Raw genomic sequence first — 1,153,433 nt, forward strand, 5'->3', positions numbered from 1 at the left:
TGACTTTTAGTGCATATAAATTATATGTCAATTAAAAAATACTGACAAAAATACCAATTAAAATTGGAACCCTCCTTTCTTGATGAGAAGTCTAGCAAGAAAGCAAACTTTCTGTAGCTGTAAACTGTGAGGAAATAAGATAATTTGTAAGCAGAATATCAGGAGGAATTAGTTTAGGGACTAGGCACAGCTGGTGAGCTTTGGCTTTATGTACTTACTAGCCAGGAATTCTCAAAGTGCAAGCCTCAGAGCATCAGCCTCACCTGGGAACTTGTTAGAACTGTAATTCTCCAGCTGCACCAGGACCTACTGACTCAGCAACTCTGGAGCTGGGGCCCAGGCAGTCTGTGTTTTAACAAGCCTCCCAGGCGATTCTGATGCTCATAAAGTACCATCAGCAACTAAGGTGCATAAAGCCAGTAGCGTGTGTGCACACGCATGTTACCTCAAACAGTGAAGACAGTAGCGAGCACTTTTGTTGTCTTTGCTCTGAATTGCTATCCCATCAATCATAGCAATCTTTCTCCTTCTGCTTCATCCACAGAGACTTAAGAAGACCAAATTAACTTCCTTTTCAAGAGCCCTAAATGAGCCTTGTTCTGGTTTGCTAATGCTTCCATTATGCAAAATATCAGAAATGGATTGGCTTTTATAAAGGGGATTTATTAAGTTATAAATTTACAGTTCTAAGGCCATAAAAGTGTCCAAACTAAGGCACCAGCAAGAGGGTGCCTTCACAGGAGGAAGGCTGATGGCATCCTGAAAACGTCGGTTAGCTGGGACGTGTATGGCATCTGTTGATCCCAGGTTGTGTTCCAGTTCCTCTTTTAGTTCCTGTGCGTTCTTGGCTCTTTCTCCCACGATGTTTCTCTCTAAGTGCCTGGGGGTCCTGTCTTAGCATATCCCAGGGTGAACTCTGGGCTTCATCTCTTAGCTAATGTCCTTCTGTCTGCATCTCCAAGTGTCTCCAAGTGTTAGCATCAGTGTCAGCTCTTAGCTTCTCTCCAAAATGTCCTTCTCAGCTGCTCTCAGCTCCTTCTGTTTGTGAGCTCTTTTGTAGGGCTCCAGTGATTAAATTAAGACCCACTCTGAATGGGTGGCATCCATATCTCCATGGAAATAATTTAATCAACTATTTCACCCACAGTTGATTGAATCAAATCTCCATGGAGACACTCAATTAAAAGATTCCACCCTATTCAACAGTAATACATCTGCCCCCACAAGATTGCATTAAAGAATATGGCTTTTGGGGGGACATAATTATATCCAAACTGGCACAAGCCTCAAGGCAGCCTGGGAAGTGTGGTGTTGTTATAACCTGGAAGGCTGAATTACCTTTTAGCTGAGAAACTAAACCCAGTAGAATCTAGTTTGAGTATGTTTCTTAAAGAAGACAGGAATAAATAGGCCTAGATTTCAAAGAATAAATAACAAAGAAGGTTTTGAATTTCTGGGCCCTTGGGAAGGCCAGGTCTGATCAGTTAAATGTTAACCAAATTAAGGCAAAGAGTTTTGAAGTTAAGAGGAGGTCGGTTTAAAATTACATGGTCACTAAAGAAATTTAACTTTGTTAGGCAAACTTAAGACAGATTTTTATACTGGACAAGTAATTAATGCTAGCATTTTAACTGTTTCTGTAATTACTAAAATAATTCTGAATATGTTCTTGTAAAACTAATTCAAAGATACAGTCATGGTCTTCCTTGGCCTTACCAGCTAACTCGTTCCCTTCTGCAGATGTTACCACTGCAATCCAGTTCCTGTGCATCATTCTAGAAACCTTCCTATGCATTTACAAATGTGTGCGTGTGTGTACATTTTATCTATATCATACATATGCAGTTTTGTTTTTATTTCTTTTACATAAACACACATAGAAGTTTGTTTTATTGATTTCTATTATCAATGGCATTAAAATGGATACATTGGTGCCCAACATGTTTTGTAAAATCTTATTTATTCATTTTTTTATTAGAGAAGCAGTAAGTTTACAGAAAAAAGCATGCAGAAAATACAAAGATCCCATATATCTCCCTGCCTCCCCCAGACAGTTTCCCTATTAATAACACTGAATTAGTGTGGTATCTTTGTTACAATTGATGAAAAAATATTCTTATAATTATAATATTAACTATATTCCATTTTACATGTCCTTTGTTTTTAAAAAATGTCTAATCTAGTAGCATATATATAACCTAAAATTTCCCCTTATAACCACATTCGCATATAAAATTTGGTGTGTTAATTACATTTACAATGTTGTGCTACCATCACCACCATCCATTACAAAAGTTTCGCATCACCCCAAACAGAAACTCTATACCAATTATGTATAACTCCCCATCCCAATCCCCACACCAGTGCCTGGTAATCTGTATTCTAGTTTATAACTCTGAATTCACTAATTATTTCATATCAGTGAGATCATATGTATTTTGTCCTTTTCTGTCCGAATTCTTTCACTCAACCTGATCTCTTCAAGTTTCATCCTTGTTTTCACATGTTTCAGAACTTCATTCCTTTTTACAGCTGAGTAATACTCCATTGCATGTATATACCACTTTGTTTATCCATTCTTTAGTTGATGGACACTTGGGTTGCTTCTATCTTTTGGCAATTTGAATAATGCCACTATGAACATTGGTATGAAAGTATCTGTTCAAGTCTCTGCTTTCAATTCTTTTGGTTATAAACCTAGAAGTGGGATTGCTGTGATGCATGGTAATTCTAAACTTTACTTTCTGAGGAACTAACAACATGTTTTCCACAGCGGCTGCACCATTACCCATTCCTATGAACAATGAACAAGTGTTTCTCTTTCTCCACATCCTCTTCAACACCTGTTATTTTCTGTTTGTTTTTTTTTTAATGGTAGCCACTCTGGTGAGTGTGAAATGGTATTTCATTGTGAATTTTATTTGCATTTCCCTAATGGTTAATGATGATTACTTTCATGATGGAGTATTTTGATGCACAAAAGTTTTAAATTTTGATAAAACCCCATTCATCTATTTTTCTTTTTTGTTGCTTATGCTTTGGGTGTAAACTCTTAGAAACCATTGCCTAACAGAAGGCTCTGAAGTTGCTTCCCTGTGTTTTTTTCTAGGAGTTTTATAATTTTGGTTCTTTTATACAAGTTGTTGATCCATTTTGAATTAATGTTTATGTATCAGGTGAGGTAGGAATCCAGCCTCATTCTTTTTCATATGGATTTCCAGTTTTTCCAGCACCATTTGTTGAAGAGACTATTATTTTCCCATTAAGTGTACTTGGCCTCCTTATAAAAAAATCAATTCACCACAGATGTGAGGGTTTATTTCTGAGCTCTCAATTCAGTTTCTTCAGTCAGTATGTCTGTCCAGGAGCCAGTACCAGGCTGTTTTGATTACTATAGATTTGTAAAAAGTTTTACAACCAGAAAGTGTGAGTCCTCCAACTTTGCTTTTCTTTTTCAAGATGGTTTTGGCAATTCGGAGCCCCTTATCCTTCCATATAATTTTTTTTTTAGTAACTACCTGCCCGTAACTAGCTACTATGACCTACTGTCTTCCCTGGGAGGAAATGCCAAGTCCAGGCCCTTTGCCCACTACCCCGGTGTCAAAGTGATGTGCCTGATGTGTCTGGGGTAGCAGACCCTCCTGGAGACAGACCACCTCGGGAGAGATGTACGGGACTGTGTCATGTTGGATACCCAAGCTTAGTACCCAAGCTTCTTCATCTCTCAGGAATGACTTCTGCTTCATTAGAGCTGCTTTACATATTAATTTGATGATTGGCTTTCCCATTTCTGCAAAGAATTTTGATTTGGATAGCACTGAATGTGTAAATCATGTTGGGTAGAAGTGACATCTTAATACAATTTAGTCTTCTAATCCATAAACACAAAATTTCCTTCCATTTATTTAAGCCTTCTTTAATTTATTTTAACAACGTATTATAGTTTTCTATGTACAAGTCTTTTATGTCCTTGGTTAAATTTAATCCTGATGTTCTATTCTTTTAGTTACTATTGTAAATGGATTTTTTCCTTAATTTCCTCTTCAGATTGTTCATCACTCAGAATAGTAACACTACTGATTTGGGCATGTTGTTCTTGTACCCTGCAACTTTGCTGAATCCATTTATTAGCTAAAGTAGCTTTCTTGTGGATTTTTCAAGATTTTCTGTAAATGGGATCATATCATCTATAAATAGGGGAAGTTTTACTTCTTCTTTTCCAATTTTGATGCCTTTTTTTTTCCTTTTTCTTGTCTAATTGTTCTACCATTTATAATAAATGTCCATACATGAATGAATCAGTTTCTGGATTCTCTATGTTATTTTAGTGATCACTTATTCCTGAACCAATACCATGATATTTTAATTACTAAGGCTTTTAAAAAATATTCTGAGATCTGGTAGGACAAACCATTCATTCTAGTCCTAAAGCTTTCCACTTTAGAAAATATTCATGGTTTTTATTTTGCTTTTTTTTTCCTTTCAGATGAATCATTGAATTAACTTATCAAACATCATTTTACAAGCTCTATTGATTTATTGATTGGCATTGCCTTGAATTTATAGAATAATTTGAGGAGTACTGTTCATATTTAAACAACAAATTATTATATGCAATCATAACTTTTAAGCATATGGGTAAAGAATTAGCATACCAGTTGAGGAAAATGTATGATCTGGCTTATATTTGGATTCTTCCATTTTGTACCCCCTCTTTCTATAAACTTTTCAACACAGTTCTACATGCTTCTCTCATAATTTGAATGAATTTTTTGTTTTCTGTTAGAAATGGGTCTGGGAAAACAAGCATTTTTACCTAAGAGAGGGCCAAATCAGCCTCAAAACTGATATTTTTCTTTTTGCTCACATGCTTAACAAAGTATCTGTGTTATCAATTTACAGGGAGTTAAACTTATAGACTTAGCACCTTTGAATGGAAAAACATTAATCTAAACTTCAGTTATTTAAGGATTTTGTGATAACCCAACTTCAGCTGAACTGACAATTCACTTTTGCCCTACTTAAAAAGAAGGGTTTACTTAGCAAATTAATAGTATAAATAGGCAGTGAGCATGTTTAAGCCACTTTGAACACTATTTTTAAGGGCTTTAGCAAATTAATTTTATGCAAATCGTGTTGCTAATGCTAGTGCCGCTAATCTGTTCATTAAAGCCAGAGGGAGAAAACTTTATTTTTGCAATTAGTTGAAGTTACTATATTATTAAAAAGTATTAAAACTGCATTTCTTTTAAAGTGTACTATAAATTTAGTCTTTTCACTAATTCGAACATTTTCCCATTATAAAGTATGAAATAATGAGCTTACATGTTTGCCTTGTGTATGCATGTGTCTGGGACAGGGGTGCTGCATTTCTGGGAAACTACAAACATAATGCATTACAGGTACTTTGACTTCACACCTGAATTGAAATATAAAAGAGTCTTGCCTGACTCAGAGGAGCAGTGCTGCCCCTCTGACTGAGGAAGCAGGGAGACTGCACTTGTCTGTCTTTCAAAGGCAGAGAAGAATTGCCATTACTTACTTAATAGGACAATGATGTGTCCCAATCTATTATTAAATGTCAGGCTGCTGTTGCATTCAACTTCTCTCCCTGCTCCAGAAACGCCATGTTGTCTGATGGTGTTTGGAACGAGAGACATAGCAGGTGGCAACTATCGATGTGACCTTTCAGGTTATCTACAGGACACTGAGTGCATTTAAAGGGATAAAGTTGACATTTGTGGTTATGATCATTCATATTCTCGTCATCTGTCCATTGATCTAAGACACTGGTCACATCAATGTCTAGACACCCGGTGACAATGTGACATCTGATTGATAGGCAAGAGCTCAAGTGAATTTTGCCATTTATTATTATAATTATTGTTGAGTCAATTTTCCTTTCCCCAATTATGGGGGCACAGGGTGGTGAGCTGTCAAAAGGAAAACTATGGCTGCCTACTGTCAGGGCAAGCTTTTGGAAATATTTTGATGTAGACACAGGTTGTCTTCCAGCACTAATATCTTCTTCCTTCTCCACCATTTCTCCGATAATATAACATGAAAATGATAAACTCTATCAGATTTTGGGGGATCTACTTTGTGCTAGATGCTTTATATACCTTATTTCTTTTTATTTCCAGGTATATGCATTATCTATTTCTGTGTAACAAATTACTCCAAAAGTTTACTTACTAAATACTAAAACAGTAAACATTTACTATCAACCAGTTTCTATGGGTCAGGAAACCCCGTGAAGCTTAGCTGGGTACCTTTAGGTCAGGATCTCTCACAAGGTTGCACTCAAGATCAGGCGAGGGTCTCACAAAACTGTAATTGAGGTAGCAGCCAGGGTTGCAGTCATCTCAAGGCTAACTTGGGGAGCATCTGTTCCAAGCTCACTCATGTAGCTGTTGTCAGACCTTTTCTGGCTGTTGGCTTGTGACATTAGCTCCTTGCCATGTGAGTCTCTCCACAGAACAGCTCACGTTATGACAGCTGGCTTCCCTCAGGGTGAGGAGCTAGCAAGAGAATGGGAGATAATGCTTGAGATGGAAGCCACAGTCTTCGTACTCTATTCTCTGGAGTGATACCCCATCACTTTTGTTAGAAATTAATCAGTAGGTCCAGACCATTCAAGAAGGGGGGTTGCCCAAGAATGTGAAAACCAGGAGAAGGGATCGACCATCTTAGAGGCTGCCCACCACACTTGGACATGCATATGAGGTAGGGATTAGATTTTCTTGGGTGTTTCAGAGACAAGGTAACTAAGATTTGTAGAGTGATTTGTGTAAGAACACACAGCTAATATTGTAGAAGAGATATTTGAATCAGATCATTCTGACTCTGTTCTCCATGCCTTCAGTCGTTGTATAAAACTGCCTCACCAGATCATACGTGCATTACCGGCCCTCAGATATGCCAGAAACAAGCTCTCATTCTGGCAGATACGACTTACTTCCAGGACCAACGCACTAAAATTTTTTTGACAAAAGCTTCAGGATCAGACATAGCTAGGTTTGTTCAACTATTGGCTACATCACAAACCAACTCTGTGATTTTATTCAGGTTTCTTAACCTCTACGATCTTCATTTTTCTTATTTATAAAACTGGTATAAAATCACCGTTACAGAACTATTTTAAGATCAAAATAAATAATATGTGTAAGGTACCTAAAGTATATAATTGGTGCTCAGTTAGTTTCCTCTGTCTCCCTACGTCATGCAATTGTGAAAATTCAGCAGACAGGAATGTTTGTGTTTTCTTTAAGTGATTGAACGCTTCTTCAGTTACAGAAAATTGCTTAAATGACTCACTGCCTATGCTTATGGTCAAATTTTGAAGATCTTCCGTTTCTCATTGCTGAGAATTTTCAGTTTCTTTATCCAAAACAACTCAATCAGGAACCTGTGCTTTAGCATCAGACAAGGAGAGAACTGGAGATTCTATGCCAAGAAGCGCTGAGTCTTATATAAGGGGTTGTTACCTGTGGAGGACAAAGGTGCTTTGGATGGGAAGTAAATCCTCACTTTAGTTATGTTTTTGTCTCTCCTTGCCCCATTTATATCTCTAAATTGAATACCATTAAATGAATACTACTGCAATTGAGACAGAAACATGTGTCCTACCCAACAGTACACTCTACCCCATGTCTACCCTCAGATGACTATTATCCAGGACTTAATTCTTCTGATCCCTATGGAACCCTAAAATCCTGTTCTCCTTGATACAATTTTTCTATCCCCAACATCATAAACTATCCCAAAGGCTACACTCAAAAAAGACACCAAAAAGGGAGGAAGTGAATGGACATTATTGAACAGATTCTTTCTTCCATACATACCATTTGTAAAACACAGACACTTCTTGGAGATATTTTGTTACAGAAAAATCTGAACCAAACTTTTGATAAAATGTATTTCATTCTGCAGCTTATCTAAAAGTGAGAATGTTGTTAGTGTTGGATGATCTCATTGATTTTTGCTTAAGCTGGTTTCTCAAGAATGATGGTTGTCCCCATTGTCCCCACAGACTTATGGACAAATCACTCTGTACATTATGGGTGGTGAGTTCTAATCATGTCTTCTCCAAGCTGTCATGAAATGCAATATTAATTAAATTAGATTAACTGATATTTTATGGTGCAACTATGGGAAAATCATTGAGCTAAATATTTTTATCTCTGTTATTTAATACTCATATAAACCCTCTGAATTATTATTACTATTGTTGCCATTTTTAAAATTGAGAGGATAAGTCTAAGGAAATTAAATGATTTTCTCCAGGTTATATAGAGAGTAATTCACAGAATGAAGGTTAGAATTTATGCCTTCTGATGCAAAGTCAAAATCTCTTTTTATTCTATGTCAACCATGGAAGGGAAATAGAGGCCACATTTTAAAATGTTTGCCATTAATTGAATAGGATAAATATATTTCCGATGATGTTGATTTTTCATTCATTTTCCAAGAAAGTACTTTCAAGGATCTTACAGTTTTGCAGAAAAGCAGTAGGAACTTCTACTTTAAATTTCAAATACTCTGCCAATTTCCTTTCCCAAATTACTTACCATTAGAACCACAAGATTAGCATTCAAGGATGAGGTGTTCTGTAGGATTGAAGCCAGTCATGGCTGGGAAAAAGAAAACATAGCCAACTCTTGACTAACTAAGAACATACAGTACAGGAATTGTATGCATAATCTGAGATCTGTAGTGAATCCTAATTTTAAAATTTAACTGGTAGTTTTGAGTTTTTCCTCAAATCAATCTAATTGTTTCTGTGTTCCAATAAACATAAACAAAATTAAATATTGTATCAGCTGGAAGCAGATACAGCTGTGAGTAAATGACACTTCCGATATAGTGAATTAAACAGTTAATTTCTCCATCATATAAGATGATATCTGGAGATGGGCAGCCCTGAGATGGGATGGCAGCTCCAAGTTATCAGGGCCCAGCCTTCTTCTGGAAGTTCCATACCAGCATCCCCAGAGTCTGGCCTTTTTGTTTATGTCTAAGAGGGTTGTAGGCATCAACCATCACAGATACATTTCAGGCAGAAGGATAGAAGAAAAGAGAAATGGGACTTAAACCTTCCTTTTAAGAGACTTCCAAATGATGAGCAGAATTATTCCCATGGGAAGCTGGGAAATGGAGTTTGAAATCAAGGTACCAATATGCTTGACTAAAAATAAAGGTGCTGTTAATTTGGACAGGGAATGTAGGAATGGATGGTTGATGGCAGTGAAAAGTATCTAGTACAGACAGTCAGCTCCTTTTAATTTTTAGAGGTACACAAAAATAATAATAGTATCTGATGGAGTGGTCAAAAGGTGGAGTTCAAAAGGAGGGATTTTAAAGACAATGTATATATCTGTTCCTGGGTAACCAAAAGTAGAACATAATTCTCTGTGTTTAATAACTTCAACTATTGGAAAGTATGGAATTAAAATTTTTCACAAAATAAGAACAGGAGAGTAAAGCCATATCCATGATCAAGTAGACTTTGGCTGTAGCAAAAAGGGATGTTTGTAAAACAGAGGGAACATCTTGCTGGTGACAACTGAAAAAGTCTGAACCCCCAACCTATATGGCCCTACCACACATTAATTTATTGAAGCTAAGTTTTAACCTGTTCAATCTTCAATTTATCTCCCACTGTAATGAAACATTTATTACCTACTACGTAAATTAGTACCTGCTTTAGTTATCCAAAATTTATCTCTGTCAAGCTTCAAAGGTTTCTCCTTTGATCTACCTTGTGTTCTAGACTATGGTAAGGTTTGCCTTGTTCTATTTAATTTGTGAGGAAAAAGAAATATAGTTTTTCTGCCCCACCCTGCTATTCTACCTAATCTAGGCATTCCCTTACCAAAAAGAAAATAGTATAAATCTTTATCTTAAAAAATGTCTTTCAAACCACCCACATCAATCTCTGTTGGCTTTTTCAGCAGTGTTTCTTTCCTGCCTGACCACATTTTTTCCTCACTGATAATGCCATGACTACCACAGAAGCTAGTAGTAATAGCACAACCAGTTGAACATAAACATTGAAGACTTACAACTTACCGATTTTTCTTGTCTTGTCTCAGCAGTGAAATGTGACTTTTTATTTCCCTGGGCTTCAGTTAACTCAATTGTAAAATGAATGAACTTGGGCTAGACCATTTCTGAGATCCCTTCAGCTCTGGAGAAGCCAATGATCCCATGACTAAACTGGCATATGATCTGATAAAAATGTTTTGGGAAATCCCATTCTTCTAACCACACAGTAGTGAATAGATGTGCCTCTTCATTAAAAATGGCACAAGGCACCATATACCCTCTGCTTACTGTCTATGGCAACCCAATTGTCCAATCACTTTGTTGTCCTAAAGATGTTTCATTCTCTAAACTACTCTAAAGTGTAAAAAAAAATTGCTTCATGATTTGACTTAAATATACTTCTCAATTAACTAAGGCAGAGAGATAAAGTGCCATGGATAAAAAAATTACAACTAATTAAAAATCACTCATTTTGGTTTTGGCTCTGTAGCACATTTTTGTGCACTGATTTCTGCCTAATTATGTATTCTTCTTTACGAAAAATTATGAGTCTGTATTTTGTGATGATTCGCATTGTATCCAGGAGAGAGCTAAAGCTGGAGGAAACCAGCCAAGATTAGTGGTAGGTAATCCATATACAAATAGTTGAGAATGTAATCTTTTATCAAAAAGAACTTTCGAAGCAGTTTACAGAACTATATACAATACAATGTAATTGAAAATGTATCATATTCTGTTAGATCAAATCGTCATGCCAGTGCAACTTCAATACTCAGGAGCATTTGCCTTTGGAAAGTTTGCAACTACTCAAGATAGATAGACTCTTAGTATGTGTAAAACTTTTATAAATAAGAATAGTAACAGTTCCTCTGCTGTATCAATAAATCACTACAGTTCTTATGTGAGAGACAGCAGCTGTCAGAACACAGTTTCTTTGAGATGCTTTATAAATACCATGTAAAGAGCCAGATTGTTCTTTAACAGCCTTGTTATCCTAATGAAATCACTCTGCTTCCTAATCTTTGCTCCAGACACCACCAAGGTTGGGCAAAGGAAGCCCCATCTCCCCAAATGACTCTAAACACCAAGTTTGGATGACAGATTAATGATTGGATCTGCCTCCCCATTAGTTTATTTGCAGGAGACACCTGTGCCAATAACCTTGTTAGGGTTTGGAGCTTGTCCCTAGAAAGGCATGCCTTCCCTTTCACTGAATCCGCTTCCCATAATTCTTAATTACTTTCTGTTGCCTAGTGGGGAAAAGGCACATGACATGGAAAATTTTATAGGATCTAATCATTAACCAACTCTGTTCTTGAGTGGAGTTTGAGTATCAGAGAAAACGGTCTGTCTCAAACCCCCTAGCTATTTTCAAAATCGTCAGCCAAAGTAATTTTCCATGTGCATTTTCTGCTTGAGAGCCATTACCCCAAAGATAACAAAAAACACGTTCAGAGAACTTACTTTTGTGCCAAGTACTTCATACAGCCCTTTACAAAGAATTCACTTAATCTCCCCAGCAACTCCAGGAGGGAAGTTATGGTTACTCTCATTTCACAGAAAAAGTAACTGAGGCACAAAGATGGCATTTGCTTAGGTGGTAGATCCAGGTTCAAAACTAGCCTATCTGGCTGGAGAGTTCTTACCCCTTACAACCACGTTTTTTATCTTGTAGAAAAGAGATGTTATGCGAGAGAAAAATTCCTTTTGAACTTAGATTACTTTGTGTACCAGTTTGTATATATTATGTCCCCCAGAAAAAGCCATGTTCTTTGATGAAATCTTGTGGGGCAGACTTATTAGTGGGGATTAAGTTGGAACGTTTGGATTAGGTTGTTTCCATGGAAATGTGTCCCACCCAACTGTGGGTGATGACTGATTGGATAATTGCCGTGGAGGTGTGGCCCCGCCCATTCAGCATGGGCCTTGATTAGTTTACTGGAGCACTATATAAGCTCAGACAGAAGGAGTGAGCTTGCTATAGCCAAGAGGGACACTTTGAAGAAAGCACAGGAGCTGAGAGAGTTGCTGCAGCTTACAGAGACAGTTTGAAGATGGCCTTTGAAAGCAGACTCTTGCTCTGGAGAAGCTAAGAGAGAACAAACACTCCAAGAGCAACTAAGAGTGACATTTTTGAGGAATTGCAGCATAGAGAGGAACATCCTCGGAGAAAGCCATTTTGAAACCAGAACTTTCGAGCAGACGCCAGCCATGTGTCTTTCCAGCTAACAGAGGTTTTCTGGACACTACTGGCCATTCTCCACTGAAAGTATGCAATTGTTGATGCATTACCTTGGACGCTTTATGGTCTTAAGACTGTAACTGTGTAAACAAATAAACCCCCTTTTATAAAAGCCAATCCATTTCTGGTGTTTTGCATTCTGGCAGCATTAGCAAGCTAGAACAGATTTTGGTACTGAGAGTGGGGTGCTGCTGCGTTTTCAAATACCAAACATGTTGGAGCGGCTTTTTAAATGGATAAGGGGAAAATTCTGGAAGAACTGTGAGGAGCTTTATAGAAAAGGCCCAAACTGCTTTGAAGAGACTGTTTGTGGAAATATGGACTCTAAAGATTCTTCTGATGAGGCCGTTAGCAGAAATGATGAATGTGTCATTGTAAACTGGAAGGAAGGTGATCCTTGTTTTAAAGTGGCAGAGAATTTGGCAAAATTGAGTCCTGGTGTTGGACAGAAGGCAGAATTTGAAAGCGATGACCTGGAATATTTAGCTGATGAGATCTCCAAGCAAAATGTAGAAGAAGTAGCCTGGCTTTTACTTGCAGCTTATAATAAAATGCAAGTGGAGAGAGATAAACTCAGAACTGAGCTCTTGGGTTCAAAGAAACCAGAAGCTGATGGCTTGGAAAATTCCAGTCTTCCAGGGTGTGGAATTCCAGAAGCTACAGCCCAACGTGAGGATTTAACCAAACATGGAACCTGACCACCATTTTTTTTTTTTTTTTTTATCTATCTTTATTTTTTTATTTTTTATGTTTCTTTTGGACCAGATCTTAAAAGCACTTGGGTTGGAGGAGACTTTTGAAAATACACAGTACATGGATTATAAAGTCTGTTAGCAGGAATGCTTTCCTTGATTGAGTTTTGTTTTTTGTTTTTTGTTTTTTTATTTTATTTTATTTTTTGGGGGGGAACAGTTTACAAGTTTATTATATATTTTAGCTATATCTGTTGTTCAACTCAAAGAACCACTGTAAGGAAAGAGTAAGTTTTAAAACCATCTTGGTAAGCTCGAGTGCTATTCTAAATCAAGAAAGAAAAATAATGAACCTCGGGGCTTCCACAGGTATATTTCACTTTGACCACCATTTTAGTACAAGCCAAGATTGGAGATGGAGTTATCCAGAAAGGATTTGTGGAAAATCCTATTGTCTGAAGGCTTTGACCCCTGTGTGCTTCATGCAAAGCCAACAGAATTTTTGTGAGATCTTTATAGATGGAGCCATTGCCAGGCTGGACTGGAAGAGAAAGACAAGGAACAAATTGAAGGAAAAATTTCTTCAAAGACAGAGCCATGGAGGTTGAGGTCTGAAGTCAAGTGGTCTTGGGATGGGAGAGTGGAGTGGCCCACACACATGGAAAGGGTGAATTTGCCCCAGAGGTTGAAGTTGGGCCTTCTGATGCAATGCTCAGGAAAAGTTCTGCCACCCCAAACACCAAAGAGAGTGGAGCACATTCCCAGGAAATTAGGGAGAGCCTGGTTGCCACCCCACTGTTTTGAAGGGGTTGAGTGTGTGCCCCGGAGGTGGAAGGGAATCTGGGTGCTGCTCCAATGTTTGAGGAGGGTGGGGCCAAGAAGATGGTCTCCCCAATGTGTGGATATGGTGGAGCACTCACCCCAGCGTTTGGAGAGAAAAGGGTGCCGCAAAGGCCCTTAGGAAGGGTTAGACTCCCGCTCTCTCAAGCCCCAAGGATGCAATGCTGTTCTGTAAATGACTCTCAGACTTTGAAATCTAACAGAGTTTGTCCTGCGGGTTTTAGGAACTGTTTTGGCCCTGTTAACCCTGTTTTCCTTTCGGTTTCTCCTTATGGCAATGGGAATGTTTATCCTATGACTGTCCCTCTTTTGTATATTGGAAGCAGATGACTTGTTCTAAGTTTCATAGGTACAGAGCCAGAGGGGAATTATGCCTTCGGACCAACCATGCCTATAATTGATTTTGATGGGATCTTGTACTTAACATTGTTACTGAAATGATTTAAGTTTCTGTGATATTGTGATGGAATGAATGTATTTTGTATATGGAAAGATCATGTTTTTCTGGGGTCCAGGGGGTGGAATGTACCAGTTTTTATATATTATGTCCCCCAGAAACATCCATGTTCTTTGATGCAATCCTGTGGGGGCAGACATATTAGTGGGGATTAAGTTGGAATGTTTGGATTAGGTTGTTTCCATAGAAATGCACCCCACCCAACTGTGGGTGGTGACTCTGATTAGATAGTTTCCATGGAGGTGTGGCTCTTCAGCATGGGCCTTGATGAGTTTACTGGAGCACTATATAAGCTCAGACAGTAGGAGTGAACTTGCTACAGCCAAGAGGGACACTTCAAAGGAAGCACAGGAGCTGAGAGAGGAGCTGCAGCTTACAGAGACAGTTTAAACACGGCCGTTGAAAGCAGACTCTTGCTTCAGAGAAGCTAAGAGAGAACAAACACCCCAAGAGCAACTAAGAGTGACATTTTTGAGGAACTGCAGCCTAGAGAGGAACATTCTAGGAGAAAGCCATTTTGAAACCAGAACTTTGGAGCAAATGCCAGCCACACGCCTTCCCAGCTAACAGAGGTTTTCCAGATGCCATTGGCCATCCTCCAGTGAAGGTACCCAATTGCTGATGCATTACAGCCTTAAGACTGTAACTGCTGTAACTAAATAAACCCCCTTTTATAAAAGCCAATCCATTTCAGGTGTTTTGCATTCTGGCAGCATTAGCAAACTAGAACACTTTGTTTTTAAACATTTATCAAAACCATTGTGGAAATGAAGAGAGTTCAGAGATATGCCTGAAGCATCACAAAACCAGAATAGTCAACAGTAGAGAAATATCTCAATTCCATTTTAGCAGCAGAAAGTCCGCTTTGGGAATTTAGCTCTTGCCATCTAGTTCTGTATTTCTCAATGTTGGCTGCACACTAGAATCTCCTGTGGAGCTTTCAAGATTCCTGAAGCCCAGGCAGTACTGTATGTATGTGTATATAATAATATAATGTCAGACAGTGATAATGCTATGAAGAAAACTGCAAGAATAGGGGGTTTTGGAGAGGGGGTTAAATAAGGTATCATCTCTTTGGAGGTGATGTTTAGGAAGAAACCCGATTGAAGTGAGGGAGCAAACTTTGCTGGTATCTGGGTGAAGTTATCAGGCTGAAGGAATAGCAATTCAAAGGCCTTGAGATGGGATCATCCTTGGTTAATCTGAAGAACAGCAAGGAGCCCAGGGAGGCTGGAGTGCAATTGAGTGAGGTGGAGACTGGTAAGGGATAAAAATGAAGGGAGAAACCAGATGGTGTGAGGTCTTGCAGATCATGGGGAGGAGCCTCAATTTCATTCTGAGTATACAAAGAAGTTCTTAAAGGTATTGAGCAGGAGAATGGCATGATCTCACTTATATTTTGAAAGGATTTCTGGCCACATGTGGCAAAAGAACTGGAAGAAGCAAATATAGAAGACAAGGACTAGCTAGGAGGTTTGTACAATTGTCCTGGAGGAAGAGAGATGTTGATTTAGGCTGTGGAGTGAACAGTGAAGGGATGAAAGGAAAGATGACATTTGTTGACAGATTGGACTTGAGGTAAGAAAAAATGTGGGGTCAAGGATGACATCTAGGTTTTATTCCTTAAAAACCCAGTATTGCTATTTGCTGAGATGAGAAAGACTGGGGAGTAGGTGGGTTGTGTGGTGGGAGAAGGAATCAAGAGTTCAGTTTTAGACATACTCAGTTTGAGTTGTCTTTTGGACAGCCAAGTCAGACTGTCAAGTGGAGAGTTTAATAATCAAGCCTAGAGCTCATGGAAGAGGTCAAGCCTGGAGATAAAAATCTGGAATTCATTAGTGTATAAAAGGTGATTTATGAAGGTTTTATAAACTTCCTAAATTATGTTTTAAAAAATATTGACTGCTTAACTGTTTTGCTAATGTATATTTATAGGTGCCTTAATCAAACTTCAATGTGACCAAAAACATGATAAATTATTTGTAGGCACCTAGATTCTCTCTGTCTTGTCCCAGTTTTCAAGTAAATATATTTATTTCCCCCTTAACATCCAACTCATTTTTTTCCATTTCAACTTCAAATTCCTTTCCTTGTCTCCTCTTACGTTTATGAGACTGTTCCCACTCCTGACAAGCCAAATAATTTCAGAAGGGGATTATCTTTTACAAAGACACTAAAATCCTTCAGTGTGAGTTGAGTGATGAATGCCTAGGGATCGGGGTGGTTCAGTGAACTAATAACTGCCTTCTCACCTCTGGGATCCACGTTCCAAGATAGCTTTTGATTAAAGTGTCTCTAAATCTTCTTGATCATCATTACCCTTATTATAAAGTGTGTACCACTCTAATTTGTGTTGAAATACTTTTAGAAGTTTTTTTATCATTTATGTAACTGCTTTCCATGAAACTCCCATTAGATTTGTTCTCTTACATCTACATCTGAGTGCCTATGTGTGGGTGGCCTGATGAGAAACAGAGATTTGTTTGCTATAAGGCCTGCAGTGGAAACTTACCTACTTCCCAAAATGTTCAGGGTCCTTCTCTGCTTCACCTGTTGTTTTTGTTGTTGTTGTTGTTGTTGTTTGCGTTAGATATTTTAAGCCACTTTATGTTTTATTGCTAAAAAGGGAGCTCAACAGAAACTGACATCTATCCAAAATTCACATCCATTTTTAGACTATTTTTTAAGTAATTGATGAAGAATTGGTCTAAAGCAAATATGTTGTTGATGGATGTAAGGTTCAAGATATATTAACTGAAATTAAAATTTATAGATAGAAAGGCAAAGTTTTGTACTGAGATTCAAAAATTAATGACATGAAGGTGAACTCACTGCCCTCCCCACTATGTGGGATCTGACTCCTAGGGGTGTGACTCTCCCTGGCAACGCAGGATATGACTCTGGGGGATGCATCTGGACCTGACATCGTGGGATCGAGAACATCTTCTTGACCAAAAGGGGGATGCAAAATGAAACAAAATAAATCTTCAGTGGCTGAGATTCCAAATGGAATCTAGAGGTCACTCTGGTGAGCATTCTTATGCACCATATAGATAACCCTTTTTTAGGTTTAATGCATTGGAATAGCTAGAAGTAAATACATGAAACTATCAAACTGCAACTCAGTAGCCTTGACTCTTGAAGATGATTATATAACCATGTAGCTTACAAGGGGTAACAGTGTGATTGTGAAAGCCTTGTGGATTGCACTCCCTTTATCCAGTGTATGGATGGATGAGTAGAAAAATGGGGACAAAAAACTAAATGAACACTAGGGTGGGAGGGATGATTTGGGTGTTCTTTTTTACTTTTATTTTTTATTCTAATTTTTACTTTTTCTGGTACAAGGAAAATGTTCAAAAAGTAGATTGGGGTGATGAAAGCATAATTATATGATGGTACTGTGAACAACTGATTGTACACTTTGGATGACTGTATGGTAAGTGAATATTTCTCAATAAAATTGAATTTTAAAAAAATCAATAGCATGAGTACAATGAAGTGTGGGGTCTTTGGCTTAATACCTGTTCATGTGGAAAATTCTTGAAGGTGGTTGGAGATTTAATTGACCCAGACTCTAAATAACTAATAGAATTATAAAGCACAGAGCTCCAAGAAACAAGCTTCCTTAATGGAAGCACAGTATCTAGATCATAGAAAGTGAGTGTCCCTTTAGGCCAAACACCATCTGGATTTTACATACATGTAGGCCACAAAATAGACATGGATATTCACAAATAGAAACCATTTACTGAAAGATGATGATGGTAGTAAAGAGTGCAGAAAACAGTATTTTATAAGGAATTAATGAAGCAAGTGGAAAATCTCAGTCTGTAGAAGAGGTAACAATAGGAGTTGGGGAGGTTAGGGAATTAGCACATGAGACTTGTCTTTAAATAGCTGAAGAACATATTGATTAAAAGAGAGATTAGCTCTATTTAATATAATTTTGCAGGAAAGAACTAGAAACAATGAAAAGAAGATATATGACAGATATGACAGTAGTTCTTAACCCTGGCTCCCCCTCAGAATCATCTGTCGAATTCTTAAGATTAAGATTCTTGGCCTCATCCCTAGTGATTCTGATTTGGTGGGCCTTCGGTGGGGCCTGCTAATCTGTAGATTTGAAAATGTTTTATGGAGACCAGTGTTCAGCTTGGTTTGAGAACAACTATAAGGAGGCCAATTTCACTTTAATATTAAGAATTAATTTTCTAACAGTTACAACTATTCAAAAACAAAAACTGAAATTGGTTTGCCCTGTGGGAGGAAGCAAGCATCTTATTCCTGGAACAATCGAAGCAGTAGCTAACTATTGAATTCAGGATTTCTTCTTTAAAAGCAAATTGTCCCCCTACTTGGGGCATGACTCCCAGGGGTGTGAATCTCCTTGGCAAGTGGGACATGACTCCCAGGAATGAGCCTGGTCCTGGCATCACGGGATTGAGAAAGCCTTCCTGACCAAAATGGGGAAAAGAAACAAAATAGTTTCTGTGGCTAAGAGATTCCAATATAGAGTTGAGAGGTCATCCTGGAGGTTATTCTTATGCATTATATAGATAATCCTTTTTAGTTTCTAGTGTGTTAGAATAGCTAGAAGGAAGTACCTGAATTTGTTGAACTGTAATCCATTCTTAATGATGATTGTATAACTATAAAACTTCTATCATGTGACCATGTGATCATAAAAATCATGTGACTGATACTCCCTTTATCCAGTGTATGGGCAGAATAGTAATAAAATAAATAAAAAGATATATATAAATAATGGGGGGGTAAGGGGTATGGGATGTTTTGGGTGTTCTTTTTTATTTTTATTTTTTTCTTTATTTTGGAGTAATTAAAATGTTCTAAAATTGATTGTGGCGATGAATGCACAAGTATGTGATGAGACTGTGAGCCGTTGATTGTATACTTTAGATGGATTCTATGGTATGTGAATATATCTCAGTAAAATTGCATCAAAAAAATTGTATTAGATGGTACCAGAGGCCGACTGACACTTTAAGGACCTGTAAACTCTGTGAGGGTGGGGAGGGTATCTGGTCACATTTCTATCCCTAGTCTGGGCACTGTAGGTGAACAGATGTTTCCTGACTATTGAATGAATAAATAACCTGCTCTTCACAGCAAGCACTCTTCAGTTAGCAGGTAACAGGGACAGTGGCTGGAATCTGATTTCTATGACTCATTTCTAAACCCATGCTATTTCACACTACAACGTCACTCTCTCTCTGCAGCATGCTGCATTTTTCTCTACATTGGTACAGCAGAAAGTTCCAACATTCAGAGCCAATGTCACAGAATGTCAAAATCATCTAAAACATAACGTAAATACTTTATATAATATAAAAATGAAAGTAGCTTTAAGATATAAAACACAAAGAAATACAATTAGTGCCATTTTGTGGTAATACCAACTACAATCATAGACCTGCACCCCAGGCCTACAACTGTCCTCACCATCTGCCTCCAAGCATCTGTTCTAAGCCAATCTCTAGCTTTAGTTTCCATATTTGCCTGTTCTTTTGATCCAGTAGCATTTCCAGGATATATCCCCTTCAGAAATGACCATGAAGGGATTTTTAAAATTTTTAACGTCATGATTCTTTATCTCTAACAGGGAAAAATCACACTTTTTACTGCAACTTTCCATCATCTCAGAAATCAGAAAGATTTTCTCACTATCCACTATATCAACCATATTCATTTCCACTTCTGTGATTTGAAAATGTTTCTTCTCCTTTCTGCAAATCCAAATCCCAGTCATCTTTTTAGATTCAACTGCAAGATTCAAGCTTCACTTTCTTCATGGATTTTTTTCCTGGATTAATCCAGAATATACCAATCCCTCCTGTTTCTGAACAACTATAACATTTATATCCTTAGCCTACTATTTGTAGCTTAAACAACTCCTCTCTTAAAATGTTATTTAGCTCTGAGAAAATACCAAGAAGTGTATGTCTCCTAGAGTTTGCACAGCATATTTCCTCAGAAAATACATGCTTGTTGATTTCATTAAAAAATATATTGATCTAGTTAAGTTGAAAAGTCATCTGACCTCAGAATTTCTTTGATACTATCTTCATGAAGAGATTCAAAATCTGGCTCTCTGAATTATATAGTCTTTTAGAAGCAGTGTGTGTTTGTGTATGTGTGCATGTGTGTGTTTTACATATATGCTTTGGTTACTCCCAGATTCTCTGCCCTCCAGAAAGTTCCATTTCCAATTCTGACCCATCCCTATTCTCACCACAGGCTTTACTCTAACCCAAGGCTGCAGAGAATGATGAAGTCCAACTTGTCAGGATTTGTTACTTGATAGTAAAATGTTCACACTTTTGACATAGCTATCAGATTTTTGTCCCCAAACCAAATGAACACAGAAACCAAATTTTCCTCCTCCCAGGTTGGAGGGCAGAACTTGAAATTAACTTTCAGAAAAAGCTCAAGTTAGTCAATCTCTACCAGCAGAACTTCAAGTGAAGGTAACTATTCATCCATAGTTCATCAGATTCCTAACCAAGGTGTCTTTACATTTTAAAAATAATTAAATGCCCTTATCTAGAGGGGAAAATGAAGAGGCACGTAAGGAGGTTGGAGGTCAGACCATGTGAATGTTTACTGCCTTCATAAATGAGATGAAATCACCCAAATTTTCACAATGAATGAAGAAGCTAGATTAGTAAATATTCTACAGAAGTGTCCTCAGAGTCTTAAGGAGACCAGCCCTGTGAAGCAACAAGTAAGACAATATTAATACAACCTTGTGAAAGAAAGAACAAAAAATAAAATAATAAAGTTAATATATATTCTAAAAAAACAGTATAAGTTGTAATGATACCCCAGTGCAAGAGCCTTGGGAATAAGAATTATTAAGAGAAGACAAAGGGAAATAATAACTCATTTAAGGGAGGTCAGTAGCCAGAGTAAGGAAAAACAAGCAGCACACCCAGAACATAAAATAGAACTTTTGGGGAGAGAGATGGCAACTTGAATGGCCACAAAAAATAATAAAAACACAAAAAAAGTCTTAATTACAGCATAAAAAATTCCTCCTGAAGAAAATTCTTAACAAAATTTTTAAAATTTAGCAGTTCTAAGAGCCCTAAGATACAAATTACCAGAGTTCCAGAAGGAGTATAGCATAATGAAAAATTTGGCTGGTGTTTGTCCCCAATTCCTAGAGAGGTAACTTGTGAATCTTTTGAATTTTGTTTTACATGGAGGGCCCAGGACCACACCTGTTAGTTACAAGGTGGGGCCAGCCCCAAATGCAGTCTTAGAATGGAGGCTGACCACATCAGAAAGACCAGCCATGTGATTAGGGGGTTGGGCTTTGAGCCCATATTATCCATGTTTGCCCACCTCTCCCAGAAGGGAGGGGGCTGCAGATTGAGTTCAAACACATGAGCACTGATTCTATCAGTCAAGCTTATGTAATGAGACCTCATATAAATTCAGGACACTCCAAGTCCGGAAGAGCATCCATAGATTGAGGAGAGTCAAAAATTAAACACACAATAAATGGAAAAAAGACTTCAATCTGGATTTTGAAAGCATTCATGAAGTTCTATGAAGGCTTGATGATAAGGCATATTTCTAGTGTGTGATAAAATTTCTGAACTGCATGAGAAACTTCTAAATATTCTAGACTGAATAAAATAAATTACTTTAAAAAGGTTAAGAATAAGACAATCAACAAATTTCTCAGCTGCAACACTGAAAACCAGAATTTGAAAAAACAGTCACAGACTACTCAATACATTTATTCCCAACTGAGATATTATTCACCTGCCAAAATAAAAGAAAGAAATTTGTAGATGTGCAAGGGCTCAGACAATTTTTCCTCAGTGTGTTCTGTCTGAAAGATACTCAAGAAAAGGCTCTAGAAAAGGCTCTCATGAAATAGCAAATGAATAGGAACAGGGAATTTAAGATAGGAGAAGATGAAGAAAAGAGAATACTAATGATGAATAACACTGCAGTATATTCAGTTAAATCTAAATCTAAAGGAATAACAATAGAGTAACTAGTAATGTGTGATACAAATGCTAAACAAGGATTCTTAAATTGGGAGGTACACTTCATAAGAGAAAACCCAGTACGATTCTAAAACAAAAATAAACTATCTAAGCAGAACTTAGGAGTTGGTGGGTGTCTTAGTTTTCCAGGGCTGCTGTAACAACACACCACAGAACTTGTTGGTTTAAACAACAGGAATTTATTATCTCACATTTTTGGAGGTTAGAAGTTCAAAATCAGCACATCAGAGGTTGTACTTTCTCCAAAGTCTGTAGGGTTCTAGTGGTGGCTTCCTAGTAATCAATCTTTGCTTCCATCACATGGTGAACTCCTTCACTTTTCTCCCAAGGCTTTTACTATTAGTGTCCAATTTCCTCTGCTTATAAGGTCTCTAGCCATATCTGACTAAGTCCCAACTTGATTCAGTTTAGCCTTAATATCTTCAAACATGCTATTTACAAACTAGCTCATACCCACAGAACCAGGAGTTAGGATGTGAACATCTTTTTGTTGGAGACATGATTCAGTCTACCACAGTAAGAGTAAGAGGAGTAGGAAATGAAAGCATTTCAAATATTGTATTCATTGGGAAGAGGGATCTTCTCCAGATAAGGAAATTAAAATCTTCTTTGAAAGTCTCTTCTTAGTGGGATGAGGTGAGAACACTGGGAGAAATGATAGAGGGAAGAAATAATTGATATTTTGTTTTCATAACATAGTACAGAAATATGTGTTTGATTATGACTGTTAGAAATAAAAAGGTAAACACTAAATCATTTATTTAAAAAAATAGAACTTCCAAGTTAAAAATGGTGCAGAGGAAATAACAGTGATTGGATCAAATTAGAAAATACAGGCAAAAAAAAAAAAAAACACAAAATAAATAAATACCAAAATATCAACGAGAAATATCATAGAAATGAGAAAATTGAATGCATCATTTGTTGCACTAAAAATGAAAGGGCTGAGTTCTTTTAATGAACAACAATGTCATATTGGGCTATAAAATAAAACTGAGTCATGTCATTTACAAGAAAAACACTTGTAAAAAATGATTTTTTAAAAAAGGTGATAATACTGGGAAATAATGTGATAGGCAGTAAGACACCAGGCATATGTGAAAGGAAGGAAGGAAAGAAGGAAAGAGTGATACTAATATCAGATAAAGAGCAAAATAAGATTAAAAGAAATAAGCAGGATAAAGAGGGATATTATATAATAAAGATCAGTTTGAAAGGAAGATTTTATTACTATTATATTGTATTATATTTATTACTATTATAATAAACCTATCTGTCAAACAATAGAGCATCTATATATATAAAGCCGACTGTGAAAAGAAATGCAAGGAACACTGGCTAAAAGTATAATTATTGTGGGTTATTTAAATATATGTCTTTTAGAAATGGACAGCTCTATTAGACAAAAACAGTAAGAACAACTATAACTTGTTTACGTATTTCCATGAAATATTTACAAAAGTTGGTTATGTGTTTGAGCTTAAAGAAAATCTTAAGAGGGGTGACTTTATAGAACACATCTAATTATAAATCAATACAATGAGAAATGTTTAATAATAATATCACCAAAAATTCTTCCTAAACTACTTGAAAATTATGAAATACTCTCTTGACTCAAGGAGGAAAACTAGAATGAAATAAAAAAAAAATTTAGCAGTGAAAAGGTGTATTTCAAAAAACACAACTGTATATCTAAGAAAGTTTATAACTTCCATGACACTCATTAAAATCCAAAGACTAGAAAGAGAGGAAAGATGGTGGCATAGAGTGGAATTTAGTGAGTCCCCTGAAACAACTAATAAACAACAAGGAACAACTAGTAAATAATTTGGAATAACTAATGGGGGACACCCATGACTGTCCACACATCATACACCTACCTGGATTGGGAGGAATGCCTGAGATTGCAGCATAGAATCTGTGAATAAAAGATGCAGAAATGCGCCGAGAGCCCCTTCCCCCATGGCAGCCTGAACTGCAAACCCTCGCTGTAGTAGAAACTAGCAGCACTCCCCAAGCAAGTGAATATAGCTCAGCTGAGCTCCAACTGTGGTTTTAATTAACAAATGTGCACTGCTGAATACAAGCTACAAACCCCCAACAAATGGACAGAGGCTTTTAGTGATGACTAACCTTAAAGAACCAGAAGACTCATCTATCCCAGGAGGGTGAGTCCAGAAGACCAGGTGTTACCTCTGGCTAAAGAGTGACACTGAAGAGCTGTAGACTGACTCCAAAAGGGGGCTTTCTGTCTCTTTTTATCTCTCTAAACATGAGGGGCTCAGAAGAGAGAGCTGCAGCCATTTTCAGTTTGCAGTGCTCTGACCCAGACAGGGGTGGAGATAACAGAGTCAGAGAGACTATTCAAATGCAGATGATAACTCCCTAGGGGTGTTTCTTCCCTAAGAGTAAGGAGGTGGGGCCCAGCTTTCCCTTCAGCACCAGACCCAACAGAGTCTGGGGGAAAACAGCCAAAACAGAAGCAAAGGAGGCCACATCTCCTTACACCAGTTGGAGCGACTCGCTGACAGGCACCACTTGCTGGGCAGCTTAGGAAAAGCACAGTGACTAGAAAAGTCACAGGAAAGTCTGTCATTCCTCTAAGAGACATCTTGAATATAACCCCATTCTGAGACCTGAACCTGTTCTGATCTGGGAAAATTTGACTGGGGTAACCAAGGAAACAAGATACCTAGACAACAGAAAACTACAATCTATACTAGGAAAAATGAAGATATGGCCCAGTCAAAGGAACAAACTTACACCTCAATCAAGATACAGTTGAGATATTGTTTCACTTTAATGAAACAATCTATTAAAGATTTTCAAAGAAATATGCTAAATCAAATAAAAAACCAAATCAACGCATTCAGGGAGGATATAACAAAAGAAATGAAGGCTATAAAGAAAACACTGGATGAACATAAGGTAGAAATTGAAAATTTGAAGAAACAATTGGAAGAATCTACGGAAATGAAAGGCACAACACAAGAAATGAAAAACACAATGGAGACATACAACATCAGATCTCAAGAGGCAGAAGAAAACATTCATAAATTGGAGAACAAGACACCTGAAATCCTACACACAAAGGAACAGATAGGGAATTTAATGGAAAAATATGAGCAACGTCTCAGGGAATTAAATGACAACACAAAACACACGAATGTACGTGTCATGGATGCCCCAGAAGTTGAAAAGAAGGGAAAAGGGGCAAAAGCAATAATAGAGGAAATAATTAATGAAAATTTCCCATCTCGTATGAAAGACATAAAGTTGCAGATCCAAGAAGCACAGTGTACCCCAAACAGAATAGATCTGAATAGACCTATGCTAAGAAGTTTAATAATCAGATTATCAAATGTCAAAGACAAAGAGAGAATCCTGAAAGCAGCAAGAGAAAAGCAATCCGTCACATACAAAGGAAGCTTGATAAGACTATGTGCGGATTTCTCAGTAGAAACCATGGAGGCAAGAAGGAAGTGGGGTGATATATTTAAGACACTGATAGAGAAAATCCACTAACCAAGAATCCTATATCCAGCAAATATGAGGGAGAGTTTAAAATATTCTCTGACAGACAATGATAGTTTGTGAATAAGATACCTGCTCTACAGGAAATACTAAAGGGAGCACTACAGACAGATAGGAAAAGACAGGAGTGAGAGGTTTGGAACACAACTTTGGGTGATGGTAGCACAGAAATGTAAGTTCACTGAACAAAAATGACTGTGAGCATGGTTGAAAAAGGAAGGTTAGGAGCATATGGGACACCAAAAGGAAAGAGGAAAGATAGAGACTGGAACTGTATAACTCAGTGAAAGCTAGAGTGTTCAACAATTGTGATAAAATGTACAAATACATTTTTACATGAGGGAGAACAAATGAATGTTAACTTTGCAGTGTGTTGAAGATGGGTGGTATGGGGGGAAAAACACAGTCAATGCACACTGGCTTTGTATTATGCTTCCTCTAATGTAACAAAGGCAGTATACCAAAGCTTTATATTATGTTAACAGAATTTTGTATTATGCTTCCTCTAATGTAACAAAGGCAGTATACCAAAGCTAAATGCCTATAAGAGGGGGACATAAGGGAAGGATATGGGACTCTTGGCATTGGTGATATTGTTTGATTCTTTTATTCTACTTTAATTTAATTCTATCTTTCCTTTCATTGCTTTTTAGCTGTCATTTTTTTTATTCTTTCCTTTTTCTTTTGTCTCTCTAACTTCTTTGACTCTTCCTTCTTCTTTGTGGAAGAAATGGAGATGTCCTTATATAGATGGTGGTGATGGTGGTGAATACATAAATATGTAACTATACAGGGACCCACCAATTGTTTACTTAGGATGGAAAGTATGGTGGGTGAACAAAACCATTTTTTAAAAAATGGGTTGGTGAAGAAACCTTGAGGACACTACATTGAATGAAATAATTCAGACACATAAGGACAAATATTGCATGGTCTCACTGATATGAACTAAATTAAATATGTAAACATATAGACATGAAATACAAGTTAACAGGATATAGAATGAGGATAAAGAATTGGGAGCAATAGCTTATTATGAGCAGAATGTTCAACTAGGTTAAACCTAAGTGTTTGAAAGTGGACAGAGGTGATGTTAGCACATTATTTTGAGAATAACTAACAGTGCTGAATGGTGTGTGAATGTGGTGGAAAGGGGAAGCTTAGAGTCACATATGTCACCAGAAGGAAAGTTGGAGGTTAAAAGATGGGAATGTATAAAACAATGAATCTTGTGGTGGACAATGTCTGTTATTAACTGTACAAATATTAGAAACCTCTTCATGACCTAGAACAAATGTATGACACTATAACTAGAAGCTGATAATAGAGGGGTATATTGGGAAAAAAGATATACCTATTGCAAACTATGTACTGCAGTTAACAGTATTTTAACATTCTTTCATCAACATTAAAAAATGTATTAAACCAATATTATGAGTCAATAATAGAGGGGGTGGTTAGGGGTAAGGGACGAATAGAGTTTTCTTTTTTGTCTTTATTTCTTTTCTGAAGTAATAAAAATGTTCTAAAAATTGCAAAAAAAATTAATTGTGGTGATATTTGCACAGCTGTATTATGGTACCATGGGCAATTGATTGTGTACTTTGGATCTTTGGATAATTGTACAGTATGTGAACAATCTCAATAAAATAAAATTTAAAAAAAAATCCAAAGATTAGAAATGATTTCACTCAATAGTCATTTTAAGAGTTTAACAGGGGAAAAAACTCAAAACAACAGCAGTAACGACAACAAAAACAAACAGAAAGAGGGAAATAATAAAGATAAAGGCTAAAATAAAGTAGAAAATAAGTAGAAATAGTTTAAAAATTAGAAACTCTGCTTCTTTGGGAAAATAGAAAGAAAACTGAAAAGATAGATAAATCCCTTGGAGTCTAATTAAGAAAAAAGAAGAAGAGCAATAATGAATAAAATTAGAATGAAAAAGTCATAATCACAGAAAGAGAAGCAATTGTAAGTAAAAAACAAGACTAGGTGCAAATTTATGGGGAAAAAAAAACAGAAAAAAAAAAAACCTGAAAAATAAATTTATATATTGATATCCTTTGTGAATACAGATGCAAAAATCCTCAACAAAATACTAGGATATTGCACATCAAAAATATTATACCCCACAATCAAATGGGATTTATTCCAGGAATGCAAGACTGGTTCAACATAAGAAAATGAATTTATATAATACACCACATTAATAAAATGTTGAAAACTCCACATGATTATCTCAACTGAAACAGAAAAAGCATTTGGACTTCTTGATAAAAACACTCAGAAAACTAGAAATAGAAGGAAACTTCCTTAATATGATAAAGGGCATACATGAAAAACTCACAGCTAACATCAGCCTCAGTGGTGAAAAAAGGAAATCTTTTCCTCTGAGATCACAAACAAGACAAGGATTTCCACTATCAGCATTGCTATTCAATATTGAACTGTGTTAGCCAGAGCAATTAAGCAAGAAAAATAAATAAAATTTATCCAAGTTGGAAAGGAAGAAGTAAAACAATCCTTATGCACAGATGACATGATCCTAAATAAAGACATTCCTAAAGAATCTACAAGAAAGCTACTAGAGCTAATAAATGAATTAAGCAAAGCGGTGGGGCACAAGAGCAATACACAAAACAGTGGTGTTTCCATGAAACAATCTAAAAAGGAAGCCAAGAAAACAATTCTTTTTACATAACAACTAAAAGAATAAACTATCTAGGAAAAAAATTAACCAAGGATGTAGAGGACTTGTATACAGAAAACTACAAATCATTGCTGAAAGAAATTAAAGATCAAAGTAAATGGGAACATATTCCATGCTCATCACCTGGAAGACTTAATATCATTAAGATATCAATACTACCCAAAGCAATTTACAGATTAAATTCATTCCCAATCAAAATTCCAATGGTTTTATTTTCAGAAATTCATATAAAAGGGGAAGGGACACCAAATAGCTAAAACTGTCTTGAAAAAGAATAACAATGTTGGAGGACTGACACTGTCAAGTTTCAAAACTTATTACAAAGCTACAGTAATCAAAGCACTGTGGTAATGGCACAATGAAAGACATACAGATCACTGCATAGAATTGGGAATGCAGCAATAAACCCACACATCTGTTTGATTTTTGAGAAGGGTGCTATTCTGGTTTGCTAATGCTGTCATCATGAAAAATACCAGAAATGGATTGGCTTTTATAAAGAGGGTTTATTTAGTTACAAAGTTACAGTCTTAATGCCGTAAAGTGTCCAAGGTAAGGCATCAACAACAGGGTTCCTTCACTGAAGGATGGCTGATAGTATCTGGAAAACCTCTGTTAACTGGGAAGGCATGTGGCTAGCATCTTCTTCTTTTGCTCCCAGGTTGTGTTTCAAAAGGGCATTATCCAAAATTTCTCTTTTAGCTGCAGCTCCTCTCCAAAATGTCACACTCAGATGTTACTTACAGCTGCTCTGAGTTCCTTCTGTTTGTCAGCTCTTTTATATGGCTCCAGTGATTTAACTCAGACCCACCAAGAATTGGTGGGGTAACACCTCCATGGAAATTATCCAATCAAAAGTCTCACCCATGGTTGATTGAGTCACATCTCCATGGAAACACTCAATCAAAGGAGTCCAACCTAATCAACACTAATACGTCTGTCCCCACAGAATTGCATCGAAGAACATGGCATTTTGGGGTTCATAATACATCCAAATTGGCGCAGGTGCTAAGTCTGCTCAATTGGGACAGAATAATCTCTTCAAAAAATGGTGCTGAGAAAACTGGATACCTACATGTAAAAGAATGAAAGAGGACTCCTAGGTCAAATTAACTCAAAATGAATCAACAACCTAAATATAAGTGTCAAAACTATAAAACTCTTGGAAGAAAACATATCTTCAGGACCTTGTGTTAGGCAATGTTTTCTTAGACATTATATCAAAAGCATGAGCAACAAAAGGGCAAAATAAGTGGGACTTCATCAAAATAAAAAACTTTTGTGCACCAAAAGACATTGTCAAGAAGTGAAAAGACAACCAACAGAATGAGGGAAATATTTGGAAAAAATATATCTGATAAGGGTTTAATATCCAGAATATATAAAGAGCCCTACAACTCAACAAAAAAGACAAATAACTCAATTTAAAAATAGGCAAAGGACTTTTATAGACATTTCACCAAAGAATATATACAAAAGGCCAATAAGCACATGAAAAGATGCTCATTAGCCTTTAGGGAAATGTAAATTAAACCCACAATGAGTACCACTTCACACCCACTAGAATGACTATTATTAAAAAAAAAAAAAAGAAAAGAAAAGAATAAGGACTGATACAGAAAATAATAAGGAATGCAGAAAAATGGGAACCTTAGTATGTTGGTGGTAAGGATGTAAAATTGTGCAGCCACTATGGAAAACAATCTGGGGGTTCCTCAAAAAGTTAAATATAGAATTATCATATGAACCCACAACTTCACTTCTGGGTGTATACCAAAAAGACTTGAAAGCAGTGGCTCAAACAAATTGTAGACAAATGATCATAGCAGCATTATTCACAATAGCCAAAAAGGTGGAAGCAACCTAAAAGTACTTCAGCATGTGAATGGAAAAATAAAATGTGGCATAGACATACAATGGAATGTTAGCCTTCAAAAGGAATGAGGTTGGGATACATGCTACTGCACTGATAAACCTTGAAGACATCAAGTTGAGTAAAATAAGTTAGACAAAAAGGGACATTTATTAAATGAATCCACTTTTGTGAAATAACTAGAATATGCAAATCCATAGAGACAGAAGGTAGAATACAGTTTGCCAGGGTCTGGAGGGAGGGGGAATGGGTGTTGGGTTCTTGTTTAGGGTGGTAGAAAATTCTGGTAATGGATGGTGGTGAGAGTAGCACAACAATGTTCACTCACTCAGTGGCTCCACTCACTCAGTGGCTCCATTCCTCCAAAAAACAAAAAGAGGAAGTAAAGGGACAATGACAATTAAATGCAGTATATGATCCTGGACTGGATCTATTAATGGAAAAGAAAATGCTCAAAAGGACATTGTGGCAACATATGAAAGAATGGGAATATAGACTGTAAGCTTTATATTGATATTATATTGTATTAATATTAAATTTCTTTAATAACTATACATATAGTGGTTACATAAGTGAATATCCCTGTTCTGAGAAAATGATTAAGGAGTATGATGTATAGAACCTACTTTCAATTTTTAGAAAATCAGATAGCTTAGATATATAGATAGATAGATAGATAGATAGATAGGGACAGATGAATGACGGATGGATGGATAGGTAGAATGATATGGCAAATGTGGCAAAATGTTAAAAGTTAATAAATCTAGATATCTGGTTCTGGGGTATGTCAGAGTTCTCTAATGGCATATATATATATATATACATATATATATATATATATATATATATATATTTGCTACCATCCTGTAAGATTGAAATTATTTCAAAATTTAAAAAAAAAATTAAAAAGGTGGCCTGGACAAAAATATCATTTATAATATAATTATAATATAAGCTCATTTCATATATATATGCATATGCATAATCATTTGCATTAAAGGATGGTTCCTAAATATTAATGATGGTTATCACAGGATGGTAGGAGTTCAAGTGATTATTACCTTCTTCTCTTTACCTTTGTTGATTGTTTGGCTTCTTATTTTTTATTTTCACAATGAGCAGATGTTGTTTATATAATCAGAAAACATTGAAACTAGTTTTAGTGTGGGGTAAAAAAGTCTTTACGATAATGAAATGAAATTTACTTGCTCCCATTCTTTGGTTTTGGTTCTTGCTGTGAAAATAATAAGATACTGACAACACAGTTTATGTCAAATTGCCTATCAATAGCAACCATATTCCTGCCATGGATGACTTAATTTTCAATATCATAAACCTATTTCTAAATCTGTATTCTGCATATGCAAGCATATATATGTTAGGATCTGGGAGCTAGGAGCAACCTACCACTTATTGAGCACTTATTGTGTGTCACGTCTTTAAAATACATCATCTCAACCTTTTCTCAAATGACCCCTTTGGGTAAGAATAATTACCTTCATGTTTAAGATGAGGAAATGACCACAAGATTAAACAGCTAGTTAGTAACAGAATCAGTATTCAGATCCAGGTCTGACTAATTTCAGAGCCTGTACCCTTAACCATTATGCTCTATCAGTAAGTTTAAGAAAATAGATAGACCACATACCCTTGTCTTTATGTGCCTGCAGTTTGTCTATTTATCTGCAGAGGAAGCATATAAGTAGACATCAGTTCATTTAATCCTCACAGCATCCCTACGAGGTAGAAATGTCTATTTTTAGAGATGAAGCAATTAAAGCTCGGAGAAGTTAAACTCCTCCCAGCACTTCACAGGGTGTAGGCAAGTGACAGACTTTCTGCAGAGAGTTGTTCCTAAGCTCAACTGCACCATTTTGTTCTGCCTGAAACTTTTGTGCTTCGAGATTTCTCACCAACTGGGGTCTTGAAGCAGCTGATCTGGGAATCTGAAACTCCAGAGAACTTCTAGACTCAACACACACTAAAAGTGAATAATTAGCCTGTAAGAGGATTGATGATTTCTCCCAGTTATCAACACCATGCTAGACTTGATAAAGCATCTTTTCCCCCAAGAGTGAAGAGGAGTTTTTCTTGTCATTGGAATCAGTAGAAATATGACCTTGTTTTTTGTACAGACAAAAAGAAGAGGTTTAAAAGCATCAAGTCACCAAAAATGATAATGCCTTTTGGTATTCAATCGTAATTCAATGTTCTCTATCCAGCCTCAAACATGTGCTCAAATATAAGCAACCAAACAAGAGACTTGTATGCTTCCAACTGAAATACCTCAGGTTACAGATGCCCTACTCATTTGCATGGTGTGTCCTAGTTTTTTTTTCCTCTCAAGGAACATAAATATGCTGCATACTAGGGGAAAGGAAGTGAGGGATTAAAGCCGGCTATAGCATTTCTTTCTAAAGAGCTGTGTCTACACTATGGTTATTTGAGTACAAGCTGCTTTGTGTCCATGATGGGTTTCTCCAGCCCTCCCTTCTCCCCCCTCTCTGGTCCAGACCCCCCTCACATGGTCGGGGGACCATGTTCATCACCTGGAGTGAAAGCTGACAGGAATGAGCACAGGCAGGGGGCAGCGAGACACGCACGCATTGTCATGCATGACTGGCCAGCAGCCATCAACGGCAATTAAACATGGAGAGCTCGGGATCTTTTTGGACAGGTTCAAGTTCCCTGGCACTGCTGTGATTAGATGTTTTGCACTGTTTCCCTGTAGTAAGGATGTGACATATTCCCATTTTCTTGCTCTTTTCTCATCTCTTTTCTACTGTCCTGGTGCTGCCTGATTGCCCAGCACAGACATTTAGATGACTTCATTTCTACAAGAGTTTGGTCCAAGCAGATACAAGAGGAACCAACTTAGAAATGGTCCTAATTCCAGGGGAATTAGTTTTTTAAAAATGCTATGTTCTTATCCAGATGCATAAATTTTAGCTTGTAGGTGTAACCTTCTAAGGGAGAATTCCTGTCACTATATCCTTTTCTTTGTAGTAATTTACATCCTGAATTGGATTCTACTATTTAGCTTCTTTAGATCTTGGCTGTTTCCAAGGGACCTAAAAGAAGGTGAGCTGTGTTTAAGATTGTTCCTGTTGCTGTGATTCTTAATATGGTTGATATGCAAGTTGGCAGAAGTTGGCCTGCAGGGAAAGAAACTGGTTCACTAACAGGCTTTGAAACCTAATTTGGGGTATGGGGTCAAAAGAATTGATGAAGGAAAATAATCTTTGTTTCTCTACAATAAATGAAAATTGAGGGAGGAAATTATCATTGATCTCCTGCCTTTAAATTCTGCCTGCAATCATGATTAGCTCTCTTTAGTCTGATCATTACCACTCATTCCTCCATTAATTAAGCAATTCACAAATATTTAGAAAATTTCTTCTATGTGCAAAGTAGGGTAATGGGTAGAGTGGAGATACAAAAAGGTATAATTCAATGCGACAAACTCTCCCCTAAGAGTCAGGGACTGTTCTAGGCATTGGGATACAAGGAAGGTTAAGGTCAGGAGCCAGCTGTCAAGGAGGGGCACAAACATGCCTAAATATCAATGCAGTCTGAGTACCCAGGAAGCAGGTCCAGGAAGTGAGACTCGGAAGGCACAAAATTATAACAGCATCTGGATGTGGAGCAGACAGAAAACAAATACCCATGAAATGATTTCATAAGCCTGTAACCTCAGGGGAAGGGAGATACTCAAACATTACTAGCAGGTAAAAGATGGCCAATTAAAGGAAAAAGATGGTGCCCATTTTTACTAATTTAAGACATGCAAAATATCATTAATGGAGATGAGCATGCTATTTAATGTTTTATTATTGATGAGATAAAGTTATTTATAAAGACATTTCATTGCTTCTCTTAAGTTTTTAATTACTGAGCTCTCCTTTTAGAGGTTTTTAGTAACTTAATTCAGAGGTTTGGGAAGGTACCCTTGCACTCTATTTGGCACTGAGTTAGGAAACAATCCCCTCATTCATAAGTTAAAGTATTCCCTTTTGCCTTTTAAAAACTTGGGTTGAAAAGTAAATGCTGTGGAAGAAAAGGAGGCATTTCTAGGAGTATACCCAGGGTGTTCTAGTTTGCTAATGCTGCAGAATGAAAAACACCAGAGATGGACTGGCTTTTATAAAAAGGGGGTTTATTTGGCTATACAATTACAGTCTTAAGGCCATAAAGTGTCCAAGGTAACACATCAGTAATCAGGTACCTTCACTGGAGGATGGCAAATGGCGTCCGGAAAACCTCTGTTAGCTGGGAAGGCACGTGGCTGGCGTCTGCTCCAAAGTTCTGGTTTCAAAAATGGCTTCTCCCAGGACATTCCTCTCTAGCAAGCTTGCTCCTCTTCAAATAACATCACCCACAGCTGCACTCTGTTCAGTCTCTTTGAGTCAGCACATTTATATGGCTCCACTGATCAAAGCCCACCCTGAATGGGTGGGGTCATACCTCCATGGGAGTATCCCACCAAAGTCACCACCCACAGCTGGGTGGGGCACATTCCAAGCAAATCTAACCAGCACCAAAACGTCTGTCCCACAAGACCACAAAGATAATGGCATTTGGGGGACACAATACATTCAAACTGGCACACAGGGTAACAGATTTAAGCTGTTTGAAAGTGAAATCACTTATATTTTGATGCATGACAGACTCTGGCATGACAGACTCTGCTTTCTTGCTGGGGAGCAGTCCCTGCAGGTATTTTTTGGACGTGAAGCTCATAACCTGCATCCTTAATATGTGAAAGAAAACTGAGAAACCGTATTGCAATTGATCCAAAAGAGGTAAGTGGTAGAGGAGAGTGTGCATAAACTTGCCCTAGTTTGGATTTCAGTTCTCTGGGGCTTTACTAGCTTAGAGGGTTTGGGGCTAGTTTCTTAACTTCTCCAGGCCTTAGTTTCCTCTTCTGTAAAATGGAAATTATACTTACTCATGGGGTTATTGTGGGATTAGTGCAATAGATGTCAAAGTGCCAGGCACAGTACTAAACACATAGAAGATGACCAATAAATAGTATCAATAATGATTATTATGGAGGTTCTAGTGACTGCAGCCATGGAAAAGCCTAGATGTTTTTGTGCATAGTTGATAACCGCTGGTTAGAAAACAAGAAGTAAATGAACAAAATTGGATTCTGGCTTTATTAATATTATAAACCCTGCTAAAGTTCAGATTTATGGTTTTGAAGTCCAGCTTTTAGAACTTGTCTGCATGTCCTTAATTTCCCAATTCTTTTCTAAATATTTTTAGTAGCTGCTCCCTAAGAAAGTGTCTAAGGAGGATTTACACCTAATTTTCAGGATCTGAAGAACTGAGAATATCAGGAAGTACTGGAAAGCCTCTCGATATTGATTTTTCCTCTCTGTGAAATGGGCATAAATGGGTCATCCACTAGGGAAATGCACCTGAGAAGCTGCAAATGGCAATAACTGGAAAGCAACATAGGAAGCATAGTGAGTGTATCAGTTAGCCTTGCCCTGTAACAAACCGTCAGAACTTAGTAACTTAAAATGACAATCATTTGTTAGCTTACTATTTTGTCAGTTGGAAATTTAGACTGGATTCATTTGGGCATTTATTTTGCTGCTATCTCCTGGTCTCATTCATACATCTGTCACCAGCTAGCAGATTGGCTGGGGGCTAATGGTCTAGGATGGCCTCACATATATCTAGTAGTTGGCAGACAGTCTGCCAAGGCCCCTTGATTTTCCTTTATGAGGCCTCTCCTGTAGGCGAGCTGTGCTTTTTCATACGGTGGTCTCAGGATTCCAGTTGCTGGAAAAGAGGGCACTTTTTGAGCCTCTATTCACATTATGATTGGTAATGTTCAATTGGCCAATGCAAGTCACATTCAAGGGATGGAACCCAGATTCAATGGATGGAAAATTAGACTCCACCTCTTTAAGAGAGGGGATGCAAAATATTGTTGGCCTTTTTTTTCAATCTTGCACAGTGAGGAAATATAAAAGATACCATGGACTATAATTAAAAATAAAACTATATTAAAATTCTCTCATCAATGGTAAGAAAGTTACCACACTAATGCAAAATGTTAATAATAGGAGCAGGTATATGGGAACTCTGAATTTTTTACATGATTGTTTTTGGTAAATCTGTTTTAAAAAAACTACTTCTCTTTTAAAAAAAGATACAGGAGTTTCTGACTTACCATTTAGGCAGAAAGGTAAGGAAACAGGCAGCTAAACAATTTACAGAGCTCCTGATAAGACTGGAGTTGATTAGGATTATTCAAGAAAAACTTCAAAAAGGTAAGATCTTTTGAGTATGACTTAGAATAGGGGTGCATGTGGGGAGAGTGAACTCAGGGAGATTGCTTAGTGCAGTGGAGATAAGAGGGGTTTGCTGTTGCTGTTCTTAGGGTATAAGCTATGTGATGGAGATCCTTGTGCAGATGAAGCAAGCCCAGGAAAAGAGTAAGCTGAAGTGTATGAACGTGCCTGTGAAGACTGGACATTGCAGTGGATGGATATTTGTTGATGATAAAGCCTCATTATCCAGCTTGGTTTGCTGGAGTGGAGAGTTCAAGTTGGGCAATAATGGGGAAGGTGGACAATCAAGTTGATCAGTCCCAGTGGAAAGAGAATCTTTAATATGACTCTGGATGTCAAAAGACATCAATTCTACTCCTGGCTTGGTCACTACTTAAAAAATAAAACCTTGTAAAAATTTTTTCACTTCTTTGAATACTTATTTATAAAATGAGAAGTCTGGGATAATCCCTAAATTCTATTTGAGCTCAAAAAAATGATCTTACTTTTAATACATTTTCACTCAGATTTTAATGTATATAGACCTTCCTCTTTAGAACTTACAGAATAATGTGGAAACACACCATTCATTCCTCCCACACTTATTTATTGGGTGACAGATACTGTTCCAGGAACTGGGAAACATCCGTGAACAAGATGGACAAGGTCCAAGTGGTAGTTGGTGGGTTGGTGAGTGGGGACAGATAACACACAGAGAAGCAAATAAATCAGCATGATAGTTACAAATCATGTCAAATGTCATGAAAGCAATAAGTAGGGTGAATGAGATAGAGTGAGTGTGTATGTGTGTGTGTGTGTGTGTGTGTGTGTGTGTGTGTTGAGGGATACTTTAATTATTGTAATCATGGAGAGCCTCTCTGAAGAGATGGCATTTAAACTGAGAACAAAAAAATAAGAGACAGCCATGTAAAGAACATGGCGGAATGTTCCAGGCAGAGGGACAGAAAGTTTAAAAAGCCCAAGGTATCAACAGATAACAGAATCAGGGTATTATGATGGGGGAAGTACATGGTGCTGCTATGAAATTTTGTAATATCAAAGAAGAGAGGCTCAAGCCTAGATAGGAATTCTCCATAAGCCAAGTTCTTAAGTACTAAGTAATCCTATAAACAAAAGATCTTAAAAGATGCTCAAAGCAGTTGGGAGACATTAAGAAACTTCTAGTTTAACAATGATAAGCAATGCAATGATAAAGAAATAAATAGTGCTGGGAGGTTAAGTCTAAAGAAATCAATGTAACTGACTACAAAGCAAAACAAACGAAACAAAAAAACCTGTCTGATAAACTGAAATAGAAAACTTCAAAAGGAAAGTGCTAGGAAGACTGACGCCAAGAATGAGGCAAAACTCATGAACCTGGAAAGCATATTAAAAGCAAATTATAGGAGGTGGGGCAAGATGGCAGACTGGTGAGCTGTATGTTGTAGTTACTCCTTCAGTAAAGTAGGTAGAAAGCCAGGAACTGCGTGGACTGGACACCACAGAGCAATCTGACTTTGGCCATACTTCATACAACACTCATGAAAATGTGGAACTGCTGAGATCAGCGAAATCTGTAAGTTTTTGTGGCCTGGGGACCCGCACCCCTCCCTGCCAGGCTCAGTCCCGTGGGAGGAGGGGCTGTCAGCTCCAGGAAGGAGAAGGGAGAACTGCAGTGGCAGCCCTTATCGGAAACTCATTCTACTGATCCAAACTGCAACCATAGACAGACTGAGACCAGATACCAGAGAATCTGAGAACAGCCAGCCCAGCAGAGAGGAGACAGGTGTAGAAAAAAAAAACAGCACGAAAAACTCCAAAATAAAAGCGGAGGATTTTTGGAGTTCTGGTGAACATAGAAAGGGGAAGGGCAGAGCTCAGGCCCTGAGGCTCATACGCAAATCGCAAAGAAAAGCTGATCTCTCTGCCCTGTGGACCTTTCCTTAATGGCCCTAATTGCTTTGTCTCTTACCATTTCAATAACCCATTAGATCTGTGAGGAGGGCCCTTTTTGTTTTTTTTAATCCTTTTTTCTTTTTCTAAAACAATTACTCTAAGAAGCCCAATACAGAAAGCTGCAAAGACTTGCAATTTGGGCAGGTCAAGACAAGAGCAGAACTAAGAGAGCTCTGAGACAAAAGGCAATAATCCAGTGGCTGAGAAAATTCACTAAACACCACAACTTCCCAAGAAAAGGGGGGTGTCCGCTGACAGCCATCATCTTGGTGGACAGGAAACACTCCTGCCCATCGCCAGCCCCATAGCCCAGAGCTGCCCCAGACAACCCAGTGTGATGGAAGTGCTTCAAATAACAGGCACACACCACAAAACTGGGTGTGGACATTAGCCTTCCCAGCAACCTCAGCTGATTGTCCCAGAGTGGGGAAGGTGGAGCAGTGTGAATTAACAAAGCCCCATTCAGCCATCATTGCAGCAGACTGGGAGCCTCCCTACACAGCCCAGCAGCCCAGAACCGCCCTGGGGGACGGCACTCACCTGTGACATAGCACAGTCATCCCTCAACAGAGGACCAGGGGGTGCACGGCCTGGAAGAGGGACCCACTTGCAAGACTCAGGAGCCATACTCCAATACCAAGGACTTGTGGGTCAGTGGCAGAGACAAACTGTGGCAGGACTGAACTGAAGGATCAGACTATTGCAGCAGCTTTAAAACTCCAGAGAGATTTGATTATTAGAGCCACCCCCCTCACTGACTGCCCAGAAACACGCCCCATATACAGGATGGGCAACACCAACTACACACGCAAGCTTGGTACACCAATTGGACCCCACAAGACTCACTCCCCCACTCACCACAAAGGCAAAGCAGGGGAGAAATGGCTTGTGGAGAACAGGTGGCTCGTGGACGCCACCTGCTGGTTAGTTAGAGAAAGTGTACTCCACGAAGCTGTAGATCTGATAAATTAGAGATAAGGACTTCAATAGGTCTACAAACCCTAAAAGAACCCTATCAAGTTCAGCAAATGCCACGAGGCCAAAAACAACACAAAATTATAAAGCATATGAAAAAACCAGACGATATGGATAACCCAAGCCCAAACACCCATATCAAAAGATCAGAAGAGACACAGCACCTAGAGCAGCTACTCAAAGAACTAAAGATGAACAATGAGACCATAGTACGGGATACAAAGGATATCAAAAAGACCCTAGAAGAGCATAAAGAAGACATTGCAAGACTAAATAAAAAAATGGATGATCTTATGGAAATTAAAGAAACTGTTGACCAAATTAAAAAGATTCTGGACACTCATAGTACAAGACTAGAGGAAGTCAAACAATGAATCAGTGACCAGGAAGATGACAGAATGGAAAATGAAAGCATAAAAGAAAGAATGGGGAAAAAAATTGAAAAAATCGAAACGGACCTCAGGGATATGATAGATAATATAAAACATGCGAATATAAGACTCATTGGTGTTCCAGAAGGGGAAGAAAAGGGTAAAGGTCTAGGAAGAGTATTCAAAGAAATTGTTGGGGAAAACTTCCCAAATCTTCTAAACAACATAAATACACAAATCATAAATGCTCAGTGAACTCCAAATAGAATAAATCCAAATAAACCCACCCCGAGACATATTCTGATCACACTGTCAAACACGGAAAAGAAGGAGCAAGTTCTGAAAGCAGCAAGAGAAAAGCAATACACCACATACAAAGGAAACAGCATAAGACTAAGTAGTGACTACTCTTCAGCCACCATGGAGGCGAGAAGGCAGTGGCACGATATATTTAAAATTCTGAGTGAGAAAAATTTCCAACCACGAATACTTTATCCAGCAAAGCTCTCCTTCAAATTTGAGGGAGAGCTTAAATTTTTCACAGACAAACAAATGCTGAGAGAATATGCTAACAAGAGACCTGCCCTACTGGAGACACTAAAGGGAGCCCTACAGACAGAGAAACAAAGAAAGGACAGAGAGACTTGGAGAAAGGTTCAGTACTAAAGAGATTCGGTATGGGTACAATAAAGGATATTAATAGAGAGAGGGGAAAAATATATATGACAAACATAAACCAAAGGATAAGATGGCTGATTCAAAAAATGCCTTCACGGTTATAATGTTGAATGTAAATGGATTAAACTCCCCAATTAAAAGATATAGATTCGCAGAATGGATCAAAAAAAATGAACCATTAATATGTTGCATACAATAGACTCATCTTAGACATAGGGACACAAAGAAACTGAAAGTGAAAGGATAGAAAAAAATATTTCATGCAAGCTACAGCCAAAAGAAAGCAGGTGTAGCAATACTAATCTCAGATAAAATAGACTTTAAGTGCAGGGATGTTTTGAGAGACAAAGAAGTCCACTACATACTAATAAAAGGGGCAATTCAACAAGAAGAAATAACAATCATAAATGTCTATGCACCCAAGCAAGGTGCCACAAAATACATGAGAGAAATACTGGCAAAACTAAAGGAAGCAATTGATGTTTCCACAATAATTGTGGGAGACTTCAACACATCACTCTCTCCTATAGATAGATCAACCAGACAGAAGACCAATAAGGAAATTGAAAACCTAAACAATCTGATAAATGAATTAGATTTAACAGACATATACATAACATTACATCCCAAATCACCAGGATACACATACTTTTCTAGTGCTCGTGGAACTTTCTCCAGAATAGATCACATGCTGGGACATAAAACAAGCCTCAATAAATTTAAAAAGATTGAAATTATTCAAAGCACATTCTCTGACCACAATGGAATACAATTAGAAGTCAATAACCATCAGAGACTTAGAAAATTCACAAATACCTGGAGGTTAAACAACACACTCCTAAACAATCAGTGGGTTAAAGAAGAAATAGCAAGAGAAATTGCTAAATATATAGAGACGAATGAAAATGAGAACACAACATACCAAAACCCATGGGATGCAGCAAAAGCAGTGCTGAGGGGGAAATTTATAGCACTAAACGCATATATTAAACAGGAGGAAAGAGCCTAAATCAAAGAACTAATGGATCAACTGCAGAAGATAGAAAATGAACAGCAAACCAATCCTAAACCAAGCAGAAGGAAAGAAATAACAAGGATTAAAGCAGAAATAATGACATAGAGAACAAAAAAACAATAGAGAGGATAAATATCATCAAAAGTTGGTTCTTTGAGAAGATCAACAAGATTGACAAGCCCCTAGCTAGACTGACAAAATCAAAAAGAGAGAAGACCCATATAAACAAAATAATGAATGAAAAAGGTGACATAACTGCAGATCCTGAAGAAATTAAAAAAATTATAAGAGGATACTATGAACAACTGTACGGCAACAAACTGGATAATGTAGAGGAAATGGACAATTTCCCGGAAACATATGGACAACCTAGACTGACCAGAGAAGAAATAGAAGACCTCAATCAACCCATCACAAGCAAAGAGATCCAATCAGTCATCAAAAATCTTCCCACAAATAAATGCCCAGGGCCAGATGGCTTCACAGGGGAATTCTACCAAACTTTCCAGAAAGAACTGACACCAATCTTACTCAAAGTCTTTCTAAACATTGAAGAAAATGGAACACTACCTAACTCATTTTATGAAGCTAACATCAATCTAATACCAAAACCAGGCAAAGATGCTACAAACAAGGAAAACTACCGGCCAATCTCCCTAATGAATATAGATGCAAAAATCCTCAACAAAATACTTGCAAATCGAATCCAAAGATACATTAAAAAAATCATACACCATGACCAAGTGGGGTTCATTCCAGGCATGCAAGGATGGTTCAACAGAAGAAAATCAATCAATGTATTACAACACATTAAAAACTCAAAAGGAAAAAATCAAATGATCATCTCAATAGATGCTGAAAAAGCATTTGACAAAATCCAACATCCGTTTTTGATAAAAACACTTCAAAAGGTAGGAATTGAAGGAAACTTCCTCAATATGATAAAGAGCATATATGAAAAACCCACAGCCAGCATAGTACTCAATGGTGAGAGACTGAAAGCCTTCCCTCTAAGATCAGGAACAAGACAAGGATGCCCGCTGTCACCACTGTTATTCAACATTGTGCTGGAAGTGCTAGCCAGGGCAATCCGGCAAGACACAGAAATAAAAGGCATCCAAATTGGAAAAGAAGAAGTCAAACTGTCATTGTTTGCAGATGATATGATCTTATATCTGGAAAACCCCGAGAAATCGACGATACAGCTACTAGAGCTAATAAACAAATTTAGCAAAGTAGCGGAATACAAGATTAATGCACATAAGTCAGTAATGTTTCTATATGCTAGAAATGAACAAACTGAAGAGACACTCAAGAAAAAGATACCATTTTCAATAGCAACTAAAAAAATCAAGTACCTAGGAATAAACTTAACCAAAGATGTAAAAGACCTATACAAAGAAAACTACATAACTCTACTAAAAGAAACAGAAGGGGACCTTAAAAGATGGAAAAATATTCCATGTTCACGGATAGGAAGGCTAAATGTCATTAAGATGTCAATTCTACCCAAACTCATCTACAGATTCAATGCAATCCCAATCAAAATTCCAACAACCTACTTTGCAGACTTGGAAAAGCTAGTTATCAAATTTATTTGGAAAGGGAAGATGCCTCGAATTGCTAAAGACACTCTAAAAAAGAAAAACGAAGTGGGAGGACTTACACTCCCTCACTTTGAAGCTTATTATAAAGCCACAGTTGTCAAAACAGCATGGTACTGGCACAAAGATAGACATATAGATCAATGGAATTGAATTGAGAATTCAGAGATAGACCCTCAGATCTATGGCCGACTGATCTTTGATAAGGCCCCCAAAGTCACTGATCTGGGTCATAATGGTCTTTTCAACAAATGGGGCTGGGAGAGTTGGATATCCATATCCAAAAGAATGAAAGAGGACCCCTACCTCACACCCTACACAAAAATTAACTCAAAATGGACGAAAGATCTCAATATAAAAGAAAGTACCATAAAACTCCTAGAAGATAATGTAGGAAAACATCTTCAAGACCTTGTATTAGGCGGCCACTTCCTAGACTTTACACCCAAAGCACAAGCAACAAAAGAAAAATTAGATAAATGGGAACTCCTCAAGCTTAGAAGTTTCTGCACCTCAAAGGAATTTCTCAAAAAGGTAAAGAGGCAGCCAACTCAATGGGAAAAAATTTTTGGAAACCATGTATCTGACAAAAGACTGATATCTTGCATATATAAAGAAATCCTACAACTCAATGACAGTAGTACAGACAGCCCAATTATAAAGTGGGCAAAAGATATGAAAAGACAGTTCTCTGAAGAGGAAATACAAATGGCCAAGAAACACATGAAAAAATGTTCAGCTTCACTAGCTATTAGAGAGATGCAAATTAAGACCACAATGAGATACCATCTAACACCGATTAGAGTGGCTGCCATTAAACAAACAGGAAACTACAAATGCTGGAGAGGATGTGGAGAAATTGGAACTCTTATTCATTGTTGGTGGGACTGTATAATGGTTCAGCCACTCTGGAAGTCAGTCTGGCAGTTCCTTGGAAAACTAGATATAGAGTTACCATTCAATCCAGCGATTGCACTTCTCGGTATATACCCGGAAGATCGGAAAGCAGTGACACGAACAGATATCTACACGCCAATGTTCATAGCAGCATTATTCACAATTGCCAAGAGATGGAAACAACCCAAATGTCTTTCAACAGATGAGTGGACAAATAAAATGTGGTATACACACATGATGGAATACTACACGGCAATAAGAAGGAATGATCTCGTGAAACATATGACAACATGGATGAACCTTGAAGACATAATGCTGAGCGAAATAAGCCAGGCACTAAAAGAGAAATATTATATGCTACCACTAATGTGAACTTTGAAAAATGTAAAAGAAATGGTTTATAATGTAGAATGTAGGGGAACTAGCGATAGAGAGCAATTAAGGAAGGGGGAACAATAATCCAAGAAGAACAGATAAGCTATTTAATGTTCTGGGGATGCCCAGGAATGACTATGGTCTGTTAATTTCTGATGGATATAGTAGGAACAAGTTCACAGAAATGTTGTTATATTAGGTAACTTTCTTGGGGTAAAGTAGGAACAGGTTGGAAGTAAAGCAGTTATCTTAGGTTAGTTGTCTTTTTCTTACTCCCTTGTTATGATCTCTTTGAAATGTTCTTTTATTGTATTTTTTTTTCATACAGTTGATTTAAAAAAGAAAAAAAAGTTAAAAAAAAAAAAAAGGGGGGGTGGGAAATATGTAGTGCCTCCTTGAGGAGCCTGTGGAGAATGCAGGGGTATCGGCCTACCGCACCTCGATGGTTGCTAACATGACCACAGACATAGGGAACTGGTGGTTTGATGGGTTGAGCCCTCTACCATAGGTTTTACCCTTGGGAAGACAGTTGCTGTAAAGGAGAGGCTAGCCCTCCCTATATTTGTGCCTAAGAGCCTCCTCCCGAATGCCTCTTTGTTGCTCAGATGTGGCCCTCTCTCTCTAGCTAAACCAACTTGAAAGGTGAAATCACTGCCCTCCCCCCTACGTGGGATCAGACACCCAGAGGAGTGAATCTCACTGGCAACGTGGAATACGACTCCCGGGGAGGAATGTAGACCTGGCATCATGGGACGGAGAACATCTTCTTGACCAAAAGGGGGATGTGAAAGGAAATGAAATAAGCTTGAGTAGCAGAGAGATTCCAAAAGGAGCCGAGAGGTCACTCTGGTGGGCACTCTTACACACACTTTAGACAACCCTTTTTAGGTTCTAAAGAATTGGGGTAGCTGGTGGTGGATACCTGAAACTATCAAACTACAACCCAGAACCCATGAATCTCGAAGACAATTGTATAAAAATGGAGCTTTGAGGGGTGACAGTGGGATTGGGAGAGCCATAAGGACCACACTCCACTTTGTCTAGTTTATGGATGGATGAGTGGAAAAATAGGGGAAGGAAACAAACAAACAGACAAAGGTACCCAGTGTTCTTTTTTACTTTAATTGCTCTTTTTCACTTTAATTATTATTCTTGCTATTTTTGTGTGTGTGCTAATGAAGGTGTCAGGGATTGATTTAGGTGATGAATGTACAGCTATGTAATGGTACTGTGAACAATCGAATGTACGATTTGTTTTGTATGACTGCGTGGTATGTGAATATATCTCAATAAAATGAAGATTTAAAAAAAAAAAGCAAATTATAGACAGCAAGACAAAAGTGAAAGAGATGTATCTTGGGATATTTGGTGTAATATTTTGCAAGTAGGTTACAGAAAGAAAGCCAAGTTACTCAATCCCCATTTAGCGGCTATCCTTTTCATCAAGTAGAATGGTACTCAAAAATCAAGCATGTAGAACAAGAATATTGGAAAAGACATTGAACTCCAGGACAGTGAGGGAGATCCTTGTGCAGATGAAGCAATCCTAGAAAAGGAATAAACTGCAGGGTAGGGATGTGTCTCTGAAGACTGGACTTTGCAGTGGATGGTTATTTGTTGGTAATAAAACCTTATTTGTGTTATGAGCCTGTAGTATTGTGGTTTGCCTTTTGCTTTAAACACAAAAGCACATAAAAAACATATTCTGTGTAACTGTTTAACAGCACTATTGAATCATATCTATTAGAATAATTGTTTGCATTCTTGTGGAACTTGCTTCTCAAAGAACTGTCTTTTCATTTTGACTATCATTTATTGCAAAGCTTAGTCATTTTCTTGTAGGGCAGACTAAGGTAATTGCCTTGAGCTAGTAATTCTTCACCATAATATCATCATGTTCAACAACACCTTTACAGTGTGTATGGTGCTCTGGCAACCTTCTCTTATATGATCTTTATATCTATTCTGTGAGGTTTTGGCTAGGTTAGATTTGAACTCCAAAGTAAACAGACTATTGTCCCTGATTTTTCTCATTTCCCTGCTCTTAAGATATATGCTGTTCCTCTGATGAAGATATTTCCCAAGTCTGGTTTCTGCTAACAATGAAAGGCCCAGTAAGGCCCAACACGCTGAGCTGGTAAGAGTCCTGTGACGGTGAGCTTTGTGATATTGTATGGTTGGGTAGATTGCTTCCGCTGGCCCTTGTGGGTGCTTGCTCTCAGGATTGGAGCTATCAAGTCCTTCCAAAGATAAACACTTTAATAGAACATGCATGTAAGAGCTCCATCATCACCCCCCAGGAAACATTTCCTGGGTGTGCTGGTTTGTATGTATTGTGTCCCCCAGAAAAAGCTATGTTCTTTGATGCAGTCTTGTGGGGACAGACATATTAGTGGAGATTAAGTTGGAATGTTTGGATTAGGTTGTTTCCATGGAGATGTGCCCCACCCAACTGTGGGTGATAACTCTGATTGGATAATTTCCATGGAGGTATGGCCCCACCCATTCAGCATGGACCTTGATTAGTTTACGAGGGCACTATATAAGCTCAGACAGAAGGAGCGAGTTTGCTACAGCCAAGAGGGACACTTTGAAGAATGCACAGAGCTGAGAGAGTTGCTGCAGATGAAAGACAGTTTAAAGACGGCCATTGAAAACAGACTTTTGCTCCAGAGAAGCTAACAGAGGACAAACGCCCCCAGAGCAACTGTGAGTGATATTTTAGAGAGAAGCTGAAGCCTAGAGAGGAACATCCTGGGAGAAAGCCATTTTGAAACCAGAACTCCAGAGCAGATGCCAGTCATGTGCCTTCCCAGCTAACAGAGGTTTTCTGGATGCCAATGGCTTTCTCCAGTGAAGGTACCCTTTGTTGATGGATACTTTATGGCCTTAAGACTGTAACTGCTGTAACCAGTCTTAAGGCCTTAAACCCCTTTTATAAAAGCCAGTCCATTTCTGGTGTTTTGCATTCTGGCAGTATTAGCAAACTAGAACACTGGGTAAGCCTCACTCTGGCTCATCTTACTAAATCCCTCTCTAAAACTCAATATTGCTCTAATATGATGAGATAATCTGTGGAGGGAAAACTTACAATTTAAGAAGGAAAACGGAGGGAGAGTCTGGCATTTCTTCTTAATTTGATAGCTATTTCTTAAACAAACAACTCACAGGCATTGGAAATGAGTTATTTATTTTTCCTCTCATGCCTCAGTCTCAGAACAAAAGCAAATGTACTATTAATTCTCATTTGCAACACTAGTTTGATTTCGATTTCATCTCAATTTACTTATATGCTTTGTGGTGGTGTGGATATGTGCTTGTATGGGTCCTAGAGATTTCACAATAGAAAGATTGGATTGTGTTAAGATAAACGCATGTGGTGTTTTGTTTTGTTTTGTTTTTAGATTTTACCTGCCTTTTGATAAATTTCCCCCTAGTATTCAATATCACTAATTTGATGATACCTATTGTTTTGAAAAGTGACCCACTCTTTTTTTTTTTTTTTTTAATAAAGAACCTCTGAGTATTCCATTAACTGCTAGATTGGTTCCACAATGTCTTTGTAATGACTTTTTGTGTCCTGGGAGATTTCTCTCTATCTTATATCCTTAATTAATAAGTTCTTTACCAATTGCCACACAATAATAGAGTATTCTTCTAAGCTTAGCAAATGTATTAGTGTTTATTAACTCATGCTAGGTCACTATCCTAGAAAATCTGTGCTGATACTGCGGATGGAATATCTGTGCACATAACTGTAGGTGTTCTACTCCCATCAGAAATGGATGGCACTATTGATTCCTCAGCTTTTAGATGATCTTAGGCAGGTAAACCCTTGTGCATAGGGAAGGCTAAGAAGCAAATAACTGCAATAGCTATAGGAGAACAAAGGTTAAAAAAATAATTTAGATTCTTGAGAGTTTTTGAAGAAAAATAAAAATAAAAGAGGATGTTTCCAGTCTCCTGTCAAAATGCTTTTGATTATAATTTCCCGGTGGCCAGTAAGATGTAATTCGAGGGATGGCTCCACATCACCAGCTCATTTATTCATTCATTCATTCATCCCTCCTTTTATCCCCAGCAGTTATTATGTGCCAAGCTTGGATTGACAAAAGAGAATAAGACAAAATTCCTACACATAAGAAACCAGTCTATGTCAAAAATCTCCCCAGAGGACCAAATATTCCAGATGAATATTCCTCAGATGTAGTAGGACAAGATTACTCCACCCTGAGCCCTAAGGACTTATAAACTTTATTTTAATGAAATGTTAATGTGGAATTCTTCAAGGGATGAAGGGAGTCCAAAGTAAGAAGCTGAAATGTCACCACTGCCTGAAGTGGAGAAGGACTGGGGGTAAGGAAGAGAAACCTTGCGAATTCATTAGAATTTAATAAATTTTAGAGAATTCTAGAATCTTAGAAATTAATGGGACTGAAGGAATAGTACAGATCTCTCATTCTGTAGATGAGGAAACAAGCAGAGAGAGGTTAAGCACTCTTTCTAAGGTGATGTAGCCAGTTAGTGGTTGCCTTGCCTTTTTCCTGTATCTCGTCACACTGCCATTGAATCCAGAGATGTCCTGTTGAATATTGCTGAACTCAAGTGTAAAATTCATCTTCTTCCTTTGCATTCCCTCCTCCATACTTTAATCTCACATTGTCTCCCACTCACACAACTGAAATAGCCACCTTAACTTTCTTCTCCGTGTTTTCTCACTCCATCCTTGACACAGTCCCAAAGTCGTCTTCCTTATAAAGAGCTTCCTATTCCAAAATCTTTGATGGATCTCATGCCCTACTGAACAAAGACAAATCAGACACAGCATTCAAAAGCCTCCTGGATCTACCTCCAATCTGCCCTCCTAGAGTCTATCTGCAATTTCTCATGAATCCTGATCTCCAATGGCCCCAATCACACCCTTTACAGCTCAACACTGAGTATTTATTTGCTTATGCTTTCTCCTCTGTTCTCATCCAATAAATATGTACCACGTACTATCCTAGGTGTCAACAAAAATCGACAAGTTCCCTGTTCTCTTGAAGATTATATTCAATTACCTTTGGTCCATGTCCTGTACAAATATTATCATTTTATTTATGTGCTGTGATCTGAAAAAGATTCAGAAACACTAATCCAGTAAATGACTTGAATGCCTTTCCCTTCCTTTACTGGATGTCAAAATCATAACCATTCTTCAAGAACCAGATCAAATGCAATTTTTTTCATGAAGCTCCAATTCTGTTTGTTCATAATTTCCTTTCTGGGTGTTCATGTTGAAGTCCTTTACACATTGATCCAATCAACAAATATTTATTGGCTGTCCACCATATATGCCAGGAATGGATCTAGATGTTATGACTACAGCAGTGAAGAAGAATATATGATTCCTGCATTAGACCATAAGCATATTGACTTGAGTCATTTTATTGACTTGCATATCCTTATCTTATTCAAAAGATTTTCTGTATATTTTACTATCTTCTAGATTAATTCCATAATATATTTGCTTACCATAATATATTTAATAATGATGATTATGTTGATGACAATGGCTTTCCATTCTTTCTGTCATTTAATCATCACAACAAACTTATGAAATAGTTACTCTTAATCTCAATGAACAGATGAGAAAACTGAAGCACAAAAATATTGGCTAATTTCACCAAGGTTACATACATGGAAGGTGGCAGAGCCACTACTTTAATATACATCTGTTTTTATACCATCCTCCCACCAGGTGTTCAATAAATGCTTCATGAATTGAGATGAGTGCTTTTACGTAATTGACCACATCTTGAGGGTCAGGTGAGACTTAAAATATAATTACTGGGAAATTGTTGATATATTTCAGTGATTTTTTGCATCTGAATAGCACAAAAAAGTCTATAATGCCACTATCTCAAAGTAAAATCTAGATCATAACCCCAGGGAATGGACAACAAACCATTTGCCAATCAAACACCAGAAACCTAGGGTGGAGCAGCAACACCCAAGCAGTAAAGGTTTCATTTGACAATAAATTAAAATCACTTGCCAGAGGAGTGATAAAACTGACTGCGTAATTCTGGAGCCTCTATATCAAGAAGAAAATAATAACATCAGTATTTTAACTGTGCATGTACCTGAGGGCAAGGGGCTGGATCAGGGACTTCATGAGGTCTTTCATTCTCTAGGGGTCTGCTCTGGTCAACATTGCCCCATCACCTGTATCCTCATCCTACATTTATTCTCAGAATAATACACAATGCCAGTGGGTCCACCCATCTCTGTCCTCTCACTGAAAGACAAAATCCCTCCAGAAAAATGTTAAGAGCAAAACGCCACAAAAATCAAAGATTGCAAGAGGACACATAAAAGGACTGAGCCTGCCAGTGGGATTGGGGTGAGGGAGAATGTAATTACCTGCTTTGGAACTTGGCCAGCAAACAAAGATTAATGCCAGAAACAGGAAGGCCTCCATCCTGTGAGAAGTGCCAAGCAATCTTTTGGGACCAGAAGTGGTCAGGGCCTGGGTTTTGTGTTTCACTTGATTTCTGCAATCCCTGGGACCACAGTGGCCCCTTGCTGAAGCATTAGTTCCAAACCAACTTGAAGAATAGCACTGCTTACTAAAGCATCAGCATTATCAATTACTCTGGACAGTCTAGGAAGCAAAAGGGATTTAAGTGTTGGCAGGATTATGAAATGCAGTCCAGTGTGTGTGTGAGAGAGAGGACGGGAGGCAGTGCTGTTTCAAAGATATGGACAGACTGTACTCAGTAACTCTCTGGTGGCTTTCTAACTGTGTCCTTCCCTTCCCTTCCTACTTCCCTCACAGTTCAAGCTTTTTACCCTCTTATTTATTTTTGCTTGGTTTCTTGCAAAGGGGACACTCCAGATTTAGGGGGGAGTTCATGCCTCCCCTGCAGGTTCTATGCTCCAGGTTGGAAGAAGAAACTTTAATATGGCTCCAAAACATACAGTGGTGTGACAAAAGCCGCTGACAACTGTCCCTCTGTCTGGAGAACCCCTTTTAGATTTTTCTGATCTTTCGGATAGATCCACCCCTCTTGACAGGTAAAGAACATAATGATGAAAAACAAAGGACCTTGGAGGCATATAGGCCTGGGTGAGCCTCTCAAACCACCGTCCAAATTCACCCTCTCCAAGGGAAATGTGCTCAGAGAAAGCAAAGATTAGAACTCACCCTCTCGTATTGCAAAAGAGAAAACTGGGCCATTGTGACCTGTCTAAACCTTGGTGCACTGTTTCCTTAGTCCTGAAATCTTTGCACCCATCATGCCATTATTCGTTTCCATACCTTTGTTCACGTTGTTACCCAGGCCCTCATCACCTAATGCTTTGTATGGTTGGTTTGTCCCCTCAAGATTCAAGCCAGGTGTCACCCTCTCATGGTGTATTCACCTCTGTATTCACCTGTGTTTGTTGTCTTTATCACTCAATTAGACAGTTAACAGCCAGAATGCAAAGATTGTCTTTAAATGCATATGCCAATACCTAGCCCATAGTAGGTGCTCAACAAATATTTGTTGAACTCAACTTTCCATAATATGTATTCCCTAAACCCACTTCCCCTTCCCCAGACCCCATGAGACATCAGAATGTCTAATTTTAGAAAATAACCCACTCGGGCAAGGAGAACAAAATCCATATGCAAGGATAGCCCTATATAAATACAGAAAGAACAAGGGTATGGAGCAGAATCAAACATCCAAACCCTAAATATAACGCTGAACCAGAGCATGTTTCACAGAATAGTAATCCTCCATACTGAAAGGGCCCAGAGCACTGAGTAAAGTTGGATGTTTAATTCACTCCAATGTCCACTTGATGTCCCTATCACTGCCCAATAGAGCGCTGTGTCAAAGCCCTTTGGTCAAAGAGCTTTTTACATTAATAGCTTTTGGAAAAGTACAGCTAAACCAGGATTGGGTGGGGTTGGGGGGTTCTCTGAACATAGAGGACCCCCTGCAGTGCTTCACCTTCCTGGTCTCCCTCCTCCTTACCCCAAGAACAACATACTCTATCCCAGGTTCATTTCCAAGTTCTTTTGTCCTGAAGACAACCCAGAGATCTGGTAGTTATGGTGCTTGGCACTGAGTCAGGCCTGGAAGGGAGAATGTCGCTGGTCGACTGAGACAAGAATGTGGGGTGGGGAATAACTGCAGAAGTTTTTATTCCTATTCTCATCTCTAGGGGCATTTTTGCTGCTGTGAAATGTCCACTTTATGACTTGAACAATAACATTTTTCCCCAAGATAAAAGTTAGCTCTAGGCTAATTTCTAGTTCCTGAACACACAAAAAATAAAATAATAAACTTAGACTGGTCCATTAGAGATGCTAAAAGAGTTTTTTTATTCCTGGCTCCCATTACTTACTTTCTAGGTGGATCTTGAATGGGCCATTTAAGCAGACTGTGTCTTTTTCTGTTTTTTTTTTTTCCCCATAAGATAACTTATGTGGATAGTTTTAGGGTCACGATGAGAAAAACGTGGCAATCTTTCAGGAGTACTTTTGAGAAAAATGCACAATATAAACCCTGCCTGGTATTATTCTCTCTTCTGAACTCAAATCAGTAATTTTTAACTTTGGGAATTCTCGACCTTAAACACATGGGAGCTGAACTCTCAAATGTACTTTCCCCTCTCCTCTCTTTTACCCTGTAGCTGCAGTTCTATCAAAGTGCCAAAGGACTGAGAACGATGCACTTAACTTCTTCAAACCTGGATTTAAACACTTGCTCACAGTGAAACCCAGCTCTCTCTGATGAACCATTCATTGCCGGAGCCCACTGGCCAGGATTAAAGTCCTTTAGGGACAGCCGGCTGCTGCTCTGAGAAGCCTTGATCCTTTCCCTGTTGTCTGCTTGCAGCCTGGGTAGTAAACACTGCATGTCTGTTCACAGTTATCTCCTGGTGTCACAGTCCAGATCAGATCTGACACTGCCCCGGAAGGTGTGATTCTCCTTTGCCTGCCTGTGCCTGAGCGTTTTATTTTTCTTTGCTGCTCCCTCCTAATCAGCCACTCGAGCTCCTGAAGATTCTGAACGGGCCCCAGGTGCGGTCTGATCAACAGTGCTGGATGACGCAGCAACGCCTCTGTTCTTTGGGTGTCTGTGCTTGTGCATGGCCCTTGGTGAGTACACTCCCCAGGACTCACACAAATGTCATCCAGAATTTGCTCAATCTAAAAGACACAGTTTTGTTAACCAACTACGTAAGTGATCAAGAAAGCTACGGAAAAGTTCAAGCTACCTTAAGAAAATCACTTGTTTTCAAAAACTTCCCTTTCAAAGCACTTACCATTGGTACTACATAGTTACGCATTTTGTTTGCTTGTTTAAAATAGTTTTCCACATAGCTGTGAATTCCACAAGAGCAGGGACCATGCATATTTTGTCCTCCACTGAACTCCAGAGCCAAGGATGGTGTGCAGCTCATGTTTGTGCTTAACATTTGTTGAAAAAAATGAAACTCTTCAGAAATCTTTATTTTGCAGACTCTCCAGGAATAGAGCTGTCAAAAGAACTTTAGTGATTATCTCCTTCAACCTCTCTCTTTTACTGATTAGGAAAATGAGTCTGAAAACTTACCTAGGGTCACATGGCATATTAGCAGCATAGGGGCAGGGCCCTGGCAGGTCATTCATATGGATTGTGTTGTTCACTTCTGTGTCCCCAGGGCAAAAATAGTTCCTGGTGCATGGTTCCTGTCAAGATAGAGTTCTAGGGACTACACTTTGAGAACCACTGTTCCAGTAATACCAAACTTCTTGTACTTAACTGAGACATCATGTACTTAACCAAAACAATATTTGGTTTTTGCTCTGTCTTTACCCCTCCCTGCCTTTCCCACGGCCTGTCCTTGGTTTTCTCATAGTACCTGGTACATATATCTATTACAGTATTTACGAGATTAGAGTGAAACTCTTGATCTGACTGCCCACCTCCCCCATATGGCCGAAAGCTCCTCGAGGAAAGGCTTTCCATGCCCCCTAATATCACCATCAGCCTAGCACAGGGCCTGGCATGTAATAGGAGCTCCATAGAGGTTTATTGGTGGGAGAAGAACTGAAGGCAATTATGAATATTCACTTTCAAACGTGTTACAAAGATACATATTTTTTCACATCCTGGTCTTCCAAACTCAGCAGACACCAGAGAATAGTTAAGGATAATTAAGAACATGGGGAATGTTTGCAAGAGCACTTGCTCCCTTATACCCTAACCACACATCATGTGTGTTCAATGAGGGAAAGACAGAGCATGAAAGTGCCGAAGGAAAAACGAGATGTGCATACAGAGAAGTAGGGAAATTAAGATAAATGAGGCTATTTCCTGGCATGGAGTGTCTATTCTCAAAATGTTGCTGTTTATTGTGAATGTTGGATGCATCAAGTGCATTATCCAACTTTCAAAATGAATAATTTACAGTGGTATTTCCGCACAGGGTTAAAATGTGGCAGTGGAATCCTGTAGAACAAATTGCAGAGTGGCGCTGTGGCTGCTGAAATGGAGCTGGTGAGTGCAGACCGGGAGGGCTCCTGGGAAACCTCTGGGCAAGTCACCTGGTAACAGGTCCTGACTGTGGATACTGTAGTTGCTGGGAGCCCTGGGAAGGGCTCGGGTTTTGAGATTGGGGCTCAGTTAAAGCCATGGCTCTGCTACTTTCTGACTGTGTGACTGGTGCCCGTTCTTTAACTTATTTGAACTTAAGCTCCTTCTGTGAAATGAAGCTGAAATCCTGGCTGTTGGGAGGACTCAATGAGGTGTTGTTTATAAAATTCCCAGCACAGGGCAAGGCACATGGTAGACCGTCAAAATCACTAAATGATAGCTATTATTATTCCACAAGCAACTCCATAACACTCTGGATATCTTAAATAGCTTAACTTTATATATTTTTAATTTAAAAATTTGGAAGGACCTTGATCAAAGCACAGTTTCACCTTAAGATGGCAGAAACAATGATACCAGTGTTCAAGGAAGACTCTGGTGCACTCAGTGGGATTTTGTCATTATTTCGTCAGTACGCCAGTAAAATTGCCACTCAAAAGCTCAAAATAAATCCAAAGTCTAAGGAGGAATTGAAAATGATAAGGTTATTATTATTATTAAAAGCTCTCATTTAATGAGATACAAAGAGCTGTATAATCATGATTCCCATTTAATTCCCCCAAGGATTATGAGGGACTTACTCTTATTAAGGGGTAGGTTTCTGGAATAGATACTGCTATTATTCTGTGTGGTAGGTTCTATTACAGTCCCCACCATACAGATGAGGAAGCTGAGGCTCAGGGATGCACCTAAAGGTGAATACACGTGGCTAAAGCAACTCGCCCGAGGTCATGTGGCCAAGAGTGAGTGGGCCAGGACTTAGACCCAGGTCAACCTGACTCAAAAGGTGACACCCTTCCCCACCTCCCCATGTGGCTTTCCATGTATATTTATAGTACAAAATAATTCTATCATACCTAAACTCACACAGTCCTGGTTTCTGAAATCCCTAAACATTGCTGATTTTACTGACAATTTAAGAAGCATTTAATGGGAAGGGCACTTTGTATAAAGCCCTGTGCTAGCCATGGTGGGGAATTTAATAATGGTCAAGCCTTGAATTTGTCTTCAAAGCAATTTACAAATAATGAAAGATATAAAAAGAAATCAAAGCAGCATGCAAAATTAGGGGTGGGCAGTGGCAGAATCCAGGCAACTGCTAGCTTCCAAATTGGGACGTTTTTGTAGCATGAGCCTCTTTTAACTCCCATCTGAGTGGTGAAAAGGTGGACTGGTCTGGGCAGACAGGCTGGATGGACTACTTTTAAATCCAGGAGCTCCCCCATGTCTAGCCCATCAATCCAGGATGTTGTTTCTTCCCAAGATATCTCAGACACAGCTGGCTGTCTTGGCAACTAAGTTGCATATCTAAGTTGAAATCATAGGTTCAACTCTGCTGATATCTTCCTATTAGACTGACTTCTCACCTTTTCCCCTCTCTGTCTTTTAAAAATGTCAATCTCTTATCTTAGCTGTTGACAGAATATTTTACAAAGTTCTTTTCTCCCACTTCCTCCCTCGCTTCCTTAGGGTTTGCTCATTTCACTGACTCTTGGAGTAAGACTGGCTGGTTAGACATGATGGTGGACCAGACTAATTTGTAAATTTGGATTAATTGGTGGCAGTTATGCCTTACAATGAATTCTTAATATTCCTGCTGTGTTTGTGCAGAGTGCTCTCACTAATTTTATGTTATACTCATTGTTTTCAGAACTTAATATATGTTTTTGTTTGTTTTACTTGGTTTTTACTCAAACTTTGTTTTCAATTAGAAAGGATGACAAAACTACTATCACTGAAATGGTGAAGGTCACATATCCATAAAGCCTCTGTATGAATACATATAGATTACAGCAGCACTTCTTTAGCACAGTAGCTCTGGACTGTGAGAATGGAAAAGCAAATGTATAGAGTGAGAAATATACAAAGTAGGCTGCACTGTTCTTGGGGGGACCAGGACAGGATGGCGATCAGTAGTTCTGGGACTACATGAGGTGCTAGTGAAAAAAGATGGAAGCAAGGGAGTGAAAGAGAAACGGACTCATATTGACTTAAGGAGAAGGAAATAGTGCATGGGAGGAAGAGAGAGCTGGAGACAAATTCCTGTTTCACCTTGCAGAAACTGAGGCTCAGAGAGGTTAAGTAACTTGTTGAAGATCAGCCTAGTAAATGGCAGAACCAAACTTCCAACCCAAATCTCTCAGACCTTAATGTGCTCAAAAATTCATCTTCTCTATGCCTTATACAATACCTTCCAAGGTGGTGAGACACCTGTGTGTTGGAAGGCGACACCCAGCAGCACCTATTTTGCCACTGGTAATGAGAACAGGAATCATGACCCTTTCATGCCCTAGTCATGACGCATCACACAGAGCCCAGGATGAAAGCTGGTGGGGCTGTAGGGGATTTGAGAGCCTTCTAGTCATCTAGTTTCATTGTCTCTGAGATCCAGAGAGATGAAGGGCTAGGGTCTCTAGACTGTTGGTCACAAGCTTTGTCCACCTCTCTAGAATTAATTCTATTAAAAATAGCTACTGTTCATTGAGCATCTGTTAATCCCCCAGGCATTGCACTAAGTATGCTACACACTTTATCTCATTTAATCCTCACAGCATTGTTATTATTATCTTTATTTTATAGACTAGGAAACTGAGGCTTTGGGGATACCCCTTCCTTGACTGAAGGCCACAGAAATTTCCATCAATTAAAAATAACATTAAATAAAAATCTTAATATCTTCAGAATCCTCTTCCTCCTCCTCCTATGTCTACTCCTCCTTGGCACTCAGGCCTCCACTGTATTATGCCCGTAATTCTGGTCTACTGCATTCTGGTCCTTTTGTCCTTTGTGAATTTAACACTTGTTTTGTTTAATTTTATGTAAACACAAGCCCTAACTCCCCATTTGATTATATACTCCTTTAGGCTATCCCACATCATTCCTTGCATAAGGTTATGTATGTAATAGGTGTTTAATAAGTTTTTAAGGTCAACATTTATTTATGTACCTACTTGTGCTAGGTACAATGCTTGGCATCTTATGTGTGTTGTGTCATTGGATTTTCATACTAATATTATTAGATAGGTATTGCATTCCCAATTTTATAGATGAGGAAACCAAGGTTCAGGATGATTAAGGAGCAAGTCAAAGCTTGTTTGATGACAATTAAATCTCAAAAAAGAGAGGACTCATAAATGAGAACCTTAGTAAAAGTTGAAGTGTCAAAAAGGAAACCTGCTTCACTCAAGGTAGACAAGGACCTTTGGTCATTTTAGTGTCCACTTTAAGTCCATCAGAAATTTTCATTTGCTAAGAAAATATACACTCTTCTTTAGTGTAAGACACCAGCCAAAATACAGTAAAATAGTGCTCAAAATTCAGATCATATCTACCAAAGATATTCTAATATATGCTTAAATAAGTTTTGAGGTCAGGTTGTTATATCTAGGTCTACACAATGAAATATTAAGGCTATGCCACTCTCAATTGCATGGTCACTGGTCCTTTTGCACTGGTCAGCCAAAATAAAATAAAAATTTTATTTATTGTATCTAAAATGATATTAGTGGATATGTCATGCATATTTAAGGAAAAAGCTTAGATAAGAGACTATGGACCTTAGAGTGACAAAGAACCAAGGTTATAGATCAACCCCGATACTGGAATACTGATTTTCAGAGAAGAAAAAGCCCCTGTTTGTGCCTTTACTGAGCACATCTAATTTTAAGCAATCTACTTGGGTGTGCTGAGTGTTTGTCTTGAGGATCTGACTAACTTGGGGCAGCCCAACACCACTAATGAGAAAAGTTATTCCCAATAATTCATCAGTCAGCACTGTTGCCCTTGCAACTGAAGGCTAGATCACATGCAAAAGGAGTTTTCATGCAGCCAAGCCTCATTCATTTGTAATTCAGCTGAGCATCAAACATTACTGAGAGCCCACTATGTGCTGGAGAATGGGCCAAGCTTTAAGTAGACAAGGATGAATAAGACAAGGACCTAGACTTCAAGCAGCTCATGCTCTATAGAGAGAAGAATGAATTATAGATCAGTTTTAAAGTTATGATTTTTTTTTTAAATAAAAAGTAAGCCAATTTGAGTGAATAATTAGAAATGCATATTCTTGGGTTCCACCTACTGAATCAGAAACTCTGTAGTCAGGGTCCAGAAATCTGTGTTTTAACAAAGTTTCTGGGTGATTCTGGTACATGCTCAAGTTTGAGAATTGCTGTATTAGAGCAGGTGACAGGAGTTGCAGATGATGAGCAGGTGTAGGCAGGTGGCAAATCATGGAGACATTTACATGCCATGTAAAGGAGATCAGGAAAAGGGGTGCCACTGAAAAGTCCTTAAGCAAGGGAATGGAATGGTCACCTTTTCATTTTAGAAAAAGCACTGAAATTGTCATACTTTAATAATAGCCAACATATGGATATTCTCTATATGGTCAGCCCTACAGAAGCTCAGAAGAGACCCAAGCAAAGCATAAAGGCAATATTTGAGACTTCATTTGCCAGAGGATAATTCCCTAAGAGTGATGTAGAAATTCAACCTGTTATTTCACTAATGCAATATATTTTTTAGAGTGAATTTAAATCAAGCTATAACCTAACCATTTCTAATTTGTCTGCAAGATATTCCTTGGCAAATATTACTCCTGTAAGCATTTTATATATATTGACTTATTTATTTCTCACACCTACCTAATGAAATGCTATTATTATTGTCATTTAAATATGGGGAAACTGAGGCACTGAGTTCGTAAGTAGCTTACTCACAGTCACACAGTTGCTAAGTAGTATAGCCAGGGTTTGAACCCAGACCAGAGCCTAACATTGTCCCCATCATACTGTGTTGGTCTCCAGAGCCATGGATGTGAAAACCATTATGCCTAATTGTGTTGCATGGGAGGACTCCAGGAGGTATGTAGGCATTTCCAGATGCTGAGTATCATTTATTTGCACTGTGCTAATAGTCATTTTCCTGAGGACCATGGGGAGCAGGTGCGGTAAACACCTCAAAGAAACTCTTACTAGTGATGCATCACTCCAGCCTGTCTATAGATGCAGATTGCCACAGGTGCTTGGCTGAAGATCCCACTAATTGGAAACTGAACTCTTTATTCTTTGAGTAATTTCTAATGTTTCCCAGGGAAGAGCCAAAGACACCCCCTCCCCCACCCCAATTCAGAAAACTCCTCTGCATAAATAGACCATGGGTAGGAATTGTAAGGAAACTAAGATCTTTGAGGACCTTTATAGACATCATCTCATGTAAAAATCACAATGATTACAGAGATAAAATACGATTATCTCTATTTTAACTGAGAACCTGAGGTTAACTGACTTGCCCAAGATAATGAATATTAGAGCTGGAACTTGGAATTCAGTCATGTCTAAAATAAAACCCTTGCTCTTTCCCAGTTATTGCATTTGATAGCTCTTTTTATTTGCCTACTTTTAACACTTTTTCCTTCATCCTTGCTAACAGAATCTAGTTTTTTTTTTTCAGGGGAGCAAAGCAGGGTTGCCAATCCCAGGTGATGGGTCATGATTAGCAAATCATGACAAATCTGATCCTGGATTTCCCAGCCCCCCTTGCAGCTAGAGGTAGCCATGTGATGCAGGCAGTAGGAAACCTGCTAGGGAAGATTTCTGGGAAAGCTTTTGCTTCTGCTACAATAGGAGACAGAGGTTGCTGGCATGGATCCCTTCCCCTGTTTTCCTTTATCCTGTCTTGGCTATTGACATATGGCTGGGTCTGAAGAAGCCACCTTGGAACAATGAAGGTAAAGCCAAGGAAATTGAGAGATATGAGCTCCAAAATGGTGGAGGTGGTGAACCAACACCAGAAACCACCTACTTCTTATTTACGTTGTAAAAATATACTACTTTTAAGTCAGGGTATTTTTTACTTGCAGCCAAACACATTCTCACACATTAAGCTCTATTCTGTCACTAAGATCTCTCCTCCTGGTTCCCAAATATATGTCCTGTGAACTGTGATCAGATATTATCCTCTGTTAACTGCACCACAACCACCACCACCATACAGGAGAATTCTTGGTACTGGACAGAGAATTAGGAGGTTAAGATCATGTTAATTTGTCCCAAAATTTAGTTTCATAAAGAAAGCATGGTTTATCCAAAGGAATCTCAGGTTCCCTTCTGTGAAACAAAAGAAACACTGTGCATCCACATTGCCATTACAGTCTCTGTTTTCTCTAATTGCAGATGAAGTGCGTTTCAGTGCAACCAAATCAAATTGAAGTTTCTGGAGGCAGAAGAAATTGCATGACATTCATAGCCATTTAACCCTTCTTTCAGGTGCAGCTGTCTGCTTCTGTTTTTGTGTGTGAGGAGCAGCAGGGACTTCCATTCTGCTCTCACTTGATCTGGGCTCTGCATTCCCAACTCTATGATGGCTAGGGAGTCCAACTTTCCCCTCAATCCTCAGTGCTTTCACAAAAGAAAACTCCCTTTTCAATCCCCAGGATTCTTGGAAAGGATATTTTATTTCTTAAAACTATTAAATGTGGATTTGGGAGAACAGCTTAAGAGTCATTTGGTTCCATTTCTGACTTTAAATAAATCAAAATCAAAATCAAAATCATTCCAGACAAATGGCTAACTACCTATTTAAAAAATTTTCCTCAGTGAGAGATAGTCTTTTTTTGCAAAATTTTATCAAACTTTTGTTGATAATTTCTTCCTTTCGCCCAATTGAATTTCCTTTCCTCAATTAGAAATGTGAATTTAAAAACTGATAAAAGTAAACAGAATACTATGTATTCCCTAAACAGTAACATTTTTTGGATTTGTAAATAATTGCCAAGTCCTCTAACAATCCCTTCCCTAGATGGAATAAGTCCAAATAAGACTCTTATTTAAGTCTTTCCAGATAATATCTATTTTCTATCTTTCAGAGGTAGGACCTGGTAATTTTATGAAATCAGGATGTGTAGGCCACACTTTAGTCACATTCTGCCTACACATCAGCTCTTTTTCCAATATCTTTCTCTTCTGTTCTGTAGCTCTATTCTCCTCCCAAACCTAGGCAAACATCTTCAGTGGTCTTTGGCCTCCTCCAGCTTCCCCTGCTTCTGGATGTAGAGAAAATATGCTTCACTGAAACTCTCAAAATATTATTCCCCACAGGCTGTCAAGTCCTCTACTTAGCCATCAAGCGTGTTCTGCTCTTTTCCTTTAATCCTTTCTTTTGCTCTTCTGCTTATTGTCTCCAGTATATCCAGTTATTGTTTTTGTTTTTTAATGCAATAACCCAAACCAGATGTTGCATTAAACCCTCAAAAGGATCTAGGTGTAGTGATTTCTTGCCTTTTCCTGTTTTGCTTTTGCTATTCTCCGCCCCTTTTTTTCTGTGTGAGAAAATGCATTTTTTTCCTCAGTCAGAGACCACCAGCCCAAGTATCCCCATCATCAGGCTCAGTGGAGTCAGGTGTAAAAGAGTCTAAAAGTAGGGCTCATTTCAGAATTAAGTGCAGGGAGAACCAGTTTTAGTGACAGAACCTCTCTCCCTTATAATTGACCTGCAGAGAGACTCAGAGATGTGGACAGGCTCAGGATTTGAAGAGGAGCCACGAGATCAAGTTGTGTTTTGGCCCAGCCAGCCATTGCTCTCTGAGCAATGGGTTGACACCAATATCCTCTGTCGGCACTATTGTTCCTGAGATCCCTGGAGACCAGAGCAAGTGCAAGTGCTAAGAAAACCATGTACAAGTTGTACCTTGGTACTCAACTGCTTTGAAACTTCTTGATTTTGGTACTCGACGGATTTTGATGCAAAAATTTTGTCCCAATACTCGTTTGTTTGGAACTTGGTGCACAAGCATCGGTTGCCTCGTGACTTGCTACCCTTTCCAACTGAAACAAAGGGTCTGGTGTTAGGCACGTGGTAGTGCTTGCCCTGTCCACACCCCCTTGCAGTCTTAGCTTAGCTTCTGTGGTCATTTTGTGTATTTTTGTGCTTTTTTCCTCATCATGGGTCCTAAGAAAATGAGCAGTGATAGTGCTGAGTAGAAAAGAAAATTACTTCACACCATGGAGCAAAAAAAGAAATAATAGGCAAATAGGAGAGCATATTTTCATTACTGATCTTGCTAGGGAATATGGTATGCTTAGAACAACGGTCTCCACCATCATTAAGAATAGAGAAGCCGCGCTGCCTTTGAGCCCCCTTCGCGCCTGCGGGTGGCGCCGGGGGTTAAGCTGCGGGCGCCAGAGCACGAGCTTGCGCACAACTGGGGCCGCGGGTGCTACACGGGCAGCGCCTTTAACCGGAGCGACAGGGCCCGGGCTGAGGGAGGTTGAAACTGCACACAGGGCTTGGGACCCAGGCCTCAGCCTTTAGACCTAAGGCTGGAAAGCTGACAGGGGTAGTGTAGGTTCTGCCATTTAGGGCATGTTACCCTCCTCTGCGGGCGCGCTGTGCCGCCACCGTGGGTCAAGCTATGGTTCTCTTTTGGAAGACGACTAAGACATGCAGGTTCAGACCTTGTCCGCAGGGAAGGTGGAGGAAACTCCGGCTTTGGCCTGGAGCAATTTAAGGGTCATGTTCTACTTGACACACTGGCTTCGGTGTTGAGCTGTGATGCACCTAACTCACCCCACGGTGCTGCTGCGATCTATTTAGGAAAAGTTACCACGTGGCGCAGGCCTTACTTGGTATTGTCGGGCGTGTGACTAAAGCTTTGTGAGTCGAAAAGGCGCACAGTAACAAGATGTTTGTAAAGATGAGTTAGACTACGTGGCTGGGCACAAAGGAGGCTGGAGCATGTTGAAGGGTAAGGAGGAACAGGTGAAGCATTTAATAACTGAAGAGGCCTCAAATTAACAGTATTTAAAAATTATTAAAGGTATGAGCTCATGCCTTGAGCAGGACTGGTCCCTCAGTTTTCAACTCTTGACACTGTTCTTTGAATTTAGACTGAGAATACCGGCACCTACCTCAAAGGGGTGATGATGAGGACTACCTAACTTCAGGGCTGCTCCAGAGTCCACTAAGTGAGCTATTCGCAGATGAGGGCACCTCACTGTTTATTCCGTCCCTGTTATCTGAACAGTTCTCTTGTAGAAATAAATTAGCTGCTTACCTAGTTTAAAAAAAAAAAAAAAAAGGAATAAAGAAGTGATAAAAGTCTGATGTTGCAAAGGGAGTTAAAGCAGCGTTCCCAAACATTTGAGGAAGTTGAAAAGCTGTTATTTGGGTAAACAAGAAGCAGTTAGTGGGCAACAGTGTATCGGAAGCCATGATACGTGAAAAAGTGGAAGTCTTGCTTGCAGATCTTCTGAAAAACAAACCGGGACTGAGTGATGAGAGCATTGAAGTTTTTAAGGCCAGCCACAGCTGGTTTGTTAATTTAAATAGAGTAACAGCATCCATAGTGCCGTGAGGCTTGTCGTGAAGCATGGTGAGGCAGCGAATGCTAATAAAAAGCCTGCAGGTACAGAGGGTATAGTTGTGCAGGATATTGTATCTTTGGGCCAATCCGTGGGTCCGGAGGCTGATGCTGCTGAAGTTGAAGAGTTAGTGGCGGAACATCATGAAGAGCTCAGCCCTGAGGAGCTGCAGGAACTACAGAAGGAGCAGCAACAAAAGGTGGCTGAAGAGTTTCTTCAGTTAAGGAGGAGGTAAGGGAATATGTCCCCAGTTCCTTGATAAAAGAAATGTGTGCAAAATCCAAACAATTTCACATTTTCGAGGAATTCTGAAAAGAAGACAGAAGCAGTCCTCATTGGATAAGTTTTTGGTGAAGGTGACAAAGAGTGTGTCAGAGCCTGTGGTGCACGTTGAGAAAAAGCAGAAAAGACAAAGAACACCTGAAGTGCAAGTGCCCGATGTTCTATTGGAGGGGGACTCTCCTTCCAAACATCCCTCCATGTAACCTCTCCTCCTCACCGCTCTCCTCCCACCTTCTCCGTACAGGTAAAGTGAAATTTTTTATTTTATTTAATCTAAGTATTTATTATTTTTAGGTTCATTTCTCATGTAAAGTAATGATATATAACCATATATCTGTTTCTGTATTGCCTTAAAAATGTATGTTATCTTTAGTTTGGGAATGCATTAAATTTATTTATGTTACTCCTTATGGGAAAAATTTGGTACTTGTCGTTTTTGGTACTCATCACCCCTCCCAGAACCAATTAATGATGAGTACCTGGGTACCACTGTACTTGAAAGCAAATAGATTCACTCTCACGCTTCCATGAGGGGAAGCATGATCTTATTTTCCTTTGTGTCTCATAGAACAAGAAGGTCCACTGTCTATTTGTCCCTGAAGAATATTATCTATTTCTTAAATTTATGCATCCCCAAACCTGTCTTTTCCCTATGGGCTCCAATATTGTTTCTCTTTATTTACTTTTTGTTAAAATGTAGAATTTTTGCGCTGCCGTGAAGACCACTACACTGATCCCTGCTTTTCATTTTGTCTCAGTACTTTCCCCTTTGCTTGTGTTATTTTATGATGGTGACCATGAGAACTTCCACAATCTTATTAATATTTAACATTAATGTTAGTCTTGTGAGCCACTACAGAGACATATATAATCTCTTTACAAGATTTAGTGTCACCCTTAGTGATTCATATTCTGAATGGTATGTTTTCTACTCAGGAGGGAAAAAAAAACAAACTTCATCCCCAAATTAAAGCATTCTGTGGCCAGCTGAGGTTGCAATGCTTGGGCAGAAGGATTGGGTACTGGCTGATGAAGTTATTTATACTTTGTTGACCATGGAGCAGAAGTTTTTCACAAAAACCTTTGGAATTGTTCAACTCATGTCCTATATTTACATTTATTTGGAAGCATCTTAAAATACAGACTTAAATTTAAAATGTAGTGATACCAGACATTTTACTTTGCACTATTTCATATCTCATAAACAAGGCTTGTTCATCAAATAAATATTACAAACTTAATAGCATGGAATTGATTTATCTATCAAAGGGAATAAAGATTCTTGAATATTTTAGCAGCGCTTATCCTCATACCAACAATGAATGTGCTTACTGAAAATGATTCTTATCTATTCAAAAATGTAATTGGCAGATCTCTTTTGGAAATATTGTATTGGCTTACCTTAAGTAACGTGAACTCCAAAGACATAAGCCTGATTTATTTTTTTTAAATATTCTCCAGTGCTGAGTCTATAATATTTTAAATTAGTCATTCATCCAACTGGTACTTTTTGGTTCAAACTCCACAATAAGAATTAGAATTTGCTGCAAAATAGATAATCCAATTTTTCTAACAGTTCAAAACACGTAGGTTTGGATGGCAGACAGTTCTCATTCTAATATTGGATCTGTCACTTTGCTGTGTGACAAATGTTATATTGAACAAGCATTTAACCACCTTAAAATGCTAATTAGAATAGTATCAAGAGTAACAACTGTACTTATTGAACTATAACTATGTCTGAGTTACTTTGAGTGGGGTGTCTGCCAGTTATTTCTGATGGATGGGAAAGTTCACATGTAAAATGAATTCAGGTGAGCCTGGAAACCCACCTCCTTTAGCTCTGTACAAACAACATTATGTCACAGCAAAGTTTTGGCAGCAGTTTTTCTCTCCCACCTCAAGGAGATCAGATGCAAAGCTTGGTGAGCTTAATTTAAGAAAAATCATTGTGTCCCTGGTGGTCGAAAGTGAGTGTTTTGTTGCTCTTCACAGGGATGTCATTATCACTTCCTTTCAAGAAGCATCTGATCTTTCTGTAATTTATTCTAAACCGTGAGGGTATTTCACCTCCCAAAGCTCAGACTCTGATTCAGGAGTATCTCTGTAATGTCTTCCTTTGCATTTACTTATTACTGTGCTTTAATCTGGTTGAATTCATTGCTACATTTGCTCCTTCCTTTATGAAGACCTTAAAATAAACTGCCCTAAACCCAAGAATGAGTCAGACTGATCTAGTCTTGAGCTGAAACAGTCACTATGGAACATAAGAGAAGGATCTACTTTCCAGTATATTCTCTTTGTTTTAATAATGAACACCTGTTAATTGCTTACTAATATTATTATTCCCATTTTACAGATGAAGAAACTGGGCCTCCCAGAGGTTGAATGATTTGTCTAAGCTCACACAGTTTTTCTAAGGGACTGTCTTAGTTTTTTAGGGCAGCCATAAAAAAGAACCACAAATGAGGTGACTTAAAAAAGAAACAGAAATTTATTGTCTCAATTTTGGGGAGGCCAGAAGTCTGAAATCACGCTGTCAGTAGTGTCATGTTCCCTCTGATATCTGTGCAGATGAATCCTTGCTTGCCTCTTCCAGCCTCTGGTGTTTGCCAGCCATCCTTTGTGCCCTTGGCCTGGAGCTGTGGCACATCAGTCTCTGCCTCTCTCTTCTCCTCTTATTATAAAGACCAGTCATATTGGATTAGGAGCTCACTCTGCCTCACTGAGGCATCACCTCATTTTAATTTAATTCCTCTGCAGTGGCCCCGTTTCCAAATAAGGTCACCAATTTGGAAGTACTGAGGTTAAAACTACAGCACGTCTGTTTTGGAGGCACAGTTCCACTCATAACAGACGGAGCCAGGGGTCACTCAGGGCACGTGGCCTCTTAAGCTTCAGGTTATAATAGTTTGCCCACTCTGCCTCCTTCTCCAATCAAACAAACCTACTCCAGCCCCTTTTGTTTTATTTCCTCCCTTGTGATTCCCTGTTTCCTCAATGAACCCATAGGAGTAGTTTGGCACCCTTCTTGCCAATCTGTATCACTTTTCTCCAATAAGCTTCTCAGTCAGGTTCAATGCACTATAGATGACTCATGAATTCCCTTAGAACTCTACCTTCTCCATTCATCTCCTTAGTAATGTTACTCCACTGGGGTTATCTTTTGGGGAGTGGGAGTGGGGTTGCTTAACTAACACATCTTTCTTACTCTTCCAAATTAAGAATCAAGTAACTGTATAGACATAGGAGGCACACAGACATAGATTCCAAAAATCAGATTTATTACTAGATTTGAGGATATGAATAGAATTGTGGCTTTCTAATGTGCAGTAGATTAGACCGTCTTGCCCACCAACTTTTAGAAGTAGATGAACTACCACAGACATCAACCAGACAGCTCCAGAGAGAGCACCACGAACAGGAGCTGAGAATGTGTCCTAAGGACAGACACACCATAAAGAGAGAGAGAGAGAAGCCCAGGAGGGGCAGAGCCAGTTTTCCTGTTGCTCCTTCTCCCACAGGCAAGAGCCAGGCCAAGGCTGAGAGAGGCCAGGAAGACAACTCAATCAGGGGCTGCCAGTCAGGGAAATATGAGGCTGAGGGCATGGCAATTCCCTCTAAAATTCCACACCAGTCACTCCAATTCAAAAAGACTAAAAAATAAAGACAGAAAGCAAAAGCTAAATGTAGTCTCAAAAAGTAATTTGCTGTGTGTGTGCATATGTGTGCATGCATTCCTTTTATCATCAAACCTCCATGAAAATCAGCTCCAGTTAAAATCCTGTTGCCTGGAGTCTGGGCTTCTTATATACATGGTACCTCTCCGGGAATTCTTTTTTAAAAAGTAATGTATCATTTAGTAATAAATTATTAATCATAAAATGTAGGAGATACAAAAAAGCACAAAGAAGAGTATAAAAGTCTGTTGTTATGTCACTACTCAGAGTTAAGTATTTTCCTCTTTGCATACATATATATACATACACATATATAGTTAAAACAAGATTGTAATCCACATGTATTTTTATAATGTGCTTTTCGTTTCATTTATCTTGAAAACATTCTGCATTATTAAATAGTCTTCTACAAAATGACTTTTTTTTACAAAATTTATTTTATGGCCTATATAGTATTTTATCATGTGTATAGGTGCATGTGCCATAATTTATTAAATCAACCCCTATCGCTGACTTATGAGGTTGTTTATAGGTTTTTCATAAACAGTCCTGTAATGAACATCTAGGTTCATAAATCTTTGCCCACTTGTCTAATTATTTCTTAAATTCATAATCGCAAAAATAAACTTCCTGTGTTGCTAGGTATGGTCACTTTTTTAGCCTTTGGAAGCATATTGTCAGACTAAGCTCTCACAGGCACTCTTAATAAAGTGATACTTCCAGTTTCTCAGTTACTTACTGGTGGTAAATTTGTCATCTTGGAAGCTTTTCACAGCAAGTTTGGTCATATTTAGCCCATAAATACAGGGACTTATTGAAATAATTCTGGAAGAGTAATAGAATTAGTGTAGGTTCCAAATTTAGGAAGTAGCTGAGATACAGAACAAACCTACAGAATTTCATGGTTCTTTTCTTCAACTTTTTAAACTTCAGAGGAATTGAGGCTGTTCCTTTGGGTAAAATACTTGTATGGAAAGAAAGTCCTTAAACTCTGATATACCTTTTTATTTAGATCCTGATGGCCAGCAAAATCTGTGGTGTGACAAATGGCGTCTGACATCCAGGAAGGAACATAACCAGAAAAATAAATCCGTATCTCACATCCGTCTCTAATTTCAGGGGACAGGCTCTTGTGCCAGATCCATATCTGCTGCTGCCTTCCACAAACACCAGCTTGGCTGAAACACAGCCACAACCCAATTTGAGTTAAACTTTGTCCCCATAATGAACCCTGACATACCACTTGTCTAAAATTGATTTCTAAGGAAAAAAATATATAATTAAGTACACTTTCATTAATAAACAGATATTTTGCTGGTTTTAAAGCAGGTTTAAAGAGTATATATTTTTCATATTCGTACATATCCATCGATGAATCTAAGCTATTTGAGAATATTTAATAGCCATTAAGTACTTATGACCTCTCTTATTAGGAGTTGAAAGCACTGTACCATTAAAAATTAAATATACATTCATCCCTTTTATGAACATTATTGAGTTCCTACTATGTATAACATTATATTTGGCACTAGAGAGGGTAAAATAAATATTTGGGCCCCACACTTAAGAAACTCCCAACAAACATGAAAAAATGCTCAGCAACATTAGTCATTAAGGAAATGCAAGTCAAAAGCACAGAGATATCACTTTACATTGACTAGGATGGCCATAATAAAAAAGAAAGACAATAGCAAGTGTTCACAAGGATGGGGAGAAATTAGAGCCCTCATACACTGCTGGTGGAAATATGAAATGGTGCAACCACTTCAGAAAATAGTTTGGTAGTTCCTGAAAAAGTTAATCAGAGTTACCATTTGATCCAGCAAATCCAATTCTAAATAGAACCCTAAGAGAATTGAAAACATACATCCATGCCAAAACTTGTGTATGAATGTTAATAGCAGCATTATTCATAATAACCCAAAGTAGGAAAAAAACAAATGACCGTCACAGATGCATGGATAAACAAAATGTGGTATAGCCATTCAATGGAATATTATTTGGCTATAAAAAGTAATGAGGTACTGATACATGCTTCAACAAGGATGAACTTTGAAAAAATTATGCTAAATGGGAGTAGTCAGTTACAAAAGCCCACATATTATATGATTCTCTCTCTATCAAATGTCCGGAATAGGCAAATTTATGGAGATAGAAAGTCATTTAGATTGCCTAGGGCTGAGAGGGAGGAGAGAATGAAATGTGAATGATAATAATATGGGGTTTCTTTGGGGGGGCAATAAAAATATTCTAGAATTAGATAGTGGTAATCAATGCACAGCTTTGTGAATACACTAAAAACCACTGAATAGTACACTTTAAAAGGGTGAACTTTATGGCATGTGAATTATATCTCAATAAATATATTATTTTTTAAAGAAATTCCCTATGTAATGCGATTCATTGCTCCAGTCAGTAGATTAAAAAAGGTATGGGTAAATCTCCACAAAGACCCTAACATCTGCCCTAAATAGTCAAGGATGAGTAGGTGTGAAGTTGAGGGAGAGAAAGGACATCTAGCTAAATTGAATGGCACAGGCACCTTAGAAGAATTGAATAAACATTTTTAATGAATTACTGTTTGGAGGATTACTTGATTTGACCATGTCATAACAGCTCCAACCCCAAGTGCTAAGATAATTGAATTGGGAGGTGCCAAAACAATATGTCCCACATGGGTTGGGAATCACTGTTCTTTAGTCAATTGCACAATCACAAAGTTACGATCTTAATTAGTTTCCTCTAATATAAAACACCTCTCTCCATATCTTTGACTGCATTGATTTCTGATGAGTTCTGAGAAGAAAGAATTGCTGTTCCTTTTATCCTAGATTGTGTCTTCAAGATACAGACTTAAAGTTTGGTGAAGTATTAAGCAGTATCTAATTATTTCTCATAAAGAGAGAAATATTAAGTTGAACATACATACATATCTTTTTTTCTTTTTTACTTTTCAACCAATTTCTTTGGAATAGAGTAGTGTAGACTCAAGCCTATAAATTCTATTCAATTGCTAAGTTAAATATGTGTAATGTTTATGGAACCCATAATTAAACTTTTTCTATTCCTAGATTTTAAGACTAAACGAACTTTAATATATATCAACATTAAATAAAAAAATACAATTTGAATTACAGTAAGTTTTCAGCTATAGAAAAATTTAGTTAAACCAGTGCAGATAGAGATGGTAATTTAACAGTGTTAGGTGGTAATAATTTAACGTTAAGAAAAACATAATTAACTTGCATATCATTAGATACAATTGATTATTTTTTAAGAAGTAGGCTTGAGAATGGGATTGGAATGATAACAAGAACCAACCTGAGTAAAAATCATTTTGCCAAGGAGAAACTGTCAGTGGTTTGCAAACCTGAAGAGAATAAAATAGATGTCTGAAAGGTAGGATAAAAGGTAATAGAATTTTGTCCTACTATGAAAACTTAAGCCACAGATAGGAAAACTTTTATGTGATACCACCTTTTGAGTGACAACTGTCAATAGGGGTTGAACGCTGGTGAAGTCAGTATGGATTTTTTTCTAGGTCTCTGTGTTGCCATTGCCTGTCATGAGAATTGTCATTTTTTAAATCACTCACATATATTCAGCTACTTTACTGTATTAGTATGCAACAAAAATATTATGGTATAATAATTATTTGTTTTAAATTCTTTTCATCCCAATGCATATCAGATTGGGAAATTCTCTGAACACTGTTTTACTGTTAAGCTTCTTGCTTTAAAAATAGGTTAAAAGCCTGCAAGTAAGATTTGGATAATTCAACCCTATAATATATTTTGTGTTTCCTTTAATGAACAGAAAATTACTTTTGTTTAGAAGACTTTCATTTACTCTCTTGCACATGTTTTATCTGATGTAGAGAAAAATCAATTATTTTAAGAGTTAAGTTCTTTCTGGCAGTTCATATAAGTAAATCCTACTAAGTTAAATGCCCATCAGTACTTTTTTCTTGTTTATCAACTCCAAGAAAACTGATATAATGTACGGAAGTAGTAAATAATTTGCTGTTGAGGAAATGGCATTGATTTTCTTGTCTGTTGAAGACTCCTAGTTGGAATGCAAGAATAACATGTTAACTACTACTTGACAAAATTTAATTGATAAGAATTATTCTAGAATCAGAAAAGTAGATAGCTACTATTCCTATGTCCTATATAACCAGTTTATGCCTGATATAATAAATGGTCAGATGTGAATAGAGAGAGGATATTAGATTTGGAATAATTATAACAAAAATAATAGCTTACAATTTCTATTTGCATAGTTTCACAATATATGAAACTCATTTACATACATGTATAACTTAATTACTGATACATAATTTTATGTGGTCAGACATTTGGGTGGCCATGAGAAAAGACTGCCCTCAAACAGTTAATTAAATGATATAATACATTTTAGGGTTTGTCTGCATTTGATCAAAACACAAAATGTATGTATATATCTGTTTAATTTCATGAGGTACTAACATTGGTTTAGGCATCCACAAAATCCTCAAAATATATAAACTATCAAAAATATAAAAGCTATTCTTAAAGTTAAAGAGTGCATTGCTTTTATTTGTTGATTTTCTGTGCAGGTCCAGATACTGAAGTGACACCATCAGTAAGCTATCTTGTGTGATATTTCCCTCCCAAAGGCATTAAATAATGTGAACGTATTTGTTGGAAATTTAGGGTTCTCCCAAATAGCACCCCTCATCTCTAGCCAAATTCAGAACCAATTGAGAATATATAAGGAATGAGACGGATGTGACATTGCTCTGGGAGAATTTGCAGCAACAATGGGCTTTCTAACACTGAACCCCATGACCAACCTCGCCCTTCTTCTGGGAAACTGAAGGAAGGCAAGTTTCCTCACAGGAGCAGAGCCTGCTGGTAAAAGCAATGGCAGGGAGATGCAGAGCTGAAAGAGAAAGGAGACTTCTGGAAGGAGTTAGGCCATCACACTCAGTTTCTCCTTCGAAAGTCACCAGTCTGATAATTTGGACCTGTGAGCAGCCAGAGGGTTCAAATGGATGTCCTACCACATTACAGTCCCTCCTCTTGGAAACATGTGGCAGGGAGATAGGGAGTCAGACCTAACTGCTATTGATAAACACAATGAATACAAACATAACTATAACATTTCTTTAATTTATAATATTGCATTCTGTGTTGTGTCATCAAAATAATTATTAGTGTCAATTTGGTAAACCCTTGAAAATGTTGGATTAAACATACCTGCATAAAGAAATGAGATTTAGATTTCATCTTAAATGCCAAAATATTTAAGGAAACTCCTTCCTGGTTATTTCTTTTAAAAAAAGTTTTTTGGTTTTTTCTTTAAATTAGAGAAGTTGAAGGTTTACAGAAAAATCATATAAAAATACAGCATTCCCATATACCCTCCATCCATTATTAACAATTTGCATTAGTGTGGTATATTTGTTACAACTGATGAAAGAATATTATAATTGTAGTATTACCTATAGTCCTTCATTTACATTAGGGAGTATTTTTCCTCATTTTTTCACCCTATTATTAAAACCTTACATTAGTGTGGTACATTTGTTATAATTAATGAAAGAACACTTTTGTAATTGTATTATTAACTATAGTCCATCATGTACAATAAGGTCAGTGGTTATATAGTCCTATGTTTTATCTTTTAATTTTTATTCAAGTAACATATATACGACCTAAAATTTCCCCTTTTGATCATATTCACATATATAATTCAGGGCTGTTAATCACAATGTTGTGCTACCGTCACCACCATCCATTTCCAAAACTTTACAGTCGACCCAAATAGAAATTCTGTACAAATTAAGGGATAACTCCCCATTCCCTCCCCCCAGTCCAGTCCCTGGTAACCTATATTCTGGATTCTTAACTCTGTAAATTTGCTTATTCTAAATTATTTCGTATCAGTGAGGTCATAGATATTTGTCCTTTTGTATCTGGCTTATTTCACTCAAAATAATATCTTCAAGGTTATCCATGTTTTTTGCATGAACCAGAACTTCATTCCTTTTAATGCTGACTAATGTCCCATTGTCTGTATATACCACATTTTGTTTATCCATTCATCAGTTGTTGGACACCAGGGTTGCTTCTGTCTTTTGGCAACTGTGAATAATGCCACTATGAACAACAGTGTGAAAATATCTGTTTAGGTCCTGCTTTCAAATCTTTTGAGTATATACCTAATAGGGGGATTCCAGGTCATATGGTAATCCTATATTTAGCTTTCTGAGGATCCATTAAATTGTCTTCCACAGACAGGGGCTGCACCATGTTACATTTCCACCAGCAATGAATGAGTATTCCTATTTCTCCATGTCCTCTCCAGCACTGGTAATTTTCTGTTTTTTTGTTTGTTTGTTTGTTTGTTTGTTTTTAATAGTAGCCATTCCAGTGGATGTGACATGATATCTCATTGTGGTTTTGACTCGCATTTCCCTAATAGCTAATGACGTTGCGCATCTTTTCATGTGCTTCTTAGCCATATGTATATCCTCTTTGGAGAAATGTCGATTGAAGTTCTTTTGCCCATTTTTTAATTGGGTTGTCTTTTTATTGCTGAGTTGTAGGATTTATTTCTCTATTGTGGATATTAAACCCTTATTGGATATGTGGCCTCCAAATGTTTTCTCCCATGGAGTAGGTTGCCTTTTCACTTTCTTGACAAAGTCCTTTGATGCACAAAGTCCTTTTTAATTTTGATAAGGTCTTATTCATGGTTATTTCTTGTACTGTAAATTACCTTAAGTCAAGGTTTAAAATAGTTTGTATTCAAATATTCATAGGAGAGCTTAGATCTACAATACTGCCAATATATTTATAATTAAATTATTACCTTTAAAATATATAAAATATTGCAGATAATTATACATATGCGTGGTCTCATTAAACCTTCACAACTGACCTATGATGTAAGTACTATTATTTTCATTTAAGGAATGGGTACTTCACTTGAGAATTCCATATAGCAACATTTGAATTGGACTCTATACTAACTGTGTTTTCCTTTTTAGTAAATGAGAGAGACAAACATAGGCCTTGTCCTCTATACTGGTAAATAAAACTAATACCAGTTTTCTATAGATCATCTTAAAAATGGGAATAATAAATACTAGCTACTTCACAGGGTTGTTTTGAAAATCAAAGAAGATATTAAATGAAATAAGTAGTCTAAAATAAGTTGCATAAGCAGATGTAGCCTTTCCCTATTCTATATTTTTCTGGGTGTCCCTTCTTTCTCCAGCTTACAGCCCTGTGCTTTCTTGCACACTCCTTGATGAAGCTTGCTCCTTCCTTGTTAAGGATGCTGGGCTTAGCCTTCACCCACCAGTGACAGTGTTGGCTGTCTCTGTTGCCATAGCCCCCCAACTTTTGTGGTCATGTCATGTCTCTCATGGTTTCTGCCTGCAGCTTGACTGTTAAGCACATACTTTGTCATAATAAACACACACACAAAGAAGATGAAAAATCACTACTCAATTTTGGGATCAAATTCAGAGAAAATGCTCTTTTTTCTTTCAGTCATCAAAGGCCTTGGAAAGGACGTCTTTTACCAAAATGAAACAAGCTCCCTTAGCAAGCACAAATATTTTAAACTGAAATGCACATATTAAGCAAAGGTCAAGACACTGAGATCCTTAGTTAAGGAAACAAGGCTTTGGATTTTGTTGCTTAAATGCCTTCCAAAGATAAACCTTTGATCAAGCTTTCTTGGATCCAGTTCCTATCCATTTAGACAGACTCTGAATTTTATTTGGAAATGAAGCCAGAAATCCCTACTAATAATTGGAGACTGCACTCTGAAGACCAGACATAAACTGAAATTAGCTTTATCAAGCCACCAAGGCAGGTTTTGCCATTGCATCTATCCTCTATCCTCTTTGAGCATAAAATGCTAGGGTTGAAGGAACATTAGAGGTTATATAGCTCAGAGGTTCCCCGTCCACCATTTGAATATCAGAACCTTCTGAGATTCTAAAAAAAAAAAAAAATAAAGATAATTTCAACCTAGAAAAGATGAACTAGTGAAGAAGCACTTACTTATTTCTAGATCTGAAGGTCTGGAAGAAATCTGGAGAGCCAACTATGTTGCAAAAAATACAAATCCTGTGCAAAGATTTTTGGCCTGTATATACCTGCTGGGGTGACTTGAAAAAATATTTTCCCCAGGTTGAATCTGCTGGTACTCTCTCTTTTTTTTAGATGATCCATCTCCTTCTCTTCTACTGCTCAGCTTCCCAAACTTGTTACAAGACCAATCTCAGTGTCCAAATGCAAGTGTGAAAAACATGTGAATTTCTTTCTCTACAACTGAACTTAATCTGTTTCAAGCTTCCATCGTAAAAGGGCATTGAAACCAAATTTCAGGGAATCTGGACATTTCTGGGGCCTTTTGTAACACAGTACGTCAGGGTGGGGATAAACATTAAGTCCTTATAGGACATCATCTATCCTGATGCTCGTCATTCTTGTGGTCTCCAGGCACCCCCCACCTCCAGCCACTATGGTTTCACATCAGCAGTTTTTGCTAAGGTCACCAATGCTATCTATATTGCTAGATTCAAGAGACATTTTTCACTCTCATCTTACTAAAATCCATCAGCTTCTGATCTAGTAGACCATTTTCTCCCTATGCAACTTCTTTCCCTTGATTTCCATACACAACACTCACTTGTTTTTTCTCTCCTCTCCTGACAGTTTTTGGGTTTTGTTTTTTTGTTTTGTTTTGTTTTGTTTTTTTGTTTGTTATTTTTTTAAACCTATCCCTATCTGTTTCAGGGGCACCTCTGTTTCTCAGGCCCTCTCTTCTCTCTTTCCAATCTCCCCTTAGGTGATGTGTTTCATTCCCTTGGCTTCAGATACAGTCTGAGACTTATATACCTTTATTTTCAATGACAAACAGTGCATCTCTGCTTAGTATCTCAAGGACACTTCCAACAGTAAACACAAAAGTCAATTCAAGGGCAGTGCCTTCCCAAAACATGTTCCTCTTCTAAAGTTTTTCAACATGGCACATTATATATGCTAATGCCAGAAATTTAAATAATCCTTGGCACCTTTCCATTTCAATCCCTTCCCTATATATCAAGTCCTATGACATCTTTCCCTAGAATAGGTCTTAAATCTGTCCACATCTCTCAACCTCTACCATGACTGAATCCAGGCCATCATTGTTTCTTGCCTGGGCACTGCAGTGGGTTCCTCCCTGGTGACTCTCCATCCACTCCTCCTCCCTCCATTTCTTTCTCTACAGAGTAATCAGAGCCATCTCTTACAAATGTGACTGTAATCACATTACACCCATTCAGAAATCCTTTGGAAGACTTGTAGCTGCCTTTAGTTTCAAATATTTAATATAACCTACAAGGACCTGTGTGAAATACTCCCTGGCTGTGTCTTCTTATCATCATCTTGTGTGACTGACCTCCCCGATCATTATGATCCATTCACACTTTTTCAATTGGTCTGTGGTCCTTCATTTCTCAGAGATTTTGTGCTTTCCTCAGAATTCTTTCATCTAATGTTATGGTCTCCACCATGCTCTCTGTTCACCTGGACAGTCCTACACATAATTTGCCTTATTTAATATATCTTTTCAAGGAAGATGTGATGGTTGGGTTCATGTGTCAACTTGGCCAGGTGATGGTGTCCAGGTGTCTGGTAGAGCAAGCACTGGCCTAAACATTACTGCAAGGACATTTGTGGCTGGTTAATAAACCAGGCTGGCTTATTAAATCATCAGCAATTGATTGTATCTGTGGCTGATTATATCTTCTGTCAACAAAGGGAGTGTCTTCCGCAATGAGAGAATACAGTCAGTTGGATTTAATCCAATTAATTGAACACTTTTAAGGGAGAAGAGAGAATTTGCCCTTCTTTAGTCAGCCAGCCTCTCCTGGGGAGTTCATCGAAGACCTTCATTTGGAGTTGCCGGCTCATGGCCTGCCCTGCAGAATTTGGACTCATGCATCTCCATAGATGCATGAGACACTTTTCTAAATCTCATATTTACAGATATCTCCTGTTGGCTCTGTTTCCCTAGAGAACCCTAACTAATACAGAAGTCTTTCCCAGCCCTTCAAACTACACCCTCTTCCTCTCCATTCTCACAGAAGTATAAATACCGTGTTTGTTTAATATCTGTCTTGTTAATTTCTGAATACCAAGCACAGTACCTGGAAAATAGTAGGTGCTCATTAAACAATTGTTGGATAAACAAATATACTGTCCCTGATATCTCTTGCTGTTCCTCTTTCCTTACTCCTGCCCCCTCATCAGCTGGAGTTCATGAGAAAAGCTGGCTCCAGCATTAACATTTATAGCAGGAACTTTCTTAGCTGCTCAATTAGAGCTTAATTCCCAAAATCAAAGTAACAGGGGAGAAAAGTCCCCTGTGATTACTCTTATTGGTGAAGCAAGGAATCTCTTTAGAAAATAGATATACTATGTAGAAGGAAGAGAATTATTTAGCTCTTTAAGAGGGTGAGCATAAAGATGATACACAATACCATTATTTTATATACCTTGCTTCCAAACAAGAAGTGAACTTAAAGATGGTATTAACCTCAATGATATGTGTGAATGTGAAAAGAGAGGGAGTGTACAATTTTTGAAATCCACAATCATATAATCAGCTGTGAATAATGAAGGGGAGAAAACCTTTACTTGGTCCAAAACAAGAATTAGCACAGGTAACTGTTCACTTTGCAAATGTATCTTGGAAAGAACACTCCATGACGTGGGTCTTCCCATTCATAAAGAGACTCAGTTAGAAGCGCCCAGGGCACCAAATCCATTAAGTAACCCCAGCTCTCTGCCCCCACCCACTACTTAAAAAGTATAAGACAATGATATTTCTAGTGTTTGGTCATGTTTTGCAGCACATTCCAGACCCCTGTGTTCCCCTTCCCTGCCATGGCTACACCATGAATTAACCACAAGAAGAAGCTCATGCCCAATATGGCAAGCTGATGGTGAAACACTCTCACTTTTCTGTTCTGCTGGAAATATAAATATATCACTCATAAAGTGATTTCAGGATGTATTTTGCAAAATTTAAAATTAATTGTCAATGCCTTCCAATTTTAAGAGATTTACAAACATTTACTGAGCAAGTGCCAGGCCTGGTGCCAGACCAGATATAGACAGAGGTTAATAAGGAGTGGTTCCTGACATCAAGGAGCTCCAGTTTCACAGGGGAGACACACATATAAATAAATAATTATAAAACAGAGGGAAATGATGGGTAAATAATAAATAAATAAGTAAATAAATAAATAATAGAAGTCTGCTCTTGGTTCAGAAATAGTAGTCTCTCCTTCCTCCACTCCCCTCCCAGAAATAGAATGTGTTTAATTCTATTTGTGTGCAAGACAGAGAAAGCTGCCTTGGGGAGGTATCTGCACAGGGTTTTAAGGGATGAAGGGGATTTTCTAGACAGGCAGTCTTAGGGACTGGAAGGAGGGAAAAACAGTAGTGCTTCCAAAGGGAATTAGATGTGCAGAAGTAGGAAACAAGAAACAACAGGGACCATTCTGGGAATTATGAATAATTGGATAATGCTGGGACTTAACCTGAATTTGGTGACTAGGGAATTGTCTCTAAAGGTAGAAGGGGGCTAGATAAGAAGGTCTTGTGCCTCATGCTAAGGACTTTGCACTCAGAGCAACAAGGGTTTATTGAAGAGCTTTAAGCTGGGTGTTTGTGTGGGCTCAGAGGTGGAGTTTGCTATGGTCATATTTAACCCATTAATCTCATTCCTGAACTATTGAAATAAACAGCCCTAAAAAGGTAAAAACACCATAATAAAAAATGTTAGACCAACAATTAAAAAATGTTTTAGTATATTATGACGTATCTAATTAAGGAGATATGTCATATTTAAAACACAATAAAAGACTTTGTAGCCACATAACAAAAGTATATATTCTTAAACATGCCTTAACATAGATAAAATGAGAGGCAATACACATAAACTGTAAAATTATTCTTTTATTCATTCTTTGATTTTCTATTGAATCTCTGATGACCTATAAATAAATGTCACAGCAAACATAAAATGTTTAAAAATTATAATATTTTATGTTTATGAATGTTGTGTATTACTAGGCTTTTATAAAAGGAAACAAAACCACTTTTTTAGAAAATTCTAAATTGCTGTCACATTCTCACCTAGCAAAATAGATTCAAACTTTGTCTCTTGGTATTGGTTCCAAAAAGTGACCACTGAGCTCTAAGTAACAACCAGGAGAAAAAAAGTGAGTATACATCACAAAGTTCAATTCCTTTCATTTGTATACTGCTTTGAAATTTATAAAGGATTTTAACCATCCATTATTAAAGCATGTGTCTGACACACAAGTATTACCACGAGTTAACTGCTTATTAAGCAAGTTTAGTTTTTGCCTCAGAAGTTAAGAATATTTGATTATTCAGGAACAGCATTGAGTTAGTCTGGATTCAATCTTCAAACCAGCTTCCAGTGCTGAAGCTGCTGACTCTCCAGCTCTTCTCACGATGTATAAGTCAGAATTCTCTGTACAAGAATAACACACTCAACCCTTTTCTGTGGGCTAAGACACTAACACTCAGGCCACCAGCTATGACAGATTTGGTTTTTGAAGAACAGTTCAAGTGAATCAACTATAGTAAAAGTCTAGTCAGGTACTTAAATATCTACAGTTAGTTTATTCCTTCTTTTAATATGGGATAAGGTTTATTGGCTGCCTATCATTCCCAGCACTGTGTGAGGAACTAGAAGGAAATCTAAATAGATGTACGAAACTGTCTATATTTATTTAAAATTATTGAATTTTATGGCTTGCAAAATATAACTCAATACACTGTTAAAGAAGAAGGAGGAGGAAGAAGAGGGGAACAAGAAGGAGGAGAAGAAGGATAAGGAGAGGAAAGGAGAGGAGGAGAGAGAAAGATGAATCAGATTACCAAACTGTTGGAGCATGAATTCCAAAAGGAAAAGGGCAGGATGGAATAGAGTCACTTTTCCCAAATTTTAATCATTCATTGGTAACTCCAATATTGCCCTATCATGTAATGTCCATGTTTTTATTCATTTAATAGTTCTTTTTGGGGGGCTATGATTATTATTTTTTTGGTTGAGAGGCTTTATTTAAAACTTATTGCAGTAATCAATATGCAATGCAAAATATCCTATTTCAGCCACTTTCAAGTGAGATTATTCAGTGAGATTAATTACATTCACAATATTATTCTACCATCACCAGCATCCATTATGCAAATTTTTGATCACTTCAAACAGAAACTCTGTACTCATTAGGAAATAACTCCTCATTCCCCTCACAACCAACCCCTGGTACAATTAATCTAATACTTGTCTCTATGACTTTCTTTTTTGTTTCTTTTTAATTCAGTTTTATTGAGATATATTCACATACCGTACAATCATCCATGATGTGCAATCAACTGTCCACAGTACCAACACATAGTTGTACATTCATCACCCAATCTATTTTTGAACATTTTCCTTATACCAGAAAGGATCAGAATAAGAATAAAAAGTAAAAATAGAAAAGAATACCCAAATCATCTCCCCCATCCCACCCTATTTTTCATTTAGTTTTTGTCACCATTTATCTACTCATCCATCCATATACTGGATAAAGGGAGTATGATCCACAGGGTTTTCACAACACATTCTCACCCCTTATAATCTACATTGTTATACAATTGTCTTTAAGAGTGTAGGCTACTAGGTTGGAGTTTGATAGTTTCAGATATTTACTTCTAGGTATTCCACTACATTAAAACCTAAAAAGTGTAATCATTGGAGTTTGATAGTTTGAGATATTTACTTCTAGGTATTCCACTACATTAAAACCTAAAAAGTGTAATCTATATAATGCGTAAGAATGTCCACCAGGGTGACCTCTCAACTCCATTTGAAATCTCTCAGCCGCTGAAGCTTTATTTTGTTTCATTTCACATTTTCCTTTTGGTCAAGAAGATGTTCTTAGTCCCATGATGCCAGGTCCTGATTCATCCCTGGGAGTCATATCCTGCTTTGCCAGGGAGATTTAATCCCTAGAAGTCAGGTCCCATGTAGGGGGGAGGGCAGTGAGATCACCTGCCAAGGTGGCTTAGTTATATAGAGAGGGCCACATCTGAGCAACAAAGAGCCACTCAGGAAAAGACTCTTAGGCACAATTATAAGCTGTTTTAGCCTTTCCTTTGCAGTAACAAGCTTCATAGGGGCAAGCCCCAAGACAGAGGGCTCAGCATTTCAAGCCGTCAGTCCTCAGTGTTTGTGAGAACATCAGCAACAATCCAGGTGAGAAAGTCCAACAACTCCGCATCCTCCACCAGCTCCTCAGGGGGGCCTCAAATATATATTTTTATTCTCTGACAAAATTACTTTGGGATGTGTTGCTATTTCACTCTAACCTGTACAGACCTATCATATCTCACTTCCTATTCAAAGTTCCATGTAATTGTGGTGTTTGAACAAACTGACTGTAGAAGTTACATTGTTTAGAAAATATAGATCCTATACCAAATAAACATTTCTTCCCTTGGTCTCATATGGAAGTTGAAGTTTGAACACAGTCAATTTCAACCTTTACCCTTTGGCCTGATTTGCCCTAGTCTTAACCAGATCTGCTTTATTCATATTTCTAATTGAAGTCTGGGCTCTTTTTCATTTTTTTTTTTTTTTAACAGTTGCTGTATGTGTTAATAGTGACATTCATATCTACAGCGCTCTAGCTCTGAGTTTCAGGGGAATGACTTTCTTTTTTACAGGCATTTCATATAAATGAGACTATATAATATTTGTCTTTTTGTCTCTGGCTTATTTCACTTATCATGACGTTTTAAACATCCATTCATGTTGTAGTATGTATCAGAACTTCAGTCCTTTTTATGACTGAATAATATTACATTATGTGTATACACCACATTTCATTTATTCATTCATCTGTTGATGGACACTGGGGTCACTTCACCTTCTGACAATTGTGAATAATGCTTCAACGAACATTAGTGTACAAATATTTGTTCAAGTACCTACTTTCAATTCTTTGTGGTATATCCCAAGAAGTGGGATTGCCAGGTAGTATGTTAATTCTGTGTTCCACTTTCTGAGGAAGAAATAAACTGATTTCCATAGTGACTGCACCATTTCACAATCCCACCAAAATTGTGTAAGGGTTCCTATTTCTCCTTATCCCCACCAACACTTCTTATTTGCTGTTTTTAAAATAATAGCCATTCTAGTTGATACGAAGTGGTATCTAATTGTGATTTTGATTTGCATTTCCCTGATGACCAATGATGCTGAACTTCTCATATGCTTGTTGGAGAAATATCTTTGGAGAAATATCTATTTAAGTCCTTTGTCTCTTTTTAAATTGGGGTATTATTATCATTTTTAGTATAATAGCTTTATTGTTAATAGTTCCCTTTAAACCAGCTCATCTTTTTTTTTAACCTAAATAAATAATTTTAAGCAGGAAAAAGAAAAAGAATTGTAAGAGAGGACAATGTAGTTAGAGGAGATAATACATGTAAATATACATCCAGGTAAAGCAGTTACATAAAAATCACATTTTATATGAATAAGTGCCATAGTCAATGAGCAAAGAACAAGCACTATAGAATTTGAAATAACAGTGAGATCAATGTTGGCTAAGTTTCTTAGGAGAGTAAGTCAGCAAGAAACTGGGACATGAGCTAGACATTACCCATGCAGAATTAATAAGATTTGGGAAGTGGAAGGAACTAATTTTATCTGATATCTATCATTTATTGTGCCTCTAATTATGTTAGGCACATTATGGGCAATTCACATACAAGTAGCTTATATTATCTTACTGAAATGTTACAGCAACCACATAAGTTGCAACCATATAAATGAAGTAGTATTATCCACAGTTTACATATGAGGAAGTTAGGGCTTAGAGGAGTTACTGGATTTGCCCAAGAACACACAACTATTGAGAGGTATAGCCAAGATGTCACATACATGCCTGTTTGACGAAAAGGCAATGTTTCTTCTGGTGGGAGGAACATTCTAAGGAGGAAACACTGAGTGTGAGCCTGTGTGTGGCAAGTGAGGAGCCCGTCCAGCTGGGATGGATGGTTCTTGAAAAATAACTCATCTTCTGTCTCCACAGGATCATGAGCTACAATGATAGTATGTCTTTCTGAGAAAGAAATGGGATGTGTGCTATAAGAGAGAAAGGACACCTGGATCTCAGGGATTTCCATTCCCAGTCAATATGATGTTTTAAAAGTGTGTTTTTCTTTAGCATCACTGTTTTCTTTAATCTGATTGCATTTTCTTTCTCCCTTCAATGGAGCTCTTCCTCAGAATAATGACTGTACTAATCTACTACAATTATTTTATTGTCTCTGATACTTCATTGTGACTCAACTGGCAGAGGTAGCTAGAGAAGAGAACAAACAAAATAAGAGCAGAGCATCTTCTTTTCTCTTTGTAATGAAAATTTCCCATTAGTTATGCAGCATGAGCAAACAGAATTCGATTTCATTTTAAGGGTCAACAATAATGTTGTGAGCCTAGTTCTTATTGTCCAGTCTCAGAGGTAACAGAAATAAACAGAAATATCTGAGTTTAAGTTTTATATCTACAGGATTTTTAAATAATACTTTGAGCTTACCTTTGAGTTTTGAAATAATACATGCTTTATTATTAAATTTGGAAAATATAAACAGACATGAAGAAAAAAGTGAAATTTACCCAAATTCTATATCTTACAGATAAACTATTAACTTTCGGTTAATACATCAATTTGTCAAAGACTAGGGGTTGGCAAATTATATTCCATGGGCCAAGCCCTCAGTGGCCTGTTTATCTGTGGCCCTTGAGATGAGAATGTGGTTTTTTATTTTTTAATTTTTAAAGGGATATCTTCCATTTTGTCCAAGTACTTAACTAATTGTCCCAGCACCATTTAAAGAATGATCCATGTATTTTTCCCATTGATTTGAAAAATCACCAATTCTTGAGTAATGTATCTGGAATCTCTCTTCTGTGTCATTTCTGTTTGTCCTTATGCCAACTGTATCTCTGCCTATGTTAATTAATTAGCATTGCATTGCATTTTTACTGTCTTTAAATTTCTTCCAACTGGAAGCCTTTCCTAATATTGCCCCAACTAGTGAGTTAGATGCACCTTCCCCATCCCAGTGTGTTCCCATGGCAACTAGTGGCTAGCCACCTCTTCTCTATTCTTCCTTGTGCCTTATGGTAACAGTTGGAGAATATATCTCATTATCAGACTAGGAACTCCTCCAAATTGGGAATTAGGTCCTGTTAATTTCATATACACTGGGCTAAGCATAGTAGCTACCTACCTCCTAACTTATGCTTAGGGAATATTAGTTGAATGAATAAATGTCCTCATCATGGAAAGGATGTCTTCTGGCAGGAAGACAAAGGAAGTTCATGAAAATGTACCCCCCACTCTACTCCACCTGAGCCACATGCCCATTCTACTACACCCGTTCTGCCTAACTTCTTGTTCATCATTCAAAGGTTGTCAACTTTCCTGGTGGTTCTCTTCATTTTATTCTGCAAAATCAACCTTTGTTGAGCTTTTCATTAGCAGTTGGCAATGAGTATTTTTGGTTTCTACTGGGATTGCAAACCTCAGTCTCCTTTCTGGAGTGTCACACAGATTTTTTTCTGAGGGAGACCACTAGAAAGGGCAGTGCATCCTTACACATGGCACCAGGGAAAACTGTTAGAAGACACTGTTGTCAAAAGATTGGAAAAGTTGAGAATGTGCAGGCAACCAATGGTCAAAATGCCAGGAGGGGCATCCAGAGCCCATAACATAAGAGGCCCCAAGTGAGGGCCAAAGAGAAAACAGAGACCTTGAGAATGCCCAGGAAGCAAGCATAGGTTAGGACTACATATTAGTTAGAGCTTTTGGTCTTAGGTGACTCATCAGAGCTCGGTGAAGCAAAACTCCATCAGGACTTCTCTCCATCTCTTATCTCTTCTTCTTTCTGCATGTCTCTGTCTCTCTCTCAGCTTTCCCTGCTTCTCTGGCCCTATTGGCAGAAAATACCCTTAGTGACAGCTCCCTAATCTACGTAATATAGATCCAACCACAAGGAGAGCAACCAAATCACTTCTTCCCAATTCCAAAGTCCCAAAGAAGTGAATGAGTGGCCCAGCTTGGGTCAACTGCTGGTCCAAACAAAGGAACAGCAGCACATTGTACATTTCACCTCCATAAGCATGCAATCTGGGGAAAGTGTGCAGAAGGACTGTCCCTAAAAAGAAGGAGTTAATTGAGACAACTTCTTAAGTGTTCAGTACTGGGAGCCAAGAGTTGGCCCAACCAGGGCTGGATCTTGGATGACCACTCAGATCAGGATGTTCCAAGTGCAGTCATTCCAAAGACCCCATCTCAAGAGGTAGTCTGGGGAAAAAAAAAAAAAAAACAGTTTCTGTGCTTAAATGCTTTTTGGAGACACTGTACACCACATGCCTCTTTTCAGGATTCATACATGTAGTAGTATACTGAAGAGTGTGAGAAGTCTTGTGGAAAAGAGATCTGTAACAGAAATTTCTTCCCTATTACCATTTGAAAATTTATTCTTTCAGATGAGCTTTAAGGTCATTATATATTTCTTCTTTTATTCATTTTAATTTAACTTCGCAACACTGTCTATATTTTCCTTTCACTCTTTAAGCATATATAGAACAATTTCTTAAAAATTCTTAGGTGTGTATTTGTAATGATATTCAGAATGATGACTTTTTCTTTTGTTTTTAACTTTATAATGTATTTATACTTATTTTGCTAGTGGTCATGTTACTAAATTTACCAAAACTTAGTTTTAATTGTCTGTAGTTGGAGTCTCTGAATTTTCTAATCACTGTATTGTCTACAAATAATGTTTTTTTTTTTTTTTTTCAGTATTTTAGCATCTTTTTTCTTATTCCTGCTTCATCCTCTGTTGGCTAGAACTTCTAGAACAATGTCAAATAATAATAATCACAGTTTGCATTCTTGTCTTTATTCTTTCATAGAAACATCTCCAATAATAATAGCTACCATTTCTTGAGCACTTGTATTTTGTATGGCATAGATTATCTAATGTAATCATAAAAACAACCTGTTGAGGTTCAGTTAAATTACTTTCCCACTTTCTAGGTGAACAAACAGGGTTTATAAGTTTAAGCAATGAGTAAATTATAGAACTATTATTAAAGCTAAGAGTGACTATAGAGCAGAGAATTTTAAACATTTTAGTATCTCTTTATGAAATATTAGAATGACAGTTTGAAATAGCCCAATTTAAAGAAATATTTTTATATTTTATAAATCATAAATTTATATAGAATTTTGTTAAATTTCTTTTCACTATTTATTGGTCATCTTTTTTTTTTTTTTTTAATCCAGTGAGCCATTCCTATAATCTTGGAATAAACGAATTTGACCATGATGTATTATTCTTTTAATATACTGTGATATGATTTCCCTGAATGATATTCCAAATAGTCTATCTTTACTATTTTTTTCTGCTTGTCCTATCAAAAATTGAGGGAGAGATGGTGAAGTCTTTCACTGAGATCGGAGATTTTAAATATTTCTCCCTCAATTCTATCAACTTTTGCTTTATATATTTTGAGGTTATTTTAATAGTTATATGTTTGTTTAAAACTCTTATGTCTCCCAGGTGTACTAACCTTTTATAATTAAGTAGTGACTTCTCTATCCTTAACACTGGTTTTTGTCTCAAAGTTTATGTGTGACATTGATATAATAATCACACCAGCTTCTTTATGGTTTTAACTGAAAAATTTTTCCTTCTTTTCTTTTTACTTTTATTCTTTTTGTGTTGTTCTATTTTTGGTTTGCTGTTGTAGATAGCACATATAAGGAATTTTTTTTTGTTTACTCTGACAATATGTCTTAATTAATGAGTATACTCTCTTTAGCCTTATTAAGATTATCTGTCCTCCAGTTCTTTATATCTTTCCTACACGAGTATTTATTATTCTGTTTATGTTGAGTCAAATATATGAAGTCCATGAAGGTCTAAATCTGTTGTTTAGTGTGTTTTTCCTTTTTCTTTTTGTTGTTGCTTACTTTCTTCAGTGTAAGCTTGTTCACTTTGTGCTTGGTGATCATTTGAACTCCAAATTACACAATCTATCTGTGAAGAGTCTTCAGTACTAAATTGGAGATGCTTTCCTCCAGATAAAATTTCTGTTTGCCTCTGCTAGAAGCCAAGGTGCCATCAGTGTAAGATCATTTTGGCTTCCTTCCAGGGTTCTGCTTTCATGAGGAAGTGTCTAGTTCAGCACCAACACCTCACCACTGGCCCAAAGCTTAGCATCTTACTTGTAGGCTCTAGTGCTGCCATTCGCATTGCTTTCAGTACACCTCTGTTCCTGGTCCTCTAGCCTGCTCGTGTCCTGCTGGTAGCAGAAATGAGTCTCCAGGATTTGTCTCCATGGTTTGTTTCTCCTCTTTAGCAGTTGATAGGGAGAACCTGGACATTTTCAACAAGTATGTTTTGCATTGGAAGTTTCCCTAGACTATCTGTATGACAAACTTTTGAAAGTGGAAAACCTCTGTTTGATTTTTAGCAGAGAAATTGTATTCATTGGATATAAAAATAAGAATAAAAATTCCAGCTGTCTAAGACAATGAAAGGTGAAGCCACAGACTGACAGAAAATATTTTCAAAACACATAATTTACAAAGGACTTTTATCCCAAATATACAAAGGAATATTAGAACTTAACAATAAGACAATGAACAACTACATTTAAAAAATGGGGAAAACATCTGAACAGACATCTCACTAAAGAAGAGATACGGATGACAAATAAGTGTATGAAAAGATGCTCAATATCACCTGTCATTAGGGAAATGCAAATTAAAACAATGGGATTCTGATATACACCTATTAGAAAGGCTAAAATCCCAAACACTGACAATACCAAATGCTGGTGAGGATGTGGAGCAATAGGAACCCAAAGGCATTGTTGGTGGAATGTAAACTAGTAGGGTCACTTTGGAAGAGAGTCTCGCAGTTCCATACAAAGCTAAACCCAGGCTTCTCATATGATCCAGCAATTGCACTCCTAAACATTTATCCATATGAGTTGAAAACTTATGTCCACACAAAAACCTGCACATAAGTGTTGGTAGTGGCTTTATTCATAATTGCCAAAATTGGAAGCAACAAAGATGTCCTTCAGTAGGTGAATGAATAAACAATCTGTGGTACATCCTTACAATTGAATACTATTCAATTGTAAAAAGAAATAGGAAGGTGATGCCACCAAGATGGTGAAGTAAGATGCTCCAGGTTTCTGTCTCACTTCAGAAACTTTAAACAACAAACAAAGACCTCCAGAACCATCATCCTCAGAGTTCCAAAAGAAAAAAAGTTAAAGCATTATAGTAACAGGTTGAGCACTGAATCAAGCAAAAGGCAACATAAAAATGGTAGGAAAACCCCATAGCACACTTGCTGGCCCTTCTCCCACTCTCTCTGTGGCTTGGTATGTAGCTGGCCCACACTCCCAGTGCTAATCCTTGATCCTAGTTCTGGAAGGAGCAAAGTAGCCCTTATACACATGCTAGAATGCAGGGATATCTGTAACAATTATGTCTGGTGGCAGCCTGAAGGACTGAACCAGGATGCTCATCACAGGCTTCCTGTCCCAGAACTTGTCCAGAATGTATAGGTGACTCACAGTGCAGTTAATACGTTGTAAGAAAGCAATAAAATTGCAGCTGCATGGGGAAAAGATTACTGGCTTTAAAACATACAATATAGCACCTTTTCTTCATTCTTGTATCTTAAGAGAAGAAGAAACATTCTGATACGTGTAAAAGGGAGAATTCCTAAGGTCATCCACATACCCAGGACAAGAAACATACACAGAAAGGATCAGAAGGATCCTGTGTTTTTACTTTGGGTTATTCTTTAGACCCATTGTTATGATGGCTAAGCTCTGAAGGAGAGCCTACTTGCACAGGCCAATCTACAAAGATTGAAAGATGTGTTGTTTAAATTTGTTTTTGTTTTTTATTAGCTCCTGGCTTGCAAGGAAATCTCTGTTGTAACACTAGCTGGATACAAGCTTAAGGAACAGGTGGCTCAGAGATTGAATTCTAGAGATAACATTAAAATAGCAAATGTCCATTGAACAACAAAAGATTACAAGACATACAAAGAACCAGGAAATGATAACCCATGGAAAGGAGCAAGATAATGCACTAGAAACCATCAATGATGAGGACCAGGGACCTTGGACATACCAAACAAAGACTTTTTAAGAAATTATTCTAAATATGCTCAAAGAACTAAAGGAAAATATAGACAAAGAACTAAAGAATATCAGGAAAATGATAGATGGACACAAAGGGAACATCGCTAGAAAGATGGAAATTATGAAAAGGAACAAAACAGAGCTGAAGACCATAGTAACAGAAATTTAAATTTTTCTAGATGGGTTCAACAGCTGATTGGAGCTGACAGAAGAAAAACCCGTGAACTTAAAGATAAGACATTATTTAATCTGAGGAGCAGAAAGAAAAAAAAATGAAGAAAATTGATAAGAGCCTGAGGTATCAATGGAACACCATCAAGTGCAACAATACATCCATTATGGAAGTCCCAGAAGGGTCATAAAGAATATTTGAGGAAATAATGACAGAAAACTTCAAAAATTTAATGAAAGATATGAATAAAAATGTCCAAGAGAGCTCAACTCCAACAAGATAAACCCAAATAGACCCAGTCTAAGATAAATTATAATCAAACTATTAAGCACAAAAGACAGAGACTCCTGAAAACCATGGAGAGAAGCAACTGCATCATGTAAAAGAGAGCCTCAATAAGACTAAATTCCAATTTCTCATAAGAAACCAGGGAGGCAAGAAGACAGTGGGATCACATTAAATTTAAAGTGCTTAAAGGAAAAAATTGCCAACCAAGAAATCTATATCCAGCAGAACTGTCTTCCAAAAACTAGGGAGAAATTAAAACATTCCCAGACAAAAAAAAAAAAAAAAAAAAAAAAAATGGAGTTTGTCAACACTAAACTGGCCCTACAAGAAATGCCTACAGGAGTTTTGGGGTTGAAAAGAAATGACAGTAGATAATAGATTGAAGTCATATGAAGAAATAAAGAACTCCAGTAAAGGCAATGATGTTGGTAAATATAAGTGCAAGTACTATTGTATTTTTGGCTTGTAACTCCACATTCTACTTCTTACAGGTTCTAAAATGCAAATGCATCACAAATAATGATAAATCTATGGTTTTTGACTCATAATCTATAAATATGTAATTTTTTATAAGAACAACATAAAGTCAGGGGAAGGGAGTGGAGGGGTACAGGAACATAGTTTGTGTATGCTGTTGAAGTTAAGTTGGTGTCAAACCAAATGAGATTGTTCTAGATTTAGGTTCATAGCCCCATGATAACCACAAAGAAAATATCAGAAAAATTAGTAGAGAAGAAAATAAGAGGAGATTCTAAAGAGTTCACCACAAAAGATCAACTAAATGCAAAAAAAGGCAGCAATATTAGTATTGTGGGACAAAATAGGTATAAGACATACAAAAACCAAGGTGCAAAATGGCAGATATAAGCCCTATATTATCAATAGTTACTTTAAATGGATTAAGTTCTCCCGTCAAAGGCAGAGATTGGCAGAATTAATAAAAATGCATCATCCAACTATATCCTCTTTACAAGAGACTTGCCTTAAATGAAAAGACACAAATAGGTTGAAAGTGAAAGTATGGAAAGTAGTCCATGCAAATAGCAAGCAAAAGGGTGGTTACATTAATGTCAGTCAAAATAGACCTATCAAAAACTGTTGAAAGGAACAAAGAAGGACACCACAATTGAGAAAAGAGTCAATTCTTCAAGATGATATAACAATTATAAACATATATGCAACTAAGAACAAAGTGGTGAAATATTAAACAAACATTGGCAGATTTGAAGGGAGAAATAGATGATTCTATGTTAATAATAGAAGACTTCAATACACCACTTCCAATAATGGATAGAACATCTATACAGGATATCAGTAAGGAATCAGAATACTTGAACACTGCTATAAACCAACTAGACCTTGCAGATATACAGAACATTTCATACAACTACAGTAGAGTACACATTTTTTTCAATTGCACATGGATCATTCTCTGGTATATACCATATGTTATGTCACAAAGCAAATCTCAATAAATTTTAGCAGATTGAAATCATGCAAAGAATCCTTTCCAACCACAATGGTATGAAGCCAGAAATCAGTGACAGGGAAAACTGGAAAACTCACCACTATGTGGAAATTAAACAATATACTATTAAACAAGCTATGGGTCAAAGAAAAAAATCAGAGAAATTAGGAATATCTTGAGAGAAATGAAAATGAAAACAAAACATATCAGAACTTTGAGATACAGTGAAGTTAATGTTCAAAGGGAAATACATAGTTCTGAATGCTTCTATTAAAGAAGAAAGATCTCTAAGCAGTAACCTAATCTCACCTCTGGAGGAACCAGAAAATGAAGAGCAAACTAAACCAAAAGTGAGCAGAATGAAGAAAATAACAGAGATCAGAATGCAGATAATTAAATAGAGAATAGAAAAGTAATAAAGAGACTCAATAAAGCCAAAATTGTGTCTTTGACAAGATTAATACAACTGGCAAATCTTTAGTTAAATTGAATAAGAATGAAAGAGAAAGGACACAAAAAAACTGAAATCAGAAATGAAAGATGAGACAGTAGTACCAGCCATAAATGAATTCAAAGTATTATAATAGGATACTATGAACAATTACATATCAACAAATTAGATAACCTAGATGAAATAGACAATTTTCTTAGGGAGATGCAAAGTACCTAAACTGACTCAAGAAGAAATAAAATATCTCTATAGACCAATAACAAGTAAAAAGACTGAATCAGTAATCAAAAACCTCCCAATAAAGTCCAGGGCCAGGTAGTTTCACCAGTGATTTTTAACACATGTATAGCCCCCCTTGGCTTCAATGAAGTAAATGGTTACTTTTACATCAGTTTGATTTATTGGTGGCATTTATTTAGCTGCTTAAACTTTATTTTCTATCCCATACAACCTACAGCTGATTTTCACATTACTTATCATTTATTTGAAGAATTTGTTATTATGCACTGGGTAGAGATCAGTTCCTGAGGCTGCCAAGAGTGCTGAAAACAAGGAGCATCCATGGTTGAGCAATTTTGGGATTAAAAGTCTTGGAAAGTGGCAGAAAATCTATTTTAATTCATATTTTCCTTATTTCAAACAGAAACTCACCCAACTTAGGATGTAGTTTCTCTGAATTGTTTTATTTCCCATTGGTTTCCAATCTGTGAAGTGGAGCTGCATTTAGGGCTCAGTTAAAGACCCTAATGCAGCTGCACAGTAGCATCAAGAGATCAGAGGAGGTAAATGCAAATACTTATGTTAGACACACATCACACACACAAAAACAGACACACACACATACTATAGAAGAAATAAGAAAATAAATCATAGTAAAAGTAAAGAATTATCAATGCAAGGAAAAAAGTCAATAGATATTGCTTTTGAAACAGACTCTATGATGCTAAATACTACATAAACTTCTCAAATGTCTGTGTTCATACACAGTGTAATTATATAGTAAGAAATTCAAACCATATTACCCATCATCTGACAAGAGATATCACCTTTAAATTTTTTTCTAAAGATGGGGAAATGATATATCCATTCACTCATTTTTTCAACATTTATTTAATATCAACTGTGTGCTGGACTCCACTAAAAGTGCCAGGAATACAGAGTCAAATCAGGTTTCTGCCTATGGGGTTAGCAATATTTTTGGAAAGACAGACATCTAAATCTACCAAAAAAAACATATTTTATGTAATGTGTGCTGTAACTATGGCTACCAGTGGCAATTTAAACTCAATACTTTCTATGCTCTGCCTTAAAATCAATAAAAATGTTGTATCAGAAAAAAAAATCAAGAAAAAGTAATCAATAAGAACTTTCTTAATTCAATGGTACCCAAGGAAACTTCTCAATGGGCAGAGTGCTTTCTCTTTAGTTTGGTGTCCCTCAGAAACCCTAAATTGGTTGAAGTTGTATAAGTATATTATTTAGACTTCCATATAGGAGATCTTTGGGATCTCTGGATTTCTAGAAAAAAATCCAGGTTTGTCTTGCACTACCTTCTTTTTTAATTTTATTGAGATTGTTCACATTCTGTACAATTATCCAAAGATCCAAAATGCATAATCAATTCCCCACAGTACCATCATATATCTGTGTATCCATCACCACAATTAGTTTTTTTTTTCCAATTTTTAGAACATTTTCATTACTCCAGAAAAGAAATAAAGAAAAAAAAAAGAAAGCTCAGTTCCTCCCCTACCCCTAACCACCCCCCTCCATTATTGACTCATAGTATAGGTATAGTACGTTTGTTACTGTTGATGAAAGAATGTTAAAACACTGTTAACTGTAGTACATGGTTTGCAATAGGTATATTTTCCCCTATATACCCGTCTATTATCAGCTTCTAGTTATTCTAGTTCATGAAAGAGATTTCTAATATTTGTACAGTTAATCACGGACATTGTCCACCACAAGATTCACCGTTTTTTACGTTCCCAACTTGTCACCTCCAACTTTCCTTCTGATGACATACATGACTCTAAGCTTCCCCTTTCCACCACAGACACACACCATTCAGCACTTAGTTATTCTCACAATAACATGCTACTGTCACCTCTGTCCACTTCCAAACACTTAGGTTCAACCTAGTTGAACATTCTGCTCATAATAAGCAGTTGCTCCCCATTCTTTAGCCTCATTCTATATCCTGCTTATATTTCATGTCTATGTGTTAATGTATTATAATTAGTTCATATCAGTGAGACCATGCAATATTTTTCCTTATGTGTCTGACTCATTTCACTTAATATAGTGCCCTCAAGGTTTCTTCACCAACCCGTTTTTTTTTAAGATGGTTTTGTTCACCCACCATACTTTCCATCCTAAGTAAACAATTGATGGTTCCCTGTTTAGTTACATATTTATGTATTCACCACCATCACCACTGTCTATATAAGGACATCTCCATTTCTTCCACAAAGAAGGAGAAAGAGTCAAAGAAGGTAGAGAAACAAAAAGAAAAATAAAGAAAAAAAACATGACAGCTAAAAAGCAAAAAAAGAAAAGATAGAATTAAACTAAAGAAGAATAAAAGAGTCAGACAACATCACCAATGCCAAGAGTCCCATACCCCTCCCTTATGTCCCCCTCTTATAGGCATTTAGCTTTTGTATCTTGCCTTTGTTACATTAAAGGAAGCATAACACAAAGTTTCTGTTAACTGTAGTCTCTAGTTTGCATTGATTGTATTGTTTTCCCCAATACCACCCTATTTTTAATACCTTGCAAGGTTGACATTCATTTGTTCTCCCTCATGTAAAAACATATTTGTACATTTTATCACAATTTTTGAGCACTCTAGCTTTCACTGACTTACACACCTCCTTATTCTTAGGGAAGATACACCCCCTAGGGAGTTGTCATCTGCATTTGAATTGTCTCTCTGTTTCTGTTATCTCCACCCTTGTCTGGGTCAGGGAGCTGTGAACTGAAAATGGCTGTGGCTCTCTCTTCTTTATCTTTCCTCTTTCTGGTGTCCCACATGCTCCTAACCTTCCTCTTTCAACCATACTCACAGTCTTCTTTATTCAGTGTACTTACATTGCTGTGCTACCGTCACCCAAAATTTTGTTCCAAACCTCTCACTCCTGTCTTTTCCTATCTGTCTATAGTGCTACCTTTAGTATTTCCTGTAGCACAGGGATCTTGTTCACAAATTCTCTCACTGTCTGTCAGAGAATATTTTAAACTCTCCCTTATACTTGAAGGACTGTTTTGCCAGATATAGGATTCTTGGTGGTTTTTCTCTTTCAGTATCTTAAATATATCTCACCACTTCCTTCTTGCCTCCATGGTTTCTACTAAGAAATCCACATATAGTCTTATCAAGCTTCCTTTGTATGTGATGGATTGCTTTTCTCTTGCTGCTTTCAGGATCCTGTCTGTCTTTGATGTTTGGTAATCTGGTTATTAAGTGTCTTGGCATAGGTCTGTTCAGATTATTCTGTTTGGGGTATACTGTGCTTCTTGGAACTGTAATTATATGTCTTTCATAAGAAATGGGAAATTTTCATTGATTATTTCCTCTATTATTGCTTCTTCCCCTTTTCCCTTCTCTTCTCCTTCTGGGACACCCATGACACATATATTTGTGCATTTCATGTTGTCCTTCAATTACCTGAGATGTTGCTCATATCTTATCATTATTTTTCCTATCTGTTCCTTTGTGTGTAGGATTTCAGGTGTCTTGTTCTCCAGTTCCTGAGTGTTTTCTTCTGCCTCTTGAGATCTGATGTTGTATGTCTCCATTGTGTTTTTCATTTCTTGTTCTGTGCCTTTCATTTCCATAGATTCTGCCAGTTGTTTTTTCAAACTTTCAACTTCTACCTTATGTTCACCCAGTGTTTTCTTTATAGCCTTTGTCTCTTTTGTTATATCTTCCCTGAACTCATTGATCTGGTTTTTGATTTGATTCAGCATATATCTTTGAAATTCTTTAATAGATTGTTTCATTAAAGTGAAACAAACAAAAAAAGTGAAACAATATTGCAACTGTATCTTGATTGATGTGTAAGTTTGTTCCTTTGGGCCATATCTTCATTTTTCCTAGTGTAGATTGTAGTTTTCTGTTGTCTAGGCATCTGGTTTCCTTGGTTACCCCAGTCAGATTTTCCCAGACCAGAACTGTTTCAAGTCTCCAAATGGGGTTATATTCAGGGTGTATCTCAGAGGAATGACAGACTTTTCTGTGAAGTTTCCAGTCTTTATGCTTTTCCTAACCTGCCCAGCAGGTGGCACTGTCAGTCTGTCACTCCCAACTGGTGTAAGGAGGTGTGGCCTCCTTAGTTTCTGTTTTGGCTGTTTCCCACAGGCTTTTAGGTCTGGTTCCGAAGGGAAAGCTGGGCCCCACCTCCTTATTCTTAGGGAAGATACACCCCCTAGGGAGTAGTCATCTGCATTTGAATTGTCTCTCTGTCTCTGTTATCTCCACCCTTGTCTGGCTCAGGGAGCTGTGAACTGAAAATGGCTGTGGCTCTCTCTTCTGAGCCCCTGAGGTTGAGAGAGAGAAAAAGGAACAGAAAGCCCCCTTTCTGAGTCAGTACACAGCCCCCAAGTTTTACTCATTGGCCAGAGGTAACACCTGGTCTGGGCTCCCTCTCCCAGTACAGAGGAGTCTTCTGGTTCTTTAAGATTAGTCATCACTAAAAGCCTCTGTCTGCTTGTTGGGGGTTTGTAGCTTGTATTTAGCAATCTATATTTGTTAATTAAGACCGAAGTTGGAGCTCAGCTGAGCTATATTCACTCACTCTGCTCACTCAGAGAGTGCTGCTAGTTTCTAGCACAGCAAGGCTTTGCAGCAAAGCCTGCCATGGGGGGAAGGGCTCTCAGCATGGTTCTGCAGCTTTTACTTAGAGATTTTATGCTGAGATCTCTGGCATTCCTCCTAATCCAGGTTGGTTTATGATGTGTGGACAGTCATGGTTGTCCCCCAGCAGTTATTCCAGATTATTTACTAGTTGTTCCTTGTTGTTTATTAGTTGTTCCAGGGGACTGACTAAATTCCACTCCTCTCTATGCTGCCATCTTGCCCCTCCTCTCTGCACTACTATTTTAACTACAAGAAATGGCTTATATTTATTGAACAATTATTACGTGCAAGTCTCCATACATGCAAAATCTTATTCAATCCCCTTGACAATCCTAAAAAATAAGATTTTATAACTGAGATGCCTGAGACTGGGCAAGATGTAGTAACTTTTTCAGAATCCCACAACTAGTAAATACTGGAGTGAGTACGTGAATCAGGATGTTTTATTAAAGGCATTGTTCCTAGCCACTAGGTTTTACTGCCTTCCATTGTGCATAGAAATTTCTATCTGCTCTTCTGTGTTTCTGAGAATGAGAGGAAAAGCCAAATAAAAGGAAGGAAGTACATGGGTTATGCTGCTAATTTAGTAAGTTGGAAGCCATTTAAATTTTAGGAAGCTGTAAAAAAATAATTCAAGTAAGGGGTCTACGTTAACATGCTTCATGTGGCCACCAATTGTTATTTTATTGAGATATATATTAATCTCAATAAATTTCCCAATAAAGAAAGAAGTTAGAACAGCAGTTCCTCCCCACTTTTTAGCAATCTGTCTCCACCCTTGATCTGAGGAGTGCAATGAGGGAGAAGACTTTAAAAATGCTGGTTCAGGGTGAGAAGACTGATGGGACACTTCAGTTCTCTGAAACAGATTGTTTCTTATAATTCCCCAGACAGGATATAAAATGCACTCAAAGTTCCACTTTAAGACCTGAAAATGAGTCTGGCTGATGGGCCTATTTATAAAGTAAAGCTTTCGATAAAAATGTATCTTGCAGCACATCTGGTTTGATTTAGGAAAGTCCACAGAAACAGTGTGTTTGCCTTAGAAGCCTCATCTCTAGGGGGTTGGAGATTCTGAATTATCCATGAATATTATCTAGACATGAATAATACAATATTCTTGCCCTTATTAGCTACCTAAATCACTAGTCATGAGCATTTATTTTTGATGTGTCATGTTACTTTTCTGATGAGTCATATCACATTAGTTCCTTTTGGCAGGGAAAAGGCATGTCATTTTGCTGAAATGAGTTACAGCCGGACACTGAGACATTCATAAAATAAAGCCCCTAGACAAAAAAATCACCTGATCAATAGGCTTAAAATATCAAACCACAACAATGAAAAGTAAAGAATGTTCACACTGTAAGTGAGCAAGCAACTGTCACTCAGTATACTTTTCACTCTGCAGTCTCTCCAAGGAGATGAAAAAGAGTGCCAAGCTTCAGTTTCTAACACTCTGTTCTAACATATCACTCTATTTTAGAAAAGTAAATCACCTCCTTTTCCCCAAATGTCAAACAGCATGGTATACTGAAAAGAACCTGGCTGGGAGTCAAAAAAGCTTGGGTTCAAAATCCACACGTGCCATTTACTAGTTCTGTGATTTCAGACAAGTTAGCTAAATTCTCCTAGCTTCTGTATTTGCAAAACTCTGTGGAGTTACTGTGTGCTTTAAAATAGATAACAGATGTGAGATGCCTAGTACAATATCTGTGGAGTCATTGAATAATTGGGAGCTACTTATATCCTGATTTTCTTGTTACCCTACCTTTCATACATATAATTGGATACCTCTCTCCATGTGTTGTGTTTATTCAATTCAATCAACATTTTATTTCTTTTTTTAGAGTATTAATCATGAAATTGTGTGGAAAAGTAAAATAAGCAGTAAACTACGAGTCAGAGCTACTAATTAGTTGTATGTCCATGAATGAGTCATTTTACCTCTCTGGAATTGTTTTTCTACAAGATATAGGGATTGGAGATCATCCTTAAGTTTTCTTCTAGCTCTGACTTGCTATAATTTTAGCAATGTGAACTTTCAAGAGTGGTAAAATAAGACAATGGAAACTTCATGTCCCTGGTTACTCTTTTAAATACTAATATGAACAGAATAATTTCCAATTTGGGAAGCAGATCTGCTTGATGAACAATTCCCATAGCCAGAAGACTAAACAGATAACATGTAGGACAGACCCATAGTAAGGGTATAAATGAGTGGTCAAAAACAGGAAATTGTTCCAGATCTGATTGTGACTTCTTGTCAGCACAAGACTCTCATGGGGGATGTGGACAAGAAAGTCTAGTGCCTTTGTAGAGAAAGTGACATTTTCTATAGTGATGGCTAATTGATATTTGTGACAAAAATTCTATATAAATGACATGAGATGCTAAAAATTAAGTCTAAAAAAGTCTAATTTTTATCTAATATTTTGCTCTAATATTCTAATACTCTAATATTTTATTATTATAATCATGAGCATAGACATTTGAAAAGCATTAACAATTTTCAATAAAAACATATTCTGTGAACGGCATATACAGAAAACACAGTGTTCATTCTTTAAGGTAAAGCATTTCACACAGAAAGTGGAGATCAATTTCAAGAAGGATCACATTTTCTGAAACGTTAGATCCTCATAGGATTGGGAACCATGAGGGAAAATGTTACACTATTTAAAAGTGGCATGGGTGGCAGAACTCAGCCATGTGTGAAACTCTGGAGGACCTATTTCAGTTTCAACATTGTAGAGACATGATGACTTACTAATGGGTACTTAGCTAGAGTCTTGGTAAAAATGTGCTTAGCAGCACACTGGAAGCCTATTTTATCTGTAAAATAAGGAACAGTAAGAGTGTCTGCTTTATAGGATTGCTTTAAGGGCTAAATAAGATACAGTTTTGCACATAATAAATACTCAACAAATGTAAGTTATTAGTAGTAGTAATGATAATATGCTACAAATGATTACTCAGAAATGTTTAGAAATCATAGTTCACTAAAGATCTTGTGTCCAGGAGTCTAAATAAGATATTGGCAAATCTTCAACCATATTGGGTTGTGCTGGTTGTTGTTGTTGTTCTGAGATACTAAACTAGGGATATAGAACAATCTGCCCCTTGAGAAGATGCTGTGTGTACTCTGGAATTAAAAAAAAAAGAATGGAATGGAATGTAAGTTCTGGCAATTCTTCTTTGAGAACTCATAGATTGGAAAGGGGTGGAGTGAGGGAAGATTGTGATACTGGACTTTTGGATGAATGAATAACATATGCAAATCTTTTAGGATCCACTGTGTGAATTGTCACACAGGAGAGAGCAATACTGGCTCCTGATTAGCTTTCTTGAGTTTAGGTCAAGGAGCTGAGTAAGCCAAGACAAAGGAATTGTCTAAAGAAGGAGAGAGAATCTTTGCCTATATCTGTGATCCAATCAAGGAACCAGCCCTAGTAAAAGAATGGTTATCCCTTCCTGTTAAAGAAACATCACTGATTATGGCAGATAACAACCAAATAGACACACTTTTCTTTTTTTACATCAGCATTTTGGATGGTTAGTCCCATTTTTGTTTTTTATTTGTTTGTTTATTATTCTTTTGGTTAGTACCATTTTGATTCCACTCATAGAATTTGCTTCCAGAAATTCAGGTAAAATTAATAATCCATTAGGAAATTTTTAAGCTATAGAATAAAACAGAATTATTGAGAATCAGAGAAATCTCTTTGTAGGATATTTGCTTCTTACACAACTACTTAAGAAAATTCATATCTATTCAGTAATAATAGAGAAAAAAACATTGTTCACAGTTGGAATCAGGGATCAAACAGTAGACAAGCATTAACAATATCTCAGTTGAGAATACATATAATATAATGATTGAAGAAATAACTGAATTTGAATAAACTCAAACTAAATTTGAAGATAAAGGAGATCCGTTTCTTAAAGTGATTTTTTTAAAACATAAATCACATGATTCTCTTAGGTGCTAATTTTACTTAAACTCCATTTTTTATCACTTTTCTTTAGGATTGAATTAGGTGTATACAGTATGCCAGTTTGGATGTATTATGTCCCCCCAAATGCCATGTTCTTTGATGCACTCTTGTGGGGGCAGACATATTAGTGTTGATTAGATTGGAATCCATTGATTGAGTGTTTTCATGGAGATGTGATTCAATCAATTGTGGGTGACAACTTTGGTTGGATAATTTCCATGGAGGTGTTACCCCACCCATTCAGGGTGGGTCTTAATCAAATCACTGAAATCCTATAAGTGTTCACAGACAGAAGGAGGTGCTGCAGCCAAGAGGGGCATTTTGAAGAATGCACAGGAGCTGAGAGTGGAGCTGGAACACAACCTGGGATCAGCAGATGCCAGCCACATGCCTCCCCAGCTAACAGAGGTTTTCTGATGCCATTGGCCTTCCTTCAGTGAAGATATACTTGTGTTGATGCCTTCATTTGGACATTTTCATGGCCTTCAGACTGTAGCTTTGTAACCAAATAACCTCCTTTTATAAAAGCCAATCCTGCTAAGATGGCAGCTAGGAGAGACAGGGCAAAAAAACACCTCCATGAAAAATACTAGATAAAAGCCAGAAAGTGACCCAGAACACCAGTTCCAGCAATGCACCAGCTGGACAAGGTCTGCTAAATCCACAGGGACCATGAACTTGGTGAAACTGGTAGTCTGCTTTCTGAAACAAGTGAGTAAGCTGCTGAATATCTGGCAGCCATGCTGCAGTATGGGGAAACTGTGGGTTGGTGTTTGGAGGTGGACTAGTTCTTTTTTAAAAAAACCTGAAAGCGGCTTCAGATAAGGCAGCGAGAACCTCACAGTGAAGTGCAGCCGGAATAGGCTGTGCAAATGCCTCAATATCTGGCATGGAAGATAGCCTTTCGTGCACCCGCTGCTAATTGTCTCACAGTGGGGAAGGCAGAGGTTAGCAAAAAGGGGATAAAAACCATGTCCCTTTCAGCCATCTTCCTGGCAGGCTGGGAATGCTCCTTCCCGGTGCCGGAGCCACAGCCCAGAGCTCCACCAAGAAACCCAGTGTGACAGTAAGTGTTTCTAGCAACACACGTACATGCCACAATATCAGGCATGGACAATAGCCTTTCATGCACCCACAGCTAATTGTCCCAGAGCTGGGAAGGCAGAGTTGTGTGAAAAGGGGAAAATAAACATGCCCCATTCACCCACCCTTTTCAGCAGGCTGGGAACACACCTACATGGCCCGGTGGCCCAGAACTTCCCTTGAGGGATGGCATGCACTTGTGACATAGCACACCCTTCCCTCAGCAGAGGCCCTAGAAGGGCACAGCTTGGGAGAGGGACCCACTTGGAAATCCCAGGGACCATACGCCAATACCAAGGACTTGTGGGTCAGTGGCAGAGACAATCTGTGGTGAGACTGAAATGAAGGTTTAGACTCTTGCAACAGCCTTAAATCTCCAGGAACACCTGGGAGGTTTGATTTTTAAAGCTGCCCTCCCTCCCTAACCACTCAGACACATGCCCCACATTCAGGGTGGACAGCACCAACAACACACCCAAACTTGGTGCACCAATTGGACCCCACAAGAATAAGACACCCACACACCACAAAGACAAAGCTGGGGAGAGCTAACTTGAGGGGAATAGGTAACTCATGGTCACCATCTGCTGGTTAGTTAGAGAAAGTGTATGCCACCAAGCTGTAGATCTGATGAATTAGAGATTCATCTTTGAATAATCCTACATATCCTAAAAGAACCCTATCAAGTACAGCAAATGCCAAGAGGCCAAAAACAACAGAAAATTTTAAAGCATATGATAAAACCAGATGATATGGATAACCCAAACCCAAACACCCAAATCAAAAGATCGAGGAGACACAGTACATGGAGCAATTAATCAAAGAACTAAAGGCAAACAATGAGAGCATGGCACAGGATATAAAGGACATGAAGAAGATCCTAGAAAAGCATAAAGAAGAAATTGCAAGAGTAAGTAAAAAAATAGATGATCTTATGGAAATAAAAGAAACTGTTGACCAAAATAAAAAGATTCTGGATACTCATAGTACAAGACTAGTGGAAGCTGAACAATGAATCAGTGACCTTGAGGACCACAGAATGGAAAATGAAAGAACAAAAGAAAGAATGGGAAAAAATCCAAAAAATTGAAATGGACCTCAGGGATATGATAGATGAAATAAAATGTCCAAATGTAAGACTCATTGATGTCCCAGAAGGGGAAGAGAAGGGAAAAGGTCTAGAAAGTGTATTCAAAGAAATTGTTGGGGAAAACTTCCCAAACCTTCCACACAATATAAATACAGAAAGCATAAATGTCCAGCTAACTCCAAATAGAATAAATCCAAATAAACCCACTCCAAGACATATTCTGATCAGACTGTCAAATACTGAGGAGAAGGAGCAAGTTCTGAAAGCAGCAAGAGAAAAGCAATTCACCACATCCTAAGGAAACAACATAAGACTAAGTAGTAACTACTCAGCGGCCACCATGGAGGTGAGAAGGCAGTGGCATGACATATTTAAAATTCTGAGAGACAAAAGTTTCCAACCAAGAATACTTTATCCAGCAAAGGTCTCCTTCAAATTTGAGGGAGAGCTTAAATTTTTCACAGACAAACAAATGCTGAGAGATTTTGCTAATAAAAGACCTGCCCTACTTCAGATACTAAAGGGATTCCTACTGACAGAGAAACAAAAAAAGGAGAGAGAGAGATGGAGAAAGGTTCAGTACTAAAGAGATTAAATATTGGTTCATTAAAGGACATTAAGATAGAGAAGGAAAAAATATATCTGACAAGCATAAGCCAAAGGATAGGATGGCTCATTCAAGAAATGCCTTCACAGTAATAACATTGAATGTGAATGGATTAAACTCACCAATTAAAAGATATAGATTCACAGAATGGATCAAAAAATATGAACCATCAATATGTTGCATGCAAGAGACTCATCTTAGACACAGGGACACAAAGAAATTGAAAGTAAAAGGATGGAAAAAATATTTCATGCAAGCTACAGCCAAAAGAAAGCAGGAGTAGCAATATTAATCTCAGATAAAATAGACTTTACATGCAAGGATGTTATGAGAGACAAAGAAGGCCACTGCATACTAATAAAAGGGGCAATTCAACAAGAAGAAATAACAATCATAAATGTTTATGCACCCAATCATGGTGCCACAAAATACATGAGACAAACACTGGCAAAACTAAAGGAAGCAATGGATGTTTACACAATAATTGTGGGAGACTTCAACACATCACTCTCTCCTATAGATAGATCAACCAGACAGAAGACCAATAAGGAAATTGAAAACCTAAACAATCTGATAAATGAATTGGATTTAACAGACATATATAGAACATCACATCCCATATCACCAGGATACACATTCTTCTCTAGTGATCATGGAACTTTCTCCAGAATAGACCATATGCTGGGACATAAAACAAGCCTCAATAAATTAAAAAAAAAGAAGTTGAAGTTATTCAAAACACATTCTCTGACCACAATGGAATACAATTAGAAGTCAGTAACCATCAGAGACTTAGAAAATCACAAACATCTGGAGGGTGAACAACATACTCCTAAAATTAATTGTTTATAATGTAGAATGTAGGGGAACTAGTGATAGAGAGCAATTAATGAAGGGGGAAAGATAACCCAATAAGAACAGATAAGCTATCGTGGGTAAATTTAATGTTCTGGGTGGAATATGACTCCTGGGGAGGAATGTAGACCCGGCATCATGGGATGGAGAACATCTTCTTGACCAAAAGGGGGAAATGAAAGGGAATGAAATAAACTTCAGTGGCAGAGAGATTCCAAAAGGAGCCAAGAGGTCACTCTGGTGGGCACTCTTACACACAATATAGACAAACCTTTTTAGGTTCTAATGAATTGGGGTAGCTGGCAGTAGGTACCTGAAACTATCAAACTGCAACCCAGAACCCATGAATCTTGAAGACGATTGTATAAAAATGTAGCTTATGAGGGGTGACAATGGGATTGGGAAAGCCATAGGACCGCACTCCCCTTTGTCTATTTTATGGATGGATGAGTAGAAAAATGGGGGAAGGAAACAAACAAACAGACAAAGACACCCAGTGTTCGTTTTTACTTTAATTGCTCTTTTTCACTTTAATTAGTATTCTTGTTATTTTTGTGTGTGTGGTAATGAAGGTGTCAGGGATTGATTTTGGTGATGAATGTACAACTACATAATGGTACTGTGAACAACTGAATGTATGATTTGTTTTGTATGACTGCATGGTATGTGAATCTATCTCAATAAAATGAATATAAAAAAAAAATTTAACGTTCTGGGAATGCCCAAGAATGACTATGGTTTGTTAATTTCTGATGGGTATGGTAGGAACAAGTTCACAGAAATGTTGCTTTATTAGGTTATTTTCTTGGGGTAGAGAAGGAACATGTTGGAATTAAAGTAGTTATTTTAGGTTAGTTGTTTTTTTCTTACTCCCTTGTTACTGTTTGTTTGAAATTTTTTTTATTGTATATCTTTAAAAAATTTTTTTTAGTATAGTTAATTAAAAAAGAGTTAATTAAAAGTTAATGACAATCAATGCAGTATATGATACTGGAGTGGATCTAAGAATGGAGGAGAAAAGCTCAAAGGAAGCATAAGGAAAAATGGGAATATAGAATTTAAGCTTTATATCCATATTAATTTTCTTGAATTAACTGCTGTTAAGTTAATGACATAAGTGAATATCCTTGTTCGTAGAAATGTACATGGAAGTGTTATGAGTTCAAGGAGTATGATATGTGCAACCTGCTCTCAAATGTTCAGAAGATGATAAATGGGTAGATAGATAACTGATAGAAAGATAATAGCTATAGTTGAAAGAAAGAGAGAGGGGGAGGGAGGGAGAGTGGAAGGAAGGAAGGAATGAAGGAAGAAAGGAAAGAGAAAGAAAGGTACTACAAAGGTAGCAAAATGTAAAATTGGTAGGTACGGTTATCTGGGGGTGGGGGGGTGTTAGAGTTCTCTGTATGGGGTTTGTATTGTATTTGCAACTGTCCTATATGTTTGAAATTATTTCAAAATAAAAATTAAAAAAAAACAAAACAAAACGTGAGGCAACTGGAGATAAATTCAATTGAGGAAGAATATTACTGCTCAGAAATGGAAAAGAAACTTTTTGAAGTATATAGAAATATGAACTTCTCGTAACAGAAGTGCAACCTCTTTAGGAAGATGGCTTAAGATGCGAACAAAGAATTGGAAAGAACCACTACCTCCTATTACAATCAAAATAAATACTGTGAGAAGAAATGTCAAGAAAGGATGTTCAAAACACTTGTCACTGAGAGAAAGCTCAGTGAGCTAAGAAAGAAAAATGATTACAACAAGATAATTTTGGCAAAGGTAGAGTTGAAGCTCCATTTATTCTCAGGTGGCCCTTTGGCTTCTGATGTTCCAACTGCATCCTTCAGGGACCTAAATGTTTAATATCTTTCATAGCCATTGGCAGCTGCCCATCCAAAACTACAGCAAGACTTCAGCCTGGATTTTCATTCTTTAAAAGTAATTTTGATTGTTTTCATTTCAGTTTAATTGCTGTCATTTAATTGATGCTACAATTGATGTTCTGATCTTACTATAATTTAAAGGATAGTATTTTACAAATATATTTTGAGTATAGTCATTCTGAACAATTACATTTCATTTGATTCACTGGAATTAGATACTGTCTCACTATTTCAAGTTTAAGTTTAAAAAAGCTCTGGCAGTTGTTTTGTTTATGGAAGTCCTAGTCTCATAATTGTTTTTATGGAAAAAAATAAAAAACAAAAACAAACAAACAAAAAAGCTAGTCCATGGCTGGTATTTTGCATAATGGCAGTATTAGCAAACCAGAACAAGAGATTAGTTTCAAGGCATCCACAGACACTATTGCTTTGCTTTGGCTTTGTTTCAAGAGCATCATCCTAATTCTCCCCTTCTGTCTCCTCTGGGCATAATAAAGCTTCCTCTGGAGTCATAGAAGCAGAAATATCCTCACCACAACCATTGCAGAATGAAGTAAAATTCTTCTCTCCTTTCTATACTCAAGGGTGCTTCCCTTCAGGGATCACGCAACCTCTAATTGCCACCAAGTGCCACATGGAGAGATATGCTCTTTTGGTCCTTTAAGTGCCAACAGACAAAGGATGTTTACTATTGAATTCTATGTTAGGCTGTACATTATCTTTTATAAATTCTAATCCCACATAAACATTGTATCTTTGTGGAGTGCAAGTTAGCCTACATCTGAAAATTCTATGTTTCAACTGGGATTTACTAGAAGTCCTTCTTCACAATAACTCAGTCACCTGATTTTTGGGGGGATTGATTTTCATTTTTTAAAAATGATTTAATGGTTTCCTAGGAGTCAGATACCCTAGACCAGAGTCTAAGTTGTTTTCCTGATGAGATCTTGTGGTATGGTAGAAAAAAATTTTTTTAACTACCTGATGCCTTTTTTAATTTCCCACAGCTTCTAGAGTTTCCTAGTTGACCCATATATAGATTTCTACCCATAAAATTATATCATTCATTGCTGCAAAGAAAGGGCAGCTCCAAGCTTTCACAAAGAAATTCAGCTCTGAGTTTTAAAATGAGTTTTTCAGAATCCTATAGCAGAGATAATAATGTGAAAATTCAAAGGGCTTTTGACTCATAAGAGTCAAGCTTATGAGAGAGACACATTGTGGGGAATATAAAAACATGGTTTGCCTTGGTTCATCTTAAAACCAAGGCAAGGGATCTTTGGACTATGGGTTTTACATATTTTTCTGCACTTGCTGTTGAAAGCTCAGTTCAGCGAATGAGCTGAGCAAAGCAAGTGGAATGAGGCAGAGGAAGGGTTTGTAGTTTCCTGTAGCTGGAAGCAGTGGACCATGAAAATGGTTGAAGGTAGGACTTTAGAAGATGTGGCTAAATAGGGAAGTAGAAGTCAGATGATGACACGTCCTTCATGTCATCCTAAGGAATTTTGATTTGATTCCAAAGGGCAAGAAGAAATCATTGAAAGATTTGGTGCTGGAGAGTAATATCAGCAGGTTTTCCTTTAGCAGGCATTCTCTGGCAACAGTGTAGAGAATTTATCAAGGAGGAAGTGGGTGCCATTGGAGTTAGGGCATTAGGAAGTTAGTGTAATAATCCAGAGAAGGAATAAAGATGACCCAAATCAAAGCAATGGCACTGGAGGAGAAAGATGAAAGGACAGACTATTCCAGCATAAAATATGTGGAATTCTGTGACCATGGAATATGGGGGAAAGAAGAAAAATGAGGTTCATGTAATGACTCCAGTGTTTCCAGCTCAAGAACTGCTTTAACCATTCATGAAACTCTAGAACTGAGGGCAGAAAAGAAATTGGCAGGGTGGGGTGGGTTTGAAGATGGCAGTTAGGAGGAGATGAAGATTTAGATTTAGGAGTCTAAATTGAGTGGTAGATGATGTTAAACACCTGGGTGGGATTTTGCCAGTGTGCTCTCTCCCATTCTGCATCAACATTATTTCTATCACTTTGTCTAGATAAGAAGTTACCTTAATGTTTTCATCCAGTATAGAACGGCATACAGTTGGTAAATTGCTTAGAATTTCTTCAGTCCATAGGAACCAGGGAGAACTTGCCCATTATTTTCCGAAACAATTTCATACGAACTATCTTTGCATGCCCAGCCTCAATTTGCTTGACTGAGTTTCTAGGGCCAGAAATAGTTCCAATCAAAATCTAGTCAAATTTACCTTACTAGTAAGGAAATTGGAACGTAAGTTCAGTGCCCCTCCAGAAGCTTATTCTGGAGCTAGGGTTCCGTATTTTCCTCCTCAACTCATCTACAGCTTAGTTCTTCCCATCTCTAGTGATCTCTTTCTTAAAAATTATTCATCTTCTTTATTCTTTTTTTTCCCCCTCCTTTGATATTTCTTCAAGCATTCTATAAAACAAGCTCTCAACCAATAAAAAATTAGGTGGATGGAAATATAAGTTAATAATATTTGCCATCTTTATATTGAAAAGAGGTGTTCCTCATAGGGACATAATCTAAGTTAATACCTTATGTGATATCCTTTAAAAATTACTAAAGTTTCACTTTTTAACCTTTTATTTGTTATGGGATAGCTACATAAATGTATCCCTTGCACACTGAAAGAGTCTGATGGATGCTTTTTTATCTACAAGATGGTGTTGAAGTTGGGCCTAGATGATATATAGTGGTACTGATATATTTTTATGCTTCATGTACTAAATTTTTAAAAAGTTATACCTGCAGATTTTTATCTGTGTTCCATCAGCATAAACGCTCCAGTATCAGCACTTTTCAGTTCTCCCATGAAAAGTGATGAGGTCTTGCAAGGGCTGAGGTCATATGATCTGTCTCAGTGCTATCTTAAACGGTTGCCAGAAGCTAGGACATAAACTGAGTGCTATTTTGGCCGCACTTTATTGAATTCCCTCTCCAGATGCTCTACATATTTCACAGCAGAATTAGCAACAGCAATCACCGTGGAAGATCATAAATGGCCAACTCCTCTCTCAGTCCCCAAGCCAGCTCACAGATACTACTAGCTGAAGATGATGACAAACTTATTCCATCCACCTGACACTGCAAAAAGTCCATGTTCTGGAGGGCTGCCGGGTTCCCAGGTGGGTAAGAGGGAGGTTGTGGGGAGCATCATGGGAATGAGAAATTTTGGCTTTGAATTCTGAGATTTTCCCTGCTCAACATTCTGTGTGTTTTATAGGGCCTAAGAGGGCAGCCAATAACCCTCTATTATGCTTCATACTCTGAGCCCCAAGCTGGATTTGTCATTCTCATTCCAAATTCACATAATCCTCCTGCAACCTTTGCATCCCAATCCATTTTAGCAAGTAATCTATAGCCAAACATTTCTTGAAAACTCCCTCTGGAGTGAGCTTACCTGGGAATCTCTATGGTGTCATCTGAAATAAAGTGACCAGGATTTTAGTTTTCATTTAAAACTGCAATCTAGCTCAGCAGTTCTGTCAAGCTGATGTTGATACACAATAACATTTATAAGAGCCCATGCTTTGTGGGGAGGTATATTTAGAAGTTTTTCTTTCTGTGCAGCTATTTAAGGCGTGTGGACCAGTACCCTTAGCATGGCAATCCCTCTAATATAGTAAACAATTGTTAGCATAGAAGTGCTAAAGGCAAACAAAATCTTCATTTTTATGCTACAAGATGGCAATGAAGCACACACCTACACAGTAATTCTTCTAAGTAGAGTCCACTAACTTCCCCCAGTTTTTCAGGCTATTGCTGTGGTGACCATCAAATCGTAGACTATAACCCTGAGGAAAAATGTCACATGGAAAAGAGTTTTGATGAATTTAAACTACAAATTCAGCCCACTGCATGGTTAATCCAGTTCATTAAGCCATATTTAAGGTGTTGATAGAAATGAATTGATGGAGTAACAGCCAATTTACTGCCTTGAAGTTGACTTGAGTTGTATTGCTTTCCATCTTATTTTAGTTGATTTGTTTAAAAGTTCAAACCATAGGCTTTGTTTAATTACAGAGGAAACGTTATTCTACCCTTTGGTCTCTAAAAAAAATCATAGATTCTTTTGTCTGGAAGTTATTTTAAGAAACTGCCCCGACCATAAACTGCCTTCAGGCAGAAACACACCTAGATCATTCCATAGGCTTCTGTTTCAAGCCTCAACAAAGGACAAGTTCCCAATTACACCTAATGCTCATTCCATGTTTCCTTTTCTACATCCAGAATGGCTTGTCTTCCTACTTTAAGGCCTCTGCTTCCCCTCCACTACTTGCAAATGTACACACATGCATACACATGCACATACTTATAGCCCATGCTCCATAGTTTTATCCTTGATAGAAATCTTTGAAGCCAAAACTGACTTACAGCAGTTGAAAATACATCCCAGGTTTCTTATCCAGCTTTCTCCTTTGGCTCTGGTTGTGACCATGTTAATGGTGAATAGTGGGGGTGGAGTGAGGCCCCTGTTATAATGCAAGCAATTGCTAACTGTGGACCTCTGACTTTGTAATTTGTTCTTTATGGACTCGCCTGCAGCCAATAAGCAAAATCAATAGTCTTTGCTGAAAAGTAAGCAAGTGCCAGTGTGTTATGTGACAGGTGAAGATACATGTGCTTACTGGGGGTCAGGGGGCCACATCAAATTTCTCTCTGACTTCTTTTCAAAAAGCTAAATCCATTTAGGGAGAATTCGTCATTGGAAAATGTTGCAGTGGGGAATATGAAAGGCTGCTTTCTTCTTTTCTCATTTAACAATGTTTGTTTTCAACAGCCTGTTCAATAATGTCACTGGAAAGAAATTATGTGAGAAGAATAAAGTGCTTAGAGTCTGTTTATTTATTCATTCATTCATTTCTGTAGAATAACACTAGCTGTTGCTTTCTCATGTATATTAATACAGTGTGGTTGTCCAAACATTTGTTTGTTCTATTCCTTTTCAAGAAATAGGTAAGTCTATTTCTATTGCCATGGAATTGATTACCTGTAGTTTAAGTCAGAGAGACAGTTATTTGAGCTTGATGGGAGACAAACATACCTCTAAGCCAACATTATGGTAGGATGTAAATCTACTCAATAATTTGGCCTCTGATAAGACGCCAAGAACCTTTTCTGTTTTCTCCTCAGAACCATCAGACATCAGGCAATTTTGGAGAAGGATATACAATAAAAAACTAATGAGCCAAAGTGGATTCAAAGGAGCTAGAATAAAATGAGCTTTTAATCTTTGATATTTTATCACTGCATTTCTCCATTTGGCTTCTCATATTCCAATTTGTTTCAGTGTTCAGCTCAGAAAACAAGGTTTCAGTCGTAAGCGGAATTTCTTAACCTGGTACAAAATTGAAACAAGTAAGTTGAACAGGGGATTTCCTTTTCCTTTTCGTAGTCTGAAAGACCATGAACCTTGCAAATCTATAGTAATCAAGTTTGGTTTGTCAAATAAAGAAAGAGCTAAGCAATAGTTAAATTGGCAATGCCTGAGAACATAGTATCATGATGCATGGAGGCTGCTACTTTCACTCAAAAGTCTTCTGAAGAAAAAACTAAATTTAGGGTATGCTTATGCAAAAGTAGCTTTATTTCAATAGTCTGTTTAGTTCACTGTAGTCAAATAAATTTTGTTTTTTCTTTTACAATCATAATAAATCTGTATTTTTGTAGTTATGTCATTCTTAATGCAAACATATATGCTTTGTTAAGAACCGATTTAGAAATTAAGATGATAGCCAGCAAGGGCTATTGTAGTGGTGCCCATGAGTTGCTTTGAAATCCTTTGAGGATTCAAAATTCCATGGCATCAGACTTGATGCTCAATAAGATTATAGGTCATTTCATTACATAAACTCATTACAGTGAAAATCCCTGCCTGCCAAAAGAATATTTAAGAACAAGCCAGTATACCACTCATTCCCTATTATATTTAATTTCACAGAATTCCAATGCACAAAAGTAATTTGGGCACTATTTTAAAAAGTATGCATTTCTCCTTAACAAGAGTGCAAATTTCTTGAGAGTGAGGAGATGCTATATAATATCCTCTGTATTTCAGCTACCAATTCAGTCTTATGGAAGTAAATTTTGAATCTGAATTTAGGACTGATTTATATAGACACAAGTGTATCTGCTGTGTCTATATATAAAATATTTATGTTAGATTCATAAAGATATACATGTCAAAGTCACATAATTTGTGAATTAGATAAGGCTATAGATACAAGCTTCCTTTTCATTAGCATACTATCATGTTTATTTTATATTTATATGTTCAAAATAACTATGATAATAGAAAATAGGACAGAAGTTCTTTTTCTAAGAGAATTCAACATCCATTCCAGTGTTTCCCTAAATAAACTGCCATGAGTAATTACAGAGGGACAGGCAATCTTCTAATTTACAAATGCATAAACTACTGGAGAGAATATAGAGCTGTGTTCTCCATTATGATAGCCACTAGCCACATTTGGCTATTGAGCACTGTGCCAGTTCGAATATTTTGTGTCCCCCAAACACCATTATCTTTGATGTAAACTTGTGTGGGCAGACATATCAGTGTTGATTAGATTGTAATTCTTTGAGTGTTTCTGTGGAGATGTGCCCCACCCAACTGTGGGTGATGACTCTAATTGGATAATTTCCATGGAGTGTTGGCCCACTCACTGGGTGGGCCTTGATCAGTGGAGCCATATAAATGAGCCGACAGGCAGAGGGAACTCAGTGCAGCTGTGAGTGACATTTTGAAGAGGAGCTACAGCCAAGAGGGACACTTTGAAGAAAGCACAGGAGCTGCAGATGAGAGACAGTTTGAAGACGGCCATTGAAAACAGACTCTTGATCCAGAGAAGCTGAGAGAGGACAAATACCCCAAGTGCAACTAAGACTGACATTTTTGAGGAACTGCAGCCTAGAGAGGAATGTCCTGGGAGAAAGCCATTTTGAAACCAGAACATTGGAGCAGACACCAGCCTCATGCCTTCCCAGCTAACAAAGCTTTTCTGGACACCATTGGCCATCTTCCAGTGAAGGTAACCAATTACTGATGTGTTACCTTGGACACTTTATGGCCTTAAGACTGTAACTGTGTAACCAAATAAACCCCCTTCTATAATAGCCAGTCCATCTCTGGTGTTTTGCATTCTGGCAGCATTAGCAAATTAAAACAAGCACTTGAAATGTGGCTAGTCAAACTTAATACATGATTTAAGTATAAAATATGCACCAGAATTTGAGGACTCAGTATGAATAAAATGTGAAATGCTCATCATTTTTTATTGATTAGATGTAGAAATGATATTTTGTATACATTGCATTAAATAAAAGATTATTAAAATATATTTTGCCTATTTTACTTTTTAAAAATGTAGCTACTAGATAATTTAAAGTTACATATGTGACTTACATTATATTTCTGTTGGACAGTGCTGACAAAGAATGACTTATCCAAGTTAACACTTGGATAAGTTGTCAGAACCAAATTATTACATCACTACTTTGTCAGAACCAAATCACTACATCAGATTCACTTGACAATTCCACTTGCACATTCATAAAAATATGATTTGCTGTTCTTATTAGCTATAATTATTATAATGCCATTTTTAACATTTTTCCTTTTAAAAAAGACATCTAAATGAATAACTACATTAATTAAACATTTCATCTTCATTATAATTCTTACAAAAATGAATATATGAACCCAAACCAAAAACTTTGTTTGATCTGGCATTCTGATTTTTGGAAACTGTCTGTGAGATTTTTTCAAATCAATGGTATTCCTTTACTCCTTTGCCATCTTCCTCCTCCTCCTCCTTTGTCCTTCGTGTATTTCCTTCATCAACCCCAACATCCCTACACCCTGAGGTTTATTCCAGAAGCTCTAAATCAGGGTTTCCTGACCATGCCTTTTATCTATTGTATGTAATCAATTCTAAGATGCACATATTTTCACATTTTAACTTCTCTAAAGTTGGGATATAACTTACATCAATGTCATCTTTAACACTGTTTCGTTGGCAGCATTTTTAAGATTTCCTTTAGATAGGTAAAATAATGCCCCAACTTGTAATTGATGGTATTTTTGATCAGATGAAATAGAGTAAATCATGTGAAGAAGCTTTCTAAAAACAGCTCTAGAGCCTTACCCCAGACACAATGTGACATGCCATTGGGGTGGCTTGTCTTATGTATCTGCTCGGGTTAAACTCTTCCCAGGTGATTCTGGTGAAGTCCTATGACCAGAATTTCAAGAAACCACAGATCTCAAGGGTTGTTTAGGACAGCATGGGCTTCCTGCACAGTGGTGCTAGTACCAACCATCCCCTAAATGAACAGTTTTCACTTGGTACCAACAATTTCTAAGCACTGAATGAGCCATAAAAAATGGACTCCTTTCCCTCCTTTCAAGGAATTTATAACTTGCCTTTCATAGTACTTCAGGATATTTTAAGGTCCAGCATTTTCCAGGAGATCAAATGTTGCATCCCTTCTGTCACTCTGGACAATCAGAAGGGAAATATCATTCAGTGAGGAATTGACTGCTTTTTGGGGAAGAGACAAGGTTATTACATCCTACCCCTCTGCAGGGCAAAGTGCCTTTTGGATAGAAGCAGAGACTGTGGGTCAAAGCCTGTGGCAGTGATATAATTTGAAAGCTAGATCACAAGCTGCACAGGAGGTAATGAGTTCCCACTTTTGACTTAATTGAGACTTTAATGGTTTTAAGGACCAGAGTCTCTCCTTAATTCCATACCAACTGAGGGCAGCAATTTCAATCACTTTTATAATGTTGACCCAAAAGTACAAAAAAAAGGGTGGGGGGGGTGGATAAAAGCCTGACAGCACTGAGGATCCTGTGCTAACCAGGTCGCTTTAAGCCCTAGGCCAGGAGAACATTGCTATCCTATTTCTTAAGTTATCTCCTAACTCCAAACTAGCTGCTTGATGTAGACCTATCAACCTGCTGAGGTCCCTGAGAGGCCATTTGTAGAAAGAGCTCCACATTCACAGAAATGGAGCTGGAATTTGAAGCACTCTGGGAAAGCAAGCAGCTATCCTAGATATCCAATTGAGAAACTAGAGGGCCCTTATGTGGTACCCATGGAAGAGGGTTAGGAAAGAGCCTTGTGCCCCTCCAGGAGGAGTTTTCCCTTTGGCCTGTTACAGATGGTTGACATTTTCCGTTGGAGATTCCTTTAGGTTATAGCATTTTCTCCTCTAGTCTTTAAATACACTTAGTAGATATGATGTATTAAACTATCACTAGTCATCCATACCTTGAAGTTAAGACCTAAGAATTCATTCAACAATTATTTATTGAGCAACAAGTATCAGCCACACACTGTGCTAGGCATTGGGCATATAATGTGGAGCAAAAGCAGATACAGCTCCTAATCTCATGGAATTTACAGTGTAGCAGTATAAACAGATATTAATAGAAGAAAATTACAAGTGCATGATCAAAAACTAAGGTAAATGAAAGAGAATAGCACCAGTGTAACAAAGGGACTTGAACTACAATAGGAGGTCAAGGAAAAGAAACTTTTTTGAGTAAGTAACCCGTGAACTGTATCTGAAGTAAGAATAAAGACGAGTAGGAGTTGACTATGTAAAGAATAGATTTCAGCCCTCTTAAAGATGGGTTTTGTTTGATAGGATTTATTATATACAAATCAATGACTATGGTACATCTGCTGATCCTTGGAAATATCTGATAGAATATTTATTTCTGGTGTATTTGTGATAATAACATTTATTTATAAAATTTATTTATTTAATTATAGGTAATGAGTAGAATTATTTGAAGGGCAAAGAATTGATAAAGCTCAGACAATTGAAATCTACAGATATTACATATTTTTATTTTAGGAAACATTCTGCTTTCTCCTCTGAGTGAGATTTTTTCTGGAGCACATAAAACGTGTGTGTGTGTGTGTGTGTGTGTGTGTGTGTGTGTGTGTGTGTTACATTTCTAGGAGAGAAACTGTTAAAATAAGAACTGACCGGGCATCAGCAAGAAGGAAAAAGAGAGGATAAAAGAACAGAAGAGAAAGGATGTCAGGGTTGTTCTGATAATTCACTCTCCAAATTCTCCCTGCTGGTAGGAAAAGCCAAAGTGGAGCGGGATAGGGAGGATAAATAGGAGATTGTAAGTGCTAATTGTTGGAAAGTAAGCACTTTCCAATTTGTGGAAATTGAGACTATCAAGTCACTGGTGCTGTTATTCTTCTGAAAGGGGGATCATGCAAAGACGTTTTTCCTGAATAAATTGAATCGGTCTGAATTATGCATGGCCAATATGTTTGATACATACTTAAGAGTGTTCGGTTTAAGGATACTGAAGCCACATCTGGGCTTAGCAGGAAAGAGCATCTTAACTGGCTAGCAAAGACCATCACAAACAAGACAATAGGCGCGGGGTAGCTTACCTAACATGCTTTTACATGCCTACTCTAAATTGTCTCCAGTCCACCTGAGTATCACTTGTCTTCCTCTCTCATTCAGCCACCTAGAGCTATCCCAAGAGACAAGGAAAAGGAAACCATGTTTTAGACCTTTAAAAATTGTCAGTTTTACTCAAGAAACAAGCTCATCAGGATTTTTTTTCTTTTACTGATTTTAGAGAAGAATAAAACCAGCAAACAACAAAGGCAATTTTCCTTAAAATGAAGTTGAAAGTTCTAAAGAAATTTGCATTTCCATTCTGGGAAGTGCCAGTTTTTTTTTTTTTTTAATACTCAAATCTCCTTATGTCACACCAGGGCAAGAAGGGTAATGTTTATAACATCTGAATCTCTGAACCAGAGAATAAAAGATATCAGTGTTACATAGCTCAGACGTGAATAAATATTCATAACAATGGCACATGCATAGCTAATTGAATGACTTTTGTTAATATTAAACTAGATATTCATGGACATGTGCCTTTTTCTATAATGAAAATACTGCCTTAGGCTAGTTTTGTTTTCCTTGTCTAGAACAATTTATGTGCATTCACTGAAATGAATATAAACTCCTATTCTCGTGACAAAAGAATTCACCATTAATTTGAGTAAAGAATTTCTTTATTCCCTTTGTGATATGCTTTATTGGAAAAGCAAACCCTAAGCATATCTTAAAATTTTTGTTCATGCATTATGTTTAATTTCAAGAACACATTAGATGTCTGTAGATAGCAATCCCTAGGATTATTAAAACAAGATATATGTTATCAAGTCTATGAGAGATTTTCTTTTGATTAATTTTTAAAAGTTATACAAAGTGAAACAACAAAATTCCTATGGTGATGTTTATGTGATGTTTGAACCTAATATCTTTCTCATTTCCTCAATCTGGTGTCTTTTTCTTCCACCTCTTCACTTCTCCTATGTGCACTGCTATAGACACTTGTTTCTTTTTGACTGCTTAGCATTTATTCTTTCTCTTAATAGCACCTGACTGCCTGTTGGGAAATGAGCTCTTCCTTAGTGTGGCTAGTCCTGCCTCCTGCTAAGAAACCTGGGGTGCTGTATCCACCCTAGTACAGTGCTGGCCCTAGTACAGTCAGGGGAACTGGCATTGACCTAAGCTTGGCCAATTAGATGTTCGGTCCAAAGACTTTGAAAGTTAAACAATGTAGGCAAGGCCACAAGGAGTCTTGAAGATCTGCTATCCAGTATTTCTGGTGGCAGTGCCCTAACCAGTCTATTCCTGGAAAGAGATGATTTTTCTGTTTTGTGTTTCCTAGATCTTTAAGCCACCTTGATTTCTGCTCATTGCACAGCCTTTTCTTCTACCACTTGGTGAGGCAGCCAACTTGGTGAGCCCCTAATATTCTTCCAATTCCCTTTAGCATGAGTTAGCCGGAATCTAAGAAACATTGACACATATGAATATATATTTCCTTCCCTGCCCTCTTTCTTTTAAGAGGTGACATTCAGAACTCAGTAATTAGGGTTATATGATAGCCCCCATTAGAACCCAGTCTGCCAATACATTGATTCATCCCCTAAAATTTGCCTGATATGACCTTATGAAAGACTACTGTGAACTGACTAATCCATTGAATACAGGGGTATATAAAATTCACAGTGTGACCCAGGAATGTCTAGAATTCACAGTCACTCTGTAGTGATGGTAATTGAATTGAACTTGAAGCTATTGATGTAGCTAGATTTATCATGTCAGAACCTCAGTGTCACTCATTTGCTGTTTTCAGGCTTAGGAAAACCAAGAGGTGATCTATGAAGACCTAAGAAAATACACCAGGATTGGCTGCTATACTATCCACTATTTGGGGCTTGCTCACAAAACTTACTCTGGGGCAGTGATTTCCAAACATGGTTGGGAATCAAAATTATCTAGGATCTTCTGCATGAACTTAGATTACTTATCTTGACCCTATCGAGGAAGTTCTGAGTCACTAGATCTGGGGTGGTGTCAGTATTAGCAAATTTGTGCTTTCTAAAGGAGGAGGAGTCAAGTCAGGAGACCCAAAAATAAAGAGATTCAAGTAATATAGAGGAGAAATTTCAAAGTCCTAAATTAAGGCAATAATAATAAAAAATGATAGGAAGGAATGGACTTGAAATATATTAAGGAGGTAAAACAGACTAGTCAAACTTATGATTGACTTACTGGAGTTGAAATAAATAGGGTCAAGCATGAATTCTAAGGGTTTTTTTTTTTGCTTGTATAACAGAGTAGAGAGTGGTGCTCTTGGTAAGGCAGGAACAACTGGAGGAAAAGCAAATTTGGAAAGAAAAAGGTAAGTTTGGGCTTATTGAGTTATAGGTTTTTGGCTGATGTCCAGGGAAAAATGTTCATCCTGGAACTCATCTGAAGTGTTCATCTGAAGCTCAAGTAAAAGATAATGTCTAGAACCTGAAACTCAGAGCTAGAGCTTGGCAGATATGAATGTCAGTATTAGTGCATACAGCAATGGTTAAAAAAAAGCTGGAAAAGAGTCCAGACTTCAACTTGAGGTATGAATGGAGCAGATCTGGTTAGAACTGGGGCAAATTGGGACAAAGGGAATAAGATGATACTGACTGTGTTTTAAAACTTCAACTTCCATGTGAGACCAAGGGGAGAGATGTTTATTTGGTGCAAGATCTATATTTCCTAAACAATTTAACTCATACAGTTTGTTCAAATACCATAATTACACGGAACTTTGAATAGGAAGTGATACCTGGTAGGTTTGTATAGGTTAGTGCGAAATAGTGACACATCCCAAAGTAATTTGGGCAGAGAATAAAATATATATACAGGGCCCCCCTGAGTAGCTGGGGGAAAATGTGGAAGTGTTATATTTCCCCAAATAGGTTGTTGCTGTTGTTCTCACAAACATTGAGGACTGGCAGTTTAGTATGCCGAGCTCTCTATCTTGGGACTTGCCCTTAAGAAGCTTGTTACTGCAAAGGAGAGGCTAAACCTGCTTAAAATTGTGCCTAAAAGTCTCCCCCTGAGTACCTCTTTGTTGCTCAGATGTGGCCCTTTCTCTCTAGGTAAGCCAACTCGGCAGGTGAACTCACTGCCCTCCCTACTACCTGAGACCTGACTCCCAGGGGTGTAAATCTCCCTGGCAACACAGGATATGACTCCCGGGGATGAATCTGGACCCAACATCATGGGATTGAGAACATCTTCTTGACCAAAAGAGGGATGCAAAAGAAACAAAATAAAGTTTCAGTGGCTGAGAGATTTCAAATGGAGCTTAGGGGTCACTCTGGTGGACATTCTTACGCACTATATAGAAAACCCTTTTTACATTTTAATGTATTGGAATAGCTAAAGTAAATACTTGAAACTTATCAAACTGCAACCCAGTAGCCTTGACTCTTGAAGGCAGTTGTATAACAATGTAGCTTACAAGGGATGACAGTGTGATTGTGAAAGCCTTGTGGATCACACTCCCTTTATCCAGTGTATGGATGAGTGAGTAGAAAAATGGGGACAAAAACTAAATGAAAACTAGGGTGGGAGGGGGGTATGATTTGGGTGTTCTTTTTTATTTTTAATTTTTATTCTTATTTTTACTTTTTCTGGCATAAGGAAAATTTTCAAAAAATAGATTGGGGTGATGAATGCACAACTATATGATGGTACCGTGAACAATTGATTGTACCACAGATGATTGTGTGATATGTGAATATATCTCAATAAAACTGAATTTATTAAAAAAAAAGATAATGTCTAGAGACACAAATTTAAACCACATACAGGTGCTGGTTCTAATCATAAGAAGAATAAGATCATCTGAGAGTGCATGTATTCTTAAGACGAGTATTAAGTCAGGACATGTGCTGGTTTGAATGTATTATGTCCCCCAAAATGCCATTATCTTTGATGTAATCTTATGTGGGCGGACATATCAGTATTGATTAGATTGTAATTCTTTGAGTGTTTCCTTGGTGATGTGCCCCACCCAACTGTGGGTGATGACTCTGATTGGATAATTTCCATGGAGGTGTTACCCCACCCATTCAGGGTGGGTCTAAATTAAATCACTGGAGCCATATAAATGAGCTGACCAACAGAAGGAACTCAGTGCAGCTGTGAGTGACATTTTGAAGAGCAACTGAGGGTGACATTTTGAAGAAGAGCTAAAGCCAAGAGGGACACTTTGAAGAATGCACAGAAGCTGAAAGAGAAGCTGCAGATGAGAGACAGTTTGAAGATGGTTGTTGAAAGCAGACTCTTACTCTGGAGAAGATAAGAGAGGACAAAACACCCGAAAAGCAACCAAGAGTGACATTTTTGAGGAACTGCAGGCTAGAGAGGAACGTCCTGGGAGAATGCCATTTTGAAACCAGAACTTTGGAGCAGACGCCAGCCAGGTGCCTTCCCGGCTAACAGAGATTTTCCGGACACCATTGGCCATCGTCCAGTGAATGTACCCGATTGCTGATGTGTTGCCTTGGACGCTTTATGGCCTTAAGACTGTAACTGTGTAACCAAATAAACCCCTTTTATGAAAGCCAGTCCATCTCTGGTGTTTTGCATTCTGGCAGCATTAGCAAGCTAGAACAGGACAGAACCTTCAGGAACACTAACATTGAAGGAGCAATAGGGGAAGGAACCTGTAAAGAAGTCTGAGATGAAATACCCAGAAGCGGTGGGAGAAGAAGACAAAGGAGGAAAGAGTGTCATGAAAGATGAAGCAGTCACCATCATTAGCTACAGAAATGACCCATGAATAAAGACTGAAAAGTGATTGCTGAGTTTGGAGAAGAGCTCAGTATATTCTATACCAAGATTGCCATGTGAAATTTTAAGAACAGACTTCAGGTTGAAGTGAGTTGAAGAATCAATGAGAAGTATACTACACATGTAGGCAATTATTTCAAGAATCATCAGGTCTTCTACTTGATTCAGATCATCCATCCCACGTAGGCCAAGAAATCATGCTCCCCCTTCCAGGGTGTGGAATTGTTTCTGGTTGACAGCTGTGTGGCCACAGAATTTCCAGAAGCCTTTGTATTTCAGTGTGGCCATGTGACTCCTTTGCCCAATGGAATGACAAAAGTGGTATTTGTCACCTCTTGTCTTAGATTTCTAAGAAGCAGGCTTCTCTACCCTTTCCTTTTCTGTCAGCTTTATGCTCAAGGTCATGGCAGAGCACAAGATGGAAGGAGTCTGTGCAGCCAGATCATTGCAAGAGGAAAGACACTAGCCAACCAGAAATCTGTATTAGACCATTATGTGGTATGCAACTGAAATTTTGGAATGTATTTGTTTCAACAGCTCTGCTAAAACCATCTCTGAGTATTTAGATAATTGACCTTTTTTGTATAGAGATGTGTTGGCATTCATAGAAATGAAGGGGTTGTAACATTTTTAATACAAGTCTGACACAATGTGAGCCATCTCCCAATTCATAGTTCACAAACATTACTAATTTAAAGTTTAGTGATGTTATTCAAAGGTAACAAGTGGTGTTAAACAGTAAATTAACTAATCAATTAATTCAATCCAGAAAGCAAATTAAGATAGTTTGGTAAATAGTATACAACTCTCTGCACTAGAAGATTAAATCTTAATGATCCACCAATTATTATTTTCCTTGTGGGTTACAATCCATTATTTTCACTCAGAGACAGATAATTGATAGGATGCCTGTGTACCAAAAGAATGGAAATAAGTGTGCAATGTTTTTCTTTCTTCAGTGGCCATCTCAAAAAGCAATGCAGCAGATGTTTGCTGTAGAGCCAGGGAGCTACATATGGCTCTGCCCTGCAAAAGGGTGCTGGGTTGAGGGGCTGAGTAGGGCCAAAATCCTTTCCTGCTCTACTCAAAAACCCTGGGCTCAGGAAAAGTCCTGTCCATACTGACTTTGATACAGAGGAAGGGAGCATAATTTTCTAATTTTTACAAAGGCACCATATGGGCTAGTAGTGGCCCTTATTCGTGATACTTTTTATTTCCAATCAATGTGCTTCATTATTTAATTGATTAATTAAGTACATAGGTGATTTTGAATGATAGAAAATTCCAAAGATACAGAGTATGCAATGAAAAGCAAGTATGTTTTATTTCCTTGTCCCCCTGCTACAGGAAACTTTCCTGGAGGCAACACTGGCACCATTTTCTTAGATGTCCTTACAAAATGTACTATATGCATATATATTTTTAATCCAAATTTAACATACTAAACATAACGCTCGACATCATGCTTTTCTCTTAATTGTGTAGCTCATTTCATACTTACAGAGAGCTGCTTTTTTATTTTTAATGGCTTCATAAGTTGGTTGATGGACATGTTGAATTACTTTCAAATATTTGCTCTTACAAACAACTCTGCGATGATTATCCTTGTAAATATGTGTGTGAGTATAGCTGTAGGAAAACTTCCTCAAACTGGGATTGCCGCATCATAGAGCATATGTATTTGTAATTTTGATAGGATATTATCAAGTTTCACTACATAATGTTGAATTAATTTATAGCACCACCAGCAATAAATTTATATATATATATATTTTTTTTCAAGTACAAGAAATTTAATGTTGCTATAAAGCTTATATTCTATATTCCAGTTTTTTCTTATGTTCCAATGTTCTGGTTTGCTAAAGCTACTGTTATGGAAAATACCAGAAATGGATGGGCTTTTATAAAGGTGATTTATTTGGCTACAAATTTTACAGTTCTAAGGCCATAAAAGTGTCCAAACTAAGGCATCAACAAGAAGATACCATCACTGAAGAATGGCCATTGGCATCCGGAAAACCTCTGTCAGCTGGGAAGGCACGTGTCTGACATCTGCTGTTCCTTTGCTCCTGGGTTGCATTTTAAAATGGTGTTCTCCAAGCATCTCTAAGTGTTAGCATTAGCAAGCATCTGGGTCTGTGTTGGGTCTTTTTAAAGGACTCCAGAAAACTAATCAAGACCCACCCTGAATGGATGGGCCACACCTTCATGGAAATAATCTAATCAAAAATATCACCTACAGATGGGTGAGTCACATCTCTATGGAAACAACTTAATCCAAATATCCCACAAGATTGGATTAAAAGATGGCTTTTGGGGGGACATAATATATCCAAACTGGCATACCCAATAATGTCCTTTTTCAGCCTAACAAAACAAACAATGTTTTATCAGAGTTTTTGAACCTTGCTCATTGCTACTTGGTAGGTAAATGTCACCTCTATGGTAGTTTTATTTTTAATTATTCTAATTACAAGTAAGGTCAGGATCATTTCTCGCATTTGAAAACCAAGTATATGTCTTTGTCAGTGAACTGTCTTTTTATTTGGATGGGAGACCTGTGAACATAATTTTCATTTTCAACCTTTCTTTGTTAATGTTTTAAGTATTTATTTTGTATATCACATAGTTGGTTTTAATTTTTGATCCAATTTGAGAGTCTTCATTTTTTAACAGGAAAGAGTATCCCATTTATATTTATTGATAGGAAATATACCCTTCGGTTATAGTACTGTAATTGTTTTGTGTTACATGTCTTGTTTTTATGCATTCAATCTTTCATTCTATGATTCATGTTCTTTGTTTTTTTTAATACAAGTGTTCCTTCTGAAAATTTTATTCAGTTTTTAATCTTCTGGTGATATAATTTGAAATTACAGTTTATAGGATATAATAAATCCCCTGTTTCTTAAGGCAGTATCTCCTGTTTCCCTACTTAAAGCAATGGCAAAATTAGTATACTTGTATTTCCTCCTACCTTCCTTCCTCGCCTCCCTCACAACTTGATTTTATCTAATCATATTATTTGTATTAGTTTTCCTAAAGATTTTCCTTTGTTTCTTTAAATATGTTTAAATATGTATTATTTAATTCTCCAGATATATATCTTTTGACTCCCTGATTTCCTGCCTCCCCACTGTAAGAGGTGAGGAAATCAGGCTGTATACACTGCCTTCCTCCTCATCATCCCTTTCCCACCTCTCTATTATTTATTGTATTATATGTTTCTATTGGGGTGATTTTAGATGAGAGAATAAGGAAAAGATACCTTTCATCTGCTGTCTTAAAATTGGAAGACTCAATTCCTTATGTCTACTCCATACTACCAGGGACATTATTTTGCATGCAGTAGTTACTCAATATATCTATAATACTGAGCTTGACATGTACATGGTTGAACTGGCCTGGAAGAGTGACCTAATCCATTGGAGCATGTGCACTTAGTTATAGGTGGCACTGTACAATTGCAGACCTTCCCCTACAGAGACACAGCAGTTACCTCTGAGTTTATCATATGGCTCAAAGCAGACGACTGCTCGTGCTCCCTACTGGCAGTCAGATCCAAATACCATCCAGCAGGGGCTGATCCTTGCAGTCCCGGGTCCTCTTCCCAAACTCTCCAGTCATGTAAGAATTGGGAAGGATAAGGAGGAGTATAAGAGAGGCCAGAAGAGAATCTCTCTCCCTGTGGAAGGAAATATTAGAAAAGAGAATAAGTGCCCCCTGCCTATCCCAGTACTTCACCTGTTTCATGTAGCTCCTATAATACTTCCTAGTAAACCAGGCATTATTCTAAATAACTATTCTAAATAATCCTAGCAGGAATATAATTATATGAGGACACATTCTCCCATAATTTACCCTTTTTTTTTTTTTGCATTTAGTATTGTGGCAAGGCAGAATAATGGTCTCCAAATATTTTCATACCTTAATCCCCAGAATCTGTGAATATGATATGTTACATGGCAAAAGAGTCTTTGTAGATGTTGATTAAGGTTATGGATCTTAATACAGGGAGATTATTCTAGGCTATCAGGGTAGAATTAATCTAATCACTTGAGCCCTTCAAAGTAGGAGAGGAAGGGAACAGTCGGTCAGGGAGATGCAGCAGAAGAGGAGGCAGAAGAGATGCAGCAGTGTGAGAAGGATCCAATGTGCTGTGCTGGCCCTGAGATGTAAGGAGCTACATACAGGGACTGGAGAGGGGCCTCTAGGAGATAAGAGTGTCCCCCATGGACAAGATTCCCCAGCAAGGAAATGGCCCTCAGTCCTACAACCACATGGAATTGAATTCTGCCAACAACCTAAATAAAACTGGAAGTGGATTCTCCTCCAGAGCCTACAAAAAGGAATGCAGCCCTCCTGACACCTTTAATTCTTGTGATTTTCTCAACAGAGGAACCTGTCTAGCAATGCTGTACCTGAACCTGTGAACCCACTTAACTGAGGGATGGTAAATTTGGGTTGCTTTAAGCCACTTAAGTTTGTGGCAATTTGTTATAGCAGCAATAGAAAATAATACAGTGATTATTATCAGGCAAAAACAAAATCCACTTTGGAACCTGGTGGTCTATGATCGTTGTCCTCAAGAATTGAATGAACACCAAAGGTGCGCATAGCCCAGCCTGTGAGATGCAGATACTTGATGTACAGGTAATTAAAGGAAACATCACATCTATGAACAACTTTGAAGATGGGAAACTCTAAGTGTTTCTGTGCTACTAGAGCACCAAATAAGGGGAAAAAAATGATAAGTTCCTCCATTCACTTGATAAATTCAAAATCAGTTATAGGCTTGGTTTCCCTAGTTTGCATGTGTGCAAGACAGAAATTTCCAATATAACTTTCAACATGCCTCCCTTCCCTATTTACAACTATGCCAAACCAAGTCATAAAGGTAAGAGCTCTGTTAGTGCTTGAAAGAAAGTAAGGAGTAGGAACTGACTGCATCTTTAGTCTTCACTTGAAACCCTGGGCCAGAATATAGGTTTTCTTATTCCTACCCACTGTTCTCTTTGCTTTAACCCTTTGTTTTTTGTAAATATGTAAAATCCTTATTGTCCTTTAGAGGTCCAGCCAGATGGATGGCTCTAAAACCCATCCTTCATCTTTCATTTTAATTCAGGGTTTTACCAGCCTGCCAAATAATGGTTTCTCTTTTATTTACATACTCCTATTTTAAGAGACAAACATCATTGTTAATTAAAGAGATTTTTTCCCTAAACTTATAAACTTCACTATTGCCTCCTAGAGTATTAATGACTGGCCAATAAGTTTATGGGGAATTAGGACTCATTGTTATTCCTCTTCTTCTGTATATTATGTAGCATCCACTCAATAACATTTAGTTTGTTTCTCTTTTGCTTATAGGATGCCATCCTTGTTCTAAGCAGAAAGAAACTGATCCCTTTAAATGAGAGGATAGAATTATGAAGAGGAATTACATTTACACAAAGCAAAGAAATTTAGTCATCTTTATACTATGCAAAATCTGCTCTCACAGTGTATTTCTGAAAGGATATAAAGGGAGGAGATTTTTCACTGTGTATTTTTTTGAAATTTTGAATTGAGTAGTATAGCAAAAATTACCCATACCAAAAGTAAATTAAACTTGAATCTTAAAAAGAACAAAATAATTTAAAAATAAAACTAGAATTTATAACCACCTCCTCCCTCCAAAAAGCAAGCAAATAAACAAAAAGAAAACAACAACTGTAGCAGACAATGTTGGGGGTCTACCCAGATCCCTAGGATCCCTTTTCTGTGCACCCCACCACCACCACACCCCCTTCAATGTACTCACCTTCTGTTGACCAACAGCTGTAGTTCTTCTCTAGAGGGCTGCCTTTGGGCTGCGGGAGCCATTTTCCCCACACTGTATAGAAAGCTGGAAGAATCAGAGAGCTTCTCCTCCAAGGGTTGGCCCTTGCCCCAAGACTGACAGATGTAGAGGCATGAGATTCCAGATCTCTTGCTTCAGGTCAGGACAACACTGAGATGTAACTGACACTCCAGGGTTCCCCTCAGAGATCAAGCTGAAGTCTACCTTCTGTGGGATTTTGCCTGAGATCATACACATGCTTGGCCTTCCCCCTTTCCTTACCTTGCTTTCCCCGTTCCTTTACCAATCTCTCTGCAAGCATTTTATGAATACATTATTACACTTGAATCCTCTCTCAGGAACTGCTTCCACAGAGCTCACCTAAGAGAGTTGGTGCCAAAAGGGGTCCTAGGAAGCAGACTCTGAGGACCTGATTCTGGAATTAGATACTCTCTGGCCACCCCCTTACTGTGTTAAGCTGAGTAGTAAATACCCCTGTTATTAGCATATAGTTACTTAGACTCACGTTGTTAAATTTGGTTAGGACACAGATGGGAATATGGCTTTTACAACACTTCTTGCATGGACATATGAGAAAAAATAGTAATTAAAAGAAGTATAAAATTGGTTGTGGCAGGGCTGTTGATGCAGCAAAGAAGAAAAAGACAGGTTTAGGTCTGTCAGTTACCAACTTAAAGACACAGAATGAGCACCAGAAGAACTATAAGAAATGTTTAAAGAGACCCTCATATCCTTCAACCAGAGGGAAGATTATGCTGAAGATCACGCATAGGGCTTGTTTGTATGAGTAACAACTTCAGAGAAGACTGAACTCACAATCATACCAATTGCCTTCCACCAAATCAGGGACCTCATAAGGAAGGAGGGGAACCTGAGACTCCACTAGGCACACCTGAGTGGATGTGCTATGAAACAGTGAATCCCTGATTGCACTGAATCACCTGGGCTTCCAGAATTGCCAAGCTCTCCTTTTCTAAAGGATAGCAACCCCTTCAGGCTTGGAGACTATTCAGAGTTCTCAACTAAAACCAGTGCATCAAAAGGCAATGCTCACCCCCCTCATGATCACCCCCATCTTTCTTCCTAACCATTAGACCGGTAAGTGGGTCAGACCTATTATGGCTTATGAGGAAAGTCTGTCCTGGATACTCAGTAATGTACTCCCAGCAACTAGAAAGCATGACTGGGAGTAGACATTGAAGATGCCTCACCAAGATGGCAATAAGGAAAATTTTATTGATAGAAGAGAACTCTCCTGTGACTCTGTATTTAACATTCTGGCGAGGACATCTGGAACTGGTCCTAAAATGTTGCTGAAGTAACTCCTGGAAGCTTTAAACAAATAATGGCCCATATTAAAAGAGGTAGAGATAGCAGAGTGTTGAGAAAGAGGTGAAAAGCTTTAGAGGTGGACTCATGACTGCCCATTCGTTCCCTAGGGTAATGAAGAATGTGCTTGTGAGTAGGTCATAGCATGATTGAGGAATTCAGCAGTGGTTAAAGAGAATAGAGAATGAGTTGTAGAACAGGGAGATGATGAACCTCAGGACCAATTGCAGCAGTAGAGACTGTAGCTTGCTCCACTAACCCTCCACTTATATTGTTTCCCCAGAAACTGTGACCAACCACCCCACTGAAGAATTTTTAATAGAATGGGATGAACTTAATATGAAATGTAAATGAATCTGAGCAGGGCCAAGGGGTGGAAAGTAGCAGAAAATGTTGATGCTCTGCCCAGATTGTCTCATATCCTTTGTTGTATTTTCTGTGCACAAACTCCACTGCTGGATTGTGTATGTTTTCATTTTTAATGTCTGGAACTTGAGGTTCTTCTTTGGAGGACTGTTCCCAGACTACTGGGGTTGCTTTGCCTGTAGTCCAGAGAGCTAGACACACATACTCGGGGTTTGCTTCTCACCCAGGGTGGCCCTTGACAAACAAGTGCCAGAGGCAAGCATATGAGAGTACAGCTCCCTTACCTCCAACTGGGACAACTCTTGGGTGTAATTTATATCCCCGAGTTTCTCTGAGAGACAAGGCTGAAGCCTAAACTCTGTGGCACTTGGTCTGAGAGCACAGCTTTGCTTGGCTCCCTTCCTTTCCTTATCCTGTTTCCCTTACTTCCCTACTGGTCTCCCCTGGGAGCAGTTCCTGAATAAATCCCATGCATAAGAATCTTCACATCAGGGTTTGCTTCTGGAAAACCCAATCTAGGACCTCAACCTTTAGTCTCAAAATCTCTTATCTTGTTGATGGAAGTAAATATTTTATTTTTTTGACAGCAGTTCAGTAATATTGCTAATAATCAACAGACTTTAAAATGTGTATAACTTTTGAACTATCCATCCCATACAAATATTTATGCACAATTAAGTTTAATGCAGTGTGGTTTATAACACAGTGAAATAGTATGAAAAGAATCTAAATGTATAGAAATAGGAGATTTAGTAAGCCATGATACATTCACATCATGGAATATTAGCCCGTGATTTAAATTCAGATTATTTTGAATGAAATTATTTCAGGATATTTGTTTTTCCCATTGCTTTCTTTTATTTTGTTTGGAAATGTTTTTTTATTTGATAAATACAGTAATTTTTAAAATACAAAAAAAATTTTTTAGTTCAGATTATTTTAAAAATAAGAAATAGCCCAAACACAAAATTTCTTCCCATTTGTTCAGGCTAGTCTTCACTATCCCACTAACCTCCCTAATGTCTTCTATTATGTGGAAATTAGTCCATTCTTAAATCTTATAGCAATTCAGAGGGTGCTTCTAAATCATCTGGTAGCTAAGTGGGGATAAAACTGCACTTGGAATGCCAAAGTCTTGAATCCTATCCCAGTTATTCTATTTATTATCTATGAAGACTTTGAAAATCCCTTTACTTCCGTGGCAATGAGAAAAATGTGTGTTCTCACCATTATGAGGGCATCAACAAAGACTATCTTCAATAAAATGGGTTAAGCAACAAAAGATGATCTGGCTTCATCACAGGAGGACTTAGTAACCAAACAACTAAATCCAAAATGTCATAAAAAAATATTAGCCCCAACAAGGCTGGTAACATTATCCAGTGGTTCAATCAGAGGATCTAGGATGAAGAATAGCAGCAGGGTTGTAAACATGAAATACTTGATTCAGAAGTCCAAAGTCCATTTGAGGTTATGGGCATGGAAGAGACTGACTGTTGTACCTCAAAATGCATTCTTCCTTTCTTTAATAATAATAGAACCTCTGATTTGTCAACAAAAATAAAGATTTATTTCTCAGTTTCCCTTGCAGTTAATGGTAGTCATACAATAAGTTCTTCACAATAGGATGTAAGAAAATATGATGTGCAATTTCTGGCTAGTGAGAAGAAGGGATGTCCTCTCTCCTCAACTTCTTGTAGCGGAAATGTAGACATAGCAGTAAGCTATCTGGCACAGTGCAAAGGAAGGTAATGCCCTAGTAACATTTTTATTTGTAAGTGTTCAATAAATATTGGCTGCTGTTACAATCCACAGAGTCTGGAAAATAGCAGCTACTCAATAAATGTTAGTTTGGTTTTTTTTTTCCTCATTCATTTTTGAGTATCTAGGTAAATAGCCATTGTAAAAAAAAAAAAAATACATACTTTTAAATAGGGAGGTCCCTGGTAATAGAGACCCTGAATTTCCAAAACAATGGCATATACTTGTTGAGTCATTTGTATTTCATGTTCTGAAAATCATATCCTAGTCATAAAACTATGTCTAAATGCTCAGCAACAGAACATTGTGAAGGGATTGGTTTTAAATAGATTAAATTGGTAGTTTGTTCACATAGTGGCAATGTTAGAGGACATTTTTTTTTTTCCTCTGCTAATAGTGTTCAAGTTGGCTGAAAGTTATGGTTGAAAGTTTTTGGTGTATTTTTTTTCTGAGTGTGTCGATTTAGCTAAACTCTAAGGTCTGCAAATGCAGGGATAATATTTTTATAGTTCATCATTGGCACATAATATGGCTCAGAAATATTGATGAATTGATGAGTTTTTATTTTTCTTCCTTACTTAGACTTTAAGCTCTTAGATGGGTAAAGTTCTGTATTATGTTTCTTTGCTACTTAACCTCTTTACCCCCACTCAATGTCTAGCATGTTGATATTCTTTCTTTTAATATGGCATTAAACTACTTAATAGAAAAGTTTTTAGGAGATCAACTGGTAAGACTCTTTGCCTTCAATTTAAGGAGTCTTGACTTTTGTCTAGTATTTATATTTTACAGAATTAGTTTATTTTCACCAGAAGAGTACTGAGCCATGGCTCTTTCTGGACTGTTTCTCAAAAAGCAAATATGTATATTATTGAGGTTATTTGCAAGAAGTTCATTTTCTAAGGAGATGGCTTGTCTTCTAATGAAACACTTGTTCAATTTTTAATATGACTATGAATGTTAAAGATTCTTTTCAAAATTTGGAGAAGTCCTGAAATATCATCTATAGTTAGATGATAAGGATGTAGAAATAAAGGCACTATCACAGGCTCCACCACATGAATGAGAAGTCAGTTTTGGGGGCTCTGTGCACCAAGCAAAATAGAAAGGGGGAATGCAAAAAGGGGTGGGAAAGAGGAGTGTGATGACAGGGCACAGAGGTAGGAAAAGGCCTGGGTATATAATACATGAAGATAGTAACAAGACTGGTCTCACTAAAAAAGAAAAAAAATATTTCCATAATTTCCTAAACAAATGAGGAAGAAACTTTTCAACATAACGTGAAGAATTAGAAAGCCCTTGATGGCTATACTTACCATGTGACTATATAAAGTCCAAAACCATCATTCTGTTGGATTTTGACCCTATGGCTGGTGCCACAAGGTAGTACCTATGGGTTCTTCAATCTCCAGCTCACTTGTCTTCATCTTACAGGGAAATCTGCCTCCTACTATCAAATCTCCCTATAGTGTGTTATCACAGATTCATGTGCCTTTTCTTTTTAAAACTTAGCCCAGTTGTAATTTAACATGTCTGTGTATGACAATTTGATTAATATCTATAACCCCCATTAGACTATAAGCTTCATCAGGGGAAAAATAGTATCTGGCTTCTGCTTATTATTATTATTATTATTATTATTATTTCTATTTCTCAGCCTCTAGCCCTTAGTGAAAGAAAAAAAGTCCTTGAAGATAAGGAACTATGAAATTTTATTCAGTCCCTTAACAATTCCTGTGTGCCACAAGAAGACTATTATTCCAAATAATTAGGCCTTTCAGTGGTCTGACATTCTTTGGTACATTTTGAAGTTGGCATCCAGTATGACCATGGTTTCATCTTACGATACACATACCAGCCCTTTGATATGCCGTGTGCCTGAGCTGCATTGAGTACTTCTCTCCATGCTGAGGTTTGCCTGAGACAGGTAATGGACTTGAGACTTACTGGCTTTCTTCCTTTCAAGCTGTTTCTAGGTAAAACTGCTCCTTCTGTTTCCAGATGAAAAATCACTGTCAATTTACTTAGGGTTGAATCTGGGCATTATTTCCACTGTGATTTTCTTTTCTGGAGCTTGCTTAGCTGAACTGATTATGTGTTTCTCTTATGGGTCTCTTCTGAGAAAGCTGCCAACCAGGCCAAACTGTCTGCTGGGGAATACGAGTAAAGGTTGATTGGGGCTGTGTATGAGCTTGCCAAATTCACAGCTAACCATGACATTTAGTGGAGACATTTTGTGAACTTAGCACAGTGTCCCAGTTCTCCCCTGCTTTGGTTAGTGTGATTAATTCCTTCCTTGCAGGGTGGAGTTTACTGAACCAAAGTGCATGCTACATCTGGCCAGAGGACAGATTTCCCCTTGAAACATTAATGGAGCGCAGGCAGTTGCTCTCACGGGACCCGAGGCCTTCTTGGCATGCAGATGCTTAAATTGACTATTGGCCACAACGTCTCTGGATGTTTCAATCCTCCCTTGGGAAAAATACTGTAGGATTTTGGAGTTGGCCAGTAGGTCCCAGGCAGCTCTGGCCTCCACTCTCCACTGTGGCTCAGTGCATGTATAACCTCTGGTGAGAGCAATTTAAATGCACCATTAATCCCTTGTTGGTCACGAGTAGTTGTGCCCTCTGGGGTTCAGTGGCAGTGCAACAGGCATCCACTTTCTCGTGATTTAACAATGAAGCCAACAATATTTGGCTCTGTACCTGGCTCTTTCTCCACAGTTATATACATTTTTTTCATTTTATTAATCTTTTTCTCATGAGAACTTTCTTCACCTTCACTTTTGTGAGAGCCAATGCTTCGCACCCTTTAGAATAGGTAAGTGTATAAAAAAGAAAGGGCTGGATCTTATATACATCTACATTCCTAACACCTAGTACAGCACCTGGAAAATTGTGGGTGCTCAATGAATATGTAGTATTGAACTGATTTTTTTTTTTTTTTTTTGCCTTCTTGAAGTAAAGTTCTGTATTTCCCTACTGTGTCATTTCCTTTCCTTTAATAGAAAATTGGATACTAATTATCATCATTATCATGATACAGTTTTCTTGTATATTGGGCTGGTCATTATAGAAAGAAAATTTTGTAAATGTAGTTTCCCTGCTGTAGAAATATAGTTCAAGACTAGTAGCATTGCCCTGAGTCTTGTTACCAGCAGCACAAGAGAATAAAAGTATTAAATCAAAATATGAATGGTCAGTCACATTTAGGCCAGTAGTGGGGACTGTTTGAAGTGGGGTCTCAGATCTCATGTACAGACAGGTGGGGCTAGGGGAAAGGAGCAACTATGGGAGTTTCTCGTCCACACACAACACAGAGCATCTCCAAGAGGCACCAATAACATTGTGAACTATTGAAGAGCTACCCCTGCACTACTGTTCAGGGCTGCCCTCTGCCTAGAATCACTGAAAGTTAAAGCCTGCAAAAAAAAACATTAGAAATAACAATCCTATCCCTTCCTTTTACTAATGAGGACACTGACAACCAGAGAGATGAAATGACTTACCCAAGGGAACACAGTTAGTGGCACAACTATACCTAGAGCACAGAATTCTGAAATTAAAATTAAGATAATAGATGTAAAGTATCTAGAAGAGAACATAGGTATGGTGGGTTGAATGGTGGCTCCCAAAAAGGTACGTTGTCATCCAAATCCCTGGAAGCTGTGGACGTATCCTTATTTGGAAAGAGTTCACAGATGTCATCAAGTTAAAGATCTTGAGAAGAGATCATCCTGGATTGCCCAGATGGCCCTGAATCCAATGGCACATGTCCTTACAAGAGATGAAGAGGAGGCGACATGGACAGAAGGGGACAGGGCAATGTGACCGCGGAGTCAGAGATTGGAGACATGCAGCCATGAGGAATGCTTCCATCGGAAGCTGGAAAAGGCAAAGAACAGATTCTCCCCTAGAGCCTCCAGAGGCAGTTCAGCCCTGTCACCCTTTGCTTTTGGACTTTTGGCTTCCAGAACCATGAGAGAATAAATTCTGCTGTTTTAGGTCACCAAGTTTGTGGTAATTTGTATGGCAGCCATAAGAAACAAATACATAGGTATGAAAGAAGTAAATCCTTCTTCCATCTGTATCAGAGTATCCCCAGATGACTTGTTATTTTATGTAAATGACAGTTAGAGCTACCAGGAACCCTGCCCAGCACCACAGCCTCACTGGGGTCCAAAATAATGTAGTGAAGACAGAGACCAGTTTGGCTCATTGAATCTTAGGAAAGTTTATTGATCTCACAATGCCTACTTGGGAGCAGGCAATAAAATGGCTCAAGTCCAGTTTCCAGGAAGAAATTTTCAGAAAGATTTATATAGTTTTTGTCTCTGTTCATGCTATATAATTTTTTCAGAGTTCATCTCACCCACCCCCAATCACCCTAACAACCCACATCTCAAAATATGAGATAGATGATTTATCAGAAGATAAAGAAAAACTAAACCTACAACTGTGATCTTAGCTTCCAATTCAGAGAAAATTATGATTTGAAATCCCATCCAGTAACTTCGGCTGCTGCTTATGAGCACTTGGCATCATGTGAAGTCCCCCACTAGATCGAGGCACTCACCCTCAAAATCTCAGCATATCCATGCACGCATGTCCTCCCCAGTCCCAGCAGCAACAAATAAGACGAATATATAAATGCAGAAATCATATATACCAAATAATGGAAGATGATATGGAAATACTCCCATTATAAAAGTTCAAAGACAAAAGGGATTTCAAGCTGTCCCCAGATAGCCTAATAGAGCATGGGATGTCAAATCTCAGAGAATAGTAAAAGTATTGTCCAGGGAGACCCAGTGTGCAGAACAGTCCAAGGCAGGTGACTGGAAAACTTGTCTCCTCCAGGTGGACAGGTACAGTTTAATGTAATTTTGAGAGAATGTATTCCCTCCCTTGTTAAGACCAATGATTTAGTGAAAGGACTTCAGAAGATGCGGTTTGGTAAGGCTGCTATGACAAATACCACACAATGGATTGGCTTAAACAACATGAATTTATTATTTCATGGTTTCAGAGGCTTGAAGTCCAACATCAAGGTATTGGCAGGACTTACTTCCTCCTCAAAGTTGGTAGCGTGCAGGTGATGGCAGTTCTCCATCACACGGTCTTCTGTTTTTCTCCAACTCTGGCTTTTTAATTCAGTAATAAGGATTAAAGCCCAACCTGATTCAGTTTGGCCATACCTAAATAGGATCTTAGAGGACCATATGCACAAATGAGTCCATACCTTAACTGATAATACATCTTCAAAACAGATAAGTTTAAGAACATGTCTTTGGAGGGGGCACATACTTCAACCTACCATAGAAGAAGAAAACATGGAAGCTGGTATCTGAGTTGTTAGGGAGACCTCTGAGAATACTGACATCACCTTGACTCAGACACCTGACTAGGGCCTGCTCAGTGAGCCCCATGGCTGCCATTACCACAAAAACAAAAATATTCCAGAAACTATTGGCTGTTTTAAAGTTTCTGGGTTTTGCCTGGTGAAATGGAATCCACTTCAAGAGACCCTAAGGAAAAGGCCACTTGTCAAGTGTTTCCCACACCTCAGGAAGATTTAAGGACCTTCTCTATGCTACCATAGTACTGTTCATTCCATTAATATAACCCTATCTCACTGAACAAGTTGCATATGCACTGGTCCCTAGTGCATCCAGATGGCATGATAGATAATAATGATGAATGGATGAATGCATGAATCTAATATTGCCTCTCTTTTGATTGTACAAGAAGTCTCGTTCTTTAAAGCAAGTAGATCTTGAGATGATCTCAAGGTGTGAGGAGGTTGGTAGCTTATCTGTGAGCAGGGCAAGTATCCCAAATATATAGATGACTGTTTCCTCCTCTCATAACATCTAAGGTATAATCTTGGATAACAGATTAAATTTTGAGGGAACTCTTGAATCTTTCATTTAAGTATTTCTGATATTTCAATTTTATCCTAACTAAACAGCCTCCTAATAAATTGGCATGGTTCATTTTCAACCTTTCCCAAAAGACTCTTTCATTCCTTGATGGGCTCTGCAAACTGGGGATGTTCACTAAATTAGGATTATTATTTTGACCTGACAGACAAATATGTTTCCTAGAGTAATGTTACTTGTACATTTAGGATGTTGTTTTAATTTGTTGTATAAGGCATCAGAATGCTTCTTGGTGTGTTACAAAGAAAGTGACGTTAATTCTTCCTCTGGTCCCAAAGAGGAATATTTATTTAGTGAATATAGCAGTGGAATTAATTCATTCAAGGATATACATCTGCAAATCTTTCTGCTATAAATCTAGATTTTTACAAACTCTTAAACTTTAACCAATGCTTAACAGAATTTTCTAAGACTTGCTGATTTATTCATTCAGATATTTAATCATTCAACACTCAACACATATGTACTGAGTGTCTATTTATTCTTCTTCCTTTAGTGCTGAGTACAAGTTCTTTGAAATGTTTAATACTACTAATCCGACTGGCTTCTCTTCCATGAGTAACCTCAGTTTACCGTGATTTGCCAGCTTGTTCCTACTTGGTTCCTTTTTTCTCTTGGAACTATTCTTCTCATCATCAAACTTCTAGAAATGGCTTGTTGAATACCTTGGTATATATTCCTAAACCAAAAAAAGAAATTTGCATTTTCCTCTCAGAATGCCTCACCTCTGAATAATTTCCAGAGGGGCCTTGGTAAATATTAGAAGGAACTAAATTTCTCTTCCTTTTATATAAGAGGGGAAAAATCACAAAAATTTCTTAATATCTGGGTCAATATTGCTCTAATGTCCTGTGGAGAGTTACTAATTTGTCAGATGTTTGTGATCTAAGAAAAAATAGTTTTAGAAATAAAGGACCTTCTTAACTTCTGTTCTAATGTCACTGAGAACAACAACATTCTTTCAGGAACTTCTGCTAAAGACATGATCCCACCACTAACACTGCAAGGAGGAGAAAAGCTCCTGGCCTTACAGAAATCAATGAAACAGCTCAAAAGGAAAAATAAGTATCTCATGGGTGAAGCCATCTATGAACTGATTCCTGCTTAAATCCTCAGGAGCTGGTAGCCAAAGATTTTGGGGATTTGGTTTCTCTTTGACTTACTCATTTTAAAAACCAAGACAGACAATTCATTTTTAAAACCAAGTGTGATGGTTTGAAGATGAATGTGTCCCCAGGAAAGATCATGGTCCTTTAATCCATTCCTGTGGGTGTGGACCTATTGTAGGTGGGACCTTTTCATTAGGTTATTTCATTTGATATGTGACCCACCTTATTCAAGGTGGGTCTTAATCCTCTTATTGAAGTCCTTTATAAGAGGATAAAAGACAGAAAAAAGCCCCAGAGAAGTTTAGAGAAAAGCCCCATAGAAGCTAAGAGAGACAGAAGTTAAAAGAGAGAAACATGTGGAAGCTGAGAGAGAAAGCCACTGAAGCCAGAAGCTGAATTGCGGAAACCAGGGAGAGAAGGACCAGCTGACAGCAGCCATGTACATTGCCGTGTGACTGAAGAGTCCAGATATCACCTGATGATGCCTTGATTGAACATTTTTCATGGCCTAAGAACAGTAAGGTTGTAAGCTAATAAACTCCCATTGTAAAAGCCAACCCATTTCTGGTATATTGCATTTCGTCAGCTTCAGCAAATCAAAACACCAAGAGTATATGGATATCTCGAATTCAAAAAATACAAAATCAAAGCAAGGAAAATTTAAACCAGCAGTGAGAAGATACGACAGCACAAATAAGAGCTGTAACTAGGATAAAAGAGTACAATTGATGAAGGCAATTTTATTGGGGTTTTGTCAAATACAGTGAAAAAATACTTGAGTCAATCAACAGGCTTCATTTTTATCAGAGGCTGACACCAAATAAGGATATTGCACTGGACAGCAGTCAGTCTCTGACAAACAGATCCTCCTTTTTTTCTCTTCCTAAAGTGGTATACTGATACAGTCCAGCACTTGAATTGAGTGTTCTTTATTTCACTTAAACCAGTCAATATTTAGTCATCTCATAAAAAGAATTTGTGATAAAATATAGAGTATGTGTTACAGACAAAGTAATTGGACAAATGAATATTTTGGAGGTTCAATCGGTCATGCAAGAGATCCCAAAACAACATTCCTTTCCATCTTTTATCTCATATACTAAACCAGTAGTCTTAGTTGCAAATAAACCTTACTCTTCCAAAATCTCTCTGGCTGCTCCAATGCACAGTGTCCTCTCTCTTCTAAACTCTTACACACTTGTCAAATGTAATATTCATAATTTATTCAACATATATCACAGACTTAACAGCAGCATGTTTGTTTACATGTGGTATGTGTTTATGCCTTATCTCCTTAATGAAATGGAAAGCTGCTTTCAGGTTGGAATTGAGTCTTAAGTCTCATGGGCTCCCTACCTGGCAGAGAGCTCGATACACACAGGGCCTTTAATTAATTAATTTGTTCACTTTAATTACGAATATTTTTAAAGGATCTCCTATGTGTTAGGCACTGTTATAAGTGCTAGGGATTCAAAATTCATAATATCTGTGCATTCTAGTCAAGGGGATAGGCAATTAAAAAATAAAGAAGTAAATTAATTAGATTGTGATTTTTTTCTTTCTATCAAGAAAAATAAATCTTGGTAAGGGTATTCTATTGAGAGGATTGGGATATTTGAGATAAGGAAATCAGAAATGGCCTGTCTTAGGAGGTGAGATTTGAGATGTGACTTGATATAATTGAGGAAAAAATCCAAATGAATATCTGAGTATAGAGTCTTCCAGGCACATGAAGCAGAATGAAGTTGGCTTATTTAAGGAACAGCAAGAAGTTCCCAAGTGACTACAGCACATTAATTAAGGAAGAAAATGGTAGTTTTCAAATGTATGGCATTAAATATTTGTTTTTATGTGTGTTGGGGAAGAATTCTGAAGGCTTTACTTTCTAAGAAGTTTTATTAAATATGCTTTTTGTCCTCACCTCTGATATGTGTGGATTCTGATCTCCCACTCCTTTTAGGTACTCTTAAATCCAGGCCATCTCATCTAGAGTAATATCAGGAGCTTAGAATCCCTTTCTTACTGAACTGTCGTTCACTCCTCCAAACCTAAGGTCCACATAGTGACTGGATGGTTTCTATGAGTGTATACATGGGTAACACAACATCCTGTGTTCTCTAGTTTCAACAAAGATTTCAAATCATTTTATTCAACCCCATTTAACTCCTGTCTCAGTATGAGTTTCCTTGAAAACAGAGCCTAAGGCAGATATTAAGTGCTGATGATTTGGGAAGTGATATACCATGTCAGTAAGAGTCAAGAAAAAGGGATATGAGGCAGAGAATTGGCACCAATACTAGGTGATACATTACAGTTATGGCCTCTGCTTGATGATGAGCTAAGAAGACACGCAGCCAGTCATGCTGCATGTGTGTCCACTAGGCTCAGTGATGTGCAGAGTAAATGTTGGACAGCTGGCTATCCAGGAAGACAAAGCACTGATTCATGGTGTGTGCCAATTTCTGTGGTGTAAATACTCCTACCATGACTGATTTCAAGCTACCAATGAGACACCACAGAATGTGGTGTTGGGAAGGATGCAGACAATTGTCTCTTGCAAAATGGTAGGAGTTATCTCCATTATAGCACTGATTAGGCTGCATAAGGACATATTCCCTATGAAAAAATAACATATCTAAAAGAAGTTTCTCAGAGAGAGAAGGAACTTATCTGCTTGGATCCCTCTCATTTCTGTTATTTTCTGTCTCTCATTGGTCAAATTCTACCCTATAAGGACTTAATTACTGTTCTAGTTTGCTAATGCTGCAGAATGCAAAACACCAGAGATGGATAGGCTTTTATAAAATGAGGGTTTATTTCACTACACAGTTACAATCTTAAGGCCACAAAACGTCCAAGGTAACACATCAGTAATCGGGTACCTTCACTGGAGATGGCCAATGGCGTCCGGAAAACCTCTGTTAGCTGGGAAGGCACATGGCTGGCGTCTGCTCCAAAGTTCTGGTTTCAAAATGGCTTCTCCCAGGACATTCCTCTCTATCAAGCTTGCTCCTCTTCAAATAACATCACTCACAGCTGCACTCCATTCAGTCTCTTTGAGTCAGCACATTTATATGGCTCCACTGATCAAGGCCCACCCCGAATGGGCGGGGCCACACCTCCATGGAAATATCCCATCAGTTATCATCTACAGTTGGGTGGGGCGTATCTCTGAATCCAAACATTCCAACTTAATCCCCACTATTATATCTGCCCCACAAGATTGCATCAAAGAATATGGCTTTTTCTGGGGGACATAATACATTCAAACCGGCACAATTACCTTGTGTTTCTGACATATCATAGAGCCCTTTGACAGCTATTAAGAAACCAGATTACTCACTCTATGGTGTGATAGTTCATCCAATCGGGAAGAAGAAGAAGAAATCAGAGACTCTAAATGTGTGACTGATGGGTCTCAGGTAATAGAACCACAGATTTAGGTCAAAGCAGTGGCCCAGGCAGAGGAAGTAGCTGAGGTCCTAGGAGGCAGGTGAAGTTGTGAGAATCTGAGAAAGATATGCTCAATACAGTTTACCCTTTGTGCCAGTCACACCCACTCCCACCCTCCTAGTTTCTGAGTCTCCTTTGAAGCAATAGTCCATCTCAAATTCTTGAAAGACCTAAGACCTCGTGGGGTAACCTGGACTTTCATCCCCAAGGAGCCTGAGCCCTTAGCTGCCCTCCTTTATGTGGTTCCAATTGCTATAATTGTCTATTAGCAACATTACTGGACCTGGAAATATAAAAAATGATTCCCCTGGGATCCAGGCATATTCCTCCATGCCTAATTGTATAATAGCAAGCCTAACTTCTCATGGCAATCAGGGTCAATTGCTCTTCATGATAATCAGCTACAATTATCCCAGCAACTACAGTAATTCCTGCTGATGGGCTGGCAGAGACACCCAAAGTGGCCAAGTATTAGTCAAAGCTTCCAGTTCAGAGCAATTCTTACTTTTTCCTCTGGATAAAGTGTTCTGCCTCTGAGAACCAGCACCTCTCTGCTGGTAAAACATTAGGCTGCAGGTGTGTGAAGTGCAAATTCTACAAGTGAATCTCTGAGTGTGACAGTGACAGAGACCATTCCAAATTTCTCTTTTTCATTACCAAACACGTCAATTCTAATTATTAGAAGTACATTCCAGATATCACCCTTTGTTTTAATGAATTTACTACACCCTGGAAGATCCATAAGATGTCCCCCATGCACACCTTAGCCAAGCCTTCAATAGCTGGCCGCTTTTAGGCAAAGGGACACATGGTAAGACCCTTGGTCATGAGCCCACTGTCACATCTTCTTTGTAATAAAATTGGTCTTTAAGTTTAAGACTATATTGTATGGGCTATCATTGATGGCCAAAGCATTCTATAAGCCCTCAGGTGCTATAGGTGCCTGGCTGGCAGAGGCACTAATGACAGGGAAGGCAAACTCATATCTAGATTTTATATTGATTTGATTAATGATGAACTGCTATCTTTCCAAGGTTAAGGAAGACTTCTGGAGCTGACCTATTACCACACAGTTGGCTAGTGAAATGGTGCCCTGTCAGGGGCTCGGCATGTTTCTTTGCTGCCAGCAGGTTAGGCACTTAGCAGTTTTAGGAATTAGATCAGTCTTGGTTAAAAGGAACCCATGCTGAGCCCAGAAGAGTCTCCATTCTTGCCTGCATAAGGATTGCACAAGCACCGAGGTGAGCATGAAGAAAGCCTGGGAAAGGTCAGCCTGTCCACTTGGCAAGTTGAGACATATCCACTGTAGTGAAGGTTCATGTGGGTATTACCCTGAGACATAAATATCTTCACATTTTGGACCCAGCCCCATAGGTCCAATCACATACTTCTTCCCTAAACCTCCTTCTCACTGATTTTCTAGTGTGATTCTTTCCAACTAATTGACCAACCAGGTAAACCATTTCCCTGCCTGGGAATCAAAGTACATCTGTACTTCAGACCATCTCCCTCCAACACAAAGTGTATGACCATGTGAACTTCTCAAAGCTCTGCCTCTGGGAAATTTTCCTTTCTCTGCTGTCCTTCAGGGTTGCCTTAGGTGGGGCCATAATGCAGCAGCAGTCCATTTCTAGTTACAGTCAACACTGCCAATCCATCTGTAGACTATACCTATGTACTTTTCTACTAGTTGGTCATAAGAAAATCCTCCTCTGCCCCACCACACTCACACAAACCTCCAATGAGGCCTGTGCCATTTTGGATATATTATGTCCCCCAGAAAAGCCATATTCTTTAATGCAATCTTGTGGGGGCTGACTAACTAGTCTGTTGATTAGGGTGGAAAGTCTGACTGAATTATTTCCATGGAGATGTGGACACTGCCCATTAAGGGTGGGTCTTAATTAGATCACTGGAGTCCTTTAAAGGGAGCTCACACAGAGAGCAGATAGGGCAAAATGTCCCAAGAGAAGCTGAGAGAGACATTTTGGAGACAGTCTTTGAAAGCTGATACATGGAGATGCTTGGAGATGCTAGCCCAGAGTTTGCCACAGAGAAGCTAAGAGAGGATAACCAGACACTTAAGGAGAAATGTCCTGAGAGAAAGAAGCAAGGAGACAGAGAGGCTGAGTGAGAGGCACTAAGACAGACACCCAGAGACATTTTTGAGAAAGCCATTTGGAAACATAACCCAGGAGCAAAGGATTAGCAGACACCAGCTACATGCCTTCCCAGCCAACAGAGGTGTTCCAGACACCATTAGCTGTTCTTCAGTGAAGGTATCTTATTGTTGATGCCTTAGTTCGGACACTTTTATGGCCTATGACTATAAATTTGTGTCCAAATAAACCCCCTTTATAAAAGCCAATCTATTTTTGGTATTTTGCATAATGACAGCATTAGCAAACCGGAACAAGGCACATGGTGTAGATTGAGGGAAGTCCCACTGTGGTACAGAGGAAGGCAATGTGGGAGTCTGACACATTTCATATAATTTACTTGTGCTTTCTGGATCTTCTTGCTTTTGGTCTGGAATGCATCACTTCCATTCTATATTGAATAGCTGTTGTGTCCACCCAAATATAACTAGGTGAATCCAGTAAGAGTTCATAATGGGTAGCTCAGGTTGAAGAGTCATTTGGAGCCCTGTGGTCATATGCTCAGTCTCTCCTAGGGCCTAGTAGTAAATCAAGAGCTGTTTTTTAAACTTAGAGAGCTACTCTGCCACACACAGCACAGTCCTGTCCTAGCATCCTGAGAACTTTGTCTCTTGAATAGGGGCTAGCCAGAGATGCCATACAACAATCTTATCTAACACCAAAGGACAAGTTAATTTGACCCAAAGATCACAGAAGCTCACCCCAGACCCTGGACCCACCACAGAGGTCTCTCCTGCTCTGAGGACTACTCAAAACTGAAAAATTTCTGGATTGTATCATAAATGAGCCATAGCAGTATTATCAAATACAGTGTAATACTGCTTCAGAATCCAAAGGAACCTGACAGATATTGAGCTTCTTTTATAAAAGTAGAAGGACCAAGGCACAGTAATTTATTATTTATGTCAGAAGGGATATTCCAGCATGTCCAAGACCACTGAACTCCTAAAAACTTCATCAATGTGAAAGGTCTATGAATTGTGATGAGGTTTTTCTCCCAATATCTGGTATGTAGGTGTCTTACAAGGCCCATGGCTTACTTGCTGTTTCCTGCTCTCCAAGGCCAGTTAGCATATTATCAGTAGAGGATACCAGCATGATATTTTGTGCAATATCAAGATGATTGCGGTCCTTCTTTTGAATTATGTTATCTCAAAACACAGAAGAGTTAACATAGCACAGGAGCAAAATAATGAAGGTTTATTCCTGTCCTTGCCATGTAAATGCAAATTTCTTTTGATCTTCTTTATTAATGAGTTCAGAGAAGAAAGGAATTGTTCAATCAGTGGCTGCATACCAAGTGTCATAGGCTGTGTTCAACTTCAGTGAAGATATTGTAGCCAGCACAGTAGCTGCAATTGAGTCTATCCAGTAGCTAAGTGAACCAAGCTAACTGAACTAAGCAGGTGAACTAACTATATCACTATGATCTGTTAGGATCCACCAGGCATTTGCAGAGAAAAAACAAGTGAATTAAATGGATAAATGAGAGACCATCGCCCCTGTATCCTTCAGGTTTTTTAATGATGTTATCAATCTCTATCATTGTTTCAGAGATGTGGTTTTGATTCTACTATACTATCCTGACTTGGGTAGAGAGTTGGGAGGGGCAGTTTTAGGGACTTCTGCTTGGTCATTCCTACAATAATCACCCTTATTTCTGGGTCAGGAAACAAATGTGAGAGTTCTGATATCTACTAAGTATAACTAACCCAATTATACATTTGGAAATCACAAAATGGGAATGAGAACTCATTGGTACACTGTGGAACAGGACCATATCTCCATTTATCTTCACGAATCTCCAGTCTAAACAGCCACACTGGCACTTCAGTTATTCTGGATCAAGGACAGCTTTGTTCCCTTTCCAGTAGTCCTCAAAATGTCTGTGTATGTTTCCACTGGCCCTGAATACAGTACCTAGTAAATGACTTCAGATCCCATTGGGGAAAATGATTGAAAGAATATTTAATGCATATACTTGGAATGGCATCTAAAAGGTCCTCCCTTAAAGGGATCTGCCCCCTCTTCTATCAATGGGCTCATCAATAAACTGACAGATTTGTAAACAGTGAGAAATCATGATTTTCCTTTGTGGTGACTGGCATTGGCCTTCTGCTTAGCTCTCAATCTTTTTGTGTTATGCAAACTGAGCAACACCCTTGTGCACTGCCCGCCTATCTTCTCCTAGGACTACCATAATCCCTAAAGATCAGGCAGGCTGATTGTCACTCTGGCTTCACTACCCTTATGGCGATTACATCTACCTTGTCTCTGATGATTAATAGCTGCCGCTTGTTCTCTGACATTCTAGGATCTCATTCCACCCATTGATATTAGTGGACTCAGCTTTATGGTAGCACCCTTTGCTGTCAAACTTGGCCTACAGAGGAGAGTCACTACCAGGCTTTTCAAAGATGCAGCTGCCCTCCACCCACAACTGGTGCATTTCTTGTTACCTCCCAAAGAACATAGGTGTTGCATTCTTGGGCCACACATAATTAATCTATTCCAACCTTTCCACTTCCCTGATATTCCTGCCTCTTTCTTCCATATTAAGCAAAGGAAATACTAATATCTCCACTTCATTTAATATAGGCCATCTTTGAGTTAAGGCTCTAAGGAGCAATCCTGGTAACCCTTTAGGAGCAGTGACAGGTGTCCTTTTCAAGATACTGGATGCTGAGTCAACTTTGAATGCTCCAATATCAATGAATCTTATTTGGTCTTGCACTCTCCCCTCCACTCTCAGGTCTGACACCCTCAAGATAAGTTCCTCTAGTTGCCACATGTGTTCCGCCCCTCTATAATTCTTTTGGCATGTAGGCTATTTCTTCCCAGAGGCGGGTTGACAAATCCTTTCTTGTGGCATGATGAGACCTTACTCTGGGTACCACCTAGAGGAAATAAGAGGTGGGGTGGTTGTTCTTAAGGATAATAGACATCATCTCGCAAGGCAACTACTATAAGTGAGGTCACTGAATGGTCTCCAGAAAAGAGGAATCCTTTTTCTTCTAGCAATAAGGAAGAGACTGCTTCTGCTGGTCAATTGGAACTCAGGGGAATTTGGGGATTCCAGATTCTTAGATTGTTCCAAAAGTTATCATACTAAGTCTCAGATTCCCATTGTCTCCAATCAGAGCCAAGACTTTTTCAAGGATACCTTTCAAGACTGTTTGCATTTAGTCTTCTGCAATCCTGCCAACCTTACAATTTAGATCATGGATCTGAATTTCATCAGTCTGCTCTATAATTCTAAGAGATAAGATTCTCTTTCAAATTTTCCATAGAGAGCCTATGGCTTTCAGAGTGTGCCTAATGATAGCAGCTAACTACCCTGATCCAGTTATTTTAATTTTTTGCAAGTTTTCAACTCCACCAAAATGTTACCCTCCCCAATCTTTATACTTATAATTGCATCCATAATTACATTTCTCAGCCACTCACTTTCTTATCCAATGCCTTTTCTTCCACTTGTGCCTCACCTCATATAGCCAGTTTTAGTAATTGTGATGCTGCTGTATGCCAGGGGTTATTACACTTCCACTCAACACCAGCTCTGGGGTCCTGTGGCTTTCAGATGAATTGGGAACCCAACTTCAAATCCCATCCTGTGGGTATGCTTTTCAAAACCTAGTACCAATTGTCTTTGGCTTGGATTTTTAGAAAACAGATGCCGAGGCAGCAATGAAGTTTTGATGCTTTAATTTGGAGGTAAAATTCCAGGGAATCAAGAGTGAGGGAAAGATGAATTGTGACAGGGAAGGAAGTGAAGCCAACAAGAGTGATGGATTACTGCACACCAGGCCTTCACAAGAAGCTATAAAGCAACAAAACCAATCAAAGGAAAATAGAAAAATATTCACACTAAATGGGATCAAGGAAGACTATAAATAGCTTCAGGTCAAGTCTTGCCATCAAATGAGTTCAGTTTTGGTCAGGTTTTGCTACCAAAAAAGTTGTAAAAAAACTTTAGTTTTAGGCTTTGATATTGCAGATAAAGGTTATGGACCTGTACTTCTCTAATGGCACTTAGCTCATGTTGTATTTTAAATTTGTTCTTTTGTCATCTAAATTGGTTTGTCTGATCTCCTCTACCATAGTGCAAGTACTGTTTGATATACTTTTATATCCCCAGCATATAGCAAAAAATCTGAAACAGAGTAGGCACTCAGTAAATGTTTTTGGAGTTTATCTGAAAATAATATTAACAAAGCAATAATAGTAACACCAATAACTATTACTATTTATTGTGATCCTCTTTCATGACCCAAACTATGCAAGGTGATGTAGCATGTATTCTAAATCTCATAATCATGAAATAATTAATTTGAAATTCAATTTAAGAGAAAATCTCAAGCCAGTTTATTTATTTGGGGGTTTATGTGTCTTCTGTTTTGTTCAAAATAAGTCCATTCACAGGTAACCTAAATATAAGTTCTTAATTGATTTATGATATATATATTTTTAAATGTCAGATAGTACATGCTGTCCAGTTCTTGTTCATGCTTTCAGGCACTCTGGGTGCAGACTTGTGAATGCAGTGAGCCTGGGTCAGTATGGGCAAACATCTGGGTATTAGATCATTTCTGAGGGATCCCACAAATGAGGGTCCAAAGTGTTCCTGGAAAACTGATTCCTCATACAGCTTTCCTGTGAGAACTAAGTATTAATGTTGGTGTTCACACAAGCAAAGTAAATAGGAGAACGGAGTCAATTATCTGAATAATTAAAGTCTGAATGAACCCTTCTTTTGCTTCCCTATTTCAAGAAAATATTTGAGGGAAGGGGTTTAATGTAAGATGGCTGGAAATCCCTATCCTCCACTTTTGCTTAAGCTACATTGACACTGTCTATATCAGTGGATCTCAATCAGGGGGTTACTTTGTCCCCAGGGGACATTTGGCAGTGTTTGAGACATTCTTGATTGTCCCAGCTGCAGTGGTGGTGCTATTGGCATCTCATAGCAGCCAGGAACGCTGCTGAACACCCTCCAACACACAGGAGCCCCCACAGCAAGGAACTTTATGCCCAAAATATCAAAAAGGAAATGGTAAGTTTGATTCTTTTCTCCAGGTTTTCCAATAAGCATTGTCAGAGGTGCTTATTTAAAAGGCAGAGTCTTGTTCACACGTGTGATTATTTGCTTCAACCAGGCTCTCCAAGTGATTCTAATGATCTGGCAAGTCTGAGAAACACTACCTGAGGGCACTGGTTTGCAAACAACAGCCCAAAGGTCATAGCTTGTCTTCTACCTGTTTTTGTAAATAAAGTTTTATTGGAAAACAGCCATGCCCATTCATTTACATATTGTCCACCACTGCTTTCATGCTGTAACAGCGAAGTTCGGTAGTTGCGTATGGACCCCAAAGCCAAAAAGTTTTACTCTCTTGCTATTTACAGGAAAAAAATTGTCAAGCCCTGCTCTAAGCTGCAGTAAAGTGGGGAATAGTAGATATGGGCAAAACAAACTGCTCTCCACTTGGTTCTCCACAGACTTCCCATTTGTCTAGAATTCCAACATAACATTTGCTCCAAAACAAACAGAGCGATTTACTTAATTACCTTGGGATTCAAGCAATTTCAAGAAATTATTTTGTTCCTTCTATTAAAGCAAGACTAATTGAGACCAGAAATACATTTAGAAATATTTTAAAACTTGAAGACCCCTTCAGTTGGGGAAAGACAGCAAAATATAACATATATAAGCCAATTAAAGAAAAATTGTGCATAAACTATGTGTTACTGACTAGAAAAGCACCAGAAGTTTAAAGAAGGGAGAGAGAAGTTCAGACCGAGTTAGTCTGAGTATAATAAAGTAAAGAAGGTACTTAGGTTAAATTTGAAATAGGCCATGCATGGAAAGAGTGAGTATTTAATACATACTCAATTGGTTGACTGATTGGTTGACTGATCTGTTGGTTGTTACATATCATGAGGTTGCATCTCAATGAGCAATGGAAATAAGGTTGGATACTGAACTAGTTATCAATTATGACATAACAAATTATCCCCAAACTTAGTGGCTTAGAACAACAAACATTTGTTGTCTCTCAGTTTCTGAAGTTCAGGAATTTGGGAACAGCTTAGCTGGGTGATTCTAGACCAGGGTTTCTCACAAGATTGACGTCAAGATGTAGACTAGGGCTGCAGTCAAATCAAAGCTTGACTGAGGCAGGAGCAGCCAGTTCTAAGATGGCTCTCTCACACAGTGGTAGGTAGGCTGGAAGCCTCAGTCTCTTGCTGGCTATTGGCAAGAGGCTTTAGTTTCTCAACACACAGACCTCTTCATAGGGCTGCTGAAGTGTCCTCACAACCTGGCAGCTGACTTCTCACAGAGTAGATGATCCAAAGGAGAGAGCAATGAGGGAAGCCACGGTGCCTTTTATGACCTAATCACATACCATTGCTTCTGCCATATTCTGTTTGTAAAAAGCGAGTTACTGAAAGAGGCGGCGCAAGATGGCAGACTGGTGAGCTGTATGATTTAGTTACTCCTCCAGGAAAGTAGGTAGAAAGCCAGGAACTGCGTGGACTGGACACCACAGAGCAATCTGACTTTGGGCATACTTCATACAACACTCATGAAAACGTGGAACTGCTGAGATCACCGAAATCTGTAAGTTTTTGCGGCCAGGGGACCCGCACCCCTCCCTGCCAAGCTCAGTCCCGTGGGAGGAGGGGCTGCCAGCTCCGGGAAGGAGAAGGGAGAACTGCAGTGGCAGCCCTTATTGGAAACTCATTCTACTGATCCAAACTCCAACCATAGATAGACGGAGACCAGACACCAGAGAATCTGAGAGCAGCCAGCCCAGCAGAGAGGAGACAGGCATAGAAAAAAAAAAAAACAACACGAAAAACTCCAAAATAAAAGTGGAGGATTTTTGGAGTTCTGGTGAACATAGAAAGGGGAAGGGCCCTGAGGCGCATATGCAAATCCCGAAGAAAAGCTGATCTCTCTGCCCTGTGGACCTTTCCTTAATGGCCCTGGTTGCTTTGTCTCTTAGCATTTCAATAACCCATTAGATCTCTGAGGAGGGCCCGTTTTTTTTTTGTTTGTTTGTTTTTTGTTTTTTGTTTTTTTAATCCTTTTTTCTTTTTCTAAAACAATTACTCTAAGAAGCCCAAAACAGAAAGCTTCAAATACTTGCTATTTGGGCAGGTCAAGTCAAGAGCAGAACTAGGAGAGCTCTGAGACAAAACGCAATAATCCAGTGGCTGAGAAAATTCACTTAACACCACAACTTCCCAAGAAAACGGGGGTGCCCGCTCACAGCCATCATCCTGGTGGACAGGAAACACTCCTGCCCATCGCCAGCCCCATAGCCCAGAACTGCCCCAGACAACCCAGTGTGACGGAAGTGCTTCAAATAACAGGCACACACCACAAAACTGGGCGTGGACATTAGCCTTCCCTGCAACCTCAGCTGATTGTCCCAGAGTTGGGAAGGTAGAGCAGTGTGAATTAACAAAGCCCCATTCAGCCATTATTTCAGCAGACTGGGAGCCTCCCTACACAGCCCAGCAGCCCAGAACTGCGCGGGGGGGATGGCACTCACCTGTGACATAGCACAGTCATCCCTCAACAGAGGACCCGGGGTGCACGGCCTGGAAGAGGGGCCCACTTGCAAGTCTCAGGAGCCATACGCCAATACCAAGGACTTGTGGGTCAGTGGCAGAGACAAACTGTGGCAGGACTGAACTGAAGGATTAGACTATTGCAGCAGCTTTAAACTCTAGGATCACCAGGGAGATTTGATTGTTAGAGCCACCCCCCCCTCCCTGACTGCCCAGAAACACGCCCCATATACAGGGCAGGCAACACCAACTACACACGCAAGCTAGGTACACCAATTGTACCCCACAAGACTCACTCCCACACTCACCAAAAAGGCTAAGCAGGGGAGAACTGGCTTGTGGAGAACAGGTGGCTCGTGGACGCCACCTGCTGGTTAGTTAGAGAAAGTGTACTCCATGAAGCTGTAGATCTGATAAATTAGAGATAAGGACTTCAAATGTCTACAAATCCTAAAAGAACCCTATCAAGTTCAGCAAATGCCACGAGGCCAAAAACAACAGAAAATTATAAAGCATATGAGAAAACCAGACGATATGGATAACCTAAGCCCAAGCACCCAAATCAAAAGACCAGAAGAGACACAGCACCTAGAGCAGCTACTCAAAGAACTAAAGATGAACAATGAGACCATAGTACGGGAGATAAAGGAAATCAAGAAGACCCTAGAAGAGCATAAAGAAGACATTGCAAGACTAAATAAAAAAAATGGATGATCTTATGGAAATTAAAGAAACTGTTGACCAAATTAAAAAGATTCTGGACACTCATAGTACAAGACTAGAGGAAGTTGAACAACGAATCAGTGACCTGGAAGATGACAGAATGGAAAATGAAAGCATAAAAGAAAGAATGGGGAAAAAAATTGAAAAAATCGAAATGGACCTCAGGGATATGATAGATAATATGAAACGTCCAAATATAAGACTCATTGGTGTCCCAGAAGGGGAAGAAAAGGGTAAAGGTCTAGGAAGAGTATTCAAAGAAATTGTTGGGGAAAACTTCCCAAATCTTCTAAACAACATAAATACAGAAATCATAAATGCTCAGCAAACTCCAAATAGAATAAATCCAAATAAACCCACTCCGAGACATATACTGATCACACTGTCAAACATAGAAGAGAAGGAGCAAGTTCTGAAAGCAGCAAGAGAAAAGCAATTCACCACATACAAAGGAAACAGCATAAGACTAAGTAGTGACTACTCAGCAGCCACCATGGAGGCAAGAAGGCAGTGGCACGATATATTTAAAATTCTGAGTGAGAAAAATTTCCAACCAAGAATACTTTATCCAGCAAAGCTCTCCTTCAAATTTGAGTGAGAGCTTAAATTTTTCACAGACAAACAAATGCTGAGAGAATTTGCTAACAAGAGACCTGCCCTACTGGAGATACTCAAGGGAGCCCTACAGACAGAGAAACAAAGAAAGGACAGAGAGACTTGGAGAAAGGTTCAGTACTAAAGAGATTCGGTATGGGTACAATAAAGGATATTAATAGACAGTGGGGAAAAATATGACAAACATAAACCAAAGGATAACATGGCTGATTCAAGAAATGCCTTCACGGTTATAACGTTGAATGTAAATGGATTAAACTCCCCAATGAAAAGATATAGATTCGCAGAATGGATCAAAAAAAATGAACCATCAATATGTTGCATACAAGAGACTCATCTTAGACACAGGGACACAAAGAAACTGAAAGTGAAAGGATGGAAAAAAATATTTCATGCAAGCTACAGCCAAAAGAAAGCAGGTGTAGCAATATTAATCTCAGATAAAATAGACTTCAAATGCAGGGATGTTTTGAGAGACAAAGAAGGCCACTACGTACTAATAAAAGGGGCAATTCAGCAAGAAGAAATAATAATCGTAAATGTCTATGCACCCAACGAAGGTGCCACAAAATACATGAGAGAAACACTGGCAAAACTATAGGAAGCAATTGATGTTTCCACAATAATTGTGGGAGACTTCAACACATCACTCTCTCCTATAGATAGAGCAACCAGACAGAAGACCAATAAGGAAATTGAAAACCTAAACAATCTGATAAATGAATTAGATTTAACAGACATGTACAGGACATTACATCCCAAATCACCAGGATACACATACTTTTCTAGTGCTCACGGAACTTTCTCCAGAATAGATCATATGCTGGGACATAAAACAAGCCTCAATAAATTTAAAAAGATTGAAATTATTCAAAGCACATTCTCTGACCACAATGGAATACAATTAGAAGTCAATAACCATCAGAGACTTAGAAAATTCACAAATACCTGGAGGTTAAACAACACACTCCTAAACAATCAGTGGGTTAAAGAAGAAATAGCAAGAGAAATTGCTAAATATATAGAGACGAATGAAAATGAGAACACAACATACCAAAACCTATGGGATGCAGCAAAAGCAGTGCTAAGGGGGAAATTTATAGCACTAAACGCATATATTAAAAAGGAAGAAAGAGCCAAAATCAAAGAACTAATGGATCAACTGAAGAAGCTAGAAAATGAACAGCAAACCAATCCTAAACCAAGTAGAAGAAAAGAAATAACAAGGATTAAAGCAGAAATAAATGACATAGAGAACAAAAAAACAATAGAGAGGATAAATATCACCAAAAGTTGGTTCTTTGAGAAGATCAACAAGATTGACAAGCCCCTAGCTAGACTGACAAAATCAAAAGAGAGAAGACCCATATAAACAAAATAATGAATGAAAAAGGTGACATAACTGCAGATCCTGAAGAAATTAAAAAAATTATAAGAGGATACTATGAACAACTGTATGGCAACAAACTGGATAATGTAGAGGAAATGGACAATTTCCTGGAAACATATGAACAACCTAGACTGACCAGAGAAGAAATAGAAGACCTCAACCAACCCATCACAAGCAAAGAGATCCAATCAGTCATCAAAAATCTTCCCACAAATAAATGCCCAGGGCCAGATGGCTTCACAGGGGAATTCTACCAAACTTTCCAGAAAGAACTGACACCAATCTTACTCAAACTCTTTCAAAACATTGAAGAAAATGGAACACTACCTAACTCATTTTATGAAGCTAACATCAATGTAATACCAAAACCAGGCAAAGATGCTCCAAAAAACGAAAACTACCGGCCAATCTCCCTAATGAATATAGATGCAAAAATCCTCAACAAAATACTTGCAAATCGAATCCAAAGACACATTAAAAAAATCATACACCATGACCAAGTGGGGTTCATTCCAGGCATGCAAGGATGGTTCAACATAAGAAAATCAATCAATGTATTACAACACATTAACAAGTCAAAAGGGAAAAATCAATTGATCATCTCAATAGATGCTGAAAAAGCATTTGACAAAATCCAACATCCCTTTTTGATAAAAACACTTCAAAAGGTAGGAATTGAAGGAAGCTTCCTCAACATGATAAAGAGCATATATGAAAAACCCACAGCCAGCATAGTACTCAATGGTGAAAGACTGAAAGCCTTCCCTCTAAGATCAGGAACAAGACAAGGATGCCCGCTGTCACCACTGTTATTCAACATTGTGCTGGAAGTACTAGCCAGGGCAATCCAGCAAGACAAAGAAATAAAAGGCATCCAAATTGGAAAAGAAGAAGTAAAACTGTCATTGTTTGCAGATGATATGATCTTATATCTAGAAAACCCTGAGAAATCGACGATACAGCTACTAGAGCTAATAAACAAATTTAGCAAAGCAGCGGGATACAAGGTTAATGCACATAAGTCAGTAATGTTTCTATATGCTAGAAATGAACAAACTGAAGAGACACTCAAGAAAAAGATACCATTTTCAATAGCAACTAAAAAAATCAAGTACCTAGGAATCAACTTAACCAAAGATGTAAAAGACCTATACAAAGAAAACTACATAACTCTACTAAAAGAAATAGAAGGGGACCTTAAAAGATGGAAAAATATTCCATGTTCATGGATAGGAAGAGTAAATGTCATTAAGATGTCAATTCTACCCAAACTCATCTACAGATTCAATGCAATCCCAATCAAAATTCCAACAACCTACTTTGCAGACTTGGAAAAGCTAGTTATCAAATTTATTTGGAAAGGGAAGATGCCTTGAATTGCTAAAGACACTCTAAAAAAGAAAAACGAAGTGGGAGGACTTACACTCCCTGACTTTGAAGCTTATTATAAAGCCACAGTTGCCAAAACAGCATGGTACTGGCACAAAGATAGACATGCAGATCAATGGAATCGAATTGAGAATTCGGAGATAGACCCTCAGATCTATGGCCGACTGATCTTTGATAAGGCCCCCAAAGTCACTGAACTGAGTCATAATGGTCTTTTCAACAAATGGGGCTGGGAGAGTTGGATATCCATATCCAAAAGAATGAAAGAGGACCCCTACCTCACCCCCTACACAAAAATTAACTCAAAATGGACCAAAGATCTCAATATAAAAGAAAGTACCATAAAACTCCTAGAAGATAATGTAGGAAAACATCTTCAAGACCTTGTATTAGGCGGCCACTTCCTAGACTTTACACCCAAAGCACAAGCAACAAAAGAGAAAATAGATAAATGGGAACTCCTCAAGCTTAGAAGTTTCTGCACCTCAAAGGAATTTCTCAAAAAGGTAAAGAGGCAGCCAACTCAATGGGAAAAAATTTTTGGAAACCATGTATCTGACAAAAGACTGATATCTTGCATATATAAAGAAATCCTACAACTCAATGACAGTAGTACAGACAGCCCAATTATAAAGTGGGCAAAAGATATGAAAAGACAGTTCTCTGAAGAGGAAATACAAATGGCCAAGAAACACATGAAAAAATGTTCAGCTTCACTAGCTATTAGAGAGATGCAAATTAAGACCACAATGAGATACCATCTAACACCGGTTAGAATGGCTGCCATTAAACAAATAGGAAACAACAAATGCTGGAGGGGATGTGGAGAAATTGGAACTCTTATTCACTGTTGATGGGACTGTATAATGGTTCAGCCACTCTGGAAGTCAGTCTGGCAGTTCCTTAGAAAACTAGATATAGAGTTACCATTCGATCCAGCAATTGCACTTCTCGGTATATACCCGGAAGATCGGAAAGCAGTGACACGAACAGATATCTGCACGCCAATGTTCACAGCAGCATTATTCACAATTGCCAAAAAATGGAAACAACCGAAATGTCCTTCAACAGATGAGTGGATAAATAAAATGTGGTATATACACACGATGGAATACTACGCGGCAGTAAGAAGGAACGATCTCGTGAAACATATGACAACATGGATGAACCTTGAAGACATAATGCTGAGCGAAATAAGCCAGGCACAAAAAGAGAAATATTATATGCTACCACTAATGTGAACTTTGAAAAATGTAAAACAAATGGCTTATAATGTAGAATGTAGGGGAACTAGCAATAGAGAGCAATTAAGGAAGGGGGAACAATAATCCAAGAAGAACAGATAAGCTATTTAACGTTCTGGGGATGCCCAGGAATGACTATGGTCTGTTAATTTCTGATGGATATAGTAGGAGCAAGTTCACAGAAATGTTGCTATATTAGGTAACTTTCTTGGGGTAAAGTAGGAACATGTTGGAAGTTAAGCAGTTATCTTAGGTTAGTTGTCTTTTTCTTACTCCCTTGTTATGGTCTCTTTGAAATGTTCTTTTATTGTATGTTTGTTTTCTTTTTAACTTTTTTTTCATACAGTTGATTTAAAAAAGAAGGGAAAGTTAAAAAAAAAATAAAAAACAAGGAAAAAAAAAAGATGCAGTGCCCCCTTGAGGAGCCTGTGGAGAATGCAGGGGTATTCGCCTACCCCACCTCCATGGTTGCTAACATGACCACAGACATAGGGGACTGGTGGTTTGATGGGTTGAGCCCTCTACCACAGGTTTTACCCTTGGGAAGACGGTTGCTGCAAAGGAGAGGCTAGGCCTCCCTATGGTTGTGCCTAAGAGCCTCCTCCCGAATGCCTCTTTGTTGCTCAGATGTGGCCCTGTCTCTCTAGCTACGCCAACTTGAAAGGTGAAATCACTGCCCTCCCCCCTACGTGGGATCAGACACCCAGGGGAGTGAATCTCCCTGGCAACATGGAATATGACTCCCGGGGAGGAATGTAGACCTGGCATCGTGGGACGGAGAACATCTTCTTGACCAAAAGGGGGATGTGAAAGGAAATGAAATAAGCTTCAGTGGCAGAGAAAATCCAAAAGGAGCCGAGAGGTCACTCTGGTGGGCACTCTTACGCACACTTTAGACAACCCTTTTTAGGTTCTAAAGAATTGGGGTAGCTGGTGGTGGATACCTGAAACTACCAAACTACAACCCAGAACCCATGAATCTCGAAGACAGTTGTATAAAAATGTAGCTTATGAGGGGTGACAAGGGGATTGGGAAAGCCATAAGGACCACACTCCACTTTGTCTAGTTTATGGATGGATGAGTAGAAAAATAGGGGAAGGAAACAAACAGACAAAGGTACCCAGTGTTCTTTTTTACTTCAATTGCTCTTTTTCACTCTAATTATTATTCTTGTTATTCTTGTGTGTGTGCTAATGAAGGTGTCAGGGATTGATTTGGGTGATGAATGTACAACTATGTAATGGTACTGTGAACAATCGAAAGTACGATTTGTTTTGTATGACTGCGTGGTATATGAATATATCTCAATAAAATGAAGATTAAAAAAAAAAAAAAAAAAAAAGCGAGTTACTACATCCGGGAGAGGGAATTGGCTTTCAACTTTTGGAAGGAGTGTTGACCACTCTGTAGACATATTTTTAAACCACCACAGATACTAAGGGTAAGTGGGAGTCAAAACAAGAATCTGGGACTAGAGTAGAGAATTCATCTTCTCTCCAGGCTCAGGAAGACATGCTGTTCACTTCTACCTATAAACCCCCAAACCATCATCCATCATTAATCAACTGTATATTTCACTTTTGGATATTAAACTGGCCTTCTCATAAACCACAGAAGGACATTTTCTCTTGATTTATGTAGGACAAAGAAAGGCCAATCCAACAGGTTCCTCTCTCTTCAAATCCCTTCACTTCTACCAGAGAAAAATATGAGGAGGGGTGGGTGAGTAGAAAATGTTGCATTTTTTTCCCTTTCATGGCCCCTGCTCAACCATGCAGAAAAATCAGAAGCTTAATAATAAAATGCTTTAAAGAAAAGAAAACTAAGGCTCTGGAGTCATTTATAGTAAGAGTGAAATGCTATTTTTTCACAGGTATTTATTAATAGACCTAATTTGCAAGTAATTACTTTAGGTTCGTTTATGATATTGACTTCATATTATAAGCTTATAATATGCTTAAGCTTATATGCTTATATTATGTGCTCAGTATTATAAGTTTCTAGTGATGAATCATGGGCACAGCCCAACTTACTACCACACTTTTAAAAATGATTCTACTCCATGGAAATGTGGGACATGATTCCTGGGGATGAGCCTGGACCCAGCATCATGGGGTTGAGAAAACTGCTTGACCAAAGGGGGAAGAGAAATGAAACAAAATAAAGTTTCAGTGGTTGAGAGATTTCAAATGGAGTCAAGAGGTCATTCTGGAGGTAATTCTTATGTGTTATATAGATATCCCTTTGTAGTTTTTAATGTATTGGAATAGCAAGAAGGAAATACCTGAAACTGTTGAACTGCAACCCAGTAGCTGTGATTCTTGAAGACAATTTTATAACTATATAGCTTACATGGTGTGACCATGTGATTGTGAGAACCTTCTGACTCACACTCCCTTTATCCAGCGTGTGGACAGAGGAGTAGAAAAATGGGGACAAAAATTAAATTAATAATGGGTGGGGTAATGGGGGTATGGGATGTTTTGGGTGTTCTTTTCACTTTAATTTTTATTCTTATTTTAATTTTTTTGGAGTAATGAAATGTTGAAGTAATGAAAATGTTCAAACATTGATTGTGGTGGTGAATGCACAACTATATGATGGTACTGTGAACAACTGATTGTATACCTGGATGATTGTATGTTATGTGAATATATCTCAATAAGAAAATGGAAGAAAAAAATGATTCTAACAGTACCTCTAATTTATTCAACCATCCCACACACCTGTTTTACATACTGGCATCTGCAGTTTTGGTCATACAGTAACTTTTCACCACTCTTTTGGTAAAATATTACCTCAAATTTCTCCCAAAACCACCCCTAGCACATATTTGAAGACTTGCCTAGGGTTCATACCCTCCTTAACTTCAGGGATGATCCTTCTGTCAACCTTAAGTCAAGCAGTCTATCCTATCTTTCTGGCCACAGAGCTAGGAATGAACGTGTGACCCTGTTCAAGCCAGTGAGAGCCAGGACCTAGACTTTCTTTCAGCTATTGTGTGAAAGAAGCTGAATGCCTTTCCTTGAAAGCCATTTTGCTGCCATGTTGGAGTCCGTTACCTCTGGGTGGAGCACAAGGATGAAGTTGACACCACAGAAAGAGCAGAGAGAAGTAAAGGAGTGGGGCCTTAGCAACATCACTTGACCCTTTGGATCAAGACTTCACCAAAGCCAGAGTCGAGTTTTCTGTCACTGGAACTAAAGAATCCTAACTGATAAAATATTCACTTGCTTGATTTAATTGAGCTCTATTTTTTTGTTTATATTTTTTATATTTTTGTGCATTTGCTGTCAAAACTGTGTATAGACTACAAATTGTATCACTGGGTACTCATGGGCCATTTCTCAAGACTCTGATTTAAGTAAATATTACAGTTGAGTTTTCTCATTTTTATGTTGGCTTGTGATGAGAGAGTATTTTTTTTTTTTTAATATTAAGTCTACCTGTGGGGCATGTCATTTGAAGCTTGTGTTTGTCATGCTTATAGTGCAGGCAAAAACACTTACTAAATTCAATCTTGGAATTAAGCTGTAACCAAGCTTGTATATTCATTAGAGGAGAAAAATTCTCCTCGAAGTAGTTCAAATTGTTTATTGATTTTCATTTCTGCGTTCAAAGGAAGCCTGAGTAAGTCTGTCTCAGTGCAATCCCCATGGGGCTGAACAGCCAACAAGTGCATCACATTTAAACCCAACTGAGCAGCTACCAATAAAAATGTGAGTGTTCATTTAAAACTACATTAATAAATAGTAAGAGGGTGAGATTTCCAGTTCAATAAAGTTGATTCTTAATGAGGAATAATAAATTTGCCATGCTTGGAAATAAATGACAATTTAGGGGAAAGCTTGAAAAAAGTGAAAACAAAATAAGAGAGGTAGAAGGTACATTTGGGTAGTTTCCTTTTGCATGTAGCTAGATGGAGAGAGAGAGAGAGAGATTTTTAAAAAGTCACTTCCTTAGATTTGATAATTTAACTGCATGTGTGGTAACATCATTACACAGTCATTGGAGAGTGTATGAAGTGGTTCATAAGACAAGAATGTAGGTATTCCATTTGTTAATGTCACATAGAACTACACAAGGCCCTCTCAGACATTTCTGAGAGAGATAGCAGGTAATAAAAAAAAGTATAAATATGAATACTTTATGTGTCTTGAAGCAAAATCTAAAAATTAGCTTTTGAAAAATGGATGTGAGGATTGACTTTTCATGGCCCTTTGTTAGATGTTCACTACATATAAATAAAAAGTCACCACACCCTAATACATGGAAGCCATAAAGTCTTTCTTCATTGCGTTCATTTCCTTTTAGAAATAAAATTAGACATGCTTCATTTTACTAAGTACAAAGATAGGGTTAGGAAGATATTTCTTCTGTCCCAGATGCAAAGTTGTAGCTAAAGATTTTTTGAAAAACATCCACATTTTAAGTTTTGTTGGTCTAGAAATTCTCAGCAAGAGAGGTGGCCAAAATCAGTTTTAAAATCAAATTTTGTATTAAAAATTATATGAACTAAATCTTACTTTTGTAGTATAAAATCAGAGACAAAGTTTATTGTCTGTTCGACACCTTCAAGACTCAGGTTTTGGCCTTAGTTATGCCGATGTTACCTGTAGACGTGGGGAAAATTATTTCCTCTCCATGTATAACAGTTTCCACATCTGTAAACTGGAGGTAAAAGCATTTGTTCTGTCTTAAAGTGATGTTCTAAGGATGAAATATGATGACGTTGGCAATTATATTTTACAAAAATGTAAAAAAAACTATAAAAGCATGTAAAACTGTAAAGATTAGTGGTAGAAGTGATGCTGATGTTATATGGAGGCCATTTATGACAAGGTCACATTGTTAGAAGAGCAACTCTTCAGAGCTGACAGAAACAGTGTCTAACCTAGATGGTGTTGATGTAAAAACCAATCAGTGCCTTCCATCAAAACAATAGTATAACAGGGAAAACCTGTAAGTCAATAATGGAATCCTTTCCAATCATACCAACAAGTAGAGGAATTCTGGGAAAGTTATCTGTGAGATCTAAGTTCAGGTGCTCTCAGAAACTTTCTACACTGTGGGAATATATCTAATTTGGGAATGTTGAGAAAAAAATTAATATATAATTCAGGCAGTTAGATAGAGGAGGGAGGGGGGAGTGACCCTAAGACCCATAACATGAGTTCCTTTTGGTGCGCACACACCTAACCCTCACTCAGGTTGGCTCCTGAAAAGAACCAATGAAAAGTACAGTTTATCAATCCCTTATTATCATAATCAGAGGGGGAAGGGCCCCTCCAAGTCCTTATAAGGCAGGAATCCCAACCTCAGAGAGCTTCTCCTGCTTTGGAGAACATATGCACTCACCCACTTTGAGTGTGTACTTTCTCTATGCATTAAACTTTTTGGTTGTACCCACTGACTAGTCCTTGTTTGGCTGTACACACTGACTAGTCCTTTAATTCTTTCTTGCAGCTGAGTCAAGAATCTTCACGGCATTAGCCCCTGGCTGAGGTCTCGACTTCTCTGAGAACTTCTGGGCACTCTCTAGCATCAAACTTAGAACTCCCAGGGCTCTCCAGCATTGAGCTTATTAAACTTTTTGGCTGCACATACTGACCAATCCTTAAATTGTTTCCTGCAACTGGGTCAAGAACCCTCACGGCTCAAGACCCTGGTTGAGGTCTTGACCTCTCTGAGAACTCCAGGGGCTTCTCCAGCATCATAATTACAGGATATAAAAATATGCAAATTAAATAAAAAAAATCATAAACCAGATGCTTTATCCATACAGTCAATAATTACAAAGTTCAAGCAGATTGAATGTTTTGATAACTTTTAATTCAGATGTTTAGCTCTGAAGAATTTGTCCTGGACATGGAGATCAGACCTACACTGACCAAAATTTCCACTTCTATCTGTGTATTAAAATAATCTCTATCAAAGTTAAGTTCTAAAAGAAATCAGGCTGCATCCAAAAAATAATTTTAGGAAAAACTGATTCCCAGGATCAGTACTAATGTTCAGTACCACAACTATCTCACACTATGAAGTTAATGTGAGAACCCTGGGGAAAACGTACAGACCCCGTATGGGGTGCCAGGACCCAGGCCCCCTCCGCTCCGCAGTGATTTCACGTAGCCGCCTACTTGACCAGGACAGAGGTTAAAAGTCATCAGACCTACCCAGGGAAGGAAAAATGTATTGTCAGTGAAGCATTGAAACTCCTATTAAACTCATGTGTAACTCCATGCCTGGCGTGTTCTTTGGTCTGCGGCCCAAGCTGGGTTGTAACACCCGGAGAGTACTTCCATTTATCAGCAAAAACCATTTTTATCATCAGTACTTTTGTATTAAAAGGAATAATTTGTTATTGAAAAACATTTTCTGAAAAAAAATCTAATTTTTAAAAATGCAGTGATGTCTGGTATAAAAATATGCAGGCAAAGTCTTTTCATTCTTGTCCTAGATCAAATGCTGGTTTACTTGGGGTTCTTTGGGGCCTTGTGGCCTCTGCAGAAATCCTCCTGGAAAGAGCCCTTTGCTTTTAAAGACCATGGTGTCTAGGTAAGTCAAGTCTCCTTCCCTCAAATAATTATAATCTATCAGTTTCTAGGTTATTCTGTCATAATTATTGACTAGTTTGGAATCCAGCTAATAATTGTCTTCTTTATTCCACAGTCTGACATCATTCTTAGAAATTATGATGTGCATGTGAATGAGCCAGCTGGTACAGAGGCTCTTAGACTTCTTCAGCTTCAGTGATCCTCACCTCCACTCCGTTCAAACCCCTTGTACCCAGAGACCTTCTCCTCACCTCAACTCTATCTCAGATTTCTTAAATTCAAATATCCCACTCAGACTATTATGTAGACTCCTTGCAACTCTCTCTCTCACTGACTCTACTCTTCTATCCCATAAAGAGTATCAGACCTTTGACCCCTAATTGTCTTGCAGTCTATCAAGGTCCTGATGGCTTCACTGCCTTCTCTACCCAGCTAGGAACCCATAATTGGTCATCTGGCCTATTTCCTTATGTATGCCCATCATCAAGGCTCTCTGATTTCTTTGCTACACCTCCAGACCAGGCACTACCTGCCTTACCCTCTACACAGTAAGAATATCAAATCACCTATAGTTCTCTTTGGCCATTGCCATGTTTTCTGAAGATTTAGCTCAGGCATCCTCTTACCTAGGATTCAAACCTCGACTCTCTGCCCCAGGCCTTTCACACTGAGGTAAGGGCCTCTGACCCTGCACACTCTGCCCACGTGGCCATCACAGTACTCTCCAGATTCTAGTGACAAGATCTGCCAACATCCCAGTCTTTCCCAGTGTAACAGCCGCTTTTAAATATAATCTTAAACTGTAAGCAAGCTGGAAGCTGTAAAGTTGCCTTAAAATGTAACCTTTAAAACAGCTTTTAAATGTAACCTTAAAGCTGAAAGCAGGCTGTGAATGTGAGCTCTTACTCTCACAAAGGAGCAATATGTAAATGTAAAGTCTGCACCCGTATTTCAGTAAGCCTCCATTTATTGCCCCCGACCTCCCAGATATGAATAAAGCTTTTCATCTATCTCCCTAGACTTTCCCATGTGTCACAGAGGATATAAATCCTGAAGGAAATAGGAAATAACTGAGATAAACCACTGAAGTTTTCCAGACTTCTGTTACCTGTGAACTAAGATAATTATCTCTCTTTGTCTCTGACCTGTATAAAAGCCAATTGAAAAATCACTTCAAAGAGACAAATTTGGGAGAATTCCCCTCTTCTATCACTGGCATAAATAAACCCTTTTTACCTCCTCAGACCTGTTCATTGTGACTTTTATTGGTCACCCGAGCAACGAACCCAGATTTGGGAGTGCCCTTCTACACCAGTAAACTGCAAACTGTGTTTCTTTAATCCTTGAATCCTTGACATCTGTCAGAGTAGCCAGAGTATTGTAGGTGCTCAATAAATATTTGATGAACTGAAATGAACTAAGCCCTTGCCCTTCTTCCACATTTGCTCCTTAAATTCCCCAATGTATAACAGTTAAACAAAAAGCCTTCTTTCTTGCTATACCTCCAAAAATCACATGATAAAATTGTATAGAGAAAGTTCTGGGTTCCCCTCAGAGCCAAAAAAAACCCATGCCCTCTTGAGTTTCTTCTTTATCTTTTGACTTTTGAAATCCCCACCAAGGCAGCTGACTCAGATAGCCAATTGAACCCCTAGGCTCATTACCTTTGACCCAATACAAAATAAAGCCCACCTGCCCTAAACCCACTCCTAAAAGATGGACAACCCTTTGTCCAATCAATAAAAGTCAAGCTAACTTCCTTTTTACGTCTATAAGAATCATTTGCCATCCCAGGAACCCTAAAGCCACTTCCGTTCTGGTGTCCTTTGTTGCAGCAAAACTGGTGTCCCAAATAAAATGCTGTAGTCTGCAAACTTGACTCTGATTTGTCTTTCACAAACTTAACCATTACCCTGCCCCCCTCCAGAATGCAAACTATATGACGTCTTGGCTGTATCCCCAGTGCCTAGAACAACCAAGCGTATATTAGGTGCTTAAATATTTCTAGAATTTCAGTATTCCATATAAATTTGTGGTTTTCTAAAATTAGATGGGCTTAAAACATATCAATGTCTTTCTTACACTTGAGGCTTTTCTCTTAGTTTCATTAGAAATTACACCAAAACACTCTGTCTCCTCAAACTTTCTAATATGGTTCTGGTTAATGACCTTGTTTTCCACTTCCTTTGGATAAATTGAGTCTAACAAGTGTGAACCTCTCCAACCCTACCCCTCACCATTGTATGCTAGTGTCTCCTCTCACTGAGATAAAATTCAGTTCACTGTGATAGATACCAGAATGAATTGACCTGATTACTGTCTAATACTAGTCTTGTAACTCTGTACCTTCAATCATAGATAATAGAATTATGTCTATTGAAAAAATTATTTAGTATTATTACTAATAATTATTTGAAATCATCTTGTAATAACCAACAAGCTATATTTCACCATTAACAATAAACAATTCATAGAGCCTGCACACATCGATAGCTGATCATGTAAACCACTATAGAAAGTTTTGGGTGATCCTAAGGTGCAGAGATTAATATTTACTATCAGGTGAGTCACTCATCTGTAACAGAAGAGGCAAAGAGATTTTTAATCATCAACACTCTCTCACTAAAGATAGGAAGCAATTTCCAATAGGATTGGGATTCTAAATACTAGGTGATAGATCAAGCCAATTATAGATCTTACAAAATAGTAATCTCATCTAAATATTCTTGGCATGCCTATTTATTCAAAAAACAAACATAAAAAGATTAAATGCATATTTGATCTTTTATCCATACTTAATCTATCTAAATCATAACTATATTAAAGTTTGCAGGTATTTGGTTTTAATCCTTTCCTTTTCATATATGCACTATGTCTTTAGCTTAAAAACCATTCTCATCGTAGCTTTCAAAAAAACTAATCAGTTCTGTAAACAAATACAAGTAAGGCTCTTTTACAAAACTAACCAAGAAATCAGTCAAACTTTCCTTGTATTGGGATATTTGTTGCATCAAATATTATTTGAAATAAAGGAAATAAGGGTTAAAAATCTCTGGTTCAAAATGGACATTTTCAGTGCAGTACAATTTTTTTTGCAATGTAATTTAACCTACAATCAAAAGGCAGAAAATGGCTCATTTGCAAATTAAGATGTATGATCTATCGAAGTACAGAAACTTGATTTACTGCTTTAAAAATAAAAATTTAGATGTTATTATTAAGCTACTTTTTAAAAAGTATTGAGTTAAGAAACAATGGGTTTAGAACCAATGGAGTTAATATCATCGATATGAAACTGAATAAAAGCTGTTTTTATGATTGTCATTATTTTTGAATCCACTGTATCTACTCAATAAGTGTTTCCTAATTCAGTTAGTTGTTTTGACTGAAGAGAAATAGACTTTTACATAAATGTCCTCATTTATGTCAAACCTGGAACAGATTCTTCTCCATACTTGGAAAGTTTTCTGCTGGTTTTCAAGCTATTAGTCCAATTTTTAAACAAACTGATTTAGACACAAACCATTATATATACTCAAGGTCTAGAAGACTGTCAGGATGGATGGAAAGATTGTTCATGTTGTAAACCAACAAATATGCACTTTCTAGACTAGACTATCCTTATCACTAGAAATGAAATATTGAGTAGAATTTTTAAGGGAGAAAAGAATATGAACTGGCAATGTTTTCCAGAAGGAAGAAAAAGGAGCTTAAAAAAATGTCAGCAGAAACAAGAAAGAGAGAAAGGACTGGAAAAGATGTTTGCTTGGATGTAACACACCTTACTATGCTCTTTCATAAGAGAAAAGCAAATTTTTACTCATAAAATCCCATTGTTAAAATCCACATATTTTACATGGTATCATTTCCTATCAGGAAAATCAATTCCTGAAATCCTGGTGATTGAGAACGTGTATTTCAACATTTATTCACATAAAGCTGCTGGATAAAAACACTTTTGAATATACTCAAAAATTGATTGTGGCTAGCCTGGTTTTATGGTATTATTGATACCAAATTGATAATTATTGATCCAAGTAATTGAAAATTTGACAGATTTCATCTGTCACTTGTTTATACTACAGTGGATAAGACTTGGTTTTTCTATCTTGATTCCAAAGCAATAAGTAAGGCATATTTGTGAATAACATAGAATACTGTCAAGTTACACGAGATAACTGAAGTCTAGCTATGTGGCCAAAGAAAGTGAAAGGAGAATTTGGAGGAAAACTATTGGTCTCTACTACACTAACTAAGCTTAGGACTCCATGTCATGATCTGAAAATACAAAGTTAGTTCCTCAAGGAACTCACAGTCTATTGGGATGAAAGACACCTAATCAGGTGTTAAAACTGAGATTAGCCCCAAGATCGAAGAACACACCTGGCTTGGAGTTACCCATGAGTTTAATTAGGGACTTAGAAAACAGGAGACAAACTTTTCCCAATGACAGCAGGTCAGGAGGGTGAAGTCAGTGTTCCATCATTCCACAGAGAGAGGAGTGCCAAGGCAGGGAGGCTTATAAAGGTTTGTGACAATGGAGTTTCTCCCAAGATTCAGTTACTAACAGTGATTAGGGGAGGGAAGTTTTGATGCTTTCCCCCCTGGCAGGTAGGTGCCTGTTGCCTGGTCATGTAGACAGCTGTGTATATCTCATAAAGGAGGAGGGGGTGGGGTCCCAGGCCCTGGGTCCTCATAATCTACCCCCACTGGCAGACTACATTAACCATAGGACAGATATTGCAGGATAAGAGACAACAGAACGCTAGCACCCCACCCCCACCCCAAACTGTACAGAGATGCTACTGACAATTGATAAAGTCTGTGCTTATTTTCTGATGTGTTGAAGGTCCCCAGGTCTGCAGGGTGTTCCACACAGTCCAATTTTTAGGGGTTACAATCCAAGAAAGGCCAGTAGCATCTAAAGATGACAAGTCGTACAAACCCAACATTGGGTTCAACTGTGGGCACGAGTTACTGCTGAGGCCCCTAGGGTGCTATGGGCAAAAAGACAGATGTTTATGGAGAACAATAATTCCTGCTGATATACAAGCTAAGTTTTCGTTAGTGGACAGAAGAGTTCCTGGAGAAGCATTTCAGATATTTTTTCACCTGCAATTACAAGGAGTCTTCTTGAGTTAAATCTATGATTAGCTTAGGCATTATAAGTGTCCACAAAGTCATACATACATACAGTACCTTGAGGTATGGGGCTCCTGGGTTGGTTATCTTAAATCTCAATAACCTATGGGCTCAGAATTCCCATCCAGCATGGCTGCATCAGCCAGGACCATGGCCATTCTACCTTATTTTCCCCAATTTCTAATGCTTATGGCTCAGGCAAGAGCAAATTATTTTCATTACCTCATTGTGGTTGTAACGTTGCTGGTTCTTTTGCCTAAATTTGCAGTGCTTGCGTGGATGCTGCAGTTACCAACTGAACAGGAATGGGAGTGGCTGTCCAGGTCATGAATTGAGGCTGGAGAGGGCTGGATATAACCGATGGGTCTACTGCTGCAGAGATTGTTTGTCATCTTTTAGCTGCTCTCTTAAAAGCCCGTTCATTCTTTCAATCAACCTTGCTGCTGTGGGGTTGTATGGCAAATGAAATGTCGATAAGATGTAATGTTCAGTAGCCTAGGCTTGGGTTAATTATATGGTAAAGGGGGTCCCTCTATCACTGTCCACATGTGTGGGGACCCCAAAGAAAGCACTTAATTTCTCTAGGCAATGCATTGCTGTCTTCTGGTTGGCTTTTTCTACTGGGAAGGGCAGTAACAGTCCAGTAGCTGTGTCTATGGCTGAAAAGGCATGTTTGCATCCTTAGATAAGGGAAGGGGCCCAATGTAGTCTACTTGCCATCTGGTGACTGGGATCTGCTTGCAGCCAATGTGACCAAGTTGGTGAGGAAGCATTCTTGGTCATCACAGAGAGCAGGAGGGGAAGGGATCCACAATGTCTTTCAGCTGTTGTCTCAAGATGGGCCACTAGAATTGCTGTGCCAGCCTCCACAGAGCTGGTTTCCTTGGTGTCCTGTTTTCCCATGTAGCCATTCAGCAGTCTCGTGCAATGTTGGCTCTAGGCTACAAAGTTTTGCTAAAACATCTGCTTCAATATAGCCAGGAAAAGAGTCAATAAAAATAGTTTATCACCTCATTTGTGTACAATAACCATCCATACAACCCTTAATTCAGCCCATTGGCTGCTTTGCATAGTCTCAGTTTCCCACCATATAGTGTCTATCACAGCTACTGCCACCCAGGTGATGGGCTGCCCATATGCTGATCCATCAGCATACCAGGCAGACTCTGGTATACTGCCACATCTGTCCATGGTGGAGACAAAAAAACAGCCACTCAGGAGGATCAGCAGGGAGGGGCAAGCATTGTTCTTCCATGTAGGATACTTGTCCTAGAATATCATGCATTTCTGCACTTAAGGGGCTGTTTTTAAAGACACTGCCTTGCAGCAGATACACTTTCCATTTTATCAGAGTGCTCAGCTGAGCACTCCCTAAGTGCAGTTCATTTGCTGTGTTTTTTTATACACCCCTGTATGGGGATGGCAGTGTGCAATGACACAGGGCATTTTGGGGTTAGTCCTTCATCTTGCAGCAGTGCATTATAGGCAGCACACAGTTTTTTTTCTAAGGGACTGTACCACCGTTAGACTCCTTTCCAGAGCTGAGACCAAAAGCCAATGGGAATTCACTTTGCCTGTTGCCATTTCCACAAGACCCACCCAAAACCAATATTGGTACTGACCACATCTAATTCACAAGACATATCTGGGTCCACACAACTCCCCCCACCTCCTGTAAAGCCTAAGCCTGTGCAATAGTCTGTTTGTCTTTTTCAAAAGCAGTCTGCTGAGGAACATCCCATTCCCATGTTTTTCCTTTCCTAACTAGGACATAGAAATGTTTTAGAATATGCACTAAGTGGGGTATAAACAGTCTCCAATTACCCAACAAACCAAGGAAAGCCATATTTAGGAATATGTGGAGAGGCAATTTTGCACTTTATCAACAACAGCAGAGGGAATAGTCTTAGCGATGGTTTTCAATTCTGCAAGACAGTTACCTGTCAACATAATATCATCAATATAATGAAAGAGAGTGGCCTCTGCTAGAGGTGTCCACATTTTAAAATCTTGAGCTAACAAACCATGGCAAATAGTGGGACCATGAAGATATCCTTGTGGTAGTATAGCAAATGTCCATTGTTGCCTTTCCCATATGAGGGCGAATGCAGGCTGGCTGGAGGGGTTTAAGGAGATACTAAAAAAAAAGCATTAACAAGATCTAACACAGAATGAAACTGGCCTAATTGCATACTTATGGCCCCTAACAAAGTAGTTGTATTTGGTACAGCTACAAACAAAGGAAGAGTTACTTTGTTAAGCTCTCTATAATCAATAGTCATTTGCCAGGTTCCATAAGTTTTTCTTCCTGGCCAGGCTGGACTATTAAATGGGCTGTGAGTGGGGATTATAATGTCTACTCTCTCTAATTCCTTGATGGTAGCAGTAATTTCTTGATGTTCCCCTTGCATCTTATATACTGATACACTGCTACTGTGCATATGGGGAGGGTACCTTTACCGGTGACCACTTAGCTTGTCCTCTTTGGGTGGTTTTGACCACTTGGCACTAGAGACAGAGTTCACCTACTGTAGTCTGCTCAGTGATATCCTGCAAAATATCAATTCCTAATATATATTCTGGAATAGGAGATATGTACACTGTACTTATGAGGTGGTAGCTGGCCAATCTGCATTAGTAATTGTTATTGTGTTGCTTCAATACTTTGACCTCTATATCTGGTGATTGCTCATGTAGTCCCTCTGGGCCATGGCTCTTTTCCATATACTGGAGTGCATTTTGCTCCAGGATTCACTAGTGCTGAAACTTTATGTTCATTAATGGGGGGGGGGGGGGGGGGGAGGCGCAGAAAACAGTTAACTCAGTATGTGGTCTTCAATACCCAGTGTCCCCATATATAACTTTTATTTGGGGACCTTGACCCATCCCCTGTGTGAGGGGGAAAGGGGCTTGCCATGCATCCTTGGCAAGGGGAGCAGGGGGCTCTTTACACTGTAAGGGCTGAATTTTTTGGCCAGAGATTGTTTCTGTCTCCAGTGATTTGGTTCTAAATTTGGTGTGTCTCTGCCCTTTTGGTAACTTACTCCATAACCTGACTAGCACAGGGCTTGGCTGTCTATCAATATCTTCAGTTTTAGAGCTGGTGGCTATTAGATCAGCACTCATCTGTCTGCATGAAACATGGTTTGACTGCCATGTCTTTTTGAGGCATGGTTTGTAGCCCTGAAACCAGTCCCTTTTTGTCTCAGGCATTCAGATTCTTCTATATCAGCTTCTACTTGGGCAGCCCTGGAGATGGGTTGTCCCACCAGTGTGCTAAGAATGGGCATCAGTGTCCCATTCCATTGATTCAGGGCACTTTGTAAGATTGTGTTTTTTATGCCCCTGGTCAAAGTTTCATTATCTGTTCCCATAAAGTTAGCAGCATAAACTGCATGTTTCATTCCTCACCCCCTTAGCATATCTTGTAATTAATTCATCAAGCATGCTCCAATGGGGGGGTGGCCTGGGGCATGTCCCTCACATTGGGTCAAGTTTCATTACACTGAATCACTAACAAATTTAATAGTGAGCTGGACTCAGTTTGGGTGGCTAAGGAATATGTACATTGGTGGAGGGAAGGATGAATGGTATCAGAGGCCAATTTGCTTATTTCATGCCCTGAAAGCAGTATTCCCTCTGCGCCAGTGTCCCCCAGGCGCAGCAGCCAATTTGGTAAAATTTCTTTAGGTTTTTGTCTGTATTGATTCCCAGTTTCCCATAACTCAGTAACAGTATAATCTCACATTGTAACCAGCACCTTTTGATCAGCACTTTCTGATCAGCTGCAGCGTCATCTCCCCCTGCCCTGTCTGGGGATCAGGGTGTTGTATTTGCTCTGTTTTGATCTTTTCTTGGACCAGAGGGTGAACATGCTTACTTTCCTCAATTTCAGGTTCCCAGTAAGATAGGGGCTCATCTTTATCTGAAGAAAAATCAGTGGGGTCCCACACTTTGGGATCCCAAACATGAGAAGTCATGATACATCTGACCTGCCCTTTGAGCAACTTGTGTCCTCTCACTGTAGCATACTGGCATGCTAATGTCCCTAAACCTTTATCTACACAGCACAGCTTCTCATGTAATGCATCCTTTGAATCTGCTTTGGCTATCTACATACCTCTTTCTGACTTAAATTCCCTTTCTAGGCAGTGAACCTCAGCTTTGACTGCCAGAGCCTCTTCCATGGCCAAGCACACAGCTCCTAATAGAAGCCATGCAACAGCTGGGGTGGCCTGACAGCTCTCCCTTTTCTTATGAAATCCTAACCATCCTGTGGCCTGTTGCAGGAGAGCCAGTAATCCAGCTGGGGAGTTCTGGGTGTCACCATACTCCCTCAGCATCTCCCACCCATCCAGGAGGGCTGCCACCCCTCTCCACATGGATGTTTCAGGCCATCCTGGGATTCTCCCTGCTCTGTGTCCTTTCCTAGTACTCACCAGGCCCATTATAGCTGGTGGTTCCTTGGTTTCCTGGCTAGCTCCTCAGATGTTCCAACCGAGATTAGCCCCAAGACCAAAGAAAATGCCTGGCATGGAGTTACCCATGAGTTTAATTAGGGACTTACAAAACAGGAGACAATTTTTTCCAGATGGTGGCAGGTTGGGAGAATGAAGTCAGGATTCTGCCTTTCCACAGAGAGAGAGAGAGAAGTGCCAGGGACGGGGGTGGGGGGTGGGGTGGGTGCTTATAAAGGTTTGTGACAACAGAGTTTCTCACAAGATTTGGTTACAACAAGGTCTCCCAATATTTGGTTACTAATAGCGATTAGGCGAGGGAAATTTTAATACTGCCCCTCCTGTGGGGGAGATGCCTGTTGCCTGCTCATGTAGGTGGCCATGTGTATCTCAGTAATGGAGGAGGGGGTGGGACCCAGGCCCTAGTTCCTCACAATAGGTAATTATAAAACAATATATTGACCACATCTCTATCACCACAGGAGAGGTTTGCTTTGATAATTCATATTGCACTGGACCTTACATTGCAGTTGTCAGTGTAAAATGCATTTGTCTTTTGTCATTTGTGATTTTTAAAAGTGGTCTGAAAGCAAACAGTTTCAAAAATTTTATGAACTTGGCCCAATTGTCTTAGTCAAGATTTTAATGGCAATTTCAGCTATAGTTTTATATCTAAGGATAATGTTGATTCATGGGCTGATGGTAGAAAACCAAAGAGCAGATGGTTTAAAAACAGCCTGATTTTCAGGTGGCTAAGAAAATGACTTCACTCCAACTCACTGTCCTGTACTGTTCAGAAATTGTTGCCCACCTTCCTCAGTATGCAGGCTGGTAGCAGACCACTTGCTGCAAAATAATTTGAATTAGAATTCCATTTGGGTACAATCTTCGAGATTAGGAGGAAAATGCTTTTGCCAAAGCCCTAATTGTTCTTACAAGATGAGCTCCTGTTTATCCTAACTTAGCTGAACCCATGGAGATTAGTATTTGCCTGCTATCTTTTGAATGGTGCCTGATTTGCCTGGGGTGAGTCTCTGGGTATCCACATGACAGCCAAGCTTCAGCTTCCATCCCTAGCTCTCACCCTTGGGCCAAGGCTGCTGGATGGAGTTTCTACATCAGTCTTTTGAGTTGTGTTCCAGTGTCTTAATACAGCCTTAGCACATTTGTCTGGAAAACTGGTCCTCTGCCCAGATCTTGCTTCATTCTTCCCTCTCAGAAAGTAGATATTACTACTTCCTTGAGACCAACTCCAATCTAATAAAACTCCCTGGAACCATGTCTTGTGAAGTTACATTTTTCAGAGACTCCTGAGGTGAATTCTTCCAGTAGATTGGACCCTTTGGATTGTGAACCTGTGATGGACATGTGTTTGCTTGCCTCCTTCAGATGTGACAACAGGGAAACTAGCTACTTCCTCATGATAGAGTCCCTAGCCCCAAGTCCACTATCCCCATAAGAATGTACTTTCTGTTGAGTTGCTTTAGGTGCCTAGATACGCTTGAAACTAAGGCCCTGAAAATTATGACAAGTATTTACACTGAAATTGGAGCAACATTTTATAAATACTGCTCCTTTGCTTCTAAGAATGACAGAAAAAAAAAATGGTAGGAAAGAGATTTGATTATTCATGTCTGACATGATAAGAGTGATTCAACTATTTCTTGAGCCCCTACTATGTTTTAAGCATGGTGCTAGGCAGAAGGAATCTTATGGTAAACCAGACACAGATACACAAAAATTGTTTATAGTCTCATAGGAGAGTTGACAAATTAAAAGGTAGTAATATTACAGGGTGTACATGCCACCTTAGGTGCAAGAACAGAGTGTTATAGAAACATATGAGCTATTCCTAATCTCATTTTAGGAATTCAAGAAACACTCTTCATTGGAAGTAATAACTATAGTCTGTTATTAGGTATTAAGGTGATTGCTGAGTAAGGTAGGAAGAACTAGGGAGAAGCTAAAAGACTGGTGGAAAGATAGAGAAAACACATGAAAAAAAGAGATGAAAGAGAATATGAAGGATTTGGAGATGCAAAACTAGTTCATTTTTATAGAGTTATAATGCTTAGAAATACATCATTATGTAAAATAATCTAGGCATAGGCTGTAAAATCAATTTAAAATACCCATGAAACAAAAGTCTTCCCAAATTTCTACATGTAAGTCTGTTCACAATATTTTAACTTATCTAGCAAATGTACCCAAACTCTTTGACATCCACTATTATAAATTGTCCTGGTTTCCAGTCTACCACCTTAAAACCCGTTCTTAGTCTCTTTGCTTTCTAGGTCTTCAAGGGCTGTGATGACAAGCCCTGGTCCAGGAAAACATCTAAGCCAGATGTATCACACAGATAAAAGAAGACAATGAGAAAATCAAGATTAGCAGGCCTAAGGAAGGTAGAAAGGCAGATAATACCAGGGAAGTATCTAATAGCAAGTTCCTGGGTACCAAATTGAAACCGAAGGGCAGGAATGAAGTTAAGAAGAAGGAACATGCCCGATTATTTGACTAGGAGGTTCAGAGATCAGAGCCAGTCTTGGCATAAAGATCAATGATGGTGACTCCCAGACACTGCCTGTCTTAAACTGGACCCATCTACCATGTACCCATAAAAGTTATGAGGCAATAGTCCAAGACCCCCTCAATTCTTCTTCACATTTGGGACCCCAAATGCCTATCTCTTGTATCTGTACCTTATTTATGATCTTGCTATGCCCCTTCTTAATTTCAGTCCCATCCAAGCCCATGGTTTGTGTTCCACCACTGGCTCCTTACTTCTTGACCACCTTGAATATTCTTCTCATGGCCAGCATGTCAGGAGTCAACCCCCCCGCTCAAGCCCAAGATCTGGAATCTTATCTGATCTATCCCCCATCACAATAGGACATTGAGACCTTAGGATTGTCCTAATGCAAGAGCCTGAAACAAGACTAAACTTCCAGTGAAGAAATCAAATAATCCATGCTTCAGGAAAAAGATAGCAATAGCCTGGCAGATCCTAGACAGTCATTTAAATACAACCAGCTTCTCAGAGAATAAGCAGTATCTTTAACAATAAAAATATAACATTTTGAACAGATGTCCCAACATGGATTTATTCTGTTTTTATCACATCATAAAAATTTATAATCTCAATATTAGCTTGCTCATGACTGTGATCTCTCTCTTCAGCCCTGTGAGGATATTTTCCTCTCTGTGGACTAACATTGAACTTCTCATATTTATGGCTTCTGAGCTCTCAGTTCACTCATGCTATACCTGCCCATGATAATGTGATTGACTTGGATTTTTAAAAAAACATTTTAGATCTTTTCCATACTGCAATCTAATTCAGACATTAAAAGAGTAGAAACCCCTGATCTTTAAACTGTTATTTTTAAGTCTGTATTAAGAGCTTTTGTAGGGGAGGCAGGGCAAGATGGTGACATAGGGAGGTGTGGAATTCAATTAGTCCCCTAGAGCAACTAGTAAATAGCCAAGAACAACCAGTAAATAGTCTCAAACAACTGTTGGGGGACATATGTGACTGGACATACATTGTACACTAGTCTGGAACAACTGAGATTGCAGCATAGAACTGTAGGTAAAGCTCCCCAAACTGAAAAGCTGGCATCCCTCCCCAACTGGCATGGCAGGCTGAGTTGGAGCACTTCCCTGTGGGAGAAAGAAATGATCTCTGCTGGGAGCAAGAGAAGGTAGCTCAATCAAGCTTCAATTGTGGTTTTAATTAATGAATTTGGACTACTGAATACAAGCTACAAGCACAGATAAACCTGGAGCAAGCAAGAAAGGAACCCTGAGGTCTCTCCCAGCAGAGAAGAGGTGGAGCTGATGGAAACAAAACAAAACAAAACAAAAAACAGAGGCTTTTGGAGTTGGCTGAGCTCAGAATACTGGAAAAGGGATGTGTCCTAAGAAAGGGACACATAGAACCAGGTACCAACTCCAGTTGACCAGCGAAACTGGGGGGCTGGGGACTGACTCTGAAAAGGGGATTTCTTAGTTTTTTATTTTTTTTCCCATCTAAGAAGCTCGTTAGAGAAAGCCTCTGGCATTTTCAATTGTCAGCGTTGACCCAGGCAAGGGTGGAGTTAATAAAATCAGAGAGACAAAAGAAGTCAGGTGTAGGAGATAATCCCCTAAAGGGCATATCTTCCTTAAGGAAAGGTGGGGGGGGGCAGATTTGATAGAGAGAGCTGTACCTAATCCCTGTTGGTGGGGAAGTAGAATGGTTCAGCCCATCTGGAAAGCAGTATGATGGTTCCACAGAAAGCTAAGAATGTGGTTGTGATATGGTCCTGCAACCCTGTTACTGGGTATATACTTGGAAGAACTGAGAGCAGGGATACAAATGGACATTTGCACACTGGTGTTTATGGTGTCAGTATTCATGATTTTCAGTGGGTGGATGTGGCCTAAGGGTATATTGACTAATAAATGGAATGGTGAACTGTGGTGGATACATACAATGGAATATTGAGCAGCTGCAAGAAAGAATGAAGTTGTGAGGTGTGCAACTAGGTGAATGGAACTTGAGGACAGTATGTTGAGTGAAATAAGTCAGAATCAAAGATACAAACATAATGCCTCACTAATATGTACTAACTATAATGTGCAAACTCTGAGAATTGAATCTGAGAGCACAGGTTATCAGAGGAAGGCTTATTGTAAAGGTCCCTAGATTGTCAGCTCTTACAGCAGTCACTCCATTCAACTTGTAATGGTTATTTCTAAATACTGAGATGCTGAGCTATTTGTGTATAATTGGTTCAGTCCCTGGAACTTCAGGTATCTGTGGACACCTGAGACTCAGAGGCAGAGTTGAAAAAGAGATCAGACTTTAATTAGAGCTATGAACAAAATGGACTTGGTTAGGACTAAGATAAATCAGACTAAAGGGTAAAGGATGATATTGACTGTGCTTTAAAACTTCAACTTCTTTATGAAACCAAAGGAAGAGATATTCATTTGGTGCAAAATCTATATTTTCTGTAGCACACTACATAATTTAACTTGTATGGTCAATTTATTCAAACAACATAACTACATAGAATCTAGAATAAGGGGGTGAGATCTGGTTGGTTTGTACAGGTTAGCATGAAGCCCCAATATATCCCAGAATAATGCAAGCAGAGAATACATAGTATTTGAAAGGCCACCTTGAGGGACTGGGGAAAAATGTACCAATATTAAACTTCCCCACCTGGGGAATTCCTGACATTCTTGCAACGACTGGGGACTACCAGGTTAGTAGACTGAGCCCTTGATCTTGGGGTTTACCTTTATGAAGCTTGTTACTGCAAAGGAGACACTGAGCCTACTTATAATTGAGCCTAAAAGTCACCCCCAGAGAACCTCTTTCATTGTTCAGATGTGACCTCTCTCTCTAAACCAACCCTGCAGGTAAACTCACTGCCCTTCTCCCTACATGGAACATGACTCCCAGGGGTGTAAATCTCTCTGGGAATGTGGGACATGACTCCTGGGGATGAGCCCAGACCCGGCATCATAGGATTAAGAAAGCCTTCTGGACCAAAAGGGAGAAAAGAAATGAAACAAATTAAGTATCAGCATCTGAGAGATTTCAAATGGAGTCAAGAAGTCCTTCTGGAGGTTATCCTTATACATTATATAGATAATCCTATTTAATTTTTAGTGTATTAGAATAGCTAGAAGGAAATAACTGAAACTTTTGAACTGCAACCCAGTATCCTTGATTCTTGGAGATGATCATATGACTTTATAGCTTACACAGTGTGAACATGTGATTGTGAGAACCTTGTGGTTTACACTCCCTTTATCCAGTGTATTGACAGATGAGCAGAAAAATGGGGACAAAAGTAAATTAATAATAGGGGGTAAGAAGAGGTATGAGATTTTTTGAGTGTTCTTTTTTACTTTTATTTTAATTTTCATTCTTATTTTTATTTTTTGGAGTAATGAAAATGTTCCAAAATTGATTGTGGTGATGAATGCACAACTATCAACTATATGATGATACTGTGAACAACTGATTGTACACTTCGGATGATTGCATGAAATGTGATAATTGCATTAAAAAAACACAATATCAAATCCAAAAAAGAACCTGTGTAATTTTGAATTTCAGTTGTTTTTTCTGTAGCATCCAGGAACATGCTCTATTCTATAAGTTAATAATGAAAACTTTAACAATGAAATGTACTCCTGAAGGAGACTTCTTGTCCCTCACTCAAGGAGTCAGTTCACAATTGTATATTTCCATTACTAGGAAATACTTCTATTGCCATGAAGATTCTAATCTGAAAGCCTGTATTTATAGTACTGTCACTGGCAAGTCAACTTGCCAAAGAGCATTCTAATCAGTAATGTTGAAAGCCTTCCGTATATGAGATCACTGTCTCACCAATGTTCTTTTTTTTCCTGTCCTGGATAGCAATAAAAAAGAACAAATAAAGAGAGAAAACTATAATTGATCTGGTAATTGAGCTGTGAAAATGTACTATAAAGAATGGAAATTGAAAGGAAAGCCACATAAATGGTGGCATTCCAAATAATTCAACCAGTATTCCAAATAAGTCACCAGTTTGTCTGGTAAAACAGCATTTTTAAAAAACTTTTTAACATTAAAGGGATGTCGGCTATAATTTGAAAAGCAAAAGGATTCACTTCAGGATTTCTTCACTTCGCTAGTAGAATGTGAAGACATATCTGAAAAGGCTGTCATTTTATTCAGAGCTTCATTAATTTCACCCTTTGCTCTCATATCAGGAGAATAAGGGAAAAGTTTTTCCTTGTAGCGGGCTGAAATATGATAAACTGATATTCTTCTTGCCTTCTCTGTCCCCAATTCTTTGTTGTTGTTTTACCTAATTCTTAATGAAAGGAAACTTATCAACAATTTGTGTTGTGGTATCATCCTGCAATGATGACACATCCGTATATAAAGATAACATTTCTCTGCCATATACTGCAAAAAATCACCTTGCTAGACCATTGATACAGTGTTATTGAGACCACTGAGTAGAAAAGAGAACTAAATTATCTCTAAAAAGAAACAAAGTAGTTTAATGGCAAGACATATAGTGTCTTAGGGAAGGGCAACCTCTGGGCACAAAATGTCACATTGGCTAGTGAAGTTTCTTGATCCAGCAGCCCTAGCACTATGGCTATGTTTTCAAATTAATAGAAGTCTAAGTATAAAATAAAGAGCTGCAATATTGGGAGCTCTAGGACACGGGTGGGTAGGGATGATAATAGTTGAAGGTAACATAGCAGTGAAAAACCTACTCTTGCTCTATTCGTCCCTCACTATCACATGCCCAGATGCACACACACGTGGAGTTGTTAGTGGTAGACAGCTAAGGTGTTGTAGCACCAGTGCATGGGGATGGCACAGTACAGTGTGAAATTTCCTGTTTTCAATGGTCATACCTTGTGCTGTGACTGCAGAGTCTCCACATCTCTCCATATTCCATCAAGCATTTGTAAGTCAGAACTGATCTTTGGGTGAAGTTTTAGTTGCAATACGGTCAGCAATGGTAATGATCCTTATTCTTGACAAATCAGTCCACAAAGTCAGTTAAAATATTTATTGGATACTACTAGGTTCCCAGCACTTGTATCTAGGGATATGGCATTAAACAAGATGGAGAATCTGCCTCATGAAGCTTATATTCTCGGAGGGAAGTGATACACTCCTTCTCCCCAAAATATGTGTAAACAACTATAAAAATAATTTTATGTGTTCACATATATTATGAAGAAGATAAAATAGGATAACATAAAAAGAATTATGTGGAGCAGAGAAGGTTGCTTTATCTAAGGTTGTTGGAGCAGTCCTCTCTGAGGAAGTGAGAGTCAATGTTTGAGTTGAGATGATGTTGAGAATAAAGCAGTCATGATGGAATCCAGGGAAAGAATATTCTAATAAAGAAATCAATTGAAGTGCAAAGTCCCTCAGACCAGAAGAAAATTGAAATGTTTAAGGTGCAGAAAGGAGGGCCATGTGGTTGGACCAGGCTGACCAAGTGGAACAGTGGCCGGTGGCAAGAGATGAAGTCAGAGAGGAAGGATGGGATCAGGCCTTACAAAATTTGATACTTATGACTGGGAGATTAGATTTCATTCTAACCATGGTGAGAAATCTTATTAAAAGGAATTTTAGCAAGAGTTGTAGTGAGTAAGAAGTCTCTCTGGGTTTCTCTTTTGTAGTTTGAAGTCTCTGGGTCTCTGGCTTTGCTGCAACCCAACATCTAACAGTGGGGGTGGCTCTCCTCCAGGATTAAAGTGCTTGTGGAAGTCTTACTCTAAGGGTGAGTTAATTGGAGTTGAATTACATGAAACCCTGGAGGATGAGATTATCCCAGGCTAACTGACCAAGGAGAAAGATAAGACATTCTTGTGGTGGTAAAATTGTTTGTCATACCAATTTTTGAGCATTTTATTGGTAAAATTTAAGAACAGTAAAATGAGTAAAGTACACTAATCTTAAGTATACAGCTCAATGAATTTATACTAATGTTTATACAGTGTAATTACCATTCAAATTAAGATACAGAACATTTCCATCATCCCAGAATATTACCTCATGTCCCTTCCAGATCAATTGACTACTTCCCATTGTAACAGTCATTTAACCATTTAATTTAACTTAAATTTAACTATTAAAAGAATATGACCTTATTATGACCACTAGATTTGGGTCAAGAGTACACACATTCTTTTTCCTATAAAAATGACCTCAAAATTTTTCACATACTATATCACAAACATTTTCCATGTTGACAGGTGTATTTTACAGTTAATGGTTGTATAATATAATATTCCACTAAATGGCTATCCTATCTTTAACTCTCAGAGGAAAAGCATTAAGTTTATATTCAGTTTTTAAGCTACTTTTAGGCAAAATAGCCATGAAAATTCTTGCATTAAGCTTATAAACCCATATTTTAAAGTCGGGAAATGGTCTTGATTTGTCTGATTAAACACATACTTTCACTTTCTTTTGGGTACAGTCATACACAGAATCTAGTACTGTCCACTTTGTCTACTGTTCTTTAACAAGAAGATTAAAAGTCTGTGGAGTGCTGGGTACTATAAAAAAGAGGTGTTTTTCTATACATGTATATGTTTAGGTCTTGCATAATACCCAGAGGAACCAGCTTATGACATTACACTTATTTAAAGTCTAGAAGCTGGGTTTCTGCCTGTAGCCATAACAGGGTAACTAGTACCATACTTGCCCTCCTGCTGAAAAACAACTATAAAACCTTAATATATGAAGCGAGTCTTTATAGGCATTGACCAACAAGTAGTACAGGACTCTGATTCTTGAGAGAACAAACTACTCAAGGTAAGTCCTATGATGGTCCTGACTTTCTGCCTGCATCACTTTTCTGCCATGGTGATGAGAGCTCAGTCACCCCATGGGACTATGTCAATTATGCTAATATTCAGGTAATTTGAGTCACAATGAAAGAATAGAAGGAGAATGTGCCAGGAAAAAATTTGAAGAAAAAATGGCTGAAATTTTCTCAAATTTGATAAAAACATCAACTGACATATCCAAGAAGCTTAGCAAACGCCAAACAAAAGAAGAACCACACTGATGTGTACATCACAATCAAAGTGCTAGTAGCCAAATATAAAGAAAAAGTCTTAAAAGAGGCCAGAGAATAACAGACAGTTTGCATGGGGTGGGTGGGGGGGCACGATTCCTGAAGGCTGACTTTTCATCAGAAACAAATGAGTGACATTTTTACAGTGCTTAAGGAAAAACCTCTCAAACAGAATTCTGTATCCAGTGAAAATATGCCTCTGAAAAATGAACATGTTTTCAATTAAATAAAATTTGAAGAAGTTCACTTCTGTGATGGCTAAGTTCATGTGTCCAGTTGTTTGGTCAAGCAAGCACTGGCCTGATTCTTACTTTGAGAGTATTTCATGTATTTAAATCATTAGTCAGTTGACTACATCTATGGCTGATTACACCTACAGTCAACAAAGGAGAGTGCCTTCAGCAATGAGAAAAGTCTCATTCAAGTAGATGAAGGCCTTAAAGAGAGAACTGATGATTTCAGCAGGTGGAAAGAATTTCTATCTGTATTTCAGCCAGCCAGCTTCTCCTAGGGAACTCATCAAAACCTTCATTGGAATTCCCAACTTATGGCCTGCCCTATGGAATTTGCACTTGCCTGTCCTCATGGTCATGTGAACCAATTCCTATAATAAACCTCATAATATATATATATCCTGTCTGTTCTGTTTCCCTGGAGAACCCTGATTAATGTAGTCTTCAACAGACTTGTACTAAGAGAAATACACAGGGGAAATTATTTAGATGAAGGGAAATGGCACTAGATTGAAATTCTGATCTACCAAAAGGAATGAAGGGCACTACAAATGGTAAATATGTGGGTAAATACAAAAGATTATATGTTTTTACCTTCTCTTAACTTCCTTAAAGACAGTTGACAGTTTCAAGCAAAAAATAATAACATTGTTTTGTAGGGTTATGAAAACAATACAATGAATTTTATATAATCATTATGTATGTGAGTATATTACACATTGTATATTACACAATAAATATATGAAAACTATGTTACAAAAAATGATAATGAATTTTACTGTTGTGCACTTCTTACATTTTATATGAAATGTTACAATAACTCTAAATAGACTGTGAGAAATTAGGAATGCATATTGTAATCTCTAAAGCAATTACTAAAATGTAATACAATGGAGAATAGAAAAGAAATCAATAGAAGAATTAAAATGGAAAACTGAAAAATGATTCAATTAACCCAAAGGAAGACAGGAAAAGAGGAACAGAAGTTCAAAAACAGATAATAAAATTTTAAAAAATTAACAAGATAATAATCTTAAGTTTTATCAATTATTATATTAAATTTAAATAGACTATGTACTTCACTAAAAAGGCAGAGTTTGTAAAACTGGGTTAAACAATCCAGCAGTCTGGACTCCTGAAGACAATTATATAATAATGTAGATTACAAGGGGTGACAGTGTGATTATGAAGACCTTGTGGATCACACCCCCTTTATCTAGTGTATGGATGACTGGAGGAATGGGGATAAAAACTAAAGGACAAATGGGGTGGGATGGGGGATGATTTGGGTGTTCTTTTTTCACTTTTATTTTTTATTCTTGTTCTGGTTCTTTCTGATGTAAGGAAAATGTTCAGAGATAGATTGTGGTGATGAATGCATAACTATGTTATCATACTGTGGACAGTGGATTGTATATCACGGATGATTGTATGGTGTGTGAATGTATTTCAATAAAACTGAATTTAATTAAAAAAAAAAAAAAAACTGAGTTAAACAAGAGCCAACCCTAAGCTATCCACATGAGGCACACTTTACGTACAAAGACACAAGCAGGTTGAAAACGAAAGGCTAGAAAAGGTCATACCATACAAATATATTAATATCAAAAAAGTAGACATTAAAACAAAGAGTAATAAATGAAATAAAGGAGGATATTTCAAAATGGTAAAGGAAAATATAGCAATCCTATATACGTAGTCACCTAATGACAAGGTTTCTAAGAACATTAAACACACACATGCACATACATACAAAACTGACAGAACTAAAGGGAGAGAAATAGACAAATTTGCAATGAAAGATGAAGATTTTAATACTCCTTTCTTGGTAATTCAAAGAAAAGCAGGAAAAGAATCTGTAAGGATATAGAAAATTTAAACAATCGTATCAAACTAGCCTGACCTAACTGGCATATTTGAATACTGCACTCAACAGCTGCAGGATATACGTTTTTATCAAGAGCACAAGGACGGTTCACCAAGATAGATTATACACTGGACCACTATATAAGTCTCAATAAGTTCAAGAGATTTAAATCTTACAGAGTGTGTTTCCTGACACAGCAAAATTAAATTAGAAGTCAGTAATAATAAAATATCTAAAAAGTCTCTAAATATTTAGATACTAATCAATGAGCTTCTCAATAGTAAATGTGTCAAAGATTAGATCACAAGAGAAATTATGAAATATTTAGAACTAAATAATAATAAAAATATGACATTAAAACACAGGGAATACATCTAAAAGACAGAGTAGAAGAAAATTTATGGTTTTAAGCACTTCTAATAGAAAAAGAAGAAAAGTCTATTTAAGCATCCACATTAAGAAAAGAGAAAAAGATCAAATTAAACCAAAGGGAGTAAATAAGAAACATAAGAGTAGAATGAGAAAAATATAGAGAAAATAAACAAAAATGTTTCATTAAAAAGATAATTAAATTGATATAACCCTAGCAAAACTGAACAAGAAAAATAGAGAGAAAACACAAATTCCAATATCAGAAACAAAAGATATTATATATCTATTGGTCCTACAGATATTACTATGATAATAAGGCAATATTATTAAAAATTTTAATGCCAATAAATTAGACAACTTAGAGGAAATGGGCAAATTCCTTGAAAAAACACAACTTAACCAAAACCTGAACAGACCTAAAACTAACAAAGACATTGAATATATAATTTAAAACATTTTCACAAAGAAAACTCCAGGCTCAGATGGTTTCTTTCAAACATTAAGAAAGAAATAATATTATGCTATATAAATGCTTTGAGAAAATAGAGGAGAGATAAGTATAACCAGGATACAAGAACTTGGCAGACTTCACAAGAAAGGAAAATATCCATAATGAACTTAGACATAAAAATCCTTAACAAATTATTAGTAAATTGAATCTAGAATTACATCAAAATATTGTACATCAAAACCAACTGGGATTTATACCAGAAATGCAAAGCTAGTTTAACATTTGAAAATCAACCAATGTAATTTAACACAATATCAGAAAAAAGGGGAAAATATATGACCATTTCAAAAGTGCAGAGAAAAGCATTTGACAAAATTCAACACTTTTCATGATAAAAACTCTCAGGAACCCAGGAATAGAAGGAAATGTTTTCAGTCTGACAAAGAGCATCTATGAAGTACCTAACAACATATAATGGTGAAATATTAAACACTTTCCTCCTAAGAAGAAAATCGAAAAGGATGTCCATTCTCACCATTGTTTTGGAGGTTCTAGCCCATGCAACAAAGCACAAAAAAGGCGGGGGGTGGGGGGAGGGGAGGTATACAGACTAAAAAGGAGGAAGTAAAAGTCTTTATTCTCAGCTACATAATCATTTATGTAAAAAATCCTAAGACTCAACCAAAAATAAAAACAAAACCCTATTAAACTAATAACTAACAAACGAATTCTTCAAGTTTGTAGCATACATGGTCAATATACAAAAATCAATTATTTTTCTACATAATAGCAGCAAACAATTGAAAGTGAAAATTTTAACATTTCCACTTGCAATAACATCAGAAAACATGAAGTATTAAGAAATATATTTTTAAAAAGGTGACTAGAACCTCTCCAGTTAAAGCTGAGAGAAATTAACAAAGCCCTTAACAAATGGAGAGATGTACCAACTCCATAGCTTAAACGACTTAATACTGTTGAGCTATCGGTTCTCCCCAAACTGATCCATGGATCACAAAATCAAACCAATCTAATTTCCAACAGGCTTTTTTTGGGTAGAAATTGACTAGTTGATTCTAAAAGTTATATGGAAATGCAAAAGACTTGGAATGACCAAAGGATCTTGAAAATGAACAAATATTGATTGTTCACTCAACCTGATTTCAAAACTTACTAAAACAGTAATCAGTAATAGCACGGCACTTACATAAAGAAAGATGAATAGATCATTAAAACAGAAGAGAGTCCAGAAATATGCCCACATATTTTTCAACTGAATTTCAACAAATGCATTAAGGTTTTTAAATGTGGAAAGGACATTTTTGTCAACACATGGTGCTGAAACAATTGGAAAATGGTAAAGAAAAAAATAAACTGATTCTTCACTTACACTGTACACACATTAATTTGAGATGGGTTGTGCCCCTAAAGTTAAAAAGCTAAAAGTATAAGTTTCTAGAAGTAAACCAATTAAGGTTGTGAACTTGGGATAGTGAAATATTTCTTAGAACACAAAAAATACTAACTACAAAATTCATCATATTGGATTTCATCAGAATTAAAATCTCTCTTCATCGAAAGACATGATAGGAAAATGAGAAGGCAAGCCACAGAGTGGAGGAAATAATTTCTATATACCCATCTGACAAAAAAACATTGAGAAGATAGAAATTCTATAAATTAATCACTCAAAAACAAGTCTCTGATGAAAAGATATGTCAAAATCTCGAACAGACATTTTACAAAAAAGATTATATGAATGACCAATAAACACATGAAAAGTTGATCAGCATCATAAGCCATTAGAGAAATTCAAAACAAAACCACAAAGGAGCCGAGAGGTCACTCTGGTGGGCACTCTTACGCACAATTTAGACAACCCTTTTTAGGTTCTAAAGAATTGGGGTAGCTGGTGGTGGATACCTGAAACTATCAAACTACAACCCAGAACCCATGAATCTCAAAGACAGTTGTATAAAAATGTAGCTTATGAGGGGTGACAATGGGATTGGGAAAGCCATAAGGACCACAGTCCACTTTGTCTAGTTTATGGATGGATGAGTAGAAAAATAGGGGAAGGAAACAAACAAACAAACAGACAAAGGTACCCAGTGTTCTTTTTTACTTCAATTGCTCTTTTTCACTTTAATTATTATTCTTGTTATTTTTGGGTGTGTGCTAATGAAGGTGTCAGGGACTGATTTAGGTGATGAATGTACAACTATGTAATGGTACTGTGAACAATGGAATGTACGATTTGTTTTGTATGACTGCATGGTATGTGAATATATCTCAATAAAATGAAGATAAAAAAAAACAAAACCACAATAAAACCATAAAACTTCATACCCACAAGAAAAGACTGACAATACCAAATGCTGGCAAGGATGTGAACAACAAGAACCAATGGTATAGCTACTTCATAAAACTGATAATTTCTTAAAAACTTTAAGGTTAATCTACTCCAGGACCCAGAAATTCCACTCCTAGATACATAACAAAGATAAATGAAAACATATGTCCACAAAGACTTGTACAAGAATATATTTAGTAGCTTTATTCATAGTAAACACTGTAAACAAGTCAAATGTCCATCAATAGGAGAATGGATAAATGTATTATATGTATGTAATAGAATACTACTTAGTTATAAAAAAGTACAAACTACTGATACACTCTACTATGGATGAATTTCCAAAACTTTATGTTAACCAAAAAAAGTCAGACACAAGAATATATTGTATGATTGCATTTATATGAAATTCAGGAACAGCCAAAACTAATCTATGGGGATAGGAATCAGAAGAGTGATTACTGGTAGTGGTGAAGAATTGGAAGGGAGTACAAAGAGACTTACAGTTGATGGAAAAGTTCTATATCTTGATTAGGCTGTTGGCTATACAAGTGCATATATTTGTACACTTTTAAGATGCATTTCACACATACAATTTTCACCTTAATTACAAAATAGTTAAAGTTTTAAAAGATAAATCAAATACATTCATAGAGAAAACTTGTACCCAAATAATTCTTGCAGTGACAGCTAGTCCTAGAAAGTAGATTGCTCGCTAGGGTATACGCCCAGGTTCAAGATGTTTTAAAATATATTATAACTTGCATGTAATTGTGCCTAAGAGTCTCCCCCTGAGTACCTCTTTGTTGCTCAGATGTGGCCCTCTCTCTCTAACTGAGCCATCTCAACAGGTGAACTCGCTGCCCTCCCCCCATGTGGGACCCGACTCCCAGGGGTGTAAATCTCCCTGGCAATGCAGAATGTGACTCCCGGGGATGAATATGGACCCGGCATCGTGGGACTGAGAGTATCTTCTTGACCAAAAGGGGGATGCAAAATGAGACGAAATAGTTTCAGTGGCTGAGAGATTTCAAATGGAGTCGAGAGGTCACTCTGGTGGACATTCTTATGCACTATGTAGATAACACCTCTTAGGTTTTAATGTATTGGAATAGCTAGAAGTAAATTCCTGAAACCACCAAACTCCAACCCAGCAGTCTGGACTCCTGAAGACAATTATATAATAATGTAGATTACAAGGGGTGACAGTGTGATTGTGAAGACCTTGTGGATCACACCCCCTTTATCTAGTGTATGGATAAGTAGAAAAATGGGGATAAAAACTAAAGGACAAATGGGGTGGGATGGGGGGATGATTTGGGTGTTCTTTTTTCACTTTTATTTTTTATTCTTGTTCTGGCTCTTTCTGATGTAAGGAAAATGTTCAGAGATAGATTGTGGTGATGAATGCATAACTATGTTATCATACTGTGGACAGTGGATTGTATACCATGGATGATTGTATGGTGTGTGAATGTATTTCAATAAAACTGAATTTAATAAAAATATATATATATATATATATATATTATAGTGGAAGGGCTCTCTTTAGGGCTCAGAATTTGATCTCATGGTTTCAAATGCAACAGTACAGTTGGATATTAAAGGTAAGAGAGTTAAAAATAAAGCCTCTTTAATTTCTGTAAAAATAGATCTGCCCCTGAAGCAGCAGCAGCAGCTAGAGCCCGGGATTGATCTCTGTTCCGGTCTTCCTAAGCCTTGCTTTGAAGACGTAAGTGGGTCACTTGGTCTCCATGGCTTTCACAGAAGCTGCCAATGGGAGGGTTAGTCAGGTCACTGGCTTTCTGATTCAAAAGACATCTCTCAAGAAGCACACATGGATTGTCTGCTCCTTAAATGAACCTGATGTAATGTGATTGTAAACATGAGTATTTTAGGGGGAAATGTGACCCAAATTCACCTAGTTAATCATAACAATAATGATGTATTTTTGTTCTATGACCCTAGTTGTCCAGCTTCCCAACAGACTAATTGGGAAATGTATCCAATCTTAATACAGAGCCTTATATAGGAATGATTAATCCTTGGCTCCTTCCTCTGACTACTCGTAAGTAGAAGAGATGTTGTCTAGGAGAGGAATGAATTCTAGGCCTGACGAGACAGGAGCAGGGACAGGTGGAATGGTTGTAAGCTACAGCTTTCTCCATTGCCTCTCTAGGGGCACAGTTGAAAACACATCCTCTATTGTCCAGCTGTCACCCTAGATTACACCAAACCTTAAATGATAGACATTTACACAAACAGGATACCAATGAACCCTGCATTTTATGTTAATTATGAACCAGGAAGCTGTGACAATAGATGTACTGGGCTTTTGAGCAATATTGTACTATACCACAGAGATAACTGCTCTTGATGATTGTTAGAAAATTTGATTCTTTTCTATGGCTGTGTCTACATTCATAAACATTTTGAAAAATAACATTTTAGCATTCATTTATCTGAATTCTGCAATTTCAACTATTCATAGCTATCTGGCCAGAGGGTGATCAGTTAAAACACCAGACCTAGGTTCATTTTAGTGGTACCAATCAGTGTGGTAAATAGAGAAATCATTTGCAGATGCTGGTACAGAGAATACTACTTTTTTCATTTCCCTTTTAAGCACTGCTTATCACATGTTTTATCATTTAACCCATTTCTCACTCCAAAACGAAGTACCAAAACACAGTGTTTGGCTTTTTAAAGAAGAATCTATTGTGGTAGTGCAGTGAAAGGGAGTTCCCCTGAAAAAAGCACACACACACACACACATATACACAACCACCCAACAAGCCCCTCCATCATTTCTTCATGATCCTATAAAAGGGACAAAGGGGAAGACAAACATTTATGGAGAGGGAGATTTTTCTCATAATGGCCCCAATAAATATGTTTGTTCTAGAGAAATAAATGTGAAGGAAGACATGCAAGCTTGATGTTGAAGAAAGGCTTGTTCATGCTTAATACATTGGAGAAATTTTCAAGAGCTGTTCATCCATGTTAAAAAATATTACCCCTGTTATGCTGCCAAGGACAGGGAGACCTGTGGTGGCCAGCTGAATAAGTGCTGGCCATTCAAGTTAAAGTGCCTGGGGCAGAAATAATTTACGTACCCAATTTTTCCAGCATGTCAACAACTGAAATTTCAAGGAGGAATACATGTATCATGGGTATATGGGCTACTTGTTTATACACACTCGTGCACACACACATATACGCCTACACCAGACAGCCCACGAAATTTTCTTTTTTCAGAAAGAAAAAATATATATCATGACGAAAATATGCTGTCCACTTCCACTGACGTGATCTCCCACCTCTCCCATATCCCAGGATCCTCTGTGGGCTGTGGAAAAAATCTGGAAAACATCCTAAAGATACAGGATAATTCCAGAATAGGGGATTAAAGATAGTGGCATGCTTCGGGGATGGAAAAAAAAAAAAATCCACCTATCTGTAAGCTACATCAGACCTTATCCCCAAAGCAAATTACACAATTACAGTTGTTTCTTTCAAAGGAAAGAACCAGTAACAATACAGTTAAAATATTCAGATTCCACAATGGAATCGGGGTGGTAAAAAACCCCTCTCTGCCTATGGCAAAATTTATTGCAACTCTGAAAGCTCTCTGCCAATCACAATTATAATCACGAAACTGAACTAGTATTGCAGGTCATATAACCAAGTCTTCAAGGAGAGGATGACAAGATGGATAGGAATTTAATGGATTTATGGTATTAGACAATGAAGAAAAATACCTGTCTGGACTAATCATAAACTTTTCTTTAGCTGCAATTAACCTCATGTTGAAATATATATGGAGGCTATGTAACTGACAGAACTTAAGGAAAGCAATGAATGTGTAATTGTCTAGAGCTTTTTGGAAAAAAGGGCCCTTGAAAATGATCATTTTTGCTAAATAAAATAGCATTGTGCTTATATTTAGAATGTGCTTAAAATAACATTTTAGGACTGTGGCTTCCTTACAAAGAGAGTTACTGATACATTGGCCCAGCTCTGAGGACAGTGACCAAAACAGTATTTGTTGCCCAAAATACATTCACCAAATAATTAAATGTGACTATTCAATCAACATAGCAACATTTGAAATATAAATATAGCAACAGAATAAAACCTAAAATTAAAAGACTAGGCTATAAGCTCCTTAAGAGCAGTGATCTTATCTTTGTTGTTATTGTGGTAATTTCTTTTTACTCCTCATTTTACTTTCAACATCTAACACAATGCATGCAACACAGTAAGCATTCAAATATTCATTAAAAGTATATTCAATAAATAAAATTACACACAGACACCATCTTCGGTAAAAACAGTGTGGGGTCCCTGACCCTACTCTTCAAACCATGTCATCTGTCTTCTGTTACCTTCCCTGGTAAGTATTTAATCCTATCACAATCAGGAAGTTTCTTCTACAGGGTGGGAAGGGAAATAGCCAGTTAAACTTGGGCAATATAATGTTTCAGTGCTTAGGTTTTACTTTATTTTACTTGACTTCCATGATATTTCTACGTTGTCAGTCCCTTGTTCTTTACCTGATTTTTTACTTCAATTGCTTGAGTGAATTTTCCATGCAGAGGCTTTAAGGGTATCACCTCTTACTTGTCTATCAGCCTTGGAACCACTGTTTACTTTGACTTTGATGCTAACACTTCCTCTACTTGGCCTTACCTCTTCAGAGTTACCTCTTTCTCTCAGAACCTTGTTTTGATTCCGATTTATCTTTAGAATTCCAGACCATACTACAGCATTTCTGGTCTTGGACAAAACAACAGAATTGGAGCATGTGGATGTATAAATATATATTATAACTGATGCAGTCTCCAATTTAGAAATTTGTTACTTGATGTTCTTAATTTGGATAAGCAAAAATTCTTAAAGGTAGTCTGGTAATTTTTTAATTAAAAAAAAAAAGTTTATTGTGAACTATGGGAATAAACACCACACAATGTATAATAGAAGGTAGCAAGTGTGGAGTGATTGATCCTTGTCAAATAATTTGAATTTTTCACAGAAGTGTGTCTAAGTACTGCTTTCATTTGAAAAGTATTCTGTAGGACACCATAGATAGAGTGACCATATGATTTATAGTCCAAACTGGGACACTTTTTAAAGTCAAAGAGAGCATGATGAATAATTATACTGAGACAAGCATAAACTGAGTCTCTTCTGAGAAAACTGGGCTGTGTGGTCACCCCAAAGAAGTAACTGGGACTAATTTTACCGGAACTGAAAGACACCTAAAGGTAACCTGCACATGAACCTGCACCTAAGAAACTCTGATCAGCAGGTACCCAACCTTCAGCCAGATTGTGAGTTGTTATTCTGGGGGGGCGGGGGTGGGAGGACTTTTAGTTTGGACTTTAACAATGTTTTGTAATCTATTTCCTAGAAGTCTGTCAAGCTCTGGGTTGAACACAGGGACTCTCAGAAATTATCCACCTTGGGTTGTTTGGGACAAAAATAGATTTTAGAAGTTCCCGGGCAAATGTTATAAGATCTTTCTGCAACAGAAGTGAAGACTAGAAGTCTACACATACAGGAAGAGTGAGGAGAAGGGGAAAATGGACATTAGAAATATTGGCAAAGAGGACAGAAATTTGCACAAGGAGGTAACGGCTATCTGTATGTAAATATGATATATTGATTAAATTGGAAAAGTAAGCATTAAAGAAGTTTTTTTACACTGTTTTGATACATAAATTTTGGTTATTTCCAAAATTGATAGTTGAAGTGGAGTCTATGTTACCTTGAGATTCTTAATAGTGTTCCCCATCTGTACTTTTTGTCTCTTGTGCTAAGAGGAACAGATCCTATACCTCTACCTTCCTGTCCTGAGTACAGCTAGTCCCATACCCTTTGTGATGTGTTACTAGGGTAGGCAGAATTCTAAAATGGCCTGCAAGCCTCCTACCCCCTGGAGTACATGCTCTCTGTACTCCTCTTGCTTTGAGTATGGTTGGGAGGCTGTAAATACGATAGGATAGTCACTCTCTCAACTGGGTAACATATGCCAAGGGTGATGCAGTGGTCACTCCCATGTTTACTTTACTGGAAAAGCTGATCTGGGGGGAACATAGCTTAATGCAAGGGCCAAATTGGTTTGCTAGAACTAAGCCACAAATCTTAGAAAACCAAGGACTTAACTTTCTAAAACTTTAGTTAGGGAACAGTATCCACAAAAATTCAGAAGCCTCAACATGGCTTTACCACCTTTAATAGCATGGATACTGGATAGACACGAGTACACAGCACATGTAAACAGAGTGCACATAGTCTTGCTTATGCGCTTAGGACCCTTTTACATGGGCACCGTGCCTCCCCCATGCTATAATTACTCAACTGACTCAGTGTGAATTATGAAGTGGGCTCATAACTCAGAGCACTTCAGCCCCGCAGCTACAGTATTTGGCTCCTGGAAGGGTATGTGACCCAAACAGGACATCAGGAGATACTTTCCTAAGGATCGTGAGGTAAAAAAGAGTGTGTAAAACTAAAGCTCTTGGTAGCTTTCTTTCTGCCCTGTAGAAGGGTCTGCCTGGGAATGGAGCCAACAGCTAAATACAAAACTGAGAGATGGAAACAAACAGAACCTTGAAACACTATGAGTATTTGAATCTTACAACACCCATGGACTTTTCAGTTACTAGAAGCAATAAATTTCTCTTATTTTTACATCAGTTTGAGTTGAGTTTCTATTGCCTCCAACCACAAGAGTGCCAGCTAATAAACCAAAACCCAGGCTCACCTTCACCTCCTTCTATCAGAACTCACCCCACTTGACTGAAACACATGATGGAAGTGATAAGTACAGCTGAAACAGTGTTGAGAAGTAGGATGTAGTAATAATTAACACAAAGGACCATTAGAGGAAATAACTAAATAAAAACAAATAACACCATTACTTCCACAACCAAGTTATTGGTAATTTCCTAAAAATATGCTGTAAAATTTTTTATATACAGAAGTGTATGTAATTAAAATCAATGAAACATGGGCTCATTAGCTTCCTCCACTATTCTTGACAAAAAATTTTTAAAGCCCATTTTCCAATAAAAATGAGATTGATAATGTGCTACATGTATATATTCATATGGAATCCTTCATGATTTGAAATGGGTGTGAAAAAATATAACTTATTCTATATTTACATGAGCAATAGAGTGAAGATATCCATTTTCTCATTAATTCTTTCCAAGACAGGTCTTGAACCTTCTATGTAGAATATACAGAACTTGCAGAGTCTGGTAGAAGAGACTGACCTTCAAACAATTAGAGTAAGCATCTGGGAATATTGCTGATAGACTACTCATCTGGGTTTGGGAAGGCATGGAAGGGGGATTAAAAATTATTACTAATAATATTATATCATCTAACAATTTGAGTCCTTACTAAGGTCCAGATACTGTACTATGAGCTTTACATACTTTTACTTCTTTAACTCTTCCAGCATCACTATGATGTAGACATTATTATCTTCATTTTCTGGTGAGGCTTCTGATGGTTAGAGACCTAAGAAAATCCTTCAAGGTCATACAGCCAGTCAGTATTGGAGCCTGGATTTCAGCCCTGGTCTGTTTGATACTCATGTCTGTACTTTATTCAGGAGACCATCCAACACCACTGGTCTCAGAGGGTGAGCCTTGAGCTGATCCTTGATAGACGGGCGGGCTGGCACCATGCAGATTGGGAGATGTGTAAGAGAAGGTAGTATTTCTGAAGACCTACAGATGGTTTAACTTGATTAGAACTCATGAATTGTGAGGGAAAGCAGCAGGAGGTGAGGCTAGATACCAGGCACAGGCTGAGCCTTAAATGGGTTATATGCCTGTAAAGGAATTCGGATTTTATCATATGAGCTATAGAGAGGTGTTGAAATGTGAGGACAGTCAAGAAAAATAATTCTGGCATGAGAGTGGAAGGTAGTCTAAAGATATTCTGGAAGCAGAGATATCAGTAAGATGTTTAAAGAGACTAATCAAGACATAAAGAAGCTTGAACCAGAAGAATGGAGAGACAATGTGAAAACTGTTTAGCCTCTGGAATTCATTTGTTACCATTTGTTGTAATTGGACTGAATAAAACTTAAATATCAAGTCACCAAATATACTGTTTTATTAATGTTCACACTCCAACCCTGAGGCCACAGTCATGGGTTACTTTTTCCTACCTGATTTTAATTCTACAGCCATTGAGCTCAGTTCACAAGCAGTTCCTTTATTGGAATAAGCCTGAGAAAATGTTGATTTCATTTGCTAGAATCTCATAGATAAGATGAAGATTGAAAGTGCAGTTAACAGATTTGTAAGCAACTTCCTAAATGCAATGTATGGTCTTTGTTAAATATCACTTTCTTTGCAAAAATATGCAAGGTCTTTGTATTTCATATTTCCAAGTGTCCTAGGGTGAAATTCTCAACAGGTCTTGAAACAGGGGTAAAAAAGATGAAGCTCTTTTTTAATTTTTACAAAAGGTTAATTTTGCTGCTTGAATGCCATGCTGGTAAAAGGGTTGGTATATGAGGAATTTGATATATTGGTTAAAATGAGACTTGGGATTGTTAGTTTTTTTCAATTACCCATGCTTACCCTATACCCAATGACCACAGAAAGTCATGAGTCAGTCAAACTTTCAAGATCCTTCTATGAATGGATCATATCTAATATAAATGAGCACTATTGTGGATTATTTGGGCTATATTTTGAAATTGAAGGATGTTGATATTTTAAATGTGTCAACTTTTAAATAGTAACTATAAGTACTATCAGGCACTATACAGGCAAATATTTGGAAACAAATTTTAAATATTAAGGACAATTTTTTTTCACTAAGGAAAACAATTTATTATAAATCTTTAAATTATAAAAGAAGACAAATTTGAGTATATATGTTTCCTGAATAACAATACCAATCAATCCTAATTGACAAGATTGCTTTAAGTCCCTCTGTCACAGAGGCGACACGCTGTGCAAGCGGTAAACATTTGGCTGGGGAGCAGGGAGAGCTGGTTTTCTCCTCTGTACCTGCCATCATGGTGGCCTATCCCCCAATGACCCAGGACTTCATTTTCTCCAGCCATAAAGTAGAGGTAAAATGACTTTACTCCTCACTGGCTTCTGGGAAAAATAAATGATAGTTAGAGCTATGCCAACATAAATTTAGTGAAAGATGAAGATTTCAGTTAATCAAACTTTTTTTTTTTTTTGAGACCACAGTAACAGAGAAAGGGTTAAATTGATTTTTTCCCCCACTAAATTAGCTGACTTTTTAGTTTCACTGAATTGATGGAGTTGACTGGGTGCTTTGGCCTAGACTGTCCCCTCTTCCTAGACTGATGCCGTATCTGATCAAGCCCAATCCTTGCTGATTTTCCTATCTAAACTTTTCCCAAATCTGCCTACTCCTATCAACAACCATATCGGTTCCCTGATTCACAGGCTCATCATCTTTCAACAAATGCTGCAGTAGCTTCTTAATTGATCTCCCTGCCTCCATTTTAATCTTATTTAAATCTCTTTCCCTCTCACTGTAGCTAAGGTCATTTTTCTATAACGCAACCTAAACTCTCTGTGGCTTCCTATTTCTTGTGGGATAAAATCCATGCTCCTTAACCCAACTTCCAACAATTTTCATGAATTGGCTCCCTTTTACTGCTTCAGCTTTTGGTCCTCCTACTACCCATCTTCTATTTCGTGTGCCAGTAATGGCAAACCACTTGCATTTCCTTGGATATACCAGTCTGTTTCACCAAAGTTTCCCTCTGCCTGGGACATGATTCCCACCTTTCTTCTCCCAGCTCACATTCCTCATTAATTAAGGCTTATCTAGTCATCCTCTCCCCCTGGAAGCCTTCCCTTAACTTTCCATTTGAACTGAGCATCCTCCTCTGTTGCCATAGCCCTCTGTGTTTGCCTCTGACATTGCACTTGTCACTTATATTGAGACAGTATTTCTCCGCAAAGCTGGAAGTTCTTTAATGGCATAATCGGCCATGTTACAATCATCTGGGCCATCAAAACCCAAGACAGTGGATGGCTCATGGTAATCTTCAATAATAATGTCTCTTGCTCTGATTCTCCTTTGCTTTTCTATCCTCATTCTTTTACTTCTCCTATAGAAATGTAAAGCCAGAATTTGAGACCATCTGGTCCAATTTTTTTTCTCTCCTGCCCAGTTCACAGAAGAAAAACTGAGGTCAGAGTTCTGTGCCCAAGATTATGCAACCAAATAGTGGCAGAATCAGAGATAGAACACAGTTCTCTGGAGAACAAGCATTAAACTAAATGAAATAAAAGTTAGGTTAAAGTTCTTGGCAGAATGCCTGGCACATAGTAGGCACTTAGTAAAGGATAGGCTATTTCTCTTCTTAACCCAGTTGTCTTTCCACTATACTCAACCTCCTTTCTGTGGCAGAACTTTTCCAGTTGCTTTCTTTTTGTTCTCCAGTTCTTGGGGTAAACACAGCTACACAGATCACAGCTTTGAAAGTATTCAAGAGGAATGATATTTTATAAATCCAACATTGCTGACGACTGAAGGTATGCCATTAAAAATGTTAACTCACCAAGACCAGAAACACCCCAATGAGGGTGCAGTTTTCCTGTTATATTTAATTAAAAGATCATTTTTTATGACAATATCATATTAGGGGTGATAAAAGGATCGTAAATTGCTTCATGAGGTCACCAAGAAAGTTTCAATGCCCCATTAGTTTTCATTGTCCAGTCCCTAGATATCAACACTCAATTTTATCACAAAGTACGTAAAACATACTGACCTTTCTGGTCGCAGTACACAAATGTTCCCCCAAATCATATTGAGCTTGTTTCACATCTTAAACTTATTGCTGCCAAGGGCAGATGTAAAATGTGACTAATATTTTACATGCTATAAAATAATAAAGTTCTGGAAAATTTCAGGTGTAAGTGCTTCGATCTCTGAATCTTAACATGTCATTCTGTAAATATCACAACTCTGACCTTCTGTTTTTGATTATACAATTACAACTTAAAACATACAGTGGGAAACTGTATATAAACAAGAATACTGGTGAACCTGGATAATTGTTTAACTGAAGCACATGAGTTTGTTTTTTAGAATGGAAAAAAAATTATTCCAATTTTGTTACTTATGGAAATACATATGTTATTCTGTGAAGATACATTTTATCGTAGTCATTAAGAAGTGATTTTACTCAGTGTCAAAAAAGGCTAGCTTATTATCCATGATTTTTTGAAGAACCCATCAGTTCCCACAGAAGTGGAATCTTTATTACTTTGGTTTGGATATGACTGCTTAGTATTTGGAAAATCATAGTGCAAAGGAATTTCCAGAAGTCAGATCCCATGAAGGCTCTCCAAAGTGGCTTTTCAAAGCCCTAATTTCTAAAGCCATAATGGAGTGATTTTATTAAGACCTTCACTGAAAACCTTGGTTTTTTTATCATCTGATTTGCTTCCCAATGCAAAGGAAGTGTCCAGCCAAAACTGTCTGTATGCAACAAAAAGATAAAAATTTCAATTAGGCTCAGTGCTGTCAGAAGCAGACCACATGAGAAAGCTTGAGATAATCCACATTACATATTGATGTCTATCAGCACCAAGACCACAGCCGTGTTTTATTCTAAGCCCCTTTTGTAGATTTGGCAGCCACTGTACCCAATAAAGGCCTAATCATATTAATTTATGCCCCTATCAATTATACATTCAGATTCCCCAGATAGCTTGTCAGTTTTTATTCACTATTTTCCAAAAAATATGCCTAATACAGTTACCTTGCAAATAGTAGGACTGTCGGAAATGGAGATTTGAAGAGTATTACTTAAAAGAGGTGGGCTTCCTTAATTTATAAATGTTGTATTATATTTCACACATTTGCTATTTTAAAATCAAGGGCAATGTGGAGATGGAAGTCACAATAAGGACTTTCAGGAAGGAAAGGGGGGAAACCTTCTCAATTCCTTTTTCATGTTTTAATCATTCTTTAAACCAAACGATCTTTACTGTAAAATATCCACCTCTGTAAAATATCTCCAATTTTTTTATTTGAAGCAATCCTTTTTTTTTTGTCCCTCAAGCAAGAAGCATCAATTAAATAATACTTTGAAGGCACTATCCTCGTGCTCTCTTTCACTGTGTTGTGGAAGGTCCTGTGAAGGTGGTTCCTGGAGTCTCTGGGTCCTGTCTTTGGAGATGATATCTAAAACCTCTTGTTAGGCAGGTAGAGGGTGCCTTGGCAGGGTGAGAGAAGCTCTTTCCAGAGGTAAGGGATAAGGGAGTATCAGGACCCTAGGAACTGGGAACACAGTGGGCAATTCTGAATTAAAGAGAATTGAGATCATAAGGTATTGAGAGTCTGGCAGTGAATTAACTGAATCAGAGGGCCAAAGCAAATCAGGTCTAGTGCTGTGGTCTTCTGCTTCTCCTTATGTCTCCGCTCCCCTAATCAGCAATCTATGCATGTCCCATGCTTACAGGACTTTTCTGTCCTGTAGCTGACAACTGGTTCTTGATGACAATATTCTAAATTGGCTCAAAGGGTGAGCCTTAATAAGAAGTACAGAAAAAAATTGAGTGTGAGGCCTGTGTTTTTGTTTTGTTTTGTTTAGGAAGTATGTGGGAGTGGAGCTGGAAAGTTTTAGCCTGTGTGTCAGGCTGGACTGCAGGATTTACTCTGTGGGTTTATAGTTCGCAAACCTGAGTCAGAATCAACTGGCAGAATTAAGCGGCTAGGAAGGTGTGGGGGGTGAGATACTGCTCCAGAACCTGAGGGGGTAGGGGTAGGGAACCCAATCTTTTTCCCTTGGCAAACCTAGAAAGACTTTGGTGGTTGGCTGGGAACTTCTGCAAGAACAAGTGAAGCATTTTAAAGTTTCAAAGACACCAAAAAGGGAGGGAGCTGCTGGGCAAAGGATCCTGAGGCTCTGAGTGCTTCCCTGGGCCCCAAGGACCCCCTAACCACTATAGGGAGGTCATAGGGAGGTTAGAAATGTTTAGAATATTTTGGACAGGGGAACAACTTTTGTTCATTGAACAAAAACATACAGAAGTCTATAGAGGATATGTGGAAACTGATTCATGGAGTTGAGATTCTAATGGTCAAATGGACAGATTTTGGTAAGTGTTATGAAGACTGATTATATAGGATGTATGAGAAAGCTAAACAGGAGACGTCATTTTGATGGGAAGGTCCTGGAAGTCTTCTCTGAGAAAGTGACATTGAAGTGGGGGCTGAGGAGGAGTCACTCGGGGAAGAATAACCATTTGAAAACACGTGTTATTTCCACTTCCTTCCTGACACTCCAGAAATGGCAATGTGGAATTTAAAAGACATAATCCCACAAAGACACAAAGGAAAGAAGAAACCACAAAATATTGGGAGCTGGAAAGTCTAGGCTTACTCTGGGTTCCTGTGAATGCAGTGGATGAGACAAGGTTTTAAATGGAGATTGATCCCGAAAAGCAGAAATGAGAAGGTAAGGGAATGTGAAATAGGTAAGGGGAGACTCATGAGCTGACTACTGCTGTGGACTATTGGGTCTCTAGTCTCTTAAGAACTTTCTGAGGAACCGAATAGAACCTGCTCAGAGTAGACTGGAGCATTTATCCCTGACTCCCATCCCCCAGCCATGAAGGGTTGCCTCCAGAATGTTAAAACTTCTGTCCTTCCAGGTTGCTGAAGACAGTGACTTCAGACAAAGCCCTGGAACAACAAAATAGAGAGTCTGTGGGCCAAGCTTGATCTGGTATGCAGACAATGTGCATGGAATTGTCCACTGCTGCAGTGAGATCAGCTGGACTGAGGGTTTGTGGCATGCAGTACCCCACAAGTGCTTGCTACATGCAGGAAGCAAACAGAGGAAGCAGAAATCCAACTGCCTGCAGGGGGAATGCCAAGAAGAATGAAGCTGGCTCCTGTCATAAATGCCCCCTTTACCTGTGAAGTTAGGGATGAAAGGCCAGAGAGATAACAAGAACTATCTGTGAGTCTCCTTTACTAACCTGGATGCCCCTCCCCCAGCCAGTGCAACCAAACAGGTTCTCATTCTCATGGCAGGAAAACCGAGACTTTCTTTTCTAGAGAGCCCAATGGGGACCAGTGTTGAGAAACAACTGTTAGTGACAGAAATTACTTCAGCTCCCTGGCTATCGTCATGTTTCTCTTTTCTTTTGCAGATCCCTGAATAGCTGTAGTCTTTTTCTCTTTTTATTTTCCATTCCTTATTTTGTTTATGTGGTTCTGTTGGTCTTTAATAAGGATCTTCCTCTACATATTGTGAATCCCAGATGAATTTGAGTGTGGCTGTCAACAGGAACTACGGTGCACTACGTTTCCTAAACTCAACTCTTACCCCATGGGAAGGCAAGTCTGCTCAGATGCTCATAAACCAGTCACCTATTCACGTAGCCTTAATCTTGATGGACAATTCTCAGAGAATCCCTTTCCTCAATTGTGTCAAGGTCCTCCACAACCCTATTCCCCCGACTCATTGCCAGGCCTGAAGGTGAAGTAAATCACTTCCACTAACATTTAATTGGCCAGAACTTGTCATATGGGCCCATTAAGATGCAAAGGAGTCTGGGAAATGTGGGCTTCCTGAGCCTAGAAGGAGAAAGAAAATAACAAACATGTAACATTGTCTTAGTGACCCTGGCCAATGGTCAATTTTGGTATTCTAGAATCCCAAGAATATTATTCTCCTGCCATCTTACCATACCCCGTTAAATTTTCTCTGATCTCTATATACACAATGACTTTCAGGGGCTAAATTTACAATATCTAGTGCAGTGCCTGAGAAGTTCTCTGCCTATTACCAAGAGAATAGAATTTCCCTGGGGTTTGTGAGAGGAAGTTGACAAATGCTGGACTAGAATAAAGGAGACAAGAATTGTTTAATTTAAGAAAAATGAATGGTGCAGGAGCAAACAAATGAATCCGAAGCAAAGACTAATCAGAAAGTACAAATGCAAGCCATAAATTTCCCCCTTGAAAGTAGAACCACTAAAACTGGTTGATTCAGAAAAGATGACTCAATGAAAAGGAGAAATAAAATGGGGAAAGAGAGGGAGATGTGGTCAATTTAGAAATAATATTTATCAATGTGTGGCTTTTTGGCAAAAGCAACAGGAAGGACAAGAAGCAAACATTAAGGACTTTCCCATTTGTTATAAGATATTGATTACTTGTTATTAATCAGAACAGAGAAGTTTGAATGAGCAGTTGGCAGGATTCTAAACTAACCCTGAGATCTGGGCATCATGTGTCACATCTGACACATCACTGAGAAGGAAGTTCTTTAAAAAGAAAACTGACATTGTAAATTCCTTTAAAACACAATAAATTTTGCCTGAATGTTTAAAAGACAAATTTGTCTCCTATTTTCAAAAAATTGTTTCCTACTCTTTTATCAAATTTTGTTATATAGATTTCATATTGTCACTCTTTAGCTAAACTAAGAGTCATCATATGGTAGACAGCTATCAATTTTCCATGACAGAAAAACATTTTCACTTGATATTTGAGGAGTGTATTTAACAATCATTGTTTAAAAATCCACTAAGTGCAAGCACTGTTCTTGAAATGAACAAAATAAAGTCCCTGTTCTCACAGAGTTGACATACTTTTGAGAGGAGACATGTACATGAACAAGGAAACAAACTAGAGAAAGATTAGATGGTAATAAGTGATATGAAGAGAATTCAAATAGTAAGTAAGATAGAGAGTGATCAGGGTGAGAAGTCCTCTCTCGGAAGAACATACTCTGAGGTTTCAGTAAAAAGAAGGAGGCAGTCATGGCAAAACCAGAGGGAGAAAATGTCCCAGGCAGAGGGGATGGCAGGGACTCGGAAGCAAGAAAAGCTTGTTAAATTAAATTACAGAAATAGGTGCATTTTGGCTCAAGAGTCAGGATATAAAACAAAAGAAAGAGATGATGTTGAAGAGGTAGACAGGGATCAGATCATGCAGAACTTTGAAGACAAGAGTAAGGATTCAGATTTGTCCTCTAGGCATTACTGTAGATAGTAAAAATGGCCACAATTCTTGCCATCCCCTCTTTGTATACCATCTTAATAATATGCCCTTGCAGTGGGTCTTCTTAAGAGGGGGAGGCTATTTCTCTGCCTCTAGCATTTGGAAAGGTTCTGTGACTTGCTTTTGCCCATGGGATATGACACAAACAAATGTGTAACAAAGAAAAGTGTTTGTGTATTGTGACTTTCTCTCTCTCCCTGCTCTTTGGAACTTTAAGCCAACCATGTGAACAAGCCTCTGGGCTAGACTTCTGGGGGATGAAAGACATGGGGAGAACAGAGGAAACATCTCAGCTAAGCCTACTTCCCCCTGACCAATTAGCTTGCCAACCACAAAACACATGAGTGAGGCCATCCTAGACTGTCCAGCCCCAGCTGAACTGCCTTGGAGCAGAATAACCGTCCAGAGACCCAAAGATTTAACACTAACAATAAATGTTTGTTGCATTAGGCCACAAAATGTTGGGGGTTAGCAACATTAGCTAGCAAAAGCTAACTAACACAGTGTGATAGGAATCCTCTGGAAGGTCTCAAAAAGAGAAGTGACTTGATATGATTTTTCTTTGGAAGCAGGGAGATCAGTTAGGAAGTTAATGAAGTAGTTCAGATGAGAAATGAAGGGGGCTTGGACAAGTCAGGAAGTATTAGTCATAATAACTGCTGTGATCTCATCCAGTCTCATGGTTTTAAATATCATGTATTTGCTGAAGACTTCCAAATTTAATTGTCCAGCCTGGAACTGATTCCTGAGTCATATATCCAATTGAGGCTGGACATCTCTGCTTTGATGTCTAACTGGCATTTCCAATTTAACAGAATCCATGATTCCTACTGAGCCCACCTGCCAAAAAAGCAAAAAACAAAAAACTTTAATCTTCCCATTCTCAGTAACTGACCTTCCCAAACTTCCAGTTGCTCAGGCCAAAGACCTTATAGCCATCCTTGACACTCTCTCTCATTCTCCATCCAACCCATCAGCAAATCCTGTTGACTTCCCCATTATAATATACACCAGCAACTCCCTGATCCAAGCTGCCATCTGCTTCTCCTGTCTGGATTATTGTAATTGTCTCCTAACAGGTCTCTCTGCTTCCAGCCCTGCAAACTCTATTAGATTTTTATTCCTGCAAAACAGGTTACTACAAATTTGGTGGCTTAAAACAACAGAAATTTATTATTTATTTTGTTTGTCTATTTATTATTTTTTATTGAAACAACAAATTATTATCTCACTGTTTCTGTGGGTCAGGAATTCGAGTACAGGATGCTGGGTCTTCTCTCCAGGCTCTTCAGGCTGAAACAAAGGTGTTGGCCAAGGCTTCCATCTCATTCCATAACATGGGGATCAAAATTAAGCTCCATAAGTACAGGACAGAAGTCTGAGTAGAGAGGGCTTGAAAGAAACTATGAGGTGAGGAAGTAGAAATGATAACTGCAGAAGAAATTTTACTGTGAAGAGGAGCAGAGTAATGGGGAAGTAGCTAGAGAGGAGATAGAGAGAGGGGAGGTAGATTTGGGATTTTTTTTCAGTTAGAAATATTAGGTTATTTTTATATCAAACATGTCCATTTCCATTTAGGAAATGATCCAGCAAAGAGAGAACAAGTTTAACAATGCTGGAGGAAGAGGGTGTAATTGCAAACATGAAGCCTTCTTGCCCTAACGGAAACTCGCTGTCCCCTGATACTGCTACTTGCTTTAGGATGGATTGGTTTCTCGTCTCATATTCTTGGAAACAGAATAAGTGTCTTCTTTACACCCCATTGCCATTTCCAAATCATTTCTCCAGCTCCTTGGACATTCATGCCACCAGGCTTTCCCTTCTTTCTCCCTGACCTCTCTCTCTTGCTTTCATCTATTAACCCCATGATCTCTACCCCTCATTTATTGAAGATTTTAACCTATAGCTTACTGTCTTCCATTCCACCATTACTGGTCTCACTATTTCTGGCAATTTCTACAATTTTTTGGGTGATTCATCCAATACTCTGGTCTCCTCTCCTGGGCCCAGAGTCCAAGGTCCGCCACTACAATCATTTCCTTGAAAATAGTCTTAACCCCTTACCTCCTCCTTCCTTCTCTCTGTTGTACTTACAAGGCAAACCCACAAGCTTATTTAAATGTAGCTATTAGTCTGTTCCAAACCTGTAACAGGGAACTGTTTGTTACTGGAGGAAAAATGATGCAACTATGCTGACCGTCTCACATCAAATTGTCAACTGACTTGCACATTATTTATTCAGCACTTATTTAGAGCACTTAGTATGGATCAGGCATTATCCTGAAGGCTTTACAAATATTTAGTCTAAACATAACCAACCTCATGAGAGGTACTATTACAACCTTTACTTTTGACACTGAAGAAACTGAGTTGAAGCCACTTGCCCATGGTCACACAGCCAATAAGTGGCAGAGCTGAGAATGAACTTAGGAATCTGGTTTCAGAAGACAAATTCCCTGAAACTATACCCTATAGTCTTCCTTATCCTTTGTATATTCATTTTTTTCCACCCTTCAAAAGAAACTTAGGGGTGACAGTGTGATTGTGAAAGCCTTGTGAATCTCACTCCCTTTATCCAGTGTATGGATGGATGAGTAGAAAAATGGGGACAAAAACCAAATGAAAAATAGGATGGGATGGGGGGGATGATTTGGGTGTTCTTTTTTACTTTAATTAATTTTTTATTCTTATTCTGATTCTTTCTGGAAAATGTTCAAAAATAGATTGGGGTGATAAATGCACAACTATATGATGGTACTGTGAACAGTTGATTGTACAACATAGATGATTGTGTGGTCTATGAATATATCTCAATAAAACAGAATTAAAAAAAAAAAAAGAATGAGGCACAGGTACAGGGTTTTCTTTTAGGATCATAAAAATGTTTTGGAACTTGATAGCAGTGGTGGCTGCAGTGTTGTGAATGCACTAAATGCCACTGAATTATACACTTTAAAATGGTTAATTTTATGCTATGAGAATTTCACTTCAATAAAAAAATTTAAGATGCAAAAAATATATATATATTTAATACTTTCTCTTTCCTTTTCAAGCCTCCTAACCCCATCTTCTCTGTGTCTCTGCCCTATTACTTCACCACCATCATATTTTCAGTTGATGACATTCCTCGTGATTCACTGAGAAAACAGAAGCGATTGGACAGAATCTTCCTCATACTCCTACTTTGCAAACTATCATCCAATCAATCTATGCCCACAGATTCTGCCTTCCTTCTTGCTACTCTCAAAAGTTGCCAGTCCTCCACATGCGAACACCACACACACACACACACACACACACACACACACAACCCATACATTTAATTACTGATTATTTGAACATTTATTTTATATCCTCTCTCAGCCCTCTGGAACCCCACATCCCCACATTACACTGCAGGTTCCTTAGAGACAGGGTTTAAGGTTTATTCATCTTCCTTTCTCTAGCAACAAGCATGGTACCTATCCTCTGGTAGTCATGCAGAAAAAATCTATTGATCTAATTTAATAAAAATACAGAAAAATGAAATGTACAAATCTTAAAAGTTCCAAGCTCACCCTTACTGAATATTTCAACAGAGACATCACCAAATGGACTGATTTGAATTCTGCCTTTTTTACCTTTAGGGGTGACCAGCTCATCTCAGTTTTCCCAGACCTTTCTCAGTTTGTTAGGGGACTTTCCTGGTTTTACCACTGAAAGCGCCACATCCTGGGAAACCCCTCAGGCCCAGGCGAACTGGGATGGCACATCATCCTCTACTACCTGGGGTTTTAGTTTGTTAAAGCTGATAAAATGTAATGTATCAGAAATGGGTTGACTTTAACAATGGGGTTTATTAACTTACAAGCTTACAGTTCTTAGGCCATGAAAATATCCAACTCAGAGCATCAATAGGATGATGCCTTCCTTCTGAAGACAGTTACCAGTGATCTGGGACTCTTCTGTCACATGGCAAGGCACATGGCCGGTGTCTGCTGGTCCTTCTCTCCTGGGTTTTGTTGCTTTCAGCTTTTTGCTTCCATGTCTCCCTGTTTTCTGTGTGCCCTCTCTCAGCTTCACTGGCTTTTTTTCTCTGGGGCTTTTTTTCTGTGCCTTCTCTCTGTCTTTTATCCTCTTATAAAGGACTCCAGTCAGAGGATTAAGACCCACTTTGAATGAGGTGGGTCACATCTCAACTGAAATAACCTAATCAAAGGGTCCCACTTACAATAGGTCGACACCCACAGGAATGAATTAACTTAAGAACATACTTTTCTGGAGCCTACAAAGCCTCCGAACCATCACACCCGGCACTCCTTGACCTCTGATATTAGTGCTGAGATAAAGCAAAATTGTCAAAGAACAGCAGCAATAAAAAGGAGGAAGATTCTAGTGTGTGGATCACTCTCAAGTTAGATTATCAACTCTAAAATATTAAGAGTTAAGTTGTATCTGTAGTGCCGCTCATTCCTATCCCTGTCTTATTAAATAGGAATCCTTTTTTTCAAAAATAGCCACTACCAAACTCTTACTCTCTGATAAATAAATTGGTAGGCTCAACAATTTCACAAGTGAAAATGATAATATAAATTGTTTCAAAGTTTCTGAAATCATAGTATGTTTCTTGAAAGTATATGCAGTATAGTTTACAGATGCCATAAATATGCTTTACACTTCACTGATTTAGAATAATTAAAAGGACACTTGAATAGGTGAAAAGTTTGAATAATAAAATATTTTTAAGTTCTTAAAAATATCATTTTGAACATAGATTAAATCATGAATTGATAAGTATAAATGAAACAAGTCAAACTATGCATTAAGTTACCTTAAAATCTGATCTTTGCTTAATGAAAAAGTATTGTAGCATAAAATAGTTGAGTTTTTATTGCTTAATTTAAGCATCTGTTTTTAATGTAATTTTATTGAGATATATTCACATGCCATACAATCCATCCAAAGTATATGTGATAGTTAGTTTCATGTGTCAACTTGGCCAGGTGATGGTACCCAGCTGTCTGGTCAAGCAAGCACTGGCCTAAACGTTGCTTTGAGGACATTTGTGGCTGGTTAATAAACCAACAGACTGGTTTATTAAATCATCAGTCAATTGGCTGCATCTGTGACTGATGACGTCAATGAAGGGTGTGTCTTCCACAATGAGAGAATGCAGTTAGCTGGATTTAATCCAATCAGTTGAAGACTTTTACACAAGGCAGATAGAGGACCTTCACTTCTTCCGCTGGCCAGCAAAGCATTTCCTGAGGAGTCCTTCGAAGTGGCCAGTTCGTTTCCTGAAGAGTTAATCAAACATCTTCATTGAAGTTGCCAGTTTGCTGCCTGCCATACAGAATTTGGACTCACTCACAGTTGTGTGAGACATTTTTATAAATCTTATATTTATAGATATCTCTTGTTGATTCTGTTTCCCTAGAGAACCCTAACTAATGCAGTGTACAATCAATAGTTCACAGTATCATCACATAGCTGTGCACTCATCATCATGATCAATTTAGAACATTTGCATTACTCAAAAAAAAAGAAAATGAAAAGAAAAAAGAAGACCCCAAACATCCCATACCCCTTACTGACCACTAGTATTGCACTCCACCAAATTTTAAGACTTACAATAGAGGTAGGTTACCTAAGACAGTGTAGTATTGAGATAGATATATAGGTCAGTGGAACAGAATAAAACATCCAGAAGCAGATCCATACAAACTAAGGCAACCAACTTTTTTTTTTTTTTTTTTTTTGCTATATAGTTTTACAGTCATTATCAAAGATCAGGGCTACTGCATTATGGCTCAATAATTTCCGGTATTTCCCTTTAGCTATTCTAATATCCCAGGAACTAAAAAGAAATATCTATATAATGAGTCAGTAGTCATAATCATTTGTTAAATCCTAATTTCTCAGTTACTCCTCCTCCCCTTCATTTAATCATTTTCTCAATCTTCAGGGATATCTGGGCAATGACCTTTCTAACTTCTTCATGCTGGAAAGGAGTGTTGACTAAATGCAGTAAAGGAATGAAATTGCATGATGTTCTTGGAGAGACTGGCATTTCTGGGTTTCAGGTAAGCATCTATTTTTAAAAAGGATTATGATAGTACCAAGTGCTGACAAAGATGCAGAGCAACTAGATCTCTCATATATTTCTGGTGGGAATGCAAAATGATACATCCACTCCAGAAAACATTTTGGCAGTTTTTGATGAAATTGAACAAACTCATTATAAGATCTAGTAATCGTACTCCTGGGGCATTTATCCCAGAGAAATGAAAACTTATGCTCAAAAAACCTGTACAAGAATACTCACAGCAGTTGCGTTTGTCATAGCCAGTAACTGAAAACACCCAAATGCCCTTCAGTGGATAAATGGATAAACAAACTGTGTTACATCCATACCATGGCATACTTCTCAACAATAAAAATGAATGGGATATTGATATATGCAACAACTTGGATGAATTTGAAAGGGAATTATGCTGAGTGAGAAAACAATCTCAAAATGTTATGTATTGTACAATTCCATTTATGTAATAGTCTCAAGGTGACGAAAGTATAGAGAATGGATCAATAGTTGCCAGGGATAGGCTTGGGGGAAAGATATGAACTGTAAAGTGATAACATGAGGGAGTTTCTCTGTGATGATGGAACAGTCTATATTCTTATTGTAGTGATGGTTATACAAAATTGTATACATGGGATAAAATTTCTTATAATTATAAGCCCAAAAAAGTGCTTGTAAAAACTGGTAACTCCCGTATAAGATCTGGATTGAATTACTAGTAGCATATCAAAGTCAATTTCCAGGTTTTGACAAGGTACTGAATTGTGTAAGATGTTTCAGTGTGGCGAGCCAGGTGAAGGGTATACAGAAACTCTCTGTATTAGTCTGACAACTTTTTATGAGTTTAAACTATTTCAAAATAAAGAGTAGTTTTAAAATATAAAGGCATTCTTTATGTAAAGGTGATATCTATACATTTATTTAGATTTCCTTCACTGTTTTTCAATGAGATTTCATAATTTTCTAAAGAAAAAAAAAGAAAGAAAGAAAAGAAAGATTCTAACTAAATTCCTTTTGCTCCTATATTGAAAAATTTCTGTAGAAGAAACACCCTGGAGGGAAGAATTATTTATAATACTGGTGCCATTTAATTCATTAATTTATTCAATTAAAAGTAAGCACCCACTATGTGCTGGGCAATATGCTCTATGAAAGGAGATGCACATGTAAGTGGGGCACAGTCCTGGCCTTGGGGACATCCCATGCTACTGGGAGGCAAGCAATTAAACTAACAGGTACAATGCAATATTTTATAGGTGATTTCTTGAAGTTCTTATCTTGATGATCTAATTATGGGAGATGTGGAAAGGAAAGCAAGCACCAGTTTAAAACCCTATACATACTTATATTTTTAAAAGACAGAGACATTAACCTTGTATTAGTCTTCAAGGGCTGAAGAGAAGATTATTTTGGTTTCTAATTTTACCTGACTTTGGCTCCTAATACTATTAAATTGTTTCCTAAGCAAGAAAAATGACTTGAGTCAATAATAATTAGGCTATCCTTCTACTGCTCAAACCTTAGAAGTAAATAAGCCAGTAGAAAGCAGCTCCAGTTTTGATGTACACTTAGTGGATTTGAATAGGCAGGAAGTGATCCCTGTTTCTGATGATAGGAGGAGAGGGGAGAATTATAAAATGACTGAGCCCTGATCCAAAGAAGGTGCAGTTGGGGTTGGTATGTTCTTATTACAACTCCTTCAGTTTTCTCCATTAGAAGCCTTAGCAGGGACCCAGCAGAGACAAGTCATGCAAAAGGGAGAGCCCTGGACAGTGGGAATGTCCTGCCAGTGGCAGGAGTAAGGAGTGACAGGAGTTTGGTGTCACTTCCTTTTTTGTCCACTATACCCAATGACTTGTCATCTTTTCCATTTTAAAAAGTGCTTGGAGATTGATGAGGAGCAGGATTTGTACATAGTCTCCAAGTACCTGCCACAAGTTATGCATGAATTAAGAACAGGAACTTTGTAAGAAACCTGGCAGTCACCACCTTACCCAATGATCCCAGTTACCATTGCCAATATCAGGAAAGAGTGACATCCGTGACTACTGATGTGAGTCCTTTGTGAAGAATAAAGCATAACTTCTGTGGTACTCCTAACCAAAACGAAGAGGTTAAATCTAATCACGTGGAAACACCATAATGCAGGACATTCTACAAAATCAGTGTCCTGTGTTCCTCAAAAAATGTCAAGATCAAGACACAGAAAGGCTGAGGAACAGTTCCAGAGTAAAGGAGACTAAAGATACATGACAACTAATTGCAAGGCATGATCTGGAGGAAATAACTACTAATGACTTTATTGGAACAATTGGCAAAATTTGAAAGTGGCTTGTGGAGTCGATAACAGTGTTGTATCAATGTTAAATTTCCTGAATTTGATTATTGCATTCTAAATACATAAAAAGATATCCTTGTTCTTAGGAAATACACACTGAAGTATTCAAAGGTGAAAGGATACTGTGGTTCCAACTTTCAAATAATAAAGAGAAAATTTTACATATATGGAAAGAGAATAATAATACAAATGGGGCAAAAAAGTTAATTGGTGAATCTGGGGGAAAGGGAACATTGGAGTTCTTTGTACTATTTTTGCTCTAAGTTTAAAATGAAATCAAAATTAAAATTTTAAAGCATCTATGTTTGGAGTTTAGTGCTCAATTTAATCAGTTCCCTTCTGTGCATTAGGTTGAATTAGAGTGGTGGTTCACCTCAGCCCCCAGCAACACCGCTGGCTCACTTGGGCCCAACCAGCAACACAATAGATGTGATAATAAAGGTTTGCACCAAGACTATGAAAGCACAGAGGAGAGGCTCCCAATTCAGGCTGTGAGTAATAGATGGCTCCCCAAAATTGGTAACCCTTGAGCTGAGTCTTAAAGGATGAGGAGGAATTAGCCAGGGGATGGAGGGCCGTCTGGGGACAGCAGTGTTTGAATTTCTTTTTGCCCCTCAGATCTATTCACTGCCCTGCCATGCCCTGCTCTGTGTCCATAAGGCTGACCCCTGTGGGCCACATCACTCAGCTTCCTTTCCCCTCTGTCTTCCAGATGTTTGACCATTGGAAGACAGCAGCAGGAGATACAAGGGCAGGCAGAGAGAAAGTTGAAGTATTTATTCTCACTGTGTTTTTGAGAGTGCCCATGTAAAGCCGTGGCTCCTGCTGCTTGACTCCCTTCCTAGACCCAGCATTCCCTAGGCTTCAGTTGCCTCCTCTTGCCTGTCAGGCTGGGGTAGTAATGGCTGCCTGCTGTTGTTAGTCCCTGGGTGACTCACCAGCCTTTGTTAGTTCCTGTCACTTTGCCTACTTTTCAGAAAATAGTCCCTTCATTAAATTATTTTCAGTTAAACCCTTTTATGTGTGCATGTGTTTCCTACTAGGACCCTTGTTAAAATACAAGGTGTGGCTGAAGCAGAGGACATATGGAGAAATGTGGGACCTTTCTGCTGGGACAGGGGCAGGGAACAGACTAGAAAAGGTCAACTTTGGCTTTTTATCCTATTTTTGCAACAATCAAGACATTATAAGAAAAACGGTGTTGTAGAAGGGGAGCCCTTTATAGTTAAGTAGACCTAAATTGTATGAGCTATAAGTAAGTCACTTAATCTGCCTGAGCTATTTCCTCATTTATGAAAAGAGATTAACCTCCCAGGGTTAATGTGAAGAATAGATTGGGCTATAGCAAGTCCATCTCCTTTTGTAACTGTATCCAATCCCAGCACCACCTCTTTCATAAGGCTTCTCTGACTCTATCAATCCCTAGTGAGCTCTCCCTTCTCTGAATGTCTGTTGAGCATAAAGTAATAACCCAGAGTTTATATTTTATCCTTTCTAGTTGTTTCATGCATGTACATATATATTTGTTTGCTGTGATTCTCCAACTAGGATTTTAAACTGTTTCAAATAAGGTACCACATTTTATACTCCTTTGAAACTCTCAATGCTGGGCACTTGTGGGAGCTTAATAGAACGTTTTGGTTGATAAAAGGGATGGAATGATTTTGAGTGCCATAGCATTTAAGGGCACATTTCTAATCTCTTTCACTGTTTCTGACCTCTGACCCTACTATAATATTAATCTAAAATTTAAATGAATGACATTTTTTTCTCCCCCTCTCCCTGCTTTCTCTCCATTCCTTCTTCCTCCCTCCCTCCTCCCTCCCTTCTTTCCCTCCTTCCTTCCAATATATCTTTTATATATACCTACTATATATAAATATTCAAAGGCATTTTAGATGTTTCATTAACTAGAATAATTTAGGAGAGGAGAATTTGGAATGGATATCAAGTTCCAAAATTAAGCTGTGTTGATACTCCAATGAAAGTAATGGGTGAAATGGTGAAGTGGAGTTTGGAACTTCAGACTGGGGCAGAATCACAAACCTGTGCTGTGTAAATTTGCTATTTCCTTTGCTAAAGTTGTTTCAATTGCTTTTTTTTTTTTCTTCTCCATCCTTTGTGGTACTAGGCCTTTTCATTTAACAAATTATTCCTTAAAGAGAAATGAGAAGCTTAAAATAAGTAGAACTAGGACTGATATTACCATAGCACTTGATAATTTTCTCACATTGTCTCATTAAGGCTCAGGGAACCTGGGAGGTCACTAAAGATGATGATTATCACTTTCCGCCAAATTAAAATACCAAGGAACAGAGAGGTTAACTGAGTTCCCCAATTCCTGCATGCGAAGTTATTGTTGAAGCTTGTGAATGGAACTCGTTCTAAGATTTAGCCTGATGTTCATGGTTTCTTACTTCCCAGTAAATGCTTTGTACAGTAAAGAAAAAGAAGGGGGAGGGGAGGAGGATACCCTAAACTAGAGAAAACTAGGGTTGGTTTTTCTAGGTCTGGGGATGTCTACCCTGTTCTCAGGCTCAGGAAGCAACCCAGCAGAGCCGCAGCATGGGCATGGTCAGAAGTGGAACTGGGTTCATAACATGGGCCTGGTACCAGGCTAGTGTGGCTCCTGCAGACCTTCATTTTCACGTGCTCTTTCTCAGGCACCCTCAGAAACTGGTATTTCCAACTAGTCCTGGAACCCCAGCCCCAGTGTTGAGGTGGGAAAGAAGCCTTGGGCTTTCCTCACCTCTGTGCTGAGAATGGGACAGCTGTCCACAGTCAACATCAAGGAAGGTACGACTCCAACCTGCCTCCATGCATTTCCTCCCTGTATCTATCAGTGACAAACCCCAGGCAGGGATTATTGACCCAATGCCTGCAGGGCCTGGCAGCTCACATACAGGAGGAAAGGAAGCAGGCTGGAACTACGTCAAATACAATCCTGGAGTGAATGGTCAGGCCGGAGGCCAGCTGCAGAGTGCAGGGTGTGTCTCAAGGGAGCTGTCTCCCTCATCACCAGCAGGCCATGGTTGGCAGGGGGTGGTTTAGGCCCAGTGGGACTAAATAGGCTACCATTTTAAAAGAAGCAAGAAATCTGGATATCTGTGGGAGTATGATTTTTTTTTTAATTCAATTTTATTGCGATATATTCACATACCATACAATCATCCACAATGTATAATCACTTGTTCACAGTACCATTATACAGTTGTGCATTCATTACCACAATCAATTTTTGAACATTTTCATTACCACAAAAAAAGAATAAGAATAATAATTAAAGTAAAGAATAACACCCCAAACATCCCATACCCCCCAACCCTTCCTATTATTTATTTACTTTATTTTTTTTTTCATTTTTATTGAGATTGTTCAGATACCATACCATTATCCAAAGATCCAAAGTGTATAATCACTTTCCCCTGGGTCCCCTCATACAGCTGTGCATCCATCACACTTAATTTTTGTTCAATTTTTAGAAACTTTTCATTACTCCAGACAACAAATAAAGTGAAAGATGAAAAAAGAAAAAAAGAAAAGGAAACTCTAATACTCCACTATCCCCCTAACCAACCCCCCTCAATTGTTGACTCGTAGTATTGATATAGTACGTTTGTTACTGTTTATGAAAAAATGTTGAAATACTACTAACTGTAGTATATAGTTTGTAATAGGTATATAGTTCTTCCCTATATGCCCCTCTATTATTAACTTCTAATTGTATTGTCATACATTTGTTCTGGTTCATGGAAGCGATTTCTAGTATTTGTACAGTTGATCATGGACATTGCCCACCAAAGGATTCAGTTTTATACATTCCCATCTTTTGACCTCCAACTTTCCTTCTGGTGACATACATGACTCTGAGCTTCCCCTTTCCACCTCATTCACACACCATTTGGCACTGTTAGTTATTCTCACATCTTGCTACCAACACCCCTGTTCATTTCCAAACATTTGAGTTCATCCTAATTCAACATTCTCCACATATTAAGCAACCACTCCCCATTCTTAAGCCTTGTCCTTTATCTTGGTACCTTATATTTCATGTCTATGAGTTTACATATTATAATTAGTTCCTGTCAGTGAGACCCTGTAATAATTGTCCTAATGTGTCTGGCTTATTTCACTCAGTATATTGCCCTCGAGGTTTTGTCATCAACCCATTTTTTTTTTAATATGGTTTTGTTCACTCACCATACATTCCATCCCAAGTAAATAATCGATGGTTTTCTGCATGGTCATACATTTATGTGTTCACCACCTTCACCACTATCTATATAAGAGCATCTGCATTTCTTCCACAAGGCAGGAGGGAGAGCCAAAGAAGGTAGAGAGGCAAAAGAAAGAGGAAAAAAAAAATGACAGCTAGGAAGCAGCGAAAGGAAAAATAACCTTAAATCAAAGTAGAATAAAGAATCAGACAATACCACCAATGTCAAGTGTCTAACATGGCTCCCCTATCCCCCCCTCTTATCTGTATTCACCTTGGTATATCACCTTTGTTACATTAAAGGAAGCATAATACAATGATTCTATTAGTTACAGTCTCTAGTTTATACTGATTGCATCTCTCCCCCAATGCCTCCCCATTTTTAACACCTTGCAAGGTTGACATTTGCTTGTTCTCCCTCGTAAAAGAACATATTTGTACATTTTATCACAATTGTTGAATACTCTAGATTTCACCAAGTTACACAGTCCCAGTCTTTATCTTTCCTCCTTTCTTGTGGTGTCTCACATGCTCCCCACCTTCCTCTCTCAACCGTATTCATAGTTACCTCTGTTCAGTGTACTTACATTGTTGTGCTACCATCTCCCAAAATTGTGTTCCAAACCACACACTCTTGTCTTCTATCACCCTGTAGTGCTCCCTTTAGTATTTCCTGTAGGGCAGGTGTCTTGTTCACAAAGTCTCTCATTGTCTGTTTGTCAGAAAATATTTTGAGATCTCCCTCATATTTGAAGGACAGCTTTGCTGGATACAGGATTCTTGGTTGGCGTTTTTTCTCTTTCAGTATCTTAAACGTATCATACCACTTCCTTCTTGCCTCCATAGTTTCTGCTGAGAGATCCGCACATAGTCTTATGAAGCTTCCTTTGTATGTAATGGATCGCTTTTCTCTTGCTGCTTTCAGGATTCTCTCTTTGCCTTTGACATTTGATAATCTGATTATTAAGTGTCTTGGCGTAGGCCTATTCAGATCTCTTCTGTTTGGAGTATGCTGCGCTTCTTGGATCTGTAATTTTATGTCTTTCCTAAGAGATGGGAAATTTTCATTAATTATTTCCTCTATTATTGCTTCTGCCCCCTTTCCCTTCTTTTCTCCTTCTGGGACACCAATGATACGTACATTATTGTACTTTGTTTTATCCTTGAGTTCCCGGAGACGTTGCTCATATTTTTTCATTCTTTTCTCCATCTGCTCCTTTGCGTATAGGCTTTCAGGTGTTTTGTTCTCCAGTTCCTGGGTGTTTTCTTCTGCCTCTTGAGATCTGCTGTTGTATGTTTCCATTGTGTCTTTCATCTCTTGTGTTGTGCCTTTCATTTCCATAGATTCTTCTAGTTGTTTTTTTGAACTTTTGATTTCTGCCATATACATGTCCAGTTCTTCCTTTACAGCCTCTATCTCTTTTGCAATATCTTCTCTAAACTTTTTGAATTGATTTAGCATTAGTTGTTTAAATTCCTGTATCTCAGTTGAAGTGTACGTTTGTTCCTTTGACTGGGCCATAACTTTGTTTTTCTTAGTGTAGGTTGTAATTTTCTGTTGTCTAGGCATGGTTCCCTTGGTTATCCAAATCAGGTTTTCCCAGACCAGAACAGGCTCAGGTCCCAGAGGGAAGAAATGTTCAGTATCTGGTTTCCCTGCGGGTGTGTCTTAGAAAATTACTCCACCCTTTGATGCCTCAGGTCACTGTGCTTTTCTGCCCAGCAGGTGATACCTGTTAGCCTATAATCCTTGACTGGTGTGAGGAGGTATGGCCGTGTTCCCCCAGGCTCTGGGGTCTGGTTCTGAATGGAAAGGGCCCCACCCCTTTCCTCCTAGAGAAGACAGACCCGTCAGGTGGAGGTCATTAGCATTTCAATGGTCTTGCTCTCTGCTTGTGCTGTCTCCACCCTTCCTGGAGTCACAGCCCTGGAAACTGAAAATGACTGGGGCTTTCTCCACTGAGCCAAAAAAGAAACAGATAGTCCCCTTCAGACCCAGTCCAAGGCAACCCTCCGGCTCTCCCAGGTCAGTCGTCACCCAAAGCCTCTGTCTGTTTTTGGGGCTGTGTACCTGTAGTGAGCAGTTCACACTCACTACTTAAAACCCCAGTTGGAGCTCAGCTGAGCTATATTCGCTTGCTGGGAGAGAGCTTCTCTCTGGCACCACGAGGCTTTGCAGCTCGGGCTATGGGGAGGGGGTCTCACGACTTGGTTCCGCAGGTTTTACTTACAGATTTTATGCTGTGTTCTCGGGCATTCCTCCCAATTCAGGTTGGTATATGATGAGTGGATGGTCTCATTTGTCCCCCCGCAGTTATTCTGGATTATTTACTAGTTGTTTCTGGTTTTTTGCAGTTGTTCCAGGGGGACTACTTAGCTTCCACTCCTCTCTATGCCGCCATCTTGCCCCTGTCAGTATGATTTTTAAAATCACTTAAATTTTGTTGAAACACTGTGCAAAGCAAACATTCCATGAGTACCAGTTTATGGTCCCTTTGATGAGCAGAGATGCTGTTTGATTAATGAGCAGCGGCACACACACACACATTGCCCTTCTGAGGGAGAGGAAAAGTCTCCTGTCTTAGTTTGGGGCCCCCAAAGCAGACACTGAGGTAAGGACTTGGGTGCAGATAGTTTGTTTGTTAGGGGATCCTATGAAACACATATGAACTGGAGAAGGGAGAAATACCCATAAAGGATACATGAAAGAGCAATTTACCTCTGTAGACAACTGGGCTCGATCCTACTGAGATCCCCTGTGAAACCATGAAGAATGCACTTCAGAACAAGGAGGACTGGGAGGGTTAAGTCATTTGTCCATGGACTCCCCTCTCTCATTGGTTGAGAGTTGCCCCCAGGAGTGTTAATCCTATGTGCAAACTTCAGATTGTTCCTGCTTACTGGGTTGCAAGCTCCACAGAGGCAGAGAAAGCCCTTAGGTAGAGAACGGAGATGTGGGTTAGGTGGGGAGATGACTGTGTGCTGGGAACTGTCTTCTGCAGCTTCACATGAACGCAGGTGGGCTAAGGGCATATGGGGCAAGGCTCCAGCAGCATGTGCTGCAACTAACTCCCAGAGAGGTACCTTCCTTTCTCACTCACAATTGCATGGGATTTACTGGCAGGCTTGAAGTGTAAATGACACAGGTGGACAGAAAATAGAAGCTCAGGATAACATGAAGCTATTAGAACTATTACTTTCCTATGAGTGGGTAGAGCTAAGAGAAGGGACAAGGCCTGAATATTCTGTTGTAGGTTAGAACTGAAAAGAAGGAGCCAGGAGGAGAAAATGAGGGTTCTAACCAAGCAGTCTTTTTTTCTTATGCTTTTAAGACTAGTAATTCCTCCAATAGTGAGAGGGTTAAACTTGTATGTTGCCCAGCCGAGCCAGGAGAATCTTGAAGCAGTGTTTGGATGTGGGGGTGTTATTTTGTAGAGCGAGGGAAAAGGTGACTTACTCCACAAAGATGAAACAGACAGACATAGATGACAAAGGGACCCTGAGAGGTCATCAGTTCAGTTGAGCAAATATGTATCAAGCACCAACATTAACCCATTCCTCTTCCTGAATCTGTATTTTAACAAGAAGTCCACTGTAGTAGAGGACAGTCCTAGTATCCCTGCTGTCTTTCCCTGGGACACAATAATACACCCTATGCTAAAGACCAGGTATGTCAGTCTGGTGAGATGAAACACAATCACCTAGTAGGTAAGGGGACTGGCCAGTGTATACCTTCCTCGCTTGTCCTCAGCAATGTAAATATTCACTGACTCTGGTGGGCATGTTTTATGACATCCAGCTCATACCCGGTTGATGTATCTGTCCCTAGTATGGAAGGAATGGGGTCACTGCATGGCAGCACACAAATACGAGAGAGGGGTGCTGCACTTAGAATATCTCCCTGCATCAGCCTCAGACCAAGACCCACTGGCTATGGGGAACTGGTGCCCGCCTGTGAAGCTGACCTTGCTCTCTCTCTCTATGTGTGAGTAAATGTCTTCCCCTCAGAACCTGTGTGACTTCGGCTTTTCCTGGAGACGCTCAGCCTGTATTGGAGTGGGTTCACATCTATTTAGGTGTTCTCTCCGTATGCTCAATATCCACAATATCCTAGTATGAGTGGTTTAGATGGCACTTTGAGAATCTCTGCCCTACAGCCTCCTACCACATTCCCTTCTAGTCCTCAGTGATGGGATGCATTTGATGTCTTACATCATTTTGTTGTCACTGAAGCCTGATTTCCTCTAGAATTGGAAAATATATATAAATGAATATTGCTTACAGTTGTGGAGGAATTTGTACATTTTTACTATAAAGTTTTCAAAATAAGGATAGCTGTTTAAACATCCTGAGTTTTGTGAGGCAATCTCTGTAGGTGTGTGTGTGTGTGTGTGTGTGTGTGTGTGTGTTGCATGTATGTGATGGTGGTAGGATAAGTGAAAATTCAGTGATACTAGAAACAATTTTTATAGAAAGCCAGCATCAAACAAAATCAAGCATTTACTCTTTGTAAACACTGGCATACTGGTGTCTTGGATTTTTTTATTTTTAAGAGGAGGGTTGTCATTAGTGTAAGGTCTAGTTTTGTTGAACTTTCCATAGGGAAATTAATCTTTGTCTTTGTCCAGTAGCTTATACTCAATGCTTACACTCAATGTTTGCAGCTACTAGTAGCTTGAAGTCAATGTTTTTTCCCCAAACTTACCTACACTCTGGAAACTCTGCCCAGTGAATTCAAGGCTATTTTCTGTCTCAGTTTTGTGGCAATTCCATTCCACCTAGGGGGTGCTACATTTATTCTTCCCCGTGGATTTCCTTCAGGACATAGCTTTTGAGACTATTGAAGGGTGAGCAAACAATAGTCAATGCCAAAGAGGGTAGGTCACATTTAATAATGTGGTATCTGGGTAGTTTCACTTTACATGATAGGCATGTGGGTGATGTGTGGCAGAGGCTGCTCTGTCCTTAGCAGTCAGACAAGCCTCTGTCCACAGAGAGAAGAAACAGTGTTCAGTGTCCGTCATCTGCTAGAAAAGGGAATAGGCCTGCTGGTCTTTTGCTTCTACCTTGCATTTCAGGAGTAAACATATATGGGGTCTGTCTGCAGAATATCTCAAAAGGTGTTGTATTTCCCTAAAAGAAACTTGCCTGAAGAATATTGAGAGATTATATATGTATCTTAAGAAATTCCCATCTAGCCTGCAGTGTTTCAGCTGAGTGCCCCTGTTGAATAACTTTCTCTAGCAGAAGAACTATTTCAAATGCCACAAAAGATATTTTCCCTGGGGCATCTTAAGATCTTAAATGTTTTCATTGTTCAAATGTCACTCAGCTCTTACAGTGGCACCACTAAGGCCAAATATGAAGTCTCCTTAAATGAGAAGAGCTAATGAAACTCTACTATTCTTTAGTGAAGACTTCAATTATTATCCTTCCTCTTCTGTGTTAAAGATTTGCATGAGATGGGTCAGGTAAAATAAGGAATGATACAGAAAGGGAAAGGAAAAGTGTAATAACAAAATATAACAATGACTACTACTAGAAGTTTAATTTAAAATGTTAATCATAAAAGAATTTATCTAACAAAAATCATCTTCCTTAAATATAATTTGTTCTTACTATTCCCTTATATGGCAAGCCAGCTGTGCTGGTTTGAATCTGTTATATACCCCATAGAAATCTATGTTCTTTTAATCCACTCTTGTGGAGGCAGATGTATTGTGGGTGGGATCTTTTGATTAGGTTGTTTCCATAGAGATGTGACCCACCCAATTGTGGGTGGGACCTTTTGATTATATTATTTCCATGCCCATTCAAAGCGGGTCTTAGTTAGTTTACTGGAGTCCTTAAGAGAGACAGAAACACCCTGGGAGAAATAAGCAGATAGCTGACACAGACCCAGATGCTTGGAGATGCAGACAGAAAGATGTTTGGAGATCTAAGCTAAGAGATGAAGCCCAGAGTTTGCCCCAGAGAAACTAAGTGAGAACCCACAGATGCTTAAAGAGAAAGCCACTGGAATCATAAGCTGAAAGCAATGCAGCCCAGGAGCAAAGGACCAGCAGGCACCAGCCACGTGCTTTGCCAGCTGACAGAGGTGTTCCAGCCGCCATTGGTCTTTCTTCAGTGAAGGTATCCTCTTGTTCATGTCTTAATTTTGACACTTTTATGGCCTTAGAACTGGAAATTTGTAACTTAATAAATCCCCTTTATAAAAGCCAATCCATTTCTGATATATTGCATTTCAGCAGCTTTAGCAAACTAGAACACCAGCCAATTCCCTATAATCTTTTTGTTAGTAGGTTTTATAGGGAGAGATACATATATATATAATTTCTATATCTATCTATCTAGTTTATACCTATATACAATGCAACTATATATAATATATAGATATATAGATACATACAGATATACAGATAGAGATATAATGTTTATATCCAATTAAACATATCTACCCATATATATCTACAATACATGTCTATATAATATATATACACATATATGAAATGTATCTCTAAATATCTATACACAGTGTGTATACCTATAAATAGATAAAGATAGCTATATAGTATGCAATTACATACTGAAATTCCAAGTTACTTCTCCCAACATCCATCAAATGAAATATAAAACTGTCAATACATGCTTTACAGCTTCCCACCCTCAAACTATCAAACTACTCTTCTTTTCTGGGACTTAATCTATGCCCTAGACAAACTAACTTGCTTTTCATTTGCATTCGTTAGTTTTTCACTTGGCAGGCTTTCCTCACACAGACACACACACCCAGCGTAAAACCTCTTATATGAATCCAGTGATAATAAGCAAATTAAAAAAGATAATAGCACAGTAAAAATTTGCAGGACTTTCCCATGCTAAAATTTTATATTAGGACCACTTATCTGTTACTTCCTTTTTACAATCAACCAAGGAATGGCTTACTACCTATTTTGAATTCCCAAAATCGTGTCCCCTGATGAGTGTGTAGGTTTGGTCAGAGTGACTGTATCACCCTCTATAAAACCAAACCCCACAGAGCAACTAGCATACCAGGTCTTTTCATTGTGTAGACAACAAAAGGAACAAAGTTACATTCCGTGTGATCCCTGCCATCAATCACCTAGGGCCAGCTAGAGGGAAGAAGCAGCAGGATTTCCTGGCTCTAGTGATGATGCTGTTGAAATACCTACTTGAAACAGTATATTCTCAAGTGTGTGCTGCAAAACTCTGGTCCCATAAGATGCTCCACAGGAAAAAAATTCTGTGGTCAAGCAAGTTTGGGAAACTATATCTCCCTCTGGAAGAATCTTAATATGCTAGCCTATTAAAGGCACTGCAAAATCCCAAAGTAAAGTGACCTAGTTAACTTCATTTAAAACAATGTTTCCTAAACATGTAGGTATCGAAAAGTTTTCTCATAATATTCCTTTGGGAAATGTTGCAAAGAATTTTAGCTTGGTCTTGGATTAGGCAAAGTCATCTAACTTTTCAGTGATAGGAAATATCCAGCTCACTTGCTTTCTCACAGAGAATTAATATAAAAGAAACCACAAAGGTCTTCAAAAACTCCAAGGGAAAGCAATTATGACACAGAGCGCATATTATCCCTCCAAAAGAAGAAATGTAATAAATGGCAAAATACCAAATATCTGTTCTGCTTATTTTTCCCCTGTCATCAATCTGGTTTTTCAGCCAGTTCAATCCTTGTGCTACATCTGCTAATCGGATCACCTCAGGCTATTGCCCATGAGTTTACTATGATAAAGTACTGGAAAGGCTACACTGTATACATTTAGACATCAAGATTCTGCACTAAGGAGAAATGCATGCTGTACTATATCTACATAATTACCCTTTCGATGCTTCCTTTGAGTGTCTTTTGGGATTGTCTACCTCCAATGGACATTTTGCTGTGGAAATGGTGTGTGTGTGTGCATGGTGTGTGTGTGGAAATCTCTTTATTGTAACACTATCTGAGAAATACAAGAAAAACTACTGCGTCAGACCAATTGTTCTTCCAATCCATACTCTATCTTATGCTTTGTTGCACCAGGAAATGGTGGGACAAGTAATTGCTTGTCCTGTCCTTTGCTTTCTTCTAGGAAGTATGTTTTCTTGGCTTTACTGTCATCTTGAGCCTTATTTTGGAGGGCAGAAGAATGCTTAGGTCATGTTTAGTTTTTATAGCCTCATTTGGTGGAAATGGATCCTTTGGGCCTAGTTTATGCCCATTGCCTAAATTTAAAGTTCTTTTTCTTGCAGGTGGCTTAATTTATATGTGTTGATGGCACAATGAATGCAAATAACCACACAGGTGACCTTTAGGGTTTTGTAGGAGGCTGTAAGAACCAAAACAGTTGTACGAGTGACTTGAATTCAGAAAGGGCTTTTGATATATTTTTAGCATTTCTAAAAATACCTATTTCCTGAGGAAGGAAAAGTTTAATCACCCGCTAGGTATTTTGCAAATATATAAAGAGATTGCTGTAAATGGCCAGGCATTTCGGTACCATACCATTAGACTAGAGATGGTAAAAGCCTGGACAGAATTACAGAAGCATTATATTGGGTCAGACTTTGTAGGGATTATCTGTTCAGCCCATTTTATCACAGTCCTTACTATTCTAGTAGGTCTACACCTATACGTCAAATGAAAACATAATTGAGACTGAATCATGACCTAATATGAAGTGATATATGACAGAAATAAATTAAATGTCTTTTCATGATGTGAGAGTTCTTGTTAGGGAGAGTCTGTACAAGAATTTGTCCAAAATGATGCTATTCTATAGCTAATAATGAAAGAGACCCCTCATCCAGATGCAAGAAAGTAGAAGGTACTCTTTCCTCAAATCTTTACTCAATTTGATCAATTAAGCTAATGCCAAAAATCAACATATTTGAAACTTAATTTAACTCATTTAAAATAATAACATCTTTAATTTAAAAATCAATTTTGAAAATAAGAAGGAAAAGACTTCTCTGCATTATCAAGGGAAAAAGGAAAAAGCGAAGATAAATGCAAACTTTTGCTCATGTTTTGTGTTCAATAGCTATGTAATTCCTTCCTTTTTTTGCAATGGAGGTGACCCTCCAACCTACCACTGAGCCCTACTTTACCTTTTAAGGTCAGTCTTGAATGTAGACAAGAGCTTCAGTCCAACATCTTAGAACCCAGCATTGTCACTAGAGTCATTCAGATCCCTAGCATTCCAGTACTGAAAACTGACCTTCCAACTTATTCTACTGTCCCAGTACCCTGTCTTTGTAATCTACCTATACCCCAGTCTCATGTACTGCGTGCTGTGGGCTTTTGCCAGGTTGGAAGCTAGAATCTGATCTCAAAATTCTATCCTAGCAACATATTAGACTGGTACATAGACTTTCTCTGTGCTTCCTGGCATCTTCCAGCTTGGGACTCTGATCATCTCCTGATCATGGTTTTCCCCCGTTACTCTATTTTTCTTACAAGGAGTTTCAACCAATTTAACCATGGCAATCTGTATTCTGTGATACAGCAGGTTCATCATCAGCACCCAAATGACAAAAAATCATTAATATTCTAATTTGCTTAGAAGGTAAAGTAACTTCTTCATTAGAAATTTGCCAAACTAATAGGAATTTTAGAATATTTTGTCATTTGTTAGGATTGCTGGTGTTTATTGAAAGGATTTTAGCATGGCTTCAATATTTATTAGTAGGGGTTTTAAAATTGTTTAAAGTTAATACAGAATGAAGAGTTCTATCTGGTGTCCCCTGGTGCCTCACTGTTGAAAGCCACAAAGAAAATAACTGCATAAGGGGCAAAAATAAAATTTCATATCATAAAAACTTTAAGAAACATCTTTGAAACATATGAGAGCAGAAAGTGTACCAAAAAATGAACATTAAAATTTGGTTGAGGCTACTGCAAGTCCCAACCAATGCAATAAAGCAAGAAAAAAGAAATAAAAGGCATTCAGATTGAAAAGGATGAAACAAAATTATTTGCAGACAACATGATTATCTATATAGAACACTCCTCCCCCCCAAAAAAAAACTCCTAGAACTAATAAGTGAGTCTAGTAAAGTTGCAGGGTATAAAGTTAATACAAAAAATCAATTACATGTCTATGTAACAACTGCAAACTGAAGTTTAAAACAACAACAACATTTATAAGAGCCCAAAAGAAGGAAATACTTAGATATAAACTGAACAAAACATGTACAGGATCACTACACTGAAAACCACAAAAAGCTGATGAAAGAAATCAAAGAAGACATCAATAGAGAGATATTGTTTTCATAGATTAGAAGACTCAACATAGTAAAAATGCTAATTCCTCCAAATTGCTCTATAGGTTTAAAATGATTCCTACTAAAATCTCAGCAGGATTCTTCTTAGATATAGACAAGCTGGTGCCTAAAATTACATGGAAAGGAAAGAAAGTGGAAAAGCCAAAGCAATATTGAAAAAGAAGGAAAAAGATCAAAGAAAAACTTCATTCAATTTTTTAAAAAAATGTTACGTAGCTACAGCAATGAAAAGAATATAGTATTGGCTAATGGATAGACACATAGATCAATGAAAGAGAATAGAGAATCCAGAAAGATACTCATATAAATAGGACCAATTGATTTTTTTAACTCATTTTTATTGAGATACATTCACATACCATGCAGTCATACAAAACAAAGTGTACATTCAATTGTTTCTATATAGTTGTGCATTCATTACCAAAATTAATTTTTGACATTTTCACTACCACACACACAAAAATAATAAGAATAAAAATTAAAGTGAAAAAGAACAATTAAAGTAAAAAAGAACACTGGGTGTGCCTTTTTTTCCCCCATTTTTCTGCTCATCCATCCATAAACTAGACAAAGGGGTGTGTGGTCCATATGGCTTTCCCAATCACATTGCCACCCCTCATAAGCTACATTTTTATACAATCATCTTCAAGATTCATGGGCTCTGGGTTGTAGTTTGATAGTTTCAGGTATTTACTGCTAGCTATTCCAATTCATTAGAACCTAAAAAGGGTTTGTCTATATTTTGCGTAAGAGTGACCACCAGAGTGATCTCTCGGCTCCTTTTGGAATCTCTCTGCCACTGAAGCTTATTTCGTTTCCTTTCACATCCCTCTTTCGGTCAAGAAGATGTTCTACATACCACGATGCCAGGCCTAGATTCCTCCTTGGGAGTCATATTCCACATTGCCAGGGAGACTCGCTCCCCTGAGTGTCAGATCCCACGTAGGGGGGAAGGCAGTGATTTCACCTGCCAAGTTGGCCTAGCTAGAGAGAGAGGGCCACATCTGAGCAACAAAGAGGTATTCGGGAGGAGGCTCTTAGGCACAATTATAGAGAGGCCTAGCCTCTCCTTTTCACAATTGATTTTTTTAAACATAAGTTTATTGAGATATATTCAAACACCATACAGTCCATTCAAAGCATACAATCAGTGGTTCACAGAATCATCACATAGTTGTGTATTCATCACCATGATCATTTTTAGAACATTTTCATTACTCCAGAAAAAGAAATAAAAAGAAAAAAGAAGACCCCAAACATCCCATACCCCTTACCCCTCCCTCTTGTTGAGCACTAGTATTGCACTCTACCCAATCTTATGACTTACAGTAGAGGTAGATTAACTGAGGCAATGTAGTATTGAGATAGATACATAGATCAGTGGAACAGAACAAAACATCCAGAAATAGATCCATACAAACATGGGCAACTGAATTTTTTTTTCTATATAGTTATACAATTATTATCAAAGATCAAAGATACTAGGTTACAGTTCAACAACTTCAGGTATTTCCTTCTGTCTCTCCTAAAACACTAGAGACTAAAAAGAAATATCTATATAATGAGTCAGTATTTTCTCGGTTACACCTCCTCCCTCTCATTTGATCTTTCTCTAAATCTTCCAGGATATCTGGGCAGTGACCATTTTAACTTCTTCGTGCTGGGAAGGGGTGTTGCCTTATGGTGCAGAGGCATTGTGCCAGTTTGGATGTATTATGGCTCCCAGAAATGCCATTATCTTTGATGCACTCTTGTGGAGGCAGATGTCTTAGATTGGAATCCTTTGATGGAGTGTTTCCATGGAGATGTGACTCAATTAATATGTGAGACCTTTCACTGGATTATTTCCATGGAGGTGTTGCCCCACCCATTCAGGGTGGGTCTTTATTGGAACTGGAGTACTTTAAAAAGAGTCACACAGGCCCAGATGCAGAGCAGCTGTGAGTGATGTTTTGGAGAGCAACTGAGAGTGACATTTTGAAGAGTTGCTGCAGCCTAGAGAGGAACGTCCTGGGAGGAAACCATTTTGAAACCAGAACTCCAGAGAAGATGCCAACCACATGCCTTCCCAGCTAAAAGAGGTTTTCCAGACACCACTGGCCATCCTTCAGTGAATGTACCCGATTGTTGATGCTTTGCCTTGGATACTTTATGGCCTTAAGACTGTAACTGTGTAACCAAAAAAATCCCCTTTATAAAAGCCCATCCATTTCTGGTGTTTTGCTTAATAACAGCATTAGCAAACCGTAACAGGCATGAAACTGGTTGCTGTTCTTGAGGAGACTGCTACCTCTGGGTTTCAGGGCTTATCTGGCATAGGATCAATCTGGAGGACTTAAATTTCTGAAAAAATAAAGTTACTAAGAAAAACTTTTATAGAGACTTAGACGGAGCCCAGTACTCTCCCTAGGGTTTTCAGGAATACTAGTGGTTGGGGCTTGGCCTACCCTAGTAGTTTGCAATATCTGGCTAAAGCTTGTATAAGAGTAACCTCCAGAATGACCTCTTGACTCTATCTGAAATCTCTTAACCGCTGAAACTTTATTTTGCTCCATTTCTTTCCCCCTTTTTGGTACAGAAGGCATGTTAATTCAGTAAAAATATATAAAAAAAAATACGTAGCAGTGAAATTTCATATTAAAAGAAGGATATACATATTTGATATTTAGTTATTTATTGATACATAATAGTAGTGGGGCAGCCTCCTAATTCTTATTGAAAATGCGATATTTAGTAAATGATTTAGACTTGGGAATACAAGGTGATAGAGTACTGAGATTATGTATGATTTTGGAGCATTTAAGAAAATGTTAGATTCACCATAAATATGCATTATGTTTAATCTCAGATGTATAGATGTTATTAATTCCTCAAGAAAGTTTTTGTTTGTTAATTGAGAAAAAAATAAATGGCTTATTTAAAAATAAAATTAGAATGAGTAATAACAGATTTATAAATCTGTTCAAATGTGTGCTGGTTTGAAGCTGTTATCCACCCTAGAGAAGGCAATGTTCTTTTAATCCTTTCCTATGGGTACAGACCTATTGTGTGTGGGACCTTTTGGTTAAGTTATTTCAATTGAGAAGTGACCCACCCCATTCAAGAGGTTGTTAATCCTTTCACTGGAGTCCTCTATGAAGAAATAAAGAACAGAAAAAAGCCAAGAAAGCTGAGAAAAATACCCAGAGAGCTTAGAGAGAAAAGCCCTGGAGGAGATAAGAAAAAGCCACCAAGCCAGGAACTGAAAGCAATGAAACCTGGGATAGAAGGATCAGCAGATGCCTGCCGTGTGCCTTCCCATATGAAAGAAGTGTCCCAGATGTCAGTGGCCTTTCTTCAGATAACGTATTGTCCTGTAGATGCTTTAATTGGGACATTTTCATGGCCTTACAACTAAATTTGTAAACTAATCAATCCTCATTGTAAAAGCCAACCCATTTCTAGTATATAGCATTTCAGCAGCTTTAGCAAACTGGAACAAAATGTTTGAAGGTATTCAATTAAGTCTGTAAAAGCTCCTTACATTTTTGAAAAGCTCCTTAAAAGTGACTGATAAGTAGGATTATGGGAAGATGGCAGAGTAGGGAGTGCCAGGATTTAGTCCTTTCAAAAGAACAACTATTAAACAGGAAAGAACTGTCTAAAACAACTATTTTGAAACTCTGGAGGTCAGGAGAACATTGTACGGCATCCAAGATAGAACGGGAAGAAGAGGGCTGACAAATTATGGTAAAGAACAGTAAATTGCTCTCTCTGTGTGCCCAACTACCAGCACCCATCCCCCACTCTCGTGGCAGGCCACTGTGGGGTCCAGCTCCTAGCAAGCTTGCTAGTGACAGAAAGGGACACAAAAATCCTCTTCCCCAAGACCACAGGTGGGCAGGGCCAATTGCTGATCATGGTTTTTGATCAATAACTTCAGATCATTGGGAACCTGGCTCTGAGGGTAGCCATTGTTCCAACCCACCCCAGACAAAGGGTGGTGGCAGAGAAGATTTAAAGACACCATGCACCCTCAGGGTTGTGCGGGACAGTTAGTTGAAAGGCTGCATTTGCTGGGCAGGTCAAGAAAACTCAGCTTTGAGGAGCCATGGAAGACACTCTTGGTGCCCATCCCGCTCCCCTCCTCAGGGCACTTTGGAGCTGGTCTTCACCCCCTTTACAGATACCTGGCCATCTTTTGGCTGGGAAAGACTTCCCTGGGAAACTTCTCTCCAGCACACCTCCTATTTCCCTCCTTTCTCCCCAAGAATTTTCCCTCCAAGAGAAAGCAGCTTGAGACAATGAAAGGAGTCTAAGAAAACTATAGCAGCAGACAGTCTGGGGCTTTAAACACCCAGAAGTGGGAGGTCTGTCTTCTGGGAAATAGAGAGGGCATTCCAACTCCTATAAACAGAGGAACTCCAAAACAATCAACCAACACAAGCCAAAGACAAGACACAGGTCCAGAAAGCAGGGAAAACCCTGATGCTGCATTTGCCTTGAGAAGACCTTCTTGATAGGAGGGCTGAAGCTACAGAAAATCTCTGTATTATCACCAGCTGGTTACAAAATCAAAAAATAGACATCTCAGGAAATAAATCCCAGAGTTAACATTTTAAAATATTAAATTGTACAGGGAACAACAAAAACAAAGAAACAGGAAATGATGGCCCATCTAAAAGATGACAAAAATCCAGAAACAACATATTCTGAAATATACCAGAATGTGGACATATCAAACAAAGACCTTTAAAAAATATTATCTTAAAACTGCTCAAGCAGAAAAAAGGAAAATACAGAGAAACAACTAAAGGATATCAGGAAAATAGTAATATGAGAATCTCAGTAAATAGATAGAAAGTTTTGAAAGAAACAAAGCAGAACTACTGGAATTGAATACCACAATAACTGAAGTGAAAAATTCCCAGGAGGGTTTCAACAGCAGATTGGAGCTGGGCAAAGAAACAATCAGTGAACTCAAAGACAAGACAACTGAAATGAGTCAGGCTGAGGAGCCAAAAGAAAAAAGAATTATAAAAAGTGAAAATAATCTAAGGACCTCTGGGACACCATCAAGTGTACCAGTTTGCATTATGGGAGTCCCAGAAGGAGAAGAAAGAGAGAAGGGGGCAGAAAGAATAGTCAAATAATTAATATAACCAAGAACTTCCCAAGCTTAACAAAAGACTTGAATATATACATTCAAGAAGCCTAGAAAACACCGAAAAGAATAAACCTGATGAAAAATACACCTTGTAACATATTGATCACACCATTGAACAAAGGACAAGGGGAGATTTCTGAAAGCTGCAAGAGAAAAGCGAAGTGTTATATACAAGGGAGTTCCAGTTAGCTTGAGTGCTGATTTCTCATCAGAAACCATGGAGGAAAAAAGGCAGTGGGTTGAAATACTTAAAGCGCTCAAAGAAAAAAAAAAAAAACTGGCAACCAAGAATTTTATAACTGGTGAGACTTTCTTTCAAAAATAAGGAAGAGATTAAGACATTCCTAGATAAACAAAAGCTGAGGGAGTTCATCAGTTCACCACTACTGGACCTGCCCTACAAACAATGCTAAAGGGAACTCTTCAGACTGAAAGTAAAGGACATTAGTCAGTGGTTCAAAGTGACATAAATCAATAAAGACTTCTGGTAAAGTTAAGTATTTGGGCAATTATAAATGCCAGTATTATTGTATTTTATCATTTGGTATGTAAATCCACTTCTTACTATCAAGTACTAAAATCAAATGTATAAAAATTATTGCTATATCTATAGTTTTTGACATACAATGTACAAAGATATAAGTGGTAACAAGTACATAAAAGGTGGGGGGATGGAAGGTATAGGAAGGTATATGTATATGCTATTGAAGTCAAGTTGTTATCAAACCAAATATGATTGTTATACATTTAAGATGTTAAATTTTAACCCCATGGTAACCATAAGGAAAACAGATGAAAAATAAATCCAGATAGAAAAGAGAAGACACTGAATATGGTACAATACAAAAAAAATCAAATAAATATAAAAGTAGGCATTAATGGAAGAATTGAGGGGCAAAAAAGGAATAAGACATACAAAGGCAAAATGGCAAAGAAAGTCCTGCATTATCAGTAGTGACTTTAAATGTAAATGGATTAAACTCTCCAGTCAAAAGGCAGAGTTTGGTGGAGATGGAGAGAAAAGCATGACCCAACTAATGTGGTCTACAAGAGACTCACCTTAAATCCAAAGATACACATAGGTTGAAAGTGAAAGGATGGAAAAAAATATACCATGCAAGTAGGAACCCAAAGACAACTGGAAGAACTATACTAATACAGATAAAATAGACTTTAAGTCAAAAACAGTTACAAGGGACTAAGACGGTCATTATATACTGATAATAGGTCACTTCAACAAGAAGACATAACAGTTATAAATATATATGAATCTAACAGCAGATCCCCAAAATATATGAAGTAAACAGTGACAGAATTGAAGGGGGAAATTTATGGTTCTATATTAATAGTAGGAGTCTTTAATATACCACTTTCAATAATGGATACAACATCTAGTGAGAAGATCAATAAGGAAATACAAGACTTGTACAATACTCTAAACCAACTAGACCTAACAGATGTATATAGAACACTTCTCACAACAACAGAATTCACATTTTTCTTGAGTGTACATGGATCATTCTCCAGGATAAACCATACGTTAAGACACAAAACAAGACTCAATAAATTCAAAAATTTTGAAATCATACAATATATCTTCTCTGATGATAACATAATGAAGCTGGAAATCAATAACAGAAGGAGAAATGGAAAATTCACAAATAAGTAGAAATTAAACAACATATGCTTAAATAATCAATGGATTAAAGAGAAAATCACAAGGGAAATTAGGATATATCTTCAGGCAAATGAAAATGAAAATACAGCATACCAAAACTTATGGAATGCAGCAAAGGCAGTGCTGAGAGGCAAATTTTTAGCTCTAAATGCTTACATTAAAAAAGAAGAGACTTCAGATCAGAGACCTAATCTCAAAACTGGAAGAACTAGGAAAAAAGTGCAATCTAAAACAAAGCAAGCAGAAGGAGCAAACCAAAAGCTGATTCATTGAAAAGATCAATAAAATTGACAAACCTTTAGATAAACTGACAAAGAAAAACAAGAGGGGAGTTACAAATAACAAAAATCAGAAATGAAAAGGGAGACATTACTACCAACCTTGCTGAAATAAAAAGGACTTTAAGAGAATACTGTGAACAACTGCATGCCAATAAATTAGATCACCCAGATTAAATGAATAAATTCTTAGAAACATGTACACTACCTACACAGACTCAAGAAGAAATAGAATATTTCAACAAACCAATTGGTAGAAAAGAGATTGAATAGGTAATCAAATACTTCCCAACAAAGAAAATCCCAGGACCAGATAGCTTCACAGGGGAATTTTACCAAACATTCCAAGAAGACATAACTGCAATTCTGCTCAAACATGTCCCCAAAAAAATGAAGAGGAAGGAACATTCCCTCATTAAAATTCTATGAGGCCAACATCACCCTCATACCAAAGCCAGGTAAAGACACTACAAGAAAACAATGTTACAAACCAATATCACTTATGAATATAGATGCACAAATCCTCAACAAAATACCAGCAAAATGAATCCAACAGCATATTAAAAGAAATTATACACCATGATCAAATGGGATTTATCCCTGCTATGCAGTGGTGGTACAACACAAGAAAATCAATTAATGCAATACATCACATTAACTGAATGAAGGAAAACACCCACATGATCATCTCAGTTGACAAAAATGCTTAGAACACTAGGAATAGAAGGAAACTTCCTCAGCATGGTAAAGGGCATATATGAAAAACCCACAGCTAACCGCCTATCTAATGGTGACAGAATGAAAGCTTTCCCTCGAATATCAGGAACGAGACAAGGATGCCGATTGTCACCACTTGTCTTAGTTTCCTAGGCTGCTCAAAGCAAATACCATGAAATGGGTGGGGTTAACAATAGGAATTTTTTTTTCATGGTTTGAGGCTGTGGAAGACAGTTTGGTAAACAAAAATAAAATTTCTTGGGAAAAAAACTTGCTTGATTAGGGAAGTTGAATGGTCATAGTATCTGAGGTGGTTTGAAGCTATATGTACCCCAGACAGATGTTCTTAAACTTAATCCATTCCTGTGGGAATGGACTCATTGTAACTAGTATCTTTTGATGAGGCTACTTCAGGTAAGGCATGACTCACCTCCTTCAGGATGCTACTGGAGTCGTTTATGAACAGAATGATACACAGAGAGAGAGACCAAGCCACAGAAGCAAGAAGCTGAAATCAACAAAACCTGGAAGAGAAGGGAGAGACCAGCAGATGCTGCCATGTGCCTTGCAGTGTGTCAGGGCAGCCAAGGATCACCAGCAGCTGGTCTTTGGGAATAAATCATCAGCTTGATGATGCCTTGATCTGGACATTCTCACAGCCTCAAACTGTAAACAAATAAATTCCCATTGTTTAAAGCCAACTCATTTCATGGTATCTGCTTTGAGAACCCTAGGAAACTAAAACAGCATCCCAGGCCAAAAAACAAGCAAAACTCTTTTTAATAAAGAGAAATTTAAAAATATACTCTATGTTTTCTTTCTAAATTAAGTAGTATGACCATATCTCTGGAACATTGGGTATCTGTGTGACACCTGAAACTCAGAGCTAGGGCTCGGCAGATATGAATGTCAGTATTAACGCATACAGCAACTGTTAAAAAAAAAAAAAAAAAAAGGCTGAGAAGAAGCCCAGACGTCAATTAGAGGTATGAATGAAGTAGATCTGGTTAAGACTACGGCAAATGAAGCCAAAGGGTAAAGGCTGAAACTGACCATGTGTTAAAACTTCAATTTCCATGTGAGGCCAAGGGAAGAAATGTTTATTCGGTATAGGATCTATATTTTCTAAACAATATAACTTCTACAGTCAGTTTGTTCAAACACCACAATTACATGAAACTTTGAATAGGAAGTGAGATATGGTAGGTCTGTATAGGTTAGAGTGAAATAGCAAACATCCCAAAGTAATTTGGGCAGAGAATAAAAATATATATACAGACCCCCCTGAGGAGCTGGGGGAAAATGCAGAGGTGTTGGACTTCTTCACCTGGATTGTTGCTGCTGTTCTCATAAACATTGAGGACTGGCGGTTTGGTATACTGAGCCCTCTATCTTGGGACTTGCCCTTATGAAGCGCTTTACTGCAAAGGAGAAGATAAACCTGCTCATAATTGTGCCGAAGAGCCTCCCCCTGAGTACCTCTTTGTTGCTCAGATGTGGCCCTCTCTCTCCAGCTAAGCCACCTTGGCAGATGAACTCACTGCCCTCCCCGCTACGTGGGACCTGACTCCCAGGAGTTTAAATCTCCCTGGCAATGCAGGATTTGACTCCTGGGGATGAATCTGGACCTGGCATCTTGGGATTGAGAACATCTTCTTGACCGAAAGGGGGATGGAAAATGAAACAAAATAAAACTTCAGTGGCTGAGAGATTTCAAATGAAGTCAAGAGGTCACTCTGGTGGAAATTCTTACACACCATATAGATAACACTTTTTAGGTTTTAATGTATTGGAATAGCTAGAAGTAAATACCTGAAACTATCAAACTCCAACCCAGTAGCCTTGACTCTTGAAGACGAATGTATAACAATGTAGCTTACAAGGGGTGACAGTGTGATTGTGAAACCTTGTGGATCACACTCCCTTTACCCAGGGTATAGATGAAAGAGTAGAAAAACAGGGACAAAAACTAAATGAAAAATATGGTGGGATGGGGGGGGGTGATTGGGTGTTCTTTTTTATTTTTATTTTTTATTCTGATTCTGATTCTTTCAGAAAATGTTCAAAAATAGATTGGGGGAACCTAAGATGGCAGCTAGGTGAGACAGGGCAAAAAAACACCTCCATGAAAAATACTAGATAAAAGCCAGAAAGTGACTGAGAACACCAGTTCCAGCGATGCACCAGCTGGACAAGTTCTGCTAAATCCACAGGGACCGTGCATTTGGTGAAACCAGGGGTCTGCATTCTGAAATGAGTGAATGAGCCAGCTGAAAGTCTGGCAGCCACACTGCGGTGTGGGGAAACCATGGGTTGGCATTTGGAGATGGACTAGTTCTTTTAAAAAAAAAAAACCCGGGAGCAGCTGTGGATACAGCGGTGAGAACTGCTCAGTGAAGCACGGCAGGAACAGGCTGTGCCAACACCTCAGTGTCTGGCATGGAGGATAGCCCTTCCCACACCCACTGCTGATTATCTCGGGGCCAGGGGGGCAGAGGGGAGCCAAAAGGAGAAAGAAACCACGCCCCTTGTAGCCATCTTCCCAGCGGGCTGGAGACACTCCTGTCCAGGGATGGAGCCATAGCCCAGAGCCACACCAAGAAACCCAGTATGACAGGGAGTGTTTCCTGCAGCACAATGCACATGCCACAATATCGGCCATGGACAGTGGCCTTTAGTGCACCCACAGCTAATTGTCCCAGAGCTGGGAAGGCGGAGCTGTGCGAAAAGGGGGAAATTAACACTCCCCATTCAACCATCTTTACATTAGGCTGGGAATGCCCCTGCATGGCCCGGTGCCCCAGGGCTTCCCTGGAGGGCCGGCACACACTTGTGACATGGCACAGCCTTCCTTCAGCAGAGGTCCTGGAAGAGCACGGCTGAGAAGGGGGACCCGCTCAGAAATCCCAGGGACCCTATGCCAATACCAAGGACTTGTGGGTCAGCAGAAGAGACAATCTATGGCAAGACTGAAATGAAGGCTTAGATTCTTGCAACAGCCTTAAATCTCTGGGAACATCTGGGAGGTGTGATTATTAAAGCTGCCCTGCCTCCCTAACCACTCAGACACATGCCCCACATTCAGGGCAGACAGTACCAACAACACACCCAAACTTAGTGCACCAGTTGAACCCCACAAGAATCAGATCTCCACACACCACAAAGACAAAGTTGGGGAGAACTGACTTGAGGGGAATAGGTGACTCGTGGATGCCATCTGCTGGTTAGTTAGAGAAAGTGTATGCCACCACTCTGTAGATCTGACAAATTAGAGATTGGTATTTTTTATATCCTGAAAGAACCCTATCAAGTAAAACAAATGCCAAGAGGCCAAAAACAACAGAAAATTTTAAAGCATATGATAAAACCAGATGATATGGAGAACCCAAACCCGAACAGCCAAACCAAAAGATCAGAAAAGACACGGTACTTGGCGCAATTAATCAAAGACCTAAAGACAAACAATGATAGCATGGTACAGGATATAAAGGACATGAAGAAGAGCATGGCACAGGATATAAAGGACATAAAGAAGACCCTAGAAGAGCATAAAGAAGAAATTGCAAGAGTTAATAAAAAATAGAAGATTTTATGGAAATAAAAGAAACTGTTGACCAAAATAAAAAGATTCTGGATACTCAGAGGACAAGACTAGTGGAAGCTGAACAACAAATCAGTGACCTCGAGAACCACAGAACGGAAAATAAAAGAATAAAAGAAAGAATGGGGAAAAAAATTGAAAAAATCGAAATGGACCTCAGGGATATGACAGATAAAATAAAACGTTCAAATTTAAGACTCATTGGTGTCCCAGAAAGGGATGAGAAGGGTAAAGGTCTAGAAAGAGTATTCAAAGAAATTGTTGGGAAAAACTTCCCAAACCTTCTACACAATATAAATACACAAAGCATAAATGCTCAGTGAACTCCAAATAGAATAAATCCAAGTAAACCCACTCCAAGACATATTCTGATCAGACTGTCAAATACTGAAGAGAAGGAGCAAGTTCTGAAAGCAGCAAGAGAAAAGCAATTCACCACATACAAAGGAAACAAATAAGACTAAGTAGTGACTACTCAGCAGCCACCATGGAGGCGATAAGGCAGTGGCATGACATGTTTAAAATTCTGAGACAGAAATATTTCCGACCAAGAATACTTTATCCAGCAGGACACTTGCCTTCAGATTTGAGGGAGAGCTTAAATTTTTCACAGACAAACAAATGCTGAGAGATTTGGCTAATAAAAGACCTGCCCTACTTCAGATACTAAAGGGAGCCCTACTGACAGAGAAACAAAGAAAGGAGAGAGAGATAGAGAGAAATTTAACAGACATATATGGAACATTACATCCCATATCACCAGGACACACATTCTTCTCTAGTGATCATGGACCTTTCTCCAGAATAGACCATATGCTGGGATATAAAATAAGCCTCAATAAATTAAAAAAAAAAATTGAATTTATTCAAAGCACATTCTCTGGCCACAATGGAATATAAATAGAAGTCAATAACCATCAGAGACTTAGAAAATTCACAAACAACTGGAGGGTAAAAATGAGGGGGAGATGAAAACATCCCCAGATAATCGAAAGCTGAGGGACTTCATCACCAATATTTCAGTCCTATAAGAAATGCTAAAGGGAGTTGAGCAGGCTGAAAGGAAGGGACACTAAACAATTGACTGAAACTACATGAAGAAATAAAGATTTCCAGTAAAGATCACATGGTAAATATACATACCAATACTACTGTATTTTTGATTTGTAACTCCACTATTTACCTCCTATAGGATCTAAAATACATAAAGCGTAATGATAAATCAGTGGTTTTGGACTCAATGTAAAATATGTAATTTTTGACAAGAACTACATAAAGGTGGGGGAATGGAGGAGTATAGAAACATAGTTTATGTGTCCTATTGAAGTTAAGTTGGTATCAAAGAAAAACAAGATTGTTATAGATTTAAGAGTTTAAATTTAAGCCCCACGGTAAATACAAAGAAAGTATCAGAGAATATGACCATAGAGATGAAAAGTAGAGTATGGGTTACAAGAAGTGGGGGAAGGGACAATGGGGAGTTAATAAGAGTGTAGGGTTTCTGTTTGGGGTGAAGGGAAATTTCTAGTAATGGATGGTGGGAAGGTGATGGTATTGCAACATTCTAAATGTGATTAATCCCACTAATGGAATGCTAGGGAGGGGTTGGAATGGGAAGATTTAGGCTGTATATATGTTTCCACAATTTAAAAAGAAAAAAAAAAGTCGAAATAGATAATGACAATTAAATGCCAAGGATGATCCTGGATGGGATCTGAGGATGGAGGAGAGGAGGCTTAAAGGGGCACAGTTGGGACATAAGAAAAAAAAAGGAAATATAGAATGTAAGCTTTGCATCAATGTTGAATTTCTTGAACTTCTTAGCTGCGCTTAATGGGATTGCGTCAAAGAATGTTCTTGTTCATGGGAAATGAATATGTGAATTATATTGTTTGTTCAAGGATGTGTGCAGCTTGCTCTCATAAGTTCAGAAGACAGAGCAATAGATGATGGGTGATAGGGAGGGAGGGAGGGAAAGAAAGAAATGGTGGTGTGACAGATTTTAAGTTGGTGGATTGGGGTATTGGGGGAGGGGAGTCAGAGTATGCTGGAGTTCTGTGTATGGGGTTTGTATTGTTTTTGCAACTGTTCCTGTAAGTTTCAATTTATTTCAAAATAAAATTAAAAAAAATAGATTGGGGTGATGTATGCACAACTATATGATGGTACTCTGAACACCTGACTGCACACCATGGATGACTGTACGGTATGTGAATATATCTCAATGAAACTGAATTTAAAAAAATAAAGAAAAATAAAGAAGTGTGTCCATAAAATTCTATTGAATAAGTAAAATAAAATACAAAGATTTTCTACATTTCTACTTTAAACCAAGTTAAGGGGGAAGAAGCAAGGTGGAGGAGTAAAGAGTCAAAAGTATTACTAGAAAGCTAGAGAGCAGGTGTGCCATGGATGGACAGCCCCAGAGTCTTACACACAGAGAGAAAGTCATAGAGTGATACATGAATAAAAAAAAAAGAGGATCATTTAAAGCTTGTGATTTTTAGAATACTGTTACTAAATATATTTAAAGTAATCCTGTTTTCCCAAGTAAGTATGGTTAAATAACTTTCATGGTTCTTGCTCCATAAGCCAGATAAAAATACATTCCAAGCTGGATATTCTACTATTACATGGTGAATTAGGAAGAGCACCTGGCTAGTAATTGGAAAATATGGGTTTGAGTTTTAGCTTCTCCTGAGAAAGTACACTCTTATTCTCTGACCCACAATTTCCTCATATTTAAATGGGAATAATCATCATTGCTTTGCCAGTGCCACAGAATTTTTATGAAGATAAGAGATAATAAATGTGAATGTTGAAAATTGTAAATCACTATATGCATAAGGTATTATTATATTTAACTGATGCAAAAAAAGAGATCCAAAGGAATATTAATTCTATTCGAATATGTTTCACTGTGAGAAATGTAGAAGTTTATTTTAATTGAGCATTCCAGCTGTTTGTGCTTTTGATAACCTCCTTCAGAGCTGTTTTCCTTTGCTAAAGCTGACGAAATGCAATATACCAGAAAAGGACTGGCTTTTAACAATGGGGATTTATTATCTTACAAATTTACAACTTTAAGGCCATGAAAATGTCCCAGTTAAGGCAACAACAAGACTATACCTTCTCTGAAAACCAGTTACTGGAGAGCTTGGGCTCCTGTCAGACAGCAAGGCACATGGTGACGTCTGCTGGTCCTCTCCCAGGTTTCGTTGCTTCAGCTTCTGGCTACTCCATCTGTGGCTTTTTCTCTAAACTTTTCCAGAGCTTTTTCTGTGAGCATCTCTTAATTTCATCTCTTCACTTCTGTATATGTTTTATCCTCTTATAAATGATTCCAGGAAGTGGATTAAGAACCACCTTGAATGAGGTGGATCATATCTCAATCAAAATAACCTAATTAAAAGGTCCCACCCACAATAGGTGTGCACCCAGAGGACTGGATTAAAAGAATATGTCTTTTTCTGGGGTACATACACCTTCAAACTACCACACTAGCCAAAAAGCAATTTTTTCCCTTGTTTTATTGCTTATAGTCTTTTTCTCCTCCTGTCTCCTCTTGCTCTACCACTTTGCCCCCAGAAGTATCTCTCCAAAATAGGAGATAACTCCTGTAATAAGAAAGATAGTTTCTCTGCCCCACCATCCCAAAAAAGTGATTGTAACTTATAGAATTTTATCTTAAAAATGCATACATATTTGTATTAATGCAAATATGATGCATATATATTTGTATTAATGTAAATATCTCTAGAAGAGATGTGTTTTTTAGCATGAGTGGGTCTGATTTATAGAAAACTTTTTCTTTTGATATAATTATAGACTTATTAGAAATTTTGCAAACAGTCCAGAGGGTTTTCATGTACCTATCACCCAGCTTCTTCCTAATGGCAACATCTTATAATCTTATATAACCATAGTACATTAACAAAATCAGGAAATTGACATTGGCATAGTCAGCCAGACTACTGTAGGAAAGTTGTAGACACAAGTATGAGGACCGGCAAGGTATAGCCACACAGAAAATTAAAGGGAACTTTTAGAAAAAGAAAGACATACAAAATCAAGGAGTCTGTTGTTTCCAGAGTGCCTTGATCACATGGAAGGAGTGGGAATATGCCTATTGGAAAAAAGAAGACAGAATTCACAGGCCAAATGTATAAAGAAGGTAGATGAGGTATAGTCCATATAAACATTTTTCCTTTAGTTTCCCTATGACTAACAATGACATAAGAACTATCTTTAGGTTTACACTGGAGGCTTTAATAGACAGTGAGACAGGAAGAATGGTTAAAATTTATGCAGTTTCTCAAATTGAACTGAATCATATTGAGATGTTCTACCTGTAACGTATTTAATTTTCATAGGGCTTGTACTCCCAGTGGTGTAAATGTCTGTGGAATGCTGGACAACCTGCACCAGGACCGGATACCAGGGAGGAACTGCAGAACAGGCAGGGCACGGGGTGGAGGGAAGGTCATAGTCCCAAGAGCCCAGCCCTGGAAGGAAAAGATCCTAATCCTTTTGGCAGGTGGTGGAGTAAATCTGTGTTTTCCAAACAGAACATCTCTTTGTCACCAGCTAGGGAACTGTCTCAGTTTGTCAGAGCTACTGTGATAAATACTGTACAATGGGTTGGCTTAAAAAATGGGAATGTATTGGCTCATGGTTTTGAGCCGAAATTTTTTGCCAAAATCAAGGCATCAGCAAGGCAATACTTTCTCCCCCAAATCTGAAACCTTCTGGTGATGGCTGCTGGATATCCCTGAGGTTCCTTGGCTTTTATCTCTGCCCTGAGTAACATGGTGATATCTTTCCTTCCTCTTCCAGTTCTGCTGGCTTCTGGCTTCTGGCTCTCACCTGTGGCTTTCTCTTTCTTTCTGACTTCTGGTTTCTTTCTTCTTATAAAGCCTCTAGTAATTTGGATTAAGACCCAACCTCATTCAGTTGGGCCACACCACAGGAATATGGATTAACATTAAAAACATGTCTAAATTGGGGTACATAATCCAATCTACCACAAACCTCAGTAAAAATTCTCAAATCAATTTTTATTGCAACTAATCAGTCAAAATCAAAGTGAATGAAAATTGAAAATACTTTCAGTATGATAAAATAATTTGAGTTTAATTTTTATTTACATTATTCTTTTTAGTCTAGAAATCACAAAACTGATTACTCAGTGGATAACATTTCAAAATTCTGTCTGCTTTCCTTAGAATCATTCTCCAAATAGAATTGTAGAGACAACTGGAGAAAAGCTTAATTTATGTCTTTGCTGTAATTTACATGATCTTTACATTTTGACCTTGTTTATATTTTCAGAAGCCATGTGTGGAATTGTGGAGTTGGTCAATAATATAATCCAATCATCAATAGAATACAAACTTCTTATTTATTAATATGTGATTAAAAATGTATATGATAAAAAGATATCGACTGTAGCAAAGTGTGGATGACAAGAACAATTATGGTGCAGGCTCCTAGTCACTGTGTGAGCTATGTACCCCAGGGAAAGTCAATAGTCTGTTTAGAAATCACAACACATTCTTTTCTCTTCTTTTTTTTTTTTTTAATTTACAGTCCAGTGATGGGAATTTTTTAGCTTTTATTTTATATCTGGTTTTAATCTTGTAACTTTAATTCACTGAAAAAACAAGCAGTAAACAGCCCCATGCTAGGCTCTGAGGAGATAATTAAATGCCTGCTCATAAGAAGCCACTCTAAGTGGACGCTATCTAAATCTTCAAACTGAAAGAAAGCATATGAGGTATATTAATGGTGTGCCCTCCTTGTTTTGAAGATTGGTCAACAGTAAGGATAGCCTTTGAGTTGTTTTACCAATGGTGATAATAGCTTGTGGTCTCCTGCTTTCTCCTCTGATAAACATCCTTGCTGTGACAGGGACAAGAGTGAGGACTGACCATCCAACTGAGCCACCCAGACAACTAAAGTTTCGTAAGGAATATGATTATGCTCTTAAAAATACAGACATGTATGTGCATGTATTGTAACTTACATTCCATCGAGTTGAAATGGCTATGTGAAGAGCTTCCAAGTGGCTGCAGTCAAAAAGGGTGGTTACCGTTTATATCAGCTGTTAAGAGGAATCTGTGTTTCTGCAAGATAAAAGAGAGAGAGATAGTTCGTTGCTGTTGTTGTTGTTTTAAATTTCAATCTGGAAATCATTCTTCCCAGATTACAAACTGCCTTCCCAATGTCCAGCCTCTGCCCTCACAAAACATGGAACACAGGTAGGAGAGGAAGAGATAGACAGGCAGACTGTCATATTTCACAAGCCAAGACCATTTCCCAGGAATAAATATCTGGTGGCAGTCACTTTGCAGAGCCCATTTGAAGGAAAGCTGTCCTCTTAAATGCTGGCTTTGAACAGATCTGGAAAGTAGCTATAGCTTAGCAATATGTTTGATATAGACTATGCATGAAGCATGAACTTTGGAGAACTGACACTAAGATATGAGAGACTAGGTATTCTTTATGATTATTATTAAAAGCTCTTATGCAAGGAAACAATTTCAAACCATCTTGACATGACAATTGAACACAAAGAAAAAAGGATAAAGGAAGAAGAGTGCAAAGGCTTTCCTAAAGTCAATCATGGATAAGAGTTTCAAAGTTCATCTTAATTTTTTAAAAATTCTTGGAGGTTAATATGCCCACTTTATGCCACTTTCAGTTGCTTATATTATATTTTTATTAATAGGAAATACATCCCCATTCATAGTATAAATTCAGCCATTCGTAAATAATCCTTTTGTAGCCATTTTGAAGTCTCTGCTTTAGTTTGAATAAAAGCATATAGGAAGACAGAGGGAGCACTAGAGAAGATCAACTAAGCATGGTCTGTTGAGAGACATCCCAAGGCAGTGTTTATAGCCCAGGGAGAACTCACTAGGTTCCAAACATGGTCCTTAGTTTTGCAGATTCAAAAACTTAATTTTGACACTATGTCAAGACTGTGTCCACTTTTGAGGATAAGAAGTATTACCACTTCACAAAAGATCGACATATAAAAACAGGATAGTACTTAAGACAGTGGGTTTGGGGTGAAACAGACTAGTGTTTGAATCCTGGCTCTGCTATATGACCTCGGCAAGCATATTTTCAGACAACTTCTTGGTAGAAACCCTCAGTGCTTAATCACATTGTTATGTAGTTTTCTCAGCAGACAAACCTATTTATTTCCAAAATTTTAGGAGAGTCACTCCTACTCCCAAGCCCTGCCAGTGGTTCCTTGTTAGAGACTCTTTCTAGCTATGCTTACAGATACATAACTGGCCTAGATAGACCCACCTGATAGTGATGTTCATTTTTTGTGGTGAATAGAGTAAATGTGTCAAGTGACTGAGATAACTATAGCCACTATTTCCTGTGCACACACAAAATAAATCTGTTCAAAAACTAAATGGTACCCATACTGGATTCCTTTATCAGACTGAAAGTTATCCAGGAGTAAAGCAGAATGTTGAAGACATAGGTCAAGATGTGTGATCTTGGGCAGATTATTTCATCTAAGTCTTGTTATCCTTTTACTATCCTTGCTAGTAAAATAGGGCTAGCAGAGCCAGCCTAATAGGGCTGTGTGAGAATTAACTGAGATTGTACAAGACAAGCATGTAGTACAGTGTCTAGCACAGAGTGAATATTCGGTAAATGACAGGGAGGTTGGCATTGTTGGAGACCTGGATGATGGAGACAATCCTAGAATATTGTCTCTCCTCTCAATTAAGGCAGTATTATAATATATTGTTTCTCTACTTAATATAATATGAAAATCCACCAAAATATGTTTAATGTCTCTCTTGAAAATATGTCTTGGAGTTGATTTTCTTGTACTAATTCATGTTATTTGCCAGGTCATTTCACATTTAGTGTTGTTAATTGATAGAAATAAAAATATTTATGGAAATATTTTGCAATGCTGCAAGACCTACAGCCTAAGAGCTAGAATATACCATTAATGACTCATTAAAATCATTACAAATCACTGGCTTTTGAATAGACATTTCCTAGCTTATGGTTCTTTGAAATGAATATGAATAAATGGCCATTGGAATAAGTACTGACACAACAAAGCTTCCATCTGCTCTCTGGTTTGGATCTGCTGGAGCAAGAGTGGCCCATTTTAATGATCTATGTTTTATCTTTGTTACCATCATATTTCAAAGAGCTGATGATATTGTGACCTGTACCAAAGAAAGACTTTGAGAGAGAAATAGAATTATTCTATAAACAGAGTTGATAGATGAATTGATAAGCAAGTAAGTAATTTCCTCAGATCCTTCAAATCCTGAAGTCCAATGACACCATTCATGCATCCAGAAATGTTTACTATTGAAATCAAATCTCAAAGCAAGCAAGCAAACAAACAAACGAACAAATCTACCCTTTATCTTAAAGATACAAAGGATCTGGGGAATTAGGGAGATAGCTGAGACTGACCCCAGGACCGGGCAGGATCTCACCTTGGTGGTGCAGACACTCCTGCAACAGATGCAAGATAAATTTCAGACTCTGTCTGAATAGGTCTTTGGAAGAATTGATGATATGTGTAGTTGCATTGACGATCTGGAGAAAAACACTGCAGCCCTCATGACACAGGCTGGGGGGAAGAACTGGAAGGTGAACGCAAGATACCTGCCACAAAAAAGACTTGAAGGTTGCTAATTTACGTTAAAATCTGGAAGAGCATTTTACAAGCCAAGAGAAGACTCAATGGCTCTTTGCAACTACTATGAGTACACAGGTTTTATATCATAAAGTGTGTATTTTTATACTATATTGCTAGTTTTCAGAGTAATTTTCCCCCATTTTCTTGAACATGGTGACTTCACATCTTGGACCTTGGTCAACTGAACTATTAAATATTAAACACTAAAACTCTGGCAAGTTCTGCATAAAATTGTTAAGTATTTTAGTGTATTTTTATGAAGTCACTTTTTTCTGTCATTCCTTTTGTAGTATTGTCATTTAATAAAAACTGCTGTGTAATTTAGACAAATAGCAAATCCTTCAATTCTAATGAGATTTTGTGAAGTAAGACATTTGTAGAGTTTAGGGTTCTTAATTCTCAGCACAAAGAGACTATTGAACTAACACCAAACAGTATGTTGGCAGTAGTTTCCCAATGGCCAAAAAGGTTGAAAAATTGTTTATTCAGAAATATTTTGTTGCTACCTTGTTACCAAAACCCAGAATTGAACCACAGATCTATTACTGTTATAAGTGCCTGAGATCAGATGCTAAAGTTGATGAAAAGTAACTGCTGCCACTTTAGTGTGTTAAAATTATTAAAAATGGAAAATAAGAGACTAGCCCAAGGGAAGAGAATGTTAGAGTTTTGCATGAGATTCTAATTCAGTGGAGGCCTACAATGTTCATCTGCACTGGTTACCATAAAAAATGTGGCAGGATGCTAAAACTCAATTCCTCCATCTTTTCTTTGAGCTACTGTTTGAAAAAGAAACAGAAAAGGAAGAGAGACCACATTAAGTTTGTGCCAGCTGCTTGGGTAAAAAATGATGCTTGACTTTGTTGTAGTAGGATAAGTTCTTAAGAATTACTGCTTTATTTCAACAATTTCTTACCTAAATTCTTACAGAGTAACAACTTTATTATTGACCATAAAAGCCTAGGGTGAAAAATTCTTACCACTAAAAAATGTGGTGTTGGATGAGCTAAGCCTAGAGGCAAGTATTGATGACCTCAGAGGAGACTCATGATTGTCATGGCAGAGTGACTAACAAAAATTTGAAAAATTTCAAAAGTTGAGGAATAGTAAAGTACTTGATAGAGGAAAATCTTTAATGAACAAAGTGTGATTATTTTATCATTTCCTATATCACCAGTCGTGATTGTTTGTATTACAAGTATATAATAGTATTAAGAAATAATGTGTCCCATTTATAAGTTACATGGGAACAAAGGAGTAAAATCCTTCAGTAATAAAATAGATTAATGGCTATTATTCCCCAGTTGCAGAAATGACTTTGAGCAGGCCAGTTGGTAGTGATGTGATGTTGTCATCATTCATACTGGATGAGGCCAGATGAAACCTGGGTGCAGGATGTTTTTAAGTCCTAGTAAATGGCAAATGGAAATAATATCACCTATTGCTGTTATAAGGATAGTCTGGATTTAGTTAGGAGTTGGCTTCTATAAGAAATTGGGAAGAAAGATTTCCAAGGCAGTCTCCTCTCACCAAAAATGTCTACATGAATAAAAGTGCCTCAAATCCTGCTTTAAAAAAAAGGAAATGCATTGAAGCAGTAGCATCTTATCTGTAAAAGTTTTAAGTGATATATCAATACCAAGTAGGTACAGTAGTTTTGTTCATCATTCCTAAGTTCTCCTTGATACCTCAATTAATGTGTTCTTTGCTCCATGCCCCTGCTTTCTGATATATTGTGCTATAAAGATTTCAGTTGCATTTCAGACAGAATCACCTTCTTTTTTGTATTCAATGCTACAAGTAGGATATACACTTTTAAAAATAAACTTTATCTTTGGTGTTTGCCAATTCATCCACATTCTCATTTGGCCCTCCTATCAGCCTCGGGCACACAACTGCCCACAGCTGGTCAGGACTGAGGAATGTAATATGTGGCTCTGAGTTTGGACACAATCAACCACAGTGTCAAGTCTGGGCCATGTTCTAGTCAAACAACTGAGTTAACCAGTCCTAACATTTGGCTGTTCTAATTATCACTGGAATAATTCACTGAGTAAAATAACTTGGTTACTTTTTCCATTATATTTCAATCAACTGTTTTTACTTTTATCCCATTATATTGAATTACTGCTTTACAGCTGAAAAGTTTAAAAAAAAGAACAAAACTTTTATGCAGTAGAAGACAGTAAAAAATTGTTCCATGTATTACCTGAAACATCCAGGAGTCAATCGAATGGCAGATAGCTACTTTTGGATATGTCAAATCAATGCACTGGTGGTAGATGCAAACATCTGGAAATAAAGCATAAAAATGGATTATTTAGACACATTCACATTTGTGTCATTATATGTACACATTCAGAGAATAGTGCATACTCATTCCAAGTATTTTAGGGAAAAAATGGATGGCATCATTTTACCAAGTTTTCTCATTTCATTTTTTTTCTCTAAATACCTTCTTTAGTGACCAAAATAAGCCACAACAAGGAAAGGGAAAACAATATCCCTAATAGGACCTCTTCATTAGTCATCAAAATTCCAGAGAAGTATTGTTATCTTTTTGTTTGCTTAATTTAACATGTGTGGAAGATATTTGTTTCATCTTATACACTAGTACTTTGAAATTTGGCTTGGTTAAAAAAGTCTAAATATGACTCAAATTATTCTCAAATAATTCCACAAAACATTGACTTTGACCCAAAATGAGAGGTGATTTTTAAAAAATTTATTCATTTTAATGTCTTGGTTTGGGGTACACATGTTTTCTAGTCTCCCCAACTTGATGACCACAATTAAAAATTAGCTTTATGTTTTAAAAAATAGACTGAGTGAACAGAATCAGACCAAATAAGAACCTGAAGTTCTAGTTTTCTTCTGATTTCAGTTTGCCTCTATGGTTCCCGCTGTTTATAGACAACTGAAAATCAGGATGAAAATCAGACACATGAAGTTCATTTTAGGTAGGATTAGATGCAGACAATCACTGTGGATGTTGGCCTATGGCTCTTGCCCAGATGATAAAATGTCTGGAAAAACAAACATCTTCCAGAACTGCTATTACCATCCCTGACACCATCACCACGCACCATGTAGCAAGATCTTAACTATTTTGATCCTAAAATATTACCCCTATGCATCAAGAAGAGAAGACCGATGCCATAAAGAATTTATCTAATGAAAAGTTTATCTGGAAAGTGATTATGCAAATCAGCAGAAGGACATTGATGACAATGCTTTTTTTTTTTCTCCTGAAAGGAGAGTTGAATCAACTAGGGCCCTTTCTCTGGATGAGTTTCTTCTATTATATTTTAGACACTGGTAGTTCATTATTATAATTAATAACATAACCAGAAAGGCTAGCTATTTCACATCCTTCAAAATCCTCAGAAGAAATAGATTGCTATAGGCCAATGGGATGCTAAGGACCTGAAGGACATAGGAAGATTCATGCAACTTTCCAGTCTATATAATTCTCCTTATAAGCCACTTACCTACTTCCTTTGAAGAAGACAGAAGGGGGGAAAAAGACAAATGCTCACAGGAACTGATGATATAACACCGTGCAGCTGCTAATGCATATGGATGTGTCATGCAAATGTCCCTAGCAGAAACACATTCTTTAGTTTAAACCTGCAACCATATTCAGCAATAAAAGAGTTTCCAAATCAAACTGCTGACTCTTATTTTTTTCCTTATCAAAACACTCTAGCATACATCTTGCCAGGCAGCGTAAATCAAAAGAACCAGCTGGAGTTACCAACTCTTGTCTTTCCCTAGATATCAGGTGTGAGCTACAATTTTGCAGATCAATTTATGAGCTGAAAAAAGTAGACTGGTCCACTAAAACTCAAAATAAAGCTCTTTGTGCAATGCCTGTGCTAACTTTCCAAAGGCCTTATCTTTGCAAAGGGACATTATAATTTACAATTGATTGGTTTTTCCCTGTCTAAAGATGTGTGTTGATTACACCTTTATCTGAATATAAAAAGATCTAGAAGAACTCAGAGGAATACTAAGTACTAAAACTTTGGTCTCTTGTCTTCATCCTTTCCATTCTTTTCATCTTAAATTTTGCAGATTCTCTAAGTTGATAGGAAAAGTAGATTCAATGAAGGACAAAAAGAAAGAAGAAAATAGGTGGAAGGAATTTGGGGACCAATCTTGTCACATTAAATTTTCCAAAGCATCGACATAGTTAGAGCATACAGCTGTAAATTTATTGCGACATCTACTTACCGTCAGGCTAGGACTGCATATTTATTGAAAAGTTCTGTATTGGGGAATGAAAAATGTCAAACAAGAAACTTCAACTGTTACCTGGAGGGAAAGTGAAACGGTAACTTGGGAATGATTCACTCCAACTTCTTTATGGCTGGGAGAAGGAATACCACTTTGACATTTTTTATATAGGGATGTACACTGAAGCTAAGCACTCACAGAGTGAGGCAGTTGCGATTAGTTGAGGAAAGAGAAAATGAGTATGTATCTGGGGATTAACCCGCATTTGTGCTCCACAGGGAAGCAGGCTAGGCACTCACTTTGAAGGCGCCACTCCAGTGAAACGCCATCAATTCTGAATGAAATTACTTAGGGTGATATTGCATATCTGTAGGTGGCATCGTCTATGCTGCGCTCCGGGTATCTCTTCCCTCCAGCCGGGGTTTGACTCTGGCCTGTCTGGAAGACCGTCCTCGACTCCTTATATTAAAGGGCCTAGCGTCCTACAAGCAGCCACTAGTACCCCGTACTCAAGACTATCAGCGCGCTTCACGCAGAGGTGCGCGTGGGAGAACCTATTCCTCTTTCGCGGACGCGGGGCCCTGGAGATTGTGGCCTCGCTCGAAGAGTCAGGGGCGAAGACCCGGAGACTGAGAAGAAGGCGGCCAGCAGTACGAAAGTCAACCGCTGCCTCCTCTCTTTCCACCCAGGATTCTTGGGCACCGGCTATATTCATTAACAGAGAACTCGGTCCACTCAAAGAGTTCAGTCTCGAGACCTCGGCTAAGGCACAAGTCACGTTGGGTTTGAAAATGGCTTTGGCAAGGTTCCCCCTTCCATCCTCCCAACTCTCTTGCCCAGGGTCAAGCCAAGTTAAGGGATGTAAGAAGTCTGCTCCTGGAGCCGGTCATTTCTTCTTTTTCTTTGTTGTTTTCTTAGAGGTGAGGCGAGAAAAACGTTCACGGAAAGAGAGCGAACGGATGCAATTTGCACTCCCCTCCCGCCCCTCGACGCAGGCAATTCCTCACGCATCTGGCGGCGCCCGCCGAGCAGCTTCCAGCACTGCTAATATACATATTTCGAGGGGGAGGCTGGGCGACTGCTTCTTTGCCGGGTCAATGTGTTAATTAAAAGTTGGTCCGAGTTGGTCAGCACGCAGTCCCAGATGTGCTTAACAGCATGCAATTAACACATAAGGCAAATCTTTTTGAAGATACCAGAAATGAAACCCCACAAAGAAACTCCACCCACCTCCGCCTTTAACGGGATATAGCGATGGCAAATAAGGGAAAAGTCATTAAAAGACGTAATAAAACGTTGGGCCGCTGTTCCTGAAGGGGGTCGGGCTGGAAAAAAATTCTCTACGTCTATATGTTTCAAAAATAAATAGCGAGTTGATTTTTTTTTTCCTGCAAGATGGGCAGGCACCGGATCCGTTTCCCTGCGTTCCCACTCTATGTATATTAAACAGCGTGCGGGCTGCGGCAGCGCGACGCAGTGACCTAGTCTGCACCGGGAGTCCAGGCCCCCGCGCGAGTCCGCGCCCCGCCGCCGGCGCCGGCGATTGCAGAGTGGCCTCTTCAAGACAGATTGGTTTCTACATCTAGGGATAATTACCGCGTTCACTTGCCTTGAGTCCTTTATATTTTCAAAAAGTGCAGAAGTGTGTGTGTGTGTGTGTGCGCGCGCGCGCGCGAGAGAGAGAGAGAGAGAGAGAGAGAGAGAGAGAGAGAGTCATTCTGGATAATATATATTTATGCCTACACTAAAAGTATTTGTGGAGACACTTAATATTATCATCGCCCCCAGCGGAGAAGCCGTTCTAGCTTCCACTCGCCCGACGCTGCATCTGCCAGCTTGCGCCGGCCCGCAGTTTTCTATCTTATTTAGCCCCTTGCACTAGGCTTTTACGAGTCACTTTGCTTCTATTTTCATTCAAATTGACTCATTTAAAGTTTATTTTGCCTCCTGTGAGAATCAAACAAAGAACCCGAGTAAGGATCGTTCACTTTACCTTCTCTCTGTCTCTCTGGAATGTTAGCCCGGGTTCTCCTCCACACACACACTCAAGCGGGAGCGCGCTCGCGAAAGCGCACACACACCACTCTTGGCAACCACCCGACTCCCCGGGACCGACCAGAGCCAGGCGAGGACTTGGTGTCCAGTGGGGCAGCTTAATGCCACACCAAACCTCTAGTAAACTTCTTGGTTCTCATTCTAGACTTCTGTCTTAAACTGGTTTGGTTTCAAGGTTGATATGTGACTCCATAACCGCCATCACCCAAAAGGGGACCTGGGGTAGCAATTCTAACCGATTAATTATACGTGTCGTATATAAAGGGCGTGCCTTATTGACGACACTTAATGAAGCAAATAATGGATTTGGAGTATCTTGGCTATTCATCTGGTCCTTCTGGAGTCCTGGGTATTAGTAGAGATGGATAGTGATGGATGGAGGGAGAAAGCGAGAGAGGGAGGGTGGGAGAGAGAAAGCGTGAAAGAGGGAGAGGGGGGAAGGAGTTGACTAGAGATCCTTGGAAACGGACCAGATTTGTTGAGTGTCAGCTTGAAGAAGGCAGTCTGAGCCATGATTTAACCACGCGCGGCATCACTGTTAACTAGTGTCCGACGACTGTCCCTCCCAACCCCCTCTGCCTTCCTGCTGCTCCCTTCTTTTCTCCCTTTTGTAGGATACAGAAGGTGAATAATGAAACCATTTTGCTAATAGTTTATGAGCCATGAGATTGGAAATGTATATGGATAGACCAGAGCACCAGACTAAAATCATTTGCAAGAAGCGTAAGGCTTTGCAGAGAAAGAAACCCACCGTGTCCTCTCTCCCCAGCCCAGAGCGGAAAGGGACGGATGAGGTGGTCTAGTGCCTCTCCCCCTCCGCTTCATTCGAGGACAACGGCTTGGCCCCCGTCTTCCCGCCAGGCCCCCACTCTCCCTGAGGGACTGGAGCGAGAGGGAGATGGATTGGGACGATAGAGAGATAGGGAGAGCGGGAGATAATCGTTATCACCAGGATTTTTCTTCCAATGATGGGATCTAAAAAGATCTATCACGCTGGGTAGCTTTCCCCGAGGCAGAAAACAATAGACGTGAACTTAGCGCTAAAGACAGCCACGGAGACGCTGCCTGTGCTTCTGTCATTTGTCCCCACAGGCCTGTTCCCATAGTACGAACACCCAGAACCTTCATGAAACGCCGCCAGTTCCCACCTGACCTCCACACTCGGCCCACAAGGAGGTCTTCCAACCCGCTTTATTTTGCGGAGTTACTACTGTGTCAAAGCCTGGGTCCTGGGGGCGGGACGTGGGGGAAACAGAGGACGGTTGTGGCTGGGGGGCGGATATAAGGTGAAACGCTGGCCTGGACCCTCTCTCCTCTGCCCACAAAGGGGCCGCAAAGCCTGGGAGAAATCCTAGAAGCCGGTCCCGAACAGCGGCCCAAGCCAATGGCCCGCGAGAGACCTCCCCACATCAGGCCGGGCTGCCCCAAGAGCTAGAACGCGCGGGGAAGGCCCCGGGAGGGCTCCGCCAGAGGCGCGGGGCTCCGAGCTGGGCTCCCCAGCCGGGTAAGCAATTGGAGCAGGAAGGCCGGGACAGGTATGTATTCACTGGGCGCGCAAGCCAGACAGGTGTGTTCTGGGACGCCCAGGCTCTGTCCAACCAGCACTTTTAAACTTGCTTCAAGCCAGGGCCGCCGGATTGCACCCTCCGCTCGGAGGCCCTTGGGAAAGCAGGGAAAGTGCCGCCATCAGCCAGAGCCAAGAGCGCGGGCTTCGCGGGCGCTGGAAATGACGCGCGCACACCAGCTTGCGCCTAGCCTGGGGCGGTGGGCACATCCGGCAGGAGAACGGTCTTTTGTAACTCCTTTAGCACACCTGACTTTTCCGCCCCTTCCAAACCCAGCTGGATTCTGAGGAAAACAAAATAACTTTTGCATTTTCAAGGAGGAAACTAGCGGAGAGCAGTGTTAGGAGAAGCGCGAATGGGGCAGCAACGCCCTTAAACAACTGCGTTTGGGATTCTCTTTGGCCAAAGAGAGTAGGGTAAGGGTTAGGCATTTGACATTTCCGTATACAGGGAACCGGCTGATAATGTTGGGCGGTGATTTGACAACATAAAGGAAAAGCACCACCGTCGTCTTTCCCACTCTCCACCTCCCCCCCAGCCCCCTCCCCAAGTAGAGGCCGTCTTTAGGCCTATTTGGAGGGCTTGGAACCACCTCTAGGGCACTGTGTGAAAAATTGAGCCTCCAAAGGGGAGCAGTGCAACGTCCTCTCACCAGCGGACCCTCCTCACCGGTACTTCTTGGCTTCAGCTGCGTCCTCAATTTCTCCAACCTTCTTCCCATTCCTACTGACCATTCTATTGACCTTAGTTTGTGTGAGAAAAAATGATAAATGACGAAGCAACGCTCTGAACTGGGGAGTTTTGGGGTTGGAAGGGAGTGTCTACTGTCCTAAGGTTTTATTTTTGAGGAAGCACCTAGAATGAAGATAAAAACCCGAACTAACCCAATCACCATCCACAACCATCCACAATCCGACCCCTGATCAAAGGAAAGCGGGAGGGTGGACGATGAGTTACATTCAGAACTCGCAGTCAAGTAGATGTCTTTCGGTGGGCAGGTGTGAGTGGGCAAGGGGGCGTCCGGCCCTGGGGGCTGGCGAGGAGGATCTCGAAGCTACTTCCCGGGAGACGTACCTCTCCGAGAGCTTGTACCCCCACTCAAAAGAGGACAAAATCCCAGTATGCGCAGTTGCTCTGCTGATCCCAGCCAGGGCTGAAGGATTCTAGCAAAGTTGCCGAGAGAGGGATTTGTTAGCACATGAGGGTTATTGGAGCCTCTGGGAAAGAAAATCTGCACTCTAGGAACCCTTTCATGTCATCTGTATTTACCCTGTATTGGCACTTTTCCTCCCAAACTAGAGATTACCTAAATTCTCTTGCAGGTATCTTCCTCACCGCCTCCACCCCCCATCTCCAAGCCCTTAATGCCCAACCCTGGCTCTATTTCCCGCGTCTCTCCCAACTCTCTGGGGAAACCTGGTTCGGGACTCTCCTCCTGCTCCTCCCTGGTTCTACAAGCAACCCCCAGGAGCGTGGCTTTCCCGTGCCGTTGCCTGCTTCCGCCAGTGCCTGTAGCTGCGGGTTAGGAGGTAACAAAGACTGGTGCGTTAAGTAGGATCGGAGAGAGGGACGCAGTGGCTTTTTCCCTCAATGCCCCCACCCCTAGCAAAAATACTCCAACTACTGTAAATTATAATAAAATGTTAAGAATTATTAAAATAATATTCCGCCCCCTTCTCCAAATCTGTGCGCTCCCAACTTCTGCTTGGAAAGTCGCGATGTGGTAGGAGTGGGGGGTCGGGTCTTCCGGGAAAAAGGGGGAATACTGCGCAAATTTACGCCCGCTACTCTCATTTGTTAGTTGATTCAGTCTAAAAGTTCGCTATTTATAGGCTATAAACAGCAGCCCAAGTCACCGCGCCTGCTTTCCTGTGAAAAGTGAGAGCTGTCCCTACGGCGCTGAGCGGCAGGTCTGGGTTGAATCCCGTGATTTGTTTTGTTTTGTTCTTGCACTTATGCCGTAGGCAACCGGGAGAGACTGCGGGAAGCCCCCGAAATAACCCACTCGTAGTATTTGAGAGAGCGACTCTGCAGTCATGTAAGTCTCTGCCCGACCCCGCTTGGCACACGCGGGCGGAAGAGCGGGCGGGCGCTGGGGAGTCGCAGTAGCTCCACGGCGGTTGCGCCTGCTCCCCGCGCGCAATCTTCAACCTACCGTCCCGTTGACCTCTAATTCTTCAATTTCTTTCTTTATCCCCCTCGCTTTTGATCTCCCTCCTCATCCTCTATTTCCGCGCATCTCTTATCCTTCTCGCACCTCTTTGACCCTGCTCTCAACTTCCAGCTGAGTTTGCATCTGGGCACAAAAAAGAGGAAGACTTTACGTGGGAGGCGGGGTGGATGTGGGTGTGTGTGTTTCATAAAGTAGAAAACTACGCGGGCCGCAGTGAGGGTGGGGGACGTGACCCAGCCTGTCCGGAGCGCGGACCTGCACGCTGGAGGTGGGGAAGAGGCGCGCCCAGATCTATACCTCTCCATCAGCCGTGGCTCCCACCGCGGGATGGGACCGCAGTGTACGTGAAGCCTAGCCATTTGCAACCATCCCTCTCGATGCGGGTACAAATCTGTATTTAATCAAAATCCCCGAACCGTCTAAAGCCGAAATGAGAGAAAGATGTGGGCTGGGGCTAGGGCTGGCCGGAAAAGGGGTCAGTGACTCAGTCCCTCAATTCGAGGTAAATCTGGGCGCTGCGACGTCGCTCTCCTGTTCCCGCCCCCCGCGGCTGCGTACTGGACCCCTTTGCGCCCAGGGCAAAGAAGCAAGCGGATCGCTGCAGTCCACGGACCTTGACCTTGTGCTCTTTTTCTGAATGCCAGAGCCACAGACGACATTTCTGTGTTTTAGATATCAAACGTCAAGGGGGGGAGGGGAGCAGAGCAGGATGGAGACAATCTCCTAACACCCGGCTAGAGGAGCGCTGCGGCGCGCGTTAATGGCGCGGGGGAAGGGCTGCGCGCCGAGAAGCGGCCAGGCCGTCATTCTAGTGGGCGCTGGCGGCGGGCTCGAGAACTGAGCACGAAGGGTCAACTTGCTCTTTCCCGCCTTAGCCGTGACCTGACTTTTTGGGGTGGGGTGAGGAGAAGGTTGTTATTGAAAATAACCTAGAGCTCGAATCCGTCTAGCTGAAGATAGGAGTCCCAGCGTGAGGCGGAGATGTTGGCAGCCAGTGGGGGGAGAACTCCGACCTCGCCCTGTGCGGTCGCCGCGCGCGTAATGATTAGCTTCTTACCCGCCACCCATTTCTCCTCCCACAGTGGATGTCACAGTGAGAATTCCCACTTTGGCCGCATCTCCAAAGCACCAAGGCGGCCAATGCGTATAGACTAGTGGGGAGCGAAGACCTCGCCCGTCTGGGTTAGTGCCACAGCGACGGGATCTACTCCCAAGGTGTGTGCACCCAGAGACCCCGGTCACAGAAACGGGGGGAGGGGTACGGTCTGTTTGCAGCTTGCGTCCCCGCTTCCCTCCAGAGCTCACACTACCGGGACTGTCTGGTTCGGACAGGAACCCGACCGCCCAAACCTGGCCCTGCGCTGCTCGGGTTCTCACCCCGGCAGGTCCAAAACAGCTTTCAAAAATGTAACTGTCAAGTTAAAAGTCAAGCAAGTTTCTGCCGCTTTCCCAGGGCCGAATGCGAAACAATAGGTGGATTTCAAACCTAGTAAAACTTTGTAGCCGGAAACCTGTGGTATTGGCTCTTAAACGTCGGGTTCGGGGCTTCGCGGTGTGTCTTAGCATCTTTCCCTTCATCCCATTTCCAGACAATTAATGCCTTTCACCTCCCCAGTCGAAGGTTTATCTGAACTGTTCGTCTACTTTTTAAGTCCTAAGGTTAAAATCGACAGGAAGAAAGGAAAAAAGGGATCAAAGTTAGAAAGACCGAAGTAGAGAGAAAGAAAAGATGCGATAAGAGAAAGGCACGGTCGAAAAGAATGACAGCTTGCTAGCTGTTTTTCTTCCTTGTTCTCATTGCAAAGAACATGATCTCTCTCTCTCTTTTTAAGATTTAAATTTGTTTTTATTAGAGAAGTTGTAGATTTACGGAAAAAATATGCAATAAACAGAGTTCCCATATACTCTCCCATTCAAACGCCCCCCCCCCCAAGGAACATGATCTTTTCACCGTAGAGGAGTTAGTCCAAGAATATCCCCTACCCCCACTCCCTCACACCGCAAGCCAGAGCTTTCAGCCTCCGCAGCCGCCGACCCTAACCAACTCCAAATACCACGTCCCCAATGTTTCTACGACATGCATTGCTCAGGTGCTGTTCAAAAATCCGAGAGAGCCGAATGCTCCCTCAGCAACCTCGAGGATTTTACTTTGGCATAAAATCTGGAGCCTGGGGGTGTGCCCGGTGCTCCAGGCTCCAGGATTTTGGTGCAAAGAGTGCTAGTCTAAATCATTCTGCTGTTAGGAGTCTTGGTAACCAGGAAGGCTTTTCCCCGCCTCCGACGGGATGACAGAACTCGGGAGGTTCCTCTGCTCACTGAGTTAAAATTTAATTGCTGGGGCCCTGAGCTGTGTCTCAGCCCTCCATGCGGATCTGCCGCTCTGATCTTTCTTTATCTCCTCCTATTGCAGACTATTACTTGAACCTGTCCTTCGCTCGGCCTCTATTGCGTGGCCTCCCTACCCTCGAGGCTTCGCCCGCTAGGCAGGGTTCTAGGTCCGAAAAAAACCCTAGGTTCTCATCCTCAGCGCGAACAAAGGTGACATTTCCACAATTAAGACTAAACTAGAGAACAAATTCTGTGGGGGAGATGGGTATGGAGGTGGGAGTGGGAGGCAGGGAACCGAGAGGCCTATTTGTTTTCAGATCAATTTAAGGGAGGGAGAAATTCGACTCTCTCCAAGTAGCTCAAGTTTTCAGGAAACTCTTAAATATTGGCAAGAAAAGGGATTGTTCTCTACCAAAATTTCAGGTCTGTGCCCTGTAAGCTCCGAGAGGAGGCGATGAGAGGGGTTTGATGCAGGCCTTGCCCTTCTTAGATTGTGGTTATAAATGGTGGTCACCATTTTAGCAACAATTAGAACACAAATCCTTAACAGGCAGTCCCTGGATCATGCTTTTCTTGGTGCCCTGAGCAGCGAAATCCCATGCCAGGGCTGAAATGATTAGCTTGAAACCGTCCCAGACTGGGAGAGTTTCATGAACCCAGAACTTCACAATGGAGTATACCAGCTCCTGCCTTGTCAGCCACTGCTTCCCATACCTCTGCTGCCATCCTGCTTTCTCTATCCGGACTAGAAAGGCCTTAAAGCCAACCCTGGCCTCCTCTACCACTGTCACCAGGTTTGGCAGGAATAAAGAAATACTGTGCTGCATGTGTGAAAGTGTGTCTCCAAAGTACACAGGCAAGAGAAAGGATGAAGGCAGTGGCCAAACTTTTCGTAAAAACTGGAGGAAGTCCTTTCACTCTCTGCTTTGCCACTCTGCCCCTATGCTTGTGTCAGTATCCCCAGGGGTCCAGCAATGAAGTTCTCTTAACCTGTATTTTCTCCTGTATAAAGGCTTCTCTTACTGAGAGGTGAAAGATTACAGGAGTTGAATACTGTCTCCTTCCAAGATTTCATTTGGTCATTAAGTTTACCCATCTGGGCAAAAAGCTGAGGCCTGAAACCTGAATGGCAGGAAGGAGAGGAGTAGGGAGATCCCACAGAAGAACTGAGTGTTATTCAAGGGATTGTCTTAACTTGATGCTTTCCACTTGTGTCTCACCAGTTTAAACTTCATTCCCCACCACCATTAAGTGGATAGAGGTTTCAGCTTATGTAACTATTTTAGGTCTATATTCCGGTGGAGCATTGTTAGAATTTGACCATTGAATACATATGCTACCTGCAAAGTCTACTGTGCCCTCCCTATCTCACTTAATTTTGACAAAATAAAAGCAGTTATTTTCATCAAGTTCTTGTTCACCTTCAACGGGTTGGTTTTGGTTTCTATATTTCTCAAATTTCCTTATAATAACAGCACATGAACCAGATATGTTTAACTTCTGTGGGACAGGATTACTCCTACCACAATTCTCCAAGTAGTTCTGGCTAAAACTGCATTTGCTTTCACCTGAATTAGCCATATACTTGAGAGGAAAGGGAGGTGTTGCTTTTTTTTTTTTTTTCTTAGCCTGAATTATTCAAATATTAGCTCATTTTTCCCCCTGCCTGTTTGAATAAACATTTCGATAGACATGTTATAAAAGACAAAAAACATTTTAAGTAGAAAATTTCTTTGGGATTTTAAAAATCATAGCTCTTATATGCAACATAATTTCAGGAAATTGTGTCTTTGGAATTCATTGGCAACTGGATTTAGTCTCAGATTTTTCTATGTAACTCTGTTATGCTCTTTACATTCTCTGATCTAACTGAATGTGCCGTCAACTGCTTAGCAAGTATGCATCTAAATGAAATTTTTTCTCAACCTTTTAAAAAGTTTCCAACTTTCACCCCCTGCACAACCCAGTTGACCGGAAAGTTTAATTAGTCTGGGGCACATAGTATATTCTACTGACTCATTTTTATAAGCTGTATTTACTGTCACCAAAAACATTTTAATACTAGAAAAGACATTTCTTTTTGGAAGAAACTATATGTCTTCTTCTTTAGGAGAAGCTAATTAATTTTTTTTTCAGTGTTCTTTATTTGTGCTATCAGATGCGTCATTGTTTCTGATTCATTTATCTCCTGTAAATTAGAGATTCAAATACTGATTTATGATGAATGATATACCTCATCTTACCTATCATTATTATTCTATTATTTTTAATTAAACATATTAATATAATATATAAAGGGAAAGGTTTCCGCACATGTTCCTTAATCAGTGATGGCCAAATTGGCTAAGTTGTTGACAGGGAACATTTGGAAACGGAGCTGTAACATCAGAAAAGTTGAATTTTCTACTGGCAAACTGAAAAACCAAAAATGCCATTTAAGAGCAAAGAGTTAATAATAAATGGCACAATGAAATAAAGAAAAAAGGGCAACTTATTGGCCCCTGATCTTATAGATGTAGCATTTCCCTCCCTAAAACCATTTTAGTGATATATTATGTGAAATGATTTTGTATGTGAAGATCCTTTGTTTTGATTTTGATTTTGATTTTGATTTTGTGTGTGAAAGTTCTTTTCTCCTATTGGAGATTTCAGCCCTTAATTGGCAATAATTTCTTTTTTTTCCTACTGTGGTTAAACTTACTTAGCATAAAATTCACCATTCTAAGCATATTAAAGTGCATAGGTCAGTGGCTTTTACTACATTCACATGTGCAACCACTACCACTATTTAATTCCAGTACATGTTCATCACCTTAAAAGGAAATCCTGTACCCATTAAGCAGTCAGTCGCGATTTCCTCTTCCCCCAACTCCTGGCAACATCTGCTTTCTGTCTCATCGATTTACCTATTCTGAACATTTCACGTAACTGGGGTCATTTAGCATGTGGCTTTTGTGTCTGACTTCTTTTACTTAATGTAATATTTTCAAGGTCAGTCCATTTTGTATGTAGCATTTGTCAGTACTGAATCCTCTTTCTAACCGAATAATACTCCAATGTATGTATATATCATATTGTGTTTATCCATTCATCAGTTGATGGATATTTGGGTTTTTACACTTTTTGGTCATTATGAAATATGTTCCTTTGAACATTTGTGTACAAGTTTTTTTTTTAACATATATTTTCAATATTTTGGGTGTATACTTAGGAATAGAATTACTGGATCTTATCATAATTCTATGATTAACTTTTTGAGGAACTGCCAAATTGCTTTCCACAGGGTCTACACCATTTTATATTCCCACTAGCTATGTATGAGGGTTCTGATTCCTTCATATCCTTGCCAATTCTTGTTATTTTTGGTTTTTGATGCTAGCCTTCTTAGGGGCTCTGAAATGTTATCTCATTGTGCTTTTGATTTGCTTTTCCCTGATGACTAAAGATGTCGAGCATTTTTTCTGTGCTTATGGCCTTTTATATAACTTCTTTGGAGAAATTTCTATTCATATACGTTGCTCATTTTTAAATTGGGTTGTTTGCCTTTTTGTTGTTGAATTGTGGGAATTCTTTATATATTCTGGCTACTAGACCCTTATCAGATATATAATTTGAAAATATTTCCCCTCATTCTGTGAATTGTCTTTTTACTTTCTTTATAGTGTCCTGTGATAGACAAAGTTTTAAATTTTGATGGAATGTAATTTAGCAGTAATTCTTTTTTAACAATAGGTGCATTTCTCATTCGTGAGAAGACACAGGTTAAATACCAAATGAAACAAAAATTTAAAACTCTGAAAAAAGAGAATACTTTTTTCTATAATGCCCAAATATCAACTTTATCATCACAGATTATCAGGGAATAACTAAAGTTACTGCTGTTGTTCAAGAAAAGGAATCAGCTAGTGCTACATTGACCTTTTTCTTCCAAGAAGTCCTGAGCTATCCAGATAAGATGTCTACCCTAATGAATGAGATCTTTTATCTCAAGATGACAGTTTTTTTTTTCTTTTAAATTATTATTATCAAATTCATCTACCAAGAAATTCTAAATAGTCTCCTGTGTTTAAATAACATTAAGAATCTGCCTTAAACCAACAACAACCCGGAAAATAAAAGAAAAGGTTAATACGGTGTTCCTGACATAGCCGTTTCTGACACACAGCCACGAACAAGCCTGTGGAGTCAGGTGATATGCTTGTAGAGTTCCTTGGAGAAAGTGCTTGGATTCTGAAAGAAAAGAAATTAAATTATTACAGAACATTTTTAAAACAAAAATTAATAAAAGGATATAAATGGAAATTGTTTAATATAAAGGCTTTCCTCATTATCTCAAATTGGTTGCTTTAGGGACAATTAATTTATTGTTAAAAAATAACCCAGAGGGGTTTGAATAAAATCTTTATTTGATTATTTATTGAACAAGAAGGCCTATGGTGAAATGCATACTGATGTAGAGACCTCTGATTCTGTCCATTCTGGTTCCTGGATCTGCCATTTATGTTGTCTGCTAGTGGTCAAACCGTTGAAGACATCCTGAGTGTCCATGTCTGGTGTTTCTACATGACCAGTGAGTGACCTGCACGGTCGTCATCCTCAACAAGCTCTGTAGGATCTGGAGGAAAATCAGTTTCCTCGTCTGTAGAATAACATCGTCATCACATGGTTATGGTGGATGTTGGAAACCATACATGTGAAAATGTTATCTAAATATGGGCTATATTTATAAGGCATTTTGAAGTTTTAGAGTGCAATTTCTTGAGCAAATATAGGTTAGTTATAAAAATGAAGACAGACTAATGTTAGCAGAGCAGTTTGCAGTCAGGTTTTCTTTGGTCTGCAAAGTTTTCCTTTACCATGTTTTTTGTTTGTTTGTTTGTTTGTTTTTTTGTATTTATGTATTACAATGGAGAAGGTATTGTCCTAAGATTTTTAAAAATGTCTAAAAAATTATGCTCAAACAAGCCTATGAGTTAGGTATTACTATTTCCCCTCAATTTACAGTTGATAAAACTGAGTCATGGAGTTGTTATATAACTTGCCCAAGCTCACAAAGCTGGTAAGAGGTAGAGCTGGATTTTGAACCCGGGCAGTCTGGTTCCAGGGTTCAAGTTCTTACCTGCTACATTATGCTATTTACATTTAAAAATCTAGATATTTCATCTGAAAATCTGAATATCTATTAATTCATTCACCAGTTATTTATTGAGTGCAGATTATGTGCCAGACTACTCCTGACACACTGGATTCCATTCTGCCATCAGTCAGTTGGAGCTGAGAAATCACTGCCATTTTTTTTTAATTTAATTTTTATTGTGGTAACATATATACACTATAAAATTTCCCATTTTAAACCAATTTCAAGTATGCAATTCAGTGGTATTAATTACATTCACAGTGCTCTCCTACCTTCATTACCAAACTTTACCAAAACTTCCATTACCACCATCCATTACCAAAACTTTTCCATCACCCAACCAGCAAACAGAAACTCTTCCCATTGTTAACTTTTAACCTGTAATCTACTTTTTGCGTCTGTGAATTTGTATATTGTAGTTATATTTGTCACTTTCATTTTTTGATTGAGTCACCAAACTTGGCTTGATTCATTCATTGGTTTACCTCTATGGGACCTGTAAGCAATCATGCTTGTGACTACTAATATAGAACACAGGCAAGGAAACTAGATCACAGCCAAAATACTCAGCAGTAAGGCAAATAACAAACATAGAAAATGAACATGGGGACATGTATTTAGTTCTTCAAAGTTCTTTTGCTGCTGTCATTAATCTCAGATCTATGAGCCAACGGGATTTGTTGAATACCCACCCAATGAGTGCTTGAGCCGTGGAGCAAGCACTGATAGTTGAAGAATTTGCAATCAGAAGGGTGAGAAAAACTAACCCCCCAAAACAAGTCTATATAAGTTAATATATAGGAAATATAGTAGAATTCCATTAATTGGAAATCTAATCATTAGTGTTTTAGGCAGAGTCTTAAAGTCATTGAGTTTATTTTCTTATTTTATGCACAAAAGGTAAATAACACTGTAGCAATAGCAAATAGATCAGGTAATAACAAATATCAGATCTATTCCAAGAGGTAAGCTTCAGAATATGCCACAAAGTTGGAATATTCAACACAATCCCTAATGTTTTGGAAGTATTCATACAGTGCAAATGGGCGGTATTCATAGCTACCCTGAGAACTTCAGGCTCCAGAAGAATCTTCTGAATTGAACATGCCATGTACCATACTATCATTATGTATATTCCAATGTGTTCTAATTTTTGGACAATAGTTACTTATTATTAATGAGTATACTTAATTAACAAGAACCTTCCTTTTGTAAATATCCACATAGAGCTAAAAAATGTAACTATTTTCCTACTTAAGAGTTTAAGGTCTGCTTTATGAAGGTTTGATACTAAGCAGAGAAAATATTTTGACATTCTATGGTGGCCATTGACATAGAGCTTGGCCCTCCCTGTGATTTGGTCAATCCATGTCTATCAGCATGTGCCAAATGCACTATTGAACAGTTTGCCAGGCTAATGGACATGGATATGGACAGCACAATTGGCCCAGCCTGGTTTTATCAGTCTTTAAATAACTAACAGAAAGCCTTTCTGTGCTGAAAACTTGCTGTGATAGAGTTTGTTTAATACTATAGGTTGTTGAAATAACTGAATTTGTGATTTCATTATACAAATGTGTGTTGAGTACCTGCTGGTTCTCAGGGTGGAGTTTCCTAAATGCTTTCTCCTTATAACAATGATGAGGTGGGTGCGTAGGTAGCTAGGTAGGTAGGTCATAGACATATTATGAATCCTGCAGAGAGGAAGTGAGACTTAGAGATTACCACTCATGGCCACACAACTGATCAGGGTGCAGATATGGAACCCAAACTCGGGTCTCTGATGCCAAGTTTGGGGCTTCTCTACCACAGTGTCTCTCAATCAGCATTTCTTAGAGTGTGTTTTGCCTGAACGCCTAAATCAGAATGACCAGGCTTATTTGTGTAAAATGTTGAGACTAGCATTTTTAATAATCTCTTCAGGAGATTGTTATGCACAGTAAATTTTGAGCGCCATTGTTCTAGTTACTCAATTACTAGACGTCTTTGAAATCTTTTGTTAGGATAATTTGACACTAAGAAAAGATAGTCAAGAGGAAGATTTTTGGACCACAAATAATACATGCCAGTACACTTTTAATAATTAACTCACAAATTGGGATTTAAATAAGAAATTCAAACTGTTGTCCTCTTCTGAAGTATTCCATAGAGGTACAATGTTTTCGTCATGTAGTTTTGCAACGCATGTTCTGTGGGAACCTCCTTTCAGGAGATAGTCACTAATTCATCAAGTTTTTTAAAACTGTTAAGTACTCTGCTAAGCAATTAAAGAATAGCAGTGAGCAAAACAGCATGATCCCTGACCGCGTGGAACATAGTCTACTGAGGAAAGATGTTAATGGGTATTATTCCTCCAAATCTTCCTTTTGACAAATTTGTGAAATAGTAGTTTCAACAGGTTTCTTCACTGCAGGACTTTTCAGAACCTGTATGTACTAATAAGTGCTGTGAATATCCGAGAGAGTGTTATGGTATGTGATGTTTTCCAGACTTATCATAGCACCATGAGTATAAAGAACACCTGCTGGGTTTGGTGCTTTACAAAACTCCTTTTGGGTCACACTCTTCCTATGCAATGAAATGCTGTAATCCCTGGAAGACCCAATACCCTTGGTACTGGTGTAGATAAGGAGTATGTTATAAATATGGAAACCTGCTGCACTTCTAGCCCCCAGCGTCTTAGTTTCCCTTCTGCTAATACAAATACCATACAGAGGGTTGGCTTAAGCAATGGGAATTCATTGACTCATGGTTTTGAGGCTAGGAGAAATCCAAAACTGAGGTGTAAGCAAGACTATGCTTCCTCCATGAAGACTGGCATTCTAGGGCTGGCTGCTGGCGATCCTTGGGGATTCTTGGCTTTCTCTCACATGACAAAATCTTCTCCCTTCTCTTCAGGGTTCCATTTACTTCCAGCTTCTGGTTGCTCTCTGTGGCTTCTCTTTCCATGTCCACTTTCCTTTGCTTATAAGAACTTCAGCCACATTGGATTAAGGCTCACCCTCATTTACTATGGGCACACCTTAGCTAATACCATCTTCAAAGACCCTATTTACAAATGGGTTCACACCCACAGGACCAGGGAGTGGGACCTGAACATACCTTTTGTGGAGGACATGATTTAATCCCTAACACCTAGGGGAGGACTGCTCTCGTTTCCTAGTGAATGCTGGGATAAGTAATGGGCAGGCTTTGGTTGAAGCCTGGATTTGGGCTGTCCTCAGAGGTCTTGGATTGGGTGTGAATTTGATTTGGACACAGTGCATCCCTGGATGTGTCTCTGGTCATCTTTCTTTCCCCTTATGGGGAATACTTAAGGCAGAAGTGCTGTTTCAGGATCCTGCAGGGATTCTGAGGGCATCTTGGAGCATTTGGTGTGGGAAGAGCAGTGCTAGTGGGGTTCACATGCCTGTTTCTTTACAGAGGAGGGTGCATATTATTTGAGGGACACACAGCCTTTGACTGGATACATATAATCAGATTGCTTGCTAAAAAATACCTCTGTCTATGCATTGCCTACTTCTATCAGGATAGTTTTTTGAAAAGGAAAATATAGCCATTGTCAGTGGGCTACCTAAGCCCAATTACCCCCAGTTTTTAATTTTTACTTCTTCTTCTCAGGAAGTGGCTCTATCTAAACAGAACAAAGTGGCTTGGCAGATAATTTGAAATGGTATATTCACCTGATGGATGGGTTTAAATAGCTTGGTTGTTGACATTTATCACATTACTCAGAGGACTGCCACATCACCACCTCAATTCAAGCATGTGGAAAGTTCTTAAAGAAGCCTCTTCAAAATTGTTTATTTTTCTTAGGTATCATAATATTTAAAGACATGTCACTTTATTGTTCATTAAGTACATGCTTTATTCACACGCAGGTCTTGTAACACATGCTTCCTCATGTTTCATACAGAGTGAAATAAAGAAATGTAGTGGTATTCCAATAATTCAGGTAGTCATCATTGGAATATGTACGTACTTGAGATGAATTTGTTTTTTTTTGTTTTGTTTTTTTTTTTTTGCCTTTTCCAAAGTTGTTTGGATAAATATTCACCTTTTCATTCCTTGTGAGGAGATCTCAGATCTCTATGTGTTGTCTCTTAAGCTCAAGGTCTAAACTCCAGTTTGCTGTTTTAATTGCTGTGAACAAAAGGGAGCTAAGCAGTTTCTGCCTTCAGGGAGCTTTCCTTACATCTTAGGCTAGGAGATGGTCAGGAAAGGTAACCAGTATACACAGTGTTGTAATGCAAAAAAAAAAAAAAAAAAAAAAAATCTGATAAGGGTTAAATGAAAAGGTTATAAGCACTGTGATGTTGGTTCAAAGGAATTAAATCTGGCCATGAAGAATTAGAAAAAGCTTATCCAGGAGATAGCTTTGAGATGGATCTTTAAAGATTGGTAGAGTTGGAATTGGTGGAGTGAAAAAGAGAAGATATGTGCTTAGAGTTTTGCATATAAAGGCAAGAGTGTAGATAAGGACATAGAAATGGGAAAATATAAGGCTTATTTGGGACACAATAAAAGTCCTTGTAGGGTGGAGAAAGACTGGGAACTAACAGGGAAGCAGGTGGGAACTAACGTTATTGAGAGTCCTTTATGCATGTTATACTGGTAGGTATGCTATCCAGTATAACTTTTCATCCTTGCAACAAGCAGGGGAAATTATTATTGAGGCAGATGTTCACCAAGATTTGTGCAGCAACCATTTGCATTGTATAGCATTTCTGCTGGGAAGCGACTGCCAAGAAGGTGTAGTTCCCTTTCCCCTTTGTTTTTAATTGAGGCCAAGTGATAGTTCTCAACAATGAAATTTACATATCTCCTCCCAGCTCAAGTGGTTAAGAAGCATGTGCTCTCTTTCCACAATGAAATAAGGAATGGAAATGGCTGTAAATGAAGGAATTCAATATCCTAGGGGATGGAGAATCCTCAGGATGAAGGAACCTGGGTCCTGATGGTTATGTAATTGGACTTTGCATGGATTCGGAATAAACTTTTATTGTGTTAAGATACTGAGATTCAGAGATTTATCTCCCACAGCAATGTTACTATTACAGTTATTAATTGTTACAGGGTTACATAATACAGGCTATAGACATTAACATACTCAAAATCACATAACTAAATAGGAGGTAGAGCCAGGATGCAAATGCAGGTCTGTCTTCACAGTGTTTCTATTTTAATTCTGTTCCCATGGTTTAGTTAATTACCTATATGCAAATAGATATCAATTCTCCATTGTTAGTCCAGATCTCTTTTTGGAGATTCAGATCAATGCATACAGTTGCCTACTGGATATCTCTTCTGGAAAGCTTATCTTATTTAGGCAATAAGCTAAGCTCCTTGAAAAATGAGACTTCAAAATACAATGGATAAAGTAAGTAAAGTTTATTTCTTTTTCACAGAATAGGTGGTCTAATGAGTGGAATGATTGATTGGTCTGGCTTGTCTACTTCATTGAACATTTGGAGTCCCAGGATTTTTTTCCATATTATGTTCCTACCATCTAAGGTGTTCTCTCATTTACATCAGAAAGGCCAACCCAGATCCTTGTTATCTGAGAAGAAATTCAAGACAAACAATTTCCTTTTAAGCGTACGACACATAGATTGCACACTTCTGCTCACGTTCAATTGTCAAGAACTTGGTCTTATGACCATATTTAGCTGCAAGGGAGCATAGACAATAGGGACTATAGTAAGTGGTTATATACTCAGCTGAAACTATTATATAAAGAGGAGGAGAAAGGATTTGGAAAATAACCAAATTCGGCACAGTCTTTTAGACATTAAATCTCAGTGGGTTTACACTCACCCTCAGCCTGTCACCAGTTGACTCCTCATCTTGCACTCCACAACTTGGTTAAAAGCCATGCTTCCCTCTTAGATACCCATGTAGGTGACCAGAGTGGTCTACTTTGATTTTTGCTTTTACCTTATCCTCTGCTGCCAATCATTTTCATCTCTTAAGTAGCTTTTGCAACTGCCCAGTCCATTTAATCCTTTACTATTACCTTGGTTCATGCCTTCATCATCTTTCACACAGACTTTTGGGATAGCCTTCTAACTGGTCACCCTGTTTCCAATATTAACCTGTTTCTAGTATTAACCTATCAAGGACATCCTTCACACTACCATGAGAGTGATTTTTCTAAAATGCAAATCTGATGATCATTTTACTCCCTTTTTATAGCCCTTCAGTGATTTCCCATGGCAAAAGTCCAAATTGCTTTGTAGAGCACAAAAGGCCCTCTGTGGTTTAGTCCCTGAATCTCTCCAGCCTCATTTCTGACACTTTACTATTCCCACCTCCCTCTCCCCACCCCAAGCAGATCGTACCCACAGATTCAGTTATACTGAGCTATGTCAGACTGTTTCATTTCTTTGTGACTCTGCTCACGTTTTCCTCCTGCCTGATAAATGATATATATCTCTTCAAGACCCAATGCAACTGTCTCCTCTTCTGTGACATTATCCCAACCCTCCTCCAGGCAAGAGTTCATCACTCTTTCCTTATTACATTTCATTTATTCCACAAATTCTATTGAATACCTGTCTTTTTAGTCACTGCTAAGCATTAGCTAAATGATGTGCAGAAATCAAAATAGTCCCTGCCCCTGTGGAGCTTATAGTCTAATGGCAGAGTCAGACATTAATCAAATATTCCCACAATCAAATATAGAATTGTAGCTGGGCAAATGCTATGAAGAGAAAAAGACATGAGGAATCTACCCTGTAATAGGAGAATTTGACCTAGTAAGAAAGTGTGTGTGGGGGTAGGCGAGGGAGGCTTTCACTGAGGAAGCGGTGCTCAAATTGAAATGTGAAAGATGAATTAACCAGATGAGAAAAGTGGATTATAGCCAGAGGGAACAGAATGTACAGAAACCTTGTTAGGAGGGAATTTGGGATATATGAAAAGATTGACTAAAGACCAGGATCAGTGGAGACTTGGGTGGGAGAATGAGGTAGAGATGAGGCAGAAGAAAACTGTGCATAGACTCTGCAGAACCTCATAAGCCATACGAAGGAGGTCTTTTTATCGTAAGAGGAATGGAAAGCCATTAAAATGAGATAGAGAAGGCAACATTAGATTTTTTTAAAAGAATTCATTCTGTATGTGAATAAAGAATTTGAGGGTTTGAGGGTTAGCTGAGTGGATGATTCTAGACTTGTTGGTCCAGTCAAGAGATGCTGATATTTTAAACAAGGGTTGTGCCAGTGGAGATGAAGTAAACATATTTAGGATTACGTATGGCATATGAGGGAGAGGAACGTGTTCAGGACGTTACCTGTATTTCTGGATGGATGGTGAGACTAGTTATGGAGACAGGAACCACTGGAAGAAAACTGGTTTAGAGACAATCTTAATATGAGGTTCTTGGATAAATCCAGGAGTCATCGTCTCACTGTGTATTCAGCACAGTTTATTACTTTACATATATGTATTATAATTACTTTTGTGTGTTTTTCTCTTTATCAGACTGTGAGCTCTTCAAAGGAATGGGGTGACATTTACTTATTATTATTGTTAATCTTGTTCATTTTTGTATCCCTTTTACCAATTACTGTATCTTACACATAAAATTTTCCCACTGAGTGTTTGTGAGTAAATGATCTAACTGACTGCACTGCTCATACAATTTCTACCACAACAGTAACAGTGAAAGACAGAAACTAGAAAGACAAGTTGGGGCTCAATTGTAGAGTGTTTTAAATCCCTGGCTGGGAAGTTACGTTATGACACAAAATGTAATTAAACCTTAAGTTTACATTTACTTTCCAATCCAACCTTTGTTTCAAATAATGCCTCTGTTATTTTAAAAATCACATAATGTTTACTCATGACACATTCTCTCCTAAGTAAATTGAAGCCAGCCAAGCTACAAGAAAAATACAGAGCCCACACTCTAAAAAACTAGCTATGCCTTTTTGCTGTAGGGCCAAATGCAAAAATAAAATTAGAATGAATCCACGGGAAAAGGGTTGGCAGATACAAAAGAAATATAACCAGACCTGTTAATGTTTTAGCTCTCTTTCTTTTCATTTTATATTGGAGGTTAGGATTCACTCAGAGCAGATCTAGAGAGGGTTTCAGACATTTACATGGTCCACTTCTGGGTTATTTTCAGAGCATACACCTGGAGGAATTTATGGTTAAGAGCTACCACTGTTTCTTGGAGTCAGAGTGATAGAACAATATTTTGAATGTGTGGAATTTAGTTCTAACCACACACACAGCCTCTATCTACGGTGAAATAGCAGCTAAGTCTATAAATGCCTTGTATGTTTGGGATATGAGCCCTTTTACACTGGCTTGTGCGAGAGCTTGTTTGAACTCAGTTTGTGCACAATAATGAATAATGCTATTTTAGTTTTATTAACCCAGCATGGGATGAGAATTTCTTCTACTCTAATCCTGAAATTGAAAAAAATCATTCCTTATTGTTTTATTAGAAATCTATAAATGAAATATGCTGATAATTGAGGCCAAGGTGTTTATTGTTTCCCCTTTGTATAGTTTTTGTGTGTGTGTGCTTCATTCTTTTCCTTTGGAGAATTGGAAGTGAGCAGAGGGGACAGTTGTTAACTTGAATAAACCAAGAGTTTGCTCTCTTAGATCTTAATGATGAGAATAAGAATTGAGCATCATGTGACTGATGACCCAGTCATATTGATTTTAATGACTGGCACTGGCAATCGTGACTAGATACAGCTACAGACACTGTATATTCTGAGGCCAGGCTTACTTTGTGCAAAGTATAGACCGGCCATTTATCCAGTAATGTACAGCCACAAAGACAGCCAATCTGAATGCAGGTGTTAGACTGTCAGTGTTTGTATTAAGTTTAGTGTAGTGGTTAAGAGCCCAGACTCCAGAGTCAGGCCGTCTGAATTCCTTGGTTCCCTCTGCCACTTACTAGCAATGCAACCTTGGGCTGGTCACTTAAACTCTTTTTTTCTGTTTCTTTACAACTAAGATGGATTTAGTAATATACTTACTGAACAGGGTTGTTGGGAGAATTAAAAGTGCCAATATTGGTAAAATGCATAGAACAACAGCTGGCACATGAGCAAGCACTAAATAATTTCTGCCTATTATTATTATATTAGGAATATGCTTAAGATGTAGATTTCATAGAGACAAAGAGATTTGTGAAACAGGGTCAGTGCAACTCTTGATGAAACGTAAAGAATTTTGACTTTTTGGTGAAGAATTAAATACACATCATATACTTGACCTTTTAAACTGAATCATTTTAGAGAATGCTTTCTATAAATACTCTCCAAAAATGTTGAGAGAATAGGTGTCCATTTAGTGAAGGTTAAAGGCCTCAATACCATTTAGTTCAGTAAAGAGAAAGCAAAAGTAAATTCACCTTGCTGGACTTGGAAATAGGTTTATTAATCATCATAATATTGGCTACTATTTATTGATTGCTTAATATGTCACAGGAACTTTACCTATTTTATTTCATTTAATCCTCACAAAATTCCATGAAGTATTGTTATCTCTATCTTACACTTAGCTTAATTGAGGCACAGAAGGGGAGTTGTGGCTTTTTGAGGTTCCAATGCTATTTAGAACCAGAATCAGGGTTTGAACCCAGTTAGGACTTACTTCAAAGCCAGTGTTTTAAAACTCTAGTTATATTCCCCTTTATATGCTGTTATTTATATTAATAATTACCACAAATATGGTATTTTTGGTTTTAGAAAGCACTTAAAAGCCCTTAAGCAATTCTTTAAGTCCCAATTTTACAGATAAGAAAATTGAGGCTTAATGAGGTTAACCAATTTGCCCAGGATTATTTAGTTAATACATGTCCAATTCTTAAGATTCCAAATTTTATAACTTGTCTCCAACCCCATGGTACTAGAGATTCTTGCCAACTTCATACCTACTGGGATAAGGTAGGGAGAGAGAGAATCAGCAGAGACACCAGTGGTGAAGACAGTGAAAGAGGTGAGCAGGTAGCAAGGAAGTGGGGGAGGAAAGCCGAGCCGTAACCATAGCCACACTGTCTCTGCATAGCAGAAAGCATTTGGGCTGCCACGTTCTCAGTAGCATGATGACTGACTTGGTATTTTCGCTCTTTTGCTAATGATGTCTGAATTGTAACAGAAAATGTCTAAGTTAGAATTAAGTAAGGATATTTGGACAATATAGATTTTTAAATACTGATGCATTATGGGGAATTACTTTCCCCATAAGTTTGTAAAGTATGAGATGCATTCTGCTATTAGCATGTGATATTCAAGTAAGTATCATTTGAGTCAAAACATTTCACTTTTGGTAATATATTTTCAATAAGCCAAATAGATGCTACAGGAGCTCACTTCTTTAGACACATCAGAAAATCAGAGGTTATTAGTTTGGTTGAATTAGTGGCTAATCATCATGTTGCTACTCTATTTGGGAATTTGCCCATAAGGTGACAACCAGAGTTATGACCTGCCAGAAATCACTGTTACCCATGGTGATGGCTTTATGTGTTCCTCTCAAGATAATTAAGATATTTATACCCATAAAATGGAAAGGTACCTATTGTAATCTATTTTATCTATAATGCCTACATAGAATCCAGACAGTTTAACAAGCTATGTATGAGATCAGGATCCTGGAAAAAACACACCTCAGTAAATCTTTCTTTTATTTGGTCTTTTTTTTCCCCTTTCCATCTAAGTATAACAAAAATTACTGATGAGAAAAATCCTCAAAACTACTCCAGTCCATGGATTGGAATTCAGCCTATCAATGTATTCATTCATTCCTTTATTCATTTATTCAATAAATTTATGTTGAGCAGCTATCAAGTGTCAGACACTGTTCTCCATGCTGGGGACTCAGTAGTGAACAAAACATACAAGAGTCTCTGGGTTCATGGAGCTTATATTCCAGTGGAGAGACACTTAATGAACAATGTGGATAGGTAAAGATAGAGAATATGAGATAATGATTAGTGATATGGAGGAAAGCAAAAGGAAAGGGAGGGGATATGAAATGTTTTGGAGGGTGAAATTTAAGTAAGTTGATAGGGACGGCTTCCCTGGGAAGGTGACTTTTGAGTGCAGACCTGAAGGAAGTGAAGGGGCCAACCTTATGGAAGTCTGGGGGAAGAGCTTTCCAGCCTCAGGAAACAGCAAGTGCAGAGGTGCCAAGGAGGGCACATGCCTGGAATGCTCAGCAAGGAGGACACCGGTGGAGTACGGGGCCAAGGGGACGTGTGTGTCGCAGATGCCACAGAGGGGAAGTGGGGGTGAGGCAGGGGCGGTTACAGATCACGTAAGGCCCCGTAGGCCAAAGTTTGCAGAATTTGACTTTCTATTCTGCTAAAACTCGGTGGATGGGGGTAGATAGGGAGAGGGTGTTCCAGAACTTTCACCAATGGGTTTCTTTTCATTTCAACTGACATTTATTTAGCATCAACCTTGTGGCATTCACTGTGTTATGCTCTGAAGATCCAAAGTGAAAAGATAAATACATTTCCCTCAAGTTATTCAGTCTGGTAGGGGAGACATAAAACCAAGTACTTAGAAGGTAGCACCCTAAACCTCTTCCCCCAAGAGTGGAGAATTTTACACAGGAATGAATAAATGCCCAGTCATATTTTTCCTAAAAGCTGAGGAAAGGCTCACAATGACACACAGAGAGACCCCTTGGCAGCAGAGAGTGGCTGTCCACTTCCCCACATGCATCACATCACTCGCAGAAAGAAGACACTGTAACTAAAAACCCTTTTAGATCTGCAAGTGACGTGTGTACCCATTTATGGAATAACAATGTTCCTGAAAAGGTACAGATAAATTGAATTTGGGTCCAGTGAATTATACTCATAATGAAATCTGAGATATTAGTGATGCAAATAAATTTGTGATTTATCACCTTGTGAAATGAAAAAACACCTCTTATTTGTTCAGAAAGTCTCAAGTTTCCCATCCTGTTTTTGCTTAAACTAAGAGTATGCCAGTAATTAGACACCTTGATCTGAGAGGATTAATGCTTTTCAGCTTTGGCCAAATTCCTGTGCATCAGCAGGTGGTCAGGGTTGTGAGGGACAGCACGCAGCAGAGAGTACGAGGGGCCTCTGACTCCTTTGAGGCCTGGTACAGGGTAACTTTTTACTCCCTAGAGGTTTTTTTAGACTTTATTTTCTTCTATGTAGTTTTCATGTGCACTTTCATATATCAAACTAATAAGAAATTTCAAAAATGTTACAGTTTTACTTTTTGTGGTACAGTCATCTCTGTACAGTGTTGGAGTCCCACTCCTTCCCAGTCCATATTCTAAAGGGAGGAGTACCAAGAATTCACAGTCATCTCTAATTAACCACAAATTGGCCTCTGGTCACAAAATATTTATATTCTTCCCACCTGACAAGTGCTGTCATACCCTTCCCACCAAAGCCCCCAAACTCACTTCCCTTTGTGGTGTTGGTTTGAAATTCAGGAATTTGTTATCTATATTAGGTCCAGGTGTGAATGGGGCTCATTGGGGAGCAGTTCCTTGAAAATGGTTTCTCTTGATCTGGAGACTTAGAAATAAAAAAGACAAGTTATCTACCCTCCCCCTGCCCCTGACACACACACACACACACACACACACACACACACACACACACACACACACACAACACATGGTGTATAGTGGCAATACAGGGATAAGATAACTACAATAAACACTCCCATTCAAAAATGGAGGAGGTGGGATGGGAGGCACAGAGCAGCTACTGATCCATAGGAATTTTGAAATCGACTTGGCCATGTTACCAGTTCCTTTCTTAGTGCTCAGTCTTGCCACCTGGGAATGATTATCTGTGGCTCTTATTTCTGCCCTCTGAGATCTTGGTTCCACCTTTGAATCAGACTTCTTTAAAAAAAAAGTGACCTATTTTGCAATGGAGTAGCTTTCTCAGCCTGCTTCCTGCTCTTGGGGAGATACAGGTAATGTGTGCTGACAGCAGCAGCTGCAAACTTTGAAGGTGCTTCAGGGTAATCTGTGGTCCCAGGTGAGGGGTATAAGGAATTCCAATCCAGGTAAGTCTTCTCGCTAGAAACTTTTTGCTATGAAAATTTTCTGCTCTTTATGAGATCTTCTAAACCTTTAGTTGAAACTTTTTTTCTTGGGCTCATTGATACTGTTCCTATAATTTTGAATGTATAGATGAGTCTGTGTATACATTTTGAAATTGTGTGGATCCTTGTCAGAATTTGTAAACATCAACTAGGTAGTACAATCTATTTCATAGTCTCCAGCAATACTCAGTGACCTTTTAACAGTGATATAACAAAATTCTGACCTTTTGTTTTGGTGAGCTGGGTGGTGAGAGGGGTGGGGTGGTGAACAGTGAGGTGTGAGGAGGTGTGACAGTCTCCTGAGTTTAAGCCACACTCAGAGACTTGTTTTCAAGGTCTGTGTGTGGTAGGTAGAGTCCCAGGGCAATTTCAGTTAGGCCCTGCAATCAGTCTTTATTTCATGTTGAGCCCTGGTCCCCAGTGATTGACTTCTATCCTACTTCTTAAATGAGGACCTAGCTCTAGGACACTTGCTTGCATGGCTGCACATTTGGAGAAAACGATAAAAAATCAGACTCTCCTGGACCGATTTGTACACCCATTCTCTAACCCTGAGTGCCATTCATGAAAAGATGGGTGGAAGTGGGTTCATCCTAACAGATAGGAAACTAAAGCCAGGAATCACCTGGGTAAATTTAAGATCAGATCATGCAATGAATTGGAAACTGAGAAATCACAGTGAAAATCAAAACTCAGTGATTCACTGTGGTCAATCATCGACTGGGTTTAGGAGGATGAGAGTAAGAAAGGAGACAAACAGGCAATGGTTTGCTATGGTTATCAGCAAGCTGAAGTCCTAGGATGCAGGAGGACAAAGTGATGAGAAGTAATCACATTTTGGAAGTCAAACAGACAGGTTAAAATGTTTTGAAGGGATTGCCCTAGCATAAGGGTGACAGTGGTTCTAACTCCCTCTGATGAACTGGCAGTTGCTTTTCAGAGTGCTGTGTTAAGATAAATTCTGACGCTATGTTTCTTGTGTGCATGAAAGGCTGCCACGATTGATTAGCATTGCCTGCCATAGACGCTGAGGGTGGGTGTGTGCCATGGGTTTGTCGTAGGGGCCCCAGCTGATGAAGGGGCGCACTCCTGGACTCCAGGATAGGGTCTTGAGAGGCTCTCTGGAGAACAGCAGAGTAGGCTAGATGATGTGGCTTAACATTAGAAACAAATTGAACAGGGATGGTTTACCCCTTACAAAGGTCAGATCTCACCTACCCTCAACTTAGAGACCCTTTCAGGATAAGATCCAGAAATTAAAACTCAGACTTCACGAACACCAGAGCTATTCATCAACTCTGACTGTTTTGCCACTGGCTTCTTTGGCTTACCTATAGCCTTTTTCCTCTCATAATGTTGACTTTTCCAATTCACTTGTCTTACTCCCAAAGCTTTGTCTTGAATGTTGGATGACCTTAGACTTCCTTTTATCTAGAGTCCTTGGCTCCCTTGGCGATGAGGGGGTAGGGGAGTTAGAAGAGGCAACCTCCCGCCAGCCCCCGGACAGGGGAGTGTTTGGCGATGTGGGGAGTCCTTCAGTTTTTTTCTGGTATGGCACCTAGGGAAAGTATCCCCCTGCAACCCCATTAAAAACTGAGAATGTTGCTATTTCCGAGGCTCCTCTGATGATACGTGAAGAATTACTGGATATTCCACCTGGTCCAGTCCAGTCCAGAAAATAAGCGAGCCAACACATTGGAATGAATTTGATTGTAAGGGAAAGGAAATTTGTCCTTATACGTCCTGCCTGGGTTTAAGGCAATCCGGGCCTGTAAGAGTGGTAACTGTGGCTGCAGCTGTGAAAAAGTATACAACGCAGAGTGTAGTTTGTAGGCATTTCCTTTGTGTTTTTGCTCGAGGCCTCTGTAAAGCAGCCTTGCATAGCATCTAAGTGAAGGGAAACCAATTCTCATCCTATGTCATGAAGTCTTCCTGGAATTTTCTCTTAACAGATTTATGCAGATTCATTCTTGATTATCTTGGTGGGAAAATCTAGCTGCTTCTTTGCTCTTGTACATTTGATGTTGTCCAAAATTTGACAGATTTTGCATAAAGCACTTGTCTTTCAGGCTATCCGTTTGCATTTTCACATACAGGCTATCAGATTATCACCACTTTAACATATGTGCCCTGTGACCTGTTGTAAATATGTTTTTGTAATATAAAAGACCCATTTTTAAAAGATCCTTTTTACTTAATTCAACAGTCCTTGTTTTATTCCTCCCAATATCCTATCTCCCAGCAACTATTTCTTGTGAGGTTGGATTAGAAGCTGCAGTGCTTCAGAGGTGGGCAGGCCAGTCCCTACCCTCAGGGATTCTATGAACCAATGAGGGCAAGGAGAGTATAAGAAGAGGGTGCCCATATGTACACAGCAAAGTAGAGTTATGGCAAATACCACTAGAGAGCTGTAATGAGATATAGAAATCCAAGTAGTGGAGAAATGATATTTGTAAGAGGACATGGGGAATGGCTGCAAAGCGGTAGCATTTGGGAAGAGAGTTAAAGGATGATTGGGGATTTGACAAATGGAAATAGTGGTGGAGTTTGAAAGAGAATCCAAGGTTAGGATGCAGTGACAAATATATCTGGTCTTGTTTAGGTTAAGGATTTGTGTGGTAAAGAGGAGATAAGGCAGGAAAGATTTAAAAAAAAAAACAAAAACAAAAACATGGAGAGGCTTGAATGCCAATTTGGGATATTTGTTTTTAATTTGGTAAGTTATGGGGAGAAGGTACTGAATTTTTTTAAGCATAGCAGTAATGTTATGAGAATCAGGAATGACATTCTTTAAATAGAGTTCACCTCAAATGGACCACTTTGTTTATGAAGATTTTTATCTGTATCTGTACATAAATATGTACATATAAATTTCCACAGCCAAAGGAAAAGGTTGTATTTTATGACATAAAATTATATTTTTTGGCTCTGACTCAGCTGTCATAAAATCTAACTATTCCAAGCATAAGAAAGATGGAAGAAACTCTTTATAACATCTTAAATAATTGTATGGAGGCCGATCAGATGGCCCTTGTGCATAAGTAACTCACACTGAATTTTGGGAGAGTTTTTTATACATTTCAGCATTAGATTTGGGCATAGAAACAGACCATATATCTAATAGGTAACTTCCCTGTGAACTTTCAGTCTCACTATCTGCAAAGAAATGCTCATATATGCATTTAAATGCAACTATTAAAAAAACTTGAACCTTTTCCTATGTCTGTTGCCTAATAAAACAAACTTTCCAAACTAACCCCAAGGACAAAAAAGTGCTATATATGTATAAGTTTCAGGTTATACAGACATATACACATATAATATATGGGATATGGACTAGATAGGATTAGAAATTGCATAGTTTCTCAATCAAGGAACCACTGACATTTCATTCATTCATGAATATGTTATGGTTGTAATTTGAATACTGGGTTCTGTCACTAATAAAAATTATCTGTCAATCCAAGGCGGAAATACTGATGTCATGCAGCATCTGGTGAATATTAGAAAGGGGTTTCTTATCAGGTGTCTGTTAATTGCTTATCTTGAATTTTTATGATGAAACTACAACAGAGTGGCAAATTTTACTTATTTTTTTTTCCTTCTGAGTTTTAAGATTAAGCCAGACTATTAACATCAGCCAGAAAATACTGAGATAAGTCAAAGTTTGAGTTCTGTTAAAATATCACTGCCTGGCTTGCAAAACCAATTAATATATGGAAAATGATTGGTATAATCAATACATCCAGGTCTATTAAAACTGTCTTAATTGTTCCAGTTTTGAAAATTTCCCTCTTCTGGGAAGGTGGTAAGCTGGAGGTAAGGGGTGAAGATTGACCTTTAAGTCCTAATAAGGGTATAGAGCATGGTAAAATTATAAAATTAAGCAAAATCTATTGTTTGCCTGGAGGGATTTTACAGTGCTTTCCACTTCACAGTGATAGGAGTGAGTTTGGCACAATTCAAAGTCAGGCAGAGGAGGTTGTCAAGGTTACAGGCAGTAAGGTTGGAGTCAGGGTTATGGTCACAGGGGGAGGGAGGCAAGATTCAAAGCCAAGTATCCCCATGTCAGCAAAACTTAAGGCTGGTCAAGCTGCTTGTTAACAGGATAGTTCATATTACCAAGAAGACTGCTAAGGGAATTTTTGTTGCAAAAAATCCCTCCTAATAGGTGCGGCTCTTTATCATAGACAATTCAGAGCTTTTCTTCTTCCTTTATATGCCATACCTAAAGTACAACCATCAATGTCTTTGGCAACTCTCTCATCTCAGTTCATGCTTAACTAAATACTCTCAGGAATTAGTCATAAAATCACTTAAAAAAGGAGACTGAGACCAGGGTGTGTGTGTGTGTGTGTCTGTGTGTGTCTGTGTGTGTCTGTGTGTCTGTGTGTGTAAGCCGAGGGGCTTCCTGAGCTGTGTGAAGAGAAGAAGGTCAATGGAGAGGTGGTTCTGGCTTTCATACTCTCATTCAGTAGAGAAGCTCCCACTTGATTTCTGTTACATGTTGAGATGATTATATTTGAAAAAAACAATGGTTCCCTTGCATGAAAAATGTTGAAATCTATTTCTCAGAGTCTATTGCATTTACAATTGTCTTATAACCAATCTCGGATTTTATTTATTTGTTTATTTTTGCTTTTGGAAGAAAGGACATTTTTTAGTCATGGCAATTAAGTCTACCATTTTGGTTGCCAATTGGGGGATGCTGCATTAAAGTCTAATTTCTACACAGACAATTTAATTCACCGCATTCTGATTCAGTCTTTAGTTCTTAAAATGATAATTATATAGTTTCAAAATGTATTTTATTAATCTAGAAAGTGAAATAGGGTGAAAGTGAATATGTTTTATTGGTTTCTGCTCCATGGTCACCAGCCTTTTTCCCTAGGAGACTCCAAGGCCACGTAGCTAACAATGCTTAGACATCATGGGGCACAAAAAACCAAGACTCAAGATGGGCAGTGGCACCTAGGATGGGGGAGGTGCTAGGGTGATTGTCCACATGCAGGTTGGAGGAGGAAGGCCAAGCAGGAGAATAATGTGCAGAATCTATTACCATGGAGACAGGTGGGTGCGCCAGCAGATGTCAGCATCAGGGAAGCCCAGCGAGTGGTAGGTCATGGTTTTTGCAGCCTGCCAGGGAGTCCAGGGGAGACCAATCAATAGTAATCCATAAATATAGACTCCAGTCTTGAGAGGACCCATCCACAGGACCAGCATTCAGGACCCCAGTTCAAGTCCAGAGTCCATTGTGATTGAGGCTCTAGAGATGAGCAGGTGAATTCAGATCCTGGCCCCACCACTTGCTAACTGCATGGACTTGGGATAGTTATTTAATCTCTTTAAACTTCAACTGCTAAATCATGCCAACCTCATAGGATTACTGTGATGCTAAATGTAATAAAGCATTTAGCACATGCCTGAACCTCACTAAGAGATAAATATATGATAGCAGTTTTTTCTTACTAGGTATAGAAGTTATGCCGAGAGCAAAGTGGGGACTTACTTATAGGAATAAGGAGTTCAGTTACTGGAGTTAGCATATGTGGTCATCACAAGACCAGAAGAATAATGATGATGACATATTTATCCTTCTTGGATTACTTCTGAGTAGGAGGGATATTGAGACCTGGAATGGAGCTGAATTTGCATGTGGATCTGATGATCTCCTCTTTGGGAATGGGGATTACAGGAGGAAGAAACTAAACAGGATATTTAATTTACCTTATTTATCCAACTTTTCATGCTTAATCCATGATCATCCAAAGTTCTTTCCTAGAGAATAACCCATCCTGTAAACTTCCCCGAGTATTTGTTTCTCATCACAGAAGACTCATCCCTAAAGAAGTGTTTTATGATAAATCTTAAATCTCAAGTCATAGAGTTTACAAGAGTTTTATGATGAATCTCAAGTCATGGAATTTACAGTATTATTTTTCATTGTAAAATTCAAAGCATCAGATATGAAGAATGGGGAAACTACTGTTTTTCATCACATGATGGCATCACTATTTTGTTCCAATTCTCCTTGCCCTGAAGCCAGAGCCCTGTGCCATGCCAACACTTCCTGCTCCTGACCCTTTCCTACTTCTGTCTCCACTACACTGTAGTTCTGTGGCTTGTTTGGTGACTAGTTAGCTGATAAAATAAAGAGATCTCACTCTCATATACCCCATTATAATTTATGAGGTGCTTTCATCCATTTGATCTCATTTATATCTCCCTATAAAACACTGTGTTGCAGGAATCATCTTCACTGAGCAGATGAAGAAGTGAGACTCAGGTAGCTGAATTGCCCAAGGCTGGTCTTAGTTTGCCAGGGCTACTATAACGAATACCATGTGCTGACTGGCTTAAACAGTAACTTATTGTCTCACAGTTTTGGAGGCTTGAAGTCCAAAATCAACGTATTGGCAGGTCGTGCTTTCTCCAAAGTCTGCAGTGTGCTGGTGGCGGCTTGCTGGCAATCCTGTGTCACATGGCATCTATCTTCTGTCTCCTCCTCGCTCATCTGTCCAAATTTCCTCTGCTTTATAAGGACTCTGGTCATTGGATTAAGGCCCACCCTGATTCAATTTGGCCTCATCTTAACAAGATCTTTGAAGATCCTGTTTACAAAGTTGTTCACATTGACAAGGCTGGGAGTTAGGAATTGAACATGTGTTTGTGGGGACCTTACTCTAGGAACAATTGTAGCAAATTATTATGTGATAGCATCCAGGACCAAAGCATCTGTGTGATTCTTTTAAAATAAGTCAGGTGAATTCTACCAATCATTCTAAGAAGAATTAATACCAATCCTACTCAAGCTCTTACAAAAAACTGAAGAGGAGGGAACACTACCTAACTCATTCTATGAAGCCAATATCACTCTAATATCAAAACCAGATAAATGTACTACTAGAAAGGAAAATTACAGACCAATCTCTCTAATGAATATAGATGCAAAAATCCTCGACAAAATACTTGCAAATAGAATCCAACTGCATGTTAAAATTATACGCCATGAACAAGTGGGTTTTATCCCAAGTTTGCAAAAGTCGCTCAACACAAGAAAATCAATTAATGAAATACACAACATTAGCAAATAGCAGGAGAAAAACCACATGATCATATTGAATAATGTAGAAAAGGTGTTTGACAAAAACTAGCGTCCCTTATTGATAAAAATACTTCAAAAGATAGGAATAGATGGAAACTGTCTCAACATGATAAAGGACATATATGAAAAACCCACAGCTAACATTGCATTCAACAGTAAAAGACTGAATGTTTGCTTGTTGAGATCAGGAACAAGATAGGGGTGCCCACTGTCACCACTGTATTCAATATTGTGCTAGAAGTTCTAGCTAGAGCAATTAGGTAAGAAAAAGCAATAAAAAGGATACAAATCAGAAAGTAAGAAGTAAAACTTCTTATACATAGAAAGTATACTATACATAGAAAGTCCCAAAAAATCTACAACAAAGCTTCTAGACCTAATAAAAGAGTTCAGCAAAGTGGTAGGATACAGATTAACATGCAGAAATCAGTAGTGTTTCTATATACTAGTAATGAGCAATCTGAGAGGAAATCAAGAAAAGAATCCCATTTACAATACCATCTAAAAGAATCAAATATCTAGGAGTAAAATTAACCAAGGATGTACAGGACCTGTATTCAGAAAACTACAAAGCATGGCTACAAGAAATCAAAGAAAACCTAAATAAATGGAAGGACATTCCATGTTCATGGATTGGAATATTGTTAAGATGTCAATTTTACCCAAATTGATTTACAGACTCAATGCATTCCCAATCAAAATTCCAATACTCTACTTTGCAGAATTGGAAAAGCCAATTAGCAAATTTGTTTGGAATGGTAAGGAGCCCTGAAGAGCCAAAAACATCTTGAAAATGAAAAATGAAATTGGAGGACTCTCACTTCTTGCTTTTTAAAGCATATTACAAAACTACAGTGGTAAAAACAGCATGGTATTGGCATAAAGATAGACACGCTGACCAATAGAATTGAATCAAGAGTTCAGAAATAGACCCTCACATCTATGGGCAATTAATTTTTGACAAGGCTGCCACATCCACCCAACTGGGACAGAGCAGTCTGTTCAACAAATGGTGCTGGAAGAACTGGATATCCATATCCAAAAGAAAGACAGAGGACTCCTACCTCAGTTCTTATACAAAAATTAATGCAAAATCTATCAAAGACCTAAATGTAAAATCCAGAACCATAAAACTCCTAGAAGAAAGCATAGGTAAGCATCTTCAAGAACTTGTGGTAGGAAATGATGTCTTAGACCTTGTGCCCAAAGCACGAGCAACAAAAGAAAAAACAGATAAATCAGACTTCCTCAAAACTGAATACTTTTGTTCCTCAAAGGACATTTTCCAAAAGTGGGTGAAAAGGCAGCCTACTCAGTGGGAGAAAATATTTGGAAACCACGTATCCAATAAAGAGTTAATATCCAGGATATATAAAGAGATCCTACAACTCAATGATGAAAAAACAATCACCCCAATTTAAAAATGGGCAAAAGACTTGAATAGACATTTTTCTAAAGAGGATATACATATGGCTAAAAAGCACATGAAAATTTTTCAACATCACTAGCTGTTGGGGAAATGTAAATCAAAACTATAATAAGATATCATTTCACACCTACTAGAATGGCCACACACACACCAGAAAACTGCAAGTGTTGGACAGGATGTGGAGAAATAGGGACACTTATTCACTGTTGGTGGGAATGTAGAATGGTGCAGCTGCCATGGAAGACAGTTTGGTGGTTCCTCAGGAAGCTAAGTATCAAATACCATATGATCCAGCAATCCTGCTACTAGGCACATACTCAGAAGAACTGAAAGCAGGGACACAAACAGACACTTGCACACTATGTTCATAGTGACATTATTCACAATTGCCAAAAGATGGAACAACCCAGGTATCCATCAACCGATGAATGGATAAACAAAATTTGGTACATACATATGTTGGAATATTACGCAGCTGTAAGAAGAAATGAAGTCGTGAAGCCTGTGACTACATGAATGAAGCTTGAGGACATAATGTTGAGTGAAATAAGTCAGACACAAAAGGACAAATTTGGATGATCTCACTGACATGAGCTAAATATAACTAACAAAGTCATGGTGTTAATATCTAGAACATAGGTCTCCAGAAGATAGAATGAGGATGAGGACAGAGAATGGGGAACTGATGCTTAATTTGTGAGGAATATGTAATAAAGTTGATTGTAAATATTTGGTAATGGATTGAGTGAGGGTAGCATATTATAGGGAGTATAATTAGCAGCAATGATATGTGGGTGCAATTGTGGTTGAAAAGGAAAGTTTAGGGTCATGTATGTCACTAGAAGGAAATCCAGAGGATGAAACATGAGTCTGAATAACATAGTGAACCCTCTCAAGGGTGAAAATGTTCTAGAATTGATTGTGGTGATGAATGCACAGCTATGTGAATTTACTAGAAGACATTGGTTGTGCACTTTAGATGGATGTCTGGTATGTGAATTTATTTCAACAAAACTACTTAAAAAACAAAAGTCAGGTCTAGTGGCTCCCCTTCTCAGGACCCTCCAAATGCTTTCCATCCCATTAAGAGTACATTTCAGGGCTTTACCTGGGCCCACTTAGGACATGTAGAACAAATATCCTTGTACTTCTGGGCCTTTATACTTGGTCTCTCTTTGTGGAATGGTGAGGAAGTTAAACTTTCTTCTTTGGGTATGATGAAGGCATGTGAGGATTGAGGCAGGGAGTGGCGTTAGTCACTTGAGTAGTCTATTCTTTGACCCAAATGCAATCATATCATTCTTTTTAAAGAATCTTTTAATTGCTGCCCATTGCAGCAAGAAGTCTGGACTCCTTAAGCTGGCTGAGAAGCCCTTCATTACCCAACTCCCTGCTTCACACTTCATGGTCTAGCAATACTGGTGGTTGGATCAAGGTTGAGAGCTGGAGGATGCTTTAGCCTTAATCTCAGTAAGCTTCCCACTTCCTCCAAGAAATCCCAAATAAACATATAAAATCTGTGTCCTTTTGTGTAAACCAACCTTTAAGACAAATCCCAGCCCATCCTTGAAGACTGAGTCTCTAAGCCTCTTTGACGTAGAATGGCAGAAGCCACACAGAGCAGATGTAATCTGTCTCTCTTTCATCTTTCTTCTTCTTTTATCTCCCCTATCATCTCCCTGGGTGACTCTATAAATTCTCTAAGCTTGGTTTTGGCTTCCCCAGGAAGCCTTCTTTGACCTGTTCTTCCCTATTGCACCCTGTGCTGTGTTGGGGGTTCTTTTCTGTGCACCCTTCTATAGGACACACATTACACTTTATATTGATGAGCCTACCTCCCCAGAGACTAAATGCTTCTTGCAAGGCCGTGGCCATGTCAGGTTTACCTTTGGAGGTGGGAATGATGGATTAGAAAAATATTGCTTAGAATACACTTGGTTTTATTTATTAACCAAAGAATAAATGACATATAAGAACTGAGGTTAAGGGAACTTTATATTGAAAAATGGGTGTGACGTGATTGGAAAAATTTTGACTAGGAGGTGCAGAGAATAAGTTGGGAGTGTATTTCATCTGCACAGGTTAATGAAGACCTGAACTGGAGAAGTGGCAACACATATTCTGTGGATCCCAATTGCATCATCTGTAAAAAAGGAGTTTTAATAGCATCTACTTCATAGAATTTTACTCCAGGCAGTTTTATTCTGGAACCTACACTCTTTATTCTCTTTTGGCTTGCCTTCAAGGAAAAGGTTGGAGCCATGAGGTTGGCCCAGAGAGTGAGCTGAAAAATAGGATGTGTCCAATCAGAATGTTTTTTTGAACTAACCATTCACACTCTTTCACCAGTTCATTACCAACCCTTTCCTCTTTGTAAAACAAAATAGAAAGGGCTCAATAGATGGTGGTTGAGTGAGTGAGTGATTGGATGCTAGAGATTTGGGCTTTCTAGACATAGAATAGATGAAGGTTAACTGACTCAGAAGAAGGTTTGGTCCTGAAACCCTGTCCTAACAGCAGGGTATGATGACCTGCAGTTCACAAAGAAAGCTGAATGCATCAGAATCACCTGAGGTGATCATTCAAATGCAGACTCCCAGTTTGCAGCCCTGACCTACTACATAGCATGTCTGGGGCAGCCTGGAATGCTGAGTCTTCAATAAGTACCTGGGGGATTCTGATGAGCAGCTGGTTTGTGACCCACTCCACTGACCAACCAAGTTTGCCAGCCACAGACTGAATTGTATACTATTACAATCAACAGGCCAGGGACTGAAATGTGGTATATTTTGTCATATAAAGCACAACCATAAAGTAATGATTTTGGTATTCTTGTGTGAGCCCTAAACCCGTTATGAAGGTGATTTTAAAAGAGGAATTCCCAAAATGTTTTGAGCAATCTCAGATCACTGAAGCAATTGCATAGCTTTCTCAAATGACTGTTTTGAAGGGAAATACTTATTTGGATTTGTAGTTTCTGGTGAGTTTAATAAATACTACTGTTTTACTAAAAGAGCCCCACATCATAACATGTTTTTTCAGGATTAAAAGGAAAACAGAAGAGCAGAGAATTCATCCAGCATTATTTCTGTGCATTCTGTGTTTCATTTTTACTCTCTGGTTTTGGAGAGGAATTGGTCAATTGGGTGATTTTCTGAGCTCAATGGACCATTGTCCTCCCTGCTTATATTTGAATTGTTCACAGCACTTTGACCGTTACAGAGAAAATCTCTACACTGATGCAAAGTATTGTTATCATATATGTAGTGAAGCCCTTGTAAAATGGGGGAGGACCCAACTAACATCCTGTTATAGGCTGATTTCCATTAGAATTCCCTTGAACATGTCACAGAATCTGATTTGCTCTACAGAGAATCTGAATCCAGGCATGATTTTCATTGCTTTATCAGGGATCTGCTGAATTTTTATATCTCAGATTGGTTTGGTTTGGATGAATGGAAAATAGTTCCCTGGTCTGGTAGATTAGGCCTCAGTACATTTCATGGCTGTCTACATTTATATTGGGTTTCACAGATACTGCTGGAAACATCCATCCATCATATACGTTTTGTCCCAAAGAAATTACACAGAAATTCAAAAAAAAATCAATTCCAGTTTAACAAGCTTACCAATTCTTTGTTTACAGGTATAATTGTGTTAATTCTCACTTTATTTTCTATACGGTAGGGGTGATATTTACTTCATTAGATCGTTTTGAGGGATGACTAATATTAGAAAGACTTCACAATATTCTTAAAGGGAACATAATTGTGGAAACGATACCTTTATATTTCTTCCCTGGCACTCTTCTCTATGGCCAATCACTCATTTCTTTAACATATATTTATTGAGCTCTTACTCTGTGTGAGGTGTCCTTCCAGGTGCTGGAGATATTGCTGTTGGGATGAGGGTGGGGAGATAGCCGCCATGAAGTTTACAGACATAGAAGCGGGAGGCAAACAGTAAGCAAAATAAGTAAGCAAATTGTGAAGCATATTAGAAGTGCTGTATAAAGTGCTATGGGGGAAAATAAAGCAGGGAAGTGGGTAGGGAGGACTGAGGTGGGGGACAAGGTGGTATTTCAGTTTTGAATAAGGTGGTCCAGGGAGACCTCACTGAGAGGACTGGAAAAAGTCTTGATCGAGGTAAGGGAAAGTCACGGCAGCATTTAGCAAAGGGCATTCCATGGAACATTAGTTCTGAGAAATGCTGAGTTATAAAGGGTTTTGGTACTCAATCAGTTTGGAAGTTATAAGTTTTAGAAGTTTACAATGCTTAATAGAATATTAAATAATTTGAAAAAGTCTGCTGGAAAAGTCTTAACTCAAACATATTTGGCAAAATTTTGCTCCCTCCCTTCCTTTCTCCCTTAACATGCCAGAGTACCTAGACCGTGGCGGAACCACAGCTCTGAACGGACATTCAAATGTGGACACGATCCTTCCGATGAATAATCAGTAAGGCTTCTGAGGCAGAATGGTATAGGGGAAAAAGCAGCAATTCTGGGATCCTGGGCTTAAGTGTGAGCCCTGATTCTGCTACTTGATCCCTGAGCAAGTTGAACTTCCCTTATTTTTAGTTTTATCATCTATAAATTGAGCATAATATTAATACTAGCTACTCAGGGTTGTTTTAAAGATTAAATAAAATAAGGTGTTAAAGCTTGTAGTAAATTGTAAAGTACTATATGTACAAGTGTTTTATGTACTTTCTAATTTGTTTTTCTTTTTGTTTTTGTTTGGTACTTGTGATAAGTTAATCCACTATTACTACCCTGCCTAGGGTTCATTTATAAAGATCTTGCCAAAGGAGGGTTGAAGGGCAAGGAATAAGAATTCTGGGTCTGTGAAAGGGTAAAGAATTGTCCTGATCTGAACTAGAATCCATAACTTGATCCTTATTAGCATCAGGCTCCCAGCAGTTAACTGGTCACATTAACCGGTAGTTCTATACATTAACCAGTAGTTCCCAAACTTTGCTGCACACTGGAATCTCGTGGGGGATCTTTAACCTTGCTCCAAATCTCAGATATTCTGATTTAATTGCTATGGGATATGACTTGAGCATTAGGATTTTAAAAAGCTCTCCAAGTGATTTCAGCATGCAGTGAAGTCTGGGAAACACGGACATAAGCTATTCCCGGTGATCCTCTTTTTTAGCAGCCTGGCCAAGAGAAAAACTTGCAAGTTGATCATGGTTACAAATTGATGAACTTGACTCTCATTTTTTTTCTGGAAAGGTAAACAGGCAAGAAGGAAGAATGGGAGGGAGAAGGAAGAATTTGCTGTTATCAGCTGTCCATTTTGAGTAAGGCATTATGTCTTCATATGCATCATTTCATTTAATCCTCTCAGAAACCTTGATACTTAAATATTATAACTTCCATTTTAAAGATGAGATAACTGATCACAGAGAGCTTAAGATAATTCCTCAGGAATCTGAAAACAGAACATTTGGTTCTGCTTTCTGGGTCCTTTCCAACCACACTGTGACAGTCATTCAACCCTCCTTTAGGGTCACAGTGCCCTCTCCCACCTTCTTCATTTTCTTCTCCTTTGCTTCCTGGCAAAACCTGGTATTGATCATTTATAAATCAGGGTCCACTGAAGTCAGGAATAGCTTTTTTTTTTTTTTTTTTTTTGAAGGAGGGGCAGTTTTTGAATTTTAAGCTGAAATCTGATTGGGAAATAACAGACTTTATTCCCTTATTCTACACATAAGGTAGCATAGTAAGCAGTAAATGTAGAAGTTTTATGGGAGAGAGGTGCCTTCTGAGCAAAGCAACTGCATCATGTAGCCCTATCAGTAAGGCTGGCTCTGCTTTTTCCATTTCCCAGCTTAAGCTAAAAACTTATGTGGGTTAGTTGCTGATGTAGGCAAATGCTATCCGCTGATAATCTCTTATTCATTTGGCATTTATGGAGCACCTACTGTGTGCCAGGCATTAGGCATTAAAAGGCAATTAAAACATCTGCTACTCTAAAAGCATTTACCACAGAGCAGCAGAGACAGACATTTCGACAATAATCAAAGTGCGAAATACAGTCCCAGAAGTGTGATGGTGGAAGTAGAGAGAGAGGGGAGTTGAGGCACCACACTGAGCTGTCAGGAGAAGGAGAGCAGGCAGCTTCATCCTGGGAGTTCATCTGGGAGGTGCCTTTTGAAGCTTGTGATTGAGTTCAGCCACGCCACTCCTTTGGTGATAACCTAGATACTAATGCTCCAAGGATCATTACCTGAGGAAGGTAGGAAATGGTAGGGCAGTTTTTAAAGAGAAAATTCAGGTTCTGAGAAGTTGAATGACTTGCCCGCGGTCGCAAAAACAGTAAAAGGCAGAAATGAGCTCATGCTCCAGTGTTGGGACTCCAAGTTCTTTCCATTACACTGAGTTTCCTCTGCTAGTTCAGCAACTGGCAGGTTCACATAGCTGAGGACATAGTTGGGAACTGGTGGCATCAGGTGACATCTTGATTATTTTTTCCAGTTGAACCTGGTTGCCAAGAAAAACTCTTTCTCCTCTCTGAACCTAGGCATTAAACGCACTATCTTCAATGGAAAATAGTCTTCAAATGAAAGAACTCCGAAAATATCAGGAGTAAAATAAAATTCTGAGATTTATAGTTATATTCATAAACGTATGGTACAAATACAGGTAACTCTAAATATGTAAAATCACCAACACTATTTTGCCTTAGGTGTTACATCATTTCATATTTTTAGAATTATGTTTTATTCAAATAAACGCAATTTTCTTTCAACCTCCCCTAAATCATTTGCATTTATACCCCCCCTTTATTATCAGCTTAAACCATCACCAATCCACTGATGATTCCCAAATAAATGTTGCTTATAAATCTTTCCAAAGGCCAGTGGAATCTGGCTGTTTCACAGGCCTTTAAATTCAACATATCCCAAACTAAATTCATTACTTTTTTTTTAACAGAACCTTTATTTGTATATCGTAAGCATCTTACCGTTTATTCAGTTGCCTAAGTCAAATACCCTTAGTCTGTTGATTCCTGTTCCCTGCCAACTAACCTCCAAATTCTCCTCCCTTTCTGACTACTACAGACCTGCTTTGGAGCACTCATTCTTTGCCACAGCTACAGTGGACTCCTAAGTGGCCTCCTTAAACCAAGGAGGATTTTCTGGACACAGAAAATTGTCCAGATAGCTTAAAAACAGAAACCTCTTCTTATTTTAATTCAATGTGTAAGTATTACTAACAGTTTGGTACATATTCCTGTGTCAATAAAGTAAAATACTTTGAAAATAAATTTCTTTGATGATTGAGGCTTCTATCATGCCTCAAGGCCATCATTCTTAATACTGGTGATAATTATACACTATATATATCATAGCCAGCATGACGCTTGGCTTAAATGAATGTGTTGGTCTCTTTAAATTCAGTTTTAAAAGAAACGATTCTTTCATCAGTGGTCCTTAACCTTGCTGGAGTCGTGAACCCTGAGAGTAATTTTGATGAAAGTTATAAGTCTTCTCTTGAGAACAATGCACATACACACATACACATGTGCACACAGGCACAAGTTTTGCCTACAATTTCAATTTTCAATTTCTTAACCAATCCATGGGTCCCTAGAGCTATTGTGAACTTTAGGTTAAGGAACCCTGCTTTATCTGAAATTGTTTTTGTTCTTGCATGCCAGAGGCATGGTGTACATTTCTATTTTAAATAATGTTCTAATGAATTCGGTCCCAGTTGAGATGTGACTGGCTATACGCTTTCTCATGGTTTGTACTATGTCTTTTGCACACAAAAGCAATTAATTTGCTCTACACTCTTGATCCTGTTCTTAACTACCTATATGACTCTGTGAAATCCTATAACTAGCAAGGTGTAGTAAAATCAACTTGGATTCTCAGCCAAGGGGCCTGAATTCTTGTTTCTGTATGTTCTACAAATTATGTCAAGTTTTTCAGAAACACAATTCTGGTGTAAAATGAGATATATCTGTCATGATAATATTATGTTGCATTGGTGAAGTGTTTTCACTTCTGCTATTTCATTTATCCTCACAAAAACCTTGTGAAAAGATAGAGCAGTTACAGTTATTCAATATATTAATAAACAAGGAAAAGACCACAGAGAGAGGTTTGCTCAATGTCTGTCAAAATCAGGAAATATGCGAAAGGTCCTCAAGTCTCTTCATCTATAGACCTATGCTCTTCCACTAGCTTTATAATTTAATTCAAACCACACCTGAGTTCAAGTCATCCATGCAAAATGGTTTGTATCTATTCATATCAAATGCAATCTGAACAACTGTACTCGTTTTAGAAAGAAAGTAGGTTGTAGCCAAGCATGAATGATGACTAATATTTTAGTTGATACGGTGGGCTACTGGCCACTAGGTTATAAGTTAATGATCATTTTATCTCACATAAAAGGGACAATCTTGGAAAATATAAGTTTGAACATATTTTGGTGTATGGAGTTTTTCTGAGCTATGCTGATCTATACTCAGGAATTAGAAATCTGAACTTTCTTAATTTTACCTGAGCTCTCTAGCATCTTTCTAGTATTAAAAAAAAAAAAAAAAAAGTATCCTTACAGGCTGAGAGCTTTCTTTCTGTCATCCTATTTCAGATTTGTAGAAGCTTAGAACTTGTGGGACCTTTGAGACTGGTTCAATCTCTCCTTGAGCAAGTAGGAAAGTTAAGGCCCAGAATGGATAACTAATTTGCCAGAGGTCACACAGCTGACTAGTAGCAGATCTAAAATGAGATCACAGGTCTCCTGACTATTGCTCCCCAAGTATTTTCCTATCTTTTTAAAAAGAAGACTTAATTTCTTGATACTGAGAAAATTCAAAATGTAGCAGGGAAAGGCTCATACCAGCTAAAAAATCAAAATGTTTAATTTTACAATTATATATGTGCCTCTTGACACACACATTCTACTTCATTTTAATATGCTTCTCCAATTAAATAATTTCACCTCCAGTCTTACTTGGTTGTTGTCTAGGGACTGTCTGAAATATGGAGAAACATGCTTTCTATTTCTTCAGTTAAAAGGATAAAACTTTTCCTACATAAAACTTCTAATCTCTGTCAAATTGAAAAGTGGCATTATAGCTCTCCAAAGGTCAATTTTGTGTCAATTAATGCATCAGCAGCTACTTAATGAGAGCCAGTCTTGTACTTGGCACTGTTAGGCAAACTGGAAGAGACAGAAAAATGAGGCATAATCTTGTCAGAAAGGAATTGGGAGTTGAAGAAGGAATTAAAAAAATAAATCCCAGAACAATTAAAGAACCGTGATGTCCTATGTCATAATGTACATCATGGAATAGAGATAGAGAAAATGACCAATACAGCCAAGAATAGTAAAGAATGGCTTTGTGGGTAAAGCAGGATTTGAACTTGGCCTTGACCAATGGGGAGAATTTGGATAGTGAAGAGGCAGAAAGAGGGATTGGAAGATGCTGTTAGAATGAACACTTGGGCAATGGCATTGGATTAGGAATTAACCAAGTGTATTTAATGGGTGACCAGCCTGACTGAACCATGGGTACATGTTGAGAGTAGCTGGAAATAAGGTTGAACAGATGGGTGGTTAAGCTGATAGCCTGACAGTAAGAGAAACTTGAATTTGAATCCCAGCTGTGTAACTTTGGGAACATTACTTTTCTCTGTGCCTCAGCTTCTTTGGGTAAAATGGGGATGATAATAGTCCCTCTCTCATATTGTCGAGATTTAAGAAGAATTACATGTTTTAAGTACAAGTAAAATGTTTAGCACCTTCTATGCTTTCAAAAGTCCACCTGAGTCCACAGTTTTATGCCCTTTGGTTTGGTTGGGAAGTTAAACTGAACATGCTTCAATAATGTTAATTATTATTACTTAGGGTGAAGCCAGAAAATGAAGACTTGAAAGTAATCTGAGAAATCTGAGCTTGAATAAACAACAGAGAGCTGTTCTTTGGCAAAGGAGTTGGTTTTAGAGACTCTGGGCTTACAAAGAAAGGATCAATTCATACCTCTGGAGAACTTGAATATTCTGCTTCTACCCTTTGCTAGTTACTCAAACATCTTGCCTCTGGGTAAGAAAACCATTTGGCTGCTTGCACTGGCATGTGTTTTGATGACAAACAGCATGGAAGGCATTTGTCTGAGAAGAAAATAATAAAATTGGATTTCAAGGGATTAAAGTTAGGTCAAATTTTTATGGTTCTTTCCCTTTGCGGTGGGTCTTTAAGAGTCCAGTTCTGAGGTTAATAAGTAAAAAACCTGGAATACCACATTTGTAGATTGAAAATTAATGAGTACCTCTTGGATAGTCACTGAAAAGTTACCAGTAACATCCATGGATAATCCCTACTCCGGTTTTGTATAGGCCCTTGCCCTCTTTAGAAACATCTTTGACTCTGATAACCTCTAAGCACCCTATAATAAGCTACACCAATTAATCCTCCTGGGCATTCCAAGGAGACTGATAAACAGAGCCAGAGGAGATTTGTCCAACTGTCATGGATAGAGTCACAGTTTTGAGATCTGGCCACTAGTCAATAGACCTCAGACCCTTCTTAGGTCAACTTTAGCAAGGCTCTTCAGTTCTGATTGTCTAGTCTTTGTATAATTACCTTGTATTCCCTATGGGATTTGTTGGTGATTCTTAGACTGTGACTCTAAAGGGGAAGACCTAAAAAGTTACTTGGTATTTTCATTAAAACTTAGTCAACCTCTCAAATACGTATACTATTTTTAAATCTATAGCAGCTGCAGATTATCTTGGATGAGTTCGAAAGTTTTTCTCCCAATCAGCTTTGCTTTCCAGATTCCACACTCTTTTCCAGGCTTTATTTTTTGCAATTTGGCTTCTGCTGTCATCTTTTAGGAATTGGGTATCAGTAGGAACATTGACTACCAATACATGATAGTGACAAAGTTCAAAAACAGGCTTGGGAGAAAAAATTCTAAACCCATTCTGCTTTTCCAAATGGGCAATTAGTGATAAAGAAGGGCAAACTATTTGCCAAACCTGGCACGAAACATACATTTATCAGTAATATAGACATGATGAGTAGTATGTACAATATTATGATTAATAGAAGCTACATAAAACATCCCAATGTAAAAATAATACAGACTAAATATTATAAAAAGAAGTGATGTGTTTACCTGTCATGTGTCCACACTATCTAAAATACATTCTCTCATGTTTGCAGAAATAAGTATTAAGTGTTATTCTTGAGGCCTTTACTATTACCTGTCATGTGTCCACACTATCTAAAATACATTCTCTCATGTTTGCAGAAATAAGTATTAAGTATTATTCTTGAGGCCTTTACTACTGATTATAGAGAACAAGATTTTAAAAATGCAAAGAGACAATGAATAGCCAACTTTGTAGTAAAGAAAAAATTCCTGCTCTTACAGAATATCCAAATGAAAGCTAGTTATCTTTCCTGCCCCTCCAAACTTCCCTGGTGGGTCAGATGCCACGAATCCCCTCAAATTTTGTGACGTACCCATGCAGTCCTTCAAATAGGGCCTTGGGCTTTGATTTCTTCCTGCCTTTCTTTTTTTACCTTCCCTGCCCCCTCTCCATTTAAAAAAGGCTTTAAAGAACGTCTCTTGAAGACAAAAATAGCTCCAGTTGTGAGCGGCCTACACACTGGGAATGCTACTGAGAGATGCAAGTCAGCAAGTGCGAGCCGCGAACATGAGTGTCTCGCTCTGGGTGGATGCTGCGCGCTGTCGTGGTGTCGCTTCTCTGCCGGGGCCCGGTGGGTAGAAGGGGAAACAGATTTTCCAGGTTGGGAGGTGGGTCGGGAAGGTTTGGAGTGCGTTAGCCTAGGGAATCGAAGTCCCAGCATTCGGACTGAAGGGTCTCTTTCTTCCCCACCCCCTACGTTTTAAAAATGCATTTTGCCCAGGCGGGGATTGGCGACGGTGAAAAGGGAGCAGTTGGCACTGAATGTCACCCTGAAGGTAAAATGAAAGACAAAAGATGAACGCATGCTTGCTTTCCGTTTGCAGCGGCTGCGGCGGCGGCAGTAGCAGCAGGATTTAAAGGGGAAAAAAATCACACGCATATACACACATATATACACACCCAGAGGCGTCAATTATGCAAACGCAATAATGCAATCAAATGACAGTGCTGGGAATTTTTTTAAAAAAACATATATATTTATTTTTAAAAAGAGAGAGAATCGCATGCGAACAGAAACGTGCACATACCACATAACCACCCGAGGAGAACCTGGCAGCCTCTCTCTTCTTCTGCCAAGTTATCATTGAGAAAACAGACAGGCATCATGACGTCCTGGGTCACAGGGAGTGCGGACCGACGCTACCAAGAGAAAAGGGAGGCGCCTCTGCGCTCCGGCTAGCCGCGGGCGCCCCTCTGCCCCTCTGCCCCTCACAGCCCGGCTCGGTGAGTGCACAGCCTCTCCGGACGCGGACCCCGAATGCCAGGCCGGCCCCGCGCCCGCGGGGGCAGAGCGGGTGGCCCTGCTCTTGCCACCGGCGGGCCGGCCAGCACCCCCTCGCCTGCTGAGGTCGCGGGAGCCCAGTTAAAGGAGGCGTGTGTAAGATGTGCAATGTTCCTGCATGGGGGTTTTGTAGACTTTCATAGCCAAAGAAACCGGCTTGGGCTTCTTTAAAATCCCCGACGACTCACCTGATTAACCTGCTGCAGTTCTGACCCTGCCAAGGTAACTGGTCCAAATCCTTATCATCAACATCTGGAGACAGACATTTGCATCTGGGGCATTCTTTATTTGCAGTCCTGCTCGAAATCGCTAATGCTACCCCCCTTCCCCCCTCACTTGCTTGGAGTCTCTTGGAAAAAAAAGAAAAAAAAAAAAAGCAACCCCTCCCTCAATAACACAACCATAAGTATTGCCCACCTCTTGTAGACTTGCCTTACCATGACTGCAAAACTGCAGTGTGTGAGCTGGAGACACAGATGAATTCTAATTTCAATTAGATATGTTCTTTAAACACCCCTCCCATCCCCCTTCCTGGATAGAGACTTCAGTGCTTGGTAAAGTGGCAAAGAGTGAGGGCAGAGTTAGAGCACTGGGACTGGGAGGGGTTAGCGGTGAGTCCTCTGGTCTTTTGGGGAGAAGGGATATGGGGAAGGGGTCGTTGGGGAGAGGGCGGTGCCAGGAGTTGAGGGCTGCTGTCATGGGCTGGTAAATCCTTCTGGTGATTGCTCCTGTTGTAGTCCTAAGGTGACTTCCTCCCGTCCTCTACGCCTCTTTTCCTCCCCTCTCCTCAACCCTTTCACCTTCCCTGAGTCCCTGAAGTTGCACCGAGGTCACCCAACCGTCATTTAAGTATTTCAAACTACCTACCCTCCTTACTCCTCAAGTCTGTAGGAAGCTTCTGCACAATAGACTCCCTACTCCCACCCCTTACCCCCACCCCCCACCCCACAGCCCACACCCTCTACCCCATGTTTGGTGAGAAGAGATTCTCAGAAAGACACTGAGGACAAAGCTCCCCTCCTCCCCCTTCTCTTCCCTCCGGGCAACCTTTTCTTAGCTGCACCTCCTCCCCCTTTCAGAATCTTAATGAGCAATTCTGGAAGAGTCCGGAAGGGCCCGGAGAAACCCCCGCATGCCTCAGGGCTGTGGAATGATTATGTATGTGTTTATTTGTTGTGCTTGCTTCGGTTGTGTTGCGAATTGCCACATGGATCTGCTTAAGCTAAGGAAGCACGTTTGCTGTGTTTGTGTTGTAGTACCAGAACCAGTGGCCGTGCAATAAGACACAGACACACAGATAGCAAATGTTTTTGCTGACATAAACCAGAGGACAACGTGGAAAATAGCACCCTCTCTCAGAAAGAGAGAGAGAGAGAGAGAGAAAGAGAGAGAGAGAGAGAGAGAAAGATTGAAATTCTCAGCCTGTGGGTTAAGACAAGCTGTTGGTTCCACATACGACCGCCTACTACTTTAAAAACACTCCCGCTTAATACTTAAGTCAAGTTCAAGAGACCTGCGGATATTTTGAAGTGTTATAGTGCAACCGAATGACTTGGTCTAGTTTTGAATAGAAACTCTGGTTTGTTTCTCACGCTGCTAAAAGCCCAAATAGGGGAGTGTATTTGGAAAATGCCCAAATTCAGAAGCAGCAGGGAAGAAAAAGAGGAAGAAATGTCCTAGCGAGGAAGGCAGGAGAATAGAACTGGGGAGTGGTGTCAGGGTATTTTTGTTTTTCCCTGTCCAGTGGATTTGATGTTATCAAAATGAGTTAACCAACCTGAGAAAGAGTACTATCATTGTGGAAAGAAGAGGGAAATTTGAACAGTTCTCAAATCCGAGCTGAGGAATGGCTGGCATAAAGAAAAATACCCCCAAAATGCAGATGACAGTGATGAAATGATGCTGCTAGGTTCTTTTTTCCCTTCGAATCAAGTACATAATGAAACAGGCCTAGTCAGTCTTTTAAACATTTGTCTGTTTTGCATGGCTTTGTTATTTTTGCTAAAACAATTTTCGAAACTCTTTAAGCACGTTACATAGAATTAAAGTATGTGTATTGAGAATGTTATCATATAACACATAATGAAATTCTCCATTGACTGAGGTGATGATTGTAGAGAAAAGATAGTATCTTTCATAAATCAAAATAACATTTAAGTCCTTGTGCATGGTATAGATTTATATACCTGCAAGTGCTCTTTCATGGAAATTGCAAGGTGGGGGCATAGGGAGTTTCTGATGGGTGGTGCTTTAACGAAATAGAACAGATCAATCATTAGGTTTCCATGTGTGTGCTGCTCAATTTATTCTGTCCTGTTTTTCCAGAAATTAAACGGTTACCAAGAGAGAACTATGTCCCTATTTCTAGCTGAGCAACACTTATTACTGCAACAGTATTTCAATATTAAGAGATCTTCAGGATATTTCACCTTTCATTTTGAGTTCTGAATTTGAATCGGCATGAGAATGGTAGTGCAGTAAGATGAGGTATAACTAGCTATGCAGACAGCTGAAGGGCTCCTGGGAAAAGTGTTGCTGAGAATGTCTAGGGAGGTTCTCAGTAACCTTGTTTACAGGGACATTTCAGTTGCACCTAGAATTTTAGCATGAGCCTGCCAGAGGTAATGGGCTTATGTTTGAAATTGATCCTAAGTGTCTCCTTTTTTCTCCTTCATAGACATGCTATGAACCTTAACTGAACACTCAGGACAAAACTTTCCTTGTGCCCCATGACATTTTCTAATACAAACAAATCGTTGGATTAGTGTGTCACAGGAAAGGGGTTATTTATACGGTTCTCCTTTTGTTTATAGATGTGTCAATACAAGTAGCTCTTATTTTTAATGTCTTCTGTACTTGACTCTATTAAATGTAAAACCAATCATATCTGAGCAGGTTAAACTATGTCTTACAGATTGACCTATGAAATTGGTTTTAATTAGACACTGAAAATCTCATTATCCTTGTGAGGGGAATTTATGTTATAACAGAAATTTTTTATTAGCTTTAAATTTTTTGGAAAACTGAGGGAGCAGAAAGATTTTGAGGGAAATGCCAAAAGTCATATTAATGAAGAAAAACACTGTTGAGATACTTTTGAATAATAGATAGGATATGTAATGGTCAACCACAAGATAGAATTTTTACACAGTATTTTTATGGCTTTAAATTGGCTGCATTGTAAACTAAGCTTACTACTCTATTAAGTCATTATACTTTTCAATTATTTAACATTTCTGGCCGGGATATCTTCTATGGTCTTTTTCTGTACACATCAGAAATTATATGTACAGTAGTAATTGCTTGTTGTTAGTGAGGATTTTGCTATGGAGCAAAGTTTAATTTTAGCATCTCAGGACAAATATTGCAAAGAATACGCAGAGGGAAAAAATGTTATGGAAATAGCACGAGACCTATGAAATGGGGATAGCTACAGCATTGAAATGTAGCTAGTACAATTTGAGGTATTCTCACTAAGATACCTTGGCAGTATCTGCCTTCTAGGTACTGTGCAGTTGGAGATACTTTATCTCCATTTAAATGCAGATCTCCTGTTTTCTCCGGGGAGCAGTTGGTGAATCTTTCTATTGAACCATTGGTATGAGAATACCAACTGAAAATTTCTCTGTGAACAATAGAGTCTTTTGTTTTGAAGTAATGATTACCAAGTTTTGGAATATTGTGATTTTCATTTATTCACTTAAAAATGTGTTTTTAAAGTGAAAATAATGTACGGAGGCCTCTTGCACTAACAAAAGAAATTTTGTCTTGTCACTTTGTTGTCAGATTTCCAAAGCAGTGAAATGATATGCCTTTGCAATTCAGTTCTGAGGTTATCCTTGCTATCCCAGCAGAGTAAGTAAGCCTTAGGAATTCAGTGCAAGGAATTTTGAGTACGTTCTCCTACATTCTCTCACCCTCTCATGCTAGGAGATAGGGGTGGGGCTGTGAGAGAGTTTAAGGATCTTTCTCCGGAACAATCATAGATTATTTTCAACCTAGTTAGTTTATAATAGTACTTTGTATTGGAATCAATGGTGGTGATGGTGGCCAAAAGTAATATAGTTTTTAAAAATATAAGGTCCATACAATCTGTGGTTTGGGAGTCTCAGATTCAGGTAACTAGAAAAATCCTTCTCTGAAGGAAAAATTACTGAAGTGCACATAGTGATAATGTTATATGTGTCTTTATAACATAGTTAGGGCCGTTTTCTTTTTTCTTGGTAATTACCATTCCTCTGTTATATTATTTCCAACTGTGAAAGGCCACTGCCTCCTTAGCTTACTTCCTCCATTGTATTGGGTATAAATCCTGCCTTCCCTTCTCTCTCACACATATATAGTGTATATAGATATTTAATAGGATATTTACAACATTATGCTGGATTTTTTTTTTCTTCTTACTGCATACCTGTAGTAGCAAAGAAGAATCACTTGTAGTTTTAAATCACACTGCTATTTATACTTCCATTATGAAGGAAATCATCATAGTTATCTCAAAAGAGGGCTGAATGTGTCTGGAATCCTGTGGTGAAATGCTAGACATTGGAGATGCAAGGAAATTTTATTTATCTATGGACTCTTATGGCTGTTCTCGGATGGTACATCTGTTGAACAGTCTGAATAGGACTCCTAAAAGATGTTAATTAATGAATTTGCTTATTTTACTTGCCCTATACAAATGACTTATTTTTATTCTAACTTGGAAAATATGCATATCTGACATAGTACTTTTTTTTTAAGATTCAAATTCAGGACTCCAACTTCATATGAATCATAACAAAACTTTTATTCCTATTGATGATAGACACTTATGTGGTAGGATAAACAACGTTTTCAGATATTTATGTTGCCAGAGTGGCACATTTAAATTCGGGCTCACTCTGAGATATATTAGATTAATAAGGCTGATTTTATGACCAATATAATTTATATTCACAAATACCTATTTTTATTAGCACAATTATAGATTTTGAAGCAAATTTCCATATATGTTAAATACTAGCAACAAGAATAACTGGTCTTTATATAGTGTATTAGTGTTTATAACCATACATTATCCATAAGCTGTTCTTTGGAATAATATTTATCACACTTTCTTACTTAAGAAAACAATCACTTTTTACAAAGTCAATATTATATGAAAATAGGTTCTTTTGTCCATTTCCTCCCTTCCTCCCTCCCTCTTCCCCTCTTTCTCTTCCTCCTTCTCTTCCTTTCTTTTGTCTTCTTTCCTCCATTGATGGGGAAAAATCTAATGGCATTTTTTTGTTATTGGAGCATGTATTATTACTTATCCCACATTTCTATTAAAAAAGAGATGTAACAAGCAATCTGATGTGAGTTTTGGAATAATATTTTCTGCCCACCACTGCTCTTGAGGAAAATGTAAGGTTACAGACATCATTTCATGCCCTGTATGTTTTCAAACATAAATCAGAGAAATTGGTAGCAAGTTACAGTTCTCCTTAGAGAATACGGTGTATAGTAAACACAGACTATATATTTTTTCCAAGTTATTATATATGAAGAGAAATTCAAAGTTGCCTATTTAGATGAACAGTTCAATTCAGTTATTAGAATTTAGTTTTCTATTTCGCATGAACATTTGGTTTCCTAAGGTTGCAGAACTGAGACATAATGCCTGATGATCTTTTGGGCCAATCACCTCTTTAGAGCTTATGTGGGTCCTCAGCCAAGGATCAATGAAGATGATGTGCTAAGCAAAGTTTACAGTACGATCTAGTTACCTGCTTCATCAGAGAAACACTGTGTACCTTTGTTCCCTCATTTTTAAAATGAAGGTGTTTGATTAGATGGTGTCCATCTAGTCCCTGTAATTCTAAATTAAGTGATTAATAATGAATCAATCAATAATTATATGCCCATTTATTTCTCTTCTATGAACTAATTATTTGCTTAAGTATAGCCTTATGCCGTGGCTAGAAATATCAATATGTAGAAGTAGTAAGTGAACTTAGGTTCAGTAGTTTGGAATGCAAGCCTTATGAAATTTAGAAAGTCAAGTCTGCATTAAAAAATTTTCATTTGTAGGTAAATTGTCAGATATTCAAAACACACTTTTTCACAGAAAGCAATCTTAAATTCAGATTACTTTCCTAGAGTAGACCATAAAAGTCAATTGTTACTTGTTGGAGTGAAATATTGTATTTAGGCGATGGAAAAAAATGTAAAAAACCCAGTTCTATTATGATACGAGTGATAAACATAATATAAAGGCCATAAAACTGAATGATAGATTATCATTTATCTGGAGTCTGGAGAATTGGTGTTTAAGAGAATGCACAAATATCTAGAAGTTAAAGAGGTAGATGGAAGCTATTGCATAATTTCTGAAAGGAAATTTTAAAGACTTTCAAGATTTTTAGTGGCTAGTTGCAATAACTGTTATATCTAAGTTTGGTTCAAATTGTATGTTTTTTCTCTTGAAATAGTGTAACAGTAGCACTACTTTTAAGTTTATCACCTGTGATTAGATTTGTTTTTTGTTTTTTGTTTTGACACACAAATTCATTGAAACATAGGAAAGTGAGGGAAAATTGAGAGAGAAAAAATTATTCTCTAAGGTAATTGGCCAAGATGTGAGAAAAGATGGAAGGCAGTTGAAGGTGTGTGTGTGTGTGTGTGTGTGTGTGTGTGCGTGTATGTAAAAGGTAGTGTCTGCTCTGCATTTAGCTGAGCTGTGGGGTTAGAAACCAGAAAGAAATGAGGAAAAACATGGCTTGCACAGTACACTTGCAGGGAAAGTACAATATGTTATTTGCAAAATCTTTGCAATTAGAGTTAGAGCACCCAGTTTGAAATTTCTGCTGGGCCACTGTTGCCTGTATACTCTTGAGAAATTATTTCTCAGAACTTTTCTCATCTAATAAAATCATCTAGTTCTCAAGATGGTTGTGAGAATTGAGGGAGACTCTTGGGTATAAAATGCTCGTAAACTATCAAGTTACTTAGTTTTAGGTGGTGACGAAGAGTCATTGGGTTAGTTTTCGGTGCTGACCATCAGGTCTGGTCACCTCCTAGGAGAATTTCTTAAGCTCCAGAGTCTCCTTGGGTTGGCCCATGTCTTGTCCACTGTGGACCGAGCACTGTGGTGGGTACTTTACATATTACTCTATTTAAGGAGGAAGGGGGAAATAGTAGCAGCTGTTAGCTGAACGTGTAAGATGTTAGCAAACCTGATAATTCTAACCTATGCAATGCCAGCACTTGAAGAGCATATTTACTTTGCCTTACAGGTGGCCTCAATTTGTCTGAGTAAACCATTGGATAACTTTGGAAACAAAAACAATGTATTCAGTAATTGTTTTCTTTGTCCCAAACATTGCCTGTCATTTGCACTTCTGCCATGAAGTTAATATTACTCTAAATTTCTTGGATTTTTGTTAAGGCTGAAGAAATCATTGTTTGGAAGTAAATACTTACAAATAATGATATAAACGCCATTTTAAAAGAACGTTTTCAGGGTATTACATTAGAACTAATTAATGTAATACATCAATTGAACTTCAAGTTCTATTTTTATGTATGATTCATTGATAAATGTCTAACCAATTCTTCCATCAGAAGTGGACTGCATTTCAAATAATAAAATGAAGCAGTAGATCAACAATTACAGCCAATATTTAAAAAAACACACACACACCAGATCAAAAGTCTGCTTAGATCCTTCGCAAGACTGGCTGTGTGTTTTGCTCTTACTCATAAGATAATGATCAACAGTACTCTACACTTTGTGAGCTGTTAAATCTAGAAACTGGAGGGAACCCAGAAATCGAGAAATGTCTTAGGATCAAGATTGAATTTAAAAATAAGTAAGTATTTGCTTTTGCAAAAATTCACCAAGACCTCAACATACAGAATATATGCTAAACAAATGAAGAAAACATTCTTCATGTGATTTAATTTTGAGTCATTACAATTTTTGACATGTATAATATCTTTTGGAAGTAATTGAGAACAGAGATAGCACAAACTGGAAGGCCATAGATAACCTCCAACATTTGCTGAAGCTTTCTAGTTTCCTTTGGGGTTGACTAACTTGAATATCTTTAAAATATTTAAACATGTAGTATCTTTAGCACCATGTTAGATGTGTCAGAGAATGTAAATTAATTTTAAGATGTAGTCCTTCCCATTAAGGAAAAATTATACTACCTTTAAGGAGTACAAAATATACACCTGAAACTGTTAAGATAAGAGTACAATAAAAATTTATGCAAAAAAATGCATGTTCCATGGCCATTCATAGTTTAGTACTATTTGGAGTACTAGACAGAATCAGAAAGCTTGGCCTGAAATTCAGGCTGCTATTTATTAGCAATGTGACCCTCACTTCTTTAAACTTTAGTTTCTTCTTTCGTAAATTGGGCTTAGTTTCTTCTCTTGCATAGGATTGGCACAAAGATTAAATGAGACAAAGAATATGAAAGTGTTTTTATACTTGATGATAGGGACTAACATTTATGGGACTGCACTTTTGAGGGTAGGGACATGTCTTAATTGACTTTGTACCCCTAGTGCGTGGCACTACCTGGCTCTGAGAGGAGTCCCAGTAAATGTTTGTAAAAGCACGCATGCCAGGCACGGTGTTAAGGACTTGACATGGGTTTTAAATCTTCACTGTGATCTTCTATGTTCAATATACTGTCTCCATTTCACAGATGAGGAAAAGTTGTGAGATTTTAAGCAACTCTCCATCTCCTGCAGGAGAAAGTGGTAGAGTCAGGATAGGAAGCTAAATCTAACTGGCACCAGAGCCCAGGCGTTCTTCATTACTTCATGTTGGCTCTCAAATATAAGGGAATTATCATTATTCCTGAATGATATTGTGGCCAAAATGAAAAGCAAAGGCCTTGGATAATTCACCAGTTGCCCAGGCAGCTCCTGGGCTGGCTTTCAGATAAGTAGGAGAACACTTCCCTGTGCTGCCTGGCACATTTAACATGGCCTTTTGTTAAACTGTCAGTTCTGATTTCTGCCCTTTGAAGTAAAAGGCACAATAGTGAGAAAATGCCATATAATATACCATAACCTAGACTTGTCATAGGTACAGAAGGGAAATGAAGGTCAGTGAGGAACTCACAGAAAATGAAGTGGTTAACCAATGACTTGGATTAAGTTTGTTGCAGCTACCAGTGGCCTCTCTCTGTCTGCCTCACTCTCCAACGTTCACTCCTAGATTTGGCAAGGTCTAGAATTTCCGTTCTCTTCCATGTTATGGGTGGCAATAAAATAATGCCACTATAGAACAGCATATTCCACGATCTTCATTGCTTGCTTAGCCTCCTAATATCTCCATAGCTTCACTACAATAGCAGGTTTTACTGGAGTGAAATTTTGTAGTTGCACCGAATTTTTATCGAACAATAATAAAGTGACCCCCCGCGAAAAAAAAAAAACAGAAATTTTATTTAAAACTCTAGCCTCTGACTTGGGAGGCAGAATATAGAATTAGTTACCACATTACTTAATCCTATATTGTCTTTTTCTCAGTTTATTGCCAAGGACTATCAGAGGATTCTGAATACTCAACACAGGATCAGAAAAGACTGTGAACTTGAAGGTTTATTTCATAAACATGTGGAAATACATTTTAAAAATTAGGATTCACTTTAAAAATTCTGTTAAAATATAGTATACGGTAGGTCAGTACAGCAGAGATATAGAATAAATTTAAGATAAGTCCAGGGAATACCTTCCACTGTTGTCAAAGTCCAGGCAGTAAAAGTATTTGGTTTCTCAGGTACTGAGCTAACATACCGGAGGTGAAACCCTGTGGGGAGACACTTTTCAAACTCCTCCTTGACCTGTGGTAAGTCTGCTGGTTTGAATTGTGTGAAGTTGTCAAAGGTTGCTTTGCTCTCCAGCGCTTGGCACCAGCACCGCTGAAATGTGATGCCATTGGTTTTCAGTGAAGGTTCCTTTCTGCAGGGCTGCAAACACAGATCAGCTGCTACTCTGTATACACTACCAGGGAGCAAATCAACCAGCACATTTAAAGCAGCTTTTTTAACCCTGAGACTTTCCAAGATCTCCTCTTCACGCAGGAAGTTTCCTTCTCTGTTGTCAGATTTAGCACTGTGCTCTTGTCATCAGATCCGAGCTAGGCTCCCTGCTGCACAGTAGAGAGGCTTCCTTAAGACATTTGTCCTTGAAACTGCACCAAACTCTTGGAAGAACCCAGAACGTGTAAGTATGTATGATTTAGGCAGCAATGGAACAGGGCAAAGCTGCAATCAACCATTATACAATATCCGATTAGCAGTGCAGGAGGGATTTTTCCGACGTTATGTTACATTCATTTTCAATTCGTTCTGAGGAAACAAATCAATTCTAGCTTCTGATACAGTGACTTTGCAGTAGATGGGGTTGTAATATGTTAGCTTTAACTATTTGCTGTTCTCATTTAGCATTTAGATGTGACTTGTGGGACAATTATCGTGGGCATTAAACTATAAAACTTTTACATTTTTATTAGGAATGGTGATTGTTGGTCATGTACATCCTGAGAAACAAGTTAGTTTGGGGGGAATGTTTTTAAAGAATTAACATAAATTCATAGACAATAGAATGAATTTGTATCATTCTTTCAACAGAACATATCAGTTTGCAGTTTTAATTTACTTGTAAAGAGCATTACACTGAGATTTTGTCTTAATTGAATCCTACCCAGTGCTGTCTGTCTGGTGTTTTACTGTCTTGTATGTATCTGTTTAAGTTAGTTTGTTGAGATTGCAGTCTGGTTAAACCTATATTCAGACATTATTTATATTCTAAGAACATTCAAGTAAAATACATGCTCACAAAAATATTTTTGGGCGATGGCTTTGTAGTAAAGGGTGGTCTTTTTACCCTTGAAAGCTTTTTAGGTGCACAACATGAATGGCTGTCAGATGTAGACCAGATGTAGATTGACTGAACACCCTGAGCCTCCAAGTCGAATCTCAGCCTGTCCACTTTTGTAACTCCAACCAATAAAAGCCAGAGCCCCCTTTCTATCAATTTTTAATATGCAACAATATTTATGTTTATAAGATTAATTTCTCTCAGATTAGTCTGATTGATAGCTGGATTGTGGTTTCTTAAGAGCCTGCTCCCTGAAACCCACAGCAGAGCTGCATTCCATTTAACTAGTGAATGTAAAAACGGGTAACCATGGATTCAGCCACCACTAACTGCCAGTGCAGTGACTTGTTGTAAACAATACAAATGAGCCAGGGGAGCAGAGGCAACCAGACATGAAATGATTTTAATAGAAATTACGGTAAAAGGTCATGTGATATGGTAACAGCTTCTGTTCAGTTTTAAAGGGCAAGTCTCTTTTCTTTTTTTTCCTTCCTCACCAATTTTGAACCCAAGTAGATATCTCCACAAACTTGGCATATCCCACTCTGTGCTTCCATGGAGAAGGGTGGCCAAGGTAATTCTGGCTAAAGTGTGGTGACTTGTGGGTTTTTACTGGTAAGTACCTTTGTTTTAGAAACAAAAAGAAAATCTGTGTATTTCAGGGCTTTCTTCACGGAAGGTCATGCTAATTGCTTACTAGAAGTTCACAAGCTTTGACATAAGAAGGAATAGTTCATTTTGTTTCTTAGGTTTTAGATGATACCATTGTCTTTTCTCTCTCTTCCTAAGTCTCTGTATTAATTCATAACCTCAACCTTGCTAAAAACTGTTATTCGCTTGAGAAGCAACTTCTGCAGTATGGTAATACGCACATGCAGATGCTGTGAGGAGTTCTGTACCAAACCTCAGGGATTTTATCCTCTCAGATCTTTGCTGAGTTCTATAAAGACTGAGTTTTACAACATTTGTGTTTCTCTAGTCGAAATGATTTTTGCATGTGAAAATATACAAAATAATCATACATTTGCCTTCAACCAACAAGAAATTATTAATTGTACTTGCATTTAAAGTTAAGTACTCACCTTATGGATTGTTTACTCTGCTTATCCAAAGGAAATGAAAGAAGAAATCAATGTTGAGGAACAAAGGGGCAATTAGAAGCACAGCCACCCCCTCATCCAGATTTGGGAGGGGTGTGCTGGTTGGTACACAGTAGGCAGGAAGGAAGAGGCTCACACACTCTTCAAGCAAAGGACTGTTCCTGGACATGTTGTGTCTCAAGGTGAAACAGACCTGAATGGTCTCTTGAGCTACATCTCCTTCCACACACAGATGTTAGTATAAGTAACCATATAATATTGGAACAAAAGATAATATATTTATATTTTACCTCTTTTTATCATATGGATACTTCTGAATTGATGCAAAATTATGCATGTATAGATGTCATACTGGTTAGTAGAATAACAAGTGTTAATTTTTATATTAATACCTCTGCTATGATAGAACCTATCAGCACAAGAAAAAGCATGGGAGTTAAAATTTGAAGCTCAGGAAACCAAACCACCAGCCCCCTCCATTCACATTCAAGATTTTTGTCTAGCAACTCTTTGTTTAGACATATAAGTGCCAAGTTTTAACATAACACTTATATTTATGCTTCATTTTAAAAATTAAGTTTTTTAAGATGTAGGAGCTCCCCCTCATTGCATCATTGCATGCTTTAGACTGAGAAATTCTTCAGAATGTTATGGTTAAGTCTGAGACCTCATGGGTTGTTTGCTGTTCTATTACCAGCTACGCTGAGCAGAAAGAAACAAAAGAAGAAACTTTAGTAATTGATGTTGGGGTAAAAGAGAGTAATTAGAACACCAAATCCAAGTGAGATTTTGGATAAATTATGGTAAAAATGCATTGTTTTTACTATTTCTTGCCTCAGTTCTCCAAGCTAAAGGATAGGACTAAAAGCGTCAGCTCCAGGTTGATGAAGAGCATAATCCTTGGAGTCAGACATGGGTTGGAGTCTTTGCTTGCTTCCTTTCTTCCTTCTGTCTTTCCTCTTTCTTTCTTTCCTTTCTTCCATTCTCCTTCCTTCCTTCCTTTTTTAAAAACTCCTATGTATTCTCTCAGCTATGTAGCATTTTCTTTTTCTTTGTGAACCAGAAGGGCTCAGGGAAGGGAAAAAAGAGGGGCATAGTCATTTGATGCCGGTCCAGGTTTTATAAATGGAAACTGTAAGTGGGGTCAGAAAAATCTGTTTTTCTTTCTCCTTCTATTGAACTGACGAGTCACATCTGAAGTCACCTGGAGAACCCTGGAAGCTTTGCTCAGTAACTATTTGTTGATTTATTGATTAAACAGCTTGGAGAGAAGGGGCATCAAGCAAGGAGATTCCTTTAGTTGTGAAAGCTTTGAAACCCCAAACCGCAATGTGCCGAAGGATGGCTTCTTGGTGGCCTTCCAACAACTAATCTCCTCTCAGAACTGAATCAAGGCAGTTAAGAAGTTTTGTCAGACAGATTTTGCCTACAGTTGGGTTTTTGGCAGTTGCATGTAGAAAACAATACATTCTTCACAAATGGTATTAAATTTTTTTCAGAAAGGAATGAAGACAAGGGGCCAGCAGAGATCTCTAGAGAGGGCCTTTGTTTATCCATGGTACTGTTCAGGCAGGGACAGCTGCAAGGATGACTTTCTCATACTTCCAGCCAACCTTCTCCTCCTCCATGCCTGTCTGATGGTGCAATCAACACGCGCACCAGTGCGGTGGGCCTCAGTGCATAATTTTCTCTTCCAAGAGCAGAGAAAAAGCCAGTGATTAGAACTGATATCATGTGAGTGACAATGGGTATATGCTATCTAATTTCAAGGAGATCATAGAATATAGAAGCTGGAAACTCTTCATTTGAATAAATAGACCAAAAAAATGTTGGAGTTTAAATGACTTGTCCAAAGTCACATAGCTTGTGAGTTGTGAAACTAGGGCTAGAACTTGGGATATCTGATTCCCAAGTTAACACCCTTTTGCTAGTTCCTGCCTTCTAGTGAATAAATTACAAAAGGGAGAGCTTATAGCATAGTAGGAAAAAATGCAGGTTAGAGATGCTAAGTATATCCTAAGGAGATTGCTCAAAGGAATTGTATGGATTTTGTTCAACAAGTAAGGCCATAATTTATAAATCCTGTGGTCCTTGGGAAAGATTACCATTCTGAGTTGTGGTTTCCTTCACCGTAAAAATAGGATTAAATAATTATAATGCCTGTATTTAAGTTTGTTGTGTGTATTAAATAAGGTTACATATGTAAAGTACTGATCCCAGTGTTTGACACAAGATGAATGTTATTTCCATTCTTCCCTTATTACTATGATCGATAGTGGAGTCATGTATAGTAGAATTTTGAGGAAAGGCTTGTAAAGAAACATCTGGGATGGTGCAGCTCGATGGTTTTCAACTTTTTCTTCCACGTCAACACATATTATAGAATATTTATGTGAAGAATTAGCACACTGTCTGGCATAGAGTAGTCAATAAATAGTAGTATGATGATGCTGATAATGGTGGTGGTGGTTGATGACAATATAGACATATATGATGCACAACCACAGATGAGCCCAGGGCTATAGACAGTTTACAAAGGTTTAGCTTGGATTGCACTGCTTTTTTTTTTCCCTACACTAAAAATAAATAAATAAATAAATAAATAAATAAATAAATAAATAAATAAATACAATTAGAATGTTAGTGATCAAAAGCAATATCATTACACATGCAACTGCACTCATTTAAATTAAAAAGAAAATAACCAGCAGACTTCAGTACTTTATTACTGGTAACAAATTAGTGGCATCATACCTGTTGGCCAGTAAGGTTTCATCTTTACTCAAGGAACATGATTTTGGAAAAGCCTTTCCATTAGTTCTGGAACTAGACTCCATGGGTTCAACCCAAATCAGTCTCAATCACTCACCAGCAGTGATGACTTTGAAGTAACTGATTCTCACTGTCTTTATTCCTCATCTTTAATTTGAATAATGTATCCATTTCATAGGATTGTTATGAGGATTTAATTAGTTCATGCATGTACAGAACTAAGGAAAATGCTTGGCAAAGAATAAGTGCTCAGTGTTAGCAATTCTTAGAGGTTTTTGTCTCTGAGCTATTTGATGGACAGAGTCCTGTCTTGAGATTCTCCCCCCAAAATTGCCATTATCAACATTAGCCATGGTTTCATTAATATATAAAACTGATATTTAATGTGACTATAATAATAGATACTCTTTACTGTGCTCTTGCCTTTTAAGCAGGTGTTACGCCATGTGCTTTATATGTTATCTTAATTGATTTAATTATCTGGTTATGTGATAGATACTGTTACCCCGTCTTATAAATGAGAAAACTGAGCCTCCAAGAAGTGATGGAACTTTCCCAAGTTCACACAGCTAGTGAGAGACAGAGCCAAGCCTCAAATTTTTAATCTTCCCTACATCTCTGCACTTTGCCTCATTTAAGTGGGAGACAGTTGGCAGGGTTGGTAGGGAAAGTTATTTCCTTGAATGAAAAAGAGACCCAGGGATCATGAAATGGATCTATCCCGGGAATTCAAAAGACTCAAACCAGAAATGGGGAAGTTTTTCTGTCCTTTTTGGTATGGTTTTCCTGTGAAGATCACAGCAAAAAGCAACTGGATATGGTTAGTAACCAAAGAAAAATCATGGAAATATGATTTAATTCTCTTTTATAGACAAGTAAAGATAAAATACAGAGATGGAAAAGTATAATGGATAATGAGAAGGAGGTGGAGGAGACAGAGAGAAAGGCATAAAAAATGTGAGAGAGGCACCATAGGTATCTCTCATTTAATACTCAAGCAGCCCTGGAGGTAGTTGGTATGAGGATCATCGCCCCCATTATATAGACTTGTACAACATGTACAAGGAAACACAATCAGAAATAATGGATTTGTGTTTTACCTTTAAATCCAGTACACTCTTCTACCACATCATGCTATCTTTTGAGACCTCGAGATATAGACACAGCAAATGAGTAATGGAGAGAAATACAAGTATATTGATATGAATACAAATAACATTAGAACCATCTTTTCACTTTTTTAGATATTAACACAGGAAATTTTCTAAAGACCTGCTGTAACTTTTGCTACTATGGGCATAAATTAGGGTTAATCTATATGCTTTGCCTTATTACATGTAGGAGACTAGGAATTTAATGACATTAATGCTTTTTATTTAAAAATCACTTTTACTTCTCTTATTTTCACTCACACACACACAAAAAATCCTGTGTACTAAATAACTCGTGGTTTCTTCCCAGTTTTACAACTGAAAAAACTAAATTATGGACAGACTAAATTATTTCCCTAAGATAACAGTGATTCTTAGCAGATATGAAAGCCATTCTCTGGATTTTGACACCCTGAGATTTTTCTCTTTGCTGTGATGGTATCTTCTAATCAGTGTGATTATCACCTAATCAATTTCTAAGAACCCGGAGACACTATTTATAGGAGGGTCATACCTGTGTAAACAATGAAGGCCTTTTTGGGAGATGGAAACCTTTATACAGTTTTGCTTTTGCCTTCAAGTCTGGAATGACATCATCTGGTCTTTTTAAGGAAAGGTGTAAGGGTTATTGGTTCACAACGTTATCTCCTCCTAGATTAAGGCTGGGTCCTGGAGAGAATCCTGTGCCTTCTTGTACTTGAGCCTCCTGGGGTCCACTGGACACTGTGGTGTCTCCCCATCTGCCTGTGCTCCAGTAATGTGTGTGCCTGGCACACTGTAGAACAGATGGAACTCCCTTCTGAGAGGTACTTTCCTGCTCTGCACATTTGTTTTGAGGATGTGGGTTTTGCTAAAGGACAAGGGACCAGGAAAAGAGGGGGGTACCAAACTATTGTGTGAGAAATGAGATTTAGTCCAAGACAGGAGAGGAAAGAGGGAAGTGGGAAGTCCTCATAACTTCCAAGGTTAATGCCAAGGTCAAACGACCTTCTTAAATCTGTTCAAGTACAATCCTTGAAGTTAGGCCACTAAGCAAAGGACCCAGTGTCCTTCTGGAAAAAAATTGGTAGCTGCCCAGTTGCCCTTTTTCAGTGCATAAACACTGGAGATGGAGAAGAGGGATTACAAAGAGAAAAAAAAAGTGATGGCTTTTCACCTTTTCTTCAGAAGGTCATGGAACCATATACCAGCTTTCAGCAAAGCTGCCCGAGAAAAACTGCACTTGTTGATAAATAATTGTTTTCTTACTTCCTCCTCTGAAATGACATGCAGAATGTCTCCCTTCCATTGTTAATCTAAATGTAAGTATTTCTTCTAATAATACATGATATTTATGTAGTGAAAGTTTATGAAGTCACATGTTATCTCCCTTTTACAGCTGAGTTAACTTCGATTAAGTGGCTTGCTCAATAACACAGCTTATTAAAAAAAGAGTAGAAGACTAGAAATTGGGTCTTTTGACATCTAGATCCTGACTGATGCCACCTCTTAGACATTCCAGCTTTGGAAGAGGGTTGCTGCAGGTTAGGATTAGAGACAAAGTGTGAGGAGAGTGAGGAGGGGAAGAAACAGCCCTGGGAATATTGGAAGAAATTACTTTTAATGCCATTTTGAGTTCTGAACGTGGTCTGCGTGGTTAGAAGATAGTGCAAAGATTCTGACTCCGTACTTGTAAGAAAGGAATAAGTTTAGTTTTCATGTAGAGACAGCATGGAATAAGGGAAATGGAGGCAAAACCAGTTTAAACAAGCCCCAGACAAAGAGAAGAGAGAATCTGCCTGCTCCTTATATGGAAAAGTAACCATAGTTACTGGAATGTAAAGAGACATGAGGTAAAATCAGAGGCGGGAACTCACAGCAAAAAAAAAAAAAAAAAAAAAATTGGGGGGGGATAGGCTGATCAGTTCAAAATCTCAATAATGAGCTAGTTGGCTCTCTGGGATTGGCTAATCAGTTCAGAATCTCAATAATGAGCTAGTTGGCTCTCTGGGATTGGCTGTACAAATTAAAAACTCAAAAGATGAATTAGTTAGTGTTCTCGGATAGGCTGTAACCTCTATAGTACCCAGTCAATGGGGAAACGGGAGGGACTTGCGAATTAGGAGTAGGAGATTTAAAGATCGCCATTCTCTTCCTCTGGCGCGCCAGCCTTCCACGTGTTTGGCTGGACGCCCTATCTTGCAAGATCGTAAATAAATTCTTTTCTCCTCCAGAACCGGGTAAGCATTTATTCCCTTACAAGTACTGCTTTATTTCCGACAGTACTCAACATACAAATGAAGGAAAAGGGGCAGGGAGAGAGGGAGTACCTCACTTGAGGCTCACACAGGATGCAGATTTCCTCACCCCGCTGAGTCCCCAGGCTTTCCTCTCTTTCTAAGATCACTTGGAAATAGTCGCAGCTCCTCAGAAGATGTGGTTGAGGCAGCTGTGAGCAAAAGAGAAATACCCCTGTACTTGGAAGCTGAGGTCCCATGTTTGTTGTTCCAACCACTTCACCATGTAAAAGGAGAATAATCCCTGTCTGTAACAAAATCTTGGAAAACGAAGCACAATTAAAGGAGAACCAGTGTGGTTAGATGGTACAACATTTCTTCATCAAAGCGACTTAGGAAAAATCACACTGCCCTGACACTTAGCTGAAAAGTGGGAATTGGTGTTTCTACTTTGGAATGAAACTTTATAAATCATGTGGACATTAGAAATGAATATATGTTCTCTCTCGTTTGAACTGTATTTTATTAACATCATGTGAATAAGATCCTAATACAGTCTTTTGTATTAGGGTAGATTCTTGGCCTGATTTAATTCTAAGACTATGAAAAGAAGTCAGAAATTATGCCTTTTGATAATGATGCTGAAATCTTCAAGTTTATCTGATATTAGTCAGAATTTGACTATCGTTTGTACAGTAGAAAGTCCATTCAAGCTGTCTCTATTGCCCCAGTAGTAGCTATGTGACTGGCAGAGTGAACAACTGGTACCATATAGATGCTAGCTCTTTGCCCTCAAAGCATCATTAACCAGTAGCAGCTACCAGCTAATATTTCAATGTTACTTTTAGAGTATCAAACTAATAGTTATCATATGTACAACAAATATGTTCCGTTAAAGGATGCATGCTTATAGGCAAAATGGATCTTTGGTTGTCTACCTCAATGTTATTTGTATGCTAGAGGTTTACTCTGTATTTGTCTCTACTGGATTATTTAATAAACAATTTAATTTTGGTGAAGTTTCACTTTAATACTCCTAGAAATTAGAGAAAAAATATTGCCTACATTCATTTGCTGTGTTACACGGACACAGTACACAGCAAAGGTAAAAGATAAAAGATCAATTCTTATGGATCTCATAGTTCCAAGCTTTTAAGGCTGTATTATAGAAACTTTGTAATTATTGTGGGTAATCTTGCAGAAAATTAAATGTTGAGTTTGCATATGTGGAGAAGTTTGGACTATTTTGCTCACCATAGCTTGTTAGTGCTGAGCATCTCACTGTCCCCATCAGGCTTTGCGTTTCACTTTACTGCTAGTAAAATGCTGTTTGTGGCATAAGTGAAATCTTCAGTGGGGGCACACCATCTTATGTTTGGAACATATTTTAGAAAACTTACATCTGTAGTTTACCTGTCTGTTTTCAAAGTGACTCTAGATCAGTAATTCTCAGCCAGGGGCAATTTTGTCCTCCATGGGACATTTGGCAACGTCTGGAGACATTTTTTATTGTAACTATTGCCAGGTGCCTGTGTGTGTGTGTTTGTGTGGCTTTATGTGTGTACAGAGGGTGCTACTGGCATCTAGTGCATGAAGCCTGGGATGCTGCTAAATATCCTACAATTCACAGGAAGGCCCTCTACAACAAGGAATTATGTAGCCCCAAATGTCAATAGTGCTGAGATTCCTTAGAATCTCAGAGAATCTAGAGTCCTGCTCTAGAGTCTTTTAAAGTTTAAAAGATAAGAAAGTAGGTAGTTTATGTATTTTCAGATTAAAAAAAAAAAATGGCTGATTTCACGATTAGGGTTTTCCCTGTGGGATGTAGAATGAAGTTGAAAAATACAAACAAGCCACATATTTGCTTTAAAAAATGTTTAGAATGTAACATGTGTGTTGTAACTAATTGAGCCACATGTAACGACCACTATCACAACAACGTCAATAGCTAAGACTTACATTTACTATGTACCAGACATGGTCCAAAGTGTCTGTCCATATATTAATTCAGTTAATCCTTAAAGCACAATGACATTGCCCTTCGGTACTCTAGTCTGTGGGAAAATGGTGAGCTTCTGGTTGGAAAATAAGGAAGGAACAGGGCAATGGCAGCAATGACAACAAGCTATTCAGAAGGAATGAGGCTTTATTTTTCTAAATGTCCCTGGTTGCTCTATGAGGCTATTATTACAAAAGTGCTTGTCTGGTAAATCAGGATTGGTTGCTTTTAGAGGGGGGGAAAGTAAAAGGATTTGGAACTCTCTGCTTGCCAGTTATCCTCCAGGCCCCCTGTCTATCTTTCTTTTCCTCTCCAATAGCCATTCTTGACTGAACTACTCTTCAGATTGTGTGTAAATGGCAGACCAAGCATTCATTGCAACTCAGTCCTGTAAATGTGAAGTGGTCACTCATAGGTGTGGCCATCACCTTCGAGTTGGCTGTTCCTTGAGTCTCATTCCCAGAGCTTGCAGAGGATAGATGTGGTTTTCCCTTTAAATTCATCATAGGGATGGGTTTGACCCACTAAAACCTTATGTTTGAAAGAAAAATAGGTGAAATTTCTCCAGGTAAGCCTCAAGGGAGATCCTTCAAGAACACATTTTAAAAATGGAATTTCCCCTGGAAATGCTACATCGAAAATCATATTCCCAGTTGGGATTTCTGCTGGAATTGGAAAGTTAGTTAGATTTGCTACTTTCACACGTACTGAGAGTTTTGAGTCCAGGGAATTAAGTTTGTCATAGCTAGACATTTTACCTTTGCCAAAGCAGTCTTTTGTATTAAACCTAGGTTGCCATCAAAAACCAGAAAGGAAAACATCACAAATCACTGGAAATATATCAGCATTCTGAGCAGCAGAATTTATGGGGCACTAATGGATATCCCAGGCTATTTATCTTTCTTGTAGCTGTAGAAACACTTCTGCTTATTTCTTGATGTAAAAGACCTTCCCATCAAGGAGCTATAGAGTCCCCAAGTCTGGTTATTTGAGTTGGGGTAAAGTGGCATGGTAGTTCTGGTTTTCATCAGTGAAAGGGGGCTTTAATTTCTTGCTCTCTTCTACTATTTGCCTTTTTCTTTTTCCATTGAACACCCAAAATAGAGCACAGGAAGGATATATTCAGGTGTGGGGAGTCTACACACATTCTGACATAATTGGAGTAGAGAGTGGGATAGAAAGAAACCAAATTCACATGTTCTTTTTCCCCATCTGTTTTAAAGGATAGTCATTATTCATTTATTCAGAGCAGGCTTCTCTGTGCCTAAAGTCTGATTCCCACATACAATTTAAATAGTGTATTTTCTTCATCAAGTTCCAATCAAACTTATAATGCCTGTGCTTGGGAAAAATTCTCATATTTTGCACAGATTAGCTTCAGCCTTTTCTCAAGCTCCTGGCCTCAGACTCCTGTCTTCTCCAGGGGAAAGGCCTGAAATGTAGGAGACCCTATGTGGCTGCCCTGAGATTTCTCTCCATAGTGGCCTGGAGTTCCATTTGACAGGGGCAGATCTGGGTTCTGCTTCTGGCTTTGCTGCTCATTAGCTTGTGACCTCGGAACAAATTATTTAACATCTCTCAGCCACAGTGTCCACGGCTGTAAAATGAGTCAAATGATATTTGTAACACGGGCATGTGGTGAAGATTAAATGCTGTAAAATATACAAAGCACAGAATGTAATGAGTGTGTAAAGGGTTTGGTGGTGCCTGGGGTAATAAGTACTTTTGTACTTCTCTATAGAAGACCAGCTGAAGGGCCAAGAAACTTAACTCAGGGCCTGCCATTTTAAAAAATACAGTTTGCCAAAGGAATTGAAAACAGGGATTCAAACAGATACTAGTACACCAATGTTCATAGCAGCATTATTCACAATAGCCAAAAGGTAGAAACAACCCAAGTTTCCATCAGCAGATGAGTGAATAAACAAAATATAGTGTATATGTATATAATGGAATATTATTCAGCTGTATAAAGGAATGATGTTCTGGGTACATGCTACAACATGAATAAACCTTGAAATTATCACATTCAGTGAAATAAGCCAGACACAAAATAACAAATGTCAAACAATTTCAGTTATATGAAATACCTTGAATAAGCAAATTCATTGAGGCAGAAAGTGGATTAGAGGTTACCAGAGGTTAAGGGAATGGGAGAATGGCAAATGATTGCTTAATTGGTATAGAGTTTCTGTTTGGAGTGATGAAAAAGTTTTGTTAATGGATGGTGGGGACGGTAGCACATTGTGCATATAATTAATACCAATGACTTGTATACTTAAAAATGGATAAAATGGGGAATTTTGTGTTATATATATATTAACCCAATAAATTTTTAAAAAACGTAATCTGAGGACAACAAACTTAGAATCGCCTCTATACTCATTAAAGTGCAGGTTCCATTCCTCCACCCCCATACTTTGAATGAGAATCCCTAGAGGTAGGACTTTCTTCTAACTTGTATTTTTAAAAATACCTAATGTGACTCTGATGTACTCTAGAGTTTGAAAATCACTGGGTTAGCTGATATCCTTCTGCATTCTTGCAGCAGTAGAGCTAAATCTAGAGAATTTTAGCTCCTCTAGTTGAAGGTTTTCTCCCTGGCAGGAGTCTGACTTGGAGCCTATTAACTCGCTGTCCCAGTTTATAAGCAGTCCTTTTTAGGGTGGGCCCCCATGGTTGGGCAACCTAAATGATGTGATAATGAGGATGGACTAAAGGTCACAAGATTGTTAACATGTGTGAGGAGATTGTAGGCTTAGCCTGTCAGGTGGGGGGAGAAGGTTAGCACACCAAGTGTATCCACACTTCAAAGCATGTAGCTAGTTTGCTGCACTAACTTAATTATCTGTGCTATTGATATCTTTGATGAACATATCTATACCCTGGATACAGTTACTTCACAGTAGGAGATAGCAGGAGGTGGCTTGTTCAGTTGCCAACTTCCTAAAATGCTTTTTAGAGTCAGCTGGGTTGCTCAGTCCTCTCTTGTCTCTGGATTAAATATAAAAATAACTATGTAAAGCATATCAACCCTCTTTTGCCTGTCTGCCGAAACTGCAATCTCCTGTGCTTTTTCTAGAACCCATTAAAAAGGGAGGAGGAGAGGAAGGGTAACAATATCTAAAACCTCATAGCCTCAGATCATATATTCTCCCAGAATGGATTCTGCTGCTAGAACTCAACCGAGGAAGAAAATAGCTGGTCTCATACTAGAGTTCCTTTTTGATTATTTAGGGGTTGATTAAGTAGCATGGACCTTATCCTGGCACATTGTTCTTCCTTCTGTCTGTAGCCATATGAGTTTTATTGACATCCCCGCAGAACCCTAGAAGGGAAAGAAATCTAAACCCCAAACCAGGTGATGTTTTCCTTTCTAAGCTATAAAAAATGTTTGATGTTAAGAGACATTTGAAACTACAGATCCAGGTGAGGTGTTTGTCTCTACCCAGTTTTCACCGATCCAAACCAGCCTTTCTCCCTGTTGTCAAAAAAGCACTGGTTGAAAGCACTTTCCGAAGAGAGGGACTTGATTCTCTGACACTTCCCTATTGTTTTAGCTCTTGAGAACAGATTTTCTCTGCCAGGTGTGGTTTTAATTTTTTCCGTCTTCACCAAGAGCATTTTTATGTTCGTTTACCTGAGTGGTGGGCATTATTTTGGAGCAGCTAATTCTGTTGACTTTTTTCTGCAAATGGTGTGATCTGAAATGTAAAGAGATGGGATTACCCAAACCCCTTCACTGCACTGAAATAGAATACGGGGCCCTGTTCTTTGACACCAAAATGTGGCTTGCTGCTGAAAAGCTAGGGTGTTTAATAGGCACAGAGCAGGGGAGAGATGTTCAGCTTTTCATCCTTTTCACTCTTGTAAGGTCTCTCACATAGTACACCCCAGCTTTCTAAACACGGCCTTTCTACTGATAATGCTATGGAGAGTGTGCCGGAGCATCATGCAAAACCAGCTGTGGCATCCTGCATAGCATTCCAAATATTAATACAAATAGAATTAATTCACACACCAGGGGTGCCTCGGGAATCCATTTTAAGTTGGCACTTAACTTGGGCTTGAAGTTTCCCTGTGACTGCCCATGTTGAAAAATGTTTGCTGAACAAGCCAGTGCTGGGCCGCCCTCAATCTAGAAATTCACTCAAACTAATTCATTAACTCTCACTTGATTTTAACTAGAAGCAAACAAAGGTTAAAAAGTAGTTGGCTGTTTCATGTCCTTGGTTAGCAGTGAGGTTGTTACAAATGACAAATGTTAGGCCTGGTAGATTGCTCTTATTTTATTTTATTTTATTTTACTTTATTTGTGGTGAAAAGCAAAGATGATATATTTATCATTAGTGGATTATTTAATGTCGTAATTTCTTAGTTTGTTAGAGATACAGTCCAGGAGTTAAAAAAAATACCTATTTTGCAGACATAGTGAAGACCATGCTGATTCCTTGTATCTTGCACTGCATTTATTTTGTGGCAGTGCATCAGCTAGACTAAAGTAAGACTTGCTCCATCTTTCTGGTTCTCACCCGGCCTTGTCTTTCTATTTCTGCACAGTGAATTTAATAAAGAAACTATCTTGGAGTAATAATATCTACAAGCTCTGGACATTCCTTTGGGGGAAAAGGACTCACCTTTTCCTGTTTTTAATAAAACCTCTCTGAATTTGGGCTTGCCTCTTCTGCGGTCCAGTGCAACTGTCTTTTTATTCCATATTTAAGGGTGAGTGAGCCCATTTATTTTTTCTGAATTGGAAGCATGAAAGCAGTCTTGGGAAAGATGGCTCCTGTGAGGTTTGTATTACTCAGGTCTTTTAAATTTAGTACTTATTTACATACCTTTAGCTACTTTAATTTAAATGATCTCTTTTTTCATTAGGCTTTGTTATTTATTTCTGATTTAGTATCTCACCTATTCCTAAAACAACTTGGAAGTAGTGCTTTTGTAATATGGGGTTGAATTATGATCTGGTGATTGGTAGGCCATTTTATTCTAACTGTGACACTGGCAATTTTAAAAACTTCATTTTTTTTCTTTGTCTTGAACAAGGAGCTTTTCACACACATTATTAACTCCCAAAAATCCCACTGGATGGATAATTTGGAATAGAAGAACTTAAGACCTTTTTGGGGGAAAAAAAAGCAAATCTACAAAATCTCTTACGATTATTCTTTGTGTTCACAAAAAATATTTAGTATACCAAATTAAAAATACTGTCCTTGAAAGTTTGATAAATTTTTGAAATAGTAGTAATAGGTAGTCACCTGTTTAGGTAAGAAGTTACTGTAAATTTGTTTTGATTGTTTAGACATCAAACAGTCAGAGAGGTGTCTGTCTGTCTATCTAGTGTTCAATGCCATTTTGATTTTATAAATCAAAGTTAACTCTTTTCTTCCAAGTCTTAGCATAATACCTGAGAAATGGAATGTTTAATACTTGAAAAGGCAAAAACTCTGTATAAACTTAATTCAATACCCATGGTATAGGTGAGTGGGTTTATATTAAACCCCAGTAAACAGGGTTAGGTGGCTCTATCCATGAAAACGTCATGAATCCATCCGTCTTCACCCATGTAAGTTTGCAGTTTTATGGTCAGGGTTTGCATCATCTTCCTTTAGCTTTCTCAGCTTTATTATACAAATATGAGACTCAAGTAAATGGTGGAGACATTAAGCAGCTCATAGGACAGAGGGAATCACTGGACTCATAAAAATCTTTTAGTGGATTTATATTATCTTCCAAATTAAATATAACGCAGCAAAGACTTCTGTTGACCTTCACAATATGACCTCAATCATCATTTTCTAGTATTCTTTTCCACTTCAACTTTATGCTTTGCATTTCCTTTTCGGTAGAAAAATGGATGGCAGTGAGAAACTCATAGTCTTTATTTAAAAGTATTTTTATTGTAAATTAAAACACAAATTGATAAAAACCACATGTATCAAATAAGGCTTAAGACAAATACCAGCCAGTTCAGGAAATACAATTTTGCCACTCCAAAAGGCTCTACATGTGCTCTACCCAATCGCAACTCCTCCTACCTCCCATAAGTAAACATTATCCTATTACAGTAACCACTTCCTTGTATTTTAATATATATATTTATCACCCAGTATGCATGGACAAGTAGTCTTGCCCATTTAAAAGATGTATCTATTTGTCTTTTAAGTCTCCTTTACTCTGTAAGTTCCTCCTTAATCCCTTCCATTTCTTTATAATTTATCTGTTGTGGAATCTGGAACATTTAACCAATGTTTCTCTAAATCAGAGTTTTACTGACTACACACTTACAGTGCAATTCAGCATCCTCCTCTGCCCTCTGCATTTCCTGCAGATTGGCAGCTGGCTCTAGAGTTTGGATCAGACTCAAGTTTGGTCCCTTTGGCAAGACTGTGGTGTTTTTTGGCAAGGTTGTGATCATTATTAAAGCTCAAATTGTCCAACTTGAGCTAGTAGAGACCTCTTCAAGTTGGTTCTTGAGTACTTTTGTCATCACCTTAAAGCCCTTTGGTTGCTTCCCTGCTATTTAGGTAATACAAGATGTTTCAGGCTTGTCTTGAACGTTTCCTGCCCTGGATCTGGAATCAGTCATTTCTCTAAGAAAGTCCTGGTTTCTTTAGGTTAGAAATGTTAATTGAAGACCACAATCTGGGTACTAGGGGTGCTCCTTGTTGTGTTGGTCATTGTTTTCTAGCCCTTTGCAGAGGACAGATACAGAGAGAAAGAGAGGGAGAGGGAGATAGAGAGACAGAACTTTATTTTCCTTTCTCTGCATTATATTTATATATCCTTTCTTCCCCCCAAATCTTGATTCTGAAGGACATAGCTTGGAATAGAGTTAGAATATCCCAAAATCACTCATTTGTTTTTATCCCATATTACATGCACGATAGTCTTGGGATAACAGTACGAATGCTTCTTTTTTTATATGGTGCCCCCATCCTTCCTCCATTAAAAAAAAATAAGTGTATCTTATCTACATTTTCAGAGTATGTAACCATTATATACTCTGCTCTTTCTTTCTTAGCACCCTTTTGGCCTTAATTCCACAGGTTACTATTTTTCATTCACCAACAGTCCTTATGTCATTGGTCTTTCTAATCATTTTATTTGCCTGAAGTTCATTCTCTAGTCTAGTTCTTAAAAGGGGCCAATGGGAACAATATTTCCTAAGTTCTTGCCTATATTGATAAATGCTTTATACTTCAAAGTCTGCTTTGCTGGATATAAAATCATTTTATTTCTTCTAGTATCTTAAATATGTTCCTCTATTTTCTTCTGACCTAAAGCATTGTTTTAAGTAAGAGTTGATAATCTAATTTTCTTTACATTATGAATGAACTAGAGCTCAAAGCCTTTACTAGAGTTTTTCTTGATATTGTTCTTTCTAGAGTAATATTCTCAGATACCCAGTGCATTTATCAATATATTCTTTCCATTTAAAAAAAAAAACATATTTCAGGAAAGTTTTTTGCTTTTTTATATTTCAGGAAAGCTTTCAGGATAGTGTTTTATTAATTGATCTGCCTATTTTGAAACCACTCTTTATTGAGTGGATAAACCCACTTGATCATGGTGGATAATTCTTTTAATATGCTGTTGCATTCGATCCTGGACTTTTCCTTTGGGAGGGTTTTGATTACTGATTCAATCTTTACTTGTTATTGGTCTGTTGAGATCTGCTCGTTTTTCTTGAGGCAGTGTAGGTGGTTTGTATGTTTCTTGGAATTTGTCCATTTCATTGAGGTTTTCTAATTTGGTGGTGTACAGTTGTTAATTATATCCTCTTATTTCTGTGGGATCAGTAGTAATGTTTCCCCTTTCATTTCTGAATTTAATTTTTTTGTGGCCTCTCATCTTTGTCAGTCTAACCAAAGCTTTGTCAATTTTATTGATGTTTTCAAGAACCAACTTTTGATTTTGTTGATTCTCTCTATTTCATTTATCTCTGCCCTATCTTTTTTGTTTCCTTCCTTCTGCTCAGTTTGGATTTAGTTTGCTCTTGGTTTTCTATATCTTCCAGTTGTGAGGTTAGATCACTGATTTGAGATCTTTTTTTTCTTAATGTAAAAATTTAGAGCAATACATTTTCCTCTCAGCACAGCCTTTGCTGCAATCCATAAACTTGGTATTTGTGTTTTCCTTTTCAATTGCTTCATGATATTTTTAAATTTCCCTTGTGATTTCTTCTTTGACCCATTGGTTGTTTAAAGAGTGCATTGTATAGTATCCACATATTTCTGACTTTTCCAGTTCTCCCTCTGTTATTGATTTCTAACTTTATTCCCTTGTGGTCAGAGAAGAGTCATTGTATGATTTCAATATTTTTGAATTTATTGAGACTCTTTTTGTGATGCAACATATGGTCTATCCTGGAGAATCATTCCTATACACTAGAAAAGAATGCATATTCTGCTGCTCATGGGTGAAATGTTCTATGTATCTGTTAGGTCTATTTGGTTTATAGTATTATTCAAGTCTTCTATTTCTTTATTTGTCTTTTGTCTATATGTTCTATCTAGTATTGAAAGTGGTACAGTAAAGTCTCCTAATATTAATGTAGAACCATCTATTTCTCCTTCCAAATTTGACAATATTTGTTTCATATATTTTGGGGCTCTGCCATCAGGTACATATATATATTGTAATTGTTATGTTTTCTTGTTGAATTGATCCCTTTATCAGTATTCAATTACCTTCTTTCCCCTATAACAGTTTTTGATTTAAAGTGTAGCTACCCACAGTGTGGTGGTTCCACAAAAAGTTAAGTATGTGGGGACTATAAAGTCCTGCAACCTCGTTATGGGGTATGTCATTGGAAGATCTGAGAGCAGAGACATGAATGGACATTTGCAAACTGGTGTTCATGGAGGCAGCAATCATGATTTGCAATGGGTGTAAGTGACCTAAGGGTACATAGACTGAGGAACAGAATGATGAACTGTGTCATATGCATACAATGGAATATTGAGCAACTACGAGAAGGAGTGAAGCTGTGAGACACACAATGAGGTGAATGGACCCTGTACACGGTATTTGAGTGAAGTATGCCAGAAATAAAGGCAGGCACTATAACTCCTTGCCAATATGGACATAGCCTAGTGTGGACTTGATTATTGTAATGGTCCCTAGATTGTAAGCTCTTACAGCAGTCAACTCTATTCCTGAACTGTAATGCCTATCTCTAAACTTTGAGATGCTTAAAAAAAAAAAAAAAAAAAAAAAAAAAGTGTAGCTACCCAGTTCTCTTTGGGTTACTGTTTGTGTGATATATATCCATTCTGTCAGTCTCTGCCATTTTACTGAAGAGGTCAATCCATTTATACTTAAAGTAACTATTGATAATAAAGGAATTTCTTCTGTCATCCTGCTATTTGGTCTTTGAAAATCTTTATATTTTTTGCCCCTCAATTCTTTCATATTCATTTGGTGTTTTTTTTGTTTGTTTGTTTTGTTTTGTTTTGTATTGCACCTGTTTAAGTTCCTTTTTATTTCTTTCTGTATATATTTTTCATATACTTTCTTTATGCTTACCATGAGGCTTAAATTTAACATCCCAAATCTATAACAATCATGTTTGATTAGACACCAACTTAATTTCAATAGCATATGCATTCACTATTCCTATACCCCCATCCCTGCACCTTTTTGTTGTACTTTTTACAAATTATATCTTTGTACATTGTGTTTCCAAAACCATAGATTTATCATTCTCTTCTATACACTTACATTTTAGAACCTGTAAGAAAGAAAAAAATGAAGTTATATACCAAAAAATACAATACAGTAGTACTGTCAACCATAATTACCCATATGGTTACCCTTATCAGAGACCTATCTTTATTTCTTTATGGTGCTTTGATATGCTCTCTAGTGTCCTTTCCTTTCTATCTGAAGAATTCCTTTTAACATTGCTTTTCAGGAAGGCTAGTGGTGATGAACTTCCTCAGCTTTTGTTTTTATCAGAATGTCTTAATCTCTCCTTTATTTTTGAACAACAGTCTCACAGGACATGTGGTTCTCTTCAAATTTATCCTGTATGGGGTGTGTTGGGCTTTTTGAATATGCATATTCATGTTTTTCATTAAATTTGGGAAGTATTCTACTCTTATTTCTTTGAATACTCCTTCTGCCATTTTCTTTCTTCTTCTCTGGGATTTCCACAATGTTCATATTAGTACACTTGATCGTGTCCCACAGGCCTCTTAGGCTCAATTTGTTTTCTACTTCTTCTTCTTCTCCTCCTCCTCAGACTGAATCATTTCAATTGTATTGTTTTGGGGATCACTGCTTCTTTTTTCTGCCACCTCCAATTTGCTATTGAAACCCTCTAGGGAATTTTTCATTTCAGTTATTGTGGTCTTCAACACCAGTATTTCTGGTGCTTCCTTTTTTTTTTTTAAATTAATTTTATTGCGATATATTCACATACCATGCAGTCATACAAAACAAAGCGTACATTCAGTTGTTCATAGTACCAACACATAGTTGTGCATTCATCACCAAAATCAATCCCTGATACCTTCATTACCACACATACAAAAATAATAAGAATAAAAATTAAAGTGAAAAAGAGCAATTAAAGTAAAAAAGAACACTAGAAGCCTTTTTTTTGTTGTTGCTGTTTGTTTTTTTCCTTCCCCCATTTTCCTACTCATCCGTCCATAAACTAGACAAAGGGAAGTGTGGTCCATATGGCTTTCCCAATCACATTGTCACCCCTCATAAGCTACATTTTTATACAATCATCTTCAAGATTCATGGGTTCTGGGTTGTAGTTTGATAGTTTCAGGTATTTACTGCTAGCTACTCTAATTCACTAGAACCTAAAAAGGGTTGTCTAAAGTGTGCGTAAGAGTGCCCACCAGAGTGACCTCTAGGCTCCTTTTGGAATCTCTCTGCCACTGAAGCTTATTTCATTTCCTTTCACATCCCCCTTTTGGTCAAGAAGATGTTCTCCGTCCCACGATGCCGGGTCTACATTCCTCCCCGGGAGTCATATTCCACGTTGCCAGGGAGATTCACTCCCCTGGGTGTCTGATCCCACGTAGAGGGGAGGGCAGTGATTTCACCTTTCAAGTTGGCTTAGCCAGAGAGAGAGGGCCACATCTGAGCAACAAAGAGGCATTTGGGAGGAGGCTCTTAGTCAAAATTATAGGAAGGCCTAGACTCTCCTTTGCGTGTTTGCTTCCTTTTTAAAATTTCTCTCTTTATTGGAATTCTCATATTATTCTTTCATTGTTTTCCTGGTATCTTTCATTTCTTTCTCTGTGTTTTCCTTTAACTCCTTGAGTGTATCAAGGATGTGTTTTTTTGTTGTTGTTTGTTATTGTTGTTTTTAACATTTTTGTCTGGTATGTCCAAAGTTGTTCTTTTTTAGTTGATGGTTTCTGGATTTTTAACTTGTTCCTTTGTAAGGGCCATCATTTATATTTATTTGTTTGTCTTGTAATCTTAGGTTGTACACTTCACATTTTAATATTTTAAAATGTTAACACTGGGATTTAGTCCCTGAGCTCTTCTCTAAGTTTGTACCCAGCTAGTGGTATGACAGAGATTTCCTTGTATGCCAGGTGCTAACAAAAACAAAGGCAAAAGACACCTTTCAGTCTGCAAATTGGCTCTTCATTGGCTGGTGCTCTCCTGCAGAGTTTAGTCCTCCTATCAAGAACACCAGGGGAAGGTGAATGTGAAGTGCAGGGTCCTTTCCATCTTTTCTAAGCCTGAATCTTGGCTGGGGTTTGTGCCTGTTTGTGGCTTAGGGTTTTCTGCATTTACAGGAATTTGAATGCCCCAGTCTACTGCCTAGGAAATAGACTTTCCCCCTCTCTCAGGAGCTCTATTGTATTACTTAAAGCAGGTAACCCTTTGCCCCAGGTCACTTTGAGCTAATTGTTTTTCACTCAGCTTTAGCTGTCTGCAAGCTACTTCTGGCTGCAGGGCAAGTTCTGGGGGTGGGGGGCGGTGAGTCCCATGTAAGTTTCTTGGTTCAGTCTTTCAGTCTACCAGCTGAAAGACTGGCACAGACATACATACAGGCACTCAAGGGTACCATGAGCTTCTATTACCTTTTCTAAAAATGTGTTTTCTTGATTCATCACTTGCACATTACTGTAACCCTTTAACTGTTTCCTGGTGTTTTGAGGAAGATGGGTCTGCCAGGTTTTGCTAGTTGTTTAAAGATTCTGTGGGAAAACCACACCCTGGAGGATATTTTGCCATCATCTTGGTTGCTAGACTAGCTTTCATTTCTTTTTTATTTTAGAATTTTCCTCTTTTTACCTTTTCTATATTAATGGATTAACCATTGTTTTTATTTGTTTCTAGTGTAGTTGAAATTTTTGAAATGATTTTTTTTCTTTTATTTAAAATTCTTTCTGGCATTGTTGCCATATTTATGAGTTTTTCTGATTCTGATTCTGGTATTCTTTTATATTTTGTATAATTTTCTTAATGCTTTTTGCTTCTTTTGAAATAATATGTTTTGATCTGTTTTGTGAGACTGTTTTTCTGGTGTGCCTTCTTTTGTCTCTACAGATATTATTCTGTTGCTTATTCTTTTTTGTAATTATGACAACTTTGAGATTTGATCTTGGATTTTTTTCTGTTGTTCATTTTTATGTGAAATTAATTTTCCTCACCTTTTAGAATGAGGTGAAGTTTAGGAAATTTACTAACTTTACAGGGTCCTGTTTTCTGTTTGATTGCATATGTGTATAAGTGTAGTGTTAAAAAATGCAGTAGATTGCTTTCTGGGGTTCCCTGACTCTGTTTCCCTCCCCCACTTTGGTCTAGACCTCCTCAGTCCTTCAACTCTCTTGTTCCCATCCTGCTCTGTTTTGATGCCACTGTTAGGAATTTTGCATCAGTGGGGCCTTAGGCTGGAAGGAAGTCTTGCTGGCTTGAGAGTTCATGGGCCCCTTCCACTTAGCCGCTGAAAGGAGCTTTGCTCCTTTTAAGTTATAGCTATTCTTCCAAATCAGCCCACTGAACTTTCCAATGAGTACTGTTGACTGTTTTAGTGTTCTTCTTTTCTCATTCCCGTTAGATGCCACTCCCATTTTTTCCTCCTTCTTCCTCCCACCTGGATACTGATTCAATGCAGGATTTGTGATTGTTGGAGGTTTGTGCCATTGACTTGTATTTTGGGGGTTGTGAGGAAACATTTTTACATAGTTTTGTTGTAAATGTTGTCCGTGGGTTTTGTGTTTTGTAATCTAGTTGTTCTGTCTGTTTATAAATGAGGGTTTGAAAGATTGAAAAATGATGCTGTGACTGCTGCCACCGTCTTTCCTGAATTCTCACCCAGTGCCCTTTATGATTAGTGGTATCTGAAAAACAGCAGCCCAGGGAAATGCAGCCTGTGTCTCCAGAAAGGCTTTTTTCTGTAGAAGCTAACTAATCCAGTAAGGGTAGAACCCATTAATTAAATCTCAGTGTAAATGTGTGATAGCCAACTTAGCTGATCAGCCCAGAGAGGAAGAAATCTTGCGAAGTTTTTTTTTTTTTTTTGGTATTGATTCAGCTTTTGTCTTTCAGTAAACACAATGAGTGCCTATTTGTACCCAGCCTTCTTCCAAAAAATATGTATACGGTAATTTATAAAAATAACCAGAATAACAAAAGATAAAATATAGTGAATAATATCTGGTTGAGTGTATTTGTCAAGGTAGACTAACTGCTGAAACAAATACCCCCCAAATCTCTGTGTCTTAAAGTATTTCTCACTTACACCACAGTTTAACCAGTTTGACTTGGATTGGCAGGGTGTGTGGGGAGTCGGGTGCTCTGCTCCACCGAATTATTCAGAGACCCAGGACCATCCTCAAGGGCTTCAGAGCCTGAAGCTCTAGAAGAGAGAGAATATGGAGAATCACAAAGGAGGGTTTTAGGGACCAATCATGTCATACATCATTTGCACCCACGTTCCCCTGGCCAGAGTTCAGTCATGTAAAGTCATCTAACTGCAAGGGAAGCGGAGAAACATAGTGTAACCATGTGCCCAGGAAGAAATGGAAATGGGGTCTGGTAAGCACAGAATCTTCATGGAGAAGAAATGAGAAAAATGAAGAATAAGAAATGATTTTTCAGGGAAAATAGGGCATTTCAGCCAGAAAATGATTACTTAAAGAACGTGAATGTGGGAAAGAGTATGAAGTGTTTGGGAAAGTGAAAGAATTTTGTGTTGTTGAAGCATCAGATGAGGTTGGAAAAGAGGGTTGTGGTAGCTGCATTAAGAAGGGCCTTGCCTATTGCATAAAGATTCTGAATCTTATTCTACATGATGCTATTGTGGGTTTGTAAGCAAAGGAGTTACATAATCAAATTTGTGTTTTTGGAGGATAATTTAGACCCCCAACTGTTATCAGCAATGTCTCTGAAATTGAAGAAACCTATTTTAAATCTTTCTTGATCATACACCTAGTTACTTCCAGGAAAACCTGAAACCACCTATGCTTATGATCATCTAAATCATGCTTACTTGGTCGTCTCCCATTAATGTGCTACAATCACAACCAGAGTCTGCAGTGAGTTCTATAAATTCAGACTGGAAATGTAATTTCAGATCTCACAGGGCCTGTGTTGTTTCAGTGATATTATAATCAATGACTGTAGCTCCCTTTGAAGCTCATAAAGTGACCTCTTTTGACATTGATTTCTCATCTGTTTTTTTTCTCTGACCTTTCTTCACCTCCTATGTCTCTTTATTTACTAAGGCATGGTATTTTATTGCCAGGCACCCTTATAATATCCACAGTAGCCATACATTTAGCTTTGTCCAGGTCATTACTACCTAAATAGACACTGTTGTGGCAAGATCTAGTCCTAGAAACCAGTGTTGCAACTCTGTCAAAGGGCCACTGTTTTTCTTCAATTAGAAGTTACCAAAATATGCTGTCAAGAAGTCTTCTTTGCTTAGGCTAGAGTCTAGGAAGATTGTCACACATATCTTGTCCTTTCTTTTGAGTAGAGCCCCAAATTGAGACAATCTCAGAAAATGATCACAAGTACCATACCAAAACTTGCCTGTATTTCCAAGGCATTTCTGTTGCTTGGTAAAAGACCACATGAGGTTAAAAGGGAAGGTAAATGAAATAAGCATCTTCCTTAGAGAAGTGTGTGATTTGTCTGACATTTATGTACCCTCAGTATAACCTTTATAGAGACTGTCATCTATCGCCTGTTGGATTGTCTCTAGTCTGTCTGTCAAGGTCCTGTAGGGGGAAGTTGATGGAGTTTGATAAAAAGCTCCTCAAATGGCTAAGTACAAATTTAGTAGAAAAATACTCATGTTTTTTCAGTAGTTTCCAGAAGATTCCTAAGCACCTTATATATGATGGGTTTCTTCATTTTGGGCCTCTGCTGTCTTTGCATAGCCCAACATTCCAATGAGATTTTTTCTTCCAGACCTCAAAACTGAACATGTCAGCACTGACTAGCCACCAAACTTTGTAAAGAATGCCACGGCTGACAACTTCACAGCTGCTGAGGAATCAGCTGAGCCTTTCTTGTAAAGCAGTACTGTACACAAGAGCCTTTGTGTCACTGAGACCCACCATGGAGTTTCCAAATGCCCTTACTCCTGGAAAAATGTGCCAGCTCTTCTCTACCATGTAGCCTCAATGTCTGATGATAACCATGACTATAGCCAACCCTTTTTTAGCTCTTGAAAGAGCACAAAGGGACTCTTCTTCTGCATTATCAAAGTAAAAAGAAAAAAATATTTTAGGAGCAAGATGACTAATTTATTTGTCGTGATACTCAAACTGTTTAGAACAAAAAGAAATAATTTGAGGAGCACATATAAAACCTTTTGTTGTACTACTTATTCTTGAATGAATTGGTAGATATCTAACGACCGGTACAAGAATCACATGATTTTTCTACAACATTTTGAGTTTTCTTGCAACCGCATTAAGATATGTAATTTTTGGTATGATTAAGGAAGAATAAATCAAGAAAGGTACCTCTCAAGGTCTATTATATTCCTTTCCTGGTAGCCTATTTTTTTTGTTTTTCATTGGAACTCCCATGATATTGCAAGAGCTCCCTTAGTGATTAAGTGTGATTAGTTCCATGGACTCTGGCTGGAAAACACAAGATTTCTTAACCAACTGCCCCAGATTGCCTCTGGGAAACCATTTAAGGAATGCCCTGCTGTTATTAATTATCACCACCAACCAGATTGCAATCCTTATTATGCCCTCTCCCAATACGCACTTAGAAACCATCCTCTTCCAAAAGTGTTATTTGGTTATCAACTTGCAGTTGTCCTTTACTAAGTCTAGAAATGTGCAGTCAAGGGGAGCTTACGGTTTGTTTGAAAGATTCTTTAATATTTTCTTAGATATGTGATTAAATACCTGGTCCTGAATACGTAAGGTTCTGTCTAAGATCATTTTAGAAGGATGGGAAATGCGACATTTTATGAATGTAATGTAATATGTGGCTATTACTAAGTTGTAACCAAAAATTCATTTGGGGACCCACCTTTATCTAGATGGCTGAGTAAGATACTTCAGGGCTCTCCCCCTACAGAAGCTTTGAATAACAACCAGCAAGAACTGGCAGAAACGTCTTTCTCAGAGCTCCAGAGAACAATAAAAGAGTGAGCTCTGAATCAAGGAAAAGACTACTAAAACACAGTAGGATCTCATGGTGCCCTTTCTGGCCCCTCTCCCCCACCTCTCCCATCAGCCCATACTCCCGGTGTGGATACCTAGTCCCTGTTCAAGAGGGAACAGAGTAGTCCTGTGCACATGCTGGGAGCATGCATATCTGGCCCTATTTGTGTGGTGGTAGCCTAGGTGACACACCATCCCAGAACTTGCCCTGTGTTTGGAAGGCAGCTCAGTGAGCTCTTGTAAAGAATGCTGTGGGAGAGCAGTGAAGTCGTGCCACCTGGGGCAGGAATTGGTGGCTGAAGGCATACAGTGTAGTGCCTGGGACGGGGAGGAAACTGTTTCCTAAGGAAGAGGGAACTTTCAGAATCGGGAAAAGATGCCTGCCCAGAAAGGATCAGGGATACTACTATGCCTTGGCCTGGAGCTATTCTCATGCATTCATTGTATGGAGAAGCCCCAAAGGACAGCACCGGCATAGGCCAATCTGCAAGGGCTGGGGAAGGTGCTTTCTGTTTTTCCTTCACTTTTTTTGTTAGCTTCTGGCATTCAAGGAAAACTCAGTCATAGTACTAACTGAATACATGCTTAAGGAACAGCCACCTCAGTGTCAAATTCCAGTGATAACACATTAAAACATCAAAATATCCAGGTTTCACAAAAGGTTACAAAATAAATGAAGAAATAGGAAGCAGAGCCTCAGGCAAAGGAGAAGATTAAAGACTTAGAAACCATCAATGAGGAGGACCAAAGATCTGGGACATTCCAGAAAGAGACTTTTAAAAAAAATGTTTCTAAATATGCTCAGAGAGCTAAAGAAAAACATGGATAAAGAACACAAAAAGAATATCAGTAGGTAAATGGGAATTATGAAAAGGCATCAAATGGAGCTGAAGATCATAGTAACAAAAATTAAAAATTCCCTAGAGGGGTTCAACAGCAGATTGGAGATGGCAGAAAAAAGAATCCGTGGACTTGAAGATAAGACAAATGAAATCATCCAGTCTGACAAGCAGAAAGGAGATAGAATGAAGGAAAGTAAACAGAGCCTGAGGACTCTGTGGGACACCATCAAGCATTACGGCATATATGTTTGGTAGTCCCAGAAGGAGAAGAAGGAGAAAAAGGGACAGAGAGAATATTCAAGGAAATAATGGCTGAACACTTCACAAATTTAATGAATGGCATGACTATGCAAATCCAAGACCTTCAACAAACTCCAAACAGGATAAACCCAAATGGACCCATGCTGTGGCATATTATAATCATACTCTTGAATGCCAGGGATAAACAAGGATTCTGAAAACCGCAGGAGAGAAGCAACATATCATGTACAAGGAAGCCTTGATAAGATTAAGTGCTGAATTATCATCAGAAACCATGGAGGCAAGAAGTTGGTGGGATGACATTTAAAGTGATGAAAGCAAGCAATTGTCAACCAAGACTTCTATACCTGGCAAAACTACCTTTCAAAAACAAGGGAGAGATTAAGAAATTCCCAGATCAGCAAAAGCTGAGGGACTTTGTCACCATTAGATCATCCCTACAAGAGTTGCTAAAGAGAATTCTGCAGGTTGAAAGGAAAGGGCAATAGACAATAGATTGAGGCCACATGAAGATATAAAGATCTCCAGTAAGGGTAACAACATGGATAAATAGAACTGCCATTACTATTGTATTTTTGGCTTGTGACTCTGTTTTTTACTTCCTACAGGATCTAAAGGATGCATAAAATGTATAATGATAAAATCAGTGGTTTTGAACTCACAATGTAGAAATATGTAATTTATAAAAAGAGCTACATAAAGGTGGGGGGATGGAGGAGTCTAGGAACATGGTTTGTGTATAGTATTGAAGTTAAGTTGTTTTCAAAGCAAACAAGATTGTTACATATTTAGGATATTAAGTTTAAGCCCTATTGGTAGCTATAAAGAAAATATGAAGAATATGTAAACTCATAGAGATAGAAATTAGAGTACAGGTTGCCAGGGATGAGGCACAAGAGGAATGGGGAGTTAATGTATCATGGATGTAGGGTTTCTATTTGTGGAGATGGGAAAATTTCATAATGGAAATTTGTAAGGGTGCCTCAGTATTGTGAATGTGATTAATCCTATTAAATGGTGTGCTTGGAAGTGATTGAGATGGGGAAATTTATAATGTATATATGTTCCTATAATCAAAAAAGAAAGAAAGAGCAACTAAAGAAATAATGACAATTAAATGCAGTACATGATCCTGCAAGGGATCTAGGAAAGGAGGAGAAAATGTTCAAAGGTACATTATTGAGACATATGGAAAATATTGGAATATAGACTAGAAGCTTTATATCAATATTAAATTGCTTGAACTTGACTAACTGCACTTAAGATTATGTAAGTGAATATCCTTTTTCTTAGGAAATGTATGTGGCAGTAACAAGTGTTCAAGGAGAATGATGCACACAGCTTACACCCAAGTTTCATAGTGACTGAACACACTCAAGGGTTCAGAAAATGGGTTGATATATAGACTGATAGATAGATGAATGGATGGATGGATGGATAGAATGATATGGCAAATGTGGTAAAAAGTTAAAATTTCAGGTCTGGGTATCTGGCCGGGTAGTGGTATATTGGAGTTATCTGTATAAGGTCTGTAGTATTTTTATAACTGTCCTGTAAGTTTGAATGTATTTCAAACATTTGGAATGATTTACAGATGGAGATGCCTTTGATGTTGATGTGTTCAGTCACTATGAAACTTGCCTGAGCATCTGCTTGAAGGTTACCTAACATGCCTTTGGATCCACAAAGATCATTTGCTGTATCAGATCTTAAAGTTGGGTCTTCTTTGAATCATCCCAATTCATTCTATGGCACTTCAAAAATTATGCAAACACTTTCTTGATAGTTTTAAAGTTCAGTATCAAAATGCAAGGTATATTTCCATTTTTTTGTTTTTTTTTAAACTCAGTTTTATTGAGATATATTCACATACCATACAAGCATCCATGGTGTACAATCAACTGTTCACAGTACCATCATATAATTGTGCATTCATCACCCTAATCTATTTCCATTTTCTATTTTAACTGACTTCCTCAACACCCTGAAATGATTCTAATTTGATGCTTTATTCAAAGTCCTTTCCCTGCTCTTGCTTTATGTTCACAGAACCTCTGTGAAGTACGGAGGGACTCAATTATTATTATGTGTTTTATAGGTGGGAAATGGGACTCCTGTTGGGCTAAGTTGTTTTGCGTAAGGCCTGAAACTCAGCTATTTTAAAAGCATAGTCAGGACATAACCCAGGTATCCTGTCTCCCAGGCCACCTCTATTCCATATGGCTCTTCTCTCTTTCTCCTCTTAATACAGAAAACAGAAACATGACTATTTAAGAAACATAAGTAAAGTAAATGATGACCCATACCAGTGGTCATGTGTTGACTCATAATCATTGCCCTTTTAATTTGAGGCTCTAGCAGATGGAAAATTATTTGGATGTTGCAGTAATAGCAAAAATAATATTGGCTTCCTTTCAGCTTTTGCTTGAAGAAGCCCAAGCCTGTATCTTATAATTAGAAGGTGGGTGTGAACCTGAACAGTAGCAGAGAGTCAGCCATTGTAAGCCTTAACCGATTCACCTTTTAGAAGTGACAAGTGAAGAATTAGCCTGAGGTTGCCTGGAGTTTCTTCAGGAAATACCTGAAGGGAAACCCTCAAAGGCTCAAGCCAAGAATTATCAAATGACCCCGTCAAATCCCCCTGCCTGGCTCCCCCATTATCTACTTCTTTTCTCTCTAGTCCTAGAACCACCTGAGGACATGTAACTGCTGACTTCAGCTTCCCAGCCACACATAGGTCTCAGATCCTGAAAGTAAAATAGAGAGGAAAAGAGTCTTTCACAAAACCTTTCTTCCATGATTTCATTTTTCCCCTTTGTCAGCTTATATGCACACCTTAAAAAATTCCTCTTTCCATCTCAGAGTCTGTTCTGTTCACAGCTTTTTACCCACACCTAATTTTAAGCTGAAAGGCCAAAACAGTGGTCCTTGACTGGAGCAGTCATCTTAAATTGCACTATTTTTATCTTTGGAGGCTGGAAGGGTCTTGTAACAGCAGATGCAGAAACTCCAGTCAAGGGACACATTGACTTAGGCCATGACTATACCCCGACTTTCTGATTGTTAGTTCAGTCAGTGGTTCATTTTGGGGGGAGTCTTATCAGCTGTGACCATTTATACACAAGCAAGTTGAGGGAATGGCAGTAACTAGCGGGACAGAGGAGGAGGTGGGAGGAACCTGTCCACATCTAGGTTTGGGCAATGGGTGGCCTGGATCTTCTTCTGCCCTGAAAATTCTGATCTTCCAACCATAAGGTCATTCCCTGACAGTATGGATTCATGCATCTTTCCAAGGTGACCAGACATCCTTTTTGAAGGTTAGCATTTCCTCAGATGATCCACTGTCACCTGCCTCTCTGTGGAACTTCTTTGGAACAGAAAGAGATGCTGGGCTTCCCTGTGAGCAGGTGGGTGAGCATTCACTTCCTGTGTGTCTGGCCCCTCTGCTATTAAAACATGTGTTGTCCCTAAAAGATCAAAGGTCTCAGATGATGAACCAGCATAGGTCATGTAGACTATCTTATCTAACGGGAAATAATATTTTTTTCCCTGGGAAAGGGCTGTATTTTATCAAGATTGTTTTCTCGTCTAACCTAGTTTTTGTTGGATTGCATCTAATTTTATTACTTCAGCAACTTCCTGGGCCAAAGAATCCATTTATTAAGCTGTGTTGCCAGAAGTTCTTTTTCACCCCCTGGCTCAAATTTCTTGGCATATCAATGTGGACAATCCTCGGGGTCCAGGTCAGAGGATCACATAGGTAAGATTGCCTTCTAATAAGGTTCTTTGACATCTCAGTTATTAAATTCTGTTGAATGGGGTTCAAACACATCTGACTTACAGTGAAGTTCACTCCCCATGTGAACAGTGCCATAAATCCTCTGCTGTTCTGTGGAGATTTACTTCCTTTCCTTACCCAGCATGATGCCAACTCTACCTCACAGTCAAGCCCTTTCCATATAGTCTTCCCAAATGGGGGCAGAGAAGACCAGTTTTCACTTACTTTCTTCGTCATTCTGGCTCACTTTCTTTTCTCATGGTGTCTGACTTCTGGCACCAGAATAGCTTCTGTTGACTTCTTGTGAGTGGCACTGGCTAACCTCCCAGGATTGGAACCAACTCTAGAGCAGCTTGTGGCATGAGAGATGGCGCTTGGAGCTCAGGCTGCAGCATGGGCTTAGGAACTGGGTGGAGGGCACTGGGCCACGAGGAGATCATGAGTGTCCAACATGAGACAAACTCCTTAATTCACTAGATCTTCTTGACAGAACTGATAGGCGCATCAGTTATTCTTCCCTTTCCTCTCCTCTGCTGTATTACCACCTTATCACCTTCTCAGAAGAAATTTGACCGTTTCTTCTCACCATAGGAATAGCATTTCTGCTATTTCTCAAGAAGACTTACTGACTTTGGTTATTCTGGCAACTTCAAAGAAACCTGATTCTTGGTTCTGTGAATCTCTTAAGTCAGCATTTACCAAACTATTTCTTGCAGATGATAGTTCTAAGAAATTGGAAAAAAGTATTCCCCAGGCAATTAAGTTTAGGAAACTGCATACGCCATCTTACTTCCTGAAGATTCAGAATAACATAGTAAAGGCTCTGAGAATTTCTGCAGTAAGGGAATTTTTTTTGTCTTTAAAAATTTTAAAACTGTCCCATTCAGGTAACTGGCAATCAGAGTTATCCACCTTGTCCCCTTCTCTCCAACATGGCATCAGGTGAATGGGGGAGCTTCCTGTGCCTGAGGCATGGTAGAAGGGGGCCTGGTACCAGCATATAGGTCTTTGGATGACTCTTTGGGTCCCCACTGCCCTCTGCATGAGTAGGATTCTTGTGTTTTTCCTGGTCACTGTGGCACTGCCCCATTTGCTGCTGAATTCTGTGACTGATGAAGTCATTGTTCTATTTCAGCATGGTTAGGGGCTAGGGATCCTATTTGCTGCCTCACATATACCTGAGTTCTCTCTGGCATTATTGTATTATGACTGTCTGAAGTTTGACTCGTGTTCCATCTGGATTCTGATATGCGATCCCACCCCCCACCCCCAGGCCCCTAGTAGTCTCCTCAGTTAGCACCATCAGTGACTGTCCATGTCGCTCCACAGAACACATGGCACCTTCTGTGCCCTTCTGCACTACACTGGAGCCTAGGAAACAGCTGAGCTTTGTCTCTGCTTATCCATGTTTCCCCCAACCTTTTCTCTACGGAGCTGCTCCATGTTGGGAAATGGGGAGCACCAGGCAAGATGGTCTCCTCCAAGAGTCCCAAATAGAAAGTGGAACAAAAACTCTCATATGCATAACTGCTCCAGCACTTCAAGCCAGAGAAGAGAGTCAAGACACATATCTCATGGTCAGCTACTGCTCTCTCTCCTTACCTCTTTCCTCTCCTGATATCCTGAGCTGGAAATGTGGACTAGTTCTTTTCTTTAGTCACATCTTGTATTCTCTCACTTGGCTTATAGTCAAACACTATAATCTAGTATAAAAGGCAAAGCCTTTAATATGGAATTTAGAGTTCCCTTTTTGTTCTCTCTATACATCTTGGCTTTTGAGGCTTCTTCTCAAAGCTGAACAATCGCCTCTTTCTTCTTGGTCATGCCCATCTACTCCCCTCACAGGGCCGATGATCCTCATGGTTCAGCTGTGGAAATCATTAGGTGCAAGGGAATATGAATTAATACATCAATCTAATATTTCCAAAATACATTCTCTGTTAAAAGTAGGAAAAGGTCAGCTGAGAGAAATATTGGTAGCTTATACTTGGGTGATGACAATATGGATAAGGAGAAATTAATGGATTAGAGGACTATTTAGAAGGTAGGACTGACCATACTTAGTGATTATTTAAATTAAAGGAATTGATTGAATATGAGAATCCTGGATTTCTGGTTTCTATGAATGGGTGGGGGTGCCATTTACTAAGATAGGGAAACTGAGAAAAGAATTGGTGGGAGGATTTTGTACATGCTGAATTTGAAGTTCCTGTGAGACATCCAAATAATCAGTAGGATATACAGATGTATATCTCAAAATGGATATTTCTGTAGGAGATCACATCATAATCATAAGGTTGGTTGGTAGGCATGAAATTAGAAGAATGGTAACTAGACTAATTGAATGTTAGATAACGTGATTCAACCACTTCACTGTAGGCATGGGCTTACCGTTGGAACTAGAGGTCATGTCTATTGGTAATGTCCCTCTCCTATGGCATAGCCCATGGCTGACCACTCTGTCTCCCATTCTGATGGACACATCCGCTAGAAATGTAGGTGGGAGCTAAATAACTAGAAGGTGTTTAGACTTTATACTAAAGTAGGTAATGAACAGTCACTGTGGGATTTTAAGCCAAGGAGTGAGCAACCTAATTTGGATGTGCTTGACTAGCACCACTTCCTTGATCTAATCCTGGCAGGGTAATTCATTCATTCAATTCAACACTCATTTATTGATCATCTCTTTTGTATAAGATTCTGTGGTGGATGCTATGGACATATAAAATTAAAAATTAAACAAAGTCTCCTGTTATTATGCTAGTATCCTTTTGGAATATAAGTACATAAAGTTAGCATTATTTCTACGTTTGATTTGTAAAGGAATGTACAGCAAAAGATCTCAGTGGTTCTTGTTGTTCCTTTTATTGGAGAAATGCCTTAACCCTTTCATCTCATGACAAGCTCCATAAACATTATCTTTTTTCAGCTCTAGAAATGCCAACCTGCTTGCTCTTATTGTGTTCATCTTGTCATGTAGCAGAATTATTTTATTTTTCTTCAGATCCCTAATGGAAAGGGAGCTCAATATATACTAACTATGTTTTGATTTTAATTTTTAAAATAAAAAAAATAATAACGAAGCAAGCAGGTCAACAACTTTTGTGTGAAAATTACATATTTCAGAAGAAACATAGCAGCGTAGGGCAGTGTACCTCATAGGGAAAGTGGCAAAGGGATTCTTTCAGGGTTGGATTTTAATGTCTCTCTCCAGTTGGGTGAAAATTGTTTTGAAGATGTATTACATTCCCTGATCAAATGGAAAGTATGACACCTGCCATCGTTTCTAGGAAACACCCGGCTAACATGGCCAAGAGCCACACTCTCCCACGTGGCCTTCCTGTGAAAGCCTTCCAATAGCCCACCCTTGGCAACTGGGGCGACCTTGTGCCTCCTCACGGATACCAGCCGTTTCAGAAGATTAGGGAAAGCTCTAGACTTGTCATTATTTTCCTTTGGAAATTGCCAAGTGCAGTTAATGAATGATTTTTTTTTCTTTCTAATATTTAACCTAGCAGGCTCACCTTCTCTGCCACTTTCAATACCTGAGTCAACTTAGTAGATATTTCCACTTTATATGTGTGAATTGGAGTATTTTCTTGAAACAGTACTATGTTAGAAATTTCTATAGGATGCATTTCAGTGTTGTGACAATATTTCCCTGGGTTTTGAACTTCCTGTGATCCAGTATTATAGTTTTTTGTTTTTCCAACCATGCAAGGGTTAATTCTCTTTGCTGCTTTTAGTGCTTGATGTGAATCCTCCTTTATTAATGTGGCTTTTGAAATGAAAAATCCCTACATGCACAAAGAGTGCCTTGGATAGTTTTGCATTTGCAAATAAAGCCCTAACAAATGCTCATTTAAAAAAATATATTTTCCCAGCTGAGCACATTAAGGCTATATGCTGCATCTTTGTATTCACCTCAATAAACCAGGTGTGCTTCTGGAGATTAGCTATTTTTTATAAAGAATGATTTTGAAATAAATGACAATGGGCTCATTTCTCTTTATGCTGAGGATAACATTAAAGGAAAACTGCCATGATTAGTTTTAATATCTCAGATAGCTTAATGAGTACTTACTAAAAATGTGAGTGTGTGTGAGAGCGCACAAGCACAGAAGGTAGATATATGTGTACACATGTGCCTGAATAATTTTCTAACATCTTAAGTAATACCTGTCAAGGATTTTAATAAGGCAGTGCCAGTGAATTATTCTGGAGGCTGTTTTTGCTGAGGCTTTCGGCAGGAAGTCCATTTTCCCATGGAGCTGTTTTTTGAAAAATGCCAGTCAGAAAATATGAAAATGGACTGGGGATTTTATGTGTCATTTATAGTCAATGATTGTGTGCCCCTTTAGAAGTTATCTGTAGCTCTCTTGCACCTTATTTCTCATCTGTCACAACAGTTGGAGGTCAGCATAGGAGTTAAAACTTGAGTATGGATTTGGTTTGGAATAGTTAGTATGTGGAGTATGTTAAGGAACCAATGAGAGATAAATGAAAGATTTCCAGGAAGGAGTCGCATTAAGTTACATAGAGTGAACTTGGAGTGGGCTGAAGTTGTGTCATTCCATGCTTCTTTCCGGTACAGTCCTGGGGTTAACGAATAGAGAAAGTGCCTACAGATGCGGGGAGGGCCCCCGTGGTTAAGAAGGTAAAATAGACAAGAGGCTAATGTTGAAGTGGCTGCTCATGTGGGCCAATCTGGATAGGGATTTCCAAGTAGCCGAAAGGGAGAGTGGCCAATGGATAGAATGATTTTGGAAGGAATCACTGTACATCCTGTTAAGAGGTAACAACTCCCTTGGTTTTCTGTATTTCAAGGTCTGCTATCTAGCTCAGTAAACTTGAGAAGTAATTATGGAAAACTGACCGAGTCTTGGTTATTTAAAGTCAGATTCTCCAGGGTATACAGTCTAAGGATCCATAGTTTGTTTTGTCTCTTTTTTCTTACCTTTGGCTATTTTACAGCTATTGGTATCTTTTCTAGAAGTTGGAGAGAGAAAGGCAAAATAAAAATCTGTCAGACTTTTTTTTTTCTTTTGCTCAGAGCTTTGGGTAATGGTATAGACAAAGAAATGAGAGTGAAGCTGTTGCTATTAGGTACTAGGTGAATATCCATGACAGATAGTTATCCCGTATTTTCCATAATCCCAGATAATTGATATTTAGCTCTCCATTTTAAGTTCTTAGATTTTGTTTTGTTTCTGTATGGGCACAATTTATATAAGGAATACTAGCACTTTGTCTTTGGAAATATGACTTAAATTGCTGTCTATATGTGTTTTTAAGAGCCAGAGTGTAGGTACAAAAAAACCATTATTCTTTTGCCTCTTGTCCTGAGAAGCAGGCCCAATGTGAGAGCAATGAAAATAAGAACAAATATAGCTAAATTTAAAACTCTGAGTTAATATAATGACTCTTTAACAAAAGTACTGAGAATTGCTATTGTCACAAAGTCTTTTGTTTTTTGGCTGTTGTAAGATCAAGAAGGGCCAACAATGATGTATTTCATTTTAGGAAGTATGACTGGAAATTTTGGTTAACTAAAGATAAGTGTGCAATATTCATTTATTATTGATAGGTTTTGAAAATGACAAAAACTTTTCACATTGAGTCTGGCCCTTTTATGTTGTTTGTATAAATGGAAGAAAGTGACTTCCTCTCTGTAACTGAACCCAGCTTCCTTCTTTCCATTTATGGAAAGCGTCTTTGAGGACCGATTTAGCTGCAATCAGTGAGGGCAGCTCTCTTTGCAGTGTCTAGCATTGGAATGTGGTGTGATAGCTCAATATATGAATAAAGCTTGTCTTCTTTGCTGAGATTCCTAATGCATGCTGGAGCTTAAGCTTCCATATGTAGGTTATTATAGAGTTTTTTTTTCCTTCTTTTTTTTGTGAATGCCAAGAAATGCTTAATGTTTGGCCATTAAATTTGAACTGGAGCTGGGTGCAAAAGGAGAAATAGAAATTTATGAGAATGTATTTTAACATGTTTTTGAAGATGCAGTGGGAGATATCAGGGCCTTGAATTATGGGAGTGTCATTAATATCCCGTTCCAGAAATGACGGTATCATACCATAACAATGGATGAAAACTGTGGCTTTCTTCACGGGAAACTAGGAAGCATAACTCATGGTACAGTGGAAAAGCTGACAAACAGCAGTTCTTTGGCTGTGTCACCAGAGTTCATCACTCGCTGCCAAATCGGAGCCACTGACTGCTTTCATTTAAATAAAACCTTTCAGAGAGCTTTTTTTAAAAAAGTGAACAGATCAGGTTTCTAATTTTAGCTGTGACAGTTTATAATTAGAAATATCTCCAAATTTACTTGTTTGCAAACACCTGTACCAATACTATATGTTTGCAGTTTTGTGACCAGGAAAATGGAGAAGGGGGAGGTAGCAGAGTCCATCTGTTTGTGTATTCCCACACTCTTGCTGCTGGACACCAGAGTACACGCAGTGTTCATTCATGTGTGCATGCGTGCTTGTGCGCATATGTGTGTGTGCATGTGTGTGCGTGTGCATTTTTCTGCTTTACTTCCCTGCTGGGTGAGTGCCTCAAGCCCATACAGCAAATGCCCTGTGCCTGCGTCACACTGTAGAGCTCTCCTTTCTTGGGAGTCAAAGAAATTGGTGGTCAGTTGTTATTTGGGACAAGGTTAGATTTTAAAGGACACCCTAGGGAGAGATTTTAGCAACTAATTTTAGCAGCTCAGGATGTACATTAGATAAAACGGTTCCTCTATTTCCATAATTTCTATATTTATATGTCATTCAGCATACTGTTTAGCTGAGTGATTCAAGGAAAACAAATATAGAGAGCTATTCACAATATAAATAATTCTACATTTTATCAAAGCAGAAATACAAGTCTCTTGTTAGAGTGAGCCCACCTTTTAGAATGATGGGGTCTTTCAAACTGAAATAGAGTACTGTGTCAGGGAGCATCAGAAGATAATAGTGGCCCAGACAATTGGCAGGGCTTTAACCTGGTGCTTGATTTCAGATCATAAAATGTCAGTTGAGAACCTACTGAGTGCATTTGCTTTGAATATAACCTTAAAATTTTTTAGGACAAACATAGTTATACCTTTCGAGGAATCTAAAAAAGATTGCATACCAAAGCAGGATTTAAAATAAAAAGTAAAATTAGAACATTTACTCACAGACCAATATCTAATTGTAATTAAAGAGGGGATTTTGGAGGAAACTAAGCAGGTGTGGGCTTTAGCTGTGACACTTAAATCTGCCAGCTGGTAGAGTGACAGTCAGATGCCTTGTTCACTCTCCAATATTCAAGACCACTTAATGTTCCAGGGAGGAGCAGAGTGGAAACAGTAAACAAAAACTATATATACAGTACTTGTTGTGGAGACTGACTTTTCCAGAGAAGCAAGAGATGGAAAATATATTTCTCAAATCTAATCTGTACATAGCTGGCTTCTTTACCATCCATACCAAGGTACAATTAGATTAAGTGACTATTATAAGTCTCTACTGATCCATTCCTTTTAAAACTATGTGTTATATTCTATATGGAAGACATGTGCATATGTGTGTGAGTGTGTACATAGACATACTTTCAACTTTTAAAATGCACTACCTTTACACCAACTTGCAATGAATGTTTAAAGGATTTAATGCATTTGCTGTCTTGTATGAGAAGAATGATGGGGGGATTAGATGAGGAAAAAGGGCTTTTGGCACAGCTTGCAGACAGTTATTTTCACCAACTGTGGTGTCAGCTATGATCTTTTTACAGTGTTTCTGAGTATGGGGGCCTCATAGCTAGAGATCCCTGGACCTCAGTGAATTCATATCCTTATGAAGGAGAGAAAAAAAAAATATGAGAATTTTTTCAGGCTTTTACTGAGCTCCCATTCTGTACAGAGCTTTAAACTAAGGTGGGGAGGAGAGGATGAACTAAATGTAAGAGACTATCCTAGATGTTGAAGGTGCCCAGTGTAGACAAGAGTAACTGGATATACTGTATGACAATGGGATGGGCTGCCAGAAGCTGCAGATAAAACGTAGCATGCTATATGCGGAAGTAATTGATCTAGTATGTATTACCTTTAAGCCCAGGAAATTTCTGAGCCTCCATGTTCTAGTTTGCTAATACTGCCAGAATGCAAAACACCTGAGATGGATCGGCTTTTATAAAGGGGGTTTATTGGTTACACAGTTATAGTCTTAAGGCCAGAAAGTGTCCAAGGTAACACATCAGCAATCAGGTACCTTCATTGGAGGATGGCCAATGATGTCCAGAAAACCTGTGTTAGCTGGGAAGGCACGTGGTTGGTGTCTGCTCCAAAGTTCTGGGTTCGAAATGGCTTTTTTCCCAGCATGTTCCTCTTTAGGTTGCAGTTCCTCAAAAATGTCACTCTCATTTGCTCTTGGGGTGTTTGTCCTTTCTTAGCTTCTCCGGAGCCAAAGTCTGCTTTCAACGGCCGTCTTCAAACTGTCTCTCATCTGCAGCTACTCTCTCAGCTTTTGTGCGTTCTTCAAAGTGTCCCTCTTGGCTGTAGCAAACTTGCTCCTTCTGTCTGAGCTCATATAGTGCTCCAGTAATTTAATTCAGACCCACCCTGAATGGGCAGGGCAACATCTCCATGGAAATTATCCAACCAAAGTCATCACCCACAGTTGGTTGGGTGCATCTGCATGGAAACACTCAAAGAATTACAATCTAATCAACAGTGATACATCTGCCCACACAAGATTACATCAAAGATAATGGCATTTTGGGGGACATAATACATTCAAACCAGTACACTCCATTTGGGCTGACTGGAGTAGAACAACAACACTTATTGGGTACCACTATGTGCCTAAGACAGGTACAGGGAGAAGGGTTTGGAGTCATATAGGATTGGTTTGAAAATTAACCCAAATACTTGCTGAGGTGTGTTATCTTAGGTAAATTTCTTAAACTCTCTGATCCACAGTTTTCTCATTATCAAAACAAACCATCTCAAAGTAATTTCATGAAGGTTAAAGGCATACTAGCATGGTGAAGATATTTCACAAGGAAGGGAAAATTTTAGTTGTTGACAGAAAAATCCTGAAACGTTCCAAAAATGAAACTCTCAACAGAAAAAAAAAAAAAAAGAACTGTTTGATTACTAACTTGCTGCCACAAAATTTTAACTAAAGCAACAGCTTTACTTATTAAATTCCAAAGTAACAAGATGAATAATGTGAAGAGTATAAAATTCCAGTCCAAGGGCTAGTGAATGTGGAAAGGAAGAGAAAGGGGTGTTTCCTTCTCTTAGGGCAAGTGGGGATCAAAATGCCATGGGTGTTCTCTCAGTTTCCTTCTCCCTTGGACAGTAGGCAGGCAGACATGGCGGAGGCAGGCCAAGCTCAGAAAAGACAGAATTTCAACTCGCCAAACCTAGTGACTTTTTGTTGGTTTTTTTTTTTTGTGTGTGTGTGAACAGTCAAAAAATCCATTCTCTTGCCACTTATATAACCCATTCTGAAGCAAGTAGCCTGAAATTTAAAAAGAATGTAGTGCCACAGTTCTTATGCAACAGAAAGCAAGAATATAAGGGCAATTACGTACACTGCAAGAGATATCACTACTTTCAAATCAAGCTAGTATTCCTTGCCACCCCTCACTTGTCTTTCTTTTTCTCTCTCCTCATTTGTGTGTGTGTTTATGTGTGGGGGTGGGTGTGTGTTTATCTTTATTTCCTCATGTTCCCATGGAGCTCAGCCTACAAAGCTTAAGTCAGACTTGATTGGGTCCTATTGCTCACTGAGGGATTGAATGCAGAATACTACTATTCAAGAGGCTTTGGGACAGGGTTAAAAAGAAGACAGAGTCCGCAAATTGTAGGTGTGTACATTACAGTGGAGGAAGAGAGCATATCAAGGTACAAAAGTTTGAAAACATATCAAATGCTTTGTGAAAACAAGCACTGATTGATAGGCTAAAGCCCGAGTATTTAAAAGGGAATTCATAATGAATTTAGTTAAATAATGAAAAACATAAAACGTTTGGAGTTATGAAAACAAGTCTTCTTAAAATATAGCAAATAAATTACTTTATCTGAGAATTAGAAAGGAGTTCAAGGGACCAGAGGCGAAGGGGAAAGCACATATTTGTCTTTAGAGGAAAGGGCAGGCTCCTTGCAAGATCTGTCAACAGTTCTTGTAGATGAAGCTCATTTTCAAGGCCCAGAGACAAGCGTCTTGGAAGTGATTTCTTGGGCATTGAGGAGAGAGTTTCTCTGGTGATCTGCATTTTCCAGCTGGGATTCAAAGAAAGAATGCTGCTTAGCTCTTGTGGGATAACACAGGTGCCCACAACTCTGGCGTAACTGAAGAGAAACGAAAAGGAGCAAGGTAGGTACCATTTTGGGAATAAAAGCATCTTGGTATTGACTGATTGACTGGTTTCCCATCATTTGTGATGTTCTTATTAACTGTTCTGGATATTGAACCAGAGGCACAATTGTACTTCGGACTAATATGAGAGTCAAAGCTCTTCTTTAAAATCTGAGTTTAGAGTTCCTTTGGAATAGCTTTTCTTCTGCCCTTGATTTTATCAGAGAATCACTGGAGCTTTTACTTCATGCAAGTTTTTTTTTTTTTTTTTGTAATAAACCTAAACATCCTGTTAAATATTTCAGAGCCTGGTGATCTTGTTGTTTTGGTTTTAAATTTATCCTACTTCTGTGGCCAGAGATATTTGGAAGAGACTTGCCTTGTGGAGAAAACTGCCTGTAATTTATTAAGAATGAAGGCCTGCTTGTAGATTGGCAGAACTGAGTAACGTGGGCCTCATTCCTCAACTTCGGTTTAATATGCCAACTAGGACTAGTAGTAACAACAATAGCTATTCTTTATTGAGACTTTGCTAGCACTTTTTATACATTATCCATTTAATTCTCACAGCAGTCCCAATGCAGTAGGCAAAGGTCAGACAGTGAATCCACTGAGATTTGAACTCAGGACCAGCCTAACCTATCCTGTCCTCCATCAACAAGGAGGTGTTGGCATTTGATTAGAAGACCTTTTAAATGCTTTGCATGTGTGTTAGAAAATAAAGCAATAAATAGATAAATGGATATTATTTTTATGTTCCTCTTTTCCATTTCTTCCATACAACACAGGCAATCCTTGTTCTTGACTCTATGATGTAAAGCTCCATTATGGATTGCTTGCCTGTAATGCTTCCCTGTTCATTTACTTGGTGTCATACAATCCATACTGCAGCCCAACTCCTACCCTGTCTCCATAGCACACCTAAACCTGGCACCGGAGCAGGAGGAGAGTGGGATTGAGGCTGCTTTACCTTGCTTCCATGTCTTTGGCTTGCTCCCATCTCTGTTTATCTGTATTGAAAAGGTTTTGTGGAAGAAAGTTGGCTTTCATCTCAGAGGAAGCGTGATTGTCTCAGTGGTTCAGATGTCAGTACCCTGGAGGACAGAACAATGTGTTTAATTGTTCTGTGGCCAACATGACTTCTTACAGAGTGCCAGGTCCCCCAGTGGTTGTAAGGACAAAGCTGAACTGGGGAGAAAAGTCTGTCCAAGCCCATCTGAATGTCAGAATCAGAAGTGGCAGAGTTTTGAGATAGACCAAGGGCAAAAAAGAACTTTTAAAAGACACGTCTCAAAACATTAATGGTACTAATCATAACAATAATAATAAAATCTAAAGTCTGACTAACATAAAGAGATTTCAGAAGGTAAGAGGGAGAATTTTAGTAATGTGGGAGAAGCAGAAATGTCAATATTCAGAGCTCACTGGGGTGGAGAGGATGCTGTGGTAGTAAAGATTGGAAACGGCATCTGAAACTCATGGGTTTGGAGTGGGTGATATATGGAGGCAAGGGTGTTGTGGAGCTGTGGCTCAGCAGAGAAGAGGGCAGGTACTTCTGTGGGAGAAGAAAGGCTAGGACACACAGCAGGATTTTATTTTATTTTCACAGTCCTCCCTTTGTCCCGGGCATGGACCACTTCACCTGCCTTAGCAGGTTCCACTGTGCGCAAGGGACTTGATACAGCATTCAGCTATTGCTAATGAGGTTTCAGGGGTGCTGTTGTAACATAAATAAAGGATTAAAGGTGCACCCCTTTTAATCTACCCCTCCCCTCCACAAGCCTTAGTCATGGGTTGCTGCAGGCACGTAGCCACAGGAGACTGTCTATGCCTAAGGCTATCAGTGGAGATAGCTATTTAAGAGGTTTTACTTTTACATCTGAGCAGCCAAATTGTTCATGTAACAATGGGGACCAATTATTGCACAACAGAGCACCCTAATGAAACATAGACAGTGTGTGTTTAATATGCAATGGATGACACCATCTTTTCCTAAACAATGAGAACATTTCCATATCAGGGAATTCTGTTCTAGAAGTTTCAATTGTTTGTGAAAGTGATTTGCACTATAATTTCATCCATGGTTTTCAAAACAATCATCTCCAAATAATGAAGCAAATAACACTAAAACATCTTCATTTGGGTTCATATCTAAATGGGGTATATAACTTTCCCAAGTTTTCAGGGTTTTACACACCCTTTTCTTTGTAAGTAGGATTTTGTTGTCTCTATTTTGTTTCCAGTTCAAACAATTAAAATGTTGAAGACAGCTGTTGTTCAGTCATCCTGAATTGAACATGAATCCTGAATTGAGAATCTTTATTTCCCTCAAGGTTCTTAATGTCTACTTATTTATCTCTCAACAGAAGTCTCTGTATACTCAGAACATTTCATTGAGACAAAAGTAAGACCCAGAGACGTTAAGGGATTTGATCCAAGATCATAAAATGAAAGAACTGGGTGGTCAGTGCAGAATTTACTGAAAATTCAGTTTCTAATAGTTAAAAATTAAAAGGCACTGAGGCCTCTGCCCCAATCAAAATGGCGGAGTGAGATGCTTCATGACTCCACCCCACATAGAAGCTTTGAACAACCATTAAGAACTGGCAGAAATATCTTTCTCAAATCTCAGAAACAAACAAACAAACAAACAAAACAGATAAAGGCCTGGAGTAACAGAGTGAGCATGAGATCAAGAAAAAATGCTACTTAAAAGGATCTCAAGGTGCCCTGGTGCCCCACCCTCCACCTCCCGATCCCATTGGCTCCATGCAGAGCCAGCTGGTGCTCCCAGTGTGGTTACCTGATCCCAGTTCTGGAGGGACCTGAGTAACTCTTCTGCACATACTTGGAGCACTTATGTCTCCAGTCTATCTGGTGGTGGTCTAAGAGACTTGCAGTCCCTAACTTGACTTGTGTGTAGAATACAGCTCCCTGGGCCCTTCTACAGAATGCTGTGGGAGAACAATCAAGTTGTGCTACCTGGAGCAAGGGATTGCTGGTGATTGAACATACAATGCAGTGCCCAGGACCCTAAGGAAACTGTTTCCTAGGAAAGAGGAGACATTCTGAACAGTGTTAATGGGGGAATTCCTTGGACCTGGAGCTATTCTCTAAACTCATTGTATGTATAAGCCCTGAAAGAGAGCACTTGCACAGGTCAGTTAGCAAAGACTGGAAAGGAGTTTTCCTTTTTTCCTTCTTTTTTTGGGGGGGTGGTGGTGGTGGTGGTGGTGGTGTGGAGAGTTCTGTCATTCACGGAAAGCTCTATCATAATTCTGACTGGATATAATCTTAAGGAAAAGACACCTCAGAGTCAAATTCCAGTGATAACACATTCAAATATCAAAATGTCCAAACAAAGGAGAAGATTAAAGCTTTAGAAATCATTAATGAGGGGGATCAGACCTGAGACATACCAGACAAAGACTTAAAAAATGACCCTAAATATACTCAGAGCCAAAGGAAAACATGGACAAAGAACCATAAGAAATCCAGAAAACAATGGTTAAATGCAAGGAGAAAATCAGTAGAGAGACGGAAATTATGAAAAGGAACCAAACAGAGCTGAAAACCATAGTAACAGACATTTAAAATTCCCTAGAGGGGTTTAACAGCAGATTGGTGCTAACGAAATAAAGAACCAAAGAACTTGAAGATAAGACAATTAAAATCATTCCGTCTGAGGAGCAGAAAGAAGAAAGAAGGAAGAAAAATGAACAGAGCCTGAGGAACCTTTGGAACACCATCAGATGTACCAGTATATGCATTGTGGGAGTCCCAGATGGATAAGAAAGAGAGAAGGGGGCAGAGAGAGTAGAACATTCAAATAAATAATAGCAGGACACTTTCCAAATTTAGCAAAAGACACATCTAAGATACTCAAACTCCATATAGTATAAATCCAAATAGACCCACATCAAGGCATATTATAATCAGATTTTCAAATGCCAGAGTTAAACAGAGAATTCTGAAAGCCACAAGAGAGAAGCAACATGCCACGTACAAGGGAGCCGATTTCTCATCAGAAGCCATGAAGGGGAGAAGTCAGTGGAATGACATATTCAAAGTGCTGAAAGCAAAAAAAAAAAAAAAAAAAAAAAAAAAATTGCCAATCAAGTATTCTATATCCAGCAAAACTGCCTTTCAAAAATGAGAGAGATGTTAAGACATTCCCAAATAAACCACTAGACCAGCCCTATAAGAGATGCTAAAGAGAGTTTTGCAGGTTGAAAGAAAAGAGCAATAGACAATAGATCAAGCCACATGAAGAAATAAAAATCTCTGGTGAAGATTAAAAGACATGAGTAAATGTAAATGCATTACTATTGTATTTTTGGTTTTAACTCTACTTTCTACTTCTTACAGGATCTAAAAGTCAAATGCAAATAGGTATAAGATAAATCAGTGGTTTTGGACTCGTAATGTATAAACATGCAATTTGTGACAGGAACTACATAAAGGTGGGGGAAGTGTATAGGAACGTAGTTTGATGTGTACAACCTACAGTCAAGTGCTCAGAAAGTGTATAGGAAGTGTATAGGAACATAGTTTGATGTATACAACCTACAGTCAAGTGCTCAGAAAATGGACTGATAAATAGACAAACAAACAGATAGATGGGAGGATGGATAGATTAAATGTTATGGCACATGTAGCAAAATGTTTAAATTCATGATCTGAGTATCTGGGGGCATAAGGGTAGTTGGATTCCTATATAGGGTTTTTATTAGTTTTGCAGCTGTCTTGTTTCTGGGTCATCTTATTCTCTCTTTAACTCAACTTAGAGAAGGGGTAGAATTTGGGGTCTAGAGTCTATGGTAGTCATTAGGATACTGAGTATTGGTTATTCTCTTTTCCCTGCCTGGGAAATGCCTTCCCTTGTGCTACAGGAAGGACTAAGCTGAGTAAATACTAGTTGTGTAATCAAAATAAATGGCGGAAAGAGATGTTTCATTGCTTTATGAGTAGCCTCCAGGCCATGCCTTTCCTTGGGCATTTTCTCTCTTTTTGGGCAGTATGCATTTTTCTTATTTGGACCTGACTCCATTCTTCCTCACTTAAGGGAGCTGCAGATCAGCTAAAGGATTTTATGAATAGGAAAGCCCTGTCATGCATTTAGCTTGGGAAAATGTTCCCTAGAATAGATTGTTTCTGAGTCAAGTATATAAATGTTCTGGCTCAAGACAGTACCCTTTTTTCTTAATGAATTGGTCTGGCGGTAGTTAAAGCCAAGTGTGGTCTGGTAGAATGCTCCAAAGAGAAAATGGAATGGAAACAAAGCCCAGCCATAGTTTTTAACTTCATATAACATGTTTCACAATATATTAGAAAAGAAACTAAATGACAACTGGCAGGACCTGTTGTGTGAGTGCATCAGTTTGGAAGCAGTTTGGTGTCTTTCTTCTCTCACCTGAGCTTCCCTACTTAGTGGATTTTAAAGATCCAAACAGCTGCATGAGGCCTGCTTCAGTTTCCTGTAAGTCATTTAAGTTTATCTTCCCTTACAGTCAGTTTCTGAGCTAGTGAGTATAAAAAAGGAATTTTTCATGGACTACTTTAAAAGAAGGCTGCTAATCAATTTCTCTTATTATTTTATACCCTCTGCTTTTTATACCACCCCCACCAGCTGGTTAATCATGCAAAAGCTGAATACTTAATTAGCCAGTACATGTTTGCCCTTGGGTATTTCTGTAGTAAATTAGCTCTTTCTATCTATACAGGTAAGTCATGGCCAAAAGTCTTATAAGGTGCCAAAGGTAAGGGTTAGAATTAATTTCTTTTTTCTTTTTTCTTTTTTTTTTTTTTTAATTTTTGAGAGAACTCATTTCACACTCTGAGCTGTAGTGGTGCACAATTACTTTTGAATTAAAAATGCAATGGAGGGGAGATATTTTTTTCTGGAAGGCCCAGTATTATAGTATATTGATGGCTAATGTGGCTTTTAATTCAAGCTTGCTTTTCAGAAATCAGAGGCATAAGATGCTGTCAATACTTATTATTTTTTCTAGTCAGTGCCTGGAGGACTATCATGAAGAGGCACAATGAATTCAAACAGAAGGCTAGGTAGGTACTAGACAGAGTCACAACAAATCCCACTCTTGGGTTGGTGCCATATGCCCATGTAACTGGGTACATGGCCCATGCACAAACTGATTAACTACATATGTATTTTTTGCCGTATTGTTGCTAATTTCTAGAAACTGGAAAATGTTCTTCACCAATTTTACTTTATCAGAGAAATTACTTGTGTATTAAGAGAGGATAGTGATGACTGACTCTTAAAATTTACTGTTCCTATAGACAAAATATCAATCTGGAAGTTTCTTCCAACACTCTCTTGGGAGGAATAATTTTCACCTGGGGTACTGCAATTTTATGAATTCATCTAAGAGGCAAAGCTCAGGCCCCTTTTGAACCTGTCATCAAAGTTTGATCAGGCTGTCCTTACAAAGAATGCTGTGCTTGTGTCTACCATCCACAGTTCTCTGCAGTTACGAGTGAAGTTTCTCTCAGTCTATCTTCTGAAGAGCCTTCAAGCAGAAGACTTGTTGCTTCTGTTTTTAAGTCCATCCAGGATTGTATGTGGGGTGGTAATGGTGATGGAGGCTGAGTTAATTCCTTCCACAAAGCCGAGAGAAGAGGCTGTTCTGTAATGTGTGTATCCCTTTATAAATTACATTAAGAAAAAGGACATGCATCAGTGGAGGCAACAAGGTGGGATGTGGGGGAGAGTGCACAGAAATTCTAGGAATGGGATCCAGATGGAAGTGAAAGGAAATCTGCACATCATTTGGAATTTTGCGATTCTTGGTACAGTTTCTAGAAAATGGGGGTAAATATCAGTTGATTGTTGTTGTTCTTTTTCCCAACTCTGACAGTAAGGTTAATAGTCTAGAAAACTGTGATAGACATGAAGATTAGAGGAAGGCTAAACTGACAAAATAATTATTCACAAGTGATGCTCAATAGAGAAGGAAGACATCTTTCATCTGTTTAAACCTTAAAGATCAGTTGTTGAACTTAATTGTTATTTGTTTGTTCTATTCTTTCATATATTTATGCCTGGGTTTTTACAAAATCCCACCTAAACTAAGGACTCGAGCTTTGCCTCACATATTCATTGCACCTCTTTTCTGATCTGTGGTTAGCTTCTTTTTGTGCGGTGGGCTGATGATTGCTGGGAGTGAAACTTTTTCTTTTCACATATAGCTTTAATTTCAGTTTAATGGTGTGGTTTGTGGCTCTCTGCTTGCAGTTTCAGTTCCTGTTTAAATACTAAAATCTATTGTTTGTCTCCATTTCTAGACAACATAATTGCATTGGTAACTGGCAGGAGCAATTAAGTGTACAGCATTATGAAGAAATAAAGGTTCCAGGCCCTAAGATTTAACTTGATTTCTAATTATGCTGAATCCCCTCTGTAAGGGTGGCTGGTAAGGGCTGAAGAATGCATACAACAAAGGGCTAGGGTATGAAGAGTGAGGGAGATAATTCGGTGGGGGTTTTCGTGAGTTGACCTTCTCTAAGTTGGCGTCTGTCATTAAGTGACAGATTAGTTACAGTTTCTTCTATTTATTATGTGGGTTTAAGCCTTATTCATTCTTTCTTGGGGACTTGAGATGGTAATAAAATTGTTCTCTGTGGTTATTCTGGAATTATTCTAGTCATTAGGAAGTTGTTCTTGGGGACAGTATGTTTTGGGAACACGATGAACCTGTGGAGTTTGTGGTTGTAGATTAAAAAAAAAATTACATAGAACCCTTCAAACTTTACCTTAGAAGATTCATCTTTGCAAATAATCTTGGGGGATTTGGCCCAAAGTAAAACCTGGAAAGGGAAGGAGTGCTGCATGACCAGAACAGCCAAGTCGGCAGGGAGGACATCCCTTCTGAGGGAACACAACTCTGCAGCAGTGGCACCTGGCCTGGAGTGTTTTTGGTTAAGCAAATCATCCATAAATCCCCATGGGCTGTTTGTAACAGTTATGTTGTAGGCTGCAAAGTTAATGCAGTTAATATTCAACTGAACTTTGCGGGGGTTACTAATCCTTTAGGTGGATTCACCAGTAAACGGTGCACATAATCACACTCCCAATCAGACACCACCAAGTGAATAGGCGCATGTGTTATCATGTGTAGAACATTGCGTCATTTCAGCCAAACTCAGGGCAGAAGTGCTGTTTAACAACCCTTAGGCTGCAGCCCTGGCCTTTCCTGAACCCGTAACTCCTTTGGAAGATGTGAATAGTCTGGACTGTGTGTACATCTTACATACTCTTTAATTAACAGTGAGTGGTGTCTCCGAAGCTCTTGCCATTGAAAGGTCTTCCAATAAGTGTGACAGATTTGGTTCTGATTCTCTGCTGAGTTTAATTGAAATGAAACCTTTCTGACATCTCTTCCTTTACTTTAAAGGGAAAGACTTTTTGTAGCTCCATTTGGCCAACGTGCTGGATCCAGGAGATGATCGAGTCAGCAGGTAGAGCAGCAGCTGTCTCACAGGCCACGGGTCAGGGCTCTTTTCATGCCTCCGACTCAGAAAGGAATTAAATCTCATGAGTTACAGAACGTTCCATGGGGCTCAGTAGGCCAGATGAGGGGTCACAAAACTAAAAGCAAGGTGTTAAGTCGCCATGCACGGCTGACCTCATCGGGGAATAGTGGGGCAAAGGTTGTTCTCTGCTGGGAGTCATGCGCTTAGTTTTTTATCATTTTACAAGAATTTTCCTTTTTCAGTTATTTCTTCTCTCATCTTTGGCCATGTATTATTCCAGATAGGAATAATATGTAAAAGCAACACTAATAGCAAAACAGAATTAAAATGACTTACTGTGACTATGGAAGTTAAATAGCACTGTAACCATATAACCATATATTATAGGTTTTCCATGGTGGGTTTATCCTAAGACACTGGCATGGTTCTTCCCCTTAAAAATGACTTAGTAAGATGAGCATACAGCTGGTATTTTTCAGGATACTTGATTTCAGATATATTGTTCAATTACCACATCAAGTGTCTTGATCTCAAGTTTCTATAATGTAAATATGGTCTATCTTTGTACTTTTCTTTATAAGAGTGTGGGCAAGGATATGAAGTAAAGCTTGAAGGGATCACTGTTTTACTGGTTAACAGCTTTGGTAGGTGGGTGGAAAAACATTAGCATTTGAAATGACTAAAATAGAGCTTCAGTTATCTGGGAACATTCCTTGCATTCTCCACTGCCCTTGACCACAAACAGCTGAATTAATTTTGTTGTGTATATACTTTTCCCACAATACATATTGATTTACCCAGAAGTTAGAAGCAAAAGCCTTGGACTGATTTTATTTAGGATTTTTTAAAGAAAGGTTTATTTTCTGCTACAATTTTTGAACTAGATGTCATTCTATTGAGTTTTTATTTTTAATGACTGTAACTGCTTACATCTTTCTCCAGGAACACATGCTAAATCTTCACTTATTTTCAGAAAATAAAAGCACTCTGTAAATTTCATTTTCCTATTTCTTAGAATTTTAAAGACTTGTAAAAATCTGAGGATGGCTATAGACTCCAGGACTCACCAGGCAGAGCTGTTTGCTCTCAGCATTGTTTCTGGTCCCCAATCCTTCCAGCCCGTGGGTCCCTAGCAGGATAATGAGGATAGTTTAGGAGTGTTTGCCAGTGTGGGTGTTCCTGTTTGCTAATGATGCCAGAATGCAAAACACCAGAAATGGATTGGCTTTTATAAAGGGGGTTTATTTGGTTACACAGTTACAGTCTTAAGGCCATAAAGTACCCGTCAACAAAGGGTACCTTCACTGGAGAAAGGCCTTTGGCATCCGGAAAACCTCTGTTAGCTGGGAAGGCATGTGGCTGGTGTCTGCTTGCTCCCTGGTTGCATTTCAAAATGGTGTTCCCCAAAATGTCTGCATCAGCTTCCAACGGCTGTCTTCAAAATGTCTGTTCTCATCTCCAGCTAGCTATGAGCTCCTTCTGTCTGAGCTTATATAGTGCTCTAGTAAACTAAACAAGACCCATGCTGAATGGGTGGGGCCACAACTCCATGGAAATTATCCAATCACAGTTTTCACCCACAGTTGGATGGGTCACATCTCCATGGACATTGAACCAGTGGGTTCCAACCCAACCCACACTAATATATCTGCCCCCACAAGAATGCATTAAAGAATATGGCTTTTCAGGGGCACAGTGGGTAACCAGTTGAATGACCTGGTTAAATCCTGGTGCTGCATCTTACTCGCTCAGTGACCTTGGACATGTTACTAAAACTCTTCATGCCTCACTTCCTTAATCTGTAAAATGGGAAAGGATATTATTAAAGACCTCATAGAGTAGTTTTTGGGAATGAATGAGAGAATGCTTATAAGACTTAACTCAGTGGCTGGCCATAGTAAATGCACAATAACATTTGGTGATATGAGGCAGTAGGACTAATGGTTAAGAACAAGGGCTCTGGAAACAGCCTGCTAGTTTTAAATACATCTCTGTGCTAATTGTCTGAGTGATCTTAGGGAGTTACTTAATCTCTTTATGTCTCAGTTTGTTCATCTGTAATAAAATGGTGTTAATAATAGTACTTCCCTCATAGGGTTGTTGTGAAGATTAAATGAAGTGGTGAATATAAAGTGCTCAGCATAGTTCCATGCGTAATAAGGGTTTGGTGTTACAATAAGTGCTAGATAAGTGTTTGATGGTGTTATTATTCATCCCACAGCTCTTAGGAAGACCTAAGACATAGCCAGGGACAAATAAAAAGTGATAAAGAAGATTGGAAGTGAATGAGCAGAAATAGAGAAAAAAGGAAAGATGGGTCAGAGAGAACAAGATAGTGATTAAGAATCAGAGAAAACAACATATTTGATGGTGAACAGCTGAGTGGTACTCATGTCTCCTCTTTTATGTGGGAATTGGAGCGGGTGATTGCTAAGGCACTTCTTGGCTCTAACCTCTGGCAGTGTCATCTCTAGCAGCCATGACAAAGCTGCTTACCTTTCCAAGCCTGAAGTATGTACTGCTCTAAAATTTCTCTGAGAACTGTATACAGTTATGTCCCCACTGTTTATCACAAAATCGTTTTGTTTTCCAAATGCATTTTTTAGGTTTATGGTGTCTTTTGTATTTCTTTCTACATCATGACATATCTTCTAGCAACCATCTCTGTTTAAAAGATTGTTCATCCATTCATCCTTTATCACCCATGGTGGTTTTCCACAGGCTGAACTGGAACTAGTTACTCCTGCTGATGTGTGACACACAATGGTCTTCAGCAATTATGTGTTCTGAATTGTCAGGAGGGCAAATATCCCAGGAGGATAAAATTTTAGTTTGGGGTAGGGAGGAGTGAATCCTGTCACAACAGAGGGAGACCCAGGAGGTCCGTACGCCTGTCGTTGTTCCAGGAAAGCATTGTGGGGAAGGGGATTTCTAGAGTTGTTTGAGTACATGTGGAAGATGTTACACATCTGGTGTAATTTGGTGTTACATAAATTCGGCTGTTAACTAAGAATATTGCCTTCCTTCCAAGGAGTTCCAAGAATGGCAAAAACTGGTGATTTTAGAGCTTCCAGGTGCTGTGCCTTCCTTGTAGGAGAGATTCCAAGGCAGAATCAAACTTGTCCTACAGAAAGTGGGGAGTCACTTGAGGTTCCTTGAAACTCCTCCCTTGGATGCCCTGCTGATTATCTCCCAGAGATTCTCTTCACCTTCCTTCCATTTCCTGGGCCTCTGCCTTCCTTCCCATCCCCTCCAGATCTGTCTCATTGGTCTACATGGAATTGATAGACCATTGCAACTCAGTGCTTTTTTAAAATATATCAACTGAGAGGTAAACTGCAGGAAAATCTTAGGGTCTCTTTCAGAGACACATTGTTTTTTTTTTTTTTCCAAGTCTGGTGTGTATTTTATGATGTTGATGCATTAAATTAAAATGTTGTGTTTGCTTCTCTACCCCATTGCAAATAGGTCTTGGCCAACTTAGAAGAAAGCAATGCTTTGATAAAAGATAACCAATTTGGCAATTTTTTCTGCCTCCACCGTAGGCTAGTTTTCTGAGCTATGTCCTCTCTAGCACACAAAATGAACATTTATTTAAAAAAAAGAAGCAACAAACTTGACACCTTAATCCCTCTGGACTAGTCAGTTAGCTTGCCTACTTACCATCTTTGCTTCCTTTCCTTCTCCCTCTTCTTCTTCTATCAAATACCCGTTGAGTGCCTGCAATGTGCAGATATTGCTCCAGATGCTGGGGATACCATGCTGAACAAACCTAGCTGACATGGCTTCCTAAAGCGCTAGAAGGGTCATTTTATCTGGTTGTGAAATCCTATAGTCACTAAGCCTACCTGTCCAGGTGCCAGGCGACATGGGGTCAATGCCCCCATTAAGCTGCCTGGTAACTGCTGTTGCTGCAGCCTCCCTGCTGTGAGGACCATTGGGAAGGACTCATTTGCCATCAAGTATAATCAGTACTAAAAGAAATAGCCATCAGTAAATTTGGGAAGTCTTAGTTTTAATTTCCTCACCTCACTGTGTGCATATGAGTAACCTGCCATTTGCATATGGGAATCCTGTCATAACGGTTTCAGGAAGTGATTTGTTAATAATCAAGTTTTCCAAATGGCCCTAAATCGGTAATTGATGTGGGTCTGGATAAAGCAACCTTTCCACCTGCCTATTTTCAGAACCTTTTTTTTTTTTTTTTTTTTTTTTTTTTCAATTTGGCAGCGACTGTGCCAGAATGAAAACTAGCCATCAGAACAAAATTTAGGACAGCTGGGATGCTTTGCAGCGACGACTTTTGGCTACACAGTTCAAATAATCACAATAGCAGCTCAATTTAGCCTTTGGCTGAATGGCTTTGGCAGGGCACAATGAAAAATAATTATTTCATGGCCTGCTTATTTTTCCCTTAACCAATAAACTCTCAGACCTCTTCAGGCTTATGTAAATATTCTGCTGCGGATGAGGTCGAGCACACTATAATATCCCTATTTAGGAAATGGTTGTATTTTACCCTTGTGGGTGGAAAGCAAAACTCAACAACTTTTTGAGCTATTTATTTAGAATTAGGAAAAGAAACAAGATGGGAGGAAATTTAAGGGCTGGAGAGTGAGCCCCAGCCACAGCTGCAGAGAAAAAAAAAAATAGATTGAGTTCCAGGCTCTTGCTTAGAAAGCAGGACATTAGGAGGCCTTATTGTACCTGGTGAGAAAGGAACACTACTGAGCAGAGTATGGTTAAGTGTACTGTAATAGAAGTGAGAAACAACAGTCTAATCCTTGGTAGCTATAGCTTTTTAGACTACCTATATTAGTTCTCAAAACTTTTTGTTAAGTGCTTGCCTGATTTTCTCTCATAACACTTAATGTGCTGTTACTCCGTTCTTGTTTCATAAGTCCTTGCTTTTGCCCTAGGTTATTTGAATGGAGTCATGGAGAGGTGGATGGGATAAATTAAGCATGGGAACAAGCCTAACAGCCACCCTAGACCTGAAGCCCTTCAAGGTTTTTGCTCAAATCCCATCAATCTCTTGTATTTTATATCTGCCTTTTCAGGTCAGCTGCATCTTAGTGGAGGGCATCTGTGCCACTTGATGACCAATTCCTATTCAGTGAGAGTCCTTCACTTAGCAGCTCGGTTGGTCAAAGCAGAGCATTAATGAGATCGGTCATGGGTTTGATCCCTGCAGGAGCCAGTTAACTCCATTCTGTCCCATTAACCCCTGCCAGCTGCCTTAGGTCTTGGGTGGAATGGGGTGAGAGAGTGTGAATGGCTCACCGCAAACCATCCTCACTACTGGGCAACTGGCTAGTCCCAGTGACAGTGGGTCAGTTGTGTTCTCTATGAAGATGAGGAACAGCAGATGGGCTATTAGAGTTGGAGAAACAACCATGAGCTTAATGCTGCTTCCCCTCTCCCCTGCATGTATGTGTGTGTATGTGCGTATGCATTATATGTATGTGTGTGTTTGCAAGTGTGTGTGTGTGTGTGTGTGTTGGTAGGCGGGTCGGTATTTCTCCTGCTATAGAAGGGTAGGTTTTCCTTGCTTTGAAAAGCCCTCATCAAATCAAACTCATGCTATCATCTTCATGATCTGGGTTTAATGAGTGGCATTTCTTCTCAAAGTATCTTTAAAAAAAATTGGTAGTCTTGTCATGCGTCAGGATGAATTTCTAGATGTAAATGAGATTCTCCCAGTAATTTATTTACATTTGTTTTTAGCACAACAAATGAGACATCACGTAGCTTCATAATTTTCCATGACCGAGTCACCAGCAGGCAGTGTGTAATTTACTGATTTAAGATGCTTATCTATACATTTTCCAACAATACCTTAAAGGCTTAAATAAGAGGAAGAGATGAGCTCTCCCATTTTACTTCTTGCTCTCCTTGTCCTTGCTCCTCTATCCCCACCCCAACACCCAAACAAGTGCTCTGGGGCCCACTAAAATCTATAATCTTGCCAGCATCTTTGAAGGATCTTACATGGAGAGTAGCAGTTAATGGTCTTTTTCCCATTTCAAGTAGGGCTATTATCACTGAAAAATCTTTGATATGAAGGAGAGGAAGGCAGTATTTTCTTTTGGATATTAGAATGTGTGAACTTGCATAAGTTACTGTTCAAAGCTCAGCTTCTGCATTGTAAAAGTTTCTAGTATATAATCTCTACAGTTCAGTAATAGCATTCTAGGCCAAGGATATCTGAAAGCTAAGTGAATACACAGAAGTTTTGAAAATTTGTTATATTTTCCTATAATTTTACGGCACTTTAATTTTTATTTTTAAAATGTGGTGCTATGATACCAGCCCATCTTAGTGGGTAGCACCCAGGTCCAAAATCAAGAGGAAAATATCTAAAATCACTGAGGGCCACTTAAACGCTATTTTTCCCAGGGATTTTTTTTTTTTTTTTTTTTTTTTTCATGCTTCTTTGTTGATTAGAGCAATACAAGGCTAGGCCTTACCAGGCCCTTTGAGATTTAAGGAAGAGGAGGAAAGAGAGATGCTACTTTGTTACTCTGAATCCTTGTGAGGCTGTAACTGGAGGTCCAGGGAGATGGGTATTAGGTATAACAGATTTTAGGTCACTCTATTTGGGGACCTGTTCATGAATAATTCACAAGGTAAAAAAGAATAACCTTGTCCTACTCCAAGTAATCACTGAAATGAGTAGAATACCTACTTTTTAATTAGAGCTAATATGTACAAAGAGATAGTTTTTAAAGCATGTTCTCTGAGCGAAAATTTCTAGTTTTGTTCAGTAAGCAAATATTAAGAGCTTTTTGTGGTATGGCCCCTCTACTAGGCACTGAGGATGAATAAGACATAATCACTCCCACCAGGAACTTGCTCTGATCGTCCTAATGTTTAAAAAAAACAAAAAACAAAAAACAAAAACTCATTTCTAGAAAGTAAGAACAAGACAAAAAAGTGAAAGAGAAGGACAAATGTGACTTGTTCAATGTTTCTTAATAAAGTACCTTCTTTAACTATTCATCCCAAATTCACTTGGAATTACTGGTAAGCAGTTTCACCAAACAGTATCTGAACACCTCAGTCATGTGTTTTGGTACTGGCAGACTATCATATCAAAAGCATCCTTGCACCTTCTAAACATTATTCTGCTTGGAACATTTTTTACCTTACCATGGATAAGTTTGTAAAAACAGGTGTCAGGGTTTTTCAGGCATTGGCATGTAGAGTGAATGTTAACAATATACAAGTAAATGAAAAAATAAATAAACTCCTTTAGTGGTGGTGGGAAAGTCATTTATTTGTGGAAAATTCTAAGGACCTAAATCTTCTGTGCCTATCTCTGTCTGAAGTCTTTCCTACTTTAAAGCAAGGGCTCACTGGCCAAATTTTAATCTTTGCCTAGTGCTCACAATACCTGTTTAAATTCTTTGCCTTTCTAGTGTGGTTAATAGAGCAATGTAAGAAGCAGAGAATCTTCTTCAACTTGAGCTCCAGACTGTCTAGACTTCTTCCGCAAGAACTGCAGTTAGAGAAAAACCTAAAATTTTCTTATAATTGGAAGACATCTTAACTTTTTCCCAACTTGAAAGTTAGTGGATGGTATCTTCATATACTTTTAACTTCTGTGGTTTAGGTGAAAAGTTATATGTAACACTTTCATTCAAGAAGCAAATGCTTACAAGAACACACTTTGTAAAGTGCCTGTGCTGGTTGCTGTGTTGAGGATGCCTCCTTGAAGAGTCAGGGGAGAGAAGCGAGTAGACACGTTGTTCCGGTTTGCTAAAGCTGTCGTTATGCAAAATACAGCAAATAGATTGGCTTTTACAATGAGGGTTTATTAATTGACAAATTTATGGTTCTAAGGCCATGAAAGTGTCCAAACTAAGACATCAACACAAGGATACCTCCACTGAAGAAAGGTCAATGGCATCCGGAACACCTCTGTCAGCTGGGAAGGCACGTGGCTGGAGTCTGCTGGTCCTTTGCTCCCAGGTTGTGTTGCTTTCAGCTTCTGATTCCAGTGGCTTTCTCTTTAAGCATCTGGGGGTCCTCTCTTAGCTTATCCGGGGCAAACTCTGGGCTTCATCTCCTAGCTTAGCTTCTCCAAATGTCTGTGTCTGTGTTAGCTCTGTGCTCTCTCTCCCTCCCTGACCTCTCTTAGGGACTCCAGTAAACTAATTAAGACCCACCCTGAATGGGTGGGATCACATCTCCATGGAAATAATCTAATCAAAAGGTCTTACCCACAGTTGGGTGGGTCATATCTCCATGGAAACAACCGAATCAAAAGATCTCACCCACAATAAGTCTGCATCCACAAGATTGGATTAAAAGAACATGGTTTTTGTGGGGTACATAATAGATTCAAACCAGCACACACATACACAGTGATGAAATTGTGCCATGATATGGCACATGCGTCAATGTGATAAATGCATAATAGCAACAGACTTAAGATGCCATGGGGTTCATAGGAAATGTGAAGAGGTCAGCCTAAACTTCACAGATGAAATTTTTGTTGAGAGGATGTACAAAGAATGCCTAAGAGTTTACCTCACAGACAGCATTGGGGAGGAACAGTCATGGCAGAAGGGACAGTGTGAATAAAGGTCATGGGGGTAAGAAATTATTTTGTATTCATAGGTCTGCAAGTTATTTGGCTGGAGTGGCATATGGGTTTGGTGGATTGGGAAGGTGGGACCTGAGGAGGAAGATGAGGCTGAAAAGGGGGCAAGATCCATATCATAAAAGGTTTTGTGCAGTACATTAAGAAGTTTGATCTTTGTTGAGTAGCCTTATGGAAGGGCATTGAAATATTTTAAACAGAAAGGTGACATGTATAAATTTTCATTTTAAGAAAATCACTCACTGCTGGGTAGAGCATGGATTGGATGGAAGGAGGAGGACCAGTCTAGGAGACTGTCAGCATAGGCTCCCCCTTACGTCATATGTGGACGTGTTTCTCCTCCTATTGTGCTTGAGAACCTGGCCTAACACTGTGGAGACTTTGGAGCATTTTAAAAGAAGGGCAATGGGATGATGAAAGATTTGGGGTCTCACATCTAAAAGGAAAGAGAAATGAGAATAATTTAGTTGACATGCAGAAGGGATGGGGGAAAATTTAATAATCATCATTTACATAGTGAAGTTTGCCTCAGATATGTCAATTTATCAGTTGAAATCCAAAATCCATTGCCTAGAATCCTGAAATCAAAAAAAAAAAAAAGAAAAAAGAAAAGAAAAATCATAAAGTTGAAGGTTGTTATTGTCAAATTTTTTCTTTTTTCTTTTTTTTTGGTAAATTTGGTCACAAAACTTACTTGTCAGCAAAATCTGACCTTAATTGACATGAGGCTCTTCATATTTTTGTGTTTATCCCAGTAAGTGTGAATATTCATATCTTTTTGTTGCAGAAATATTAGTTTTTGAGTCTGGCCCTGCTGAGTGGCTGTATCATGATTATGCATGCCTTGTATTGTTGTGTTGCTGTTACTGCTACCACTGTTGACTATTACTATCAAGTCACATGTTGTCCTAACATGTATCACAGTACAGTTTTCAGAACATTTACAATTTTTTAGTCTGATTTGATTGTTTCAAAAGTTTGCTGGGGTAAATACTAGGATTACCTGATTCTAAATACAGGAAATCACTGTAGCACAGACAGGTAGGTGACTTACTAAAGAGAGCATGTTTAGGAATGGCCCAGTCTGGAACCTAAACCCTAATTTCTTCTTTTTCTATGACTTGAAACAAGACATGTGAGAATGTCCCTCACAGTGAACATTGCAAAGAGTGGAATGGGTTCCTCTTTTTTTTTTTTTCTTAAACTCAGTAGACTTTCTTTTCTCCAGGGATCTTGTAAATAAATCAGGATAGATTCAGTTGTGTCTGATGTGACTCCAAAATGATCCTGTCTGACAGCAGCATGAATAATAACAGTTTCATTTATTCTCAACATGAATGAGCCTTCTGAGTTGTTTTTATTAGATTATATTCTTCTCAATTGATGTATTTGTAATTTCCATTAGAATGTATTGCATTTCCCCCTTCCCTGAATAGAAGCTGTAGTGGAAAGACTAGTGCAATGGCCATAGATTATACTTGATAGAGTGGTACTACTGTAGTGTTGGTCACTGGATAAGGTAACTGATGTCTGCAGTTCTAAAATAAGAAGCTCTTTACTTGTATATCATAGCAGAGCATCTGTCCTAACTGCTGATCTATAGCATGCTTATTGCTGTAGTCAACATCCTAATGTTATCAAAAAGTAAAGCCCAACATCACCTATTGATTTGCAGTCTGTTAAAAAGTGACAACAGGTTTTTTTTGGTTATGTCTCTCAATAAATGAGTTCCCTTATTAAATTTTCAGTTTGCCTGCATTGTATCAGAATAAACTATCTGGACATATGCATGGGTATATAGGCATAAGGCATCCAAGTTGATAATTTGTTTGCAAATAAATTCTGTAAATACCCATATTTGGTGTGGAATATGAATTTATTAATGATATTAGCCAAATGGGATCCATTTACAGCAAGATTTAGGAGAACAGCCAACTTTGGAAATATAATCAGCAGAGTCAAAGAAAGGGGATAAAAGAGAGGAGTATAACACTTTTTAGGGTTTTCTGCCTGAATTTCTGGCAGATCACTTAAAAGTTTATGACTGCAGGGAACCAGTGTTAAAACAGGGACTTATTTAAGGGCTCCTAGCTTAAATAATTCCCACAAATGATGATGATGATGATGATGATGAGGATGCTGATGATAATGGGAGGTAGAAGCTGGAAGATGAGGAGTATAAGGGAAGGAGGAAGAAGAGGAAGAAGAAGGAAAAGAAGGATGAAAACAATGTTAATCACTTAGATTTGAAGAACAATTTACATATACACTAAATGTTTTCAGAGGTTGTAAGGTAGAAAAGGCATTATTTTAGAGATAAGGAGACCTAGTCTCAACTAAATCGAATACTTGCCTAAGGTCACATAGCTAATGAAGTGAGAAGCCAAATTCTAGTTCATCTGACTCAAAGTTCAGCTGCTTTTCATTATTCTTTTTTCAAAAAAGAAAGAAGTGACATCTATTTTTATAAAAATGTATGTATAGTATTGCGCTTAGAATGAATAAGTTGTGTGTAACTCAATCTGTATTATGATAGTACATATCTCTGCACTATTTAGCATTCTCTTGAGATTGAATTTTGTTCTCATACAGTCACCCGCTCCCTTTCCTAAACTTTCATTTCCCACCATTCTGTCTTATAAGACTTGTACCTCACTGAACCTATTTAGACTCTTCACAGTAAGATAAGAGAGATATATCCCTCTTCTAGTCTACTCTCAAAATAACTCTTTTAGCCATGGAAAGGAGACGTTAAGATAAAATGAGGTCTTCCTCAATATATTTCTTTCTGTTTTTGTTCTAACCCCCAAAATCTGAGATCCCTGAAATGTCAAACTGTGCTTTGTCATGCATATTTAAGATACTCAGTAATCTCTTGGATCTTACATAGATATTTTCCACTGGTGAGACAATATGGTAGAGTGAACAATTTTACTTTTTTAAACAAATTTTCACACATCAAGATGGCATAAGCACTTAGAGATTCTGGATAGAGAAGAAACTTTCTTTTATAAATCCTTCCAAAGGAATGATAAAAGGAATTGTGTGAGTTTGAGCCAGGTTTCAGGCAAATAAATCTATGTGTCTATGCATTTTACTTTCTCCAAACTATGAATTTAATTCACATTTGGGTAGTGTAAATCTGAAGCAATACTACAGGGAAAAAGTTTCTTTTCCCAGCATGGATTTAGGTGATGGCCCTTAACAAATGCAAAATTTGACATTTATATCAAAGAGAGCTAAATAGACCAATAAAGAGAAGATGGAAATTGACTGCAGCCAGAAAAATACAAAGTAATGCAAACATTCAAGCCCTGTAACCATTTTCAGAATTCAGGAGCTGACCTGTAAGGGGTCCTGCGTTATATCAGTATGTGGAGTAATATAGAGATGCCTGCCATAAAGAAAATGGATGATTGAATTCAGGTTCACAGGAAGTTGAGTTTAGAGGAGGGTCACTCTTCATTATTTGCAGAGCATATTATTTCATGGGGCTTTTGCCTTTTCTTTTTTTTCCCCAGTGATTTTGGAAAGTTCTCAAAATTCAATAGCTTCTTAGGCTGTAATGAATGTCTGAGGAATCAGGGTCCTGAGAAATAGAGATTGGGGGCTGATTAGTGTTTGGTGTCAAAGTTCTGCATCTTACTTAATCATATACCCAACTTTTCCAGAGGCTTGTAAAGGTGGGGAATAAATGAATGAATAGAAATAAAAATAATTTTACCTAATTTAAATGAGGTGACTAATATGCTTCTTTTTAAGTATCAGGCATGCATTTTCTCATCTCCTTAATTTCCTCCTTAAAAGGCAAGGGCAAAGAAGGTACCCAGTAAATATAGCCCGTGTGAAGCTGGCAGGTTGCCCAAGCCCATCATTGTAGTTGTTGGGAATTTCTTTGGGAAGATTGTTCAATGCTTTTTATTACTTCAGTTTTCCTTACCTGTACTGTTTCATAGGGGACCAGTATCATAGGGGAAACATGAAGAACAAGTAACCAATGAAAGAAAACAGTACTGGAAAGCACTTGTTTTAAAGCAAAATTTTGAATACAGATGCTGAGCAGAACAGTACAGAACAGAAACAATTTCAGGTTTTGGCAGGTATGTTAGAAAAGAGCCACTGAATGATTTCCTATTAATTCTGGGGGAACTTATACTATTTTTAAAATATCCCACAGACCTGTGCCTGACAAAGGAAGAGTACGAAATAAAGCCTTAGTCTCTGCAATGACAGCTATTTCCATAGCAACCTCACTGTCAATCAACACCCACTTCTTAGAGCTTCAGAAAACACCCCCAGAAATAAATGTCAAAAGTCTTATGCGGGTTCCAAATTTAAATCAAACTTTAAAATAAATTAAAATAAGAACCCAAACACCCACAGCAGTCACAAAAGTAAATTTTATTTTGGAAGGAGGGAAAAGGGAATATAAAACAGAGGCCAAAGGAATTCTTCAGGCAATTGCAAGGAGACGGAGTGAGGATGGCACTCTAGCCCATTCCTGGCATTACCTTATCATTCCTCACCTAGAGGAACATCGCTTGTAATCATTCCATATCTTTTTCCTTTTGGTTTGATGGTTGGCTTTCATTTTCATGATTGTCCCATCTGGTGGACTAATGGGCCAGCCCTTCTCATTTTTTTTTTAAATTCAGTTTTATTGAGATATCACATACCATACAATCATCTATGGTGTACAATCAGCTGTTCACAGGACCATCATATAGTTGTGCATTCATCACCCCAATCTATTTTTTGAACATTTTCCTTATACCAGAAAAAGTAAAAATAAGAATAAAAAATAAAAATAAAAAAGACCACCCAAATCATCCCCCTCCCCACCCTATTTTTCATTTAGTTTTTGTCCCCATTTTTCTACTCATCCATCCATATACTGGATAAAGGGAGTGTGATCCACAAGGTTTTTACAATCACACTCTCACCCTTGTAAGCTACATTGTTATACAGTTGTCTTCAAAAGTCAAGGCTACTGGGTTGCAGTTTGATAGTTTCAGGTATTTACTTCTAGCTATTCCAATACATTAAAACCTAAAAAGGGTTATCTATATATTGTGTAAGAATGTCCACCACAGTGACCTCTCAAATCCATTTGGAATCTCTCAGCCACTGTAACTTTGTTTCGTTTCATTTCACATCTCCCTTTTGGTCAAGAAGATGTTCTCAATCCCATGATGTTGGGTCCAGATTCATCCTCAGGAGTCATATCCCGTATTGCCAGGGAGATTTACACCCCTGGGAGTCAGATCTCCTATAGGGGGGAGGGCAGTGAGTTCACCTGCTGAGTCGACTTAGCTAGAGAGAGAGGGCTACATCTGAGCAACAAAGAGGTACTCAGGGGGAGACTCTTAGGCACAATTATAAGCAGGTTTAGCCTCTCCTTTACAGTAATGAGCTTCATAAGGGCAAGTCCCAAGATAGAGGGCTCAATATACCAAACTGCCAGTCCTCAATGTTTGTGAGAACAACAGCAACAATCCAGGTGTGGAAGTCCAACACCTCTGCATTTTCCCCCAGCTCCTCAGGGGGCCCCTGCATATATATTTTATTCTCTGTCCAAATAATTTGGGATGTGTTGCTAGTTCATACTAACCTATACAAACCTACCAAATCTCACTTCCTATTCAAAGTTCCATGTAGTTATATCATTTGAACAAACTGTAAGAGTTAAATTGTCTGGGAAATATAGATCCTGCACCAAGTAAACATCTCTTCCCTTGGTCTCACATGGAAGTTGAGGTTTTAAAATAGTATCATCCTTAACCGTTTGGCCCCATTTGCCCTAGTCCTAACCAGATCTGCTTTATTCATATCTCTAAATGAAGCCAGCCCTTCTCATTTTGATGGTAGGACGTGAGACAGGGTGCCAGTGATGAGTTAGGTGGAAGAATGTGCTTGCCCACTTTTTCAGGGGAGTGGCAAGCTACTTATAGTGACTAGCCCTCCTCCTCCTGGCAATTAAAATTGGCTCACATGCCATTTTAGGTCCTTATGTTGCTATGTATGGTCCAAGAATTTAGCACTAAACATTTATCCAGAGATAAAATACATCTAAAGCCCAAAACCACACTGTAGGATTAAATCATCTGAGATTGCTTCTTTCTTCTATGAGCTGTAACTTCGTAACTGAGAGACATTTTAAGGAATTAGAGTTTGTTGAGAGTCTGGAATGTGTGTCCTTCAAAAGTTGGAACATGTTAAGTTAATGTACTAAAATGTCTATGGTCATGGAGGCAAACCAACAATTATACAATTTAACATTTTTTTGTCAAATTAAAATCTCCAGCCAAATTTAATATGATGGTCACCCAACATCAACTCAACAGAAGTTTTTAAACCTTTAATTTTGCTATTAAGGAAATGCATTCTTCAAATTCTCCTTGGGCATCCTAAGGATTTATCTGCTTGCACAGTGTTCTAGTTTGCTAATGTTGCCAGAATGCAAAGCATCAGAAATAGATTGGCTTTTATAAAAGGGGGTTTATTTGGTTACACAGTTACAGTCTTAAGGCCATAAAGTGTCCAAGGTAATGTGTCAACAATTGGGTACCTTCACTGGAGGATGGCCAATGGTGTCCGGAAAACCTCTGTTAGCTGGGAGGGCATGTGGCTGGCATCTGCTCCAGAGTTCTGGTTTCAAAACGGCTTTTTCCCAGGATGTTCCTCTCTAGGCTTCAGCTTCTCTCCAAAATGTCTCTCTCAGTTGCTCTTGGGGTGTTTGTCTTCTCTTAAGTTCTCCAGAGCAAAAGTCTGCTTTCAAAGGCCATCTCCAAATGTCTCTATAAACTGCAGTTCCTCTCTCAGCATCTGTGCATTCTTCAAAGTGTCCTTTTTGGCTGTAGCAAGCCTGCTCCTTCTGTCTGAGCTTATACAGTGCTCTAGGAAACTAATCAAGGCTCACACTGAATGGACGGGGCCACACCTCCATGGAAATTATCCAATCAGAGTTATCACCTACAGTTGGGTGGGTCACATCTCCATGGAAACACTCAATCAAAGAATTACAATCTAATCAACACCAGTACGTCTGCCCACACAAGATTGCACCAAAGATAATGGCGTTTTGGGGGACATAATACGTTCAAACCAGCACACACGTAAACGTACTAATATTCACCTTAGCTGCCCATCCTTTTTCTGACTGTCTCATAAAAGGTACTGATCTAGTTCTAGGATAAAATGCAATGTTGTTTGAAGAACTCTGAGTAAAGCAGGCAGTGAGCCCTGTTCACTAGCCTGTGGATAAGAGGCTGGAGAACATCCTGGCAGAGCACAGTTGTTGAGGGCAAATGCGAAAAGCCAGGGAGAGAAGATTGCTTGAGGAAACTGTGGAAGGAAGGAAGGGGAAAAAATGCTCCCAGTTCTCCAGTTACTTTAGCCTACATTTAACCCCTGAGTTTTCCTTTACTAAATTGCCAATGTCAAATTTTTACTACCAGTAACTAAAAGCAAGGGTTCTCAAATGTCATTAGGATAAGTGCTCATTGGTAGCTATTTCTAAAAGAAAAACTTGGGTCCATGAGCTTCTTTCTCCCCAAATTTTATGACTTGGGGCCCCTATGACCCCACCTCATTATAACTTTCACTATTTATATCAGCAGATATTGGTTGTGTGCCTCTTGTGGGCATAAACATTTTGAGGTTTTATTAAATTATCAAATTCTAAAGGAAAACAAAGTCTTAGGGATGATAGAAGTAGATGGACTTCTCAGATTAACCAAAAAACCTTTAGTGGCACTCCACTAGAATTTTAGCCAGAGATTTACCATGAAGTTGATGAAATTTGAGCATCAGTGTACCTCATTACATGGGCTTCTGCCAAAGCTTTATTTATAATTTTGAATCTTTATTTTTGTACTCTTTTTCCTAAAGACAGTCGCTTTCCAAACATGTAAGTTTCAGACACTTGAAAACCTGGATATGTCCTTGGTTCCCATGATGGTGGAGCTTCTAGGGAGCTCTAGGTGCAGGGTCAATAAATCCTGCAATGGGGCAAGAAGCTAGAACAAGGCTGAATACAAAAATTAGGGCTTAACATATAGTCCAAACGAGACATGTTCAAAAACTAGCAATTGGCGAACTTAAGATGGCGGCTAGGTGAGACAGGGCAAAAAAACACCTCCGTGAAAAATACTAGATAAAAACCAGAAAGTGACCCAGAACACCACTTCCAGCGATGCACCAGCCGGACAAGGTCTGCTAAATCCACAGGGGCCGTGCACTTGGTGAAACCGGGAGTCTGCATTCTGAAACAAGTGAGTAAGCCAGCTGAAAGTCCCGCTGCTGCGCTGTGGTGTGAAGAAACTGCGGGTTGGCATTTGAAGATGGACTAGTTCTTTTGAAAAAAAAAAAAAACAAACCCGGGAGTGGCTGCAGATACAGCAGTGAGAACTGTGAAGTGAAGCACTGCGGGAGTGGGCTGTAGCCAACGCCTTGGTGTCTGGCATGGAGGATAGCCCTCCCCACACTTGCTGCTGATTGTCCCAGGGCCAGAGGGACAGAGGGGAGAGTGAAAAGGAGAAAGAAACTGCACCCCTTGCAGCCGGCTTCCTGGTGTGCTGGTGACACTCCTACCCACAGCCCAGGGCTGCACCAGGAAACCCAGTCTGATGGGGAGTGTATCCCACAGCACCCCGCACACACCACAATATTGGCCGTGGACAGTGGCCTTGGGTGCAACCATAGCTAGTTGTCCCAGAGCTGGGAAGGCAGAACTATGCGAAAAGGAGGGGAGGTGAGATGCCCCATTCGGCCATTTTTGCATCAGGCTGAGAGCGCTCCTGCACGGCCTGGCAGCCCAGGGCTTCCCTTGAGGGAAGGCTTGCACTTGTGACATAGCACAGCCTTCCCTCAGCAGAGGTCCTGGAAGATCACAGCTATCAAGCAAAGCAAATGCCAAGAGGCCAAAAACAACAGAAAATCTTAAAGCATTTGCTAAAACCAGACGATATGGAGAACCCAATCTCAAACACCCAAATCAAACTATTGGAGGAGACACGGTACTTGGCACAATTAATCGGAGGACTACAGTCAAAGAATGAGAGCATGGCACAGGATGTAAAGGACATAAAGACCCTAGAAGAGCATAAAGAAGAAATTGCAAGAGTAAATAAAAAAAATAGAAGATCTATGGAAATAAAAGAAACTGTTGGCCAAATTAAAAAGACTCTGGATACTCATAATACAAGATTAGAGGAAGTTGAACAACAACTCAGCATCCTAGAAGACCACAGAACAGAAAATGAAAGAACAAAAGAAAGAATGGAGAAAAAAAATCGAAAAAATCGAAATGGATCTCAGTGATATGATAGATAAAATAAAACATCCAAATTTAATACTCATTGCTGTCCCAGAAGGGGAAGAGGATAAAGGTCTAGAAAGAGTATTCAAAGAAATTGTTGGGGAAAACTTCCCAAACCTTCTACACAATATAAATACACAAAGCATAAATGCCCACTGAACTCCAAATAGAATAAATCCAAGTAAACCAACTCCAAGACATATTCTGATCAGACTGTCAAATACAGAGTAGAAGGAGCAAATTCTGAAAGCAGCAAGAGAAAAGCAATTCACTACATACAAAGGAAACAACATAAGACTAAGTAGTGACTACTCAGCAGCCACCATGGAGGTGAGAAGGCAGTGGCATGACATATTTAAAATTCTCAGAAAAATTTCCAACCAAGAATACTTTATCCAGCAAAACTCTCCTTCAATATTGAGGGAGAGATTAAATTCTTCACAGACAAACAAATTCTGAGAGATTTAGCCAATCAAAGACCTGCCCTACTTCAGATACTAAAGGGAGCTCTACCCACAGAGAAACAAAGAAAGGAGAGAGAGAGAGATAGAGAATTTTAAGAGACATATATAGAACCTTACATCCCAAATCACCAGGACACACATTTTTCTCTAGTGATCACAGATCTTTCTCCAGAATAGACCATATGCTGGAACATAAATCAAGCCTCAATAAATTAAAAAACAACAACAACAAAAAAAACCAATTGAATATAGTCAAAGCACATTCTCTGACCACAATGGAATACAAATAGAAGTCAATAATTTTGATTTGTAACTCCACTATTTACTTCCTACAGGATATAAAACACATAAACTCTAATGACAAGTCGGTGGTTTTGGACTCAATGTAAAATATGTAATATTTGACAAGAACTATATAAAGGCAGGGGAATGGAGGAGTATAGGAACATAGTTTACATGTCCTATTGAAGTTAAGTTGGTATCAAAGAAAACCAAGATTGTTATGGATTTAAGAGGTTAAATTTAAGCCCCACAGTAAACACAAAGAAATTATCAGAGAATATAACCATAGAGATGAAAAGTAAAGTATGGGTTATGAGCAGTGGGGGAAGGGGCAATGGGGAGTTAAGAAATGAGTGTAGGGTTGGTGTTTGAGGTGAAGGGAAATTTCTAGTAATGGATGGCGGGAAGGTGATAGCATTACAACATTCTAAATGTGATTAATCCCACTAATGGAATGTTAGGGAGGGGGTGGAATGGGAAGATTTAAGCTGTATATATGTTTTCACAATTGAAAAAAAAAAAAAAAACAGTCTAAATAGATGACAATTGAATGCCGAGGATGATCCTGGATGGGATCTGAGGATGGAGGACAGGAGGCTCAAAGGGACACAGTTGGGACATAAGAAAAAAAAAAAAAAGGAAATATAGAATGTAAGCTTTGTATCAATGTTGAAGTTCTTGAACTTCTTAGCTGCCCTTAACGGGATTGCATAAAAGAATGTTCTTGTTCATGGGAATTGTATATGTGAATTACAGTGTTTGTTCAAGGATGTGTGCAGCTTGCTTTCATATGTTCAGAAGACAGAGCAATAGATGTTGGATAATAGGGAGGGAGGGAGGGAGGGAGGGAAAGAAAGAAATGACGGTGTGACAGCATGTTAAAGTTGATGGATTGGTGTATCGGGGGAGGGGGGTCAGGGTATGCTGTGTATGGGGTTTGTATTGTTTTTGCAACTGTTCCTGTAACTTTGAATTTATTTCAAAATGAAATTTAAAAAAAAACAAAAACAAAAAAACTAGCCATCAAGGCTGAGTTGGGTGAGATAGTAAGGAGAACTGAGCAAGAGCAGGAAGGCAATTGCAGCCTGAAGCTGGGCAATTGAGGATCACAGAAGAATTCCCTAAAGACAAATGGATTAGGAGCTAGATATGAAGTAGCCATAGTAAGCCTCTCTGGGGAGGGGAAGAGGATCAACAAATCTCATATTTTTTCCCAGACTAAAGCCAATCCCAAAGCAAGAAGAGAACAGAGTAGGCTCCCAACTTAACAGAAATAGGGAGTGAGAATTTCAGAGCCTTTGGGAGTTGAGCAATGTGCTTTGCATGTAGGCACTGAACCAATTAGCTAATGTGGGGAGGAAGCAAGATAGCAAGCAGGATAATTTAGCCTCTCACAGCCTCTGTGCCCTCCAGAGCCAGTGCAAAGATGCAGCTCATTTCACAGTTTTCCAAGTAACCACTCAGGCCACAGCCTTGCTTTCTGGCACTGTGGCTGTCACCCATAACCGCTTTAGTGAATGCTAGAGAGTTCTCATTTCAATTGAGCCTTTCTTTTAGGTTTCAAACAAATCCTAAAATCAGAAGAAATAGGTTTCAAGGCCAGCATTTTACATCACTTTCACTTGGCTTCTTTTAGTGATAGTCAGGCAATGTGTCATTTTCTCTGTAGAGTACATATGCAGCTGGGAAATGAGTTATTTATAATAATAAGCCTTTGCATGTATGTAGATATTTGCATAGTAAGCAGATCATATGGTGTCATGAATTGATGGTGTCTGGTGGGTAACCTTGGAATCCTCAGTATATCTAATTATTTAATGTGGCTTGTTGGAATTTGCAGGCCCTTTCCCATGAATATTTTAGCCCATTGGTGCTAAAACCTGTCTACCAGAGATCAAAGGCATTTTCAGATCTAATCTGTAGTCAGGGATGGGTAAGGAGGTAAAGGGCTGATATATTAATGAAGAGAATAAAATTTCCCTATCTTCTCTCTTTTCTACCTCACTCCTGGCCTCCACGAACCTAGCTTAATCTTATTTCCCATATTTTTTCATTCAAGGTCAATGTATCACTGGTCTTTGGTTATTTTATTCAAAATCTTAGTCTCTTCAGACAGTCATTGAATGACTTCTTTTCACAGGGCAAAATCTGGTGTGAAGTTATACCACCTTTCATTCTTTTCTGTTGAATGAAAAGATAACCTTTGACAATGCTCAGCTCTTTGTGAAGATCACTGTTAGCACATTGGCTGATGGGTGACATATATGTGGGAGAATTCATTTGAACAGATTTTCTATCTAAGAATAAATACATCCCCAAATCACAATGGTAATCAGAGCCAGCCACCTAATTTCTGATGATTTTACAAATCAGTTGGGTTTCAGAGATGCATCAACATGACTCTGTTCCCACACAGAGTTGTTTTGGCTGCAGGGGTGGCTGCTTTTCTTGTTCTTTCTTTTTTTTTTTTCCAGCCAAATTTGCAAGTGTTTTCATCCTTTGCTAAAATATGTTTTTCAAAAATGTGATTAACAGTCATTTTCAAATGCAGATATTGGCTTTCCTTAGCCAAAGAGGCACAGCATGTAAGAACAAGGCAAACATCAAAATAATGCAAAAGGGTATGCTTATTCATTGGAAACTGTGTTAATGACTACATCTGCCCCTCTCATTTTGGGCTGGCTGGGATCATCCCAGCTCTTTTGATTTGCTGATGTTTCCACCTACAGTGAAATCTCTTTATTTTGTACTCCATAAATAAAAAAGTCCCCATGGTTAGTCTGATGTTAATGCTCTGAGTGTTAAGTTAGAACAATTTAAAATTTGAAAGATCTACCCAATAGGATATACTCATGAGATACAAGGATGTAGAGATCTGGTACTCCGAGCATTTCTTAAGAAATTTTCAGACCTAGAATGTTCATTCTGCCTACTATTAACAATAGACAATGAACTGCCAGAGTAGCCAAGCTTGACAAAGTGATGGGAGGTTATATGTTTGTTTTATAGCCTGCCATTTTTATTTGCTTTATTTTCCAAGTCAAATCAAATAGTAAGCTTATTAGATTGGTTGGGGCTGTGTCTCTGGATCTTTTGAATTTGAGAGCTTTGAAAGCCCCAAAGCCAAGACCAATCAAAGAAGTTGCTTCTCCCCTAGGCCAGTCTCAGCAGATGTGTCCATTATATCCCGTACTGTAGAACGAATTTTAAAGAGAAATCTTCAGATCAAAACTGACAGGAATCAGGCAACCAATACATGGTACCCCCTGTACACCCTACCTTGTGCTAAGTGCTCAGAGAGGTAAGGGGGTAATACCTAGTATTAAACTGTAGAATTTAGATGGATCAGATTGACTCAAGTCGGAAGCATTTTAGTAACAAAAAAGCAGGGTGAAATTACAGAGATGGAAATGAATGTGGCATGTTGAGGCATAAAATATTTCTTACCACTGAAATATGAGGCTTTTTTAACTGCTTCCAAATAAAGCTTGATTATGTGCGAGAAAAATCCTCCCAATTATGTTCACATCTGGTGACATGGAAATCTGGCCACTGAAGTCTGTGGTCAAAGTTTTAGAAATGTGCTTCTTGAATTTCTAAGTCCTTCAGAACATACGTGGTTTCTGATGGGAAATGTTCATTTAGCCAATGGTTAGTTGTGGCTACTCCGGTCTATTCAGTAAGTGTCTTGGACACAGAAATAAACGGAGTTTGTTTTAATCTAACCACAGTGCAAAATCTTGGAGTTTGGACTTAAGTAGTAGATCAAGAGCCATTGGCCCTAATTAAGAAAATAAGACCTGTGAAATATCTGGGAGTAGAAGTGAGGATGCAGTTTCACATAGCAACTTGTCACAGACATCTGTGCTGCCTTCGGGGTTTAACTAGTTTTTAGTACTTGCCTTCTGCCCCACTCCCCTACTCCCCACTCCAGTAGTTCTCACAATCAGGTGACAGCACTAGCTGCTAAACTGCATACAACTGAGAAAATACAGTGTATTTCCCATGCAACTTCAAAGAAAACTTCCCCTACCAGTCCCCATCCAATATCCCGTTCTGTAGATATTCTAAAACACTCACTGCAGACAAGGATTTAGATTTGGTTGCTAGACTATACTTTCACTGAGCATATGTTATGACTTTGGAGAAACAATATAATCTGGAAAAAACTCAGAATTTGGATTCAGAAGTCTGTGTTCAGAGCAGAAGCTCTGCTCTTTAGCTTTGTGACTTTGAACAATCCCTTTACTTTGCTGAATTTCATATTACTCATCTGCAAAATGGAGATAAAAATACTTACCTTGCCCATCTCACACAGTGTCTGACTCAAAAAGAGTTAAAAAGTATGAATGATTTGTAGTGGTGTAGATTTTCACTTCTGCTGTGCTGGGTGTGGGGTTTTGGTTGTAGCTGTTTTGCCTAAGCCCTTACTTCCACTATAGGATGTGGTTGAGAACAGTGGATTAGAAGTGAGATGGTGATGTGGGACTAGACCCATAGTATGGAAGATCCGAGCTCTTTGACTTGCTTGGTAGATCTATGATCCCTTCTTCTTGTTTATATTGCAGACACATTGTGGATCAGGTAATACCTATCCCTTTCCCTGCTCCTGCTCCTGCCATGATCCCATAATTGGGCTGATTTTTTTTTTTTTTTTTTGTAATCACACCTGATTTCCCAGCACCTAGAACAGTGATTGGCACATAGCAAACGTTCAGTACATACATACTGAATAGACACTGGAAAGAAGGAAGGAAAGAGAATCAGGGAGGGAGGGTGGAAAAGAACTACCAATACATATTAAAAACTTCTTTAATAGGCATAGAAAACTCCATTTCATCAGTAAAATCTCCTGAGAGTAAAAGTGGAAGGGGAAGAGTTTTATTGGGACTGCCCTGATGAAGATATTTACAGGTATCTCCCTCAACCTCTGAAAGGAAGTCGTAAACGTTTTTGATAATAATCCTTACAAATGCTGATATTTTCAGGCATTGAGCTGAAAATAAGGATGACGTCCTTGAATTTACCAATAGCACAACAGTGTTCTAAAGTTTATTATGAAAATGCCATTGACTTAGTGTTTCTCTCCTCCCCATTCTTTCACTTGTTTGGAAGGAGAGACCAAAATTTTGGATTAGCAATTACATGGTAGCATGGGAAAATATCTTTAAAATTTTTAGACTGAAACCATATGGTAATGGTTCTTTCTGCCCTAACTTTCCCCCATAATTTCAGGAAACTTGAGAAGTCACATTCGCATCTTCATATTCTGGGATGGTGTAACATTCTACCACATTAGACTCCTGTAGGTATGTTATATAAGATGATGGACTATACTTTTTTCTCTTTTTGTGAGTATCCTGTGATTGTAATTGCTATCATCTCTGAACATATTACAGTCTTTAAAGATCTAAAGGAAAATCCAGATAGATTATTCAAAGCATTAAATCACATAGAATTATAATAGCTATAGGAAGCATTTAACTGGTGATGAGGTTTATCAAGTACTTGTGGGAAAGCTAAACTTTATCACTAATAACAATAAATAAAATAGCACAGCAGGTTAAAAATTACTTTGACAACAATTCAGTTTACTAAATAGTTAACATCAATCATTGTTAGTAAGCCCGTAACAAGGTAACTATAGTACAATGTAGGTTCACATATCCTTTGGAGTAGATTGAAGTCAAATGTATATTGTGAATAAACTAAATTATCAGTGGTGTTATAAATAGAATAAATTAAAGTTGTATATATCAATCACTCAGATGAGCATATCACCAATAATATTAAACAAAAACTGTAGCTTTTTATACTACCTAATTAGTACAGTTATAGATTACTTTTTAACATATTTTAAAATGCCTTCTACCTTCATTCTTAGCATAAGTTTTATTGAATATTGAGGATGTGTTTATTTTCGTACCCTGAATTTTAGTGTACAAAAAAAGTCTGGTAATAAGTTCAAAGGACTTAATTCTATGGCTTCAATGCCTTTCCAATTTAAACTGGACTCAGCTATGAGATTCAAACATTAGGCTCTGGGTTTTAAGAGTAAGCCAATTCTATCCCTAATTATTAGTTATTGCTCTATTGAAAATAAGTTGAAAAATTGAAACAGTAATTTCAGTTGGGGATAAAATATCTATCAATAAAGACTGTCACAATTTACATGTTAATGAACACTGGCTCTGAGGTTGACAAGTTAAAAGAAAGTGAACGAGTATTTTTTTTCTATAAACCTGCCTAGGCTACTTGACTTAGAAATGCATAGAATAAAAGTAGAGTGGATTTGGGTCGTTGATCGAGAAAAGTTGTGGTTTTAGTCCTTTTCTTTAAAAAAAATCTTAAATGGTCAGAAGGACCATTTAAGAAGCAACTCTAATGTTACTATATAATAATACATTTAATGAGCATATATGGTATTGTAGATGTCAGGTTGACTTTTTCTTGGGTTATATTTTTATTTGTGTAAAGTGTAATAAACAGCAGAATATCCTTTTTGTTTGGCATTGACTCCATAAGAAGGAGAACATTGCAGAGTAAGTCCTTCTATACGCTACCTTATTTGTTTAGCATTGCTGAAATCTTAAGTTTTCTGTTTCTTTAGGGGCTTATCTGTGAATGCCAAACAATTGTGATAGAAATTTTTATTGATTTTACTGATTGAGCAGGTTTTTCCCATCTGCAAATTCACAATGATTATAGCATAGTGGGAAAGGCATCAGGCTTAGGTTTAAAAACCTAACTTCTACTCCCACATAAGCCACTCTTAAGCCATAAGGCCTTGGACTAATCATAAAACTTTTCTTTTCTTCATCTTCTTTTGCAAGAGGGGATTTGATCTCAGTAGTTCTCTGTCTAGGATCCTTAGAGGAAGGACAAGGGGAATGACCCATTTTCAGGATTTTCAAAAGCTAATAAAAATAGAAGATATAATCAATCTCAAAGTGCACAAGCTAACTAAAAAGTCTCTTCATTTTTGCTTTTGGTTAGGATTATGTAAAGAGCCCCTCCTCCTTTTCTTTTGACAACGAGTTATCTTTTGCAAGAAACAATTCTTACTGACAAGAATGTGTAGGTTTTTATTAATAAAAGCAGAACCATTGCTAACTAAATGAGGTTTGATTCTCCAACTCAAGACAATAGAACTCATGGGGGAAACTCTAAAAGGCATCTGGTGTCCTTGGAAGTAAAATGTCCAGAGTCCCTTTTGCTATTTTTAATTCAGTCATTTCAAAGTGTTGTACCATTTATGATGTCAGCCTGCTTGGAAAATAATATGACTCTCACTTCACAGGCACTATATATAAATTGTCAGGCAGCATGATTCATGAGAATAAACAAATATTTTTGGAATAAATCAATTGGTTCATATAATACAGATTAATTTCTTAACCAGCACAATCTGTTTCTTTCAGAACATCAGATTATATATATGTCCATGGTTTAACATATTTGAGAAAATTTTGGATTGGGTACCATTTACCTCACTGTAAATTTGGCCAGTAACCCATTTTGCTTTATTTTTAAATCTTATCTAAAACTTGTGCAAACAGGCAGGATCAATAAAGGAAGTGGGATAAACATACCTTGTTGTCCATCAACTTCACTTGGTAGCAAGCACCAAAAAGGGAATACTAAATTTAAGCTCTTGAGGAGCAGAAACTGGTTCCACTTGGGTTTTTATGCCTCACTGCTTATTTCAGTGCTTGGCACACAGGCCATGTTTAATTATATAGGAAGATGGTAAATATCAAGGATATTGGACTCAAGACTCTAGTATTAACTCCATATTGCCTTTTAACCCTGTAGACATTACTTTCTCTATTCATTTGTGAGACTATGATTAATAAGATAATTATGAGTACTCATTGTGAATCAAGCCATATTTCCAAATTAGAGATTACAGCCCAGTTAATTGTATTCTTGGAATTAATGATGACTCAATTTTTTATTTTCTTGGGCCGACCATGTAACTACCCATATGTCTGTACCTAGTTATTGAAGTTACATTTACGATGAAAAGCCCCAGATTAAAAATGAGTCTCAAATTTAATCAAATACAGTGGAAGCTCTGAATGTGCAAAGTATTTATTTTGATATTTTCCCTTTCCAAAATTTAAATGGCCAAGAACAAGTTAATTACTGATATAAATCTCTTGAGTTTGGCTAGTTTAATATTAGGCTTAGCTATGAGGTAAGCAAATAAAACTTAAACACACACATTAAATTGTTAGTTTACGAGTATTTACCTTTTCAAAACAAACATGGTCCAGATTTATTTTACTAAAAGGGAAACTGATGTTATGGGAGTTATGCAAAGATATGAATGGCAAGTATCATCCCAGGCCATCATTGAGGCTGGCTACCAAGTTGCAAATACTGTATATATGTAATTTTATAGATAATTTATATTGGTACTAACTTCTTAGTTTTAGAGAAGCCAGATACAACTAGAAATAGAATCCAAAACTTATTTAAGCTCCTTGAGCTTTAGGGAAGAATCTGCTCTAAAATCCTTTTTAAAAAATGTTGGTGCTTACTTTATTAACAGTTGGAGATTTGAGCTTAGATTGTTTTTAGTGGAGATTCATGGTGAAGAGCCACTTCCATATGCTAAACCAGTTTAAGCTATCAACCATTGGCCATTCACATTTGATGTCGAGATGACTTTTCTGAAGTAAAAGGTTTAAAAAGATGTCTGATCGTTCACTGTGCATAAACTATGCTCCCATGGCTTTCCACTTCACTCAGTAAAAGTCAAAGTTCTTACAGTGTCCAAGAAGGCCTTCTCTGATCTCATAGCTAACTCCTCTCCCCTCATGGTGTCAGTTCCAACCACCCTGACCTCCTTGCTCCTCCTTGAGCTTGCCTGGCATGCCCCTGCCTTTCAGCCTTTGTACTGTTTCCTCCACTTGAAATACTTTTCTATATTCTCTTGATTAACTCCCTTAATAATTCAAGTCCTTCCTCAAATGTTGCCTTTATAATAAGGTCTCCTCTGACCATCCCATTCAAAATTGTTACCCTCGACCCAGAACAGTGAACCTGAGACAGAGCAGGTGCTCCCCAAAGTTTTCACTGAATGAATGAATTAGTAATGAAGGCATGGTGAGCTGCTGATGCTGCTCTTTACTGTCCAAGCCCGTTTGGGATCATCCACTTGCCTCGTTTTCAGACACTGGTACTTAGTCTTTGGAAAGGGTCTCTAAAAATAGTAATTGAGTTTGAATATACTTTATTTCTGTGGGAGGCTTCCTGTCATTCAGAAATCAGTACTGCTTCCATCCCCAGTTCTTTAGAATTCCAACTTAAAAAAAAAAAAAAAAGAACAGAAGAAAAGAGAAACGCTTTTACTCAGGTGCTTTATAAGGGACAGGTTGATATTATTTAAGGAAGTAAATTGAGCAATTTCTGTAGACATTAGGCAAATTGCTTCACTCAGTTAAAAAGCAGTTTGGGAGTATGAATGTATAGGGTGCCTGCATGCATTTTATGATAGTCTTAGCTTATGACTGCATATCACCTTTTCCCTCTTTTAAATCAATATATATCTCATTGAGGCCACCGTGCCACCTACCGCAGCATGGTCTGTTTTGTTGTATGTGCAGAATTGTCCTGATTCAATGGAAAGGTGCATTGCTCTTTGAAATGTGCATTGTGTGTATGGTCTCTGGGTTGGAGCTCTGATCACACGGTGTGGTCCTCCATGGAATGGCAGCAGAGAATTAGGCCCGTGCCATGTGATTGGGTGATTTGCTGAGCTGCCGCCTTCTCTAACCCATGAAACTGTGTCTTGCCTTCTCCTTTGTGGGTTTCCAGGGACAGCATCCCCACACAGTCCTTTCCTTAAAATTGGTGCAGCAGGAGGCACTTGAGCTTTTAAAATGTATGAAACAACTAAAGAAATTGAGGCTTTATTATAAGATAACTATTCACTTATATATCATAAACTGTGCATTAAGCAGCATTCAAATGATGCTATAAAAATCTACGTAGCACATTTTACATGTGAAAAAATTTGGGTACAAGCAAAGATGTATGGGGTAGATTTTGCTCATGTAATGAAGTTATTTTTTAACCCACATTTTCATGGAATTCTGTCTGTTTATTACAATATGATGTTGATATACTTGCTACAAAATAACTGTAGATAATCGTTAGGCATTAGAACAGAAAGTAACCTGTAAATTTCATGTTACAGAAGAGGAAACCAAGACTGAGTAGGTTGTCACTGTATTCTATAGTAGGACGATAGAACCTAGGAAGCAGGCTTGATCAGTTCATCGTAGAATCAATCTAACATTCTCCAGCCAATTTTTTTTAACCTCATTTCCTCTTACAAAATATGAATCATTGCAGAGTAGCAAAAGATTCACATGTTTGCTGAATGAGTAAATCAACCTAAAGAATTTTAAGCCAGGCTTTAGGGTGTTGATAAAATATTAGATCTTTTTCACTAGCTTTTAAGTAGAAAAAAAATTTTACCTCTTAGGAAGAAAAGCGAGCACTTTAGAATTAGGCAGACCTGGGCTGGGCTTGAATTCCATTGCCCCCACACCTCACTATTGAAGGGTGAGCTAAACCAGCCTTAGTCATATCAGATTCATAAAAGAGGTAAGAATGCCTTGCAAGTATACTTTAAGTATGAGATGATATATAGAAAGCATCTAGCACAATGCATAGCATATAAGTGCTCAATAAATAGTGGCTCTTTTGATGTAATTATTTTAAAAGATAGTACATATAATAAAAATATCTTTACATACACTTAATCTATGCTGTCCATAGGGCAGGCACATGTGAGTTGGCTTTCTTTAATAATGATGAGGTATGAAGCCATTTCCAATTCTTTTTTTCCCCCATCCTCTTTTTATTTAAGAGCTGGGCATCGTCACGTAGATTGATAGAGCTGGGCATGCGGTCTGTGGTCTAGAGAGAGCAAAGCTAAACATATCATGCCAAAGTCCAATCTAGGACTTCCTCTTCTCTGACACCTTGTTGTCCTCAACCATAGGAGAAAGTCACAAATAATCACAGTGGGAGCATGCCTTGTATGGTTATTTCATTAGGATACAGGGAAAGAGGAAGTGGCATGCTGGCTATAGCCCCTGGTTCATGGGTTGTATGAACCATGCAAACATGAATGTCCATGTTCAGTTTAACTTTTCTAAAATCTATTTCAAAAGATGGATATCACCCAGGGTCTCTTAATAGTCATTAATGATTCTACGAAAATTTTTTGTAAATTTCATAAATTTGTCTAACTGCATTACAAATCCATTTATACTTTTCTTGCCTGACCTATACCTTAGGGTTTATGAATGCTGTATAAAGGACTATTTATATTTATCTCTTGTAAATAGAGTGATTAGACATATACTCAGATATGTACACTGTTGAAACTAAAATAACTGAAAACTGATTCTTAATTGTGATAATATAAATAACAAAACATAAGTAAAGTTCTAAAGTATGCAGGGATAATAGAATAATAGAAAATATTATAAATGGCTTTATATTTACAAAGAAGAAGTCATTTTTACATAAAATATGCCATTTTAAAAACCCATTTTAACCTATTTTTGCTCAGTGAAATGAGGACAACACTATAAATATTTTACTATAAATAATAAAATAATAAGAATATAATTGTCTCATGTTGGTAGACAAACAACACTCGCAAATATGGAGAGAAAACATGTTTTTAACATTTGAAAGTACTATGTTCAATTTTAGCTTCTTTTGTCTTTTTCTTTGTCCTAACTTTTTCTTGTAGCTTTAAGAAGTAGAGAGCACAGACAATGTTAGTATCTATTCTTCAGTTAAAAGATATATTTTGCATTTTAGGTATTTTGCTTTTCTTGCATTTAATATCAGAAACAATTGCTTGAAAACAGAGTCTTTGTTTCATAAGAGGGTTGCTGCTTCCACTTGAAATCACAATCCTTTGTAATATTAAAATTAGCTCCTTAACAGGAACTGTGATGTCACAGAGGTGGCGATGAAGCCGCAAGTAGATCAGTCCTTAGGAAACAAAGATCCTGTTTTCATGCAAATACCTTTAGTGATTTGAAACAACTACCACAACAAAAACTGAGCATGGGTGAAAGAGCTACATTTTTTAGAAAAAATGATGAAAGCTATTTAGCCAGGCAAACTGATAACCTTTACAGTTCTCTCAAGGTTAATGGGATCTAGGAAAATGGCAATGCAATAACTTAGGTTTCTTGGCTGTCCCACTGACTTACATGGCATATCCCTCAAAACTGCCTGCATTTTGTCTGGTGGCAGAGGGGAGTGTTGATTATAAAATATATTTGGAAGCCCTTTCTCCTTATTCTAAGGTCTTTTCCATGTAGAACCATCCAAAGTATTACAAAGGATTACCTCAGTGTGGAAATTGTGTAAATTCTCCCTCTTATTCAAATTAAGTGGGAAGGTACAATTTGTAGCTTAAAAATAAAAATCGTAAGAAGGAGTTAGTGACAGAAAACCAGTAATACAATATAACAACGCGTTACGTCTAAGACATTTATAGCCAGGGAAACCTCAACAGTTAGGGATTCAATAGGCCATGTTGCTGAAATATGCCCCTGAATGATGTCTCCCGTCCTGGGCAAAGGGAAACTTTTCATTCCCCTGTTGTGCATCCAGGGAGGAGACGCCGCACTTGAGTCTGTTTGGCTGTCTGCGGGGCAGCCAGATGAAGTGGCTGCTGGTTCCCTGCGTGACTATGCCGCTGGCGCAGGCACTGCAGGGCTGCTTTTAAGGAGCTCTTGAGAGGCCAAGTGTTTTGGTGCTTTCAAGAGGGGCTCATTACACCAAGGGAATCAATTTAGAATGACTTTAATGGGGTTGGGAGTCAAACTGCCGTCTAGCCCTGTAACAGAGAATTTAAAGCACCCTGTATTTATTATGCCTTTCTCTCTTTAATTATGTCTGTCTTTAATATTCTACTGTTAGCTCCACGTTTTTGGCATTTTTATGATTTGCAGTTCCATTCTAAATGGGCACATGTCATAATGTCATCTAATTCTATTGAGGAAAAAATGCCCCCGTTTCCTGTGGCTTTTGGCCAAGTCATACCATTACTTTTGATTCTGATTTCTTTTTTCACAGATTCTATAGGCTGTGCAATATCAAGTAAAAGATTCTTTCCAATTTTAAAAAGAGATTTAAGGCCTTAGTTTGCATTCTCCTCAGGGGCATGGATGATGTGTCTTATAGTAAGATCCTTAACACCTAATACAGTGTCTGGTCCATTGAGGGTGCTTAGTAAATGGGTGAATAATTGAATGAATGAATGATATTGGCATTCAGACCTAATCACATTATATTCTTAATATCATTATAATAGGGTTTTGCCTCCCTTGCCTGGGCTGGGGGAAGGTCCCATATTCTTTGTGTATAACGAGTATAGGTGAATCAATCAAATTCCCGGATTTTTCCATCATTTTGGCCACACTTCTTGACTTTTTCTCACCTCTCATCCATTCATTTATCTATGCAACTGTCAAAATAAGGGCCCTACTACGTGCAAATTACTATATTACAGTTCCCTCTGTTTCTTCGTCTTGCCTGTTCTTTTTTACTTCTTCTCCTCTGATTTATATATTCATCCCTTTTGATTTTTACCTCTTCTTTTTCTCTTGGACCTTACATATCTTTCTTTCATCTACTTTTACTCCTCTCATCTCCCTGCCCTCTCCCTTCTTTCCCATTTCTTTTCCTTGTTCTCCTTTGGTACTAACCATTTCTACTTCCAATCCTCTGCATATATGTTTCTTATACTTTCTTAAATATATCATACCATCTCCTCCCGTATCTCTTCTTTCACTTTTTATCCTTTACCTTCTTCTGTAAAGTCCAAAGAAGCATAGTCATGGAGGGAAACTTTCCAGACCCATTCACCCTTATTTCAAAACCTTGCTTAGCTTTGTTAACAGCCACTGAACCAGTCTATCCCATTATCTTCAGGTAAAATCATGCCTAAAACTCTTCTAGCAGGAGATGAACTATTGCTTTTTTTAAATTCCTCTTTTAAATAAATGAAAATCTTTCTTTAAAGACTACCACCTGGTTTTCCTTAGTAACCCACCGACGGTATTTTGAATCCTGGCTTTAAGTGGAGATTCCAATCCCCTCTCCTCTTCATTTCCATTATTCTCTGCTTTATATAGAATGAGACTGGGATGCAAGGATGGTTTACTATAGGACAAAGGGTTGGAAAAATGGAGCCATGAAACAGGAAATCCTGTAAGCTATTTGTAAAATTCTGACCTCATTTAAAAAATAATTCAACCAATATTTATTAAAATCCAGGTATTATATTAGTGACTAGTGAATAAGACCCAATTACTGCCTAAAAGAGGCTCTATTCCACTGTAGTGTGGTGAGTGAAATAAAAAGGTTATAAAGAATGACACCCAACCCAGAGCTTAGAAAGATCAATATATGTTCCTTGGAAGAAATGACAGGCTGAGTCAAGAATGGTAATTTAAAAGTAAGTAGGCAAGGGAGGAGAAGGTAGCAATCCCCACTTAGCACTTGGAAAACATGCTCCTTCCAGGAATGACATGACTATGTCATTCTGTATGAACACAGTCCACAGGAGTGAGCCAAGATGATCTTATTGGCCAGGCTAAGGGGTATGAACATCCTCACGAAGGCAATGGGGAGCCACTGAAGGTGTCAGGGAGGTGACATTTTGGAGAAACACTCTGCTATTATCATGGTGAAGAGATGGAGTAAAATCAGAGGCAGAGATAGTTGTAGTATCAAGGTGAGAGATGGTGGTGGACTTTGCTAAGGTGGTGGTGATAGAAGTAAGTGGTAAATTCAGAGTACTGGCCATGCTGATAGATTGGATACAAGAGATGAAGGTGGGGAAGGGGTCAAGAATGGCATAAAGATTTCTGGCATCTTGGTCTCCTGGGTTCTGAGGAAAGGTATTATTTCTGAGGAGTCATCTCAGTTGTCTTTGATCTTTAAGTGCAGGCTAATGTTTTTAAAAGCTTCCAGATTGACATCCCTGAAGACTGGTGCCATCTTCTGTTTCATCACAGGGAACAGTAAGGCTGGCTCGTGAAGGTGCTTTCATCCATTTGCAGAAATCCTGCACATCAAGAAAAAGTTCATAGAAGGGTTGTAGGCATGTTCCTAAGTTGTTGCACTGAATTGAGTGCTGTCAAATAAATGGATACGTATATCTCTTACTGTTCCTTATGGATGAGTTCAGCCAAAACAGTCGTACTAGGGTGTGTGTATATGTGGGTTTATATGTGTGTGTACATACAAGTGTGTGTTTATATATGTTTGGGCATGAACATGTGTGTGTGCACTTACGTGTGTGTGTCTGTGTGTATGTTCAGATACTTCTCTTCTGGCTCACCTATCACTCACCCATCACTGGGAAGGTCACCGTCACCTGGGGTGATGGTGATGTTTGTGATGTAGATACCTAGGAACTGAAGAGGAACCATTAACCCATCTCCCACAAGAATAAGCCAAGCAATTGTCAGTTGTAATGACTTTTTTTTTTCCCTACCTAATGTATGAACTAAATTTGAACTGGTGGCTTCAAAATGAGTGACTCTGTAACCTATTTCCAGTCCCCTGAGATATCTAATACCCTTTAAAGATACATTTGAAATAGCTTACTATGGTAAATGTAGTTAGGAAGCTCAGAGATATTCTTCCATTCAAGAATTCTCAGAAATGTACTTAGAGATTTTAAAAATATGTATTTGCAAGGAGTAAAATGCAAATGAAAGAGATTATTCATTTTATTAGAGCAATTAAAACATTGTCTCCTGCTTCATCCCTCACACACATGAAATAAAAAAATATGTTAGAGAAAAAAAGATATTTACCAGGAGATAAAATTTTAAATATAAGTGAGATAAATGTCCATTTTTCTGAAAGAAGTAACTGAAAATCTGCTGTAGGTTATAATTCAGGCAGAGCCTCATCATTATGGACCAGGAGCCGGAGTGAGATCATTGTGGAACAGGAGCCAGAGTGAGCGCAATCTCTACCCAATATTTTTTGAGGCATAAATGTAGCCAGGAGTGAGTCATTCAACAGGGTACCTCAGAGGTGGAGGGTCTTGGATATAAATGGGCAAGACTGCAGTACAGGAAAATCTGTCACCTTAACCTTGGGTCTGCCGTCATCCTCTCTCGGTGAGTTCACAGAAATCAACTTCTCTGATTCTGGTTCGTGCCTTAGGCCATGTCCACACTGCAGTGATGCTTCAGGTGGCTTAGAGATGTCTCTTAAATCTGACTATCTCTGCTCCCAAACTCCAAATGATACAATCTTTCCTTCCTGGGTTGCAAATAAGTTGTGTAAAAATAACGTGGGAAATGATCAATATGTGTGGACTTTGCTCATTGCCTTCCTGTGAGAATGTGCAAATGAAGAGAGAACTGGAGACTTTGGTTCTACCAGGGTAAGGTAGGAGAAGGTGGGAGAAGGTGTGGGAGGGATGGCTTTACCTCATCTTGTTTGTTTATTCAATGTGTGTTGTCATGGGGAATCATCAAGAATTCGGGACTTAGAGACTATATGGGTTCGGTTTCTTAGGGCTCAGCATATTACTTTGCAGGGTTGTTTTAAAAGATGAAGGAACTCATTTGTTCATTCATTCATTTATTCATTCATCACTATTTATTTAGTTTTTATGAATTGCTAAAGGTCCAATAGTGAACAATGCAGATAAAGTCCCTGCTCTTGTGGAACTTACTTTCTAGTGGGTAGAGCTGTACCCAATAAACAATTAAACAAATAAATATATAAAATATCAGCTGGTGGGTGAAAAAGCAAGGCAAGGAGTGAGAAGGACCAAATGGAGGTGATATTTTAGATATGGTGATTAGGAGAAGCATCTTTGATGTAGGAGGTGACATTGCTCACTGGCCTTCTGAATAAAGAGGAAATTGCTTAGGGAAGCATCTGGCATGGGGGTTGGCACGTGGTTAGCATGTGATCAGTGGTGACTATTGTTATAATTACTATCATCATTATCCTTGATAATAATGGTGTACATTAAGCCTGCATGCCCTTTGTAAATTTGGGAAGGCTGTGAAGTATGTAGGGAATTTGGTTTAGAGCACACTTATAATGGAATTCTGTATCTGTATTATCACTTATACTTTAACTTTGGAGATAGCTAATCATGTTTAGAGTAAAACCAACAAAAGCTAATTGTTTTGCATGGTTAAAATCTATTGCAATTTTGGTTTTCACCAGGGCAATTAAACAAACATTTCTTAATCACCTATCTTGTAATAGGCACTCTGCTGGGAAATGGGGAAACAAAAATGTAAAAAACAGTCTTTGCCCTCAAGGGGCTTATAATCTTATTCTTTTCCTAATAGTTCTGGACTTACGCATTATTTGTTTTGACAGAACCTGCAAGAGAGATTTATATGCTGACAAGGCTCTCTACAGAGTTTAGAAGAAACAAGTTACATTTGAGTGTTAACTTTGATGTTTGTTTAGTTTTATGAAATATGTAAGAGGCTTTTCCATTAGTGAATTAGACTTTCAAAAAGCTTTCAGAATCTCTTGTCACAAGTAGTTAAATATTTCTTATGGGGAGTCACAAAGACTGACAGCTCGGATGCTTAAGTACTGTCTGTGGTTCAGGGTGTGTGGCCAAAGTGAAGCGCCATTCTCATCTCAACTTGAGGTCTTGCAGATCCAGCTGATTCATTTGGTTTGAAAATTCCAGAAGACATGGGAATCCAGACTCCACATGGCAACCCTTCACTATCCGTTGGCATTTGTAAACAGCATATCTCACCCTATCTGGGGAAAATTAGGGATGAAAAACTGAGCCAGCCATACCCTAATGATGGGTTGGAGTGGGAACTTGGGCAAAGTGGTCTATACCCGACAGTCACATATGGGGTACATTTAGTGGCAAAAGTAAAACCCACCTAGAAATTGCCTTCCAGATTACATTTCCTGCTAGTGGCAAATTCTGTAGTTTACATTGAGAGCACATGTACCACCTCCTCAGAGAGAGTCCCCTGTCTCTAACACAGCCAAGGCTTATCATACTCAACATCCTTTCCCTGCTTCCTCTTCAGAGGAACATTCCATCCCATCCCATCCCATCCTATCCTGTAGTTCCTTATTAGGTATGTGTTTACTTATTCATTGGCTGTCTCCCCCATTGTGTGAGCCTTTGAGGGCAGGAACTTTGTCTTGTTTACCTTGTTATCACCAGTACCTGTCCCAGAGTAGGTCCCAATGAATATTTGCTTAATTAATGAGTTTTATCAATGATGGATGATAATAACAACAACAACAAAAATACTCTTGGGATTCAGGATAGGTTGGCTGGGGCAGTCAGAGAGAGGCTTCTTTGTTCATATGTAGAACATGTGAGGCTCTTTGTAGGACCACTTAAAATTAACTATTTTTTTCCTCAACTTTATAATACAAAAGTAGTACTATATAACAAATGTTAAGAGAACTATATGGGTGTGGCTTAATCAGTTATTTGCATTGATTATTGTTAAATATGTATATGTTTCACCTTTTACTTTTTATTATTTAATTTCTGTCATTAGGACAAGAGGTACTATTATTGAACTTCAATATGACTCGATGGTCCAGATTGCAAAACAAGAGGGTTCTGAGGTGAAAGGTACACATTGATTAACACACCCTGATCTAGGAAAATCATCTTTGCCCTTATGCCATCTCTCTGGTTATTACCCTTCACTAACAGTAGTAACAAAATCTGAATGGTTTGAACCAAGAGTAGATCCATATTAGAAATATTTCTGATGATATTCTTTTGTGGGCTGTTTTAGTTTGCTAATGCTGTGAGGAATGCAAAACACCAGAGATGGATTGGCTTTTATAAAAAGGGGTTTTATTTGGCTATACAGTTACAGTCTTAAGGCCATAAAGTGTCCAAGGTAACACATCAGTAATCAGGTACCTTCACTGGAGGATGGCAGATGGTGTCCAGAAAACCTCTGTTAGCTGAGAAGGCACATGGCTGGCATCTGCTCTAAAGTTCTGGTTTCAAAATGGCTTTCTCCCAGGACATTCCTCTCTAGCAAGCTTGCTCCTCTTCAAAACGTCACTCACAGCTGCACTCCGTCCCCTCTCTTTGAGCCAGATCATTTATATGGCTCCACTGATCAAGGCCCACCCTGAATGGGTGGGGCCACACCTCCATGGGAGTATCCCACCAGAGTCACCTCCCACAGCTGGGTGGGGCACATCTCCATGCAAACAACCTAATCCAAACATTCCAACTTAATCCCCACTATTCTGTCTGCCCCACAAGATTGCAGCAAAGAATGTGGCTTTTTCTGGGGGACATAATACATTCAAACCGACACATGGGCTCAGATAATTTTAGGACTCTGGTGAATTACTGGATATAATAGAGACTTTCTTAATGTTACTGGAGATCTTAACATCCAAATTTCAACTAACAGCTTAGGATATCTCCCCTGGCATTTATCTAGTCTAAAGCCAAACCATCCTGCTCAGAAAGTAAATTTCAGGAAACTGTTTAAATATCCCAGCGATTACCGATACAGAAGAACTTTCTTTACATCAGTATTTTCCAGTGGAAAATGCCTTGTAAACTCCTACTGCTGAAGCAGAGGAAATCAAATCATACTGCCTAGGATGAGAAAGCTACAGGACCATATTTTTTCTCTGAATATGATCATCACTTAGTCAGCACTCAGTGGTTGGGCATACATGAATAATGAATATACATCGGAATGGGAAATTGTATGTAGGCAATTTGGTGCTATATTTAAGCACACATTTGTGTATACATCTTATCAAAGATTTGGGGGTTTGGGTTTTTGATTGATGGTACCATCCTAGAAGGTATATTTTCACATATTGGCTGATGATTTTTAACTAGAGAAAGGATGATGCTTTACAGAAATCTGTAAATCTTTCTTTTTGAATAAAAAAGATAATTCATAAAAAAAAGATATTCATGTATGATGTTTAGTTTTGTCTTATTGACAGGAATTACCCCTTGCCCAATTTTCAGACAAATGGTTGGCATACAAACAATATACACTTATACTTGTACAGGCAAGATAAGTTCTATCTGCAATATCTGCTTTTCAGGTCGCATAGTGGAAGTGTGATTGTTGCAATTCCAAGTAAGGATCTAGACTACAGTTAATGATTTGCCATCCGTTCTAATGGAATACAAAACTTGAGAAATCCAAAAGTCCATATAAGGCCTTTTCTTTTCCTTTATTTTCTCATTCAGTTTTATTTGAATAATTGTTCATAACAGATATTCTCCTGAGAATGTGGTAAATGACTGGGATTAAAGGGGAAGGCAGGCCAGAAGTATCTGATGCTGCTCTCCAAAAGGCAAGGCCAGCTAGGAAGAGACCAATAGTAGCAACCCAAAGGGACCAGAATCCGAGCCAGGAAAAGGCACAAATAAGGGGTTACCCAAACCTGAAGAGTTTCCTCAAAAGAAAAGCTGGGTATGAACTCAATAGCCAGGCCCCCAGATCAGAACTCAATGCACCTGAGGGATGGGGTTCCCCAACGGGAAGGGCAGAAACTAAGACTGAGGCCAGAGCCAAGTGGTAGACAGACTGGGAAGAGAGACAGACAGGAGGAGGGTAGGCAGTGAGCTTGTTCTCTACTTCCTGTGTCTGCAGCAAAGTCATGCCCTTTGCATTGAAAGATACAGTAAGAAAACCAAACAAGTATGAGAAACTGAGCTATCTACCCCAGAAAGGCATGTTCTTAATCTTATTCCATTCATTTGGGTGTGAACCTTTGTAAATGGGACCATTTGATAAGGTTACTTTAGATAAGGTGTGGCCCAGGGTGGATCTTAATCCTATTACTAAAGGCCTATGAGGGAAAGTCACAGAGAGAAAAAGTCACAGAGGGAGCAGCTAGATGCTGAAAGTCAGTGGAACCTGGAAGAGAAGGGAGAGGTCAGGAGAGACTGCCAGGTGCATTGCCAGGGGACAGTGGAGCCCAGGAGCAAAGCTCACCAGCAGCCAGCCCCAGAACACTGGTCTTCAGGAAAAAAACATCACCTTGATTATGCCTTGACTTAGACTTTCTCTGAGCCTCAAAACTGTGAGCTAACAAATTCCTATTTTAGAAAACCCATTGCATGGCATTTGCTTTAGCAATGAGGAAACTATGATGGAAAATAGTCTTTCAAGGATAATCCAAAATGTGTCTACAATGATCACGGATACTTAAATCTTGATGACAAGTAATTTCCCCTCCTCGAGATGACTAGAAAGCAATGACGCTGATGGCCACATATGGCTTCTGAAATTAATTCTAATAAGTAATGTAATATAAATTATGCAACTCTGAGTGTGTCTTTACTTTCTTCTAATTGAGTTTTCTCTGTTGAGGCTTAAATACTCCTGTGGCTTAGTTTGGGCTCCCATAGAAACAGAACTCAGACAAATATTCAAGAAAGGTAGTTATTTGGGAGGTGATCTCCATAGAAAAATGAGGAAATAAGACAGAGTAGAGAAGGCAGCCAATAGAAGATTTTGTTATCCACAGTGGATAAACTGAGGCTCCTTCCTGTTGGGAAACATTGGGAAGTTGTGTAAAACACATGCCTCAGAGTGATTCCACCCAAGAGTGAGGGAGCTGGAATATTTGTACATTAATTCTCCTGTCACTCATTGATTGGGACTATGGTAGAGAATCTTTTTCCTGGCACCTCATAACTGCCACATATGCAGACAGTCAAACTGTCATAGTGGCCAGAGAATGTTCTTGGGCAAAAAAATGCAGTGGCTGTTGAGCCAGCCTGCACTGAACTGGTAAGGGTGAGGGGATGTGGGCAGGTCCAAGGTGACCTTTGGTATACCCAGGAAATGTCTTGGCTCAGTTCCCTGGTCTTAAGCTTGTACGTCAGAAAATGGTAGACAGGAAATGAGTACCCTTGCCAAACTCTTGACCCCAACTCTTTGACAGGTCTAGACGGAAAGCTTAGATGAAGCTCTTGACATCCCTTCACATACCTTATTCTTCTGAATTTAGATTTTTCCTTGAAAAGAAAGTAATTTTTAATGGAATCACCTCCTTTATTGAAGTGCACACACATACTCAGACATTCCAAGCCTTTTGTACTGAAAAGACAATTTCTGAGCAGGAAGGGGAAGCTGAACCAGTCAGCAGCAATTATTCTATCCTTGGAGAGTGACTGATGCCACTAGCATTTGGTTCTCCATGGGTTGATGGCTTCTCTTTAAATTTTTGGCCCAAGAATAGATAGCTGAGGGATGTTGGAATATTCAGAACGTTTCTACTAAATATTAAGGTCTGAGACTAAAATATGGGGAGAGAGGAAAAAACCCTTATAAGTTTATCTTACCCAGCCAGGGAAATATCTAGGAGCTGAAGCTAATAAAATAGTGGTGGAAAAGGAGGTGTTAAGAGAAAGGATATAAAATTTTAAATGCAGAACTTTGTATAAAAGTGAATATTTGTTCAGATTAAGAAAGGAAACCACAACAAATTTCAAATTTAACTAAGTTTACAAATCATAGAACAGAAAAATAACAGAATTTTAAATTAGCTATCTGACACTTCTCTGTAAAACATTTTTCCTACATTTTTTTGGCTACATGCTCTTTGATTGCCTCTTCATATGACAAAAAGATTTTTAAATATTTTCTATAGAAAGATAATTTAGTCTTTCCTTAAGCATGTTGATTAAAATTTGTTTTTTATTATTGAAGGCTTAAAAAAGCTTTTAATTCCACCAATTATTTGCAGTGTTATGCAAATTTTTGTCAAATTTTTGGAAAAAGTCTATCAAGCTTCTTTCACATGAACTGTGAGATTTATAAGAATTTTCCAGACCGGCATCTGACTTCATACATTTTAAAGCATATTTCTCTTCCATGACCACCTGTATTTGGTGTCAGACCCCAAGTGACATGTTTGTATCTCGATATGACCTCTCACCCTGCATTCTCAGCCATGGTACCTGTGAATTGGTACAACAGGTAGTAGGAGTGTGCCTGAGAGTTATCCCTACATGGGGATGATTAGCAATAATATATCCATATATGGAAGTGATTGTGAATCACATAAATATAAGCTGTTAAACCCAAACTAAATGTATTGCCAACTCAGCTGTCCCTCAGTCAAATTCCAAGAAGGCCTGTGGTCCCTCTTAGGCCACCCAACCAGGGGAAAGTATAGAAGGCAAGTCAGAGTGGAAAGAGATCAATCGTGGTTAAAATATCTTGCCTTAGAAAATATCACAAAAATATACAACCAGGTGTACATGAGGCCTCAGGCGGGAGGGTCTATGTAAGGAGGGGACCTCAAGTTTGGGCTCCTGTAGCTTCTTGGTAAATCTGCCTTTGCCACAGCATGGCTTTTTGAAGCTATCATGGTCAACCGAGAAGCCTTTAGCTGGTTCATATCCTGATTAAGAGATTTTTATGGTAGCTCCTAAGGACTGGTATACATGTGTATGGCTCTTGCCTGGTCCTCTGCTTCCAAAATCCTAGCCATCTAACTTGGCAGCCCCTCCCTATCTAACCTGCCTCTTTGGATCAAGTCTAAGATACAAGTTTGAATACATTTACCTCTTAGGGCTTTATCATCAGCTGTCCTGAACCCATAAGTGATAAGGTTGTTGTAGTTGATGCTATGAATGACATCAGAAAAACTGCTTTCAAGCAAAACTTGGCCATCACTGGCTTCCAAAATATAGAAGGGTGGGTTTTATCCTACTGAACCCTGTGGAGAAGCAATGTCTTAACGGAAAATTGTAAGCATATCATTTATATGAAAAATATAAGAGAGAGGGGAGAAGGATTACTCTACCCAAGGGAGATATAAAGCCATTTATTAGATTTCAGTCATCAGGAAAGCAACTTGACGTTTGAATGTTTGGAGAAAACTTGCACCACCTCTTCTTGCTTCTCCAGATCAGATCTAACAGTGACATTTCAGCATATTACCCTGAGATTTACTGGCCAACTCTTCCAGTATGTTGAAGTATTCGGGGGGTGGGGGGTGGGGCACACTGGCTACCTAAAGAATCCCTTTACCAGGAATCCTTTCCTGTAGGGTTGGGGAAAACCTGAAGGTGATTTATTAAGCTGTTCAAAATAAATTCCTACCCCACCCAACCAGCTTCTAATACTTGTAAATACATTTTGAAGCTCAGACTTATTCACAGGCTCCTTCCAAGTTAGCTTTTACAGGTTTTGTTTTGTTAAAGTAGTCTTGGGATCTGGTCCTGCCATAAAGGGTTCCACACTGGCAAACTCGACCACAATGTTGAAACCACAGCCTCCCTTTTACCTGTGAGGAAGTCATTGTAATAATAAGGAATAATAGTTACATACACTAGTGATTTGTATGAAATTATTCTTGAGTTTATTATTTAATAAAGAATATTCTGAAATAGGTAAGTAAAAAATGTCATTGATGTCACAGATGAAAAAGCCACGTATATGTATTAATGGGATTCATTCACCGGTTTATGAACCTAGACTTCTCTTGGGACTCCACAAATCTACATGCATATAGACCACTCTCAATTTGACAGGAATGCAGATTAGTCACCAAATATTATCTATGAATAGCCCAGAATTAAGCAAATAATTCTCCAGTGGGTTCAACAAGGTATTCTCTTCTATAGCATATAGCCTAGAAAAAGTTTGAAGGGAGACAGTCCAGAGATTTTCAGCAATTCTGGTTGGTTGTGTTTTTGCTGAGCAGACATTTTTATGGACACCTGGGCCATCCTGACTGCACAAAGAATTTCCATAAACATTTCCTCTAGTCAGCACTTTCCCATTATAGGAGTGGTTAAAATTATCAGGTGTCGTTCCCAAAACAGATGTTTGTTTCTGCCAAAACATTGTAAAAAAGCATCCATATTGAAGATGTTACAGAAACAAATACTTTGAAGTGATAAATGTACTCTCCTCGTTAAGACTTTGCCAAATAAAACTTTTGTGTTTAAGGAGTTATTCTGCATGAAGCTAGTGTAAGCCAGGTATTGGCAGGTCATTCCCTAAGTGTGGTAGGGAAGCAGTTTGGGGATTAGAAGGTCTTAAAGTGATGGTAAGGATTTATTTGGAGCTCTCAGTTCTTAAAAAGAAAAAATATACAGAACAGTATAGTCCTGCCAGGGGTTCAGAGAAAACCTGGACATAGCTCTCGTTTCTTTTGTTTCAGGAAACAAAGCAAGAGATTTGCTTGAATCCCACTCTTGGGAAGCTCTAAATGTGGTCATGTTCTTTGGCTATTTTTGGCACCTGATCTTCCAGCTACCATCCCTTCCTATTATCTCTCAGCCCCCTCCCCCAGCACCATGACCCCATATTTAGATCTGAAGCACCATCTATGACCCCAGCAAGATTGTGCCTCTGAGAAAGATGGCAGGATATGCGGTTATTTTTGCATAACGGAGGAGATAGCCTTTGGGACATTTTCACCTTCTAGGAGATAAGGCTTCACTCCATGTAAGAAACCCAATTAGTAGGCAGAGTCTCTTTGATATTTTATAGAAGGAAGGATTTTAATACTAATATGGTATGCATTGCAACAAAACAAAACAAAAAAACCCTGTTGCCATTGCTTGTAACCAACTTCTCGGAATTAATTCTTATTGTTTGTATATAGCCATAAGAGAGAGACCATTTTATTCATATTTGGGTTAAATAAAGGTCCTAGTCTAACAATGAACTAAAACTTTTAACCTAGAAAGATCTATGATACTTGCTTTTGAAAAAGGAAATAAATATTTGAAAATATATCAGGAAATTACCAAAAAAGCATAAAAAAAGATGAATGCCACTGTGTTTGATTCTAATTCTAATAATAGCTAAATATGCGCTAAACGTATTTCACGTGTTGTCTCATTTAATCATCACATCATCTATTAGATGGGTAGTAGAGTTCCCATTTTATAGATAAGGAAACCAAGCTTAGAGAGTTAAATAACTATTCAAGGTCACCCAACTAGTCAGGTTTCAAACTCAGGTGGTCTGACTCCTAAGGCAGAGCTTTTAACCATTATCGTACTGTGTCCTTATATACAATTCTCTGATGGCTCAGGTTATCTTGTGTGTGAAGATAAAATGGTTGGTGATTGTGATCTAGGATTTGCAGGTGGCTGAAAATACTGGTGCATGTGGATGTCACCGTTTCAAAGGGCGGAATGTTTATTGCTCATTAAACTCGAGGTCTTATTTCAGAAATGTCGGAAAGAGCTCTGTGTCCATTGTTTATTGTGTAGTGGAGTTCTTCTTTAAGGTCCTCTTGCTATGGAAAGCCAAATAGTCATATGGCCAGGAAGACTAAGTCTGGATGCCAACGATGGGTTTTAAGTAAGGTATTCCTCTACTATTTACTATCCCGTTAGGATAATTTCCTTTCTCTGTATTTTTTTCCCGGAAGTGCTTATAAACCCCACAAGCTCTGTAGGAATTGCTCTTGTCCCACTGTCCACGAGTACAGTGTTGGGACGGGCAGATACTCTCTGTATTGGAGGAGCGGTGAGGGGTATGGAGGTGCTTTATTTATGGGGGGAAAAAAACAGTGGGTGGAAGACCTCAGGTCTGTTGTTAATAGTAGCATATCATTGTCTGTCTAGAATAAATGACTTGACTCATTTCTTTTCTAAAAAAATAATTTTTCATAGAAAATACCCAACTTAAAGCTATGTGTTTTCTATCTAGTCAAAGGCAGTATTTTGGTATTTGTATTAGACAACCTACATTTCATTATTTTATTATTATTCTGAAAATGGCATTGGGGGCAGCTAAGCTGTTGCAGAGTTGATGCCAATTTTTCACATTTAAAAAAAACAAACTATTTTTAAAAAGGGGGAAAAATTCCTGGAATTTTAGAGAATGATTTTCTCTGAAACAGGGAGGAAAAAAATATGGAGAATAATGAATTCATCAAGCTGAAAATGCACGAGGCAGCGAAGCGCTCAGGTTTCAATACATGGCAAATAGAAAGAGAGCTCCCATTACTGTCGAGATGCACAGACACAGCCCCGCTAATCGCCTGGTCATGCTTGGGAGACACTAAGTCATCACAGGCCATGACATGGTGAGAACAGGGTGCCAGGGGTTTGTTGTAAGAAAAAATTGTTTATTTAACATCCATAACCAGCAGCACTCCCTTCCCAACCCTCATCCTCAGATGACAAGCCTTGGTTGGAAAAATGCTTGTATTTTTTTTTTCTTTTTAACCCTTTAGGTGGAACACAATTGGAAATGATGTGGGAGGTAAAACTTGTCAAATTATAGACTATCTGAATCAGGAGATTAAATTTTATTTGCACAATTTTTTTTGTTTCCTGTGTATGTAAATGTGCACCAGTAAATATAAAAATAATAAAAATAAACACTGATGGAAGAGTTGCTTTGTGTGAGGTGCTGTTTTGAGTCATTTATGTTATTACTTCATTGACTCCCCACTACAGCTCTATGAAATAGGGAATATTATCACCCCCATTTTATAGATGGGGAAACAGGCTTAGAGAAGGTAAGTAGCTTGACAAGATGACATAGCTAATGAATAGTGGAGCAGGGTTGGAAACCAAGGCTGCCTCACTCTGAAGTCTATACTTTTAACCAGTATTTCTTAATTTGAGCAATTACGTGACACCAGGGGACAAATTAGTTGAAGAGATAGAGTATACTTTTTTATTCTTTCAACATATTTTACTGAATATTTGTTATGGTAGAGTGGAAAGACAGACATGCACATAATTCAGATTTACAGCCATTCTTGCTGTAGTGGAAAGGTGCATAGGGATAAGGGAGGCATGGAGGAAACGGCACCCCTAACTCCAAGGGTTGTTTCCATGTGCACTGCTTTATAACCAGAACCTAGCATGGTGTCTGGCCTTAGTAGGTGCTCAATAAATTGTATATTCAGGAAAGGCTGCAAATGGGTAACATTTGAGCTGAACCTTTAAGGATCAGTAGCAGTTGGCTTCATGGATCAGGTGGGGAAGGGCATCCAAGGATGAGAGAAAAGCAAGTGCAAAGACAAGAGACCACGTGGGCTGTTCTGGAAACTATACCTAGTTCTGTATTGCTGGGACATAAAATGAAAATGAGTGAGTGGAAGAGAGAGAGTCAAGACTGTTCAGCTATTGGGCAGAGTTGTGATGGGCACTGTGTTACAAGTAATGGGATGTGGGTTTATCTGGAGGAATGTGGATATCAATAAAGTCATGAGAGCACTGGGAAGAAGTGGTCAGGCTTGGGGTAAGGGAGCAGTGCCTTGGATGATGGATTGAAGGAGTAGGGGCATGATCAAGACTAGAGGCTATTGCAGTGGTCTCAGATGAGATTATGTGGACCTGAATTGTCCAGTGTCTGAGGAATTAGAGAGGTGGGAACAGACAAAAGAAATACTCAATAGCTGGAATAGACAAGGTTGGTCACTCATTAGATATGAGGAAAGTGGAGATGGGAGGAACTGAGAATGTCTTTTCAATTTTTGGTTTCAAAAAGGGTACTAAGTGATAGTGCCATTAAAACCTGGATGAGGAATATAAAAAATGGAATAGGCTTGGAGTTAAAGATGGTGGGTTCAATATTTCAATTTTATCAAGTTCAAGATTCCTCTGGGACATATAGCTGGCAGTGTCTAGCGGTTTGGGACATACATGACTCAAACTTATGCAGTAGGGCTAGGTTTAAGCAAGAGTCAACAGCAGAAAAATGGAAGTGATAGCTAGTGAATTTTACTAACCAAAATTACCATTCTGTGCTTGGTGGTATGGTACAGAAGGCAAGAATTAATTCTACACAAATTTACAAATAAGACAGAGTAGAGTTTAGTGACCCATAGATGGGGTTATTATAGGACTTCATGAAAGAAGGGATTTGGGTCTAGAAAGTTAGGGTTTAAATTAGGTGGAAAGAAACGAAAGAGGAAAGTAACAACTTTGTAATCCTCAGGTTTAACAGTTTGATGTTTTAGCAACTTTCCTTAGGAGGTGTCTATTTTAATATTATGTGTTTAGTTCTTAAGGCTATTATGCTTTAGGAATTATTCTAAAAAGAGCTGGGGGCTCAGTAAAACATGTACATTTGTGTTAAAGAGCTATTAAGCTCTCTTCTGAAATTGGCCGGCTCACTTTATGCATAATGTGTTGGTGACAGTTTTTCCTCTAAAACCAATTCTCAGTTTTCATCTCAATTATCAAGCACTTATACAGTGCTTGCTTATGGTGCTAGGCATGGTTCGGGCTGCTTTACATCTATTAACCCATTTAATTGCCACAACTTTGAGGTATGGATGACTATTATCCCCAGTTCACAGATGAGGAAACAGAGGCACAATCTTTGAGTGACTTGTCAAGCAGCTAGTTAGTGACTGATCCAGGATTTGGAATCCAGCTGTTTTGTTTCCACTGCATTACATCACATTGTCTCTTTGACACCATGGTCAGAAGACCCAAGAATCTGAGAAGCCTGGCCACAACTAATCTTTCCACCTCTTGAGAACCCCAAGGGATATTTATCAATAAGATAGTGACTGGCAAATGGCACGAATAGGGTTGGGGGGTGGGGTAAGTTAATACTGTATTTTGACTGTATCCTTGGTGTCAAATCCCAAAGCAGAACTCTGGTCATTAGTTGAGAGATCAGGAGGCTCCTTGTCCTTTATGGCCACACATTAACCCCCTTTGAGGAAAAGCCTATCCAGTACATCCCCATAAGGATTCAAGAACCTGGGGCAAGAGGAGATAGAGCCAGCGAGAGAGGGAGTGCTAGAGAGACTTTCCAGTTTCCAAAATCAAGCCAGCCTAAGCCACAGTCTAAGTCTGTGAGTATACCCTGCTGCCTTAGGGGAGAAAGAGACAGAAGGGAGAGGGAGAGGGAGAGAGAGTATGGGAACAAACTCCTCTAAGGTTGGCCTTAAACCTGTTGAGTGAGGGGCAAGAGACCTCAGCTCTTTTTTCATGGACTTCCTCTCCTGGGGTGTTTCACTTTTTAGGCATGTAGCCTAATCAGCTCCAGGATTTTGAGCCTTCTGGGAAAAGAGGGTAGAGGGAAGTGGAGAATAAATCAAAGAGACTTTGAACTCCTTTAAGAAGCCAACTGGCCTGCGGCTCTCATTTCATCACTACACACATGGAGAAAATGTTCTTTTTCAGCCCAAGGTAGCTGTAAATTAGGGGAACAGGATAGGGTATGTGTGTAGAGACGCCTCTTCCGCTGGGACCGTCATTGAAAAGATTGGCAATCAGAAACACTACACCCAGCAGGGGCACTGAGACACTAGGGTTGGCCAGAAATGTGTATGGAGGTTGAAAAATTAAGCATTGGGTGCTCTTTTCAGATTTGAGTTCACAATTTCCAGGAGATATTCTTGATTCTGTTAGAATAGCACATTTGAATAGATGGTGTTTTATTCCCTGTGTGAAAAGAGCTAGAAGACGTAGGTTTCAATACCAATTTTGATACTAACTTTGTACCTCAAGCCAGGGGTTAGCAAATGTTTTCTGTAAAGGTTAGATTGTAAATAATTTCTACTTTGCTATGTCACAACTACTCAACTTTTCCATTTAATGCATAGGCAGCCTTACACAATACATGAGTGAATGGGTAGGGCTGTGTTCCAATAAAATTTTATTTTGAAAAATAGGCTGGTGTGAGAGGGCGGGAGTGGGTGCCGGGGGTGGGGCTGGAGGGGGTGTGGATTTGGCCCATGGGCAGTAGTTTGCCAACATGTGTTTTAGGCAAATCACTTAACTTCTCTATTTCAGTTTCCCCATTAATCCAGTTGGTTAACTATTGCCCCAGCAACTGGGGAGAATGCATATACCTGGCATAATGAATGGTGTAGAGAAAAAAGAATTCTGGGCAGAGATAAGGGACACTTAGCTTCTTAGGATGCAGGCACCAGCCAGCTGTGGGAACTTGGCCCTGCATTTATACTCTGCCTCAATTTCCTTCAGTCAATGATAGGTTATCTCAAAGTTCCTCCCAAATTCTCACATTCTATGTAGAAGTGTTTGATAAAGTGCTCTACAAAGAGAAAGTAAAATTAAGTTTATAAGTGTAGCTACAACATCAAATTTCAAAAATTAGTCCACCCGATTTCTTAAGTTTAAAAATATAATAATTTGCCCTCCCTGGAAAATTAATTTGTCTGGGTAGGTCTCTAATTTGAAAGAAATTTTCCTCCTAATATCACTAAGTTGCATTAGAACTTGACTCCTAAGGCTTTACACATAAGGTTCAATGCCCCAGCTGGAGGTAGAGGGAATGGTCTAGTTTAGAGGATGGTAAAGGAAATTTCTGCTTTAAAAATGTGTGGTTTTTTTTTAAAGCTAATAATAGAGCAACTATGTATTTCTCGCTCCAATAAGATTCCCAGGATTTCTCCAAACAATGAAAGGAATAGAGGAGAAAGAAATGAGATTCCACTAGCTTTAACCCTTTTGTGACTCTAAATATAAAAAGCACTGATTATAGAATAAAAGAAAATGATTCCATCTCTGCTGTAGATGCTCCATGCTGTGGGGTCCACCATTATAATTAAACTGACAGAGAGGGGAAACTCAGGTTATACTTATTTTCCTTCTAGTGTACTGGATTTAAAGCTGGATAAGGAATAGAAATCACCTAAACTCTTTCTTTCTCTCTTTCTCTTTCCTTATGAAAGTCATAAGAGTAATAAGGAGGAAAGACAGACTCATTTGAATACAATCCATCGTTTAAGCACAAAACAAACACAGACCTCATTATTGAAGGATAATAAAAATGAGTCTAACCGGCAGTTAGTTTCCTACAAATAAAAATTGCCACTACTGCTGCCATTCCCTGTCTTTGTGAAATGAAGAGAAGAATGCCACTTTGTTCAATGAGCCCATAATTCAGAGGTGTTTAACATTGAAAGCTATTGCTTTAAAAAAGATATTGCCATGTAAATGTCAGACTGATGGAGACACTGGTTATGAAGGTTACACCTGCTAAAGGTAAACTTAATGAAACAGCCAATGGCACAGACGTGGTTTTACCCAACAGCTTACACATTTGCAACCTCATAGAGTAGCATCCTAGTTTAATTCACCCCAGCTTGGGGGCTGGAGTTGATGGGTAAGGGAAGTAATCATTTTCTTTAAAAATTATGTATCTTATGTATACACACACGCACACACATTTAGGAGCATTTTCTCCTTTGATGTGTTGTTGGGTTATACTTATATAGCTTAAGGTGAGTATTTAAAGGTATTAAAGTGACATGTATTGTACATATTTATACATCTTAAGTACCTAACCATTTTTTCATACTTCTTTTCTTAGCTAAGCACTTTACTAGCAATTTTGTTAGGTGCACCTTTCTAAGAAACTTGAATTAGAGGTTTTTATTAGTTCGTGTTAGGTAAATCGTGAAGTAGATTTCAACCCTGGGAGAATTACAGGACCAATGGACTTTATGAAAATGGTCAGATATACCATGAAAAGCAGCCCTTTTTGAAATCTCTGGCATGGGTTAAGCCAGCTCAGTGCTGATCTTTTTGGGGGAGGAGTTTAAGATGATTTGTCCCGGGTATTGGCTCCTTAAAGTGGTATATGTAACAGCTCCCACAGGGCACCAGCCTGCAATAGGTGCTTAACAGATGTTGTTCTTTTCCATTAGCATAGGAAATTTCCTGGTTATTGAGTTGGTTGCCTGTATCTTAATCTCCTCAATTAGAAAATGGCTATTTGGAATCAAAGAGATTAGGTTCCAGATCTGTGTGCCTCTAGCCCCTCCCTTCTGGGCTTAAAAACAGAGCAGCAGAATACCTGAAGGTTGAGAATTGGAGTGAATATTTTCAGAATTCTATGAGTGACTTTACAGAACACTGTGTATTTCCAAAGCACTTGAGAGTCATTTGTTTCTAAATGGAGACTAAATAGTGACCAGAGCCAGAATAAAGGAAGGGCCTTCCACAGTCATCCTCCAAATTGGCAGAGTTACTGTGTCATCAGAGAGGAATTTATGCCTCCTGGTACCTGGGTTCAACTCCTGGCTTATCTTGAGTCTGTACTCTCTGGTTTTCCTCCTTGTGGAATACTGGGTTTACCAAACATTAAACAAAAGGTGCTTCTTTTATTCTTCACCTTTCCATATCTGTCCTTGATCTGACCAAATTTTTGTATAAGTGGATAAAAGACAGGACATTGAAAGAGGAATGTGAGATAGAACTATGGTTGGTCCTTGGTTGATAAAGTAATCTGATCTCATTTCCTAGCCCCCAATTGATGTTCGTTTTTATTAAAAATGCAAGGATAACTTTTCTCAGTATGCTATCAAAGTTAATAACGTTAACTGGCTGTGTTGCAGAATCAATAGCAGTAACAAAAATATATGCCTACTGATTAAGAATGACACAAAACAAATTTGTTAACTAAAACAGATAGTGCCAACATTTTAAGCATACATCATAGGATGTTTAAATCATATCTACATCCCTTATTTTTATTTCTTGTAAAAATATTTATGAATTACTTTTTGAAGAATGTTTGTAGGCTGCTGAGAAAATTCTGAAAATAAAAAGGAAAGGGTAACCCAGAAACTGCCCTCCCTGTCCACCGAGGGGAGAGAGAGAGAAAGAAAGAGATGCAGTGGGGAGGGAGAGAAAGAGACCTGTAAACTGCGTCCAGGCAAAGTAATTGGAAATGCTAATTCTTTGCCCACAGACTAAAACTCTGAAGGACAGGTCCTTGTCATTGGACTCCTGGAGAAACAGCAGAGCAGAAATAAAAATAGATCATTGACCAAAAATATCCCTTTCCAACTGAGAAGTTTTAAAGTGCTGCTGCCCATTTTTCTATTAAAAAAACTTTTAAACCCACCTTTTTGTTTTTTACCCTGAGAACTCTGGAAACTAGCATATACGTGGTTTAGGACTAGAAATATTACAATTTGAAGTTTAAGAAATACTGAGATCTTTGTATTGCTCTTTTCTGTTTTGGAAAATGAATTACCTGTATGGGTCAAGTCCAGGTATTGTTGGATCAGGAATTTCAGAGAGGCTCAACTTAATTAGCAATTTTTGGAAAGATGAACATAGTTGAAACTTGCCTATGTTTGTTCTTTAAATAAAGTAAGCAGAAATGTTAATTAAAATGTGGTATAATATGAATATATGTAAATTTGTAGATATAACGTGATTCCAATTTTCATAAAAACCCCTTTCCACTTTGATTTTAATTTCAAGAATTCCACCAGGGTTTGTGACTAATTTGAAGTGATATAACCAGCAGGGTGGGGGCAATTACTGCAACATAGTTTTGGAAAAAGCCTTGGTCCTACAGTACATGAAAGGCTAGGAATATACTTAATGGTTCATAAGAATTGGACTGGTGTCGGAGTGCAGTAATATTTGGGATTCTTTCATTTATTCATTCTTTCTTTAACATATATTTATTGATGCAGGCAGTGTTCTGGGCACTGGGGATACTGCGGTGAACAAATAGACAGAGCTTTTACCCTCATAGAGCTTACATTCTAGAAAGCAGGTAAACAAACCTAAAAAAATATAATCAATAGTATGTGTGCCAGTTTGGATATGTTATGGCCCGCCAAAAGCCATATTCTTTAATGCAGTTTTGTGGGGTGTGCCAGTTTGAATGTATTATGTCCCCCCAAATGCCATTATCTTTGATGCAGTCTTGTGTGGGCAGACGTATTAGTGTTGATTAGATTGTAATTCTCTGATTGAGTGTTTCCATGGAGATGCAACCTATCCAACTGTAGGTGATAACTCTGGATAATTTCCATGGAGGTGTGGCTCCACCCATTCAGCCTGGGTCTTGATTAGTTTACTAGAGCACTATGTAAGCTCAGACAGAAGGAGCGAGCTTGCTACAGCAAAGAGGGACACTTTGAAGAATGCATAGGAGCTGAGAGACAAGCAGCAGCTTACAGAGACATTTTGGAGATGGCCTTTGAGAGCAGACTTTTGCTCCGGAGAAACAAAGAGAGGACAAATGCCCCAAGAGCAACTAAAAGTGACATTTTTGAGGAGCTGCAGCCTAGAGAGGAATGCCCTCGGAGAAAGCCATTTTGAAAACCAGAACCATGGAGCAGACGTCAGCCACGTGCCTTCCTAGCTAACAGAGGTTTTCCGGCCATCCTCCAGTGAAGGTACCTAATTGTTGATGCCTTACCTTGGACACTTTAAGACCTTAAGACTGTAACTTTGTAACCAAATAAACCCGCTTTATAAAAGCCAATCCATTCTGGTGTTTTGCGTTCTGGCAGCATTAGCAAACCAGAACTTTGAGGCAGGTGTATTTAGTCTTGATTAGGTTGGGACTTTTGGATTAGGCTGTTTCCATGGCAATGTGACCCACCCAACTGTGGGTAATACCTTTGATTAGATTATTTCCATGGAGGTGTGGCCCTGCCCATTCAGTGTGGATCTTGGTTAGTTTACTGAAACCCTGTAAGAGCTCAGACAAAAGGAGCTCAGTGCTGCAGCTGAGACAGACATTTTGGAGATAGCCATTGAAAGCAGACTTTTGCTGACACTTTGGAGATACTAGCCCAGATTTTGCCCCAAGAAGCTAAGCCTAGAGACATTTTGGAGAACGCCATTTTGAAACACAACCTGGGAGCAAGCAGACACCGCCACGTGCCTTCCCAGTTAACAGAGGTTTTCCGGATGCCAATGGCCCTTCTCCAGTGAAGTTATACTCATGTTTATGCCTTGTTTGGACACTTTTATGGCCTTAGGACTACAACTTTGTAACCAAATAAACCCCTTTTATAAAAGCCAATCCATTTCTGTTATTTTGCATAACGGCAGCGTTAGACCAGTACAGTATGTCGGATGATGGAAAAAATCAAGAGTGATGTTGGACTTCACTTTAAAAAAGGGAGGTCAGGGAAGGCTCCACCAAGAAGATGACATTTGCAAAAAGAACTGAAGACATTGAAGGAGTGGTTATGTTATGTGGCTGCCTGGAAGGGGCATATTCCAGGTAATGAGAACAGCAGAATAAATGCTCTGAGGAAGGAGTGTGTCTGGTATGTTCCGGGGAATGGAGGACAGCAGTGGGACTGGAGCAAAGTATATTAAGGGGAACACAGAAAGAGACAATGTCAGAGAAGAAACAGGCAGTTCCTGGGTGTGTAGGGTCCACTGTCATGGCTATGCTTTTACTCTGAATGAGATGAAACCCATTTATAGGATTTTGAGGAGAGGAGTGGCATGATCTAACTTACCTTTTAAAGGATCACTCCAGCTGTTGTTTTGACACTGGATAGAAGAGGGAGGGACAAAGCAGAAGCAGGGAAACCAGTTAGGAGGCTACTGTAGTAATTGAGGGGAGAGATGATGGTGGCTTGAACCAGAAAGGTAGACAAAGAGGGAGGAGAAGAGGTTGATTCTCCGTGTATGTTTTGAAGATGGTGCCAGTAGGATTTGGTGATGGTTTGGATGTGGGTGAGAAAGCAAATCTTTGAATTGTAGACTCTCATTCCACATCATTAAAATCCTTAGAAAATCTCTTGTTCATTGTCAACTAGGACAGCAAAAATATGTGTATGCACCTGTCCTGTGCTTGAAAAACTAAAAAGTTTCTACTTACATTATTCTAGTTGAACTTATGAAGTTGGTATTATCTCAGCTCACAGATAAAGTAACAGAAGCCCAGCGATGCCAAATACTCTGACCAAGTTTAGGTAGCCAGTCAGTGGTAGAGCAGAAATGTATAACTCTGGTTTCCTATAGAATTGATATAATAAAGATTATCTCCTTGATTAAATTTTTGTACCAAAGCTTATGGAATTCTAGCATTTCAGTTTTGTAGCGAGTACATTGAGGATCTGAGTAAATGAAAAACATCTTGAATACTGAGGCTTAAAATTGCTATAGTGTGTGTACATGAGTTATCCTTTGTATATGAAGTTGGACATGCCAACCTACAGCAAAGTGCATTTGATCATGCATTTAGTGTTCTTTTCCTTTTCTGGTAACTAAAAATTTATTTATCCAGTTTTGGCCACTGCACTCTCATCCAGTAACCCTCGTGTGACCCTTTGGTGGTTATTTGTGGTTTAGGGATGCATTCTGAATTGCTGTAATAGAGAAAAACTAATTAGCTAATCAACAATTAAAACTATTACTCTAACCCTTGATAGTTAGATGTGCTAATTAGCCAAACTCACCGATCCTAGTTACCAACTTTTTATGGATATAGGCAAAAACTGGCATTGTTTTAGCATGTCAAGTGCTTGGCCAGTTGAGAAAGCCAACTGGCCACAGCTGTTGGTGTGATGGATGAATTTAAGGCTAAAGAGTAAGTTGATATGTTCATGGAAAATAATAGAAATAGAGAACCCTACCAATTTAGTTCATCAGAGTAAAAGTAATATCTAAACACCTTAACCTCAAAATCATCCATCTTGGGTATCTCAATTAATATGGATTCTCTCTGAAATCAATCTGCTGCTGCAAATATAGTTGTTTAATAATTCACAAGTTTGGGGCCTTCAGGCTAGAAAAGGTTAGTGTAGCTGAAGGAAAAAAAGTAATCTCCACCTCAGATAAGATTTCAATTAAAAGAAGAGAACATCTACTAAATATAGTTTAATGTCACACATATCAGTCTTTTATGTGTGTGTTTTCAGTTCCTTGTCCTGCTGAGGAGATATCTATTTACATCGGTTTCACTGTTCACTTTCAGATCAGAGTTATTTAGCTATTTTCCTGAAGTATCATAAATATTTGATTAAAGTAAACCATTGCAAGTTTCTGTTTTACTTACTAGATTAAAAACAATAATTTTTGGTAGCTAATGACTGGTGCCAAATTACAAACACATTCTTCTCTGCAATGTTGAGGAGAGAGGAGAAATGAATCTTAAAAGACATTTTGGTGACTGTTCCATGGTTTCTCTGTTTTATATCAGAGATGGTGAAAATTGTTTGGTGAACTTTTCCTTTGGAGAGGCCCTTGTCCAATGTCATCATTTCGGGTCACGTGAATTCCCACTGCTTGTGATTCCTTCTGTTCACCGTAAAGGTGTTTTTGAGCCTGGCTTCACGAGAGCTCTCCATCAATCCTGCAGTTATACAACGTGGACATTTCAATTACTAATGTTGCTTTAGGGTCACGCTTTGATTCTCTTCTTCACCCTCCATCAACTGTCTTCTCTCCCAAGAATCTAAGCTGTTGGGAGGAGAGAACCATTTGCTTTCCCAAACAGTAGTTTCTGCAGCTGCTGACTAAAATGTTCTTTTACATAATTTTATAATGGAATAGAAACCTATTGGAATGGAGGTTACAGAGGTCACTGCCATCCACCCAGGAGAATGTCCTGTCACCTGAATGACTTTGATTCTGCCCCCTACCCTGGGCCACACCCCCATGTAGGGCTGGGTGACCTTTCTCTCCATTTGCATAATCTTCCTTCCTTGGATTTTTTCTCTGTGCCTGGGTCAAAAAATGGGGCTCATTAATAAACATTTATTGAGCACCAACTGGGTATTATGTTCCAGATATATTCCCTTCCCTGTAGGCTTGGAATCCACAATTCTGGCTCCCAGCAGTCACCTCTGCCCTGATTTTGAGAAGAGTAAGTTATCTAAGCAATTGAAAGGACATTCAAATATTTGTGAACTTCAAAGGGAGACAGTCCTTCATCTAAAATGTCCTTTTAGATGGTCAAAACTAAATACTCCACTTGTCTAGTAAAGCACAGTGAACTGTGAGTTTCTGGTATACAGACAAGCCATGATAAGGTTAAAAATATTAACACTTGTAGATAATAATTAGGTTTTCGCGTTAAAAGCAGCTGTTTAGTTAGATGTGAGGAGTGTGGAGAAGAAGAAAAAAGAACCTCATAAAAATGGAAGAACATTGTCAAGGTCATGGCATATAGTTTTAAAAGTCATTTGGCCTGGGTAGCCATTGTGCTAAAAATTTGATCAGTAGGCAAAGTTGAAGCCACTATGTTGTTAGGATGTGTGAAGCTTTTACTGAAGCATGATAAATAATTGAAAATGCCTTTAGCAAATTCCTGTTTTAATGGGAAAATACTTTGTCATGCAGTTTCTCAATTAGTATTCACTAACTCAAATTGGTTTATCATTTAGCCAACTGCACATTAGATTTTTAGGGATGCATTTTCTCATCTTCATTTTTATTTGTGAATTTTCCAGTTGATTGTAAAACTTTGGTGGCTTCAATAACATTTCTATTTGTGGTTCTAGACATTTTTCTGCCTGATACACCTGAAGGATTAAAAAACAATTACCAACGGTAGCTCAATTAAACCTGACTCTGGTGAAGGACTATAGGGTTGTAGCAATTTGAATTAGAATCTGGGATGGGGAAAGGAAGAAATTTTAATTGGAAATAAAGATGGTGGGTGATTATTTTATGTTGCCTCATCCCTTCCCCTCAGGTTCAAGGGAATCCACATACGTCAGTTTTGAAAGACATCTCCCATGTCAGATTTAACATTCTATTTGCAAATCTTTATGAGAGGCCAAGACTCCAAAATACAGTTTGGTACTTAAAACATTGGTCGATTAATCAGTCATGTATTCATTAAGCACTGAAGGTGATCTCATCATTGGATTAGTGCAGGGGCTGCAGTCAGTAGAAACATAAAAGGGATTCTCTTTCTTTTTTCTTTTCCAATTTGGCAGAGGGAAAGACTAACAAAAAATAGAATGCCTTGGACTCCATAAGGGATGGAGAACTTCAACATTCATACATTCATTCATTCACTCATGCAATATTTAATGAATATTTCTCTACATGGGTTACTGCTATCAGAAGGATTTTCTTATGCTTACATTTGTTTATTGCCCCCCCCATTGGAATATAACTTCTATGAGGGTAGAGAACCTTTTGCCTCTGCCATATCCCCAGAGCTTAAAATAAACATACAGCACACAGTAAAACTCCATATACATTTGTTGAATGAGCGCATGAATGAAAGAATGATTGAATGTGTGCTTAAGAAAGATTTCCCAGACAGAGTGACAGGTAATCTTCAACCTGAAGTCCAACAGGAGTTAGCCTGGGGAAAGGGAAGAATAGAAGTAGAGGGAGAAAATTCCTTACAGAAGAAATCATGGAAGGCAAGCCCAAGTGTAAATCTTGTTCAGAAAACTTCAAGTAGCTCGGTTTAGATGGGTGTGTAATGTACGGGTAGTGTGCTGAGAGATGTGGCCTGAGATGCAAGTAGGGCAGCCAGGAAGAAATAGTCTCTCAGGCCCAAGAGTATAACATTGGTAGAACAATCAGTCATTGGGAGGAAGGATTCAGGCTTGACGTAGGCTAAGGAACTTTAGGTTAGGGACTTCCAGGGTCCTAGGTACTTAGGTCTAGAAGTAGGACATGGGCTCCAGGTGAGTTATCTCCTTGACCCTCTAGAGTTTTCACACCGTGGAGAAGCACAGACAGAGAGGGGCCCACCAAAGTGCAGGAGTAGCCCAGGGCCCCTCTCGCCCTGGTCTCAAGGTAGTACTGGATAAATGTATTTATTTTCTGGGGTTGAGATTATTGTATCTTAAGTCAGTATCAAATAATGCATAGATGGAAACTTGCATTAGACAATTCATTTACATATTGAAAACAAAAAAAAAAAAGGAACTGCTAAAAGGCTTCTGGGATCATAGAACACATTAAGGGTTGACAACTTTAATTGAGGTCTGGATTTCCTGCCATTTGGGATGGTTCAGGAGGAAAGATGTGCCATAAGGGACTTAAGAGATTGACCCTTGACACAAGCTGAAGAGTGGGGAAAAATGCATCTGTGCACTTTTTCAGTTGCATAATATTTGACTTGTCCATAATAAATTTGACTTGCGTTTTCATGTTTAGTCAAAAACTAGCTCCTAAAAAGATATTTTTGTACCCTCTTTAAAAATCTGACTCTCCATCAAATGGAATTTCTGAAAAAAAAAAAAGTAATGAAATGTGATTAGTGCAAGTGTCTGTGAAATTTATTGTACTATTAAAATCCTATTGGGTCTTTGTTTATGAAATGTATTTTTCTGTATTTGAGGTTTAGGGAGGCTTGATAATGAGGCTTTGAAGATTCATGGCCTCTTTTCTATGGCTTAATTTAGGCTCTATATCAAATATGTAAAATAACATTATATCTTCCCACCACCTCTGCTGATCATACATTTTGTTATTATTTCCCTGCCAGAGTTTTTTCATGTCTTCTCCTTTTATCAATACAGAACTACTAAAAGTAGGAAAATTTTTAATATAGATACCCATTATCTAGACCAGAAAGAAATAGTAAGCTTGCATGACAATGTCTTCTTCCAGAGCAACCTTGAGGGTTAGGTAGAAACCTACAGATCCACATTTGTTGTTCAGCTGTCACCCTCACCATCCTGCACACATTCCATTTTAGGAAATGCATATTTCATCAAATACTGGCAGATTCTAAACTCATCATTCAGCTTCTGTTGGGGGGTGATGACTTGCTCAGCGGAATTGCCCATAGGGTACAGAAACGAAGATGATCAGGTTGCATACTACATTTTGGAGGAGAGATAAGGTCGCTGGCAGCACATCTGTGACTGAAAGAACCATCTAGTGATTTTTGATCCACTAAAAGCTAAACACGTCATGGCAATCTGCGTATATATTCAGCCCATAGCAGCCTTTTTATTTTTGCCCTATCTCCCTCCATTTCATCACAAAGCAGTTAGGGCCATCTCTTATCCCTCCTACACACAATTCTTAGGTTGGTTTAGTGCTTTTCTGTTCTCTTAACCTACATTACACCAGTGACTTCCAATGTATTGAGGATAAAAACCAAAATCCTAAACATGGCCTGAAAGTCCCTACCTAGTCTGGCCCTACCCACAGCTCTCACCTCATCTCCCCCAATGCTCCCTGCTCTGGGCTCCTGCCTTGCTGCTTTCTTTTAGATCCTTGGACTCACCCTGCTTCCTTCTGCTACCAGACCTGCACACCCGCTGTTCTCTGTGCTTAGGAAGCTAGGTAAAGTCCTCTCTTAACCTAGTTAACACCTGCTCTACCCTCAGGTATTCATCTTCTCATCCTCAGGTAAGCCTTGCCTGGCCACTCTGTGCTGTACATTTTCAAATCACTTATCTGTAGTAGTGTGACTGTTTGATTAATGTTGTCTCTCCTACTGGACTGAGGCTCCTTGAGGGCAGTGACCCTCTCTGCCTTAGCTCTTCCCCTGAGCCTTGCATGGAGTGGGCCCTTGATGTCCCTTGTGGAAAGGATCAGAGAGCACAGTGTGATTTTCCACTTTCCCAGGTTTCCTTAAGGACAGCCCTGCCTGGTTTCATATTTGGCAAAAATTCATGAAATTACTTTTATAGGTTGGTGGCTTATTTAAGAAGCTTCTTTTCTGAGTTCATGTAGGGGCATAGGCAGGTCTTTATTTAAATTTTACAAGAGCAAGTGAGCAAACACTTCAGAATTATGGAGCTGATGCTGTTAGTTTCCTCAGGGTCCTATAAAGCTATCTTTAGAAAACTGAATTAGCTAATGAATTTTGCTAACTTTGATCCCAATTTTTATACTGGGCAGCACCAGAAGTTTCACGCATTCTGTCCCTCTACAACCAAAAAAGATTGTTTTAATTCTCTCAAACATAGGTGACTTATAACCTCAGAAAGCAACTGTTGTCTCCTCCTTTGTAATCAGTGTCACAGTCAGGATGCTTTTCCTGCTGCCTAACATGAATTCCTTTAGGGATAATTTAATAAACCCATTTACTTTTGTTCTTTTCTCAGGGAGAATCTGTTTTGATAATTATTCTTTAAATAGATGATTCACATTTATATAGTGCCTTAGCATTTATAAAATGTTTTAAGTATGTCATCTCATTGAATCTTGGAACAACTGAGTTGAGTATCATTTCCTCTCTTTTTACAAAACATCCCAGAGAGCTTATAGAAATTGTCCGGAGTTGCATGGCTTGTCCATGACACAGATGGGTCTCCAATTCAGGTGTTTGTGTTTCTAAACCCCAGGTTGTTTCCACAATGTTCAGAGCCACCATCTGTATGCAGGAAGTGATATTCTACCGGTTCGTCCTTTGATTAATCACCATCTTGTCTTATTAATATATATTTTTCCTCAGTTGCTGTATTCCACATGTGCTCATTCTCACTGTTCTGTTCTGAGCTCTGAGTTTTCCATGTCTAATGGTAGTGATATAGCCCTGAAATACAGAGTCTTCTTAAATAGCTTTAAAATGATTAGATTTAAGTGGCCTATATAATGTTCATGTATTTTGGTATTGTGCTGACTTTGAAAAAAAAGAAAAACAGAAAAAACAAAAACAAACAAACAAAAAAAAAACAATAGGATTTGCTAACATAACAGTGACTTTTATGACTTAAATGAAAAAACTGGTCCCTGCTTGTGGGGATCCACTATCTAATGGATGAGCCAGATGCAGGACTTTACAGATGAAATTTGTAGTCTGATATGCTCACTCATATCTCTCTCTGTGATGTTTTCATGTGGGAACATACTTTTAAACATTCACAGGCAACGGGAATGAAGACAGAAGAAATCTGAAAAACTTCAAAACCACCAGAGATCCCTAGTCAGGAGTAAGCAACCAGATCATTGACATTCAGTAGTACTCAGGGAATGCCAGAGCCTTGCCCCACAGTTACAAACCTGCCAGTGTTATCCATCTATAGCCAGGGCGTGTGTGTGTGTGTGTGTGTGTGTGTGTGTGTGTGTGTGTGTGTGTGTGTCAAGCTTCCCAGATTCTTACAAATCACTTCCTGTCTCTAGTTCTTTTCATTTCTTTGTGTTTATTCTATAGTTTAGAACTAGAAAAAGGTTAAAAATCAGATTTTCTGTTTGTGGTCAGAAAAGACAGGAGAAGAAAGCACTGACAATTTTTCTTTATTTGGATTATATAAATTATGTCATAATGTTTAACTATTGTTTTAGACTTACTTAAAAATATATTAGGCAAAATAATTGTAGTAATGGTCCTCAACAAGAACCATACTAGGTAATTCTTTTAAAATGAATAATCTGCAGTAAAGATTATGTCACAGTTTATTTTGTGGGTGTATACGTGCATGTGTTTTTCTCTTTCAGCCAAATGGTTTTCAGTAGCAATTACGGAAGTGTCAATGACCTTCTGGTTCAATTGAATTAAAAAACTTAAATGAAGTTTTTACTTGTTATCAGTCTTTTCTGTCATACAGGTAATTGAGTACATGATATATGCTCCAACAATGCCACCTATAGTTAGTAGCCTTTGTTTAAAGCAAGGTAGAATTTTACATATGCTGTGACAGAAAACTGCTTAAAATAAGTCTGTTATTCAACAGTGTTTATTTAGTTCTGACTCTTCCAAGCCCTAGGAAGAAATAGACAAAAATACAATAAGAACTTCAAGAGAAAGATATTGGAGTAGTATCTATTTCAGGGAACATAGGACTATACTTAAGAAATTTTTAATAAGAAATAGGTAATATGGGTTTAAAATATCTTTTAGGAGTTTGTAGTTTCTCCTTTTATTTTTAAGATATCTTTTGATGAAAAGAATTTTTTGTTTTTAATTAGTTAGAATTTATCAGTCTTTTGGATGGTATTTTTTTATGTTGTCAAAAATAATTTATTTTTCCTAACTGGAAGTCATAAAGATATTCTCTCACATTACCTTAATTTTTTTTTTTTAATTTACATTTTAGAGGTTTGTTCTCTTCACGTGGCTTAATCCATCTAGAATTTGTTGTTGTGTATAATATAAGGTAGGGATTCCTTTAAGGATAATCAATTATATCAGCATCATTTACTGAATAGTTCAGCCTTTACCCACAGATCTGCAATTTACTTTTGTTATATACCAAGTTACCATATAGTGTGGTTCTGTTTCAGAGCTCTCTATTTGGTTCCATTGATCAATTTTTCTATCCTTGTAAAATTATCATATTGTCTTACTGTAGCTTTATAATATATCTTGATAGAACCAGTTCACAGGAGAATGGACAAATAAATTTGGTATGTTCCTACAATGGAATACAAAAGAGCAGTGAAATGAATGAACCACAGCTACATGCACTAATATAGAAGAATCACAGAAGCATAATATTTCATGGAAAAGAAAACAAGAGAGGACTAGATACAGTATGATAACATTTTGAAAGTTCACAGAGATAACTGAACAATATATTTGTTTAGGGACACATTTATGTGGTAAAATTACTAAGAAAACAGTGGAATGATATGCACACAATTCTAGCTTGTGGTTTCTTAGAATGGAGCTGAGTGTGAGTGAGGAAGGGCCTGCACGTGGCTTTAAGGTTTTGGCAATGCTTATTTTTTAAGCCAGATGGTAAGTTCACGGGAGTTCATTTTATTATGATGTTCCACAACTTACGTATATGATCCATATATTCTTTTTCTAGTAACTATTACAGAAATAAAATGAAAAAACTATTAAAAATGTGTTCGTTATGATAATTTTATAAAAAGCCTTTGCATATTAAATTTTAAACCTCCAAGGAACTAGAATTGTCCATGTTTCTTTTTGTCTGTTTTCCAGATTTTTTTAATGTTCTATTTCGAATTCAAATTAAATGTATATATAAAGCTGTATATGTATATGTAAATACATATGTATATATAAGTAAATATAAGTATGTATGTATCTATCTATCTATTGGGAAACTGAGACGATATAATATAATTTAAGTCCTGGCCCTGGGACTTACCATAACAATTTACATAAACACTCTAAGCTTCAATTTCCTAATCTGTAAAGTATTAATAGTCCTCATGGGTTCCTGTGAAGATTAACAGTTCCTGGCACATAGTAAGCACTTATTAAAGGCTACTTTATTTTATCTATTTTATTATCACTCTACTTAATAGGATCTCTATACATGTATGTGTATATGTATGTATATAAAATTTTTTCACTTTGTTCTAGAAAGTGTAGTTGGCTCCTGTTTTTCACCATCTCATTTTTTAAAACATCTTGAGGGTTTTTAGTTTTGTGTTTGGAAGCACAGTTTTAAGGATTTTTTTTTTTTTTTAGTTCATGTGCTTAAGTTTGCAAACAATTCAGACTCATAGTCTTCACAATTCTTTTAGATGGTTAAAATTTTGATTTAGGATCTGGAGATACAGTAATGAACAAAGTATTTATGGAAAGGATGTACATTCAGCTGTGAACAAAGTTTCCCTTTCCTCATGGAGCTCACAGTTGGTAGAGGAAGACAATAAACTATATTGAGAAAGAGAGTAAGAAAAAAGGAAACAGAGAAGAAGGGAGGGAGCAAAGGAGAGAGTGAGGGAAGAATGAAAGAAGGAAGAAAGGTGGAAGGAAGGAAGGAAATAAGTTTAAACATATGATAAGTGCTATGAACAACATAAAACTGGATAAGGGGAACAGAGAATGCCAGAGATGTGGTTGCTGTTTTATGAAGAATATTCCATAAGGCCCTAAGGGAAGTGGTAGAATAGGCAGGTGGATATCTGGGTGGGAACAAGAACAGAGGCCCTGAGATGGGGCTGTGCTTGGTTGTTCTAGGACACAAAGAGGCTGGAATGGCTGGAGCAAGGGGAGCAAGTAACAGGAGATGAAATCATAGAGTTATCCAGGGGACAGATCGCATAGCGCCTTACTGGATATTTTAAAGATTCTGGCTTTTACAAAGTGGGCTGAAATGCTATTGGACTGCTCTAACCAGAGGAGTGACAGGAGCTGACCTATTTTTAAAATATCACTCTATAAAGATGGACAAAAGACTTGAACAGACACTTCACAAAAGAAGATATATAAATGTACAATAAGCACATGGAAATGTGTTCAAAATCATTAGATTTCAGGGAAATGTGAATTAAAACCACAATGAGGTACCATTTCACACCTATTAGATTGGCTAAAATTATGTCAAACAACAGGAAAAACCACTACAATAACCAAATATTTGGGAGGGTGCCGTGCAACTTGAACTTTCATCCATTGCTGAGGATTGTATAAAATAGGTTTACAACCACTTTGGAAAACAGTTTGGCAGTTTCTTAGGAAATTAAACATACACCTACCCTATGACCTAGCAATTCCATTCTCAACTTTTTACCTGAAAAATCTGAAAATATAGGTCCACAAAAAGTCTCTTTGAAAATGTTCATAGCATTTTAATTTTTAATAGCTAAAAACTGGAAACAATCCCAAATGTTCATTGAAAAATAATGAACAAATGACGGTATATTTCTACAGTGGAATACTACTCATCCACGAAATGGTACAAACTACTAGTACACTTAGCAACATGGCTGAAACTCATAAACATTAGGCTGGGTGAAAAGAAGCCAGCCACAAAAGAGAGGGCATATTGTAGGATTCCATTCATTTGAAATTCTGAATCAGGCAAAACAGCTTCTTATTCTTCTGTTGGGGAGGGGACTGGCTTGAAAGGGACATAAGGGAAATTTTCTGGGCTGATAGAAATATCATTTAACTTGATTGGGATGGCTTTAGGGATGTATATATTTGTCAAAACTCACCAAACCATACTCTTAAAATCTCTGTATTTTTATTGTAGGCATTAATTGATTAATATCTTAATTAAAACCTTCATTATTTAATTTTTTAAAAAAAGAAAGTAGTATCCCCCAGATTCTCTGTGGAGAAGATGCTGACAAGGACAAGAAGCAGTGGCCCAGGAGAGAGGTGGTGGTGGTAGCACAGGCCAGGGTGGTTAGGTGTGGTGATGGGAATTGGTCAGACTCGAGTGGATTGGATGAGTGGTGATGGAGAAAGAATGAAGTCAAGGATATCTCTAAAGTTTTTGGTCTGAGCAATTGGAAGATGCAAATTATTGGGGGACATTTAGATTTGTGTAAAATGTGGGGGTAGTCAGAAGTCATTTTTGGAGATGCTAATTTTGAGATGCATCTTAGATATCCAACCAAATAGGCTAAGTAGGAAGATGAATGAATGAGTCTGGAGTTCGGAGGATACTCTCGGTTAAAGTTATGAATTTGAGATTTTTCAGCAAAAGTATGATATTCAAAGCTATGGGGATTGATTGTGACCATGTAGGAAGTGAGCGTAGAAAGACAAGGGAAAGGGTCCAAGGACATGGCTTCTTTGGCGTTTGGAGGAGGGAGAGAGGGGGAGAAGCCAACGGAGGAGAATGGGAAGAAACAACCAGTGAGAAAGAGAGCAAAGAGAAAGTGGTATCCCCAAAGCTCAGGGAAAAAACTGTAAGAATCTAACTGAAACGTTTCCACATGTAGGCTCTGCTGACTCATTTTTGTCCATTGGTCAATATTTTTGACATCACAGTGATATGATGCCTTTCATAAACTGTCTTAATAATTGTGAATTCTTGATCATGATTGTTGCTGAATAGTAGGGTTTTGTCTTGCTTTGTTTTTCCTATTTGGTTAAACTTTTGGTTTTGTTTATTCTTTGATTGAAAGCTTTTGACGGATAAATGTTTGATACCTGAGTGGCACAATAATTATTTACACCAACCTCTGTTAGCTTTCAAAATTTTAGGATCTCTTCTGAAAGATTTGGCCATCTAAATGTGACAAACTAGCTCCTAAATACACCCTATCTTTACTTTCACTGTAGCTTCATTGGGCCATTTTTTAAAAGGCATTGTAAGAAATTCAAATTTAAGTTAAAACCAAACTCCATCTGCTGTTGCCAATGCAAATATTCCCAATAAGGTGAAAATCAGATGAACAGCTAAGTTCACACATGCTCAGGGAGGATCACTACTGAGATGTCATAACTTACTCCTCTGCCTGTCAGCTGCCAAGTACCTTAATTGAGGAAATTCAACATATATATCAACATGAACCATATGCATTTATATTTGATACCCTTGATATTCTGAGACATACATTATATATACATTTAGTACCTGATCAGCTCATCAGAATATTGTTCAACTGGTGGAATGCTAGTGCCATGATCTTTGACTCATTTTTTATAAGATCCCCTTACTTACACATGTCTTGGTCAAGTAATTTGTAGCTTTCGAATGCATTATGTTAAAAATTGCATAATGCATTCTGCTCTTGATTTTGTAGAATAGGCCAAGATTCATCATGTTCAATTAAGCAGCAAAAAGTGGGAATAACGATGGTGTTTCCAGAGCATCGAATGAAGCAAACTGAGCTTGGTTCTGATAGCTCCAATGTATGGATAGGGAATTCTTACAGACTGTTTTCAGAGAGGTTTCCTGAAAATAGACACTAGCAATTTGTGATTATTTCTTCAATGGAGAGAGGCTATAGTGGTTTAAAAATTTTTATTATATTGAGTTATTTCTTACTGCATTTTGTATCCATGCAGAGTCTTGCAATTAAAGCAAAATTGGTGATGGAACCCATACTAATAAGTCCATTATCTCAGAATTTAAAAGGAAGTCCAGACTCAAGATCTTAGAATGCAACCTGAGTCATAAGCTAAAGGAATAAGATGACACAATTGATGTTTAGAGATAATTCTTTTCCCTTTAAGAATGCAAAGAGGTGAAAGTATGGAGTCTCTAGAAATCCAAAATAAAGGAAGTAAAATGTAGTTTCTGGGCTAGTTTTCATAGGCTTTCTAATGTTTTCCTTCTTACTAGTTTAACGATTTTTTCTCACTGCCCTCTAAATTGATAAAACATCAATTAAAAAATATATTATTGCTTTTGGTATTTATATCCTATCTGTAAAATGGGCACGGAACTATTCATTTCCCTAAGACTTGTAGAAGAAAACATGAAAAAATATTTGAGTTTTATTTTGTATAATCACAACATAATTCTGGCATTCTTTATCCTTTGCAAGTGGGGCCTTGGCCTGTACAGCTCTGTGATTTATGATAGCATCACTGTCCTTTCAGAGACAACATTATTATGTCACTGAACCTGAAGTGGTGAGGTCAAAAGTACGTGTGAAGTCTTTATGGGCCTGGAGTACCATGCTTCAGCTCAAAGGAAAGAAAACAGGACTGAGAATGAAGATGAAGAAGTTAGGGACAGAAGGAACAGAAAAGAGAGAAGAGAGGAAAGCAAATCCCTGATATACAGACATTGGCATAGGCAAAAATTTCACCCTCAGCATTTTTATGCTATGCTTTGGGAAATGAAAAAAAAATTATGGCTGGAAAAAAAAGCTGGCGAGCTTTTAAAACTTTGCCCTATCGCATTACTAAGAAAGGCATTGGAAAACAGAAGGGTTACATAAATGAGAGCAGGTGCGGCCATGCAGAGGTAACTATTCAGCATATGTAAGTGCAGTTGGAAAATCATTGTCTTGCAGAGAATACTCAAAATTGGTCCCTAATGGCCTTGGGTTTTGTCATATGGTCTTGATTATAAGGCTAAAATTGCATTGCCATGCCTTTAGTGTGAACGAGATGGATGGATAATTATTACGTGCGCTGAATATTTTTCTGCAAGGAGGAACCAGGACTTCCCCTGGTCACTGTAGCTACCATTTCGCCTGGCTGTCAGAAAACCTGTAAGTGGCCAATTCATCACCATATTTATGTGGAGAGAAAATGGAAATGCACCTCTATGGTTGGGTGTGCATACTCGAACATGCCCGCACACACTCGTGCACACACGCACACACATATACATATGCAGATTTTAGACAAACCAGGGTGGCCCGTTGCAGTGTGATTGTGAGCAAATTCTCAAAGGAGCAGTTGCGTCAGAGGAAATAATGGGCACAGAAATGAGAGAGTGAGCGCTGTAGAAAATTGATGAGTATTGGTGGTGCCCATGTGCTAATAGCTGACACTAGAGTGGTGCCAGGAAAGATTTGGGCAGTCAGTTTAAAATGTTGCATGAAGCTAAAAATTACTGATAATAATAAGAAATGCTTGTGGAAGGCCAATGATTTTAGAAACACTGAGAAAGAAAAAAAAAATCTCCCCTTGGTTAGCCAATATGTATCTTTTTAAGCAAATTTACTATCTGCACATCTCTCAGGATCCTCTCAGAAGGTGAATATAATGACAGTGACTATAAATCCAGTTGCTAGTGCTGCTGAGAATAACTCTTGGTGACTGCCACCACCCTACTGGTGAGGACATCAGAAGAGGGTGCCACGGGGAAGAACAAACCCAGTGCTCTGTCAGGTCTGAGTGGGTTAAGATTAAGGGCTGCACTAAGATCCACAGCCATGACCACACAACTCATTCATCATGGGCATATTTATGATGGATCCTGGCCTTGTGAGACAGCTGCTTCCCCTTTCTGTGCAGCCCTTTGCAAAATATGGGCAATTAGCAACGAGGGCCACTGTCTCTTCCACACTGATCCTTGAACTTTGGGGCCAGCAGTGAGGGGAGAAACAAATCACACCACGCTGAATAGCTCATAGAGAGAGCCTCATGTGGGAACAGATGCAGGTTTGAGGGGGCAAGATTCTGAGTCCAAAACCAATGTTTGAATGTTTTCTGATTGTAGGATATAATTTTCCACTCAGAGCACAAACAAGGCAGCTACTGTAGGGGGAGGGGGAGGAGGCACAAGCTGGTTGGTCAGATAATCAGCCCACCATGGCTGCTTTGATATAGAATCCCTATGGTAAGGCGAGGAGTGACCAAAACATCAAGGATGGATATTTCTTAGTAAATAAAAGGAAAAGGGTGGGAAATAAAAGTGCAGAACCCCCAAATAATATTCCAATATGATAATATTTAACTGAAAGAATAAGAGAACTTGTAACAATTAATTCAACATATTTAATTCGCACTGTCTTTTCAGGTGTATTAATATATAGTGATCCATGTCTCCTTTATGCCCATTTTCATGCCATTCCATACCATAGTTAACTCTGGGATTCTAGGGCAATAAAACATGAGGGCTACACTATTTTGGTACTGTTTTTAGCTTTCATTTCTATTGAAAAATGCTAAATTAGTAGCATTTTATGATTCCTGATTTAGCTCTTTTAATAAGAAGCAGAAGCTAAAAACAGCCCAACCAAGCAGTTGAAGTCTTATCTCAAGCCGGTAAGATCAATAAGCTAAAAAAAGTATGAAAATTTTTTGAGTGACAGCTTAAAAATGGAAAATTTAAATATATATCGCTGCCTTCTGCTCCATTGTGTAATGCATAAAGAAAGCCCATTTTGGCAGTATTTTTTAAGCAGTCAAGAAAGTGATTTATTAGTATCACTGGATTTGTGTTTATGTTCCAAGCTATAAACTATGCTTATAGCAATCTATCTGTATTAAGGCATTAATACTAGGAGTGCTTTCTAAGCTTAACATTACTAAAATTGTCAAAGTGTAGTTTATTGGGCTATAAATAGTAACATCAGTATTGACACTTGCTGCATCATCTGAGTCCCTGGATAACTGTGTCTGATGCTAAATGAATATGCTGTTGCGGACAGTATATAAAACATAAATAGTGAATACAAGTGATATTTCGTGGCTACTGCTGGTGTTGATACTCTTCTTTGATCTGCAGAGAAAGAGCTCTACATGGTCAGAGCCCTCACCAGATTTTCCTAGTGTTTATTAGAAGGGTATGATTAGATGAAATCATGTCTTGGTTTTAAATGTTCTCATTTCACAAGACTAATAATTTAAAACTAAATTTTGTGGTCCACATCTCCTGAAAGCTCTATATGTGACTATCATTAGGTAGAGACTGTACATTAAAAAATAATAATATTAAGAGAAGTATGCTTTCAGAATAAGGGTAAGACTAATGATATGAATTTCTGGAATAGTTTTCTGGTTCCTAAGGTGGGTGAATTATAACTAGATACCCTGGTTTTGTTCTTATAAGGATTTTTATTTTGAAGACACAGACAATAATTTTCTCAGATACGTAAAAATGTTTTTTTCCAATCTACTTAATGAGATAATGAACATCTCCAATAATCATGTAAAATGGTCTTTGTCATACATAAGAATAAATTATTATTCACTGTGGTGGAGGAATATTTAGCAAATCAGGAATTGAGTTTCTGTTTAACCTGCTAGGTCTTTACCTTTATATGAAGCTGGTTATTTATGTATTAATTCATTTAACAAGTTTTAATTGAGAGTTTACCATTATATGGTGGACCCTGTTGTTGTAGGCAGACACATTTTCTAAGCTTGATTTTTCATTGTAAATCAAGACAGTATTTGAAGTCTGCTTGAATTTCACCAGTCACACTCTCCTTTAGTTAAGGTCATAAACACTGTAAAAGCTCTTTATTAAAGAAGTTGCCTTCAGAACAGGAGTTGGAACAGTCAAGTAAATCATAAATATGCTAATTTTTCTAGTTGTTCCTAATTTTACATTGTAAAGACCGATAACATTAAATTAAGCTCATTAGAATTGAAAGAGAATAGTCATATCTAGTAATTCATTTTTTTCATTCATTCCACATACTTTTATGGAGCCTCAACTGTGTGTCAGAATCTGTGTTGCTCTCTGGAGAATTAATGATAAATGGAGCACATACCTTATCCTAAAGACACAGTCAAATGAGATCACATTTTGCTGAGGTGATCAAAAAGAAGTTACCAAAAAGTCAGTTCTTTTTGACCCTAACCTAATAAAAGAGAGAAAGCAAATAGAATAGATGATAGTTAATGACCAAATGCATTTTTGTTTGTGTCTAATTTCTTGTTTCTTGTAGAATATAATATGGACAAGCTCACTGGAATGCTTAGATATCCGTATACTTCCCCTGTCTTTTCACCTCAAATATCTTATTTCTAAGAACTAACTGGGTGGTGACAGGAATGGGTTAGCCTTACCAGTCTGGGTAAGCCATAAAAGACAGACAGAGACAGCTTATGGTCTTAGACATTAATACTTGGTGTGCTAACTATGCTGAACATTATTAATCTTGTTAAAAATGAAGATAAGCAAGTACTGACTGCCTTTGACTGCCTTTCAGTAGAAAGAAGATAAGTATCAGGGTACACAGTGAGATAGGAGAAAGGGGATTTTCTCATATAGAAAACAAGAAATACATGCTCATCTTTTCGTAGCCATAAGATTTTATGCCTGGACAAAAGCTTTCATTCTCCCTTAAGGGACCTTTAATTTTATTTCACTTATGTTGTGGTAACTAAACCTGTAGCCTTTGCATGTTTGCAATTAGTGGCTACGTGGTTAATGTCCAAGAAACAAAGAACGGAGGAGTAGCCAAGAAAGTTTCTTTTCTTCCCTTTCATCCACATCCAGAAGGAGGGAGCTGGAGGTGGATGGAGTTGGTCAAAACAGCTCAGTTCCGGAAGCCAGTGGAAACAGGAAGCCTATTAAGTTCTGTAGCTTCGGGACGGTGCAGGTGTGGGGAGGGTAGAGTGCTCTGTTCTCTAGTGTGTCTACTGACTACATCCACAACAGTGAGGAGCCCAGGGCAGACACCGTCCTCTTGTCCCCAGTATGTTTGTGTTCCGTAACAAACTCGAAGCACTTTAAATAGGTGTTACTGGTTTTTGTTGTTGTTGTTGTTTTTTGTTTGTTTGTTTGATTTTGGGCCCTAAAGACATCCTTTTGAAGGTGTGTAAGATGGTGGCAGAGTGAAGGCCAGAAGCCTAGGGACCTGTGACATCCAGTTGTTTTCCATTAATTCCTCATTCTCTCCTTTCTTAGTGAAATGTTCAGCTTTGGTCTACAAAGCAACTAAAAACCTTAGGCAAAAAGCTTGTAAACAAACACCCACTTGAACCATCTGGTCTTGTAACACATATAAGTGATTAAGCTCTAGAGCCATGATTGTTAAATTTTTTAAAACACAACAGCTCCAAACACCCCCAAATAGACTTCTTAGACAAGTTTATAGGGGGGAGATGGTAGATGCTTTACATAGTAAATAATCTGAGGAGGTTAAAACAATTTTTTTTGTTTCCTTTCCCATCCTTCCATTCCCTCTTCCCTCTTACCTCCCTTCCCCTTTCTGCCTCTTTCCCTTATAGAAAGAGAAAGACTTACGTTTAGCCAACATATTAACTAAAATATATATTTATAGTTCCACTATAGTGAGTCTACATTGTTACTAGTTTATCCTCACCTTCATTTAAAATTTTATCCTTGATAGAGAGGGAAATGTGTGCTTGAATATTTGCGTGTGCATGTGTACACAGGGGGTACCTTAGTTCCTTCTAGAACCTATTAGGCATCTGGGTTATTTGCAAATAATGAATTCATATTTTTTTGTCCATAATGACTGAAGAAAGTCAGGTCAGGAGGAAATTAAATATGTTAAGAGCTCTCATTTTAATTGTATATTATCAATACTGTTTCATTGTTAATTTTCTGACAAGTCATAGGGCATATGGATTGGATTTTTCATATATTTCTAAAGCAGAAATTCTAAATTGGAACTTTTTGATTAGATGACATCACTAAAGAGAAAAAACATAAACTGCACACCATACCACATTTGTCTGGAAATAACACAGCTTTCTAGTTGGTAACTCTTGAAATGAATTGCCCAAACATATAGAACCCAAAAGTTCTCAAAAGAAATAAAAATGTGAGATGAGAAAGCAATACCACGTCAGGTCCCCTATTTCTGTCTTCCCAATTTTGAACAGTTCTCTGCTCTAGATTTATCATATTCAGAAGGAAGAAAGAAAATAGTTTAAAGAAGACAAGAAAATGTTATGGTAGTGGTCACTGGTGTATCAAAAAAAGAGAGAAAATACTCAGATATTTAATGGATCAAACATAATAAAAGTTCATTTTCTTCCATGGAAAGTCCATTTTGGAATACTGTGTGGGGAAGATTGATGGGCCACGTCTAGAGTTGCATGTGCCACTTCTACTCACTTTCCATGGAAAAGAACTCAAATGCATAGCTGCATGTGAGTGCAAAGGAGGTTGGGGAATATGGTGTAACTGTGCCGAGGAAGAAGAGGAAATGGCTTTGGTGAACTGCTGGCTAGTCTCTACCATAAAAGGAAAAGAGAAGAAAAAAGGTGGTTATTGATGCAGGACACTCCATGGTACTTTGTATTTGCCAACAAGGAAACTAAATTAAAGTCTTTTCTAGTGATGCACTGGTAAACTGGCTCTCTGGTGGGGTGGAGAGTGGAGGTTGGAGGGACCTGATTTGTAGCACTTTCTGATTTCCTTGGTGTAAATACTCCCACTCTGACTGATTTCATGCTACTAACATGAAGTTGCTGAACATAGTTTTGGGGAGAGATGCACAGAATCAGCTCTTGTATGCTGGTACAAGCCACTCTAGCACTGCACTTTATTATAAATTCTGAGAAAACACATCTGAGGCAGCAGCCCACTTGTGGGAAGGAAATGAGCATTCATTTTCCCTATGGTATCTGACACAAGAGAAGATTCACTTCCGAATGGATTTCTTTATCATCTAAGAAATCGTCAGTGGTTTTTCATATGACGTGAAAAATAGATGGGTGTCTATATTTTTTGAGTCAGAGAGAAATAGCATCAAGAGCACAGTGAGTCAAGGCCACCATCTGCACTATATCATTGGTCAAGCTCGGGCAAAATTTAAAGCTTCTCAAACAACTTTCCAAGAAGTGTACTGAGAAGTCAGATGCCATCTCTGGAATAGTTCTTTTTTTGGAATTTCTTGCCTTTATTCCCGTACTTGTTTTCCAAAAGGGGGGAAAAATTCAGGGATGAAATGGATAATGATGATGAGAGCAAAGAAGGTGCCAAATATGATTGCTTTTGTTTCTGACTTGTGAGTTGGATGGTGGTGTAATTCCCTGTGGGAGAAGCATGGGCAGGTCTTGTTTTAAGAAAACAGCTTTGAAATTCAAATGAATGTTCAGATCTCAGTTAGCTAGTTAATTTTGTTATTAACAGACCAATTTTTGTATATCCTTCTGAAATAACCACTATTGTTTGTCTACTTGCACTGTCCAAATACTCAGGCCAGGTAATGATCAGTATGATTTGCTCTTACCATTCTGTTTGATCACGCAGATGGGAGACCCTAATCCGAAGTGCAGTGGTCATGATGGAGGGTACAGACATGTGATTCAGTATGCATTAGCCCAGTTGTTGTTGTTGTTGTTTTATTATTATTTGCTATGCTTGGGTTCATTTTCAGAACAGTTAAAAGATATTAACACTTCTTGAACTGATTATTTTAGAGCCTGGGTTGTCACCCTTAAGGGCCCAGGTTTAGTGTTAGGTAGACATTCTTTGTTTTAATTGGGAGGGTTAACACATCCATACCATCAATAAGATTTTGATCTCTGTAGTATCTGTTTGGAACACAAGCTGAGGCAGATCAAAACCCAAGGATGAATTAAATCTGTAATTTATTGGTTCTGGTTGCTACTGGTTTATTTTTAGCCAATTGTTATTTTTGGGAAGTACTAAAATTGGTAATGACAGACTCATTGGGGGTACTGAGATTTCTCTAAAAGTTAATCCATTCATTTAGTAAATAATGAGCTGTTCAGGGAGCAGTTCTCCTCCTCCCATATTTTCTAACACTTGTGAAAAGTCAGCTTTTCTGAAACTAACTTGGCTCATGCCAACCTACTCTATTGAATTTTTTCCTAACTGTGGTCTGCCAGAAAAACAGAACTAGGGCTTGGCACACCAGTTTTGATCAGACCAAGCATCAGAATCATAATGTACTAAGTACAAAGACCACTAATTGAATTTCATTCACTGGACTGAAATATAGCAGCCAAGACCAAGAACAGTGTCGGTTGTTTTTTATGAGATCCGGAGTCTAAAGTCATTTTTAAAATGTGAGTGATGCAATTTCTTGTACCTTTCATTTAAAATGTTACTTGGTAAACAGTGTTTCAGATTAGTGTATTTATAACACAAATGAAGATAATACATCAAGCCGAATCTGGAAAGAAAGAAGTTTACAAAATGATTCACTTCTCTTTTAGTATGATCTACTGTAGAAAATAACAAATAAATAGACAAGGAGAGAAAAAAAGTTTGTAGATTTTAGGAGACAAAATTGTGCTATTTCTAAAACAAGTCAATCTCCATAGCTAAATCTTTGTTTTCTTCAAGCACGCTAATACATTCTGCTTAATTCATTTTTTATTCTCTCTCGGGGACTGCTTGCAGATTTGCCTCAACAAAGGAAGCATCTTGTTACATCTTTTAAATAATTGATAGCTCTCAGTCCAAGCCAGCTTGAAGGAAATTCTGAAAATAGGTACTGATTGAGCAAATGCCTCCTTCCTCCACTACCCCCCTCTTCAGCACTCTCCCCACTTATCTTTGTTCAACAAAACCTACTTTTCCGTTCTCCTTTTACTTTTTTGCCCTTTCTTGAATGATAGCTAATGATGATGTCATTTGGTCTTCAGCTTGAACCATCACTTGGTATCTTCCGTTTATTTTCACCATTCTATGCATTTCATTAAAGATGGGTGGAGCTCTCAGTTATAACCTGACTGATGTAATGAAGAGCTCTTATATTATCAGAAATCTTATGTCATCATCACCACCAGATGGTTTGTTCAGACTACAGAAAGTTGAGCTTAGAACCTGTCCCTCTAAGTTTGTAGTGTGCTATCTCCAAGGGTCAAATTGCCCTGGAAGTTGGGTCATCTGTGGTCTTACCCAACTCCAGCTTTTCCTGCAGGTTCTAATACCATAAAGTGAGCTGTGTTTTGCCCCCAGACAGAGAAGGGCCTCTCATCTAACCTCACTTTTGTTGTCATTAGCATCAGAAGTGACTTGAAAAAGCCATTACTGCTTTCAGGCAGCAGTGTTCAGACTGGTCCACGGTGAATCTGGCTTCTAATCATGACTTAGAAAGTCACTTTGCCAACCAGAGCTCCTGTTCCTTACCCGTAAAATGAAGGCTTGGGATGGGATCATCTCCAGGATCTCTGTCAGCTTTAGCTTTCTGGCATCCTTCAGAGGAGGAGATGATAAACCAAGAGGAACTTGCACTCCATTTGATTTTGGATGTTATTCCAAGCTTGAGTGAATGGAGACAATGTGCTCCTTCTTTGTTAAGCTTCCTCTTTCTTTCCGTCATTTTTCCTTTCTTTTAATCTTTCTCTTATTTCTTCTCCTCCATGACTTATCTTATTTCCTTTTCCTTCCTGACTGTCCATGTTTCCAGGGTCAAAGTAGGAAGAAAGTGATCGGCAAAGTTGCAGAATCAAGGAACTTGGTAGACTTAATGAGGAAATCACTGATTTTTTTTTTTTTTTAAACTATGTGTCCTCACTTAAAGAAAAGCTTTCTCCTTTAGAAATGGCACCAGAAGACTCCCAATGTTATAGAATTTAGGAATTCTATAACATGGAATTCTTGAGTTCACTTCATCTGGGAAGAGTCTTACAGTGTGTTAATCACTGAAGAAGCTGTATCTAAATCAGTGGATTATTGTCCACTCTCAGAACTGTATCACAATCTCTGACCCACTCTTTCCTCTCAAGGGACAATTTTAAACGTCATCTTTGTCCATATCTTCCCAGTAACCATATGAAAAACATATGGCAGGGAATCTGGATAGCTGAGGAATTTCTTCTGTTTATCTTTTACTATTTGACTATATCCAGAGATTATATTCAGAAGGATCAAAGAACTATTTGCTTCCTCCCTCTTTAAAATGCTTACCTCTGCAATCTATTTATTTTTTGAAAATATGTGATACACAGGTTTTTGTAATCTGTATGTAAGTAGATTACGAGAAATGCCTCTCCCTGTAAGAGATAAGGCTTTATAATACTCAATATACTTTTCCCAAAGGACAGCTGTGTTGTAAATGGGGGGGGGGGGTCGCTATAATACTTCTATGTTTCAGGAACAAAACGTTCTCAGTGTCTTCTCTTTTTATTGGAATATCCATGCTTAATACCAATTTTAGACATGAAGAATGATGTTCCCTGGAGTTGTGTGATATCAAATCCTTTCAACTGTACCTGGTAGTTCTCGATACAGAAATAAACTTCTTTGTTGTCAGTTCATAGGGCCAATCTCAATATTTAATTGGTTCTAGGCAGTTCCCAGTTTACAAAACAGTTGTGTCCCAATCTGCATTTTAAAACTGGTTGTTTGGTGTTCAGAATATTTGAAGATAGGAAAAACATGCAATTAATAGTATAGAGCTTTCTAGGCTACCCACAAAAACCTTCTTGACTCATTTAGTGTAGTTGAATTTATGAAGGTTTGCAAAAGTCTTGTTTTCTGTTCTTCAGTAAATTATCTGCATAATTGAATAAGAAGTCTTCCACCTGGGTGGGTGGTCACCATTTAAAACAGAATTGATCTGGAGAAATGTCTACTGCCTTTCATAAGAGAATATAGAGATAATGGGACAGTTGCTACATACCCTCCCAGTGCTCCCTTGTCTTCCCTTACCCACAAACCCTGAATGGCACAAAGCATGAAGTGGAGTATGAGATGAGTGTGGTTAGAATATGCAGAAACTGGGGTGGGGAGAGCAGTCAGAGAGCTAGGTAGTAACTCATCCCTTATCCCCTCTCCCAGAACTTCCAAATAGCACCATCCTGATTACCCATGAGACATATACCTTTGGGCTCCAAACACTCCCAAGTATTTGGTAAGAAATTATAGAAGCACTAGGAGTTTATCTTTTCCCTCCTTGCAACCACCTCTAAGGGTCTTGTGCATAACCGAAAGGGAGTTACTGATTAAGGTAATAATTCTTCCTCCCCAAGACCTGAGAGCAGGGTCCATTGTCTGCTGATCTGTATGGGCTATCACAAGTAAGATGATCCCAAGCTGAACGCCTTGGCTCAGAGACAAGATGTATGTGTGGGGGCAAAAGGAGAACTGTTTCCAAAAACCATTATTACAATATTAACATTATTTTGAATTTTCATAGATTTTGGAGATAGCTTTGACAGCTTGTATATTTCAGATGTGAACTTGCAATCCACAGCCACCTTGCAATATTAGTGGACAGCTACATCTTTGATGAAACCAGTACTTGAAGGATGTTTGTTTATTCACATCCTTCCTTTCAGTGTTTAACAATCTAAATTAGTTCTCCTCAGGCTTCTTACCTGAGTGTCCAGTTGAGTAGGTTGTCTCCTAATGTTTCTTTATACTTTATACAAGTTACAGCTTTTTAATGGGCCTTTGTTCACAATCCTAGAAAGTAATTAGGATTGGATTTCACATTCATCTTGCCTTCTTTCTCTCTCATGAGTACTATGAAAACACCCTCTTATTTTTATTTGCAAAGTGCTCTCCTTTCTGGATTTTAAACCCTGCCAAATTCTAATCTCTTCTGGAAGCCTTCTTGTCCATAGGCTTAGTTGATCTTCAGCTCTCTCTACCCAAGAACTTATTTTTAAGTTATTCCTTTGTCTTCTTTTACCCATATAGTTTATCTTCAGCCTTAAAACAGATCATCAAAGTATGATTCCAACTTGAGGTGTTAAGGGGAAGTTGGAACTGAAACTTCAATCTTGTTTAATTGTCAAGCATTTTACTTGATTCTTTAAAGAAAAGGAAAAAGGAAAAACAACTGTGAATTTGAAGGTCATCTTTACTGAATAAGATTTAGGAATCTCCTTGAAGTGTTCACTCCCCAAATCTATAGTTACCAGCCACCTGGCTAATAAGTTGCCCCAATTTTTTTTTCCATTTTTAAAATTCAATTTGATTGAGATATATTCACAAACCACACAATCATGCACAGTATACAATCAATTGTTCACAGTACCATTATATGGTTGTGCATTCATCACCACAATTTTTGAACATCTTCATTACCACACACACAAAAGAATAAGAATAAAAATTAAAGTAAAAAAGAACACTCAAAACATCCCAAACCACCCCCCATCCGACCCTATTTTTCATTTAGTTTTTGTCCTCATTTTTCTACTCATCTGTCCATACACTGGATAAAGGGAGTGGGAGCCACAAGGTTTTCACAATCACGCAGTCACACCATATAAGCTATATAGTTATACAATTATCTTCAAGAATCAAGGCTACTGGCCTACAGTTCAACAAGTTCGGGTATTTCCTTCTAGCTATTCCAATACACTAAAAACCAGAAAGGGATATCTATAAAATGCATAAGACTAACCTCCAGAATGATCTCGTCTCTATTTGAAGTCTCTCAGCCACTGAAACTTTGTGTTTCATCTCTCGTCCCCTGTGGTCAAGAAGGCTTTCTCAATCCCACAATGCCAGGGCCAAGCTCATCCCTGGGAGTCAAGTCCGACATAAAGGGGAGTTGCCCTATTTCTTGCACTGAATAAACTGCACCAGAATGTGCACCAAACAAATCGTTAGAGGGATTTCTGTTGTTAGCTCATCACAAACTTCCCTTCCTCTCCCTCTGCCCTTCCTCAAGCTGCACGTTCAGCACAGAATTCCAAGGATCATTTTGTTACTTTGAAACCATCCTTTTATAAGAGGGAACAGATGAGAAGTATTAAGTTAAATCATGTAGATTGCTGTTTTTGTAGGTCAAAACTGGTCAAATATCAGTAATTTCATGAGGTTCAAACCAATGTTTCCTTTGATAGAATTCTACCTGAAACAGCATTTTAAAGATGTTTGGTTGAAACCCACATAGAGTTATTTAGAACAGAAGCTTGAAGTTTTTCTGATCAGAAAACCTGTTCTGCTTCGCCTGCTCCTTTTTATCTTTCTGAGGATGGTAGAAATAAGAAACATTTGGAGAAATGCATAGATATTAAGACTAATGTGAAATAAGTAGAAGTCCCTCACTCCCTCTGATGGGAGAATTTTTTTTCTGTAAGTTATAAATGGGTGTTATGATGGAAAATGCTTTGAAACCCTAACAGAGCATTTGCTATAAATAAGAGAGGAGTGGAAGATTAATAAATCTGATAAAGCTGAGAAGGAAGAAAACTTAAAATAAGAAATGAAGACTGTACCTTATTTTGTGTTAATAGAGCCCTGAGTACATATATAGAAAATCAGAGATGCTGAAGTAGGAGAATACTAAATCATGGCTATTAAATATGTGCTTAACTCTATTGCCTGGGAGATTTTATTAAATGCAATGGCCAAGAAAATTGACCTCACTCTTTTTTTTCCTTTTTTGGGTTGGATCCTTGCTCACGTCACATAAATGAATAGAGCTGGCAATTTACTGGTTCATCAATGAAACAATATTAAATTATGAAGATGTAAGGAAACAGTCCTCTGCTAACATTGTTGCAGTTTGAAAGGTAAGCTGTTCCCTACTAGATTAGGAGATATTAATGTTCTTTTAAAATCTACTTTACATAATACTACGCGATACGTCTTACAGGGTTAAGTGACCTTTTGACATCTTTGACTGTCATTGTGGTCCTGGCAAGCATTTCATTAGCAACATAAATAAAGAGGCTCCCATATTTTCTGCATTCTGTCTTACTTTAAAATGCCAGAAAAAAATCATTTTTTATGCTTCTAAGATGTTTTATTGTATGGGATATTCTGACAAATTGGACTTTACTGAGTGTGTGTTGCAGTGATCATGTGGTTTCTTTGAAAGAGTTTTGCCCTTGTTTCTATTGATTCACTATATTGACTAGTAAGCTGTGGTTGTCAGGGTCAGGCTATTTATTTATTTACTAATTCTTGACTTTTGGTGATGTTCAAGAAAGAAAATATTCCTTTCCTCATGTCTTTTCCTGTGCATAAGATAAGAAGCCCTCTCTTTTTGATTGCACTTTCTGTGAATTTACTACAAGTTCTTGCCATGCTGGGTTAGTTACCAACTGAATACTGACTTCTCTCCAAGAATATTTGAAGCAAAGTCATGTAATATCTCCTTTTCCAGGTTACCATGACTTCTCAATTTGCTTACTAGACCTGGGTCTTGCATGGATCCATGAACTCCCTTGTGATGATTGCCATGTGAGGATCATAGTTATGAAACAGATCTTTCAGTGGAGAAGGTCTGTGCATCACACTCTCAAACCGGTTCATAATTCTAAGTGGTTAGCTCCTCCACGACAGGATTAGGGACTCTTATTTGTTACTCCCAGTACCTGCTTCAGTGCCCAGTGCAGAGCAGGTGCACAAGAAATCTCTGTAACATTTTCTGCCAGTGATGCCTGCTCAATCCTACTTGGTAACTGAACCCTCTAAGTCATATTTTCTGAAAAGCATTCAGCAGATTCTTGCTTCATTGTGGGAAATGGCACTTTAGAAGTTGAATTACCTCTTTCATGACACCCAAGTTGCTTAATTTGCAAATGGAGATTAATTTAGGCAGTGGGAGAATATGTTTCCACATTTGAAGTGGATTGAAATGAATTTGATGTTCTCTCTGCTCCTTCCGCTCAAACTATCATCACATGGAATTCTGGCCGGAAATCATTCAGTTACATGATTCTGGGGTATCATCTATTGTTCCACGTAGCCTCAGTTAGGTTTCAAAAGTTGGCGGTATTTGAATCTGTGCTTCTTATAAACTACAGGTGTTCCCTGTTTTAAGGTAATACCTGGATGTGCTTCAGATTCATGCTTGCAGTGCCATGGCACAAAGGGGCAATTATTTGCACTCTAAAAATATCTTGGCTTTATAAAATAATTTATTACAAGACTCCTTTAAATAATCAACTCTCTCAGAGCATTTAAAATATGATTTGATTTGAAAAATCAATGTCCACTCAACTTTTCAAGCACATATCTGCTTTGTAATGTGAGGTAGGTGAAGGGGGGAAATCAACGAACAAGGAACGAGGGTTTTCAGTGAGCTGAAGAAGAATTAACTTTAATTTAGAAAAGCATTTGCTTTTCTAGAGTTTCCCAGGGAAAACACCTTCACCTTTATCACCTCCAAAATATATAAGGAAAAAAAAAAAAAAAAAGGGCAGGCCAATTTGAGTTTGGAAACGATAAATCTATTCTTTGGTGGGTTGCATTCTGCATTATGCATGTACGTAAAAGTGAGGTTTGCTTTGATCCTGACTATTAAAAGTTTATTTTTAAACTCAGACTGGGCCGGAATCCAGCGATGCTCTTTCCCTTGCAGCACATCCTGGGTTTTGGTTCCTCAGCCTGGCAGAATGCAACTAAGCATCAGGAAGTAGTTGAAAAATGTGGAGTCTTGATGGGTGCTGAGGTTTTTTGTTTTTTTTTCCCCCTTCCTCCCCTCCCTTTTGAAATTCAAATTGAATGCAATTTTCAGCTCATTTGAGCTAGAATATACTGTTGCTGAGCTTCAGTGGCTCTTAAATTCAGACTCACAGGAGAAAACAGATATCATCTGTCACAGAGGGTGGGAGAGAGAAAACTCCCCACATTTTATTCATGGGAGGCAGAGCTCTTGTAACTAATTCAAGCCTCTCCAACTAATCATTCACCAGCAAACTTAACTAATCAATGAAAGCTTTAGGACACCCATCTTCTGAAGTTTCGGAGCAGTTTCTCCCTCCCTTTAAAAGCATAATTGCTCAAGTCTAATTTGTATTGATAGTATTTTAATTAATTTTTTGCAACCCGAGATAGGATATCACGGCAATCTTTTCTCTGCCCTCCCTCACTATACTGAGAGTTTCCATCTTTAATGCCTTTGTCAATGCTATTTATTTATGACTGAGAATTAGCAGAAAGCTTATTGCTGGCTAAGTGGGGTCAAAACTTTGAGTTATTTCTTTATTAAATAGATGGCTTAAAAAATCCTTCTTTTTAAATTTTATTTTATCTAAAAAATAAAAGTACCTATTAAAAGAAGAAGACTTACTCATACAGTTCTTGAGTTTGCATGTCTGGCTTATTTAGAGAGTAGATGTTCCAGGATGGCTTGAGGCTGCCTCTGATATGCTGAATGGGGATGTGCAAATGGATTTGAACGTGAGCTTTAACAAATGATTACTAGGATGATAAAACAACCGAGCATAAGTTTGCTGTGTTTCTTTTAGCTACTACTTGCTTTCCTTCAAATGCGCAATCAAAAGTTGACCATATGTATGGATGGATGAGTAGAAAAATGGGGACAAAAACTAAATGAAAAACAGGGTGGGATGGAGGGGATGATTTGGGTGTTCTTTTTTACTTTTATTTTTTATTCTTATTCTGATACTTTCTGGTGTAAGGAAAATGTTCAGAAATAGATTGGGGTGATGAATGCATAACTATAAGATGCTACTGTGAACAGTTGATTGTACACCACGGATGATTGTATGATATGTGAATATATTTCAATAAAACTGAATTTAATTTTAAAAAAAGTTGACTACATTCATATATCTTTAGCTTTTGATGATCAATTTAAATCAACATCAAGACCTCCTCAGGTTTTCAGTCTCATGGATTGTTACCTTCATCTTTCTAATATCCATTTATTTATTTTCTATGTCTCTCCCACCCCTGATTTCAGAAAGGATGTGATGTGGCAATTCTGATTTTCAAATGTAGGTTATATGGTTCACTACTTGTGCTTACCTTTGACTGTTTTAGTATAAACCAAAATTTCCATGGGCACATGAAGACCATTAGTTTTCTCTTGCTTTTTTTTTTAACTCTTGGGGTCTCTGAGAGGCAGGTTAATTATGCTGTTATTTCAAAGTAACTAAGGGTAAAGCAATTTGATTTCTGAATACTATCATTTCCAATGAAATTAGTTCATAACCATCACACTTGGAATTTCAAAATGTTTTGCAGGAAGTGTATGATCAGACTATACATATTTATACTCACATATGTGTATATATGTTAACACATCCCAAGGTTGTGACAGCAGCGACTTTCAATGGTTATTTTCACATTAATAAAGACATCAACCACTTTCTTCTCTTAGTGGTAATGTGCTTGTGCATTAGATCCCTGGTAGAAGACATTGATTTCATTTACTTTGTAAGAAATAATACCCTGACATGTTATTAACCTATTTTCTCACTATTATACCCCATTACAACCACCATGACTATATTGCTGTTCTTTGACATATATTATGAGAAACCATACAACTACTATGGCAAGGAATCCACAGTTTTAGTTTATTTATTAAATTAGTTAAAAGAATTTTACTTCATCCATTAAAATGTCTGATCTCTTCAATTTACAAGCAGTTATTAAGTGCTTACGATGTGCCCCACATTCATTGTGTTAAATTTTATAATGTGTAAATAGTGATTCTCTAAGCCAATTAGGGCAGACACAGGAGGCAGAGGATCAGCATCAACTAAGAAGGAGAAAGTGATGTTTGAAAAGCCCCCAGATTTACAAATGGAGCTGTCTGCTCTCTTCTCCTCAGCTGAGAACCACTGGCATAAAACAAATATAATAATTAGGATACACAAAACAATTTGTGATGAGAACAATAAAATATGTATACTGAGGTGCTAATTGTATGGTATTCCCCCAAAAAGGGAACAGAATTGGGGAAGGGAAGGGCTGTGGGGCTGTGTCATCCTGCAAGATGGCATTCTAGGATAGGTCAGGGGTCAGTGGAAAGAAGGAAGGGGGAACAATCCAAGGAGACTAAGTGGAGTCAAAGGGAGAATGCAGTTGAGAAGCAAGAGTGAAGAATGCTTCAGGGGTGTGCTGCTGGAGCCTGCTCATACAGAGAGAGCCAATTGTTAAATACCAAGAGTTTCGTGAGTAGTGGTTACGTGTAGCCTTTATTAAAAATTAAATTATATAAACTTACAATAAATAAAGTATATTAAAGCAAAAGTAATAAATACTCAAAAGTCATCACTTCCTAATTATTTTTACCCCATTTTGCTGTAATCTGTGCTCTTGCCTCAAGAGCGTCTATTGTATCTGGTTTGTGAGCATCCTATATAATGGTGTGCTACTGCACATCTCATCCCAACTTTACCTTCAGAGATGTAAATTATCAGAGATTATGAGTAGCTTGAAATTAGCCATGGTGAGAGTATGTATACCACAGACATTGACAAATGCTAAAAACTGAGGCTTTTTTTTTTTCATTGAGAGCAAGTAAAACATTTACCAGGCAAGCACTGGGGATAATGGCGGAGGTCTAGAACTGGAAGGTGTGAGTGGACAAGTGTCAGAGAACACTTATATCTCAAGAAAGAACAGGGCATTAAGCTAGACAAACATTTTACTGTTGATTTAGTAATAATTAGGAGCCATTGACTATTTTTAATACTTTTTTATTGTTGTAATATATGCTCATTATAGAAAATTTGGGAAAGATAATAATAGCTAGCTCTTCCGTATTACTTCCTGTGGCCCAGTGATTTTTAAGTCCTTTACTTATAATAAGCTTTCTAATCCTGGAAACAGACCTGTGAGGTATCTTGCTGTCATCCCCATTTTAAAGATGAGGAAATTGAGGTACAGAGAATGTAAGAAATGTAACCAACTAGAAAAGCTGCAATTTTGGATCCAGGCAGTCCCACCCTGGAGTTCACTGCCTTTCAACAGTGGAAATAAACACGAACAACAACCCTTCCACCTGAAGCTTCTCTGAGAAACTGGGCTAATAACGGTGGTAACACTTAGGAGGGAGAAGGGGCTTCTTTCAGTTGTAGACCAAAAAGAATCTGAGCTGATGGTATATCCAGGTGATGAGGCTCCCACAGCAAACCAGGCCCAAGAGAATGAGCTCAAATCCCAAGATAGACAGCTACACTGATGTCGTAAGAAGAGGTCGGTCATCACCAGGATTAAGCACAAAGAGGGCTTTAAGGGAAACTGTAGGAAGAAAAAGAATCAGTGAATGAGAGAAAGAGAACATAAAAAGGGAAGAGAAAGATGAAAAGAGAAGCATAAAAACAATATCATGAAGATAAAGGAAAGAGAGTTTCTTGGAAGAAATTAACAATGCCAAGAATTTTATAATGGTGGCCACATAATTTATGTCCAAAGTGAATCATTTTTGTGAGTGAAAGGGGGTGCTATTAATAATTAGGCCAGGAAACAGAAAGAAACCAGCAAGCAGTGATGTGTGGTCTCCGGAGGTTTCCAGGTGGACGAAACTGGCAGTTTTCTAAGAGTTCTGGATGTCTGCCTGGGCCACCTGAGCAGTTGACATCTGAGCTGAACCTTAAGGCTGACACAGAGTGAAAGGGGAAGGATTTCTAGCTGAGGCAGATGGCAAGTTAAAGGAGATTAGGAAAGAAGTAAGTTCTGCAGAACAGGGAAGGAGAGGTTTCTCAAGCTGGGTCAAAGGAAGGCATTTTTAAAATGAGGGGAAACCTATTTTCCTGAAATTTTCAAAATTTCCAAAGAATAGGTATTACTTTTATGGTCAGAAAAAGGAACTTTAAGCTGAAAAAAAAGAAAACTTTGAGAGTGAGATTGAGAAGTTAAATTAAAAGTCGATAAAGGTATTAGGGATGGGACAAGGTGGGTGGGCCCGTGTTTGGAGAGTAGGAGGGATGAGCATGTCGTCTTACTATCCCTGTACCTTACTCTGGTTACCTTGGGACCAATGGTGACAGACGCCTCCTAACTGAACTTGACCTTCAGCCTCAACTTTCAAACCTCACTGCAGGCCACACCAGAATAGTATGATTTTAGCATGTCAATTTTCCTTAAAAAAATCCCACAAACTCCCATTATCTATACAGTGAGGTCTGTCCTGACGAACTTGGCTCTTAAAATCTCTGGCATTATCCCTTCATACCCTTCTGGTTCCATCACACCATGCTCTTCCCCTCTTCAATTTAAAAAATGTAACTGTAAGCCATGTAAGATGTAAGGAGGAATGAAGTTTTGAGACATGCTGCAACGAGGGTGAACCTTGAAAACATTATGCAGAGTGAAATAAGGCACAAAAGGAAAAATACATTATGTTTTCATTTATATGAAATACCTAGAAATAGCAAATTTATAGAGACAGAAAGTAGACTAGGGGTTATAGTGGATGAGGGAAGGGGGAAAAGAGGAATTGTTGCTTGGTGGGAGTAACATGTTTGTTAGAATTAAATAAATAAAAGAAAATAAGTAAATGAAAACTATAACCACTGTGAGGCCTTGTGCATTCTGCCCACATGTTTGTACTTGCAGTTCCTTCTACTTGGGATCCCATGCATAACCCTTTGTCAGGCCTATCAGAAGCCCACTTATCCTCCACGGTTGACGTGAAACTCTACCTCCTTCCTGCAGCTAGAAGGGACCTGGAAGGTGAGGTGTGTTGGTGCCATTTAAGACATCTTAACAGAACAAAGTATTATAATAATATGTATCTGCATGTTCCTAACTAGATGGAAATTTCTGGAAGGGCAAGGACTATGTCTTTCACTTCTTTGCAGTTCCTAGGCCTTTAACACAGTGAAGTCCTATCCTCCCTAAAAAAAGTTAGAAAACCAAGCACATCTGTAAGAACAGATCTATGCACAGCAAAGAAAAAGACAGAAGATGCTTGCAGAATAAGTAGTAAGAATATAACCCCATTTCCTGAAAATAAGGGTTTAGGAGCTTGAGGAGGGAGTAATGCTAAATAAACGTCAGAAGGAAGTGAGTCTGAGAATGCATGGGAGATGAGTAAATGGATTACACTGTATACATGGTGGGAGCCAAAGTGGGTGTTAGACGGCCTGAATTGGGAAGGAGCCAAGTTCACATCTTCCTTAGCACTTGGTGAGCAAAGAGCAATAATAGAAACAGAAGAGAATATAGGCTATCTGAAACAGAAGGAAAGAGGTTAGAAGAGAGATTAGAGATGCAGATCAAGAACGGTGCCTGTGGAAAGGGAGAAGTTAGTCAGAGAAAGGTTCTCCAGAAGGGAAGTGAGTCAGATAGGAAGATTACATAATGAACTTGGCAGGGTATCTGTGAAGTGAGGACGCTGTTGAGGTTGTTGATCCTGGACATAGACAGGAAAGATATCCAGTGATGTCTCATAGTTCAGATGATACAGTGTGGGTGTGAGGAGGTTTTTTTGAGGGGTGGGGTGGGGGTTCTGGTATGGGAAAATTAGGTACAGTTCTGTGAGGACATTGGGACAATAATGATATGATAGGTAAGGCAATTGTGCTTGTAAAAGGATCACATATTTAGAATCTTTACAGTTGAATAGCATCTTAAAGCAGGAAGGCACATAGGAGATCTGGTTTAATATAAATTAGAGAAAAAGGTCTAAAATTCGCCCAAGCCCCCTGTGGTCTGCTCTCTGTCTGGCTTTCAGTCTTCATCACATGCCCCTCTGGCTCTTCTCTGTATATATTCCAGCCAAAGCAAACTATTTTTGATCTCCTAGGCCTTACTTTCTTTCTCATTCACATGTACAGTTCTCTTGATCTGGAATGTTCTACTATACACTCCTCGTTCTTTGCCTAAGTCCTTTTCAGACTCCAGATCTGAGCTTAAATGCATTTCTCAAAGCAGCTGTGCTCCCTTCCCCAGCCCCATACCACCCCTGGCTGGTCAGGTCCCTCACCATGTACTTCCAAACGTGTCTCCTCTCTTAAATTTTCTGGGACATATAGTTATTGTCGATTATCCCTTTTCTCTTCTAGATTGTGAGTTCTATTGAATTCCATCCTCTAGTACTGTACCTGTCACAGAGTAGTTGTCCAATAAATATTTCTTGAGTGAACAAAGGAAGGAACATACATTTAAGCAACAAATGTTCACAACTGATCACGACAGAGTCTGGCATGTTGCCTCTGAAACTAAGTACAGTGTTGCTTAGGTATGACTTGGGCAGTCACATGCAGATTTGGGAGACCAATGTTCTAAATCCTGAGATACATAATCCATCAAGTAATCTAGTATCCTGGGGGAGGAGGCTAGTGAATTCAAGCAGGGAAGGAATGAGTAAATTGGGAAATCATCAATGTGGTTGGCAGAGTCAACAAAAATGTTCAGGAATCCAGTAGAGAGAGCAGAAGTTTCAATCAGCCTTGGCAGTCTTGAATATGAAGAGGATAATGAAAATGGGTTCCCTTAATTTCAAATGTTACTGAACATTGAGAAGTGGGATTGAAAGAGTCTCATTTTCCCCTCCCCTTGTTTTTGAAATGGGGGAGAGGGACAGATGTGAAGGGGGGTGGGGGATATGAGGTGTTATCAGAGAGGTGTAATACCTTGGGGAAGAGGTGAGAAATAGGTGGAAGATAAAGGGGCACTTGAGTGCAGTCAAATGTATTCCACAGGGCCCAGGGGGAAGATGGAGAGTCTTAAAGCCATTCTATAATCTTCATGCAGGAAACACCCTCAACACGACCAGCTCAATGAATATCTACTCTATAGTTAATGATAATGTTAAAAGAGTCCACAACCACCATTAGGCACCAATCCCTCATGTTCAAGCTTTTCTTCTTTTAACCAGAGTAATTAATTGGGCCCCATTTCTTCTTACTGACTTCAGTAGCTGGAAAAGAATCCTTCACACTCAACGCCCGAAAATTCCTCACATGCCTGAATTCTTTTTCAGTTAAGAGTTGGAACTGGATTTAACACTTTTCCCCTTAACAACTTCTTAGTTACAGTTTTCTAAGCCTTTAATGCCCTTTGAATTCTCTGTTCTAAGTTTTCCTTGGTTAAAATCTATCAGCAGAAATGGCCAGATTTTGTGGACTCCTGTTTGAATTCAATGTCTGCTTAACTATCTGGTAGCCCCATCTCACTGGCACCGGTGTTGCCTTGGAGTGAACTAGTGCCGTATTTCTGAAAGCAGCCTGATAAGAGGGACCCATTGGATGCTATAGCCATCAAGTTCCACCTCTCAGCCTAGAGGCAGAGCAAATAACTGCCCAAGATACTGCTGGCCCTGAGATTGTGTTACCTTTTGGGAAGTGTTGTTTTTTTCTTTCTACTTCTGAAGTCCGTTACGTTGGCCCATTTCAAGTTGCCTCTGATCTTTAACTGCTGCTCCTCAGCCTCTTGAATCATCCTTGGGGAGGTCCTCACTGGTCATTTTGCAGAGCTCTCTCAGGCCACAAAGCCTCCCCCACTTTGTTTCTACTTAACCTTTGCCCTTCGGGGTAGTGAGGGCCGGCTCTGTGCTGCCTCCCTTGTAGTCTGTTATTACTTGCAGGTGATTAGCAGGTAGCTTCTAAGCAGAAAAGAACATTGCCCCAGGCACTGCTATCCCATAGGCTCTTGCCATTTTGCTACAAAAGAGAAAAATAGAGCCTTTCAAGAGTATATATACACTATTCATGTACTTAGAAAGAGAGGAGTGTCTATAAAATTTCAGGAATAGTATTAGATTTTACTCAGTTATCAGAAGACAGAACTATTGGGTTATGGTTCGGGTTGCTTTTGGAATTAAAAAGAAGCAGTGGCCATAACTAAGCATCTGGTCTTTTAGTAAGCTTATTTGGGAATTTCTCTCTAGACACGAATCTCCCAACAAGTTGTATTCCAGTGAGACAGAGTGTCCGTGAAATATAGTAATTGGGGCTGTGTTGAGCCATTCTTCTTTCAGGGGGAGCTAGCTCAGTGACAGCGTGCGGCATTCAGCATTCTGCCCTGCACTCTGGTTACTCTTTTGACCAGATGAAAGCCTCTTTCTCTACTTAAGTCCTCCAGGCTTTTTTTGTCACCTACACTGCTGCCTTCAGATCCCCCAGGGGAAACATTATATACTTCTTTCAATATCTTGAGCTGCTATCCCCAGCATTAAGTGAAACATTATACTATTTTTTTTCGATTTGTAACCTATTGCTGCAATTGCAGTGTCCCTTTCAGCCCCTTCTCATCCCCACCCCACCCCCACCCCAAATTCATTTTCCTGGGCTTTACATCGCTAGTTTTTGTCCTACTATTTTTAGTTGAAAAATTAAATTAAAAACCCAGCAGAACTTCCTCCCTTCCACCCTCTGCCAAATAAACGCTACTAAACCGTACAATATTGGGATTCAAGGTATGTAATACACACGTGAACATACACGGAGTGATTTTTTTCTGTGGGTGCTTTCAGTTTTCCTGGGAAGCTGGCCGTGTCAAAGTAACCCTTCTCATCAGAATAGACCAGGGAACAATCTTTCCTGCCTCCTCGGTTTCCTTTGGCTCTGAACTTTTAATTCTTCACTCCATTATGAGTAATGTCTGCTCCTCAGAGCACCTCACCGAGTTCATCTGTGCTGGTGTCCCACAAATGATCAAGACCTGCCTGGACTGGAGCTGCTGGAGGAAGGGCCTGGCACTCTGTATCTTTAACAAAGGCCCGAGGTGCTGATTTGGCAAGGCTGAGAAACGCTGCTCCATTCATTCCTGCTTTTTCCTGGCAGAGGTGTGCTGGATCTTAGGGTTGTCAGAGGGTACATGGAGTTGCTTCTGTGGCCTTATTCTCTTGTTTGGCTTGGATTATTTTACCCTGAGGGGATCATGAACATTGAACAGCAGGCCCAGTTTGAATGAACCAGGAAAAGCAGGAGACTATTTTTTAAAATAAAACAAAACAAAACAAAAACTGAAGGGTGTATTCTCTTTCATTGGGGAATAACCATAGAATGTATCAGGTTGAAATATTGCTCAGGCCGACTGTTGCCCTCTTATTTGGCTCAACATGTTTTATATGACAACAATAATGAAGGCGATTTAGCCATCCTGTTTAAGTCACAAAACCAAGTGGATTCTTTGTTTCTCTGCATGATAACTGCATGTGATAACTGCATGTGGTTCCTGTTGCCTGATAAGGTGGCTCAGAGGTGTTGCAATGACCTGGAAATCTTCTTGAGTATAATCCTCTCGATAGTGGTAGATGATAGAGAAGAAAATCAGGACGCTTTGGAGTGTGCTGGGGAGAGCTGCTGGATGTAAATATACATAAGGAAGACAGTGCACTTTTATTACTATTGAATAAGGCAGGCTGGGGACTGAGGCATAATTGAAAACAGTATCTTGGTGCAAAATTGAGTTTTAGATTCTCACACCTCACCTGGTGTTGCTCTGCTATTTGCCCAAGTCACTTTTCCAGCCTGCCATAAATAAACCGAACCTGGGCCTGCAAACTATATCAACAACAAGGAAAAAGCTATGACATTAGCCTCTCCTATATTTGCAACACTCTGAATTGCCATGGCAACAATAGTTTTAATTAAGGAGACCAAAATGATAACTTTTGTATCAGAAGTGGCCCAATTTTCCCTGTGGACAAAACCCTGAATTGAGAGAAGCTTTGGATGTGGATTTTCCTTCCAGGCTGGATTTTATTATCTGCTCTAACAGACAGCTCTTTTGCTCATGGAATGAACCAGAGGAAGCTGAAGTATTTACTGGCTGAAGGGTCTGCTGGACAGAGGCCCTGGTGGTGATGAGCTGGACCTTTTTGTCTTTGAGGCAGCCTCATGCACTCATTGCCTGTGCGTTTAAGAACCTACCGAGCCATTTCTCTCGAGGGCTGCTTTTGGCTTCCCCTTTTTACCAGTGGAAATCTGCATGTTAGGATAGAGACTTGCATGAAGTATCATCTGGTAATCATCCTTGACAATGTTCAGGATTATGCTGGGGGGACAAACAAGTAATTCCATTGCAGTAGCAGTCATGGAAAGATTCCTCAAATCACAGCAGCTTTCCAATCAGATCTATGGAGGGAAAAATGCATGCACAAGAGAACACTTTCCCATGGATGTTCCCCAGCCCTTTATTTCTGAATCTGCTTGCCTGCTCCTTGAATTTCTCTTCAGGTTTGGAGACGTTTTATCTAAATATTTCTGGGCTTCCTCATTCTGAAAGTTCTTGCAAAGCTAAATAATCTTCCCTTTAGGTAAACATAAATCATTGTCTACCTTCTTTGCTCCTTGAGTAGACCTTTTGATACATTCATTAATTATGGCTGCTGCCTGGTGGCACAGTGATGGCTGAGTCACCGCCACAAGCATCTTTCCTGGAACGCCCCCATTTTTGACACTTGAGCCCTAAAATTCAAGTAAGTGTTAAAGAGGCCCTTCTTCTTGACAATGGACAGCCAGATGGTGGCAAGTGGAAGAAACACACCTGGAAAATGCAGCAATGTGGTTGTGGCGGGGAGGTTTGGATGGGGAGGTACGTGGCATGTTGATGGAATGGTGTTGTCTTTAAAACATGCTTCAACTGTTTCTAATCTCTGCAACCTCTGGAATAAGACCTTGATTCTCTGCTCAGTAGATTTGCTGACTCCACCAACAATCCAGTTAATCACAATCCCAGCTTTTGAAGGCCAGAATGCCCATGCAGAACTGTTTAGAAATGGGCACCATGGTTTTGATTTCTAAACCTTTCCCACATTATTAAAAAAAAAAAAAAAAGCAATTTTGGGGAAATCTTGCTTAACTAAAGACACAGTCTCTGTATTTGTTTTGCTCCCACACTCGGGAAGCTTTGTGGCTATGATTTTGATTTTGGAGTTTAAGCATGTTAATTAGGCCTTTGTATGAAAGCAGAGGGGTTCTGTTTCGTGTTTGTTAGTTTAATAAGATTTTGTGTTAAGAATGGCACTGAGAATCTGTCAGAATTAGCTTGGCTGCATATGCGTTGCTCAGTACTTTGAGACCCTTGAAATGTCTGTTTTTAGGACATCAGCAGGGGGCTAATGAAAAGGCTTTGTTGATTTTAACGAATTGCAAGCCACTGTAGCCAAAATAAATATAATCTGCTTTTTGGATTAGTTGTCACAGATGATTTTACCTACTAACAGTGATTAAAGAACCCGAGTGGACCAGAAGCATAGCTGCTCTCTGGTGACTTGTGCTAAAATAGCAATAAACAGAAGTAAATAAAGACTTAGGGCATTAGTTATCTTTAATAAACAGTGACACCAAACACACTGTGTGCAAGCGTGAGGGGGTAGGGGTGGGGGCTTAGAGAAGATCGAGGTGTCAAAGGCCTGCATGGCACATAAGAGAACAGCAATTGATGCTACAAAAAGCATACATTGTTTAAAAAACTAAGGTGCCGTGTGGTAATGTTGATCTGCTCTAGTTGTACCTCATTAGGAAGTGGTTAGAAACCCCGAGTCATCCCCTTGTTTCCCAGCCCCCTCTCCAAAGCCAACTGGACTCATTGCCATTCCACCCTCATCTTCCCCTGGACTCTAGGACCAAAGTTGAAATCCTGCTACTGTAGGATTAGAGTATGAAAATGAAGGAAGTGTTAATTACTTGTGTAATTATTAACCTTCTTGCCGCAGTAATTCTACCCAGTTAATGAACAGGAGACCAGCACTATATCCTTCCCTGTATTTTTCTACCCTGATGAAAAGAATTACTTGCCCCCAACTGACAAATCTGATCTTCAGATTTCCCCAGGAAAGTCTCAGGCTGGGTTTTCCCTCATTGCTGATTAACTTTAACCTGAAGAAAGAAAGGTTGTAGCTGAAGCCCTCTTTATGCAAGGTGTGTGAGCACCAGCTAAAAGATGCCTTTTGAAGTTGTCAGGTGTGAGAAGCTATGGTTTTTTTCCCTTACTTTTAATCAAATGTTTTAAATAATGCTTTGGATGCTTCATCTCAGATGTCAGAGCAAGTGACAAACTGAGCTTTCCTTAAGTTTCTTCCTCCACTGGAGGGTAGATATTGTTGTCTGTGTTTATAATTCAGAAACTGATGTGCCCAAGGCCCACGAGGGAGTCATGGTGAGTCCCGGCCGCAGAACCGAGAACTTCCAGCCGCCTGGGTTAACCCTGGACTATTACCCTCTCACAGGGGTTGGTTGCCAAAAAGAGCACATGCTCCCCCATGATTCCAAAGATTATAATCTTACCTATAATTATGCACCCACAAGGACTAATGGCTGTTGTTCATTAACTTACAAATCTTACCTTTGGTTATCCACCCTCAAGGACTAATGGCTGTTGTTTATTAACTCACCGTGTGCCAGGCACTGTGGTAACTGCTTTTGTAGCATGGCATTTGATTCTTGTATTAATTGCCTAGGGTTTAACAAACTGGTAGCTCAAAGCAACAAAAAATTATGGTTTCATAGTTCTGGAGGCTACAAGTCTGAGATGAAGGTATCTGCAGGGCCCTGTTCCACCTAAAACCTAGGGGGAAGAATCCTTCCCTGCCTCTTCCAGCTTCTCCTGCTCACCGTCAGCCCTTGGCGATCCGTGGCTGACCGAAGGCTCACTCCCATCTCTCCCTCCGTCTTCACGCGGCCTTCTCCCCTGTGTGTCTGTGTCTCTGGGTCTCTTTTCCTCTTCTGATAAGGACACAAGTCTTACTGGATTTGGGGCCCACTCTATTCCAAGATGACCTCATCTTAACTAATTATATCCTCCACGACCCTATTTCCAAATAAGGTCACATTCTGAGGTACTGGGGTTAGGACTTCAACATTCATATTTGGGGGCACAATTCAACCTATAACTGTAACTTACAACAAATCAATTCATTCTGTAAATGTTTATTGAGTGATCCCTGTGGATCCCTGTGATCTCCTGCTCTGGAGGTACAGTGACATTAAAATAGACACAAATTCCTGAATTCTTGAAGCTTTTATTCCAGTGAAGAGTGAGACAATAAACACAATCAATTTAAAAATAATAATAATAATAATGGAAGATGGTAAGTCCTATAGAGAGAAAGCAGGAGAGATGGATAGAGAGGTGTTGTAATTCCAAGTAGGATGAGTAGCAAAGCCCCACTGAGCAGGTGATGTTTGAGCAAAGCTTTGAAGGAGGTGCAGGAACAGCCACGTGGGCGTCTGAGGAAGACTGCAGAGGGAGCAAGTGCAAGAACCCTGAGGAAGGAGCAGTGCACAGTCTGGGGTGAGGGTGAGGGGCTGAAATGAAAGGAAGAATAAGTAATAAGGAAGGCCAGTTATAGCAAGGGGCAGGGTCTGTAGGACTTTGCAGCCCATTCTGAGTACTTTGCTTTTACATGGTGGAAGCTGGGAAGCCATTGGAGAGTTTTAGGCAGAGAAGTAACATGACCTAACTGATGTTTTCAAACCTGAAGAAGTAGGTATCATTATTCTCATTTCACAGATGGAAGTGCAGAGTAAGTTAAGTAGCTTGCAAAAAGTTCACGTGACTAAGGACAGAGCCTTATGAAAGATATATCTGAGTGTCTATGTGATGTCTTTCTCACCAATAAATGTGGAAAATCTTGCAAACTATTTTTTAGATGATACCTTTTTTTTATTTTATTTTTTTTAAATATTCATTTTATTGAGATATATTCACATACCATGCAGTCATACAAAGCATACATTCAGTTGTTCACAGTACCATTATATAGTTGTACGTTCATCACCAAAATTAACTTTTGAACATTTTCATTACCACATGCACAAAAATAATAAGAATAAAGATTAAAGTGAAAAAGAACAATTAAAGTAAAAAAGAACACTTGGTGCCCTTTTTTTTTTTTATCTTCATTTTATTGAGATATATTCACATACCACGCAGGCATACAAAACAAATCGTACTTTCGATTGTTTACAGTACCATTACATAGTTGTACATTCATCACCTAAGTCAATCCCTGACACCTTCATTGGCACACACACAAAAATAACAAGAATAATAATTAGAGTGAAAAAGAGCAATTGAAGTAAAAAAGAACACTGGGTACCTTTGTCTGTTTGTTTCCTTCCCCTATTTTTCTACTCGTCCATCCATAAACTAGACAAAGTGGAGTGTGGTCCTTATGGCTTTCCCAATCCCATTGTCACCCCTCATAAGCTACATTTTTATACAACTGTCTTCGAGATTCATGGGTTCTGGGTTGTAGTTTGATAGTTTCAGGTATCCGCCACCAGCTACCCCAATTCTTTGGAACCTAAAAAGGGTTGTCTAAAGTGTGCATAAGAGTGCCCACCAGAGTGACCTCTCGGCTCCTTTTGGAATCTCTCTGCCACTGAAGCTTATTTCATTTCCTTTCACATCCCCCTTTTGGTCAAGAAGATGTTCTCCATCCCATGATGCCAGGTCTACATTCCTCCCCGGGAGTCATATTAGATGATAACTTTTGAATATCTATGTTCAAAGTCATCTAATAAATGGACCACTTAGGATTCTATTTGCATCATTAAATTCAGTTTACAAATGAGTCAGCAGAGCATAGTGAAATCTGTAAACTGGACAAAAACTGCTCGAGAGCACGTGACCAAGAAATATCAGATCTGGGATTTTAATCTAGTTCTGCTGACTCTGAATCTCATGCCCTGTTCACACCATCATACTACTTTAGAAGCTAAGGTTCATCCAACATATAGATGGAGTGAGGTGTTGTGTTCCACTTGTGCTGAGCAGATTCCCATAAGATTTCCTTTATAGGTGCCTTCTTCCTTTAACGTCTACACTCCAGAACAGCACACTCAGCAGCTGGCCAATTACCTGCTGGGTGGGTATTGAAACCCTATAGGCAGGGAAGGCAGCAGTGTAATAAGTTATAAAGCATTGCATGGAAGTAGTCAACTGGGGACTGTCCCAGAATTCATTTGTCTTACCTTTAAGACTTACTTTCCCAAATCCTATAAATCACCATAAGGTCTCTTGTACATCAGTAATTGTCTATTCTGGCTTATTACTTCCACAATGTATTTGAAAGGTAAATAGGCATCATTAAATCTTTTAAAGTAATTCTTATAAAAAATGCAAAAGGGCATGCATAGGCAGACAAATGCAGCGACACAAAAGTACCTACAGACAAATGTGCGTGTGTGCACACACACAGAGTTCTCTATTTTCTAGGTGTCTTGTGCCACTTTGACTCATGTTGAGTGTCTTGATGAAATTTATTTAAAATATTTAGATAACTATGCTCTGTTTTGTGAGAAGCCTTCCTTGTTAGAGTCAATGTCAAGTTCTTGACGAACACATAAAGAAGACTTTACATCTAAAATCTTTAGAATTTGAATAGGCTAAATAAACAGTCTTCCTGCAGCACAAACACAGCATTGCTATTTTATTTCTCTAAATGGACTTGTATTTCGACCTTGTATTTTTCACCAAGGAGGCACTGCTGCATGAACGAATGATGCCCAACTTCATCTCGTTTCCTGCAAAAGGTTTTCTCCCATGTTTCTGAAGTTATCATACATTGTAGTTCCACCTTTTTGTAGGATTTATGTAGCATCTGCCACCATTCCCCTGAATAACATAACAAGATGCCAGTGATAGTCTTGCACTTACTAGAATAAAATTTAATTCAGGTGCTGTGTTCATATTGCATGGAAGTCTTCCTTGGGTGTCTGGCATTTTGAAATAAAAAGACGTAATTATCTTGTTATACTGCCTTACATTGACAGGTGGGACGGGCCCAAGCAAAAGCTTGGTTCTGCTTAAAATTCAAATCAACACCTGGGTCAGCTCTCTGGGGTGGTGTAGAAACTCGAAACTCCTCTCCAGGCAAGACTAATTTGGGTGTGGAATGAAAGTTGCTCTTGTCTCATTTCTAGAGAAGGAGCTTAGCTATGGTGATAGCATGTTTGTTTCTTCCTTGTACACTTTAAGAGAAGAACAAAAAGAGTGCATTCTGTTCTAATAAGTTATTAAAGAATCAAGCTTTGTTGATTGGAAAACATTGTTAACCTAGCAACGAGTTTATACCAGTTGGTGTTCAAATTTCAGAACTGATTTTCAGCCCAAGCCCGAGTGTTCAAGCTACGTGATTGGTCTCCTCGCCAAAGCCTTTGAAATATGATTTTTCTCAGTTCAAACTGAGAAGTGCTCTTCCTAAAATGGTTCACATTTTGAGAAATTGAGTATAAAATGCATGTGCCACATGGATGGCATTTTCTTTACTTTGGGAAGAATAGTGTCTTTTGCTCACTGGGTGACGTGGAATTCACTTGGAGAAAGAACATGGAACCAGAGAAAATAAATAAGCAAGGCCTCACATTTGTGATTTTCAAAAGTTTTGATGGACTAATATCCCACTGTTTCTTTAGTGGTTAGATATAAATGCTTTTACTTTGAAATGGGAACACTAGAAAAGGAAGAGAATTTGCACAAGTTTATATTTGAGACTGGGGTAAAAATGATGTAACAGCCAACAGCAGGTATGTAATAATTAACTCTAATATTGTTTGCAGTTTATAGAATATTATTCAGTTGATATTCATACTGTGTCTGTGGTGGAGATAGTGTAGGTGTCATTATCCTCATTTTATAGATTAACAAATTAAAGCTCGGAACATAATTGATTTGTCTAAGGTCACAGACCTTACCTTGGTTTTTAGATTTTCTTATTTCAAATGTAGGGCTTTGAAAACAATATAACATTGATTTTAATAGATTCTTTTTCTTTTTCTTTTTCTAACACTCTGCTTTTTGATGTCTACTTATTTTATTTTAATTCAAATTGCAATTAGCTCATCACAGAAATTTGAGCTATTGAAAGGTCCCTTTATATTGTGATCATAACTTTTCTTTTTTAGTTTCAGTGTGAAAAAGTTAAAAATTAATAATGCAGATAAGGAGGAAGGCAGGAAGATTTGATGAAGTTGTGAAATGAGCAGATAGTGTATCTATGTGGAGAAGTTTTGTTGTTTGGACCTATAGAGAAGAAATTTCACAGATTGTTTTACCCTCACACATAAGTAACAAATGGTAATCTCATTTTCTTTTTCCCCCACCAAGTTATAGAGCTGAGGCAGAATGAGACATCGGACAACAAGGTGATTCTATGAAAGGGACTATGGATCACATATTGGTTTTTCAAACTCCATTTATACAAAGGTGATTATATTCTTTAGTACACTTAAAATGAATTTTAAGAGAATTTTGAGTGATTAAAATAAATTTTTAAAAGACTATGTCTGAAAACAAGAATTTTCCCAGCAGTTAACAAAATTAACTCCCCAAGAAGCTGTGGTTTGGAACAGAATTACAAACACCTTTGTAGATTTTTACATTTGGCAAAACATATTCTACCATCATTTAAAAATAACAAGTTAAAAGCCTCATAAATATAGACATAAAAGGCATTTTGACATTTAATACAAAAACAGCATTTTGATGAACTGGGTAAAAATGAATCACAGACATATGGATTACATATTTCTTATAGTATGTGCCTGAGTTTTAAAATTGAGGCAGTGGAAATCTGGCAAAATATTTTGGGGGAATTTGCTCTATATACTATTTAAAAAGAGGTGAAGATGAACTCCAGACTGCTGTGATTGCTCATGACATTGAATTTGATAACTTTTAATTTGCGTAAAAGAAATTCTTGTGAAACAGTTCAATCTGCCCATGTGTTGTAAAAGTGAGTTGTTGGATGGGGTAAAGTAGGAACATGTTGGAAGTTAAGCAGTTATCTTAGGTTAGTTGTCTTTTTCTTACTCCCTTGTTATGGTCTCTTTGAAATGTTCTTTTATTGTATGTTTGTTTTCTTTTTAACTTTTTTTTCATACAGTTGATTTAAAAAAGAAGGGAAAGTTAAAAAAAAAAAAACAAGGAAAAAAAAAAAAGATGCAGTGCCCCCTTGAGGAGCCTGTGGAGAATGCAGGGGTATTCGCCTACCCCACCTCCATGGTTGCTAACATGACCACAGACATAGGGGACTGGTGGTTTGATGGGTTGAGCCCTCTACCACAGGTTTTACCCTTGGGAAGACGGTTGCTGCAAAGGAGAGGCTAGGCCTCCCTATGGTTGTGCCTAAGAGCCTCCTCCCGAATGCCTCTTTGTTGCTCAGATGTGGCCCTGTCTCTCTAGCTAAGCCAACTTGAAAGGTGAAATCACTGCCCTCCCCCCTACGTGGGATCAGACACCCAGGGGAGTGAATCTCCCTGGCAACGTGGAATATGACTCCCGGGGAGGAATGTAGACCTGGCATCGTGGGACGGAGAACATCTTCTTGAGCAAAAGGGGGATGTGAAAGGAAATGAAATAAGCTTCAGTGGCAGAGAGATTCCAAAAGGAGCCGAGAGGTCACTCTGGTGGGCACTCTTATGCACACTTTAGACAACCCTTTTTAGGTTCTAAAGAATTGGGGTAGCTGGTGGTGGATACCTGAAACTATCAAACTACAACCCAGAACTCATGAATCTCAAAGACAGTTGTATAAAAATGTAGCTTATGAGGGGTGACAAGGGGATTGGGAAAGCCATAAGGACCACACTCCAGTTTGTCTAGTTTATGGATGGATGAGTAGAAAAATAGGGGAAGGAAACAAACAGACAAAGGTACCCAGTGTTCTTTTTTACTTCAATTGCTCTTTTTCACTCTAATTATTATTCTTGTTATTTTTGTGTGTGTGCTAATGAAGGTGTCAGGGATTGATTTGGGTGATGAATGTACCACCATGTAATGGTACTGTAAACAATCGAAAGTACGATTTGTTTTGTATGACTGCGTGGTATGTGAATATATCTCAATAAAATGAAGATTAAAAAAAAAAAAGTGAGTTGTTGGAGACAGTGTATACCAACTCATCTGGACATAGTCAAAAAACACTTATTACTGGGTGCTTGCTGAGTGTCAGGCTGTACAGGGCACTGGGAGGGCACCTAAGTGGCTAACATGAACTGTGGAAAGGGTAGACAAGTATAGGAAGGGACTCATGGATTTCTGAGTATTCCAAGTACTTTGGGGTACACAAAAGAGTCTACTTCCTGAGTATCTACTGTGTGGCAGTCACTGGGGTAATAATGTTACACTCATTATCATGTTTAATTGTTGGAACTCCGTAAAATAGCAACAATTATTACTTCCATTTAATGGATGAGGAAACTGAGGCACAGAGATTAAGTGATTTGTTAAATGGTGGTGGCGTCCAATCACCCATGCCTTCTGCATTTACACCCTCCTATATTTTCCTCCCTTTGAGTCTGAGCTTGCCCTTTGGCTCACTTTAAACAACAGATGGTAGCAGAAATGACACCGTGCCAATTCCAGTTCTAAGCCTTAAGTGTGCCTGGCAGCTTCCGCTTTCGTGGTCTTAAATGCCTGTAGTCACCAGGTAAAGAGTTCAGCTACGGCTGCTGGGGAGACCATGGTAAGACCATGTAGAGAGCCGCATGGCGGGGCGGGGCGTGACACTGTGTGGGGGTGGGAGAGAAAAACAGACACACACACCATTAGCCACAAATCCCAGCCCACTGAGCCAGGTGACTGCAGCCACGTGAGGGAGATCACTAGGAAGACGAGTAGAGAAATGGTATAGTGGAACCCAGGCCAAACTAGAATTGTGAGCAAATATGAAACTGGTTGTTTTTGGCTACCAAATTTTGGGTGGTTAGTTACATAGCAAAAGACCAAAACAGTGGTTGAGTGGGATTTGGACCCAGGTTGGTCTAACTCTAATTAAAGTACTCTTTCTCAGAGGGGGAATAGTCCAGTGACATTTGAGCATCTTTCAAAATAGTCTGCATCGGACATGAATGAATTGTGGAAAAAAAATAAGAAGTCTTTTTACTTTGTACTTTAGAGGAAAAGAAAAACATACTAATGACATAGGACCCATTCCTAGGGGCTTTTTGCTGCAAGCACCTTGCAGTGTAATATAATAGAGAGCACAAGGAGATGGCCCCGAATTCTCATTCCTAATATTCTTCCTAGGCAAATGCCATGTAAATGTTTGTGTTGACTTTATTTAGAATTATCAAACTAATAACTGATGCTAATGAATTCCTCTCTTTCACTTGGGAGTTTATGAAGTGAACACAGACAGGAGCTTTAAAAAGTACACAAGTGTAACACACACCTGCACACATGGGGGATGTTATGAATGGTGACATAAAACAAAAGGTGATCAAAAGATATGAAACAGGGGCAGCATGCAGCGGTCAGGGAGAGTTGACGGTCCCTGGCTGATAGCACAGGGGAGCACTTGAAAGGATAATTTTCTGGCAAGTCCACGTTTGAAGTGATGTCATCCTTTTTATTCTCTCAACTCAATTGCTTCTCTGAAGCTCATTCTTTCCATTTTGATGAAGAGCAAAAATGTTACATCAAAGGTTAATGCTTGAATTGAGGCTGAAAGGGAAAGGGAACTGGAGTGAGGGGCAGGTGCACACACATACACGGAGGTAGAGAAAGGGAGAAGCGCAACTAAACTTTCTTAAAAATATAATATAAAGGAGAATAGCTGTCTTTCTCCCTTGATGAACAGTTTGTGACATTGCCTAGAATTTGGATGTGAGCTGTCACACTGCATACCAACGAGGATACTATCACTGGCTGTTTCCTTTGGAAGCTTGTGGATGGTAACTGTGTGTGAAAAGAGGCTCTGTGGACCCCATCAGCACTTATGCCACAAGCTCCTGATTTGTTGAAGCAGCCACTACTGGTTTCTTTTCTCAGCATTACCATGATCTGGACTAACTGTTATTTTTCCAATCCTCCTTTGTAGACTGTCTTGAGTAGATCTACCATTGTGTCCTCTGCATGTGGTGCAATAACAGTAGTTCACATTTCTCTTTGTAATCAATGTAAACATTTCCAGGTTTTTAAAGCTATTGACTCCTCTGGGTTGTATGGTAGATTGGCTTACTTTTGTACTAATATAATTTGCATGTTGAGAGAGCACTGGGAGAGAAGAGTGGAAGGGCCTTTCTCCCTTCTTTCTCTCCACCCCATCTGCAACCTCTTTCAGGATAGCAGAATGTACGGCTGTTTTCCCTCAAAGGTTTTCTAAGTGGGGCAGCCTGTTTGGCACCTTCAGGCTAGCCAAGGGGTGAGTGGGAGGGTAGCAGCCTGGTACTAGGCATTCTTTCAGAAGCAGGGCAGTGCTGACTCTGCTGCATTATCTTCCCTGTCTTCCTCAAGGGGTAGTGAACCAGAAGCTTTCTGGGTAACTAGCAACTACCAGATGCCCAGTGTAGCTCTGTGAGGAGTTGTAGCAGTCTCCAGGGGCCAGACCAAGAGAAACTGAATAAATGGAAGAGATTCTGAGGAAACTCCCATGTTTTCTGACCGAAAGCTGAGGGAGGAATTTGAACATATTATGCATACTTTTTCACACAGTGGTCACAAGTACCGTTCTCGCTCCAGTTTCTTCAGCTTATAGTTCGATCTTCGAGGTTTCAAAAACAGTACTTAAAAATAAATCCCTTCCATCTTTTGAGCATTTTCTCAGAACCTAGGTCTTCTGGGTGGGGTAAGGAAAGAAGCTTTCAAAGGTCTGAAAGGATGTGGTGCCTCCTGCCTGCCTGTCTCTTGAATGCTTACGTCCTCCAGCGAGGCAGTACTTACGGTGACCAGGGCCCGCTAGGCTGCGTTAGAGCTCATGAGATGGGGGCTGCCCGCGTGTGAGCACCGGGAACCCGCTGGCCCCGGGCACCCTGCTGGCTGGTGGAGGAGGCATCCAGGGTTAAGGTGCACAAGAGCAAGCCATTCGCACTGCTCGCTTGTGAGCCCTTTCGGAAATTGCACAGTTTGGGTTTTAGCTGACAATTAGATGTGTTTATATGGTGAGAGCCCGTTTTCATGCTAAGACATTTTATGTGAGTGCTCCTCCTGAGAAAATCTGAAAGTTTTAGAAAATTGCAGGGCCACTAATGGTTTGAAAAAAATGACCTCTTAGCAATGTGTTTAAAGACAGTGAGGAAAGAGTGAGCATTTTTATAAGAAGCATTTCATTCCATTTCTGTAGTGAAGCTCATATAATAATCAATATTAAATATGCAATGTAAAACAAGTGTCTTATATTGTAGAATATAGGGGACCTAGAGATAGCAGCTAGTGAAGGGGGAACAATAATCTAATAAGAGCAGACAAGATATTGAGGCTGATCTTAATGATATGGGAATGCTCAGGTGTGACTATGGTTCGTTAATTTTCTTCTGGTATGGTAGGAGTATATTGGAAGGAATGAAGTTATTTCAGGATATTTGTTTTTCCCACTGCTTTGCTTTGTTTTGTTTGGAAGTGTTTTTTTTATTTGATAAATCAAATAATTTTAAATAAAAAAATATTAAATATGCAATGCTATGCTGGAGCCAAGTACACATATAGATATGCTGCTAATACTAATAATAAAAAAAAAAAACCTGAGAATTTTCTTCTTCAAGAAACATGACAAATATTTATTTATTAAACCCCCGTGTCAGAGCTGAGATTAGAACTCACGCTTTTGCCTGCCAACGGATTCACTTTATCTTCTGATGATAGCAGAGCTCATGGAAATAACTGTATAGGAAGATAGCATAAGGTTAAAAAAGAAGGGAAAGGGCAGTTAATATGATTTTTAAGAACTTGAAATAGATTTGTCTTAATCAAGACCAACTGGAACAAACTTTTCTGGTGCTTTCCATGTTGTCATCTCTGTTTGCAGATATAACAATGAAGAAAAAGAATACGTTGTTTCTTAATTTTTTTTCTCTTCCTAATTCCTTGGGATATAACCATGAACTTTTCAAAGTCATAAAAGGGTAAAACCCCATATAACTACTGCTGACTAAACTTCTCAGGCTTCTTCAAGGTTTATAGTTATCACTAGTAACAATGACATATGTTATAAAGTATTATCACACACACCATATCATTCAATCTTCACAACCACCCTCTGCTACAGAGAGCAGGTATTTTTATTCTCACCTTAGAAGACCTTAGAAGCATTCTTTGGCATGATTGCAAAAAATATAAATATGAAGGGTTTACATATGATTTTAAGTAATTATTGTGGTAGCATCAGTAAAATATAATTGAACATATAGAAGGTGCTTATTTAATTGAATGTAATTATATATTATTTATTAATATGGATAGAGTTTTAAGTGTGTTAGGGGCAAGACAGAAATCAAAGAGGTTAACCTGAATGCAGATATGTATGTATCCTCCAGGTGTATTTAAAATATAAATAAGTGCAGGAAAACATGGGCTTTGAATTAGCCTAGGCCTGGATTTGAGTCTGCCCCTTGTAAATGGCTGTAAGACTTTGAACAAATTAAAGTACTTTTTCCAAACCTGTTTTTCTCAACTGTAAAATGTTGAGTAAAAGACCTACTAGATAAGATGATGTGTATTGTATAAATGAATACTGAATAAATGTATGTAAATCACATTGTACTTAAAAAGTATTCAATGAACAATTACTACTAATGGACAAAAACAATAGCCATATAGAGCTACCATTTATGTTGAAGTATGTAGTTACCTGTGCTTAAGTATATGCTTCTTAATTATACACATGCCTACAGTCTCACGTTTTTCTTAGTAGTTACCTTTGTGATTTATTTTTTCAGGGCTCGATTCATATTATTGTGCATTGGTGAGTTTTTAATAAAGTAAAAATCCTGTTAAAGAGTGGCTCACTTTGTACATTTGGTTCACTCCAGGTCAAATGGAGTCTCCATATGTTTAGTAATGTGTATTGCACCTCTCACCATTACAAGTGAAGCATTGTCTGTCCCATTTCCTGACATCAAGAGTATAATAGTATTCTGTCAAACCTATTCAATGGTGTCCTATTTATTAGAAATGCCGAATTTTCATCCTCTGTCCAGTCCTATGACTTGTGCTGAATTAATGTGAATTACTTTTGTAAAGTCAAGGCATTTGTGACAATACAGTGAAAATTTCAAGGAAGGTGGTGATGATGGATTTTCCTTTAATTCGTTGGAGTGCTTGCAATAAAACTAATGAATGGAAAGGACTGAACATTTTCAATTAGCTGCATATAGTAAAATCCTAAAAATAATTAGTGTCTGAGATGGTGTGCAGTTATTTTAAAATACTGTTTCTGGTTTGTAAGTATCTTGGTTTAGTTTGCTTTGGAATCAAGCCATTTGGGAGAGAGAGAAAAACCTACAATGTGCATGTGTGTTTGTGTTTCAGCAGAGCTTTCCCATTCCCATACAATAGTACAAGAATAGATGGTAGCTGATGTCTTTTAGTGCTTCATAATTTCACAAAGTTTTCTTTTGTTCCTATTAACTCACTCCTTACAATGGCATTTTGGGTATGATTATTCTATTTATTTTAACGAGGAAATAGGCTGTATATGATTGAGATAACTCCCTTAAGGTCCCATGGCTAAAAAAAAAAGAATCAGGGATATAAGCCAGATCCTGTGATCTGAATCTAATGCTCTCTTTCCTGTACAACAGGCATAGTTTTGTTTTGATGTGGTTGTTGTTCATTTGTTTGTTGTTTGCTGTTCTCAGTGGTGGTGTTTGAGACAAGCCTGTAAAACTTCAGTGCTTTAGGTTTAGTCACAAGTGTCTTTCTGCCAGATCTCCATTCAACAAGTAGTTCGTTCTGCTAACATTTATTGAGTGCCTGGTAGCATTGTCCTACCATTGAGTGCCTATATAGGCATTGTCCTTGGCTTTAGAATGTCAAAAATAAATTGGTAAGGCCCTTATCCTCAAGGAGCATATAGTTTAATTCATAGTGTCAGATCTGTCCAGCCTAGTTTTGCCTTATGGGAATGGGCTGCCATCTGTGGTGCTGTGGTTTGGTAACACACCACCAGGTGATTTTGTGTGCTCTTACTTTCTTAGGGAAAGGTTGAGGAGTTATTGGTTGAAAATGGATCATATATGTTCTAGACTGAGGCTTTATGGCTGTCAGTGCTTTATAGATTATGATATTCTTCACATGTTATCTCATTATTTGCCCATGGTAGCCCAGTGAAATATCTATTATTACCCCTATTTTAGAGAGGAGGAACATATCTCCACAAGGTCAAGGGGCTGGAGCTCATTTTTCCTAGCTAGTGATCTAGTTGAAAGTTTCTCAGAATTTCCACCTATGTACTCCCAAAGCAAAAGACAAGGAATATGTACATGTGACATGTGAGACTTTTCCTGAAAAGGTCATTAGAAATCAAGATACTTGTTTTACATCTCTGCTTTATCTGTAGTGTGCATGTAAATTTTGCATTCTTCTTCATAATATATGTTTTAATATATTTAAGAAATGGATGCCCCATACCAAATCAGACACAAAAATCTATGCTGCCTGGGATGCCTCGTGTTTTTTCCTGGTGATACATGCCCTGTGGCACACCGCCACATACCAAAAAGGTTGCTATTCCATGCACCAAAAACATGTGATCTTGTTTTGCCCAAGATTTCAATTTGTCTTTTCCCCCCTCTCTCTGACTATAATTTGTCATCTCCTTCCTTATTCCAAGATGATTTGAGGGGGCTCTCATACAGACCTACAGTACAATACAATATGAAAACATCTAAAACACAGGATGAAAGAAAAATCAGGCTGACTTAGCAAAATTACATTGGGAGGGGGATGCCTATTTTATGGTCCTGCATATTTGCTAGAAATAGGCAGCTGATTAATCTCTAAGTTTCCTCCCAACCCACGCATTCTCAGTACTAAGAATCCTTGTCTGTATAATCAACACTTGGGAGAAGCCAGGTTATCCTGGCCCTTTGGATCCACATAAGGTGGACACACTCTGTGATTGCCAGCCGTCCTGATTACCACTCCCATGGTAAAACCCCCGGGGAGTGTCACATGGTTGCCTGTTACAGCCTCCCTCAAGAAAGCTGGAGGATGTAACACCAAAACCCAGTGTGACCGCGGCAGGCCTCAACCCAGGTTTTCTGCCTGCAAGTCCGCTGTGATTTCTGACGAGGATGGATTACACTCTTGTTTCTTTTTCATCCAAATAGCTTTCTGGATAGAGTTAAGAGAAAATTTATAATAATATTTTCACTGTAGCATTTTTCTCATTAGGAGAGAAAATGAATAAGTTGGAATTTTAATGGTGAGCCTTTTTAATAGCAGTCCTTATGATTTATTATTCTCCTTGGGATTTTATTCACAGCTTTAGAATCTTAATAAAAAATATAAGAAAGAAGTTTTGGCTTCTCCCTGTGGAACATGTTTTAACATGAGAGGAGAAGGACAAATTTGCACAGGGGACTCAGAAAAGGTGATCTTGATTCTTTGTGCCCGCCTTCCGTTAGACAGATGTGAATGAGGGCTAACAATAAGAAGAAATATGTTAACTGGCATTGTTCTGATCAAACACTTATTTGTAAGTTTTGATTTGGGGGTGAGGGGAATCTCAGATTATATACTCTTTAAAAATATACACTTTAGAATTTATGTATCTCTGGTTTAGAATATTTTATATACCTAGTAGCACACTCCATGCAATTGCAAGTCTTTGAAATGTCACATTATGTAGGGTTCCTTTCCTGGATATGGGAGGCTTAGGAGGTGCAGGGAAGTCCAATGACTCAGTGAAGTGGGCAGAGGGGAAAAGGAAGGTGCTATTCCTTGGCTATTCAGTTTGGCCAACAGTAGTAATAAACTATTAGACTGGACTGAATACACTATACTTGTTCATTTTGAAATAGGCTTACAGTTGCTGCAAAACCCTTGCTATTCCTTTACAGACCTTTCCTGGTTCCAGACATTTGATCACAAATGCAGCATCTCCTTCCTAATGCTGTGCAGGTTGATAAAACAGTTGCCGAGCCGGAATCCCTAAAGAAATTATTAATTATCTGGTTAATGTGCATCAGGCTGTGGGAGTGTGAGATTAATCACCAGCAGTGGGATGAGTTGCTGAAGTAGATTTTGGTTTTTTGTTTCCTGTCACTCGGTAATGGCTTTTCCTTCCTTCACCATCAGGTGAACAGGTGCAGAGATGCTGTATTTTCATTTTCCCAGAGTCAGTAACAGCCGGTGGCCAGGCGATGCCTTTTCCTCAGTACTGCTGCATGAGCGGTTTACAACATGGAGTGTTACCTACTCAGAATATTCCAGCTCTTGGAGATTCTCCCAGTGTGACAGGTCTTACCTCAACTTTTTCAGTGTTCACAATTACTGCACTTGTATGCTCACATCCGCGCACACACACACCCTTGCCCTCACATACACACATAGACACTGTACACATACGTGAAGCCAGGTATAAGTGTATAACAAAAAACATTTGGTAGTATTCTGGATCAGCACTTTACCTCATGTCTTTCTTTCTTTAGAAACATGTTTCTTATTCTAAATGCAAAAGAAAAAGAAAAATGGGAAAAAGCTGTGTTTCACTACTTCTTTAAGAGAGAAGGAAAGAAAGAGAATTTCCACTTTGATCATTTGATAATGGGTGATTTAACACAGATTTTGTGGGAATTCTTTGGATTCTTCCTTTACTTTCTCTCTTCCGAGTCCTTGGGTCCTCTGTCCTAGGAACTTACCTTTATTCAGGTTGATCACTGGTGTGTGGCATAATCTCTTCATTATGGTAAGTGTATTTTCAGAAGTTCAGTCTTTTGTTTCCAGTATGACAAAGTGTCATGGAGTTAGAAAGTTGTTGAGAAGAAAATGTGTTGTACAAGGTATTTCCAGGTGAGTTATAGGAGAGCTTCGTTGTTCAGTTAAGGCTGTATTTCTTGACATTCCTGTGTATGTTCCTGTGTAATGAACAAAAGTCCATATCACTTGGATGCTGGAGGGTTCTGTGGACTGGGGGGGGGGGGGAGTCTATGTCACTATCTAGCCTCTGTCTTCACCTTACACTGGACTTTTCAGGAGAATATTTTGGCTGCTTAACAATGATACTAAGGATATAAAATCATCAGTAATACTATTGATTTTAGTTTATTACAGTTATTGAGAGTTTGGTAGTTTTTCTCTTTCAGTTTGAATAAATAAAAGGGAATGAAGGGGCATATGTAACAGGAAGGTAGTGAGACATAGCCAGTTCAAACCAGTAAAATGTCTAAAACATAAAATAAATGAAAGTATGATGTTTTATTACTCTCTAGTGCATACTTGTCTAATCCTCAAATTGTTTCTAAATAGATGTCTTTCAGAAACTTCTTTAACAAATAAAGTAGATATTTTGTAACTAATTTTCATTTAATAAATAAATATTTGTTGGGAGTCTACAAAGTTCCAGTGACTGCTGGGACTACAGTGGTGACAAGACAGAGAAGCTCCATACACTCACAACCTGTTTAATAACAGCTGTTATTAAATACTAAACAAAGAGAGCTATGGAGAATTTATAGAATTCCATGTGGTGATAAGTGTTGTAAAGAAAATTAAATGGGGGTATGATAGAGAATGACTGGACTGTCCTAGAAGGCTTTAATGTTTAGGGATGACCTTTGAACTGAGAGCTGAATAATCAGAAGGCACCAACCTGTGCACATTTGAGGGCAGACTGTTCCTGGCAGACAGAACAGAAATTACAGAGGCCTTGAGGTGGGCGTAAGCGGGGCTGGTTCAATGAACAGAATAAAAACCCAACACAGCTGGAGCCTATTATGCCTGAGGGAGTATCTGGACTTGAAGTTTGCGAGGCAAGCAGAGACCTGATCTCATTCAGCCCTGTGGACCCCAGTAAGGAGTGTGTAGTGCATTCAGCATGTGATGGACAGCCACTAGTACCTGTTGGCATAGAATGTGTTGAAAACCTTAAAATTCATTTAATCACATCATTATTTTGCTTGGAATTCTTTCTTTTACATATTATGAGGAAAATGTATTGGATTGTCACAAAAATTCTGAAATTTCTCTGGTTTGAATGAAATAAAATGCCATTTTGTGTGGATGGCATTGAAATGATGTCACTGCCATTTATGTGCACCAAACCCTTAATCTCATTTTGGGTGAGTAATTTTCCTTGAGCAGTTCAGAAGAGGGTAGCATCCTGTTATGTGTATTCTCTTTATATCTCTTCTCAGTGCTAAGATCCCAGAAATTGCTTAAAGCCCCAGAATATCTACCTTGTCATAAACTTCCAGGCGATTGCTGGGGTTTGCAGCCATGTAAAATGTAGATGAGCCATTTGTGTTTCGAAAATCCAGGTCTGCCTAATAGTCTTGCAGTGGCTTGGAGGGGTGCTGGCGTTAAGTAGTCTTCTGAGCTTCTCATTGAGCATCACTTCTCTCATGTTTGGGTTGCTCCTTCTATTAGGGCTTCCTGAGCTCATTCTGATAAGTAAAGCCAAGTTTCCTTTGTTAAGCTCAGCAGTTCCCAGCAGTAAAGAGAAAAGAAGGGGGAAAAATAAGTATCTTTAGGAGAAAAGAAGCTGTTTCTGTTTATAATGGGCACTAAGTATGCTTTTTAATGACTTTGTTTAATTTTAGCAATCTCACACTACATTTACCAGACTTTCCAGAATATCCCATAAACTTTTAAGTTTAACAGTGGGTTTGATTAAGCTAGTTGTCTCTGGCAGAATCATCTTAGTCTGCAGGTAAAATAGCCTGAGCTACTTTAGGAACATAGGTTGCAGTATGTCATTCTTGACAGGGATTGTTGTTGTTTATTTAATTTAGAGAATTAAAATATTGAATCTAACTATCAGTTGGAGGTGATTGTATTTGCAGTAAAAACTATAACTTGTAGCCATTTCTTGAGTTTTCATGAGTCATTCCCACCTACTCTGTGCTAGGTACTTTACCGAAATCATCTTTAATAGTCACAGCAACCCTGCAAGGTAGATTTATTACTATCCTTGTTTTACAGATGAGAAAACTGAACCATACAAAGATGCAGTAACTTGCTTGAAGGGGAGGATTGAATCCAGACTCTTTGCACCAGGCCCACTGCCTTTTTAGTTTGTGCTCTGGGGCTCTGTGCAGCCCTCGTTGAAGCAAATAGTCAAATATTAAAGTGTGAACATCTGGGGATCTGCATAGAGTTACTTCTTGTCCTTCTAATAAAATAATGATTAGTACCTGGTAGCATGCATCTTAGCTGCAGAGGATGGAGGGTGGTTGGCCCTGATGGCACATTAAATGACATTTAATTTAACCAAGGCATCCATTGTCCTCATCCTCAATCCCTTAAGGCACTTCTTACTTTCCCCGGTGGATTTTTCTCTAATGCATTTCTGGATCTTTCTCCAAATGAGGCTCAGTCTATCCCCTGAGCATCCAGGCCAGCAGGGACCAGCTGTGCAGGGTTCTGCTGCGTGCTGCTCCCTCTGTGACTCACTTTCTCACCTCCATTTTGTACAGCTGGGGAATCAGATCCCAGCAAATTACTTCAAACCTATAATCTAGTTCTTCCAGTTCTTTCCTTCATAGGTCCCTCTACACACACTCACAACCATACATATATATGCAAATGCAGTCTATCACTTACACACAAACACGACAGGTCTCTTTGCCTAAGTGCCTTTTAGCTTAAAAAAAAAAAAGAGATTGCCCCTTGTGGCAGAAAAGACTTGGTCTCTCCAAAAGACACTCCGTGGAAGAATTGCATTCTGGATAATGTCTCATAACAGGAACTTGCCACAGTACAGTATCATGTTGCTTTGGTAAGGTATACGTGATGATGTGGGCCCTGGCCACACACTAGACTAAGACAGAGCAGGTGTGCTTTACAAAGCTCACAGAGAGACAAATGCATATACACAAAGACACAAACACATGCATACAAGTATATACAGGTGAAATGATCCCTTAAAATTGGGCTATAAAAGCAGCCTCATATATTATGTAACTTTCTTGGGGTAAAGTAGGAACATGTTGGAAGTTAAGCAGTTATCTTAGGTTAGTTGTCTTTTTCTTACTCCCTTGCTATGGTCTCTTTGAAATGCTCTTTTATTGTATGTTTGTTTTCTTTTTAACTTTTTTTTTCATACAGGTGATTTGAAAAAAGAAGGGAAAGTTAAAAAAAAAAAAAAAAAAAAAAAAAAGAAAAAAGACAAACAAGGGGAAAAAAAAAAAAAAAAAAGATGTAGTGCCCCCTTGAGGAGCCTGTGGAGAATGCAGGGGTATTCGCCTACCCCACCTCCATGGTTGCTAACATGACCACAGACATAGGGGACTGGTGGTTTGATGGGTTGAGCCCTCTACCATAAGTTTTACCCTTGGGAAGACGGTTGCTGCAAAGGAGAGGCTAGGCCTCCCTGTATTTGTGCCTAAGAGTCTCCTCCTGAATGCCTCTTTGTTGCTCAGATGTGGCCCTCTCTCTCTGGCTAAGCCAACTTGAAAGGTGAAATCACTGCCCTCCCCCCTACGTGGGATCAGACACCCAGGGAAGTGAATCTCCCTGGCAACGTGGAATATGACTCCCAGGGAGGAATGTAGACCTGGCACCGTGGGACGGAGAACATCTTCTTGACCAAAAGGGGGATGTGAAAGGAAATGAAATAAGCTTCAGTGGCAGAGAGATTCCAAAAGGAGCCGAGAGGTCACTCTGGTGGGCACTCTTATGCACACTTTAGACAACCCTTTTTAGGTTCTAAAGAATTGGGGTAGCTGGTGGTGGATACCTGAAACTATCAAACTACAACCCAGAACCCATGAATCTCGAAGACAGTTGTATAAAAATGTAGCTTATGAGGGGTGACAATGGGATTGGGAAAGCCATAAGGACCAAACACCACTTTGTCTAGTTTATGGATGGATGTGTAGAAAAGTAGGGGAGGGAAACAGACAGACAAAGGTACCCAGTGTTCTTTTTTACTTCAATTGCTCTTTTTCACTCTAATTATTATTCTTGTTATTTTTGTGTGTGTGCTAATGAAGGTGTCAGGGATTGATTTAGGTGATGAATGTACAACTATGTAATGGTACTGTAAACAATCGAAAGTACAATTTGTTTTGTATGACTGCATGGTATGTGAATATATCTCAATAAAATGATGATTTAAAAAAAAAAAAAAAAAAAAAAAAAAAAAGCAGCCTCAGCACTGCTCTTCACACAGATGCTCTTCCTAAATGTTTGATGAAACAACGACAGCTTTGTGTTATTTGGACTAGTGGAAACATGAAAGCAGAATGAAGTTCAATTGACTGGCGATCACTATAGATGACAGGCAGAATGAGTCAACAGTAGAGGACTGTCACTAAAAAGGCTGGCAGATCCAGTGCTACACATGTAGTCACGCAATATATTTGTAGGTTCCATGAGGTAGCAAGACATAATTTCTTAATTGTTTTGACCATTAATATTATCAGTATGGAGCCACATAACCACTTCAAAAGCACTATTGTTTTCTTACATGGTGGAAGTCTCAGAAAAAATCTGAATCTTCAACTCATAACTGAGCTCCAGAAGGTGTCAGGACTAAGTCCAGTGTTGAGGCTGCATGGGGAGACACACAAGAACTTGGGCAGAAAGGACTCAGTGGCTTTTCCTCTCTCTTTCCTCATGGAGGCAGGGATAATTACCATCATTTTCAAGGTCAGAACCACCCTGGACCACGATACAGGATTGAGATAAGGGATGCAGAGAAGATTCAGAAACTGGAAGCTTGGGAAATAGCATTTGGGAGATAAGCTTTGTGAGGATCATGCTGGTGGCTTTCAAGTATAAAAAGAAGTATTTCTTTTTTTCAAAGTATTGGTATGCGTCTTGTCGTGGGTTGTTTTTTTGACAGCAAAGCTACACAGCTAAAGAGAATATACTTAAATTTTAGCAAGAGGAGGGATAACCTTAGTTATTATACTGAGAAGACTCTCGGAACCAGACATAGTACCCTTTATATCAGGAAGTCAAGAAATGGGGACTCATAATTTACACCATGGATAAATTGAATATAGTTTTGTTTGGAGGACCACATAAATTCCCAAGGGCTTTCCTAGCTTCTGTGGGTCTGTATGCCTCTGGTGCACATAAAGATAGGTGCATTTCTTGGCTATCCTACCCCACATCCACAGGCTTTTTCAATTCCACCATTTTCCTATCACAGCTACATAATCATAGGATTAAGAAGCAAATCCCAACAGCAATGAATCTGAGATCACTTCTCATGAACCAGCCTTAGGCTCCTCTGGCTTGTAAGCTGGGAGCTAGTGAGTAAGAAATTTGCGCTCCCTGCCTGAATATTCTAGAAGATTGTTTCACTTGGCAATGTGACACCCTTAGTGCACTTCTAGCTTCTGCTATTTCTCTTCATAGTCATTATCTGAGATTCACAAGAACTGGATATGGTTACATGTCCTGGAGTTCTCTCTAGTGTACACTTTGCAATTTAAAGATACAGATACAGTAAATGTATTACGATTACCTGTGAGCCCTTAGTGTAACTAAAGGAGATCAAGCTGCCGTGGTTTAAAATTTTATTACATAATCTACCTTCAGTCCACTTCTTAAAGTGTCAAGGTCCTCATGATTTGGGACCAAGAAATGAAATGCAAGGCTAACTCTCCATATAAAGGTTTGAGATAATATGGTGCATAGTTAGGATGAAATTTATACAGTAAGTCAAAATTCTTTCCCCCATGAGCAGATTGAACTGTTTCAGATCATACTCTGCACATGCAGACCATATACATCAACATCCACACACACACTCATACATGAAGCCACACCCCAGATAAATTTTGCTCAATTCTATGACCTCTCTGGGAGCTTTGTTCCCATCACTGCTTTATTTTGGGAGCTTTCCAACATCAGCAATCTGAACACCAACTTGAGTGGGCGATCTCTTTCCCAGCCTTCTGGAGATACAGCATGCTATAGTAAACCTGAATATTTAGAGCTTTTTGTTTGTCTTTGGCAAAGCTCTAAGAATTCCAGATTTGTGAGTTGTCAGCCTGGAAGCACTGGCATGTCATTAGGGATAACATCGCCCCCTTCTCTGACTCACCTCTGATATCCCCTCACCACTGAGGTCTGTATTAGGGTGGCAAATGCTTGTTTATATGCCTTATTTAAATCTTTTATAAGGGAGTTATGAAAGCTCCTAATTCTGAAGGGCAAAAAGCAATTTCTGATATGTTAAGGAGCTTTATGATATCATATAGAGAGGCAAATTGTTGAATTGACAAAAGCAATGAGATGAAAACACCCTTCAATTTTACTGGAATGAGTGATTTTGATATACAAACTCAAGGGATAAGAAATAACTCAGTTGATGAAGCTGTAGGTTATGACTCTAAATTCAAAGATGTGATAGGTAATACAGCTACCTTTTGGACCACAGTGGCTACCAGAACTTGTCAGACCCACCTTCTCGATGAGCTGATTGGCTCCTGCTACTTTTCCCACCCACCTTTTGTTTGGGCTTTAGCTAAAGTTTCTCTGTCTTCCTCCATAAACATATCCATAAACATATCAATGTTAGCATCATCTGAGTATCTCTGACAGCTTCTGTGTATGCTTTGTGAGATCTGTAACTACATTGTTGCAAATGCAGTTGGGGAGAAAAGTCCACTAAAAGAAATCTTATGCAGAGCCCCAAAAACCTTCACTGTGGCTGGTAGCTCCCTTCAGGTATTCCCACATTGAAATCAGAGAAAAAAGGTCAGAAGACATCAGAGCTCTGGTTCCTGTGGCAATGTCAAAATACTCCTAGAACTGCAAAGCATAAACTAAGCATTATTTCCCTCCTCTTCAGTAGCTCTAAGCAGCCTTTGAGCCTGCTTTGAAAGCTTTGTTTTCAAGGAAATAAAAATTAGTAGGTGAAGGAGTAGAAGTAATAGCATGAACTCATTTCTTTTAAATCATTCCCCAATGATATTAAAGAACATAAATATTGTGGACATTGTCTATAAAATTTAGCACTAAAGAGAATATTTATTTGAAGAATAAATTCCAGATATCCCAGCAAATACTGTTAATGAAAGTGATTAGGCAGTAATATGGGAACAAAACCCAGGATATAATTTGAGTCTTTAGCATTTTCTTACCTAAATCTATAAAGTTTCTTAACCATTCATCTCCTAAAAGTGTTTTAAAAATGTTTAAAGAATTTGAACAAGGAAATTAACAACATGTCTACAGATAACCAATCTGATGTAGCCTCCTCCTTTCTCTGAGAAATAGCACTACCTGTGATCCAGGATCTGGCCAGAGAGAAGGATAAAGTGTTCTACTCTTGGAGCACTGTTTGTTGCTTTGAGGATGCTAGGGCCGAGGTGGTCTTTCCCATTGCCTGGTTAAAAAGACTTCCTTTTCACCTTAAGCAGTAGTAGAAGAACATACATTCTAGTGTTCCATGAACATGTTTTCCCATAAAAGCAAAAGTTCATTTACTTATGAGAGTTAAAAGGCTTTGGTCTCATGGCCTAGAACCCTAAGCTCCACTTACTACTTGGATTCCATGGAAAATCATTCTAAATTCTAAATAGCCATTAAATTCAAACACACTTTCAGACTTTGACTCTCTATTGGTCAATGGGGTAATATAATATACCAACTTCCTATAGTAATAATTGGTTTAATTAATAAAAGTTTATGAAATGAGCCCCACTTTCCACTGCCAAATCCAGCGATTTCTTTTGTAACCTAAAATGAATGGTAAATCTCATAAATTGAATAGGAAAATTAATGCTCCAAACTGAGGCACTGAAATTTAAGTCCTCTCCCCTGGTTTGACTACCTGATTTCTCTGATTTTTTTTTTTTTTTTTTTCTTTTTGCACTTCTTATGTTCCAGGCTCTACGCTAAGGGTGAAGTTTTGTTATCTCATTTTGCCTTTGTAATAGATGTGTATCCATTGTGCAGATGAGGAATGCCTAGTGTGTGCCAGGAAATGAGCTAGGCTCTTCCTGAGACTCATCTCTAGTCAGTGACAGGATAGGATAGGGCAGTCATGGGACCCAGCTTCCCGTCCCCATCTGCTACACTGCCCATGTGGGCAAAGCAATATGGAATTAGTGTATGCACTGAAAATAGAGGGGCACTATCTCACATTTTAAAAATGACTAAGTTCTCCAGGAATTGTGCCCTCCACAAAAAGAAATGATTACCAATTCTCCTAAAATTGAACTGCGGCAGTTGAACCGTAGGATGATAGTTAAAACAATATCCTCCAATGTTTTGGATAAACCAGGTTATTTCACATATCTGAACCATTTATTGATTCTTCATTCTTCTATTCCCCAACTCTCCTTTGCTCCCTTGCTAATCATACTCCTGGAGGCTTGATTATATATCATAATTGTGTCCTTTGCAAGGAAACCCTATATAAATTGGTTTAAAGTCTCTTTGAAATGGCATTTGTCATTTTTTTAAGCATGTGTTCTCTTAACATGGTAGAGCCATTTTCTCAAAATGTAGTCTGCTCACATGCAGGGCTGGTTAAAAAGGCAGATTCCTGTGCTCCTCCTTTCATCTGTTTAATCTCAATCTCTTAGAGTAGCCCAGGACTCTGCCTTTTAAATACTTCACAAGGTGATCCAAAGTGATGTTTGAGAATCACTGCCACAAAGAAAGGTTATCTAAAGCAAAAATGGTTAGTGGTATCTCAAGTTCAAGTCTTCCTTCCCTGAGAGGAGCTGAATGGTTTTACTCATGAGCACTTTTTCTGTATGGCAAATCCAGTAGGTCTTTCTCATTTGTACATTTCCTTTCCCCTTCATTCATTTCTTCCCAGAGTTGCTTTTTCGAACTTCTGTTCTCTTCACAAGGGCTGATCAATGAACATGAAAGACAAACTTAAACTCTTCTCATCTCTTTTCATCCCTTCCACTGCCAATGTCCTTTCATCTTCTCAGACATTCCAAAAGGTGGCAAAAAAAAAAAAAAAAAAAAAAAAAAAATTACGGCGCTGCAACAGATGCAATTCTTTCTAGGTTTCTAGGTAACATTTTAACCTGTGTAATGTTCACTGCACAGCATCTTAAGTAATATTCCAGGAAATACGCCGCTGCTTGTTAAAAAGGATAGGACCCCAGAGATGTCTTTAAATATGCCTGTAAAGTGAGAGGTGCCAAGAGAAAGATAATATGGCTGATTATAGTTATTTACCTTACATTTTCATTCGCTTTTAACTGGGTGTAATTTAGGGGCATGAAATCTCTTATTGGAAGTGTATTTGCATTAAACAGCTCTAAGCAACCATGAAAGTGCAGAAACTGAAAAATTGACAGACTGGGTTTCTAGAATCCCAAAGTAGCATTTTTGTAATAGGCATACAAACAAATCAAATAAACATGTTTTGCTTCAGCAATTTAAAGAATATGGTCTTTGGAGTAATTTGTCTTTTTTTAACTATCATTTCTAACCTTTTCATTGCCTATCTCTAGTTTGCAGCTCCCCCTAACAATCTGTGGCAATTTCCCAACCAGCTGTTGGTGTTCCAGTGATTGGTGCTTTGTTTTGATTTCCTTGAGCTATCAAATCAACCTATAAAGGGGATTACTAGAGTGCTGTTTCCCAGGTTTGTATTTAGCAATGATTTTTTTTTTTTTTTGGTCTTTTGTTTTTGTTTTTTCAAGATACTTCATTCTATGGGAAGTATGCTTGAAAATGTACGGTTGCCCTGAATTCTGATGCTCAGTCCATGTATTAGAAAATGCTTCTGATGGCAAGAGCCACTTGCTCTTTTTGCCCAATTAATAGCACTAATCGGAAGGATTAAGCTGTTAATATTTTAGTTTGCATTTTTCAAGTTTGAGTGAAAGTTTGCATAGGCTTTCTTTGAAAAGAGAATATATGTTGATTTCATTGATCTTGGTATGATATAAAAAATCCTTTTGATACTCACTCTTGAAGACAATGGGGCATAAACAAGTCATTGTTTATGCTTGGACTTGGTGGAATAATGAGTAAAAGGAGAAGCGTCATATTTTACTTAGGATTTTGAGTCTCTTGTTAAAGAAAAAACACAGAAGCCTAATGTTCATGTTCTTTGCACTTAAGGTCTGATTTCCACTTGGACACACTTGGAAAACAACAATTTTGCTGTACAGTGGGGTGAAACTGCAACTTGTCAAATTATTAAACAGAAAGAGGGAAAGAGGAAAAGAGGGATGGGAGATCAGCTCATTTTGGTTGCCTTTTTCCCTTTACTTTCTCACCCACCCCAAGTTACATTTTAATTCAAGTCTGACTGGTTATAGTTAGTGAGTGTCTCGTTAGGGTGAAAAGTTGACTCTAAGCTCATCTCCACAGTTATGAATGAGATTTGTTCATTGAGAAGCCCCTTTAGCTTATTTGGAACTTGCTAAGGTATAAGAACATTTGGATTCTTCAGAGGAAAATTTTGTCCTCCAATTAGAGCTGAGGAAGAAATTCTCAAGGAGGGATTTACTCTCTAAAATGAATGCCCTGTTTATCATCATCCTGAAAAAATGACAAAGATTTCCCCCCACTAATTGGTCTTCTAGTTTTTGATCTCTGTATGTGTCATGATGTGTCTTCTATCAAAAAATTCCAGAGATCAGTAGGTCTTAATTAATAGACTTTATAGTCCTGCTCTTAGAGGACAGTCATCATTATAAAAGTGAGAAACAAGCAAAAACATTGCTCAAGTAATTTTCCTTACACTTAAAAGAAATGGAGAAGGGTCTTACAGCATTTCTGTTATAGTCCGCTTGTAAAAAATTGAGCAGTTGTACATCTCAAGAAAAAGTGATATTCTTTTATGAATCAAAACAAGTGTGAACATTTATATAAGGAAGATAAAAAAGAATAAGCATATTTCTAGTGTGATGCAAGTGTTTATACACATCTAATTTCATGGTTTGTCCTATTAGTTGAAAGAAATAATTATAGGGGGTTAAAATATAAATACATAAATTGGAATTGCATCCAGTGTGTCCAGGCTTTGAAAAGAAATACATTTCAGCAATTAAAAAAAAAAAATCTATGTGTTTTTGTGTTTGTTTTTTGTTTTTTTTTTTGGTTAGAATAAAACAGACTAAAAATAAACAGCTATATACTACTTCATTACGCTCCTGCTTGGAGTGATTTTCCCATTGATTAGTCTCAGGGCTAATGCTGGCTCATTCCTCATTTCATTGCTAATTAACATCAGCACTGCTCCTGACCACTTGACCGTGCTCTCTGGTGAACATGTGCTGGCTGCAAGTAATCACGCTCTTCTCCCTCCCACCCCCACTGCCTCCTTCCTCAGGCCCCAGCTCCCTTCTCTTTCCTTCTTCCTAAAAATAAGAATTTAAGCTAGGAGGGAAGGGGGATAACCTTTAAGTTATAGCCTGCTGGTTATTCTGTTAAAATCAGCCAACTTAATAAAGAGATTAGATGCAACCAAGAGACAAACATAGCCACTCTCCCTAAGCGTTTGATTGAGGGGCTGTGTAAACATAGATGATTCATTCAGGCTACCATATGAACTGGCTGGCTTGGTTCATTTTACATTTGTCTCATGGACTCAAGCTCTTGCAGAATATTTATAGGACAAATTACCTGACCCAGGGAGTTATGATCAAAGATCTTTAAAACAGAAATTGGGAATTGGCTTTTTGGCATCTGTTTTTTTTTTTTTTTTTAAGGAATGTGGGCTTTTTGGTTCCTGAGTCGGTGAAATGAAATTCACTGCCAGGTCATAGCTTCCTGATCTGACCCATAGTTACAGCTGATGCACGGTGATCCACAGTCAAGCAGAACATAGGTTATGATCGGAGCAGAATACTCAATTTGGCAACCCAGGATTAGAGATGGGAAAAATCCACAGTATAAACATAATGAAAATCATTTGCTTCTGTTCCAGGTCAGGAGAGCAACATTTCCATAAATTCAAGCCAACATGCATTTTGGAAGAACCTTTCCAGAATCATTGAATAATGTGTTGTCTTGACTCAATTCCAAGTCATAGTATCTCTTTTAATTGAATCAAACATTACATTGCATTTAGAAAATTATTTCAAATTAGTTTTCATTCTTGCAGTTTGGTACATGATATTCCCAAAGTAATCATACAACAGCCTTCCTTCAAATCCACTTTTTAGGAGCAATCACTAGACAGACAACCTTTACATGTCTTCTTCTCTGTAGCAGTCATTTTCCTTGCCATCATCATTTTTCCAATAGGTATTCTAGTATCTCTTGCCTATTTGTTTATACCTTATCACCTCAATAAGGTCCTTCAGGGAAGGGACTGTGTCCTATTCATGATTATAATTAATACATGCTAGTGGCTAGCATGTATCAAAACCTCTGCCTAGGACAAGGATGCACTCAACCGAATCAATGAAGGAGCTGCATTTTTCTTTAAAGCAACATCATTACTTTATGATCTGTCTCTATAGTTCACTGAATTCAGTATGAATTTCCTGTGTGCCTGAGGGGTCCCTGGCACTATATACTAGAACCTGTGGAATTTTAGTCCGATCTGATATAGAATTGGGGTAATTATGACTTGCTGAAGCTTTAGGAAGACTTCCAGGAATTGTGGCTGACCCTGAAAGGGTGGGCTAGTTTTGAGTAGATTGTAAGCTCCCTGAATTCAGGAATTGTGTTTACTTGCTCACCAGTATATTTCCATTATTTGTGATATGTCTAACAAACTGGTTGCCCAATAAATGCTGTTAAAGGAAAGAAAATGGATGGAGGGGCATTTTAGGGAGCAGAAACTGCATGAACAAAGGCTTGAAAACTATGTATGTAATGGTTTATACATGAAATTACAAACGGTTATTGAGTATGGTGTATGTCAAGAGAAACCATAGAAAATAAGTTTGGAAGGGTAGGTTAGGACCAGATCATGAATAGGCTTACCTGACCAACTAAGGAATTTGGACTTTATTCTTATAGGCTTCAACTGAATATGGTTAATGCCCATTAACTGTAACCTTTATTTGAAGAAAATCACCTTAAAATGAGGTAAGTTTCAACTGTAAGACAGTCATATAATAAGAACAGCAGGGGTGGGGAAAGGAGTTGGGCTTTGATTCTGGAGGTACCAACAGGGCGGGTGACACCGAGGACAATTTAATAATTCAGATGTGCTGGCTGTAATTGCTGTAATAGCTGAATGCTCTTAAAGTATGTTAGGACAGTGCTGCATTTGTTGCTAGATAGAAGGAACTGAAATATTCCCTCATACCTTTAAATATCAACTAAATTCCTATAATTTTATTTCTGTTAAGTAACTCCTAGTTTACTTTCTATGGTAGAGGCAATATATAAATGTTTTACAGACTCCTGAGGGTAACTTAGGACAGAAAGAAATGCTCTTACATGAAGTCAGAGGCTCCAGGGACTGAAAATCAGAAAGTATACCCCTTCTACTTCTAAACCGTGAAATAAACTGATCTCGAATGAGAGGGCCTCCTTGGTGGACACGTGTTTTCATATTTGCCCCTGGAGTGTTATACTGAAAAGACCATAGCTTAAAATTACATTCTAGTCATCTGAATGTCAGAAGAGGCACACTAAAAGTTCTTCAGTAAAGAATTATATGTCTTCATATTTAAATATCGCCTCAGAAGGCATCCACTGATTTTGATAAAAGTAGACACAACACTAATAACATACCTGCTTTCCTCAGAAGTCTCCTGTTTTCTCTTGATATCTCCTTTTCCTCTGCCCTCAAAAGAAAAATAAAAGGTTCTATTAACAAAAGTGACGAGACTAAGATGGAAACTTTACTGGGACTTCATCTCTAAACTGACCCACACTTTACTTTCTCCATGATATGTTTTCTCCACAGAATAGAAACTGGTAAAGTACATGCAAGTGGCCATTTCCGAGCTTCTCTACTCAAGGGGGTGGCAGGCTTGTTTTCCAGGAACATAAGTGAACACCTATTACATATGTTCTCTCTCTGTGTGTGCATGTGTGTGTGAAGAAAAGGATTTTCTCTTGAGATTCTAGAGAAAAATAAATTTCATTAGTCGAGCATCAAGAAGAGATTCAGCAACAGGGTTGATTGTAATAAGCCTCTTCGTTTTACTAAAAATCCATTACTTGTTGAGCTATTAAGTGATGAAAAGGATTAAGAGAATCAAAAAGAATCTAATAAAGATGAAAATGGTGGAGCATTTTGTAAACTTGCATGTGAATTTATAACATTATAATCTGTCGGCAGACAATGTTGTTCAGCAGACAGTGTTGTTCAGCAAAAGGGAAAAACTGTACCATACATGTAGGCATAAAAAATGCAACAGCAGAGTTTTCGGCCAGGAACCCTTTTTTTTATCCCATATGGGCATCCATATGTTTTATCTTGAAATCCATATTTTTGGCCTTGATACCCATATGTTAGCTTTTTGCCCAAATAAGATTGTGCAATCATTCTCTATTATTTCTTCTTTCCTAGAAATTATTATTCTAAGTTTTGGGGGGAGGGAAGCAAATGAACTATTTTGCATATTTGGGGATACAGATATGGAAAAGAAGCAGTGCTATAGAAGACGTACACACACAATAGTATATGTGTGTGTGTGTGTGTGTGTGTGCGTGTATCCATTTTTAAAAATAGGTTAATACTTATTTGATTAAAGCGAGTCTACCAGAGGTTGGGTATTTATATCACTAGCCATCTTTCTCAGGTTGATGCATCCATGTGTTCACCTATACAAGGAGGAAGGCTTTCAGAGGTAGGGACAAAGAGGGGATATATTTGGCTAAAAATACTCTTTCTGTACATTGAAGTTACTCAGTAAAATATCACTATAGAGCCCTGACTTTATTTCCATCCTAACATGAACAATGTTAGTGTAACATAATTCCAGTTTTTAATGTTGAGGTTTAACCAAGGACAAGGACTTGGATATAATTTAAATACATACATCAAAGATATGATAAAAAGTATCTAGAAGTATCTCAATATATGTGGTATATACATTGCCTTTTAGTTAGTATGTATGAATATATGTTGAATTTGGTGTATTTGCAGAGTTTGGTCAAAAATGGAGCTGGATGAGTGGGAGAAGGGAGGAAGTCATCTGCATCAAAATGCTTTCTTCAAAATTTCACACAATACTGTAATTAATTATATGTTCTATTTATCTTCCAAATATAAAGACAAACTGGAAAATAGGGACATTTTATTTTAGGCCCCTATTACATTAGTATGTCCAAGGCCTTTTATAAAGCGTCCCAACTGGACAGTTTAGGGTATTTTGCAGTTCCAGTTTAGGAGTGATTTCAGACCTTGATATTGCCATGATATCTTATTAGGATGATCCTATCATGGGGCCACATTTTATTAACAGATATAAATCTAAAATTGTATGAATCTATGAGAGCAGAGTGGCTGTCTGTGTTGTGGCCCAGTCCTTTTAATATATGCTAAAGGTGGGCATATAGAGACATTATGCCTTGCTTATTTTTCACAAGCAATGGACTTTATAGGATATTAATCTAAGTATTATTGAGTCTTTCCTTCCTCCTCAAGATTTTCTGACTCTGCTCATCATGCTCTCTCAGAATGAATTGGGGGCCTTTCCTTAGTGTGTACCTTTTCTGTTGCACTTTCTACATTATATCATAATTTTCAATTATGTGCATGACTTCCCCTTTAGACCATGAGCTCCTGAAGAATAAGGCTGAGATTGTATTTTATTCATTTTTGAAAACCCACCTCATAGTTCATAGTTGGATTTCAGTAGAAGGTTTTGGATCTATTAATCTACAAAAATTCACAAGGGAAAGATGATATTGACTTTTATAAAACTCCACAAATCAACAAGTTCTCAAGCATGCGAACTCACGTTATTACATTATACATGTAATCTCTATGTTAATAGAAATAAAGTTGATTTTGTTCATTTTGTGTATTGTACCATCTGCATATTAGGTTTCAGCTATTTTCAATCCCAGCCTAAAGTAAATGAAAAGGAACCGTTTCATGTTATTCCTCTGCATCCTATAGATAATGAAATAATTATTAGATGTGAATGACCTCATATAAATTCACCTACAATTGACTCTTGATTGATTATTTATTTATTTTTTTGTTTGTTTGTTTGTTTATTTATTTATCAAGAAAGCAAAGGCCAATGGAGTTGTGAGTGTCCTAACCAGTGAGAGATACTACTGGGAAATAAAACAAAAAACAAACAACAAAACTGAATTCTTCCTTCTGTGGGACCTTTTAGAATGAAAAGTCTTAAAAGTGCCTTTTTCTTTTGTAACTGCACCTCCTTTGCCTTCTGGAGATTTAGGTGAAATCAAAGGATGATGCACAGTGGATATGCAAAGAAAACAAGAGTGTAGAAATTCCCTTTAGAAATAATTGTATTTCATTTTATTTCATTGGAAGAATTTCTGCTCCCAGTCACTTTCTCTCCTCCTTGTTCTCGTGGCTCAGCAAGGTCAGAAGTGGCTGCCCATGGTCTGTCAGCTCAGAATCACTGATTGACAGACTGCTGAATTGCTCTCTGCAAAAAAAGGCTGCTGTAGTGTGCCTAGCATGTGCAAAAACCCTCTATGTTAACCATTTCCCAGGCATTTTGGCTTGAAATTTGTGCTTCAGCAACCTTCTTAGAAATGTGCAGTCAGGACATGTGTCAGGGCCACCTCTGCTGGATATCTCTCAGTTGGATAGTCAGCATTTTGACTCCTCTCCCACCAATCTAGAAAGATGTCAGCAATCTTTCGCTTATTATATTCCTAGGAAAACATGCTGAGATAACTCTGTAACTACTCAGGGTGTATCTTCAGTTGATAGACAGAGGAATCAAAAGTTCACTCTTTTCCTCAGTTCCAAGAGTTTTAAACTCTGATATTCCATTTTTTGGCTTTTTTCATTCTTCTGAGGATTGAGATGCAACTAGGAACTTACATTACGATTCCTCGGGGCAGCATTTAGTTCCTTGGCTCTTCTATTCTTTGCTGCATTACCTCATCACATTAGTACTTATAACTCCCTCTGATGGCATCCAGTTTCCATTCCATTCACAGTGGCAGGGGATCATATCTCTGATCCACTTAGAAATACAGTGAGCTCTACCCCTGAGAATGTAAACACTTTCTCAGTCACATCTATTGATCTACAGGGCTCTATTTCTGGATTTCCATTCACACACTCATTTGGCGTTTGGGATATCGGCTGTTCCTCTGAGGGACAAGAGTTAAGTTGGGTGCTAGGAACTGGATAAAGAACATTTTTTTGATTCTGTAGAAGCAAGTTTTTAAACAGGCATTGGTGAGAGTTTGCATGAATCTTTTACATACCATGGAGAAATATAAAGTAAATTTATCTTGCTGGACATGCTGGCAGAAACGAGCACTTAAAAAAAAAAGAGGAGATTTAAATAGTATAGTCATTTGATAAAGATAAGTGTGAAATGAATGAATAAACAACATAAAGAAATAAGCAAATTTCAAAGATATTTAGTGGATTACTCCCATATTGAAATTCCATTTTCTAAAGAGCAGCATAGCATATTCTTTTGGGGAGCCAGTGGTTGCTACAACTGGGAGATAACAAAATTTATGATGACGTAGGAAATAGGAAATAAGGAAGGAGAAACCCACAATTGGGTTAGAAAAATTCCACAGTTGTAATAATGAATTGTTGCCATGAGAAAAACACCTAAATTAGAGGAGAGCAACTGTCTGTCTTAATAAGAGCCATAGTGGAAAGCCCTTCTTGAAATAGAAGTAAAATAAGGGAAAAATTGCATTGTTGCAAGCCTAATTTGATGAAAGGAACTCAGTAAATTGTGATTGCACAGTTAATAAACCCTAGAACTTTTTTTTGGAAGACAAAATTAGTTGTTTAGTGGTTTTAAAAAAATCAGTTACAAATTGTGTTGTCTTCTTTAACCAATCAGGCAGAGAGGCACTGTAATAATGAATACTCAAAGAGAATAGATCCTCGCTGCATCTAAGATTTAATTCCTTTTTCAACAAGATAGTGAAAACTAACATTTCTAAGTTGGAAAAATGTTTCTTCTTATGGCTTTGAGGGACTGTTTCCTATTCTTTTCACCTGAAAGGGCTGTGGAGAGATATGAACATGTTTAGGTATATCTTTTAACACAGTTCAATGAAGAGGAGTATCTTATACTGTATTCAAAGAGGCAAAATTAGTCATTCAAAGGAAGGGAATAGGTGTTTTTGTATGTGACAGAGAATGGTAAAATACGTATGAAAAGGTCAGTTATATGAGTTGATAGAAAAATGCAGGGTTTCATAAACAAAGCCATAGTATATATATATTCTTTAAAAATACAGAGAGCATTGCCACTTTTTTGAAACAGCTGCGTGTGCATGCCAGGATGTATGTGCAACATCATCTTTGTATAAAGTTAACAATCTATTAAAGAGCCGGGATTAAATCTTCCCATTTTTCTCGGCCTGTGTCAGACATGTAATAATATCAGAAGACTAGGAATTAAATGGGATTTTGTTCTGACAATTCAAGTTTAAAATCAGTTCCTTGAAACTTAGAAGTTATATTCCCACAGTAAGAATGTAGTCTCTGGTAACTTTCCATGAAAATTTATTTAACTGACATATAGTTGACAAACTGTACATATGAAACATTGAGTTAAGTTGGATAGACTGGTCCCATGGGGAGACCTGGGCTTTGGAGTCATCCAGAACTAAGTTTAAATCTTTACTCTGCCAGCCCAGTGACCATGGATGAGCTGTATTGCTACTTGAAGCCTCAGTTTTCTAATCTGAAAAATAGGGGAAATTATACCTTCTTTAAAGGTTGTGAATAAATTCCCAAAGAAATGAAGTTTTTATTATACTTGTAGATCCTGGCTGCCTGTAATTAAGAATATATATATAAAAACTCAATAATGGCTGTTAGCTATTAAATGAATTCTTGGGGGACTATGGGTTTATAGGAGGATAAGGCCTATTCACAGCACACTCATGGGTTATAATATAGGTGCTGCCAATTCTTTATTACAATTTCTTCTTACCCAAATATGACTTAACTTTTATTTCTTACAAATTTTTGTTTTATTATGAGATATGCTCCCTCTTTGAATGTGTCTTCCACTGCCTTTAAAATATTAGATTGTAACTGTTCTTTTAATGTGAATATCTCCTGCCTGGACCACAACAGTCTTCTTATGTTAACCAGTCATTTGAGAAATAGAATAGGAGACGTGAAATTGTCTTAGCTCTGACCAGTGAGAACAGAAAGGACGTTTCTCTTTTTCAGCTCCTGGTGACCTCCTCAGAACAGGACAGTGTATTAACTGAAGTGAAAATGGAAAAGGAAGTGGGTAAAGCTGAGGTTGGTTGGAGTGAGGGTAGGGGAAAGGATCCCAGTGGTGTTCAGCTAGTCGTTCATATATAAGAGAGATTTATACTCATCCGTATTAGGCTTAGTTTGAGAATTCGAAAATAAAATTAAATTAGAAAACATGCAAAATATCTTCTGAAACCAATCACGTTAATTAAAAGGTCACACAGAAGAAAGGAATTAGGAAAGGAAGGAAGATGGTGTAGGCTAGGGGTTCTAGGAAGGGATTCATACAGGAGTGGGGCCTGAAACTGGCCTGGAAGAATGAATAGTAACTAAATGGGTGGAAGGAGACAGAGGGAAGAGAAGAGGGCCAGGTGGAAACCAACCTACGTGAAGCAAAAGGTAGGGTATTCCTTTGGGGAACAGCGGAAAATCAGACTGAAAAAGTAGTGAGGAAATAGGAGCCTTTTGCCAAACAAAAATCTAACTTGGAGCCCTAATTTACAGAATAGATAAATGTAGCCACTCTGGTGGGTGGCCTCTGCTTCCACAGACTCCTCCTCCTCCTCAACGGCCCCTCCCTCATCTTTCCTCTAAGCACACAACCTTGGGAACAAATGTGAGGAATTTTTGTCTCTTTGTGCTATTTACATGCCATGTATACAAACATATTTATGTGTCTGTGTAGTTAATATATAAATACTATATATATGTTTATACAGTATATCAATAGTATATATTTGATATGTGAATAAATGAATGTATTGAACAAATACACATTAGATAATTTTGTGTGTGTATGTGTGTATATATAAATTTAAATGGATCAAAGAATGACACAAACATGGTGTTCTGGTTTGCTAATGCTGTCCTTTTGCAAAACACCAGAAATGGATTGGCTTTTATAAAGGGGGGTTTATTTGGTTACAAAGTTACAATCTTAAGGCCACAAAGTTCCCACAGTAAGACAAGAACAAAGGGTACCTTCACTGGAGAAAGGCCATTGGCATCTGGAAAACCTGTTAGCCGGGAAGACATGTGGCTAGTGTCTGCTTGCTTCCAGGTTGCGTTTCAAAATGGCGTTCTCCAATGTGTGACTCTTGGGGTGTTTTGTCCTCTCTTAGCTGTAGCTGCTCTCTGTCTGGGCCTGTGTGGCTCTTTTTAAAGTACTCCAGTGATCCAGTAAAGACCCACCCTGAACGGGTGGGGCAACACCTCCATGTAAATAATCCAATGACAGGTCTCGCCCACAGTTGATTGAGTGACATTTCCATGGAAACACTGAACCAATAGGTTCCAACTTAATCAACACTAATACATCTGCCACCACAAGACTACATCAAAGAATATGGCTTTTTCTGGGGGACATAATAAATACAAATTGGCACACCTGGGATACAGCATTTTGACAGAGTCTTTAATAAGATAACATGATTGTGGAGTGAGCTTTATAGCACTTCCTTCTCTATTTTTCTTTCTGTCATACATCCTTTTGCCTTCCTGATATCTACCCCAATCCATAAATCATCTAGTCATTTTTTTTTCTCCACTTGGAATAGTGGGATTTCTGAATGTAGTGACGGATTTTCTTTTCTTTTTTGAAAGATCCAGTAAGAGCTGAGGAGAGGGGATTAGCTGACTTCAAAATCATTCAACGTCATCTTATTCCATTCACCTCCAAAGCAAAAACAAACAAAACAAAACAAAAAAGGACATGGTATAAAATCTTTTGCTTTTCAACATGGTTTATCCTGCTATTTAAGTCCTCTGTGCAAATTATCTGTAACTGTTGGGTTCTAGCTGTTTATTCATAAAGGAACAGATTTATGTTTCAGTCAGTCTAAAACTGAATTGATAAACCTAGTTTCCTCCAGCAGAGCATCAAGTGACTTGCTAATGTCTGGAATATTCCCTCACAGCCAAAAAGAGAGCCAAGAAAAGGTAAAACTTTAGGAGAGCATAGTCAACAAGGTAAGAAGTTTGGTTAGCTGATTTATAAAGACACTGTAACTGTAAAAAGTGTACTTTCAACCCGAAGGACTGCAATGGGGATTTAAAATATGACTATTTAATTTTTTAAAATTACATAAATTAAGTGAACGGCTCATTAGCAGGACGCCATCAGGATCACATGGCCAATTCAGATCAAGTTATATTATCTTGCCTGCCAGATTTGAATAAGAATTAAGAAATTACTATTCCAAAGTGGTGTTGGACATTGATCATCATTTGCAGGGATATTCTTCACAGTAACTACCTGGAACTGACTGCCTGCACAGACATGCCACTGAATCTTCTTTGTGGTGCTACCACGGGGTGGGCGTATGAGTTGGGGAGAAGCAGCTAATTACCTGTTTCTCCTGCCTTTGATGAAGCCTTATATGGCAGAGACCTCAGGTTGAGAGCAGGAAGACATGTCCAATGGAAAAGAACCCAGATTTGACAGTCATTGACATTCATCTTTTTTGTCCACTCTGCTAGGTTAAGCTTCAGCTTTGTGGCCACACTGAAGTGGTAGAATTTCTCTCTCACTCTATAGTCACTACTGATTCCTCTTTCTGTAACCTGTATACCTGGTCTTTTTATTTTAAGCAAGTGTGTCATGGACAATCACATCGAGCAGTGCATTTTAGGAACGAACTCTGCTTAGCAAGATTTAAATGCCCCTGGGTCTGTAACTGTTTTAGCATGTTGTTGATGCTCCAAATGGAGTTCAAATAAGGAAAAAGGTAACCCTCTATTAATATAGGTTTATGATTTTAGATAGCATTATTTTTATTTAGTCAATCAGTGCAAAATTGAAGAAAATAGTAAAAATATTAATGCGTATTTTGCATCTTGAACTCTTAAGCAGTTGACAGATTATGAACTTATGAAATTAGTTATTATTGTAATTCTAGAAATTAAGGATAAAATAAAAATATTCGCAATTTTACCAACATCATTTTTTAATGCCACTTTAAAAACTATTATTTTCTTTTGCTTTATTTTTATATATTTAAAGGCCTCTTTCTATCTGTAAGTATTTTCTCTACCATTAATAAGTTAATTCTTTCTATATATAATGGAAATCCTAACTTCTCTGTGGGCCATACCTACCGACTATTCAAGTACTTATGCTTTATATTGAACAATTTCATTCTGAATAACTTAATACCTCATACTTTGCTCTTTCCATTTTGATAGTCTTACTGGGACAAAAAAAATCTGTATTTTAATTTTACCTATGTGCAGCATCTATCACGTTGCTGAATGTGTTCTAGGTACAGGAATTACTTGGCATTCCCTCCTTCATTAAGTCATTCAATAAGCTTTAACTATTCTACTAGGAAAAGCACTGTGCCAGGCACTTGGAATCCTTAGTGCCTTCCCTCAAGGAGCTTACACCTGGTTCATGAACAGCAGAAATTTCTGATACTGATATCATTTGCATTCTGATTCAAAGCATAGAGGCAGTCTAAGCAACGAAAAGATTGATGAATTTATGGTCTAAAGTTCTCTGCAACCGTCACAGAGGTAATCTTCAGGAAGTCACTGTAACCCTCTGAACCTCAGTTGCCTCTTCTGTAAAAGGACAATTATAATTATCATGCCCACCTACCACAAGATGGGTGTGAGGGCTGAATGAGTATATAATTTAGAGAGTGCTTATGGTAACCTCTAAAATACCAGAGAGGATTTTATTTGGAGGTCAAGTAAACCTTTCCTTTGGGATTTTTTTTTTTTTTTTTAATCCAATGCATAGCGAACATTGCATTCAGTAGACTCATCTGCACAGTTTTGGAATTCTGTACTTTGAAAACATGACAACAGATGCTAATGTATGGGGCTATATAAGTCACTTACCAGATGGTTCACAACACATCTTTCCTATTAGATTTATGCAATAAATCTTCATTCCCCTTGAAACATTTATTTGAATGTGTCCATAACTTTTTATCCTCCTTTCAATATGTTTATGTAGCACACATCTGGTTCCTTTAGCATCAGATTATAATTAAGGTCAAGTATTCTTTTCTTGACCTACATAGCAAAATTAAAAGATATGTGATGATGATAGGAAACCTGTATACATGGGGGACATTTTTTTCTGTCTTGATTTTTTAACCCTTGTGTGATGTGGTTACCACCCTCTTCCCCCAACTCCCAGCTCCATTCCCTCCTCTATTCTCCTTTACTTCCATGTTCTGCAATATGAGAAGAGAACCAGGGGAAGTTGTGTGGCAATTCATGGGTAAAGGAAATATAAACTCTGTTACTATCTTTGAGATATGACTTTCTAGTGTCAGTGATGCTTATTAACTACAGTCAATTTCTACAGATGAGGATACTATGTTTGACTAGCTACCAAGCTTTGCAATCGTTTGGAGGGTGTGCTGGTTTATATATATTGTGTCCCCCAGAAAAAGCCATATTCTTTAATGCAGTCTTGTGGGGGCAGACATATTAGTGTGGATTAGGTAGGAACCTATTGGTTCAGTATTTCCATGGAGGCATGGCCATGCCCATTCAGCATGGGCCTTGATTAGTTCACTGGAGCTCAGACAAAAGGAGCTCAGAGCTAGCTGGAGCTGAGACAGACATTTTGAAGACAGCTGTTGGAAGTGATGCAGACATTTTGGAGAACGCCATTTTGAAACACAACCTGGGAGCAAGCAGACAACAGCCACATGCCCTCCCAGCTAACAGAAGTTTTCCGGATGCCAACGGCCTTTTTCCAGTGAAGGTATCCTTTGCTGATGGATGCTTTATGGCCTTAAAACTGTAACTGTGTAACCAAATAAACCCCCTTTAATAAAAGCCAATCCATTTCTGGTGTTTTGCATTCTGGCAGTATTTGCAAACTAGAACATAGGGTAATCTGCATCTGTCTTCTATAGTATGTATGCATCTGGAGGGTATCCTGCTTTAGTGAGGAAATTATGGAATATGTTGAAAAAATTTGGAAATGTATTTAGGAATTATTTATGCCAAATAAGTCTTACCAAGATTTCTGTTGGTAACATTTGCTCATATTCAATGTAAGAAATTTTTAATATACATAGAAGTAGAAGCATTTGAACTTTGCTAGTTTAAGTTATGCATTTTTTCCTTTTATGTTGCATTTTAGGGATTTTCCCTGTGTCTTATTGTGGAATGACCACAGCTTCAATTAATATTTATTTTTTATCTGCAGGCAGGTTCAATAGTTTTAAGGTAGAAAGAAAGCATATTAAAAGGCAATAATTATCCTAGTATATGCTCAATAATAATAGACCAGCAATGCTTTTTAACTTTTGCAAAATAGTTACAGTTTGTCTTTATATTGAATATGTTTAATATAAATGAGAATACTTTTGAGAATTCTAATTTTCTCTTGCTCGTGGATTTGTACCTCATATTCCTTAATAATATACTTTCCCTCACAACTTAGTTTTTCACTGTCATATGGTTACAACTCAGTATGTTAACATCTCTAAATTAAGTAAAAGAGAGTCAATGGTATGGGTTTTACAAAGGTAGATATTTACGTTAGAAACATTTGCCTGAATTAAAACTAAGTAAAACATTAACAAGTGTATTAGAAATTTGTGAATGCAGTTTTGGAACTGCATGTGTACTAAGTAATGGACATTTGCTTAGTAGAAATCTTTAGGTGCCCTGCCATAATGATTACATCGACTCCTTTCCCTTTTCTGGAACACTTCAGGTTCCTCATCTGTAAGATCAATGCTAGATTAAAAAAAAAAAAACAAACAAAAAAAACTTCATGTTTCTTCTAGTACTAACATATCAGTCCTCTAAATATTAATGGGTGCTCCCAAAGTATTTAAGGTACATGAAAATAGTTTATCCTTTCTAATTGAGTAATATATTTTACAATAATTTGTAAATAAATACATGCCTTGTTAATACAGAGTCATTTCAGCTAAATAGTTATGTGTATTTGTCACAAACTTGGAATTCACGGAATCCTATTTAATGACGTTTTACTTGATTTCATTGGTGACCCAGGGACATTTTACTAGTTTGAGTATCATGTAAGCATACCTTGTTTGGCAAAGGACACTAAGAAATGAGTATGAATTTGGGGTGAGGAAGATTGCTACTAAATTCTCCTGCTTTGGAAGTACTGCATTGGAATTACATTGAAATTACTGAGGGTAGCTGTTTTGTTGTTCAGAAAATTCCATGACAGTGGCTTTCATTAATTCTCTGGTGATGCTGTCACTAAAAGAGTGGGGTAGGGGGAGAAGAGAAAAAGAAACAGTAAAATAAACATACTGTCTTCACTCTGCTGTGTGCATTAATGCAACATCGTAGCAGCTGCTATCTTTTTTAAACAGCCTTTTTTTTTTTTTTTTTTCTTTCTTAGTGGCCTCTTTTTCCCCCTGTAGAGTAAGCTGACCAGATTTTCACTTTGTAAAACTGGGACAGCCTAGCAGCGGACAAGAATTTCTATGAACCAGCTTCTGGGGGTAATAATATCAGTAATCAGAAGACTGTCATGACAATTGCAGAGAAAGATGAATTGCCATGGAAGGGAAATTAACACTGTTTTGTATGTTCTTTCGGAGAGTGAGTTCTATGTTCCATAACCATTTACCAAAAAGTCGAGTTTGAGTGCAACCCCCTGTAAACTCTTGAACTCCAAGTTATTTAGAGACAAAGACAGATGGTAAAGCAGATTTGCTAAGGGATTACATAAATGGACTATTTTCCAGTGGCTATATATTCACCTATTTGCCTTTATAACTAAACAATTTGTGCTACAGCCAAAATTGTTGGTTAAAATCCAGTTTCTTTCATGTTGCATGTAGTCTTCATCTGCTTTTTTCACCTAGTACTATTTCTGTGGGTCTACAAAATTGTAATTTAATGTGTTCTTTATTCAAAAATATATTGTAAGACCTATTTTGTACCAGGCACTATGCTATGAAGTAGGAAATACAAGGATGAATAAGATGAGCAAATCTAAATTTTACATGGAGGAATAAAGATCCCCTAGCAGTTTATTGATACTTTTGTAGTTTTAATTTAATAATTTATTCATTCAAAATTGTTCAAACTATTCTGAATATTTTTAGTCCTGTTTTTTTTTTTTTTTTTTTTTTTTTTTTTGGCTAGGCCCTGTGTGATACAATAAGAAATATAAAGAAGAATAAAAAGATGAGCAGCTCTTGACTTTACATGGAGAAATAAAGATACATGAGGAGTTAAGACAAACTTTCAAAGAAAATAAGATGGAGAACTTTTGCTACAAAACATTGCAGTAATAATGTATTACCTTAATAGCTAAGAATAATAAAAGCAGTATGATACTGACTCAAGAACAAAAAAGAGACCACTAATACAGAATAAAAGCAGAGAACCTTAATTTGTGGAAACTTAGTGTTTATTAAAGGTTGCATAAAAAATTGATGGAGGAAAGGCCAGAAATATGGTTTTTGGAAAATGCTTTCTACATGCAAAACAATAAAACTGAATCCCTTACTAATGCCATTTGTAAAGATAATCTCCAAATGCATTATAGTGATAAATGTGGAAGATAAAACTATAAAAATAATAGAAGAAAATGCAGGAGAATTTTTTGTGACCTACGGATGAAAATAAATTTTTAAAACTTCAAATCATAGATTAAGGCAAAAACATTGACTTATTTATATAAAAATTAAGGATTTTTGTTCAGCAAAAAAACACCATAAATAAAATTAACACTGAGATAATAAAACCAAATAAGTTACAATTTTAGTACTGATGAGAGTAATATCTAGGCTACAAAAAGAACTCCAATTCAAGAAGAAAAGAGGTTGCAACCCCAATTGAAAAGATAGGTAAAGAATGTGATAAGGCAATTTATAGAAGAGTAAATCTAAAGGGCTAGCACGCGTATTTAGAGGTACTTAAACTCATCAGTAAAAAGAGAAATGCAAATTCCTACTATACAAATTAGATAGGCTAAAATTAGAAATTGGCATTGCATAATGCCAAGTGATGGCAAAAACGGAGAGATTTGGGACGTTTCATGAACCATGGGGGGACTGTAACTGGTGCAGCCAGTATATGCATACCATATGACCAGCCTTTTTTTTCCTGGAATGCATCCCAAAGTACTTTGCGCACTGTCCATAATGATATATACATGATCGTGTTTATTGCAGCATTATTTGTGGTGGCAAGCACTGGCATGTCCATCACTGAAAGACTGGATAGAGACAATTGGTGGGTGCACACTTTTCGGCTCAGTGGAGAAAGCCCCAGTCATTTTCAGTTTCCATGGCTGTGACTCTGGGAAGGGTGGAGACAGCACAAGCAGAGAGAGAGACCATTGAAATGCTATGACCTCCACCTGGGGGGGGTCTGTCTTCTCTAGGAGGAAAGGGGTGGGGCCCTTTCCATTCAGAACCAGACCCCAGAGCCTGGGGGAACACCGCCATACCTCCTCACACCAATCAAGAATTATAGGCTAACAGGCATCACCTGCTGGGCAGAAAAGCACAGTGACCTGAGGCATCAAAGGGTGGAGCAATTTTCTAAGACACACCAGCAGGGAAACCAGATACTGAATATTTCTTCCCTCTGGGACCTGAGCCTGTTCTGGTCTGGGAAAATGTGATTTGGATAACCAAGGAAACCATGCCTAGACAACAGAAAATTACAGCCTACACTAAGAAAAACAAAGTTATGGCCCAGTCAAAGGAACAAACGTACACTGCAACTGAGATACAGGAATTTAAACAACTAATGCTAAATCAAATAAAAAAGTTTAGAGAAGATATTGCAAAAGAGATAGAGGCTGTAAAGGAAACACTGGGCATATATACGGCAGAAATCAAAAGTTCAAAAAAACAACTAGTAGAATCTATGGAAATGAAAGGCACAACACAAGAGATGAAAGACACAATGGAAACATACAACAGCAGATCTCAAGAGGCAGAAGAAAACACTCAGGAACTGGAGAACAAAACACCTGAAAGCCTCCACGCAAAGGAGCAGATGGAGAAAAGAATTAAAAAATATAAGCAATGTCTCCGGGAACTCAAGGATGAAACAAAGTACAATAATGTACGTATCATTGGTGTCCCAGAAGGAGAAGAGAAGGGAAAGGGGGCAGAAGCAATAATAGAGGAAATAATTAATGAAAATTTCCCATCTCTTATGAAAGACATAAAATTACAGATCCAAGAAGCGCAGCGTACTCCAAACAGAAGAGATATGAATAGGCCTACGCCAAGACACTTAATAGTCAGATTATCAAATGTCAAAGACAAAGAGAGAATCCTGAAAGCAGCAAGAGAAAAGCAATCCATTACATACAAAGGAAGCTTAATAAGACTATGTGTGGATCTCTCAGCAGAAACCATGGAGGCAAGAAGGAAGTGGTGTGATATATTTAAGATACTGAAAGAGAAAAACCACCAACCAAGAATCCTATATCCAGCAAAGCTGTCCTTCAAATATGAGGGAGAGCTCAAAATATTTTCTGACAAACAGACAATGAGAGACTTTGTGAACAATACACCTGCCCTGCAGGAAATACTAAAGGGAGCACTACAGGGTGATAGAAGACAGGAGTGCGTGGTTTGGAACACAATTTTGGGAGATGGTAGCACAACAATGTACGTACACTGAACAAAGGTGACTATGAATACGGTTGAGAGAGGAAGGTGGGGAGCATGTGAGACACCACAAGAAAGGAGGAAAGATAAAGACTGGGACTGTGTAACTTGGTGAAATCTAGAGTATTCAACAATTGTGATAAAAGATACAAATATGTTCTTTTACGAGGGAAAACAAGCAAATGTCAACCTTGCAAGGTGTTAAAAATGGGGAGGCATTGGGGGAGGGATGCAATCAGCATAAACTAGAGACTGTAACTAATCGAATCATTGTATTATGCTTCCCTTAATGTAACAAAGGTGATATACCAAGGTGAATGCAGGTAAGAGTGGGGGATACGGGAGGCATGTTAGGCACTTGACATTGGTGGTATTGTCTGATTCTTTATTCTACTTTGATTTAAGGTTATTTTTCCTTTTGCTGCTTCCTAGCTGTCATTTTTTTTTCCCTCTTTCTTTTGTATGTTTCCATTGTGTCTTTCATCTCTTGTGTTGTGCCTTTCATTTCCATAGATTCTACTAGTAGGTTTTTTGAACTTTTGATTTCTGCCGTATACATGTCCAGTGCTTCCTTTACAGCCTCTATCTCTTTTGCAATATCTTCTCTAAACTTTTTGAATTGATTTAGCATTAGTTGTTTAAATTCCTGTATCTCAGTTGAAGGGTATGTTTGTTCCTTTGACTGGGCCATAACTTTGTTTTTCTTAGTGTAGGTTGTAATTTTCTGTTGTCTAGGCATGGTTTCCTTGGTTATCTAAATCAGGTTTTACCAGACCAGAACAGGCTCAGGTCCCAGAGGGAAGAAGTATTCAGTATCTGGTTTCCCTGCTGATGTGTCTTAGAAAATTGCTCCACCCTTTGATGCCTCAGGTCACTGTGCTTTTCTGCCCAGCAGGTGATGCCTGTTAGCCTATAATTCTTGACTGGTGTGAGGTGGTATGGCCGTGTTCCCCCAGGCTCTGGGGTCTGGTTCTGAATGGAAAGGGCCCCACCCCTTTCCTCCTAGAGAAGACAGAGCCCTCAGGTGGAGGTCATTAGCATTTCAATGGTCTCTCTCTCTGCTTGTGGTGTCTTCACCCTTCCCAGAGTCACAGCCATGGAAACTGAAAATGACTGGGGCTTTCTCCACTGAGCCGAAAAAGAAACAGATAGTCCCCTTCAGACCCAGTCCAAGGCAACCCTCCAGCTCTCCCAGGTCAGTCGTCACCCAAAGCCTCTGTCTGTTTTTTGGGGCTGCGTACCTGTAGTGAGCAGTTCACACTCGCTACTTAAAACCCCAGTTGGAGCTCAGCTGAGCTGTATTCGCTTGCTGGGAGAGAGCTTCTCTCTGGCACCACGTGGCTCTGCAGCTCGGGCTATGGGGGAGGGGGTCTCCCGACCTGGTTCCGCAGGTTTTACTTACAGATTTTATGCTGTGTTCTTGGGCATTCCTCCCAATTCAGGTTGGTGTATGATGAATGGATGGTCTCGTTTGTCCCCCTGCAGTTATTCTGGATTATTTATTAGTTGTTTCTGGTTTTTTGTAGTTGTTCCAGGGGGACTACTTAGCTTCCACTCCTCTCTATGCCGCCATCTTGCCCGAGTCCCTCTTTCTTTTGCCTCTCTACCTTCTTTGACTCTCCCTCCTGCCTTGTGGAAGAAATGTAGATGCCCTTATATAGAAAGTGGTGAAGGTGGTGAACACATAAATGTATGACCATGCAGAGAACCATCGATTATTTACTTGGGATGGAATGTATGGTGAGTGAACAAAACCTTATTAAAAAAAAAAATGGGTTGATGACAAAACCTCGAGGGCAATATACTGAGTGAAATAAGCCAGACACGTAAGGACAATTATTGCAGGATCTCACTGATAGGAACTAATTATAATATGTAAACTCATAGACATGAAATATAAGGTACCAAGATATAGGACAAGGCTTAAGAATGGGGAGTGGTTGCTTAGTATGAGCAGAATGTTCAATTAGGGTGAACTTAAATGTTTGGAAATGAACAGGGGTGTTGGTAGCAAGATGTGAGAATAACTAACAGCGTCAAATGGTGTGTGAATGAGGTGGAAAGGGGAAGCTCAGAGTCATATATGTCACCAGAAGGAAAGTTGGAGGTCAAAAGATGGAAATGTATAAAACTGAATCCTATGGTGGGCAATGTCCATGATCAACTGTACAAATACTAGAAATCACTTCATGAACCAGAACAAACGTATGACAATATAATTAGAATTTAATAATAGAGGGGCATATAGGGAAGAACTATATACCTATTACAAACTATATACTACAGTTAGTAGTATTTCAACATTTTTTCATAAACAGTAACAAATGTACTATATCAATACTACGAGTCAACAATTGAGGGGGATTGGTTAGGGATAGGGGAGGATTAGAGTTTCCTTTTCTTTTTTTCTTTTTTCATCTTTCACTTTATTTCTTGTCTGGAGTAATGAGAAGTTTCTAAAAATTGAACAAAAATTAAGTGTGATGGATGCACAGCTGTGTGAGGGTACCCAGGGGCAAGTGATTGTACACTTTGGATCTTTGGATAATTGTATGGTATCTGAACAATCTCAATAAAAATGGAAAAAAAAATGTATAGAGGCTTTAGCTTAAGTGCACACAGTTTCATGTTGAGCACACAACTTGATTGCAGTTGGTTCAGTGGATTGGTGCATGTTCTAGTTTGCTAATGCTGTGGAATGCAAAACACCAGAGATGGATAGGCTTTTATAAAAAGGGGGTTTATTTAGCTATACAGTTACAGTCTTAAGGCCATAAAGTGTCCAAGGTAACACCTCAGTAATCGAGTACCTTCACTGGAGGATGGCCAATGGCGTCCAGAAAACCTCTGTTAGCTGGGAAGGCACGTGGCTGGCGTCTGCTCCAAAGTTCTGGTTTCAAAATGGCTTTCTCCTGGGATGTTCCTCTCTAGCAAGCTTGCTCCTCTTCAAAACGTCACTCATAGCTGCACTCCATTTTCTCTCCTTGAGCCAGCTCATTTATATGGTTCCACTGATCAAGGCCCACCCTGAATGGGTGGGGCCATGCCTCCATGGAAATATCCCATCAGTTATCATCCACAGTTGGGTGGGGCGCATCTCCATGCAAACAACCCAATCCAAACGTTCCAACTTAATCCCCACTATTCTGTCTGCCCCACAAGATTGCATCAAAGAATATGGCTTTTTCTGGGGGACATAATACATTCAAACTGGCACAGTGCGTTATGACCTGGTGCTGATTAAATCAGCTTCAGATCAGGTATCTCATGATATAAATATTTGGTTCTACAGCTCCCATGAACATTATTAGCCTCAGTCAACCATATCACAAATTCCAGTTACTAGGTACCAGAAACATGGGTTCTCAGTTGTGTACATGCATCAGTAATGACCAATTACTCCTTAAAAAACAAAAGGTGCTAGATATGGTAATATAGTTTAGGGAAAAAAGCAAAAACAAAAACAAAAATGAAAAAACAAAGTAGGTTTCCTTTGTATGTTTCTTCTGTTTCCAGATACAGGGATTTGCTTATATATAAATGGGGATAGTAGTTGGAATTTCTGACATTATAACAGGTTTGTGAGGGAATCTTGTTTTGGCAGGTAAGGTCTTTTGGAACTTTTTCAAAACATTCCCCAGGCTGCTGCATGAATTTCCTATAGAAGGTGGGTCAATAATGAAAGAAAGCTGAAAATCTTATACTTTGTTGTTTGTTGTATAAAACTTTACAAATGTATTAGTAATAGCCACATTTTAAAAAAGTATATCAGAGTCTCTTCAAGCTATCTAGTAACTGCTTGGAGCCCTTATAGTAAAAAAAAAAAAAAATGTTATTGGAAAATAATATTTTAATTTCTGTGTGGGATAATCCATGATTATATTGTTCTCAGGAATATATACCTTTATTTTATTTTCACATTTTAAAGTTTCCCTTATTTCTTCTATTCCTTTAGCTTTAGCAATTTTGAAGGGTATCTTCCACTGATTACATTGACCATGAGACTGAAGGCTCTGTTTTAAGAAAAATCTGGGAGACTTATAATTAAAGTTTTTCAATTTTAGCCTGATATCCATTCTAGATTGTTATTTCCCTATAATGATGGCTGGTACTGTACCAAAAATACTTCCTTCTGCAATTAGATTACTTTTATCTAATGGTGGGAGTGTAAATTGGTAAAAACCACTTGGAAAACTGTTAATATCTACTAATGCCAAACATATGCATGCCCTGAGACCCAGAAATTTCATGCCCAGGTACATGCCCATCAGAAGTGAGTCCCTATGTGCACCCAAAGACATGCAAAAATCTTCAGAGTACTATTTGTATATTTATAACTGGAAAAAATCCAAATGTCCATCAAGATGAGAATGAAGAAAAAATGGGGAAATATAAATGTAGTACAAATATAATGTTCACATAAAGGAATGTTACATAGTAATGAAAATAAACCACTATTGTTATATGAAAGAACATGGATGGATTTCATAAATATAATACAAAGGAGAAAAATCAAGACCTAAAAAAAGGCATTCCTTATGATTCTAATTACTTAAAGTTCAAAATCAGAAACAAATAATCTGAGATGTTAAAAGTTAGGATAGTGGTTACCTCTGGGGACTATGGAAGAGGTAGTGATTAGGAGGGGGTCTGAGGGACCTCTGGGGTGCTGGCAATGTTCTGTGTATGGATTAGGTTGCAAAAGTATGCTCACATTGGATTAATTGACCTAGTTGTACATGTATGAACTGTGCCTTTTTTTGTATATATGTCATGCTTTAATTTTAAAAAGTTTATTAAAATGTAAAAACAAAATAAAAAACAAACTAAAACACCCAAACAGAATATTGTTCAGAGTTTATACTTCAGTGGTAAAACTGTAAAGAGATGCAAGAGACTGCTTCTTGTAAGATCAGGTTACTGATTGCCTCAATGCAAGAGGAAGGGGTATTAAGCATGGGAAGGGCACACAGTGGGCTTTTAATTGATTACTTAGTAGGTACCAATTCTTAATTAGGTGTGAAAATATGAGAATATTTTCTTACTCTTGAAACTATATATATATATTTTATACATATTTTGTGTGAATGATACATTTTATTACACAATTTTTAAAAATTAGCTGGATTTTAGTTCTGGGTAAAATGGAATAAGTACACTCCACCCTGTGTTTCCCATGATTTCAGCTATAAAACCTGAAGAGAATTCCAAGAACAACTATGTGAAGATGCTGAAAAGTAAATAGTAGCAAGTGGATTAGGGAAGATCAGAACTGGACATACACCTATACCAGTGGTGATTTACCATTTTTGCTCCTCTGGTGTCTCCTGGCCTGATATCACTGTAGCTGCCCACCAGAAGTGGACATCAGAGTTCAGACTGAGAGAGCACCAGGAGAAGTCTTCCAATTCTAGCTTAAGAGTGGGAAAGGCAGAGAGAAGTTTCTTTCCTTCCTTTCTTTTCTCCGTTTCCTTGCACCCAGGCTCCAATTATTTCCATGGCAGCATCAAGCAGTGGTGCTAATAGGTACCTGCAAGAGTCAAACCTCTGAAGGAGGGGGACCTTCTCAAATCAATGGAGCTGTGAATTCAAGTAGGTGAGGTGAATCCACATTGCTTTTCTTTCTCTGTTCTCTCATTGCTTGGCCACAGACATGGGTGCAGTCATGGAAGCATGCAGGTGAGTAGGATAACAAAAACCCCAAATTTCTTGGTGGAGAACTGAAAAGGGGCGCCCCAGAGAAATAGCACCAGAGAGATCACGGAGGGTGAGGAGCTTGGGAAAGCAATTCCATAAAGATGATTTTGAACTCTTGAGCTCACCTCTGAGCTGATAAGAATGGATCTGATCTAATGTAGCATGCCCCCAAAAATTGAGAACTAACAAATAAGCAACTGCGCATGACTACTGGGTGGTGGGCACATACAGGACAGATCTGAATAGCACTATAAAGGCTTTGAAAATTGACCTATAGTTGGAACCATGGTCCACAGATGTGCCAGTTTGAATGTATTATGTCCCCCAAAATGCCATTATCTCTGATGCAATCTTATGTGGGCAGACGTATTAGTGTTGATTAGATTGTAATTCTTTGGGTATTTCCATGGAGATGTGCCCCACCCAACTGTGGGTGATGACTCTAGTGAGATAATTTCCATGGAGGTGTGGCCCTGCCCATTCAGCATGAGTCTTGATTAGTTTACTAGAACACTATATAAGCTCAGACAGAAGGAGCGAGCTTGCTACAGCCAAGAGGGACACTTGAAGAACATACAGGAGCTGAGAGAGGAGCTGCAGCTTACAGAGACATTTTGAAGACAGCCTTTGGAAGCAGACTTTTGCTCTGGAGAAGCTAAGAGAAGACAGACACCCCAAGAGCAACTAAGAATGACATTTTTGGGGAGCCGCAGCCTAGAGAGGAACGTCCTAGGAAAAAGCCCTTTTGAAACCAGAACTCTGGAGCAGATGCCAGTCATGTGCCTTCCCAGCCTACAGAGGTTTTCCGGACACCATTGACCATCCTTCAGCGAAGGTACCCTATTATTGATGCCTTTACCTTGGACACTTTATGGCCTTAAGATTGTAACTTTGTAACCAAATAAGCCCCCTTTATAAAAGCCAATTCATTTCTGGTGTTTTGCAAATGGCAGCATTAACAAACCGGAACAATAGGAGATGAGTTGAACTGTGGCCAACTTCACCAGTTTAATAGCCTGCTGAAACAAAAATATCAATGTTCTCCATAGGATTCAAATAAGATTCATAGTCTTATAAAATAATATTCAAAATGTCCTGGGTATAACTCAAAATTAATTGGGATATGAAGAACCAGGAAAATGTCAGCCCACCTGGCAAAAGACAATCAACAGTTACCAAAGATAATGTCATAGAGATGTTGGAATTATCTGACAAAGACATAAATGCAGTTATGTAACAATGCTCCAACAAGCAATCTTGAAAAGTCTTGAGACAAATTGAAAATGGATAGTCTCAGTAAAGAATAGAAGCTATAAAGAAGTACCAGATGAAAACTTTAGAGCTGAAAAGTACAATAGCCAAATAAAAACATTACTGGATTGGCTCAAGAGCAGAATGGAGATGAAAGAGGAAAGGGTTGGTAAACTTGAAAATGGATCAAAGGAAGTTGCCCAATCTGAACAACACAGAAATAGGTCAGGAAAAAAATAAAATAAAATAAACAGAGCCTCAGAAACCTGTGGGACAATTAAGAAAACCTTGAACATTTATTTCATTGACGTTCTAGAAGGAGAGAAGAAACGGTACAATGTTAAAAGACACTTGAGAAAGTAATAGCTAAACCTTTCTAAATTTGGGGAAACAAATAAACTGCAGATTTAAGACATTCAGTGAAAACCAAGCAGGATAAACCCAAATAAATCCATACCCTGGCATATCAGACTCAAACTCCAAAAATAAACAAACTAACAAATAAATAAAAATAAAAAATCTCAAAACTGGCCATACATAAATGATGTATTTCCTGTAGGAAACATCAATTTGAATGACATAGATTTCTCATAAAAAACCATGCAGGCCAGTAGGAAGTAACACAACATTTTTAAGATGTGAAAAAAACAGAGAACTGCCAACCCAGAATTCTATTTACTGCAAAAAGACCATTCAAAATGAGGGTGAATTAAAAACATTCTCAGATGAAGGAACTTTAAGAGAATTTATTGCCAGCAAACTTGCTCTAAAACAATTTCTAAAATAAGTTTTTCAGATAGATGGGAAACAATGCCAGAATGAATCTGGGAACATCAAGAGTGAAAGGAAAGGAACAGTAATGGTAAATATCTGGGCATGCATAATAGTCTATTTCCCCTTGAGTTCTTTAAAATATTTTAATATGTTTGACTGCTGAAAGCAAAAATTTTCATATTGAATGATGGGTTTTTCACTTTATATAGAAGTCATATTTAAGGCAACTGTAACATAAAAAAGGATAAAGGGACCTATAAGAAGGTAGGAATTCTACATTCCACTTGAAGGGGTAAACTATTGATTGTAAGTAGACTGTGAAAAGTGAAATACATATATTGTTATCCCCAGAGCTAAAGGCTGCACAAAATACAATAAAAAACACAAAATGATAAATTAAAATGGAATTCTAAAAAAAAAAAAAAAGTCTCAAATAACTAAAAAGTGAGCAGGAGAGGAGACACTGAGAAATGAATAGCAGAGAGAAAAAAATAGAAAACAAATAATAAATTAGTAGACATAAATTCAAATATATTAGTAAATATGTTAAATATAAGTGGTCAAAATGCAATAATTAAAACCAGAGATTATCATAAGACAGTACAAAAAAACACAAGCCAACTCTATGCTGTCTATAAGACTCAGTTCAAATACAATGATATACGTAGATTAAAAGTAAAAGGATAGGAAAAATGTTTGCAAACTCTAATCCAAAGAAAGCCAGAGAGACTATATTAATATCAGATAAACTAGACTGCAGAGCCAAAAGTAATAATACTAGAATTAAAGAGGGACATTATATAATAATAAGAGGGACAATTCAACAAGAAGATAGAACAATTCTAAAGGTAAATGCCCTTTTAAAAACAAAACAAAACAAAATAAAAAGCTCCAAATATGTCAGGCAAAAAACTAACAGCTAAAAGGAGAAATAGACAAATCCACAATTATAACTGGAGATTTCAAACTCCTCTGTTTGTAATAGGTAAAACTAGTAGACAGAAAATCATTAAGTATATAGAGGAACAGAAGAATACTTCAACCAACTGTATCTAATTGATATTTTTAGAACATTCTACCCAATAACAGCAGAATACAGATTCTTTTCAACGTAACATGGAACATTCATCATGATACATTATATCCCCATTATAAAAGCAGCTTAAAAAATTAAAAGAATTTAAATCACACAATATGTATTCTCTGACTATAAAGAAATGACATAGCACTTAATAATAGAAGAATAACAGGAATATATTCAAACTTGTTCTTAAATAATGCACTTTAAAATAATCTATGACTAGAGAAAGGCTGAAGGGGAATTAGTAAGTATTTCAACTGAATGAAAATGAAGACGCATGTCAATATGTGTGATACATACAAGCAGCTCTTAGAAATGTATAATATTATGTGTTTACAACAGAAAGAAGGGTATGATAATAAAGATATGAGCAGAAATTAATAAAATTAATAATAGGAAAGTAGAGAAAACCAATAAAGCCAAAAGCTGGTTCTTTGAAAAATATCAGTAAGATTGATCAACTTCTAGGAAGACTAACAAAAGAAAAAAAAATAATAGAAGATACACAAATTATCAGTATCAGGAATGAAATAGGGGGATATCACTGCAGATCCTACAGCCAATTAAAGGAGTAATAAGAGAATACTATGAAAAATTCTATGCTCATGAATTTAACAAGTCTGATGAAATGGATACATTTCTTGAAAACCAGGTGCTACTAAAACTCACCCAAGATGAAATAGGTTACCCAAACAGTCCTATATAACTGTTACAGAAATTGAATTCTTGTTAAAAATCTGAAAAAGTAATCTCTCGACCCAGATAGCTTCACTGGTGTATTCTGGCAAACAATCAAAGAATAAATAATGCCAATTCCACAACTTTTCCTCCAGAAATAGGATAAGAGGGAATACTTCCTAACTCATTTTTATGAGGCCAGCAGAGTAACCCTGATACCAAAACCAGACATAGATAGTATAAAAATAGAGAAAAATAGATCTTATCCCTCATGACCATAGCTGCAAAAATTCCTGATAAAATATTAGCAAATCAAATCTATCAAGATGGAAACAAATTTACAATGACCAAGTGCAGTTTATTCTGGGAATGCAAATCTAGTTCAGTATTAGAAAACCAATCAATGTACTCTACCATATTAATAGTCTAAAGAAGAAACCCTACATGACAAATTGGTGCATAAAAAAAATCTGAAAATTTAACAACTATTTATCATAAAAATCGTAGCAAACCAGAAATAGAAGGAAAATTCCTCAACTTGGTAAATGCCATCTACAAAATACTTACAATTAATATCATACATTTTGTTGAAAGACTAAATGCTTTCCCCCTAAGATCAGGAAGAAGAGAACGATGTCTCTTTATTCAACTTCTATTCAACACATTGCACTGGAAGCCCTAGCCAGCGCTGTAAGTCAAGGCATGTGGGGGAGAAGCATATAGATTAGAAAGGAAAAAAAATAAAATTGTCCCATATTTAGACATGATTGTCTAGATAGAAAATACCAAGAAAACTATAAAAGTCTTCTTAAGAAAGTAAGTGAATTTAGCAAGTTTGCAGGATACCAGGTCAAAGTACAAAAAATCAATCTCATATCTGTATATTAGCAATGTACAATTGGATGCTAACTTTAAAAAATAATACAATTTATAGTAGCTTCAACAATGAAATATTTATGTATAAATCTACCATAATATGTCCAGTATTTGTATGCTGAAAACTATAAATAATGATGTAAGAAATCAAAGAAGACCTAGCAAAAGACACATGGTGTTCATAAATCAGAAGACTCAACAAGTAATGATGTCAATTCTCCTCAAATTGATCAATAGATTTAATGAAATTCCAATAAAATTCATTGCAGGATTTTTACATAGATATAAATAAGCTAATTCTGAGGTTTTTAAGGAAAGGCAAAACATTTCATATAGCTAAAATTATTTTGAAAAAGAAGAGTAATTTTAGAGGAGTTACATTCCTGATTTTAAGACTTACTATTTACTACGTAGCTACGCTGATCAAGACAGGGTGGTATTGGCAAAGGCATAGACAAATACCAATGGATCACAACAGAGAATACAGAAATAAACCCACACAAATGTGGTCAATTGATTTTTGACAATGGTGCAAAAGAAATTCAGTAGGAAAAGGATAGTCTTCAGCAAATGGTTTTGGAGTAATTGACATTGATATACAAACAGAAAAGAACTTTGACTGAAACCTAACCTCAAAATGTATCAAAGATCTAAATGCAAAGTGTGAAACTACAAAACTTTTAAAAGAAAACATAGGAGAAAATCTTCGGTGTCTGTGGTTACACAAATGGCTCTTAGACATGACACTAAAAGCATAATCCATAAAAGAAAAAAATTGATAAATTGGTCTTCGTCAAATTTAAAGGTTTTACTCTGTCACTATTAAGAAAATGAAAAGACAAGTTCCATAGCTGGAGAAAATATTTGCAAAGACCATATCTGACGTGTATCAAAAACATATAAACAATATATGGTATAAAGAATTCTCAAAACAGAGTAGTAAGAAAACAAACAGCCCAATTAAAAAGTGGATAAAAGACTTGAACAGACCAAAGAGAATATACAGAATCCATGTAAGCACATGGAAATATGTTCAGCATCATTAGTCATTGGGGAAATGCGAGTTAAAACCATGATGAGATCTGCTACACACCTACTAGAATGCAAAAATTAAGAGACTGTGGATGAGAATGCAGAACAACTGGAACTCACATACATTGCTGGTGGAAATGGAAAATGGTGCAGCTACTCTGGAAAACAGTTTGGCAGTTTGTTACATAGTTAAACATACACCTACAGAGTAATGAAGACATTCCAATCTTGTACATGAATGTTTACAGAAGCTCTATTCATAATCGTCTGAAATTGGAAATAACCCAAATGTCCTCCAAGGGTGAATGGATAAATGAACTTGTACATCTGTGTGATGGAATATTACCCAGCAATAAATGAATGGGAATGTATACAACTTGGATGAATTTTTATACTGAGTGAAAGAAGCGGGTTTCAGAGGTTACTTACAATATGATTCCATTTATGTGATATTCACCAAAAGTTACAATAGTATTAATGAAGACAAATCAGTGGTTGCCAGGAGTTAGAGGTGAGGGGAAGGTTTAACTATAAAGGGATTGTAAACGAGAGTTTTTTGAGTGACTGAAGTGTTACCTATCTTGATTCTTGTAGTGATTCCATGACTCTATACATGTGCATTCATAGGACTATACACCAAAACAAAAAATTGATTTTACTATATTATAATTTAGAAAATAAAATATAAAAAATATTTTTATACTGAAAATAAAAAATCCTGTCATCATGGAAATTAAAGTATAGTAGGAGAAGAGTAGAGACAAGACAATAAATAAAATAGATAGGGAAACCGAGGGGGGCGGGCCGGAGCCCGGCGGCGCGGCGGCGCCCGCCGAAACTGAAGGTGGTTCCGAGGCGGCGGTGCTCCGGGTCCGAGGGGCTCCAGCGAAACGGCGGCGGTGGCCCCCGAGGCCCCTGAGGGAACTGAGGACGAAGCCGTGAGGCGACACCGCGGCGCGGCCCCCCCCAGCGGCCGTGCGCGGAGTAAAGCAAAAGAGAATGAAAGAAGTAGACAATCTTGAAAGTATAAATGAAGAATGGGTTTATGAAACAGGTTCTGACAACCAACCTCTTAGTGACAACCAGCAAACAGATTGTGAATATTTTGTTGACAGCCTTTTTGAGGAAGCACAGAAGACTGGTGACAAATGCTTGTCACCCACTGAAGAAAAGAAACAGGGAATTACCTTTAGAATTACAGGGAATTTTTGATAAAGAAGAGTTGGATGTTAAAGTTGAAGATAAAAAAAATGAAATATGTGTGTCAACGAAGCCTGTATTCCAGCCGTTCTCAGGCCAGGGTCACAGATTAGGAAGATTCCAGCAAACAGATTTATGATTTACAAAAATCTTCCTAAAAGTGCCACACCAAAAATTATTTCTAAAGCAAAGAGTATTGAAGTAAAGAATAAAAATAATATGTCTGCTGTCCCGCTTAACAACTTGGAACCTATCACTAATATACAGATCTGGTTAGCCAATGGGAAAAGGGTCATCCAGAAATTTAACATTTCTCATAGGGTAAGCCACATCAAAGACTTCATCGAAAAATACCAAGGATCTCAGAGAAGTCCTCCCTTTTCTCTGGCCACAGCTCTCCCTTTCCTCAAATTGCTAGATGAAACGCTCACACTGGAAGAAGCAGATTTACAGAACGCTGTCATCATTCAGAGACTCCAAAAAGCTGCTGACCCTTGTAGAGGACTTTCATAGCATTGATTTTTGATAGACTAAGTGGAAAACTTGCAGAGAAATGATGGTTATAAATGGTCATGCAAACAGAGATGGGGGAAAGGAAAAGTCAGATTCACTGGACTTTGATTCAAGTACTATTTAACTCTCTTCTGATGAGAATTCTTAAATAAGTACAAGTTAGCACAGTAAAATATGACTGGAAACCATATCCAATGTACTTTTTCCAAAAGGCTGCTCAGAGAGAAAAATATACTTATTTTCAAAACCAATTAAATCAATATAAGGTATATTAACTATATCATTTAGAGTCTTAATACGGTGTACATAGCCAAATACATTCACACTGTCATTCTCAAATCAATATTAGCTTCCCAAACAGCAGTGATTTATTAAAATGTTAGCTGTTTCAGATTTTAAATATGGCAGTAAATTTAAAAATTACACATTGCAAATTAAAAGTATCAATATAATTCTTTACAACAGAGATGGGATGGGATGATACTGTTTTCACCCCAGCTATGCCTAAACTTCATAGTGTTCTAATCTTTATTCTCTCATGGCAGGATATTCTCAAATATTAATTTGGCAACAGTATGTAAGATGTATTTTCATTTAAGAATAAAATTTTCTAGCTTAGTATAATTCAATATTATTCTGCCTACTCACATTTCTACATTTTCTAAAAATATAATTTTTAAAAAATTATTCTCTCCCCAGAAACATTTCTATTTTATTTTATTTTTGAAAATTATGGCTTTGTTTTTAACTTACATTTGCCGTTAGCCATGTATCTGCCACCACTTAGACGCTAATGTGCATACTGTCACATTACTAATTAATGACTATTTTTAAAACTATCATGTAAAGTATGGTTTTCCATTTCATTCATCAGAGTCAACCTATGTATACATTAAAGGATGATTTATTGCATTCAGATGTCACCAAAGAAAACATGCTTTGTTACTTAGACTTTTAACAAAACCAGTTAGACTTTGATATTTCACTGTCAGATTAAATTCCTTTGCCTGAAAATCCTAAGTTTAAGAAGCTTTTTTGCACATGGCCTATTGAATTAGATTTGAGGTGGCTTACTCATTCTGTGCCAAGGAACTAAGTGGCCCAGGCCTGTGAATCAGTGTTCATGCACGCTGGGTATATCCACCAAAGCAGCAGTTCTCAAATTTTTGGTCACCAAGACCTTTTATTTATGTAGGTTATATCCATCAATTATATATTAGAGATTAAAAGTTAAAATTTTTGTTCATTTAAAATAATAAACACATTACATGTTAACATAATATTTTAATGAAAAAAAAACTTTTCCAAAATATAAAAAGCCTTATTGAGAATAGTGGCATTGCTTTCCATTTTTGGAAATAGCTTTCCTGTCTGGCCTAACATAGGCAGGTGAATTCTCATATCTGCTTCTATAAAACCTGCTGCAGTTTCACACACCATTATTCTCTGGAAAAAACGCCACTGCATACTCATAAGAGAGCAAAGAAAGCAAATAACGTTTTAATGTGATGATGAAACTAGTTCTGATTTCAAAGACCCCCTAAAGGGTGTCAGGGACCTCCAGAGGTCCCCAGATCCCACTTCTGAGAACCACTGGGGAAGCTTTTCAAAAATGCCAGTTCCTGCCATCTTCCACACACATTCTGATTCATTAGATCTGGGGTGGGTCCCAGATCTCAGCGTTTTTTCATATCAGGTGAATTTAGGTATGTGGTCAAAGCACCATTCTCTGGGAAATGCTAAGGTTCCACCTTGGCAAAGTAAAACCTGTGCTCTTAACCGGGGGCAGTGGAAGACTCCCCAGTGAGATGGGGCTGCTAGACTTCCAAGTTTTGACCCTCACCCCCATAATTTCCTCCTAGAGAGGTGGTTCCCCCTATCTGTGAACTAATCATGATGTAACCCTGTGCTTTATGTCCTATAGTACAGCTGAGACAAAGCTGGAACATTTAAATGAGGTTTTTACTAAAGGCTCAGGAATAACAAAAGGGAAATAAACACATAACTAGATGACCTGGCTTACGAGGTGTATCTTCTGTTTGCAGTCCATTTTTAAGATGCTTCCTTTTCTAGCTCCCAAACTTCCACATGGCAGAAGTCCATCTTTTTATTGGGAAGGAGGACAAAGGAGGGTCCTTTCTTTTGGTCCTTCAGAAATGAATAGGTACATAATAGAAAGTCAGTATTTATTGTCAGTAATATTTACAGCAGCCATAGGAGCCCCCTCTATAGTGTAAAAAAAAATAATTGTTCTTTAAAAAAATATGAGGGAAGGACAAAATCAATGAATTTATCCTTAAGATATGGAAAATAAGATGATTAATATATGTTCAGGAATCTCTAAGAAAATGTTTTGTAGAGGACTGTCATGAAGAATTATATAATTTTCATTTGAATTGTAATCAGTACATGACTCCATATATTTTCTGTATTCTCCTTGGGAATGTTCTACGTGTACATATATGAAAGCCTCCTTTGTGAATTTTTTGGTTTATAAATATTTAATCAGAAGATACAAAAAAAAAAAAAAAAATAGATAAGTAAGTCAAACAGAATGGGGATTGGATTTTAAAAATATGCTAATAGAGGTGCTTAGAGCCATTTTTTATGAACTTAAGAATGATTTGCTTATCAATTTTTTTTATATTGAATTAGCTGCTTAAAAATTAGCAGGAGCCCATAAAATCTATTTTAGCTTAAGAAGTTTAACATCCCCTATGCAAATTTGTTTTGCTGTTAATTTACTTTGAGAAAACTTTCTTCATAGATATATGAAAGCAAAATTCTGCCCAAGCTATAGAAATATTGTAAATTTAAAATAAGCTCTTTGACTGGATGTTCCAACTTTGGCAAAGAATTTGGCTGTGTGTAAAAATGAAAACTTAGATAACTATTCTTAAAGCCAATGGAGAGTTATTTTGAAAAACGATTTTAATTAAATTATTGTGTTGCCCCCTCTCAATCAGTTTGTATGCACAGAGACAGTCTTTGGACAAAGCATTTCATTCTGTGCCTCAGTTTTCTGGCAGCTGATGTACTTCCTGGGACGTATTGGCATGTATATGGCATACATATTTAAACACAGGCTTAAGGCCCTTGAAGAAGAATACCAATATTTGCAAAGTTTTGTTTTCTTTCTTAAAACCAAATATATATTTTTCTCATTTCACAATTTGAACCCTGATGAAGAAAACCTCAGAAACTTGATTAGGGGATTTAAAAATATTTAAGGTTAGAAAAATGTCTATGTGGCAGGAAAGAAGGAAGAAAGATGACTTTATACTCTCTTTTTAACTTGGAAAAACCACATCAAAGAATGAAAGGAAATTTAATCATAGATGTCAGTGTTTGAAGGTTCTAAGAAAAACCATGTGGAAGAAGAAATATGGACATACCTTTAGCCCCTTTGGAAGATAAAGATATCGTGAAGTATATAAATTTCTACCACTTTGGAGAGCTAGTATATATGATTTAGATACAGTTGTCCTAGGAAAGCTTAAAGCAGTTCTTCAGTAGAAAATAATATTCATGCTTGTTTCTTTCCCCTAAAAAAAACTACTCATTTCAATATACATATTTAAATAACAATAGAAACATTCTTTAAAACATGTCATTGTATTGTTATATTTGAACAATAAAAAGGAAAGGTGCATACGTATATTGTATATGAACAGTTAAACACTGGCTACTTAGAAATCTGTACAATTAAACATGTACATGTATGTAAGTACATAGTTTGTTTGGAAACCAATTTAATAAACATGTTTATTAACTGATAGCCCACTTTACAATATTACTGCTTATAAAAGTAAACTTCTGTTAAACAGCATACTTACAATATTTGCATTTACTGAGCAAGAACTAATAGTAACAATTTCTGTGTTAACACAAAGATCTGGGCAGCTTATTTCAAGCATAGTTTATAATCATGCTTTCTAAAGATAAACTAAAGACTGCAAAGTGTCATGTCTTCTTTCAGATAGTCTTTCCTTAAATATTTTTGTTGTCATTTCTATAATATGTAAGACCCTGGAACTTCTACATAATAGGAAAAAAACTATGTCATATTAGGTGTGGATGTAAAACATGGTGTGGAAAAATTTTGAAAAATTGTCTGTGTGACAATAAATGGAATAAATGGTTGAATTTCAGAATTTCTTTGGGGTCAGACTTTGGTGAGGAAGGGTCCCAGTTTGACCCAGACCACAAGGATAGAAGCTTCCTGGCCATAATCAGTGTGGTGATTTGGAGCTATGTACCCCAGAAAAACATGTTCTTAAACGTAATCCATTCCTGTGGGTGTGAACCCTTGTAAATTGGAATTTTTGATGAGGTTATTTCAATTAAGGTGTGGCCTAAGATGGATCTTAATCAGGATGGGTCTTAATCCTATTTCTGTAGCCCTTTATTAGCAGAATGAAATTTAGACATACAGAGGAGAAAGCAACAGGAAAAAACGGAAATTCAGTGGAATCTGGAAGAGAAAGGAGAAGCCAGGCAAGGCCGCCATATGTGTTGCCATTTGACAGAAAACCCAAGGACCAAGGATTGCCAGCAGTCAGCGCCAGAGTGCCACAGTCTTCTGGCAGAAAGCATCGCCTTGATCTTGGACTTCTAACCTCAAAACCACGAACCAATAAATTCCTGTTGTGTATTGGAATCCATTGCATGGCATTTACTTTAGCAATGAGGAAACTAAAACAGATGGCAATAGTTTCTAATAAAGGGTCTTAGCATATAGAAAATGCAAAGACTAGCTTTTATTCTGTCCGTTGATACTCAAACGGAGTGTCCGTGTAAGTAACGTTTCAGTGTCACTAGAGAAATTTAGTACTTTCTTTTCTTTCAAACATTATTAGCCAAGTATTAAAAGTAAAACCTTGAAAATTAAATGTTCTATTGGATCATAGTTTTAATATGCATTCGAATTTTTCCTTGTTCTGAATGTTAAAGCATTTCAACCATGGTTGCTTTTTAAGTTCACTCTGGGTTATTTTTTTTTTTTTCCTTTTAAATTGTTAACAAAAAATTTTCAAAGACAAAAATGAACAAAGGCCAGTAGGCTGATACGTGCTGTGAAGCCAGGTAGGAAGCTTAACTACTTCCACTATAGCATACTTTGTAAATGTGTTTCTGAAACCCTTAAGGTAAGACAAAAAAAAAAAAAAAAAAAAAAAAAAATTTGACAATTGTCAAGGATGGTTGATTTTTAAGGCTTAACTATCTGAGCAGTGTTCATTTAAAATAACATATGAGTCTCAATCAAAATGATCTAAGCTGAGCAAACTGCCACTTTGTCCTTTCCTTTCAAGGAAGTCCTGTGGTGCTGCAAAATCTGTGAGAGTGAAATCTCTTTGGGTGGTACTCTTTATTCCTTTTGGGTAATATTTTTTTATACATAACTTTAAAACATTCAAGCTTATTGGAAACCTTCTTATGAGAAAATTTCCCAGGCAAAGAGTCTGACTTTAGTTTTCTTCTTTGTCATCAAAATACAGGTCCATGTGAAAGAGTGTAAAGTAAAGGTGCTATTTACCTTTGGGAATCAGATTTTTCTGTCGGAGGAGTCAAGGCCTTCCAGGCCAGTTCCTGCTGTGCGGAGGGCTGGGATCCGATACAGCCTTTGTGTTGCTAGGACTGAGGCGTGGCCTGAAGCTGCCGGCCTCTGGGGTGGTCGTCAGGAGTCCAGATCTCAGGGCAGCTGCTTTGCTGCACTAGGTTTATGCAGTGTGGATCCTGCCTTCCCAGCATTTGCTGATCCCCTCAGAGAAAGTGAGGTTCTCCCAAGGGATTTCTAGGCACAATCTCCTCTGGAGGACAACTCCTGATGCTTCTACCTCAGTCAGTCCAGTGACTTCACCTTACGAACCCCCAAAGTGTGAAATGATCATGGTTATTCCGTAGAGAAATGCCTTGATATCTCCTACTTTATTGTGACTTCTTAGCACACATCCTTGCTTCTGGTTGAACTGAAAATTCTCCAGAAACAACAATAACAACAGTTTTCTGATTGTTTTTTGTTCTTTTAAACCTTTACTTTTGGCTATTCTAGCAGCACGGCTTCAGAACTCTAGAATCATGAGAAAGCACAACCAGAATGCATAAGCATTACCCAAATCCATGAGCAGACATTTTTAAATGATTCTCATAAATGTTTTAAATGTGTTCTCAAACAGCTCTGACCTCCTCATAGGTAATTTCATTAACAGTACTGGGCTTTGGTTGCTTTTTACTGACTTGTTGATTTAGGAACCAGCTGCCTTCTAGGAAATTGTGATCCAAAGCTGTAAAAACAGACCACAAATATGTCAAATGCATGAGTAGGATTTGGGAAACTTGATTTGTCCTGTGATCCAGTCTGGGTTAAAGGTTTGCGCTATTTGAAATTACTAACCTGAGAGAAGTCGTTAATAACACCCCACCCCCCCAATAGTTTATCTGTGCATGTATGTGTGTTATGTTGTGTATCTGTAATTTGATCCCACGTCCTTCTCCAGTTTTATGATTATAAATTCTGTGTTCCATCTCTGGAATGTTATCCTTAACATTCTCTGTATCTTAGGCAGGATCAGGGAACCTGCATTATCTTGGATGCTATTTCATTAAAGAAAAATTTAAAAATAATAGTGGAAAGAAATGGGGTGAGTAAAATAAAATAATTTGGAAGAAAACCGAGTAGAGTGTGGGAAGTGATCGATGGAGGTATGCAGTGGAGATTAGGGAGCAAAAGAGAGGGTGGCCTAAGCAACAGGGTGGTGTAGGAGCCTGTCAGAGAAAGTTCTTCAAAGAGATGCTAGCTCAGATCATACTAGTCAGGTGAAAGTGAGCAGGTAGAAAAAGGTGTTATACTCAAAGGGAATGTGTAATAAAAAAAAGTCTGTGATTGAGAAAGAGATATTAAATATTTTTATTTATTTTTAACTTACAATAGTTAGTTCTCATTTCTCAAAAGGGGTTAGGAGTAGAATAGCTGAACTATGAAAGTGGAATTAAGGGGTCCTCTGAGAGGACTGTGGTTGTTTCTAAGGCAGTGAATTCTGCAACCAGTATGAGATATACATGAAAGGTCTGGAATTGTTCATAAAAGCATACAGAAATTTTGAAAGAAAAAAAATTTAGAATAAAATAAAATAAAATTTTATGAACTTAAATTTTACTTGTTATTTCCTGATGAATTTATGGAAGAAATAAAAGTGTATCAAAACCAGGCTGTAATTTCTTCCTTTTCTAAATATGCTCCTTTTTCTCTATTGTCCCAGTCTCTCTTATGTATGAGTGGTTCTTGAAGTGTGGTCTTAGGACTAGCACCATGAGCATCAACAGAAAAATTGTTCATAATGCAAATTTTTGAGCTCCCTCCCCCCAACATACTGAATCAGAAACTCTGAGCATTAGGCTCAGAAATCTATATGCCTTTTTTTAACTTTTTAAGAAACTGTCAAACTGTTTTCTAAAGTGGTTGTGGCATATTACATTCCCAATAGCTGTGTATGAGAGTTCCATTTACTCTAATTCCTTGCTAACACTTAATATGTTCTGTCGTTTAGGTTTTCTCCATTCTACTCGGCATGTGGTAGTATCTAGATGTCATTTTAATTTGTATTTCCTTAATGACTGTTCCAATTTGTTAATGCTACCATTATGCAAAATACCAGAAATGAATTAGTTTTTATAAAGGGGGTTTATTTGGTTACAAATTTACAGTCCAAAAGCTATAAAAGTGTCCAAATTAAGGCATCAACACAAGTATACCTTCACTGAGAAAAGGCCATTGGTGTATGGAAAACCTCTGTTAGCTGGGAAGGAACGTGGCTGGCATCTGCTGATCCAGGGTTGTGTTCCAGCTCCTCTCTTAGCTCCTGTATGTTCTTGGTTCTTTCTCCCAAGTTGCTTCTCTCTAAGTGCCTGGGGGTCCTGTCTTAGCATAACCTGGAGCGAACTCTGGGCTTCATCTCTTAGCTAAACATCCTGTTGTCTGCATCTCCGAGCATGGCTATGCATCACATCAGCAAGCTTAACAGTTATGTTGTTTTGGGCCTGTGTGGCTCTTTTAAAGGACTCCAGTAAGCTAATCAAGACCCATTCTGAATGGGCAGGGCCACACCTCCATGGAAATAATCTAATCAAAATTATCACCTGCAGTTGGATGAGTCACATCTCCATGGAAACATCCTAATCCAAATATCCCACAAGATTGTATTAAAACATGTCTTTTGGAGGGACAAGATATATCCAAACTAGTACAATGACTAATGATGTTGAGCTTCTCATATGCTCATTACCATTCATATATCTTCTTCTGCTCATTTCTACATTAGTTTTTTCTTATTATTTAATTTTGAAGGTTCTTTATATATTTGAATACAAGTCCTTTATTAGATTTATGATTTGCTATATATTCTGCCAGTGTTAGCTTATTTTTTTCTTTTTCTTACCAATATATTTCAAAGAGCGTAAGTTTTTCATTTTGATGAGGTCTAATTTGTCAATTTGATCTTTTGTGGATTGTGCTTTTGGTATGGTATCTAAAAGGAAACCATTTTGACTAACCCAAAGATCACAGAATTTTTCTCTGACATGTGTTTCTTGTGGGCAACATATAGTTGAATCTTGTATTTTTATCCAATCTGACAAACTCTGACTTTCAATTGGGATATTTAGACCATTCATTTAATATGATTATTGATATGGTTAGGTTTAAATTTGCTGTTCTTTTCTATTTATCATATCTATTCTTTGTTTCCTTCTTCCTCTTTTAAATTTTTTGCCCTTTTTTGCACTGAATATTTTTATCAGTCCATTTTGTCTTCTTTTTTAGGTATATATAGCTATATAAAAACATAATAATAATTCATTTTATTTTTTGTTGTAGCAGTTACTTTAGTATTTATAGTATATATCTTCTATTTATTACAGATTACTTTCAAGTGATATTATCCAAGTTTGTATTATATTCAAACTTCACTTATGAGACAAGTATACTTCCTTATTTCCCCTCCTGACATTTATTCTATTGTTGTCATATGTAATTTTGCGTACCTTAGAAACCCACACAACATTGTTATTACTTTCGTTTAAACAGTAAATTATCTCTTAAAGAGATTTAACTAATAAGAAAATATATATTTACCATTGTAGTTACCATTTAAGATGTTCTTCACCCCTTTGTGTTAATTGTTTCCCTTCCGTATGAAGGATTGCCTTTAACATTTTGTAGTGCAGGTGAGCTACCAGTGAATTATTTCAACTTTTATATGTCTGCAAAACTTTTTTCCTGTATTGTTGTGGAAAATATATACTTAACTTAAAATTTACCATTTTAACCATTTTTAAGTGTGCAATTCACTGACATTAAGTACATTCACAATGACATGTAATTATCACCACTATTTCTAGAACAGTTTTGTCTACCCAAACAGAAACTCCAGTTAAGCAATAACCCCCCATTCCCTCTCTCCCCAGCCCCTGATAACTTCTGTTCTACTTTCTGTCTCTATGAATTTGCCTATTCTAGATAACTTGTATAAGTGGAATCATATAAAATCTGTCCTTTTACTTTTTGGCTTATATCACTTAGCATAATGTTTTCCAGGTTTGTCCATGTGGTAGCACATATCAGCTCTTCATTCCTTTCCTTTGGCTGAGTAATATTCCATTGTATGTATATATCACGTTTTGTTAATTTATCTCTTGATGGGCACTTGGATTTTTTCTACCTCTTGGCTATTTGGAATAATGTTTTTATGAGCATTGGTATGCAAGTATCTGTTTGAATCCCTGTTTTCAATTATATTTGGTATATACCTAAGAAGTAGAATTGCTGAGTAATGTGGTAATTCTATTTTTAACTTTTTGAGGACCTACCAAACCATTTTCTAAGATAGCTGACCAATTTTGCATTCCTATTAGCAACCCACCAAGGGTCCAAAATCTTCACATCTCAGCTAACACTTGATATTTCCATTGTTTTTGGTTTTTGCTTTCATTTTTATATAATAGCCATCCTCGTGGATGTAAAATGGTTAGCACATTATGGTTTTGACTTGTATTTCCCTAGTGGATAATGATGGCATTTTTTCATGTGTTTAATAGGCCATTTATTTGTATGTTCTTTGGAGAAATGTCTATTCAAGTCCTTGGCCCATTTTTAATTGGGTTGTTTTTTTCGTTGTTTTGTTTTGTTGTAGGAGTTCTTTGTGTTGTGAATATTAATCCCTTATGAGATATATGATTTTGCAATTATTTTCTCCCTTTCTGTGGTTATTTTTCCCTTTCTTGATAGTGGCTTTGATGCACAAAAATTTTTATTTGATGAAGTCCCATTTGTCCATGCTTTATTTTGTCGCTTGTGCATTTGGTGTTATAATTAAGGAACTGTTGCTAAATCCTAGGTCATGAAGATTTTTCCTTATCTAAGAGTTGTAAAGGTCATTTAGCAAAGATATTTTTACTGGGTATAGAATTATTGGTAGACAGGTATTTATTTCTCTAAATATGTTGCTCTGGGGTCATCTAACTTGCATTGTTTCCATTGAGATATCTGCTGTCATGCTTACCATGCTTCTGACTGCTTTTTAAGATTTTCTCTTTATCATTGCTTTGGGAAATTTGATTATGATGTGCCGTGATGTGTTTTTATTTATGTTTCTCAGGGTTGGGTTGGGGTTCTTAGAGCTCTTCTATCTGTAGGCTAAAAATTTTCATCAAATTTGAAATTTTTCAGGCATTATTTCTTTAAATATATTTTTCTGTTACCTACCTTCTCTCCTTTTACTTTGGGGACCACATTTATATGAATATTAGGTTTCATATAAATGTATGAAATTGTCCCACATCCCACTGATGCCGTGTTTATTTTTTCTTCTGTGTATTCCATTCTGAATAGTTTCTATTGCTGGACATTCAATTTCAGTAATATTTTCTTCTGCAATACCTAATCTGTTTTTAATTCCATCCAGTATCCTTTTCACATCACACATGGTAGTTTTTATCTCTAGAAGTTCAATTTAAAAAAAAATCTTCCTTGTTTCAACTTTTTCAACATATAAAATATAGTTATAATAACCGTTTTAATGTCCTGATCTGCTAATTCAAACATCTGGTTCAGTTTTGGGTCTGTTTCAATTGATTGATTTATCTCCTCATCTTTGTTTGTATTTTCCTGCCTTTTCTGTGAATGCTGAGTAACTTTTTATTGAATGTTTTGACATTGTGAATTTTATCTTGTTGTGTGCTGGATAATTTGATTCCTAATAATATTCTTGAGGGTTGTTCTGGGATTCAGTTCAATTAGTTGGAAACAGTTTGATTCTTTCTGAAGTTCTTTTTATGGTTTATAAGATAGACTGGAGCAGTGCTCTGTCTAGAGTTAATTATCCTTGCTGGTGAGTAAAGACCCTTTTGTGTATGCTTCCCAATTTCCCAGGAATTATGAGGTTTTCCAGTCTGGCTGGTGGGAACAGGCACTGTTCCTGGCCTCCTGTGAGCACTGGGCAGTGGCACCTCTAATTCTTTTGAATGATTATTTCCCCAGCCTTGGGTAGTTTGCTGATTAGTATTTGGCTGAAAACTTGAAGGGGACTATCTTCAGATCAGAGTTCTCTATCTGTTCAGTACTTTTCTTTTCTCCAATACTTTGTCCTGTGGGTTATAGATGCCTTGATCTCCTGGACTCTCGGCTATATCTCCTCAACTGAAGGAGTCTGCTGGACTCCACCTGATTCACCTTCTTGCACCACAGCCTGGAACCTCGCTCCAGGCGGTAAACTGGTACAATCATTGTCTTCACCTCATTTGTTTCTCAGCTCTCAGAGATTACTGTTTTTCTTTACCTCATTTCAGTGTTTTGCAAATTGTTTCATATATTTTGTTTATCTTTTGATTATTTCAGGTGGGAGGATAAATGTGGTTCCTGTTATGCCATCTTGGCTAGAACAGATTCTATCTTATTCTTGTTTTAAATATTGGAGCCTCTTGCACAGTGCTGGGAGGACAAGGCATTTATTGAGTACTTACTATTTGCCAGGTGTTTTTCTGAACATGGTACATGGACTAACTTATTTGTTCCTCACAACAATTCCAGGAGATAGATATTATTATTATTTGCATTTTGCAGATGCAGAAACTGAGGGGAAAATAACTGGCCGAAGGTTCCAGAGCCAATAAGTGTCAGAGCCAATATATCAGCACAGTTTGCCTGAACCAATCTCTTAATCTTGCTTCATAGAACTGCTATCTCATAGAAGACACTCACCCTGGGAAGGCAGCTGGTTATGGGTCACATCTTGTGCTTTAAATTCTAATCTCAGTTCTGCCACTCAAGAAAATCATAAAAACTTCCCAGGCCTCAGTTTCCTCATTTTTAAACCAAAAAACACCTTAAATCCTACCACAGAGAGTTCTGATGAATATGAAACAAAATGCCAAATTCAAAGAACCTAGCATAAAGCCTTTCCTCTTTACTAAAAACTAGCTGATTAACTATAACGTGTGGTTACATCCAAGATTTGAGAATCACCCACTACTGATAACAGAAGGATAAACTTTCAGTGTAACTCTGGTGAGACCATACAACAACTTCATTTTATTATTTATTTTTAATTACAATGTAAGGTAGTTTCCTTTTCAGAGAGTTTTCTTATTCTTCATCACATTTCATTTTTATAATCATGCTTGAAAAAAAAGAGCTATTTTTCTCTTTATTTTGCAAATGGAGAAACTGGAGAGTGGTCAGAAAATTCCAAAATTAGAAGGTGCCAGTGCCCAGGGCTCTTTTTTTTTTTTTTTTGCTACTTGAGCTTTCTGACTTGTTAGTTCTTTTTATACTGTAGGCAAAATGTCAATCAAAAGTTGACAAATGCTTGAGAACATCAGTGAACCTTTAAGTAGGTGCATTTATGTTCTGTATGCTAAATTAAGATCCAAATGAAGAATATTTTTCCAGTAAATGGACATTCATTTTGGTGAATGAATCCCTATGTTGCTAAGAATGACAGAAGTTTTTTGCTCTGGCTTTGCTGAAAATTAGCGTCTTGACTAGACTTACTTTCCAGAATGCCCTCAGACTCCAGCATGAGAGATGATGAAATACACAGTTGTGCAGAATTAGATTTTTCTTTCTCCTTCTAGACTTTGATATTGTATACATTTTTAAAGAACACCTTTAATCTTTATTTTTAAATGTGATACTATGTGGGTGATATTGGTGCATTTCTTTTTTATATGTCTGGAATTTGAACCTGCAGAAAATAAGAGTGCTGAAGTGAAATTGGCTCTAGACAGTTAATAAATTCTAAGTAAAGATGCATAATCAGCAAAGGGTGCTTTTTTAAAGTTTTTTTTTTTTTTTTTTTTAATAGGGTGGGCAGGGAGAACAGGAAAAAAATGTCTTTAGAGAATTGTTTTCTATCAATTCAGAAAATAGAGGAAAGCACTGAGCAATGCCCAGTGCTGGTTAGCAGATTGTCATTTTTAGGTTTGATGTTCCTTGGTTTAATTGTCTTTCATGTGAACAATAGCAGACACTCTCTGGTGTGCTATGCTAGCATGATAAAAGGGGGTCGTTCTTGCATAGCAATGCCTTTTTTTATTATTAGCATAAAAAATTAGCAAGCTGGAAGTCGTTAGAAGGAGTTCCACTGGCATTAATTGTAATGCAGCCTGAATTTGTTTGCAGACCAGTGCAGCAAGACAATAGCAGGGAGAAAAAAAGAACAATATTAATAGCCTTCTACTTATTTTATCATTTTAGTGGGCCTTAATAAGGTGTCTGCTGTCAACCGTAATTTATTGAAAAAAAAAAAAGACATGGTAATTGATGTATTGCAGTAAGCATGGATGAGGGTTCAACTTGATTAATGTATGAGTTGGCTTTTTAAGGCATTTTAAAAAGGCTTCTTAACTGGGTCTTAAGAGACTGGCACAAGCCCACTGTAAACTACCTCTTTGCAGTTGGAAAACAGCCTGACAGCTGCTGATGTCTCTTGTGGGTTTTTCTCTTTTTTTCTCTTTCTGATCAGAGAAAACTGAAGTAATATACTCCTTGTCAATAATTGCAGTGCTTAAAAATCTTATAAAGGGATTTTGACTCTTTTCTCCAGAGATAACTTTCCAAAGGTTAAATTAGTTTTACTTGTGTGTGCTTCACATATCACCACTTTCAATAAGGAGTGGATTTGGTTTTTAAATAAGCTGCTATTTTGCAGATTGATTGAACCTGGGCCCTTTTGGACATAAACTGTTTCGTTATCAGAGGTGAGCTTGGCCCAAAAGCAATTTCAGGTTTCAGGTCAGCTCAGTTTCTTCACTCTCACATGGGCTTGTATTCTTTCCAAAGTGTTTGTGTGTGTGTGTGTGTGTGTGTGTGTACGATGTGAAGAGAGAGGCAGAGACAGAGATTGATTAAGCAATTGGTAATTTCTATATGGAAAAAGTAAAGGACAGGATTCCCAGGGAATTTTTTTCCTTGTATCAGCCTGAGATACATTCATCCTTTTCTCCTTTTGCTCAATATATTGTATATCAACTCCACTCTATTTTTTTTTTTTTTAATAAGAAGCAGAGCAACTGAGTTATAATCCCAGGGGTGATATGATAGAAAAAAAAAAAAAAAAAAGAGAGAGAGAGAGAAGAAAATAGAAATAGTTTGCCTTATTTGGTGTCCATATGTGTCAACACAATGCCCCAGGTGGTAGGTCAACTCTTTTGATAATAATATAAAGAAAATATTTGAATAATTCCAAGTTGGCTGAAACTATCCCTGTGCAATGTTGAAGGAAGCACCTCATCGTTATTCAGCACCACTGCCTTAACTTGGATTGAAATAAAGTCCATGAACATGAGGGAGAAAATGAGCATGTGAGAATGGAAGGGAAACACGGACTGCACACAGTCCTGCGGATGGAGCCTCTTGCTCAACTGGATTTTCAGGTCCACCAGCAGCCATGAGGCATGTTCCACACGTGCATCAGCAGAAGCATCTCCACAGCTGGGCTTGTCTGGTTGGTTCACAGGTGTGTTGGATTATTTGTTAGTGGGGGGAGGGGGTGTGTGCGCAGGGACAACTGACTGGGTGGATTAAGTGCCAGTGTTTCACAGAGAGGAAATACAAATATTTACGTCCCCCAGAAAAAGCCATATTCTTCAATGCATTCTTGTAGGGGCAGGCGTATTAGTGTGGATTGGGTTGGAACCTATTGGTTCAGTGTCCATGAGATGTGACTCACCCGACTGTAGGTGATGAATCTGATTGGATAGTTTCCATGGAGGTGTGGCCCCACCCATTTAGCTGGGTCTTGATCAGTTTACTGGAGCCCTATATAAGCTCAGACAGAAGGAGCTCACAGCTTGCTGGAGCTGAGACAGACATTTTGAAGATGGCCATTGGAAGCTGATGCAGACATTTTGGAGAACACCATTTTGAAACGCAACCTGGGAGCAAGCAAACACCAGCCACATGCCTTCCCAGCTAACAGGTTTTCCGGATGCCAATAGCCTTTCTCTAGTGAAGGTACCCTTTGTTGATGGACACTATATGGCCTTAAGACTGTAACTGTGTAACCAAATAAACCCCCTTTTATAAAAACCAATCCATTTCTGATGTTTTGCATTCTGGCTGCATTAGCAAACAGGAACAGCCCTCTACTTGTAACATATTCAGACTTGCTGCATTGGCCGGTATCGTCGTCTTACCAAGTGAACGAAGCATTTTGTTTCCTGCTTCAGCTGACCACAAGTACTAACTTAAATTTTGAGTTTGTACAGTTTCCTTAGTCATTCAGAGTTTTACTTTTCTCATATGTAAAATGAAGAAATAATGGTACCTATAGAGATTTTTCTAAGAGTTGAATGAGATAATTCACGGAAACCTCTTACTCCAGAGTATGGCACCATATAAGCATTCAAGTCAGCAGCAAGAGCAGAAGCAACTTTAAGGGTTTAAAGACAGGGCTACTGTTTGTTGTTCTTTAGGTGCTGTTTCCAGAACCTGGCTTTTCCCCTAAGCCTTGTTATTGTTTGGGTCAACTTTAACAGGAGTGGTTTATGTCCAAATATCATACCAGTTGCCCTCGGGGCTCAAGAAATTTTGATAAAAAGGATGTTACCTTTTTTCCTCAGGACAAATTCTCCCAAATGGGTACCTGATATTGACCCACAGACTCATGTCTAACCTTCAGACGCTCCAGTCAGGAGTCTTCTGTTGGTACCTGGGTATTTTCAGAGAACAGAGAACTTCTAGAGGAGAGAGCAATCAAATGGCCATGTCTGGTATCCATCAGCCGAGACTATCAGATGGCTGTAAGTAGCTATCTCAGGCTCCATGTATACATTACCATTTCTACTATGTGCAATCTTTACTTCTTCCCCTGCCCTGAGAAATGGAAGTGGAAAGCATGAGTCTTCTTAGACTGGGTTGTCAATTAAATAGCATTTGAACAAATTGTAGTTAGTACCCACTGATGCTCAGACTTGTGCATACATTTGGGTATTGTTTTAGTTTCCTATCTGCTAAAAAAATACCATCTAATGGCTTAAACAATGAGATTTACTGGCTTATGGTTTTGAGGCTAGGAGAACTCTAAAACTGAGGTGTCAACAGGGTGACGCTTTCTTCTCAAAGACTGGCATTCCAGGGTTGGTTGCCAGCAATCCTTGGTCTTTGGTTTTTCGGTCACATGGAAGTGCACATGGTGGCATCTTCTCCTTTCTCTTCTGGGTTCTGTTGACTTCAAGCTTCTGTCTGCTCCCCATGGCGTCCTCTCTGTGTCCAATTTCCTTTGCTTATAAGGACTTCAACATTATTGGGTTAAGGCCCCTTCCTCACTCAGTTTGGGCACACCTTATCTATTAGCATCTTTAAAGGTCCTGTTTACAAATGGGTTCACACCTGCAGGACTGGGGGTCACCAACTGAACCTGCCTTTTGTTGGGGACATGATTCAATCCCCAACAGATGCCTACAAGGTATTTGCTAGATGCTGCAAGATGTACAAAGATGGATGAAACAACTCCTTGATCTTCAAGGGGGTTACAGTCTAACAAGACAAATAATTGGCCCTTGTGGCAGCTGCAGAAGCCTGACCCCCAGTTTCTTCACAAAATAATTTGTTGACATTTTATCTGAGTTTATCCACTATATCAGTGTTTGTGATAACACTGTTCTTCTAGAACATATGTTCTAGAAGGTATCAACAAACTTTTAAAAACTATAAATGGTAAAGAATATCTGATAAAAAGATAGCTAAGCAGTTGAATCCATTGAATTCATGTCATCAGGAAATTATCATGAAGTGCTTGAAAAGTAAGATGAAATAAAAGGATAAAAGCTAGAAATAGAGAACAAAGCAACTCAATTTGGAAGTTTACAAGAATGAATGTTTCACTGGAACTCAGGGGTATAGGGAATGACATCTGGAAGGATCAGCCAGTTTAACTGGTCTTTGAAAGGAAGGTAGAATGTGTGGATGAGTAAGTGTGTTTTTTTTGTGTGTGGTAAGTGAGTATGTGTGTGAGGGGGATCATTTAGGGTTCTGCAAAAGCATGAATAAAGACAAGGAGGTATGAGAAAGAGACAGAAAAAGGACGAGCTACAGTGAAAGTATGTGTAGAAACTGAATGGGAAAGCTAAATAGAAAGGTAAATTGAGGATAGAATATGAAAGATCTTGAAAGAGTTTGGATTTTATTATATAGGAACCTGGACCACTGAAGATTTTTAAGGTTGGGTTGACCTGATCCTCACTGGATATTTAGAAACTTAGTGGAAACATGGGTTGATAAGGCATAGAGTCCACTCTGAAAAGTAAGCCCAAATTTGGAGGATTTCTCATCTTCCATTGCTACCAGTCATCTGATGGTCCTGTATACACTGCTCCATGAAAGAGGTTTGATACTGTGCTGGTTCGGATATATTATGTCCCCCCAAAAGCCACATTCTTTAATGCAATCTTGTGGGGGCAGAGTGATCAATCCTTTTGATTAGGGTGTGACCTCTTGATTGAATGTTTCCATGGAGATTTGACCCCACCCATTCAGGGTGGGTCTTGATTAGTTTACTGGAGTCCTTTAAAGAGAGCTCACACAGAGAGCAGAGAGAAAAAAATACCCCAGGATATCTTTAGCCAGAAGACCCGGATGCTTGCTGATGCTTGGAAACACTTGGAGCTGCAGATGGAAGGATATCTGGAGTTGCTAAGCTGAGGAAACACAGTTGCTGAGAGAGGAGCTGAAACACAACCCAGGACCAGCAGACACAAGCCACGTGCCTTCCCAGCTGACAGAGATGTTCTGGACACCATCAGCCATTCTTCAGTGAAGGGATCCTCTTGTTGATGCCTTAGTTTGGGTACTTTTATGGCCTTAGAACTGTAAATTTGTGACCTAATAAATCCCCTTTATAAAAGCCAATCCATTTCTGGTATTTTGTATAATGGCAGCATCGGCAAACCGGAAGAGATACCGAACAAATGCGAGATTCTCTGCCCAATATGCGTAACAGCCAATCTATGACACCTGAGTTTCAAAAGGAGAAAGTGGTTATTGCAGCAAAGGAAACAGAACAGATATGGCCCAAGGATCTAAAAATCAGTCTCCCCAAGTCTAAGGATTCTAGGGTTTTTATGGATTCAAACAAGGGGAGATGAATTGTTACCATTATATTAACAAGTATAAGAAACTACAATTTACAAATGTAAAGAAGTGGAGGTATGCTGAGACTAAGCTATCCATTACAAGACAAGTCAGTAGTTAGTTCTGAGCTGACCAAATTTCCTTCATTAACATTAGGGGGTTACCTTTGTGATTATAAGACTGTAAGGGGCACATGGTAGGCCAGTCCCAAGGTTTTTACAATTTGCAATTCAGTGGCTTTCAGTAATTTCAAGTAGTATATTTCTACTACAATATAATAGAAAGTAAGAAAAAGGCATCCATATAATGATTCAGACATCATAATCGTTTGTCAAATCTGAATTTCTCAGTTACAGATTTGTCTGTTTTTTACTTTTAACTTGATTCAATTCTTTAGCATACTATATGCTTGCTAAGGAATAAACATTTTTGATATGTGTTTATATTCTTGACTAAGATGTCGAATACTACAAAGTTTGGGAACTGGCTGCAAAGGGAAGGTGTTCTAATGGATTTAGATATTAGGCTAACGGCATTTCTCTAAAATCTCATTATTGCAAGTATGTAGTATTTCATCATATATGGATAGTGCCTGGTGCAAACAGTCTTCTGCTACCTAGAAAAATGAGTGGGTCCATGGTCAGAAGCACTCAACTATATTTCAAGAGAATACACCAAGTAAATCTTGCTCTAGAAAGTCAGAAGGTAGGGCTGGATGGAGTCTCATTTCTAAAGGTAAATGTCCTGACTTTGGATTGGGCTCTCAGCAATTTGGAGGGACCTCAGTTTCTTAATTTGAAAAAATCAAATTATTCACCTAAATTTATTTTTGCTTGACAACTCTATGATTTTTTGAGAATCCCATAAATCCAATTTTATTCAAAATTCAGTGTAATTTTTAACCTATTAGTACCTGCTTACCTCTGTTCAGTATTTTCCTATATTAAGAAAATCAGTGAAAGGAAATATTTTCTTGCCTTCCAGGAGGTAACAATCTCATTGCAGAAATAAACCACAAAATAGACTGAATTGCCAAAATATGTATAATAAAGAAAGTTCTTAGAAGATAAATGTGTTATTTTTTATAATTATATCAGAAATCTTGATCTTGTTGGTAATCTGTGTACCATGATTTCTAGTCCGAGGAATTTCCTATAAAATGCCCTACTCATCATTGGTGTGCTCATTTTCTTATTAACAAATATTCTTTCTTCCTTAACGTCCTTTTAAGAGAGAGTGCCAGGAGACCAGTATGTATCTGTGGTATCTATGAAGAAGCCAACATTTACCACTAATCCCTTTAGAGCTGGTGACTGATGAATTTCAGGGATGAAGGACTCAGATGAAACATAATTTTAAAGAAGGATTTCTTAGGTTACAAGTACCCAAGCATGAACAACCCTCTTGAGGAACTCATCTTTCCTCTTGGCTTAGAATCTTTGTTCATTTATCTGATAAATTCAGCAACAATAGATTCATCTAATTCTTTCTGGATTTTTGCTGTTTTTCTTTCTTACTGTCCATTATGAGCATCCGTTGTTGGGGTTTTGGGTCCTCTCTTTCTGACTGAACCATTCTGTGATTCTATATAATACTTTATTATTTAAAGTCAGAGTCACATGGGTCCAATGCAGATGATTGGTTTATCCTTCCTAAACACCAGCCTCCTGATGTTTGTTTGATAGGTCTTGTTTATTTCTATAATGTTCAGGAAAAAAATAAAAGGACCCTTAGCCAGGTTAGTAGGAGATGCACAGTTATGCAAGTTGGCAGGTGTGATTGTCAGGATTCTCCAGAGAAACAGAACCAACTAGATACATACTCTGTGTATGGGGATCAGCAATTCCGAATTCCATAGGACAGACCACAAGCTGGGATTCCCAATAAAAGTTTTGATGAATTCCCCAAAGGAAGGTGACTAGCTAAAGTAGGGATAGAAATCCTTCTTCCTCACTGCTGGAATCCTCAGTTCTGCCTTTAAGGCCTCCAATTGATTAGATGACTTCTGTCATCACTGAAGACAATTTTAGATGTAAACAGCCTTAAGATTTAATCAGCTGACTAATGATTTAAATCCACAAAATATCCTCACAGTAATAATCAGACCAATGTTGCTTGACCATTTATCTGGACACTGTAACCTGGCCAAGTTGACACATGAACTCAACCATCACAGTAGGCAAAGGTAGTTCTCTGCTAAATTGCTATATTTCAGAAATGATTCTGTTGCCAGAATCAAAGAAGAGCAACAAATTCATCTTGTTTGCTTAAGGGGTCATACAGACTCAGAACAGACAATTTTAGTAACGAGTAAACACTCTGAACAGTGAAGTTATTCATTCTTTGCAAAAAATTATCTTTCTAAGTAGGCATGGACCTTTGACCTTCCTTGATAGTCCTGCCAGGAATTATAAGAAGTCCAGAAAAATATGATTACATCACAATTTGTGATCAAGTATAAAATGCATTCAATGAAAGCAAAATACCATGTTGATGAAGAAAGTTTTACATACATCATGTTAATTAAGTAAACTGTGTATCTAAATACTTGCACACATTCCACACTTTCTACAAATTTTAGACCCAAATTACTGGAGGGCCACTTATTCAAGATAAGATAAAATATTCATCAATATTTCAGATTACAGTCTTCATAGAATACAGTACTAGTATCTAAGCATGCCTGTTACTTGAGGTATTTCCATATGGCTTTTTGTCCCTTTCATTCCTAGAAAATCTTCATCAATAGATTCAGTGAGAAGTATAAAACTAATCATCAATGTCGTTGTTTTAGATTCCTAGGCTATGCAAGCAAATACTGTGCAATGGGTTGGCTTAAATAATTGGGATTTATTTGCTTGGTTTTGAGACTAAAAGAAAGTATAAATCAAGGTGTCATCAAGGTGATACTTTTTTCCTGAAAACCAGTATTCTGGGGCTGGCTGCTAGTGATCTTTGGCTTCTCTGTCCCATGGCAAGGCACATAGCAGCATCTCCTAATCTCTCCCATCTCTTTTAGGTTCTGTTGCTGTCCAGCCTTTTGCTTCCTGTGGCTTTCTCTCTCTGTCTGAATTTTGTTCTGCTTGTAAAGGACTCCAGTAATAGGACTAAGACCCATCATGATTGGGCTGGGCCACACCTTAACTGAAGTAACCTCATCAAAAGTCCTACTTACAATGATTTCACACCCACCAGAATGGATTAGATTTAAGAGCATGTGTTTCTGGGGTACAACAGCTTCAAACTGCCGCAGTCATCAATTTTTCAGGCCCATTTTGGAAAACAATAAGACTATTTATTTCAGATTATAGGACAAGTTTAATTCCTGGGGGGAGCTGTTATATAATATACTCTTTTCATGTTAAATTATATCTTTAATTTTGCATACCTTGAAATGTCATCAGGAAATACATCTTTGATTATTGATCTAAAGGAGATAGGAGTCCAATTAATTACATAGTTATCAGAACAAAGATACACATTCATGTCTTATCAGTGTATCTCATTTTTAGCCTGTTTCCAGACATGGTGTAATTTCTAGATGAGAGCTTTGTTTTGCATCTACTACTGGAAAGTCAGACAGTAACTATATTTCTTTTGAGGATGCAAATGTCAATGAACTTAATGCCAGTCCACCAAAAGTAATATGTTCTTAACATTATGAATTCCTAAAATAGCTAATCAATTAATTTTTTCTTCTGAAGAAGAGGAAAGCTAACAGGTAATATTCATTACAGCGGATATTGATGTTGACAACATAGATTAGAAGGGAAAACCTAGCTTTCATTTAAAAACAATTTTGTAATTCATTTCATTTGAAACATAAAATTTAAAAAGTGTTTTTTTAAAGAAAATATTCATTTGGAATATGCTGATTATTTGGCCACCTACATTTTTAAATTGTGTATATATTTCTGTTTGACATTGCAGTAAATATATTTAGCTTATTTTAGGCATAATGAAATGTACTGTAAAACTGATAAAAGAAGTTTTTTCTTGTATACGGATGCAAAATAAGGTGCATTTCACCTTTCAGTGTCTCCACTCACTTAGAATGAAAATTTGTAACTGTAATTACAGATATTAATAATAAATCAGCCTCTGAAGGGAGAAACTTCATAAACTTCTTGCTACTGAAGGAGATACCATCGATGTGTACAGTTAAAAGGGTTGCGTCCTATTTTTAATACATGATACGATCTAAGAAAACTATAGTGAGAATGTCTCACTATGCTGTGTTGTTTGTGTAAGCCACTTCGAAGGAATCCAGACAGCCTGCTCGTGGAGAGGGCACTGAAAGGTCAACTAAAGCAACTGCCATTTCTCAATATTTGAAGAACGTTTTTATTTTATTTTATTTATTTTATTTTATTAATTAATCTGTTTCCCAAATAATCAAAATCAAAGCAAATTTTTATAGCGGATTGTTCCTGATAGCCAATGCTGAAATGAAACAGGAAGAATCCTTTTGCTCTATTGTGAGTAAACTCTGTTTGCAGATAAATACCTAACAAGAGCATTTCTATTCATTTGCTATCAAACTTAATATGAACAAGTGGAATTGAGTTCAGCCAAAGATAAATAAATAAATAAATGAAAGTCTCCTATAGGCTTTTAAATATTGAAAGATAATGATTTGTATAGCATTGTTATATAATACGTTTCTTGTCTTCGGTTGGGTGCATGTGACGAATTCCAGTTGATAAGACTCAGACTCTGGAGTCAGTTGTCTGGCTAGTTATTAAGATTAAGATAAGTACTAAGAATAAATGATACAGTGCATTGTACTACCTTTATAGGATTGGGCCACCTAGGATTCTGAGTATAAATAATAAATTAGTTCACCCCAACTCTCTTTTAAACCTGAGGTGAACACTGTAAATATTGGTGAAATATGATGGAAGCAGAGTATGAAGGTTACTTTTTTAATGGAAAATATTTTTAAATTACCCCCAATTCTAAAATATGTATAATGTGACAATATGTTTATAGAAAATAGATTTACTGTCTAATTTATTAATATATTGGTATTGAGAAATAAAGAGATCATTAATAAGTGGCAGTTCATATGAGAAAGGTGTTTTATCTTCATAAAATATGCCAGGTCAGAAAAATACAAGATATTTAAGCGCAGTTACGGGACTTTAAAATGAAAGATATATTAGTAAAAATATATTTCTAATGCATATTCAAAGCTAATATTGCCTACTAAATGCTTCTCACTAATTTTTCAAATAGTGAAAAAAGCACATGCACTGTTCTCTAAAGCTGATGGAATGTTATAGAGGCACACAAAACAGAGACAAATATTTTCTGAAGTTCAGTCAATGATTCACACTAAATATAGTAAATATGAGCTTTGTTGCAAATTGGTAGGCAACATTTCCAGCACAGCAAAGTTTAACTGTCTATGAGATTGCTGGAGGAGTGATAGAGAGGGGTAATTTAGCAAGTATACCATAGCAACATGCTGTGCAATGTAGAGCACTGGGTAGCTATTAATTTTTGTTAATGAATTTAAAACTAGATGTATGGAAATGGTTATATGAAATGTATACACTGCTAAACAGTTAACTAGTCCTTAGGGCTTAAGCTTTAATTATCTGTGTGTAAATCATTTTGAGCAAGGCAACCTAATGAGTCAAAAAAAAAAAAAAAAAAACTAGGAAATTCAGATCTAGCTTTGTGATGACTGCTAAACAACAAGCCAGATACTCCAACTGCAGGTAAAGAAAAGGACCTCAAATCTGCAGAGGGGCCCAGGCCTCTTGTTAGCCTGGGTTATGTTGCTTGCTGCCTTTCCTAATCCCACAACCATACCTGGCAGAAGAAATGGCCATGTACTCTGTGTGCTTCTGGGTATTTTCCTTATTTTCCTGCCTTGGAGTTGCCATTCTCAGTCCTCCTACTCCAGCGGTTCTCAACTGGGGGGCAATTTTACTGTCGAGGGGACATTTGGTAATTTCTGGAGACATTTTTGGTTCTTGTAACAGGGCAGCTGCTACTGGCCAGGGATACTGCTAAACATCCTATGATGTACAGCATAGCCCCCCAAAGAGGGAATTATCAGTAGTACTGAGGTTGAGAAACCCTGGGTTACTCCAACAATTTGGAATAGTATTTATTTATATGTGTGTGTGTGTATATGCATGTCTGTATTTATAATACCTATACCTATATCTACATGTAGGAGCTACAGAAGGAGGCAAGAATGGAGTTGCCACCCTTCTGTTCTCTGAACATCTCCTGCTTTGGAGCCTGAGAGGGCGCAGCCACTGCCAGTGTTTCTTGCCAACCAGTTGCCCAGTGTCTGTGTATGGACCTTCAGCTCAGCACTTTTGATGTTTTGATAAGAAGCCATGAATGAAGAGCAAGTTTCCCCAAGCTTTAATACAGCTTTGTAAGGTGGTAGTATCACCGCACATGAACATGTCCAATTTAGAGATATGGTATGCTGAAGAAAAATGAAAACTGCTCTTCTGACACAGGATCCTGGACTAAAATGACTCATGAGATTCATTCCAGCCCCATCATCTCTGATTGGTTGTAGGGAAAGAGATGTATCCGCATAGTTAAGAAGAAAATATGACAGAATGTGGAGTCCCCTGAAAAAAGTCATCTTAGGAATTAAAACTTATCCCTTTCTTTTCACACCAGTTAAATCGTGGTGCCTTTTGAACTCCCTTGAAGCATTTATTGAAATTCTTTCTCTGCTGAAGATAAAGATAAATAACAAATAGGCTCTTCACCTCCATACAGTTTATTAAGTAAAACTAAAATTTGAACATTATGCTATGTGTTTTAGTTTCCTGGCTGCTAAAACAAATAACATAAAATGAGTTGGCTTAAACAATGGGAATTTATTGGCTCACACTTTTGAGGCTAAGGTAAGTCCAAAATTAAGGCATCAGCAAGACTATGCTTTCTTCCTAAAGATCATGGCATTCTGGGGCTGGCTGCCCATGTTCTTTGGTCCTTGGCTTTTCTGTCACATGCAATGCACATGGCAGCATCTTCTTCTCTTTCAGGTCCCATTGACTTCCAGCTTCTGGCTGCTCCCTGCGGCTTCTCTCTGTGGCCTTCTCACAATGGTCTCCAGTAATAGGATTACGACTCATCCTAATTTAGTTGGATCATACCTTAACTGAAGTAACTTCATCAAAAGGTCCTATTTACAATGGGTTCACACCCAGAGGAATGGATTAAGATTAGGAATATGTTTTTCTGGGGTACATAGCTCCAAGCCACCATGCCATATTAGAGAAGACTTATAGTGAAAATACTAACCATTACTTGAGAACTTTAGACAGAAATGTTTATAACCTCACATTTTCAAACTTTAATAACATAAAGCACTGGTAGCAGGAATTGTGTGCAGCAGGCCTTGTTATTCTGTAACTGGCTCTGTTAACTTGGCTTTTTGGCCTAAGCAGTAATCATAATACTTAATTAAAAGCTGTCTTTTCTAACTCATTTTCTAACTCATTAAAATTAAAAAATCACCTCACTGTTCATTGCCATTGAATTACTTACTTAGAAGGAGTACGGAGTTATCAAAGCCCTGAGAATTCAAAGAAGTGTGTCTTTTCTTGGTTTGGTGAACTGTACTGCTGCAAGATCTCAGAAGGTTCTTTTCAGTGTCTGAATCAATTAAAAAGTTCTACCTTTGAAGACAACTGTATAAGGAGAGTTTCAAAACTCAATATCCAGGCTCAGCCTTACCTAGGCCTCTGTTTCCCTCCCTTCTGAAGACTGTTAATTGGGTCGGGTATCTTCTAAATTATTAAATAAATAATTTTGTTATTGTGAAAAATCAAGCAAACAACCATGTTTAAGATCACCAATGGCTATAAAAACATTGTCACAAATGTTCACACCTTTTGACTCAGTAATTTCAGTTGTAGACATCCTGAGAAAATAAGCAGAAATTTAGATAGATTAGGGTAGATTTGTCAAACTACTTCTCTCAAACCAAATCCTAAATCAGATTTTGTAAATAAAGTTTTACTGGAACACAGTCACACCCATTTATTTACATTGTCCATGCCTGTGGCAGAGTTGAGTAGTTGAAACAGGAGAAAGAGATGATTCAGCTTGCAAAGCCTAAAATATTTACTCTGACTCTTTAGAGGAAAAAGTTTGCTATCTTCTCTAGAAAAAGACATGCTTATTGGTTTCTTGTTTATAGGTAGAAATTTTGAAATAACTTAATAGTTTATTACAAGGTATTGTTAACTAATGGAAACAAATCCCTATAATGAAATATTCTGTCTTGCCCAAAATGTTTATCAGGAATTTTTAAAGACATGAAAATATTTTCACAATTCAGTAAATAGGAAAAGGAGATTTGAAAACTATATAGAGTAAAATACTAACCATGTAAAGATGTGCAAAGAGAATAGACAAAAAGGAAAGAAACACTAAAATAGTTATTTAGGGATGGTAGGTTATGGGCATGGATAATTACTTTTATTGTCAAGAAAAAAGTGTTAAACAGTTTTTGTGAAAAGAAAAAGGAAAGAAGGAGGAAGGAAGGAAAGAAAGAAAAGAGGCATTGGGCATTCTTCCTTAGATTGTCTCCTTCTTAGGACAGTAGAAATGCAGTTTCCCTTCCTCGCAGAGAGGAGTAGAGGCAGAGATATTCTGAGTGGAGGGTACGTCAATTTTCCAGAAGAGTGGAGTCATATTAACTATCAGCTCCAGCTATTGCTTTTCAGATCAGATTAGCCTAAGTCTAAAGAATAGAGATTTTGGAGACTGTGACACCTGACCGTGGGTGTTTTGGAAGAAGGACGAAGATGAGTCGGAGAGCGTCATAGTTTGCAGTGAATTCAGGGCAGGGAAAAGCTAAGTTGGGTACTAACATGGAGGCCACTGGATGCCTCAGGGTAGAATAAAGGGTAACAAATACAGTTTACAATCAGGGAAATGGTGCAGAATAGGAGAGATGGGGAAGCAACTCTGACAGGCATCACCTATTGCACAATTTTGCCCAGAGCCAGCTTTGCTCTGAGTCAGATTGTCTTTTTTTTCCCCCCAGCTCTTCTACATCTCCCCACCAAAACAGATAACTGCCATCACCAGCCTTGTCATTCTATAGGAGGTGGACTAAGTTATGCTCTATAAATGCTATCCTTATATTATTTTGATTCTTCACTGCCCCACTAGTAAAATTAGGTGAAGAAAATTTGCGTTACCTATAACTTTATTCTGATAAAGATTCTTGCTTGTTTGACTACCTCTGGTTGAATTAGATTCATTCACGTTTAACAAATGTTTATGGCATCCCTTCTACATGTCAAATGCTATTCTTAGCACTGAAGACACTGCAGTGAACAAGACAGAAAGACAGTTTTCTGTTCTCATGTAGTTTGAGTTCTACGGTAGGGGAAATACACAATAAACATGTATGTGCATATATGCATTATATGTATACATATAGTTATTTCAGGTACTGGTAAGTGATAGGAAGACAGTTAAACAAAATAATAAACTAGTGACTTTGGGGAGTGGGTAGGCGAAACTTCTATTTTAGATACAGGTCATCTAGGGTCCTCTGTGGAGCAAACATTTGATCTGAGATTGGAGTAAGACAGAATCAGCCACGCATGCAAAAATTCAGTTCAATTTAATTAAACAAATATTTGAATTGTGCCTTACATTGTTCTGGTAATTTGGATTACCAGAACATAGTAGCAAATGAAACCTAGTTCTTGCTCTTTGGGAGCTGTCAGTTTTGAGTATGCATGAGAGTATGGGTGTGCACATTTGAGTTCCAGGAAGAAAGGTGTCTTAGTTTGCCAGGGCTGCTGTAACAGAGTACTACAGACTGTTGTCTTAAACAATTGAAATTTATTGGAGGCTGTAAGTCCAAAAGCAAGATGTCAGTAGGATGATGCTTTCTCTGATGCCTGTAGCATTCTGGTGATGGCTTCTAGCAAAACATAACTGGAACTGCCTCCATCATATGGCTCTCTCTCTCCCTGTCTCCTACTCCTATGCCCAAATTTTGTTTGCTTATAAGGACCCCTGTCATATTGAATTAAGTCCCACCTGATTTCAGTTGGCTTCACCTTAGCTAATACCATCCACAAAGATCCTATTTAGTAATGGGTTCACATCCTCAAGACCTGGAATTAGGACTTGAATATGTTTTTTGGGGGACATGATTCAATCCAACATAAAAAGTAAAGGAAGATAAGAGAGAGAGTACATGACTTAAGTAGGATGGTTTGGGTGAGTGTTAGTTTATAACAGAGTAAGGGAGCTCTCTATAAGCTCACATTTGAGTAGAAACCTGAGAGGAGTTAGGGTGGGGTCTTAGGGTGCAGCCTCAAAGGCAGAGGATCTTAATGGACAAGGAGCTTGGTGTGAAAGAAGGCCACTGTGTGCAGAACCTGGTGCATAGGTTGGAGAGCAGTAAAATATGGCCTCAAAGCTGAATAGATTTAAGTCTTTTGGACCTTTTAGATTAAGGTGAGGAGTTGAGATTTTATTCACTTTGTGATATGCAAGCTTTGTGATGAGCAGAGGGGAGTGATGTTATGTTGAGTTCCCCTTAATTGAGAGTCTTACTGGAGATAAAAGTGGGAAAGATGGTACAAATACTAACTTTTGAGTTTAAAATATCCAGATAATGCCCAACCATTCATTTCACCCCTAATCAGAACTTTTACTTAAGCTGACCTCAGAAGAATGAAAGACTTAAGGAGGATGTGGTTCTTAATTCCCCAGCCCTTTAATGCATTTCAAGTGCTATCCTCTGTATTCATAAAGAGGTTAATCTGACTAGAAGGAAGGAGAAGCAGACGCTTTCCTCCTATCCCTTTTCCCTTCCGCTCATTCCTTTAGTTTTATTAAGAAAAGAATTGTATTTTCATTTCCAAAGTACTGCATATTAAGATAACAAGCTCAAAGGAGAATGCACCCAAACAGTGCAGAGGTAAAATTAGGACAATACTTGGATTCCTGAGGGCTGTAATTAAAGCTATCGAGATTAAAAAAAGAGTTATTTCAATTCAGATTTATGTTCCAAAGAAACAAAAAAGGAAGAAAGGATGGGAAAGTGAAATACAGCGAAAAGAACTCTTAATTCCAATGTATTCAACCCACCCATCAGAAGAAATGGCATTAATTCAGGTACCCAATTACAGTAATGTGGTTCAGAGCACCTCAATAGGTGTTTCAATCTCAAGCCAGGACTAACATTTGTAATCCTTTAAATGCACTTAAGAAATTGATGTTACAGCCCCACAATCTGTTAGGGGCCTTGCTTCCGGGATGACTGCAAAGAATCCCACCATTAATTGGATCATCAGAATGTGATCCGCGTCCTGGTCTCTGGATTATGGAAGACTGACTCTACTCTGACGTGTTGAACCAGAAGCTCCTTTTGCTAGATATTTTGACCCTTAATGTAGATAAGTGGTATTTTTCATCAATCTTAGCTTGCATTTAAAAAGGGGAAATGTCAATTCAGTGTGGGGCATTTAACTTAATTCAACATCTTTTAATTTAATACCTTGGAAAAGTTATTCTCTCCGACCTGCCTAACACTTCTGCTGATGGAATATTTTGTAAGACACTGTTGAAGAAAGGTTGTCTTCCATTTGTTAATAAAATCAAAATTTTGAAAGTCCCTGTTCGGCATGTTATGATTGGGAGGGGGGCTGGATACAGAGAGAACCCTCACAAAATTTCAGAACGAAGAAGAAATCAAAACAATGTAATTTCTTCATAGCTCCCTTTGTTAGGAGAGTGTTGGAAAGATGCATGGAAATTAAAAAAAAAAAAAAAAAAAATTGCCTGTCTCATTTGTCTCCTGTTCATCTGTGTCTGAGCTGTGGAGCCACTAGGTGGTCCCTTTGATTGCTGGGATGCCATGAATTTTGAAGGCAAAAAGAAAGAAGAATTAATCTAGACTACTATTTGTTCACAGTCACTAATTTTTTTGATGACATATTTCACAGGTGTAGAGTTTGAATTCCAGTTTAGCATGCTTATGAAATTCTGCCAGCTCAAAAACAACACTCTTGCATTTGTGTAAATCAGATCATAATTTGCACATGAGGCAATACAGCAATGTTTAGCAATCTTCTACTTCATCCAAGATTTGTGGTATAAATACACTCTCAAATCCATGGCATTTGAGCTTCTTGGATTAGTGGTGCTTTCCTGCCCAATGGGTAGATAAAGATGCTTGTCTTCCTGTGAAAACCATTTGAAACCAAGTCAAACGGCAGATTGGTCTCTGGCTAGGTTGCCTTGTAAGCGTGTCAAATGCCATTTAATTGGAGTCTTGGGTGACAGTCCAGTTCCTGAAGCATCTCCAGGCAGAAAGCACATCTGCCTCTTGCTTTAAGGACACTGTGGGTTGGAGAATAAAGTGAAGTTTTTGACAGAGTGCATATCCTGGCTTCCTATGCTTTCAAGACAAATGGAATCTCAGCCATAGCTGCTACAAGCAGCACCCTGGTGTTCCCTTTCAGACAGGTTTTGGTTCAAATTTCAGTGTGCCCTTCTTTCCTAATGGGGTCCCTTGGTAGTGAGTGCCATGAAAGTGCAGGATGGATGGGATGCCCTAAGGACCTGCATGGGACGTCCCTTGTAAGCAATGTCATACTGAACTGTGAACCAGAGTTCTCTTCAGCTGCAATATGAGGATATAAATTCAACTTTGAGACAAAAAAGGAAAAGGAAGTTAAGAACGTAACATACAACTAGGTACTCTGAATAGGTTTATAGCATAGATTTCCTATGTAAGATTGTTTTGTATCAAAAAGGATCCTAGGTAGTTGAGTATTTTGTTTTAGTCCTTTTTTTTTACCCCTATGTGAATAGTGGAGATAAAGATCTGGACTTTATTTGTCCAGTCTGGCAACAAGCTTCTAGACAAATTAATGTTATTCTCTTTAATGGCCATAAACCTATATTATACCTGAGGGTTACTTGATTTAGCCTTTGGAAAAAAAATCAGATGTGACAATTGGACCTCATTATGAAAGATGTTCTGCTTTATAAAAAAGCATTTGTGCCATCCTAAGCCCAGATATTTGCTTCTTGTTTTTCTTTCATTTTTTTTTAAATATAATGATTAATAAAGAAATAATGTTTGTTCTATTTGCTGAACTAGCATGTGCTTTTCCTGAAAGTTTTATGTTAGGACAGACACTTGCCTTTTTGTCTTTTATTCCAAATTGTAAGCAGCTGTCTGCTCCTTTAGGGCAAAGGGGGAAGTTAAGAGGTGCTAGTGTGATGAGGTAAACCTGCCATAAGCTACCTGTCTTTTTGTTTTAGGTTTTGAGGAGGCATTATTCTTAAAATTTCTCCAAAGTGGGCCACAAAATGCTCCTAGCCTTGTTCCTTCATGTTAAAAATCCATCCTAAATGAAGTTGGCAGCTGTTTTGCCCAGTGTTCATGTACCTCTGTGGTTTCCTTCCTGATTGAATTCCTGTAGAATCCCCGAGGACAAGGATAGTGTACAAACTGATGCTGCTCATTCTGCCAGCCCCTGGTGTTAAGAGTAAGATGTTTACCCCCACAATAGGGCTGGTTTGGTGCTCTAAGATTTACCAAGAAGGAAAAAGTCTGTTGGGAAGCCAGCACTGGGAGTCTACCATTTGAGTCTCATTCTGTCTCTCTCTTTTCCTCTCTTTCTCGACTCTGTTCCCTTTCCTTTTCTCCCAAGAAATTAGAAAAACAAATCCTGTTGTAATTTAAAGATCTACAGTGCACTCTATGCAGAAGCTAACAGTTCAATTTTGGATTAGTTGGTGGTAATTATTGTCTATTTAACAATTATTTCAACCTTAAGGAAGTGTTGTGTATGGTAAGTTTAGTTGGTAGAGTGTGGTGAATTGGGGCCAAAGCCATAAATTGAACTGTTAAGGCTAGTTTTCACTCATTTTAATAGCTTTACAGTATTGCTCTAAAATTCGTCAAATGTCTTAATATATGCCTCCAGTCACTGTGTTATCAGAAAAGGAAGTGTCAAGATTTCAAAGTCATTATCAAGATGACAAGATGTATGTACACTAATTGTCAGTTCATGGCATGATCTTCATATTCTAAAGATCACATTTTTTTAGATCGAAAAACAAATTAAACCAGTATTTGTTACCACATCTCAGCTTCTTTCATCTATTACCAGAGTCAGAACCAAAGTTTCACTTGGTGATACTGACAAATTATAATAAGAGGAAATAGGAAATGATCTCTTCTCTCAATAGCTGGTTTCAGGTGATAGTTCAGAGGAGGTCTAAGGCAGGGGAAAGGCGTTTCATCCAGTGGGTACAGAAAGAACCCAGCAGCTAGCTGTAAGAGTGACTTTGGCCTCCATTTCCTGCCTTCTCAGGGACAGCTATACAAGTAAAGGAACAGTTTTTGGGAAACAGATGAAAGACAATCTCATCTCCCAAACCAGGGTTGTGGCAGAGAGACCTTTAGTTATATTTGCTTTTTTAGGGCTTTTCACCTAACTCCATCTTAAATCTTCTCTTCCTATAAAACACCGCACAATTTAAAGCTTCTGAAAGCTGGCTGACCTTGTAACCTACTTTGTAAGAAGTCTGCACCCATAACTATTAGACAAAATTAATTTCAGCACTTTAAAATTGTTAATCTTACAAAGGACAACTCTCCGACTCTCCGTTGATCCCACAGGTCGTCTTTCTGCAGGCTGGAAGCCATTGTGCTGTAAGCCATAGTCAAGGTTCGTGGCTCAGGACTCCATCAGCCTGCTTTTTAGCTCCCTGTTGCCTTTCATGATGAATTCCTCATCTCCTCCAGCCCTCTCTGTTGAATTCTCTTGATGACCGGATGACTTGCGGGAACCTTTGCACTCTGCACAAGCCCATGGGCTTATCTTTAACCCAGGATTTGCCAGTTCTAAGTCAGAGACTCCCCACTTCTCACTTCATAGTAGTGAATATTAGATGTCAGTACATTCATTCAAGCACGAAGTGACAGTTTTAGCATTCTAAATATAGATTTCTATGGAAGGGCAACATTTTAAGAAGTTAATTATCTCTTTACTTGTGACTGGGCCAATGCTTTATCCTATGTCAGTTTATTTGGTATTCCTTTTTTATTATAAGATAGCATACTTGATCTGTCCAGTATTCAAGCTTGCAAGCATTTGCTTATCTCCTGTGATTGTATGTGTGTCTTTGTGTGGGTATATCTGTATATAGAGCAGCCTGTTTTATCTGGGATTATCATTCTCAGTTCTTTCTCTTCTTTCTCCCTCTTTTGTCTCTGCCACTCAAACCAATTTCAGTCACCCACCAGCTCTCATTTGAGATAATAGCCTCTCTTTTTGCCATCGTCTTGTCATGTTTGATTCGGCTGCACAAGGATTTTAAATTAGCCAAAATGTTTGCATGCTGGGCTCACTCTTCTGCCACTACTAGTTGTGGGGCCACTGCACCACTTGATGCTGAAATTGATGATTGCTCAGACAAAAACAAGAAAGTGTTGGTAACTGTTGTAAAGCTCATTCGTGCCAAGCCCCTTTCCTACAACAAAGAGGAAAGAAGGAAGAGATTCCTGTTTTCCTGCTGCACAGCCAGTCATCCCATTGTGCTGATGCCAGATTCCAGCTGGGAGATTATAGTCTTACTAGGCCTCAGAGGGTCTGTGATTGTAGAGATAAAAACAGTAAAAAAGTAAAATAAAATAATAAAAGATGTGCAGTTAGACTCCATGAGTTACTGCTGATGGATTTTAACTCACTGGTGAGAGAGCAACCTAATTTTCTTGTTCCGTTTTATTTTCCATGTCCTGCAGTTTACTTATTGGCGACCATAACAGAGAACTGATTCTTGCCGTATGAAACTTCCAGGTATAATCACAAAACGGAAACTAGAGGCCAAGAAAGTTTTTTTTGTTGTTTCTAAAGTGATTTGCTATGAATCTGTCCGAGGTAGGTCCTCACATTATCCAAAACTTACCAATTACCTTAATTTTTTTTGTTCAGTTTGGAAATCAGTCTTTTACTAGCTAATGATAAAAAATAAATTTCTAATTTATGATTCCAGCCTTTTGTTAAAATAGTGACAATATCTCTTCCTTCACCCTACATGTTCAGGGCCTAGAACTCCCAAAATATTGCACGTGTTTGAGAGGTAAATACATCATTGAGCTTGTGTTTTTGTTTGTTTTAACGCTGCTGTTTAAGACAGTGTGACTCTGTTGATCCAGGTCCATAGGATTCCAGAACAATGGGATAAAAAAGTAGAAACTTCAATAAATCAAGACATCAAAAATCAACTTTAGCTAAGTTTCCTCATTAAATGTTATAATATAAATATGGCAGCCTTATTTATTTCTGAGACATACTTTGTTATCTCACATAACTCCTGTTACTGGTAGCATGTAATTCTTTCAAAAATCTGTCAGTTGTCACTCTCTTTATCATGCCACTCTTTCCATTGTCAAGTTAAGTAAGAGCTTTAGACATCTGCTGTCCTTCTCACCCATCTTAGGCGAAATGCACCTCTTTCCCAAAGCTCATTCCAATCCTTTCTCTTTTTTACATGCTGGATTCTGTTAATGCCAATCACCCCTTTCCTACTGAAGGAAAGAAACAAAGTGGACCAACAAGAACTCCCCCCCCCACCTTGATAACTGCTTAAATAGCTGCCACTTTTTTCATTTCCTTCACCTCAATTTTCTCATAAAAATGTTTCCTGAACCTGATCTCCCCCTGTCCTCACAGGCTACTCCTTAACCCTGTCCTTCAATTGCTGCCTCTAAGGTCACTGGTGATCTTCTAATCACCAAATCCATTGATCTTTTCTCAGTTCTCATATCTTGAACCCTCTATGTATTTAACATTTTGGACCACTCTTCCTCACTGACACTTTCTTGTTCCTCAGCTTTCATGGCCCAGTATATGCCTGAATTTCTTTACATTTATTAGACAACATTTTGTTTCCATTGCTGACCAATCCCTGGCATCTGTTTTCTTTATTCTTCCATGAGTCGGGCTTCGAAGCTAGTGCCAACGCTGATAATGCCCAGTTGTACACTTTCCAGTCTAAACCTCTCTTCTAATTTCCTTTTTCTAATTTCCTGTTTCAAAATGTTGGTCAAAGACACCTGGTTGTGCTGCCTATAGCTCAAAAAACAAAATTTTTCAAATAGCTCCACTTATCTTCCTTCCCAAGTTATCACTCTCAACTACCTGATTTTGTTAATGGCTCACCCTTAACTCCAACAGCCAAACTCAAAAACCTCTAAATCATCTTTAACCGTACCTTTTCCTTCTCTAGTTTTATAGCTTGCAAAGTGCTTTAACTGTACAATATTTTATTTCATCCTCATTGTAAAGCTGTTAGTTGGACAGTAATGTTCCCATGTTTATTTTACACATATGAAGCCCAAGACCCATGGTCTCATCTCAGCTTTAGCTTTCATTGTCCCCTGCCAACCACTGTATAAGGAATAACTACATAGCATGACAGTTGGGGCCCTCCCCACACCAGCCTCAGTGTAGGTGCTGCCCTTACTATTATATTGCCACTTGGTCTTCCTATAGATCCACAGATGGGAAGCACAATGCTGGTAAGTCTTTCCCAGAAAATTTTCTGAAGAACACTTTTTTGATGAGCGATGATCTACAGTGCATGAGGACATTTGTAGTGAGAGAAATTTGGTAATTGGATTAACCACCTTGATTTAGATTGATGATCACTCTCTCCCCTGAACTTAACCTTAAGTAGTATCTACTGGCTGGTTCTTTAAAAGGTAAAATTGCAGGTTATTATTAATTGGCTAATTTTGGGTGTCAATTTTTTTTCACAAAAAAATGAGTTCAGATTTTGAACAAGGATCAAACCCCCAGAAGCAGTGAAGGGTCAACACACCATAAAGTATGTGGATCTATAAGCAGATATCTTGTAATTGTTATCAAAACAGATAGATAAACTAGAAAATTGTAGCTGAGGCTAGAAACAATACATACAGCCTTGGAACTAGGTATCAGATGCTGTGGATCTTATGATTGTATTAAAACTCAGTGGATTTCCTCTCTTGATTCGTTCCTTCCAGATTACAAATTGTAAAAATAATATGTGGTCTGAATAATATTTTTACAATATTTGAAGGGTAACTTTTGGTGTTCTTTTAATAAAATATGCAGTGGTTCCTGTGAAAAGTCAATCCACAGATGATTTTTTGAGCACCTGCTGTATGCATGGCATCACATAAGATTAAAGAGGAGGTTTGGCCTAATCAATTCTGGGGCTTTCAGAGCAAAGTGATGGAGAATCATGGACAAGCTGACTGTGCTACGGCTGTGGGGGTTGGGGGTTGGGGGGGGGGTAGATGGCAGAGACCTGTATTCAGGGAGGGTTCATGCAGACATCACCTTCCAATTGTTCAGTATGCTGTTATTTTCCTAAATCTTGGCAGATGGCTTACAGGAAAAAAATGTAAAATAAAATATTCAAGAAAATATGGCAGTGAAGGAATTTTATAAAGAGCATAACGAAACAAGGTAGGCTGCTGTTGCCCTAGACTTTGGTGGGTTGGAGTACCCTAGTAGATGGGCCAATTTACTCTATTAGCTAATACGACCATTTTACCAAATTAGCTTGCTAGCTTTCATTCCTAGCCATGTCAGATATTAGATGCTGCTTAGGCCCCTGCTGTTTATATAAGGGGTTATATAACATGACCCTGAAGCAGGATGACATTTCAGTAGGCAAGTTGTCTCTCCTGGATTAGGAGAATAATGCTGTGTTCTCCACCTACGGAGAAACTTGTCCAAAACTAATAGTCAAAAGGAACTTCCTGTTCAGCTTACAGAGCTTCAGTCAAGGTTGAGCAAGAAGAAATTCCCTGAAATGTATATACTGTATATAATTGTCCTTTTGTGTGTATGATATTTTATTCTTTGCTAATATTGCTGCTGTTCCTGGGTATAGATAGTGGTATCCTTAAAAAAGGAGGATGGGGGGTTGAAAGAAAAATTCAATCAAAATGGTATCAAAAGCACAATGATATCAAATGAACAATTTCTCAGTACTTACTGTAGAGATGAATGTACCATCTTGTTTTCTATTAGCATGTTTCCACTTGTACAATGTAAGAGAGATCAGAGGGACCTATGGGTATCCTAAAGTCTCTGTGTAGCAAAATAAAACATGAAGAATCATTTACAGGCACAGGCAGCTTTTTGCTGTCCACCTGAGTGAAGTGTAGAAGCGACTTGGGAAAACAAATGAGAAATGGATAAAATAGTCTTATAATTCAAATATACATATTTAAATATATATGTCTTGTAGAAAAGTACCCTATGAATAGAAAAAATCTTTCTCATCACTCTCAGGGCTTATTTCCTCCCTCTCTCTGACTAGACCCTGCATTTAAAGGCCCAAAAAGTCTTAGTGATGATGAGTCTCTGGTTTTCCTCAAATATATCACTATCTGGAAAATTATTTGTAGATGATCAAAAGTTGGTTATATCCAAATATATATATCATGTTGTACTGGGTGCATAATACCTGAATTTGTTATCTAATAGTTTGCGTTAGGTAATTTCAGTTTTATTTACTCTATCAAGTAGTTCTAAATATTTGGTAATAAAGTTTAATGTTTTTCTTTTTCTCTTTTTCTTTGTTGAACAAGAGGCAGAAAATCCCTCGTTCCTCCCAGAACTTTACCTCCTCATGCTTCATTTGGTAAAAGCGAGTTTAGAGTAGATAATTTTAGTTCTTTGTGTGAAGCTATTTTTAAATGTAATTTTTGCTAATAATGCAATTAGTTGTGTTTTTTGCATAATTTGCAATACAGTGTTGAAATTTAAGAAGCTTCATTTTATTTTCATTAACAACTTATCAGTAATAATAACCAAGCGGCTGCTACCATTACCAGCCTTAACTCTTAAATGTGCCAGACACATAACTCCCTCTCCTCCTTCCCCTCCCCACTTTGAAATATTTAATAAGAATGCCATGTATAAAATTACCCTGTTTGAGAGAACAGGAGCTGCATCCCAATATAGATCGCAGTGGAAAATCACTCAAAATCGCATGATGCGCTTCCTCGCCCTCCCTCCCTCCCTTCCTCTCCTCCCCGCACTCCTTTCCAATTGTCTGTCTCATAGTTCAGTCGTGGGCAGGGGAGACATGCACGGGGCTATTGTGACATTTCAGTTTACTCTTACTAACAATTCCTTTGCACATTCCATTAGCACATTATTTATAGCTTCATAAAAGGGTCTTTTTTTTCTCCTAACGATATCCTTGTATCTCTGATGATGATGCTATCTGAGGATTGAACTGTTATTTTTAAAAAATCTATTCCATAAGTTGACTCCTCATTGGCTCACTATATTCAGCATTCCTCCTGTCACACTCAAAAGTCTGCCCACAAATCCTCTCAAGAGACATGGCCCAAATCTAGCATTTGAAAAAAGTCCGAGAGAGGCTTGGAGCTGATATCCTACATCTTACAACCTGCAGTTACTGAGGCTGCCAAGAGCCCTGAACTCCAGATGCTTGTGTAAACAAGACTTCCTAGAAGTCATTACCCTATAACTCCGCATAAGCTTCTACCTGACAAGCCTCTCAAACCTAGAGGGCTGTGTTTTCCCTAATAAATTCCTTTTTGAACCCACTTGTTAGTCAAGCGTTGTGCACACTAACTACAGCAAGGACCCTATGTCTTGGGCATAAATTACTCTTCTGAGCCACTGTCTCCGAGCACCCCCCAGTTATGGATTACTTCGTTCTCGACTTGACAGGAACATAATTAGAACTGTTGATGAAATCTACCAAATTGTTCCTCTGCGGCCTCAGTGGTCAGGAAATTGGGCTGAGTCATATTTGTCACCGATGTGGAAGCTCTAAACACTTCATATTAACTATGTTATTAATGTGCCCTCTAATATGCCCATGAATTGGTGACACTTGAATCGAGCCCGGCCCTAATGGCACCTTGCAGTGAATACATTGTAGTGCTGCATTAAAAGTTTGAGCAGGGAGAAAATGTTAATAAAATTCCCGAGTGCTTGTGAGAGTAGAGTGTGTGTATGAGCTTGTCAGTACACTTATGGCTTTCATTTCAAAACATGGCTTTATGTAGGCCTTTACTGATACTAGTTTGTGCATGATGGAATTTGCCATTTTTTTAGGCAGTGATTAATCCTGTAAATCCCCTAATAAGTGAGAAGACAGTATAGTAGAGTGGTTAAGAACGTGGCTTTTGAAGTGAGATAAGTCTGGGTTCAAGTCCTGCCTTCCTTGCCTCTCAGCTTATGGGCTTCTTAAACATGTCACTTGATTTTGTTATGCCTCCTTTTCCTCATCAGTAAAGTGGGAATAGAAATAGGTGGTGGAAAGGAATTAAATGTAAACATGCCTGTAAGAATTTAGCATAGTGTCTAGTCACTGGCCAGTGAATGACCCCACAACGGTGACTGTGATGATGATGAACAGTGGAGCCCAACCCCTCCTGTCATCAGTGATTTCTCCATGTGTGTGTGTATGTGTGTATGTGTGTGTGTCCACAAACATGATCCAAGTGACAGGAGATCTAGTGCTCTTCCAGTAATGGTGAGAGTATTGGAGAAAGAATAAACTTTACAGGTTAACAACACGAACGGGCTCTTGGCTGCACATTGAATCCTAGCCATTCTACAAATACAATTCATCTTTACTAAAACAGCTTAATCTTCTAAAACAAAAGAGAGTGAAATGTGTCTTTTAAGCATGCACGTATATACCTCTATCCCATTGTTTTTGTATCTTTAACAAGGATGTGAGCCCATTCTCTGTGTACATATTTTAAGATATTTAACGTTACACATATATCCATCACCATTGGGCATTAAGACACTAAGCAGTTGACAAATGTTAAATGAATCAGGTAACCAAATCGACTGTTATAAATACAATGTAGTCTAGGATGATGAATTAATAAAAGAGAAAGGGTAAAGGTGAGCCATTTGTGAAAAGACATCATTCTTTACATTTAGGATCCAACACCAATGGAAACACATAATGAAGTTATTGATCCCTGAAATACAACCTTGGGTTTCATTTGTTAGTTAGGCAAGAAGAAATTAAAAATCTAACTTCTTTATGATCAGTTATCTTTTTGGGGGTTAATATATTGTTTCTGGGTTTTCTGCTTGTAGTAAATACAAATGCCAATACATGTAGAGACAAAAAGCAATCTCTAAATATAGGATGGATGATAGATAGGGAGAGAGGGAGGGAGGGAGGGAAAGAAATAATGATGTGACAGCATGTTAAAGTTGGTGGATTGAGCTATCGGGGGAGGGGGGTCAGGGTATGATGAAATTCTGTGTATGGGCTAGTATTGTTTTTGCAACTATTCATGTAACTTTGAATTTATTTCAAAATAAAATAAAATAAAATAAAATAAAATAAAAAGCAGTCTCTAAAATGTTAAGGAACAGAGCTTGGTGTCTTTGACTTTTCCCCCAGGAATAAACAGATAATTCTGTTGAAATTGTCTGTGTGTGTGTGCATGTGTGTGCATTATGGTAGCTTGATTTTTATTTTCCTTTTAAAAAAATTTTATTAAGCTCATACTACTACTATATACTTTTAGTGATAACTCACTGAAGTAGGTACAATTGGCATCCCTACTTGGCCAATGTGGAAACATAGGTTACCGTCTGTCTCTTCAACACCTACCTGTCAAGCCTGTGCTATGAAAGAAGTGCTTCACTAAAAAAATAAAAATAAAAAATACCAGGTAAATAAATCCAAAACCAAACAAAGAAAAACATGACTTGCTTTCAATCCTAAAATTTGAAGAATAAATATGAAAATTTGGATCTAGAACAGGACTACTGTCAAGTATCTCAGGAATACATTTCCTTCATAGCTAAGAAGGCTGGAGGGTTTCAGGCTCCAGGCCCACTGTCTTCCCTCCGTGAAATAGCACCCCCTGTACAAGGCCTGGTTCTTTCTTGGGCAAGAGAGATGTTCAGCCATGTCTGCTTTAAACTGGGAGATTTATGTTTAATCAAAGGAAAATGAACAACAAAACAGTAGAAACTGGTTTGTGTAAGGCACAATACTAAGATCTGAAAATGTCAACAGATTCAAAAAGCTCGTAATTTTTCTTGACTGTGTCCCCAATTTCCAGCCTATGAAATTCTGATCACCTTTCAAGGCCTTACTCAAATGCCACCTTGTCCATTGTGCTTTTAACTAGAATACACCTCACCCTTCTGCGATTTCTTTTGTCTTTAATTATATTGTGGTGACTTATATGGATGCATTAGTTCCTACTTGATTGTGAGTGGACATGTCTACTTACCTTTCATGTTCTCCACATCCCCAACCTGGCATCTTGTACACAGTAGGGGCTCAGTGAGTATATAATTGTATATCCTTTCATTCATTTATTGATTTAGCCATACATGGTAAGGTAGGACACATTCATAAAACTCCAGTTTATAAAGTGCATGTGAAATGACTTATATGACATAGGTGCTATATTTATCAAGAGAAAAGAAAAATTATACAGGATGAGAGAATCTTAAGAAACTTCATTCCAGTGCAAGAAGACAGGTATTATTCTTTCTGTTTTATGGATGAGAAATGGAGAGGTCACACAATTAGTGGTAGACAGTGCAGGTAGGCTTTTATCTCACCTTTTTTCATAGTTATTGCAGGACGCTAAAGATCAGAAAAGAAGCCAGAGAGCAATGACTAAATACAGTGTAACTATAGTGAGCACATTTAAGAAGGTTTAAAGATCAAAACAGATTAAGGTGAGTGTCTTAGTACAGTGAGAGAGAACATTTTAGAGACATCTTTATAAATGAAATAATTTGACCCTTAGATCACCATGTTATATTTAACATAACTATTTTAGTAACAAAATAATGCACATTTATTGTACCATATTATTAAAAAACAGAAAAACCTAGAGAAAAAAATTAAAATCACTCGTAATTCCGTTATTCTAAGAGAGCCACTCTTAACATTTACTATAAATAATTCTTCCAGGTTTTTTTCTATGCTTTAACCTGTAGATCTCAGCTGCCTTTTTCTTTCAGTTTTTAAGTAAACAGTACTTCAATGTTAGTGTCTATGATGGACAACAGGGAACACCCCCTTCTAACATAGTTGAGGAGGGAGAGAAGAGCTTAAAGTATTCATCAAAATTCTGCCCTGATTCTTGATGCTAAAGTTCATTTCAGTTGGTCAGTTGATCATTGTAGAGCATTTGAAGTCCTTCTAGAACCAAAGTATGTAAAAGCATAGAGAAGCAATTTCAAATTCCTTTCTGAACTGAGGATTAGAAGCAGTAATAAAACAATAATAATGCAATTCTTCTAAAGACTCTGGGATTGAATGTGAAACTAGAATTTAGGTAGAATGGTCTAAAATTCAGCACAAGAGTTTTGGATTCAGACAGATTAGATCCCTTGCCCTCCGTTTCCTTATCTGTAAACTGTGATCAATCATACACACTTCAGGAGCTTATTTATATAAGAATGAAATTAAATGGGGAAATGTTTATAAAATGATTCCACGTGCTATCGAGTAATATTCTGATAATGTAATCACATTATTATCACTAACCTCTACTTATCAGCTGTCTTGACTTCTGAGCCAGGTTGTAAACTATGCTCCATGTGGCAAATGATCTCAGATCCCACAGGTAGTACTAGAAGCTCAAGGTCAATAGGTGTGCCAGCACTCCTATTCCACATTTTACGTTTGATTCTGATACACATTTCATCATACCATTTGTTTACAAGTCTAGATAAAGGTATTATATTAGAATTGTTCCTTTAGCCAATGTGCATTGACTTACTGATTGCACACCGTCTGTACGTCTCTATGTATGTGTGTTTTTTCCTTAAACAGTTTGCTTAGAACATGGTCACTTGAGTATTTTATCATTAGAACTTAGTTTAGATTCAAAGTAACATTACCTGCCCCCCCTTTAACATCATGGCATATGAGAATTTTTAGGGAACTCTGGCTGTTCCCCTAATTTTGTTAGCAAGGAAAATAGAAGAAGCTTGAGTGGGATTTAAACTCCCAACAAGATGCTATAAAATCAACATTGATTCATCCTTCTATTCCAACAACAGGTTTACTTCACTGTTTAGGAAGTTTTTGCTACATAAGAGTTAATGAATTTAGTGTAAATCTGGAGAATTGGTAAGGTGTGATAGGCTCATCTGCCTAAATTATGTACCTTTTAGTACTGATGGGATGAAGAAAATCTATCATTACATTTCCAGAAAGTCTTTTTTACAATGCTGATACCCTGGGAGCCATGTTTCCTAGAGTCCTTGGTCTGAAAAACTTGTTTTTTAGTGTATAAGCAATCTCTCTAGAGGTCATACAGCTACTTGGTGGCAGAGATTGGATTTGAACCCAAGGCTGCCTAGCTCTAACCACTATATATATATATATATATATATATGTATTTCCACCATTAATAGGAGCCAAACTGATTTGTCTCATTTAACAACTTCTTGCCCTGCCATTAAATGTAACAGAGACCTTACCATGTCAGATTTTCTGGCTGTCCTTCCCTTCTTTCAGTCCCTGAAACATTGCTACCAAATTTGAAGATAATATTTCCCTTATGATAACTCATTTCATTTACAAAGCACCTTACAATATATCTTTGTCAACTTTATCCCATTGGATGCTTATAACAACCCAACATGGGTGTTATTATCCACATTTTACTATTTTCTTTTTTTTTTTTTTCTTTTTCTTATTCTTACAATGAAAATATTTAAGCAACATTCAAATATATAACCAGTAACTGGCAGAGCTCGGTCCTAAATATTGTTCTTCTGAGTCTGAGGCCAATTATTTCTCCATTCCAACCTTGCCTTAATGGGCAGGAAGAATATGGAGAAGGTCTTGTCTCTGGGCTTAGAGGCTTTGCAAACTGACGTTTAGAGGTAATATGCCCACATTTCCTGCATACCTTGTCATGAAGAGAGGAAGAGGGCCACCATTAGTGTCAGGATTTTTATGGTATGGAGCCAGAACCTGATAGCAAATGGAAGCTCTCATAAGTCACAGGCAGATGGATTACGTTATTGATGACAGGTCTCTGTGCTGCTGAAAGTCACTCAACATGTCATCCATGACACAGCCTATGGACTGCTTACCTCCTGATCTAGTACATTTTCTGTCTTCAATCAGGACCACATGCAGACAGATATTGGATATATTTTTTAAAACATAACTCTTCCTTTAGTAAGGCTAGGCAGGTAGACCAGTAAACTCAAGGTGGTTCATGGTTTGTTACTTTCTCTCTTCACGGAATGATAATAAGACGTTTGTAAATTTTGTATGTGCTTTCAGCATTCCTTATCTGGAGCATATGCTGGTGGATGCTTGTGTTTGAAATGATGATTCACAGTTAATCATTACAAGAAATAGGCTTACCACTTCATAAACTCTAGGAAAGACTGTTTTCTTTTCTAAACATTTAAATTACTCAGCCATTTTATGCATTAAAACCCAATTATAACTTAGTATGTCAGAGAATTTCAAAAGCTATTCCCTTCAGGATCTGTGTCTAAGACTACATTTTATCATTCAGTAGTTCACACTCTCTAATACAGGCTTTAAAACAAAGAATAAGAAAAGCTTAAAACACAGGAAAACACTTGACAAGACATCAAGCACTGCCCCGTAATGCAGAAGTTCTTGGGGAATGTGGGGGGAAAATGCCATTTTACAGCTTCTCGTTAGATGTGCAGGTGGCTATTGAAGAAAAGGGATTTTCTTTAAAAAGAGGAACGTCTGACAGGTTGGAAACCTGTTTCCAAGTCCTGGAGAGCTCCAGCCATGTGCATTTTGTGTGGAATATAGACAGAGCAGACTTATTTTTAAGGGGGGGCCAGAGCTAGTGGAGGTTTTGGGTTTCCCTGAGAACTCTGTTTTTTATTCTAATGCCTGCAAAGAAATCTTACATTCCCACCAGGGACCTGGTGGCTCTACCACTCCAGTTGAGAAGATAAACAAATCAGTTGAATTAGGAAACTTAAAAATTGTGAGGGACTGGAATTCAACTTATTGGCCAACTTAGAGCAGAAAATGAAAATAAAGTTAAGTGATTTAAATTTCTTATAATGAATGAGTTTTATGTTGTATTTTCCCTTGTGACACTAAAGCAAAGCCATAACCAAGTAGTAACTAAAAATAGAGAGTGACTCTCCAGCACCATCTCCCCCACCACTGCAATTGTAACATCTCCAAAATCATCAGAGGAACATGCCCTCTGTTTCTTTCCAGATATAAAGGAAACCACGCAAAGACTTCATTACTTCCATTTGGGAATATTTTATATCCCATTATACCCAACAGTACCATGGGATCCTTTCTCTAGCTACAAGTATAAATCAATCGATTTCACTATTTTAATTATATTAAATAGTAGAATAATTGTCCATTAGAATTGCAAGGGGTCTTTGCATCCAGTCTTACTCCCTCATTTACAGATAAAAAACATTTGGCTCAAAGAGGGTTCATGACTATGCTCAGTCTTACAGTTAATGCGAGAAATGTGACTGAAATCCAAGTACCCTGATGTTAACATGAAGTTCTCATCATGATTCCTGTCGGAAATACCTTAGGGTTTGGAAATAGTAGGGTATCAAAAAAACCAGAAGGCTGTAAGATACAAGTCAAAGACCTTCTTTCCCCTCTCTAGTTGAGTAGACTCATCTTCAATCTCAGCAACATAACAGTTAAGGAAAGCATGTCCAACTATTAAGTGACAGGATTATTTTTTTAACCTTGTCTCAAATCAGGGCAGTACCTTCTGTGTGGAGCCTAAATTAAGATAAGCATCTGGTTTGTGTGCCTTCCGTGTAAATCTGGAAGACTATATTAAGGTTCCCAATGATACTGAGGTTTGCTAAGTCAAGTCCTACTTGTCAGTAGCTCCTCTTGTTGGATATTTAAAGTTCAAGAGCTTTGTGTGCTTTAGTTAAGTGCTCTGAAGTGTTTCAACAACCATTTGCCCATTTATGTAAACAAATGAAGAAACATGTGATAATCCCTGATCCCTGGAAGCAGCCCTAGTCTAAGGAGTAGCAGAAATCCTCAATGACTTGAAGATAAGACTTCCACACACCTGCCTAATTCACTTTATTAAATGGCAGCAGGTGTGCAGTGATGAGTTTGAATGTTTTAAGAGGGAAGGATTGGGAAAAAATAATTTTTATGCTAAGACCATGTTTCTTTAAACTTATTGATTTGTGAGCATTTTGCTAAGAAGTGCAATGGCAACCTTAATAACTATTTGTTTTCGAGAGACACATTTTCTGTTGTTGTCATCCCTTTTATGCATGAGACAGTTTTGATTGGGTTCGTTAATAATTGGTTTCCTCCAAGTTTTAGTTATTTTACATAGCTTCTCATATTCAGACTTTTAGAGAGTTTCTTAAGGAAACTCCATTTTAGAACAGGGAATTTATAAGCTTCTTTGGCACAGTCACATATCTGCATATAAGGTCAAATTCACGTATCTACACATGGTGCATATCTACGTATCAGCTGAAATTCACTATCAAATAATGTCATCTTCAAAGCAACTCTAAAAAAAAAAAATCTCCATCTGTATAGAGAGAGTTAGATGGTCTCATTCTGAGTTCCTGTCATTTATCATGCCAGAGTTTCCAAACACTGAAACATGTAAAATTTATGCCAAAGTTCCAGCTCTATCCTGCTCCTCCAGGTGGTGGATAGTCACTGAGAGACTTTAGAACATGGAGGTCAGCAGCATAAGCTTTGAACACCTTCAGACCCAGATTTAAAACCCAGTTTGTGTCCATGTGACACCGTGTGATAATAGTAAAATGGAGATGATAGTATCTACCACAAAAGGTAATTGTGAGAATCAAATGAGACAATGTATTAGGTTGAATCATATGGAATTGTCATTGTTTAACTATTATTAATTCCCCAAAACAACAATTTCAAATGTTTCAGTTGAATGGATAGAACACTTAGAATGTTTGCCAGCCATCAGAAAATTCTCACGAAATAGCGACCGCACGCATACGCACGTGCGCACACACACACAAACACACTGAAAGAAAGGAAAGCTGAATTTACTGGTGAGAGAGAAGCACACATCTGGCCTGGGAGGAGGGACAGGCAGGGTAAGAGGTTAGAAATATTTTCGAAAATCTACAATCAAATATTACCAGTCCAAAAGGCAGGGAAGACAAAGTTCATGAAACTATAAAAAGAGAGTAGGTAGACAAAGGAAGGAGATAGAGCTTTCATGAATGAAGTTGATGCTTGGTGTAGGATTTAAAGGTTCGCAAAGGCTTATCACTTTCTCTGCCCTATCATAGGTGACACCTTTGATCTGTTGTCACCAGTTGTAAATATCGGGTATTTTACTAACCCAAACAAGTCTGGATGGCTAAGCAGTCTGTTGTTTGTAAGAGGCAGTACAAATGCTGGATATTCTCAGCAAAGAATTTCTGAACAACTGACACATCTTAGTTCACAAAAGGAACTTGAGAGCACTCCTGAATTTTTGTATGATTGGAGCTGAAAGACTTATTAGCATGGGAATTTGAGCCATGCTGGTGAGAAAAAAAAAAAAAAAGATGATGTCATGTAATAGATAGTATCTGCATCATAATCACAATCGAAGGTAGTTTCTTCTTGCGTAAGGCGGAGAGGGTGTAAGAAGACTTTATGTTTGGTTTTGCCTACAATTTAATTCAGCTTAACAAGTTCTTTTCTCTTTTCTTCCTCCTGTCATTCATCACTCCGTATTTTGAATAATTTTCCCCTCAAGTTTCATAATGTCTTTAAAAAATGACAGAATAAGCTTAATATCTTTGAGAAGGAATTGGATATAAGTTAGATAGATTCTCAGCTTATCTTGACTCAGGAATATATTGTGGGTGTTGGAAAGAAATGTGACACGTTACTGCCAAGCAAATGACAAAGAGGGTTGGCCAAGGATTTCAAGAGCTGTAGTCTGGGACGCAAGAACTTCCTTAAGGCTTTTCTTATTTAAAATTTTACCAGGCTATGCTTTTATACCTATTAAATTTTGATGGAAAGGCATCTCTCACCCTGAAGAAACCCCTTTTCTTCTCCCTTCTGCCATCTCCTCCTTCATTTGATAGGTGGTAATGGGAATTTTTATTTGTAGCACTTTGTTTGTGTCGCTCCATATCCTGTAAATGTTTTCATTGCTCTGCAGAGCTGTATACTTTCTTTTCTTTTCAGACCAATGTTTGAGGTGGTAGGACAGACTAGTCTTCTCCAATTTAGCTTCTGAAAAGGTGTTGTCTCCCTCTCCTTGGGGTCATTCATGGTACCTAACCATACCTAGGACTGGTGGAATTGACTAAATGTCATGGTCATCTGAAAAAACACGGAGCTGAACTGCAACAAAAACTCAACACAGCTCGTTTGAATATATTTTTAAAAAAGATTACTAAATACCTACTCAGTGCATAGAACTGTGATCAGTACTCCTGGAGATAAAATGACCACAAAGAAGACCCAGCCTGTGCCCTCAAGGGAGTTAATTCTGTAAAAGAGATGCCTAGAAGGCAAAGAACCAGACCACGAGACAGAATGTGATTTGGGCCAAGAGTAATTTGCTGTCAACATTAGCACAAAGGAGGGACCAATTCTTTTGGGTGTATGGGGAAGCCTCTTAGGGAAAGAGATAAGTGCGAGAGTTTAAAGAATGGGTAGCATTTAAAATTACTTCCATTTGGTTGGTTTTCCTCATTATTACAATGCAATACATGTGTATTATAAGAAAAAAACATCAGAACGTATAAACAAACTGAAAAAAAAGATGATTTAAGGAACCACACTCAGTGGATGACAACTGCTGTTTAACACTTGGAAATGAGAGCATGGGTGCGTTTTGAGAGGATGGGAGGATGGCGGCTGCCAGGCCCGTGGTTGAACTGACTGTGGGTCCCTCGTGTGCAAAGAAGTGCCCTTCCCCTGTTCCAAAGTCCTTTGCCCAGTCCAGATTTCCATCATGCTCTCCCGAAAGGGCCCATACTAAACTAGACAGTGGTTTATTTCTCTGTAATTTTCTATTCCTTATTTCAGTATTTGATAATGCCTCATAGGCAGTCTCCTCTGTCTGCAAGACCAGGTGAATGTAGCAAAGATGAAATGCCAACGTTGAACTCTTCTTGTCAGAATATGAATGCAATATATGATAGTATCAATCCATTAATTGGTAATTAAATGACAGAAGCATCAATGCGTTTCCTCCATGAAGGATGCCAACTTTCCTTCTTCCCAAAAAAAGCTGTTTCAGGAGGTTTTAGTGGGATGAATAAATGTATTTCTTTTAACGCTTTTGTTGTTTAAAAATGCTATTGTTTCATTTGAGGTGTGAGGAAATGTGCTAACCTTGTCATCGCTGGTGCAGTAGTGCAGAAATGATAACTGTATATACATTTTTTTAAGCAAAAATAGAGAGGAGCAGGAGGGAGAGAGACAACTTATTTAAATCCTGAATACAGTGAAAGCTCATATGCATTGTTAAAAAAAAAAGCCCTAAAGAATTGCATATGGATTAGAGGGATGAATATTCTATTATTTCAGTCTGTTCTGCTGATCTTCTTATTGTGACTTTGTGCTTCAGAAATCTGCCAGGAATTTGGCTTTGCCGTAGTAGGCAGTAATTTTAAATGTGTATCAAGCACTTGATAGTGTATGATTTGCGTGCTGTTGCATTCCTATTCCCTAAATTTTCTACCAATTTATTACTTTTTTCATACTGTTTTAATATTTCAGGATGATGAATATATACAGCATCATTAAAGGTAAATAAAAAATGCATGAAATTAAAAAATGGAATATTCGATGTTTCTTTGCTGTAATCCCTCAGCCCAACAGGAATGAAATGTCTCTGTTCTGTCAAGTAATCCCTAAACATGATTAGGAACCTGGGAGTGTCCATGCAGCCCACATAATATTTGTGTCATCTAAGCCTATTTATGTAAGGTTTGAGTAAAAATTGTTATTAGAAGACCTATAAACCCATTTAACAATTCCAAAAGACATGCTTGCCTTTTAATCTCTCCAACCTTAATTATTTTTGCTGGATTTGATGACAATGTGTTTTTAATTCATTGTTCAGAATGCTATTACTGTACATCTTTTTCATACTTAGATGATATATTGGCTATTCTATTGAAATCCATTTTTAAGACCTAGGATTGAGTTTAGCAGTTAATTTGCATCTTGTTGCTGTTTTTCAACATTTGTGGGAAGGATAAGAGTTAGTTTCCCAGGGTCTTTTGCTTCCAGACATTAATTGATGTGTGTCTAGGGTAAGATTTTTCTGACATATTTTCTCTTTTGAGTAGGCCTGCTGTATATTGACTCACAAAATTCCTGTTTTGTTTAATTTTTATTGTTTTTTCTTTAATGCATTGCTACAAAATTGTTTAAATTTGTTTTTTTTTTAATTCCAGTTTTATTGAGATATGTCCATATACCATACAGTCATCCACGGTGTACAATCAGTTGTTCACAGTACCATTGTATAGTTGTGCATTCATCACAATCATTTTTTGAACATTTCATTACCACACACAAAAAAGAATAAGAATAACAATTAAAGTAAAAAAGAACACCCAAAACATCTTATATTCCCCATCCCTCCCTATTATTCATTTATTTTTTGTCCTCATTTTTCTATTCATCTGTCCATAAACTGTATAAAGGGAGCGGGGGCCACAAAGTTTTCATAATCGCATGGTCACATAGTATAAACTATATAGTTGTACAATCATCTTCAAGAATAAAGGCTACTGGGTTACAATTCAACAATTTCAGGTGTTTCCTTCTAGCTATTCCAATACACTAAAAATTACAAAGGGATATCTATATAATGCATAAGAGTAACCTCCTGAATGACCTCTTGACTCCGTCTGAGATCTCTTAGCCACTGAAACTTGGTTTCATTTCTCTTCTGCCTTTTGGTCCAAGAAGGCTTTCTCAATCCCATGATGCCAGGGCCAGGCTCATCTCTGCGTGTCATGTCCCACGTTGCCAGGGAGATTCACTCCCCTGGGAGTCATGTCCCACGTAGAGGGGGAGGTAGTGAGTTCACCTGAAGAACTGGCTTAGAGAGATAGGCTACATCTGGGCAACAAAAGAAGTTCTCTGGGGGTGATTCTAAGGCACAATTTTAAGTTGACTCATATGGCCAAGCCCCAAGATTGAGGGCTCAGCCTTCTAAATTGGTAACCCCCTTTGCTTGTGAGAATATCATTAATTCCCCAGGTGGGGAAATTTAATATTTCCACATTTTCCCCCAGTTCCTCAGGTGGGCTTTACAAATACATCTTTATTTTCTGCCCAAATTACTCTGGGATGTATTGGGACTTCACACTAACCTGTACAAACCAACCAATTTCACTCCCTATTCAACGTTCTTTGTAATTACGTTCCTTGAATAAACTGACCATACAAGTTAAATTATATAGTGTGTTACAAAAAATATAGATTTTGCACCTCATAAACATCTCTTCCTTTGGTCTCACATAGAAGTTTTAAAAACACCATCAATCTCATCCTTTACCTTTTAGTCTGATTTACCTTAGTCCTAACCAAGTCCATTTCGTTTATTTCTCTAATTGAAGTCTTTTTTTCAGACTCCTTAACATTTGCTGTATGGGGTAATGCTGATGCTGACATTCATAGCTGCCAGACTCTGGCTCTGAGTCTCAGGTGTCACACAGATACCCAAAATTCCAGGGACTGACCAGGTTATACACAAAGAGCTCAGCATTGCAGAATTTAGAAATAATGTAACTGCTGTTAGAGCTTACAATCTAGGAACATTTACAATAAGACTTCCCCTGATAATCTGTGCTCTCAGACTCAATTCTCAGAGTTTGCACGTTATAGTTAGTCCATTTTAGTGAGGCATTATAATGTTTTTCTTTTCATTTCTGGTTTATTTCACTTAACATACTGCTCTCAATGTCCATTCACCTCATAACTTCACTCATTCTTGTAGCAGCTCAATATTCCATTGTGTGCGTATATCACAGTTTACCATTCCATTCATCAGTCTATGTATCCTTAGGCCAACTCCGTCCACTGCAAATCATGAATACTGACACCATAAACCCCACTGTGCAAATATCCATTCATGTCCCTGGGTTTTGGTTTTTGAACCAAAGAAAGCAATATTTGGTAAAGAGAATATCTGAATAAGAAGAGACCAAGAAAAGTTTTCTCTGGACTATGAATAAGATGAGGAAGCCTTGATAGATGGCCCTACATTGCTTGAATGACTTCTTTGGAAAGAGGTTCTTCTTTCTTTATTAGCAAATCTTCATTGTTTCCCTCTTTGATAGGTCTCATTATAGATAGAAGTGTTTTAAAACATCTTACAAGTCATATGTATGATTTCTTTTTTCTCTTCCTTCCTGTTAGATTTTAGTGGATGTGAGGCTTCTCTTAACCCCATTTAGTACTTTTAATTGTGCAAATACTGATTTAGCAATCAAGTTTAAAAACTTCTGAATTTCAGGAAAGTTTAGTGGGCATCATATGTAACCTTTTTCTAGACACAATAAAGTATTAGGACATTTCTCAAAGTTGGGCTCTTTCTCTCTAGCAGTCCTTATTTATTTTTGGCATAAACACAAAAGGCCTTGTTTTACTATTTGCTGCTTAACGAAAGTCATGGAATGTGAAGATCAATGGTTCCTATTAAGTCCACATTTATGAGCTGCATTAAAAGACCACAGCTTCTAATGAGCACACACAAATGTAGTATATTTTGAAACCACATTTCATATAGCACCCAAAGATGTGATATGGTAAGACCTTTTAAGCCTTTGATCCTATTTCAGTAATTCAGCTCTGATGACCTGAGATGAATCTTCTGCAGTGAAAGAGGCATTCCATTAGTATCTGTGTAAGTCAAGTTCAAGTTGGATTTTCCTGCAAACACTAGGCTTGAGCAGAGGAATCGCAGTGTTGATCCTTCACACTTTGCAAGTGTGCCATTCGGTGTAGTAGTGCTGTCAGCAACAGTGAATGTTTTCCTGTAGAGGCCAGTTTCTGTGTGTTTGCTTCCCACTATGCAAAGAAAGAAGTGGTCCCAAATAACATATGGCCAATAGTCCCCTAGATGAACTTTACCCCTGGGAAGGCATTTAAGAGGGGGCAGGGAGTTTTATATAGCCCACACACTTACACTAGAAAATTAGCCACCGAGCATGTGCTTTCGTAATGGTCGTGTGATAGTGCTGCTTCATTGTGTTCAGTTCAGCGGAAACTTGAGCCTCCCTCCACCAGCTGTGCTGAACCGTACACAAATGTCTTGGGTTCAGTTGGCAGATGAAGCACTGCTGTGTCGCAACTGCAGCGTGGCGGGGCTACCAGGTGCAGCAAAGCCAGGGAGGCCTGAGCCCTGGTGGTCTGCCTCCCAAGGCAGGTGGCAAGAGTGGCCTAGTCCGTGTGGATGTGAGAGAATATCCTCAAAGCCACAGTGGAAGAGGGGAGATCTGGATTCCTATTCAGAAAATGTTCTGGATACAGTATATCCCTTTCCTAAAAGCCCTTCCAGATAACGCAGAAGTCACCAGTATAGAAAGCAGTGCTGCCTATGGGTTAGAACTCAACCTTTGCAGTTCCCAGCTGTGTGACCTTGGGCAGTTTCCTTAACCTCTCTGTACCTCAGTTACCTCATTTGTAAAATTCAGATAATTATATTATCAACTTCAAAGGATTAAACAAGAGGGTCCTTTTAAGATAAGATAAAGTGCTTAGCTCCATGCCTAGCACATAGTCAGCCCTCAGCAATATTTCCACTGTGAAGCTCTCATTTGAGCTATGTGCAAAGTTTCCCATTTTATAAACGGGGAAACTGAGGCTGTAAATCATGAACTCATCTAAGTCCACTTGGCCAAGAACAGAATCTCTGTTTCTCAGCTTTCATGCTACTATGCTAACCACTGATCTATGCTGCTTCCCTTCATCGAGCCCTTAACATTCCTATTCTTGATTAAAGTGAGGGGAGGATTTAAGAAAATAATGGTAAGAAACAACCTCATAGAGATTAACTTAATCTGCTGCATGTCATCCTTGAACTGATCATATTTGAAATAAATAACTGTTTTCAGTCCATATCTTCCCATAGTTAAAATTATCAGATTTTTAAAATATAAGTTTTATGTTCTTTGTGAAATTGGCAAGTTTTTTGAAGAAATTATTTTCGGTGACTCTGTGGAGTCTTGTATGCTTCTGAAACTATCTGCAGACATTTAAACAGGCTCTGAGCCTTGGGCAGAATAAGGTGGAAAAATGTTTACAGTTCATAGTTGTGAATGTGTGCCAGAGTATTTTGCCTTAAGCAATGTAGAAACTCCTGGGAGAAACAAAAAGCACTTTTTCAAAGTGAAACAGACTGAAGTAAGTAGCAAAAATAAAACATGATAAGTTTAAAAACCATTTATAAGGCGGGATTAAAAAGCACAGACAATTCTTTTATTAATGGTGAGTTGTGTCCACGTTCACAAACTAACTTGCAAATTAAATTAATATTTGGAGTTGGTTAAACAACTATTCTTTTTTTTTTTTTTTGAGAAGAAAAAGTTGAATTCACAAGTTATTTGACTAATTTTGGCATGCAATTCCCCAAACAAGCAAACAAAAAGTTTGTGTGTGTAGGCAGAGTATAATTCAACTCCCTCTAGACTGTGAATTCCCTTCTACAGATGAATTCCCTTCCATCCCAAAAATAAATACTAAATAAGCACAGGTTGCTATTCACGTCTGTAGTATAGTCAGAATCCTAATTTTGTTTGATTACTAGATATGGCCCAGTGGCCTGGATGTGTTCCTTCCCAGTAAATGGCAACATTGTGGTTGATTAGAGCAGGAGCTTTTTAGATTTTCATCACCAAGGAGCAAAGCCTTTTGGACACATCAGCACTACTTTCAGCAAGTAATGCAAAATGGGAAATAATTGGGTTGAGGAGCTCCTGGGATATTAGCGGTGCTGCAGGCAGGAGAGCAGGCATTGGAAAATAAATGACAAATTAGTATGCTTAATCTCTTTATTGTGAATCACATGCCATGGCAGAGGTTCATAATACATTAATAAATACCAGTTAATGCAACTGAGATACTATTCCTCAAATTGACAAGAGTGGTAAAAAAAAATACTTTCCCAAGGGAGTGGGCATGTTTACCAAATGATTTTCCCCTACCTATGCGGGACTTCATGGTATAAACCAGGGAAATCACAATAACTATTATGGGTGTGTAATGCTTAAGCATTTATGGACACTTTCATACATATCAGTCTGTCTGAGCTTCACCATGACAGCTCTGGGAGGGGCGGAGTTGTCTATTTTACAGGTGAGTCACCCAAGGCTAAGAGAAGGTAAATAAATGACTTACTAAATGTTGCTCAACATTGGTCAAGCAAGGATTTGAACTTAATTTTCTTGCTTCAAAATTTGTGTTCTTCCCACTCTGTCACCCAACCTATGTAGGAGCAAAATCAGTACTAATATAATTCCATATTATATAAATTCTGGTGTCTTCTGAGTTGAGTCCTATTTCCTGACCACTTTACCTAAGTTCAGTAAAGGCCTGATACAACCAAGACAATCTTACATGTTCCCTTAGCATTGGTGACGTAATGGAGTCCCATGACATTTTACATATGGAACCAGAGTTTTCAAAACTTATTTCTAAGAAAGAGTGCTTGCTAATGAGAGGAACACAAAACATAGTACATAGTGAAGAATGCCAAAAGCAAACATATCTCCCATTTTCTTATAGCACCTATGGCTACAGAGCTGTGTCTCTGTGGTAAAAAATGGTGGTTGTATTTTGAACAAAAAGCTCTGCTGAAATTGGAGGCTGGTGAAACCTCAAAAATAAATTAAATAAAAAATGGTCAATACAGTGGTCATGAAGATGTAACTTACTGTTTTTTTTAACTTGGCTTTCTCAAAGTACTTCAATGTATCTACTTAGTGTTTTCAAATTGAAAACAAAACTTTGCCTATTCTTTCATAATGAGCTTTAAAGAAATGTGTTAAAAAAGACAAAGTACCACTATAGAGGAAAGCAAAAATATCTCATGCTTTCTGCCCATCTGATTATGGCAGCCACCCTTGGATAGGGGAATACAGGAGGTACTAAAAAACACCGGGGGGGGGGGGGGTGGTAATTTTTGCAATTCAAAAATAACCTTGTAAAGAGCAAGAGCCTTTTTACTCCACAAAAGGAATCCGAATGTTTGAATTTATATGGGTTAAAAAAAAAAAAAAAAAGGTAAAAGAAATCATGGATTTAAAAGCTTCTTCATATAACTCCTCTCTTGGTATTTAATTTGCTTGATTCTCTTTGTATCTTCTCTTTAAAGTGGGACTTGGAGACTTCTGGGGTGATTATGCCTCCTGCCCTTCTAAGGACAGTCTGTTAACTGTTTTCTCTAGTAACCTGTGATCATGTAATGGATAAACGGTGTTACCTCTATTTTAGTGACCCCCAAGATTTTACAGTGGCTGGCAGTGGGCCAGAGGCTGCTCCTCAGACTCGGTGTTTTTGTTCTCCATTCCTCAGTACTATGACAAAAACTATTTACGTTTTGCTTGAGTAGCTTAAATACCATTTTAAAAGACTTTAGATTGCTTTTGAACATATTTGAATGCATCTTTAACCATCACTGGGCTTAAAATGGAAACCCTTTTTTCAGCTTATCTGTATTAAACACCTGTAAAAATCAATGGCACTGTATTTTTTTGCCTTATAATGTGCTGTTCCTTTAACTAATGCCAGAAATAATGCACAATTTATTCTAACGTGTTCTTTCCCCCTTTGCATGATGTTCTGTGGTAGTAAGTGGCATAGTGTGTAAGAACTCACTTCTGCTGACTTAATAGTAAAATTGCCTGGTTGATGCTGAAAATCAACCAATTGCTGCCTAATCCTCAAGAAGAAATTTGCTGTCTCTCCTACTGATTATCATCTATCTTCTTGATAATGAATATGCGGAAAGTTTATTTCATTTTCTGCAAGTGCACATACTTACATAAATGACCAATAGGAGAGGTTAGAGTTAACCAGTGATGGTTTTTGTGCTTTGTTATTTTTCCCTAAAATCAGAAGTCATTACATTTATATTGAAAATATTGAGTGGTTTGTATGAGCTTTATGCCAAACTAAGATTAGTGTGCTGTAGCCCATTACAAATGTGGAAGATTGACCATTTTTTATGAGTTAGAATAAAAAAATGTAATAATGTCTTGTCATCATCATAAAGAGAGATGATAATGACTAAATGAAATATTTATATTATCTCATTTTATTTGATAGGTTCCACCTCTCCCACACCAAACTCTTCCCTAAGAGCAACCGCAGCCTCCTCTTAAAAAGACAAATCTTTGTAGAATTCAAGTTCATCATATTTGTGTTGATAAATCCAGTATTCCCTATTTGACTCATCTTTACTCTCTTATTCAGTTTCTGAAATTTGTTTTGCCTCTCAAAACAGAGACTGATGTTCCAGTATGTTTGGTCAGGGCTGTGCATACGGGCAGATTACATTTTAGTTTCTATGTGCATCTACTATTTGTCTGTTCCCAAATATTTCTTTTTGGAAAGGGAGCTAATTCAAGCAAAAAAAGAGACATATATACATATATCTATTGATAAATATATATATATATATATTTAAAATTGTATATATATAACTGTATTTGTATTTTTGTTTATATATATATATTTAATTCTGTATCTGTGTGTGTGTGTGTGTGTGTGTGTGTGTGTAATCTGTCTTCTCTTGCTGACCAACGTATTCTGTATACTATTCAGTCTTTTCATCAACTGCATCTAGGCTTTCCCTAGACTATGTTTTGAAGGTTCTGTCTCCTCTTACATGGACATTGTCTTTGACATTTAACATATAGAAACACTATATAGTCATGTAAAGGATTGTTTTATAAATCAGAATGCCGTGAACACAGATATGCAAGTTGTAACCAGAGCAAAAAGGGATAGAAAGACATGGAAGAAAAGGTCAGGTGTTTCTGCTATTTGTACAAGGACATCAAAGCATGGTTTGAAATATCTTGTGGAAGTCTGGGAAAGGAATGAAAGCCCCGGTGCCTGAATGTGGGAGAGCAGGTGACCTGGCTGGGCTGCTGCTCTGTTTCAACTGCCACCACCTCCCTCATAAAAGAGTCTAAGAGTTCCCAGGAACAGTGTTTAGGTGTGTAGCTGGGTCATAGTGCTTTCATGCCAGCTGAACTCTTCCTCTCTTTTCCTCCCCCTCTCCCCATCTCTCTCCTTCTCATCCCCCATGCTCATCCCATTGAAGTCAAAGGAAAGAAAAAAGATTTAGGCTTGTCCAATTTGTTCTAACATAAAAAGATGTTTAGCTCTGTGAAAAGTGGTCAAGGGAAGTGAGTGCCTGACTGAGATTTCGACAAAGTGTCTGCGGGGACTGCTCGCTCCGTGCCCCTTCCCTGTGCCACTACCCGTCCTTCCAGAGAGCCCCTGTCTAACTTTGCTGTGAGTGGGGCGACAGTCCCAGGGGCTTTGGTGCTCAACACCTTGTTAGATCAGTCTCGTGATGACATTTTTTTCCGTTTGGCTCTTGTTTTCTGCAGGAGCTGTTCAGATTTGCTAAAAGTCTGAAGTAACATTGCTGAGGAATTTCCATTTTTAAGGGGGAAGACAGCCTATTTTCTGAATACATGGATTTGTTTTAAAATTTTCTCAAATTTTAAGAAACTAGTTTGGATTCAGCACACACACACAAAATGTTGCTATCCTCCAGAATTCCTTAAAATCTTTCATCTGCAAATCTTTGATTGATAGAAACTTAACGCATCATATTGCTTTGAAGTACAGTGCCACTTGCTGTCCCAATACATTTTGTTCAGAGCTATTTTAAATTTTGTTTTGTTTTGTATAACTAAGCATTCAGACACTTATTTACTCAGATATTTCATTAAAATTCAAAAGCAAATGACAAAAACAAAATTAGCAAACAGCTTTTTGTAGATGGAAGGAGTAGAATTTTAGAGTCCAATAAAGTTGGTTCCATGGCCTTTGTTTAATTAATTTTCCTTTCTAAGTTGTTTTGACTTATCATTAAAATAAGAAAAAAACATGGTTGAGAAATAGTACCCACCTTGCAAAGTTGTTGGGAGGACAACTTAAAGCCACTAATAAACTTAGCATGGTGCTTGGCAAATTAGACATGTAAACATGTAAACCAGCCCAGCACCTGGTTACTAATAGCCACTTAATCACAGTTACTTTCTTCTCTCTCTCCCCTTCTATCTCCCTTTCTAATTTCTTTCCTTCCCATTTAAGCAAAAAATTTAATTAAAGATTTCCTTTGGCAAAATTATTTGATATGAAACCTATATTATGCATAATGAGTTTATAGACTGAGGAATGGTTAGGTTGAGAACTGAGAGGGAAGTAAAGAGTACTGCAAGCACAGTTGCACATGACTATTAGGAAATCTTATGTTACAGTCTAAAAAATCAATTATGTTAGATTCACTGATGATCTCCAATCAAGATTCATCCAAGTCTCTAGTTCTAACAGGGCTCATTTTCAGCCACACCATTTTACATGGACTTTGTCCCATCCTCTTAAGTGACCAAAGCTCAGATGTAGTGGCCCCTCACATCATCCATGAGCATGTTTTAGCTTTAGAGTACTAACAGCACCCAAACATCAGGAATTTTGAGTGTTCTTATAGTAGAGGATCCCAAAACACTTGCGATATATTTGAGTGTTTCTCTGAATTCTACCAAAAAGACTATTCCCTGAAAGGAATCTCATTTCAATTTGTTGGGCCAGTGTAGGAAAAATTCTGCATTGGAGGGGAAATTGGGTAAGTACATTTCCAAGATTTCATTCAACTCTAGGTCTCTATGATCTTTTGATTTTAAGAGTAACAATGTGCCAAACACCCCAGAGTTGCCATGCCCACCTATAGAATCAGTACGTTTCTTTTCTTATCTAGCCATCCATACTGGGTTGAATAGTGGCCCCTCACCACCATCTACCACCTCTCCCCCATCCCTGCCAAAATTCTTGTCTGCTGGAACCTCAGAATGTTCCTATTTGGAAATAGGGTCTTTGCAGATGTATTTAGTTAAGCTAAGATGAAGTCATATTGCATTAGGGTGGGCTTCTAAATCCTTATAAGAAGAGAGCACAGACCCACACACACCCAGGGAGAAAACCATGTGACAACAGAGGAAGAAATTGAGTGATGCATCTCCAGGCTAAGGAACACCAAGGATTGCCAGTAACCACCAGAAGGACGGAAGAAGCAAGAAAAGATGACTTCCTAGAGCCTTAGGAGGGAGCATGGTCCTCCTGACACCTTGATTTCAAACTTCTAGCCTCCAGAAAAGTGAGAGGAATATTTTCCTGTTGTTTAAGCCACTCAGTTTGTGGTAATTTGTAATGGAAGCCCTAGGAAATATATATTCTACCTTACACTCTAAGTCCATGATGGTTTGTAGTTTATTTTAAATTTAAAGGAATCAGTACTGTGCCTGGCACATTGGAAGCCTCAGCAATTGGTTAACTATTATTATTACTTAATGAACCGTGTTTTTGGGTAGCCAATGTCATCTGGGTTCTCTCTCTCTCATCCACTCTCTTTGAAAACTATAATCACAATTCTTTTGCATTTTTGTATTGGCACAAGGTAGAGAAGCTGCTGCAAATGAGTGAGGAGTATACCACAAACTCAGACTCTCTTCTCCCACCTAGCAAAGCTGAGCCCTGCCTCCTTTCAGTTAACTATCTTTACCTAAGTTTCCTTACTCTTTATCACCAAAATGAGAAACCCACACTCCAAAAGACAAAGCATTTCACCCCATCCATTTAATGTTTTCTGTACTACATTTTAAATATGTTTACAGATATCAGTTACAGAAAAAAAAAAAAACAGTGTTGAAAAATGGAAACAAATTAGGAGAGAAAAATCCAGTTTGCAAATTAAGTTAATGCCTCTAGTAGCAAGGTGGTATGATTTTCTGCAACTCCTAAGAACCATCCTAATATGATTACAGGCCTGAACCATATCCTTAGAAAAGATTGAAGAAAAGTCTTTGAACCCTTACAGAATGGTGACACATTTCTCATAGAAAATTGAGGGATTCCCAAGAATGGTCCCCTACTTTTCCAGATGAAACAATACCAGTTGACAATTGCATAATATTACTAGAAATCAGGACTTCCAAATTTTTCTCCAATCCAGAAACTAGTTTGCTAATATGCATGTCAAACCACTGCTCAAATCTGCCATGAACTTGATAGTTGTCAGTAACTGATTACTGCTACCCCCAGAATCCATTGAATTTCAACAAATAGAGAATTGGTTCCTTAATCAAGAATGTGGAATTGCCAGTCTATTGCAGATGAGAGGAAGCTACAGATGCATTATGGAGCCCTGGACTCACAGATAGGATTCTTTTACAGGCCCACAGGTGCCCATTATGCATTCCCTTGCTACCATAGTGAGGTAAAGGCAATAATGTCATTTGATGATGGGTTTATTCTCTCCAAATTTCAAGACTGAAATGGAAAGACAACACCTGAATGTAATTCCCAGGGCAACCAAGCACTGCCCAGCCCTCACAAGATGCACAAAAGCAAGTGAGGCCTTGAAAAAGTCTATTAGGGGATTTGTTTTGTCGAGCTCAGTATTTCTTACATTAGAGTTTTTCCCGGTGCTTAATATAACTCTGTGAGTAGTCTAATACACTGGGGCAGGACTAGAGTGAGGCAAATGGTATTGCAGACTGCACGTTATGCCTGACCTTGCAGCTGAGTATTAATTTGAAGTAGTGGAATTAAAATTTTCTATTCTTTTGCATTGTCATGTCTCACGTTGATAAGCACGAAGAAATGTAAATAAAAAAGACCTATTTCAAACCCTTCCTTACAACCTTTTTGTTTTATGACAAAAGACAGTTAATTAACATACTAGCAGTAAGCAGCCTTCCCAAACTCATGCTAATTATGTATTCTGTTGACCGTGACTCTAGTCATAAGGTAATTGGCTTGCAGCAATATGACATTTCAAATCATCTCTTGAAATTACATCAAAAAGCCAGCCTGTTTTGTTTTGATAGGGGAACAATCAATTTGATAAGTGGTAACACAGCTCATTGTTTCACATTAATTAGACTAATTGCTGCATGTTAGCCTCTGAAATAGACAGAACTTGGAGAAGACAAAGGCTGCGGCCTTTAGCATGCAGTGCGTGTGATGGTTCCACTTGCTTGCACATACTGTAGGCAGAAAACAGAGCTGTTAGGAGGCAGCCTTGCGGGAGGCTGGGTGTTAACAGTAGTTTGATGTGTTATGCTTAATACATTGGCTTTCAATTATAGCATCCAGGTTCCAAGTCCTGCAGAGGAAAGGAAGGACAAGCCTGAAGAAGAGCCATTTTCCAGCTAACTAGGCATGGGTTCTGAGGGAGTTATAGTGGCCTTCCAGTCACCCTCTCTCCTTCAAAACCTGTAAGCTCTTGTGTCCCTGCCAAGGAGGCCTTACTTACGTCCATGTGTAGTATGCTGGGCATAAATGCCTTAAAAACAGACTGAAACAAAACAAACAAGCTAAGCCAAAACAAAACACAATACCAAAAGAAGCAGTGGTTCCGTTTTTCCAATTATGAAACAGAGCATTTTAACCAAACCACAGAAATTCAGCAAACTGTCATTGTGGGAACCTAACACTTCAGCACTGCAAATGCATTTCAGTTTGACAGACTGACTGTACCTTTGTTTGTTCTTGAGACCACCAATTTGGTCAAATTGGACAGTGTGGTCTTTATGACAACAGCACATGTCAATCTCAATTGGCAATGGAGAGAATTTCACTTGTGACCCGCCTGGGCTTCTGATGCTCACATTGGTTGATGATATCTTGTTACTGGGTGTCTGATGCAATGGAACAGAACTCCTTTCCAAGTAAGGGGCATCCAGCACTTAAAAGAAGCCAGATGCAGCTGCCTTTATCACTTAGATGCTATCTGGTTATCCACACACAGCTTCAGAATACTGCTAGTTAACTAAACCTATGTGTAAATCGGCAGCCTGTTGTGTGTGTGCCTGTTCATGTCTATGCTATTTTTTTTTTTTACCTGAAGTGGGAAATTAGTCTAAATATTTGATTCTGCGGTTGCATATCACCAAATTCTGTGAGGTTAGATCATAAATTATCTTTTTGGCTTTCGGCTGAATTTGATCTGAGACAGAGTCCCAAAAAAGCAACAGACTGCAAACAGCTACTGCAGCCCGATTCAAAGAATGTTTTTCACATGTTCATGGTGTGGAAAGGACTTTGTGATTCTCACTAGTTTCTTCAGCTATACCAAGAGTGGTGTTGTCTTTGAACAGGAAGGACAGCAATATATAAATATAACAGTTTTTTCATAAGATACACAGCTGCATTACACATCCCAAAATTGTAAGTACGATGTTCCTCCATTTGTAAATGCTTATGGGCTTTCATTGAAATTGCAGAGGGAAATATGGCAGTGAAATTTGGGCCTGGCTTGGAAAATGAATTAGAAATATTTAAACTAGAATTATTTGCTTCTGTATATGAAGGTATTTCGGGGTGGGAAAAGGTGGTGAACATTTGTACGGAAGGAGAGCATTTCAATTCCTCTTTTTATCACTCCCTCCAAGGAATGATCCTTATGTGGGACTTCAAAGCACAAATTTGTGCAGCAGGTTTAATTTAGCCATTTTAAGAAAAAAAAAAAATTGTGTGTGGTGTAGCAGAAGCAAGCAATTAAATGATCGCTCCTACAAGTTAATAAATCTTCAACAGCCTTTTAAAAAGGTACAAGGATTTGTGAGGTACGAGGTACAATGTACAAGTGTGCTAATGTGCTGTTTTCCCTCTAAAATCCAAGGGTTTATTCAGATGGTAAATGATGAAAAAGGTAGCTAGATTGAAGCCCCCTTAGCATTCAGTTTAAATGCTGGTTCCACTTGCCTGAGCACAAGTTGGAAGCAGCTTTGTTAGGATTCCAGCCCGCACCTTCACTGTCACTCCTGGTTCTTCCATAGGCAAACCCCACTCGGTGTGGAGCAAATCTTTGCTCAATTAAGTGAACGGCAGTCACTGGTAAGCTTGGCTCCTGGCTCGTGGTGGCTGGGCTTCTCCATGCTAGAGACTTGAATGAAATTCTGAGGAGACATTGCTACCTAAATAGAATTGAGAGACTGGAATAATAATAATAATAATAATAATAATAATATGTTAATTGTAATGGGACTGACAGAATAAAGTTGAAAATGGAACTTACACTTCCAGGGTGCAAGCAGAAAAGGGGAAACTGCTGCTTGCTTGGTGTGAGGTGGTACCATTTGGTTGTTTGAATGCTGTTTTTCTTTCTTTCTTTCTTGGTTTGGGGGAAAAAGGTACTGGCAGGTTATTAATCTGTATAGATCCTATCGGCCACTTACTTGCTTAATTTGAGCAGGCTTTGTCCTATTATCTACTTAACAAAAGCTACTCCAAACAGAACACTATGGAATTAAAGTTACAAAGCTTTGAAGTGAGAGAAAACTCTTGACAGTAGGTAATTTCTGAGGAGAAAATTAAGGATCAGAGAAAATCAGGGATGGAGTAGAAATAAGACATAAAGTGAGAATAGTTTTTAAGTAGGAATGGCTGGCAGAGCTATTAATCAGAGAGCTCTAAGCTATCAGGGGTTCTGTGAATGCAGCTAAGACAGAAGGACAGAGGCTCTGCAGGAAACACTGAATATCCCATTCAAGGCCACTCACTAACAAAATGTAAGAGCGGTAAACTGTTCAAATAGGTAACAAAAAGTATATGAAAATCTGAAGAGTTTTAGTAAATATTTAGATTCTTTGTTTTTAATTTTGATTTAATATTCTGTTGTGATGACAGAACTTCTTATTCTCATTTCTAAGTGGAAAAAGTGGATTTCATTGATGGCAATAGATTGTTATTCAGCAGCATTTGATGAGGTGGAAATAGGGCTGTGATGAGCCCAAGCATTCTGGCTAGACTTTGTTTCAAGAAACTATAAATTGGAGGTTTGATGGGGGGAATCAGAAATTACTATAAATTCTGAAGATTTAATAACTTCTTTTAAAGTACATTCAGTACTCATGTAGTGTGCATGTGCTATTTTAATGCATTACTTTTCACAGAAATTACAAAATGCCTCCTTATAATTGTATCTGCATTGAGAAAGGAAAATTATGAAATTCTGCTCCCACTACCTACCTCCACCTGATTTTCCCATGAGTGGTAGACTTTGTGGGACTCTGCGTGGGCATATGGCTGGAATGGTGAACTGTGCCTTTTACACTCCAGTCTTTCACAGACAACTATAAGCACAAAGTTTCTGGCTGACTTCACAATATCCAGGCTTCCATGGCCCAGCCAAAGATGAATGCGTAGCAAAGGAATAGAAGCCCATTGACGAGTCTCTATTGAGTGCTCACTATAGTACAGTGTGATGCTTGGCATTGAGGGAACACCTGTAGGACATGTAAGAGCACTTTTCCCTTTTGTAGCCTCCCTCACCTCTCTTAATTTTGGCTGTATAATCTAGGGTTGGGGATAATACTCTCTACCTCATAGAACTGCTGAGAAGATGGAGTGAATAGGAATCTCCCAGCCTGGAGCTGAGCACATAGGAAATGTTTCATGGTCAGCATTGTGAGGTATGTAGGGTTTTTATCTGTGGAAGTAAAAAACAGGCATAAAAATGTGATTTTTCCCCCCTAATTTAGTCAAGGTTAGCCTCATGGTTGTGTGGCTGTCCAGGCCACAAGGCCCCATGCTCAGAAGGGTTCTGTGCTTGGTTGAATGCTCTTGAAATTTTTAATAATTTCTGAACAAGGCGCCCCACATTTTAATTTTGTTCCAGGCCCCCACAAATTATGTAGCTGGTCCTTAATGTGGTTATTTGATTTTGTTCACACATTCTTATTCTTTTCCAACTATCACTTTACTCAGATATTTTAAACTCACTTTTGGCATTATCAGTCAGAGTAACCACTCAATCCTTCCTCTATGGACTTTCTCGCAGCCATGATCCTGCCAATAATGCCCAGTATGCTCCAACCACACTGAAATTCTCACTTTTCCTTTGGCCTAAGACCCCATCCACTCCCTTGGGAAGATGTACATCGTTCTTCCTTTGTGTTGAGTGCCCTTGCTGCCCTTCCCCAGATGAAAACGTCATATCTCCTCCATGCAGTCCAATTTCTTCCTACTTCCCAGAGCAGAAAGAGGACTTCCTTGGGAGGTGTCCTTACAGCAGCTTGTTACATTCTTATTTTAACACTTCTCTAGTCACCATACAGGACAGTAAGCTCTTCAAAGGCAGGGACCATGTCTTTTTCAAATTTTGTGCTTTCCACCATGCTGATAGAAAGCCAGTATCCATAGTTTGTTGACTGAATAAATGAACCAGCGGACCGCTTACCAGAGCTGCCAGAGAATAACTGATTCATTTTCATCTCATCTTCAGCCTCTCTCTTTCCCTCCCTCTCTCTCTCTCTCTCTTTCCCCTTTTCTTCTGGTAGTATTTTTGAGCAATGGAATGCCTCAAATATATGTAATAAGGATCTGATGGAAAAACACATAGATTGGATTGTCTCTGAGGTAGAAATCAGCACCTAATTATGATTGGTATGAAATTAAATGACTATCACTGTATACCTCATAATCAGTAAAATGAAATGCTTCTTGTAATTCCTATTCTATTTGATAAAATATTATGACCCTTAAACTCTTGTCCCAATGTCTTAAAGCATGTTTCTTTAGCTCAGATTCAGTTTTATATACCTTATAACCCTTAAGATGATAGGGACCCCATATAAGGATAAGTTTGAGGGTGAGCAGAAATGTGAAGCAGTAAATAGAAACAAATTTCGTGTGCATGTGCAGTTTTCTGAGGAAAGCATCCCTGGCTTTTCACAGATCCTCAAAGGAGCCAATGGCACCAAAGTAATTGACGTTCCCTGCTTTGGTATTTCAATTTGAGAAAATAATTTTTTTTTCCTATTAAATTAAAATACTGTATATACTGACATCATTATTAAAGGGATACTTTTGTGGCTATTAGCAACCCCCACAGATACCTCAGTTTATCAACTGTCTATTTTGAAAAGGTATTTCTTAAGTGGTCTAAAGTGTTGGTTGAAATAATTGTGCTTGCTTTTCGTAGTTAGGTACATTTTTTTCCTCCTTCTCTCTCCAGCCTGTGTTCTTCCTGCTTTTATAAATTCTTGCGTGTATGAAAGTGCACCATGAAAGGGCAATTGAGAAAGCTTGAATGTTATTGGCTACTGAACGGTGCCTTCTTTTTGTTGTTCTGGGTTTTTTTTAGAATTCATTTCATTGATGTGCTTGGGGCATTGGTGACAAGATGTTAATAGTTTCCTGACTGGGCAGACAGTTGTGTTGAGAGGTGTTAAGTTTTCAGGAAAATCATCTGCTTTATTAGTTCAAATTTACCTGCAATGTTAGGTTATTTACTACTGAATTTTAAGTCTATTTTTCTCACCTTTAGCAACTTATGTTTCCTTTCCTTGTTTAGTGTGATTTCTTTTGATAGGTAGTATGATTCCCTATGCCATCCCTAATAGCTTAGGGTATTTTTACTTAAAAATAGATGGGCTTTTCTTTTTTAAAATGCCATCCTTCCCCTTCCCCCCCAAGAACATACATAGTTCTAGAGCTACATAGTGATAATCCCAAATCATTGACAAATTAAACATTTGCAGTCATCATTACAGTTAAATTCACCCAGCTTAATGGAAGTTCCTATGATCTTTCTGGTCTGTGTTTCTATTAGGGATGTGTGCCTCTGTACTAAGAATCGGCAGAAGCCCATTTTGTCCTCTTGGTTGAGATTTTGCAAACCATTTATCAATGTAAAACCCCATTGTGATAATAGACCCCAATGTGCTTGGCTCCTTCTGTCATTACAGATCCAAATTCCCTCTCCTCTGAATTCTTTCCAGTGTATCTAGAGTCTGAATTGAAAAATCATTCCCAACTTCTACAATCTTGTACTCGCTCTTGTTGTGTGTGGATTATGTGTGCCTCCCTAGGTAAGTTGTAAGCTCCTGGAGGACAGGGACCCTTCTCCTTTGCTCTGTCCATAAATAGCTGTGCAATGACAGACATATTGTTAATGCTTTCAAATCCTCGCTGATTCATTTATTATAATGACCACCCCCCTACCTGGAGGAATCAGTCAGTCATTTAAGCTGTGATTCTGCAGGCTTTGGTGGTATCTCTGGAAATTTAAAGATTGCTGGGGGGTAGATTGTTTTCTGAAATGCTTTCTAAACATGACAGAAATAGTAAGATAGGATCACTGCATGTGTAGAAATGCTAGACCAAACTCTACTGGTCCTGAATGTGAAATGTTTTGGAATTAAAAATCAGTTTCATTTTTATCAGAATTTCTTAGGAGAATAGGTTTCATCCATTGTCAGCTTTTTAAAAAGGGTCTGGCAGGTATTGTGATGGTATGGGTGACATTTACTGAGTGGGCTTACTGGGGACAGCATGCTTAAGAGTTTTTGTTCCTCTTGGATTAGCTAAGAATGATGGTTAAGAATATTAGACTTTCAAGCTAGAGGAGGCCTTGGAAATTATCTCGCCAAGCATCCACATTGTAGGTGAAGGGATTGATTCCCCAATTGATTTAGATTCCTAGTCTAGGAATATCATATCATATAATGATATGATATAATTAACAACAATACCCGCCTTCCTATAAGCCAGGCACTGGCTTAAATACTTCACATATATCAGCTCATTACCTCACAACAGCTCCATGAAGTAGTTATATTATTATCCTCCTTATACAGGTGAAGAAATTGAGGTACAGACAGGTTAGGTCACTCACCCAAGATCACATACCTCTATCTCTAGAATCTGTCCGTTTGTCTCCCATCACCTCCTGTCTGGACTTCAAAGACTTCCTAACTGGTCTTCCTGTATCCAGTCTCACTGCCCAGATGTGTTCTCCCACTGGCAGATGTAGTAATCTCTTTAAATCTCTCAACTGTTCACAGCATTATCCTGCAGGTTTTTAGGACCACAGGTAGGATTGAATGCAGCCCCTCCTGGTTTTCCAGTGGCCTCCTTCATTGTCTCTTGTGGGCTCACTGTACTGCACCACTCCCCCCAATCTCCTCACATTCCAAGGCCTTTGCCTGTGCTGTGCCTCTGTCTAGAATGTTCTCTCCTTTCTTGTCTCCCCTTTTCATGGACTTATTCCTGCCTACCACTCTGATCTTAGCTCATAAATCTCTTCCTCCAGGAAGCCATCTCTTACTCCCTAGCTAAATTGAATCCCGCTGTTACAAGTCTTTAAGCCCTCTGAGATTATGTCTATCTGGCTTGACCTTGTATAACTAAAGCTAACATGGTGTCTAGTACATAGCAGCTGCTTAATAAGTATTTGTTGAAGGAAGGAAGGAAAGAAGGATGGGAGTCCTAAGTTTCCAGGAATAATTAAATCTTATTCTTGGCATACAGTTAGAGTCTCTGATTTGGATTCTGATTATACTACTTACTCACTGAGAAATGCAAGGGAAAAAGAGAAATCAAAAGTGATTTAAGAATTTCAAATTTATATAGATACCCTGCCCTCAAGGAGGTAGAACATAATTCCCACCTATAGTGACTTCCTTTCAAAGGGCATATGGAAAAGAGAGGGGAGTAACTTTAGAGTGGAGAAACCTGACAAATACTACCTTAGATGGTCAAGGTCAACATCAACAGTGATAAGTCATACTAATAGTACGTACTCTTGATATGAGGTGATGAGAATGACATTTTACGTGTCCTGTCTTCCTCCCCAAAATTCATAAACCCTGTTACGTTAATGAACAGAAGAACATCAGGCAAATCCCAATCAAGAAATTTTACAAAATATCTGCCAGTACTCCTCAAAACTGTCATCAAAAACAAGGAAAGTCTGAGAAGCTCTTACTGTCTAGAGAAGCCTAAGGAGTCATGGCAACTAAACATAGTGTGATACGCAGGATCTGCTCCTGGGACAGAAAAAGGGTATTAGTTAAAACTTTTAAAAATCTGAAGAAAGTATGGAGTTTAGTTACTAACAATGGATTGGTTTATTATTTGTCATGTTAAATGTTAGATATAATGCAAGATATTAACAATAAGGAAAACTTTTGGGGTATATGGGAGCTCACTATTCTAAAATAAAAAGTTTATTTAAAAATGTTGCTGAGGTTTTGAACTTGGGTGACTGGGAAGGAGTCAGTAATGTCAGAGCAGCAGGAGGATCAAGCAAGGTGTCAGTGGCTTTGAGCATTAGGAATGTTGAAGGGACTGGTGGTGAAATCTGCAGGGTTGAGGAGATGCCAGGGGCTAAGGGAGAGGAAGATTCACAGAAAGTTAGCAGGGAAAAGAAGGAAGGAAATTAAATTGAACCTGGAAGAGAAAATAGAAGCCAGTGAAGAATTTTTTTCAAGACTTGGAAAGACGCGTATTTATCCATAAAAAGGGAGAATTGTTCATATGCTTATTCCATTCATATTTAAGAAGGAGGCACTAAAAAGGTGATTGTTAGAAACATGAGTAGGAATTATGGACTGTTTGAATTTAAGCTAGGGTGATTTTGTAGGGAGGTAGATTTTTTTTTTTTTTTTTGCACGCGTATGCCCAAAATACTGGCGTCTTTGGATCTTTCCTCTAAGGCCTTTCATTCCTCTAGAACAGGTCCTGCCTGTGGGGGTGTACAATGGCCTGAGGACATTCTGGGGGTCCAGTGGAGAAAGGGGATGAGGGTGTGCAGGCTTATAGGCCCTTGGTTTCAGCAAGGTGCTCTGATGCACCTCTTCCCTTCCTCCTCACTCCCTGTTCCTGGTCTTTCCTGGTGGTCCTGCTGCCAGAATCTTATCTCACTTTCTCCAGAGACAACATGGGAGGAAGGGTGGTTAATATGAGTTTTGGGGGAGCAGGTAGAGGACCTGGGGGTCAGACTTTCTTTAAAAACCCTACCTATTTTTAGCCCCATGACTCACCCCTGTCTCATGCGATACCCAGTGCCCTTGATCCTTGAGAAATTAGGGTGAAAAGTCCTGATTCTTGTTGGTTTGACACTTGGCATGAAATTATGGTTCACTTCCTGCAGAGCTCTTGATCAGTTACTACCCTCCACTCTGCTTTTCAACTTCATATGCCATGGTTGAGGATTACATGTCTCCTATTTTTATCAAAGATGGAGAATGTTTCTGTTTCTTGTTTTTGTGGTTGTTTCACGAATAATTTCTGAAATGTAGGGAAAGAAAAGTCATTACCTTCCTTAAAACCAAAATTCCATGATCCAACATTTAAAAGCTGTTTTCTTATATATGTGTGCTTATGCTTTAAAAATGTTAAAATTTAATGTATTATCTTGATTATTTTTTATTTTAATGACAAAACAGATGTACATTAAGAAACAGAGCTGTCAGTTTTTTTTTTTCCAGTGAGTTTGGTTGGTTTAAGGTTAGTCCTTAGAGCATATTACTTTTTGCCTTTGGAGCAGTGCTCACATTTTTGAGAAGTAAGCAGTCTTTGTTAAGTGATGCAAGAATCAAAGCTTGATTCCTAGAATTGAACTTTAATGAACCTGAGGCCCTTTCTTGTACCGCCTCTTTTGGTTTTTTTCTCTTTTAATATTTTAGTGAATTTTTTTTTTTTTAATTATATGATACCATACATCTTTTTTTTTTTTTTTTTTGAATTCCAGTGTCTTTTATTTTTATTTATTTTTTTTTAATCATCATTTTATTGAGATATATTCACATACCACGCAGTCATACAAAACAAATTGTACTTTCGATTGTTTACAGTACCATTATATAGTTGTACATTCATCACCTAAATCAATCCCTGACACCTTCATTAGCACACACACAAAAATAACAAGAATAATAATTAGAGTGAAAAAGAGCAATTGAAGTAAAAAAGAACACTGGGTACCTTTGTCTGTTTGTTTGCTTCCCCTACTTTTCTACACATCCATCCATAAACTAGACAAAGTGGAGTTTGGTCCTTATGGCATTCCCAATCCCACTGTCACCCCTCATAAGCTACATTTTTATACAACTGTCTTCGAGATTCATGGGTTCTGGGTTGTAGTTTAATAGTTTCAGGTATCCACCACCAGCTACCCCAATTCTTTAGAACCTAAAAAAGGTTGTCTAAAGTGTGCGTAAGAGTGCCCACCAGAGTGATCTCTCGGCTCGTTTTGGAATCTCTCTGCCACTGAAGCTTATTTCATTTCCTTTCACATCCCCCTTTTGGTCAAGAAGATGTTCTCCATCCCACGATGCCGGGTCTACATTCCTCCCCGGGAGTCATATTCCACGTTGCCAGGGAGATTCACTTCCCTGGGTGTCTGATCCCACGTAGGGGGGAGGGCAGTGATTTCACCTTTCAAGTTGGCTTAGCCAGAAAGAGAGGGCCACATCTGAGCAACAAAGAGGCATTCAGGAGGAGACTCTTAGGCACAAATACAGGGAGGCCTAGCCTCTCCTTTGTAGCAACCGTCTTCCCAAGGGTAAAACTTATGGTAGAGGGCTCAACCCATCAAACCACCAGTCCCCTATGTCTGTGGTCATGTTAGCAACCATGGAGGTGGGGTAGGCGAATACCCCTGAATTCTCCACAGGCTCCTCAAGGGGGCACTACATCTTTTTTTTTTTTTTTCTTCCTTGTTTGTCTTTTTTCTTTTTTTTTTTTTTTAACTTTCCCTTCTTTTTTAATCAACTGTATGAAAAAAAAAGTTAAAAAGAAAACAAACATACAATAAAAGAACATTTCAAAGAGACCATAGCAAGGGAGTAAGAAAAAGACAACTAACCTAAGATAACTGCTTAACTTCCAACATGTTCCTACTTTACCCCAAGAAAGTTACATAATATAGCAACATTTCAGTGAACTTGTTCCTACTACATCCATCAGAAATTAACAGACCATAGTCATTTCTGGGCATCCCCAGAACGTTAAATAGCTTATCTGTTCTTCTTGGATTATTGTTCCCCCTTCCTTAATTGCTCTCTACTGCTAGTTCCCCTACATTCTAGATTATAAACCATTTGTTTTACATTTTTCAAAGTTCACATTAGTGGTAGCATATAATATTTCTCTTTTTGTGCCTGGCTTATTTCGCTCAGCATTATGTCTTCAAGGTTCATCCATGTTGTCATATGTTTCACCAGATCGTTCCTTCTTACTGCCGCGTAGTATTCCATCGTGTGTATATACCACATTTTATTTATCCACTCATCTGTTGAAGGACATTTGGGTTGTTTCCATCTCTTGGCAATTGTGAATAATGCTGCTATGAACATTGGCGTGCAGATATCTGTTCGTGTCACTGCTTTCCGATCTTCCGGGTATATACCGAGAAGTGCAATCGCTGGATCGAATGGTAGCTCTATATCTAGTTTTCTAAGGAACTGCCAGACTGACTTCCAGAGTGGCTGAACCATTATACAGTCCCACCAACAATGAATAAGTGTTCCAATTTCTCCACATCCCCTCCAGCATTTGTAGTTTCCTGTTTGTTTAATGGCAGCCATTCTAACCGGTGTTAGATGGTATCTCATTGTGGTCTTAATTTGCATCTCTCTAATAGCTAGTGAAGCTGAACATTTTTTCATGTGTTTCTTGGCCATTTGTATTTCCTCTTCAGAGAACTGTCTTTTCATATCTTTCGCCCATTTTATAATTGGGCTGTCTGTACTATTGTCATTGAGTTGTAGGATTTCTTTGTATATGCAAGATGTCAGTCTTTTCTCAGATACATGGTTTCCAAAAATTTTTTCCCATTGAGTTGACTGCCTCTTTACCTTTTTGAGAAATTCCTTTGAGGTGCAGAAACTTCTAAGCTTGAGGAGTTCCCATTTATCTATTTTCTCTTTTGTTGCTTGTGCTTTGGGTGTAAAGTCTAGGAAGTGGCCTCCTAATACAAGGTCTTGAAGATGTTTTCCTACATTATCTTCTAGGAGTTTTATGGTACTTTCTTTTATATTGAGATCTTTGGTCCATTTTGAGTTAATTTTTGTGTAGGGGGTGAGGTAGGGGTCCTCTTTCATTCTTTTGGATATGGATATCCAACTCGCCCAGCCCCATTTGTTGAAAAGACCATTATGGCTCAGTTCGGTGACTTTGGGGGCCTTATCAAAGATCAGTCGGCCATAGATCTGAGGGTCTATCTCTGAATTCTCAATTCGATTCCATTGATCTATATGTCTATCTTTGTGCCAGTACCATGCTGTTTTGGCAACTGTGGCTTTATAATAAGCTTCAAAGTCAGGGAGTGTAAGTCCTCCCACTTCGTTTTTCTTTTTTAGAGTGTCTTTAGCAATTCGAGGCATCTTCCCTTTCCAAATAAATTTGATAACTAGCTTTTCCAAGTCTGCAAAGTAGGTTGTTGGAATTTTGATTGGGATTGCATTGAATCTGTAGATGAGTTTGGGTAGAATTGACATCTTAATGACATTTAGCCTTCCTATCCATGAACATGGAATATTTTCCATCTTTTAAGGTCCCCTTCTATTTCTTTTAGTAGAGTTATGTAGTTTTCTTTGTATAGGTCTTTTACATCTTTGGTTAAGTTTATTCCTAGGTACTTGATTTTTTTAGTTGCTATTGAAAATGGTATCTTTTTCTTGAGTGTCTCTTCAGTTTGTTCATTTCTAGCATATAGAAACATTACTGACTTATGTGCATTAATCTTGTATCCCGCTACTTTGCTAAATTTGTTTATTAGCTCTACTAGCTGTATCGTCGATTTCTCAGGGTTTTCTAGATATAAGATCATATCGTCTGCAAACAATGACAGTTTTACTTCTTCTTTTCCAATTTGGATGCCTTTTATTTCTTTGTCTTGCCGGATTGCCCTGGCTAGCACTTCCAGCACAATGTTGAATAACAGTGGTGACAGCGGGCATCCTTGTCTTGTTCCTGATCTTAGAGGGAAGGCTTTCAGTCTCTCACCATTGAGTACTATGCTGGCTGTGGGTTTTTCATATATGCTCTTTATCATGTTGAGGAAGTTTCCTTCAATTCCTACCTTTTGAAGTGTTTTTATCAAAAAGGGATGTTGGATTTTGTCAAATGCTTTTTCAGCATCTATTGAGATGATCAATTGATTTTTCCCTTTCGAGTTTTTAATGTGTTGTAATACATTGATTGTTTTTCTTATGTTGAACCATCCTTGCATGCCTGGAATGAACCCCACTTGGTCATGGTGTATGATTTTTTTAATGTGTCTTTGGATTCGATTTGCAAGTATTTTGTTGAGGATTTTTGCATCTATATTCATTAGGGAGATTGGCCGGTAGTTTTCCTTTTTTGTAGCATCTTTGCCTGGTTTTGGTATTAGATTGATGTTAGCTTCATAAAATGAGTTAGGTAGTGTTCCATTTTTTTCAATGTTTTGAAAGAGTTTGAGTAAGATTGGTGTCAGTTCTTTCTGGAAAGTTTGGTAGAATTCCCCTGTGAAGCCATCTGGCCCTGGGCATTTATTTGTGGGAAGATTTTTGATGACTGATTGGATCTCTTTGCTTGTGATGGGTTGGTTGAGGTCTTCTATTTCTTCTCTGGTCAGTCTAGGTTGTTCATATGTTTCCAGGAAATTGTCCATTTCTTCTACATTATCCAGTTTGTTGCCATACAGTTGTTCATAATATCCTCTTATAATTTTTTTAATTTCTTCAGGATCTGCAGTTATGTCACCTTTTACATTCATTATTTTGTTTATATGGGTCTTCTCTCTTTTTGATTTTGTCAGTCTAGCTAGGGGCTTGTCAATCTTGTTGATCTTCTCGAAGAACCAACTTTTGGTGATATTTATCCTTTCTATTGTTTTTTTGTTCTCTATGTCATTTATTTCTGCTTTAATCCTTGTTATTTCTTTTCTTGTACTTGGTTTAGGATTGGTTTGCTGTTCATTTTCTAGCTTCTTCAGTTGATCCATTAGTTCTTTGATTTTGGCTCTTTCTTCCTTTTTAATATATGCGTTTAGTGCTATAAATTTCCCCCTTAGCACTGCTTTTGCTGCATCCCATAGGTTTTGGTATGTTGTGTTCTCATTTTCATTCGTCTCTATATATTTAGCAATTTCTCTTGCTATTTCTTCTTTAACCCACTGATTGTTTAGGAGTGCGTTGTTTAACCTCCAGGTATTTGTGAATTTTCTAAGTCTCTGATGGTTATTGACTTCTAATTGTATTGCATTGTGGTCAGAGAATGTGCTTTGAATAATTTCAATCTTTTTAAATTTATTGAGGCTTGTTTTATGTCCCAGCATATGATCTATTCTGGAGAAAGTTCCGTGAGCACTAGAAAAGTATGTGTATCCTGGTGATTTGGGATGTAATGTCCTGTAGATGTCTGTTAAATCTAATTCATTTATCAGATTGTTTAGGTTTTCAATTTCCTTATTGGTCTTCTGTCTGGTTGATCTATCTATAGGAGAGAGTGATGTGTTGAAGTCTCCCACAATTATTGTGGAAACATCAATTGCTTCCTTTAGTTTTGCCAATGTTTCTCTCATGTATTTTGTGGCACCTTGATTGGGTGCATAGACATTTACGATTGTTATTTCTTCTTGCTGAATTGCCCCTTTTATTAGTATGTAGTGGCCTTCTTTGTCTCTCAAAACATCCCTGCATTTGAAGTCCATTTTATCTGAGATTAATATTGCTACACCTGCTTTCTTTTGGCTGTAGCTTGCATGAAATATTTTTTTCCATCCTTTCACTTTCAGTTTCTTTGTGTCCCTGTGTCTAAGATGAGTCTCTTGTATGCAACATATTGATGGTTCATTTTTTTTGATCCATTCTGCGAATCTATATCTTTTAATTGGGGAGTTTAATCCATTTACATTCAACATTAAAACCGTGAAGGCATTTCTTGAATTGGCCATCTTATCCTTTGGATTATGTTTGCCATATTTTTCCCTCTCTCTATTAATATCCTTTATTGTACCCATACCGAATCTCTTTAGTACTGGACCTTTCTCCAAGTCTCTCTGTCCTGTCTTTGTTTCTCTGTCTGTAGGGCTCCCTTTAGTATCTCCAGTAGGGCAGGTCTCTTGTTAGCAAATTCTCTCAGCATTTCTTTGTCTGTGAAAAATTTAAGCTCTCCCTCAAATTTGAAGGAGAGCTTTGCTGGATAAAGTATTCTTGGCTGGAAATTCCTCTCACTCAGAATTTTAAATATATCGTGCCACTGCCTTCTCGCCTCCATGGTGGCTGCTGAGTAGTCACTACTTAGTCTTATGCTGTTTCCTTTGTATGTGGTGAATTGCTTTTCTCTTGCTGCTTTCAGAACTTGCTCCTTCTCTTCTATGTTTGACAGTGTGATCAGTATATGTCTTGGAGTGGGTTTTTTTGGATTTATTCTATTTGGAGTTCGCTGAGCATTTATGATTTGTGTATTTATGTTGTTTAGAAGATTTGGGAAGTTTTCCCCAACAATTTCTTTGAATACTCTTCCTAGACCTTTACCCTTTTCCTCCCCTTCTGGGACACCAATGAGTCTTATATTCAGACGTTTCATATTATCTATCATATCCCTGAGGTCCATTTCGAGTTTTTCAATTTTTTTCCCCATTCTTTCTTTTATGCTTTCATTTTCCATTCTGTCATCTTCCAGGTCACTGATTCGTTGTTCAACTTCCTCTAGTCTTGTACTATGAGTGTCCAGAATCTTTTTAATTTGGTCAACAGTTTCTTTAATTTCCATAAGATCATCCATTTTTTTATTTAGTCTTGCAATGTCTTCTTTATGCTCTTCTAGGGTCTTCTTGATTTCCTTCATATCCCGTACTATGGTCTCATTGTTCATCTTTAGTTCTTTGAGTAGCTGCTCTAGGTGCTGTGTCTCTTCTGGTCTTTTGATTTGGGTGCTTGGGCTTGGGTTATCCATATCGTCTGGTTTTTTCATATGCTTTATAATTTTCTGTTGTTTTTGGCCTCGTGGCATTTGCTGAACTTGATAGGGTTCTTTTAGGGTTTGTAGACCAGTTGAAGTCCTTATCTCTAATTTATCAGATATACAGCTTCGTGGAGTACACTTTCTCTAACTAACCAGCAGGTGGCGTCCACGAGCCACCTGTTCTCCACAAGCCAGATCTCCCCTGCTTAGCCTTTTTGGTGAGTGGGGGAGTGAGTCTTGTGGGGCCCAATTGGTGTACCAAGCTTGCGTGTGTAGTTGGTGTTGCCTGCCCTGTATGTGGGGCGTGTTTCTGGGCAGTCGGGGAGGGGGGGTGGCCCTAACAATCAAATCTCCCTGATGATCCTAGAGTTTTAAAGCTGCTGCAATAGTCTAATCCTTCAGTTCAGTCCTGCCACAGTTTGTCTCTGCCACTGACCCACAAGTCTTTGGTATTGGCGTATGGCTCCTGAGACTTGCAAGTGGGCCCCTCTTCCAGGCTGTGCACCCCGGGTCCTCTGTTGAGGGATGACTGTGCTATGTCACAGGTGAGTGCCGTCCCCCCAGGGCAGTTCTGGGCTGCTGGGCTGTGTTGGGAGGCTCCCAGTCTGCTCAAATGATGGCTGAATGGGGCTCTGTTAATTCACACTGCTCCCCCTTCCCAGCTCTGGGACATTCAGCTGAGGTTGCAGGGAAGGCTAATGTCCACGCCCAGTTTTGTGGTGTGTGCCTGTTATTTGAAGCACTTCCGTCACACTGGGTTGTCTGGGACAGCTCTGGGCTATGGGGCTGGCGATGGGCAGGAGTGTTTCCTGTCCACCAGGATGGTGGCTGTGAGCGGACACCCCCCTTTTCTTGGGAAGTTGTGTTGTTTAGTGAATTTTCTCAGCCACTGGATTATTGCCTTTTGTCTCAGAGCTCTCTTAGTTCTGCTCTTGACTTGATGTGCCCAAATTTCAATTCTTTGAAGCTTTCTGTATTGAGCTTCTTAGAGTAATTGTTTTAGAAAAAGCAAAAAGGATTTAAAAAAAAAAAAAAAAACAAAAAAAAAACAAAAAAAAAAAAACGGCCCGCCACAGAGATCTAATGGGTTATTGAAATGCTAATAGACAAAGCAACCAGGGCCATTAAGGAAAGGTGCACCGGGCAGAGAGATCAGCTTTGCTTCGGGATTTGCATATGCGCCTCAAGGCCTGATCTCCGCCCTTCCCCTTTCTGTGTTCACCAGAACTCCAAAAATCCTCTGCTTTTATTTTGGAGTTTTTCGTGTTGTTTTTTTTCTATGCCTGTCTCCTCTTTGCTGGGCTGGCTGCTCTCAGAGTCTCTGGTGTCTGGTCTCAGTCTATCTATGGTTGGAGTTTGAATCAGTAGAATGAGTTTCCGATAAGAGCAGCCACTGCAATTCTCCCTTCTCCTTCCCGGAGCTGACAGCCCCTCTTCCCCCGGGACTGAGACTGGCAGGGAGGGGCGCGGGTCCCCTGGCCGCAAAAACTTACAGATTTCGCTGATCTCAGCAGTTCCACGTTTTCATGAGTGTTGTATGAAGTATGCCCAAAGACAGATTGCTCTGTGGTGTCCAGTCCACGCAGTTCCTGGCTTTTTACCTACTTTCCTGGAGGAGTAACTAAAACATACAGCTCACCAGTCTGCCATCTTGCCCCGCCTCCTTTAGTGAATTTTTAAAATGACTTCTTGAGCTGTATTCAGTTGTCAGCTAGTTTAGGGTGAAGGGAGGGGCGACAGCTTTTTCCTGAGTCTTCCCCCCACCTGCACCCCCTGAAGAAGGAGAAGGCTGATAATTACCCAGATTCTTGGTCCCTACAGTTATGGCTTGTGCATTCTAGGGAAATTCTCTCCCAGTTAACTGCTGCCCTTTTCATTCATGCAACCTGAACTCTCCTTTGGTAAAACTGCAGCTGTACTGAGTAAAACCTTTGTTTTTCTTCTTTGTACTCAGTGAATGCTTTTCACTAACACTCTGAAGTAATACCCCAATAACTCTCTCCCAGAGTAGATCACGATCTGGGAAAGGGGTTTAGTCAGTGGCAAAAAATAAATAATTAAAAAATAAAAAAATGTTGCCATGTTAGTAATGTCAGCTCAAACAAGCACATCTCCTAAGAGTTTTCCAAATTGATGCATCTTAATTTCTCTACATGGTAATGGGATTATTTTACCCCTTAATGTGTGCTTTCCCAATAAGAATGTATTAGAATATGGGGGTTGGCGGACCTGGAGGGATGGATATACCCTGAAATATCTTCCAGAACTGACTCCTGCTACTGCAGAACATAATTGTCTTCTACAGAAGCTGGGAAGATGTTTGGTACCTGATTATCCCCAAACTCTCAAGTTATCAAGGGAACCTTACCCTTAGGAATGTTTTCTCTAGGTCATATTGACTATAACTCTATTGTCCCCTAAACCAAGACCCACAGGAGTTCATTTCTTTTACACTTACATCAGCCCTTGGTCTCTCTCGTCATGCTGTCATGTCTTAGCTGGCGAGGCCAAGTTTTCATTTGTAATCATGAATGCTTACAAGGCAGGAGGTCAAGTGTTCCTAAATTGTTCAGTGAACCTCATTGTAAATTTATATTGAACTCTCAATGGTGGAAGCATTAAAAAAAAAAAAAAGCTTCTGAAAGGTGATCTCATTTCAGACTTTTTTTCCTTCTATGTTCTCTGGGCTAAACCACATTATTTTAAAAAAAAAGAAAAGAAAAAAACCTTAGTTAAGCCAGAAGTCTGGAAGTATAGTTGTCATTGAATTTACTTGAATGATAAATACAGGAAGGATGTTCATTCATTCAGAAAATAGTTATTGGATTTGCTACGTCTTTAGTCACTCTGCTAAACTTAAGGATGAAGAGATGTGGTTTCTGTCCTCAAGCTAAAGATGAGAAGAAAACAAAACAAAAAACAAAAAACCTATAGTGCCTGTTAGTCTGTATTATGCTGTGTAACAAATTACCCTGAAATTTAATGATGTAAAACAACAAACATCTATTATCTCACACAGTTTCTGAGAGTCAGGAATCTGGGAGCAGTTTGGCTGGGTGAATCTGACTCAGAACATCTTATGAGGTTGCATTCAAGGCATCAGCCAGGATCGCAGTCACCTGAAGGCTGGGGCTGGCTGTAGGCTCCGTGTCCAAGCTCACTCGCAGTGGCTGTTGGCCTGAGGCCTAGTTCAATACCTCACGGACCTCTTCATATGTCTGCATATGACATGGCAGCAGGCTTCCCCCAAAGTGAATGATCTGAGAGAGAGAAAACGAAACCAAAACTTAAGCCACAGTTATTTTTATCATCTAATTTTGGAAATGACATACCATCACTTCTGCTGCATTCTGTTGGTCACACAAACCAATCTGATCCTGGTACAATGTGGGAGGGTCTATGTCAAGATACAGCTACCAGGAGGGATGACACATTGGGGACATCTTGGGGCTGACTACCACAGTCTTCCATCCAAATACTGACCTGCTCAGTTTCTGAGATCCGCAGTGAGGAAGCATGATCCAGATTTTAGCTAACACCACAGGAAAGGTAGTTAAATTTAGAGGTGGGTGGTAGAGACGGAAGTTAAACATGGGTCAGCCAAAAAGAATGGCAGCCTTGGATATCTATCTAGGAAATTTGCTATATAGAAATTCTGTATTTTAGCTATCTGACATGATTCTGATTTTGCAAAGAAAGATATTTAAGGTTACTGATCATATTCCTACCAGCAGTTGAATGGGGAGCAATTCCAGAAGAATTCTGTTTCACTAAGGGATCATGGTAATCTATGAAAATTGAAATGAGGACAGCATGAGAGGCTGTGTTTGAATCAATCCCCTCCATGGCTCCTGTGGTAGGGAATTAGAAATCAACTTAAGCTGAGCAATTTTTCTTTCTGCACCATTACATCTACCTTGAATTAGCCTCTGTGTTGTGAAACTGATGCAGAATTCGTTGTAAAATAATTTAAGAAAAATTCTTGTCAGTGCGTTTACAAAATTATTTTGGATGTGGACTGAGGCACCATATTCTACTGCATGGTTCTCTTCTTAATGACTGAATTATTTTACTTAAAGATGTCTATTAAATAGCATTTATTCAATCTGAGACAATGCACTAGAGCACATGTGCATTTTCCCCATTGCCCCCCATCCTTATTTCAAATATGTAAAACTACCTAAGAAGATACAACTATTGTCTCTGCTTTTGTCCTGAATATTTGGTTTTGAAGCAGTGGTTGAGGGCTATAAATAATCTAAAGCAGCTTTTCTCCCCTGGTCTTCCCCTGCTTTAACCTGACAAAAACCTTGGAAATATATATAGGGAGAAATAGCTAGGCAGAGAAGAAGAATAAATTACATTGGTATTACTTTCTAGTACTCTGCTTATGCTCAGACTGACTTCCAATCCTTTCTTAATATAGGACTAGATCTAGAGAAATAGGCCAGACTAGGACATGGCATGAAATGAGACAGTTAGTAAAATATTCATCATTGTCAGAGACAGTAAACAATACTCACAACATCCTACTTGTCATTTTTTACATAAATGGGTCCTTTTGGTATGAATATTATTAAAATATTCTACTTCAAATTTGATACTTTAGATCCATATGCTATTGGTGAGATGAAATAATAATAAGTAACACCAGGAAAACTAGACTCTCCCTCAGAGCTTTAAAATAATTTCTCTTGTATTTCTTATTCTGGGAATAAAAAGAAAATCTAGTTGAAAGCAACGGGACTAATTGCGATTTAGTGAATTCAAAAAAACAAAGAACAAAACAAATGTTGGGTTTTAGGTCATGACTTTTAGCAAAGCATATAATAGAGTACATAGGCCTGAATTTCCTGATGTTTATAAAATTATGGTGATGATCTTGTTGATTTTTCATATTTTACCCAGCTCTAAAGTCTTATCAAGAAACTTCTACTGACTAACTTTCTTATGAATGTAGATGAAATTTTTTTCTATAGTGGTGTGGCAAAAATGATAGTGCTTATAAAATAAGTATAAATTACCAATAACACAAAATCAATTCATTTTTATAAAGAGAATTTCTAGATTGTTCTTCTAAACAATTTAGAATATTTTTGCAAGTTTTAGAGGATCTATGGCTCCAGTGTATTGATCAGGAAGGTGACATGTCTGAGAAACTAAAAGAATGATATTGCAAGTAGGCTTTTCAAATCAAATCTTTCCCCAGATATTTTGTTCTTTGTTATACCAAGTTCATTGTTTGCACTGCTTACTTTACAAGTTAAGAATGCTTTCAGCTGCATGTAACAGAATTGCCAATTAATCATTGGTTAAACAAAGCATTTAATTAACTCGTGACAAAAAGCTTGAGATGGGCACTTCCAGGTTTGTTCAGCTCCTCCACAGTGGCAAGATTTTGGTTGGCATCTCTCTGATTCTCTTGGCCTTTCTATTAAAGTCCCAAGATCCATGCAATGGCTCTCTCTAGAACAGCATTGCAAACAGAGAACTGTCCTCGACCAAGCATGTGTAAAATGATGCAGATCAGTCGTGATTCCTTATTCTAGACTCAAGTCTTTGTTGCCTTCAACAATCTGACCTCCAAGTGTATCTTTCCAGCTATTATCTCCCATTATCCTTCAACCAAATTCCTCTATTATAGCCAAACTGACTTTTGCTGTTCTCTGAAAAATGATCTATGTATTTTGAATTTTCCACCAATTGCTCCATCCGTGTGCATCCTATTTGCAAACTACTGTCCAAATGTTACTAAGATTTAACTCAAGTTCATTTCTTTAACCTTCATGATAACTTCAGCAAGGAGGAATTGCTCTTTCCTTTGAATTCCCATAGTATTTTATATTTTATGTTTGTATAACAGCATTTCATAGAATGATCACATCCATAACCCATTAGGTAAAAACAAACAAACAAACAAACAAAAAAAAAACAAATATAGTTGTTCCCAAAAGGGGCAAGTGACTTTCCTAAAGCATCACACTACTAAATACTACATTCAGAGCCTATAGCAAACAGTTTCTAAGATAGTGTGAAATCAACAATATACAAGCTTGTTTCTCTCTCAGGTAATAGAACCAAGTGAATGCTCTAGGTTGACAGGCAGCTCCCCACCATTATTTAGGAGACTCGGGATGATAGTAGTTTGGCCATCTTCAACATGTGGCTTCCAGTGTTGCACTGACTTGGCCATCCTGGCCAAGGAGAGGGGTATAGAGCAAAATCCAGGTCAAGATATTTCCTCTTGAGTTAGTGAGATAGAAGTTGTGTTTCTGTTCATAATTCACTGGCAAGAGCTTAGTCATGTGGCCCACCCAGCTGCTAGACCCGGAAACGTAGATCAGTCCCGGGTCCAGGAAACAGGGAAGAACAGATTTGGAGGGACAAGTAGCATAATCTGTCACAGGCCTGGAATACGATCTTGGACCTCCAAGTCTGATTGCCTTTCTCCTACACAAGAATCCAAAAACTTAATTTTAGATGATAATAAAAGAAAGGTATTCTTACCCCATTTTCCCCCTTATTTTTTAGATTACTCTTGAGAAATACAGGGTGGTATTGTGAAGAGTGCCTAGTCTTAGGAGTTCATCTAACTCAGCTTTGCCAGAGTTCCAGACAAGTCTCTTGGTCTCTAGTCCCTGGTTTTCTCCTTTGTGAATGAAGACATTAGATTCCAAAAATCTAATTAATAGTAAAATTTTACGAGTTTGCCATTAATGTTGAATCCATTCAACAGATAATGTTTGGTGTCCAAAATATGCAAAGCAGAGTATTAGACACTTGCTGTATGTTCTCTCTATTGGGTAATGGTCTTTCTGTCTAGATATTGCATCTCAATAAGTCCAATAACTCTCTAGGAAATCATATGGAAATTCTATGATATTGGCACAAAGCACATATGTATTCGCACTAACAGAGCCAACTTTCTGTTATTTACTTTATGGGTTCTTCATACCTTCCTTTACTATTATCTAAAATTAAGTTTTTGGATTATGTGTGGCTTTATTCATGCTTGTTCTCTATATGCAGGAGTTTTGTATGTGTGTTTCTGTTAGTTTTAATTTTCAATGTATTTATTAGCTCCAGGAAAGCAACTATTTTTTATTATTCTTTGATTGTAACCCTGCACTTCCTAGCCCAAAGCTAAGCACATTACAAGTTAGTCAATACACATTTATTTTTGAGTTAATTTTCATTATATGTTTTCACTGTTTTCCCTAAGAATTCCACTTCTGAGGTCATATCCCATTACATTTAGTTTCTTTCTAATTTGTGTTATTTTATTTAATTAATTAATTTTCCTCTTGATTTATTTATTCTTAACCTTTTTTTTCCCCCTTTTCCCCTTGAAATTAAAGCCTAAAAGTAGGGAGATGGAGGGAGGATGTTATCCTTGCCACACTTTAATCTCTAAGTGAATTGAGACAATTAAACAATTTATATATGAGAAAACCTTAGTGCTCTTGAACCATTCACATCCCATTTTAAAAACTCTGAACAGCAGTTTTCTTTTATAGACACAAAGAAATAGCACACGGGACATTTTCCGCTTTCCCAGTAGCTGACCTTTCGGGAGCAGCAGATCAGACATGGCCTTGTGCCTTTCCATTGATTGTGCCGTTCCTAAACTCCCACGGCTATGATCTAAGTGTGCTGCCACTGCTTCAAGCATGCCGCAAAACATGCAAAATGTTATGATTTGTTGCCATGCTGACAGTGTCAACTTAACTACAGCTGACAAACAGTTTTTAAATAGAACATGTCAGTTCATTATAGTATTTTCCATCTGTTTTTTTTTTCCTTTCCCACACTTAACACTGAATGTTTGAAGAATGTCGCCACAAAGGTTTAGTTTACACTTCCAGTCTCTTGCATTAATGATTTGCTAAAAATTATATTTTGGAAATGAGCAAAACAATCAACAGTGATTTTAAAAAGGAGACCCTTTTCTTGCTTGCGAAGTCAGATTTCATCACCATTTTTAGTAGTTTGTTTTGTTTTCACTGTATAGTACTCATTTCTCATCCGGCTTCCTGTGATTTCCATCTTGATATTGCCACTGAAACTGGTTTTTCTCTCCCACTCTAAGCAAAATCCCATGAAGTTCAAAGGGCCTGCTGCATCAGATACAGGCCCTGCAAACTGTGCCCTAACACTGTAATGTCCAGAATGTTGGCCATCCTAATGCCTCACCTCGCCGGCTCTTGACATTTTGCTGATGATGCAAGTTGCATTCCTATTGCTATACCCCTCCTTCTGGACAGTTACCTGCTCAGATGTGGATGCATTCTTTTACTTTCCTCCTGCTCCTTACTGAACAGAGGGACCACCTTTGACATTAGTAAATTTTAATGTCAAAACCACATTAAGTCTTTAATTGTGTTTTAAATGATGCCTTGGGTCTGTACACATACACTGAAAATATGGAGTGGCAATGTAAGTCTTAAAAGTCTGTTCCTGTGATGGTTCAATTTTGCTAGCTTTTGTGTCACTACAGATTTTTAAATTCTAAAGAAATCTGATTTAAAAAAAAAAGTCTTGTTAATACCATACTTTTCATTCTGGGCTCTGACGGTATTCCTTGCTGTTTTCGTAGTTCAGGCTTTGGCTGCAAATGTTTGGACATCAGCTCAGAACATCGTCTCTGAGGGAACATTTTTAAAGTGTTATCTCCTTGTTCACAGGAACCCAAGGTGGACCTTGTAGAGAATTGTTTAGTGACAGAAACTGAAATAGCGATAAAAAAAGGGATGGCCAAATTATGTAAAATCAGAGTGCATGAATAATTCAGTGCTCGCTTGAGTGTGATTTTTATTTTTATTGCTAAATAATACTAGCATTTCCATGAACTAATAACACAGAGACTAACCAACTGGTAAGCTTTTTGTTGGGGGTTTGGGGCAACAGAGAGGAGGGAGGAAGAAAGAAGGAAACTAGGGCCAAATAGTCATCTTTATAAAATGGAATGTGCCCAGTAAAATGTCGATAATCTATTTTTTATAATTCCTTAATTATATTAAAGGTAAGGAAAATGAAACCATGGAAAATTTGTCAGCACATTTGTGTTTTTAGATCATCTGGAATAATTGTAATGTTTTATAGTCTCCCTTCTTAAATGAACTTTAGGATTTGAATCTCATGCTTTAAATATTTTTTTACCATAAATCCTAGGACGTGTGTTGTGTTCAACTGTTTATAGAAATAAGCCCAAAAGGGTTTCTTTTTTTAATGACTCATGAGATGTAACTTACATATTAAGCTGTCTGTGAAGAACTTATTTAATCCCAAGCAAAAATTATTCTTAGCTAAAAAGAGAAAATACTGACTACAATTAACTAGAAAACTATGGGTATTTTAAACAGGTTATGAGAGGAATGGAAAATGAGCAAAAGATGTTAAATTATTGAGAAAACACTAAATATTGGAAAGAGTGAAAACTATGATATAAATTATGAAAGAGAAGCTCTCAGAGGAATGTGATTGGGTGATACAAATTTTTAGCTGCTATAATGAGTGGAATAACACTGCTTTTAATGACTTTGTTTAATCTAATGAAATGTAGTTAGCTCAGGAAGAACTGTATTAACTAGGAAATCCAGAAACAAAAGCAATAGACATGGTGCAAAAAAAGTAATTTATAGCCCAAATTATGGTGGGACCATCCAGCATTGTAGAAGAACACAAGATAATATGGTTTTAAAACATGAAGTATCATCTTTTTTTACTCTAATTCTTTGAGAGAGGATACAATAGATTTGATAAACCAATAAGGAGAAATGTTTTGGGCAGAGTAGAGACTAGAAAGCATTAAGAAAGTCAGGGCAGAGCTTAGGTAGGAGTCCTATGGGAGGTCCCTCAGAATGCAGTTTGGTTGCCCTAGATAATCACCAAAGTATTGTCCAGATAGTGGAAAGGGACAGAGAAGGATTTGAGCCCATTAGGAATTTATGGCAAATTGAGGAGGGCGTGGATTAACTGAGGCTGGGAAACTATGAATAAAACATAAGCAACTAATACAATCAGAAGATACGTTTATACATGTATAACAGAAACTAAAGGTAGGATTCAGAAGTGTGATTTCCTATGAGGTAAAAATCATCTAAATTATTTTTATTTCAGTTAAGTAAAGATTAATGATGAAAAAGTTCAGCCTGTAAAAGACAATTTCTGAAAGATCTAGATGTTGTAAGGCCGACTGTGCTGTTGTTAAGTACATTAATATGAGTAATTGTGCAGCTAATAAAGTAGCATAACTTTTACAAAAAGCCTCATATCTATCTATCTGTCTGGACATATATTAAAAGGGTAGTTATAATTCGCCCTATTCCTCAGACATGGTCACTCTGCTGAGGGTCTCTCCTAATAAATGTGTTGTTCAAAGGGAATAGAGATTGGAGCCATTCATGATGTAATTGAGACACATGATCAGGCAAACCAAGGAAATAAATTCTAGATTCTCAACCAGAAGATATGTCCGAATCACCCGACAAGCATTTCAAAGGTAGCAGGCCAACCGCCTACTTCCTCAAACCCCAGCTACCCTCCCACCCCCACCCAAGAGATTCTAATATGCCACCCAGACTGTTAAAGGTTGTTAAGGAAAAAGAAGGAGTTTTTTTCATCTTTGGTTCTTTGTTTCATCTTTCTGATAACTCTACATGATATTATTTATAACAAACAGGGATATCGTATCCAACTAAGTGGTTTTTGTGTTGTAGTTGTTTGTTTTTGTTTTGTTTTGTTTTTTAGGAAAAGAAACAAAAAAGGAAAAATAATTTCCTCAAATTTCTCGTTCGTTCAGAAGATGGAATACCTGTTAAAATTGACAAGGGATATTTTTTATTTTCGACCACAAATTTCCTGTCACCTTTTCTGGCATGCTTGTTTTATTTATTTGTAAGGTAGAAAATGACAACTGTAAAGATATTTTTGTCTAGGAATCCGTAGTTTGATATAATGAATAAAATGGAAATCTCAGACTCACACTGGGTTGTCATTAATGGTGATCATTTGCCCTGTTCTGAACTAGACAAAATATTCTAGCATTCTTGAGAGCAGAATTTGAATTCTTTGAAATAAAGAACTAGTTAATTAGAAACTCTTTCTAATGAAAATGACTTGATTCTGCTGCTAACTTAAGAAAAAAATAGCTAAAAGTAGTTTGCAAAAATGCATATTGATTCACATAAATCAATAAGTTAGAATACGATTGAGATTTGAATTCCTCTAGATTTTCTAAAATATTCTCTATCTTCCCTGTGCAAGAGCAGAAAATGTTTGCTTGCATTTTGATAACCAACATGGAAATTAGATATTAATATATACAGGGAAAGACAGAGACAGAGAGAAAATACTTAACACTCCAAGAAGGAAGGAATCGTGCCATTACTCACAAATGGCAATGCCATGAGTGACTTACTCAGTCATCCTGTAACAAGTGCAGCTCTGTCCCTGGGACCAAAAAGAAAAGCGATTTTTAAAAGGCAGCTACCAGACCTATTATATCTAGACACTCTTGTGCTTGAAAACAGAGGCCTTTGTAATTGGTCTGTAACTATTAACTCACATAGGACTTGCAAATAACAGAAAGAAATGTGAAATCAGTTTCCTTTTTTAAACTGGCAGAAAGAATGTCATAATTATTTTGGAAATGGAAGCTTGGATTTTTTTTTTAAGCTTTATACTAGGTTTCTTCTCTGAAAATTTCCTCCTTGTCAACTGAGGTGACCCCAGATGAGACTTATTGGCCTCTAGACATTTCAATCAGGGGCTTGTCACCTTGAAATCTCCAGCATTTGCACACGACATGCCTCTATACCACTGTGCAGGATATAAATATGAACTGGCCAATCTGGCTCCTATTTTGCACATTAAGAATTCTTAGAAATTGTCTGAAAATGAGCTAGAGAGTTAAGCATGCCACTCCTCTATGATTTCTGTCTTACCTGTGTACATGCCTGGCTTTCCTAAGGCACCACGCAAAGAGACAGAAGTAAAGAGGGAGATAAGGATATTTGCACATATGAAGGTGGTCTCTTCTCTGTTAGAGAGCCAGAGGTGGTATTTATGTTGGTTGATTTCTTTTTGCTTGTTTTGATCAGTCCACTAAAATACAAACTCTGTTGAACTGTGACAATATGTTTGATTTGGTGCTTGGAATACAGAAGACATTAAATAAATGTCCATTGCTGGACATTAAATAAATGTTAAATAAAAATAAATGTTGACTGACTTGCTGATGGATCTATTCTATGTAAGATCATGCAGTTAAATCCATTGCTGGACTTTGAGAAATAAGAAGAATTTGAAGGCTATTTAGAGATGCTTGCACATACAGTATTTATTACCTGCTGGTTTCACATGTGCTCTTCTAAAACAAACAAACAAAAACAACCTAAATAAATTTACCTTGATTTCTCAATGGTCTTACTCTTCAACAAAGATTGAAGCAAAGAGATGTTCATTGTTGTTCAGGGATGTATCCTAGTGCTTGGCACATAGTAGGTGTTTGGTTAATATTTGTGGAATGAAAGAATAAATGTGTGGTACAAATAATGGAGAAGTTAAAGTAGTAAAATGTTATTGTCTTCTAAACATTTTTTACCCATAAACCAGGTATCTTTCTATTTGCTTTGAATAAGACAGTGATATCGCCTATTACTTTTAATTTAGATTAAAAAGTAAATGCTTGTATCACAAAATTATTTATTTTGAATTTACTGGTTAAATTTAGTGCTGAGTAGAACATTATGGGACCCATATTTGTTGTTGATAAACTAGTGATCTTAGCATCACGATACTCAGTTCTGCGTCATGAACATATAAAGCTTTGTTTTGCTGAATACATTCTAATCTCTTGTGCTAGAGCCACAGTCCAGAGAGGGCCTATGCTATGTGAGAAAGAACATGGTTGGGGAACTGAGTTCTGGTCATTGCTTTGTGACTAACTAGCTGTGGGACCTCACAATTCCCTTCGTCTTTCTGGTCCTCTGTTTTCTCATGTGTAAAAGTCCACTCCCACTATTTGGATCATTATACGATGAAAATAATGTAGATTAGAGGATAGTGATCTGGGATCAAGACACAGAGCCCCCAGGTCTCCCTCTTTGATAAAGTGAAAGTAATAGTAGTAATGAACTCACAGAGGTTCGGTGACAAAGATAATTTATGCATAGCACCTGATAAAGTAAGTGTTGAGCAAATTTCAGCAATTGCTAGCTTTTATTCTATATCTAAATATTTATGATTCCATGAGAAATTGGCCCAGCTTCTCAATAACTCAACTTTAAAAATGCCCAGGCATTCTCAGGGTCCATCCTAATAACTTCTGTCAGGTAAAGAGAAGAATGGCTGGGTTTTCCATTTCAAATCTTATACATGGAACATTTTCAATTCTGAAAATGCCAGCACTTTGACAGTACTCCTTTAAAAGCTGCTTTGTTGTTTTTAAATTACATTTGTTAAGCTTGGAATCCATAATGTGAGTGATAGGCCCTGGTGGTATTTATATAAAAATTAAAACTGTCAAGTTGTATTAAGGTTTAATCACTGGCTATGGCACATGAGCTACAATTTCTTTGCACGAGCCCTCTTGATACACTTTTTTTTTTTTCTATAGAAACATGCTTGCACATTTTTTTTTTAAGCCTCATGTCCTTAATAAATTCCTCAGTGCGTTTATATAGAAGACAAGGCAGCAGGGAACTAACACTACCTCTTGGGAGGTCTTTTAGGGAGTGCTTCCGGAGATTACCAGGTACTAGGCACTTTAAATATAGCATCTCATTGGATTTTAACATAACTCGAAGATGCACTATTATGGCCTTTGTTCAGGTGAAGATACTGAATCTCAGATTGATAAGTAAAGTGTCCAAGATCTTTTCCGAAATACTGAATCCTTATTTACTAGGTTCTTCTCATGTCTGCCTGGGTGGATCTGACCTCCTCCATTCTGACCTCAAATGTACTTATAATTGTCTTAACATTTGTGAGTAAATTGGTAGGAAGATGTGTTAAAATAATTTTAAATACATTGTGGTTCAAAAAAATAAGAATATAACCAATAGTGCTTTTTTAAAGATAGTGGAAGTTTTCATATGATGGACTGGATAAATGTCCTGCTCTGGAAGTTTATACACATTATAATTCAGATGTTTAAGTTTTCACTTAATAATAGAGATACAATAAATTTTGAATAACCACTAAAGAAGGAATTTTCTTCACCATTCAGGTTTATCCTTTGGCTTTTTTTTTTTTTTTTTTTTTTTTGTTATTTCACTGGAGTTGAGTGGAGTGACTTTGAGGAGAAGAACCATGGATTCTATAGACCCTGACAGGGCTTGACCCAGCCTCTGTGGTGGACTGGAGTTCTGCCTAGATCCCCTTCCAGGACCAAGGAATTCATTTCCTCAGCTGCCCTAAGTGATGGTTCACAGATTAGTCCTTCTGCCTGCTGAAGGAAGCTGCCTCTCTAATGACTGGGTGATGCAGGTATGCAAAAGCCTGGTTCCCCGTGCCTCAGTCAGGGGCAAATCTGAAGGGTCATTTGAGCTTTGGAGCTCCTGCTGAGATGCACTGCATCACCCTTCAATTCCTCCCTCTGCCCCTCTCTACTTCCCTCCCCCTGTTCATAGCTACTGTTCTTCAGAGCACTCTAAAAACTGCACACAAATCTTGGAGTCTGTTTCCCAGGAAGCCAACCTATGCCAACCTCCAACAAGTTTCTCTGTTTGGTCAGTTTTATAATTTCTAGAGAACTGAGACTGGACACCCAAATTGGCTTTTAGTTACTTTCTCATTAATTAGTCTCAGCATGTAACTCTTCTGATAATTAGCTTGCAGTGACAGGCCAGGTGAAGACAGTTCTTCTTCGAATTTAAGGGAGTGGGCTATTTTTAGTTTGCTGAGTGTATTTATAGGTCAGCATGGAGGCAAAGTGGAATAGAGAGTGAATGCATCATCTTACAATAAGAGATCTAAAATGAACAGTAGATTAGCTTTTCAAGGAAATATTCCTGGCTGGACATTCAGAATAGTAAATGACAAATTATTTGTGTGTGAGCGGGTGTGTTGGTGGGAACAGGGGTGGGGGTGCAAGAATTGTGAATCATTTGCAGTAGGACTACTTTATTGTGCTAGACATTGGAGCTCTAGAGTTGAATGAGACAAGATCTCCATTTTAAAGATAAGGAAACTGATCTCCATGATTATTCACTAGTATAATTATTCACTGAAAGAGTCAAAATTCAGACTTAGATTTGACTCCGGTGCTGATGTTCGTTACACACACCTTGCTGATTCTTACTGGTTTTTTTCTGTGGTCTATAATATATTAAAAAGAAAAAACTTCTGTGATAAAATAAGTTTCATGAAAAATAAAATAGCAGAATGGATTCTTGGTTTGAGGCCAGAAACATCTGTTGAAACTCCTCTTTATGTCTTCACGTGCAGCTGGCTGATAGCGAGGCTGTGTCTCCTGCAATACCATTGGGCAAAAGGATGAGCTGCCAGGCAGAACTTTAGCTTTACCTCAAAATGCCATCTCACAAAGACTTCAATCCTGGAAGCTCACTGCTAGAGAAATATCTGTGGTGCTTTGTATTCTATTACCCCATAATATGCAATGCATTTTATTTATGCTAGTCATCTTTTATACAGGACTGTCCCAAAGTACGTCACTGCTGATTACAGCCTGTATAGGCAAGCTACACTGGTGAATTATGTCCTTCACCATAGATCACACCAGTAATACCTGACTAGAGAGAGGAAGATAAATCCAAAACAATAATAGATGTACTTCAAAAGTTTGAGAGATGATTGGGTGTGGAGACAAACCTACAGTTCAAAATGCCCAGAGGTATCCTCTTTTATCTTCTAACTTCTTTGGTCCTCATTCATCTCCTGTGAACAAACCGTGTCTGACTGTTGTAAACATTGGTTGTTTCTTATACCCCACCCCCACCGTACTTCTAGCATTGCCTTTAGTCCTTCAGTAACTGTCATGGTCATCACCCCTTTCTCCTTTAACTTTAGGAGGATTTGGAAGTCTTGAGATTTGCCCCTGTCTTTTTAAATAACTGTTTAGAAGCCATGGAATGATTCTTAACCTCCTGATCTGTAGAATCCCTTAGTACGGACATATTTGAGGGATGTTCTACCAAATATTGTATGTGCTAACACATTGGATATTTGAATAGAACTTGACCTTTAGAAATAGCCATTCAATATTTACTTATTCTATAAAATATTGTGTTAGGGACTGTGCTAGGGATACACAAGGATGAATAAGACACAGTCCCAGCCTTCAAAGTGAGGGAATGGAGACACATGAACAGACAATTATAATAGAATGTAGTAAGTGCTACAATAAGTATGTGTCCATGGTCCTTTGGATCACCAGAGGGGCAATGAGGTCAGCCTTAGGATTAAAGGAAAAGTCCTGAAGGGCAACTCGGAATGGTCAGGTGAACTTTGTATTGGGAGTCAAGTGGAGAGGGGTGTCCTGGCAGAGGAAGCAGATTGCGCAAAGGGGAGAGCAGGATTCTCCAATTGCAAGCCATTGATTATGGTTATTATGTATTGTTGTGGGTTTTAGGAAGGTTGATGGCAGTGAGAGAGGACTTCAAATGAAGTTTTAGGCCAGGTCAAAAAGGGTCTTAAGAAACATGTTAGACAGTTTGGTCTTAATCCTAAAAGAAATAGAGAACCATTATAGGGATTTAAATAGAGGAGTGTCAGGAAGAGCTCCCTGTTTGGAAATGATCACTCTGGCTTCATTAGAAAGAATTGAGGAGAGATTTAAAAATCTGGAAACCATTTATGGGCCTTTTGCAATGATACTAGTGAGAAGTGAGAGTGCTCTCAAAACAAACAAAACCAGTGGTAATGGGGAAAAGAGACGAATTAAAAATTGGAAAGTGGGGGTGTATCAAAGAGGTGCAATTAAAAATAAAAGATGAGACATTATATTTATATAGGAAAGATAAGAGTTTTCAGAGTTGTAAGGTTTGAGCAATTGGGAGGAGAGTGGTGTAGGTTCGCCAGCATGAGGAACACAGGAAAAGGAACGGGTGCAGGCAGGAGGTGACGACATTTGAAAATGAGGTGCTTATGGGACAGTCGAGTAGTGTTGTCCATTAGGCTACAGGTTATATGGTTTTAGTGCTCACGCTTTTAGAGAAAAAGGCCATGGTGGAAATTAGAATGGGGTGGCATGAATTCACACAGGGAGAGTGAGAAGACTAAGAAGAGGCTGATCTTGGAACCCAGAGAACAGGCTTGCTGTACAAGAAATTGATGAACAGATGGCAGAAGACAACCTGGAGAATGGGTGATGTTTATATGGTCGTATTTTATTACAGTACAAATAACATTTTCGATAATGATGAAAAGCGAAAAAGAGAAAAGAGACCATTCACTGTGCCACTACCTTAATTGTTTCCACATTCATTTTCAGATCTTGTTCATATGTATTCACAGTTTTCACACACTTTTAATCAGAGTGTGGATTTAGTGCTGCATTCTAGCTCTTTTCATTAATATATTATAAGAATTCTTCGTGTTACTTCAGAGTCTTCCTTTATGAACAATAGCTTTGAAACCTGACAGTGCTTTTTAGGAAATTATACAATACTCTACTTGAAGGGGAAAAAAGAGATGATTTAGAGAGTTTAGCAACAAAGATTTTCATTCATAAAGTGAGAGAGTAATATGATGATGGCACAGCATGACTGATGTGCAGAGGAGACTTTAGTTTAGAATTTCACGTTGCTTTTGCAATTCATAACCTCCGACCACAGTGTGTAATGGAACATCATGTGCTTTCACATCCGTGACATGAGCGGGGCTCTGATGCAGGCTAAACTGTGGTCCCTGCCACAGACTTGTGTCATGGGCTAAATCATCACCTTGAAAGAAACCTAAATGTTTTCTCATACTTCCCTACACAGTCAGCTTCCAAAGTACAAAGAAATGGGAGGCAGGGAGAGTTATGAAATACCAATTCTGTCATCTAACAAAGCAAATTCTGACCAAACCCTTTAAAGAAGGAAAGGGGCGAAGGATATGGATCCTTATGTCAGAAAGTCCATATTTGGGTTCAGCTTGTGTCTCACTCATAGCACTACACTGTCTTTATAGCCATGAATGTATTCATCTGCAAATATGGCTAAATGTCTCTTTTATAGACTTGCTATGAGGACTAAAAGAAATAATATATAAACAACATATGTCATACTTCAACATTAGCTATTGTTTCAATATTTTTATTATTATAATATACGTAGTACTTACATTTTATACATAAAAATCCTTTAGCACTTTGACATGTTATGACTGGAACAGTATCCGTGATTACAAGGTATCAGGGCCTTGTCTTGCATGATTTATAAAACCTTTATCATTTCTAAAAGCGCATTATCCTATTAATACCCTTTACTCCCCACTGTTCATCTTATCTTTTTTAGCCTCAAAACAAGCTGATCTGCAGCTGCTTTCTCAAAAAGATCCAAGTCTGACTATTTTCACTTAGATGGGTCTACCCTTTTTCTTTATGAAAGACCTTAGAGTCTCCATGTTGGAGATTTGTGAATGACTTTCTGTCTTTTTTATATTTACTGAAGCCCTGATATCTCTTTTTCTTTCTTTCCTTCTGAGTAGGTCTTTCAAATATTGCATACAAGAGCATTTTCATAGTTGACCACTAATTAAAAATTTCTTCAAAAGTAGTGACTTCCCTAGGGGAAGTCAGCATTCTTCAATGGGATCAGAGAGGCAGAAATAAATTCCCTAAGGCGCCATATCTACATTAAGACAGTCTTTGGAGTAAATAAAGCTATTTGTTGCTTAAATTAGATCCTTGCATTTGTGGTGGAAATTTTAAATCAAGCAAGCCATGTCTTTGTGCAATATGCATAAATTCCATGGTCAATCTTTTATCTCCTTAGCAAACCATCCAATTTCCTAATTCCTATCTCTTGAAAATAAAGAAAAACAATGTACACTATTTCATTGTGAATACTACAGTAAAGCATATGCAGTTTAAGTTCACATTCTCTTTACTTAAAAACCTCAGCTTCCTTGATGGAGATTTTCTTGTTTGATTTCTCTGACTCTCCAAATGGTCAGATCAAGGGCAGGTTGAGAACTTCAGACCCATGTTGAGCAATAAAAGAGATACCTGCCTCCTCATCTCCTATAATTAAAAATAAAAACAAGGTAGCATTAAGGAATTCCAATCAAGTTCTGATTGTTGCCCCTGAGATTGCTCCATTTTTTTTTTCTTTTTTGAAATATCATATATCAGCTTCTTTTAAAAAAATGTATTAGTGTCTCTGATTTGTTGCTGCCCAAGCACATTTCTTAGCCTCTCTTTGGGTAATCTGATACTGGGTCAGATCCACTAAGCTATTTGGGAATCTAGTTCCAAAGCCAGAAGACATTGGTAAGCAAAAAATAACTCAGTATGTCATCCTATTTTATAAAACTAACTAACTTTCTTTAAGGTCATCGGCAAATAACATATGTCTTTCAAACTAATGATTTTGCCTTTAAAGGTTGAGGGATTATGAAAACCATATTTTGGCAGTTTTAAAAAAAATATGTTAGGGAGAGAATGCTTGAGTATTTCCACGTGTGTACCTTAGTGTCAGAACTATTGTTTTTTCTTACACTGTGTTCTGGCCATTGGACAAAGGTAAAGCTGTATAAACCTAGAAGTTTTTAAAAGGCTGTCATTTGAAGAATCTTTTCTAACCAGCCATGTGCAGCCTCTGCCCAAACTGCCAATTTTCCCTGGGATGTTAGACTAAAGGGAAAGAGTGTTTGAAAAACCGGGTTCTTTAAAGGGCTCAACATCATAGGCCTATAGTTTTAGAACTAGAAATTACCTGAGATCATCCAGTGCAAATTTCACTAACTGGCTGCATGTGGGCTGCAAAGAGGCTTTGCTGTTTCTTTGTCTGGTGGTCTGAACAGTGTTGTAGTGGTGGATTTATTCAAATTTGAATGGGTTTGGATGGGGCCTTCACTCTCTAGTTCACGGCAATTCGCGCTACTCCATGTTGCTTAAACCTGGCTCAGAGCTGCCTGGTACCTGCTGGGCCCCTATAAGCATTTGAATTTATGAAACTGCCACCTTTGTAGAACTGCTTTCAGTTTTTGCTGATGCCATCTCCTCTTTATAAAAGGATGGTCTCAGAGGCCATGAGAGGGTAAGCATATGCCTAAGGTCAGATAGAGCTAAGACTAGAACTCAGGTCCCCTGATGGCTAGAGTGGTGTCCTTTTCATGACACAATTTGGGGTCTGGAATTTAAATTTACCCCCATTAGCTGAGTCTTTTTGAGTCTTTCAAAAAGAAAAAGGAAAAAAAAAAAGAAAAGAAAAGAAAAGAAAAAGAAAATACACAGCTTTAGAAATAAATAAATAACTTTTCCACCTACTTATATAATGTTATCTCGGGGGCAGGGGGGAGAACACAATGCAGTAAATGAAGTTAACAGGGCTGTCCCACATTATTTTCTCAAAATATTTCTAGGGTATATGCCTATTAATTGTTTTTAAGGGGTACCTAAGGAAGCTTTTAAATACAGTATATGGGCATCATGGAATAAAGATATGTGTTTTTTATATGGCAGGAATATTTTAGATGCATGCTTGTACATAGTTATCAGCATCTCCCAGCTACAAAATTTTGACAAATTCTGACTTTTAATGTATATTTCATACACCATTAGAATACATTAGAATATATTAGAAATTCCCTTAGGGCAGGGCTCCTCTTCTTTGTTCTACATATGTTACTTATTAGATAACTGTATGCACATGCTATGGCAAAGATAATAAGGCCTTAAATTAGAAAAGTGCCTGATTTTAATTTTCCAATTGAATTTTTTCACATACTGCTATAAGCATATATGTATTTATGTTAAGGAACTATTGAGCATCTTTATTAGATGAGTAAAATTAATATAAAAGGCAAGTATCCATTTTTCCTCTTATTTATTTGGTCTTTAAAAAATTCCCATTAATTAAAATCTGTTGTTTTAGTTTGTTTGACAAAGAATATATTTTTGAAATTATTTGTGACAAAATGGAATTGTTAAATCAAGGTTGATGCCTTATCCTGTACGGTACCTGGCTTAGAGTAGGTATTTGATTAAGACTTGGTTGGTGAATAAATTAATGAATGAATGAGTGAAACGATGGATGGGTGGGTGAATGGATGAATGGACAGACAGATGAATGGAAAGATGGTCTTTGTAGCAAGGCCTTGACAGCCGTATTATCAGCTTTTAGAGAATGGGCAGACTTTGTTGGATAATTATGTACAAAATGAAACCCAAAACTAAAACAAGTATTTCTTGTTCAAAATGTGTTTTTTGGAGATTAAATGAGACAATTCATGTAAAGTATTGTATACTGCTGTTTGAAATTGTTTAATCCATTGCTATTATTGCTGTCACCATTATTATTTATTCCTTTTTTCTGTTAATTAAAAATTAAATGCCTGAAAATTATGTATAAGGTTATTGACTATACAGAAATGTGGCTAATAAAAGAAAAATTTTGATCTTCTGCCATGTTTGGTAAGATGTGTGGGAACAAAAAAGCCAAAGGACCAATGCTAAAGAACACACCTGCTTGGTATGCTGGTGAAAAAGATGCAAACCATTACAGAGTGAAATATGAACAAATACTAATTAATGCAGAAGAAACCAGGACAATGGAGCTAGCTCTCAGGCTGTTTCTTCTTACAAGTCTGCTGAGGATTGAATTATGTCCCCCATAAAACTCATGTTCAAGTCCCATCTCCTATTCCTGTGGATATAAACCTATGGAAATAGGACCTTTGAATATGTTATTAGTAGTTAATATATGGACTCATCTATGAATAGATCCTTCAAGATCTTATTTAGATGAGGCCAAATTGAATCAGGGTTGGCCTTAATCCACATGAGTGATGTCCCCATAAGGCAGAAAAAATTTTGATCAGTCAGTCAGTAGAAGCCAGAAGTCAGTGGAAATCAGAGGAGCAGATACAAGGAGGATACTCATATGACAGAGGATTGTTTGAGCACTACAAACTCCAGGAGAAAGCAAGCTTTGCCAATATCTTGATGTTGGACTACAAACATCAAGAAGCCTCCAAAACTGTGAGATAGTAAATCCACAATGTTTAAGCCAACCCATTGTGTGGTTTTGTCATAGCAGCCCTGGCAAACTAACACAATCCTCCAGTCACCTATGTGCTTAATAAAATAGTAAATCCATCCTAGATCCTCTATGCAATTGAGCTAGTTCCTATTTTTTTCTTTCCTCAGGACACCAGATTTCTTCAAAGTGATCTACACTCTAAGCTTCCAGCTACCAACTTACTGAAAACCTTACCAGTGTCTTCCTATTGGCAAATTAGTGACCATATTTTTCTCATTTTTTTTTTCCTCATTCTCCTTGGTATCTACAGCATTCAATGTCATGAATATCCTCCCATGGTGTCACCCACACCCCCCTGACTCTTTTTGCCCTAACTTAGTTCACTTCTCTGCCTAGATTTGGTAACTCTGTCTCTTTTTTCTGCTTCCTAAGACTGGGCTCATCTTAAGTATTCTCTTTCTTGATATTATCTATGCCCATAGTTTCAGCCACAATTTCTATGCAGGAGATGTCCAAAATCATAATTTCCAAGCCAAGTCATATCTTCATCTCACGTTTCATATTTTTAAGTGTCTACCAGAAACCTCAATTCAGTGTCCCTTCAGCATTTCAAAGTCAACATGTCTAAATCTGTACCTCCATTATCAATCATTTGCAAGTTCCTGGCAATTTGTCCTTGGCCTTGCCTCTTGATTCTATCATTTCTTTCCATCCCCACTGCCAGTCTGCCTACCCACATAGAACTCCTATTACCATTATTACTTACTCATTTGCATTAGCTTCATATCTGGATTCTTGACTAATATTTAAGCACTTAAGACCAATATACACTGGCTGCTTTGTGTATTTTCCTAAAACATGCTCTAAATTGACCCCCTTCCCATCATATAAAACCCTCTGGAGCTCCCCAAGACCTACAGCCCTTTTTTTTTTTTTTTTTTTAGCCTGGAAGCTGAGGCCTTTGATGGCCTTAAGTGATCTTTCCAATATCATTTAACCTATTTTGCTGTATACAACCTACTTCAGCTTATTTGGCTCATTCACTCCTTTCCTCTTTTCCATGGTTATTTATATTCCATACGCCTAGAATGTCTTTTCAAAAAGCCATCCTTCAAAGACCACATCATAGGATACCCCTGAGCAGCAGCCCCTGCTCACTCCCAATGGAGGTGGTCTTTCTTTCCTGTAAAATGGAACCACACTCTGTCCATTCTTCTTTTAGGATAGCAGTCAGACATTGCCTGATACTTTCCTCAATTCTCCTACTAAATTGTAAGCTCTCAGAAGGCAGAAGCCAATGGTTTAATCATTTTGGTCTCTCTTTTGCAAAGTATCTAACTACATGCCATTCATATTAGTGAATATGAAGTAGTTCATGATGAAAATGTGATTTTAAATAAGTCAGTCCTGTTTTGATGCTTGATTTTGAGACTTAAAATACAGTGGTTACAGCATAGGCTCTACCTCAGGAATGCTGGAATTTAAATCTGTCTCCTATACTTAGTAGAGTGTGATTCTAAACATAGTACTAACTTTTCTGTGACTGAGCTTCCTTGTGTATTGAACTTTTTGATATAATATTCTTACCTCACTGGATAATTACAGGCAGTCAATAAGTATTGGTGATTCCTCCTTTCTTCAAAAAAAATTTTTAAAAAGGATTATATTGGATATTACAAAATATTATTCGAATACTATAACATAGCATGTTTGCCCCAAATTTCAAATCAACCCTTTCTCAATGATGCAGTGATACTTTCTAGAGTATAACAGGGTAACATACTCAAGGTTATGACTTGGACTTTGGAACAAGACATTCCTCAGTTTGGGTGTGGACTCTGTCATTATTAGCTATGTGACCTTGTCCTAGTGGCAGGGCATTTTTGAGTTTTGGTTTCCTCATCTGGAAATGAAATCATAATACATCCCTTTTTTGTGAGGAATTGAGTATGTTAAATGCCTTGCACATGAAAGACCACTGCAATAATAGGTTTTGTTGGCTCTTTACCTTGACTTCAAAAATTTTATTTTAGTCAATAATCTCAGGTGTAGCTTTCTTATGGTTTATCATACTCTCATGGAAGAATATTTTTGTGAACAAAGTCAGTTGATACATTTATCATTTGTTTTAGTAGATAAAACTTTTCTTGCCTATCTTGTCCTCAGGTCTTGTCCCAGGATCAAAATGCATATACAAGGACTTAATTATTGAGGCCCAGAATAAATGTAAGCTATTTAAATGAGAAAATTTACCTGAAGGAGAGAAACCTATATAGGAGTCTCCTATGGCTTTCAGACATTCACACCGCCATAGGCATGTGACTGCTTTCTAGTTACTCAGCTATCTGTTCCACTTTGTATCTGTTTAAGTAAACTGTACTCATAGCAATCAAAGGATTAAAGATTGCTTATATTTTTCTACCATAGGATGTATGGAAACTTACAGACATCATGGAGCTATAGCTGACAAAAAATAACCAATATCTTGTTATTCAAATAGCTTTAAACTCATGTTACTGTAACTTATGATAAACATTGCAGGTGATTAGATTAATGGCTTCATATCTGGATGGCATTTTAGGCAGTAGGCTCAAATTTTCCCCTTTCTTTCCTTATGCCCTTATTTTTCAGAAATAATGTCTTTGAAATTTTGGCCATTACCCACTCCTTTGTGTGTTTTCTCTTTTCTTTTTTTAGAAGCCAATGTGACTTTTAAAATATAAGGAACAAGGAAAGAAAGGTAAACCTTGTTAACTTGGGATACTTTGCTGAGTCAGCATGCTGAGACTTACTCAAAGGCAACATTTCGAGTCAGGTTCGCTACTTACTGTGACCTTGGACAGTGTCTTTCCCTCTTCCGCCTCAGTTTTCTTATCTGTTAGAACAGAGAGTTGGAGTATATGATTTTAAAAGATCACTTCTAACTTGTAAATTCAGTGATTATAAAGGATTTGAGCTTCATCAAGTTTTTTTGTTGTTGGTGGTGGTTTTTTTGTTTTTTGTTTTTTGTTTTTTTTTTTGTAGGGGAAGAGAAATTGGCTTATCCACAATCAAATATATATCATCTTTGCTAGCTGAATAATGGATAGAGAACACTGGACCCACGACCAGAAGCATTTAGTCACAGTCATGCCTGGCCCATGAGATCAGAATTATTGAGATCAGTGATATGTTTAAAAAAAAAAAAAAGCTGCCTCAGGAGGCTTAAATTCTAGTTTTATATAAATGCTGACAATAGGTCAGTGTCTATAGTGTAACTTCTTATACAAATTAAGAATTTCTTCTTGATATTTAATAAAATACTCAGTGCTATCTCATCAAATATCTTACCATTTTTCTACTAAGTCAGATAAAGATTTCAAAGTGATGAGATGCTTAGCACTGAAATCCAGAGAGTGTACTACTGTCAAATAGTTCATATGGTGCTGAAAAGTTCAGGTAAATGAATGAACACTTCTAATGTCTTAGTCTCAATAATCTCCCAGTTTCTATTGGGGTTATGAGACAAGGGAAATATGGCAGTAGCAGGTACATCAGTAGGAGTTAAGTAGCTAAGAAGAAAAAGTCAGGGTTGGTTTTCATAACATTTTCCTCAATCCTCCTCTGCACATAATTCCCTCCACACATACATCTTCTTTGCATAATTGTGCCTCCTGAGCGGCTTGAACAGGAGCAGCTGTAAGCTCAGATATCCTATGAGGGGAGTTGTTATCTTCATCCTTGTGGTGGGCTGAGAATTGATCGAACAAATGAGAGAGAAAGAAAGAGACATAATACTAACAAAATAATAAGAACAGGGTTCTTTTGTCAGTTTTACATGTAAGTGCACTTCTGTGAGGACGCATATGCTGAATGAAGAGATCAAACCTGACAGGTTTGCTTTACAAAATTTGTTATGAAGATTGCTTTGCTTTATTATTACATCTTAGTTTTGCCTTCACTGCCTTAAGATATTTTGAGTTTGTGTTTCTATTGCTACAGATATAAAAAGTTGTATCAGTAGCAAGAAATGAAAGGTGAAAAAGAATCAGGAATTCGTAATACTCCATTTGTGAGCGACAGTAAAGCTGTCTTCAGCCTCAGCATGTCGAGTTCAACTAAAACCCAGAGATTAGTTTCAGCACCCAGGTTGTAGGAGCAGCATTTACACTTACAGAACATTTTATAGAGGCGATAGAGTTCCCCACTGCCAGTATTTAAAAAAAAAGCATCTCCAAGACCTGACATTCAAGGACCCATCCTCTCCCCCCAGATTCCTTAGAGCTCCAGCCATGCCACCCTCTTGATGTTTTCCTCACACACCAAGTTCTTTTTTGTCCCCTCTTCATAGCCTTGCATTCTTCCCTCAGCTTAGAACCTCTTTCCCTTACAGAGCACCTTTTTGAAAAAGTGGAGCACTAGAATTACAGCAGAGTCCCAGGTGGCAGATTGTCTAAGTTAAATGGGGCTCCCTCCAAACTGGCCGTGTGGCCTTATGCTTTCTGTGCCTTATCTGTACCTCACCTTTCTGTGCTTCAGTTTCCTCATCTATAAGATAAGGGTGATAGTAAACCTGCTTAATGAGCCTGTGATGAGGACTAAACAGGTTAATACTGCACATGTAAAGTCCTTAAACTTTAATATAGTAAATATAGTAATATAGTAAAAACTCAGTAAATAGAGCTGTTATTCTCATCATTAACCTTTTAGTCATCTTCAACCTCAGTCTCTCTTTCAAGTACTGCATCCATCCTTTGGGCTTCGGTGGCAATAACACCTCTGCTGCCCATTCTGGGTTCCTGCACTAACATGTGGTTCCCCCATATGCTGTAATTAGTCCCAATACAATTAGTTCCGCTGTAAGTAACCCCTCGTAAAGTTTTCCCAAGCTGCCTGTGTTAGGTCCCTCTTCCTGGTAGAGATTCTTAAACTTAAGTGAACGTAAGAATCAATTAGTGAGTTTGTTGAAAATGCTAATTTGCAGATTCCTGAATTCAAACTCTAGATTCTCTGATCTGGAGGTCTAGCATTGGACCAAGCACTCTACACTATTAACAAGAAGCCCCGGGAATTCTGGTAGCTATGGAAATATCATGGCTTCTAGGGCATCCATTGCTTTCTACTGCATTTAGCATTTATTTCAATCTGTCTGATTTAATTTAATTTTTAAACAAATATTCTTCTCCACAAGACTATAACAAATAGAATACCTACAATGTGCTAAATACTGTTATGAGTTTTTTTTAATTTGCTATTTTCCATTGTAGTGACACATATATAAAACATAAAATTTGCCATCTTAACCATTTTTAAGTGTACAATTCAGTGGCATTAATTACATTTACAATTTTGTGGTGCCATCATAACCATCTATTACCCAAAAATTTTTATTGCCCTAAACTGAAACTCTGTACCCATTAAGCAATAACTTCCTACTCCCCCTTCCCCCAGACCCTGGCAACCTCTAATCCACTTTCTATCCCTATGAATCTGCCCATTTTAGATATTTTATATAAGTGGAATCATATACTATTTGTCTTTTTGTGTCTAGCTGATTTCATTTAACATGATATCTTCAAGGTTCATCCATGTTGTAGAAAGTATCAGAACTTCATTCTTTTTAATAGCTAAATAATAGTCCCTCGTATGTATGTACATACCACATTTTGTCTACCCATTCATCTGTCGATAGACACTTGGTTTGTTTCTACTTCTTGGTTATTGTGAATAATGCTGCTAGGAACATGGGTATACCAGTGTCTGATTCCCTCTTTTCAATTCTTTGGGATATATACCTGAGAGTGGAATTATTGGGCCATATGGCAATTCTATATTTAACTTTTTGAGCAACCATCAAGCCATTTTCCACAGGGACTGTACCACTCTATTTTACATACTGCTATTTCTCCACCCCCTGGCCAACACTTGCTATTTCCTCTTTTTTTTTTTTAACCTGATAGTGGCCATCCTAGTAGGTGTAAAATGGTGTCTCATGTTTTTCTAAAGCACTTTTAATGAGATATAGTCACATACCATACAATCCATCCAAAGTGTACAATCAGTAGCATCACATAGCTGTGCATTCATCACCACAATCAATTTTAGAACATTTTCATTACTTAAAAAAAAAAAAAAAAAGCCAAAACATATCACACCCTCTTATCCCCCCAGTTATTGACCCTTAGCATTGGTACATTTGTTACTGTTGATGAAAGAATATTAAAATGCTACTGTTAACTATAGTCCAGAGTATGCAATGAATACATTTTTCCTATATACAACACTGTTATCAACTCCTTGAAATAGTGATGTATTTTTTTAATTAAATTCAGTTTTATTGAACTATATTCACATACCATACAATCATCCATGGTGTACAATCAACTGTTCACAGTACCATCATATAGTTATGCATTCATCACTCCAATCCATTTTTGAAAATTTTCCTTACATCAGAAAGAATCAGAGTAAGAATAAACAATAAAAGTAAAAAAGAACACCCAAATCATCCCCCCCATCCCACCCTATTTTTCATTTTGTTTTTGACCTCATTCTTCCACTCATCCATCCATACACTAGACAAAGGGAGTATGATCACAAGGGTTTCACAATCACACTGTCACCCCTTATAATCCACATTGTTATACAATTGTCTTCAGGAGTCCAGACTACTGCGTTGGAGTTTGATAGTTTCAGGTATTTACTTCTAGCTATTCCAATACATTAACACCTAAGAGATGTTATCTATATAGTGCATAAGAATGTCCGTCAGAGTGACCTCTTGACTCCATTTGAAGTTTCTCAGCCACTGAAACTTTATTTCGTTTCATTTTGCATCCCCCTTTTGGTCAAGAAGATATTCTCAGTACCACAGTGCTGGGTCCAGATTCATCCCTGGGAGTCATATCCTGCGTTACGAGGGAGATTTACACCCCTGGGAGTTGGGTCCCACGTAGGGGGGAGGGCAGTGAGTTCACCTGCTGAGGTGGCTTAGATAGAGAGAGAGAGAGAGGGCCACATCTGAGCAACAAAGAGGTACTCAGGGGGAAACTCTTAGGCACAATTATATGCAAGTTTAGCCTCTCCTTGGCAGTAACGAGCTTCATAAGGGGAAGTCCCTTGTTGGGGGCTCAGCACATCAAACCACTAGTGCTAATGTTTATTACAACATCAGCATCAGTCCAGGTGAGGGAGTCCAACACTTCTGCATTTTCCCCCGGCTCCTCAGGGAGCCCCTGTAAATATATTTTTATTCCTTGCCCAAATTATTTTGGGTTGTGGAAATAGTGATGTATATTTGTTCTAATACATGAAATAACATTTTTGTAGGTGTACACAATCATCGCCCACCATCATTGTGGTTTTTATTTGCATTTCCCTAATGGCTCATGATATTGAACATCTTTTCATGTGCTTATTGGCCATGAATATATCTTCTTTGTATGTCTTCTTTGGAGAAATGTCTATTCAGTTCCTTTGCCCATTTCTAATTGGATCATTTGTCTTTTTCTTGTTGAGTTGTAGGAGTTCTTTGTATATTCTGCATATTAGACCTTTATCAGAGAAATGGTTTCCAAACGTATCCTCCCATTTTGTTGATAATCTTTTCACTTGTTTGATGATGTCCTTTGATGCACAAAATTTTTTGATTTTGATGGAGTCCAACTTATGTATTTTTTCTTTTATTGCTTGTGTTTTTTATGTCATCTCTAAGACACCATTGCCAAATCCAGGGTCATGGAAAAATCTTCCCTATGTTTTCTTCTTAGAGTCTTGTGGTTTTAGTTCTCCTATGTAGGTTGTTGATCAATTTTAAATTAATTTTTGTATATGGTGTGAGGTACAGGTCCAATTTCATTCTATTGCATGTGGATATTCAGTTTTCAACTTGTTGATGACACTGTTCTTATCCCATTGAGTGGATTTTGCACCCTTGTTGATAATCACTTTGCCATAGAATGTGTGGGTTTATTTCTGAACCCCCAATTCTATTACATTATTCTATGTGTCTATCCTTATATCAATACCACACTGCTTTGATTATTTACTATACTTTTGTAGTAAATTTTTAAGTTTGAATGTATGACTCCTCTTTTTTCTTCTATTTTGAGGTTGTTTTGGCTATTTAGAACTCCTTGCAATTCCATATGAATTTGATGATGACTTTTCCATTTCTGCAAAAAGGCTGCTGGGATTTTGATTAGAATTATGTTGTATCTGTAGATTGGGTTGGGTAGTATCATAACAATATTAAGTCTTTCAATCCAGGGACACAGGCTGTCTTTCCTTTTATTTAAGTTTTCTTTAATTTCTTCCCACAATGTTTTGTAGTTTTTAGTGTAGAAGTCTCTTACATTCTTGATTAAATTTTTCCTAGATATTATATTCTTTTAGATGCTATTATAAATGGAATTGTTTTCTTGATTTCCTTTTTGGGTCATTCATCATTGCTGCAAAAAACACAACTGATTTTTGCTGAATTTGTTTATTAGCTCTGTGGACTTCTTGTGAATTCTTTGGGATTCTGTCCTAAATTGTTACATGCATTGTAGTTGAAAATCACAGTGGAGTGTTATTATTCCTATTTTATAGGTGACAGAACCAAGGATCATAAACCTTCAGAGCTGTGCCCAGAGTGGGTAATTGTCTAAACTCAGCCCACCTCCACATCTGTCGGGATCCAAAAACCTTTGCTCTTCTCAACATGTTCTATTGCCCATGCATGGTGAATTTTTAAACAACTTGATGTTGGAATGAATTTATGTAGGAAGGAAGACTGCAAATCAAAAATTAGAATTGGACTAAACTTTATAATACCAGAGTAGAAAAGAACTTATTTTAACTAGCTTAAAACTCTGGACATGGATTAGTTTTGTAACTAGTTTTCGCTTTGATGATTGATTTAACATTCTCTCCCATTTATCTCTCTTTTCTTGCCCTCACAATCCCTCTTTCCTGCTTATCCTCAGCCACCCCTTATTGGTCAGTAATAACAACTAAAATGTAATTTGTATAAGAAAGAATTCAAAATTAACATAACTACTGGTATTAACAGCAAAGAATTTTCCTTTCTAATAAAGATTCTGATTTTTTAAATCATTTATTGAAAATTATGAAAGTTTCTAAAGAAACCTCATGATTAGCAAGAACATGTAATCTGAAAATAGTCATGCTCCGACCATTTTTTTTAAATTAAATATTATTTAAAAGCTTATTCAATACATTTAGGAAGGAAACTGAAATGAAGATGTGGGGAAAATGAACCCAACTGAGTTCCAATGTTGTTCCCCAAAGTCAATGATTTCTCATTCTCATTGGACCCCTTTCCCTGACTCTTGCCTCAACTAACCCATTTTTAAAATATGCCTTTTTTAGCCTATAAATAATGACAAGGATCAAAAAAAAATCTATAGGACTTAGTGTTCTGAGGTAACTTGTGGATGTAGTCTAAAAAGTGTTTATTATGCTGTCAAAAATTTACAATCTTGTGAACTTCTCTCAGGGAAATTTGTTGGAATAAGGTACTTCTATAGATATTGTAATTCAATAGCTACTTTGGAAGAGCCTTTTGAGCACAAGAATTATGTAAAGTTATTGTGCCTAAAAATTATAGAAAACATTGCTCCCTTACTGGGTCAGTTTCTACAGAGCACAGATTCTTACTTAGCTTCATGACCTTGGACAATTTACATGGCCCTTCGAGTTTCATTTTCTTTATTTCTAAAAGGGGGCTTTTGTAGCGTAACACTCACCCTATGATTTTGTTTTGAGAATTAATAAGGCATTTGGTCTAAAGCACTTGGCAGGGGGCTGGTATTATTACTGTTATTGTTAATAGCCATTACGAAGTGTCATTGCCGTGTTTAAGAGCCAGACAACCGGAGAACTAAATATACATCCTAGGGCTGTAAACCATGAAACTGATTCCCTGAAAACTGACCAGTACATTGAAGAGTTGGACAGCTTCGAGAGCTAGACCTCAAGTAGCAAACGAATTTGCGTACTAGTTCAAAGAAAGAGAGGATTTGTAAATGAGTTTAATTGCTTTTTTCCTTTATTTGACAAGTATCAAGTTATTTAAAACTGTGGTTGTATTTATGATTAGTATAGAAAGCACAGGCTTTTCAGGACTTGATAATGAAAGAAAAAGATTAATTTTGCTTTCTTTCGATGGATTTTGTTGTGGTTGTTATTGTTGGTTTTAAAATGTTCTTTTCTTTAAATAGTAGGCACTGGCAGGGTCAGGAAGAATTTGGTGAGCCCAAGCAGTCCATTTGGTTATTTGTAGCAAATCTGCTTTAAGATTTGCTGGGATAGATACTTGCAGTGAATGTGCAATTTGTGGTCATTCATTCACCCGACAAATATTTGCTTTTAATCAGGAGACTATCTGTTAATTTCTTCTTTTCTTTTCTTTTTTCTTTCCCTTTTTCATCAATTAGTGAAATATACTACATTTAAAATCTTCTTTGATTCTGAAGACCTGTGTACTCTTTGTGCTAATTGTATAAATTAGGAAATAATTATTCTACCAGAGCTCACTCTGGGGAACCTGGACTTTGTCAAAAGAGAAATTCCAAGTAATGATAGAAAAGAAAGAGGGTAGGAGGTGCTGGAGCTCAGTTTTCTGTACGTTTTTCTTTTCTTTTTCTTTCTACCATCCCCCGCCCCACCCCTTTCTGGACCTTATTGGCTCTTACCAGCAAGAGGGGAGGTAGACATTGGCCTGGGACAGCGGGTTGAAACTGCTAGACTGGCCCTATGTGAACAAAGACGACTGAACAAATGAGATGACTGTAGCCCTTCAAAGGGATTTCTTTGTCTTTACTGTCTTTTCCTTGCTCTCTACAACTATGCTCACACATCCTTAGAACGTTTTAATCATCTGAATGTTTTGATCACACCTACTACAGTGCCTGTCCTTTCAGCTGAGGCCAAATGACTGTTTATCAAATTGAAATGAATTCTAAACTCACCTTGATAAAATATCAAGTTCTCTGATCAAAATTGTAAATCATGAAGTTTACATATCCTCTGTCTTCTGATACCTCTATTGAAGTCTGCCCTTACCTGCTCTGTGAAATTTTTTACCCCCTCCCAAATGTCCTTTATTTCTTAATTCTTATTTAAAAATAATAAAATCCCAGGAAGTGTATCAGTTATTGCCATTTTTCGATTAGATTAGATTAGATAGATAGATATCTTAATTTTAAAAGGATTTGAGTTTTTGTTTGGTTATGAGATTAAGATAATTTATTCTAAGATAGATACACTTCAAACCATCCATCAAACCATCCAACCATCTATGCAGTATTTATTGAGAGCTTCCTCAATACAGGGCATTGTCCTTCACGTTGGGGAGGCAATAGTGAACGATATGGACCAACTCCCGATCCCTTATGGAGCTTGTAGTCTTGTGAGGGCATGCACGTCAGTAAGTGCTATGACATGGCAAAACACTGGATGTTATGGAAGCCTGTTCGAGGGACCCTTGTCCAGTGTAGGGATGCAGGGACTGTGGGCATAGCACTGAAGAAGTAACATCTTCTCTAGGATCTGAAGATTGAGTAGGAATTAACCAAGTGACCGGAGGGATGAAGTATGTACTAGGCTGAGAAAACTGCATGTGCAAATGCTTGGAGGCAAAATTGCTTGTCCTTCTGAAGCAATGAAAGTAATTCTAAAAGGCCAGACAAAAGGGATATGAATAAGGTTGTGACCTTCAGATCCTCATTGACAAATTACTGGGGCAAGAAAATACTGTTATATTAATATATTAGTATATTAGGAAACATATATTAGTATACCTAGTGCCTAGCCAGGTGTAAAAGGGAGTTGATAAATGTTTTCTGGCTGATTCACTGATGAATGAGTATTCAATCTTACATAATGGCTTCCTATTTTATTTCTGCCTTCCAGTATCTTTTGGTATTATTATGGAATGGGTGGACATTTTTTAAAAAAAGGGGGGGGTGGGTAGTTTTAAAAGTAGAACAAGAAGTCAAGAAAAGAGCAGGTAGGGGTTTATAGCCTTCCAAGTTGGTGGACTACCATATGGAAAGGTGGAGATGTTGGGGGGGTGTGTTTGAGTTCACAAGGCTTAATTAAGCTGGTACCTGAAAATTTCCACCTGGAGAAATTAAGTCAATGGAATTGGCTGGCGCCCCTTGGTTAAGCTATAAAGAGGAAATTGGGTATTTGAGGCAAGTCTGAAGTTCACTATTCAGGCCTCAAGTAGCAACAGGCAGCATTCTGCCACTGGAAACTATAGCCTAAGACCATGATAATATTTTCCACTAAAAATCTGGGCACACTTATCTGGCAAAGGTACAAAAAAAAAATTAAATTAGAACTCTAGAATATATGATCATTATAGACATGGATTTTCAATTTGGTGTGATGACCAGTTTTAGTAGAGCTTTTTGGGTGGGAACATATGCTTTAAGGCCAGTTAGATCTTATTTTAAACAGTGGTCTGCTTGGAACTAACAGGGTAACCTTCAACAAGTTTTCTTAACTTCTTTAAGCCTCAGTTTCTTTATCTGAAAATGGGGATAATAATATCTTTCCAGGGGGTATTTAGCTGATTCAATGAAAAAAACCCAATATTTAGTGAATGTTTAGGATCTTTCCTAAGTACTAAATAATGGTATTATTAAAAAGCAAAACAAAACACAGTAATACAGAGCCTAATATGTGGAGATAATCAGACCCTTTGGGGAATATGTAACACCCTGATGTCTTTGACTTTCCAAGTACCCATCAATCCCAGGTCTGTAAATGTGTTTTTGTTCTCAAATTAGCCTTTTATCAGGATTCCCAAACTCACTGATTAGGCTGGCTCTTGGGCGCCAAACTGAAAAAGATTTTGACTTTGTCGGTATTGGGGAAATATTTGTAAAATAGTACAGTCAATAAATAAATATACTATAGACTTTGAGTCGCTTTAAAAATTTGCCCAGGGAGTAAAAAAAAAAAAAAAATTCTGGACACACAATGTTAACTGGGTTTGGTTTAGTATTTGGACAAAGAAATCCCTGCTCTGAACTGAGCAGAGAGATAAGCGCCTTGACTTGCAATAGATTAAGAGACCTGCATTTGGTGAGAACAAACCACGTCTGAGGTGCTCCCTGAGTGCCGCCACATTTAGATTTAAGATTAACTGCAGCCGAATGGTGGAGCGGCTGTTTGTTTTATGAAACAATCGCTAATGACATTAAGCAGACGGAGCCCCTTCCAACATGATTGTTCATTTGCGATAAACTGAGAGAAGCCCACAAGAGAATGAAAAAGAAAACTCATAAGTGCTTCATTTTGAGGCTCTTACCATATTCTGTTGGAGGTGACAATTAATGGAAGTGAAAGGGAATGTAATTCAGAGCACATTTAGATTGAGGGAGGAGGTGAGGCAGCACAGAATCAATATGAATTTGTGTGGCTTTATGTTTATATTAAGGAATTAAGTAATCATAATTTCAGGACAAGTTTTCCAAGAGGATTTTTTGATTTGTTTTGTTTTGTTTTTTAACTACTGTTCATTTGTTCTTTTCTCCTACTCAAACAGCTCCTAGCAGCCTAAAACTGGCGGTATTAGGTATATTAAAAAGAGTGGCATCTATTAGTTCAGTTAGGCATTAGACATTTTCTTTTCAATGTATTTGAAGGCTGATTTTATTTGGGTACAGACATTTAAAATTAAGAGAGCAGAACTGTGTATAGATATCTATGGCTCTGAAGTCTTAATTGCAAATTCAGATAAGGATTAGACAGGACTGCATCTCTCTAGACCAAAGGCATTTGCCAATACCTGAGATAGAACAGTTGTTAGATTCTCAATTTACTAATTCAAGCTTTTGCTTTTGGATTTTTATTGAACTTCCAATATTTTGGTTGAAAACAACACAATTTGCAACAGCATTAAGGGAGTGTATGTGGGTAAAATCTCAAACAATCTTCACTTGCATTTTCATTATTTTGGTCTATCTAAAAATTGAAATGGTGTTTATTTTTTAAAAGTAAATTGTCAAGCCCTTGTTGCAGCATTAAGCTTTTGTTTTATACACAAAGAAATATATTAATGAAAAGTGTTTTAAGTGCTTATTATAGAGATGGTTTGTTTTGAAACATGGGCTTTTTCATAGCAGCTTTGCACTTCATTGTGTACCATGAAAGACATTCTAAGTAGAGGTTGTCAGTCTCCCATCAGAAGTAGAGTACTGCTGGGGAATGGAGCCATTTAGGATGTCACTCAAGCAGGACTAATCTAGAGTAGATATCTTATAAATAACCAGTAACGAAAAAACAAATCATTCCTCTCCCCACCAGAGCAGAGAGAATTACTGCTTAGGAGAAGGAAATCTTTATAATAAAAATTTACAGTTTGAATTAGTGAATTGTTTGGAGCAAAGCATTGCACAAAGTTGCAATTTCAACCTTTAGCTAGGAGTTTGGGAAGCCATGGAAATGCCTTTGTGAGGAATGGGAGTGAGTTTGGGTGGGCTCTTCATATACCTGTGTCTCTCTCCTTGGTCTTGGGGGAGGTGGGTAAATACCCTAGAAATCTACCAGTTGCAAAATATAGGTTTATGGTGATTTTTTGAACTCGCACACATGCTCTTCCTCTTGAACCGCAAATATATTTTGGAAATTAACAATGATGACTATTCGTTGAATAGAAAATTGTCATCGACCTTTAAGGTGCTGGTAAGATATAATGAGAGTATCAAGAAATTATTTTTTTAGCTTTATGTTAGTTCAATTGCCACTATTCACTCCTTAATTTCATGAAATAAATACTGACTTCTTAAGATATTTACAATTTCCCCTAGCTTAGGTAATATTACTTATAACTCCCCTTCCTTTTCTTGTCTTCTTTTAAAGTAGCTGGAGGGACCTATCTCTCAATTCCCAAATGGGGCTTTATCAAGACCCATTCTGAAGCTATCTGTCCCAAAGAGAGAGGAAGAACCAGATTTTCTTGATTCTGATAAGGACCGATTACTTCTTGTAGCTTCTGTTGTGTCCAAGGTGTAGTGATATGCAGAGAAATGACTACAAATGCTTTACTGGTTAAAATGATCTCCTCAATCCCTCCTACCCCAAATCATTCTCTTATTCTAAGAACAAGAAAGGGCATATTTACTGGGTTCTTTGAATCTGTCCATTCTGATATCCTAGAATACATAGGTAAAGAGGGGGAAAACCCATATATATATATATATATAAAATCACTTTTGTGGGGGGGCTCATTTGTGATGGGGTTGGAGGAAGGATGGATTTTATTGAATGCCAGAGTTTTCCACTTTATTGCCTACACAAGCCTGTAAGTTAGATAGAATAGATGCTATCTACATTTTTCAGGTGAGAAAATTAAAGTGCGCTGGCTTCCTTAAGGTCTGGCAGCAAGAAGCTGGATTCATCTAGGGCACATTAGGGTTTGGGCTATGCACATTACTACAGGATCTGAAGCACCTCAGGTTTCTTGGGCAAGTTAGTCTAGGATTCCCTGTAACCCACGGTGGGCCAGTGTCAGGCAGCATCTCTGGAATGCTTTAGTAGGAGCCCATTGTCCAGAAGGAAAGTTACTTATTTAACTAGGACCCTTAGAGTTAGCAGATGCAAATAACCCTGCACATAAGAAGTTGAAAGCTTTTTAACATTGTATGTTGTAAACTAAATCACTAACATAAAATTTCATACGGCTTCTTGCTGGCTCAGGCAGTTGATGGGGTGCACTAAAGAGAGGGGCTTCAGTTCTATAAGCATCTACTGAGAGTCTACACTAACCAAGTCACTTGAGAATCCACAGGATTTGGAGACAAGGTGTGGGGGGTTGACAGCATGGGCCGAGTTAAAGTTCATTCTTCCTTGATGTTTGGGGACCATGAAAAGAAAATATAAGTAAATATGAGTAAAATTCAATTTCAATTCACCAACAAGATATGCTGTTCTATATAATAAAACTATATATGTATATAAAATTAATAATCCAGGATAAGACGGGCTGTTTAAAAGATGCAGTCACTGTTACAATTCATTTAGCCATTTATTTAACCAAATGCTCCCTTTTCATAACATAATATGCAGTACCTGAGGTTTGGGGGCTCTCAGCCGTAGGGTTCTGATGTGGCTGGAATAAAGACAAACTATGACTTGAAATCTTCAATTTAATTTCTGCTTTAAAGGTGAGTCATGGAATTTGCTACCACTCTGACAGTCTGATATTTAATATAAAACCACAATTTAGGAAGTTATAAAACATCAAAAAGTCACCAATTTTCTGATTTGGAAAAAGTAAAGCCAAATTTTATTAAGACTGTCTTATCTCATTCAGAAAAGAATAGTAAAGGAGATAAAGACATGCATTGCTTTGGAACCCATAAAATACCCTTTATGCAGTTCCTTTCTCTTTATTGTTCTTTGTTTGTGTGTACACGAATACCTGAAGTATATAAACAAAAAAGCCTTACTGCCTTCTTCCATATTCTGTCGTAACCTTCTTCTTTTAAGGAAGCCTGGTTACACATTAGCAAACTTGATGTCCCTGTCAACGTCTTGAAATATTTGTTGAATGAATGGATGGATGCATTCCCCATCTGTGTAGTCAGTTCTCAATTATCCATTATAATGGAGTTGAAATAGGAAAGGAATGTTTGAGAGTGAAATCCACAAATCATTGAGAAAGTTCACATGAGCCATTACATGCAAAGTTTCCTACCAAATCTTTTACCCAATTTGATTAAAATGTGGCAGAAATAGCTGTATCTGAGTTCTTTCTCTTTTGCCTGGCTCTACTGATGCTCTGACTTAGATATTAAGGAATAAAATCCCAAGTATCTAGATAGAGCCCAGAAGCTGAATAACTATCTCCGAATAATCACAGCAATAGGTTAGGCCTTATTTATTGTACCTATTATACTTCTGAGGATTTTTTTAGAGTTGTTGGTAAATCTGAACTAAGGGAGCAGAAGGAAGGATACATCCAAAAGGATGCTGAACAATGAAAGTTGACTGTCGTCTTTTCAAGGGGAAGAGGGAAAAACACAATTGAAATGTCTAGGGAGTACTGGAAAGACACGGGGCTCTAGAGTAAAGTTTGAGGAAAAATGTTTGTCTGTTTTTTTGTAAAAATGAATCCTAAGTTAGGACTGTAGTGTGTGTGTGTGTGTGAGAGAGAGAGAGAGAGAGAGTGTCTGTGTCTGTAGTTTCCGTCTGTGAATGTATTTTCTGGAGGAAAGGGTTGGGATCCCCTAGGCTCCTTGGAGAAATGAATAGGCTAGTTCAAGGTCACATTAATTCTTGGACTTGTGTTTCAGAATATTTGGAATAAAATTATTTTTTTCCTTCCCTTTGAAAATGTCTAGCTGCTTCTCATTAAGTTACTTTTTAAAGCTCTTATGGTTTAGGAGGAAAAAAGTGGCAGTAAAATCAGCAAGGTTTCTGACTTAAGGCCTGCGAGCAACGATGGTAGGATAACCAAATGCCACGCGGAGTTGATAGCACCGAGTGGAGTCACGGCTGAGCAGCACAAGCCCAGGAAGCCCAGCTTTATGTTGCATGCAAGATCACTGGTGACTGATTTTATTTCTGCTTTGAAGAAAATATAGACAATACATACACACCTAGTCTTCTCTCTTACCACTCCCCACCCCCACTTTTCTGTGATATTTGAACCTGAGCTTCCTTATACTTGAATATGAAGTTAGAATGCATAATCTTTAGTATCTCCAAGTAGCCTTTGTTTTTATGCCAGGAACTTCTGTATGCTCTATCTTTATCTAGACTCTACCTATAGCCTTTGTAGAAGGACTATCCTACATGTATCTAAGAACATACATACTGTAAGAGATCACAAATATAAAACAAGCAGAAAGCAAAAATGAACCTCTGAGACCATTTTTTTGAAGGAACGTAGATTTGAGATAAAAGGAAATCTGTAAGTAGTTGTAGTAGCAGTAGTTTGTTGATTTCCTTTAATGGTATTTTCTCTCTTCTTTTTTTGAAGGTGGGTGTGGTGATAGTCAATAGGGACTATTCAAATACCCTTTGGTAGTTTTTCTTTGCCATGTCTCATAAATGCCAACCTTCTTTGATATGAGGACCAACAGAGTTTGATATCACAGGCCAGGAAAAAGTCTCTGAGCATTAATTGAAAGTATCCAGTTGAATTGGCACGCCTCTGTAAATAAGTAAGCATACCCGTAAGCACTAGTATGCAGTTTTAAGCTCTTAATACAAGAAATATGTTTATGCATACATAGGACCTTCTAATAATACTATGGTAGATATATAGGATCCTTTAACTTCAGTTGTCATTTGCCCATGCTAATTGATAATGCCCTTCAGGTTATGAAAACAGCCAAGTCAAATATATTTTATCCATTGACGTAAGTGAGACATCATCCTGAAGTAAACTTCCCCTGGTTTCTAATTGTGCCCTCCTTTTATTTTCAATCTTGAGAGAAAAATACAGTTTAGTAAGAAGGCAGCAGAATATTCTCATCGGAACAATTATATTCTATGCACTGTAACAATTTTACTCTTTTAATTCTCTCAACAACCCAGTGAAGAAGGTACTGTTATAAACCTGTTTAGTAGGGGAAGAAACTGAAGCACAGATAGCTAATAAGAGGCATAGATGGGACTCACACGCTGATTCCAGAATCCATGCTTTGGATCACTATGCTATACTGCTCCTGAAAATCTATAATGGAAAGATATGTAGATAGGAAGAAATATGAAAGACTACGGTAATTAGTAAATCTCATCATACTGAATCCATGCTGGACTAAACAGCACTTTGATTTGGCCATTTTTAGTTTTTAGGAACAGCAGTTCTTTCTTAAGAGAATAGGTTCTCTGGCGGCATATTCTGAACTGCTTGCCAGAGGTAAAGAGGGGTGTGTTTCTCCTGTTTGCTTCAAAACAAAAACAAAAACAAAAACATAAAGGTGAAGAATTTGTTCCTGTCTGGCATTTTATCAACTTCACCAGAAAGTTTTATTTTTCCCCCTAAAGGCAGCTGGGATGAATTGTTGCAAAACACCTACCTGTTCAATAAGAAAATCCATTCTCTCCTGCCACATGCACCTGTAACTTCCACTGATAGAACCTTTCAGAAAATGGAAATGGAATGTATGTGAATTTTCTTACTCTGAGAGAAAATGGGGGGGAGGGTGGGAAGAGAGAGAGAGAGAGGCTGTTTGCTCTCTTGCTATTGAAACAAAGAACAAATCCTGCTTTCTTTCCCTTTCTTGATTCTTAAAAACCACTTAAAAATAAAACACAGCTTTTATTCCTCAGTTTCCCCATCTGTTAAATGGGAATATAGCCTTTCTAAGTGCCTGGATATTCTAGGGTTAAAAGGCCAGGTGAGCTTGCAATGAAAATACATTATCAGTTTTCTTTGAGCATTGCGGCTGAGAGCTCCTTTAAGGAACCAAGCCACAGAGCAAAGATGATGGCCTTTATCTTGTAGGGAGTGGACGGCCAGATGGCAGAGCCCCCTTCTACATAATGACTCTCACTCTGGTGGTTTGTAATTTATGAAGTAGCCTTCTAATGGAAGGCACTGTTGGCTGCTGGAGAGCTCTGCCCCAGCATGGAAACAGCTTATAACAAAAATAGCAACTTAATTTCCTTCTGTAAGATCAGAAGTGTTCAAAATACAAGAAAGATGAACAAAGAAAGTTCTGGCTTTTATTTCAGAAATGTTGAGAAAAGTATATATTGGATAGGTTTATCTAGGGAGAACTTTTTCCTTGACTTTCTAAAGGGAAAGACAACAAGCACTTAACCGCACTCATCATGTGGGTCTTTGGGATCCATTGGTGGCTCCCAGACCCCGATTCCTAGTCATTGCAGGGAAAAAAGTCCAAAGAATAGAGAGTGCAGGGGCAGGCAGAGAAGGGGTGGATGAAAGGAACAGGAGAGAAACAATGAAGGGGTTTGCACAGCTGGGCCAAGGCAAAATCCCCCCACCAAATGTCAGCAGTTGCCCTTTCCACTCCAAATCATAGACATCAAAGAGGCATTGGGGAAAAAACGGCATTGGAGGAATTTCTCTAATTTCCATAGAATAAACTTTAAAATATTAGAAGTATAATGAATATAGTGATAATTCTGCCACCTCTTCTCACATGCCCTAAGATTTTGCCCTTTCTTCTCTTTTCCTGGAGCAAAAACTCCTATTATTTGAGATTTCAGTTCTTTTTCTAATATGACAGCAGCCTTGCTAATGTAGCTATAGCTGCAGTCATAATTTCCAAAGAACTTTGCTTCATTTAGAGACATGCACTGCCCCATTTTCTCTTAAGCGTGCAAGGAGACTAAGAATAACCCATCCACTACTTGGTGTTGGGTACATTTCAATCTGGCATGCCAAAATTCCCAACTCCAGGGTGAGAAATAAATCTGTTTCTTTGAATAGCAATGAGAAAGATGGGTAAGCATTTTAAAAGGGTAGATGATGAGAGCAGGTAGCAGTGCTAAATGGGATTTTATATTCTTATGAACCATTCAGTGTAAAATGATAAAGTGTTTTCTGATTAAGTGATTTTAACTTTTATGGTAAGAAAATGGTTAAACACAGAGCACTCTTCTAAGTTATTTTATATGAATGCTTTTCTTCTTTACTGAAAGCACATCAGGGAAATGGATGATGCATCTCATTTGATTCAAGTGGAACAGTTTAAATTGTTATGGCTTTGAGTTTAAAAAAAATAGCTCTCTTTGGTGAAGAGCTATATCTATAGTATGTTCTTCTGCAGATAGTGGCCTGGTACCCATCAGTTTTTGATACTTGATAGCCACTATGTCACTGGACAGTAGACTGTTGGGACATATATTAAAGAGGAATGGCACATGGACTTTCATTTTTTAAGCCAAGATGCTATCATTAGCATGATCTCTGAGTTAACTGCATTTCAACGGGGTTAAGAAGAAGAGCATTAAGGTAAGAAGAAATGCTTTGAGGACAGCTATTCATAATCAGAAAAGCCAGGAGATATTAAACAGAGATCACAAGCTATTTCCAAATAACAGCTTTTTGAAGCAATGCCTTGAAAACTGGAAGTAGAATAGAGACTAATAGAAAAAGAATAAAAGCACCTTTCTTAGAAGGAGAGAAAGAATGTCTTCAGCAAATGGATTGTGGTACCGATAGGTAGACGAGCTGGAAGGCAAGCCACAAGTAAAGAACAATTTTGTTCTCTCTGAGGTGATGTGTCTGCCAGATTAGAAGCATCAGTGCCCTCTGTTGTTCACAGGAGAACTGCAAAATGAGAACCACAAAACTGCCTGAGAACAGGCCAGGCATTTTTTTTTTTACTTTGTAAACAGACCTCTCTGCAAAGTATGATTGAGGATAATCAGAAAAGTTAAGAAGAAGGAAGGGAGAAAGAGACAGGGGAAGAGATTGATTTGTGATCATTGCCTTATCTGAGCACTAACATTGTCCAAGTGTTTAAAACATGAAATGTATTAAATATGCTTGTTCTTGTCTAGCTGTTTGAGTTTATTAATATATGTAGTACTGCCCAGAAGAAAGGTGATGCTTCAATTTAATAATGATGAAGGCAAGGTTAATGATGGAAAAACAAGTTCTCTGATTGGCTTCTTTATATTTCCTTTTTGTTTGGTAAACCTGTATGTACACATCAGCATTTAATTAACTTTGGCAGGAAAATGCTGATGTCAATATCCAGTTTGTTTCCTTGCATAATATATATTTTTCAGTAGTGATTTTTATCCATTATTGGTATGGAAAATGTAGGCATTGGAAACTTTTTTCTAAATTAAATAACATTTTTACTAAATTAAAGATTACTGCAAGAATGACAACTTCATTTAAGTGGATCATTGGGAATTACATTAAACAGCTGCTGTTAAACAGCTGACAACAAAGGAGACCATTTTGGTCTCTGCAGCATGGGGAATCTAGCAGGGCGCTCCCAGCATGATGTTATGAAGAACACATTGTGCTCCCATAGACCAACACACAGTGTACTCCCCATCGTGCTTGTTGCCAAACACTGGCTTCCTAATCACTTTGTATTCAGTCAGAGATCCAGGAAGTCCAAATCCAGCCAGACAAATGCAGAACAGCTTAGCAGAAGCAGCTTTAACAGGTGCCGTTGGTAAGGTCTTAGGGAACCTGAGAGACAAGACAAACAGTGGGAACACTGGGCAGCAGCATGTTTGCCCCAGTGCACAGGATGACACCAGTCACTGAACCCAGCCACAGAGGCTGAGTAATCGATCCTTAAGCAATGGCATAACAGGTGCCTACCTATTTCAAGAATAGGCAACTGAAGAATGCCACAGTATAAGCATTGAACCAATTGGACGGGGCACTATCTTGTTCTGTCCTTGTCTGCAAGGATATATGATGCACCCCAGCAGATCACATTCATATACCATGTCTCGTCATCATTTCTAGTTTGCAAGATCCACTTCATTCAGTCGTGGATTTACTCTCCTTGGCACTCTCTGGACCACCTGCCTCGTAATAACACTTGATTCAAGGGAGTTTGAAAAGTCGGCTGACCCTACAAAATCCTTTCAAATCCAACCACTTGTAAGTACAGGAACTACTTATATTCCCCATAAGGCATAGAAATTTTAAATTAGCAAAAAGTTCATGAACTTTGTTTACTTGGAGCAAGCACTAGAGAAAAACTGGAAGGATCCTGTGTGTTCAGATAGAGCACATTACAGAAGAAGTGCGAAAAGTCTGCATTAAGGTGGAAAACAGTTTATAAATAGTTCTATTAATCTTCAGGTTCATGGTTGGGAACTGATAGTAAAATGAATGAATGAATGAATGAATAAAAAGAGAGTGAAGTAAGGCCACATTTTAAGTTCTTTGAAAATTACCATCAAATTGTTTGCTTCTGCAATTGGGAAAACATTTGACTCGTGTGTGTGTTCCTTATTCTGCTAAAACTGGATAAAAAGTGGGATTGCCATCAGAATACAGTAGTTCAGCATGCCATATGCAAGGTCTTGTCCATTCTTTTGCTGTCCTGGGAATATGGATTAAAACACGTGATACACGTAACCCATTCTGAGCAGGGCGTGATCAAAGATGTACATTTACAGGTTGAGAGTCTGTTCCTTATGACGGATTTCAGCTTTATCTTCTGCTTCAAAAAGGCTCTTGTTATCTAAACTATATTTGTAGACCAGTAATCATATCCCAATATAGTCTTATCTGAACACTCTCATTTAAGAATTTTTTTAAGAATAATGACCCTATTTCAGTAATTTCTTATTATGAGTGCACTTTACTAACACCATAGAATTAATCATTATACAATCCCTTTGCTAGTTCAGTTGCAGGAAACCTGGGCAAAACAGAGTTGAAGTAATAGCAGTATTACATACAAAATAAGGGTCAAAGTTTATTGGCATCTACTCATTAAGAATACACTTTTATGACCTCCTCAGCATTGGTGTTCCCTGACTTGTATCAAATATCATTTTCATAGATTAATAATAGTTTGGGGTTTGAATAAGATCTCAGTATAAATTAGTCTATTTTTCTCATGATAAGGTCAATAAATTGATGCTTAAAGAGATTAAAGTAATTTGCCCAAGGCCACACAAATTGATAATAGGAGGACCAGGATTGTATAGAGGCTACCCATAGATATTTTGGTATTAAGTGTTAAGTTTGACAAAATCATAATATCTACTTTAGTGTGTTTTAGAAGGAAAAACAATGATCGTGCCCCATACATCCAGTTCTTCTGCATTCCTGGATCAGGGATATCTGGAGAAATCAGAGAGAAACTCTACTGGTGGAAGTGGGGTGGGGTGAGGGAAAGGGATTCAGTATTTCATGATATTGTTGTGATGATCTAAAAGAGCTGTGCAGAGGAACAGAGCTGTATGAATGATCTCGTGAGGGACCAGCACCTGGGAGAAAAAGGTACATTAACACTGCCATTATTTTTATCGCATAGATGGCCACAGGGTTAGGAGGAAGAGTGAAGGGGTGCTAAAACAGAGAAAGGAAGCCAGCTAGGAAAGGTGTAATTACTTCGGAGTTTGTCTCTGCCACTTATCGGTTGATATGTTCCAAGGCAATTTAAATAACCTCTGAGTTTTTGTTTCAGAATCTATAAAACTAAAAACTAACAATATTTATTTCACAAGTAGGTAAAAGGACTAAATGAGATTACATGTGTACAAAGCACTTGGGAAGCTTTAAAATGATATGTTTGTGCTAAAAATTAATAAAATGAAACAAGTGGGCTTATAAAAATGCATCAATTCTATTAAGCCCCTTTTATGGTCCTTAGATGAGGTTTCCTTTGCTAAGTCATATGATAATCACTGATAGTAATCCAAGGACTTTTGAATATGTCAAAGACAAAAAAATTAAATTAGGCTGTTCCAAGGAAAATGTTCAGAACTTCATGCAAACAAGTATGACACGAAACAAGGCAGAACTGTGTGCGTGCATATACATGTGTGCATGTGTGTCCGTCGTGCACATGGGCTTCATTTATTTGGTGATTAAGCAGTTTTTGGAATTAGGAACCAATCTTTGTTTACTTAGCATTTCATGACCCTCTAAGATCACCAAGTTAGGGGAGGAAGAATCAGTGGATATTTTCAGTCTTTCATCAGAAGTTTGCCTGTTATATATTTTACACAGGTCCAGTATCATCTATGGAATATTTAAAAAAATGGTGTAATATTCCAAGTGATACCTTTACAAATGAATAAACCTGTCAGCCTTTTCAAATTTGATACAAATTTTGTTCTATTATCAAGCAAGAAAAAATGCTATAAAGATTAGGAACTCTAAGAACTCTTTTAAAAGTTGGCTTTAATACTTCTGCAATTTGCAGTTACATGAAAAGCATACTATTTGGGACATAAAACACTGTACACATGAAATTAATATTTTGTCTATTAGAGTATGTTGCCTGTAAGTATAAATGTTTGATCAGTTTAGTATTATTTTTCTTTTGCTCACTCTAGCCTTGACCTACCTTTCCTTTCTCCCATCCTGGAAAAGAAAGTGTTGGAACAGAAAGAGCACAGCCTCTGGCAGTCGACAGTCTTGGTGTCCTAGCCTGGTTCTCTCACTTTCTTACATAAGTTAAACCAGAGCTTCATTTCCATCTTCTCAGGTCTTCATAAAATGGGAATTGTCATCATTATGGTATCCCCTTTATATATTATTAAGCTTAAATTAGATAATTGCACAATAAAAACGGCAATTATTTTTACCTCGTTGAGCTTTTTTTCAGGTTAAACAAGATAAATGTACAGTTATCCCTTCCACATCGTGACTTGCCCCATTGCGGTTTTGCTGTACCACAGGTCAGCATAAGACATTAAATGGGAATTTGGGGGGAGTTTTGCAGAAGCTGCAAACACACGAAGGCCAGCCAACAACAACACACAAAGGCTACAAATGTAGAGCGATCTTGAGAAGTTCGGTAAAAAAAAGTTTAGCTGATGCAATGTAAAAGTAATGAGAGAGGCAACATCTGCTGATCAATCCAGAGGCAGCGGGGGAGTCTTCTGAAACTCTGAAAAAAAAAATCTTACATGGATTTTCCAGATTGTGGGGTGCAGTGCCCCTCACCCCCATGAAGTGGAAGGGATAACCGTACATATAAAGCATACAGCACGTTGCCTGAGACAAAGTGGGTGCTCAGCAACCATTTTCCATTTCTCTTTGACATAAACCCTACAGCCTGTATAAAATAATCCTACTAAAGCCACCTTATATTTGTATATTTCTTTATAGTTTACAGAACGAGTTTAACCCATACGTAATTTCTCTATACAGGAAGATGGAATTATAAATATAAATCACCTTAATACAATTTAAAAATAATAACCACCCTTTCTTAAGTATGTCTTTTAGAGATGAGTAAATTTAGTATAGAGAGGTTAAGAAACTTTCCCAAGGACAAACACCTAGTAAGGGGTAGACCCGACATGGACACTTGGGCCAACTCCTGAGCAGTCTGCTATCTAGTCTGTGGTAACTAAGTGTTGGGAATATGGAGGGAGATACCTGAAAAAGGAATAATTGAGGGAAAACCTCAGCATTCAACTCAAGAGGGTAGAGATTCCTGTGCCTAGCCCTGGGTAAAATACTTCTTTAGTAAATGAAAGAAAGAGAAGAAAAATTCAAATGAAGATGGGAAAATTCAGGGAGTATTATCTTTAGTAGATATGTCTCTAAATGACACCTGGTTATTCAAGGAAAATTGAGGCCCTGTGCTGAGTCTTCTGGCAACTCAGTCAGCAATTTCTTGAGGAACTTTTAGATTCCCTTTTTGACCCTAGCAAAGTAGGTTGCAAGCTCTGATAAATAGAGCAGAAACAGAGATATTTGCTAATATGAAACTTATATTAAAACCTGCTCAGAGAACTACAGAAAAATATATTTGCCTGATCTCACCAGGGGAGCAAAACAAATGGGTACTAGAGAAAACCTAGTCAAATGACATCAGATAGGCTGATGTAGCTACAGTGGCAATGGGCCAGCAATATTGCTAGAACAGATGGAAGATGGGACACATTTGTAGCCAAAAAGAGACTGCTCATAGGTAACACAGCATGCATTGCCAGAAATAAAGATGGTGAGATGTGGAAATAACCTTTATAAGTCCTATGTGTGTTCATTTCTTAAACTCTGTTTTTTAATTGTTGTATGTATTTTGAAAGTCTTTGACTGAAATCTGAGGACTCTTGCTACTGTTGAACCTCTGCTTTCAGGATGTGTTGGAAAGGTGTGTATCTGTGTGTCTGTGTGTGCTTGCGTGCATATATGCATGCACACCCAAAATGCACAGTACTAGACTCAGATGAGATAGATTTGATTAAAACAGCAAATGAGTTATGCTGTGACTGTTGACGGTTATAAAGTTGATGCTTAATTTACTTTCTGGGCAAAGGATGTGGGCTTGCATCTTCCCTTGTTTGTAAATATTGTATTTAGCACTTAGTGCAGTGTTAAAACAATGTGATAAATGCTTGCCAAATATAGTCTAAATAAATAAATTGATTTGATTCCATTTATTTCCATTTGTCCAGACATAAAGTAGAGGAGACTTCAGTGTATTTCTTCCTGCTTCAGGGTTCCTTATCCACCTGAGATTGACCTCTTTACCTTTGTTTCCTAACAGCACTTTTGCAAACCTTCCAATCAGCACCTCTCTACTCAACACTTAGTCAAAAAGAGGGATGCAGCAGATAAATGAATAGAACCATATTCCATGTGGCTGGATGTTCAGAGGAATTGCAAATGAAGGAAGATCAGGTACCTAAGGGCAGTAAATATACTGGTTAGGAGCAATGGTTAAGTGTCCCGTGAGAAAGGTTAGAATTCTTTCTATGAGCTACCCATTATGTGACTTGGAGTAAGATATCAAGCCTCAGTTTCCTAATCAGTAAAATTGGAATATTAAGGTTATAAGGTTCACATAAACTGAAGTTCTGTAAAATGTTTAGCACAGTGCTAGCACATTGTAAACTCTAAATACTTAGCAACATTGACCATGGTGATGAAATAACGATCATGATGATATTAATGACTATGACAATAACAATGGTGGTGATGATGGCAATGATGCTGATGATAGTGAGAGCACTTAACTTAGTGGCTAGTTGCTTGCTAGGCAAACTCTTAAAAGAGGAATCATGCCTACATCTGTTTTCTAGTTTATGTTTCTGGGTCTAAGTTTTCCTCCAAATATACTCTTAGTTTTTGGAAGACTTAAAACCAGCTCTTGAGATTAAATTACACTGAAGACAAACAACTTGATAATTTTAATATAAGGAACTTTCTGAATTCTGTACGGCAGCCAGAAAAATGGTTTTAATAGTGAGATTTTTGTTTCTAGATTCTCTCTGTGATGCTAAGAGTCACTTTGAGGATGGTGTATTACTTTATTGCAGCCACCTTGGCACACTGTCCTACCACTGACGGCAAATGAATAGATTATGCCTAATGTTGTTACTTTTGTTCTCTACTCAACTGCTTTTCTTATATTTAGCAAATTTTGCAAAGGGGCAAATTGTCTTTGTTGCTACTGTTCCAAAGGCATATCTTCTTGGGTTTTAAAACACACTTTTTTATACAAAGAACCTGTAGTACAGCTAGCAGCCCCATTCCATTGGTCTCTAATGACTATCATGGTGAAGCAATGACTGACAGAAGGAGGAATTCACTCCATTAAGCAAATATACTGGAGGCTCCATACCTTGTTGGAGTTAAGGATTCAATCTTTAACAACTGAAACAAATTTGAAAGATGCTGCACTTCTCATTTTATGAATGCTACATTTACTTTGCATTTATCAGGGAAGGTAGACCCTTCTATTTTTTGAGGTAAAATCTTCCTAAACTGTAACTGAGGTTTTTCTAGGAGAGTCCAACACCAGAGGGCGATGTGAATACAACATTTCAAGTAGTTTTTACATTCAGTTTATTTTTGGTGTGTAAACAAAATAAGCATATTTTGTGTGTAACTATCCATTTTCTCAAGAAAAATTTTTTCTAGAAACCATGAAATTCTATTCATTCTGTTCCTCTCCCCACTTTTGCATTTTGGCAAAGAACTGAAAGGTTAAGAAGTCGTTCATTCATTTAACTGGCATTTATTGAGCACCTACTATATGCAAGGTAAATATTAAAGGTTTGGAGCGAGTTAGTACAGGAATGAATAAAGACACATTAAAGACATATTTATTGATCAACTGTTGTATACAAGGCACTCTTATAGGTACTGTTAGGACTCTTAAGATGATCTAGGAACCTCCTGTCCTCAAGGCACTTACAGTCCCTTAGAGAAATATGAGTCAGTGTTAAGGCAGTCCCACTTGCCACAAATCCTCCCTTCTTAGCTCAGAAAACCTGCCTCCTTTCTCTCCTTTACCATGTAGAATTGGCCATGTTCTTTTTAAAGCCTCTAATCTACTTTGTAAAGACATATAATTACATTTATGAAAAACATTGCAAATGGGTAGATGTGTAATATGTGATGGGAATAGCTGGAGCAAAATCTTAGGAACAGGAATGTATTCAATATGTTCAGGTTGAGTGAAGATGATTCTACATAGGTTGTTTGAAAAAGTATGAGAAATATGCTAAGAAAGTGGATTTGGGTCTGACCAAATAGCTTTGAATTTCAGACTATGAAATTTTGATGTTGGTCTGTAGTAGTGGGAAATATGGAGTGAAGTGCTTGAGAAGAGCATATGGGATAGATTAGAGACAGAAAAATGGAAGGAGGGAGACGGGTGAAACCATGGGTTAGGAGGTTTCAGGCAGTTGGAATTAACCTTTGGAAATATAGAGACGATTTAGATTCAGCACCAATACCTCAGAAACTTACAGATTTATTCCAAATACCTATATGCAGAAGTGTGGTATTTTTGATGACTCTTACCCAAAAGGGATGCATAAATATTTATCTTAAGAATGCAACTCAAAGCTCAAAGGCAAGTACTGTAGCCTGCTATGCCTGTAAGCATTCATTCACTCATTCATTCATTCATTCATTCAATAAACAACTATTAAACGTCTACTCTCAGAAAGGGTCTAAGCTGTGTACTAAGCCGTCAGAGATGAGTAGGATGGAGTTCCTGCCTTCAAGGAGCTCACAGTTTTATGGGAGAAATGAAATGATGTACAAAGAAATATGAAAACACAAAAAGATGGGGAGGATAAGGGAAGCCTCCAGAAAGGAGGTGATCTTTTTGAGTTTCCAGGTGAAAAAGAGAGATGTCTGTGTGATGGGATGGAATTGTGGAAATGGTGTTTTAGTCAGAAGGATCCACATGTATAGTGGCAGAGGATTGTTAACAGGTATAAAGAAATAATTATAGATTGAGAACATCTTCTTGACCTAAAGGGGAATGTGAAATGAAACAAAATAAATCTTTAGTGGCTGAGAGATTTCAAATGAAGTCGAGAGGTCACTCTGGTGGACATTCTTATGTACTATATAGATAACACTTTTTAGGTTTTAATGTATTGGAATAGCTAGAAGTAGATACCTGAAACTACCAAGCTCCAACCCAGTGACCTTGAGTCTTGAAGACGATTGTAAAACAATGTAGCTTACAAGGGGTGACAGTAAGATTGGGAAAACCTTGTGGATCACACTCCCTTTATCCAGTATATGGATGGATGAGTAGAAAAATGGGGACAAAACCTAGATGAAAAATAGGGTGGGATGGGGGGGGTGATTTGAGTATTCTTTTTTATTTTTATTTTTTATTCTTATTCTGATTCTTTCTGGGTAAGGAAAATGTTCAAAAATAGATTGGGGTGATGAATGCACAGCTATATGATGGTACTGTGAACAGTTTGATTGTATACCATGGATGACTGTATGGTATGTGAATATATCTCAATAAAGCTGAATTTTAAAAAAAAGAAATAATTATAACATAAATTACACTGACCCAAAAAAGCTTACAATTCTCCAATAGTGGCTCCTCTGTTTAGACAGTATTCTCTTTTTATATCTAATGCTTTTCCATTATTGGCCAGTCTTCCCATGTGGGAACGGGGCTGTGAAAGAAAAGAGAAGACTCAGGTTATGGAGTGTGGTAAATCCATGTGGTTAATCATAAGTCATTAAAAAATAAAACACAAATTCAAAAGTAAACACTTTAAATTCTGCCCATTGAAATACTTATATTCAGAGGGTGGAAAAACTAAAGAATGTCAATATATATAAGATCCCATATTGATAAACATGACATAGTAAGTTCAATGCTACTCCAGTAAACGTCAAGCTTAATAGTAGTGAGGAAAATAGTACAAATACACATTTGAATCTTTTAACTACATGGTAATTTTTTAGTTACTCTGTCAGTAACACAGAAAAATATATAGAAAGCATTATTTCTCCACAAGCATCTAAGGCAGGGTTGCCATTTCTTCGTTTTAATGTTAAACACATTCTTTTGCAGGACTTAGAAATCTCTATAGTCCAAAGCTGAACAACAAAAAAGTCCTGCCCTGCCCCCCACATTTTTTTTTTTTTTTTTTGGTCTGACCGATGAAGCTGTATAGAAATGTAAATGAAACATAAGGGATGGTCCGTAGGATGCTTGTGTTGCTCTCTTCTCTTATCCGGCTCTCACTTGTAAGACAATTCTCTTATTTTGGCTGTGTGTGTGTGTGCATCTCTTGTGTAAAGGCAATTAATTAGCTACAAGTTACAACAAAGACTTTTGAAAGGAAAATATATATGTGTTGCAGATGCCTTTATTTTCATTCAGCGAACAGCTAGGTTTTTAACTCTCTTATCAAGAGCTGCATGAACTGCTGGACTAAATTGGGAACATCACACTGTTTGACAAATAGATTTTTTGTAAACTGATTTAGCCTTTTCATTGTTTGCATTTCATTATATAGCAGACTTTGTGTCACAAAATCAGTATTCATTCAAAATAGAGAATTTAGAGATAGGACTGTAGCCAGATAAAAAACATTGCACAGGTCAGGCCTATTAAGCATAGAATAATAGCAAGTCAGGGAGCCGAGGGGCTATTTTTCAGTGGAGAGGGGCTAACACGGCCAAGGTTGGGAGTCAGACCCCAAGACTTGAGACGGGGCTGCGACCACATTTACAAGACAGTTGGCAAGAAAACTGGTGAAGAATGAAGGAGTCTGACAGGTAGAACTATGAGACAGAGAGGTTTGTCCTTTTCATCTTAAATCTCATTCTCTGGTGGGCCAGAGGGAGGATTTTAATGGTTTACATGTGTCTTAGTCTGTTCTTGAAATACTTGCTCATCATGGTTCCAGGTTTCAGGACACATGTAAAAAACCAGATTAGGGGAATTGACTTTGAAAAGAGGTTGAACAGTGAGTCTGCTTTGTAGTTTACTTAGCAATCTTTCAGTTTAGATAAGTGAACTTGCATCAGAATCACCGGAGGACTGGATAAAAGGCAGATTGCTGGGCCCTGTCCCCAGCACTTCCCCAGGTGGGGTCTGAGGATTTATATTAATAACAATTCCCAGGTGGTAGTGATGCTGCACTTTATGAGCCACTGGTATAAACTCTATATGCCAGTCACTACAGAATCGAACTATTAGCATTTGCAGGGTCCCTACCAGTTGCCCCACCGGGTAAGGGCTGTTGGCAGGTCTGTCACTTTAACTTCAAATAGAAAGTCTGAAAGATAGCTGAAGGCAGTTGATGCACGGTTACCTTCTTTGCTGTGCGTTATTTTAAAAATAATAATAAGGCTGTAATTGTATGACATTATTCCTGCCTTTTTGGGAATTCCTACCCATTTCCTACTGCCATGCATCTTTTCAGCTTGATTTAATGAATCTTTAGAAGTCACATTCATGCACTTTTGCCAAGTGCAGGGGTTATTTATAAAGATGAACAGAACACAGTTTCTCTCAAGAAGCTTACAGTCAAGGGATAGTTGACAAATTCCAGGAAAACACCAATAACATTTGGTTAATAGAGATGATAAAGGTATGCTGTGGTCTCTGTCCTACAGAAAGCCTCCCCTGACCCTACAGGGTGAACTAAGTATTAGGGATAAGTCAGATTTTGCCAAGCAGAAGGAGCAGGGAAAGGCAGAGCAAAATGAGATATCAGGGCATGTTCAGGAATCTGCAAGAAGTTTGAGAGTCTAGAGTCTTTTTGTACATAAGTGAGCCGATTTTTATTACTGCTAAGGTCTGGCATTTATTTCACTGTTGTCTCTGCTTGGTGCTCCCCCCCCCCCATACACACACACACAATCTACCCCACCCCCCAGTAAATTCCATTCTACTATTTTTGCTGTATAAATAATCTATACTTATTGTAAAATCATTTAAACAACGCATAAAAATTAAAGAAGAAAATTAAAACAACTAAACTTTATTGGCTTATGATACCACATTAATAATTTAACCATTTCACGTATGTTTTTACTCTGAAGTGCTGTATCTTGGCTGTACTTTTAAATTATTCTCAGCACCTCCTGGATGAGCATTTTATGGTTCACTTTTTTTTTCCTTCTAGTTGCTTGGCAGTATTACACTTATATTTAAATTTCACAAACTGATGGATCCATAAAAATTTGGTCCTCGGCATTACATCACTACAAAAGCTGTGACCCTCAGACGCTTTTCAGTTTACCTTGAACCACTTACCCAACAGTTAACAATTTTGTTTTCTTGCTTTCTCATATTTGGCTGCAGTTTGGAATCACCAGTGGACCTTTCCCCCAAAATACCAATGTGTGGAGCGCACCCTCAGGGACTCTGACTCTGTGGATCTGGTGTGAGGCCCAGGCATCTGTATTTTTAGGAGGCCACCAGGTGGTTGTACTATGGAGCCAGGCTATCTCATTCTAAACTGTTGGGCTTTTGGACATTTTCATGGCCTCAACATAAGAGCAGATAATGCCTATCTGCAGGACTAGTGAGGGTTTAGAAGTCACTTGTGTATAGTGATTTGGCATCTAACATGGACCATTGACATTTCTGCAGGTTAGAAATAGTTTTATGGGCTATGTGTAAGAAATAATTTTTCCTTATATTCGCATAGCTCACAATGGGCTTGGACAGACAATATCATTTTTGTTTTCACAACCTCATGAAATATGTGAGACAGGCATTTTTTTACCTCCTCTTTCCTCTTGTTTATTGTTATTGTTACAGATGATTAAATTGAGGCAAATGAATTAAAGTACTTGCCCAAGATCACTCAGCCAAGATTGAAACCAGTTCGTTTTATATTTAAGTTTATGTTTTTACCTACTCTTCCTTTATATGGCTCAATAATGGTAAAATCCTGTGCTAAGTGTTATACCAGCGGTTCTCATTCTCGACTTTGGTGGCAAAGTGAATTCACCTGGGGTGCTTTAAAAACTCCTAGTGCCAGAGATTAGAAATTAATTGGCTGAGGTTTAACCTGGGGATTGGGTTTTTTTCAGAGGTTAGAGACCACTGATGTGTAGACCATTTCACTTAATCAAAGACAATGTGAGGTTGGTATCATACCCATTTTAAAAATGAGGAAACTGGAATCTAGAGAGTTTAATCTACCAGCCCACCAGTCTGCTGCCTCAAGAAAGGTAGAGCCAAATTCAAAACAAAGTGTGAAACACTCTGCAGCTCTTCTGATCACATCTGGCTCTCACAATTTTAAGGTTTTTACTTCAAATTTTGAAGCAGGAACAGCCAAGCCAAGTGGGCATGAAATAACTAAAGAAAGAACCAAACTAAAAGTTCAAGAACCAGATTACTGTCTGGGAATTAGCCATGGTGAGCAGTAGCAGTTTATTTGTTTGTGTTTTGTTGTTAAAGGCTTTATTCATAAGACTCAATGCACTGAAACGTGAAGTTTAAAAAACATGGGGACAATAAGTAAACGAATGACCCAATAAATCCCTAGCCATTTGTTTCTAAAACAAGCTCTGTTTCTGATAATGAAACAGTAGAATTTTAGAGCAAAAAAGAAATTTAGAGATCCTTTAGTCTAGAGGTTCCCACACTTTGGTCTGCATCAGAAACAACTGGAGGGCTTGTTAAAAAACATTGCTAGGTTGCCACCCCCCACTTTCTGACTGTAAGTTTGAGGTGGAGCTTGACATTTTTTTGTGTTTCTAACCAGCTTCCAGCTGATACAGCTTCTACCAGGTCTGAGATCTGCCCTTTGAGAATTACTGCTCTAGTCCATTCCATTCTTTACCAAAGCCCAATCAGATCAACCTTTACCCTGACCCTAAAATCAGCTTTACCTGAACTTAAGGGGATGAATATCAGAGTTAAAATACTCTTTAACTCCTTAGAGGCACTGGATTTGTGGTTTGATTATATAGTCTAGAGAGGTTACTCATTACTGTGCTTGCAAATGCCTTTTGAGAATTTGGGGAATTTTCCTTCCTGTTCTCCTTTTTCTCAAGTGGAGGTAAGTATAGTGATCCAGAAAATCAAGGTCTTAAGTAAATCGTTCCATTAACTGAGACCAGTCAGGGCCATCTAAGGATATAGATTTATTTATTAGTATGATTTTAAGGCTTGAAAACTAGCAAACAGTGGTTCTGGAGGTCTGCTCATGGATTGGGGGGTGGGGGGTGGGGCAAGCAATAAGATAGGATTTCAGCCATCACTGTGCAATTCTATTTTAACAAAAGAAAAAAAACAAAAAACAAAAAACTGAAAACAGAAAAAATGTAGTGAACATTTTCTTCTTACCCCAAATTCAACAATTAACAGCACTCCTTTCCTCATAGGTCAAAATACAGTTTCACTTAGTAGCTTATTAAGACAGAGTAAACATATTAGCCCCATTAAAATACTGAGATTTCTTCAGATAAACTTCAAAACTCACAGAAATAGCAAACAATATGAGTGTAACATTTTTTTTTGCCAAAATCAGCAATTTATTTGACGAATATTTATCATGAGTCTAAAACATTTGAATTAGGCATAGAGAAGGGGTATAAGCAATTTTTCACTCTTCTTTGTAGTAAAGAATGTATGATGAGCCACAGATGATTAAAAGCCATGGAGATTACTAAATGGAGGTCAGAGGCACACAAGCAAAACCTACCCTGATACAAACCCGTTAGTACATAGCATTATAGGACACAGAAGACAGAGCCATTGATTTGGGGGCTCTTGGGGAGGCTTCACAGAAGAGGAGACATTTGAGCTGGACTTGAAGGACTGTAAAGGTGGTCTGTCTCCCCATCCAGGTTTGAAGTGGCTGCTCTCCTGGGCCTGTGGATTATGTTGCTAAACATTGCAGCTGATTAAATGACAGCCAAAATTACAAGTAAAGGAACGCTTTCTTTGCAATAGTACACAGTTTATTTATAAATATGTAACTTTCTTCCCCAGTAAGAACACATGAATTAAGTCTGGTAAGAATAAGCGAAATCTATATTCTGTGCATCACAAAATATTGATTGGGATTGAATAATTGGGTACGACTTACTGCTCAATGGAAATGGGGGAGCAGAACTTGAGCTGTATGGGGACGCTCTAACCACAGAAAGAGCCCATTAAAGCTAATATTGTCTCATTTAATCATCTTTGCTAATAGATTAAAAATAAATAAATAATAAACTGTGGCCAGGTTCCCTTCTGAGATCTTCTTAGCAATAACATACCCAGGCCCAAGAGCACCCAACACTAAGCACCTCAATCCCCTTACACTACATTCTGGGTAATTTCGAGAGATGAAATGGCATAGTTCTGAAGGAGGACACTGATGTTTCCAAAACTGTCACATTATAAGGATTGATAAAGGTTTTTTGTTTTTTGTTTTTTTCTTAATTAAGGAGGAAATCTTGGGAAAATTCCAGGCAAATATGGTAGGCTTTTCTCATTTCTTTGTTTATTATTTTTAATTCAATTTTATTGAGATGTATTCACATATCATGCAGTCAACCATGGTATACAATGACTTGTTCACAGTACCATAATATAGTTGTGCATTCATCACCACAATCAATTTTTGAACATTTTCATTACCACACACAGAAAAGAATAAGAATGAAAGTTAACATAAAAAAGAACACCCACAACAACCCATACCCGCCATCCCTCCCTATTAGTCATTTACTTTTTGTCCTCATTTTTTTATTCATCTATCCATACACTGTAAAAGGAGTGGGAGCCACAAAATTTTCACAATCACATGGTCACACACTGTAAGCTATATAGTTATGTAATCATCTTCAAGAATCAAGGCTACTTGGTTGCGGTTCAACAGTTTCAGGTATTTCCTTCTAGCTATTCCACTAAAAACTACAAAAGGATGTCTATATAATGCATAAGAATAACCTCCAGAATGACTACTCAACTCCATTTGAAATCTCTCAGCCACTGAAATTTTATTTTGTTTCCTTTCTCTTCCCCTTTTTGGTCCAAGAAGGCTTTCTCAATCCCATGATGGCAGGGCCAAGCTCATCCCTGCGAGTCATGTCTCACGTTGCCAAGGAGATTTACGCCCTAGGAGTCATATCCCACATAGGAGGGATGTTTAATTATTTTTAATTGTTGATTTTGTTTTAACAAAGTATGATTTTGTTCCTCCTTAGGTCTCTTTGTCCCTTGGCTTATATACTTTTGTTGCATTACTGTGAAACTTGGGGAAGAGAAAGTAATCAATGGCGAGCTGTACCAAAACTTTCTGAGTGAAATCAATGATAGAGAAGGGAAATTGAGACCTCAGGTTCTCTTATTGTGTTTTAAATCCTCACTAGTATTGTATGTGTTTATCCTAGGAAACTTATACAAGCCTGGTACAGAGCAGGCACCCAAAAGTGAGCGTTTCCTGAGTATAAAAGAAAGAATAGGATGTATAATTGTTGTGAGCAACAAAAAAAAGTGTAAAACTGTTATTAATTTTAAATTATAGCAAAAATATTAGTATATGTATTATAATTTGAATTTTTTTCTGAATAGCTAAACATTTTTTATTTGGTCATATTTTAAAAATATAAAGTTGTAAAACTCTTCCTTTGTTAAATTCCACTTCTTTGTTTATCAAAATGTGAATTAATCTGTTTCTTTTCTCACTAATGAAAATTGTCTGTATTTAGTTTTCTAATTCAAGTGGTAAGTGAATGGGGTCTTTAGTTATGTTATTTGCTTCTCTGTAACAGAGTCTGATTGGATAAAACTTCTTGATACAAATAGCTGTGTACTTTGTGACAAACTGCAGATGAGATAAGAGCCCCCAGGTTTCAGTGTCTTAAGTATTGTCCTTGTGCCACTCCTCCCCACACCACCATTCCTACCAGAGAAATGAGAAAGGGCTTCATCTTACTCTCCTTTGCATCTAAAGGGTGGCTTTCTAGAAATAACATTTGGTTCTCTCTAATGTGATATGTTTTTGGTTTTGGAAAGAAACCACCAAACAAACAATCAGGACTTGGTTAATGCATTGCAGGGTAGAGGGGTAGAGAGTGATCTAAAGGCAAGGCTTTTGTCTTGTTCTGCTGTTTAACTTTCCCCTTCTCCCGGTCCCAGCAAGGGAAGAAACCCACCTCCTTCCTGAAAGTTTTCAGGGCTGCTCCAGCACCAGGCCAACTAGAAAGAGGTGCTAGATGGCTATTCTGTTCTTCATGGGAACCTTGTCAGCATTTAACTAAGGAAACTTTTAATGCAATGAAAAGTACCTGTAATCCTTAATATGGAAAAATTTGGGTTGCATACAAGAGCCATTTATGAGAGTGCTTTTATTAAAAACCATTTGTTTTTAGGACATAGCTGGTATCGATCTTTTTTAAGCAATTGTCAGGTGAAATGAAATGTTTCTATGTTATCCTGGTAAGGGTCATAGTTTTAGGTACTGATATGACATCTTTGTTTGCTTTTAATAAATTTTTTTCATTATGTAATAGTTATTATTGATTATTTAACTAACAAATATATAAAAAAAATAGAGATGGGAGAAAGAGAGCAATGATTCCATGTTGCTCCTCCTTAACTATCAGAAGAATAAACACAAGTGGTAAGGAACTGCTATTGTTTACCTTAGTATTGTAGACCCTGTCTTCTCATACTTTCATCTCCTTTGTCTTTTCTTTTTTTTCGCCAATCTCTTTCCTCTCCATTAGCTGTTTTTTTAATCACCTTTTCTTTAAAAATTTCTGTATATCACTCTAATAATCTGACTGTATTGTCTTGTTAAATTTGCCAGCCTCCCTTAAACTCAATAATAATAAACTAATAACATTGGTCATTATTTCTTTCATTCATTCACTCCTTCAAGACATTTCTTTGTGTTCCCGTAACATTTATTGGAATATTTATCAAGTTCCATTACTGGCCGTAGGGAGAGTCAGACCTGGCCCAGCTCCACAGATTGGGTAGGGGGTGAGGTGAGGAAACGAGTAGTTGTTGAATAAAAACTGAATCCCTAAAAGAAATAATAGTCAAAATGTGCATATACAAGGACAACTAATTAGTTGGGGAGAAGAGAGAGAATTGATTGCTACCAATTCAACCCCACTTCTTTTTTGAAATATACCTTTATTTTCTTTTATCTTTTCTAAGTGGGAAAAGTAAAGGACAATTTGGCATTCACTTGGGTACTTACCTTTTAGGATCAGATGTCCACTGGCTCTCATCATATCTCTGTTGGAATTTCCATGTAGGTTGTCAACAATTGTGAGGCAAACACTACTAATAGCTTGTTACTGACTAAGCACTAAAAAGGGGAAAAACATATGCTTTTCTAATATGAGACTTCCCACTACCAAGGTATGTCACCCTGGTTAAGACTCTTAACCACTCTGGGCCTCTTTTCCTCACCCATAAGTAGCCAAGTTGGATTTACAATCCTGATGGTTTTTCCCTTCCCGTAGTTCCCTTGTTGCCCAGACTTTTTGTTCTGCCATAGATTACGGGCCATGCAATGTAAAAAGAGCAAAGCCTGTGAAGAAATTGAGTTCTTTGGGTATGTGATCAAAGGAACTCTTGGGTGAATGAGCCCATGCTTGGTTTAGTAATAAAATCAGCAGCATTATTGACTGAACAGCAAGGGTAGAGGGATGTGGACGAAGTGTCTGAAAGGCATAGAAAAGGAGTATAAAGGAGTATGAGCAATTTCTCACTCTTCTTTGTAGTAAAGAATGTATGATGAATGCTTTGGGGAGTCAGCAATGTCAGTTAACTTTCTCCAGTCTGTCTTCCTCATATTCATGCACAAAACATGACAATGGCCTTAAAGAGGACCTCTTTTACATTCCCTCTCGTTATAATGAGCCAAGGTACATGTGGCAGTATAGTAAACACTTCATATCATCTTATAGTAAAGTTATTGGTATTTTCACTGGGGCAATACTTGTACTTCATTTTCTTTTATGTATCCAGTAACTTGAACCTCTAATCAAAAACAAAGGCCAAATGAATTGACAACGCCGTTGTCTTTTATCTCTTCTTTCAGTCAGAGGGGCTTAAAAATAATATGATTGAAAAATACGGTTTAAATGTAAAGAAGGCTCACTACGTGACAATAAAATAATATGTTATATTGTTTTATTAATTTTATGATATCATATTAGGTTGTGAATTAAATGACAGTTTTATGAAAATATAATTTATTACCTAAACTGGGGCACTTGGAAAGTGAATGGAGAGGGGGCTATTAATTATTAGGCTAGGACAACTGGCACAAACCAAAATGACCTTGACCCACTGAGTCAGGTTTTCCCAACTAGAGTCAGTCACTGTGCTAAATTGGTTTGACTCCTTTAATCTCCATAACAATTCTATAAGGTAGATATTATTGTTATTCCCATTTAACAGCTGAGGAAACGGCTTAGATGGGTTAAGTGATGCTAGAGCAGGGCCTCTCCCCTCGTGTTTGGAATCTGAGCCCAAGGCATGACTCCAGAAGAGGCTTTGGGCCCTCTCCAGTCTCCTGACTTCTTTTGGTCATTACACACACACACACACACACACACACACACACACACACACACACACACACACCCCTAATTAATTTGTCTGGTTTGAGGAAGCAGACTTTTATCAAACATGCTCATTTATTGAAAAGGAACCACAGAAGGGTGTCAGAGAGCTCCAACATCAAAAACCGAGTAGTAATAACACCATAAGCCTGTTTATGTGGACACCAGATACTAAATCTCTCACAGTTTTTTTTTCCTACTAGTTCTTTGAAAATTTAGACGAAGAGGCTAATGAAAGCAATAGGAAAAGAGAACTTTCCAATAGCATTGAGTATTCATATACAACAGGAAAAAAAAATATATGTATGTATATTTTTGGTGTCTCATGGATATACATACTTTTGACATGGGATAGTTGAATGGGGTGGTTAAGATGGGTAATTTGATGATTTTACTGGTATCATAGCATGTCTTGCTTCTTCTATAATATTTGTTTCACTTCCCACTCCTTCTCTGTCTCTACTACTGCCTCCCCTCTTCCTCTCAGGGTTAAAATACCTTTTATGTTGGACAACACTATCACACACATGATTGAGTCAACAATTTATGGCTTTTAAAAATAGGAATTTTGTCCTCTCTTAGGTTTATTGTTTATCATAATCATCTTTCAAGTGAAAAGGCTAATTTACTCTTTCTATAGGAATATTTTAAGCTTGATTATCATAATATTATAGCTGCCTGAAAAGGTCTAAAATGGGACATTGACCTTGAGTGTTTTTTTGCATTTAGCTTCTGGTGCTTAACATTCAGGAAAGAATATTACTTCAACTCATTTATTAGTGTATAATTTCAAAATGTTAACTATTGCTTTGTAAATATATGCCATGCAGAGTATAGAAAGCTTGTAAGGTAACGTAAAATGCATTTGATATTTTAATAGGGTAAGTATGTTAGAAATACAACATAACTAAAGTCAGTTTTCCCACTGGAGCTACTGTAGTTTATAATTTAATTTTTACTGACATTTCACCATGTGTATTATTAGCTTGACAAAATGAAAGTGAAATAATCCTGAATTAATTAATAGAAACCGACTTGCCTCTATTAGTTTCTCTGTCTTTGTCTGATTTTATTTTATTTTATTTTATTTTTTCACTTTTACCCACTGGGAAAAGATTTTGGTGTGCTATGGAGATGTGACAATTGCTCCCCAGAGAATGGGCTTTTTTATAGGGACTCCGTAATTGGGGAATGGAATAGGTTTATAGGAAAGAGGTTTGTTGCAGGGAAAGATTTTTATTAGTGTTTCTGTGAAAGTGATGACTTTCAGTAGAAATGATTACTTCTTGCCAATCGAGACAATAATTTAAATATCAAAGCCTGTGCCCTAGAAATGAAAGGCAACAGAAAATGGAGTATGATGAATTGATAGAGGCTTGGAGGTAATAAAGAGCAAAGTAGTCATAGACTGAACTTTGAAAGAAGTTTACACATTCACAGTGGGAAAAGGTGTGTTCTTCTGCAGGTTTATGGCACAATAGGAATCCCAGTGTACAGTTGAGGAAGCAAGAGCAGACAGTCGAGGCGTCCTGCTCCAGGCTGTGTATCCCAGGAGCTGGCAGAAGGGAGCCTTCCATCTGGGCCTCCTCGTTTGTCCCGTCTAGGTTCTCTTTCAGGGATATTCACAATGGCTTTTCATTTGGAGTTAAATATATATTGTAATAATCTTGATTTTCTTTCTTTAGTATCGTATTTTATGTAATACATAAAAAACAGCAGGGAAGATGGTTCAAAAAGTTAAACAGCCTTTCAAAGGTTTTATGATCTTGACGAAAGATATGTAAGGGTAGCTTACAAGGCAATTTGAAAATATTTCTTTGTTGTCCCTTCTTTAGTTTAAATATGTGAAAATGCAAAATATAAAATCAAAAGCTGCTTCAAAAGTAGTGCAACAATAAAAATTTTTGAACAGATTAGGATAAGTACTGTTACTTTTCAGAAAGGAAGGTGGGAGCTAAAAAGAGCTATTAATATGCAGTATTAGCAAGACTAAGTATTTCTCAACACCTTTTTGCAACATAAGAATTCAGTGTTACAGTGTTGTAACAAATGATTCTGACTAAAACAATAACATCTCTGGTATATGCAACCTATAGGAATTTACCTTTTGTTTCCACTTGAGTTTTGATTATTGCCATTCTGATTGTTTCAAAATGAAATGAAGTTTGCTCTCAGCTTGGTTGTCTGTGGGTTACTTGGAGCCTGAGAATGAAGTTCTTTGAATATTTGTGACTGCATTGTTTAAGGAAGAAAAGATTGAAACTATGCATAGACTCAGGTCCTAATGCATAGACTGATATTAACTATTTATTAATATTCCTTGTGAAACCATCATAAGAGGTCCTTTTGTCTGGTTCCAATTTTCTTGCTTTGGGTAGACTCCTTGTGGTAAGATTGTGAAGTGTATACACTGATTAGAAACGTGTTTATTTCAGGTGGTTTATCTAGTTTTGTTTTGTTTTGTTTTGTTTTCTCCCCAAATCCTTTGTAGTTGAGATTCTAACAGGTTTAAGTTCAGTATTACTTGTGGTATGTTTATTTCCTGTGATTATCCACTCCTTTCTCCTTCAAGGTGGGAAAAACTCTGTGACTAGGAAATGTTCTTGAGATGACTGAGCTGTGTGTTTATAAAATATTCTGGAAGCTGTCCCAGAAGTTCAGTGCAATAGATATTATTTTAAATTTTAAATTGGTTAAACTGGATTCAAGACAGTACGTGTAATCGTAGGTGACTTGTGGAGGTGACACTTTGATCCCAAGGGGAAAGCACACACAGCTTTACAAACGTAGTACACTTCTGGTCATTCAGAAAGCAGCTAGCTAAGTGAACACTGTACCTTGCGTTGATGAAATACGGTTAGTGAAAAATCAGTGGGGACTACAATATGTATGTTTGTATGTATATCTCAGTGAGAACAGAATAAAGACTTATACATGAATATGAATCAAAATGTGTTTTAAAATATACATCAAAGAAGACAAGTGGTTCATTATGAGGGCAAATAAAAACCCAAAGGGAAATAAGAAAATTCTGGGAAATGGAAGATAACTCCAATGAAACATGGTGATTTTAAGTTCCATCGGTAAATAATTGACTACAAATCTTGTCTTTAAAAAGCCATTTCAAAGGAGTAATAAACAAGATCTGTCACAGCATGATAATGCAAGGAAATGGATACAGTAGAGGATTCTGCACAGGTGCAAAATCTGAATGTGTTGATTATATTAAGATGTATTGAGTACACTAAGATAATTTTTTATTTTTTTAAGAAATGCCCCTGGACAAAACAAGAAAGAAACTGTTTTTTATTGGTATATTTTTTAAAACGTGCATAATTTAATCTATTAATAACTTTGAGGATTTTAGTTTATTCAGAAATCAAGATAGTAATCATATAATCAAAGATGTTTTTCTGTCTTCGTAATGCTATATTAGCTGCCATAATTCTTTTATTATATTTTAGAAAAATCATGTTTCTTTTCCAAAATGCCTTTTTAAATTTATTTTTTTAATTGTAAAATGATTACATGTCTCATTTTAGATTGAATAGACAAATCTTTTTTCTTTTCCGGGTGTCTGCAGAATGCTTGGATTTTCTTCTACATCTCAAAGCTCTTTTAATTCACTCCTCACAACCAAATTTACATCTTAATTGCAGAGTTCACATTTAACAATATAGACAGCATAATGCTACTGGTAATTAAGCTTTTACTACCTGCTTTTATACAGTATTCTCAGGCACAGTTTTTTCTATGTGAGTTGTGATCTAGAAACTTGTATGCATTTAGACCACAAATGGAGAGAATCGGGCCCATATCTTAGCTATGGTTAAATACGTGGTGGGGTAATTGCTTTCTACTGTGGGGGGACAAAATCATGTCTGTCATTTTTTATATTCTGAATATAATAATTTAATCAGAATATAAAATGTGGTATTTATTTTAGTATTTTTTTCAAAAGATGTAGAAAATTTCAGAGGGTATGTTGAGTTGAATGCTGATTTAGTGAATCTAATACATGCTGAATATCTGAACTAATTAATTTTGATCTCAAAGATTATGCCATTTATATCATGTAAGACTTCAAATGCAAAAGGTTACTGAGCAGCAGAGCTGAATTATATCAAAATTGTGGGTCTTCCACTCTCCATAGGTAGCAGTTGTATCTTTGCCATAAATAGCTGGTAGATTTTACAATGTACATATATGCCAGTATAAAAAATCTTGTAGTTTATAGTAGGACCTAAGCAAAATCTTTGTTTTAGGGAAATATAAAACACTTTATACACTATTATGAGAGGTAAACACACTTCTCTTATACCCTTGTTTTTTTTTTTTTAACACTTTTTATGGAGAATTCCTAGTTTTATAAATTATTTTCTGTTTGAACTAGTTCTTATAGTGACATGACTGCGTGATGATTTACAAAGTGTTTCTGGGTTGATTGAAGCATGTAGGGTGTGTTATGTATAGAAACAAATAGGTTCATTGCATTTTATTTGAAAGGTGGATGTATCAGATAAAATCGTTTGTATTTGTATCCGTCTCCCAGTTTGGAAATGTGCATTGAAATAAGCATATAATGAAGAGCACTTTTAGTGCATTGTTTAGCAATGGTCAATCCTCAAAATGAAGTCTTTATCTTGTTAAAATGCATTGAGATGGATTTAACTGGACTATTTATTCTACAGCCCTGTCTCCCACCCTGAAACTGGAGAAGCCCATTTGTCTTGCAGCTGTTTACCTTTGTTTAGAAAAGCTATGTATTGTATATCTATATGTAAAGGGACAGTAGCAGGTATAGAAATGTTTACACGTAAAATTTACATAGACATTCTCTTAAATTGTATTGGTGCACTATTTCCTCCTCTGTACTTGTGTAAAACTGAGGCAAAGATGACGATCCCAGTTCACATGCCCGAACAATTTAAAAGAATGTCTTTGATTTTTTAAATGCTTAGCATATATACCAGGGAAACAGGGAGAGGCATGATTACGAATAAATGAGAAAGTACAGCACTAAATAAGAAGTGGCTCACAGTGTAATAAAACAGACAACGGCAGGACAAACTTAATTCTCTACCTTCCGCAGAAGCCTTTCCCAAATTAACTGAGTCTGCGTGACTTCTTCTCAAGGCAAAATATATCTTAGGTTAAAAACCAAACACAAATCCCTCCAGTGCTTAGAGAGTTAAATTAGTTGTGTTTCTTTTGTAGCTTCCCAGGGGGAAAAAAAGGAGAGCAGTATCTATTGGGAGCGTTTAAATCTCTCTCGTCCTCGCTCTTTTTCTCTGCTCACTCTGTTTTCAGTCCCTTTCGGTTCTCTGCACCCTGCCTACCTGCCGGTCTCCTCTCGCTCGGTGCAGCCTGCCGTCGCCTCCCTCCTGATTGGGCAGAGGCCCCCCAATCGGCTGCGCGGCTGGGCCGGTGGGACTGCATATGTAAAGCCCTACTTCATATTAATAAGCTCCAATCGGGGCTTTAAGTCCTTGATTAGGAGAGTGTGAGAGCTTTGGTCCCAACTGGCTGTGCCTATAGGCTTGTCACTAGGAGAACATTTGTGTTAATTGCACTGTGCTCTGTCAAGGAAACTTTGATTTATAGCTGGGGTGCACAAATAATGGTTGCCGGTCGCACATGGATTCGGTAGAACTTTGCCTTCCTGAATCTTTTTCCCTGCACTACGAGGAAGAGTAGGTACCTTTTTTCTTTCCTTTTTAAACTCGGCGTGGGGTTGCGGGAGTGGGGGTGGACCAATGTGTCTTTGCACACTGATTCAGGTAATACCCTGGGTATTTTGAGTGCAAGAGTGCTTGTTTGTGTCTGTCTTGTGCCTTTTGTGTTGAGGTTGATCTCCTAATTCAGTAAGTCGAGAATTGTTCTCTGACTACAATGTTACCTTTGAGGCAAAGCTCAGTGACTGTCAGTAAAACAGCTGTGTGACAGTCACTTATTCAGGTGCTAAGAATAGGCACTTGGCACAAATGCTTAGTGAACTGTTAAAATGCATCTTTTACTAGGACCCATTTTCCCAAGGAAAGATGTTTTAAAATACAATATTCAGAATGATTTATACTACTGAGTGCCTCTTATGTATTTGCAGTTTGACAGATATTTTCAGCTCCCTGTTATTTCTTACCGCGCAGAGTTAGAGGCAAAATTGCACATTTACTAATTCTCCTTCAGAGAACAATTTAAAAACTAGCCCTATGTAATTCAGGGCTAGAATAATGTCATTTGCATGGTTAGCATTAAGTCAGCACTTAACTGACAAATCAGCCCATTAAGTAATATGAAATTTTCACACATTATAAATATTTAAGGGGAGAAAACTAAAGCAACAGTACTGACTTAAAAAATTTCCTCTTAAATAGATAATGCTGAGATTGTGGATTTGTTTAATGTATCATGTCCAGAAAATATAGAAAAGAATTTTCGTTCTTATATGCAGTTTAATTCGTATGTATGAAATCTTTATGCACAAGGAAATACATATTTAGATGACTAAAGGTGAGGGGAAGTGGGTGAGGGGGTAGGAGAAATAAATTAGGCATTCTTGTGTAAATGAGTAGGTCGTAAACTTAATTTCAGCCCACTGTTCAGATAAAATATTAGTATATCACAGGAGCTGTCACTGGGTCATCCCTCTTTCTGTTGAGTCAGTTATATTGCTTTGCTTTCACATTACAGTAGTACCAACTGTTATAATTCTGAAAAGGGTGCTCTTGGCAAACATTTCTCTCTATAAATTGTGAAGAAAATATCCAACTCTACAAGATGAGATAGTGCATTTTAGGTAGATGTCCACTAGCTGTCCTTAGTGACTGCATATTGCATTGCTTTGTAATTAAGTAAGAGATGAAAAGTGACTTGCAGTCTCAGTGGCTGCTGGTGTGTGTACGAGAGTGTGTGTATATGCACCCGTACACAAATACACACACACATACTCATATCCACACTCACCCAGACGATATTAGCCAAGTGATGGACTTAAGAGAAACTGAAAGATTGTAAGGCTCAGTTTGAAGCACTCAAGGGAAGGAAGAAATAACCTTAAAATGTGTGAAAATAAAAATGATAAACAAAGGTAGGACAGTCCACTCAAGTGTAGTTTAAAGGTTAGTGCACCTGGGGCTGTAGAATTGGGGAGTTTAAAATGTCTTCATGTCAGAAAGAATGCATGATCTGAACTCACCCAGATTCTGAACTTCCTCTCATAAATAAATAAACAAACAAACTTTAAAAACCCTCCAGAGGCTTCTTTTTAAAGTAGTTTCCTTGAATTTAACTTCTTATAGCTAATTTGAATAATTAGTTTAGGTAAGCCTCTTAAAGTTAGATGCATTTAAGTGAAAGGAGGGCACATGTCCTTTTGGCTTTGGCGCAAGATTCAAACTAGCTTTCTTTTTGGCTCAATTAAAAGTCATCTTTTAAAAAAAATCAGATTTATTGTCTGGATGCAGTTCTGATGGTTATGTGGTTCACTGGACAGACAGAAAGATCTAATGCTAAGCAACACATCTGTCTCTCTGTCTCAATTAATAAACCACAGAATTTATACATGCTATTAATATTCATAGTAATTGTACTGGGTTAAACCCCATCACGTGTGTGTATGCATAGAAATGAAACCAGAGTTATGCAGCTTCAGTGGAAAATATTGGAAAATTTCTGCTTTGGAGAAATTATTTGTACCATTTATTGACCACCATTATGAAAGCCTCAAATGTTAACCTATTACCATGTATTTTTTTTTTTTTTAATTTTAGGAAATGTGCCAGCACATTAAAGAACATAATACTTGAAAGCTTGTTTCACATTTAATAGCAGTAATAGCTGATAGCATAAATAGATGAAAAGAATATATCTGCTCATTTTGACATATGTGTCAGTCTAATCATTCTAAATGAGTGTGCTCATCACATGAATCCCTTTCAACCTCTGATTAAAATGTAACATTGACTACAGGATTATAGAGCGGACTTAATTTTACTGACTGTTTTAACAGTTGTCACAGCTGTTGGAAGAAGGAAAGGCAATTGAAACACTCCAAAACAGTCAAGATGAGGAGAGAATAGTTTAGTAAATTTCATCCAGATTGTTGAAATTCAGACATTTAAAATTAAACAGATTAGTGTTTTAAGACTCCTGTTTGATGCTATGTAAGTTTTATTTTGTATGATCTACTTGTTCTGTTTCAGGATTTTGATTTCTTCTCTTCCTCAACTGTGCCTATTAAAAGCTAAACTGAATTGAAATACAACTATCCAAAAGTAATATTATAATGTCAAATATTTAGGGTAAAAATAAGCAAGAAGGAAAATTTTAGACAGTACAACAACAGAAGCCTAAATCAGAGTGAATGCTATCTTTTAAGGGAAGATAGGAGCTTGCCTAAGTCACTTTTGAGGTGATATTATTTGAGAACTATGAACAGATACTGTAAGTTTATTTTTCTTAGAGGGATACTTAAACTCCAGACTTGGAGCTCACATTACTTCTTACTGTTTCTTCTCTATAAATCTGTTGAAAACACCTGCAGCCTTAAAGGTAGGTAGTGTAGGTGGGATTTGCAGATGATTTCTTTGTAAATTGTTGGAAGTGACAACCAGCTGCACTTACGGGTGAGTGTTCTTGAGCTGTCGAGTCTCGTAACCTTGCCCATCCCACTACTAAAACTAACAGATTACTTCTGTTTTTCTAAAAATTAGATAACCCTTGTAATTGTCCCAAACTATATGTAGTTGAGATAACCAGAGAATGTGTATTGTATAACATAGATTTTCTCCTTGAAGTAAGGAGGAAAAAAAAGTGTCCCTCAGTCAATGGCACAAATGTTGAATGGGGGTAGTGAGTAAATGATGGGTACCCCATTTTTCATTAGCCCTTTGTGTCAGTATATATATATATATATATATATATACATATATATATATATATGTTTTACCCTTTACAAATTTGGTGATAAGTTTTAAAAAATCCTCATTTTGCAGAAAGGTCTGGGAAACAGCTTTCCATTCCCTGGGCAGAGGAAAGGGTGACTGTGTTGGCTGGTTGTTCTTATAGTGATGGTTTCCCATCTTAATGTGTTTATGGCACTGCTGCTTTATTTACTGAGCCTAGTGTGTTGCAGCGGTAATTAACCCATGTTATTAGCAAAGCCCTTGTGGATATCCATTAATTCTCTTGCATGGATGATCATTTTTCCAGTGTTTTTCTCCCCAATAAGGTATCATTGTCCTTTTTAAAAATTCTAAATTGATGGCCTTTGATATATTGCTTTGATTTAATCTGACCCATAGTATGTGTATACATATATATAAACCATCTTATGAAGAATGGTAACTGTAATTCAGCATTTAAAAATGCTAATAGAAACGGGAGAAAAGATTGTTTTTGTTCTTTTCAAGGTAGAAAAAGAAAAGGAATTAAAGCTTAAAAAATAAAATAATGCAGTAAACTAGTTTTAACTCCAAAATTTCTAGATCTTAGAATTTATGATAATCTGTATCTTCAAGGTTTTTTAATCAGGTTTTTACTTAGTTAATAGCACTTTAGGCATTTTTGTAAAATATTGAGCCAGCAGAAAAATACTTGTGCTTCCTGTGCTGAGAAAAGATAAGGACCATCTCATTAGCCGGGCCATACTTTTGCAATTAATTTTAGATACATGGCGCTATTCATCAAAGAGGGCAGGTAACTTCTCTATGATTCTATTTAACAACACTTTCACAATACCTCACTCATCCATGAACTAAAGACAAAGAAAAGACAGTTCTTTTTGAAGGTAGGCATAATGCCCAAATTCAAATCCATATTACTTGTGAAAAATTCTTCAACATTTGTTTTAGCCTAGTGACTATACAAAATATTTCTTTGTTTTACTTGTAAAGTGATGTTCAGCACGGAAGGTTTTGTTATTATTTTACAAAATAAATTAAAATCAGTGTTTCTGGTTGATACTTTGCCATACAAGTTGCAATTGATAGCAATGATATCTATTTAACCAGTTAATATCAAATAAACTTTTTAGATTCACCCATCAAGCATTTAGAAATAAGAAGAGAACATTTAAGGTATCTCGGTGGAAGTTTAATGTCATTGCAGCAGATAAGCTTTGCTCTGAATTTTGCTTCATAGTAAATTCATGGAAGAGAGAAACAATACAATGTGGATCTGTTATAAGTGTATATGAGCTGCGGCCCTAGCCAGCTCTCTGGAGAAAATCGGTGATTACACTGCCCCAGTTTGTTCTGTTTTTATCTCTTTTACATCCACTGGCCTTGTATTAAATTGTCATTGTCCTAAAGCACATAAGATAGAAATGAATTGCAGTTCTCTACATTCTCTGACAGTGAAATATTTAACCTCTCTTTCTCCAGTCATTCTTATGTGTATATTTGATAGTGCAAGGATGACACCCAGCATCTCTGCCGCTTGACATTCTTCTTAATACGTTTTGAATGTTTTGCCATTTTCTATTATTTTCATAGCTATGAGTACGTGGATATACATGTTCTATACAGTTACAAATAAATAAATACACATGTACTTTAAAATCTAAAGTAGTTGATAGGATACAGATATGTGTTTGTGTGTATATATAGTGTATATGTGAAATATACATGTATATGGGAAGAGGTACACACATAGAATATAGGTATGCTGCTAAGAAGGTTCATGCACATTTGTATAATAAAGTGGATTTCAAACATTTTTCTAATAAGTTATTTGTCAGATCTTTGCCAGGCATGATTTTAACCTTGAATCAGTATCTCAGATATTTACCAGGTCTGATGTTAAACTGAATAGGTTTAGCTACTGTATAATATACAGGTAACAGGTAACCTGATAAGTAAATTTGTGCCTGATTAAAAGAAAATATTACTAGCATTCATAAATTAAATATCTGGTAAATCATAAATATTTATAAAATAAGAAATAAATTACTGATATTAAATACATAATTTAATGGTTTGGGCCTATAGCCAAGAAACAATTTTGAATCAGCCTTTGGCTATGTTCTTCTCTTTATAGTTGGACCTGACAAATATATCTTAATATAAACCATGATAGCTTTCAAATAAATGCAAAATATGAATTTCTTTTATCTTTGCTATATAAACATACCATTTGCTTTTTTTTTGCTAGCAGCAGATATATGAAATTAATAAGAATTATTTTTTCTACAAAATACATCATAGATTTCAGAATTATTTAACATTATTCTAAGAGGTAAATTTAGAATTCTGTGATTTACCCCATCCATCTGAATGAGTATGGAGAGAAAACATTTCACCGAATGCTATTTATATCTAATTCTTGTTCTAATTCATCTTCTTGTTTAAGTTCCTAAATATTCATTCCCTACCTTTATTTGTTTGTATAACACTTTAACAAAATTAATGTTACTGTGGTTTAAAAAAAAAAAAAAAAAACTTGCTAACTGCCTCTTTATGCCAATCCGTCAGATTAAAGTTAGTTCCATTATTATCTGAGGGCTGTGACAGCCTTCTGCCTTTTGAAGGGTTTACCTGGCATTATATTCTTATTTCAAGTTCATCTTAGACTTATACTTTCTATGGTTTAAGGAACCTCTGCTAATAAAATTAATTTCCATTCAGAATTTTAGCAAACACATCTTTCTTCTGTACTTTTTCTTTCCAGAAGTGCCAGATGTTTCTTTCTCTCTGCTTTGAATAATATTTCTCAGTATTTTCCAAATGTATTTTTTAATTACTCATACAAAACCATTGAATTGAGAGGATTTAGATTCTCTCTGTGTTGCATATGTGTTTGTACATACATACATCCTCACATTTTAACTTAGAAAAAATATTTAAATGTGTTTGGAGGAAAATTGGTCTTTATATTTGATTTCTTCAAATGTTATGCCATCTTTAATTTATGGCAATGTGCGTATATTTGGAAAGTAACAAGGTAAGGCAAAGCAATAAGAGAGAAGGTACAGTTTTAAAGAAATTGGCTGCTTGCTAGTCAATTAAAGTCCATTTCAATATGCTGACATAGATCTATATGTGCATTTGAATGTAGATATATAACATGCAAGACTAGCCTTTAGAAATACAACCTATGGCTATATGGAATTCTTTTATACAATATAGTGAATGAAAACACTAGCTTTTGACATTTAAAATCTATTAAGCACTTATTAAAGTGATCAACTCATGGGGAGCTCTCCTAAGGACTAGATGGCATTGTAAAAAAGAACTTGAAAGTAAATTTATATTTGAATTATAAAAGGCAGTCTTTGTCATATACATTCCTCTGTCCCTTTTCTTGTTGCTTTGAACAAAAAAGAATTGCATATATACTTTTCATCATTTTGATGGGAAGTACACACTATGTGTAATATGCTTTGGCAGCACTTACCTATCCAAAGAAAACAAATTAATATTGGGCATACTGAGGGCTGTCAGGTATATCACAGATATGTCAATTTAACTTTGCTTCATTGTGCACTTTCTCTGCAAATAGTTGGTTAAGTTGATACTAAATAAAAGGAAAGCTACCAATAAATTCTCATATCATGTCAGAAATTGTTGGCTGGTATGAGTGTAATGAAAACCAGCTTGATTGCTTAGTCCTCTTTAAAAGTCTTAACTGTTGAATCCGGATAGCATAGATAATAACCGAGGCTAAAAAAGAGAGTCTCCCTTAAGTTCATTCAAGTCATTCTACTCCCTTGGAAGTAAAGGGATTTTTAAAAGTCTCTGAAATGGTGAACTTCAGTTGCTCTTATGTGTGAAGTACATAAAGATTTAAAGAAGTGGAGAAACAGAAGGATTTTGAGAAATTCACTGTTAAGAGGGAGCATTTCTTTTTGTTGTACTTTGCATACATTTTCTGGAAAAGCAAAAAATCTTGTGCTTTCTTTTTGTGTGGCTATTTAACAGGAAAAAAAATGCAACTGAAAAAAGTGATTTGAAAACTTGTACACAGAAAGGCAGAAATGTATTTAATTCCTTTTTTCTCCTCTATCACCAGAATGATATCTTTGTATATGGTAATTCCTTTTTCATCTACTCCAGAAAGGTTTTACTAATTTTTGATGGTGTTTGAGAATTTAAACAATGGACTTATTAAATAAATATATTTACTCTCCTTCCAATACTCACAGTGAGTTAAAATGTTTTAAAGCCATCCCTTTTAAGGCAATTAATATGTAACAGTATTTTTAAGAATTAATTTTGCTTTGAAAAGAATAGTAAAGCCCATTGATCATGTACCTGAAATCATACTCAGAATTAACAAAAATAACAGATAATATGAGAACTGAAAAAGATTGAGATAATTATTTAAGGGGAAAAAATTCAAATTTGAGGTTGTCCAGTCAATTGCCCTTTGCCCTCCATAATTCAAAATTGTGCTGGTAGTTTAGCTTCTCCCAAAACATAAGATAATCATGGTAAATTGTATTCATTTCTGCATAAGTAAAATAATACTCTGGAAATGCTTTCTTCACAGCTATTAACCTATTAAAACAGATCAAATCTTTTGAGGAGGAATATTATATCCTTAGCCAACCTGTTCATGACCAGGGAAAGGGAAACATACATATGATATATGGCTGATGAGAACCATGTCATTTTCCTGTGAGAGAGCGACTGTATACAGTTGGTGCTGAGTCCTGTGAAATGACAGCAGCATCACTGTTAGCCATAGACTTGCATGGCACCTGCCTCATCAGTCACAGGACCATTATGTCACAGATGGAAAAGCCACCATCAGCTGAATTGTACTGCACTTCACACTTGGCGAATTCATCGTATTCTCCTACACGTCCAGGGGAAGGCTCACTATGTTCTTGGAGTCTAGACAGAAGCAGGAGTTGGGCTCAGGTGGTAGCATGTGGCTGCCTTCTCCCCTTCTCTCCCAGCCATCCAGCAAAGGGAAGTGAAGAACAAATGGACAATTTACGCACAGAAGCTCAAGCAGAGAGTCTCTCCTAGGGACAGGAATTTGTGGTTCTTCAGTTGTTCAAGTAAATTTCAGATTACCTTTACATTCTAGAAATGTTATTGTTGTCTTTCATTCTCTAAAGTACTGTCAATAAATGATTAGATGTGTCTTTCAATTAGTATGAACCGTGAATCGGTTTAAGCTTTTTTTTTTTTTTTTTTAATTGAAACAGAGCATGTCATCTATTTGTAAGTCTGGATGATGATTTCTTTTTAATACATTTATACTGAGCTGTACAGTTGGTTAAGTCTGAAGAATAAAGAAAAATAATCAGAGGTTAAAAACTCAAATTGTATTTTTTATTTCTTTATTTCCTTATAGTGAACAAAACTTTAATGTCTAGAGCATTTATGAGGGTTTTAATGATTGGAAACTCTATCCTGAGAATGTGGTCACCATATGTGACAGCCTTGCTTTCTATCTTGTCTTCAATTTATGGGGTAAGTTTGGTGATACCGTCCTTTGTCTTACTTTGCTTACATTATAGAACCTCTCTGCCTCCACGTTAAGATAACCTGAAATGTGGGGGGGAAATGTCTGTTCAGTTCTAAAACAAACCTTTCCTGTGCACATACCTTACCCCCTCAACCTCACCAGTAGCGTTTTATTTTTTTTTTTTTTATTTTAAATTTCTGTTTTCTGTTCATCTGGTTTGCTCTAAAGGATCACTTACTTTGGCAAAAGGTAAGTGAGTGTAACTCGTACATATTTGCATATGTAGTGCATTTTATTTTCCCCTAAATTCTGAAGAGCTTGCCACAACTTTTCATATTTGTTTTTCTTTTGTTTCTGTTTGTCGTGCATTCTAGTTGAGTGCTTTAATAGTGTTTTCTTGATTCTTGTCAGTTTGGGGTACTCACTGCTGACATTTTTGTTAAGTTAATGTCACAGCAGAAAAACCTATGGCAAACTGGAATCTGGCCACAGTGCATGGAAGATACAACTTATGTTTGATTGTGTGTAAATACAGTTAGTTAGTTGGGGGTTTATCAGATCGCTTGGCAGAAAGAGAGAGGAGCAGTACAAACTGTTTTCAATAACCGTGCTGTTCATACACCTGATAAGATTGAGAGAGCTTTTTGAAATGCTGATAGGCTTTGAATAAGAAAAGAATAATCACTTCTACTGGCACCGGCTTATCGGGAATGAAGTAAAATGCCAGCACTTTTACATTAGCAAAAGTAAATGTTTTAGACACTCCATGCCTTTTTTCATTCAAGTTAAATAGTAGGGTGCTTTTGAGTGTGCTGTAATGAATAGAAGGATTTATTACCTTGACTAAATTACAGGTGAATATGTTGATAAAGGAACCTTCAGCATCAACAGCAGCTTCTTTGATAAGCAAGTTCATCTATGCTGCACATTCTCTGGAGAAATTAAGTATTCCCTTTTTCACTCCAATTCTATTAAACATCACTTCTAATATTAGAAGATGCAGTTATGTCCTATGCCAGTCTAGTCTCCTTGTTGTCCAGCAGATGGGTGACAGGCATTTGAAATTTAGCTTATCAGGTTCCTAAGATGCTGGTGTGCTGTTTGTGGTTAACTAAGTTCAGGAATCTCTCTGTAAGTGTATATCATAACCTCTGCTGAACAGCACATTCCCATACAAGAAATTTTATTTTTTCGCAGGAATTGAATGAGATTAATTATAAATTTAGGATACCTTGATGAGAAGATAAATGTATCCGTCCAAGTAATAGTTCATTTTAAGGTATCTCCCCTTTAAAAAGGAGGTATTGGTTTTGCTCTTTAACATAAGCCATTAACTTTCCCAGTTCTACCATTTTCTTTTCTTTGCAATTTGATGCCTACAAATAATTTGGCATATTCAGATTTGATAAATGATAGTGCAAGAGCAAATTGATTGATTTTGGATTACTATTGATTACTCTCAATGAGATCACTGTGACACACTCGAATCAATAGTATTTGATTAAGCAAGGCACCACCGTTCTATACATCCAGCAGCAGTGGGGAATTCAGGAACAGAATGTTCACAAGCTGATAAATTGACAAAGCGTTCAGCTTTAAATAGCCCTTTGTTCAGCACTAGTTCCTTAAAATATATTTCATTGGAAAGTTCGTTTTTGCAACTCTGGGCCTTCCAGTGGAAGAAAGGTCATCAGTTTAAGGTTTATTAAATTTTAACTAAAAACAACTGGGCTCCATTTAGGTGTAAAACAATTTAAGTACTTACTGCAGGCAACCTTCATGCTTTTGAGCTGTTGCTCAAAGGTTTCATTCTTTTATGAAGATGTCAATTGTAAACATAAAAATGCATCACTGGAAATGTAATGGTTTAAGATTCAAACTGAAATAAAAATTTCTGCCTGAGGAAAGTACTGTAATCAAAATAAGATGGTCTTAACTTTCTTCAAAAGTGGGCATGCTTAGGAGCAGCCCTGGAAGGCAGCCGCAGGTAGAGCACCTTGATCAAGCACAGCACTTCTTACTGGTTTTTCCTTTTTATCTGAGGGTATTCATCATGTCGCCAACACTACATGCAAAACACTAAAGACCAAAGATCTGAAAGCCGCTACTACTGCTGATACACTTAAATCTTACTGTCCCTAGCAAACTTACAAAGTTGCTGGAAAAACAATCACCGATGTTTCAAGTCCTTCAGGCTTATACCTCAGGGGTAGTATTTCCCATCATATCCCTTCCATGTGCAGTCTTGACACTTGGAATGAAGCATTTGCTCCTACATGACGTGGTATTGCCAAGTTGTCTTCAAAAAGGTGAGCCTTATAGTAAACACTCCATTGAATATGTAAATATTCTTTTACAGCAAAACTGGGTTTCCAGTGAAATTTTCACTACCCCAAATTTTAAAAGGTTCATCTTAAAATATACTTAATTAAATAAAATGCTCTCATTTTGGTATTAATGAAGAAACAAACTAACTGAAGTTGGCTTTCTGAGAGAAAATCAGTAAGAAAGTCAAGTTTTGAATCATGAAAGTCCCCAAGAAACCTGAGAGTTTCTGCATGAAACTGAGGTACAGAATTCTAATTATATTACATTGAACCATATGAAATTGCTGTTTTAACAGGTCAAAATTGGTCAAATGTCTGCAGTTTCATATGGTTCAACATAATAATTGAATTTATTTCTATACTGCTCATATTACATAAACAAATTGAAAGTGACAACTGTTTTCTTATTTTTTGATGGCTGTATCAGAATATAGGGGACCTGTGAATTCCAATGATGGCACGTATATTATATCATTTTTTGCAACTATAATTTTTCTAACACTGTTAGAGAGTTGTCAGGTATTGTACACATTGGAAATGTATGCATTTTTCTGGCATCTCTCCTGTTGTAGCTAAGCTGCATCTGAGAATCTGTGTAAATTTTTCATCTGCTGAGGAAGACCATGCTGCAAGCCAGAGAATAGTAGCCTTGTCTTATTAGCAAACAAGCACCGACAACCCCCCCCCCCCCCAAAAAAAAGAGCACATTGCTAAGGATAAATAGTTTGAAAGCAAGTTTGGGAAAAAGACACCACCACCTCAAAGACTACATTCATGTTAAAAGAACCTTAATATGCTAGTTAGCACTTTTCGTGCTTTCCCCCAGAGAAGTATTAAAACTGTGCTCCATTAAATCTGTGCACAGATTAGGCAGATGTGAACTCCCCGAGTTGGCAGTGGAGCCGGCGATGCTTTATTGGCTATTGCAGTTAGGAAAGGTACTTTAGGAGGTGTAATAAAATGATCCCAAAGCTACCATTTGACCCCCCAGATGTGCAGCTTATATAGGAGCTGTGCTGTGCTGGCCAATGGTAGCTTTCTGTGCCTACCTGTGGGCAGAATCTGGCTCCCAGATAGGAAGAGAATTGGCTCTGTCTGTAGGTAAGAGGGGGGCAGGATGTTCCAGTGCCGCTGCTGGAAATGTCAGCACAAAGTGCATCTTGACATAGGGTCACATCAGGACTGGGTAAGTTTTTCTTGCTCTGGGTAAGCGCACGACAACTTACATCTTGGTTTGGGGAGAAGGAGGGGGGACATCATTTAGTGGAACTTGATTGAGCAAATGCCTCTGACTGGTCCCACTGTCAGTCTTGGAGTTTTCCCTTAGTTGTGCATTTCCCCCCTGTCTGTGGCACTGAATTTGATTTATCGCTGGTACTAAGATCAAAAAAGAAATCATTTCTTTTGATGTTGTCTATTAGGCACATGCAGTGCAGGGGGAGAGGTGTCTTAGCATAGAAGTCATTGTCCTGGTGACACTGTGGCCACTGACGGTAGAGTTATTTTTTCTCTGTTTTATATGTAAAAAGTCTGTGAATAGAGAGGTTAGCTATAGGGTATTTTAAATTACTTATGTTTAAGTACAGATTCTTTTGCTAAGGACACAAAGCAGTATCTGGTATATACACCTTATTAAAACAGCCTTTCATTTTTTTCTGTATTTGTATCAGTTTTACCAAAAGACACAAAAAGCTGAAAAATATAAATGTTTCAAGGAAAGTTTCATTTCTGAAAAAAAGGACAAGAGATGCATTTATTGTTGGGTGGCAAACTTTGGACACTGGAGCCTTATTTGAAAATGAGAGGAAAGATTTGGTGGGGTCTGCTACTCTGTATTCTGCACCCTAATCAGGCTTTGTTTCCAGCTCTGTACAGTAGCTTTTGTCCAGCTTCTCAGTTCGTGGGATTTCTCCAAGCAGCATGAGCCCCAGCCCATCAGCAGGCTGCTAGTCAGCAGCAGGTGTGAACAACATAAAACAGGATTAACACTGAACCAAAGTGTGTACTAAAAACAGAACCCCTGGTTTGCTTTTAAAAGGACTCAGGACTGGAAGATAGAAGCCACTCTGGTCCTGTACACTGCTTGTTTACTAAACAGTGTTCAATGGGCTATGTAAATAGCTCTGTTTAGGGGCAGGGAAGGCATGTGAGCTTTCGTGTGCTCATTCTCCCTCCCTTTTTGTTTTAAACCATAAACTCAAAACTTCTGTAGAAAATTCTTAGAAGACTTCCAGAGGTGGGGGTGGAGGAACAAATGAAAAATTGTCTGGGTGAATCTTGAACCAGGATTACACATTAATATTGCTAAGATGTTTTTGCTTACAAATTAAAAGTTGATAGTCAATATGCTGTCATTTCCCAACTCTGAAAACATTGGTTGGTTTATTCTGAGGTATTTTTTGTGTTTAGTTGTGTGACTTAATTTATATTTTTATTATAGTAGGTAAACCACAAATAAGTAAAAGAAGTAACTTCATTAGAATTTATACATAAAATAGTTTTTAAAAAAATAAGCACTACCTACATGTAAACAAAAAAGTCAACAAGAAAAAGCATAGTCACTTTAGGGGACTGCATGAGTTTAGCAAATGGGGCATTGCACTGAATTTACCGCATCTGAGTCGCATTGTCAATATCTTGTTTAGGAAAGAGAAAGGTGGTATTAAAAATGTGTCTCTTCTTTATACTAATTGTAGTCGTATATACAAATATTAGATTAAAATTTAGATATCCGTTTCATTATCAGGTTTAAGCTAAATTGTATTTTAAAACTTCAGGACTTGGTCACATCCAGGAATGGGTTTGAAATAAGGAAATAATTCAATCAATTAAAGAAATTGTTTTGTATATACACACATTAACTAACTGTTTCAACACATGCATATATAGGATTTTTAGGGTGTGCATTTAATGCCATTATGCTAATTTCTGACACTTCAAAAACATGTTCAAATATAGGAACTTAAATAAGTTGGAACTGTTTGAAAATTTATATACTTTACTAAAAGAATAATTTTGAAATGTCAAAAATCAATTTTAATTATCATTCTCTTTCATCAGCATCTTGGTAACCTACCTTGCCATTATTACTTTTTATATGCAGGGCTTGCATTGTAGTCTCTTACTCATTCCCTCACCCTTTGCTTATATTTATTGTTTTTGTTTGTTTGTTTTTAATGGCTACTTTCTTGCTGAGACTTTGCTGCTGAATTTATTTTAGGAATAATATTGTCTGCCAGTTTAATTATGGCAGTCAACACACACTGAATACAGTAAGAATATCTAAATCATTATGAACTATTTAACTGGTAAAAAATAATATTTTAATTCCAGAGTTACTATCTTAAAAAGCTAATTTATAGTGTGTCTTTCTGCTTATAGTGTGCCTCTGTCTAAGAAATGTCCATACCCTTCAGTTTACTATTTTTAAGTACCCTCGGTTGTGTACATTGATTAGGTTGTGGGTGAATTGCATGATAGTTAATGAAATCAGATTTAGAAGATATCAGTTTAAAATTGATTTTTGAAGTGTATTTTTTATGACCAACTCTTCAGTGTCAAATCGATTGCTTATAGTAACTTCTCATGTTGCATCAAAAAGGATTATATGCATTCGTTTGCAATTTTTGAAATCACTAAAGCCATCAATTTAGTGCTTTAACTGCATTTTTTTGATCAGTCGTTAAAAAATATTTGTGTGCAGGCACGGAGCTAGGCACTGAGATCCTGAAATAAATCAAAAATATAGAATTAATCATCAGTGCATATAAAGCAGTTAAAAATGGAACTTTTTTATACCACAGTCTCCAATTTAAATTTGCTCTAGTCTTCAAAAAATTATTTCAGGAATTTAGATAGCAGTTTTACTTAAAACTTGAGCAGATTGAAGCTTCTATCCTGATTTTCTGGTTTCAGCTTTTTAGATTTTATATAAAGTTAGCCTTGTGAACACAATTAGGAACTGTACACTTAGGTCCTGCATTTGCAAGGATATGATTGGGGGCCTTGGGGGAGCCAATCTGGCCCCACCTGTGTTCCCTCATCTGAAAAAATGGAGCCGACTCTGTCTCTTTATTTAGCGTTCGAAGATTTAGTAACCAAAATTGCCTTAACATCTTAAAATGCTCTAAGTTACTTATGTATGGTTTATATTTTAGACCGGTAATGAAAGGGAATTTTTTTTTTTTTAAATCATGTAAGAAAAAAATATTTCCCAAATCATAGAGAAAATAAGGAGGATTTATTTGAACTCCGAAATGTTAAGGTTTATGCTGTTTGACTTTAAGGGAAAGCTTTGAATTAATAAACTTATTCCAGTCAAAGAAAATGACCATTGAAAGGTAGTTTTTACATGGAAACCTTACCCTTCATCTTGAGATAATCGCACAGCTGCTGTCTTTGTTGAGCGTTCCCGCAAAACTGCCCGGTAGAGTTCCCAAAAGCCTGGGATTTCAATTTGCCTGTGGACTCCCAGATTGAATTCAAAGCAGTTCTCTGTCTTTTCGCAGCATCTCTTCAATGGATGCTTCTTATTTGTTTATTTATTTTTGGAAGATACAGATTGGTTTGCTTCAGGTCATTAAAATTACTATCTTTCACAGTTTTAGATGTTGATAATTAGATGATTAGTGAAGTTAGGTAATCAGATTTATATTGGCATCAGTTAAGTTTATAGAGAGATTAAAATCATGGTATCATGGTACCATTGCCAACCGGGATATGCTAGAAATATCTCTGGACAATTTTTGTGAAGTGTTTATGCTCAATTAAAATTGATACTACATGTTACTGAGTGACTGTCTCATGATAGCTTGGCATCAAGATGCTGCAAGTTTCCAATTGCAAGTAATATGCAAAGAATTATAAACTTTGGAGGGTAAATGCCACATTTTTGGAAATGACACTAGAAATACAAAACAAAGAACTCTCTCAACTTGGGCACAGCTAATATTTTTCTGCAACACCAAAAGGCTACAGAAATATGTTTTTTCTTTCCTCCACTTGCTACATGCAAAAGACAGCTTACCTTTATAAGAGCACTGCAGACATGAGCTGAGTCATCTCACCTATGTTTGCACTTCTTTGGGTTTTTTTTTTTTTTTTTTTTTTTTTTGGCAAAATATTTATGAAAATACCTTTTTTCCTTAGTCTTCCTGATTTTTCCAGAATCACTCCTCTTGAATCCTCTTCTCTGCTTTTTGTTAAGCTGAGATAGATGTACAAAAATGGATGCATTCTTCTTTATCCATAGTGCCAAAATGCATTCGGAAACCCTTACTGTATTCTTAAAAAAGAAAAACCCAATAACAAAGCAACAGCATAAAACATCAGGGGTTATTGGATGTGGGGCAGGGAGGAAGAGGGCAGTTGATAATTTATGATTCCTCTAATATTGCATATAAAGGATTTGCTGGTATCCCACTTCCACCCCACCCCCAAACTATGCACTGCTCCATATTAGGACGATGATAATGTACCTGGAAGGAAAAGGCAGTCCATGCCGAGGCAGGCGGCATCAGACAGGGCGCCTTGCCATCTGCCCCACCTGCTGCATTCATGCGTCCATCTGGTGACTGCAGTAGCTCATTGTAGGCCTCTACTCAGGAACATTCGGGCTGAAAGGCAGTGTGAATTATTTAGGTAGCTAGTATAAATAAATACAGAGAAAGGAGAAAAGCAACAGGGAGGGATCTGAAAGACCCGGTACGCCCTTAGTTCTGGTGCTTCGGAATGCGTTAATGCATGAAAGCATTTGATTTGCATTTAGATTTAGATGTATAGATCATTGTGCAGATTACAAGCCAATGAGTTCTATCTAGATTTAGATAGCTCTCAGCCTATTTTGCAGTCAAAATATGGCCCGTTTCAGGTAGGGAATCTTTGGGGACTTTTAACATAAGTGAAGCTGATGAAATGAATATGTTTAGGCACTGATTTAACAGAAATAAAACAATTGTGTGACCTCTCTGAAACAGATGATTTTTTTGTGGGGGCAACACATTTGACTTTTTAGTGAAATATAATTTATGCAGATTTTGTCTTTTTTCTGTGAGATGCGAAAATTAGAAAAATGTTCTTTGTTAATTTTATTTGTATATGGGGCCAGTCAAACATATTTCTGTCAACTACTCTGCATTGAAAAGCATTGTTACTAAATTCAGCATATGCATTAATATACATTAACATTAAATGAAAGTTTTCAAATACAGAAATCTGTATATGACTTTGTATGTTTTGTTTCTGGATAAATGGACAGGCACAAAAGTCCTAGAAATTACCTGATTAATGGGAAAAAGAAATACTTCAAGACATTGTAAACCAGAGTCAAAGTCATTCATAATGAAATAGACTCTTTCATGAAATAAGGATAGTTTAAACAAAATGGTTTGTTTGTTTTTTTAATGACTTTTTGTATCTAACAAGATAGGTTTACAAGGCTATAATTGCCCTTTAAATCTAGGATGAGCTAGTTTGTATAAAAACAATTATAAATTGTAGATGAATGAAACTGGTAGTAACCAGACTTTAAACAAGCTGTTCCTATTTTCTTTCCTCAGAATCATTTAGAGGATAATATCTTTTGGGATGGGGCTTCATTTAAATTACTTTATTATTTTTTAACCACTCAGCTCATTTTTCAATACATTTTAATACAGATATATGGTATATGTTATATATACTATTTAGCACGTTTTACATTCTAGACTAGACTAGATTCTTTTGGATTACTTTGTTCCATCCCACTTGAATGAATTCGGTTGCAAAGTTAATTTAATGGATCTACTTTTTGAACCATTGAAGCCATAGCCTTCATTTAAATAAGCAGCATCTACATATAAAGCAGAATATGCATGAAAATGAATCATACTAATAATTCAAAAGGTAACCAGTAATCCACTTGATATTTTTTCAAATAAATAATTTTTATCTTAATTTGAGGAAATTTATTTAGACCCAGCCTCTTTTCAAAAAGTATTTGAAATAAGTCCTTTTAACAGTTAAAAAAAAAAAAAAAGACATTATTGGTCTTAAGACAAGTAACTGTAAAATGTAAGGGAACTAAATAAAAGTAAGGTGAATAAGGCAACGTTGAGCTTATCCCCTCACTCATGCTTTCTTCTTCAGCCCCATACTGCCTTCTTTGACATCCCAGCTCCCGCTCTTCCCAGACCCACGCTAAACTGTAAACAGACCCTACGCAGTCTTGAAAACATGTCGTTATGAAAATAAAGAAGAAAAAAAAAGTTTTTTTTTTTTCCAGAAGGAAAAGATCCTTACTTACTCTTCTTAAATTACCTTTTCCTGGAAGGCAGTCTATTCCTCATAGAGTCACTTGGAAACTGTTTGATACTGATTGAATGCATATCCTTGACAGGCAAAGAAGGACAAAGTTAAGAGAGATGAGGTTTAATTAGAAGTAACGTATATCTTAATGGTAGTGGTTAACGACAAGAACAGGAGTTGACTCTGTTTAATTGATGAATTCAGGGAAAATCCATAGAAATTTTGAGGATCCTTAGATGCCCAAAGTAATGAATGTAATGTTTTAGAAAATTTTAATTGTGAAGTTTTAACTATGTGAAATACATATTTTATATACAAAGATACAATAAATGTCTTCCTGTAAAATGGAAGGCAAGCTTTTTACTTATTGACTTAATTGCTTTTGTTTATCAAGACTTGCTGTGCTCATTTTTTAAATTTTGCTTAAGACTTGCAATAACAGTACTCGTTGGTATCTCCTTTTGTATTCCGATGAGTGTTAGGACTTCTGATGTAACCTGGGCGGGACCAGCTTTATACTATTTTTGAATAATTCTCATACACATGATTTGATCTAATCATGTGCTTCTTGTCAACTTTGCTGGAATATGTAATAACTTACTTTATCTTGAGAACATGATGAAAATATATTTGTTTTGACAAGAGGAGTTTAAAGTGTGTTTATTTCCATACAGTGGTAAAGGAAGCTCAGTAAATGAACACGTATCAGTAGGTTGGACTTGCTGCAAACTTCTCCTTACAACAATTTACAGATTTCTTCTTTCCACCCTCTCTTATAAAACTAGAGAATCCATAATCAGGTTAATTTTATTTTTATTTGATCAGTTCTTTTAACTGAAGGTGTATTTTAAAGACATCAAAATCATCTTTTAAAGAAAGCTTTGTGCCCAAATATTTATTAGGAATTCTAAGTGGGAAATTTCATAATTTGTCAAAGAAGTAGCCAGAAGGAAATTAATTAGTGTTACTTCTTGCTTTTAGTAATGCTGACTTTATTATGATATAGTTAATTGACAAGTCTCATAATTTAATGAGAACCAAAAAATGATTAAAAAAAAAAGGATTAAGAAAAGCTTTGGTGTGACACATTATAAATTTAAAAAGTAAATCTTCTTCTAGTGGTTCTTCTTGAAATTTGCCATTGACAGTTCAGTCAAATCAGCTATGTTTATGGAAGGCTAGCTGCTTTAAATATTTCTGTAACAGTAGTTATGATGGTATTAATTATATGGGATAAGTAGCAAATAATAGCATCCATGTTGCTTCTTAATAGCCTCCCATAAAGGACTTCATTACCCCTTTCATGGTGAAGAAGAGGGATGTAATAATAAGTCACAGATATTTTTATGTGCTCATAAGTGGGGAGGGGAGGTGACCATTTGGGGTTTCTCCTAAAGCAAGGCTAATAAATAGAATGATATGTACTTAAGCACTAAAGATAGCAAGGCATCTTTTGTTTTGGGATGTTAAATCTAGGCAAGGCAGTATGCCAGATTTCCTTGTTTTCTTAAGGCATATGGATTAAAACCTGATGGTATTTGGTGGGAAAGAACCCATGGCAAGCAAGGGTCAACTGATGAGTGCAAACAGTAGAAGCCACATCTGTGCATTCAAGGGATAAAGTATGGTTAAGAGAAATCTAGCAGGGCCTTTCTCCTACCATTTCCTGTAAAATCAGACAGCATGTGGGACTGTTAATCTGAGGGTCATAGCTTGAGGGTCACACTGAAAGTAGGTTTTAAAAATAATGCACTTGTATTTTGGGAAAGCAAGATAGTATGTTACAGACCAGGGTTTGGAAGCCAGAGAAATTTATGCTGTTGCTTAAAGTATGTTAAGTCTAACAATTTGATAAAAGCATACAAAAAATGCTTGGTGAGAGTGGGCACTCAATAAATATTCCATACCCAACTTTGCTCTTAATAATGGGTTGTTAGTAGCACTAGAAGGAAAGTACAAAACTGAGATTTTACTCCTCAAAGCCAAATTAGCTTCTTACCTCAACCGACAAATTCTGAAGTCAAAATGAGTCATAATAAGGATTAGTCAGGGAAGCTTGAATTGAACCTATTTCCCTTGCATGTGTGACTCCTTATCAGTCTTCTGCTACTTATAATTGCTGGATTCACTTTCTGAAATTAGCAAAGGGGAAAGCAAAGGAAAGACAGAAACCTCGCCACTTGCTGGTTTCTTCTCTGCCTAGAATGCTAGGGTAAGAATAGGACTATAAAATATACTATTTAATTATTACTATTAGAGGGAATGTTGTGGAAATAACACTATGAATCATTGACTAAGGGCAGTGAAGTAGAAGGTATAGATTCTAGCAGATTACCCTGAGGTTAAAGATATTTGAAGGGGTTCTTTTGTCTTCAGTTTCTCCTATCCTTTAAAAAGCCTATACCTCTCCTGTATACTAATCCAGCAAACAATACAATCTGGCTTCTGAAGTTAGGAGTCCCTTTCAAGTCTTGCTATCAATTCTGTAAGAGCTCTGCTTATATATTTAAGGTTTGGAGTGAATGCGTGTGTGAGTGTATGTGTGTGAATGTGTGTGTGTGTGTGTGTCTGGGAGGTGAACCTCAATGTGTTTCATGCACGTTTCCTGTAGGAAGGGTTAAATCAACTGATGGAGCTGATTTTACCCTCATGGGTGGTATTTTATTTAAATGATAAAATGCTTAGAAAGTGATTCATTTGTCAGGGGAACATCTTGTTACTGTAAATTTGCTGAATGTGTAATAAAATTGCCATAACACAGATGGGAAAATGAAGATTTTTAAAAAACTGAAAGAGCCAAAGAGACTTCCTCTATTTCCATAGTTTAATTTTTTTTTTTTTTTTTTTCCTTTGGATTTGGCAGTTGTTTCTTTTTTTTTTTTTTTTGTTTTTTTTTTGTTTGTTTGTTTTTTTATCATCATTTTATTGACATATATTCACATACCACACAGTCATACAAAACAAATTGTACTTTCGATTGTTTACAGTACCATTACATAGTTGTACATTCATCACCTAAATCAATCCCTGACACCTTCATTAGCACACACACAAAAATAACAAGAATAATAATTAGAATGAAAAAGAGCAATTGAAGTAAAAAAGAACACTGGGTACCTTTGTCTGTTTGTTTGCTTCCCCTACTTTTCTACACATCCATCCATAAACTAGACAAAGTGGAGTTTGGTCCTTATGGCATTCCCAATCCCACTGTCACCCCTCATAAGCTACATTTTTATACAACTGTCTTCGAGATTCATGGGTTCTGGGTTGTAGTTTAATAGTTTCAGGTATCCACCACCAGCTACCCCAATTCTTTAGAACCTAAAAAAGGTTGTCTAAAGTGTGCGTAAGAGTGCCCACCAGAGTGATCTCTCGGCTCGTTTTGGAATCTCTCTGCCACTGAAGCTTATTTCATTTCCTTTCACATCCCCCTTTTGGTCAAGAAGATGTTCTCCATCCCACGATGCCGGGTCTACATTCCTCCCCGGGAGTCATATTCCACGTTGCCAGGGAGATTCACTTCCCTGGGTGTCTGATCCCACGTAGGGGGGAGGGCAGTGATTTCACCTTTCAAGTTGGCTTAGCCAGAGAGAGAGGGCCACATCTGAGCAACAAAGAGGCATTCAGGAGGAGACTCTTAGGCACAAATACAGGGAGGCCTAGCCTCTCCTTTGCAGCAACCGTCTTCCCAAGGGTAAAACTTATGGTAGAGGGCTCAACCCATCAAACCACCAGTCCCCTATGTCTGTGGTCATGTTAGCAACCATGGAGGTGGGGTAGGCGAATACCCCTGCATTCTCCACAGGCTCCTCAAGGGGGCACTACATCTTTTTTTTTTTTTCCCTTGTTTGTCTTTTTTCTTTCTTTTTTTTTTTTTTAACTTTCCCTTCTTTTTTAAATCAACTGTATGAAAAACAAAGTTAAAAAGAAAACAAACATACAATAAAAGAACATTTCAAAGAGACCATAACAAGGGAGTAAGAAAAAGACAACTAACCTAAGATAACTGCTTAACTTCCAACATGTTCCTACTTTACCCCAAGAAAGTTACATAATATAGCAACATTTCAGTGAACTTGTTCCTACTACATCCATCAGAAATTAACAGACCATAGTCATTTCTGGGCATCCCCAGAACGTTAAATAGCTTATCTGTTCTTCTTGGATTATTGTTCCCCCTTCCTTAATTGCTCTCTACTGCTAGTTCCCCTACATTCTACATTATAAACCATTTGTTTTACATTTTTCAAAGTTCACATTAGTGGTAGCATATAATATTTCTCTTTTTGTGCCTGGCTTATTTCGCTCAGCATTATGTCTTCAAGGTTCATCCATAGTTTAATTTTTTACTCAGATATCTCCCTCTAGAAACAACAGCTTTGCAAGACTGCAGGCTTGCAGCTAAGTGAGGCATCTGGGCTGGTGAGGTAAGAAAAGGGAGGGCGCATAATAGAAGAAGCAGAGATGGGGTGGTAGGTGCTGATGCCTGGTTCTCTCTCTCTCTCTCTCTCTCTCTCTCTCTCTCTCTCTCTGGACCAATGATGACTGATACATCCATTAAATTTCAGCCCAGGTTGATTGACTGAGTGGATTTATATAAATTAAAAAATACAGGTCATATACCTTTTTGATAGACTGTAAATGAGAAATAGGAATTCCTTTAAACCTCAAAGGAGGAAATCCATAGGCAAGGCTTTCTAGTCAATAAAGCACTGCAGCAGCACTCTTCTTGCTGTGTTTGTACAATAAGTTTTAGTTAATAGACAAATATTATATCAGCCTTTCCCTGACTTTTTCAGCAAGAGGTAATTTGTAAATTAACTCACAGGGTGTTGAAGATTTTCCAGCTTTAGTTGCAATTTGAACTTGTGCTTTCCAGACATGAAGGAGGCAGAAATCATCCCTTGCTCCATTTTTTTTGTAGTGTAACAAGTGAAAATGGCATTAGTTAAGGAACAATGACTTCTATTCACACTCATTCTCTCAGCTTCATGTCCATTTGTCCATTGGAATGAGCCACTTATCATGCTCCCAGGTTTTCCCTCTTTCAACATCAAGAGTTATGAAAGGAAAATCCCATTTTTTCCTGGCCCTCCATGACAGGCAGACTGAAGATTGTGGTCATTTGGATTAAAAACATATCCATCATCACCAGCTGGCAGGTTATTATGATGTCTCCTTTGTATAAGTGAATTTCATATACTGCATGCTGGAAGTCTAAGAATGCCAACTTTTTAGATAAGTAATTATCCCATTGGTGATATACAGCATACTGTTGCCATATTTTTTCACTTTTACAACATTCTTGCCCTTATCACCCATAATATAAATCTTTTGCTTTTATATTTAATAAAGCTACTAGGGTAACAACCCCCTATATGTAGTACAGTCAACCAATCACACACCATTATTTGACTATCATTATTTGTTTTCTTGCAGCAGATATTTTAGTAGACCTTCTAGTTTAAATTTGACAGCGTATTTGATACAGCAATGCAGGTAAATAAACAGATGACCTTATTTATGTGCTGACTATGACCTCAGGATGCAGCCCTCAGCTTTTTGAGGTTCCGTGGGTAGAGAGATGGATGAATGAATGAAGTTCCCAACAATAGTCAGCGTTGCCATCGGGGCCTGCTAATCTGTTGGCTGAATTTTGGAGGGTGGGAAGAATATGTACACATAGCAGAAGGCCATAGGAGTGACCGTTTCTCAAGAGATTCATTTTCCCTAAACCTCAATTCCCTGAGTCACAGAATCTTGGTTCCTTAGGCATGGATGGGAGGTGTTACCCTATCTCTTACTGATAGGCTTCTAAAGTTATGAAACCAAACTCCCTTCTCCATTTCCCATTTCTTTCACTGATCTCCCTAAGTTTATTTCTCACTGTTGACCTTAATTTTCTCATCTATACAGTTCATGCTTATTTAATGATCATCACTTACTGATAATTTTGTGGTTTTTCCAGCAAACCAAAAGCTTGCTTATGAGCACAGAGTTTGAGTGAGGGTTCCAAGAGGGGGTTTGAAATTTTTTATATCTTTTCAGCTGTTATATAACATTGCCCAAGTGTTTCAGGAGGAGGACTGTATTAATTTTTCACTTTCCCTGTTTTCCCGCAATATCCCCTTATGGCTTCAAGTAAGAACAAAATATATTCCTGCCCTGTCTGTTTTCCTTCTGGAAAATGGACAGATGAACTGTCTTAGAAGAGTCTTACCCAAGGGGCAAATGGAGGAGGCAGGGACTTAGGCCTCTGAGGGTGTTCTCCGGCAGCTGCTGGGGCTGAGAATTAGCATAATTAATACTGTGCATTCTTGAAGTAACTCCATGGAGAAGTGCTCAATAGTTCTTGCCTGAAGACTGTGCTTCTGTTTGTGGGAGAGTCACTTTTTTCCATTTGTGGTAATGGATAGTTTTCATCAACACTATCCTCTTTTTCTCTTTTTGTCCTCACTCTTGGCTGGTTCCCCTTGTGGTCAGCGGTTAAGATGGTCAAATGTAGTTATGTAGTTTTAGCAGTTGTCTCCAGCTACATTTTTTTCTCAGACTTATGATAAATTATGATCCAAGTGGAATCTGATGGAAGATCTAACCTCATTAGTTTCTTGCATAACTTCCACACAACCTTAATTCTTTGTGTGGATATTTTGACCTTTCCTGAAACTCACCAGATTTTCCTTGGGAAAAGGCCCTTGTTATTCTTCACATCTAGCACCATGACTTGCACATAGTAGGTGCTCTCTGAAGATTTGTAAATTGCTAATTTTAAAGCTCTGCTGTAAACACCTACCGTAATTCCTTAATGTCAGGTACCAAGAAATTAAGGAAATCATCCTGGGGTATATTATTGTGAGCAAAATTGGTGGAAACACAGGAAAACTTAGACTGCATTACCAAATTTTTAATTTAAAGAAACATAAATTACCACAAATCTCACAAGTGGAATAATTTTTTGCCAGTACCCTGGGGAAGTATGGGTTTATATTTCAAAACTAGATGCAGATTTACTTTCAGATTTGATTATTCCAAAGATTAAAATGGATATTATTTGTCCTACAGATTATTGTAACATTTTAGATTTGGGTGATACTTTAATCCTTTCTAAAAGGCTTCCAAAACTATTTTCTCCTTTTGGATCTCAATATCCCTGTGTCTTCTATAGACTAAACATTAGAACTCCCATTTTACTTATGAAATAATTGATGGACTGTGAGTTATTTAATATATAATAAGTATACATATTGGTATAGTTAATAAATGACAGCAATTGGTTGGCTGAGAATTTCTACCTAGTATCTAGCTGTAATTTTTCATGCTATAAATAAATTGGTTTCTCTTTATTGGAAAGCACTAATCCTATACCAATTAAATAATTATCATACTTCAGCCTTCTCCTTTCTATGCTATAAACAATCCTAGTATTCTCTAAGTTGCTCAGCAATTTTGACTTTTCAACACCCTATTGTTCTTTGTTCTTAGTCATTTAAGGAGGATGCAGATGTCTTTTTTGTATTTTTTGTTGTGATCCCATTTTTATTGTAGATTCAGATAGTCATTAAAGGTACATCATAACAATTAAGTTTTTCTTAATATTCTTAATGTATTTTATTTTTAATAATTTTTAAGAATATTATCTTAAGAATTCACCATACTCTGAGAAGTAGCAGAAAAGGGAATTATTTATTCCAGCATCTGCCTGATCTTGATTTACTTGTGTCTAGCATGAGATCTGTTATTTAAAGTAATGTCATAAACAAATATGAGCTAGGCATAGAACCCAGGTGAGCAGGTTTATAACAATATTAGTTAAAAAAGAAAGTACCTTCAATTGATATAATAATACCTTGTGGTTCATTCATTTATTTGTTCAACAAACATCTAAGAAACAAGTGTATAACATAGCTAAAATGTGCTCGGCATTGTAAAAAATGCTGGGGATACAAAGTCAAATAGGAAACAGACCGTGGCCTCAAGGAGAATGTTAATTAAAAAAAAAAACTTTTATTTTGAGGTAATTGTAGACTCAAATGAATTTGTATGAAATAATACAGAGAAATCCCACATATCCGTCACCCATTTTCCTTCAATGCCATAACGTCAGTACCATAGCACAATTTATTGACACAAGACACAGACGTTATTCAGATTTCACCAGTGTTACATGCAGTTGTGTTTTTATTTCTCTGCCTTTTTATCATATGTGTAGATTCATGTGACCACCACCACAATTAAGATAAAGAACAGTTTTATCACAAGGTATTCATTTGTTTTTATATTTTTAGAAAATTATACTCTGTTAAAGAAATTTTAGCTTGACTGATTCCGATATATCATTTGTGGATCACGGGGTGTATAAATCTCTTTTTGATGATGCTTATGATATTTATCTCCTTTTTTTTTCATTCTCATTGTACCAACTTAGTTCAGATTTTCATCATCTTTTAGCTAGATGGCTATAATAGCTTCCTAGTTGGGCTGCCTTCCATCAAATGTTGTCACTCTCACTCAGCTTTTACGTGAATTACAGTGAGTTCAGAGATCTGGTCTGTTTTGTTTATTAGGTTATAAGCCTAAAACATAGTAGGGATGAATGAATGAATAAATAGACAATGCTGTAGCCAAAACTGTGTATAATGAGAAGTTGGGTCATGTCTCTTTTCTTCCTTAGAAACATTCAGTAGCTGCCCATTGCCTGCACAAGGAGAGTTCATCTGTTTAGGGTGATATTACGAACCTTCCACAAACTGACCTCACTCTATTTTCCAAACCTACTGGTGATCCCAAATGCCCTGCAGTATTCTTCAGAACCACCCCCTCACGCATTCTCTGAGCCTGCCCTTCGTTCTCGCACTTCTTCTGGCATCCCCCTTCATCCTAGAATGGTCTTTTTCTTCCCTGTTCACTAATATTCTTCTGAGTTCAGTGCTGCTTCTGCAAATACTTTTAATTCAATCTTCACACAACTCATTATGAGATATATTTTCCATTTAACAGATTCAGCAACTGAGGCTTATAGTTAACACGCCAGAGCCCACAGTTAGTAAATGACAGTGTTGGTAAACTCAAAACCAGGTCTTCCAATTAAAAAATCTTATTTTTTTTTTCACTACTTCACCCTGTGTTTGGTTTTGTTTTAAATTAAATCTCTTAGCAGGCTTACTGGTACCTAAGGAGGCATAAAAATAGCTTTTCTATACCTAATGTTTTATCTCACTGGTTATTGGAATTGCGTGTCCAACACTTTAATTTAGGAAATTTGTGCTCCAACATTTAAAGGCTGCAGCTTTGTGTGTGTGTCAATTCATGTTGTGTTCTTTCAACAACCCAGGCACAGGGTTAAATATAAAGACTACAAAACAGTTAATGCATAGCCCTCCCCATGTGAAGGAACAAAATCATATGTATATACATTTAAAACAATGTGTTAAGTCCAATTATAGAAATAGGCTCATGGTACTATGGCAACATCAAGGGAGAGGAGTGTCAAGAAAAGCTTGCTGGAGAATTGATAACTCAGTGGAGTTTTGCTGAGGAATAGGAGCTAGCCAGATAATGGAGCAAAGGGAAAGGGGGAGGCATTCCAGAGAGAAAGAAAAACAGTGTGAAAAGCTGGTGGTGCAAAGAATTACAAATGGTTAGTCATTGCATATATGAAGTATAAGGCTCAGAGAAGTGAGATTTGCTGATGAGGAAGAAGGCTGTGTGTGGGTCAGCTCAGTGGAAGCCAGGTCTGGACACCCAACCTAAGGAGTTTGGTTGTCATTCTGAAGAGGGTATGCAGCCATTGAATGGGATAGATCATAGACATGGTCAGAATTGTCTTTGAGAATATGTAGTTTTTTTCTTTTTTTTATTTGCAGAACCCTCTTTTCAGGAAAACATGAATTCACAGTTACAAGGATCTTATAATTTTTTAAAAGCAGATTATAGAATGAATTTATGGTTCAAATCAGTAGACTATTAGACACTGTGGGTCTAATTTTTGAATTTGCCTTTGCCTCAATGATAAGTTAGAAAAAGAGATATAGACTAAGCAATGGAAATCTGGGTTTCAGTCTGGGTTCCACCTCTAGTTTGGGCTGTGCTTGAATAAGTCATCTTACTTCTCTAATTCTTGTTTGTAAATGAGAAGCAGAACTAGATACTGGTTAAGAACCATCTAGATCTGATTATATAAAATTTGGTACAGGGTGTAGAAATCAATTGAAATTTCTGATGATAAAAAGTTATATTTAACACATTGTTCAAAATTTTACTTATTTTAAAATCAACTGTATTGAGATAAAATTTAAGTACAACAAAAATGCATATTTTCGATGTATGGTTCAATAAATTTTGACAAATGTGACACCTATAATACATGTAACCACCAGTTTCCTTATGTGCCCCTCTAGACGATCCCACCCCTTGCCCCAGACAACAATACTATATACTAGTTTTGCCTATTCTAGAATTTTACAGGTACAGAATCTTAAGAGTATACACTTTTTGTATCTAGCTTCTTTTGCTCGGTATGGTGCCTTTGGAGATTCAGTCATGTTGCATGTATCACATTTCATTCCTTTTTATCGTTGACTTGGATTCTATTGCTTGTATGTACCACAATTTGTTTATCCATTCATCAATGCTGAGCATTTGATTTGCTTTTGGTTTAGGGCTATTATGAAAAAAGCTGGGGTGTACATTTTTTTGTGTGTACAATTCTTTTTGTGGATATTCTTAGTAAATATTTAAGAATGGAATTGCTGTGCTATGATAAGTGTATGTTTAACTATAGAAGACATTTCCAAACAGGTTGTGTCATTTTATATCCCTACCACCAATATATGTGAATTCCAGTTGCTCCACATCCTAACCAGCATTTTGTGTGGTCAGTCTTGTGAATTTTAGTTCTTTTTATGAGTATGAAGAAATTAAAACCTTCTTTGTAAATTATAACTGGTATAGTAACTGTAATAATTATACAGTACAAGTTGCTAAATATAACATGGGATAACAGAATTAGCATTTTCCCTAATGAATATTGAAAAATTTAACAGTCATGTATATTTTATCATCTGTGTAATCTTTAATGCTTGATATTTTATAGCATATGTATATATATATATACAAAAATGTGTGTGTGTATGTAGAAGCATTCATTCTGGTCTCTGTTTTTTTTGTTTCAATTTATAAAGCAGTTTTTCTTCTTTCATAAACCTCCATAGCTCTTAAAAATCAGGCTTTTATTGTTGCTAATAATTGAAAATATCTGTATAGCTATTTAACCAGAAGACTTCATCAGTGAAATGGGAAATTCTTTTGAAAGTACAATTCTTTATATATTAACAGATTTGGTATTTTTTAACTTGGGTTTTGAAATACTTTCAGTTCAGTGAGATGGATTTTACATGTTAAATTCTTCTCTACAAAAATATGTTTATGGGTGATTATCATGCCTATAATAAATATATACATATATATTTAAAATTATGGTTCTCCAATTATTTACTGAAATAGAGGGGTTAATATCTTGTAACCCAGCTAGTGTTCTATGCTACTAGCCTAAAAAACAAAAGGATAATTTGTTTAATGCTCATAGAATTAGTGAGCCAGTTGACTAAATATGTAATCAAAACTTCTTACACAGTATTTAAATGATACCTTTTCCTCATTTTTTAATGTATGCCTGTGGATCTTTATTATTGCTTTTAAAGATAAATTTTCAAAGACTTTGAAAGCAATAAAATACATTTAACACTAAATCTTCACTGGGCATAGTTTAATCTTTCTCTGATGCAGAAAACACTTTATAATTTTATGGCTCTGCAGCCTCATTATTGGGAATGCCAGTTATTATATTGGCTAAGAGGAGAAGAAGATGGTGAATCAAGGGTGTGTGCTAATGGAATGTTAGGTTGAGAGAGGTTAATGTTTGTTTACCCAGATACATCTATTTTAAAATATTTTTTTCTCTATTTCCACTTCTAGTTTCTTTTTTTCCCCCTACCCTTTTCTACTTTCTGAATACATGCATCACTCTCTTCAGTTTTCTTAACAAAATATATAATTTCAGGCTTTCTGTCTGTGAAAACCATGACAAAGTAATTTTATAGCCAGTCCTGAAAGTGGCTAAACTTGCCAAAAATTATATTTTATTGCAACCTCTGCTTTCATGTCCCCAACTTACTTTTATATCATCTTTTTTTTTTTTTTAACCTCAACTATAAACAATTTCATATTCTGCATTGGCTGAAAACACATCCTTTTACCAGGAATACATTTTAATGGAGGAGCACATGCTTTGCTTAAGGCACCAGAGCCTTAACACCTTAACTCTATAATATTCAGTTTCTCACTCACCAAGAACCAAAGCCCAAGCTCACCCCCCCTTTCTTTTTGTGGTCCATGTTCATAAGGGTTGGGGAAGAATTAGTATTACGGGACTAAACCAGATTAAGGGGGAATGTGAATTAGATTTGGTAACAGATGGTGCTGTGGAAATTAAAGGTTCTTTGCGAATGGAAGCGACAGCAGCTTGCTTCTGTTCTCTCTGTCTCTCCCATTCGTGCACTTGATAGACGGGTATAAATCACAACAATCCTGTCTTGACAGCCAATTTCGAGAATTTGATCTGGTTAAAGACATGGCTTTCCTGCTCCATTCACCGAATCCTGCTTCTATTTTATTTTTACACAGCACCTTGTCATATTTAGAAAAGCAGACTCACCTGCCACCCCTTAATGAAATTTTTCTGAATTACAGTTTTAGCTCTTTAGTGTTAATTACTTTTCCATTCAGCCTGAATTTTTGTAATATCTCTGAGGGATTTTTTTTTTCTTTTTTTATCCCCACTCTTTTTTACTCCGTGCATTCGCTTTTGTTTGTTCTAAAGATGTTTTTCATTTTCAGAAATTGTCATCAGAGTTGCTATTTGAGAATCTTAATTACCAAAACCATTATTTTTAAGGGGAATAGCTATCGTGAGATGTAGTAAAATTACCAAATCAGAAAATTTTAAACCGATTCTAGCAGTAATCACCAAAATAGTAATTATGTCAACAAAATTGCACAGAAAAATGAGTGACAACACTTTTTTTTTTATTTCTAATAAAGGCCATGGAGATATCTTCTCCATCTGCTAAGATAAAAAAGGATGTGTAAAAAGGTAAAAAGATGTGACTGCAATCAGGTAGAATCCGTTTCTCTGTGTGTTGACCCTGTGATTATCTAGGAAATCAGAATTAAAATGCAGTATTCAGATGTAGAGACTCTAAATCAGAGACTGGAAATATTGAACAAATTGTGTGTACCCATCACATCCAGGCTCTCAGGTTTGACAAGCTTAAGGCACAAGTACTAAGGTTGCATCTTACAAATCCACGTGGCATTTGGGCTTACGACATATCAAGGAAAAGGAAATAGAAGAGAGCGAAAAATCACTCCAAAAATGAAGAGAAGATTCTTTGAGCGAGCAACTAACAGTTGGTAGAAATGAAGCTTCCTACTGGCAGTCAAATCAAATGTAGTAACAACTCAACGGCTCCCCGCTGCTTGCTGACAGCGTGGTGTCACACACTGGGACAAACATTCACTTAAACACTGATTGCAGGGAATTGCCCTTTCCACCAACGCCTCCCACCAAAATGTAATGAGCAAAAAGAGAACCATTTCTAGGAAAAACCAAGAGTCCTGCTCCCCATCTTCCCCGCAAAATTATCACTGCTCTATTTGTCCTTCTGTGACCCACTGGGAATGACTCCTCAGTTGAATGTTGTTGCTACAGTTACACTGTTATGTTGCAAGTTATTTGTGTAATTACTCCTCCTTCAAAATCCCCTCTCTCGCCCCACCATGTTCCTGAATAGTGACTGAACTCAATAGCAGGCAAGGAAATGGAAGTTTGGAGACTGCACTTCAGTGCAATAGCCCTTGCTCTCAAGGTCTAACCTGAGTCACTGGTCAGTGTGGATTTTATTTGAATGAATTAAAAAAAAAAAAAATTAGCAGTAGTTAAATTAGAAAGCATGCAGGTCAATCCTCTCATTTTACAAGTGAGGAAACTGAGGGTCAGAGTGGTGCAACAGCTTGTCTCAGGTTACAGTGCCAGATCGAGAGCTAGAACCCATAGACAAGGTTTCCTGGGAGAAGAGAAGACATTTAAGCAAGCTGTGGGAGTTCTGGTGTAGCATTTCATCAGTGTTCAGAACGGCAAAAAAAAATGTGTAGACAATTTTTTCTACATGTTTATTTTTGGACCTTTGAATGTGTCAGAAAACAAAGTTCTGATACAAACTCCAGCTTTTTGATGGCTTCTATTGCCTTCACTAGAAGCTGAATCACTACTGAATAATCCCTTTTTACAAAACCCATCATGCTGCAGAACAAATCCATCATTTCTGTGGCTTGAATTAAATATAGGTGTGTATATATGTTAGTTTCCTTTTCCTACAAAGAGTGACTTGTGTTTTTAGCTTCATCTTCTCTCCAAGCAGTTAGCTCATTGAAATGTTTTAAAAAGCGGACAGAGGAAGAATTCTTAGGGTTAATAATTAGCTGTTTTCCCCTCCTCCACACTTCCCCCACTCTCCTACTTCAGCTGGACAACACCTGATACCAACAGAATATGATTGTAACCTCTGCTATCATAGATCATCTAAGACCAGCTGTATGTGCATCCAGATGTTAACTACTGCAGACTAAGCTATTAAATTAAAAAGTATAAATATAGTTTAATGGCTGTCCAACAGGGAAAGCTGTGGCTTGTTATCTCTGGTTTTACTGTGAACCTTCTCTGTAGAACTTTCCGTTTGTGCTTGAAGCAACCTTTACTTCAGCAATGATTCCTTCCCAGAATTTAGATTTTCTTACCATTGTAGTTCACCCAGTTTCACAGTATGTTTTGCAGTTCTTCAAGTGAACTGGTCTCTCTATGGATGCAGCTGGTTTATTGTTAATCTTAATTACTTTATAAAACATTTTCTTAATGAGTAAAGGGTGACGTCAGTATTACAATCTCAGTATCCTAACATCAAATCCTGACAGCATTCTTATTTCCTGTTTCAGTGTAGCAAAAAAGAATAAGAAAGGGAAATTCAGGCAGGCTGAGCATTCATTGACTTGGATTTGATTTGTGAACTGCATCACTGGGGTATGTGTGTAAAGCAACTGTATTCGATTGCAATTTGTAAAGATCAGTGCATAGACTTTCTATGAGTTCAATGTTTGCTTATTTCTTCTCTTGCAAGATGCTGTGAAAAGGTCTTCATTTAGCTGTTGCCCCCCTCCTGTTGTGTTGGCTTCTTCTCTTCAGCATGCTCCTTGACTACTTGAAAACAGAAGTGTCTGGACACAAGAAAACTTTATTGATCCATATTTCTGTTTGAAAGACCAGAGATTTGTAGAAGTAGACTATTTTTTCCTCAAGAATGCTTACTGCAGAGAAGGTCTGCTCATGGCGTAGTAAATCTCTGAAAGCGAGTAAATGTCACATCCAGCATATAGAGTAGTAAGCTTTGTTTTGGTAATTTATCTAATGTAGTGTTTTTAACCCATGCTAACCTCCCTTTCTAGTAGTGGCCCCTGTATCCTAGTGCAGGTCTGTTTTACTCTACCCTGGAGATAGTGTCCTGATCAACACTTGGGCATGTCCTACCCAGTAGGTTGACTGTGGGCTACAGTACTCTAAAACCACCTTGTTCTTAAGTCTTTTGATTCCCAGAGGAGTAACATATGTAAGGTCAGAAATATTCCTGAGGATAAGAGATAAATGTTCATTTTGTCATCTATTGGGCATCTGAGTTTCTGACTGGGAATTTCTTGAGATTTGCTTTTAAGATCCATAGGTATTATGTAGCCAAGGGGTTCTGAGAATTTAGTTAATTTAGACACATTAGGGCAAATATACACACTTGTTAAACACTTAATTTGCCTCAATAATATTGATTACGTAGCAGAAGTTTGTTTAAACTAAATGGCATTTTTTTCCTACTGTTACTTCACTTGAACACAATTTGTATAATAGCTAAGAGCTATCATCAGTTAAATATCATGTTAGTTATAAAGTAATGTCATAAGAATTGATTTGGACTTGGCAGTGGAGGAGAGCTCTCCCTTCAAAGCGAAAGTAGATGATTAGCCAGAGTTTTAAGCAGAATCATGGTTCTTATAAACTGTGCATATTTTATAGACTTATAGCTACTCTATATAACATGAGTACCCATTGTATTAAAGAAAAACACAGACAGTTAATTATGCAAAACATCATGTATGCAATTACCCTGCATTATTATGCATTTAACAGTTTTATTGATTTGCCAGTAGCTCACTTACTGTATTTAGAGCTATAAACAAGGGATGTTCACCCCCAGATTGAAATAGGTCCAAGAAAACAAGCTAAGGATAAATTATACTACTAAGCTTCTCTGCATCAGATTGAATCCTTAAATACAGAAACTGTCAACAATCATAATGTGCAACACGTTGTGATATCACAGGACCATTTCTTTCCCATTAATAAAGTTTATCAACCAGGAAGCATTAAGAAATCACCTGGCAATGCAAATTGAAGTAACTGCAATTTCCAACATCTAAAACAGTCCAGGTAACTTAACAAGGTGATCAACAGAGGATTGCGGCTCACGTGGCGTAGTGAAGTGGGATGCTCTTGTATTTCCCGGGCACTTTCTGACATATGCATACACACTGGTTAGGCTGCACAGTCTTATTGGAGCATTTCTCTTGCCATCTTCTATTCTCCATTTCCCTTTCTTTGTTTTAGTTATAATTGCAGGAGAATAGAGACAGGCTTCCACGGGTCTTTCTATATGTCAGATTGGGTGACCAGCCAACCTTGTTGGCCTGGCACTGAGGGGTTCCCAAGACAGGGGACTTTCAATTCTCAAACCAGAAGAGATGATCACCATAATGTGAGAGCAGAATTGATCATGAAAGAATCATTGTACTTGAGGGCCCCCAAAGCAGATAGGAGTTCAACAAGGTCCTTCCTGGTCATAGAGTAGTTGTTAGATATGAAGTTAGAATTCATGAGCCACTTTCCTTACAATGACTGACAAGAAATCATTTACTGGCCTTAAATTTCCTGTTTTGGGATGGTGGACAGATTTGACAGAGTTGGGGGGTGGGGCTTTCAGCATGGATAGGGGCTGTAATTTGATATTTGAGAGAGTCAGCCCCTTTTCTCCCAGCTACTTACTTTCATCTCTTGTCAGCAACTCAGGTATCGGCTTTGGGGGGAGCTGTTTACTTACTCTTGTTCTTGGAGTAAGTTGGAGTCTTTGGGAGTAAATACCGAAGTTATTTGTTATCATGTTATCTGGAAGCAGTATTATCAAATCATTTTGATCCTGTTATGCAGAAATCTGCTGTCATTAGATTGGCCTCATTGTTTATTAAAGAAGGCCTAACATCATACCTAAGTGTGTGTGCACATGTGTTTTAATCTTTTTGAACACATGGGTCAGGATTTACAACTCCTCCTTTACAATTAATGATCTCTTTCAGTTAGGTTAACCAGGCGGACCTTAAGATATTTCTTATTAAAAGAAAAAGTCCTTTCTCTTCCTTCCCCAACTAAGCCAGTGTACCTTAATGCAATGATGATATGTTAGACCCAGCAGTTGTCAAAGCATCGTATTACTGTGATGCCATAATGACACCCTGTCTCTGTAAAGTAGTCATGTTTTCTCAAATCACACGTTGCACAGTTGATTTCTGACATGACACTTCATTCTGTTTCTTTCCCTTTCTTCAGCATCACCATTCTCTGACAATAGCAGCTGGTGCCCATTTTGTTACTAAGTGATTCACATTTTGCCACTTTATGAGAGTGCAATTAGTTGAAGCGGGGGGTGGGGGTGGGGCTCATTGTAGTAAAGTAGCACGCTTGAAGTTGTAACTCAGGCTGCATCCGGAGCTGTGGGGGTCATAGGCTCTGAAACCTGTGCCTCCTAGAGGTGCAGCTTCAGTCTTGGAGAGTTTCTTCTAAAAGCATTTTTTAAAACTATAAGCTAATAAAGGCTTCTTGTTTTTTGAACAAAAATGCTTAAATATTTAATCTGGAAATTTCATAAAGTAGAAAACCAACCAATCCACACTGACTTATTGCTGTTTGAAAAGGTAGATTTTAGGTGGTAGGACTTGATAACCTTCCCTTTGCAGTCCTCAGATTCTTTGGTTCAGTTAGAGGAGCTGGGGCCTCTGTCGACTTATCTCTGTATTTGCAAACTTGCAGGTTTGCTGGCTTCAGTGTCCTTCCAAGAAAATTTTGGATATAAATGTATAGTGTTTGGAATTTATAATGATGATAGTTACCTTTTTAAAAAGGCCCTTAAGGATGACAAAGAAAATAAAATGGTGACTTCTTTAGTTAACATGTATTTAACCTATTAAGATGTCTGTCACTCTGCTATAATAAAAGTTTCAAAAGACCTTATCTTAGTATAAGAATCAGGAAGGTCTTAGGAGACTTGTACATGCACATGCTCCTTATGAGAATTTTATGCACCATTTATCGGTGAGAAGATAAAGTAGCAAATAAATTAAATTTCTGCATAAAATTCATATGATGAAATAAAGCTGTCTGTTACGAACTTATATTTGGATTAAAGATTAATAATAATATAAGCATATAGAACACTATTGCTATTCCAGCATTGAACATATTAAAGTATTGGCTAAGCTGATATCTCTTCTGCAAAACCTAGACCACATTGGACATCTATGCACGTGTGGAAATTCAAATTCATGGCAATTCATTCAAGATCACACATTTACCTGGATGTAGGTAGAATACCTAAAAAACAATTCAGCTTAGTAATTATAATTTGAATATTAACTTACAAATCATTTTCTTATTTTCCCATATATGACCAACTTTGATTCTTATTTCTTCTTTCTCTTGGCTCACTTTCTCTCTGTATATACATGTACACATAAACATAGTTAATTTACTTACAAAACTTACATTTTTAAATAGTCTAGGGGCTAAGAAGTTTTATTTGATCTTTAGTATCTAACACCAAAAGTAAATTTTACCCTTCTTGACCTTTAGGCTAGCCTAAGAAACAAGTTCCTATGTCGAAGTATGATAACTGGAATTATTTTTGACTATATCTCAAACTGATTTGAAAATGCTTTTGAAAGCACCGAAATTTCTCAAGCCTCGGGAAGGCTGTTAAATCCCTCAAACTTAGTTTCCTATACAGACACTAAATGTTACTCTTGACATAGTTATTTCCATTTCCCCTTCCAGTTTATTCTCAGGGTATTTGTTCATTCAGAGAAGGCTTTTGGAATGTAGCGTGTCTTGCTCCTTTGTGCTTCTCATCATTTCTCTTAAAATAATGAAATAGTAGTGAAGCTTTAAAATAAATATTTCCCACATTTTCTGACACGTTATTTCTATTCATAATTCTTAACTAAATTTAGATTTTTATTAATCCAATGTGACCTAAAATTTCTGCATTAACAGCACAATGTGGAATTGGGCTTATTCTGTTTGGCTACAGATAAAGCCATCATCTTGAAAATGGCTCTTTCTGACAAAAAGGTGTTCTTTGAAATAAAGTCTTATTCACTACATTCCTCTTAGAGTTAATGTGAATTTTAGTGCCTCTAATTTTAGATTGAAGTGAAGTCTAGAATAAAATCCACCAGCTGACAATTGAATTTATAGATAGTTGTGAATATTTCAGGCTTGAATAATAGAGCTGTAGAATTTCAGAGACAGAGAGGGAGAGAATTAAGACCTGCTGTAGTTTTAGGGTATAATGTAACAGTGTCTAGGAAGTATTCAGTGTAATGAGCTAAGTAGTAATTAGGAGAAAACTGTTCTTTCAGGGATTCTCTTTAGACGTCCTCCAAACCCTAGGGGAGGGCAATTCCCAGAGACCGACCTATGGCTGGTGTGGTGACCCTTTTGGCTCCTTTTCACTCAAGGGTGAGGTATGGATGTAAGTGCTGTGAAATAAAAGCAATAAATCTGTGTCTACTACCTTTACCCCCGTTTCATGGCTTAAAAACACACAAGCAAACAAAATTAGCAAGCACTGCTAAAAACTGTTGGCTTTGTGACATATCTACTGTGGTCTTTGGTGTCAGACGAGTTCAAACGCTCCTTCTACCACTTCTAGCTATGACTTTCGGCCAACTGTATAATATATGAGGCTCGGTTTCCTGAAGTGTAGTACCTCACTCACAAGGTGGTCTTGGGATTAAATGAGGTGGTATTTGTAAAGTGCTCAGCTCAGTGCCTGGCACATAGTAAGTAGATGATAAATGGCAATTCTCCCTATTATTGTTTACCCTGGGCAAAAGGTGTTATTTTGCAAGCAGTTCATGTCTGAAAAGAAACATTTTTAACCTACAGCACAAGGCAGTTTGTTTACTCTCATTTACGGCCAAAGTGTTCAGACATTGCTTAGGAGAAGCTATTGCTGCTGTCCAAGGATTTCCCTGGCCGCTTGCGTGTCCTGAATTTCCTCGCTTCCATCAAAGTTATTGCAAAATTATCAGCTGAAATTTTGGATGACACAGCTAGTGGGAGAATCCCCATTTTTCAACACATTTAATTTGACCTGTAAAATTTGGTACCTTACAAATAACTGTTTCACAAATGGGAAAGTAATTTCTGGCCTTGTTTCTTAATGAAGAGTTCAGCAAATTTTAGAAATTCATGAGAAAAAGTCTGAGGGAAAGAACATTGGGATGAAAGTGACCAAGAAGAAATAGAAAAAGAGAGAGAGAAAAGAGGGCCTGGAGAAAACATTGTTTTGTGATCAAGCAACCCACAGCACACTCCTGGAAAATAAATAAATAAATAAAAATGTGTCTGTGGGCAGATGGTGAAAGAGTTAATTGTCATAGCTGTGAGAAATTCAGTGCCAGAAAGAGGAGAGGAGAGCAACCATGTTTTAGTACCCTAATAACTTCTTACTTTAGTCTAAGATCATAATGTATGTGCGAGCAGTCCAGTAATTATAAGGTAATAAGTGAAGTGGTGGTGTAAGTGCTCTAAATTAAAAGGAATTCGCAGGGCTGCTGTAAGTCAGCGCCGACCCGCTTTCTTTCAAACGTTGACGTGAGGAAAGCGCTTAGCCCAGAGTGCAAGCAGGGAGACAAGGAGAGCGATCTATTAATTACAACGCTCATTAACAGTGACGGGTACAAGGCAGCAGATGCAGTAGGGAGAGCTTGCCGTAGTTCAGGCTGGCGAGGGAAATATTTTTTCTTTTGCTAGTTCTTGAGGAAAGGACAATACAAGTGGGTGGTCGAAAGCAAGATCTTTTTGTGGATTTCTCCTTCCTGTTTGTTTTCTTCACATCTCGGTTTCACTTTACCTTAGAAAGCAGAACACAATTTCTAAAGTGAAATATATTTGTTAAGAGGCAATGCTTTCCTTATGCTTTACTCTTGAACCTGCCTTCTTGGAACAGTTAGGTGAATATTCCCAACAGGAAATTCCATATTTTCCTTCATTTTAAAGTAACACAGAACAGTGGGGAAAGGGGGACAGAGAGGCAAGGGTGAAATTTGTACAGTGATAAAATATCATTAGATTTATAGTGAAAAAGATAATTGCATCCCATTGGTTATATGGCGACTATTCCCCCAAATTCTAGTGAATGACCATTACCCAGTGGGATTCCCATAAATCAGCTTTCCACTGGGAAGCAATTATCGAAGTCCCCTTCTCAACTGTCACCTCTTCTTTCTATAGAGGGCTCTCAGAAGGTTCTTAGAGACTTTGCTAAAAGGGGTTTTGCACTATGACTAAACGCAAAGAAAATAGGACCAATTATATCTTTTCATCTAATTACCTTTTCAGAAATTCAATCCCTTATGGGTCCAACAAAGAAAGAGAGGTGATGTGTTTCTAGATAAGAGTGCTAGTTTGTCAGATTAGATGTTTCACCATATTTCGTTTTAGGATGTATGATGTTAAGAGGCAAAATGAAGGGGTGGGGAGGAAGGGATCTTCACAAATCTCATTTTTTTTCAATACAAAACTTGATGCACTTTTACTTTGCTAAATATAAAGTATCAGATTTATGGATTCACAGATACATTAAGGCTGAAATGGCTTTTACTGATTCATCTCTTGAGCAATGGCAAATCTCTCACACACATGCAACACAAACACATATATGTATTTATTATTAATCAATGCCAGTGATCATTTTGCTAAATTTTGTGGGTTCTAGGAAATAACCCTTAAGCATTGACTAGACTTTTATACTTGATATCTTTCTATGTTGCTAAATGGCTATGAAATAGAGCAATCTAAATAAAGAAACAAAGCGATTGGAGGATATATTTCCTGTGTGTCTTAGATCAATAGAAGACATGGCTGTGCTTATGGAAACGTGCCGACAAACAGTAATTACAGAATGGAAGAAATGTCTGTTCAGTCTTTAAAAGTTTGATTCTGCTCATAATAAAATATTTGTAGCTTCAAAATGTGGAAAGAAAAGTAGACTGAGGACAAATAAAATTCCAGAAGTGTTAAAGACCTTACAAATTGATGCATCTTCCATTGATAAATTTAGAATCTAGGGAGTAGTTTAGATATTGACAGTGGTTCCCTAAGAGAAAGGTAAAATAAAAGGAATTGGACCTTTTAGAGCTTTTGTTTATGGCCTGTGTGGGCACTTTGATGTAACCTGTCGTGCCCTTATGCTGATTACCTTCATGTAGAACAAGAGATATTGACTAGAGAATGAATGATGTGTAGCCGCTAGCCAGCCGCTAGCCTGTAGGAAGCATTCTCAAAGAGCCTGTCTTTAACGTATGAATACTGCTTTTTCTCTTCTGCTGCTGCTTTTCATCCTTCACTTTCACTTTCTCTATTTTTTCACCAGCTCCTTGTTTCCACCTCGTTTGGTCTTTGTGTTTGACACTCTCTCCTTCTCTTTCTTCCTGTGTTTGTATTGCCCCAAATTTCAGGCTTCTCTGCAGAATGTCAAACAAAGATCGACACATTGATTCCAGCTGTTCGTCCTTCATCAAGACGGAACCCTCCAGCCCTGCCTCCCTGACGGACAGTGTCAACCATCACAGCCCTGGTGGCTCTTCAGACGCCAGTGGGAGCTACAGTTCAACCATGAATGGCCATCAGAACGGACTTGACTCGCCACCTCTTTATCCTTCTGCTCCTATCCTGGGAGGTAGTGGGCCCGTCAGGAAACTGTATGATGACTGCTCCAGTACCATCGTCGAAGACCCCCAGACCAAGTGTGAATACATGCTCAACTCGATGCCCAAGAGACTGTGTTTAGTATGTGGCGACATTGCTTCTGGGTACCACTATGGGGTAGCATCGTGTGAAGCCTGCAAGGCATTCTTCAAGAGGACAATACAAGGTTAGTGTTGGGACCTGGGAATACCCTACCCCTTTCCAACCTTATGAGATTTTTTCCCCTAGTTCTTATCCTTGTTAGTCAAGTTTCACAGTCTTAATTCCATCATGACTATAAAATAGAAATAGAATAAAATTGATACTGGAGAATTTATATAATAACCCCACCTCACCCCCAAATATGCTCCTTATCAGTTAATTCTACTTTCACTATAAAGCCCTAATGATGGAATAATAATAACCTTTGGGTAGAGTTTTAAAGAGCACAGTTACTGTTAGAGCACTGTGTGCCAGCATAGCAACTGAATGAATGCACACTGAATTAATGGTGCCCCCCACCTCCCACCTGCCCATCTTTGGTTCTTTTTACTGATGCATGGAAGTAATGAAAGCTTTAGATCAGTGATTCTCAAACCTGTGCATGCATCAGAACCTCTTGGAGATCTTGTTAAGACACAGGTTGTTGGGCCCCACTCATAGAATGTCAGATTCAAGAAAATTGGAGTGAGGCCTGAAAATTTGTATTTTCTAACAAATCCCCAGGTGATGCTTATGTTGCTGGTCCTAGGACCACACTGAGAAGCACTGCTCTGCACAGATTTAATTATCTACTCACTTTCCTTCATTAACCTTTCCCTAGGTTTGTATATACTTCCTCCTCTCCCACCCCTGCCTTGAAGGAATTGGTATATTAAGCCTTCCAAATCAAACCAATGAAATTACATTTAATAATAAAATATACCTCCAACATATTTGAGAGCTACAGCCCCAAACCTTTGTAGATCTCCAGGTATAAATAATTTTATTTTGCACATAAAATGTAGAAAAATATGACTTAAATTTGTATGTACCTCTTTAAACTATTAATCCTCAAACACAGGACTCAATTCATTAACAAAATACATATATATGTATAGTATATTTCACTTGTTTAGATACCTGTTGATATATTGTTGACAAGAATAGGGAAAAGGGAAGAGTAATCATTTATTGAGAACCTACAGCCCTGCGATTCTGCTCAGTAGTTCACAAAATATATCTTCTTAACAACAAATTATGGACACAAGTCTGTGTTTTGGAATATCCGTGCTTCTCAAACTTGACAGTAGCTCATCGGAGTTACTGAGAGAGGTTTTAAGAATATAGATTCCTTGGCTCTTGCTCTGGAATTCCAAATGAATTGATCTTGGGTGTAGCCAGGACAAGGGGGTGTTTTTGAAAGCTGCCTAAGTGATGCTAATGTAATGATAAAGTTAAAAAAAAAAAAAAAAAAAGTTATTGCTTTAAAAAAAAGTTAGCTTCATTGTAGTTATTTTAGGTTATTTGGTTTTTCTTATGCCTTTGTTTGATTATGGTTTGTTAATTTTCTTGGGGCATGGTATGAACATGTTGGAAGCAAATAGTTATTTTAGGTTATTTGTTTTTCTTAATCCTTTGTTTTGTTTGAAATGTGGTTTTTTCTTTTGTTTGTTTTAATTTTTTGATAAAGTTAAAAATTAATAAAAAGAAACAAAAACCAACCAAACAAAAAAACACAGGTGGTGCTTAAACCACTGCACTCTGCTATGCTATAGTCTGTACCAGTGGTTCTTAAAGTGTGGTCCCTGGACCAACAGTGCCAGCATTACCTCGGCCTCTTCGGGTCACACGAATCAGAATCTCGGGGGGTAAGGCCCAGCCATTTGTGTTTTACCAAGCCTTCCATTCTCATTCTCATTCCCACTCCAGTTTGAGAACCACTACTCCATACCTTGCTGCTGCTGATTTACCACTGACAACTGAATTGTCATCTAATGGACCCTTGTTGGACATAACGGAAAACAGTTTATTTGGACTCCTAATTACTTCTTGATATACTGGCTTTTGAAGTGCAAAGATATCATGTTTGTTAAACTCTGATCCTTTTAAATATTTTAACCAAAGGTGATTTTGACACCCTTTATATGTGCATAAGTCTCCCACCTTTTCCTTTTGAAAGCATCTGGCAAAGCAACACTTAATTACACTGAAGATTTTAGTGACTATCCTTAGTGGAATAGATGATGCCATCTCTCACTTGCTTTTGTGTTGTATATTACATAGCTTTATCGATTTGTGACTGATGAGTACACAGTTAAAGAGTTTACTTAAAATGCAGTTTTTCCAGACACCATGACTCACATGATTGAGCGGATATTCACGCTTAACCTTTCGATAGTCTTTGATAGTTTTAACTGAAGAGCACAAAGCCAAGTTGGTGTAGAGTCCATACTAATTCCCTAAATATTTTAATTGCTATATCTTCATTTTTACTGGCCCATCATTGCCATGTTTGATTAGTATTTTCTTAAGAAATTCTTAGTTCCCTGGATATTTATTTTCTATAGATTATTCTCATCTATAAAATTAATACCTACCTCATGGAATGCTTAAGGATTAAATGAAATGTAAAATGTGGAAGCTAAAAGAGTGGTGGCCTATATGCAAAATATAAAGCTTTTTTGTTTACTTTTGGGCATTTCAAAAATCTCCACAGCCTGTTTACTAACACTGAGAAATGAAAGACACAACTCAATTCTTTGTGTGGTTACCAGCCTTTGTCCAACAGTGTTAGAATGCTTGTGATTACCAAGTATCTAAAATTTAACTGTTAGTAATTTGATTTTGTTAACCCAGTTTATATAGATCTGGCTCTAAGTACACAAAGACAATAAAATATTTAAGAATAAATTAATAAGTACTGCATACGCTGACATAAGCAAGGAGTTCTCAATATGGAAACCACTCCCTTTTACTTAAATATTTACTGAGAACCTACTGTGAACCAGACAGCATGCTGGTTGGAATTTCCAATCATCACCGTTTTAGTAAAGGTTTGTTTCCAAAGGTTTGTGGATTAAGTTGAATTCTGCATACAAATGTCTCCTGCCTTGAGGGAAAGACCAGTTATTTATGGTGGGAGAGGAGTGATAAAATTGTTTGATTATCAGTAAATTTTGTAAAGATACAACAACTGTGTGGAAAAGTTCCTTGTAGTTTTTTTTTTTTTTTTAAATCATGTGATTTAGATGTGAATCACTATGCAATAGTTATTTACTGAGCAATAGCTGGAATAGAACAATTGGAACTGTGTGCATGATTCTTCTTCAGGATGCTGAAATGCTACTAAAATCTTAACGGAGCAAAGCACAGGGTGGATTCTTGGCATTGATGTATAGTGCTCCGTTTTACTCCATATTGGAGAGAGCAAGTTTCAGGGATTTTGAGCAGGAGAGAGAGATGTCACTGTCCAGATTAGCACTCTGGACTCGCCCACCTGGCTGTGCTTGAAGCTGGCAGCTGGGCGGCACTCAGTAAGGCTACCCTGCTAGCCGCGTCGTCAGGCGTCACACTGTGGCGCTTGCTTAGCCCCAAAAAGGCAGTGAGGCAAATAAAGGGATTAAATTGTGAAAGTATAATGTAATAATTAGAGTGGCAATTATAAGGAAGATTGGAACAGCCCCTTCTTTCTGAGGCCAAATAGTGACAGCCATTGAACTCCAAAGATGTTGAAAGTGGCCTAAACACATTGTATCCTCACAGGCTCTTATTTGGATCCTGAAGGGGCCATAGAATCCATTCTCATGCCTTTGGGGAGCATTGCAGCGAAACTGTCCTTGACAGATAGTTGCTTTCCCCCTCCCCACCAAAAGCTCTCCAGGGAAGGAGAAGGGGATTATGCAACCCCCTTAAAAACAAGCCTTTCCCCTATCTCACAACCCTGAGGGCCAGGATGTTGTATTAGTGGCTCTGCCTAGTTCTTCTCTCCCAGGAAGGGACACAAGCACCCAAAGGCATGTTAATGGAGAATGTTATCCCTTGAGACTCTTTATTTCTTGTTAAAATAATATATATTTAGCATAGGTTTTTAAATGTTTGTTACATATAAGTTTAAATGTCGGGCAAAATACTTCTTAAACTTGGAGCCAAAAGAACATATATCCAGAGCACATCTTGGAAAAGTAATGAGAATTGTTCTTTTCAAAGCTGAATGTGGTATTTCAGTTATGAAAGGCAATTAATCATAGATTTCAGTGAAAGTCATCCAGAAAGGCATGCTTAATTTATTGAGTGTTTCCAAGTTATCATCGAAAAACTATTGAATTAGATCAGCACTTAGGTAAAAGTCAAGGATTTTTGTTTTGTTTTGTTTGTTTTTGCTGACCAAAAAACTTTTTAGAGGACTTTGACAGTTGTACCTTATCATCTGATAGGGAATGACAAAGATAGTAATGATTTCGTTGTCATTTTCTAGGCTTATTAATTTTTTTTGTGATATCATTATTATGATTTTTTTTTCCAATTTTTGGTTTAAGTGCGTAAATGAGTGGGGTTTTGGTTTTGTTTGTTTTGGACCTTTCGTTAAGCATTTTCACTGGATTCTGGTTAAGAAGATGTGAGAAAGAAAAGATTTTTATAATAAAAATAGAAAGTCAGTACATATTTGACCATTTAATGCACAAAGCACTAGACTCCTTTAGTTTTTATTTCTGTATAAGAATATGGAAAAATAATTTTATGTGTTTTTTTCATTGTGAAAATAACGTAGCCATTTCAACTCTCATTCTACTGCAAAGGATAAGGCGTTCTTTCTCCCCACACTTGAAAAGAGGAATTTATAAATTTAAAATATGTGGATTTTTTTTTACCATATCAGTTATAGCATGGATCTTGGATTCATATAAAACCAGGTCTAAGTCTTGGCTACTTACCAGCTTTGAGAACTTAACCTCTCTGAGCCTCTTTCCCAGTTGGTGAGGGTTAAATGTGAGTGCCTGGCCCATAGTAAGTGTCCGATAAATTATTAACTCTGGTTGATATTGGCAATATGACTGGCATATTTAAGCACTGGATGGTTCAAATATTCTAGCACGAAGAGTTGTCCTTGATGCTAGAGGAGAAGGACATGTAACCTTCCTCAGATCACATCTATCCACCCTTTTGCTATGATTATAAACCCTCTCTGTGTAGCCATTCCTCACCAACTGCTACCCTTTTATATTAGAGGGCACTTAGGTGGACTAATTGAAAATAGATTGGTTTTATTTAATTTTATGGTGATCCATTAACTTTTTTTTTTCCTGTGAATATGGATGGAAAAATTGGGTGAATCAGAAAGGGAGTATGAATCTTGCAACTTGCACAAAACATGAGATTCCCAGTTAAGCCTCATATGTGAGTTATAGGAATTGAGGAATTAAATTAGAATGTCTTTACAGCATGAGGAGCAGGAGTCACCATCATGAGAACTAAGCCCACAACAAACATTTGTGGGGCCTGGGGCGTGAGTACAAGTTAGACTTCCACATACCATATATGCAAATATTTTAAAGTTATAAATCAGGATAAACTGTTAATTAAGACATGTTCTGTTCTCTTAATTGCATTTTTTTAATTCTTAGACTCCTAAGAGGTTTGCATAGAAAGAGGTGGCACAAGGAGAACCAATCCTTATCCTGCAGCCTGCTCCTTTCTTTTCCTGCCCCTCTACCTCTGCAGCATGTCTTGCACATGCATGTCTAAGCCCCATCCTCCCCTTCCACACAGCTGCCTCTTGGTTATACCACAGGCCTCAAAATATGCATCCAGGAGTGCATGTAGACCAGTCTACCCTCCAGAAGATGGACCCAGGGGAGAGGCCCTTGCTGGCCGTGGAACCAGGACATGGAATCATTTAGCCTGGGAATTTGAGGGGCCCAGGTTCTTGGGATCATGGGGTTTAACGGGGAGAGCTCTGGCTAGGCTGATCTTCCAGTCTCCTTGAATGGACTCCTTCCCCTGTGGATGCCCTCTAAAGCACAGGGCCTTCGGGTAGGGCACTTCTTGTCTGGGTCTAAAGGTGGCACCAATAAGAGCCTAAATCTCACCCTAAACATGGGGCATTGAAGATTAGGCATTACCTACAAGGCAGGTGCTAAAAGCATGTGGGTATGGCCCCTGGATCTGATGCTGCCAACTGCTTTCCCACCGGATTACCGACTCCTTCCTGAAGCATGTGGTATAGTCCTAGAAGATTTTTCCTAGATGTCTCGTTTTCTTTGCTTTCATATGCTATTTCAGTCTTACAATAGAATAATTGCAGCACTGGAGGAAATACTGGGTGCCTGAATATCATATGTACCTTCCAATAGAAAATAATAAAATAAATTCTATTTAACTCAAATAGTGGATAGGGAAAAACCCCAGCTTATTTGTAGCAGCTTTACAGCTCCAATATGTTTTAAGATTAAAATCCAGAATAATACTGAAATGTCTACAGAATCTCAATGATTGTCAGTTTGGATGCAGTAAAACCCTGAGATAATATTTTCAAAGGAAATATTGTGTGTAATTCATTTGCTTTAACTTAGAACTTGCTTTTGTTATATGTATTTGATTTTTCTACCTTTTTTTACAATTGAGGAAAATTTTGTCTATTTTTTAAAAATGCATTAATCTCACCAAATTATACATGACAAATATAACTCTACCCCTGCTATTTTAATTGGTAGGTTCAATGTTTATTTTTATAATAAAATTTAGTGTTGCAGACTTTCTGTGTTGGTGAAGATGTATTGTGTAAATGGATGCCCTAAAACACATAATTTACTATTTCATTTTGCTCAGTTTTGACTTGCGGGAACCACTTCTTAGGATAAATGAGTAAATCATTCCCCATCATTTAATCTGACTTTTAGGAATTAACCTAAATTCTCATCATTTCTGAGGTTGTTGAAGAGCTAGTGGTCAGCAAAAATTTTCTGTAAAGGGCCAGATAGTAAACCAGTTAGTAAAATATCTTAGGTTCTGTGGGCTACGTACAGTCTCTGTAATATTGGTCTTTGTTTTGTTTTATATTTTAAACTGCTTAAAAATCTAAGAATCATTTTGAGCTTGGACTATGTAAAAACAAGCCCAGGGCTGAGTTTGACCTATTAGCCATAGTTTTGGCAACTGCTAGAGTAAAACACAATTTCATTATCTTCCTTGTAGGCAACATTGATTACCAAGATGTTTACTCCTGGGGCTTTCTAGTTGGCTGTGCATATATTTTATTTGTTTAAACTGAAACCAAGTTCCCCCTCACGATGAATGTTTCAATCTATTATCTCTATTTCAGAATATTTTTACTTTTTCAGGGACAGAAATTTCTAGTTTCTTAGGCTGTTTGCCTACTTTAAGCCTGTCGTTGAGAACTATGACATATTTACGTACATACATATACACACATAGACATGCATGTATTTTACCCAGCTAACTTAGAAATAGAATCAGGCAAGGGAAGATAAAGTAACATTTAGAGTGGCTGATAAAAAGTTGAATCTTCAGGTTGTACAAAATCGGAGTGTTTATTTTTGGATATTAAATTGCATGGTTTATCTTTGAAGAAAGAAAAGAAAAGAAATGAAAATTTAATGATCCTCACTGAATTTTTGTCCTTCAGATGACAAAGACTTCAATTTGCAGACACAAGAATTTCTGGTGGTATTTACATATTTGTTAAACCCATAGTATTTTGTGAAAGTTATTTAAGATCAGCATATCTTTTTTAAAAAAAATTGTGGTAACATAAATACATCATAACATTTCCCATTTTAACCATTTTCAAGCATACAATTCACTGGCATTAATTACTATTCATATTGTGGTGCTACCATCACCACCATCCATTCCCAAAACATTTTCATCACCCCAAACCGAAACTCTGTACCCACTAAGCATTAACTTCCCATTCTGCCTCATCTCCCCCTGACCCCCCAACCCATAATCTACTTTCTGTCTCTATGAATTTTCAGCGTACCATTTTAACTTTTGACTCCTAGGGTTTATTTTCCAGTTACTTTATATTCCATGTATAAGAATATCCCATGTAAGGAATATGTATTTTCAATGAAACTTTTAATGCTGAGCTAAAATATCCAACTATATAGTTCACCTTCAAACTAGGCAAAGTTCACTTTCCTAGCAATACATTTGCAAAACAATGGGTAACCCCCTCTCTCATCATCTGTGTTGTTTCTTTGTGGTTGGGAAGAAGTTGTAGTATGTATTTTATTTGCCTCTGGAAAAATTACTATAGTTTTTTTTTTTTTTTAAAGACTTTTGATGTAACAATATCACTAATTCAGAAAAGCACACAACAGTTACACTTGATGAATGGGCAAGAATTTTAGTATTTTTTAAACTTAATTCTATTTTGTAAATTTAACTGAACTAGTATATTTGTGATGTAGGACATATATACCCTAGTGATTCTACTCTGGTGTGATCTGCATTATAGAATCAGAAAAATAAAGACGTTATTCTAGAATAAATTATCTTCACATGCATACTTAATTAGACCCTATGCACTCTTTCATTTTTTTTAACTTTTACTTTTTAAAAAATTTCAAATTTACACAACTGTTGCAAAAATAATGAGACCCCATATAGAAAACATACAGCCAGATCTACCAGTTTTACCATTTTCCCACCTTTGCCGTGTAATTTTGTCTATCCATCCATCCATCTATATACCTATTTTCTGAACATTTGAGAGCATTTTGCACACATCATAATCTTTGAACACATAATACTTCCATGTACTTTTCCTATGAATGTGGATATTCACTTATGTAATCAAGTTATGTACAGTTATCAAGTTTAAGAAATTTAACTTTGATATAAAGTTTATATTCTATCTATAGTCCAGTTAGTCCTTATGTTCCAATAATGTCCTTCTGAGCCTTTTCTCCTCTGTTCTTAGATCCTATGTAGTATCATGTATTTCATGTAATTGTCATTGTCTCTTTATTTCATCTTCTGTTTTTTTAATTAATTCTGGAATCATATACGTAACATGAATTTTCCCATCCCAGCCCCTCCCAAGTGTACCTTTCAGTGGGATTAATCATATTCACAATGTTGCAGGACCCTCACTACCATCCATTATGAGAAATTTCACTTCACCCCAAACAGAAACTTTATACTCATTTTGCATTAACTCTCCATTGTTCCTGCCCCCCCCACCATATGTGGCAACCTGTACTCTACTTCCTGTTTCTATGAGTTTGCATATTCTGTGATATTTTCTTTGTGGTTACCCCTTTAATTTAACATCCTAAATCTATAACAATCTCATTATTTTGATACCAAGTTGACTTCAATGGCATGCATAATCCACATTCCAGTACTCCTCCATCCACCCATCTTTATGTAGTTCTTGTTAGAAATTATGTATTTATACATTATGAGTACAGAACCATTGATTTATCATTATATTTATGCATATGCCTTTTAGATCCTGTTGGAAGTAAAAACTGGGGTTATGAATCAAAAACTCAATAATACTGGTATTTATATTTACCCATGTAATTATCTTTACTGGAGATATTTATTTCTTCATGTGGCTTCAGTCAGTTGTCTAGTGTCCTTTCCTTTCAACCTGCACAACTCTCCTTAGCATTTCATGTAGGAGATCTACTTGTTGAAGTCCCTTAGCTTTTCTTTATCTGGAAATGTCTTAATTTATCCCTCATTTGTTTTTTTCTGTCTTTAATTTTCTGTTTTTTTTTCACTCAGTATACTATCCTCAAGGCCCATGCACCTAATTGCTTACCTCACAACTTCATTCCTTCTTGTAGCTGCTCAATATTCTATTTTATATATGTACTAGTTTGCCATTCCATTCATCAGTAGATGTTCCCTTAGGCATCCGCCATCCATTGTGAATTGTGACTACTGCTGCCATAAACACCAGCGTGCAAATGCCTATTCGTGTCCTTGTTCTCAGTTCTTCCAAGTATATACTCAATAACGGGGTTGCAGGACCATATGGCAACCCCATACTTAGCTTCCTGTGGAACCACTGTACTGCCCTCTAGATGGGCTGCACCATTCTACTTCCCCACCAACCGTGATTAGGTACATCCCTCTCTCCATATTTCTCCAGCACTTGTGTCTTGTTTATTTTTTAAATAGTTTTATTCACACACCATACATTCTCTCCTAAGTAAAGAATCAGTGGTTCCTGGTATAATCACATGGTTATGCATTCACCACCACAATCTATATGAGGACATTTTCATTTTTTCTGCAAAGAAAGAGGAAGAGGAGAAAAAAGAAAAAAAAAAAAAAAAAAAAAAAAAAAAAAAAACAAACAAAAAAATAAAGAAAGAAAAAAAGAGAAAAAAAAATGGTGAATAAAAAAATAAAATAAAATACACTAAAATGGCCAGACAACACCACCAATGCCAAGAATCCCATACCCCTCCCTTATATCCCCCTCTTATAGACATTTAGCTTTGTTATATTACCTTTGTTACAATTAATGGAAGCATATTACAATTTTTACTGTTAACTACTGACTCTAGTTTGCATTGGTTGTATTTTTTCCCTACTACCATCCCGTTTTCAACCCCTTCCAAAGTTAACATTTATTTGTTCTCCCTCATGTAAAAACATTCTTATATTTGTACATTTAATCACAATCATTGCTCACTCTAGGTTTCACTAATTTATACTGTGCCAGTCTTTATCTTCTGTCTTTCCTTCCAGTGTCATAAATGTCCCTAATCTTCCTCTTTCAACCATACTCACAGTCATCTTTGTTCACTGTATTACAATATTGTTCTATGTCACACAGTATTGTGCTATTCATTTCTGGATCTGTACAATCAATCCTGTTGAACATTCTATACTCCTTCAGCATCAATTCCTGATCTCTACCCTCTTTCTATCTCCTGATATCTTCATTTCTACACTCTTCTCCAAGCGTCTCTCTCCTGTCTTTTCCTATCTGTCTGTAACACTCCCTGTAGGCTTATCGAGCTTCCCTTGTATGTGATGGATTGCTTTTCTCTTTCTGCTTTCAGAATTCTCTCTTTGTCTTAGCCATTTGACAATCTGATTACTAAGTGTCTTGGAGTAGGTCTGTTTGGATCAATTCTGTTTAGGGTACACAGCACTTCTTGGACCTGTAATTTTATGTCTTCCATAAGAGTTGGGAAATTTTAGTTGATTATTTCCTTTATTATTCTTTCTGCCACTTTTCCCTTCTCTTCTCCTTCTGGGTTACCTATAACATGTGTATTCATGAGCTTCATGTTGTCATTCAGTTCCCTGAGACCCTGATAGTATTCTTCCATTCTTTTCCCTATCTGTTCTTTTGTGTGTAGGATTTCAGATGTCCTGTCCTCTAGTTCACTGATCCTTTCTTCTGCCTCTCCAAGTCTGCTATTGTATGTCTCCATTTTCTTTTTTATCTCTTCTATTATGTCTTTCATTGCCATAAGTTTTGTCACTCGTTTTTTCAAGCTTTCAAGTTCTTCTGTATGCTCTCCCAGTGTCTTTTTTATATCCTGAATCTCTGTTGTCACATTTTCTTTCAACTCATTGATTTGATTTAGAAGATTTGTTTGGACATTTTAATTAGTTGTTTCAACTCCTGAATCTCAGTTAAGGGATTAGTTTATTCCTTTGAGTGGGCCATATATTTGTGTTTCCTGGTTTGGCTTATGATTTTCAGCTGTCTAGGCATCTGATTTTCTTGATTAGTTTATTCTGGAGGTCATTTTCTCTTTTTTGCCTAGGGTTTTCTTTTTTTTGTTGTCTTTGATCTCTATCTGTTCTTTGTTTCTCTTGCTGGCCAGTTGTCAGACTGGTGCTGTTCCCTGGTTTTCCCCCAAGTCAGTGCCCACAGTGGCCTGCCACAGGGCTGGGAGATAGGCACTGGGAACCCCCGCAAGTTCACTGTGTGTGGTATTATGAATCTTCTGGCTTCCACTAGTGCTCTGTTTTTCACTGGCCAGCAATACCTGGGTTTGTTTTAGAGCCCTGCTTTAACAGTTGAGTCTTCAGTGTGTCTCGGCCAAAACAAAGCTGTGTTTCTGTATGGGGCATGTAGACCAGCTCCTGTTTTCCTAAGAAAGAGTCTGGTGCATCTTTTTAAGTGTTTCAATTCCTTGCACTTTCTGGACTGTCCATCAGATGGTACTGTTTAGTAGCTTAATTGTCCTCAGAAGCTGCTTTGCCTCTGAGCACAGGCTGAGTCTATACAGGTGAGCTGAAACTGCGGGATTCCTATGCCCTCACTTTGCTGGCCAAAATTTGGCTTGATGTGGGGCTCCATCTGTGGCAGAGTACTCCCTCAGCTAACCCAGTACTCCAGCCATCCCCAAGGCAAGGAAACAGCCAGCACCTGCTGCTTTCCTCAATGGTGGGGGAAGGGCTTTCAGTACCAGGATTGGAAACGGTCTCTGTCCATGTTTTCTCAGTCTCGTTGTCCCTCACTGACCTGGGCTTTGAAATGTCCTCCCCTGTATCCTGGGTCTTCAAATGGTAGGTGTGTGTCTCACTGCTGTGAGAGATTTTATATTCTGTGTCCCTGGTAGAATGCCTTTCCCATGATGAGACCACATGGGGGGGGAGGGGACTGGTTGGTCCAGGATGGAAGATGCTTATCTGATATTTCTTCTCTTTCTTCACTTCGGTGTTTGTAGGATCCTTCTCCAGTCTATTTCTTCCTCCAGTGTTTCAAAGAATTCAGAATTGTCCTTTTTTTCATCGTATCTCTGGAGAGAAGTTTTCAGTAGCTGTTTACATCACCATGTTAACAACATCACTCTCTCCCTCATTTTGAAAGACAGTTTTACCAATATAGAATTATTGGTTGGCAGTTTTTTTGCTTTCAGCATTTTAAGTATGTCTTTCCACTGCTTTCTTGCTTCCCTGGTTTTAGCTGAGAAATCAGGACTTAATACTATTGAGTCTCCCTTGTATATGACATATTGCTTCTCTCTTGTGGCTCTCAGACTTCTTTCTTTATCTTTGGCACTGTACAGTTTGTTTGTAGCATGCTGTAGTGTTTAGTTTCCTGGGCTACTTAAAGCAAATGACATGAAATGGTTTGTATTGAACAATGGGAATTTATTAGCTTACAGTTTTGAGGCCAAGAAAATGTCCAAAGCAATGCATCATCAGGGCAGTGCTTTCTTCCCCAGGGATCCTTGGCTCCTCTGCCACCATGGCAAGGCACATGGCAGCATCTTCTTGTCCCTCTCTTCTTTTCTGGGTTTTGTTGCTTTCATCTTCTTGCTCCTGTGGCTTTCTCTCTTTGTCTTTTTTGTTTTGTTTTCTGCTTTTAAAGGACTCCAATAATAGGATTAGGATCCATCTTGAATGAGGTGGGTCACACCTTAACTGAAGTAGCCTCATCAAAAGAATCTATTTACAATGGGTTTGCACCCACAGGAATGGATTGGATTTAAGAAAATGTTTTTCTGGGCTATAAAGAGCTTCAAGCCACCACATGCAGTATTGACCTATTTGGGTTTATCCTGTTTGGAGTTCATTGAACATCTTGGGTGTGTATGTTCATGTCTTTCATTAAATTTGGGAAGTTTTCAGCCATTATTTTTTTGAATATTCTCTCTGTCCCTTTTTCTCTTTCTTCTCCTTCTGGGACTCCTAAATGTGTATTTGGTACAGTTGATGATGTCCCACAGGTTCCTCAGGTTCTTTTCACTTTTCTTCATTCTTACCTCTTTGTGCTCCTTAAAGTGGATGATCTCAGTTGTCTTATCTTCAAATTCACTGATTCTTTCTTCTTCCAGCTCTAATCTGTTGTTGAACACCTCTAGGGAATTTTTTATTTCTGTTACTGTGGATTTCAGCTCTTTTGTTCCTTTTCATAATTTCCATCTCTGTATTAATATTCTCTTTGTGTTCATCTATCATTTTCCTGATTTCCTTTAGCTCCTTGAGCATATTTAGGACCATTTTATCCTAGGCCTGATCTCTTCATTGATGGTTTTTAATTCTCCTTTCCCTGGGCCATTCCTTCTATTTCTTCGTATGTTTTGTAATCTTTTATTGGAACCTGGATATTTTGAGATTTTAATGTGTTATTACTAGAAATTAAACTCTAAGCCATATTTTCCTTAAGGCTGTATCTGGCCAGTGTTACAAACAGTTATTTCCTTCAATTCCAGAAACTAACAGTAAATGAAGAAAGAAAAGAAGGGGGAAAAAAGAAAACACCTTTTCCAGTATTTGCAGACTGACCTGTGAAGGGTTCCCTTTCTGAAATTATCTATGCAATAAGTTTAGCATCTAATTCCAGGCCAAAGCATAGGGGCCTCCCTGATCCTTTCTGCTCATGCCTCTTGCCTTGGGCATATGTGTGTGGCTTTCAGGATTTCCCCATTTACAGGGTTCCAAATGCCCCCTCTTCTCTAGGAAGCAGTTTCTTCATAGTCCAGGGCACTACAATATATGTCCTATAGCCAACAGTCCCTCCTCAGGCATCCACTTGATTCTTTTCCCACAGCATTCTGTAGGAGAGCCCTGTGAGCCCCATTCCCCACACAGGGCAGATTCTGTGACAGCGAGTCCCTTGACCACCACCATCCAGAGTGGGCCATATCTATGGGTCCCCAGTATCTACATGAGGGTTACACTGCTCTCTCTGGAACCAGGACTTGGGGACCTACACTGGGAGCCCCATCATTAGCTCTGCGCCAACTGCAGAGGGGTAGGGGAAGAGCCTGCCAGGGTGCCAGGAGATCCTACTGCTTTATGTTGCCTTTTTCTTGATTTAATGCTGGCTCTGACAATTGCCATCCTTTATTTCCTGGAGCTTTGAAAAAGATGTTTCTGCCAATTCTTGCTGTTTGTTCAAAGCTTCTGCAGGAGGCCGGAGCCCTGAAGCATCTTACTCTGTTGTCTTACTGGGGGCGGCAATGAGCAATGATTTTGATTAAAGAAGTATCCCAGTCTTTTTGTTCACTGATAAGTAGACCAACAAAACCCCTCATCATCCACTGTCAACAGCTGTGCCTTGAACTCCTGTTTGCTCTCAGGTCCATTCAGTGTTCCTCTTCTTCTCTGTTCAATATACAGGAATCCCTGTAAACTACTTTTTGCAATCTCCTTTGCCAACTGTGATCTAGCATGGTTGAGCCATGCTCAGACACTGGCATAAGATTGGAAGAGTGGAAGAAATGGAGATGTTGGTATACATCTCCCTTTCTCTCTGATTTGAGCAAAGTCTTTCATTTATTTTTGTAAACTGCTTTTTTCTTTAATAAAACATGCTGCACTCAGAAAATAAAATAAATTTCCCTCCATTCAACTGAGCCAGTGTCCTCAGGAGTAGTAGCATCAAAGGAAAGCTGCTCCTTATGTGCTGGTTGAGGATGGAGCTGCCCTGAGACCTGGTGCCCTCTGTGGTTCTGGTGTGACAACATCCCATTTCCTGACCCACTGGGGCCACCCAAATCCACCTTTTCTGGATCTGTCACTTCTGGTGGAAAGGAAGCCCTGGTGTTGCTATTTCTCCAAGATTTTGTTAGTGAGTAATTCTTTTCTTAGAATTAAAATAAACTCCTCTAGCACTAAGTCTTAAGGGACTTCAGAATTACTTTCGGTTATTCTTGTACGTATGTCCTTTACCTTCTTGCTTTTTTAGTAAGGTGAATTTTTGTATATGTGATGCAACTTCTTGGAAATTGGGGTGTGGCTGATTCTTTGTGGCAGATCACTGGACTTCCCCTGCTGAGGATTTGTCACCCTAATCTCAGTCTTATCTGAGGGTTATTGTTTTGAAGATTTGGCTGGAGGTTGTTCTTTGATTACAAGATCAACTCCTAAACAAAGGTATCAGTGCTCCTCTTAACATTCTAGTAGTTTTCTTTCATTCTTTCCTGGTTTCTGGTAGCCCAGCATCAAGTTATGACAAATAAGACAGTTTCTTTTGGAGAAACAAGCAATAAATTACCTTTTTAGAATAGTTCCCCTTATACAGATCAACACATTACATTCTTGAATACGGAATAGTAGGAATGATACCTTTTGCTTTATATTTTTTAAATGCATTTTTATGCATATGTTAAAAACATTATATGATTAACTCCATTCCTTCTGTAAACTCATCATTGGTTATTGCTAAATCCAGTAAGGTAGAATGTTTACCTTCAGGGTTAGAAAGAACAAGGAGTGATGAGACTTTTATGGTCCGAAGTTCCTACTGATGTGAAGGTGGGCCATTGTTGTTTTTTTAATTATTTATAAAAGTATGTGTTTCAGTATGAATTGCTATTTTCTGAGGAAAAGAATCAATTCTTGTTAAAATTTACCTTTTTGGAAGCTGTAAGGTAAGTTGTGTGGAATGCTAGGGTGGAGGTGAGTGGTATGGGACAGAATTTTTTTTCTGTAACTGATAAAGCCCAGGGCAGTGATCCATTTTTCTGATACTATTACTTGATAAGCTTAGATAATATCTTAGATATTATGAAGTACACAGAATGCATTAATTAGCTTTCTTTGAGGTTGCTGGTAATGAGATTTCAGCAATGTTAAGGCCTAACCATTGAAACTCATTTATATGATTCTAAAAGTTTCAGAAGAAAACAAAATTGGGTAAAGGATTTGGGTAAGGTATTATAGTGCTCTTGGTTTTCATGGTAATAGTTAAAAAATAAATTTTATATTAAAAAAATGTCTAAACACTTTCAAGGGTTTCAGACAGTTCTTAATTTAAAATTGTAATCTTTTATCTCCTTAGGTTTATCCATAAATAATTATGTCTGTGGGCATTGCAAGTAGTTTTTTCAGCTTTTATACCAGTAATAATAATAACTAATGTATGAGCTTTTCAGTATGCCACTTATTGTTCTAAGCACCCTACATTAGTTATTTTATTTTATCTTTTTGTGATTCTAATGAAGTGAAGGTATGTGTATATTTAATATTCCCATTTTATAGATATGGAACTTGAGGCACAGAGAAGTAATTGTTCCAACAGCAATGGCATTCTGACCTCGAAACCTGTGCTCTCAACCCCCTCACTACACTGTGTTGCATATTTAAAAGCTTTTAAAGCATTGAATGATTTTAGACTGAATTTTCCTTGAGAGGTTTTAGTCCATGGACAAAATCTTCCAGTAAGTTGTTAAAATACAATAAAATAAAATAAAATAAAAATGGATAAATAGTATTCCAAAAGTTATGATTAGATGATATTAAAGGTTTTTATAAAGGAGACAGAACTAAGTCTTTAAAATGCCTCATTCTTATAATTCATTTTCAAAAATAATTCATTTTCAGAAATCCTCTAAATATGAAGCCTGAGAGTTCAACTCTTCAGTACCGTATCAGTTTGCTTTCTCAGTTCCCTTATTTTTATCTACTAACAATCATTTCTCCACCCAATTTTTGGTTACTAATCTTAGATTGATCCTAAATGTGTACCTTGATGCCAACCACTGATATCTCTTCCCTGGATCTATAATTCTTCTTGGTTTCAGGAGGAAAAAGGCTTACTTCTGCTCTCCTGTTTTGATTTGAGGTTACTTGTCCACCTGCATAAACTTTGTGACAATAACAAAGGGTGTCTCAGAATTAATTCCTTTTTTCTTTTTTTTTTTATTTTAAGTATTAGGAGGAGAAAAAAATAAGTCATGTTTATATGAATGAATCCATATCTTTAAAGAAAAAATAAACATCTTATACACTTTTAAAAATTATCCCTAAGTAATACTAGAAAGAGAACAAAAGTATATGGTACAAGGAAATCTAGATTAATTTAGAATTTAGAGCTTAAAATCTGAATGCACATTTAGAATGAAATTGAAAGCCTATCCCAGATATCCATTCTGATATCTGTTTTTTAGTGTATACTCTTTGCATAGTTTCAGTTTGAGGACGATCAGAGCCAAGTGTAAGAATCTTCAAAGGAATTAATCTAGCCCAATTTTTCATCCTTGATTGCACTTTTTTTTTTCCTTTTGCCTCCACAGCATCTTCGCTACTCCTATGGTACTTCACTACTTCATGGGCACCTTTAGTGTTCCCGAGATTCTGAAGACTATTTTAAATTCTAGTTTAAATTCTGTAGATATTTAGAACAAAAGCCCTCCAACTCATTTCTCCATTTGTGCATTTCAGGTATTGAAAATTTGCAAAGATATATTTTTAATTTCTGTGCCTAATTTGTGGGATGCTACCTTACAGGGTTGTGAGCAAAAAAGGAAATAATGAGCAATAGAATATAAGGAATTTTTATCATTGCAGTCTCTTGCCCAAAGGGTTAAACCAGAGATCAGTAAACCAAGGCCAGGGGCAAAATTCAACTGCAGCCTGTTTTGCTTAAGAAAGCTTTATCAGAACACAGTCACACCTATTCTTATATTGGTGTCTATGGCTGCTTACATGGTAGGACAGCAGTAGAAGAATTCTGACAAAGGCTGTGAAGGACCTGCAAAGCTGAGCATATTTGCTGTCTGCCCCTTAAGAAAAAGTTTGCCAACCCCTGCTATATGTGAAAGAGTGAGAGTTAAACAAATATCTGATCACAAGGGTGAGTCCCTACCCTTGTCCCCCTTGACAACCATCACAGGAAGCCCCTTGTCTTCCCTGCTAAGTTTTCTGTTAAATTTCCCTTTCTCACTCTATCTTCCTGAGGCATTGCCACTTTTCTGCAACCCCTATCCTAGGAGAGAGTTCAGGTGTACAGATTTTATTTCTGAGAGAGAACTCCTCAGATACAGACTTTACATGTTAAGAGCTTTCATTTTTCTCCTCTGGGCTTTCCCTGTTTTACTCCTTCCAGCCAAGAAGCCTGTCCCATTTTCCTGAGCTTTTAGAATGTGCCCTTTAGTGAATGTTCCACCATCTTTGAGTAGGTTTATGTGGAGGGTTATTTCGGTTGGCTGTTGGCTTCTCACAGCACACCCTTTGACTTGGGCATCAAGTCTGTGCCATTTTGTGTACTAGAACAAGGTCAGAAGAAATTCTCTGCCTAATGTTTCCTTTCCCTTCTGCTGAGAACCAGCACATTGGCACATCTTGAGTCCCTCTTAGCTTTTTCTCCTGCTTTCCAAATTCTTTCCTTAAATATATACTGTAATTATAAATAACCAATGCTTATTCTGTGCCAGGCACTCAGCTAAGCATGTTAAATATATTGTCTAATTTAATTCTGGCATCAACTCCATGAGGTAGAAATTATTATTACCCAATCCCATTTCATACATGAAGAAAGTCACTTCAAATTTATAAAACTTTCCCAAAGTCATGCAGAAAAACAGTGGAACCAGAATTTGAACCAGATCTGACTCCAGCCCATTAGCTCATAATCCCTAGGTTATACTGCCTCCTGCAGTTGAAATACAGATCAGTTGTGTCAAGCAGGACTTCCCCAAAAGCAAGGACTTACCCAAAAGCTCCCTTTTAAGAGTCAGCTGCTTTTGTCACATAGGATATTGCTCCAAATATCTCCACACTTGTCATGTGGAATTACTGTACCAGCCTGTTACTGGTACACTTTGGAAACTGTACACATTGAAAAAACCTGTTTTGTTTAGAGGAAGAGACTGCATTAGACTTAATTAGCATTTCTTTCTTTCACCAAAGGTATTTTGTGAGGAAACTTTGTTTTCCAATCATATGCCTTAGAAGAGCATGAAGCAGACTGATATCAGACTTAATTGTTTAAAATTTGTATGTAGAGAAAGAACATGTAGACGTTGATGTTGGGTACTGAACATAGTGAATTTGGGGATTTTGGTTAGTTCAGATAAAATGCCTTTCTTGTGGCATGGATCACCTTGTGGCTAGGGTCATCTTTGAGCTCTTTTATGACGGCTTCTGTGACACGATCCCTACACTGTAGGAGCTTAAAAACCAAGATGAAGAGGCTGTGCGCGTCACGTACGGTATGTGTAGGGTATGTGCTCCACACTGCAGTAGAGCTGTTGCCTTTTCCCAGAAGATATCATCATGTCGAAGTTGAAAACATTGAATTCTGTATACATTGGATGAGAAATATTTATATTCCCCATGATTTTCATCAATAAGCGTATTTTTATTATACACTTATTATTCCCTTTTAATGCATTTTAGAAAATGCTCCTGATTACAGTCACTTTTGTTTTCCTATCATGAACAATAGTATTATTTTGGGATCATTAAAATGCATTGTGTACAACCTGACACCTGTTGCTTTGGTGACATGGTCTGTTTGGTTTCTGTGGAATTAAACTGGCCACCAACCACAGTGGAACAGAGACAAGTTGAGGGATTTCTTTTTGAGGTGTTGAGAGATTCCATTCTCTAAAAGCAACCTTATCCTGTCCCACAGCTGCCCTTGTCCCGTTCGTCTGACAACAACGAAAGACAATGCCAACATTTGCACTTATCCTATCATTCCCTGGCTCCTATTGTCAAGCATCAAAATTTCCTTTCCAAACAGAGACAACAGCAGCAACGATAGCTACACACTCTTTCAGAAGATAGTATTTACATTTTTTATTTCAATTTTAACTGACATTCAATTGACTACTTTTGAAAAATTAGAGTAAGAGGCAGTTTTGCATCACAGTTAAGAGTGCAGCCTTTGAAACCGGACTGCCTGGGTTCAGATCTTGGCTCTGGTACTTTTTAACTGTGTATTTCTGGGCAAATTACCTGTTCTCTCTGTGCCTTAATTCTCTCTTCTGCAAAATGGGGATATAAAGAAGCACTTAGGAGAGTGCCTGGCACATGGTCACACACTACATATTCCGTCCTCAGTGATCTTCTATCTAAAATGAGGTGCTGCACTAAGTGGAAGTTAGGCTCTCTTTGAAGTCCAATATTCTATAAATTTGTGTTGCCTTATGACAACTCGTATATTGTTAGTGGGTTGCTATGAGATTTATTGCCTAATTGACTGTATTTATGTTTTTTAATTAATAATTTGAGGCTAAACATTAAAATGGGGGATTGAAGAATAGGAACACTAAAAATCAAATTGACAAATAATAAGTGCTTCCTGTGCATCGTTCAACTCGACTAGACATTCTGCTGGGTACAGGGATTCAGAGGGAAAGAAGTCCCTGCCTTCAAGGAGTTAGGGTTGGGACAGGAGGTGGGCAATTAAATTGGCACATATAGCAAATTATATTAAGTGCTGATAGAAAGTCTCACCTGAAATAAAAGAGATGAACTGGTTTCACCCAGAAATATTCCTAACTCAGTCTGGTGGGGTCTGGGGGAGTGTCACTGAAGAAATGACAAAGAAACATACGCAGAAGGTAGGCAGGAGAGAGAAGGCTGCTTTCTGGGAATTTCAGTAATTCAGTGTGGGTGTCAGAAAAGGAGGTGGGCTTGGGATAAGGGTAGAAATTGGCTGGAGATTGTGGCAAGAGGTCAGTGGGGGGTGAAATTTTGGAGAGCTTTGCAAATGCTTTACTCTCGATTATATATAATGAGATTACACCAATGGATCTGTTTATGAGCTCCAGTGTATTGACAGGAAATGCTCACGAGTTGCAGTTGATGTCTCGGGAATTCAGTTTTTAGATAATTTGGTGCTTTAAAAAATGACTCAGTCCTTGAGTTATTATGCTTCTTCCTTTCCCCTTCAATTTCTGTAAAACACAGTTATATATTTTCTGGAGGTGTTGGCAAGACAAAATTCTGTTTTCTGAGTGAATGGAGTATTCATTTTCACACCTTTTCATAATCTGAGGAAGATTGTTTTTTATAATATCCCAAACTCCATATTTCAGTTCTTCGAGTCAAGCCATATATAATAATCAATGGAATCTCAAAATGTTTCTATCCTTTCTTCTCAAAAGGGGGAACAAAACTATGTATGATTTTAATACCTTTGTCTTTTGTTATTCTTACACTGTTATAAGTTGGTTTGATTATTCTGTTTTTACATTAGGAAACTGGGTTGTAAAGGTAAAGTAACTAGTTCAAATTTACACAGTTAATAAATGGCAAAGCTGGAATTTGAACTTTGGTCTACCATTTTCTTTCTTCCTCTCTTTTTCTCCCTTCTCCTCCCCTCCCTTCCCTCATTCATCCTCAGATGCTGTCCTGAAACATATGGGAGGCACTTTGCTAAAGATGGATATAGAATGAGCACACAAGAGTTTTTTTTTCCCACCTTTTCTTTGAGATGAGCATGCACAGTGCCTAGTGTTCAGAAAACGTTGTTGGAATTAAAATGACAGGAATGACTGTGTTTACAAATTGGGGGGGGGGAACTGAGGCATAAAGCGTTTTGTTTATGCTAGGAAAAATCAAGGCTAACTAATTTCCCACCATTCTGCACTATTTTTTTTGACTGCTACACAATTTTCCTTGCAATACAACAGAGAGATGCAATCTTACTTTTAGTGATAACAAATCTTTGACCTTTGACATCCTGTATTTTATGCATGATTGTTTTGTAAACCCACAGCTTCTCTAATTAAAAAAAAATGCATAAGAAAGGAGCATTGAAATGAAGTTTGGGGAGAAAATTGAAGTATTTTATATCAGAGAAATAATGATTTAAGTATTAATTCCCAGTAAAGCTATCTATTATTTTAATGCATCAAATAAATAAACTAAGTTATATAAGAAAAAATAATTTGACATCAAGTCTTGTGATGAAGAGGGAAATCAAACCGTTTTGGGTGAAAATGAAGTATAATATGACACCATCACTGCCAACAACCTCCCTTTTATAGCTTACAAAATGGCTTTATGGCAGTTCTAAAGGAAGCTTCAAAAAGTGCTTGGAGCCATCCCTTAGGAATGAGTATAGTTTCTGTAGGTGGCTTTTTTTCAAGTCTAGCTTTGAGTTTATTCTTTAAAAAAAAGAAATGCTCCCCCTTAACTGGTATGTGCATTTATGTTATTATGATTTTATTTTTGCTACAGATATATAACACATTATTAATCCCAGGTAACGATGCTATTATTTTCTATTTCAAGTGGAATGTGCAGAGAGTAGGTAGAGATAAAGGAATACTTAAAAAATAAAGAAAAGAAGAAGAAAGGGAAGTTGCATCTGTAAAAATGGAAAGACCCTTACTTTTAAACAATAAAGAATACAAAGTGCTGATTCAGAAGGGTTTTCTTTCTTCCCTTCTTTTTTGTTTTAGGGCATTTAAAACAAAAATACTACAGATTATTGCCTACTTGTTTTTAATGCTCTGTAATTGTATACTGAGGCAAATCCCATGATTTTTAAATCACTTAATGTTGAAAAACAAATGCATAAATCCCACTCAGAGTGCCCCATGGGTCATCTCAAACCATTTGGTTTGGTTAATAAAATTAAAACAATTGGGGGAAATATACAGATGCTTTCAAATTGACTTTACAATTATGATGTCTGTATATATGAAAAAGAGGGCAACTCTCAGGAACTACAGAAATCTAAATACATCATTACCATGTGGGAGTGATGTGAATCGGGAGTAAAGATTTGACATATATTTTTATTTTGAGATGCCATGCTAATTTACATCATTCAGCCCTTTCACTGCCAGACTGTAAAAGTCCATTAAGTGACTGAAAGGAATATACAAATTATCCACTGGCACTCCAGGCTGGAGTTTTACATGCACCCTGTTATTCTAACCGCCAGCTAACTGCAAGATTCTATTAAGCAGTAAGTGAGAAAATTATATTGCCTGCAAACTAATTGTACAAAAGACTCTCAAATAAGTAATTGGAGCCCAGGACTTTCTGAAAAGCCGCCAGGAGATATTATAAATTGCTCTATCATTCTTGTCAGCCTGGTTTAAAAACCCAGGGCTTCCATGTTGATTCAGTTCCCACTGCAGCACAGCTCACTTCCCCAGCTATTGACAAAACTGGGAAAATTCCAGTCGTGTCATCAGTAGCTGCCCAATTCTGTCCCTGGTGCCATCTAACAAATGTATCAGAAACAGCAAGCTCTAATCCAAGAAACTCTCTGTCTGAAATGAGAATCCTATGCTGTGAACAATAACTTCTGCGTCCTTCTGAATTACTGTCTGGTGTCAGCATTCCAGGGGCCCACAATTGCTAATGGAAATATTGTTGTCTATTTTCTACGTTAAGTGAATTGAAGGAAAACAAGTGTCCGTATTCCTTAGAGAGCATGTGGTCTGCTGGGAGTAATGCCTTTGAACCATTACCAAAATAGATGTAACTTATTACCCAGGTGCTTGGGGCAGCACATTTTTAGGATAAAATGTTTTCTTTATTGAATAGTAAAAGCACCAGGGAAGGTTTTTCAAGGGCAGAATCTCTGTAGATTCTAACATGGATCAAAGACTTTGTTGGATTGGTGATCATAGTCAAGAACAACAAACCAAGTAACTCATTGGGAGAGCTTGGAAATTAGAGAGGTTTTCCTCCAGCAAATAAATTCTGTAAGATGATGTTGCTTTGTTTTTCAAGCTATAAACCAGAGTTATTTAGTGAAATCAAGGTTATGATCCACCTGTGTCAAAACAAATTTATTACAACATAATATTTGGATGAAGGATACATGTTTAATTGTAAACAATTTCTATGCACTTAAGCTGAAAATGTAACATTTGGGAAAACACTTCAGACCATACATCTTCCATGCATTTACTACGAAGTTTTTTTTTTTTTTTTTTTTTTTTCCCTAAATGTTGCTGTGTTCTCTGCAGCTTTGGGAAAAGTTATTTATCCCTGTGTAGTCATTGATTCATTTTTCACAGCACAGTCCAAGCATTTGCTTCTGTGTGAAGGGCTCACGGATGTCCCTAAGCCTAATCTCTGCATTTGAGGGAGTACATGTGTGTGCAGGTGTGTGCTAGCACGGCATCCAGTATTACAGCAGGCACTAAGCTGTATTGTTATTTCCTTCCATGTCTTGTCTTCTCCATAAGACTTTTGGTTCCTCAAGAGCAGGGACCATGTCTCTCTCCCAACCCAGCCTGTGATAGAAGCTTCCAGGCTGATTGATAAGCACTGAGGATTCAGTAGTGAATAAGGCAGGGACCCTCTCTCAGAAGTTCATTCAAAGGCACTATCCCAAGGCATTATTCTTAAAAAAATTTCCCTGTATTTATATTTCTCTTTGCCATTGAAGGATTATAGAAGGTAATGGTTAGAAAGGAAACTAGAGCACTTCCTCGTGTGTGATCTGGAACTCTATGGCAATTTGTTTTTTTTTGTTTGTTTTTTGAAGAAATTTTATACAATCTTTCCACAATCATCCAGAGAAAAGTCATTCATAGATTCAGCTACTTTTGTAGAATCACTTCTAAACATTTTTTCCACTTGTGGCTCCAATTCTGAAAGTGCCTATTTTCTAAATAATAGTGAGGATTATAAGTTAAAAAATTTAATTAGCTCGGTTCTTTTAGTGCCATCTATTTTCATATTTTATTTTCCCTATGTTTTTATTCTGTTTGTGTCAGGATGTACTTTCATTTCCTTTAAAGTCTCATATGATTTTTTTCTTCTTTTTTACTTTATTCCCCAGAAGGCTATGTATTTTCTTTTATTCCCTCCTCGATGAGCTATCCTTTTGCCGTGCATTTCCATTTTTGTCAAAGCTACTTTCCGAGGTTTTGAAAAATCAACTAGCTTTCCTTCCACTTTTTTATTTTTTAGTGGAATTGCCTTCCTAACGTTCTTAGTATTGTGTCACAATGGGAGGTCCAGCTCATTTGCCCCTTTGGGCATTACTACATTACGGCACTATAAATGATGTTCATAATTGTGACCTTGAGATACCAAGAAAATATTAAAGTATTGTAAGAATATTGTTTTATTTAAATACTGCTTTCTTAAATTCTACTTTCTGGCAGAAGATTTTTATACTGCATAAAAAACTGTTCCGTCCCCCGGGATCTTACCATCTTGTGGGCAATGCACAAGTGAAAGGTATAACAAAATACTGTATATGATGAGAGAAACTGAACAGATATGAGAACCAAGAAATCGCTTTCTTCTGGAATGGTGTAAGAAGTTTTCATGAAAGGTTTGTATGGAATTCAATTTGAACATTGAGGCTTCAAAATAATTTCAAGAAGAAATCAAGAACATAGGTCGATCCTTCTCAGAGGGAAGTCTGAAGGATGCTTAGAAAAATATGAATAAATAAAAATGGCTGCATTAAAAATTATGTAAAGTAATATTTGTAATATAGCTGGAGAGCAGATGAGAGTTAGATTGGGGGAGGACTGCGTTTGCTAGTCTAATTAGGTTAGTGAAATGATCAAAGCAGATGTAGGAAGAGGAATGTGATAGTGCTATACAGGATGGATTAGGGAGGGACTGAATGGAGGGAAAACGCCCAGTTAGAAGGTGACTCCAATAGTCCAGAGGGAGAGCAGGCCTGCCTGATTTAGGTTCATGTCACAAGTGTGTTGATGTGAAGAATGGGGACCCTGTTTTGAAAGGGGAAGCAGAACCAATTTGAAAAGAAATATGATTATATATGTATTTGTGTGTGTGATGATGGGTCATCCAGGTAGCAGTTTCCAGCATTGGGTTAAAAGTGTGGGACTAGTATTTATGCCTTGATCCTAGAGGGTGAGCAAACTATTATGTCACAGTGATGCTTCAGGCACAAGAAGGGAAAGAAATGCTGTTTGTTGAACATATTTTCTTCTTTCTAGTGTGCTGTTAGCCAGTCATTGTTCAGCCCTTTCTAAGAAAGCAAAGCCCTGGGTTTCTTTTTAAATAAATGCAGGGAAAGATCTGGTAGTAGAATACTAACTATCCCTTAGAAAATTGCAAAATAAGTTTGCTGAGATGGTTAAAGAAACTCGACAGTGAAAAGTGGTTCATCTAAAGTTCAGATTCTGAGTTCTTTTATTCTTAGCCATCATCACCCAGTGTGGTTTCTTTGACTTGTCCTTGGTTTTCCATGACAGTCAGTAATATCTCTGAGGAAGGTGATGGTGTATGCTGTTGTTTTTATGATTAATATCACTTTTATTTCACCTCTTAGGTAAAAAAGCAGTTGCTTTTATTATTATAAAGGCCCTGAATTAAAATGCTAATTTAGTCAAACAATTTTGATAGGCTTATCCCAAGTTATAATGTACACACTTTTTTAAAAGTCATGCATACTTAGCCAATTTTCAATAGGTATAAGTGGTTAGGTATTACTTCCTGTTGAATTAGCAGTTGCTGAGTTGTTGAGTCTTTGTGCAATCCTCAATCCACTAATGTGATATTTAATGAGGAGACATCAGTCTGGAGAAAGGTAGTCAATATAAATCAGTGTTTACAAAGTGTGATTAACTCTGAAATATTTCATCAATGCTGTGGTCCCAGGCAGACTCTATGCTAATTACCAGAATCTGCACATGTTTCAGGGGACTTGGATGGACCCTGAGTATTGCAAACATGGAGCAGCAAAATTGCAATTATGCTTGGACCATCTCTGATGACAATTTATGCATTTGGTGTGATGACCTCCCCCTTCCCAAGAGGGCAATAAACAGAATGCATTTTCATTAAGATACTAATGTACTTAATCACAAGGGGAAAGGGTTAGGAAGTAGTGAAAGACCTTCAAGCACTATGTGACAGAGCTGATGGAGGAGAGAGGCTTTATTTTAAAGGCAGCTTCCGTACAAAGCTGTAGGCAGCCCCAGAGCACATCCCACATACTGTCATTGGAGCTAAATGAAAAAAATTAAAATTAAAATTTGGATATTCTTTTGGTTACACACTTATTTCAAATGTATAGTACTACCTTGTTTTGTAACTCTAGTATTAAACATATAATTTCATAGCAGCTTATCCTTATTTGTAACATTTTCATGGAGCTTGAGAGTATACAAATAATTATGCAAATAGATGACAAACATGATGATGATCATCATCAGTAAACATAGGATTGTGTGGCAAGGCTCTAGTATGCATTGCAGCTAGAACTGCGTAATTTTAGTCCTGTCCTCGAGGAGCTTACTGCAGGGTCCTAAATTAGCCTGCTGATCATTTTTCACAGTGAGGTTTATGTTGTTCATTGTTATTAAGACAATAAGCCTGATGTGCTAGAGCATTAATAGCCAAAAGATATCCAGCTTGATGATATAACAATACAGTTTTGGTGTTTGTATTTTTATGGAATTAATCTATTTTGGATCCAAATTTCTTTTGGATCCTCAGATTCTAGAAAACTGTCATTTTGCATGGGTGGGCTAAAAGTAATGTTAAAATGGCAAATTTCAAACTGAATCTTTTGGAGAGCTTTACCATATGTCTTCTCATTGTTCTATGTGTCATCGGGTTGGAACAAAGCATCTGGTTTCATGACTTTGGTGGCATTCCTCATGAATTCCATGTGACATTTTGAGGGGAGAGGGACTAACAGTTGATATTGTGGATCTTGCAAGTCTAACAGCTTCTTTTCTTCGAACTGTGTGTTTTAGGTAATATAGAATATAGCTGCCCTGCCACAAATGAATGTGAAATCACAAAGCGCAGACGTAAATCCTGCCAGGCTTGCCGCTTCATGAAGTGTTTAAAAGTGGGCATGCTGAAAGAAGGTAAGGCACTTTGCTGGTGTCCCTGTGATTTAGGTTGGGAATGGGGATGGTAGGGTTGGGGTGAGTGTCACAGGGAATTACAACAGTTTTAGAGAAAGCAGGAAAAGACGGGGTAACAGTAAGTACCCTGTGTGTAATGGCAGAATACTCCTTTACACCTGAACTTTCTGCATGACATCGAGAGGAGGGGACAAGGTAGGATACATCTGATACGCTGCTAAACCCACAAAGTATGCTTTATAGTTCTGGTCTTTTCATCTTTGTATTTTTCAGAAGGCAAAGGATTAAGGATGACCAAGAGGGTACTGTCATTGCCTTTTTGCTTTTCTCTTCATTTCTGAGTTCATACACGAATTTTTAAATTTAAGTCTTGGTTTTATACCACTCTTTATTCCTCTTTAATTTTATCTTCTGGACTTATTTCCTATTATCAAGTGCTTGCATTATTAAAGTTATTTTTCATTTGCTTTCAGTTGGGGATAACAAAAAAATACAAAACGAAAGCAGTGAACATGAATTTTGTCTAAACAAATGGCCTAAGCTTATACAAGTAGGTGGTGGAGCTAGGAACTAAACCCAAGTAGTCAGATTCAGAATCTACTCAACTATTCTATACTGGTCACAGGCCTCGAAATATTTGTCAATTTTACCATGTCTAGTGAACATCTAGAACATCCACATTTTCATCCTGGAGATAGAAATTTTCTTCAGGAGGCCTGGCATTCACTTTATGTGTGTACTTTTTTAGATGTGCATTTTGCATACTGCATTTGGGTTGTACTGTTTCCTTTTCTACAATTTTATAAGGTGACAATAAAAATCTAATAATCAAATTCTGGAAAAAATTAGGTAAATTAAATATTTAAGTGTATAGCTTCTGTTGAATAATAGAAATATGCTTTGTTCCTGGTGTTTGCCCTATTAGTTTGTACATTTTGTCATTACTGAAGATCTATTTTTTAGCTTCAAATAAACCCAAGTATTTATTCACCAAGGACAAAGCACAGCTTTAATTAGGTGTAGCATTGCTAGAATTTATAATTTCTTTCTTTTCGTAAATTTTTTTTTGAGAAGATGTAGGCTTACAAAACAATCATGCATAAGGTACCGAATTCCCATACATCACCCCATCACCACCATCTTGTGTTAGCGTGGAACATTTGTTACAGTTGATAGCACTTTTTAAAAATTGTACTATTTCTTTTTTTAAAGTAGTAGCCAACATTTGAAAGAATCTGCCTTCTAAGCATTGTGCGAAGCAATTTATATGTATTTATCACATTTAAAACACCCAATACACAAGTCTGTGCAATATGTCCTATTATTATTATTTATTGTTATTTTAAATAAGAGAAATTGTAGGTTTACAGAAAAATCATTTAAAAATATAGCATTCCCATATACCCCCCTATGATTGACACTTTGCATTAATATGTTACCTTTGTTACAACTGATGAAAGAATATTAAAATAGTACTGTTAGCTATAGTCCATAGTTTACATTAGGTATATTTTCTCCCATATACCACCTTGCATTATAATACCTTGCATTAGTGTTGTATATTTGTTATTATTCAAGAAAGAACATTCTTATACTTTTATCCCCGGTCCATCATCCACAATGGGGTTCACTTTACACAGTCCCAGTTTTATCTACTAATTTTCATTCTAGTAACATATATGACCCAAAACTACTCCTTTTAACCACATTCACATACATAATTCAGCACTGCTAGTTACATTCACAATAATAGGTTACCGTCACCACCTTCCATTTCCAAACCTTTACCATCAAACTAAATAGAAATTCTGTACAAATTAAGCATCAACTCCCCATTCTCCACCCCCTGTCTAACACTGGTAACCTATATTCTAGATTCTAACTCTATGATTTTGCTTGTTATAATTAGTTCATATCAGTGAGATCATATAATATTTGCCCTTTTGTGTCTGGCTTATTTTGTGCAGCACAATGTCCTCAAGGTTCACCTATGTTGTTGTATGCATCAGTGCTTCATTCCTTTTTATAGCTGGATAGTGTTCTATTGTATTTATATACTACTTTTGTTTATCCATTCGTCATTTGATGGACACTTGGGTTGCTTCCATCTTTTGGCAGTTGTGAATAATGCTCCTATGAACATTGGTGGGCAAATATCTGTTCAAGTCCCTGCTTTCACTTCTTCTGGGGTATATACCTGGTAGTGGGGTTGTCAGGTCTTAGGGTAATTCTATTCTTAGGAACTGCCAAATTGTCTTCCACAGTGGCTGCACCATTTTACATTCTCACCAGCAGGGAATGTTCCTATTTCTCCACATTCTCTCCAACACTTGTAATTTTCTGTTTTTTTTTTTTCAATAGTAGCTATTTGCTGGGTGTGAAATGATATTTCATTGTGGTTTTGATTTACATTTCCCTAATAGCTAGTGATGTTGAACATCTTTTCATGTGCTTTTTAGCCATGTATATATCCTCTTTGGAGAAATGTCTATTCAAGTCTTTTGCCTGTTTGAAAATATATATATATATATATTTTTTTATTGTTGAGCCGTAGGATTTCTTTTTATATTCTGGATATTAAACCCTTATTGGATATGTGCTTTCCAAATATTTTCTCTCATTGAGTAAGTTGTCTTTTTACTTTCACGGCAAAATCCGTTGATGTATAAAAGTTTTAATTTTGAGGCAGTACCATTTATCTGTGTTTTCTCTTTTGTTGCTTGTGCTTTGAGTGTAAAGTCTAAGAAACAATTGCTTAAAACAAGATCCTGAAGATGCTTACTTATATTTTCTAGGAGTTTTAAAGAACTGGCACCTATATTTAAGTCTTTGATTCCTTTTGAGTTATTTTTGTATATGATCCGAGATAGGGGTCCTCTTTCTTCCTTTTGAGTATGGGTAGCTGGTGCTCTCAGCACCATTTGTTGAAGAGACTATTTTTTCCCAATTGAGTGGACTTGGCTACTTTGACAAAAGTCAATTGGCCATAGATATGCAGTTCTATTTTTGAACTATCAATTCGAATCCATTGGTCCATATATCTAGCCTTTTGCCAGTACCATGCTGTTTTCACCTCTATAGCTTTGTAATATGTTGTAAATTCAGGATGTGTAAGTTCTCCAACTTCATTCTTCTTTTTCAAGAGTTTTTTTTTTTTGTTTTTTTGTTTTTTTACTATTTGGGGCCCCTTACCCTTCCAAATAAATTTGATAATTGTCTTTTCATTTCTGTAAAGTAGGTATTGGAATTTTTATTGGGTTTGCATTGAATCTGAAATCATTTGGGTAGAATTGACATTTTAATAATATTTAGTCTTCAGTCCATGAACATGGAATGTCCTCTCATTTATTTAGTGTCTTTGATTTCTTTTGGCAATTTTTTGTAGTTTTCTGTGTACAAGATCTTTATATCCTTTGTTAAGTGTATTCCTAGATATTTGATTCTTTTAGTTTCTATTGTAAAGGGAGCTTTTTCTTGATTTCCTCCTCAGATTGCTCATCACTAGTGTAATGATCTTGGACCCTGCCACTTTGCTGAATTCATTTATTATCTTCAGTAGCTTTGTTGTAGAATTTTTGGGACTTTCTATATATAGGATCATGTTATCTGCATATAGTAAAAATTTTACTTTTTTTCCAATTTGGATGCCTTTTATTTCTTTTTCTTGCCTAACTGCTCTGGCTAGAACTTCCAGTACAATATTGAATAACAATGGTGGCAGTGGGCATCCTTGTTTTCTTCCAGATCTTACAGGGAAAGCTTTCATTCTTTTCCCATTGAGTATGATGTTAGCTGTGGGTTTTTCATAAATGCCCTTTAACATGTTGAGGAAGTTTCTTTCTATTCCTATTTTTCTATGTGTGTGTGTGTATGTGTTTTTCTAATCAATAAAGGACGCTGAGTTTTGTCAAATGCCTTTTCTGCATCAATTGAAATGTTCCTGTGGTTTTTTCCCTTCATTTGTTAATTGATTTTCTTATGTTGAACCACCCTTGCATCCTTGGGATAAAACCCACTTGATCATGGTGTATAATTCTTTTGATATACTGTTGGATGCGATTTGCAAGCATTTCACTGAGGATTTTTGCATCTATATTCATTGAAGCAATTGGTCTTTAATTTTCTTTTCTTGTAGTATCTTTATCTGGCTTTAGATTTAGGGTGATGTTGGCCTCATAGAATAAGTTAGGTAGTGTTCACTCCTTAAATTTTTTTGAAGAGTTTGAGCAAGATTGGTATTAATTCTTCTTGGGATCATTGATAGAATTCACCTGTGAAGGCATTTGGTCCTGGGATTTTCTTTGTTGAGAGATTTTGGATGACTGGTTCAATCTCTTTACTTGTAATTGGTCTGTTGCAGTCTTCTACTCTAAAGTCAGTATAGGTTGTCCCTGTGTTTCTAGGAGTTTATCCATTTCATCTAGGTTGTATAATTTGTTGGCATACAGTTGTTCATAGTATCATCTTATGGTATTTTTTTTCCTGTGGAGTCAGTAGTGAGGTCCCCTTCTTATTTCTGATTTTATTTATTTGTGTCTTTTCCCATTTTTTCTTTGTCAGTCTAGCTAAGGGTTTTTTAATTTTATTGTTCTTTTCAAAGAACCATCTTTCGGTTTTGTTAATTCTCTCTGTTTTTGTTTGTTTGTTGTTTTATTCTGGATTTCATTTATTTCTCCTCTAATCTTTTGTCATTTCTTTTTGCTTGCTTTGTACTTGGCTACTGTTCTTTTTCTAGTTCCTCTAGGTGTGCAGTTAGGTCTTTGATTTTGGCTCTTCTTGTTTAGTATAAGCATTTAAGGCTATAAATTTCCCTCTCAGCATTGCCTTTGCTGCATCCCATAAATTTTTATATGTTGTATTCTTGTTTTCATTCGTCTCAAGATATTTACTGATTTCCCTTTCAATTTCTTCTTTGACCCAGTGATTGTTTAATAGCGTGTTACTTAACTTCCATATATTTGTGGATTTTCCAGTTCTCTGTCTGTTACTGATTTCCAGCCCCACTCCATTATGGTCAGAGAGGATGCTTTATACATTTCATTTTTTGAGACTTGTTTTGTGACCCAGTATGTGGTCTATTCTGGAGAATGACCCATGTACACTTGAGAGGAATGTGTATCCTGCTGTTTGGGGGTGCAATGTTCTGTATATATCTGTTAGGTCTAGTTCATTTATCATGTTATTGAAGTTCCCATTTCTGTATTGATCTTCTGTTGAGATGTTCTATCTATTGATGAGAGTGGTGTATTGAAGGCTCCAATTATTATTGTAGAGAAGTCTGTTTCTCCCTCAGTTCTGCCAGTGTTTGCCTTCTGTTTTTGGTGTTCCATGGTTAGGTACATAAATATTTATGAATGTTATTTCTTCTTTGTTTATTGCCCCTTTCATTAATATATAGTGGCCTTCTTTGTCTCTTGTAACATCTTTTGACTTAGTCTATTTTTTTCTGATATTAGTATAGCTACCCCAGCTCTTTTCTGGTTACTGTTTGCATGGAATATCTTTTTCCACCATTTCACTTTCAACCTGTTTGTGTCTTTGGGTCTAAGGTGAGTCTCTTGTAAATAGCACACAATTGGATCCTGCTTTTTGTTTGTTTTTATCTATTCTGCCATTCTGTCTTTTGATTGGGGGTTTTTATTCTATTAACATTCAGTGTTATTACTGTACAGACAGTACTTACTTAAGCCATTTTGTCCTTTGGTTTTTATATGTTATATCTTTTTCTTTGTTTTTCTTTTCCTTTGTTGCAACCTCTTTTTTTGTATAGTTGATATTTTGTGATGTATCTGACTGATCCCTTCCTCATATCTGTTTCTGTATATTTTTAAAATACTTTCTTTGTGGTTACCCTGGGGTTTATATTACACATCTACATCTATAACCTACTAATTTGAAAAGATAACAACTTAGTTTCAACAGCATACACAGTCTCTGCTCCCATATCCTTCTGTTTCACCTCTTTTTATTTTTGTCCCACTTTACCACTTTGTATTTTGCACATCCTTTATTAGGAAATATCCTTTTTCTTCTTCAATTGTGTTCTGATTTTTGTAAGAATTAAAGAGTAGAGTTGATTATTGAGGATACAGTACTATTGGGTTTTGCATTTATCCTTTTTGTTACCCCTACTGAGATCTTCATTTCTTCACACTATTCCAAGTTACTCATTCCTGTCTTTTCCTTTCAACTTGCAGAACCCCTTTAGTAGTTCTCATAGAGCAAGATTTTTGTTGACAGACTCCCTCAATTTCTGTTTATCTGTGAGCATTTTAAACTCTTCCTTATTTTTGATGGACAGTTTTGCTTGATAAAGAATTTTTGGCTGGCAGTTTTTCTCTTTCAGTACCTTAAATATATCCTATTACTGCCTTCTTGCCTCAGTGGTTTCTGATGAGAAATCAGAACTTAGACTTATTGAGGATCCCTTGTATGTGATCAATTGCTTTTCTCTTGCTGCTTTCAGAATTCTCTCTTTATCTTTGGCATTTGACATTCTGATTAGTATGTGTTTTGGAATAGGTCTGTTAGGATTTATTTTGCTTGGGTTACATTATACTTCTTGGACATGTATAGTTATGTCTTTCATAAGAGTTGGGAAATTTCCAACCATTATTTCCTCAAATATTCTTTCTGCCCCTTTTCCTTCTTACCTCCTTCCAGGATATCCATTAAAAATATGTTTGTGTGCTTCATACTCTCACTCAATTTCCTGAGACAAAGCTTATTTTTTTTTTCCCATTCTTTTCTCTATCTGTTCTTCTGATAGTATTATTTTGATTGTCCTGTCTTCTAGTTCACTAATTCTTTCTTCTTTCTCTTCAAATCTGCTTTTTTATGCCTCTAGTGTATTTTTAATCTCTATATGGTGCTTTTTCCTCCCCATAATTTGTTTTGTTTCTTTTCATACTTTCAAATTCTTCTTTATGCTCATGCATTGTCTTCTTAATAAACTTTAGTTCTTTATCCATATTTTCCTTTATGTCCTTGAATTGATTTAGGAGATTTCTTTGGACATCTTTGATTAGTTTTCCAACTTCTGAGTCTACTCTGTGTTTTAATTTGTTCCTTTGACTGGGCCATATCTTCCTGTTTCTTAATTTTTTGCTCACATCTCTGTATCTGATTATCTTGATGATTTAACTCTGGAAGTCCATTTCTACCTCTTGTCCCTCCTGTTTTATTGTTGATTGGCTTCGTGTTAAGTCCCTTCTTTCATGGTTGGTGCAACTTATTCTAGATCTTTAGAACAGCCTACATTTAGCTGTTCAGATTAGACCCTCTTCACCAGATTCTTGCCCAGGATGTGTGGTGCACTTGTTTCACCTCCAGAAGACAGCTTCCTTTCCTCTGTTCCTTGTCTAAGAATCTTGATGAGTTCTGTTGTTTTTCTTTGTGCAGAATTTTCTCCCCAGAGCCTATGATTTATTTGAATTCTCTCCCTCACTCAGTGCCCCTTAAGCTTTACAGTTCTGGAACCCATCCTATTTTATAGCACTTCAGTTTAAACCACACCTCCCCCCATATATATATATATTTTTTTTCTGTGAGGCTTTTCTACCTCCAGTTTCTTCTCCTTCATGGTATCCCACCCTTTGGAGCCAGAGTGGGTCAATCCAGAAAGGTGGGTCACTTCAGAAAAGTCCGTTTTGTGTTTAGGTGGTCCAGGCAAAAGAAATTGAATTGAATAAGGGCACATTTGCTAACAGCCTACTGTGGTATCTCTTTTCTTTTTTCCGCCCCCTGCCCTCTACCCACCCTGTGGCCCATTTGTATGCCATACTCCTCCGTGGCTGGGTCTCTGTGGACTTGGGTCCCTGGGCCTGTGTATTCCTACAGTTCTAACTCCTGCTGAGAATGGCTCTATAGTCTCTGTCCGCTGTGGGAGGGACCTGGGCCACAGACTCTGAGCAACTCCCAAGCTGTGTGGGACTGACCAAGGGGAAGGGGAAATGGAATGGATCAGCAGGTCTGGAGTAGAAATTTCCTTCCTGAGATTTTTATTTTTCTTCAGTTCAACATTTGTGGATTCCTTCTCCAGTCTCTACCATCCTCCAGAGTTCTAAGCAAATGGGATTTGTCCTTTTATTCACTATTTCTCTGGGAAGGCTTTTGCTTATGACAATATTACATTGTCATATTGATGACATCGTCTCTCTTAGTGTTATTCTAACATTTTTTCTGTGAACTAGGTTATAGGAAGATGAGTGAATCAGATTATACTTTGGTACATAGAATCATGTCATCTTTCTCTGACTTTTACTTGACCATTAGGAACTAGTTCCTCACTAGACTAGGAACAAAGAAGACACTCTCAATTATTTTTCTTCAGTTTGCATATCCATTAGAAACAGCTAAAAACAAACAAGTATATAACTTTATAATTTAAGCTTTATGAAAAGAGGGCCAAGGTGCATTGCCAAGTTAAAAACAAAAAAAGCAAAAAATCAAGTTGCTTTGTAGTATGATCAGATAGATAGATAGATAAAGGGGGAGAGAAATAATGGTAGAAGATAGATATGATAGAGATGTGGAAGGAAGGAAACAAAGTTTGGTAATAGTTATAAGGATAGAGGATGTATAATCTGTGGCACACTGTTAGGATTTTTCATAGGAAAATGTTTTCTATTTATAATCCAGTCACTAAATACTTAAGTTCCTTCCATAAGCCAAGTATTCTCCAACACTCCAAAGATGCAACAATGTAAACGGTATGCAACAGATACGATTGCTCCTATTAGAGACAACTTATATGAAAATGTCAAAAGGACAATTCTGACAAAGAAAAACAATTTAAATAAAAGCCCAAGAACAACAACCTATCCTAAATGAAAGTTTTCCTTTTAGTTAGAAAAATGATAATTGCTTCTTTTTTGAGGTGGGAAACTTTATCTTAGAATATTTCAGAATATAGTGCTAAGTGATTGGCAGTCAATTTCTGTTCTTAATTACATTGATATTGCTGTTTTGGTCTTAATTATATTGATATTGCTGTTTTGTTGGGCTACAGAGACTTAAACTGAACTTACACTTGTTCAATATACTTAATTAAGAGTGGTTTCAAAGTTAACAGTTGAAGAATTTTTTTTTCAAAATGTGAGTCAATTTTTTAACATATAAAAGTAATATATCAATTAACACTTTGAATTGATGTGTCTAGATTTGGAATTTATTTTCAAAAGCTAAAATACATGGAGACATGCCTCCAGTTCTAGGTAGATAGGATTTTTTGATTAGTTTCATTTTATTGCTGTATTTACTCAGTCATTTGCCTACTTCAAATGACTTATTTTGCCTCCCAGTTTAAGGAGGAAGTTAAAAAAAAAAAATTTTCCCCTAAATAATTTTCACCATTGTGGTTTTTCAACAGGAGAAATCCTGAAGGGTGGTAAGGGTGACTGAAGAGGTGTGAACTGTGGTTAAGTAAACGTTGCTGGTGAAAGTAAATGGGACAGGGGTGATGCTTATGAATAACTCACACCTCTTCAGTTGCTGTTATCAAGGCTTTAGAGTGCCCGTTTTCAAGGGAATTGCTGCTCTTGCTGGCTTTCTCAAATAATAATTTATTTTCTTTCACTTACTTTTGCCTACTTTGATGGCAAAATATCCATTCTCCAGCCTCTTTCCCCAGATAGAAAGGATAGGATAGTTATGAGTAACTATCTTTTGTTCTTAAAAAAAAAAAAAAAAAAAAAACCTCAGTGAAATATTGCATTGCACCCTGCATATAAATGCACAATTATATTTGGCCATCTCCTTGATTCAAGACTTGCCTTCCAAGCCTGGAGAAAGTGATACTGTCTTAAAGGTATCTTTATGGATGGAGAGGGATTTCAGTCCCATGCAGTATGTCAGAGATCATGATGTAGTAAATCTATTCAAATGTAAACCTGTTCAATTCAATTACCAGTCCATAATAAAATTTGCTGCTACAACCCCCATGTTGACCACAGCAGTCCATACAGGCTGATGGCACAGCAGGTCTGGAAATTGACAGACAAAATCCATTTAAACAAAAAACAACATTAGTTCTAGAATCTGAAATGAAATCAGATTTCAACAGCTTTGATGGGAACCTTCTTTCCTTTAGCAGGTATTTTTAGTCAACTGGCCAAATGCATCTTAGATAAAGTGCTGCCTGAGGGAAATGAAGAGGTTTTCATTAAAAAAGCAGCTTATAGAAAAATGAGCCTTTTACTCTTTTACAGATAATAATCCTTAGTTTTATTGACTGGTATTTCTACTAATTGAGCACATCACTTTAAGGACATATTTGAGTGTTTGTGAGAATGCGGAAGGAAAGTGATAGCTTAATGGGTAAATAATTCTAATTGTATCACATTGTTCATGATAACATTCTTATAAGTTATGCCTCCTAATCAGCTAGCACCAGTACTATTTCTGAATGAACTACATTTTATTTTAACACAATTTTTTAATCAAAAAACTGTTACCGGTTGAAGCAAAGAAACAATTGTGCGGAGAAAACAACAAAATACCACGACATACCAAAACTTGGAGAAGTACAGTTACACAAGTTTGTTCAGATCCAAATAGTTATACCATTTCACATCCTGAAAATTCCCTTTGTCTTTCTCTGTACTGTACTTTGCTGGGAAAGCATCACAAATGATGGGCCAGAATTATTTTTTCCGCGTTATACCCTATTGTATGTCAGAGAAAAAAACCATCTATTACAAGATATCTGGGCTCAACATACCTTTTCATTTTTTTAAGGTATTGCTTATTTGAAGGAAAAAAAGAAGAACCAATCAAGGTGCACCTATCAATCTGGTTAAGATTTATTTTTATTTTGATCTCTCTCCTTGGTTATTTAAAGACTATTGCAGGACATACTGATTCAGTTCTTCCTGTCTGTGGCAGAGAGACATCTTATGAAAGTGATAATTATTTTATTTAGGTATGGAATTCATTGATCAAGGGATTGAAGGGCTTTTTGCTATTTGTTGACATGACGAGTTTCACCTTGGCAACTCAAGTATTTTTCTTTCACTCTTGCAAGTAAGTGGGAAACTCACATTTATGCAACAGCACAGTGTTCCCTAACATCACCTGCCTTCAGGACAGAGTGGATGAATCAAGGCAGCAAATAACTGAAACCAGTTCAGTTATTTCATGCCAACAAAATGTTTTTACTTTGTTTTTAAAAGATGGTTACTTAACCTTTCTAAGCTTCAGTTTCCTCATTGGTAAAATGATGACAACTACAATAGTGTTTGCATATAAATGATTGTTGTGAGTATCCAGCTGCAGGTTAAGTCCTTAACCTAGAGTAAGGACCAGATCAGTATTAGCTATTGTTGCAGGAGACAGTAAGGAGAGAGGCTTTAGGGTCTAGTAAACCTAGGATCACGCCCTGGCTATGCCACCTCCTGGACCTGGTGCAAGTTATTTAATCTCTCTGAGACTCAGTTGCCTCAGCCTCATTGTTTGTAGATGTGAGCTTGAAGATAAAATATACTCATGGAGGTTTTGTGGAGACCAAAGAGAGCTAATGTAGGCACAGCATCTGATGCGTGGTAAGCAGAAGATACCATGAGCTCGAGTCTGGATATCATGTTGACTTCCTGGGCTAACCCAAATTCTTGTAAAATCTGTGATCCTTTGGCAATGTTAGTGATCTTTGAGGTCCTTTCCAAACTTTCTATAGAAGCACATTAGTAGGAGCAAATTTACCTAATTTTTTTAAGAAAATGTATGTTCTAATATTTGACCTTAGGTATAAAAAGGAAAAAAGAGACTTTGACCCAAACAGAAATTTTCCAACAATGTTATAGGTGAAGAATTTTTTTTAATTACTGTTTTAGATTCAGAAAGGAGAACTTACTCCTTTATATTTAAAGAAGGGGGTGGGTATCGGGGTGGGGGAAGAATGAGGCTAATTCATTCATAATTAAGATAACTGACAAAGGACACACATTTTAGAATGTATAAGGAGAAATATAAGAGTTCTAACCTTGTAGGTACATTAAATTTAACTGATTAAACTTTGTATCAGAACATTGTGGGATAAGTCACAGGATAGAAATGGTTTGGTAAAACTTAACAAATATTAATGGAGCTTCCCCTGGCAAAATATTATGTTTTAGCTTCTAATTTGGGTTTTTCCACTATCTAGCAGTGTGGTTTGGGGCAAGTCCATTCAACTCTAAGAATCTCCATTTTCGTATGTGCAGATAAGCAGTTAGATTACATTCTTTTTCATCCCTTTTATTCTAAAATTCTATGTTTCAGAAAAAAATGATATATCTAGAGACCTTATACTGATATATGACTTGAAGATGTTTATAATTATGTTGATGATGATATCAGTGAGGTCAGAAATACAATAGGAACTTTGGTTTGATAGATGCAGCTAGTGAATTTTGCTATCTTATAAATTTTGTCTTAAATGAATAATTGTTTAAGTGTGTTGTGTTTTGTCTTTCCAGAAGAGCAAGAAGTATGTTGTTTTTGTCAAAGTTAACAGAATTGAGAGCTGAAGAAAGACTAGAGAAATTAATAGATATTTAAATACTTAGACTCTGAAATATTGATTATGTATTTTTTGCTTATGTTTAAAAAACTTTTCCTCTATATTTCCTCACAGTTCCTACCATCTCTTATCAATATATTGAAGTGCAGTCAGTATTGTTTTATTTCTGTGTGTATCTGAAATCTCATCACAGATTGCTATATTGCTACCAAAGTATTTGAAGTTCTGTTGTTATATTTTTAAAATAAAAATATTGAAAACAGTAGGATTGAAGAACAAATATATATGATTTTAAAGGCCTTCTAAATACGTCCTCTTGGAGAAATGAGTCATTAAAACAAACAAAGCAGATAACACAGTTATGTTTTTAATGGTATCCTTATTTGATTTGAATATCTGATTTACCTCTTTAAAGTATGTTTCTATTACAAAGGTGCTCAATGTTATGCATGTGTATTTTTTCTAACTTTTTCAGACATCTAAAAATAACAATCTTGTAGATTCCCAGTAGGCAATTTAAACAGTGTGGCAGCATTGTGAGTCCTCACTCCTGAATGATGTTCAGGATAAAGTAGAAGCAGAGGTTTGGAACTGGCATTTGGAATAAGTAGCCATTCAGAGTGGGCACAGGATTTTAAGATGGATTTTAAGATTTAATTAACACCCTAATACGCCACCCACTAGAGAAAAGTAGATCCCTCAGGGTGTCAGATTCTCATCAACCAGATGAGAAAACTGAGGTTAAAAGAGTCTTAGTGACTTCCCAAGGCCACATTGCAGATAAAGAGAAAAATGGGATTAAAAATCAGGTGTGTCTCACCCCAGTCCTGTCCTGTGACTCTTTTACATCAAGCTGTGTTGCCGTCTTGGCCAGCAAGGGGTCTCTCCTGCTCCCACCTTCTGTCCATTGTCTGCATCTCAGCACAGCAGATCAGCTGGGGACTGAAATGTTAAATTGGGGCTGGAGCAAATGGGAAAGGGCTCTGGGGGTCCCAGGGTGCGGTAGAACTTCTGTGCCTAAAAAGATGGGTTGTGCCTGAGGTATATGCATAAGTGGCTTTCTTAAGGAAGGAATTTTTCCTTAGGATTCTGATCTGAGGAACCCAGGCTTCTCACCTGGGGCTTGATGGGGCCATTGAAGACACAGATAACACTAGGAATTGGTCCAGGCAAAGGATTTAACAGGGTAACCCAGCAGGCTAGAGTGTTGGGCTGATTATAAGTTGAAGAAAGCTATGGAGGGCAGAATAGCAAGGTTATAAGAACAATTATTTCTTCTCCATTTATTTGGTCAAGCTGAGTTAGCATCTCTCTCTGGATAGGTCCCAGGGAAAGAAGTTAACCTAAAAAGTATGAGGATCTAGAATGATCTTTTATTTTCCTTCCTTGGTGGATCTCCGGTATCTTAAAAATGTCACACCGTCTATACCCAGCTTAAATCCTTTGATTTGACACATCATCTCAAATCCATCAAGCATGCCAGTTTCTTTAAAATGGAAGATCCACATCTTTTGCCCTGACTTGTGGATTAATAGAGCTCTTCCAGAACTTAAGAAACCTTTGGCTAGAAAAAATGGGAAGAGTGTGAAGGTGATAGCAGCTCCTTTTCTTCCACATTATAGGATTCTTTGTCCATAGACCCTATTTATTCTGTGCTATCACATCAAAATCCACAGAGGATAAGTTCCACCTTTCAGTTTAGAGTAGGCAATTTGTGGGCATGTATACATATACATACATATAGATATATGTATATCCTATATGTGAGAGAGAACACAAAATATGCCTTTATTCATTTAGCAGTCTTTGCATCTCTCCCAATCAGTTATCTTGATTCTTGGTAGCCACAGTCCCAGAGGCCCTCGGATACAAAGAAAAATTATCCCAGAACTGTTTTCCTGCAACCACAGCTTGTGTCTTGATTTATATGTGGCAGTGGGAACTCTGAGAGTCTTCTGGGTTTACCCTATCAGCAGAGGTAGCAAAGAGCAACTTACTTGTCTAATTACCCTTCCATTGCACATCTTCCATTTTAATAAAATGTTCATTTAAAGGGTATAGTATTTTTCAGGTAGGTTCTCTTTAAAAAATATAAAGCTACCCAGGTCATTTAGTAACAAGCAGATATGTTTTTGTTTATTTAAAGAGCATGCTTAGTGTAATTTATCCTAACAAAATATCTTTTGTAAACACTTCTGAAGAAGACACTGCCAAGGTGAATTTTTTTCTCTCATGTCTAATATCATTATGCTGCCAAGTTGAAAACAGAAATTATTGGTAGGGAAATTTGGGTTTCTACTTCCTTCAAAAAGCAGAACAAAGAAAAGGAGAAAGCTTTAATGGTATTCAAGGAAAATATTTCTCTGTTAGATGACAGTTAATACAACTGCATTGACCTCACTGGAATTTCTTGCACTCTCTGTTGTAATATTATCCTAAGAAGCTCCCTCATTAATGCAGAGTATTAAACAAAACTCTTGAGTTATAATATAAGCAATAGCAAAGAAAATCTTTGTGAGGGTTTGTCTCCGACATTAAGCCAATTGTGAATGTATTTAAGGTACCACACAAAGTTCTTTCATGTACAGATACTATATTGCCTGATGGTGATTTTCTTCATATTTAGTTGGTATGAAACTTAAATAATCTGTCTCAAATGATTAGCATAGATTTTGAAAGTAAGGCTAATAACACATTCATGAGAGCTTAATATGCAGTGGGCTATGCATTATATGCTTGAGTTGGATTTTTACTTTTTTGTTAATCTTTTCATTGTCCCCCAGAGGTAAGTATTTGCCCATTTCACAGAGGAACCTGAAGCTTGGAGAGATTATGTTATTTGCCAGGGTTACGTAATCTTCAGTATATGATGGAGTCTGATCCTATGGCAGGCATTCTGACTCTATTGCCTGTGTTCTCTATTTGTCTAATATAGTTTTTCGTTGTGAACCTTAGGAATATTCGGGTATATATTTAGCTTGCACATCTGCAGAAGCTGTTTCATATCAAAAGGCTCTGATACCAATGCCCTGGATATTATGAGATACTGAGAACTTAAGTAAACCTTTTTTTTTTTTTTTTTTTTTTTTTTTTTTTTTTTTTTACCAAATCTCAATTCATTGCTTTGGGTTTTTCACTTATTCTCCAAAAATAGAATGAATTGTGTTGGAAGACAGTAAGATGCCATCACTGATAGAGATATGAATTCAAGTTTCATGTGAGGATTGGATTAGAGTATCTTTTATGATGACTTTCAACTCAGGTTTCTGAGATCTCAACCTAAACTTTAGATTAACTTGACAGTTTTAATCTTTGTGAAGAAGCATCAACAATACTCAGCCTTTTCAATTCCTGAGAACCCTATTTCAGGGGTGTCTATGTGTTTGTTAAACAGTGTAAGCCATCTTATTTAACTACCAAATGGAGCATGTTGGGAAAATTTTGTCTTGTAGTATAGTTTTATTCTCTGGCTCTGTTTTTAGAAAGCAAACTTTAGAACCAAATTCCTTACAAATCATGCCTCTTTGGAGAAGAGTAAATTTGATTCACTAACCATGTGCACCACATGCTCCAGTAGTTTTAAAGATATGGCCTTTAGGGTTTGAATTGTGTCCCCCAAAAAGACATTCAAGTTCTAATCCCCAGTCCCGTGAATGTGGCCTTATTTGGAAAAGGGTCTTTGAAGATGTGATTAGTTAAATTGAGGACAAACTGGTGTAGGGTTGACCCTAATCCAATAAAGCCGGGGTCCTTATAAGAAGGAAAGAGTGTACGTAGAGACACGGGAGAAGGCCATGTTGACAACTGAGGCAGAATGGAAGCCCAAGGACTGCCGGTAAACAACCAGAAGCTGGGAGGAGGCGAGGAAAGATTCTCTCCTTACATGCAGATTTTGGACTTCTAACTTCCAGAACTGTGAGACAATAAATTTCTGTTGTTTTAAGCCATCTTACTTGTGCTACTCTGTTACAGCAGCTCTAAGAAACAAAGACATGGCCTTGGTGTATCAATGAGGTATTATGGTCTTACCCATTTTATAAACGGGGAAATTGAAGAACTAATGTTTCGAAGATTTGGCCATGATTCTATATATGATCCATGTTGGGTCTTAGGCTGTGCATGCCTGGTTCTCTGAAACCATTTTTATATTTATTATTAGTTTTTTAAAATCACATTAGAAGTGAAGAAGATAGAATCTCTCAAATGAACTAACCAAACTCAGCACCAAGAATTGTTTGGACTGAATAAAGCTGCCCTCCCTGCATTTATGTCAGCGAGGCAGAGAGAAAGACTGAAATCATAAGAAGCAATTCTTTCAGTTCCTTCCCTCCTGCTTAAATTGGAATACTATTAAAAGTTAATCATTTATTTGATTGTCCCCATTTGTCATTTCCGTTTGTGAACTTGAAATAGGAAGCCAGCGTTTATCTAATAGACTACAAATTATTATTCCTTTTGGATTATAAAAAATCCCCAATGGACTTAGCCCCAAGGAGGGAAAAACCTGCTTCAACATTTGCTCATGCACTGAAAATCCAGTGGCAGCCCTGTAAGTGGTAAGGGAGGAGGGAAGGAAAGGCACAAGCCATAGAGGACTCTATCTGATACGGAATTTCTTTTTTTCCCACCAGCCTCCAGACAAATAACAGATGTTTGTTCCTTGCTACTCATGCACACATATATCAATGTGGCATTGATTTTTTCTGACATTGTGCTTAAATTGAATGTAAAGGAATTCTGGTATCCATTTGAAAAAGGCCCATTTAATAAAGTGCTTCATGTTTTATTTCATTTGGGCCCCATCTCTAACTTGTTAGGTGCCTTTCTTGTTTAGGCATTCTATGCCATCAGTATTACATCAAGTATCATACATGATATTGTTCATCCCTAAATCTCTCTCTCTTCAAAGTGAACACTGCTCATTTCTTGTGAGATTGTTGTATAGTTTTGCCTCTCTCTAACTTAGTAGGTTGAGGGGCTACCAACCAGCTTCCCTAAGGCAAGCTGTCTGCAACGGAACAAGCCAGCTGGCTTGGCCAAGGTTGATCGATGATGAGAGGCAGGCTGGGTTCCAGGTTCACAAAAGCCACTCAGTGGAGAGTAGGTCAGCGGCTTCCCCAAAGCCAATTAGCTGGCAGAAGTCTAAGGTGCCTGGTGCTAGCCAAATTCCCTGAGCCTGATGGTACTGGTGGGGAGTCCATCCTTGGGCTTCCTGGCAAACCAGACTTAAATGAATGGCAGATTGTGCTATTTGAGAGCCAGTGTGGCTTTGTGGCTACTAGAACAAATACCAGGGACCTGCCATTCCCACTCAGCCTCACCCAGACAAACCACACAGCCCAGGCACAGGAATAACTGACCATCAGGTCTGGTGGACTTAAGTTGACTATCCACATAATGAATTTGTCTTTATGTTACTTCAGATTAAATGCTTTTTCATGTTGCACAGTACAATAACTGACCGTCAGGTTTGATGGACTACAGCTAACTATTCACATTCTGAATTTGCTTTTACGTTACTTTAGATGAAAAGTTTATCATGTTGACATAAACATGAATCATGTTGTTAAAAGAGAGTAACATGGAAATGGTTTTGCAAGCAGGAAGCATCTCAGAGAACTTAGACTGGAGTGGCAGGATTTCTATTGTTTTAAAAGACCCAACTGTAAGATACTCTTCTTTTGCCAACAAATGTCTGTGACAAAATGGGACCTATGGCATAATCCAAAAGGAAGTTTTCTTAGCAGTTGCCCTTCGATTAACCTGTTTCTCCAAAGATTATGTGTATCTAGGATCACAATCCCTTCCTTGTTTTTCACGTGTTAAGTATTTTCTGCATAGAGTGCTTAAGCAAGTTTTAGTGTGCCTGGATTATTTTAATCTAGATACCTAGAGTTTTAGATATCTTGGGGATGGCAGGAAGTTAAAGATCAGAATATGTAAAAATTAGGTGATAGGTATCACCCATTTTAACTTAGCATATGCATCTTCTTAGATCTGATTTCCGTATTAATTTCCAGTTTTGTTACAAAGTGCTAGCTAGCATGTTGCCCCTAAGTATTTTCCTTGAGGCCACATGAGCCATCATTTAACAGCTTCTTCTTGGACTGTCCAATGAGGTTCCCCCAAATAAATGTCTGCCTCATACATAACTTTTGGGGCACACAATTTCCTCCCTCTCACTTTTTTTTTTTTTTAGAAAACTTTTCTGTTCCAATAGTTTCCTCTAAAAGTCAAATTTCTTCACAACTCTACTGAGTTGCCATTTGGTAATTCCCAACCTGGTGACCTCCATAATTACCCCCTCTCTACCCCCACCTCCCCTGGATTCAGCTCTTTGCTCTCTCAGTCATCCATCTCCAGACCTATTAAGCCTTTTCAGCATCAACATTATCATAATCATTAGGATATTTGAAGCCAATTAAATGGCAATTACTTTGACCTTAGCCAGTCATGGATTACTATCAATTCATGCATAATTTGGAAGTATTTGGGAGGAAAGTGAATTTTTGCCTTATGGTCTGATCTGTGTAAATATTTCCATCTGTTATCCCAGAAACTCACCCAATTCATTATAACTCTAGACTTGGGGTCAGGTTATTCCCTTCAGGTACTGTTTTCTATCTCCCTGTCAACCTAAATAATATGCATTTGTTAAGGCCAGCTCCAAACTTGCACTCATCCATCTTCTTTATCTCCCTATTCAACAGATATTTTTTGAGTGAAGACTCCATACTGCTCCCTTCATTAATTGTGACTGAACATGACAGATGAGTTCCTGCCCTCATGGAGTTTATGATCTTTCATAAGCCTGGTTACTTAAAATTATATAGATTTTCCCCCATTCTGAATTTAACCAGCATTTATATTGTTTCATCCAATTTAGCATTTTAATTTCATATTTTCCACATGGGAGATAGAGCATAAAAGTTAAGAGCATGGTGTCTGGAATGATATGGAGTCTGTGACTGTTGATTGCACCCTTGAAATTTGTGTAAGTCCACTGAAGACTTGAATTTTGAATTTTATTTAATTTTAATTAAGTAGCCATACATGGTTGGTGCCTACCATATTGGACAATGTAAAGAAAGATTTAGTCTGGGTTCAAATCCAAGCTTTATTATTTACTAGCTGTGTGATCCCAAGCAAGCCGTATCTATAAAATGGTGGTAGGAATTATACCTGGATCAGAGGATTATTTTGGAGGATTAAATGAGATAATGTATATAATATTCTTGGCACAGTACCTGGTATACAATAAGCTCTCAGTAACTAATAGATGATATTATGAATTTTTATTATTCCATTGCTCATTTGGTATGTCTCATGTACCAAAGAATAAATAACTGGGGAATGAGGATTGTGTTTCTATTTTAGTCCTTCCTGACACCTAGCATAATAATGATCACTTTGTAAATGCTCAATAAAATATAACTGATGCATTTTTTTCCTTTTCTTTTTAAGCCTTTGTTAATATGTTTTCAGTTACATTTTTATAACTAGGTAAAGAATAATTTTGCTAAAGTAATGATTTTAGAAAAAATCGTGGACTATCATATATAAATGATTTCTACATTTTCCTTTTTATGTGTGTGACTATAACAGCACTATATTTCAGGAGTGGTGTTTTATGTAATATATTGAATATTCTGACAATATAACAATTGGAATCCTGAATCCAAAAAAAAAGGAAAAAATAAAAATAGATGAGGAATGACTTCTTTTTTTCCCATTTATCTTCCCCATAGACATTTGGTAGGTTTTTGAGTATAAATGAAGAAACTGAGACCTATTTTAAATAACTTGGCTAAATAACTCTCCTAAGATCAGACAATTAGTAAATGTAAAGCCAGGATTCAATCCGAGCTTCTCTGGCTGAAGCCTATATGGGGTACTGATACTTATAATGAAGTCTTTTGGTTCTCCTCTTAATTAGTTCATCTTACCAGAGTGTCAAGAGGTGAAATATTATTTCCATCACATGGAAGCTGCTGGTCTCTGCTGTTATCTCCTTTTGTGAGCAAGGGAGCTTTTTATTTTAGGGACTGAATGGTTGAATGGTTTTGGTGTTAGAGCTGTTACGAATTTCAGAATTATTCCTGGTCATAGACACTCTAAAACAAGAGGGCTATGCAATCAAGAACAATTTTGGATTTCTGTCAGTATTGCTCTCTGCAGAACCACAATATTATTTCTTAAAGCTGATGTGTAGAGTACCTCTGCCTTTTCCTAGAAATGGTTTGAATAATGTTTGAGCCTCTCAGATTTCTGAGCAGCACCCCTTCTATGTAGACAATCACAGCCTTTTGTTTAGTGGAAGAGGCTCTCCTCCAGTGCTCAGCCTCTTTCCCTTGGAGACTGTCCAGGTCATTGTCTGATGATTTCATTTTCCATTTGTAGCATCGCTTTGATCGTCTGTAGTCAACAGGTCCAAATTTGTGGTCTGTGAACAAATGTATTTCTCAACGATTCTGTGTATGTCTGTAGGTCTCCCCAGAATTCATTAGTTAGGATCTGGAGGGGATAGCGTAGGAAAATAAAGTTTCACTAATGGTAGCAAAGTAAGAGGAACAGAAATTGAATTCAAACACTGTGTACCTAAGAAATGTTGAGAATCTCCTGCTTATCTCACAAATCTTTAACTATTTGGTTATTTGCTCCTGAAGGGAAAATCTATCAGAAGTTTTGTTAAGGTAGGAAAGAACAAAATCCTCCAGCTTTTACAAGTAATTCTATTTCTATTTTAATGCCACTCGGGATATGGCCTCTTTGAAAGATCCCAAGCTGCTAAAGCTAGGAATACTTCCTTTCTTCACCTTTTTTACTTAACTTGAAGTCACAGAATCTAACGAGCAGCCTCAGTTAATGCATTGATTTTAACTGGAAACCCAAAAGGAGGCAATACTGTGGTCAGCCGAACTCTTCAACAGTCCTGGGAGACCAGAGTCATTTGCACGTCGGAAAACAGCTAATGGGCCAAGAAAGCAGGGTTAGTTGCAGGGGCCTTTACTTGTGTCTCCTTCCGATCACTCTGAGAGTTCACTGACAGAAATTCTATTAACATGAAGTGCTAAGGCACCTATGCCTAATTCTTTTCCTTTATTTTTACTTTTATTTTTCTTTAAGGCTGGGTATTTTAAGAAATTTCAGGCTAAATGTGGGGTGAAGAAGTGGAGAGAAAACATTTAAACAATTATTGATTATTGTCTTCCAGTAATACAAAATTCCAGGAGGTTTTGTGGTATCTTGCGAAGTCACAGATTTAATATGTTTGAAAAAATGAAGCTGATTTATTTGGACTTGTATTATAAACACATCATTTTATATAGGATATTATTAAGAGCATGTATTTTGCCAATGACAGTCCTGAGTTGCTGTTAAGGAGCCAATTACTAGCGCCTTAATGCCTCTAATGCCTCAGTTTCTTTATCTGTAAAACAATATATTTGCTATAAGGATTAAATAAGCTAATGCATTTCAAATACTTTGCACAGCGTCTGAAAAATACAAGTCCTTAATAAGTGTTAACTGCTATTATTATCATCACTACTCGTTTGTTGCCCAAACGTTAGGATCCTGCCTAACTCAGCCAAAGATAAATCAGCTCTGCTTGGTCTCAAGTGTCATCTTTCTGGAAAGTTTTTTCCCTCCAAAATGACCAAGTGCTATGTTCACAGCAGGCCTGGGTTGTCTTCACATTGCTTGCTCTCCACAACTCACTGGGGTCAGAGGTCCCCAGTACTGCTCTGTGTGACTCCAGCCCAAGGCCCTTTGCAGCGTGCAGGAGATCTGAAGGTGACAGGCAGGGTCAGCAGAACCTGCCAGAATTACAGAGACCTCTCCGTGGATTGTAGAAGGACAGCAGGAAAGTCTGTCATGGACCAGAAACAAATGACCTTGAATCCATGGAATCACTTGACATGGGAATAATTGCTAACTTTTCCCAAGGTGTAAATTGTTATCTACAGTTACTTTTTTGCAGACGCTAATTTGTTCATTCAGTTCTAGCATTTCAAGATAAACATTATGAGTCTTTGTTGAAGAAACAGCCTTCATCTCCACCTAGAACATAAACAATTCTGCTCTGTTTTGTTTTGTTTATTTGTGCATGTCTAAACAACTTGGGTTTAAAGTTGCAGGTCACTTGAAACTGTTTTTTTGTTTTTGTTTTTGTTGGTTTTTTTTTTTTTTTTTTTTTACTTGCCTTCTCAACTTCTGCCTCAAAGCCATTATTCCAGCCGGGGAAGCAGAGTATAAATTATTCATGCATGGGAATTGCTCTCCTGTGTCTTCCTCATCCTCGCATTCCCCCTTCCCCTTTCCTCCTCAGGATTAACTACAGAGCATCAACTAAACACCAGAATCCCTGAGTTCTGCATATCACCTGTACACAGTGATGCTAGTTCTGTTCCTGTACCACAGTTCCTATGGCAATGGTTTCAGTCCCTAAGTTTGGGGGCTGGAAGGGCCAGTATAGAGAGAAGGAGGAAGAAAAAAGAAAAGGAGGGAGGAGAGAAAAAAGAGGAGGAAGAAAAGGAGAAATAGCCTTGTAGAATACAATTGAGTTGGTTCACTGCTTCCCTTAAAACTTCCTTTTTTTTTTTTTTTTTAACTTGTTTTTCTTATCTTTCTCTGTGTATTTAATGGTAAACTGCCAGAATACTGATGAGGTCAGACTGATGTTTGAAAACCTCTCCGCCGCCCGTCAACCGGCTCCCTCGGTTTGCTGTTGGGCAAGGAGGAAGTGAAGCTGCCCTGGCTGGTCCTTTCCTAGTTGCATCTTTGGCTCATTGGGTCGGGTCGGAAACTGGGCCCCTTGAGCAGACTGGGTGCTCGGTGGGACCATCGCTTGTCAAGCTGGCCCTGCACCAGTTATCCTCTAATTAAACTACTTGTGATGAACGATTTTTAAGCACTGGAGCTTAATGAAGTTAGAAAAAGGATTTGGATGTAGTTTGTGAAGACTTCAAATTGTTTGAGTTTTTTCTCTAGGGAGAAATGGAAAGTCTGGAGGCATTTTGAATGACTTAACAACGTATTTCATTTTGTTCTTTTTAAAAATTCTCTTTCAGTGGTGGAGAGCTGAAAAAAGCCCACTTCCCACCTTTTTTCCTCCCAGGAGAACACTAACTCTTGTTTTGCAAAGTGGCTTCTTGGGAATTTACAAGTCTTTGAATACTGTTATCTAATTAAAGGGGTGCTTTCATCTTTAATTCTCATTGACAGTTCCACCTTTGACCCTATGATACATAGGAGTTGAAAATAAAGCATCATGTTCATCCAAGATAACCTGACGCCTGTACAATTTGGATGTTTTATCCCTTTCACTGATGCCCAAAGCTGTACGCGTCAGAGATGCTCTGCCGAGTAGGAAAAAAGTGTTCTATATAGTTCTGTGTAGAGCTGTGGAGTGAATTTCTCTGTGTTGGTGGTGCACTGCTGACTAGTCAAGTGCTGTCTAATACCTTCTGTTGAGATCGGAGCAGCAGTAATCTGTCGTCAATAGCTGTAATTAGGTTTATCTACCCTTTAACCAGCACTGTACTTTATCAGATTGTTATTGTTTGGGACTATTGAGAAAAATTCTGAAAAACTATTCTAAAGATTGATTTTGAAGCAGTGCAATCCTTTAGGGATCACTTCCTTTCATCCACCCCCTTTTTCATTTTCCTCTCGAATATTCAAATGCCTTCTCAGAATAAATGTCATGAAAGCATGTCATGTATCTGAAAAATAATTAATATAATTGACAGGAATGTTGGTTTTCTGCTGAGGTGTGTTTCTCCAATCCCACTGTGCAATCTTTAATATTGATCCAATTGTTAGGAAATCTTGTCACTCTCCACTCGCCACACCTGGGTTAAATATTTTCAGGACTGATGATCCTTGCCACAACATAATATTTGCATCCATATTATAATAATCATTTGACAAAATAGTTTTCCTTTAACTTAGGTACTGGGGCAAAGAATACAAAATGTGTATGTGCAAAGGGTATCTGTAGCATGTATAGAGTGCTTACCTAGGCTTGACAGTTTACTCATTGTGTACATTGCATATAATATTGTAAATGGCACATCAGAGTGTTGGAATCTAGGCAATAGGAGTTCAGCACGTAAAGTGTCCAGGTTGCACCTGAACTAGCTGGAGCCTGCCAGCCCCTGCAAGCCCACTGAGAGCATCTGTCTCGCCACCACCTTGCTCATGCTGTCTCCTCTGCAGGCCCTCCGATTCTTCTGACTATGAGCATAAATCATCCACCTGTCAGGAGCTCTTGCTGCCTGGATTATGCAATGTGCCTGCCTTCATTTGGAAGTGGTGTGAGCAGGAGATTGCTGCAAATGGTTTGCATTCATTTTAATGCCATCCCAGCATTTCTTTAGCTTTAATGAGGGGATTAGGGTGGTGACAATGACTTTCAGAGACAATGAAAGTCTTCAAGATTCTGAAATTTGCTTTGTATGTTGAGTATGGCTTACTTTTGGATTTCATTTTTTTAAAATCCCAAATAAATCAGTGGTTTAAACATTTAGGCAAAGGAGCGGGGTGTTGCACAAAGCCAGCTCCTACAGCTCTATTTATTGGTTTTACAATAGTTCTTTCCAGCTGAAGATCTTAAAACCAGTCAAATTTATGCTGATACTCAATTAGTTACTTTTATCTTCTTTGAGGGGCTGCATTTACACATATTGGGGAGTCTCCCCTTTTTATATTTTTCCTGTCTTTGCTTATACTGAAATAAAAAACTATAAACTGTAGTTTTGTCTCAATAATTTTAGTTTCACTAACTGTTGACCAGTAAGGATGAATCATGCTTTTGAAACTATTTTTTTTTTACTTTACTGTTTTAAATTTTAATCCTCCCTGGAATGTTTAGAATAACCTTTATTGCAGAGATTGAAATTCCCCTCCCTGAACCCCAAACATTAATTTTTAATTAAAAAACTTTCGTCATGTCAGCCTTATATATGATACATACAAAAACATGAACTTATCCTTTCCTTTAATTAATGGGCCTTTTTGTCATATTCAGACCTCAAACAAAATGAGACAGAACCCGAACTATATTTTTTTAAAATTGAGAGAATGAGAATTCCAGTGATTTTCCTGCTTTTGAATAGCAAAAGGTTCTCACTAACACTGGCTTCACATATAGATTCATAAGTTGCCATATGATGAAAGGATTGAAAGGAAATATTGCTTTAAAAATGGAACTTGTATCACTGAGCCACCAGCCAAAATCAGGATAGTGAGTCACTAGGTTATCTATGTTTTGTAGTATCTTTTTTAAAATTCTCGATAGTGAATTTAATATAGGAATGTTAATGAATTAAATCATACAGTAGTATATTGAACAGAATGTGTGTGCTTTCTCAAATATAAGGCTCTCTTATTTTTCACAGAGTCTGAAATAAAGTAGGCATTGAATTTAACATTTCTGCCGAGGTTTTCATTCTTAGATGCCTTCCAGACCCCCTGCATGTGTTTATTTGTTTAGGGTAGTAAGCAAGTTGCCCTAGAACCCAGGGAATGACAGTTCTCTGCTAGCCTCTCATCCCCCTGCTTCCTCATCCCAGTCCTCTCTCCACTTTTTGAACTGTGGAAGCTGGCGAGCTTTGTGGTTTTCCTATATGTGTGTGAATTTTATCAATTTCTGAGACACTAACATCCATGAAGAGTATATACTGTGACAGCCAATTCCTTATGTGTGTTTATATATTTTTATCTTTTATGTATATGTACATGTGTACTACATATATACATATCAGAACATATATATGTGTGTTGTATATATACCTACACACATTTATCTTTCAAAGAAAATGCCTAAATTCAGTTTTTTTTTTTTTTTTTTTTTAACTAATGCTTTCTACACTGAGATTAATCTACAATGGGAAAAATAAGCAGACAGAAACTGACTTTTTAAAAATAATTCTTCGTAACTGAAGAACAAATACCATATTTTTCCCTTCACCAATAGTATTTTTTAATCTGTTAGTTATATACAAAATTTTTAGTTTTTTTATTGGCTGTTTGAAACATGTTTCTACTATTCAAAAAACAAACACAATTTACCAAGGCAATAAGTAACCCTGAAATCTTGAAGTAGGAAGTTATCTTTGCTGTTAACGTGCTTCAGATTTTCCTGTGCACTGAGGAAGTTAACTCTGTGGAGATGCAGTTCGAACATTACAACTTCCTGTGGGAATTTTGGGGGAAGCAGTTGGCCTCAGTGATTAAAGCATACAAACTTGGAAGTTTATTAGACTACTGGTAACAAGTTAATTTCCTTCTATTTTTGCCAGTTTTTAATGGGGTAGAAAAACCATCAGTTTTTTTTTCTTCCTTTCGCTCAGTGGTAACCTGATGGACTCCGTTTCCTAGAAAAGAAAACGTGTTTCATCATCATTTTCTCCCTCGTCACTGACAAATCTAAATTTATGTATATTTAGAAAAAAGGAAATAGGAACATTTGAAGAGATAAATGCAACACAACACTGACAAAATCTGATGAAAAATCTCACTCTTTTATCTATGGAGAAATTAGGTTTATCATCAGGAAAGCATTCTCTTTTCATTCTCTGAAAGGTGCTTTTTGACAGACCCTTTGCAGTGGACGTCACACTCACAAAACATGCTGTCACAGGGCTATTTGAATATGGTGACAGGCTCATTATCATGTGAAGACTCCTGACAACACTGCAGAGGGGAAATGGACAGGGCTGCCAATCAGCTGTTGAAAAGGCTGTGGTTGAAATAGGGTTTTTTGTTCTGAGAACAGTAGTACAAATTGACTGCATTAATTCTTTTTATTATAGCCGTGCACACTGTAGTTAAGGGCTCGGGAGGGTTTCCATTATCAACCCCTGTTTTCAGCAGGTTTATTAGCTGCCCATAAAATTTTGTTCCCAGCTGAAATTTGGCAGAGGCAGAAGCCTTTTCCTATACTATTTAGGTGTGTGTATGTGTGTGTGTTAGTTTTACTAAGAGTAAAAAAGAAAATTGCCAAAATAAAGTTTGATGGGCATGTGGACAGGACTTCTCAAGTCTTACTAAAATTCAGTGATAATTCTGTGTTGGAAGGGAAAAATATTTCAAGCTGATTATGATTGTGACTTAGGGCCTTGAAGTCTCTCTGATGACGGAGTAAACGAACCTGATGATTTACAAACCAAAATTCGGAAAAGTGGCTGTCATGAAGCAAATACTTTTTCATAATAGTCCTCTCAGTGTGTGTCATATAATTCTCACTTCAGGGTAAAAAAGCAATATGTACTTAAAACTCAAGATATTTCCCCAATGTTTCTGGTGACTTCACCAGGATGTTGCTTATTATGATAATGTCAGAGTTTTTGTGTTTGTGGGTATGTGTAGCATTTTTTTCTTTTTCCGACAAGAGAAGAATTAGCTCACCAGAGTGTGTAAGATGAGAAGAATATTCAAGTTGCTTTTGAAAATTGTAAACTGGCTTTTTTCCTTACTTTGAGCCCTGTGAATGTGGATAAGACTTGGTATTTCACTGAAGTGTCCACTCCAAGGGCCCCTAGAAAAAGAGCTTCAGATTCTAACCTTCACCTAAAACAAGGGTGTTTCTGTTCCTAAGTTTTGCATAACTGTTTCTAATGATCCCTGGTCTGTTCAGGGCCCATGTTACTTCCTAGTGGAAGGCACTTCAGGAGCCCACGAGAGGAACATTAATTCTCTTCTGCCATTTGGTGAATTGCAGCATTTACCCACCTGATTAGACTCTGCCCTGGTGAAAAAAATTTAGCATTCCTATTTAAGAGCCAAATTCTCCCCAGGGAGTTACTTAGTGAGTGGAGCTAATAAGCCCAGTTGGGAAATTTTACTTATCTTCCGGAGTTACTCCAATCTGACTTAATGATATATCTAAATTTACTTCTCACAGTGGTATCTTATATCCATGCATACATATAGAGAGGGAAATTATGTGGCTTCTAAACATTGTGTTTAATAAAAAAAAAATCTTTCAGTTCACTTTATGCTTAATCAAACCAAACCCTGAAATCTCCACTGTCATCACTGGCACCCTCGTTCTGTTCCTTCATTTATTTATTCACTTGTTCAGCAGGGATGTGTTGACTCCCTCCTCTGTCCCAAGCAGTATTTTAGTTGATGGGGATGAGCAGTGCACAGGAGTTGAGGTAGTTTACTATCTACTTGGCAGTGTGAATGTGGGGGGAGTGACAAGGAAATCAGGCAGATGCTCCGTGGAGAGAGGAGGGCAAGTAAGTGGTAAGCAAGGTGGTGCCGGAGCACATGGGAGGGCATCTAAACCACTCTTCACTTTTGAAGATAGTTATATGTGAACTGAGACTAGAAGAGTGAGCAGATTTTCATTAGTCAAGGGTGAGGGATGGGAGTGGTGGTGTTCCAAGTTGAGAGGTGAATTTGTTCAAAAGCTTAGAAGCCTAGGGAGAGTTCTGTTCCTTTTAGGAAGTGAAAGTTGTGAAGTATGGCTAAAGAATAATGTGTGATGCAAAGGGACAGGCCACTAGTGACGAGAATGGATTCAGGGTATTTGAGAATGATGTGTTTTGAAATCCAGTTAAGGATTTGGGATTTTGCCCGAAAGCAATGAGGAACTTGAGAAGGTTTTTGGTCTTTTTGTTTGTTTATTTGTTTCTTCTCTTTTTGCTTTCTTTTTGTGGATAGGATTAAATTTCTGTTTTAGGAAGAATATTGTGGCTAGAGCTTGGGGAATGAATGAATGAACCAGTGGTGTTGGCATGAGGTGGGCTCTGCCAAACTTGCTGCGTTTAGGAGACTATTATTCATTTGCTTTCCAGTTTACTTCTATGATCTTTTTCTCTCAGTAAAGTTAAAAAATAGAAATTTTTATCACTATGAGGGTAGTGATCGGACCTTTGATTTTTCATTGCCTTTTCAACTAAAGAGTTAAGGTGATAAGAAAGCCTATACCAAAAGGGTTTTTAGCTTGAGTCTGTAAAATTTGACCCTGTCAGATTCAACAGTTATCTATATTCACAAACAGAGTGTTCACTACGATCATAGGAATGCTACGATCATTAGCATTTGTGGCTACATGGACTCTAAGATCCCTTTCATTCTTAAAGGCCATTATTCTAATCATGAGGTTATCATATGCAGATTAATCAGAGTAGATCTGAAGAAAATACACCATCAGACTCTGGATTTATTGTTCAGTTTGTACTCTGTGAACACTGATGGAAGAATATGTAATATGTTTTCCAGAGAACCATACCCATACCTTTGTGATGAAATTAATTTTCACATGATACCAAGCACAACCTTGCATTCTGTAAATATAAAAAGTAAAGCACAAGAATATTAAGAAAACAGTTTTTTAACTTTGTATTACCCGGTATAAGAAAGAAAGAAAAAAAAACACTTATTAATGATCCCGAGAGGATATTTCATAATTATTAAATAATTTATTTTGAATAAGACTATGCTAATGATGCTTTGATAATAGAGAAGAAAATCATTTACCTGTCTCATTTCTTTACAGAATAGCCCCTTTGAGCATAATGCTTATGCTGTTTTTGTATTTTACACATGTCCAGTTTCTTCAAATAAGCATGCTTAGAATTCTAGAGTATTTGGGAAATAAGACTTAATTTTATCTAATGAAAGTAAAAATGTTTATACTTTTATATAGATTTTGTTTCTTATGTTTATTTCCTAACCCTGCAAAGCAGAAGACTTTTTTTTTTTTTTTTTTTTTTTTTCTTTTAAGCTGGCACCACACTGTAAAAATCAGCATTCCACTAGATGGAGCAGAGTGGAAGTAGAAGCCTAAGTAGGAATGAGATGTGTTAACAAGCTGAGTTGCCATCTAGGAGAGCGAAAACCAGGCACAGTGTCACCAAAAAGAAAAGGAAGGGAATTCGGGAGTGGAGTAATGGGGAGCTAGAGCTAGAGGAAGTGGTGAGAGAGAGAGAGAGAAAGAAAGAGAGAGGATTATGTAGGACCAGGCAATTTGTGAATAAAAATGATCTAGGAATGAAGGAGTTTCCAGGTTTACAGATGACATTTAAAAATTCATAGCCACAAACTAGTTATTTTTATAGTGATGACAGGCTTTTTATTTATTACTTTCATCCATAAAGAGCAAGACTTTCCTCATCAAATTATATAGCCTTATAACCATACCTATGGCTTATTCCAGTTCTGTAAACCAGTGCCTTAAAAATGGTTTGGAAAATCTGCTCTCAAGGTTTCCCTGCCCTTTAGTATTCATTAATGTCCAGAACCCCCAGAGCTACTGCTCTTCTTATCCTTTAAGTCTTTCAGGCTCTGGGAGAGGCACTTGGCACAAAGATATGGAAAAAGAATCTTAGTTCCATGGAGTAAACTTATGGGACAGCATTGCTATTTGTTCATCCTTGCCATGACTGTACCTCTAATATAAATAGCTCTATTACTGCCTCCCGAGAACATCAGCTGATTAGCCCTTCTTTTGCCTTGTGGAGTCATACAGAAGTCTACCCTTTCCTGCATATGAAAATGCTTTAAAATTCAGAAACTGTGTTTCTCCCCACTTCACACTTTTTTTCTCCAGGCTAAAAATCTTTAGGTCTTTCACCAAATTATTTTCAGACCTCTTATCACTCTGATTACTTTCTTTTTATTAACTTTTAGTTAGTAAATATCCTTCAATGAATGATCCTCAGACTTGCACAGAATAGTGCAGCTGTTTTATGACTCTAATTATTGCCCACCCATATCCATTGACTCTTTTTGCTATTATAGCAGCTCTGCTCACACTTTTGGTGCTATCAGCCTTCTCTTCAGCTCCAGTCCTCAAGTGGTTTCCTCATGAACTATTATCTAGTTTTGCCCTATTCTTTACTTACTTAATTGAGTTCTCAGCCTAATCTGGAACTTTACATTTATGCTTAATAGTTTTTTTTAAGCTTCTTGGAATGGATCCTATTTGATCCTTTTGTCATCCAACATAAGTTATTCACTTCTTTTTTGGGTCACCTGTAAATGTTGTAATAACAAGCATTCTTTGTCTGCAAGTCTTTATAGGGAATATCGTACCTACCCTAAAACTCTCTAAGCTACCTCTGGAGTTTTCTTACCCTGTAAATTAAGACAAGTTCATTTACACATAATTTAAGTATGATGGTATATCCAGCTGCGAGTTCACCCAACTCTAAGATCATTCATCCTCAGATTCCTCTAAATTACTATCATCCACTCCACGTTTCAGTCTTATCCACAGGTTTTCATAGGAATTTGCTAAATACTTTGATGAAAGCACCATCAGCATGTCTGTGGTATCCTACTCATCTGGGAGGACAATAACCCCATCAAAAGAAAATATGATACTGCATCCTTTCATTCCTTTTTGAAAGTGGTGGGCAATTTTGTAATTAGATTTGTATGTATATATATATATATATTTATTTGTTTATTTATTGAGATTGTTCACGTACTATACAACTCTCCAAAGATCCAAAGTGTACAATCAGTTGCCCATGATACCATCAAACAGCTGTGCATCCATCACCAGAAATACTTTTTTTTCAATTGTTAGAACATTTTCATGGAAGGATATGACTTGCCCTTTAAATTGTGTTCTTCCATTTTAAAAGGATTAACTATTCATTGTAGAAAATGGAAGTGGAAAATGCAGAATAGGAGAAGGAAGAAAAATTCACCATCAAAAGGCAACTGCCCTGATGAAAGTGCATCTTTAGTTGTGTCAGTACATTCTCCTGGTAGCCAGGGATGTGATCTCCTTGGGCCTAGGAATTTGACTTCTTTTTAAAGCATATAAATGATCTCTCATTCTTTTATTGTGTAGTTTATTCAGGTTCACCCTGCTAGTTAGAAGATCATTCTCTTTGATGGAGGAAACGGAAAGAAACAAAAAGAAATGGCAAGATATTTTTACCATCACTTGGTCATTTCTTCCTGTTGCACCATTCCATCAACCGGGATTCTTGATTGCAAACAATAGAGATAGACTTGAGTTAACATAAATAGAAAGGGAATATATGTGGAAGGGTATTAGGAAGATCAGCATTCAATGGGAATACTAGAGAAGCAGGCTCAAGAAATAGGCAGGGGCCTCAGGAAGCTGAGTGACTTGAACCACAGCCAAGTTTGTGCCAGGAACATCTTCCTAAGGACACCGCTATGGCCCCTGCAGGCGCTGCCCCCATTGGATGCTGCTGCTGCTGGCCCTGGAGTGATTTCTACATGTTCCCTTCTTCTTTGATTCATATTCCATATTCAGAGATCAGGCAGGGGTTTGTGACTGTCTGAGCATATACCCACATCCTCACTGCTGGTGTTCGCATTAGCCAAGGGTCTTGAGTTTTAGTTGTCTGTGGTAGGAGGTAGGACTCTCCTTCTCTCCAAGGTTGACACACTAGTGAATTTTCCAAATATAGGAGTCCAAGGCTGTCAATAGAGAACTAATTACATGCGTACTATAACTGTCTTTCTTAAGCAAATGACAAACACTACCATTAAAGTAGATTAAAAGATATTTATCATTTTTACATTTTTTTTTACAAGCCTTGGCTAATTTTGGAATCTATATCTCTTAGTTAAAATTTCTTTCATTCCTTTTGAATTTGTTTCATTTTTCCTCCCTTTTTTCCTGATTTCTGTTTATTAAAAAATTCAAATTTGTTAAAAGTTTGGCCTGAAAGAATGTTGTTTTACAAAGAGTTCTAGATCAGAGCCCAGGTGTACTTGGGTTTGACTTTTGACTGTACCACTTAGTAGCTTTGAACTTTGGATAAGCCATTTAGCCTCTCTGAGACAGATTCCTCATCTATAAAATGAAGTTGACAATACCTACATTGTAAGGTAATTTTAAGGACTAAAGAAAATATTTTTAAAGTATCCAATCCATAATAGATGTTCAATAAGTGAAAGCTTTCATATTACCATTAGGCACATTAGATTCTGAACATACTGCATCTTTTCATTCCTTTTTGAAAGTGGTGGGCAATTTTGTAATTAGATTTATATATATTGAGATGGTTCACGTACTATACAACTATCAAAGATCCAAAGTGTATTTCTCCAGAAATAATTTTTTCAATTGTTAGAACATTTTCATTACTCCAGAAAAGAAATAAAGACAAAAAAAAAGGAAACTCAAATCCTCCCATACCCCTAACCAACCCCCTCCATTATTGATTCATAGTTTTGTATAGTACATTTGTTATTGTTGATGAAGAATGTTAAAATACTACTAACTGTAGTATATAGTTTGCAATAGGTATATATTTTTTTCCTATATGCCTCTGTATTATTAACTTCTAGTTATAGTGTCATACATTTGTTCTAGTTTGTGAAAGAGATTTCTAATATTTCTACAGTTAATCATGGACTTTTTCCACCACAAGATTCACTGTTTTATACATTCCCATCTTTTAACTTCCAACTTTCCTTCTGGTGACGTACGTGACTCTGAGCTTGCCCTTTCCACCACCTTCACACACCTTTCAGCACTGTTAGTTATTCTCACAACATGCTACCATCACCCCTGTCCAATTCCAAATGTTGAAGTTCACCCTAGTTGAACATTCTGCTCATGATAAGCAACTGCTCCCCATTCTTAAGCCTCATTCTATATCCTGATAACTTATATTTTAGGTCTATGAGTTTACATTTTATAATTAGTTCATATCAGTGAGACCCTGCAATATTTGCCTTCATGTGTCTGTCTTGTTTCACTCAATATAGTGCCCTCAAGCTTTCTTCATAAACCCCTTTCTTTTAAGATGGTTTTGTTCACACCATACATTCTGACCTAAGTAAACAATCGTTGCTTCCCTATATAGTCATGTGTTTATGTATTCAGCAGCACTATGTATATAAGTACATCTCCATTTCTTCCACAAAGAAGGAAGAAGAGTCAATGAAGGCAGAGAAACAAAAGAAAAAGAAAAGAGAGAGAGAGAGAAAAACAACAACAAGAAAAACATGGCAGCTAGAAAGCAACAAAAGGAAAGATAGCATTAACCTAAAGTAAAATAAAAAGTCAGACAACATCACCAATGCCAGGAGTCCCATATCCTTCCCCTATCCCCCACCCCCACCATATGCATTTATCTTTGGTATATTTCCTTTGTTATAGTAAAGGAAGCATAATACAATGTTTCCGTTAATTATAGTCTCTAGTTTGCATTGATTGTAATTTCCCCCCCACCAATCCCACCCTATTTTTGACATGTTGCAATGTTGACATTCATTTGTTCTACCTCATGTAAAAGCATATTTATACCTTTTATTACGATCGTTGAGCACCCTAGGTTTCCCTGAGTTACACAGTCCCAGTCTTTATGCCTCATCTTTTGTTCTGGTGTCCCACATGGTCCCAACCTTCCTCTTTCAACCATATTCACCGTCGGCTTTCTTTTCTGTGCTACTGTCTCCCAAAATTGTTTTCCAAACCTCTCACTCCTGTCTTTTCCTTTCTGTCTGTAGTGCTTCCTTTAGCGTTTCCTGTAGAGCAGGTGTCTTGTTCACAAATTCTGTCATTGTTTGTTTGTCTGAGAATATTTTAAGCTCTCCCTCATATTTGAAGGACAGTTTTGCCGGTTATAGGATTCTTGGTTGGTGGTTTTTCTCCTTCGGTATCTTAAATATTTCACACCACTTCCTTCTTGCCTCCATGGTTTTTGTTGAGAAATCCGCATATAGTCTAATCAAGCTTCCTTTGTATATGATGGATCACTTTTCTTTTGCTGCTTTCAGGATTTTCTCTATATCCCTGATGTTTGATAATCTGATTATTAACTGTCTTGGCATAGGCCTATTCAGATTTATTCTGTTTGGGGTACACTGTGCTTCTTGGATCCGTAATTCTATGTCTTTCATAAGAGATGGGAAATTTTCATTGACTATTTCCTCCATTATTGCTTCTGCCCCATTTCCCTTCTCTTCTCCTTCTGGGACACCAATGACACGTACATTCTGATTTTTGTTTTGTCCTTAAGTTCCTGGAGACATTGCTTGTATTTTTCCATTCTTTTCTCCATCTTTTCTTTTGTGTATAGGCTTTCAGATGCCTTGTTCACCAGTTCCTGAGTGTTTTCTTCTGCCTCTTGAGATCTGCTGTTGTATGTCTCCATTGTGTCTTTCATCTCTTGTGATGTGCCTTTCATTTCCATAGATTCTGCCAGTTGGTTTTTTGAACTTTCAATTTCTACCTTATGTACGCCCAGTGTTTTCATTATACGGTTCATTTCTTCTGCCGTATCTTCCCTAAACTTTTTGCATTGACTTAGTATTAGATGTTTAAGTTCCTGTGTCTCAGTTGAAGTATAAGTTTGTTCCTTTGACTGGGCCACAACTTCATTTTTCTTAGTGTAGGTTGTAGTTTTCTGTTGTCTAGGCGTGGTTTCCTTGGTTATCCCAATCAGGTTTTCCCAGACCAAAACAGGCTCTGGTCCCAGAAGGAAGAACTATTCAGTGTCTGGTTTCCCTGAGGGTGTCTTAGAAAATTAGTACACCTTGTGATGCCCCAGGTCACTGTGCTTTTCTGCCCAGCAGGTGGTGCCTGTCAGCCTGTAACTACAGATGGTTGTAAGGAGGTGTGGCCCGTGGCTGTTTCCCCCCAGGTTCTGTGGTCTGGTTCTAAATGAAAGGCAGGTAGTAGAGCTGGGCCTCACCCCTTTCCTCTTAGGGAAGATAGACCTCCTAGGGAGAGGTCATTAGCATTTCAGGGGTCTCTCTCTGCCTGTGCTATCTCCACCCTTGTCTGGGTCAGAGTACTGGGAACTGAAAATGGCTGAGGCTCTCTCCACTGAGCCAAAACAGGAATAGAAAGCCCCATTCAGGGTCAGTCCACAGCCACGCTCCAGCTCTCCAAGGTCAGTCTTCACTCAAAGCCTCTGTCTGCTTGTTGGGGATTCATATCGAGCAGTTCATGCTTGTTAATTAAAACCCCAGTTGGAGCTCAGCTGAGCTGCATTCACTTACTTGGAGAGAGCTACTCTCTAACTCCAGGAGGCTTTGCAGCTCGGGCCATGGTGGGGGGCGGCTCCTGGCTTGGGTCTGAAGTTTTCACTTACAGATTTTGTGCTGCCATCTCAGGCATTCCTCCCAATTTAGGTTTGTGTATGATTAGTGGATGGTCTTGTTTGTCCCCCTGCAGTTATAATGGATTATTTACTAGTTGTTCCTGGTTTTTGTTAGCTGTTCCAGGGGGACTAACTGGCTTCTACTCCTTTCTATGCTGCCATCTTAGATCCTGTCCCTGTAATTAGATTTTAAGACATAATTAGATACCTATTTGAGTCATGCTCTGTTTGAATTATCTTTTAATTTTGCCATTTTGAAAGCAAAAGTATAGCGAATATAATTATGTTTATTTCTCTATGATCCCTTTTTCACATATATTTTCCATGGGTATCATAATAGAGTATAGATTATTCCACACATGTACTTTTTTTTTTTTTAATTCAGTTTTATTGAAATATATTCACAAACCATACAGTCATCCATGGTATACAATCAACTGTTCACAGTATGATCATATAGTTATGCGTTCATCACCACAATCTATTTCTGAACATTTTCCTTACATCAGAAAGAATCAGAATAAGAATAAAAAATAAAAGTGAAAAGAGAATACCCAAACCATCCCCCCATCCCACCCTATTTGTCATTTAGTTTTTACTCCCATTTTTATACTGATTTTTTTTTCAATTTTTTAACTTTGTTTATCAAAAAATTAAAAACAAACAGGCAAACAACAACCAAAAAAACCCCACAACATTTCAAACAAAGCAATGGATTAAGGAAAACAAATAACCTAAAATAACTACTTTGCTTCCAATATGTTCCTACCATACCCCAAGAAAATTAATAAACCATGTCCAAACAGAGGAGTAAGAAAAACAAATAATCTAAAATAACTACATTGCTTCCAACATGTTCCTACCATACCCCAAGAAAATTAACAACCCCTAAGAAAACAAAGGAATAAGAGAAAAAAAAAACCTAAAATAACTCTATTGCTTCCAACATGATCTTACTATATCCAAGAAAGTTTACAAACCATAATCATTCCTGAGCATTCCCATAACATTGAGATTACCCTCCATAGTTTATCTGTTCTTATTACATTATCATTCCCCCTCCACTAATTGGTATCTCTAGGTCCCCTACATTCTACAGTATAAAACATTGTACATTTTTCACAGAATTCACATTAGTGGTAACATACAATATCTCTCTTTTTGTGCCTGGCTTATTTTGCTCAGCATTATGTCTTTTTTTTTTTTTTTTTTTTTTTTTATCTTCATTTTATTGAGATATATTCATATACCATACAGTCATACAAAACAAATCGTACTTTCGATTGTTCACAGTACCATTACATAGTTGTACATTCATCACCCAAATCAATCCCTGACACCTTCGTTAGCACACACACAAGAATAACAAGAATAATAATTAGAGTGAAAAAGAGCAATTGAAGTAAAAAAGAACACTGGGTACCTTTGTCTGTTTGTTTCCTTCCCCTATTTTTCTACTCATCCATCCATAAACTAGACAAAGTGGAGTGTGGTCCTTATGGCTTTCCCAATCCCCTTGTCACCCCTCACAAGCTACATTTTTATACAACTGTCTTCGAGATTCATGGGTTCTGGGTTGTAGTTTGATAGTTTCAGGTATACACCACCAGCTACCCCAATTCTTTAGAACCTAAAAAGGGTTGTCTGAAGTGTGCGTAAGAGTGCCCACCAGAGTGACCTCTCGGCTCCTTTTGGATTCTCTCTGCCACTGAAGCTTATTTCATTTCCTTTCACATCCCCCTTTTGGTCAAGAAGATGTTCTCTGTCCCACGATGCCAGGTCTACATTCCTCCCCAGGAGTCATATTCCATGTTGCCAGGGAGATTCACTCCCCTGGGTGTCTGATCCCACGTAGGGGGGAGGGCAGTGATTTCACCTTTCAAGTTGGCTAAGCCAGAGAGAGAGGGCCACATCTGAGCAACAAAGAGGCATTCGGGAGGAGGCTCTTAGGCACAACCATAGGGAGGCCTAGCCTCTCCTTTGCAGCAACCGTCTTCCCAAGGGTAAAGCCTGTGGTAGAGGGCTCAACCCATCAAACCACCAGTCCCCTATGTCTGTGGTCATGTTAGCAACCATGGAGGTGGGGTAGGCGAATACCCCTGCATTCTCCACAGGCTCCTCAAGGGGGCACTACATCTTTTTTTTTTTTCCTTGTTTTTTTTTTTTTTTTTTTTAATTTTCCCTTCTTTTTTAAATCAACTGTATGAAAAAAAAGTTAAAAAGAAAACAAACATACAATAAAAGAACATTTCAAAGAGACCATAACAAGGGAGTAAGAAAAAGACAACTAACCTAAGATAACTGCTTAACTTCTAACATGTTCCTACTTTACCCCAAGAAAGTTACCTAATATAGCAACATTTCTGTGAACTTGCTCCTACTATATCCATCAGAAATTAACAGACCATAGTCATTCCTGGGCATCCCCAGAACGTTAAATAGCTTATCTGTTCTTCTTGGATTATTGTTCCCCCTTCCTTAATTGCTCTCTATTGCTAGTTCCCCTACATTCTACATTATAAGCCATTTGTTTTACATTTTTCAAAGTTCACATTAGTGGTAGCATATAATATTTCTCTTTTTGTGCCTGGCTTATTTCGCTTAGCATTATGTCTTCAAGGTTCATCCATGTTGTCATATGTTTCACGAGATCGTTCCTTCTTACTGCCGCGTACTATTTCATCGTGTGTATATACCACATTTTATTTATCCACTCATCTGTTGAAGGACATTTGGGTTGTTTCCATCTTTTGGCAATTGTGAATAATGCTGCTATGAACATTGGCGTGCAGATATCTGTTCGTGTCACTGCTTTCCGATCTTCCGGGTATATACCGAGAAGTGCAATCGCTGGATCGAATGGTAGCTCTATATCTAGTTTTCTAAGGAACTGCCAGACTGACTTCCAGAGTGGCTGAACCATTATACAGTCCCACCAACAGTGAATAAGAGTCCCAATTTCTCCACATCCCCTCCAGCATTTGTAGTTTCCTGTTTGTTTAATGGCAGCCATTCTAACCGGTGTTAGATGGTATCTCATTGTGGTCTTAATTTGCATCTCTCTAATAGCTAGTGAAGCTGAACATTTTTTCATGTGTTTCTTGGCCATTTGTATTTCCTCTTCAGAGAACTGTCTTTTCATATCTTTTGCCCATTTTATAATTGGGCCGACTGTACTATTGTCATTGAGTTGTAGGATTTCTTTATATATGCAAGATATCAGTCTTTTGTCAGATACATGGTTTCCAAAAATTTTTTCCCATTGAGTTGGCTGCCTCTTTACCTTTTTGAGAAATTCCTTTGAGGTGCAGAAACTTCTAAGCTTGAGGAGTTCCCATTTATCTATTTTCTCTTTTGTTGCTTGTGCTTTGGGTGTAAAGTCTAGGAAGTGGCCGCCTAATACAAGGTCTTGAAGATGTTTTCCTACATTATCTTCTAGGAGTTTTATGGTACTTTCTTTTATATTGAGATCTTTGGTCCATTTTGAGTTAATTTTTGTGTAGGGGGTGAGGTAGGGGTCCTCTTTCATTCTTTTGGATATGGATATCCAACTCTCCCAGCCCCATTTGTTGAAAAGACCATTATGACTCAGTTCAGTGACTTTGGGGGCCTTATCAAAGATCAGTCGGCCATAGATCTGAGGGTCTATCTCCGAATTCTCAATTCGATTCCATTGATCTATATGTCTATCTTTGTGCCAGTACCATGCTGTTTTGGCAACTGTGGCTTTATAATAAGCTTCAAAGTCAGGGAGTGTAAGTCCTCCCACTTCGTTTTTCTTTTTTAGAGTGTCTTTAGCAATTCGAGGCATCTTCCCTTTCCAAATAAATTTGATAACTAGCTTTTCCAAGTCTGCAAAGTAGGTTGTTGGAATTTTGATTGGGATTGCATTCAATCTGTAGATGAGTTTGGGTAGAATTGACATCTTAATGACATTTAGCCTTCCTATCCATGAACATGGAATATTTTTCCATCTTTTAAGGTCCCCTTCTATTTCTTTTAGTAGAGTTATGTAGTTTTCTTTGTATAGGTCTTTTACATCTTTGGTTAAGTTTATTCCTAGGTACTTGATTTTTTTAGTTGCTATTGAAAATGGTATCTTTTTCTTGAGTGTCTCTTCAGTTTGTTCATTTCTAGCATATAGAAACATTACTGACTTATGTGCATTAACCTTGTATCCCGCTACTTTGCTAAATTTGTTTATTAGCTCTAGTAGCTGTATCGTCAATTTCTCAGGGTTTTCTAGATATAAGATCATATCATCTGCAAACAATGACAGTTTTACATCTTCTTTTCCAATTTGGATGCCTTTTATTTCTTTGTCTTGCCGGCTTGCCCTGGCTAGCACTTCCAGCACGATGTTGAATAACAGTGGTGATAGCGGGCATCCTTGTCTTGTTCCTGATCTTAGAGGGAAGGCTTTCAGTCTCTCACCATTGAGTACTATGCTGGCTGTGGGTTTTTCATATATGCTCTTTATCATGTTGAGGAAGTTTCCTTCAATTCCTACCTTTTGAAGTGTTTTTATCAAAAAGGGATGTTGGATTTTGTCAAATGCTTTTTCAGCATCTATTGAGATGATCAATTGATTTTTCCCTTTTGACTTGTTAATGTGTTGTAATACATTGATTGATTTTCTTATGTTGAACCATCCTTGCATGCCTGGAATAAACCCCACTTGGTCATGGTGTATAATTTTTTTAATGTGTCTTTGGATTCGATTTGCAAGTATTTTGTTGAGGATTTTTGCATCTATATTCATTAGGGAGATTGGCCGGTAGTTTTCCTTTTTTGTAACATCTTTGCCTGGTTTTGGTATTAGATTGATGTTAGCTTCATAAAATGAGTTAGGTAGTGTTCCATTTTCTTCAATGTTTTGAAAGAGTTTGAGTAAGATTGGTGTCAGTTCTTTCTGGAAAGTTTGGTAGAATTCCCTGTGAAGCCATCTGGCCCTGGGCATTTATTTGTGGGAAGATTTTTGATGACTGATTGGATCTCTTTGCTTGTGATGGGTTGGTTGAGGTCTTCTATTTCTTCTCTGGTCAGTCTAGGTTGTTCATATGTTTCCAGGAAATTGTCCATTTCCTCTACATTATCCAGTTTGTTGCCATACAGTTGTTCATAGTATCCTCTTATAATTTTTTTAATTTCTTCAGGATCTGCAGTTATGTCACCTTTTTCATTCATTATTTTGTTTATATGGGTCTTCTGTCTTTTTGATTTTGTCAGTCTAGCTAGGGGCTTGTCAATCTTGTTGATCTTCTCAAAGAACCAACTTTTGGTGATATTTATCCTCTCTTGTTTTTTTGTTCTCTATGTCATTTATTTCTGCTTTATCCTTGTTATTTCTTTTCTTGTACTTGGTTTAAGATTGGTTTGCTGTTCATTTTCTAGCTTCTTCAGTTGATCCATTATTTCTTTGATTTTGGCTCTTTCTTCCTTTTTAATATATGCGTTTAGTGCTATAAATTTTCCCCTTAGCACTGCTTTTGCTGCATCCCATAGGTTTTGGTATGTTGTGTTCTCATTTTCATTCGTCTCTATATATTTAGCAATTTCTCTTGCTATTTCTTCTTTAACCCACTGATTGTTTAGGAATGTGTTGTTTAACCTCCAGGTATTTGTGAATTTTCTAAGTCTCTGATGGTTATTGACTTCTAATTGTATTGCATTGTGGTCAGAGAATGTGCTTTGAATAATTTCAATCTTTTTAAATTTATTGAGGCTTGTTTTATGTCCCAGCATATGATCTATTCTGGAGAAAGTTCCGTGAGCACTAGAAAAGTATGTGTATCCTGGTGATTTGGGATGTAATGTCCTGTAGATGTCTGTTAAATCTAATTCATTTATCAGATTGTTTAGGTTTTCAATTTCCTTATTGGTCTTCTGTCTGGTTGATCTATGTATAGGAGAGAGTGATGTGTTGAAGTCTCCCACAATTATTGTGGAAACATCAATTGCTTCCTTTAGTTTTGCCAGTGTTTCTCTCATGTATTTTGTGGCACCTTGGTTGGGTGCATAGACATTTACGATTGTTATTTCTTCTTGCTGAATTGCCCCTTTTATTAGTACGTAGTGGCCTTCTTTGTCTCTCAAAACATCCCTGCATTTGAAGTCTATTTTATCTGAGATTAATATTGCTACACCTGCTTTCTTTTGGCTGTAGCTTGCATGAAATATTTTTTTTCATCCTTTCACTTTCAGTTTCTTTGTGTCCCTGTGTCTAAGATGAGTCTCTTGTATGCAACATATTGATGGTTCATTTTTTTTGATCCATTCTGCGAATCTATATCTTTTAATTGGGGAGTTTAATGCATTGACATTCAACGTTATAACCGTGAAGGCTTTTCTTGAATCAGCCATCTTATCCTTTGGTTTATGTTTGTCATATTTTTCCCCTCTGTCTATTAATATCCTTTATTGTACCCATACTGAATCTCTTTAGTACTGAACCTTTCTCCAAGTCTCTCTGTCCTTTCTTTGTTTCTCTGTCTGTAGGGCTCCCTTGAGTATCTCCAGTAGGGCAGGTCTCTTGTTAGCAAATTCTCTCAGCATTTGTTTGTCTGTGAAAAATTTAAGCTCTCCCTCAAATTTCAAGGAGAGCTTTGCTGGATAAAGTATTCTTGGCTGGAAATTTTTCTCATTCAGAATTTTAAATATATCGTGCCACTGCCTTCTTGCCTCCATGGTGGCTGCTGAGTAGTCACTACTTAGTCTTATGCTGTTTCCTTTGTATGTGGTGAATTGCTTTTCTCTTGCTGCTTTCAGAACTTGCTCCTTCTCTTCTGTGTTTGACAGTGTGATCAGTATATGTCTCGGAGTGGGTTTATTTGGATTTATTCTATTTGGAGTTCGCTGAGCATTTATGATTTGTGTATTTATGTTGTTTAGAAGATTTGGGAAGTTTTCCCCAACAATTTCTTTGAATACTCTTCCTAGACCTTTACCCTTTTCTTCCCCTTCTGGGACACCAATGAGTCTTATATTTGGACATTTCTTATTATCTATCATATCCCTGAGGTCCATTTCGATTTTTTCAATTTTTTCCCCCATTCTTTCTTTTATGCTTTCATTTTCCATTCTGTCATCTTCGAGGTCACTGATTCATTGTTCAACTTCCTCTAGTCTTGTGCTATGAGTGTCCAGAATCTTTTTAATTTGGTCAACAGTTTCTTTAATTTCCATAAGATCATCCATTTTTTTATTTAGTCTTGCAATGTCTTCTTTATGCTCTTCTAGGGTCTTCTTGATTTCCTTTATCTCCCGTACTATGGTCTCATTGTTCATCTTTAGTTCTTTGAGTAGCTGTTCTAGGTGCTGTGTCTCTTCTGGTCTTTTGATTTGGGTGCTTGGGCTTGGGTTATCCATATCGTCTGTTTTTTTCATATGCTTTATAATTTTGTGTTGTGTTTGGCCTCGTGGCATTTGCTGAACTTGATAGGGTTCTTTTAGGATTTGTAGACCAATTGAAGTCCTTATCTCTAATTTATCAGATCTACAGCTTCGTGGAGTACCCTTTCTCTAACTAACCAGCAGGTGGCGTCCACGAGCCACCTGTTCTCCACAAGCCAGTTCTCCCCTGCTTAGCCTTTTTGGTGAGTGTGGGAGTGAGTCTTGTGGGGTCCAATTGGTGTACCAAGCTTGCGTGTGTAGTTGGTGTTGCCTGCCCTGTATATGGGGCGTGTTTCTGGGCAGTCAGGGAGGGGGGGTGGCTCTAACAATCAAATCTCCCTGGTTATCCTAGAGTTTTAAAGCTGCTGCAATAGTCTAATCCTTCAGTTCAGTCCTGCCACAGTTTGTCTCTGCCACTGACCCACAAGTCCTTGGTATTGGCGTATGGCTCCTGAGCCTTGCAAGTGGGCCCCTCTTCCAGGCCGTGCACCCCGGGTCCTCTGTTGAGGGATGACTGTGCTATGTCACTGGTGAGTGCCGTCCCCCCAGGGCAGTTCTGGGCTGCTGGGCTGTGTAGGGAGGCTCCCAGTCTGCTGAAATGGTGGCTGAATGGGGCTTTGTTAATTCACACTGCTCTACCTTCCCAACTCTGGGACAATCAGCTGAGGTTGCAGGGAAGGCTAATGTCCACGCCCAGTTTTGTGGTGTGTGCCTGTTATTTGAAGCACTTCCGTCACACTGGATTGTCTGGGGAAGTTCTGGGCTATGGGGCTGGCGATGGGCAGGAGTGTTTCCTGTCCACCAGGATGATGGCTGTGAGCGGACACCCCCCTTTTCTTGGAAAGTTGTGGTGTTTAGTGAATTTTCTCAGCCACTGGATTATTGCGTTTTGTCTCAGAGCTCTCCTAGTTCTGCTCTTGACTTGACCTGCCCAAATAGCAAGTCTTTGAAGCTTTCTGTATTGGGCTTCTTAGAGTAATTGTTTTAGAAAAAGAAAAAAGGATTAAAAACAAAACAAAACAAAACAAAACAAAACAAAACAAAAAAACGGGCCCTCCTCAGAGATCTAATGGGTTATTGAAATGCTAAGAGACAAAGCAACCAGGGCCATTAAGGAAAGGTCCACAGAGCAGAGAGATCAGCTTTTCTTTGGGATTTGCATATGCGCCTCAGGGCCCTTCCCCTTTCTCTGTTCACCAGAACTCCAAAAATCCTCCGCTTTTATTTTGGAGTTTTTCGTGTTGTTTTTTTTCTATGCCTGTCTCTTCTCTGCTGGGCTGGCTGCTCTCAGATTCTCTGGTGTCTGGTCTCAGTCTATCTATGGTTTGGTTAGAGTTTGGATCAGTAGAATGTGTTTCCGATAAGGGCTGCCACTGCAGTTCTCCCTTCTCCTTCCTGGAGCTGACAGCCCCTCCTCCCCCGGGACTGAGCCTGGCAGGGAGGGGCGCGGGTCCGCTGGCCGCAAAAACTTACAGATTTCGCTGATCTCAGCAGTTCCACGTTTTCATGAGTGTTGTATGAAGTATGCCCAAAGTCAGATTGCTCTGTGGTGTCCAGTCCACGCAGTTCCTGGCTTTTTACCTACTTTCCTGGAGGAGTAACTAAAACATACAGCTCACCAGTCTGCCATCTTGCCCCGCCTTCTCCACACATGTACTTTTAATTTTTTTCTTAAATTCTATGTCATTAAAAATTAATTCCATAATTCACCTATTTTCTTCATGGGTACCATTTGTTGTTTCCAAGGTTTATTAGAAGGTACTATAATTCTTTATAGCACTTTTCTTCTTTTAAAAATTTCTTTAAGATAAATTCTAGGGGAGGGAATACTGGGTCAAAGTATATGGGCAATTTTACAGCTCTTGATTTGACAAATATCACTGAGTTCATATATGTATCTATATTTATCTATTTGTACCTAGCCTAGAGTCCGAGGTACATTGCTGAGCATTTCTAACATAACCTTCTTTCACTATTAAAAACTTCAAGATGGTAACTTACTCTTGTTTTTTAAAATTCAGTTTTATTGAGATATATTCACATACCCTACAGTCATCCACAGTGTACAATCAGTTGTTCACAGTACCAGCACATAGTTGTGCATTTCATCACCACAATCAGTTTTTGAACATTTTCACTGCTCAGAAAAAAATAAATAAGTAAATAAAATAAAAATAAAAACAATAAAAATACAAGTAAAAATGAACATTCAAAACATCCCATCTCTCCTATTATTCATTTACTCTTTGTTCCCATTTATCTACTCATCTGTCCATACACTGGATAAAGGGATTATGAGCCACAAGGTTTTCACCATTGCATAGTCACACTGTATAAGCTACATAGTTATGCAATCATCTTCAAAAATCAAGGGTTGCAGTTTAACAGTTTCAGATATTTCCTTCTAGCTATTACAATATAGTAAAAACTAAAAAGGGATATTTATATAATACATAAGAATAACCTCCAGAATGACTTCTGGTCTCTATTTAAAATCTCTGAGCCACTGAAACTTTATTTTGTTTCATTTGTCTTCCCCTCTTTGGTCAAGAAGGCTTTCTTAATCTCACAATGCCAGGTCCAGGTTCATCCCAAGGAGTCATGTCCCACATTGCCAGGGAGATTTATACCCCTGGGAGTCAATGTTGGATGTAGAGGGTAGGGCAGTGAGTTCACCTGCTGAGTGGGCTTAGAGAGAGAGGCCACATCTGAGTAACAAAAGAGGTTCTCTGGTGGTGCATCTTAGGCACAATTATAAGTAGACTTGATGACTTACTCTTAAGTATCTTGCACTTTCTCATCCACCAATATTTTTACCAGCAGTTTTTCCTTCCCAAACGGAATGGCACTATTAATTTCCTTGATATTACATCTTTTTCCTGAGACATTAGAGGAAAGCTACCATGAGTTCAAACATTTGTTTATTTATTTAGACCAAAGATATTATGGTGATGCTATTATGCATTGAGAACTGCGTCTAGGTTTATTCATTCATTCATTCATGTATTCATTCATTTAATAAATGCAAGTTGCACAGCTATTAGGTATCAGGTTCTCTGTTAAGTGCTAGAGATAAAATAGTGAAAAAACTCATGTACTGTGGTTCCCAAAGGATTCAGTCAATAGAAGAGACAGAAAGTAATTATAAGATAACAAGAAATGCAATATTATGGGTATGCAAAAGATGGAAAAGAAACAAAAAGCATTGTCTAATTCAAACTTTGGAAGTTGGGGAAGCATTCTTGCAAAGTGGCATCGAACTCTAAAGCACAAATAGCAGTTAGGGAAATATAAAAGTGTGAAATGGGAGAATTCCAAATGGGGGAGTAGAACTACTGGAAAGAACAGCACCTTCAAGAAACTGTAAGTAGTTCATTACAGTTCACTTTAGAGTCTGAGGAGGGAAATGATGAGAGATGAAGCTGACAAGATAAGTAGGGTCTTGATGAAGATTGTCCCTAAGGAGTTTGGTTTTATCCAGACCATAGTGGGAGACACAATTTGAAGGGTTTCATCAGGGGACTGATATAATCAGATTCTCATTTTTAGATAGATGAGCCAGACTGCAGTATGGCCAAGGAACGAAGCAGTTGGCAAGACCAGTAGTAAAGATACCAGTTAGTAAACTGCTGCAGTAGTTTAGTGTAGAAACAATAACAGACTGAAATAAGATATTAACCCTGCCATGAGAAAAGAGAACAGAATCAGGAGGTAGTGAGGTAGAGGAATGGGCAGAACATGGTGACTGATTGTAAGTGGCATGTGGGATGGGGATATATACCACAGGTGTCTTGACTTAGGTCACTGCGCTGATGGTGCTTCATTTCATTGCTCGAGGGAACTCAAGATGAGGAGTAGGGTTTAAGAATGAAGGAGGAGCAAGGAGTTCTATAGCTTTTGAGTTGGAGGTGGTTCAGATGAGAAGAGATATCCAGAAGGCAGTAGGGCCTATGGGATTGGGACCCAGGAAGAGATCTGAGCTAAAAATAAAACTTTCGGCGCTGTCAGTGTATGGACTGTAATGGAAGCCATGGGGGAGAATATATTTAAAGCATAAGAAATGTCAGTTCAGGACAGCCTGCTGGAGATGCTGATAATAAATCAAGGGTAGAGGAAGAGGAATCAAAAGGAGATTAACAAGATCAGAGATGTTTCCACTTTTAGTTCTTTTGGATATGTACCTGGAAGGAGGATTTCCAGGTCATATGGTAATTCTATACTTAATTTTCTGAGGAACTGCCAAATTGTTTTCAACAGTGGCTGCACCGTTTTGCATTCCCACCAACAATGAATGAGTGTTCCTATTTCTTCACATCCTCTCAAACACATTTTATTTTCTGTGTTTTGTGTTTTTGTTTTTTTTTTTTTTTTTTATAGTAGCCAGTGTAGTGGGTGTGACATGGTATCTCATTGTGGTTTGGGCTTGCATTTACGTAATGGCTAATGATGTTGAGCATCTTTTCATGTGCTTTTTGGCCATTTGTATTTCTTCTTTGGTGAAATGTCTATTCTAGTCTTTTGCTCATTTTTCAATAGGATTGTTTGTCTTTTTGTGTTGAGTTGTAGGATTTTAAAAATATATTCTAGATATTAAACTTTTTATCGATATATGGTTTCCAAATATTTTCCCTCATTCTTGAAGTTCTGTGTTTACTTTCTTGATGAAATACTTTGATGCACTAAAGTTTTTAATTTTATGAAGTCCTATTTATCTATTTTTTCATCTGTGGTTTGTGCTCTGGGTGTAAAGTCTGAGAAACCATGGTCTAACAGTGTTATTCTTGTGTATTCTTTCCTCATTGAGTGCTCTTGACACCCTTTTCAAAAATTAACTGGCCATAGGCATGAGGTGTATTTCTGAACTCTCAACTTGATTTCATTGGTCTGTATGTCTGTCCAGTACCATGCTGTTTTGATTACTGTAACTTTGTAATAAGTTTTAAAATCAGAAAGTGTGAGGGCTACAATTCTGTTCTTTTTCAAGATGGTTCTGACTTTTCAGGGCCCCTTACCTTTCCATATGAAGTTGATGATTGGTTTTTACATTTCTGCAAAGAAGTCTGTCATAATTTTGATTGGGAGTGTGCTTTGTAATTTGCTTTGGGTAGAATTGACATCTTAAAATATTTCAATATTTCCTCTTCCAACCCATAGACATGAAGTGTCCTTCCATTTATTTAGGTCTTCTTTCAACAATGTTTTGTAGTTTTCCCATGTCCAAGTCCTTTACATCCTTGGTTAAATTTATTCCTAGATACTTGATTATTTTAGTTGCTATTGTAAGTGGAATTTTTTTTTTTTCTGGATTTCCTCTTCAGATTGTTTATTTCTAGTAAATAGAAACACTACTGATTTTTGCATTGATCTCATACACCTCCCCTTTGATGAATCCATTTATTAGCTTGAGTAGCTTTGTTCTGGATTTTCCAGGATTTGCTATATATAGTATCATGTCATCTGCAAACTGGGAAAGTTTTACATCTTCCTTTCCAATTTGAATGATTTTTGTTTATTGTTATTGCGTTATTGCTCTAGTTAGAACTTCCAAGGCATTCTTGTTCCTGATCTTATGGGAAAATATTTCAGTCATTCATCATTGAGTATGGTGTTAGTAGTAGGTTTTTCATATATGCTTTTTATCACGTTGAAGAAATTTCCTTCTATTCCTAGTTTTGTGAGTGTATTTTTTTTTTATCAAGAAGGGGTGCTTGAGTTTGTCAAATTCCTTTTCCATGTCAATTAAGATGATCATTTTTTTTCCTTTGTTCTATTAACATAGTATATTACATTCATTGATTTTTCTTACATTGAATCATCCTTGCATATCTGGGATAAATCCCACTTGATCATTGTGCTGGTTTGGATCTGTTATGTACTCCAGAAAAGACTATGTTATTTTATTCCAGTCTTGTGGGGGCAGACCTATTGTTGTTGGGAACTTTAGATTAGATTGTTTCTATGGAGATGTGACCCTGCCCATTCAAGGTGGGTTTTAATCCCCTTGATGGAGTCCTCTATGAGAGGATAAAAGGCAGAGACATTTAGAGAGTGCTCAAAGAAGCTAAGAGAGTTCGCTCTGAGAGAAACAAGAAGGACCCACAAGAGATGCTAAGACAGAATCCCAGAGACATTTTGGAGAAAGCCATGGAAACCAGCAGACTCCAGCCATGTGCCTTCCCATATGAAAGAGGAATCCCAGATACCATCAGCCTTTCTTCAGAGAAGATATCATCCTGTTGATACCTTAACTGGGACATTTTTATGACTTTACAACTGTAAATTTGTGAACTAATAAGCCCTCATTGTAAAAGCCAATTCATTTTTGGTATATTGATTTCTGGCAGCTTTAACAAACCATAACAATCATGATGTATAATTCTTTTGATTTGCTGTTGGAATCAGTGTGCTAGTATCTTGTTGATGGTTTTTATGTCTATATTCACAAGGGATATAGGCCTCCAATTTTTTTCTTGTGATCTTGATCTGGCTTTGGTATCAAGTGATGTTCACCTCATAGGATGAGTTAGGAAGTGTTTCCTCCTCTTCAATTTTTTGAAAGAGTTTGAACAAGATTGGTGTTAATTCTTCCTGGAATCTTTTATAAAATTCACCAGTGAAGGCTTCTGGTGTTTGGCTTCTCTTAGTTTGGAGGTTTTTGAATACTGATTAAATCTCTTAATTTTTTTATTGATCTGTCAAGATCTTCTATTTCTTCTTAAGTCAGTGTAGGTAGTTTATATGTTTCTAGGAATTTGACCATTTCATCTAGTTTATATAATTTGTTGGTATGCAGTTGTTCATAGTGTTTTCTTGTAATCCTCTTTATTTCTGTGAGGTCAGTTGTAATGTCCCCCTTTTCGTTTCTGATTTTACTTGTTTGTGTCCTCTCTTTTTTCTATGTCAGTCTCACTAAACTCTTGTCGATTTTATTGATCTTTTCAAAGAACCAACTGTTATTTTCCTTAATTTTCTGTATTTTTTAATCCTCTATTTTGCTTATCTCTGCTCTAATCTTTGTTATTTCCTTCCTTCTGCTCACTTTGGGTTTAGTTTGTTCTTCTTTGTCTAGATCCTCCAATTAGGAGGTTAGTTCTATTTAAAATGTAGGCATTTAAAGCTATTAATTTACTTCTCAGTACTGCCTTTGTTGCATCCCATAAGTGTTGTTACATATTTTTTTCCTTTTCATTTGTCTCAAAATACTTCCTTGCGATTTCTTCTTTCACCCACTGGTTTATAACAGTGTCTTGTTTAATCTCCACATATTTGTAAATTTTCCAGGTCTCCTGCCATTGTTCTCTTTTTCTGGTCAGAAAAATACATTATATGATCTCAATATTTTTTGATTTATTGAGATTTGTTTTGTAAACTACCATATGGTTTATCCTGGAAAATAATCTTTGTGCACTAGAAAGGAGTATGTATTCTGCTGCTGTTGGGCAAAGTGTTCTTTATATGTTTGTTAGGTCTACTTTGTTTATACTATCATTCAAGTTATCCACTTCCTTATTGATCTTTTGTCTGATGCTCTTTCTATAATTGAAAGTGGTATTTTGAAGTCTCCTGCTATTAATGTTGAACCATCTATTTCTTCCTTTGAATCTGTCAGTATTTGCTTTATATATTTTGGGATTCTGTGGTTAGGTAGATAAATATTTATGATTGTTATATCTTCTTGTTGAATTAACCCCTTTATCAATATATAGTGTTCTTTTTTGTCTCTTGTAACAGTTAAAATAGACTTAGAGTCTATTTTGTCTGATATTGGTATAGCTACCCTAGCTCTCTTTTGGTTACTATTTGCATGTATTTTTTTCTCCAACCTGTCACTTTCAAGCTACTTATGTTTTTCAATTTAAGTTGAGTCTCTTCTAAACAGTGTTTAGTTGGGTCATGCTTTTTTATCCATTCTGCTAATCTCTTGCCCTTTGACAGGAGAGTTTAATCCGTTTACATTTAAAGTAACTACTGCTAATGCAGTACTTTCTTGTTCCATTTTGTTATTTGTTTTTGTAGGTTTTATACCTTATGTGTGCCTCAATACTTCCATTAATGCCTGCTTTCATGTTTATTTGATTTTTTTAGTGTACCATTTTGAGTCCCTTCTCATTTCCTTTTGCATATATTTTTCAGATGTTTTCTTCTGTTACCATGGGGCTAAAATTTAACATCTTAAATCTATAACCATCACATCTGATTTGATAGCAGCTTAACTTCAATAGCATACACAAAAGCTGTTCCTACACCCTTCCATCTTCCACTGTTTTCTTATACATTTTACACATTGTATCTTTTTACATTGTATGTCCAAACCATAGATTTATCATTCCTTTTTATGCATTTGCATTTTAGAACCTCTGTGAAGTAAAACATGTGTTATGTACCAAGAAAATACCATTAAATTGTAGTGGCATTTATAATTTTCCACATGGTTACCTTTACCTGGTTTTTAAAAAAAAATTGTTTTTGCCTTTTTGATCCACTGCCTAAGTGACTTCTCCTTTCAGTCTGCAGAATTCCCTTTAGCATTGCTTATAAGGCACGTCTAGTGGAGATGAGCACCATGCTTTTTGTTTTTCTGGGATGTCTTAAACTCTTCCTCATTTTTGAAAGACAGTCTCATTGGATAAAAAAATTCTTGGTTGACAATTGTTTCCTTTCAGTACTTTAAATATTTTGTACCACTGCCCTCTTGCTTCCATGGTTTCTAGTGGAAATAGGCACTTAATCTTATTGAGACCCTTTTGTATATAACATGTTGCTTTTTTCTTTCAACCTTCAGAACTCTCTCTTTGTCCTTGGCATTCAACAATCTGACTACTCTGTTTTTGGGCATGGTTGTCTTCAAATTCATCCTAAATAGAGTTTGTTGGGCTTCTTAAGTGTGTATTTTCATGACTTTTATTAAACTGGGGAAATTTTCTGCCATTATTTCTTTGAATATTCCTTTTGCCCTTTTCTCTTTTCCCCTTCTTCGACTCCCATAATGCCTATATTAGTATGCTTAATTGTGTCCCATAGGCCTCTTAGGCTCTGTTCACTTTTTAAAATTATTTTTTCTTTCTGTTTCTCAGCCTTAATCATTTCAATTGTCTTATCTTCTAGTTCACTGATTCTATCTTCTACCATCTCTGATCTGCTGTTGATGTCCTCTAGGGTATTTTTCATTTCCATTTTTGTGTATTGTGATCTTTACCATGTTTCTGTTTGGTTCCTTTTAAGATTTCTATCTCTTTATTGATATTCTCATACTGTTTATTCTTGGTTTTCCTAATATCCTTTACTTCTTTCTCCATGTTTTCCTTCATTCTTTAAGCATATTAAAGATACTTTTTTAACATCATTGTCTGCTATGTCCAAAGTCTGTTCTTGTGATGTTTTATACTGTTCCTTTAGCTGTTTCATCATTGTTTCTTTTTTTTTTTTTTTTTTGTCTTGTAATCTTTTGTTTCACACTGTATGTTTTAAAATATTTTAGTTTGTTAACTTTGGGAGTTAGTTCCTGAGCTGCCCATCCTTAAGCTTGTGTCCAACTAGCCATATGACAGAGATTCCCTTGAGTTCTAGAAGCTAACAAAGAAACTAATCAATGCACCCCCCCACCCCACCCCCCACAAAAAGCCTTTTATAGCCTTTGCAAATGGGATTTGTGCTATCTGGTGCTTTCCTGAAGAGTTTAGCCCTCCTGTCCAGAAGATCAGCCCAAGACAAATGTGAAGTGCAAGGTTCTCTCAGGCCTTTTCTTTTTTTTATGACACCTAATTATGTGGTAGTAGTCAGGCAGGAAAGAGACAGTTGGTAATTGTGCAAAACTAGGAGACAGTTTCATTTGCCCTGGTATAAGGTGCTCAGTATCTGATTGAGGGTTGTAGCAGTGAAAGGGGCATGAGGTTAAATCTGAAAGGGTTTGTATAGAAAGAATTGAGGGAGTTGGTGAGTATTTGAATAAGTGCCCAGGGAGGGAAACAACATCAAACTTCATTATTTCAATGAAGCAAAGTGGCAAACAGGTAGCTAGGAAACAGAATTAGAGGATTTGAGTTTGGAAACTGCTATGAAAAGAAACAGCGACAACAGTAACAGCAACAGCAACAATTAATTTATCAATTATGTATTGAGCACTTTGTCCTATGAGCTGAGCCCTCTGATAAGTGTTGAACATGAATTCGTCATGAGTTCAGTTAAGGTTTGCTGGGTTCAGCATAATATTGGGATATCCAAATAAACATGACTTAACAAGCAATTACATATGGGGCTGGGATCTTAGTAAGAATTCCAGAGGTGGAGATATTAATTTAGAGAAGCTGCAGGATAGAGGTAAGGGTTGGATCAGGTATTGATTCAAGAATAGCCTAAAATGAAAAAGAATGTCATTTTTTCCCCTGTGCCTCTGTGTGAATATCCACGTGTTATTACAGGTGGGCATGCTGAATATTCATTCAGAGCATAGGATCTGTTCCAGATAAGGCATAAAATTATGTCTTGATCACCTGTCATCAAATATCTCATGGCACTTAGATCCCAAGGTCATGGCCATAGTCTACCACAGGTCACTGTTTTTTACCTCTGGAAAATTTTGACAGGTTTCTTAGAGGTCTGAAATTATTTCTGTTCTAAACTGTCTACTATTATTAAACACCTTTAAGTATATGAATGTTTTTTCATCTTTGCACTAAGTGAGCATTGTAACAGAAACTTACAGTATTGCTGGAAATGAGCAAAGGCAAGTATTTATTCATGGTCTAGGAGTTTTTTCCTCTTTAGATTTTTAGTGTTCTAACATCTTACTGCTTATCCTTTATGGGAGAAAAACACATTTGGTCATCACTCATGGGGTCTTTGTGCTCCCAGGTCTTTTCCCTAGGTCCTAGTGGAAATGATATTGCCCTGGCTTACTTTGGAAGAAAGGAAAGGTACCAGTTCATTTCCAAATAATTTTTGTATGAGAATCTACAGTTGGCTAATAGAGTTCAAGTCATAAATATTGATCCTACTGGAGCAGTACATTTGAACCAAATGGATATACAGGCTTTAACAAAATAAATATCTGCTTTCTATTTAGACTTGCCTTTGTTATATATTTGTTTGTGTTTCTGTGCATTTTGCTGTATGTGCACACACAAACTCTTTATCCCCATTCCAGTCTGGATACAACACTGGCAAACTCTCATATCTATTTCCCAGATTTAGTTAGCACTGACTGTAACACCATTCAGAGGATAAAGTCTTCTAGAAGCATCGGTGGCTTAATATGATGCAGGTAAATTTTCAGTGCTACATGGTCTAGTTATCTTTCTCAGTACTTGATAGCATCTGGATAGTTTTAAGTCTTCCTTGTCACTACTCTCAAGAGTTAATAAAATAACTTCATTTTCCTTAGTCACTCAATGGCAGTGCTTTGTCACTGGTACCTTTCTTGTTTTGGTAGAAGAATGGGGGCAATAAATATTTTACATTAAAACTTTCTAGTCTTGGCACAATGGAGGCTTGTTTCTAGAATATGGGATCTAGCTATTTAAAAGCAATATCACCTATATGAGTAACAGTAATTTATATAATGCTGCAAACAAGATCTCCCCTGTATTGAATTTGTTCTTGAAAGTTTGAGTTTGATGACTTTTAACTGATGCCAAGTTTAGTCATAAAGTAGTCTGAACTGTGAGTGTAGAAGTAAATATTTTGAACCTATAAAGAAAAAAAAATAAAGAACATTTTTAAAATGATGTCTTCTATAGGAAGTATATTAGAGCACTTCATGTGACAATAACTCCTTTATTTCTGCATCTTAAAAAAGTGCTAATCTTATCTTGAAATAGAGAAATTCCCTTTAAAATACACCAGTAATTTATTTATTTTGAGACTTCAAAAGTATCAAATCAATGAGAAGCTTTTGAAAAAGAAACTCTATAACTGGAATGATTGATATGCTTCTAAATTTCTTCTTTAGGAAAATTCTGAATTTATAAATTGAGCTTACAAAAAGCATAACACTGAATGCATAGCTTACTGATGACATAATTATTTGGACTATCTTATGAAAAATACATTTTTCCTTCATTTTTCCATTAGAGATATTTAATAAAGGGGAGAAATATACATTCCTCTTAATATCACAGCCAATAAATTTTCTGCTAAATATAGGCCACTCTACTACATACAGGAAATTTCTGGTATTGAGTTTGGGACCCAGAAGTGCTGATGATCTAGTTGAGAAGGATCAAAGAATGCCTAAAAAAAGACTAACAATGCAATGCAAGAGAGAATAGATGAGGTCCCATATAAATGAAGCAGAAAGCAGCTCTCAGAATTCAGTTCCTGAACTGATTAGTGATGACCAGAATGTTTTAAGATGTCCTTTAGAAGTGGAATTTCTACTGTTCTTATTGAAAAGTTAGTTCTTAGAACAGCAGAGGTCAAGAGGAAGGACATTGCTCAGAAGGGTTATTTGTGTGGTCACCAAAGTGTCACAGGTATAACTTGCATGGCGTTTTCAGGGTACAGTATCATTTTGACTAAAGCTGGTTTTTGTTGAAAGCCAGAATTTGAAGGTAAGAATGGGAGAGAAGACTTTGATCATGGACAGTGTTGCTTGTATTCCAGGCCAGGGAGTTTGTCTGTACCCAGGAGAGAGTAGATATTCAGTTAAGGCTTTTGTGCAGAGAAGTCATTGGTGCATGCATCCATATTAGAAGAATGGAGAGAGGGAGACACAGGGCCTAGTGAGCACATCGCTGCAGATATTTCAAGTGTTAAACAATGAAATCCAAACTAGGGTGATGGCAGTGGGCATAGAAAGAAAGAGATAGACTTTAGAAACATTCTAAAGGCAGAATTAACCTGCCCCAGTGCCTGGCTGGATCTGGGAATATTGTTCAAGGAGCAATAATCACTTCATCAGGAAAACCAGTGGAGCCATCTGTTGCGATAGATTAATCCCCACATGCTATCAATCTGTAGTTCTAAACAGCAAAGCCAAGATGACTTTGGGGAGTGAAATTTTGTCTTCTGTGGTTGATGACCTGCCCCCAAATGGCTTAATTATGGGGCATTGTGCTTCCTCGAGATGACAGTGTGGAATTGGCCCTGTCGAGAACTTCAGGTGTTGACTACAGACAAGGAATACCTGAGGAATTCCTTTCTTCTAAGGGTCGTGATTTATCATCACATATTGTGCACGTATGGGTTAAGATCTTTCCCCATATCCACTTCCCTCACCTAGCTACGAAACACAAGGCTGCACCTAATAGTCGTCTTTCAATTTCAATTGTATGAAATTGGCAAAAATAATTACCATGTGTGACCCTTGATAGTACAACTCTTTGTCAAAAGTCTTTTAAGTGCATATCACCAAAATATTTCTTTTAGTAGTGCCATGAGCTAGACAGGCATAATTTTCCAATAAAACATAAAAAAAAAGAGAATTCTTTAAATTGAATAATAAATTGGATTTTAGCCCATCTGGATAGGGTAGGTCAAGGTTAGTGCTTTGAGTGCTTTAGCCTGGAATAAGTAAGCAAAATTTTATACATAAATACCACTTATATGCCACTTACATTAAATTTCTGCTGTGGATACATATTGAGGGCTGCTTCCAAGGTCTTATCCATATTCATTGGCTGATGTAAAAGCAAAATGGGATGGGAGTCTTCATTGGAAAACACCCCGCATCTTGACATCTGTTGTCCAAACATAATGTCAATATTGATATTATCTCAAGGGATAGCAGATTTCAGATTGGTAAGCCAAACATATTTAGAAATCAACCCTTTTTTCTACATCATTCAAAATACTTCTCTGCTTTGAGCTGTTTTCTTGAAGTGGAGAATATTTAAGTAAAATGGATGCTCCAAATTCTAACTATAGACATAGATCAAAGGGCAGTCGAAAATGGAGATCACCACCTTTCAGGAATTTACATCATTGTAAATCCTTCCTTTTTTTCCTACATTAAATAAAATACGTCCTAAACCTTTTCCTGGGTCACATATAAGGGATTAAGTCCTTTATTCATTATGTGCCCACGATGAAACATTAATGAAGAAAGGTGAAGGGGGGATTGGCTTATATTATTAAAATAATTACGCCAGTCCAACAAAACACATGCTTATTGTCAAGAGTAGGCCTTTTTCATTCCTTTTAGTGGTTCTAGCATTTCTTTAGTGGGGTTTCCTTCCTCAAATTCTTTTTGAGGAAATGAACAGTTGAATGAATGAATGAAAAAAAGACTGAATAGATATATAGGTTCCTCTGAGGGCAGCATAGCATTTAAGCTAGCAAATTGTTCCTGTGGTTGATTGATCTAAACGTATTTGATAATAATGATGGAGCTCATTTAGATCTGACCATGTATTGTAAGTGCTTTATATGTATTATGCAATTTAACACTCAAAATAGCACTATAAATGAGGTGCTATTTTTTTAATCCATTTTCTGGTTGATGAAGATAGGGCGATAGAGGTGTTAACTTATTCAGGATTATACAGTTGGGAAGTTACAGAGCTAGGACTCCAGCACAGAGATTGGTGTCAGAGTGCAGGGTGTTAAATTCCACAGTGTACCATTCACTATATAGAGTGGACAGCTCCTAAATTATAGGAAAAATTCTTTTCTACATGGATTGAGATAAAAAATTTTCTGTGCTGTTTTTTTAAATGCAATTTTATTAGATATATTCACTTGCCATACAAACCATCTGCAGTATACAATCAATGGCTCACAGTATCATCACACAGTTGTGCATATAGCCCCATGATCAATTTTAGAACATTTTCATCACTCCAGAAAAGAAATAAAACTAAAAAAGAAAAGCCAAATTCTCCCATACCCCTCATCCCCCCCTATTGTTGACTCTTAGGATTGATGTAGTACATTTGTTACTGTTCATGAAATAGTATTAAAATATCACTGTTAAGTGTATTCCATAGTTCTCAATAGGTACATTTTTCCCGACAAACCCCTCTATTATTAAGTCCGTGTAGTAGTGTCATACATTTGTTCTACTTCATGAAAGAACTTTTTTATGTTTGTACAGTTAATCACAAGCATTGTTCACCACAAGATTCACAGTGTTATACATTTCCATGTTTTAACCTCCAGCTTTCCTTCTGGTGGCATACATGACTCTAAACTTCTCCTTTCTACCACATTCACACACCATTCAGCACTGTTAATTATTCTCAGAGTGATGTGCTACCATCAACTCTATTTCAGATATGTATTTTTTTTATCAAAAGAGATTATGCTTTACTTTTTTAAATGTTGGGAAGGACTATGAGATGGAGAAGTTGTGTGCTTTTGATCTTGTTGATTCAGTGTGGTGTACTCGAGGCTCCTCTAATCCACATTTGAGCATTTCAGTTTAAAGATATTTTAAAGCTCTTTGCTGACCAGATATTTCTACTTGAATTTGACTCTCTGCTAGCCACATGTGTTGGGTGTACTTTGTGGATTATTCAGTTATCAAATCAGCTTCCCGAAATCTATTAACTCTTCTATCAAACAAACCACTCTATGTTGTGGGAAATGTAATAGGATTAATATTAATCTCAGAAAATATGATTGGGAAGGTAAACATGCTTCAGGAGAAGGGCCCAGAATACATTGCAAATTATTATTTGTGCACTTTCGTCTTCCATCCTCATTGCATGAATATAACAGAACCTCTAGCTTAAGTATTAGCTTCAGTTTTGCAGGAAAAAAAATGTAGTTGTAAAACTCATGTAACTACCATATAAACTGTTGTCCAAACCTACTTTTCTTTTTTACAGCCAATTCCCATATCTCTGAAGAAGGAAAAAGCAGGGACAATGGAGCTAATGGGCTTTTTGATGAATTTGTTATCCACAATAGAAAAATGGTGGCTCCAAATATTTCTGATGTATCTTTGCTTTGTCTATTTAGATAATACTTCTGGAAGTATCATTTGACATTTAGTATTTAACATTTTCTTTTTTTCTTTTTTTTTTTTTATCTTCATTTTATTGAGATATATTCACATACCACGCAGTCATACAAAACAAATCGTACTTTCGATTGTTTACAGTACCATTACATAGTTGTACATTCATCACCTAAATCAATCCCTGACACCTTCATTAGCACACACACAAAAATAACAAGAATAATAATTAGAGTGAAAAAGAGCAATTGAAGTAAAAAAGAACACTGGGTACCTTTGTCTTTTTGTTTCCTTCCCCTATTTTTCTACTCATCCATCCATAAACTAGACAAAGTGGAGTGTGGTCCTTATGGCTTTCCCAATCCCATTGTCACCCCTCATAAGCTACATTTTTATACAACTGTCTTCGAGATTCATGGGTTCTGGGTTGTAGTTTGATAGTTTCAGGTATCCACCACCAGCTACCCCAATTCTTTGGAACCTGAAAAGGGTTGTCTAAAGTGTATGTAAGAGTGCCCACCAGAGTGACCTCTCGGCTCCTTTTGGAATCTCTCTGCCACTGAAGCTTATTTCATTTCCTTTCACATCCCCCTTTTGGTCAAGAAGATGTTCTCCGTCCCACGATGCCGGGTCTACATTCCTCCCTGGGAGTCATATTCCACGTTGCCAGGGAGATTCACTCCCCTGGGTGTCTGATCCCACGTAGGGGGGAGGGCAGTGATTTCACCTTTCAAGTTGGCTTAGCCAGAGAGAGAGGGCCACATCTGAGCAACAAAGAGGCATTCGGGAGGAGGCTCTTAGGCACAACCATAGGGAGGCCTAGCCTCTCCTTTGCAGCAACCGTCTTCCCAAGGGTAAAACCTGTGGTAGAGGGCTCAACCCATCAAACCACCAGTCCCCTATGTCTGTGATCATGTTAGCAACCATGGAGGTGGGGTAGGCCAATACCCTAACATTTTCATGAATTTCTGTAATTTTTGTAATTATTCCTCTCTCTCAGAACACATACACACACACACACACAGACACACACACAACACAAATCAACCAAAATTCATGCCTCTATAATATTAGGAAGTCTTTCATTTGTCTGATTTCATAATGTTAGAAACTTTCTAAATGTACTAAACAAGAAAAACAGCTAAGGATCCATGTATTGGTATGCCTTTTTTTTTTTTTAAATCCTCAGGGGATTTTGGGGAACTGAAGGCCTAGGCAAATTAATTTGCCACCATGAGCCTCGGATTCTGACAGGGCCTAAAGGGTGTTAGTGGATGTGTTTGCCAGTAAATCACACATTTCCGGGTGTTATTGGCATGGCTGTTCTTAAAAGACTTTGTTGTTGACCCCAAGGCACCCATCTTCCCTGAGTACCTGCATACATCTCTGAGAATTTCAAATGGCCTACTCTTCACTCAAGTTCACTGAATTTACAGTGATCACTCCTCACCTTAAACATATAAGGGAAAGAAAACAAATCCCACTGATATTTTTTAGGTTAATGGTCTGCCCTGGATGCGGGTATAAGTTGTGAGGAACACAATTTTGAAAATTATTTTCATCAGTGTTCTAAAGTGCTGTAAAAAATCAGCCGAATATTTTAAATATCAAAATGGTTAATGTCTAGAATTGTTTAACTATTCCAAAATTTTAAAAGGGAAAGCAAGCCACATATGTATGTATGTATATATATATATATATATATATATATGTATATATATATGAATAGTTATATAAATATTTATATATATATATAAAACTATATATAATTAGGTGGTATTTGTATATAAGTGTTTAGCAGAGCTAATAAGAACATGGTGCTAAATGAGGCTAAGCCTGCAAGTTCAATTCCTGTATAGCCTGTTTAGTTAATTCTTTTCTTTATCCATATATTGAACCCCTGACTCTTGGTCAGATTGTATATAATATTGGACCTGGTTCAAAAGGCAGAGTTAATGAATCAGTGCAATTTACCACACTATTGGGAAAACAAGCAAACCTATCAGGGTAGATCCATAATGTATCAGTTCTTTTGAGGGCAAGTTTAATTTTACTCTCAAATTCAATGTGATGTTGATATTGCTATGTAAGTCTTGTTAAAATATGTAAATAGGGCATTTGCTAAACTCTCCTTAGTGTTCTTTTAAGTGATCATAAAAATTTAATGACTATTATTACTAATACTCTAATAAGTACTTAAATGAATTTTTTGATGGTTAAATATAATTTGTATGTTATTCCAGAATCTCAATATGGGTATTTTAATATTGAAACATTACCGTAAAATATTCATGCCATTAGCCTTCCATATTGCTATACCATAGAATAAATGCATGTTGATTTGAACTTAAATCTTTTTGACATTCAATGGTTTTGGTATCACAAAATCTTGTAATGCATTAGCCATTCAGCTGAGGGAAAGTGACTTGCATTTTTAGAGTATTTACAAATTGTTGTTGAAAACCATTTTATTCCAGCCAAGCAGGATCTTGCTTTACAGTCTAATTTTGGACATATATGTGGGTTACTTAAATAAAGAGATAACATTAATCTTTCAGTAGCAACAAGTGCTGGGTGAGGTTATGGCCAAGAGCTTAGCATTCCTGTTATCAAAATGCTTTTGTTGTTGGACCTTAGTCCAAGAGTGAATGTCAAATCATTTGGATTCTTTTGAGATCTGCTGTGTGATACTGTTTCCTGACACTGTAAGCCCCTGCCACATCCCCACCCCGTTTTTAAACAGACCAGCAATTAGTAGGAAATGCTTCACCTCCGATGCCTGTGATTAGCTTGAGTCCAAGCAAAGCTGCTCATGATATTGTGCTCATGCTGCTATTTATGTAGACAGTAGGCACAGGAATAGGGTTTTAACAATATGACTGCTCGGGCTTTATGTTACGTGCACATCATCAAACATTTTGTTTATGCTTTATAAATAGTGCCACCTATTTATAGGTTCTAGCCACTCTATTCTTTCAGTGGCATTCTCAAGTGGCCTTTGCTTTGGTTAACATCACCCACTCATATGTACTTCTGTTCTCTTGCTTGAGAAGTTAAACAGGAATATGTGGTTTTAGCTAGCCCAGCTAATGAAATTTGGGGAAATTATTAAGGTAAGAGAAGTTAAGATATAACTGACATTGTAAAACGAACATCGAAAATGTTGAAAGGAAACAGATTGGGTGGTTTTTATATTATGAAAATGTCATTTGACAGATGCAGTACAGTCGTTTTATTTGAAAAGATGTCTACATACACTGAGGTGTCTTATATTCCATTAAAGGATGAAGAAAAGAATAAAAAACCTGCAATGAACAGGAGATTCTATGGGGGAAGAGCTGTGCACATCTCAGGGAATCTTTGGGGGCAGTTTTCTCGTCTTGGTGGTAGAGGCAAGATTTTAAAGTTAATCTTTCTGCCACCTTACTCTTTCCTCCCCTTCTGCTTATAGGCAGAGAATACCTGCCCTCTGTCTATCCCATATGTCTAATAGAGAATCTACATCAAAAGCAGGAAGGAGAGAGAAGAGGGAGGAAAGTGAGGAAAAGAGATCAGTTCAGTGGATTGTGACAGCCTATAAAATCAGCAAAGGCCCTTTTAGAGACAGGTGCTAGTAAAAATACAAAGCATATTAGTAATTTGTTAACAATACAGGTAGGTTGGCAAACCCGAGTGACTGTTGCTTATTATCACAATAGGTACAGCTCAACAACTACTTTCTAACAAATTTGCAATTATAAATAATGTGGAGAAATAGGACGATGAAATGAAGGGGGAAAAAATTAACCTTTCTAAAAATTATTCATCTGGCATGTTTTGACCTGTGAAAGATTATTGTGAAGGGAATATTAGCTAACCTACATATTCCATGAAGAACCCTCATCCCCTAGCTGGATAAGACCATAACTTATATATTATTTGGTTTTTGAATTGAAGGACATTTTTTATGTTCCGTTTCCACTATTTAGATAATCCTTGCATAAATATCTTTGTGCACAGAGTCCCTCCACCCCCATTATTTGAATTCTTTTTGTGTGATATATTCCCACAAGTGGAGTTTTATTCATTTGACAAATATTCACTAAGTTCCAAATATACTAGGCAAAGCCATGGATTTTTTTTTTGAACTTTTTATTTGGAGATAATTTTAAACTTACAGAAAAGTTAAACAATAAAGAGAACTTCAATATACTTCCTATCCAGATACCCAGATTTACCAACTTTTAGTGTTTTGTAACATTTGCTGTTTCATTCTATCTATCTATCTATCTATCTATCTATCTATCTATCTATCTATCTCTACATATCAATCTGTCAATCTTTCATCTTTCTATTGTCCAAACATTTGAGAGTAGATTGCATACATCTTGCTCTTTTAACACTTAGTATTTCCACATGTATTTCCTCAACATAAGGATTCACTTTTAATTCACTCCCAACTGTATGGTAGATTTTCAGTGATAACAAAAGCCTCTGGGACTCTGCAGGTTTCGTTCTGAAGCCCTATGGGCACAACAGTGGTGGAACCCAGGGCCCAGTGGGCCTTCTTGTGTGATCATCCACTGCTGTACACCGCTTGGTAGATCCCTGACAAAATATTGTTGCTGCCTGCAGGCCTGGAGCCTTTTTGTAGGGGCAAGTGCCTTTTCCTGGCTAAAAGTGCAAATACATGACTCTTGTGATGTGTTAGGCTGAGGTTGAGACTGTGCCTTTAATAGGCAAGGTCTATAGGTCCTGTGGGCTGTTCTCCCTTTCCACATAAGGGCAACAATAGGGTGATGACAGGCATTAACCTGTCGGGTTACCCTTTATACCCTGGAGAGTGTATAAAGGTCCATTATGATAAGGGTAGATGAGTGTATATCACATTGCCATGTGCCAAAAATGGAGGTGACTTTTCTGTGCCTGCTGATTACTCTGAAACGCCGTGAACTTTGGACTGCTCTGTAGCATGCTGGGTTTCTGAGAAAAAAATTAATAGGAATCGTACATCAAGTGGGCTAGTTTCTTTAAAATGTGTGCAAACAAACCCAAGTTAAGAAGTAAACCAGAATGAGCAAAATAACCTGGGCATCCCTACTTATGTAGATCACAGAATGTACTACACAGTAGAAAAACATCTTATGCCCTAAAACCTTAAAATACAACCGTATTTCTTTAAAAAAGAAGCGCTCAAAGATTCTTAATATACTTTGGTTCTTTGTAAACAGTAATTTCAGGTCTAAAGGTTTGTGGTCAACAAGAGTCTTTTGGGAAAGATCCTTAGCCACTTTGAAGTAGGAAGTGAGAGTATCTGTTCTGAATTCTGACAGACTGTTACTCCCAAACAAGCCTGAATGGAGAGGAGGCATAAGGGAATCAACTGTCCCTGCCACTGTAGTAGTTACAAAGATTAGAAACTAGACTCAATCAGTTTCTTGAATCTTTTGTTTATTTTCTTCCTTTAAGATGAAGTCACCAATAATAATCTAACAGATTGTAAAATTAAAACACACTGAGAAAAATGTTAATTTATCCAGACCATGGGTCCTATTATGCATTTCTCAGTTCTTTTCGTTAGTCATTTTCTTTTTTAAACCTGGCAGTGATGTCAACCTCAGGAAGTTAAGATGCTCTGTTCCCTTTGCTGTTTATGCTTCGATGCCTTATTAAACGCACCAGCTAAACAGAAAATGTGGTATAAATATGTTTCATGAGTCATTAAAGGATTCAGCCAAGAGACATTGCAATTGACTTCTGAGTCCATTTTTAGAACAAACTCTTTCAAGACTTTTCTCAACAGGAACACTTCCCCCTGCACTAGTACTGACAAGACTATATGCATTACTTTATTTTGATACTGACATTTAAACAATAAAATAAAGCCATTTAAAACAAATAGTAGTGCTTTAAGTGTCTAGGCTGTCAAGATATCAAATTATATAACTTGGAAAAAATCTGAATTCATTGTTAATGGTATGCACTTAACACAAAGGGTCGCTGGAGTACTCACCAGATATATATTCAGCTACCATGTTGGAACTAACAGGCTGTATTCCTTTAGATAGAAGTGACTATATTCACTTAAATGGACTTGACTCTAGTACAATCACTGTATTCAAATGTCAAAAAAAAAAAAGAAAACACAGAGAAAGAGGATGTCACAGAGGGTCACAAATTATGTTGGATTTTGACAGATTGTAGCCTTGCTTTACAAGAGCAGTAACATCTCATTTGTCACCGTTTGATCTGTAAGTGCGGAAATGGGAGCGGAAGGCCCTCCATCTCCGCCACAATTTAATCGCTCTGAGGCCGACGGTGGTGGTGAGAGCCACCTGCCCATGCACTGCACTGCTGATCTGTTTTAATTTAATCGTCCATCAGCTGGATGAAAGCATAAATCGTCTCTCTTTGATCTGCAAATGGTGTGTTTTTGTAAAGCAGGGTGTGGAATCAGGGAGAAGGGTCTTCCAAATTAGTGCACCCTGGGCAGTGTGTCTCTACAAAGACACCAAACGTGATGTTTTACTCTACAGTAGTTGTAAACCAAGAAAAACTCTCTCGTGGAACTGAAGACAAAGCGGGGAAAGTAGCAGAAGGAGACCTATTTGTGCTAAGAGGTAACAGTACAATAAATGCACATAGGTATAATGACATACTGTTCTTGGGAAAACTAAAAGCAGTTCTCCCATTCAAATCCACCAGCTTTCACATATATTTTTTGTGTATCTGAACTTCAGCTTAAGGAGAAGCAACATAGAAGAATATTGAAGGAGATCTTATATTGCTGGTGTCGATAGTCAGCATTATTAATGTAACCTGAAGTTTTATAAGGTGTACGTGAACAATAAAATATGATTTTGTTAAACTCGGTATGTATAGAGACGCACACACTTTTAAGTAAAATAAATGATGTAATGATTGAACATAATAAATGTTATATAAAAATAGTCATTGTGAGCCTTTAAATGGTATGGTAGATAAACCTTTTCAGTTGCTTTCCATTTCATTTCATAGTATGTTTCCCAGAAATCACTAATAATATATTTTTTTATAAATACAAAGGAAAATAATTATAGTTTACAGTACTTCTGCCAAAAATAAATTGGATTATGAAGAATTGTCAAAAACACATTCTGTACTTTGTAGTTTAAAAATAATGAATTCTTACTGCAGAGATTAAAGCAGTAAGACAGGGTTTCATAACAGTAGAAACACTTTTACCATTATAAGATACTACTAAGATAGTATTCTTATGAATTCTAATAGAAACTTGAGGGCATGCTACTAATTTTTATACAGAAATTTTCTAACATATTTTTAAAATTAGTGATCAAAGGGTTTCTAAGGAAGAATCCATTTCAGGAAAAATTCCCAGTAGCAGCCCAGAAATTTCCAAAAGATTTCCCCCAGTCCACAGGGAATCACTCCACCAACCAAAGAAAAATTTCCCCTGAAAGTCCTTCAGGATACCAGGGAAAGCAGAAACAATTTACAGTTCAATTTGAGAAGCTAAAATTTTCTTCACTGGTAATGTTTCTAGTAAAATTACCAGCAGAGGAGAAGGCCCCTAAAGACCAGTTGAGTCATCCTGCTTATTCTGGCCCTTGTGTTTAGTTGGCTTTCCCCTACCATAATTCCCATTAATGGCTTTTCTAAGCAGTATTTGCATAGGAAACATAAAGGTGTCTCAGCCACTTGCATTTATTAAGTTATTCCACTGTGCTACAGCAGGCTCAGATGTAAACATCACGGAGCTTTTAGGTTAAATAAGTCCCACAAAGCGGTTTTGGAAGAACCTGAATTTTTGTAATGGATTCTGAGGCGTGTAGAGTCAATTGTGGTTGTGACATTAATGTTAATTTGAGGGAAATGGGAGAGAGATTTTGTGGATTCTTTCTAACTTGGGGGGCTAAGCTCTGCTGATGTGTTTGGACCTGAGACAGACAACAGAGAAGGGGAAAGGGAGGCAGTAAAGAGGATAAAGTAGAAGAAAGAGGAAGGGAGGAAGGAAGTGTAGAGAAAGCGATGTTTGCGTTTTGGGAGGTAGTAAAGGGCGTCAAAACAAGCTCCTTCTGTTAGATATCCTTCCCTGTAACCCAAGACATCTACTTGTCTACTTCATTTTACGGCACCCCGGAGTGGAATGTGTTCTAGATTTGAAACAATTCTTTCCCTGCCTTTTCCTCAAAGGCAGGTCCTTTCTTCCTCCCTCCCTTCCTTCCTTCTCCTTCCTTCTTCTCTCACTCTCTACTTCCCTCTCCCCCTTCCTTCCCACCTACCTTCCTTTTTTCTTGCTGAGCAAGAGTAAGTTTTCAGAACATCAAGTGTACAGTCTACTATCTTTGGACACATCCTGGAATCCATCCTTTTCCTAATCCCCTACATCTCTTCAGTTACAAAGCCTAGTACATTCTACCTGCAGAGTATCTTTTGAATCCATCCCTTTCAATTCATGCCTTTTGACACTGCTTTAGTACTTACTTGGGTCCTGAAAAAATTTCCATGTGTTTGTTTGTCTCCAGTGCCTTCTGCTCCCGTGTAGCTTTTACCCTACATAGGATAAAATCCAGACTCCTAGTAGTAGTCTAAGTAGCTTTTCACCATTAAATCCTAATTTATCTCCTATAGCCTTCTTCAGGTACTATGTTTTAGCCACTTTGCTCCCCCGTCCCCGTCCCCCCATCATTGCCTGCTCATAGCTTGCTTTTCATGCTTCTGCACCTCTGCTTGTGGACTCTCTAGAATGTCCTTCTTACCCTCATCTTTGCCTGGAGAAGTTCAGCCCATCCTGAAGAAATCACTTCTATTTTGTGAAGACTTCTTGAATCCCCAGGCAGAATTAATTGTTTCTTGCTCTACCTTCCCATAGTTTTTTAACATACCTCTGGCATAACACAAAATACATTAGAGACAGTTATCAAAGAGTCCACCCCATGAATTCTGGGCCCCTGTGGGCAGACAGTAAGTTTCATTCTTGTCTGACACGTTTCCCTCATTATTCCTAAGCCCATTGCAGTGGTTGTGACCTGAGACCATGTCCCACAATTGTTGATGATAAACACATCGACAATAGATATTCCAAGAAACTTTTTTTAGAGGCTCACTTGCATTTCGTGTGTGTGTGTATTTGTGTGGTATTGTTAGCAGACTTAAGATGGACTTAACATTTATATATATACTTTTACAAGATTTTGTTTCTGGTTACTCCCTTCTAAGACTTGTTATGCCAATTGAATTAGTTCTTCAGGCTACTCTAAGAGAACGGCTATTGATTCAATGTGAAAATGAAAAAAACAGAGTACAAAGAGAAGAGAGAGAGAGAGAAAGAGAGAGAGTCTCAGTGCTTTACACATATTAACTCATTTATTCCTTACAACAACCCCATGAGAAAAAATACCACTATTATCCCATTTCACAGAGAAAGGAAACCAAATCATATAGAGGTTAAGTAATTATGCAAGTTTCTTCAACCAAAGAGGGGCCCAGAATCCATGGGGTGGACTCTTTGATAACTGTCTCTAATGTATTTGGTGTTATGCCAGAGGTATGTTAAAAAACTATGGGAATGTAGAGCAAGAAACAATTAATTCTGCCTGGGGATTCAAGACATCTTCACAAAATAAAGAACCTAGTATTTATAGTGAGTGCTTACTATGTGCTAAACTCTGTTCTAGATGCTTTTTCGAATAATCTTAAAGTATATCTAGCAGTTCAATAGCTAGATTCTAGTTCTGCCATTTTGGGTTGAAGAAACTTGCATAATTACTTAATCTCTATATGCTTTGGTTTCCTTTCTCTGTGAAATGGGATAATAGTGGTATTTTCTTCTCATGGGGTTGTTGTAAGGAATAAATGAGTTAATATGTGTAAAGCACTGAGACTGTTGCTTTGTACATGTGTTCAAAACTGTTAACAAATAAGGTGTGTGTGTGTGTGTGTGTGTGTGTGTGTAAAATTTAGTCATCATTTCCTTACAGATGAGGAAGTTAAGGTTCAGAGAGTATTTAGGTAACCTGCCCAAAGTCATATAGCTAGTAGGTGGCAGAGCTGGGGGTGTCAAATTCAGTGCTTTAGGCATTTATGTTTCCCCTACCCTGAAGTGCTCTTCCTTCTTCAGTATTCGTGATTAGAGCCTGCCCTAATCATTGGTAAAAGATTCAGAAGGGAAAAAAAAAATATGGTTTTATCACGCTGAAGCTACTACATCAAATGGAAAAATAATACTCTTCTAAATATTTCTCAAATGCCTTTTAAGTCCTGTAGACTATATCAGTTTAACCTATTACAGAGATGGGGAAATTGGGCAAGGATAAGTTGGCTGATTGGGATATTGCAAGCCTATATTTTTCTAAAGTCAATATTAAATCCTGCCTACAATAGGAAACTGCTTTGGGAAATGGAAGCATCTTTAGGATCATTTTGGAACCTGGAGGAAAAGAAAATATACACATTGAATTTTATACAATTATTTAGACTTTACTCTAGGGCACTTTATGTTTTTAAAGATTACAAGTTTATTTTAATAACTAGAATTTCTGTTGCTAAATGTGTGACCTCTAAACTGAATGCACACCTGCTATTGTACACCCTGCTCTGTAACAAATACTGTATAAGGAAATAAATGAGAGTCAGTTTCTTCTATGACAGTGAACTTCAGTTTTGTGGAGACTGATCACTCTTGAGAGGTGACAAATGCCAGTGGAAGGGTACAGCAAGCCATCATATATTAAATATGGAAAAGTACTTTTAAATAATATTGAAACGTGCAAAATATAAGCTGAAAGCCACCACCAAATAGAATTGTAGGTCAAGATTTTAGTTGACAGAATTAGTTCCTAATGAAGATTTTGACAGAAAATGCATATATGTTAACTAATGTCTCAACAATAAAGTTATTTTTATATTTATGTCTCCTATTTCATGGAAGATTATTTTAAGAAAAAAAAGAGACGAGTTACTTCTAAAGTGTTTTTAAACTGAGATTATTCAGTTAATCAGAGTGTTCCATTTTACTAAATATGATTATTACTAAATATGATTAAAATAGTGAGGGACCCCACTCTGCATTTTTTCATAAAGTAGATATTACCAAAATAAGAAATCTGAGTTCCTGCTTTTTTTTTTTTCCTGGAAAGAAGTTATAATGTAGGAGTATCGGCGCCTGTGCTCACCTCCTGGGTAGACAAAGGTGTGACCCAATCAAAGGCTCTCTGGAGACGGGAATAGAATAAGTGTGGGTTTCATGGAGAAGGGGTCTGTGTTCTCTTTATTTGATGAATGGTTATGTACCAGACATTGTGCTAGGCTTTAAGTATACAATCACAAACAAAAGTAGGTATGACCCATGTTCTAAAAAAGCTGATGACCTAACATGGAAGGCCCACATGAATCAAGTAATATCATGGGTAAATGTAGAATTAAAATATCTGTGGAAGCACTAGGTAGTAGGGGTACATGGTGATATGAGTCCGTGGAATGGATTAACGAGCACAGCTCTTACGAATTAAACCTATCAACATCTCACCTTCTACACATTCTAAACAGCCATTTTTTTTTTATTAAATGCAGTTTTATTGAAATACATTCACACACCATACAATCATCCATGGTATACAATCTGCTGTCCACAGTATGATGACATAGTTATGCATTCATCACCACAATCTATCTCTGAACATTTTCCTTACATCAGAAAGAACCAGAACAAGAATAAAAAATGAAAGTGAAAAAAGAACACCCAAATCATCCCCCCATCCCTCCCCATTTGTCCTTTAGTTTTTATCCCCATTTTTCTACTCATCCATACACTAGATAAAGGGGGTGTGATCCACAAGGTCTTCACAATCACACTGTCACCCCTTGTAATCTACATTATTATATAATTGTCTTCAGGAGTCCAGACTGCTGGGTTGGAGTTTGGTAGTTTCAGGTATTTACTTCTAGCTATTCCAATACATTAAAACCTAAGAGGTGTTATCTATATAGTGCATAAGAATGTCCACCAGAGTGACCTCTCGACTCCATTTGAAATCTCTCAGCCACTGAAACTATTTTGTCTCATTTTGCATCCCCCTTTTGGTCAAGAAGATACTCTCAGTCCCACGATGCTGGGTCCACATTCATCCCCGGGAGTCATATTCTGCATTGCCAGGGAGATTTACACCCCTGGGAGTCGGGTCCCACGTAGGGGGGAGGGCAGCGAGTTCACCTGTCAAGATGGCTCAGTTAGAGAGAGAGAGGGCCACATCTGAGCAACAAAGAGGTACTCAGGGGGAGACTCTTAGGTACCATTACATGCAAGTTTAGACTCTCCTTTGTGGTAAAGAGCTTCATAAAGGCAAGTCCCATGCTCGAGGGCTCAGCACATCAAACCACCAGTCCCAATGTTTGTGACAACATCAACACCAGTCCAGGTGAGGATGTCCAACACATCCGCACCTTCCGCCAGATCCTCGAGTCTGGGGAGAGGGAGGCTGTAAATATATTTTTTATTATCTGCCCAAATTACTCTGGGATGTGTCACTATTTCACTCCAGCCTATACTAACCTACCGTATCTCACTTCCTATTCAAAGTTCCATGCAACTGTGGTGTTTGAACAAATCGACTGTAGAGTTGTACCATTTAGAAAATTTAGATCCTGTACCAAATAGATATCTATTCCCTTGGTCTCATATGGAAGTTGAAGTTTTAAAACACATTCAGTTTCAACCTTTACCCTTTGGCCTGGCTTGCCCTGGTTTTAACCAGACCTGCTTCATTCATATCACTAATTGAAGTCTGGGCTCTTTTTCAGCTTTTTTTTTTTTTTGACAGTGGCTGTATGCACTAATACTGACATTCATACCTGCCGAGCTCTAGCTCTGAGTTTCAGGTGTCTCAGAGATATGCATTGTTCCAGAGACCAATCAGGTTATAAGCTAGGGGATCAGCATCTCAAAGTTTAGAGATATGCATTACAATTCAGGGATAGAGTTAACTGCTGTAAGAGCTTACAATCTAGGGACTATTACAATTATTATGTCCACGTTAGGCTATGTTCTAAGATTCAATTCTAAACAGCCATTTTTGATAGATTTTTACAAAGAGGAAGATTTAATTGGAGATTATAGGAGTGCAAATGAGGTGAAAGAAAATTCAAAACCAGTAACTAAAAGATATTCCTGTACTGAAGGTTCCCCTGAGCAATATAGAAAACACATCATGTATTTGTGTGTCTTTTAGAAAATACTCTCTTCTCTCTTTTTTTTTTTCTAGATTACTCTAGATATACTAATTTTGGAGGTGTTTTGTGGACTAGAGGAAATTGGTAAAACTGTTTCTATAACAAGATGCAATCTGATTGCTTCATTAGATTTTAATAATATGCTTGGTGATTTCTGTCTGTATTAAATGAGCTCAGATTCCTGAGAACTATAAGATGTGGAAACTGTATAACTGTGCCTGTGGTTGGGGAGACTGGTTAAGCTAAAGGTGGCAGCTCATCAACAGTAGAGCCAAAAATAGAATGCTGGCTTCTGGGTTCAATGTCTGGCACTAGAATATCCCACACATTCTATCCACAAGGGCCCAGTAACATTGTACAGCCCCATTGCTTCTGTGAAATGGACACCAGCAGCTCCAGGGAGGATTAGGTTATGATTTGGTGAATCTATGATTCCCTAAGAAGGTATTAGGATGTCTAAAAATATCTTCCTTTTCTCTCTTGACACTTAGAGGAAATCTACTCATGATCCCCTCAGACAGAAGTTAAAATGAATTTATGACCTGAATGCCTATATTAAATATTTGCCCGAAAAGCAATGAGACCAGGGCAAGTCTGCATACATGAAATGCGCATTGTACATTTTCAGGCTGTGCAGTAATGACAGAAGCAATAAAGCAGGATAATATTTAAGTTGATAAAAGATGCAAACATGGTATTATTGGGTTTCTAAATTCAAATTAAAAGAATAAATATTTCATCAGTGATAACTAATTAAAGATTGGTCAAAGATTTGTCTGTGTCTCATATAGCAAATACTAATCAGAACTGATTAAGAGAAGTAACATTTATTGGACTGCTCAGTTATAGAAATAAATGCTTACTACAAAGTCCCTTTTACTGAGTGATGGTTATTTGATAACTTGATTTTCAGGTGGCATCAGAACTCCTTGATATCCTACCACCCTGTTCTTTCGCCAGAGTACTTTGCTTATCTAGTGGTTTTGTGTTGTTATGTGTGGTTTTGGTGTTTTCATTTGATGCCTTGCTTTTTAAAAAGCCAATTAAAAGTTGATTGAAAGGACTGTGGCATTCATGCACTTACCACTTAATCGTTGTAATTAGATGTTTCTTTTCCATTTTAGGTATTGATATGTCTCATAATGCAAAACTTGGATAAAATCATGCATGCTCACAGTACAAATAGCAATTGAATAAGTAGAGGATAGAGGAGAAGAAAATGTATCAGGAAGCCCCTGGTGCTCTGTATATCAGATTGGAGCAGTCCTGTTCGAGGGCCCAGGGGCTGATATTTTGGGAGCAGATGTGAACATGAACACATAGAGTTTATGTTGTAACTTCTCTCTGTCCTGTTTTACTCGCTCCATTTTTAGGTATGTAAATTGCTGTACAGCTGTGCACCCTATCCACCTTTCTTGACCATGTTGCTTGTTCTGGATGCCATCTCTTTTATCTTGTAAGTTAGGCTGATGGACATCTTCTTGTTTGTCCACATAATACATGTATGCAACTGGAACAGAAGTCATCGTGATCAACCTTGTACCAATGTTATCCTTAGTGGCCAGATTTGTAGACAGCTAACTCCATCCACTTTTCTTGAGGAGAGGGTGGTAGCGGTGTAGGGATTGTGGTCAGCTGGTCAGCATTCAGATGGAGCTATCCTTAACCCCCTCAGGAGTCTGAGTGTGATTGGAGTTGGCTAGAGATTTCTTTTATACTTTCTAGGTAACATGCTTTCATGAATACAGAAGTTCTTTACAGTTTCCTAAAGACAACCAAATCATTCTGGATTCAGATGCTGTTATATAATGAGAAAGTTCTCCATTGAACAGCTTCCTTCAAAGATTCCTTGAAAGATCTACAGATCAATCTGTGGATTTATCTAACCATAAATTACATTTCTCTGTTAACCAGATGAAAAGTACTAGAGCCTTGTGGCTTCTTTTCCCTCCCTGCTCAGCAATTGTGCTGTGCATTCATGCAGGCGGGTATCTACTTGCAGACATTTTTGCTAGCAAATATATGCAAACAAAGAAGAGTTAAAATAATTCTTGAACTGACCTATGCATGCTGCTCCCACAGTCACTCTTTCTGTATGTATATGTTACAAGCCAGGTACATTAAAATTGACATTTACATTTCAAATGAGTTAAATACACCATTGCTTTCAAAGAAGTGGCTGATTTTTGTTCCTCTCATGTTGTATTAATATTAATATTATGAAATCTTCTGTACCCTTGCATTCCTTGCTGATTGTGTGATAATTGGGGTGGGGGTGCAGCACTGAGGGTCATCTTGTTTAGCTTATCTCTGCAAGAGGAAGAGTGGCTAATAATAAGGGAAAGCAGCAATAAAATGGTAACAAAAAATTGAAAAGAAGATTTAATCTCTGGCCAATTTGAAACATATCCGAGAGAATCCATAGAGAAAAAGATAAAGTGTGACTATGAGTAAGTTAACTAAACACATTACACTATGTGAGAGCAAATGGAGTCAGTCCATTGTATATGTTTAATTTCCTATTAGTCTCTGGCGTTTACTACCACGTCTGAGTTGGGGCATCTGTAAATTCGGTTAAATACAGTGCATTGTCTAAACATATCACAGCTCCAATCAGTCACCCCAGCTGCTGATAAGAAGCCTCTTGTATTATTGAATCTACAATGGGGAGGAACTGCAGGCACCAAGATAACAGCTAGGTATTTCACTTTTAAGCATGGGACGGGAGGAAGGAAAAAAAAAAGAACCTAGCTGCTGCCTTTGCTTTACAGCTTTGACATTTATTACCACTTTCTGATTTGCTTTATACTGGTGATGTGATCTTGGTTTTGGATGTGTTATCTTTCTTTGGTTTTAACTTAAACTGTGTGACTCAAAGAGAAAGGAAAGCAGGAACACAGAAGTACTGCAAACAAACAAAACAAAATCAGCTTTCCTGTCATTACAAAGATAGCAACAACTTCTTCAAAAGGTGTTTTTCCTTTTTTAATTCAAGCTCTCTTTATTGATTTTTGTTTTTCTTCCAGGCTGGGTGTATAAGAATGAAACCCAGTCTTTCATTTACTTTTCTTTTTTATAGTTTCATTGAAATTTTTATTAGATTTCCTGTAGTGATTGATCCTCAGAAAGTGAATCATTTTGGCTCTAATGAACTAGAGGGCATGCCAATGCGTAATAAAACAAATGTCTTTCCCAAGTTCCACGTATAATTTCCTTTCCTATTGTTATTATTAATTTTATTTATTCTTGTAAAACACATTAGACCAATCATTCTAGTTTACGTAACAGTATAAATAGATGTGAGTATTTTAGATAGAACTTCTATTTTATATCTTACAATTTTCTTTTTGCATAGGAGATATTAATGGCTATTCTCATTCCTGAGAAATATTCCTTCTTATTCTAAAATCTTATTCAGGTACTGGCTAATATGTTGTGTAAAGAACATAATGTTACCTATTTCACACTTTGTTTTTTAATGGAATGATTGATAATCATTTGCAAAGTGTTCCATATGTCTAGTATTCACATATTTGTGAGAGTACAGATTACATTGCCTTCATTTGATTTTATGAGTTTATATTTCCTCTTTCTCAAACAGATGTTTTACTACAGCTGCTATTTGTTTGGTAAATTGGTTCACATGCCATAGTTCTGTTTTCATATAACATTAGGGATCTGACCAATAACATTAATGCAAAAAAAGGAAAACTAAATAGAAAAAGAAAACCAAACACTTTTACCAAGTTCAAGTTTAGACTCTCTTTCCTGGTTACATTTTTGTGCCTTGCTTCTCTTTGCAATCTCAGCTTCAGTGTACACACATGTGCATACCTCCATCACATATAATTATCTCTCTTCCCCTCCCTGTCTTCCTGTCCACTTGGTAACAAAGCAAAAGTCCTAAAGCCAGAAAGCTAGGGTTCAGTATTTTCCAAAGAGGTATTCATCCCACACACAAAAACATGACATTGTATCTGGTGACAGGTAATGCTATGATTTGTCTTTTTAGGGTTGAAAGGTCAATAATAAATGCTTAGATCAAGGCCATGGAAAAGAGTGTAAAAGTGGTTATTGGTGAACATTAGGTATTAGCAACGGATTCTTGGCCCATGAAATGGACCCACTATTTTTCTAATGCCATTGGATGCACTTATATAGAAAGATTACTAATTCTTAGAGATGAGGTTGATGATCTACTTATAAAAGTCCCCTTAAGTCTTTTATTAAGCTATTGTCTCTCAGGTCTTCTTTGTGATGTGGGGGCCAGGGCTCAGGGCAGAAGGAAGGAGAAGGGATTTGATCCTTCTGTTTTCTTTCTGTTGACTTGTTATTCCTCACAGTGTCATCCCATCAAAGGCCCTTTGTCCTGGCTTTGGAAGTTGGTACAATTGCTGTTTTTTTCTGGCACTCTTAGGTCAGTCCTGTTGTGCATCACTGAAGACCAGCTCAGACTTCCAGCTTCTGCTCCCCAGGGATCCAAGCCTCAGCCCCTCAGAGCCTCCTCACTGAGCTTCCGGGTTCTGCTAGTGCTGAACTTTTCCTTTTGTGTCCCCAGTTCCAGAGGCAGTAGATGCTTCCTGCAGTTATTATCCACGTGTCGTTTTTGCTCTTGCAGTTCTACAACACCCTTTGAAGCAACTTTTCACATTTAATTCTTCCTGTTGAAATGCCTCATGTGGTTTCTGTTTTTCTGACCAGACCCTGACAGAAGTGGAGAAATGAATCAATTTTTTTATACATTGTTTCTTTTATTGTCATTCTCATTTCCTCCCTTGGTGCTAGAATCTGCAACTGGAATGGATGTTATAATTTATATAGAACATTTTTTTCTGTTCCTATACTTTACTGGGCATTTTAGAGTTTTATAGAACAGTTTGAAAATTATTGCAATCAATGAGCAAATGTGATTTTTTGTTTGTTACAACTTAAACTGATTTATCTTTTATTGAATAGTCTCTTTTTATGGTGAGTATTAAAGAGAAATCTGTCCTCATTCAGCTTATAGTCGAACCAGATAAAGCAGATGGGCAAATAAGTTATGGCAAATATTTGCAAACTACTTAAATGAAAATTAGGGTCATCTCATGGATTATGGCAGTCTTTTGCAGAATGGATGAATAAGATGAATTTTGAAAAACTTTGTGTAGAATGTAGGTTTTGAGTCAAAATTTAAAGTAAGAAAAGGAATATTGAAAAGGAAGTGGAAATAGTGAAAAATCAAAATTGTATTTTTAAAGTAGATAGATTATCTTCCTCTAAAAATGCTATTCAGCACATTTAATGATTGAAATAGAATTTTAAGTAATATTAAATATAAAAGCAAAAAATTAATGTGGTTATTTTGATCAATAGAGATACCTACTAAATTCAGTAATTCAAGTAAAAAGTAAAAGATAAGGCTTTGAGTGCTCTATCAGATTTTGCTATCTATAGCAAAAAATTTAAGTGTATCTCCACCTATTGTTTTCCTTGGTACTGTATAGATACAGTTTAACACTTAGTTGTCACACACTTAAAATTTTTTTGTCTTAATTTTCTTCAGTAGTCAAAGTAAACAATCTTAGATTTTTGATCAGGTATTAATTTAAATACTAAATTAATTTATAGTAAGTTTACATTAGCTTTCTGAACCTTGAGCATGAGGAAAATTTTTTCAGTGTCTGTCAAACTGTAGTGATGTCGTTGGCTAGGTAATTCATTGAATCACAATTTTCAAAAGTCTGTTTCAGGTATACTGTATTTCAGAGAAATTTCATACAATTTGAGAATAATCCCTGCAGACCTTCTCTCCAATGCACTGAATCAACAATCCACTTGGGAACATTTGACCTGGAATGGATAATCCAGGTTAGCCTGGCATTAAAATGGTCACTGTGTTCCAGATCAGGGTAGGAATCATACATACTGACACAATTGTTCATGGAAAAATTTTGTTAGCACTTGTGTGATTTTCCAATCCCAGCCTTACTGTTATTTGACAAGTACAAAAGAAATAGAGTATATTAGATATTGAGGAATATTTGCTTTCATAGCTAAAATTTTATTTTTTGCATTATGTCTCATGTAAAAGCTTATATATATCTAGAACAATGACAAAGTTTCATCAGGCTCATGCAAATCTCATGTCCGTGGGCACTTAGCCTCCTCTGGTAAATGTAATGGAAGAGGACTCATGCATAATGTAACCTGATCCCCTCTTTGTTCTCCCCACTAACCATGGCAAAATCCCTGCAAATGTCAGAATCTTTTAGGCAGCACTTTCTATGCTAATGTGGATAATAGCCTTGGCTGTGTGTTAAACAATTACTATATTTGAAAGCATGAGGGATTTAAGCAGAACACAGAAAGACTAGGGTTGATTCAGATGTTTTCATAAATTTTCATCCTAAGCTTATTTACTAGCAGTGTGACCTTGGACAAGTCATTTAACCACTTTGAGCTTTTTTTATTTGTTAAATGAAGGCATTTAGTAATGCTCCCCAAGGCCTATTTCAGTTATAAGGGCTTTGGATGGATTTTGGTTTCATAGCTGTATATTAAAAAAATTCTATAATTTTTCAAAGACTGCTATAGAAAGCCTGTCAGATAACTAATGATAGTTAAGGAGGCCTAGCACATGACATTTTTTTTTCTTTTGGTCTTGATTCAAGCCACTTCCTGTGTATTCATGTCCCCTTATAAATTGTAGTAATAAGATCTGCCTCCTGTTGTGATGGTTAATGAAATAATCTTCCAACCTGTGGGCAAGAGGGGTAATAGCACACAGCTATTACAAAGGATATGAGAAACAAGCTGCTGAAGAGAAATCAGCTGAAGGATACTGACTGATGGCAAACATCTAAATGCCGTACCCACCACATTCCTCCCCTGAATAAAAAAGTACATCCTCTGTCAGAACCCAAACAGTACATAATACTATTTAGTAAATGTTTTAAATAATGTTCCCACTTGGTTCTCTGTAACTCACGAGGTTTGTGCTTTGCAGTTTTAGTCGATAGTTTTCTGGGAAATGTCCCACTTTATGGTGCCACCGGTTTGTTTCTCTTTTGGCCCTGACACTGGCTTCTGATGTGAACGGTCGCCTCCCTGTGGTTCAGAGGCGTCTCTGGAAGGCTGCACAGGGAAGCCTCTTGGAGGCACAGGGTGCACGCTGGCTGCCTGCCACGTGTTGTCCACGTGGTGTCTCCTTCTCCCAGCCACCCATTGTCAGAGCAGAACCCCTGTCATGGAGCCCATTTGGGGGCCCATGGGCAGCCTGTGGGGGGCTGTGGGATTGACAGGGCAGTCTGAGCCAGGCGTTCTCCCACACAAGCAGCCACAGCGCTGCCACTTCCACTGACACGCTTGGAAGGGCCTCTTCAGGCCCTTAACAACCTACGAGAGCCAATCTCGGTAGAGAATTTGGGAGGAATGCAAAAGCAGCTTGTTCCTCCCTGATCATTTGAGATTCTATTTTATCTTTAACAGTCTGAGCTCAGAAGGGAAAGATTGGGGTGAGCACATCTGTCAAGGAAATAGGATACAGCCTGTGTACAAACAGAATGCCACATTTATGTTTTCTGACTGCCTCAAGGCCAGCCATTATGCTTTGGTTATTCTTGTTGTACATACATTTTAAAAAAGGGATTAAGTAAAGAAATCTAGATGAAAACTTTATCACCCTTAATTCTAAAGTTTTTTCCACAGAACTTGGGATAAATATAGCAATTCTGTAGGTCCTGAAAGTTGATTTTTAAACATGAAAACATATCAGAGAAGTTTTTCATAATAAGTTGCTTGTTTTCCTGATGGACAGCTTCTGGCTCACAGAGGACATCCTGGCATGACACATTCTTCACGGTTTAGGTTTTCTTAACAGAGGCCATTGGTGTGTGTGTGTGACTTCCTAATCCGCCCTTGTGCTGAGGGGTATCTCCAGCTCAACCAGTTTTAATTAACCAGGAAATGCTCCTATTATTTTGGTGCACTGATGATAGGCAAAACCTAAGTGGAAGTCACTTTGCTATCCAAGGGATTTCAGTGTTAAAAAATGCATAGGGTTCCTTTTTCTTTTCTTTCTTTCTTTCCTTTTTATTTCCTTTAATTCTCCTCCTCCATGAACTCCAGATAAGCAGCAGGACCCAGCCAGATTTCATTACTATCACGCACTCTTCATGGTCATCTTTTAATATTTGAAAGGATCATTTGTTAACTGGAAATGGTCAATTTTTTTTTCCTTTGGCTTTTGAAATATAATTTTCAATTTTTAATTTGATTCATTTAGATGAAATCATTAATCAGGGTTGAAACTGAGTTAATTTTCTGGAAAATAAATGAGGTTGTTAGAGTGAACATTATTAAGTGGGCTCTTTGTAAGAAAGGGATAATAGCTGAAAATATGGAATACTTGAGGAACTGTAGCACTTGGATAAAAATCGAAAGGATTTTTTTTTTCCTTGGTAAGTAGAATAATTCATTTTAAAAATTAGTTACATCAGAGGATTTTCAGCATTAAGCATTATAAACACCCCATTAATTATATCAGTAATTGTAAATAGCAAAGTTTTAAGAAATTATAAGAAAAGTACACCATGTAAAGTTATCAGGACATGTAATTTCTAATGTCCTTTTACTTTCTTCCTTTAAAAATGACTTATGAACCAATATTAGCTAGCTTTAAAATAATTTATCTCGTTTCTCTTTTCAGATTTTTAAACTCTGTGGGTTTTTTTTTTTAATAAATAAATCATAAAGAGTTAATTGGCCCATTATAAATATTCAATCCTATGTAATTTTGAGTTCCCAAACATGTTCTTATGATCTGATTCACAACCAGCTTCCTTTGGGTAGTTTTCCTTTTCTCAATCCCATTTCACTTGCTCATTTCTTTACCCTAAATTCCCAAATCTCCACAACACTCAAGTATTCAGTTTATAATATATTATTTTAAATATTGACAATTTGTTGCTTTTTAATTGTTGTCAAATTACTTCCTTAGTATGTATTGTCTCTTTAAACTAGATTTAAAAAGCTTTAAGCATCAGAATTATGAGTTCCTTTGTATAACAAGCACTCTTCTCTGCACACAGTGGCTGTTCAACTAGTACTTTTTGACTGATCAACTCAATGAATTACTGGAAAGCAACAGGCAGGGGGTTAGGAGTCTAGCTGGAGAGGAATTCTAGGCCTCAGACCATTCCAGCCCTCTTTTTCATCTTATCCCTGATAAAATTTTGGCTATTAAAGGGGAAATCATATTTCACTAACTTTCTGTGGGACCCAGCATGACTGAGTGACTAGGATGGTGAGTAGAAGACCCTACCCAAGAAAACAAAAAATGGCTGAGCTTTGGGCAGACATCCAGCCACTTCAATTCATCAATTAAAACCTTTCAGGTTACCAGGAAAGATCAACACTTATGGTTGCTTCCAGTTGTTGTATTCCTTTCTTAAAGTTTCACACTGTGGGTTTCAGTGTGAACAGTTAATTTTGTTCAGAGATTTCAGCTGAACATTCTATGTAGAGAAGTTCTCAGAATGCACCACAAGAGATTTTTATTGGCATTTCCATGAATGCCGTATCTATTTGTGGATACTTGGAAGAAGCACCATCACTCAGCCCCCAAGTTTCTAGGATAAGGGTGAAGATAAGCTGCTTGATGCTTAAGTTTGGTTGGTAGGGTGAAATACACTATCAATTCAACCTGAGCCTAAGGTTTTTCTATAGTTATTTCTATTCACAGCTCTATAGTTTTAATCCCATAAAGCAATGTAAATGAAGGGCTAAGGTGAAATATTGGCCTATAGAAGTCAACATGTTTCTCCAAGGATACCTTTACTCTTTGATCTTAATGAGTTAATACATGTGGAATATTTGGGACAGAGCCTAATGCATAAGTATTTGTTAAGTGTTAATTAGCATTATTATTATAGACTGAAGTAAAAAAGAAAAAAAATAAATGGTCTATATATGTGTGTAGAGTATTTGTTTGTGGGTGCAAGTATGAATGTGTGTATTTGAACCACCTTCCACACTGTAGCTTGAATGAAATTCTTTTTAGAACATAAATCTGATTAAACCACCCATTTTCTCACTCCCTCTTTTATCCATACCACTTACCCCACCACTTAATTTCTTCAGTGGCTCACCAACTAGTGTAAACTAAAGCCACCATTTCCTTTAGTGGTTTCTCAAAATCTGCAGGACTTCATCCCTTCCTACATTTCAAATTTCATAGCTTGTCACTCCTTGATATTCTACATTCCCAAATCAGCACTGTCCAACAGAACTTTCTGCAATGAAGGAAATGTGCTATATCTGTACATTTCAGTACAGTAGCCACTAGCCATATGTGTCTATGGAGCCTTTGTATTATAGCTAGTGCAACTGATAAATGGAATTTTAAATTTTATTTTATTTTAATTTGTTTACATTTACATTTAAACAGCCACACATTGGGCAGCACAGTTCCAAATTCTATTTTTCCTTGCTTCTTTTCCACAGCTATTCTCTCTGACTCATCTGCAAATGCATACTTCAGATCTCAATTCAATAATGCTCAAGTACCTTCCTTGACTTCTCTAGAAAGAGTTAAATTTTTTGTTCCTGATACTCCCACTAGAGAATGGCCCATGCATTTTTTAAATTTTATAGAGCAAGGATTATGTGATCTTAATTAATTATCTGTGTGCCTGCCTTTCTATAAGCCCTGGAAGGAATGTCCTGGCCTTACCCTTGTGCCTAGCACAGTGCCTGGCACTTTAGACATATTTGAATAAGTTGAAATGAATGACTATAATGAGGCCAACCGATAAAAAAAATTCCTTTTAGAAGTAGTAGAAAATTAAATGTATATTCCAACTATTATTATTTTCATGGTTAGTGTTTAAACATCTAGAAATACAACAGAGAAGTTTCTGGGGCTAATCAGCAGCTCCTTCCTTTATTACAAACATCGGAGGTATCCAAGGGGCCAAAAAAAGAAATGTGTATTCTTAATTAGTTAACTGGTACCCCTCTGGTCTTTGCAATAAATTTAACACTAGGAATTGTATAGCCTTGGTACTGAGAATACCATGGCCAGATCAGATTTGGCCCAAGTCATATTGCAGTCAAATGCAAACATATGCCACTGATTGCAAAAATATTAAATTTAGTTACGGTTTGGATGAGGAAGCCTAAGCTGCATTTCACTTATTTTGGAATTGACTGCATTGTGATGGTTTAGCCATCTGTCCCACATGTGAAGTGTTCAGCTCACATTTACTTGAGGCATCGATATTGGCTAGTGGTGTTGGCCAAAGTGAATGCAAATGTTTAATGTTCAGAAACAGAATTTGGTTTAGAGATAGCTGGTCTTTTCTACTCGCTCCCTCTCTCCACCTACAAATCTTCATTCCGGGCGTTGTAAAATAAAAGTGAGGCTAAAGGAGCAAGTGTAATGTGTCGGTTTTAACTTCCTTATTCCAAGAGAGGCTCTCTAGGTCAGTTTCAATCCCTTTCAAACACCCTGCTCTGACTTTGAAGGCTGAGCACCACCCCTCCATTTCTGAAGCTGGGCAGTGGCCCTTTTTGTTTTCACTCGCTGCAAATAAAGTGTTCACATGAGCTCATTTACAGAGAGTGGAGTTGGCAGTCTTATCAGGAGAGGAGAAAGGAGCTCTGAAGATGAAAAGCTCTCGCAGTGACAGAAGTCTTTATTACTTTGGGCAGTAATAGAATGCGGTGTATACAGAATAAAGTGACGGCTACCTAGAGCATTTAGGGAAAACTAGAGCAGTAATCGTGTTTTATGTTGTTCCTCATCTGACTTTCTCAGTGAGCCAGTTGACCCCAGGGATGGGGCTTATACAGGTTGGAAGCAATGTAAGGACGTGTGTTGTTCTCCACAGAAAGCAGGGCTGTGGGTAATCCCTGATTGCTCTTTGAATTGGCTTTGGGGCAGCATGCATCAAAATAACTCATACAAAATATGGTGATAAACTCTCATCTTCTCCCCTCCACTACTAAAAATGCCCAAATTGTTGTAGCTTTAAAAAAAAAAATCCTAGTATTTTCCACCAAAATTTTGATGAGAAGAAATGCTATTGATGCTTTGTGTAATTGTTTTCATAATCCAGCACTGTAGAAAATAATATTGGCATTTTGTTCCCAAGGGCTTTGAGAGGGGGTTTAAGTGTAAATTCAGCGTTTTAAAAGAATCAGAATTTGGGTAAAAACAGCCAGGAATGCCCTTACCTTTTTCACCGAGTTGTACTTGAATAGACAGCTAATTAGGCTCTCTCAAATTTATTTGTCTCCAGAAATAGAGGAAAGGTAGTAAAGGCATACTAGAAATGAAATCTGTGCTTCACCCTTTTCATGAAATTGACATTTTATGCACTTTACATTTGACATTTGATACTGGCAGTTTATTTAAAAAAAAAAAAAACTATTTGGAATTCAATCGCCTAAAATAATACAAACCAGTTCTTATTGTACATGCCTCTCAGTGAATTCCCAGGCTATATTTTATATTTTATCAAGTGGAAAGATAAATATAATACAATTAGGATTGATTATATTAGAATATTACAGTTATGCCACATCAAAGTTTTCTGTTTTATATGTATCGTAGCCTTGTCATTTTAATTTAACCTGAGTTCTTAAAGTAAGGAGAGCTAAGCACACTGTGGGCTAGAGAATCTGTAGATGGAAAGTAGAAGTCCCAGGTAATACCAGTCTTAAAAAGAAAAAGGCCATGTTTTCCATCATTAAACATTTTTTAAAGAGGACATAATGTTTCATTTAAATCATACTAGTTTTCCCTTTCCAAATAACATATATTTCAAACATTTTCCTAGAAAACAATGTCCTTTTCTCTTTTAGAATGAGGAGAGATGTATTTCCCATTCTCACACAATACTTGCAAGGTTTTTCCTAGAGCAGTTTGTGGAAACATCACCTCTAGCCATAGTCTACTCTTTACAGGATGGATTAAATTGTTGCTATTTTCATAAGACAGATGCTAGAAATGCCCCAAGCCTCAAAATACCGTCTCTGCCAAGGCACATCTCAGCTCCAAATTCCACCAAAAACAACTAATTTCTTTGCATTGCAATTGTTTCCTCCACATGTTAATCATTCCTGGGAAGGAGAAAAATGAAGGCCACTAGAGAATTAGTATTTACTGAATATCTGCTATGTTTCAGGTACTGCAGAGGCCTTTGAGAGTTTTGTTTTGTTTTGTTTCGATTCCTCTAACTCTATGGGAGAGGAGGAAAAGAATACTCAAAGGTGTTAAGAAACTTGTGCAAAGGTCAAACAGTGAGAGTAAGATAGAGCTGTGATTCAAATAATTTAATCATTTTTTCAACTTTACTTTATTGTGCATTGGGTTAAATTGATTTAGCTGTTTCCAGGCTGCTGAGGGCTCTGGTCAGCTGGTGGATTTAGGTAGAGGACCACATTGAAAGGTGGCAGTGATAAAAAACAATCTGCCAAAGATTTCCCCTCTAGACTGGACTTCTGGCTGCCTAATAGGGTTGATGGGGCAACTGAGCAAATAGACATCTGTGGGAATTTTGCTGTTCTCAGAATACTCCAACTCAAAGTAGTATCAACGAGGTATAAATAATATTATTTCCCCTAAAATGCATTCATTTCTAGAAATGAGGGAATTTGAAAAAGTAAATCTGGAGGATAGTAAAGTATATTCTAATGCAAACCTAAGTACTGGTAGCTGTTTTTTTTTTTTGCACCAGGCACACATCTCATCTGCTCATTATGTGCCTGGGAGATAGGTACTCTTATTATTCCCACTTTACAAATGAACAGATTAAGGTCCAAAGAGATGATGGTCAGACATCTAGGAAGTGATGATGGAAAAGGGATTTGACTCCAAGTCTTATATTTACTGTTAAGTCACATTGCTATCCTTACACCAGTTAGAAGAGGTTTCCTTTGTGTTTCATCTTCATGATTCATACTAGTATTCAGTTTCTGTCTTTGTGCGTAGGATAAATCCTAAACATATTCACTGAGAATTTATTCAAACTTACGTGTAGTTCCTTTTGATTTAATATCTGCTAACTCTATCAAATTAAACTAGATAACTAATCAAACTTCACAAAAGTATACAAAATGGCGCACTTGTAATTAGTTGCATTTCTAGAGGAATATTTACAATGTAGGTGGTTAGTAGCATGTGGCCAATATGGGAATCTGATCTTCTGAACCCTGTTGGACTGGGTGTTGTAGGCCTTCTTGCAGGCCTTCCTGGTTTAAGCAGATGGAATTGGGATGTGCAGAGGACTGGTGTCACTGCTTGAATTGTCTTTTTAATGTCTTTTAAACAATAGGCCCATATTTCCATTTAATTAAAACTGTAAAGTTGTGCCTCAAATATATGGAATTCACCAACAACTATAATTGATTTTGTTCATTTTCTTTTTTTCCATTTTGCTTCTTTAAAAAAAAATCACAGTTAACAATGGAAACTGTCCATTTTAGTTAAAAAGCTAAGCAACAATGGAAAAGAAGATAGATTACTACAGTCTTCCTTACGTTAATTGAGATAGCATGGTGACTGTTTTTCATTCACACTGAGCAACCTGAACAATACCAACTTATTTCAGTGGCAGTTCTTTGTCTAATTGATTTCTTTTCTCTCCCTCGTTTTTTTGCAATGTTGAAATGCAGACAGCCCCTTAAATGTAAGGAAGATAGCCTTTGGTACTGATGTTAGAAGTGCTCACTGCAATCCACAAACCTTGTAATAATGGATTGGATCTGCCTCACTGTCCTCATTTTAAAATGGGAAGCATAGTAATACCTCTCATAGAGTAGATATGAAAAGCAGAGGTAAGCTAGTGACGTACTACAGAAAAGCAGTACAAAGTGTTAAAATGATCACTTCTGACAGGTTGTTACCAAGATGGTAGAACCATCCTGAAACTGCACTAACTCCAATGTCATTAAAATAGATTTAAAATACAAGTTCAAGATGTGGAAAAGAAAATGAGATCCATTGGAGGGTAAAGAGGCATTTGGGTAGTAGTCCTTCCAGGTAACACTGGAATTAGGAGTAAATTCCTTCCAGGTAACTGGAGTAAAAGACAGGAGAGAGTGGGTCATGATGAAAGAAGAAAGTAAAAATAAAAACATTCAAAGGATTGCTGGGAACTTTTCATTATGGATTTTTTAATTAAACTTACATTCTTTCCTTGACTTTCAAGACTTTGACAGTTTGAAGATTACAGGCCAGTTATTTTTATTTTGTAGAATGTTCCTCTATTTGGGTTAGCCTGATGTTTCCTCATGATTAGATTCAGATTGTGCATCTTTGGCAGGAGTATCTCAGAAATGATACTGTGATTTCACTGCTTCATTTCAAGTGGTACATGATTTCCTTTTGTCTCATTACTGATGACTTCAGTTTTGATCACTTGATTAAGGGGGTATCTGCTAGGCTTCTCCAACTGTAAGTTATTTTTTTCCCCTTTGAGAGTAGTAAGTATTTTGTGAGGTGATAATTTGAGACTAAATATCCCATTCCCTATCTAACCTTCAATTTATTCATGTATCTATCTATGTCAGTATGGATTCATGGATTCCCATTTCATTCAATTATAATTCCTATTTTATTCAGTTATAATCCATTCCTATCATTATCTATTTTGATGCTCAAATTGTCCCAGATTCATCCAATGGGAACACCTTCAGTCTGGCTTCTTGTGACTTATTGACATGCCCCTGTTATTCTTGGATCACTTTCTTGCTTTCTGGGAAAAGAAGATCCAGATTCATCTTGTACTTTCCCTGCCACAAACCTGGTATCAACCATTTCTCCAAGGAGCTTTGGTTCTTTGGGATTTAGAATGGCATCAAGAAATCAGATTTAGGGGTAGGTATGCTTGTTGCCACTGGGTTTTTGTTGTTTGTTAGGATAAAGGAACATCACTTTATGTAGGGGTGGTGTTCATGTATGAATAAAGCTTTAGAAGATCCTGTATCAATAAAGCTTAAGCTTTAGTAACAGACATTAGGAGGAATTTAATTTATCATTCCATCCTTTAGATATTGAATGAGTCTGATTGAAACACTTTCTTGGGACTTATACTTACTCTCATATATAAAATGTGGTTAGGTTTGTAGTTTTTATGTTACTCTTCCCTATTCTCTCATGAGGGGTCAGACAATACTGCATATATTTAGAAACTTGAAATCACAGATTATTTGGATCCAAAATTCAGTCTTTGTGGTTTTCATCATTAGACCCAATCTTGTTGCTCTTTGCTTTCATTTTCTTAAAAATTTAGCTAAATCTTTAACCAGAAAACATATTGATGCTCTTTGTAAACAAATGAAGTGTAATTTTACATAAAGTGTAGGATTTCAGTAAGCTTCTTACTTCCTAAACTCCAGACTGAGAGGGAAGAAGCCTGTTTGAATTCTTCCTATTGTACATCCAACTTGTTTTGTCCACCATGTATTTATTGCATAAACCCATGTTGATTGTGCAGCTCTTTAATTTCATGAACTTCTGAATATGTCAAATTACTCGAGTGGTATCTCGTCTGCTATTGGTTCACTTTGGAATTTAACCAAAAATGACAGAAATGCCAATATTAGTCCTGTCCCATACCATGTATTCTAGAACTGTTGTCAGCCTGAAGCTTTTTGGGGTTTTTAGAAGTTATTAGGTTGTTAAAATTCTCTACAATTTCATTGCATATTGACATCTATTCCCTTGACTTTGATCTACTGTTCTTTTACAATTTGTTAAAGATGTAAAGATATATTGCATACCAAACACTAAAGATTGCCTTTTAAAAACACATAGAAATAGAACAATAAGGTATTATATAATAGTTTCCCTACAGATATGATGCATTATGATAGAATTCTATATTAGGCATACTACTAACAATGATTACCTTTAGAAGCATTTTGGTTTAGATAATAGATCTGTGATATTCAATATATTTTCATCAGCATTGATTAAAAACATTTAGAAGGCTATCCATCTACGGTATTTTCAAGATACTCAATTTTACTACACCTTGCTTTGATGTTCTTAAATCAAATACTATATTTTTCTTCAATTTTACTCTCAGCATTCTTTTTGCTAAATCTGCATGAATCCCACATCTTGATGGTTTCTTCTCCCTTGGTTTGTATAGTACAATAGTCATAATTTTTCCCTCTTCCATTTTAAACTCCTCTCTCATAGTTTCCTTCTCTGATTTCAGTTACTGTTTCTCCTCTTTAATAATGAGTAGTTGTCAAGTTTGGTCGTTGCCCTTCTGTTCTGCTTTCTGAAAAACTCATCTACGCTCATATTTTAAAACATCTGTGTTGGTGATTCAAGTTTCCATCACCAGTCCTGTGTTCTTACCTGGACTTCAGTTTTGAGTTTAGTTTGTTACATCTTCTTGGATTTCCAAAAGCTATCTCAAAGTTGACAAGCAAACATATTTTTATCTTTCTTTGAAACTGGCTCTCTCTTCTAGTTTCTCCAGTTTGGTCAATAACTCCTTTTTCTTCTTTTGTATGTCTACCTTTTTTTTCTCCTTCACATTGTCAGTTATGAGTCTTGATAATACACATTTCATGAGTTTTAGATTCCTGCCTTTCATTTTGTTCCCATTGACTGCAACTCCTCAGAGAATGACCCAATAGATGCCCAGTAATTGCTGATTTGAGGAAAAAATATCAATGAATGAATTATCTGTTTTTCTTTTCTTTTTTTTCTTTTTCTTTGTTTTTTAGAAATTTGAAAAAATGGAGATATCCTTATGACAGTATAAAGAGCACTTGGAATTTGGAAAACAAGTCCAAGTTTTTGATTACAAGTTGCTTAACTTCTCTGAGCCTCTAAATTGTAGAGAGTAATTGTGAATTTACACCACTGAGGTACAGCAATTAAAAGAGATGATCTGTGTGAAAGTGTTTTGTAAACATTAGCGATTCACTTCAGTATTTTAACTTATTGCATACCAAAATCTTTTTTCAGGGGGAGGGGGTAAAGGGGAGCAGGATCACACTTTATTCTACACACTTGTGTTGACACATCAAGAGGAATTTAGTTTTATTAATTAAAACATAAGATGCTAAAATGTAGTCTAAAATAAAGCATTATCAAAATCCACACTATATTTCCTGGTCAAAATACAGATTATAAACACTCAAGATGTATTCTTGTTCTTCTGATATAATGATATATCTGAGAGTTGTACTTTCCATTCTTTATGACTGAGGCCAATTATTTAGCAAACTTTAATTTACAATACATTTATGACCTCTCAGGGATAAGTTATCCACCCTTTTCCCTGCTATCTCTGAAGATTTCTTTATAACACAACTATTATTCATGACTGCTAATTATTGCTGCTCTAAAGAACACCAGGATCTTAAAGAACTGACCAGCTTTTTCCATTCTATGTGTGTGTAAATGGTAAAGCAGTTGTTTTCTAAAATCCTTACTAAATGCAGAAGAAGGATGCTCTGAACTAATAAATTTGAAATATCTAGAACAGAAAGGCATTATAATTATAGTTATTCATTTCTATTTTATATAAGGCAATGCCATGTTTAATTCATAATAATAAATTTGTTAATAGAAATGGTGTGGATGGTCTTGGCTTTTTGTTTATTTGTTTAATGTAATAGTTCCTAACTTACACATAGCTTAATGCTGCAGAAGAAGCAGTAGCCCAAGGGGACTAGAGAGATAACAGCAATATAATTTGAAAAATTTCTAAACTCATCACTAGTTTTGTTTGCTAAAATCCCTTATGATCAGTGGATATCAATCAAATTGAATCATTAGGTTGAAAAGAAATAAGTAAATCACAGATATAATCCACATATTTATTGATCATTGGTTCACATTAATTGATGATTGAGCATTAGTTAGGGGAATACATGTGAATGTGCCATATCCACAAACACATGGAGGAGTCCTCACAAGTATCTACGATACAGTTTATATCCATTCTATATAATACTGTTGCTGCTTAAAGGAGATCTTGCTCTATTCAGAGCTCATGCAATTTCAAAAGATGTTTAATATAAAACTAGGATTAATGGCTCAATGTAACCTTTCTAAATAAAAAGTCCTGCTTAGGAAATGGACACTCCTCAGCAGTAGCCTACTGCTTGCAGACATCATGCATTATGTTCATTTCAAGCACATCTGCAGGTTATCCCTACTTTAAAAAGGTTTATTACTAAGGGGAAAGAGCTAGACGTGTTTTTACTCCATCATGATTTCTTTTGCAGATTCCTTATCTTTTGTTTCTTTCCAAATACCTTTATTTAAAAATGTGAATTTTTTTGAAACTCTAAACATAAATGCCTTTATAAGAGGGGGAAGGGAAGGAAGCATTCTCTTGTGACAACAATTATTGTCCTTATTTTTTTATTTATTCATTTTTGGGTTAATTTAGTCTGGCTAAAATTACATACATATTCATGTTTCTTAATAGAACAAAGCTTTACTCTTGGTTATTTTCCATAAATTTGTCCTCATAAGCAATTTGATAGACACCTACTTTAACTATTAGAATGAAAGTTCACAGTGAATCCCTGAAACCTGGTTTCAAATCTATAATTCATTAACTCCTTCCCCAAAGGTCCAAAGGCTTCTTTACCAGATTACAATAAATTGCTACCTCTTTCTTTGTAATTTTCAGAGTGGCATGTATAGTAATCTAAGTATAGATTGTCTAATTATTACTAAATGCACTAGAGTTTTTTTAATGTAATTTCATTTGGATCCAAAGCATTAATTTGAAACAACATTGTGAGTGCTGAACAGTGAGCTATAATTTTTCAAAAATGATTTTCCTGCTCAGAATTACATGGAATATATGTCTAAATTTTTACATTAAATATGCAATTATTTTATTCCCATTGTCAGTTTAACAAAGACATGTAATAGCCAACTCATACTGAAGAGTTAGTAATATGATATTATTAATTAAACTCTAACTCATCATACAGGAATTAGTTGGAAAACAGAAGCAGAAGTTGCAGGACAAAATGTCACCTTAAAGGAAGGTTTTGAAGCCCAAAAGTTACTTAGGCTATCAGCTTCCATGTATAAGTAGAAGTTAACATAAAGAGAATTCTCTATGATTTCACTTAATAGTTGTATAACTATTATATGTTGTATTTGTGAAATAATTAATGCATGCATCTAATGGCCAGACTTAATTCCCCATTTTACTTTTTGCCATTGATTTGCTTTAGGTTTGATTTAAATGAAAACATTACTGTAGTTTTTTTCAAAATTCAGTTGTTTCATCTATGGCAAAGATTTCTTTAGAAGCTCTTATTTCAGATATTTTATTCCAGACTCCTGAAAAGATTATGATAAAGTTTGCTTTGGTTTTTGATACTTGATTTGTTATTTAGTAAGGTACCCAAAACCCAGATAGCTTCAGTAACTGGGATTATGCCATACACAAAAGTGGAAGAGCTGCAAAGGAATTATTACTCTGTTTATGAGTTGTCATTCGTGTATATTCCAATTTCATTATATGAAAAGTGCTATATTGTCACTTTACTAGGGTCTCTTTAAAAAATAAGAGAGCTTTTTAAAACTGCTCAATTGTGTGCTGACATTTTTCAATCATCCCTTGAGCAATAAAAAAGTATCTTATTTTGTGGTGATGTGTGGAGAATTATAGTGCTGAGCTCTGTTTTCCACATCTGTAACACTGAGCTAATGGTATTTTCTTATTTTTCTTGGTTTTATAAGTAGCAAATAAAATACATGTGGAAATAAAGTGAAAAATTTAAAAGGATATGCAAAATTTGTAATTTGCTGTAAAATTATTTGAAATTTGAAATAATTTGAATGGTGTCTATGCAAGGAATGCTCATAAGAGTATACTGTTTTTGCTTTTCCCATTTATAACTCATAAGTTTTTAAAAAACTGAAGTACATTAGTTTACAAAAAGAGATAATGTTTTTAGAAAGATCTGATTTTAAATTGACCAGCCAATTTAATTTGTGTATATATAACATTTTTATGACTACATAAATTTATTTATGTAAATTAAATTGGTTGCCCAGGTCAGGAAGGAACAGGGAATGAAAGGAAGATGAGCTTTTCTCCTGAAGAAACACTTGGTTATGCTGAATGTCTCCTTTAGGAACTAGTTAAATGCATGGATAGACCAAGATTTTTGACTATCCCAAACATTTTTTGAAATCTAAGCATTGTATTTTTTTTCCAGTCTCTAAACATTACAATAGAAATGGTATTACAACATTAAAGTATGTTTCTAGGCTGCTTTGGTGGCCCAGTCTGAGCTTTCTTGACCTGCCACGTGGTTACTTGGGTCTAATTTCATGGTCTTTCATTTCCCCTGCCAGCAGGGACTTTGAATACCTAGAGGGCAGCTTGTGAGGCCCCTGCAGATGGAAGGGATGCGTCATGCTGCCCAGCAGCAACCCTCTCGACTGATTAGGGCACTGGAATGACAACTTCCAAGGGACCCTTATCTAGTTATCTTGATGGCAGCAGAGATGAAAGGCTTTGGAATGTGAGTTTCTGAAATACATACAGTTGGAAGAGACCAGTAGCTGTGAAAGAAGCACATGTTGCTGGAGTGGTTTGATATTTGGAGGAATTATGAAAGAACCTTTTATTTCTGCAGGAGACACATTTGGCTTTCATCTGTTACTAATAAGCTTATATTTGTACTTAACCCTAGCTGCAAAGATATGGATGTTCTGTTGGCCCAGGACGTATTGCCTACTGTCCAGTGTGTTCATACTTTTTCACCATATGTAATGTGCTATTTGCCATATGGAAAGTTCTTTGTAATGTGCTGCATAGTCCTAAAAAATATTAATAGAAGAATTTTTTTAAACTTAAAAACATATATTTTTTTTAATATTCAGGAGTTTTTTTGTTTTTGTTTTTGTTTTTTTTTTTCCGAATTAATTTCCTTCCCTTTTTCCCATTTCTCACAATAGTGTTTTCAAGACACTGTCTTGGCCATTTTTTCCCCCTGGTTTTCTACTCTAGCTTTCTACTGTGGTTCTTTGTACTCTGGGATCCATTAGTCCCAAAGCAAGCACTGTTAAAACCTAATTTCTCCCAGAACACTTCCAAAAGCATTCAGCGTCTTGTTATTCTTTGGTCACTTTATTTTTTATTTATTTTTTAATCAATGCTATATACATTTTATTTCCTTGGTCTTTAATTTGGACTCCATAATTTGACTCATTATTATTATTTTTTTCTTCCCCCATTTTTTTACTCATCCATCCATAAGCTAGACAAAGGGGAGTGTGGTCCATATGGCTTTCCCAATCACATTATCACCCCTAATAAGCTACGTTTTTGTATAATCGTCTTCAAGATTCACAGGTTCTGGGTTGTAGTTTGATAGTTTCAGGCATTTACTGCTAGCTATTCCAATTCATTAGAACCTAAAAAGGGTTGTCTATATTGCGCGTAAGAGTGCCCACCAGAGTGACCTCTCGGCTCCTTTTGGAATGTCTCTGCCACTGAAGCTTATTTTGTTTCCTTTCACATCCCCCTTTTGGTCAAGAAGATGTTCTCTATCCCACGATGCTGGGTCTAGATTCCTCTCCAGGAGTCATAGTCCACGTTGCCAGGGAGATTCACTCCCCTGGTTGTCAGATCCCACATAGTGGGGAGGGCAGTGATTTCACCTGCCAAGTTGGCTTAGCTAGAGAGAGAGGGCCGCATCTGAGCAACAAAAAGGCATTCAGGAGGAGGCTCTTAAGCACAATTACAGGGAGGTCTAGCCTCTCCTTTGCAGCAACAGTCTTCCCAAGGACAAGTCCCGTAGCAGAGGGCTCAGCCCATCAAACCAGCAGTCCCCTATGTCTGTGAGCACATCAGCCATCATCGAAGTGGGAAAGCCCAACACCCCTGCACGCTCCATCTTTGGTCACTTTAAAGACCTTCTTTTCCTTTTTTTAATTGGTATTTTTAATTAATTAATTAATTTTTTATTGAGATTGTTACATTCTATACAGTTGTATCCAAAGATCCAAGTGTACACTCAGTTGCCCAGGATACCATCATACAGCTGTATATCCATCACCACAGTTAATTTTTTTTGAATTTTTAGAACATTTTCATTACTCTAGAAAATAAAAAAATAAAAAAAAAAAAAAAAAAAACGAAACTTAAATCCTCCCATACCCCTAACCATCCCCCCACCTCCATTATTGACTCATAGTATTGGTGTACTGCATTTGTTACTGTTATTGAAAGAATGTTAAACTACTACTAACTGTAGTATATAGTTTGCAATAGATATAGTTTTCTCCCTACATGTTCCTCTATTATTAACTTCTAGTTATAGTGTCATGCATTTGTTCTAGTTTATAAAAGAGTTTTCTAGTATTTGTACAGTTCATCATGGACATTGCCCACCACAGGATTCACTGTTTTATACATTCCCATCTTTTAACCTCCAACTTTCCATCTGGTGACATACGTGACTCTGAGCTTCCCCTTTCCACCACATTCACACACCATTCAGTACTATTAGTTATTCTCACAAAGTGCTACCGTCACGTCTGTCCATTTTCAAACACTTAAGTTCAACTAGTTGAACATTCTCCTCATAATAAACAACCACTCCCATTCTTTAGCCTCATTCTATGTCCTGGTAACTTTTATTTCATGTCTATGAGTTTACACATTATAATTAGTTCATATCAGTGAGACCCTGCAATATTTGTCCTTATGTGTATGCCTTATTTCACTCAATATAGTGTCCTCAAGGATTCTTCATCAACCCATTTTAAGACAATTTTGTTCACACCCCATACATTCCATCCTAAGTAAACAATTGATGGTTCCCTGTATAGTCACATATTTACGTATTCAACACCATCACCACTATCTATAAAAGGACATCTCCATTTTTTCCACAAAGGAGGAAGATCAAAGAAGGTAGAGAGACAAAAGAAAAAGAAAAAAGAGAGAGAGAAAAAAAAAAACATGACAGTTAGGAAGCAACAAAAGGAAAGATAGCATTAAACTAAAGTAGAATAAAGAGTCAGACAACATCACTAATGCCAAGAGTCCCATACCCCTCCCTTATGTCCCCCTCCTACATGCATTTAGCTTTGGTATATTGGCTTTGTTAATTAAAGGAAGCATAATACAATGTTTCTGTTAATTATAGTCTCTAGCTTGCATTGATTGTATTTTTCCCCCACTACCACCCTGTTTTTAATGCCTTGCGAGGTTGACATTCATTTGTTCTCCCTCATGTGAAAACATATTTGTACATTTTATCACAATTGTTGAGCACCCTAGCTTTCACTGAGTTATACAGTCCCAGTCTTCATCTTTCCTCTTTCCTTCTGATGTTCCACATGTTCCTATTCTTCCTCTTTCAACCATACTCACAGACATCTTTGTTCAGTGTACTTACATTACTGTGCTACCATCACCCAAGATTGTGTTCCAAACCTCTCACTTCTATCTTTTCCTTTCTATCTGTAGTGCTCCCTTTAGTATTTCCTGTAGGGCAGGTATCTTGTTCACAAACTCTGTCATTGTCTGTTTGTCAGAGAATATTTTAAACTCTCCCTCATAACTGAAGGACAGTTTTGCCAGATATAGGATTCTTGGTTGGTGATTTTCTCTTTCAGTATCTTAAATATATGACACCACTTCCTTCTTGACTCCATGGTTTCTACTGAGAAATCTGCACGTAGTCTTATCAAGTTTCCTTTGTATATGATGTATCGCTTTTCTCTTGCTGCTTTCAGGATTCTCTCTTTGTCTTTGATGTTTGATAATCTGATTATTAAGTGTCTTGGCATAGGCCTATTCAGATCTATTCTGTTTGGGGTATGCTGTGCTTCTTGGATCTGTAATTTTATGTCTTTCATAAGAGATGGGAAATTTTCATTGATTATCTCCTCCATTATTGCTTCTGCCCCTTTTCCCTTTTCCTTCTGGAACACCCATGACACACACATTCAGGATTTTCATGTTGTCATTCAATTCCCTGAGACATTGCTCATATTTTTCCATTCTTTTCTCTATCTGTTCTTTTGTGTGTAGGCTTTCAGGTATCTTGTTTTCCAGTTCCTGAGTGTTTTCTTCTGCCTCTTGAGATCTGCTGTTGTATGTCTCCATTGTATCTTTCATCTCTTGTGTTGTGCCTTTCATTTCCGTAGATTCTGCTGGTTGTTTTTTTCAAACTTTAAATTTCTACCTTATATTCGCCCAGTGTTTTCATTATACACTTCATCTCTTTTGCCATATCTTCCCTAAACCTTTTGAATTGATTTAGCATTAGTTGTTTCAATTCCTGTATCTCAGCTGAAGTGTAAGTTTGTTCCTTTGACTGGGCCATAACTTCATTTTTCTTAGTGTAGGTTGTATTTTCTGTTGCCTAGGCATCTGGTTTCCTTGGTTACCCCAATCAAGTTTTCACAGATCAGAATGGGCTTAGATCTCAGAGGGGCAATATTCAGTATCAGGTCTCCCTGACGATGTGTGTTAGAAGATTGACACGCCCTCTGAGGTCTCTAGCTGCTTTGTTTTTCCTAACCTGCCCGGCAGGTGGCGCCTGTCAGCCTGTAGCTCCTGACTGGTGTAAGGAGGTGTGGCCCCCTTAGTCCTTAGTTTCTGTTTTGGCTGTTTTCCCCCAGGCTCTGGAATCTGGTTCTGAATGGGAGGTCAGTGGTAGAGCTGAGCACCATCCCCTTCCTCTTAGGGAAGATAGACCCCTTAAGAAGATTTTGTTTGCATTTAAATAGGCTCTTTGTCTCTCTAACTCTGCTATCTCCACCCTTGTCTGGGTCAGAGAGCTGCAAATTGAAAATGGCAGTGGCTTTCTCCACTGAGTTGTCCAGGGTGAGAGAGAGAAAAAGGGAATAACCCCCTTCAGGGGCATTCCACAGTCTCCCCAGGTTCACCCACTGGCCAGAGATAGCACCCAGTCCTCTGGGCTCCCCCTCCCAGCTCCCCCTCCCAGCACAGAGAAATCTGCCAGCTCTTTAAGGTCAGTCATCACTAAAAGCCTCTGTCTGCTTGTTGGGGATTTGTAGCTTGTATTGAGCAGTCCACGTTTGTTAATCAAAACCCCAGTTGGAGCTGGACTGAGGTATATTCGCTTGTTCAGAGAGTGCTGCTCTCTGTCACAGCAAGATTTTGCAGTTCGGGCTGCCATGGGGGAGCAGCTCTCTGCTCGGGTCTGCAGTTTTTACTTCCAGATTTTATGCTGTGATCTCTGGCATTCCTCTCAATCCAGGTTGGTGTATGATGTGCAGACAGTCATGTTTGTCCCCCAGTAGTTATTCTAGGTTATTTACTAGTTGTTCCTGGTTGTTTATTAGTTGTTCCAGGGGGACTAACTTCCACTTATCTCTATGCTGCCACCTTCTTTCTCCTCTCCTCTTTACCTCTTTCTTTTTTAATAATTCAATTTTATTGAGATGTATTCACATACCATACAGTCATATAAAGCGTACAGTCAATTGTTCACAGCACCACCATATAGTTGTGTGTACATCACCAAAATTAAATTTTGAACATTTTCATTACCACACACACAAAAATAATAAGAATAAAAATTAAAGTGAAAAAAAACAATTAAAGTAAAAAAGAACACTGGGTGCCTTTTTTTGTTTGTTTTTTGTTTTTGTTTTTTGCCCTCATTGTTCTACTCATCCATCCATACACTGGACAAAGGGGAGTGTGATCCACATGGCTTTCCCAATGACATTGTCAGCCCTCATAAGCTACATTTTTATACAATTGTCTTCAAGATTCATGGGTTCTGGGTTGTAGTTTGATAGTTTCAGGCATTTACTGCTAGTTATTCCAATTAATTTTAACCTAAAAAGTGTTATCTATATTATGCATATGAGTGCCCACCAGAGTGACCTCTTGGCTACTTTTGGAATCTTTCAGCCACTGAAACTTATTTCATTTCCTTTCACATCCCCCTTTTGGTCAAGAAGATGTTCTCCATCCTCTTTACCTTTTAATGCAAGAAGTTGAGGGAGAAAGAGGCCAACACAGCTGATTCCCAATGATGATTAATTAGGTACAGTCTTAGTGACAATAAAGACATACCAGTTGGGTTTTAAGAATTGACTTTTAGGTTTCAACACATTTCACTGGGCAGAAAGATGTTCCTTCAAAAAGTGAAAACATTTAGTAAATAGAATAGAAGGATTCAAAGAAAGTCTTTGCTGCCCTTTACTGCAATACCAGTGGAGACCTGTATTCAGCAAGAGATTCTTTAAGAGGGCTGATTTAGACCAAAACACGTCAGCATTCTTAATTGACAAATACTATGTCTGGGCATGGATGATTAAGTTTTTACTCTAGTTTGTAAAACCCTTAGATTTTATACATTATTAGTCTACCTGAATTACGACTAAGTAGAATTTTAAAATTTGAATTTCAAGGTATAGCCTATAGAGTGACTTAAGCAGTTAGGTAATTTAAGTTCTATATTAAGGGCCTAAATAAAATAAAGGGATGATTTCTAAATAGTTACTGACTTATAATATGATCACTTTATCAAACTGATTGTCAAACTTGGCTCCTATTAGAGCCTCCAACAGCTGGCCCTTGTGTAAAAGTTAGACCAAAGGCAATATGAACTCACAGTCAGAAGGCCACATAATTAGCTAAAAAAATTGTGTGAACATTTAAACATCAGAAGATTTTAAATAAAGACCCAGATTACTGGCTTCTGTTGGAAATAGAAACTCTGAAAACACTGGACTCACCTTCAGGTATGCCCTACTCCATTCCCAATAGGTGATATCTGATTGGTGCTGAGGAAAATAAGGAAATTAAATAATGTCTTAACTATTTAAAATTTTGTGGTTTTGTGTTTGTGTATATATATATGTGCAAGTATATATTTGCATGAGTGCATATAGATTGACTAGACATTCACCATTGTGATATATTTACTGCAATTGGTTCATATTTAGCCAAATACTTTTTATTTCTAAAACTCTAAATGAAATTCAGTTAAATAACTGAATAGCCATCAAGTACTCATTAGTTGCTTCCAATATATTCATTGTTAGGTCATGATCTCCTCTCCTTAACTTAATCCAGTTTTATGTCCAGAAGATGCCAGCGAATCTGAAGCCATGTATGATTTTTATACTTCAGTCTCCAGAGGAATGTGCAACAGGCATTGATCTTCTCCTAATTCAGTAATAACCTAGAACTATTTTTCAAACACGGGCACTTTATTTGCTTTATAATCATCAAGAACGGAAGGAAATGCATTTGGCCAAGGTCAGTGTGATGGGAACACTAAGACCTGTGCCAGAAAGCTTTCTGCTCTTCTGGCTCATTAAAGCTATCCATTTGGCTCCAGTATTCCCTGATTTGAGATACGAACTCTGTTGATGTTTCCAGCTGCCAAGGCAGTTGTTGGACTCTGAATCTGTGGGTCAATTCCATCTTTTTAAGTACTCCATTTCATTCATAGAATCTTAGAACTGGAAGAGAGCTTAACACGTGATCAAACTCATTCATCTGCTTCCAGGCTGGAGAGCAATAAAAATGTCTCAGAAAGAATGGCTTTCTTCATTTGTCAAATTTCCCAAGTAGAGAGCCCTATGATTTCATATTTAGGAGTACCAAAAGAAAAACAAACAAAAAACCTGATTAGTAAATGACTACAAAGCATGTTGTAAATTTATTTATTTATTCTCTTAGTATTTTTGTGTGCCTACTATGTGGCAGGCATGTGCTATATACTGCATGTGCAGTGACAAGTAATATACAACTAAAACATACACCAAAATAATTTGGAACTATTTTGATCCTTTGAGGCTATATCAATTAATGTTTCAAATGGGCATTTCTCACCATGCCCTCAACCCTCAATTTTTTGTGGAATTAGGCTGAGTATACATAATAAATAAAATATCTTAAAGTATGAGTTAAGGCCAAACTCTCTGTCTCTGTTTCAAAATATATTGAGAGCCCCCCCCAAATAAATAAATATATATATGGAGAAAGAGAGAGAGAGAGAGAGAGAGAGAGAGAGAGAGAGCCAATTGACAGGTAGAACTAAGAATGCAATTAGGAAAACTGCTAGATTTTTTTGGAAATGTTGCCTTCTTCTACATGACTGGGGAAGTGTATTTATCTTTTTTGGCATGCGTTGGGAATTAGATTCCTCCTAGCATTTTAGACAATTAGATTAGATTCCTCCTAGCATTTTAGACAATTTTGAACATGCCAGCAGTTACCCTCCCAACCAACCCCAATGTTAACAGCTATAAACAGTGAAACTTGCCAGGGACTTCATGACCTGATAGAATTACAGACTTTTCTCAGCCCAGATCCTGTAGATTTGGCAATTGGAAATACCATTAGTGTTTTCTATATTCTTTCACACACTTATCACTCATCCTAATTTTAAAAATAAAATATACTCTCTAGACTATTTTATAGCCACAACACTTTGAATAGCAGTCTTCTGATTGGCTCTCGGAGTACACACTACCCCCATTATTAGTTACCTTGATGTAAAAATTTTTTTTTTGAATTTACTTATGTGTAACTGTCCCCCAAATCTTTAACATTGTATATCAACTAAGCAGGAATCTGAAGTAGCTCTTTATTAAGACCTAGTTTTCAGAGTAGTAAAATAAAGATACCACTAAACATTTGGCTTGAAAACCAGATGTAGAGAGTAATGCCTTTTCATATGCACACGGTTTGCAGCAAAGTAAATTGAATTTGATGTGATCTGGCTGAAACCAAGTAGAAGGGAGATTCTGAAAATATTTAAGAGATCAAAGGATAGTAAATTGAAATTAATTATATAGGAAGCATTATCTATTTATTGTGTCTGTCATTGGTAGTCTTTTAGTATTTGTCTTTATTTTGTTAGGGTGGCTAATATAATTTATGTATAAGTGTTTGCTTTATTATCACCACCACCCTCATGTTCTCACGAGGTCTTAAATTCCTCAACAATGTAATTTGTTGACTTTGGGGAAGGAAAACTGTATGCTAATTGGCTTGAAAATATGTCCACTTCGGCTGTGCGCTATTGGGATATCTCAGGGCTCAAGGCAATTGGGAATGTATTTTGATTCTTCTGTGCTTGTCTTCTCCACTTCAGAATTTCTACAAAGTGTCTATCTTTCTCTAATACTCTCTTCTGTTTTTCTTTTCTTTTTCTCCATTAACTATCCTCACAACTATTTAACAGCACATTTGTCAAATGGATGGAGTTGATGATAGTATATAGAGTTGGTTGAAAAGGGGAAAGACACCATTACATTGTCTTTATTTCATATCAGACCCTCATTCAATCCATTTTAGAGTATCCCTTTAGTTCCTTTTCCTTCATTATTTCTTGTTTTGTCCACTGAAGATTTCAGGTAGAGCCGTTATAGACTCCACTACACTCTTCTTCATTGCATGAAGCAAATTGACTGTGGCTCTCAAACCAGCCACTTGAAAACCAGCTTGTTTGGTTTCATATTTAATTCATTTTTACATGATATTGAATTTTGCATAAATAATATTTGAGTGTCTGTTTATGCAGAATCCCATGGGGTGCTGTACATTGTTATTACTATTATTACTGTGTTAAATTTATTGCTACCAGTATCACAAGAAATAAGTGTCATAAGAAATAAGTGTGACAGTGTCACAAGAATATCTCTCATTTGTATGAGATTTGGGAATGTATCTATTAATATTATATTAACATTTACTCTCTATCGAACTGATTTTTCCCTATGTATTTTATGTGTTAGGTATAATTCTCATTACACATAACCTGGAAATGTATATTGTGTCCTTTTTACTGATTTACTTAATTTTGAATCTCACCTTTGCCAAATCATAATTATCACCAGAGAACTATTAATGAACCTCATGTTTCTCTTAGGTATTTTTTCATGAGCTCTCAGAATTTCTGCATGAATCTACTAAACATTTTTATGATCTTTGGTGGGTTACTAATAAATTGACCAGAACTTAAACTTTTCTCCCACCAGAGTCACCACAAGCTTCTCTTTTGAACATCATAAACTCTTCCTGGTTGCATTGTGTGATCTAGATTCTCATATGCTGAAGCAAAATGACTTCCAGATTTTTTTTTTTTTTTTTTGACCTGTATTCTCCTTGAAATCCGTCTGCTTTTTTTGTTATTAAACTCAAATATACTCCTCTCTGTTAAATGAAACAAATTGACTGTGGCTCTCAAACCAGCAACTTGAAAACAGCCTGTTTGATTTCATATTTAATTCATTTTTACAGGGTGTTGAATTTTGCATAAATAATATTTGTGCTTCTGTTTACACAGCAACCCATGGGGTGCTGCACATTGCTGTTACTATTGTGTTAAACTTATTTTTGCCAGTGTCACATTTAATTGTGAATTAGTAGAGACACATTTCTTGATGTTGATGTACAACTGCATTTCATGTCTTTGCCCACTAATTCATAACTTTATTCCCATGAGAAGGCAATTTAGAAAAGGATAAAGGAAAGAGTCAGCAGTATTAAATATCAACAAGACAAATATAGTTAGATAGGCATAAACCACAGCAAAATCTCCTTCAATAGTTTATGAAATTTTTAACAAGCATAAAGAAAGAAAGGGAAGATTTTCTTTTTTTACTTTAAAGGTGGTCCCTATGTTTAGAAAATGCAGGCCAAGCTTTTTCTCTCTCTCCCTCTCTCTCTGGCATCAAGCAAAGTAAGAAATAGTGCCTTTTGAATAGGAGATTTCCTTTAATTACATTGAGAAAGTGATAATGGTAGGTATTGCATGTTTAATATAATGTTCTGGATGTCCCTCTTTCTTTTTTTCCCCCTTCACAGCCACCTCGTCTTGAGCAGAAATAAAGGTTCAAGGCTTGTCAGCATCCAGTTTTTAGATAGCTGTTTAAAAATAATGAGATATTGGGTATTGTAAGGCTCAGGGCTGTCTTGCCAGACTCATTTATTTTCATTCACCTTTTTGTCAGAATGCAGACAGAAGGACATTCAATTAAAACTTGTCACCTGTTGCAAGATGAACCTAATTTGTACTTTTATGTTCATAGGATTAGGGACTCCATGCTTCAGATGAAGCAACTTACATCTGGTGGAACAAGAATTCCTTGCTAAATATTTTGCTTTTGGTTATTTCCAATTTCTATCATTTTGATTTCGGCTCCAATCCAGATGTAAATTTAGCACATGTGCTTCTGAACTAGCTAAGAGTTGTCAATCACATCTTTGAAAAAAAGGGGGAGGGGTGGGAGGTGTAGAAGGAGAATAAGGAACTTCTTTGGCTGTGTCCTATGCACGACATCCACAAATGTATTTTGGATGCAACTTGAATGCTAAACGGAGGGAGGCCTTTGTAATTTCTTATGCAAGCCTCACATGTTTAATAGTCCAGATAGCTATCAGGAGGAGACCAAAACGAAAGACTTTCCCCTTGCTAATTGTTAATTCATCTGTAGAGCAAGGAAGCTTTAATGTGAGTCATGGCTTTTTATCTCTTTTAGTGCTGAGGACTCTGTTTAAAAAAAAAAAAAAAAACGCCTAATGGATATGCATTTTCTCTCCCAGTGTGATTTTTCTTTTTTCTTTTTTTTTTTTTTCAGCAGACGTTATAGTGTTTCCACATGCATCCAAGCAGTTTCCAAAGTTCCTGAATTGCTGTCATGATATTCCAGAATAAGTGAAGTAAACTGTTGGCCAGGGGCAATCTAATGGGAAAGTTTCCTGCCTGGCTCCCCCTTCTGAACTGTAAAATTCACGGGGGGTGTTGCCCTGCTCCCATGGAACTGGCAAAAACAGTCCTTCTCTAATTCACGGTGACTTGTAAAAGGAACCAGGGACAAGAAAAGGAACATCTCTGGGTCCCTACCTCAGTGGAAAACAGGTAGTAACTGAATCTTTTTATCACTTTTGATTTTGTCAGTCTCACAACTATCACCCTTTTCTAGGTGAGGTCACCTTATGGGAGTCATAGATACAAAATTATTAGCCTTTGAATTGAGTAAAAGTCTTCATTTTTTCCTCCTGCTGGTTCATCATTCTGCCTATTTCTTTTAAGCACTCCATATCTCATTGTGAGTGTTGTTATTACGTCAATAATCAGGTTTCATCAGCTTTTGAGGTATGTATCAAATGCCTTTTTCCAAAAATAGAATTTGATAGTGGAGAAGCCATGTGAAACATAGTATTTAAGAATGTGGGTTCTGCAGTCACTCTCTACAACTCCTTCTGCTTCTGCCTCCCCTGAGTTCATTTTTTCATCTGTAAAATAATAGCACTAGCACCTGCCCCATAGGTTGCTATAAGGATTAAATGAGTTTTATATATGTAGGGTAAAATCACACTATTGCCTGGCCTGTAATAACTTCTCAATAACCAAAGGCTACTAGTTACTGGCCACCATTTTGGATTATTCCGAGACACTTCATGCAGAGATTGATTCATTCATTTAACAATGAAAACATTGCTTGGAAGGGAGATGCAGTTATGAGGAGTCAAAGACTGTCAAAACAGGTAGAAAGGGACTAAGTCATGAATGAGGTCATAATTTACAATACACAGTCTATTTTGTGAATGGGCAATAGTAATTAGGGAATGTCAAGGGGTTGGTTTGTTTCACTGTCTTATATAAGTCTCAAAAATTGAATACAGGTACGGTGTCCCTGGAGAATATGTGTGAATATCCAAATAATTTTCACCCATCTTCTTAACTGAGAAGCCTGTAAATATGCACAACTTTTCTAGGTTAAACCATTATACTTTGTCTGGATATTGTCCTGAAGGAGATCCCCATCAGAGCTGCCTCTAAAATTTCCGCTGTTGTCTCTGACACTGCTAATCTGCTTCTGCCTTTATTCCTGCACCCCCTCAAAAGGCTTTTCTTCAGCTTCTCTCTATGAGGGTTCCCTCACAGAGATCTCAGAAGTCAGGGCACTACTAGGACTTTTCTTCCTATAGAGAAGGAACAAGGTTTCCTTAAACAGCAAAGGGAGCTGTGATATCAAGAAGACTTATGGTATGGAAGGAAGTTCTCATCCTCTTTACCTCACTCTTTCAGAAGTATTATTTTTCCATTTTGCTTCCAAATTCAATTACAAGCCATGTTTGATAATAATTTATGTAACACAACTATTTATTTGATATTCATTAACTGTCTTTTTCAATATGATTACTTCAATGTCACTATTTGCATCTTTTTAAAAATATTACAGAGGTCTATATAATTAATATTATAGCATACCTTTCTTTGGGAACATTATGAATGTCTTCTATTTAAATTTAGGAAAGTAGGCTAGGTATCCTTGCATAATTCTCTGAAGGGGGGATCTTTTATTATATTGTGAAATGCCTCTGACTTTGTGTTATTAAAAATGTGAAAATACTTTGACTTCAGACTATATAATATTATAAAAGTTTGCATTTGAGTGTAAAATGTAGACTTAAAATTAGCTGACCTAAGGAGACCTTGTTGCTGAACTGTTTTACTTCTATTGGTGTTTATTTGCCTCACAGCGTAATTTTTTCCTCTGTGCCCCTACTCTTTGCTTTCCCAATTTTGTAAATTCTGACAATGTATAAGATTTGTAATTCCCCTGAGGCAATGTAGGCACTTGAAATAGTTGGAAATAATAAGCATGCAAAACAATCTATTAAGTAGGTAATGCCAACTATTAAAATCTTTTATTAAAAAAAAAAAAAAAGATAATAGCATTCTCCACATGATAGCAAATCCAGTAGCCTTAATTAACTTCAAATCCTGTCAGACATTAAACACTGTGGGTTTCTAATTTCCAGGGAGAAATCTTATTTTTAAACTTTGCAAAAACTGATTCACAAGTAAAGTCCAAACAAAAATGGTTTGTGTTTAAGATTATAATGGTGTAAAGACATAGACTTTGTCAGATTAAGTGAAAATATTTGGGTTAGGTTGATGTTTACATATGGCAAATCTAGATTTCCCAGTGCCTGATCATAAATATTGTTGGTTTTGTTTTGTTTTTGTTTATTCTGGTAGTTAGTTTGAATCTTTTAAATTTATCAGATTAATTGGAGTATTATAGTTCCCTACTTTGTATTGTGTACTTACAGCTAAACTAAGGGAAAACTTCTTTCTTCTTGACAGAATTTGGGTTAGTTTCTTTATCTCTTCTAAAATAATCATAAATCAAAATGATATTATTACTGACAAGGATGAGCAGGAACTAGAAATGGGCTTCCAGGTATTTTTATAAATCACATAGACATCAAAAAGTATCATTATTTGGCTTGTATCCTTTGGATTATTTTACCATTCCATTATTCCACAAATGTTTTTACCTACAGAATTTAGATGAGGTAGATTGTCAGACACTCTGGGGTAGATCTTCAGTAAGTGATCACAATGGAAAATATATTTCAGTAAAGTAATATAGCGATATCTCAATAAAATAAAGTTATGATGACAACCACCTTATTTTTACTTGGTATTTTAAGGCTTTTAAATTATTTTAATAACTCATTGGTACAACATCCAGGACATATTCTTATTGGATCATTACAGCAAAAACATAAGGAAGACTGTACCTTTATACCCATTTTATATTTAGAAAAAACAAATAGAGCAAGGGATTCATCAAAGTTTACAGTGCTAGTTAATGACGGAGCCAGAAGAAATCAACCATTCTGACCTGCGAACTATACTTTATTTCTTGACATTCTTCATATTATATTAAAATAGGTTATTTTAATATTCCAGTTGGAACATTAAAAGGGGAAACTTAAGAATTTTTTTTTCAATAAGTCATTCCTACAGATACTGGACTAAGTTCATGGGTATTTATAAGTCAGTGATTAGTTATCCTTCATTTTTTTTTTCTCACGGTTAACATTCTAATGTTCACTCCTCTAGTTTTTTGGTTTTTTTTTTTTTCTTTTTTTTTAATTTTTATTGAGATTGTTCAGATACCATAAAATTATCCAAAGATCCAAAGTGTACAATCACTTGCCCCTGGGTACCCTCATACAGCTGTGGCATCCATCACACTTAATTTTGTTCAATTTTTAGAAACTTTTCATTACTCCAGACAAGAAATAAAGTGAAGGAAGAAAAAAGAAAAAAAAAGAAAAGGAAACTCTAAACCTCCCCTATCCGTAATCAACCCCCCTCAATTGTTGACTCCTAGTATTGATATAGTACGTTTGTTACTGTTTATGAAAAAATGTTGAAATACTACTAACTGTAGTATATAGTTTACAATAGGTATATATTTCTTCCCTATATGCCCCTCTATTATTAACTTCTAATTGTATTGTCATACATTTGTTCTGGTTCATAGAAGCGATTTCTAGTATTTGTACAGTTGATCATGGACATTGCCCACCATAGGATTCAGTTTTATATATTCCCATCTTTTGACCTCCAACTTTCCTTCTGGTGACATATATGACTCTGAGCTTCCCCTTTCCACCTCATTCACACACCATTCGGCGCTGTTAGTTATTCTTACATGTTGCTACCAACACCCCTGTCCATTTCCAAACATTTAAGTTCATCCTAGTTGAACATTCTGCTTATACTAAGCAACTGCTCCCCATTCTTAAGCCTCGTCCTATATCTTGGTACCTTATATTTCATGTCTATGAGTTTACATATTATAATTAGTTCCTATCAGTGAGACCCTGCAATAATTGTCCTTATGTGTCTGGCTTATTTTACTCAGTATATTGCCCTCGAGGTTTTATCATCAACCCATTTTTTTTTAATATGGTTTTGTTTACTCACCATACATTCTATCCTAAGTAAATAATCGATGGTTCTCTGTATGGTCATATATTTATGTGTTCACCACCTTCACCACTATCTATCTAAGAGCATCTACATTTCTTCCACAAGGCAGGAGGGAGAGTCAAAGAAGGTAGAGAGGCAAAAGAAAGAGGAAAAAAAATGACAGCTAGGAAGCAGCAAAAGGAAAAATAATCTTAAATCAAAGTAAAGAATCAGACAATACCACCAATGTCAAGTGTCTAACATGCCTCCCCTATCCCCACCTCTTATCTGCATTCACCTTGGTATATCACCTTTGTTACATTAAAGGAAGCATAATACAATAATTCTATTAGTTACAGTCTCTAGTTCATGTTGATTGCATCCCTCCCCCAATGCCTCCCCATTTTAACACCTTGCAAGGTTGACATTTACTTGGTCCTCCCTCGTAAAAGAACATATTTGTACATTTTATCACAATTGTTGAACACTCTAGATTTCACCAAGTTACACAGTCCCAGTCTTTATCTTCCTCCTTTCTTCTGGTGTCTCACATGCTCCCAACCTTCCTCTCTCAACTGTATTCATAGTTATATTTGTTCAGTGTACTTACATTGTTGTGTTACCATCTCCCAAAATTGCATTCCAAACCATGCACTCCTGTCTTCTATCACTCTGTAGTGCTCCCTTTAGTATTTCCTGTAGGGCAGGTGTCTTGTTCACAAAGTCTCTCATTGTCTGTTTGTCAGAAAATATTTTGAGCTCTCCCTCATATTTGAAGGACAGCTTTGCTGGATATAGGATTCTTGGTTGGCGGTTTTTCTCTTTCAGTATCTTAAATATATCACACCACTTCCTTCTTGCCTCCATGGTTTCTCCTGAGAGATCTGCACATAGTCTCATCAAGCTTCCTTTGTATGTAATGGATCGCTTTTCTCTTGCTGCTTTCAGGATTCTCTCTTTGTCTTTGACATTTGATAATCTGATTATTAACTGTCTTGGCGTAGGCCTATTCAGTTCTCTTCTGTTTGGAGTACGCTGCACTTCTTGGACATGTAATTTTATGTCTTTCATAAGAGATGAGAAATTTTCATTAATTATTCTCTCTATTATTGCTTCTGCCCCCTTTCCCTTCTCTTCTCCTTCTGGGACACCAATGATACATACATTATTGTACTTTGTTTCATCCTTAAGTTCCCGGAGATGTTGCTCATATTTTTTCATTCTTTTCTCCATCTGCTCATTTGCATGTAGGCTTTGGGTATTTTGCACTTCTTGGATCTGTAATTTTATGTCTTTCATAAGAGATGGAAATTTTCATCATTAATTCTCTCTATTATTGCTTCTGCCCCCTTTCCCTTCTCTTCTCCTTCTGGGACACCAATGATACGTACATTATTGTACTTTGTTTCATCCTTAAGTTCCCAGAGATGTTGCTCATATTTTTTCATTCTTTTCTCCATCTGCTCATTTGCATGTAGGCTTTGGGTATTTTGTTCTCCAGTTCCTGAGTGTTTTCTGCCTCTTGAGATCTGCTGTTGTATGTTTCCATTGTGTCTTTCATCTCTTGTGTTTGTTGCCTTTCATTTCCATAGATTCTACTAGTTGTTTTTTTTTTGAACTTTTGATTTCTGCCTTATGTATGCCCAGTGTTTTCTTTACAGCTTCTATCTCTTTTGCAATATCTTCTCTAAACTTTTTGAATTGATTTAGCATTAGTTGTTTGAATTCCTGTATCTCAGTTGCAGTGTACATTTGTTCCTTTGAGTGGGCCATAACTTTGTTTTTCTTAGTGTAGGTTGTAATTTTCTGTTGTCTAGGCATGGTTTCCTTGGTTATCCAAATCAGGTTTTCCCAGACCAGAACAGGCTCAGGTCCCAGAGGGAAGAATATTCAGTATCTGGTTTCCCTGAGGGTGTGTCTTAGAAAATTGCTCCACCCTTTGATGCCTCAGGTCACTGTGCTTTTCTGCCCAGCAGGTGATACCTGTTAGCCTATAATTCTTGACTGGTGTGAGGAGGTATGGCCATGTTCCCCCAGGCTCTGGGTTCTGGTTCTGAATGGAAAGGGCCCCACCCCTTTCCTCCTAGAGAAAATAGACCCCCTAGGGGGAGTTCATTAGCATTTCAGTGGTCTCTGTCTCTGCTTGTGCTATCTCCAAAGTTCTCTGAGTCACAGCCCTGGAAACTGAAAATGACTCGGGCTTTCTCCACTGAGCTGAAAAAGAAACAGATAGTCCCCTTCAGACCTAGTCCAGGGTGACCCTCCAGCTCTCCAAGGTCAGTCGTCACCCAAAGCCTCTGTCTGTTTTTTGGGGATTCATACCTGTAGTGAGCAGTTCACGCTCACTACTTAAAACCCCAGTTGGAGCTCAGCTGAGCTATATTCACTTGCTGGGAGAGAGCTTCTCTCTGGCACCACTAGGCTTTGCAGCTCAGGCTATGGGGGAGGGGGGTCTCATGACTTGGATCCGCAGGTTTTACTCACAGATTTTATGCTGTGATCTTGGGCATTCCTCCCAATTCAGGTTGGTGTATGATGAGTGGATGGTCTTGTTTGTCCCCCCACAGTTATTCTGGATTATTTACTAGTTGTTTCTTGTTTTTTGTAGTTGTTCCAGGGGGACTACTTAGCTTCCACTCCTTTCTATGCCGCAATCTTGCCCAAGCTCAGTTATCCTTCATTTTTGTTATAGCAGCTCTAAAAATTTTAGACCAGATAATCCAGTGTATAAGTTAGCTGTATTACAATGACACAAAAAATATTTTTTTATTTGGTAACTTTTATTCTCTGCAATCCATTTTCAAAATTTTTATGGGTACAGTGTATGTTTATTTTTTAACTTAATGTGTTATTTGACCTTATTCCTCTTAATGAAAAATCATTGCTCACATCTGCATCCAAGCAAGTACAATACACACAAGTGCAACAAATACAAGTACATTGTGTTTGACTTGTAGTGTTTTAATTTAAACTTCATTATCATTACTTTATGATTAAATGTCTGCTCTTGCAGTATACCTTTTTTCTCTATATTTGCTTCCTAACAGGAAGAAGTATAAGACCCTAATTTTGCAGTTTGTTTTCCATCTACGTTTCTTAAAATGATGAGAAGTAGTTTTCATAAACTTATGTTTGGTTTCCTCTAGTTCTATCCCCATTTGTGACTTTCATTTAGCAATTGTGTATTGGTGTTTTAATTTGTTTTTCACCTTAATGGCCTCTGTATAATACTGTGTAGAAGAGATTGATGATAGGAGGATAGATAGGATGAGGACTGGAGATAAGGTGATGGATGCATGCATGGATGGATACATAGGGTTTCATATATTCCTACACAGAGGAATTGATGGGGTGTGGGGAGAGAAAGAGCACTAAAGAGATATCTCCTTAGATTTGGAGAAAGTAATGTGAATATTTCTGTAAGTTTTCAAAGTTGAAATGGAAACTTGCATAGTAATGGAAATTATTTGCCAATATTTAAAGGTTGTGTTTCTACAAATACAAAAAAAACAAAAAACAAAAAAAAACCACGTAATACAATTTCTTTCTGTCAACCAATGGTATTTTTTCTTCATGATGTGTAATAATTAGCATACCAGGGTTGCACTTTTTCCATAGACTTGGCCAGTTGATGTGAGTGTGTCAAAATTGTTCCTAGCCAGGACCTTGTGCCAAGCCATTCAGCTGTGGTCCTCTTTCATAGGTCTTCATGACAGAAATTGTTGAAAGAAACTCACCAACTTCTAGGGGAACTTCTCTCTTGGGGGACATGTGTGTGGTTCAATATTAGAGGACATGAGGGCATAGTGCCAACAGTGACTGTATTCTCTGACAAGCATCAAAAAACAAATTTAGAAATCTATTTACAACAGTCAGGATTTGTAGTATAAGTTCTTTTGATTCTAGCAATTTAGAGCTGTCCAAAGTGTTACCTCTCTCTTCAGCTTTCATTCATCTTTGTTTCCTCTCCCTATGTCCCTCCCTGCCTCCCCTCCATACTTCTAATAATGTATCAGATACGATGTTCTTAACTGGATTGGATTGGATGGCATACATGTTGCAATACAGCTAGCATCATATGCTTTTAATTTTCTAATATGGTTTGTATTTTAAAAACTTGTATAATGAAACCAGGTAAAATGTACATACCTTTTATAAACTGGAAAAATAACGGAGAACGTTTTTGAATGGTAAGAGACGAAAAATGTTAAAAAGATAAAACGTTTTTAAAAAGGTAAAACACAGAAAAACAGTGGAAAGAAGTGGACGGTGTTAACTTTAGTAAAGTAAATATAAGGACAATAAATTAGAACAATAGAAATTAAATGAACAAAGGAGAGGAAAGCTACCATGTGCTCGAAGTTCTGGGAAAGCGATAGTAAGGAAATACGCTTCCTTCTGATTCATACGCTTGACTTCTTCAGTGAATACTTAAACACTGCAGCTGACTTCTTTGGTTTTTTAGATATTTGTTTGTCCAAAGCTAATTAATTGCTCTTGAAGTTGTCTCCTGATTTCACTTAAACTTTACTCTGATGTTTCAATGTGACAGTTCAAGCCTTATTTAAACATATCTAGAACCAAGTTTACATTAATGTGTTCCTCTAAAAATAATCAACTCTTAAGGTAGTACATATTAGGATATCATGAAAAGATGTATTTTCCTTTATCGCATGAATCAACAATAATTCTAATTCTTAACCTTTGAATATATGTATATATTCACCTTCAACTATACCTTTGAGTATATATTTATATATTTTTTTCACCTTTGAGATACATGTAAATATATGTGTATGCAAATTGTGTAACATAACTCATTTAACCCACAACTCACACATTTCTTGCAATATTAATAAGTATTCCAAAAAAGCAGGGTCCTTGGTTAAATTGGTTTACGAAATATTGCATATGCTATACCTCCTTCCCTGAGTCTTACAGAACTATCTGCATATTAATGGCTCTGAGAGGCCTTCAGTAAAATAATAATAATGATGATGATGATGTTAACCGAATTCCTTTTCTAAGCAGTTTGTGAAATGCCAAAATAGTACAATGCATTACTTAGTTGAATTTATTAATGGATACTATTTCACTATTATCTCAATTAAAGTACAACCTGCTGTCACAGAAAGAGTCTCTCCTTACCCCTATCCTCAAATAATCTTTCCTTTATTTGGCAAAGATTTATATGACCCTGCCCTAAACTTTAAAATTAAAGACTGTAAACCAGATTAGTTAACAAGCTTTTCCCTGCTCCTCCCTCAAATAAATGAAACATTTCTTACCTTTCATCTCTTACTTCTCTTTTGCATTTTACCTTAATCTTCTACATCAGCTGCCATTAAGACCTCCTTGAATCTTGGCCCAACCCATCGCTATTTAGGAAAAAGATGTACCCATTCCGTCTAGTTTTACCTACTGTCCAGTTCTGCCCTTCAGCCCTCTCCTATTAAAATGCCCCTCCTCTGGCATTACCACCCTTCTGTGTTTTTTCTTCAGCACCTCTGTTTTCTATCTCTTATAAAGCACAAAACTTTCCATTTTCTCCCATTTGACAGTGTGAAAAAACATGGCAAAATGTAAATAATATTCCCCTTCTGAAACATACTGGCTTTTTAATATGGAACACTGTCTTCACCTCACAGGGTTGCAGCTTGTAGTGTAATTCCAGTGCCCCCCACCCCCACCCCAACAAGTAGGTGCCTCTCTATTCAGTTTGATTCCACAGTTCTATATTGAGTCCCTGCTGGACCAGGGAAGAAATGGATAGCTCTTCATCTACTGGTCAGCTCGGCCCTATGCCTTGAGCTTTCAAAGCTGACTGATGAAGAGAATACAAAATGCCAGTGTCTTTAATTTGAGAAACTACACTAGCACTAAATAACAATTTCTCTGTATTAATTCACATGGAATTTATGCGTGCATACCAAAGATGTGTAGTTCTTTGATACGTGCAAATGACGATTTTTGGTGACTTTGCATAAAATGTCTTCCAGTTCTGTTATCCTCTGACAGACTTGGTTTCCAACTACTCACAATTTTGATTTAGCCATTGCTTTTTTTTTTTTTTTATTAAATTCAGTTTTATTGAAATACATTCACACACCATACAATCATCCATGATATATAATCCACTGTCCACAGTATGATAACATAGTTATGTGTTCATCACCACAATCTGTCTCTGAACATTTTCCTTACATCAGAAAGAACCAGAACAAGAATAAAAAATAAAAGTGAAAAAAAACACCCAAATCATCCCCCCATCCCACCCCATTTGTCCTTTAGTTTTTATCCCCATTCCTCCACTCATCCATACACTAGATAAAGGGGGTGTGATCCACAAGGTCTCCACAATCACACTGTCACCCCTTGTAACCTACATTATTATATAATTGTCTTCAGGAGTCCAGACTGCTGGGTTGGAGTTTGGTAGTTTCAGGTATTTACTTCTAGCTATTCCAATACATTAAAGCCTAAGAGGTGTTATCTATATAGTGCATAAGAATGTCCACCAGAGTGACCTCTCGACTCCATTTGGAATCTCTCGGCCACTGAAACTATTTCATCTCATTTTGCATCCCCCTTTTGGTCAAGAAGATACTCTCAGTCCCATGATGCCGGGTCCACATTCATCCCTGGGAGTCATACTCTGCATTGCCAGGGAGATTTACACCCCTGGGAGTCGGGTCCCACGTAGGCGGGAGGGCAGCGAGTTCACCTGTCGAGATTAGCCATTGCTTTTTAACATCCTTCTAGTACTTTCTATTATCTGTCTCTGCAGAGTCCCTGGGTGACACTGTCTGTGTGTATGATTGTTCTCAAAGACAGCTACCAAAACAATTATCCCCTGCCTGTCTTTATCCTCAGGGGTGCGTCTTGACAGAGTACGTGGAGGTCGACAGAAGTACAAGCGCAGAATAGATGCGGAGAACAGCCCATACCTGAACCCTCAGCTGGTTCAGCCAGCCAAAAAGCCATGTAAGTACAGCAGATGTGTCTGGCTTCCCAGCACATGAATTCCTGCAGTTGGCTCCATGTACCCCAGCTTTGGCATTCCCATCCCTACTGACCCCAAGGCGACTTCTCTTTGTTGGGAGGCTGTGGCTCTATTCCCAATAGCCTATAAGGAGGGTAGTAACGCACCTGATTATCTTTTTTTTTTTTTTTAATTTTCTGTGGTTTTCTCCCCCTACCTTTTTTCACCTAGTCATTTTGTGAAAGCATAAGCATATTAATGCATAGCTCATATAGTATGAATTCTACATTTACTGGTTATCTTTATTTTCAGAGGTACACAAAATGGATCATAGTAAGATCATTAGTTCATTGGAGCTGTTAGTTTCAGATTTCACAAGAAAGTGATTTTTGTAGTTTTCACTACCTAAATGAGTTTGACTGTTCAACCTCCCAATGAAAATACATTAGGGGCCTCATTAATTTGGAGCTATAGAAGGTTAACCCACTAGCTAGGAATAGATTAAAAGAGGAATGGGCCCTACTAATAAACATAGGTTGGGGGTTCCATCTCAGATGTCGTTATGAGCATTACGAATTGTTTTTAAAGAGCTCATGGTTTTATGATGCCAGGTTGCAATTTGAAAGGATGACTGATATACTGATAAAACGTAAGGCCTGTTCTCTTTGTCATTAACGAAAAAGAGCTGGAATAGAGATTGAGGCAGTAAATGTATCCCATTTTCTGAAAAATCAGTCAATAGCTGCAGTGCAACAGAGTAGCATTTTAGGTTTATACCTAGAGCTCATACTCGGCACTTAAAAGCGCTTTCTTAGAAAAGATTCTCAAATATAACTGTCTTTGTCTAAGAAGATACAACCCAGCACTCATCAGAGGAAGTTGCATCTCTAGTAATTCTAGAAAAGGCACGTGTAATTTTTTATGTATCTGCTTTCAAAGGAAGAGAAAAAGTGTCTGCTTCTAAATCAGATTCTCCAGGAGGGGTCATTGCTGTGCATCATACATGTGAGCATATGGGGATCTATTAAACAAATAAAGCAGACCCTGAACTGTAAATGAAAGGACATTTTAGCTATGTCAAAGGAAAAACAACCAGTTTTACATAAAATTAAAGCTTAAGTGAACATATGGCATAGTTTCCTTTTGCCTTTCCAAAAAACATTATGTTGATTATAACTTCAATTGTCCAATCTGGCATCTTCTCCTCAGCCTACATAAGCTGTTTGGCATTCTGCAAATACAATTTAGGACTGCATTAAATAGATTTTGCAAATTATAATTAAAAACTTTCTGATAATACAATAAAATGCAGTAAACACTAATGCTTAATTTCATTCGAGGTTTAGTTTTCCCAGATCCGGTAATGCACAGACTGCCCATTTCTCATTTATCATATAAGGATATTGACTGAAACCATTGATAATTTCCTCTTTTGAAAGAATAATGAGCACCAGTCCACGTGTAAGTCCACATGATAGAAGAACTTCTGTGGTTTTCAGCATAAACCTGAGAAATTGGAAAGTGGCTTGTCAAGTGCCTTTAAGAAGATTACAGCAACTTCAGTGAGCTCCATTTTTCTAAGATAAAGAGGACTCCTAATAAATCATTACTCATTATCTAAAGGCCTCTGTGTTAATTTTCCTTAGTCCATCCAATTAGTGTGTTTTTGTAACAAACATTTATAAAACTTAATTTTCAGATCCTGTCAGATAAGTGTCAAGAGACTGCGCATGGGCTTTGCTGAGAAAGTGGCTGGGGAAATTTCTGGACCTTGACTGATTGTGTACTACAAAGGCCCAAGGATGGAAATTGGGTTCTATTGATTCTAATTAGGGAAACATTAAGTAAGATTTACATAGAAACAGTGCTCCTGGCTATTCTATTTCTGAATGTTGAGGATTTCTAAGCTTCAGCCAAATTTCTCTGAGTCCTCAAGTCAAGTATCCATTGACTTGAGTAAAATAGGTTGCTTTTTTCCTGTATTAAAAGAATCAGAACCAAGATTCCGTGCCCTTTATTATTGTGTTTTCTTCTGATCCTTAGACTCTAGTGTTGCTGACAGGTTTTTGTTGCATTGTCAGAGCAATGAAAGTTGAAACTTTTCCAAGAGTAACTAAAAACACAAGGTGGTGTTTCCGTAGCATATACAGGAAACAAGTGCCATTCTTTCAGATCCTGCATTAAAAAAAAATAATAATCTTTTAAATTATTTCTAGAAAAATGTAATATTTGGGAGTATTTTATTTCCAAGTCTGAAAATCCAGTCTGACAACAAATGAATATTACTGTCAATGACTGGGTATCTTTTGATTATTTGCAATAAATATAACTCATGACAGCCATATTAATACATTTTAAAATATCGTCTCTTAAGAAAGAGAACTAATTATGGCTTGGATAAGTTTGCTCATTATTTCACGAAAGGAAATGAAAAGAACTCTGTTTTCAATTATAAATTATATGAAGTCTTTTCAGTTTGGGTTAAAAAAGTTAAAAACTTATAGTAGAAGGTGAATGGTCTCATAAACATTGTAGTAACGTTTGCTTTATTCACAAAGATCTCACTTATTATCCTAGTTTTGTAGGGTAATAGTAGATAGAATATTTAAATATTTTGGTTTATTCCTACCCATTCATATAGTCTCATTTAGAAAAAAAGTTTAAAATCTAAAGCTGTGCATAGAAATTGACAATAGGGCCAACAAGAAGAATCATTCCGTTAGCAACGCTTTACAACGCCTTCAATAAACTCTCACATGCCCCTGAGCAATAAAACACATTTGATGTGATGCTTTCCATTTGTCTCTAGTGTTTATTTTATGAAGGATTTTTTAAACATATGTCACAAATTCCAGGCAGATAAATCTGAACCAGAGAATGAACTAAAGACAATAGATGAAAATAGAGGATGAAAGAATTAGACCCTCAGAAGAGAAAGTATTCTAATGTTTAAATTGGAGTATTTTTCTGGAAACTGATATTGCCTATATTTGGAAGGCTAGCCGGATATGGGGGAGGGGGGAGAAAGGAAGGAAATTTCTATTTAATGCATCCCACAGAGATAGAGTTATATAGTTTATAGTTCACCCAGGCAGAAGGGCTCTAACCTTTGTTCTTTCAAGGAATTAAGACAATTAATGACTTTCATGCCCGTGATGGCTGTCGGCATTAGTAGTTCTTTGCCTCCCACATTAAGGACTGTATTTCAGTGGTTTTCTTTTGGGTTTTTATTTTCAAGCTGTTGTATACAATTTAATTTGATTCCCCAAACTCTCCTTAAGAAAAAGAACAAACCCAGAAAACATCTAACTTCTCTTATCTGTTTACCATAAAAATTTTCATTACAGGACAGACTATTCATTCCAGCGAAGGCAGGTAGAGCAAAGAAGAAGAAAATGAATACATTTCTATTATCATGGCAATGGTTTATTTCTTGCTTTGGGTTCTACTGAACTCTGTTTACTATTCATGTGATGAGCCAGAAATGGGATATTTGGGGTTTCTTGTAGACTATTTTAAGTTATTCTTCAAAACAGAAGACTTTATGTAGAGTTTGTAAAGAAAGGATGATACTACTAGTGATCTTGTAGTGCTCTGGTCTGATCCTACAGATAACAAGATAGTCTCACATTTGTTGGTGGCTGAACCGGAGAAAATCTACGCCATGCCTGACCCTACTGTCCCCGACAGTGACATCAAAGCCCTCACTACACTGTGTGATCTGGCTGACCGAGAGTTGGTGGTTATCATTGGATGGGCGAAGCATATTCCAGGTACATTTTCAAAAAGAAAAGGTTACAATTAATTTCCTGTGATATTTTTATAGATTTGGGCAAATTCAGAATTTTCTCAGGAGTTTTTTTTTTTTTTAACCCTTGCAAAAACCCTTTGTTTTTACCACACTCAATTCAGAGCTTTGCTGATTCTAATAAACTCAGAAGCCTTTGCATATCTGTACCACCGTGAGCTTTAGTTAAATTAATTTGTTCATATGGGAAGGTACTATTGCCATGGTAGGATAAAGAGAATATAGCTTTGGAAAACATTTCCTTATCCCTTTTAAAATTCTGAGCTTTCTCCTGAAGAAATACTTCTACTTTTTCTTTTCACTTTTAAAAAATGTTTTTTTTCTTTTTAAGAAGTAGACTAATGTGCCTTTTTCCCTTTTAAAAATCACTTACTTTATTGTTCATGGTAGCCATTTATACTGAATTGTTATTCATATACTCAATATACCCAAACTTTACTTTGGTTTACAATTAGATATTTACTGTGAATATGCACATAAATTATGAAAACATAATGGAATTGACATGGGATATTTTCTCATATGCTAATTTACGGTTAGTATTTTTAAATATCCTATTTTTTTTCTTTCTTTATTTGTCTGTAATATCAATAAATTGGTCCCTGATCACAAGTTTTGAGATTTTTAGTGTTCCTCTTGGATTATAGTTTGTATGTTTGAACTTTGATCTACAAATAGTTTATAAACAAGTTTTTGAATGATGAGCATGTTTTTCTGGTACAGTTAACTTATTTCTATCTTCTTTAACTAGTTTGTCTTTATACTTTGGATGCTGCAGTAATTTCTTTAATCAAATTGATGGGAGTCCCTTTCCCAGCCCACACTGAAACCAATTTATTGGTCATGATACGCCAGCTATGTTGCTAACAGTCGTAACCAACTGTCAGGCAATATCGCAGTGAAGCTAATTTGAAGTCATTAGGTGTGCAGCGTTCAGGCGACAATTTGTTACAGTGGTTAGCAACACAGCTGACATTTCTGAATGGCTTTGTTCGGTGCGGTTCTAGATGAGGCCAAGCAAATTGTAAACTAATTTAAACATCACTCTGTATTATACCAGCTACTTTGTCTTACACTGTTTGCTAATAAAGTACCTCAAATTAAGTCAAAACTAGTTAAATAGGTGAGCTTGAGTGTGTTCTTTAGCAGATACCTACAAACAAGTGTTACTACACCTAAAAATAGGTTGATAATTTGATCACATGTGCAGTTGATATAGCATTTGGGTTGTAATCACATATATGTGACTTTTTAAAAAAAAGAAAAAACAAAAAACTAGGATACGTTAAAAGACATTATGACATTTGAGATCAGTGGCAATGGGAAAAGCCAGAATTTGTTTAAGCAATATATGAAAACTTATATAGGAGGAAAGTGTGATTGAGGGGTTTTAGAGAGCAAAAATAAACAAAATTGACATTTGTTGAAGTGTTCACAGTGTTTTAGAAAATTAATAAATATTGTCATTTATATTCATATATAATTATTTTATATAAATGTATACACATGCATACATATATTTATATCATTTTCTATTATTCTATTCTCTATACCATTATTATATATTCTAATCTTATATGTGAATATGTACTCATGCATGTGTGTGTGTATGATCATTATTCTAATTTGAGGTTTCTCAGCCTTGGCATTATTGGCATTTGGGGCCAACTTTCTTTGATGTGGAGGCTGTCCTGTGCATTGTAGGATAGTTTACAGCATCCCTGGCCTTTACCCACTGGATGCTGGTACCCCCCCCCCTCAGTTGTGACAAATGAAAATGTCTTCAGATGTTGACAAGTATCACTTGGAGGCCAAAATCACCCCCACCGTTCTAACCCAGGAAGTGCAGGTATTGTTATCCTAGTTCAAAGTTGGGGAGACTTGAGGCAAAGAGACGTAAAAACACTTACTCAGCTTCACAAGTGAATCAAGGGCCTTCAGAACACATGTTCAGAATTGTTTCCTGGAGCAGAAACAGGATAGTTAATCTGCCAGCTGATAGCATTTAAAAGAACTATTTCAAAATTATGATGATGATAGTATTATTTTGTTATTAATAATAGCAGCATGAAAGTTTATATATTTGCCCAAGTTCTCCTTGAATTAAGGGATATGCTAAATCAAGCCAATATTTTGATAATATAGAGGTGTCCTATAATAACACCTTTCTAGCCTTCCGGTAAAGGAAAGTCAGTGTTAAATTTGTCGGTCTGGTTGTGCATCTAAGGAGAAATGTTAGCTTACAAAGGAACGTGTGATAGTCAAGGGGCAATAGTGATTTTTGTAAAGCCAGTAACTTTTAATAACTATGAGTCACCCCATTTCCAGTGGTGGAAGCAATTACTATACAATTATATTTTCAGTCTTGAAACTGAGGCTTGGAATTGGTGGGAACTGATGTTATTGTCTCTCCACAGCAAATGCCAGAGGAGGTCACTGTGGAGTGATGATTCACATCTCTGATTTTCGTGATACCCTGAGGGTGTTTTAAATGACTGTGAAGAGTAGCTTGACTTTTCTGAAAGGAATTAGCAAAACAAGAATTAACTGAAATTCTTTTTAACAATAAGTATACCATACGGCGTTTTTAGGTGGAAGGAGGGGATACTCCTTCTAATGATATCAAACTGTGCTGGTATACCGTGAGTTCATGATGGTTGGGCATCAGAGGACCGAACAGCAGCTATGGGGAGAGTGGGAGAGGGAGGTAAAGACAAAGAGACTAAAAAGATTAAAGTCACATTTCTGCCTTGATAACATGAACCAGTCTTGAAAACTGGGGTCAGAGCTAGAATTCAAGCCAAGTCAGAACTGGAATTTCACTCATCTTAACTTCACAACACTTTGTTTTTGTAAGACTTATGTAAAAATGAAAGTGAGATCTTTTTGTTTAATAGACTAAAGTTCAAATTTTTGCTCTCTTGATACTGCTCTTACTTTGTGTAATAATATATTATGTATTTTTTAAAATTTAAGCATAACATCTAAGATAATAAGATCAGTAGTCTTTCTGCACTGCTCGGAATGTACTTTTGCACACTTGCTTTTACTACTAATAAAAAGTGAAGAATTCAACAAAAGAAAATATTGAAGAAAGATACATATGGAGAGGACTTTTATCAGTAAATAGAATTAGTTGACTTACAGTAATAAATCAATGAAAAAGCATGTTGTTATGAAACATGACCATAGTTTTCTATAGAAGAAAAAGATCACAAGAGCTTTAGAAAATGCTTGACTTTAGTTGGAGGAGCATAAGGGCAAAAGAACAGATGATGGTGCCCTAATAGCCCTTTTTAAGAATGACAGGGCTCCGCCATTAGCATCCTTTTATATCCTTGGAAATTGCTCATGCCTCGCTTTTCTGGTTCCTATCTGCCCGACTCTTTTTTATTTCTCTTTCAATTTCGTCCGCGCTCGGATAAGCGCATGCTAACACAATATGATTGAGCTGTAAAATGGAACGCTGTCGCCTCTAATCTCTTTTATGTAGATACCGAGGTACTGCACACTCCACTTCATTCTCTCTCCATTGTTGGTCTTTTGTAGAATGGGCTGCCAAGTAATGGAGGCTCTGTCAAATATTAGAGCTAGGTTTCACAGGGTGTGATAAGACGATTATCAGCCCAACAGTCAGATCTATTATTGTTCTTTGTGGTTGATTAAAATATTATTATGTACTGTAACTTTGTTAGCCAAATGCAGAATGTGCTTAGTCAGATGGTGCTTTTAAAAGCATAACCCATATTAGCTGACCCACATAAGTGGCTTTAAATATATTTATGGATCTTACCAGATAGTTTAAAAGAGTAGAAAGGAATTGGAACAACTAAGTGAATGAATATATTTAGATTTTTTTTCCTTTATCATAAATGGCAAAAATTTGATAGGCTTGTTTATTTTTAACATGACAAATGAACAGTCACTATATAAAGAGGGAGGATTCTACTGAAGTGGGGGCCTCTTAGAATCATTTTAGAAATTATGTTTTATTATGACATCAAATAGAAAAAAACACACACACACAAACATACAGCTTTCCTTCCTACCAAGTGGAGGCAGGAAATATTAAGCTCTAAAAGAATACCACACTAAGCCAATAATGTGATAAAATAGTCCTTTATATATATTTATGTATTTAAGAAACAAACATCTGAACTATAGAAACCAATGTTTTCTGTTTACCCTGAAATATGTTTTTGTAAACTCATTGAATTAGGAGAATGTACCAAAAATTGCTCACTGACTTGGCTTTTTTGAAATAGTTTTCTCGACAGATGTATTTAGACTTTTTTAGAAATGACAGAATTCTGTAAAGAATATGGATAAACTGTTTCTATATTGGGGTATACATTTCGTGAGAGAATACCCAAAAATATTTTGAATATTTATTGCTAATGATACTGTTGAAGATATTTTATTGCTCTACACATTTTACGTAGAAAATAATTTTGAAGATTTTATTACCCCCCAACCAAAGTTGTACAGGTTTCATTTCGCAAATGCCCATTAAGTTTCAAAAATTGATAATACCATTAAGTGATTAGGATATGTGGAACTGCACAAAAAATTTGTGGCAGAAGTAATTACTATAAGAATATGTTTCCATTTGTAATGCAAAGTATGTTTCCATGTGTTTATATGTTTCTATGTGTGTGACTATGGTTTGATGTACAGGAAATGGAGCATGGTTAACTAAGTGTGGGTTATATCATACATAAATAGCATTTAATACTTTATTTTGTATCTGTATCAAAATATAGATCTATCTGATTGAATATATGCATAGCACAAAACTGTAAATTAGCTCTGAAGTTCTACCCTACACCTAGAACCCTAAATGATTTACATGTAGTTGTAATTTCTTTTTTGCTGAGAATGAATTAAAATAGTTTAGATGCTTGTAGCCTCTTTTCTTAGAACTAATATTTCATTTGTATATGTGACAGTGGTTTCAGAACTATTTAGTTGTTGAGTCTTAGTTAAGTGGGCGAAAGTTAAATTGAAAATCCAATACGCTGGCACTTAATAAGACTGTTTAATTTGGGAGTATATCCAATTATCAATTATCTAGATTTTGTATTTAATGTACCTGGTAGTTGCATTTCCATGTATCATGTAATTGCAGTTTATAAGGGTAGAAGAATTTCAAAAGTAAAATCCAAAAAGCTGAGTGAGTGTTCACCAAGTAATTTTTGTAAGTTACTTAATTGCTCTGACCATCAATTATATTGAGAAAATCAAATAAGGAAAGCATACACATGCAAACATGTGCATTTATACAGTTAAATAGAAAATTATAAAGCATAATCCAATGTAAAGAATTCAGTGTTAATTTTAATTCTCAGGATAGTTCATAGGGAGTGCAATTTTATTGCAACTAAAATCAAGTGATCCAACAGTTAGTATTCATAAAATTCATTTCAAAAAGTATTCATAAAACATATATTTCAACAGAGATGATTTAAAAAAAGACCATATTTACCCAGGAATCATTGTATGGAGATTGTCATTTTTCTGTCCTAGGTGGGTGGGACCAATGGAGTCTAAATGATCTAGTCCCTCCTGCTTCACCAAACCTAAACTAACTGAAAGTTTATCAGGTTTAGAAGTCAGAACTGATAGAGAAATAGGAACCAGTAATTTGAGAAATGTGTTGTGAACAGATAATCTGAAACATCGCCTAAAGACTCCATTTTCTGCAACTGTCTTTGCTAGAAACAAAAAAGGAATCCAACAAAGACATTGCAAGGTTTCCCAGGCAGAAATCCATTTCAGGAGACAGCCCAAATGTTAAAGATGCTCACCAAGACCAGTCCTCTCCATTGAGACCTCACGTTCTGTCATCATACTGAAATTCCTGTGCTCATATGACTTCTATTTCAGTATTACTTCTGCTTGATTACTAGGCCTCCCTCAAATATATTTGCCACCCATATGTAGCCACGTCATTGCACATCTCTGATCAAAATGAAATCATAATTTCGTTGTAAGCACTGAATACCAACTCAGGTATGAGTGTCTGCTGTGTACTTTGCTGGCTGGCTACTATGGGAAATATAAACTTTGTGCATGAACATAGTCCCTACCCTGAATCATATATCTATGTCTGCATAAATATATGTAAATATTTGTGCAAATATAAGTGATAATCTCCTTAGATTGATAACTTTATTAGTTATCAGTTCCAGGCGTGAATTCTTCAGATTTTTTATTGTTCGTGGAACTAAGCTTTAAATAGAAAAATAACTGACATCTACATAGTTCTTTGTTTGCAATGCATTTTAACAAACTCCTTCTTTTGATGCCCAATTCCATAGGTACGACTGATTCTTATTCCCACTTTATAGATGAGCAAACTTGAGAGTCAGGAAGTTTGAGTCACACTATTAGTAATGTTACACAGACCCATAGATTATTTAACTGAAGTGACTTTTTACCAGTAGCTTCATTAATTATGTCTTTCTTTGTACTTCTTATGTACTTCTCTCATGTTTTTTTTCATTTGTACCAGACTACCCACCTGCATTTAATAGCAAGTTTACGTGAATGGAACATATTTGCCTTACCTTTTGTCTATTCAATTACGAAATGACAGGTTAAAGGAAAAGATGTTGAATAAAAAAGGAAATGTAGGACACAACTTTAAGTCAATAGAAGTTAAGGTGTTTGATTGCTAGAGTGCCCTAAATATCCCTAGTTACAAATAATGAAACAAGTTGATCAATGTTTAGCTACTCATCTGAAGAGTTGGAAAAGTCCTTAAAAGATTGATTGCTGAAATTGGATGCTCCCTTCCCCACCCAACTCTATTCAGATTCACAGGGCACTGAATTTGATAAAAGTTTTAGGAAACTGGGTCAGAAGAAAGTAGTTGTGAAAGCCTATAAACCAGATGGTACATCAAAAAATATTAGCTTTACCACTTCTTCATTCCTCCCTCCCTTCCTCTCTTCCTTCTTTCCTTCCTTTCATAAGCAATTAATGAGGTCTGTGGCAGGCAATTTGCATTAGGGAAACATGTGAAGGCAGCACAGTTTCTGTTCCTAAGACCATTACAGTGTAGTGGGTGGTTCAAAGAGATGAACTGGCAACTTTAACACGGTGATGAATTCAACTCTAACCTAGTGATGGGTGCTGTGATAGTGCTTTCACACTGAGTCACATGGAAGCACAGAAAGAGCAGCACTGGGAGAAGGTCTGACATGAGGCCTGGGGAAGCCACTGAAATTTTTAACTGAGAGTGACATGATTGGAATTGCATTTTGAAAAAGTTAAAATTGAATATTTTGAGGCAACTTGTATAGTGATTACCAATACTTTAAAATAACATTACATTCTTGCCTGTTGATAATTTCAACATGAACTATATCCTGAAATATGATATCATTTTTTGGGCAAGTTCATAACAATTTATAACCTCTTTTGAATGATAAGGTAACAGGATGAATCCAATCATTCCATTTACCTTGTATAATTATCTTTCAGAAGCCTGAAATAGCCTGAAATCTGTGTTGGCATCCTGTAACTGGTCCAAGTCACATTATCTTTATGTCCTAGGATACATCTATTTGTTGGTGTAGCTGTTACCTCTGACTTTTAGGTTCTTCTCAAGGCCTTGATGAGTCAATAAGAGAAAAACTTTTGGGTCTTGTGAGAAAACTGTTATATGGAAGCTGGCATAATTAGTATCATCCAAATATGCTTAAAGGCTTGATTAAAATAGCTTTTCCATCTCTAAAAGAAGAATTTGGGGTAGGAGAGCAGAACAGAAGGCCCAGCATGCTTTGTTTCTCCCATTGCTTCTTTTTGACCCTCCCTCCAACCCTAATCTCACCTCCCTTCTGTGGGCTGGTTGCATTTTTTCCCCTGCGTCCCCCTTTATCTGCCTCAACCAATCTCCAAATGAATGCATGTCTATCCTGGCCTTGGCTTTGACACTCTGGATATATTGATTAATAGTTGCCCTAAGCTCCTTTTAGCAAATCAAATTTTCACTTTTAGCAAGGATTTCGCCTCTGATTTATTCAGCAAAGTGAAATGCACTAAATTGACTTTGACATTCAGGGAAAATGGCTGAAAAACAAAGAGCAGAGGAAAGAGATATAAATTCTGTGGCAGCTGGAGACTTCAAGCATCAGAGAAACAGTTTACTATAGAACACAGAGTAATTTAAAAGCACTTTTTAAACACATAGAGAAGTGATTTTTTCAAAAAAAAATTTAACTGCTGAGTTTTATTTTGATAGTGTAAGTATTGCTCAGCTGAATTCAGAATTTCTGGCACAAAACTGTTTGTGGTAGATAAAAATAGCTGCATAATCCAGGGTTGTACATATCAAAATTACTTTATGAAAGCTAGGATATAACCTAATTACTTTGGAAAAGCAATATTGAAATCATCTTACACAAAATAGAATGGTTAACTTGCAAGTGCTAGGGCTTTGTAGTGTGTGTGTGTGTGTGTGTTGTAAAGAATGGGGCTTTTTTTTTCTTCATAAGGAGAATTTGAAATAATTTTGGATCACAAACCTTGGTATAGGAAAGCCATTTAACTTTAGTCTTCTCTGTGCTTCTCCCCCAGAATCTCAGCCTTGGCTGTGTTTTTTCATGTGACTAAGTCGGCCTTCTTCCTTGTTAGAATGAGGTTCAGTGACTATGTCACCACTGGGTTCAAGATGCAAAGTGTGGTTTTGATGTGTAAAAAGAAATGGTGCTAGTGTGGAAGAAGAAAAGAGAAAAAGAGTTGAACTGAACTCACTAGAGGCGCTTGGGCAAGAATTAAAGGTGTGAGAATATCGGGAAATATTTGAGATTGAGATCTCATAGACTGTTGCAATTCCATCTGTGGAGGGATTATCAGAGTAATGAAAGGAGAAGAGGAAGCTGAACTCTCTGATTAGAATTTGCTGTTCATTTACCTCTGTCTTGTCCAGAATGAATTTTCCTTTTTAACTGTAGACAGGGTCCACATATAAGTAAGTCACCTCTCTCCCTTTGACTATGTATTTTTTATTATTCTCTTTCCTTCACTTTAAATTTCAACAAATCTAACAGGAAATCTGTAGCACTAACTGACATCAAAAGTAATGCAAGCTTACCAAATCAGTGGCATTTTATGAACCAGATAATATCTGTGACACTGTATCAGATATGTCCAGAGCACATCATGCACATAGTCATATTATTTCCTTATCATGCTGTTCCTTTCCCCACTCTCCCCCAATTCCGACCATATTTCAGCTATCGTAAGTAACTCTTAATTTGAAGAATCCAGTAATTCAATTAGAAGAACCCATTTCCCCTGATGAAATCTTTGATAAACAAAACTTTCTAACAGTTTATATGGTAGCGTAAACAGACATAATACCTCCAGTTGTTTATAAATATCTTGATATTTCTCTGAGAAGAAAAATAATTCCTTTCTTTCCCAGGAGAAAGAAAACTGTGTTTTGTTTTATTTTGTTTTTATTCTGAAGGCTTCAACATCTTTTATTTTTAATTTATTTTTGCCAAGTATCTTTTTTCCTCCGTCAAGAATCAAGAATGATGTACAAAAAGTACAAACTTCAAGAAAGGGTTGTTCAGCTTTCATTTTACACTTGGATCTCTTATGATGTAATTCTATTATTACAAGAGTTAAAAATTACTAGTACATTGTGATTTAGCTGAAGGTGATAGATACAGTAGATAAATACCACCTGTTGCTAATTTTGAGAGCAATAGTCAATTCAATTTAGTTACCCTGAAATTTTACCAGTCCCCATTAATCATATAACCTTGTTTCTAAGAAGGAAATTGTATCTCCATTGCCAGGATGGGCATTAAAGTCCTAACTGCAAAGTGTTAATACTATAAAATCAAGAAAGGGAAAGGACCAGTATCTTCAACTGGATTTAGATTAAGCTAGAATATAGCTGAATGTCCAGGTCAGCAACACAGCTTATTGGATTTCAGGGAGTCATCTGAGCCCAATTAAATACCATAACTCCAGGGGTGTCTCTGAAGAGCAGCTACCTCCTCTCTGTATGAGGGATGCTTCACACCTGCTTAACCTACATTAGGAAAGGATTAATTACCTGAAGTACAGGGCCCCCTCCACCAGTCAGCACGTTCGTGGCAGGGCACATGGTGACTTGGACTGAAGAGGGAAAGAGGGAGAAGGAGCAGCTGGGTGTTCATGGAAAAACTTCTCCTGACACGGTCAGCACTTGAGGGGAAAAAAAAAATCAAGCTTGTTCTTGTGATTTGTCTGTGCCATAGCAGAGCTCAGTGGCAGTGTGTGTTTTAAGCATAGGTTGTACACCTAAAAGAGGAGCATGCTCCCTAAGGTGGTTTTAGCTGTGCATGTTACAAAAGTATTTACCTTTTCTTGGAAGAGCATGGAATGATTATTTAAGGTTTTACAGATTTATTTCTGTGAATTGTTGCTAATTTGAAGTAAAATGCTTTATGACAAATTTTCCCCAAACTTCATAAATATGCTTCTTTATTCAGAAACATGCTTAGAGGAAGCTTTGTGATATCCTTTTTAAGTCAATGGAATAATGTCAATGAGAGATCCCTTTCCCAAAAAATTAATTCTGGGATGAAAATATTAGAATGGACCTTCGAGCTCATTTGCTACTACTTTGCATTTTAGGAGGAGGCGCTATATTATATTGTATGTCATACAAATCCCATTGTTACTATATGCCGTGCAACTCAGTTTGCTCATGTATAGGATGGGGATAATGATGCCTAGTTTATAGGTTGCTGTGGCAATTCAAAGAGGTAAAATAGGTCAAGTGCCTAATCTGATCTTTGGTATGTAATTGTAAGTGTTCAACAAATGTTACTTGCACATTCACTTATAGATTAAGACACTTAAGACCAGGAAAGTTGAATGACCCTACCCAAGGTCACAAGCTAATCAGAGAGAGTGGAGGCTAAAACTCAGGTCTTTTAACTCCCAGTTTGGCACTATTGATATTTATCATTGTCACTAACAGTTTTTCAGATAAGAGTATCAATATAGTAGAGAAAAATCCCTTCCTGGATTTTGGGATTGGGAAACATGGCCAACAGCCCAAAGTGATGAAGGGTTTGATGGTGGAATTGTCAAGGTATCTTGATGCACAGCTAAGTGGTGTAGTTACTGCAAGGATAAAATAACAGGAATATCTGAAGTGTGCCTTATTCATAAAATGTCTCCAAACATGCTTTCTATGCAAGCACTGATGCAATCTTTGAAAACAATGTTTCTGGCAGAGCAGTATATAACATTTGACTAAAATTTGCTTGTGAATAATCCAGGGATGTTAATTAACCTGGTCAGTTATCTGAACTATTACACTCAGTTTCAACATCTCTGTATTTGCCATGAAACTTTATCTCAAACTTCCAAGGCAATTTTATAAAGTTAGAATAGAATTATTCATTATTTAATTTGAATCTGATCATTCTGCACAGTATTGGTGTGGTTGAATAAACTTTAAATGGGCTGAGAATGGGTGGTATGATTGTCTTTGAGACATCTATGATATTTGAGATATCCAAATATGGTAATAAGTGCTATAAATTCAATTTGACATTTTCCTAAACACTTTGTAATAGTTGATTCCTCCACAAAAACACCATGTGTAATATATTTTCCTACCAAGCTAATACCCATTCATGCACTAAACAAAATTATATATGAGAGCCTATAATATGATAGGCCTTGTACTAAAGTTGCTGTTCTTGGGAGACTCTGTCAAGATTATATGATTATGAAGCATATTTTATATATCATCTAAATACTTTTTGAATTTTAATCTCAAGAACACTGTTTTGCAACTCATTTGGAATGATGGATTTGACTTTTTTGTTACACATATTAAAAGGTCTTGAAAAAAATATTTTGAGAGTGATCTAAGTTAGCCCCATATCAACTACTCCTTCTGGCCCCGTGTTTACTACTCATCTGCTCTACAGTTTTCCATCATTGTGTTCTGTCCATCAGTGATATTCTGCAGATGAAATTAAAGGCCAACACCTACCCGAAAAGGTTGTCATGCTGTTTCAAACCATGTATATGTGGTCATTCTGAATTCATTTGGATTTTAAGTGGGTAAGCTACCTCAGAAATGGTGTCCCTGTTTGAAAAGAGGACCTGTTTATTACATTAGGGAGGACAGCAGTATTTTTACTTTGAGAAAAGGCTCTTCATTTATGATGACTTAATATGGGGACACAGAGCTGATTAGAGCTATAGTTTTTCTCAAGATTGGTAAGGTCGGGCTATGTCTCCTGCAGTTAACTTTTGTTCTCTCCTGCAACAGCCCAGTTCAGAGGTGTGGGCACCTTGCATCTGTAGTTGGCTTGTTATCCTCTCATCAAGCTCTTAGCATCCCTTTGTTTATTTGAGGCGACAGGAAGACTGTGTAAAGGCTGCTTAGTCAGGGATATCAGCCTTGTTGGCAGGGGAGTGATTGCCAGTTGAAAAACAAGGCATTATTGCTCATTTTTTCCCTCTTATTAGTTTGATTACATTTGCAAATCAAATCAATCCATCAGACATGATCAGGCCTCGTCCGCATTTTAAGGAATAGTAATCTCCGTCTAATAAGATGCAAATGTGTCACATCGGTAAGTAACCAATAAATCATCGTCTTGTCTTTGGCAATCATTAAATATCAGAACCAACAGTCAATTTTTAGTATTTTCAATTTGCGATATGCCGCTGGAATATAAAGATAGATGGACGTAATTACACAAACCAAACACTATTTCAGTTCATTCCAGACAGCAAATTTAGTGGAAGGTATAACTGGCTTGTCATCACACTACATTATTCCTAGCGGTTCATGCAAAGTTCACAGACAAGCTTCAAATGGACATTGTTTTTTTCAACTTCTAACAACATCCCCACAATGGCAACCAAACTTTGATGTAAGGACTGGAACTGACTTCCACACCGATGTTGCAGTCAGATGCCAACATGACAGAAAGCATATGCTCTCTCCCATCAGAAACTGCTGGCAGTGCCGCCAATCCTCGGTATTTCCTGTTAAAATATATAAGTACAATGAACTCACAAATGTAAAAATAAGGAAAAACAAAACAACCAAGAACTCTTCAAATGATTTATATCACCCTCATCTATTTTGATGGAATAGTTTTCCTCAGGGTGGAAAAAAGGAACAAAAACTTTTTTTGGTTTCCTAAGTTTCAAATTTTAGAGGTTCTCTGTTTGGTCACTGCCATCTTTTTGCCTAAGCCATCCTCTGTGATGAAGTGTATGGCTGCAGTGCCTCAGTATGGCCAGTGAAGAAAAAGTGTGTTGATTTTTGGAGCCATAATGAAAAATTGATATATAGCATATTATAAATTCAAAGGTTAAGAAATGTAATTGTTTGAATGAAGTGTCTGATTTGAATGTCTTTTCCTAATGATGCTTGCTTAGCAACTCAATATCTGCTGATGGACTGTGACATGTGGCCTTTTATTTATTTGCTTGAAGAAATGGTTTTGTCACAAGTGGCAGAACCTCCCCAGTCTCTCTGGGCTTTATTTAGTTATTTCAGTGCAGTCAGTGTTCATACTCTTCCATCCTTTCCCAAAATATTTCTCTTGTGTATCTTTATTTCTCTTTTTAATTGAAATATATTATCGATCTGATGATATTTAAAATTTACAACATCTCTATCTCTGATTTTTGTTTTTCACCTTAACCTTACCTAGTTACTGATTCACTTTTATTCTTTCCATCTCTTCTCCTCCAAAGTTGTTTGGTTATTTAGCAAGTTGCTAAATAGGATGTGAAGAACATGTTTATATGACCTTGGTGCACCTGCTACTTATATTTAGTGGAGCTTCAAGTACTGGTTGACTGATTCCTGTTTGGCTTAACAGATTTGTTCTATTCTAATTTATAGTTAACCTAAAGTTTGACATTTGACATGCCAATCCTTGGGCCTACTAGGTTCCCTTATTTGCAGTGAGAAAAGCAGACTCTTTGGACTATTATTTAATAAAATCTCACTTAAAGTTGACAGAATTAAAATTTTGACTGCATTATTTACTTATTCATGTATTTTAAATTTATTCAATGATTTTATGCTAAACACTCTGCTGGGCAGTGGAGACACAAATGTAAACAGGGTAGAAGTGATCATATCATTGCAAAGCATAGAGTTTTGGCCAGACAGACAAGCAAAGACACAGTTATAATACAGTGTTCTAAGTGTTTTGGTGGGATAGCACAGCATACTATGAGTGCACCATGATAGGAAGCCCATGATAGGAATCAGGAAAGGCTTCCTAAAGAAAGTGACACCTCAACCAGCTTTGCGCAATGTGTAGGAATCAGGTGAAGATAAATTTATAAGAAGGAATCAAGCAGAAAGTTTTAATTAAATGTTAGCTTCCTTCTGATTAATGAAACCTATGGTCTAGGTAAAACAGGCCCATTTTCAATGCATCTACCCTGTTTGTTAACAGAACTGAAGAATATTATTTCCAGCATTAAGAAATAATAATGTAGAAGTTGGGATTCGACTATGGTAATAGAGTCTAGGAGCTTTCAAATTTAGACTTGCTGAGAACATGTAGTAGCTTGAGGTAGTGGTCAAGACAACTATTTGAATCAGCAGAATCTACTTCTTAAATGTCATGTGTGTATTCCTGTTGGATGTATATGCCACACATTTAGGCAGGCAAAATGTACCACCACTTCATGAAAACAATTTATCCTGCTGTGCCGGTTTGAGTGTATTGTGTCCCCCAAATGCCATTATCTTTGTGGTCTTGTGTGGGGCAGAAATTTTGGTGCTGGTTAGATTTGCTTGGAATGTGCCCCACTCAGCTGTGGGAGATGATTCTGATGAGATGTTCCCATGGAGGTGTGGCCCCACCCATTCGGGATGGGCCTTGATCGGTGGAGCTACATAAATGAGCTGACTCGGAGGGGAGGAAGAGAGTGCAGCTGGGAGTGGCAGACGCCAGCTGCCTCCCCAGCTAACAGAGGTTTTCCGGATGCCGTTGGCCATCCTCCGGTGAAGGTACCCGATTGCTGAGGTGTTACCTTGGACGCTTTGTGGCCTTAAGACTGTAACTGTGTAGCGAAATAAACCCCCGTTTTATAAAAGCCTATCCATCTCTGGTGTTTTGCATTCTGCAGCATTAGCAAACTAGGACAACTGCTTCTGTACCTCTCTCTATTTCCATATCCCCTCAATGTTATTAGATTTCCAGTATTGTTTTTTTTCCTTCCTGCAAAACTGCTATGACTTTTCAAATACAGCTCTTGTCTTTCCAGGTGATTGTTTTGCCAGCCAGCCCTTGTAGCTCAAGGAACCCCATCTGTAGCTGCAGTTGCCAGGAACCCCTATGAGTTACAGCTGATGAAAGCCATATAGCTCATGCCTTTGAAGCTCTGTACCAGAACCTTATGCTCTCCCTAACCGATTTACATACCACCATGGTATGTTTAATTTGCTTTTTCATCAAATCAATAATGGGTCTAATTGAAAAAATTGGCAGTGCTACATGCAGCCTAACTACTGATCTCAATGTTTGCCGGCTAAAGGGAATGTTGCACAGCTCTGTGTCAGACACCTGTGTTATTGGTGTGCTCCTGCTACTAATGCATACAAAAACAAACATTAATACAGGTGGAGCATCTGCACCAATTGATCACTATGCTATGAGAATTAATCACCTGGCTTTCAGCTTGAAGAATAAAATTTACATCTTTAATGTATGAAACGTACTGACACATGCTTGCACCATCAACTTAGGGTGATGTGTGCAAACGTGCATGTTCAACCCCTTTCATATGTGTTCCTCTGAAAATTTGGACCTGGGTGTGTAAACTCAGGGCCAGGCTAATCACTCGATTGCATTTTTAAAATATGAATCTGAGACTTTTTTTATAAATAGTGTTTGAAAAACACTAGGCTGTATGACTCAACCTGAGGAACTGGCATGTTTAACCCTGGAAATACGCCTTCAGAAACTGTATGATGACACTTTTGAGGTTGAGTTTTATTTTCTCTTTCCAATACAGAGTCAATTTTTGGCAACGTCATCATCGTCATCATCATCATCAAGCTACATTTATCACACACTTACTAGGTGCCTGGCCTGGAGCTAATTTTTTTTATGTACATTATCTCAATCAATCTTCAAAACAACCCTGTAAAATTGAAATGAATTGTCATCATTTTATAGTTGAGAAAACTGAAAGCTTAAAGAAGTCAAACAACTTGCCTGAGATCCCAAAACTAGTAAGGTAGTAGAGATGAAATTTAAATTCAGATCTGTTGAATTCCCAATCCTGATCTTTATCTATTACGCTAATCCAAACATCTTGTGCAGACTAGTCCATTTTTATAAAGTTCCAATCTGATTTGTTCTGTGCATAACGGGACCAAGAACTTCTGCTGGCAAAACAAAGATTTCATTTGTGCATCTTCATAATGTTGATTTGAGAGTTATTGCCAGGGCTAGCTATGTAATTGGCAGGACCCACTACAAAATTTAAAAATTAAGAATTTCAAGACGGCAATGGCAGGGTATTAATGGCTCTGCACAGGCCACACACCTGTGAGGCCAGCTGGTATTGCTGTGAGAGGTGGGCAGTTTTGCCTGTCCATAATAAAGGAGGCCCTCTTCTTCAAGTCTGTAGATACTACACCATGGTTAGGTCTGGGAAAATGCTATGTAGATCAAATCAAGCTATTTTTGTTGCTATCGTTCTCAGTAACTGATTTTCTTAATATTTATTTAGCAAGAAAAAGATATTTACATCATCCATATCCAGTTGTTCCCACCCAGGGGCAATCCCTGCCCCCTGCTCCTCCTACCTTCACCCCCCAGGAACATTTGGCAATATCTAGAGACATTTTTGATTGGCACAGTCCAAGAGACGGACGAGGAGAGAGTGCTACTGGCATCACATAAGTAGAAGCCATAGATGCTGCTAAACATTCTACAAGGCACAGGACAGCTTCATCCCAGCCCCAAGCAGGAATGATTTGGCCTAAAACATCAATATTGTTAAAGTTTTGAAACTCGGTCCTAAACTGTCATACTCATAAGGTTTTAGAGTTTAGTATTCAGTTTTTCAAATCTTATAAATGAACAAATAAATAAATTTGGTGGCTTTGTTATCAGAGAAAAGGCCTCAGTTCACATCATGCCACCGTCAACAACACAATCCGTAAATATTTATTGGGCAGCCTAGAGTACATTTGTACCAGCACTTTGTGGCCAGGCAGTAAGTTTTATCTGGTATTTAAAAATAAAACAGAAAGGACAGTGAACTCTGAAAAGTGACCATGGCACATTTGAAGTATCCACTTTGCTTGGAAATTTCCTAGGAGATATTTATTATGCAGCTAATTACATATTTGTATATAATGGTGTGAAGAGTCATTGTAGCACATTGAATAAGCATTTTAACAAATATATAAATATGTATTTATTCATCAAATGGTCATTTTCTTAGTTATTTGGAGGGAAATAATGTTTATGAAAATTTATAAACAAATTTATGTGATAAATGTTCTCAGCACTAACGTAAATGCTATGTATAGTAAAGACATTTGAATTTTTGACAAAGAGTTCTTTTAAATGGGCTTATACAAATAACATTAGAATAACTCTAAAGATGTTACTATTATTCTGAACATAAAATTGGTTGGGAGAGTATGTCACAGGCTTAATACTGAATTGTATAAGTTTATATAAAAATCATTATACATAATATGCTTCTTTACATATATACTTTGGCTACTTTACATAAACAATCATATATGGGGCTATATAATTCAACTATTATTGTAAATTTCTTAACCTTAAATTGCTTGTCTAATCATTTAAAAGAAAAAAACAATAAGTAAATACTAAGCATATTTTTATGCAAAAATTTCTATTTGAGTCAATCTTATGTCACTGGCTTTCAACTCAGTTTTTCTCCATCTAGGGATAGTTTTCCCACAACAACAACTCCCTAGAGCATGTTTGAAAAAGAAAAAAAAAAATCTGGGGGAACATCCAAGGTTTTGTAATTATAAAGAAGTTCCCCCTCACTTATAAGCTATTGAAGTTCTTTATAAATACCATTTTAACTAGCTTAACTTTTCTTCCGATTAACAGCACATTTGAGGGGAGATTGGTGCTAAAAGTAAAGCCCATGTTAGGCAATAAGACATGGACAGTAAGAGGGTCTGCATGCATGCAGAAATATAAAATGCAGATCAAGTATTCAAAAGCCTAAAGCTAGAGACTCTGTGAAGTGGGTTTGGGCAGCCCCACGTTATTAGGAACCTCTGAGAGCATCCAGGTGTGGCACAGGCTATCCTGATGGTTCCTGATGTCATGCTTATTCAGAAGCATCAAGAAAATTAGATGTATATTTAATAGAGTTTGTTTAGGAAGACAGAGAAATATATAATCATTTTTGAAGAAATCAAACCAAGATGACATAAAACTTTTAAGAACTGCTTTGGAGTTTTAAGGGGTAAACTTTCACATAATGAAATTCACCGGAAATGCGTCCTTCCTTTACAGTTCTGACTTATTGTTAATGAAAAAAATAGTAATGAAAATGATTGCCATATGTACAGATTACGAAGTAATTTCAAATAAATGTGATGTCCACTTGTGCTTGATGCCTACAGCATCCCCGTGAGGTTGTTTGGTTCCCATTTTGTTTGGCTGAGGAATCCAAGACCTAAAGATTAAGTGATTTTTCTCTAAAATCACACAGTTCGCTCTATATACATATCTATCTCCTGAATAGTATCACTCAGGTTATCGTTAATGACATTTTACAAGATACCTGAATTCAAGTTATCAGAAGTCTTTATTATTTTGATATTTGAAACAATTCTCCAAAGATTATTTTTATCCATATCATTTTTTTTAATTTTTATTCATTTTATTGAGATATATTCACATACCACGCAGTCATACAAAACAAATCGTACATTTGATTGTTCACAGTACCATTACATAGTTGTACATTCATTACCAAAATCAATCCCCGACACCCTTATTACCACACACACAAAAATAACCAGAATAATAATTAAAGTGAAAAAGAGCAACTAAAGTAAAAAAGAACACTGGGCGCCCTTGTCTGTTTGTTTGTTTGTTTGTTTCCTTCCCCCACCTTTCCACTCATCCATCCACAAACTAGACAAACGGGAGCATGCCCCCCCCAATCCCACTGTCCCCTCTCATAAGCCACATTTTTATACAATTGTCTTCAAGATTCATGGGTTCTGGGTTGTACTTTGATAGTTTCAGGTATCCACCACCAGCTACCCCAATTCTTTAGAACCTAAAAAGGGTTGTCTAAAGTGTGCATAAGAGTGCCCACCAGAGTGACCTCTCGGCTCCTTTTGGATTCTCTCTGCCACTGAAGCTTATTTCATTTCCTTTCACATCCCCCTTTTGGTCAAGAAGATGTTCTCCGTCCCACGATGCCAGGTCTACATCCCTCCCCGGGAGTCATATTCCACATTGCCAGGGAGATTCACTCCCCTGGGTGTCTGATCCCACGTAGGGGGGAGGGCAGTGATTTCACCTTTCAAGTTGGCTTAGCTAGAGAGAGAGGGCCACATCTGAGCAACAAAGAGGCATTCGGGAGGAGGCTCTTAGGCACAATTATAGGGAGGCCTAGCCTCTCCTTTGCAGCAACAGTCTTCCCAAGGGTAAAACCTCTGGTAGAGGGCTCAACCCATCAAACCACCAGTCCCCTATGTCTGTGGGCATGTTAGCAACCATAGAGGTGGGGCAGGCCAATACCCCTGCATTCTCCACCAGCTCCTCAAGGGGGCTCTGCATATTTTTTTCCTTGTTTTTTTTTTTTAACTTTTTTTCCTTTTCTAAATTAACTGTATGAAAAATAAAAAAAAAAAAATTTAAAAAGAATAAAAAAAAACATACAATAAAAGAACATTTCAAAGAGACCATAACAAGGGAATAAGAAAAAGACAACTAACCTAAGATAACTACTTTACTTCCAACGTGTTCTTTCTCTACCCCAAGAAAGTAACCTAATATAGCAGCATTTCTTGTGTATCCATATCATTTTAACCTGGATTGAGTATAAACACAAAAAAAGATAATATTGTATAACTTTTTCTTTGTATTAAAAAAAAAAATTGTTTCTCTCTCCCAAAAGATATGTAGGAAACTTTACTTGTCACTGTGATGTGAAGGATAGAATCCCGCAAAGTTTAGAATGGTGTTAAAACACTGACTGATGGTAAATACTGACTTTTCGGTTCAACAGATTGAGAGAATACACTTGAAATGTAGTCATAGTTTTGAAAATGAATCAACAGAAATAAATGAAATAATGGTAATAGTACATGTTGAAAAGTCATGCATTTTCAGGGCAAATTTTATGGTGAGCCTCCAAGAGACAACAATTAGGCCTTAATATTGGGAAAATAAAATGAAGTTAGAGACTCACCTGGAATCCTACTGTGCTATAAACCTGTACTGCCAAGATGATCCTTCAACTTTGGGGTTCAAGGCAGTTAGTTCTTTGCTCTTCTAGAGCTGTCAGGGATTACAGGGATATAGAAGAAAGTTCTTGAATGTTTGTGCAAAAGAAAGAAATATATTTTTATCCCAAAACTGTTTTTTTTATTGGTGATAGAGGACTTCAAAAAATTCATATAAAAGAATTTTTTGAAGGCAGATCTGGAAACAGTACTGCAATCTGAAAATATAGTGCCCTTTCATGGATTCAGTGGATGGATATGATGGTGCCATGGGAAATTTTGGAACATGCAATTTTTTGTCAGTAACTTGAAGATGGTCCTGTGTGCGTTGTTGCACATGGCAGCTGAGTAGCTCAATTTCTGGTTTTATTTGCAGTGCCCCTAGCTCACAGTGTTTTTCCATGGAGTGCTATTGTTATTTTGAGTGGAAAATTTGTTTTGTAGGACTTTTATCATCCTTTCATGCCCTCTTAAAAAGTCCCAGTTCAAAAAACACTTGCTTACATTTTCAAATGCCAACAGGTAGGCAGAAGGGAAGACAAAATATTGAGAATAATTGGTTGAGAACACTGTGAGTGCAAATATACACTAAATTCAAACCTGTGCATGCATGACACACACAAGAGTATTTGCACCATAAAAAGTGTGGGCCTACAACTGCATTAGTAAGTGAATAGATAAATAGGTACACACAAAAAATTCAATCTTACAACATTATTGAGTTGTTTTTTTGTTTTTTTTTTTTATGTGACACACTGTTTCTAAAACACAGTTTCAGTCATTAAGGAATTTAAATCTATTTGGGAAAACAATATAAAATTGTGAAAGTTTGCAAAACCGAAGATTTAAAGGACAGTTCAAGATGTATGTGGAATAAATGCTACAAAGTGTTCTAGCTCAGGGTGGGGAAACTACAGCTTTCTTAATAATAATAAAGTTTAAACTTCCACATGGCTTTCTATCTCTCCTCTGTTATATTGGGAGCCAATTAGGGATACTTGTGATACATCATTCACCTTTGCCTGTGTATGGCTCTGTGTTGTAGGTCTCATTTATATTTATGTTAACTATAGCTAAATTTTAAAGGTTACTTCAGAAAGAATCAAAAGGAGGTGTATACTTATATTCCTCCCGGAGAGACTGTATGCCTGACCAGATTAAATAAGAAACCTCACATCTATGAGGGAGATAGAAAATAGTTCAAGAAAGAGCGAAAATGGAGTTCAGCAGGATGTGAGCATTAGAAGGAACTGCCTTTGCAAGTAGTATAGAAAGGATAGGAATTGATCCAACCAGAATTAGTAGTAGAATCAGAAAATTCATTCTGTCTCTCCACCATCTCTCTCTCTCTCTCTCTCTCTCTCTCTCTCTCTCTCTCTCTCTTTTTCTCATGCACACAAACCACCACCACCACAGAATGTAGTACAGTCAGTTCACGCATGAAGACTCACCAAAGAGTATGTTTTCAGTCAACTCATTACCAGGAAGTTGGTCTGGGTTAGTTTCCCAAAGCTGTAGACATAAAGCATAAAGAAGAAACCCAAACTCTTGGTGATAGAAGTTCCCCAGTACCTGCTATGTAATCACACTCGGGGATGTGTAAGAAAGTTTGGTGTGAGGGTTTTGGGATAAGGGTAAATGGGCTATGTGACAAAAACTAAAGGTTTCGCTGAGAGGAATACTGGATTATCTTCTGGATATAAAAAGCTCTTGACCTAAAACAAAATAAAAGGAGAAAAGTATATTGGTGTTCTGTATTCTGACTGTAAGAGGCAGAAAGACTTAGGTCTTTTATGACTTCTCTTTATAGCCCCTCATTTTATACTCATAGCCAGGATATATAAAGTAGCTGATCACAAAAATAACCAACAGACTCAGAAATAGTTGAACAAGCCTCCTTTACATAAATATTATTGTTTCCCAGACTTAATGTTAAACAGAGGTGCACACTCCGTAATGTGTGATAACATACAGGAGATAATGCCATTGACTAAGAGATAACATTTAGTTCTCAATCCTTCTCTCATCCTATTGAATTTGCCTGTTAAATTCCTGGTGTAGTTAAAGCAGATAGAAGCATTAATACACTTTGTTGCAAATTGATATGAACTCCTTTGTCTGTGATCTAAGTGAGATTGCCCTATAGTTTTTAATTTAGCAGGTTAAGAAGCACAATTAAAATATCATGAAAAAGATCATAATCAGAAGCTGTCTTTTGGGTTGTCCCTGCCAAATTGATAAAGGGATCGGTGTATTTAATAATTACCTTCTTTGCTGTACATTTGTTCTATTTGTGGGCTGAAGTGTTAATAAATACCTTGCACTATTCCATAGGGAAGGCATTCCACCTAATTAATAATACTTGGAAGAATACGTAGGACGTTGAACCGTATCTTTCTTATCAGTGTTGCCTGCCTCAAAAGAGAATTCCCGTCTTCTCTACCACATTAGTAAATGTTATCTTCCTAGATTATAAAGAAACCTCTTAAAAAATTGCTAGTTTTAATAGGAATATAAAAGTAAATTCTTTGATGGTTTTTAGAAGTAATTTAACCATTCAGTTTTAAGTAGAGAAACATCCTAATAAGCACTACATGGATTTCCCTATCTAAAGAACATACCTTAGTGAAAGCACCACAGTAAAGAAAGGTTCATGTTGGAATATAATTGGCTTTGAATTAGTCTTTATTTCTAGCTGTTGTTTCTCCTTTATTTTAATTACTCAAGTACTTTCTGGTCCTTGAGCCTATAGAAACTGAAGCAGAGTTTAGCAGGTAGCACCATAACAGCTGTGTTTCTATTAATAATTAAATGCCAAATTACTTGCAAATATTTTTACATTAAAATTTAATTTTGAAATGAAAATTTTGAAAACACAGTTATTTCAAATATCATATTGACTCCTATTGGCAACTTGCTCTTATGAGTTTGTTTTAATGAGTATTTGTGTACTTACTTTGTGGTCTTAAAGATAGGATAGTTAACACATTAAATATAGCCCCTGGCCTATGAACATATGCATTCTTCATTTAGAGGCTTAAATGTGAGTTTGATGTTATATTTATTTGTTCTAATTAAAAGTGTGCAACGAATAAAAATTATTTTATTTAATTTTTGTAAAAAATCTCCATAAAATCTTTCTCTGAGTAGAATATGAAAGTTTTTTACCCATTATATTATATGTGAATGTTTAGTACAGTGGTTTTGCTCAGATTCTTCAGAGTCTGAAAATAGCAGTATCTGAATTCCCATGGGATGTATTAATAGGTGAGAAGGCTCACAAGGGTACCTCTATCTTAGGTATGTTAGATAAAGTGGAAATATTAAGGTACATAAGTCTAGATGCAATGGGTCCAGGCAGTATCTCCTAGAATGATCAGGAAAGGATTAGGGAGGTGATGAGGGTCTATTTCAAATATTTCTTCATTAAATTATGAATTTTTTGCTACTTCTAACTTCAAGTATTCCTCTAATCTATTTGAAATTTCAAATAACATTTTAAAAGGGCTCTTTAGAAGGCAGATTCAAGAGATGTTTTGAAGTAAAAAATTATTGTATTTCTTACATAGCAAATAAAGTTTATTGGTCTTTCTTTGCATTGAAAGTAGGGAAAGAAACATACGTTGAGCATCTTCCATTAAAAACCTGTTATATTCACAGTACAATATTAATGGCTGAGCATACAGTCATTCATTCATTCAAATATTTTTGTAGAACACTCTGTGAGACTCTGCTAAACACGAGAGGCACGGCAGTGACCAAAGTGACAACCCCTTCCCTGTATAGTTTAAACTGAAACTAACAGAAAATGGACGAGGGGTAGGGCAATATATGCAAAGGCCCTGAGGCAGGAATGTGCTTGAATATTCCAGAAAAATTAAGGAAGCCCAAGTGGCTGGAGTAGAATAAGCCAGTTTGGGGGAAGGTGGTAGAAGATGAGATCAGGAAGGTAGAAGACGCAGTGGGGGGCGAGCTGACATCATGATTCTTTCAAGTATATCATCCCACCTAATCACCTAGTTGTTAATATCCTCAGTAAATAGCCAAATTAAAATTTCTTACTTTCAAGTGATGCTAGGGGCATGCCATCCTTATTAAAGTCTTACATGTGAAAATTCTTCAAATTAACTAATTAAAGGAATGGTCAGCAAACATACGTTAACCATGATCTCACATGTGGCTTTGCAAACAAGTCCAAGTGACTTTTTCGTTTTAACTGAGGAGCAATCCCTCCAAAGATTTTAGATGGACAGATAGAATTTACTTTATCTGTGTAATTAGAATGATTCTCCTGATTTTCTAGTTGGATTTGTGATATTGGACATGTATTTTGAGAAATGAGTATACATATCAAAATCCATTTCAAACATATGACAAAAATGTTTAAGTCTCATGGTTGCTGATGAGAGTAACTGTTAACTGACATGACATAAGTCTAATATAAAGATGGAGTTTGTTTTCCTTAGGGCTATCATTTTCTCATCTGTTAAATGAATATTTTGAATAAGATAAATTCTAAAATCATTTCCTGTGCTTATGTCCTGTGCTCTTATGGATTTCATTTAATAAACTCCTGGTAATTTGTCATACTGGGGCATTTAGCTTTCCAGAATTACCTTGAAACAATTTTGCTGTTAACTGGGTGCCCAGTTTGCTGGAGAATTGAACGTGAGAATGGAGCAGTAACCTGATGTTAAGCTGGGGAATATGATGATGATTAGAGTCTATTTAAGAGGTTTTGGCTAGTTCTTTTTGAGTTAAGAGGTACATCCATGCATTTTCTCTCTCAAACTCTTCAAGCTTCCAAGGCTAATCCTGTATTACCCTCAAGGAATTACTCAGCTGCCTGAGTCACCTCCAGCTGTGCTGCCTGAGTCACCTCCAGCGGTGCAGCAGCAGTGGGAAGGCTTCTGTGTGTTCTCAGTTCCAGTTCCTTTGAGAGTACAAAGCTGGACTAGTTATGGGGGTAGGGGAGATAGGTGCTGGGAAGCTCTCTAGCTGCATTGACCTTAATCTATCCTCACAGACTCTTGTCTGCTTTTTCCCTTACTCAAGCTCTGACCACTCTCCTTCATACCAGATGTTTATTTTTTCAGTCACCAAATGTGGATAGAGACTGTGTAGGTCCCTGGGGCTGCGCAAGTTCTGGGAATATGCAGAAAATATGTTTCAATTAAAAAAAGAAAAGACCAAACTGCTCTTTTGCTGGAATACAAAGATGAATGAATTGTTCATAGGGCAGAAGAGAAAATCACTTCAGTAGTGTTGGTTCAATGTGATAATAGAAATAGGGCAAAGTAGTAGAGGAGGACCATTGCACCACTATATCACCATCTCCTTTGTTTTTATTTTAGTAATTTTTATTTACACTCTATACACATCAAGCACACTGCCTCCTTTATGTTTATTTCCTCCCCCTCACCCCCACACTAGAATGTAAGCCCCCAAAGGACAAACACTTTGTCTTTTGTTGAATCTTTAAAATCTGGCACTCAGTAGCAGGCAATCCATAAATGAAAATGCTTAGTGTATTATTGGAATAAGTTTAGAGGAAAATGAGTTCAATTATAGACATTTTGAGATGAGTTGACTGTAGGACATTTATATGGGAATGACTGGTGGGAGTGGAAATGTAAGTCTAGTTCTTTTGGGAATTTTCTGCAATGGTAATATTGTTTTGTTGCATCCATAGAAATGGAAAGCAGGCATAAGGAAAAGAGAAGTCAAGGAAGAATTATTGAAAGCATCACATGGAAAGAATTGTCATAGAAGAGGAAGGAAAACCATGAGAAAGATGGTTACAAATTCCAAAGGAGGAGAATATTTCAGGAAGGAAGAGAGGGGGCAGGCTGGGCTAAATATCTCAGAGAGATCAAATAGGATCTGAAGGAAGAGAGACCATTTGATCAGACAATTAGGTGATCATAGGTTAGAGGATCTGAGACATGAACCGACTCAGTGGAATGAAGATGAATGGTAGTGGAGGCTGTGGAGAGGAGCACGGGGACCAGTCTGTCAAGAATTCTGATGGTGAACAGACTGGAGAGAGAAGAGGGGGGAGGGAGAGATTGAGGGGGCACCAGTGTGGAGGGAAAGAAGATTTTTATGAGAACAGAGGGATAGAGGAATGGAACCTGAGGAGAAAGAGACATTAACAGAACACAAGAAAGTGAGATGCGCTGGGTAAGAAATTGATGGAACCAAAGCTCCAAGGGGCCAGAGGGATGGGGGGGTGGGGTCAGGCAGATGGGGTTGAGAACATAGCAAAAGCCTTCCCGGGGAAGAAGGAGAGATCGTTTTCCTCAAAGACAAGTGGGAAGGTGTTAGGAGTCGGTCCAGGCGCAAATGAGAAGGGACATTTATACCTAAGGTCCCTCATTTCTCTCAAAAGTGGGAGATGAGATCACAGTGGCAGAATAAAATACAGTCAGCACAGACAGGGATTCAGGCAGAGAGACTGTCCGTTCATGTAGGGAAGGCATGTTTCAGGTACACGCTTTCCCCTGACCGTAAGATCGCAGATTGTTCAGTGTGGAGTGGACTGTAAACTAAAGCACCCCATTTGGCTCCCTTATTCATAGATAACAAAATTGACTGATTCAGTGACTGGCTCCAAAATACATAGCTGGTTAGTAGCAGAAATCATACAGAAGCCAGTGTACCATTTCAAGCTGTGCTTTCCAGAGACTGAATGCCACTTCTCCAAAGTTATCTCCTTTTTTATATGCAGCACCCCCCTTCCCTGCTCACCCCCAACACCCCCTGCACCCTGTGCTAGTGTTCTGCCTCGAACTCAGGTTGCATATCCCTGCTACTTGTCTTGCTTGCCCTGCATGGTCCACCATTTCAGCTTGCAGCCCAAATTGGATTGACCCTCTGATGGGCTTTTTCTCCTGTATAAACCACATCCCAGACTAGCTGTGTGGTCATATTCATGAAGCGAGCCAGCATGAGGCTGATGCCATCCTGAGGACTGAGGACATTAACTTCTATGAAGTTGCTGCCATGTCCCAAAGGCAGAGGTGAACTAGATGCTCCCTGGAGTGCAGCCCTTGTTGTCAAATGAACTTCCTTGATGTCCCCTTTTACATTTCACTTTATATATAAAAGCACCTATGTAAATGCTTATTTCTCAAAAGCAGGTATGTTGGAACTGCATCAAGCCAACCACAGTTTTGTTAGTTCTTAGGCTGCATGAATTGCTACATTCCCAATTCGGTTTTAAAAGTGAATACTTGAGAGCAACGCATGTTTTAGTTATATATGAATATGCTTTTACTTTCCCTGTCCAAGCACAGATCCTTTTGTTGTTCAATTATTGCTTAAAAAGTGTTGATAAAAATTAGACTCAGGAGCTATAATCTTCCATTTGTTTCAGAGTTCTTATTTTGGATTGCCGTAATATTGCTGTGTGCAGTGAATAACCACCCCCCCCCCCTTTTTCCACCACTGAAATAGATGTTAGGATACCTGAGTAGTTTCTGCCCTTTAAATAATGCACTAAATACAATGCTCATGGACATACTCACGCCCCTTCCTTCTCTCATTTGATTTCGAGATAGAATAAATGAGATGCTCACTTGGGTTTCGCTGTCTTTTATGAAATCCAACCCATTCTGGAGTGAATGAGTGAGAGGCACAGTCGGCTGCCTACGTGGGGCCACTACCTTTCCCATGTGTCTCATCCTCACTCCTCTGTCATCCCCAGGCGAGGTGCCTGCATTTGTGTGTGTAGATTTATAGTTTATCTTTATCTATGGCTTCATCTGTAGGTAGCTATTATAGCTTCCTTGCCTGGATATTGTTTGGGCCTGATAGATCTGTCTGTAGTTCATCAAAGGGGAGCCGAGTGCCTAAAAGCCATCGGGCCCAGCTGAGGATGAAATACGAGCCATCAGCCTTGGTAATGGCTGTAAAATTTCATAATTACATGGCCTTTATTACATTGCATAATGATCCTGAAGCAGTATGGAACAATTAATTAAGATTTTCAACCGTGGCTCTTTCAGAAATTAAAAGGTGCTAGTAGCTGAGAAATGGGGATCTGTCTTGTCCTAAAAGCATTAGGGACGCTTAAGAAATACTTTTCCTGGATGCTTTTACTTTTGTAAGAGGAACATCTTCGGTAGGAAACAAGCATTAACATACCACACCTTTGCCACATTTTAATTTCAACTTCAAAACTGAAATTTTAGAAAGAATGTGAGTAAAAGAGCAAGCTAAGGGTCTATATACTTGCCTTTCTGATCTGAATTACCTCCCCAACTTCCCTTTTCTTTTCTTTGAAACATTCCATTCAGGCTCCTGCTGTAGCCATTTATCACGTTTATGGTTGTTCATCTCTGCACATTAAATAAATGCAGGCGCTGAGACAGGGGTCAGTTAACTGCCTCCCATAGTATACTGACCAAGAAGTTTCTCTTATGCACTCTCTCATATCTTGAGGCATTAAAATTCTTTCAAGATGTCTACAATTTTGACAGCCATCCCCAAAGGAAGACTTTACTGTTTTCATTTATTATCCTGTGAATGCAGCATGTCACATCTAATATATACCTTTTATTTTTTTTTCATAATCTCATCTTCAGATCCCGTAAAGAGTAATTAAATTTGGTGAGAGCCTCTAAGAGTTGCTTGGAATTTGCTATTTTTAACAAATAACAGAAGCAAAGAAAAACGTACCATACACATGCATGTGTATATGTATTTACACAAATAAATTGCCACCCATTCTTGACTTTATTTTCTATAGCAAGAAAATTATGATCAAGATGAATGGGTACAATAAAAGAATACTGAAAAGATACTGAAAATAAGCCAATATTTTTCTTATGATTCTAAGCCACATATTCTAAGCTTTCATCTGTGTACTCGATAGGAAATAGATATGTTTCAAGGAAACATTATCAACTGTATTGTCATTTTAAATGAAGGAAAATAAAAAAGAAACCCCCAACCTCATTGTGATTTATACATAACTCCTGGATATTTGTTCACATCAAGTATTATTGTTTTTAAATTGACAATCATCATATAACATTTTACGGATCTAAATATTTCATGGGAGACTAAAACTTCCCTTGGGCATCCCTAATAATAAACTTTCAGCAGAAAATTTGGAAAGGATTATGTGCTTCAAGGAGGAGCTGCTGCTCAGAGTAAATTCTCTTGTTGAGGCATTTAGTCCCTTAATAGGAATTTTCTGATCTGCTGTCATTCTTGTTCACACACTGAGAGTCACTGCCTCTAAAACACTTGTCATTCTTTAATGGAAACAAAATAGTCATTGCAGGCAGAGCCGCAATGTCATTCCACTACCCCTTGCTGCGTCGGCAATAGTGAAAATGACAGAGCGGCTCTCAGTAGGGGTAATTAAAATGTAAATATTGATATTTTATTATTTGAAATTACTTTCCAGTGTGGCATTTAATATCTCTCCATCTGTGCGGCTCTGTTTAGCGGTCACTTTAGTGCAGCTCTGGGATGCCAGGCAGCGGCTTGATCCCCGTTATGTCAAAATGCTTGTTGCTGCTTAATTTTGATATCTAATTAAGTGGAAAAGTACAGTCCACACTGTAATCCATGGCATCTTAACCAGCTGCTTGGGTATATTTAGAATTAATCTCCACTATGGAATCATCCTAATGTATGCAATTAAGAGTCTGCCGATGGCTAATTAGGTGTATTAGAATCAGGCAGCCTTTTTTACTCCTTTTTTTTCCCTTCCTTCATTATGGACTGTTGCGGACTTAAGAGTGCCTGCCTCCAGAGGTAGTGTTAATACCACTCAAATTGAGTTAGGAAACAGTGTAACTCCCAAATAGCTTCATCCATGGATGGGAGCCCTTTCCTTTGCTTATTTCCTTGAACCAACCTAATATGGGAATTTCTACGATTTCCTGTTTTTTGTTTTGTTTTTTTTCTTTTTGCAGGATCTCAGTGACATGAAAGGGACTGGTCACAGCAAGGAGAGAGATGGTATACAAAGCTAAATACACTTTCTAACAGATCAAAGCAGGGAGGCTGAGAGGCAGGGCTGGGGTGTTCTTATTCATTTAGGGAGGAGGGGAATGATAGCATGAGAGCCTTTAACCACACTACATTTTCCTCCTCCATTCTACTTTTGAATGGCAGAGCATTGCAGAAAGAGTTATTATAGAGGCACAGGTTTGGTTTGTATATCATGGATCCGTGGTAAATATGACAGGCACCCTTCTACTACTGATAACGATTCTGCATTCATGTGGTTGAGAAATGCCAAGAGCTTTGATGTTTGGTGTTTTTGTTTTTTTGTTTTAACCTAGCCAGTTATTCAAATTGGGGACAGTGTAGAGAGGAAGAAGGGAAGACAGAGAGGAATCGAAGGGGTTGCCTCTATTGTCAATGAGAAGATAACTGGTAGCCTCCCCAGTGGAACGTATGCCAAGCCGTAATGACTTAGCTCTGCTTGAGCCAGCAAACACCAGCCGTGAACTTGGGAGTAAATATTCGTGAACAGATCTTCATTAGCCACAGAGAATAGTGCGGGAGCCTGACTTTAAACCAAACTCTGAGAGCTAGAAATTCAGAGAAGCTGTTTTTCCACACTGTCCAGAGCACAAATTATCCTCAGCATAGATAGTGAGGATTTCTAATATTATTTGAATGTGGAGTTTCAGGGTCAGTGCGCTATAATTTCATATCTGTGACATGCATCTCATGGAAAACATATTTCTTCCCCGTTCTTTCATGAATACATATGACACTTTGTTTTTAATGGCCTGGGCTGTAAATCCTTTAACTTGCATTTATGCAGAAGATCTCTGGATTTTTTTCTCCCCCGCCTCTCCTTCTAGGGCATATGTTAGAGACACTGAGTTATAGTGTCTTTCTATTTTAGCAAAATTGAGAAAACCACACCTGAAGGATTTTTTTTTCTTTTTTTCTTTTTTTTCTGCTTTACTTGTAGCTAGTAAAAGTGAGACTAGGGAAGATTCATTATTGACTCCACAAACATCTAGTCTCCAATAATTAGTGATCTTGCTGAAATTTGTGTTTCTATATCAGGGGATCAATTAGGTAAATTTGAAATGATCTGGAAGCATGCTATTTAAAATTAATATAGAATTATAACAGTTTTGTTTTCTTAGAGATACCAGGTAGAATTAATCTTTGGTCATTTCAGTAAAAACAGACAAGATGATCATAACTCTGATTTTTTGTTTGTTTTGTTTTGTTTTTGTAATAGGGAGCTGAAATAAAATTTTCAACTTTTTTTTTTTTTTTAAATAGAAACCGTGCATTTACTATGCCCTATGGGTGACCATTTTTATCTGTCTGGTTTACCCAGGTTCTCACAATGCCTACGTCATTCTGTGCCTTTTGTGTTTAGGTGTGGCCCTCAGAAAATGGGAAAACAATAACAACACAAAGACTTGTTTGACAAGATTCCCTGAGCCATAAAGCCAGCAACTCTGCCTTCAGTAATGAGAACAGATGCATTGGGAGAAACGTTGAATTCTAGCCATCCTGGGATAGGCAGCCTTTAATCCAAAATCAGATTGGGGGTGATCAAGCAGTTTTCTTTTCATTCTTTTTTTTCCACTATCCCCAAAAATTAAAAAAAAAAAATTATATATCTATATCCTCTATAGTTTATTTCTAATTTATTCACTGTGTGAAATGTGCTTTTAGATTCTGTAATATCAGAGAAAATTATATTGGGTCACACATAATGGAAACAAAGCAGCCATGACTAAGTTGCTATTTATAGGTTTCCTTTAATTGTTGAATGTTCACCTAAAACAGTAGTGTTATTATATTTCACTTTGTGGGCGAAAGAAAAATTTGCAAAAGTGCATTTTTTATTTTAAATATATATTATTATTGGATAAGAAACACAGTGAAAAACCAAACTGTAAAATTTTAAAGGGAAATTAAAATAATTTGCATTGCTATTGTTTAAAAAAAATAATCAAAGATTGCAGTTGGGATAGTTTCCCCAACAGTTCTGAAGAGTATTAGAGGTACATGTATCTCTTGCTGCAGTCTAGCAAATGAGATGCATTATTAAGAATTTATTGAAAATTTATAAAAACTTGAGATGGTAAAAAAAGCATATATTTGATGTGGAAATTTAGTTTGGCAAAATCTGTCTTCATGTGTTTCTCCCCATGTCTCTTTCTGAAATGAACAATTTTATGAGCTTGCTTATAAATCTAAACTTTCAGGAAAGTCTGTTCAATAAAATGGAAAACAAAGTTCACAGCGGAATAATGAGAACCTTCCACCTGATGTATCAAAAATATTTTTGACCCCTTGCCCAGTTTCCTCAAGGTCCTACCTGTTCTATTTTAGACTTGAACAGATCCTACTTTGCTTGCCTAGACTATTGGCATAGGTCAGTCTGTGGCTAAGCTTGTTCCTACAGCAGGTGGAAACAGTTCCTCTTCAAAATTATGATGTAAGAATGAATATACAAACCAGTTGATAAACCTGAAACATGTCTAAATGGTATTTAAATTATATTAACACCTACTCGTACAGCCATAGTGCAAGAGAGTGACTGACAAGTCCTATCTTTGCTGTTTGTAAATGTCTAATTTGCTACTTTAAAAAGGAAGGCACCTCACTCAGTGCTGCTCAATGGCTGCAGCATTGCAAATACTTCTGACAAGTGAGTATTTACTTAGTAAGAATCTATTGTTTGAAAATGGACTCAGAGAGATGCCATGTGAATGCATTTTTACCTTGCTTTCTACTTGCTGTTTTTGATTCAGAAAGGATAAAAGCCCGGGATTTCTCATTTTGCCTGCCCCCTTCATTTATTTATTAATTTTTCCAACTATGGAAAGTCAGCAGTTTTTTCTTGGGCTAAAAAAAAAATCTAGATTTGGAATTTCCTAAGAATTTATGTAAAAAAAAGAAGTGGACAGACATATTTTCATTCCTGAAAGTAAAAGGAAGCAGTGGTACTTGTTGTCTTTCCAGTCTTGAATGGGAGAGGATTTCAGAGCTACAGAAAATGAATTTATACCTTGTCAAAATAATGATGCAACTAGAATAAAGTAGAGAAATTAATTACCAACACTTGTAAATAATAAAAAAGTCATAGTGGTATTATCACTGTTGTGAATAACTATTTATAAATATAAAAAGATAAAGCAGGGCATATGATTAAAATGTCAATTTTAATTACAAATTAAAGAGGAACTAGGTGAGGTTGAAAAATTTAAGCAGGGTTTTATCAGAGTTCAAGTGGTTTCAAAGAAAATCCTTTGTACTAAATGCTCACTTACAAGCAAAGCACTTTACAAATACTTGGTACCTTAATCAAGAGTCATTGAATTAATGGAAAAATTTTAGGGAACTTTTTTTGATATGTGTTCAGATTTTTATTTTTTGAAAGGGGGAGGAAGGCCTAATTTCTGGAATGATCTTCATTCCTCACCTCCCATTCTATTTGAAAGCCAGTCCATGAGCTGTTGAGGAATCATTCATTCCTTCATTTATTTAGCACGTACTTATGAAGCACCTGCTCTGTGGCAGGCACTACTGGAGGTGCTGGAGATACAGCAGGAAACAAAACAGAGGAGGGCTCCACCCTTATGTGCTCATAGAAAAAGGCAAGCCTCTGTGAGAAGGATGCAGAGATATACCTATCAGGGAGTACATGATCACATCCACTCTTCTCCTTCAGTTGTCACTTATACTCCAATCATCTCTTGCTTAGCTCTTTACCATCAGATCCTGTTTTATATTCTACAACTTACCACTCAGAAGTTGCTCCTGGATGCTTCACAATAACATGATAATGGCAGCAGGAATGGAAAGGAATGTGTGCATTTGGCAAGGATTTCAGAAATATGGAAGGGAAGTCTTGGGTGATGGAGCAAGGAAGAGCTAGGATAGAGGCAGCCCGTGGATAGTGGCACTGTGATTCTGGAGAGCAAACTGGTGGAGCTGTGGATTTGGGGTTGGGGTTGGGAAAATGAGCTCACTTTTCAACACATGAGCCCATCCACAGAGGAGATTCCAGGGGAGGTTTTTGTCAAGAAATGTGGCAGGAGAGGGAGACAAGGACCAAACTGTGAAAGGAATTCTATATTGTGCCAGAGAGTTTCATTTTGTCCTGTGGGACCATGAGAGCATTTTCGTCAGTGGATGGCATATTTAGACAACTCATTGTAAAGATTGCTTGGGTAGCCATGGTAGGGAAACACCAGGGATAAGTGTTTTGGTAAGAAGGCTGTTAAAATTATCCCAAAATAAATGATGAAGACCTGAACCAAATCTGTGGTGGGGGTAAAAGAGAGGAAGTGATGGATATATTTAGGGGATATATACCACCCAACCCCAGTCTTAACTCATCCTAGTCTATTCTACTTTCATTGAACTGTAAAATCTTAGGGGGCAGGAATTATATCTTAGTCATCTTTGTCTACTCTAATGGTACTGAGCTTAGTGCATAATTTATAATAAAATATCAGTTGATTTGAATTTTGTTACAGTGGAACCACTGGAAACCTAATAATTTAGTTCTGGTAGAGGTCTTCAGTTACATCTGCCCACCTTATTATTTTACACATGAGAAGACAGGAGTGAGAGACATTGAGTTGTTCCTTATTCACAGTAGCTTGGTGGCAGACATAGTTCACAATTCTAGGTCTTCTTACTTCCAGGCTGTTGATCCTTGTCTGAGGGCTCACTGTTACCTTTGTAGTGTTGTGTTTCATGAAAGTGGTTCTCAGTTTATTACTTTGAATCAGAGAGGGTTAAAACTGGAAGAGTTTCCAGAGGTTTCTAGTCCATATCTCGCATGTGATAGATGAGGAGGTCAACTGTGGGCCCAAGTTAGCACCATTGGTGGGGCATGGTGGGACTCGGACTCAGATCTGCAGACCCCCAGGTCCATGCTCCCTACAGTATCCTCTTTCCTTATATATCACTCAATGGCAAATGTCAAATCTTTTGGGGATTTGACACTAAACGTTTTTCCATACTCTTCCAATGTCTGTAGAAATGTCTGGCAGCCTTATAGAATCCCAAAGTCCAGAATAGGGTTTGTGTGGTTTTATTGGGAGGCTTGATTTTTTTACATCAATTGTTAGACCAAATTTGAATCAGACCCCTTGGTAATCTCCTGAAGAGGGTGATGCCTGCGTTTCTGATACCCAGGCTGACCTGGTTTTCTGTGGAATCCTGGTCAGTGCTTCATAGTACCCTGTGCTATTTTTTTGACTCAGTCCTACCAGTGATTCAGTAGAGCAAAGTCAGATTCAAAACCAGATTCTTTTTCATTCAAGTCGGTAATGTGGCTTCAAAATGGTGTTTTTTCCCTATTCAGTATCCATCTAATCCCAAAGTGAGACTGAAAAGGCCCTTTCATACAATTTTTCTTTTAGAGTCCCTTATAATAAGGAATTGTCTTCCTTTTTCCTTGATGGTCAAGCTCATCTCAGCCACATCAAAAAGGAGAGCTTTCCAGACAGAATTTTTTCTTGTTTTCAACTAGTACAAAATAAAAGCTGTAGGAAAAGAAAACCATTTGATTTCTGTGCTTTAAGGCAGCTCAGCTCATACTTGTCTCCAGGCCCCCCAACAATTTTTTCTTTCTTCTTGGGTTAGATGAAAGGACAAAAGAAGTAAAGTTGAGGCCATGTAAGAGGGAGTTTGGGAAAAGCTAAGGGAGTATTTCAGATCCTCTCTTTTAGTCATTGAGAAGTGGTAGGTAAGTAAGAAATTCCAAAGAAGAACTCCGCCCTACTGTAGAAATCCTGTCATTCTTAATTTTGCATTCATCTGCCCTATCTCTAGTCCTTCTATCAAAGTAAATTGGACACCAATTGTTAAAAAACACTCACTCAAAGACAAAAATCTTTTCATTATTTTGAGGCTTGCCTGCATTGCTGCTTGGAATATTTTAACTTAGCTGCTATTTCTTTTTCTGGAAAGCTAGACTGGCAAACAAGGAAAAATTGCTAAAGAAAACTTTTCACCAATGCCATGGGGCACGTTTTCAATTTTGTGCCCGTGAGTTGGCTAATTGTAAACTCACTTGGGTGTTTGGATAATCAGCATGAGGGGTCAGTGGTCAATTGCACCTTTAAACTCAGTTAACAGTGATAATTCCATCTCAAACCTCTAGATATTACCTTTACAGTGCTATCTCCCCTCCCCCCCTTTTATTTGTCACAACTACCTAGCTCATTTGCCAACTTTTATAGAATTATATACATATTGAAAATTATTGTCAATTCTGTCACATGGATGTAAAGTGATTTTTAAATATGGTTCATACCTTTCACATTTTGTGACTATTCGGTGATACCACTGTGATTAAAATGATTATTCCATGCAATCTATGTGACATCTCTTTGAAGTATATAAACAAAACTAAAGAAACAACTTAGGAAATCAACAAATGTTGAAACAAATAACGAAATGAATAAGAAAGGGAGGTATTTCCCATTTTAGTCAGTTATTCTTACATTTCACCCAAACCAATTGTGATTGTATCTAACTTATTGAAATCTGGATTATGGTCAGCCTAAAGAATAAAGCTTCAAAGATAACATCATTGGTATTGTATCTAATGCTTATGTGCTAAAATAATATAGAGATAGTCATTGTCATCCCCTTTAAAGAATCTTTTAGAAGAAAATGCTTCTAATAGGACCATGTAGATATTCCAGCTCTCACTTTGGCACTTCCCCATCTATATCTCCTTAACTCTAGCCCCTAATGTGTTCAAGTCCATGAAGTCCATCTTTATAAAAAAGAGAGAAAAGGGTCTTAAGAAATGCATGTTAAAAAATTCCTTGCGAGACCCAGAGCTGTATGCTTTGTGACTCATAGAACAAGTGATACATCTGCCCATACTTGAAAAAGGCAACTAGCTGAAAAATACAGAGTGAGTGTGTCTCTAATAAAGATTATGCATCTCTGCCTCTGTTGGTAGCAAGGAACAAATCTTATTGCCATTGCTGTTCTTTTCTTCCCTACTTCTTGTAAACATTAGGTTTATTTGTATGAGAGAGAAAGAATCTAGTTTTTGCTGTGTTATTCAATCAGCTTGTCTCCCTGCACTTCGTTTGCGATCTCAGTGAGTCATTATGGCATAATTACAAGTCTAGCATGATATGCTATTTATTGAAAAGTGTCAATTTTTAGTGGAAAAGAAAAACTACAGTTGAAAAACTGTGAGCAGACAAATCAATGCCATGATTAACCAATATTAACAGATAACCTGAATATTTAAAATGCTTGCTGTCTGGTCCAAGGAAGTAGCAGAGAAGAAAATGCCTACCAGGGGTTAAACCTAAATGCCTGTGCTGCAGCCTATTTCTGTCAACATTCAGTTCAGGAAATAAACATTTATGCTTTCTGAAATGAAAGTGTATTTCTGAAGACTAGCCGTCAGATATTTTTTGCCCTTCACACTTTCAAATGCTTAGCCTTTTTTGTAAGTTGACTGCAAAGTGCATCGGTTTGCCAGGCTGAAAAGGAAAAAAAAAGTGCTTGACAAGTGCCCATGGCACCACAGTCAACCTCCTCAGTTTCAAGTAGAAGATGGCAAGAGGGTTGGCACAAAACATGCTTTCTTCAAGCCTATTACCTCAGGGATACCTGCCTCTTGAGAAGCTTTTCAATCCTTCCAAATGATGTTATTCCCAACTGTCATCTGGTTTATTTGGAGCACACATATTGCAGATAAACTTGCTATTTAATGGCAGGTCAAGGTAGACAGTCATTCTGGTAGCAAAATGCCTGAGATACATTAAATGGCCCTGACTCTGGGACGGAGATGAAGAGAGATCAGAGTTGTCAGCGATATGCATGGAATGGTCCGTGGCTGGGGAAGAAAAAAATGTGCCCTTGTATCAGTGTATTTTAAGAAGCTGTAATATGGCTAAACATTTAAAACTATAACCTGTCACACACCAAAGATTAGGATACCAGGATGTGCAAAGCATGACGTCCAAGCAACACAACTGAAAAGCATATTTTATTTCACTTGGGAGGGAGATTTATCTCTGAAGATAACTAAATATTATAGACGATGAGGACCTCTAACTTGTGGCCCAATAGCTGTAAAACACTAATAAATATAGCAAGAAAGCACAAGCAGGTAATTATCATTTTGATACTAGTATGTGTGCACCAATAGAGTAATCGTGTTTATAGAAAATTCCTTAGAGTCAGTTTATTAAAATATGCATTTTCATTTGGGCCTTGGCCATTAAGGTTTTTACACTTTGCTCAGGTTTGAGAAAAATATTATTTTACCCATCTGCCATTGTATATGTAAAATAAAGCTAGCACTCCTAAAGAGCAGGTAGAACAATTTCGTGGAATTAAAATATAATCTCTATTATGTATTCAGCCTCCTTAATGAACGGTCATGCACAATTGTCTTATAACAATGCTGTCTAACTGTTACTCAGGCCTTGGGCAGGGGGTGTCTTTGTGCCAGTATTCAGATTTCAGAGGTGCCTTAGTAAAGGGTTAAAGGGTTGAGACTCAGCTATTCCCAGGCCAAGAAGAGATAAAAGTCCAGACTTTTATTTATATTTTGCAAAACATGGATTGTCCTTTTTCCTATGGTTTTGCAAAAATTACCCTTCCTTTAATCAGCTGAAATAGACTTGAGGGTATCAAGCAAGCAAACTTGTCAAAACCTATTGTGCTATATCCATCTCTTCACATTCTCAGATCAAAAGAGAAAGAGTGAACCTTTCCTTTGCCTTTTGCCTTTTGCCTTCTTTTTATTTAATTAAGAAGTGAAAGAAAAAAGAAAGGTTTGCAGGAAGGCTAAACATACACACACACACACAAAACCCTTTGACACAGAAGAAACAAATTGCAGGATCAACCTAGAAAAATGGAATTTTATTGCTTTTTGCTTAATTAAACCCAAAAGAAATGTGTGAAATATTGTTATGGCTGAAAAATTGTTAATTTGTAAATCACAGGGACAAAGGGGCCCCTGTACAACTTTAAAGTTTCCGTGCACGTAAATGTCGATAGAGTGCCTTCTCCATCATCAGCACTAAATTCACATTGATGCCTCTTTTCTTCTCTGTATTGATCCTTCCATGAGAACGTAGATTTGTATCTGTTAATTAATGCGTCCTGAAACAGCGTTTGTATTAATCAGGCAGATAAGAAAAATTGGATGCCTGCACCCTCCTGACAACCGTAAAAGTGCTGGCCCTGATAAAATCGTGGATGGACCTCAATAAAAAAGTTCCTCCTTCCACTCAATAAACTAATCATCCTGCTTTTAATTATTCGGCAGAAAGATGTGTGGAGATTGGAGAATGTGTAAATCTATTTACTAACAGCAGTGTCTGGGAGGGAGAATAGGGCTGTCACGGGAGGTGCTGCAGGCTATGTGCTCTGTCCATCTGCTGCTGCAGAAAAGCTGCTGTTTGGGAGCCTGAAAAGAAACAAGAACACTAAGGTGAATTGAAATACCCATTTCTATGTGCTCCTAACTTTCCGGATAATAATTTAGTTTCTCATGTATTTATATACAAATAAGTTCCTAGCTAGTCCCTTTTCTTGACAAAGATATTTGGATTTGCAATTCATGCTGCATCTTCTTCTTTGGTGGGGGGAGGGGGTGGTGGTGGTGAGGGTAGATAGAAAAAAGAACAATCTGCTTTTTTTGTGAGTCTAACACTCCTAAAATCAAAAGCAGCTGGAGCCAGGTTAGATCATTGTTTTTCTCTCTTGACTCCTTGTTTAAAACATTATTAGCCGTTGTAAGTCTAATTCTCGGAGAGCATTTATCACCTTAACACCAAATTGCAATTACAAAAAAAAAAAAAAAAGATAAAAAGGGAGGTAAAAAGAAGACTTACACAGCCTGTCCAAAAAAAAACCCCGTCAAGTTAACATGTAAGCGGCTTGATAAACAATGAAAGAAATGCTTTACACATGCCTAAGACCCCGTTAAGAAAAGCTTGACTAATCCTTTCTGATGATTTTATTAAGCACTTATCGTTAATGGTGTTAAACAGCAAGCCACTAGGTTTCACCAACAGTCCAGGAAATCATTTTATTTTCCTATTGTTCTGTAGTTTCTAGTATTGTGTGAAATACGAAGTTTAATATGAATAGAAACAACAACAATAATAAACCATAAGCAGGCACCTGAGAAGGTTGGGAAGCCAGTGGGTATTTATATTGAAGGAAAGTACAAATAGATTCCTTAAGTTACAGTATTGAAATTTTTCTGCCTTTCTGTAGAAGTACTGGTGGCAGGACCTTAAATTATGTCTTAAAAAACTATGGGGTGGGGGTGGGGGTGGGTGGGTCACCTTGGACTTCCTTGCTATACCCTTGGAATTAGAAGTAAAGTTTATGAGACCTTTTTTAAGGCTTTTGGGAAAAGCATCAGGCTGATAATCAGTTATCTTCACTAACACTTCCTTTCAGAATCTAGATCGACTCTGAGATTTCAGTATATATCATTATTCCTAAATAGGTTTAATTGTACTACTTCATCCTTGCCTACTGAAAAACTATTTCTTTTTTATTTAAAATTTTTTACGTATGTTTTCTCAAGCTCAGAAGGGGCTTTAAGCATGCATGTGTGAATGCAGCCCAGAATTGCAGTAAATAATTGAAACAGTCATCTAGATATTTCAGATAAAAATAATTTATAATATAGCTCTACTTACTGAATGCATATTATAAATTAGTGTTTGGGTGAGCATTATTTTATATATTCCAAGTGTGAAAATTAAGGTACAAGTAGATAGCCGTGTTTAAGGTAAAACAGCCAGTAGCTCAGTGGAGCCAAAATTTAAATTCAAGATCTGACTCTGTTCATATGCTTTCCACTAAACCCCACTGCCTCTTTTAAATAGCTGGATCTTAATAACAGAATGAATTGGGGCTTCTCTATTTGGTGGGAAGACCTGGCTGCTAAGTATTCCACTTTATTTTACACCTGTAATCACCATTTAAGCAAGGAATTCAAGTCAAAATTATCAGTGGGGCAAAATATCCAATTCAGATGGCACTTGTAAGCACATACATCACTCACTGTTGCTTGTGAATATTATAGAGAAATATTTCCAAATTTTCACTTTACCGTGTGGCCTGAATCGTTTGTTGTCCTTTGTTTTTCAGTCTTTGTTTACTTTTATGTTGATTAACAATAGTAATTTTTAGAGATGAGGTAGTTGAAAATCTGACTTCCTGGAAGACATTCATAAAGACTTCATCCAGAAATCAAGTATATTTAAAGATTTTCTTCTGTGTGTTCTTCTCAAATGAAAGAGATAAAACTATTTCTAACTACTTCCTTATTATATTTCCATCAGACACATCTATGAAACCTATAGAAAATACCAACAAACTGAAGCTGGTTTGTGACTTTAACTTTGCAATTTGCAAAGTGATCAGTGGAAAATTTAAGAGCTCCTAATCAGAGCTCAGCATAATTTTGAACACTGATGCAGAAACCAAGGACCATATGTAACTAATGTTGCATTATGAAATTATGGCTTTAAAGTAACTTGATCTGCCCATCTTCCCATGCAGGCTTCTCCACTCTGTCGCTGGCGGACCAGATGAGCCTTCTGCAGAGTGCTTGGATGGAAATTTTGATCCTCGGTGTCGTATACCGATCCCTTTCGTTTGAAGATGAACTTGTCTATGCAGACGATTATATAATGGATGAAGACCAGTCCAAATTAGCAGGCCTTCTTGACCTAAATAATGCTATCCTGCAGCTGGTAAAGAAATACAAGAGCATGAAGCTGGAGAAAGAAGAATTTGTCACCCTCAAAGCTATAGCTCTTGCTAATTCAGGTTGGCATATTGACATGGTTGTTGCTACATTTTTTAAAATATCAGTTTTACCCCTTCCTTGAACAACTTCTTCAGGGATTTGCTAGACCCAGCTGGTAAATTCTGCATGAGTTAGCAAAATTATAATCATTATAGCTTTCTAGTGAAAACTTAGAAATAAGAAAAACTTAAAGGGAATTACTTTTATTTTACTTGCTTATTGAAAGCTGCAAAAAAACTACCTAATGCATTTACTAATTAGGACCATAGCAAAGCAAAAGTTCTTGTAGGAGCAGCATAAATTGAAACTCTCCAGACAAAATTTGCTCCATTGTCTTGTATGCACAAGTAGGAATAAGTTTGAATTATGAAAATACACACAACATTTCCCCTCTCAAAAATACAAATTAAGCAATTGGGAAAATATATTTCATGCTTTTTTTAATTTTGGTTATCAAAGAATACTCCATTTCCTTGCATTCTGGAGTTCTCTAGAAGTCAATTTCTGCTGAAGAAGTATTTCCCTCAAAGGTGCTACCATGGCAGTAAGGGTTAAGAATTATGGGAATAAATTTTCTTTACATTTGAACTGAAATGTGCTAAAATAGGGAGCAACCTCTGATAAGTAAAAATCGTTGGAGCTTTGTTGTTTTTCCCTTTGTGCCTCTCCTAATGCTTTACTGTGGTCTTAAGTCTCTTTTATCATTTGCATAAAGTTCAGGATAGATCCCTCCTTAATGACGCGCCGATCATTAGATACCTGCGTGTCAATAACATGCTCTGATGCTATGTACCATTGACAGTCACACCATGCCCCTCCATCTGCTTTTGTTTTGACCCTATCTTTGAACTTTATCTTGGTTGCCGGCCAGTAGTTTTCCCTTTAATTACAAGAAGGAAACTGTCAATAAAATCTGTTAAATGGGATGCAATGAGTGGCTTGAATGGGCGGATGGCTATTTGTTCAAATTCTGCACCATTCAAGGTATTGACAGTTTGTTTTCTGGGGCCATATGTGACGATCAGTCTCAGGCTGGGCTCAGCCACGCTGAAAAATGAAAAACCAGATTGCTTTTGCTTACTTGTGGATGACGACTTTGTGATTTGGCGCGGTCCTAGAGAGATGAGACCTTCTGCCCAAATTGCCCCCATGAGAGCCAGGGACGCGTGACTGTTTTTAGAAATAATTTTTAATTGATTTTGTAATTAACAGTTCATCTACAATATTGATGCATGAATCCTTGGACTGATAGGAGGGAAATTGTTTTCAACAATGAAGTTGTACTTTCCTATTTGTCTTCATAGTGGAGTTTAGCATTTCACACTTTTAATTGGGACCATAGCCCTCTGCCCCACCCACTATGCACCTCTCTTCTCCCACTCTCCTTTGAAACTATAAAATATGATTTTTATGACAAATGGCATTGTTGTTACAAACCCTCAAGAACCCCTTGTCCTGCTCTCTAAGAAGAGCAAAATGTGATATGGGATGGAATTTTTCTAAGAGTTTATTAGTTTGCATGAACTTCAAGTTGTAGCATCTCTCCCAGTTAAATGAAAGATTTTGTGGCAATGGTTTGGAGAAGATGTTTTTATTTGGTGACCATAAAACAATTCTACTGAAAACATTTATAAATGATGGTTGTTTGGTTATTTATTTTAAAATACACTAAGCATGTTTTATATCTTTGTATGCTTCAAATTGCTTTTTAAAATTTATTAACTGCGTGAATGCTGGGCAATGCTGAAACTCAGAATGCTTAAGATGTAATATCTAATACTTTATGACTAAGTATTGTGTTGATACTTTATGACTAAGTATTGTGTTGAGAGTATCTGAATTACTTTGTGCAGCATTTCTGTCTTTGTTGTATAGAACACGTTTGATATTATGTTTGATATTATATGTTTTATATAAATATTCTAATCACACATACTCTGCTGTGTGGGGGAGGAAGTCACATACTTTAGAGCAGTGACTGTTAATTAGGAAGTCTTTATTTAGAGAACCAGTTTCTTTCCTTTTCTTGTTTAATGCCAGAAATAGTTAACAAGCCCTTATTTTTCTCTTATCTTAGTAGTTCAGAAGCATTGCCTTTTTCTTGGAAAATTCCTCCATTTCACAAAATTTTCCTGCAAGTGATGCTTACATTCTTTTAGCTTTGCAATACCAAGAAAAAAAAATAATTGAATCACAGTCCATACTAAAGGAAAAGTGATTAAGTAATATAAGGACTATTTAAATCTCTTAACTATGCCACCTCTTTCTTTCGTCCACCCAATCCCCAGGCCCCACCATTTTAACTTGAGATAAAACATGCAGAAAGTAATTTTCTTTCACCCTGTCAATATGATATTATATTATTCCATTTTTTTTCCACCATCATTTGGAAGACAGCGATAAAGTTGTAGATTCAGATCTTGCTTGGATCCAATGTAAATTTCTTAAACTACTCTTAAACACATCAGTATAAAAATATTTGAATAGGCACCCTAAAAAGCTCTTAGATGTTCTTTTAGTATTTGGGGATTTCAGATTAATGTAAGTGATTTTTTTTTTGTGCAAAAACAAATCCATGCTACGGTTATTTACATAGGTATCTTAACTTTGCCTATATGAATGTAGGTGTTAACAGCCATTGTCTCATTTATGTAAATTGTCAGCATATTTTAACCTTTTGTATTTATTCAATAATTATAGGTGTTGTGCTTATGCTTGGGAAACAAGGGTTTGGCTTCCTGATAATGGCTGTCATATTTTTTGTAGCTATGTTTCTATCATACGTGCATGTAGGAATACTGATAAAACCAGAACACCACTGGAGAAAGTGTAAACCCCATCTTCAGGTGTCTAGCCGAAGAAAAATATATTTTGAACTAATACTGAATTATCACATTCAAATATAGGAAAACCTTCAAATAATAATTCTAATTATTTCTGAAGGTAAGAAAACTTACAGGCTAACTTAATCTGCAACATCTCATCTTTTCATTTTTTTTTTTTTTACAGAAGTTGTAGGTTTACAGAAAAATCATACGTAAAATACAGAGTTACCAGATACTACACCTTGCATTAGTGTGGTACATTCATTACAATTCATGAAGGAACATTCTAATTTTACTATTAACTATAGCCCATCATTTACAATAGGGTTTGCTGTTTCTGATATACAGCCCTGTTTTGTTTTCTTTTTAAAATTTTTCTTCTAGTAAAATATATATAACCTAAAATTTCCCCTTATAATCACATTCAAATATATAATTCAGTGCTATTAATTATGTTCACAATGTTGTGCTACCATCATCATCATCCATTACCAGAACTTTTCCATCAACTCAAATAGAAATGCTATTCAATTTAAGCCTTAATCCCCAATTCCCTATGCCCAACCAGCCCCTAAGTAACCTGTATTCTAGATTCTGACTCTATTAGTTTGCTTATTCTAATTATTTCATATCAGTGATATCATACAAAATTTGTCCCTTTGGGTCTGGCTTAATTCACTCAACATGATATCTTTAAGGTTCTGCATGTTGTCACATATATCAGAACTACACTCCTTTTTAACAGATGAATAAAATCCCATTGTGTATATACATTTTGTTTATCCATTCATTTGTTGATGGTCTCTTGGGTTGCTTCCATCTTTTGGCAATTGTGAATAATGCCGCTGTGATCATCAGTATGCAAATATCTGTTCAAGTTCCAGCTTTTAATTCTTTTGGGTATATACCTAGAGGTGGGATTGCTGAGTCATATGGTAATTCTATTTTTAGCTTCCTGAGGAACTGCGTGCATCCTCTTTAACACATAATTTTCCTATTTTTATGTAGCCGTTTTAGTGGGTGTGAAATGATATATCATCATGGTTTTGATTTGCATTTCCCTAATGGCTAATGAGGTTGAGCATCTTTCCATGTACTTATTAGTCATTTGTGTATCTTCTTTGGAGAAATGTCTATTCAGGCCCTTTGCCCAGTTTTTCATTGGGTTGTTAGTCTTTTTGTTGAGTTGTAGGATTTCTTTTTTTATTTTGGATATTAAATCGTCTTCAGATATGTGGTTCCAAAATAATTTCTCCCATTGTGACAGTTGTATTTTCCATTTGATGATGAAGTCCCTTGATACCCAAAAGTTTTTAATTTTGATGAGGTCCCATTTACCTTTTTTTTCCCCCCATTTTGTTATTTATGTTTTGGGTGTAAAGTCTAAGAAACCATTCCCTAACCCAAGGGCCTGAAGATACTTCCCTATGTTTTCTTCTAAGTATTTTACAGTCCTGGTTCTTTTATTTAGGTCTGATCCATTTGGGGTTGATTTTTTTAATCTGGTATGAGGTAGAGGTCCACCTCCATTCTATTGCATATGAACATCCAGCTTCCCCAGCACTGTTTGTTGAAGAGAATTTTCTTTCCAATTAAGTACACTTGATAACCCTATCAAAAATCAGTTGGCCACAAATGTGAGATTGATTTCTGAACTCTTGATTCAGTTCCATTGGTCTATGTGTCTGTCCTCCTGGCAGTACCATGCTGTTCTGATTACTGTGGCTTTGTAACAAGTTTTAAGAATGAGAGGTATGAATCTTCCAATTTCATTCTTATTTATCAAGACGGCTTTGGCTATTCAGGGTCCCTTGCCCTTCTATATAAATTTGATGATTGGCTTTTACATTTCTGCAAGAAGGCTGTTGGAGTTTTGATTGGGATTGCATTGAATCTGTAAATCACTTTGGGTAGAACTGACATCTAGCAATACTTAGTCTTCCAATCCATGAACCAAACATCCCGCCATTTATTTAGATTTTCTTTGACTTCTTTTAGAAATTTTTTAATAGTTTTTGGTTTATAAGTCCTTTACATACTTGATTAGAATTATTCCTAGATATTTAATTCTTTTAGTTGCTACTGTAAATGGAATTTTTTTCTTGATGCCTTCTTCAGATTGTTCATTACTAGTTTATAGAAAAACAACTGATGTTTGCATGTTGATCTTGTATCCCACAACTTTGCTGAACTTACTAGTTCTAGTAACTTTGTTGTGGACTTTTCAGGATTTTCTGTGTATAGAATCATGTCATGTGTAAATAAGGAAAGTTTCACTTCTTTCTTTCCAATTTGGATTCCTTTTATTTCTTTATTTTGCCTAATTGCTCTAGCTAGAACTTCTAGGACAATGTTGAATAACAGTGGTGACAATGGGCATCCTGATCTTAGAGGAAAAGTGCTCAATTGTCCACCATTGAATATGATGCTAGCTGTGAGTTCTTCATTTATGCCATTTATCATGTTGAGTAAGTTTCCTTCTATTCCTACTTTTCTAAGTGTTTTTATCAAGAAGTTATGCTGGATTTTGTCTGATGCATTCTTTGCATCAATTGAGGTAATCGTGTGGTTTTTTTCCTTTTTTAATATGGTGTAATACTTTAATCAGTTTTCTTATGTTGAACTACCCCTGCATAGCTGAGATAAATCCCAGTGGATCATGTTGTTTAATTCTTTTACGTACTGTTGGATTTGGTTACTAGTATTTTGTTAAAGATTTTTGCATCTATATTCTTTAGAGATATTGGTCTGTAGTTTTGCTTTTCTAGTTGTATTGTTATCTGGCATTGGTATGAAGATGCTATTGGCCTCACAGAATGAATTAGGAAGTATTCCCTCCTCTTAATTTTTTGGAAGAGTTTGAGCAGGTGTTATTAATGTTAATTCTTCTTGGAATATTTGGTAAAATACACTGCATAAGACATCTGGTCCTGGGTTTTTCTTTGTTAGGAGGTTTTGATTACTGCATCTCAATCTCTACTATCTGTGGATTTGTTCATATCTTCTATTTTCTTCTTGAGTAGGTAGTTTGTGTGTAGGATTTTGCCCATTTCATCGAGTCGTCTAATTTGTTGCCATAAAGTTGTTCATAGTCTCCTCCTATAGTCCTTTCTATTTCTGTGAGACTGATAATAATTTCTCCCTTTACATTTCTGATTTTAGTTATTTATTTGTATCCTCTCTCTTTTTTTCTTTCTCAGTCTAGCTAAAGTTTGTTGATTTTATTGGTCTTTTCTAGGAACCAACTCTTAATTTTTTTAATTCTTTCTATTATTATTTTATTCTCTATTTCATTTATCCCTACTCTAATCTTGGTTATTTCCTTCCTTTTGTTCACTTTGGATTTAGTTTGTTCTTCATTTTCTCCATCCTTCAGTTATGGATTAGAGCTCTGATCTGAGATCTTTCTTCTTTATTGTAAGCATTTAGAGCTATAAATTTCCCTCTCAGCTCTGCCCTTGCTGCATCCTATACATTTTGGTATGTTGTACTTTCGTTTTCATTCACCCAAGGTATTTTCTAATTTCCCTTGTGATTTTTTCTTTGATCCATTGGTTGTTTAAGAGGACATTGTTTAATCTCCTCATATTTGTGAGTTTTCCATTTTCCCTCTGTTATTGATTTCTAGCTTCACTCCATTGTGGTCAGAAGGACCACAGAACCAGTGGTTCACAGTACCATCATATAGTTATGCATTCATCATCACAATTAATTTTTGAAGATTTTCATTACTCCAAAAAAAAAAAAAGAATAAAAATAAAAATAAAAAAGAACACCCAAAACATCCCATACCCCTTATCCCATCCTATTATTTATTCATTTTTTTGTCTTTGTTTTCTTACTCATCTGTCGGTTGCAAGGTTTTTGTAATTACACAGTCACATATTAAGAACTATATATTTATATTATCATCTTCAAGAATCAACTACAAGTTTACAAAATTAAACTAGGCAGAGCCTGTGTCCATCTCCAATTTGATCTGGGGTTCCACCAATTTCACATCAACAACGGCCGGGGAAGCCTGATTCTCCAGGCACAGCTGCTTCCTGCATCCTTCCCCTCCTTAGGTCTTCACTCACCTCCAAGTTATATGAGGTGGCAGGCTGGGATTTCCCTGCCATGTGTGGTCACCCTCCAGTCACTTCCTCAGAGGAGGAGACCAGAAGTTTCTCATAGAGGACACTCAGGGGGACCCTTTTCATACTGTACCTGAGGACTCTGCCAAGGAAGTTTAGTTTTCTCAGGAGGTTGTGCAGTGGGGGAGGTTCTAAACCTGGAGCTCCACCATGCATTGTCCAATCTGAAAGACTGGCCTGGACCATGGCTTGGGGTGGAATTTGTGACATGCTGCAGGCCTGGATGGTACTCAGGTGAGTTCTGTTGTTTGGATCCTGGAGGTCTTTACTTGACACCTGTACAGCTGTCTTCATGATCCCTTGGGGTGCCTCTTTGTCTTCTAGTCCATTTGTACTTGGAGGGGGGGGGGTCTCATAACAGTTTTTTACATAAAGTTTATTTTATCTGATATTAGCATGGATACCCCAGCATTCTTTGGGTTACTACTTGCATAGTTTATTATTTTCCATCTTTTCACTTTCATCCTACTTATATCTTTCAATTTAAGGTGTGTCTTGTAAGCAGTCCATAGTTGGCTCATTCTTTTTTATCCAATCTCTGCCTTTCGACTGGGAAGTTTAATCTATTTACATTAAAAGCAACTACTGATAATGGCATACTGTCTTCTGCTATTTTTCTATTTTGCCCTTGTAAATCTTATACCTTTTTTTGATCCTCTATTCTTCTGTTAAAGCCTATGTCCATATTTATTTGTTTTTTTGTACTGTAGCATTTTGAGTCCCTTCTCATTTCTTTCTGAGTATATTTTTCTTGTATTTTCTTGTGGTTACCATGTAGTTAAAATTTAAAATACTAAATCTATAACCATCATATTTGATTTGATATCAGCTTATCTTCAATAGCATACATATAGCTTATTCCTAATGTTTAAAATGAGTTCTATTCATTGAAAGAAACAAAACTTAAACTTCTCATTTAATAAATGATAACCATGAGGGCATACTAACTATCTCCCCATCCGACCTAAAATTCTTAAACTCAATTCAGCAGGAAGAACCTCTGGAAAAGAAAATAATATGAGGAATATTGTTTAAAGGATTGTTCAGCAGTTTTCTAATGTATATAAATGAAGGAAATAATAGAGATAGATTCAAATGAAACAGAATGAATATACCTGAAAAGAAATGCAAAAAAAAAAAAAAAAAAAATAGCATACACATTCATGACTTCTCTTGTCTTTGCATATCAACCACCACTTGAGCAGTTATTACATCCTTGATACATTCTGTGGACTAGAATTTAAAAAGAAAAAATTAGGTCACAATTTTAACAATGTATTTGGTAAGCCCTAGTATCCTCATGTGTACACCAAGAGATTAGACTGATCTCTAGAATTCTTTACATTTTGAAATTCTATAATTATATGATACTTTATGTCTCTTCATTAGAAAATATAGTGAAATATTACTATGAGCATTTTGGGTAAGTTTATATCACAGGATTCTTTTCTCTGGACAAGTTTCCAAGTATTTGTTTGAAATTATTATTCCCACCCTCAAAGTAACATACTCATTTTTATATACTGGAAGATTAAAAGCACTTTAAAATTATGAATCACTTTTAGCCTGATGATTCTCTTTTGCTCAAGTCAACAAGACCTTTTCATGCTCTTTGAGAATGCAGTTTAGCCAGTAAACATTTTTGAGGCACCTTCCATTTTCTCATCTATAAATTGTCTGACATCCTCTACTTGCCAGTTAATTTCAAGTAAAGGTGTTGAGTTTGGTGTATGTATATATATATATATATATATATATATATATATATATATATATATGGTGTGTGTGTGGGGGCGCACACGTGCTGAATTTGGAATTTGGAAATATTAACATGTTTGAGGATTTAAATGACTGGTGGAAAAGTGAAAACTCCTGCAGTTCTTTAGTTTCTATAGGGCCCTCAAATAAGTTTATTGAAATTTTGGCTAAATTTACTGACTTGTTAGTCTGGAGATAAGAGTTTTAGCTATTGGTCAAAGGGTTATCTTTTTTTGAGTTTTCTTTCTGTAGACATTTCTGTTTTTCCTAGCCTTTGCTGGGGAATCTCATTTGATTTCCTTAACATCCCTATGAGGTACACATGTTCAACATTGTTTTACAGGTAAGTAAAGTGAGTTAACAGAGGTACGTGACTACAAGGAGGCAGAGGGTTGGACCCTCTGTCCCTTGCTATCAACAAGCTATTTGTGTTCCACAAATAATTATCTACCATGTCTTTTAAAAGGCTAGTGAACAAGACTCTGACCATTGCAATCTCACATCCACCAACCTGAATTAGTATTTTTATTTAGTTTAGAATTGTGTGCCCATTTCCTTTATCTTATCATCTTCTTGGAGTTATAATACTTTAAACCACCCAGAAAAAATGACAAACAGATTTGGAGAAGAAATTTTACCAGGCTATTATAGTCTTAAAGAAGTGAGTAAGTAGGAATTTTGTGGCAAGTTGATCTTTGTTCTTAACTTTTATCTATACCAACCCATAATTAATACTATCAGATAAATAGAAAAACAAAATTATGACTTTTCATCCCCTAATCTGCTCTTCTTTGGTATTTCCCAAGTCTGTCATCAGTGGATTTTTAAAAATTTTAGTTAAGGTGATAGCTTTGTAAAGTGGATTATTTTTAACTAATGCAATTCTTAAATTTCATGCAATTCTTATATTTCAAATTTTTATGTAAAAATCTAAAAGCTGGTTCTTAAATGCTCCTTATTATGTTCATTGATCACTACGCCTTGACACCAAGATGGAAGCACGTAACTCTGTGCTTCCATCTTGGGTAATAAGCACATAAAATACTCTGCATATTTGCTTCACTTCCAGGGAATTACTTTAACATAATATAATTTTCATTTACAGGTCTTAAGATAATGAGCAATCTGTTACAAAAAAGTCACTAGCATGTTATATATCACATATAATGTTGTGGAAGGTTGAAATATTCACCACCCAAGTTGGTATCAGCATTCACTTATCAAGTATAATTGTTTTGCTGAAAGATATATTTCTACTTCTCTTCAAGTAAAAGGAGTTAGAAAAACCTTCAAAGAGAAATTCCATTATGCAGGGTGAACATAACAATGATAACAGTCATTTGGGATTTGTGAAGGAAGCCTAGAGGAAAGAAATCATGGACCATGGAGGTTTTCTGTGGTTCGACATTTTATGTTAATACACGAACAGTGATTGTACAGCTGGAATAGATATAGGAGGAGAAGGCTGGTGTTATAGCCAGAGCAAAGTGTGAGGAAAACAGACCTCCTTGAAAACACAACTGGGTCTTAATAGAAGCTTTGAAAATGAAAAGTTTTGTTCTTTTCACCATGGTTGAGCACAGAATCAGAATTACTAGTACTATTAATATTAGGTATGAAACTTCTCTGGGTTGGAAAAGACCTAAAAGGCCCCCCCCCTTGTATTTCTGGCAAGTGTTTCTACAGTCTTTATAGGAATTCTGCTTGACTCACTACTTTCTAGAGGAGACCATGCCATCAGAAGTCACTCTCCCCACCCACCCACCCCCATCTCTGTCTCTCTATTTGTGTGTGTGCCTCACCATTTTGATTTAAATAAAATGCTGATACAAAACCATAAAAACACAACGATATACCATAATGAGTATATTAGTTTCTAAATGTTTGACAAAGTATATCTATGTTATTCAAAAACTAATTCATCATGGGGACAATCAGTGTTCCTCGGTGCCCCAACGTATTGTATCACAGGGCACCCTGTCTCAGGGCCCTTTGGAGCCAGTCTATGCACTCTACATGGGTACTCAGCCACGTTTTGGTTGGGAATCATCAAAAATCAAACTGTCAAAGAAATGCCTAACTATAAAACCAATAAACTACAAAATTCTAGAAAGGAAAGCGAAACTGACCTTCAGAATAAACCCATCAAGATAATCACATAACCAGATAGCAAAATAATCACAAGGCATACTAAAATGCAAGAAGATGTGGTCTAGTTAGAGGAACAAATAAAAAGTTGGAGGAGACACAGAATTTGGGGATGAATTTGTTAGATTCCATATATATTTAATATAAAAATTTTGAGGCACAAATTCTATTTTAGAAAATAGACATTTGCTCACTTCTCTGTCTTTTCCATCATATTCTGTTTCATTCCTGCAATGATTGGAAAAAGTCACATTGGCCTTACCCTTACACTTCCTCTTCATGGAAACAGTTTGCAAGCACTAAAGAAAACCAGTGCTTTGCATTCCACAGAAGAGGTTACTTTGAGTATTGGTTAATATTATGTACTAGACTTGACTGAATAATTTTTGTCTATTTCTAATATTCAATTCCATTCTCAAAATGAGGTTTGCCACAATTGAGAGAATAATCCTAAGTCTGAAATACAGATCCGGAAGACAGTTTTCAAATAGGACTTGGGAATTCTGCAATAGCAATGTCCATGCACACATTATTAATGTTTTCATAGTGAAAGGCAGTGTTTTATTCCAGGTAGGATGCAAAAAAAAAAAATCCTCTTATTTTGCAATGACTCTAAGTCTCATTTAACTAAAATTAAATTTAATTAATTAAACAGCTACAGGTATAAGGATACTTAACTATCCTCCCAAAGTAAATGACATGAACTGGACACATTCCTGTAGGGTCCTACATCTCAGAGTAAAATATTGGCAGATGCAAAGGGGTGTATTTCATTATGAGGTGTTGAAACCTAAAATATGGTTGAAAATATATGTATCATTGAACTCTGGTTATCTTTCAAAATCATGATTCTTTTAGAATAGAATTTGTCTTATCATCTAGTTTAGTGGTTTTCAACCCTGGCTTGAGAATAGAATAATCTACATTTTATAAAACAGTGATGGCTTGGATCTACCTTGAATATTCTGATTTAATAGCTCTGGAATTCAGCCCAGGCATCCAAACCTATTAACAGCTAGTCGTGATTTTATTGTGCAGTCTAGCCCTGTCTAGTTACTTCATAAACTGATGATCTCCATTATTAATTTTAGCTGGTTTCCATTAACATAAATAATGGTATTATTTATTTTAAAAACATTAAATTAAAAAGAAACCACCAGAAACAAGAGCTAAATAATTACATAAATTGAGGCGAGTTCTGTTGAGCCTGGCATAAACCTATAAACTTCGCGAAAAGAACACAAGAGAGATTAAAGCTACAGAGCCAGAACTTGAACTAGGATCCCTAATAGAGATTAATATTTTCTTCAGCAGTCTGCCAGCTGAATCATGGTCTAATTAAATAGTTCAAATTTAGTGAGTTTTTGTTTAAACTATTAGCAAATCAGAGAATGGGTAAAGCTAAGATGAGTTAGAACCTTTTCTGTAAATGGGAAGTTAAATTATCATAGTAATTTGATTAAATCATTTTTAAATCTTTCAAGCTAAATCACAGCCTTTAAAGAATAGTTTGAAATCTTAATTGCTGTTTGTGAGAGTATCACTCAGCTATTTGTTCTCGCCTCATTTCCTGCGACATCCTGTAATATATCTCCTGCTGGGCAAGACTAGTGGGAAAGGAAAGACTCAAGTTGGGGCCTGGGGTGACTGTGTGGCTGACTTCAGTGTTAAAAGGTCTGCCGTATAGAAGTATATTTATCCTGTATTGCTCCAGAAGTGAGAATCAGAACCAAAGGGTAGAGGCTGGAGATTTGGGGAAAACTTGTCTAATAATTAGTTGTGTCCTTCATTAAGTAGAGCACACTATGTACTGCTGGAAATGCCTCCATTAGGAAATTGTGGAGAAGATTCCTGATGAAGATTGAAGGTTAAATGAGATGAGCTCAGAAGACAGTTCCAACTCATAAGAAAACCACTGGAAATGTAATGTTTTCTGTTTTATATTCCAGCAGCATAATTTGAGTCAAAGAAACATAAGTTTAAATCTGACTCTGACATTTACTGACTTTGCATTGGGAAAGTCACTAAACTCCTCTAACCTTCATTTTCTTGTTTTGTAAAGTAGAGATAGTATCACCTACCTTGTAGGGCTGTTGGGACATAAAATGAGGTAATATTCATAAAGTACTTATTAGAGGCCCCACCCAGGATGGGTTCTTATTAAATGGTATATTTATTGCATGTATTTATTTTGTTAATTTTTTTTATCTGCTTGGAAAAGTTACTTTATTTTGCTTGTTTTGTTTCTATAAAGAATGCAATTCCTGTTTGTCCCATCAGTTTATCTCTGCTTTCACTTGGATTCCTAACCTTTAGCCTCAAGATGGATTGCTCGTGTCTTCTTTATCTCCCTTCCCATGTGTACATGGTTCCTCTTGCAATTTTTATGTCCCTAGAGAGGATCTAAAGTGTGTTACCATGCCCCTTATTTTTCCTTCAAACAGCACTTAAGTGCAAAAAGAGAGAGGAAGTAGTACTGTTGACTATGTTGTCGACATACACGACTGACTTTCCATCCCTAACCTTACCAGCCCATAGACAACTTCAGGAATTATCTGTGTTTGCTTCTGAGAGAGGCTATTGTAGGGGAGATGCATGAGATTGCTGTCCTGAGAGGAGCTAGACTGGGGAGAACCTGGATAGAAACAATTCATAAGGAAACACCAGGGAGCTTGTTGGGGGATGTCCTGAGTTCCATCCCAGGGCATCGCTATCAAAATTTTCAACTTTGAAGGACTCCTTCTTTGGGCTCTACCAGTTAAGAATTGGGTCTTAAGCTATGGTAATAATTTATTACAGAGTATTCAAAATTATTTTAAAGGAATATGTCTATAGCCACATAGTGTAAATAGTGGTCAAATCACCAATCATGTGGTGAAATGATTCAAGATAGCATTGTAAAAGAGGAAACAAAATACAAAGAGGTTTAAAAAATGCTGTTATTCTGTTTCCATCTATCTTTTAATTGCTTTGCCATAATTTTTTTATATGTCTAGCCAGTTGATTTTAAATTGCATTCCTCTCTCTTTTTGTGCATGTGATCCGATATTTGAATTGTATGGAAGGTTAAGCTAACTACATATATCTTAGAGCTCTGCATTCTCAGAACTAGAATTATTCAACATGAAGAATCCCCCAAAGACTCCATTATATGTAATTAACAGATAAACTGTCATCAGAATCAATAAAACGTGCTAAATGATTCAAACTTGTATATAATTAGATGTCTGTTTTAGAGCTAGAGCTGTAACTTTTATTTTTTTCCCTCACATCTACAATTTTCTCTTAAGAATAATTATGGCAACCCTGTTAACCCTTTCCTTGCTTGACTGAATTAGATTTAAAAATTTGTCATTTGAGGGCAAAGTTCACCTTCACAGGCTGGTTAAAGATGCTTTAATGAACTATGAATAGTGCACTAAAACCTGAAATGATAAGGATTTTCTTGTGACTTGGGGGGACCACAACTGATCATAGCTCTAGATTCATTGCATCCACATGGAATTCTTAAGATCTTGGTCATCATCTCTTTTTTACCCCTTTGGGAAATTATGAGCTTCTTGAGGGCAAGATCAGAAATTTAGACAACTTTGTCTCACACAATACCCAGAATAATGCTTTCACATAGAAGGCATTCCATAATTGCTTGTTGAGTGAATGAATAAATAAATGAATGAGGCACTGAATAAATTAGCCAAGATTGCAATGTGTAAAAAGACAGCCTCCCCTTGCCCAGTTCTTCCAAGGAAAAACACACACTTTTTAAATAATAGATCTTTTGCAACAATTCCCATGTTCTAAATCAGTATTGGAAATTGTCCACTATAGGGAACTTGTAAAAAACATATATAGATTTTGGAAATGTAAGACTCTGAACAAATTACAGTGTAAAAGAGCTTAGAGAAATTCAAGAATAATATTTCACTTTCCTAACTGTCGGCTACAAAGATTTGTTCTTACCAATATTGTTATTTTTATTATTTGCTTTGTTTTGCAGATTCCATGCACATAGAAGATGTTGAAGCTGTCCAGAAGCTTCAGGATGTTTTACATGAGGCCCTGCAGGATTATGAGGCTGGCCAGCACATGGAAGACCCCCGTCGAGCTGGCAAAATGCTGATGACCCTGCCGCTCCTTAGGCAGACCTCCACCAAGGCTGTGCAGCATTTCTACAACATCAAACTAGAAGGCAAAGTCCCCATGCACAAACTTTTTTTGGAAATGCTGGAGGCCAAGGTCTGACTACAAGCTCCTGGGCCTTTCCATCTTGCACGCTGAAAAAGGGAAAATAAACCCAAGAGCGATGTCGAAGAAACTTAGTGTTTAGTTAACAACATCAAAAATCAGCAAAGACTGCACTGATAATTTAGCAGCAAGAGTATGAAGCAGCTTTCAGATTCTTCCATATCTTCCCAATGAGTTTGTTTCTACTTATCTCTCATCTGCTTTTCTCATTTCTTTTCCTCTTTATTTTTTTTCCTCCCTCTCATCTGCCCCTTCTCCCTCATTTCTTGGCTTCCTTCATAACTGGTTCCCTCTCTCTCATTTCCTCCCTTTCTCCCTCTATCTTGCCTTCTCTCCCTCCCTTTCTTCCTTCTTCCTTTCCTTCTCTTACCTTCTCCCTCTTTTATCTCATCCTCCCCATTTCTTCTAAATTTTTAATAGCTCTAGTTGTAAGAAAAATTTCCATTCCTTTCCTTCCTCTCCTCTCCTCTCGTGTTCTTACCTCTCCTTGCCTTTCCTTTTTCCTTCCTTCTGCTGCTGAACTTTTCAAAGAGGTCTTTAATTGAAGAAAGATGGAAGCCAGCCCTGCCAAAGGATGGAGATCCATAATATGGATACCAGTGAACTTATTGTGAACCACAACGTCCCCAGTGACTAAGGAATCAAAGAGAGAGAGAGAACCAACGTACCTAAAAGTACAGTGCAACATAAACAAATTGACTGAGTGCAGTATTAGATTTCATGGGAGCAGCCTCTAATTAGACAACTTAAGCAACGTTGCATCGGCTGCTTCTTATCATTGCTTTTCCATCTAGATCAGTTACAGCCATTTGATTCCTTAATTGTTTTTTCAAGTCTTCCAGGTATTTGTTAGTTTAGCTACGATGTAACTTTTTCAGGGAATAGTTTAAGCTTTATTCATTCATGCAATACTAAAGAGAAATAAGAATACTGCAATTTTGTTCTGGCTTTGAACAATTATGAACAATAATGAAGGACAAATGAATCCTGAAGGAAGAATTTTTAAAAATGTTTTGTTTCTTCTTACAAATGGAGATTTTTTTGTACCAGCTTTACCACTTTTCAGCCATTTATTAATATGGGAATTTAACTTACACAAGCAATAGTTGAAGGGAAGGTGCATATTATCACGGATGCAATTTATGTTGTGTGCCAGTCTGGTCCCAAACATCAATTTCTTAACATGAGCTCCAGTTTATCTAAATGTTCATTGACAACAAAGGATTAGATTACACCTGGTGACGCTGAGCAGTCACGTATATAAGCACTGCACAAGGAATACAGATCCGTAGAATTATCAGGAGTTCCCCTCTCTACCTGAGAGGTACAATTGCCATATGATTTCTAGCTGCCACGGTGGTTAGGAATGGGATACTGCCTGTTTGCAAAGTTACAGACCTTTCCTAGAAGGAGCTGTGAGCCAGTATTTATGTAAGAGGCAATAAGGCAAATGCCAAAATTTGAAGAAAAAAAAAAATCATCAAAGACAGCAGACGCCTGACCAAATTCTAAAACCTAATCTGTATGAGTTTATTCATTTGGGAATGTTTGTTTAAATTAATCTGCAGTTTTTACCAAGAGCTAAGCCAATATATGTGCTTTTCAACCAGTATTGTCTCAGCATGAATGTCAGTCAGGTTCCAGACTGTTAACAGGTATAATCTAATGAAGAAATCAATTAGATGCCCCTGAAATCTACAGTCGCTGAATAACCAATAAACAGTAACCTCCATCAAATGCTATACCAATGGACCAGTGTTAGTAGCTGCTCCCTGTACTATGTGAACAGTCTTATTCTATGTACACAGATGTAATTAAAATTGTAATCCTAACAAACAAAAAGAAATGTAGTTCTGCTTTTCAATGTTTCATGTTTGCTGTGCTTTTCTGAATTTTATGTTGCATTCAAAGACTGTCGTCTTGTTCTTCTTGTGGTGTTTGGATTCTTGTGGTGTGTGCTTTTAGACACAGGGTAGAATTAGAGACAATATTGGATGTACAATTCCTCAGGAGATTACAGTAGTATATTCTATTCCTTACCAGTAATAAGGTTCTTCCTAATAATAATTAAGAGATTGAAACTCCAAACAAGTATTCATTATGAACAGATAACACATCAAAATCATAATAATATTTTCAAAACAAGGAATAATTTCTCTAATGGTTTATTATAGCATACTAATGTATAGCTTAGAAATAAAACTTTGAATATTTCAAGAATATAGATAAGTCTAATTTTTAAATGCTGTATATATATGGCTTTCTCTCAATCATCTCTCAGATGTTGTTATTAACTCGCTCTGTGTTGTTGCAAAACTTTTTGGTGCGGACACGTTTCCAAAACTATTGCTACTTTGTGTGCTTTAAACAAAATACCTTGGGTTGATGGGTTATCAGCCCAGTGCTAGGAATACTGTGTATCTATCATTAGATGTATGGGACTATATCGTAGATTGTGGTTTCTCAGTAGAGAAGTGACTGTAGTGTGATTCTAGATAAATCATCATTAGCAATTCATTCAGATGGTCAATAACTTGAAATTTATAGCTGTGATAGGAGTTCAGAAATTGGCACATCCCTTTAAAATAACAACAACAAAAAATACAACTCCTGGGAAAAAAAGGTGCTGACTCTATAAGATTATTTATATATGTAAGTATTTAAAAAGGTTATTTTCCAGAACGTTTGTGCAGGGTTTAAGTTGCTACTACTCGGCTACACTATATATAAATGAAATATATACAATATATACATTTGTTTTCACTGTATCACATTAAAGTACTTGGGCTTCAGAATCAAGAGCTAAACAACTGAAAACAGGACATGGATATATATTAATAGAATGAGGTACAATTGTTAGTTTTCAGTGTAAGTGATTCTCAGCATTACAAAGGAACAAGTATCTCACAAATAGGAAACAAAACTAAAATGTAGACCTAAAAGAATTGCACAGGCTTTAGGGTTAATGCTCATCTTAAACCTCATATGAGGTAAGTTTTTTCAAGTTTCAAGCAAGACCATTTACTTAATGTGACATTTTAGAAAGTTACAAAGGTGTATGTTTCAGCCATATGATTTTAATTTTTATTTTGCTTCTTTTAGGTTTGTTCTTATTTAAAGCAATATGATTGTGTGACTCCTTGTGGTTACACTTGTGTTTCAATCAGATCAGATTGTTGTATTTATTCCACTATTTTGCATTTAAATGATAACATAAAAGATATAAAAAATTTAAAACTGCTATTTTTCTTATAGAAGAGAAAATGGGTGTTGGTGATTGTATTTTAATTATTTAAGCGTCTCTGTTTACCTGCCTAGGAAAACATTTTATGGCAGTCTTATGTGCAAAGATCGTAAAAGGACAAAAAATTTAAACTGCTTATAATAATCCAGGAGTTGCATTATAGCCAGTAGTAAAAATAATAATAATAATAATAAAACCATATCTATAGCTGTAGATGGGCTTCACATCTGTAAAGCAATCAATTGTATATTTTTGTGATGTGTACCATACTGTGTGCTCTAGCAAATGTCCATTTGTGTAAATGTATTTATTTTATATTGTATATATTGTTAAATGCAAAAAGGAGATATGATTCTGTAACTCCAATCAGTTCAGATGTGTAACTCAAATTATTATGCCTTTCAGGATGATGGTAGAGCAATATTAAACAAGCTTCCACTTTTGATTGCTCCTTTGTATTGTGTTTCTTTTTTTTCCTCCCCACTAAAGAACCAAATCAATAAACACTGCCCTTTGTTGCTTCCATTCAAAGTGTATCTCTGAGTACCTGTTCCCTAAAAATAAAGTGGGAGTTTAAATAAGAGCTATATAAAGGCTTGTCAGAATGAATTCTAGGGTGCCAAGAGACATTTTGCATATTTAAGAGTATGCAAAGTGTCTCATAGCACATTAGAATTCATTCTGACAAGCCTTTATATAGCTCTTATTTAATCTTAAAGCATCTCCACATCATCCTGCATTACTGAAAATCATCGCCTCTATGTCAAAGTCATAACAGAAAACTTTCCCCCTATTTTAAGATCATATTAAAACCTGCTAGAGATACCTATTATTTCCCTCCATCAACAATTAAATCATGCGCTTGCACTGAGCTTGTCAGGGAGCTGCAGGCTGTGTGGAGCAGCGGTGGAGTTTCTGACCAGGTTTCCTGAATGGGAAGTCGACAGCACAGCTTATAGATTGGTGTGCATTAGGAGGGGGAGCGCTGCCTTCACATTCAAGAGGGTTAAACAGCACTGCTGACAGCAAATGGCCTCCCCTTGGCCTTTCACTCTCAGAAAGGTTACAGCCCTTGCTGCTCAGGGTCAAGCTGAGCTTCCACTGGACCCTCCTTGGAGCCATCACCAAAGTGCTAATATGTGCTTTCTGGGCTTCTCTGTCTACCTTGAGAGTGTTTTGTCACTGTGTTTGCCCACCGTCTTTCTCACCTTTCAGAAGTGGCTGGTTCTCTAGGGAAGCAAGCTGATGACACAAAGGCCATTGGACTGAATCAGTTTTAGGGGCATGAGATTACCTAAATCACAATTTGCTAGCTGGCAAGATAACTTAGCATTGTCTTTTCCTGTTATGATGTACTTGGGTGCCAGTAGCTCAACATACAATCTGACTGTATGTTTGCTATTTGCTAAGTATTTGCATTGAACTAAAATAATGCAATATGCATATATAAAAAGGAAAACCACATATGTGATCTCCAATTGGGTGCTCATTTTAGAATACCTATGCTAACACTAATGTACACACACGCTTGTAAGAATTTCAATGCCAGTAAACATTTGCTGGTTCTTATAATTTACAATTATTACAGAGCAACTTTGCTGGTGCTGACACATTCATCACTGATGTGTCAGGTGAAAAAGGAAATAAAGTAGGTTTTTAAAAATCTTAGCATGTTCTATTCCTCAGTAGGTAAATAACATATAGTTTGACAAATGGGTTATGCATTTGTTTTAAGGGGCTCACTTTTATTTTTGTCCGTTGTTTGTAAGTGATTTTTTAAACCATTTGTTCCCAAATGTCTCTGCACATTGTACTCACCTGGGGAGTGTCATATGTTACTGATGCCTAGGTCCCAGCCACAAAGATTGTGATTTAATTAGTCTAACATGTAGCCAGGGCTTTGGAAAGTTCTTAAAAGATGCACAGGTGATTCTAATGTGAACATAAGTTGGGAAACCACTGTTTTAAATTTTTATGCTTTCCTCAAATAAGTCAGAGGCATCCTTTAAAAAAATTTTCATGCACAAATTCTGAAATTTGGTGAGATTTCAGAAATTTTTTTTTAATATCAAGGCAAAAGACAACCTTTTTTTAGTCATCAAGTCAACGAAACACACTTTGAATACTTGTTCCCTACTTTCCTTTCCACTTCCGCCTTCCTATCCCCATCCTTCCCCAACACACATAGAGAACACGTTTTATTTGACGTTTCATTTAGAAAAATGGATATTCCTGTTCAAAAACCAGTTCACATAGTATTTCACAGTCCTTTTTTTTTCCTCTTTTAATCCTGTTCATTTGGCTCTTTAATGTACTTTAAAATTAACTTATTGTGGTTTAGAATACCTACTTTTCTGTACTGAAAAACAAAAGAGCAACAAAATTAGAAAATTTTGATTTCTTGGGATAACACCAATATTAGCTAAGTTGTTGATTTAAGTAAGAGGTGGATATGAGAGAAAATATTTCATTCTTGGTCCTATGTAAAACTTTAGGAATATTTTGCTTATTAGGACATTTAATTTATCATTAAACTGTAAAAGGAAAGAGACGCTTAAGGTTTCTTGTTTCATTCACAAAGGTTTACATAATGAGTGGACATTTCCATAGTCCAGCAGATATCAGAGTGTTTGAGTCAGTGTTTCTAGCCCTTTCAAATCCCTACGTTTAGTTTCTCATGCCTTTGGTAGTACGGAAAAAAAAACAAAATGAAGCAAGTAGCAGTAGATTGATTGTGCACTGTGTCTTATTATGAAACAAAATAGAAAAAAAAAGAATTGCAAAATATAATCCTCCTTTCCCAGGAGTATTTGTCTTGTTCTCCATGAAGTTAAAGATCTGAAATAATGTGCCCATCAGGGGCTCAATGTTGCATGTCCATGCCAGTTGGTCCAAGGGCTTGTTATGATGGTAATGACCTACTGAAAGTGAGCTTGGATTCCAACAATACAATTGCTACCAGCTCACCCGCTGGGAGAAATATTTTATTATTGTCAAATGTCCTCCACAGAGATTTGTTTTGCCTGTTCCTGTTTAAATTAAATTCAAAGCAGAACTGCATTACTATTTCTCTGGAGTATATTTGAGATAAACAACTAGTCTCAAAATTTAGATTCTTGGGAAGTTCAAATTTGTTTATTAGCAAAAGAATTATAATAGGTGACACCATAGCTGCAGGAATATCATGATAGTAGTCACATATGAGATTTATGTAATGACTCCATGACCTAAACGCAAGAGAACTCCCTTCTTTATTACATATGCCAGCCAGATTAATAATTAACTATTCCATCAATTGTACAACCTTTACAAAAAGGTCCCAATATACTAATACATTTCTATAACATGCCTCCAAATTTGGGGCATGAGAAATTTTGCTCAAATAATTATTCAATTTAAGATCATAAAGCAAATGTGTGTATATGTGTGCATGTGTAGGTTTGTTTAAACAAAAGCTTGGAAGACACAGCCTAGAAGACCAAGACATGAATGAAAATCCTCTTTGAGCACAATATACCTTTTCCAATATTATTTTTTCAAAGAGTTGAAAAGAATGTCCTCGGGTGCATGGGATTACTTGAATAATTTTTCCATGCCTTCTATTGCAATTTTGACAAAGAATTCTAAAATGGTGGTGCTTTGGCCAATATAAATTTTGTTATATGATGTCAAATTATAACTGGATGTCATTCTTTAAAAAAGTGCCTGTTACCTTTGTGAAGATGACAGTGGTCTGTATGTTTTCCTAATGGATTGAACTTTGGAGAGCTGGTTTTAGGGATTGCAAACAAACGGTTGATGGGGGCACCAAAAGGGGCTAACAGGAAAACATTTCAGACTAGCAGGGGCATTAAATCGCATAATTCACACTCCAATTCAGTCTGCCATGCTCGGTCAAATTTCACAGTTTTGTTGGGCAGTGGAGAACAGTCTGCTATTAAAACAGCAGCACAGAAAGCTTAAAGTCATAGATGAATCTCCAAAATATGGTCAATAGGTATGCAAGTGTTGGCTTTTTTCCTTAAAATATGTGATTTTATACCATTACAAACGAAAAATACCAAACACTAATGTTAGGAAATATCCTACAGATACTTTTCTCTCTCTGTGGTGCTTTTCCACCGCTAGACTTTTATATTGCCCTGGTCTTTCAGCGAGCAAAAAGAATGGACCAACCCTAAAGTATCAATTTTATTCATGCTAATAAACTAAAAACAGGTATACAGCCTATATATTTAAGTGTGTGTGTGTGTGTATGTATATATATATATATATAAATCCCTTCTTCCACAGAAATAAATGTTTAGCTGAGAGTAATTTCTGGGCTGAGTAATAAGTAAATGGATGTTCAGATATGAATTCTACAGCATATGACTTACTTTTTTGATTTAATAAGATTTTGTGGTGTTGAAATAGACTGGGGAAAATGATAAAGAGAAATCCACACTGTACATGGATGGACATGAGTCAGTCATTGATGGGTTCAAATCCCAGCTCCACCATTAGCCATCTGTGTAATGTACCTAATAAGAAAATTAAATACAGTGAAAATATATAGAGATACCTGTTTCTTTTTTTCCTTCCACCAAGAGAGAGAGCCTAGATAATACTGAAGGATACTCTAATTGAAATTAGGTGGAAAAAATCTTTAGGGTTGGAGGAAAATGTGGATATTTTGGATCCAGATGCTTAGTAAGCTGCTTTTGGGTGTTTCTTTTGAGTGGACAATACTGAAGTCACACAGATTCAGGGTTTACTTGTGAATGGGCAAAGCAGGTTTGTCCAGGAATCAGTCATGACACAGTTAGGTTCATGTGTGCTAACTGTGTGCTAGGCACTATGGTAAGTACTTGAAATGAATTATAAAGTTTAGTATTCCCGACAGCTTTATGAGGTAAGTACAATTAATATCTCCATTTTGTAGATGAGGAAAAGAAGGCTGAGAGGTTAAATAACTTGCCCAAGGCCCACATAGTTAGTATATGACTCAGCTACATTTGAATCTTGCATGTCCAACTCCTGAGCCTAATAGCTCAAACACTAATCCTGTACATAACGGTATCTCAAAACTGAATAATAGGTAGTCCATCAATTTTTCCTTCTTTTGCACATGTAGAACACAGTGATGAATCGATCCTACTGTTTAGATCAAAGATTTCTGTCCCCATGTCTTGTTCCCTCTTTCTTTTCCTTCTGCCACCAAAAATCTCCTTGCACATCCTTGAAAAATATACCAAGTTGGTTTGAGTGTGTAAGAATTTTAATACACAGAAATGGTTCAGTGTTGACTGTTTATTCTGTTTCTTACTTTTTGCTCTAAGCCTGATTTTTAAGACTTATCCATGTTGTGGAAGAAAATTGGCTGCAAAGTAAAGCATTGAAGGTACATATCCCAGGATATCTTCTCTCCTTGTGATGAATGATAAGCTTGCTTTCAACTCCTTAATGTAATCAATAATGCTGCAATGAACATCTTTGGATGTTTTCCCTTATGGGTAAACGAATTATTTTTCTGGGATATATGCCCAGGAGTGGGTTTGCTGGGTCATAGACCATTTATGTTTATTTTCACTACAGAAATTATTCTACAGAATTAGATCAGTTTGAACATGCACTAGCATTTGGCTTTCATTTTCTCTATATTATCATCAGCATACAGTTTTATCTTGATCTTAAATATTTACCAATTTGATTATTTTTAAAATGGTATTTTATTGTTTTGATTTATACTTTTCTGATTGCTAGTGGGATTGAGCATCTTATTCTCATACAGACCCAGGCTCCCCTTTCTGTGAATTGCCTATTCATAAACTTTGATCCTTTTTCTATTAGGTTTCCCATCATTTTCTCCTTCATTTGCAGGAGTTCCTTGTATATTCTAGATATTGATCCCTTGTCAGTTTCAGTTTTTGCAAACGTCTCCCAGTATGTTACCCATCTATTAACTTAGACCTTCATCTTTGTTCACTAGAAATGATTAATTTTGATAAAGACAAATTCATCAATTTCCCATTTATGGTATCAGAGTGAAAAATATAATCTATCTTTTTTTTACTATTACTTTTATAGTTTAAATTTCACAGTTACATCATATTTAATCTATTTTGAAGGTTTTTGATGTGGCATAAGATTCAACTTTATATTTCTCCGAATACTGTTTTCCCAACCACATCTTTTCCCATGTATTTATGATGTCACACCTATATTATACCAAACTACCATACATAAACTAGTCTATTTCTGGACTCTTTATTCTGCTCTCTGTACAAGTTATATTTGACTGCCACAATATCCTATTAGTATGTCTTAATATCTGATAGGGTGTGTTTTCCACTCACCCCTACACACTTTGTCTTAATTTTCAAATTCATAGCAATTTGGGCATGTTTATTTGTCCTCATAAATTTTAAAATCTTTTTTCAGGTTATCAGAATTATCCTTCTATAAATTTTATTGGAATTATTTTAATGTACAGATAAATTTAGAGAAAATTAACAATTTTTTAACTCAAATTCAATGAATATGGTATATCGCTCCATTTGTTCATGCTTTCTTTTATTTCTTTAATGGAGATATTTTAAACTTACCTCCATAAATTCTCATGATTTCTTTGGGATAATTCCTGAAGAGTTAGTTTGTAGATTTGTAGATATTGCAAATTAAAATTTATTTTCAATTATGTTAGTTTTTTTCTTGTTTTTTTTTTTTTGTTTTTTGTTTTTGGCTTTGAATAGTGGAATGCTATTACATTTTGCATATTGATATTTTACTTGGGAACCTTGATGGACCCCTCATTATAATAATGTTTTTATGCTCTTGGATTGTCTATATAAATGATCTCTATTCCCTCTAAATTCAGATTGTAAACTGACCAGTTCATTTTTGAGCCCTTCTCTTTTTTGTACTGCCTATTGTAGGCAGTTGACAGCAATCAACTCACGCTTTGAGCACTCTTGCTGGAAACCAGCTTTTCCAAGTCCAGACTTGTATTAGGTTCATTTTCTTGTTTTCGGGTTGCTGAGGGCAAAACTTTTCCCAAACATGTCAGTACATAACATAGGTCGTCATGTTTCCAGTCTTCTGTACTGGGTTTTTTTTTTTTTTCCCCAGCTCTGTAACAGTTTCCTCACTGCCCTTATCTCAGAGCCATGTCCACATATTTTAGTGTTTTGTTATGGCAGCAATTCCATATCTGGTAGCTATTTCTCTAGCAATCAGTTTCTGTTGCATAAGATCCACAAAATCTCAGTGAGTTACAAAAAAAGGCGTTTCTTCCTCGGAGTTAGTTGGGGATGCTGTGCTGATGCAGTGACAGTGGGACCTACTGACTAGCTCATTCCGTGTGTCTGGCTGACTCAGTTCTGCTGCATGTGACTTGTTTGGGGACCAGGCTGAAGGAGCAGCAGCTACCCAACACGTAATCTTCTCAGAATGATCTCAGGGGCACAAAAGAGTCAGCCTCACGGCCCGGCACAAGCCCATATTAAGTTCCTATTTGTGATATGTCTATTCACATCCCATTAGCCAAAGTACATCACATGGCAAAGTACAAAGTCAAAGAACAAGGCAATACACTGCAGTTGTGTGGCAGGAGCTACAAATTTTCATGGCAATGGGTATTGATGCTTTGATAATTTCTTTTCATGTCAAAAAAAATCTAAAGATTGCATTCGAAGCCATAAATTTCCCTTGAAATACTGCTTTTAGTATTCCCCCAAAATTGACATGCAGTACCTTTGCTGGCATTTGGCTTGAAATATTTCACATTTTTATTTTTTTTTCTTTAATCAAGGGCTTTTTTCTAACTGATGTGTCATTGTGTGTGTATTTATTTGCAGACATAAGCTTTTATTTATTTTTATTTTTCATTATTGCTTGCTAATTATATTTTGTTATTGTCTGAGTTCATAGTCTGCATGAGCTTGATTCGTGAAATTTAATAAAGCTTCCTTTGAGGCTAAGTTAGTACCCAATTTTTGAGAATGTTCCATATGAACTCGGAAAGATTGTGAATACTCCAAAAAGTAGATGTAACTTCAGGTTTTAGCACATTTATTAATGTTATTCAAATATTCCATAGGTACTTACTTTTTCTGCTTGTTCTTACAGCTTCTGAAAGGAATGCATTAAACTCTCCTACTGCAATTATGGATGTATTTGCATGTTTCTCAGTTGATACCTTATAAATTATGAATCTATATCATCAATTTCATATATGTTCATGATCATGATGACATTTTAATATATTGTTCCCTTGCACTTTTAGACATAGAAAGGTCCATAAACCATAGGTATTTCTTACTGAATTCTAATAGTTAACACCTATGAAAGCACCACCTAAGTCAAGAACTAGATGCACATTGTGAACATAATTAACAGCACTGAATTGTATATTTTAATAAGTTTAAAAGGGGAAATGTTAGGATGTACATATGGTATTGGGATAAAAGTTTAAAAAAAGAATTGGAACAATGTAGTTCCACAAGCATCACATCTATGCCACTTCCCAACAACAAAGGTAACCACAATCCACTTTTCCTTTTAAGCATACATCCCTAAACTGTATAGTGGAAGTTTGTTTCCTCCTGATAATTATAAAAACCAGACTATACAGTGTGCATTATTTTGTGTCTGCTTCTTTCAATCAACATTATTTTTGAGATATGTATCCTTGTGTTTAACACTAATTTATCTTCAGTGCTGCATTTTTCCAAATGATAGACATTTGGGTGGAACACACTTTTTTGCCAGTACAAATAATGTTGCTCTGAATTTGCTTATCAGCACATGTCCCAGGCCCATATGTACATGTATTTCTGTTACTATTCCAAAAAGTAACTTTGCTGTATCATAAGGGCTATATAGGTTCAACTTTAGTAAATAATCCTAAACTTTTTTCGAAAGCAGTGGCCAAAAAACTTTCCTACAGTTGGGGGTGCAGGGCCGAGGACGAGTCCCAAAAGTCTGCATGAAAAGCATGTATTGAATATATTTAAATTTTCGTCATTCTGATGATGTTAATGGTGTTTCATAATGTTTTTCATTTTCATTTCCATGATGGCTAATAACATTGCACACTTTTTCAACCCATTATTAGTTATTTGGATGTCTTGTTTTAACGAAGTTTCTGTTCAAGTCAATCATCTGTTCATGTTTCTGGTGGTTTGTACTTATTGATTTGTAGAAGTTTTAAAATACATCCTGCATAAGAACTATTTGTCAATTACATGTATAGTGAATACTTCAACTCTGTGGCTTGCATTTTCACTCTTAATGGTGTCTGTTGATGAAGAAGTTCTTACTTTTATTGTAACCCAAGTTATCAATCTCTTTCTTTACAGCTAGTCCTTTGAATGCCCTGTTAAAAAAATCTTTCACTTCTTTGAGGTTATTAAAATGCTTCAAATATTAATTTCTAAAATTTCATTGTGTTATCATTCTCTCTTAGTCTTCAAACACCTGGAATTTATTTTGTGTATGGCATAAAGTAGAGGTCAAGTTTTCTGTATTTTTGTTTTTCTATATTGCCACTAGTTGTCTAAATACCCTTTGTTGAAAAAACTGACCTCTCTGTACCTCTACAGTGTCACATTTGATGTACATGGGTCGGTTTCTGAACTCTCTTTTCTGTTCTATTCATCCATTTGTCAATCGTTGTACCAATCCCTCATACTTTACTTTCTAAAATAATTCTAATAATGCTTGATATCTGATAGAGCAATTCCTCCTCACTGTGATCTTGGCTTTTACCATTATAATATAAAATATAGAATAACCTTTTCAATTTACACACACACATACAAACCTGTTGGTATTTTAATTGAGATGTCATTGATTCCATGGATCAATTGGTAGAGAATAGACTTCTATACGAGTCTTCCAATTCATTAGCATGTTATATCCCTTTATTTTATTTAGGTCTTTTTTATATTTTTGATGATGTTACAAAATAACACCTTTAAAAAATATCTTGAGTTCCTGTAGCATAATATAAGTGTTATAAATATGAATCTTTTGCTCTTATTGTAAAGGGTGTATGGATTTAGTTATTCTTTATTTCATGTTCTAGCTGTTTGTTGCTGATATATAGAATTACAATTGATTTTGTGTATCAATTTAATATCCACCAACCTGGATAAACTCACCTATGAATACTAATAATTTATCTGTGGATTCTTTTGAATTTTTCATATAACCAAAGCATATCATCTACAAATCATGACTGCTTTTACCTTTCTTTCATTTCTTATACATTTTAGACTTATTTTTATATTATTGAACTGCTTAAGACCTCCAAGCAATGTTGAGAAAAACTGGGTATAGTAAGTGGGCATCCTTGACTTAGTCCCTATCTCAAAGGAAAACCATTAAGTTTTATGGCTGTTCCTTGTAGATATCCTCTAAAATGTTAAGAAAGTTTCCTTTTGTTTCACTGACTGCTAAGAGTTTTTATAATGCATGGATTTGAATTTTATCAAATAGCTTTTCTTGTGTATACTGAGATTTTCTATGTTTTCTCTTTTGTTCTTGTAAGGTACATATATTAATTGCCATTTTAATGGAAAATTAAATTTGCATTCCTAAAATAAACCCAACATGATCATGATGTATTATTTTCTTTATGAATTGCTGAATTTGGTTTGCTTATCTTTTGTGTAAAAGTTTTTCCGTCTATGTTTATGAGCAAGAAAATCCTAAAATTTCATCATATCGTCAGGTTATCATATGAAAATTATCATAAAACAAGTTGAGGAAGGTACATTTTTATTTTTATCCAGAAAGAATTTCAGTGAGACTGATGTTATTTTTTTGGTAAATGCTTGGCAGAATTTGTCAGAAAACCATCTGGGCTTATATTCTCTATTTAAGTATTTACTTAGGATTATATTTTTGTAACAATTATAGTTCAAAGTTTTTATCTCTGATTGAATCGGGTCTGTTAATTTGCATTTTTCTGGGAATTTATACATTTTGTCTACGTTTTCAAATAATGTGCAACATGAGGCTATTTTCTTAAAATAAAATTGTTTGATGCGATGTCAATATGGTCCCAACTAATAAAGCACAGGTCCTGTTGCACTTGGCATTTCTTCGCTACTGAAAACAGACACAAGGTCAGTGTGGTCAGGTACACTCCGTGTGTACTGAGTTACTGCATCTGTGAGGGTCTACACATACCCAGAGAGTATACCCATGGTTAAAAGAGCGCAATTTTGATTAGCAAACAAAACATACCATCACAGGTCAAGGAAGAAGCTGTGGAAGAGAGGAAAAAGTCTTTTTCCTGCTTTATCTGCAACAGGCCTCACATTTTCATTTTGCACTGGGTTCTACAAGTTATGCAGTCAGCCCTGATTATGAATTCAATTCTCCCAGCTTTCTCTATATAAACTCCTCTGACACCTCTGTTCTAAAACACACTGTGTCATCATTCAGCACACATTTGTGCCCAGACATTGTTATGCATTTAATATACTTCTATACTTTTCTCAGGATCCTGCAACAATTTTATGCCAAAGTAATTGTGGACACAAAACAGATTGACATTGAAATTGTGCCATTTGCTACTTAGTCATAGTAACTCTATTTTGAGGCCGTTACTATGGCATTTACCAAAGCAAGATTAGGCATCAGTGTGTTTGGATTTCTATTAGAATTAAAACACAAAATTAATTTTTAAATTTCTTCCCCATAATTTGAGAACACTGATACAAAAGGAAACTATTGATTTAGCATATGATTTCATAGTAATACTCTGTTAAGGGCCAAATTGAGCTGAAGCTAGCTCACAAAAGTTAAAGTCTCAATAAATGTTTCCTATTATTTTGGCCTGAGATTTTCTCACACTATAGAGAAGTTGGTCAATCATCTTAAAAATCTCAGTGACAATGACTTATGCTAAATGCAGGTGATGTAAATGAAAGAGAAACAGGAATTCTTGACTTGGTGGTATGGTCTTTGTTGGATAATATGTACTGATTGAGATATCAATTTAAATCAGGGGAAGGTAAAATAACTGATATTTTTAAATGATCCATGATCCTCCCAATTAGTAGCTGATTCATTCTGTAGCACAACATGTGGTGTCAGACTCTTAGATTTTTCAACAATGGCAGTCTTGCCTTCCTTCTCTTTGCCAGTTTTGGTCACTTTCTCATAATGGCCACAGAATAAAATATATTATTTCTGAAAGCCAGCTCTGTTTCACATTGTGATTTTTTGTTTGTTTGTTTTTCCAAAGTGATTAGAATGTGTGGTTTAGGAATCTTGGAGCCTAAGTGAACTTCCCAGTGAATATTCAGCATTCTTCTCTAGGTATACCCATAATGGCTAGTAGTAGGGACATGGAAAGAGGTGACACTGTAGCCGAGAGAAGCTGCAATACAGATATCTTTATACTGTCTCTGGGAGTCAGAAAATCATACCATTTTTAGAGCTTCAAATTGCTGCATGGACTATCTGGCCCAATTCATTTATATTACATATACAAAAACCAACTTAGAGGGTTAGAGTCCCACCCAAGGTCCTATATAGTTAGGTACTTGCTTCTTCCTCTCCATTCCGTGTGTCCCCTCCTTGGTGCCACAGCCTTATCATTCCAAGCTTCAATTGCTGCTGCTGTATACTAATTGACATCCTCTTCCTTTCCCTCTATGTAGAGCTCCAGATTAAGCATCATAAAGTCTTGAAGTCAGTACAACATCCTGTTGCATCAGGTATAAAATTTCTTGCTCTGGCACTAAATATCCTCCATCTTCTGACTCACCTTTTCAAGTGGGCCTTATCTCCAAATGTCCAGAGTTCAAATCCTCTCCTGCATTCACAGTGCCACAAATTCACCACATTCATTTCTTCTTTCCCACATTTGTTCATGTGGATCCTTTCCCATTCCTACCCAGAAAACCTTACTCAACTAGTGTTCACCCTCACTTTCCTTGATTTCTTTTTGATCTGTACTATACAACCCAGTTTTTTTTACTTTTTTTATGTGTTTCTTATCTTTAGCTGTTATGCTCCGAAATCAAAAGAAAATAACTCTAAACCAGAGGTCTTCTCTGAGATTTTTTATTTATATCACATCTTACCTAGCACAGTGCTACTGGGCACAAAGATAGGAACATACCAGTGACAGAGCCCCTAGACCAGCAACTGGTGTTTGACTTCCTGCCGTCTACTCATTCACTAGTCCATTCAACACATACCCTTACTCCCTCATCTTCTTTAGATCTTTAATCAAATTCTCACTGAGGCTTTTCCTAAGTGCTTTACTTAAAACTGTAAGTCCCTTCCCCAACCTCACCACCCCCCTTTCCTGCTTTATTTCTCTCTTTATTCCCAAAGTCATTTCCATTGAGAGTTTCTGTATTGCACACTTTACTTAGTGATTCTCCTCTCATAGGAGGGTAGCTCCATGAAGCAGGTGTTGGTCAGCTCATCATGTGTGACCCGTGTTTAGACCAATGTTTGTTTTGGAGACTGAAGAATTGAAATATAGAGTCTATCATGCGCTGGCACTGCAGTAAGCCCTGGGGTATGATTTGACAAAACAGGCATATTCCCAGCATTCATTGCAGGTCTGGGTTAGAGGAAGAACTGGCTTTCAGTGAATGATTAAAACTGTGATGCGTTCTCCAAAGAGGAAATACTGGCTGCTAAGGTGCATAAAATGAGCCCCTAATGGAACCCTCTAAGTTGAAGAAGGTTTCCCTGAATAAGAAACATCTGAATGGAAAACAACTGACTGATAGCTTCCCTGAGAAGAGAGTGGGAAGGAGGAAGAGATTGGTGCTGGCAATCTTAAACAAAGCTCTGCACCAAGTATAAGTGTCACAGTCAAATTGTTAATCTCCCAATTGTACTGTATTGTAGCTTGCAAAACAGTTCGGTGACATGGACATTTGCCTTCCTGATTGGTTCCTTCAAACCTCAAACCATTGACACACTCCCAGAGTAGATGCCCAGCCTAAAACTGCTGCATGCCTTATAAGGGAAAGCATAGACAAAGTAATATTTTGAAGGTTCTAAAAAGAAATCTCATTATTCAAACATTGACTAAATTCCACTTCTTTCCCACTACTCACCACAAAAAGTTCCTATTAAAATTTTTTTAAATGAATTTTGTGCTTCCTCACACAAAAACTATATGGCACTTCTTTCCATAGAGCACTCCCTGGTCTGTGTTGGAAATGTGTACCATCTGGACTTGCTACTGTTTTCCTTGTGCCAGATGCTTTTTATGGATGGGGAATTTGTTCTCATCCTTTTGCCCACTGCCCTCACTTTGGCTTAAGGTTTATATTCATTTAACTTGGGTTAAAAAGTAGAGTTATTTTTCTTGAAAGTAATTTTGTAATCATCTAGTCTTCAGCATATATTCTGCAAACCCCACAGTGGAATTGGAAAGGGATTAAATTACTTATTTCAGACTAGTTCCAAAAAAGGTTATGTAGGAGGCTGTTTTCAAAATTCAACATCTTTGCTTTTGACCCGTCATAACTGATACATACATCTTATCACTTCAAATCCCTGCTTTAAAGGTAGGATAAAAGTTTAACACAAGAAAGGGGGCCTATAAAAAAGAAAATTAACAAAAGGGGGAAAGAAACTAATAGTTATTAAGTGTCAATTGCATATCAGGTGCTTTTAAAACATTATTTCAATTAATTTTCCCAGGACCCCATGTTATTATCTCTGTTTTTAGAGAGAGAAAGAGAGAGAGAGAGAGAGAGAGAGAGAGATCACTCAGCAAGCATATGAGACAGACCAAGACTTGCAGCTAGGACTAAATGACTCTAATGTCTATGTTTTTCCATCATGCCAAGTTGCTTCCAAGAATGAATGAATGGATGAATGAATGAATGAAGCAAGCTGAAAATAAGGGAAACTGAAAAGTAAGGAGAAAATAGTTTGCTTCTTTCATTCAAAAACTGCAGGTAATTCAGTGATTTTCCAGATATAATGTAATTCTGCTACTGGATTTTGGAACTAGTACTTGATTCCTGAGTAACATTGATAGATGTTGGAAATGCTGTTTATTTACTTTAAAACAAATTAAATTAGAATGTTAATGGGATCTTCATTAAACCAAATAATACATTTGAATATTTGTGTCTGTGGTATGTGAAGACACTTACACAGAGAAAAATGGACAGTGGCAAATGAAGAAAACAATAGGCAGGCTGATAGGTCAATTTGTAGATAGTTAAGGTTTAAATGGGGGAAGATCCAAAACTTAAATTCTCCTGCCTTTCTCTTTACTTCCCAGAAGGGAGAGGCAAACCACAGTGTGCTCTTGATCTGGCTCTGGGAGTTGCCCCTCCTCAGAGAGAAGCAAAGAGAATGTTAGGCTTTTCTTTCTGAGAGATTTGTTGGGTGATTACTGAGTACACAGCCCTGTGCTCACAGCTGGGCCTGGCCTCCAGGGATTTGGAATCCAGGAGGCGGGATCAATCACGATCCTAATTTACCAGCTGTCCTAGGGCAAATCGAAACACAGGCATGTACTTGGAGATTTGAGAGTTTAAAAGAGGGCTGTGACTGAAAACAGAGCTGTTCAGGGAAGGTATCAGAGAAGAAACTTCGAGTTGCCACTGCAGCACTGGGGATCGGTGACCAGGTGAGACTCCTTTGTTACCCCTTGCTCTTAATAACACACCGAATGGGGTGGAATAGGGTGATACTTCTAGTTTTGAGTCTTAAAATTGTTAAAAAAAAAAAAAAAAAAAAAAAAAAAGACCAGAGACTCTGGAAACTGCTAAGGAAATATGATATAAAGAATAAAGAATAGAAGGAAAAAATAAGAAATAGTTGAAAGAATTCATGTCAGAGGAAAAGGGCTGGAGAACATGATGGACAAGTTCAATGAGTTTTGCTGGAAGGCGCCTTGAATAGGAGCCCAAAATATCTGGAGTTTTCTTGATAATTATACCTCTGACTTTGTATATCATGTCATGTTTTCAACACTTAGCTCTATGAACCCTCTATAAAACAAGGAAGTTGCATTAAATTATATACAAGGTCACTCCCACCTGTAAAATCATGTAATTCTAGCTATGTGAAGGATATGTTTATTCAACAGGAGCTGAAAAATTGTGCCCAAAGAAGGCAGTCATAAAAAGCAATGGGTTTAAATAAAAGGAAAAGAAAGTATGTGATTAAAATATTCTAATCTCCTTAGATTATTCATTAGGTCTCCTTGGATAATATAAAAATATGGCAGATAATCTTTTGCTAAGGACAGTTTTGTCATAATAGCTGCCATTTATTTATTGCTTCTGATGGGTCAGGCACTCTGTTAACACTACGTATTATATTTCATTTAATACTCAAGACCCAAAGAGGTAGGTGCTATTATTGTCCCTTCTTTTCCAAAAAGGAAATGGAAGCTTCTAGGATGAGAAAATGTTCCTCAGGTCACTTATGCACTGGGAGACAGAGTAGAGATTAGTGTTCGGTCTGTCCTGCTGCAAAGCACCTACTCATGACCTTGACTCCTGTTTTAGACCAAAACCAGAAAAGATCGATTTGTGAAGTCCCTTCTTTGATTATGTGACCATGGAAAAGCTGATAAATTTTTAAATACAATTCCCCACCCCCAGATGTTACCTATCAAAGAACAAATATCTAGTGTTTACAGAAATAAAAGTTATATTATGTTTTCTCATGTCAGACTATATGGAACGTTTATGTGCTTCTCTGGGAAGAAAAGGAAATACAGCTGTTTTTCAGGTAATAACATTTTATTTTATGTCCTATTTCTTTAACAGTGATTGCTCTTACTCGGAAACTCTCCTGGCATTTTGTAGGCAATAAAAACGTAAAAATAATACTCTTTGCAGAGAGTGTCACAAGCCTGACCCCTAATTCATATTCCATGGTAAAAGTCATCTGCAGTGTGATTCCGAAGTGACTTATCAATACATCCAATAGAAAAATAGAGATCAGGCCACTCTTCTGGCATGTCTCTGGCCAACTCTTCCAGCCTGGGCTTCTCCAGTGCCACGTGAGAAAACAAGAAAAATGCTAACTTGAGAAATTAGGAGGAAAATCTTTTTTGCAAGTAAGAAACAGAATATTGCAAAGTAAAAGCTAGTAAATTGATATTAATAGCACTTAATTGTTTTCTGATTAAATAACCTTGTCCAGGCTCAAGGCTAATCCAGAGCAGAACTATAAAATAAACTGTTTGATGCCCCCAAAAGTCTATTTTGTGGCATCTTCCCTGCTTGCCTCACAGCAACCTCCTGATTGCTGTGATGTCCTACTCTGATTGGCTCCCCAGGGGATAAATCCTGTTCTCTGAAACTTCTCTGCTTTCCATTTGTGTCTCATTGAGCCTTACTTGTTACTAACAAAGTAACCTGCATGAGTGGGAATGGGCACCACTTGATTTTTTTGCCTTTTTAACTTCTATTTTCTGAAAAAAGTACACATTTAAAAATCACTGCTCTGAAATAAGCATCATGTCACATGCTTTATGTATATGGTTTTCGCATCTTTCAATAGCCATGTGAGATGGATATTACAGAAGAGGATTAGGGGCTGGGAGAGGATTTTCTATCCTTGTTATTCTCTCACTGCCTGAAAATATCTAGTAGCATAATAATAACAATAATCATAAATCCTATAATACCCTCTTACCATTATATAATTCTTTGTTATATTATTTTAGCTGTATCAAAAAAGAGATCTGATTCCTAGTTGGATTTGCTTTTCTTTAGCTGCTTCTTGAAAACGTTCTGAAGTAGAAATACCACACCCAGGATAGTGACTTCTTTAGGGCTTTATAGAGAGAGAGTGGAAATTTAATGCAATTTTATATTCGTATTATTTTATCTCATTGCTAGGGACTTCGAGGAAACTATTTATGGGTATAAGTGGTTGTTGATAATTGTTTGTTTTAACAGCGATGGCTGTTACGGGAAGAAATGGATTAAGAAAATCTACTACAATTTATTGCTATTGAGGTCGGCATGTCCATGGGGAAATACTACTGAATAGAGTATTTTGTAATTTGTAATGACACTCTCAATTAAATTGATGACTTAAGGGATAGTGGTGCCTCGTGGTTCTGAGAATAGGACCTCCTGAGTGACCTCATAAGAATACATTTTTCAGCATTTTAAGGATTATTTGGCAGATCAGATCAACAAGAGCAACACCTCGGGAATACTGTCAGTCGCATATATCAGGTGGTGGGTGTATATTGCAGTACCTAATTAGTGTTCAGAACAAGTGCTGCAGAATGTGCTCACAGGTGAAGCGTACAGGAATCCTAAAGCACTCCCACATGGTGAGCTGGAATTGGCACCCTTGTGCCAGCTGAGAACAGGCTTCAGAAGCTTTTGCCTAGACACAGCTGTTGGGAGATAAATACAATAGTATTCAAGCATTTTCAGGTTATAACTCTGCTGGCAGCAAGCTGACCTGATGATCTCCTACTTCTGTGCAAATGGAAAAAAGCAAGATAGAAACAGGATCTAGAAATATGGACAATGGTGTTCAGTGGCAAAGTTAGAAATTTTGCATCTCATAAGAATTTCAGAATGGGCTTCATTATTGCAAACGGTATATATGTCTTACTCCTGGAACATGGGATATTGACAGTTTACACCTAGACAGGGATGATTCTCTCTTGCTCAGTTATTATTTTCTCCACACCTTTTGACCATTTCCCATGCAGAAGGTCACTTGCATATTTAACCCTTAAGAAGTTAAACTATAATTTTTGATAAATAGAAATTCTATGAACTATTAGCAATGTTACTAAAAGTTCAGTGGGGTTTCTTTTTGTTTTGTTTTGTTTTTTAGCTTTTAAAATTTCTGAGATCATTTTGCAAATACAGTACTTAATATTTCCAGTACGTAAGAGGTTATCTCCTGCTGGCTAGGTGGCTTTTCCTGACCCTTTCTGCTTATGCATCAACAAGTCTTATCAGTTTTTCTTGGGTAATAGTCAACAGGTGCATATAATAATTGATAAGTGAAATGTAACCATAAAATGCCTTAGGTAAAAGCCTATTTAATATGAATGCACATATTACCTAGCTTTTCATTTTATTTATAATCAACATTATTTGTTATTTAAAACTACTTTACACAATCCCTGGCACAGAGTAGGACTTATTGTACATGTAAACTGATGTTTAAAAAATTGGTAACTAACATATTTAAAGACAAATCAGATACTACATAGCAGGTAACTTGTAGCTTCAATACAGCATTGAGGGTGTAGATAAGGAAGGTTTAAGACTGAAGATAACTAATATACTACTATGAATTGCATTCTTTAGTCTGACTAATATGTGTATGTGCTAGGTACTACATGTAGAGCTAACAACCATATATAAAGACATAACCCCTATTTCCCCACTTTCAAAGGGTTTGAATGGAGACTCAGATACAGGTGTTGAATTCACATATCACATACAGTTATGTTGCTTGTATACTATATGTGTGTGTGCACACATACATGTATGTATAAATTGCATGTGATATCTTTATCTATCTATCTCTTGATTGATCACTCAGAAACATCAGAGAATGGGATGGGAAAAGATAACTGCCGTCTACTAAACATCTGCTAGGACAAGTATTGTGACATGTACTTAGCACATTTACTTACCAAAATTCTGATGATCTGCACTGTAATGCCCAGTTAACAAACTTTTAGAGCCATTTGCCTGAGGCCATGATGATGTAAGCGGAAGAATCAAATATAGAAAAAGTATCTGTGGCTCCAAAACCATTGCTACCAAACTCCACCTCACTCTTCTCCTGTCCCCACTGCATCATACAGCATCAGATAGTACACACATTTTTTATTTGTTTTACCTTGACAATTCATTCCACCTATTCTCTCTTGGCTAACTATACTTGCTTTTGCCGAGTATGTAGGGGCAAATGAAGATGAGAACTGGCCCAGAAGTCTGGTGACTGCTTGCAATAAGGCTGGCCTGCCACGAAACAATGGATAATTCCCAAAATTAAAATTGTTATCTATTTAAAATATAAAATATAGGAACTGAAAAGGATTTTAAAGGCCAGTCTAAATATTCATTTTATAAATGAAGAAAGTGGCATTCACAATGGCACAGCTAGTTATAATCTATAGCCGTCGCTATATAAGGCAGCAGAGAATTTTATTTGAGCATTAGTCAAGCAATGATTTGTAGGAGAAGACCTATTATTTGTCACCTGGACTTTTTGTACTCTTTGTTTAAACAATATTTGCTAAAATACATGTGCATCTTCAGAACATATCAATCACTGGCATATTCTCATTGCTTTGGATTAGGAGTTTCTAAGTATTGGATGGAATGAAATGGTAAGAAACAGTAAGCTAGGAGGAACTAATATTTGCAGATTAATTTGGTTCTCCTACCCAAGTTTATGAGGCCACAATCCTGCCATGCTTATTGATTATCAGACAAGACTACTAATCCCCTTAAGGTCATTAAGTGTACTTAATTAAAGAGCAGTTAGCAAGCTTCTCTTTACTAAAGTAATGTGGCTGTTAAAAGTGATTTGTACTTTACCAATATGGTAGCTATTAATCTGAAGGTCAATTTGTCATTTATATTTTCCCAAACAAATATATTTGATAGGTCAAATGAGCACTGATATTTATCACACATCCCCTTGTGTGTAATTATCAATTAAAAAAGAAAGCTTCCAATCACTCTGTCTGTATAATAGAAGAGTCATTCCTATCTTTTTGAGAGTCACACCCAATTATTGTTTGCTTAACAGACTGATACCTGTTCCCTTTTCCCAAGAGTGTTGTATGGAATAGTGGTGGTTTAAAAAATAAAGTAAAATTCTTTCTTTATAACCTGTTGGGTTCTAAAAAAATAATCTGAACAAGAATGAAGAAAATTGATAAATTCATATTATGGAGGAGTTTGTGAGACCAATTGAAAAAATAAAAACTGATTTCACAATATTCACAGTTGGAAATCATAGGTTGTGCCATGGGTTGTATAAAATGTCATGATGTGATTGTAGGACTATGCAGATGATTGAATTTGTTCACTGGCCTACCATAACATTCTCCGTTTTGCTCCTTTTGGTCCTAAACCCTTTGAATACATTCACACATAATTGTTTCAGGGTTGCACCTGCAATATAGTAAATGCTCAATGACATTGTACCTGCTAACAAACATTAGTGTGGATGACTAGGTTTTAAGGGGTTTCCAAGGAAAAGGAAGAATAATCACATAAAACAGTGCTAGCTTTAATAAATGTCACATGCTGCTTCTGCAGTGGCGTAGCCAACACAGTGCAACTGAAGTTGTTGCAGGAGAGGCTGTAAAAGAAGTTCCCAGCACTCTGAGACGAAGTGATGACAAACCTGGGAGTTGGCAGCCAGCGTGACCCTTTAGACCATCCTGTTGACTTCTTTCCTTCTTCTAGGCTTCATTTCCATTTCCCAATTGGGAAATGGATTCAAAATGACGGAGATCTCATTTGAGAACGTATGAGAAAACATTCGGCTCCCTGGAGAAGAGAAAACAAAACAAAACAACAATGTTTTATTAACTGAGGTTATTAATAATAACCTCCATCTGCTTCTCCAAATTACAGTTCAGTAGGTTAGCCCATGATAAATTGGGAGAGAAAAGATTGTTGTTTTTTGTGAGGTAAGCAGCAGGGAAAATATATCTAAGGTGTCTGTCACTGAATGACAGTTACTGGGATTCTTTCCCTCTGTGGCTCCAGCCCTTTGGAGACCACAACATCCATTGCCTGATGATGCCCACCTTCAGAGCTTGAGCAAATTTGCAAAACCTAACAAAGCAGAGGCTGGTGCAGTTGGCACAGGCATCAACCAACATCCATCAGATCTCACTTCTGGGCCCTAGAGTATCTGTGTTACTGCACAAAGATTGTGTAGTGATTCTAATTTTGTTATTGAGATAGAGACGAATGTTTGGGGTAATTACTTGACTCTTTGAGACTGTCTTAGAAGTAATCCCCTTTTGTATTCCTAACCACAATCAATCTAACATGCGTATTTCAGATGTACTACTGCAGTACTAGGAGATCAATTTGATGAACCATGGCCCAGATTAGGGGGTTCCCAGATGGCCATCAATGAGGGGTGAACCTGTGGGGTTGGAAGAGGTTAGTAACGCCTAGGAACTAGAGGTGTAGTGTGAGGGGCATAAAGTAGGTGACATTTAATGAGCATGTTGGTCCTGCTAAACACATTTCTCTCTTTTATCATGCAACTATCTTGTGGATTATTATTGTTAGCTTCAGTTTACATTTAGGGGACTGAAGCCTAGCAAGGTCCCACACTGTTTTAGTTTCCTAGGCTGCTCAAGCAAATACCATGAAATGGGTCCAGTTAAACAATGGGACTTTATTAGCCCACAGTTTTGAGGTTGGGAAAATGTTCAAATCAAGGCATCATCAAGGTGGTGCTTTCTCCCCAAAGACCAAGGCATTTAGGGGCTGGCTGCGTACGTGCCTTGGTTCTTGGCTCCTCTGTCACTTGTCAGTGCATACAGCAGCCCCTCCTGGCCTCTGTGTTCTATTCTGGGTTCCCTTGAATTTCAGCTTCTGGCTACTCCCTGTGACTTTCTCTGTCTGAATTTCATTCTCTTATAAAGGACTCCAGTGACAGGATTAGGAGTCATCCAAAATGCTCTGTGCCACACCTTAACCAAAGTAACCTCATTAAAAGATCCTACTTCAATGGTTTCATACCCACAGGAATGGATTATATTTAAGAATATGTTTTTCTGGGGTACATACAGCTTCAAACCACCACACACACTTAGTAAGTTGATCCCAGGAGTGCTTCTCCATTAGATGCATGCTTTAAGAAGGGAGGACAAATCAATAAATACTTAGGAGGGGCAAACTCATCCCCAACCTCTCCCCTAACACTCAAATATTGAACATAGAAAGATGATTATTTGTTGGAGAACTTGACTCTTGCTGTTAAGGTAAGTGGCAGGGTAAAAGAGGTGGTGGCTACAAGTACGGCATGGTAGTTTAGGTTTCCTGAGCTCTCTCCAGTCCAATGGAAGAGTTCACTCCTAAAGTAAAAGTAACCAAATTCCAGAGAAAAGCATTTGAACATGTTTGTAGTATTAGTGTGGTGTGATCACGTATTAAAATTATACTGGAGTATCCAACATTTTTATGGTCTGAATATTGATGCATCTGGAGCAGCAAAAACACAACTAAATTAACCAAATTCTTAACTTTAATTCTGTGATTTGTTTTCCTAGCTTGTATTCTGTGTGTGTCACTTTAACTTTCTTTTTCACATGTTGACATTTGCCAATGTCATAGCCACATCCAGGACATCTCTTTAATATTCCTTCAGTGACTATTAAATTTGACTTTAAAAATACATTAATTTGGATATTTTCAAGCTGTTTATCAGTTAGCAGAATTTTTAATGTCCTATTTACCTAATACAGTTGCTTGTGCTTTTTTTGTAATCAGATAAGGTCATTAAAACATTTTTGAGATTAAATAGCACAATGCCACTTTTTTTCTGTTTATGTGCCCCATTAATATTCGCGCTTATGCTTACAATGGCTTAATGTTTCAACTTTCAAATATCATTTATGTTGATATGGAAAGGCTCTATTATGTAATTGTGAGTATTATTTCCATTACCTTCCAGAAAAATCTTTGCCAATATTGGCCTCAAAATTTCTTTGAGCTGACAGATTTTTAATCTTGGATATCTCTCAGAACATCATTCAAAGTGCTGGTTAATTATTCTTAATTGTATAGATTTTAAAATCTGGTGTTTCTTTTTTTTTTTTTTTTTTTTTTTTGATATGTGAGAAGTAGCTAATCTCAAATGCTTAGCTGTTATTTTAAGTCTTCCTGGAATATGATAGAGACAAAGAGAAAATCAGAGAGACAGACTGAGAGAGAGAGCAAATGAGTGACCAAACAAGTTAGGACTTGCCCCTTTTAAATAGCCATTCTTTTGATTTACAATCATTTAGAATACACTGCTTCAAAAGAGTTTATAGAAAGTAGTGTAGGAGGAGGCAGGGCAAGATGGTGGCATAGGGAGGTGTGGAATTTAGTTAGTTCCCTAGAGTAACTAGTAAATAGCCAGAACAACTGGAAAATAGTCTGGAACAACTGATGGGGGGACATCCGTGACCAGGCAACATTGTACACCAGTCAGGAATGGGTGGAATGGTTGTGATCACAGCATAGAACTGTAAGTAAAGCTCCCCAAACTGCTGGGCTGGCATCCCTTCCCCACCAGCATGGCAGCCTGAATTGCAAAACCTTGCTGTGGGAAAAAGAAGCAGTCTCTTCCAGGAGCAAGGGAATGTAGCTCAACCAAGCTCCAATTGTGGTTTTAATTAACAAATTTGGACTACTGAAAACACACTATGAGCACAGATGAACCCAGAGCAAGCAGGAAAGGAACCTGAAGGTTTATCCTGGAGAGAGGAGGTGGGGTTGATGGAAAAAAAATAAATAAAAGTAGAGGTTTTTGGAGTCCACTGAGTTCAGAATACTGGAAAAGGGCTTTGTCTCAAGAAAAGGGGCACACAGAACTGGGAACCAACTCCAGTTCTTGCCTGGTGGACTGGAGGGCTGAAGACTGACTTTGAAAAGGGGATTTCTTGTTTTTTTTCTTTTTTTCCCTCTCTCATTCTAAGTAGCTCATTAGAGAAAGCCTCAGGCATTTTCAGTTGTCAGCACTGACCCAGGCAAGGGTGGAGTTAAGATAGAGTCAAAGGAAAACCTCAAGTGTAGGAAACAATTCCTTAAAGGGCTTATCTTCCCTAAGAAAAGGAGAGGGTGGGTCAGGGCTGAGCTCAAGTGGTGGCCCTACCTCAGAGAACTCAGGCCCCAGAGCCTGGGGGAGGGCAGGGAATAACAACAGAAACAGCTTAAGCTTTGCTTCTGACACCCTAGGTCCATGGCCAGGACAGGGTACACTGAGAATTAAAAGGACCACACTTCTTTAGCTGTGGGGAGCTAAGGGCTGGCAAGCACCACCTGCTGGGCAGGATAGGAAAAGCACAGTGTCTAAAGGCCTCACAGGAAAGTCTGATGATCTTCTAGGTCTCACTCTTAGGGAAGCCTGATACTGAATACATCCTCCTCCTGAGACCTGGGTCCATCTGGTCTGGGAAAATCTGATTGGGGTAATCAAGGAAACCAGATTCCAAGACAAGAAAAAATTACAAATCACACTAGGAAAATGAAGATTTGACCCAGTCAAAGAAACAAACTTATGCTTCAACTGAGACACAAGAAACAACTAATTATCAATCAAACAAAACTCCTAATTCAATTCAAAAATATAATCAATGAGTAGAGGGAAAATTTGGTGAAAGAGATGAAGGATATAAAGAAGACATTGGGCAAACATAAGGAAGAACTCAAAAGTTTGAAAAAAATAATTGGCAGAACTAAAGGGAATGAAAAGCACAATAGAAGAGATGAAAACACAATGGAGACATAAAAAAGCAGACTTGAAGAGACAGAAGAAATGATTCATGAACTGGAGAACAGAACATCTGAAATCCTACACACAAAAGAACAGATAGGGAAAAGAATGGAAAAATATGAGCAGGGTCTCAGAAAACTGAATGACAACATGAAGTGCATGAATATACATGTCCCAGAAGGAAAAGAAAAGGGAAAGAGGGCAGAAAGGATAATGGAGGAAATAATCACTGAAATTTTCCAGTCTTATGAAAGACATAAAATTACAGATGCAAGAAACAAAGTATACCCCAAATATAATAGATCCAAGTAGACCGACTCCAAGAAACTTAATAATCAGATTATCAAATGTCAAAGACAAAGAGAGAATTCTGAAAGCAGTAAGAGAAAAGCAATCCATCACATACAAAGGAAACTTGAAAAGACCATGTGTGGATTTCTCAGTAGAAACCATGGAGGGAGAAGGCAATGGTATGATATATTTAAGATACTGAAAGAGAAAAACCGCCAACCAAGAATTCTATATCTGGAAAAACTGTCCTTCAAAAATGAGGGAGAAAACTGAGATGCTGATCCATTTGTGTACAACCTGATTGGTCTCTGGAACATTGGGTATCTGTGTGACACCTGAAACTCAGAGCTAGAGCTTGGCAGATATGAATGTCAATATTAGTGCATACAGCAACTATTAAAACAAAACAAAACAAAAAAGCTGAAAAAAAGCCCAGACTTCAATTAGAGTTATGAATGAAGGAGATCTGGTTAAGACTAGGGCAAATTGGGCCAAAGGTAAAGGTTGAAACTGACTGTATTTTAAACCTTCAACTTCCATGTGAGACCAAGGGAAGAGATGTTTATTTGGTACAGGATCTATATTTTCTAAACAATATAACTTCTACAATCAGTTTGTTCATACACCACAATTACATGGAACTTTGAATAGGGAGTAAGATATGGTAGATTTGTATAGGTTAGAGTGAAATAGCAACACATCCCAAAGTAATTTGGGCAGAGAATAAAAATATATTTGCAGGGCCCCCCTGAGGAGCTGGGGAAAAATGTGGAAGTGTTGGACTTCCTCACCTGGATTGTTGCTAATGTTCTCACAAACAAAAATGAGGGAGAGTTTAAAATATTTTCAGACAAACAGGCACTGAGAGAGTCTGTGACCAAGATACCTGCTCTACAAGAAACACTAAAGAGAGCACTACAGGTAGATGGGAAAAGACAGGAGAGAGAGGTTTGGAAAAGAGTGTAGAAATGAAGACTACAATAAGGATAAAAAGAGAGAGAGAAGAAAAAGTAAAACAAAATAAGATATGACATAAAATCCAAAAGACAAAATGGTAGACAGTAGACATTACGTTGAGTGAAATTGGCCAGAAACAAAAGGACAGACACTGTATGGTTTCACTAATATGGACTAACATTGATGAGTGAAATTTGAGAATTGAGAACACAGTTTATAAGGAGACAGGAAGAGGTCAGAGAATGGGAATTTTTGTGTGTGTGTGTGTGTGTGTGGGTTTTTTTTTTTTTTTTTCATTTTTATTGAGAGTGTTCAGATACCATACAATTATCCAAAGATCCAAAGTGTACAATCACTTGCCTCTGGGTACCCTCATACAGCTGTGCATCCATCACACTTAATTTTTGTTCAATTTTTAGAAACTTTTCGTTACTCCAGACAAGAAATAAAGTGAAAGATGAAAAAAGAAAAAAAAGAAAAGGAAACTCTAAACCTCCCCTATCTGTAACCAACCCCCCTCAATTGTTGACTCTTAGTATTGATATAGTACGTTTGTTACTGTTTATGAAAAAATATTGAAATACTACTAATTGTAGCATATAGTTTGTAATAGGTATATAGTTCTTCCCTATATGCCCCTCTATTATTAACTTCTAATTGTATTGTCATACATTTGTTCTGGTTCATGAAGTGATTTCTAGTATTTGTACAGTTGATCATGGACATTGCCCACCATAGGATTCAGTTTTATACATTTCCATCTTTTGAACTCCAACTTTCCTTCTGGTGACATATATGACTCTGAGCTTCCCCTTTCCACCTCATTCACACACCATTCGGCACTGTTAGTTATTCTCACATCTTGCTACCAACACCCCTGTTCATTTCCAAACATTTAAGTTCATCCTAATTGAACATTCTGCTCATACTAAGCAAGAGCATCTATATTTCTTCCACAAGGCAGGAGGGAGAGTCAAAGAAGGTAGAGGCAAAAGAAAGAGGAAACAAACAAACAAAAAAGCTAGGAAGCAGCAAAAGGAAAAATAACCTTAAATCAAAGTAGAATAAAGAATCAGACAATACCACCAATGTCAAGTGTCTAACATGCCTCCCCTATCCCCCACTCTTCTCTGCATTCACCTTGGTATATCACCTTTGTTACATTAAAGGAAGCATAATACAATGATTCTATTAGTTACAGTCTCTAGTTTATGCTGATTGCATCCCTCCCCCAATGCCTCCCCATTTTTAACACCTTGCAAGGTTGACATTTGCTTGTTCTCCCCCGTAAAAGAACATATTTGTACATTTTATCACATTTGTTGAATACTCTAGATTTCACCAAGTTACACAGTCCCAGTCGTTATCTTTCCTCCTTTCTTGTGGTGTCTCACATGCTCCCCATCTTTCTCTCTCAACCGTATTCATAGTTACCTTTGTTCAGTGTACTTACATTGTTGTGCTACCATCTCCCAAAATTGTGTTCCAAACCACACACTCCTGTCTTCTGTCACCCTGTAGTGCTCCCTTTAGTATTTCCTGTAGGGCAGTTGTCTTGTTCACAAAGTCTCTCATTGTCTGTTTGTCAGAAAATATTTTGAGCTCTCCCTCATATTTGAAGGACAGCTTTGCTGGATACAGGATTCTTGGTTGGTGGTTTTTCTCTTTCAGTATCTTAAATATATCACACCACTTCCTTCTTGCTTCCATGGTTTCTGCTGAGAGATCTGCACATAGTCTTACTAAGCTTCCTTTGTATGTAATGGATTGCTTTTCTCTTGCTGCTTTCAGGATTCTCTCTTTGTTTTTGACATTTGATAATCTGATTATTAAGTGTCTTGGCGTAGGCCTATTCATATCTCTTCTGTTTGGAGTACGCTGCGCTTCTTGGATCTGTAATTTTATGTCTTCCATAAGAGAGGGGAAATTTTCATTAATTATTTCCTCTGTTATTGCTTCTTTCCCCTTTCCCTTCTCTTCTCCTTCTGGGACACCAATGATACGTACATTATTGTACTTTCTTTCATCCTTGAGTTCCCGGAGACATTGCTCATATTTTTTCATTCTTTTCTCCATCTGCTCCTTTGCGTGTAGGCTTTCAGGTGTTTTGTTCTCCAGTTCCGGAGTGTTTTCTTCTGCCTCTTGAGATCTGCTGTTGTATGTTTCCATTGTGTCTTTCATCTCTTGTGTTGTGCCTTTCATTTCCATAGATTCTACTAGTAGGTTTTTTGAACTTTTGATTTCTGCCGTATACATGACCAGTGCTTCCTTTACAGCCTCTATCTCTTTTGCAATATCTTCTCTAAACTTTTTGAATTGATTTAACATTAGTTGTTTAAATTCCTGTATCTCAGTTGAAGTGTACGTTTGTTCCTTTGACTGGGCCATAGCTTTGTTTTTCTTAGTGTAGGTTGTAATTTTCTGTTGTCTAGGCATGGTTTCCTTGGTTATCCAAATCAGGTTTTCCCAGACCAGAATAGGCTCAGGTCCCAGAGGGAAGAAATATTCAGTATCTGGTTTCCCTGAAGGTGTGTCTTAGAAAATTGCTCCACCCTTTGATGCCTCAGGTCACTGTGCTTTTCTGCCCAGCAGGTGATGCCTGTTAGCCTATAATTCTTGACTGGTGTGAGGAGGTATGGCCATGTTCCCCCAGGGTCTGGGGTCTGGTTCTGAATGGAAAGGGCCCCACCCCTTTCCTCCTAGAGAAGACAGACCCCCAGGTGGAGGTCATTAGCATTTCAATGGTCTCGCTCTCTGCTTGTGGTGTCTCCACCCTTCCCAGAGTCACAGCCCTGGAAACTGAAAATGACTGGGGCTTTCTCCACTGAGCCAAAAAAGAAACAGATAGTCCCCTTCAGACCCAGTCCAAGGCAACCCTCCGGCTCTCCCAGGTCAGTCGTCACCCAAAGCCTCTGTCTGTTTTTTGGGGCTGCGTACCTGTAGTGAGCAGTTCACACTCGCTACTTAAAACCCCAGTTGGAGCTCAGCTGAGCCGTATTCGCTTGCTGGGAGAGAGCTTCTCTGTGGCACCACGCAGCTCTGCAGCTCAGGCTATGGGGGAAGGGGCCTCCCGACCTGGTTCCACAGGTTTTACTTACAGATTTTATGCTGTGTTCTCGGGTATTCCTCCCAATTTGGGTTGGTGTATGACGAATGGATGGTCTCATTTGTCCCCCCGCAGTTATTCTGGATTATTTACTAGTTGTTTCTGGTTTTTTGTAGTTGTTCCAGGGGGACTACTTAGCTTCCACTCCTCTCTAAGCTGCCTTCTTGCCCGAGTCCGGAGAATGGGAATTTGATAATTACAGAAGGTTCAACAGGATTTATTGTATAGATCCATAAATGGAATGGATAGCATAATAGTGCGTGATGGTAACACAATATTGTAAGTACTCTGAACAAAGATGAGTGTGAGTACAGTCAAAAGGGAAGGCTAGGGACATGTATGACACCAGAAGGAAAGACAGACGATGAAAATTAGGATTGTGTAACTTAGCAAAACCTAGAGTGGTCAATGATGGTGATTAAGTGTACAAAGATAAGAATGCTTCTAAATGAGGGAGAACAAATGAATGTCAACATTGCAAGGTGTTGAAAATTGGATGGTATAGGGGAGAAAATATAATCAATGCAAACTTGAGTCTGTAGTTAAAGGTAACATTTTAAGATGTTTCCATTAATTGTAACAAAGGCAATATACCAAAGCTAAATGTCTTTAAGAGGGGGATATAAGAGAGTGATATGGGATTCATGGTGGTGGTGACGTTGTCTGACCTTTTCACTGTATTTTACTTTAATTTTTCTTCTCTTTTGTATTTTTATTCTTCATTTTTTTCTCCTTTTTCTCTTTCTTTGGGAAAGAGATGGAAATATCATCATATAGATTATGGTGGTGAATCCTTAATTATGTAAATAGACTGGGAATCATTAATGTTTTCTTAGCTTGGATTGTATGGTGTGTGAATAAAACTGTTAAAAAATAAACAGAGGGATACAAGTGCTGGAGAAAATGTGGAGAGAAGGATGTACCTATTCCCTGTTGGTAGGGAAGTAGAATGGTGCAGCCCAGCTGGAGGGCAGTGTGGTGGTTCCACAGGAAGCTAACTATGGGATTGCCATATGGTCCTGCAACCCTGTTATTGGATATATACTTGGAAGAACTGAGAGCAGGGACATGAGTGGACATTGCACACTGGTGTTTATTGCAGTCATATTCATAATTCACAATGGATGGAGGTGGCCTAAGGGTACATTAACTGATAAACAGAATGGTGAACTGTGGTGTATACATACAATGGAATACCCAATGGTGGTAAGAAGATATGAAGTTGTGAGGTGTGCAACTAGGTGAATGGACCTTAAGGACAATATGTTCAGTGAAATAAGGCAGAATTGAAAAGACAAACATTATAATGCCTCACCGGACTAACTATATGGACTAACTATAATGTGCAAACTCTGAGAATTGAATCTGAGAATATAGGTTAACAGGGGAAGGCTTATAGTAAAGGTTCCTAGACTGTAAGCTCTTTCAGCAGTCACATCTATTCATGAGTTGTCATGGTTATCTCTAAATTCTGAGATGCTGAGCTGTTTGTGTATAACCTGATCTGTCCCTGTAACTTTGGGTATCTGTGTGACACCTGAGACTCTGAGCCAGAGTTTGGCAGCTGTGAGTGTCAGCATTACCCCATAGAACAAATGTTAAAAAAAAAAGCTGAAAAAGAGATCAGACTTTGATTGGAGATATGAATGAATTAGAATGAAGGTAAACTAGACTAAAGGGAAAAGGATGATATTGACTGTGTTTTAAAATTTCAACTTCTGTGTGAGACCAAAGGAAGAAATACTTATTTGGTGCAAAATCTATACTTTCTGTAACATGCTATATAATTTAACTTGCATGCTCAGTTTATTCAAACACCATAATAGGGGGTGAGATCTGGTTAGTTTTTATAGGTTAGCACGAAACCCCAATATGTCCCAGAGTAATTTGTGCAAAGAATAAAAAGTATTTGCAAAGCCCCCTTGAGGGCCTAGGGGGAAATGTGGAAACATTAAATTTCCCCACCTGGGGCATTCCTGATATTCTCACAAGCATTGGGGACTGCCATTGTGGTAGGCCAAGCCCTCGATCTTGGGGCGTCCCCTTTTGAAGCTTCCTACCACAAAAGGAGAGGCTAAGCTTATTATAATTGTGCCAGAGAGTCACCCCCAGAGAACCTCTTTTGTTGCTCAGATGTGACCTGTCTCTCTCTCTAAGCCCACTCAGCAGGTCAACTCACTTCCCTCCCCTCTATACTAGACATTACTGCCAGGGATATGAATCTCCCTGGCAACCTGGGACATGACTCCTGGGGATGAGCCTGGACTCAGCATCATGTGATTGAGAAAATCTTCTTGACCAGAAGGGGGAAGAGAAATGAAACAAAATAAAGTTTCATTGGCTGAGAGATCTCAAATGGAGTTGAGAGGTCATTCTGAGGGTTATTCTTATGCATTATATAGATATCCCTTTTTAGTTTTTAGTGTATTAGAATAGCTAGAAGGAAATACATGAAACTGTTGAACTGCAATCCAGTATCCTTGATTTTTGAAGACAGTTTTATAACTATATAGCTTATACAGTATGACCACGTGATTGTGAAAACCTTGTGGCTTGCATTCCCTTTATCCAGTATATGGACAGATGAGTAGAAAAATAGGGACAAAAAGTAAATGCATAATAGAGAGGGAGGAGGAATATGAGATGTTTTGGGTGTACTTTTTTACTTTAATTTTTATTCTTATTTTTATTTCTTGGAGTAATGAACATGTTCAAAAAATTGATTGTGGTGATGAACGCACAACTATATGATAATACCGTGAACAACTGATTGTACACTTTGGATGACTTGATGGCATGCAAATATATCTTAATAAAATTGCGTAAAAAATATATATACACATATATATATGAGGTTATAAAAAAGAGAGAGACTTAAAATGCTTTGTATTATGCCTATCAGAATAATCCAAAGTCACTTCCATGATCATACATAATAGATTTTCTGGAACATTCCTATTTCAAATATTTGCTTCCATTTTTTTTGATGTAAATGCACCATGTGTCCCATTAGTTTCAATTAGTTGAAACATAAGGTCATTGTAAATTTTTCTCAGTATCATTCAATGACTGGAGAGATCTTTCCATGCCATGACTACCAAGATGTCTCTCCGTTCAGCCTTTCAACACTCAGAAGTTGAGTTGCTTTGTGCAGATTGTACCACCTCCACAGGGGTGAACACCTAGGTGACTCTGCTGGCTTGGGTGGATCCAAGTGCTTCAGGCTGTTCTCATCCATCAGCAACACTGGTCGCCTATTACTTCTTCCTGTGAATCTTGCTCCTGCCCACTTTTGACTCTGATGTCATCAGTGATTCAGACTCACTACATAGTAGGTGTTTTTGGATAAAGTAGTATAGGTTCTCTTTACCTTTTCTCTTGTGTCTTCCTCAAAGGTGAATGATCCATGTCAAATGTAGCTAAGAAGGCAAATATGGCAAGAGCTCTGGATGTGGATTCAGGACACCTGGGTTCAAATCCCTGCTCTCTCACTTACCAGAGACGTTGCTCAATCTCTCGAAACCTTAGCATTCTTTCTAAACAATGGCAACCATTATCACTACTTCCCAGGGTTGTTATGAGGACTAAATTAGATAAGCATGCATGGATGTACATTTTTAAGTGTAAAATGCCATATTAAATTTAGACAGCACCAGTAATAATGAATGTAAATATAAACAGCTTAGTAACATTCTCTGTGTGCCAGACTCTGTTCTAAGTGCTTTAGTATGTTGTACCTCATTTAATCCTCCTGACATCTCTGAGATGTGCATAGAGTGAACATCCCCGTTTTACCAATGGGAAAACTGAGACACAGTGAATTTAAGCAAGCTGCTCTGGAGTCACATAGCTAATAAATGGATGAGTTAGGATTTGACTCCTGAATCTATAATCTTAACCAATCTACTATGCTGCATCTAAACATGATAATGATAAAATTAATGATAATGATAATAATTACATCAAATTCATGTGTATGTCTTCTTCATGGATCAGCAAGTTTAACTTTTTTCTGATTATCTTGTGTTCCTCAATTATTGATCCAACTCCTGCACAAATATTACTGATAAAATAAGGGAATGGCTCAGTGTGCAGAAATTTAAAATACATGTGCTAATACAGAGGGTCAACAATCTCATTTCTCCTCAGATTGACAGTGTTGTTAGGAACAGCTAAATTTAAATTGCAATATAATACTCTCATTTGATATAAAATATTAATGATGATTTTAAACTATATTTTCAAGGAAATTATTGGTCACATCTGTGTCTACAATGTATTCCACGACCTCCTTTATTTTAACTGTCTTCAATTTAGAAAAAATGCATTAAACTTGGATTTATCTCTTCTCAGGTATTCATGACACTTTAAAGATCGTTTAGTTACACTTATGCTTGTCATCCCCAGCATGTAACTTTCCAAATGGAGTTACAGTATATGCTAATAGAGATGAATGCTTCCTGGGCATACTGTAAAACTTTGCCCAAAACCCTACAAATCTCTACTTTGAGTCCTCGTTCTCATGGCATGATGAGAATCATATTTGCATGGCAGATTGTATTTTAGCCAGTTCTGGGTTTTCTCAGTTATTTTACTTTTTAACTCAGTCAATTAAAAAAATCTCCCTTCTTTATTCTGTCCGCCTGAGTAGCATTTGGCTTCTGGGACTCCCATAACATCTTATATCCTGGAGAAGTGTACGTCCATGCCACCAGCTGCTGAGATGTCCACAGTCGTGTATGGTCTCTGGTCTTCAGTTGTGTACTCAGTAGCTTCCTTGTCCTGAACTCAAGACTCCCTTTTTCCACATTGGTGAAATCTCAGTTCTTACATGCCACTTTTGGGGGCCTAGGATATTTTGGGAAATTATCTTGTGCCTTCTGGCCTCTGGAGGTTTTCAGGGGTGAGCACAGGGGAGAGTTTGGAGGAGGTATTGTCTCCTGTCTTCTCTGCTTGAATTTGGCCCTGTTTAATAGCCCTGGCCTTCTACTGTTGCTGTTGCAATCCAGCATAGGATCTCATTTCATTTACTGTGTTCTACCTATGTACCTCAAGGTCTTCCTGCTCCTGGATAATCAAACATATTCAGGCATTCTTTTGTCTCCTTCAGTTCTGCAGTTCTGCTCCCTCTCCCTTCCTATGAGAATGATCATGTTTGTTTGTTTTGTTTTGTTTTTCCCCTCCTGTTTCTAGGCAGAGAGGAGACTAGAGATGGAGGGGAGTAAAATAAAAAATTGGCTCTTCATGATTGCATATTCTTACATTATCATTCCTTACAGGAAAGATGCTTATACCTGGACTAAGCTCTTTGAAGTTAAGGTTAAGATCATGGTGGATTTGTCTTATGATTTCAGTGTAAGTCTTTCCCTAGAGCTTTGAGTGCTCCTGAAATGGGAAAGTGTTGAGGTATACAGAGAGTTTGGCTCTGGGAGGGAGGTGTGTTCCCCATTAGTTAACGCTTCACGGAATCATTTCACCCACCATTTGTTGTGCATGATGGAAACACAGTTGCTGTACAGTGCATCACAGGAATACAGGATCAAGCATAAGAGAAACTTTCAGCAAATGACCACCTTATTACTTACACAGCACAAAGGGTCCAAAAGAGCAGGGGAAGAGATCCCATCATGGCTGATCTCCTTGGGAGGCCAAATGCTTGAGTCAGGGTTGATGGGTGGCAGCTCAGTACACTCCATTTAGTGTTGGAGAGGAGAGACAAATACATGCTGCCAAGGGTGTGGTATTTACATGATACAGGGAGAGAAGCCCCTGCCACTGAAAGTTCCTGCCTTGATAAACATCTGGGGCAGATTATTCCCAGTTTCCAGGTTTAAGGCATGGTTGGCCTTCTTATTAGACCTAACGTCTCCCCAGGGCTACAGAATGGAAACATACTGAAACAATAGACAAGCTGGCAGTAGAGGAGCACCACCACAAAGAGTGTCTGTTACTTCCTCAGCATACCTATTAAAGTTGGCTTCCCAAATCTGAGCCAGTGCAGTTGACAATGAAGCACCTTGTCTACTTCTTGTCCTTTTCCCCCTTTCGTTTCCTTTTCCTTTCCTTTCCTTTCCTCTCCTCTTCTTTCTCCTCTCTTCTCCTTTTTCCTCCTCTCCCCTGCCTTCCCCTCTCCTCCCCTCTTTTCCTCTCCTCTTCTCTTAAAGATGAATCTTGGAGAATTGTAGTACAGTCTGTGTCACAGGAGAAGGAGTGGTTGCAATTCTGTTTCTCTGTCCACCACAAAAAAAGTCCTGCTTCAGCCATATTGTTTGACCACATGCTACAGGGCAATCTCTCTCTGTCTTTCTGAAAGTTCTGGACTATATATTCAATTATTTAAATTTAATTTATTAAAAATATAATATTTAATTACAAAATTTATTGAATTATTAACATTTTAATGAATAAATATATAAACAAAGGCCCAAATATTTAAACATTTACTCACTATTTCTTTTCAACTTATTTATTTTTCTAGAATTTATTGATACGCCCATATAATTCTTTGTGCCATCATTGTTCTAGGTGGTACAGTAGTGAACAGAGCAGTTAACAGTTTTTGGGTGTTTACACTTGGACTAAGCTCTTTGAAGTTAAAGTCAAGAGCATATGTGTTTTATGGAGGTTGTAGCCTGGAAGATGAATGGAAGGTTATAACAATAAAAGATGGTGAGTGTTATGAAAGTACAATAAAAGATTGTGGCTATAGTATGGCCATAATTTTCCAAATTTCCCACATGATGTGAAAATAGAAGAGAGGAGAGTCTTTTCATGTACCTGGGATTAAGCTAAATTTAAATCATTCTATCATTTTTCCCTCTGACTCAGAAGTAGGTGTGGGGAGGGAATGTTAAGGTAGATCCATCATTGTTTATATTGTATCACAAATGACTAAGTACAAATTTGATGTTTTCCAAGGTGTTAAAGAGGTATTCAGTTACTTAAGACAGACATTTGACAAAAATACAGTTTCCTTTATTATATATGATATAAAATGTATGTAAGGAAATACATTTTATTATTTTATTTAAAGTTTAAATATGTAGGTGTATGGCTAATGAGTTAATTCTGAGAAAAAGATTTTAATGAGTTAATTCTGAGAAAAAGATTCTGAAATGACTTTCAGCATACTCATCCAGAAAAATAGCCTTGGCTACATTGGAATTAGATGTTAAAAATAAGCCAGTGTGGAAATCTGACTCATTCACAATCAACTAAAACTGTTAGTAAAACTGTACCTCTGCAGCAAACAGAAACATTTAGGAATCAAATAGTTAAATGGTGGAATTCATACGCATATTTTTAAAACAATCATTTAGGTCTGTCTATAGGTACAAGAAGTTTAGTTGGCTTTGTATCACCCAGCCGGAAATAAGATTCACACCTCGGGAGTCCTGGTCCCAAATTGCATTTGCTTTTATATCACTTGTTTCCTTTCACCTTCAGTACTTTTTTTAAAACAAAGATCTCCTTTCAGCAGAATAGTGCCTCTAATGTGCAGCCCCATCTCTATGAGCAGTGCCTGCCCTATGTCTAACCGGATGAATGTGCAATTTGCATGGTGCTGATTAAAATGAAAGTCTGCAGGTGGATATGAATGTCTGGTCACATTTTAAAAAGGAAATCTTAAATGCCAACAAAACACCTTCCCCCTTTCTATACAATCCAATAGCTTGAGTTCTTGCATACCCACTAAAGCTTATGCCATATCTTTTTAACAAAGAAAGAACCTGGGTATGAAAAGCAGCCAGGAGGACTTTGGTTTCATGGTTCTGCATGAAACAAGTGCCCCATGAGAGGCTATTCCTTCTCCTCGATTCCTGCTGTTTCAGAATCCCTGGCCGCTGGCAAGCGAGTGATGTAGCAGTAGGTGCTCATGGGATTTCCACCCAACGGTGAGAAGAAGCCCAGTTTTAGATCATAATAGACCAGCTACCAGTGAAGAACACAGAATGTTATCAGTCAGCTTTTACCCTGGTGCCTTGGAAAGGGTTGGGGTGGGGGAGAGCAGTAGAGAAATTGGGTAGGAAAAGATGCTATACCCTGTCAGTGTCCTGAGTTATACAGGGAGACCATGCAGAAATTTATTCTAAATGATATGAAGAGAGGCCATTGGTAAAAATTAATGTTCTTTCAAGAACTGGCAGGTTGAGAATAAGACAGCTACCGCTGATATGGTCAGAAGAGGTCATTTTGCATACTTACATCTTAAAATGTAATTAGATAGGTGCTCACAAAAGCCTTAAATGCTGGGAGTAAGGTATGTGGAAGCTCAGTATTTTCCTAGAACATGTGAAAGCCTCACATGTGAGAAAAACACCCTGCCTTCTAGTTCTGAAACCAATCAAAAGTTTACCCACATTAAGTTTTCCATTTAGATCATTTATTCTCCTCTAACTGGATCATAATCATAACAACAATATTCAAAATGGTCAAAAGGCAAAATTTCTTTTCCCTTATCTAGAAGAGAGAGGAATAGGGTTTATTTTAGATTCGTTTTTCTTCCCTCTGCCATTAGAATTAGACAATTTGATTTACAAAACTACTTTATTTTGTATGTGTACAAAGAAAAGTTTTTTACCCGATGAACATTTAATGTTTGGTGGGCATTGAATCAGGTGCTGTAAATAATATATATATGAATGAAAACAATAGAAAACTACACTCAATTCTCTAGTACTTAGATATCAGCTATGTTGTAGATGTTGCATAAAGGTTTGTTAACTGAAGGATGTCTATTATAAAAACAAAGTGTTATTGGTAGCTGTGCCAGTTTGGATGTATTATGTCCCCCAGAAAAAGCTGTGTTCTTTAATGCAATCTTGTGGGAGCAGACATATTAGTGTTGATTAGGTTGGAATCTTTGGATTAGGTTGTTTCCATGGAGATGTGACTCACCCAACTGTGGATAATATCTTTAATTAGATTATTTCCATGGAGGTGTGGCATCACCCATTCTGCATGGGTCTTGATTAGTTTACTGGAGCCTTATAAGAGCTTAGACAGAAGGAGCTCATTGCTGCAGCTGAGACAGACATTTTGGAGACAGCCGTTGAAAGCAGATGCTTTGGAGATACTAGCCCAGAGTTTGCCCTGAGAAGCTAAGCCTAGAGACATTGTGAAGAATGCCATTTTGAAATGCAACCTGAAAGCAAGCAGATGCCAGTCATGCGCCTTCTGAGCTAACAGAGGTTTTCCAGACGCCAATGGCTTTTCTCCAGTGAAGGTATACTCATGTTTATGCCTTGGTTTGGACACTTTTTATGGCCTTAGGACTATAACTTTGCAACCAATTAAACCCCTTTATAAAAGCCGATCCATTTCTGGTATTTTGCATAATGGCAGCATTAGCAAACTGGAACAGTATCTCTAAAGGAATGATCCAACCTCTCTGGGAGAGCACAGAGAAGGGGACACTTGAATTTGGTCTGTAAGTATAATTAGGAATTCACAGTGCAGCGAAAAAAAAAAAGGTGAGGGTCATTTTAAAATAGAGAGAGGAGCATGTGTAAAAGACATGAAGGTACAAAATGCAGAGCATATTTTGGAAACTTTATGAAGTCTGGTGTCAATGGAGTGTAGGGTAGAGTAGGGGGAGAAGATGGAGCTGAGACTAGTAGGTGGGTTAATGTCTAGGGAGCAGGAAAAGGAATGGGCTTGTATTTTATTCACTATTGGATGTCCAATATAAAATAGGGCCTGATTTGTATAAGGGGTTCAATGAATATTTGTGGAGAAAATGAATGGAAAGAGGGATAGAATGAATATTATGATGAGGCCATTAGTCTTTTCTGATATACAGGGAGAAGTCATTGAAGACTTTTAAATAGGGTGGTGACATCACAGATCTGATGGGACAGTTTATGGGCTAGATGATGGAGAGGCTAGGGGTCAAGGAGATAATTTTCTAGCAATTGCAGTTGTCACTATGAAATGCTAAGGAAAAATTTTTCTATGGTAAAAATTGTACTAAGTTAGAGAAAGAGCTAGATATAAAGTAGAATCAATAGATATTGTTAACTCATTGGATATTGTGTGGGGCAGTTGTGGATGACTGGCTGAGCAATTGATTCAGGCAAGTGGCCCATGAGAAGCCTGCATAGGTTTTAGATAGAGATGTCCTATAGGTTAGACATACAGGCCTGAAAGTCAAGGGGAAGATGGGGGTTTCAGATACAGCTTTGTCATTAGACTACAGATGACATTTGAGAAAAGAAAAAAAATGTAAGGGTGGAAAGGAATTCTGAGGATCATTAAATATATACAAAGATCAGAAAAGGAGCTAAAAAACAGATTGAGAGGGAAGATACAAGCAAGAAAGCATTACAAAGAAGTGGGACTGCCTATTTCTTATGTTCTTATTGGGACACTTTGAGAAATGCTATATATTGGAGCAATTGAATATACTTATTTTTTTCAATTGGTTTGGAATTTTCACTTATCATAATGCCTGAACACTCTTTATTGGTTGCTGGTTTAGAGTAATTTGTGCCATTTAACTTGGCTTAGTGTATGTTTAGGAGGTAATGGTGCTTTGTGATATTTTTCAGAGAGCTACTTCATTATTCTTTTATGTTGTGATTATCCTTACCTTTACTCACAAACACCAGGTGAATACTTTGCATCATATGCTAACTTTCAACATATTCTTTTAAAATCTGGCAGAAACCTTGAAAATGAGTAAACAAACTTAGGTGATAACGTACAATTATTTCCCAAAAAGAAAGAGGAGGAGGAGGAGGGGAGGTGGGCATCCATGCAAATTCTTAGAGATTAAACATTTCAAGTTTCCTTTTCTTTGTTTTGGACACTGTTTTCTCCATTGGGATTTATCTACTACTCAAAGAAACCAGGTGAGTCAAACTTAGTCCAATCGGGCATTTGTCCAGATCACCAAATTTCATGCAAAATTTAGCACAAATTGTTAGTCTGTGCAGAGAAGAGCAGGGTCTTCTTTTCCGCAGTTCTCCAGTTCATTTGAAAAAGCTTTGAGGGAAATCATAGCATTTACCAGTACTAAGTTATTAGTCAGCATTTCAGCTAAAACCAGCCCACTCTGTCTTTGATGACTGAGAAAGCAGCTATTGCCCAGTCTAGAAAATCAGGAAAACTGCAGAACCAAAGGGAAATCAATTAATTTTACAAATACTACTACTACTACTGCTACTACTACTACTACCACTAAACAAGATCACAGGAACAAATTAGGAAATGCATTGCACTTTTTTTCCTTACCACACAAATTTGTTTTTATAAATTAGAACATTAAAGTATATGTGCCGGTTTGGATGTATTATGTCCCCCAAAATGCCATGTTCTTTGATGCAATCTTGCGGAGGCAGAAATATTAATGCTGATTAGGTTGGAAACGTCTGATTGTTTGCATGGAGATGTGACTAGTAACTCCTTTGATTAGGGTGTGACCTGTTGGGATTGTTTCCATGGAGGAGTGGCCCTGCTCATTCAGCTTGGGTCTTGATTAGTTACCTGGAGCCCTGTAAAAGCTTGCAAATAGGACTAGGGAGCAGCTGCAGCTTAGAGATATATTTTGAAATTGGACATTGAAGACTGACAATTTGGAGAACGCCATTTTGAACGCAACCTGGGAGCAAGCAGACACCAGCCACGTGCCTTCCCAGCTAACAAGGTTTTCTGGATGCCAATGACCTTTCTCCAATGAAGGTACCCTATTGTTGATGCCTTACCTTGGACACTTTATGGCCTTAAGACTGTAATTTTATAACCTAATAAACCCCTTTTATAAAAGTCAATCCATTTCTGGTGTTTTGCAAAACAGCAGCATTAGCAAACCAGAACAATATGTGTATGTATATATGTATATATATACATGTGTATATATATGTATGTGTGTGTATATATTATATATATACATATATATATGGTTAATGCATATGCTCTTAATTTACTATCTATTCCTGAGATAAATGATAGCTATTTAGATTCTATTAATAGAATTAGTTGAATTTTTTTTTTTTCTTGTGATTTTCAACCCTGCCTATACAGAGTTGAAAATATTAGGGTCACCTAGTTCCTGGGTCCCGCCCTTTGAAATCCTGATTTAAATAATCGGGGATGGCATCCAGGGTAGTGTTCTAAAATGCTGGCAAGTCTTTCACCCACAATCTTTGAAGTGAAGAATAAAAATGGGCCAGTAGTTGAAAGGTCAGTGACAGTAAGGGTGATGGTTAGGTTCAGGTGTTAACTTGGCTAGATAATGGTGACCAGTTGTCTGGTCAAGCAAGAACTGGCCTAATGTTCTTTTTTTGTTTTTTTTTTTTGAAGGAATCACTGTGTCTTTATTATTGCCAAGATAAACCCCTGAAAAATACTGCCTCCCTATTAAGGGTTTACAACAAACAAAGATCCATTATGATTCCACTTTGAAGAATTCAGTGCTTAAAATTCCATAGGAAATGTAAGCACTTTTCACTGGTAATGTCATGGCTGAAAAGAGGAATTATTGTCAGCAGCATAAATACGTAATGTTTATGAACCTAGTCACAAGAAGGGTACCTTCGCTTCTTTCTGGCCATTGATGTTTTTTTTTTTTTTTTTTTAATTCATTTTATTGAAATATATTCACATACCATGCAGTCATACAAAACAAAGCATACATTCGATTGTTCACAGTACCATTACATAGTTGTGCATTCATCACCAAAATCAATCCCTGATACCTTCATTACCACACACACAAAAATAACAAGAATAATAATTAAAGTGAAAAAGAGCAATTGAAGTAAAAAAGAACACTGAGTGCCTTTGTTTGTTGGGTTTTTTCCTTCCCCCATTTTTCTACTCATCCATCCATAAACTAGACAAAGGGAAGTGTGGTCCACCTGGCTTTCCCAATCCCATCGTCACCCCTCATTGGCTACATTTTTATACAATCGTCTTCAAGATTCATGGGTTCTGGGTTGTGGTTTGATAGTTGCAGGTATCTACCACCAGCTACCCCAATTCATTAGAACCTAAAAAGGGTTGTCTATGTTGTATGTAAGAGTGCCCACCAGAGTGACCTCTTGGCTCCTTTTGGAATCTCTCTGCCACTAAAGCTTATTTCATTTCATTTCACTTCCCCCTTTTGGTCAAGAAGATGTTCTCCATCCCATGACGCCAGTTCTACATTCCTCCCCAGGAGTAAATCCATGTTGCCAGGGAGATTCACCCCCTTGGGTGTCAAATCCCATGTAGTAGGGAGCGCAGTGATTTCACCTGCCAAGTTGGCTTAGCTAGAGAGAGAGAGCCACATCTGAGCAACAAAGAGGTATTAGGGAGGAGGCTCTTAGGCACAATTATAGGCAGGCCTAGCCTCTCCTTTGCAGCAACAGTCTTCCCAAGGGCAAGTCCTGTGGTAGAGGGCTCAGCCCATCAAACCACCAGTCCCCTATGTCTGTGAGCACATCAGCAACCATCGAGGTGGGGCAGACCAATACCCCTGCATTCTCCACCAGCTCTTCAAGGGGGCTCTGCATATTTTTTTCATTCTTTTTTTTTTTTTAATTAACTCTTTTTTTAAAATCAACTATATAAAAAATTAAAAAATTAAAAAAAACATACAATTAAAAAACATTTCAAACAGACCATAACAAGGAAGTAAGAAAACAACAACTAACCTAAGATAACTACTTTACTTCCAACATGTTCCTACTCTACCCCAAGAAAGTAACTTAATATAGAAACATTTCTGTGAACTTGTTCCTACCGTACCCTTCAGAAATTAACAGACCTTAGTCATTCCTGGGCATTCCCAGAGCGTTAAATTTACCCACAATAGCTTATGTGTTCTTCTTGGATTATTGTTCCCCCTTCCTTAATTTTTCTCTATCACTAGTTCCCCTACATTCTACATTATAAACCATTTGTTTTACATTTTACAATGTTCACATTAGTGGTAGCATATAATATTTCTCTTTTTGTGCCTGGCTTATTTCGCTCAGCATTATGTCTTCAAGGTTCATCCATGTTGTCATATGTTTCACGACATCGTTCCTTCTTACCGCCGCATAGTACTCCATCATGTGTATATACCACATTTTATTTATCCACTCATCTGTCGAAGGACATTTGGGTTGTTTCCATCTCTTGGCAATTGTGAATAATGCTGCTATGAACATTGGCATGCAGATATCTGTTTGTGTCACAGCTCTCCGATCTTCTGGGTATATACCGAGAAGTGCAATCACTGGATCGAATGGTAACTCTATATCTAGTTTTCTAAGGAACTGCCAGACTGACATCCAGAGTGGCTGAACCATTATACAGTCCCACCAACAATGAATAAGAGTTCCAATTTCTCCACATCCCCTCCAGCATTTCTAGTTTCCTGTTTGTTTAATGGCAGTCATTCTAATTGGTGTGAGATGGTATCTCATTGTGGTCTTAATTTGCATCTCTCTGATAGCTAGTGAAGCTGAACATTTTTTCAAGTGTTTCTTGGCCATTTGTATTTCCTCTTCAGAGAGCTGTCTTTTCATATCTTTTGCCCATTTTATAATTGAGCTCTCTGTACAACTGTCACTGAGTTGTAGGATTTCTTTATATATGCAAGATATCAGTCTTTTGTCAGATACATGGTTTCCAAAATTTTTTCCCATTGCGTTGGCTGCCTCTTTACCTTTTTGACAAATTCCTTTGAGGTACAGAAACTTCTAAGCTTGAGGAGTTCCCATTTATCTATTTTTTCTTTGGTTGCTTGTGCTCTGAGTATAAAATCTAGGAAGTGGCCACCTAATACAAGGTCTTGCAGATGTTTCCCTACATTATCTTCTAGGAGTTTTATGGTACTGTCTTTTATATTGAGATCTTTGATCTACTTTGAGTTAATTTTTGTGTAGGGTCTGAGGTAGGGGTCCTCTTTCGTTCTTTTGGATATGGATATCCAACTCTTCCAGCCCCATTTGTTGAAAAGACTGTGTCCCATTTCAGTGACATTGGGGGCCTTATCAAAGATCAATTGGCCATAGATCTGGGGGTCTATCTCTGAATTCTCAATTCGATTCCATTGATCAATATGTCTATCTTTGTGCCAGTACCATGCTGTTTTGACAACTGTGGCTTTATAATAAGCTTCAAAGTCAAGGAGTGTAAGTCCTCCTACTTCATTTTTCTTTTTTAGAGTGTCTTTGGCAATTCGAGGCATCTTCCCTTTCCAAATAAATTTGATTACTAGCTTTTCCAAGTCTGCAAAGTAGGTTGTTGGAATTTTGATTGGGATTGCATTGAATCTATAGATAAGTTTGGGTAGAATTGACATCTTAATGACATTTAGCCTTCCTATTCATGAATATGAATATTTTTCCACCTTTTAAAGTCCCCTTCTATTTCTTTTAGTAGAGCTATGTAGTTTTCTTTGTATAGGTCTTTTAATCTTTGGTTAAGTTTATTCCTAGGTACTTGAATTTTTAGTTGCTATTGAAAATTGTATCTTTTTCTTGAGTGTCTCTTCAGTTTGTTCATTTCTAGCATATAGAAACATTACTGACTTATGTGCATTAATCTTGTATCCCACTACTTTGCTAAATTTGTTTATTAGCTCTAGTAGCTGTATTGATTTCTCAGAGTTTCCTAGATATAAGATCATATCACCTGCAAACAATGACAGTTTTACTTCTTCTTTTCCAATTTGGATGCCTTTTATTTCTTTGTCTTGCCGGATTGCCCTGGCTAGCACTTCCAGCACAATGTTGAATAACAGTGGTGACAGCGGGCATCCTTGTCTTGTTCCTGATCTTAGAAGGAAGGCTTTCAGTCTCTCACCATTGAGTACTATGCTGGCTGTGGGTTTTTCATATATGCTCTTTATCATATTGAGGAAGTTTCCTTCAATTCCTACCTTTTGAAGTGTTTTTATCAAAAAGTGATGTTGGATTTTTTCGAATGCTTTTTCAGCATCTATTGAGATGATCATTTGATTTTTCTCTTTTGATTTGTTAATGTGTTGTAATACACTGATTGATTTTCTTATGTTGAACCATCCTTGCATGCCTGGAATGAACACCAGTTGGTCGTGGTGTATGATTTTTTTAATGTGTCTTTGGATTCTATTTGTGAGTATTTTGTTGAGAATTTTTGCATCTATATTCATTAGGGAGATAGGCCTGTAGTTTTCCTTTTTTGTAGCATCTTTGCCTGGTTTTGGTATTAGATTGATGTTAGCTTCATACAATGAGTTAGGTGGTGTTCCATTTTCTTTGGTGTTTAGAGAGTTTAAGTAAGATTGGTGTCAGTTCTTTTTGGAAAGTTTGGTAGAATTCTCCTGTGAAGCCATATGTCCCTGGGCATTTATTTGTGGGAAGCTTTTTAATGACTGATTGGATCTCTTTGCTTGGGTTGGTTGGTTGAGGTCTTCTATTTCTTCTCTGGTCCATCTAGGTTGTTCATATGTTTCCAGGAAATTGTCCATTTCCTCTACATTATCCAGTTTGTTGGCATACAGTTGTTCATGGTATCCTCTTATAATTTTTTTAATTTCTTTGGGATCTGCAGTAATGTCACCTTTGCATTCATTATGTTGTTTATATGGGTCTTCTCTCATTTTGATTTTGTCAGTCTAGCTAGGGGCTTGTCAGTCTTGTTAATCTTCTCAAAGAACCAACTTTTGGTGTTATCCTCTCTCTATATATTTTTTTTTTTTTGTTCTCTATGTCATTTATTTCTGCTTTAATCCTTGTTATTTCTTTTCTTGTACTTGGTTTAGGATTGGTTTGCTGTTCATTTTCTAGCTTCTTCAGTTGATCCATTAGTTCTTTAATTTTGGCTCTTTCTTCCTTTTTAATATATGCATTTAGTACTATAAATTTCCTCCTCAGTACCGCTTTTGCTGCATCCCATAGGTTTGGTATGTTGTGTTCTCATTTTCATTTCTCGCTATATATTTAGCAATTTCTCCTGCTATTTCTTCTTTAACCCACTGATTGTTTAGGAGTGGGTTGTTTAACCTCCAGGTATTTGTGAATTTTCTAAGTCTCTGGTGGTTATTGACTTCTAGTTGTATTCCATTGTGGTCAGAGAATGTGCTTTGAATAATTTCATTTTTTTTTAATTTACTGAGGCTTGTTTTATGTCCCAGCATATGATCTATTCTGAAGAAAGTTCCATGAGCACTAGAGAAGAATGTGTATCCTGGTGATTTGGGATGTAATGTTCTATATATGTCTGTTAAATCCAATTCATTTATCAGATTGTTTATGTTTTCAGTTTCCTTATTGATCTTCTGTCTGGTTGATCTGTCTATAGGAGAGAGAGATGTGTTGAAGTCTCCCACAATTATTGTGGAAACAGCAATTGCTTCCTTTAGTTTTGCCAGTGTTTCTCTCATGTATTTTGTAGCACCTTGATTGGGTGCATAGACATTTACGATTGTTATTTCTTCTTGTTGAATTGCCCCTTTTATTAGTATGTAGTGGTCTTCTTTGTCTCTCATAACATCCTTGCATTTAAAGTCTATTTTATCTGAGATTAATATTGGTACTCCTGCTTTCTTTTGGCTGTACCTTGCATGAAATATTTTTTTCCATCATTTCACTTTCAATTTCTTTGTGTCCCTATGTCTAAGATGAGTCTCTTGTATGCAGCATATTGATGGTTCATTTTTTTTTGATCCATTCTGTGACTCTATATCTTTTAATTGGGTGGTTTAATCCATTTACATTCAACGTTATTACTGTGAAGGCATTTCTTGAATCAGCCATCTTATCCTTTGGTTTATGTTCGTCATATATATATTTTTCCCTCTCTCTATTAATGTCCTTTAATGTACCCATACTGAATCTCTTTAGTACTGAACCTTTCTTCATATCTCTCTCTCCTTTCTTTGTTTCTCTGTCAGTAGGTCTCCTTTAGTATCTCAAGTAGGGCAGGTCTCTTGTTAGTAAATTCTCTCGGCATTTGTTTGTCTGTGAAAAATTTAAGCTCTCCCTCAAATTTGAAGGAGAGCTTTGCTGGATAAGGAATTCTTGGTTGGCAATTTTTCTCACTCAGAATTTTAAAAATGTCATTTCACTGCCTTCTTGCCTCCATGGTGGCTGCCAAGTAGTCACTACTTAGTCTTATGCTGTTTCCTTTGTATGTGGTGAATTGCTTTTCTCTTGCTGCTTTCAGAACTTGCTCCTTCTCTTCCAGATTTGACAGTGTGATCATAATGTCTTGGAGTGAGTTTATTTGAATTTATTCTATTTGGAGTTTGCTCGACATTTATGATTTGTGTGTTTATGGTGTTTAGAACATTTGGCAAGTTTTCCCCAACAATTTCTTTGAATACTCTTCCTAGATCTTTACCCTTCTCTTCCCCTTCTGGAACACCAATGAGTCTTATATTTGGATGTTTCATATTATCTATCATATCCCTGAGGTCCATTTCCATTTTTTCATTTTTTTCCCCATTCTTTCTTTTGTTCTTTCATTATCCATTCTGTTATCTTCCAGGTCACTGATTCATTTTGCAACTTCCTCTAGTCTTGTACTATGAGTATCCAGAATCTTTTAAATTTGGTCAACAGTTTCTTTAATTTCCATAAGATTGTCTATTTTTTTTATTTACTCTTGCAATTTCTTCTTTATGCTCTTCTAGGGTCTTCTTGATGTCCTTTATATCCTGTGCCATGCTCTTCTTCATGTCCTTTATATCCTGTGCCATGGTCTCATTGTTCATCTTTAGTTCTTTGATTAATTGCTCCAAGTACTGTGTCTCCTCTGATCTTTTGATTTGGGTGTTTGGGTTTGGGTTATCCATATCATCTGGTTTTTTCATATGCTTTAAATTTTTCTGTTGTTTTTGGCCGCTTGGCATTTGCTTAACTTGATAAGGTTCTTTTAGGATTTGTAGACCAATTAAAACTCTTATCTCTAATTTGTCAGATCTATAGCTCATGGAGTACACTTTCTCTAACTAACCAGCAGGTGGCATCCGCAAGCCACCTATTCCCCTCAAGTCAGTTCTTCCCTGCTTTGTCTTTTTGGTGAATGTGGGTATGAGTCTTGTGGGGTCCAATTGGTGTGCCAAGCTTGCATGTATAGTTGGTGTTGCCCACCCTGTATATGGGGTGTGTCTGGGCAGTCAGGAATGGGGGGGTGGCTCTAACAATCAAATCTCCCTGGTGTTCCTGTCAATTTAAAGCTGCTGCAATAGTCTAACCCTTCAGTTCAGTCCTGTCACAGTTTGTCTCTGCCGCTGACCCACAAGTCCTTGGTATTGGCATATGGCCCCTGAGACTTGCGTGTGGGTCCCTCTTCCAGGCCATGCACCCCCAGGTCCTCTGTTGAGGGATGACTGTGCTGTGTCACAGGTTAGCGCTGTCCCCCCAGGGTGGTTCTGGGCTGCAGGGCTGTGCAGGGATGTTCCCAGTCTGCTGAAAGGATGGCTGAATGTGGCATGTTAATTCACACTGCTCTGCCTTCCCAACTCTGGGACAACCAGCTGAGGGTGCAGCGAAGGCTAATGTCCATGCCTAATTTTGTGATCTGTGCATGTGTTGTTGGAAACAGTTCCCATCACACTGGGTTGTCTGGGGCAGCTCTGGGCTGTGGGGCCAGTGACTGGCAGGAGTTTTCCCTGCTCACTGGGAAGATGGCTGTGAGGGGACACCCCCCTTTTCTTGGGAAGTTGTGGTGTTTAGTGAATTTTCTCAGCTGCTGGACTTATTGCCTTGTGTCTCAGAGCTCTCTTAGTTCTGCTCTTGTCTTGACTTGCCCAAATTGCAAGTCTTTAAAGCTTTCTGAATTGGGCTTCTTAGAGTTTTAGAAAAAGAGAAAAGGATTTAAAAAAAAAAAAAAAGGGAAGGGTCCTCCTTGCAGTTCTAATGGGTTATTGAAATGCAAAGAGACAAGGAGATTAGGGCCATTAAGGAAAGCTCCAGGGAGCAGAGAAACCAGTTTTTCAGACAAAGAAACTCGCCTTCTGGATTTGCATATGAGAGTGACACAGCCTGAACTCTGCTCTTCCCCATTCTGTATTCACCAGAACTCCAAAAAGTCTCCACTTTTATTTTTGGGTTTTCCTTCCTGTTTTTGCTATCCCTATCTCCTCTCTGCTGGGCTGGCTGCTCCCAGATTCTCCAGTGTCTGGTCTCCATCTATCTATGCTTGGAGTTTGGATCAGTAGAATGAGTTTCTGATAAGAGCTGCAACTGCAGTTCTCCCTCCTCATTCCAAGCACTGACGGCCCCTCCTCCCATGGGACTGAACCTGGCAGGGAGGGGCGTGGGTCCCCTGGCTATGAAAACTTACAGATTTCGCTGATCTCAGCTGTTCCATGGGTTCATGAGTTTTGTGTGTAGTATGCCCAAAGTCAAATCGCTCTGCAGTGTCGGTCCATGCAGTTCCTGGTTTTCTACCTACCGCCCTGGAGGACTAACTAAGACATACAGCTCACCACTCCGCCATCTTGCCCTGCCCTCCAGAATTAGTTGAATTTTGAGCTTGCTTATGAACAGGGACAAAAAGTCCAAGTTCCTCCAACATGACTACCCAGTATTTATTTTCATTCATTATTTACTTTCTGATGCTGATTAAAAAGATGATTTGACTATTTTCTTTAAAATCAGAATATGTGTTGTCCTATCCACAAACTTAGAGTTAATATGCTAAGATCATTAAATGGTCAGGTTATGGAGTTATAATCCTGTCTTCATTTATTGTCAGTGTACCTGGGAAAATTTGGTAAACTTAACACCGAGAAAGCCGTAATGCAAAGATTACAGATATTAATACCTTTTAGGTAAAGCTCAGGAGATTGTTCTTCTCTTTTTTTTAAAAATTGAAAGATTCCTTATTTGGTCAAGACAAAAGAATGCATAATAAATGAGTACTCTTTAACAATAATTGAGTATTTTCTATGTTTTAGTAACAGTGAAAGGGGGTAAGAATACAACACTGAATAAAACCTGTTTCTTTCCTGTGAGGATTTCACATCCCACTATGGAAACAACACAAAAGAACCATAATATTGGATAATCACAATTATTGATTTATACCAGATATAATTTAAAATTATTTATTTATTTATTTATTCATTCATTTGCTTATTTATATCCAGTGAAGTGATGCTCACACAGACACCTTTACAAAAGTAAAAATAGATAACAGAGAGTCAAAGAGAGAGAGAAAAAAAGATTGCAGTGAAGTGACAATGAATAAAATCAGGGATAAAATTAGCACTGAGAAATGAGTATCATTTGGGTCCATGCAGTTGAAATTAACAGAGATGGGCATAAAAATTGGTCTACAAACTTCCTGGAGGCCAAAGCAAAAGGAAAATAGAATAATTTACAATATTAAATTCCCTGAAGATTAAGACACAACTTCAACAATGTCTGTGGTTACCACTTATTAGGCACTTATTTCTCTCAATTGATCCTCCCCAACATGAGGAAAGAATCAGTGATTTGCTCCAAGCACCAGGTCTAGTAAATGGCAGAGTTAAGATCAGAGCTCAGGACTGTTGGACTTCGGAGCTAGACCACCACTCAACATTCTATACTACCTCTTCCTTTCATGCTCATTGTCTCACTGGACCCAGGTAGTAACTGGGCCATGGAGTCATAATATGGAGAGATCTTAGAGGCATTTCCAAAATTCTGTGAAAACGTAGAAGAGGAAATATTTCTAACTGTATATGTGAGAGGAAGTAATGAATTTATGGTGACACTGCTGTATATGTACTTATAAACTAGATGATTTGTATGTTATTAGAAAGCTATTTTTATTTTTTTAAATAATTACCCAGATTCCTTTCTGGTTGTTTACTTCTAGACATATAACTAAACCAATCATCCATGTCATCTTTTTATTTTTTTTCCTCCTTCAATCTTTTACCAATTCCGGAAGGTATAATGTTTGTTATGGAGATTGTCTCAAAATTCTTGAACTAAAAAAAAATTAGCTAAAATGCTCACAACTTATTTATAAATATGGCAAAATTTGTTGGAAATTTGTCATATTTCTTTAATCAATAGGTGAAGAATAAATGTGCTATTTCAGAGCTGTATTTGAAGGCTGGTAATCAGTAAAATGGTATTTTTTATGAGCTGCATAAATGCTTTATGGTGTTACTGAAACCTCTAAATTGCTTTTATGAATGTATTTAATGTGTTCCATTTAAAATGTGATGTTATTTACCTTATGGGACTAAATGACTTATTCCATCCAGTACACTGCGCAAACCCAGAGGAACATTGCTTTTTGCCTGCGGTGCAGGGTGAACCAGAAAGCTCTAAAACCAACTGCTAGTCACTCTGCTCTGCCTGTGTGAGCTCTGAGCTGTGCCCACAGGAGATCTGAGCTGGAGACTCTCAGTCCGGGAGCCTCTGGTCCAGTATCCAGGCTTAATTGAATTAACAGCAGGGGCTTCAGCTGGAAGAGATGAGATGATCAGTCAAGATGGCTACAAGGTCAAGAAACAGCCTCAGAGAAAGCTATGTTTATGTCACAGAGTCGGTGGAAGATCAATTTCGGACAATTTGTTAGTGAGTTGCTGAGAAGAGTTTTGCTTTTTGTTGTTGCTGTGAAATGAGAAAGTGTGAAGACAAGGGAAACACTAACTATGCTAGAGCCTTGATAATCAGTGATGCTCAGAGCCAAAGATCTTATTCTTCCTATAAATCTTCTTTTATTTCCATCTCTTTCACCCATGATTTTATACTCCATTCACCTATTCTTACATCTGATAAGTAATAATAATAGTAAATTGTAATGAGCACCTACTATGTGCCAGACACTGTAATAAACACTTTTACATACGTTGTCTCATTTAGTCTTCCCACCAAACCTATGAGGTAGATATTACTGTCAGCATTTTTCCAGTTTTATACAAGAAGCAACAGGCTTGGTAACCTTGCTCAAGGTTATGCAGCTATTAAGTGTGTTGCTTGCCATTAAATTATCCTGTTATGTATGTATGTATGTATGTATGTATCTATTTTATTGTTTTGAGTCAAGTTTATTGAGTTATCATTTACATATAGTAAAATTCCCCTCTTTAAAATATAGCTCAATGCATTTTGAGGAACGTACGCAATCATATAACAATTGGCTCAATCAAACCCTCAAAAGTTCCTTCATGCTACTTGCAAGTCAATCTGTCTACAATTTCTGTCTCTATGGTTTTGCCTTTTCCAGAATGTCATATTAATGGAATCATGCAATTCTAGTCTTTCGTTTCTGGATTCTTTCACTTAGCATAGTGTTTTGAGATTCATCTATGTTGCCTGTATTGGTAGTTTGTTATTTTCCTTTGTTGAGTAGTATTTCCATTGTATGGAGTTGCCACAATTTTTTATCCATTCACCACTTGATGGATTTTGGGGTTGTTTCCAGTTCTGGGCTATTATGAATAAAGCTGTTAATATTTGTGTACAGGTTTTTATGTGGACATGTTTCCACTTCTCTCAGGAAAATGCCTAGGAGTGGGACTGCCCCGTTGTATGGGGCGCACTTAACTTTATTAGAAACTGCCAAACTATTCTCCAAAAGTGACTGAACCATTTTGTATGAGAGTTCCAGTTACTCCACATTCTCATCAGCATTTGGTATTGTCTGTCTTTTAAATTTTGGCCGTTCTTATAGGTGTATAGTGGTACCTCACTGCAGTTTGATTTTGCATGTTCTTTATGGCTAATGTGTTGAACATCTTTTTATGTCCTTATTTGCCATCTGTATGCAATCTTTGTTGAAGTGACTGTTCAAATGTTTTCTCAATTTTAAATATTGATTTTTTTGTCTTACTACTGAATATAAGAGTTCTTTATGTATTCTTGATGTCTTTTCATTCCTTCTGTTATTCTTTCATTCATTCTACTAACCTACCAAATAATTAATAATCATTTATTAACTGTTCCTTATTAGACATTATTCCAGGAATTGGTTAAATTGATTCCTCAAATTAAAAAATATGTAGTATTTGTTCTTGGGAAGATTAAAGAATGATGATACAAAAGAAACTGGTAGCAATTGATAAAGAAGCATCTGCTTATTGTTAGAGATGTTGTAACAATTTAAAGGTTTTTTTTTTTTAATTATAGAAATTGTAGGTTTACAGAAAAATCAGAAAATACAGAGTTCCCATATACCCCTGTTTTAGTTTCCTAGGCTGCTCCAGCAAATACCATGAAATGGGCTGGCTTAAACAATGGGAATTTACTAGCTTACAGGTTTGAGGCCAGGGAAACGTCCAAATCAGGGCATCATCAATGCCATGTTTTCTCCCTGAAGAGGGCTGCCGGAGTTCTTGGTTCCTCTGTCACTTGGCAAAGCACATGGCAGCATCTACTCCTCTCTCTTCTCTTTCAGGTTTCATTGATTTCAGCTTCTTGCTTCCATGGATTTTCTCTCTCTGTTTGTATTTCTTTCTCTTATAAAGGACTCCAATACTAGGATTAAGAGCTGTACTGGGCTGTGCCTTAACCGAAGTAACCTAAGCAAAATGTCCTTTCTTAAACTGTGTTCATGTCGACCGGAATAAATTAACTTTAAGAATATGTTTTTCTGGGGTACATACAGCTTCAAACCACCACAACCTCACTCCCCATTATTAATGCCTGGACTTAGTGTGGTACATTTGTGACAATTGATAAAAGAATATTATTATAATAGTACTATTAACAATTGTCCATGTTTCACATTAGGGTTTCCAGCTTGTGAGGTAGTCATATAATTTTGTAGAACATATATATAATCTACATTTCACTTTTTAAACACGTTCAAATATATAACAGTGCTATTAATTATATTCATAATATTGCATTTCCATCACCACCGTCAATTACCAAAACTTTTTTATCACCCCAAATAGAAACTCTGTTCAATTTAAAAATCATCTCTCCATTCCCTACACCCACCCTGGTCCCTGGTAACCTATATTCTAGATTGTGACTCTATGACTTTGCTGATTCTAATTATTTCATGACAGTGAGAGCATACAATTATTTGTCCTTTTGTACCTGGCTTATTTCACTCAACATGATGCCTTCAAGGTTCTTCATATTGTATACATCAGAACGTCATAACTTTTTACAGCTGAATAAAATTCCATTGCATGTATATACCACATTTTGTTTATCCATTTATTGTTTGATGGACACTTGGGGTGCTTCCATCTTTTGGCAATTGCGAATAGTGTTGCTACAATAATCACAGTGCAAATATTTGTACAAGTCCCTGTTTAATTTCTTTTGGGTACATACCTAGAAATGGGATTTCTGGGTGTTCTAGCTTGCTAATGCTGCCAGAATGCAAAACACCAGAAATGGATTGGCTTTCTCCCAGGACGTTCCTCTCTAGGCCGCAGCTCCTCTTCAAAATGTCACTTTCAGTCGCTCTTGGGGTGTTTGTCCTCTCTTAGCTTCTCTGGAGCAAGAGTCTGCTTTCAATGGCTGTCTTCAAACTGTCTCTCATCTGTAGCTTCTGTGCATTCTTCAAAGTGTCCCTCTTGGCTGTAGCTCCTCTTCAAAATGTCACTCACAGCTGCACTGAGTTCCTTCTGTTTGTCAGCTCAATTATATGGCTCCGGTGATTTAATTTAGACCTATCCTGAATGGGTGGGCCAACACCTCCATGGAAATTATCCAATCAGAGTCATCACCCACAGTTGGGTGGGGCAAATCTCCATGGAAACACTCAAAGAATTACTATTTAATTAACACTGATATGTCTGCCCACACAAGATTACATCAAAGAGCATGACTTTTTCTGGGGGACATAATATATACAAACCGGTACGCTGGGTCATATAGTAATTCTTTACTTAATTTCCTGAGGAATTGCCAAACCATCTTCCACAGAAGCTGCACCTTTACATTCCAGCCAACAATGAACGAGTGTTCCTATTTCTCCACATCCTCTCAGATATTTTTAATTTTCCATTTTTAACAGTAGATATTCCAGTGGGTGTGAAATGATATTACACTGTAGTTATGATATGCATTTTCCTAATGGCTAATGATATTGAACATCTTTCCATGTGCTTATTAGTCATTTGTATATCTTCTTTGGAGAAATGTCTATTCAATTCTCTTTTAGTTTTGAAAAAATTGAAACTGGGTTGTTTGTCTTTTTGTTGTTGAGTCATAGTATTTCTTTATATATCTTGGGTATTAAACCCTTTATCAAGATTTTATTTTTATTTTCATGATAAAGTCCTTTGAGGCACAAAAGTTTTTAGTTTTGGTAAGGTCCTATTTATCTATTTTTTATATGTCTGTCCTTGTGCCAGTAGCATGCTGTTTTGAGAAATGTGGCTTTGTAGTAAGTTTTAAGATCAGGCAGTATGAGTTCTCCAACTTGTCCCTCTTTTGCAAGATGGCTTTTTCTATTCAGGGCTCCTTACCCTTCCATACGAATTTTTAAAATTTATGTCTGATCTTTAATATTCCTTAGATGTGCCATTGTTTGATGGGGAATTTAACTTTTTTTTTCACTGACACCATGCAACACATTCAGGGCAAATAAATTTTTATATAGATATGTGCTTTTATCTTATGGATTTTACTTTTCTTGTCCCTTTCAGTATTTTTTTTTTAATTAGAGAAGTAAGTTGTAGGTTTACAGAAAAATCATGTATAAAATGCAGACTTTCCACATAGCAACTTATTATTAGTCCCATGCATAAATGTGGTACACTTGTTACAATTCATAAAACAATAAGTTTTTAAATTGTATTATTAAATATAGTCCATCATTTACAATAGGATTCATTGTTTGTGTTTTATAATCCTATGTGTTCTTTAAAAATTTATTCCAGTAACAAAACTTTGTGATCAACTCAAATAAAAACCTTGCGCACTTTAAGAATTTGATGATTGGCTTCTCCATTTCTGCAAAGAAGTCTAGTAGATTTTTATTGGGATTGCATTGAATCTGTAGATCACTTTGGGTAGAATTAACATCTTAATATTTAGTCTTTCATTACATGAACATGGAATAACTTTCCACTTATTTAGGTCTTCTTTGGTTTCTTTTAGCAATGATTTTTAGTGTTCTCTGTACAAGTTCTTTATATGCTTGGTTAGAATTTTTCCTAGATATTCCATTCTTTTATTTGCTATTGTAAATGGGATTTTTTCTTGATATTTTCTATACCAGTGTATAGAAACACTACTGATTTTTGCGTGCTGATCTTGTACCCCACCAATTTGCTGAATTCGTTTATTAGTTCCAGTAGTTTGTTGTGAGTTTTTCAGTGTTTTCCATATAAAAGATCATGCCATATACAAATAAGGAAAGTTTTACTTCCTCCTTTCCAATTTGGATGTCTTTCTTTCTTTCTTTTGCCTAATTGCTCTCGCTAGAACTTACAGTACAGTGTTGAGTGACAGTGGTGGCAGTGAGCATCCTTGTCTTGTTCCTGAATTTAGAGGAAAAGCTTTCAGTCTTTCACTACTTAGTATGATGTTAGGTTTTTCATACATGCCCTTTATCATGTTGAGGAAGTTTCCATCTATTACTAGTTTTCTAAGTGTTTTCATCAAAAAAATGCTGGATATTGGCAAATGCCTTTTCTGTGTCAATTGAGATGATTATGTGTTTTCTTTTCCCCTTCATTCTGTTAATGTGGTGTATTACACTAATTGCTTTTCTTATGTTGAACCATCCTTACATACCTGGGGTAAATGCAACTTGATCATGATATACATTTCTTTTAATATGCTGTTGGACTCAGTTTGATAATATTTTGCTGAAGATTTTTGCATCTATATCCACAGGAGATATTGGCCTGTAACTTTCTTTTCTTGTCATATCTTTATCTGGCGTTGATATGAGGGGTATGTTGGTCTCATAGAAAGAATTAGGGACTTTTCCATCCTCTTCAGTTTTTTGGAAGAGTTTGAGTAGATTGGTGTTAATTCTTGGAATGTTTGCTAAAATTCTCCTGTGAAGTCTCTGGTCCTGGGCTTTTTTTGGTTGTCGTTGGAAGGCTTTTAATTACCGATTTAATCTCTTTAATATTTATTGATCTGTTGAAATCTTTTATTTCTTCTTCAGTCAGTGTGGGTTGTTTGTGTGTTTCTAGGAATTTGCCCATTTCATCTAGGTCATCTAATTTGTTGGCCTATAGTTGCTCATAGTATTCTCTTGCAATCTTTTTTATTTCTATAGAATTGGTGTTAAGTGCCTTTCCCCTTCATTTCTGATTTTACCTATTTGTATCCTCTCTCTTTTTTTCTTTGTAAGTCTATCCAAAGCTTTGTTGATCTTATTGGTCTTTTCAAAAAACTAACTTTTGGTTTTATTGATTCTATTTTTTTTTTATTCTGTATTTCATTTATCTCCTTTCTGATCTTTGTTTTTTCTATTCTATTGTGGATTTAGTTTGCTATTCTTTTTCTAGATCATCCAGTTGTGAGGCTAGATCTCTTTTTTGAGATATTTCTTCTTTTTTTATTCCTGATTTTTCTTTAGTACAGTTGCCATCCTACATGATATACTATTAGCATCCATTCTACCCTTTTGCTACACCAGCTGGCATACTGGGATACATTACCACTCATGTTCATGAAGTACTGCTCTTAAGTACAGTACACCTAACTCGTAAGTTTGGGTCAGAATTAATGGGTAGTAGTATTTTCTAAAAATGGATTAACATACACATTAAGACCACATTAAATTTTCAACTTAGACTTCATATGAAATCTGTTTCTTTATATAGTAGCTACCACTCCACATTACTGTTTCGATTTCCAAGTAGTAAGAAGAATGTCTTTTTATTTTGCTGTTGATGCTTCTTTTGTTTTCTTTTCTCTCTATTTATAAGAGGTTAAAAGAAATGGATTGTTAAGAAAATAAAATCCTAGTAAACATCAAAAGTTTTAGATAGAGTGGTCATAGATTCTTGTAATATTGTTAATTAATGACAAAATTTTTTTTTTAAATAAAAATGTCTAAATAGCAACACATGCCCATAGTGCTGTGTATTTAAGCAACTGGCATTTCTTGGTGCTACTGAGGCATTTCTCCTGGGGCTGTATGAAGTCATCATCTAAAGCATCACTATATTTATTATCTTCTGATTCATTCTTGAATTCTAGCTTAGGAAACCTTTTCTTTTTTCGGATAACGTTTCTTTAGAAGTTCTTCAAAATAGCTTCCAAGTTTTATACCAGCATTGGCTACTTCTGAATCTGGCTCACTGAATTTAGCGCAATTTTTAAAGATCTTTCTACAGTCAGCTACAAAATCTTCAGACTTTGTGTACATGGGGTAATCTTCTTGTAGCCTTTTCTTGATGGCTGACAAGTCCACTGGATTTGTAATTATTTTGTAATAATTATGCACAGTTTGAGGAACTGAGTCTTGAAAAGCCAGGCTAATTTCATGGCAATAAAGAAATAAAAGCAGCCATTCACTCTTCCTTTTATCCACTGGTGTTAATTTAACAAGGTCTATAGTTTTCTTTTTTCTGAGTTGTGACTGGGAGCATCATAATCATATTCAACTTCTGGTTTAGATAAGTCTCAGCAGAAAGTACAAATACTCTCTCCACTTGGAAAATTTGTTGATGTGGGCACATGACAAGAAAGATGGAATATTTTGCGGGCACTTTTCCCAGCATAGGAGTTCCCCTCCATTCTGCCAAACCAGTCCTCATTGGGGTCATCCTCTTTCCTTGTCTCTCCAACGTGAAGAAGTAACTTCCGGGAAGTACCCAGCCACCCAGACTTTCCGTTTGAGGAATTTTCATGGGGAAGTCCAAGTTGATTTCCTGTGCTATCAGGAGCATCTGATCCTAGCACAGCCTCCTCAGAAGCAGAGCCCTAATTGCTATTGAAGATCAGGCAAGTGAATATGCTTCTTGGATGGTTCATATTTTGAGGTCCAGATTCTTCATTTGATTCTTGTTCCACTATAACAATAGGAAACTCATAATTTTCCAGTAGCTCACTGTTTTCTTGCTTTATTTGAATGGGCAACATAACCAGTGGGACCTTGTGTGTAGAATAAGTTCCTGTTGGTTTGCTGGAAGTGCCAGAGCTTCCTTGGCTCCCAGTGCTGGAGGCACTAGGTGAACATATTGGGGGATGTACGCTAGTCATAGTAACAGTTCCTTCAAGGCCTGGAGAGGCACTGATGAATTTGTGACCAGACAGTTCGGTTTGAGGGTGGTCTTCACTGGTCATGATCTACACCAGCGTCCCTCCTCACAATATTGTCAAACATAATAGTATTTGAACAATCAATATCTAGAAGAGAAAGAAGATTATAAGAACCTCCCACTGGTGAGCTCAAATCGATTATAGGTGAACCAAAATCCTTTCCACCATATCCTGCTGTATCAGTAATGGCGGGACTGGAAGGAGTAGGGGATATGCTATGAGGCAGCCTGTCCACTGCTGATCTGCCACTATTTTATGACTTGCTGAGCCAAGAAAGCCATCTGTAGGGGTTGTGCTTTATTGCTTGTCATGGTATATTCTAGTTAATGGTGGATATCTCAGTTATTGAGGATGAGGAGGAAAAACTGGTCCACTGGGTTTGGGGCTGTGATTATGAAAAATTATCAAATGTAGAGGGGGCTGCTGTTGTTGCAAATGCTGGAGTCATAATTGAGCTAGGCTGACTGTGTTGGAAACTTAGATAACTGGTTTGAGAATAAACCACCTGGTGTCTGTAATTCTGTTCCATGACAGGATTCTGCTTAGACATTTGTGGCTGACTCTCTTTACCCTCAATTACTAAATTACCTTAATTGATAAAATTTTTAGCTCAGATACTAGGATCACAGTGAAATTGGACGGTACTGTTAATCACTGGGGAAGCAACACACCTTGCTGGAAGGAGGTGCTATAGTCAGTGTGTAATCAGTCACTCACTATAAAGTAATGCTGTACTGCTGCCACTGGAAACTGCCCATTTAGAAAAATGCAAGCCATGTTCCACTGTTTAGAAAGTCCAGCCACTTCCTGTTGTTGTTGCATAAGTTTCATGCAATGGTCCTTTGCAAAGCTCTCTAGCTGATGCAATAGAGCTTTTCTTTTATTTATTTCTACCATCAATGTAAATATAGCAACTTTACTATCCTGTTCCACCTGCTTTTGATTTTGATTTACTTATGTTTTGGATCTGATTTCCTGTGAGTTGTATGTATTTTTTTTTTTCCATCAGTTTGGTGATCACTTTCTGGTTCTGAAAAGCTTCTTCTATAAATTGGTAGCTATGGTCTTTATGTTCTAATAATTGGTAGTACCAACACTTCAGTTTGTCACATATCTCACAGTAAAGCTTCAGCTGTTTCTTTTTATGAAAAGAAGAAAACACTGGCCACTAATTAGTCTTACCAACTGCCTCTGGAGATACTTCTCTCTGCCAGTGTGGTCTTTTGTGAACCTCACCATCTGATGAGCTCTGATGCAAGTCTTGCAAAGCCATTCAAGGCACTCTGCATGAAACTCATTAGCTCTTGCATTGTCCTCACCTGATCAGACCTTTCTACTGTACTGCTGGGAACCTCAGTAGTGTCCTTCACAAAGAAATGTCCTATGATAAGTCTTTCTACACAGTCTTGGCTGCAAACTGGACAGTGAATGACTCCAACTTGGGGAAGGAATGGTAAGGAGCCACTGATTGTCCAGCCATAGGTGAGGCAGGTGGCTGGGTCTCTGTAGAACTCATCTTGGGCCTGGAGAGCATGAGGTAGCACTGGAGTGCTGGCAGGCAGTGCTGGCAGAAGGAATGCAAGCAGGGTAGCAAATTCGGCACCTGGCTCTGAATGTTCTAGGGGCATGCAGAGCCATTCTAACAGGAGAATAGAGTAGTTGTTGGTCTGGGGTCAGATTGGGTTCAAATCAGTGCAAGGGTCCAACAGGTTGAGTGGGGCCATCTTGCCCCAGTGCTTTTCTTTCTCCTCACTCCCCACTGCCCACTGCCGAGGTCCCCACCCTCTAAACCCCTCTGGCTGCCAGAGCCGCCTCCATTGTCCTGCTCTGGCGCTGCTGCCACAGAAGGAGGAACACAGCCTCTACCAGCCACTGACCTCCTCCTCCTCCTTCTCTTCAGAGGCTGCCTCTTTCTTCTTTTTAATGCAAGCATTTAGAGCTATAAATTTCCCTCTCAACACTGCATTTGCTGCGTCCCACAAGTTTTAGTATGTTGTGTTTCCATCTTCTTTTGCCTCAAGGTATTTCCTAATTTCCCTTGTGATTTCTTCTTTGATCTATTGGTTCCATTGGTTAAGACTACCTTGTTTAATTTCCACATATTTGTGAATTGAAATGTTGTTTGAGGATGATTAGGCATTGCATCATTAGATCTGATAGGGGAGGTTGAAGCAGAAAGACAAGGAAGGCAGAGCAGTTTTAGCACTGACTTGGAGCCCTGAGAGAACTTGACGGGGTAAGGGAACGGTGTGAATGAATCTCATTGTGGCTGGAGCATAGAGAGGCAGAGTAGGAGATAATGTTGGAGAGGTTGGGAAGGCTGTAATCTGAATGGCCTTATATGTTATGCTAAATAGTTTCTGTTTTATTCTGTAGGCAGGCTAGACCAAGCCAAGGTCAAAAGTTGGAAAACAATGTAACCAGACATCAATATAAGGGAATGATTAAGAACACATGTACCTGGACCTGAATCCCTTCTCTGCTACTTACTAGGTATGTAAATTTGAGCAAGTTTCATAACGTCTGTCTTTCAAATGTAAAATGGAGATTATAATTGTTCATAGGGTAAAGCACTGATATGAGGAATAAATGATTTCAACAGTCATAATTCTAAGAACACTGTCTGGCATATATTAGTCACCTAAATGAATATTAGCAATTATTATATTGTGTTCATTTTATTAATAGAAAGCTCATTCTGGAAGATTATGGGGTAATTTTGAGGCAAAGAAAATAGTTTTGGGATAATAGAAATAGTTTAGGCGAAATATAATTAAAATCTGAACAAAGTAATGAGGAAGAAGAAGAGGTCTTGGGAGATGTTTCTTATGTAGAATTAAAGGAACATACTGATCAATATTATGTGCAGAATTGGGAAAGAAGGAAAGATGGAAAGATTTCTGACTTCAGACACAGAGCAGATACTGACGCCATTAGCAGAGGGGTGAACTATATGACAAGCAGTAGAATTTTGGAGAGGAATGTCAGAGAGCAGGGAATAAATTTTTATTTTAGACATAATGAGTTTAAGGTGACTGTCATTTAGAAGGCATCCTAAAAGAAGGGGAGTGGATGAAAATTCCTAAAATAATTTTTTCTCAAAGGCTGCTCCTTGAACAACACTTTGTAAGAATCATCTGGGATTCTCATCAAAATGCAAATTATAGACCTATTCAAATCCTATTGAATCAAAATGGCTGTAGGCAGGGCTGGAAGAGTTGCATTTTAAAGACTCTTCCTGGGTAATACTTACATATATACGAGAATCACTGACTTCTGGGAAACATGCATACATACAATCCTGGCTGTTCATTAGAATCACCTTGGGAACTTAAAAAAAATATGGAAATCTGGACCCTATCCCAAGAGATTCTGGTTTTATTATTGACCTGGTTTGGGGCCAGTCTCAGTATGTTTAAAAATGTACCCCAGGTGATTCTACTTTGCAGCCAAGATCAAGATGGGGAAAAGGAACAATATTTAAGCAGAAGTTAGGACAAAATCTCTAAGACACAGAAAATGATTCATATAAAACAGAAACAAATATATCTGGAAGTCAAGAAAGGAAAAATTTTCAAAAAATAGAAATAGGTAACATAACTAAATTCTACAGATTTTGAAATTTAGATGAGAAAGAGAACTGAAAATAGACTAGTGGATTTGACCAATAGGAGATCAGTGATGATCTTAGTAGGTATTTTCAATGGAGTGACATAGGTATAGGAATATTTGAAGAGAGTGAGGGTTGAGAACATCAAGCGAAAGAATACAGATCATATGAGTTTGAAGAGAGATGGAACACAGTTTACAGCAAGATATTTTTTTATATGTTAAATTATGGTAAAATAATTAATTATTTATTTTACATGTCGTGCTGGTTTGCATGTATTATGTCCCCCAGAAAAAGCCATATTCTTTGATGCAATCTTGTGGGGGCAGATGTATTAATATTGATTAGGTTGGAAACTATTGGTTGTTTCTATGGAGATGTGACTCAATCACCTGTGGGTGAGACCTTTGATTGGATAATTTCCATAGAGGTGTTATCCCACCCATTCAGGGTGAGTCTTAATTAAATCACTGGAATCATATAAAAGAGCTGACAAACAGAAGGAACTCAGTGCTGCTGCAGACTAGAGTCATTTTGGAGACTGGAGTTTGCCTGGAAGAAACTAAGAGAATACCCCCAGACTCCTAGAGAGAAATGTCCTGGGAGAAAGCCGTCTTGAAACCAGAACCCTGGAGCAGATGCCAGCCATGTGCCTGTGCCTTCCCAGCTAACAGAGGCTTTCCAGATGCCATTGGCCTTCCTTCGGTGAAGGTGTACTTGTGTTGATGCCTTCATTTGGACATTTTCATGGCCTTCAGACTGTAAATTTGTAACAAAATAAACCCCCTTTATAAAAGCCAATCCATTTATGGTATTTTGCATAATGGCAGCATTAGCAAACTGGAACACATATATTAAATTATTATAAAACAATATTATAAATAATATTAAATATATTATATATAATTTAAAAAATGTAGGATAAGAACATTTAGAATATTTTTAGCTTAAAAAAAACTACCAGAGGAGAAGATGTTGAAGGTGTATGATTTCAAAAATTACACTTCAAGGATCAAAGTCTAAAAAGGAGAAGAAATTCAGAGTCTTTGATGTAAAGAGTAAAGAGAGATAGTTCTTTAAGAATAAAGATAAGAATGAAAGAAGAAAGTGTCTAGTGCTATGGGAGGAGAGTTACATTTATGATCCCATCTTCCCAGTGCTCTATGAGGTTCAGTCATTCACTGTGAGAGAGGGAGTTGGGAATAATTCAAGGGCTTGAGGGAGTGTGAATTGTTTGTGTGGGGAATAGAAGAGGAAGCTGACTAGTGATCAGTATAAACATTACTGAACAGTATCCAAGAGTCCCATCGGGATATGAAGACATAGATTTATAGCGACATCCATTCATATAGCTGGGTGATTTAGCAATAGTCTTCTTGAGCTATTGATACAGGCTTATTACATGTGGGGAAATGAGAAAGAGGTGGGAAGAATGAAGGTGGTAAATAGTAAGTGGGGTTTCTTAGTGTAGGATTTAAGAAGAGCTGCAGATGTTCATGGCAACAATGTCCTTGATGTGGTTAGAGAGTGCACTGCTTATTGTAGCAGAATAATGGTAAAATGGGATTAGAGAGAGAGTAAACAGGTGTTTGGGTTCTTCATGAATGTGTGTAGTGATTTGAGAGTTGCTAGACGGGAGTGATGAATTTGATGAGAAGGTGGTATAGCTCAGGTCTGTGAGCCTTAAAAGAGGAGACTGTCCTGGGTTGGAATTTTAGCTCTGTCACTTACCACCTAGATAAACTTGGTGTGGTTATATCTGTTAACTTCAGGTTTTTCATTTATAATACCAGAGAGGAGTAGATATCTCCTAGTGGATTTCTTTTTATTGTGGTTCTAGGATTATGGTGGATTGAATTGTGTACCCCATTTTGGACATGTTCTTGGTTTTGGTCAGCATTCTGGTTGCTGTGGACCCGTTGTAAATAAGATCTCTTCAAGATGTTACTTCAGTTAATGTATGGCCCACCTGAATCGGCCTGGGCTTTAATTTAGATTACTGCAGTCCTTTATGGGCAGAGGCAAAGTCAAATGCAGGGAGAAGACATGGGCAGCAGCCAGGAGCCAGAAGTCGACAGAACCCAGCAGAGAAAGAAGAAAACATTTGCCAAATGCATTGCCATGTGACAGAAAAGCCAAGGAACCCCGACGTTTGTCAGCCAGCCAGAGGATATTGACCCTGGGAAGAAGCAAACCTTCTATCCTCTGAAGTCATGAGTCAATAAATTCTGGTTGTTAAACTGACCCATTGTTTTGTATTTGTTTTAGCAGCTAGGAAACTAAAACAAATATAAAGAAAATAATGCACCTAGCACAGGCCCTGATGCTTACAAAATATTCATGAAATATTAATTCTCTAACTTTTTTCCACCTTTCCTTGTTCTTGTGTTAATGGCAGAGTCTGAGAGATTATCAGATGCCTATGTGAATAAAATGCATACTACCCAAATCTGAAATTCAGGTATGTGAGACATATAGTACTTTCTTTTTTCTTAATTCAATTTAATTTCAGCTTACAGGAGTTTCCCCCCAAATTGAGACAAAGATTAGTGGAACTTACATAGTAAGGAGATAATGGCTAGGAAAGCATCCATTTTATTGAAATGGGCAGCATTCAGTTTCTTTCTTGGCTCTTGATTCAAGCATGTTGTCATTGAGACACCCCTTTTTGTCTCTGTTTTGGTGCCGTACTTTGGGTTATGGGAAATAGCCTGCTGCTCCTGGGCCGTCATAGGGCATAGGCATAGTCTCTACAAGTCTGTCTCTGATTCTACCCTGCCTAATCTCTGTAGCCTTTCCTTCCTGGAGAGCTTGTCATCACCTTTTCAGGGGGCATTTTCCAGAAATGGGACATGGAATTATGCTCTTGTATTCCATAAAACAATCTCAGGAAGTGGGAGCATAGGACCCACCCCCTTTCCCAGTCCACTGTTCTCCAAGTCTGGTGGTTTGAAGCTGTATGTACCCCAGAAAAACATGTTCTTAAATCTAATCCATTCCCGTGGGAGTGAAGCCATTGTAAATAGGACCTTTTGCTGAGGGTTCTTCAGTTAAGATGTGACCCAGCCCAATCAAGATAGGCCTTAATCCTATTGCTGGAGTCCTTTATAAGTAGAAAGAAATTCAGACAGAGTGGGAGAAAGCCACAGGAAGAAAGAAGCTGAACTCAACAGAACCCAGAAGAGAAGAAAGAGACCAGGAGATGCCACCATGTGGTTTGCCATTGGACAAGCTAGGGAACTAAGATCCCCGGCAGTCAGCCCCAGAACGCCAGTCTTAAGGAAAAAAGTCTCACCTTGATCACACCTTGATTAGGACTTTTTCCTAGCCTCAAATAGTGAGAATATACATTCCTATTGTTTAAAAGAACCCATCTCATCAGTGTGTTCCTCCCATACTACCCCCCCACCCCCACCAATAGCCTGTGTTCCAAATAGCATAGGTTGGAGAATCCAAGAAGGATTGACAGGACTGTTACTGTTCACAATCCTCCATCCCTTTGCCCACAGATATTTTATGACTGTCCAATGTCTCTATTCCCTCTAGGAAAAAAAACCTACAAAGGCTTTAGGCCTTTTCAAACTAAAATCATAAAGAAAATTCCCTCCATACCCACTCCCAACCCCATTTTCTTACCTGTCTTTTCCCTCCCCTTAGATAATGAACAAACAGCTTGGCTACTTGGGAAAGAGGGAATATAATGGAAAGTAAATTTTGTGGAAAAATAATCAATTGGGTCAGAAGGGTCACCCCACTAAATATATATATTTGTCAGTAAATTGTCCTTCTGAAGTCAATGTACTCTCAAGTATTTTATCTAAGTGAGGTTGCAGAAATAAGTAGTTATGATAATTCTAGACCAAGTAGGTGTGCCATTTTGTATATCTGCAGCAATTAAGAAGCTGAAACTCTGAAGGGAAGCAAGAGAGAGACCCTTGAATTAGAGCACCATGAGTAAGAAGTAGTCTATTTTCCTAAGTTTCTGCATAGAATGCATGACTTCTACATATTATTCAGCAGTGAATAAGCTTAATTTTGGAAAGATTGTATAACATGGGGGCAGCAACATATGAAATAGACCCTTGCCTCAAAGGTATGTTTATTGCCTAATTTAAAAAATTCTTCCTTATTATTTACCTTATAATGGATGTTTCTTATTTTTAAAAAGTTGGAATGCAATTGTTCTGGTTTGCTAATGCTGCTGTCATGCAAAAAACCAGAAATGGATTGGCTTTTATAAAGGGAGTTTATTTGGTTACAAAGTTACAGTCCTAAGGCCATAAGATATCCAACGTAAGACATCAACAATAGGGTACCTTCACTGAAGGATGGCTGATAGCATCCAGAAAACCTCAGTTAACTGGAAAGGCATGTGGCTGGCATCTTCTTCCTTTGCTCCCAGGTTGTGTTTCAAAAGGGCATTCTCCAAAATGTCTCTTTTAGCTTCAGCTCCTCTCCAAAATGTCACTCTCAGTTGCCCTGAGTTCCTTCTGTTTGTCAGCTCTTTTATATGGCTTCAGTGATTTAATTCAGACCTACCCTGAATGGGTGGGGTAACACCTCCATGGAAATTATCTGATCAAAAGTCCTGCCCACAGTTGATTGAGTCATATCTCCATGGAAACACTCAATCAATAGGTTCCAACCTAATCAACACTAATACATCTGCCCCCACAAGATTGCATAAAAGAATATGGCTTTTTCTGGGGGACATAATATATACAAACCAGAACAGTAATGGATATAAATTGTTTTAAAAATCAAGCCTAAAATGTTATAGGAAAAACTTGATAAATTTTCTTTTAAAATGTTCAAAACATTCTGTTAGCCTAATTAATAATATGGAATGTAAGTGAGTGGAATATCTGACACAGACTCTTCTTCTACATTAAGAAATCTCAGAAGAGAAAATATAACCCCTACGTCTTTCTTGCAAGATTTGCGATTATACCTGCTAAGATTGCTACATGGCATGGGACACTACTCACTTTACATTCTATATGAAAGGTACTCTCAAGGGCACAATTCTAGATACCTGGTATATGAGAGAATGTGGTGGTTTGGAGCTTTATGTACCCCAGAAAAACAGATTCTTAAGCTTAATTCATTCCTGTGAGTGTCAGTCCATTTTAAATAGGACCTTTTGAGGAGGTTACTTCAGATATAGCATGGCACAACTGAGTCAGGTTGGGTCTTAATCCTTTTACTGAAGGCCTTGTAGGGGAGGTCACCCAGAGTGAAAGCCACAGGGAGCAGCCAGAAGCTGGAAGTCAGCGGAACCCGGAAGAGAAGGAGAAGCTAAGAGAGACCACTGCATGCACTGTCATGTGACAGAAAAGCCAAGGATCAAGGATCTCTGGCAGCCAGCCCCAGAATGCCACTGTCTTCTGAGAGTAAGCATCTCCTGATGACACCTTGATTTTGGACTTCTCCTAGCCTCAAAATCTTTAGCCAATGAATTCCTATTGTTTATACCAACCCATTGCATGATACTTGCTTTAGAAACTAGGAAACTAAAACAGAGAAGAAGTAACTTCTCATCACAAAATTAAGAATAAAGAAATAGTGATAAAAAAGACCAGAAGAAAATTATTGAAATCTGTTAAATGGGGGCTGATGTAAAATTGTTTTAAATTTGGATATGAAATTGTGCAGTTAATCTGAAAGATGATTTACAATGCAAACAGCAGAAATGAAAATGATCATATTCTAAAACTTAGATCATTACAGGAAGAGGTGAAAATAAAGAGAAGTAAAGGTGTTATTAACTCACCATTTACTAAAGGCAGAGCCAAGAGATTTTTTTTATAACTTTGACAGTTGGAAAAGTATAACTTAAAGAATGCTTTGAGATTTAGGACTCAAAAAGGAAACCTAAGGCAGCACAGGTGGCATCTCCTTGATTTTTCATTTTATAAATTCAGGAATAGAAAGTGTAATCTAAAGTTCCACATGTCTCTTCCAGCAGATTGCCTGAATAGAACGTGCGGACTAATGGAGAATTTCTACTACAAAAACCTGTGCATTTAGGACTCATCAAACATTTGAGGAAGACTCACCATTTGATTTAGGACAGATTCAAAATACATAGTTTCCAACAGAGCTTATTCTATAAGCAGAACATGATTTTAGAATAAATATAATTAATATCTGTAAAGCAAAACATAGGACAACCGAACTATACGAAGAGATCAACTTTAGTCAGAAAAATTAAACTCACAGTTGAAATAAATATCTTAAAATCTGTCTGGATTAGCCCAATGGGCATAGTCAAACAAGCCATCTATAAACTGGAAGATGAACAAAGAATTATCCCAGATGTAGCATAACAGGTGAAAGGAAGTGTGAAATAGGTAGGATGATTATGTAAGTTTTAATGATCTGTCTAATAAAATTTCCAGAGGAAAATGTAGAGAGTATAGAAGAGAGATACTATCCAAACTACAAGCAGAAGATAATTTTCTAGAACTAAAGTAAAAGAAAAGTTTTCAAATTGAAATGGTCCATTACATCTAGCAGCAGGAATTCTAAAACTGACTCCACATCTAGACTCAAACAAGGAAATTTCATAAAGAGAAAATCATAAAGCTCCAAAGGTGGGTGTTTGGCAAAATCTGATTGGTACAAAGGAATGATAATCAGATTGACATCAAATTTCTTATCAGCAAACTCCAAGAAAGCAGTGGAATAAGATATAAAATCTCAGGACAAATGACTTTAAACCTGGAATCTATACCCAATGAAAGTATTTTTCAGATGTCAGAATGAAATAAAGACATTTTCAACAGTGGTAGAAAATTTCAAGAATGGTCAGATATCTGTTACATCCAGGTAAATACTGACTACTAATTTAAAATACAGTCTTGAACTAAAATTCCAAATGACATCAACATGATAGGTGAGAGGAGAGAGGAAAGGAAGTGGAAGCAAGTAAAACTGTACTACAATTCTTCTTTAGATAAAAGATGTAGATTCTGATTAACTCTGTACATTTTAAGGAAAATCACATTAAAAATTGAATGATAGCCATTACAAGAATATGAATAAAATGTGTAATTTTTTCACCAATAAAGTAAAGAAAATAGAACAGGAAATTTGTTGAAATCACAAAAATGCAGAAAAGGGGAAAATGCAAAAAAAGAGGAAAAAGAAGTATGTATAAAGAAATCCTAAGGTATCAGAAATCATAATAAAAGTCCATGGATTTAACTCATCTATTAAAACACAGAAGCAATCTGACTGGTTTCTTCTTTCTGAACTTTTTATTGAATTATAACATATGCAAAGTATAAAAATCAGAAGTGTGTTTTATAGAAATTGAACATACATTTTCACAAATTGAACATACCATTTGTAACCAGAATAAAAATCAAGAAACATTACATTCGTAGAACTTCAAAAGCATCATCCCTACCATGGTTCCATCCCTTCTCCTAGCTTCTCCCCCACCTCCATCTCCATTCAGCCTCTACCTCTCACAAGAGAAACCACTATCCTGACTTCTAACATGACAGATTAGTTTTGCCTGTTTTTGAATTTTATGTAAATGCAGTATATCAAAAGTACTCTTTCATGTCTATGTTTCAAGCATAAAGCAATAAATAATCATGAAAGAAAAATGAAATATTTTGATAAATCTGCATCTAAAGATATTAAAATTACTTATGTTAGAAACATACTCATATTGCTACTGAAAAAATTAAAATGTATACAACAAACTAAAGAAGGTATTTTCCACAGGCATGCCTAATTGTTAATATCCTTAATGTAAAATTATTAATAAAACTACTTTTAAATATGTAACACTCAATATAAACATAAGCAAAGGATATGAATTAATGAAGTAGATGGCTAATAATTTTGTAAAATATTCAACTTCATTAGGATATAAATGAAAACTTTAAAACAAGAATCAGTTTTTATTTATCTTCTGTAAAGTAACAAATATTAAAAATTTGTAGCGTGCAGTGGTGATGTTGGTGCAGTGATGTGAACATTGTCATATAATGGTTAAGATAATCAATTTGTAATAAATTTTTGGCAAAGCAATTGGGTAATATGTTTTAGTTTTTTAAAATGTCTGTAGTCTTTGATCTAATCATATCTCTTAGAAATTTAAAAGTGCAGGACAATTAGCAGAAAAAGACTAAAATATTCATTATGACATTAAGATAATAAGCTATAAACACTGTTAAGTGAAAAACGATAATGAAAATCATAATGTTAATTTTGTTAAAAGTATATAGACAAAATAGACTGGAAGAAAATTTAGTAGTGTGTTAATTGGTAATCTTGGTGGTAGAGTTATGAAAGATTTTCTTGCAAGTTTTCCGTGTTTAAAAATGTTCTATACTGATAATATACTGATTTCATAATTTAGAAAAGTGTTATTAAATAAAAAGAATATATTCCTGCTTTATTTTTGTTCTTTTTCATCTCTCCTCCTGGCTTGTTAAATCACTCTGGGGAACTACAGTGTTTATAATAGAAGTGGAGAGACAGGAGGATAAAGAAACAGAAGCCTGGTCAGTGGCTTAAAACAAGAGCATCACAAGCCTGCTGATCCCACATAGGATGGGGGACAGAGCAGTTGCTGATTGTATAGCTTCTCTCTTTACTCTCAGAGGCAAAAGCAGTAGACTATTTTTCAAGATTTTGACCCGACAAGAACAAGCTGAGTCTACATGTTAACGAACAGATATAATAGGTCATTGACTTAAAGAAAATCCACTTTGAACTGAAGAACCTGTTTCAAATTCTCCTTTCTGTTCATTTACTCTGATTCCTTTGGTTTCTATTTTTTTCCACTGCCTACCAGTCTTCCACATCCCTCTTTTTTTTAGAGATCTCAAAGCTACTGAGTCTTGTTATAGTTCTGTTTTCCGTGTGTCCCTCTAAAGCTAAAATTGGGAAATAGTGTATGACTGTCTGGCTTATTGGTTGACACCCCAACCATTATAGATTTTGATCATTCATTCACTCATTCATTCATTTGGTAAGCCATTATTAATCACTAGCTATGTGTTGGTATTAAGTAAAAGATGATGTAAACATGCATAGTGATCCTTTCTTTAACTGGGAGATGCTAATGATGTAGTGAGTCCCACAATTATCCTACAAGTGATTCTTTCCTCTAGCCGATTTTCTTCCCTACAATATGTCACATCTGGCCTTTAACATAATATTGTTTTTTTTGTTGTTGTTGTTTGTTTTTTTTTGAACTCCACACTGCTTTAGATGGGTCATTTGCAAACTACATTCTAGCTCTATTTCCATTCTGGTAGTCAGTACTGTTACTGCATAACAAAAGCTCCCTCTCTGTGATTATAGTTTCTTGACAAGTTAGGTTACTCTTTATTATATTCTCATTACAAACTGCAATTTAAAAAAAGAGAGAGAGAGTATTTATCAAAGTAGAAAGAATTTTATCACCCCTGTAGTGGTACTTTAGGTTAAAATTATAGTCAATTCATTTGCCCTTATGTAAAGTGATTCCCTTATTACCAATAACTTCAGTCTTATCAAGTGTCTCATTCAAAACTGTTTTTACTCCTCACTTTTTTCCATCCTCATGGATTCTTCTCAGATGATCCTTCTGAGTTTGCTCTATTAATGTTCTAGAACAACAGAATTGACAGCATCTGAACACATTATAATCCACAGGGGCTGCTTCTGTGGATGGCAAATAAACTAATGACTTTCTATTTCCTCCTAAAATAAAATCCATTTTTTAAAAGTAAAAGGTCAATCATTGATTTCAGAAGTTTTCTTAGGACTAAAATCCATTCATCAGTGAGCCTTTATAGTATGTCTGGTACTATGCTACACTAAATTATTTTAGGAGATCAATAAACAATACAAGAATATCTCATACTAGCCTATACTCTGACATTGTGGCTTTTAAGGAAAAACCTGATATTTTGGTGAAGATTTGGATGGGGCTGGATTTGTATCTTGTTTTCCTTCCTAATATTAAACTGTGAGATTTTCATAAATTAGTTAATATTCAAGTGTCAATGTCCAAATCTCTAAATTAGTGATGGTGTTATTTATTGCTTGGGATTTTTGCATTGATAAGATGAGATAGTTGAACCATGATGCCTGATGCCCATTATGCATTCAGTTTAAATTATTATTAGCATTATTGCTATTTCAAAGAGATTGTTCACATACTTATGTTCCATGCCTTAATTCCTTTCTTCATCATCATTTAATTTCACACAGTACAAAATGTGTTCATGGATATGGGATGAGGTAGCTCTTTGTAGAATCTTTACCCGTAATTATTGCTGATTGCCTGTTTGGCTTAAGCTCAATTCTGTTCTGTGTCTGCCTGCTGTCCTCCACATTGTGTCATTTTCATTTTCAGGCCCACACCCACCTATTTATCCTGCTCTCTAGCCATTAACTTGCCTGCCTCTACCTGTCCCAATACTGCTTTGCAGCTATTATTTCACTGCCATGCTCAGACATAGAAAACTACTCTTGAATTCACCTGCCAGGCTCAGTCTGGGCCCTTGCCTAGCTGAGAAGAAAGAATGGACAGGAATTAGATGGCCTGCCACATGCTATCAGTAGTATCAAATTCTAGTATCCCAGACTAACCTGAAATATCAGTGTGAAGCTCTGACAAGCCTCAAACAAACACAATTCTTGGATCATCTGGGAGTCTGCATAAGTTAAGAAGCATAAGAATATGTATTCAACAATTTTGACGAAGACAATGGAATGAGAACTGCTAGGATCTAGATATTGAATAAAAAACAATATGAGAATCCCCAAAATTACTTACAATAATTGTTAATACTTTAGAAATTTCAGAAAAATCTGGAAATCTGGTAAACTCCACACTGGAGGGCTGAATTATATTTCTACAGGATATGTCTTATAAATGTATGACAACCTTATTCCAAACTTAATGTTTTCACTTAAGTTGTTCTGTCCCTTAAAAAGGCCCATTGTTCTTTTCTCTAGCTATAAAAACCCTTGACTTCCAAAGCACAATTCAACATCCTAGCACTTCCACAAAACCTCTGATTCATTCAGCCTTTGCATAGGGTAACAAGTACTAGGCTCTGTGTAAACAATCTGGACTTTTGTTCAGGCTTTGCCGTTTACCAGTCAAGTGACTTTAAACAAGCCACTTAACCCTTGAGTCTCATTTATTTCATGTGCTTATTAGGAGTGATATTGCCTTTATCCAACTTGGAGGATTGTTATAAAGATTAAATGAGACCATCTATAAAACTGTTTGGTAAATGATAGAGAAATTACACAGTAATATCTCCTTCAAAATATACTTACTCTCTCTGTGACTCTTGGATATGCAATTAGAAAAATTCAGTAAATATAAATAGGAAAAATATGATAGCAAACAGTGATAATTCAGTCATTGTTCTGTTTTCTATGTTTAAACCCCCCAAAACCCTATGAAGTAAGTACTATTATTTCCTAAGATATAGTATATCCTGGAGAATGATCCATGTTCACTTGAAGAGAAAGTATATTCTGCTGTTGTTGGATGGAATATTCTATATATGTCTGTTAGGTCTAGTTTGTTTAGTGTATTGTTCAAGTCCTGTTTTTCTTTATTGAGCTTCTCTCTAGATGTTCTATCCATTATTCAAATATCAGTGTAGAACCGTCAATTTCTCCCTTCAAATCTGTCAGAATTTCCTTCCTATATTTTGGGGCTTTGCTGTTAGGTGAATGTATATTTATAATTGTTACATCTTCTTGTTTAAATAGTCCCTTTATAAGTATATAATGACTGACTTTGTCCCACATAACTGCTTTTGACTTAAAGTGCATTTTATCTAATATAAGTAAAGCTACCTCTGATTTCTTTTGGTTGCTACTTACATGGTATATTTTTTTCCATCTTTTCACTTTCAACCTACTTATGTCTTTGAATTTAAGTTGAGTCTCTTGCAGACAGCATATAATTGGGTCATGCTTTTTATCCAGTCTGCCTTTGGACTGGAGAGTTTAATCCATTTATATTTAAATTCACTACCGATGATGCAGGACTTTTGTTTGCCATTTTTCTGTTTTGTCTTTGTAAGTCTTATACTCTTTTGTCCCTCAGTTCTCCCACTTATGTCCACTTTTTTATTTATTTGATTTTTTTTGGTTGTACCATTTTGAGTGCCTTCTTATTTCTATCTGTATATATTTTTCATTATATTTGCCTTGTGGTTACAATGGATTAAAATTTAACATCCTAAATATAACAATCATATTTGGTTTGATCCGACTTGATTTCAATAGCATACACATACACTTTCCCCAAGCCCTCTGTCCCCTCACCTTTTTTTTTCTGCTTGTTACCAATTATATCTTTTTACATTTTGTGTCCCAAACCATAGACTTATTACTTTTTATGCATTTGCCTTTTAGTACCTTTAGGAAGGAAGAAGTGGAATTACATACCAAACAATACAATAAAATAATACTGGCATTTATAATTACCCAATTGGTTACTTTTACTGCAGGTCTTTATTTCTTTATGCCACTTTGAACCACTGACTAGTGTCCATTCCTTTCAATCTGAAGCACTCTGTTCAGCATTGCTTGTAAGGCAGTTCGAGTGGTACTGAATCCTCTCAGCTTTTGTTTATTTGGGAATATCCTATTCTCACTCATTTTTGAAAGAAAGTCTTGCTGGTTATGAAATTCTTGGTTGTCAGTTGTTTTTTCAGCACTTTTAGTATTTCGAGCTACTGCCTTCTTTTCTCCATTGTTTTTGGTGAGAAATTGACACAGTCTAATTGGGACTCCTTTGGACATAACACGTTTTTCTCTTGCAGGTTTCAGAACTCTCTCCTTGTCCTTTGTCATTTGACAGTGCAATCAATATATGATGGGGTGTAGTTTTTGTCACATTTATCCTATTTGGTGTCCTTTGGGCTTCTTTGTTGTGCATATTCACATCTTTTGCTAAGTTTGGGAAGTTTGCTCTGATTGTTTCTTTGAATATTCCTTCTGCCCCTTTCCCTCGTTCTTCTCCTTCCAGGACTCCTATAATGCATATAGTCATATGCTTGATTGTGTTCTACAGATCCCTTAGACTTATTTTGCTTTATATAATTCTTTTTTCTTTCTGCTCATCAGCCTGACACATTTCAATTGTCCTGTCTTTGAGCTCACTAATTTTTTCTTCTGCCAGCTCCAATCTGCTGTTAAAAGCCCCCTGGGAATTTTTCATTTTGCTATCGTGGTCTTCAGCTCCAGTAATTCAATTTGGTTCCTTTTTGTAATTTCTATCTCTTTACTAAGTTTCTCATACTGCTCATTTATTGTTTTTCTGATATCCTTTAGTTCTTTCTCTGTATTTTCCTTTATCTCCTTGAACATTTTTAAGATCATTTTTTTCAAAGTCTTTGATATGTCCATTTTCTGGTCTTCTTCAATGGTGTTTTGTGCATTTTTATCCTCTTCTTTTGGGGGGCCATCATTTCCTGTCTCTTTGTCTTGTACTCTTGTTGCATACTGTATATTTTAATATTTAAAATTGTTAACTCTGGGATTTATTCCCTGACATGTCTGTTTCTTGATTTTGTAACCAGCAGGTGATATGACAGATTTTCTTAAATGTCAGCTCTCCTATTAGAAAGGTCTGCCCAAGGCAAATGCAAAGTGCAAGATCCTCCCTGTCTCTTCTGGGCCAGTGTCTTGTCCTGGGCTTGTGCTTGTTAGTTGTTTTGAAGTCCCCTGTTTACAGGAGTTTGAATGACCCCCCCTGTTTCCCAGGAGACAGATCTCCCTCTTTAGGGTGTTTAAAGCAGGCAAGCCTTTGCTCCCGGCAATCTGCCTCAACAGTTTCTTACTCTCCTTTTGTTATCTTAAGCTGCTCTTGCCTGGAGGGCAGATTCTGGGACAAAGGTGAGGAGAAGAGAGTCATTTCCCAAGTCAATATTTCCCAGCTGGAACAATGCCTTGGACCCAAGAAAGGGGCATAGAGTGGGTCTAAACTGCCCTGGGGAGGGGATCAGTTAGGGAGTCACTGCTTCCTAGCCTTCTCACAGCTAAGCTTTCCTGACCTGCCCAGCAAATGCAGCCCTGAGGAAGCATTGCACCCTTAAGTCTAGTCAGCTTCTTCTATCTGGGGCTGGTTGGAACAATGGCTACCCTCAGAGCCAGCCCTCAGCAATCTGAAGTAGCTGATCAAAAGCTGTGATCAGGGATCAGCCCGCTGTGCTCACCCGACTTGAGCAAGAGTGTTTTTATGTCCCTTTCTGTCTCCAGCAAGCTAGCCAAGGGTTGTACCCAACAGAGGCCTGCCTCTTGGGTGGGCTCTGGTTACTGCTGAGTGGAGAGAGCAATTTACTGGTAATTACTGTAATTTACCAGCTTCTTCCTCCAGCTCTTCCCTGGATGCTATCCAGTGTTCTACTGGACTGCAGGGTTTTGAAATAATTGTTTTAGATAGTTCCTGGTGGGTGGAATCCTGTAATGTCCAACTCCACCGTCTTCCCACAACCCTGCTCATTGTGATTTTAATTTGCTTTTCTGTGTTTACCTATAAAATTGAGGATTTTTTGGTACTTTGTTTCCTCTTCTTGAAGTGATTGTTTATATCATCTGTCCTTTTTGAAAAATTAGAATAACTTTCTTTTTCTTTTAATTTGTATTAATTCTTGGTGCATTCTATATATTAATTCTTTGCCCATTACATGTATGACAAAAACTCTCTCATGATGTGTCTTATAAATTTACTTTATGGAGTGTGCTGATAAACAGTTCTTTATTTTACTAAACTAATATTTATCTTATTATTTCATATTTTCTTCTCCTTATATTTAGTTTAAGAAATATGTTCATACCTCAAGGTCACTAAAATATCTTTTGATTTATAAATATTTTATAATTTTGTCTCTTACATTTAAGTCCTCAATCTCTCTGGAATTAATTTTTGTATATGGTGAGTGTTAGGGATCCTATTTCATTTTCTTTTCAAATAAGTTTAATTAATTTTCCTTGCAACAGTTACTGACTCTTCCATCCTTTTCCTAATGATATGCATGGACAGAAATCAAGTGTATATGTATTTGTCTTTACTTGTTCTTTTTGTTTCTATTGGGTGGTTTTCTCTATCTCTGCATTAATACTCCACTGTCCTAATTTTTATGGCTTTAATGTATGTCTTGATATCTATTAGCAGAAGGTCCTCATATTATTCTTCTATTTCAGAAATGCCTTGGCTATTGTTGACTGTTTGTTCTTCCTTATACATTATAGAATAAGTTTGTCAAGTTCTGTGAATAACTCTGCTGTAATTTTTGTAGGAATTGCATTAGATTTCTATGTGAAAAATTTATCTTCTGATATTTAGTCATACAATCCAAGAACATGATATATCTCTCCTTTTTTAATTGTCTTTGAAATGTTGCTCAATAAAGCCTAGCTTTTTTTTTTCATAGAAATAATGCAATTTGTAAATTTCTATGTAGTTACCTTGTAATACATAGTGTCTTTTTTTAGTTACACCTCCTAATTTGTTTATTTTATTCTTTAACTGAAATAAAGAAATACAGTTGATTTTTGCCTATTGGTCTTAGTATGATTCAGGATAGGCTAGGTTATTCTGCAGTAACAAAGAACCCCCAAATTTCAATTCCTTAAAATAATAAAGAGTTTATTTCTCATATGTGCCAGTTTGGATGTATTATGTCCCCCCCAAAATGCCATGTTCTTTAATGCAATCTTATGGGGGCAGACATGTTAGTGTTGTTTAGGTTGGAATTTTTGGGTTAGGTTGTTTCCAAGGAGATGTGACCCACCCAGCTGTAGATAATACCTTTGATTAGATTATTTCCATGGAGGTGTGTCTCTGCCCATTCATAGTGGGTCTTGATTAGTTTACTGGTGCCTTATAAGCGCTCAGACAGAAGGAGCTCAATGTTGCAGCTTAGAGAAACATTTTGGAGATGGCCATTGAAAGTGGACTTTTGCTAGTCCAGAGTTTACCTGGGAGAAACTAAGAGAAACCCCCAGATGCCTACAGAGGAACCTCCTGGGAGAAAGCCATTTTGAAACCAGAACTCTGCAGCAGACTCCAGCCATGTGCCTGTGCCTTCCCAGCTAACAGATGTATTCCAACTTCCATTGGTGTTCTTCAGTGAAGGTGCCCTATTGTTGATGCCTTTGTCTGTACACTTTTATGGCTTTGGACTCTAACTTTGTAGCCAAATAACCCCCCTTTGTAAATGTCAATCCATTTCTGGTGTTTTGCATAATGGCAGTATTAGCAAACCGGAACATCATACATCCCATAGGAGTCAGCAAGGAGTTTCTGATTCACATCTTCTCAGTCAGGAAAAGAGGCTGATAGAGCAGCCACCATCTGGCCCTGGAAGAATGAAAGAGAACATAATAAGTTGCACACTCTACTTGTAGCTTCTCCCTGGTAGTGACACATCACTTCTCACATTTCATTAGCTAAAGCAAGTCACATGCCCATCCTTAACTTGACAAGGATTCAAGATGTATGTCCCTGGAAAAATGGAGAGCAAGAAAAATTGGTGAACAGCACTAATCTTCTCTCCAGAAACATCCTCAAATATTTGTCTTCAGATTATTTAAACTAGAGCATTATATTACATTTAAATGATCATTTTCCAGTACTTTTATTTTAGAATTTATTTTTCTTATTTTAATGCACTGACTAGTAAAATGTTGAATAGAAGCAGTGATAGTGGGTTTCCTGATTCAAATAAAAATGTTTATCATAATGTTTATTGTTATTTATGATATTAGTTGTTTTTTTGTAAGTGACCTTTGAAAGTTGAGGAAGTTTCCTTCTATTTCTAGTTTATTCAGGATGTGGGACCTAAATAAATAGTGAATTTTTTTAAATGTATGCATCTGAGATAGTCATATGGATTTTCTCCTTTATTTTTATGGTGAATTACATTAATCTATTTTCTAATTCAAATAAATTTTTATTTTCTAGAATAAATGATTCTTGGTCAAGAGATTTAATCTTTTTATACTTTTCTGGATCCACATTGCTTATGTTTTATTTAGAATTTTATTATTTATTTTTTGCATTTATGTTCACAAATGGAATTTCTCATATTCTCCTGTCTGTTTTTGTTTTCAAGGTTATATTAGCCTCATAAGTGAGAAATATTGTCCTATTCTATTTGCAAAGAGGTTTTGTAAAAATTGGAGTTACAGGTTTTCCAGAATGTGTGGTATAACTCATTTGCACAACTATCTGGACCCATTGTTTGCCTTAAGGGAAAAAATATAACTACAGACAATTTATTTGATAGCTATAACTTCATATTATATATTTCTTCTTTTTTAAAAAAATATTTATTCTTCCTCTTTTATTGAGGTAAAATTTATAAAAAGTACACAAATCTTAAAGGCACAGCTCAATGAATTTTTTCATATGTGTCCACCTATGTAACTACCATCAATATGGAAATATAGAATATTCCTAGCAGATCTGCAGGCTTCCCTGCAGAGATTCCCATTTGAATCTCTGACATCAAAGCACTATTTTGACTTTTATCAATATAGAATAGATTTCCCTGTGTTTGAACTTCATATAAATGGAATCGTACAATATATTCTTGATGTGTCTGCCATTTTTGCTCACCATCATGTCTTTGAGGCTTATCTGTGTTGTTGGATATAGCAGGAGTTCATTAAAATCCAGGAAGATACCGCCTGATTTTGTCCACTAACAGGAGCTAAGCTTCAGGTGCTTGAAAAACTAAGCTTATCTTATTGCAGTAAGATTCCCCAGTATAATTGGTGGGAAATTGCTTTACAGTTGTGTAACTAAAAGGACATTTTTATGACTTCTTCAAAACAAGGAAATCATTAAAGGCAAGATGATGTCTTTACCACTAGAACAAAAATGCTAGTACCTCTTGATGGTACATTGTAAAATGGCCTTGAATTTATTCCATTTCTGTGTATGTGCTCCTTTACAATGTGACTTTGCCATACTGTCTTTGAGAAATGGAATCTATTTCAAACACCTTGAATCTGAATTTGGTCACATGACTTTCTTTGACCAGTCGAACATTAGCAAATGTGATACAAACAAAGACTTGAAAAATACTTGCATATCAGGAACTCCCATCTCTTGTTGCTGGAAATTTTTCTGCTACCATGAGAATAATTCCAGGATAGACTTCCATGTCTGTCAGTCCAGCTAATATTAAGCCAACTGCGAAATGAGAGAGTGAGGCCAAATCAGACTATCTAGCCCCAGCCAAGCTGCTCCAGACCAGAACTATTCAGTGAATCCACAGATATCAAGAAATAATACAATGTTTGTTGTTGTAAGCTACTATGTTTTGGAGTGGTTTGTTATAAAAAAAGTTAACTGACTTTTTTTTTTTTTAACATAATAGCACACTGCTATATATGCTTAACTAAACTTTCCCCCGTACACTTTTACTTTCTTTTTTTATTTTTCCTATACTTATTTTTTCATACTTCTAGAGGTGGTTGACCTCTTGGTGCCCAATTCATTTACTAGATGTGTCCTTGGGGTTAATAATACTGAACTGCAAATGTTGGGGGATGTGTCAATCTATTGTCTGCCTTTGCAAATTATGGGAATAGTATCTAAATGTGGAACAGAGACACTAATCTTAGACTGTTTATTTTGAGTCATGCCTTCCACACTAAACCAGGAGTTATGTGATAGAAGAATTCTTATCCTCAGAATTTGAGAAAAAAAGACATACTGAAGCACCACAATTAAAAATTAAAGTTGCAATTGGATTCACAAGGCATGAAGACAAGCCAACTACTGAATAACTTGTTTGAAAACAGAGGTTGATTGCACATTCTTAAGCTGCTCTGAATAATCCATTTGTTTAATTCACTGTGTCCTACATATCTACCTATTTTCTCCAATTCTTGGAAGTCCTCACGTATTAGCTGGTTTTATAAGAACATTTTGTTTTTAGTTTAAAAAAAAAAAAGCCCTCTGGAGAATGTAATACTCAACAAGTAGAGAAGAGGAATTTTGACAAAGGGTGGAAAAGGTTTCCTCTGGTATCACCTAGTTCCAGTTGATAAAGTTAATACATAAAAGGGTGGTTTCGGGGTCACTTATGGGAGAGAAATGAAAGGAAATCTGAGGGAAGACAATTTTGGTTTGTTTCTCCCTGCCTTACTAACAAGAAACATGAAACATTTTTCCCATTTCTAAACATTTCTGTAACTAAAACTTGTAGTAAACAAAACCCACACAGGTTTTCCGTTTTTAAAGTAAAAAAATAGAAGTCTTGTAATATTAGTTGGTTTAGAATATCACTAATCTAGCAAAAAGATTTCCCAAATAGCAGAATAGTGAGTTTGGGATGTAATATAAGTACATAGAATTGACTGCAAAGACACACACATAAACACACACATATTCATATGTAGTTAGGCAGCTAAAAAGTTGGCCATACCATTGCTTCTGTGGTTTAAATAAAATCTCTGACCTTCCAAACCCAGTATTTAAAGATAATATCAGCTGCTCCTCATAATCTAAATAAAGGATGTATATCCTGGGGTGAAGAATGCAGTAACAACTGAATGGTCAAGCAGAAACTGCCATCAGTGGACCAAACTTTTAGGGCTTCAAGATACTAAGGGCGTAGAATCCCATTTTGTACCCCAGAAAAAGAAAGAGCACCTGAAGTTACTCAGTGCATTAGTGTCTAATAGTGGCAGGTTATTTTGATTAGATAATTAAATGGATTGAGGCACATGAGAGCTGAGAGGGGCGGGGCAAATGGAGGGATTATAGGATAAGGCGTACTGCTACTTTAAATTTATGCATGCATGGCTCCATCCAGGTCCCTCCCTTTGCTTCAAGTATCAGCTGGAAGCTTGAGGAGCTCAGTTCCAGGTGGGCCGTCAAGCAGACTGCACTGAGTTTAAGGTAACCAAGTGTTTGCTGGGCAGAATACTTTACCTGGGAGCCCAAGTCTTCCTTCCAGCATTCCTGCTGCTGAGGCCTGTTTGCAAAGAGTAGCCAGGGGTTAGCACAGTGTTGCCAGGCAACGAGGGACATCGGTCCTATAGAAGAGCCATTTGTCACACTGAGGGGACTGGTTGGAATGCAATAAAAAAAAATGGTAACTCAGCTTATTTATCAATACAATTACTTACACAGTATTAGGGGTCCATATTTAACCTACAAATACATAGTCGCATGAGGAAACACTAACATAAACATTTGCTAAATATTAAGGCATAGGACAGACAGATGGTGTTGGGTTTCTAATCAGCTTTACTGTGAGCTTAAAGTTGCTGCACATGCTGGGGTGAGGGGGCAAGGCCTAAAGTGCTTTGCCAGCTTTATTTCAAGCATCTGCATGTTATCTCTGTTACAACCTACAGTGCATGGGTAAAGAAAATCTATACAATTCTTTACCTTATTAAGTGAAGTACATAGTGCTAATCCCCTAGGGTGGGGTAACACAACCTGGAATTACTGTGTGGTGAAATATATTATACAATGGGTTGTCCTGTGAACTTTTAAAGTGCTTGATTTACCCAATAAAATCAAGATATTTACCAAAAGACCGAGTATTTTACTCTCTAAACAATGTGCTACAAAATGTTTTTTGAGAAGCTCAGTAATGTTTCTTGTCAGGGGCTCTAAGTTCTCATGCTTTGGATGAACTTGAGTTTTAAAGATGTAGCTACTTTTCCTTGACACTTTATGTTTTTGATTCACAGATACCAGCTGCCACTCATATCTTCGCCACTGCTAAGAACATGTTTGGTATTACCTCTGTGAAAACATGTCTGCAGTTTCCTGAAAATGGAGTATCTCAATGTCACTTAAAGCGCCCTGCTTTAAAGTGTTGCCAGCCGAACAGCATGGGTGTTATTACTTATTTAGGGAAGCTTTATCAGGAGGAGAATGCTTTTTTGTAAACATGAATTGCCTGGCTCTTTCACTGGGCTTTGGCTTCTTGTTTCAGGTCATTGAAACATTGATCTTTGCCTATTTGGCTTCCATCTCATTGGTTGACTCACAGGGTCTTTTCCCAAGACTTGAGAATGTTGGAGCTTTCAAGAAAGTTTCCACTGTGCCAACCCAAGCAACGTGCGGACTACCAGACCGAAGCACTTTTTGTCATAGCTCTGCTGCTGCTGGAAGTATTCAGTTTTGTACCCAGAGGTTTTGCATTCAGGATTGCCCATACAGATCTTCAGCCCCTACCTACACTGCCCTCTCCTCAGCAGGCCTCAGGAACTGCATCACAGCAGACAAGCATGATCTGCATCCCAACTCGCATAGCAATTCTACAAGCTTTATTTTTGGAAGTCACAAGAATTGCTTCTCTTCTCCTCCTTCAAGGCTGGCGGCATCGTTTACTTTAACTGTGTGGTTGAAACCTGAGCAAGAAGGTGTAATATAAGTAGTAGTGTGGGTGTAAGTTTTCCTAGGGCCCTGAAAAATCGGTAGTAGTGAACATTATTGCAACTTGAATTCCAAACTAGAATTAAGGCCACCGCTTCAGAATGCATGTGATTGAAGGCCTCTATTCCTACATTAGTCTTGCCTATACAAGTTTGCAATCCAAATGATTTTTTACTAAGTTTTTAATTTTTTTCCCCTCCTTCACATGGATGAAATGAACCATCAAAAAGCATGTGTAGGAATGGTTTCATTTCAGGCAGACATGTTCACATCTGACTCATTTGTTTCCTAGCAGTTTAGCTGAATCTTCATCTTAACCTTCAGAGACTGAACCTGTCTCAGTGTGAGGTTTAAATCACAGGGAGTAGTCATACAATAATTGATATTTTCAAAGTGTTGGTCTAGGTATATATAAATATCCTACTCCCACTAGGGTATAACATTAGGTGGGTAATTCTCTGAAGGCAAGGACTGAGTTTTATTTGTCATTACTTCCCAAAGAAGCTTGTTGCCATGTGAAAGCTGCTCAATAACATGAGTTGAATGAATGAATAACACACAGTCTCTGAAAAGATACAGCTTTTGTCCCTTTCTCTTGTGTTTTCATCTTCCAATCAGTTGGGAAACATGTAGGTAAGGATGAGAGATTCTCTCTTGAATCAGGAGAAATGCCTTTAATGCATTATAAATGGAACTTCCTTACCAGCATCATTAGCTTATTTAATAACTGTTTTTCACTCTGTTTTCTGTCAAGCTGATGTAATAATAAGGTGTTTCCCCTAAATGTTTAAAGCCAATCGGAGACATTTTAATAAGGACAGTATTGAGGCATTTTTTCTTTATCCTTTTTCCTTATCTTTTGTCCTTCCATGGGCTTTTAGCATTTCCCCTGCCCCCTGTAATGTTTTCTTGAGTGTGAGAGTATTGACTGAATGTCTAAAAACTTGTGAAACAAACCAGAAAAAGTCTTATTATCGTCTAGGCAACTATGACTTTAAGTCTTTGGTGTTTAGTTCCAATTTGCCAGGTGAGAGTTGGCATATTTTCATTTTGTTTCCATTTTTGAATGAAAATAATCACAATCTATTATTATATCTCTCCTAAAAGAAAACCCTATGTGAAATGCCTGTATGTCTACTCAGTTTAGGTAACTAGGATTTTGTATATATAAGACAGAGGAGTATTTACATAGGTGGTAGCACATGGTTTATGGTTTTAAGATTTCCATATATCAAGGTCGTTTCCATTCTCAAAACTAAAATACTTACGGGAATTGGGGGATTTTGGGGGTGTTTGCATTAGATAAGTAAAACAAACAAAACATGGATTATCCAATTACTGTTTATCCAAGAGCAGAATAAATCCAGTTCCTAAATATTTTGCTACCTGCCTCCTCACATTTATTATCTACCAAAGCTAGTATGTTTACAAGCAAACAAAATAGCAAGGAAGATAATCAATAGCATATTAAAAAATGTGTCTTCCGTAAGCTTGGGGAAATAAGTCTGCATTTGGTGAATGCATTCTTGAGTGTTGTTTAAATTCTCACATGTGAAGATTTAAATTCAAGAAAAATGAATAAAGGGAAAAAAAGACCTGGAGGCAGGGAATAGAAACAAACAATTTCCTTCTAGTGACTTAGCAATATCCACCTATTGAAAGATTAAAGAAATACAACAATAGAATTTATATAAAAGTTCATTTCTACTATATATAAAATCTTTATATCAACTAAACTATCCATTAAATAAAAAATACAATACTTTCTCTCATAACTTTATCACTAAATATATTTACAAAATATTTTAAAATAATGATAGTAAAGTAGTGACTATTAAGTATTCTCCAATCTTATTTTTACCTTCCAACTCAGGGAAAGAATAGATGCATATGAGATGAAGGAGTTTGTGAAGAATGCACCCTTTAAGGGAAGTTTTAAAACATCTCTACAAATAATTCTTGTTGGCCCAATCTTAGCTTTGCCTCTTTGATATTTCCTCCTCAGTTTGAATACTCATCATTTTTTGAGAGTCTACTGTGTACCAGACGTCAGCCTGTATTCCCAGAAAACTCATGCTATAAATGGGAAGATGGGTGGATTGGTATTATTACAGAGAGAGCACTGTTAAGTGAGCACAAATGAGGACCCCTTAACCAACCTTGGACAAGGAGCAGGGCTCCAGGAAGGGCATTGTCATGGGGAGAAGTTGATGCCTCAGTTGAGTAGAGGGTAACCAGACTGCTCCAGTATCTAGTGAAATTCCCTTCCCTGGGATCTACCACTTGTTGAGTCTTGTCTGTGAGAGTCAGGCTGGTGATCATGTTTGATGGCTAGTGATTTTGGTAGGTATTAATGATTGGTGTCAGTGATATTTCTTTTTAAAGAAATATAATTCATTTAAAATAAAATAAATTATATTGAATATAAATTAATACATAAAGATAAGCATGAAAATAAAGTGCCATATGCTTGTGTAAAGAAGTCTGGAAAGTGTGGCACTGTGATATGGTTAGAAGTGATTTTAAAAATAATTTGATAATTGGCCTTCCTCTGGACCTAGAACTTCTCTGAACTTTCTTCTATTTTGTCAAAATATTCTTTCACTGTGTTCTGAGAAGACTGGATGATCTTTCATCTGAGGTTATTAATATTATCTCGGTGCCTCAGTTTGGCTATATGGTCACGGAGAGCTACTCAGTCATCTTGCAGACATTGGTTTTGGCTTCTGGCCAGTGGTGATGGGGCAAGTAGAGGCTATAGCTCTCCATTCTCCATTTTTCCATAGGAATTAAATAGAGCAATTCTGACTTCCGGGCTAGCAGTTTAGAGCTTTCCATGGACACTAAATTCTCTTTATATGAAAAGAAAAGAAAAAAGAAAGATGTGCGCTGGTGACTTGATACCCAAGTGGGATGTAGTGTGTTGTGCCACTTCCTTTAAAAGAAATAGCAAAGGAATTAATGAGCCAGTAGGCTAAATGTTAGTTTTGCAGAATAATTCAACTACTTTCTTTCATGAATCTCTAATGAGGGTGTTGAGGCTCTGGGGAATATATTGTAAATAAGAATTCTATATTTTATAAGAATAAAACAGCTTCCTCATTGGAATAAAGCTGGGTTTGAATGTAATGACATTGAGCACTTATTCACAGAGCACCATTTTGAATGGAATTTGGGGTCACTTTAACACCACTGTAACTGCACAATGCTGTAGCATATCTTTTGGTCAGATGCTGACCTTTTCTCTCTTTTCTGGTTGCTTCCTAAGGTGTGTTATAGAAAAGACAATGGATGGGCAGATTGTGTTCAAACTTACAATATCTGAGAGAGAGATCATGTTTTATTACCGCACAGTAAATGGTTTGCAGACTCCAATAAAAGTAATGACGCTGGGGAGAATTCTTGTGAAGAAATGGATTCATCTTAGTGTGCAGGTGTGTAAAATAAAAAATGTTTAACATTTGGTTAAACACAAGGATCTATCTTCCAATCCCTCCTTTAAATGGCTTCTACCCACAAATCTGAAGCAGTATCTCTTAGATTTCAGGTATGTGTAAATGACAACTAAAGAAGAAAAAATAAATAAATGATCTAATGATGCTTCTCTTGATATACCAACACTCCCTTCCTCCCCTCAAAGCTGCTGTAAAAACTCCCACAGAAACTTAAGAACATTGCTATTTGGAAAAATAATATCCTCAAAAAATTTTTGTTTTATTTCATTAGTGTGTTTTATTTTGTTCAAAAAATGTGTAAAGGCTCTTTTGGTACCTAGTACTAATTTTACTACTCCTGGCAGCATTAAAACCCCTGCTTTGTCCACCCCCCCAGCTGTCTTCTCAGATGGCATCTAATGAAGTGAATAAAATTTGGCTATTGCATTAAAAGGCTGACCTAGAACTAAATGAACTTTACACTTCAAACACTCAAAAGGTGTTATATTATTACTTTAGTTGTCAACCAGTTTGTTTTAACCTTAGAAGCTGCTAAAGGCTGAGATAGCTGTGCGATGCCTGGTATTTACAGCCCCAGAATAAAGGCACAGTTTCTCTTCTTGTCTTTTCAGGGCACTGGAAAGGCCCAGTGCAGCCCAAAGCAGCCCTTTCCTTTCCTGCTAGTCGTGCTGGGTTCCTCATGTGTGCTCTCACTTGAGCATCCAAACAATGGTCCACACAAACCCCATTTCCACTAGCAGATATTTGTATCCTCATTCATTTTATGGCAATTATCTTTGATTTCTCACATAGTTTTATTCCTGAAGTGGGTAGAGAGTAGACTTCTCAGAAGGTCTTGAGAGTTGTTATTTGGCTTTAAAGTCACTGACAGAATAGGTATCATTGTTGATGATTTAAATACACTTTGTACTTATCTCTACTCTGTCTAATTATAACTGTGAAATTCTGCCATGTTTTGGCAAGCAGTGCATTAAAAGCCTCAGGAAGAAAATTTCAAATATAAATGCAGAGAGGTAAGCATGATTGATTTCTACAGGAAGGCACTGGCAAAGTAATATTCAATCTGTATGTTATGTTGTATCTATGCAGAGTTTTTAGTTAGGACATGAGTTTAGCAAGTGCCGTTGGCAGGGAGCAGGGTTCAGAGTATGTACTGAGGTGTAGGTCATATTTGACATCAGGCCCTCTGTAGCACAGGATGGTTTGAATCTGCCAGTGCCTGCCTCTCATATGTTCAGTACCTAGCAGCTACAGACCATTTGCTTTACATCTCGAAGCTGTCCATCCCATTCAGTGACCAGCGCAGCAGAAGTGGGTTAAAATGTTAAAAATGTGGGAGTAGGAATTGCTATGGAAAGGGAATCTACAAAAAAAAAATGTCAAGTAGATATGTTTGCTGCATATTTTTGTACCAACAATTATAAAAAATTATTTCTGTTTGTCTTTATTTTGTCTTATCTGTGAAACTGTGCTGTGTTTTCACAGGCAGTAGTACACTGAAAGCTTTTCAAAGAAAGTTTAAAATCTAAATGCAAAAAGGTTAACCATGACTGAATTACTCTCCTGGGAGTAAAATGCTCTTAGAGTGCCTATTGAAATCAACATTATCATTTCAATACATGTCATATATGAGTCATTTCCCAGTTTAGGCAAAATTTCTTTATAAATCTTTAAATCTTACCCTTCTTTAAGGGAAAGGTTAAAGTACTTATGATTTAATGAGACTGCTGTACATCATAACTGTTTGACTATCAAGAGAAAACTTGTCCTTTCCAATTTGTGAACTTCTATTTTTTTGTGTAAGTTTTTGACTAGTCTATACTTTATGTTAAAACTACAGAATTAAAGAGTCATAAAACATTGGGAAAGCCATTCAGAGCAGTCATTTATTCAACTGGCATTTGTTGACTGTTTTAGTGATACACAATATGCAAATTAGATATGAGAATCTGGATTCATTCAAAATGAAAAAGAGCAGTTGTTTACTCTAAAATGAGGATATACCAAGGGAAACTTTAAATTGAACAACTGTCTAAATATATTTAAAATGCTAAATTTATAATAATTCATAATACAGTTTTATAAAGAGTGGGTTAATTTTTTAAAAGCTGTAAGAAGTAGTGGGAATGACAAGAGTTTAGGAGTTGGGAAATTTAATTCAGGTGTTACTCTGTAGTCTTGAGAAATTTATTAAACTCAGTTTCCCCATGTATGTAATGAGAGGCTTAGACTAGATAAGCAAATGAACCCCTTTGAAAATGCTACATAAAAATATAAGTGGAGTGAGGAGGGAGGCACAGGAAGCTGAAACTTTGCTTAAGGTTATCTAGAAAGTAAGTGGCAGAGCCAAGTCCAGTAGCTGACCATTAGGCATGTACTTTTTTTCTGCTTCACCATGGTGTCTGATATTTACACGGAAATGATTTTCGGTAGATTTAATGTCCAAGGAATAGGCAAAAGCAGCTTGTTACTCTTTCATTGTGTAACTGCAAAGAGCATACTTTAATATAAAATGTAACTTACTGTTACATTTTTCCATAGTGCCTCCCAACTCTGATTTTGGGATTAGGGACTTCCATCATGCTAAGCCTAGGATAGAACGCATACTCATTTATCTGGCTTAATCTAATTTCATATTGCAAGTGTGCATTTAATGCATATGCATATTCTCACCCACCCCCGCAATATGACCACAAATCGATGCATTTCCAGGAGGTTTGTGTTTGTGTATATGTTTATGTGTGTAAAAATATGTATGCGCTTCTACTCATGGAATTGTCTTGGGAATCAAAATTTAATTTACGTAGTCCTGGCGACATAAATTTAGTTAAGGTATGTGACCTTACACCTTACCTCAGACATGTCACTTCTGTATCAGTTTCCTTATCAGCCAAATAAAAATTCTATGTTTCAAATTCAGAAAAAAGAAATGAGTTTTAAATAATTAAATCCCTGTGCAAAAAATATGCCAGTAATAGCCACACATACAGAACATCAGTGATCTAGTTTCCTAATCAAAAAACACTCAATATTGTTATAGTAATGGATCTAAAAGTTTTAATTCCAGAACTAGCATTTTGAAGCTTCAAACTGTTAGAAAATGATTAGTTTTTAAATTAGTATTCATTTGGGGACTTGAATCTGACACAATTGCTAATTTAAATTTCAATTTGAGGTTTAATGTATTGACTATTTCAAATTATATCAAGCTGAAATTTGTTATATCATTTTTTTAGTACTAAAATTGGAAAAAATCAATTGAGACTTTTTATTATCAAATGGAGAGCACTGATGATATTAGATTTTTAGGTTTAGTTTTAATACTGAGTCAGCACATGTTTAGTTCTTATAAGAGATCTTTTTTGGCTTTCTTTGACAAAAAGTTTTGAAGTATGTAAAAGGATTTTACATCAGCTGTTTGTTATGGAATGGTAGGTAAAACAACTAGGTCATATATAAGCATTTAGTTGCATGCCATTTTAAAGTAAAACCTCAGAATTCCCTATTAAAATGATTTTCCTTTAAGAAGTTCCACATATTTTATAGGACAAATATTATCAAAGAATCATCAGTATAGTCACCCTTTTAGTAATTATTCTGAAATGCAGTGAAACAATTACTATAATTTGAAGCTGATTCTTGCCATGGAACCAAAAAATGATTTAGCGCTGGGGTTATTCATGTTATCTAGGCCATTTTGAAGGCTTCTTGATTTGTAGACAACACAAGAGTAGTACATAGTTCTAGCTACACATACTGTGAAAAAGAGCAGTTGTTCAAATCTGATACCATGAAGGAAAAAAATGCATGATTAAATAAAGTTTTAGGAATCAATAGATGAAGAATAGGAGTTTCATAGTCATACTTTGTTCATGAAATATGTTCTTTTGATTTATGCATTCAATCTGAAAAAGGAGAACTATTGATAGCTCTGGAGAAAAAGAAAATGCAATTTAGCCAACATTTGTTAGGATAGATAAACCCAGTCTTTCAATTAATCTCCAGAGTGTATACCCATGTGCACACTTTATAAAGGCATTTCTACGTCCCTATTGATTGAAGGAACATAAAACATCATGCAGCTTTATGGAAGCTTCCTCATTCAGTTCAGTAAGCTCTGTGTCCTGGGATTTTCACAGGAACTCCACCCCAGCCCCTGCTCCAAGAAAATCTCAAACTATATTATTTCTTTAATCATCTTCATTGCATTTAACTGTAACTGTTTATATATATATGTGTGTACATAGGTAGGTATGTAGCGTGGGCATGTTAAACATTGGTGTGAATCCTTCTGTATTCTACCGTCTGAGTCCCGCCCAACTTAGTTGAATAGTTTTAGGTTATTCAAAACTAAGTGATGTCAATAGAATTTAAATGATGCTTTTCAGAATAATCAGTTAAAGTGATTATAATAGCTAAAGTGATTATGTATACTACATAAAACATTGTACATGCTTACTTTTCAAATGCTAAATAATAGCTGTCTGATATTGGCTTATATCATCCCCAGTATATGGATGAGAAAAACGAGGCTTAAGAAGTTAAATGACTTACCTAAATTTACACAGTCTCAAGTACTGCTAAAAATAATAAAATACCATGAACCTAGTTCCCCATGAAGAACTAGGGGGTAATGAGTGTTCAGAGTTCCCCAAATCAAAAAAAGCAACAAGAACTGAAAAGACAGTGTAAAATATTTATAAAGCTTCACATATTTACATGATTTGTACAAATAGTTAAAATCAATACCAAAAACCATATCCCTCAATGATACAAGTGGTTTAAACACAGAACAGAATATAATGTTAAAATGAAGTTCTGCTCAATATTTCTATGGTTTATGGCAGTCAGGCAAGGACTATAGTAGCTTAAAGGAAGAACCTTCCCCTTGAGCCATTCTGGCCCCCAATACTATGCCATACAGAAGAAAGCCTCATGATGATAAAATATTAACAAGAATGGGTTTCTTCCTATTTGATTATGGAGAGAGGTAAAACCATCCAAGTAAAAGCTAATTGTTCTCTTTACATTTGTGCATCTGGATGTAAAGTATAGTATTTAGTGAGAAGGCAAGGCCTTAATTAATAAGCCTGACCTGTTTGGCTTATGGTGTAATAAGAGCATAGTAAAGAAAATAATGTCTGACAAAGCGCTTTGTAGTCTGTAAGTCCCTTCTATGGTGGAGCTTATAGTCTATAAAGGAGGAGAAGACAATCAAATAATCACGCCAATAAAAGTAAAATTATAACTTGGATAAGTGCTTTGGAATCATATGAAGATCGCTTTGATTAAGTCAGTGAAGTCAAGGAGACTTCCTGGAAGAAACTATGTATTCTGAAAAGTATAAAGGAATAACTAATCAGAGTAGGAAGAACATTCTACGCATGTAAAGTAAACAGCATGTGCAAATGCTCTTTTGTAAAAGGGAATATATTGCATATGGGAAAACAGAAGGCCCATGTGACTGGAGTATAGCAAGCAAGGCAGAGCATGATATGAAATGAGGCCAGAACAGTGGAAAAAGACTATGTTTTGAAGAGCTTTCTTGGCCCTGCTAAATAATCTTTCAGACTTTAGAAATGTTTCAAGTAGGGGAGAGGTGATGGAGGGAAGGATGGAAAATAGGTGACGTGAACAGACTATCTTCTCACAAAGACTGCTTTTGACTGCAGTGAAGGAGAACAGGTTGTATGAGGACAAAAATGGATGCAAAGAGTAGTTAAGTTACTCCTGCAGTCCAAGTGAGTAATAGTGTAATTTGGACATCGATGGCAATAGTATATAATGGAGAGAAGTGGTCAGCTTTGAGAGCTGTTTAGGAATTAAAATGGAAGCCATGTGTAGGTTATGGCAGAAGAAGGTGCTAATGAATCCCAGCTTTCTGGCTTGCTTAACTGCATGGATAGTGGTTCATTTGTTCAAACAGAAACACTGGAAGAAAATCACATATTTCATACTCAGCACACAAGAGCCGGAGACTTCAGCTCAGGACAATGATTCTCAAGTATAGAAGTCATTAGAGTTAGTGAGAAACTTTAAAAATACGTTTATACCCAGATCCTGTTGTGACTTCATAAGTTTGGGGTGGGCCTCAAGATGTGTGCATGTGTGTGTATGTGTATGTGTATGTATGTATGTATTTTCTCACCAGCCTGAGAACCATTGAACATTAAACAAAAAGGAAACTACAAAATGTTCCTTTTTTTCCTTCTAGAATATATAGTTCATTGTTTTCATGGGTTATTTTATTTGATTATCATATATAAGTATATAATTTTTAAATATTTATAAAGGTTTTTTTTGGTAATTTTATCTATTCTTTCTATGGCTTATAGTCATCTAAACTGGTGTCTATGAATCCAGAACAATACAGATGCTTGGAATTCTTTTGAAGGTTGCCTTTTAGAGAGAGAAATACTAGGGGAAACAGTATGGAAAAATAAAATTATTTGAGTCCATGTTTAAATAAAGTCATATTCTCCATTCCATTACCAAGCGATACATCCCATAGGCCAAATCCTGCCCTAGGTTATATGTACGCTGTTCTCTGACTTCAGTGGAAATTGCTCATGTATAACTGAAGGCAGTCATTTAGCCCTTTGGGCACAAAGATGCTAACCACAGAAAAAGCAAAAAGTAATCCAAGTCTTATTATATTTGACTTTTAGGTGAAAATAATACAATATAAATGGCAATTCCATTAGATAATATAGGTTTTAAAAAGCACTGCCATCAAATTTTAACCAATACAAATTTGACAAAATTACCATAGTGGCATTTTCAGAAAATGTTGAAATAAGTGGACATTGGCAAATACTCTCCTTTTATAGCAGAGATAAATAATTGCAAAATTTTTGTTCAAATATCAATTTCAAGTGTAAATGTTAATTATTAAAGGTTTGCTTTAGGTCTTGATTGGAGGTGTTTCTATAGGAGAGGTCTTATTGAACTTAAGCTTTTCCTATGAAATTTTACATTGATAATATTCAGACTTGTGAAAGGTCAGCACTAAAATGTGTGATGTGGGAAAAGATGATCTTTTTACCCTCATTAGCTACACAAAACTTTTTTTAGTGTATGCAAATACATTGGTTATATACTAACAGTTGATAGCACTTACCAAATAGACTGGATTATGAGCAGGTGAAAAAACATGGGTTACCTGTTGAAAAGAACAAAAACAATAGCACTGTAGCCCTGTGTAAACCTTTAAGCTACTTTTTTTTTAGCCTTTTTAAAAAAAAAAGAAAAAAAATCTGTTTTCATCTAATATAACATACATTTCTTTCTAAGACATTCAGACTCCCCAGTATTACTGACACCTTTTACTATTTTTGTCTCTCACACATTACTTATTTGTTCCTCCTGCATATAATTCCTTTCTGCCTTCTCCACCTATCAAAAAACAGTCTATCCTTCAAGAGTTAATTTAAATCCCACCTTCTTTATGCAGTCTTCCCTGACATATCTGAAATAGTTGATTGTATACTGCCTTGAATTCTGATTATTTTATTTCATTATATACTTTTTAATCCCACAATCAAATTGAAAACTTTAAAAGATAAATACTGTTATTGTATGCATAAAACATGCTTTAAAAGTTCTTTGTACTTAACAAGTCTAGCAAAAGGGCTGACCCACGATAGTGTTCAATAAATATAGTAAGACCCTGTGATGAAAAAGGAAACGTATTGTATGATTCCACTTTTATCAAATAACTAGAATATGCAAATTCTCAGAGACAGAAAATACAGTACAGGTTACTGTGGCACAGAGGATGGGCAGAGAGGAGGATAAATGGGGAGATAATGCATAATGGATACAGGATTTATTTGGTGTGAAGGAAAAATTTTGGTAACAGATGTTAGTGATTGTAGCACAACCTTTTGAATGTGGTTAATGCTGCTGAAATTTATGCTTGGGAGTGATTGAGATAGGAAATTTTATGTTGTATATATGTTACCACAGTTTTTAAAAAATGAGATAGACTATAAAAAACAATAACAATTAAATGCAATACATGATCCTGGTCTAGATCTAATAATGGAGGAGAAAATGCCCAAAGGGACACTATTGGGAAAATTGAAAAACTGAAATATGGACTGCAGGCTTTATATAAATGTTAAGTTTCTTGAACTCAAAAGCTGTACTTAAGGTGGATTACATAAGTGAGTGTCCTGGGTCTCAGGAAATATACATTGGAAGTGTTAAGTGTCATATTCCTTAATATGACATTTGCAAACTACTCTCAAATGTTTAGAAGATAGATAGATATTTAGATAGAATGATATAAAAAATGTGGCAAAATGTAGTTGGTAATCCTGGGTATCTGTGGGAGGGGAGCTATGTTGGAGTTCTGTGTATTGTTTCTGTATTATTTTTGCAGGTTTCTTGTAAATTTGAAATTATTTCAAAACAAAATGTTTTTTAAAACTCTATGATGATATCAGTGCAATATAACTTAATTGGCTCCTTTTACATTTCCATTCAAGGATTATGGCAGGATTGTTTTCTTAGATCTCTGATTTCTGCCCTCTTTTTCCACCCCTTTCTTTTTCTGTTGAAATTTCCATTTTTTCTCTATCCAAGGAGTACTTTCTGTTTTATTAAAGATGTATATATCAGAGCACACTATTTTTTTTTGTTACCAATACACAGTTAGGAGTATGTTAGTGCTATGTTAATTATAGTTTTCAAGTCAGCTTTTAGTTTTCAATAGTAAAGATAAAATTGTAGGCCATAATTTAAAGGAAAACTGCTGCTTTAGCAACAGAACCTCCACCATGTGTCTAGATTTTCTAGTAATAATGCCAGTGACGTACAGCCTTTGACAACATAGTCAGTCTCGGGTTCAGGGGGCTTGTCCATTTTAGTAATCAGTGTATGCCCAGCACCAGGAACAGTGCCTTGCAAATAATAGGAAAGCAGCTGAGTGAGTGAATTGGCTCTTTCTTGTTTATGAAGCATATAGGGACATTTACTTCTGGCAATTTTGTGGATCAATATTTTGAAAAAAAATCTCCACAAAACCCTCAGAAAATAGGTAAATTACAACATATATTGTTTTAGAAGCCAAACTGAACTCAGAAGAAAGTAAGGGAAGTCCCTGAGGTGGGGAGTGGGGACAAAAGAGCAAGATGATATCAGAACGGTAAATGAAGAAAAATCCAAGGCTGTCCTAGAGGCCTTTGATGATATCAGGCACTAATAACTTTGGGGTTTAAGGGATATAGAGGGAGCAGGAGATGAGGCCTTTGCCTCTTGTAAGGCAGAGAGTTTGGACCGAGAACTTGTAATCTCCCATAAATCCAGGATACTTGAAGAGTTATACACTTATTGAATCTGAGGGCTAGAAACAAATGTGACTGTCAGGAAAGGAAGCCAACAAGGAAATATATTTATCTCAATTGCAGCTTCAGAAGAGAAAAGTCTTCCCCAAGAATGCTTTCTTTTCTTTTCTCTCTCTCTCTCTTTTTGCCTACTTTTTTTTCTTTCCTACCATAGACTGGCCCCCATGCAGGGTTGATTTAAAATTTAACTTCCTTTGTCACTTAGAAAATACCAAAACAATAAATTAAATTAAAGTAAAGCCATGTTAACAGTGTCTCCAACATAAAACAAGAGAGAATACAACAATTTGGAGAACATTACTCCCAACAATTCAGAATTCTGTGATTAAGTTTAGCCAAAATGAGTCATCATAATAATATAAAAAAGACAAAAATACAAGGGTTAGCAAAAAACAACAAGCTATCTACACCAACCAACCAAGACTGCAGATATTGAAATTTTTGGAAAGAGTGCAAAGTACTGTATTTAAAAATATTTACATGAATAAAAATTAAAAAAAAAAATTAGCAATGAAGAAAAGACTTAAAAAACAACAGGCAAATTAGGAACAGTTAAATAGAATACTGAGAAAAGAAAAATATGACTTAATTCAATGGACAGATTATAGTTAGGGGAGAATTATTGATCTAAAATGTGTCTTTGAAGAAATTAGTCTTAAATCAAAGTGATGAAAGAACATTTAAAAGGCATTTATTGTAAAATTGAGAATATCTTTTCATATTAAATAAGGAGGAGATAAAGAGAATAGGAAGGAGGCATTATATAAAGGCCATGGGTGGGATTTTCCAGACCTGATGAAAAATCTACAGATTTAGAAACCACAGTGAATCCAAAACAGGATAAAGAAAAAGAAACATGTAATTAGGTATATTATAATGAAACTGCAGAACAGCAAAGACAAAGAGAAAATCTTAAAAACAACCAGAAAGATATAGTACCTATAATGAAAAGAGAATTATACTGGTATTAGATGTTTCAGAGATAACAATGAAAGCAACTAGACAGTGTTATAATATTTTTGAAGGTATGAAAGAAAATAACTGTTAACCTAGAATTGTGCATATATAGTTAAACTATATCATTTAAGAGCAAGGGAGAAATGAAGACATTATTAGACCAACAAAAAATTGAGGGATTTACTATCAAGAGAGCCTCACTAAAGAATTTATAATGGATGTCCTTCAGAAAGAAAGAAATGATACCAGAAGGAGGGAAAGAAACAAGTAAACATAAGATGGTATGTAGCATTATATAAAAAGCCTAAATACAAAATGTAAATTTTAAGTTATTGGGAATGAAAGCTACAATCATGTACAGGGTGTAGTCTCTACAGAACATTAAATGAAGCACTAAGATAGTGTAGTAATAAAATGAAAAACTATTTCTGATTTCTTTTGTAGTTGATGAGTATTTATGCATTAACCATGTTATAAATATATAAAACAATATAATATTTAAACCTCTGGTTCTTCATTAAAATACAATTCTCAAAGTTCATGTCAGTGTTATATACTATAAGGAGATATTAATATAATTAGAAATTTTGGAGCTGCTAGCACTTTTGTTTTTGAAGTGAAATCATAAGTGTCATTTGACATTCAGTTCCATATTTTTATGGATTACATTAGAATGTGTTTCCTTTAGAGTTTCTAAAATTTGGAGAGTTTTCCTGGTGAAGAATTCACTTAAAGAAATAAAAGACAGAAAAAAAAAATAAGAAAATGAGATGAGTCACTTTGAACTAATACAATGAAATTTGGTATTCTAAAATTTAGTGACGCTATATGTTGCCATAATCTAACAAAGAAAGGAAATTTGTATTTGCGAAATAAAGCTTCAATCTGAGGACATTTGGGAAGTTGAGAATGAATCAATCACCCTGCCATTAACATTTGTTACTGTGTAGATTGAAGAAAATAAAAGATGGTTGGGATCAATCAGATTCCTTTGCTTTTATGTAAGAAATACTCTGGGAGCACTAAGGCCACAAGCCAGTAAACATAAGCTTCTGAAATGGCACCGTGACTGTGGGTCACGACTAGCCAGATGGTAGAGCAGGGCCTGTTAGTGGGGTGGTGAGTGAGAGGGGGTGGAGAATGGTAAAGAGTACGGGGAAGAGAACAGAGCAGTTGCCCAGAAGCCAAAATTCCCCAACAACGAGGCTGCAAAGCTTGTAGAAAGCCAAAAGAGACTCATCTCCACAATTGCCTCCTTTCCATTTCTACTTCAGTCAGTTCTTGCCCATGTGTATCCTTCTAACATTTTCCCAAAGAGAAAATGGCTCTTCTGCTTTTCTGGTTATAAACGTAGGACATGCTCATTGCAAAACAAACCGACAAAAAAATTCAAATACAATCAAGTTTTAAAAAAAGATAAAGCCACTGTTACACTGATAATGTTTGTGGAATAGCCATCTAGACTTCTATTTAGACATATATTGATAGTCACATATGATTTTTCATGCCTGGCTTGTGGCTTGCATTTGTTAATTCAAATGTCATGAATACCTTTCCATGCCCATAAATACAGCTTTGAAGCATGACTTCTAATGCCTCATAGTATTCCATTGTATCTATATACTATAAGGTTTAACAGAAGTGCTTTTATGATAGACATTTATATTGTTTACAATTTTACTCTAAATTAAATAATCCTGCAATGAATCTACTTGAACATTCTAAAAAAAAAAAAAAAAAAAGAATAAATCAATCATGACTTTCATGCCTTTTAAATAAAGAAATTGCTGCCATATTTGGGAAAAAGCATAAGCAAAGTAAAGATAAATAGAAAATAAAGAGATCCATGGTTAAAATAAGTTAATACGTTTGGAATCTAATAGAAATATTGGATTAATTATTTAGTGGTCCATGGAATGAGTAAGCGGTAGATGGAAATTACAGTGCAAACAAACAACACAAAACATGCATCTTTTGCCGTTGTAGGGAAGGAGTGAGGCAGATTGAGTTATGCAAGCCACCCCCGCCCATCCCCCCCCGAAAAACAAAACAAAACAAAAACCACCATCAACAAAACATGTTCTGAATGTTGATCCCATACTTGTGGGTGTGAACCCATTGTAAATAGGACCTTTTAAAGATGTTATTTTTAGTTAAGATATGGTCAACTGAATCAGGATGGTTAATCCTATTACTGGAGACTTTTATGCGAAAAACTTAGGAGCCAGAAGTCAGCTGGAATCTGGAAGAGAAAGGAGAAGAAGTCATCACCATGTGACAGAAAAGCCAAGGAACCCCCAGGATTGCCAACTTACTGACCCTGGGAGGAAAGGTTCCTCTGACAATAAATTCTCATTGTTTAAGCCAACCCATTTTGTGGTATTTGTCATAGCATCCGGGAAACTAAGAAATGAGTTACAGGCATAAAAACTGATTGCACTTAACATTCATGAGAGGTAATGATCTGTAGTTTTCCTTTTTTTGTACTAGAATAATCCTAGCCTCATAAAATGTGGTGGGAAGTGTTAAAGTCTTCTTCTGTTTTCTTCAAAGATTATGTAAAATTAGTGTTAATTCTTGTTTAAATGTTCTGCAGAGACTCCAAGTCTCCGGTGAATCTATCTGGATTTGAAGACATAATTTGGGGGAGCTTCTAAATTAAATTCAATTTAATTAAGTTTCTTTAACGGCTATAAGGGTACTCAAATTGTCTGTTTCATATTTGTTGACTTTTGATAGCTTGTGATTTTTAGGGAATCGGTCCATTTCTTCAACATTATTTAATTTATAACTGGAAAGTTGTTCGTAGCGTTCTTTTATTTTCCTTATAATGATTGAAGGATTGGTAGAGATAGCCTCTGTTTCAATCCTAATATTAGTGATTTGTGTCTTCTCTCTTTTTATGTTTGTTAGTCTGTCTAGAGGTTTATCAATTTTATGGATTTTTTCCAAAGAGTCAAATGTTTGCTTTATTGATTTTTCTCTATTGTTTTCTGATTTTCAACTTCATTGATTTCTTCTTTCTGCTTGGTTTGAGATTATTTTGCTGTTCTTTTTCTAGTTTCTTGAGGCAGGAATTGACATTAAATGTTTCCAAGACTTTTTCTCTTTTCTAATATAAACATATAGTGCTATAATACTTCCTTTTCAAACTGTTTTAGCTGCCTCTCACATATATTATGTGGTATTTTCATTTTCATTCAGTTCAATGTGTTTTTTAATTTCCTTTGAGATTTCCTCTTTCACTCATGGATTATTTAGAAGAGAATTGTTTAGTTGCCAAGTGTTTGGAGATTTTGCTGTTACATTTCTATTATTGATTTCACATTTGATACCATTGTGGTTAAAGAACATACTCTGTATGATTTCAATTCTTTTAAATTTGTTGAGTTTTTTTTTTTAGTTGCACATAATGTGTTCTACATGGTGAATATTCCATGGGCACTTGTATATTGTGCTGTTGTTTAGTATGAGATATATCTATCTGTATGTTTATGATCCTGTTGGTTAATTGTGTCTGCCAAGTAGGTCTGTCAATTGTTGAGACCAGGATGTTGAAAAGTTCTACACTTTAATTGTGTGTTTGTCTAGTTCTCCTTCCAGTTTTGCTTCATGTATTTGGAGGCTCTTTTTTTTTTCTGTATGTATCCAACATTTAAGATCATTATGTCTTCCTGGTTGTTTAATTCTTCTATCATTATGTAATGTGCCTCTTTAATTCTAGAAATTGTCTTTGCTCTGAAGTTTACATTATCTGATATTAATATAGCCACTCCTGTTTTCTTTTGATTATTTTTTGCATGATATATCTTTCTCCGTCCTTTTACTTTAAACATACCTATATTGTTGTATATGAAGTGAGTTTCTTGTAGACAGCATATTTTTGGAGTTTTTATAGACTTTTCCAATCTCTGCCTTTTGATTGTTCTATTTATACCATTTACATCTAAAGTTATTATTAGCATATTAATCTTATGTCTTTTATTTTAGTGTTTGTTTCTGTTTCTTCCCTCTGCTTTTGATTCCTCTGTTTCTCTTATCTTACCATGCTTTGGGTTACTTGAACATATTTTAGGATTCCATCATGATTTACTTTTAGCATCTTCAAATATATATTTTTGTTTAGTGTTTATAACGGCTCCAGGAATTACAGGTTATATACTTATCACTGTCACCTATCATTGATGTTTTATTGCTTCTAGTAATGTGGAGAACCTTACTTCCATTTAGGTTCCTTTACCCACTCTGGTTTGTAGGTAGAATTATATTGGGTTCTTTCTCTATATACATGGATCACCATATCAAATGGTATTATAATTTTTGCTTCAAACATCAAATATGATTTAATAAACTCACGAGAAGGATAATCTATTATATTCACCCCTAATTTTACTCAATTTGATGTTCTTATTTTCTTTCAGAAGCTCTAAGCTGCTTCTATTATCATTTTCTTCTTTGTTTAGAGAGTCTCCTTTAGTCATTCTTTAAGGGCAGTTTTGATGAAACAAATTCTCTTAGCTTTCATTCATATGAGAATATCTTTATTTCCTTTTCATTCCTGAAAGGTATTTTTGCAGGATATAGAATCCATGACTGACAGTTAATTTCTGTCATTACTTGAAAACTGTTGTGTCTTTTTCTTCTGGCCTCTTTTGTTTCAGATGAGAAATCTGCTGTCTTTCGAATTGTTATTCACTCATAAGTTTGCATTCTTTCTTTCAGGCTGCTTTCAAGGTTTTTTCTTTGTTTTTGTTTTCAAAGGTTTAATATTGCTGTGAGTGGTATGAATTTTGGGTTTGCTCAACTTCTTGAATCTATATGTTTATATCTTCTTCAATATTTGGGATGTTTTCAGACATTATTTCTTTGAATACAATTTCAGTGTCAATCTCTCTTCTTTCCTTCTAGGACTCCAATGATAGGAATTTTAGTCTTTTGTTATTGTCCCCCAGGTCCCTGAGGTTCTCTTCTTTTACTACTTTTCAATCTCTTTTCTCTCTGCTGTTTCGATTGGGTAAACACTGTTGATCTTCACTGATTCAGTCCTCTGTCATTGCCACTTTTTTCTTAGCCCATATATATTTTTCAGTTCTTTAATTTCCATTTGGATCTTATTTATAACTTCTATTTCTTGACTGAGATCATCTGATTTTTCCTTCATTTCAACAAAATTTGCAATTGCTTCGTAAAGAATTTTTATGTTGTCTACTTTAAAAATTCTTTTCAGATAATCCAACATCTGATTCATTTTGGAGTTGGCATCTGTTGATTGTCTTTTCTCATTCAAGTTGTGAGTTTTCTGGTTCTTAGTATAAGTGATTGTCCTATGATATTTATATTATGAAACTCTGGGTCCAATTTAATCTTCTTTTTAGAGCAGGCTGTTCACATGTTGAGTTCTAGTGCAAGGGCCAGGTGGGTGTCTATACTCAGCTTCCCATTGTCTCTGCCAACAGCACAGGTGGAGCATTGACTCACTGACTTGTCCTGATACTGTGGGGTGGAAGTTTAGCACTCCCTTCAGCCTTGACAACTTTCTAGTGAAAGTGGGGTACCAACTGGCCCCACCTTGTTGCCTCTGAGTGGTGATGTATTCTTAACTCCTTACTGTGCCCCGGTGCCTACGGGGAGGGGAGAGTAGAGTGCTGACACCACGTTGTTGCTTCAGGGTGGGGCCAGAAGTTCCACTTCCTGCTGTTCTCTGGTGACTAGGGAAGTGGGGGTAAGCCTCAATGCCAGATGATCACAAGGAAGTGGCAGGGAAGAAGAGTACTGACTAGCCCCAGCTCACACCACTTCATTTAGCTTCATTAATACTGGTGGGGGTTGGAGGATCATCTCCTCACTGCTTGCTCGATGGGGACATGGGATATAGAGTACAGACTAGTATTAACACATATCACCTCATTCAGTCTCACTGGTGTCAGGTGGATGTGGAGCTTCAGCTCTCAACTGGGCCCCACTGACACCAGGGATGCGGGGAAAATAAAGTGATTAACCCTGAGTCACACTTCCTTGTTCAGTCTTATGGATGTTGGGTTAGTGTGGAGGTTCAGTTCCCGGGCTGGGGAGGAAGTGGAGAGCTGACTAGCCCTGTCTTGTACACCTTAAGTCCCATTGCTGCTGGGTGAGGGGAGTTGGAGACTCCACTCCTCTGTAGGCCTTGGTGACACTACCCTGGTGGAGAAATTGGAACACTGCCTACTTTTGCTGGATAGGGGAGGACCAGCTCCTTTCTCACCCTGCTAACACTACCCCAGTGGGAAAGTCAGAGCACCACCTGCTTCCATTAGCAGGGGTAGAAATCAGCTTCTAATCAGCCCTGTGAACACTACTCCAACAGAGAAATGGAAGAGTTGCCCCTTCCACTGAGCTATTAACTCCACCTGGCTGTGGAATACTGACTGCTTCTGCCAGGGGGGAATGGATGAATGCCTCCATGCTGACACCACTAGGTGGGGGAATCAGAACACCAAAACTTGCTTCTGCAGAGGATCAGAGGGAGAGTTGGAAGATCAGCTCCTTTCTTGGTCCTGCTGGAACCATGAGCTTGTTGGTAATTGGCTAGAGTAGAGCAGGTATTGCCAAAAAGGTTTTCCCAGTTCTTTGTCTAGGGGAAACAGGTTTTTCTTGGAGTTTATTTAGACTGTGGTTGTTGGAGATTTCTGGAATATATGGGAGGCAACAGGGAGATCTAGGGGATTTACCACAGTGTTGTTCCTCAAGTCCTGAGGTCCCTACATTGTTTGCTGCCTTCTTTCCACCTTTCAGAGTAGTCCTATTCTTGTCTGTTGTGTTATGTCCAGGGTTTGTCAGTTGAAAGAGAGAGGACCTGGAAGGAATGGGACTGTTCCATCTTTGCTGGAACCAGAAGTCATACAGTGTTTTAAATGGGAACTTGTCTACCATTTATTAATGCCTGTTGGTTATAAACTCTTAATTATGTTTCCAGCACATAGGTTAAAATGGTGATGGGAACTTGTCTACCATTTATTAATGCCTGTTGGTTATAAACTCTTAATTATGTTTCCAGCACATAGGTTAAAATGGTGGAGAGTTAGAAGATGCAGGCCAAACATTGCAAAGTCAGTTCTGACAGAGCTTGACATGCTCTTATTTACATATAAAAATTGGCATAAATTGCAGTCATGTTCAGATATATTGAACATTGTAAAGTCCTTATGAGAAATCTATACATGAATATCTGAGGATTCCCTTAACATTTCAATTGTTTCTGGAACAAACATGATATTGGATGTATGCAAAATAACTAGATAGGCCAACAAAGTGTGTCCTTTAGTGCTTGTGATTATTGCAACTACTAATGCTGGCAGAGAGCCATTCCTTTCACATGGGCAAGTACAAGATTAATTCTCAATCAGAAATACAGACTTGATGCAAGGGCAACATTTAACTGGAATCAGCATGTCAACATTTCAGTTACTTTGCATGACCATGAACACTTCCGGGGAAAGAGAACTTGTGTGTATATATGCACGTGTATATATATATATATATATACGTGCATATATACACACATGCACACACACAAAAATACTGTGGAATAGTTGAAACAGAATAAGTGAAATGCCTGGAAAATTCCCCAAGTTTCTATGTTGTTTGCACTTATATTAGTTTATGTAACATTCTTGAAAAGGTTAATGGTTTTGAAGCAGAATATCTCAGTCTCAACACTACTAGAACTTTGGGCCGGATTGTTCTTTGATGTGAGGTGCTTTCGTGTGTACTGGCATCATGTATTGTCATGTACACTGGCATCTCCAGCTTCTACCCACAGGATGCCAATAGCAAGCACCCCCTCCTCCACTCCACTCCTATCTTTGTTGTGACAGTCAAGAATGTCTCCAGATATTGCCAAATGTCCCCTTGGGGCACAAAATTGTCCCAGATTGAGAACCATTTCTTTAAATATTTATCCTTAGCTATTTCATTTCCATATAATTTGCATAATTTTTTGAGAGGTATAAGTTGTGACACTGTACCTGTATTTAAGGTTAATCATATGAAATTGAGAAAAGCTTACCAAAGCATAAATAAGGGCAAAAAGGAAATTGTAAAATGATGTGCAATTTCTTAGAGTAGCTTATGAGCACTCTGAATTAGTGGCATGTTTTTAAGAAGAATAAGGTATTAAAAGAATTTCAAAAGAGTGCATGTTTTTGAGTTTGAAATAATAAATCATGAGGATCAATAATGTTTGAATAATGTTAAAGTAAAATGTGGATTTTGCTTTAAAATAGGATACTATTTAAGTAAAATTTAGTTAATTGTTGAAAATCTCAATTTAGAGAAAGTGCATTGAACTATTAGCGTCAGAAATATCGTGGATAAGAGAGAAAAAGAATCTCAGTTATATGAAAATAAAATGATTTCAGGAAATAGGTGATGATTTGAAAAGGGGAACAATTTTGCAGAAGGCTTTAAAGAGTTTTGGGTTGACATAGTGTTTGGATGCAAGATCTAATGGTTAAAGTTGAAAATGTCTGAACCAGTTTTTAATGGTATTAAGTTGGAGATAGAAACCATCTATAAATTTGACAATTGTGAGACATTTGCTGATGACATTTGATATGTTTATGATGTCTATGAAGATTTTGAAAAGGCAAAGTAATACATCATAATCACATTTGTATGATGCTTTTCATCTTTTAACAAATTTTTTGTTTACTTAAAAATTTATTAACATGAAGCAGAAGTTACTCTTTTTGGTATACGGTTCTGTTAGTTTTGACAAAACACATACAGCATATAAAATAGTTCTATAACTTCCAAATATTCCCTTGTACTACCCTTTTATATTCACTCCCTTCTTCCCACTCTACAGCCCCTGTCAACCATGTTCTGTTTTCTGTGTATCTATGTATAGGACTGCTGGGTCATATGGTAGGTGTGTGTTTACCTTTATAAGAAACTGCCCAATTGTTTTCAAGTGGCTGTATTCCCACATTTTGCATTCCCACAAACAGTGAGATTACAGTTACTCTGAATACTTGTCAGCACTTAGAATGGGTATTTTTATTTTATTTTTTAAGCCATTCTTCTGATAGGCATGTAGTGGTATCTCATTGTAGTTTTGATTTGCATTTCTCTGATGATTCATGACAAGGATCTTCTCATGTGCTTATTTGCCCTTCTTGTATCTCCTTTGGTGAAGTATGTGTTCAAATCTTTTACCATTTTTAAAAATTTCATTGTTTCCTTGCTGTGGAGTTTGGTGGCTCTTTATGTTTTTTGGATACACATCCTTTGTTGGATATCTATCTGTTTTGCACATGTTCTAGAGTGTAACTTATAGTCTCATTATTTCAACAGTATTTTACAGAGCAGAAGTTTTTAATTTACCAGGTTTTGACTTCCCTCCACAATAGGTTTGCTTTGGTTCACTTTTTAAAATTCTCAGGTAATTGCTGTTTGTATTTTTTCCAGAGTTTTTAGTTGTAATTGGCAGGGAGACATAGGCTGAAGCAACTTACCTTGGCCAGAATTAGAAGACCTGTATGATTCTTTTAACTTTTCAGTGTTCTCCAAACATTAGTTTTTGATCCATTAATACTATTTATGATTGCCATTTTCTATGTGAGAAAATTAAAAAATAAAAACCATAATAAAGCATAAAGACCAAGTGGGAAATTACCAGAAGTATAAAACCCCTTGTTTTAGTTTGCTAGTCTGCTGAAAACAGATGCCATGAAATGCATTGTCTTTAACAATGGAAATGTATTGGCTTACAAGCTTACAGTTTTGAGGCTGAGAAAAATGTCCAAATCAAGGCATCGTGAAGGCAATGTTTTCTTCATGGAGACATGTTGCTGGTGATCCTTGGCTCTACTGCCACACGGCGAGGCACATGTCCGCATTTGCTGGGCTCTCCCTTCTCTTCCGGGTTTCGTTGATTTTGCTTTCTTGCTTCCATGGCTTCCTGTCTCTTTGTCTCAATTTCATTCTCTTTAAGGGATTCCAGTAAGAGAATTGAGACCCATCATAGGCCATGCCTTAACTGAAGTATGCACATCAAAAGGTCCTACTTATAATAGCTTTACACCCATAGGAATGGATTAGCTTTTAAGAACATGATTTTCTGAGGTACATACAGTTCCAAACCACCATACCCCTGAAACAACTGAGATCTTATGATGGAAAATCCTATTTACTATATTCTTATGGTGGGACCCCAGAATCCAAATTGTTTTACTTATGTTACTTATTTACTTCTTATTTAAATCCTGTCTTTGTTTTATACATTCCTTTTAATATTTTTGGATCTTCTTTGATTACTTTTCATTTTAAATGTTTTCTGAAAATTTTAAAAAACTGTGTAAATAAGGTTGCCAAGGAACTCTGTTTTTACCATATGAAGGACAGTATTTTTGTTACACAATGGTAGCAGACTTGAGTGAGTCCAGACTACAGTGTGCTTAATGAAAAATCGTATGTTAAAACCAGAATTGGCCAATTGTTTCTTCTGCTATTACATATAATAATAATAGTAAGTCAAAAAGAACCTCTATGATCTTTTTTCTAGCACACAAGTCAAATATTCTTGCTTCAAAAAAACATTTACTTATATTAATGTAAAAGACAATAGTTATCTACTATGTACTTAACATTTTCTGAGATGTCTTGAGGTTACTGAAGGTAGTGAATCCATAGACTCTATATGCAAAAGGATATAAATAGAGAAAAGAAATATATATAAATGTGAGGCTGGGTAGAAATTTTTGGAAAATTATTTTTGATTACAGTAATATTTTTTAAAAATCATCAAAATAATAGGATTGACATGTTAGAAAGTTTGGAAAATAAATAAGGAAAAAAAAAACCAACAACCTCCTTTAATAATTTTGCTGTATGTTAATGTAATTCCCTCCAGTCTTTTTATATGTATATTTATATAGTTTTAACCACAGTACATTAGTACATATATAATTTTGTTTTTCCTTTTTTTTTTTAACATTTTGAGATTGACTTTTTTAAAACTTTGTTTTTTTCTCCCTCACTTCTTTAACTTCTCAAAAAAAGTTTTTATTTTGAAATAATTTCAAACTTGAAGGACCATTGCAAAAATAATACACATCCCCGCCCCAAATAATAATAATAATAATACACATCCCAAACATAGAACTACAACATATCTCTATTCTCAAAGATACCCGTATCTACCAATTTTAACATTTTGTCACATTTGCTGTATTATTCTCTCTATTCATCAGTCTGTCAATTCATCTATACATCTATCTATCCATCAGTCTATTTATCATTCCATTTTTTGAACACTTGAGTGCTGCTTGAATATTTAATACTGCCATGTATATTTTATAAGAACAAGGGTCTTCACATATGTAACCCCCTTAAGTGCAATTTTCAAGTTCAAGAAGTTTAATGTTGATATAAACTTGACAGTCTATATTCCATTTTTTCATATTTACCAAAAATATTCTTTTGAGCCTTCTCACCTCCTTTATTAGATCCCATCAAGGATAATATATTACATTTAGTTGTCACTGCCTCTTTAGTTGCTTGTTCTTTTTTACAATTGCGGGAACATATATACAACATATATTTTCCCATCTCAACCACTCTGAAGCATACCATTCAGTTGGATTACCCCTACACACATTATTCATTGATGCCCTGAATCCCCTTCCACTGGCAATCTGTACTCTATTTTCTTTCTCTGTGAACTTGCATATTCTCTGATATTTTCTTTGTAGCTACCATGGGGCTTAAATTTAACATCCTATATCAGTAACTATCTTGTTTGCTTTGATACCAAATTAACTTTAATGGCATACACAAACTATGTTCCTATACTCCTCCATCACCCCGCTTTATGTAGTACTTATCACAAATTTACATGTTTATACATTGAATCCCAAGCCACTGATTTATCATTACATTTTATGAATTTGCCTTTTAGCTCCTGTAGGAAGTAAAAAGTGGAGCTACAAACCAAAAATACAGTAGTACTGGCATTTATATTTACCCAGGTCATCACCCTCACCTGAGATCTTTATTTCTGTGTGCAGCTTTGATCTATTGTCTACTGTTCTTTCCTTTTAACCTGCAGAACTCTCTTTAGCATCTCTTGTAGGGCTGGTCTTATAAAGACAAATTCCTTCAGCTTTTGTTTATCTGGGACTATATTAATCATTCCCTCATTTTCGAAAGACAGTCTTGTTGGATATAGAGTTCTTGGGTTGGCCATGTTTTGCTTTCAGCACTTAAATACATCATTCCACTGCCTTCTTGCCTTCACGTTTTCCGATGAGAAATTGGCAATTGATCTCATTGAGGCTCCCTAATATGTGACATATTCCTTGTCTCTTGTGGCTTTCAGAATTGTCTCTTTATCTTTGGCATTCTACAATTTGATTCTAATATGTCATGGTATGGATCTATTTGGGTTTATCCTGTTTGGAATTCATTGAGAGTCTTCGCATGTGCATATGCATGTCTTTCATTAAATTGGGGATTTTTCAGTCATTATTTCCTTTAATATTCTCTCTGCCCCTTTCTCTCTGTCTTCTTCTTCTGGGACTCCCACATGCATATTATTGGTATGCTTGGTGTTCCACAAGTTCCTTAGGCAAACTTTATTTTTTTTTCTTTCTGTTTCTCAGCATGGATTATTTCAATTGTCTTACCTTCAAATTCACTGCTTGTTTCTTCTGCCACCTCTAATCTATTGTTGAACCCCTGTAGGAAATTTTAAATTTTTGTTACTGTGGTCTTTAGTTCTGTTTGGTTTCTTTTAATAATTTCCATCTCTCTATTGATATTCTCTTGTTTTCATCTATCATTTTCTTGATTTCCTTTAGTCTTTGTACATATTTTCCTTTAGCTCCTTGAGCATATATGGGACCATTTTTAAAAAATCTTTGTCTGGAATGTTCCTGGTCTGATCTTCCTAACTGATGGTTTCTAATGCTTCAATCTTCTCCTTTGCCTGGGCCATTGCTTCTGTTTCTTTGTGAGTTTTGTGACCTTGGGCATTTTGATATTTTAATGTGTTATTATTGGAATTTAGAGTCTGAGGCATGTGTTGAAATAATTTGTTTCCAGCTAGTGTTATGACAGAGCTTTCCATGATTGCCAGGAGCCACAAAAAAATAATAAAATAAAGTAAAATAAAAAGGAGGAGGAGGAAGAAAGGAAACATCTTCCCAGTCTTTGTAGATTGACCTGTGTAAGTGCTCCCTTCAGGGCTTATCCATACAAAAAGTTTTGAAACTAGGTCCAAGTCAAGGCATAGGAGCCACCATGATCCTTTCTGATCATATGTCTTGTCTTGGGTTTGTACATGTGGCCCTAGGAGTTCCCCCGTTTTCATGGTTCTGAATGTCCCCTCTTCCCTAGAAAACATTTTCCTCATGGTCTCAGGCACTAACTGTATGTCCTAGAGCTAGCAGTCCCTTACCCCAGGCAGTATGACTTAACTGCTCTCCTACAGTGTTCTGTAGGAGAGTTCCATGAACTGCCTTCTATATGCAGGGCAAGTTCTAGGATGAGTCCCTCAGGCTATGACCAGACAGATTGGGCCAGATTTACATGCTCCCAGTAAGTGCACAAGAGTTACTTTGCTCCCTCTGGAACTGGGACAAGGAATCTGCACTGGGAACATGGGCTAACTCTGTGCTAAGCTGGGATGAGTGGGAGAGGGGTCAGCTAGGCTGCCACGAGATTCTACTGCTTTTATATGCCTTTTGCTTGATTCGGCACTTACCCTGTTGCTGCAGCCTTTTAACTGTTTTCTGGATCTTTGAGAAAGCTGTGTCTGTCAATTCATACTAGTTATTGAGAACTTCAGGGGATGGAGCCCTGAAGCATCTTCCTCCACTATCTTGTTTGCAGTGTGCTTCCCTCTTTTTTATTTTAAGGTTAACATTTCATCATCTTTTATTTCCATACTGCTTCATAGTACAGGTAGGTCTTGGGGAAAGTAATGGAGAGTCCCTGAGAGAAGATATAAGATATTGTTAAAGAAGGGGCTAGCATGAGAGTTCAGGAAACTGCTATAATCTGGATTTATTTTTTGAAAAGTAGAAAGTTACATTATTTATCCTTATGTTCTGTGCATGTTTATCCTTAAAGTACCATTTATCTTGGGCTCCAAGGTCTTAGAGGGAAAGAACAGTACTTATATAACCTTTTGAAAATTAAAGTATCAATTTGGGTTTATGTGTATCATTTTATGAACTACCCAAGATGTAGGTACAGATGAGACTATCGAGGCATAGAGTAGTTGAGTATATTTAAGAGGTGAGAAGAGCATCACAAGCAGTTTGGAACTCAATGCATTTTTCTTGGTTACAAATATGCACAGACAGAAGAGCTATGGAAACGTTTGTTCAATATAGGTTTAAGGCTTGGAACAAAAGCATATGGGTACCGGCAGAGTCTGCTTGAGAGGTCACAATGCTCAAGGGGAAACAACTCTAAGCAAGTCACTTAACCTCACTCACCTCAGTTCTCTTGCTGGTATAATGCAGTGCTTATGCAAACTCAATACATGTCAAAAAATATCTGTGAGGCATTGTTTAAAATTGACCCTCTGGATTTCTTAATGCATGCCTGGATATTATTTATTAAGATGTATTGTGGGCAAGGCTAAAATGAAAGGAAAAGATAAAAGGCAAATCTGCAAAGTAAAGAAGTGGGGTTAAGCACAATGCAAAAGAAGCTCTTATATTAGTTCAGGCGGGCTTTACCTGTCAATCAAACCTATATTCATTATCATTCTAAAGACTAATAATGATTTGTTAAGTGAGCAAGTTGACAGATGTTAGAGGAATTATGATGAGATCTTGGGGGCAGCTATGACGAGTTGATGACTGACTGACCAATTTCAAAAGATGCTATGAAGGATCATAAAGTTTAGTTCCATGTGTATTTTGATGATAGTTGCATCTATATTTAAAGCTTTCTGTCACTGGAAGCACTCTTGGTGTTGTCAGACTGTCTATTGGACTGGATGAGCTGCAACTTCTTGCAATTGAATGTCAATAAGACCAAAGCAATTTTGGTTGATTCATAGCACCAGCTTAAGCATATTCACTTGCACAGATTATATTTGACAGATAGTTACCTTCAGCTGAACTCTGTGGTTAGAAGCTTGTGCATACTCTTGACAGTGAGCTTAGAGTTGATGCCTAATGTTTATTTCATATCCTGTTTTTACCTTCCCTAATACTGCATGCGTAAATATATATTTAAATATATTCACAGCGGATACTCTCGTCATCCACTTGTTATCTCTGGACAGAATGCTCTAATGATTCAATTTTGTTATTTTAATAAAAATAACTTGCACTAATCCAGTTTAACTTCATTAAATCAGATGAGTAATAATTAATTTTAAAGGGTCTCCTTGATGAACTGTTGCAACACTGTAATAAAGGAAAATGCCCAAGTAATGAGAGAATTCTTATAGCTGTGATAAACTTAATATTTTCCAAATTTGGTGTGTGATAAACACCAAGGAAATATATCCACAATTACTTGAGCTCTCATTTTTCTTTTATCTTCTGTTGGTTATTCAGCTCCTTCAGTTCTTTTCAAAATTTTTCATGTAGAATTATGTTTCAAGAATATTTACTTTTTAAGATGATATAATTTAAGTAATATAATCTAAAGTATTTTTATCAAACTATTTAAATACATACTTAAAATATTTGAAATTTTAAAATGCTGCCATTTCTGAATATTTACATGGGGAAAATAATTTAAGAGTTGGGGTTTTATGTTCAGAAAAATGTACAATTATAGGGTGAATCCATCATGATGTTATATTCTCCACTTTTCACTTATGTTGAATTTGTTACAATTCTGGTGGGGAAATTTAGGGGAAATATAGCCGCAAAACTTTGGAATCCCTTTATTTGACCAGGTGAAAGGCAGATGTGTTTGCATCAGCCTAAGCTTAACTTGGAAATAGTGACTTCAAAGCAAGCTCGTTTTACTCATGCATTCCTATCTTTTCTAGAATCTACCATTTTAAGGCATCAAACAATTCGAATTATGTAGTTATACATTTCAAACAGGAGTGAAATTTAAGCTGAAGCAGCTAAAATATTTTCAAAATTATTTTTTCTACATTTAATGGCATATTTTCTATTTCTTGCTCTTTTCTAAACTGACAATCAATTTTTAAAAATTTTTCTCTTTTACTGACAGCTAGTAAATGTACTGACAGTTGAGAAGCAAGATGTAAATGTAAGTCACTATTATTTTGTCCACCTGACACCTGGGCATTAGTAGAAATGCTTAGCTATATTTTAATGTAAAAACTAAATCATTTTCAATAGTTCTGTATGGAAGATGTATGGAAAAACTGTTCTCTGTAAATAAAAATGTGTATGAGGCAAGACTGTAGTACATTTAGAAAAGTCATATTTCCCTTATTAAGATGTGAATGGAATTGGTATTCAAATAAATAGGCTAATTACTTAATATGTATGTCTACTTTCTGTTCTGTTAGTAGTAAGTCTTTTCAGCATGTACATCTCTTTTAGAAATTAATAGAAATTATATAAGTGGAAAAAGGAAAGCCGGTTAAGAAGGTTATGAATATCAGGTTAAGGATTTATTATACTTAAATGTAAATTCAGCATTAAAAATTAAAGATTGGTTTATTTTAAGTTGAAAAATTCTGTTTAGAAAATGTTTCACTTGAGGAAATGAAATATAAGTGGTGAGATGTGGAGAATTATATTCTATTGATAGATTTGTTGGGTCAATTACTTTATTCCTTACCTCTGTTAAAAAATGATTTGTCATTTCTCTACATGATAAATAACAGCTGAATTTCAAAACAGAAAAGAAGTGAAAGCTGGGACTTGAACAGATATTTGCACACTGATGTTCATAGTGGCATTATTCACAATTGCCAAAAGGTAGAAGCAAACCAAGTGTCCATCAACCAATGAATGGATAAACAAAATGTGTTAAATATGTACAATGGAATATTATTCATCATTAAAAAGGAATGAAGTTCTGGTTCATGTGACAACATGGATGAACCTTGAAGACATCATGTTGAAGAAACAAGTCAGACACAAAAGGACAAATATTGTATGATCTCACTGATGTGAAGTAATTAGAATAAGCAAAGTCACAGAGTCAGCATCTAGAATATAGATTACCAGGGGCTGGGTTGAGGGTAGGGAAGGGGAGATAATGCTTAAATTGTACAGAATTTCTTTTTGGGTTGATTGTAAAATTTTGATAAATTCTGAACAATGGTGATGGTTGCACAAAATTGTGAGTGTAATTAACAGCACTAAATTAGATATGTGAATGTGTTTAAAAGGGGAAATTTTAGGTTTGTATATGTTACTAAATACAGTGGACCCTATTTTAAACAAAGGACTATAAAAAAAAAAATCATGAGATAAATAAGTGGTAGCGTTAATTTGTATGCTGCTTAGAAAAGGTTCACACGTCTTTGTTTCATTTTTTTTCCCCAAGATTATTCTTATGCTTGTGGGAATTGGGAGAGCAGAGGATTTAGGATTTATAGATTTGATATTGAAATATTAAAATATAAATTAGTCAATTTTATACAAGAATACTTTCCACTTACACATGTTCAAGAAATGAGCTCTCAGTTCCTTTAATTGTTTGATTTTGCTTTTGTCACTACTTTTTATATTCTTTTCCTTGTTTTGCAATTATATTTAACTTTGTGAAATTTTGTCATATAAAATTAAAATTGATTTGCTTTTACATATAGTAGTTTCAATCTCACTTTAATTGTTTAAAAAAATATCTGTTGGGATGCAAGGAAAAGCTTGTTGATAAGCTACAAAGGCAGGAATTTCCCCACAGAGAAAGCTCTTTGGCAGGAGCATCAGCAAGTAGTGTCAGCAGCTTATAAGTTGCCATTGGACTGTCAAGTATTATGCAGATAAATTGCAGCTCTGGCTTGTTTTCGATGTCATTCCTTGATATTTTTCTCTGTTAACACAGCATTTGCATCTTTTGGTCTCACTGAGAACAAGGACCTCCACAAATGCATCATGACATGTGTAGAAAGCTGCTTTTATGTTAAAAGTGATACGTTTTCTTATTCACTATGCCCACAATAAAACTTCAACTTCTGCATCTTGAGTCATTTGGAATTCCTTTGTAAATTTGCAATTTTCATTCTAAGTTAGAAAATTAAAAAATACTAATAGTACAAAAACAACATAGTTGGTTGGCTATAAGCAACAACAACAAAAAAGCAGCATCAACAAAACAAATCCAAGTTAAGTGGTCTCCAGTGAAAGATAGGAACCTGAAAGAAGAGATCTCTAAGCATAGCTTCAAAGTTAGTACCCAAGAAGGGAGAACATTAAAACAATCCTATCAATAGAAAAAGTATTACTCCTTTTCATGTACTTGTTTCGTTACCTTCTCAATTTGGAAATACCTTTTGGGTAGCTAGAATTTTGTTTTTGAAAAATAAATGATTATAATTAAACTCATTGAGTTAAATTTACAGAAGTCTGTTACTTTCAATTCTTAATAGCTGAGTAACTGGATTGTGGTAGAATGTAGTCAATCCTGAGTAAGGACTTTACCCAGTTCCCAATAATTCTATGCAAAGAGAAGCTAGTTATTGTGTGTCACACACTTGATTCTTAGGAGGTCTGGACAAAAGAGAAGATTGGAGGGTAAGGAGTGCCTGATAGTCAACCAGATATTTGGGTAGAAGTCCCACACTGGAATTTTGCCTCATACCTAATTCAGACAGTGTAATAATGGGGAGAAGAAGAGGAAGGGATGGCTGATGGAGATGTCCTTTAAGGTTAAATGTTAAAGAACAAGGTCCTTTTTTCTGTCTCAGATGGCACAGGGCATTAAAGCTCTGACACATTTTGAAAGTGTTGCTATAAAATAGATGTTAATGTTTGAGGTTCTGTAAAGGGTATTATGGAGTACTTAATAGATTCTGTGTTTGCCTACTGAACTCACTGCACTGCCAATATCCACCTCATTAATTTATAAAGCACTTTGGCCCACCTGGACACTATGTGCTATATTAAAACAATCTCTATATCCAATTTTTTCTTGTCAAATATTACAGAATTTTCAGTCTTTGAGGAAAATTGTCTAAATGCCACAATAATGGTCTTCAGTAGTTTCACTTGCATGGAATATCCAATGCAGAAAAATTTGATCTACATTTGAAGACTTTTTTCAATAGATCAGCCATGTCATGCTGAATTGTGAAAATGGAGATGTTAAAATTGGACTTCGTGGTTTATTTTGACTTCCAAAACATCATTGGCTTTTTTTCCCCCCCAATCTTCATGGGTGACTTTTTAAAAAAAAATTTAATTCAGTTTTATTGAGGTATATTCACATACTATACCATCCAAAGTGTACGATCAGTGTTCACAGTGCCATCACATAGCTGTGCATTCATCACCACAATCAATTTTTGAACATTTTTATTACTCCAAAAAAATACAAATAATAAAAATTATAAAAGAATACCCAAAACATCCCACCCCCACACCCCCCATTATTCATTTAATTTTTGTCTACATTTTCTACTCTGTCCATACAATGGATAAAGGGAATGTGAGCCACAAGGTTTTCAGGATCACACAGTCATACTGTGTAAGCTATATAGTTATACGATCATCTTCAAGAATTAAGGCTGTTGGGTTCCAGTTCAACAGTTTCAGGTATTTCCTTCTAGCTATTCCAATACACTAAAAACTAAAAGGGGGTATCTATATAACACATAAGAATAACTTCCAGAATGACCTCTTGACTCCATGTGAAATCTCTCAACCACTGAAACTTCTCTTTTCACTTTTGGTCAAGAAGGCTTTCTATTCCCACGATGCCGGGTCCACGCTCATCCCTGGAAGTCATGTCCCACGTTGCCAGGGAAATTTACACTCCTGGGAGCCATGTCCCATGTAGGGGGAGGTCATTGGCTTTTAAGTATTTTATTCTATAGCTTAGGAAAACCAAATTTAGGCACTGTGAGTGATAAATCTTTAACCATTTCCTTGGAACCAATTTCTTTATCAAGTTAATAGTTTTATAAGCATTTCTGATATTCACCTTACTTTTTTATTTTTGCCTTTTCAAAATTATATTTTAATGCATTCATAGAAGTATTAGTGGTACTTTCATAGAAGTATTAAGGAAAGTAATCCTTCTTTCCCCACTTTGTACAAAGTAATTAAACCATGTTCTTGAAAGTAATCATTCTTATCTTACTTCAAAACCCCTTTATGACCTGCTAGGATTTTCAAATTGTTGTATTATGAAATTCTCAGAGTCTGAGAAGCTATAGGACATAAAGCTGAAACAGCATAAAGTCCAGATTTACTGTTCTTTTTGATGACCCCTATTCACTGTTTCTGATGCATTTGTAATTGCTTTAAAATTTAATTCATTTATTAAATTGAACACTAATCATGTGCAAAGCAATGTGTATTGGTTTTGGAGAGTGACAAATGAGATAAATAGAATCTTGGTCTAAAGGAGCTTTGTGGACTTACTAGTAACTATAACATATTTGTAAAATAATAAATATGAGTGGTTACAGTTGTTGAAAGTAATTTCTGATTTCTTCTGATTGTGGTGAAGTTTCATGGATTATAAAGAATTTATCTTGGACCTCTAGGACAGAAAAGTTTTCAAGAGGTAGAAATGGAGAGAGAAGAATTTCAGGTGGGGTTAGGGTGACAGGCTGGGATGTGGAAGGGCCCAGAGGTTAAAATATTCATATAATGTATGGAAAAGAGTAACTGCTCAAGTTTGCCTGGAATGGGTTTTGTGAAGGAATATAATAAAATAAGATGAAGGAAGTTTATTGTCAGATGATAGAATCTTGAATGCATTTGAGAATATTGTTCAATATCAAAGGGAAACAGAAGTTTTAGAGCAGAAAGGGGATCTGATTAAAACAGTCCTTCATGTAAATATTTTTAAAATTAGAGCTAGTTTGATTCTGTGCCAGCACAGAGCCACTTTTCACCGAGTTGCGTTTGGATTGTGGACCAGTTAATCCTGCAGGCTCTAATAGTCCTGTCATCCTTTGTTCTCACCCTATATCCATGTCCCTTCCGTTACGTGTTTTTTCTGAAATTCTCATGCCATTGTTTTTCTGTCTTTCATTTCTATGTTTTCATCTTTTAAATTTGGCGAATATTTTTATGCCACAGCATATACCATCTCTATACTTTCAACCTCTTTTACCATAGTTTTATAAAACCCTTTCCATACATGAAAGCTGATTATCTCCCTGGAGGCGCCTGTTTCCTGTCATTTCAAATTGAGAGGTGTGATGGTTTGGAGGCTTTATGGACCCCAGAAGATCATGTTCTTAAACCTAATCCATTCCTGTGGGTGTAAACCTATTGTGGGTGGGACTTTTTGATTAAGTTATTTCAGTTGAGGCTTGCCCCGGGTAGATCTTACTGGATCTACTGGATCTTACTGGAGTCCTTTATAAAAGGATGAAATTCAGAGACAGAGAGTCACAGAAGACAGATGATGAAACACAGAGAAAGAACAGAAGCTGAGAGAGAAAGCCACAGAAAAAAGAGGAAGCCACTGAAGTCAGAAGTGGGAAGCAATGAAACCTGGAAGAGAAGGGAGGGTCCGGCAGATGCCCCCATGTGCCTTGCCATGTGACAGAGAACTCCTGGATCACCAGCAGCCTGTCTTCAAGAAGATGTTATTTTCTTGGTGATGCCTAGATTTGGACAATTTCATGGCTTCAGAATGGGTTTACAACCCATTTTATGGTCTGCATTTCAGCAGCTTTAGCAAACTAAAACAAGAGAACTTATTCATCCCCTCTTGCACCTCAGTGCTGGGAGCAGGTGGAAATTTAGAGATTACATGCTTCTTTTTCCTTCACCTTGTATTGGAAAGAAACATTATCTCTAAGGCTTATAATAACTTTTTTCAATACCTGTCTCTGTTAGCATCTTTGGTACCTTCCAGATACAATGAAAACTCTCACACCTGACTAATGGTGTTTCTCTACATCATCATCATCATCATCATTTGGTCAATGACCATGCAACCTCACTTTCCCTTCTCTTTACCACCCAACTCACATAGGCCATTAAAAGCCCTCTGTCTAATGACATTTTCACCCAAAACAATAGCTTATGGCTAAAGAAGTAAGCCCTTATGTGCCTGCACTGTCTTTGAATCTACTGGATTCCTTCCCCTCTTCCACTCCTAGGCCAGCCCACAAGAAACATGACTTAAGTAGCCTTTTAACCATTTTCTTTTATTTCCCTCCAAATATCCATTTTCAAATCATCCACCTGGCTGCCTTCTTAATTTCTACATATAGACTGCAGGCTAATATGAAACAAAAAGCAAATAGGTTTGTGGATTGAGGCTATTATCAATTAATGAGTTCCAACTGGAGCTGGACCCTCAATGCAGCCTTAGGAAAAATTTCAGAGGTGTAGTTGTTGACTCAAGGGTATTCATAATTTCATTTTTGATACTTATTGACAAATTGCCTCCAGAAATGTTCGACTAATGCTGATTCCTACCACAAGTGAATCAGAGTAGAGTGCCTATTCCTCAAATTCTTGTCAATATGGGGAATTCCCTTTTCCACTTTTCTAATCTGACAGGCAAGATAATATCAGTGCATTCTTGTTTCATTTTGCATTTCTTATCCTACTTCAAGCATTTCTTGTCTTGACTATGTTTATTGGCTACATATATATTTTTCTTCTGAGTAATAAGGGTCTGTTTTTTTAAAATACACATTTTTACGAGTTTCTAAGAAATCTTCATATATTAGGGATGACTTCCCTCTGGTAAGTTGGAAGGTAATAAAATTTGTTTTTTTATACTAGTGATTATTTAAAAATCTATGTGCAAAAATATTTAAGTCTGCTTTTCTCAATTCATACATTTCAGAAGTGAAACTACATGCTAACCTCCATGGAAAAGTAGGGGAGTTACCACACTTTTGCTTTTACAGTTCTTTATCATTGATTTTTCATGATTCTAGCTCTGTATTCTGCCTGGTGCCCAAAACAGTATTGCTTCTCAGTGAATATGAGATAGTCATAGTAACATTCATAAACATTTTGAACTATTTGGAAAGAGATTTATTTAAAATGTGTGTTCTGAATGACCTTCCACTTAACAAGAGTGAAGCTCATTCTCAGTTCTTGCCCAGTTTCTAACCTCTTGCATTTTTTAATGTTGTTTGAGTAACTTTTACTATAACATTCAATTTAGTTTCTTTGCAGATTTCATCAGTAAATTGTCTTCCTTGCAGATTATTAATGAAAGCCTGAAATAAAACTGGAATTCCTTATCAATCCCCCTTAATTCAATAAATACCTAGTTTTAAGTACAGATGATAGTACTTGAATTCAAATCCATATAAAATGTAATTCAAATAAGATCAAGTGAGTTTTTATGAATACATGGCTCCTTTGTTCAATTATATTTCAGTTTTATTCATTTTGTTTTCTGTTCCTTTGCTGTATCTTATTCTGAGCTTGTTTGTTAAAATACATATTCTTTCTAAACCCTGGCTAGAGCACAAGTGGTGTAGCCCTCTGGGGGCGGTAAATGTAATTTGTTTGATTGGACACTCAAGCTTTTCAATTGTTTTATTTTCCTTAGAGAAACAGAACCTTTCTAGCTTTCAGGTCAATTGGTGTAATGGTTGGATTCAGATGAAATGACACTTTTTCCCCCTTGTAAATCTCTAGTTCCTCAGAGAAATCCTTGGGAAATCTGTTGACAACTTGCTGTCATCTAGCTGGTCTAATGGTATAAATGACTTAGGCACTGATTCCTGGTGGTGTGAAGGCCTGATGGTAAAGTGAAATTTTGAGAAGACCTCAAGTACGTTTTTGAATAAGTTACTTAAGCAGTATTTACATTTATTTCTTATAGTTTGTTTATCAGGTCTATGCTGTTTTTTGCTGGACAGAGGTATCTACAAAGTTTAATGTGTGCAGACATAGTAGTACCTGATAAAAATGCTATTACCAGGAGATGTAGAAAAGAATACACTTATAAAATTTTTTTGAATCCATGAAAGTAGACAGCACATGAGTTAAGATTGACAAAGGAAACTGCAGCCCAAAATACACACAGGAGATCCCTGAGGCTGAGTGCTGGGGAGATCCTTGAGTTGTGGAGTGCTGCAGGCACAGAACTGACAGATCTGTGGGTAGGAAGAGGTATTTGTAAGATGGTCAGAGATTGGTTTAGCAAACAGCATTTGGTGCTACCATCTGGGGTGGCTTTCCCCACTTTTTGCCATCATCAGGCATCAGAGACATATGACTTCAGGCTTGTCTACAAAGTGTAGGGCACAAGAAGGCAGGCTGAGGCAACCAAGATGAAAGGGGTGGGGGGGGGGAGTCACTGTGCCCAGAAAATAAGTTGTCCCATATAATGTACACTTGCCCCATGATTATTGGATCCAGTTTAGGGTGAATAGAAACACATCCACAGACATATCCAACAACAGGAGTTTCAGAAGATAGGAACAAAGAAAATGGATGGGAAAAAAAAACTTAGAAATTGTGGTGTTTGGAGCTATATGTACTCCAGAAAAACATATTCTTAAACTGAATCAATTCCTGTGGGTGTAAGCCCATTGTAAGTAGGACTTTTTGATGAGGTTACTTCAATTAAAATGAGTCCATCTCAAAAGAATGGTTCTTAATCCTATTACTGGAGTCCTTTATAACCAGAATGAAATTCAGACATAGAAAGAGAATGCCACAGGGGTGGCCTGAAACTGAAAGTCAACGGAACCCAGAAGAGAATGGAGAGGCCAGGAGAGGCCGCCATGTGCATTGCCATGTGACAGAGGAGCCAAGAACCAAGGATCACCAGCAGCCAGACCCAAAATGTCAGTTTTTGGAAAGAAAGCTTCACATTGATGACACCTTGATTTGGGTTTTCTTTTATCCTCAAAACCATGAGCTAATAAATTCCCATTATTCAACCTAACCCATTCCACGGTATTTGCTTGAGCAGCCAATGACACTAAAACAGAAATAATAGAGTTATGTTAGAGATGCAAAAAGAAATGTACCTTCGAATCAAACTGTCCTAAATCTAGGTTCTAGGAATAAGACAATGAACAGGATAGACAGGCGTACTTAGAGCTGATGTTAGTATGTTAGTGTGTGTGTGTGTGTGTGTGTGTGTTCATACAGGCACTGAGAGGTGGGGATGGGAGAGGAAAAATCTAAATAGACAATAAACATATCGAGAGAAAAGTAGTATCCAGAGAATTAAAATAGGGCAATATGATAGAAAGTTCTTTGGTGGCTCTTATTCCTGAGTGTGCATTGTAGTGCTCTCTGAGACAGCAACAAGTAAGCTGTGATCTGAATGATGATGATATCTGAACATGCTTTCATTCCCACAACTGTGCTAGCAAAAAAGTCTCGTGAGTCTTGAGATCCCAAACTTATATTGAATACTTGCAAATCATAACTTAAAGGTGAATTTATGTAAGTGAGAGGTAAACTACTACCTAATTATACTTACGTGGGTGGGAAGTTATGATTTACAAACATCAGTTGTTAAAAGTATTAGAGTTACAATGCATCCATGCAGTATTCTGAACAATATTCTGTGACAAGCAATGGATATCATGCTGATTTTTTTTATATTTGATATCACAACCCTGATAATTCTCACACTTCTAATTGTTTCACCTTTTAGAACAACCTTCATTATTGACTTACTCATTTTAAAAATAACTATTAGAAACTTATTATATTTCTTTTTAATAAGTAAATTGAACACAAACGCTTCTTCCACCAAGTTGTTATCCTGGATCTCACCCTTCTGAGACCTGTCAGCCTTTGGGCAAAGCTAATCTAAGCTTTGTAAGAATGAAGAAGTACTCTAATACACAGACCCACCAAAGTTTGAGATTTTTCAACAGCCACTGCTTACCTGAGGGAAATGGCTTGAGAAGATGTATGTAAGAATTGGGCTGAATAAACATGAATTATAAAAACACAAAATGAATATTCTTTCAAAAGCACCTCTGAAATCAGGTAATCAAATTGGCAGTATAAAGTTCCTCAGATATTAAAAAGAACTTTATTTTGTCTAAATTGATAGCACAATCTCAGTTTGTTTATTATAAGGAGGTAAAAGAAAAGATATTTGCTGCATGTTCCACATTTGACCATTAATTGACTACTTTTTTTTTTAGGGCTGATAGCATCTGAACTTGAAGAACTATTTGCTCTGTCATCTTTTTTTTTTTTTTGGCCAAACCAAACTAAATGTGTATGCTTGAACATTACTGTCAATACTGTTAGAGAAATAACTGTTCAGACAGTTATTGCCTTGCCAGTCATAGGGCAGAGAGCTCCACTTTTCAGCAAGGGTAAATGTGAGGATCTTATTCTCAATTCTAAAATTTCTTTACAACTAAGCAATTCACAACAGATTTCATGATATGGTTCTCTGAAGGAGGTTAAAGGGATTTATATTTTTCCTTTGGCTTAAAATGGCTCTTTTTCACTTAGTTTTTAGACATATTTATAAATGAATTTTGTTCAGTACTGTCTATTGAGTGTAAAAAACTTAAGAGGATACAGAATGCCTGAATAATAACTACTCATATTTCTAAATATAAAATTATAAGTAATCCATTTATTATTTGAGGGAGTAGAAATCTAGTTGGCCCATATTCCACCATTGGTTAAGATTTCAGCAGAAATAACTCATGCATAGTGTATGTGGGCATTTTAATTCTGCTTTGTTTACATGGTGTGCTGGTTTGGATGTATTGTGTCCCCCAAAATGCCATGTTCTTTAATGAAATCTTGTGGGAGCAGATGTTTTAGTGTTGATTAGGTTGGAACCTTTTGATTGTTTCCATGGACATGTGACTCAACCAACTGTGGGAAAGAACTTTGATTGGATAATTTCCATGGAGGTGTTAACCCACCCATTCAGGGTGGGTCTTAACTAAATTACTGGAGTCATATAGAAGAGGTAAAACAGCTGACAAACAGAAGGAACTTAGTGCTGCAGCTGAGAGACACATTTTGAAGATGGCCGTTGAAAGCTGATGCTGACATTTTGGAGAATGCCATTTTGAAATACAACCTGGGAGCAAGCAGACACCAGCCACGTGCCTTCTGAGCTAGGGGAGCTTTTCCAGATGCCATTAGCCATCCTTCAGTGGAGGTACCCTATTGTTGATGCCATAGCTTGGACACTTTTATGGCTTTAAGACTGTAATTTTGTAACCAAATAAACCCCCTTTATGAAAGCCAATCCATTTCTGGTATTTTGCATAATGGCAGCATTAGTAAACTGGAACACATGGCAATACTCCATTTCTACTTACAAATTACTGTTCCGGATTTTTATGATGTCAGTTGAATACGGCAAGAAGTTTGGTTTTTAGACTGTACACCGAAATGATTTCCTATATATCTGTCTGTATGTTGAGGACTTGATTGATGACCTTTGTATTAGTTAGGGTTCTCTAGGGAAACAGAATCAATGAGCGATATCTATGAGTATAAGATTTATAAAAGTGTCTCACGCAATTGTGGTATGCACGAGTCCAAATTCTGTAGGGCAGGCAGCAAACTGGCAACTCTGATGAAGATGTTTGATGAACTCCTCAGGAAATGAACTGGCAACTTCAATGAACTCCTCAGGAAACTCTTTACTGGTCAGCTGAAGAAGAAGTCTCGCTTAAAAGTCTTCAACTGATTGGATTAAATCCAACTGACTGCATTCTCTCCTTGTGGAAGATATACCCTTCATTGATGTCATCAGTCACAGCTACAGCCAATTGACTGATGATTTAATAAACCAGTCTTCTGGTTTATTAGCCAGCCACAAACATCCTCGCAGCAATGGTTAGGCCAGTGCTTGCTTGACCACCAGACAGCTGACCAAGTTGACACATGAACCTAACCATCACAATCTTTCTGACTTTGGGTCAGCATGAGCTTACATCTCTTGGCAGTGCTTTGGCTTACACTCTCAAAGTCTAAACAGAAATCTAACATCCGCTGTTTTCATTATTCTCCTTCAGTTTTAATCTGACTTAGTGATGTGCATTTTTATCACTCTAATTTAAAGCAATCTGTAAAAACTGAGGAAGATTTGGGGAAAAGTGAGAAAGGCAATTTAAAATTAAATACATTAAAATAAAGCTTAACAGAGTTGGATTGGATTCACATGAATGAAAGACACTTGTGGTAACTGTATAATTTCTTCTCATTTTCTTGCTTCTTGTGTTTTTCTCTTTTCCTACATCATCCCTACCTTTCTAACACCTGTTAATCCTTTAACTGTTAGTTTAGATGGAAGCTTCATCCATTCAATAAAGATTTAATGAATGCCTGGAAGTTGCCATTCAATGTTTTGGGGATTGGGAATATAGCAGCATAAAAAAAACAGCAAAAGGAAAAACAAAGAAAAACCTCCTCTCATGGAGTTTATATTCTAGGCATGGAAAGGGACTAAAAATAAAGAGAATAAATAAAATATTCAATATGTTAGGTGTGGATAAGAAGAAAAATCAGATAAGGAAAGGGGTTAGTAAACACTGGTGAATTACAATTGTAAATAGGGTAGCTAGAAGAGACTTAACTGAGAAGGTGGCATTTGAGGAAACAACTGCAGGAGATGAGGGAATAAGCCAGCAGATGTCCGTGGAAATAATTTTAAGGAAAGGCAATAGAAAATGCAAAGACCTTGAGGCAAATAAGTGCCTGGAATGTTTAAGGAGCAGCAAGAAGGGCTGTGTAGCTTGAACAGAGAGCACAGCTGTTAATAAGAGATAATGTCAGAGAGGTAACAGGTGTCCAGATTTTGTAGGACTTTGTGGAACTTTCAATTTTCCTCAAGTATAGAATCTCATTGGAGGTCCTTCAGCAAATGAGTAACATTATTCATTTATATTTCAGCAAGAATCCTTGGGTTGTTGTGTTGAGAATGCACGGAAGGGTAAGCTGACTGAGTCATGGAGGCCATTTTGGAGACCAATGCAAAAATCTAGGGGAGAAGTGATAGTGGCTTGGACCAGGGTGGTAATGGGAAAGGGGTAAGCAGTGATTTGAGTCTGGATATATTTTGGAAGTAGGGAATCAGGATTTGCAGATGGAATGGATGAGAGTGATGAGAGAAAGAAAGGAGTCAAGGATGATTTTGGCCTGAGAGACTGGAAGAACAGAGTTGCAGTATTCCAAGGTGGAAAAGGCTGTAGAAGAAGTATGTTTCTGGGAAAAGATCAGGGCTCTGTTTTGGACACATATTTGAAACACCTAGTAGGCTTCTAAGAAGAAGAGATACTGAATAGGAGGATAGATATAGTGGTCAACAATACAAGTCTGAGTGGGAGATAGCAATTTGAGAGTAATCAGCATAAGGACGGTATTTAAAGCCATGAAATGAGATCAAGGACGTGCATAGGGGCAGAAAAGAGAAAAGGTCTGTGCCAGTTTGAATGTATTATGTCCCCCAAAATGCCATTATCTTTAATGTAATCTTGTGTGGGCAGAGTATCAGTGTTGATTAGATTGTAAATCTTTGAATGTTTCCATGGAGATGCGCCCCACCCAACTGTAGGTGATGACTCTGATTGGATAGTTTCCATGGAGGTATGGCCCCGCCCATTCAGCATGGGCCTTAATTAGTTTACTAGAACACTATATAAGCTCAGACAGAAGGAGCAAGCTTGCTACAGCCAAGAGGGACACTTTGAAGAATGCACAGAAGCTGAGAGAGTAACTGCAGAAGAGAGACAGTTTGCAGATGGTGACTGAAAGCAGACTCTTGCTCCAGAGAAGCTAAGAGAGGACAAACTCTCCAAGAGCAGCTAAGAGTGACATTTTTGAGGAACTGCAGCCTAGAGAGGAACGTCCTGGGAGAAAGCCATTTTGAAACCAGAACTTGGAGCAGACGCCAGCCATGTGCCTTCCCAGCTAAGAGAGGTTTTCCGGATACCATTGGCCATCCTCCAGTGAAAGTACCTGATTGCTGACGTGTTACCTTGGACACTTTATGGCCTTAAGACTGTAACTGTGTAACCAAATAAACCCCCTTTTATAAAAGCCAATCCATTTCTGACGTTTTGTATCCCGGCAGGATTAGCAAACTAGAACAAGGTCCAAGGACTGAACCCTGGGGCACTTTGTTATTTATAGGTCCAAGAAAAGTAGTGGAACCAGCAGAGGGAACCAAGAAGAAACAGCCAAAGGAGTAAGAGGAAAATTAAGTTTGTCCTACTGGAAGCTAAATGAGAAAATTGTTCCTAAATGAGAAAATTGTTTCAAGGAGGAAGGAATGATCACCTCTATCAAATACTGCTGATAGGATGAACAAGATGGAAACATGGCATTTACTATATACTTTTAACATCATGGAAATCACTGTTACAGTTTTGGTGGGATGGCGGGCCTAAAAGTCTAACTCTTGGAGTGTTAGAGCTTGAGCAATGTGAGGGGAGCCCTCATGTGGGACATAGCCTGTTCAGGTTTCTGTTCAGAACGTGAATCTTCAGGGGATGAAATGCTGAGTGACTGGAGATTGGTTGCATGTAAGATAATTAATCCATTAAGTAAATATGTTGAGAACAATGGGAGCCAGATATCCCCCCTTTCAGAGAAGGGGGTTACAAATATGGAAGAGAGAAAACTAGACTAGAATGACCCCTTATGATGTTGTATTATAAATGAAGTTATTGGTGCAATCTCATTTTGTATATGTATGCATGTGTACATATATGTGTATGTGTGCATGTAGGTATGCGTATGTATTTACACATACTTTTATAGCTATAGAAAAATGGAAGTAAATGGGTGTGGGTGTGTGGGTGTGTGTATGTGTGTACATATAATCTTCCTATATCCACTGAGAGGGAAAGCTTGGGAGCAGTAACATCCAAATATCATTAGTATACTTAGTGCTTAATTTCTATTTCTAAATACCATCTATCACTCAAAGGCACTAGGATACCTTAGAGAAATGGCTGATTCCAAGGTTTGGACAGAGAAAGTACAAGATGAGCCTGGAACATCTTACATCAGAGAGCAAGAAAGTACTCAAAATATTATGGTGATATGTAACAATGATGCAGAACAGAAATACATGGGCCTTCAACTGTTCAAATGTGGAATGATCTGAGCACAAAATGCATGTTGATAATAATGCATTATATTTCACTGAAAAAAATAGGGATTAATGAGTCTATATTTGTCTACATAAATCAGTGCACACATTGGACGTTTAATAAGGAGAAGGGTATTTACATAGTCTCAAAGTACCTGTTCACAAAATGCTTATTTATTACAAGGGGAAAATTTTTATTTTTATGGTGGAGAAGCCTAGCGGATACCACCTTAACCTGAATGATTAAAGTTTACATCATCAGTAATGGGACAAATAGAAATTATGTAACATAGGAAGCAATAAGAAGATCACAGCATCACTTGCATTTAATCACAAGGAAACATTAGACAAACCCAAATTGAGAAGCAATCTACAAAGTAGCTAACCTGTGGTCTTCAGCAGTGCTAAGATCATGAAAGTTGAGGCAAGACTGAGGAGCTATTCCAGATCATAGTAGATCTGAGTCATGACAACTAAATGCAACTTATGATTCTGGGTTGGATTTGTTTTATAAGGACATTGTTGGAACAATTGGCAAAACTTGATTGGCATATGAGGACTAGATGGTAGTTATGTATCAGTGTTATTTCCTGATTTTGATGGTTATATTGTGGTTACTTAGGAAAATATCTTTTTGTTGTCATTGTTGCAAGAATACCCTAAATTATCAGCAACTCTATTTCAAATAGTTGAGAAAAGAAATTATTTGTGCTGTTCTTGTAACTTTCTTGTAATTTTGAGATTTTTTTTTAAGTAATAAAAAGTCAAAACTATAGACAACTCATTTGAAGAATGCTACTATGGTGAGAAGTAGAGAAATGGAGTATTTGGAGGAGCAGACTTCCAGGATGATTTCTCTGTCTCTCTTCTTTGTCCCTAAGCACTTTTTTTTTTTTTTTAATCTTCATTTTATTGAGATATATTCACATACCATGCAGTCATACAAAACAAATCGCACTTTCGATTGTTCACAGTACCATTATGTAGTTGTACGTTCATCACCTAAATCAATCCCTGACACCTTCATTAGCACACACACAAAAATAACAAGAATAATAATTAGAGTGAAAAAGAGCAATTGAAGTAAAAAGAGCACTGGGTACCTTTGTCTGTTTGTTTCCTTCCCCTATTTTTCTACTCATCCATCCATAAACTAGACAAAGTGGAGTGTGGTCCTTATGGCTTTCCCAATCCCATTGTCACCCCTCATAAGCTACATTTTTATACAACTGTCTTCGAGATTTATGGGTTCTGGGTTGTAGTTTGATAGTTTCAGGTATCCACCACCAGCTACCCCAATTCTTTAGAACCTAAAAAGGGTTGTCTAAAGTGTGCATAAGAGTGCCCACCAGAGTGACCTCTCGGCTCCTTTTGGAATCTCTCTGCTACTGAAGCTTATTTCATTTCCTTTCACATCCCCCTTTTGGTCAAGAAGATGTTCTCCATCCCACGATGCCAGGTCTACATTCCTCCCCGGGAGTCATATTCCACGTTGCCAGGGAGATTCACTCCCCTGGGTGTCTGATCCCACGTAGAGGGGAGGGCACTGATTTCACCTTTCAAGTTGGCTTAGCCAGAGAGAGAGGGCCACATCTGAGCAACAAAGAGGCATTCGGGAGGAGGCTCTTAGGCACAATTATAGGGAGGCCTAGCCTCCCCTTTGCAGCAACCGTCTTCCCAAGGGTAAAACCTACGGTAGAGGGCTCAACCCATCAAACCACCAGTCCCCTATATCTGTGGTCATGTTAGCAAACATCGAGGTGGGGTAGGCAAATACCCCTGCATTCTCCACAGGCTCCTCAAGGGGGCACTACATCTTTTTTCCTTGTTTTTCTTTTTTTTTTTTTTTAACTTTCCCTTCTTTTTTAAATCAACTGTATGAAAAAAATGTTAAAAAGAAAACAAACATACAATAAAAGAACATTTCAAAGAGACCATAACAAGGGAGTAAGAAAAAGACAACTAACCTAAGATAACTGCTTAACTTCCAACATGTTCCTACTTTACCCCAAGAAAGTTACATAATATAGCAACATTTCTGTGAACTTGTTCCTACTATATCCATCAGAAATTAACAGACCATAGTCATTCCTGGGCATCCCCAGAACGTTAAATAGCTTATCTGTTCTTCTTGGATTATTGTTCCCCCTTCCTTAATTGCTCTCTATTGCTAGTTCCCCTACATTCCACATTATAAACCATTTGTTTTACATTTTTTAAAGTTCACATTAGTGGTAGCATATAATATTTCTCTTTTTGTGCCTGGCTTATTTCGCTCAGCATTATGTCTTCAAGATTCATCCATGTTGTCATATGTTTCACCAGATCGTTCCTTCTTACTGCCGCGTAGTATTCCATCGTGTGTATATACCACATTTTATTTATCCACTCATCTGTTGAAGGACATTTGGGTTGTTTCCATCTCTTGGCAATTGTGAATAATGCTGCTATGAACATTGGCGTGCAGATATCTGTTCGTGTCACTGCTTTCCGACCTTCCGGGTATATACCGAGAAGTGCAATCGCTGGATCGAACGGTAACTCTATATCTAGTTTTCTAAGGAACTGCCAGACTGACTTCCAGAGTGGCTGAACCATTATACAGTCCCACCAACAATGAATAAGAGTTCCAATTTCTCCACATCCCCTCCAGCATTTGTAGTTTCCTGTTTGTTTAATGGCAGCCATTCTAACTGGTGTTAGATGGTATCTCATTGTGGTCTTAATTTGCATCTCTCTAATAGCTAGTGAAGCTGAACATTTTTTCATGTGTTTCTTGGCCATTTGTATTTCCTCTTCAGAGAACTGTCTTTTCATATCTTTTGCCCATTTTATAATTGGGCTGTCTGTACTATTGTCATTGAGTTGTAGGATTTCTTTATATATGCAAGATATCAGTCTTTTGTCAGATACATGGTTTCCAAAAATTTTTTCCCATTGAGTTGGCTGCCTCTTTACCTTTTTGAGAAATTCCTTTGAGGTGCAGAAACTTCTAAGCTTGAGGAGTTCCCATTTATCTATTTTCTCTTTTGTTCCTTGTGCTTTGGGTGTAAAGTCTAGGAAGTGGCCGCCTAATACAAGGTCTTGAAGATGTTTTCCTACATTATCTTCTAGGAGTTTTATGGTACTTTCTTTTATATTGAGATCTTTGATCTACTTTGAGTTAATTTTTGTGTAGGGTGTGAGGTAGGGGTCCTCTTTCATTCTTTTGGATATGGATATCCAACTCTCCCAGCCCCATTTGTTGAAAAGACCATTATGACTCAGTTCAGTGACTTTGGGGGCCTTATCAAAGATCAGTCAGCCATAGATCTGAGGGTCTATCTCTGAATTTTCAATTCGATTCCATTGATCTATATGTCTGTCTTTGTGCCAGTACCATGCTGTTTTGGCAACTGTGGCTTTATAATAAGCTTCAAAGTCAGGGAGTGTAAGTTCTCCCACTTCGTTTTTCTTTTTTAGAGTGTCTTTAGCAATTTGAGGCATCTTCCCTTTCCAAATAAATTTGATAACTAGCTTTTCCAAGTCTGCAAAGTAGGTTGTTGGAATTTTGATTGGGATTGCATTGAATCTGTAGATGAGTTTGGGTAGAATTGACATCTTAATGACATTTAGTCTTCCTATTCATGAACATGGAATATTTTTCCATCTTTTAAGGTCCCCTTCTATTTCTTTTAGTAGAGTTATGTAGTTTTCTTTGTATAGGTCTTTTACATCTTTGGTTAAGTTGATTCCTAGGTACTTGATTTTTTTAGTTGCTATTGAAAATGGTATCTTTTTCTTGAGTGTCTCTTCAGTTTGTTCATTTCTAGCATATAGAAACATTACTGACTTATGTGCATTAATCTTGTATCCCGCTACTTTGCTAAATTTGTTTATTAGCTCTAGTAGCTGTATCATCGATTTCTCAGGGTTTTCCAGATATAAGATCATATCATCTGCAAACAATGACAATTTTACTTCTTCTTTTCCAGTTTGGATGCCTTTTATTTCTTTGTCTTGCCAGATTGCCCTGGCTAGCACTTCCAGCACAATGTTGAATAACAGTGGTGACAGCGGGCATCCTTGTCTTGTTCCTGATCTTAGAGGGAAGGCTTTCAGTCTCTCACCATTGAGTACTATGCTGACTGTGGGTTTTTCATATATGCTCTTTATCATGTTGAGGAAGTTTCCTTCAATTCCTACCTTTTGAAGTGTTTTTATCAAAAACGGATGTTGGATTTTGTCAAATGCTTTTTCAGCATCTGTTGAGATGATCAATTGATTTTTCCCTTTTGACTTGTTAATGTGTTGTAATACATTGATTTTCTTATGTTGAACCATCCTTGCATGCCTGGAATGAACCCCACTTGGTCATGGTGTATGATTTTTTTAATGTGTCTCCCTAAGCACTTTTTATACTTCTTAAATTATATTACATTTACCACCTTGAAATTATTTTTATATGCCTGTATCCAATACACATTGGAAATTTCTTGAAGAAATGATATGTACTTTATTCATTTTTACATCCCTTATATGTAGCGTAACACTTCACATTATCATATGTGCTCACTAAATCATCAAACAACAGAGGCATTTTCAAATAAGCTTTTGGGGATTATGAGCAGTTTTCTTCTTAAACCTGAAAGACCAAACATGGCTTACTTTTAAGCAGAGGAAATTTTTGTTATAACAAATAAATGTCTTTTTGTTTATTGCGATATAATATACTGAAAAGGTTAACTAAGACGTTTTACAGCTAATTCTGATAATATTTTGGAAATTGCCTATTCTCTATACATAGGATAAAAGAAAAGGCACTAATGATTTACTTAAGGGTATAGAATATTGAGATCTCTGTGCACAAAAACACATTCTGAAATGTGGAATAGCATGACGTTTTACAGAAAATGTTCTGGCTCTATCCCTGTTCCTTAGGAAATCAATAATAAGTCAGATGACTGGCAGATTTTCACATTCATACATATATATATATATAAGTTAATAGCTTTCTTTGAAGTAGAGAAGAAAGAGAGTGGTATAGTTGTTTGAGAAGTAGCCATGAGAAGTCCCTATCTAGTCAACATAGGACAAAGGATACTATTTGCATTCCTATGTTAAATTTTTAGAGATTGATTAAATTGGGCCCTTGTCTGTGGGGGACTGCAGTATATGGAGAGCATTAACAGATATCAAGGGGAGAACAGCAAATCTAAGGGATAATACCTAGGGTGAAATTGTAATGCACTTAGGCTTTAACCATAGATCACTGCAAGGGCCTGACTTGTCTGAGTTACAGAAAGAGGAAAAACAAAAGTGTCAGTGGGGGGAGGGCAGAGTGTTGAAATAAAATGGATGGCCTCATGGGAAATGTAAAATAAAAACAAAAACAAACAAGTGAGATCTGTGAAGAGCATTTCTATTTATGAAGTCATTTCCCTGTAGCATCTTTACACAGGCAAAGCAAATGAAGATTTAAACAGTTACTCAGTGATTCAAACTAGTAGAAGTCACCTATGCTCATTTGAAACAGTCGTGGGCAACCCAGTACATGATTAAGTTCTGCCAAAGAAACCTTGCCTAAATAACTGCCTCAACCCTTTATTTCATTGTGTTTGTATAAACATAGCTTAATAGATGAGAATATTTAATAGGTTGGATTGTTTATAATTATAGAAATAAAAGATCACTTTGCATGGAATCCCACTATGACACATTTAATCTGTTAGAATATGGTGACTTTTCTTTATTGCTTAGTGTAGAAATAACCTAGTTAGATTGTGTTGCTGGTTTTATTTTGGGAGAATTAATTAGTCAATCAATTAATTAGTATTTATGGAGCTTGTGCCCAGTACTTAGGGTATGCTCATCAAATTTGCAAATGACACAAATCTTGGATGTGTCCAAGGAGGGATGGTAAATACAGTGGATGACAGACACAGGACCCAGACAGATTTTGACAGGCTGGAGCAATGGGCTGTATCTCACAAGATGAAATATAACATATGTATAAATTCCTGCCCTTGGTTCCACAAAACTAACTGTGTATGTACAGGATGGGGCAGATGTGATTTAGCAGTCATTTAATTTAAAAAAAAAAAAAAAAAAAAAACTTAGTCTTTTAGAATAATCACAACATAACTTATTAATTTTAGTTGTGTGTCATTGCCAAAAATCCAGCCTGCAATTTTGGATTGTGAGAAGGTGATAATCCTGTTCTACTTTTACATTTCAGATCATATTCAGATATTGTAGCATTTCTGGAGCCATGTTGTAAGAAGAGAGACTCAAAACTACATCATATTTAGAACATTGAATAAGCTAATGATTTTTATCCTGATGAAGACTTAGGGGAGGAATGATATCTTACTTTACGCATATGTATGCTCTCACAAGGAAAAGGGATTCTATTTGTTTAGTGTGATCTCAACAGTTAGAGCTGGGTCTTAAGAATGAAAGTTATAAGGACATGTCTTCCAACTTGATAATTTATAATCATAAACTCGGTTCAAAGATTAAAAGCTTCCCAAGGGTTGCAGAGGCAGAACACTGGAGCAGTTGAGCCTCAATGTCCTTATCTGTAACATGGAGATAACATGTATTTTAGTTTCCTGGGCTACTCATTCTACCCATGAAATGGGTAGAATTAAACAAGGGAAATTTATTCATTCATGATTTTGAGGCTGGGAAAATACCCAAACTGCATCATCATCAAGGAGATGCTTTCTTCCTGAAGACCGGCTGGGATCCTTGGCTCCTCTGTCACGCAGCAAAGCATATGGTGGCATCTGCTGGCTTCTCCCTTCTCTTCTGGGTTTTATTGATTACAGCTTCTTGATTCCAGGGTTTTCTCTCTGTCTGAATTTTATTCTCTTATGAAGGACTCCAGTAACAGGATTAAGGCCCATCCTGGTTGAGGTGGGTCACACTTTAACTGAAGTAGTCTCACCAAAAGGTCCTACTTACAAGGGTTTGCACTCACAGGAATGGATTAAATTTCAGAACCTGTTTTCCTAAACACTGCATAGGAACAATTTGAGAAGTCAGTGATACAAAAAGAATACAAGAAGTATTCAGCACAATGCCAAACATTTGGCAAGTCATTATACCATGCAGGGATTGTTGCTCTTCAAATTGTAGGAGGTGTTCACATGAAGGCTGAATCATCACTGGGTGCAGTTACGGAAGAAACGATGCATCTGATAAACTAGATGACTGTTAAGGTTACTTCTAAATGCTAACTGGATATAACTGACTAATAATAATTGAGGGACTTAAACAGATTCTGCAGCCAGTCAACATTCAATGTGACCTTGAATCATTGAATAATTTTTTTCTGTGATTCAGTTTCATTATGTTTAAAATACGCTTAATAGCAAACCTGTCTGGGATTGTTATAAAGATAAAAAAATGAATACACATAAACATTTTAGAAAAATGTCTGACATGCTAATTTCTAATAAATGTGAATTACTACTATAATGCTGAAGTAGTTGCCAAAGGATTCTGAGACTTGAGATAGATGTTTTGAGGAATACTAAAAGTCTAGGTAAATGAAAGGTAGTAGCATGGTTATCCCCATATGGAAAATAGCTTGAATGAAATGTGAAGAGGGGATTGAGAGTTGTATGTTCAACAGACAGTGAGGAGACCTCACCAGTTACATTGGAGGTTGGCTATTCTTGAACGATTAGAAACAAAATTGGATGGGATGAGTGAGGAAAAACCTCAGAAGACCTAAGATTTAGGATGGTAAGCAAGAGGGGACATTCCACATATTCTCACATACACGTAATATTTTACTGTAATCTTATGGCATCTTTAGGATAAATTGCCTTACTAAAACTTAAAAAGTATGTATGGAAGAGTAGAATCTTCTATGCAAATCCTTCTTTAACCTAGAAAGATGAATTTCTATTCCAGAACAATTTCTATTTCAGAAAGTCCAACACTATTCTCTTCCATACAGCTTTCCCTCCTGATTCATATTACAGGGAATTTCTTTTTTTTGTTTGAATTCCCTACCATTCAAAATGATGTTCTTTATATTTATATCATGCTTCATCATTTTTGAGGGTGAATTTGAATTTAATATATATCCCCAAATAATTCTCTGTTAACTCTATTAAGAAGGGGTTATCTCAAATTGTTCAAAATGATTTAGCTTAAAAATGAGACGTATCAAATTAATGAAACTGGTATTCTTGGGAGGCATGTACATTGGTTCTGGGAAGGCAAGTCCCACAGAAGAAGTTCAAATATATGTTATGCAACACACATATTTAATGGATAAAGATATAACTTCCTCAAAGAAACTCTTTAAAAAAGGCAGTCTTTCATTGTCTGCAGTAAGATCCAGTGCTTAAATTAAAAATGCCCGTCATCATTTATAGTGACCTTAACCCTATCTAGTATATTAAAATTATTCTGTAGTTTTCATACATACAAACTTCTTAGGAGAAAGAATCATGATTTTTTTTTTCTTGTTGGTGTAGCAAAGGGCCAATGTGGGTACTGGATTGATGCTTTATTGAATTAACTTTAAATTAGAAGGAAATAGTTAATGGAAAAGCCATTTCTCCAGTGACAAAATCAGCACAAGGACTCTGCCTATTTATTTCCCAATCTGAATCAGTAGTTTCTTTTGGTTGCTTATAGATAGCAGGATTAGAATAGCACCAAAGATCTGGCATTTCATTGGAACAAGTAGACTTGATGATAGGCAGATATGTCAGAAACTCTAATTTTTTTTCTTAACCCTCTATACTCTTGTAATCAAAAGGATCAGTACAACTTATCACAGAGACACAAAGTTGACCCCTCCACACACACACATACATGAAAGAAAGAAAGAGGAAGGAAGGAAGGAAGGAAGGAAGGAAGAAAGGAAGGAAGGAAAAAATTAAAATGAAATATGAAACTTCAAGAGAATGAAAGCTTGAGAATGACCTGTTCTTTTATATTTTCTTTCTGAAGTGGTTTTGGGTCTTATGAAGTTATTTAAAAGGCTTCTCTACAACTGCTACTGATTTTGCTAATTCATTCATTCATGCCATACCAATAAACATGTTCAAGCTCCTCTAATCCTCATAGGGGTAGAGAATGTGATAGATGGGAAGTTTACTCTAGCAGAAGTCTTTCTTTTCACAAATCAGAAATTCCATGTTATATATTTCTTTCCCCCTCAATAACTGGCAAGGGGATCATCAGAATGAGCTATTGCAAAAAGCCACCTTAGTCTTACAGTTTCAGTGTTATGGGGCCCCAGATCAGAACTGTAAAGTAGTTTGAAGAATCTTGGACTCTAAAACATGGCATAGGAAACCAAAGAAGATTTAATCTTATTTATATAAAGGTGGTTGGCAGGGGAGGAGACAATGGAATCGAGCAGCTTGGGATCATCATTAATCATTTTTTAAGTACCAACAAAATGAAAACATCCTTCTGGAGTTCACTGCAAGTGACACTGAATTCTTCTACTAAGCAAATATGTGATGAGTTGATAAAAAAAGAAAAAAAGAAGGCCCTGAACTCTTGACTACAGATATAATACAGTGAATACAGAAAATCAAAAACATGCTTTCTATCTGGCTCAAAATAAAGGTGCACTTAAACTTGTAAAAGACAACATTTTTATTTGAATGATATGACAGAACTGTCACAGGAGTGTCACCTGCTATAAAGCAAGCCTAAGAATTATTACCTTTATTAGACCAGTGACACTGAGCTTTAGCCATACATTTCTAACTTCTGTCCCTCTACAGAGACAATTTTCTTTTCTTAAATAAACTGTCATGCTAGTGTTAATATATTGTTGGCTCTCTCATGCTCTGAGAATACTGCTGATATAAAACATGTATATGTTAGATTGGTAATAGTATCTTTAGTGTAGCTGACTAGAACAAATGTGTTTCCCTCATGGCTGTGCTAATGTGATAAAGGAAAATTGGCTGTTCATCAGCTTTTGGCTGGGTAAAGACAGTAGAGATGGAACCACATCCTTTTTTATGCATTAATACCACTGAGAAGTTTTCACTAGTTATATTTCATGTGCCTGCATGTTGCGCGAAGATGTTGTAAAACATGAGATAATGCTACAAATAACAAAGTAGAAAAGCCTGTATCTTTTATAATGATAACAGTCAAACACCAAATGACAGTAACAGGCTGTAAAAAATGGGATGCAAAAAAAAATTAAGCCCTACTCTCCAGCAGAGAGGAATTGGGGCCTGATTTTATGTGTTAAAGCTTTGTTTTAGAATTAAAGAAAATGCAACACTTGGTCAGTGGACTTAAGAAAGAACATGGTTAATGAAAGCAGGTTGGTTAGAATAGAAAAAAGCCACACTGGATAACTTTTGGGGGGGGGGTAACTTTTGAAGAATTATTATTACCAAATAATTATGATGTTAACTTCCAGGGTTTTATTGGTAGGGATAGGACTATTGAAAGGTATTCTTAAAAATAATAATTCACATAATTACCTAAATATATCTGAGAGTGCATATTTATCTTCATCAATTATTGCAAAAACCTTTTTAATAGAATAACATTTAAATGCTATGATTTTATTTTTTTAATTAATATGTTCATCCAATATTTCAATTGTAAGATATTAAATCATTCTCTCTTTATAGAGTCTTTTGTTTGCCATATCAGCCTCTTTACTACTTAGGGTACCAGTCATTTCAGGAAAGAAAACTAGAACAGACTATTTTTAGAAACTAACGTTTATGCCCAAACAGCTGATCAGCTGATTTAGAAATAACATGCCATCATTGAATGTTTTGTGTAGATACCATAAGTAAATACTCTGCCTAAAAGTATGATCACACTGGACATTCAGGGATCATGTCCACAAACAAAAAATCCACAACTTTTTATGGTGTGATCCAGGGGTTGTTGAACTGTGGCCTGCAGGCTAAATCTGTTAGTTGCTTGTTTTTGTAAATAAAATTTTATTGGAGCACAGCTACACTCATTCATTTACATATTGTCTATGGTTGCTTTTGCACTACAGCAGCAGAGTTGAATCCTCGTGACACAGACCATTTGACCTGCAACAAAAAATCATTTGGCCTGCTGAGAAAAAAATACTTATTCATTGGCTGTTTACAGGAAAAGTTTGCTAACCCCTGTTGTGGATAGGTGTTAAGTGGCTTGATTGATTAGCCTAAAATATGACTGGCAAATTTCTGTGTTATTCTATATTGTGGAAGTATAGCTGAAAAATTCACCAATTGGGTACCAACACTTTGGGAAGAAATATAGGGAGTGTATTGTACTTACAACTTGAATTGAATTATATTCGCATGTAACACATTTTTGGTACATCTGGTTTTCAAAATTTCTCTCTGTGAATTTATTTTTGCTTCATTTACAGACTTTACTATAACAAATTTAATGGGTATCTAAAAAAATAACACAACCTACAAAAACTTATGAATGTGTAGCAGTCTGAACTGTTAAGAATATGGGACAAACAATTATGTACACCTTTGAATACCCTAGTAGATATCATTACAGCACACACACAAAAGCAGAATATCTGGGTTTAAATCTAGATCTAGAAACACAAAGATATCTCATTGAGCCATTAAAATAATTGTTTCCAGTCTTCCCAACTGAAGAAAGTGGAATAGTAGGAAATTACCTTGAGAAAGACTGCTGAAATGTGTTTTTTATAAAATAAAAGCTTGTGCACTTAAAAAATTAATGGTAATAATTTCTTACAGGTGCATCAGACAAAAATCAGTTTCTTCATCAATGGTTTGGAGGAGGATAACACAGCTTTTGATACAAGAGCTCTATCTGGTTCAATTACAGATTTTGCCTCCAGTACTATGCGAATAGGACAGAGTTTAAATGGTAAGATTCTGACTTCAGAATATTATTCTAAAATAATTTTATCCAATTACATTGTTCCTAAAATTTCATGTCAAACAAATGATATTTTAAAATATCCAGGGAATTTTTAAAATTGAAACTTTTCTATTATGATCAATTTTTAAAGTGAGAATAGTTTGTAGTGTACTTTATTTAAAAAAAATTGTTGGGATTTTAATGTAAGGCTATTTTTAAAGTAGGACTAAGAGTATTAGAAACTGGGAAATAATATGCAAACATTTTTAACTGTATCTGTGATGTTCATATTTTTCCATCTAAAAAATGGGCCTTGTAGTTCAAGAAGATAATATATACCACATCCTGAAAAGAATTGAAATTGAAATTGAAATTAGAATTATCTTGAAAAATTGAGCACAGTAGTCTGCAAGATGTGTATTCTTAAAATTGAATTATTATTTTAAATAATTAAATAATATGTACTTATTCAAAGAAAATCCAAACAATACAGAACTGTGTAAAATAGAAAGTACTTTCTAGATTTCCATTTTAGAGACAAAGTTCGTGTTTTTATACCCTTGCAAATTTTAAAGTACATATAGCTGGAGATGTGGGTATAAATATAATATTTTCCCAAAATGAAATTATAGTACATATGCCTTCTCTGAATCCTCTAAAAATAAACACTTTTCCAAACGTTTTGGACAACACTCCATTTCAATATACCTTCTCACTTAGATATACCTTCTCATTTTAAAATTGCTGCATTGTGTGCAATGGTACAGCTTTGACACAAGTTTTTTTAAACCACTTCTCTTAATGAATATTTAGATTATTTCTAATATTTCAGTATTTTTAGCAATTATTTGACAGAAAATACTCTGTATGTCTGTTTATATATATCTTTATACATATAGATAAATATACACATTTGCACAAATATACATACATACACATATATTTGAGTAATTGTCTGATTGAAGAGTTCCTAAGATGCTTGGGTTCAAATCCCAAGACCCCATGTGACCTGTAGCAACTTTTTAATGTTGCTGAACTCTAATTATCACAACTTTAAAATGATGATGATTATATCAATAGTTTACAGTGCCATTATGTGGAACCAATAAGGTAATTCCACGTAAATCACTACTGTTTCCCAGCATCTCACATATAGTATTTATTTGTTTGTTGAATGAATGAAATGCTAAACACTGTGCCATTTACATAATGAACCATATTTATGAATAATATTATTGTATATACCTTTATGTTCCGGTTTTCTAAAGCTGCTGGAAATGCAATATACCAGAAACGAATTGACTTTTACAATGGGAGTCTATTCACAAATTTACAGTTCTAAGGCCATGAAAATGTCCCAATTAAGGCATCAATAGGATAAAAACTTTTCTGAAGAAAGGCTGATGGCACCTGGACTTACTCTGTCACATGGGAAGGCACATGGCCAGAGTCTGCTGGGCTTCTCCCAGGTTTAGCTTCTGGTTTCCTTTGCTTTCTTCAAAATGCCTCTGAGCTTCTGTCTTAGCCTCTCTCAGCTCCTGTGCGTCCTTGCTTATTTCTCCCAAGGCGTTTCTCTCTAAGCATCTGGGAGTCTTCTCAGCTTCTCCAGGGCAAACTCTGAATTTCATCTCTTAGCGCCTCTCCTGGTTCTGGTTTCAATGGCTGTGTCCAAAATGTCTCTGAGTGTTTTCTCTCTAAGTGTTGCTGAGCTGTCTTCAAAATGTCTCTGTCTTTTATCCTCTAACAGAGGAGGCAAGTAAACTAATTAAGACCCACCTTGAATGGGTGGGTCACGTCTCCCTGGACATAATCTAGTCAAAAGGTCCCACCCACAATTGGATGGGTCACTTCTCCATGGAAACAGCCTAATCGAATGATCCCACCCACAGAAGGTCTGCCCCCATAAGATTGGATTAAAAGAACATGGCTTTACTGTGGTACATAATAGATTCAAACCGGCACCCAGTATAACTATTTTCCTATGATAACTCCATAGAAGTTGAATGGCTGGGTTGATGTATATGGTCATTTTATATTTTAATGCATATTAGAAAGATACCCTAATGATAATGATAGATTATATCCAGACAGGTTGTGAAAATTTCGAGACTTATAAAAATATAGACAAGTATTTGTTTCCTTTAACACTCACTAACCTTAAGAATTACCCAGTTTTTTTTTATTCTTGCCATTCTGCTAAAAGAAAAATATTATTCGATGTTGACTTAGAATTATTTGGTCATTAGTGAGTTTGAGTAGCTTTCCACATGTCTTGTTCATTTGCATTTCATTTGTGAATTTTTCTTTTTACATTGCCCAGCAATATTTATGCTGGTCATTTCTTCTTAATTATTTATAAAAGCTCATTAATGTTAAGAATATTAATAATTGTGATCATATATGTTGTACCTATTTTTCCAGTTTTTAGGTAACTTGTGAACTTTGTGATATAGAAATTTTAAAATATTAATTTTTTTTTATTCAAGGCAAAACATGAATACAACACAGTACATATATATTAAGGTTACAACTTGATGAATTTGTATATTTTTACACGTCTGTTAAACTGTCATCCAGAAAAAGTTATAAGAATTTCCAGTACCCCAAAGACTGTAGTGAATATGCACTCCAAAGGTGAACACTAATTTGACCTCTATCACATAGATTAGCGTTGCCTATTCTTGGACTCATGTGAAAGCACAGTATGTACTCTTGTGTCTGGCATTTTTTTTGCTCAGTGCTGCGCCTGAGATTAATCCATGTTGTGACTAGCTCTATGTTTAGTATTAGGAAATATTTCGGAAGAGTTTTATAGAGTGGCTCTTCCAACAAGCAGTATTTGAAAATTTTAACTATTACACATCTTTTCTGATATTTAGCACTGCCATTTGTTGTGGTGGTGGTTTTGCCATTCTGGAGGGTATGTGGTGTGTTTCCCTGATGATTAATGACATTGAGAACATTTTCATGTGCTTATTGGCCATGTGGATATGGTCTGTTGTAAAGTACCTATTCAAGTCTTTTGCCATTTTAAAAATTGGGTAGTTTATTTTTCTATTGATTTATAGGAGCTCTTCAGTATTTTGAGTATGGGCTCTTTGTCAGATATATGGATTGCAAATATCATTTTCTGGTCTACAGCTTGTATTTTCATTCTATTAATGGTACTCTTTGATTAACAGAAGTTCTTAATTTTGATGAAGTCCAATTTATTAATTTTTTCTTTTATAATAATACTTTTTGTGCCCAGTTTAGGATATATTTTCATACCCTGATGTCATGAAGATATTCTCTTACATTTTAATCAAAAAGCTTTTTCATTTTTCCTCTCAGATTTAGATCTATTTTCCATCTGAAATTGATTTTGGGGTATGGAATAAGGTGGGAGTCAAGATTAATTTTTTATGCCCTCCTGAATATCTAATTGAGCCAGAAATATTTGTTTAACTGATCATCATTTCTCCACTACTCTACAGTTGCAACATTGTCATAAATCAGATCTCTGTGCCTGGGAAGATGGGTCTGTTTCTGTACTATTTTGTTACAATCATCTGTCTACACTTGGGTCAAAACATATAGTTTTAATTAGTATCATTTTGGTAAAATCTTGATATCTGGCAGTATAAGTTTTCCAACTTGCTTTTCCTTTCAAAATTGTCTCAGATATATGAATTTTAGAGGCAGTGTTTCAATTTTAGCATAAATTCTTCTGGGATTTAAGTCATTAAGACAATTTTTAGGAGAACAGACATCTAAACAAAAGATTGAATCTTTTGAAATAGTGAACATACTATATCCTTTTATTAAATTTATTTGTTTAGTTCTTCCTTACTTTCTCTTGGCATTGCTTTCTGTATTCTATATAGAGGACTCACTTATATTTGTTAGAATTATTCCTTTGTAGTTGTTGGTTATTTTCTCATGCTGTTATACTTAGTGGTGGTGTTTTGAATTTCATTACCTAATCTTGTTGCTATTGTATAGAACTTATGTCCAGTGACCTTGCTAAAGTCAGTTAATTCCAAAAGTTATAAAATCCTATCATTTGTCAATAACAATGGTTTTATTTTTCCTTTCATCTTGTTTGGTTATCTGTTACTTTGGGTTTTGCTTATCTGTTACAATTTCACAAACCACCCCAAAACTTGATGTAAGAAAACATTTATTAGGCTCACCAGTCTGCACTTGGGGAGGGCTATTTGTCTCTGTCCCTGGGGTCATTGCAAGGGACTTAGAGGCTGAGGGTTAGAGTCATATAAAGACTCACAGGGTTGGCAACTCAGCTGGGGAAACTCAAATAACTGGAGGCTTGAAGGGCTAGGGATTCTTTGGCTTTTTCTCTTGATCATTACTTGTTCTAAGTCTCTCCAGCATGGTGGTTTTAGGGCAGCCAGATTGCTTACATGTCAGCTCAAGGCTCTTCAGTTGAGCTCCTGAGAGAAAGCCCATAGAAGCTGTTATTACCATTTCCTCACCTAGTCTCAGAAATTACACAACATCACTTATCCCACATTCTGTTGGTTAGAAGTGTGGTCCATATTCAAGGAGAGGGGATTAGATGAAAGGAGTAAAAAAGATTCAGTGGCATATTTTTAAAGCAGCAAAATCCTTATACCTTTTATTACTTTTTTGTATTTGGGAAGGTAGGGAATACTTATTGAACTGTCTAGGATCTCTAGAATATAGATGATTGTGGTACGTGATAGTGAACTGCCTTGTCCTGGTGCATACTTAGGGTAAAATTGTTCAATTGTTTGCTAGTAATTAGAATGTTGGCTGTGAGTGGGTTTTTAAAAACTCTTTAACAGATTAGGAAGTTCCTTCTTATTTCTATGTTCTGAAAGTTTTTATCATGAACAGAGGTTTAATATTTTTAGATACTTCATTTCTATCTATTTAGATTATCATATGGTTTATCTTTTTTCTTCTATTAAAGTCATGAGTCATTTTTAATTCAATTTTATTGAGATATATTCACATATGATCTTCCAAAGTGTACAATCAACTGTTCACAGTATCATCATATAATTATGCATTCATCACCCCAATCTATTCCCTGAACATTTTCTTTGTATCAGAAAAAGTGAAAATAAGAATTAAAAAAAAAAAAATTAAAAAAAAAACCCCAAATCATCGCCCCCCCCCACCCTATTTTTCATTTAGTTTTTTGTCCCCATTTTTCTACTCATCCATCCATACACTGGATAAAGGGAGTGTGATGCACAAGGCTTTCACAATCACACTGTCACCCCTTGTCAGCTACATTGCTATATGATCGTCTTCAAGAGTCAAGGCTACTGGGTTTGCAGTTTGATCATTTCAGGTATTTACTTCTAGCTATGCCAATGCATTAAAACCTAAAAAGGGTTATCTATATAGTGCATAAGAATGCCCATCAGAATGACTTTTTGACTCCATTTGGAATCTCTCAGCCACTGAAACTCTATTTTGTTTCATTTCAACTCCCCCTTTTGGTCAAAAAGATGCTCTCTATCCCATGATATCAGGTCCAGATTCATCCCCAAGAGTCATATCCAGCGTTGCCAGGGAGATTTACAGTCCTGGGAGTCAGATCCCATGTAGGGGGGAGGGCAGTGAGTTCACCTGCCAAGTTGGCTTAGCTAGAGAGAGGGTATTTTGAGTGAACTATGCCAGAAACAAAGGCAAACACTACAGTGCCTCACCAATATGGACTACTACAATATGTAAACTCAGAATTGAATCTTAGAGCACAGCTTATCAGGGGAATGCCTGTTTTAACAGTCCCTAGATTGTAGGCTCTTACAGTAGTAACATCTATTCTTGAATTGTAATGGCTATCTCCAGATGCTGATCCCTTTGTGTATAACCTGATCAGTCCCTGTAAATTTTGGTATCTTTGTGACACCTGAAACTCAGAGCTAAGACTTGGCAGATATGAATGTCGGTATTAGCACATATAGCAACTGTTAAAAGAGCTGAAAAAGAATCCAGGCTTTAACTAGAGATGTGAATGAAGCAGATGTAGTTAGGACTAGGGCAAATCAGGCCAAAGGGTAAAGGACAATACTGACTGAATTTTAAAACTTCAAATTCCATGTGAGACCAAGGGAAATGATGTTTAGTTGGTGCAAGACCGATAGTTCCTAAACAATTTAACTTGCACAATTTGTTCAAATACCACAATTACATGAAACTTTCAATAGGAAGTAAGACCTGGTAGGTTTGCATAGGTTAGTGTGAAATAGCGACACATCCCAAAGTAATTTGGACAGAGAATACAAAAATATATGCAGGGCCTCCCCGAGGAGCTGGAGGAAAATGCAGAGGTGTTGGCCTTCCTCACCTGGATTGTTGCTGATGTTCTCACAAACACTGGGGACTGGCAGTTTGATGTGCTGAACCCATTATCAGAGGGCTTGCCCTTATGAAGCTCATCACTGCAAAGGAGAGGCTAAACCTGCTTATAATTGTGCCTAAGAGTCTCCCCCTGAGTACCTCTTTGTTTCTCAGATGTGGCCCTCTCTAGCTAAGCCAACTCAGCAGGTGAACTCACTGCCCTCCCCCTTATGTGGGATCTGACTCCCAGGAGTGTACATCTCCCTGGCAACGCAGGATACAACTCCTGGGGATGAATCTGGACCCAACGTTGTGGGATTGAGAACATCTTCTTGACCAAAAGGGGGATGCAAAATGAAATAAAGTTTCAGTGGCTGAGAGATTCCAAATGGAGTTGAGAGGTCACTCTGATGGGCATTCTTATGCACTATATAGATAACCCTTTTTAGGTTTTAATGCATTGAAATAGCTAGAAGAAACTATCAAATTGCAATCCAGTAGCCTTGACTCTTGAAGATGATTGTATAGCAATGTAGCTTATAAGAGGTGACAGTGTGATTGTGAAAGCCTTGTGCATCACACTCCCTTTATCAAGTGTATGGATGGATGAGTAGAAAAATGGGGACAAAAACTAAATGAAATATAGGATGGGAGGTGTTTTGGGTGTTCTTTACTTTTATTTTTTATTTTATGTTCACTTTTTCTGGTTCAAGGAAAATGTTAAAAAAATAGATTGGAGTGATGAGCACACAACTCTGTGATGGTAATGTGAGCAATTAATTGTGCAGTTTGGATAATTGTATGGTATATGAATATATTTCAATAAAACTGAATTTAAAAAATGCTGTTTACAGGTTCCATTCACCTAGTTGCATGTCTCACAGCTGCACTCCTTCTTGCAGTTGCTCGATATTCTGTTGTGTGCACACACAACAGTTCACCATTCTGTTCCTCAGTCGATGTACCTTTAGGCCACCTCCACCCATTGCAAATCATGCATACTCTCTCCATAAACACTAGTGTGCAAATGTCCATTCATGTTCCTGCTGTCAGATCCTCGAAGTAAATGCCCCCTAATGAGGTTGTAGGACCTTTTGGCACCCACATACTTAGCTTCGTGTGGAACCACCCCACTGTCCTCCAGAAAGGCTATCCCATTCTACCTACTAACCAATAGTAAATACTTACATCCCTCTCTCCATGTTTTCTCCAGTACTTTTATCCCTGTTTATATTTTTCCATACAATTCTAGAGAGTTATATTCACATACCATATAATTATCCACAGTGTACAATCAGTTGTTCACGGTATTATCGTACATTTGTGCATTTATCACCAGAGTCAGCACTTGATCATACTGATTACTACGAAAAAAAATTTTTTTAACGAATAATAGAAAAGATAATAAAAAGAAAAATAAAATATCACACCATACAATAGTAGGGTCAGACAACAATACCACTGCCAAGAATCCCATATCCCTGCATAATATCTCACTTTCAACACATTTAGCTTTGGTATAATGCCTTTGTTACATTTAATGGAAGCATATTACAATGTTACTGTTGACCATAGACTCCAGTTTGCTTTGATTATATTTTTTTCCCAATACCATCCTCTTTTCAACACTCTGCATGGTTGACATTCATTTGTTCTCCCATATGCAAGAACAGTTTTATATTTGTACATTTAGTCACAATCATTGACCACTCCAGTTTTTGCTGAGTTAAACAGTCCTAGTCTTTATCATCTATCTTTACCTCAGGTGTCATTCATGCCCTAGCCCACCTCTTTCAGCATTACTCACGGACATCTTTGTTCAGTGTAGTTACAATACTGTGCTACCATCATGCAGTATTATGCTATTTATTTCTGGATCTATACAATAAATCCTGCTGAACATTCTGGAGTCCTTCAGTATCAAATGCCTGATCTCTGCCCTCTTTCTCTCTCCTGGTAGCCTGTGTTATGAGCTTTCAACTCTCAAAGTTTGCTCATTAATGTTAGTTCATATTAGTGAGACCTTACAGTATTTGTCCTTTTGTTTCTGGCTAACTTCGCTCAACATAATGTACTCAAGGTTAATCCACATTATTATATGTTCCATGACTTTGTTCTGTTTTACAGCTGCATAATATTCCATTGTGTGTATGTACCACAGTTTGTTTATCCACTCATCGGTTGATGGACATTTGGGCTGTTTCCATCTCTTGGCTGTTACGAATAATGCTGCAATAAACATCGGTTTACAAATGTCCATTCGTGTCTTAACTTTCAGTTCCTCTGAGTATATACCTAGTAATGGAATAGCTGGGTCATATGGCAAATCTATACTTAGCTTCCTGAGAAACTGCCACACTGTATTCCAGAGTGGCTACACCATTCTACATTCTCACCAACAGTGAATAAGTGTGCCTCTTTCTCCACATCCTCTCCAGCACATGTAATTTTCTGTTTTTTGGATAACAGCCATTCTGGTAGGTGTGAGATGATACCTCATTGTAGTTTTGATTTGCATTTCCCTAATAGCCAGTGAAGTTGAGCATTTTTTCATGTTTTTGAGCCATTTGTATTTCCTCTTCAGAAAAGTATTTGTCCATGTCTTTTGCCCATTTCTTGATTGAGTTGTGCATCTCTCTGTTGTTGAGTTGTAGGATCACTTTAAATACTCTGATATTAAACCCTTATCTGATATGTGGTTTCCAAATATTGTCTCCCATTGTGTAGGCTACCTTTTTACCTTTCTGGCAAAGTACTTTGATGTACAAGAGTGTTTTAATTTTGAGGAGATCCCAGTGGTCTATTTGTTCTTCAGTTGCTCGCACTTTGGGTGTGAGGTCTAGGAAACCACCTCCTATCACAAGATATTAAAGAAATTGCCCTACATTTTCTTCTAAGAGTCTTATGGTCTTAGTGCTTGTGTTTAGATCTTTGATCCATTTTGAATTAATTTTTATATGAGGTGTGATATAGGGGTCCTCTTTTATTCTTTTGGAAATGGATATCCAGTTCTTTAAACACCATTTATTGAAGAGGCTGGCCTGTCCCAGTTGCTTTGGCTTGACTGCCTTATCAAAGATCAATTGTCTGTAGGTGCAAGGGTCTATTTCTGAACACTCAGTTTGATTCTGTTGGTTGGTATATCCATCCTTTATGCCAATACCATGCTGTTTTGAGCACTATAGCCTTGAAATATACTTCAAAGTCAGGTAGTGTGAGAGCTCCCACTTTGTTCCTCTTTCTCGAGATATTTTTGGCTATTCAGGGCACCTTACCCTTCCAAATAAATTTGGTTATTGGTTTTTCTATTTCTGCAAGGTAAGTTGTTTTGATTTTAATTGGTATTGCCTTGAATCTATAATTCAGTTTAGGTAGAATTTACATCTTAATTATATTTAATCTTCCAATCCATGAACACTGTATGTTCTTCCATTTTTTTTAGGTCCTGTTCAATATCTCTTAGCAGTTTCTTGAAATTTTCTTTGTATAGGTCTTTTGTGGCCTTTGTTGAGTTTATTTCTAAATACTTGATTCTTTTGGTTGCTACTGTAAATGGATTTTTTTTTCTTGATTTCTTCCTCTTGCTGCACATTACTTGTGTATAAGAACACTACAGATTTTTGCATGTTGATCTTGTAGCCTGCCACTTTACTGTATTCATTAATTAGTTCTAATAGCTTTGCTATATATTTTTCTGGATTTTCTCCGTATAGAATCATGTCATCTGCAAACACTGAAAGTTTTACTTCTTCCTCTCCAATTTGGATGCCTTTTATTTCTTTTTCTTGCCTAATTGCTCTAACTAGAACTTCCAGCACAATGTTGAATAACAACTGTTACAGTGGGCATCCCTGTCTTGTTCCTGATCTTCAAGGGAAAGCTTTCAATCTCTCCCTATTGAGTACAATGTTAGCTGTGGGTTTTTCATAAATTGCCTTTATCATATTGAGAAAATTCCCTTGTATTCCTATCTTTTGAAGTGTTTTCATCAAGAAAGGATGTTGAATTTTGTCAAATGCCTTTTCTGCATCAATAGAGATGATCATGTGGTTCTTCTGCTTTGATTTATTGATGTGGTGTATTACATTAATTGATTTTCTTGTATTGAACCAGCCTTGCATACCTAGAATAAACCCCACCCGGTCATGGTGTATAATTCTTTTAATGTGCTGCTGGATTCGATTTGCAAGTATTCTGTTGAGGATTTTTGTGTCTATATTCATTAAGAGATTGGTCTATAATTTTCTTTTTTTTATAGTATCTTTGTCTGATTTTGATATTAGGTTGATGGTGGCTTCACAGAATGAGTTGCGTAGCTTTCCTTCCGCTTCAGTTTTTTTGAAGAGTTTGAGCAAGATTGGTGCTAATTCTTTCTTGAATGCTTGGTAGAATTCACATATGAAGCCATCTGGTCCTGGGCTTTTCTTTTTGGGAGCTTTTTAATGATTGACTCAATCTCTTTACTTGTGATTGGATTGTTGGGGTCGTCTGTTTCTTCTCAAGTCAGTGTTGGTTATTTATGCTTTCCTAGAAAGTTGTCCGTTTCATCTAAGTTGTCTAGTTTATTAGCATATAGTTACTCATAATATCTTCTCATTATCTCTTTTATTTCTGCATGGTCAGTAGTTATGTTTCCTTTCCTAATTCTGATTGCATTTATTTGCATCTACTCTTTTTTTTTTGGGGGGGGGGGGTAGCCTAGCTGGGATTTCATCAATTTTATTGATTTTCTCATAGCACCAACTTCTGGTTTTGTTGATTCTCTCTATTGTTTTCCTGTTGTCAATTTCATTTATTTCTGTTCTAATCTTTGTTATTTCTTTCCTTCTGTTTGCTTAGGGCTTAGTTTGCTGCTCTTTCTCTATTTCCCCCATGTGAACAGTTAATTCCTCCATTTTTGCTCTCTCTTCTCTTGTTTATTTATTTATTTATTTTTAATTTTTTTTAATTTAATAAATTTTATTTTGAAATAAATCTTTTCTTACAGAAACAGTTGCAAAAACAGTACAAACCCCATACATAGAACTCCATCATACCCCGACACTCTCCCCTGATACCCCGATCCACCACCTTTAACATCCTGTCACACCACTGTTTCTTTCTTTCCCTCCCTCTCTCCTTCCCTCCCTCCCTCTCTATCTATCATCCATCATCTATTGCTCTGTCTGCTGAACATATGAGAGCAAGCTGCACATATCTTTGGACAAACAATATAATTCACATATACCTTTCCCATGGACAAGAACATTCTTTTATACAATCTCATTAAGCGCAGCTAAGAAGTTCAAGAAATTCAACATTGATATAAAGCTTTCATTCTATATTTCCTTTTTTTTTTTCTTGTGTCCCATCTGTATCCCTTTGAGCCTCCTCTCCTCCATCCTCAGATCCCATCCAGGATCATCCTTGGCATTTAATTGTCATCTATTTAGACTTTTTTTTTCAATTGTGGAAACATATATAGCCTAAATCTTCCCATTCCACCCCCTCCCTTGCATTCCATTAGTGGGATTAATCACATTTCGAATGTTGCAATGCTATCACCTTCCCACCATCCCTTTCTAGAAGTTTCCCTTCACCCCAAACAGAAACCTTATTCTCATTTCTTAACTCCCCATTGCCCTTTTCCCCACTTCTTGGAACCCCTACTCTACTTTTAATCTCTGTGGTCATATTCTCTGATACTTCCTTTGTGTTTACCATAGGGCTTAAATTTAACATCTTAAATCTATAACAATCTTGTTTTTCTTTGATACCAACTTAACTTCAATATGACACATAAACTATGTTCCTATACTCCATCATTCCCCCAACTTTATGTAGTTCTTGTCCAAAATTACATATTTTACAGAGTCCAAAACCACTGATTTATCATTACAGTTTATGTATTTTAGATCCTGTAGGAAGTAAATAGTGGAGTTATAAGTCAAAAATACAGTAGTATTGCTATTTATATTTACCATGTGATCTTTACAGGAAATCTTTATTTCTTCATGTAGTTTCAGTCAATTGTTTCATGTCCCTTCCTTTCAGCCTGTTCAACTCCCTTTAGCATTTCTTATACGACTGATTACTGGTGATGAAGTCCCTCAGCTTTTGATTATCCATGAATGTTTTCATCTCCCCCTCATTTTTATCCTCCAGGTGTTTGTGAATTCTCCAAGTCTCTGATGGTTATTGACTTCTATTTATATTCCACTGTGGTCAGAGAATGTGCTTTGAACAAATTCATTTATTTCTTTATTTTTTTTATTTTATTGAGTCTTTGTTTTTATGTCCCAGCATATGGTCCATTCTGGAGAAAGATCCGTGATCATTAGAGAATAATGTGTGTCCCGGTGACCTGGGATGTAATATTCTATATATGTCTGTTAAAATTCTCTATATCTCTCACCCCTTTCTTTGTGTCTTTGTCGGTAGGGCTCCCTTTAGTATCTGAAGTAGGGCAGGTCTTTTATTAGCAAACTCTCTCAGTGTTTGTTTGTCTGTGAAAAATTTAAGCTCTCCCTCAAATTTGAAGGAGAGTTTTGCTGGATAAAGTATCCTTGGTTGGAAATTTTTCTCTCTCAGAATTTTAAATATGTCATGCCACTGCCTTCTCACCTCCATAGTGGCTGCTGAGTAGTCACTACTTATTCTTATGTAGTTTCCTTTGTATGTGGTGAACTGCTTTTCTCTTGCTGCTTTCAGAACGTGCTCCTTCTCTTCAGTATTTGACATTTCTGATCAGAATATGTCTTGCAGTGGGTTTATTTGGATTTATTCTATTTGGAGTTCAGTGGGCATTTATGCTTTGTGTATTTATATTGTGTAGAAGGTTTGGGAAGTTTTCCCCATCAATTTCTTTGAATACTCTTTCTAGACCTTTACCCTTCTCTTCCCCTTCTGGGACACCAATGAGTCTTAAATTTGGACTTTTTGTTTTATCTGTAATATCTCTGAGATCTATTTTGATTTTTCCCCCATTCTTTCTTTTGTTCTTCATTTTCTGTTCTGTGGTCCTCAAGGAGTCTGAGTTGTTGTTCAGCTTCCTCTAATCTTGTATTATGAGTATCCAGAGTCTTTTTAATTTGGCCTACAGTTTCTTTAATTTCCATAAGATCGTCTATTTTTTTATTTAGTCTTGCAATATCTTCTTTATGCTCTTCTAGGGTCTTCTTTATATCTTTTATATCCTGTGCCATTCTCTTCTTCATGTCTTTTATATCCTGTGCCATGCTCTCATTGCCTGTCTGTAGTTCTTTGATTAATTGTGCCAAGTACTGTGTGTCTTCTGATCTTTTGATTTGGGTGTTTGGGTTTGGGTTCTCCATATCATCTGGTTTTATCATATGCTTTAAGATTTCTGTTGTTTTTGGCCTCTTGACATTTGCTTTACTTGATCTTTAATTTGTCAGAATTGCAGGTTGGTCGTGTACACTTTCTCTAACTAACCAGCAAATGGTGTCTGTAAGTCACCTATTCCCCTCAAGTCAGTTCTCCCCAACTTTGTCTTTGTGGTATGTGGGGATCTGATTCTTGTGGGTTCCAATTGGTGCACTTAATTTGGTTGTGTTGTTGGTGCTGTCTGCCCTGAATGAGGGGCATATGTCTGAGCAGTTAGAGAAGAAGGGCAGCTTTAATAATAAACCTCCCAGGTGTTCCCGGAGATTTAAGGCTGTTCTCTGATGCTGACCCAAAAGTCCTTGGAATTGGCTTAGGTTCCTTGGGATTTCCGAGTGGTTCCCTTTTCCCTGCCATGCTCTTCCAGAACCTCTGCTGAGGGAGGGAGGGCCATGCCACGTCACAAGTGTGTGCCAGACTCCAGGGAAGTCCTGGGATGCCAGGCTGTGCAGGGGTATTCCCAGCCTGCTTCAAAGATGGTTGAATGAGACGCATTAACTTCCCCCTTTCTGCACAGCTCCGCCCTCCCAGCTCTGGGACAATCAGCCATGGGTGTATTAAAGGCCACTGTCCACGGCGGATATTGTGTCGTGTGAGCGGTGCTGCAGGAAAGACTCCCTGTCACACTGGGTTTCTTGGTGTAGCTCTGTGCTGTGGGTTTGGCCCCGGGCAGGAGTGCCACCACCCGCCAGGGAGACGGCTGCAAGTCGTGTGTTTTTTTCTCCTTTTGGCTCCCCTTTGCTCCCCTGGGTCCGAGACAATCAGCAGTGGGTGTGAGAAGGGGTATCCTCCATGCCAGACACTGAGGCGTTAGCCCAACCCGCTCTCGTCGTATCTACAGCTGCTCCCAGGATTTTTTTTTTTTTTTTTAAGAACTAGTCCATCTCCAAACGCCAACCCACCATTTCCCCACACTGCAGCATGGCCATGGGACCTTCACCTGGCTCACTCACTCACTTCAGAATGCAGACTCCTGGTTTCACCAAATGCACAGTCCCTGTAGATTTAGCAGAACTTGTCTGGCTGGTGTTACTCTGAAAGTGGTGTTCTGGGTCACTTTCTGGTTTTTATCTAGTATTTTTTCATGTAGGTGTTTTTTTTTTGCCCTGTCTCACCTAGCTGCCATCTTAGGTTCTCCCCTCTTCTCTTTTAATATAAGCATTTAGGGCAATAAATTTCCCTCTCAGCACTGCCTTTGCTGCATCCCATAAGTTTTGATATGTTGTGTTTTCATGGTCATTTGTCTTGAGATATTTACTAATTTCTCTTATAATTTCTTCCTTTACTCACTGGTTTTCTAAGAGTGTGTTGTTTAGCCTCCATATATTTGTGAATTTTACAATCTTCTGCCTGTTATTTATTTCCAACTTCATTCCATTATGATCTGAGGAAGTGTTTTTTTAATAATATCAATATTTTAAAGTTTGTTGACACTTCCTTTGTCACCCAAAATGTGGTCTATCCCAGAGAGTGTTCCATGAGCACTTGAGAAAAATGTGTATCTTGTGTTGTGGGGTGTAGTGTTCTATAAATGTCTGTCAAGTCTAGTTCATTTATTGTACAATTCAATATCTCTATTTCCTTATTGATCCTCTGTATAGGTGTTTTATCCATTTATGAGAGTGGTGTATTGAAGTCTTCAACTACTATAGTAGTGGTATCTACTTCTCCTTTTCGTGTTCTTAGCGTTTGCCTCATGAATTTTGGAGCACTCTGGCTTGATGCTTAAAGATTTATGATTATGTTTTCTTGAATAACTGAACCTTTTTAAAATATATACTATCGTTCTTTTGTCTCTTTTAATTGTTTTACATTTGAAGTCTAATTCATCTGATATTAATATAGCTACTCCCACTTTTTACTGGTTGCTGTTTGCATGAAATATCTTTTTCCAACCTTTCACTTTTAGCCTATTTTTGTTCTTGAGTCTAAAGTGAGTTTCTTGCAGACAGCCTATAGATGGGTCATGTTTTTTAATCCATTCTTCCAGTCTGTTGTTTTTTTACTGGTGAGTTTAATCCATTAACATTTAGTGTTATTACTGTTTGGGCAGTACTTTCTTCTACGATTTTGTCTTTTGGATTTTATATGTCATGTCTTATTTTTTCCTCTGTCTCCTCTTACCCTTCCTGATAATCTTCATTTCTACAGTCTTCTCCAAACCTCTCTCTCCTGTCTTTTCCTATCAGCCTGTTGCACTCCCTTTATTATTTCTTGTTGTGCTGGTCTCTTATTCACAAAGTCCCTCAGTGTCTATTTATCTGAAAATACTTTAATCTCTCCCTCATTTTTGAAGGACAGTTTTGCCAGATATAGAATTCTTGGTTGGCAGTATTTCTCTCTCAGTATCTTAAATATTTCATACCACTGTCTTCTCGCCTCCATGGTTTCTGCAGAGAAATCTGTACATGTTCTTTTCGAGCTACCCTTGTATGTGTTGGATTGCTTTTCCCATGCTGCTTTCAGAATTCTCTCTTTGTCTTTGGCATTGGACAATCTGATCAGTAAGTGTCTTGGAGTAGGTCTATTGGGATATGTTCTGTATGCAGTACACTCTACTTCTTGAATCTGTAATTTTCTGTCTTTCTTAAGAGTTGGGAAATTTTCAGTGTATATTTCTTTTATTATTCTTCCCCTTTTCCTCTCTCTTCTTCCTCTGGGACACCCATAACATGTATATTTGTGTGCTTCAAGTTGTCACTCAACTTCCTAAGACCCTGCTCATGTTTTTCCATTCTTTTCACCATCTGTTCTTTTGTGTGTCTGAATTCAAATGTCTTGTCTTCCAATTCACTGATCCTTTCTTCTGCCTGTTCAAATCTGCTGTTGTATCCCTCCATTGTCTTTTTCATCTCCTCCATTGTGCCCTTCATTCCAATAAGTTCTGCTATTTGTTTTTTCAAGTTTATGAATTCTTCCTTATGGTCATCCAGTGTCTTCCCTATATCCTTCGTCTCTTTTGCTATATCTTCCCTCAGTTCATTGACTTGATTTTTGAATTGATTTAGGGGATTTGTTTTAATATCTTTAATTAGTTCTTTAGTTCATTGAATTGATTTAGCATTAGTTGCCTCAACTCCTGTATCTCAGTTGAACTATAGTTGTTCCTTTGGCTGGTCCATATTTTCATGTTTCCTCGTATGGCTCATTGTCTTAGGCTGTCTAGGCATCTGAATATCTTTATTAGTTGATTATGGATCTCATTTTCACTCTTTTACCTAGGGTTTTCTTGTTGGTTGGGTTTGTTCTCTAAACTTTGTTGTTCAGTTCAGCTTATTCTAGGCCTCTAACTTAGGTTCTATTTAGTTGATCAGAGTTTTTCACCTCTTGTTTTTCTGTTTCTTGCCCTGCCTCTATGTAGCCTTTTTGTGAGAGGCTCTCCTCAGACATGGTCAACCCCAGTCAGGTTTTCCCAGTTCAGAGAGGCCCAGGTCTCAGGAGGAGGGTATGGACTTTCCTTGAGAATGAGACTCTCCTGTGAGGCCTTTAGACTGTGCTTTTCCTATCCTGTCCAGCAGGTGCCACTTGGCAGCCTGCAGTTCCCTCACCAGTGTAAGGAGGTATGAAGCCTTTAGTTCTCCTGGTGACCCCGACCCTGTTGGGGGCATGGCTTACTGAAGTTGGTTTCTGAATTCCAGCCCCTGGAGTCTGAATTCCCTGAAGGAGGGCTGCCTCTCAAGCTGGACCATGCCCCCCTTTTCTTGGGGAAGTTATGGCTTTCAGCAAATTGTCTCCCCCACTAGACCTACTGCTTTGTCTCTCAGAGCTATGTTAGCTCTGCACTTTCCTGGGCCCAAATTTCAAGTCTTTGAGGCTTTCTGTAATGGGTTACTTAGAATAGTTATTTAACAAAAAAGAGAAAAGGTAAAAATAGAAAAAAGAAAAGGAAAGGCCCATTATGGAGTATTTAAAGAAAAGCACTTTAATTCTGTCCTTGCAGTTCTGATGGGCTATTGAAATGGAAAAAGCCAAGCAGTTCGAGAGCAATTGAGGACTGATCAAGAAACCAGAAAAAACAGCTTTTCAGAAAAGGGCTCTGGCCCCCTGGGTTTGCATATGTGCCTGATTCTGTTTGAGCCCAGTCCTTCACAGTATTACATTTACCCCCAACTCCAAAAGTCTCTGTTTTTGTTTTTGTGTTCTGTTGCTGTTTTTGCTAGCCCTATCTCTTCTCCCCTGGTCTGACTGCTGCCAGATCTCTAGTTTTTGGTCTGAGTTTATCTATGGTTGGAGTTTTTGGTCAGCAGTCTGAGTCTGTTAATCAGTTCTGCAACTGCAGTTCTTTCTCCTGGTTCCCTGCACTGATGGCCCCTCCTGCCCCAGGAAACCAGCCACAAAATGGTCTGTTGTGCCTGCTAGGGAGGGACACAGGCCCCCTGGCCATGAGAGCTTACAGATTTTGGTGATCTCAGCTGCTCCACATGTTGGAAGCTGTTGTATGACATGTGTCCAAACTCAGATTCCCCTGAGGTGTCCGGTCCACACAGTTCCTGGCTATTTACCAAAGTCATGAGTTATTTTGATGTACTTTTTAATCTCAAGTTAGCCTTGAATTCCTCAAATAAATTTCACATGGTCACAATGTATTTTTCTTTTTGTTTATTTCTGGATTTGCTAATATTTTATTTATTCTTAAATCTGTTCATCGGAGCAATTAGCCTATAATTTTCTTTTCTTGTAATGTCCATGTCAGAATTTGATAACCAGATAATTATGGTCATATAAAACATATATAACATATAAAACAAGTTAGCAAATGTGCCCTCTTTTGCTGTTCCCTGAAAAAGTTTCTTTAAAGTTGGTATCATCTCCTTAGATGGTTGGAAGAATTCACGTATGAAGCCATCTTGAAGGAAATTTTTAAGTATAAATTTAGTATTTTTTAATGTTGTAAATTAGGGTCAGCAAACCATGGCCTGTGGTCTAAGTTTGGCCTGCCACTTGATTTTGTAAATAAAGTTTTATTGGAACATAGCCATGCCCACTTTTTTTTTAATATATATTTTTTTATTAAATTCAGTTTTATTGAAATACATTCACACACCATACAATCATCCATGATATACAGTCCATTGTACACAGTATAACAGTTATGCGTTCATCACCACAATCTATCTCAACATTTTCCTTACATCAGAAAGAACCAGAACAAGAATAAAAAATGAAAGTGAAAAAAAATGAAAGTGAAAAAAGAACACCCAAATCATCCCCCCATCCCACCCCATTTGTCCTTTAGTTTTTATCCCCATTCCTCCACTCATCCATACACTAGATAAAGGGGGTGTGATCCACAAGGTCTTCACAATCACACTGTCACCCCTTGTAATCTACATTATTATATAATTGTCTTCAGGAGTCCAGACTGCTGGGTTGGAGTTTGGTAGTTTCAGGTATTTACTTCTAGCTATTCCAATACATTAAAGCCTAAGAGGTGTTATCTATATAGTGCATAAGAATGTCCACCAGAGTGACCTCTTGACTCCATTTGAAATCTCTCAGCCACTGAAACTATTTCGTCTCATTTTGCATCCCCCTTTTGGTCAAGAAGATACTCTCAGTCCCACGATGCCGGGTCCACATTCATCCCCGGGAGTCATACTCTGCGTTGCCAGGGAGATTTACACCCCTGGGAGTCGGGTCCCACATAGCGGGGATCATGCCCACTTTTTAAAACATATTGTCTATTGCTGCTTGTAACATTCAAGAAGTACAGATTTGAGTAGTTGCAACAGAGACCTTATGTCCTGCAAAGACTAAAAGATTTATTACCTGGCCCTTTATAGGAAACATTTGTCAACCCTTCTAGAGAATGTTCTGAGTTTCAATTTTTCTTCTGTCTTTTCATAATCATGCTTTTCAAGACATTTTCTATTTTTTGAAATTGTTGAATGTATGAGCCTAAAGGTGTTCATAACATTTTCTTATTATCTTTTAATCTGTACAATCTTTAGTGATTTTCCCCTTTTAATCCTGATATTGGTAATTCATATTTTATCTCTCCCTCTCTGTCTTTTTCCATCATTCTTGTTAGTTGATTACCGATTGCATTATTAATTTCAAAGAACCAACTTGAACCACTCTAATGCAAATATATAATCTTGACAATTCCATTTCTCTGAAATTTGAAATGTATTAAGACTTGTTTTGAGATCCAGCATATAGTCTATTTTAGTAAATGTTCAATGTGTGATTGATAATTTATATGTTCTGTAGTTGCTCTTTGTTTCAGTTAGGACAGTTTGATTGTGTTCTCTAAATATTCTATATTCTCTCAGATTTTTTTGTCTAGTTTTCTCTCAATTACTAAAATAAGCATGTTAAAATCTTCAATTTCAATTTTAAATTCATTATATATCCTCTCAGGTTATCAGTTTTGTTTCATATGTTTGGAATTTCTGTTAGGTTTATATGCATTTAGGATTCTATGTCCTCCTGATGAACTGACTCTTGTCATTATAAAATGTAACTCTTTATCTCTGGTAGCTCTTTTACTATCTTGAAGCCCCCTTTGTCTGATCCTAATATAGCCACACAAGCTTTCTCATGCCTAGTGTTTACATGGTATATATTTTTGTATTCTTCTTGTGCCTCTCTTTTTGGCAGTATATAGTTTCTTCTAGCTTTTTTTATTTGGCCCAAAAATCACTGCCTTTTAATTAGAGCTCTTGGTTTTATCAGAAATTCTATTTTGGAAGATAAATACCTTATATATTTATGTTCTAATTCTTTCTACATTGGGGTTCATTTTATTTATCTGTAGTTAAATAATTTTACAGCTTCTTCTGTTAGGACTTAAACATAATAGACACTGAAATCTTTTCAAATGTTTGCAAAAAATGCATAAATGAACATGGTTTTGGAATTGTCACAGATATGTGGTATTTTATTCTTAATTTTGAAATAATGAAAAATTGCAGTTTTGTTTTTACTTTTCACCTGTGTGATTTAAATACATATCTAGTTTAAAGAAAGAGGCATATAATTTTGATAGTAAATAAACACTGATTCAATATCTAAGTTCTGATGTCAACCAAACTTAGAACGGAATCAAGTTGTATGCCTTTGAACAAAGTATTTACCCTCTTTAAGTCTCAGTTTACCAATCTATTAAATGGTGTTTTTTAAATGTTTTTTTTAATTGTGAACTTTAACATATATACATAACAGTGATAACTTTCAAAATACATTTTAACAAGTAGTTAGAAAGCAAATTTCAAAGATTGTCATGGGTCACAATTCCACAACTTCAGCTATTTCCATTATTGTAAAATATAACATACATAAAAAGTAGTATTAACTTTCAATGTACAGCTCAACAAGTAGTTATATAGGTAATTTCAAAGACTGTTATGGGATACATTTCCACAGTTTCGGTTCTTGCTTTATTATGCAATATAAGATACATATAGAAAGGTGAAGACTTTCAAAGCACAATTCAACAAGTAGCTATAGAGCAAATCTCAAAGGATGCTATGGGTTACAGTTTTATTATGTCCTTTACCTCCTTCTAGCTATTCTAACACCCCAGCATCTAACATATATATATATATATATATGATTTATTTATATAAAGTTTCAGTATTCATAGACTTTTTTTAAATCTTATCTTGTTTGTTGCTACTGCTTCCTCTCACATAATCTCTTTCTTCTTCATCAGGGATGTCCAGGCAGTGAGCACCTTAATTTGTTATTTTGAAAGGGGGTGTCAACAGTATGAGGAAGGGGGCTGCATCTGATTGCTGATCTTAAAGAGGCCATTGCCTCTGAGTTTTAGAACTTGTCTGGCATAGGAACACTCTGGTGGATTTACATTTCTGAGAGATAAAACTTTGTGAGTGAATCTTTTATAGAATCTCAGGTAAGGACCTAGGTATTTGGGGAATACTTTCGGTAAGGGTCTGGCATACTGTGGCCATTTGGGATGTCTAGCTAGAGCTTGCATAAGAGAAACCTCTAGGATAGTCTCTTGACTCTATTTGGGATCTCTGAGCCTCTGTGACCTCAGCTTGTTACCTTTCTTTTCCCCCTCTTTTGGTCAGGTAGGTGTTTCCAATCCCTCACTTCCAGGGCCAGGCTCATTCCTGGGAGTCATGTCCCATGTCGTCAGGGAGATTAATTTCCCTGGGAGTCTGTCCCTCTTTGGGGGGGGGGGTAATTAATTTATTTGCTGAGTTGGGCTTAGAGAGAGAAAGGCCACATCTGAGCAACAAAAGAGGTTCCCTGGAGGTGCCCCTAAGGCATAATTATAGGAGGGCTCAGCCTCCCATTTATAGCCTTAAATTTCACAAGAGCAAGCCTCCAGTCGAGGGCTTGATTTATTAAGTGGTGGGTTCCTAATTTCACTTAATATTTATTCTATGCCAACATAAATGGTCAGTTTCTTACATTGTCTTCACTTAGTTGAACAATCATCATCACTCTCAAGTTTAAACATTTATCATAACATAATACATCCTAGGGCTCTTATCAGCTGCTAATTATTCACCTTTAGTATTAGTGTAGTGCTGGTAAGATATTCCTATTAAATATGGTCTTTAAACATAATGGGTTGTTTTGCCATACCACTCTGTTGTTAACCCTCTGCACTGGTGTCATACCTTATAAGTATATCATGCTAGCACTTATTTAGGTTTGTGGTGTGCTCTGTGGGTTACATGCCTTTAAAACAACAATTTACAGACATGTTCACTTGCAAGCATCACTGATACTTATAATCCCAGTAATGAACCATTGTCATACCTGACCATTCCCATCCCATTAAGTTCATCCTCATTATCATGTCTGTATATATTAGATTATCGTCCCCCCCTTCACTAGCTTCTGTCTTATCTCTAGGTCCCCTATATTCTACATTATTAGACACTTTACATTTTTTGTGGAATTCACATTAGTGGTAACATACAATATCTCTCCATTTGTGTCTGCCTTATTTCACTTAGAATTATGTCTTCAAGTTTCATCTATGTTGTAATATGTTTCATGACCTCATTCCTTCTTACTGCTGTGTAGTATACCATTGTATGTATATATCATATTTTGTTTATCCACTCACCTGTTGAAGGACATTTGGATTGTTTCCATCTTTGGCAATTGTGAACAGTGCTGCTGTAAATATTGGTGTGCAAATATCAGTTCATGTCACTGCTTTCAGATCTTCTTGGTATATACCAAGAAGTGAAATTGCTGGATCATAGGGTAATTCAATATCTAGTTTTCTGAGGAACTGCCAGACTTCTTCCAGAATGGCTGTACCATTATACAGTCCCACCAGCAATGAATAAGAGTTCCAATTTCTCCATATTCTCTCCAGCATTTGTAGTTTCCTGTTTGTTTAATGGCAGCCATTCTTTTGGTGTGAGATGATATCTCATTGTGGTCTTGATTTGCATCTCCCTAATAGCTAGTGAAGATGAACATTTTTTCATGTGTGTGTTTTTTTGTTTGTTTGTTTGTTTGTTTTTAGCCATTTGTATTTCCTCTTTGAACAAATGTCTTTTCATATCTTTTGCCCATTTTATAATTGGGCTGTTTGCACTGTTGTGTTGAATTGTAGGATTTCTTCATATACGCAAAATATCAGTCTCTTATCAGATACATGGTTTCCAAATATTTTCTTCCATTGTGTTGGCTGCCTTTCCACCTTTTGACAAATCCCTTTGAGGTACAGAAGCTTTTAATTTTGAGAAGTTCTTATTTATCCGTTTTTTTTTTTTTTCTTTTGTTGCTTATGTTTTAGGTGTAAGGTCTAAGAAGAGACCTCCTAATACCAGGTCTTGAAGATGTTTCCCTACGTGATCTTCTAGGAGTTTTATGGTACTGTCTCATATATTGAGGTCTTTGATCCACTTTCAGTTAGTTTTTGAATAGTGTGTGAGGTAGGGGTCCTCTTTCATTCTTTTGGATATGGATATCCAACTCTCCTATCCCCATTTGTTGAAAAGACTATTATGTCCCAGTTCAGTGGCTTTGGGGGCCTTATCAAAGATCAGTCAACCATAGATCTGGGGGTCTATTTCTGAATTCTCAGTTTGATTCCATTGATCAGTATGTCTTTCTTTGTGCCAATACCATGCTGTTTTAACTACTGTGGCTTTATACTAGGATTCAAAGTCAGTCAGTGTAAGTCGTCCTACTTTGTTTTTCTTTTTTACAATGTTTTTAGCAATTCAAGTCCACTTTCCCTTTCAAATAAATTTGGTAACTTGCTTTTCCAAGTCTGCAAAGTAGGTTGTTGGAATTTTGATTGGAATTGCATTGAATCTGTAGGTCAGTTTGTGTAGGATTGACATCTTAATGATGTTTACCCTTCCTACCTATGAACACAGAATATCTTTCCATCTCTTTAGGGTTCCCTTTTATTTATTTTAGTAAAGTTATGTAATTATCTGTGTAGAGGTCTTTTACATTCTTGGTTATTCCTAGGTACTTGATTTTTTTAGTTGCTATTGTGAATGGAATCTTTTTCTTGAGTGTCTCTTCCATTAGAAATTAACAGATCATTTCTAGTGTATAGGAACATTACTGACTTATGTGTCTTAAGTATCCCACCACTTTGCTGAATTTGTTTATTAGCTCAAGTAGTTGTTTATTGATTTCTCAGGGTTCTCCAAATACAAGATCATATCATCTGCAAATAATGACAGTTTTACTTTTTCCTTTCAATGTGGATGCCTTTTATTTCTTTGTCTTACCGGATTGCTCTGGCTAGAACTTCTAGCACGATTTTGAATAACAGTGGTGACAGCGGGCATCCTTGTCTCATGACTGATCTTAGAGGGAAGGTTTTAGTCTCTCACTGTTGAGTATTATGCTGGCTGTGAGTTTTTCCTATATGCCCTTTATCTTATTGAGGAAGTTTCCTTCAATTCCTACCTTTTGAAGTGTTTTATCAAAAAAAAGAATGCTGAATTTTTAATGCTTTTTCAGAATCTCCTGAGATGATCATTTAATTTTTCCCTTTTGATTTGTTAATGTGTTGCATTACATTGATTGATTTTCTTATGTTGAACCATCCTTGCATGCCTGGAATGAACCCCACATGGTCATGGTGTATGATTTTTTTAAAATGTGTCTTTGGATTAGATTTGCGAGTATTTTGTTGAGAATTTTTGCATCTATATGATGGAGATTGGCCTGTAGTTTTACTTTCTTATAGGATCATTATCTGGTTTTGGTATTAGAGTGACGTAAGCTTCATAAAATGAGTTAGGTAGTATTCCATTTTCTTCAATTTTTGAAAGAGTTTGAGTAGCACTGGTGTCAGTTCTGTTTGGAAAGTTTGGTACACTTCCCCTGTGAAGCCATCTGGCCCTGGGCTTTTATTTGTAGGAATCTTTTTGATGACTGATTGGATCTCTTGTGATTCACTTGTTGAGGTCTTCTGTTTCTTCTCTGGTCAGTCTAGATTGTGTGTTTCCATGAAATTATTCATTTCCTCTAAATGGTCTAGTTTGTTGGTATACAGTTGTTCATAATATCCTCTTATGATTTTTTAAAATTTCTTTGGGATCTGCAGTAATCCCCCCTCTATCATTTATTGTTTTGTTTGGGTCTTCTCTCTTTTTGACTTTGTCAATCTGGCTAAGGGTTTGTCTATTTTGTTGATCTTCTCAAAGAACCAACTTTTGGTTTTATTTATTTTCTCTTTTTTGTGTGTTCTCCATATCATTTGTTTCTGCTTTAATCCTTGTTATTTCTTTTGTTCTGCTTGCTTTAGGATTAGTTTGCTGATCAATTTTTAGCTCCTTCAGTTTTCCATTAGTTCTTTGATTTTAGCTCTTTCTTCCTTTTTAATGTATGTATTTAAAACTATAAATTTCCCCTTCAGTACCATCTTCACTGCATCTCATAAGTTTTGATATGTTGTGTTCTTGTTTTCATTCATCTTTACATATTTAGCAATTTCTCTCGCAATTTCTTCTTTGACCCACTGATTGTTTAGGAGTGTGGTATTTAACCTGCAGATATTTGTGAATATTCTAGATCTTTGATGGTTATTGACTTCTAGTTGCATTCCATTGTGGTCAGAGAATGTGCTTTAAATAATTTCAATCTTTTTATATTTATTAAGGCTTGTTTTATGTCCCAGCATGTGATCTATCCTGGAGAAAGTTTCATGAGCAATAGAGAAGAATGTATATCCTGGTAATTTTGGATGTAATGCTCTCTCTATACATCCATTAAGTCTGATTCTTTTATCACATTGTTTAGGTTCTCAGTTTCCTTATGGTGTTCTGTCTGGTTGATCTATCTATAGGAGAGAGTGGTGAATTGAATTCTCTGATGATTATTGTGGAAACATCTATTGCTTCCTTCAGTTTTTTCAATGTTTGTCTCATTGCTTTGGAGCACCTTGATTGGGTGCATACAAATTTATGATTGTTATTTCTTCTTGGTGAATTGTCCATTTTATTAGTGTATAGTGTCCTGTTTTGTCTCTTATCCCATCCTTGCATTTAAAGTCTATTTTATCTGAAATTAGTATTGCTACCCCTGCTTTCTTATGGCTGTAGTTTGCATGGAATATTTTTTTTTCCATCCTTTCACTTTCAATTGCTTTTTGTCACAGGGTCTGAGATGAGTCTCTTGTAAGCAGCATAGTGATGGTTCATATTTTTAATCCATTCTGCCAACATATATCTTTTAATTGTGGAGTTTAATAATTCACTTTCAATGTTATTACTATGGAAGAAGTTCTTGACTCAGCCATCTTATCCTTTGGATTTTATTTGTCAGATCTATTTTTCCCTTCTCTCTATTTCCTTTATGTTATTCTTTCTAATACTCTTCAGTTCTGTGGCCTTCTCTAGGCCCCTCTCTCTTGTCTTTTTTTTTTTTTTTTTTTTTTTTTTTGTCAGCCAGTAGAGCTCCTCTTAGTATTTCTTGTAGGGCAAGTCTCTTGTTAACAAGTTCTCTCAGCATTTGTTTGTGAAAATTTTAAGCTCTCCTGCAATTTTTAAGGAGAGATTTTCTGGATAAAGAATTCTTGGTTGGCAATTTTTCTTTTTCAGAATTTTAAATATGTCATACCACTGCCTTCTCACTTCCATGGTGCCCGATGAGTAGTCAGAACTTAGTCTTATGTGTTTCCCTTGTATGTGGTGAATTGCTTCTCCCTTGTTGCTTTCAGAACTTTCTCCTTCTCTTCAGCTTTTGACAATCTGATCAGAATATGTCTTGGAGTGGGTTCATTTGGATTTATTCTATTTGGAGTTCATTGAGCATCTTTTGTTTGCATATTTATGTCTTTTAGAAGGGTTGGGAAATCTCCCCAACAATGTCTTTGAATGCTCTTCCTAGCCCTTTACTCTTCACCTTCTGGAACACCAATGATTGTTATATGTGTGCACTTCCTGTTGTCCATCAATTTCCTGAAGTCCCTTTCAAATTTTTCATTTTTTTTCACCATTCATTTTTTTGTACTTTGACAAGCCATCACTCTGTCCTTGAGTTTGCTAGTTCATTTCTCTACCTCTTAAAATCTGCTGTTATGTGTCTCAAAACTATTTTTAATTTGATCAACAGTATCTTTTATTTCCATAAGATCCATTATTTTTTATTTACTCTTGTAAATTCTTCTTTATGCTCTTCTAGGGTCTTCATGTCCTTTATACTCTGAGCCATGACTTTGATGTTTGTGTGTACTTCTTTGATTAATTGTTCCAAGTTCTGTGTCTCCTCTGGCTTTTTAATTTGGATGTTTGGATTATTTGTATCTTTTGGTTTTTTGTGTGTGTTTTATAGTTTTCTGTTGTTTTTGGCATCTTGGCATTTACCTATCTTGATGGGGTTCTTTTGGGATATGTAGGATTATTTGATCATTTATCCATAATTTAGCAGAGCTACAGCTTGGTGGAGTGCACTTTCCCTGACCTACCAGCAGATTATGCTCTTGAGCTACCTCTTACCCTCAAGCCAGTTCTGCCCAACTTCTTCTGTGCAGTAAGTGGGGGTGCAAACCATGTGGAAGTCCAGTCAGTGCACCAATTTTCCATGTGCACTGGGGACTGCCAACCCTGTGGGTGGGGGCATGCCCTGTGCAGTTTGGCAGGGAGCCTGCTGCAGGACACAGTGGTTCCGGCTGTTCCAGTGGCTGGAGGTGGAGTACTCTGGGGCTGTGGAGCTGCATGCCTCACCTTCCAGCTCAAATGCTCCACCTCTCTGTCATGGGCCCACAAGTCCCTGCGATTGGTGGAGGTTTCCTGGTACTTCTGTGGAGCACCCTTTCCTCTAGGCTGTGCACAATGTGCACTTCCGTGGAGAAAGAGTGAATGCCGTCACAAGCCCGTTGAAGCCTGAATTCCCTCAAGGAAGTTCTTGGCTGTGCGGCTGTTAAGGGTTATCTTGGCAGCCAACTGCTAAGATGGCTGCATGGGGCATGGAAAGCTGCCTTCCTCCATGATCGTCTGCCTGTTCCAACCACCAGTCCCTGTCACAGGGGCTCTTGGCCATAGGTCTGTGAAGGGTTATCACCAGCGCCAAGTGCTGAGGAGGGTGCCTGGGGTGTGGAAGGCTGTTCCCCTCCATGCTCATCAGTTGGCTCCAACTTCCCATTCTCTGATGGCATTCCAGTTCAAACACTCACCAGTCTTAAAAGCAGTCTCTTGGCTTCTCCAAATATACACTCACTATTGATGTAGATGTCCCTGCCCAGCCGGTGGAACACAGGAGCTGCTGTTCTAGAGTGCTTTCTGTCCTTTATCTAGCATTTTTCATGAAGGAGAAATTTGCTTTATCCATCCTAATCCACCAGTCTAAATGGTGTTTTAATATATAACTCTTAGAGATATTCTAAGGATTATATGGGATAATGAATGCATACGCTTGTCATATAGTAAATGTTCAATAAATGGCAGTCATTATTAACTTTTCTGAACATTATTTTTTTCATTGTGAAACAGGAATGATATCTTTTCAGAGAATTATTATAGGAATCAAAAGGGAAAATGTCTATAAGAGGCTCTGTTAGTTTAATTTGTGTATCCTCTTAAATTAAGCTAAAATTACATGGAGGAGCAATATTTTAAGTAACCTACATATTTAGAAACTTGGTTTGAGTAATTAATATATTGAAGATTTTATAAAGTACTCTGCATGCAGAAGTTTTAATAACACATTAAATCTTGTGAGCCTTATTTCAATATTTCATCCCCATTAGTACTTCTAAAAGTGTTTTATTGTACCAAATGTTGCTCAAAGTATTTGATGTGCTATAAATTTGTCCAGTCTGCATGGCAGGAACATGCTTAGAACTGACTTGCTTCTATTCTACTTCAGTACACTAAATGTTGAATTAATGCTTTGAAAGGACATGGAGATGTCCTGGACTGATGATATTTGTTTTTCAACTGTGTAAAAATAAATTTAATTCCTGATTAGAAAACATATATTTAGGACTAAAGGGTTTATTCTACAATGTTATTTACTTTCCCCTATAATTTTTACATTTTATTCTATTAATTTATAGGTACAGTTGTACCTACTGTATCTTTTCTCTAATTAGAGATGGCATATAGACTGGCTCATTACTTCTGCCTAATGAGCCAGGCTCTATGCCACCTTTCTAATCAGAAAAGAGATAGGTACAGAATGTTCCTATGGACTTATTATAAATCATTTTCTTTCCATGCTTGCCCTTTTTTTTTAATAAAAAAATTAAGTTACTGTCCTCCATACTTTTTTCCATATCCAAGATGGTTTCATTCAGGAGAGGTAATTGTGCAAGAGATTACTGTGAGCTGAATTAAAGGTGCTCTCATGCAGTGCGGGGCCGGCTGTCTCTGCTTTGGAACAGACCCTGCCTCAAACACAGGTTATCAAACAGAGCTCACAGCAGATGAAGCCCATTGGCCTTAACTTGGTTCCCTGTTTCTGTACCCAGGAAACAGCAACTTTCTTCATGAGTGTTGGCTATTACTAGAGCTTTTTCTTTGGGTCTTATCACGAATTAGCAGAACGTTCTAGAAAAATATGTTGCCAATGACCCTTTATGAGATAATTTGATTTGGCCAGGCTGATTTCTAAATAGACACACCTTAGACTATCCATGTCAAACAATATGTATCAATTCCTTCTTTATTTAAAAAAAAAAAAAACTATTTCTCCTCTCTGTATCAGTGCCTTTTAATAAAATTCTCTTCCAGTTGAAGATTTATTTCAATGTTTCCAGTTTGGCTTATCTTAGGGAAGTTACAGTAGCAGACGTGGGTATGAGGGACCTCATGTTATTGTGGTAATATTCTACAACACCCCTCAAATTTCAGATTTGAAAATACAGAAACATCTGTGAAGCAAGACTTTTCTTATTAGGTGTTTTTCTGAACTCATTTATCAACAGAGTTCTTTTAAAGGTGGGAATTTCTACATGTTATATTCAAATGGCACTTTCTAAGAAAAGTTATTTGTTATTAATGAATCAATAAACATCGGTTGAGGATCTGGGAAAGTGAATACACAGTCAAGGAAAAGGATCATCATCTAAAGATGACTCCAACTCTCCTTCACTTCTGTGTGGTCTACTGTGTTTAGTATCTGGTTCTTGGTTCTGGAGTTAGAACACTACTTTTAATTTCTACCACTGTCCCAGGGGTCCAACATTTCTATCCTCAACTGGTATAGAAAGTTCATTTTCCTTTTAGAGTAGCTGAGATTATGCTAAAAATTTCCCAAGATTATTTTTGTTGGGAATTAGATTAAAAGCAAAGAAATATAAAAGCAAAGAAATTGATGAATTTAGATAGGTAGATGGAACAGAAGAGGAGTAATGGAAGAAGAGTGTGGGCATAAGGTATATATAGGGGATTTAGTAAAACATAAAGCTGGTGTTTCAGATCATTGAGGAAAGACTATCTAGTAATGCTATCAGGACAATTAGCCAAACATGTAAAAAAAAGAAAGAAAAAGAAAGAAAGCTAAGTTAATTGTATGCCTTACAACAATACCAAATAAAACTACAGATCAATCAAAATGTAAATGTAAAATATATAATCATAAAGTACTGAAGACAAATGAAGGCAAATGGTTCCATTATCCTGGCATACTTAAGTCTTTTCTTAGCATGGACTATGGCCAGAAACACTGAAGGAAAGTTTAGAAACACATGACTAATAATTAGAGAATTAAAAATTCAAACCATTCTTATGTTTAGGTAGGCAAGAAAAAAAAAGAGATCACTGTTGCCAAAGGTTTGGGGAAATCTGGAAAACTGTATGAAAAGTAAATCTGTGTAAACTATTTAAGAATTCCACTTCCAGGACATTATTTCAAAAATATAGTTAGGCAAGAATTTAAATATGTGCTCAAAAATGTTCATTGTAGAATTAAAGTAGCAAATAATTGGAACCAGCAAAAAACTTCAAAAGGGAATTAAGTAAATTACAATTCATACTTAAAATGGAATAGTATGCACATTAAATGGAATATAGTATGTCTCTATGTGGATATGGCAACAGGTTCATGATGTATTATATAAAAAAAGCAAAAGTGTATAATATACATTTAAATATGTTATTTAAATATATGTTATTGTTAATGTACATATAACTTCAAAGTCTAGAAGTATAAGGCAAAATGTTCAGAATATTAATACTGTAATGTTAATCAAATCACACAAACAAATTATTAATAATTCTGTGTCTCAAAGTGCATTCTGAACCTGTATTTCCTACTCTTAACTGAGAAGGAAGGCATGAGATTTAGAATTAGAGAGATTGGGTTTGAGCCCCAGCTTAGCTTCTTAAGTGCCAAGTAACCTTGGCAAAGAATTTAAATTCTCAATCCTGATTACCTAGAATTTAAGTTCTCACTCTCAGTTTCCTCATTTATAAAATGTGATTTATAATACATAGTTTTTAGGGACATTGTATGGTTCTACATCGTAAATAATGCATACGTGGTCATGTGAAATATTCAATAAAATTTAGGTATCATAAATATAATTATTAAATTAGATATTGTTTGAATATATTGACTTTGTGATGTTAAGTATCTTTAAATAATGGTCTTGAACCATATTCAATTTTTTTTGGTTTAAAATCAAACTTTTCCTAGGGTAAGGGATAAAAAAACTTCAATTTAGAGCAATGATGTTCTGGAGGATGCAGTAGATGTTGCGTTTTGCCTAGGTCAACCACATGAAAGACTTTCTTTAAGATTAGCACTTTATGGTACTCTTCATTCCTTCTGACCACTCCTGGGCTCCACTTGCTATAATTTCTCTTCAGCCTATAGAACTTTCTCTTGCATATTTATAGTACAGTCTGCTGGAGATGAATTCTCTCAGCATTTTTTCTGTCCAAAAATGTCTTTAATTTATCTTTATTTTTGAAGGATATTTTCATTGGATATAGAATTCTACAATGCCATTTTATTTTGTTCTTTCCGCATCATAAAGATTTTTGTGTTCATTGTCTTCTTGCCTTCATTGTTTCTGGTGAGAAAATCAGCCATCGTTCATATCAGTGTTGTCTTGTATGCAATATGTTGGTTTTCTCTTCCTGCTTTGAAGATTTATTCTTTACTTTTGATCTTAGCAGTTTGACTTATGAAGGGCTAAGTATGATTTCCTTTATATGTACCCCGCTTGAAGTTTGTTCAGCTTCTTGGATCTGTAAGCTGATGTTTTTTACCACTTCTGGAAAGCTCTTGGCCTTTTCTCTTCATATTTTTTGTTTTTCCTTCGTTCTTTTCCTGTTTTATTTCCAGACTCCAATTATAGGTAGGTAAGATCACTTGCTATTGTTCCCTAAATCTTGGGCATATTTGTTTTGTTTTGTTTTGTTTTTGTTTTCCCTATTCTTTTTTCTCTTTGTGTTTCTGTTTAGCTACTTTCTATTGACTTGTTTTGAAATTCACTGATCCTTTTCTCCATTCTGCCTGGACTACTGTTAAGCCCATCTAGAAAATTCTTCATTTCTGATATTGTATTTTTCATTCCTAACATTCTATTTGTTTTTTTTATAGATTTTATATTTCTATTAAAATTCCTCAGTCTCTTCACACATTTCACTATTTCCACAAGTTCTTTTAGCATTTGTATTATGGATATTTTCAAGTCACTGTTTGAAGATTCCAACATCTGGGTCATCTCTACATCTCAACCCATTGACTCTTTTTTTTTTAATTAAAAATATTTTATTGCTAAAAAGTGCTAACCATCATTGGAGCCTTTGGCAAGTCATAATCTTTATTGGTGGAGGGTATTTGGGAAGATTAAATAAGATTTTGTATATAAATATAAAATAGATGGCACTTAGAACAAGGCCTACATCTTAATATGTACAATACTTATTAGCTATCTTTTTTATCTTCAATATTGACACATTTAGTAAACATTTTTTTCTCTAAAATGCATAAAGGTGAAGAATATTATCATGTATACCCTAAGAGCCTTATTGGAGTCTCTGGGCTGCTAGTCTTAGACCTCTCTTTGTTCTAATATTTCTGGTTCTTAATGCTTGGGATTGTGGAGCACAGACAGTTGATGTCTGTTGAGCCGCTCTGTTCTTTTAACTTCTACCTTTTTCTTGAGGAAACCTGGGCTAATTCATTAGGGATTTTCCTAGGGAAATCTGTCAAGGGTATCCAATCTACTTCCACATTTATATTCTTGTATGGGTTGTGCTTGTTGTGATACATAAAAAATCATTGCCCAAGTCAAGTCACAAAGGGTTTTCCTATGATTTGTTCTAAAAGTATTAAAATTTTAAGTTAAGTTGATGACCCATATTGAGTTAATTTTTGTCTAAGGTATAAGATTTGAGTTGAGGTACCAATTTTCTTTTTTTTTCATAAAGATATATAATAGTTCTAGAATCATTCTTGAAAAGGTTATCCTTTTTTCATTGACATGACTTTGTTCCTTTGTCGAAAACCAGGGGACCACATGTATGTGTGAGTTTACATCTGGATTCCTTTCTCTGTTTTATTAATCTAGGTGTCAATTTTTTGCTAACACCATAGTAGCTAATTAGAGTAGGCTTGTAATACATCTTCCATAAGGTAATGGGTGGCCTCAAACTATTTTTTCTTTTTCAAAATTGTATTATCAGGATTTAATTCACATACCATATTATTCACCCTTTCAAAATAGTTTTAGTACATTCACAAAGTTGAGCAGTCTTTACTAATATATAATTTCAGAACATTTTCATTAATCCAAAAAGAAACCCCATATCCATTAGCAGTGAATTCCCAGTCCACAATCCTTCCACCCCAAGGCAAACACTAATTTACTTTCTGTCTCAATGGATTTATCTATTTTAGATGTTTCAAATACATTGAATCATAGTATGTGGCCCGTTGTGTCTGGCTTCTTTCAATTAGAATAATGTTTTCAAGGTTCATACATGTTGTAGTATGTATCAGTACTGCGTTCATTTTTATGGCTGAACAGTATTCCATTTTATGAATATACCATTTTTAGTTTACCCTTTCATAAACTGAAAGACATTGGGGATGTTTCCTTTTTTGGCACTTATGAATAATTCATGTACAAATTTGTTTATGTGGACATATGTTTTAATTTTATTGGGTATATACCTAGGAGTAGAATTGCTGGCTCATATGGTATCCTAAAATTAACTTTTTAAGGAAATGCTAAACTATTTTCAAAAGCAGCTGCACCATTTTATATCCCCACTTGCTATGTGTGAGGTCTCCAATATGTCATATCCTCACCAACACTTGTTATTGACCATCTTTTTTATTATACCCATCTTAGAGGGTGGGAAGTAGTGTCTCATCGTAGTTGCAATTTGCATTTCCCTAAATGGTTAATTATGTTGAACATCTTTTTATGTGCTTATTGGCCATTTCTCTGTGTTCTTTGAAGACATGTCTATTTGAATCCTTTCCCATTTTAAAATTGAGTTATTTGTCTCTTTGTTGTTGAGTTGTAAGAGTTTTTATATTTTCTGGATACTAGTCCTTTATCAGAGAAAAGGTTTTCAAACATGTTCTCCCATTCTGAGTTCTTTTTCTCTTTGTTGATAGTGTCTTTTGAAGCACATAAATTTCTCATTTTAATGAAGTTCAGTTTATCTATTTTTTTCTTTTATTGATTGTGCTTTTGGTGTCATATCTCAAAAACTATTGTCTAACTCAAGGTCATGAAGATTTACACTAAATTGCTCTAAGAATTGTATAGCTTTAACTCTTACATTTACATCTTTAGTTCCATTTTGAGTTAATTTTTGTATATGGTATGAGGTAAGGGTCCACTGTCATTCTTTTGTACCATTTGTTTAAAAAGTCTATTCTTTCCTCGTTGAATGGTCTTGGCACCCTTGTTGGAAAACAATTGACCATAAATCTAAGGGCATATTTATACATTTACATTTCTATTCCATTGATCTATGTGTCTATCCTTATGCTAGTACTACACTGTCTTGATTACTGTAGTATGGCACTAAGTTTTGAAATCCCAAAGTGTGAGCCTTCCACTTTAGTTCTTCTCAATGTTTTAGTTTCTTGGGTCCCCTTGAATTTCTGTTTGTATTTTAGGATCAGCTTGTTGACTTCAGAAAAGAAGGGAGCTGGGATTGCATTAAATCTGTAGATCAGTTGGAGAGTTGCTATTTTAACAATATGTCTTTCAGTCCATGATCCTGGGATGCTTTGTCATTTATTTAGAGCTTTAATTTCTCTCAATGATGTTTTGCAGTTTTTGCTGTACACATCTTGCACTTCTTTGATTAAATTTATTCCTAAGTACTTTTTTTCATGAATGTCTTTATTTTATTACTCAGTCTAACCTTGCACTAGATAAAGGGGTGTTGTCACAAGGTTTTTATAGTCACATGGTCACAAGATGAAAGCTATATAGTTATATAATCATTGTCAAAGATCAAAGCTACTGAATTACAGTTCAACAATTTCAGGTATTTCCTTTTGGCTATTCTAATAAACTATGAACACAAAAAGAAACATCTATATAATGAGTCAGTAGTCACAATCACTTGTTATATTGTAATTTCTCAGTTACAATTCCTCCCTCTCCATTCTCTCAGTCTTCATGTATATCCGGGCAATGGCCATTGTAACTTCTTCATGCTGAAAAGGGGTGTTAATCTTTTGGGGTAGAGGAATGAAACTAGTTGATGTTCTTGGAGAGACTGGTACCTCTGGGTTTCAGGGCTTATCTGGCATAGGACCCATCTGAAGGCTTTAAATCTCTGAAAAAATAAACCTGATAGGTAAAACTTTTATAGAGTCTTAGATAGAGCCCAGGGTATTCTTTAGGGTTTTGAGGAATACTGTTGGTTGGGGTTCAGCATTTTGTGGCAGTTTGCAATATCTGGCTGAAGCTTACATAAGAGTATCCTCCAGACTGACCTCTTGACTGTATTTGAAATCTCTTAGCCATTGAAACTTTATTTTGTTTCATTTCTCTTCCTCTTTTGGTCAAGAAGGCATTGTCACTCCCCATGATGCCAGGGCCAGGCTCATCTCTGGGAGTCATGTCCCACATTGTCAGGGAGACTTACACCCCTGGGAGTCATGTCCCACTCTAGGGGGGAGGGTAGTGAGTTTATTTGCAGTTTGTTTTAGAGAGAGAGGCTATATCTGAGCAACAAAAGTGGTTCTCTGGGGGTGACTCTAAGGCATAATTATAAGTGGGCTTATCTTTGCCATTACAGAAATAAGTTTCATAATGGCAAGCCTCAAGATTGAGGGCTTGGCTTATTAAATTTTAAGTCCCTAATGCTTGGGAGAATATCAGGAATTCCCCAGGTGGGGAATTTTAAAAGTTCCAGTTTTTTCTCTAGTCCCTCAGAGGACTTTGCAAATACTTTTTTATTTTCTGCCCAAAATACTCTGGAATGTATCTGGGTATTATAATAACCTATATAGAATAAAAATCTCATTCCCTATTCTAGATTCCAAGTAATTAGGTTGTTTAAATAAACTGACCAGACAGGTTAAATTGGATAGATAGTGTGCTACAGAAATTTTAAATTTTGGATAAAACAAACCTCTTTTCCTTTGATCGCACACAGGAGTTGACATTTTAAAATACAGAAAATGTCATCCTTTATCCTGTATTCTGATTTACCATAGCCCTAACCAGATAAGCTTCATTCATATCTCTAACTGAAGTCTGATTCCCTTTTCATCCTCTTTAATAGTTGCTGTATGGAGTAATGCTGACTTTCAGAGCTGCAGAATTCTAACTGAGTCTGAGGTGTCACACAGATACCCAAAGTTCCAGGGAACTACAACTACCAGGTTATACACAAAGAGCACAACATCTTAGAATTTAGAGATAACAGATAAAATTCAGGAATAAATGTGACTGCTGTAAGATTTTACAATCTAGGAACCTTTACAATGAGTCATCTTGAACATTCTGTACTTCTTATACATTGATTGCCCAATCTCTGCCCACTTTCTATTTCCTGATAACCTATGCACTCAAATTTAATTCTCAGGGTTTGCTCGTTTTAGTTAGTTATATTAGTGAGACTATACAATATTTTTCCTTTCGTTTCTGGCTTATTTTGCTTACGTGATGTCCTCAAGGTTCATTCACCTTGTTGTGTGCCTCACAACTTCAGTCCTTCTTGCAGCCACACAATATTCCATCATATGTGTGCACCATAGTTTGTCCTTCTGCTCATCAGTTGATGTACCCTTGGACCACCTCCATCCGTTGGCAAATGTGAACAATACTGCTATAAACACCAGTGTGCCAAGGTCTATTCATGTCCCTGCTTTCAGTTCTTCTGAGTATATCCTAGTAACTGGATTGCAGGATCATTTGGCAACCCTGTACCCTAAGTCCTTTTGGATGTAATTATAAATGGAATTATTTTCTTAATATTTCTTTAGATTATTTATTGCTAATGTATAGAATTACAAGTTGAGTTTTGTATACTGCTTTTGTATCCTGCAACCATAATGAACTTGTTCATAAGTTCTAATAGTCTTCCTTCCTTTCTTTCTTTCTTTTTTTCTTTCTTTCTTTCTTTCTTTCTTTTTCTTTCTTTCTTTCTTTTTCTCTTTCCTTCTTTCCTTCCTTCCTTCCTTCCTTTTTCTTTTCTTTCTTTCTTTCTCTCTCTCTCTCTCTCTCTCTCTCTCTCTCTGTCTCTCTCTCTTCCTTCCTTCCTTCCTTCCTTCCTTCCTTCCTTCCTTCCTTCTTTCTTTCTTCTTTCTCTTTTGATTCCTTGGGTTCTTTTTATATACAAGGATTTCCTATATGCCAGAGATAGGTTTTATTTCTTCCTTTCAATTTGGATACCTCTTTTATTTCTTTTTCTTGCCTAATTGTACTGGTTAGAACATCCAAAACAATGTTGAGTAGAAATGGTAAGAGGGAACATTGTATTTGTACTGATCTTAGAGGGGAGATTTTTCAGTCTTTTGCTATTAAGCAATGTTAGCTGTGGGCTTTTCATAAATATCCTTTACCAGATGAAGAAGTTTCTTCCTTCCTAGTTTGTTGAGTGTCTTAATCATGAAAAGGTATTGAATTTTATATAGTGCTTTTTCTGTATCTATTGAAATGATCATGTGTGTGGTTGTATTTTGACCTTTATTAAGTTAATATTGTGTATTACTTGATTTATTTTCATATGTTGAACAAACTTTGCATTCCTTGAATAAATTACACTTGCTCATTGTGAATAAAACTATTATTTGTTATTGGAGTTGGTTTGTTAATATTTTGTTGAAGATTTTTGTGTCTATATTCATAAGGCATATTAGTTTGTAGTTTTATTTCCTTTTGATGTCTTTGTTGGTTTTGGTATCAGGGTGATACTGGCCTCACAGAATGAATTGAGTAGTGTTTCTTCCTCTTCTACTTTTTAGAAAAGCTGGTGAAGGATTGGTGCTATTTCTTTTTTAAATGTTTGGTAGAATTTGCCAGTGAAGCCATCTAGTTCCAGGCTTTTCTTTGGGGAAAAACTTGATTGCTAATTGAATCTCTTTATTTGTTATAATTATATTCAAATTTTCTGTTTCTTCTGGAGTCGGTTTCCAAGGTTGTGTCTTTCTAGCAACTTGTCCATTTTATCTAGTTTATTAATTGTTGCCATACAGTAGTTCATAGGATTCCCTTATAATCCTTTAATTGTATGTAAGGTCAGTAGTAATGTCACCTATTTATTTCCTAATTTTAGCAATTTGAGTCTTCTTTATTTTCTTAGTCAGTATGGCTAAAAGTTTGTCAATTTTATTGATGGGTCAAAGAACAAACTTTCTGCTTTGTTGATTTTTCTCTATTGTTTTTCTATTATTTCATTTATTTCTACTCTAATCTTTATCACTTCCTTCCTTCCTTCTTTCTGCTTGATTTGGGTTTAGTTAGCTCTTATTTTTCTCATTTCTTACAGAAGGTTGGGTTATCGATTTTAACTTTCTTTTAATATAGAGCTTTATAGCTATAAATTTCCCTCTGAGCATTACTTTGCCTCCATTCCATAAGGTTTGATATGTTGTGTACTCAGAGTATTTTGTAATTCCCCTGTGGTGTCTTCTTTGATCTGTTGTTTGTTTGATATGTGTTTTAAAATTTTCACATATTTGTGAATTTCCAAGATTTACTTCTGTTTATTGATTTCTAATTTCATTCTATTATGTCAGAGAATATACTTTTGTATAATTTCAAAACTTTTAAATTTATTGAGACTTGTTTTGTAGCCTAATATGTGGTCTATGCTAGAGAATGTTCCATGTACAGTCAAGAAGAGTATGGATTTGACAGTATTGGATGGAGTGTTCTATAGATGTCTGTTATGTCCATTTGGTTCATAAAGTTTTTCAAGTCTTATATTTTCTTCTGATCATCTGCCTAGTTATTCTATCCATTACTGAATGTGGGATATCAAAGTCTCCACTATTATTGTTGAATTGTCTGTTTCTCCCTTAAATTCTGTCATTTTTACAGTTTTTACTGTTGTTAGGTGCATATATATTTATAACTGTTATATCTTCTTCTTGGATTAAACTTTTATCATTATAAAATACCCTTTTTGTCTCTGGTAACAATTTTATCTTAAGAGTCTATTTAGTATGATGGTATAGCCACCACAGCTCTTTTTGGGTTAATGTTTGTGTGGTGTATCTTTTCCCTATTTATTTCTTTGAATATAAAGTATATCTCTTGTCACAGCATATAGTTGGGTCATGTTTTTGTTTTCCCATTCTGCCAATATCTGCTTTTATATTGTAGTGTGTTTTAGTTTGCTTAAGCTGCTGAAATGTAATATACCAGAATTGGGTGGGCTTTTACAATGGGGATTTATTAATGTACAAGCTTACACTTCTGAGGCCATGACAATGTCCAAATCAAGGCATCAACAGGCAATGCTTTCTCCCTGAAGACTGGCTATTGGTGATCTTGGACTCCTGTGTCACTTGACAAGGTACATGGTAGAGTCTGCTGGTCTTTCCCTTCTTTCCTGGATCTCTTCTTTTCCTGGTTTCTTGCTCCATGGCTTTCTCTCTGTTTCTGTGGCTTTTTTCTCTTGTCTTCTGTGTCCTCTCTCAGTTTCAGTGTCTGTCTTTCTGTCTTCTCTGGCATTTCTTTCTGAGCTTCTGTGTGTGTTTCTCTGAATTTCCACCCCCTTATAAAGGACTCCAGTAAGACGATTAAGACCCACCTGGGGCTTGCCTCAACTGAAATAACCTAACCAAAAGGTTTCACTCATAACAGGTCTACATCCACAGGAATGGAGTAGCTTTAAGAACATGATCTTCTGGGGTCCATAGAGCCTCTAAATCATCACATAGTGTTTAATCGATTTACATTTAACTACCAAATAAAATAAAATCTACAATAACATTTTAAGGTTTGTTTTTTATATCTTATGTCCTTTTGATTCCTCTATTCTTCCATTACTATCTTTTTTTTGTCTGTTAAATAGATCATTTCTAGTGCACCATTTTAATATGCTTCCAATTCCTTTTTTTGAAATTAAATTCAGCTTTGTTGAGATATATTCACATACCATGCAGTCATCCATGGTGTACAATCAACTGTTCATAGTACCATCATATAGTTGTGCATTCGTCACCCCAATCTATTTTTTTTTTCCATTTTTTAAATTGAGATTGTTCACATACCATACAGTTATCCAAAGATCCAGAGGGGTACAATCACTTGCCCATGGTGCCATCAGATAACTGTGCATCCATTACCACAGTTAATTTTTTTTCAAGTTTTAGAACATTTTCATTACTCCAGGAAAGAAATAAAGACACACACAAAAAAAGGAAACTCAAATCCTCCCATACCCCTAACCACCACCCTTCCATTATTGATTCATAGTATTAGTATAGTACATTTGTTACTGTTGATGAAAGAATGTTAAATTACTACTAACTGTAATATATATTTTGCAACAGGTATATATTTTTTCTATATCCCTCTATTATTAACTTCTAGATATAGTTACATACATTTGTTCTAGTTCATGAGAGAGATTTCTAATATTTATAGTTAATCATAGACATTGTCCACCACAAGATTCACTGTTTTATATATTCCCATCTTTTAACCTCCAACTTTCCTTCTGGTGGCATACGTGACTCTGAGCTTCCCCTTTCCACCACCTTCACACACCACTCAGCACAGTTAGTTATTCTCACAATGTGCTACCATCACCTCTGTCCATTTCCAAATGTTTAAGTTCGCCCTAGTTGAACATTCTGCTCATAATAAGCAACGACTCCCCATTCTTTAGCCTTGTTCTATATCCTGATACCTTGCATTTCAGTCTATGAGTTTACATATTATAATTAGTTCATCTTAGTGAAACCCTGCAATATTTGTCCTTATGTGTCTGTCTTATTTCACTCAATATAGTGCCCTCAAGGTTTCTTCATCAACCCATTTTTTTAAGACGGTTTTGTTCACACACAATACATTTCGTCCTAAGTAAACAATCGATGGTTCCCTGTATAGTCACATATTTATGTATTCACCACCATTGCCACTATCTGTATAAGGATATCTCTAGTTCTTCCACAAAGGAGGAAGAAGAGTTAAAGAAGGTAGAGAAACAGGATGAAAAGAAAAAAAGAAAGAGAGGAAAAAAAGAAAACAAAACATGACAACTAGGAAGCAACAAAAGGAAAGACAGCATTAAACTAAAGTAGAATAAAGAGTCAGACAATATCACCAATGCCAAGAGTACCATACCCTTCCCCTATGTCCCCCCCCCATATGCATTTAGTTTTGGTATATTGCCTATATTATATTAAAGGAAGTGTAATACAATGTTTCTGTTAACTGTAATCTCTAATTGGCATTGATTGTATTTTCCCCCAATCTCACCCCATTTTTAACACCTTGCAATGTTCACATTCATTTGTTCTACCTCATGTAAAAACATATTTGCACCTTTTATCAAAATTGTTGAGTACCCTAGGTTTCACTGAGTTATACAGTCCCAGTCTTTATCTTTCTTCTTAACTTCCAGTGTCCCACATGCTCCTAACCTTCCTCTTTCAACCATACTCACAGTCATCTTTGTTCAATGTACTTACATTGCTGTGCTAATATCTCCCAAAACTGTGTTCCAAACCTCTTACACCTGTCTTTTCCTTTCTGTCTGTAGTGCTCCCTTTAGTGTTTCCTGTAGAGCGGGTATCTTGTTCACAAATTCTCTCATTTTCTGTTTGTCAGAGACTATTTTCAGCTCTACCCCATATTTGAAGGACAGTTTTGCCAGATATAGGATCCTTAGTTGGTGGTTTTTCTCTTTCAGTATCCTAAATATATCACCCCACTTCCTTCTTGCCTCCATGGTTTCTGTTGAGAAATCTGCACATAGTCTTATCAAGCTCTCTTTGTGTGTGATGAATCGCTTTTCTCTTGCTGCTTTCAGGATTCTCTTTTTATCTTCGATGTTTGACAATCTGATTATTGACTGTCTTGGCATAGGCTTATTTGGATCTGTTCTGTTTGGGGTACGCTGCACTTCTTGGATCCATAATTTTATGTCTTTCATAAAAGGTGGGAAATTGTCAATGATTATTTCCTCTATTATTGCTTCTGCCCCTTTTCCCTTCTCTTCTCCTTCTGGGACACCAATGACATGTACATTCCTGCATTTCGTTTTGTCCTTAAGTTCCCAGAGACGTTGCTCGTATTTTTCCATTCTTTTCTCTATCTGTTCTTTTGTGTGTAGGCTTTCAGGTGCCTTGTTATCCAGTTCCTGAGTGTTTTCCTCTGCCTCTTGAGATTTGCTGTTGTATGTCTCCATTGTGTCCTTCATCTCTTGTGTTGTGCCTTTCATTTCCATACATTCTGTCAGTTGTTTTTCTGAACTTTCAATTTCTCCCTTATGTACGCCCAGTGTTTTCATTATACACTTCCTCTCTTTTGCCATATCTTCCCTAAACTTTCCGAATTGATCCAGCACTAGTTGTTTCAATTCCTGTATCTCAGTTGAAGTGTAAGTTTGTTCCTTTGACTGGGCCATAGCTTCATTTTTCTTAGTGTAGGTTGTAGTTTTCTATTTTCTAGGCATCTGGCCTCCTTGATTACCCCAATCAAGTTTTCCTGTACCAGAATGGGCTCAGGTCTTGGAAGGAGGCAATAGTTCCAGGTCTCTCTGAGGGTGTCTTAGAAGATTGATGCACCCTGTGAGGCCTCGAGTCACTGTGCCTTTCTGCTAAGCAGGTGGCTCCTGTCAGCCTGTAGCTCCAGATTGGTGTAAGGAGGTATGGCCCGTGGCTGTTCTCCCCCAGGCTCTGTGGTCTGGTTGTCAATGGAAGGCGGGTAGAGCTTGGCACTGCCTCTTTCCTCTTAGGGAAGATATACGCCCTGGGGAGAGGTCATTTGCATTTGAATTTTCTCTGACTCTGCTATCTCCACCCTGTCTGGGTCTGAGTGCTGGGAATTGAAAATGGCTGAGGCTTTCTCCACTGAGCCAAAAGGGGGACAGAAAGACCCCCTTCAGGGTCAATCTGCAGCCCCCTCAGTTTCACCCATCGTCCAGAGACAGCACCCAATTCTCTGTACTCTCCCTCCCTCCCAGAGAGGTCCTAAGTCAGTTGTCACCAAAAGCCTCTGTCTGCTTGTTGGGGATTCATAGTTTGTATTGAGCCATCCATGTGTGCTAATTAAAACCCCATTTGGAGCTCAGCTGAGCTATGTTCGCTTTTTTGGAGAATGCTGCTCTCTAGCATTGTGAGGCTTTGCAGATTGGGCTGTGGGGTGAGGGGGCTCCTGGCTCGGGTCTGCAGTTTTTACTTACAGATTTTGTGCTATGATCTTGGACATTCCTCCCAGTTCAAGTTGGTGTATGATGAGTGGATGGTCACGTTTGTCCCCCTGCAGTTATTCCAGATTATTTCTAGTTGTTCCTGGCTGTTTGTTAGTTGTTCCAGGGGGACTAACTAACTTCCAGTCCTCTCTATGCTGCCATCTTCTTTCTACCCCATTTCTTTTACTATATATTTTTATAGACATTTTATTAGTGGTTGCTCTGGATACTACAATTAACATTTGTTTATTTATAAAAATCAAGTCCAAATTAATACCAACTTAATTTTAATAGTATATAATATCTTTGCCCCTATGTAGTTTTGTTCCCTCTGCCTTCATTTGTGCTGTTATTTTAATACAAAGTAAAACTTTATACATTATATGCACATCAACACAGATTTATAATTATTGCTTTATGTAGTTGTCTTTTAAATCAAATAAAAATACATTCATATTCTCTTTTATATTTCTCAATATAGTTATCTTTACTGGTGCTCTTTATGTCTTCATGGAGATTTGAGTTACCATATAGTTTATTGTACACAATAACAATAATAATGAAATAGCTTATTGCACTGTGTATTACTATAACTGTATGGTTACTGTACAGTGTTCTTCCATTTCAGCCTGATGGACTCTATTCTTTGTGTGATATAATCTGCTAGTGATGAATTACCTGTCTTTTGTTTATCTGGGAATGTCTTGATTTGCCCTTTATTTTTGAAACATAGTTTTGCTGGAAAAATTTGCTGAAAAAATTCTGGATTTTTAGTATTCATCTTTTGGCATTTTGAATATATCATCCCACTGTCTTTTGGTCTCCATGGTTTCTGATAAGAAATTTGCTGTTAATCTTACTGAGGTCCCATTGTATGAGATGGATCACTTCTCTCTTGATGTTTTCAAGATTGTGCCTTTGTCATAGTTTTCTACAGTTAACTATAATGTGAAAAGGTATATGTCTTCTTGAGGTTATCCTACTTAGAGTTCATTGAGCTTCTTAGATATGTAGATTGATATTTTTCATCAGATTAGAGAAATTTCAACCATTTCTTTTAATATTCTACCTCTTTTGCTTGTTCTTTCCCTCCAGAGACCCCCATGATGTTTATGTTGTTATGACTATTGGTATCCCACAGGTCTCTGAGGATGTTAATTTTTGTACTTTAATTTTGATTTCTATTCTTCAGCCTTGATAATCCCAATTAGCCTACCATCAAATTTTCTGAGTATTTCTTCTGCCTGCTCAAACCTTCTTTTGAGCTCCTCTAGTTAATTTTCCATTTCAATTATTGTATATTTCAGTTCTAGAATTTATATTTGTTTCATTTTTTAAAAAATAAATTCTGTCCCTTGTAGTTTGTGAAGTATTGTTCTCACAATTTTCTTGAGTACTTTAGACATTTTTGCTTTAGTTCCTTGAACATATTTAAAATAGCTAATTTGAATTCTTTGTCTAGTAAGTTCAATGTCTGTGCTTCCTCAGAGATGGTTTCTATTGATGGCTTTTTCTTTTTATTTCTTTTTTTGTGTATAGGCCATACTTTGTTTCTTTGCTCTTTTGTCAAAAACTGGACATTTTAAATGAAATAATGTGGCAAGTCTGGAAATGAGTTTCTTCCCCATCTCAGGCTTGTTGCTGCTGTTTGCTTGTTCAATGACTTCTGAACTAGTTCTGTAAAGTCTGCATTCTTTGTCATGTGTGACCACTGAAGTCCCTGCTCAGTTAGCTTAGTGGACAGCTAATGATTGGCATAGAGAGTTCCTTAAATGCCTAAACCCATAAGGTTCCTGGCTTTTGCTGAGGGGTCCTGTATGCATGTTGCAGTGTACCTTCAACACTCAATCAAGCAGTTAAGAATTCTGCCTTAGACTTCACTTCCTGCTTGTGCAGAGCATCAAGACCAGCCAGAGGTTAGAGCATAAGGCTTTCCCAGGTCTTTTTTTTTTTAAATGCAATTTTATTGAGATATATTCACACACCATATAATCATCCAAAGGATACAATCAGTGGCCCACAAAATCATTATATGGTTGTGTATTCATCACCACAATTTTAGAGCATTTTCATTACTCTAAAAAATCAAAATAAAATAAGAAAGAACATCCCAAACATCCCATACCCCTTATCCTGCCCCCCATTATATATATATATATATATATATATATATATGTCTTTATTTTATTTCTCATCTGCCCATACAGTGGATAAAGGGAGTGTCAGTCACAAGGTTTTCACAATCAAATGCTCACCCCATAAAAGCTACATACCCAGGTCTTTCTTGACCAGGCAAAGACCCCTGGGCATGCACACAACCTTGAGCATGCACATACCTCTAGGCTTCTGAAGACCTTCTTGGGTCCCAGGTATAAGTCAGAGCTTTTCAGAGAACCTTGTGGACATGTCATTCCCCAGATTTTCCTTTTAAGATTTTTGGGTAGTTTGCTGTTTTCACTGTTATTGTTGCCACTGGCAACTGTGGTTGTATGCAGTTGTCACTGATTTGAGTTCAACCAGCAGTTTACACTGGGTAGGTTCTGTGGCAGGTAAAACTAAGACCATCTTTGCTAGTTGGGTTTTGCAGGGTCCTGCCAGACAAGTCAAATAATTGCAGTTCTCTGAGAATGGGGCTTTGAATGTTCTCCAATTCCATTCTAGCACCTCCACTGTCTGCTAGGCTGCTGTTTTTCCCCGTGATTTTGTATTGTTCATTTTCAAGGCTACCAGAAAGCAGAGGAGAAAGGGATGTGAATAGAGGAAGTTAAAATGCCACAAAACTTGCTGTTCTTACTGATGCCCAGTCATTTTTTTAAAAATAAACACTCCCTCATTATTACAACTCTTTGGTTAATTTCCAGAGTTCTGGAAAAGTTAATTTTGACCGTTTGCCATTGTTCTCATTGCTTTTATGGTGAAGAAAATCTTTGGTTGGCCTTGTGCCATCATTCCAGGTGATGTTCTTTCATCAGTATTTTGCAGTTTTCACCTACAGACCCTGTACATCTTTTGCTGGATTTATAATCAGTATGTTATGTTTTTGATGCTAATATAAAAGATACTTTTAGAACATTTTAATTTCCAATGGTTCAATTGCTAGATTGACTTTTGTATATTGAAGTGTATCACAGAAATTTGCTAAACACATTTATTAGTTCTAGTGGCTTTTTTTGTAGATTCCCTGGGATTTTCTACATAGGCAATTATGCAGTCTGTGAATAGAGACAATATTCTTTCCTTCTTTCTGGCCTATATGACATTTATTTATTTAGCCTTATCACAAACCTCTTTTTACCTTGATTTGCATATTAGGTTATTTACTCAAAGTTTTCCCATTTAACTAATTTCGATGTGCTACCTGGTTTTAATGGATGGCTGCTTCTTTCTAGACATTACCTATCAGTTTTCTGACTAGACAATGATGAGGTCTTTCTGAGATAAGTCATATCTATTTCCTTGATTAATTTACATAATTTAGACTTATCTTTGCCATATGAATATTTTTTCAAAGAAGAACCTCTTTATGGATGTCTGTTGTTTAAAACAAATTGGCAACTAGCAAAGGAATGAGTAAAATCCATCCCTATGACTGTGTCCTTGAATATTTTATGGTATTCTCTCTAAAAATCATAATTCTTTTGTTAAGAATGGATGAACAACAACAAAACTCTAGGTCTCTAGAGCACTCTCTCTAATTCTTTATTCATTGAAATTCCTTCACATATGACATCTGTAGCATATGTCTGATTAGTGTACGTTCAGATTCCAAAATTTAAAACTAAAATAGTTTTTAAAGGTCATAAAACCATTCCCTTTATTTTACAGATGATAAAATAGATTTCAGTATTCTGTCAGGAGTGCTTCCCTTTACCTATTATTAAAATATAGGAACTGAATTGTAATTTTTCAGCATCAAAATGTATACCTTTACTTCTGCCACCCTGGTCTGACCACCATGATCTTTCACCTGGTTCACTGTAACAGTCTCCTAATTAGTCTCCCTGCTTCTACCCTTGTTCCCCTACCTTCTATTCTCAACACTTTGAATAAATGTAAGCTCTACTCAGAATCTTCCAGTGACTCCACATTTCACTCAGAATAAAATCTAAAATCAGTTTGCATACTATATCCACCTTTACCCCCAGTCAGTCACTCCCATGACCTCATCTTCTAACAACCTGCCCCTCTCTTACTCTGCTTCAACAGGCCGACTCCTTCCAATTCCTCTAACATGCTACACATACTGTCTTAGGGATCTCTGCATTCACTGACCCCTACCTGGAATACTCTGTCCCGATATATATGCATGATTCATTCTCTTTCCCCTGGAAATACCACTTTCTCAATGAGGCCTCTCTTGATCATGCCATTCCAAATTGCACCCAGTCATGCCTGCCACTAAAATAATAATTTTTTAATTTTACATAGCATGTATCACATCCTAAATGATAATTTACTTGATTAGTATGTTCATCTCTCTGCTTGAATTTAAGCTCCATAAAGGCAAGGCTTTTGCTTTTTTTTTTTTTCTTTTTTGGTCAACTTATGTATTCCTGGCAACCATGAGAGTGCTTGGTATACAAAAAATATTTGTTGAATGAATGAATGCATAAAAGAATGAAGCCACCTGAAAATTTAAAGCCATGGTCTAGGCTTTGATCAAATCATAATGCTCATCATTTTTGCTATCTTTCAGTAATCTTAGGTCTTTAAAAAGTCACATGTGGCTATCCCCTATTTGTTATGCTATTTGTGTTGATTCTTTAATAAGATAAAATATTTTCCCAGAAGCTCTATATAAAACATTTTATACAATTGTTTATATTGAGAAAATAATTGGATTACATGGAATACATGAAATAAATTTTTTTCTCTTGATAACTCCTTATATTAGCAAAAATAGGAATGATGGTGTTCTGTTTTGAGGGGATGCCTTGGTGACAGAGTATACCTTGATTATGGTGGGAACTTCCCTGTTGCTCCACTAGTCAGTGCTTCCAGGAGCAGAAGTATTGCTCGTCTTCCATGTGTTCCCATCCAACACTTAGCTAATACTATAACTGTTGTATACATCTTGATTCCTCAGTACCATCACAATCTTCTTTGACTTCAACAACATGGCCACTACTTTAATTCCTTTCTTTTCCAGTGTTGTATCAACTCTCCTCTGGTTTCACTTTCCTGTCCATCTAAGCACTGTGGAACATCCCCTCAACTCCTTTATTTCTGGACTCTTACCTTTTGTTCTTGTTTCGATCCACCCTGCCTGAAAACCCTCAATTCTTCCAATCATTCAGTATCTTCCTTGGTTACTAGCATGTTTGGAAATCACTTCGCTTTGTCCCAATGCAAAGATAAAATCTCTAATTTCATATTGCCCTCAAAATGCTTCTTGAGAATCCTTATATTTTTCCCTGGTCAACCTCTTCCCTATTTTCTATAGCAGCCAATACCGATCTTTGTTACTTTCCTTAAGTTTGCTCTACAACTCCCCATCTCCTTCCTGCTTCACTCCTTCTTCTTTATTTATTGAACAGTTTGCCATGTGTTGAGAACTTGGTGGTGATCTTGGGATAGAACATTGAACAAGACCTGTTACTACTTTGTGTGTTGCCAGAGAATTTTATTTAATACACTTTTATGTTTAATGAGCAAGACAGGGAAGTCAAGAAATATTTCTAGTACAGAATGAAATGTAGAAAGTGCTACAGGAACTCATAAGGTCATGTTGGATCTTGAAGTTTCCCACAGGAAATATTTCAAAGTTGAGAAAGTAAGTTTAAGGGTCTGGAATGGGGCAGGAACATTTGAATCAGAGGCAACAGCATGTGCAAAATTTTAGAGTTCAGAGAGTGTGGCAGTTGCTGGATACTACAAACTCAGTCAATGGGGCATGAGGTTGGCTAGAGAGAGAAAGGTCAGGTGTGGATGGGGATAGGTGTGTGTAGAGAGATAAACAGGAGTCAGATCCAGCTTCTTTCATTCTTGGCAGAGAACATTATCTCTTAACTCAGAAAATTCATACCGCAAGGAATGATTTTCCTCAGTTTGTCTTCCCTTCCCCCAAGCAAAAGTACACATGCACATAGTTCTACACAAGGTCACTCAGCTGTATTCACACCTGTCCTTCCCATCTTTCTTCCTATCTCCAAGAAAGTTATGTCTTTCCTCATACCCACCTCTACTTTGCTTAGCTTCAGATCCTGTCTCCAGTTCAATTTATTCCAACAAAGTTTCCTGGATGGCCAGTTAACTGAGTGAACAGTTTAGCATGTTTTCTTGTTTCTTTTAACTAATTATACAGTGTAAAGCAATTTGTGCTGGAAATCTTAAGAATTCTGCAAATTTTTAGTAGATTGTTTTTTGCTTTGTCTTCATAACAGCAGTTTAGGGAACAATTATTTTTTGTTTTCTCCAGCTGCTTATTTTTGGATAGATAGCACAGAGGAATTTTTATTATAGGAGAAGGCTGAGACTGAGGGGAAAGAGAGTGAGAGTTCAGAAATACACTTTTCCTAGAATATATCAATTTAAAATGATTATGCCCATCAAGAAATATTCATATATAAAATATTCCTGATTACTTTCTTAAATATATATGAATTCATATATGAATACACACACACACACACCCACCCACCCACACACCCACAAACCCACACCTTCTTTTTATGCTCCTCAGTCTCACCTCTCTGCTTCTAAGTTCAACAGCCTAGGGTGTTCTTTGTGCTAAGGCTCTTCTCCATCTTTTATTCAACAGACATATCCTCACTGTAACCCAGTTTCCTTCATTGCACCAGCAAGGAGCTTCAGCAAAAATAAATCAAACATTTTTAAAAACTCTGTTATCAAATCAAATTAAAATTGAATATTGAAGAAATAAACACATTTGGGGAAATGGTTATTTGGTGAATTGGCCATTGATTCAAAATAATTTTTTCTTTAAAATATTTGATTATAGAATTGGCTCTGCACCTTACATCACATCCCCTTCTGTGCCCCCATGATCCAAGCTCTAACTGGAATTTTGCCTTTTTACCAAGTTTTTCCCTATTAAAGTTAAAAAAAAAAAAATTAGAAGTGGTGGTTGTCTTACATTTTTCTGTTGTCACTCTCTTGGTCTATTCTGACTTAGTGAATCCTAAATAAATATTTGCTAAATGAATAAATAAAATAATATTGTGCAGATTAAGGTTGATTATCTACACTTAGAAAGCTCATCTTCAATGCAGATTTTTTTTTTTTTTTTCTTTTTTTTTAAATGAATTCCCAACCATTCTCCTCCATTTCTGGACCTGGAAGGGTTGGCATAGGAACTGCCATGTGAACATAAGGTGTTAGAACAGTCTGTGGGAAGGCCTTATACAAAGAAGGCAAAGAATTCTTTATTGCATACCGATGGCTTCCTAGAGCATTATGTTAAAAGGGATCTCGGGTGGCGCTCCCTAAGCTGGAAAGAATGCTGTTTAACTCCTGATGTCTGTTGTGGATATAGCTGGGGGAAGCAGCAACAAGTGTGCAAGGGTATTTGCCATTCCTGGGCAAAAAGCCTAAGAGGTTAACTCTGTGTTGTGTCAGTAATCTTGGGTCCTCTATTTCTTTCTCTATTTCTCCATTAACAACCCTTTCCAAGACACCCTCCTCAAGCCCTCCTCACCAAGTAAGACTGCAAGGTGCGGACACACATGGATGCTGTGAATGTCAAAGGAGGGGCAGTTTCGGATGATGAGCTGACTCAAGTCCTGCAGTGTGGCCTGCTCCATGGGGTGTGGAGGGTCTGTGGACGAGACCCCAAGAGCTGGCCCAGATGACGAAGAGCCAGGGTAGTGGTGGGCATGCACCTTGGTGGGGTTCTGACCCAGCTAGCGCAGCAGCTCCCCAGGGCTCCTTGCCTGTTCCAGAAGCTGCTGCAGCCCTTGCACAGGGCCTGCATGGGGGCCTCCTCCAGAGGGCCGGTCCCCACGCTTGAGGGCCCCAAACAGCAGGGCTGTACTGGCGGTAGGAGCAGCAAGCCAGACAGTGGAGCAGAGGAGGCGTGGGCAGAGAGCAGGACTCAAAGCATGGAGTTGGGTGATGGAGACCGTGAGGGGTGGCCCAGAAAAGGGGGTGAGGTTTTTCCCAAAGGGGAGAAAGACCTGCTATCTACTCCTTACCTCACTCCCCATCCAGAGGGGCTTGGAGTCAGACCCAGACTCCTTGCTCACCCTTCTTTGGTGACTACTCTTAGTTCTCTTCCCCACTCCATCTTTGAGACAACAATCATAATCCTTTCATGTTCTCAGTGCAGTGATATTTTCAAAGCAATTTCACATGAATTATCTCCTCTGATCCTCCTTGCAATCCCATGAGGTAGCCAAGGCTACCATTACCACCTTGTTTTCACAGATGAAGAAACCAAGGCCCAGAGAGGCAAAGGGGTTAAGCCTGAGTCATAATTCGGGTTAGTGATCGCGCTAGTCTGGAGCCCAGGTCACCCTGTGGATACGCCCTCCCGACCACCGGGGTCTCCCTCCCACAGGAGGCGGCGGCGGCAGTCGGTGGAATGCGGGCTTTGCAGCTGGATGGTCCTGGGTTCCGTGCTAGGCGCTCCCACTCACCAGCGGTGTGACCTTGGACAACTGGTTTCCTCTCTCCGCCTAAGTCTCCTCACCTGTGCAATGAGCAAGCCGTGCCCATCTCGCAGGCGCCAGTGGAGCCCGAGTGCGCAGCTTTGCAATGGCGCGGAGGCGGAGATGTCAGGGGCCCCCCACACCCACCCAGGCCTAGGGATACCAGGAGACCGTAGTCACACTCGCAAATTCCCGCCCCACCTCCCGCAGCTCACTCGCGAAGGCGCCACTCCTACATGGCTCCCTAGACCCCGCGCAGGTCGCTGCCTCTGTCGGTCTCGGAGCCGGGATCCCCCCGCGGCCTCCTCAGCAGCGGGCCAGCAAGTCCTCCATCTTCCCAGCAACCCCGATCGCCGCCCTGAACGCCAATCCCAGCTGAATCTTCAGCGGCAGAGACGTGGCTCCCGTCAGTCCCTGCGAGCCTAGGGCACCACGAGCCCCGCCTCCCCCTTGCGGGAAGCTCTGCAGATTGGTTTTTAAACTTGGCTTGTTTTGGAAGAATCCTCATGAGCTGATGAAATTTTGAGACTAAACTAAGATGCTGTTGATGACTAGAGTAACTCAGAACCTGCACATAGTAAGAGGTGTTCAATTTACCTTCATTTATTAGATATTTTCTGGACCAGACATTAGCCTGAGTTTAGACAGGACTTAAATGAACACTGTGGAGCTTATGCCTAGTAAAGGTGGGTTGTGATGTGGGAGTCGTCTTCTTGACAATGCAAATGCCCTGGAAATTGCAATTGGAAGAAGATGACAATAAAGTTTCTGGGTGATGTGATGGCGGATTTACAGGCTTATAAACTAAAGAGAAACTTGACTTGGGGAGGAGTCTTCTGGGGAAAGGCCCCAATTTAAATGACTAAATAGGCTGGCCAAAGTATCCACTTTGACTTAAATCCTGCAATGTCTATGGAGATAACTGCTGATTATTATTGTTATTCCTGTGGAATTAGCAAAACATACATAGCAAAATATAATCAGAAAATTATAAGTAGGTATGTAAAGAATTTGAAAGGGCTGTGATATAAACACATTTTAAAGTTTTATAACTTTGAAGGAATTTGACCTGAATCTTTGTAAGACATTGCTTGGTAAAGTGAGTACTTGTTTTATGTGCATAAATATACATATATGTATTTTTCAGGTTTAGAGCAGTTTGTTGGAAGAATGCAAGACTTTCGATTATATCAAGTGTCACTTACAAACAGGTAAGTAGATCTGGTATTGCAAAGCTTGAGAAGTGTAAGGATAAATGCTGAATTCACTTAAGTAAGAATAGCATAAAGATTAAAGCATTTTTCATGGTTACAGCATTTGGCAGCATCACCTAATTAATGTTTACAGTATGTTCCGGTTTGCTAATGCTGCCCTTTTCACTCCAAAACACCAGAGATGGATTGGCTTTTATAAAAGGGGGTTTATTTGGTTACACAGTTACAGTCTTAAGGCCATAAAATGTCCAAGGTAACGCATCAATAATCGGGGACCTTCACTGGAGGATGGCCATTGGCATCCAGAAAACCTCTGTTAGCTGGGAAGGCATGTCGCTGGCATCTGTTCTGGAGTCCTGGTTTCAAAATGGCTTTCTCCCAGGACGTTCCTCTCTAGGCTGCAGCTTCTCTCCAAAATGTCACTCTCAGTTGCTCTTGGGGCATTTGTCCTCTCTTAGCTTCTCTGGAGCAAAAGTCAGCTTTCAAAGGCCATCAACAAAATATCTCCGTAAACTGCAGCTCCTCTCTCAGCTCCTATGTGTTCTTGAAAGTGTCCTTCTTGGCTGTAGGAAGCTTGCTTCTGTCTGAGCTTATATAGTGCTCTAGTAAACTAATCAAGGCTCATGCTGAATGGGCGGGGCCATGCCTCCATGGAAATTATCTAATCAGAGTTATCACCTACACTTGGGTGGGTCACATCTCCATAGAAACACTCGCTCAAAGAATTACAATCTAATCAACACTAATATGTGTGCCCACACAAGATTGCATCAAAGACAGTGGCGTTTTGGGGGTCATATTACATCCAAACTTGTACAAAGTATTTTATTCAGTTTAGTCTATGGTTATTATTCGTTAATGCTACTTTTTTTTTTTATTAATAAGAAATTTTATTTTGAAATAAGTTCAATCTTACAGGAACAGTTGTAAAAACAGTACAAACCCCCTACATAGAATTCCATCATACCCTGACCCCCCTCCTCCGATACCCTGATCCATCTCCTTTAAGATCCTGTCACACCACTCTTTCTTTCCCTCTGTCTCTCCTTCCCTCCCTCCCTCCCTCCCTAACACCCATCATCTATTGCTCTATCTTCTGAACATATGGGAGCAAGCTGCACGTATCTTTGAACAGGCAATATAATTCACATATACCTTTCCCATGGACAAGAACATTATTTTATGCAATCTCATTAAACACAGCTAAGAAGTTCAAGAAATTCAACATTGATATAAAGCTTACATTCTATATTTCCTTTTTTTGTGTGTGTGTCCCAGCTGTGTCCCCTTGAGCCTCCTCTCCTCCAGCCTCAGATCCTGTCCAGGATCATCCTTGGCATTTAATTGTCATCTATTTAGACTGTCTTATTTTTTTTTTTCTATTTTGGAAAGATATATATAGCCTAAATCTTCCTATTCCACCCCTCCCTAGCATTCCCTTAGTGGGATTAATCACATTTAGAATGTTGCAATGCTATCACCTTCTGGCCATCCTTTTCTAGAAGTTTCCCTTCACCCCAAACCAAAACCCCTACTCTCATTTCTTAACTCCCCATTGCCCCTTCCCCCACTTCTTGGAACCCCTACTCTACTTTTCATCTCTTTGATACTTTCTTTGTGTTTACCATGGGGCTTAAATTTAACCTCTTAAATCTATAACAATCTTGTTTTTCTTTGAAACCGTCTTAACTTCAATAGGACATGTAAACTGTGTTTCTATATTTCTCCATTCCCCCACCTTTATGTAGTTCTTGTCAAGAATTACATATTTTACACTGAGTCCAAAACCACTGATTTATCATTACAGTTTATGTATTTTAGATCCTGTAAGAAGTAAATAGTGGAGTTATAAATCAACCATACAGTAGTATTGGTCTTTATATCTACCATGTGATCTTTACTGGAAATCTTTATTTCTTCATGTGGTTTCAGTCAATTGTTTAGTGTCCCTTCCTTTCAGCCTGCTTAGGACTGATCTACTGGTGATGAAGTTCCTCAGCTTTTGATTGTCCGGGAATGTTTTCATCTCCCCCTCATTTTTATCTTTCAGGTGTTTGTGAATTCTCCAAGTCTCTGATGGTTATTGACTTCTATTTGTATTCCATTGTGGGCAGAGAATGTTCTTTGAACAAATTCATTTTTATATTTTTTATTTTATTGAGGCTTGTTTTTATGTCCCAGCATACAGTCCATTCTGTAGAAAGATCCGTGATCACTAGTGAAGAATGTGTGTCCCAGTGACCTGGGATGTAATATTCTATGTATGTCTGTTAAAAATCTCTATATCTCTCTTTCATTTCTTTGTTTCTCTGTCAGTAGGGCTCACTTTAGTAACTGAAGTAGGGCAGGTCTTTTATTAGCAAACTCTCTCAGCATTTGTTTGTCTGTGAAAAATTTAAGCTCTCCCTCAAATTTGAAGGAGAGTTTTGCTGGATAAAGTATTCTTGGTTGGAAATTTTCCTCTCTCAGAATTTTAAATATGTCATGCCACTGCCTTCTCGCCTCCATGGTGGCTGCTGAGTAGTCATTACTTAGTCTTATGTAGTTTCCTTTGTATGTGGTGAATTGCTTTTCTCTTGCTGCTCTCAGAACTTGCTCCTTCTCTTCAGTATTTGACAGTCTGATCAGAATATGTCTTGGAGTGGGTTTGTTTGAATTTATTCTATTTGGAGTTCGCTGGGCATTTATGCTTTGTGTATTCATATTGTGTAGAAGGTTTGGGAAGTTTTCCCAACAATTTCTTTGAATACTCTTTCTAGACCTTTACCCTTCTCTTCCCCTTCTGGGACACCAATGATTCTTAAATTTGGACGTTTTATTTTATCTATCATATCCCTGAGATCCATTTTGATTTTTTCAATTTTTTTCCCCATTCTTTCTTTTATTCTTTCATTTTCTGTTCTGTGCTCCTCGAGGAGGTTGAGTTGTTGTTCATATTCCTCTAATCTTGTATTATGAGTATCCAGAGTCTTTTTAATTTGGCCTACAGTTTCTTTAATTTCCATAAGATCTTCTATTTTTTTATTAACTCTTGCAATATCTTCTTTATGTTCTTCTAGGGTCTTTTTTATGTCTTTCATATTCTGTGCCATGCTCTTCAAGTCTTTTATATCTTGTGCCATGCTCTCTTTGCCTGTCTGTAGTTCTTTGATTAATTCTGCCAGGAACTGTGTGTCTTCAGATCTTTTGATTTGAGTGTTTGGGTTCGGGTTCTCCATGTTGTCTGGTTTTATCATATGCTTTAAGATTTTCTGTTGTTTTTGGCCTCTTGGCATTTGCTTTACTTGATGTTTAATTTGTTAGAATTGCAGTTTGGTGACATACACTTTCTCTAACTAACCAGCAGATGGCGTCCGTGAGTCACTTATTCCCCTCAAGTCAGTTCTCCCCAACTTTGTGTTATATGGGGATCTGATTCTTTTGGGGTCCAATTGGTGCACTTAATTTGGGTGTGTTGTCAGTGCTGTCTGCCCTCAATGAGGGGTGTGTGCCTGAGTGGTTAGGGAGGAAGGGCAGGTTTAACAATCAAACCTCCCAGGTGTTCCCAGAGATTTAAGGCTGTTCTCTGCCGCTGACACAAAAGTCCTTGGTATTGGCGTAGGTTCCCTGGGAGTTCCAAGTGGTTCCCCCCTCCCTGCTGTGCTTTTCCAGGACCTCTGTTGAGGGGGGGAGGGCCATGCCACATGTCACAAGTGAGCACCGGCCTCCAGGGAAGCCCTGGACCGCCGGGCTGTGGAGGGGCGTTCCCAGCCTGCTTCAAAGATGGTTGAATGGGACGCGTTAACTTCCCCCTTTCTGCACAGCTCCGCTCTCCCAGCTCTGGAACAATCAGCCGTGGGTATATTCAAGGCCACTGTCCATGGCCGATATTGTGTCGTGTGAGCGGTGCTGTGGGAAAGACTCCCTGCCAGGCTGGGTTTCTTGTCTCAGTTCTGTGCTGTGCACTCGGCCCCGGGCAGGGGCAGCCCCACCCGCTGGGGTGACGGCCGTGAGGCTGGGTTTCTCCCCTTTGTTTCCCTGGACTCGAGACAATCTGCAGTGGGTGTGGGAAGGGGTATCCTCCACCCCAGACACCGAGGCGTTAGTCCAGACCACTCCCGTCTTATCTGCAGCTGTTCCTGGGCTTCTCTCTTTTTAAAAAAAAAAAAAAAAAAAATGCCGGCCCAGCGTCTCCCCCCACTGCAGTGTGGCCGACGGATCAGCCTACTCACTCTACTCGTTTCAGAATGCAGACTCCTGGTTTCACCAAACGCACGTTCCCTGTGGCTTTAGCAGAACTTGTCTGGCTGGTGCTACTTTGGAAGTGGTGTTCTGGGTCCTTTCTGGTTTTTTATCTAGTGTTTTCCATGGAGGTGTTTTTTCTCTGTCTCACCTAGTCGCCATCTTAGGTTCCTCCCCACTAGTGCTACTTTATTGGGTAATTCCTTATAATATGAAATTGATCAAATTATTTACAAAGGATTTTCTCTAAGAAAACTTGATTTTTGTACAAGTTCTGTTATAGAATTTGGGATACATTTATTTAAACAGCCTATATGGAGTAGTTTCTAATACATAAGAAGCTGCTGTATCTGCCTTTTAAAGAGAATATAAAACAATTAAAATTATTAATTATTTTGATATATGGGGAAAGTCTGAAGAGTCTGGGCTATTAGACTTGGAGACAAGAAGAACAAGTAATTTGAAGTATTGTTATATTTTTTCCTATTTCCTGTGAACACGAAATTATTTAGACTTAGGCTATCTTTAATGAAGTATTTCGTCATCTTGAGAGATGGTGGGAAATCTTCCTTAGGGATTCTTAAGGGCACATGGATTTCCATCCTAGTCAATGAAATTCTGCTAAGACGTCCCTGAAGTTTCTCTCCTGGCTTATGATTTGATGATATAATAGTTATATGGATGAGTTGCCTTATTTGCTTCTAAGAAAGTTAAAAAAGAAAGATTTTTATTTACATTTCTTCAAGGGATATATAGATTAGTGTGGCAAATTTCCAAATGTCCTAATTTGCCCTTGTAACTTTGAGAAGTATTTGCTCCTGAGTCAGTGTGTTGGTCAGTGTGTATGCACTATCTATGTAAACATTCCATTTTATTAGTCTATATAAATAAGAGATGCTTGAATACAGGGTGCTATAATACTGACTCGGGACTGGGGTGATTAACTGCCATCAGTCTTACCATCCTTTAGATGACTTTTCTCTAAAATCCTGAAGGATAATATTTCATTAATTCTTTGGGAATTAAGCTTTTCCTGGTTGCAAAGATTTCATATTGGATAGTCACTTTTGGTTCCATTCAAAATTTGGTATCAGTTGAAAAGTGGCAAAGAGATTTAAAGGTATAATTTTACGTGATTTAGTGGATAAAAAAGCTGTCTGACTCTTCCATTGCCCCACTGGTGTCTGAGAGAAGAAACCTTGTTTCTCTAATAAGACCTGGGTTATTGGTGGTGGCCTACATGAAATGTCTGGGAAGGTGTTATGTGGAAGAATACATATACATAGAATGACTAATTCTAATCTAGAACACTTACATTGCCATTAATGGAAAAATGAAATGTATATGCCTGGAATTGGCATTCATCTTTGTTGACCATTGCCATATGATCTGAAGGCATACGAGCATTTTAGGATGCCAGAATCTGTACTAGTGAGTCACAGGAAACCATTGACAAATAGTCTTTGCCTCAGTCCCTTCACCGAAAACAGAGATAGATAAAATGTTTCTTGCTTGCTTCCTTCTTTCCCATGGATAGACAGGAAACCCCATCTATAACTCTCATTATTTGCAATAAATTATTGTTCACTCTCAGTGGTAAGTCAGGTTAACAACCTAAGTGACTATTGCCTTTCTGTAGTATTACAAACAGGCACAGTAAAACATTGTGATAGTTAGGTAAATTTATTAATAAATCAGAGAAGGACTTGTGCATGCTTCTTCATGTAAAAATTCAACACTTAACATTTACTGTTTTTTATATCCATTTTATGGGTATGAGTACCTTAATTTGGCCAGGAATGAGTTTGTTTTTATGTTCTGCTCAGAAAATATTAAAGCTAAATGGATATGTGTCAGCTTTAAAAGGGTGATATCTATTTTGTACATCTCTTAGAAGTTCTATCACTGTTGACCCGTTTGTCCTGACAGTCTTCTTCTTGACTCCCACAGAGAGATTCTTGAAGTTTTTTCTGGAGACCTGCCCAGATTACATATCCAGTCACACTGCCGCTGCCCTGGCAGCCACCCACGGGTCCATCCTTTGGTACAGAAGTACTGCATTCCTAACGATGCAGAAGACACAACCAGTAATAGAGTGTTAAGGCTGCATCCTGAAGCCCATCCTCTCTCTTTTGTCAATGATAATGATATTGGTACTTCATGGATTTCACATGTGTTTACAAATGTTACCCAGCTCAATCAAGGAGTGACTATTTCAATAAATTTGGAAAATGGACAGTATCAGGTAATTAGAAACAATGGTGTGAAAACTGAATTAGGCAATTGAACATTACTTCACTAAAGGTATGGAATAAAAATGTCTAAATGAGGATATACATAGTCTACATTTTTAGAATTTTCTATTAAATCATATTTATGAAATGTTAAATTTATTTTAATTAGCATGAATTAATATAACCGAAGTGCTTATTCTAAATTACTATGTAAGAACATATGTGACAATTATTTCTTAAATTAATGTTCTGTTTACATTTTTATATGATCCTTAATATTGATTTGGACTTTGAGTGATAAAATCCTTGAGAAGAGGTACTGATTTACAGCTATAGAACGTGTTCTTTCTACTAGAGGGCAATGAAGTTTCTGGATGTCCAATAAATATTTGGTACTGATAATTGTGCAGAAATGATCTATTATCTTTGTATCTAACAGTTCCATGGTTGATTTGTTTTGATGGTCAACTTAAAACTTCAATTACAATAATTAACTTATACATTTTCAGGTGTTTTATATTATCATTCAGTTCTTTAGTCCCCAACCAACAGCAATAAGGATTCAAAGGAAGAAGGAGGACAGCCTAGATTGGGAGGACTGGCAATATTTTGCTAGAAATTGCAGTACTTTTGGAAGGAAAAACAATGGAGATTTGGAAAATCCTGATTCTGTCAACTGTCTTCAGCTTTCCAAGTATGATTTTTTTCAAAACAATTTTAAGGAATTAGGGAGTTGATTTTAATAGACCAAAAGGTTAGTAATAACTTAGAGGTAAGCTAGATCATTAGGATGTTAGAGACGACCTTCTGCCAACTTTCTTAAGGCAGATTCTCCTGAGTCTTCTCCACCAGATGAGTTCTAGGCTATGTTTCAAGTTCTAGAAAAGACTTTAGAGTGTCTCTTGTTTACAGCATTACTGGTTTTGCAATCTGCTTTTCAGATTGTTTAGCAAATTATTATTTCTATTGAATTTAAGCTGTTACTGATATTGTGTAATAATGTGTCAAAATTGTGAGTTCTGTTTTGTCAAAAATATGAGTAGATTTTCATTATTTTAATTTTTTTCCGTCAACAGTTTTACTCCATATTCTCATGGTAATGTCACATTTAGCATTCTGACACCTGGACCAAATCATCGCCCTGGATACAATGACTTCTATAATACCCCATCGCTTCAAGAGTTTGTAAAAGCCTCACAAATAAGGTTTCATTTCTTTGGTCAGTATTATACAACTGAGACTGCTGCCAACTTCAGACACAGATACTATGCTCTGGATGAAATCACCATCCGTGGGAGGTAGTGTTTGTTACTAAGGTTTAGATTGGAGTGTGCTTTTCTCTATGAATTTTGTTTTCAACAAGGTTTTGTTATACTTACTTAGAAATATATTAACTAAGATGTTAGAGCAAGCCAGCTTCACAGCTTCAAGTTTTGAAATGATTTCCTACTCTAAGATTTTTTTGTAGAAGACTTGTATGTGCACCTTTTATGTACATAATGTCTTGTTATGGAAGCAATTTTCAAAAGCTATTGGGTTTAGAAGTTATGATACCCTAAGTCTAATGTGGAAATAATTTACCAAATATTTTGCTTGGTTTGTTCAGGAGCTAAATTTTCAAATATTCTTGAAAGCAGATGGAGAAAAATTTAGAGTTGTAAATATAGCAACAGTTAGAGCAGGACAGTTTCTTAGTACAGGGCTTGGTCTCCCTGAGTTCACAGTTCCATGGGGGAATATGTGTATTCCTTTAGAAGAAAGCTCTGATGTACCCTAAGTAATTCATAATATTTTATCATAATGGAGAATAGGCATTACAATACTTAAAAAATAAAACATATCTGGAGAACTACCAGACAGCATACTATCTAACATGGAAATGTTGTGTGTGTGTGCACGTGTGTGTAAGTGTGTGTAGTCTGTTTTGAAGGGGGTTGTCTAGAAGAATGATACGCTTTGTAAATAAAGTACATGTTTAATAGCGGACCAGAATACCAAAATATAAGCATTATTAGTTAAGTAATAGCATGTAAAAAGTAATACAATTAAATATTCACCACTTAATTTTTGAGTAAAGAACAAAAAATATTCAAATTTGTTGACTTCATCTGCAGTTTTTTCTGAGCTTTATTTTCTTAATTGTATTTTGAATAGTTTCAGTAAGTGCCTCCTAATGACAAGTTTGCCATTTGGTCAATGTGGGTGTAATCAAGAACTCACTCCCCTGCCTCCTTTTGGACTGGGAATTGTCTTCACAGTACAATGTGGGTTGGGTATTGATAGCATTTATCCTAATACTTAGCTATTAATTAAAAGCCTGCGTGAATATCCAAGGATTAAAGAGACTGATATTTGTGTTGTTTAAATATAATAGTCTCCCTTGGTGGATTTGCACAGTGTATATGCTCATAGAGCTTTAAGTATATTCAGAATTGAGTTGATATTTCTTAGTTGTCGTCTGATGCTCATGTTTACAGATGTCAATGTCATGGTCATGCTGATGGCTGTGATACAACAAGACAGCCATACAGATGCCTCTGCTTGCAGGAAAGCTTTACCGAAGGACTTCAGGTGAGTTCTCTTTTATGCCTAGGAATCTCAAAAAAAAAAAAAAAAAAAAAAAAAATAGGAATCGCAACTATAAATCTATAAACTTAATTTTGGCCTAGCTTCTGAGCATAAATAAAAAGAAATTGATTTAATAAAATGTCAATTATTTCAGAGATTGTTTTGTAGAGGAAAATAAAAGCAATCAGTAAAGCTGAAGATTGTGTTTTTTAAAAAAATATAAGAAAAATTACAACTGAAAATAAGCCCTGAGATTTTTATTTTCCTTTTTCTTTCTGTCATTGGCATTATCATATTTTATAAAACAGGTTTTAAGGTGTCTGGGTCACATGGCACTAAACAAAAAAATGGCCTGATTTCTACATTTAAAGGGTCCTTAAACAAAGTTGTTCGTACAAAAAAGAGTCTTTAAATGCAGTGAGAGATTAAGGTATTTGTATCAATCAGGGTATTTTATTGATATCAGTAATTTTAAGTAGTTAATCTGAAAATCTGCAGTAAAATGACTTAGGAGTTTTGTTACTTTAGTTTTTCTATAAAGATCAGGGAAAGTTCACAACTGAGGAGAAATTTAGCTGTGTCTTTAGGAATAAGAAGTAAATGGAAAAAAACATTGAGGGATAACTGCTGATGGAAATGTCTCATATCAGCATCAAAAATAACTGATATGAAGGAGGGTTCAGTGACAGTAACAGTGGTGTCAGTAGTAAAAGTATGGAGTGTGGAGTTTTCAGTAAATGGAATATGGGGCAACTGCTGCCAATTTGTAAGAAAATAGTTAGAGCCCCACTACGTGACATGTACAATAATCTAGGTTTAGAGATTTAAATGTGAAAATAATGATAAATTATTACATTAAAGACTGAAAAAAAATTTTTTTTGGTTTATAGCTGGGGTCTTTGTAAACAAAACATATGAAATACAAACAAAAATGGACAGATCAGGAGCCATGATGGAAACTATTGACAGTTTTTCACATAACTATTTAAGGTTCTGTACAGTGTAAAGAGTGACATAAAAGTGTATTGACAAGCACTGGACTCTAATTCAAGTAGAAAATATTTACATCATTTTAATAAATACAAAGTTAAGTTCTCTAATATACAAAGAACACTTATAAAATAATAAAAATATAATAGCCTGAGAAAAAGGAGCAAAAATATGAGCAAGCAGTTTACAAAGGAAGAAATAATGGTATTCAATAAACACATGAAAGGATACCCAACCTTGAGTTTAATTAGGATACTGCAGACTAAAATAATATATTGTTTTCAATTTATCAAATTAGAAAAAAACAGTTAAAGATTGATAACAGTTTGGACTTGTTATATTATAAACTTTTATACATCATTGATAGGACTGCAAATTGGTACAATATTTTTGGGCAATAATTTGACCGTATTTATTAAAATTTAAATTATAAACACAGTGAATTGCATTATATAATTGCTGTCATTCTAAAAGCAGATCTCCAATGACAAGTATAATGGAATAGTTACACTTGTAGCTTTTGTTACATAAATATGGGTTTATATGTTAATATGCTTTAGCTTTTAAAATAGCAGCCCTGTTTCATAGACTCATATATAACTTGTGATTTTCCTGCCTCCTAAATCTTGCCATTGTGTTAATTGTGTTTAGTCAGTCATTTCACTTCTCTGCACAGTTTGTTTTAGGATATTATGGAACATTTTGATTTTTACGATGGCACTAAACAAAAAGATGGCTTGATTTCTACATTTAAAGGGTCCTTAAACCTGTGAAGGTTTTGTTGAAATCTCTTTCTGTCTTCTGAGATTCTTGATCTGATCTAATTTGTTTTCAACTGCAACATTAGTTAGTATAGATCAGTGGCACGAATATTATCTAAAAAGCAGGCTTCCTCTAGCATACTGCATTATGTACTGCTGCTCCCTCAGTTTCAAAACAGTCTTTGATTTGGTTATAGTTTTCTTTCTTTCTTCCTCTTTCTTTCCTCCTATGTGCTCAAACCAAAATTTGCATGTTCTAATGCAGGTAACTCTTTGAAACTATTTTCTAGATTACAGCTTTCTGTTGCTGATTTTTTTCCATGTATTTATTTAGTCTTCACCACTAGTAGATAATTGTTTTGAAAAAGGAGGCTTGTCTTCTACGTTTTTTGGATTTCTCACATCGGGGCTCTTGAATTTCGCTTTATGAATATATAATTAGGAAAATATTAAACTATTGACTTTAATATATTTGTATGGGTTGTTATATTGCCAAAAGGAAATTAATTGGATTAATTTAACTGATCCAGTTTTTTCAGCCATTAGTGTGGGTGTGGGTGTGGGTTTGTGGGTTTGGGTGTGTGTTTAGATTTTTGCCAATTTGATTTGTTTTAGATTTTCAAGTTAAGGTGATATTTAATTCTGTTTTTTCTTATGTTTTCTCCTGTAAGATGGATGCTTATTCCCTTGCTTTGTAATTAGTGATTTCTTTCATTAACATCAACATCCCAAAACCCCATAAAAACAACACTGAGTACCTGATTTAAAAATATTCTGGGATAAATTTAATAGGGAATCTTTATCTGAATTTGTCAGTATATGTGAACTAAGGACTGGCTAATACTGTCATACAACATCTTGTTTTCCGAATTTCTCTTAATTTATGTTGACTATTCAGCATGCCCCTGCCTCCCTCCGTCTCCCCCCACTTCTCTTTCTGTCCTGTTAAATTTTTTTTCTTTCTCTCTTAATTCCATAATAAAGTGTTCAGTACCTTGTTATTTTTGGATGATTTCATGCTTCTTTTTAAAAATAGGGCCAATAAGTGAATCAAGGGTCATGATTGGTTTCAGAAGTCAATTTGGGGTTTTCAGATTTGGTCTCAGACGGTGACTGTTGGATTATGAACTAGAGAAATAATTAACTCTAATGTAAGTGCAGAATACACTTTAATTCTTCTTATTTAGACATTAAATGCCTTTAGAAAACAAAAATGTAAAAGATTTTTGTGTTAAATTCCTATTTGACATGTTTTGATAATATATGAATTTAGTCATAAAAAACAAGTATTCACTTAGCAAAGTTTGGCAAATTAAGTTGAAGGGAAAAATCAATAGACTATGTAAGTTGAATGATTTCTCAGTCCTATATTATTTTCAAAAATGTGTTGAAATGAAAGATGATTTTCTCAAAGTATTCATAAACATGCATTTCTTTTTCTGTTATAGTACAAAGTTTTTTTTTAAAATTGAGATTGTTCACATGCCATACAATTATCCAAAGATCCAAAGTGTACAATCAGTTGCCCATGGTACCATCATACAGCTGTGCATCCATCACCACAATTAATTTTTCTTCAGTTTTTAGAACGTTTTCATTGCTCCAGAAAAGAAATAAAGATAAAAAAAGCACAAATCCTCCCAACCTCTAACCACCCCCCCTCCATTGTTGATTCATAGTATTGGTATAGTACATTTGTTACTGTTGATGAAAAAATGTTAAAATACTGCTAACTGTAGTATATAGTTTGCAATAGGTATATATTTTTTCCTAAATGCCCCTCTGTTATTAACTTCTAGATATAGTGTCATACATTTGTTCTAGTTCATGAGAGAGATTTCTGATATTTATACAGTTAATCACAGACATTGTCCACCACAACGTTCACTGTTTTATAAATCTTTTAACCTCCAACTTTCCTTCTGGTGACATACATGACTCAGCTTACCCTTTCCACCACCTTAACACATCATTCAGCATTGTTAGTTATTCTCACAACATGCTACCATCACCCCTGTCCATTTCCAAATGTTTAAGTTCGCCCTAGTTGAACATTCTTCTCGTAGTAAGCAACTGCTCCCCATTCTTTAGCCTCGTTCTATATCCTGATAACTTACATTTACTGTCTATGAGTTTATATATTATAATTAGTTCATATCAGTGAGACCCGACAATATTTGTCCTATGTGTCTGTCTTATTTCACTCAATATAGTGCCCTCAAGGTTTCTTCATTAACCCATTTTTTAAGACAGTTTTGTTCACACACCATACATTCCATCCTAACTAAACAATCACTGGTTCCCTTTATAGTCATGTATTTATGTATTCAGCACCATCACCACTATCTATATAAGGACATCTCCATTTCTTCCACAAAGAAGGAGGAAGAGTCAAAGAAGGCAGAGAGACAAAAGAAAAAGAAAAAAGAAAGAGAGAGAAAAAAACAAGCATGACATCTAGAAAGCAACAAAAGGAAAGATAGCATTAAAAGTAAAGAAGAATAAAGAGTCAGACAGTATCACCAAGGCCAGGAATCCCATACCTTTCCCCTATGTCCCCTCTCCATATGCATTTAGCTTTGGTATATTGCCTTTGTTATATTAAAGGATGCATAATACAATGTTTCTGTTAATTATAGTCTCTAGTTTGCATTGACTTTATTTTCCCTCCAGTCTCATCCTATTTTTAACAGCTTGCAATGTTGACATTCATTTTTTCTACCTGACGTAAAAACGTACTTGTACCTTTTGTTACAGTCATTGAGCACCCTAGGTTTCACTGTTATATAGTCCCAGTCTTCATCTTTCGTCTTTCGTTCTGGTGTCCTACCTGGTCCTAACCTTCCTCTTTCAACCATACTCACAGTCATCTTTGTTCAGTGTACTTACATTGCTGTGCTGTTTCCCAAAATTGTTTTCCATACCTCTCACTCCTGGCTTTTCCTTTCTGTCTGTAGTGCTCCCTTTAGTGTTTCCTGTAGAGCTGGTATCTTGTTCACAAACTCTGTCATTGTCTGTTTGTCAGAGAATAAGCTCTCCCTCATATTTGAAGGATAGTTTTGCTGGATAGAGGATTCCTGGTTGATAGTTTTTCTCTTTCAGTATCTTAAATATATCACCCCACTTCCCTCTTGCCTCCACGGTTGCTGTTGAGAAATCCGTACATAGTCTTATCAAGCTTCCTTTGCATGTGATGGATCACTATTCTCTTGCTGCTTTCAGGATTCTCTCTTTATCCGAGATTTGATAATCTGATTAGTAAGTGTCTTGGCATAGACCTATTCAGATCTGTTCTGTTTGGGGTGCACTGCACTTCTTGGATCTGTAATTTTATGTCTTTCATAAGAGATGGGAAATTTTCATTGATTATTTCCTCTATTATTGCTTCTGCTCCTTTCCCCTTCTCTTCTCCTTCTGAGACACCAATGACATATACATTCCTGCATTTCATGTTGTCCTTCAGTTTCTGGAGACATTGCTCATATTTTTCCATTCTTTTCTCTATCTGTTCTTTTGTGTGTAGGCTTTCAGGTGCCTTGTTCTCCAGTTCCTGAATGTTTTCTTCTGCCTCTTGAGATCTGCTGTTGTATGCTTCCATTGTGTCTTTCATCTCTTGTGTTGTACCTTTCATTTCCATAGATTCTGCTGGTTGTTTTTTTGAACTTTCGATTTCTACTTATGTATGCCCAGTGTTTTCATTATATACTTCATCTCTTTTGCCATATCTTCCCTGAACTTTTTGAATTGATTTAGCATTAGTTGTTTAAATTCCTGTATCTCAGTTAAAGTGTAAGTTTTTTCCTTTGACTGGGCCATAACTTCATTTTTCTTAGTGTAGGTTGTAGTTTTCTGTTGTCTAGGCATCTGGTTTCCTTGGTTACTCCAATCAGCTTTTCCCAGACCAGAACAGGCTCAGGTCTTGGAAGAAGGCAGTAGTATCTGGTTTCCCAGAGGGTGTCTTAGAAGATTGACACACCCTGTGAGGCCTCAAGTCACTGTGCTTGTATGCCCAGCAGGTGGCACTTGTCAGCCTGTAGCTCCAGACTGGTATAAGGAGGTGTGGCCCATGGCTGTTTTCCCCCAGCCTGTGGGGTCTGGATCTGAATGGAAGGTGGGTAGTAGAGCTTGGCATCACCTTCTTCCTCTTAGGGAAGATACACCCCCTGGGGAGAGGTCATTTACATTTGAATAGTCTCTACCTGTGCTGTCTCCACCGTTGTCTGTGTCAGGGTGCTGGGAACTGAAAATTGCTGAGGTTTCTCCACTGAGTCAGAAAAGGGACAGAAGGTCACCTTCAGGGCCAGCCATGGCCACCCTCTGGCTCTTGAAGGTCAGTCATCACCAAAAGCTTCTGTCTGCTTGTTGGGGATTCATAGCTTGTATTGAGCAGTCCACATTTGTTAATTAAAACTGCAGTTAGAGCTCAGCTGAGCTATATTCGGTTGCTTAGAGAGTGCTGCTCTCTAGCACTGCAAGGCTTTGCAGTTTGGGCTGTGGGGGGAGGGGCTCCCAGCTTGAATCCACAGTTTTTACTTACAGATTTGATGCTGCGATCTCGGGCATTCCTCCCAATTCAGTTTGGTGTTTGATGAGTGGACAGTCATGTCTGTCCCCCTGCAGTTATTCCAGATTATTTGCTAGTTGTTCCAAGGGGACAAACTAGCTTCCACTCCTCTCTGTTCTGCCATCTTCCTCTGTCTCCTTAGTACCAAGTATTTTAATAAACATGGGGAATTACATGTCTGGGAGAAGTTGTCTTACTCTAAGTTGGAAATATACCTATTCAAAATGCTTTTCACGTTCTACTTTTTAAGACAAGTTTTAATATCAGCCATTCATTTCCTATTGGAACCAATAGTTACCTTTAAAAACTTGGTTTCAATCCAAAAAGAATGTCCTCAATTTCACAGTATTATGCTAACCATTAATAATATTACTCAATAAACAGGGCTTTTGTGAATTATATTACAGCCCTTTGGCAAACAGCTAAAAATGTAAGCCTTGAGAAGATGCCAGTTCTTGGCAGTTGTCATTTCTATGAGAAAGTGTTTTTAGTGGAAGTGAAAATGAATGAAGTTGGGAGAAAGAAGTGGAATGGTAAATTCAGGAGCATATTCATATACATTACCAGTCTAGGGAATTTTCTTTATGAAACATTTTTCAGTCGTTTATAAAATTGATGTTACAAACTGGTGGACCACAGATATAAACAGTGTTTAAACAGTTTTGTATTTAATTTCAAAGAGGAGGATTCACTTTTTTTTTTTTTTTTTTTTTTTTTTTATTCCTGGCTTCTCTTAAATAATCTGAAGGTAGTTCAACACTGTGTCCTTTTTCCCCCATGACAACAACTGGATGACTCAGGGAGCATTCACTCTCTTTAGTTACTGTGATGGCTAAGTTCTTGTGTCAGCTTGGTTAGGTTATGGTGTCCAGTTTGGTCAAGCAAGCACTGGCCTGATTGTTAGTATGAGTGTATTTCATGGATTTAAATCATCAGTAAGTTGGTTGCATCTATGGCTGTTTGCATCTACAATCAACAAAGAATTTGCCCACAGCAATGAGAAAAGTCACATCCAATTCGTTGAAGGCCTTAAAGGGAGAACTGATGATTTCATCAGTCAAAAGGAAGAATTTCATCTCTACTTCAGCCAGCCAGCTTCTCCTGGGGAATTCATTGAAAACCTTCATCACAGTTTCCAGCTTGTGGCCTGCCCTACAGAATTTTAACTTTCTCATCCCCACAGTCATGTGAGCCAATTGCTGTAATAAATCGCATAATACATTGTATACTTACATTGCACACACACACACACACACACACACTGAGAACATTAATACAATTACACTCTTCAATTTTCTACCATATTCATCACTACATATAGGCATACAGTTATGTAACCTCATTTATTTATGTTAACTACTTGGCCTTCAGAGACATTTGAGCTTCTATATCTTATAAAGCAAAGTTTACTAATAGACTAAGACTTACATTAATAGGTAGAATATATGATTAATTTTTTCTGGTTATTTCATGATCGGCAGTCTACATAGCTCCATTCATTGCTAACACCTTTTTCTTTTATCCCTCCATAGAAATTAAAAACCAACAAATTACCAGAACTACTCAAGATAATCTATCACCAAAGATACCACTGATCCTGAGATGAACTTAAAGTTGCAATTACTTTTTTTCTTAAGTGTTCCATTACATTTTATTAAATCGTAAAATATCTACCATGGGGAGGCTCAGTGACTCTTTTCAGTCCTATTGGACTTGGACTTCTGACATATTTTGATATTTTATTGACAATTTTAAGTTCTGGAATTTAATATGTAATGCATACCATAAATAATAACAGCATATTTCATTAATAGAGCATAATTTCAGAGTAGTTGTTATACTTCATCCTCAGAAATGACTGAAGCAGTGAATAATTAATTTGCTGGGCCAATTTTAGGGTTGATCTAGGGCAAAACAAATCCCCAAAGACTTGATATCTTTCTAGCAGAGTTGAACATTTTAAAGTAAAATTCAGGATTACATGTCATTGAACTTGCAAGAGTCATTGGATACCTCACAAATTAGGAACATGTATGCTCTTTTTAAATGATTAATTTTACTTGGATAATAAATAATCACTGTTACTTGTGCACAGATTTTTTTTGTTTTTTTCTTTTTCAATTGAACTTACTAAACGTGAGATAATTGTGGATTGACATGCAGTTGTAAGAAATAATACAGAGAGATCCTGTGTATCTTTGCCCAGTTTCTCCCAATGGTAACGTTTTGCAAAACTAGTTTTTTTTTTTTTCTGTTTTAAATCAGCTTTCTTGAGGTATGATTTGTTACACAATAAAAATGTACAGTTTGATGAATTTTGACTAAAGTATGCCCCTGTGTAATCACCACCACCCGAATCAGGATATAAAATGCTTCCGTCTCTTATAAAAAGGTCTCTTATGCCCCTTGCAGCCCCAATCCCCAATCTCATAAAACCACCAATCTGTTTCCAGATTAATTTTGCCTGATTAAAAATTTCATATCATGAGATTATTGAATATTCTTTTGGTGCACAGGCTTTTAAGGCCTACCCTTTGTTAGATCGCTCCCTAGTAATTAGTGCTATTAGCCTTATTGCAATAGAGTTCCTCTGATCTACATGATCAGGAAGTCCATTATAACTATCAAAAAGTTTATGTTAAGTTCATTGGTGCAGAATACAACCTAAGAATTAGAAGCTTGAGTGTGTATATTATATGTCAACTGATATGGTTGAATAGCCCAACGACATACCTATTACTTCTATAATTTAGTACTTTGTTTACTTGTTCTAAGAGTTCAAGTGTTGATAGGGTTTAGCATTAAGAAAAGAAGTTATTATTTCAGGCTTGCGTCCTTATGATTTTTCATTTTCCTTTAATAGCTATGTTCATCTTTCAGGGGCTCCAGGCCAAGAGTGATGCAATGATCATTGCCTCAGCCAAGCACTGGCACTTTGTTGGCTACTTAGTTATTCTTTCATCATTCTGTGACATCATTACCTGTAAGGGTGGCCAAGCCTTCACAGAGTAATTTATTAGTATACAAGAATAGTTCTCATATTCTTTGGCTATGATTTGTAACCCTCTTTTATGACATTAATCTTGGCTCTTATGAATTAACTACAATCAAACTATCAGTTTGCATTTTGTTAGTGTTATAAATAACAGAGCCAGCTTAAAACATTTTATACAAAAAGCCTTCCTACCATTCAATAATTTGAATAGTGCCAACATCACACTCTACAGTGCTTATTATATCAATGAATATTTCCTGTTATTTCAAAGAGTGTGTTCCCTTAGAGAACTAAAGTCCAAAAGTATGAGTCATCATGAGTAGTTTGCAGCATACTTATATTACGTATCAGGCATTACTACTACAAATTTTTTCTGTTTGTTTACAGAAATACTTTCCTATAAAAGTGTTTTGTTTTCTATTATAATTTTTGTAAGCCTTAGGGATGAATTCATTTGTATATAATTAGCATTCAGGCAATCCATTTTACAGATTCTATATTAGGTGTATATTTAGTGAGTCAAGGTCAAGAGTTTCCTTTCTTCTGATACATGGTGATTTTATTAATCTTTGAAAAACAGTTGTACTACTTCTTTCCTGAGATAGATATGCACATAAATGCATTTAAAATGTAAATTGAAAATATGAAAAAGATGTTAAGAGCATGGGAGATAAACTGAGGCAGCCTAAGAGGAAGCTAATAGAGATAATGAAATCAAGGCAATATGTGAAGGGATAAGGATAAAGAACTTTTTAAAGTTGAGGAAAGGCATGATTCTTCTGAATCTCAGGTAGGCTAAGCAAAAAAGTATATACATAGGTGCATCTAATAAATCTGCTGATCACCAAATACCAAAAGTGGATCCTAAAAGCAGCCAGAGGGAACAAAAAAACCGAATGATATATATGAAATGAACGCATAAGAAATTATTGATAACATTCTCAACAAACACAATGGAAGCTCAAAGAAAGTAAAACAATACCCTTAAAGTACATAGAGAAAGTAATCAACAATCCTAAAATTGTATTTGTAGCTAAACAACCAATTAAAAAAAAAAGAGGGAGAAAAACTGCATTTTGGTCCAACAGAAATATATCAAGTTTACCACTAGAAGACTCACCAAAAGAAATTTTAAAGGATATATTTTAGGAAGAATTAAAATGATAACAAAAAAGGCCTGATACATAAGAAGGATTGGTGAGCAATTAAACCAGCAAATACGAGGTTAAATATTGATAAACATTGAATGTATTAAATGATAATGTTATGTTTGGGGGAAGAGTGTAAAAGGTAGAAAGATACCACTAAGATCTTGGTTAAAAATAGCATTTAAGACAGACAGGGATGATTGCATTTAAAGAGACCCAAGATCCTTGGATTATTCAGGAAGAGGGTGGAATAATTTCAGACTTTAATTAAAGGAAGCATTTCAGTTTTAAAGAAAACTCACCAAAAGAAAAAAAAATGTAGTAGGTAACTTCCCAAACTATCGCAGATAAAATTGAATTAAAAAACAACTTTCTTATTCCAAAATAAGGCAAAAAAGGAGAGGGGAAATAAAAATTAGAATAAATAGAAAATACAAATTCCAAATATGTCAGCAATCATAACATGTAAATATCCTAAACTTATCAGAAGTAAGAGATTGTCAAACTGAAAAAAGCACCAAAATCTAGCTATTGTCTCAACAGGGCCTAGACTAGAATAAGGGAATGTCTCAGGTACAGAATTTAAGGGACTCCCTAAAATCTTATTAATCAAGATAAATATTTTTGATGCAATCTTTTAAAAAAGAAATACTGATATGCAAATCTTTAATAAACAGAATATCAAAACTTTTAAATAAAGATAACCTGCAGTTGTTTGTTCATTTTGGGACTCTGTTATTTTTTTAGTGAGAACTATTGTTTCCAGTCAGTCCGTATTTCCCACCCAGCAGGTTTATAAGGCCATCCCATCTCCTGCCTCATATGACAGTTGACAATCGTATAGAAACAGATTGGGCAAGATGGGTTGTTATATACAGCTCTGCTTTGGATTATATAACTTTAGTAACTTTTTCTATTTGGTTCCAAATATGGGAGTATATTTTATAAGTATATACAGGACACACATTTTTCCCTTAGCCTCATACTCCAAATGGCTCAGTGTAATGCTGATGCTAAGACTTTGAGAAACATATCTAAAGTACAAAAACACGAGTTTGAAAATTTAAGAAAGCTGACTTCAGGTATATTAATATTAGGCAAAACAGACTTTAAAATAAAAAGTGTTGCTAAGGATAAACAGTCTCGTAAAAATGTTCAATTCTAAACTTATGTACATGTAATAATACAGATTCAAAAGTATAAAGCAAAATTCGTCAGAAATGGAAGGAGAAATTTGACACATCCACTATTAGTGTAGGAGCTTCAATACACCCACTCAGTAATTGATCAAACATGTCAAAAGATTAGTGAAGAGGCAGAAAATTTGAGCAATATAATTAACATTGCATTGAACAGTGAAAGAATACATATTCGTCACAAGAACACGTGAACATTTATGAACATTATGTACTAATCTGTAAAGCTGTTCTTAATTTATAAAGAATTTGTAACCATCACACATTGTAGGTATTAAATAAATTGTTCTTAAGTGAATAAAAGTGTTACTGAGTCCTTCTAGCATTATACAAGCAAGTTAAGAAAATAGAAAAGGAGGAAACAACCCCAACTATTTTTATGAACCTTTGATTAATCCAACAGAATTTATTGAATACTCATCTGCTAAGTACTAGGTCTATATCTATGAACAGGTGTACATTCTCTTAGGGGTTGGGTGATGGAGATAGAATCAAAATAAATAAACATATAGGGTGCTATTGGTGGATCTTGCTTTGGGGACAAATTAAAGCAGAGAAAAGGGATAGATAGTTTTGTAGGGTGACTGAGGATGGCTTTCATTTTTAAATAGAATGGTCCATGAAGGGTGTCTTGTGAAGGATGAGGAAATACCTGCAGCAACGAGGAGCTGGGCATACAGATAGTGGCAAGTGTGTTTCAGGCTTCAAGGTGTGAGTATGCCTGGCAATTTTGCAGAGCAGCAAAGAAGCTAGCATGGACGAGGAAAGAGCTGAAATGGGCAAGGAAACAATAATAGAAGACAGTTTAAAAAAGGGTGGGGGAGGGGTGCTGATCAGAACATGCAGTGCTTTCCTGGCCATTTTAATGACATTGGCTTTTATTTTGATGTAGGAATCCATTTGAGTGTGTGGTGCTGTGCATAGAGATGAATAATTCAACTTTAACAAGATACCTAATTTAACAGGACAATTCTAGCTACTGTGTTGAGCATAGAAGATTATGAAGCTAATGTGGTAAACCATGTGAGAATATGTCGACTTGAGCTATAGTAATAGTGGTGGATGTAGTAAGATATGGAACCTGAATATGATTTTCTGATGCACTGAGTGTGTGCTGGAGGCGGTGAGAGGATGATTCCAAGGATTTTGGCCTAAACAACGGGAAGGATAGAGTTGACATTTACTGAGATGGGGAAAACTGAAGGAGGATGAAGTTTGGGGAGGATGGAGAAGACCGGGAGTAGTTTTGGATGTGCCCATTAGAAAACCAAATAAAGTTGACATATAAGTTTCAGTTTTAAGGGAGAGGTTTTTTGAGGCAAAAGTCTGGAAGTCATTGAGTTGGTGATGTTTAAATCCTTGATATTGGATGAGTTCACCAAGGAAGTGGTTGTACATAGGAAAAAGAAGTGCAAGGACAGAATCCTGGGGCCTGTATATGAAGGGACTAGAATCATGAAGAAAAACCAGTGAAGGAGTGGTCAGTGAGGTAGAAAGAAAACCGAGGAGACATACTGTTTAGAAGCCAAGTAAAGAAAGTATTTTAAGCAAAAGGGAGTCAAAACTCTGTCAAAACTGGATAATAGAATGAGATCAGGAATGAGAAATGGTCTTTGGATTTAAGAATATGAAGACCATTAGTGACTTTGACAAGAACAGTTTCAGTGGAATGGTGGGTTCATGAGACAAAGGAGGAGTGGAATTAAAAAGTAGTGTAGATGATGCTTTGAAGAGGTGTTTTTTTGTTTGTTTATTTTTAATTTTTTAATTTGTTTTTTAATTTTTTGATTTTTTTGGCAACAGGGAGAAAAGAGCATTATGGTAGTCAGAGGGCAAAGAGGACTCAGGAATGTTTTGTTTGTTTTAAATGGGATAAACACACCATGTCCTTATGCTGATGAGAATGATTCTGTACAGGGAAAAATTGACTGTGTGTGTGTGAGAGAGAGAGAGAGAAAGACTCACTGTAGTATTTTTCTTGACAAAGCTAGAGGATTGGATCAAGTAAACAGAGGATGTGGGTTCAGAAAGGAGTATGAACAGATTGTAAAAAGAGGGAAAACGGAGTACATGAGCACTAGTGCTAACAAGCAAATAGATGTGGGGATATGAGCTTGTAGAAGAGACATTCTGATTACTTCTATTTTTTCAGGAACACAGAAAGTGAGATACAGCCTGAAAATTAAAATGGGGGAGAAGATCTTCAATGTCTGCAAAGGATAATATATAAAATACCTAAAGATACCTAGGATAGCAAATGGTCTAGGAAAGAGACTGTGATTGCTAGTCAACAAAAAGGGCTCACATGAGATTTGAGGTCGTGAAATTGAAGTGTGATAGAATCACATGCTTTTTTTTTCTTTCCAGTCATGTTCAGTTGTGTGGATATAGTCTCTAAAAATGTCTGGTTTGGATTTAACCAAGGTCAGGATATAATGAAGTAAGAAAGAGAGCAATTGAGGTTGTATGCAAAGTCATGATTACAATGATTTAGCATAGAATTGAAGCTGAATAAGGAAGACAGTGAGGACAATGGTGGTGATGGGGACTTGCTGAGGAACATAGAAAAGGTATTAGGATCAACAGAACATAGTTCCCTGTGGGGTGAAGAGACTGATGGACTAGGGAACTTGAGGATGTGAGCTGAGAACATAGCAGGCGTGGTAGGAGAGTTAGAGGTTTGTAACTGAATCATGAAGTTTTATAATTATTGGTAATAATAAGATATTGAGTGTGACCATAGAAAAAATAGACAAAAACTTTAGAAGGGATGTGTTCAAGGAACTGAGAGTGAAAGATATTAAAGGATCATCAACATGGATATTAAAAAATAACAAATAATTATAACAAGAGTTGCACTGGAAACAGTGACAGTGAGCCATGATATAAAATCCTTAAGGAATGAAGAGTAGGCATCATTAGATAACCTCAGCCAGGAGAGGTGGTAAAGTCTGATGACATGAGATTCAAGGCTGGAGATTTTAAGGGGAAAAGAATGATCTGGAAGCATCAATGGGGCACAAGGAAGACACCTACCCTAATAAAATATGTAAATGAACAGTCACTATTAGGAATTCTGGAGTAAGAAGTTGAAGGAAACATTCAGAGAAGTTTGAGAAATTTTGCCAATGACTGTACAATTTATAAAGAAAAATGGGTTTCAAGAGATAGGGAAAAGTCAGATTAGAAATGGTGATGTAACAAACAGTATGGGGATTAGAGTATGAGGGTGAAGGGGTAACTGAGGGTTTGGACTTCTTGTGGTGATATAACAATAATAAAAGGCATAATGAGATTAATTCTGATAGTCTCAAGAAAAGGAGTGGTAGAATGCCTGTGAGAAAATGGGAATGAGGAAGAATGGAGGGCACGTCTGGAGCAAGCACAATTATGGGACTCCTTCGTGGACTCTTCACACGAAGCCTGAGGGGAGTGATGGCCTTATTCCTATTGTGTAGGATTGCAGAACTCTCTCTTGGTTTCTGTCAGTGGTGTCTTGGATGCTTGGAGGCCAGAGACAGTGCAAGAAAATATTAAATGTTAGTAAGAGTTTTCAGTAAAGCGGCTGGACATAGAATAGAAATACGAAAATCAATGTCTTCTTAAATTTTGTAGTTTTATAATAAACAAAATTTAATTTAAAAGAGATAATAGTTATAATAACCATCTATAGGTTATTAAGCTATATTAATATTACCAATAAATATGCATACAGAAAACATTGAAAATTATTTAAATGACCTAAATAATTGGAGAGAGACAGCATGTTTCTGGAGAGTAAGATTTAATATTACAATATCTCCCCAATCATGATAAATTCAATCAAATTCTAATCATAATCTAAGTATAGTTTTTTAAAGTAACTTGGCAAACTTATTTTATCATAATAATGATTATAGGAGTAAAAATAACTGAAATAAATTTGAAGAAGATAAGAAGGAACAGGATCTTGCCCTGTCAGATATCAAGTCTTATTTTGAAGACATAGTAATTAAGACAATATTACTAAGGCAATAATTGATTCAAGGATAGATAAATATAGAACAATAGAGGACCAGAAACAGAAATGTACATATCTGGAATTTTAATACATGGAAGGGGGCATTCCAAATCAGTGGGGAAAACAGTTGGCTATTTAACAAATAGTGCTAGGAAAAACTATTTTCCATAAGAAAAGTTGGATTCACAATGTATACATTTCTAGCAAAATAGACTTCTAAATTTCTAGCGAAATAGACTTCTAAATTTAAAAAAAAAACTTAAAATTTTTTCCAAAGGAAATATATTATGTTTTTATGACTTCTGGAAACAAGAAACAAAAGCTACAAAGGGAGAAATTGGTAAATATAATTACATTAATTTTAGGAACTTATCATCAAAACGTACCATTTAAAAAAAATAAGAAAAGATTCTGTCTGGGAAATGAAATTAACACACAGCCATATATGACTGACCAAGCTAACTTTTAAATCAAACAACCCTCTAGAAAAATGGACAGAAGATATGAACAAATGATTCACAAAGAGGCCAGAAGAGTCTATCCAAATGATGAGTAAAACTAAGAAAATATCTGCAACTTCACTAGTTCTCAGTAAAATAATCAAAACCATGTGATGACATTTTATACTCATCAGGTTGACAAAGATGAAAAAGTCTGAAATTTTCAGGTGCTAGCAGGAATATGGCTTACCAGAAACTCATCCACCACTGGTGTGATGGTGGTACCACTGTGGAAAATAATTTGCAGATATCTAAAGGGAATTCTATACAGTGGTGGATATGAATGAATACAGCTCTGGCTATATGACTGAACCTCTCAAACAATTTTTAGCAAGTTGCATAATAATACCCACAGTATGCCATTTGTGTAAGATTTTGAAACATGCAAAACAGTACTGTTACTGGTGATATATAACTATAAAGTGAAAATATTCAGAAGTGCTTATGAATGGATATTAAGTTTCAATATTATTAGTGGAGTGGAATATAGATGGCAGTGCTTTATTTTGTTAGATAGTAAATAAAAGCACAATTGTTTGATTTTTAAATTGTTTATAATTTTTGCATGTCTTAAATATTTCAAGATAATTTTCCTAAGACATTATAATTTATAAATTTATTGGGAATATATCATCTATATTAAGTATTCATTCTATGGCTAAAGACAGGTTGGAGGTGACGCTTCAGCTTGGAATGCCCCCTACTAAATTCATGATGACTGCATGTTTATATTTCTATTGTGAAGATTGATCATTTGCTAGCTTTATTCATTGAAAAATATTTATTAAATGCCTTCTATGTGTGGAGCATTGTGCTAGACTACAGCTATTATGTCTTGATTACAGATGCAACTATTTGGAAGTATGGAGGGAACTTCATTTGTGAAATTCAGAAAAGATCTTTTGGCAGACACTAATTACTATAATGGGGATGGCTTTAGTGCAGACAAATAATTCAAACTGACAATTAGTAATTAACAAATAATGTAAATATGAAACACATTTTAAATCTTAAGAGAAAAAAATTGAAATGCAACAATTTAGTATTAGGATTTTTTTTCTTTACTAGTGTATTGAAGTCTAATACTAGATAAAACTTCCAATCTAGAGTGGTTTTATATCAAAATAATAGCTACAAATGCATCTATATGTCAGTTGATTGAGTTTAGAGGCAACTTAAAAATTAACAGAGATAATGCACTGAGCTTCTTAATATGGTAGATATAAATTTATATGATGTATGTTATTTTGAAAAGTTGCATGTAAAGCACATTTGAATATAATGAATCAATTTTTTCTTCTTTGAGTTCTCTTATAAAATAATGCATATTCTTCTATACAAATGTGATCTCTATTTCTCCAGGCCATGTGGTTGGCATATCAATAGGGTTAAATTATTATGATTGCAACAAATTAGAATTGCTTTGGCTCAAGTACTACCCACAAACTTGGACAAACCTTAAAATGTCCTCCTGTTTAGGCCCTATTAGTAGTTGATGTTTCTTTTCTATTTGGTACCCTGAACAAGTCCTGTGATTGAAGAGGAAGGGCAGGCATGCCAAAGAAGAAATCAAATACCAAAGAACATGACAATATTCAAAATTAATGAGTGAGACTCTAGGGCCCCTAATACAGATGAATAGATGGTTCTGTCTCACTGAACCACTAGACTCACAAGGCATACGGTCAAGAAGCCCCATGCTTAACAATACATATACTGTCAGTTACATTGGTATATAGACAATGTGTAGAACTGAAGCAGTTATCCAAATAATTCTGCTTATCGTCTCCTATTTTCACAAATGTAAACTGAATTTCATGTGTTGTTAAAATTTGTTTTATTGGATAATTTCTCTGCATGTAGAGGTATAGATTAGGCATTGCATGAATTAGAAAATTTCCAAAAGTAACCACTACATATTAATAGTTGAAATGTCAGATAGGCTGTGTGTGTTAAGTGTTCATGTTGAATGTGTTGTCACCTATGTCTGATCAGGATTGCACAATAGTATTAGCAGCTATTTAATTTATGCTATAAATTTTAGTTCTTAGAGACCAGGTAAGTACGTGTTTCTGCGGACACTTTAATTGTATTAGAATTTCCAACCAGGAGAAAGATAATTGCCAAGAAAGGAATATGTTTTTGAAGGATAAATACATGATCATTTCTGTCTTCTCAATGGCAAAGCATGGTAATTGTTTTTGGATTTGCTAACTGAAATTACATAATAATAGGTAAAATTTTCTTAGGTAAAAGTTTATTGCATTTGCCTTTAAACCTTTAATACTGCATTCAGTTAAATACTAGTCACATTAATTTACAGTCCTATAACATGTCATAAATGTAAAGAGTCTATTAGGCCATGCATCCATGTATACGTCAGACACATATTGATCACCAACCGTGTGCAAAGCACTGAGTCATTTTCTGCGCAGATTCTCAGTGTAGGTGGGATCTATACTTTCCTACTGTTTTTTATTTTTTTTTAATCAAATCTAACATTGATAATAAATTAGCAAATTTGTCTAACACTGCCTTTGTGATTGGAGCATTAGAACTATCCAGGGACACTTCTATTGGGAAAAAAGTTACCCGAGTACACTGAAGTTTTTTATGTTTATAAAGATAATTCCTCTATCTAATAGACAAAAGAAATTACACTGAAACGGAGTTACTTGAATTACAGTTGAACTGCTGCATACAAAGGAAAGAGGAAGCTGTGAATAGAGCCTGAGGACAATTATTATTAGAGACTTAGGCTCTTAAGATCTCCAACATGCCTGGGCTTGCTTCTGATTAGAAAGGAGCAATTTACAGACTTTCAGAGGGTCTCCAATTCGTTTAGGCCTTTGGGAATAGTTTAACAAATTACCTCTTTTAGTTCAGTCAGTAGTACCATACTGACCTCTAAAAAGTGAGTATTATACAAACTCTCACTGAAGCAGATCGCCTTCCTCCCCTTCCGACAGAGGCTGGAGCTGCCTTCTTATCTCTGCATTTTCCAGCCAGGGGGAGAGTGACTCCATCCTTGGGTTTCCAGGGCTCTGCTGTCCAGTTTAGATTCCTAGCAGAAGGTAAGGATGGACACCTAGGTAGAGTGAATGCATCCAACCCCTCGTTCCCTCAGATATCATTTTTATATCCCTGGAGCCAGCATAGCATCCTGATTAGGAGTGAAGGCTCTGAAGGAGGACATCTAGATATATATGAATTGAGTGCCAACTGTATGCCAGGGCTTCTTGTCACTGGGGATATTGTAATGAATACAAAATAACAAACATTTATGTCCTTTTGGGTAACCTTGGACATGTTATTAACTCTCTATTCCTCAGTTTTCTCATCTGTAGTCTGGAGGTAATGGCAATTTCTACTTCATAGGTTGTTGTAAAGATTGTCAGCTAACATATATTTAAGCCTGATACCATAAGTCTTATCTATTCTTATTGCATAGAAAGCATTGATTAGAAAAAGAAATTTGTGAACAATTTACTGTTTGAAGTAGAACAAGAAGAAATTCTCTCCTCTCCTCCCCTCCCCTTTCCTTTCTTTTGCTAGAGTCACTACCTAATGAAGGAATTAAATTCACTGATAGAAGTAAGCTCTTGTTACATCATTTATTCACACCTTCATGCATTTATTTGTTCATTCTCTCATTCAATAAACATTTACTGAACAAATACCATATTAAAGGCATTATGACCAGATTCATAAAATCAATAAAATTTAGCTCCTATCCTAAGAAGTTTAGAGTCTAATAAGAAAAACAGGTAAGCAATTATAATATTCTGTGATAATTGCAAAGATTTTAAAAGTATAGACAAAATCCTATTTTCTCTGTAAATGCTTAATAAAATGTGGCAGCACCCATAGTTGTTCTTTGTGCCACTCTTTATTTTTTACTACGAGAAAAAGTGTTTTTTTTTTTTTTAGCAAATAATAAAAAAGATAATAAAAGGAAAAATAAAATATCATACAATACAATGTATTAGTAGGGTCAGACAACACCACCACTACCAAGAAATCCCTCCTTGATATCCCCCTCCTTACACCTTTAGCTTTGGTATATTGCCTTTGTTACATTTAATGGAAGCATATTACAAAGTTATTGTTGACCATAGACTCCAGTTTGCTTTGATTATATTTTTTCCCCACTACCATCCCCTTTCCAATACTCTGCATGTTTGACATTCATTTGTACCCCCACATACAAGAACATTTTTATATTTGTACATTTAGTAACAGTCATTGACCACTCCAGTTTTTGCCAAGTTATACAGTCCCAGTCTTTATCATCTATCTTTACCTCTGGTGTCATACATTCTCCTATCCCACCTCTTTCAGCTTTACTCACAGACATCTTTGTTCAGTGTACTTACGATACTATGCTACCATAACACAGTATTATGCTATCTATTTCTGAATCTTATACAGTCAATCCTGCTGAATATTCTATTGACTGGCAGCATCACATGTCTGATCTCTGCCCTCTTTCTATCTCCTGACAGCCTATGTTATCAACTTTTAACTCTCAAAGTTTGCTCATTGTTAGTTCATATATTTGAGACCATATGGTATTTGTCCTGTTGTTTCTGGCTAACTTCACTTAACATAATGTCTTCAAGGCTCATCCACATTATTATGTGTTCTGTGTCTTTGTTCTGTCTTACAGCGGCATAATATTCCATCATGTGTATATTCCACAGTTTGTTTATCCACTCGTCCGTTGATGGACATTTGGGCTGTTTCCATTTCTTGGCAATCATGAATAATGCCGCGATAAACATCGGTTTACAGATGTCTGTTTGTGTCGTAACTTTCAGTTCCTCTGAGTATACACCTAGTAATTCAATAGCTGGGTCATATGGCAAATCTATACTTAGCTTCCTGAGGAAATGCCACACTGTCTTCCAGAGTGTTTGCACCATTCTACATTCCCACCAACAGTGAATAAGTGTGCCTCTTTCTCCACATCCTCTCCAGCACTTGTAATTTTCTGTTTTTTGGATAATGGCCATTCTGGTAGTTGTGAGATGATATCTCATTGTGGTTTTGGTTTGCATTTCCCTACTAGCCAGTGAAGTTGAGCATTTTTTCATATGTTTTTGAGCCATTTATATTTCCTCTTCAGAAAAGTGTCTGTCCATGTCTTTTGCCCATTTCTTAATTGGGCTGTTTCTCTTTCTGTTGTTGACTTGTGGGTTCTTTTTGTATACTTGGGATATTAAACCCTTATCTGATATGTGGTTTCCAAATATTGTCTCCCATTGTGTAGGCTGCCTTTTTACCTTTCTGGCAAAGCCCTTTGATGTACAAAACTTTTTAATTTTGAGGCGATCCCAATGTTCTATTTGTTCTTTGGTTGTTTGCACTTTGGGTGTAAGGTCTAGGAAACCACCTTTTATCACAAGATCTTTAAAATATTGCCCTATATTCTCTTCTAAGAGTCTTATGGTCTTAGCACTAATGTTTAGGTCTTTGATCCATTTTGAGTTAAATTTTGTATAAGGTGTGAGATAGGAGTCTTCTTTCATTCTTTTGGAAGTAGATATCCAGTTCTCCAAACATCATTTATTGAAGAGGCTGCTCTGTCCCAATTGCTTTGGTTTGACTGCCTTATCAAAGATCAGTTGTCCATAGATGTGAGGGGCTATTTCTGAATACTCAATTCAATTTCGTTGGTTAGTATATCTATCCTTATGCCTGTACCATGCTGTTTTGAGCACTGTGGCTTTGTAATATGCTTCAAAGTCAGGTAGTGTGACACCTCCCACTTCGTTCCTCTTTCTCAAGATATTTTTGGCAATTCAGGGCACCTTGCCCTTCCAAATAGATTTGGTTATTGGTTTTTCTATTTCTGCAAAGTAAGTTGTGGGGATTTTAATTTGTATTGTATTGAATCTATAAATCAGTTTAGGTAGAATTGACATCTTAATTATATTTAGTCTTCCAATCCATGAACACTCTAAGTTCTTCCATTTTTTCAGGTCCTGTTCTATTTCTTTTAGCAGTTTCTTGTAGTTTTCTTTGTATAGGTCTTTTGTGGACTTTGTTAAGTTTATTCCTAAATACTTGATCCTTTTGTTTGCTATTGTAAGTGGAATTTTTTTTCTTGATTTCTTCCTCCTGTTGCACATTACTTGTGTATAAGAACACTACAGATTTTTGCATGTTGATCTTGTAGCCTGCCAGTTTGCTGTATTCATTGATTAGTTCTAATAGCTTTGCTGTTAGATTTTCTACACATAGAATCATGTCATCTGCAAAGAGTGGAAGTTTTCCTTCATCCTCTCCAATTTGGATGCCTTTATTTCTTTTTCTTACCTAATTGCTCTAGCTAGAACTTCCAGCACAATGTTGAATAACAATGGTGGCAGTGGGCATCCCTGTCTTCTTCCTGATTTTAGCAGGAAAGCTTTCAGTCTTTCCCCATTGAGTATGATGTTAGCTGTGGGTTTTTCATATATTGCTTTTATCATATCACTCCTATCCTTTGAAGTGTTTTCGTCAAGAAAGGATGTTGAATTTTCTCAAATGCCTTTTCTGCATTGATTGAGATTGTCATGTGGTTCTTCTGCTTTGATGTATTGATGTGGTTTATTTAATTAATTGATTTTCTTGTGTTGAACCAGCCTTGCATACCTGGAATAAACCCCACCTGGTCATGGTGTATAATTCTTTTAATGTGCTGCTGGATTCAATTTGCAAGTATTTTGTTGAGGATTTTTGCATCTATATTCATTAAAGAGATTGATCTATAATTTTCTTTTTTTGTAGTATCTTTGTCTGATTTTGGTATTAGGGTGACGTTGGCTTCATAGAATGAATTGGGTAGCTTTCCCTCCTCTTTAATTTTTTGAAGAGTTTGAGCAGGATTTGTACTAATTCTTTCTTGAATGCTTGGTAGGATTCATTTGTGAAGCCATCTGGTCCTGGGCTTTTCTTTTTTGGGAGCTTTTTTATGATTGACTCAATCTGTTTACTTGTGGTTGGTTTGTTGAGGTTGTCTATTTCTTCTTGAGTCAATGTTGGTTGTTCATGCTTTTCTAGGAAGTTGTCCATTTCGTCTGAGTTGTCATGTTTATCAGCATATAGTTGCTTGTAGTATCTTCTCATTATCTCCTTCATTTTTGTGGGGTCAATAGTTATGTCTCCTTTCCCATTTCTGATTGCATTTATTTGAATTTGCCTTTTTGTTGTTGTTGTTGTTAGCCTGGCTGGGAGTCCATCAATTTTGTTGATTTTCTCAAAGAACCAACTTCTGGTTTTGTTGATTCTGTCTATTGTTTTCTTTTTCTCAATTTCATTTATTTCTGCTCTAATGTTTGTTATCTCTTTCCTTCTGTTTTATTAGGGGTTAGTTTGCTGCCCCTTCTCTAGTTCCCCCAGGTGAACAGTTAATTCCTCCATTTTTTCTCTCTCATCTCTTTTAATATAGGCATTTAGGGCAATACATTTCCCTCTCAGCACTGCCTTTGCTGCATCCCATAAGTTTTCATATGTTGTGTTTTCATGGTCATTTGTCTTGAGATATTTACTAATTTCTCTTGTAATTTCTTCCTTTACCCACTGGCTTTCTAAGAGTGTATTGTTTAGCCTCTATATATTTGTGAATTTTATAATCTTCTGCCTGTTATTTATTTCCAACTTCATTCCCTTATGATCTGAGAAATTGTTTTTTATCATAGCTATATTTTTAAATTTGTTGAGATTTGCTTTGTGACCCAACATGTGGTCTATCCTAGAGAATGTTCCATAAGCACTTGAGAAAAATGTGTATCCTAATGTTGTGGGGTGTAGTGTTCTATAAATATCTGTCAAGTCTATTTCATTTATTGTACAATTCAACGTCTCTGTTTCCTCATTGATTCTCTGTCTAGATGTTCTATCCATTGATGAGAGCAGTGTATTGAAGTCTCCAACTATTATTGTAGAGGTATTTACTTATCCTTTCAGTGTTCTCAGTGTTTGCCTCATGAATTTCTGGGCGCTCTGGTTGGTGCATAAATATTTATGATTGTTATGTTTTCTTGATGAATTGACCTTCTTTTTTTCTCTTTTAATTGTTTTACTTTTGAAGTCTAATTTGTGTGATATTAATATAGCTACTCCCACTTTTTCTGGTTGCTGTTTGCATGAAATATCTTTCCCAACCTTTCACTTTCAGCCTATTTTTGTTCTTGAGTCTAAAGTGAGTTTCTTGTAGACAGCCTATAGATGGGTCATGTTTTTTAATCCATTCTGTCTGTTTCTTTTTATTGGTGAATTTAATCCATTAACATTTAGTGTTATTACTGTTAGGGCAGTACTTTCTTCTACCATTTTGTCTTTTGGATTTTATATGTCATGTCTTATATTTCCCTCTGTTTCCTCTTACCCTTCCTGATAATCTTCATTTCTACACACTTCTCCAAACCTCTCTCTCCTGTCTTTCCTATCAGCCTGTAGCACTGCCTGTAGTATTTCTTATAGTGCCAGTCTCTTATTCACAAAGTCCCTTAGTGTCTGTTTGTATGAAAATATTTTAATCTCTCCCTCATTTTTGAAGTTAGTTTTGATGGATATAGAATTCTTGGTTGGCAGTTCTTCTCTTTCAGTATCTTAAATATATCATACCACTGTGTTTTCGCCTCCATGGTTTCTGTGGAGAAATCTGTACATAGTCTTATCGAGCTTTCCTTGTATGTGATAGATTGCTTTTCTGTTGCTGCTTTCAGAATTCTCTTTGTATTTGGACAATCTGATCAGTAAGTGTCTTGGAGTAGGTCTTTTGGAATCTATTCTGTTTGGGGTATGCTGTACTTCTTGAATTTGTAATTTTCTGTCTTTCATAAGAGTTGGGAAATTTTCAGTGTATATTTTTTCTATTATTCTTTCAGCCTGTTTTCTCTTCTCTTCTTCTCGGACACCCATAACACGTATATTTGCGTGCTTCATGTTGTCACTCAGCTCCCTAAAACCCTGCTTGTATTTTTCTATTCTTTTCACCATCTGTTCTTTTGCATGTATGAATTCAAATGTCTTGTCTTCCAACTCACTGATCCTTTCTTTTCCCTGTTGAAATCTACTGTTGTATCCCTCCATTGTGTTTTTCATCTCCTCCATTATGCCCTTCATTCCCATAAGTTCTGCTATTTGTTTTTTCAAGTTTATGAATTTTTGTTTATGGTCATCCAGTGTCTTCCTTATATCCTTCATCTTTTTTGCCATATCTTCCCTCAGCTCATTGAATTGATTTAGCATTGGTTGTCTCAAGTCCTGTTTCTTATTTGGACTATTATTTTGACCCTTTGGCTGGTCCATATTTTCATGTTTCCTAGTATGGCTCATTATGTTAAGCTGTCTAGGCATCAGACCTTCTTGGTTAATTTTCTCTGGAGCTTGTTTTTACTCTTTTACCTAGGGTTTTCTTGTTGGTTGGCTTTATTCTCTAACCTTTGTTGTTCAGTTCAACTTATTCTTGACTTCTAACTTAGGTTCTGTTTAGGGGATCAGAGCTTTTCACCTCTTGTTTTCCTGTTTCTTGCCCTGCATCTATGTAGCCTTTTGGTGAGAGGGTCTTCTCAGATATGGTCAACCCCAGTCAGGTTTTCCCATTCCAGAGAGGCCCAGGTCTCATGAGGAGGATGTGAAGTTTCCCTGAGTAAGAGACTCTCCTGTGAAGCCTTTAATATCTGTGGTTTTCTTATCCTGTCCAGCAGGTGGCATTTTCCAGCCCTCAGCTTCCCCACCAGTATAAGGTGTTGTAGAGCCTTTAGTTCTCTTGGTGACCCTCACCCTGTCAGGGATGTGGCTGACTAAAGTTGGTTTCTGTATTCCAGCCCCTGGTGTCTGAGTTCCCCGAAAGAGGGCTGCCACTCAAGCTGGACCATGCCTCCCTTTTCTTGGGGGAGTTATGCCCTTTAGGGAATTGTCTCCCCTACTAGATTTATTGCTTTGTCTCTCAGAGCTATCTTAGCTCTGCTCTTGCTGGGGTCCAGTGGCAAGTCTTTGAGGCTTTCTGTAATGGGCTACTTAGAATTGTTATTTTTTTAAAAAAGAGAGAAAAAGATGAAAAAAGAATAAGAAAGGCCTCATATAGACTATTTAAGGAAAAGTGCTTTAGTCTTATTATCTCTTCCTACTGAGTAGTTACTCTGAGGCATCTTTAATTCCATCCTTCTGGGGGGTGGATGGTGGTGGTGGTTTGACACAGGAGTTCTGATGTGCTACTGAAATGAGAAAAGGAGTTGGAGAGCAATGGAGGAGTAAATAAGAAACCAGAAAAACTGGCTTTTCAGAGAAGGGCCCTTGTTTGCATATGTGCTTGATTCTGTTGGAGCCCAGCCCTTCTCTGTATTATGTTCACCCCCAACTCCAAAAGTCTCTGGTTTTGTTTGTTTGTTTGTTTGTTCTTTTAGCTAGCCCTGTCTTCTCTGCAATGGCTGGCTGCTCCCAGATTCTCTGGTGTCTGGTCTCAGTTTATCTATGGTTGGAGTTTTTGCTCAGCAGTTGAATTTGTTAATCAGTTCTGCAACAGGGGCCTGGTTGAGCCTCCCTCCTGGTTCCCAGCACTGATGGCCCTCTTCTCCCTCAAGAAACCAGCCACCAAACATTCTGCCATGCCTGGTGGGGAGGGGCATGGGCCTCCTGGCCACGAGAACTTACAGGTTTCACTGATCTCAGCTGCTCCGCATGTTCAAGACTGTTGTATGATGTGTTGACTGAACACAGATTTCCATGAGCTTTCTATTACACATAGTTCCTGGCTATGTACCAGCTGCTCCAGAGGAGTAACTAAAATGCACACCTCACCACAACACCATCTTGCCACGCCCCTGTGCCACTAAAATTTAACATGTATGATATTAACCAAATTTAAGAAAAAAATATTGTTTAATATATTTGCCATTACTGAGAAATTAACTGCTTGTAATTTTTCCAGGTGTGACTTTTAAAAATAGACATTTTAAAAGAATATTTTAATCCATTTTTGGGAAGCATTAAAAAGCGGATTGTTTACCTCTCTGTTTTTTAACCTATGAATGTTGAAATACAAGTCAAGTTGCCCTGATGACTAATGGTCATCATTATGAACTTCGGCTTTCAAAGGACATTGTGTTAGATTCTAAGGGCTTTCCTGTGAATAACTTTCAGGAAGATATCACCCTCCTCTCTGCCTCCAGCCACCCAACATTCCAACTGACTTTATATATTTTTGGTTAGAGGACATATTCTTTTTCCTTCCTTCAGAGACATATACTGGACATTTAAGATTGTTGGATAAATGCCTGGGTATATGAATTGCTGCTGTAGTTAAATTGCTAAAAATTTTTCTTTATATAATTTTGTTTTTTCTGTGTAAATTTGAGGGCACTATGAAATAAAGGATCAAAATTAAGACTGACGGGATCAGGGACAATAAAAATGCCCTAATTGCAATAACTTTAGAAGTATGGACTTTCAAAGACGGGCCTGTGGATCAACTTTGAAAGATTGTCTTTGCCAGTATGTAATAGTACCAAAAGAACAACTATTCCAGTTTAATGATCCAGAAGAGAGAAATATAAGTGTGTATCATTAGAACCTAATGTAATAAAATAAATTTATTCAGAGTCTTCTGCATCCAGTGATTCTTCTGTGATTTTCCTACCTGAGCACGTCAGCATATTTGGCTACAACTTAGTGGAGTTGATTAGTAACCTTAAAGAAGCTATCAAAATCAACACTGTTAAATGAATCAGTGATGAAGGTCCTCAACCTTGATATAGCCATTGTCTAATCTTATAAATTGAACATCCAGGCACATATCGGAGGAATCCAGTTTTTGCAGAAGGAACTGAAATATAATTGAAAGTGACAAATGATCAACTGGAGAGTGGGAAAATGTTAATTAGAAAACTATCTGATTCAGGAGCTGCATAAAATATAAGATTCAAAAATATTTCCAGATTGTAAACATAACTTTAAAAATCATTGATAGATAAGATAGAAGAAAATTGTGAGAATTCAAAAATTTACTTATAATGTACTTACCAATTATTGATATTTCTTCCATTTTATCATGGTTCTCCTTGGAGTATCTGAAAGGAGTTATGAAGAAATACAGTTATGAGACCCTGACTTTAGTAGTTTCATGGAACTTTATAACCAAAGGATAGACTAAAAAATATTCTTTCTCTTTTATCTGTCTTGGTAAACCACACAAAATGATAATAGCACAACATTGTCCTTAAGATCAAAGACCAAAATATATGGCAGTGTGCCATTTAGTTATGTGTACCTTAAATGAAAATTTAAAGCAGAAATATAGGCTGTCACCTCTCAAAATCCTTGCTTTTATATATTAACTTCATTGTTTTGAAAAATTGATACTCTATTTACTGGTAACTCAAGAAACTTTCAACCTACAACATATCCCAAAAGAGAATCATTTTCTCTGTAGTATCTTGTTGATCTATGTTTAAATTAAACATTTTAATTTTCTTAGCTTTTCTGAGTGAAATGTTCCATGCAAATGGCACAAAGATGTAATTTTCTTATAACCATCCATGCAGATACGTATTTTGGGTTCTCAATTTTTTATTAATTTTTTAATAAATACACACATGGCAAAAAATAAAGTTACAAAAAAGTAAAAGTTATCTGTAATCCTATACCCAGAGATAAACTTGGAAAATACTTAGTTTTTATCTTTTTAGACCTTTTATTATTGTTATTAATAAATATATACATAATCTGTCTCTATCTCCTCAAAGTTATATAGTCTATATCCATATCCATAAATGAATCACCATTGTTTAGAAAATAGAATTATACTTCATGTACTATTTTAACTTGGTTTTAAAATTTAAACTATAGTATCAATATTATTGAATACTTATATTGAAAATTTGCATTGTATTCCTTTGAAAATAAATATTATTTAACCAATTCCTTACTTTTTGGCATATAATTTGTTTCCTTTTCTTTGTTTTTATAAATACCCCATCATAAAAAAATCCTTCTTAAGCTTTAAAAATGTACTTTCCTATATTCCCAGTGGAATTGCTGGGTCCAGTGAGCACACCCATATCTTGCTCCTGACAGGTGTGGATAAACTACCATCCCAGAAGTAGCGTCTGTGCTGGCCCTTTCTGCAAACGCTTGCCGGCCTATTATTGTAATTTCTAAAAATCCCAATTTGAGAATTGAACATGATAACTGTGATTGTTTTCTTCGAGAAAGGAAAAAATGTTACCAATATTTCTGTAGGTTTTTCATTGTCCACAAAAAGGGAATCCAGCCATTTTCAATAATAGCTAGCTCGTGTTACCAAAACCACTCCACTGGTCGGTGGCAAATTCCTTTGGTTTTAAATGTTAAAGAGGACAGGATTGTGTTTTACTTAAAATGAGGCTTTTTGATAATGCCTTTTAGTTTGATGATGAGGATAAATTTGTGGGTTCGGGTAGGTCTATTGTTACTTCTCAAATGAGATATTTTTAGATCATATTCAAAAATCAAAAATGTTCTCTTCATAGATATATTGAAGGAATAATTTTGCTGGATTTGCTCCACTAACTTATGTAGGCAAGATCCCAAACCCAAACAGGCAGCAGTTCCTTTGTAGAAGACAAACTGCTTATGTAATCAATGTGACAGGGCCACATCATCATTTCCACCAACTTTTATTCAATAAAGCATAACTCAAATAATAAAAACACCACCATCAGCAAGTGAAGCCTTCAGTAAGAATACTTTGAAGTAAAATGAAAACTAGGCTTTTAAGGCATTGTATTGAAGTCAAATTTTGCATTTGGTCCAAGTTTTGCGTTGGATAGAATATTTTTGCTTTTTTTTTTTAAAAAAAAAATTGGAAATGAGGTTAATTGCACTAACAATTGATCTGGAGAAAAGAACTTAATGAGCTCATTTCTCTCCTTCAAATCCAGGGAGTCAGAAAGTGAGCTTTCTTCTACTTCTCCCTTTTTCCAAAAAGACCATATCTTCCTCACACTTAGAGTTATTGGAAGAGGTAATAGTTATATCCTAATGATACCTGATGGCTCCAAAGAAGTTAGAGTAAGTATATTTAAGACCTCTTCTATACTTGTAGCAGCAGATGATAAAATTAACAAAGAATGACTTTTGGTCATAAATTTTGGTCATAAGTGGTTCCTTCTTCCAACCTGTAGGCCACCTCCTTTAAAAAAGATCATGGGCCAGTACATTTGTGATTGCAGTATCCCTATTAATGGTTATGGACAATATTTTCCATAGTGACAGATGTGTATATTTCTGGTGCTATTCAAACTTGAAATCATCCCCTCTCTTGGATTTTTACCCCTTTCCTCCTCCCTTTTCTTCCACCTTTTTCCTACCATATTTTGAATGCACAATGTGGGCCAGGTCTTGTGCTGAGCATTATTTAAATATTACCATTTATAATCAGATTATTTTGAGTCAGTAAGTAAGATACTGAGATTTTATCTATCTTTTATAAATGAAGGAACTGAGACTTACTGAGAAAAAGTGAACTCAAGGACTTACTGTTCAATGGCATTATAATGCTACGTAACCTTTTTAATCTCAGGTTCTAATCTAATAATAAGAAAAGTAAGAGACAATGTTTACTGAGGCCTCACCATGTGACAGGCACTTGGTCAAGTGCTTGCACTTTACAACAACCTGTGAGGCAGGTATTATTACCCTCAAGATATAGATGAGGAAAATAAAGCTTAAAGAAAAATTATGCAGGAACCCAGGACTAGCATATTGAGGGACAGATATCAGATGTGTCATATTCTATGACCCTAGGGCATAGAGGATTCAAGAAATAACACATTTTAAGTACTTGTAGTACATAGCACATAGAAAATACGCACTTCATGTTACTTTTCACAATTATCCTTTATCAGTGAGTAAGTGCAGTATCAGAATTTGAACTAATGACTTTCTTTGGACATTAATACCATCTTTTGATGTGAATTTTCAGTTAACAGCTTAGCAGTTGTTTATTAAGCTCCTGCTGTGTGTTCCTCACAGGAGGTATAAAAGTCAGTGATTTGCATTTCCTGGAAGGTACATGTAAGGGAACCAGTCATCTCAGTTCAGTGTGATAGGAACAACCTCAAGGTACCAATGAGGTGCTGTGGGAGCAGAGAAAAGGGCAGCTTTCCCAGCCCAAGGAGTTAGAAATGGTTTTAGAGAGAAATAGTATTCATCAGTCAAAAAGAATATAGTAAGGATTTTAAAAATTGACCAAAATGTAAAAGTGCATTCTTTACTAATTAGTAGAATGCAGCTTACCTTATGTGAAAATTGTGACCTAATGTAGGTTCCTATTCTTTTATCTTTCTCTTTTTTCCCCCTTTTCCTTTTCTCCTTGGCTAAGTAGAAAAATTCACTTTGTTTTCATGCTGAAAGTTTCAGAATACCATTAAACAGTAACATACTTGACAACCTGAATTTTTCTCTTCTACTTTTAAAAATATTGAGGGAAGAAATTTTTCAACTGTAAACCAATAGGTGAAAATAAATACTGACATGTATGATAAAATTACGCTTTTGACTACAGTTTTTTCCAATAATGATTATGAAATACGTTAAATTATTGTTAAATATTAAATACTTATTACAGAAAATAGGATAAGGGAATGGCCTTTGTAAATACAAATGTCAAAATAGTTTTAACAATGTTAATAAATGCAAATAGCAAAGGACTATTGTTATGGATACATAGACTTTTTGAGACTTCATTTTGTATACTTTTGACTCTTCTGATTCTGAATTTAGGTATACTGACATAAGTTGGGCACCTTGGGAAATCACACTAAGTATTTCACAGGAAGAAGGTTAAGAAAACAAAATTCAGAATTCTGGTATTTATTTACTTTAAATCTTGTATCAGTCTTATGAAATATAATTAGGCAAAATGTAGTAAGTTTTAGTGTGTGTACAAAATGAGAATTTTCTGATTATTCAGATATAAAAATTAATTTTATAAATACAAATGCACATTGATTCCTTATTAAAATTTAAGATTTATTTTTATGTTTATAAAAACATAGAACAGTCTTTATGAATATTAATGCAAAAAAACCCTAAATAAAAAAGATTTTTACTTAGCATTATTTACCATTACAATGTTGGCTTTATTCTAGGAATGCAAGCATAGGTTCCTATGATATAATTATTACATATTAGCCTGTTATATAATTTATCAATTGAATATATCAAAATTAGATCAGAACATTTGACAAAATTGACCATATATTTTTATTTTATATAAAAGTACCTTGGTTGTTTTGGAATAAAAATTTCTTCTTTTAAATGATAAAGATCATCAGCCTGAAATCAATAGTCAGCATCATTATAAAAGTTGAAACATTAAAGACATTTCCATTAAAGTCAGGAATAAGACAGATATACCCAACGTCACCACATATATCTTAACTATTGTGTTGAAAATTATGGCCAATAAAGCAGAAAAGAAAATAAAGTATAAATATATATTGAAAATTATGAGCTAAAAATTCACCATTTGACAATAAAAGGAGAATGTCCTTAATATCTGAGATTTTTTAAATTATTAAAAGAAAGAATGTGCAGATAACGATAGACAGTGATCTAAAAAATAACTATATATGATGAAGAACCAGATGAAAATTATTTAGCTTTAACAGTAATCAAAAGCATACATAATAAAGCAGTGGTTAATATTTTTCTAAAATCAAAATAGTGAAGGGAATATAATGATAGCTTCATTTTGGGCAGAGCACAAGAAAATGAATATTCTCAGATATTACTGAGGGAAGTATAAATTACTTTTTCTAGAAAGAATTTGCTCATATTTAAAAATATCTTAAAATGTTTTATACTCTCATGAAGTGATTTCATCTCAGGATTTTCTTAAAGACTCAGATACACTGACACCAAAAATTTAAAAAAAAGGAAGGGAATCTAAATGCCAGCAATTGCAGAATGGTTGAATGTTTTATTTCATTAATAATAGGAGAAATAAAACATCACAGTGAAAGTCATGATATTTAAATATGTGAATAGTTAATGTTACAGGATATATGTGTGTGTGTGTGTGTACACACACACAAACTCCCAATTTTGAAAATAATGTATACATATGCAAGCTATGGAAAAATTGTCTCATAAATATTTTAACATCATTTGGTGGTCAAATTTTCAGTGAATTTTTTCTACTTTATTGTATAAAATGGATAGTATTACTTTTATTAAGTACTCAGTTATGCTAAATTCTAACTCAGTTCATGTGAGTTAGTAAAACTAGGGAATGCATTTTGTTTTGTTCACAAATTATGGTAAAATATTAAATAATTATTTTAAAAATATGTCCAGCTTTAGTTGATTTGCCTCATTTTCCCCAATACATAGTGTGCTTGTTATACGATTTTAGTAATGTTTTATTTAATTGTACAGGTAGTCCTTTCTTTGTATGTTTTCCATATGTATGAATTTTAGTTGTCTTCATTTACTTGACACCAGTCCCCCAACAACATGGTTCAAATTTCAGTTAACATGGTGTACTAACTGTGAGTAATTGCAGAAAGTACGAACTTTCCTGCTGGCTTTTCAGACCACAAATCACTGTAAATAACAGATGTTTGTCATGATCAGTAATCAGTCACATCACTTCTTTCAAAGCCTGTCCATGATTGGTCACTGTCCATCTGTCATTCAGTCTACTCGCAGACAGAAAATCATGTAATGATGTTGCCTTCTTGTTTCTCCCAACGAGCCTGTGTGACGTTTTACAAAAATGTATATTTGAGAAAGGGAATTGGTCAACAATGATTAAAGTGCTGTAAGTGAAGTTTGAAAAGACTATAAATGGAATTAGAGAAGAAATAGCTGACCACACTGTTGCCTTTTGAGAGACTCTAGATATGCAGCCAGAACAACTTAGTGAAGACAGGCTTAACATAACTGAGGAAAGTAGCTGTGATGAACAAGGTGAGGATGCCCCCAAGGAAGTGACACCAGCAAAAACACATGGAAGGAAGTCTCAGAGATATTTCACAACACTGAAAGTGCAAAGGCTAAAATGTTGGAAACTTATCCTAACATTTCACATTGATTATTTTTTCTTGCAATTTTATTGAGATATAGTCACATACCATCCAATCATCCAAAGTGTACAATCAGTTGTTCACAGTATCATCATATAGTTGTGCATTCATCACCACAGTCATTTTTGAACATTTTCATTACTCCAAGAAAAGAATAAAAATAAAAATTAGAATAAGAATAAAAATAAAAGTAAAAAGGAACACCCCAAACAACCCATCCCCTCCATCCCCCCATTTTCATTATTTTTTTGTCCCCAGTTTTCTACTCATCTGTCCATAAACTGGATAAAGGGAATGTGAGCCACAGGGTTTTTTGCAATCACACAGTCAGTGTATAAGCTATATAGTTATACTCTTGTCTTCAAGAAACAAGCCTACTGAGTTTCATTTAAACAATTTCAGGTATTTCCTTCTAGCTATTCTAATAAACTAAAAACTAAAAAGGGATATCTATATAATGCATAAGAATAACCTCCAAAATGACCTCTTGATTCCATCTGAAATCTCTCAGCCCATCTCCATTGACACGAAAATTGCTTTGCATGGTTTCGGCTTGCCTGGTCACTTTTACAATTCTGCACTACCATGTCTACAATATGCTGATTTCTGATTTATAAAACTTTTTTTTTTTAAATAAAGTGGTTGCCGGCTTTTAACTCTTTATTATCTAAAGATGTTTTATCTTTACAGCTAATGAAACTATCCGATGTACAAATAAAAAAATTCACAGCTTTATATTTCTTTATTGTTCTAGTGTGATCGCTGTTTGCCCCTTTATAATGACAAGCCTTTCCGCCAAGGTGATCAAGTTCATGCTTTCAATTGTAAACCTTGTCAGTGTATCAGTCATTCCAGAAGCTGCCACTACAACGTCTCAATGGACCCTTTTCCGTCTGAGCACCATCGAGGGAGTGGAGGAGTTTGTGATGATTGTGAGCATAACACTGCGGGTAAATAGTAAACAACATAAATTGCTAACTTGGTCTTTGAGGCCCATGTTCTTCTATGTATAGTACATATTATTTTAAATTATTTTATTGCTTTCTTATTTAAGAAAGTGCTTTCATATTGTTAAGTTTGAAAATCAAACTGTTTCATCAAACCTTCATAATTACAAATCATTAGGTAGTTTTCTGAAACTGCAGTCTAGAGCTAGACAACATGTTTTTAGGGCAGGTTTTTATTTTGGATTTCATACCATTTTATTAAGTCACAAATATTTTTTGGATAACTCAGGACTGCTTAGTTTGAATATATGTATTCTTAGATTAAGTTTTCTTATGTCACCCTTGTCTTCCTTTATGTCCTTATGCTCGTGGAGATTTTTGCATTCATTCAGATTTGGCATGGATGCTTGGTAATCTGGGAATATTCTTTTTTTAAAATGCTACTTAAATGGAGAAGGTGATAAACAAATCTCATTCTAAAACCATAAAGCATTTGGCTAGTCATTGAAAATTACTATTTTCTGAAGGGCCAGTGCTTTAAAAGCAAAAATAGGCAACATCTGAATTTGTAAAAGATAAGGGGCCAAATCTGATGGATTTGAAATTGTGCTATTCTAAAGCATGAATGAATGAACATATTTGTTCAATAATTATTAGTGAGCTAAAATGTCACAAAAACTTGACTAGATGCTGGGGATATAAAGATGAACAGAATAATGAATTTCCTGTCTTTGTATGGATTACTGTATTGTGGGAAATGCACACAATTAAAGAAATGATTTCAAAGTCACATGATGAATGCTAAGATAGGGCAAGCGTAATGGGTATTAACCAGGTGAAGGAGTGAGTGGGGGATATGAGGAGGGTGAACAGAGGTTACCAGTAAGGGAAACAGATTGTGCAATGGCATAAAGAAGAGAGAAACATGATGCCTCTGAAGAACTGATGGAAGGGAAAATGGCTGGTGGTTAAAAAAGAAAAAGAAAAAGAAAAAGGCTAGGGGAGAAAGGCAGGGGCCAGGACTTTATAAGCCATGATAAAGAATTTGGTTTTGTATTCTAAGGTTAATGAGATGCAGTTGCAGATTTTATACAGGGAAGGGTCATAATCTGCTTTATGTTTTTAAAAGATCAGCCTATCTGTAGAGTGGAGAATGATTGGACAGGGTCGAGAGGAGTTTTTGAAGAATAGTTGGTAGGCTGCTGTGACAGTCCAGGTGAGAAGTGATTCAGGACTATGTTTAAGATGGTGTGGATAGACAGAAGTGGATTCAAGAAGAATTTGGGATGGAAAAGTGGCATCCTTTTGTGAGCAATTTGATGTAGGGTGTAGGTAAGGAAGGAAGAGCAGGCAAGACGGATGCATAATATTCCAGTTTGAGCAACAGGGTCAGTGCTAGTCACTTAGATAGGAAACGTGGGTGGAGGATCAGGCCTGAGGTAGAAGATGGTGAGTTCTGTTTTGGACATGTTCACTGTGTTTCCAAGAGACGTAGGAGAAGCTGCCTTGTGGGCAATTGTATACACAGGTCAGAAGCTCCCTTCTTCAGAAAAGGCCTTTCATGATGCCTCAAGATCAGCACCCTCTATACATTTTCATGGCTCCTTGTGTTTATCACAGTTTTTAAATGTATATTTATTCCTGTTATTATTTAAGATTTGTCTTACCCACTACACTGTAAGAAAGCTCTGTGACAGAGGGGTATTGTGTATTTTGCTCACTACTACATTGCGCAATGCTTAGCACAGTATTTGGAACATGATAATCACTCAACAAATATTCATTGAATGATAAATAAAGGAGAGAAACCTAGATGAGAGATATAGACTTGGGAGTCATCTGCATATGTAAATGGAAATGTTCTAGAAATACTCTAAATCCATTTAATTTTTTATTAATCCATAGCCATTATCCATCAGAATGTGTTTTTGCTTGGTTACTTCAAGTAGTCTTCTCATATTTGGCCAATTTCAGCAGAGTGTATTATGTTAAAAGGAAATTGATAACCTTGAGTTTTATTTTACCTTATAGCACTGGTCTTACATGCTGCCCACATTCACTCTAGAAACTCCCGGTAGTCTAGGTTTTCTCTTTTATAAAATAGCATAGGATACTTTGAAGTAATAAATTGTA

The 1,153,433-nt window shown here is 37.3% G+C and overlaps 2 protein-coding genes, 1 non-coding gene and 3 pseudogenes across 14 annotated transcripts in view; 5 read left to right on the plus strand and 1 right to left on the minus strand.

The window, feature by feature from the left end:
- The first annotated feature begins 63,338 nt into the window (after nucleotides 1-63,338).
- LOC119528389 lies at nucleotides 63,339-63,470 on the plus strand. Its single transcript, XR_005215690.1, has one exon. It is a non-coding gene; the product is annotated as a small nucleolar RNA SNORA76 (small nucleolar RNA).
- Nucleotides 63,471-243,189: 179,719 nt separating this feature from the next.
- LOC119511458 lies at nucleotides 243,190-247,874 on the plus strand (annotated as a pseudogene).
- Nucleotides 247,875-257,627: 9,753 nt separating this feature from the next.
- ESRRG (estrogen related receptor gamma) lies at nucleotides 257,628-912,140 on the plus strand. Of its 12 annotated transcripts, none has more exons than XM_037823739.1 (9): nucleotides 299,232-299,683; nucleotides 441,605-441,696; nucleotides 636,829-636,966; nucleotides 701,808-702,223; nucleotides 730,374-730,490; nucleotides 847,153-847,263; nucleotides 850,852-851,034; nucleotides 893,092-893,361; nucleotides 908,206-912,140. In XM_037823739.1, the coding sequence occupies exons 4-9, from the start codon at nucleotides 701,821-701,823 to the stop codon at nucleotides 908,448-908,450; spliced, it is 1,329 nt and encodes a 442-aa protein (XP_037679667.1). In that variant the 5' UTR covers nucleotides 299,232-299,683; nucleotides 441,605-441,696; nucleotides 636,829-636,966; nucleotides 701,808-701,820; the 3' UTR covers nucleotides 908,451-912,140. The 12 variants fall into 12 exon arrangements, with proteins under 12 accessions (XP_037679659.1, XP_037679667.1, XP_037679666.1 ...); XM_037823738.1 differs by lacking the exon at nucleotides 636,829-636,966 and adding an exon at nucleotides 641,552-641,685; XM_037823731.1 differs by lacking the exons at nucleotides 299,232-299,683; nucleotides 636,829-636,966 and adding an exon at nucleotides 257,628-257,785.
- On the plus strand, nucleotides 512,520-516,075 carry LOC119525144 (annotated as a pseudogene).
- Nucleotides 912,141-949,306: 37,166 nt separating the features above from the next.
- LOC119511465 lies at nucleotides 949,307-973,238 on the minus strand (annotated as a pseudogene).
- A 22,894-nt stretch (nucleotides 973,239-996,132) lies between these two features.
- The window catches only part of USH2A (usherin), an 891,077-nt gene continuing 733,776 nt past the window's right edge, over nucleotides 996,133-1,153,433 (plus strand). The window contains 9 exon segments of the mRNA XM_037823757.1: nucleotides 996,133-996,626; nucleotides 999,889-1,000,054; nucleotides 1,053,249-1,053,381; nucleotides 1,107,048-1,107,111; nucleotides 1,113,286-1,113,580; nucleotides 1,114,079-1,114,263; nucleotides 1,114,646-1,114,867; nucleotides 1,116,047-1,116,140; nucleotides 1,151,108-1,151,303. Of these exon segments, the coding sequence (XP_037679685.1) occupies nucleotides 996,133-996,626; nucleotides 999,889-1,000,054; nucleotides 1,053,249-1,053,381; nucleotides 1,107,048-1,107,111; nucleotides 1,113,286-1,113,580; nucleotides 1,114,079-1,114,263; nucleotides 1,114,646-1,114,867; nucleotides 1,116,047-1,116,140; nucleotides 1,151,108-1,151,303 (1,849 nt within the window).

This window comes from Choloepus didactylus, chromosome 2 (genome assembly GCF_015220235.1).
Source record: "Choloepus didactylus isolate mChoDid1 chromosome 2, mChoDid1.pri, whole genome shotgun sequence".
Classification (NCBI taxonomy): Eukaryota; Metazoa; Chordata; class Mammalia; order Pilosa; family Megalonychidae; genus Choloepus; species Choloepus didactylus.

What these genes read in the sequence shown, in the direction of transcription:
- ESRRG (XM_037823723.1), top strand. Translation starts at nt 660,466, where the DNA reads ATGGATTCGGTAGAACTTTGCCTTCCTGAATCTTTTTCCCTGCACTAC. An exon ending in TCAGCCAGCCAAAAAGCCAT is followed by an intron (nt 847,264 to 850,851) that starts GTAAGTACAGCA and finishes GTGATCTTGTAG; the next exon opens with TGCTCTGGTCTGATCCTACA. An exon ending in ATGGGCGAAGCATATTCCAG is followed by an intron (nt 851,035 to 893,091) that starts GTACATTTTCAA and finishes CTTCCCATGCAG; the next exon opens with GCTTCTCCACTCTGTCGCTG.